Source organism: Chlorocebus sabaeus, chromosome 11, assembly GCF_047675955.1.
Source record: "Chlorocebus sabaeus isolate Y175 chromosome 11, mChlSab1.0.hap1, whole genome shotgun sequence".
NCBI lineage: Eukaryota > Metazoa > Chordata > Mammalia > Primates > Cercopithecidae > Chlorocebus > Chlorocebus sabaeus.
The window spans coordinates 114,360,209-115,310,039 of record NC_132914.1 but is presented as its reverse complement, the minus strand read 5'-3'; the positions used below and the strand labels follow the sequence as shown (position 1 = coordinate 115,310,039).

General features: G+C 45.7%; 7 protein-coding genes and 1 pseudogene across 9 annotated transcripts; 5 read left to right on the top strand and 3 right to left on the bottom strand.

Moving 5' to 3' along the window:
- Positions 1-4,596: 4,596 nt before the first annotated feature.
- Positions 4,597-15,433, bottom strand: PEBP1 (phosphatidylethanolamine binding protein 1). Its single transcript, XM_008004884.3, has 4 exons — positions 15,132-15,433; positions 13,304-13,413; positions 12,233-12,333; positions 4,597-5,587 (listed from the first exon to the last, which is right to left on the bottom strand). Exons 1-4 carry the CDS (start codon positions 15,264-15,266, stop codon positions 5,370-5,372), a joined length of 564 nt encoding a protein of 187 aa, XP_008003075.3. The 5' UTR covers positions 15,267-15,433; the 3' UTR covers positions 4,597-5,369.
- A 27,729-nt stretch (positions 15,434-43,162) lies between these two features.
- Positions 43,163-91,933, top strand: VSIG10 (V-set and immunoglobulin domain containing 10). 2 transcript variants are annotated; one of them, XM_037996464.2, is made up of 9 exons: positions 43,170-44,279; positions 52,107-52,388; positions 72,629-72,931; positions 75,286-75,546; positions 81,119-81,412; positions 83,787-83,897; positions 84,189-84,204; positions 86,962-87,170; positions 88,890-91,933. In XM_037996464.2, the coding sequence occupies exons 1-9, from the start codon at positions 44,201-44,203 to the stop codon at positions 88,943-88,945; spliced, it is 1,611 nt and encodes a 536-aa protein (XP_037852392.2). In that variant the 5' UTR covers positions 43,170-44,200; the 3' UTR covers positions 88,946-91,933. The 2 variants fall into 2 exon arrangements, 1 of the variants encoding a protein (XP_037852392.2); XR_012094601.1 differs by lacking the exon at positions 84,189-84,204 and having other exon boundaries at positions 43,163-44,279.
- On the bottom strand, positions 82,957-83,832 carry LOC103239219 (large ribosomal subunit protein eL39). Its single transcript, XM_008004876.3, has one exon. It carries the CDS (start codon positions 83,306-83,308, stop codon positions 83,153-83,155), a length of 156 nt encoding a protein of 51 aa, XP_008003067.2. The 5' UTR covers positions 83,309-83,832; the 3' UTR covers positions 82,957-83,152.
- A 2,483-nt stretch (positions 91,934-94,416) lies between the features above and the next one.
- Positions 94,417-123,151, top strand: WSB2 (WD repeat and SOCS box containing 2). 2 transcript variants are annotated; one of them, XM_037996468.2, is made up of 9 exons: positions 94,417-94,526; positions 103,502-103,670; positions 112,715-112,959; positions 113,123-113,254; positions 117,710-117,810; positions 119,572-119,744; positions 120,772-120,882; positions 121,003-121,110; positions 121,730-123,151. In XM_037996468.2, the coding sequence occupies exons 1-9, from the start codon at positions 94,514-94,516 to the stop codon at positions 121,890-121,892; spliced, it is 1,215 nt and encodes a 404-aa protein (XP_037852396.1). In that variant the 5' UTR covers positions 94,417-94,513; the 3' UTR covers positions 121,893-123,151. The 2 variants fall into 2 exon arrangements, with proteins under 2 accessions (XP_037852396.1, XP_037852395.1); XM_037996467.2 differs by lacking the exon at positions 94,417-94,526 and having other exon boundaries at positions 103,468-103,670.
- A 703-nt stretch (positions 123,152-123,854) lies between these two features.
- Positions 123,855-139,709, bottom strand: RFC5 (replication factor C subunit 5). Its single transcript, XM_008004872.3, has 11 exons — positions 139,509-139,709; positions 136,961-137,025; positions 136,332-136,468; positions 135,109-135,188; positions 133,735-133,808; positions 131,072-131,231; positions 130,261-130,342; positions 129,041-129,170; positions 128,039-128,116; positions 126,256-126,310; positions 123,855-124,903 (listed from the first exon to the last, which is right to left on the bottom strand). The coding sequence occupies exons 1-11, from the start codon at positions 139,571-139,573 to the stop codon at positions 124,807-124,809; spliced, it is 1,023 nt and encodes a 340-aa protein (XP_008003063.2). The 5' UTR covers positions 139,574-139,709; the 3' UTR covers positions 123,855-124,806.
- Positions 139,710-184,636: 44,927 nt separating this feature from the next.
- On the top strand, positions 184,637-700,526 carry KSR2 (kinase suppressor of ras 2). Its single transcript, XM_008004868.3, has 20 exons — positions 184,637-185,935; positions 294,638-294,778; positions 299,524-299,674; positions 394,773-395,286; positions 485,548-485,732; positions 571,069-571,138; positions 574,248-574,331; positions 594,542-594,609; positions 598,145-598,263; positions 613,443-613,611; positions 621,537-621,578; positions 622,245-622,317; positions 626,065-626,113; positions 627,966-628,333; positions 668,148-668,244; positions 669,281-669,414; positions 677,257-677,388; positions 682,523-682,652; positions 683,797-683,930; positions 686,416-700,526. Exons 1-20 carry the CDS (start codon positions 185,756-185,758, stop codon positions 686,420-686,422), a joined length of 2,847 nt encoding a protein of 948 aa, XP_008003059.1. The 5' UTR covers positions 184,637-185,755; the 3' UTR covers positions 686,423-700,526.
- A 122,338-nt stretch (positions 700,527-822,864) lies between these two features.
- NOS1 (nitric oxide synthase 1) lies at positions 822,865-943,971 on the top strand. Its single transcript, XM_073021143.1, is given in 30 exon segments — positions 822,865-824,250; positions 842,876-843,002; positions 863,044-863,172; positions 865,232-865,377; positions 867,183-867,345; positions 868,123-868,214; positions 872,883-873,024; positions 875,939-876,078; positions 881,414-881,588; positions 885,494-885,595; positions 889,194-889,388; positions 890,694-890,779; positions 894,014-894,158; positions 895,151-895,255; positions 895,821-895,879; positions 900,718-900,834; positions 905,510-905,684; positions 909,740-909,878; positions 910,467-910,545; positions 918,456-918,649; positions 921,096-921,265; positions 925,556-925,766; positions 926,417-926,504; positions 928,080-928,201; positions 929,996-930,144; positions 932,613-932,807; positions 934,725-934,843; position 934,933; positions 937,369-937,441; positions 937,444-943,971. Coding segments are annotated over 30 exon segments (4,662 nt in total). The 5' UTR covers positions 822,865-823,525; the 3' UTR covers positions 937,743-943,971.
- Positions 906,862-907,523, top strand: LOC119623821 (elongin-C-like; annotated as a pseudogene).
- Positions 943,972-949,831: the final 5,860 nt, after the last annotated feature.

The window sequence follows — 949,831 nt, the reverse complement described above, 5'->3', positions numbered from 1 at the left end:
AGCAAAGGTCTCGGTGGCTCACAGCTGGAATCCCAGCACTTTGGGAGACCGAGGTGGGTGGATCACCTGGGGTCAGGAGTTTGAGACCAGCCTGGCCAACATGGTGAAACCCTGTCTCTACTAAAAATATAAAAATCAGCCGGGCGTGGTGGTGGGTGCCTATAATCCCAGCTACTCGGGAGGCTGAGATAGGAGAATTGCTTGAACCCGGGAGGCGGAGATTGCAGTGAGCCAAGATTGTAGCACTGCACTCCAGCCTGGGCAACAGAGCGAGACTCGGTTTCAAAAAAAAAAAAAAAAGGTCCCACTGCACAGTTGTCAGGGATGTGTCCCAGGGCAGTTACCAGGAAACAGGGATGTGGGTCCCTGCTCCTAACACCTGCTATGGACAGAGTTGTCCAACTCCTCCTAGTACCTGCCTGAGGAGGCAGTAAGGAAGGCAGGGGGACTAGGAAGGCTGAGGCAGGAGAATCGCTTGAACCCAGGAGGTGGAGGCTGCAGTAAGGAAACAGGCCTGAGGAAACTGGGCTTTTGTACTTTATTCTTATATGACAATCAGGCCAAGTTTAGTCATTTACATACATTAACTATTAATCCCAACAAAAGATGATTTTGTCCTCCAACAACCCTGTGAGATAAATAAGGCAGGCTGACAACCCCCTGCAACCCTGATTTTCTTTTCAAATGAGGAAGCTGGACTTGGTGACCCAGTGGGCCCGGTGGTTATGAGCTGGACAGAGCTGAGTTCAGAATGGCGGCCACCCACTTCCTAGCCACCCTTGGGCAAGTTCGCATCACACACCAGTTGAAGAAGGGAAAACATGGCATCACCCTTCTTCCTAAGATGACTATTGCCTTCTCATATATATGTATTTTTTTCTCTTTAGTACCATGTTAGTATTAATGTTTTTTTCTTTTTTTTTTTTTAGATGGAGTCTCACTCTGTCACCCAGGTTGGAGTGCAGTGACGCGATCTTGGCTCACTGCAACCTCCACCCCCCAGGTTTAAGCAATTCTGCCTCTGCCTCCCACGTAGCTGGAATTACAGGCGCCCACCACCATGCCAGGCTAAGTTTTGTATTTTTAGTAGAGATGGGGTTTCACCATGTCGGCCAGACTGGTCTTGAACTCCTGGCCTCAAGTGATCCACTTGCCTCAGCTTCCCAAAGTGCTGGGATTACAGGTGTGAGTCACCACGCCGGGCCAGTATTGGTAGATTTTTTCTTTTTATGTTAATTTCTTTTGCATTTATTTTACCTTCTTTGGTTGGTTTGTTCACCTTATTCTGAATCATTTGAGTCTGTACCTGTTTTAGACAAGGAAACTAACAGATCATTATAGTTCCTCATTAATCTGCAGACTTTGAAAAAGGACTTGTGGTTATCAAAATGTCTCATTAAAACAGAAGTTTAGAGAAAACCTATATGATTTTAAATATGCGTAAATATCAAATTGTCAAAATGAGAAGACTGATAAGAGTATGAAAATGTAGGTACTTATTTTTTTTTGAGATGGAGTCTCGCTCTGTCACCCAGGCTGGGGTACAGTGGCGCCATCTCGGCTCACTGCCAAGCTCCACCTCCCGAGTTCATGCCATTCTCCTGCTTCAGCCTCTCGAGTAGCTGGGACTACAGGCGCCCGCCACCACGCCCGGCTAATTTTTTGTATTTTTAGTAGAGATGGGGTTTCTCGGTGTTAGCCAGGATGGTCTCGATCTCCTGACCTTGTGATCCACTCGCCTCAGGCTCCCAAATTGCGCCCAAATTACAGGTGCCCGCCACCACGCCTGGCCAATTTCTGTATTTTTAGTAGAGACAGGTTTTATCATATTGGTCAAGCTGGTCTCGAGCTCCTGACCTCAGGTGATCTACCTGCCTCAGCCTCCCAAAGTGCTGGGATTACAGGCGTGAGCCACCGCGCCCGGCCAAAAGTAGGTACTTTCATACGCCACTGACATGAATATAATCAGTGTGATCTCTGCGAAGAATGGTTTCTCAGTATCAGAATTGAAAATGAGCCTGGGCAACACAGGGAGAGCCCATATCTACTAAAAAAAAAAAAAAAAAAAATGAACTGTATATGGTGGCACAGACCTGTAGTCCCAGCTATTTGGGTGGCTGAGGTGGGAGGATCCCCTGAGCCCAGGAAGCAGAGGCTGCAGTGAGCTGTGAGCCACTGCACTCCAGCCTGAGCAACAGAAAGAGACCCCATCTCAAACAAACAAAAAAAAAACTGAAAATGTATATATCCTTTGACCTAATTATTTCAATACTTGGAATTCACCCTACAAAATTACTTGAAAAAGCATTGTATACATATAAATGGTCACTGAAGCACTGTTTATAATAGCAAACAACCAGAAATAACCTATCACCCAAGGGGGCTGGTTAAATACATCATAGAACATATATAAGATCAAATATTTGCTTCAAATAACATTTGTGGTGAATGCCAGGTGCAGTGACTCACACCTGTAATCCCAGCACTTTGGGAGGCCCAGGCGGGCAGATCACTTTAGGTCAGGAGTTCTAAGCCAGCCTGGCCAACATGGCAAAACCCTATTAAAAATACAAAACAAATTAGCTAGGCATGGTGGTGCAAGCCTGTAGGAGAATTGTTTGAACCCAGGAGGTGGAGGTTGCAGTGAGCCGAGATCGTGCCATTGCACTCCAGCCTCAGTGACAGAGCGAGACTCCGTTTCAAAACAAACAAAACAAAACATTTGTGGTGACTTGTTAACTGAAGATTCATTAGTTTGGGGAAAAAAAAAAAAAAAGGCAGAACAATGTATGCCAGTATGTAGAGTAAGACTTATTTTTTAGAATAAATATGTAGATATATGCTGACACATATATTTTTATTTATCAATAACTAAATGGAAGGTAGGAGACATTTTCTTCCTATAGCGCACAACTTGTCTACTACACGTTACTTTTTTTTTTTTTTTTTTAGATAGGCTCTTGCTCTGTTGCCCAGGATGGAGTGCAGTGGTGCAATCACGGCTCACTGCAGCCTTGACCTCCTCACCTCAAGTGATCCTCCCACCTCAGTCTCCCTAGTAGCTGGGACTACAGGGGCAAGTCCACACATCGGGCTAACTTTTGCATTTTTTAGAGAGACAGGGGTTTCACCACATTGCCCAGGCTGGTGATCTGCCCCACCTTGGCCTCACAAAGTGCTGGGATTACAGGTGTGAGCCTCCATGCCCAGCCTTTACATTTATTTTCAAGGTCAAGGTCAACAGGACAGTTTTTTTGTTTTTTTTTTTTTTTTTAGATGGAGTTTCACTCTGTCACCCAGGCTGGAGTGCAATGGCATGATCACGGCTCACTGCAACCTTGTCTCCCAGGTTCAAGTGATTCTCCTGCCTCAGCCTCCTCAGTAGCTGGGATTACAAGCATCCACCACCAAGTCCAGCTAATGTTTGTATTTTTAGTAGAGACAGTTTTTTACCATGTTGGCCAGGCTGGTCTTGAACTCCTGACCTCAGTTGATCCACCCACCTCGGCCTCTCGAAGTGCTCGGATAACACGCGTGAGCCACGGCGCCCGGCCGACAGTTGTTTTCTTTATAACTTGTGTTCAGCAAAATCTTATTATGTAAAAAATGAATTTTAAAACTCTAAAGTCAAAAAAAAAAAAGAAAAAACTTCCAGGCTTGCAATGGTGGCTCACACCTGTAATCCCAGCACTTTCGAAGGCCAAAGCAGGTCAGGAGGTCAGGAGTTCGAGAGTTGCCTGGCCAACATGGCAAAACCCCTTTTCTACTAAAAATACAAAATTAGCTGGGCATGGTGGCACATGCCTGTAATCCCAGCTACTCAGGAGGCTGAGGCAGGAGAATCACTTGAACCCACCCAGGAGGTGGAGGTTGCGGTGAGCCGAGATCGGCCTGGGTGACAGGGCAAGACTCCATCTCAAAAAAATAAAAAAACAAGAAAACTTATATCTACCTTATGTGCTTCCAGCGAGGCAACATTTCCAAGTTTTTTCAGAAAAAAAAAGTACTGCCGTGAAAGATGGGGAAGGGCCAGTCATTAGCGCCTGTCAGGCCTGATTCAGGATCCCCCCTTTCCATTGCAGAGACCAAATCAGTGATTTGCACCTTCAAACACCTCCTTTCCTTTCTTTTGGTACATCAGATGGCATGAGACCGTGACCTTCTCACCCCCCTACCCTGCGCACCTCTTTGGTGCTGATCCTCTGTGGATAACACACAAGAACGGAAAGTGCAGGCTACTTCTTAGGCATTGTTACAGTGTCCGCACCAGACTTCACCGAGCGGGAAGGTTTCCAGCCGGCTTCTTCAGAACATCCTACTCAGGTCAAAAGGACCACTTGAAGCAAAGGTGCTTTTTGGGCAAGACGACTCGGCCTCACGTTTTACGATTTTTTTTTTTAGAAACCTCAAGTCTAACGGTTTGCTCCTACTGTGGGTTAATGGCACATGTAGAGGCACGGACCCTCTGTACGGCCCCTGAAACAAGTCCCAGCCATTACTTGCTGGTCACGGAGACGACTCACCCTGAGAGACTTTGACTTCCCAGGCTTATGAAACCCACACCCAATAGGACAAAACATCCGGGGACTCGGTTCCTCCATTCAGGTTTCTATTTTTATTCAACTATAAGCAAACAGCACAATTAATGCAACATTCAGCAATTCCAGACCAGCTTTTCTGACCCCCATGAAGAACGATCAATTTAACAGACAAAGATGTAAGGATTCCTCCTAAGCTGTCAGCGAGCGCTGCTGCTGGTCTCGATGGCCACGTCCCAACAGCAGCAAAGCCACTCCTCCTCCTGCCTCTCCCAGGACTGCTCTTTAAAGGGGGCACAGCGACATGCTGATGCCTGTCGAGGCATCTGAGATGTACCGTGTTGGGGGCCAGCCTCAATGCCAGCCTCTGCTTGTCTAGGTGAGCGACATCACCATAAAAACACATCGTGTACCATTCTGGACTCAGGTTCACAAAGGCAGAGGCAACCAATCTTTTTTTTTTTTTTTTTTAACTTCCCTTAAAGATTATTTGACGCTTTGCTCTGTCACTGTAGAACTGGTCTTCCCCCACTCCCCGATTTTTTCTTTTTTACATTCTGGGTTGCTATTTTCAGATGAACAATTTGATGACCCCATCATAGTACCAACATATCCCCCAAAATGAAGTTCAAATTTGATCAAAACATAAATCAGAGTGAGTAAAATTAGAAAGGTCAGGCAGCAGGAAAAGTCACCCTCAAACACCATCCGACTGGTCAGGTGTCTGTGCCAAGGGGGGCAGGAAGAGGAGAAATCTATTATACATGCAACACTGAACTAGGGAACAGGGATTGGGGCCTCCAGGACACTTCAGATCCCCAAGCTAACCCCCTACTTCCCAGACAGCTGCTCGTACAGTTTGGGCACATAGTCGTCCCACTCGGCCTGGTAACACGCGCCGGCCACCGGGGCCCCGAGCTCGTACTTTTTACGGAAGGACGCCACTTTGAATTTGCCACGGTGGTCTCCAGATCGGTTGCTGAGGATGGGCTCGTCACACTTTAGCGGCCTGGCCTGCTCGTAAACCAGCCAGACATAGCGGTGGAGGCCTGTGGGGAGAGGCAGAGGGAAGATATACACATAGCCCAGCACTTGAGATGGGGACATCACTGGTTTTTATCGAATGTTTCAACATGGAGGCACCCAGACCACACCATTTACAAGGAGGATACGGAGGGTCCAGACAGGTATTTGGTACAAATTAACATTTAATGGCAATTAACATATTAATGGCAAAAACCGCAATTACTTTTGCCATCAACCTAATAGAATGTGTTAGGCCCCTGCTGTAACTTGTCAAGCCCAAGCCCTTAGTTCCAGCCTCTCCTGGCCTGTGGGATCTGGCCTCTGCACCCCCTTATCCTCGCCTCCCACGAGGCCTTGTGCTCTTCATTCACCCCACTTCAGGCTCCCAGCCAATCTCAAGTCACCACCCACCACCTCCGATCAGAACACCTGTTTCACTTCTGTCAGGTATGAGAACCCAATTAAGGACAAAGCAAATCAATGACTAGGGCCCACCATAACACAATCGAGCCTCCAGAATAAAGGAGAACATTTTCTTTCTATCTCCAAAACTTACTTCCTTAGAAAACTGGAGACCTACTTTGACGTGACCCAAACTCACTTTAACTAAGCAGCTTTCTACAAGCTTCAGTGATATACTGGATGCAAATAGGTACCATGAGCTTTTTTTGTAAAAGTAGGTTTTGTTTTTTTTTAAAGTGGGTTTTGTTTTTGTTTTTTTTTGAGATGGAGTCTCACTCTGTTGCCTAGGTGTGGAGTGCAGTGGCATGATCTTGGCTCACTGCAACCTCAGCCTCCCAGGTTCAAGCGATTCTCCTGCCTCAGTCTCCTGAGTAGCTGGGATTACAGGTATGCACCACCACGCCCAGCTTTTTTTTTTTTTTTTTTTAATATTTTTAGTAGAGACCAGGTTTCACCATGTTGGCGAAACTCCTGACCTCAAGTGATCTGCCTACCTAAGCCTACCAAAGTGCTGGGATTACAGCTGTGAGCCACTGCCCCAGCCAGAAAAAAATTTTTTTATTATTATTATTAATTTTTTTTTTTTTTTTTTGAGACGGAGTCTCGCTCTGTCGCCCAGGCTGGAGTGCAGTGGCCGGATCTCAGCTCACTGCAAGCTCCGCTTCCCAGGTTCCCGTCATTCTCCTGCCTCAGCCTCCCGAGTAGCTGGGACCACAGGCGCCTGCCACCTCACCCGGCTAGTTTTCTGTATTTTTTAGTAGAGACGGGGTTTCACCGTGTTAGCCAGGATGGTCTCGATCTCCTGACCTCGTGATCCGCCCGCCTCGGCCTCCCAAAGTGCTGGGATTACAGGCTTGAGCCACCGCGCCCGGCCGGTTATTATTATTTTTTTTTGAGACAGGGTCTTGCCCAGGCTGGAGTGCAGTGGCGTGATCTTGGCTCACTGCAAGCTCCGCCTCCCGGGTTCGCACCATTCTCCTGCCTCAGCCTCCCAAGTAGCTGGGACTACAGGCGCCCGCCACCTCACCTGGCTAATTTTTTGTATTTTAGTAGAGACGGGGTTTCACCGTGTTGGCCAGGATGGTCTCAATCTCCTGACCTCATGATCCGCCCACTTCGGCCTCCCAAAGTGCTGGGATTACAGGCTTGAGCCACCACACCTGGCCAAAAAAGTTATTTTTAAAAAAGTTCTTTAAATATTTGCACACCGATGTTCAATGCAGCAGTATTCACAATAGCCAAGAAGCAGAAGCAACTCGACTGTCCACTGATGGGTGAACGGATGATCAGAATGTGGTTTATACACACAACAGAATATTATCCAGCCTTTTATTTTTTCTTTACTCCTCTGTGTTACTCTAGGACTATTCAGCTTTAAAAAGAAATTCAGACACATGCTACACCAGAGAAGAACCCTGAGAACATTACATTAGTGAAATTAGCCAGTCACAAGACAAATACTGTACAATTCCACGAGGTATCTAAAATAGACAAACACTGCAACAGAAAGCGGAATGATGGCTGCCAGGGCTAGGGGAAGGGAAGTGGGGAGCTGTTGTTCAATGGGGACAGGGCTTCTGTTGGGGAAGATGAAAAATCTAGAGATCTGTTCCACAACAATGTGAATGCAGTGGCCGGGCACGGTAGCTCAGGCCTATAATCCCAGCACTTTGGGAGGCCAGGATGGGAGGGTCGCCTGAGCCCAGCAGGAGGAATTTGAAACCAGCTTGGGCAATATGGTGAAACCCCATCTCTACCAAAAATAGAAAAATTCACTAGATGTGGCAGCCTGTGCCTGTGGTCCCAGCTTCTCGGGAGCCTGAGGTGGGAGGGTTGCCTGAGCCCAGGAGGTGAGCTGAGCCCTGCAGTGAGCTGAAAACTTGCCACTGCGCTCCAGCCTAGGGGACAGAGTAAGACCCTATCTCCAAAAAAAAAAAAAAAAAAAACCCAGTGTGAATGTAGTTAACACTACTGCAGTGTACACTTAAAAATGGTTAGGATGGAGGGGGTGCGGTGGCTCACGCCATAATCCCAGCACTTTGAGAGGCTAAGGCAGGTGGATCACTTGTCAGGAATTTGAGACCAGCTTGGCCAAGATGGTGAAACCCCGTCTCTACCAAAAATACAAAAATTAGCCAGGCATGGTGGCGCGTGCCTCTAATCCTAGCTACTCAAGAGGCAGAGGTGGGAAGATCACTTGAACCTGGGAGGTGGAGGCTGAAGTGAGCTGGGATCACACCACTGCACTCCAGCCTCAAAAAAAGGGTTAAGATGGTAAATTTTGCCAGGCATGGTGGCTCTTGCCTGTAATCCCAGCATTTTGGGAGGCGAAGGCGGGCGGATCACCTGAGGTCAGGAGTTTGAGACCAGCCTGACCAACATGGAGAAACCCCGTCTCTACTAAAAATACAAAATTAGCCGGGCATGGTGACACGTGCCTGTAATCCCGGCTACTCGGGAGGCTGAGGCAGGAGAATTGCTTGAACCTGGGAGGCGGAGGTTGTGGTGAGCCGAGACAGCGCCACTGCACTCCAGCCTGGGCAGTAAGACTGAAACTGTCTCAAAAACCAACCAAACAAACAAAAAGATGGTAAATTTTATATGTTTTTATGAGAGTTAAAAAAAATAGCTTTCAAAAAGCAAGTAAAGCAAGTTACAAAACAAGAATGGCCATAAGGACATTAAAACCTCATTAGTCATCAGGGTGATGAACAGTAAAACCACAAAATGGCTTTTTTTTTTTTTGAGAAGGACTCTCATTCTGTCGCCCAGGCTGGAGTGCAGTGGCGCGATCTTAGCTCACTTCAAGTTCCGCCTCCCTGGTCACACCATTCTATGCCTCAGCCTCCTGAGTAGCTGGGATTACAGGCACCCGCCACCATGGCCGGCTAATTTTTTGTATTTTTAGTAGAGACAGGGTTTCACCGTGTTAGCCAGGATGGTCTCGATCTCCTGACCTCATTATTCACCCACTTCGGCCTCCTGAAGTGCTGGGATTACAGGTGTGAGCCACCGCGCTTGGCCTAAATGGCACCATTTTACACTCACTTAAGTGTTTAAAGTCAAAAAGACCAGGCTGGGCATGGTGGCTCACACCTGTAATCCCAGCACTTTGGGAGGCCAAGGCGGGCAGATCACGAGGTCAGGAGATCAAGACCATCCTGGCTAACACAGTGAAATCTTGTCTCTACTAAAAATATAAAAAATTAGCCGGGCACGGTGCTGGGTACCTATAGCCCCAGCTACTCGGGAGGCTGAGGCAGGAAAATGGCATAAACCCGGGAGGCGGAACTTGAAGTGAGCTGAGATGACGCCACTGCACTCCAGCCTGGGCGACAGAGCGAGACTCTTGTCTCAAAAAGAAAAAAAAAAAGACTGACAACACCTAATGCTGGCATGGAGCTACAAGGATGTTATATGCTCTCCTGAAACTTTCAGATATTGCTGATCAGAGTATAAAGTTTTCTTTTTCTTTTTTCTTTAAGACAGGATCTCTATCACCAAGCCCCGAATGCAGTGGTGTGATCACAGCTCACTGCAGCTAGAGTATAACATTTCCTTTTTTTTTTTTTTTTTTTTGAGACGGAGTCTTGCTCTGTCACCCAGGCTGGAGTGCAGTGGCCAGATCTCAGCTCACTGCAAGCTCCGCTTCCCGGGTCTACGCCATTCTCCTGCCTCAGCCTCCCGAGTAGCTGGGACTACAGGCGCCCACCACCTCGCCCGGCTAGTTTTTTGTATTTTTTTTAGTAGAGACAGGGTTTCACCGTGTTAGTCAGGCTGGTCTCGATCTCCTGACCTTGTGATCCGCCCATCTCGGCCTCCCAAAGTGCTGGGATTACAGGCTTGAGCCACCGCGCCCGGCCGAGTATAACATTTTCAACCATTTGGAGAACCTTGGGGAAATTTCCATGACTAACAATTCTACTCTTCAGTATTCACCCAAGAAAAATGGAAACACCTGCCTACAAAATGACAAGAATGTATACATACAAGAATATACGGCGGGCCAGGCACGGTGGCTCACACCTGTAATCCCAGCACTTTGGGAGGCCGAGCCGGGCAGATCATCTGAGGTCAGGAGTTCAAGACCAGCCTGGAACATGGAGAAACCCCGTCTATACTAAAAATACAAAAATTAGCTGGGCGTGGTGGCATGTGCCTGTCATCCCAGCTACTTAGGAGGCTAAGGCAGGAGAATCATTTGCACCCAGGAGGTGGAGGTTGCAGTGAGCTGAGATCAAGCCATTGCAATACAGCCTGGGAGACAGAGCGAGACTCCATCTCAGAAAAAAAGAAAAAGAAAAAGAATAGTGAAAGTGATTTATGGAGACAGGAGTCAGAATATGGTTAGCTCTGGGGGAATTTAAGTAAAAAGGTCACGTGAGAACTTGTTGGGTAATGGAAATGTCATCTATCTTTCCAATGGCTGGTACCTTCCATGGGTGTAGGCATTGATCACATTTGCTGACTGAACCCTTCCGATCTGTGCATTTTGTTACATGTAAATTATACCATATTACAAGAATATGGAAAAAGCAACAACAAGAAAATGAGTTACTGAGGCTTTTTTTAAAAATGAGAACACAGCTCTTACTTGAGAGAACTGCTTTATTCTCATGGGTAAGCTTCCCATAATTAAGCTGCCTAATTTTATAACTGCCCTAGACAATTTAATAGGTCCCTGGGAAATCTGTCCCTTTACCGTCTACTATGCATATGTGAGAGAGTTTAAAGGCATCTGAAGCTTCCCGGTCTCCAGAGAAAACAAGATCCCACGACCAACTGTCCATGTCAGGGATGTTCTTATACCTCTTCATGTTAACTCCTGGCTGGATAAGCTGTACGAAAGCTAGGATTGTGACAGTTCCACCAAATGGAAAATCCTGAACTGAACACCAGGCAGTAAGAATGCCTCTCTCACCATCAGCTTAGGCAGCACTTACCCAACCTCAAAGTTTCAATATGGTGGTCTTTCTCTTTCTATCTCTAGATGTCTACATGTATTTTATATGTAATAGCTATAACACGATACAACACAATACAATGAGTGTGTGTGTGTCTTCAATATAGTTCTGCTGAAGTCTTCCAAATCTTTTTTCAATATACCAAGCTAGGCCGGGCACGGTGGCTCAAGCCTGTAATCTCAGCACTTTGGGAGGCCGAGACGGGTGGACCACGAGGTCAGGAGATCCAGACCATCCTAGCTAACACGGTGAAACCCCGTCTCTACTAAAAAAATACAAAAAACTAGCTGGGCGTGGTGGCGGGCGCCTGTAGTCCCAGCTACTCGGGAGGCTGAGGCAGGAGAATGGCGTGAACCCGGGAGGCGGAGCTTGCAGTGAGCTGAGATCCGGCCACTGCACTCCAGCCTGGGTGACAGAGCAAGACTCCGTCTCAAAAAAAAAAAAAAAAAAAAAAATACCAAGCTAGACTTTTTCAGAAAGAGGGAGCAAAAATGAATGCAGAAGGCAACCTTATATAGTTAATTTGGAAACTGATCATTTCTGAAATTTTTTATAGAATTAGCAACTCAAAGATCACCCCGGGCAAAGGCTTGAGATAGTTTAACTGTGTATTCCACCCAGCGCAGCCCCAAAAGGCCATGCTAAGCTTTCCGCAACAGTGATTCCCTCTCACCGACTTCCCTGCTTGCTAAAGGGCTAGGGATGCAGAGGCCACTCCACACAGAGGGTCCATCTGTCCAGAACCCAAGGCTCTAGCCACCTGACACTCCTGCAGGTGTGAATGTGTGCCCTGAAGGCAGCTGCCCTACAGGTGAGCTGAGATGCTATTTCCAGCAGGGTTAAGGGCTCTCAAAAGAAAAAAGGCCAGGCGCGGCGGCTCACGCCTGTAATCCCTGCACTTTGGGAAGCTAAGGCAGGCGGACGATGAGGTCAGGAGATCAAGACCATCCTGGCTAACATGGTGAAACCCCATGTCAACTAAAAATACAAAAATTAGCCGGGCGTGGTGGCTGGCACCTGTAGTCCCAGCTACTCAGGAGGCTGAGGCTTCAGAATGGCATGAACCCGGGAGGTGGAGCTTGCAGTGAGCCGAGATGGCGCCACTGCACTCCAGCCTGGGTGACAGAGTGAGACTCCGTCTCAAAAAAAAAAAAAAGAAAAGAAAAGAAAAAAGCACTGAGCCAATCCTAATGTGCACCCAAGCTCCCTCCCAACCTCCCACCAAAAACAACCTTTACTAACCTGTGCCCTTGGGAGGCCCTGAGCCCACATAATCGGAGAGGACTGTGCCACTGCTGATGTCATTGCCCTTCATGTTGACCACCAGGAAATGATGCCATTCCCTGCACGAAGAAACACAGGAGGTCAGCACCACAGAAGATCAGGAACACTCACTGCACAGCCAGCAACTGGGCATCGAGAACATGCTGGGTGCCAGAACACAGCCACAAACAATAGTCCTCACTTTCTCAGAGGCTGGCACGAACCTCAGGGGTTTGCAGAAGAGCAGACCCAGCCCCTCCCACCCTCTTTTTCTAGAGCAAAGGTCAGCAACTTTCCATTAAAAGCCCAGAGAATAAATGTGTTAAGCTGTGGGAGCCACAGTCTCTGCTGCAACTATTCAACTTGGCCTTGGCAGCACGAAAGCAGCCACAGATGACACATAGCTGTGCTCCAATAAAACATAACTGATGGACACTGACACGCAAATTTTGTATAATTTCCACATCAGAAAGTACTATTCTTCTTTCATTTAAAAATGGTAAAACCAGGCCGGGCGCGGTGGCTCACACCTGTAATCCCAGCACTTTGGGAGACTGAGGCGGGCAGATCACCTGAGGTCAGGAGTTCGAGAGCAGCCCGGCCAACATGGTGAAACCCTGTCTGTACTAAAAATACAAAAATGAGCCAGGCAGGGTGGTGGGTCCCTGTAATTCCAGCTACTCAGGAGGCTGAGGCATGAGAATCACTTGAACCCGGGAGGTGGAGGTTGCAGTGAGCCAAGATCATGCCACTGCACTGCAGCCTGGGTGACTGACTGAGACTCTGTCTCAAAAAAATAAAAAATAAAAATGTAAAAACCATTCTTAGCTCATGGGGCTGTACAAAAACAAGCCACAGGTAGATATGGCTCTCGGCTGTGAGTTACAGATACCCGCTGTAGGGGGCAAAAGGGCAGGAAAGGCATTCTCTGGCTTAAGCATGGGTCAGGGGATCCCAAACCAGGTCTACTTCTCCATGTCCAGCAAGGGACTTACACCCGATAAGCCATGCCTGCATGACCTGCTCTTCCTCCTCTTTCCCAACTCTCACCTGTATTTGGGATCCTTCCTGCTGGGAGCATCCGGGTCTGTCAGGACCAAGGTGTAGAGCTTCCCTGAATCAAGACCATCCCACGAAATGCTGGTGGGTCTATTCTTAACCTGTATGAAGGAATCAGTTTGGAGTAAAAAAGTCAGAAATGCTGAAGAAACTGGCTGGGTGTGGTGGCTCACGCCTGTAATCCCAGCACTTTGGGAGGCCCAGAAGAGAGGATCACTTGAGGTCAGGGGTTCGAGACCAGCCTGGCCAACACGGTGAAACCCGTCTCTACTAAAAATTCAAAAATTAGCTGGGTGTGGTGGCGGGCACCTGTAATCCCAGCTACTCAGGAGGCCGAGGTGGTGGGAGGATCGCTTGAGCTGGGGAGGCAGAGGCTGCAGTGAGCCAAGATCACCCCACTGCACTGGGCGACAAAGTGAGACTCTGTCTCGAAAAAAAAGAGAAATCCTGAAGAAACCGATACTCTTTCTTTGATCTCAGACTCTTCAAAGACAAAACAGAATAGATTTTTAATAAAATCAACGACCCTGTATTGACTCTAAGAGCCAGGAGCTGGAGTTTTATGTACATCATTTATCTTATTTATTTATTTTGAGACCAGGTCTCCTTCTGTCCTCCAGGCCACAGTGTAGTGACGCTATCAAGGCTCACTGTAGCCTCAACCTCCAGGGAGGACTCAATCGATCCTCCCACCTCAGCCTCCTGAGTAGCTGGGAACTACAGGCTCACACCATCACGCCTGGTCAATTTTTTTTTTTAGAGTTGGGGTCTTGCTATGTTGCCCAGGCTGTGTATTATTTCAGTCCCAACAACACCACGGGGCTAGTGTCCCAGCACACTATTAACAGAAACAGATGAGGCTGGGATTCCAACCCTGGCACTGAGTCCCCCTCCCAAGGACACCCTTACATTGTCTGTCCGGAATCACAGGGTTTCTGGATTTGGTGATCACGAGGCTACCTGGGGCCTGCTAAAGTGAAATCTGCATTAACGTTTCAAAATGCAACGTTTCAAACTGCATTAACATTTCAACGTGCAAAGAAAAGGAGAAAGCCAAGGTGGTAAGAGGGGGGCAGGGAAAGGGAGGCTGTGTTAGATGGCCACTTCATATGTAAATATCCAAAAAATTTAAATTCTGTGAACATCAAAAACAATGTAAGGTCGGGACAGTTTATTTAACACTGTTGCCTGGAGCTTCATAACCAACTAGCAGTGGCGTCTGCAAATCTAGTTTCTTCACTTTCAGCAGCCCCAGCCGTGGGCGTGGGAGGTCAAACAGCAAAACTAAACCGTCGCCCTCCAGCGTTCCGGCTGCACGCTGTCGACCGATTTAACAAAAGAGAAATCGGCCGGCGCGCTCATCGCCAGTTACATAATGCGTCACAGGCTCTCGGCCCTCCAAAACGAGGCCTAAAATGCTGACGCCCTAGGGGAAGCTCTTGGGGCGGGGGCGTCCGAACGGCCACAGTCTACTCCGTCTCGAGGACGTCCCTCTCCAGCGCCCTGCCCCGTTGAGGGAGAGGGGGATCCGGCCTGTTTCCGGACCTAGGCCCCTCTTGGGCCCGAAGCCCGGGAAAAGTGAATGAATTTCTGCTGCAGGCCGAACCTGCCTGGCCACGCCACAGGCCAGGTTCCCGGTGCTCGAGGTGGCCCCCAGGCACGGGACACGGACCCCGGTACCTCTGCCCTGGGGGGCCTACGACACACGCAGGCTGAACCTCCCCACCGCCCCTGGCCCTGTCTCCGCTGGGTCCCACCCAGGCGGCCGGCACAGGCCTCCGCGCCGGGCCGCTAGCTGCACGCCCGCCGCCCGGTGTACCTGAGTGGGCGTTAGCACTTTGCCCAGCTCGTCCAACGCAGCCCCGGCGTAGGTGACATGCAGCGGGTGCTGCGGTTGCTCGTCCACTTCTTGCAGGCTCAAGGGCCCGGACCACTTGCTGAGGTCCACCGGCATGGCGAGGCCAAGCAAAGCTTGCAGCCGGGAGTGCCGCGGCAGGCTAGGCGCGGGCGGCAGCAGCGACACGGAGGCCTCAGCACACTGGCCCGGGAAGGCGCAGACCCAGCGACCAAGCGAGAGCACGCGCCCCAGCCGCCGCCCACCCCGCGCACCGCCCCACGCCACGCCCACCGCTGCCTGGCCTCTGATTGGCCGAAGCTGGCAGAGCAGGGCCGCTCGGGCTCCTGGGTCCATGCAACCTGCTCCGGGTGGCAGCCGAGTTCTCGGGAACCGCGGCTTGGCCTGCGAGGCTGTTGTTTCAAGAAATGAAAATGAAGGGCGCCCTGGAATAGGTCCGCCTAAGAGAGAGGTTCCTGCCTTACAAAGTGTCGCGCTGAAAAAAAAAAAAATGCAATTGAGTTCGCCTTGGTTTCGTTTTGGTTTTCTTAATTTTTTGTATGATTCTTTGCTCCACTTTCCAAGTTCAGCAATGTGGCCTGGCTCATACCTATATCGCCAGCACGTTGGGAGGCCAAAGCAGGAGGATCGCTTGAGCCCAGGAGTTTGAGACCATCCTGGACAACATAGCAAGACCCCATCTTTACAGAAAACTAAAAAAAAAAAAAAAGCTAGACATAGTGGTGCATGCCTGTAGTCCTAGCTACTCCGGAGTCTGGGGCGGGAGAATCACTTTTTTTTTTTTTTCTGAGATGGAGTCTTGCTGTGTTGCCCAGACTGGAGCGCAGTGGCATGATCTCGGCTCATTGCAAGCTCCGCCTCCCGGGTTCACACCATTCTCCTGCCTCAGCCTCCCAAGTAGCTGGGACTACAGGCGCCGGCCACCACGCTCGGCTAATTTTTTGTATTTGCAGTAGAGACGTGATTTCACCATGTTAGCCAGGATGGTCTGGATCTCCTGACCTCGTGATCCGCCCACCTCGGCCTCCCAAAGTGCTGGGATTACAGGCGTGAGCCACAGCGCCCGACCGATCACTTCTTGAATCCAGGAGTTTGAGGCCATGGTGAGCTACGATCTTGCCACTGCACTCCTGTCTGCGCTTCAGAGTGAGACCACATCTTCACACACACACACACACACACACACACACACACATACACACACACACCAAATTCAGAAACTGTAAGGCCTTGCTTTTCTCTTGCACTTCTTAAAACGAGCCAGATTCTCTGTATTTTTACACAAGATCACTTGTCATGGTAATTGCCTGGTGAGAGCACCTGAGTGCACTTTTGAGCATTTACATATATGGGGAAATGTATTTGTCCGTTTTCTCCACACAAAATTCGTCCTCACAAAAGTCCTGAGAAATGTTTGGGTTTTGTTTTTTTTTTTTTTGAAAAACATTTTTAAACCGTATTTATTCATACCAAAACTGCTCTTACTGTGACCACCAACTGCTTGCTTTTTGCTTTTTGCTGAATATGATGAGCACTATTTTTTTCTTTCTTTTTTTTTGTTTTTTGAGACGGAGGCTCGCTCTGTCACCCAGGCTGGAGTGCAGTGGCCGGATCTCGGCTCACTGCAAGCTCTGCCTCCCGGGTTCAAGCAATTCTCCTGTCTCGGCCTCCCCAGTGGATGGGACTACAGGCATGCGCCACGGTGCCCAGCTAATTTTTGTGTTTTTGGTAGAGACAGAGTTTCACCATGTTGGCCAGGCTGGTCTCAAACTCCTGACCTCGTGATCCAGGACAACATGGTGAAACCCCATCTCTACAAACAAATACAAAAATTAGCCCGGTATGGAGGGATGTGCCAGTAATCACAGCTACTACCAAGGTTGACGCAGGAGGATCACCTGAGCCTGGGAGTTTGAGGCTGCAGTGAGGCGTGATTGTGCCATTGCACTCTAACCTGGGGGACAGAGCGAGACCCTATCTCTACAAAAACAAAACAAAACAAAAAAGTCTTCAACATTTTAATGACTTATTCTTCTATAGATGCACCATCATTCATTCAACAAGCCTCTTGATGTACTCTGTTTTGTTCATTGTTTTCCTTTTACAATATCACTGAAGTGAACCTCCTTATACATATATCTTTAAAAACTCGAAAGACTGTTTTTGGAAAATTTTTTTACATGGGAGCTTTTCTTAATTAGGTCAAAAAATACACACTTTATTTTTTGTTTGTTTGTTTTGAGACAGAGTCTTGCTCTGTCGCCCAGGCTGGGATGCAGTGGCACAACATTGTGAAACCCCATCTCTACTAAAAGTATAAAAATTAGCCAGGCGTGATGGCACACACCTATAATCCCAGCTACTCAGAAGGCTGAAGCAGGAGAATCACTTGAACCTGGGAGGTGGAGGTTGCAGTGAGCCAAGATCACACCACTGCACTCCAGCCTGGGTGACAGAGGGAGACTCTGTCTAAAAAAAAAAAAAGAAAGAAAAAGAAGAAAGAAATGTTTACAATATATTCTCTGAAGCCTGCTATTTGGAGAATTTTTTTGGGGGGGGGTTCTCCACAACCCCTTATCATAACCCAGATGTTCCTTTCTATTGATAATAACTCTTTTAACCAATTGTGAATCAGAAAATTTAAAAATCTACCTATAACCTGAAAGCCCTCCCACTTCAAGTTATCCTACCTTTCTGAACCAATTTTTTTTTTTTTTTTTTTTTTTTTGAGACAGGGTCTTGCTCTGTCACCCAGGCTGGAATGCAGTGGTGCAATCATGGCTCACTGCAGCCTCAGCTTCCCAGCTCCAGTGATCCTCCCACTTCCCACAGGTGTGTGCCACCACACCTGGCTACGTTTTGTATTTTTAGTAGAGACAGGGCTTTGCCACGTTGCCCAGGCTGGTCTCGAACTCCTGAGCTCAAGTGATCCACTGGCCTCTGCTTCCCAAAGTGCTGGGATTACAGATGTGAGCCACCACAGCTGGCCCCAATATATATCTTAAATGTATTTAATTGCTGTCTCATGTCTCCCTGAAATGTATAAATCCCAGCTGTGTCCAACCACCTTGGGCACATGTTCTCTGGGTCTCTTGAGGGCTGGGCCACAGGCCATGGTCACTCATATTTGACTCGGAATGGATCTCTTCAAATGTTTTACAAAGTTTGACTCTTTTCATTGATGCTATTTATTCTGTTGTCCGCTTGTATTTCTACCACGTGTGCCTCTTCTAGGCCAGGAGCTTGGGCAGGTGCTGGTTGAGGGTAGACTCAAATGAACCAGCCTGGAAAACCACGACTTGTTTTTGTTTGTTGAAAGAGGACCAGGAAATTCACTGATGTGGTTATTCAGTGGAATGGCTTCATGCCAGTTTCACTCATTGTGCTTCTGCGAGAGAAATTGTTTAATAAGGAAATTTGGGGCCGGGGGCGGTGGCTCATGCCTGTAGTCCCAGCACTCTGGGAGGCTGAAGCAGGTGGTTCACCTGAGGTCAGCAGTTGGAGACCAGCCTGGCCAACGTGGTGAAACCCCTGTCTGTGAAAAATAGAAAAATTACCCGGGCGTGGTGGTGAGCGCCTCTAATCCCAGCTAGTCAGGAGGCTGAAGCAGAAGCATTGCTTGAACCTAGGAGGCGCAGGTTGCAGTGAGCCAAGATCGTGCCACTGTACTCCAGGCTGGGCGACACAGCAAGACTCCATCTCAAAACACAACAAACAAAACAAAAATAATTATGAGGGAATTTTGGACAAAAATAAAGTTCTGTCCTTAGCTTGAGTTCAGAAACTGTTGTGGCCATGCCAGTGACTTGCAACTGCCACTCCAGGGGACTGAGGTGCTGGCTGCTGGCCAAGGATATGCACAGAGACACTGTTCTGAGAATTAACCATTAACAGGTTACCAGGACTCCACTTGTCAGATTTTTCCTATCGAGACTTTTTTTTTTTTTTTTTTTTTTTGCCTTTTCTCTTTGAGAATTTTTTTGCCTTTTCTCTTTGAGAAAGTATTTGAAAATACCCTCTATGGCTGGGCATGGTGGCTCACGCCTGTAATCCCAGCACTTTGGGAGGCCGAGGTAGGTGTATCACGAGGTCAGGAGATCAAGACCATCCTGGCTAACATGGTGAAACCCCATCTCTACTAAAAATACAAACAAATTAGCTGGCCGTGGTGGTGGGCTCCTGTAGTCCCAGCTAATCAGGAGGCTGAGGCAGGAGAATGGCTTGAACCCGGGAGGTGGAGCTTGCAGTGAGCCGAGATCGTGCCACTGCACTCCAGCCTGGGTGTCAGAGGGAGACTCTGTCTCAAAAAATGAAAAAAAGAGAAAATACCCTCTATGTTCTCACTTAATCTCCTGCAGTCCTGAGTTGATGCAGACGACCACACATCCAAAAGGAAACTAGGTATGTCAAATCATGCGTAAACTCGGGGAAGCCTCATCATGCAGACTTTAGCAATATTACAGTAGTTATCATTCAGGCCAGGCGCAGTGGCTCATGCCTGTAATCCCAGCACTTTGGGAGGCCAAGGCGGGCAGATCGCTTGAGGCCAGAAGTTCAAGACCGGCCTGACCAACATGGTGAAATCCCGTCCCTACTAAAAATAGAAAAATTAGCCAGGACTGGTGGAGGGCACCTGTAATCCCAGCTACTCAGGAGGCTGAGGCAGGAGAATGGTGTGAACCCAGGAGGTGGAGGCTGCAGTGAGCCGAGATCGCGCCACTGCACTCCAGCCTGGGCAACAAGAGTGAGAACTTCTCTCAAGAAAAGTAAAATAATCAGTGATCATTCAAACCAGAATCCTGACCCTCTTTGGGAAGAATGACTTGCTTTGTGTCTTAAACAGAATACCTGCCACGCCCACAGTTCCCAGGACATCCTCAGGGGCCCATCCACTGACACTCCTCCCACCGGCAGCCAATTCAAAGGCTTCTCAAACCACCTATGAAATGGCCTGACTCAACAGCCTGACCTGGACCAATCAGATTCGAGCTTCTGCGGCTGTACAAACTGGTATTTTAAAAGAAGAAGGCCGGGCGCGGTGGCTCAAGCCTGTAATCCCAGCACTTTGGGAGGCCGAGACGGGCGGATCACGAGGTCAGGAGATCGAGACCATCCTGGCTAACACGGTGAAACCCCGTCTCTACTAAAATATACAAAAAACTAGCCGCGCGAGGTGGCGGGCGCCTGTAGTCCCGGCTACTCGGGAGGCTGAGGCAGGAGAATGGCGTGAACCCGGAAGGCGGAGCTTGCAGTGAGCTGAGATCCGGCCACTGCACTCCAGCCCGGGCGACAGAGCGAGACTCCGTCTCAAAAAAAATAAAAATAAAAATAAAAGAAGAAGGCCAGGTGTGGTGGCTCACACCTGTAACCTCAGCACTTTGGGAGGCCAAGGTAGGAGATCACTTGAGCTCAGGAATTTAAGACCATTAAGAGCCTAGTGGCCCATGCCACTAGGCCCAGCTAATTTTTTTTTTTTTTTTTTTTTTTTTTGAATTTTGTGTAGAGACAGGGTCTCACTATGTTGCTCAGGCTGGTCTCAAACTCCAGGCAGATCACCCGAGGTCAGGAGTTTGAGACCAGCCTGGCCACATGGTGAAACTCCGTCCCTACTAAAAATACAAAAATTAGCCGGGTGTGGTGGTGGGTGCCTGTAATTCCAGCACTTTGGAGGCTGAGTCAGAACTGCTTGAACCTGGGAGGTGGAGGTTGCAGTGAGCTGGCGGAGGTTGCAGTGAACTGCACTCCAGCCTGGGCAACAAAAGCGAGACTCAGTCTCAAAAAAAAAAAAGAAAAAAGAAAAAGAAAACTAATTTGTTCATGTACTGAGATGCTGGTGGGTGATTGACTTCAGGAGTGTCTGGATCCAGGGACTTGACTAATACCTTAGGTATCTGTCTTCCATGTTTCCACCTGTGGGGTGGCTTCAATTTCAAGTAGACTCCCCCTTCACGTTTCCAGATAACCATTCTGGTAGGCAGTTTCTAAGATGGACCCAGTGAACCCCACGTCCTGGTATTCATGGCCCCACGTGCTTCCCTCCCCTTGAGTAACTTGCTTCTAATCAATAACATGACATGTAAATGGGATGTCCCTTCTGATTAAGTTATGTAAGGCCGGGTGAGGTGCACTGGTTCACGTCTATAATCCTAGCACTTTGGGAGGCCGAGGCAGGAGGATTGCTTAAGCCCAGTAGCTCAAGACCAACCTGGGCAACATGGTAAGACCCCCATCTCTCCAAAAAATTTAAAAATTAGCCAGGTATGGTGGCACACCTGTAGTCCCAACTACTCAGGAGGCTGAGGCTGGAGGATGGCTTGAGCCTAAGAGTTCAGGGCTGCAGTAAACCGTCATCATGCCACTGCACCCCAGCCTGGGTGACAGAGCAAGACCGTATCTCAAACAACCTACGACGTGCAGACAGGATGTCACTTCCGATTGAGTTATATAAGGCTGTGGCTTCCGTCTTGCTAGCTCGCGCTGTCCATTGCTTTCTCAGCTCGCAGGCCTCTGGGAAGCAAGCCATCGTGTGGCAGCAGGCCCATGTGGCAAGGAACCAAGGGCAGCTTCCGGCCAAGAGCCAGCCAGGACTTGAGGCCCTAGCCCAACAACCCCTCCAGGAACTGAATTTTGCCAATAACCACTGAATGACCTTGGAAGCGGATCCTTCCCCCAAAAGCCCAGCTTTCGGGTGAGTGTAGAGTGCAGGTCCTGGCTGAAAACCTAGGTGAGATTCTTCAGGCCTGCCTGACTGTGGGCAATGATGAAGGCTTTCCCTGGCCGGCTTTGGGGAAAGCTGCCCTCCCCACACCACATTGGGTGCCCAGCCTATGCACTGCAGTGTCTGAAGGGAGCTGGAGTCAGGAGCTCCAGCGGTCCTGGCCGGCCATGCTTTTGAACACGTTTGCATTCCTAACCAGGCAGCACGTTTGATCCTAGGTCTCTTTATCTGGGGCCTCGGGCAGAGGTCTTTGGGGCTTCTGCCAAGACCTCCTTCTGGGGATGGGAGGGGGAAACCTTGAACCCACTATTTCCCACTCTGATTTCATATCCAGTACTTTTCCACTCCTGACCCTTATACCATCACAATCAAGTGATAAAGCCTTACCTCTTTCATTTTTGGCTTACTGCTTTTTTTTTTTTTTTTTTCTTTTGAGACAGGGCCTTGCTTTGTCACCCAGGCTGGAATGCAGTGGTGCAATCATGGCTCACTGCAGCCTCAGCCACATGGGCTCAAGTGATCCTCCCACCTTGACCTCCTGAGTAGCTGGGACTACAGGTGTGCACCACCATGCCCTGCTAATTTTTCTTTTTCTTTCTTTCTCTTTTTTTTTTTTTTAGAGACAGGGTCTCACTATGTTGTTGAGGCTGGTCTCAAACTCCTGGGCTCAAGTGATCCTCCTGCCTTGGCCTCTCAAAGCGCTTGGATTACAGGTGTGAGCCCAGTGCACCTGGCCGATGGCTTATTGCTTAATTGTCTACTTGGACACCTGACACCTCAGCTCGCTCTCCCAGCTTGAGTAAGGTTTTGACAATGAGACGCGAGACCTGGCTGACACTTCTTGAAGCCTCGTGAGACCCTGGGTCAGCAGGAGACCCAGCTGTGGTTTCCCCAAACCCCTGATCTATAGAAATTATAAGATAATAAAGTCCAGGTGCGGTGACTCACGCCTGTAATCCCAACACTTTGAGAGGCTGAGGCAGGCAGATTACCTGAGGTCAGGAGTTTCAGACCAGCCTGACCAACATGGAGAAATCCCATCTCTACTAAAAATACAAAATTACAGCTGGGTGTGGTGGCTCATGCCTGTAATCCCAGCATTTTGGGAGGCCGAGGCGGGCGGATCACGAGATCAGGAGCTCAAGACCATCCTGGCCAACATGGTGAAACCCCGTCTCTACTGAAAATACAAAACAATTAGCTGGGCGTGGTGGCAGGTGCCTGTAATCCCAACTACTCGGGAGGCTGAGGCAGAATTGCTTAAACCTGGGAGGCAGAGGTTGCAGTGAGCCGAGATCATGCCTCTGTACTCCAGCCGGCGAGACAGAGCTAGACTCCCTGGGTGGCAGAGCGAGATTTTGTCTCAAAAAAAAAAAAAAGAAAGAAAGAAAGAAAGAAAAGAAAAAGAAATACAGGTAGGAAACGTAAAAGCAAAAGATGTCTTCTGCAAGTAGCAAATGAGTGATGCACACACCAATGCAGAGATCTTGTTAATCAGCTTGAGAGAGCAGCATCTAAGCAGCAGGTGAGTAAGCGCCTTGCATGTGTACACAGCCGATATTAATTATGTATGATATTGGCCACTTAATTAAAACAGATTCCATCTCTACTTATCAAAATGTTATGAGTTTCTGCAAGCTCCAGAATTTTCTGCAAGCTCCAGAAATTGAGAAACTGTATTCATTAAAACACATCAACCTGGAATTTATTTCTACTTCCCCAACTGTTTTGACTTAGTCATGTTTATCTGTAGTGAACATTTGACCAAAAGTTCAAGGTAAGTAAAGAAAGAGATTAGATTAAAAAGTGTTGCCAAGCCAATTCCCTAGAGTTGGATCAAAGTTCTAGAAGGGCAAATGTCACATATACAGAAATGTGACTGGGCACCATGGCTCATACCTGTAATCCTAGCACTTTGGGAGGCCGAGGCAGGTGGATCATTTGAGGGTAGGAGTTTGAGACCAGCCTGGCCAACGTGGTGAAACCCTGTCTCTACTAAAAATACAAAAAAGCCAGGCATGGTTACACACACCTGGAACCCCAGCTACTTGGGAGGCTGAGGCAGGAGAATCGCTTGAACCTGGGAGGCGGAGGTTGCAGTGAGCGGAGATCGCGCCACTGCACTCCAGCCTGGGTGACAGAGTGAGACTCTGTGACAAAAAAAAAAAAAAATCAAAAATTAGCTGGTGGGGTGGCGGGTGCCTGTTGTTCCAACTGCTTAAGAGGCTGAGGTGGGCTGGTCGTGGTGGCTCATGCCTGTAATCTCAGTACTTTGGGAGGCCCAGGAGGGTGGATCACCTGAGGTTGGGAGTTCGAGACCAGCCTGACCAACATGGAGAAACCCCGTGCCTACTAATAATACAAAATTAGCCGGGCGTGGTGGTGCATGCCTGTAATCCCAGCTACTCGGGAGGCTGAGGCAGGAGAATCGCTTGAACCCGGGAGGTGGAGGTTGCGGTGAGCCCAGATCGTGCCATTGCACTCCAGCCTGGGCAACAGGAGTGAAACGCCATCTCAAACAAGACACAACAAAACAAACAAAATATATATATATACACACACACACATACATACACACACATACATGCCTGGTGCAGTGGCTCACACCTGTAATCCCAGCATTTTTGGGAGGCCAAGGAGGCCAGATTGCTTGAACCCAGGAGTCTGAGACCAGCTGAGCAACATGGCAAAACCCATCTCTACAAAAAATGCAAAACTTAGCCAGGTGTGGTGGCCCTCACCTGTGGTCCCAGCTACTCCAGGCTGAGGCAGGAGGGTCACTTGAGCCTAGGAGGTGGAGGTTTCACTAAGCCAAGATCACGCCACTGCACTCCAGCCTGGGCAACAGACAGAGGCTCAAAAAACAACAATAACATATAGTGTGTGACTTTATTTATGTCTTTAAAAATATATATCTGGGCTGGGCACAGTGGCTCATGCCTGTAACCCCAGCACTTTGAGAGGCTGAGGTGGGCAGAACACCTGAGGTTGGGAGTTCGAGACCAGCTTCAACATGGAGAAACCCTATCTCTACTAAAAATACAAAATTAGCTGGGTGTAGTGGTGCATGCCTGTAATCCCAGCTACTCGGGAGGCTGAGGCAGGAGAATTGCTTGAACCCAGGAGGTGGAGGTTGTGGTGAGCCAAGATCGTGCCATTGCACTCCAGCCTGGGCAACAAGAGCGAAACTCTGTCTCAAAAAAAAATATATGTATATATGTTAATATGTCATATATAATGCATATAAATGCATATCTGAAAGAATAAACAACAAATAGTTAACTGTGATATTTCTTTAGAGTGAGATAAAAAAAATGTAGAAAGTCTTTTTTTTTTTTTTGAGACAGAGTTTCGCTCTTGTTGCCCAGGCTGGAGTGCAGTGGCACGATCTTGGCTCACCGCAACTGCCACCTCCCAGGTTCAAGGGATTCTTCTGCCTCAGCCTCCCGAGTAGCTGGGATGACAGGCATGCACCACCATGCCTGACTAATTTTGTATTTTTAGTAGAGACAGGGTTTCTCCATGTTGATCAGGCTGGTCTCAAACTCCCAACCTCAGGTGATCTGCCCACCTTGGCCTCCCAAAGTGTGGAGATTACAGGCGTGAGCCACAGCTCCTGGCCTGCTGGGAGTTTTTTTGAGTAAGGTATGCAGAAGGAGAGAGCCCTGGTGATCAAAGCTGCTTGAGTTCCTGGGCCGATCAAACTTCTGGGTGCCATCAAGAAACTAAGAATCGGCTGGGCACGGGGGCTCACGCTTGGGAGGCATAGACAGGTGAATCGCTTGAGCCCAGGAGTTTGAGACCCACCTGGGCAACACAGTGAGACCACATCTCTACAAAAAATACAAAACATTAGCCGGGCATAAGGGCACGCACCTGTGGTCCCAGGTACTCGTGAGGCTGAGGTGGGAGGGTGGCTTGAGCCAGGGAGGTCCAGGCTGCAGTGAGCCGTGATCACACTAATGAATTCCAGCTGGGTGACAGAGTAAGACCCTGTCTCAAACAAACAAAAACTTTAACAACTGCCAGGCTCGGTGGCTCATGTCTGTAATCCTAGCACTTTGGGAGGCGGAGGTGGGCAGATCACCTGAGGCTGGGAGTTCGAGACCAGCCTGACCAACATGGAGAAACCCCGTCTCCACTAAAAATACAAAATTGGCCGGGCGTGGTGGCACATGCCTATAATCCCAGCTACTAGGGAGGCTGAGGCAGGAGAATCACTTGAACCTAGGAGGTGGAGGTTGCGGTGAGCCGTGATCGTGCCATTGCACTCCAGCCTGGGCAAACAAGAGTGAAACTCCGTCTTAAAAAAAAAAAAACTTTAACAACTGTTCATCCTGAAGTAATTTAATGTGTGCTGCCTCCTCCAGAGACTTCCTCTTTAAAAAAATAAAAATACGCCAGGCATGGTGGCTCATGCCTGTAATCCCAGCACTTTGGTAGACCAATGCAGGTGGACTGCTTGGGGTCAGGAGTTTGGGACCAGCCTGAGCAATATGGCAAAAATTCATCTCTACCAAAAATATAAAAATTAGCTGGGCATGATGGAGGGCGCCTGTAATGCCAGCTACTCGGGAGGCTGAGGCAGGAGGATCACTTGAAACTGGGAGGCAGAGGTTACAGTGAGCTGAGATCATACCACTGGACTCCAGCCTGGGTGACAGAGTGAGACCCTGTCTCAAAAAAAAAAAAAAAAAATACTAAAGAATTAATTAAAAAGAAAAATAAAATAAAAATAAATCCAGGAAGCACAATGTTTAGCCAAAACAATAAATCTACAGCTGCAGAATTTTGAACGAAATAGGCCAGCAACAAAAGTTATTTGCGGTGGGGAGCAGTGACTCATGCCTGTAATCCCAACACTTTGGAAGGCCGAGGCAGGTGGATCACAAGGTCAGGAGTTCAAGGCCAGCCTGGCCAATATGGTGAAACCACATCTCTACGGAAAATACAAAAATTAGCCGGGCATGGTGGCGGGTACCTGTAATCCCAGCTACTCGGGATGCTGAGGCAGGAGAATCCCTTGAACCCAGGAGGTAGAGGTTGCGGTGAGCTGAGATTGCGCCACTGCACTCCAGCCTGGTGACAGAGCTTTTGTCAAAATGGGGGTCTCACTATGTTGCCCAGGCTGTTCTCAAACTCCTGGCCTCAAACCATCCTCCCACCCCAGCCTCCCAAAGTGCCAGGATTACATGTGTGAGCCAGCCAGCCTTATTGCAGTTTTGATTTACATTTCTCTGATGATTAATGATTTTTTCATGTTTGTTGGCTGCTAACATATCAAGAAGTGTATTTGTATTAATAATTACCAATTATTGATTATCTCCTTCCTGCTGGCAACTTTTATTGACTGCCATAAACTGAAGTTCAGAGAAGGGAAAAATATCTCTTCCTAAAGACACAGAGATACATAAACAAACCTGACAAATAGGAGGACCAAAACCTATGCACAGTGCCTCACCCCTCGAAGGAATTAACAAAAATGTAGGTAGCTGTTGGAACAAAGAAACAGTAGTCCAGGGTCATTTTGTGTGTGGGATAAAGGTCCTCTAATCTATCTAGTTCCCACAGATAGCACAGCACAGACACCAGTGTTCATACACAAAAGTCCATTCTTTGAATTATCACAAGAAAATATTGCATTGTGCATACTGTGCTCTGTTGAAAGTGTCGGGGAGCTATATGTGATACATTTTAGAAATATCAGGATTAGACAAGCGGGTGAGCCCTGCCTTTGTCCATGAGCTGTGACCTTAAGCAATCTGTTTAACAACTCTGGGACACTTTTCCTCCCTTGGAAGGTGAAGGCTATTGGTTGAACCAATAATCTCTGAAATTTTTGGAGTTCCATGAAGCTTGAACCAACTATGATCTTTGAGATGACCTTGGCTGTGGAACCCAGGTTCTGTTGAGGTTCGAGAGCGCCACCTGGTGATTCCAGTTTGTAAGTGAGTTATTATTACTATTTTTTTTCCCACTTCCTGGGCCAGACCGACCCAGTTTAGAATTCCAGTTTAGACCAGCAGGATTGGCTTTTTTGTTTTGTTCGGGCTCAGAAACGGAGGCTTTGATACACTGAACTGAAGAAGGATCTCTCTGATATTCCCTCCCCTCCAAAAGCACAGGAAGTTCCTTTATCTACCTAAAATCCAGACCCCCCAATTAGAAACAATTGCTCTTTCTTTCCCTCCCTGTTATCTCTTTATCTATTGCAGAAAGGAAGACCCAGAAGGTAACCACACCTGAACAGATCCTTTCACAAGATAATGTCAAGCTCATTCACATTTCAAAGACATCTATTTACAAGCTAATTTCTCTTCTGGTTCCCGACCCATTCATTTCCCTAGTAATCCTTTATTTCCCCCTAAATTTCTTTTTTCCCTCCAATAACCCATTTTGCCAGGATGGAAACCCGTCTTTCTATAATCTCAAAATGATATTTAGTGTTCCAAATTCCCTTGAGTTGTGGGTAATTCCTCTGTAGTTTCCCCGCTTGTTCACATTAATACATCTACATGCCTTTTCTCCAATTAATCTGCCTTTTGTTGAGTTGATCGTTCTTTCGTTCTTTCTTTCTTCCTTTCTTTCTTCTTATTTTCTTTTTATTTATTTTTTAATCTAAAGCTGGCATCTGGTTCCAGCCTTCTTTCCTCAAAAAATTTGTAATGGCCGGGCGCGGTGGCTCAAGCCTGTAATCCCAGCACTTTGGGAGGCTGAGTCAGGCGGATTACAAGGTCAGGAGATCGAGACCATCCTGGCTAACATGGTGCACGGTGAAACCCCGTCTCTACTAAAAAATACAAAAAACTAGCCAGGCGAAGTGGCGGGCGCCTCTAGTCCCAGCTACTCGGGAGGCTGAGGCAGGAGAATGGTATAAACCCGGGAGGCGGAGCTTGCAGTGAGCTGAGATCTGGCCCCTGCACTCCAGCCTGGGCGACAGAGCGAGACTCCATCTCAAAAAAAAAAAAAAAATTGTAACTAGAATTTCATTTCTTTCTTTTTTTTTTCCTGAGTGAGAGCCTCTCTCTCTGTCACCCAGGCTAAAGTGACAATCCAGTGAACTCCTGACCTCAGTTCAGGACCTGATCTCAGGTCACGATCTTGACTCACTGCAACCTCCATCTCCTGGGTTCAAGCAATTCTCCTGCCTCAACCTCCCAGGTAGCTGGGAATACAGGCGTGCACCACCATGCCCAGCTAATTTTTATATTCTTAGTAGAGACGGGGTTTCACCATGTTGGCCAGGCTGGTCTGCTGACCTCAAGTGATCTGCCCACCTCGGCCTCCCAAAGTGCTGTGATCACAGGCATGAGCCACTGTGCCTGGCCTGTAACTAGAATTTCTATACATCTCTGAAATGCATGCATATCAAAACTCATTGTGCAGACCCTGGCTGACATTAAGGGATCAAAATGTCTACAAATGTAATCATGTATCGTGACCTGCACAGCTAATGTGGTCCAAATTACCCTTAAGCTCCCGCTTTTAGGTCCATAAATACCTGGAAGGAAAATTCACCGCAGGGCACTCAGTCCTCTTGTGCTGAGGAGCCCCGCTGCACTTTCATGCAGTGTTCTTTCTAATAAATTTTTTTTTCAGACCTATACTGACATCGGTAAATTCTTTTTACTAACCTACGACCTGTGAGCCCACCACTGGCCAGTGCCGGGCTCTGACATCTTGTCCAGCAGAGATGGTCTCGCTCTGTTGCCCAGCTAGAGGGCAGTGGTGCAATCATAGCTCACTGTAGCCTCGAATTCCTGGGCTCAAGTGATCCTCTCATCTCAGCCTCCTGAACTGCTGGAACCACAGGAAAACATCACCACACCCAGCTCATTTTTTAATTTGTTGTAAAGATGGGTCTAACCATGTTGCCCAGGCTTATCACAAAGTTCTCAATGTCCCCACCCCCCAACCCAAGTTTAAGAACAACTACTGGCCAGGCATGGTGGCTTATGCCTGTAATCCCAGCACTTTGGGAGACTGAGGCAGGTGGATCACCTGAGGTCAGGAGTTCAAGACCAGCCTGGCCAACATGGTGTAACCCTGTCTCTACTAAAAATACAAAAATTAGCCAGGCATGGTGGCGGGTGCCTGTAATCCCAGCTACTTGGGAGGCTGAGGCAGGGGAGAATCGCTTGAACCTGGGAGGCGGAGGTTGCAGTGAGCCAAGATCGCGCCACTGCACTCCAGCTTGGGGGATAAGAGTGAGACTTCATCTCAAAAAAAAAAAGAAAAAAGGAAAAAAAAAAACAAACGGGAATTGCAGTGGAGAAAGAGTAATTCATGCAGAGCTGGCTGTGCAGGAGACCGGAGTTTTACTGTGACTGAAATTAGTCTCTCGGAGCATTCAGGGATCAGGGTTTGTTTTGTTTTGTTTTGTTTTGTTTGAGACGGAGTCTCGCTCTGTCTCCCAGGCTGGAGTGCAGTGGCACGATCTCGGCTCACTGCAAGCTCCGCCTCCCGGGTTTACGCCATTCTCCTGCCTCAGCCTCCCGAGTAGCTGGGACTACAGGTGCCTACCACCTTGCCCGGCTAGTTTTTCGTATTTTTTAGTAAAGACGGGGTTTCACCGTGTTAGCCAGGATGGTCTCGATCTCCTGACCTCGTGATCTGCCCATCTCGGCCTCCAAAGTGCTGGGATTACAGGCTTGAGCCACGGCGCCCGGCCAATCAGGGTTTTTAAAGATGAGTTGGCGGGTAGGGCTTGGGAAGTGGGGTGTGATGATTGGTCAGGTTGGAGATGGAATCAGGGGATCGAAGTGAGTTTTTCTGCTGTCTTCTGCTCTTAGGTGGGATGGCAGAGCTGGCTGAGCCAGATTACCCGTCTGGGTGGTGTCAGCTGATCCATCCATCAAGTGCAGGGTCTGAAAAATTTCCCAAGCCCTGATCTTAGGTTTTACAATAGTGATGTTACTTCCAGGAGTAATTTGGGGCTGTTCAGACTCCTGGAGACAGAGGCTGCATGGCCCCTAAACTGTAATTTTTTTTTTTTTTTTTTTTTTTTTTAGACGGAGACTGGTGGGACCTCAACCCCAGTCGGTATCCAGGCTCTTGACACCATCTGGAGAAGGAATTCAAGAGTGAGTCAGAAAATGATAAAAATACAAAGATTTATTGTAAAGTGAAAAATATACAAGAAAGGGGAGTGCGGGCTGACTCAAGACAGAGTCTAATGGGACTTGGGACTTGGGGTTTCTACCTTTTGGGTTTTGTTTTGTTTTGTTTTGTTTTTGTTTTTTTGAGACGGAATCTCGCACTGTCACCCAGGCTGGAGTGCAGTGGCGTGATTTTGGCTCACTGTAACCTCCGCCTCCTGGGTTAAAACGATTCTCCTAGCTCAGCCTCCCAAGTAGCTGGGATTACAGGCATGCACCACCACGCCTGGATAATTTTTGTATTTTTAGTAGAGACGAGATTTCACCATTTTGGCCAGGCTGGTCTCGAACTCCTGACTTCAGGTGATCTGCCCGCCTCAGCCTCCCAAAGTGCTGGGATTACAGGTGTGAGCCACCGTGCCCAGCTCTTTTAGGTTTCTTTAACCAAGGAGTGGAATATTCATGAAGATTCTTGGGAAAAGGTGGAGGTTTCTCAGAACTGTGGTGCTACCCATTTTTACACCAAATATGGGTTTTTCCAGAACTATCATGGCACTGGTGTGTGTGGGATTTATTTATTACTTATTTATTATTATTAATTTTTGAGACAGTCTCACTCTATCACCCAGGCTGGTGCAGTGGTGCAATCTTGGCTCATTTCAGCCTCTACCTCCCAGGTGCAGGGGATTCTCCTGCCTCAGCCTCACAAGTAGCTGGGATTACAGGCTCCCACCATCATGCCCGGCTAATTTTTGTATTTTTAGTAGAGACGAGGTTTCACCATGTTGGCCAGGCTGTTCTCGAACTCCTGACCTCAGGTCATCTGCCTGCCTCAGCCTCCCAAAGTGCTGGGATTACAGGCATGAGCCACCATGCCCAATGGGTCTGGGATTTAGTATGTTAATGAGCGTATAATGAGGTCCTTGGTGAAACCTACATCAAATCCAGCACCATGTTGGGTCCAGTTGGTCTTAGCCAGCTTGGTCCACACCCTGGTTTTTCAGGGTCTTATCGGTCCCTTACTTCTGCAACAGAAGTTTCCTTTTGCAAGTCATGTGAAACTGCTACTGGAATTTTCTATTCTCTTGTGACCAACCTGTATTATTCCTGTCTCACTGAGACCGTAAGAAATTGGGAATTCCAACTACACATCCAAAACAGTTTGACTAAAACTGTTGAAAAAATAAAAAAATAATGGCATAAAGTATTGCTTGACTAAATTCCAGTCAGGTGCACTGGCATACAGAAAGGCCACTCTAGGTTGGGTTTGGTGGCTCATGCCTGTAATCCCAGCATTTTGGGAGGTTGAAGTGGGAAGATCACTTGAGGTCAGGAGTTCGAGACCAGCCTGGCCAAAATGGTGAAACTCTGTCTCTACTAAAAATGCAAAAATTAGCCGGACCTGGTGACGGAAGCCTGTAATCCCAACTACTCTGGAAGCTGAAGCACAAAAATTGCTTGAACCCAGGAGGTGGAGGTTGTACTTAGCCAAGATCATGCCACTGCAGTCTAACCTGGGTGACAGAGCAAGACTCTGTCTCAAAAAAACAAAAACAAAAAACAAACAAACAAAAACAAAGAAAGCCCATTCTATATTTTTTATTTTTTATTTTTTTGAGACAGGGTCTCGCTCTGTCACTCAGGCTGGAGTGCCATCGCGTGATCTCTGCTCACTACGACCTTCATCCCCCAGGCTCAAGCAGTCCTCCCACCTCAGCCTCCTGAGTAGCTGGGACCACAGGCGCACACCACCATGCCCGGCTAGGTTTTTTGTATTTTTGGTAGATACGGAGATTCATCATGTTGCCCAGGCTGCTGTCGAACTCCTGAGCTCAAGTGATCTGCCTGCCTCAGCCTCCCAAAGTGCTGGGGTTACAGGCCTGAGCCACCACGTCCGGCCAGAAAACCCACTGTAAATAAAGAGAGGTAGGCTTTTAAAAGTGTCAATCTGGGCCGGGCGCGGTGGCTCACGTCTGTAATCCCAGCACTTTGGGAGGCCGAGGCGGGTGGATCACGAGATCAGGAGTTCGAGACCATCCTGGCTAACATGGTGAAACCCCGTCTCTACTAAAATCACAAAAAATTAGCCGGGCGTGGTGGCATGCGCCTGTAGTCCCAGCTACTTGGGAAACTGAGGCAGGAGAATGGCGTGAACCCAAGAGGCGGAGCGGAGCTTGCAGTGAGCCGAGATTGTGCCACTGCACTCCAGCCTGGGTGACAGAGCGAGACTCCGCCTCAAAAAAAAAAAAAAAAAAAAGTGTCAATCTGTTCACAGTAAAGTAAGGCAAGCAAGGGAAGCAAAATCAATGTCTTTCTAGAGGTGGAATGATAGGTAGGGAAGGGAGGACTTTAGGAAAGAGGTACCCCAGGTTCTGAGTCACTTCATGGCTTAAATATTAATTGAATATCAATCAACAGATGAATGGATGTAAAAAAGGTGGTATCTCTGTTGCAGTAGGTAGTTAGTCAGACCTAAGCAGGGAAGGAGAGGCCCGTCCGCCCCATCAGGAGATGGTCAGGCAGTTGTTAAACTGTCTCTCTAAAATAATCATTGGTTGCAGCCGATGCCAGGGAAAAACAGTCTCCCAATAGTTAGAAACGCCAGAAACTGGTGGTCAGCAGCTTCCCAGTAAGATCTCAGGAGCTGGGTGAGTGGGCTTAAGCATGTACATGAAAAGGGAAAATGGTGGAGTTTAACTGGTACATGACCTTCCTCTAGGAACACTCAACTGATAAAGGAAGAACGCCTCAAGACCCATGTGGGTCTGCAGCAACCTGAATCCTTGCCTCCTCAAGAGAATTCAACCAAGGGGCATAAGGCAGAGTGAGAAACTAAGGCAAGTTTCACAGCAGGAGTGAAAGTTTATTAAAAAGTTTTACAGCAGGAATGCAAGGAAATAAAGTACACTTGGAAGAGGGCCAGTAGGGAACTTGAGAGATTCAAGTGCGTGGTTTGACCTTTGACTTGGGGTTTTATATGTTGGCGGTCTGCATGTACAATGGCCTGTCAGCACTCGGGAGGGGCTGCATGTGAATGTTTACCGAAGCTATATGCGTTCTTGAATCTCTCAAGTTCCCTACTGGCCCTCTTCCAAGTGTACTTTACTTCCTTGCATTCCTGCACTAAAACTTTTTAATAAACTTTCACTCCTGCTGTGAAACTTGCCTTAGTTTCTCGCTCTGCCTTATGCCCCTTGGTTGAATTCTCTCTTCTGAGGAGGCAAGGATTCAGGTTGCCGCAGACCCGTATGGATTCACTGCTACCATCATCTCCATACAATGGAATCTAATTTGGCCATAAAATGAAATGAAGTATTGATACAAGCTACAATGTAGATGAACCTTGAGAACATTGTGCTAAGTGAAAGAAGCCAGTTACAACATATATTGCTTGCTTCTGTTAATATGAAATGTCTGGAATAGGCAAAACCATAGAGACAGAAAGTAGATTGATGATTGCTGGGGGTTGGAGGGGATAAGGAAATTGGGAATGTGTCTTAGTCCGTTTTCTGTTGCATATATACCACAGACTGGGTAGGGTAATTTATAAAGAAAAAAAAGTATATTTAGCTCATGGTTCTGGAGACTGAGAAGTCCAAGAGCATGGAACAAGCATCTGGTGAGGACCTTCTTGACGTATCATAACATAGTAGAGGACAACACATGGCAAGAGGACAAAAGCAAGAGAGCCAGAGGCTGCTTGCTTTTATAACAAAACCACTCCCACAATGGCAACATTAATCCATTCTTGAGGGTAGAGGGACTGAGTTTCCAACACATGAATTTTGGAGGACACATTCAAACCATAGCAAGGTGATAGCTAAAGGGTGTGTGGTGTCTTTTTGGAGTGATGAAAATCTAAAATTGATGGTAGTAATGGTTGTACAACCTTGTGACTATACTAAAAGCCATTGAATTGTACACTTTAAGATAATTCTATGGTATGAATTATATCTCAATAAAGCTGTTATCAGCGGGGGTGTGATGGCTCATGCCTGTAATCCCACCACTTTGGGAGGTCAAGGCAGGTTGATCACCTGAGGTCAGGAGTTCAAGGTCAGACTGGCCAATATGGTGAAACCCTGTCTCTAATTTAAAAATTACAAAAATTAGCCGGGTGTGGTGTTGGGCATCTGTAATCCCAGCTACTCGAGAGGCTGAGGCAGGATAATCACTTGAACCTGGGAAGCGGAGGTTGCAGTAAGCCAAGATCGAGCCACTGCACTCCAGCCTGGGCTACAAAGCAAGACTCTGTCTCAAAATAAAAATAAAGCTGCTATCAAAAAAACTTTTACAGAATGTTACAAATCTGAATAATCACAATAGAGGGATTTTTATTCTTATATAAACTTTAAAAATACAAGTTGCCAGGCGCAGTGTCTCATCCCTGTAATCCCAACAGTTTGGGAGGCTGAGGTAGGATTATTGCTTGACCCAGGAGTTTGAGACCAGCCTGGGCAACATACTGAGACTCCATCTCTACAAATTAAAAAAAATGGCCAGGCATTGTGGTGACGGTCTGTAGTCTCAGCTACTCAGGAGGCTGACGTGGGAAGATCATTTGAGCCCAGGAGTTTGATAAGTGTGCCGTGGCACTCCAGCCTAGGCAACAGAGTGAGACCCTATCTCTCTAAAAAAAAAAAAAAAAAAAGGAAAACCCAGTGTTAATGGCTGTATAATATTCTGACGGGGGCATATTAGGCAACCAGTAAAGACTGTAGTCTACAGAAGTTGGTGAGACAGCTCGTCCCTGGGGAAGAAGACTAGGGGTCTGGGGAAGAAGACTAGGGGTCTGGGGTGGGCAAAAGGGTTTCTTTCTCTCTTTTTTTTTTTTTTCTTTTTCTTTTTGAGACAGAGTTTCACTCTTGTCACCCAGGCTCAAGTGTAATGGCACATTCTTGGCTCACTGCAACCTCTGCCTCTCAGGTTCAAGCGACTCTCCTGCCTCACCCTCCCGAGTAGCTGGGATTACAGGCACCCGCCACCATGCCCAGCTAATTTTTTTGTATTTTTAGTAGAGATGGCATTTCACCATGTTGGCCAGGCTGGTTTCAAACTCCTGTACCTCAGGTGATCCTCCCGCCTCGGTCTCCCAAAGTGCTGGGATTACAGGTGTGAGCCACTGCGCCCAGCCAAAAGGCTTTCTTTCAAGGAGAATTTCACTATACATTGCTTGGATTTTTTTTGTTTGTTTGTTTGCTTCACTTACTGTTTTTTGTCTTTCGAGAGAGTCTCACTCTATTGCCTAGGCTGGAGTGTGGTAGTATGATCATGGCTCACTGAAGCCTTGAACTCGTGGGCTCAAGTGAGCCTCCTGATTCAGCTTCCAGAGTAGTCAGGGCTACAGGCATGCACCACCATGCCTGGCTAATTTTTAAATTTTTTAATAATCTATTTATTTATTGGCTTATGAACAACATAAATGTATTTCTTACAGTTCCGGAGGCTGGGAAGTCCAAGATCAAGGCACTGGCAAACTTGGTGTCTGGTGGGGGTCCACTCTCTGGTTCACAGATGGCTGTCTTTTCGCTGTGTCTTCACATGGTGGAAGAAGTGAACAAGCTCCTTTGGGCATCTTTTATAAAGGCACTAATCCCATTCATGAGGGTTCCACACTCATAACCTTATCCCCTTCCAAAGGCCCCTCTAGCTAATACCATTAACTTGGGGATTTGAATTTCAACATATGAGTTTTGAGAGGACACAAATATTCAGACCATAACACCATACACAAAAAATAATTTGGCCGGGTGCGGTTGGCTCATGACTGTAATCCCAGCACTTTGGGAGACCGAGGCAGGTGGATCACCTGAGTTGAAGAGTTTGAGACTAACCTGACCAACATGGTGAAACCCCACCTCTATTAAAAATACAAAATTAGGCCGGGCATGGTGGCTAACGCCTGTAATCCCAGCACTTTGGGAGGCCGAGGCGGGTGGATCGCCTGGGGTCAGGAGTTCGAGACCAGCCTGGCCAACATGGTGAAACCCCATCTCTACTAAAAATACAAAAATTAGCTGTGCATGGTGGCGGGGGCCTTTAATCCCAGCTACTTAGGAGGCTGAGGCAAGAAAATCACTTGAACCTAGGAGGCAGAGGTTGCAGTGAGCCGAGATCGCGCCATTGCACTCCAGCCTGGGTGACAGAGCAAGACTCCTTCTCAAAAAAAAAAAAAAAATAGCTAGGGGTGGTGGCACATGCCTGTAATCCCAGCTACTCAGCAGGTTGAGGCAGGAGAATCACTTGAACCCAGGAAGTGGAGGTTGCACTGAGCTGAGATTGTGCTACCATACTCCAGCCTGGGCAACAAGAATGAAACTCTATCTCAAAAAAAATTTTTTTTTTGTATAGGATTACATACCTAATGATAAAACTTAAGCCATATGGTCGGGCGCAGTGGCTCGCGCCTGTAATCCCAGCACTTTGGGAGGCCAAGGTAGGTGGATCACAAGGTCAAGACCATCCTGGCCAACATGGTGAAACCCTGTCTCTACTAAAAATACAAAAATTAGCTGGGCGTGGTGGCATGTGCCTGTAGTCCCAGCTACTCGGGAAGCTGAGGCAGGAGAATTGCTTGAAACCGGAAGGTGGAGGTTGTAGTGAGCCAAAATCGTGCACTGCACTCCAGCCTGGCGACAGACTAATCTGTCTCAAGAAGAAAACAAAAAACAAAAAACAACTTAAGTCATACAAATTTTAGAAAAACACAGGAGCATATCTCTATGACCTGCAGGTAGGCAAAAGTTTCTTAGACAGGACACAGAAGTAATCATCTAATAAAAAAAATATTTATTTATTTATTTATTTTTTGAGCTGGCGTCTTGCTCTTGTTGCCAGGCTGGAGTGCAATGGCGCAATCTCGGCTCACTGCAACCTCCACTTCCTGGGTTCAAGCTATTCTCCTGCCTCAGCCTCCTAAGTAACTGGGATTACAGGTGCCCGCTACCATGCCTGGCTACTTTGTGTACTCTTAGTAGAGATGGGGTTTCACCATGTTGGCCAGGCTGGTGTCGAACTCCTGACCCAGGTGATCCGCCCACCTTGGCCTCCCAAAGGGCTGGGATTACAGGCGTGAGCCACTGCACCTGGCCTATTGATTTTTTTGAGATGGAGTCTCGCTCTGTCACCCAGGCTGGAGTGCAGTGGCATGATCTCGGCTCACTGCAACCTCTGCCTCCTGGGTTCAAGTAATTCTCCTGCCTCAGGCACATGCCACTGTGCCCCACTAATTTTTGTATTTTTAGTAGAGACAGGGTTTTACTATGTTGGTCAGGCTGGTCTTGAACTCCTGACCTCATGATCCACCCGCCTTGGCCTCCCAAAGTGCTGGGATTACAGGCGTGAGCCACCGCGTCTGGTCCCCCCCTTTTTTTTTAAGTAGAGACAGGGTTTAGTCATGTTGCCCAGGCTGGTTTTGAACTCCTGATGACTGCCTCAGTTTCCTGAAGTGCTGAGATTACAGGCATTAGCCAATGTGCCCAGCCTACATTAATTCTTTTACAGACATACATTTTCCCACCAATTCTTTTTTTTCCTCCTCTTTAAGAAGTGGGCTTGGCTGGACGCGGTGGCTCCCACCGGTAATCCCAGCACTTTGGGAGGCTGAGGTGGGTGGGTCACCTGAGGTCAGGAGTTCGAGACCAGTCTGGCTAACATGGCAAAACCCCATCTCTACTAAAAATACAAAAATTAACCAGCTGTGGTGTGGCGGGGTACGCCTGTCATCCCAGCTACTTGGGAGGCTGAGACAGGGAGAATCGTTGAACCTGGGAGGCGGAGGTTGCCGTGAGCCAAGATCATGCCATTGCACTGCAGCCTGCGTGACAGAGCGAGATTCAGTCTCTCAAAAAAAAAAAAAAAAAAAAAATCATTTAGATGATAGATTTTATGTTATGTTAATGTTACCACAATTAAAAATTGTTTTAGGGCCAGGCGTGGTGGCTCACACCTGTAATCCCAGCACTTTGGGAGGCTGAGGCAGGTGGATCACGAGGTCAGGGGTTCAAGACCAGCCTGGCCAACATAGTGAAACCCTGTCTCTACTAAAAATATAAAAATTAGCCGGGCATGGTGGTAGGCGCCTGCAGTCCCAGCTCCTTGGGAGGCTGAGGCAGGAGAATTGCTTGAACCCGGGAGGCAGAGGTTGCAGTAAGCTGAGATTTCACCACTGCACCCCAGCCTCGGCAACAGAGTGAGACTCCGTTTAAAAAAAAAAAAAAAAAAGTTTTAATGCAGAAGAAAACTGTAAAGAGAAAGAATAATGAGAGACACATTTAGAAAACAGAGAATGGAGATACTTCATTGGCTGGGTGCAGTGGCTCAGCTCTATAATCCCAGCACTTTAGGAAACCAAGGCAAGAGGGTTGCTTGAGCCCAGGAATTTGAGACCAGCCTGGGCAACATAGTGAGACCCCCCCTACCACATCACTACAAAAAATAATTAACTGAGGTAGTAATGTGTGCCTGTAGTCCCATCTCTACTAAACAAACAAACAAACAAAAAATACAAAAATTAGCTGTGTGTGGTGGCACGTGCCTGTAGTCCCAGCTACTCCAGAGGCTGAGGCAGGAGAATTGCTTGAACCCAGGAGGTGGAGGTTGCAGTGAACCGAGATTGCGCCACTGCACTCCAGGCTGGGAGACAGAGTGAGACTCTGTCTCCAAAAAAATAAAAATAAAATAAAATAAATAAAAAATACAAATATAAAAAAGTTATCCATGTGTGGTGGCTGTGCCTGTAGTCCCAGCTTCTCTGGGGCTGAAGTGGGAAGAACATTTGGGCCCAGGAGGCAGGTGCAGTGAGCTCTGTTCATACCACTGCACTCCAGCTTGGGTGACAGGGGAAAACCCATCTAAAAGAAAAAAAAAAAAAAAAAAGCTACATGTAGCACCCTGGACAGAGAAGTGTTTGAGCCCCATGGTCCAGATAGGACTGTGGGGTCAGTGGCATATCAAATGACAGGCTCCAAAATCATGCCTTAGGTCTATAAAGATTTTTGTTGACTCTCTTCATACAAGTCAATCCAGTTTATCCTAATTATTTTTATTATTTTCTCAGAGACAGGTCTTGCTCTGTTGCTCAGGCTGGAGTACAGTGGCATGATCATAGTTCACTACAGCCTCCACCTCCTGGGTTCAAGCAATCCTCCCACCTCAGCCTCCTGAGTAGCTAGGACTATAGGCGTGCCACTATGCCTGGCTAATTTTAAAAAATCTGTAGAGACAAGGTTTCACTATGTTGCTCAGGGTGATCTTGAACTCCTGGGCTCAAGTGATCCTCCAGACTCAGCCTCCCAAAGTGCAGAGATTATGGGTGTGAGCTACAGCATCTGGCTAATTAAAAACAAATTATTTTTTGTAGACATGGGGGTCTTGCTGTGTTGCCCCATGGTGGTCTCAAGCTCTTGGCCTCAAGAAGTCTTCCAGCCTAGGCCTCAAAACGCAACCTAGTTTATCTTTACAACATCCCATGCGATAAATATTAGGTCTATTTTGCTGATAGGGAAACTTAGGCTTTAAAAGGACCCTACATTGCTGGGAACCCCCTGCAAAACTCCCAACTCACTGAACATTGTTCTAGGCAGGGTACTTTCTACTGTCCAGAGTGGCCTGAAATGCAAGCGGACATCAGGGCAGCTCCTTACACAGCTTCTGACTCAGGCCTGGCCTGAGCCCCGGCAGTCAAAACAAAGAGGGTGGTGCTTCCCAGGCCAGCTCTGCTCAGGTGAAGGCTGGTGTCTGATCATCCAGTGACACACAGAACATTTAGATGCATGTCCCCTTAGCCCTGGCAGCCTTTGCACATGTGACAAGGTTGCAACTTTGTGGGGCTGGAGTTGCAGTCAGACAGTCAGTCGTGGCTTTACCACGAGCCAGCTGTGTGACTCAGAGGTAACCTCCCAGAGCTGTAGGTTTCTCACTTATAAAACCGGATGTCTGGCCAGGTGCAGTGGCTCACGCCTGTAATCCCAGCACTTTGGGAGGCTGAGGCAGGCGGATCACTTGAGGTCAGGAGTTCAAGACCAATGTGGCCAACATGGTGAAACCCCATCTCTACTAAAAATACAAAAATTAGGCAGGTGTGGTGGCGTAAGCCTGTAATCCCAGCTACTTGGGAGGCAGAGGCAGGAGAATAGCTTAAACCCGGGAGGCAGAAGTTGCAGTGAGCTGGAATCATGCCACTGCACTCCAGCCTGGGGGACAGAGCAAGACTCCATCTCAAAAATAAATAAATAAAACCGGATGGTATGTGGCATTGCACCTTAGATCCAAGGGTTGCAGGGAGGGTCCAGTGAGATTAGAACTATGAGTTGACTTGGCCGATATGTCAGGAAGGCTGGCTTGTGCAATCCACCATGAAGCCATGGAGAATTCCAGGCCCTCTGCTGAAAACTGGCCAGTTATTGGTTTTTTTTTTTTAATTAAAGATATTTATTTATTTATTTATTTAGAGCAGGGTCTCTCTGTGTTGTCCAGGCTGGAGTGCAGTGGCACAATCTCAGCTCACTACAACCTCTGCCTCCCGGGTTCCAGCAACCCTCCTGCCTCAGCCTTTCAAGAAGCTGGGATTATGAGCTGGGATTATGTGTGCCACCACGCCCAACTAATTTTTCATTTTTAGTAGAGATGGAGGTTCACTGTGTTGGCTAGGCTGCTCTCGAACTCCTGACCTCAAGGGATCCGCCCACTTTGGCCTTCCAGAGTGCTGGGATTACAGGAATGAGCCACCTTGCCTGGCCCAGTTACTGATTTTGTTTATAGCTTGTTTATTGCAGGTGAGGATGTAAGGTGTTTGCCAGAAAAGCTGAAGAACTTCAATATCAAAACCAATTAACTCCTTTGTTTACTCAACAAATGTATATTAGAATGGCAACTAGCTGGCAGGTACTGAAGATATAGGAAACAGGTCTGGTAAGTATAGGATCTGCCGCAAGGTCAAACATGAAAAGCAAGAACCAAGCTGGGTGCAGTGGCTCATGCCTGTAATTCCAGCACTCTGGGAGGATCGACTTAACCCTAGGAGGTCGAGGCTGCAATGAGGTATGACTGCACCACTGCACTTCAGCCTGGGTGATATAGGAAGACACTGTCTCAAAAAAAAAAAAAAAAAAAAAAAAAAAAAAAAAATCCTGTCAAGAATCTGATGAACAGGTATTTTATTTTTATTTATTTATTTTTGAGAGTAAGTCTCGCTCTTCTCCCCGAGGCTGGAGTGCAGTGGCGCGATCTCGGCTCACTGCAACCGCCGCCTCCTGGGTTCAAGCCATTCTCCTGCCTCAGCCTCCTGAGTAGCTGGGATTACAGGCGGTTGCCACCACACTCGGCTAATTTTTGTATTTTTAGTAGAGACGGGTTTCACCATGTCGGCCAGGCTAGTCTTGAACTCCTTACCTCAGGTGATCCGCCTGTCTTGGCCTCCCAAAGTGCTGGGATTACAGGCATGAGCCACCGTGCCCAGCCAACGAACAGTTATTTTAAAATATTTGAGCAAAGAATAAAAAAGGGCTGGGTGCAGTGGCTCACACCTGTAATCCCAACACTTTGGCAGGCCAAGGCGGGTGGATCACTTGAGGGCAGGAGCTCGAGACCAGCCTGGGTAACATAGCGAAACGCTGTCTTTACTAAAAATATAAAAATCAGCTGGGCGTGGTGGTGCACACCTGTAGTCCCAGCTACTCAGGAGGCTCAGGTGGGAGGATCACTTGAGCCTGGTAGTTTGAGGCTGCAGCGAGGTATGGTTGTGCCACTGCACTCCAACCTGGGCAACTGGAGTGAGACCCTGTCTCAAAAAAAAAAAAAAAAAAAAAAAAAAGGCCGGGCGCGGTGGCTCAAGCCTGTAATCCCAGCACTTTGGGAGGCCGAGACGGGTGGATCACGAGGTCAGGAGATCGAATTATTTTATTTTATTATTTTAATTTTAATATTTATTTTGAGACGAGTCTCGCTCAGTCGCCCAGGCTGGAGTGCAATGGCGGGATCTCGGCTCACTGCAACCTCTGCCTGTCGGGTTCAAGAGATTCTCATGCCTCAGCCTACCCAGTAGCTGGGATTGCAGGCGCCAGCCATCATGCCCAGCTAATTTTTGTATTTTTAGTAAAGACCGGGTTTCACCGTCTTGGCTAGGCTGGTCTCGAACTCCTGACCTCGTGATTCGCCCACCTGGGCCTCCCAAAGTGCTGGGATTACAGGCGTGAGCCACCATGCTCGGCCATGTTATTATTATTTTAAACAGTAAGTTTCTCCTAGGGCTGTTTTATGGATGGCTCTTCCTGAGGATATCAAAGCCGCATTTTCCCCAGGACAGAATGGGATGAGGGCATGGCAGGGAAGAGAAGAGCTTAGCCTGGGAATCTGACTGGGTAGGGGATGGGAGAACGAAAAGGGGAAAAGCAAAAACAAAACTCTAGAGAAACAGGTCCTGGGGACTCCTTGGCGCTCGCTCTCACTGTGTGGTCCCAGCCAGTTCACTGGGGAACCGGAGTCTCGTGGCTGCTTTGGCTGAAGGTCAGGGGATCATCTTTCTCCGGCTCCCTTTTGCAAAGGGTAGGGAAAGGAAGCGATGGCGGCCTTGGCGCCCGCCCCGCGCCCAGGGACACAGACGGGAATCCCTCGAGACCCTCAGCGGGGACTGCCGGGGGGGTCCTGCGTTCTGCAGCTTGGCAACCGCCTCCTCCGTGTTCTGCAGCTCGGGGCAGCGGCGGGGGGTGCGTCCTGCGGCAGCTGCAGGGCTCCGTCCCGCCCGCTGTCCCCGCGACTCCGTACTGCTGTCGCGGGCGGAGTGGACTCGGGGAGGGCCCAGCCTCCGTGCTCCGCCCCTGGCCCGGCAGGACCCGGCTCGGCGCGCCCTCGGCAGAAAGCCCTCCTCCCCGGCCAAGGTAGAGGAAGTTGGGCTCCCGCCTGGCTGGGAGGCGGGAGGGAGCCCGCTCCTGTTGTTTTCCGCCGGCGGGAGTGGGCAGGCAGGCGCAGGGGGCGGGGTGCGCCCTCCCTCCGCGGCCAGGGCGCTCGGGAGCCGGGACCCGAGCCTGCAGCCGAGCGCCGCTCCCGGCCCCGGACACCCGGCTCAGCCAAGCATCCTTCCTGGGGGCCGAGAAAGTGGGGCTACTCTGCCGTTCCGAGGACCTGAGAGGAGCCCTTGGTCCCCCGGGCCCCGGTGCCCTGGGGCGCACACGTCCAGCCCAGCCTGAGCCTGCATTTCCTGAGCCGGGATCTGGGGCGAGATGGCCGCAGGCGGCGGTGCGCCCGAGCCCCGCGTCCTCGTCTGCCTCGGGGCGCTCCTGGCCGGCTGGGTCGCCGTAGGTAAGGGGCTGCGATCTGGAGGGAAAAGTTGAGTTTTCCCAGTCAGCGGTGGGGAGGGGACAGCGAGGGACCAAATTCCCTCCGACTCCGCTTGGATCCGTGGTGGCCGCAGCCTAGAAGCCGCCTTGGTTTCCGCTTGCAGCTCGGCGGTCTTTGCAGGAAGGAATTTTCCCGGGCGCCCGGTGCGGGGCGAGATACCCCTGGCCTCCTGGGGTGGGCAGCCGGTGAGGCTGCAGAGGACCCGAGCCGAGGTGCAGGAGAAAATAAAGAGGCACGTGTGCCGGGAAAGTGATTTTTTTTTTTTTTTAAGCGTCGGATGTAAATTCGCTTTCTGGTTTTATTAATACCTGATACGCTGGTGCTCAAACTCGAGACTCCCACTTTATTTTTCTCCTCCCTCTGCCCAAGGTTGAACTCGCCTTACACCTGTAACCGGTGGACTTCCCTACACACCTTTGCAAGTCTTCCTGTGCTGACCAGCGCCTTCAAAGCGGGGTCTTCCGCCTTTACTTTTGGAAAAGCTTTTTATTTTGAAATACTTACAAAAGACTTCCCCTCACACTTGACATGATTGACAAAAGGTCTGAAATGCTTCATCTATGGTCTGCTTTGCTACGAAAAAAGAATTGGGGGGTGCTTACAAAAATATGTAGAATGTAAAAAGATTGAAATACACATATATATATGAATTTAATTCACCAGCATGCCTACTGTGCGTGCCTACTGTGCGCTGGGAGTGTGACAAGCTGGGAGGTAGCTGGGGTGCAGGGAGAGGAGGTGGAGCCAGGAGGTGGTGAAGTTTGCCAGGATGCAGGCAGAGCCCTACTTTTTGTGTTCCCGGGTCTGCTCTACCCAACTGGTCTCCTCTTGCACGTTTCTGGAGATGGGTTGTAAATTATGATGGAGCTTCCTAGCAGCAAGTACCAAAAGTTCCTAATTGTTAGGCTCCTACAATTTTATTTTGCTTTTTTTTTTTTTTTTAAACCAACCGTTTAAAAACAATAACATCTCTAGGTTTCCAGTTTATCTGGAAAAATCTGAAGGTCTGGCAACACGGGGCCTGCTTTCCCAGTTGGAACTGGGCAGTGGTCATCCTTTTATCTAGGGCACGTGAGCCCAAATTTGTTCCACCTCTCCCTGTTGTAATATTTGCCCCCCTACCTTCAGTCATGGGTGTTACCTGCTGGCCCTCCAGGCATTTGGCTGAGTAATCACTGTGCTGGGGTGTGTGTGGCAGGGGAGAAGGACAGTTCCCAGTTGGTCGTCTCTGAAAGGTGGTCGTCAAGTATTCCCATCTCCCCAGCTGTTGGCACTGTTTCCTGCAAGATGAACACCAGGAACCTGGGAAGACAGAAGAACCCTGGGATGAAGTCATCCTGCTGGAATGACCTGGCATTCAGGCTGACTGCCGCCCGCCCCATAGGGAACCTATCTCCACTGCTATGGCCAGCTATTTTTTTCGAGCCAGGCTCTCGCTCTGTTGCCCAGGCTGGAGTGCAGTGGCGCAATCACTGCACTGATCCTCCCACCTCAGCCTACAAGTAGCTGGGACTACAGGCATGCGCCACCACGCCTAGCTAATTTCTAAAATTTTTTTGTAGAGATAGGGTCTCTACAATCGCTTGAGCCCAGGCTGGTCTTAAGCTCCTGGACTCAGGCGATTCTCCTGTCTCGGCCTCCCAAAGTGTTAGGATTACGGATGTGAGCCACTGTGTTGGGCCTTTGCCCAGCTATTTTGATGCCCAGACCTGCTTCACCTTTGTGTATGGTGCCAGAGCACTTCCTGAGCTTGGTGTATTTTTGTTGTGTGTTTGTTTTTTAAGTTGGGAGTTGTTTGGGGGGGGGGCGGATATTGTCTTTCTCCTGACATTCAATGCCAGACAACTTATATGCATCCACTAGCTACCTTGGATTGTAAATCCTAGGTTATTCTTGGGAAAAGTTGCTTAAAAAAATAAATAAATGTTTGGGTATAACTCTTACTCTGTGAATAATAATACATGGGCAGCATCAGGGAGTTTATATTACTCCCTCTTCTGTTCCCTATTATGCATTTAAGGTTAGGGGCAAGAAGGACCCTCTGGATACCATATGAATGATCTCTAAAATTGTTACTATATTTTATCATTGCATCCTGTCTGGAGACCAGAGTAAAGTGACCTGAGTGACAATCCCACATCTCCCAGTGATTTGCTTGGGACTTTAAGTGAATAATTTTATCTTCCTAAATCTCAATTTTCCCAGTAGTAAAGTGAGGAGGTATAGGATTGCCAGGCAAGAACTACCCCTTCCATATCTATGTCAGACATCACTAATCGATGACTGTGTTCTTTTCCACTGAGCCAGGACTCAAACTCATCTTCAACCCAGCCCATAGGGCAGTCACAGATCTGGACTAGATGATCTCCAAAGGCACCTTCAGATACAGTGGTTTAAAAAAGAATGGAGTAAGCCAAGCCAGGAGAAGTGAAATGCCTTCAAATGGTTTCTTTTGTGATCATGTGATTCTATGCGTTGGAGGAGAAGATAATGTTAGCTGAAGTTCCAATACTAAAGTTTCACCAGGGCTTTTTTCCAAGCCACTGTTCCTGTAGTTCCTTGCCAAGGAGTTAGGCAAGGGGCAGGTCTGCAGGTCGCATGTTGCATCTGTAACTCTAAAGTTCATCTTCCTTTCTATCGTGGGGGTTGCCACTGGAGAATTTGGATTCTCAGTCCTAATAATTTAAAAAGAATTCTTGGCCGGGCGCGGTGACTCCTGCCTATAATCCCAGCACTTTGGGAGGCCGAAGCAGGCAGATTACCTGAGGTCAGGAGTTCAAGACCGGCCTGGCCAACATGGTGAAACCCATCTCTACTAATTCAAAAAATTAGTGGGGCATGATGGCGGGTGCCTGTAATCCCAGCTACTCAGGAGACTGAGGCGGGTGAATTGCTTGAACCCAAAAGACAGAGGTTGCAGTAAGCCAAGATTGAGCCATTGCACTCCAGCCTGGGCAACAGAGTGAGACTTCATCTCAAAAAATAAATGAAGACATAAGAAGAATTCTTACCTGCTCTTTTTTTTTTTTTTTTTTTTTGAGACAGAGTCTTGTTCTGTTACCCAGGCTGGAGTGCAGTGGGGTGATCTTGGCTCACTACAACCTCTGCCTCCCCGGTACAAGTGATTCTCCTGCCTCAGCCTCCCGAGTAGGTGGGATTACAGGCATGTGCCACCACGCCTGGCTAATTTTTTGTATTTTTAGTAGAAACTGGGTTTCACCATGTTAGCCAGGCTGGTCTCGAGCTCCTGACCTCAGGTGATCTGCCACCTCAGCCTCCCAAAGTGCTGGGATTATAGGCGGGAGCCACCGCACTCGGCCATTCAGCTAATATTTGTGTTTTTAGTAGCGACGAGGTTTCACCATGTTGGCCAGGCCGGTCTCGAACTCCTGACCTCAAATGATCCACCTGCCTCGGCCTCCCAAAGCGCTGGGATTACAGGTGTGAGCCATTGCCCCCGGCCCTCACCTGCTTTTTAAAGTGATTGTTCAGAAGCATTTCTTGCTGTTTCGGAATCTCTATCATTAGATGACATTCTCCACCTTTCAGCAAGTGGCTTAGTTTTTAAAATTTGGTTTTTTTCCTCCATCCTGACTTGGCTCAAAAGTCTTTTGGGAATGGTGTGGCCAAAATGGTGAGAGAATCAGAACTTCTTGGGGTCCAGGCTGGCTTCAGATCTCTCAAAGGGAGCCCTTCTAACCAGACAAGAGGCCAAATACAGATAATGATTACTCTTTCACTTAAACGGGAAGGATTGCCAGGGGCAGTGACAGTTTATTTTTTCTATAACAGCTGTATTCAGATACAATTTACATGCCACAAAATTCACCCTTTTAAAGTGTACGACTCAGGAGATTTTAGTGTATTCCAAGGTTACATGGCCATCACCACTAATTCATCATTTTTATCACCCCAACAGGTTCTGCCCATCTTCCTATTCCTGCAGCCTCTTTGTATTTGGGTCTTGATTGTGGAGGGGGCTGGACAACTGTGAAACTTCTCAGCAAAATGGGTTGTATTTGCTTCTTGTTACCTAGTGACAGTCTAATGCCCGTTAGCACTTGTCAGTCTTTTTTATGAGACAGGGTCGGCTGGATGCGGTGGCTCACGCCTGTAATCCCAGCACTTTGGGAGCCCGAAGTTGGTCCGAGTGGAATGCTTGAGTTCAGGAGTTCAAGACCAGCCTGGGCAACATAGTGAGACCCCCCCCCCCCCGCCCCCCGCCCCATCTCTAAAAAAGAAAAAAAAAATTATTTACATTAAACAAACAAAAAAAGAGATAGGGTATCTCTCTGTCACAATCGTGGCTCACTGCAGCTTCAGTCTCCTGGATTCAAGTGATCCTCCCACCTCAGCCTCCCAAAGCCCTGAGCTTATAGGCCTGAGCCACCACACCCGGACACCTGTCACTCTTGAGTGGTCATCAGAATCACCTGGAGGGCTTGTTAAACCACAGATGCTGGACTAGGTGTAGTGGATCACTCCTGTAATCCCAGCGCTTTGGGAGGCTGAGGTGGGAGGATTGCTTGAAGTCAGGAGTTCAAGACTGTCCAGGACAACAGAGTGAGACCCACCCCACCCCCCATCTCTTTAAAAAAAAAAAAAAATTGCTGATTTGTTCAAAATAAACAAGTAAATAGAACAAAAAGGGCTGCTGCTCTCCCACAGTTTCTGATTTGGGTGTTTTGGGGTGAGGTTTGATAATTTGTGTTTCTAACACTCTGCGGCCGCTGATCTGGGCTTTTGAACATGTTCCGTTTGCCTGGGAACCCATCCTCACCTTTCCTTGGCTGATTCTACTTGTCCATCAGATCTCAGTTTGGCTTCCTGGGGAAAGTGGTTCCTGACATTTGCCCTAGTTGGACTTAGGAGCCCTTTCTCTGAGGCCTTATCTTGGTATTTATCACACTGCATTGTAATTGCCAGTTTATTGTCTCTTTTTTTCACTAGACTGTGAACTCTTGGAGGTTTCTGTGTGTTGTGTCCACCATGGGGTTCCCAGTGCCTTGCCCAGTGTGGGCACACAGTCCCTACTGCCAGCCCATTTTTGCGTGGAGCTTCTGAGAGAACTTGAACTCTAGGGCCGTTTGAGATGGGGGGAGAGGGAGAGGCAGAGAGAGCAGCAGGACAGTGGAAGCAAAGCCAAAGCCCTCTTCTTTCTACCCCTTCTGGGTTTCTAGGCAAATAAAGCCACTTGGGTTCTCTATGAATTATTTATCACCACAGGCCGGGCGCGGTGGCTCAAGCCTGTAATCCCAGCACTTTGGGAGGCCGAGACGGGCGGATCACGAGGTCAGGAGATCGAGACCATCCTGGCTAACACGGTGAAACCCCGTCTCTACTAAAAAAATACAAAAGACTAGCCGGGTGAGGTGGCGGCGACTGTAGTCCCAGCTGCTTGGGAGGCTGAGGCAGGAGAATGGCGTGAACCCGGGAGGCGGAGCTTGCAGTGAGCTGAGATCCGGCCACTGCATTCCAGCCTGAGTGGCAGAGCGAGACTCCGTCTCAAAAAAAAAAAAAAAAAGAAACAATCCCTAAAATGACACTAGTGCTTATTACCCACAGGCCTGGGTGGTTGGTTTGGTGGCTCTGCTGATCCGCCTGGGGATCGATGATTAGCTGAAGGCTGATCTAGAATGGGCCAAGCTGGAGCCAGTGAGACAACTTGGGTCTGTACCATGTAGTTTATTTATTTATTTATTTATTTGAGACAGAGTTTCGCTCTTGTCACCCAGGCTGGAGTGCAGTGGCACAATACCGGCTCACTGCAACCTCTGCCTCCTGGGTTCAAGTGATTCCCCTGCCTCAGCCTTCTGAGTAGCTGGGATTACAGGTACCTGCCACCACACCCAGCTAAGTTTTTGTTATTTTTAGTAGAGACAAGGTTTCACCATGTTGGCCAGGCTGGTCTCAAACTCCTGAGCTCAGGTGATCCGCCTGCCTCAGCCTCCCAAAGTGCTGGGATTACAGGCATGGAGCCCAGCCTTTTGTTGTTGTTTTTTTCTTGTTTTTGAGACAGTCTTGCCCTGTCAACCAGACTGCAGTGCAGTGGACAATCTTGGCTCACTGTAGTCTCTGCCTCCTGGGTTCAAGTGATTCTCGTGCCTCAGCCTCCTGAGTAGCTGGGACTACAGGTGTGCGCCACCATGCCTGGCTAAATTTTGCATTTTTAGCAGAGACGAGGTTTCACCATGTTGACCAGGCTAGTCTCAAACTCTTAGCCATCTCCCTCGGCTTCCCAGAGTGCTGGAATTACAGGCATGAGCCACTGCTCCCGGCCTCATTGTAGTTTTGATTTGCATTTCTCTAGTGATTATAGACAAGCACTTTAAAGCCTCTGTTTGTGTCACATTCCCCAACATCCCATTGGCCAAAACAGGTCTCATGGCTGAGTCCTCACTAAGAATGGGATGGCCCCCCGGTGATGTGGGGCATGGATGGTAAGGGGCATGGATGATGGGCAGGCTGGCTGGGCAACTGGGGCTATGTTTGTTACCTACTACAAGTTCATTATTGTCAGTGACTGGCCAAGAGTCTCAACATACCAGAGGTTCTGTATGTGTTTTTTGTTTGTTTGTTTTTGTTTTGAAACAGAGTCTCGCTTTGTCACCCAGCCTGGAGTGCAGTGGCACAATCTCGGCTCACTGCAACCTCCGCCTCCCAGGTTGAAACAATTCTCCCACCATAGCTTCCTGAGTAGCTGGGATTACAATCATGCACCACCACACCTGGCTGATTTTTGTATTTTTAGTAGAAACGGGGTTTTGCCATGTTGGCCAGGCTGGTCTGGAACTCCTGACCTCAGGAGATCTGCCTGTCTTGGACTCCCAAAGTACTGGGATTACAGGTGTGAGGTGCTATGCCCAGCTGCTCTGTATGTGTTACTGCATCTTAAGAACACATATGGTCAGGTGCGGTGGCTCATGCCTGTAATCCCAGCACTTTGGGAGGCCGAGGCGGGCGGATCAAGCAATTCTCCTGCCTCAGACTCCCAAATAGCTGGGACTACAGGTGCACGCCACCACACCCAGCTAATTTTTTGTTTTTGAGACAGAGTTTCCCTCTTGTTGCCCAGGCTAGAGTGCAATGGCGCGATCTCAGCTCACCACAACCTCCACCTCACAGTTTCAAGTGATTTTCCTGCCTCAGCCTCCCTAGTAGCTGGGATTACAGGCATGTGCCACCATGCCCAGCTAATTTTGTATTTTGAGTAGAGGCAGGGTTTCTCCATGTTGGTCAGGCTGGTCTCGAACTCCCGACCTCAGGTGAAACACCCGCCTCAGCCTCCCAAAGTGCTGGGATTACAGGCGTGAGGCACCGCGTCCAGCCACAATTTTTTGTATTTTTAATAGAGATGGGGTTTCACCATGTTGGCCAGGATGGTCTCAATGTCTTGACCTTGTGATCTGCCTGCCTTGGTCTCCCCAAGTGCTGGGGGCATGAGCCTGACCTTTCCTGAGGTCAAGAGTTCCAGACCAGCCTGGCCAACATGGTGGTGAAACCCTGTCTCTACTAAAAATACAAAAATTAGCCGGGCGTGGTGGTGCGTGCCTATAATCCTAGCTACTTGGGAGGCTACCCGAGAGGCGGAGGTTTCAGTCAGCTGAGATCGTGCTATTGCACTCCAGCCTGGGCGACAAAGTGGGATTCCATCTCAAAAAAAAAAAAAAAAAAGAACATATACCTGATTAAAAAAAAAAAAAAATCCTAATACAGGAGGACTGTCCAAAAAGGGACATTGTTTAGAATTTAAGAAGGGTAGTAACAGCTTGATCTTGCCTTGTACAGGATTGGAGCCTGTTGTCATTGGAGAAGTTCATGAGAATGTTACTCTGCACTGTGGCAACATCTCGGGACCGAGGGGCCTGGTGACCTGGTACCGGAACGACTCGGAGCCTGTCTTCCTTCTCTCGTCCAACTCTAGCCTCCCGCCAGCTGAGCCTCGCTTCTCTCTAGTGGATGCCAGTTCCCTGCACATCAAATCGCTGGGCCTGGGAGATGAGGGGAATTACACCTGCCAGGAGATCCTGAATGTGACTCAGTGGTTCCAAGTGTGGCTGCAGGTGGCCAGTAAGTGGGGCTGGCAGGGACCGGGGCTGGAGAGGTGCTCAGAGCCTTGGAAAGGAGGAGACCATGGTCACGAATGTGGGTTTTGGGTTCCGATGGCCTGGAATTCTTTCTGGGCCCTGCCACTTGCAAGCTGAGGGACCTCTCACACCTCTATTTCCTCACCTGTAAAATGGGGATAAAAATAATGCCTGTGGCTGGGCGCAGTGGCTCATGCCTATAATCCCAGCACTTTGGGAGGCCAAGGCGGGCAGTCATCACTTGAGGTCAGGAGTTCGAGACCAGCCTGGCCAACATGGTGAAACCCCATCTCTGTTAAAAATACAAAAAATGCCTGCCGGGTGCAGTGGCTCATGCCTGTAATCCCAGCACTTTGGGAGGCCGAGGCAGGTGGATCACAAGGTCAAGACATGGAAACCATCCTGGCCAAGATGGTGAAACCCCGTCCCTATTAAAAATACGAAAAATGGCCGGGCGCGGTGGCTCAAGCCTGTAATCCCAGCACTTTGGGAGGCCGAGACGGGCGGATCACGAGGTCAGGAGATCGAGACCATCCTGGCTGACACGGTGAAACCCCGTCTCTACTAAAAAATACAAAAAACTAGCCGGGCGAGGTGGCCGGCGCCTGTAGTCCCAGCTACTCGGGAGGCTGAGGCAGGAGAATGGCGTGAACCCGGGAGGCGGAGCTTGCAGTGAGCTGAGATCTGGCCACTGCACTCCAGCCTGGGCCACAGAGCAAGACTCCGTCTCAAAAAAAAAAAAAAAAAAAAAAAAAAAAAATACGAAAAATTAGCTGGGCGTGATGGCATGCACCTGTAGTCCCAGCTACTTGGGAGTCTGAGGCAGGAGAATCACTAGAACCCGGGAGGCGGAGGTTGCAGTGAGCCGAGGTTACAGTGAGCTGAGATTGCACCACTGTACTCCAGCCTGGCAACAAAACGAGACTCGTCTCAAAACAAAAGAAAACCGCGGGCACGGTGGCTCACGCATGTAATCCCAGCACTTTGGGAGGCTGAGGTGGGCGGATCATGAGGTCAGGAGATCGAGACCATCTTGGCTAACACGGTGAAACCCCATCTCTACTAACAATACAAAAAATTAGCCAGGCGTGGTGTCCGGCGCCTATAATCCCAGCTACTTGGGAGGCTGAGGCAGGAGAATGGAGTGAACCTGGGAGGTGAAACTTGCAGTGAGCCAAGATTGCACCACTGTACTCCAGCCTGGGCGAAAGAGCGAGACTCCGTCTCCAAAAAAAAAAAAAAAAAGATCAGCCGGGCATGGTGGCACATGCCTGTAATCCCTGCTACTTGGGAGGCTGAGGCAGGAGAATCGCTTGAACCTGGGAGGCAGAAGTTGCAGTGAGCCAAGATCATGCCACCACACTCCAGCTTGGGCAACAGAGCGAGACTCTGTCTCAAAAAAATAAAAATAAAAAAATATAAAAAATTCTTACTTCTTAGAATTGCTGTGAATAATAGATACCAGTTTATAAAGTGCTTTAGGCCAGGCATGGTGGCTCATGCCTGTAATCCCAGCATTTTGGGAGGCTGAGCGGGCAGATCACCTGAGGCCAGGAGTTTGAGACCAGCCTGGCCAACATGGTGAAACCCCATCTCTACTAAAAATACAAAAATTAGCCAGGCATGGTGGTGGGTGCCTCTAATACCAGCTACTCGGGAGGCTGAGGCAAGAGAATCACTTAAACCCGGGTGGTGGAGGTTGCGGAGATCTGAGATCATGCCACTGCACTCCAGCCTGGGCAACAAAACTAGACTCTCAGAAAAAAAGAAAAACAAATAAAGTGCTTTAAAAGGCTCCTGGCATATTAATAAGCTTTTATTTTTAGCTTGTTGTTAATATCATCTTTGCTATTAATATCATTTTATTATGTAACAAAGTTACAGTATATCATAATCAAAGCCAGGTGCAGTGGTGTGGGACTGTAGTCCTGGCTACTCAGGATTGCTTGAGTCCCAGAGCTCCAGGCTGCAATGTACCATAATTGCACCTATGAATAGCTACTGCACTTCAGCCTGGGCAACACAGGGAGACCCTGCCTCTAAAAAAAACATACAGAGTCAAGTCAGACTGCCTGAATCCCAATGCAAAGGCTGTCACTGAGTTCTGTGTCACCTTGAGTGAGTAGCTTCATATCTCTGACCTCCAGTTTTCCTCATTTCTTAATGGGGAGTAATACATTGCCTGCTTTGTCAGGTGTAGTGAGCACTCTTATTTATTTTTATTTTATTTTATTATTATTATTTTTTGAGACGTAGTCTCACTCTGTTGCCCAGGCTGGAGTGCAGCTGGATGCAATCTCGGCTCACCACAACCTCTGCCTCCCGGGTTCAAGCAATTCGCCTGCCTCAGCCTCCCAAGTAGCTGGGATTACAGGCGCCCGCCACCTTGCTCAGCTAATTTTTGTGTTTTTGATAGAGATGGGGTTTCACCATGTCGGTCAGGCTGATCTCGAACTCCTGACCTCGTGATGTGCACACTTCGGCCTCCCGAATACTGAAATTACAAGCGTGAGCCACCAAGTCCGGCTATAGCGAGCACTCTTATACTGCGGTGCTAAGTACAGGGCTTGGCACGAGCCACCCTATTGCACTTTCCTAAAACAGTCTATCATATCTGCTGATATACATGTATGAATTTACAGCAGGCCGGGTGTTGTGGCTCATGCCTGTAATCCCAGCACTTTGGGAGGCTGAGGCGGGAGAATCACTTGAGCCAAGAGTTTGGGACCAGCTTGGTTAACATAGTGAGACTCCACATTACAAAAAATTATTAAAAAAAGAATTTAGAGTGGGAGGTTGTAAACTACAGCCTGCTGTTGTATGGCCTGCAGATTATGAATTTTTTTTTTTTTTTTGAGATGGAGTCTCACTCTGTCACCCAGGCTGGAGTACAGTGGCACGATCTTGGCTCACTATAAGCTCCGCCTCCCAGGTTCACGCCATTCTCCTGCCTCAGCCTCCCGAGTAGCTGGGACTGCAGGTGCCTGCCACCACGCCCAGCTGATTTTTTTTTTTTTTTTTGTATTTTTAGTAGAGATGGGGTTTCATTGTGTCAGCCAGGATGGTCTCAATCTCCTGACCTTGTGATCTGCCTGCCTCGGGCTCCCAAAGTGCTGAGATTACAGGCGTGAGCCACCATGCCCAGCCAATTGTGAATATTTTTTATATTTTTAAATGATTGAAAAAAAAAAGGATATTTGTGACATGAAAATCATATGAAGCCAGGTGCAGTGGGTCACGTCTGTAATCCCAGCACTTTGGGAGGCTGAGGCGGATGGATGACTTGAGCCCAGGAGTTTGAGACCAGCCCTGGCAACATAGCGAGACCCCGTTTCTACAAAAAGTGAAAAAATTAGCTGGGTATGATGGTGTGTGCCTGTAGATCCCGCTACTCAGGAGGCTGAGGTGGGAGGATTGCTTGAGCCCATGGAGGTCGAGGCTGCAGTGAGCTGTGATCATGCCACTGCATTCCAGCCTGGGTGACAGAGCAAGACCCTGTCTCAAAAAAAAAAGAAAAGAAAAGAAAAAAAAATATGAAATTCAAATGTTGGTGTTCGTAAATCAAGTTTTATTGGAATATAGCCACATTCATTCATTTACATATTATCTCTATCTTTGTTACTAACTATGGCAGAGGTGAGTGGCTGTGACATAGATCCTAGGGGCTTCAAAGCCAAATTTATTTGCTCTCTGGCCCTTAACAGAGAGAGTTTGCTGGTCACTGGATTAGAAGGACATCCATGCTCTAGATTCGGGGCATGTAGTTTAGTAGACATATCCATGGGAGGCCAGGAATGGTGGCTCATGCCCATAATCCTAGCATTTTGGGTGGCTGAGGTGGGATGATTGCTTGAGCCCAGGAGTCTGAGACCAGCCTGGGCAATGTAGTGAGACCCCAGCTCTACAAAAAGTATAGAAAATAGTAATTAGCTGGGCATGGTTTCATGCACCTGTAGTCCCAGCTATTCAGGAGGCTGAGTGGAGAGGATTGCTTGAGCATGGGAGACAGAGGTTGCAGTGTGCCAAGATGGTGCCACTGTACTCCATCCTGGGCTCCAGAGTGAGATCCTGCCTCAAAATAAAAATAATAGGCCAGGTGTGGTGGCTCACGCCTGTAATCCCAGCACTTTGGGAGGCTGAGGCAGGCGGATTACCTGAGGTCAGGAGCTCACGACCAGCCTGGCTAACATGGTGAAACCCCATTTCTACTGAAAATACCAAAAATTAGCCAGGCATGGTGGTGCACACCTGTATTCCCAGCTACTCGGGAGGCTGAGGCAAGAGAATCGCTTGAACCTGGGAAGTGGAGGTTGCAGTGAGCCGAGATTGCACCACTGCACTCCAGCCCGGGCAACAAGAATGAAACTCTGTCTCAAATAATAATAATAATAAAAAAATAGAGAAATACCCATGTAATCACTTCACTGTTCTGGATCCAAGATTCCTCATCTGTAAAACAAAGAACCTACTAATTCCTTTATTCAGCATAGATTCATTGAGAGCTTGATGCCAGACACTGGTCTGGGCACTGGGCCACAGGTGTGAGCAGCCCAGTGGGGCGGACAGATGAGAAACAAGTTAACGTGATTTTTCTGAAACATTTTAAATTGGGAAGCCATGGGCAGATTTGGGAAGTAGTGACTTTTTTTTTTTTTTTGGGACAGAGTCTCCCTCTGTCACCCAGGCTGAGGTACGGTGGTGCCACCTTGGCTTACTGCAACCTCTGCCTCCCGGGTTCAAGCGATTCTCACACCTCAGCTACCTGAGTAGCTAGGATTACAGATGTGCACCACCACACCTGGCTATTGTATTTTCTTTCTTTCTTTTTTTTTTTTTGAGACGGAGTCTTGCTCTGTCGCCCAGGCTAGAGTGCAGTGGCCGGTTCTCACCTCACTGCAAGCTCCGCCTCCCGGGTTCACGCCATTCTCCTGCCTCAGCCTCCCGAGTAGCCGGGACTACAGGCGCCCGCCACCTCGCCCGGCTAGTTTTTTGTATATTTTAGTAGAGACGGGGTTTCACCATGTTAGCCAGGATGGTCTCGATCTCCTGACCTCGTGATCCGCCCATCTCGGCCTCCCAAAGTGCTGGGATTACAGGCTTGAGCCACCGCGCCTGGCCGGCTATTGTATTTTCAGTAGAGATGGGGTTCCTCCATATTGGCCAGGCGTGTCTTGAACTCCTGACCTCAAGTGATCCACCTGCTTTGATCCCCCAAAAAGCTGGGATTACAGACATGAACCACTGCACCTGGCCTGGAAATAGTAACATTTAAACTGATTGGTAATTAGGGCTGGGCACAGTGGCTCATGCCTGTAATCCCAGCACTTTGAGGGGCTGAGGTGGGGTGATTGCTTGAGCCCAGGAGATCAAAGCTGCAGTAAACCATGATCATGCCACTGCGCTCCATCCTGGGTGACAGACAGAGACCCTGTCTCTGAAAAAATAAAAGGAGAAGAATTCTGCCAGCTCTCTTTTCAGGCAGAACAAGACAGGTTGAGCTGAGCGTGATGCATTCACAGATAGGGAGAAGGCTGGTGTGGCAGGGCCCTTGTGTATAAGAGGGCAGGCTGTGTGAAATACGGGAGGCCAGGCCAGACTGGGGCCAAGTAGGACCTGTGCTATGGGTTGAATTACGTCCCCCAAAAAGATATGTTGAAGTCCTAACCTTTGGTATCTACGAATGTGAGCTTATTTGGAAATAGGGCCTTTGCAGATACAATCAAGTTAAGAGGAGATCATTACGGTGAGCACTAGCCCAGGTTGACCGACATCCTTATTTTTTTATTTTTTATATTTCTGAGACAGAGTCTTACACTGTCGCCCAGGCTGGAGTACAGTGGTGTAATCTTGGTTCACTGCCACCTCCATCCCCTGTGTTCAAGCGATTCTCCTGCCTCAGCCTCCCATGTAGCTGGGATTACAGGCTCACACCACCATGGGCGGCCAATTTTTGTATTTTTAGTAGAGAAGGGGTTTCACCATGTTGGCCAGTCTGGTCTTGAACTCCTGACCTCAGGTGATCTGCCTGCCTCAGGCTCCCAAAGTGCTAGGATTACAGGCGTGAGCCACTGTGCCTGGCCAGGAGTTGTGGTTTTATTCTGTGTGCAGGAGAAACTCCTGGAGCTTCCCGCAGGGGTGTGGCACCATTTCATTAGCACATGGAAAATGTATGTGTTTGGTATCAAGTAGAGCTGATGAAATAAAATAGGGAAGACAATCGGAGGTATACAAAGTCGGTGACCAGAACCAGGGTGGCGACAGTGGCCTTGGTGAAAATGCACAGGTTTGGAAAATATTTTGGAAGGAGACCAGCAGGACTCGCTGATGGATCGGAAGTGGAGGATAAAGGAAAGAGAGACCTCCAGGACACCTCTCGGGTTTTGGATGATGTCTAAGGTTTCTGCCAGTTCTCAAAGATTAGGGCGTCATCCATCAGGGCAGTGTTTCTGTGTCTGGAGATGCCGTAGATAAATTCCTGGGTGATGCCAGGAATGAAGGGGGTGCATAAAAAATGTCACCCATCTTGGCCCCACTGTTTGTTTCCTACTGTGAGCCCATGGCAACTGCTGGCTGGTCTCCCTCAGTCCTCCTGCCCAAAGTAATTAGTCATCCCTTCCTGTCCATCTCATCAATGAATAACTTTATCTTTTTATTTTTTTTCTTTTTGAGACGGAGTCTCGCTCTGTCGCCCAGGCTGGAATGCAGTGGCCGGATCTCAGCTCACTGCAAGCTCCGCCTCCCGGGTTTACTCCATTCTCCTGCCTCAGCCTCCCGAGTAGCTGGGACTACAGGCGCCCTCCACCTCGCCCGGCTAGTTTTTTGTATTTTTTAGTATAGACGGGGTTTCACCATGTTAGCCAGGATGGTCTTGATCTCCTGACTTCGTGATCCGCCTGTCTCGGCCTCCCAAAGTGCTGGGATTACAGGCTTGAGCCACCGCGCCCAGCCCAATAACTTTATCTTTTATCCACAGTGGAGTAAGGTGACATTGCAACTTTTTGTTTCTTTATCATCACTCTCTTTAGTTTTTTATTTTTTATTTTTTAATTTTTTTGAGACAGGATCTTGCTCCGTCGCCCAGGCTGGAGTGCGGTGGCACCATCTCGGCTCACTGCAAGCTCCACCTCCCAAGTTCATGCCATTCTCCTGCCTCAGCCTCTCGAGTAGCTGGGACTACAGGCGCCCACCACCACGTCTGGCTAATTTTTTGTATTTTTAGTAGAGACGGAGTTTCACCATGTTAGCCCGTATGGTCTTGATCTCCTGACCTCGTGATCGGCCCGCCTCAGCCTCCCAAAGTGCTGGGATTACAGGCGTGAGCCACCACGCCTGGCCACTCTCTTTAGTTTGTGATGACTTGAACGGACACTGATTTGTTAATAATTGGCTAAGTTTATTGGAGGATGGATTAGTTTCGTTATTGCCCTGTATGGAGATAAAGGCAAGGTCTTGTTACAATGAATGTGAACTTACATCTTTAAAAATGTCACTGAACTCTTGGCTGGGCGCAGCAGCTCATGCCTGTAATCCCAGCACTTTGGGAGGCTGAGGCGGATGGATCACTTGAGGTCAGGAATTTGAGACCAGCCTGGCCAACATGGTGAAACTCCATCTCTACTAAAAATACAAAACTTAGTCAGGGGTGGTGATGCGCACCTGTGATCCTAGATATTTGGGAGGCTGAGGCACAAGAATCGCTTCAACCGGGGAGGTGGAGGTTGCAGGGAGCTGAGATTGCACCACTGCACTCCAGCCTGGGTGACAGAGCAAGACTCTGTCTTAACAAAAAAAAAAAAAAAAGAAAGAAAAGAAATAAAAACGTCACTGAATTCCCGTGGCACTTTGCGCTCCCTCCAGGCAAGTCCTGTGCGTGTCTTCGTTACTGTGCTGTGATTCATAGCATGGAAATCTCTTCACTTGGAAATACATGGAGTCCTTGACTAATGTACGGCTTGTTTGTGAAAACCAGACACAGATACCTTTCGGTTCAAACACACCAGAGGCCTCTGGGCTCGGTCTCCTGGTTCGCATCTTAGGAGGTCCCTGGTCAAAACACCAGACCCTTCTCTGCCTCAGGGAACCCTGTGTTGCTCCCCCAACAGTGGCCAGCCAGAAGGGCATGACATCTCTGATTGGAGTTGGCCCTCATTTTTGCGTAGATTTGGGAAAATAGATTAGGTTTGATTCAGCCTGTCTTTCTGGGATGGCAGTGGTATTGTGGAGTGGTCCAGATACCTAGGTTCAAATCCACGTTCTACTAGTTGTTGTCTCTGTGACCTTGGGAAAGTCCCTTGAACTCCAATGTTAGTTTTATTGTCTGTGAAATCGAGGGTAACGGTGGAACGAGTTACAGATTTGTGGTATGCACTAATGAGACAAACTCATGTAGCCCTCAGCACACTTGAACTGGATCCAGTGGGTAAGGCAGTGATGGGACTCCCATGGGGCAGTCCATCTCAAGTTCTCAACAATCAACCAGTTTCTATCTGGGTCCTTTTTCTTTTTGTTTTTGAGACAGAGTTTCACCCTGTCGCCCAGGCTGGAGTGCAATGGTGTGATTTCAGCTCACTGCAGCCTCCGCCTCCCAGGTTCAAGTGATTCTCCTGCCTCAGCCTCCCGAGTAGCTGAGATTACAGGCATGTGCCACCACGCCTGGCTAATTTTTTGTATCTTTAGTAGAGATGAGGTTTCACCATGTTGGCCAGGCTGGTCTCGAACTCCTGACCTCGTGATCTGCCCACCTTGGCCTCCCAAATTGCTGGGATTATAGACATGAGCCACCGCACCTGGCCTCATCTGGGTCTTTCGAACAGGTCTTGCTGTGGGTTGGGGACTCTGTGTGCCCAGATCTTTTCACTGATGTGGTTGCTAGCTGGGTCACATTACCTTCTTCTCTCTCTCTCTTTTTTTTTTTTTGAGACAGGATCTCACTCTGTCACCCAGGCTAGAGTGCAGTGGTGTGATTTCGGTTCACAGCAGCCTTGAAATCCTAGGCTCAAGTGATTCTCTTATCTCACCTTCCCGAGTAGCTGGGACTAACGGTGTGTGCCACCACACTCAGCTAACTTTTTAGTTTTTTGTAGAGACAAAGTCTCACTATATTGCCCAGGCTGTTTTTGAACTCCTGGGCTCAAGCAGTCCTCCCTCCTTGGCCTCCCAAAGTGCTGGGCTTATAGATGTGAACGACCTCGCCCAGCCCCCTCCTTCTCTTAAGGAGAACGATTTGGAAACATTCTAATATGGCCTTGGAATCTAGGGGGAACAAGGTATGACAGTTTGTTATCTGCAAGTGGCCGGGGATGTGTGACTGGACAGAGATGCTGTGGAAACATGGAAATGGCAGTAGGGGGTTGCCAGATTTCTCCCTCCTTACCCCCTGGTCCTCTGCTTGTCCATCGGTGAGCATTTGGTGTCTCTGTCTTGTAGGAGGTCAGGTTTTCTGTAGGCCCAGGGCAATTCAACCTGCTTGGAATGGGTACCTGTGGTGTCCATTCATCACTTATCCCACAACAAGAGTGTGCACTGCTCCCTGTTAATTGAAAGGTGAGGTTGAAGGGTCTTGCCATCGGGATTGGAACTCTGCTTCTAAATGTATAGAAATCCCTTGGTCCGGAGCAGTTAAGGGCTGCCAAGGCCGTTTTTCTTTCTTTTCTATTCTTTTCTTTTCTTTTTTTTTTTTTTCAATTTTTCAATTTAGGCTGGGAGTGGTGGCTCATGCCTGTAATCCCAGTGCTTTGGGAGACCAAGGTGGGCAGATCGCCTGAGGTCAGAAGTTTGAGACTGCCTTGGCCAACATAGTGAAACCCCATCTCTGTTAAAAATACAAAAAAATTATCTGGGTGTGGTGACACACACCTGTAATCCTAGCTACTCTGGAGGCTGAGGTGGGAGAATCACTTGAACCCAGGAAGCGGAGTTTGCAGTGAGCTGAGTTTTTGCCACTGCACTCCAGCCTGGGCGACAGAGTGAGACTCCATCTCAAAAAAATACATAAGTAAATAAATTAATTAATTAAACAAATATTTTTGCAGAGACAGTGCCTCATTATGTTGCTCAGGCTGATCCTGAACCACAGGGTTCAAGCGATCCTCCCGTGTCAGCCTCCCACAGTACTGAGCTTACAGGCATGAGCCACCTCACCCGGCTACACAGCTGCCTATTTCATCAATTGACCCATCCCTGCTACCTCCAGATTGGAGTGGGTATGATATTGGAACAGCCATGTGTTTACCTGCAGACAGGCTGGTCAGATAGGGAAGGTGTCACAGCCCTTCCCATATCCTGGTACACTTTTTTTTGAGACATGGTTTCACTTGGTTACCCACACTGGCATGATCTCAGCTCATGGCAACCGCCGCCTCCTGGGTTCAAGCTATTCTCCTGCCTCAGCCTCCCAGGTAGCTGAGATTACAGGAACCCACTACCATGCCTGAATAATTTTTGTGTTTTTAGTAGAAACAGGGTTTTGTTTTGCCGTATTGCCCAGGGTGGTCTTGAACTCCTGACCTCAAGTGATCTGCCTGCCTCGACCTTCCAAAGTGCTGGGATTACAGGGGTGAGACACCATGCCCAGCTGACTTTGTGCTTTTTTTTTTTTGAGATGACGTTTCGCTCTTGTTGCCCAGGCTGGAGTGCAATGGCGCAATCTCAGCTCACTGCAACCTCCGCCTCCCGGGTTCAAGCGATTCTCCTGCCTCGCCTCCCAAGTAGCTGGTATTATACGCATGTGCCATCACGCCTGGCTAATTATTTGTATTTTTAGTAAAGACAGGGTTTCACCATGTTGGCCAGCCTGGTCTCGAACTCCTGACCTCAGGTGATCCACACGCCTCGGCCTCCCAAAGTGCTGGGATTACAGGCGTGAGCCACTGTGCCCAGGCTCGGCTTTTATTATTATTATTTTTTAAGACAAAGTCTCGCTCTGTTGCCCAGGAGTGGCATGATCTCGGCTCACTGCAACCTCTGCCTCCTGGGTTCAAACAATTCTCCTGCCTCAGCCTCCCAAGTAGCTGGGATTACAGGCGTGTGCCACCACACCTGGCTAATTTTTGTGTTTTTAGTAGAGACAGGGTTTCACCATGTTGGCAAGGCTGGTCTCGAACTCCTGACCTCAGGTGATCTGCCCACCTTGGCCTCCCAAAGTATTGGGATTATAGGCTTGAGCCATCATGCCCAGCCAACTTTGTGTTTTTCTTTTTTTTAAAAAAGATATTATCTCTTATGTATGCATTTGAGGAGCTGAGATATCAAGAGATAGATCAGCCCATGAAAGACCCCAGTTAGATTTCATGGTACACAGTGCCAGGCTCTCCCTGTGTCTGTTTTTCTCAGGCCAAGCAAGTGTTTAGGGAACAATGGGACCAGCTAGCATGTGAGCAATGAGGAAGCTGGTCTGTGTCGACCTCCAAGAGGCTTAGGATTCAGTTGGGTGTGGGGGATGGGGAGCTCCTCTCTAGCCAGTGATATGGCCTTCACTCCAAACTTCCAAGAAAGGGAATCTCAGGAAAGATGCATGTTTCCTGGCTGATGGGCCTGTCTGACATGGACCCACCAGCAGTGCTTTTGTGTGTTGGTGGTGGTGTCACTATGTCTTCTCACAGTGTAGACGCCTAGGGAAGGGGAATGTTGGGTACACCGAAGAAAACTTGTGTGTGCCTGCTCAGAAGGTGGGGTGATTCTTGCCCAAGGATTGATTAATTTGGGTCTTGCCAAGCTTATCTGTTTTTTTTTTGGTTTGTTCAAGAGGGAGTCTCACTCTGTTGCCCAGGCTGGAGTGCAGTGGCGCGATCTCAGCTCCCTGGATTCAAGTGATTCTCTTGCTTCAGCCTCCCGAGTAGCTGGGACTACAGGCGCCCGCCACCTCGCCTGGCTAGTTTTTTGTATTTTTTAGTAGAGACGGGGTTTCACCGTGTTAGCCAGGATGGTCTCAATCTCCTGACCTCGTGATCCGCCCATCTCGCCCTCCCAAAGTGCTGGGATTACAGGCTTGAGCCACCGCGCCCGGCCTGAAGTCATTTTCAAATAAGATTGCTGGTCTGAAGAGTAAATGGCTGAAGATAAGGTAACTTTTCCTGTTAGCAAGGAACTCAAGATACTGAGATGTAAATGAACCTTTTGCAGCTCTTGACTGGCCAACCTATATTTGTGGTGGGAAAGAAAAGAAGTGAATTCTGATGTCAAAGAGGACAGCAGAGAACAGGAAGGCAGCAGCCGTAGATTGTTCTAGAACAGGATTCGGCAAAGCTTTTCCTTTCCTTTTTTTTCTTGAGATAGGGAGGGTCTCATTGTGTCACCCAGGCTGGAGTGTACTGGCGCAATCACAGCTTACTGCAACCTCCACCTCCGGGGCTGAAGCGATCCTCCCACTTCAGCCTCCCAAATAGCTGGGACTACCTGCCTGCATCACCACACCCGGCTAATTCTTTGGTGTTTTTTGAGATGGGGTTTTGCCATGTTGCCCAGGCTGGTCTCGAACTCCTGGACTCATGTGATCTTCTGCCTCAGCTTCCCAAAATGCTAGGATTACAGGCGTGAGCCACCATGCCTGGCCAGAAAAACTTTAAAAAAATTTTTTGGCTGGGTGTGATGGCTCATACTTGTAATCCCAGCACTTTGGGAGGCCAAGGTGAGTGGATCGTTTGAACCCAGGAGTTCAAGACCAGCCTGGGCAACGTGGCAAAATCCCATCTTTACTAAAAATACAAAAATTAGCTGAGTGTGGTGGAATACACCTGCAGTCCCAGCTGCTGGTGGGGCCTGAGGCAGGAGGATCACCTGAGCCTTGGGAGGCTGAGGCTGCAGTGAGCCGTGATCAGGTCACTGCTCTCCAGCCTGGGTGACAGAATGAGACCTTGTCTCAAAAAATAAAAAATTAAAAAATTAAAAATAAATTTTCTTTTAAATTAATTATTTTATTTTTTATTTTTGTTTATTTAGTTTTTGAGATGGAGTCTACTGCTGTCGCCCAGACTAGAGTATAGTGGCATGATCTTGGCTCACTGCAACCTCTGCCTCCCAGGTTCAAGTGATTCTCCTCCCTCAGCCTCTGGAGTAACTAGGACTACGGGCATGTGCCACCACACCCAGCAAATTTTTGAATTTTTAGTAGAGGTGGGGTTTCACCATGTTGGCCAGGCTGGTCTTGAACTCCTGACTTCAATAAAATATATATTATTTATTTTGGGTCTTGCCCCAAATTGGGTCTTGCCAAGCTTATCTGTTTTTGTTTGTTTGTTCGAGATGGAGTCTCACTCTCTTGCCCAGGCTGGAGTGCAGTGGCATGATCTCAGCTCAATGGATTCAAGTGATTCTCTTGTTTCAGCCTCCTGAGTAGCTGGGATTACAGGCATGTGCCACCACGCCCAGCTAATTTTTGTATTTTTAGTAAAGACTAAATATATAGTCTTTATATATTATAAATTATATACTAAATATATAGTCTTTATATATTATAAAAATATAATATATATTATATATAAATAATATAATATTTAAATATATTTTATATAAATAAAATATAATATGTAATATATAAATATATATTTACATATTGTAACTAATATATTTTATATAAAATATATAATTTATATATTTGTATACATAAAATAGTAATTGATAACTTTTTTGCAGTACAGATCTGTTAATGAGAAGAATGGAATTCCTTTTTCGGGGAGGATAGTATTTCACTTAATTGGGATTCACAGGTAGTGTTCTCTCGTCAGATTCATCAAAAGTGCTCATCATTAAAATCCATCCTTAGCTCTTGGGTTATACAAAACAGATGGTGGGCTAGCATTTGCCGACCCCCGTGCTAGAATCAATCTACAAGTATATGCTGATAACAATATCAGATAACACTTGCTGAATATTAACCAGGCTAAGTGCCCTGCTTGTATTACCTTATTGGATCCTTCAATAACCCAGTGATATAAGTCATTAGCACTCTTTTCATTTTGTAGGAAGGACAGTGGAGGCTGAGGTGTGAGAATCACTTGAACCTGGGATGGGGAGATTGCAAAGAGCCAAGATTGCACCATCGCACTCCAGCCTGGGCGACAAAGCGAGACTCCGTTTCAAGAAAACTCAAAAGCCTCAAACCCCAGGGGTTTAGAGATGAGCTATTAATGTTGAACACTGAATAATTCGGGAGGCCGCTTTAGGCTTTCTCATTTGCTGGTTTTTCTTTTTAAATTTTGAATTCTTCTACCTGTTTCCTTCTCATTCACTCCCTGTACACCAGCTCCATTTCTTGCTGAGAACTGTGCTTGGCAAAAATCTCTTCCAGCTGGTGTCTGGGGGTCCACACTGTCCATGCCAGGTGACTGGGACCCCTCTGGGGCCACAGTGTGAAAAACACAGACTTGTCCAAGCTGATACAGTACCTGGCGTTGGCTGCCAGTACCCTGGACGTGCCCAATGCTTGATTGGCGTGCCAACTGTTGGTGTGCCCGGAGATCTGCTGATCCGCATACCTAACCAACCAGCCAGCAACGGCGAATGGGACATTTGAGCACCTCCCGAACCATGATCTAAGTTTTCCCCTGGAGGCAACGTGATTCCAACAGATCCCTGAAACTGTTAGGAGCCAGCTGCAACTTCATGAGAACATTGTCCTTTGAAACCCATGATTTCTATAGTTATACAATGGGTTTGGACATAGGCAGAGAAGGTCTATCTGCGAAAGCTGTTTCCTCCCACAAATTTTTTTTTTTTTTTGAGACAGACTCTCACTCTGTTGCCCAGGATGGAGTGCAGTGGCGTGATCTTGGCTCGCCACAACCTCTGCCTCCTGGGTTGAAGCAGTTCTTCTCAGTCTCCCGAGTAACTGGGACTACAGGTGCATGCCACCGTGCCTGGCTAATTTTTGTGTCTTTAGTAGAGATGGGGTTTCACTGTGTTGGCCAGGCTGGTCTTGAACTCCTGACCTCGTGGTCTGCCCACCTTGGCCTCCCAAAGTGATGGGATTACATGTGTGAGCCACCACGCCCAGCCAATAATTTTGGTTTTTTTTTTGAGACCGAGTTTCGCTTTTGTTGCTCAGGCTAGAGTGCAATGGCACAATCTAGGCTCACCACAACCTCTGCCTCCTGGTTTCAAGCAATTCTTCTGCCTCAGCCTCCCGAGTAGCTGGGATTTCAGGCATGCACCACCATGCCTGGCTAATTTTGTATTTTTAGTAGAGACGGGGTCTCACCATGTCTTGAGAACTCCCAACCTCAGGTGATTTGTGCACCTCAGCCTCCCAAAGTGCTGGGATTACACGTGTGAGCCACTGCACCCAGCCGCAAATAATTTTTGTTGCTGGCCTATTTCTGTTCAAAAATCTGCAGCTATAGATTTATTTTTTTGGTTAAACATTGTGCTTCCTGGATTTATTTTAATTTTTATTTTATTTTATTTTAGTTTTTGAGATGGGGTCTTGCTCCGTGGCCCAGGCTGGAGTCCAGTGGCGCAATATCAGCTCATTACAACATCGGCCTCTCAGGTTCAAGCAAACCTCCTGCCTCAGCCTGCCAAGTAGCTGGGATTACAAGCGCCTGCCACCATGCCCAGCTAATTTTTGTATTTTTGGTAGAGATGGGTTTTTGCCGTGTTGCTCAGGCTGGTCTCGTACTCCTGACCCCAAGTGATCCACCTGCCTCGGCCTCCCAAGTTGCCGGGATTACAGGCGTGAGCCAGCATGCCTGGCCTACTTTTATTTTTTTTAAAGAGGAAGTCTTTGGGAGAGGTAGGACACTGAATTACTTAAGGATGAACAGCTGTTAGGTACAGTCTTTTAAAAAATGTTTAATTGGTCCAGGTGCAGTGGCTCACATCTGTAATCCCACTGCTTTGGGAGACTGAGGTGGGAGAATTGCTTGATCCCAGGGATTTGAGACCAGCCAGGGCAACACAGCGAGATCCTGTCTCTATAAAAAATTTAAAAATTAGCTGGTGTGCTGTTGCGTGCTTGTAGTCCCAGCTACTCAAGAGGCTAAGATGGGAGGATTGCTTGAGCCTGAGAGTTCGAGGCCACAGTGAGCTGTGATTGTGTCACTGCACTCCGGCCTGGGTGATAGAGGGAGACCCTATCTCAAATACATAAATACGTAATTTTAAAAAGTAACAAAAACTAAAATAGAAACGTTTGAATTGACAAGTAATAATTATATATATTTTGGGAGGAGATATATTCTTCAAGGGGATGTGGAATCTTAGAGGTCCTGGGTACCAACAGTGGAAGGCATTTCAGGGGACAAAAAGGAAGTTCAGAAATGTGAAGAGAAGACTGGGCACGGTGGCTTATGCCCATAATCCCATCACTTTGGAAGGCTGAGATGGGCAGATCATTTGAGGTCAAGAGTTCGAGACCAGCCTGGCCAACATGGTAAAACTCCGTCTCCACTGAAAATACAAAAATTAGCCAGGTGTGGTGGCGGGCGCCTGGAGTCCCAGCTACTCTACTTGGGAGGCTGAGGTAGGAGAATGGCTTGAACCCGGGAGGCGGAGGTTGCGGTGATCTGAGATAGCCCCACCGCACTCCAGCCTGGACAGCAAGAGCGAAACTCTGTCTCATTAAAAAAAAAAAAAAAGGAAACGTGAAAAGAACTGAGATGAGGCCTAACAATTCATCAGGTGTTTCCAACATGCCCGCACTGTTCCCAGTGCCTCACTGCACCCACTCGTGTAGTTGTCACCGCAACCCCAGGAAGTGGGAACTGTCATCACCCCATTTTATAGATGAGGACATGGAGGCTGAGGAGGGTAATTTGGCCAAAGTCAGACTAGTTCATTGCTTGCTTTTTTTTTTTTTTGAGACAGTCTCACTCTGTCGCCCAGGCTGGAGTGCAGTGGCGTGATCTCAGGTCACTGCAGTCTCCCCCTCCTGGGTTCAAGCAATTCTCCTGCCTCAGTCTCCCGAATAGCTGGGATTACAGGCACGTGCCACCACACCCGGCTAGTTTTTGTATTTGTAGTAGAGATGAGGTTTCACTGTGTTTGACAGGCTGGTCTCAAACTCATGACCTAAGGTGACCCACCCACCTCGAACTCCCACAGTGCTGGGATTACAGGCGTGAGACACTGCATCCGGCCCCGTTTCTTTTTTTTTTTTTTTTTTTTGAGACGGAGTCTCGCTCTGTTGCCCAGGCTGGAGTGCAGTGGCCGGATTTTGGCTCACTGCAAGCTCCGCCTCCCGGGTTCATGCCATTCTCCTTCCTCAGCCTCCTGAGTAGCTGGGACTACAGGCGCCCACCACCACGCTCAGCTAATTTTTTTGTATTTTTAGTAGAGATGGGGTTTCACCGTGTTAGCCAGGATGGTCTCGATCTCCTGACCTTGTGATCTGTCCATCTCAGCCTCCCAAAGTGCTGGGATTACAGGCGTGAGACACCGCGCCCAGCCTCCGGCCCCGTTTCTTGCTTTTCAGTGTGATATTGTGCTGGGGGTCCCCAAGGTTTGACGATCTGCTAAGAGGACTCACAGGACTCAGCACGTAGGATGATTTATTCCAGCAAAAGGATACACAACAAAACCTGCAAAGGGAAGAGGCGCATGGGAATAAACCCAGGGTAATCAGGCGCAAGCTTCCAAGTTTTCTCCTAGTGGAGTCACACGGGATACACTGAAATCTTCCAGAAATGAGTTGTGGCTACGCACATCGAATGTCTACTAGGGAAACTCATTGGAGACTCAGTACTCAAGGTTTTTTGTTGGGGATTCATCATGTGGGCACCTTCTGCCTTGCACTTACTGAATTCCTGTCTCCTAGAAGGAAAACAGGTGTTCAGTTTAAACCACTTTTTTTTTTTTTTTGAGACAGTTTTGTTTTTGTTGCCCAGGCTGGAGTGCAATGGTGCGATCTCGGCTCATTGCACCCTCCACCTCCTGGGTTCAAGCGAATCTCCTGCCTCAGCCTCCTGAGTAGCTGGGATTACAGGTGTTCGCTACCATGCCTGGCTAATTTTTTGCATTTTTAGTAGAAACGGGGTTTCACCATGTTGGCCAGGGTGGTCTCGAACTCCTGACCTCAGGTGATCTACCCACCTGGCCTCCCAAAGTGCTGGGATTCCAGGCATGAGCCACCATACTAGGCCCAATTTAAACCAGATTGTTTGCATAGTTTAGGCACAGCAAGCCACTCTTCTCAGTTCTAGGAATGATGGGAATTCTCCTGAAATCCAAGTTCCCGGACAGCAGCCAATGGCCAGCCTTGCAAGCAGGCCTTTCTAGGAAAGCCAGAGTCCCAGGACTGCTGTGTTAATTCTTCGCTGCACAGATACACTTTCCATTCTGCAGTGTTTTGTTTTGTTTTGAGACAAGGTCTTACTCTGTCACCCAGGCTGGAGTGCAGGGGCAAGATCATGGCTCACTGCAACCTCAACCTTTCAGGCCAAAGCCAGATTCCCACCTCGGCCTCCTGAGTAGCTGGGACTATAGGCACGTGATACCACACCTGGTTATTTATTTATTTATTTATTATTTTGAAACGAAGTCTCACTCTCTTGCCCAGGCTGGAGTGTAGTTATGCGATCTTGGCTCACTGCAACCTCTGTCTCCCAAGTTCAAGCAATTCTGCCTCAGCCTCCCAAGCAGCTGGGATTACAGGTGTGTGCCACCACGCCCAACTAATTTTGGTATTTTTTGTAGAGACATGGTTTAGTCATGTTGACCAGGCTGGTCTTGAACTCCTGACCTCAAGTGATTTGCCTGCCTCGGCCTCCGAAAGTGCTGGGAATTCAGGAATGAGCCACTGTGCCGGCATTAATTTTTAAATTTTTTGTGGAGATTGGGTCTAGCTATGTTTCCTAGGTTGGTCTGGAACTCCTGGCCTCAAGTGATCCTCCTACCTCAGCCTCCCAAAATGCTAGGATTACAGGCATGAGTTACTGTACGTAGCCCTTGCAGTGTTGGGTTTCTTTTTTTTTTTGAGACAGAGTCTTTCTCTGTTGCTTAGGCTAGAGTGCAGTGGCGCAATCTCGGCTCACTGCAACATCCACCTTCCAGGTTCAAGTGATTCTCCTGCCTCAGCCTCCCTAGTAGCTGGGATTACAGGCATGCGTGACCACGCCCAGATTATTTTTGTATTTTTAGTAGAGACAGGGTTTTGTCATGTTCACCAGGCTGGTGTTGAACTCCTGACCTCAAGTGGTCCACCTCCCTCGGCCTCCTAAAGTGCTGGGAATTCAGGCATGAGCCACCATGCCAGCCCTAATTTTTCTTTTTATTTTTTTATAGAAATGGGGTCTTACTATGTTTCCCAGGTTGGTCTGGAACTCCTGGCCTCAAGTGATCCTCCTACCTCAGCCTCCCAAAGTGCTAGGATTATAGGCATAAGCTACTGTGTCTAGCCCTTACAGTTTTGTTTTTTTTTTTTTAAGGAGCAATATATACTTTTGCTGTTCTGTAAAGATTTATGCCCCTAATAAAATCTCACATAGTCACCCAGGATTAAATGAAATAATGTATCAGGGCACTTGGCATAGCATTTATCACATAGTATTAGATACCGTACTCTTCATTGACTGTTTCCTGTTCGTTTATGTATTAGAGTTGGTAAGGCAATCAAATGAACTCTTTTTTTGAGACGGAATCTCCCTCTGTCGCCCGCCCAGGCTGGAGTGCAATGGCGCGATCTCGGCTCACTGCAACCTCTGCCTCTTGGTTTCAAGCGATTCTGCTGCCTCTGCCTCCTGAGTAGCTGGGATTACAGGTGTGCGCCACCATGCCCAGCTAATTTTGTTTTAATGTTTTAGTAGAGACGGGGTTTCACCATGTTGGTCGGCCTTGTCTCGAACTCCAGACCTCGTGATCCGCCCGCCTCGGCCTCCCAGAGTGCTGGGATTACAGGCGTGAGCCACCGCGCCCAGTGACAATCAAATGAACTCTTACATAATTTTTTTTTTTTTTTTTTTTTTTTTGAGACGGAGTCTCGCTCTGTCTCCCAGGCTGGAGTGCAGTGGCCGGATCTCAGCTCACTGCAAGCTCCGCCTCCCGGGTTTACGCCATTCTCCTGCCTCAGCCTCCCGAGTAGCTGGGACTACAGGCGCCCGCCACCTCGCCCGGCTAATTTTTTGTATTTTTAGTAGAGACGAGGTTTCACCGTGTTCGCCAGGATGGTCTCAATCTCCTGACCTCGTGATCCGCCCGTCTCGGCCTCCCAAAGTGCTGGGATTACAGGCTTGAGCCACTGCGCCCGGCACTCTTACATAATTAATGCCATCCTATTCCCTCTGTCATTCCCAGGCGGCCCCTATCAGATTGAGGCCCACATCGCAGCCACCGGCACACTCCCCAACGGCACCCTCTACGCAGCCAGGGGCTCCCGGGTGGACTTCAGTTGCAACAGCAGCTCCAGGCCACCACCCATGGTTGAATGGTGGTTCCAGGCTCTGAATTCCAGCAGTGAGTCCTTCGGCCACAATCTGACAGTCAACTCTTTCTCGCTGTTACTGATGTCACCAAACCTCCAAGGGAACTACACCTGTTTGGCCTTGAATCTGCTCAGCAAGAGACATCGAAAGGTGACCACCGAGCTCCTGGTCTACTGTGCGTAAGCAGCACTGCTCTGCCCTACTTCTTCCCCTTAACCCTTTATGAACTTACGAACTGCACGTTTGTGCCTCTCTCATTTGTCTTTTTTTTTTTTTTTTTTTTTGAGATGGAGTTTCGCTCTTGTTGCCTAGGCTGGAGTGCAAAGGTGCGATCTCACCTCACCACGATCTCCACCTCATGCGTTTAAGCGATTCTCCTGGCTCAGCCTCCCGAGGTAGCCGGGATTACAGGCATGCCCCACCACACCCGGCTAATTTTGTGTTTTTAGTAGAGACGGGGTTTCTTCATGTTGATCAGGCTGGTCTCGAACTCCCAACCTCAGGTGATCTGCCTGCCTTGGCCTCCCAAAGTGCTGGGATTACAGGCGTGAGCCACTGTGCCCGGCCTCCTGTTTGTCCTTAAAGGCATGCCTGCTACATGGTTCTTCTGAACATATATCTGTGGCTCCCGCAGTACACACACCCGGGGCTGCTACACTCAGGGAGGGAATCATCCCTTCTAGAAGCTTGCTGCTATGCAGGGGTGCAGGAGAGTGCTTGGGAGCCATGGAAGGACACTAATGCATTCTATTTTTTCTTTCCGCTAAATTGAGGTGAAAGTACATAGGATTAACCATTTAACAACATACAATTGAATGGGTGCAATGGCTCACGCCTGTAATCCCAGCTACTTAGGAGGCTGAGGCAGGTGAATCACTTGAACTTGGGACACAGAGGTTGCAGTGAGCTGAGATTGTGCCACTGCACTTCAGCCTGGGCAACAGGGTGAGACTCTGTCTCAAAAAAAAGTAAAAAGAAAAATGTATAATTCAGTGGCATTCAGTGCTTTTATGCAACCATCACCTGTGTCAGGTTCCAAAACATTTTCTTCTTTTTTTTTTTTGAGACCGAGTCTCGTTCTGTCGCCCAGGCTGGAGTGCAGTGGCGCGATCTCTGCTCACTGCAGCCTGCACCTTCCGGATTCAAGCCATTCAGTTCTCCCACCTCAGCCTCCAGAGCAGCTGGGACCACAGGCATGTGCCACCATACCCGACTAATTTTTGTATTTTTGGTAGAGACAGGGTCTCCCCATGTTGCCCAGGCTAATCTCAAACTCCTGAGCTCAAGTGATCTGCTCACCTCAGCCTCCTAAAGTATTGGGATTACTGGCGTGAGCCACCACAGCTGGCCCTCCAAAGCATTTTTGTCATCCCAAATGGAAATCCTGTACCCAATAAGCAGTCACCCTCATTCCCTCTTTTCCCCAGACCTGGACAACCCCCAATCTGCATTCTGTCCCTGTGGGTTGGCCTGTTCTGGACACTTCATATGAATGGATCATACAATGCGGGGCTTTTTGTGTCTGACTTCTTTCACCTGTCATCATGTTTTTGAGGTTCATCTATGTTGAGGCATGTATCAGTAATGCATTCCTTTTAATGGCTGAATAATAGTCCATTCCTTGCATGGATGGACCACAATTTATGTGTTCATCTATCCATCTATATACATTCTTTTTGTGGACCCAGTGTGACTGTCACAGGCACCAGGCCCTCTAGCACTGTTGTGAACAAGTGGTCCATGAACCTTTATCTCAGGGGTGGAAACACCAACCAAACACTCCCATACACAAATATCTTGGACAAAAACCACTGTAGAAATGCAGAGTGGGGCTGGGCATGGTAGTCACGTCTGTAATCTCAGCACTTTGGGAGGCCGAGGCAGGTGGATCATTTGAGCCCAGCCAGGAGTTCAGACCATTCTGGCCAACATGGCAAAACCCTGTCTCTATTAAAAAAAAAAACATAGATTAAAAAATAAATAAGAAATGCAAAGGCGAGGCTGGGCGCGGTGGCTCACGCCTGTAATCCCAACACTTTGGAAGGCTGAGGCAGGTGGATCACCTGAAGTCAGGAGTTCAAGAACAGCCTGACCAACATGGCAAAACCCTGTCTCTACTAAAAATACAAAAATTAGCGGGGCACAGTGGCGCATGCCTGTAATCCCAGCTACTTGGGAGGCTGAGGCAGGAGAATTGCTTGAACCTGGGAGGCAGAGGTTGCAGTGAGCCAAGATCGTGCCACTGCACTCCAGCCTGGGCGACAAGAGTGAAACTCTGTCTCAAAAAAAAAAAAAAAAAGAAAGAAAGAAATACAAAGGCGAATGAGACCCAGGTCCCCAGAGATTTAACACCCAACAGAGGAAACCTAACTGTTGTCAGGCATGAATTTGTGCTAGGAGCTATTAGACACTGACACTAACTGGGGTTGATGTCTCTCTGAGACCCTGGTTCTGCCATCCTTAGAGTCAGCCAAGTGGCTGATCCTAGAGTCTGTGATTCAGCCCATGCTCTCCTCTGGTGTTTTGCAGACCCCCCTCCATCAGCTCCCCAGTGCTGGGCACAGATGGCATCAGGATCGTTCATGCTGCAGCTCACCTGTCGCTGGGATGGGGGATACCCTGACCCTGACTTCCTGTGGATAGAAGAGCCAGGAGGTGTAATCGTGGGGAAGTCAAAGCTGGGGGTGGAAATGCTGAGCGAGTCCCAGCTGTCGGATGGCAAGAAGTTCAAGTGTGTTACAAGCCACATAGTCGGGCCAGAGTCGGGCGCCAGCTGCGTGGTGCAGATCAGTGAGTCTGTTTTGCTTTGTCTTGGGGTTGAGAGTTCACCTGCCTTCCTTTCTCCTGGGAGAGGCATTTGAGAGTTCTTCTGAGGAAGAAATCCCAGGATGTCAGAGTGGACTGAATTCCTTCCCTTTCTTCCTTTTTCTTTGTGTTTCATTCCTTTCAAACTTTAGAGATGCTTCGCTCAAGCTTCTTCGTTCTAGTCCAAGCTATTTTCCACTTGACAAATACTAATTGGGCACGTGCTATGTGCCAGGTACAGTTTCTAGGTGCTGAGGGTGAAGCAGTGAACAAGATAGATGAGGTTCATCATCTTTTGTATCTGTCCATTTACTGTTGCTGTAAAGGAATACCTGAGGCTGGGTAGTTTATAAAGAAAATTTTTGTTTGTTTGTTTGTTTGTTTTTGTTTTTTTGAGACAGAGTCTCGCTCTGTTGCCCAGACCAGAGTGTGGTGGCACAATCTTGACTCACTGCAACCTCCATCTTGCGGGTTCAAGTGATTCTCCTGCCTCAGCCACCTGAGTAGCTGAGACTAAAGGCATGCACCACTATGCCTGGCTAATTTTTGTATTTTTAGTAGAAATGGGGTTTCATCATGTTGGCCAGGCTAGTCTCAAACTCCTGACCTCAAGTGATCCACCTGCCTCAGCCTCCTAAAGTGCTGGGATTGCAGGTGTGAGCCACCGGGCCTCGCCGAAAATTAGTTCATTTGCTCATAGTTTCATAGGCTGTGCAAGAAACATGGCACCAGCATCTGCTTGGCTTCTGGTGAGAGCATCAGGCCGCTACTGCTCATAACAGAAGGAAAAGGGGAGCCAGCTTGTGCAGAGATCCATAGTGAGAGAGGAACCAAGAGAGAAGGGAGGTGCCGGACTCTTTTAACAACCAGCGCTTGCTGGGCGCAGTAGCTCACACCTGTAATCTCAGCACTTTGGGAGGCCAAGGCTGGTAGATCACTTGAGGTCAGGAGTCTGAGACCAGCCTGGCCACATGATGAAACCCCATCTCTACTAAAAATACAAAAATTAATCACGCGTGGTGGTGCGTGCCTGTAGTCCCAGCTACTCGGGAGGCTAAGGCAGGAGAATCGCTTGAAACCGGGAAGCAGAGGTTGCAGTGAGCAATATTGTGCCACTGCACTCCAACCTGGGTGACAGAGCTAGATGCCATCTCAAAAAAACAAAAACAAAAACAAAAACAACCAGCACTAATATTAGATTGGTGCAAAAGTAACTGGTTTTGCCATTGAAAGTAATGACAGGCCGGGCATTGTGGCTCATGCCTGTAATCCCAGCACCTTGGGAGGCCAAAGCGGGTGGATCATGAGGTCAGGAGATCGAGACCATCCTGTCCAACACAGTGAAACCCTGTCTCTACTAAAATTACAAAAAAAAAAAAAAAAAAAAAATTAGCCAGATGTGGTGGCAGGTGCCTGTAGTCCCAGCTACTTGAGAGGCTGAGGCAGGAGAATGGCATGAACCCAGGAGGCAGAGCTTTCAGTGAGCCAAGATCATGCCACTGCATCCCAGCCTGGGCGACAGAGCAAGACTCCATCTCAAAAAAATAAAAGAAAAATAAAAGGAAATAATGACAAAAATTGTAATTACTTTTGCACCAAGCTAATAGAATGAGAATTCACTTATCCAAATACCTTCCATTAGGCCTTACCTCCAACATTGAGGATCAAATTTAAACATGAGATTTGGAGGGGACAAACATTCAAACTACAGCATCTAGTTATGTAACAAATTACTCTCAAACATAGTGGCTTAAAATGAGAATGACCATTTATTATCTGACGATTTCTGTGGGTCAGGAATTCAGACAGGGCACAGTGGGCATTGGGGATGGTTTGTCTTGGCTCTATACGTCTGGGGTGTCAGCTGGAAGATTTGAAGGTTGGGGGGCTGAAATCACTTTTGAAGTCCTCACTCCCATCCCTGGCAACTATTTCTTCTCCATGTGGGATTCTCCATAAGGCTGCTTGAGTGTCCTGCCAACATGGCGGCTGGCTTCCCCCAGAGCAAATGATCCAAGACGGAGTGAGTCAAGCCGATGCTATCCTTTCTGTGACCTAGCCTCAGGAGTTACATGGGATCCCTTCTGCCACACTCTGTGTATTAGAAATGAGTCCAGCCCACATTCAAGAGAACTGGGGAGAATTAGTCACCACTTTTTGAAGGGAGGAGTGTCAGAGAATGTCTGTACATATTTTTAAAACCATAACCATTCCTCTTTCACAAAGCTTATATCCTGGGTGGCATGGAGGTAGAAGGAAGACAGAAAGTACAAAAACAAGTAAGATAGGTCCAGATATGATAATAATTATGAGGATAATAAAATGGTATGTATAAAAGAGAGGTCTTTATAAGGAGAGGGACACTTTTCCTAGCGTGGCAGGGAGGTGTCCTTGAGGTGGTAATCTATCCTTAGAATGAGAAGGAGCTGGCTAGGTGAAGACCGTGGTCTGAATGTTCCTGGCAGAGGCAATAGCAAACGCAGAGGCCCTGAGGTGGAAACAAATTTGGCATTTGAGGACCCGAGAGAAGACCCGTGTGGCCGGGGCGTTGTGTGTAAAATACTGATAAAGCTGGATGCAGGTTGGGGGTTCAGTTGTGTCCCCCAAATAGGTATGTTCAAGTCCAAACCCTAACACCTGTGGATATGACTTTATTCGGAAAGAGTCTTTGCAGATGGAATCAAGTTAAGATAAGGTCATACTGGATTAGAGTGGGCTGTAATTCAATGACTGGTGTATTTCTTTGTAAGAGAGAAGGCCCAACGTGGTGGCTCACGCCTGTAATCCCAGCACTTTGGGAGTCAGAGGTGGGAGGACAGCTTGAGGCTACAGATTCGAGACCAGCCTGGGTAACACAGACCTTGTTTCTACAAGAAATAAAAAATAAATAAGGTAGCTGGGCATGGTGGTATGCACCTATAATCCCAGCTACTGGGGCGGCTGATCTAGGAGGTTGAGGCTACAGTGAGCCGATATTGTGCCACTGCACTCCAGGCCTGGGTGACAGAGTCAAATTCTGTCTCAAAAAAAAGTGGGGGAGGGGGGAAGTTAAGGGAGACGAGAAGCGCCAGGATCAGTCAGGCGTGGTGACTCATGCCTATAATCCCAGCACTTTGGGAGGCCGAGGAAGGGCAGATTGCTTGGGCCTAGGAATTTGAGACCAGCCTGGGCAACACAGCGAAACCTCATGATACGGTTTGGCTTTGTGTCCCCACCCAAATCTCATGTTGAATTGTAACTCCCAATATTGGTGGAGGGACCTGGTGGGAGGTAATTGGATGATGGGAGTGGATTTCACATAAACACTAATACTAACGACAGGTGATGAGCGGGAAAAAAAAAAAAGGGTCCGTGCATAATTTTCATGATATCTACCACCACAGAGAAGCAAACATGTCCTCACATTCAAAGCCATCCTGGGCTGAATTTGGCCCACAGGCTGCGGGTTGCACAAGCTTGCTCTAGAGCGTCCAGAAGGAACCAGCTCTGCCAACACCTTGATGTTAACCTTGATGTAAGATCATTCCGGACTCCTGACCTCCAGAACTGTAAGAGAATAAATGTGCTTCAAGCTACTAAGTTTGTCACAATCTGTTACATCAGCAATTGGAAACCAATACAGCTGCCCTCTTGTCCCCTTGAAATCCTTGTTAGATATGTGTCCATTTTTTATGTGATCAGTACAGTTTTTGTATGTAGTAGTATATAGCATAGAAGGAAAGCTTGTGGATACAGGAACTAGTTTATCCTGGTTTGCCCAGAACTCTCCTGGTTTTAGGACTGAAAACTCCACATCCTGGGAAAACTCCACATCCTGGGCAGACTGGGACAGTTGATCACTCTGTATCATAGCTGCATTTCCTATTTAGTTCTGTAGCATTGAGCAAATTACTTAACTTTCTCTGTGCCTCAGTTTCCTTATCTGCAAAATGGGCATAATAACAGGGTTGCTGTGAGAGTGAATTGGGTTAATATGTGTAACAGTGCCTTGCCCACAGTAAATGCTTAGTTAATGTTAGGCTTATTATTATGTAAGACCAGGTGTGGTACAGAAATTTCTGGAGTTGGCCAGGTGCGGTGGCTTATGCTTGTAATCCCAGCACTTTGGGAGGCCAAGGTGGACAGATCATTTGAGGTCAGGAGTTCGAGACCAGCCTGACCAACATGGTGAAACCCTGTTTCTACTAAAAGTACAAAAATTAGCTGGGCGTGGTGGCGGGCACCTGTAATCCCAGCTACTTGGGAGGCTGAGGCATGAGAATTGCTTGAATCTGGGAGGCGGAGGTTGCAGTGAGCCAAGATCATGCCACTGCACTCCAGCCTGGGCAACAAAGCAAGACCTTGTCTCAGAAAAAAAAAGAAAAAAGAAAAAATTTCTGGAGTTGCTTTATTAGGAAGGAAAGGTAGTGTTCCCCCCTTATCCATGAGGGATATGTTCCAAGATCCCCAGTGGATGCCTGAAACCGTGGGTAGCACTGAACCCTATATGTACTATGCGTTTTCCTATACATAAATACTTATGATAAGGTTATTTTATACATTAGGCACAATAAGAGATTAACAATGGTAACTAATAAAAAATAGACAAGTATAACAATATACGGTAATAAAAATTATGCGAATGTGATCGTTCTCTCAAAATATCTCCTCAGCCTTCTTGTGATGAAGGAAGGCTCGTTCAGGATGGTGCGAGATTTCATCACGCGACTCAGAACAGTGTGCAGTTTAACACTCAGGAAATTGTGAATATTACAAGTACTGCAAGAAAAGAAAAGATAAAAAGTTTATCAATTGGCCGGGCATGATGGCTCACACCTGTAATCCCAACACTGTGGGAGGCTGAGGCAGGTGTTCGAAATTAGCCTGGCCAATATGGTGAAACCCCGTCTCTACTAAAAATACAAAAATTAGCCGGGCGTGGTAGCTCACGCCTGTAATCCCAGCTACTCGGGAGGCTGAGGCAGGAGAATCTCTTGAACTCAGGAGGCAGAGATTGCAGTGAGCCGAGATTGCGCCACTGCACTCCAGCCTGGGTGACAAAGTGAGACTCCATCTCAAAAAAAAAAAAAAAAAAGGTTTATTTCTGGAATTTTCCATTTAATATTTTTGCACTGTAGTTGACCATGGTAACTGAAACCTCAGAAAGTAAAATCACGGATAAAGGGGACTGGGGCCAGATGCCGTGGCTCACGCCTGTAATCCCAGCACTTTGGGAGAGGCTGAGATGGGCAGATCACCTGAGCTTCAGAGTTTGAGACCAGCCTGGGCAACATGGTGAAACCCTGTTTCTACTAAAAATACAAAAATTAGCCACGTGTGGTGGCACACGCCTGTAATCCCAGCTCGGGAGGCTGAGGCAGGAGAATTGCTTGAACCCGAGAGGGAGGCAGAGGTTTCAGTGAGCTAAGATCGCGCCACTGCCCTCCAGCCTGGACAACAGAGAAAAAACTCCATCTTAAAAAAAAAAAAAAAAAGAAGACTACTGTATTTTTCTTGCAGATTTCAGTTCATGACTTGAATCTCTAACAGTTGTCTGTCTTTACCTTCTGATCACCAGGGGGTCCCTCCCTTCTCTCTGAGCCCATGAAGACTTGCTTCGTTGGGGGCAATGTGACACTTACCTGCCAGGTGTCTGGGGCCTACCCCCCTGCCAAGATCCTGTGGCTGAGGAACCTTACCCAGCCTGAGGTGGTGATCCAGCCCAGCAGCCGCCATCTCATTACCCAGGACGGCCAGAACTCCACCCTCACCATCCACAACTGCTCCCAGGACCTGGATGAGGGCTACTACGTCTGCCGGGCTGACAGCCTTGTAGGGGTGAGGGAGGTGGAAATCTGGCTGAGTGTGAAAGGTGAGTGTTGGAACTGAGCCTGCAGGAGGAGGGTTCAGAGCTTCAGAGCACCCAGCACCAGCATGGGGACAGCCTGGTGCCTCCCTGCACGTGGGTCACTGCCAACTGGGAGAAGGCATATCTGCTTGCTTATGACTTGACAAGGTGGCTGGAATACATTATTATCCAACCCCAAACTCACTAATATTTACATAGGTAGCAAAAATGACATACTATCTATACACACCAAAGAATAGATATCTAGTGTGTATCAGTTGTGAAGCATAACAGCAAAAGGAACACCTAAGAAACTGTCATCCCATTTAGGATACAGAATAGTACCAACATGCATTAGGTTACTTGTATGTCTCAGGGCCAGATTTGGAAACAACAATAGGACTGGGCGTGGTGGCTCACACCTGTAATCCCAGCACTTTGGGAGGCTGAGGCGGGTGGATCAGTTGAGGCCAGGAGTTCAAGACCAGCCTGGCCAATATGGTGAAACCCCATCACTAGTAAAAAAACAAAATTACTTGGGAGGCTGAGATGGGCAGATCACCTGAGGTTGGCAGTTGGAGACCATTAACTGGGCATGGTGGCAGGTGCCTATAATCCCAGTTACTCGGAAGGCTGAGGCAGAATCACTGGAATCTGGGAGGTGAAGGCTGCAGTAAGCCAAGATCGCGCCACTGCACTCCAGCTTGGGCGATAGAGCAAGACTCCATCTCAAAAAGAAGAAAATAACAATAGAACTTTAAAAACAGGATGCCTGCTTAAATTTGAGTTTAGAAAAATAATTTTTTTTTTTTTTTTTTAGTATAAGTGTGTTTCAGATATTTCATGGGACATAATTACACTGAAAAACTATTCATTGTTTATATGAAATCCAATTCACTGGGCATACTGAATTTTACCTGGGAGCCCTCCCTGTAGGCCTAGTCTCATCCTGGGCCCCTCTTGAAAGGTAACCATGGTCCTGAATTTTAATTTTTACTATAGATGTCTATACTTCTTTCTTTTTATTTTTTATAGAGATGGGGTCTCTCCTTGTTGACCAGGTTGGCCTTGAACTCCTGGGCTCAAGTGATCCTCCCATCTCAGCCTCCCAAAGTGTTGAGATTACAGGCATGAGCCACCACACCTGGCCTCCTTCTTTCTTCCCTTCCCTTCTCCCTTTCCCCTTTTCATCTCCCTTTTCCCTTTCCTGCCTTCCTTCTTTTCTTTCCTTGCCCTTCCCTTCCCACACCTCCCCTCCCCTTTCTTTCTTTTTCTGAGACAGAATTTCACTCTTGTTGCCCAGGCTGGAGTGCAATGGCGTGATCTTGGCTCACCGCAACCCCCACCTACAGGGTTTATGCGATTCTCATGCCTCAGCCTCCCGAGGAGCTGGGATTACAGGCATGTACCACCACACTTGGCTAATTTTGTATTTTTAGTAGAGATGGGGTTTTACCATGTTGGTCAGGCTGGTGTCAAAATCCTGACTTCAGGTGATCCGCCCTCCTCAGCCTCCCAAAGTGCTGGGAATGCAGGCGTGAACCACCATGCCCAGGCTCTAGTACCAATTCTTTTTTTTTTTTTTTTAAATGAAAGGCCTCACATATTTATTACTGAACCCAGCCAACCAACGCATTCATAATAGATTCAGAGAGGAAAATACGTTGAACTCTCCAGAGAGTGGTGACATTTTCAGTTTGATATGGTAATGTGATTGTGACCTTCAGACAGCACAAATATATGTGCCATCTCATGTGCAATTCCTTATAGACCCAGCTTGGTTCTTCTCCAATGTCTCCTTTTGGAGTTGTACCTTATTTTATTTCCAGTTTTCATCCGAATCCACTGGGGAATGGGACGATTTTGCTTTTGTTTCTTGGCCAGGAATCGCTTAATCCTGAAAGTCTTGTGAGAAGACATGGCGAGAAGTGGAGGCAAGAACACACCACGATGGCAGAGAAAGGAAAAGAGAGGGGTCTAGTACCAATTCTTAAATAGTGCTTCCTTTGCTCAATACCCTGTCATATATCAAGTATATCTACATGTGGACCTGTTCCTGGATTCTCTGTTCTGTTCCATTGATCACTCTGTTTATCATGGCATTGATAACTCTCACACTCTTACTTACCATGGCCTTATAAATAGTCTCAATGTTTGGTAGACAGAGAGATTTTAACTTTCCATTGTTTTTTCACATTCCCTCCTCCATCTCATCCCCACAAACTCTCTGAGGTTGGGTGATAAAATATTTATCTGGCATTACAGACAGGTCATAAGCCGTACCCAAGGTCAGCAATCAAGATAAGACAAGAACTGGATCCACGCAGAGAAAGGAAGGTGGTGTTCTAATTGCACACATATCTGATGGAAGAATCAACGGTGTGATTTGTCTTTACAGAACCTGTAAATATCGGGGGGATTGTGGGAACCATTGTGAGTCTCCTTCTGCTGGGACTGGCCGTTATCTCAGGGCTTCTGTTGTATTACAGCCCTGTGTTCTGCTGGAAAGGTAAGGGCTCCCTGGGTCCCTTAGCTTCTCTTCCAGGCTTTTGAAAAGGTGCGGGTTGGGGAAGGATGGCCCCTGTCATGCGTCCACCTGAAGTTCTGTTCTCTGGGCTTCTTCATTGGGTCGAGATGTATAGTAATAAGTCATCTAGGTACCATCCCGGGACACCCTATCACCTGTCACATTGAGTCAGTTTTCTTATTCGTGCCTCTAGTAAATGTTAGCCTGAATAAGAACCTGTGAGGTTGAAGTGGATGTTACTGGATATTAATGGTTTTTCCTTTCTCTCTTCAGTAGGAAACACTTTCAGGTGAGTGTTCCCTAGACTCAAACCCATTCCCACCATCTGTCTTCACTTCTGTTTTGTTCCCTTCCTTTCATAAGAACAATAATAGCAACTACCACTGAGGACCTACAATGTACTAGACACTGGTGTAGGGGTTTTATCAGGTATTCTTATAAACCCTTTCATCATCTCCTCACGGTGGTGGTGATGTCTCCATTTTCCAGATAAGGGGATGGAGGCTCAATGAAGTAATTTCTGCAAGCTCATTCTGGAAGAAAGCAGCAGTGCCTTCCTTCAGGTCCAAGTCTAATCAATTCCAAAGTCTGTGTTCTTTTACAATGCCAAACCTCAGGGCTGGACACATTGCAGGTCTGTCATTGAGACAGAAAGACAATGTGTACATTTTGAGCCAGTCATTCATGCATTTGTTTTATTTAATTTTCTAAAAAGAGCTAAAAGAAAGAATCAATCATGGTCTTAGAGTTTTTTGTTTTGTTTTGTTTGTTTTTTGTTTTTTGAGACAGAATCTCACTCTCTTGCTCAGGCTGGAGTGCGATGGCGCGATGTCGGCTCACCACAGTCCCTGCCTCCTGGGTTGAGGCCATTCTCCTGCCTCAGCCTTCCGAGTAGCTGGAATTACAGGTGCGCACCACCACGCCTGGCTAATTTTTGTATTTTTAGTAGAGACAGGGTTTCACCATGTTGGCCAGGCTAGTCTTGAACTCCTGGCCTCAAGTGATCTGCCCACCTCGGCCTCCCAAAGTGCTGGGATTGCAGGCATGAGCCACTGCACCCAGCCAGTTTTACGGTGTTTTGGAAGACTACTATGAGTATGCCTAGAACCCCCTCCCAAAAGGAAACCCCAGTAGGGGCAAAGGAACCGAATGGAACTTGTATATTACATTTCCTAAGCAGATTCTGGGTGGGGGCAAAGTACTCTTCCCTATGATCCTATGGAAAAACAGTTCTTTACCTATTCACAACAACAGGATGTTACTGTTCTGGGACCATCTTTCGTAGCAAAACATTACCTTTACTGCCCTGTGTTGGAGGGCCATTCTCTCAGTAAGTCTGTCATTCCCTGGGCTTGTTTCTCACCGGAGGCATCAGCGTGGTATAGGAGGAAAAGGCATTGAGACCATTGGACCTGGGTTCAAATGACAGCTGTGCCATTCCCAAGCCCTGTACCCACAGAAAATCCCTGACCCTCTCTGAGCCTTCGTCTCCTGATCTGTTTCACCAAGGGGTTTGTGAAGATTAAATGAGAACGTTAACACAGCTCCTCGGGCAGGTGACTGACTCGTGACTTTCATTCTTTCTTCCTTAAGAAATGCATAGTCCAGGCTGGGTACAGTGGCTCATGCCTGTAATCCCAGTACTTTGGGAAGCCAAGGCGGGCAGATCACCTGAGGTCGGGAATTTGAGACTAGCCTGACCAATGTGGAGAAATCCCGTTTCTACTAAAAATACAAAATTAGCCGGGCATGGTGGCACATGCCTGTAATCCCAGCTACTCAGGAGGCTGAGGCAGGAAAATCGCTTGAACCCAGGGGGCGGAGGTTGTGGTGAGTTGACATCGCGCCACTGCACTCTAGCCTGGGCAGCAAGGGTGAAACTCCATCTGAAAAAGAAAAAGTTTGTTTTGCCAGGTGCGGTGGCTCATGCCTGTAATCCCAGCACTTTGGGAGGCTGAGGTGGGTGGATCACCTGAGGTTGGGAGTTCGAGACCAGCCTGACCAACATTGAGAAACCCCATCTCTATTAAAAATACAAAAAGTCAGCCAGGTGTGGTGGCGCATGCCTGTAATCCCAGCTACTCGGGAGGTTGAAGCAGGAGAATTACTTGAACCTGGGAGGCGGAGGTTGCAGTGAGCTAAGATTGTGCCATCGCACTTCAGCCTGGGCAACAAGAACGAAATTCTGTCTCAAAAAAAGAAAAAAGAAGAAATGCACAGTCCAGGCCGGGCACAGTGGCTCATGCCCTATAATCCCAGCACTCTGGGAGGCCAAGGTGGGTGGATCACTTGAGGCCAGGCATTAGAGACCAGCCTAGCCAACATGCTGAAACCACGTCTCTACTAAAAATACAAAAATTAGCCAGATGTGGTGTGCACGCCTTTAGTCTCAGCTACTTGGGTGGCAGAGGCAGGAGAATTGCTTGCACCCAGGAGGTGGAGGTTGCAGTGGGCCAATATTGTGCCACTGCACTCCAGCCTGGGCAACAGAGCAAGACTCCATCTTAAAAAAGAAAAAAAAAAAGAAAAGAAAAAGAAATGTATAGTCTGAAATGCAAAGTCTGACTGGGTAGGCAGAGCTAGTGAGCTGACAGTAAATAAGCTACAGTGTGGACTCTAAATGCAATCATTAATTTAGGTCTTTAGCGGGAGAGAGAGGACTTTACCTGTGTCTTCCAAAATGAGGAGGGGGACAGATTTCGGTAAGTAGAGCAGAATGAGGGCATTTCAAAAAAGGAAAAACATTTGTCTACCTGCTGTAAGGGGACATGAAATGGTAGATGCCTGGGACATGGTCACCTGCCCGAGGAGCAAGGGAGTAATAAAACAAACCCAGCATGAGATACCATCATCTGAAGCAATTTGTGGCAGCGTCTCTCTCTTTGGTTACCACACCATCATCTCATTACTTCACCAAGCTGAGTGCATGAGGAATTTTCCATATTACTCATGGGGTCGCAAAAAGTCTAGTGTTTCCTATTCAGTGAGAGCTGAAGTTGGGAAAAATAGGAAATCTTCTTGATTATTTTTTCCCTTTGGAAATTAGGGGACAAAACATGGATGATGTCATGGTTTTGGTGGATTCAGAAGAGGAGGAGAAGGAGGAGGAAGATGCTGCAGTAGAGGAAGAGGAGGAAGCACATGAGAGAGAGGAGTTGCCAAAAGAAATACCTAAGCAGGACCACATTCACAGAGTGACCGCCTTGGTGAATGGGAACATAGAACAGATGGGAAATGGATTCCAGGATCTACAAGGTAAGCTCTTTTTCCTTAAACAAATAAACAGAAAACAAACAAAGGCATGTTGGCTCATGCCTATAATCCCAGCATTTTGGGAGGCCAAGGTGGGAAGATCACTTGAGCCCAGAAGTTCGAGACTAGCCTGGGCAACATAGTGACACTCTGTCTCTACAAAAAAAAAAAAAAAAAAAAAGAAAGAAAGAAAGAAAGAAAGAAAAATTAGCCAGGCATGGTGGTGTGCACTTGTGATCCCAGCTACTTGGGAGGCTGAGGCTGGAGGATCGCTTGAGTGTAGGAGGTCCAGGCTGCAGTGAGCTATGATCACGCCACTGCACTCTAGTCTGGGCAGCAGTGGGACACCTGTCTCAAAAAACAAACAACAAAACAAAACAAAACAAAAAAGCCCACAAACCTCTGAACTGCAGTGAGCTTCTCAGCAGGAAATCTCTAAGGGGTGAGTTTGGTTTTTTAAAGGCTGGGGAAGATAGCTAAACTTTAGTCTAGAACCTGAGACTACTGTCAACTACCAACATGAAAATCAAATTGACACACTCTTATCAAGGTCCTGGTCTAGGGTAGGCACCATATTGGCATTGTGGGAGAATAGAAAAGAGAAACTGTTAGCGTCTTCATGCAGGGGCTTTACAAGACCAGTTCAGGCCGGGTGCAGTGGCTCACGCCTATAATCCCAGCATTTTGGGAGGCTGAGGTAGGTGTTTCATTTGAGGTCAGGAGTTTGAGACCAGCCTGGCCAACATGGTGAGACCCCTTCATCTCTACTAAAAATGCAAAAATTAGCTGGGCATGGTAGGTGCATGTAATCCCAGCTACTTCGGAGGCTGAGGCAGGAGAATCACTTGAACCCAGGAAACGGAGGCTGCAGTGAGCCGAGATTGAGCCACTGCACTTCAGCCTGGGTGATAGAGTGAGACTCTGTCTCAAAACAAAACAAAACAAAAAAAACCAGTTTAGATGAACAAACTAAAACCCACAGGGGAAATGGAAACAGGAGCAAGACTGAACCAACACTTTGAGAGAGCAGTAGAAGAGCTGCTACAGAAAGATATTTGATTAATTGCCTGATGGACAATATTTAAAAATTATAGGCGCGGTGGCTCATGCCTGTAATCCCAGCACTTTGGGAGGCCAAAGTGGGCGGATCACTGGAGCCCAGGAGTTTGAGACCAGCCTCAGCAACATGGCAAAACCCATCTCTACTAAGAGTACAAAAAATTAGCTGGGTATGGTGGCATGTACCTGTAGCCCCAGCTACTTGGGAGGCTGAGGTGGGAGAATCCCCTGAGCCTAGGAAGTCGAGGCTGCAGTGAGCTGAGATCGTGCCACTGAACCAAAACTTATAGGACCTCAGAGAAAGATAAGAGCCTGGAGGGGTGCACTGGTCAGGGGAAGCTTTATGGAAGAGGTGGACATGAAGCAAGGCTTTAGGACGGCTGAGTTGGAATAAGCAGAAAGGAGAGAGGGTGTTTCAGGTGAGGGCAGGGGCGTGAGCAGAGGACATGAAGGATGGCTGGTATCAAGCATGCCTAGAGGTTTTGAATGTAGAAAACAGGTGAAAAGGGGAAAACACACCCTACCCCACCTTCCTCTCCATGAGATCCCATTCTGCGACTCACCAGGAAAGGACTAGAAATCACTGAGATGATTGATGACTGATGGTTGAAATAGAATCACACTCTGATTACAAAGCATTGGGTTTATTTCCCCCCTGTGCAGATGACAGCAGTGAGGAGCAAAGTGACATTGTTCAAGAAGAAGACAGGCCAGTCTGAAGAAGAGGATGGTCCATGGTTGTTTTGCTCTGAAAGCTTGGAAAGCTTCACTGAAGATGAGCTCTTCATTCAGCTTTGACTCGACCTGCACCCCTGGCCGGGGCTTGCACTAGCAACATTTGGGTCTCAGCAAAAAACAAAACCAAGCACACACATCTTTCCTTCCATTTATTGAAAAACGTTGGTTTGATTTGCTCTAAGTTTTCCCAATGATGTTTAAAAGCTTTGAGAAGGAAGGCTGCTTTGGTGTCTGAGGTGCCACTTCTGCTGTGAATCCTGGCTTTATCCAGGTTGATTTACTGTGATAGATGCTTATTTGGAGGGAGCAGAGGTCAGGGAAGCGCTGGGTCTTGGTGCCTTTTGCCACTTTTTTTTTTTTTTTTTTTTTTTGAGACCGAGTCTCCCTCTACTGCCCAGGCTGGAGTGCAATGGCACGATCTCGGCTCACCACAACCTCCACCTTCCGGATTCAACCGATTCTCCTGCCTCAGCCGTGCCACCATGCAAATATCAATTCCTTGGAACAGGTGAAGTTCCAGGTACCAATGCCAATCAGAGGAAGGCAGTTTGGTTCAGGCTTTGGAGTTAGAAACACCTGAAGTCAAATCTGGGCTCTGTTGCTTCCTTCTTTCATGGGCTAGGGCACGATTCTTTACCTGTCTCTTGGCCTCAATTTCCTCACCTATAAAATAGATGAGGAAATTGCTCACTTATTGTCTCGTTCGGAAAGCTTGGAAAGCTACATTGAAGATGAGCTCTTCATTCAGCTTTGACTCGACCTGTACCCCTGGCGGGTGCTTGCACTAGCAACATTTAGGTCTCAGCAAAAAAACCAAGCACACACATCTTTCCTTCCATTTATTGAAAAACATCTTTGTAAGATCACCTGCTAAATATGAAAATCTGACTTGAATTTGTACTATTTAATAATGCGTTTCTGCTCTAGTGGGCAGGACCTAGGGCTTAAAGGGGAACTTCCTTTCTCCAATTCTAGGAACTGGGACTCTAAAATGAGAAGCTGGTTGTCCGAAGTAACCCTGCAGGTGTGGTTGGGGAAGGTCTGTCTTCTTGGATGAAGGAACTAAACTAAGCATATCGGCACTGTCTTAACCATTTTTATTTCCCTGGAGATAGAATTCTTTTAAAAAGAGTTAGGGAGCTGGTAATAGCAAGTGCCTTTCATTATAACCACATTTTGCAGAGCTTCATATTTATATACAAGCCTCCTAGGTGATTCACTATTAGCTTGCAGATTTTCCTATGCTTCATTTCTCCTGTTGCTTTCAAAGAAGGCAGGAGACATGTTTAATAAGGGAGTATCTGGTGATAAGAACTGCTTGGGCAAACCAGCTCATTTGGACTATTTCTCAGTCTGGGAAATGGGAAGAGGAAAACTTGTTTCCTTCCTGCTTCTTAAGGATATTCTGAGGGTACACTGATCAATAACACTAAATTTGGAATGAAAATACCATGTGATGAGTTTAGCTTGCTGATGCTTCCAGTAGATCCTTGTATAGTTTCAATATTTAAGTTTTCTGATTTCATATAAATTTCTTAAAGTCAAGGATCTTATAAGGGTGCAGCGGATGTTTGCTAAATATGAAAAACTTACTTGAATTTGCACTCTTTAATGTTGCGTATCTGCTCTAGTGGGCCGGACCTAGGACTTAAAGGGGAACTTCCTTTCTCTAATTCTAGGAACTGGGACTCTTAAAATGAGAAGCTGGTTGTCTGAAGTAACCCTGCAGGTGTGGTTGGGGAAGGTCTGTTTTCTTGGATGAAGGGACTAAACTAAGCAAATCACTAGAAGTATGCCCCGTCCCCTGCTCAGAACACTGGGGAGCTCAAGAATGGGCTGCAATGTGCACCCCTCAGGAATAGCTGTGAATTGCAGTTCTACTGGCTTTTGGCTTTTTGTCTTTTGCTGCAAGGCACCCACGTACTTAACCATTCTCAACAGTGTAAATCAGTGTCATTTTAGAATGAGATACTCAGCTTGCTTCTAAAGTCACTGAATACTGAGTGAGTCTCTCCTTTCGAGTCTTCAGCAACCAAATTCCAGAATTGAAGAGTCTACTACTCAGAGGCAACAAGATTAAAAAAAGAAAACACAAAAACTGTTGAGGTGAAAAAAAAAAAAACAACCCTAACTGGGAACACAGAGAATGTTTTGTAAGATCACTGGGATATTTTCCACAACTTCCTCTTCTCTTGCACACACATCTGTTGATAGGAAATATTTGAGGGTTTTTCCACTATCAAATGGGAGCTTCACGGTCCTGGTGCCAAACACTATAAACCTTTGACCAGCTGAGCTGTGACTGCCGTCACATATCTGAGTCCTGTGTGCACATTAACATCCTGGGTCAGGTAAAATCCAGGTCTTCAAGTTTTAAGGATTTTTGAAAAATTCGGGCTTCTTTAAGACGATCCATGCCCAAATCCACAAGCTTGTTGACAGCGGATTACAGTTTGTGTGGCAAAGTCCAAGTTATTACACTGTGCTTTAAAAAAAATCTTATCTGCATGTATTGTTAACTTAGAGACTGTGAGATCTATTTATCAGGACCAGGAAGATAAACACTTCAGGTCCATTGCAACTGACTTTTTTCTTGTTTTTCTCAAAACCTGGTGGACCCCAGGAAGGGAGCCTCCACAATTCTGTGGCTTTGATATTGGCTCCAATTCTCACAAGCACATATAAGCCCCATAATTGCCACAGGAAAACACAAGATGGAAAACTGCAATAACCCATGCACTGAGACTTAGAAAATCATCCTTACTAGGTAAAATGTATTATGATGCAATAAGAGCCAACTGATATTTCTCACGTTGGGACTGGCCAGGAACTGCTGCAAAGAAAAAAACCCAGCTCCTTCTCCATTATTTACATTTTAAGATGTGGTGGGGGGAGATTGGGAGAAATTAATTCTGAGGTTATCATATGCATTTTTTAAAAGATAATGGAATAAAGCTATTTTTAAGTAAGTGCTTTTGTGATCTTGATTGAGACCTGCTTAGTAAATTGAAAGACTTGGAAAAACGAACTTGACAAAAAAAATTTTTTTTTACTAGCTTTTTAAAAATTGGTAACAATATTCTCCTCAACTCAGCCCAGATTTTTTTTTTTTTTTTTTCCTCGAGACAGAGTCTTGCTCTTTCACCCAGGCTGGAGTGCAATGGCAAGATCTCAGCTCACTGCAACCTCCGCCTCCTGGGTTCAAGTGATTCTCCCGCCTCAGTCTCCCAAATAGCTGGGTTTACAAGCGCCAGCCACCATGCCCAGCTAATTTTCGTATTTTTAGTAGAGATTAGGTTTGGCCATATCGGCCAGGCTGGTCTCAAACTCCTGACCTCAGGTGTTCTGCCCGCCTAGGCCTCCCGAAGTGCTGGGATTACAGGCATGAGCCATCGTGCCCTGCGCCCTTACCCTTTTATTCTTTTCCATGATGTGTACATAAAAATGAGGCCTGTAAGACTCCAGGAATCGAAGGAATTTGGAAGACAAAAAATGGAGACTCAGAAAATTAGAGAAAAGTGGGAGGGGGAGGCTGGACAATAAAACGGGGGTCCTCAGGAGGCAGGAAATTAGCGATTAAATGGGAGCAGAGGTGGAGGAGGCCGACACTGGTGCCAGAGATAGAAAGTGGAGACCCAGAGGAAGGGGTGTGCTGGTCCGTTTTTAAAATTGGGAAACTTAAAAAATACCCAGTGTATTAAAAAATACCCAGTGGAAAATGAAGGGTGAGAACGGGGCATGCTAAAGTTAAAACGGGTGGCGAGGAAGGAACAGGTAGCCAGCGGAAAACGGGGAGACTGAGAAACCGGCAGGTTCAAAACAAAAAAACAAAAACCAGCCAAGCGGGGTGAACAGGAGTGTAACCCAGGAGGCCAAACGGGACACAAGAAGGACGGGACACAAGAGGGAAGTACCCAGGGCTCATAAAACGGGCCTGGGTAAAAAAAACCAAAACATTAAAACGGAGAGACCATGGCGAAAAAGAACCCGGGAATCTCAGTTACCGCAGAAAACATGGGTTGCGTTAGAAAGCAAAGAAGTTTAAAATGGAACCACTGCGATCCGGAGCTCTGGGACCAGTGACCGGGCAATGGAGAGGGCACTTGGAGGGAAGTGAAGAAAGGCGGGGAGAAAGGAATGAGAAGCGCGAGAGTGACTTGAATGAAGCTGACACCAAGAACCGCGGGAAGAGCTTGGACTCAAAGCAGGAAAGGGAAGCGCTCGAGTCGGGGGTAAAGGGAGGCATTTTGAGGACAATGAGCTGAGCTCAGTAAGAAATCCCCAAGCCACTGACACTACTGGGGACTGCACAACTAAGAAATGGGGTCTTTCAGGCAGGAAAAGCCTCCATGATGACTCCTGCCCTGGCCCTGGAATGTTAGAAAGGGGGCGTCTGGCCCAAGAGAGCCATTTCTTGAGGCCATGCAGGTACACAGGGAGCAGCTTTCTCAGGGGGACGGGGACAGGAGAGGCTGTCGCAGTAGGTAGTTAAGGGGACAGTCTTCTTCCCAATCGCCCCTGCCCCGTTTTTTATCTCGTTCCCACCCCACCCCGGTTTTCACCCTGCGCTCCTCTCCCCACTGCCCCGTTTTCTCACTTCCCTCTCCCATTACCGGAGCCATTGAGCGGCCCCCCTTGTTTTACCCTAGCCTTGACCTTCGCCGCACCCCCCCATTCTTATTCATGTCCTCCCCCAAGCCCCAGCACCCGGTTGTTACACCTTCCTTCCACCCCCTCTCCCTCCGCATTTTCGCCTAAGCCCAGCTCTCCCCCAGGTTTCTTCTCGGCCAGTGTTCCCTCCACCCTATTTCTCCCGCCCCCATTTTTACCCGTTCCCCCCTCATCGGGCTTCGCATGGCTCCATTTTCACCTGCCCCTCCCCTCGACTTCGCTTCAGCCCCTTTGGTTCCCCTTCCCCCCACCGCCCTCAGTCCCCCTCTCTCCGTTTTCCCCGGATCGCCGCTTCCCCCGCTTGGTTTTTCCCTCAGCCTGGCTCTACCCACTCTCCAACACCCCCTTTTCCCCTGAGCCCGGCTTCCCCTACTCCGGTTTCTGTCGCTCCCCTTTCCCCGGTTTCCCTCAGCCCAGTTCACCTCCCTCCCTTCCCCGTTTTTATCCGGCGCTGGTTCCCCTCAGGACCCCGCACAACCCCTGGGTTTTATCCCGTTCGCGCCCCACCCCGTTTCCGCTCACCTCCCCCCACCCCTGCCCCATTTTTATCTGGTTCGCGCGTCTTCCCCGCCCCCGTTTCCCCTCAGCAACCCCTGGGCTTTTATCCCGTCAGCGTACCGCCCCCCCGATTTTCCATCTTTTCCCTCAGCTGCCTCCCCACCGTTTTTATCCCGTCCGCTCCCCCCTCCGTTTCCCCAGCGCCCCGCCCCCGCGCGTCTCCGCCCGCGCCCACCGCCATGTGACGGGAAGCAGCTGATGGCCTCTCCAGGCGGCGGCGGCGGCCGGGCCAGGGCGGGCGGCGCGGGGGCGGCATGAGGGCCCGCGGCCCTGGGGGCTGAGGCGCCCGCCGCCTGCCGCGGGGGCCGCGCGCGTCCTCCATGGAGGCCGGAGGTAAGTGGGGCCCGGCTGCCAGTTCCCGCCCGGCGGGGCCATGGCCCGTTCTCCCCGGGGAGGGGGAGGCGACCCCGGGGCTGGCTCGGCGGGGCTGGGCGGGGGCTGGACGCGGCGGGGGCGTCCGGCCTGGGAGGTCCGCGCGGGGCCGGCGGGGGTGCGCGCCCGGCGACCAGCTTTGTTTCACTTTCGTTGTCAGTGGCCGCCACCCCGACTCCCGCTGGCGACAGGATCGGGAAGATCGGGCTTCTGCGGGAGGAGATCCCCCGACCGGGACAGAGGGGGCTCTTGGGTGGGGAGCACCAAGCCCTAAAACGGAGATCCCGAAGGGGGTGGGTGCCTCTGGGTACCCAGGTGCCAGGGGACGCACTCGCATGTCTAGATGGGAGTCACCTCTGCCCCTCACAAGCTGTGTGATGGTGACAGTGGACGAACCACAGAACCACCGCCAGCCACCCATGTCTCAGTTTTGTATCTGCAAAATGGGATAATTCTAGTACCTGCCTCGGAGGGTGGTTGCAACCCGGTAAAAATGGTGTCTGGGTTCCCTGTTGAAACAATCTATTCCCAGCCTCTCCCACTGGAGATTAATTCAGTGGAGGTGGGGCGGGACTGGAGATGCTGATCCCTGGCGATATGTATGATCAGGCAAGTTTAGGATACACTAATGGGTGAGGACCTTGCCTCTATTCTTGTTAACTGTCATCCCCATCAGAAGACAGCGTGGAAGTCAGGATATTGGATATACCTCAAACCAGCTCAGATGAACATTTAAATCTCAGTGGGAAAGGTGTGTCTCTTATGCAAGGGGAAAAAACCTCGAGACGCGTGCACGCCTCGGCCCTCTCCCCTCCAACGACCTTCCCTCGGAACCCCGCCTGTACAGAAACTTGGGATAGATTTAGAATTGATTCCTGGAGTCCCAGCTCTTGAAGGACCCGAGTTTAAATGCAATTTCCTTAGGAGAAATTTTCAGAACGGGGTCAAGGCCCAGGGCTCAGAATTTGTTCCAGAACTTCGTTGTAATCTTGCAGCCAAGTTCAAGCTTCATCCTGGTCTGGAGAATTCTGATTGCTGATGGCTTGTTATTGTGGGTGGGAAGGTTGAAATCTGGATATTCCCTGGGGTGGTGTTACTTTTTAATTTAGGAAATGACATTTCTTTGTTTGCTGAAGTCAGGCATTGAGTTAAAGGCAGCTCTCTCCCCTTCCCATCTAGATAAGAGCTTTCTTTTCAGTGAGTGTGTTACCCGTAGAATTCTTTTTTAAAGGGCCCCTACGGTTTGTGTAGATCCTATGTGAATCTTTTTATAGCTTCCGTTTCATTTCCATTGCCTCCTTACAGTTCAGTGTGAAAGCAATCTGTAGCTAGCCTCCCTTTTTAACAGAAATCTGTTTCCAGTTCTGGGATTTTCCTAAAGATTGACAACTTCGTTTTGAGGGTGTGGGCAGGGTTGTTGAGAGCTGCCAAGTTACTGTACAAAAAAGGCCAGAGTTTTAACTTCTTTTCAAATGGAATAAAGCCCATTGTAAAGGAAGTACAATGGGCAACAGTTGAAATCTTCAGAGCAATGATTAGAATTCATTTATTCATTCAACAAATATTTGTTGAGTGTCTACTATGTGCCAGGCACCCTCTAGGCCAGCCCTGACCAACAGAAGTTTAATGTGAGCCACGTATGTAATTTAAAATGTTCAAGTAGTCACATTAAAAAAGAACAAAGAACTAGGTGACAATTTAAAAACTCTTTCAATCCAACATGTCTAAAATATTAGTGCTACATGTAATCAAATAAATTGTAATGTTTTAGATTTTTTGTGTGTGCTAACTGTTCAAAATGTGTTGTATATTTTATAATTTCAGCCCATCTGAATTCTGACTTGCCACATTTCAAGTGGCTGGTAACTACATGTGATTTCCCTATTAGACGGTGTAGCCCAATAGCAGTGAACTGGCAAGTTTGGGTGCGTTGAGAAAGAGATAGACAATAAATATGTAAAAATGACAGGCAGTCAAGAAAATATCAACCAAACGTACTGGGGTGGCTCACGCCTGTGATTCCAGCACTTTGGGAGGCTGAGGCGGGCAGATCACTTGAGGTCAGGAGTTCAAGACTAGCCTCAGTAACATAATGAAACCCGGTCTCTACTGAAAATACAAAATTAACTGGGCGTGGTGGTGCATGCCTATAATCCCAGCTACTCAGGAGGCTGAGGCAGGAGAATCGCTTGAACCAGAGAGTGGGAGGTTGCAGTGAGCCGAGATCGCGCCATTGTGCTCCAGCCTGGGCAACAAGAGTGAAATTCCATCTCAAAAAAAAAAAAAAAGAAAAAAAGAAAAAATATCTAAGTGATGGTTATAAAGAAAATCAAATGGTTAAAGGAAAGTGAATGGTGCCAGGCACAGTGGCCCAGCAGTTTGGGAGGCCAACTTGGGTAGATCACTTGAGCCCAGGAGTTTGAGACCAGTCTAGGCAGCATGGTGAAATCCCATCTCTACAAAAAATATAGAACTATAGGCGTGTAGAATGTGGCTGTAGTCCCAGCTGCTGGGGAGGCTGAGATGGGAGGATCATCTGAGCCTGGGGAGGTCGAGGTTGCAGTGAGTCATGATCACGCTACAGCATTCCAGCCTGGGCGACAGAGCAAGACCCTGTCTCAAAAAAAAAAAAAAAAAAAAGGAAAATGAATGGTCACTTTAGATGGTGAGGCCAGGATGGTCTCTTGAGAAGGTGACATGAGGATCCCTAAATGATAAGATGGAGCAACCGAGGAAAGCTTTTGAGGCCGATGGAATATCTAATGTACATGTCCTGAGACAGGAGAAATCACCTAGCTTCCTGCTGGCTGGGGTCATAGCTTTCATCTCTGTGTTAAGGCTAACTGCTTTGCCTAGAAGAGGCTTGCTTATAACATATACCTTTCCACTCAGCCTGATTGTCCAAACACACCCCATTGTTTAATTAGCAAACCCTGATCCAGGGCCAGGTGTGATGGCTCATGCCTGCAGGAGGGTCGCTTGAGCTCAGGAGATCAAAACCAGCTTGGTGAACATAGCCAGACACCCATCTCTACTAAAAATTTAAGTTAAAAATAAAAAATTAGCTGAGTGTGGTGGTATGCCCCCGTAGCCCCAGATACACAGGAGGCTGAGGCCGGAGGATCACTTGAACCTGGGTGGGAGGTTGAGGCTGCAGTGAGCTGTGATTGAGCCACTGCACCCCAGCCTGGGTTTCAGCATAAGACCCTGTCTCAAAAAAAAAAAAAAAAAAAAAAAAAACAAATATATATGTATGATATACTTGAAATTTGCTAAGAGTGGATTTTAAGTGTTCTCACCACACAAAAATAAGTATGTGAGGTAATGCATATATGGTAATGAGCTTGACTGAGCCATTCCACAATGTATACATATATCAAAACATGTTATATGCCATAATAAGTATGATTTTTATTTATCAATTTAAAAAAGAAGAGGCCGGACGCAGTGATTCACTCCTGTAATCCCAGCACTTTGGGAGGCCGAGGTGGGCAGATCACCTGAGGTCATGAGTTTGAGACCAGCCTGGCCAACATGGTGAAACCCCATCTCTACTAAAAATACAAAACTTAGCCAGGCGTGGTGGCGCATGCCTGTAATCCCAGCTACTCAGGAGGCTGAGGCAGAAGAATCACTTGAACCCAGGAGGCGGAGGTTGCAGTGAGCTGAGATCGCACCACTGCACTCCAGCCTGGGCGGCAGAGTGAGACTCTGTCTCAAAAAAAAAAAAAAAAAAAAAAGGAGAAAACAAAGAAACCCTGATTCATAGGCCTTTTCAACAAGAAGGGTCTGTAAGTACCCTACCAGATGAAGTTAGATCCCCCACCCCCAGCTCTGTTTTTGTTTGTTTTGTTTTTAAGTTCTGCACTAATTAGGGCTTTCTCTCCCTGTAGCCAAGTTTAGTTTGGGCCCAGACTCCAAGAGACAGGAGTCACTGAGTTTGTTCTTCTTTTAGCTCCTGGATTCCTGAACCTGAAATAGCAAGAGATTAAATCCCTAAATCACAGAAATAGAGTGTGAATTCTGAGTAGGGCTTGTGTTTAAGAAGCATTTCATGTGAAGTGTTTGGCATAAGCATCATCAGAGTTTAAGGGGCTTTATTTATTTTTTATTTTTGGGGGACAGTCTTGCTCTGTCGCCCAGGCTGGAGTGCAGTGGTGCGATCTCTGCTCACTGCAACCTGTACCTCCTGGGTTCACGTGATTCTCCTGCCTCAGCCTCCCAAGTAGCTGGGACTACAGGCGCCCGCCACCATGCCCGGCTAATTTTTGTATTTTTAGTAGAGACGGGGTTTCACCATGTTGGCCAGGCTAGTCTCGAACTCTTGACCTCAAGTGATCCGCCTGCCTCGGCCTCCCAAAGTGTTGGGATTACAAGCATGAGCCACCGTGCCCGGCCAGCTTTATATTACTTTTTTGTTTAAAGAGTTATACCGTATGTATTTTTTAGACAAATATTTACTTACTGCCTGCCCTCCACCAGGAACTCTGCCAGCTCTGGGGATAAATATACAAGGTTCCTGCTCCCTGGAATTGATGTCCTAGTAGAGGGGAGACAGATGGCAATCAAATGGTGATAGGACTGTAAAGAAAATAAAGTGAGGGGTTGTGAAGGAGGTTGACAGGGGTCAGAAGACTCTCTAAGCAGTTGTCATTTGAGCCAGACCTGAATAAGAGTAGATGCCAGCCGAGGAGAGGCATTCCAGATGAAGGGAATGGTTGGTGCAAAGGCCTAGGGTCAGAACTAATTGAGCATTGGCAGAGGGTAGAGAGAAGGGCAATGTGTTGGAGCCAGGGGCCGGGAGAGAAGTACAAGCCCAGGGAGGTTCAGATTATGCTGGATTTTGAGGGCAGGGTGAGTCGCTAGAGCTTTATTCTAACAGTGAAACTGATCACTCTGGAGGCAAGGAGAACTGATGGTGGGGGGCTAGAGGGGAAGCAGGGAGAGCAACTGGAAGGTTGCCTACTGGGCCAGGCGGGAGATGGTGCTGCATGGATGAGAGTAGAGATGGAGAGGGGTTAGATTTGGCAAGTCTTTTGGAAACAGACTTCATAGAACTTGCTAATTGATTTGGTTTGGGAGATTAAAAAAAAAAAAAGATCAGGCATGGTGGTTTATGCCTGTAATCCTAGCACTTTGGGAGGCCGAGGTAGGCAGATTGCTTGAGTCCAGGAGTTTGAGACCAGCCTGGCCAAGATAGCAAAAACCTGTCTCTACTAAAAATACAACAATTAGCTGGGTGTGGTGGTGCGTGCCTGTAATCCCAGCTTCTTGGGAGAGGCTGAGGCATAAGAATTGCTTGAACCCAGGAGGCGGAGGTTGCAGTGAGCTGAGATCGTGCCATTGTGCCATTGCAGTCCAGCCTGGGTGACAGAGCGAGACTCCATCTCAAAAAAAAAAAAAGAGGATAATGTAGAGGAAGTGAACCAACTGTGAATGTTATCAGGATGGAAAAAAAAAAAAAAAGAAGAAAGAAATTTTCTTTCTGGTCATTTGACCGAGAACTCCTGGTCTCAAGCAATTCTTCACCTCTGCCTCCCGGAGCGCTGGGATTACAGGTGTAAGCTACATCCTAGGCCATCTGGGTCATTTGAAAATGTTTCTCTAGATCAGTCAATGTCATTTAATACTTGACTGCATCTGGGTTTCTTAGCCTCAGCATTGTTGATGTTTTGGGCCAAATGATTCTTTGCTGGGGGCTGTCCTGTGCACTGCAGGGTGTTGAGCAGCATCCCTGGCCTCCACCCACTAGACGGCAGTAGTAGCATCTCCAGTTGTGACAACCAAAAATGTTACTGCCAAATGTCCTCAAGGGGCAAAATAGCCCCCAGTTGAGAACCCTGGGTCTATACAAATAGCTATACACATGTGATTGTATAAATAAAACTATCACACATACAAATGTACAGATTTCTAGGACGATTTACCTGGGTCTATACAACGAGCTATTTACACAGACCATATATATATATATATAAATTTCTTTCATTATTCTTTCTTTCTTTCTTTCTTTCTTTCTCTCTCTCTCTTTTCTTTTCTTTTCTTTCTTTTCTTTCCTTTCTTTCCTTTACTTTCTTTCTTTTCTTTCTTTTCTTTCTTTCTTTCTCTTTCTAGAGATGGAGTCTTACTATGTTGACCAGGCTGGTCTTGAACTCCTGGCCTCAAGCGATCATTCCATCTCAGCCTACCGACGTGCTAGGATTATAAGCGTGAGCCACTGTGCCTGGCCGGACCTAATACATTAAAACCCAGATCTACACGTAGAACCTCTGAGAATGAATATTCTCTTTACAAAGGCTTGATATGATTTATTAACATTCTATTTAAAGACAGAAGTTTCAGCAACGCATACCTATTTTATATAACAAGATATACCTATGTTATTATTTTCCTATAAATGCATATACCAGAATTTATTTATTTATTTATTTTTTTGAGACGGAGTTTCACTCTTGTTGCCTAGCTGGAGTGCAGTGACGCCATCTTGGCTCACTGCAGCCTCTGCCTTCCACCTCCCGGGTTTAAGCAATTCTCCTGCCTCAGCCCCCTGAGTAGGTGGGATACAGGCATGTGCTGCTACGCCTGGCTTATTTTTTATTTTTAGTGGAGACGGGGGTTTCTCCATGTTGGTCAGGCTGGTCTCGAACTCCTGACCTCAGGTGATCTGCCCGCCTTGGCCTCCCAAAGTGCTGGGATTACAGGCATGAGCCTATTTTTTTTTGAGACAGAGTCTTGGTCTGTCACCCAGGCTGGAGTGCAGTGGCACAATCTCGGCTCATTGCAACCTCCGCCTCCTGGGTTTAAGTGCTTCTTCCTCAGCTTCCTGAGTAGCTGGGACTACAGGTGCCCGCTACCATGCGTGGCTAATTTTTTTTTTTTTAATGTATTTTTAGGAGAGACATGGTTTCACCGTGTTTGCTAGGCCGGTCTTAAACTCCTGTCCTGAAGTGATCCACCTGCCTTGGCCTCCCAAAGTGCTGGGATTACAGATGTGAGCCACTGCACCCGGCAAAAATATTTTATAAGTATACACATATGCATCTCTACCATCTGCTTTACTGAATCCAAGATACCATGGATTGTATTATCATCATGTATAACTGAGAAAAAAATACTACCTATTTAACTATGAAAAGTCATTGATTGTAAGATACATCCTGATTTCAGCAAGGTCAAAATGTAGATGTATAAAGATGTGTCTTAACCTATATGAAATACGAGTTTTAAAAATGAGTATCTATCTGGTAACAGCCAGGGTCAAAGTCTTCCACATTCCACATTCCTTGTGTGGAATGCACACATCAGGAACTGACCTCATTCAGGATGGAAGCCAGTTTTTATGTTAGTAAGTATCACAGTCATAATGGTCAAAAAATTCATTCTGAAGGCCTTTAATTTATGAGCTTCCTCAGCCATTGAGAATCTTCCACCGGAGTAAAGAACTGAACTAGGAACTGTGGGTCAGTCAATGAAGAAGCTCCAATCTGGTGCCTAGTCTTTCACAAAATGGTGTGCTAGGTTCTGGGAGAAACAAAGATGAAATGATTTGGGTGTTGGAACAAGGTATTTAGACACTGATAAGGAGGGCCGGGGGCAGAGGGAAATTGGTTACATAAGAGAGAACGAAATAAACAAGGTGCGACTTATTTCCGTTTTGATAGTGTGAGATCAGGGTACGCTTCTTAGTTGTGAATCTAGGTGGGATTATTACTTTTTCTTTCTTTTTTGTTACTTTGAGAAGCTAGGGATTCTCATAAGCAAAAGTGGGTCCAGGTGTGAACGTAAATAAGCCCCTTGCATGTTAAGGAGATTTTGTGGCCAGAGTGTGGCCTGCAGGGAAGGGATAAGGGAAGGAGTCTGGACCGATGGGCTGGGGCAGATGGCATGTGGTGGAAGGCCCGGGCTCAGTTGCCTTTATGATGTAGGCAGGTGGGAGCTTTCAAATGTATTTGAAAGAAATGATGTGATGGTATGTGTATTTCAGCTTTAGCAGTGTCTCTAGGGGCAGGAAGACCGATCAGGAGACTGTAGCAAAAGATCTGGGCAAGATGAGATGAAGGTTTAACCCCAGACAGAGGATGTGGAAGCAGGAGAGATGGGGAGATGGAATCCATACTTCTGAGTGTGAGGAAGCAGGGCAAGGGCTGAGCGTTTTTAGCCTTGATGATGGGGAGGATGCAGGCGAGTGAGAGGGAGCCTTTGAGTTTCATATATTCCTTCTTTGACAGCAGCAGGTTCTTTTTTTTTTTTTTTTTTTTAGACGGAGTCTTGCTCTGTTGCCCAGACTGGAGTGCAGTGGCGCGATCTCGACTCACTGCAAACTCAGCCTCCCGGGTTCACACCATTCTCCTGCCTCAGCCTCCCAAGTAGCTGGGACTACAGGCGTCCGCCACCACGCCTGCCTGATTTTTGATATTTTTAGTAGAGATGGGGTTTCACCATGTTAGTCAGGATGGTCTCGATCTCCTGACCTCGTGATTCGCCCACCTCAGCCTCCCAAAGTGCTGGGATTACAGGCATGAGCCACCACGCCCGGTCCTAGCAGCAGGTTCTTTTGAAGAAAACTGAAATGCGTTGGAAGGCCTTGCTATTTTGGCCCCATAATCAGCACTATCTAGCATATTCCTGGTCTGGCTATCTCTCCACTTTCCTCCCCTTCAAGTATTCATAGGAAAATGAGGCCTCCATTCACTGAGTTCACGGGCACAAAGGTTACTGTGAGTCATGGTTAACCAGCAGTGAGGAGTGCCAGGATTGAGTAACCATGGTGGAATGTGGCCTGTGGCTGCTGTTATTGCCCTGGGTCATTTAAGTGACAACTCCCTCTGGGAATGGATAGTGTCGCTCTTTGCCACAGGGAGACGGTGGCTTTCCTGTGTCTGGGTGGTCAGGGAGCAAGGGGGTGTGTATTCGAAGCATGTTGTCTTCTGCCCCAGAGGAACCGCTGCTGCTGGCTGAACTCAAGCCCGGGCGCCCCCACCAGTTTGATTGGAAGTCCAGCTGTGAAACCTGGAGCGTCGCCTTCTCCCCAGATGGCTCCTGGTTTGCTTGGTCTCAAGGACACTGCATCGTCAAACTGATCCCCTGGCCACTGGAGGAGCAGTTGTAAGTGTTCTCTCACTGGGGCCCCATCCAGCGCGTTTCCAAACACCCCTTGTTCTTTTGCCATCTCCCTGCCCGAGAACCAGAGAGAGGGAAGGTGGCTCATGGTTCAGGAATTGATCATGGGGGTTTCCAGAGCCCCAAGTTCTGTATATGTGAAAGTCAATTCGGTCAAGATTATGTTAGCCCCAAGTTGGCTTTTTTTCCCATAGCTTTTTTGAGATGTAATTTATGTACCACACAATTTGTCCATTTAGAGTATACAATACAATGGCTTTTAGTCTACCACAGAGTTGTGCATCCATCACCATCATCAATTTTACTTCATTTATTTGTTTTTTGAGACAGTCTCTGTCTCCTAAGCTGGAGTGCAGTGGCACAATCTTGGCTCATTACAACCTCTGCCTCCTGGGTTCAAGCGATTCTCCTGCCTGCCTCAGTCTCCCGAGTAGCTGGGATTACAGGCGTACACCACCATGCCTGGCTAATTTTTGTATTATTAGTAGAGATGAGGTTTTGCCATGTTGGCCAGGCTGGGCTCGAACTCCTGACCTCAAGTGATTCACCTGCCTCGGCCTCCCAAAGTGCTGGGATTACACATTTCTCCCATGAGCCACTGCACCCAGCACATAATCAATTTTAGAATATCTTTATTTCCTCAAAAAGAAATCCTGTACCCCTTAGCTTAGATCCCCTAACCCCCCTGCACTCTCCAGGCAACCACTAATCTACTTTGTCTCTCTAGATTGACCTATTCTAGATGTTTCCTATTCATGGTTCATACAACACGTAGCCTTTTTTGACTAGCTTCTTTCATTTTACATAATGTTTTCACAATTCGTCTGTTCTAGCATATACTAGTATTTCATTTCCTTTTATTGCATCATATGGAGATGACAAATTTTGTTCATACACTTATCAGTTGATGGACATTGGGTTGTCTTCATGTTTTGGTTGTTACAAATAGTGCTGCTGTGAACATTTATATAGAAAACTTGTGTTTTCTATGTTTAACTATTTGAGGAAGTGTCAGACTGTTTTCCAGAGTGGCTACACCATTTTACTTTCCCACCAGCAATGGATTCAGGTTCCAGATTCTCTACATCCAACCCTTGTTATTGTGTGTCTTTTTTATTATCCTAGCGGGTAGCCATCCTAGCGGTGTGAAGTGGCATTTCATAGTGGTTTTGATTTGCATTTCCCTGATGGCTACAGATGTCAAGCATCTTTTCTTTTCTTTTCTTTTTTTTTTTTTTTTTTTTGAGGCAGAGTCTCTGTTGTTCAGGCTGGAGTGCAGTGGCATGATCTCGGCTCACTGCAGCCTCCACCTCCTGGGTTCAAGCAATTCTCCTGCCTCAGCCTCCCAAGTAGCTGGGACTACAGGTGCACACCACCGTGCCCAGATAATGTTTGTATTTTTAGTAGAGACGAGGTTTCACTGTGTTGGCCAGGCTGGTCTCAAACTCCTGACCTCAGGTGATCCACCCGCCTTGGCCTCCCAGAGTGTTGGGATTACAGGTGTGGAGCCACTGCTGGCGGAGTATCTTTTCAGGTGCTTACTGGTCCTTTGTATACGTTGTTTGGATAAATGTCTACGCAGAGCCTTTGCTCGTTTTTGTCTCTTTATTATCAACCAAGTTTATTTTATTTTATTTTATTTTTTGAGAGAGAGAGAGAGTCTTGCTCTGTTGTCCAGGCTTGAGTGCAGTGGCTCAGTCACGGCTCACTGCAGCCTTAATCTGCTGGGCTCAAGCTGTCCTCCTGCCCTAGCCTCCCAAGTAGCTGGTACTACAGGCGCACCACCATGCCTGCTCAACTTTTAAATATTTTGTAGAGACAGGGTCTCGCCTAGGCCCGGTCTTGAACTCCTGGCCTCAAGCAGTCCTCCTGCCTCAGCCTCCCAAGTAGCTGGGATTACAGGCGTGAGCCATGGCGCTTGGCCAAGTTTAGTTTCTGATACTAGTTTTTCTTTCTTTGGGATGGACAAGCCCCGGTGTCAGAATGCTGTGAGCTCCCATTCAGATAGTCCAGCATCTGTATGTTTTCATTGGTCCCAGGGCAACTCTATGTCTGTATTCATTCATTCAGCCAGCCTTGGTTGCGTAGGTTCTTTCTTTTTGTTTTTTTTTTTTTTTTTGAGACGTAGTCTCGCTCTGTCGCCCAGGCTGGAGTGCAAGGGCGCAATCTTGGCTTACTGCGATCTCTGCCTCCTGGGTTCAAGCAATTCTCCTGCCTCAGCCTCCTGAGTAGCTGGGATTACAGGCGTGCACTACCACCTCTGGCTAATTTTTTTGTATTTTAGTAGAGACGGTGTTTTATTATGTTGGCCAGCCTTGGTTGCATAGTTTCTTTGCGTAACACGGAGTTAGGGACTGAGAGTCCTGAGATAAATCAAACATGGCCCTTGCCCTTGAAGCTCTCATTTATTTTGCTTTAAGCATTTTTTATAAATAACATTAGATTTAAGGTTTTTATAAGTTGGATATGAAATTTGCCTTGATAAGAGGAAATGTTGACAGGAGTTTGTTGAGATGGGTACTCTGCATGCTGCTAGGGTTGAGGGGGATAAATTTGTGCAGTTTCTGGAAGGAAGGCTGGCAAAATGCATCAAAGACCTGAAAAATGTTCTTTTGGGCCAGGCGTGGTAGCTGATGCCTGTAATCCCAGCGCTTTGGGAGGCCAAGGCAGGTGGATCCCTTGAGGTCAGGAGTTTGAGACCAGTTTGGCCAACATGGTGAAATCCTGTTTCTACTAAAAATACAAAAAGTTAGACAGGTGTGGTGGTGTGCACCTGTAATCCCAGCTACTCAGGAGGCTGAGATAGGAGAATCGCGTGAACCTGGGAGGCGGAGATTGCAGTGAGCTGAGATCGCGCCACTGCACACCAGCCTGGGTAACAGAGCAAGACTCCATCTCAAAAAAAAAAAAACAAAAAAAAGAAATCTCAGAAATGGTGTCATCTATTTATATACACTGATCTTCATTATGAAATTAGTTGTATATTAAGAAAATTGGAAACAGTTTGAAATCCAGAAATGAGAGGATGGTTAAGAAAATTTTACCATTTCCATATGATATTTTTGCAGCCATCAAATTTTGTCATGTGTTTTTAATCAGAGTTTTCAGTTCCTTCTGTGGTCAGTTTAATGATAATGCCAGGGTCATACATTGTTTACTGATTCCCTACTTGAAATACAAGGGATGCTCCTTCAAGACTTGACATATAAGTACGTTTACTATATGAATTTATAGTCTGCTTTTTTTTTGTTTTTTTTTTTGAGACGGAGTCTCGCTCTGTTGCCCAGGCTGGAGTGCAGTGGCACAATCTCAGCTCACTGCAAGCTCTGCCTCCCAGGTTCTTGCCATTCTCCTGCCTCAGCCTCCTGAGTAGCTGGGACTACAGGCACCCGCCACCACGCCCGGCTAATTTTTTTTGTTTTTGGTATTTTTAGTAGAGATGGGTTTCACCGTGTTAGCCAGGATGGTCTTGAGCTCCTCACCTTGTGATCCGCCCACCTCAGCCTCCCAAAGTGCTGGGATTACAAGGCGTGAGCCACCGCGCCTGGCTTAGTCTGCTTTTTTTTAAAAAGCACAACCTGGAAGATCCTGAAAATCACTCGTTTTCAAATACATGTATTTCTATAGGTAAATATATCCTTTCACTATTAACTAAGGAATATGGAAAAAGGTATTTGAGTATTAACCATTTTTTCATATTTATTATTTAACATAATGAACTAAGTGTTATTTTTTCCTGTGTTGAATGAGAAGTTACTGGTTTTGGAGAAAAATCACACTTTTTTTTTTTTTTTGAGAGAGTCTTGCTCTGTCATCCAGGCCAGAGTGTACTGGCGCATCTCGGCTCACTGCAACCTCCGCCTCCTGGATTCAAGCGGTTCTCCTGCCTCAACTTCCTGAGTAACTGGGATTACAGGCGTGTGCCACCACACTCAGCTAATTTTTTTGTATTTTTAGTAGAGACAAGGTTTCACTATGTTGCCCAGGCTGGTCTTGAACTCCTGGCCTCAAGGGATCCACCCACCTTGGTCTCCCAAGGTGCTGGGATTACAGACGTGAGCCATTGCACCTGGCAAAATCACATATTTTGAAGAACAGTATTCTGAGGAAATGTTTGCAGTATGAAGCTTATTGAAAAAAAAAAAAAAGAGACTACATGGCCGGGTGTGGTGGCTCACGCCTGTAATCCCAGCACTTTGGGAGGCAGAAGTGGAAGGATCACTTGAGGCTAGGAGTTCTAGATCAGCCTGGGCAACATAGCAAGACCCTGTTTCTACAAAAAAAATTTAAAAATTAGCCTGGTGTGGTGGCACATGCATGTGGTCCTAGCTACTCAGGAGGCTGAGATGGGAGGATCGCCTGAACCCAGGAATTAGAGGCTGCAGTGAGCTCTGATCATACCAGGCCACTCCAGCCTGGGCAACAGTGAGATGCTGTCTCTTAAAAAAAAATAAAAAGCAGTTTGTAAAACCATGTATGCAGTATGATATCAGATTTTTTTTTTTTTTTCTTTTTTTTTGAGACGGAGTCTTGCTCTGTCGCCCAGGCTGGAGTGCAGTGGCCAGATCTCAGCTCACTGCAAGCTCCGCCTCCCGGGTTCATGCCATTCTCCTGCCTCAGCCTCCCGAGTAGCTGGGACTACAGGCGCCCGCCACCTCGCCCGGCTAGTTTTTTGTATTTTTTAGTAGAGATGGAGTTTCACCATGTTAGCCAGGATGGTCTCCATCTCCTGACCTCGTGATCCACCCGTCTCGGCCTCCCAGAGTGCTGGGATTACAGGCTTGACCCACCGCGCCCGGCCAGATTTGTTTTTAAAAGACGTGTGTATACACAAAAATTTATAGTGAGATGTTTAGAATGGTGGTGTTAGGATTATAGGTAATTTTTACTTTATTTGTCTCATTTTCACATTTCTCCCATGTTTCTCTTCTATTTTTATTTATTATTTTTATAATTTAAAATAATTGGGTTTTTTGGGGGGCAGAGACAAGGTCTTACTCCGTCACCCAGGCTGGAGTACAGTGGCATGATCATAGCTCAATGCAGCCTTGAACTCCTTGCCTCAGGTGATCCTCCCTCAGCTTCCTAAAGGCGTAGCCACCACACCCTGCCAACAATTGCTATTTTAAAAGTCTTTTAAAAGAGAATTTGAGGCATTTATATTCTAGTTAGGGTAGTTTTACATTTTTTAAAAATCATATTATGTAGTGCTTTTGATATTGAGCAAATAATTGATATTAACCAAATAATTGTACTGCTTTTTGAAATAAAGTTTTTAGAAACTTTAACTTCAGTGAAGCTAAATTCTGCCAATGAATCTGTCTTGCCTCATCAGCCCTTTCCCATGGTACGATCCCCCTGCTTTTCATGTAACTCATCCCTTGATTCATTAGCAAACTCAAAGTATTTGTTAAGCATTAGGCCAGGATACCCAAGACCTTAGTTCCAGTTCTGCCCCTGATTTTGTGACCCCGGGAAAGTTAATAACCCATAAAATGGAGATTTTAGTATTTCTTTCTAGAAAAATTAAATTTAGGATATTAAAATGAAATGATAAATATGCCTTAATTCTTTTGGAATAAAGTAGCTACAGGTGTAGTCCTTAATTCAAATACAGAAATTAGGGCCAGGTGTGGTGCCACACACCTATAATCTCAGCACTTTGGGAGGCTGAGGTGGGATGGATTGCTTGAGGCCAGGAATTAGTGACTAACCTGGGCAACACAGCAAGACCCTGTCTCTGCAAAAGATTAAAAAATTAGCTGGGTATGGTGGCATGCACCTGTAGTCCCAGCTACTCAGGAGGCTGAGGTGGAAGGACTGCTTGAGCCCTGGAGTTCAAGGCTGCTGTAAGCTATGGTCACACCACTGCACTGCAGCCTGGGTGCCAGAGAGTGACCCTGTCTCTAAAAAAAACCAAAATAAATAAAACAAATACAGAAATCAGGATTTTATAAGAAATAAAATAAATTTAACTGGTGGCTCCAACCTGTCTTAAACCTCTTCCCATAGCCTGCCTCTTAAGTGGTTCTTCTCGTGACAGCAAACTCAGCGGCCAGTGCCAGGGCCAGAGCCAGGTAGGTCTGGACCGATCGAAGTGACATTCGTGGTCACATTCAGATTGGCCAGAATAACAAGTTTCAGCCTATATTTGGCCATTTAGACCCAGGGGTTGGCAAACTTTTTCTTTTTCTTTTCTTTTTTCTTTTTTTTGAGATGGAGTCTTGCTCTGTCATCCAGGCTGGAGTGCAGTGGCGCGATCTCAGTTCACTGCAACCTCTGCCTCCCGGGCTCAAGCAATTCTCCTGCTTCAGCCTCCTGAGTAGCTGGGACTATAGGCACCCCCCACCATGCCCGGCTAATTTTTTGTATTTTTAGTAGATACGGGGTATTACCATGTTGGCCAGGCTGGTCTCAAACCCCTGACCTCAAGTGATCCGCCCACCTTGGCCTCCCAAAATGCTGGGATTACAGGCGTGAGCTATAGCGCCTGGCCAACTTTTTCTATAAAGTAAATAGTTTAGGCTTTGTAGGCCATAAGGTCTCTGTCTTGACTGTCGAACTCTACTGTCACAGTGTGAAAGCAGCCTCAGACAATACCTAAACAAATGCGTGTGACTGCGTTCCAATACAACTTTATTGACAAGAACAAAATCTGTCATTTGCTACAACATGGACGAACCTGAGGGACTTTATCCTAAGTGAAATGAATTAGGCACAGAGAGACAAATACTGCGTGATCTCATGTACATGTAGAATCTAAAAAAGTCTAACTCATAGAAACAGAGAGTAGAATGGTGGTTACCGGGGGTGGGAGAAGGAGTGGGGAAATATTGATCAAAGGTATAAAGTTTCAGCTAAGCAGGGTAAGTTCGGAAGATCTATTGTACAGCATGATGACTGTGGTTATTAATAATGTACACTTGACAATTGCTAAGAGTGTAGACCTTTTTTTTTTTTTGAGACAGGGTCTGACTCTGTCACCCAGACTGGAGTACAGTGATGTGATCTTGGCTCAGTGCAACCTCCGCCTCCTGGCTCAAGCAATCCTCCCATATCAGCCTCCCGAGTACCTGGGATTACAGATGTGCGCCACCAGGCCCCTGCCACCACACCCAGCTAATTTTTGTATTTTTAGTAGAGATGGGGTTTCACCGTATTGGTCTCGAACTCCTGACCTCAGGTGATCCACCCACCTCGGCCTCCCAAATTGCTGGAATTACAGGTGTGAGTCACCGTGCCCGGCCCCTCCCTTCTAATTTTGTAAATGAGCTTGGTTAAAATTCTTTCATGTCTTTCACCACACAATTGACAGAAATGTGATTTAGTTAGAATTTTTTGGGAACATCTGTAATATTGGGTTGGTGCAAAGGTAATGGTGGTTTTTACCATCTGTAATATTGGGTTGGTGCAAAAGTAATGGTGGTAATTGCAAATACTGCAATTATTTCTGCACCAATTAATACATAAAGTTGTCAACTACATATGCATCGAGTTTAGGATTTCTCATGGAACCAAATTTGACGTTCAGCTTTCTCGTCTCCATTTCCCTCAGTTTAACCAACCAGAGTATGGTCAGGTCACATGGAGACCTTTGTGCTGTGTACCGCAAACAGTAAGCTTCATGTTTTCAGGCTCAACCCCTGGGCTGGCCAAGTGCTTGTGCATTTGAGACATTGTTTCCTGGGCACAGTGGCAGCCAGGGCCCCATGTTTTAGCTTATCTGGGCCTGTTTCACTGTAAGTTGAATTGTAGGAGAGGGTCGGGTTAAGAGATCTTCCAGGACAGGCTACCTCTATGCAGCCCTGTGAATTCCTTTTCTCTCTTGACTACCTTGCTGTTTGATTCTCGTGCGGGTTACCATCAGGGAAGTAAATGAAGGAGCCTCATTAATCAGTTGGAACATAGTGAGTAAAGGTGGAAATTAACATGTACCAAACAAACGGTGTTGGCAAGACAGGGGTTTATTTTCCAGCTCCTTGGGGATTTCTAAGCTAGAGATAAGGGAACTCATCAGGCAGGAGAGTGGTGGCTAATCAGGCTCTAAGTTCTGCCCTAGTTCCAAACCTGCATTGCGCTTTCTTACTCATGGGAAAAACTGAGTGTCTTTTTCCTTCCACTCACCAAAACCCGAGAGAACTTTCTGAGCAAGCATGTGACTCCCTGGAGCATCTGTGATTTAGTTATCCCACAAGGCAGGTCACCCCATTGCAGGGCTGTTGCAAATAGATTGAGCCATGGCCAGTATAGCCTGTGTTACATCAACTCTTTTTTTTTTTTTTGAGACAGAGTTTTGCCTTTGTTCCCCAGGCTGGAGTGCAATGGTGCGATCTTGGTTCACTGCAACCTCCGCCCCCCGAGTTCAAGCGATTCTCCTGCCTCAGCCTCCCAAGTAGCTGGGGTTACAGGCACCCGCCACTATGCCCAGCTAATCTTTTTTTTTTAATTTTTAGTAGAGATGGGGCTTCACCATGTTGGCCAGGCTGGTCTCGAACTCTAGAACTCAGGTGATCTACCTGCCTTGGCCTCCCAAAGTGCTGGGATTACAGGCATGAGCCACCATGCCCAGCCTACATCAACTCTTAAAAAGAAACAAAAAGAAAAGTCACAGCAAATTGCACCAAAGGCCAGCTTGTTTCTCGGATTTAAAATCTTATGTGGCCCGGTGGGGTGGCTCATGCCAGTAATCCCAGCACTTTGGGAGGCCAAGGTGGGCAGATCACTTGAGCTCAGGAGTTCGAGACCAGCCTGGGCAACATGACAAATGTCCGTCCTACAAAAAATACAAACAGAGTTAACAGAGCCTAATGGCACATGCCTGTAGTCCCAGCTACTTGGTGGAGGCTGAGGCGGGAGGATCAGTTGAGCAGGGAGGTCAAGGCTGAGTGAGCCATGATTGTGTCACTGCATGCCAGCTTGGGTGACAGACCCTTCCCTCCACTCCCCAAAAGTCTTACATGTCCCAGGATGAAAAGTTGATAGACTTGGTAACAATTGCAGATTCATTAAGAAATCTCTGCTTCTCCCAGCATCCCTAAAGGGTTTGAAGCCAAAAGCCGCAGTAGCAAAAATGAGACGAAAGGGCGGGGCAGCCCAAAAGAGAAGACGCTGGACTGTGGTCAGATTGTCTGGGGGCTGGCCTTTAGCCCGTGGCCTTCCCCACCCAGCAGGAAGCTCTGGGCACGCCACCACCCCCAGGTGCCTGATGTCTCTTGCCTGGTTCTTGCTACGGGACTCAACGATGGGCAGATCAAGATCTGGGAGGTGCAGACAGGTAGGTCATTCCTGGCTGGCGCAGGGTTCTGGGAGGCTCGGGTGCATGTTCTGACTGCTGTGTCGCCTCCCTGCTCCACTCGTGTTGGCCAAGGGGTGTGGCCGTGGCAGGCACACCTTGTGCCCCCTCTCTGGCTGACTGAGTGCCCCTGCTCTCATGCCAGGACTCCTGCTTTTGAATCTTTCCGGCCACCAAGATGTCGTGAGAGATCTGAGCTTCACACCCAGTGGCAGTTTGATTTTGGTCTCCGCGTCACGGGATAAGACTCTTCGCATCTGGGACCTGAATAAACACGGTATGGGAAGAGAAGGAACTACTTGGCAACTCCAAAAATACCGTATTTGCTTTCTCCTCTTTACCAGTTTCATTTTGATCTAAAACAGTGTTTCTTGATGTTTTTTTCTGTGATTGCCCCTTAAGGAACCTTTTTAGACAGTTTTTTCCTAATTGCCCCTGCCCGCCCCAAAGATAATACCATACCAAAGAGAGTTTAATACCAGACATATACTGTGTGTCTATTTAGGCTATTGTAATATTGAAGATCTATTGTATATTTGCTTACGTGCTGAATGCATGTCTATTCTTTGTATGTAAAAAAATGTTAAGATTTTTTTGGCTACCAAGAACTAGTTTGTACCCTCTTGGGGTGAATTGCCCCTGTTAAAAATATTTGATCTAGAACAGGTTTTCTCATCGGCACTATGGATATTTTGGGCTGGATAACCCTTTGTCGTGGGCTCTCCTGTGCATTCTGAGACACTGGGCAGCATGCCTGGCCTCTTCTCTTTTGATGTCAGTAGCATCCTCTCCAGTTGTGACAAGCAAAAAAGTCCCCATGTCCTGTGAAGGGCAAGGTCTCCCCAGGTTGAGAACCACTGATGTAGAAGTCCCTGTTGGGTGCTTCCTGTTAGACTTTCTTTTTGAAGCAGACTCTAAGCCTAGAATAATTCTCTCAGGCTACAGGGCATCAGGTTTTGTGAAATTCTGCCTTGAGCAAACTATATACGGGGGTGGCCCAGTAAGGAATTCCATACATCTCTGGTTTGATCCTTAACTAGAAAGGTGATATAACAGGCCAGGCACAGTGGCTCACGCCTGTAATCCCAGTACTTTGGGAGGCTAAGGCAGGTGGATCACCTGAGGTCAGGAGTTCAAGACCAGCCTGGCCAACATGGCAAAACCCCATCTCTGCTAAAAAATACAAAAATTAGCTGGGCGTGGTGCTGGGCGCCTGTAGTCCCAGCTACTCGGGAGGCTGAGGCAGGAGAATCACTTGAACCTAGGAGGCAGAGCTTGCAGTGAGCCGAGATTGCATCACTGTACTCCAGCCTGGGTGACAGAGAGAGACTCTGTCTCAAAAAAAAAAAAAAAAAAAAAAAGTGACATAAGAAAGGGGAATTTATTGCAATGCCATTTTTCCAATCCCTCCAGCCCTGGATGGGGCTCAGGGGCTGGAGGGATTGGAAGGAGGCAGTGGTAAAGGGTCATGAAGAGGATCAGGGGCGGGAGGGATTGGAAGGAGGGTTATGAAGAGGCCACTCATCCCCATGGTGTGAAGGCACTGGCACTCTCTCCCAAGTTATGACTGTCCAGCTCCACACAGCCATGGGAGGGACCTTTCTCCTGCTCTTTTAGCAGTGAGCCCAAAAACTTGTATCTTAGTCAGTGCCAGAGACTAGGTGGCTTAAACAACAGACATTTATTTCTCCCAGTTCTGAAGGTTGGGAAGTCCATGAGCGAGGTGCTAGTAGTTTTGGTGTCTGTGAGCACCAGCTGCCTGGCTTGTAAATAGCCACCTTCTGTCTATATCCTCATCTGGCAGAGATCTCTCTCTTTCATGTCTCTCCTTCTAAGGGCACTAATCCCATTCCCGAGGCTTCACCCTCATGCCCTATTGACTTATCAAAAGCCCTACCTCCTAATACCATCACATTGGGGATTAGGGCTTTATGTGCTGGGGACACATTTAGTCCATAGCAACTTGTCAAACAAACTAAGGCGGTGCATGTGCATCCTCATCTGAAGGCATCTGATCACAAAGATAACTCTAGGTGGTTTTTTTTGTTTTGTTTTGTTTTGTTCTTGAGACGGAGTCTCACTGTGTCACCCAGGCTGGAGTGCAGTGGCACGATCTCAGCTCACTGCAACCTCCGCCTCCCGGGTTCAAGTGATTCTTGTGTCTCAGCCTCCCAAGTAGCTGGGATTACAGGCATAAGCCACCACACCTGGCTAATTTTTTGTATTTTTAGTAGAGCCGGGGTTTCACCATGTTGGCCAGGCTGGTCTCGAACTCCTGACCTCAAGTGATCCGCCCACCTGGGCTTCCCAAAGTGCTGGGATAACAGGCGTGAGTGACCCACTGCGCCTGACCTACTCTAGTGGAACCTGTAATCACACAGTCTAAGATACGCTGCTGATCAGGGCACCTTCTCCAAGGCAGTGCCTTTTTTTTTTTTTTTTTTTTTTTAAAGACAGAGCCTCCTACAGGTGTGTGCCACCATGCCTGGCTAATTTTCATATTTTTGGTAGAGATGGGGTTTTGCCATGAAGGTAAGGTCAGGCTGGTCTTGCACTCCTGACCTGAAGGGATCTGCCCACCTCAGCCTCCCGAGGTGCTGGGATTACAGGTGTGAGGTACCACGCTCGGCTGGCAGTGCCTTTTTAAATGCTGGCTTAATGCGTGTACTGAGGCAGCTTGCCACCATCTCAGGAAGGTCCATGCCGTGGCTCTGGAAATCACTTGATGACTTGGAAGGAAAGACCAAGTGAGAGTGACTGAGAGTGGGTGGGATGGAGCAGGCCAATTATGAGAGCTTTTCAAGGAGAGGAGGGGAATAAAGTTGCGTTCCCAGCTGCCGGGTGCTGCCCCACTGACCTAACAGGCCTTAATTTATTCAGTACTCACAGCACCCTAAGATTTGATGGCTGAAGAAACCATGATTGACTTTTATGATTTTTTGAGACAGAGTCTCACTGTGTTGCACAGGCTGGAGTGCAATGCTGCGATCTCAGCTTATTGCAACCTCTGCCTCGTAGGCTCAAGTGATCTGTCTTAGTCTCCCGAGTAGCTGGGACTACAGGCACCATGACTTTTTAAAAATATTAATTAAAGCACTTTGGGAGGCCAAGGGAGGCAGATCACTCGAGATCAGGAGTTCGAAACCAGCCTAGCCAACATGGTGAAACCCTAGCTCTACTAAAAATATATAAAAATTAGCAGGGCGTGGTGGCAGGTGCCTGTAATTCCAGCTACTCAGGAGGCTGAGGCAGGAGAATCACTTGAACCCAGGAGGCAGAGGTTGCAGTGAGCCGAGATCATGCCATTGCACTCCCACCTGGGCAACAGAACAAGAGCCTGTCTCAAAATAAATAAATAAATAAAAATTAAAAATAAAAAGTACTAATTTTTGTAGATCCATACATCCACATAAACTTCAATAAATTCATATATATGACCATGTACAGGCATATAACAATTCTTTTTTCTTCTTTCTTGCTTGGCTCTTTCCTTCCCATTCTCTCTCTTGCCCTCCCTGCTGTCGTCATCCCCCCCTCTTCCCCTGCATCCTGGTACCCCGTGTTAGGAGCCTAGTATATATCCTTCCATATTTTTCTCTCTACTTGTATAATCCTGTGCACACACATTTGCATTCATGGCTTTTGGGTCATTGTTTCACAAAAATGGAATCATTTTTTCACGATTTTCCCCTGCATCTCGCATTTTTCATTAAACGGTAGGTACCCCATGGAAAATCTGTCTCTAATTCCAACTGCATTAATGGGGTAGATATACCACCATTTATTCACCCATCCCCTATATGGACGGGCGTTTTTTAAAGCAAGAGCTGGAGAGATTGTGTGAGTTGCCCTGGGTTATGTGCTGAATTAGCAGGGGAGTCAGGATTCAAACCCAAGCTGTCTGACTCTAGAATGTGTGCCCCTAATGACTCCACAACACTGCTCATCTGGACATCCTGGCAAGGCTGGCCGGGTGACAGTCTGCAGCAGGATCCTTGTGATTACAGAGAAACCTTTACAGTTTAAATGAGGGAGAATTGAAGATAAACTCTCTCTCAAAATTGGGAATGATGCTTCAGGGTACTTGAGGTGGTTGGGGAGCCAAAAAAGAACATTCTCTGCTATCAAAGGTTCCCTTTGATATGGTTTCCTATGAGGAAACCTTTAAGGCAATTCAAGATTATATTTAAAAAGTGATCAACACCTGAGGTCAGGTGTCCGAGACCAGCCTGGCCAATATGGTGAAACCCTGTCTCTACTAAAACTACAAAAGTTAGCTGGGCACAGTGATACGTGCCTGTAATCCCAACTACTCAGGAGGCTGAGGCAGGAGAATCACTTCAACCTGGGAGGCGGAGGTTGCAGTGAGCTGAGATTGCGCCACTGCATTCCAGCCTGGGAGACAGAGTGAGACTCCATCTCAGGAAAAAAAAAAAAAAAGTGATCACCATACCCTTTCGCCTTTAGTGATCTTATAGATTGTGTTGAAGCCATAGGTAATGGTTTCCGTGGGGAATTAGAATATCATATTCACAGATTATAGGTGTTTAAATGACAAATTTGGTCATATTTCTTACTCTGAATTGAAAATTGGACCCTTGGGCCCAGCTGATAGGAGTTGAGGGGTATACTGGGCGGGGGGCTGTTACCACCCCAGTTCTCCCAGTTCTCCAGTCTTCCTCCTTTGTTGTTTTGAGGATTGGCTCATTATTTGCTTCTTTTTTTCTGCCAGGTAAACAGATTCAAGTGTTATCGGGCCACCTGCAGTGGGTTTACTGCTGTTCCATCTCCCCAGACTGCAGCATGCTGTGCTCTGCAGCTGGAGAGAAGTCGGTGAGTCTCCAGCATTATTGCTTTAATTCACTGAGACATGGAGGTCTGAAGTGGTGGCCTGGTGTGTGTGAGTGTTCTCAAAATCGTCCGCAAATCCACCCCAATAGAAGGCATGCTGGTGGGCCGTGGCTGCCACCTGCGAAACTCCCTTGTGACTTGCACTTTAACATGAACCCAAAGACAGGAGGGATCTGGAAACAGGTTGCTCCTGTCATCAGAGGTCTGTTTCCTTTTACAAAATGGGAAAATGATTGCTTTTTAAATTTCTTTTCTTCTTGGAGTCTGAGATTTTAAAAGTTGCAGCCCACATGTGAGTCCAAATTTCCTTTGAACCATCAAATTTGAATCTCTCTAATTTGGATTTCCAATTCAAATCATGTCAGTGCAGTTACTTGTTGAACTTTGTCCTGAAATCCTGTTAATTGAAAAAAACAAACAGGTATTAGAAATCCAAGAACAATTTGAGAACAGTTTCTGTTTGAATTTTATGTTGCGTTGAGCCACTTGCTGTGACTGAAGGGAAGGTTGAGAGTTCACCATTTGGTACAGTCCCGGTGGCTCATCATTTATTTGTGGTTTGGAATATGAGGGTTTTCTTTTTTACTTTTTTTATTTTTAGACAATTTCGCTCTTGTTGCCCAAGCTAGAGTGCAGTGACACAATCTTGGCTCACTGCAACCTCCGCTTCCTGGGTTCAAGCTATTCTCCTGCCTCAGCCTCCCGAGTAGCTGGGATTACAGGTGCACACCACCATGCCTGGCTAATTTTTTGTATTTTTAGTAGAAATGGGGTTTCCCCATGTTAGCCATGCTGGTCTCGAACTCCTGACCTCAGGTGATCCACTCACCTCGGCCTCCCAAAGTACTGGGATTGCAGGCATGAGCCACCATGCCTGGCCTGAGGGTTTTCTTAAAGGAATGAAAATAAAATCCTCTTAATGCTTCTCACAAAGGTTTAAAGTGATGAGCTAGGTCAGAGACACAGTCTTGGGACAGATTTTCATGGTTCCATACACAAGGTGGGGGGTGTAAAATGCCTTGACAGGCTGCCACTACTTTGTGGGGTGGCCGCAGATTTCACTTCTGACCCTTAAAAAAAAAAACTGGAGACAGTCTTACTCTTTCGCCCAAACTGGAGTGCAGTGACGTGATCTCAGGTCACTGCAGCTTCCACCTGTCAGGCTCAAGTGATTCTTCTGCCTCAACCCCCCAAATAGCTGGCCTTACAGGCATACACCACCATGCCTGGCTAATTTTTGTATTTGGGGTTTTGCCATATTGGCCAGGCTGGTCTCAAACTCCTGGCCTCATGTGATCCACCCACCTTGTCCTCCCAAAGTGCTGAGATTACAGGCATGAGCTATCATGCCTGGCCACCAACTTTTAAGTGGAATAAGATAGCACTTGGCTCAGGTCTTCATCAGCACGTACTACCCTATTGGCAAACAGGACTCAGAAGCAGGCTCAGAAGTCTCTGCACATGCGTTTCAGCGGGGGTCTTCCTAAGGCTGGTCTGGTTTATTCTCCCTTATAGTGAGCTCCTTGAGCATGTCTGTTGGTTTAAATCCTCAAAAATCCAGACCAGTTACCTTATTTAAACCTATAGGACAGGTTCTGGAAGAGCTGTAGGAAAGGGATAGAGAATCAACTTGACCTGGCCGCAAGGCCTGCAGAAGATTTGGTGGTGGTACCTTTCCCTCCCTCCGTTTGAGTCCTAAGCACTTCGCTTCTGCCCTAACCAGGCACTTCTTACTTTCCACAGGTCTTTCTATGGAGTATGAGGTCCTACACATTAATTCGGAAGCTAGAGGGCCATCAAAGCAGTGTTGTCTCTTGTGACTTCTCCCCCGACTCTGCCCTGCTTGTCACGGCTTCTTACGATACCAATGTGATTATGTGGGACCCCTACACCGGCGAAAGGTTGAGGTCACTCCAGTAAGGACTGAATCCTGCTATGACTTTTTTGTAGGGGGACTGATGAGGAACCTGCCTGGGATTAGACATGTCTCTTTTAGAGTCTGGGACATGGGAGGGGGAAAAGCTGGATAAAAAGGCACAGTGGGTCTCTTTTTCTTTTGAGATGGAGTCTTGCTCTGTCACCCAGGTTGGAGGGCAGTGGCGCAATCTTGGATCACTGCAGCCTCCACATCCCAGGTTCAAGCGATTCTCCTGCCTCAGCCTCCTGAGTAGCTGGGACTACAGGCGTGTGCCACCAAGCCTGGCTAATTTTTGTATTTTTAGTAGAGATGGGGTTTCACCATGTTGGCCAGGCTGGTCTCAAACTCCTGACCTCAGGTGATCCACCGCCTCAGTCTCCCAAACTGCTGGAATTACAGGCATGAGCCACTGCGCCTGGACTGGTCCATTGCTTCTTAGTGATGCCTTGTCAGTTAAGCCCTCTCAAGTAGCTTTGAGTGTCTTCCCGTCTCCCGATTCAGGCGGCTGCATGTACTTCTTTGGAATCAGCATTATGAAGCCTCAATATGACTCTTTATTTCCATTTACTAATAACTGTAGTAACAAGTTCAGAAAGAGCCTCTTATCGAAACTGTGCTTTCCAAAATGAGTTTCATGTTCTCATAAACTTGGTCTCCTTTTTCCTTTTGTGTCTGTTGTTTTATGAAGCAAATAATAGGCAGTCCTATAATTATCATGTATCTTAGCCTAAAAAAGACTTGCAGTTTCTACTGTGGCATTAAAGTGAGGGCTGACCTACTTTGCATAAGCAAATTAGCACAAGGAAGTGTTAGTAACCCTTCAGTCCCTCCACAGGACACCTGGAGTCTTCTGAGATATCCTTTTTTTCCCAGTGTGCAAATCCCAAGCTTTTCCACGAGGGGCACACAAATGCATCTTGAGTCCTTTTATAGCCACGGCAGTTTGGCTTCCTGCCTGGGGTGACGATGGAGGGTGGAGAGCAGCCATCATTCCAGGCCTACCGTCCTGTTTCTTTCCTTCTCAGCCACACCCAGGTTGACCCCGCCATGGATGACAGTGATGTCCACATTAGCTCACTGAGATCTGTGTGCTTCTCTCCAGAAGGCTTGTACCTTGCCACGGTGGCAGATGACAGGTAACAAATAGAACTCTCTTTACGTGACCTCAGAACAAGTGCTTGCAAGTAATGGCAGCAAGGCCCTCCTGGTCTTGCCCTGGGTTAGCTAATGTGTGGATGTTCTCTCTCCCCATCCAGACTCCTCAGGATCTGGGCCCTGGAACTGAAAACTCCCATAGCATTTGCTCCTATGACCAATGGTCTTTGCTGCACATTTTTTCCACATGGTGGAGTCATTGCCACAGGGTATGTATTTGTTAGCTGAACAGATGGGTGGTGGTTTCTGCTGAGTATACCATGGAGCTTTTTAAGGAAAGAAACCATCTAGAATTTTCTTGCCTATGAGGAAACCTTTAAGGCAATTCAAGATTATATAAAACTCACATGATCGATTTTGCTAATACAGTGTACCATTTTCTCTGAATATTTAACCTAAATGTAATTAAAGACCTGTAAGTCATGCCACCTAATGGGCCAAGTTCACAAGGGAGAATAAAATTGAGATGATGCATAATATATGGGAAACCATTTAGGGCTAAAAGACCACTTTACAGGTAACATCTATAATTCAGTAGGTGGCACTCTTCCCCCTATTACTTTTGAACTGACTGTGGTCAGATTTAGAAAGGGCTGTGCGGAGAGAGAGTACTTTGGTATCAAAGGTGTCTTGAGTTTTTCTAATCCTATCAGCAGCCTTAATTATTCAGCACCACAACTTTTACATCCATTTCCACGGTCAGGGTTACATTTCACTCTCTGAAGACTCTGCTCTTTCCAGTCAAAACAGAAACTTGAGTATCCATCCTCATGAAAACATGAACATCCAAGCTCTGTCTTAACACAGCATCGGTTTGTTTCATTTCAGGACAAGAGATGGCCACGTCCAGTTCTGGACAGCTCCTCGGGTGCTGTCCTCACTGAAGCACTTATGCCGGAAAGCCCTTCGAAGTTTCCTAACAACTTACCAAGTCCTAGCACTGCCAATCCCCAAGAAGATGAAAGAGTTCCTCACATACAGGACTTTTTAAGCAACGCCACATCTTGTGTTTCTTTGTAGCAGGGTAGATCGTCCTGTTAAAGGGAGGTGCTGGAATAATGGGCCAAACATCTGGTCTTGGATTCAAATAGCATTTCTTCGGGATTGTGAATAGAATGTAGCAAAACCAGATTCCAGTGTACTAGTCATGGATCTTTCTCTCCCTGGCATGTGAAAGTCAGTCTTAGAGGAAGAGATTCCACTTGCATGGCAACAGAGCTTTACCTTAAATCTTCAGTCCAGTTACGAACAGCAAGTGTTGAACTCTGTAGTCGTTTTGATTCAAAGTGCAGTTACTGATGTTGTTTTGATTATACAAGTAAGTAGGCCTCCAGAGCCTCTCTAGTGGCAGAGCAGCTCACACTCCCTCCACTGGGAAGGATGGCTTCTGGCTAGTACCTATCCTTGTGTTACTGATGCAGTGGTAGCATTGGTTCAAGTTCTCTCCTGCTGTGGTCAGAGTTGCTTCGACGTTGGCCAAGTGCTTTTCTTCTTGGGCTCCCTTCTGACCTGCAGGACAGTTTTCCTGGAGCCATTTGGTATGAGGTATTAATTTAGCTTAACTAAATTACAGGGGAATCAGAGGCCGTGCTCCTGACTGATCCAGACACTATTATTGGCTTTTTTTTTTTTTTTTAAACAATGGTGTGCATGTGCAGGAGATGACAAATTTGTATGTCAGATTATACAAGGATGTATTCTTAAACTGCATGACTATTCAGATGGCTACTGAGTTATTAGTGGCCATTTATCATCATCATATTTATTTGTATTTTCTCAATAGTTTTGGCCAGACCTCAACAGATGTTAAGGTACAACTATGTTTTTCTCGATTATCTAATAACCGTAGTACTTAAATTGAACAGTTGCAAAGATGTCTTAATTGTGTAAAGACTTGGTGTAGTCATGACTTTAGCTGATACTTTTATGTACGAGATCTGTCTCTGCTGTTTAACTTCATTGGATTAATCAGCTGGTTTCAACTCTACTGCGAAACAAAAATAGCTCCTTAAAAGTACTGTTCTCCTTCAGTGGCATGTAGTTATCTAATCAAGACACCTCATTCAAACAAAACCTGCCTTAGGAAAATTTAATATATTTTAAATTATTTTAAAAGAAATACAACATCTTATTCTTTAGCTTTCTTAATCGGTGCTTTATGGAGGCCAGTGTAACATTACATGACTTGTTGAGAAAGTTGAGGAATTTCCTCTACCACCTTTGTTGCTTGAAGAAAAACATGTCTTTTCAAAATGAGAGGCTTTCATTGAAGGAAAGAAAAAAAAAAAGCTTTTGGCTCTGTTTCATTTTTTTCCATTAAGAAAAAAAAAGTCCCCTTTTAAAACAAGCAGGGCTGGGTGTGATGGCACATGCCTGTAATCCCAGCACTTTGAGAGGATGAGGTGGGAGGAGTGCTTGAGCCCAGGAGTTCAAGATCAGCCTGGGCAACAGAGTGAGATGGGACCCCATCTTTATTTAAAAAAAAAAAAATAGCCAAAAAACTTAGTGTGGTGGTGATGTGCACGGTAGCCCCAGCTACTCAGGGGGCTGAGGATGTGGTGGCATGTACCTGTGGTTCTGTGGTTCCAGCTACTCAGGAGGCTGAGGTGGGAGAACTGCTCCAGCCTGGGACATGGAGGCTGTAGTGAGCCATGATCGTGTCACAGTATTCCAGCCTGCGTGACACAGCATGATCTTGCCTCAAAAAATAAACAGATAAAACAAGTAGTAGAGTGGAAGAGCTGGGAACCAACTGGCCAACGTTTGCATTTCATGGTTATCTTGAAGTTCCAGGTACAGCAGAGGCTGAGCCTCTGGGTGGTTTAAGGCCTAGTTGGCCATCAGATTTAGCTTCAAACTTTGCCACTGTCCTTAAGGAGGTGAGTCCTCCATGAATAAAGGGAATAGTGACTTTTTCCGTTAGACAGTTTAAGAATTTGACACTTATATAAAGAACAGCATCCAAAGAAAGTTTATTCTGTGATATTAGAGATGGAAGGTTTTCATATAAATGCAAGTCTGACAAAGTCAGCATCTTTCTAGCTGTCTAAGGAAGAGCCACTTGTAACACAGCCAGCCAGCAGGCTGCTTTGTCTTTTATTATAAAGAACACTAACACAAATGCAGCATGATCGCTATAAAATAAATGTGAAATTTGTACAAAAGTCCCAGTCCTCCCGCAGTTCTAGGTTTACAGTCAGGCTCAATCTTACTTGCCCCTCTCCTGCATGAAAACAAGTGTGTTTTATACAGCCTCTGCCCCCCAATGGCATAGTTTAAGGCTCTATATTATATTTAAAATTAAAATTTTTTTCCTATCATCCACATCAATTTGGAAGCTGCTGGTTAACTCTTCTACCACAAAGGGTAAATAAAAAGACCAGTTTTTAAAGTCAGAGAATTCAGCTCATCTTATAAAAGTATAATAGTTTTGGCCAGACGTTCGTTAACATCTGTTTAAATTAGATAAAGACACAATGCCAAATATTAGAATCGTAAATGTAATTTTGGAGATGATGTTTACCTTGAGTAGGAAGACACTTGGACCATATTAGATTTGAAAGTCTTCTGTTCCAGACCAAAATGGGGTAGGCTAATTCCCTGTCATCCAAGCAACTAAAAGGTAAAAGCCTTATAACTTTAAAATAAAAAAGGTTATTTTTTTCCCCTATAAAAGATGGGCAGTATGAGTTATACATTAAAATTATTTTGTACATCTCTGCTCCAAACCACCACAAAAATGGTACTTTTAAAAATGCCTGCCCATCCTGTCCTGGAAAGGAGTTTTTCCAACATTTAGAGTGACTGGTTCATCCCACGACCCCAGGCTGCAGTTCATCCCGGAACTGTCCTCTGTTCTTCCGTCACTGCAGAGCCCTGAGAATTGTGAACAGCCCTCGGAGCATCTAGGCCTCTGCAACAATCAGGTCTCTGGTGACTTGAAATGCAGCAATGAGGGAGCTCAGCTGGATCTTCTCATTGGTGCCAACAGAAAGCCTGTACCTAACAGAAACCAAACACACAGGGTAAGAAAAAAGACACCACACACAGCTGCCTTTTCTTAAGGGAAAAAGAGATCTAGGACTGAAAATCTGTTGAAGGAGTGGGGATGGGAAGTGATAAAACAAATTTACCCTGGATGGCAATCTTGTATGTGTCCCCCTAACATTTTCTTCTTTGCCCTACACATTGATTTATAAATGTGATGTTTCAAACTCGTAAGGACAGATTCAATTTTAAAAATTATTAGGTATCAGACCGGGCGCGGTGGTTCACACCTGTAATCCCAGCACTTTGGGAGGCGGGCCAATCACTTGAGGCCAGCCTGGCCAACATGGTGAAACCCCCATCTACAAAACAAACAAACAAACAAAAAACAAAAATTAGCCGGGCGTGGTAGTGCATGCCTGTAATCCTCAGGAGGCTGAGGCAGGACAATGGCTTGAACCTGGGAGGCAGAGGTTGCATCACTGTACTCCAGCCTGGGCAACAGAGCGAGACTCTGTCTCAAAAAAAGAAAAAAAGAAAGTATTAGGTATCAACAGTGGTGTTCTGAACTTAACTTTGTCCTAAGTATACAGATATACAAAATTTATGTAATGAAGGATTATTTTGTCGGCAAAATACATTAAGAGGGAAACAAAACGGAGATTTCCTTCCTCTTAATTAAGCCATTTCACTGGGAAGTTTGACTGATATATTGGTGGGTCTGTGGTCTAGTCAGTAAAGCAGGACACTGGAGTTCCTCTTGCCACCTTTTAAATGCCCAGCCACTGAGAGCAAAATCGTCATATTCACAATGCAATGAAGAGAGGTGACCTAATTTGTGCCTGTGAAAGCCAATGCCACAAATTAGAGTTGGCCTATGCTGACGTCTCTGTTGAACCCAATGCTATCTACTTAAATGATAGCTGCCAGCTTCGCTGGGGGCTAATAACAGTGTTTACGGAACCAGGCAAAGCAGAAAATTGAGTTTGTGTTTACTTTTCCCCCCAATATGCTTTAGTATGCCAAAATGCCTTCATAACAGCTGGGTGGTTGAAGCGAAGCAGGCCTCCCAAATAACAAGGGCATTTTCAGAATCAATGTGGGCCGAGCCTGTGAGGTCCAAGGAAAGGCCTTCATCTCAGATATGTAACTGATCTGTACTTGACCTGTGAGTTTATCCCCATGTTCTTTAAGCAGCTCACACCCTTCCCCACATTCCATTCAATATTACCAGACTGGATTCTATTGTATGTGAACGATTTAGGGAAAAAAAAAAAAAAACCTGAAACCAAGAAAGTTGAAACAACTCACAACAGGGAGAAAAAGGAGGAAAAGAATGAAAACTGAAAACTGGGAGAAGTACTCACTCAATGTCTGCCATTTTGGTCAATAAATGTATTCGAACTGAAGATGGAAAGTCAACTGAGGGAAAAACAAAATCAAACAAGTTAGGTCTGTCACTCTCTACTGTCAAAAAACCCACAGAGGACAAATGAGTTTCAACATCAAATCCTTAATACTGAACTAGTCCCGAGGCCTCAGCCTGCTCACTAGATACCACACCTCTAAGAGTAAAAACGGTGCTTGTTTCATACTTTTTACCCACTCGATTTTGTGCTTCTTTATAGGGTAGTCAAAAAGGAAAATGAGCAGATACCAAAGTGATCCTGAGAACACCAAAGATCACACCGTTCTTAGCAGCTGGGTAGCTCTACAAGTTAACCTGAATGCTGAGTTCCCACTTGCTGTTTTTATTCTGTATTTTACTTTATTTTGAGAGGGGGGTCTTGCTCTGTTGCCCAGGCTGGAGTGCTGTGGCATGGTGTGTTCATGACTCACTGCAGCCTTGACCTCCTGGGCTTGAGGGATCCTCCACCTCAGACTCTTAACTGAGGCTACAGATGTGCACCACCATGCCTGGCTAGTTTGTATTTTTTGTAGAGATGGAGTTTCACCATATTGCCCAGACTGGTCTCGAACTCCTGGGCTCAAATGATCTGCCCATTTCGACCTCCCAAAGTGTTGGGATTACAGGCGTCAGCCATCATACCCAGCCTGTCCCCATTTAAAAACCAAGCACAAACAACAGATTTTTTTAAAAGTTGGTTTATGCTGAGCTTCCACAATCAAGGTGCAGAGCAGGGCCTGAGCCAACCATACTTTGGGCAGAAGGCATGGCATGGGCCAGCCAGGAAGAGGTCTGTGAAGGCCTGGGCAGAACCAACATTCATTGACCCAGTTAAGTCTCCATCCGCAGTTGGCCACTGTGGAGGGAAGAGCTTCTCTGAAAGCCTACACAAGTCACCAGGGGGGGTTAGAGAACACGGATGCCTGGTTCTCCTCCGAGAAGCTGACTTAATTTGTCTGGAGTGCCCCTATCTGCTGCCAAGGTTGAGAACCAATTCTCTGTGTAGAAGGTACAGGCAAGTGTGGAACTTATGTTTTCCTTAAGCCTGCTTTGGTTTACATGTTTACATATTTTCTCTTTCTTTTCTGGGAATATATATCTAGGTAGATACATAGATAGAGACTTTTTTTTTTTTTTTTTTTTTTTAGAAATGTGAATTAATATATACTACTTACTGCTATAAAATACAAACTCCTAGAGGAAATAAAGTTGGCCTCCAGGAGTTTTCACTCTCCCCAGCAGTTCTAGATATTAAAAGAGGGTTTATGGAACAATTTTTTTTTTTTTTGAGACAAACTCTAGCTCTGTCACCCAGGCTGGAGTGCAGTGGCAAATCTTGGCTCACTGCAACCTCCCCCTCTCAGGTTCAAATGATTCTCCCACCTCAACCTCCCAAGTAGCTGGGATTACAGGTGTGTGCCACCACACCCGGCTAATTTTTCATATTTTTAGTAGAGATGGGGTTTCACCATGTTGCCCAGGCTGGTCTTGAACTCCTGACCTCAGGTGATCTGCCTGCTTCGGCCTCCCAAAGTACTAGGGTTACAGGCTTGAGCCACCCTACCCAGCTCTGGAATAAAATTTTAAACAGTGGCAAGACAGAACTGCTAACAAGAAGGGGTCTGATTTACACTTCATTAGTGTCTTTGCTTCAAGAATGAAGCCTCCTGTCCTAACCATCCTTAACCCCAAAGCAGGCTACCTTCTCCACAGCTTCTCAGCTGGGGGCTAATGTCAGTTACCTCTATGCACAAACAAGTGTATCTCTGTCAGGATATCATGCAGTGCCAACCCCTTCAGAGTTTTCAACTCTGTAATATCTAGAGGAGCAGTTAAGGCAAAGGGAACAAGTTCCAGAACAAACATACTGCAGAGAATTTTGAATCCAAACCCTGGCAAGTGACTTTTTAAAGTAGGACTTTTAATCCCAACAACGGTTTCTCTTTCAACTTGAAGCTGCACATGTTGGACTCCAATTCTTTATTTTTCTTTGTTTCATCTTCAGTAAGGGCTTTCTGAAAGATAGAGTTGTACCTCCTTCTAGTAGAGAATAAAGCCAACTACATTTTCCTTTTCTTTTTTTCTTTTTTTTGAGATGGAGTCTTCCTCTGTCGCCCAGGCTGGAGTACAGTGGCGCAACCTCGGCTCACTGCAACCTCTGCCTCCCGGGTTCAAGGAATTCTCCTGCCTCAGCCTCCCGAGTAGCTGGAACTACAGGCACCCACCACGACGCCCGGCTAATTTCTGTATTTTTAGTAGAGACGGTGTTTCGCCGTATTGGCCAGGCTGGTCTCGAACTCCTGACCTCAAGTGATCTACCTGCCTCAGCCTCCAAAAGTGCTGGGATTACAGGCATGAGCCACCGCACCCAGCCCCAAATGCATTTTCAAAAAGGCTTCATATCACCATTCCCAGCCTTTAATTTCACAGCACAAGAGCTATCACTATCACTGACCACTTGAAAATTACTGCATCTTTGATGCCAAGGCCTAAGCTTTTCTCCCATCTGGGAGTGAAGCTGCGTCAAGCCTTACCCTGACTTGAAGGTCAGAGCCCCCCAAGAACTCTGGAGTGCTAAAGACAAGTACGCACTCCACCTACAGACGTCTCACTCCCACAACAAGCTGACCAGAGTCGCCTGCAGCCAGTTGTGCTTTGCCAGCAAGGTGTGGGTGCTGGCTGCAGCCTGAACTCCTGGGGCCATCTTCAGGTCTCGTTAGCCAGGAGGTTATGAGAAAGGATACTTCTGTAGGCTGTGGTGAAATCTTGATTCAACATCCAGTCCAGGATGTTGGCGATATCTGACTTGAGCGGATGCCCGGTGCAGGTGTAGACAGTCTCCTCTGTCACCTTCCCAAAGGCCATATTGGTGCTCTGTGCAGACAGGGGGAAGGGGGAGATCACAGTGGCTGTCACAGCAGCCACCAAGCTGCAGGGAGCCAAGAAGCAATTGCCAAGGCAGCAATACAGGTGGGCAGCAAAGTTCCATGGGCATAGGCAGTTAGAACCCCACACGTTCTACAACGGGAGGAGTCCCCTCATCAGAGGATGCCAAGGCCTGTTGGCTATTCCAGTGCCAAATCCTTTTCTCTCTTTGCCTTCTTTGCCAACAAATGACTCCTTTTGTTTTTAAAACATTTTCTTTTGCTCTTTGTTTTTTGAGACAGGGTCTTGCTCTGTTGCCCAGGCTGGAGTACAGTGGCATGATCACGGCTCACTGCAGCCTCGACCTCTCAGGCTCAAGTCACCCTCCTGCCTCAGCCTCCTGAGTAGATGGGACTACAGGCATGCACCACCACACCTGGCTCATGTTTTTTTAGTGGAGACAGAGTCTCACCATGTTGCCCAGGCTGGTCTCCAGCTCCTGGGCTCAGGTGATCCACCTGCTTTGGCCTCCCTAAGTGCTGGGGTTACAGGCGTGAGCCACCATACCCGGCCCTGCAACAAGTGATTTTTTCAATTAATCAAAATACAAAGTGAGGAGGGGGAATCCAGCAGGTTATCAGATCAAGGTCTTACCACTTGTAGATTTCTAAATTTACAGATTGATCATGCCTTTGCTTAGGTCTTTCTTAAAAAACTATCGCAAAACAATGACTCAGGATTTGCTGGGACCAGGCCAGGCACGGTGGCTCACGCCTGTAATCCCAGCACTTTAGGAAGCCGAGGCAGACGGATCACTTGAGGTCAGGAGTTCGAGACCAGCCTAGCCAGCATGGCAAAACACTATCTCTACTAAAAATACAAAAATTAGCAGGGCGTGAAACACTATCTCTACTAAAAATACAAAAATTAGCAGGGCGTGGTAGTGGGCGCCTGTAATCCCAGCTGCTCAGGAGGCAGGAGATTCGCTTGAACCCAGGAGGCGGAGGTTGCACTGAGCTGAGATTGTGCTGCTACACTCCAGCCTGGGCGGCAGAGCAAGACTCTGTCTCAAAAACAAAAGGATTTGCTGAGACCATACCTGCAAAATGTTCAGAGCCCTGCGCATGTCTCCACTGGAAAGAGTGACTAGTGCTTTCATTCCATCTTCACTTATATCAACTCTGAAAGAAATAAGCAGAAGGGATTTATGAGGTCCCCTGAGAGCACCAGCATTCACTAAAGGAACAAGATGGCCTGGAATGATTAAGGCTTTAAAGGAATGAAGGAAAGAGAGGAACAGAGTTAATAATCTCCTGATCTATATGATCTAGAATTCACTCTGGTTTTTAGGGACCTGGGCTTCACATTAGTACTCACAGCCAACCAAAACGAGAACAGCCTGCATTTAGGAACAAGCATTCTCCCATGGAGCCAGTCGCCTTGAATTCTGCTCTCTGGGGAGCAGAGGCCTGGCACAAGCCATGATCACACAGTCAAACTCCTCCTTTACAACAAGCAGCTGCTCAGGTCGGCTACTTGCTTGGCATCTGATTACACAGAATGTGATGTCTCAGAACCTTCCCTTCTAGTCTAAAAAGGCTGGAAGCATCTTTGCAGAAGGGACTCAGCAGCCTGCAGTTTCCAATGACAAAGAAGAGTAGGAGGAAATTGGGCAGCTTCCAGGGGAGGAGGATGGAATCAAGAAAAATGAAGTACCAAAAGACTTTTATGAGGAATGGCCTTGAGATAGCAGAGAAAATGATAGCAGTAGATGCTCCCCAGTGCCTCCCCTGTGCTAGGCACTCTGCAAAGTCGTTTTCCAACATCCTCTCCTCTACATACGAACCATCAGTCATCCCACAAGCCTGTTTCTACTACACTGCATCCCCAAAGACCCGCAAAATACTCACTTCTCTTCTTCCACGACATGTTCCAGGCGGGGAACCATGAGTTCAGGAGTCAGGGGACCGAACCGAAACCTCGTGCAGCGGGACTGCAAGGCAGGGATGATCTTTGACAGATAGTTACAGATGAGGCAGAATCTGGTATTCTCTGTGAATTTCTCGATTACTGGTAAGAAAATAAAACCACCTCATGTCAAAGTCCATTCTGATTTTTCAGAGTCCAGAAAACTTGAATTTTTCTGTTGTCACAAGGGTATAGGAAAAGATTCAAGACTGCAGACAAGTGAGGATGTTGGCCGGCTGTGGTGGCTCACGTCTGTAATCCCAGCACTTTGGGAGGCTGAGGCGGGAGGATCACTTGAGGTCAGGAGTTCGAGACCAGCCTGGCCAACATGGCAAAACCTCTACTGAAAATACAAAATGTAGCCAGGTGTGGTGGCACGTGCCTGTAATCCCAGCTACTTGGGAAGCTGAGGCAGGAGAATTGCTAGAATCCAGGAGGTACAGGTTGCAGTGACCCAAAATCATTGCACTGCTCTCCAGCATGGGCAACAGAATGAGACTCTGTCTCAAAAAAGAAAGAATGTAAACAAATGAAGATACAGCCGGCAACAAGACAGGGCAGCTCTGTCCTCTTCAGATCAGAGATTAGTCACTCCTCTTTTTTTTTTTTTTTTGAAACAGAGTCTCGCTCTGTCACCCAGGCTGGAGTGCAATGGCACGATCTTGGCTCACTGCAACCGCTGCCTCCCGGGTTCAAGCGATTCTCCTGCCTCAGCCTCCCGAGTAGCTGGGACCACAGGCGCGTGCCACCACGCCAGCTAATTTTTTATATTTTTAGTAGAGACGGGGTTTCACCGTGTTAGCCAGGATGGTCTCGATCTTCTGACCTTATGATTCGCCCGCCTCAGCCTCCCAAAGTGCTGGGATTACAGGCGTGAGTCACTGCGCCAGGCCAATTTTTGTATTTTTAGTAGAGACAGAGTTTCATCATGTTAGCCAGGCTGGTCTCAAACTCCTGACCTCAAGTGATCTGCCTGCCTCAGCCTCCCAAAGTGCTGAGATTACAGGCATGAGCCACCACACCCGGCCTAGCCACTCCTCTTTCACAAACTGGTAAACATGCCTCTGTGGAATATTACAAAATGCTTCCTTTTTACCATTTACCATGATTCTGGCACTTTTGCCATGTAATCCTATTAAGATTATGAGACCTCTTCTTGTCCTGTTACATAAAATTATATTTGGCAGGTTGATGATTCTTCACCTTCTATGGGCAGGGAGGAGGACGGCTTTTTGCAGACTTTTCCATGGAGACTGTCTGGAGGCCTCAGAGCACTCAAGGGAGCAATAACCTGAACAAAGAGTTGCTTATAACACCAGTTCCATTCTGTAGGTACCCAATGTTCTTACATGGGGATCTGCCCAGAATGACAGTCACTCGGCAGAACAAGATGCCGAAGAAAGGCTGCCAAGCTTCTAGGACCAGAGAGATTCTCACTGTCCTCCTCAACCTCCTCCTCCTCTGCCTCCTCCTCCTCCTCCCCCTCCTCTCCTCCTCCACCCCCTTCTCTCCTCCTCCACCTGCCCCTACCCTTCTCCTCCACATCCCCCTACCCTCCTCCTCCCTTTCTCCTCCCCCTTCTCCTCCTCACCCGCTCCTCTTCCCCCCACCTTCCCCCGTCCTTTCCTTAAACATGTGCTGCCATCTACTCCCTCCCCACAAACTCCTAAAGATCGTTCTTCTCTCAAAGCTGATTCACTTGGAATCTTAATGAGAGATGACAAGTGTCCTTTAAGGGAAAAGAACTGCACTGGGCCCCCAAAGACAGACAAATCGCAGGGTGCTCTCCCTCCCCCCCCCCAAATCATTCACTTGGCAAGCAGTGAAGTAATGTCAGCTCTCCGAGCACCTCAACTTCAGATATTCTTCTCCTAGCTATTGTGGTTCAAAGGGTACCATTAGCAGAAAGGAAAGGGTACTACTAGCAGAAAGGACTATCCGATAGTTTAGGGATGAAAGATTTTCCACACCCCATCCCATGGAAAGATATGAATTCTCAACCCTGAAATTGAACCCAGTGTCAAAGGAGGTTGAACACCAGTGACTGGCCAGACTTAAAAGTCCCCGCAGGGCTTAGTCCTTAGGCTACTGAAGGGGAAGGTCCCACTGCAGAGGTATCTTGCCTGTATCATCAGATGGGAGACACAGAGAACGGCATAGAGATTTCTCTGGGCCAGAAGATGAAAACTGAAAACAAGTCATGCCATATCTCACGTCCAAAGTTCCTAATTCTCCTGTAATCCCAGCACTTTGGGAGGCCGAGGTAGGCGGATCACCCAAGGTCAGGAGTTCGAGACCAGCCTGGCCAACATGGTGAAATCCCATCTTTCCTAAAAATATAAAAATCAGCCGGCTGTGGTGGTGCATGCCTGTAATCCCAGCTACTTGAGAGGCTGAGGTCGGAGAGTCGCTTGAACCCAGGAGGCAGAGGCTGCAGTGAGCCGAGATCACACCACTGCACTCCAGCCTTGGCGACAGAGCAAGACTCTGACTCAAAACCATCCCCTCCCCCCCAAAAACAATAACAACAGCAACAAACACAAAGTTCCTAATTCTCCTTCCAGTGCGCGCGCCAGCCTACACACTCCACAGTGCCTCTGCTTACCTCTTCTCAAGGCATTCTGGGCGTCCTGAGTCATGGCGTCTGCTTCATCCAAGATCACTAGCTTAAAGCCTTTCCTAGAAAAACAAATGGTGCTGTCTAAAGATTTCTTCAATCTCACCTCAACATCTGGGCTCAAACCTACATCTTCTCATTTGTGCCATCGGGTCCTGTCTCGGAAACGCTATTTCTTCTAGAACTTTGGCCAAGACAGACATCTTTGGTCACTCAGAGAGGAAATGCCCCATCACTCCTTCAACACTTGGTGGGAATGGAGGACTGACTTCTCTACTTCTATGTGCTGTGTCCTCTGGCATCTTCACTTTCCTCCACAGTCCACCCTCCCATGCTACTGCTTTCCCCATCTCCCTCACTCACACCGGAGTCTCTCACCCTTTTGCTTTTTTTGAGACGAAGTTTTTGCTCTGTCGCCCAGGCTGGAGTGCAGTGCCGCAATCTCGGCTCACTGCAACCTCTGCCTCCCAGGTTCAAGCGATTCTCCTGCCTCAGCCTCCCGAGTGGCTGGGATTACGGGCACCCACCACCATGCCCAGATAATTTTTGTATTTTTAGTAGAGACGAGGTTTCACTATGTTGGCCACACTAGTCTTGAACTCTTGACCTCAGGTGATCCACCTGCCTAGACCTCCCAAAGTGCTAGGATTACAGGTGTGAGCCACTGTGCCTGGCCCTCACCCTTTTTCTTTCTTTCTTTTTTTTTTAGCCACCATCCTAGTTGTCTTTCCTGATCTCAATTTATTTTAAAATTCAAACTAGCTCATCCCAGCTTAGGGTAATCTAACCAGTTCTCAGGAACTAAAAATGAAGAATGCTTCCCTAAAGAACTTGGTAATACAGGCTGGGCTCACGTCTGTAATCCCAGCACTCAGGGAGGCTGCAGCAGGCAAATTGCTTGAGCTCAGGAGTTCGAGACCAGCCAATGCAACATGGCAAAACCCCATGTCTACTAAAAAATACAAAAATTAGTTGGGCGTGATGGCTCACGACTGTAGTCCCAGCTACTCAGGAGGTTGAGGCTAGAGGATCGCTTGAACCCAGGAGGTGGAGGGTGCAGTGAGCCGAGATCATGCTACTGCACTCCAGCCTGTACGATAGAGGGCGATCCTGCCTCCAAAAAAAAAGAAAAAAAAAAAAAGAACTTGCTAATACAAGTGTAGACAACATTTTATTTTAGCAGTCGCATTATAATACTTCTTACTACCGTCCTCTCCTTTATCTCTTTTCCATGGTTGCTTTGGACAAAGTCAGTATTTTTTTTCAACCCATATAAACTGGCTAAGGAGAGGATTAAAAAATTTAGCCATGTCATCTTACTAATCAAAATCAAGGGAGCGAAATTACACAAATAATTCTTACTTAAATATTGTCCTTGTGCTAGCAAAGCTCAGGATTGGTCCTCGAACGATGTCTATTCCTCGGTCATCTGAAGCGTTCAGCTAAATGTGCAAGACAGAAGCCAAAACAAAAAGCATGTTGCTATGCTATCTGTGAGTTCTTGGTTTTAATGTATCTCCTCATCAGTCCAGCTCAGCAGGTTAGCTCTCTATGTCTAATGATGGCTAAGAGATCAGCACAAAATAAAAAATCAGTTTTACACCAAACTCATTAAATCAATAAAGATGGCTATATTACCCCCACTGTTTGAGGACAATGACTGACATAAGCTGGAGAAATAATTAACTGGTATGGTTACACTGAATAGCACCTCTGGTATGAGCAGAATGATACAAATTTCAGCTACCACAATCCCAAGGTTACCAAGTTCTTAATAAACTGAAATAAGGACATTAGTAGCAGCAAAGTTCTGAGACCCGCGTCTAAAAAGTAAATTAAACTTTTCTTGCAATAGACAATATTCAGATTTTTGAATCTAAGTATGTTAGTCAAGGTCGCAGCAATATACAGATGGCATACTCAAACGCAGCAATTTGAAGAGAATTAAACAAGGAGATCTTTTTAAAGGTGCCATATAGGAAAACCATGGGGCTATGCAATACCCGTGACCCTTAAGCCTGAAAGGGTTAGTGAAGGGAGTGGCTGTAGGCACCTGGAGAGGGCTGCAGGAAAGGTGCCACCTGTGAGATGTACCCTACAGATGGGCCATGCTGCCAGCCTATCAGCCCCCAGGGAAGGTCCCAGCGTCACTCACTTCCTTCCCCTACCCCTGCCGAGGCCTCTATTGGCCAAACCCAACAAGGAGCCAGAGGGTAAGTAAGCTTATAGTCAGTAGAGCTCAGCCTTCCAGGCAGGAATAGGGTGGAGAGACGTGGAGAATTGATCTGAAGGGGCCGTGGCAGACAGGCAGCAACCAAGTAACCATAAAGGAGGGTTTGGGTAGAAGTTGGCAACAGCAAAGAAAAAGATGCCTAGCCCTACAACTGCCCTCTAGCTGACCAACACTAATCCAGACTAAAATGACCATTATAGGAAAAAGGGAATTAAAATATCTTATTTCGAATTTACTTCTTTCCTAACTGTCCGTGGGGCAACTTACTTTTAAAGTAAAATAAAACCAGCAGAACTGAAATTCAGAGACCGGAGTCCTAAGTTATTTGTAGAGTAAGAACAATCGTATTTACCTCCAAGACCATGGAGCCAAATTCTTTGTCTTTATACAGCTGTTTCGCACAGGCTAGGATGGTAGATGTCTTGCCTGTCCCTGGGGGACCATAGAGAAGCAAGTGTGGCAGTCGGTCTTCACTGATAAACTTCTGAACTGAGGATCAGGAAGGAAGAAGGGCACCATCAGTCTTTGGGAGCCGCCTCATTCACCCTGGGCCCCTGAGTTGGGCTGAAAGCTCTTCAACCCACTGCAATGTCCAAATCAGAGGCAGATGCAACTTGATGTAGGGGCCTTGTCTCTGCGTTCCTGGGGCAACTGGAATTCACTCAATAGTGCAGCCTGCCAGCAAGTATTTACTGAGTGCCTACTGTGTTACAGCCACCTTTCTGGGTGCTGACAACATCTGTGAACTTAAATGATTCGCTGTAATGCTATTTTTACTCCACTGAGTTGCAATTTTATGCTCATGTTTGTGACTTACCCACTAGACTGCAGCTCTCTGAAGAAAATGAATGAATGATCTTAAAGCCACATTCTACAAAGCTCAATCCGATTCTTTGAAGTTATTACTTAGGAGAGACATCACCAAGAAATTTACACAGGTCCCTCAACCAGGACAAGAGCAACTGACACATGGATACTTACTGGTACTCAGAATGTCCTGATGAGAAATGAGATCATTCAGGGTCTGTGGCCGGTATTTTTCAACCCTGAAATACAATTTAGTATGTATTATGACATATATACATGCAAGAATATTTTATGTGTAAAAGAATCCTTGCAGGTCAGGCACAGCGGCTCACACCTGTAATCCCACCACTTTGGGAGGCCGAGGCGGGTGGATCATTTGGGGTCAGGAGTTCAAGACCAACCAGACCGACCAACATGGGAAAACCCTGTCTCTATGGCCACCTCCTAGGGTCTTTGTAAGGATCGAACATCTAACAGGGCGTCTGCTAACCCAATAATATGCCATTCAATAAAAAATACCCAAAAATACAAAAATTAGCTGGGTATGGTGGCATACCAATGCAGCCGCACCTACTCAGAAGGCTGAGATGGGAGAATTGCTTGAACCCGGGAGGTGGAGGTTGCAGTGAACCGAGACTGCACCACTGCACTCCAGCACTCCAGCCTGGGCGACAGAGTGAGACCCTGTATCAAAAAAAAAAAAAAAAAAAAAAAAAGAATCCTTTCATATCCTAATTTAAAAAGCAAGAAAAACAAAGCACTTTAAGTTTGAACACAGACCAGTGGTTCTCAACCAGGGGTGATTTTGTCCTCCCAGGAACATCTCGTGATATCTGGAAACATATTTAGTTGTCACAGGTGAGTGGAGGGTCCTATGGCACTTAGTGTGTAATCTCTAGGAATGCTGTTACACATGCTACAGTGCACAGGACAGCTCCCCCAAACCCACCCAGAGTATCTTGCCCAAAATGTCAATAGTGCCGAGGTTGAACTCTGTTCTAATTTCATCTTTTCAGCTGTTTGTCTATAATCTCAACCTGATGGGCACCTACTATTTCAAAGTGCATTTGAAACTGAACTCCTACCCAAATAGCCTTCAACAGAAGAATGGATAGGTAAAACCTCTTCTGTCCATACAATGGAATATGATTCAGCCATAACAAGAAATGAACTACTGATACAAGCAGCAACATGCATGAACCTTGAAAACATGATGCTGAGTGAAAGAAACCAGACACAAAAGGCCACATAGTGTAGGATTCCACTTACATGAAATGTCCAGAATAGGCAAATCCATAGAGACAGAAAGTAGATTAGTGGTTGCTAGGGGCTAGAGGAAGGGGAGAATGGGGAGTAACTGTCAATGGGCACAGGATTTCCATTTGGGGTGATGAAATTTTGGAACTAGATAGTGGGAAGACTCCACAACAGTCCACTGCATTCTGAACGTACTTAATGCCGCTGAATTGTACATTTTAAAATGGTTACAGGATGGGCTTGGTAGCTCGCCTCCAAAAGTCCCAGTTCTTTGGAGGCTGAGGCAGGAGAATGGCTTGAACCCCAATGTTTGAGGTTACACTGAGCTGTGATCATGCCACTGCACTCCAGCCTGGGCGACAGAGCAAGACCCTGTCTCTAAAAAAATAAATATGTAAATACATGTAATAGTTACAACTGTCAATCTTCCGGGTTTTTTTAACCACAATAAAAACAGATTGGCCGGCCACAGTGGCTCAAGCCTGTAATCCCAGCACTTTGGGAGGCCGAGGCGGGTGGATCACGAGGTCTGGAGTTCAAGACCAGCCTGGACAATATGGTGAAACCCCGTCTCTACTAAAAATACAAAAATTAGCCGGGCGTGGTGGCGGGCTTCTGTAATCCCAGCTACTCAGGAGGCTAAGGTAGGGAACCGCTTGAATCCAGGAGGCGGAGGTTGCAGTGAGCTGAGATTGCGCCACTGCACTCCAGCAACAGAGGGAGACTCCGTCTCAAAAAAAAATTTTTTTTTGAACTAGTTACTAGACAATGACAACTTGAGCTTTTCGTAGCCAAGCCAAATTGCTTCAAAGTCTTGAAAGCATTGCTAGAACATAGTTGTTGAAGTAGGATGGTTAAGAGTACAAGCTCTGAATTCAGACTTCCTAGATTCACCTCCAAGCCAATTTTCTAGCCTAAGACCATAAGGAAGTCATTTAACCTTTCTAAAATGCAGTTTCCTCCTGTGTAAAATTTGAAGCGGTGCCTACCTCTTACGGTCTTTGTAAGGATCAAACATCTAACAGGGCGTCTGCTAATCTAATAATATGCCATCCAATAAAAGTTGGCCAGGGAGCCTTATCACTAGTTTAAAATGTGACCAATAGTCGCATCGCAGGTTTTGAAGAGTGGGAAGAGGGCACTTTGGCATGGAGGCCATTGCAGGTGTCAGGAGACGCGGGATCGAACCCCTGTGCTGTCACCAGGTGCGAAAGCCGACTTCTTCTTCGGCAAATGGAGCTGGGCGTCAAAGGGTGACAGCTGGCAAAAGTCCTAAACAGAACGGACGAGTCTGGGGAGCTGGGGGGTGTCGGGGGAAACCTTTGCGGCTCGATCCCGGCTGCAGGCCCGGGGGAGACGGGAAGAGGTCGGGTTGGGGTCCGATCACCTGCCCACTCCAGCCACCTCCTCCCCGCGCGGCCGCCCGGCCCCCTCTGCCCACAGCCGCCGCTCGGCCTCTTCCTACCAGGGCAGGTTCCTGATCTTGGCCGCCGCGGGCTGCTCCTGCTGCTTGAGCGCTGAGGTCTCCATGGCGGGGAGACGAAGGTGACCAGATCAGCTGAGATCGTCGCGTCACCCAAGCGCCTGCCCAGTGACCAGCCGCGACCCGGCCCTGAGACCCTGGCACTTAGAGTTCGCGCGCAAAAGCAACTCTCGCGAGTCGTGGCCACCAGTTTCCGACTTCCTCCCTCGGTCCCGCCCCCTCGCGTTGCTAGGGCGCCGGTTGCTAGGTTACCGGGAGGCGCGGGCCGCCAGCCTCCCTCCAAGCTCCGCCCCTCCAGCCTGCTCTGAGTTCTCAGATACCCAGGCGCTTTCAGAGCAGGGAAGCGGGAGAGGCAGGGCCCCCTGCAGCCCCAGTCATCATTACATATTAAGATCTCACAGCCAAAGCCAATTCCTCCATCGCCAAGCTTCAAACACTTACGTTCAAAGGAACAAAAGCTGCCGGGGCTAAAAAAAAAAAAAAAAAATCTAAGAAAAAAACAGCCCGGAGTAACACGGTTGGGTCTTGAATATAGACGCCCTTGTGAAAAAAGACTCGCGATACCTCTCGGCCCCAAAGCTGGGAGGTGAATATTTGGAAACGAAAACAACCCCAAACACACACAACTGTAACCTACCTATCTCCGGAATCCATGTCCCTCACCCAACAAAATTTGGAGAACCAACCTCCAGAAAACATCTCCAGAGAAAAACAAACAGAAACTTCCAGTTGCGTTAATCTGTGTCGCTGGAAGGATCTAGTTCATGAACACAGAGGACAGGGTCCCTGTGATCTGAGATACTGAGGAGAATCGATATCAACATTTTAGTTTTTTTTTCCTGAAGCGAGGAGAATTCTAGATCGCTTTTATTTTCTTCTTTTCTATCGGTCTGTATTTTCTTTTCTTTTTTTGGAGTCTCGCTTTGTCACGCAAGCTGGAGTGCAGTGGCACGATCTTGACTCACTGCAACCTCTGCCTCCCAGGTTCAAGCGATTCTCTGCCTCAGCCTCCGGAGTAGCTGGGATTACAGGTGCGTGCCACCACGCCTGGCTAATTTTTGTATTCTTAGTAGAGACAGGATTTCGCCATGTTGGACAGGCTGGTTTCGAACTCCTGACCTCAAGTGATCCACCCGTCTCAGCCTCCCAAAGTGCTGGGATTACAGGCGTGAGCCACCATGCCTGGCCTAGTCTGTATTTTCCAGCAATGAGCATGCAAAGCATCCATACTAAAGTCTTTTTTTTTTTTTGAGATGGAGTCTTGCTCTGTTGCCCAGGCTGGAGTACAGCGGTGCGATCTCGGCTCACTGCAACCTCCACCTCCCGGGTTCACACCATTCTCCTGCCTCAGCCTCCCGAGTAGCTGGGACTACAGGTGCCCGCCACCACGCATAGCTAATTTTTTTGTATTTTTAGTAGAGACGGGGTTTCACCATGTTAGCCAGGGTGGTCTTGATCTCCTGACCTCATGATCTGCCCGCCTTGGCCTCGCAAAGTGCTGGGATTACAGGTGTGAGCCACTGCGCCCGGCTTTTTTTTTTTTTTCTTTTAACATGATGAGGAAGACAAAAATCCTGGGAGGAATTTTGAGGCTGGCCTGGGGTCAGCAGTGTTCTGATTAGGAGATAGCAGTACTCCTTGCATTGGATTACATCACTGTCACCTGCTTCAGGAACACAGCAGAGGGACAGTGGCAAGTACATGATGGCAGTTACGGCTTCACCCTAGCCCCTGCCTGGGGACCTCGAAGAAGGGGATCAGCTAGGGCTTGTAATGTGACAGTGCCCCTACTCTGCTTTCTCCCAGGAAACTTTAACACTGGGGGCTTAGATCATTAGCATGTAATTTTACAAATTTTGTTTCTTTCTTTTATGATAAAACTGGTTTTATTCATTTTTATCTCCAGGGAAGGAATCATAAGTGATTAACAAGTTTTTTTTTTTTTTTAATACTAAAGCTAAAAATCAGCACATATTTACAATTAACTTGCTGACACATGCTGAGGTGAGATATAGATGCTTCTGAATTAAAGTCACAGAAACGCATTAAATATTTGTCATGTATTGCCAGATTCTGGGGTCTCTGAACACTCCTACGGTTTTGTTTTGTTTTTGAGAGAAGGTCTCACTCTGTCACCCAGGCTGGAGTACAGTGGCACGATCATGGCTCACTACAGTCTCTAACTCCCGGGCTCAGGTGATCTGCCTGCCTTGGACCTCCTAAAGTGCTGGGATTATTGGCATGAGCCACCACACCCAGCCCACTCCTGTTTGTTAAAAGGCATAAAATACAAGTGATGGGTGTATAAAGGAAAACAGCTGATACAATTTTAGAAAACAACTGGTAAGACAACTAAGCAAAATTATGAGCGATTACTAAAGAAATAAATGGTGCTGTACCCTCCTCACCAATGATCTAATTACTGAGAGGCAGGCTTTACACTGGAGTTTTAAATTCCTAAAGGGTGGCTGATATGGTTTGGCTCTGTTTCTCTACCCAAATCTCATCTTGAATTGTAATCCCCAGGCGTCGAGGGAGGGAGGTGAGTGGATCATGGGGGCGGTTTCCCCCATGCTGTTCTTGTGATAGTGAGTTCTCACGAGATCTGATGGTCTGATAAAGAGCTTTTCCTGCCGGGCGCGGTGGCTCAAGCCTGTAATCCCAGCACTTTGGGAGGCCGAGATGGGCGGATCACGAGGTCAGGAGATCGAGACCATCCTGGCTAACACGGTGAAACCCCGTCTCTACTAAAAACACAAAAAACTAGCCGGGCGAAGTGGCGGGCGCCTGTAGTCCCCGCTACTCGGGAGGCTGAGGCAGGAGAATGGCGTAAACCCGGGAGGCGGAGCTTGCAGTGAGCTGAGATCCGGCCACTGCACTCCAGCCCGGGCGACAGAGCAAGACTCCATCTCAAAAAAAAAAAAAAAAAAAAGAGCTTTTCCTGCTTCGCTCTTTCTTCTCTCTCCTGCCTCCTTGTGAAGAAGGTGCCTGCTTCCCCTTCGCCTTCCAGCATGATTGTAAGTTTCCTGAGGCCTCCCCAGCCATGTGGAACTGTGAGTCAATTAAATCTTTTTCCTTTATAAATTACCCAGTCTCGGGTATTTCTTTATAGCAGTGTGAAAATGGACTAATACAGTGGCTTTTGAAACTAAAGGAGAAGTCATCAAGAAAGCATTGCTTTGGGTGTCAGAAGACCTGCCTCGAATCAGTTCACCTCTAAAAATCTTTACACAGCCTATGGAGAGAAAACTAAGCAAGTCCCTGAATCCTCAAGTGTTCCAGGAGAATGAAAAGAATTAAAAAGGCTAAAGAACCGTTAGAATCAGTGCAGTGAACATGTAGACCAAAGCATTCCTACATGCCAGGAAAATGGTGCGTTGAAATGTTTTTGCTTCTCACGAGAAAGGCAATTTAAGTTGCAAGGCAAGGGCAAACTTTTGAGGATGGCCATGTGGACTCTGGATCCTTCTCTCTTTGTTCATGATTTGTTCTCCCTTCAGTGGTTCTGCTCCTCGCCAAACATTAGGTACTCTTGGGGTGAGATGCCACTTTTTCCACTTAGACTTGGGCAGGTTGCTTCTCTCCTTATCCAGTAATATTTACTCAAGGATGGTTGTAAGGATTAAATGAAAGAACAAATGTGCAGCATGCAACACATTGCCACCCTACTCTTCCCTTCCCTCCTAACACTCTTCACCCAAACCGTTCTGGTTTCAAATTTGTCCTCTCAAACAAAACCCAAAGGATTGGCTAGGGGAACTATGCCACAACCTGCCCTTACTGATGGTTACAGCCATCCTTACCATCATGGTACGAGCCATTCATGGTAAGAGCCATCCTTCTAAGGATCTTTGCATTAGAAGCATGATGCTGCCACCTCTTTGAGCTGGAAGATTCAAACAAGACCAGAACAACTTATCATAAAACTCTGTGTGCATCTGCTGTTGTGTTAACTTGGAATGTTGAGTTCTCCTGTGTTGACATTAGATTATATGTTGCAAAGTCATCTATTGTATGCCTTCCCAGTGGAATGTAAGCTTATTGAGAGGAGAACCTTTGACTTACTTACCACTGTACTTCTGGTGCCTGAAACATTACCTGGCTCAAAGGAAGTACTCAATTCCTAACTGTTTGATGAATGAATGAATGAATGAATGAATGAATGAATGAAAATGACTCATATCCATTAGGCAGTTACTATGGCTGAGACACTGTTCTGAGCACTTTACATTTAGTATGATCACTCAGTTGTTGCAAGAAGCCCAAGTTACTATCATTGGCCCCATTCTGTAGATATGTTAGGTACCTTGCTTAGGTTCTCATTTGTAAGGGGCAGAACTGGATCTTGCTAATACAGTCTGATTCTATACAGCCCATGCTGGAACAACAGCATCAGTAGCAGCTCCTGGGAACTTGTTAGACATCCTAATTATTTTTCCCTCCACCTCAAACCCAGGAAATCTTAAACTTTGCAGGTGGGCCCCAGCCATCTGTGTTGTGACAAGCCCTTGAGGGGATTCTGCAGCGCTCAGGTTTGAGAATCATATCACTACGCTACCCTCCTTCTCAGTCCTCAAGCACTCCAGGAATTTGATTTCCCTTATTTATTTATTTATTTAAGAGAGGGATCTCACTTTGTCACCCAGGCTGACCCAGGCTGGAGTGCAGTGACACTATCGTGGCTCACTGCAACCTCCACCTCTAGGGCTCAAGTGGTCCTCTCGCCTCAGCCTCCCTAGTAGCTGGAACTGCAGGTGCATGCCATGATGCCCAGCTAGTTTTTGTATATTTTGTAGAGACAGGGTTTTGCCATGTTTCCCGGCTGGTCTTGAACACCTGGGCTCGAAGAATCCACCCACCTTTGCCTCCCAAAGTGGCTCATGCTTGGATTACAAGCAATAACCAGTGCGCCCAGCCCCAGCACTTCACTTTCTAAGAAACACAATGGATGCTGTCTAAAAACAAAATTTTATCAAACTGAATTTAATGATCTCATTGTCTGTTATTTAATTTTTTTGTGTTTTTGTTTTTGTTTTGTTTTGTTTTTTTGAGACGGAGTTTCACTCTTGTTGCCCAGGCTGGAGTGCAGTTGGGCAATCTTGGCTCACTGCAACTTCTGCCTCCCAGGTTCAAGTGATTCTCCTGCCTCAGCCTCCTAAATAGCTGGGATTACAGGTGCCTGCCACCACGCCCGGCTAATTTTTTGTATTTTTAGTAGAGACAGGGTTCTGCCATGTTAGGCAGGCTGGTCTCCGACTCCTGACCTCAGGTGGTCTGCCCACCTCAGCCTCCAAAAACTCTGGGATTACAGGTGTGAGCCACCGTGCTGGGCCGTCTTTTATTTTCAATTCATGAATCGGGCAGTATCCCATTTGTAAAACGGAAAGGTGCTCCAGCGAGCTGAGCAAGGGATGGGTTTTATATGCAGAAGAACTAAAGACGGCAGAAACACAGGCTAGAAAGTGAACTGATCATTTCAAAGCTACTTTCCTTATAAGATTAAAGCAGAGGAGACATTCTTATACTTGTTCAGCTTGACGGGGCCCTTTTGGATTGGTTGCTGTAAATCTAGTTTTTTCACTACTGGCATTTTTCTTTTCTTTTCTTTTCTTTTTTTTTTTTTTTTTTCTGAGATGGAGTCTCGCTTTGTCATCCAGGCTGGAGGGCAGTGGTGCGATCTCAGCTCACTGTAGCCTCTGCCTCCTGGGTTCAAGTGATTCTCCTGCCTCAGCCTTCCTAGTAGCTGGGATTACAGGCACCTGCCACCTCATCCAGCTAATTTTTGTATTTTAGTAGAGTCGGTGGTTCACCATGTTGGCCACACTGGTCTCGAACTCCTGTGGTTCACCTGCCTCGACCTCAAGTGGTCCACCTGCCTCGGCCTTCCAAAGTGCTGGGATTACAGGCATAAGCCACTGCCCCTGGTCAAAAACTGGCCCATTTTAAAGTTCCATTTGATTGCAGGGCAGTTAGCACAGGTGACTTCATTTTGGTTTGGTCTGTTCTATCAAGGCCTAGTGTAGGAACTTAGTCCAAACAATACCTCTCATAAGTTTTCTTTAATTTTTAATTTTTATTTTCTGAAAACATGTCAGGTTCATACCATAAATTTGATTTAACAGTACTCACATGTATATTCTGGAAACACAAAGTTGTTCTATTATTATTATTTTATTTTTATTTTTATTTTTATTTTTATTTTTGAGACAGAGTCTCGCTCTGTCGCCCAGGCTGGAGTGCAGTGGCGCAATCTCCACTCACTGCAAGCTCTGCCTCCTGGGTTCACGCCATTCTCCTGCCTCAGCCTTCCGAGTAGCCGGGACTACAGGCACCCACCACCATGCCTGGCTAATTTTTTGTATTTTTTAGTAGAGACAGGGTTTCACCATATTAGCCAGGATGGTCTCAATCTCCTGACCTCGTGATCCGCCCGCCTCAGCCTCCCAAAGTGCTGGGATTACAGGCATGAGCCACCACACCTGGCCTAGTTCTTCTAGTATTATTATGATTAAAAAAAATTTTTTTTTTCGTACAGACGGAGTCTCATTGTATTGGCAGGGCTGCTCTCAAACGCCTGCCCTCGAGGGATCCTCCTACTTTGGCCTCCCAAAGTGCTGAGATTAAAAGTATGAGCCACAGCACCTAGCCAAGTTTTCCTACTAAATGTAATTTGTGTGTGTGGTTTTACTTTTTTCTGTTTTTGCTATTAATTAAAGGTATAGGCCTTTGGGCAAGTTACTTAACGTGTCTTTGGACCTCAGTATTCACATCTGTAAAATGGGCAGGGGTGGGGACTGGACTAGATCAGTGACTTTTAGCCCTGGCTGACACTAAAAGCACCTGCAGAACTTAAAAAAAAAAAAATCCATTATCAGAAGTTCAGCAAGACCAATTAAACTTGGCCTCTGGGAGTGGGACCCTTCATTGACATTTTAATTTATTTAACTAATTAATTTATTTATGAGACGGAGTCTCTGTTACCCAGGCTGGAGTGCAGTGGCGACATCTCGGCTCACTGCAAGCTCCACCTCCCAGGTTCACGTCATTCTCCTGCCTCAGCCTCCTGAGTAGGTGGGACTACAGGCGCCCGCCACCACGCCCGGCTAATTTTGTTTTTGTATTTTTAGTAGAGATGGGGTTTCACCGTGTTAGCCAAGATGGTCTCGATCTCCTGACCTCGTGATCTGCCTGCCTCGGCCTCCCAAAGTGCTGGGATTACAGGCGTGAGCCACTGCGCCCAGCCTATTTATTTATTTTTTCATTTATTTTTTGGAGATAGTCTTGCTCTGTCGCCCAGGCTGGAGTGCAGTGGAGTGATCTTGGCTCACTGCAACCTCTGCCTCCCAGGTTCAAGCGATTCTCCTGCCTCCGTCTCCCAAGTAGCTGGGATTACAGGTGCTGGCCACCACGCATGGCTAATTTTTTTGTATTTTTAGTAGAGATGGAGCTTCACCATGTTGACCAGGCTGGTCTTGAACTCCCGACCTCAGGTGATCTGCCCGCCTCGGCCTCCCAAAGTGCTGGAATTACAGGACTGAGCCACCATGTCCAGCCTCCATTGGCATGTTAAAGAGGCTTCTCAGGTGATTATAATATTCAGCCACAGTTGAACTACTGTGCTAAATAAAGCCAATCACAGCCATCCTGGACCTCTTGCTCGTGATTGGCTTAAGAGATGTGCACGTGACCCAGTTCTGCCCAATTTTGATGTAAGAGGAAATGATGGGAGGGGCTTTTGGGAAGCTTTTTCTCATTACTTTGCTGATTCTCGCACTAGTGGTCTTTGCTTTCTCTCTAAGTACCGAAATGCTTTCACTGTAAAGAGAAAGACAGAGAAAGGCTGAAGTTGCAAACTCACAGGTCTCTAAGTAGCCTGGAAGTTAATCTATAAAGGAAGAGGGTTGGGTGGAAGCTATGCCGTGCCTCAAGGGGGCTGAAGTTTTAGATATAAGATTTAAGCAGAAGGGGAATGTGATAATGAAATATTGGATAGCTCGTATAAGCCCTTTTTTTTCTTTTTCTGAGATAGAGTCTCACTCTGTCACCCAGGCTGGAGTGCAGTGGCACCATCTCGGCTCACTGCAACCTCTGCCTCCCAGGTTCAAGCAATTCTCCTGCCTCAGCCTCCTGAGTAGCTGGGACTACAGGTGTCCGCCACCACACCTAGCTAATTATTAATATTTTTATTTATTTATTTCTTTTTTGTATTTTTAGTAGTGACGGGGTTTCGTCACGTTGGCCAGGCCAGTCTTGAACTCCTGACCTCAGACAATCTGTCCACCTTGGCCTCCTAAAGTGCTGGAATTACATGCATGAGCCACCACACCCAGCAATATAATCACTATTATAAGAGACTGGAGTACTGAGCTTGGAAAATGGGCAGATAGGCTGCGCAACTGAAACCGTGATCAAAATTACTCCCCAAATCAAGCCAGTTAAGAAACTGTTGCTGCTGCCAACCATGGAATACCACTGCCCCTACCGCCCTTGCTGTTCCTAGAAGCTGAATTTTGCTTTCACCATCGACTGCCAGAAATAATTCACCAATTCTTTCTTGTCCTGGATTCTTCCTAAAATTAGCACCCCATTTATAAGCCTGGGAGACACGCTTAATTGGCCAAGCCTGGAGCATGCTGGTAAGTATCGGGTATATTGCTCGAACAGTGGGAAATGGCACCTGCCTCCCACCAAGACTTGTGAATTGGGGACATCCTTGAATAAAGGAGAGGGGTTCAAAGGCTGGTGACTGAAGGTATCACAAGTGTTTATCACACCACTATTCCGCCATGAGGGACGATAGTCAAATATTGCCAGTGCTTCGGATTTTTCAAGCAAAATCAGAAATTTGGATTTTATCTTATTTTATTTTTGGGACAGGGTTGTGCTCTACTGCCCAGGCTGGTCTCGAACTCCTGGGCTCAAGCAGTTCTCCTGCCTCGGACTCCCAAAGTGCTGGGATTACAGGCATGAGCCACCTCACCAAGCCTATTTATTATTTTAGAGACAGGGTCTCACTCTGTGGCCCAAGCTGGAGTGGAGTGATGGAATCCTAGCTCACTGACGCCTTGAACTCCTGGGCTCAAGCAATTCTCCTCGTCAGCCTCCTGAGTGGCTGGGACTGTAAGGCATGCACCATCACACCCTGCTAATTAAAAAAATTTTTGGTAGAGATGGGGTCTTGCTATGTTGCCCAGGCTGGTGTTGAACTCCTGAGCCCAAGTAATCTGCCCGCTTTGGCCTCTCAAAGCATTGTGATTACAGGTGTGAGCTACGGTGCCTGGGTGAAATTTGGATTTTATATGAAATCCTTGTATATTAAATGTTGGTAACTAATTAAAAACAAACTGCTGGCCAGGCAAAAACACTATACAGATCACTTTGTGACTTCTAATTTGTCAAAGACAGATGATCAGGCAAAGATGTCATTTCTTCTTACTTTCCCCTTCTGCCTGTGGTTTAGCCCTTCTGGGACATTACTGGCAAGTAAAGGTGATATCTCTGTGTGAATTGTACCATTAATTAGCATAGGTGCAAACTTTTCTTATATAATCACCATCAGATTTGGAAACAATTTAATAAAACATCAAGTCGTGGAGATGGCAGGATCATACATTACAAGCAAAATTACCAACACAAGGCATTTGCTCTTAAAATTGGATTAGAGAAAGGGAGCCTGGGATTTTGCTACTCTCAGCTGTGGAACAAGCTTGGGTTTGGACACAGCACTTACTGCCTTTGTTTATCTTAATTTATTTATTTTTCCAGACGGGGTCTTGCTCTGTCACCCAGGCTAGAGTACATGGCGCAATCTTGGCTCACTGCAACCTCTGCCTCCCAGGTTCAAGCAATTCTCCTGCCTCAACCTCCTGAGTAGCTGGGATTACAGGCACCCACCACCACACCTGGCTAATTTTTGTATTTTTAGTAGAGACAGGGTTTCACCATGTTGGCCAGGCTGGTCTCGAACTCCTGATCTTGTGGTCCACCCGCCTTGGCCTCCCAAAGGGTGGGGATTACAGGTGTGAGCCACCACGCCGGGCCGCCTTTGTTTATTTTTAAGACTTCTTCTTATGAGAGAATGGGATTGAAGGCTATCTTTGGAAGATGCTGGCAGAAGAAAATCAAACAGTTTTTCTCCTGAGCATGTTTATGCTGGTGAAATCATGTTTAAATAGAGGGAGGACTTGAAGGAGAAAAACAACTCAAAGGGCAATTTGAAAAGTGTCTTCGATGGCCACGGCAAAATCCTAGACGACTGATCAGGACTCAAAGTCCTGAGGTCTTCTTTCCCCCAATTACTTTCTCTTATCAGAAACCCCAAATCCCTCATATTAGAGTTTAGGGACTTCATTCATCATCCTCTCACATGTGTTGATTAAATAATGAATAGATGGTTATTTATCACATCCTGAATCTGATTCTAATTTTCAGGTTGGAAGGGTTAACTCCTATGAATTTGCTCCATATACAGGGCTCAAAAAAATTCACATTTCATTATTTTTCTAAGTTAAATATATCCGGCTTAATGTCCTTCACTGTTGCTCTCTCAAGCTAAGGTAGTTTGGAAATTCATTCTGTTGGGAATGGAGGGTTGGGTTTCTTCCCTTTTCTGGGGCTGTTCAAGATTCCTAGGTGGTTGTTGAAATGGGCCAGAAAATTTGGAGAAAGGGCTTTTGGTCTTCAATTCTTTTATTATTATTATTATTATTTTTTAATTTTAGTGACAACATCTTATTCTGTTGCCCAGGATAGAATGCAATGGTGCCATCACAGCTCACTGCATCCTCAACCTCCTGGGCTTAAGTGATCCTCCTGCCTCAGCCTCTGGCATTGCTGAGACCGTAGGCATGTGCCACCATGCCTGACTAATTTTTAAATTTTTTGTAGAGATGGGGTCTTACCATGTTGACCAGGCTGGTTGTTTTGAAATCTGGGCTCAAGTGATCCTCCCGCCTTGGCCTCTCAAAGTGCTGGGATCACAGGCATGAGCCACTGGGCCTGGCTGGTCTTCAATTCTTTTTTTTTTTTTTTTTTTGAGATGAAGTTTCGCTCTTGTTGCCCAGGCTGGAGTGCAATGGTGCGATCTCGACTCACTGCAAACTCCACCTCTCGGGTTCAAGCGATTCTCCTGCCTCAGCCTCCTGAGTAGCTGGGATTACAGGTGTCTGCCACTATGCCCAGCTATTTTTTTGTATTTTTAGTAGAGACAGGGTTTCACCATATTGGCCAGGCTGGTCTCAAACTCCTGACCGCAGGTGATCCACCTGCCCCGGCCTCCCAAAGTGCTGGCATTACAGGTCTTCAATTCTTTATATCATCTGTTGTAATAGATGCTCTTTGTGCAGTTGGAACAATCCCTTTGAAGATCAGCAGCTCTGTGGGTAATAGTGTTGGTTTTCTCAGTGTACAACTTGGCCACCCAGAACGTTTGTCATCGCACCCAGTGCCACAAGAGTTTGGGGTTTAGACTTCCCTGTGCTCGTTCTTCAAAGTCCTTCTTATCACCTCTCCCCTCCCTTGCCTCCAGGAGAAGTATTGATCTATGAAGACAGGACGTGATCTGCACTCTTGTTACTCAAAGCAAGGTCCAGGGACCGGCAGCCTTCACACAACCTGGGAGCTTGTTAGAAGTGCAGTCTCTGGCTCCACCCCAGACCTTCTGAATCCAAACCTCCATTGTAACAAGGTCTCCAGGCAATTGGTAAGCACACTTCAGTTGCCAAACCCTGGATACCACTGCATTGTATTATGTTGGTGCAAAAGCAATGACTTTTGCACCAACCTGATATCTCTATCCTACTGTCCTGCCTCTCCAGCCTGTTCTACACCCTCACTGTGAATTCTTCAGGGACTTGGGCCACTCTGCTCTCATACAACACTCCCACCTCCCTCCCCTCGAAGGGTCTGGCGTTTTGACAATTCAACTTTAAGTCCCAAAGTTTCTAGGCATTCAAGTTCCCCTGGACTAGGCAAGCCCAATATTCTAGAACTCTAAGGCTTAATTGCTTGGGGGGAAAAATCCTCCTTAGTCTTTTGTATTGAATCTTCAGCAGTAAATATTAATGTCTAGTTAATTTCTCAACCATATTATTCTGTCATGCTAATAATAGGCCCTCTAAGCTGGTAACATTTAAAAAAGATTTATTTTGAAATTTTCCCTTATTTTCCCTACATGGAATCCCATGTAATTGCCCTAGGCTAGAAACCCCAAAGTCATGGGGACTGAGAAAGATAAAAAGGTGTTAATAAAGATGTGGTCAAAGTGTACTTACATTATCCTGGCTGTGTTTGGCAGTGGTCCAGCCTGGGACCACACAGCTTTTGGGCTTGTGACACTAAAAATGCAGAGATGTGCTGGGCATGGTGGCTCACGTCTGTAATCCCAACACTTTGGGAGGCCGAGGCGGGTGGATCACCTGAGGTCAGGAGTTCAAGACCAGCCTGTCCATCATGGTGAAACCCTGTCGCTACAAAAATACAAAAATTAGCCGGGCATGATCATGGGTGCCTGTGATCCCAGCTACTCAGGAGGCTGGGGTGGAAGAATCACTTGAAACTGGGTAGCAGAGGTTGCAGTGAGCTGAGATCATGCCATTGCACTCTAGCCTGGGCGACAGAGTGAGACTCTGTCTCAAAAAATAAAATAAAATAAAATAAAATAAAGTAAGTAAATTAAAAAAGGAAATGCAGAGATGACAAAGCAGTTGTGTGCATACCTATTGTAAGCTCTGTGTGCACAACAAGGGAACAATTTATTGCCCCTCTGCCTCATACTAGGGACCCTGGGGGATGTAAGGAAGTGAGAAATAGACCTCAACATTGGCAAAAAACTATAGAATTTATTCCAGAATGCCAAGTAATAAGAAAATGCAAATCACTAGCATTATTTATGTTGCATGGCAGAGTTACACAACAGTTTATTATATAGTAGATGCTACACAAAGCATGGCTGTTTATAGACATTTTGTCCCATTCCTCCAGTTCCCCTAAACTCACTCTTTCAAAGCATTTAGCCCAAGTTTAATGGCAATATGATTTTGTTTTTTTGAGACAGGGTCTCACTCTTGCCCAGGCTGGAGTGCAGTCGTTCTATTTCAGCTCACTGCAACCTCTGCCTCCTGGCCTCAAGCAATCCTTTCACCTCAGCCTCTCGAGTAGCTGGGACCACAGGTACATGCCACCATGCCCGGTTAATATTTTGGTATTTTTTGTAGAGACAGGGTTTCACCATACTGCCCAGGCTGGTCTTGAACTCTTGGGCTCAAGAGATCCCAAAGTGCTGGCATTACAGATGTGAGCCACTGTACCCAGCCAGGCAATGTGATTTTTAAAATACATACTTTAATTTTTTTTTTTTTTGAGATGGAGTCTCTGTCATCCAGGCGGGAGTGCAGTGGTGCAATCTCGGCTCACTGCAACCTGTACCTCCCAGGTTCAAGCGATTCTCCTGCCTCAGCCTCCCAAGTACCTGGGACTACAGGCACGTATCACCACACTCAGCTAGTTTTTGTTTATTAGGTCTTGAAATGTAAAGATCATTTAAAGTACAAGTTTGAACAAAAGCAAATTTCTTTCTTAAAAGAGTAAGTTTCCTGAGTTGCATGAGAGTAAATCATTTCATATCCTCTGCTTTAGTTTTTTTTTCTTAATTTAAGAGATATTGGACAAAAATAACATATTCAATATGTCATATTTTGGGAAATGTCAACCAGAACTGGCTTGTTGAATATGGGTTATCGTCAGTTTGAGTCAATTAATTAATTAAAAATCTTTCCTTAATGCTAAACTCGAATAAGTTCTTGGTTTTGATACAACTTCTAATTTTCTTCTGTTGCTCAGGTGATTTGAAATTATAATTGGAATAAATTTTGCAAAATTAACACATAAAAGGGCATCACTGAAAACATTTTCTATTGCATAATTCCAAATGCCATAGAAGAAGTTGGCATATTTGGATAGTCACAGAACTTAATTCCATACGTACATATTTCAAAATTATCCATCTGCTTAACACCAGGAAGGGTTTCAATGGTAAGATCTTGGTGTACTCAACTGTGGGGAACTTGGTGTGATAAAATTTGCGAAATCAAAATCGTGTTATTTCTTTAAAAACAATTAGTGGGATTAGAAAGTTATTCCAAGTCTGCAATATGGTATTATGAGAATGAGAAAACAGGCTGGGCACAGTGGCTCACGCCTGTAATCCTAGCACTCTGGGAGGCCAAGGCGGGAGGAGGGCTTGAGCCCAGGAGTTCCAGATCAGCCTGAGCAACAAGGTGAGACCTCATCTCTACAAAAAATTAAAAATTAGCCAGGCGTGGTGGTACTTGTATGTGGTCTTAGCTATCTGGGAGGCAGAGGCAGGAGGAATGCTTGAGCTCAGGAGGTCAATGCTACAGTAAGCTGTGATTGAACTCCAGCCTGGGCAACAGAGCAAGACCCTGTCTCAAAAAACAAACAAACAAACAAACAAAAAAACAAGATAACTTATTCATGTCTTCCACATTCCTAAGTGACAACCAGGCAGAAGACACACACAGAGGTAATAAACTAAAGGTAACACCTCAGATCCTAAAGACTAGGAGAATTTAGCTTAAGCTTTAACATTAATTGAGATTGCTCCTTCTCACTTAAAATTGTAAGCGTTAAAAAATAACAGTGACATTCAAATACCGCTCTAAATATATTTTTTATCGGGAAAGTACCTTGACATCTCTTTAGTCAAAGTAATATAAACTGGCCGGGCGCGGTGGCTCAGGCCTGTAATCCTAGCACTCTGGGAGGCTGAGGTGGGTGGATCACCTGAGGTCAGGAGTTCCAGACCAGCCTGGCCAACATGGTGAAACCCTGTCTCTACTAAAAATACAAAAAGAAAAAAAAATTAGCCCAGCATGGTGATGGGCACCTATAATCCCAGCTACTTGGGAGGCTGAGGCAGGAGAATCGCTTGAACCTGGGGAGTAGAGGTTGCAGTGAGCTGAGATCGTGCCACTGCACTATAGCCTAGGCAAAAGAGCGAAACTCTGTCTCAAAAAAAAAAAAAAAAAGTACTAGTACTAAACTATAGTTAGTAAACATCCCCTTTGATTGGTAGCAACTTTTTAATAGAATGGCTGCTGTCTTACTGGGGGAAAGTAACTGTGGTAGATAGGTCTACAAAGAGGGCTGCCAACAATTCCTTTATCCCAGTGGGTGTGTGCAGTTTTTTCTCTCAAGAGGTGAAATCTGTTTCTTCACTCCTTGAAGCTGGGCCGGCCTTTGACTTGCTCTGGCTGGTGGATTGCAGTGAAAACGCTGTTGCTATTCTAGGACTTCCAAGCTGAGGTCTGGAAGTTTCTACTTTAACTTTAGGGAATGCTGTCTGCCCTGTGAGAATGTCCATGCCATCCTACTGGGGAAACAGGTGAAGTAAAGGGGACCCGAGGAACCCAGATAACAACCAGAACCCAGGCTCCAAACTCATGAGGAAGTCCAACCAACTCCACAAGAAAAGAAGCCTAGCTATCTTCACCAGTGCCCAGTCGTTGGAGCCAATTCAGCTGAAGTGACAGCCGTGCAAGGCCATCTTGGATCTGCCAACCCCACAGGAAGCCACTAGAGCTGACACCACGTGGAACACATGTATTAGTCTGTTCTCATACTGCTGATAAAGACATACCAGAGACTGGGTAACTCATAAAGGAAAGAGGTTTAAGGGACTCACAGTTCCACATGACTGGGGAGGCCTCACAATCATGGTGGAAGGCAAGGAGGAGCAAAGGCACGACTTACATGGCTGCAGGCAAGAGAGAATGAGAACCGAGCAAAAGGGGTTTCGCTGCACAAAACCATCAGATCTTGTGAGACTTATTCACTACCACAAGAACAGTATGGGGGAAACTGCCCCATGATTCAATTATCTCCCACTGGGTCCCTCCTACCACCTGTGGGAATTATGAGAGCTACAATTCAAGATGAGATTTAGGTGCGGACACAGCCAAATCATATCAGCATAGAACTGCCCCTCTGAGCTCAGCCAGAGTCCCAGACCCACAGACTTATGAGCAAGTAAAACAGTTGTTCCAGCCTGGGTGACATAGTGAGAAGCTGTCCCTACAAAAAGTAACAAAAATTAGCCAGGCATAATGGCATCCCTGTAGTCCCAGCTACTTGAAAGGCTGAGGTGGGACGATCACTTGAGGCAAGGAGTTAGAGTCTGGAGTGAGCTATGATTGAACCACTGCACTCCAGCCTGAGTAACAGAGCAAGACCCTGTCCCTTAATAAATATAAAATAGCATAAATTAATTTTTATTTTTAAACTATTATTTTTAGATGTGGTCTGTTATGTAGCAATAAATGACTGATTTAAATGGCAATTTTCTAAATTCTTAAAATTGGGATTTACAAACTCTTAAAAGTTTTTGGAGGTTGAGAAAAGAAGGCAGGTAGGTGGCCAGGTGAGGTGGCTCACTCCCGTAGTCCCTGCACTTTGGGAGGCTGAGGCGGGCAGATCACTGGAGGTCAGGAGTTTGAGACAAGCCTGGGCAACATGGTGAAGCCCTGTCTCTACTAAAAATACAAAAATTAGCCAGGTATAGTGGCACATGCCTATAAACCCAGCTACTTGGAAGGCTGAGGTTTGAGAATTGCTTGAACCCCAGAGATGAAGGTTGCAGTGAGCTGAGATTGTGCCACTGCACTCTAGCCTGGGCGGCAAAGCGAGACTCTCTCTCTGTAAATATAAAGCAGGTAGATTGTAGAATGTTAACTGACCCAAACTGATGTAACATAAGGAAGTTTTTTTTTAAGGTCCTTTTGAAAAAGCTTTATAGATGCACTTACAAACTGTTTCAGCTGCAAGTGTTTCTGTCATGAAGAGGAATTTCTTTGTAAGTTAGTTAATGTGTAACTTTGATGACAGCAGTAACAAAAGCAGTCACTGCAGTACTTAACTAATTTTCACTTGGTGTCATGTAAATGAGAAATTCCAAGTAAGCTATGTGTAAGAATGTGCAGTGTTAATAACTGGGTGCTCTACTGTTGCACTCTGAGACTGCAAATACGATCTGTATGAAGTACGCTTGATATACTTATATAACAATAGAAATATTTATATGCATACATTCTTAGATCTAAGAGCAAAAGAAACTTATCTAGGCCCAAAAGAAAGTTTTAAGCAAGTCAAAATTTTCATTAGAATTATAAATATGACTTGTGGTCTGGCGCGGTGGCTCATGCCTATAATCCCAGCACTTTGGGAGGCCGGGGTGGGTGGATCTCTTGAGGCCAGGAGTTCCAGACCAGCCTGGGAAACATGTCGAAACCCAATTGCTACTAAAAATACAAAAACGGGCCGGGCATGGTGGTGCGTGCCTGTAATACCAGCTACTCAGGAGGCTGAGGCAGGGGAATCACTTGAACTCTGGACTGGGAGGCTGCAGTGAACCAAGATCGCACCTGGGTGACATATGAAATTCTATCTCAAAAAATAAAATTAAAAAGAATTGTAAATATGATTTGCAATACTGGTATTGAATTTTTAAAAACTTAGCTACCTAGTGCTACCAAGTTTGCCAGCATTTTGACAACGGTATTATGGAAACACTGCTAGCAGTTTTGTTGATGTCAGTGTGTGTGTGTGTGTGTGTGTGTGTGTGTGTATATATATGTATTTTTTTTTTTTTTTTGAGATGGTGTCTCTCTCTGTTGCCCAGGTTGGAGTGCAATGGCACAATCTTGGTTCACTACAACCTCCGCCTCCCAGGTTCAAGCGATTCTCCTGCCTCAGCCTCCTAAGTAGTTGGGATTACAGGCGTACACCACCATGCCTGGCTAATTTTTTGTATTTGGTAGAGACAGGGTTTCACCATGTTGGTCAGGCTGGTCTCGAACTCCTGACCTCAGGTGATCCACCTACCTTGGCCTCCCAAAGTGCTGGGATTACAGGCGTGACCCATTGTGCTCAGCCAATATATGTATTTTTTTAACGTGCAAGATTGGGATAGTATTTTCTTAGAAAAAAGGCAATTTAGCAGATCAAATACAAGCTATATTAGGTGCCTGTTTACTAGAAATTACATAAAAGTACTGTTAGGAAAAGATGAAATAAACCAGTAATGATAACCAAGTACAAAGGGGGAAGAAAGAATAGTTTATACAAGGAATATGATTAGCATGGGCATTTCATTCTATAATGTAACTTGTAAATATAAGAGGAGAAAAGTGGTAGATATATAGAAAATAAGAGGAGAACGAAGTGACATTTTGTAAAAATAGACTCATGAACACAGAATGAAGAGAAGCCTAAAAATTAGTCTAGTGGGTTTCTATTTTTGGCAATATTTTGAGGCAGATAATCTGAAAACTTTCACACCAATAGTCATCTAGAAATGCTGGATAAAATAGAGCAAACACACTTTGGTTTTATTTTTATTTTTGACATGGAGTCTTGCTCTGTCACCCAGGCTGGAGTGCCGTGGTGTGATCTCGGCTCGCTGCAGCTTCCACCTCCAGGGTTCAAGCAGTTCTCCTGCGTCAGCCTCCCTAATAGCTGGGATTACAGGTGCGCACAACCACACCTAGCGAATTTTTATATTTTTAGTAGAGATGGGGTTTCATCATGTTGGCCAGGCTGGTCTCGAACTCCTGACCTCAAATGATCCACCCACCTCGGCCTCCCAAAGTGCTGGGATGACAGGTGTGAGCCGCCATGCCTGACCAGATATGGCAAATACACTCTTAAATGCCAGAAAATGGGGACAATCCTCAGGAATCAGAAAAAGAGGATATGAAAACCAGAGCTGGGTTGTGTGCGGTGGTTCACGCCTATAATGCCGGCACTTTGGGAAGCAGGGCTGGGAGGATCTCTTGGCCCAGAAGTTCAAGACCAGCTTGGGCAACATAGCCAGACCCTATCTCTACAAAAACATTTTGAAAAAAATTAGTCTCAACTTTCAGGAGGCTGAGGCAGGAGGATCACTTAAGCCTAAGAAGGTTGAGGCTGCAGTGAGGTATGATTGCAACACTGCACACCAGCCTAGGTGACAGGAGACTGTCTCTACAAGCAAACAAGCAAACAAAAACAGAATTGTGAGGATGAACTGGGTCCTTATGGAGGTGAAAGGGGTTTGAGTCTTTTGTTTTGTTTTGTTTTTTGAGACAGAGTCTCACTCTGTCGCCCAGGCTGGAGTGCAGTGGCGCAATCTCTGGCTTGCTGCAAGCTCCGCCTCCTGGGTTCACCCTATTCTCCTGCCTCAGCCTCCCGAGTAGCTGGGACTACAGGCACTCGCCACCACACCCAGCTAACTTCTTTGTATTTTTAGTAGAGACGTGGTTTCACCGTGTTAGCTAGGATGGTCTCGATCTCCTGACCTCATGATCCGCCTGCCTTGGCCTCCCAAAGTGCTGGGATTACAGGCGTTAGCCACTGCGCCCGGCCGGGGTTTGAGTTTTAAAGATTCCTAAAGGGAGGGGACAAGGCTTTGGTGGAACTGGAACTACAACCTCCACACAAGTAAGAACCCTCAAAGAGTTACACCCTTAAGGAAAATGGCCATAAAAATCTGTCCACCCAGTGCAGGGAGATGACAAGGAAGCTTATCTGTCTTATTCTGGGTCCTACGTGGAGAAAACTCCCCCTCTACGTTTGTCACAATATGATTGTACTCTCAGCTATAAATCGAGCAAGTTCTGGGCATCTAATGTGCACCATGGCTGGTGAGGGATGTGTTAATTAATTTGATTGTGACAATCATTTTATATCATATACATACATCAAATCATCATGTTGTATGCCTTGAATATGTATGTACAATCTTTATTTGTTGTTTTTTGTGGTTTTTTTTTGTGTGTGTGTGTTTTTTTTGAGACAGGGTCTCTCTCTGTCACCCAGATTGTAGTGCCATGGTGAGATCTCAGCTCATTGCAACCTCTGCCTCCTGGGTTCAGGTGATCCTCCCACCTCAGCCTCCCGAGTAGCTGAGACCACAGGTGTCTGCCACTATGCCTAGCTAATTTATTTATTTTTTCTTTTTGCCTGGGCGCAGTAGCTCACACCTGTAATCCCAGCACTTTGGGAGGCCAAGGACGGTGGATCATTTGAGGTCAGGAGTTCAAGACCAGCCTGTCCAACATGGCAAAACTCCGTCTCTACTAAAAATACAAAAATTAGCCAGACATAGTGGCACATTCCTGTAATCCCAGCTACTTGGGAGGCTGAGGCATGAGAATTGCTTGAATCCATGAGGCAGAGGTTGCAGTGAGCCAATATTGTGTCATTGCACTCCGGCCTGGGTGACAAAGTGAGGTCTCACTATATTGCCCAGGCTGCTCTGAAACTGCTGGGCTCAAGCGATCCCCCTGCCTCAGCCTCCCAAAGTACTGGGATTACAAGCGTGAGGTACCACACCCAGCCAATCTTTATTTGTTAATTAAATATTTTAGAATGAGAAAACAAGACTATACTCGCATAGATTTGGAGTTCAAATTTATGCTATGGAAAACCCAAGCCAAGAAATTAACTAAACACAAACTTGGGAATGACAAAGCTTCAGCCTAGGTGTGTGGGATTCCCACAGGTAGAGATCTACACGTTTGAAATAAGCACACAAGGAAACACTCCACCATGAACAAAAGGCAGTAGAAATAAACATCAGATCTCAATTACTTCAGATAACTGGATTATAAAAGACTCATTTAAATGGGTTGACAATGATAGAGCCACAAATAAATTAATAAACATCAGAAAAAAAATTGCAACTCTTAAAATGTATAAGGCACTTTTGAGAAAGAAACTAGAAGACTTTGATTTTGGTGATTTGTGTCTTTCTTATCATTGTTACTGGAACCAAATATTCAACATGAGACTTCACCTACGTGCTTGGGTATTATCTAGAAGCAGTAAAATTTCCCAGTGAGTCACTCGGCATCACTGGTTCAGCAAAAAAAAATTCTTGACATCTGCAATGTGCCACCCACTATGACACATTGCCCTAGGGATATAGCGGGTAAAGAAGAGAGACCCTCCTTTTGTCTGCATGGAGAACTGCAGACAAAACACACGTTGAGTAAGTTAATTACAAGTGTGAAGATGCATGAATGAGGGTGAAGGAAAGTCAAGGAAGACCCTGGGGAAGTGATATTTCAATGGAGACTTGAAGAATGAGTGGAATTTAGCCTGGTGATGAGGGAGTAGAGAAAGTTGTCCAGACAAAGAGGAGAGTGTGTTGGAAGATCCAGATTCAAGACAGGCTGGTGCATGTGAAAGTCTAAAGTCTAATAGGGTTGAGTGAAGAGACCCTGTGGGTTGTTGGATGTATGTGTAGATTATCACAATGCAAGGCTTTTTGGGCCAGATTCTGAACAACCTTCTATGCTAGGCTGAGCAGTTTGATTTGAATCTGTCTTGTAGGCAATAGATAAGAGAAAAATTTGGGATAGAAGAGATGGTTGCATTTATGATTTTGTTGTTGTTGTTGTTGTTGTTATTTGACACAGGGTCTCATTCTGTCACCCATACTGTCACAATGGGTGCAGTGGCACAATCATAGCTCACTGCAGCCTCAAACTCTAGGGCTCATGTGATCCTTTCACCGCAGCCTCTTGAGTAGCTGGGACTACAGGCATACACCACCACACCTAGCTGTTTTTAAAAAAGTTCTTGTAGAGACAGGGTCTCCCTATGTTGCCCAGGCTGGTCTGGAACTCCTGGCCTCAAGTGAGCCTCCTACCTTGGCTTCCCAGAATGCTGGGATTATAGGTGTGAGCCACTGCACCTGGCCCAGGTGATTTAATAAGGGGTAGACCTGTCACTCTTCAAGGTTGTTGTAACCAGGACTTAAACTGCAAAAGGAAGTTAGTACTCTGCAAATTTTTGGGGGGAAAACTTGAAACAATTTTGATGGACATCAATAGGGGAATTAAACAGTTAAAAGGAAGCAAACTTGAAACTAGATCCACTGTGCATTCCTAAATGGAAAAACAAGAGCATACTCCCATTTCTAAAAAGTGAAAATAGACCAGGCATGGTGCACAACTGGTAATCCTAGCTACCCGGGAGGCTGAGGCAGGAGAATTCCTTGAGTTCGAGAGGCAGAGGTTGCAGTGAGCTGAGATTGCACCACTGCTCCAGCCAGGGTGACAGAGCAAGACTGTCTCAAAAAAAAAAAAAAAAAAAAAAAAAAAATTGATGTCAAGAAATTGCAGTATAACTGTCTTATTTAGAAGCATGGCGGTAAGTACCAGGTGAAAAGGTATAAGGTTTGAGGGTGGCTGCCTCTAGAGAGCAGGACATGAAAGATAGGCTGGGGAAGGATAGGATTGCAGGGTCTTTTAAATAATGCACTTTGCAACCATGTTATTACTATTATTTTTTTGAGACAGAGTTTCTCTCTTGTTGCCCAGGCTGGAGTGCAATGGCACCATCTCAGCTCACCGCAACCTCCACCTCCTGGGTTCAAGCGATTCTCCTGCCTCAGCCTCCCCCGAGTAGCTGGGATTACAGGCGCCCACCACCATGCCGGGCTAATTTTTGTATTTTGTATTTTTAACTGACCTCAGGTGATCCCCCTGCCTCAGCCTCCCAAAGTTTTGGGATTACAGGCCTGAGCCACCACACCCAGCCAGGAACCATGCTATTTTGAATACATCGTTTAATACTTTGAAGATAGTAATATATACTATATGTGACTACAGTAATGAGCTAGTAAATAACATATACTTATATATATATATGGAGAGAGAGAGAGAGAAAGTCTCCGTCACCTGGGTTGGAGTGCAGTAGCGTGAACACAGCTCATGGCAGCCTCCACCTCCCAGACTTAAGTGATCCTCCCACCTCAGCCTCCTAAGTAGCTGGGACTATAGGCATGTGCCACCACGCCTGGCTGTTTTTTAAAAAATTTTTTTTATTTTACATTTTTTGTAGAGATGGAGTTTTGCCATGTTGTCCAGGCTGGTCTGAAACTCCTGAGCTCAGGCAATCCACCCTCCTTAGCCTCCCAAAGTGTTAGGATTACAGGCATGAGCCACTGCCTAATATTTTCACATTTAAAAAATTAATTAAAACTTGCTTTGGTGCACGTTTATCAATGGTTAGGATATTCTCAGGAAATCAAAGATTTGACAAAATGTTTTCAGCATAGTGGCCAAGCATGTAGACATTGGACTCTGACAGCTTGCCTTTTAGCCTCAACTCTGCCATATGCTGTGTGAACATGGAAAAATCACTTAACTTCTCTGAGCCTGCTTTTTTTTTTTTGCCTGCAGAATGGGGATAACAATAGTCATATTGTTATAACAATGTCATAGGAATGTTTTGATAATTAAGTGAGATAAAAATAACAATACCTAATTGTGCAAAGCACTTTATACATGTTGTTATTATTATTATTATTATTTTGGAGACAGTGTTTTGCTTTGTCTCCCAGGCTGGAGTGCAGCAGCGTGATCTTAGCTCACTGCAACATCTGCCCCCTGGGTTCAAGCGATTCTCCTGCCTCAGCCTCCTGAGTAGCTGGGATTACAGGCACCCACCACGATGCCTGGCTAATTTTTATATTTTTAGTAGAGACGGAGTTTCACCATATTGGCAGGCTGGTCTCAAACTACTGATCTCAGGTGACCCACCCGCTTGGCTTCCTGAAGTGCTGGGATTACAGGCATGAGCCACCACGCCTGTCCTCGCCCAGCTAATTTTTGTATTTTTAGTAGAGACGGGATTTTGCTATGTTGGCCAGGCTGGTCTCCAACTCCTGGCCTCAGGCAATCCGCCCACCTTGGCCTCCCAAAGTGCTGGATTATAGGTGTGAGCCACTGTGCCTAGCCTTATATGTATTATCTTATTGAATCCTCATAATCTGTCAGCTTTGTGAAGAGCATAGTTATCACAGTGTCTAGTTTATAAATTATTAACTGTTTAATAAACATTAGTAGAGTTCTGTTTGTATTTTTATGGAAATGAAGATGAATAGGAGAAACGCTGAAAAAAGACAGACAAACCCGGTAACATTCTGCTTATTTCGAGACCTGATTTCCAATATTGTTCATTTTCTTTTTGTACATAGTGTTGAACCTGCAATTAGAAGAAAAATATTCCCAGATCATCAAAGTTCTGTTTAAAAGTAACATTCTTTGGTGTAGTATCAATTTTTAAAAAATTATGGTAAAATATACTCGACATGAAATTTATCATTTTAGGCTGGGTACGGCAGTTCACGCCTGTAATTCCAGTACTTTGGGAGGCCAAGGTGGGGAGATCGCCTGAGGACAAGAGTTCAAGACCAGCCTGGCCAACATGGTGAAGCCCCATCTGTACTAAAACTACAAAAATAGCCGGGCATGGTGGTGGGCGCCTGTGATCTCAGCTACTCCGGAGGCTGAGACAGGAGAATCACTTGAACCTGGGAGGCAGAATTTGCAGTGAGCCGAGATTGTGCCACTGCATTCCAGCCTGGGCGACAGAGCAAGACTCCGTCTCAAAAAAGAAAAAAAAGAAAAAAAAGAAAAAAAAGAAATTTACCATTTTAACCATGTTATTATTTATTTATTTATAATTTCAACTTTTATTTTAGATTCAGAGGTACATGTGCAAGTTGGTTACGTGAGTATGTTGTATGATGCTGAGGTTTGAGGCACAAAGGATCCCATCACCCACGCGTGAGCATAATGGCCAACAGGTAGTTTTTCAGCCCTCACCCTCCTTGTTCTCTCCTTCCTCTAGTAGTCTCCAGTGTTTATTTTTCCCATCTTCATGTCTATGTGTGCTTGTTTAGCTCCTGCTTATATGTGAGAAACTGCCGTATTTGGTTTTCTGTTCCTGCATGAATTCACTTAGCATAACGGCCTCCAGCTGCATCCATATCACTGCAAAGGATATAATTTTGTTCTCTTTTATGACTGTGTAGTATTCCCTGGTGTATATATACCACATTTTCTTTATCCAGTCCTCCATTGATGGGCAACTAAGTTGTGTCCATGTCTTTGCTATAGTGAATAGTGCTGTGATGAACATATAAGTACATGTGTCTTTTTTTCCCATGTTGACCAGGCTGGTCTTGAACTCCTGCCCTCAGGTGATCCGCCTGCCTCGGCCTCTCAAAGTGCTGGGATTACAGGTGTGAGCGACCGTGCCCGGCCCTGTACTTTTTCATAGTAGCCATTCTGACTGGAGTGGGATAGTATCTCCTTGTGGCTTTGATTTGCATTTCTCTGACGATTAGTGATGTTGAGCATTTTCTCCTATGTTTGTTGGCTGCTTGTATATCTTCGTTTGAGAGTGTATGTTCATGTCCTTTGCCTACTTTTTAATGAGGTTGTTTTTTGCTTGTTGAATTCTTTAAATTCCTTACAGATTCTGGATAGTAAACTTTCATTGGATGCATTTTAACCATTTTAAAGTACATTCATGGCCAGGCATGTTGGCTCACACCTGTAATCCCAGCACTTTGGGAGGCCAAGATGGGTGAATCAGCTGAGCTCAGGAGTTTGAGACCAGCCTGGCCAACATGGTCAAACCCAGTCTCTACTAAAAATACAAAAATTAGCCAGGCGTGGTGGCACGTGCCTGTGGTCCCAGCTACTTGGGAGGCTGAGGCAGGAGAATCACTTGAACCGGGAGGTGGAGGCTGCAGTGAGCTGAGATCCTGCCACTGCACTCCAGCCTGGGCAACAAGAATGAAACTGTCTCAAAAAGAAAAAGAAAAGAAAAAAGGCCAGGCGTAGTGGCTCATACCTGTAATCCCAGCACTTTGGGAGGCCGAGGCAAACGGATCACAAGGTCTGGAGTTCAAGACCAGCCTGACCAACATGGTGAAACCTGTCTCTACTAAAATACAAAACTTAGCCGGGCCTGGTGGCGTGCACTTTTAATCCCAGTTACTCAGGAGGCTGAGGCAGGCGAATCGCTTGAACCTGGGAGGCGGAGTTTGCAGTGAGCTGAGATCACACCACTGCACTCCAGCCTGGGCGACAGAGCGAGACTCCGTCTAAAAAGAAAAAAAGAAACAACATAGTGCTGGGTGCGGTGGCTCACGTTTGTAATCCCAGCACTTTGGGAGGCTGAGGCAAGTGGATCACCTGAGGTCAGGAGTTTAAGACCACCTGATCAATATGGTGAAACCTCGTCTCTACTAAAAATGCAAAGATTAGCCGGGTGTGGTAGTGTGCGCCTGTAGTCCCAGCTACTCAGGAGGCTGAGACAGGAGAGTTTCTTAAACATGGGAGGTGGAGGTTGCAGTGAGCCAAGATTGTGCTACTGCACTCCAGCGTGGGTGACAGAGTGAGACTCCATCTCAATAAATAAATAAATAAATAAATAAATAGGCCGGGCACAGTGGCTTACACCTGTAATCCTAGCACTTTGGAAGGCGGGGGCAGGTGGATTGCCTGAGTTTAGGAGTTCAAAACCAGCCTGGACAACACAGTGAAACCTCGTCTCTACTAAAAAAAAAAAAAAAAAAAAAATTAGCTGGGCATGGTGTCATGTGCCTGTAATCCAAGCTACTCGGGAGGCTGAGACAGGCAAATCTTTTGAACCTGGGAGGTGTAGGTTGCAGTTAGCTGAGATTGTGCCATTGCATTCCAGGCTGGGCAACAGAGAGAGAGACTGTCTCAAAATAATAATAATACAAATAAAATAAATAAAAATAAAATAAAATAAAGTATATTTATGATGTTGTGCAAGCATCACTACCATCCACCCCAGAACATTTTCATCTTCCCAAATTGGACTCTCTTAAACACTGACTTTCCTTCATTTTCCTGCCCGTTCCTGGCTACCACCATTCTACTTTCTGTCTTTATGATTTTGACTACTCTAGTACCTCATATAAAAAAAATCATACAGTGTTGGTGGGTTTTTTGTGTGTGTGTGTCTGTGTGTGTAACTGGCTTATTCCACCAAGCATGATGTCCTTGTATTAGGCCATTCTTTCATTGCTATAAAGAAATACCTGCGACTGGGTAAGCCATAAGAAAAGAGATTTATCTGGCTCATGGTTCTGTAGGCTATACAGGAAGCATGGCAGCCACTGCTTCTGAGAAGGCCTCAGGAAGCTTCCAATCATCTGGAAGGCAAAGGGGGAGCAGGCACATCACAGGGAGAAAGCAGGAGTCAAAGAGAGAGTGAGAGAGGGAGGGGAGGTGCCACACACTTTTAAACAACCAGATCTCAGGAGAATTCACTCTCTGTCATACAGATAGCACCAAGGGGATGGTGCTAAAGCATTCATGATAAACGTTTTCATAATCTAATCACCCCCACCTGGCCCCACCTCCAACATTAGGGATCTCATTTCTTTTTTGGTGGGAGGATTACATTTCAACATGAGATTTGAGTGGGACAAGTAACTATATCAGTCCTAAAGGTTTATCCATGTTATAGCATACTGTAGAATTTCCTACCTTTTTAAAGGCTGAATAATTCCATTGTATGTGTTTTATATATTTGATCCATTGGTGAACATTTGAGTTGTTTCCAACTTTTTGTTTTGTTTTGTTTTTTTGAGGTGGAGTCTTGCTCTGTCACCCAGGCTGGAGTGCAGTGGCACGATTGTAGCTCACTGCAACCTCCACCTCCTGGGTTCAAGTGATAACCTGGACTACAGGCATACACTACCATGCCTGGCTAATTTTTTTGTATTTTTAGTAGAGACGGGGTTTCACCATGTTGGCCAGGCTGGTCTCGAACTCCCGACCTCAGGTGATCCACCCGCCTTGGCGTCCCAAAGTGCTGGGATTACAGGGGTGAGCCACCGCACCTGACCGTTTCCAACTTTTGGTTCTTGCGAATAATGCTGTATGGACCTTGGTGGCTGGTGCACAAATATCTGTCCAAATCTTTGTTTTCAGTTCTTTTGGGTGTGTACCCAAAAGTGGAATCATATGGTCATAGATCATATGATAATTCTATGTTTCGTGTTTTGAGGAACTGCTACACTGTTTTTTATAGTGGTTGTACCATTTTACATTCCCACTGGCAATGCACGAAGGCTCTAATTTCTCTGCTTCATCAACTAACACTTGTGTTTTTGTACATATATTCTCGTGTCCACGTGGAACAGACCCTGTTGCACAGATTTTTAGAAGTGGAATTGATGGGTCAAATGTTATATACATCTTACATTTTGATGCATCTAACAAATTGCCCTCCAAAATGTTTGTATCAATTGATACCCCCACCATTAGTGTAGGGGAGTGCTTATTTGCCGTATCCTCAACAACCTTAAATAACATTACACTTTTTAGTATTTGTTATGCTGATGGACAAAAATATCTTGTTGCTTTAATTAATATTTTTCCGATGACTGTTGAAGTATATTTTGCATTTTTATTTGCTACCTATGTCATGTTGCCATACTTGACTTAATTCGTTCTCTATTGGTGAACACTTAGCTTGGTTCTCAGCCCACTGTGTATTCAAGATGGCCAAGAAGGAGGGCGAGTATGGGAAGCTGTTTGAAATATGTCCAAATGACAAGAAAGTGACTATGGAAGCACTCAAAATGATAACCGTGAGTCATCCAGTAGTTACACTGCATTTAGGAAGTAGAACAGTGCTTTACAAAGAGTACTAGTAAAAGTGGTTAAAAATATAAAGCCTTGGTAATTTTTAAAAGCTGCCATTTGTTGAACATTAACTATCTATCCTCCACTGTGGTAGGGCTTTTCATACATCATTTTATTTCATCTTGGCTTGAACAAGCATCAGCTTATTTTATAGCTGTGAAAAACTAAGGTTTCTGGAGACTTGCTTAAGTTCACAGTGAGTAAGTGGGTGGTCAGATCCTAACCCAAATCCTTTTGATGCTGTCACCCTTTGAGAATGACATCTGAGGGAAGTTCTAAATTTTCATGGCAACAGAATTATGGACTACAGGAACCATGTCTACCAGTGGTGTCTCCCATCGCCTGGGGTCATTTTTAGTTTTGTTCTTGTTTTTTTTTTTTTTTTTTTTTTTTGCAAATGCAGAGTCAGTAAACTTTCAAAGACTTTATTGAAGATCTCCACAACGCGTCAGCTGTGACTCACTAGGAAATGATTTTAGGTGGTGCTTAGACCCAACATTAAATGACATTGAATCACCCAAGGGGGAGGTAATTCCCCTTTTAATACCCTTCCAGTCATTTCATCAAGGAGAAAGCCTCCATGTGGTGTTAGTGAGCCTGTAACATCTCTCTAGCACTTGCTGAATTTCTTTTTCTTTTTTTTTCTTTTTTGAGACAGAGCCTCACTCGGTCGCCCAGGCTGGAGTGCAGTGGCATGGTCCTAGCTCACTGCAACCTCCACCTCCAGGTTCAAGTGATTCTCATGCCTCAGCCTCCTGAGTAGCTGGAGTTACAGGCATGCATCATCATGCCTGGCTAATTTTTGTATTTTTAGTAGAGATGGGGTTTCATCATGTTGGTCAGGCTGGTCTCAAACTCCTGGCCTCAAGTGATCTGCCCGCCTCAGCCTCCCAAAGTGCTGGGATTACAGGCATCAGCCACCATGCCCGGCCAGCCATCTTCTTACTGTACCCTCACATGGTGGAAGGGACAAGGGATCTCTCTGGGGCCTCTTTTATAACAGCACCAATCTCCAAGCTCCACCCTCCTGACCTAACACCTCCCAAATTCCCCACCTCTAATATACCATCACCTGCGGGGGTTAGGATTTTAATAGATGAATTTTGTGGGAACATAAACACTCGGGCCATAGCTGCTGGATTCAGTAGGTCTGGAGTGTGTCACCTGCGATTCTGCAATTTTCATATGCAACCCAGGTGCTTCTGGTACAACTGGCATGACGTTTTAAGAAATTCTGAGGCCAGGCGCGGTGGCTCACACCTGTAATCCCAGCACTTTGGGAGGCTGAGGTGGGTGGATCACCGGAGGTCAGGAGTTCGAGACCAGCCTGGGCAGCATGGTGAAACCTCGTCTCTACTAAAAACATAAAAAATTAGCCAGGCGTGGTGGCAGGCGCCTGTAATCCCAGCTATTCCTGAGGTGGAGGCAGAAGAATTGCTTGAAGCTGGGAGGCAGAGGTTGTAGTAAGCTGAGATTGTGCCATTGTACCCCAGCCTGGGCAATAACAGTGAAACTCTGTCTCAATTTAAAAAAAGAGAGAAATTCTGAACCAGACCTTCCCATTTTAACCCAATTTAGATTTTTTTTTTTCTTTTTTGAGACAAGGTCTTGCTCTGTCACCCAGGCTAGAGTGCAGTGGCACGGTCTCAACTCACTGCAACCTCCATCTCCCAAGGCTCAAGCCATCCACCCACCTCAGTCCCTGGAGTAGCTGGGACCACAAATGTGCACTACCACTCCAACTAATTTTTGGGTTTTTTTGTAGAGATGAGCTTTCACCATGTTGCCCAGGCTGGTCTTGAACTCCTGGGTTCAAGCAATCTGCCTGCCTTGGCCTTCCAAAATGCTGGCATTACAGGTATGAGCCACAGCACCCGGCCAAATTTTTTAATAGATTGGCAAGAATGCTAGCTGGATATAAATCTGTCATGCCACAGATAACGCTTCTGCTTATATAGTGGGTTTTGTTGCCGGGGGCAGTAGTTACATGTAATTTTCAGGCAGTGTTCTAAGCACTTTACACATGTTTAATCCTTGGTACAACCCATTGAGCAGGTACCATTATTACCCTCATTTTACAGGTGAGGAGACTCAGATGCAGGAGGGGAGACCACTAGCCTGAGGTCACAAAATCAGGAAGTGCAGAGCTGGGATTTGAACTCAAGTCCTCTGGCTTAGAGCCAATATTCCTACCTGCAATGCTCAACTTCCTCTCCTGGATCCCCACCTCTATTTGTGATGATGAAGGTTCATCACCCCCTCCAATTCTATAGCTTCTTGTCATTCTAGCCTGTCAGTCTGGGTATGACAATACTATCATTGACAATCAGACTATTTGCAATCAGAAATTTATCAATATTTGAATTGGACAAATTAATGAATCAGTGATATCCCAGGATTGAGGACTATAAACTTTCTAGTTCAATGGAAATCATGGACTAGGTCTGTCTTGAAAAAAGAAAAGCCAACATGTGTATTTCCCATGCTGAAAATAAAAAGGGTTCTCCATTTACCAAGAAAACTAACCCGGTAACTGATTTCTGATTCTGTGCAGAAAAGCACAAAACAGGAAAATCTGTGACCTGCTCAGCTCAGCATTTCTCAGTTTTCCCCACCTCATTTTTTTTTCCAAAGAAAAGGAAAGTTGAAAACTTGCAGAAGATCCTTGTAAAGGACCTTCAGTTCATTTTGTCAGACTGGAGTACCAGGAGAGTTCTTAATAAATCCTAGGTCTGTACCTTTCAGAAGGCAATCACATTTGGGATGATTTGAGCTCATCTGGGACTCCACGGGCTCTTTTGTCCTCACACTACATGCATTCCTTTTTTCTTTTTCTTTTTGCCAAGCACAGATGGGTGCTGGAAGCCGAGTCAACGCTGTGCCACAAGGTGAGATGCAGACAGCTGTGAGGTGGGGTGCAAAGAGGAGGCACTTTCTGCTTTCACCGACCAGACAGATAACCCACATGGGAGCTGCAGGGCAGATGCGGGCTTCCTCTCCGATCAGGGCACAGCTGGCTGCAGGAAAGGTCTGTATTAGAGTAGAAAGCATACCTTGAATATGTCCAGACCATAGCACAGATTTTGCTTTTTCTTCCAGCAGTTGCTATCATGTACCACGGAAGTGCTACATGGTGTGCTGGGAGAGAGCCCACAGGCAGGAGCACGTGGAAGATGCATATCCAGGGTATCAGCCATTGTGTCATGGTTGCACTTTAAGAAGGGGTGACCACTTGGAAGAGCGCACGTGTATTTACGTGATAAACCATGGAAATGACATGGATCACACTTGGAAGAGCGCACGTGTATTTACGTGATAAACCATGGAAATGACATGGATCATGCCTGTAATCCCAGCATTTTGCGAGACTGAGGCGGGTGGATCATTTGAGGTCAGGAGTTCGAGACCAGCCTGGCCAACATGGTGAAACCCTGTGTCTACTAAAAATACAAAAATTAATACCAGCTCTGTGAGAAGCTTTGGCAGGAGAATCGCTTGATCCTGGGAGGCGAAGGCTGCAGTGAGCCAAGATTGTGCCACTGCACTTCAGCCTGGGTGACAGAGTGAGACTGTCTAAAAAAAAAAAAAAGAATATAGCACACTGTGGACTAGAGTCGTTCACACCAGTTAAACCAGTGTGGGGTAACATTCAGATTTTATGAGATGCTTTAGGTGCTATTTTTCCTAAATAATTGAATAAATAAATAATATATACTTTTTAGAGACTGGGTCTTGCTCTTTTGCTCAGGCTGGAGTGTGGTGGCGTGATCATAGCTTATTCTAGCCTCAAAATCCCGGGCTCAAGTGATATTCCCGTCTCAGCCCCCTGAGTATCTGGGATTACAGGTACACACCACCATGCCTGGCTAATTTTTAATTTTTAAAAAGAGAGAGGAGTGGGGAGATCTCACTATGTTGCTCAGTCTGGTCTCAAACTCTTGAGCTCGAATGATCCTCCTGCCTCTGCCTCACAAAGCATTGGGATTACAGGCACGAGCTAGAGCCAAATGCTGTATTTGATAATGAATCAACAGATTCTCCTCCAAAAAAAAAATCTGAAAATAGATTATTCATATGTTTCTTGTATCTGCCAAGATGCCTGGTGGACAGCTGAAGATAGAATGTATCTGTAAAGGTATATACCAAGAACAACAAAACACACTTGAGTTGAAACTAGAAAGATTCTGTTTGTTTTTTTTTTGAGACGGAGTTTTGCTCTTGTTGCCCAGGCTGGAGTGCAATGGCGCAATCTTGGCTCACTGCAACCTCTGCCTCCAGAGTTCAAGCAATTCTCCACCCTCTTCGGCCTCCCAAAGTGCTAAGATTACAGGCATGAGCCACCACAGCAGCGAAACTACAAAGATTTTTGTGTGTAGTTGGGTCCTTGGCATCTGAGGCCCACAGAAGATAATTTTTTAAACAGAAGTTGGGGCAGGGTGCGTGGCTCACGCCTGTAATCCCAGCACTTTGGGAGGCCGAGGCGGGCGGATGACTGGAAGTCAGGAGTTCAAGACTAGCCTGGCAAACGTGGTGAAACCCCATCTCTACTAAAAATACAAAAAATTAGCCACGTGTGGTGGCGGGCACCTGTAATCCCAGCTGCTCAGGAGGCTGAGGCAGGAGAACTGCTTGAACCTGGGAAGCAGAGGTTGCAGTGAGCTGAGATCACGTCACTGCACTCCAGCCTGGGGGACAAAGTGAAACCCTGTAAGTAAGTAAGTAAGTAAGTAAATAAATAAATAAGTAAATAAAAGGAAATTTGCAGAGTGCCACTGCTGGCCAACATGGAGAAACACCATCTCTACTATAAATGCAAAAATTAGCTGGGCATGGTGGTGGCTGCCTGTAATCCCACCTTCTTGGGAGGGTGAGGCAGGAGAATCACTTGAACCTGGGAGACAAAGGTTGCAGTGAGCAGAGATGGCGCCACTGCACTCCAGCCTGGGTGACAGAGCAAGACTTTGTCTTAAATAAATAAATGGAAGCTGTAAAGTGGTAGTTTTCAAGTTTGGCTGCACATTAGAATCACCTGGGAAGTTGTGAAAAATTTTGATGCCTGGATTGTACCTCAGACCAGATAAATCAGAATCTTTAGCGGGTAGGATCCAGGCATTGATAGTTTTTAACGTTTCGCCGGCTGGGCACGGTGGCTCATGCCTGTAATCCCAGCACTTTGGAAGGCCAAGACAGAAGGCTGCTTTGAGTCTTGAAATAGGAGATCACTCTGAGCAACACAGGGGAGACCTTGGTTCTATAAAAAATAAAATAATAAAAATAAATAAATAAATAAATAGCTAGGCGTGGTGCCACACACCTGTATTCTCAGTTACTTGGGAGGCTGAAGTGGGAAGATCACTTGAGCCCAGGAGGTCGAGGTTGCAGTGAGCTGTGATCACGCCACTGCACTCCAGCCTCGGCGACAGAGCAAGACCCTGTCTCCAGAAAAAAATAAAAAATAAAAATCAAGTTTCCGAGGTGATTCCCGTGTGTAGCTAAAGTGATGAGCCGCTGCTTTAAGGGGAACTGTTCTTACCCCTTACAGGCTAAGGACTTCAACAGTCATATAACATTTTGGGCGAAATGGTAACCCACTGACATCTCATTTAGAAAGGAATAAAAATGGAAGTCACCATGTGTTTTGTTTCATTTCCTTACTTGATTATCTATCTGTCTTCTAATTGATTTGTGCAAGTACTGGAAATTCTACACGTTAGTGCCTAAGGGAACCAGGCAGTCACAGCAGAGGTGGGAGGGAGCCAAAGTGAGGGTTAGGGGAAGGGGATTAAAAGAACTGGAAAGTGTCTGTCCCCAAGCAGAGAAGCCACTCCACCCCCATCCTGATGTTGCCAGCGGGAAAAGGAGCTCAAGTAGGGCTGGGTTTTGGGAGTTTTTCAAAATAAACTGGTGGTCAGAAGTTTTAGGTGAAACATGCCATTTTCTAAATGTTAGCAGCAAACTCAGACTTTTTAAAAACTCTGTGTAGCCAAATGAAACTCATATGTAGGCTAAATTTGACCCTGAGGGCTGCCTGTTAGTGTATCTAGTTAATAAACCCTTTGGGAGGTAGGGTTCACTCTTTTAAAAATTATTCTTACATTTTTATTGTGGTAAAACACACTTACGAAATTTAGCATTTAACCAAAGTATACCATCAGTGGCATTAAGCACATTCATATTGTGTAATCATCACCACTATATAGTTCCAGAAGTTTTTCATTACCCAATACTCATTTAGCAGTCACTCCCCACCCTCCTTCCCCTGCCCCCTGGCAACCACTAATCTGCTTTCCGTCTGGATGGATTTGCCTGTTCTGAATATTTCATATAAAGAACTATACAATGAGGTCTTCTGTGACTGGCTTCTTTCACTTAGCATAGTGTTTCAGGGTTCATCCATATGGTAGCATGTATTCATCGATGGACATTTCTTTTTCTTTTTTCTTCTTCTTTTTTTTTGAGACAGTCTTGCTCTGTCGCCCAGGCTGGAGTGCAGTGGCATGATCTTGGCTCACTGAAACCTCTGCCTCCCAGGTTCAAGCGATTCTCCTACCTCAGCCTCCCAAGTAGCTGGGATTAGAGGTGCACACCACCACACCCAGCTAATTTTTGTATTTTTAGTAGAGACGGGTTTTGCCATGGTGGCCAGGCTGGTCTCAAACTCCTGACGTCAGGTGATCTACCACCCTCCGCCTCCTAAAGTGCTGGGATTACAGGTATGAGCCACTGTGCCTGGCCCATCGATGGGCATTTGGATTGTTTCCACCTTTTGGCTATTGTGAATAGTACTGCCATGAACATTCATGTACAAGTTTCGTTTGCATGCTGAGATCATTCATACATAACAGTGTGTGCTCCTGTAGCACTGATCCCAACTCCACGCACACTCTAGGTGCTCGTGAACTGGGGACTTAACTCTAGGATGATGAAGTTGTCCCAGTTTGCCTTCATCTGTTCCAGCTTTAGCACTGGAGGTCCCACATCTTAGAAACCCCCTTAGTCCCAGGTAAACCACGATGATTGGCCACCCTGTAGTGTCTTGGCTTAAGCTAATCAGCGAAATATCCCAGTTCAGAGTCAAGGTATGAGACTGCCACATGTGATTCACCAACATAATCCTTCTTAAGATAGAACCTGACAGATTAGTATTTCAGTTGCAACTTTAAAAATAATTGTGACAAGGCTGGGCGCAGTGGCTCATGCCTGTAATTTCAGCACTTTGGGAGGCCGAAGAGGGTGGATCACTTGAGGTTAGAGTTCGAGTTTGAGACCAATCTGGCCAAGATGGCAACCAGAAACTCTGTCTCTACTAAAAATACAAAAAATTAGCCAGGCATGAGGGGCATGCCTGTAATCCAGCTTCTCGAGAGGCTGAGGCAGGAGAATTACTTGAATCCGGGAGGCGAAGGTTGCAGTGAGCTGAGACCGCGCGGCTGCACTCTAGCCTGGTGACAGAGCGAAACTCCATCTAAGGAAAAAAAAAAAAGTGGCAAGTGTATGTTTCTTGTGACTCACAAGCCAGGTCCTCTATGTGTACCTGAACGATTCCCATTCCTTTTTAAATCTTAGCTTCTGGATCATCTCACCAGAGCCTTCTCAGAATCTTCCCACTTTTCCTTTCAGGGTTAAAGGACTCCTCTCCTTTATTCTCAGAATTTGCTATAATTACAGGCTCTGTTTACACGGGTCCCCGAACTAGACTATGACTTCCCCAAGAATGGTGGAATATTGCTGATGTTTTTGCCTTTCCGACATCCATCCATGCTTCTTTTTTTTTTTTTGAGACAGAGTCTCTGTCACCCAGGCTGGAGCACAGTGGTGTGATCTCGGTTCACTGTAACCTCTGCCTCCTGGGTTCAAGCAATTCTCCTGCCTCAGCCTCCTGAGTAGCTGGGATTACAGGCGTGCTCCACCACGTGTGGCTAATTGTTTGTATTTATAGTAGAGACAGGGTTTCGCCATGTTGGCCAGGTTGGTCTTGAACTCCTGAGCTCAGACAATCTGCCTGCCTCGTCCTCCCAAAGTACTAGAATTATAGGCATGAGCCACCGCGCCCAGGCATCCATGATCCTTCCGGTAACAGCAGCCCCGCCTTTTTGGAGGGAAAGACCAGCCCTTTCCTGATCTCATACCACACGGTTTGAGTAGCATCAGTACCACTCCCTAGGTTCCAGGGCGGCCCTACAACCCAGGCCAGGCCCATCCACACACACATTCCATCCCCTTGGTGAATGTGACTGACTCAGGAGTATATGTGTCTGGACCAGGTCAGTGCAAGTTAATTGTACAATTTATGCTAGAACTAATGGGAGAGATACTGTATCCCTGATAGGGTTGCTCAGCATTCTGCAGTTGTCCTTCTTACATCTGGGAAAAAGCCACCTAAAAATGATGCCAACAACAAAGTAGTGCTGAGAGATGCAGACAGAAAAGAAATATCCTAGACCAGAGTAAGAGTCACCTTTAAACTTCTCGATTATATGAGTTACTTTCTTTTGCCTAAACTGGGTGTGTGGGGGTTTTGTTCCTTGCAACTAAAAGAATACTAATGCATACACTTGATTAATATTTTAATCTTACACATACAGCATCATATCTGGCACATTGTAGCCACTCAAGAAATGTGTAAGTCAATGTATGCATGCTTTTTTTTTTTTTTTTTTTTGAGACAGAGTCCTGCTCTGTTGCCCAGGCTGGAGTGTGCAGTGGCACAATCTCAGTCACTACAGCCTCCTTCTCTTGGGTTCAAGCAATTCTCCTGCCTCAGCTTCCCAAATAGCTGGGATTACAGGCGCACACCACCACAACCAGCTAATTTTTGTATTTTTAGTAGAGATGGGTTTCACCATATTGGTCAGGCTGGTCTCAAACGACCTCATGATCTGCCCGCCTCCGCCTTCCAATGTGCTGGGATTACCGGCATGAGCCACCACACCGGGCCAGGATTTTCTTTCAGGGTAATAAAAACATTCTGGAACTAGATAGTGGCAATAGTTGCACAGCATTGTGAATGCACTAAAAGTCACTAGTGGTAAATTTTATCTTATATATGTTTTACCACAATAAAAACAAAAGAATCGGGAATTTCATCAGGGCTATCTCTGATGGATGCCACACAGCTTGTTGCCTGCACAGGGCGCCCAGATTGGGGTGCAAATCTGAAATCTAGATTGTGCTCTGCCCCCTGGGTTGAGACCTCTGGTACTTTTGCAAAGTGGATGCCCTTTTCTGATTCATACAAAGACGCTGTTCAGGCTAATGCTGATCTTGAACTTCATAGACGAGATGGCGTAAGAAGTGAGTGAATTGTGTTGATGGCATTACTTTACTGCAATTTTCAATGGCATTTCTTGGCTATACATCTTTAAGTACTTGGAGAGTACCACAGTACACATCCTGTCCCATCCTGAGGGTGCTATATCTGAAAATTCACAGTGCATCGTTGAGTGCTTAATTTGTAAAGCTAGCATAAATCACTGGACTAAATTGTCCATTACCGTGAGCTCAAATTATCTCACCATCAAGAGAGTGATCTGGTTGCCTTGCTCACAATGGAAATTAAGAGACAACAAGGCAAAAAGCCAAAAGGAGAAGAACTCTAGAAAAATATATTTTCTGATATTGTAAAGAAAACCTTACAAAATTCAAGATAGGAACATTTTGCCTATCCTCATCAATAGTAATTTCTTTTCTGGAGATGGGATCTCACTGTGTTGCCCAGGCTGGAGTGAAAAATCTGTTTTCTGATGTTAGAAAAACCTTACAAGGTTAAAGATAGGCACTTTCTGCCTGCCCTCATCAAAGGTAATTTTTTTTTCTAGATATAGGGCTTCACTGTGTTGCCCAGGCTGGAGTGCAGTGGCTATTCATAGGCATAGTTATAACACATTACAGCCTCAAATCCCAGGGCTCAAGTGATCCTCCCACCTCAGCCTCTCAAGTAGAAAGGTGTGTTTTTCTTTTTCTTTTCTTTTCTTTTTTTTTGAGATGGAGTCTTGCTCTGTCTCCCAGGCTGAAGTGCAGTGGCACAATCTTGGTTTACCGCAACCTCTGCCTCCCAGGTTCAAGCGATTCTTCTGCCTCAGCCTCCTGAGTAGCTGGGATTACAGGCACTTGCCACTACGCCTGGCTAATTTTTGTATTTTTAGTAGAGATGGGGCTTCACTATGTTGGCCAGGGTGGTCTCAGGTGATCTGCCTGCCTTGGCTTCCCAAAGTGCTGGGATTACAGGCGTAAACCACTGCGCCCGGCCAGCAAGTAGAAGGTATTTTTAAAAAATCATTTATGTTTCAAGGATCAGTGAGTTAGAATGAAACAATAATAATCCTCTAACAGCTATGGAAGATTTGGTTGTATTTTAGGGGATAGCATTGCGAGATTTTTTTTCTCCCCACAAGAATCAGTAGAAAAAGACAAAAGGAGTCCAGGCGTGGTGGCTCACACCTGTCATCCCAGCATTTTGGGAAGCCAAGACGGATGGATCACTTGAGCCCAGGAGTTTGAGACCAGTCTGGGCAACACTGGCGAGACCCTGCCTCTGCAAAATTTATTAAAAGAAAAAAAAGAAAAAAAATTCCCTGGGAAAGCAATGTGGTGAACTCTTCAAGGACAAGTCAGTATTCGTTCTGTTTAGTTCCAGGGGCATTGGTATCCCCCCCTCCTCCTAATCTGCCATTTCCCCATTTGCGTCCTCAGAATGCAACTTTGAAAATATTGGGTCCAGCTCATAGCTAACATAACTGGATGTGGAATGAGACTTTTCTTGTTGACCCAGAACTTCAGCTAAAGCTTCCAAGGTGAGGGCAGTGGGTGACAACACTTCCTCCTTCTATTAAGAGGTAGCTAGACTGGTCCTTTGACTATCAGTAACCATCAGCCTCCAGCCTATGTAAGACAAGATCAAGATTTTGTCCAGAAGAGGTTTCCATGACAGGTCTTTGTAGGGGATTTTCTTTTTCTTTCCCAACCACAAGCCAAGAGAAGGGGGTTCAACAAAAGGTCACTCGTGAGACTTGGGTGCACCAAACGGAGATGCTGGCACCTCACTGCTGGCTGAAGGCTGCCTGGGGCTGCCCAAGATGGCAGAGTGCGGAGAGAGGGCAGCAGGAGGAGTAGCCTGCGATTGCCATTCTGCAGGGCAAAGGTGTGTCCTGTTTCCTGTGAGTCAGGTGACTACCTCTGAGCACACTTGGGCTTGAGCCATCCTGAAAAGACTTACCCAAGAGGGCATCCTTTCAGCAAAGGGACCTCAGAAAGAAGATGTGGGGTACTTGCTGCAGTATGAATGGAAAACTGGTCTGCAAAAGACCACCCAGTGTGTGCATTGAGTCCCGATAAGGTCCCCATGAGGGTCTCTAAAGATCCCCCAGTGTGCCCCATGTTCAAAAGTCAGCCTGCAAGTGCCTGGCAGGACATGGTAGGACATCTGACTCCCTTCACCTGCTCTCAGTTGAAGGTACTTTTTCCACTTAGCCCTCAGTTCCTGCTCTCCTGCAAGGTGAGATGGAGATCAGGAGGACACACACACCCTAGTCTCCCCTGCAGATTCCTGAGCCATCCATGGGTCAGGCTGGAAGGGGCAGGGAACAAGGTATTAAACTGGATGTGAGAATGAAGTTTTGATTGGACTGGACTTTTTTTTTTTTTGGCTGAGTCTCGTTGTGTCTCCTAGGCTGTAGTGCAGTGGCACAATCTCGGCTCACTGCAACCTCCACCCTCCGGGTTCAAGTGATTTTCCTGCCCCAGCCTCCCAAGTAGCTGAGACTACAGGTGCCTGCCACCACACCTAGCTAATTTTTGTTTTTTAGTAGAGATGGGGTTTCACCATGTTGGCCAGGCTGTTCTCGAACTCCTGACGTCAGGATCAGGTGATCCACCCAAATCGGCCTCCCAAAGTGCTGGGATTACAGGTGTGAGCCACTGTGCCCAGCCTGGACTGGACTTTTAATGTCTGATGAGATTCTTAGTTGAAACTAACTGAAAAGCTAAGAGATTTACTAAGATATTGCCCAGGGCAGAGCAGGGAGCCCTGGCAGTGGATCTTAAGGTTGATAAGCAGTGGAAGAAGGAAAAGAAAGCCAGTTCTTGATTCCCACCTGTCTCTCCTCCTGCCAAATCCAGCTCATTCAGTCGCCCAGTAACAATAATTTATTCCCACTATTAATAAAGCCACTCTGAGACATATGGCCTTCAGAGTTAGTATGCAGTTTCTAGAGTGAAATACATCAACAATAACAACAACAGCATCATCAACAACAAAATTATCATCCATCAGCTTCCATTCTTTGAAATTGATGACATTCTTACTAGTTTGAGGTGCAAAACCCTTCACCAGAGGCATCAAACTCAAATGCCTACAGGAGCCAGGGAGGAGATATCAATAATGAATGTAGAGGCCTGGGTGGGACTGTAGTGGAGAGTCTGTGCCCCATCTGAAAGGATAGTTACCTCTCTTCCAACTAATTGTTGCCCAATGCAGCCAGCTCTTCCCCTTTTTCCAGAAAGGCCAGAGATCTGCATTTTTGGGGTAGTATCTCTTAATTTTGGAAATACTGGCGAGCATTAGTCAGGGTTCTTTGTTACCAATGACACAATCTATTCTAGGTAGTTTAAGCAGAAGTATTTTAATAGGGCGGTGAATTGTGGTCCCTCTTCCCTGCACCAAATCATATGTTGAAGCCCTAACCCTCAATGTAACTGTATCTGGAGGTAGGATCTTTAGGAGGTAATTAAAGGTTAGATGATGTCTTATGGGTGAGGGCTTAATCCAATAGGACTACGGCCTTATAAGAAGAGGATGAGAGAGAAGGAGAGAAAGCGATAGATCTTTCTCTCTCTCTTTACCAACAAGAAGGTGGCCGTCTGCAAGACTTTAGAAAGAGAGCCCTCAACAGAACCCAGAACTTGACCATGCTGGCATCCCAATTTCAGAATTCCAGTTTCCAGAATAGTGAGAAAATAATTTTTTTTTTTTGAGATGGAGTCTCGCACTGTCCCCCAGGCCGGAGTGCAGTGGCATGATCTCAGCTCACTGCAACCTCCATGTTCCAGGTTCAAGTGATTCTCCTGCCTTAGCCTCCTGAGTAGCTAGGATTTCGGGTGCCTGCCACCACGCCCAGCTTTTTTTTTTTTTTTTGTATTTTTAGTAGAAATGGGGTTTCACCATGTTGGCCAGGCTGGTCTTGAACTCCTGACCTTGTAATCTGCCTGCCTCAGCCTCCCAAAGTGTTGGGATTACAGGTGTGAGCCACTGCGCCCAGCGAGAAAATAAATTTCTCTTGTTTAAGCCATCCAGTATTTTGTTATGGCAGCCTCTAAGACAGGTGGTTGAAAACTCTGTAGAATCTCCAGGAGGACAAGAGAGCCAGGTTCTGTCTGTGCAGCCAGAAATGACTCCCAAACCAGCTGTGGGGCTGCCCCTGTGAACACGTGACATGCCTTTCACCATGGATACCAAGCTTACACAGGGGTGGAGCACCTGGAAACAGATGCCTTGGCTGCCAGGCTCACTACCAGATAGATTCCTCTCTTTTGTTGCTCACTTCCTGGCAGAAATCTCATGTGATCTTCTAATGGCACAGCCTAGATCGCATGTGACCTGTTTGCAAGGAAGGTTCTGGAAAAGTGCTTTCGCTTCTGTGAGGGAAAGGTGGAACTCATAATGTGAGGCAATTTCCAAACATAAGAAGAAGATGCGTTTGTGTGCTGCTTACAGCCCTGCCAATGGATGACATTTGACCTGTGGGCTACTTTCATTGTTTAAACTTCCACTTCTGAGAACAACTAGAAAAGCCAGATTAAATCATCATCATCATCACCATCTGTTAAGACATTCAGAGAACTGCTGAAATAACCAGGACTAAAGAGGCCAAGATTCTGGAGACAAGGACACTCTGGTGTGGTGAGCTGACATTCTGCAGCTGATTTTTCCCTGGGGATATTTGCACATTTGGGCACAGGGAAAGAGGCCGAGTTTCTAGACTCTTCCCAGGCATGAAGGCTGCTTTGGGGGAACAGAGAAACTGACAAAACTTTTAGCAACCTCATAGAGCTAGAAAGACAAAACTGGAGACTCGAGAGGCTATTATCCCAGGGAGAAGAGAGGGGCAGAAAAGTGAGCCTGATAGATGGTGGTTTTCCCCTCAAGATATTTGGCAAAGTCTGAAATAGTGCAGGGCAAGAAGCAAAGACGCCATGCAGAAGGTCCCTGAAAAACAGAGCCATTTCCACAGTCTTGTTGTGCTGTGAAGATAAGGGTTAGAGCCCAGGACCAGAGAGAGGGGACTTAGTGAACACCCAAGGTTCCTAGCTGGAACCCTGGAAAGGCAAAGCATTAGAGGTAGGGGACAGAGTGAAGTGGTGTCTTTTCAAAACTATAACCCAGTCTCCACCCAGCTCAGCCCCTGATTGGATTAAGATAATTGATCTGTATGCAATTTATCTTGCAGAGAAAGAGTGTGTCCTCTCCAGACTTAGATATTATCATCTCGAGTCTGTACATTTTTTCATACACAATGTCTGACATTCAATAAAAATTACAAGGCCTGCCAAGAGACAGGACCATATCACTGAAAATAAAGGGAAAAATAGTCAATAGAAAGACACCCACAGGTCATCAAGTTTTTGGAGTTAGACAAATGCTTTAAAATAATCATAATTAACATGTTTAAGAAAAACTAAACGATGGAGAAAATAGATGAAAAGAGATAATTTTACCAGACAACTGGAATTCATAAACTTCATGGTCCAAAAGATGGAGAACATAGAGAACTTACTTCATCTGCTCATTGACAGATGTTGAAAATACTGACTCAGTTCTGTATAGCTATAAAATCCCATGGCTTACAGTATTTTTTTTCTTTTTCTTTTCTTTTCTTTTTTTTTTTTTTTGAGACAGAGTTTTGCTCTTGTTGCTCAGGCTGGAGTGCAATGGCACAATCTCAGCTCACTGCAACCTCTGCCTCCTGGGTTCAAGCAACTTTCCTGCCTGGGAGTAGCTGGGATTATAGGCGCCTGCCACCACGCCTGGCTAATTGTTTGTATTTTTAGTAGACATGGAGTTTCACCATGTTGGCCAGGCAGTCTCAAACTCCTGAGCTCAGGCTATTCACCTGCTTTGGTCTCCTAAAGTGCTGGGATTACAGGTGTGAGCCACCATGCTGGGTCAGCGTACAGTCTTAAAAAAAAAAAAAAGTGTGTCGAGGGAGAGCATCAGGAAAAATAGCTAATGCATGCTGGGCTTAATACCTAGGTGATGGGTTGATACGTGCAGCAAACCACCATGGCACACGTTTACCTACGTAACAAACCTGCACATCCTGCACATTCACCCCAGAACTTAAAAATAAAGTTTGTCATTCAACTTGGCCACCAGTGGCTCCTGTTCTTTCTGCTTTTCAAGTGGCTTCATTTAAGGTTGATATATTATACCATGTGTTCTGAGTATCACTCCTTACTCAGTCCTCAGCACAGGGCTCTGTTCACCTGGAGAAAGGTGCCTTTTGCTAATTATTCTAAATACATCTGTTGGGCAACGTGTGTTGGGAATACTATTAGATAAGGTGATTAGGGAGATGAGGCCTCTCCGAGATGACATTTGAGTTAGCAGTGACAAGAAGAAACCCACCAGGAGAGGATTAGGGTGAAGCATGTTCTGGGCACGGTGGACATAGAGTGCAAAGATTTAATCAAGAGTCAGCAAACCTTTCTGTAAAGTGCCAGGCAGTAAATCTTTCAGGTGTTGTGCACCACCGGTCTCAGCTGCAGCTACTCAACTCTGCTTTACAAGGCAAAAGTAACCACAGACAATAAACAGATGGATGGTAGTATTCCAACAAAACTTTACTTGTGAACACTGAGATGTGAATTTCACATAATTTTCACGTGTCACAAAATATTCTTTTGATTTTTTTCCACCCATTTTATTTACACTTTTAATTTTTGAATTTTTAGTAGCGACAGGGTCTTGCTATGTTGTTGCCTAGGTTGGTCCGAAACTCCTGGTCTCAAGTGATCCTCCTGACTCCGCCTCCCAAAGTGCCGGGGATTACAGGCGTGAGCCACCGCGCCAGGCTTCCAACCATTTCAAAAGGTAAAAACCATGTTATAACATGGTTATAACTTCAGTTATAACTGCTGTTATAACTTCAGTTAGGTGTGCTGGGGTCAGGTCACACAGACCCTTGTAGGACATGGGAATACTCAGAATAAGGCAAAGGCCCTTTCCCCCTCCAAATGGAAAGCCATCAGGGCGGGCCAGGGTACCAAGTCTAGGAGGCAGCTTCCTGAAATTCACGGAAGATCATCAGGTTCGTTTTATTTTTTCCCCAGTAACAAGAAAGGACAAACGAACAAAAAGGCACGCACACACACACCGAGCCAAAGACAGAGAAGACGTGCCCAGGTTCACGCCGACGCCTCTCCGGCGCGCACCGAAGGTTTCAAAGTTGGGCGCACACCTGCTCCCAGCCGGAGCGCACCTGCTGAGCAGCACTCCAGCTCGGTCTCGCGAGAGCGGTGCAGGAGTAGTGGCCCCCACCCCCTCCCCGCCACCGACTCCCTCTCCCCGCCCCCTCGCCCAGCCTCCAGGCTCGGGCACACTCCCTGCTCCTCTGCCGCCCCCAGGAGCAGGCTGGGCCCGATGCGCGCTCTGTCTCCGCGCCCCCGCCCGCCCATCGCTCGCTTGCTCGCTCGCACGCACTCCCGGTAGTAATTTCACTTTGCCACGCGAGCTCCGCAGCCCCTAGAAATCCCGCCCCCCGGCCCTGTCCCCGGCCAGGTGCGCGAGCCTGCGCGCTCCTCCTCCGCCTCCTTCGGCGGGTCCCTGGCGCGCCGAGGCCGGGGCCCGGCTGGGGCGGCTGCGCGCACGGCGCCTCTCCACCAACCCGCTCCCCTGCAGGTCCCTAGCTCGCTCTCCATCCCTCTCCGGCGCTCCCTCGCTCCCCCCCGCCCTTTGATTGACAGGCAAGATGTCGGTGTGGAGCGAGGCAGGAGCTATTGCAGCAACCGTCACCCCCGGAGCCTGGCGGCGGCAGCAGCAGCAGCAGCAGCGCGGGGAGGAGACAGCAGCCAGCCGCAGTAGCCGCCGCAGCCGCGGGAGCAATGCAGACAGCACCTTGAGAACGCGCTAAAGCACTTCCAAACCGTGGACCATGCCGTGTCCCTGCAACTGGGAGGGGGGCAAACCAGATTTTTTTTTGACATAAAAGCAAGCCAGCCAAAAATATATAATTTTGTCCTTCAAGGAGCCGGTGTGTAAAGAGTGAGCGCTATTTTCCTTCTCCTCCTCCTCTCCCTCCTCCTCTTCTCCCTCCTCCTCTCTCTCCTCCTTCTCCTCCTTCTCCTCCTCTTTTTCCTCCTCCTCCTCCTCCCTAAGTATACAGACAGCATCACATCACCTGGTTTGCTTCTGAGAAACAGCATCTCTCCTTTTCAGGGACCAGAGACTCAGAGAGGAGACATTCTAATGGAGTCCGCTTGATCCCCAAAATAAAATAATAAATTTTGGCTCTTGTCCCCTCCTCCCACTCCCACCCCCTCAACCCTGTGTGAGATGTTGGATTTCTTCTTCATGAGACATTGTTGAGAAGTCGCAGTGGTTGGAGAGGCGGAGGGGTAGACTACCTCTACTCCCCCCCCCTTTTTTCTCTCTGGGAGGAGGAGGAGGGGAAGGGGGTTGCAGAGCAAGCGATGGATGAGGAAAACATGACGAAAAGCGAGGAGCAGCAGCCTCTGAGTTTGCAAAAAGCCTTACAGCAGTGCGAACTGGTCCAAAACATGATAGACTTGAGCATCTCCAACCTGGAAGGTCTTAGGACCAAATGTGCTACCTCCAACGACCTCACACAAAAAGAAATCCGGACCCTGGAGGTAGGTGTTGCCTACGAAAAAAAAAAAAAAAAAAAGCAATCCTTCTTTCCCCCTCCTTTCTCCCCACGGTCCCCTTTCCCTCTGACTCTGTTTATTGGGGGCTGGAGGTGATGGTGCGGGCAAGCAAGGTGGGCACGGTTTGCTTTTCTGTGATTTCTCTCCTTGCAAAGCCTGCATTGGATATCCTTTTACTGTGCTGCTGTCGTCTGCGCTTGGCTGGGTGGTGGTAGTAGTAGTAGTAATTGTTATTCTTTATTTATTATTATTGTTGCGGCTGTTACCGTTATCATTCGCTTCCCGGCTGAGGAGGGAGTTCTCTCTTTTTTCCGCTTGTGGATTTGTTTATATGCCATGGGGGCTTGTGTGCCGGGTAATACATTAAGGAGCTGCAGAGAACCCACGTGACCTTGCGCATTCTGCAGGTGGTCAAAAGGTGGTTTTTGCTCGCAGAATGGGGCCGCCTGTCATTGTAGACCTCTTCTTCTCTTGGCCTTCTTCCCCGCCCTCCTTTTGCTCCTTAGATTTTTTTTTTTTTTTTTTTTAAATCAGTGATACACATGTCAGGAGGCAAGATGCATGAAAAAAAATCCCTATGGAGCTACCCATTTCCAATCCAATCGTTTTGATGCAGTGAGCTGTTGCAGGCCTAAAACGTATAAAAGGAAAAAAAAAATATGCCTCAATCAGCACACATAGGTGGTGTAGGAGAATACTCCTGAATCTCAGTGGGGCTGCGAGGAAAGAGGAAAGGGGTCGGGGAGGAGGAGTTATCTTTGGCTTCTTGTAACATTCTCTCCCGCAGAACTTGAGGGGGAGTTTGTAACAGTTTTTTGGGGGAGTGGGATGGGATGAGGGATGGATGCAAAGTTACTCAGAAAGAAGATGGCAGAAATTAGTTTTTTCTGAAGGCCATTTGGTCAAAGGAGGAAGGTTTAAAGAGCCACAGGAACTGCCAAATGCCTGGTGTTCATGAGATCATTGGACATCTGCGTTGTTCAAAATGTTTGAAGGGTTCAACTCACTTCCTTCTCTCAAACCAACCCAGCTATACACATGGGTTGATTAAATTTCAGAACTTCCATTAGCTGGCATCCACCAAGGGTGGGGGCAGTGGGGCTGGGAGAAAAGGGGTTCCCCCTGTGGTGGAGTGGGCATGAGCAGTACTGAGACGTTCATCTTGCTTCTGGCACATGAGTTCCCAAGGCCTGAACTCGTCAGTCCCTAGTGAATCTTGTAGCTCTCCTGCCCCTGTTCTAGCCTGGATAGGTGCTTTTCTTGGATTCACTTTGGGTCTTTCTTTTTCTTCCGTGATTTTAAATTTGGCTGGATGTCAACATGCAGGAGGTCATCCCTTCAAAAGGAGAGAGAGAGAGAATGAGAGAGAGAGAGAGAGAATGAGAGAGAATGAGAGAGAATGCTGTTTGCTACCCTAGGATGCATGTCTGTGTGCACCTGTCATCTGGAAATGTGATCCTCAGAGACGAAATAAGATCAATGTCAAGGTGTATCGGGAGAGTGGGAATTGTGTTGGGAGGCACAGGTATTGCCTTTCCTGGAGCTTGGGAGAGCAGGTGAGGCCAGAGCTCTGCTGTTGGAAGAAAAAGTGTGGGATGTTCTGATCCAGCCTTCTGTCTCTGCCTGAACATTGCCCAAGAGCAGATTCTTCAGAACTGCATGCGGTCAATACATAACCCCAAAAAAGCCATCTGAGCTCTCTTCTGTTCCTCTGAGTCAGGAGTCCCAAATGCTAGTTTGTGTATTCCTGTGTAAATTTCTTCGAAGTTTTCTTTTTCTTTTTTTTTTTTTTTTTCTGTTTCAAACATGCTCCATCCTCTGATAGCTTCCTGGATGGGGATGTGCCGCAGTGGGCATTGCCTTCTTTCTGCATAGTGGTTTTCCTTTTAAACTGGGGGGATGGAGGCACTGGTAGGATGGCTATGGGGGAGTTGCAGTTGTAGGAAATGCATCTGTTTTCAGTTCCCTCATCCCAGTATGCTACAGAGCATGCCAACCACTTTCATCCATCTTGCCCAGGGAATGGTCTTGAGCAATGATTCCAATTTCTATTTCCCAGATTTGTAGGGTTAGGGAGGGCCCCTGCAGAGGGGCTAGTAACTCAGGGTCCAGACGAGTCCAGCCAATCCTAACATTTGGGTGCACGGAATTTTCTAATTTTGGATATCAGAACCATATGAGGGTGCTTGTTAAAATGCAGAGTCTCAGCTTCTCTAACCCTAGAGATTCTAATTTAGCTGGGTTTAGCGAGAGGGCCAAGAAATCTGCGTGTAATAAACAGTTCAGGTATTTCTGACACGTTTTCAAATGGACACTTTGAGATGCTAATCCATTAGGAGAAAGATGTGATATTTCAGCTATTTAATGGTGAAAACTCACTGCTTGCTGACACTAATGCAAGGAATAAGTTGAATAGATGATCCCTGAAAAGGGTGATAATGAACAGCATTGAATAGCATGTATACACTTCTGTAGCAACAAAAATAGGCAAGGTGGACTTGGCCTTCAGGACGCATACTTCATGACAGAATAATGTGTATGTGAAATAATGATAAAGACCAAGTGGTAAATAATATGGGGGACAACGTGTGGGCCCATTAGGCCTGTTTTTGTTCAGCTGCATGAAATGGAAAACCCAATCACAGCAGTAAGGCAAATAATGGTTTCTCTTCATGTAACAAGAATTCTGGAGACATATAGCTGCTTCGGTTGGCTCAGTAGGTCAGTAATACCAGGGCTGATGTCTTTGGGAATTCTCATGGCTTTTCTCTTGTGGTTGCAAGATGGTTCCTGCAGCTTCAGCAATTACATCTGGGTTCAAGGTAGCAAAGAGCAGGACCTAGTGAGTGTAAAGGAATAAAGGGTGCCCCAGGACATCTCTTCCTCCTCACCTTGCAGATGATTTGATTATATCTTCTTGGCCAGAACTGAGTCCTAGCTGCAAGGGAGCCCGGGAGGTGGGGAAGTGGGAACACCACCACGATCGGCTTAGATGGATCATGATCCATTGCCTGAAATGACATGTTGCCACTCCATGCAAAATCAGGGCTCTGCTAGTGTGGAAGGAGGCACAGGTAGATATTAAGTAAGTGGACAGCCAGTGATGGCAGCCATGGCACATTATCAGAAGATATTTTGGTGGAAAAGAAAGTTCATGAACTTTGAGTCAGACTGATATAGTTGTAAATTCTATCTTTTCTTTTTATTTTATCTTGGGCTGGTGATTTAAGTTTTCTGATTTATAGTTTTAAGTTTTTGGCAAAACAGCAATAATTAAATAATATTTCCCTGCTTCAGAGGGTGGTTATAAGGATTGAAAGAGATAATGTTTTCAAGGGTCTAGCGCTATCTGGAACAGAGTGGCTGCAGGTGTTAATGAATGACAGCTGTGATGATGATAACGATTGGCATTACATGGTGTTGACTAGATGGCATGGAAGGGAGCAGTTCAGATTAGAGAGAGAGGAGGAGGAGCTTGAATAACATTTCCAAAGTATGTTCTGTAGAACCCTAATTCTGGGATGTTAGCATTTTTCATTCTTTCAACAAATGCTGACATCCAGGCACTGTACTTAATGCTGGTAGTTAATAAGTGTTCTGTGGACAAAACAAATTCTATGGTTAATAAGTTTGGGAAGAGTTGAGCTAAGCAAAGGGAAACAGGCATCTTTACTGCAGGACTTCTCAGAGCCTTTAATATGCTACCTATGTGTATTAGGCCTCCAAGAGAAAATAGAATGGAGTCTTGCTCTGTTACCCAGGCTGGAGTGCAGTGGTGCGATCTCGGCTCACTACAGCCTCCGCCTCCTGGGTTCCAGTGATTCTCCTGCCTCAGCCTCCCAAATAGCTGGGATTACAGATGCCCACCACCACGCCCAGGTAATTTTTGTATTTTTAGTAGAGACGGGCTTTTGTCTTGTTGGCCAGTTTGGTCTTGAACTCCTGACCTCAGGTGATCTGCCCGCCTAGGCCTCCCAAAGTTCAGGTGTGAGCCACCACACCCAGCCCAAGGATTTCTCTTGGGATTTTTGTTCCATAGAATATACCTGGGAAAACATTTGGCAAAGCAGGGAAACCTTCTTGGTTGGGGAGATGGGGATTTGGAGTGAAGGATGAGGAGGGTTTAGACTGCAGCAAAAGGGGAGAGCTTGCTGGACAAGAACAACGAACCAGATGAAGGTATTTGAATGCCATCATGGGGGCAGCCTAGAGACCATTTTGCCCAGAATGGAGGGTACCTGGTAGCCTGTCATAGGAAATGAATTTAGGCCACTAACTTCTGGGATCCAGCTAAAGATTAGAGAGTCAGACCAACAAAGTTTCATCCCTTTGCGGAAGGAGATAGAAGTCTTCAAAGCTTTTGGAATGAATATAATAGAAAAGTATAAGCTTTTTTGTTTTGTTTTTCTGAGGCAGGGTCTTATTCTGTAACTCAGGCTGGAGTGCAGTGGCGCAATCATGGCTTACTGCAGCCTTGACCTCCAGGGCTCAAGTGATCCTCCTGCCTCAGCCACTTGAGTAGCTGGGATTACAGGTATGCACCACCATGCTTGGCTAATTTTTTGCATTTTTAAAAATAGAGACAAGGTTTTGCTACGTTGCCCCAGCTGGTCTTGAACTCCTGGGCTCAAGCGATTCACCTGCCTTGGATGGCAGCCTACAGCAGGGGCTGGCAAACTTTTTCTGGAAAGGGACAGATGGTAAAGAGTTCAGGCTTTGTGAACCCTGCAATTTTCATCAAAGCTACTTGACTCTGTGCTGCAGCATGCGGCAGCCATGGGCAGTACATACATGAATGGGTGGGGCAGTTTTCTTTTTCTTTTGAGACAGGGTCTCACTCTGTTGCTCACGCTGGAGTGCAGAGGTGTGATCTTGGCTCATTGCAACCTCTGCGTCCCAGGTTCAAGCGATTCTCTTGTCTTGGCCTCCTGAGTAGCTGGGATTACAGGCCTGCGCCATCACACCTGGCTAATTTTTGTATTTTTAGTAGAGATGGGGTTTCAGACCAGCCTATTGGCCAGGCTGGTCTCAAACTCCTGACCTCCAGTGATCCGCCCACCTCAGCCTCTGAAAGTGCTGGGATTATAGGTGTGAGCCATCAAGCCCAACCTGGCGGGAGGCAGTTTTCTAATAAAACTTTATTTATGGACCCTGAAACTTGAAATTGATATACTTTTTGCATGTCATGAATATTTTTCTTTTGTTTTTTTTTTATATTCATAGTTGTACAAACTGTAGTTTCTGGGCCTTACAAAAACAGGTGATGGTGGCCAGGCACAGTGGCTCACGCCTGTAATCCCAGCACTTTGGGAGGCTGAGGTGAGTGGATCACTTGAAGTCAGGAGTTCGAGACCAGCCTGGCCAACATGGCGAAACCCCGTCTCTACTAAATATACAAAAATTAGTGGGGCACGGCAGCGGGTGCCTGTAATCCCAACTACTCGGGAGGCTGAGGCAGGAGAATCACTTGAACCCCGGAGATGGAGGTTGCAGTGAACCAAGACTGCGCCACTGCACTCCAACCTGGGTGACAGAGGAAGACTCCATCTCAAAAACAAAAAGCAAAACAAAACACTAAAAAACAAAACCAAACCAAACCCAGGTGATGAGTCATATTGGGCCCATGGGCTGTAGCTTGCTAATCCCTAGACTCTAGGACGGATGTGAGGGGAGAAACTCTGAAAGACAGAGACCACCCTAACGTGAGCAAGTGACACTAGAATGGGAGAGTACTAGCCAAGTAGAAGTAGTTCTGAGCTGGATTCTGTTTTAGTTAAATTGCAAGGGGAAAAAAATATTAGGAGTTGGGGTTGGACAAGTATAGAATCTCCTTGTATAGCAAGGGTATCGTAGCTTTTTTTTTTTTTTTAGAGACAGGGTCTTGCTCTGTCACCCAGGTTGGAGTACAGTGGTGCGATCATAGCTCACTGCAGCCTTGAACTTCTGGGCTCAAGCCATCCTCCTGTCTCGGCCTCCTGGGTAGCTGAGACTACAGGCACATGTCACTGCACCCAACTAATTTAAATTTTGTTTTATAGAGACGGTGTTCTGCTTTGTTGCCCAGGCTGGTCTTAAACTCCTAGCTTCAAGCTACCCTCTTGTCTTGGCCTCCCAAAGTGCTGAGATTACAGGTGTAATCACCACGCCCGGCCTCCTGTCGTTTTTTTGCTCTTCATATATTCCATCTCAATTTTCTATTGCTGTGTCATGAACTATCTTTAAACTTAATTTTGTTTGGAAAACTTTGGGCTTAAGACAACAATTTGTTATTTTCATGATTCTGGGGGTTGGGCTTGGCAGGAGGGTTCTGCTGGTCTTGCCTGAGCTCCACTCATGTGGCCACGTTCAGCTGGAGGAGGACAGGAAAGCTGAGACTTTCTCTCCCTGTGACCTGGTGGTGTGATAGCTTGGGTTTCTTACAGGTCTCCAGTATTCCTAGAGAGCAAGAGGGAAAGTGGCAAGGGGTCTTAGTATTTGGAAATCACAGAATATTACTTCCATTGGAGTTGTGAGATAATGTAAGTCCCATGGCCAGTCTGGGCATAGAGGATGGGGAAATAGACTCCCATCTTGGTCGGAGAAGCTTCGAAGTTAGTGTATTAATTAGGACAGACTATAAGACATAGACCCCTAAATGCCCTTTTCTTGTTCACTAAACAGTCCAAGGAGGGTGTTCTTGGTTGGCAGGTGGTGGGCCATTCTCTCATGCTCCAGACCCCTTCCCCTCTGCAGCATTATCATTGGTGCATCTAGAAGGGGGAGAAAGTGCAGAGAAGACAAGCCTTATTTCCCAAAGTTGCCCTCATCAGTGCATTCCCTTATGCTTGCATTTCCTTAGCGAGCATTCAGTCACAGCACTGCAAAGAAGATGGAGAATGAAGTTTAGCTGTGGGCTCAGGAAGAAGAGAGAATAGGCTGGTGTGGTGGGTCACGCCTATAATCCTGGCACTTTGGGATGCCAAGGTAGGAGGGTTGCTTGAACCCAGGAGTTCGAGACCAGCCTAGACAATGTGGTGAAGCCCCATATCTACCAAAATACAAAAATTAGTCAGGTGTGGTGGCACGTGCCTATAGTCCCAGCTACTCGGAAGGCTGAGGTGGGAAGATGGTTGGAGCCTAGAAGGCGGAGGTTGCAGTGAGCCGAGACTGTACCACTGCACTCCAGCCTCGGTGACAGAGTCAGAACCTGTCTTTAAAAAAAAAAAAAAAAGAAAAAGAAAAAAGAAAGAAAAAGAAAATAGTGTTTGCTGAATAGCTAATAGTCTCTGCCACAGCTAATGATAAGCTGTCATATCAGTTATGTATTGCTAGAGAACAAGCCACCTCAAAACTTAGTAGCTTAAAACAATCATCATTTGCTCAGGTGCCTGCAGTCAGGTATGGACTTAGCTGGCCAGTTCTGCAGGTCTTGCCTGAGTCACTTGTGGTTGTGTTCATCTGATGGCCTGACTGTGGCTGGAGAGTCCAAGATGGCCCTGCTCACATGGCTGGTGGTTGGCTGCAGTGCCTCACTTCTCTGCTCCCCCCATGGCTTTTCTGGCAGGATAGCCCAGGTTTCTTACATGGTGGCAGCAATGGCGTTCCCAGAGGACAGGCCTCAGTGCACAAGCCCTTCCTAAGCCTTGGTTCTGCAACCTTTGCTAATGCCCTCTTCGCCAGAGCATGTTACATAGATAAGCCCAGAGTCACCGTGGCTATGGATTCCAGGAGGTGTGGTTTATTGGGGGTCTAGTGAACAATCCAGTGTCACAATATACCACAGCCATGAAAATTAACCAAAACAAAAGGAGCATAGGAGAGCAAGGGAAAGATATGGGATGATCAGCAAAGGCTCCTTCATGGAGGTTTTACTAACTCCAGGAAGCAAGCCATGAAATATATGGGGGAAGAGTGTGCCAGGCAGAGGGAACAGCGATGCAAACTTCTTCGGTGGAACATGCTTGGCATGTTGTTGGAATCCCAAGGAGTCCACTGTGGTTGGAATGCAGGGAGTGGGCAGGGAAAGGATGAGGAGGGACAGAGTGGGAGATGGAAGCTGGTCATCGGGGGCTTTGCTAAGACACTAAGGTACTTGAAGTTTTTTTTTTTTCTTTTGAGATAGTGTCTCACTCTGTAACCCAGTTTGCAGTGCAGTGGCACCATCATGGCTCACTGAAGCCTCGACCTCCCAGGCTCAGTCCTTCCTCCCACTTCAGCCTCCTGAGTAGCTGGGACTGCAGATGTGCATCACCACGGCTGGCTACATTTTAAAATTTTTTGTAGAGATGGGGTCTCCCTATGTTGCTCAGGCTGGTCTCCAAGTCCTGGGCTCAAGTGATGCTCATGCCTCAGCCTCCCAGAGTGCTGGGATTACAGGTGTGAGCCATCATGCCCAGCCTTGGATTTTTGTTCTAACTGTGATAGAAGCCCTTTGAACCAGGGGTTATGTTTTTAAATGATCTTCTGATTGCTGCCGGGTAAACAGACTGTAGGAGGTAGGCATGAGAGCAGGGAGACAGGTTGGTAGTGACTGTGGAAGTCCAAGCCCTCAATGACTGTGCTTTTGACTGGTATGATTGTTTTGGGGTGGACGGGGCAGGTGGCTGGATTCAGAAGGTGAAGTATGTGGACGGTGCTGATGGATCTGTTGTGGCGGTGAGGGAGAATCAAGAATCAAAGATTATTCCTAGGTGTTTGACTCAAGTGCTGGGAGAATGGGGGTCCCCTTGTTTGAAATGTGAAGACTGGAAGTGGGATAGATTGGGTTTGACAGTCAAGTCTTGTTTGACATGCTACATTCGTCAGGTAGACAGCTGGATGTGTGAGCGTGGAGCTCTGAGAAAGCCCAGAGATACGAAGTTCACTTAATGGGCCGTGAACCAATTTTTCAAATTATTAAATTATTATTGTTTAATTAGTACATAATGTACATATTTTCAGGGTACATGTGATATTTAAATACATTCATATAATGTATAATAATCAAATCTGGGTAACTGGGCTATCTATCACCTTAAATGTTTATCTTTTCTTTATACTGAGAACATTCAGACTATTCTCTTCTAGCTATTTTGAAACATACAATAGTTTATTGTTTACTATAATCACTCTACTGGTTTATTCAACACTAGTTCTTATTTTTTCTGTATATCTGTATAAAGTATTATTTGTAATGGCTGTATAGTATGACACGGATGCCCCATCATTTCTCACTTTATTTTATTTTGAGACAGAGTCTCACTCTGTTGCCCAGGCTGGAGTGCAGTGGTGTGATCTCTGCTCACTGCAACCTCTGTCTCCCGGGCTCAAGCAATTCTTGTGCCTCAGCCTCCCGAGTAGCTGGGATTACAGGCACGTGCCACCACACCCAGCTAATTTTTGTATTTTTAGTAGAGACGGAGTTTCACCATGTTGGTCAGGCTGGTCTTGAACTCCTCACCTCAAGTGATCTGCCTGCTTAGGCCTCCAAATTGCTGGGATTACAGGTGTGAGCCACCGTGCCCAGCCACCATCATTTCTTTAACCAAAATTCTATTGTCATGTGCTTATGTTCATACTTTTATGTTTTTATAACAATGCCACAGTGGATTCCTTGTGGCTAATTCTTATTTTCAGCTCCTAGAAATGGAACTGCTGGATCAAAGGATATGCAAAAGTTTAGGACTTTCCACAGGTTTTGCCAAGTTGCCCTTCACCAGCAGTGTTGGAAAGGTTCATTTCCCATACCCTCAGCACAGGTGTATATTTTATTTTATTTTTTGAGTGTGAGTGTTTTGATGTCTAAGAGCTGAGGGTTAAGGAGGCTTTTGTCTCAGGTCAGAATGTGATCTTTACTGTTTTTAACTGGGTAGGGCCTGGGTACCTGGGGTAATGGGGAATGCTTGGTTTTCTGCACAAAATGGTCAACCTCGGCTGGATGCAGTGGCTGACGCCTGTAATCCCAGGACTTTGGGAGGTCAAGGCAGGCAGATCACTTGAGGTCAGGAGTTAACGAACAGCTTGGCCAACATGGTGAAACCCCATCTCTACTAAAAATACAAAAAAATTAGCTGGCATGGTGGCACACGCCTGTAATCCCAGCTACTGGGAGGCTAAGGCAGGAGAATCACTTGAACCCAGGAGGTGCAGGTTTCAGCGAGCCGAAATTGCGTCACTGTACTCCTCCAGTCTGGGCAACAGAGTGAGACTTGGTCTTAAAAAAAAAAAAAAAAAAAAAAAAAAAAATAATCAGCCTGTGAGGACCTGGCCTTTTCCTTTTGCCTTGTGTTCATAAAAGGGTGTGTGTGTGTGTGTGTGTAACTCACAATTCTAACGCATGATAAATGTTACGTCTGAAGGGTTCACTCCTCCCTCTGGGTTTCGGAAGTGGATTCTAGCAGGGAGTTTGTAATCCATCACCTTTCAATAGGTAGAAAACTAGGAAGTCTTCCCACCCCCAGAGAATGGATCATTTCCTGGGCTTCTACCCATGGGGTCCTAGCTGTTGGGAAGAGGGATAGGGCCTGGCCTTCCTTCTTGCCCACCGTGTGCTGCTCTGGGTGTGGGGACAGGGGAGGTGTTGAGAGGCTGAGGAGGACAGGAGACACATGGCGGCTAGGAAGGAGGATGGAGAAGCTGAAGGATGGGAAGGGAAAAGGGACAAAAATAGGAGAAGAAAGTGAAAAAGTAGAATGATTTTCTTCAGCAGGGCTTCTGTGATGCTTGGAATGTCTTTCCAGTGGGTCGTGACCACAACCGTGGTGGTTGCTCCTTTACAGGCAGGTTTATTGAGGTTTAGAGTCACCAATTTGACCCAAACTGACTGAGTAAGGCAGCCGCGGACACAGGAAGAGACGGAGGTTTACTGCTCTCCTGTGGACTCCCCAAAGGTGAAATGACCCGGAAGAGAAGAAAGATGAGGATAAATGGAGGGCAATGGGGAAGTGTAGACGTTAATGGTAATGATGTGATTAGAGGTGGCAGCCATAGGATTAATGACAGTCACGATGATGGAATACTTACTCTGTCGCTAAAATGCTTTCTTTGGTGACTATTGTGGATGACAATTATTTGAGAGAAACAGAGAACTGATAGAAACAAAGTAGGGCATTCATAGAGACGGGAGGATGAGATAAAGAGAGGGAGATATTTTAGACCTGAGCTGTCCAGTGTAGTAGCCACTTGCTACATGTGGCCATTGACCAATGGAAAGACGGTGAGTCCTAGTTGAAATGTGCTGTTAGTGTCAAATACACACCAGATTCCAAATGCTTTTTTTTAAAAAAATTAAATGTATGTTTTAAAAGAGATGGGGTCTCACTGTACTGCCCAGGCTGGCCTTGAACTCCCAAGCTCATGTGATCCTCCTGCCTTCGCCTCCCAAAGTGCTGGAATTACAGGCATGAGCCACCACCGCCAACCCAAACTCTTAGTATGAAGGAAAAAAAAGTAAAATATTGCATTGATAATTTCTCTTTTCTCTTTTTAAAAAAAGAAATTTTTTAGCAAGACAAAGTCTTGCTCTGTCACCCAGGCTGGAGTGCAGTGGTGCAATCACGGCTCACTGCACCCTTGGCCTCCTGAGCTCAAGCAATCCTCCCACCTCAGCCTCCCAAGCGACTGGGACTACAGGTACATGCCACCACACCTGGCTAATTTTTAATTTTTTGTAGAGATGAGGGTCTTGCTATGTTGCCCAGGCTGGTCTCGAACTCCTGGGCTCAAGCAGCCCTTCTGCCTTGGCCTCCCAGAGTTCTGCGATTACAGGCATCACCCACCATGCCCAGCCTTGATAATTTTTATACTAACATATTAAAATGATAATATTTTAGATATACTGGGTTAAATAAAATATATTAAAATTAATTTCACCTGTATGCGCTTTCCTTTTCTTTTCCCCTGAGGCTACTGGAAAATGTTAAATTACAAGAGTGGCTCACTGTATATTGCTGTGGAACAGAGCTGTTTTTGAGCACTGAAGCGATTTCTCTGTTTTGCCATAATAGAAATCTTGGTCTTGATGAAGACTGAAAATCTGATCCCCCGAGAGTTACCAGGCAGCCATTGATTAAAGCAGTGGATGTATTCCAAAGATGGATGTGTTTGATTTTCCTGAACCAGAAAAGTGAGATCAAGACTCAGAAATAATAACCTGACTCCCTGCAAATTCAAATGGGTGCTTTAAGCAATATAGACTAGCAGTTAGGAGGGCTTGAGCTCTGAGGTGAGATTGTTTGGGTTCCAGTTTGGTTCAGGACTTAACTAGCTAAGTAACCCTGTGCCAAATGATCTCTCCTTTCCAAGCCTCAGTTTCCTTGTTTATAAAATCAGGATTGTGGCTCACACCTGTAATCCCAGCACTTTAGGAGGCCAAAGCAGGAAGATTGCTTGAACTCAGGAGTTTGAGATCAGACTGAGAAACATAGGGAGATAGCGTCTCTACAAAAAATAAAAAATTAGCCGAGTGTGGTGGTGCATGCCTGTGGTCCCAGCTACCTGGGAGGCTGAGGTGGGAGGATCGCTTGAGCCCAGGGAGATTGAGGCTGCAGTGAGCCAAGATCATGCCATTGCATTCCATCCTGGGCAACAGAATGAGATCCTGTCTCAAATGAAACAAAATGATCATTTTACATGAGGTTGTTATGTGATTAAATGGAATCACACATTCAGGAGCTGGGTAGAGCCGAGTGCCTGTCACATGGCAATTTTTTTTTTCTTGAGACAGGGTCTCGCTCTCTTGCCCAGGCTGGAGTGCAGTAGTGCAATCTCAGCTCACTGCAACCTCCATGTACTGGGTTCAAGCGATTCTCCTGTAGCAGCCTTCCCAGTAGCTGGGATTGCAAGCGCATGCCACCACACCCAGCTAATTCTTTGTATTTTTAGTAGAGATGGGGTTTCACCATGTTAGCCAGGCTGGTCTCGAACTCCTGACCTCAAGTGATCAACATGCCTTGGCCTCCCAAAGTGCTAGGATTATAGGCGTGAGCCACTGTGCCCAGCCACAAATTCTTAATAAGTCTTGATTTTGGAATTTTTGATGATCATCCCCGCTGTAGATTTGCAGGAGGGAGCTGAGGGTGCTTCAGCCCTGCGTGGTGCTGAGCTCTGCATTGCCATTTGGGGAGATACCGTCCTTGCAGTATCATTCATTTATTCAGTAAATGTTAGCTAAGCCCCCAGTGTGTGAGAAGAAGAAACCCATAGAAGGCCTTTATAGCATAGTGGCACACCCACTAGGCTGCAGGTGACAGAAGGAACAAGATTCCTGACACTCCATCTGGATCTTTGAATTTGCCCACAGATGACGCACCTCCCATCAGTGGCTAGCAGGCCTTAGTCTTTAAACCACATGCTCATCCTAACTCTAAGTTGGATAACGAAGTATGGAGTTGGGCCTTGCAACTTCTGTACTTGTCTTAAGCTTGCATGGTGAAGAGTTAAAAACTCTGATGTCTGAGCATCTGAAAAGCACATCCTGTAAAGGTAGGGGGAACCTTCAGAAGTTGTCCAGCCCCATCTTTGCCCAGTGTCCAGATTTAGGGTGAATGCTACCTCATCAGGCTCACCCTAAATGATTTTTTAAAATCAATTTTTTGTTATGGAAAATATACATAAAATTTACCATTTTAAGTTTTTTTTTTTTTTTTTTTTTTTTTTTTTGAGACAAGGTCTTGCTCTGTTGCTCAGGCTGGAGTGCAGTGGCGTGATCACAGCTTGCTGGAGCCTTAAACTTCGGCATTCAGGTGATTGTCCTGCCTCAGCCTCCTGAGTAGCTGGGACTACAGGTGTATGCCGCCATGCCTAGTTAATTTTTAAATATTTTTGTAGAGACTGGGTCTTACCATCTAGCCCATGCCAGTCTCAAACTCCTAGGCTCAGGTGATTTTCCCACCTCATCCCCAAAGCAGCATTGAGAATTACATGCATGAGTCACTGTGCCCCACCCATTTCAACTGTTTTTAAGTGTACAATTCAGTGGCCTTAAGTACACTTACAATGTTGTATAACCACCACCACTATCAACTTCTGAAAGGTTTTTTATTATTTTAAGCAGAAATTCTGTATCCATTAAGCAATAACTCCCCTGTACTGGCATTCTCTGGTCTAGTACCTGGTAACTGTCATCTTACTTTCTCTATGAACTTAATACTCTAGGTACCTTATGTAAGTAGAATCATATGATATTTGTTATTTTGTGTCTCACTTAGCATACAATTTCAAGGTTCATCATGTATCAGCACTTCATTCATTTTTAATGGCTAAATAATAGTCCATTGTATGCATAGTTGGCATTTTGTATATTCATCTGTGAAGTTGAACATTTTTTAGGTTATGTTCACCTTTTGGTTGTTGTAAGTAATGCTGCTATAATACTGATATACGAGTATCTGTTTGAGTTCATGTTTTCAATTCTGTTTGGTGTATACCCAGGGGCGGAATCATGGGGTTATACGGTAATGCTATTTTTAATTTTTTGAGGAACCACCGCGATGTTTGCCACAGTGGCTGCAACCCTTTTACATTCCCACCAACAATCCAGCAATTTCTCTACATCCTTGATGACTTTTATTATTTTTCATTTTTAAAATTATAGCCCTCCTGGTGGGTATGAAGTAGTATCTCATTGTGCATTTGATTTGCGTTTCCCTAATGACTAATGATGTTGAACATCTTTTCGTGTGACTGTTGGCCATTTGTGTACCTTCTTTGGAGAAATGTTTGCTCAACTCCTTTCGCAAGACAGCTTTTAAAAGTTTTTTTTTTTTTTTTTTTGAGATGGAGTCTCACTCCATTGCCCAGGCTGGAGTGCAGTGGTGCAATCTCGGCTCACGGCAACCTCTGCCTCCCAGGTTCAAGCGATTCTCCTGCCTCAGCCTCCTAAGTAGCTGGAATCACAGGCGTGCACCACCATGCCTGGCTAATTTTTGTATTTTTAGTAGAGGTGGGGTTTCACCATGTTGGCCAGGCTGGTCTCGAACTCTTGACCTCAGGTGATCCTCCTGCCTCCAGCTCCCAAAATACTGGGATTACAGGTGTGAGCCGTTGTGCATGGCCAAAAGTTGTTTTTTTTTTTTTTTTTTGAGACGGAATCTTGTTATTGCCCAGGGTGGAATGTGTGGTGGGGCAATCTTGGCTCTTTGTAGCCTCCGCCTCCTGGGTTCAAGTGATTCTCCTGCCTCACCTTCCCAAGTAGCTGGGATTACAGGCGCCCGCCACCACACCAGGCTAATTTTTGTATTTTTAGTAGAGACGGGGTTTCATCATGTTGGCCAGGCTGGTCTTGAACCCTTGGCCTCAGGTGATCCGCCCACCTCGGCCTCCCAAAGTGCTGGGATTACAGGCATGAGCCACCATTCCCGGCCCTAAACGTTTTTTAAATTTTTTCAGCTTTTCTGAAGCATACGTAACAAATAAAGTGCATGCATTTAAGGTGTACAATATGGTGATTTGATAATCTATCGTGGAATGATCACACAGTTAAGTTAGTTAACACATTCATCACCTCACAGTTGCAGTGTGCGTGTGTGTGTGTGTGTGTGTATGTATGTGTGTGATGAGAACATTTAAGATCTACCCTCAGCAAATTTTAAGTATGCGGTATAGTATTATTAACTCTAGTCACCACGTTGTATGTTAGATCCCCAGAATTTATTCATCTCATAACAGAAAGGTTGTATCCTTTGACCAATATTTCCCCATTTTCTCCTCCAGCTCCTGGCAGCCACCATTGTTCTCTATTTCTATGGGTTTGACTTTTTTAGATTCCACATACAAAATCATACTGTATTTGTCTTTCTCTGCCTTATTTCACTTAGCAGAATGACAGGGCAGCCTTTTGATCTCCTTGTGATGGTTAGAATTGTCCTCCTTCTGTTGAGTTGGATTCACTCCCTGGGAACCTCCTTCCTTTGATTTTGCTCTCTGGAGAACAGGGAATGAGGCCAGTCCCTCCTTTAGTTGAGGAAATAGTCTTAAGAAGACTAGATCTGGAACCTACCAGGTAGAGACAAGAGATGGCCACTCCCAAAGACCTCTGATGAGTCTCTGATCCAAACTTCGCAGCCAGCATCCCCCTGCTCTCCCCTGCTCTCCCCTGCTCTGTGTGAGTTCCATTCTTATCCATCTGGGGAGGTCTGGAGTTGTTGAAATGGTGAATTTCCCTTTGTCTGTCCACCTCCCCTACCCAGAGTATCACACTAATCAGAAATAGTCATGAGTGTTTCTCTGTGTGCCCACCCACAAAGGCACTGGGGTGATCCTTGTTCAGGAGTGGTGGCTTGGACTTGAGCACTGAAGCCAATAGGTATAAAAGAACTTGTTAAGTGGGTATTTAGGGACGTTGTTTTTATCAGGAGGCAGAGCAAGTTTAGATGCCACCGTTTTTATTTTATCTTTATCTGACTTGGAGAAGCCGTGTTTTGTGATAAACTCAAAAAGAAATATGCTTAAAACCTAAGCTGCAAGAATGAGTTTCTACCACCAGCTCTAAAGAAAGCCCTCTTAGAAGAAGCGCTGGTTGTGGCCGGGCGCGGTGGCTCACGCCTGTAATCCCAGCACTTTGGGAGGTCGAGGCAGGTGGATCACGAGGTCAGGAGATCAAGACCATCCTGGCTAACACGGTGAAACTTCATCTCTACTAAAAAGACAAAAAATTAGCCGGGTGTGGTGGCGGGCGCCTGTAGTCCCAGCTACTGGGGAGGCTGAGGCAGGAGACTGGTGTGAACTGGAAGGTGGAGCTTGCAGTGAGCCGAGATCACGCCACTGCACTCCAGCCTGAGCAATAGAGTGAGACTCCGTCTCAATAAATAAATAAATAAGAAGAACCGCTGGTGGGCAGGACCTTCCTTAATTACTCTCACACTTACCTAATAGCTTGTACTGGGAGAATAGAAGTGAATGCTAAATAATTTTGTTTTTCCCCAATATATATTTACTTTTTTTCTTTATTATTATTATTATTATTATTTTTACAGAGTCTTGCTCTATCACCCAGGCTAGGATGCAGTGGTGTGACTTTGGCTCACTGCAACCTCTGCCTCCCGGGCTCGAGTGATCCTCCCACCTCAGCTTTCCAAGGTTGCTGGGACTATAGGTGCACACCGCCACCCCCGGCTAATTTTTTTTGTCTGTATGTTTTGTGGAGACGAGTTTTGCCATGTTGACCAGGCTGGTCTCCAGCTTCTGGGTTCAAGCGATCCACTTGCCTCAGCCTCCCAAAGTCTAGGATTACAGGCGTGAGCCACTGTGCTTGGCCTCAACATTTATGTAAAATTTCAAATGTACAGCAGTTGAAGGTACTTTACAGTGAGCATCTGCCCCCTGGTACCATTAACATTTTGCTCTCTTTGCTTTATTACATATCTATTCATCTATCCATCCCTCTGTCCATGAATCTATCTTATTGTTTGATGTATTAAAAGTAAACCACAGTCCGGGCGCAGTGGCTCATGCCTGTAATCCCAGAATTCTGGAAGGCCAAGGCGGGCGGATTGCCTGAGCTCAGGAGTTCGAGACCACCTGGGGCAACATGGTGAAACCCTGCCTCTCCTAAAATACAAAAAATTTGCTGGGCATGGTGGTGTGTACCTGTAATCCCAGCTACTCATGAGGCTGAGGCAGGAGAATCTCTTGAGCCCAGGAGGCGGAGGTTGCAGTGAGCCGAGATCTCCCCACTGCACTCTAGCCTGGGCAACAGAACGAGACTCCATCTCAGTAAATAAATAAATAAATAAATAAATAAATAAATAAATAGCTAGCAAACATCAGTGCATTTCTGTCTGTATATGTCGGTATATTTATCATTAATTAGAGTTCAATATTCATTCTTTTGATGTAAAATGGACAAACAATGAAACATACAGATCTTAAGCATATACTCACTGAGTTTTGGCAAAAGGATACACCACTGTAACCTAAACCTGCATCAAGATATAGAACATTTACCATTATGTAGCTAATTCTCCCTCTACCTTCAAATCAACCAATTTTCTGATTCTTTTTCCACCATAGATTAATTTTGCCTGTTCTTAGGCAAAGAACTGTATATAAATGAAATCATACATCATGTACTTTTTTATTTTTGACTTATTTTTGGGTGTACAGTCCTGTGAGCTTTAATTACTGGATATATTTGTGTAACTACTGCCACAATTTAGGATACAGAGTAGTTCTTTTACCCACAAAATTTCTTTCATGCTTCCCCAATATATTTCTGCTCTTAACCCCTGGCAACCACTGATCGATTCTGCATTACCATAAGCTTTGTCTTTCTGAGAATTCCCTTGCCCATGAAACAAAATTGTATTATTTATTTTCTTACCATTGAATGTTGAGAATTATTTATGTATCCTGGATACAATCCTTTGTGAGATATGTGAGTTGCAAATATTTTCTCCCATTCTGAAGGTTGTTTTTTCTCCCCTCTTAACAGTGCTGTTTGCAGAGCAAAACGTAAAATATGATAAAGTCTAATTTATCACTTTTAAATTTATTTGCTCATAAAATTTTAATTTTTTTACAATTTACATTCAATCTATGATTGATTTTGTGTATTAGGTTGGTGTAAAAGTACTTTTATATATAAAAAGTACTTATATATAAAAAGTACTTTTTATATATAAAAGTAATTGTATATTTATGTATTATATATATTTTATATTTAAACTTATATATATAATATATATAAGTTATATATATTATATATATGTTTATATATATTATATATATTTATTTATATATATTATATATATATGTTTTGGGCTGGAGTCTCGCTCTGTCACCCAAGTGGGAGTGCAGTGGCGCGATCTCAGCTTACCGCAACCTCCTCCTCCTGGGTTCTAGCAATTCTCGTGCCTCAGCCTCCTGAGTAGCTGGGATTACAGGCGCTCGCCACCATGCCTGGCTAATGTTTTGTATTTTTAGTAGAAAAGAGGTTTCACCATGCTGGCCAGGCTAGTCTGAAACTCCTGACCTCGTGATCTGCCTGCCTCGGCCTCCCAAGTGCTGGGATTACAGGTGTTAGCCACCGCGCCCACTCTTTGTCATTACTTTTAAAATGGCAAAAACTCCAATTACTTTTGCACCAACCTAATACATTTTGGTATATAGTGTGAGGTTTCAACCGAGGTTCATTTTTTGTGTGTGTGTGCTTTTGTATGTACAATTTTTTTCAACACCATTCATTGTAAAGCTGATTTCTATCTCCACTAAATTGCCTTTACACCTTTGTAAGAAAATAATTGTCTATATTTGTATCTATTTCTGGACTCTGTCCTGTCCCACTGATCTTTGTGTCTATTCCTTTGTTAATATCACATTTTTGTGATAACTGTAGCTTTATTGTAATTTTTTTTTTTTTTTTTTTTTGTATTTTTAGTACAGATGGGGTTTCACCATGTTGGCCAGGCTGGTCTTAAACTCCTCACCTCAGGTGATCCACCTGCATCGGCCTCCCAAAGTGCTGGGATTGCAGGCATGAGCCACTGTGCCTGGCCTATTGTAATTATTAAAATTGATCAGTCAAATCTAGGTAAGGGATGAAAAAAATTGAATAGTGTGAGTTCCACCTTTATTTTTCTTTTTCAAAAATTGTTTTAGCTATTTAGTTCTTCCGTATTTTTATATAAATTTTAGGCCAGCTTGTCTATCTATATCTACAATAAAAATCTGATTTTTATTGCAATTGCATTAAAAATACCTGTACCTCAATTCAGGGAGAATTGACATCTTAACTATATAAAATCTTCCAATCTGTGAACATGGTATGTCTCTCCATTTATTTAAGTCTTCTTTTCTTTCTTTTATCAGCATTGTATAGTTTTCAGCATATAGATCCTTAACATGTTTGGTTAGACTTACACCCAAGTGTTTGATATATGTAAATGTATTTACTTTAAAAATTTTGATTTCCAATTATTTTTAGTATTAAAAATATAATTGATTTTTGTCTTGACCTTGTATCCTGTGACCTTGATAAACACACTTATAAGTACTAGGAACTATTCTCCCCTGGATTTAATGGATTTTTCTACATAGATAATCATGTTGTCTGATAATAAGGATAATCGATTTTTTAAAAATTTTATTTTATTTATTTTTTTATTTTACTAGTCAGGATTTTCATTATAATGTTGGATGGGAATAGTGGGAGTAGATATCCTTGCCTTGTTCTCAGTCTTAAGGGGAAAGTGTTCAAATTTTCCACCATTAAGAATGATGTTAGTTTTTTTTTTTTGTTTTTTGTTTGTTTATTTGGGTAGATGCTCTTTTCTCTATAAGGTTAAGAAGCTTCTTTCTATTCTTGGGTCCTTGAGAGTTTTCCATAATGAATAGATACTGAATTTTGTCAAATGCTTTGTCCATATCAATTGGTATGGTCATGTGGTCCTCCCTCTTCTCCTCTCCTCTCCTCTCCTCTTTTCTTTCTTTTCTTTTTCTTTTTCTTTTTTTCTTTCTTCAGAGTCTAGCTCTGTCACCCAGGCTGGTATACAGTGGTGTGATCTGGGCTTACTGCAACCTCCACCTCCTGGGTTCAAGCGATTCTCTTGCCTCAGCCTCCTGAGTAGCTGGGATTACAGGCATGCACCGCCACACCCAGCTATTTTTTTTTGTATTTTTAGTGGAGATAGACAGGGTTTCACTATGTTGGCCAGGCTGGTCTTGAACTCCTAGCCTCAAGTAATCCATCTGCCTTGGACTCCCAAATTGCTGGGATTGTAGGTGTGAGCCGCTGCACCTGGCCCATTCTTTAAACTATTAATATGATTTATCTTCTGTAGACTTTTAATATGTTTGATTTAAAATTTTTGAACTAGCCTTGCATTCCTGGGATAAACTCCACTTGGTTATGGTATATTATTTTAATATACTGTTAAGATTTGATTTGTTAGTATTTTGCGGAACATGTTTTTTTGTCTGTATTCATGAGGGATATTCATCTGTGGTTTTCCTTTTTTATACTGCCTTTGTTTAGTTTAAGAATCAGGATAATACTGGGCCTAAGTAACTTTTTTGTGTTGGTGGAAAACTTTTAACTACAAATTCAATTTCTTTAATGTTTTTAGGATTATTCATGTAGTGTATTTATTCTTGGTGAATTTTAGTAGTTTGTGGCTTTTAAGGAATCGGTACATGTTATTGAAATTGTTGAATTTACATGCATAGAATTGTTCCCAGTATTCTCTTATTATCCTTTTAACGTCATGGGCTCTATGGTGATACTCCTCTTTTCATTCTTGATATTGGTAATGTGTGTTTTTTTCTCTTTTTTCCTTTGTTAATCTGGCTGGAAGTTTGTGATTTTAATTCAACTTTTCAAAGGACCAGTTTTTGACATCATTTATTTTCTCTAATGTTTTCCTGTCTTCAATTTCATTGATTTTCATTCTTATTATTTTTTCTTTCTTCTGCTTACTATAGGTTTATTTTACCCTTTTCTTCCTATTTTGTTGAGGCAGATACTTATTAATAGGTAAGACTTGAGAACTAGTTGACTTGAGAACTCTTCTGATGTAACTATTTATTGCCATGAATTTTCCTCTAAGAACTACTTTAACTGTATCCCACCAATTCTGATATATTTTCATTGTTTTCCAGTTCATAATATTTTCTAATTTCTTCTGAGGCTTCCTCTTTGATGCGTGTTTTCTTTTGAACCCTGTTGTTTAATTTCTAAGTGTTTGGATATATTTTATTATATTTTTGTTATTGATTTCTAGTTTCTTGGTTTCTCTGCTGGATAGGACCAAACTCACAGCTGATCCTGGGCCCAGGCTGTACACTGTTGGGGTTGTTGTGTTCGACCACTCATGTGGGCTTGGTGGAATGAGGATGGAGTGCCAGTGCTGGAGAGGTGCAGTGGCTTGTGTCCTCCAGAGCAGGGGGCATTCCAGAGGTGGCTCTGATCTCAAGATGGTGCCGTACTGTAGCAGCCTGGCTCATGGGGTCAGTAGGGGAGTGGAATGTCCACCTTGTGCTCCTAATCTGGGACAAGGAAGCTGCTTGAATTCCCAGCACCTCTCCCAACTGGTCTCACCTGGCTTGCAAGTACTGTGGGATTCTTCTGTAATAAGAACTATAGGTGTTTTCAGTGGCAAGAGGGGCTGGTTGGGTTCTTCTGCTTACCTTTCCCCACAACAGGAAGCCTCTCTGGTCTCCGGGCTGATCTGGGTGAGGAAGGTGGAGCTGCAGAGGCCAGTGACCTCCTCCCTGCCCTGCTGGACTTCCAATTACCAAAAGTATATCTCCTCTCCTTTTTTTTTTTTTCCGCACACCAGCACTCTCCCTTTGATATGCCAATCAAATCTTAGCTATTATTTCATTGCCTTGGTCCTTTCTTATGGGAGGATGAGTGCCAAGTGTCTTTAGTCAGCCATCTTGCTGACATCGCTCCTCTAGTTTTATTCAATTATTATTATTGTTATTATTATTTTTTTGGAGACGGAGTCTCACTCTGTCACCCAGGCTGGAGTGCAATGGCATGATCTTGGCTCATTGCAACCTATACCTCCTGGGTTCAAGTAGTTCTCCTGCCTCAGCCTCCTGAGTAGCTGGGTGGGAGTACAGGCACCCGCCACCACGTCTGGCTCATTTTTGTATCTAGAGATGGGGTTTTACCACACTGGCCAGGCTGGTCTTGAACTCCTGATCTCAGGTGATCCACCTGCCTCGGCCTCCCAAAGTGCTGGGATTACAGGTGTGAGTCACTGTGCTCAGCCAGTTTAGTTCAATTATGATCAATGAACACATTTCGTATGGTTTCAGTTCTCTTAAGATGTTTAAGGTTTCTTTTTTAACTCAGGATATGTTCCTTCTTGGTGAATGTTCCATGTGTGCTTGAAAAGAACACATGTTCTGCTGTTGATGGGAGGGAGTGTTCTATAAATGTCAATTATATCCAGTTGGTTGATGGTGTTTAGATCCTTGATATCCTTGCTGATTTTCTCTCTAGTTGTCTTATTGATTACAGAGAGAGAAGTGTTGATGTCTCCTACTGTAATTGTGGATTTGTCCATTTTTCTTTTTCAGTTCCATCTGTTTTGCTTCATGTATTCTGAGATATTTTGTTACGTGTGTACACATTTAGGATGGTTATGTCTTCTTGGTCAGTTCATCCTTTGTTGTTACTTAAAGTTCTCTTTAATCCCTGGTAATTTTCCTTGCTCTGGAAACTATTTTCTCTGATATAATATAGTCACTCCAGATTTTATTTTTTAGGTTTTAATTATTTATTTATTTTTTGAAACAGGGTCTCACTCTGTTGCCCAGGCTGGAGTGCAATGGCGAGATCACGCCTCACTGCATCCTTGGCCTCCCAGGCTCAAGCGATCCTCTCACCTCAGCCTTCTGAGTAGCTGGGACTACAGGCGTGTGCTACCACACTCAGCTAATTTTTAATTTTTTCTGTACAGGTGAAGGTCTTGCTTTGTTGCCCAGGCTGGTCTCGATCTCCTGGGCTCAAAAGATCTGCCTGTCTCGGCCTCCCAAAGTGCTGGGATTGCAGGTGTAAACCACTGCACCTGACCATTTTTTTTCAGGATTTTACAAACTGAGATAACATTTCACATAAAATTCAACCTTTTAACCATTTAAACTGTACAATTAAATGATTTTTAGTATATACTCAATGTTTTGCAATCACTACTATCTAATTGCAGAATATTTCTATCGCCACAACAAATATTTTTTACCTATTAGCAGTCAATCTCAATCCCTTTGCCCTCTATTCTCTGGCAACTACTAGTCTGTTTTCTGACATTATTGTTTTGCCTATTCTGAACATCGCATATAAATGAAATCATGCGATATGTGGCTGTGTTAGTCTGTTCTCATGTTGCTGATAAAGACATACCCGAGACTGGATAATTTATTTATTTATTTATTTTTGAGCCGGAGTTTCGCTCTTGTTGCCCAGGCTGGAGTGCAATGGCGCGATCTCGGCTCACTGCGATCTCTGTCTTCCGGGTTCAAATAATTCTTCTGCCTCAGCCTCCTGAGTAGCTGGGATTACAGGCATGCACCAACATGCCTGGCTAATTTTATATTTTTAATAGATATGGGGTTTCTCCATATTGGTCAGGCTGGTCTCAAACTCCTGACCTCTGGTGATCCGCCCGCCTCAGCTTCCCAGAGTGCTGGGATTACAGGCATGAGCCAATGCGCCAGGCCAAGAGTGGGTAATTTATAAAGAAAAAGAGATTTAATGGACTCTTTAAACCTTGTGGCTGGGGAAGTGTCGCTATCATGGCAGAAGGTGAAAGGCACAATCATGACGAGAGATGAAAGGCATGTCTTACATGGCAGCAGGCAAGAGTGAATGAGAGCCAAAAGAAAGGGGAAATCCCTTATAAAATTATCAGATGTTGTGAGACTTATTCACTACCACAAGAACAGTATGGGGGAAACTTCCCCCCGATTGAATTATCTCCCACTGGGTCCCTCCCATAACATATGGGATTATGGGAGCTACAATTCAAGATGAGATTTGGGTGGGGACACAGCCAAACTATGTCAATGGCCTTTTGTTTACAACTTTCACTTAACATAATGTCTTGAAGTTTCACCCATGTATCGGTACTTCATTTTTTTAATGACTGAATAATATTTTGTTGTATGTATATGTCCGTTTTGTTGATTCGTTCATCAGTTGATGGACATTTGGGTTGTTTCCACCTTGTGGCTCTTGAGAATAGTTTCGCTATAAGTTTTTTTTTTTGGCTAGTGGATAAGGACACATAAGGAGGAATGTCCTCTACAGCAAACTAATGTCCCCAGGTTCAGGCTGGTGCACAGTTAGGATCTCTAGAGTCAGAAGTTTCTTCTGTAGCTTTTGTAGTTGTACATGATGGTTCAATGTGACAATTCCAGGGAGCTCTTAAAGGCATTTGAGTGGCTATTCAGGTTATATAGGCCAGGTTATGAGTTGTTCATACTGACTTCAGAAATGGAGAAATTAGTCATTTTAATAAATTAATAGTCATTAAGGCAAAGTACTTTACTGTAGAAAAAACAGAATATATACTTAGTCAAAAAGAAAAATGAATACTGTTATGATCCTACTGCCCACATAGCAACATTGTTGACACCTTGTTACAGGGTCTTACAGGGTTTTCCTCATGCAAACATGTATTTTTATGGGTCTTAAGAGTAACTGTGTGATATGTATTTTGTAGTCTCCGCATTTCCCCTGAAAAGTTGACTTAAGACATGAACGTCTTTCAGTGTCAGAACTATATTTTATAGCATTTCTAATGGCTATATAACATTCCAGCATACGATACAGTGTAACTGAGTTGAAAGACACCCTTTAGTGACTTAGATTGTTTCTCGTTTTTCACTCTCATAAACACAGCCTTAATAAATATTTTTGAAATGGAGTCTTTGTAAAGCACTCTTATTTGTTTCTTTAAGAAATATAGGCTAGGCAGGGTGGCTCATGCCTGTAATCCCAGCACCTTGGAAGGCCAAGGCAGAAGGATTGCTTGAGCCCAGGGGTTCCATTGAGACCAACATGGACAACATGGCAAAACTCTGTCTCTACCAAAAAAATACAAAAAAATTTAGCCAGGTGTGGTGGCATGCACCTGTAATCCCAGTTACTTGGGAGGCTGAAGTGGGAGGATTGCTTGAACTTGGGAGGTTGACGCAGCAGTGAGCCATGATCCCACTACTGCACTTCAGCCTGGGTGACAGAGCAAGACCCCACTACTGCACTCCAGCCTGGGTGACGGAGCAAGACCCTGTCTCAAAAAAATAAAAGAAAAAAAAAAAAAAAAAAAAAGAAAAAGGGAAAGAAAAAGAAATATACCTAGAGGGAACTTGAAAAATTGATCTTATGGAGATAGTGAATAGAGTGGTGGTTACCAGAGGCTGGGAAGAGTTTTGGGGGAAGGAGAGATGAAGTGGGTTGGTTAATGGGTCAAAAATACAGCTAGACAGAAGGAATAAGATCGAGTGTTTGACAGTGCAGTAGGCTGACTACAGTTGGCAATAATTTATTGTATATTTCAAAAAAGCTAGAAGAGAAGATTTGGAATGTTCCCAACACAAAGAGATGATAAATAAATGATAAATGTTTGAGGTGATGAATATTCTAGTTACCCAGATTAGATCATTACACATTGTATGCTTGTATTAAAATAGCACATGAACGCCATACAGTGTACAACTATTATGTATCCATAAAAATTAAAAGTAAGCAAAAAGAGAAAGAAATATACCTAGAAGTGGCATGAATACATGCACATAAGATTTTTGTTCATCTATGGCCTAATGATCCCTTGGAAAGAGCATTCTACTTCATAACCTTCTCAGAGTTTAAAAGAGCGGGCTGAGCACAGTGGCTCATGCCTGTAATCCCAGCACTCTGGGAGGTCAAGGCAGGTGGATCACTTGAGGTTAGGAGTTTAAGAACAGCCTGGCCAGCATGGTGAAACTCCGTCTTTACTAAAAATGCAAAAAAAAAAAAAAAAAAAAAAAAAAAAAAAATTAGCCAGGCGTGGTGGCACATGCCTGAGTCCCAGCTACTTGGGAGGCTGAGGCACGAGAATCATTTGAACCAGGGAGGCGGAGGCTGCAGTAAGCCAAGATCGTGCTGCTGCACTCCAGCCTGGGTGACAGAGCAAGACTCCATCTCAAAAAAAAAAAAAAAAAAAAAAAGTAAAGCCTGTGATTTTATAGCTTCAGGAATGACAACTGTAGAGGCAAATGTTTCAGATAAATCTGAAAGTTAATAAAAATATGTAAAGTCATTTTACTACATCTGTGCATCAACTGATCATGATGAGCTAAGAGGCTGGAAGCAGTCTTGGTTTTTAAAAAAATGTACACTTTGAGTTGAAATAAATAGATTTTGAATCATGTCAATGACAAGAAAGCCTAATTTAAGATGATTTTTTTTTCCCCAAATGGCATCAGAAAGAGGTGTGAGTTTTATGGATGAGGCTGCTTGATTTCTAGGGGGTCACACAGTGATTCTGGGGGCTGGGCGGGAAACCCACAGGAGGAAAATGGGGCTGGAATGGAATGTTTGGGGGTGACATGGAGGGGAGGTCATGGTGAACTGGGCAACATTCATTTAGAAATGTCAGGTGTTGGCAATGAATAGGATTTGGACCTAGTATTGTCAAGTATTTCCATTTTTCAATATAACCCCAGAAATAAAAATCTTTATTTTTTTCTTTTCTTTTTTGAGACACGATCTTGCTCTGTCACCCAGGCTGGCGTGCAGTGGCGCGATCTCGGCTCACTGCAACCTCTGCCTCCCGGGTTCAAGCGATTCTCCTGCCTCAGTCCACTGAGTAGCTGAATTACAGGCAACCACCACCATGCCCGGCTAATCTTTGTATTTTTAGTAGAGATGGGATTTTGCCATGTTGGTCAGGCTGGTCTCAAACTCTTGGCCTGAAGTGATCCGCCCGCCTCAGTCTCTCAAAGTGCTGGGATTACAGGTGTGAGCCACCACGCCTGGTCCACAAATCAAAACTTTAAGTGTGAAAATTTTCATTCCAAACACAAAATGCTATCAGAGTTTAAAAAAGCATACCCGTAGGTTGGATTCAGCCCATGAACACTTTGTGCTCTTTGCCATATTCCTTAAAAAACAACAAACAAAAATTTATTTTAATTTCAGTCTTGACTACTTGACTGTTTTAAATTGGTATTGAATGTGGTTGGTGAAAAGTGGCAAAAGGTTTACACATTATGTTTGTGAACACTGCAGTACACAACTGAATTCAATACCTGGGAAAAATAAGAATTGTTCTCATTCTTTCAAATACAGATGAAAATAAGGCTGATTGCGCCCCACGTTCGTGTACCTCACAATCAAAATACATGGGTTTCTATAATATATGTTACACATATGGATAGTAGAGATAGATATAAGTTGAATAAATAAATGGCTTGCAATTGCTCTGAGATACCTACAAAACAAAGAGTTGGCTGGGGTGTGAATAAAAGTTACCTAGAAATTCAACCTTGTCTTGTCACTGAAGATACAGCATTAGAGAGACCTCCCGTTAGGTTGATTTTCCAAGTAGTGGTATCTGTGTTATCCTTGGTGAAGTTACCTTGAGGCTAGAGCAACAATTTACAATCAGTGGTTCCTCAAGGACATCCAGTATCGATGTTTATAAGGGAATGTGACCGAGCCTTTGTTTCTGGCATAAACTGGTAATTATATTTGTGGTATTTCATAAAAAGCAGACAGTACCTCGTTGCCATCTGATCAAGAACCTCACCATCATGCCTGTTAATTAAAATGTGTGTGTGTGTTTTTTTGAGATGGAGTCTCACTCTGTCACCCAGACTGGAGAGCAGTGGCACGATCTTGGCTCACTGCAACCTCCGTCTCCTGGGTTCAAGCAATTCTCCTACCTCAGCCTTCTGAGTAGCTGGGATTATAGGCGCCCACAATCATGCCCAGGTAATTTTTCCATTTTTAGTAGAGACGAGAGTTTCACCACGTTGGCTGCGTTTCAAATCTTTTTTTTTTTGAAATGGAGTCTTGCGCTGTCACCCAGGCAATGGCGTGATTTCGGCTCACTGCAACCTCCACCTCCCGGGTTCAAGTGATTCTCCTGCCTCAGCCTCCCAAGTAGCTGAGATTACAGCCACCCGCCACCACGCCCAGCTAATTTTTTGTATTTTTAGTAGAGATGGGGTTTCACTATGTTGGTCAAGCTGGTCTTGAACTCCTACCCTTGTGATCCACCCGCCTTAGCCTTCCAAAGTGCTGGGATTACAGGTGTGAACCACTGCGTCTGGCCCAGCCATGTTTCAAATCTATACAAAAGTAGAGAGAATTGCAAAATGGACTCTTATGTCCCCATCAGACAAATTCACCAGTGATCAAATCATGGTCAATCAATGCCTCCCCATGTCAAAAATCTCCCTGGATTATCGTGAAACAATTCCCAAACCATTATTGCATTTCATCTTCAATACATTTCAATTATATATTTCTCATAAACAGTAAGTACTATGTTTTAAGCATAACCGGTGCTATTGTCACACCACCAATTCCTCAGTCAGGTATTTCCTGAAACAACAAAGTGAAATATTCATACACAAAAGAGGACTGTATTTATTGAAGTCATCACTGTGATTATATCTGCCTTGCCCTAGCTCTGCTGGCATTACTTAAAATATTCTTACACGCTGTCTTCAGTCACTTTACAGGAAAACAAGTCTATTTACTTTCTTTTTTATTTTTTTTGACCCCAGATGGTAGCATTTATTGTGTTTGCTTGACTGATTCCCAGTGATTTTTGTTGATTTAAAATGCATAAATGGTCCAGTCCGCTCTTAACAAAATGTGCTGCCGTTGATGATGATCATGACGATGTTCTGGACACAGTATCTGAAAGGGAATTCAACAAGCGGGGTCATAGCTTTGGTGTTGGGATAAGTATTCAGCCATGTATAATATCTACTTGGTGGTTATTTTTGTTTGTTTAGAGACAGCTTTGCTCTGTTGCCTAGGCTGGGGTTCTGTGGCATGATTATGGGTTCACTGCAGCCTTGAACTCCTGGGCTCAAGTGATCTTCCTGCCTCAGCCTCCTGAGTAGTTAAGACTATCGGGGTGCACCACTGTGCCCGGTTAATTTTTAAATGTTTTAGAAATGAGGTCTCTCTATGTTGCCTAGGCTGATCTCGAACCCCTGGACTCAAGTGATCCTCCCACCTCTGTCTGTCAAAGTGCTGGGATTACAGGCATGAGCCACCACACCTGGCCTATGATGTCTGCTTTGAAAGGCAACCTGGTTGATGAGCTCAGCATTCGTTCATTCCTTCATTTATTCCACTTTATGTTGAATGCATTAGATACACAAATGCAAGTCTGGCATGTATGGAAATTATGATGTACAAATATGTATTGCACATCAGGCACTGTGCTGGGTACTGGGACACAGAATACATGCCTTCATGTCATAGATCTGGTGATGTGATGCTAAAGCTAAGACCTGAAGGATGACGGAGTTAGCTAGAGATGAGGAAAGGATGTTCCAGGCAGCAGGAACAGTATGCACAAAAGCCTAGAGTTAGGAAATAGCATGGGGCATTTGAGGAACCAAATGAAGTCCAACATGGGAGGAGACTAGTATGTTTCAGGTTTTTTATTTTTCTTGAGACAGAGTGTGTCTTTGTCGCTTAGGCTGGAGTGCAGTGGCGTGATCTCGTCTCACTGCAACCTCTGCTTCCTGGTTCAAGAGATTCTCCTGCCTCAGCCTCCTGAATAGCTGAGATTACAGGCGTGCCTGGCTAATTTTTTTTTTTATTTTTTATTTTTTTTGCATTTTTAGTAGAGATGTAGTTTCTCCATGTTGCCCAGGCTGGTCTCGAACTCCTGACCTCAAGTGATCCACCCACCTCAGCCTCCCAAAGTGCTGGGATGCTGGGATTACAGGGGTGAGCCGCTGTGCCCAGCTCAGGCTCATCTGGAGACAAAGGGATGGGACCACACATTTTCCTGTCTTTAAACTGGGTTCCTTTGCGTCTCCTTCCTGCCTCATCTCCTTATTATAGGAAAATAAGGCAGTCTCATTTGCCAAATTGAATCAAACTCTCTAATATATGATCTCTACTTCTCAAATATGATTTGAAAGTATAACATTAATTTATTGGTCCCCTAAGGTAGAGGCAGGTTCTTTAACACCAGAACAAACACAAGCCACTTCATAATGATGATGATAATGATGATGATGATAATAATAATAATAATAATAATAATAATAATAATAATAGATGGGCAAGATCTTGAGAAGGGTAGGGTGGAGGGAGGGGAAATAAAATCAGGATAAAAGAGGTGGTGAAATGGAAATGCATCTGAAATCTCCTGCTTTGTGGTTTATGATTAACAGCAGGGCAGAAAATGTCTGTGCAGAGTTATGAAAAATTCATTAGCAGCATGCTACAGGTCTGAGAAGCTGGTCATTGTTTGATCAGATTAACGATAATAAGAGCAGTCTTAAATTAACTCAGATTAAGAGGAGAACTTTCCCCGCTACTATTTAGTCATATGTGTATAATCACATTTCCTCGCAGCCAGTTGCCCTTAGTTGTCTGCTAAGATGGTAGCTCGGGTCTTTACTAAGATGGAACCAAGAGGGGAGAGGGTGGGCTGAGCCCAAACGTCACCTTGAGGCTGGAGGCAGATGGAGGAGGCGTCCTTGGGCACCCTCTGGGCTCTGGCTCATGTTTGTCTAGTCTCCCAGACATCGCCCTTCTGTTTTTCAGACCTGTTTCCTTTTTCCTGGGTCGGCCTCATCCCAACTCATGGTTTCCCAGTATGGGGCACCTGCCATGTGGCGTGCAGTGTTCTAGGTGCTAGGGAGATACATCCGAGAGCAAAACAGGCCAAGAGCCCTGTGCTCTTATAGCTTATATTCTAGGTGGGGGAGACCGACAATAAACAAATAAAAGCTGTTTTCACAGTCACTGAATGGGGAAGCTGGCCAGGCATGGTGGCTTACGCCTCTAATTCCAGCACTTCGGGAGGCCAAGATGGCAGCATCTCTCAGGAGTTCAAGACCAGCCTAGGCAACAAAGCGAAGCCCTGTCTCTCAAAAAAATAAAATAAAATATTACTAATAAACTAGCCAGGCATGGTGGTGTGCACCTGTAGTCCCAGCTACTCTGGAGGCCGAGGTGGGAGGATCATGTGAGCACAGGAATTCACGGCTGCAGTGAGCCATGCTTGCGCCACTGCATTCCAGCCTGGGCAACAGATTGAGACCACGTCTCAAAAATAAAATAATTTAGGCCCAGAGTGGTGGCTCATGCCTGTAATCCTAGCACTTTGGGAGGCTGAGGCAGGTGGATCGCTTGAACTCAGGAGTTCAAGATTAGCCTGGACAACATGGCAAAACACCGTCTTTATGAAAAATTAACTGGATATGGTGGCTCTTGCCTGTGGTCCCAACTACTCAGGAGGCTGAAGTGGGAGGATCACTTGAGCCTGGGAGGCAGAGGTTGCAGTGAGCCAAGATCACACCACTGTACTCCAGCCTGGGTGACAGAGTAAGACCCTGTCTCAAAAAAAAAAAAAAAAAAAAAAAAGTTTAATAAATGGAATAAGGAAGCCATCAAGGATGATAGAAGGTTACAAGTACTATGGAAAAAAGAAAAAATGTAGAGCAAGCTTCATGAAAAAGGTGACATTTAAGCAAAGACTTAAAGGAACCGAGGGAGTGATCCCTGGGACCTCTGGGGGAAGCGCACTCAGAGAGAGGCTACCGCACATGCCAAGCCCCTGAGGTCTCCGAGGAACAGCCAGGAAGCATGTGTGACCAGAGTAGAGTGTTGAAGATGAGCTCAGAGAAGTGGGGTTGGACCAGATCATGGGAGCCTTTATTTATTTATTTGTTTGCTTGTTTGTTTGAGACTGAGTCTCATGCTATTGCCCAGGCTGGAGTGCAGTAGCACAATCTCGGCTCACTGCAATCTCCACCTCCTGGTTCAAGCAATTCTCATACCTCAGCCTCCTGAGTAGCTAGGTTCACAGGTGCCCACCACCACAACTGGCTAATTTTTATATTTTTAGTAGAGGTGGGGTTTCACCATGTTGGCCAGGCTGGTCTTGAACTCCTAACCTCAAATGATCCACCCACCTCGACCTCCCAAAGTGCTGGGATTACAGGCATGAACCACCATGCCCGGCCCATGAGAGCCTTTTAGACCAGCGTAAACATTTTGCCCCATGAAATGAGCACATCGGAGGGTTTTGAGCAGAGGAGGAGTGGGATCTGACTTGAGTTCTAGCAACATCTTTCTAGCCACTGGTTGAGTACAGACTCTAGGGGCCTGAGTAGAAGCAGGTGGATGAGTTAGAAGACTGCAAGCAGGGTGTGGTGGTGCATGCCTATGATTCCAGCTACTTGGGAGGCTGAGGAGGGAGGATTGCTTGAGCCAGGAGGTCAAGGCTGCAGTGAACTGTGATCAGGCCATTACACTCCAGCCTGGGCAACTGAGCAAGACAAGATCCCGTGTATAAAAAGAAGAAGGCAGGGCAAGGTGGCTCAGACCTGTAATCCCAGCACTTTGGGAGGTTGAAGTAGGAGGATCACTTGAGCCTAGGAGTTTGAGACCAGCCTGGGCAATGGAGCAAGAGCCTGTCTCTACAAAAAAATTAAAAAATTTTGCTGGGTGTGGTGGTGCACGCCTGTGATTCCAGCTACTCAGGAGGCTGAAGTGGGAGGATCCCTTGAACCCAGGAGTTCGAGGCTGCAGTGAGCCATGTTCATACCACTGCACTCCAGCCTGGGTGACAGAGCGAGCCCTGTCTCAAAAAGAAAAAACATTAAAAAATAAATAGAAGAAGAAGACTGTGGCTTGCACCAGGCCGGCGAGCCATGGTTGGATTTTGGGTATATTTAGAACTTACAGTGAACAGGATTTCCAGATGTTTTTGACCTTGCCTGTTGACTGATAGAAAATGTGATGATATTCACTGATTGTATTAACCTGAGCTCCTTTGTTTGCGAGTGTGAGAAACTTATCTCAAACTGGTTCGACAAAAATGGGGAGTTCTTTGGCTTGTGGGACTGAGATGTTCATGGGCAGCTGGCTTCAGCGTGGCTGGATCCAGGTATTTAACAAAGCAAAGTCTTGTCTCCACTTCTCAGTTGGGCTTTCGTTCTGGACTGCTTTCATCCAAACAGTCCTTACGGCGGCAGAATGGCCACTGGAAGTGCCACACTTGCATTGTATCACCTTGCTTGTAGGAAGAGCGTGATTATTTCTCAGTGGCTCCAACAAATTTCTGGGGTATCCTATTTACCAGTCAGGAGTGGTTCATTTCTCTACTCCTGGAGTCAAAAGGGAGCGGTGTTCTCGTGGGTCAGTTCTGGAGCCAGGGAGCGAGATCAGTCGCTTCCAAGCCCTGTGGACCAAGCAGGGATGTTCTCCAAACAAAAGCTGGGATGCTGTTACTCAAAGATAATAAGCTTGGCTAGAGGATACGGTAGATTCTGTTGTTCCAATGTAGCTACAATTCTTAATCCAGAATTCCAGCAAATGCAGAAAATTCTAAGTAGGACATAAGATCAAAAGGGTAGAGAACATATTACTAGGAATGTCTGGATATTCAGAGTGGGATGTTTCAGAGTTTGCAATGTCGGCTGGATTTAAATAATAGCTCTCGCTCCACTCATCCACTCTGAAGCCAAGTGTGGTCATACATCTGCCCTCCCCTTTAAGAGGCGCCATGTATCTTTTTTGGGATGGTGAGTGGATGGAGAACTGGAGCACGGTGCTGGGTCCCAGTTCTGCCACCCTCTTGCTGTGTGTCACTTGGGCAAGTTACATAACTTGACTGAGCCACAGGATACTGGGAGGATCAAGGGTAAGAAGCTTTTTGAAGTACTTGGGAAACTGGCCCCGCAAGTTAGGGCTTGGCTGTAGTGTGCCATGACCAGGAGTACTTTATGACTTTGCTGCTTATCGGGTTGCCTGATAAAATGTAGGATGCTCTTTTAAACTTGAATTTCAGATAAACAATGCATACTTTCTTAGTATAAGTATGCTTGAATACTGCACAAAACATACTTATACTAAAAATTATTTGTTGTTTATCTGACATTCTAATTTAACCAAATGTCTTTTTATTTGCTAAATCTGGCAAATCTAGGTGATCATAACAAGTGGAAGGTATTATCACCAACCACTCACTGCTCACCCCTGATAGTCACTTCATGCCAACATTGGGAAGAACCCCCAAATAGTAGACATCACTAATATTTTCAGATTGGGTGTGCATGATCTTTTTGTTCTTATTTATTTATTTATTCTGAGATGGAGTCTCGCTCTGTCACCCAGGCTGGAGTGTGATGGCACAATCTGGGTTCACTGCAACCTCCGCCTCCCAGGTTCAAGCGATTCTCCTGCCTCAGCCTCCTGTGTAGTTGGGTTTATAGGCACCCACCACCATGCCTGGCTAATTTTTGTATTTTTAGTAGAGATGGGGTTTCGCCATGTTGGTCAGGCTGGTCTCAAACTGCTGACCTCAGGTGATCTGCCCGCCTCAACCTCCCAAAGTGTTGGGATTTACAGGCGTGAGCCACCACACCCAGCCTATTTATTTGAGACAGTATCTCACTTTGTCACCCAGGCTGGAGTGCAGTGACGTGATCATGGCTCACTGCCGCCTCGACCTCCTGGGCTCAGGTGATCCTCTTACCTCAGCCTCCTGAGTAGCTGGGACTGCAGGTGTGTGCCACCACACCTGGCTACATTTTTTGTATTTTTTGTAGAGATGAGGTTTTGCCATATTGCCCGGGCTGGCTTTGAACTTGTGGGCTCAGGTGATCCTCCCACCTCAGCCTCCCAAAGTGCTAAAATTACAGGCATAAGCTTGTGTGCCTGGCCTGTTCTTATTTTTGACTGTAGTGTTATGATCAAGTATGAATTCTGGAATTTGGCTTTGTAAACATATGTCAACTTTATAACACCATGATTATCATTTTGAGATAGGTTTAATTAATTAATTAATTTTTTTGAGACAGAGTCTTGCTTTCGTCACCCAGGCTGGAGTGCAGCGGTGCTCTCTCAGCTCACTGCAACCTCTGCCTCCTGGGTTCAAGTGATTCTCTTACTTCAACATCCTGAGTAGCTGGGATTACAGGCGCCCACCATCATGCCCAGCTAATTTTAGTATTTTTAGTAGAGACAGGGTTTCGCCATGTTTGCCAGGCTGGTCTCAAACTCCTGACCTCAGGTGATCCACCCGCCTTAGCCTCCCAAAGTTCTGGTATTACAGGCATGAGCCACTACACCTGGCTAGGTTTAAGTTTTAGATAGCAGTGTTGTCTCCCTAAGTTACAGAGGCATAACCTTGGGCATAATGTCCTCCATGTCTTTCAATCCCCATCTGTAAAAATTGGATGTTTGCTCCTAATGTTGGCATGAGGATTAGACAATAGGTGCAAAGTGCTCAGCTCAGTGTCCTGTATGTGACAAGCACTCAATGTTAGCCACTGCAGTTATAGTAAATCTATAGAAATTAATCTGGCTGGTCTCGAATAACCTGGGTTCGGTTTTCCAAATGAACTTCTCAGCTCTATTTGGAAATGTTCTGGTTGTATTGTTCCTATGGGTTGGGCTCCGTGCCTAGCAGATTGAATTCCTAAAGCAGAATAACAAGATGCAGTCCTGAATCTTGACACGTACGAGCAGCTTTCAGCTCTAAATTGTTGGAAAGGGTGAGGGATGGGAAGAGAGAACGTCTGGCAGTGATTTGGACCGGGTTGTTCCTAGAATTGGTGGGCATGATTGTGGCAGTCTTGACTCAAGATTGTGCCCTACATCCAGGTGGGCATGACCTCATTAGCAAGGCAGATTGGATACAGGAGTGTGACCTGAATCCAAGCCATGGTGATGTCCTTCTTTTTGAGTCGTTCTCTGAAGCCCTCGTCCCTAACTATTCTTATCTATTCTTCACCTGCAGGCCCTGAACAATGGCTGGGATAGTTAAAAAAATGAACTCCCAGGTCATAAGAAGTGTTTGAGGGCTGCTCAGGAACAGGGCATGGACTGGGCTAGGCCAAGGTGCTATCTGTGTCTTATGCATGCTTCTTTTTGGTTGAGATTCTTTAAAATGAAAATATTTTTCAAGCTTGGTGTTTTTATCCATATGACACTTTGAGAGAAATGTTTTTAGATGTCTGTGGGAGACACAGCCGCTGAAGTCTCTGCTCCGCACGACTCTCTTGGAGTTTCTGTAAAAAGAGTGTGCTTGGGGGTTTTGAGATTTCAGAGCAGATCAAAATGTGCTGCTTTCTTCTTGAAATGAGCATTTACCAGTGAAAGACAAAATGTTTGGAAGATCCACATCAACCTTATTATTTATTTATTTATTTGTTTGTTTGTTTGTTTTCTTGAAACAGGGTCTTCCTCTGTTGCCTAGGCTGGAGTGCGGTGGTGCAATTTTGGCTCACTGCAACCTCCACTTCCTGGGTTCAAGCGATTCTCCTCCCTCAGCCTCCTAAGTAACTGGGACTACAGGGGCGCACCACCATGTCTGGCTAATTTTTGTCTTTTTAGTACAGATGGGGTTTCACTGTTGGCCAGGCTGGTCTTGAACTCCTGACCTCAGGTGATCCGTCTGCCTTGGCCTCCCAAAGTGCTGGGAATATAGGCATGAGCCACTGCGCCTGGCCTACATCAACTTTAGTATTAATCTCATAACTACAGTGAGAATGTATCTAGTGTTTACTATATGCTGGGCACTCAGTGAAGTTTTATGTATGTGGTTATCCAAAGTGTGGTCCATGGGTAGGTAGCATCTGTGCCACCTGGGAACTAATTAGAAGTGCCACATCTCAGGACCTGGCCCAGCCTCATGGAATTACATTTTAATACAACTGGGTGATTTCTGTGCATATTAAAGTTTGAGAACACCAGTTTAGTCCTCAGAACAACTCCAGTATAATGAAGAACAACTTCTTTAAAAATAATTTTTTTGGCTGGGTGCAGTGGCTCATGCCTGTAATCCCAGCACTTTGGGTGGCCGAGGCGGGCAGATTATTGGAGCTCTGGAATTTGTTACTAGCCTGGGCAACATGCCCAAAACCCTTCTCTACTAAAAATACAAAACATTATCTGGACGTGGTGGTGTGTGCCTGTAATCTCAGCTACTTGGGAGACTGAGGCACAAGAATCGCTTGAACCCAGGAGGCGGAGGTTGCAGTGAGCTGAGATTATACCACTGCCCTCCAGCCTGGGTGACAGAGTGAGACTCTGTCTCAAAAAAAAAAAATTTTTTTTTTACATTGAGGTATGCATACATAATATTTATTACTTTATCATTATTATTTAATTGTAAGTGTCCAATTCAGTGACATTAAATACATTCACAATGCTGTGTAATAACTTGCCACATCATCACCAGAAGTTTTTCATCATCCCTAGAAACTCTATCCTCATTAAACAAGAACTCTCCATTTCCCCTACCTCCTGCTCCTGGTAACATCTATTCTACGTTTTGTCTTTATGAATTTGCCTGTTGTAGGTACCTCATATGAATGGAATTAAACAGTATTTGTCCTTTTGTGTCTGGCTTCTTTCACTTAACCTAATGTTTTTGAGATTCATCCATATTGCAGCACATATCAATACTTCATTCTTTTTATGGCTGGATAATAGTCCATTGTGTAGATACACTGTGTTTCATTTATCCATTCGTCTATTGATGGACACTTGTGTTGGTTTCACCTTTTGGCTATTGTGAATAATGCTTGTATTAGTCTGTTTTCATGCTGCTCATAAAGACATACCTGAGACTGGACAATTTACAGAAGAAAGAGGTTTAATGGACTCACAGTTCCATGTGGCCGGGCAGGCCTCACAATCATGGCAGAAGGTGAAAGGCACGTCTCACATGGCTGCAGACAAGAGAAGAATGAGAGCGGAAAGAAAGGGGTTTCCCCTTATAAAACCTTCAGATCTTGTGAGACTTATCTGCTGCCATGAGAACAGTATGGGGGAAACCAACCCCATGATTCAGTTATCTCCCAGTTGGGACCCTCCCACGACATGAGGGAATTCAAGATGAAATTTGGGTGGGGACACAGTCAAACCACACCAATGCTGCCATGAACATTGGTGTACAAGTGTGTGTTTTCAAATCCTAGAGTATATTCCTACAAGTATTAACACTGTTTCTAACCTGAAGTAATTGAGATGCAGAGATGTGAAGGGACGTGTCTGAAGTCATACAACTATTTGGTGATGGTCCTGGGTTTCTGGGTTTATTTGTCCCCTTCCATTGATCCCAAAGGACACATGCGAGACTGCCTTAAGGCAAAGGATCAGTGTTTTCCTTCCTTTTTTGAGATGACAGTGTCAGCTTGTGGGAAAGGTTGGCATTGAAGTCTGCCAGATCTGAGTTCAAATCCAGGCACTTGCCTTTGCGAAGCATGATGTCGTAGGCAAATTACCTACCCAATCTCTGGCTCCATTTGCGATGCCTACCTCATGGGGATTGTTGAGATGATTAAAGGTGAAAAAATTAATTCAAGTGCCTGGCTTGTAAATATTCAACAAATATTGGTTTCCATTAAATATAAGGAGGTGCTTCAAAAAAATTAAATGTAGAATTGCCATATGGTCTAGCAGTTTTGCTTCTGGGTATATACCCCAAAGATTTGAAATTTTCAATTCAAAGAATTGAAAGCAAGAACTTAAACTGGTATTTGTTCACCTGTGTTCATGACAGCATTATTTGCAATAGCTAAAAGGTGGAAGCATCCAAAGTGTCCACGAACAGATACATGGGTAAATAAAATATGATCTACCCATACAATACCAAAGATATACCCATATTATGTGGCCTTACAAAGGAATGAAGGCCAGGTGTGATGGCTCATGCCTGTAATCCCAGCACTTTGGGAGGTCGAGGTGGGCAGATTGCTTGAGCTCAGGAGTTCAAGACCAACCTGGGCAACATGGTAAAACCCCATCTCTACTAAAATTACAAAAAATTAGCCAAGTAAGGTGGTGCACGCCTGTAGTTACAGCTACTCAGGAGGCTGAGGTGGGAAGATTGCTTGACCCCAGGAGGCAGCAGAGGTTGCAGTGAGCTGATACTGCACCACTGCACTCCAGCCTGGGTGACAGAGGAAAACCCTGTCTCAAAAAAAAAAAAAAAAAAAAAAAAAAGAAAGAAAGAAAGAAAAAAGAATGAAGTGCTGACACATTCTACATCATGGATGAACCTTGAAGACATGATGTTGCGTGAAAGAAGCCAGATCCAAAAGGACAAACACTGTATGATTTCAATTAAGTGAGACATCTAACGTAGTCGAAATCAGAGACAGAAAGTAGAACGGTGGTTGCCAGGGGCTGAGAGGAGAGGGCAGTGGTGAGTTATGGCTTCATGGGTACAGAGTTTCAGTTTGGGAGGATGAAAAGGTTCTATGCATGGACGGTAGCGATGGTTACACAACGCTGTGTATGTGCTTAATGCCACTCAGCTGTGCACTTCAAATGGTGTATTTTATGTTATATATATTTTATCAGAATAAAAAATAAGGGGGCAAGGAGGGCAGAATGACTTTCTAGATGCTAATTTTATACTAGTATGACTTTGCTTTCAAATACCAGCATTTAGTGGGTGCCTAGGAAAGGCCTGATTCCTTTTTTATTTTTTATTTTTTGACAGAGTTTTGCTCTGTTGCCCACGTTGGAATGCAGTAGCGTGATCTTGGCTCACTGCAACCTCTGTCTCCCAGGTTCAAGTGATTCTCCTGACTCAACCTCCCAAGTAGCTGGGATTACAGGCTCATGCCACCACACCTGGCTAATTTTTGTATTTTTAGTAGAGACAGGGTTTCACCATATTGGCCAGGCTGGTCTCGAACTCCTGACCTCAAATGATCCACCTGCCTCGGCCTCCCGAAGTGCTGGGATTACACACGTAACCACCGTGCCCAGCCAAGGCCTGGTCCTTTTGTTTTGTTTTGTTTTTTTGGGACAGAGTCTCGCTCTGTCGCCCAGGCTGGAGTGCAGTGGCATGACCTCAGCACACTTCAACCTTCATCTCCCGGGTTCAAGTGATTCTCTGGTCAGCCTCCCGAGTAGCTGGGTTTACAGGCATATGCCACCATACCCAGCTAACTTTTGTATTTTTAGTAGAGATGGGGTTTCACCATGTTGGCTAGGATGGTTGCGAACTCCTGACCTCAAGTGATTCGCCCACCTCGGCATCCCAAAGTGCTGGGATTGATTATAGGCCTGAGCCACTGTGCCCGGCCATGGTCCCTTTTATATATATATATATAGACAATCAAATCATTACCCAAAAATGATCTGTGTTGTGACTGGGTGCCAACGGTGTGCCAGAGACTGAACTAAGCACCTTCCATATATAGTTTCTTACCTACAACAGTCCTGGGAGGCAGAACATTACATTTGACAAATGACAAAACCCAGGCACAGAGAGATCAAGTAATTCCCCTAAGGACACAAAACTAGGAATTGTTGGAAGCAAGATTTCAGAACCTCAGTCTCTGCTGTCCTGTAGGCCATGCTGTGCCATCTCCCAGGATACCCGCTAATAGGCCGTCTAGCAAGGCCACCCTTAGAGTTTTAATTGTGCCTCCACATTGCAGGGACAGAGGTGGGTGGTGAAGGTCATTGGGCCGTCTCTGCCAAGAGCAAGGCCATCTGGGGCTGTCACCACTGGTGGCTCCTGGGCGATTTTTCTCCGCTGGATAAATGTAAACATATCACAAGGAGAATGGATCTTTAGAGAAACGTCCAAAGTGCTGAAAAGAGCTCTTAGAAGGGCCACCCACGGAGTCCCTCCAGAGAGAGAGGCCAACCGTTTTCCTCATCTGAAGCAGCCCTGATACCTGCAAGTCAGACTTGCAGTTCACCTCCAGAGCAGCAGCTTCCAGCTTCCTAATTGAGAGATGCTAATTAGGAATTATGGAGCGTCCATCATCCTTGGGGGTGCTTTGCACGTAATGTTTGGTGCTTACAGCATCTCTGTGAACACGTTATCAGGACTTCTGTTTTTGGAGCAGAAAACAAGATGGGCTAGTGAAGATTCACGTGGTTCACTAAGTAGAAAACCAAAGCTGGGATGGGGAGAGAGCTGGGTTTTCTCCTCCTCTTTTCTCTGTTGTTATTTTTTTCTGAGACGGAATCTCACTCTGTCACCTATACTGGAAGTACAGGGGCGTGATCTCGGCTCACTGCAACCTCTGCTTCCTGGGTTCAAGTGATTCTCCTGCCTCAGCCTCCTGAGTAGCTGGGATAACAGGAGCATGCCACCACGCCGGGCTAATTTTTGTTTTTAGTAGAGATGGGGTTTCACCATGTTGGCCAGGCTGGTCTTGAACTCCTGGGATTACAGGCTTTTCTCTGTTGTTTGACTCCAGATCTACATGAAGAAGAGCCATAGGCACCCATTACTTTGTTTCTGAAAAGGCTACATTGGGCCATGTCCCGTACTAACTAAACCCCTGCCCCAGCACACGCTTTGGAATCAGTCCTGGGTTCAAATCTGATTTGCTGCTTACTAGCCATGCGTCTTTGAGCAACTGTACCTCAGTTTTTTCCATCTGTAAAATATAGATCATACTAGACCTACCTATCAGGGTTAGGATTTAATAAGATAATGCATGTAAAATGCTTAGCCTTATATCAGACATGCAATAAGTAATAATATTAATAGCCATTGCTGCTGTCATTACTATAATTATTATTATGTAAAATACCACCATATATTAAAATAATAGTGAACAACTCTGTAATTGATTAAAAAGTGTCAGCATTGATGACCTTCTTCTTTAAAGAGTAAGGTCAGTAAAAGACTATTTAAAAAGTTTTCTTTTTTTTTTTGAGATGGAGTCTTACTCTGTCGCCCAGGCTGGAGTGCAGTGGCGGGATCTCGGCTCACTGCAAGCTCCACCTCCCGGGTTCACGCCATTCTCCTGCCTCAGCCTCCCAAGTAGCTGGGACTACAGGCGCCTGCCACCTCGCCCGGCTAGTTTTTTTGTATTTTTTTAGTAGAGACGGGGTTTCACCGTGTTAGCCAGGATAGTCTCGATCTCCTGACCTCGTGATCCGCCCGTCTCGGCCTCCCAAAGTGCTGGGATTACGGGCTTGAGCCACCGCACCCGGCCTAAAAAGTTTTCTTAAATGGAAAATTTAAATATTAAAGAAAATATTAGCTGGACATGGTGACTTATGCCTGTAATCTCAGCACTTTGGGAGGCTGAGGTGGGTGAACTGCTTGAGGCCAGGAGTTCGAGACCAGCCTGTGCAACATGGTAAAACCCCATCTCCACTAAAAATACAAAACTCAGCTGGGCATGGTGGCGTGAGCCTGTAGTTCCAGCTACTTAGGAGGCTGAGGTGGGAGGACTGCTTGAACCTGGGAGGTGGAGGATGCAGTGAGCCAAGATCAAGCCACTGCTCTCCAGCCTGGGCAACAGAGTGAGACCCTGTCTCAAAAAAAAAAAAAAGAAAAAAGAAAAAAAGAAAATATAGTATAACAAACTTCCTTGTACTTACCACCCAGATTCAACAATAATCAGCATCTTGCCAATCTTGTTTCATTTGTTTCTGTCCTACTTGTGTGTGTGTTGGAGTGTTTTGACGCAAATCCCAAAGGTCATAGATTTTTATCTGTAAATACTTCAGTAAGTATTTCAAACAGGTAAGGCCTTTTAAAGTAATGTTACAGAAAGCTATTACCACAGCTTATAAAACAAAACATTAATTTGTCAATATCATTTATATTCAGTCCATGTTCAAATATCTCCAGGTCTTTAAAATGTCTTGTTGCATTTGACTTGTTTGAATTGGGATTCATACAGGGGTCTTATGTTCCATTTGGTTCATATGTCTCTTAAGTTTTTAATTTCCATAGTTCCACCTCCCACTTCCCCACATTACTTATTTGTTGAAGAAACTAAATCATTTGTCCTATAGATTTTTTATGCCTCCTTAGGGGCATGGTTTAAATTTTTTTTTTTTTTGAGATGAAACTTTGCTCTTGTCAGCCGGGCTGGAGTACAATGGCATGACCTCAGCTTACTGCAACCTCTGCCTCCCAGTTCAAGCAATTCTCCTGTCTCAGCCTCCCGAGTAGCTGGGATTACAGGCTCCTGTCACCATACCTCGCTAATTTTTTGTATTTTTTTAGTAGAGACGGGGTTTCACCATTTTGGCCAGGCTGGTCTCAAACTCCCCATCTCATGATCTGCCTGCCTTGGCCTCCCAAAGTGCTGGGATTACAGGCATGAGCTACTGCGCCTGGCCTAAATTTTTTTTCTGTATAGTTATGTCACTGGATATCTACAATAGATTGATTTATTTTAGTTTTTCGGTTTTAAGTTTTAACCTATATTTAAAAAGCAAATATAGGCCAGGCACGGTGGCTCTCGCCTGTAATTCCAGCACTTGGGGAGGCCGAGGTGGGTGGATCACCTGAGGTCAGGAGTTTGAGACCAGCCTGACCAACATGGAGAAACCCTGTCTCTACTAAAAATACAAAATTAGCCAGGCGTGGTGGCGCACGCCTGTAATCCCAGCTACTAGGGAGGCTGAGGCAGGAGATTTGCTTGAACCCAGGAAGTGGAGGTTGTGGTGAGCTGAGATCACGTCATTGCACTCCAGCCTGGGCAACAAGTGTGAAACTCCGTCTCAAAAAAAAAAAAAAAAGCAAATATATATAATGTCAACCTCTTTGTTACACAAAACATAGAATACTACATATACTGAATACTCTAAAGTAGCACACCCCTGTTTACTTCTTTACTTAGTTGTCTGTTTCATTGTGTTTATAGATTTGGATTACAGTCAATTCTCATTATTCATGGCAGTTTTATATATATGTGTATATATACATACATATATACATATATATACACATATATTTTTAAGATGGTATCTCAAAAGTCTGTGGAGTGCAGTAGTGTGATCATAGCTCACTGTATCCTTGACCTCCTGGGCTCAAGCGATCCTCCCACCTCAGGCTCCTGAGTAGTTGGGACTACTGGCATGTGCCACCATGTCTGGCTAATTTTTTAAATTTTTGGTAGAGATGGGGTCTTGAACTCCTGGCCTCAAGCGATCCTCCCACTTTGTTCTCTGAAAGTACTGGGATTACAGGCATGAGCCCCTACACCCGCCATCATGGCAGTTATATTCTATGAAGTTTCCATGAACCCTGAGTTAACGAATATCGAATCTGCAAGGGAGATAAGAGGGTTAGGTTTCTGCAAGCCTTTGGCTATAAATTTACAAACCGATTAATACATACCATCATTTTATATGTGTTTCTGTTTAAAGACACCTTATTTTATAGATAGATGGATGTAGATAGATAGATGATAGATAGATAGATGATAGACAGTTGATCCGTTAACATTGAGCTCATAGCCAACAGCACTATAACTCATGCCTGAATGAAGCTTATCTAACACATACGTTTTCTCTGTAAGGCAGATTCCAGCCTTTTTGTACTTAGAAACACACTAGATAGCACTTTATCCCTAACTGGGGGTATTCTAAATAGTGAAATCACCAGAAAAAGTACAAAAACATGAAGTAAGGCAGAGCGTCACCTTTCTGGACCTCAGCTGGCATCATGTACATCGGGCAGCTCATGTTTTTCACTGTATGTGCATATGTCCCCAAATGACGCATGAAAAGACCATGCATATTGATATTGGGGTTACAAATAAATTTCAGTGAGTAGACAAATCTGCAAATGGAATAATCCACAAATAATGAGGACTGACTCTTTATTTTCTTTCTTCTCCGTTCTCCACTCAATTGTGAGCTCCGTGAGGGGCAAGACCGTGCTGTTGTGCACCTCGTTATGTGGTAGGTGGATGAGTGCATCTCTAAGGAAGAGTGGATATTTTTTGCTTTGGGTCTTAAAGCTCTAAATACTTGTGTTTGGCTTAGGTATGTTTCCCTTCTTTTGAATTGTAGTTGTTTCTCAGCAGAGCACTGGTCAGGCACAGATCCGTCAAATCTACTGGGTCATCAGATCTATCAAATCTACTGGTTCTGGGTCTTTAGAAATATTTAACATGAACTCAACCTGATATAAAATGTCCCCAAGTGCTTTATTTATGACTGTTATTCACCCTACCATGCGATCGACCCAGATTTTCTTTAAATAGGGAATTCTGTTAATATATGTGAACGGTGTTTGCCTTTACCCCAAAGTTGATTGACATGCACTTTTCCAGCCATGCAGGCTTTGACCAAGGGACTCATTATGTTGTCCTGATAGCTGATCTTGAGCCATGAACTTTAGCCTATTAGGGAGAATTTCTCCCAGAATTTCTCTGGGAAGAAGTTAAAGCATTTGCATTAGATTGGCTGATGAAAATTTTGTAGGATGTTGCTAATCTGAGACTTGCTGGGTTTGCCCTGTCTTCAGATAGGTGGGAACGCTTCTGGGTATGATTAACAGACTAAATATACCGCATCAACACGCCTGCAGAGAAGCCAACCTTCCAGAGAGCTTGGGAAGGAGCCCTGGCTTCTGTCTGGGGACTGCTTCTATTAGAGTCTTCATCATGCTTTGTTTACATTTAGTGCATCAAATTCTAGGCAAATAAAAGTATACAGCCTCCATAAATAGCTGTCACACAAACATACATTTGCTAAACTCTTCAGGGATTTGCATTTATATATGTAAGAAGAGCATCTACTATTTACCAATTACTTCTTTTTATTTTTGTCAAACCATTTTACTAGCTATGCATCTTCTTGTGGGTGCATTATAATATTATCTGGGGGGGGAAAAGGGGTAGCGAGCCCAATGCAAGGGGACTGAGTTACTGGTAATGATAGCTGTCATTTCATGAGCATGTATTATGTGCTGAGCATGGCACTAAGAGCTTTACATTGATTGCATTGATTGCATTTAGTTCTTAACAGCAGCTCTGAGGGGATAGTATCAGCATCTCTCTTTTATAAATCAGGAAGCTGACTTTTAGAGAGGTGAAGTAACCTTCCTGGAGTTACACAATCCATTAGTGGCAGAGTCTAGGTCTGCTTGACTCCAAAGTTTGTGTGTTAACTGCCTTGGTTAGAAGTGTCCCGGGAAGCTGAGGCAAGAGGATCCCGTGAGGCCAGGAGTTTGAGACCGGCCTGGACAATGTAGTGAGACCCCATCTCCGGGGGAGGGGTTGGGGAAAGAAGTGTCTTGAAAAGCTTCTTTATAATAAGATCTCACTGTATGTGGCTTCAAAGACAGCTTTATTCAATTTGCTTAATAGTTACTGAACATTTATCATATAAGTATATATGCCACCATGGTTGACATTTGTGGAGTTAGGAATAACAATAGCATCTGACAGTCATTTAATATTTAATGTGCCTGACATGGAGGCACATGTAAAGTTCTGAGGACTTTAGGTATATTGGCTCATGCAGTTATTTTAATAACCTTTGAGGTAGGTCTGATTATTACCCTTATTTTACAGATGAGGAAACTGAGGCCCAGAGAGATTAAATAAGAAGTTAAAGTCACATAAGTGAGCAAATTGCAAAGCCTGGGTTCAAATAAATATGCAGGTGCTGGGGTCTCTGAACCAGACCCTTACACTGTTATTGCCTCTCAAAGATAAAATACTAGTATCGAGACTGAGAATGGTATGCAGATAGCTGTAATTTAGAATGAGGAGGGTTGTGTTTCTACCTACAGCGAGTCCACATTTTCTCAAGTTTGCCACCCAGGAGTTAGCCATCTGTTGGTCACAGACCCACTTTGAAGCCAGGTGTGTTCCAAATTCAGAAACTCTTGCATCTTTATGACTGAATCCTTCCTCCCCTCCACCCTGTTGTGTAGCGTGGGCAGCCACACTGGGAAGCTACTGGCTCTACCCTAGGCACTGAGTTTACTTAGAGAGGTTAAGAGACTGGGTTATAGAATATACTCTTGGGAAAAAGATTTCACCTCTCTGAGCCACAATTTCTGTATCCAAAAACCGAAATTGTAACTGTATCTCCCCCATGGGCCTATTGTGAGGTTTCAGGTTAATTCATGTGAAGTAGCTGGTTTAATGCCTGACATATAGTAAATGCTCACCAAATGACATCAATGTATTAGCATTATTTATCTGTTTTAACTTAGGAGATGGTCTTGTTCTTTTCTTATTCCAGGTCAAAGCCACCATCATAAGACCTATATTCTTTTTCTTTCTTTAAAATTGTTTAAAAAAAAAAAAAAAAAAAGACCAGGCACAGAGGTTCAGGCTTATAATCTCAGCACTTTGGGAGGTTGAAACAGGGAGACTATTTGAGCCCAGGAGTTCGAGACCGGCTTGGGCAACATAGTGAGACACTCATCTCTACAAAAAATAGAAAAAATTAGCTGGCATAGTGGCTCCTACCTTTAGTTCCAGCTACTTGGGAAGCTGAGGTCAGAGGATTATTTGAGCTTGGGAGGTCAAGACTGCAGTGAGCCTTGATTGTGCCACTGCACTCTAGCCTGGGTGACAGAGCGAGACCTTATCTCAAAATAAATTGTTAAAAATTATTACAGGCATGAGCCACCATGCCCAGCCTATTCCTTTAATTTTGTGGATTTTAATTTCGTGTATTTTGGTGCTCTGTTGTTAGGTACATATATGTTTACAATTGTTAGTCCCATCTTTTAAAGTGCTGTATTGTAATCTATAGAATGTGTACGGATCAGCATAGGCTAGGATATGCTGCAGAAATAAACAACCCTCAAATTTCAGTGACTTAACAAAAGTTTATTTTCTTCTTATGCCATGTGTTCATTCCAGGTCTATGCTAATCAGAGTTACCCATGGGCTTAAGCTAATAGAGGCTTCAACTCCACAATTGCCAAGGCAGAGAAAGGTGATGGGAAGACTCCCATGCTGGTTCTTAAAGGCTTCCACTTGGCTGTGATATGTGCCATTTCTGTTCATGATTTATTGCCCAGAATAAGTCACGTGACCATGCCTTACACTAAAGGATATGGGGAAGTATAATCTCTTGTGAGAAACAAGACAGGAATTAGTGAGTAGCATTAGTGACCATGGATGTTCCATAGTTTAGCCGTTTTCTTATGAAAGATCATTTTAGATACTTCTAATCATTTTGTTATTACAAACAGTACTGAAACAGCCAGCCTAGCATCTGCTTCCTTGAAGATTCACATTCTGCTGGGTTGTGTTCAGAGCTGATGGTCCCTCCACTTATTCCTTGGAATGCTCCTCTTACCTATGATCCTATATTCAAAGCAGTTGACAGCTACAAAAAGATGCAGAAGTCCTGCAAAGCAACCTTATGCTTAGGGCCAGAGTAGAAATCTGGACTATCTCTTCATTGCTAAGGGTCTACACAGACTAGGGGCTCTCGGACTTGTTCACTAACAAGCTACAGTTGAAGCACAGGAGTTGTTCCAAGCAGGGCCAAGAACATGCCTGGTTTGAAGGACTAGAGAAGGTTTGTTTGTTTGTTTGTTTATTTTGAAATGAGGTTTTGCTCTGTGGCTGAGACTGCGGGGCCGTGGCATGATCATGGCTCACTGCAGCCTTAAACTCCTGGGTTCAAGCGATCCTCTCACCTCAGCCTCCTGAGTTAGCTGGGACTACTACAGCGTGCACCACCACACCCAGCTAATTTTTTAAATTTTTATTCTTTGGGGGGTGGGGGGCTATGTGTTTCCATGTTGTCCAGGCTGGTCTTAAAGTTCTGGCCTCAAACTATCCTCCCACCTTGGTCTCCTAAAGCGCTGGGATTACAGGTGTGAGCTACCCCACCTGCAGAAAAAGTTTAAAAGAACCTTTTTTTTTTTTTTTTTTTTTTTTTTTTTTTGAGACGGAGTTTCGCTCTTGTTGCCCAGGCTGGAGTGCAGTGGCGCAATCTCGGCTCACCACAATCTGCCTCCCGGATTCAAGCGATTCTCCTGCCTCAGCCTCCTGAGTAACTGGGATTACAGGCATACGCCACCGCGCCCGGCTAATTTTATATTTTTAGTAGATACAGAGTTTCTCCATGTTGGTCAGGCTGGTCTCAAACTCCCGACCTCAGGTGATCCACCTACCTCAGCCTCCCAAAGTGCTGGGATTACAGGCGTGAGCCACTGCGCCCGGCCAAGAGACAATATGTGAAATAGGTATTAAAAGATAGGAGATAGTAGAGGAGAAGGAATAGGGCAGGCAAGCAGGTGATGGGGAAAGGAAGTTCAGAGCTTGTTGCTGTAGTTTAGGGAAGTTGGCTATCAAGACTGGGGCCATATGACAAGCTTTGAATACTTTGATGGAAGTGGGAGCTAGTGTTCTTGAGCAGGAGAGTGGCAGATTAGAGACATGTTTTAGGATTTTGCACAAACACCATGTTGGGTTTAGGTTTGCAAATGAAATGCACAGAGGTGCCAGGGAAGCCATAATGAATGAAGCAGTGTCCCCCCAAATAAACATAGTCTGAAAGGCAACTGCCTGTTGGCTAGGTCAAGGAGGTCAGGTCAGTTCTCAACCTCCTCTTTCAATTAGAAATACATTTCTATTGCAGTTGCCATGGTCTGAGTCCGAGGAAATAAGCAGTGGGAGGTGGGGAGTTAGAGATGGGATGAACTGAGAAGTGGAGACAGCCACTACTGAGTTCCAGCCGAGGTTTTCATCCAGAAATGTGGGCTCAGCACGGTTGGATCTTCTGCTTGTTTTTCAAGAGAAGCCAGTCATTCAGGTTTTGTTCTCTCTCCTAATTTTCAAAGTCTAGTAACTAAAGCAAAATCCGAAGGGCTCTTTTATGGGCTGGATCTGGCCTGTGAGTTGCTTATTTTCATCCTCGGGTGCTGGGGGAGAATGGAGCATGGCTCAGTCATGTACAGTAGGGCTTCAGAGTATTGACCATATTATAATATATCCACAAGTGAATATATTCATCCGTGGGTGCACGCATTATATTGACAATTTGAGGCCAGGACTTTAAGAACAGCCTGGGCAACATGGCAACCCATAGCCCCCTACCTCCCATGCCATGCCTTGGTGTTTCTTCAACTTGAGACATGTTCCTTTTATAAAGAGAAAAGACTTTTTAAATATTCATTTATTAAACATTTTTTTAGAGACAGGGTCTTACTGTCATCCAGGCTAGAATACAGTGACATGATCACTGTAGCCTCAAACTCCAGGACTCAAGTGATCTTCTCACTTCATCTTCCTGAGTAGCTAGTACTACAGGCGTGCACCACCACACCCCAACTAATTAAAAAAATTTTTTTTAGAGATGAGGTCTTTCCCTGTTGCCCAGGCTGGTCTCAAACTCTTGGCCTCACTGGATCCTCTTGCCTCAGCATTCCAAAGCACTGGGATTACAGGTACGAGCCACTGTGCTCAGCCTGGAAAAGACTTTTATATATATTATATGGTCTTAATTTTATTATAATATTACTTAAATATCTATCAGCACAAGACTGGTTCTTAACTGGGGGCAATTTTGCCCCCTCCCAGGGGACATTTGGCAATGTCTGGAGACATTTTTCATTGTCACGACTTTGGGGAGGATGGTTGCTACTAGCATCTCATGGGTAAAGGTCAGGGATGCACTGAATGAACTACAATGCACTGAATGACCCACCACCGCAAAGAATTATTCAGCCCTAAACATCATTAGGGCCCAGATTGAAAAGCCATGGACAAACCTAGCTGTAAATATTTTATATTTATAGATATCAAACAATTATGCAGACAAAACAAATCTGCAAACATTAAATACGATCTATTTTGCAAAACCAGTACATTCTAGTAGATGACATCAGTGTGGAAATGATACTCTGATGAAAGTAAATGGTGCATTGAAACTTGAATGGGGCTGCTTCTATTCTTGTGAGCATTATTTTGTCATTGGTGAGCCTCAGGTATGTCTCTTTGAGGAAGAAAGAGTGGTAGGAGTGACTTCATTGACCTTCACTATGGGGGACCTGTTATAGAACAAAGTATTAAATGTGCCTTGGTTCTACTCTGATTAGGCAGTGATTATTAAATCAGTGCAACTTAGCACCAAAAGAATCAAAAATTATAACCACTGAAATTACCAGGCAGTGTTTCTTTATAAAGTGGGCATCCAGATGATCCAGCAAGTGCATATACTGTGTTCTGTTTAAAAAAACTACCTTTGAAATAAACACTCACAGTTTGGCTGGGTGGAGTGGCTGATGTCTGTAATCCCAGCACTTTGGGAGGCTGAGGCGGGTGGATCACCTGAGGTTGCGAGTTTGAGACCAGCCTGCCCAACATAGCAAAACCCCGTTTCTACTAAAAATACAAAAATTAGCCAGGTGTGGTGGTGCCTGTCTGTGGTCCCAGCTACTCAGGAGGCTGAGGCAGGAGAATCGCTTGAACTGGGGAGGCAGAGGTTGCAGTGAGCTGAGATTGTGCCACTGTACTCCAGCTTGGGTGACAGAGTGAGACTCTGTTTCAAACAAACAAAAAAAGGAATAAAGAAAAACTCAAAATTTAAAAAGTCTTGTAGAGAACTCTTTTTTTTTTTTCTTTTTTTGAGACGGAGTCTCGCTCTGTCACCCAGGCTGGAGTGCAGTGGCTGGATCTCAGCTCACCGCAAGCTCCGCCTCCCGGGTTTATGCCATTCTCCTGCCTCAGCCTCTTGAGTAGCTGGGACTACAGGCGCCGCCACCTCGCCCAGCTAGTTTTTTGTATTTTTTAGTAGAGACGGGGTTTCACCAGATTAGCCAGAATGGTCTGGATCTCCTGACTTCGTGATCTGCCCGTCTCGGCCTCCCAAAGTGCTGGGATTACAGGCTTGAGCCACCGTGCCTGGCCTGTAGAGAACTTTTAGACCCCCAAGAATTCATCTGTAGCCCCGCAAAGTTTCATGTGTCCTAGTTTGAGAAGCATGAATAAGGATATCAGAATGCAATGGGCTAGGAGAAAAGCAAGAAATGGAAGTAGAATGATTTGCTAGGTTTTTAGTTGGAAAAATGAAAAATTTCCTCAAAGTCTGCTTGAGGGTAGAGTAGGTTTTGTTAATTCTGGGTGTGGGGAGTTGGTGGTAGGGTGTGTTGGGTATAGCTGGGACTACAGGCATGTACCACCATGCCCAACTAAGTTTAAAATTTTTTTAAAAAATTAGTGAGAGGACTTTAATCTTCAGGTCTTAGAGAAGGCTTCAAGGCAGAGGTGATATCTGAATCAGCTTTTGAAAAAGGTGATATTTTTAGAATATATCTCGAGCCAAAGTTTTAAAACTTGTCGGGATCCATGGAGGATATGGAGATATGACTGTTTTCCTGGGATTTCCTGGGATTTTGTCTGTGATCGGCCTGATGGCTGGGGCCCCGTCTGTGTTGTCACTATTTCCCTGCTGCATGGCCCGAATGAGTATTCAGTTAACTATCAGTTAAAGGAACGAATGGACGGTCACCCCAGCTGAAAACTGCCCCACTGTCTTCTTAAGTGCAATGGACTGAATGTTTGTGTCTTCCCCAAATGTACATATGGAAATTCTAACCCTTAATGTAATGGCAGTAGGAGCTGGACCTTTGAGAGGTGATTAGATCATGAAGGTGGAGCCCTCATTTAGAGAGATTAGTGCCTTTTACTGAAAGGACCCCCAGAGAGCTCACTTTCCCTCTTCAGCCATGTGAGGGGGACCCTCACCAGATCCTGACCCTGCTGGCCCCTGATCTCAGACTTGGGGCCTGCAGAACTGTGAGAAATACATTTCTGTTGTTTATAAGCCATCCAGCCTATGGTAGTTTATTATAAAAGCCTGAACTAAGATAGTAAGTATCTTGGGGCCTATCAGATCTTGAATCTTCATTTTGGGGTAAAAAAAAAAAAGTTAATACAGACACAGACTGCTGCTGGTACAGCTTTAGGCGACCTCGTTACCCCCACTAGCATTTGGTGTTGCTGACCCTCATTGCATAGCTGAGATCTTCAGTACCTGAGTGTGTCCTTTCTTGGCCTCTTTTCTCTGAGATGCTCTGCTGCCTACAGCCTTTCATAGATTCAGGTCCCTCAGCTCACACTGTACGCAGCCTCAGTTCACACTGTGTTCACTTATGCAGACAAAAATTTATTGGCCGGGTGCAGTGGCTCATGCCTGTAATCCCAACACTTTGGGAGGCCAAGGTGGGCAGATTACTTGAGGCCAGGAGTCCAAGAACAGCCTGGGCAACATAGTAAGACCCCCATTTCTACAAAAAAATGTAAAAATTAGCCACGTGTGGTGGCACACGCCTGTAGTCCCAGCTACTTAGAAGGCTGAGGTGGGAAGATGGCTTGAGCCCGGGGGTTTGAGGCTGTAGTGAGTTATGATTATAGCACTGCACTGTAGCCTAGGTGACAGTGAGATCCTGTCTCATAAAAAACAATTACTGATTATGACAGATAAAACCAGTTGAGTATTTTCTAAACACTAAGTGGTATGCTGAAGAGCTTCGCATAGATGACTTCTTTTTGTTGTTGTTTTTTGGCATTTTTTTTTTTTTTTTTGAGACAGAGTCTCACTCTGTCACCAAAGCTGGAGTGCAGTGGCATGATCTCGACTCGCTGCAACCTCCGCCTCCCAGGTTCAAGTGATTCTCGTGCCTCAGCCTCCCAAGTAGCTGAGATTACAGGTGTGTGCCACCACGGCCGGCTAATTTTTGTATTTTTAGTAGACACGGGGTTTCACCATGTTGACCAGGCTGGTCTCAAACTCCTGGGCTCAAGCAATCTGGCCACCTTGGCCCCACACAGTACTGGGATTACAGGCGTGAGTCACTGCACCTAGCCATAGATGACTTCTTTGTCCTCCTAATAACACTGTACACCTAGAATATTATTCTTCCCAGTTTTCAGACGGAATATTGGATACACAGAGGGGTAGGTGTACTGTTTCCATATTACATGACCAGTAAGTGGTGGGACCCCTGGGAGCCCTTCTGGAGCCAGTTGCCCCATTGAGAGTGAAGGGAGGGACAGAGGAGAAAAGTCATGGGAGAGGTTGGTGTGTAGGATGCTGGATTCAATGTAGGCAACAGTAAAACATGCCGCAGAGTTATCTGGCGGGTCCGGAGACGCCAGGGTGGAGAACTTGGGAGAGAGGTATGTGTGCTAATTTCCTAGAGCTGCTGTACTAAACTGGGTGGCTTAATACGACTGAAATTTATTCTCTTACAGTTCCAGAGGCCACAAGTCCCAAATCAAGATGTCAGCAGGGCCATGCTTCCTCTGAAAGCTGTAGCGGACACCCTTCCTTGCCCCTTCCAGCTTCTGGGGGCTCCCCACATTTCTTGGCTTGTGGCTGCTTCACTTCAATCTCTGCCTCTGTCCTCAGATGGCTTTCTTCTCTCTGTCTCCTATTTCTGTCTCTTACAAGGATGCCTTCATTGGATTTAGGGCCCACCCTTTTGAGTATGATCTCCTCTTCACTCTTACCTTATGACATCTACAAAATACCCTATTTTTCAAATAAAGTTACTTTGTGAGTTTCCAGGTCAACATAAATTTGGGGGAGATGGCATTCAAGCCACTATGGTGGGATGGACAGGGGGAGAGGTGAGATATGTGGAAAAGTAGAGGACAGATAAGTCCAGGGGCCATTACGGTTCCATGGCGCTTGGCAGTGATGTCTGCTTCCTTGGAGTGAGGACCTCTTATGCCTCCCTTAACACACTGACACGTGAACGGCTCGCAACAGCCTAAAGAAACTAGGTCCCCGAGTCCTGGTCTAGAAACTCATTGTGCAAATCCCAGGAGATTTCTCCTCTGGGGCCACCTGGGGGTGGAGCACCCTTCTTCTGAAGCCAGCTCGGGAATGGACAGGATACGCCATTGATTTTCTAGTCGGAGATGTCACGGTTTCCCTGTCCCCACCTTCCTGCTTCCTGCCCCGGGTAGGGCCTCTCACCTCTGGGTCTGCTGGAGACTAATATCAAAAGGTTAATTTGGAACAAACTGTTTTCAGAACTGGCTGGAAACAGTGTCTGCCCTGAGGGGACTGGCTGCCAATGATTTGTTTCTTTTTTAACTAGGTAAGCTTCCCTAGTTGGCGTTTCACTATCTTTACGGGGCCCTACTTGCCGTCTTCCTAAAATACAGCATCGGAGGAGCTGTGATCAGAGAACACTGTCTTCTCTGAAGTGTTAAGATCAAATCACTCTTTTTAATTTATGTTTTCCTTTTTTATATTTTTAAATCCAGCTCCTTGTTGAGCATTTGGACAGGATATAAAAGTGTTACAAAGTACAAAACAGAGTCCCATAATCCCACCACACCAAGGCATTTGCTGAAACATTTTTGGTATGTTTCCCCCTTATGTATTGAGGACATCTGGGTGGAATACTTTGCATCTTCCTTTTCATGCTTAATCTTATATGATTATTTGTAAATGTAATTTTTCTTCATTTTCAAAACTCTCAGACAACTTTAGACTTCTTGTGGACAAACAGAATTACAGTTTTCCATAAAGGTGTACGAATCATAACATGGTTCTTTACTGGCAAAGGTTTGCTGTACATTTCTGTAGTTTCAAATGGTCTTAAGGTCACAGGTACATTTTTTGTGTCTCCCAGAGGAATATAACATACCATCATTTGAATCATATAATTCTGTTTTAGCAAGGAAGCCAAGATAGAGCATTAAGCAAGGTCAGAGATCCGAGTAGCTAAATACCAGTAAGTAGCTTTTCCCATTGACCTTGGCTATTACCAATCATGGCTTAATTTGGTCTTGGGAGAACTTGATTTTCATATTTAGTACATAATGGTTCTGAAAATCCAGGACTTTTGTTTATCACATCACCTCTTAGAGGTTGAGAGAGCCCAACGCCACTTTCATTCTTTGAGTTCCCTGATATATTGGAAATAAAAGAAAAAATTTTTAAATGCCAAACCAGAATTATGCAAGTCGGTGATATGTTTTCAATGTTTTCACTTAGGAGATCAACATGTTTAACACACACGTTAGTGACTGATGATTCACGTCCTTTGGAGAGAGCATCAGATGTCTAAATTTGAGGTCCCTTCTGGATTTGAGGCCCAGGGCAAGTGGTTCTCCTGGCCCAGAGAAGCATAAGCCTTGGCTTCTTGCCAAGCAATATGTTGGAGTGTTTAAAATGCTCTTTATATATGTTACTTATGCCTGTAGCGATTGAGAGTTTTTGATCCTCATGAATTGTGGTATTTGGTCAACACTGTCATTTATTCAGCAAGTATACTGAATGCCTGCCATAAAAGAGATGGGAAGAGATACGGTTCTTGCCCTCAAGGAGTTAAGTGTCTGGTGAGGACACGGGCTTCTAGGGAAAAAAAAATAAAGTAGGACAAGAAGTCCTTGATAGAGGTATGTCTAAGTGCTGTTAGAGCAGAGGAGGGAGGTTTTGTTTGCAGAAGGTATTAGTCAGCTATTGCTGCAGTAACAATCCCCAACTTCAGTGATTTATGGCAACAAATCCTTTATTTCTTGCTCATTAGTCTGTGGGTCACTGAATCAGCTCTGTAGTAGGTTGCAGGTTGGGTTCAAGTCTTCATAGGATGATCTTTCTGGACCCAGGAGGAAGGAATAGCAGCTCCCTGAGCATTCTCTTCTCATGACAGATGACAGGAATGCAAGAAGCCAAACCAAACTAAGTATTTGGCTCAGATGTGGCAAACATCAAGTCATCTGGTATTCCATTGGCCAAAGCAAGTCACATGACCAAGCCCACCATCGGTAGAGTAGGCAGGATTATTTTCCTTTCATGCACGTGAGTGTGTGTGTGTGTGTGAGAGAGAGAGAGAGAGAGAGAGAATGTGTGCAAGTGAGAGAGGGAGAGAGAATATTTGCAGAACAGTAAAACAATCTGCCATAGATAAGGTTTAACAGAAGAGATGACCTTTGAATTGGGTTTTGAAGGATGCATAGAAGTTCACCAGGCGTGACTTACGTGTGGAAATCTAGAAACATATGGTATCTTAAAGGCAGAGTAGTGAGTACTGTGACCTACGACCCTGCTCTAGTTGGTCTAGTAGTGAATTTCACACAGGATCAAGTTGGGAGGCACCAAACTGTGGTCTTTGTGAGCCATAGCTTTTCCCTTTGCTCGTGACAAAAGAACAGAGTTGAGCACACATATGCCTTCTTCTTAGGACTGTGCTATGGTGTGCCACATGCTAGATTCACGCCTGCCTTCTAAACTGACATTCAAACAAAGTTTCCAAAGTAACATACTCCAGCACTCTCTGAGGATCCCATGACGCTATATATTACTGCACTCTAACAAGAGGGTACAGGTGAGTACCTGGCCCTGCTGTGCTACTCCAGGCATTTCTCTAGTTGTCTCCAGAACAACTTGTGAAATCTTGAAACTTTTCTAAAGCAAAGTAAGTTTAATTGTGGTAACATAGAAAATAGTGCCACGACTTGGGGCTCTTTGAGGGTAGGGACACTTTTATTCAACTCTGATTTCCTGATCCTTACATGGGAGCAGGTAAAAAGCAAGACTCTCGCTTGCCAATGTTGACTATTTTCTGTGCCAGGTACTGTGCTGAGCACTTTTCATACCTGATTGGAACCTCAGAACCAGTCTGTGAGGCAGGTGTTTGTATTACAAGTGAGGAAATGGGCACTGTCTCTTGGTTAATAGGGAGAAGGTTAGCAAGCATTGGAAAGTCGTTAAGGATCTAATGGCACTAAACTGAGACGTTCTTGGCATACTCTTTTTTGTTTTCTTCTTCTTTGAGACAGGGTCTCACTCTGTCGCCCAGACTAGAGTGCAGTGGTGTGATCATGGCTCACTACAGCCTCAAACTCCCAGGCTAAAGTGATCCTCCTGCCTCAACCTCCAGAGTAGCTGGGACTGTAGGCATGCACCACCAAGCCTGGCTAATTTATTTCTATTTTTATTTTGCAGAGACAAGGTCTCCCTATGTTGCCCAGGTTGATTTCAAACTCCTGGCCTCAAATGATCCTCCTGCTTCAGCCTCCCAAAAGTACTGGGATTATAGGCGTGAGCCACCATGGCTTTGCCTTGGGATAATCTTTTTTTTTTTGAGATGAAGTCTTCCTCTTGCTCTGTCACCCAGGCTGCAGTGCAGTGGTGTGATCTCGACTCACTGCAGCCTCCACTTCCTAGGTTCAAGCGATCCTCCTGCCTCAGCCACCTGAGTAGCTGGGACTACAGGCATGCGTCACCATGCCCAGCTACCTTTTTTTTGTATTTTTAGTAGAGATGGGGTTTCACCATGTTGGCCAGTCTGGTCTCGAACTCCTGACCTCAAGTGATCTGCTTGCCTTGGCCTCCCAAAGTGCTGGGATTACAGGTGTGAGCCACCACACCCTCCCTTGGTATAATCTTGATGTAACTGAAAAAGAATTGGAAAAGACTTATGTGCTATGGACTTATGTGCTATGGGATTCAGGGTTATTTAATACCGTATCCGTGCACCAGCTAAGATATTCCGTGAGATTAACGGGCATACACGTACTTTGGTACGTGTATACTTTGGTAAACAATATATTGGATAATTGTGCTGGAGGATGAAGCCAGTTTAAAGTCATAATAGTTGGGGGGCAGTGGAAGGAAAACTGAAGCGCCAGTGTGAGCATTGTTTCCGACCTTACCACCATGCTTTTGGCAAACAATGTCAGGTAACTTAGATCTGGTAGGGGGAAGATAGCTTCAGAGTGAATTTGTTTTAAAGGACACAACAGTGGGGTAGTGAAGTGATGTTCAAATTTTAGTCAGGTTTAAGAGCCCCCTTTCCAAGAGAAATCTTACTGAAGACCCTTATATGTAAAGTAGGTGAAAATAAAGTAATTGGGTTGAAGCAGTTGGGAGTGTTGGAATGCTGCCTGCTGGATTCTAGCATAGGACCCTAAAGTTGAAAAACCACTGGTATAAGGACATGATATTGGTCTTGGGAATCAAAACTAAGTTTGAGTCTTGGCGCTGAAACTAACTCACTTCTTAGCTGTGCCTATTGAAGCCACCCCTCTATGTCTTAATTTATTCACCTGCAAAATTGGATTGATCTAGAGATCTTCAAAGGCTCACTTTCAGTTTCAATACTCAATGTAGTGATACAGAGTAAATTAAATACTGAAATTGAGTAGGACATTTCATTGCCCAACTACCTCATTGCCTTAATAACTCAAGAGAACATCCTGCGACTCACTGTGGAAACTTGAGTGTGACATATTTGAAGTATTAGGTTGGTGCAAAGGTAATTGCAGTTTTTGCCTTGGATGCCTTTGATGCGTTTTGCCTTTGATGGCAAAAACCACAATTACTTTTTGCATCAACTGAATACTTCTCTTTGTATTGCGTTAGAATGTTGGCGTGTTTCTTGCAGTTGTGTGACTTCACATGCAATGGACTCTCATTCTTGTAAGAGTGACAGCACATTGAACTATCTTTGGCCTTAGAGTCACTGTGGATTCTCCGTTCAGATCCCAGAGATTAACTTTGCATGTTTGTGTCACAGAGATATGTAAAGATCTAAGCTGTGGACATTCTCCAGATAGTAGAAAGGGCAGCTTTCACAAATTGTGCTTTGGTTTCTTCTATTCCTGTGGCTGGTTGTTTAGGAATATTTTATTTTGATGAGGTTCCTTAAAGGTGAAGGTGGGGGTGCGTTTATACATTTGTTTAGATTTCTCACAAAGCAGCCTTGCTCAGTACACATCCCAGTGGATTCTACAGTGTAATCCAGAAGAAAGCCAAACCTGGTAAATAATTAGCCTTAAAAAAAGGCACAAATAAAGCCAAAGTTAATGAGGTTTTAAATTATTTTTTCCTGAGTTTTTCAGAAATATGCGTAAATAGATATATGAGGTATGTGATAAGTTCATTTAAATATGTTCTGTGTTTAGCTTTTCCATATGTAAATAATTTTCAACACAAAAGATGAATTAAAGATATTGATGCTATATTGTATATTGATCGCTGTCAATCACCTTCTTGCAAGTAACCACCCCAAATATTTCGTTTTCTTATTTACATATTTATGTTCTTCCTTCTTGGAAACTAATCATCCCTTTAGTTTTACCCAACCTGAATCTTCCAATATCTTCCAGCTCTCAGTAGAAACTTCTAGTTGATTTTTTTTCTCTGTAGAAGACAAGCAGTGTGATTATTTTGAATACCTTTTCAGTAAATTGGCAGCTCTCAAAGAAGGGCAGTGAAAAGATGATTACGAAGCTCGTATTAGCTTTATAGAAAGAAAAAAAAAAAAACTAAAAAAATTGATGTGGTTACAATTCCCCTTTCAGATACTTCTGGAAAGCCAGCACATTAATTTCTCTTCATTTGCATTTCATGACTAAATAGTGTAAGGTTAACTCACTTTAGCCTTGTACTCTTACAGGTGGTTGGTTTCCTTACAGATTTTTCCATTCACATTTTCTGATATTCTCTCTCTCTGTGTTCTGTGCTCTCTTAATCTCTAAACAGGTCAGGGCAGGAGAGCAGTTTCCACTGTGGCTGACGTCAATCCAGCCCCGTAGATTAGTTAGCGGATGGTGTTGGGAGAGGGGTGCAGCTGTTGTGCCTTCACCTAGAGACCAGATCTCACCTGAGATACCTGCTGAGTGTCGTCTTGAGCACGCAGACCCAGCACACCTGGATTCACAGGATGGAGGACTCATTTCCTTGAGCTTTATAAATCTTGGCTCAAAGAAAGTGCACCCGTTTTGTCTCTGCAAAGTCGGCATGTCAGGACGCCCCCATCCAGAACGAAGGCAGTTTGGTGTAATGGCTCATCTAGACATTGGGTCAGAAAGAACCAGGTGTGAATCTTGGTGCTGTCACTTACTTATGGTGCTCATGTGAGCAAGTAATTTACCCTTCACGAGCTTCAGCTTCCTCATCTATCCAAAGAGGGGATAATAAAAGTATCTCCCTCATAGAATTGTTGAAGGGCAGTAGTTCCCACAGTGGGGTTCCCGACCAGCAGTAGCAGAAGCAACACACAAGCACTTGTTAGAGATACAGATTTTTGGATCTTTTTGGGCACGGTCTCACCCTGTCACCCAGGCTGGAGTGCAGCCGTGCAATCACGGCTCACTGCAGCCTCCACCTCCCTGGGTTCAAGCGATCCTCCTGCCTCAGCCACCTGAGTAGCTAGGACTACAGGCGTGTGCCACCACGCCTGGCTAATTTTGTTTATTTTTTTGTACAGATGGGGGCCTCGTTATGTTGCCCTGGCCTCAAGTGATCCTCTCACCTTTGCCTCCCAAAGCGCTAGGATTACAGGCATGAGCCACCATGCCTGACCAGTGATGTGTATTTTAACAAGCCCTCCAGGGGATCTGATGCTCACTGAACATTGAGAACTGCTGCTGTAAGGAATCAACGAGAGAATCCTGAGCACATCAAAAGCTTGTACCTCCCTAGAGTAGAAACTGTGTGAAGGCAAGCCGTTTTTGTTTTGTTTTGTTTTGTTTTGTTTTTTCGAGAAAGAGTTTCACTCTTGTAGCCCAGGTTGGAGTGCAATGGTATGATTTTGGCTCACTGCAACCTCTGCCTCCCAGGTTCAAGTGATTCTCCTGCTTCAGCCTCCCAAGTAGCTGGAACTACAGGCATGCACCACCATGCCCAGCTAATTTTTGTATTTTTAGAGATGGGGTTTCACCATATTGGCCAGGCTCGTCTTGAACTCCTGATCTCAGGTGATCAAGGTAAGTGTTTTTGTTTGTTTGTTTGTTTGTTTTTGAGATGGAGTTTTGGTCTTGTCAGCCAGGCTGGAGTGCAATGGCCTGATCTCGGCTCACTGCAACGTCTGCCTCCAGGGTTCAAGCGATTCTCCTGCCTCAGCCTCCCCAGTAGCTGGGATTACAGGCGCCCACCACCATGCCCGGCTAATTTTTTTGTATTTTTGTAGAGATGGGGTTTTGCCATGTCAACCAGGCTGGTCTCAAACTCCTGACCTCTGGTGATCCACCTGTCTCGACCTCCCAACGTGCTGGGATTACAGGCATGAGCCACTGCACCCGGCTGGCAAGCGGTTTTTTTGAATGTTTCTCATCCATGTATCTCTTGTACCTGGAACAGTGCCTGGCTTATAGTTGGCACCCAACAAATATTTGTGGAATGAGTGAATCAATGAATATTAAGTAGTATCATGATCACCATTATAATCTTTTTTTTTTTTTTTTAATTAATTATTATGTACTATCTTCCTACTTTTTTTTTCCGGATCATGAAATCAAAGCAGAAAAAAGGGAACTTGGTGTAATTTAGTTCAAATCTTTTCAGAAAGACAAGGGTATACAATTACTTCTTTGTGGTTATTTTATTATTTTCCTTGTGTCACGGACCAGTGTCTTGTCCCCAGGTATAAGGCAGAGCAGTGATTTGAACCCTCGTCACTTACTTCTCAGGCAAAGTGTTTTCTCCTGCCGCACCACACCGTCCTTCAGGGAGGCAGGTACAATCACAGCCGTTCTTAGTTCTGCATCTTTTTTCGTAGCCTATATATCGTAGCTGTGGAATGTAACCTGCACACTTTATTAGCTTTTCTTGTTTCTTCCTCTGAACACCTGCCTCCTTTCATTGTCTTTGCTGGTTCTAGAGGTGAACGTGTCCCAGAATGTGGTGCATTGATCACTGATGGTGCGCGAAGTGATTTGGGGCTAGAGTGGAGTCCGTGGGCAAAACATTTTGCATTTTAAGAGTTACGTGCTTATTTTATTTGTATTATAACAAACATAACTATCAAACATATGGGTTCCCAGATATTATTATTTAGGACAAAGCTAAAATAAATAGTGATAGTAGGTCCGTGTTAGCTTGAATACACGTTTTTATTTATTTTTTATCCTAAGCTGTCTCCTACAGGAAGAATACACGTTATATTTTGTTTTGTTATGTTATTTTTGAGATGGAGTCTTGCTCTGTCCACTCAGGCTGGGGTGCAGTGGTGTGATCTTGGCTCACTGCAACCTCTGCCTCCCAGGTTCAAGCAATTCTCCTGCCTTAGCCTCCTGAGTAGCTGGTACTACAGGTGCACACCACCATGCCTGGCTAATTTTTGTACTTTTGGTAGAGACAGGGTTTCACCATGTTGGCCAGGCTGGTCTCAAACTCCTGACCTCAGGTGATCCACCTGCCTTGGCCTCCCAAAGTGCTGGGATTACAGGCATGAGCCACTGTGCCTGGCCAGAATACACATTTTAAATAAGTAACAATTGCTGATTTTAAATTAACAGCAGTGGTTTTGGCAAAGGTCAGAAGGAAGGTGTGCAGGTGGCAAGTTTTGGAAACACCAAGATCATCTTCTTGGAGGCTAAATACAGCGGGGTTTGGGTTTGGAATCTGCCACTAATCAGCTCTGTGACCTTGGCTAAGTGATTCAGCATTTTCAACCATAAAATGGGAATAACAATATTTCTTCTCTCCCAAGGTGATGGGGAGAATTGGGCAAGTAAGAGTATATAAAACACTTAGTAGGGTACTGGCCCATAGTGGGTGTCCAATATTCGGAAGGGACTATGATTTTTATTTAGTGTGGAACGGGGGTTATAAGGCCACTGAAATCCATCTTCTAGTTTCTTAAAGACAGTCTGCATTTAAACCAAGTGTTGATGTGGAAAATGTAAATACGAATGGTGCAGGCTACACTTTTGAAATCTCCTGTAATGTCAGTCTGCACCTGGTTGGCTAAGAACTGGTGGAAGTCTATACCAGACACTTCCAGTGACACCATTCTTAGAATTTCAATCTCATTCAGTGGGTTTAGATACTGACTATATCAGAAGCACCTCCAGGTATGGAGGAGATTCCTGTGAGGCTGGTGTCCTGGATATGAACCCCTGAGGGTCTGATTAAGGGGCCGGATGATCACCGCTCTTGCTTCTTTGTATAGCATCAGGGCTGCAGACATATTTCTTGTTCATCCACCCAACAGGTGATGTTTTCTCTTTCAGGGACTATTGTGTGAACCATTTTTTAAAATTTTGTTTGCTTTATTTTTTTTTTAGAAACAAGATATCACAGAATCTTTTTTGACCAAGCCATTCAAAGATTGATTGATTGATTGGTTTTTGAGATGGAGTCTTGCGCTGTCACCCAGGCTGGAGTACCGTGGCATGATCATAGCTCACGGCAGCCTTGAACTCCTGGCCTTGAGCCGTCTTCCCACCCCAGCCTCCCAGGTAGCTGGGACTACAGGCATGCTCCATCATGCCCAACTAATGTTTTTGCAGAAATGGAGTTTCCCTGGCTGACCTCAAACTCCTGGCCTCAAGCAATCTTCCTGCTTTAGTCTCCCAAAGTTCTGGGATTACAGGCATGAGCCACAGTGTCTGGCCTCAAAGTCTTATTTTTTAAATGTACATATTTCAAAAAATATGTTGCTTCTTTAAATAGATAAGACTATGTAAAACATTGTTCTGGTCACCATCAGTGATACAGATTGCAAGCATTCTCCCGCAGTGATATGGTAGGGGTTTGACTGGGATATTTGAGCTATTTGCCCCTAGGCAGGACTGCCAGATAAAATATAGGAAGTCCAATAAAATTTGAATTTCAGATAAACAATGAATACTTAAATAAAACATAAGTATATCCCATGTAATATTTGGGATATACTTTACACTAAAAAGTATTTGTTTATTCAAAAATCAAATTTAAGTGGACATCCTCTATTTTTATTTGCTAACTTGGGCGACTCTATGGCCATACCCTATTTGTTACTATACTGTTATATGCAAATCCACACTTTCCTATTGCTTCGCTGTGTAACCCACAGCCAGCTGTGGGCCAGCCCTGATTTATGACTCCAGATGGTCATAAAGTATGAGAGAAGCTCTTATTTTCACATGTACTCTGTTTATGATTTATAGTTATTCTTACCATAATTCTATCAAACCTGATGACAAAATGTAACTGAAAGAAAATCAAATGGCAATAACTTTATAACTACGCATTCAGTATGGAAATCAAACTCTCACCGACTCACATTTGTGGGGGGTCTTGCTATGTTCAAAGCTGTATTCTAAGTGCTTAAAATGTATCAATTCATTAAGCCCTATGAAGAAAAGACAACAGTTATCTTCTATGTTTCAGAGACTCAGAGAGGTTAAGGAACTTGCCCAAGGTCACACAGCTCATAGGCAGTAAAGACAGGATTCGCATACAGGTGATCTGACTCCAGAGACTGTGCTGTTATCCTCTCTGCATTGTTCAGTGTATGTTTCTGGTGAATTCATAAATAAAATGTTTGCACTTTTGGAGAAATGTTTTCACTGGAGCTGGCTTAGCAGATACTTTTATTTATTTATTTTTTAAAATACTTTAAGTTCTGGGATACATGTGCAGAACGTGCAGGTTTGTTACATAGGTATACACATGCCATGGTGGTTTGCTGCACGCATCAACCTATCACCTACATTAGGTGTTTCTCATAATTCTCTCTCTCCCCTGTCCCTGAACCCACAGAGACATCTTAAAATATGAGTCTAATGACATTTGTACTGAAGGTGGTTCCCTTTTCCTTACCTGGTAATTCTCCTTTTTTTTTTTGAGACGTAGTCTCACTCTGTTGCCCAGGCTGGAGTACAGTGGCATGGTCTCAGCTCACTGCAGCCTCCGCCTCCCAAGTTCAGGTGATTCTCCTGCCTCAGCCTCCCAAGTAGCTGGGATTATTGACACACGCCACCACGCCCAGCTAATTTTTGTAATTTTAGTAGAGACGGGGTTTCACCATGTTGGCCAGGCTGGTCTTGAACTCCTCACCTCAAGTGATCCACCTGCCTCGGCCTCCCAAAGTGCTGGGATTACAGGCATGAACCACCACGCCTGGCCACCTTATAATTCTCATTTAGCAAGCATAAGCATATTTTACTGCACCAAGAATTTTCAAATTTTCAAACTGAGTTCAAAATCACATTCATTTACTTAGAAATTGGCCATTCAGGATTTATGAAGATGGAAGTCCTTGACTGGTGACTACATTCTGGCTGAGAGAAAGGTAGTTTTGACAGTTTCTCTTAGAGCCAAGAAGTCATATTGGATCACAAGGCCAAATAAAAAATATTTGCCCCTCTGTACACCTATTAAAATATCCTCCCATATTTTGAACTGAGTGGAAAAGGTAATAAAGCTCTACAATTAAAAAAGTGACTATATATAAAGCCCTGTTTCGTCTAACCTGTTTGTACACCACGGTGAACCCTTGTAAACCCACCCAGAGGCATATGTGATGGCCTCACAGGTCTAGGAATAATGGGCTGAATGGAAATGATGGTTCTTATTGCATGGTAACGCAAGATCTTAAAACAGCCAACCAACCACACCCTACCTTTAAAAAAAAAATAGAATATTTTGTTTGTTATAATATATATTTTTTTTTTTTGCATTTTAACTTTTAAAAGTATTCCATTAAGGCTAGGCACGGTGGCTCATGCCTGTAATCGCAGCACTTTGGGAGGCCTAGGCAAGCCAATTGCTTGAAGTTAGGAGTTCGAGACCAGCCTGGGCAATATGGTGAAACCTCATCTCTACTAAAATATAAAAAATTAGCTGGGCGTGGTGGCGGGCGTCTGTAGTCCCAGCTACTCGGGAGACTGAGGCACAAGAATTGCTTGAACCAAGCAGGTGGAGGTTGCAGTGAGCTGAGACAGAGCCACTGCCCTCCAGCCTGAGTGACAGAGTGAGATTTTGTCTCAAAAAAAAAGAAAAAAAAGAAAGAAAAAAAAGTATTGCATTAAAATATCGCATAGTTTATTTGTATTTTGATGTATGTTTGTTATTGTATCATATGTTTATTGTCTACTTTATTATTTATTTATCATATTCCTGAGGTTTTTTTTGGCACCCCTCACATTTTGCACCCAAACCAAGTGCCTCACTCGTGTCGCCCGGCCCTGGTTCCTCTCCTTCCATGACGCACTGTGCACTGTTTCATTCATAAGCATTTGTCGCAACGCTAATCTCCTCTTCCCAATGTCAGGCTGACTTTTTTTGGAAGAGCCCTTGATGCTGAAATTATTATGCCACCAGGTTCTCTGCTGGGAAAGATGAAACCGTGTTTTGGTCTTAATGGTTTGATGTCTGGCCATGCTGTTCTAAGGATTTTGAAGAGAAAAGGTGTCTTTACCAAAACCACTGCTTGGTTTGGAGGCATGTGAATTGATTGTATCCAATCAAATATCCATGCAATCCAGAACTTATCCGCCTTACACGTCATGCTTGCTTTTCACAGTTAATAATATAGAGGCACTAGCCGCTGTAGTGAGTGTATGACTCACACATTGTCATGTTGGGTGCATTCTTAAATATGAGATTGGGTCATGATGCAGATGTCTTAAGAAAGACAAGTTGTAAGTTGAGTTTGCCTGTTTCTAATATCTTGGAAACCCAATTAATAATAATTAACTTGTTATGTCTACTGTGATGATGAAATATATATATATAAAGTCTCTAGCATTGTGCCTGGCACACAGTACATTTTCAATACATGGTAGTCAACACTATTGTTAATTTTATGTCTGTTTTCTTGTTTTGTTCTCCCTTCCCTTGAGGCATCTATCTAATGTTCTTTGAGGACCCACTGTGTGCTAAAGACTGACCACAGCACCTTTCCTTTAACTGCTGTCAAGGCTTCTTTCTTATAGGGTCTGTTCCTGATGGATATGTCTTGCTAGTATTATGATTCTTATTAGCTGAGTTCTAGAAAAATATACACCTGAATTTATGTATTCAGTAAGAGTCAATAGCCTCTTTGTTGGGTGTTGAGTAACAGTCAATGAGTCTCTGAATAAGTAGTCAAGGGCCTCTGTATTAGTTTTCTATTGCTGCATACAAAGGATCACAAACATGGTGGCTTAAAACAACACACATTTATTATCTCACAGTTTCTACAGATCAGACATCCAGGCATGGCAGAGTTGAGTCCTTTGCGCAGTGTCTCACAAGGATACAGTCAAAGTGTTGGCTCCATTCTCATCTGAAGGCTGGACTGGGGGAGATCTGCTTCTAAGGTCATTTGAGTTGTTGGCATATTTCATGTCCTTGCAGCTTTCTGACTGAGGGCCCCAACTTCTTACTACTGTTCGGTGGAGATATACTTCATGTCCTAGAAGTCTTCTCAAGTTGCTTGTTGCTGTGTGGCTGTGACTTTCTTTGTGTTCACAGTGTGGCTGTTTGCTTCTTCAAGGCCAGCAAGAAAATCTTTCTCTCCAATGTGTTAAAACAGAGTTTTAGATAATGAGTTGTGATTATGGGAGTGATATCCCATCTCCTTTGCCATATTCTATTGGCTAGAAGGAAGTCACATGTTCTGTCACACTCAAGGGGAGGAGTCGTACAAGACAATACCAAGGGCAGCATTAGAGATCGTGGGGCCATCTTAGGCTTCTGCCTAGCACAGCCTCCTTGAAGAAAACACTTACATGTTGGTGCATGGGCTTCGGGAAAACTATTTAACTTCTTCTTTTTTAAAAATGCTTTATTCATTTTTTATTTTTCTAATTTTTTTTTGAGACAGGGTCTCTGTTGCCCAGGTTGGAGTACAGTGGCATGATCATAGCTCACTGTAGCCTTGAACTCCTGGGCTCAAGTGATCCTCCGACCTCAGCCTCCTGAGTAGCTGGGGCTACAGGTGTGCACCACCATGCCTGGATAATTTTTTTTATTTTTGTAGAGACAAGGTCTTGTTATATTGCCCAGGCCAGTCTCAAACTCCTGGCCTTAAGTGATACTCCAGTCTCAGCCCCACAAAGAGTAGGATTACAAGCATGAGCCACCGTGCCCAACCCTGTTTAACTTCTCATAGGCCTTTATCTACAGTTTATTTCACAGTTGTATCCCAAAGTGGGGTGGGAGTTGCTGGAAGCTTGACTTTGGGATAAGCGGAGATTTTTAGGTATTTTTCACATGCTAAGTATCAGTGATATATCCATGATGTACATACTGAAAATGTAATGAGATCATCTGCACCAAGATTCTATGAAGGGAGATACTTTAAATAAATAGTCTAAAGAGAAAGAAGAAACTTCTAAGGTTGTCGGGCCCTGCTCCCTGCCTCCAAGTAGGAATTTATGTTAACTAGACCCTTACCCCACCCAAACAAAAACAAAGAGTTCAATTATTTTGATTTTTAGATCCCACAAATAACTGAGAACATGTGATGTTTGTCTTTCTGTGCCTGGCTTATTCCACTTAAGATAATCTCCAGTTCCATCCATGTTGTTGCAAATAACTGGGTCTCAATTTTTTTTTTTTTTTTTTGACTGAAGAGTACTCTGTTGTGTATCCCTACCTATTTCCTTTATTCATTCATCTGTTGATGGACACTGCACCCCATAAATATATACATCTATGTACCCACATAATTTTTTTTTTTTTAGTTAAAAAAGGGCAGGCACGGTGGCTCACACCTGTAATCCCAGCTTGTTGGGAGGCCGAGGTAGGTGGATCACTTGAGGCCAGGAGTTTGAGACCAGCCTGGCCAACATGGTGAAACCCCATCTCTACTAAAAATAAAAAAATTAGCTGGACGTGGTGACAGGTGCCTGTAATCCCAACTACTTGGGAGGCTGAGGCAGGAAAATCGCTTGAACCTGGGAGGTGGAGGTTGTAGTGAACTGAGATTGTATGACTGCACTCCAGCCTGGGCAACAAAGTGAGACCCTGTCTCAAAAACAAACAAACAAAAAAGTTAAAAAAAGAAAAAAAAAAAAAAAAGGAGACAAACAGCCACATAAAAACCTCCTACTGTTTTCCTAAAGAAAGTGGAAGACAAAATGCTTCACTGACCTCTTCTCAAACCAGAGGGCTTTTGAAATGTGATTGCATTTAACTCTGTACCAAGACAGTTATTTTAAGGGGAAGTTTGACCATTCACTGTAAGTGTTCATGATCCCGTTACTCTTTTGAAGTGCCTTTGAGTCGCCTAACTCTCAAGATGGGTAACCGGTTGGCAGGCGGTTGATGGGCAGGAGGCTGGAGGCATTCACAGGAAGCTGTTTGGTGTGTTTCTTACTGTTGAAGTTGGCCGGGAAGTCACCTGGGAGTGGTGTTAGGTTGCCGATAGAGTATACCATACGACTGTGCGTGTGTACGCGTATGAGTGCACACAGACACACACACAGACGGTGTGTACAATAGACTGCCAACCCTTTCATGTGGGTGGTTGTATTCTCAAGCCAACTAAAACTTCTGTGGGGGTGTTTTCATAGGAAAATAAAACAATATTCCCAACAATTTGGGGAATGAAGCCCATTATATTTGTACGGCATCTGCTTGGTGGTTTCTGCTGCATTCTCGATCTCGCATCAGCAGGTTTCTTAGCACTGCAAAGAGCTAGCACCCAAGTCACCTAGCTCACATTTAAAAAAATAGGAAAATTACCAACCTCATACTTATTTTTGTACCAAAGGGGATTTCCACAAGGGGAGAATTTTCCTTCCCCGCTCCAGAAGGCCATTGTTACCTCAAAGACGTGTCTGTTCAGCCAGGTAACGGGGACAGCATGAAGACAGAGTGCGGCCCCTCGCCTGGGAATCACAGGAGACACCAGTAAGCTTTGATTATATTTTTGGATGCTGCGAAGCTGATGTGGTTTCCTAGTCAACCTTTCATGCCTCTTGATAATGGAGGGTGCTGGGTAGGCTGGAGTGCTTTCTTTTTTTCTTAAAAGAAACCGAGATCTCAGACTTGCTGGGTCAGGGAAAGAAACCTTCTCACCTTTCAGCACGGCGTGCTGACTGCCAAAGGTATTCTTAGTTGGCAGGTATTTCCTTGGCACCCCTGCCCTGGTATGTTTCCCCCCTCCAGATCATTTCTGCTGTGCATAATGTGGCCTGAAACTGGCATCTGTCACAGCTTGGGAGTTGGATGTTAATGAAACAATAATTCCTGATGACGAACATGTGACCGCTCCGCTACTCCCTCAAGCTGAGCATCAGTCCCTGGAGACTTGGGTGAAGAGGAACAGGGCAGAGAGGAAGAAACCTCTTCACTCTAACACCTCCTGGTTAGGCGGATGAAGTGTCACTGCCCTGCTTGGCACAGCGCCTGTCTTGTCAGGCTTTTCCAGTGTGAACACTGGATCGTTAACCTCAGAGAAGCCCTCACCTAACAGGAGGGTGACAACTGCCTACCCATTTTATAAAGATGGAGCCTGCATTCCTCGACTCCATATTAGAATCATCTGGGGAGAATTTTTTAAAAGTGAGATATAGCTCACCATTAAATTTATCCTCTTCAAGTTTTCAGTGGTTTTTGAATATATTTATAAGGTTGTGCAGGCTAGGTGTGGTGGCTCATGCCTGTAACCCCAGCACTTTGGAAGGCTGAGGCAGAGGGATCACCTAAGGTCAAGAGTTCAAGACCAGCCTGGCCAATGTGATGAAACCCCATCTCTACTAAAAATACAAAAATTAGCTGGGCATGGTGGTGCACACCTGGAATCCCAGCTACTTGGGAGACTGAGGCAGGAGAATCACTTGAACCCAGGAGGTGGAGGTTGCAGTGAGCCGAGATGGCGCCTTTGCATTCCAGCCTGGGCAACAAGAGCAAAACTCTATCCGCCTCCCCCACCCCCCAAAAAATGTTGTGCAAAACCACCACTAATTCCAGAACATTTTCATCGTCCTGAGAGGAACCTCATGTTAGCAGTCATTCCCTAGTCCACCTCCCACCAGCCCTTGGCAACCACTAATCTACTTCTTGTCTCCATATATTTATCTTTTCTAGACGTTTTATTTCAGTGGAATCATGCTATATGTGGCCTTTTGTGTATGGCTTCTTTCACTCAGCATAGTGTTTTTGAAGTTCATCTATATTGTAGCATGCATCAGTACTTCATTCCTTTTTCATGGCTGAATAATATTTCATTGTGTGGCTCTGCCACATTTTATATATCCATTTGTTGATGGACATTTGGGTTGTTGTTTCTGCTTTTTGGCTGTTATAAATAGTGCTACTATGAACATTTATGTACCAGTTTTGTTTTTTTTTTTTTTTCCACGGAGTTTCACTCTTAGCCCAGGCTAGAGTGTAATGGCATGGTCCTGGCTCACTGCAACCTCCGCCTCCCCGGGTTCAAGTGATTCTCCTGCCTCAGCCTCTGGAGTAGCTGGGATTACAGGCATCCACCACCATACCTGGCTAATTTTTGTATTTTTAGTAGAGGCGGGGTTTCACCATGTTGGCCAGGCTGGTCTCGAACTCCTGACCTCAGATGATCCACCTACCTCAGCCACCCAAAGTGCTGGGATTACAGGCGTGAGCCACCATGCCCAGCCTCATGTATAAGTTTTTATATGATGTTTTTGGTTTACTTGGGTATATACCTAGGAGTGGGATTTCTAGGTCATATGATAACTCTATGTTTAACATTTTGGGGAACTGCCAAACGTTTCCACAGCAGCTGCACGATATTATATTCCCCCAGCAATGCAGGAGGGTTCTGCCTTCACCACATCCTCACGGATACTTGTTACAGTCTGTGTTTTTGATTATAGCCATAATAGGAGGTGTGAGATCCTAATAGGTGTGAAGTCTAGAGGTCTTTAAAAAAAATGCCAAATTCCAACATTGCCCCTGCATCTCTCCATTCTGAGTAATTGGTTTGATTGTGATTATATTTTTAATTCCCCTGGTTGAAGTCCATGTGTAGCCAAGTTCGAGAACCACTGGGCTAGGGGAACTTACTTGTGCCAGTGAGATATTTGGTAGCCTCTACCCAGAGCCTGGAGTAGGGTAAGGCCAGTGAGGCACTCCCCTTGGGCACAATGTTTGTGTGGAGGCATCAGAATGTCAGTAATATATATTTTATATAGATGTTTAGAGACAGGATCTTGCTGTCACCCAACCTGGAGTGCAGTGGTATGATCATGGGGCCACTGCAGCCTCAAAGTCCTGGGCTCAAGTGATCCTCCCAGCTCAGCCTCCTGGGTAGCTGGAACTACAGGCACAGGTGTGTGCTACCACACCTGGCTAATTTTAAAATTTTTTTGTAGAGACAGAGTCTGACTGTATTACCCAGTCTGGTCTTGAACTCCTGGCCTCAAGTGATCCTCCTGCCTCAGTCTCCTGAGTAGCTGGGATTTCAGGCATAGTGCCACTATGCCTGGGATATTAGTCCATTGTCACACTGCTATAATGACATACCTGAGACTGGGTTATTTATGAAGAAAAGAGGTTTAATTGACTCACAGTTCCATAGGCTGTATAGGAAGCATTGGCAAGGAGGCCTTAGGAAGCTTACAGTCATGGCGGAAGGCAGAGGGGAAGCAGGCATGGTCTTCACATGGCCAGAGCAGGAGAGGAAGATGGGGAGGGGGAGGGGGAGAGGGAGATGGGGAGGGGGAGATGAGATGGGGAGGGGGAGGGGGAGAGGGAGATGGAGAGAGGGAAGGGGAAGGGGAGGGGGAGGGAGAGAGGGAGATGGGGAGAGGGAAGGGGAGGGGGAGGGGGAGAGGGAGATGGAGAGGGGGAGAGGGAGAGGGAGATGGGGAGGAGGAGGAGGGGGACAGGGAGAGGGAAATGGGGAGGGGGAGGGGGAGAGGGAGATGGGGAGAGGGAGAGGGAGATGGGGAGGAGGAGGAGGGGGACAGGGAGAGGGAAATGGGGAGGGGGAGGGGGAGAGGGAGATGGGGAGAGGGAGAGGGAGATGGGGAGGGGGAGGAGGAGGAGGGGGACAGGGAGAGGAAGATGGGGAGGGGGAGGGGGAGAGGGAGATGGGGAGAGGGAAGGGGAGGGGGAGGGGGAGAGGGAGATGGAGAGGGGGAGAGGGAGAGGGAGATGGGGAGGAGGAGGAGGGGGACAGGGAGAGGGAAATGGGGAGGGGGAGGGGGAGAGGGAGATGGGGAGGGGGAGGGGAAGGGGGAGATTGTCAGGGGAGGGGGAAGTGCTACGCACTTTCAAACAACCAGGTCTTGTGAGAACAGGTGGGGGTTAGTCTACTCCCATGATTCAGTCACCTGCCACCAGGCCCCTCCTCCAACATGTGGGGATTACAGTTTGACATGAGATTTGTGTGGGGACACAGAGCCAAACCATATCACCCAGCTAATTTTTTATTAATTTGTTTTTTTTAGTGATGAGGTCTCTCTGTGTTGCCCAGGCTGGCCAGGAACTCCTGGCCTCAAGTAATCCTCCCGCCATGGCCTCCCAAAGTGTTGGGATGACAGGGATGAACCACTGTGCCCAGCCATATAATATTTTAATGCACTATTTAAAGATAAAAATTATTACAAAAGTTCATGATAAACAAAATATCAACATTTTACAAAGAGACAGCCTGTGACCTGGCAGCTGTACAATTCATCTCACAATCCTCATCCTATGCTGGCACTATTAGATTCTGTCTTTATTTAAGAATTTTGAATTTTATTCTTTGTGGATTTTCCTGGCTATGAATTTTGACATTTTAAAATGCTGCATTAAAATATGCTTATCTTGGTTACGGAGTTTTTGGAGCCTCCTTAAATTTTGTACCCAGAGCAAATGCCTCACTCTCCTTACCGGTAACTATTCTTGGCCTTGATTTTACCTCTCTCCCAGATATTGTGAAAAGCAAGCGCCTACTATGTTCTGGGTACTCCTAGGTGCCCTCTTGGTCTTGTTTTATCCCACCTGAGTCTCACAACAGTTCATCTGGAGTGGGTGACAGAATTCTCAATTTATAGATGAGGATACAAGGTTCAGAGAGATGTGGGACTTGACCCAAATCACACAGATTTGTGTGAGCCGGATTTGGACCCAGATCTTCATGCAGAGAGCTTACGTGCTTTGCACATACTAGGGTGTATGACACTTTCGGGTTCATGGGCCACAGCCTATGCTGCAAAGTACAAAGTGTAGAAAATGTTGGTTTTCACCTATAGATGAGAAAACTGAGCCTCACTGATTCTTTGGAGACTTGGTCACTTTTTTTGAAAAGACATTTTTAGTCTATATATGGTCTCGCTGAGCACAGTGGCTCATGCCTGTAATCCCAGCACCATCAAGGCCAGGGTGGGAGGATTGCTTGAGCCCAGGAGTTTGAGACCAGCCTGGGCAACATGGCGAAACCCTATCTCTACCAAAAATACAACACTTAGCCAGACATGGTGGTATGCGCCTGTACTCCCAGCTCCTTGGGAGGCTGAGGTGGGAAGATGACTTGAGCCTGGGAGGTTAAGGCTGCAGTGAGTCATGATCACACCACTGCACTCCAGCCTGGGTGACAGAGTAAGACCCTGTCTCAAAAAAAAAAAAAAAAAAAAATTACATAGAATCTCATCCCAGTTTCCCCCTTCGTTTCAGTGGTAATTCGTTCATTTGGCTCAGCAAATAATTATTGAGTCCAGCTGGGTGCCTTGTCTTGTGCTGATTATGGGACATGGGACAAGGGAGCCACAGCCCTGCATTTGGAGTAGAGATGCAATACTATTTACAAAAATTCACTTTAAAAGCAACTTCTCATGAAATTGATTTTTTTTTTTCACATAGCACAGATGTCAGCAAACTTTTCTTTAAAGAGCCATATAGTAAATATAGTAAATATTTTAAGCTTTTTGGGTCATGCAGTCTCTGTGGCAACTACTCAGCTCTGCAGTTGGAGCACAACAGCAGCCACAGATGATATATATACATTAATGGTTGTGGTTGTGTTCCAATAAAACTTTATTTGCAAAAACAGGCTAAGGGCCAGATTGGGCCTCTGGGCAGTAGTTTGCTGACTCTTGGTATATAGGAATTTCTACCTTTTCCCAGAAGCCAGTATGGGAAAAAAATGCTTTGAAAAGTCTGAAATTGGTCTATGAAGATGGAATCTTGAAGGGCTGGAGACAAAAAGAGTTCTAAAAGAAATGGAGATAATGTGTTGTGAGAGCTCTTTGTTTGAGAGGCATACGGACAAATGAGAAAGACAAAGATATTCCAACTGGTTTTTGGTGTGTATTGTTTTTCTGTTTGTTTGTTTTTGAGGCAGAGTCTTGCTCTTGTTGCCCAGATTGGAGTGCAGTGGTGCGATCTCAGTTCACTGCAACCTCTGCCTCCTGGGTTCAAGCGATTCTCCTACCTCAGCCTCCTGAGTAGCTGGGATTACAGGTGCCCTCCACCACGCCCAGCTAATTTCTTTTTGTATTTTTAGTAGAGATGGGGTTTCATCATGTTAGCCAGGCTGGTTTCGAACTCCTGCCTTCAGGTGATCCACTTGCCTTGGCCTCCCAAAGTGCTAAGATTACAGTCATGAGCCACTGCACTGGGCCATGTGCGGTTTTTTTTTGAGACAGGGTCTCACTCTGTTACCCATACTGGAATGCAGTGGCACGATCATGGCTCACTGCAGCCTCAACCTCCTGGGCTCAAGTGATCCTCCCACCACAGCCTCCCAAGTAGCTAGGACCACAGGTGTGTACTACCATGCCTAGCTAATATTTTGTTTTGTTTTTGTAGAGACAGGGTCTCCCTATGTTGCCCAGACTGGTCTTGAACTCCTGGGCTTAATTGATCCTCTCTCCTTGGCCTCCCAAAGTGCTGGGATTGCAGGCATGAGCCACCACACCCAGCCTAATTGTTTTTATTTTTTGGTTTGTTTGTTTGGTTTTCATCCCATGCTTCCTTCCAAGCAATTTATTTTTTTTAAAAAGTCATATTCGGTATAATAAAACATTTTTTTTTAAAAAAATTCGATATTTATTATAGAGATGGAGTCTCTGTTGCCCAGGCTGGTCTTGAATTCCTGAGCTCAAACAATCCTCCCACCTTTGCCTCCCAAAGTCCTGGGATTTACAGGCATGAGCCGCCACACCTGTCTAATAAAACATTTCTTTCCTTTTCTTTTTTCCTTTTTTTTTGAGATGAAGTCTCGCTCTTGTCATCCAGGCTGGAGTGCAGTGACACGATCTCAGGTCACTGTAACCTCCACCTCCTGGGTTCAAGCAATTCTCCTGCCTCAGCCTCCCAAGTCGCTGTGATTGCAGGCATGCGCCACCACGCCCAGTTAATTTTTTGTATTTTTAGTAGAGACGGTGTTCACCATATTGGCCAGGCTGGTCTTGAACTCCTGACCTCAGATGATTCACCCAGCTCAGCCTCCTAAAGTGTTGGGATTACAGGCGTAAGCCATCACACCCAGCCTTGAGAAGACATTTCTAATAAAGGGATTATTGTCTAGTAATTTGAACTAGAGGACTAAAAATTTGGGAATTTAACTTATCTTTTTTTGTCCCCTGCTACCTTCATTGTGCCATTGACATCTTATGTGACCTTTGGATGATTTAATTTTTCTGAAGGGAGGGATGGCAGTGATGAACCATGTAGCAAGGTGACCCCATGGTAATTCCTCATCAGCAAGGGAATCCAGCAGCCCTTCTCGGGAGAGTATGGGATGTTGCAATATTCCACTCAGAGACTTCTTTTTCCCTTCTGCTGGAACCCAAGTCTCCTGACTCCCAGTCTAATGTTATTTCCATTACACCATCCAAGTGTGATGCAAGATATGGGAGAGAGATGTCCCATGGTGCATCTAAGTGGGAAGAAAAAAATTCTAGCTTATGGGTACATAAACAATGCAATAAAGGGATCAAATGCAATCAAATGGATCTGCCAAATGCATAGGTCTTCCCATTAAGTAAATTGGGCATGGAAGCCTGGATAAATATGGTTCTTCCATGAAAAGTTCTTAGAACCTGCAAAAGGCTTTAACGCAGAGAGGATCTTTAAATAGTGAGCTTATTTAAAAAGACTAGACTTCTAAGCAGTGTTTCCGGGAGAGGGCTACTGTAGAATTCTAAGGTGGTTTCCTTTCGTTTGGAGCTCATCATTTGTTGAGGATGGTAAATGTCAGAGAAGATTCACACCAAAGGTACTCGCTGGTGCTCCCTGGACATGTGGCTGAGCATTAAAGCCTGAGGACACCCCTAGAGGCTGGAGATTAGACTGATCTTGGTATAAAGATCAAACTACTTACTAGCTTCTGGGACCCAGTGTGACTTGGGTAACTTTAGGTAACACGTCTCCTCCTTCAGAGCCTTAGATCTCAAAGACATAAGATAAGAAGAACAATACCATTGTCTCAAGACCTTTTCGAGGATGATCCAATACAGTGCTGTTCAAAATGCGGTCCCTGGACCAGCAGCATCAGCGTCACCTGGCAACTTGTTAGAAACGCAAAGTTGGATGGTTCCCCAGACCTGCTGAGTCAGCAAATCTGGCAGGGAGTAGGGGTTGGAGGGAATCTAGCAATCTGTGTTTTCACAAGCCCTCCAGGGCTTTCTAATGCATGTTCAAGTTTGAGGACTCAGAGTAGGAGAGGGTGTTTCAACCTCGGTACTACTGATATTCGGGGGTGAATACCTCCCTGTCGTGGGATCTGTCCTGTCTATTGAAAGATGTTGAAGAGCAACTCTGGTCTCTCCCCACTAGATTTTAGTAACAGTTCCCCATCTCCCAAGTTGTGACAACCAAAATGTTTCTAGACATTGCCAAAGTCCCCTGGAGGACAAAATCACTTCTAGTTGAGAATTGCTGGTCTAAAGCAAGTCTAAAGCAAGTTCCTTATATTTGGCAAGCTCTGAATTAAGTGTTAACTTCCCTTATTTTCTTCTGCAGTCTATCCATCTGAATTGAAGGGGAAGGTGGAAGAAAGCAAGATACAAATGTTTTTTACCTTTTCGAGTGTGCTGACACTATGGCCCCATGTCTCGTTATTTAAAAATAGTCACATGCTTTCAACTTTCTAACAAAATTTTCCTTTGGGTTGAAACTAAACATGGAAAATCTCAGCCCTGCAACCTGTGTTAATTTTCCCCCAAGAGCTAAGAGGCTGCAAGTGAGGATTATTGGTGGAAAGTTTGAGGTCTCTGTAACTGCAGAGCTTGCTGCTGTGATGTGGGGGCATGAGTTCCCTCCACTTCACCTTGGCTTCCCCTCCCGTGAGAGTTTCACAGCTGGTCCGCTTCACACCTGGCTGTTCGCCCTGCTAATAATAACCACAAGAGATCTGTTTTCCGTTGCTGGTGAACTGTCTCTCATGCTTGGATTTTCCTTCTACATGTGGCCTGAGTTGGGAGAAGCATCTGAGCTGCGGAAGGGGCACAGCATCCTTGGAGTTAGATGACCTGGGTTTCAATTCTACCTCCACCCATAACTTGCATGGAAGATCCTGGGCACATCTTTCAAGTGCCTGATTGCACTTTGGTTTCCATACCTGTAAGACAGACACTATAAGACCTGTGGGAACATTCATTTTTAAATATTGTGGTAAATTATATGTAACATAAAATTTACCATTTTAATCATATTTGAGTGTACAGTTCAGTGGCATTAAGTGCATTCACATTGTTGTGCAGCCATCACCGCTATCCATCTCTAAAACTTTTTCATCACTCCAAAATGAAATTCACTAATTCCCTGACTTAGTCAAATTGGACTGCCATAACAAAACACCATAGACTGGATGGCTTAAGCAATAGAAATAAAATATAAATTTATTTTCCCATATATAGAAAAAATAGAAATTTACTTCTTACTGTTCTGGAGGCTGGGAAGTCCAAGACCAGGTTGCCAGTATGGTCAGGTTCCTGGTTCTGGTGAGGGCTCTATTCTTGGCTTGCAGACGGCCACCTTCTTTCTGTGTCCTCACATGGTGGAGAGAGAGTAAGTTCTGGTTTCTTCCCTTTCCTAGAAGGACACTGATCCCATCATGGAGGCTTCAACCTCAGGTCTTCATCTAAAGCTAATCATCCCCAAGGCCCCCATCTCCAAATACCATCACACTGGGAGTTAGGGACTCAATATATGGCTTTTGGGGAGACACACTCATAATACTCCCCATCACTCCCACTCCTAATCTCTTGTCTACTTTCTGTTGTGAATTTGGCAATTCTAGGCACCTCATGTAGGTGGAGTCATAGAGTATTCGTCCTTTTGGAGAGCATACTTTTGATATGGTGGAACACTTACTTGTATATTTGAATATAAATATACACATTTGTGTTTGTGTCTTTGAATATCCCCAGAAGCATTGTCCAGGGTTTTATCTGGCCTCCGATAGAATGGTTGAAAGTGCCCTGGGTAAAAACTGAAGATCAAATATCTAAATGAAAACTGAAAAATGCTGGCAGTTTGATGGTTATTCTCAGTAGGGTTTTGGGGCTGGAGAAAAGGCTACACTTGGAAATATTGTTCCCAAGCATTAAGCCCTTCTTCAGGAAAGCACTGGGAAGACACTGGAAGACAGTGGAAGAAGCACTGGAAGACACTGTTTTCCTATCCAAAGTCATCCTTGCTTCCTGAACCCAGTTTTGTTCTTGCTCGTCTGAGCAGCCTGCTCTTGAGACAAGGTCGCTCATGACTGGTCTAGGCCAATGACGTTCCCTTTGCAATCAATGGTTGATCATAGCCATGTGGCTACCCACTTCTGGCCAATGGGATACGAGGGGTGGCCAGTGGAGGAGAGATTTTTTTTTTTTTTTTTTTTTTTTTTAATGCATGGAAGGAAACACTGGTGAAAATGGTCATCTCTTTTGCTGATGCCCACATGGAAATGCTGCAGCCATCTCAACCCCACCAGTGGAGAAACCACCTATGGTCCCTTGATACCGCTGATGAGTCACTGAGTGAAGCAACCCTGGCAGCCGCCATGCTGCTGGATTCTTGCTATGTAACTAAGCGATTCCTTTGTTGAAGCCACTTTTAGGAGGGTTTTCAGTTCCCTAAAGCAGAACATCCTGTTGAAACACTGGATTCTCAGGACTGGTCAAGGGCCTGTTCTGCTCCATGTGGTTCCAGCAGGCCTGGGTACGCTGGATTTGACCTAGTTGGGTTTGCATGTAAACTTCACCTGAACCTCTCCCTCCTGGCCTGATTCTTAGTCTCTTGATGGAAAAGAAGTCAAGGGGCCAGGTGTGGTGACTCATGCCTGTAATCCCAGCACTTGGGAGGCCAAGGCAGGAGGGTTGCTTGAGCCCAGGCGTTAAGACCAGCCTGGGCAACATAGAAAGACCTCATCTCTACCAAAAAAAAAAGAAAAGAAAAGAAAAGAAAAAAAATCCGGTGGGGCATGATGACTCAGGCCTGTAATCTCAGTACTTTGGGAAGCTGAGGTGGAAGGATCACTTGAGCCCAGGAGTTCGAGACCAGCCTAGGCAACATAGCAAGACTCCATCTCTATAAAAAATAAAAAATTTAGCCAGGTGTGGCAATGAGCACCTGTAGTTCCAGCTACTGGGGAAGCTGAAGTGGGAGAATCACTTGAGCCCAGGAGGTCTAGGCTGCAGCAAGCCATAATCATTCCAGCCTAGGTGATAGAGTAAGACTGTCTCCCAAAAAAATGTAAAAATGAAAAAAGAAGAAAAGGTATTCTCTCTCTTTCATAGGGGATGACTATTTTTTTTTAATAAGCCAGGTAGTACATGCACATGAGATAAAATATACATAGCAAAAAAGAAACAAAAAGAAGGATGTTACAATTACATATCAACATCTATGTGTGTGTATGGATATTGTTATGTATAGATGCTATGTAATAGACGTGTATATTATGCACATTTACATATGTGATTATGTTATATATAATTATATGTATATTGTCATATGTCACTAAATGACGGGGATACATTCTGAGAAATGTGTTGTTAGGTGATTTCATTGTGTAAACATCAGGGAGTGCACTTACACAAGCATAGATAGCATAGCCTACTCCACATCTAGACTATACGATAGAGCCTATTGCTCCCAGCCACAGACCTGCACAACATGTTACTGTACTGAAAACTGTAAGCAATGGTAACACAATGGTATCTGTGTATCTAAACATAGCAAAGGCACAGGAAAAGTACAGTATTATAATTTTTGGGGACCACTATCATATATATGATTTGTCACTGATAGAAACGTCGTTGTGGGGTGCATGACTGTATATCTATATAAATTATGTATATGAAATATATACTACATATATTTGTAGGTATATACCTATATAATTACATATATTTATAGGTATATAAACATACATATATAATATGCTTATAATACCTATACATATACATAAATATTTTTATTTATTATATATACCTATACATATTATTTATACCTATACAAATATTATAGATACACATATATACATACATATAATATATATATACATGTATTTTTATTTTAGGTTCCAGGTACATGTGCAGAATGTGCAGGTTTTTTGTTTTGTTTTGTTTTTTTGAGATGGAGTCTCGCTCTGTCACCCAGGCTGGAGTGCAGTGGCGCGATCTCAGCTCACTGCCACCTCCACCTCCCGGGTTCACGCCATTCTCCTGCCTCAACCTCCCAAGTAGCTGGGACTACAGGTGCCTGCCACCCCGCCCGGCTAATTTTTTGGGTATTTTTAGTAGAGATGGGGTTTCACCATGTTAGCCAGGATGGTCTCGATCTCCTGACCTTGTGATCCATCTGCTTCGGCCTCCCAAAGCGCTGAGATTACAGGCGTGAGCTACTGCGCCCGGCCAGGTTTGTTACATAGGTATATGTGTGTCACGGTGGTCTGCTGCACCTGTCAACCTGTCATCTAGGTTTTAAGCCCCGCGTGCATTAGGTGTTTGTCCTAATGCTCTTCCTCCCCTTACCCCCTGCCCCCTGTGGTGTTCCCCACCCTGTGTTCAATACATATGTGTATATTATATACATATAATTACATAAAATACACATATACAATTATGGGTATATAAGCATACACATATATGTATATATTACATATGTGTTTATACACACCTATAAATATATAATTATATGCATATTATAAAATATACATATTACAAACAGACCCACACTTTTCCCCAGAGATGACCCCAGCAGGGTGGTACAGTGGCTAGGAGCCTGTGTTCTCAGCTAGACCTGATTCATTTTCTGGCTCCACCTTTCCTGGCTGTGTGATCTGGGGTAAACTGCCTAGCCTCTCTGTGTCAGTTTCCTTATCTGAAAATGTGCTAAGTGAGCATGAACCCTACTTTATAGGGTTAGTGTGTGGATTAAATGAGATCTGCAGGGAAAGTGCTTGGCATCATGCCCTCTATGTAGAAAGCACTCAATAAATAGGGGCAGTAGTAACTCCTAGGATCTCTGTTGGAAAGACCTGGATTTCAGGTCCAGCTGTGTCACTCTCAGCTGTGGAACCCCAGACGGGTCACTTAGCCTCTCAGAGCCTGGGCTTCATCATCCACATGCAACAGGGCTGTTGTGAGTGTCCCCCGGGCAGTGGAAACTGAGGCCCGGGTGGGTGAAGTAACGTATCCAAGGATATTCGGCTTGGATCTGTGCTCCCTCCTCTGGGCAGGAGCATCCTCTGGTGTTACCTGCTGCATGTTGGTGGGGAAGACAGAAAGGTGTTAGTTCTGCACAGTTTTCCTACACAGCAGGTGCTATGGCTGTTTCTAATCCATTTGTTTCTGGTGAGGTTTAAAGTAAAGAGGAATGGAGCAGATGGTAGAGAAGAAAGAAACAGAGATGGCTGGTGAATTCTAGTGCCTCCTTCCCCAAAGTGGATTTTATGGAGGTCTCGGCAGTGCAGCACTTAGATAGACTCTACATCGCTCCTTTCCACTCATTCTACCACAGCCACAGAGGTCAAAGGACATCTACTTTGAGTTTGTAATGCTCTTGCTAGATTGCTTTTCATAACGGTATAGCAACTTGCACATCCACCACAATTAGAAGATTGTGTGTTTCTTTGGTCTCAAGGCGGTGTTTTTGGCATCTCTTCTGAGTATCAACTTTTGGTGGAAACTTAATATATGGAGCTTGCTGATCATCAGGATTCCAAGATGCTTCTTCTCCCCCTTGCTGCTACAAGTAAGAGAACTTTAGAAATTTCCCTTTCAGAAAGCTGTGTTCAGTTCTAGTGAGAGCTGGCATGGTGGAGGATTTTGTCTCTCTGATGCAGAGCTGAAAAGGTTCGTGCCAACTTGAGTATATGTCACAGAGAACATTGTGCCTGGCAAGGAGGCGGGATTTTTTCTCATCCTCATTCTCATGTCCTTTTTTTTTCTCTCTTCCTTTTGCTTGTGTTGTTTTGCTCTGGGACTGGGAATTGTGCTGAGGGTAATCTGCAGGAGGGGCGCTACCATTTAGAGGCGGGAGCTGGGAGCAGACTTCCAGCCTGGGTGAGTTCAGAGTTTGAGGTCCTGAAGATATATTTGTAAGATGGGCACAGTGACATTGGCCAGACCCATCTCTCACTAGGTTGCTTTGCAGGACAAATGGCATGATTTTCCTGTTTTATCAGATAATGTCACTCTCTGTTTAAAAAACTTCTTCAGCTCCCCGTGGCACAGGAATGAAATTCACCTGCTTTCTGTGACTGTAGCAGTTTCTACTTGACCCAGCCCCTGTCTCTGCTTCTTTGACTTCATTTCCCCCCCTTTTTTTTTTCCTTAAGATAGTCTTGCTCTGTCACCCAGGCTGGTGTGCAGTGGTGCCATCTTGGCTCGCCGCAACCTTCGCCTCTTGAGTTCAAGCAATTCTCTTGCCTCAGCCTCCCAAGTAGCTGGGATTACAGATGCCTGCCACCACACCTGGCTAATTTTTGTATTTTTAGTAGAGACGGAGTTTTACTCCTTTTATCTCTCTTTTGCCCGTAATATTCCAGCTCTCAATTCCTGAAACATGCCAAGTGCTTTCCCACCTCAGGGCTTTTGCATACCTTTCTGTGCTTGTCTGCCTGCTCCCTTCTGTAGTGAGACTTTCTTTGGCTGTTCCAGGTAATAAACCGTCCTTCCCTGTTATATGTTCTGAGCTCTTTGCTGCAACCATAGCACTTATCAAATAGAAGTTCCATGAGGGCAGGGACCAAGCCTGCCTTGTTCATAGTTTTATCTCAGGACTTAGCACAAAGGTTGACACAGGAAATCAACTCTTCATCATCTACTGTGTGCCAGGCACTGTGAGAGGCAGTTTAGAAACATTATCTCGTCTGATTCTACTATGTGTTTGGTTACAAACTATTTTTATTATTAATAGCAGTAATTATAATTTGTATCACTTGGATGTAATAGTTCTGCATGGCCTGATATGCCTGATGTGATGTAATTGGCTTTTAAGATGATAGTCAATCTCAGTTTCCTTATGTTTTTAATATATGGTGCTAGGTGGGTACCAGGAGTGAAAGACTTTTATTTGATGGATGCATAGATAGGTGAATGGATGGATGGTTGAAGGGATGAATGGATGGATACATGAATGGAGCGGGGGAGGGAGGGATGGATGGGTGGTTGGATGAATGGATGGATAGTTGGATGTATGGTTGGATTGAATGGATGGTTGCTTGGATGTATGGTTGGATTGAATGGATGGTTGCATGAATAATTGGATGGATGGATTTTTGGATGGATGAATGGATAGGTGGATAGGTGGATGGATGGATGGATGGATGGATGGATGGATGAATGCCTGCATGGACGATTGGATGGATGGATTGTTGGATAGTTGGATGAATAAATGCCTAGATGGATGGATGGATTGTTGAATGAATGGATTGTTGGATGGATGGATGGATGGATATATGGATAGATGGATAGATGGTTGGATGCTTGCATGGATGATTGGATGGATGGATTGTTGGATGGTTGGATGAATAAATGGATAGATGGATGGATGGATGGATGGATTGTTGGAGGGATGGTTGTATGAGTGGTTAGATGGAAGAATGGCTAGATGGCTAGATGTGTGGATGTATGGTTGCATGGATGAGTGGATGGATGGATGGATGGATGGATGGATGGATGGATGGATGGATGAATGGTTAGTTCTCAGATCCCTGTAACCATAACATTCCAGGGTTAAAAGGAACCTCAAGGTTCATGCAATTTAACATTCCTATCCAAATGTGACTCATCTCTGCTCAGGTGGAAGCCAGTGTGGGTGTGTTTGTGTGTGTAGATGGTAGTTGAATGGCAATTTGGAAATGGGAAGTTATGAGTGCTTGTCAAGGCCTGGCTTATATGCCACCTCCTCCAGAGAGCTTTCTCAGATTGTCTCTCCCAGAAGTCATCTCCCTGTCCTTTGAACACTTGGCCTGTGCTACTACTGTGGTGCCTATTGCCCCCTGCAATCTGTTGAGGGAGCTGTGCACATCCCTATCTGCTCCACTGGACTCTGAACCCCTTGAGAGCCTTGTTGGAAAGCGCAAGGTGCTTTCCTCTTAGAATGGTCTGTCCTGTAGCTGCCATAGCATTTCCATCCTGAAACTTATAGTTGCTTTTGAGATTTCAGGGAAATGTATATCTTTCTGTAAATATGCACAGGACACTCCAACATCCCTTTGGAGGAGCCCTGAATAGGAGGACTTTGGTATTGTGTGTGGGGCCCTAAGCCATTCAGTCTTCTGTTCTCTCTTCTCACAACTTCGAGAAATATTAATATTAATTGGGCAAAGATGCATCGAGTCACTAACAGACCCTGCTGGACTTCAATTCTCAACCTTGGCCTATGGCTCTGTCTCTTCCCGACTCAGATGGTCGCCATGGCTTGTGGAAAGACAGCAGCTTTGGAGCCAGACAGCCTGGGGTCAGCTCTGCTGTTGTCCAGCCGGCATTGTGCAAGGCGAGTCAGCTGACCTTCTGTTTCGTCATTTGTAAAATGAGGATAATGTGGCCAACATTATAAGTTCATAAGAATTTCACAAGAAGAATTCAAGATTTTATACATAAAGAGCCTGAGCAGAATGGGGAATGTTGTTGTCACTTAGTAGCTGTTGAGATTCTTGGGAGAAATGACTCAGCGGGGGTTATAGCACAGAGTTAGTGGGACGATCACCATATTAACAAGGGTTACATGGTGAAAAGGATCTTTCTCTCTTTTTGGAAAGAATTGCTTTTCACTTGTCTGCTGACAACACCTCATCTCTAGGTAGGAGCAGCTGGTTGGAGTGGCTGGTCTGTCGCGTTTCTCTCTCTTCCTCACCAAGCCCCCTCTATACCCCCAAACAAACCAAAACAAATGCTAACAAAAAGTAACCCAGAGTTGAGACCATGAATCTGAACCCTGGACCAATTAGGCATGTGTGGTTGTTGCTTATGGAAAAGGCCTTTCCTTTGTTCATTCTTGCACATCATTCATTCATTCATTTATTCATGAATCCATTCCATAGTTTTAATTATTCCGGGGAAACTCACCATGTTCATTGTTGGGAAGATGCAGAGATGACAGAAACAAGGCCTCTGCCCTCGAGATACTTGAAATCTGGTGTAGGTTGAGTATCCTGATCAGAATGCTCCAAAATCTGCTCTGGGTGATAGAGCGAGAGTCTGTCTTAAAAAAAAAAAAAAAAACGCCAGACATGGTGGCTCACACCTGTAATCCCAGCACTCTGTGGGGCCAAGGCGGGTGGATCACCTGAGGTCAGGAGTTCAAGACCAGCCTGGCCAACATGGCGAACCCCCATCTCTACTGAAAATACAAAAAAGTTAGCTGGGCGTGGTGGCGGGCACCTGTAATCCCAGCTACTTGGGAGGCTGAGGCAGGAGAATCTGAAACTGGGAGGTGGAGGTGTCACGTCTCAGAAAAAAAAAAAAAAAAAAGAAAGAATCTGGCAAAATTCTGTCATAAGATAATGTGAGGAGGGGTTAGTGGGTATTTACGGCTTACTGCAGGTTTTCTGGGTCGTCCTTGGTCTAGGGTAAATTTCATGGTCAGCATTTTCTGCCTTGTTTTCCATCCCTCCCAGCCCAGGTCGCCTCATAACTCGTCTCATTTTCTTCAGGAGCATGTATTATCCATTAGGACAATTCTGAATATAATAGAAAGAGTTAAATTGTCTCTTTGGCGGGGTCTTGGGGTACTTTTTCCTAAGAGATCTGCTAAAAAATTGTCTCCTGATTTGGAAGAAACTCTCCATGGGATGATGGCTATATTCTGTGTCTACACTGTCTAGTACAAGAGCCACTGGCTACAAGCAGCTATTGAGCGTTTGAAAGATAGTTGGTGTGATCAAGTTACTGAATTTTTACTTTTATGTAATTATATTTTGGTTTTAGAAGTTAATATTTAATTTATTAAAGCAAAAAATTCATTCTATTTATTCCTATGCTTTCACACAGTATTGTTCTATTCATATAAATCTTGTTTGTTTGTTTGCTTTTGAGATGGAGTTTTGCTCTTGTTGCTCAGGCCGGAGTGCAATGGCACGGTCTCAGCTCACCGCAACCTCTGTCTCCCAGGTTTAAGCGATTCTCCTGCCTCAGCCTCCCAAGTAGCTGGGATTACAGGCACACACCATCATGCCTAGCTAATTTTGTATTTTTAGTAGAGATGGGGATTTGCCATGTTGGTCAGACTGGTCTCGAACTCCTGACTTCAGGTGATCTGCCTGCCTCGGCCTCCCAAAGTGCTGGGATTATAGGCATGAGCCACCGTGCCCAGACCTATTCATATAAATCTAACAAAATCTGGCAATCAGGTATAAGGAGATTTTGTATACCGTGTGCTCCCTATTACAATGTAGGTTAATTAAACATCTTCAAAAAATTTAAAGTGCATTTATAAATTTGATATACAGTTTTTTCTTTCTTTTTTTGTTTTTGAGACAAGGTCTCGCTCTGGCGCCCAGGTTGGAGTGCAGTGGCACAATCAAGGCTCACTGCAGCCTCCACCTCCTGGGCTCAAGCAATCCTCCCACCTCAGCCTCCTGAATAGCTGGGACTACAGGTGTGTGCCACCACACCTGGCTAATTATTTTTTATTTTTTGTAGAGAGTAGGTTTTGCCACGTTGCCCAGGCCGATATACGGGATTTAAAAAACTACTCTTTAATTGTTGACAGACAAACCTTCTTAACTACTTATATAACCCACAAGCCTGAAAAATTAAACTTATAAATACGCCAAGCTGTTTTCTATTAATAATATTGTACATAAATTGAATAGAATTTCAATTTAAAATACATGTCTAAATTAGGTATTCAGTTACACATTTCAAATTAGGCTTAGAAAGATAAACTCTTACTCTAACTGGCTAAATTATATAACATTAAAAGAATATAAAATAAAGTACCCAAAATGTATGATCTTCTTAATTCAAATATTAATATCAGGGGTTATTTATCTGAAGTATGCCTATATTCATTCTGGATCTTCCTAGAACTTAAAGATGCTACCCCATTAAGAATACTGGGTTATGTCACACAATTCCAGGGTTAAATTCTAACGAATTTTTTTTTCCAGGCAGTGGGAGGGGAGTTGAATTCCCTGATTGCCTGGGGTCACATAACCACCAGTGATTTTGGCGGGCGTGTTGTCCGGATTTTTTATCCACGACCCTGATAGGATGCATGTTGATTCACTACACATCTACGACCCCCGTTTATTCACTATGTTGATTGTTTATGTAACTTTAGTTAATTCCAGCGTGACCGTAAATAGCCGTATGTGGTAAGTTGCCTCTCTATTGGGAGGAGTTCTTCTCTGCAGCTCTAAATGGAACAGCCTCTGTGGCCAAAGTGGGAAGCTGCTTAGCAATTGCTGCAGTGAGACCTGCTTTCAGGGCATGTGTATTTTATCCCAGATTCATCTGCTCTTACCTCGAGTCTGGAATCTTAACTCTGCTTGCTTCTTAGTTCAGCCATAGCTACTAAGGCAACGTATAGCTTACAGTAGACCCAGCAGCATGTTCCTCTGGCTGCTACTCGGGGTCCAGCTCTCAGTACCCCCAGCAGTGGAGGGGCCACAGGCATAGGCTCTCAGAACTTCTGCCTACCTCCTCCTAGCCTTGCCTCCCCTAGTACACTACCTGCCACCAATTTTTATTTTATTATTAACAACATCATCCATCTTTGTCACTTGTCAGGAGGTCCCATGGTTCAAAATGTGGGTGCCAAGGGTGGGTACCCACCCTGCAAGCTGATATTTCTCTGTCCAGCTTGGCCCCTGATGAATGATTAAGAGGAGGCAGGTAGTGTGTGTGTTATGTGGGGTGGTGACCAGTGGGAGGGAATTTAGGTGGATTGGCCTTGTCCCGCAAAAGCCAGCCCCGGATGAAAGCGTGCGCTGTTACTGATTTACTTTTCACGAAGGGCTCTTTGGTTCCAAAAAGGCTGGGAGTGATTAGTGCAGGTTAAGTTTGCCTGAATTCTTATTTTGCCTCTTGCTTCTCTTCCTTCTTTTTGGGATTCTTGGTCTTGCATATCCAACTCAAAGCTGCCCTCTCCACATCTCATCCCCTCAAGACTCATTCATGTAATCAGATCACCCAATGGGAACTGTGATATTTACAACAAATAAAGAACCCATCTCTCATAGGGCTGGGCGGCAAAGCCTCATGCAGTGGTTCTGAACTCTGCCTCTGTCTGAGCTATCTGGGGACCTTGTTGAAAAGAAAAGAGAAGCCCCTGTCCCCAGGAGTGCCTGATTCTGTAGGCTTGGGTTGGGGCTGAAGCTGGGGCTCAGCATGTGTATTTTTAACAAGCTCCCCAGGTGATCTTGCTACAAGCTCAAGTTTAACACCTTTGAACTGTGCTATGGAAATAAGGAAGGGGACAGGCTTGGGGGCAGCCTCCCTCCTTGTGTTTTATCTATGTGACCTTAGGCAAGTGCCGTTGTTACTCTGTGCTTCTTTTTCTCATCTCTGAAATGGGAATAATATGGTTGGTTCTTAGCCCTTAGGGTGCGTATGACAGTTAGATAATATTCATAAAGCACTTAGCACATAGTAAGTGCTCAATAAGACTTAGCTATGTTTGTGATTATGAATATATTGTATAATAATTTATCAGTAACAGCATTATTAATGCAAAGCAGTAGGCACAGGGCTAGCATATAAAAACAATCAACAAATGTCAGTTTTGGCCGGGCGCGGTGGCTCAAGCCTGTAATCCCAGCACTTTGGGAGGCCGAGACGGGCGGATCACGAGGTCAAGAGATCGAGACCATCCTGGTTAACACGGTGAAACCCCGTCTCTACTAAAAAATACAAAAAACTAGCCGGGCGAGGAGGCGGGCGCCTGTAGTCCCAGCTACTCGGGAGGCTGAGGCCGGAGAATGGCGTGAACCCGGGAGGTGGAGCTTGCAGTGAGCTGAGATCCGGCCACTGCACTCCAGCCTGGGCGACAGAGCTACACTCCGCCTCAAAAAAAAAAAAAAAAAAAAAAAAAATGTCAGTTTTATTATTATAAATATATAATACAGGTCGAGCATCCCTAATCCAAAATTTAAAATCTAAAATGTTCCATAATTGGAAACTTTTTTTTGAGATGGAGTCTTGCTCTGTCACCCAGGCTGGAGTACAGTGGTATGATCTTGGCTCACTCCAACCTCCCCTTCCCGAGCTCAAGCCATTCTCCTGCCTCAGTGTCCCAAGTAGCTGGGATTACAGGTACCCACCACCATGCTTGGCTAATTTTTGTATTTTTAGTAGAGACGGGGTTTCACCATGTTGACCAGGCTGGTCTTGAACTCCTGACCTCAAGTGATCCACCTGTCTTGGCCTCCCAATAATCGGAAACTTTTGAGCACTGACATGACATCACAAGTGGAAAATTCCACACCTAAAAACTTAACACTAACTGTTTAATGCAACACATTAAAAATATTGTACAAAATTACTTCCAGGCTATGTATATAAGGTATGTATGAAACATAATTGAATTTTGTGTTTAAATTTGGGTCCCATCCCCAAGATATCTCATGATGTATAATGCAAAGATTTCAAAACCTGAAAAAAATCTGAAATCTGAAACAGGTCTGATCCCAAGTATTTCAGATAAGGGCTACTCAACCTGTATATGTTGCATAATATAAATATTGTTATATTTCAAATTATATTATGTATTACATATGAATTATCACGTATGGGAGATGTATGCCTACACCTATGATGACATTAGACAATATACATGTAGAGTATAAATATTGACATAATGTATTATTGTGTAAATGTTAAAATTATAAGGATCGTGTAAGGAAGTTATTACTACTGGACCTGCTGTCTAGTATGTGCTCATTAAATATATAAACCCTTTTTTTCTATTGTTTGTAATATTCATTAGCAGTAATAACATAGAGAAAAGGAAAAACCATCAGCAATAGTGAGGCAGTGGACAGGGGGCTCTTCCTTCCTGCAGAGGCAGCTGCCTGTGTTCCAGCATGCATGGGGGACTGCCCCAGACTGTTGGGTTCCTCTGCCTGGCCTAGGGATCTGGTTCTCACTGGGATCCAGAGCTGGGGAGAGAAGGAAGGGCGCCTCTCCCAGGCCTCCAGCCCTCCCTCAGCAGGGGATTTTCCTGTGGATGCAAATTGGCTGGTTACTTGAGACGTTCTCCAGTCAAATAATTCTCTCCCTCGTCAGCTGGGCCGCTAAGCGCCAGGGATGTTATGACAATGGTCGCCCTGGCAACGGCGGGAAGGCGTCGGGGCTGCTGGCTGTGGCTGCCGCGATTTCATTACCCGCATGGGGTCTGATCACCCAAGAACCTTAATAACACAACCAGGGACCCGGTCCTGCAGGTGCACTGTGCCCGCTTGAAAAGGACTTGGGATTCATTTTTAGTGGCCTGGTGTTTAACCACCAAGGATGTTGGTTTATTGAAAGACCAAGGAAAATGTATTGAGCACCGACTGTATGCCAGGCACAGATCTGAACGCTGGGGAAAAGACAGGCAAAGCCGGTGCTCTCTTGAGCTGACATGATGGGTGTGTGGTGGTTGGGGGGGGGTGGGGGAGGGGCGTAACCATGGAAACCAATAAACAGGATGATTTGTGAGATAGCAAAGTGCCACCAAGGAAAAAAAGCAGGGCGGCGTGACGGTGGCATTGAGGGGGGCTCGGGCAGAGGTGACACCTGAAGAAACGGAAAGGGCCGTTTATGCCTAAAGTTGATAGAAGAGCTCCGGCCGGTGGGACAAGCAAGTTCAAAGGCTGGAACTCTTTGCTGCTCATCTGTACCTTTAGGGAGAAGGTAGCGATTATGGGGTGCTGATGGGCAGTCCTGAGAGACACAGAGGGCTCTGGAGCCTGCCTCTTTATGTGTGTAACCATAAGGCCAGCCCTGTCCCATTCTTGAGCCTCAGTTTTCTCGTGTGTAAAATGGGCTGAGAGCCAAGCCCCTTCCCTTGGCGCTGCTGCGAGGTCTACACCAGGGATGGTTCTTGCAAGGGCCCGGTCTGTAGAAGGCCCCCACGGTGTCCTGCATTCCCTCCCAGCTTTCATGGACTCCGCTTTCGTTTTATATATATGTAAAAAAAATAGCACCTAAAGGGTGAGGATTTGGGGCTCTGTCAAACCCAACGGCCAGTACGTTCCCAGAGGTCTCCAGGTTTGATCTGGGTTTAGATTTGGAGTGAAAAGTTCCCCGTTTCACATTAGGGATTTCAGACACGATTATTTTTAGCTCTGTCACATGGCTTGACTTTTTGATTTTGTGTGTGTGTGTGTGTGTTTATGCTGCTAAATTTACCGCCATGCTAATACAGAGTACAGTAATGAGGCGCTGCGGACGCTCCGATGGGCCAAGGCCTGAAAAATTTTCCATCTGTCGTGGAAGGTGCCAGGCTGCCCCCTGGTGTGGAGATGGAAAATTACACCTTCGGGCTCCAGCTCTGTCGGATTTCCGCAACCTGTGATCCCCCTAACCCCAGGCCCAGGGAACCTTAGCCTACACCTGGGCAGTGCAGAGTCAGACGGTGGGCTCGGCTTGGGTGTGCTATTTCCAAGAGTCCTGTGTTTCTTTATTTGAAGATGGAACCTTTGTTTTTTTTCCTTCAGTTCGGCTCTGCATGGACTTGAATTGAGGTCGACCTAAAAATCAATTAGGCCGCCTGGCAGGGTGAAGCCATACAAAGGCCCTTTTCTAATTGTGCTTCTCAACCGTTGATGCTCTGTTTCAGCAGAGAATTGTGAAGAGGGCACGGCACTGAGAACTAGAGGTCCTGAGTTCAAATCACGATCCCGATGCTGCTTTATCTCTGTGATCACGGGCATGATTCTAGCAATTCCAAGGCCTGGTTTCCCCATCTATAGAATGATATTCACAATCGGGCCAGGTACAGTGGCTCATGCCTATAATTCTAGCACTTCAAGAGACCAAGGCAGGAGGATTGCTTGAGGTCAGGAGTTTGAGGCCAGCCTGGGCAACATAGCAAGACCCCACCTCTACAAAAAATGAAAAAATTAGCTGGGCATGGTGACACACGCTTGTAGTCCTAGGTGCTTGGGAAGCTGAGGTGGGAGGATTGCCTGAGTTCAGGAGGTTGATGCTGCAGTGAGCTATGACTGTGCCACTGCACTCCAGCCTGGATAACAGAGAGAGACTCCGTCTCAAGACAAGTTGAAAAAAAAAATCTACTCACTCAGCATTGTCATGATACATGAACCATTCTAGAAAATAATTTATTTAGAGATGTTGGTAGATTAAGATGAATACATGGAAATTCACCAAGTAGAAGAGTCAGTGCCTTTCCCACCTTCTGTGGTGAAGAATCAGCTTTATCTTTTCTGACATTTTGCAGCCAATACTTTTCTGAAATACGATAAAGAGGATTTATGAGGGAAATGAAATGGGGAAAACCCCAAACAACATCCAGTGCTCACTTTGAAAAAATTAGATTGAACAGACATAAGATGACTCCATCAGATAGCTGTAAAAGTATCTAAATGCTCTCTCTTGATTTCTGTACTTATCCAAAGGTACAGAAAAGGCACCTGTCTTCAAGTCCTACCTGAAATAGCCCACCTTAAAGGCAGGGGTAGTGTGTAGGTGATTTTTGTATTCCTTGCTGTCTGTGTTTTGAAAGCACCTCGGCCGGGCGCCGTGGCTCATGCCTGTAATCCCAGCACCTTGGGAGGCCAAGGCAGGTGGATCATTTGAGGTCAGGAGTATCAGACCAGTCTGGCCAACATGGTGAAACCCCATCTCTACTAAAAATACAAAAATTAGCTGGGCGTAGTGGCATGCATCTGTAATCCTAGCTGCTGGGGAAGCTGAGGCACGAAAATTGCTTGAACCCGGGAGGCGGAGGTTGCAGTGAGCCGAGGTCATGCCACTGCGCTCTAGCCTGGGCAACAGTGAGACTCTGTCTCAAAAAAAAAAAAAAAAAAAAGCACCACGAACATCTTTAAATGAATGAATGAGGCCTCGCTTCTCTTAGAATAAATGTGGAGCTCCCATTATTATTATCCTATGATATGGAACGTGGCTTTTTTTTTTTTTCCTTCTTTTTTTCTTTTAAGACAGAATCTCGCTCTGGTGCCCAAGCTGGAGTGCAGTGGCGCATCTCGGCTCACTGCAACCTCTGCCTCCCAGGTTCAAGCGATTCTCCTGTCTCAGCCTCTGGAGTAGCTGGGGTACAGGCATGCGCCACCACGCCCTGCTAATTTTTGTATTTTTAGTAGAGATGGGGTTTCACCACATGGGCCAGGCTGGTCTCAAACTCCAGACCTCAGGTGATCTGCTTGCCTTGGCCTCCCAAATTGATGGGATTACAGGCGTAAGCCACTGCACCCAGCGGGAACATGGCTTTTTAAAAGGCATCTCTCTTGACTTGGCATCCTCCATGCCCGCTCTGAACCCTGGCTGCCCTTCTGTTCTGGTTCTTGCCATGTGACCTTGTGATTTGCATTTGCACATCTGTCTTTCCTGCCCACTGGGAGCCCCTTCAGCCCTGGACAGGTGCTGACTGGTCTGGAAGCTGTTTGGAAAAGGAGCCTGTTGTACAAATGAGCCCACAGCCCTTGTAGAGGGGACTGATTGTGGAGAGTGCTGAACCCTGGCTTCTTGAATGGGGTTTCTGCCCTGTGTTTATTGCCCAAGGACCCAGATCCTTCAGCTTGACTGAGAAACTACTTTCATTATGCAGTTGTTCAGACAGTAGAGGGATGTTTCTCATACTTGCCTGATCCTTGGAACCATTGGAGTCCTCGGTGTTTTCACAGATTCCTGGGCTGCCGCCAGATTCACTGAATGAGAATTTCTAAGAGATGGGCCTAGAAATTTGATTTTTTTTTTTTTTTGGAGATAGGGTCTTGCTCTGTTGTCCCTGCTGGACTGCAGTGGTGCGATTCATGGCTCACTGCAGCCTGGAACTCCTGGGCTCAAGGGATCCTGTCATCTCAACCTCCCCAGTAGCTGGGACTACAGGTGCACAGCACTATGCCTAATTTTTAATTTTTGGTGGAGATGGGGGTCTTGCTATGTTGCCCAGGCTGGTCTTGAACTCCTGGCCTTAAGCGATCCTTCAGCCTCAGTCTCCTGAGTAGTAATGTTTGATTTTTAACAGACATCTTCAGATGAAGCTTATGCTTGGAAGTTGAGGAAAGAGGGAAATAATATGAAATTATCTAGTACCTTGGGAGAGCTACTTAAACCCTGTGGCTCTCTGTTTTCGCATTTGTGAATAAGATGGGGTTCCTATTGAGGCTGTTGTGATGATTCAGTGAAATAATGTATCAAGTACTTAGCAGAATGCCTGGCATATTTATGTAATGCCTGTCATACTTAATGAGATGGCTGACACTAAGGATGGCCTGTGTGTCTTTATGATTGGCAAATGTCTGATTTTCATGTGATTTGTAACTTACAATCATATAGGTAATTCAGGCTTACGGAAAAATGAATGGGGAATAGTGACTTGTGCCTGTAATCGCAGCTATTCAGAAGGTTGAGGCAAAAGGATTGCTTGAAGCCAGGAGTTTGACACCAGCCTGGGCACCATAGCAAGACCCCCTCTCTTGGAAAAAATATCTGTATCTTTTAGAAAAATTATACGATACAGAAGGACAGAAATAAGAAAATAAACTTCACCTATCATAACCCAGAGATGCAGTTGCCAACCTTTTTTCTCTGTCTCTCTGTGTGTGTGTGTGTATATGTGTATATATATGTGTGTGTGTGTATATAATTATATATATGAATGCGTTTTGCATTCAGAAACTAGGGTTATACTATACCTTTTGTTTTGGCTGTTGTGTGGTTTCATCTGCCATGACATTATTATTATTATTATTATTATTATTTTGAGACAGGGTCTCACTCTGTCACCCAGGCTGGAGTGCAGTGGCACGATCTCAGTTTCCTGGTTTACTGCAACCTCCGCCTCCTGAGTTCAAACAATTCTCGTGCCTCTCAGCCTCCCGAGTAAATGGGATTACAGGTGTATGCCACCACGCCTGGCTATTTTTTGTATTTTTAGTAGTGGTGGGATTTCACCGTGTTGTCCAGGCTGCTCTTGAACTCCTGACCTCAAGTGATCCTCCTGCCTCAGCCTCCCAAAGTGCTGAGACTACAGGTGTGAGCCACCGTGCCTGGCCTGGCATGACATTCCTTGTGTGTTAATTAATGAGAGTTTGATAGACTTGGGCTCAAATCCCAGTTTATCCACTTAGTAGCTTGATGACCTTGGGCAAGTTATTTGACATTTCTGGGTCTTGATTTCTTCCTTTGTACAATGGGGACAGTGATTGGACCCATATCACAATCCTCCAGCGTTGTGGAAAATTAAAGAAGGTAATTCATAAAATGTGCTCATTTCAGCATTTGGCTCAAAGCAAATCTCAGTTAACTGACAGCCACAGTTATTCTGTAGCATCAGTCCTGGAAAACCAGGAGAAAGAGCTGCTCTTTCCAGGGTCCCTATTCGGGAAGCCCTGCTCGATCTCTGCCCAGCATAGCTTCACACTCTGTGCAGTTTTCTGGGTTTTTCCCTGCTCAGCCGAGTACACTCTTGTCCCGCAAGATGATTGTCATTCCCTTTTGCCTCAAGGGCAAGGCTGGAACTTGAGGCCACTGTCCCCACCTGTCTCCTTCACTCCATCTGCTTCCTAAACTCACTCCTCCCATTTCTAATGTGTCATAGTTGGGACACCCCTTGGTTCTAACTCCTTGGCAAGTGCAGGATCTTGGTCTCTGGGTGACCTGGGAAACACCTCCCCAGAGTGCACATCCCCATTCAACAAGTAGGACGTGGGTGTATGGGGTATCTACTGCACAAATAATTTCTTTCCTTTTTTTTTTTTTTTGAGACAGTACCTCGCTCTGTCTTGCCCAGGCTGGAGAGCAGTGGTGTGATCTCGGCTCACTGCAGCCTCTACCTCCAAGTTTAAGCGATTCTCCTGTCTCAGCCTCCCGAGTAGCTGGGACTACAGGTGTGTTCCACCACACCCGGCTAATTTTGTATTTTTAGTAGAGACAGGGTTTCACCGTGTTGGCTAGGCTGGTCTCAAACTCCTGACCTCAGGTGATCCACCTGCCTTGACCTCCCAAAGTGCTAGGATTAAGGGTGTGAGCCACCACGTCTGGCTGAGAATGCCTCAGCAGGCCTGCGAGGAAAGGTGAAAGGCACCTGTTTTACAAATGAGAAAGTGGAGGCTCAGAGAGCTGAACTGACTGTCCCCAACCTCAGAGCTAGAATTCGGGAATTCACTTAGAGGACTTTTCCTAAGATGAATAAGGCCCTCTCTCTGCCCCTGAGGGGTCGATGCCCAACTTTTGCACTTCCAGGTCAGTGGGAAGGAGCCGTGACAGCTCCTAGCATAGTGTCCTGGTGAAGAGACAGAGCTTTCGGATCATACCATGGCGCTCCCACTTCAATAGCTCTGTGGATCTCGGCAAATGATTCAGCATGTTGAAGTTTCGGTCTTCCCGTTCGTAGCATGGGCTGAAAGTACCAGCCTCACAGCTAGCATTGTCGCATGGATTAAAAGGAACAAACACGACTGGGTGCGGTGGCTCAAGCCTGTAATCCCAGCACTTTGGGAGGCCGAGATGGGCGGATCACGAGGTCAGGAGATCGAGACCATCCTGGCTAACACGGTGAAACCCTGTCTCTACTAAAAAATACAAAAAAAAAAAAAAAAAAAAAAAAAAAAAAAAAAAAAAAAAAACTAGCTGGGCGAGGTGGCGGGCGTCTGTAGTCCCAGCTACTCGGGAGGCTGAGACTGGAGAATGGCGTGAACCCAGGAGGCGGAGCTTGCAGTGAGCTGAGATCCGGCCACTGCACTCCAGCCTGGGCGACAGAGCGAGACTCCGCCTCAAAAAATAAAAAAAGGAACAAACACATTCACAGCACTTGGCTCACGATGCCAGGCATACTGTAAATGTTTAGTACATGGCAGCTGTGATGGTGGCTGTTATTCCTGAAAACGCTTTATTGTCATTGACAAAGATGTCCCAGCAGACATCACAGAACTGCTCACATCATGGGCTTTTCACCCAGGTATCAAAGGAATCCTTCATGCAGAAGATTAAAAAGAACGCCGCAGATCTGTATGGATTAACGTGGAAAGACTCTCAGGGCTTACTACTGAGTGAAAAAAAGCAAGTGCACAAAAGTGCATGCTGTATGATACCATTTATGTGAGAGGAAAAAAGAAATCGTACACGTAAAGCCACATTGCAGAGTTTCAACAGATCTGTATGTATTTGTGGAAATTCACAGATGAACCTCTGGAAAGAGGGGCACCTAAGTAGTCTCAGCGATGACCTGCTCTACCTCCAGGGATGGGATCTGTATTCGTGGGAGTGGTCAAAGGGAGCTCTGGCCTTATCTGAAATGTTCAAACTTTCTTTTAATTATTTTTATTTTTTTGAGATGGAGTCTTGCTCTGTCGCCCAGGCTGGAGTGCTGTGGTGTGATCTCGGCTCACTGCAACCTCTGTCTCCTGGGTTCGAGCAATTGTCCTACCTCAGGCTCCCGAGTAGCTGGGATTATAGGCACCTGCCACCACACCCATCTAATGTTTGCATTTTTAGTGGAGACAGTGTTTCACCTTGTTGGCCAGGCTGGTCTCAAACTCCTGACCTCAGGTGATCCGCCTGCCTTGGCCTCCCAAAGTGCTGGGATTACAGGCATGAGCCATTGCGCCTGGCCTGAAATGTCCTAACTTTCTTATAAGGAAAATATATGCGGCCTGGTACAGTGGCTCACTCTTGTAACCCCGGCACTTTGGGAGACAGAGGCGGGAGCATCATCTGAGGTCAGGAGTTCGAGACCAACTGGGCCAACGTGGCACAAAACCCCATCTCTACTGAAAATACGAAAATTAGTTGAGTGTGGTGGCACACACCTGTAGTCCCATCTACTCGGGGGGCTGAGGCAGAAGAATTGCTTGAACCTTGGAAGAGAGATTACAGTGAGCTGAGATCACACCACTACACTCCAGCCTGGGTGACAGAGTGAGACTCTGTCTCAAACAAACAAACAAACAAACAAACAAAAAAAAGCATGCATTTATTAAATAATTAAAGTAAATTAAATTGAGGTTATCCTTTCTGTAACTTTGGAGTGTTTGAATTAGACTGGGTTTGAATCTTGGCTCTGCACTTACTAGCTGTGTGATTGTGAGCAAATGGCCTAACTTCTCTGTGCCTAGTTTCCTCTTTAGTACAATGTAGATGTTAATAGCGCCTAGTTCCTGGGAATGTAAGGATATATTGAAATAATGCATGTGTGACATTCAGCATGGGCCTGGCCCATGGGGGAAGTGCTCAGAAATGGTACTTTTATATTTATTTATTTATTTATTTATTTATTTATTTATTTATTATATATTTATTTATTTTTTTGAGACAGAGTCTTGCTCTGTTGCCCTGGCTGGAGTGCGGTGGCATGATCTCAGCTCACTGCAACCTCCACCTCTTGGGTTCAAAAGATTCCTGCCTCAGCCTCCCGAGTAGCTGGGACTACAGGCGTGCACCACCATGCCTGACTAATTTTTGTATTTTTAGTAGAGATAGGGTTTCACTATGTTGACGAGGCTAGTCTCGAACTCCTGACCTCAGGTGATCCACCCACCTCAGCCTCCCAAACTGCTGGGATTACAGGCGTGAGCCACAGTGCCCGGCCGTACTTTTATTGTTATATTTATTTCATTTACTCTTCTAAATCTAGCAAGGACAGCTTAGCCCTTTAAGGGATCTAATGTCTTCTTGGTCAGTTATAATGCAAGAAAAATTGTGAATAATTCTATAATACAGTGTGTACAAATAAAGTCCCAAGAAAGAATTTATAAGTTCCTGTTGGAGCAGGTGGCATTTGAGGTGGGCTTTGGAGAAAAATTCAGATTTTCATGCATTGATGTGGTGGTGTATCAGTTAGCTACGGGTCCCCATAATGCTGCATAACAAACACAAAACCCCCATGGCACATGACATAAGCATTTATTGGCCATGCCTCTGGGATCAGCAGTAGATTGGTGGCTCCTCTGATCTGGGATGGCTTCACTTATAGCCAATAGCCAGGCAAGAGTTGGCTGTTAACTGAGCTGGGGTGGTTTTTGGCTGGGACGTCGGGGAAGACTTGACTGTGCACCATGTAGTCGCTTATCCTTCAGCTGACTAGCCTGGGCACATTCGCATGAAGATGACGGGGGTCCAAGCCGGCAAGGAGAAGCACACAGGCCTCCTTCTATTGGCTGAGGCAAGTCACATAGCCAGCATCACTGAAAAGGCGTGGACACAGACTGCACCCCTTTGGTGAATCAACTGCAAAGTGACATTGCAAAGGGTATGGACACAGGAGGGGTGTAAAGGATTGAGGTCTTTTTTTTTTTTTTTTTTTTTTTGAGACAGAGTTTTGCTCTGTCTCTTTGCTCCTTTGGTGAATCAACTGCAAAGTGACATTGCAAAGGGTATGGACACAGGAGGGGTGTAAAGGATTGAGGTCTTTTTTTTTTTTTTTTTTTTTTTGAGACAGAGTTTTGCTCTGTCTCTAGGCTGGAGTGCAGTGACGCGATCTCAGCTCACTGCAAGCTCCGCCTCCCAGGTTCATGCCATTCTCCTGCTTCAGCCTCCCGAGTAGCTGGGACTACAGGTGCCTGCCACCATGCCCGGCTAATTTTTTTGTATTTTTAGTAGAGACGGGATTTCAACGTGTTAGCCAGGATGGTCTCAATCTCCTAACCTCGTGATCCGCCCGCCTCGGCCTCCCAAAGTGCTGGGATTACAGGTGTGAGCCACTGCGCCCGGCCTCAGGTCATTTTTATGCCCTTCCTCAGGTGGGTATGGAAAGGACTTCCGGGTAGGAGGAATCAGGGAGGTGACATTTGAGGTCCTGCATGTGTTTAGGTAGTTTTCCTTTTTTTTTTTTTTTTTTTTCCAAATACAAGCTCTCGCTTTGTTGCCCAGGCTGTAGTGCAGTGGCATGAACACAGCTCACTGCAGCCTCGACCTCCTGGGCTCAAGCCATCCTCCCACCTCAGTCTCCTGAGTATCTGGGACCACAGGCACACAACACCATGCCTGGCTCATTTTTGTATTTTTAGTAGAGATAGGGTCTTACTATGGTGGCCAGGCTGGTCTCTAACTCCTGAGCTCAAGCGATCCTCCCACCTCGGCCTCCCAAAGTGCTGGGATTGCAGGTTTGAGCCACTGTGCCTGGCCCTGTTTAGGGAATTACATGGAAATGAATGAGGCAAGGAAGGAGAAATGGAGTAGGGTTAAACCCCAAGTAATAGTTTAAGGAGTCAGAACTATATTTTGTAGGACAGTGTTTCTCCAAATGCATCAGTTTGATACCACCATCATACTTTTTGCCATATCTGTGTTTTCTTTAAACCAACTCCATTTTTTAACATACATGTATTTAAAAATTAAATCATGTGCAGCTATTGTAATGGAAAACTAGTGTCACTTGCCATAAATGGAAGACAATGAAGAAAATAAATACAATGTAAACACAAGTGTTATGCAATTGTGTTTCATATTGTTATCTGCCGAAGGCTCTGAGACTGTCCTGTGCTCTGTTATAAAGAGAGCAGTGGCTCATGCGTATAATCCCAGCACTTTGGGAGGCTGAGGCAGGAGGGTTGCTTGAGTCCAGGAGTTAGAGACCAGCCTGGGCAACCAGATTCAGCCCATCTCTACAAAAAATAAAAAAAGGCATGGTGTGTTGGCCCATGCCAGGCATGGTGGTATATACCTGTTGTCCCACACATGAGAAGCTGAGGTGGGAGGATGGCTTGAGCCCAGGAGGTCAAGACTGCAGTGAGCCATGATCACACCACTGCACTCCATCCTGGGTGACAGAGTGAGACCTTGTTTCAAAAAAAATAATAATAAAATAAAATAAAAATTAAAAAAAGAGAGAGACTGCAGAGGTTAGAGAGTTGTTAAAGACATAGTGTCATTCAACAGAGACTGTCTCCTTGATATAGTCAGATGGCTGGAGAAAAATTTGGACGGAGAAGAAAGTGCTCGCTATATGATACGATGTTATTTAACACTACGCCTGGGTACCACCTCTCAAGTTATCAGTGATACCTGCAGCTGGGAAACAGTACTATTCTCCAGCAGATGTTTGCATAAGGCAGTACCATGTTTCCAATGGTCCTGCCATTTAACTTCTGGTCTTAGCCTAGTTTTTCAATTTTCTGTGACTTTTTTAAAGGTATGACGCATGACATCACTGGCTTCCCAGTTGACATTATCTCTTTTGTTTAACAAATTGAGGCTGGGCACGGTGGCTCACACCTGTAGTTCCAGCATCTTGGGAGGCCGAAGTGAATGGATTGCTTGGGTCCAGGAGTTCGAGACCAGCCTGGGTAACATGGTGAGACCCTGTCTCAGTAAAGAAGAGAAGAGAAGAGAGGAGGGGAGGGGAGGGAAGGGAAGGCAGGGAAGGGAAGGGAAGAAATTGATAAATCATGCTCATTTATTATTATTTTTTAAAGGGGCCAGATCCTTATTTCTTTTGCAATATTTGAAATACAACATAGGCATACATAGATATAGAATAATGAACAGTGAAACCTCATTTATTCAGAAGAAAAGGCTGAGGAAAACCACTTGGTACAAAGCCCGATTTGCAGATATTGCCAATGATGTAAGTTTGTGTATGTTTCACATAATTTCTATAAATAGGATGGATTAAATTAAACTCTACTAATTTCAAAATCAGAACTTAAATTACAAATTAGGAAGACACAGCTTTCTGTCCGATTAAAAGTGCATTCTCTTGCAGTATAACGGTAACCTGTACTGAAAAAAACACTAGATAAATGATATATTGGGCTTTTAAAGAATGTTTAGTAATTGAAACCTGATTAGTTTTTTATTTTATTTTTTAAATTAATTATTATTGTTATGTTTTTGAGATGGAGTCTCGCTGTGTTACCCAGGTCCCTGATCTAGGATGAATGCAGTGTCTTTGCAGACAGATGGTCAGACTGGGGTGGTCAGGGGGTCACTCTTGCTTTTGTGTTTCAAAGGTCCGTGTTCTGGTTCCAGTTGTGATACCCCAAGATTCATACGTTGAAATCCTAATCCTCAATGTCTCAGAATACGACCTTATATGGAAATAGGGTTGTTGCAGATGTAATTAGTTTAGGTGAGTTCATACTAGTCCAATATGACTGGTGTCCTTGTAAAAAGGGAAAATTTGGACACAGTCACACATACAGGGAGAATGCTATGTGAAGACTGAAGTTTGGCTGCCACAAGCCACGGGATTCTCAGAAGCGAGGAGAGAGGCCTGTCACAGGGCCTTTCCCAGTGCCTTCAGGGGGAGCATGGCCCCACCGACACCTTGATTTCAAACTTCTAGCCTCCAGAACTGTGACACTGGAAATATTTTCTGTTTGAACCATCCAACTTGTGGTACTTTGTTACAGCAGTCCTTGTAAACTAATGTAGCCCAGAACTCACCTTTTGGAGTAAATCTGAGTCCCTTCCGTGGACAATCTAGGCTATATATATATGTGTGTGTGTGTGTGCAGTGCATATATGTATACATATACACACACATTTACATCAACATTTATATCTATATGTATGGAGTAACTCTTCCCAAACCAATACCACAGGATTTAGTCTAGCTTTTCCCATCCCACATCTGTGTCACTCTTCTCAGACAGGAAGAACAATAATGCTCAATAGATTTGTTTATTTGCTCAATTTTCTGTATTTACCTAATCTCCCAACTTCACTGGGCCATTGCTATTTCTGATGCTCTTCTTGGATGGTCGTCTCATGGGCCCTGACCTCTGCTGGGGCTGCCTTTCCTCAGCCCCTCCCCTCTCCTCCAGGTAGAGTTGAACCACTTGCCCGGGTAAGTGCACAGGTGTGGTGGGCTAAATAACAGTCCCCCAATAATTTCTACCTCCTAATCCCCAGAAGTTGTGATTGTGTGACCATACATGGGAAAAAGGACTTTGCAGATGTAAGATAAGGATCTTTAAATGGAGAGATTGCCCTGGGTTGTCTGGGTGGGTCCCAGATCATTGCAAGGGTCTGTATAAGAGGGAAGCAGGAGGATAAGAGGCAGTAGCAGCAGATGTGGTGATGGAGGAAGTGGTTGGAGTGATGTGGGGAAGGGACCAGAAGCCAAGCATGCAGGCGGCCTCTATCACTGAAAAGGGAAGGAAACTGATTCTTGCCTGGAGCCTCCAGAAGTAACCAGCCCTGTTGATACCTTGACTTTAGCTCCATGAGACTCATTTAGGACTTTTGATCTCCAGAACTGCGAGATCAGTGTGTTTATGCTGTTTTTAGCCACTTAGTATGTGGTTATTCATGACAGCAGCCACAGGAAACCAGTATACCAGGGATGCCAAGACTCCCTCAAGGAGGTGGACTCCATGTTCTTTAATTTCCCTATGAGTCAGGAGGCTTTAGCGACAGAAATCCAGCTCACTGCAGCTTAAGCAAAAGAAGAGAATTTATTGGCGCGCATCACTGCAGAGTCCAGGGAGATCTGGTTTCTCTGCTCACTGCTGGGGCTCAGATGATGGCTATGGCCGGGAATGTGACTCCATCTCTTGGCTCTGCTGTCTTCCAAATGGGCTTCAGTGTCAGGAGGCTCCCAGATGGCAGCAGGGACGACGGCCCAGGCAGCTCCTGTCTTCCATGACACCACCTGGCAGCCCTGGAGGGTGTGCTATGGCTATGTCCTGAGTGCTTAAAAGAGGTCCTGGTGGGGTCTCAGTGGCCCAGCTGGATCCGTGATTGCCCTTGACCCAAGTATGGCTGTTTGATGGGGCCTGGGTTACGTGCCCACCCTGCAGCTGTGATGAGGTGATGCAATGGGAACAGCCTCACATCAGCTGGATAGACTGCGGGCCAAAGAAGGGAGGTTCCTTGAAAGAAAGTTGATGTGTTCTTTTCAGTAAAAGGGGAAATGGAGACCAGGTAGCAAAAGCAACAGAAGCCCATGACAGCCATCCCAGGCTCCAAGTTTGGCTTTGTTTTGTTTTGAGTGATGGTCTCACTCTGTCAGCTAGCCTTGAGTGTAGTGGTATGATCATGGCTCACTGCAGCCTCCACCTCCTGGGCTCAGGTGATCCTCCCACCTCAGCCTCCTGAGTGAGGATTTTTTTTTTTTTTTTTTTTTTTTTTTTTTGTAGAAACAGGGTTTCACCACATTGCCCAGGTTGGTCTCAAACTCCTGGGCTCAAGCAGTCCTCCCGCGTTGGCCTCCCAAAGTGCTGGGGTTACAGGTGTGAGCCATGGCATCTGGCCCTCTGAATTTTTTGATCCTAGAATTCAGACTTTGTTCTTGATAAATGTTGGCTGACTGTTTTGAAATGCCACAGACACCTCCATACCGAATTCTAATTTTGTTCTATTTAATTATCTTTATTAAATACATTTTAAATTACAAAGATGATAATATAGGCTGGGTTTGGTGGCACTCACCTGTAGTCCTAGCTACTTGGGAGGCTGAGGCAGGAGGATCTCTTGAGCCAGGGAGTTCGAGGCTGCAGTGAGCTATGATTGCATCACTGCACTCCAGCCTGGGCAATGGAAAAAGACCTTGTCTCTTTAAAAAAAAAAAAAAAAAAAAAAGATGATAATGTATTATACCTTGGGTAACTACTGAATGCATACAAAAAATGTATATAAAGAAATACTTGACCCAAGTCAGAGGCCTGGAGTTTATTCTTCCAAATTGTTTTCTCTGCTCAGACACACAAGTATTGTCTTTCTTTGGTTAATATTGTGAGATTTTACAAACCCAGCAATAAAAAACTTTCTTTTCTCATGTCATGGGATCTCTTCAGAAGCCTGGGTTCAAGTCTGTCTCATTTTAAAAGAATTAATTTTTGGATGTTTCTGTAGGACTTACAATTCAAACAACACAAAAGAGTTTAAATAAAATGTTTTCCTGACTCTTTTTCCCCACCTTCCTCTTCCGTCCCCTAAAGAATTGGGAGTCCTTGGCCAGGTGCGGTGGCTCACCCCTGTAATCCCAGCACTTTGGGAGGCCGAGGCGAGCAAATCCCGAGGTCAGGAGATTGAGACCATCCTGGCTAACACGGTGAAACCCCGTCTCTACTAAACATACAAAAAATTAGCTGGACATGGTGGCAGGCGCCTGCAGTCCCAGTTACTTGGGAGGCTGAGGCAGGAGAATGGCGTGAACCTGGGAGGCAGAGCTTGCAGTAAGCTGAGGTCGCGCCACTGCACTCCAGCCTGGACGACAGAATGAGACTCCGTCTCAAAAAAAAAAAAAAAAAAAGTGAAGAATTGGGAGTCCTTGTGGACAGAGTTTCTACATTTACAAAGATATATACAGGGAAACGTTTTCCTTATGAATGGGAGAGTATTTATTTTTATTTATCAGTGTACCCTGGAGATTGTTCTCTGTCAGTACAGAGCCTGCTTCGTGGTTTGATTTTAGAGCTGCATAAGTTTCTTTGTTGGCTATAGCGTCATTTATGTAATGAGTCTCCTACTGATGGACTCTCAGAATGTTTGCAGTCCTTTACTGTTGCAAACAGAACTATAAGGAAGTAACCTTGTACAGTCATTCTGCACAGTATGGGTGTCTGTTGGAGGAGTTCCTGCAGGGGGAATTGTTGGATCAAAGGATGTGTGCAGGCCAGGTGCGGTGGCTCACCCCTGTAATCCCAGCACTTTGGGAGGCCGAGGTGGGCGGATCACCTGAGGCCACGAGTTTGAGACCAGCCTGGCCAACGTGGTAAAACCCCGTCTGTACTAAAAATACAAAAATTAGCCAGGCATGGTGGTGCACACCTGTAATCCCAGTTACTCAGGAGGCTGAGGCTGGAGAATGCTTGAACTTGGGAGGCGGAGGTTACAGTGAGCAGAGATCACGCCATTGCACTCCAACCTGGGTGAAAGAGTGAAATTCCATCTCAAAACAAAAGAAAACAAAAACAGAAAAAGATGTGTGCAATTGAGGTGTCAATGGATGCGATCAAAAGGCCCTCCACTGAAGTGGTACCAATGTGCGCCACCTCCCCCAACCCCAAGCCAGATGCTAGAGCCGCCTGTTTCTTCACCAACGAGGTAGAAAGATGGGTGCCAACCTGGATCTCACTGTAGCGGAACCAGTCTTTAAAGTACAGAGTTGGCTGGGTTTAGGGTGGGGGTTCGTAGGGGATTCTTGTTTCTCTTCCTTGTGTCAGTGCCTCTGAGATGTGTCCTCTGTCCTTGTCTGTGTCTCCACAGAGCAAGCTGGTGAAGTACTTCAGCCGGCAGCTGTCCTGCAAAAAGAAGGTGGCCTTGCAGGAGCGCAACGCGGAGCTGGATGGCTTCCCCCAGCTACGGCACTGGTTCCGGATCGTCGATGTGCGCAAGGAAGTCCTGGAGGTGACCTGGGGGGCCCCTGTGTCCCCTGCCCCTTACTGGCCAGCAGCTACCCCCTGGGTTGCTCTTGGGCTGCAGGTTTCTGGCTGTGCACAGCACAGTCCCTGGCACATAGCAGGCTTTTAATAAATATGTGCTGGACGAAAACATTCAGGATGACTGGTGCTGTCTGAATGGGGTCATTGAGAGTGTGCTTCCCGAGTCAGTCAGAACCCTTCAGCTCTGCCACACATTCACAGAGTCACCTTAGCTAAATCACTTCACCTCTTAGTCCAGCGCTGTCCAGTGGAACTTTCTGCTACGATGGGAATATTTTCTATCTGTGCTGCCGGATGTGGTAGCCGCTTGTGGTTAGGACATGTGATTAAGGAACTGAATTTTAAATTGTGTTTGACATTAATTAATGGGGCCCGTGGAAGCCATATTGAACAATACTGTCTTAGAGCATTAATATTCTCATCTGTGAAATGTGCATAATGATTGTCATCTCTTCTTAAATAGCCAACATCATAGAATGAGATGATTTTTATACAGTGTTCAACTCAGCTGGGCACAGTGGCTCATGCCTGTAATCTCAGCACTTTGGGAGGCCAAGGCAGATGGATTGCTTGAGCACAGAAGTTTGGGACCAACCTGGGCAACATGGTGAAACCTCTACAAAAATACAAAAATTAGCCAGATGTGGTGGTGCGTGCCTGTGGTCCCAGCTACTTGGGAGGCTGAGGCAGGAGGATCACCTGAGCCCAGGAGGTTGAGGCTACAGTGAGCTGTGATCATGCACTCCAGCCTGGGTGACAGAGTAAGACCCTGTCTCAAAAAAAAAAAAAAAAAAAAAAAAGAAGAAGAAAAGAAAAGAAAGGCCAGGTGCGGTGGTGGTGGTTCATGCCTGTAATCCCAGCACTTTGGGAGGCTGAAGTGGGCGAATCGCTTGAGGTCAGGAGTTCGAGACCAGGCCAACATGGTGAAACCACGTCTCTACTAAAAATACAAAATTCAGCCAGGTGTGGTGGTGCACACCTGTAGTCCCAGCTACTCGGGAGGCTGAGGCAGGAGAATTGCTTGAACCCAGGAGGCAGACATTGCAGTGAGCTGAGATTGCACCACTGCATTCCAGCCTGGGTGACGGTACAAGATTCTGCCTCAAAAAAAAAAAAAAGAAAAAAAGGCTTTAGCTCATATTCTGGCACCAAATAGCATTCAGTAGATGCCAGGCTATTACTGCTGTGAGCATCTGCCATCTTATGTCCACCCTCAAAGATTGGACTACGTTCTTAACATCTTGAGGATAGTGAGATTTTCTTACCCCCCGGGATCTCAGAGACTGATCCATTTGCAGTGACAGGGCCAAGCCAAACCTAATAAAACCAGCGGACATCACTGCATCTTTCATGCTAGGCATTGTGCTAAGGGCTTTGCACTTAGGATCTCAACTGCTGAGACTGTTCAGCCTCCTTGCAATGACCTTTTGAGTAGGTGTGACTGTTATCCCCCTTGTACAGAGCGGGAAACTGAGGCTCAGAGCTAAGTGACTAGTCTAGCTGGTAAGTGGATGGGGCTAGCAGGATGTCCAGCTCAGATGGACAGCAAAGCTTTAGGTTGGAAGGACTGTGCCTTAGCCTTGTTTTCCTGTTGCCTGGGGCTCCCTAAACTGGGCAGAAGAGGAGCTTGGCCCTCTGCCAGTGAAACCAAGAGTCCTCTCTCAAGGCGCTCCCTGCCTCCTGCTTGAAGAGGCTTCCTGTCTTTTTTAGACCTTGTCCGCAGGGACAAGAATCTCACCCAGCCCCACCAGATCTAAGAATCCCGAGTCAGATGCGGCATCACCCCGCTCCATTCCTCCAGGCCCCTACCCCACCCCATCTTGCATATACACATCAGACCATGCGCAATTCCATATTTCCTTATTTCATTCTCAGCATGGCCAGAGAACCCAGATGAGTTTCTTGCAAATATCCTTAGAATGAATGGTCCTGTATAAGGACAGATGGCGTTGTGTTTGCACGGCTCAGGGAATTTTTTTGGGAGGCTTCAGGATCATTTATCTATCAAGTGCTACTTGTGGGGGCAAATAAGGCAGAAACGATTCTAGACCAGGGGCTGAAAACTGGTGGCCCTCAAGCTGGATCAGCTATGCAGACATTTTTGTAGTTGTTGTTTGGCTAACATGATGCCAGGACATTTATTTTGAGCCAATACTTAAAAACCAAAAGAGTCTGCCTAAAAATCCCAGATCTCTGGCTTCACTCACAAAATCAGAAATGTTGACCATGGAACTGAGCTCCTGTCGGGCAGCGACTTGCTCATTTACATTTACCTGGCCTGCAGGTACCTGAGTTTTGGCTGTTGCCTTAGTCAGTGAGCATCTTGAGTCCAAGGTCACCACCCAGGGAGTGGGCGGGAGAAGACGAGGGGTTTCTGCTCTTTGTCTGCAGTTCAGGTATATGTCCACCAGAGGTCCCCTTTCTGTGAAGTGACTGAAGTATGGAGAAAGCTCCAAAGTAAAACCGCTGGGTTCGAATCCTGGCTCCACCAATTACTTGCTGTGTGACCTTAGGCAAGTGGTCTAACCTCTCTGAATTTTACTGTCCTAGTCTCTAGGTGGTGGTGATTAAAGTGCCTACTTTCAGTAATCTTTGTGATAATAAAGGAAATCTATCAGAAACCTTAAAACAGTGTTCCATCCATTTCAGCTATTGTTACTACTATTATTTTATCAAACAGAGGTGTGTCTGCCCTTTTGGCCCAGATTGTTAAGAGTTTCTCCATTTTTGATGTTATAAAAATGTTACTTTTATGATTTTTTTGTGATCTTAAACTTCAGAGTAAATTGAAATTATATATATGTAAATCATAAGGTTAAAATGCACAAGTGAATCCTGAATCAAAGAGGAGAATCCTTTTATGTTATGAATCACCCCCTTCAAATGTGAGTCATTCTGTACCTTCAGATCCTAGACCGGGTGCAATGGCTCATGTCCGTAATCTCAACACTTTTGGAAACCGAGGTGGGAGGATCGCTTGAGGCCAGGAATTCGAAACCAGCCTGGGCAACGTAGTGAGATCCTACCTCTACAAAAAATTTAAAAATTAGCCAGGCATGGTGGTGCAGGCCTGTAGTCCCAGCTACTCAGGAGACTGAGGTGGGGGAGGGGTCGCTTGAACCCGGGAGTTTGAGGCTGCAGTGAGATACGATGGCACCAGTGCACCCCAGCCTGGGTGACAGAGTGAGCCCCTGTCTCTGTTTAAGAAAAACAACAACCAGAAACAAACAGGTCCTTGATCATCACCTTTCTTAAAGGGGCTCATCTGCAATGTGTCCCTATTTGAGAAAGCCTCTAAGTGGCTCCACTATTGTTCTCTCTCTGCCCCCTGCCTGCCCTGGTGAGTTGAAAAGGCACTGATTGGGCTTCGACTTTTGCACCATAGCTCATATTTTTGAAGATAATTTTTTGTGCTGAGACAGTTTTCTTCTTTCTGGCTCTCAGTTTAATGTGGGAGCTGTATCTTGTTGTAATACACAAACATGTAATACACAAACATGACCACAAGAGGGTAGATGTATTCTGCAATACTGCCCTAGAATCACCATCCGTATGCTATTTCACCCTTATTTACTTTGGGAGGCTGAGGTGGGCGGATCACCTGAGGTCGGGAGTTTGAGACCAGCCTGGCCAACATGGTGAAACCCCGTCTCTACTTAAAATACAAAAATTAGCCAGGTGTGGTGGTTGGTGGCTGTAATCCCAGCTACTTAGGAGGCTGAGGCAGGAGAATCGCTTGAACCCAGGAGGCGGAGGTTGCAGTGAGCTAAGATCGTGCCGTTGCACTCTAGCCTGGCAGACAAGAGTGAGATTCTGTCTCAAAAACAAAAAACAAAAAACCTTTACTTAAGTAATAATATATGTTAAGATGTTGAGTAGTAAGTGCTATAAAAGAAGACTCATATATACATACAGATATATATGCATAAATGTAGAAGCTTGACAAATTTTGAGGTGTCTCCTTATGATGGTGTCTAGGGAGACACTGTTTTGGGAAGATGGGGGTGGCGGTGAAAGTTCACTTGCCCAGCACATTAAGTTGAGAATCCTACCTTTTCCAGGTCCCTTTCCCCAACTCCACGCTACACTCCAACGTTTCTGCTTTGCCTTAGGATGCAAAGCCATGCCCCATGGGGCTCAAAAACAAACCTAGTTTCATTTCCAGCATGGAGCACGAACCTGCAATCCCTTTCCCATTAGGTTTTCTGAAGACCAGTGTGAGGCCTGGACTCTGCAGCCAGAGAAGAAAGGAAGCAGAGTGGGGCCCAGCCATCAGCGCACCTGCCTTTTCCTGTGCTTGCTCTGAGTGTGTGCTGGGATTTCAGATGAGTCCCCGCAGAGCAGGAGGCACTGGGAGCCATGCGAATATGAAAAAATGGGGCCTGCCTTATAAACATTCAAGAGACAGGCACAGTGTTGACGCCAGACAGGGCAGTAATTATAATAGCACAAAGCACCTGCGCCACCTTGCCAAGTGTGAACACTTAGGAGTCCCACTTTATAGATGAGTAAAGTGAGGCCCAGAGAGGTTGAGTGACTGGTCAGAGATTATCTAGCTAATGAGTGGCAAACCGGAGATTCGGAGACCCCACTGTTGTGCAAAGCGTTTGCACGGCGGAGTGTTCTCCTCTAGGCACCACTAGAGGGCGGGCTGGAGGCAGAGATGCTGTTCCTGCCCCGCCGTTGACAATCCTCTCTCCCCTCCCCTAGGAAATCTCCCCGGGCCAGCTGAGCCTGGAGGACCTCTTGGAGATGACGGATGAACAGGTGTGCGAGACTGTGGAGAAATACGGAGCCAACCGGGAGGAGTGTGCCCGCCTCAATGCCTCCCTCTCCTGCCTCAGGAATGTCCACATGTCAGGTGAGCAGGCCCTGGGGCCGGGGATGTGGAGACTTGTCCCCAGAACAGCTGCCATGGTCCCTCGGCATCCTGTGCCTGCCACTGCAGGCCAGGACGAGACAGTCAACCCTGGGGGGCAAATGTGGCACGCAGGAAGAGGCAGCATGGACCTGGGATTTGGAGGCCGGAAGACGCCGACAAGGGCAGTTTTTGGGTTTGAACTCTTGCCCCAGGACGGCCTGCTGAGGTTTAGGGTATCTGGTGCTGGATAATTAGGGTCCGGACATGAAAATGTTGAGTGTGTGTAGGAGACCAGGTTCTTTTTACTTTAGACATGTTGAAGTGCCTTTGCATTTTGGGTCAATGTCTAGCTTCTATTTTTTTTTTTTTTACAGAAGTGATTTGCATTCATTGTAACATAAACCAGAAAATAGATTTTTAAAAAAATCGCCCTAAGCCCTACCCTCTAGGTAACTGCTGTTATCATTTTTGGTATAATTTTTCCTGACAAATGGATATACGTTTACTTTAAAAAATAGAATTAGAATTATCCATACATATTGCTTAAAATTTTTTTCTTCACCTAATAAAATAACCTCTGTGACTTGTATCAGTTTGGGGGCCAATATATTGTCATCCCTCCTGGATGTTTTCCATTAATTGCTCAGATACCCATTTGTCTTTATTAGCAGAACATCAAATATCATCTTCCTGAGGCTCCCTGCTTCTCTCTAGCCTCATGATTTATCTGCAAATTCTGGGGCCTTTCTGTCCCAAGGGATGCGCTCTGCAAACGCCAGCCACGGAGAAGTGTTAGTGACCATCAGCACGGTTGTTTCAGTTCCCACCACAAGGTGTCACTGTTGAGCATCAGTCGGGCAGAGGCAGGTGGAGGCTCACGGATGCCCTTGCTTGATTCAACCTGCTCTATTCAACAAGCATTTGTTGAATATTGTTCTAGACCTGGAGAAGTCTTCTAATCTGAGTGGCTATGGGGTGCCAGCAGGGCTGAGGAGGCAGCAGTGAATAAAACAGAACATACTTGAAACAGGTCATTGGCCTAGTCCTCCATGCGTGCCCTTCTGTATTTTTTTCTTGCTGGCAGATCCTGATTCAGGTCCAGTCAGCATCAAAAGGGATCATGCAGCTGGGTACACTGGCTCATGCCTATAATCCCAGCACTTTGGGAGGCCAAGGCAGGAGGATCTCTTGAGTTCAGGAATGCCAGACCAGGCTGGGCAAATGGTGAAACCCCATCTCTACAAAAAATACAAAAAAAAAGTGCCGTGTGTGGTGGCACACACCTGTAGTCCCAGCTACTCGGGAGACTGAGGCTGGTGGATCACTTGAGCCCAGGACATTGATTGAGGCTGCGGTGAGCCGTGATCACACTGCTGCACTCCAGCCTGGGTGACAGAGCAAGATCCTGTCTCAAAAATAAAGTGGGGGGCGGACCATGCACTGGGGGCTGTCTTTATGCCTTGAAGGATGTTTGGTTAGAAGCATCCTTGACCTCTGCCCATGAGATACCAGTAACATCCCCCAACTCAAAGTCATGACATACGGAAATATCCCTAGATATTTCAAAACGTCCCCAGGGAGGCACAATCACTCCTGGCTGATGAGCTGTAAAGGTGATGCTACTCTTTACCTCTAGCACAATGGTGCTGACTCACCGAACATGAGTGTGGCTGACAGGGAGGGGCCTCTCAGTCACTCAGTACATACAAAATCTACTCCAAAGGTGACTTTCTCTCTTTACCCACAGTGAGAAGCAGATGGCAGTTTTCTCTCTTTAAAAAAAAATTCCAGGCCAGGCATGGTGGCTCACACCTGTAATCCCAACACTTTGGGAGGCCAAGGTGGAAGAATTGCTTGAACCCAGGAGTTTGAGACCAGCCTGGGCAACATAACAAGACTCTACCTCTACCAAAAAAAAAGAAAAGAAAATAGCTGGGTGTGGTGGCATGCACCTGTAGTCCTAGCTACTTGGGAGGCTGGAGTGGAAGGATTGCTTGAGTCCTGGAGGTGGCAAGGCTGCAGTGAGCTGAGATGGTACCACTGAACGCCAGCCTGGGCCACAGAGTGAGATCCTCTCTTAAAAATAAATTGCACCAAATTACAATGTTATATCATAAACATCTTCCTTTGTCAATAAATGCATTCACTTCTTATTTTTAATGCCTGAATACTAACACAATTTATCCAACCAATCTCCTATTTTTGGAAATTTGAGTTATATCCATACTTTTCCTATCATAAGCAATGCTGCCTGAGTACCCCTGAGTGTTGTCTTTGGGGACCCCTGTGGCTATTCTTTTAGAGTGAATTCATAGGAGAGGAGTCTTGCAGGAAAACATTTGCATATTTTGGCCAGACGCGGTGGCTCACACCTGTAATCCCAGCACTTTAGGAGGCTGACGCCGGTGGATCACCTGAGGTCAGGAGTTTGAGACCAGCCTGACCAATATAGTGAAACCCTGTCTCTACTAAAAACACAAAACTTTAGCTGGGCGTTGTGGCACACACCTGTAATCCCAGCTACTTGAGAGGCTGAGGCAGGAGAATCTCTTGAACCTGGGAGGTGGAGGTTGCAGTGAGCCAAGATCATGACGCTGCACTCTAGCCTGGGTGACAGTGAGACTGTCTCAAAAACAAAAGACAAAAACAAAAACAAAAACAAAACACATATTTTAAGAATTGTGGTGAACATTGTCATATTGCTTTCCAGAAAGTTTGTACCCATTTATGCCCCCACAATACCTGACAGTGAGTGTTTGCGGTTAGGGTTTTAATTACTTTTCAGAATTCACATTGTCTCATCAGAGAGGCTCTACTGAGGTTCCAGTTTCTGTGAGAGAGGCATTTCTGTCAGCCTTATGGGGGCAGAATAGTCATTTTTTTGTAACATTCTGGGCTGCACGAGACCATGAAAGGTCTTGTACTCTGATTTTTTTTTTTTTTTGGAGACAAGAGTCTCACTGTGTCGCCCAGGCTGCACTGCAGTGGCGTGATCTTGGCTCATTGCAACCTCCGCCTCCTGGGTTCAAGCAATTCTCCTGCCTCAGCTTCCCGAGTAGCTGGGACTACAGGTGCATGCCACCACACCCGGCTAGTTTTTTTGTATTTTAGTAGAGACGGAGTTTCACCGTGTTGCCCAGGCTGGTCTTGAACTCCTGAGCTCAGGTAATCCACCTGTTTGGCCTCCCAGAGTGCTAGGATTACAGGCATGAGCCATCACACCTGGCCCTGTCCTCTGATCTTTTTCAAAATTTGTGTGATCCAGATGGACAGTACAAGTACAATTTATATTGTGACCCCCTCCGCACACATAGGTATACATACATGCACACCATGTAGCTAAACATACATATACACAATTATAGCATGTTTCATGAAAGAATACTCCTCCTTCCTATTCATGATGAAAGACGATGTTGTAAGTCCATTCCTGTTCCATGCTCTATCATTTAGCAGATGCGGGTAATGTCCACTTTCTTTTCTTTTTTCTTTTGAGATGGAGTCTCACTCTGTTACCCAGGCTGGAGTGCAGTGGCGTGATCTTGGCTCACCGTAACCTCTGCTTCCTGGGTTCAGGTGATTCCCCTGCCTCAGCCTCCTGAGTAGTTGGGACTACAGGCATGCGCCACCACGCCCAGCTAATTTTTGTGTTTTTAGTAGAAGTGGGGTTTTGCTATATTGACCAGGCTGGTCTCAAACTACTGACCTCAGGTGATTCATCTGGCTCGAACTCCCAAAGTGCTGGGATTACAGGTATGAGCCACCGTGCCTGGCCTGCCACTAATTTTTGTTTTTGAGACAGGGTCTTACTTTGTCACCCAGGTTGGAGTACAGTGGTGTGATCATAATTCACTGCAGCCTCGACCTTCTGGGCTCAAGCAATTGTCCTACCTCAGCCTCCGCAGTAGCTGGGACTACAGGTGCACACCACACCACCACACCTCTCTGATTTTTGTAGAGACTGGATTTCGCTTTGTTGTTGCCTGGGCTAGACTCAAAATCCTAGGTTCAAGCAGTCCTCCTGCCTTGGCCTCCTAAAGTGCTGGGATTATAGGCATGCGTCCCCCATGCTTGGTCAAGCAGCACTTTCATTATACACCTCACTATGGTTTGAACCTACACTGATCTCATTGATCCTTCTGCCTCCACATAGGCCTCCCTCTGGACTCTGCTCAGGCTGCTAAGACTCAGTCTTCTATGTCCTGCCTCAGATACTAGCCTTAGGGCCCCTGGCACCTTGAAAGCAATGGCCAAGTGCTCCTTGTTTACCCATGTTCCTACAGCACTCAGCACCGGAGTCAGCTGAACTCAGACTTCTTAGTAAAGAATTGTGCACCCATTTCTGATCCTTAACACTGTACTTCACCTATGCTGTTCCTGCAGGTAATGGTGCCACTTAAAACATTTACGCCGGGCGTGGTGGCTCATGCCTGTAATCCCAGCACTTTGGGAGGCGGAGGTGGGTGGATCATGAGGTCAGGAGATCGAGACCATCCTGGCTAACACGATGAAACCCCGTCTCTACTAAAAAAAGGAAATACAAAAAATTAGCCAGGCGTGGTGGCGGGTGCCTGTAGTCCCAGCTACGTGGGAGGCTGAGGCAGGAGAATGGCGTGAACCCGGGAGGCGGAGCTTGCAGTGAGCCGAGATCGCACCACTGCACTCCAGCCTGGGTGACAGAGCGAGACTCCGTCTCAAACAAAACAAAACAAAAGAAAAACCCCAAAACAAAACAAAAAAATAAAACGATGAAGCACAATGTTATATAGCATTGCAAATTTAAGGAATAATAGACCTCAGATATGTCTTATAAGTTGAAAAGATAGAAATAATGCGTATCATAGCCTAGATCGTGCCACTGCACTCCAGCCTGGACGACAGAGTGAGACTCCAACTCAAAAAAAATTTTTTTTAATGCTTACATTTTTTGGGGAGCAATTTGTTTTTAAATGGATGCCTCTCTTTTCCACCAGACTGTAAGCTGAAAAAGGGCAGGGATCATACTTGTTTCTGCTCACTGTTTGATTCCCAGGATGAAGATCAATATCTAGCACATAGTAGCATATGTATTAATACATATGTATTTTTTTTTTGAGATGGGGTCTTGCTTTGTTGCCCAGGCTGTAGTGTGGTGGCACAATCTTGGCTCACTGCAGCCTCTACCTCCTGGGGTCCAGCAATCCCCCCATTCAGCCTCCTGGGTAGCTAGGACTACAGGCATGTGCCACCGTGCCTGGCAGTCTTTTTTTGTACTTTTTGTAGATACAGAGTTTTGTCATGTTGCTCCAGCTGGTCTCAAACTTCTGAGCTCAAGCAATCCGTGAAAACTTACCAGTGGCTTAAAGAACACAGTCTTCCTCATGGATTGCAAAACATCTCATGGTTTGGCTCCACTTGAAGTCCTACCATTCACATTTTCCCTTCAAGCCCTAAATATCTGATAAATCTGTGAATTACTTAGAGTTTTCTAGATGAGGCTTGGATTTCACATCTTGGTACTCACATCCCTCTGCCTAGAATTTTCTTTCCCTTTGTTCTTCTGGTGAATCCCTGCTCTTCCCCAGGCCCAATGCAAAGCCTGCTTCTCTATGAGGACTTTCCTGGGCTCTGCAAACTGAGCTGACCGCTTGCCCTTGGCTACCGGAATACCAGATACTTCAGTGACCGCAAGATCTACACCGCCGAGCCCCTCCCTGCCTCTGAAAAGCTGTGTGATGTGCTTGCTACTAATGTCCACCAGGGGGAACCAGTGAGCCATCCTCAAAGTATCTTTCATGTTTAAAATCCTTTCTTCCCTCAAAAATAGTAATTGGTTCCTTGAAGCTTCTAACCATCTTGGGAGTTGGATGGCTTCCCTTTACTCTAACTAAAAATGTTATCCCAGACTGAGGAATAAACTAGTATCTTTCCCATCATACTCTTACTTCTTGAGGGTGATATTGTATTCATCTTAAAAGCCCAGCTCAACCCAGAGCTGGCGTTTCCTACAGTGATGAAATCAGGTTTTTAAAATTCTGGCCCAAAGTGCGGACTGGATGCGTGTTTGTTAAATGACAGAAGACAAGTTGTATTGAGGGACTCATATGGAGACCAAGGATATGGCAGCAAGGCTGCTTTGTGCCTGGCCAAGAATATGTCGTCTCTCTTTCTCTGTCCCTCTCTCTCTCTCTCTGTCCCTCTCTGTCTCTGTCTGTCTCTCTCTTTCTCTCTCTCTCTCTCTCTCTCAGAGGATAGAAGTAGCTTTATTTTAGAGACGTTAATGCTAATCTTAGTTTTCTCCTTGGGCTTTAGGGATATCTTTATTTTCCAGTGCCCAAGGAGCCCGGAAGATAGGAAATCTTAACTCATTTTTCTCTTCTCATAGCTTGTTAGATCAGCTTTAGCCTGAAACCAAAGAATACTCATCCATTCATTTAGCAAGATCAAAGCATCCCAGAGCCAGGATAGCTTAACCTTTCCTTATCATGGCAGCTATGGCCTGAAACCAAAAAACCATTATTCACTCATTCAATGAAATTGGTTGCATGGTTATTCTATGCCAGGTGCTCTTCTGATCTCTAGAAATGCATGCTGAAGTGTGTGTCCCCGTAAAGTTTACTTTCTAGTGTGGGGGGCTGGGGCGCAGACAATGAATTATTGTCCTAATGAGCACGTACCTTATCCAGTGTGTGAGAATAAGTGCCGAGGATTAAAGAAGACGTGCAGCAGGCTAAGCGGGATTGGTAGTGGCCTCTGGAATGGAGGAACTGGTCATCATATTAAATAAGGCGGCTAGAGCAGGCTCCATTCTCGTTCTCCTTTCTCCTTCTTAGTCCTCAATCATTTTCTAAGAGTATGGAATCTGGAGTCCAACAAACTTGGGTTTCAGTTCTGGCTCTGCCACCCATTAGCTGTGATTATGGATAGGACATGATTCTATGCTTAGTTTCCTAAGCAGTAGGATGGGGATGATGATCATTTGAGCCACATTGGTTGTTGGGAGCATTACATGAGATGATACAGGCAAATCACCACCACTACCATCACTATTATTAGCACTACCACCACCATCATCACCATCACCACCACCACCATCACCATTATTACCACCATCACCACCCACCACCATCACCAATACCACCATCACCACCCACCACCATCACCCACCACCATCACCACCCACCACCACCATCACCACCACCACCATCATCATTACCACCATCATCACCATCACCATCACCACCACCACCATCACCACCACCACCACCATCACCACCACCACCATCATCATTACCACCATCATCACCATCACCACCACCACCAATACCACCATCACCACCCACCACCATCACCACCACCACCACCACCACCACCACCACCATTGTTACCACCATCACCACCACCACCACCCACCACCATCACCATTGTTACCACCATCACCACCCACCACCACCACCATCACCACCACCCACCACCACCATCACCACCATCACCACCCACCACCACCACCAATACCACCATCACCACCCACCACCACCACCAATACCACCATCACCGCCCACCACCACCACCAATACCACCATCACCACCCACCACCACCACCAATACCACCATCACCACCCACCACCATCACCACCCACCACCATCACCATTGTTACCACCATTACCACCCACCACCATCACCATCACCCACCATCACCACCCACCACCATCACCATTGTTGCCACCATCACCACCCACCACTATCACCATCACCATTGTTACTACCATCACCACCCACCAACATCACCATTGTTACCACCATTACCACCTACCACCATCACCACCCATCACCATCATCATTACCACCGTCATCACCATCACCAGGCTCCTCCAGCCTTTTTCTTCCCCCAGCTCACTTTCTCCACTTCTCCTCCTCATCCTCCTCTCTTTTTTCCTCCAGGGGGCCCTTCCAAGGGGCTTCACCTTTCTAATTCAGCTCTCTCATTCTTTGTTTCTCTTCCCTCTGAGCTGCGGTCTCCCTCAGCACTGCTGCTGCTTTTGAGACTACTTCCCTTCTGTCTGGCTAGATTATTCTCTGGAGGTAACCATTCCCTGGCCACAAAAATAAAGGCCACAAACCATTTCTCTCTGGACCCAGCCCCAGTTTTCCCCTGTGGTTACTACAGAGCTGAGGTCCTGGGGTGAAATTGATTTGGCTGCAGGAAGAGCACATTCTCACCATTTGCCTCCACCTCCCTTTCCATTCCAAGACTGGGGACTTCAGCATCTGAGGACAGCAGGGTCCCTTCCTAGACCTTCCTCTCCTGGGCCACAGCTGTCTTATCAGAAGAGAGCCTGGCGGAGACATGGCCCAGCTCTCAGAGTGCTGGTGCTGTGGCCTTCTCCCTCTTCTCTGCTGTTCTTGCTCTCTCTCCTCTTCTTTTTGGCATTTTGATGGTTTTCAGCCTCATAATTTGTGGTCATCTGTATCTTTCCTTTCCCAAGGAAAAACCTTTGGTCAAGATAATGGAAGATCTTTGCTGTGGCTATTGTTTTCCTTTTTTAAAATGAATATGCTTATGTAAGGATAATGGGAGATCTTGCTTTCCTTCCTCCTCCCCTTCCTTCTTTTCTACCCTTCTCTCCTTTTCCCCCTCCCACCCGTGTTTATCCAGCACTTTCTCTGCATCTGGCACACACAGTGTTGGGTTCCAGGGCTCAGGGACTTTCTCAGGACTTTAGGATTGAACTGAGACCTGAAGGGGAGGGGAAGTCTTAATGACTGGGAGTGATGGGAACACTCAGAAGTGCCTTGGGACGGGAGGGAGGGGAGCATCCCAGGTGCAGAGAGAACAGCATGGCTATCCAGTGGGGATGCTGGGGAGAGCGGTGGGAGCTGGAGCCAGACAGGTGGGCAGTACCAGCCCCCACACTGGGCCACGGTGAGGAGCTTACACTGCAGAGTAAGCAGGTTAGGCTGAACAGAAGGTGCCTGCATCTCTTGTCTGGTTTTCAAATAACACTCCGACTGCAGAGTCGGTGGGTGGCTTAGAGTAGGTGACAGATGCTGGGAATCCTTCAGGGGCTCAGGGAGCCACTGAGGGGAGAGAGTGGCGGCCAGGGTGCTGCAGGCAGGCAGGTGCCCGTGCACCCCTGCAGCCTCCCGGGAGCTTGCCTGCCTGGGCCCTCCTCTGGCTTCTTCTCTTGAGTATCAAGGGGGAGAACTGGCAGTTAGGAGAAAAACGGGATGCAAAGTGGCCCCCGAAATAGGACAGCCTCAGATGCCCTCTGGCTTCTTCCCAGTTTGGGCTTTGAATGAAGCCCCCCAGAATGCCGCCTGCCACCATACCGTCTTCCTTTGACTGGAACAAAGAGTAAGAGTGGGTCTTGATTGCCCTATTGTTCTACTCGCTTCTAACTTGGGAAAGGCTGGGCTGGCAGAGGAGGAGCTGCTCCTCCCGAAGCCCACAGGGTCTCGTATGTTCTAGCATTGACGCTGATGTCTTTCGTTTCCCCTGTAACTGCTCCAGCCCTCCTGTTATGTAGGCGCTCAGGAATCCCTTACATGTCGATAGCATCAAATTAGGTCTCCTGCTTACAGGCGGCAGAAACCTGATGCGAACACGCTTAGGCGCAAATGGCTCATTCATTTATTCTGTAAACACAGATGGAACTTCCCCTGCGTAAGTTGCTAGGAGGGGTTGGGATACAGTGGTGGGGAAGGCTAGCTGGCTGTGGGCTCTCGTGGGTCTGTGTCCCAGACCTACACTATTCAGTACTGCGGTCACCAGACTTGTGTGACCAGGTAAACTTATATTCATTAAATAAAGGTTAAAATTCCCTTCTTCATTCTCAGGAGCCATGTTTCAAGTGTTCATTGCCGCACATGGCTAGCAGCCTCCCTGTTGCAACAGCACAGTTCTAGAACATCCCCACCATCGCAGAATATTCTAGTCGACAGTGCTGCTCTAGAATATGTTGGAAGGACCAATAAATAAGAAAAATACCAAGTTGGGTGCAGTGGCTTATGCCTATGATCCTAGCACTTTGGGGGGCTTGAGGCAGGAGGATTGCTTGAGCCCAGGAGTCCAAGACCAGCCTGGGCAACATAGCAAGACACCATCTCTACAAAAAATAAACAAAAAATCGAACTGGGTGTGGTGGCAGACACCTATAGTCCCGGCTACTTGAGGGGTTGAGGCAGGAGCCTGAGCCTGGGAAGTCAAGGCTGCAGTGAGCCAAGATCATGCCACTGCACTCCAGTCTGGGCAACAGAGCAAGATTCTGTTTAAAAAAAAAAAAAAAAATCAAATGATAATAGGTTTTATGCAGATAATTAAAACTGAAGTGAAACAATGGTGGCTTTGTGGCTGGCTTTGATAGGGTGATCACAGCAGGTCAGTCGGGGTTCAGCCAGAGAAGCAGAACCAATAAGATGCATTGTATTAAGAGATTTATTGCAAGGAATTGGCCTATGCAATGGTAGGGGCTGGCTGGGAACATCTGAAATCTGTAGGGCAGGCTGTTAGGAAGGGCAGGCCTGAACTGAAGTTGCTGTCTATGGGTGGAATTTCTTTTTCTTTGGAGAGCTCTCAGTTCTGGGTGGGTGCAGTGGCTCACGCCTGTAATCCTAACACTCTTGAGAGGCCAAGGAGGGTGGACTTCTCAAGTGCAGGAGTTCGAGACCAGCCTGGGCAACATAGCAAAACTCCATCTCTACTAAAAAAAAAAAAAAAAAATTCAAAAAATTAACTGGGTGGGGTGTGTGCCTGTAATCCCAGCTACTGGGGAGGCTGAGGTGGGCAAATCACCTGAGCCTGGGAGGTCAAAGCTGTAGTGAGCTGAGATTGCACGGCTGGACTTTGGCCTGAGTGACAGAGTGAGATCCTGTGTCAGGAAGAAAAAAAAAAAAAGAAAAAAGAAGTCGTCTCAGTTCCGCTCTTAAGGTATTTCAATTTCAGTGGGTAGAATCAGCTCACCCAGATTTAGGGGATAATTTTTACTTAGAGTCAGCTGATTATAGACTTTAATCACAGCAACAGAATACCTTCACCTGATGCCTAGATGGTGGTTTGATTGAATAACTGGGGCCTATTGCTTAACCAAGTTCACACGTAAAACTGACAGCGATCCTCTCTGGGGAGACGACATTTAAGCTGAGACTTGAATGACAAGAAAGTATCAGACAAGAGAAGATCTGGGGGAAGAGCATTTTGAGAGCTAACAGGTCTCAGATGCATGTCTTGGAAGCACTTTTAAGAAGCAGAAGGCAGGCCTACATGGCCAGTGGTTCTGGGGACCCATGGCTGTGTGGGTCTGTGTCCCAGACCTGCATTTCAAAACCTAGTGGCTCAACAACTGCCTTGTTATCTCTCATTGTTACCGAGCAAAAGGGGTTCACTGTCTGATGCACTAGAAGCCAATACTATCACAACAGGTTTTTGAGAAAAGAAAAGCTTCATATTGAAAGTTGACTCCCAAGGAGACAGGAGTCAAGCTCAAATCTGTCACCCTGGGCTGGATTCAAGGCAGTATTTTTATTAGGAAAGGTTTAGGGAGTAGATACTTGGGTAAGCAGGTGGTTGGTGGAGGGAAAGGGGAAGTCTGGAAAGTCCTTGGATGTGTGTAGTTATTTCTTTATGCTACCTCATAGGTTACATGTGCAAATTTGGGAGGAGTTAGCATTACATATGTGGTGGAAATTTGGGCTGTGGTGTCAGTATACTTGTGCACAAACTCCAGTTGGTCATCTTGGTTCCAACTGATTTTAGCCCACTGCCAAATCTTTTTTAAAAACTTGTGAGTTTTTTAAGAAAAAAAAAACACACACAAAAACCGAAAACTCACAAGAGGAAGGAGTTTCAGCATCTCAGCAAGTTATTATTTTTTTTTCTTGTCTGTTATCCTGCAAACTCAGTAATTTCTGTCATTGGTTCCATTAACTCTTTAGGGCATAGTTTCATCATGATTCCCTGGACTCAAGGATTGGCTGGGCTCAGCTTGGTGGTTCTTCTGTTCTGTGTGTTGTTGGCTGGATCTGCCATCATCTGGGGCTTGACTGGGCTGGAACATTCAAGATGGTGCATGCTCATGGATGGCAGTTGGCACTAGTTGTTGAGTGTGTGTTCAGTTGGGGGTTATCTGCTGGGGTGCCCACATGTTGCCTTTCATGTGACATGGGCTTCTCACAACACACATCCCAAGGAGGAGGAAATGGAGGCTGCTAATTCTGGAACAGTATCCCTTCTGCTGGTGATGGTCTCAGTGATGGGTCAATCAGGGAAGCCAAACTACTGTGAGCATAATGGAAAAAATGGAATTTATTAGATGTTAGACTTGTACGACCATAGGAAGAGCTGGGGAAGTACAAGCTCAAAAAGGGAAGCTTAAGATTCAGCGAAAGGTCTCGAACCTACCCTGACATAGGTAAGGCAGCCTATGGATTCAGGGACATCTGGCAGCCAATACATCTGGCTGTTGGAAGGGACCTTGCAGATGGGCTTGGATAGATGCCCAGGGAAAGTTATTAGCCCTTTGTGGCTATTGCCTCTGTGAGTTTGTCATGAAGCATCTGGTGGTGAAGTTGAGGTCGCTGTTGGTCATCGAGGGACTACTGTCAGGAAGAAGAGCTGGCTGTGAGGTGGGGAAGATGGAGGATAAACAGGACCAGCACCCCAACCTCTGTTCTCCATTGCCTTCAACCCATGTTACTCTTCAGGGCATGATGGCTGCTTCTCTTTTGCCACCTAAGTCTTGTACAACTTCACTTTTGGCTAACTCTAATCGGGAACCACAAAGAGAAGGGGATTCTCGAAACGTGGATGCCAGGGAAACGTGGGTGCCAGCATAACTGAGTTGTCAGTGGGCTAATCTATGGCTGGGAGAGGAGGCAGAAGATAGGAGATGAGGTGAGAAACATGGGCAGGGCTCAGTTGCTCAGTTCCTGAGGGCTCTTGTAGCCATTGCTGGAAGCTTCTTAGTAGAATGGGAAACCATTGGAGGGGATTAAAGAAGGGAAGGGACTTGATTGGATTTTACTTAACTCGTTCTAGGCTAAATTAATCCATCAGTCAATTTCCCTTCCTCTCTCCCTCCTTCATCCCTCAGCGTTCCCTCTCTAACTACCTTGCTTTCCTCATCTGTAAAATGGGGATGCTAGTTGTATCATTCTCATGGAGTCGTTGTAAGGAAATAAATGAAGTCATATAAACACCGTGTTAATGTAAACACTTGTCTGGCAAATTTGGCACTCAATATGTACTGGGCTATGATTTTTATTATTTTAAAAGTCAGCTTCCCTCCCTCGTTCCTCCTCCCTCCTTCCCAAGCTGAATCTGAACCAAGGCAGTCTTCCTACAGAGCCACTGGCTGGTCCCCACTAAGGCAGGGGTGGAGGGAGAGGCAGGATGTTTTCCTCTCCAGCCTTTGTCTTGCAGCAGCACCCCTGTTGAGCAGCCTGGTCCAAGGCTTCATCCACCTGTCCTGTCCCCCTCCAGCCCACTTTTTCTTTCTTGCAAGCCATCCCTGGCCCCTCTGTCTTGCCCACCTGCTGCTTCATGTGGCCAGCATCTGGCTTTTGTGGAACCCCCACAATGAGAACAAAGAGAACCTGACTCTGGCTGTCATCTCTGATCAGCGCTGTAGTCACTTTCTCTTTTTATTCCTGGCACCCACAAGGTGCTGAGCAGAAGAATTGGGTGCAGAATTGACATTGAACTTGTGCTTGGCAGGGACTGAACTCTGAGGTTTGTGGGTGCCATGAAACTACATGAACTGAGTCAGATCCAAACAGACTGTTACATCTTAGAATGAGACCCCCAGTCCTGTCCTTGGGCTCCTGATCTGGTCCCTATCTGCTGATGTTTTCACTGGCTCATTGCACCCAGCTACCCTCTCTTCTTCACACTGTCTGCCCCAGGGTCTTTGCATGGCTCTTCTTTCTGCCTGGAATACCCTGCCTCAATCTTCCCCTGGCTGATTCCTTGTCATTTTGGACTCAGCCCAACTGCCAGCTTCTCAGAGTCCCACTTCCATCCTGTCCACTCTCTGTCCTATCATAGTCTCTAGCACATCTAAAATGATTTTATTTGTTTGTTTTCATACCCCTTTCCACAAGAACAGTGGAGCTCAAAACCTCAACATGCATCAGAATCCCCTAGACGGTTCCACCCCCAGAGTTCCTGCTTCAGCCAGCCCGGGGCAGTGCCCAGAAATCTGCATTAACAAGTTCCCAGGCAATGCTAGTGCTGCTGGTTTGGGGAACACGCTCTGAGAACCCCTCTATTGGAATTCTCCCAGCATCTGGTTCAGAGTTGGAATGCAAGAAGTAGTCACGAAGTGACTGAGTGAATGCTAGTAGTTGATGATAACAGCAGCGACGAATATTGATTGAATTCTTCCTGGGCCAAGTCACGCAGCACCTGCTTATTTAATTCTTCAACAACCTCATGAGGTCCATAGGATTATTATTTCTATTTTCTGGTAAGAAAACTGAGGCTCAGAGAGGTAGAGTCCTTGCCTCGGGATCGCACAGCAACTAAATGTCAGAGGCAGGGTTTGAACTCATTTCTGTCTGACGCCTGTTAAACGGAGGCTTCCCACGTAAAAGACTGGTGGAAATGAATGGCTTTCTTCTTAACTCTGAGTGCTTCCTGTGTTTCCATTTGCTCAGCTTGAGGGAGCAACCCTTTGGGGCTTTTGTAGCAGCTTACACTGGAACTGAGATAAAAAATTATTTAAAGGCTGCATGTAAATATCAAATAATACCGCACATTTGCAGAGCACCTTCAGTTTTAGGACGCACCTGCATGCAGGTGATTTTGTTTTAGCCTCACAACCATATGAGTGGTGGGCAGATTAGGCTGCGTGCCCAGTGTTCACAGATGGGAACATTCCCAGCAGATTTGATTCTCCATCAGTATCTCTGTCCTTCCCAGCCATGGTCCTGAGCGAGGATGGGAGGCTTCCTTGGGCGCATGAATATGTTTGAAACTTGCAGGGAACATGTAGGGCGAAGGCAGGAAGGGCAAGGAGGATGAAAATATTTTTTATTATTTGGAGCGAAATTATTCTTGCCTTCCTCTAAAATATTCCGAAAGGAAATGGTTCCAGTTCATTATAGTCATGATTTTTACTCAGGTGGCCTTCTGCTTTCTCTATATCCTTGATTACCAACTTATACTCTTGTATGAGAAGTACCCAAGCTATTGTTTGAGAGAGGAAAAGAAAGCACTGTATTGACCATAATTTGCATCCACATTGGCATGTTACTTAGTAATTTTTTTTTTTTTTGGAGACAGAGTCACTCTGTTGCCTGGGCTAGATTGCAGTGACACAATCCCGGCTCACTGCAACCTCCACCTCCCAGGTTCAAGCAATTCTCCTGCCTCAGCCTCCCAAGTAGCTGGGATTACAGGCACCCACCACTATGCCCAGCTAATTTTTTGTATTTTTAGTAGAGACGGGGTTTCACCATGTTGGCCAGGCTGGTCTCGAACTCCTGACCTCGTGATTCGCCCACCTTGGCCTCTCAAAGTGCTGGGATTATAGGTGTGAGCCACCTCGCCCAGCCTAGTATTTTCTAAATGGTTGCATGGGGCCAGGCGCGGTGGCTCATGCCTGTAATCCTAGCACTTTGGGAGGCCAAGGCGGATGGATCGCTTGAGGTCAGGAGTTCGAGTCCAACCTGGCTAAAATGTTGAAACCCTGTCTCCACTAAAGATATAAAAATTAGCTGGGCATGGTGATGCATGCCAATAGTCTCAGTTACTCAAAAGGCTGAGGCAGGATAATTGTTTGAACCCAGGAGGCGGAGGCTGCAGTGAACTGAGATCATGCCACTGCACTCCAGCCTGGGCAACAGAGCAAGACTCCATCTCAATAAATAAATAAATAGGCCAGGTGTGGTGGCTCACACCTGTAATCCCAGCACTTTGGGAGGCCAAAGGAGTGGATCACCTGGGGTCAGGAGTTCAAGAACAGCCTGGCCAACATGGTGAAACCCCATCTGTACTAAAAATACAAAAATTAGCCAGGCGTGATGGTGAGCGCCTATAGTTCCAGCTACTCAGAGCACCGAGGCAGGAGAATAGCTTGCACCTGGGAGGCAGAGGCTGCAGACAGCTGAGACTGTGCCATTGCACTCCGGCCTGGGTGACAGAGGGAGACTCCATCTCAATAAAATAAAATAAAATAAAATGGGAAAAAATATCTGGAAGGAAATCCACTTGGATATTTAGCATAGCTGTTCTTTGGTTAAGGGTGATGATTTTTTTTCTTTTGCCCTTTGGCATTTTCTGTCTTTCTGGGCAACAAATAAGTAGTTGTGTAACTTTAATGAGGAAGTTTGAAGGAAAAGAATCTCCCTTGAACCCCGTTTGCTTACTTTCATCTGTACTGTGATACCTTCCTCTCTGCTGCTGGTGCCTGGTGGGGCAGGATGCTCTGACCTCCCAGATGTCAATGGTTTTCTCACGGATTCACTGTCCCTTTGCATCTGTTCAAAAGGAAAAACTTTGTGGGTTGCATCTTCCTAAAGTCAAACCTTCCCATGGCTTAGGCAAGTCCTGACCACTGCGGGAAGGATTTCCTTGATTGCACCTGCGTCAATCTTGTGCCATAGTCATTGGGCAGTTATCCTGTAGTTGCTTTGACATCTAAATCTCCTATATTAGATTGGAAATTTCTAGGTAGCAAGAGTCATCTTTTAATAACCAAAATAATAACAAAATACTGAAAACATACTGAGTGTCAGGCGCTGTTCTGAGCTGATTTTGAGGGTTATTTCACTTAATCGTCAGCTATCCCCATGAGATAGGGACTTTTGTATTCCCCAGTTTTCAGAGAAGAGAATGAAGGCACAGTGGGGTGAACCATGGTACCCAACCAAGGTCCGTGGCCGGTAAATTGCAGGGCACCAGTGCTTGAGCTTGGGCTGATTCCAGACCATGCACTCTAAACGCAGCACTTTGTTCATTTCCTACAAACGACTTAACACAGTTGCGAAAGTATCATTGAATGAATTAACGAACAAATGAACTGTCATAATCTAATCACAGAAATTATGCCCTTGGAGGGGAAGGTTGAAGCATTTATAGGTTTGCCCTAGGGGAGAGAAGTAAAGCCAAAGCACTTTCTGTCTGTGTATCAGGGATGAGATCGTGTGGGAGGGATAATGGTCAGATAATGAGAGATTTTCTCTCTCAAAGAGGGGTTGACCAAGGATAGCCCACGGGCCAAAGTCAGCCCGCCACCTGCTTTTGTAAATAAAGTTTTATTGGAACACTGCCATAGCTATTTGTTTTCACTTTGTCTATGGCTGTTTTCACGCTGCAACATCAGAATTGTGTAGCGTGACAGAGATTGTATGGCCCACAAAGCCTGTAATATTTACTGTCAAGATTTTTGGAGAAAATGTTTGCTAACCCTGTTTGTAAAAGACCAAGCTAGAAATAGTGAGTGTCAATTAAAACAAATACATACAAGTCTAAATCAGGGGAGCTTTTGGTCTGATGTAAAGGAGAGCTTCCTTTTGGAGGAGGGCAGTAAATACATGAAGAGGCTGGGGAGGCATTGACTGTGGAGACCTCTGTAGTGGGAGTGAATGAATATTTGTACAAGTAGTACAACATGTATAGGGGGCTGTAATTGATCAAGAACCTCCCACAGGAAGTGCTCTGGGAAAGGCAGGACGAAGGCATATGTCCAGAGAGGGTAAGATGCCTAGGGTCACACAGCTCGCACCTGGTAGAGCTGGTGCTCAAACCCACATCAGTTTCACCCAAAACACATGCTTTCATTATGCATAGCCCTGGCGGAGCGTGGTGGCTCACGCCTGTAATCCCAGCACTTTGGGAGTCTGAGGCAGGTGGATCACAAGGTCAGGAGTTCAAGACCAGTCTGGCTCACACAGTGAAACCCCATCTCTATTAAAAATACAAAAAATTAGCCGGGTGTAGTGGTGTGCACCTGTAATCCCAGCTACTCAGGAGGCTGAGGCAGAAGAATTGTGTGAATCCAGGAGGCGGGGGTTGCAGTGAGCTCAGATCTCACCATTGCACTCCACCCCAGGCGATAGTGTGAGACTCTGTCTCAGACAGACCCAAAACATTATGCATGGTCCTTTGTGCTGACTTTTTGGGTCTGTTCTGCATCAGACTGAGTTCTTTGGGGAGTGGGGACCACATCTTGTTGTCTTTGGAGTGTGTACACAGATGCTGTCTGGATAGTACTTGCTGAAGGTCACACCTATATAGGAGTCTGTGGCTTTCTTTGGGTGAGTGTGACCACCATCCCGATGGGATTCAGAAATGTGGGGTTGTTCTACACTCTAAATTTTCCCCACTGACTTCACTTTTCAAACAGGAAACCCTAAATGGTCCTCCTTTCGCCACACAGAACCTGTTGCTTTGAGTTGGGAGGGTGGGAGACGGTACTTCCCTACCCCCCACGTCAGCCCTGTCCTTGGGAACAGAGCTCAGTTTAGGTTCATCATCTGATCATTTTCTTTCCTTAGCGCCTTTGTTTTTTTCCTTCTGTATCTGGTACTTTGCAGAGGAGAAATGAGGCAGACAAGCTTTGTAATCGGATACCAGGATGCTCTCAGTGGCTGGGGCTGACAGATTTTTCAAGCTCAACTTGTAAAGACCTTGTGCCTTAATGATCACGGAGGTGGAGGAACTGAGTGCCAGGGCTGTATTGTTGCTTTCAATCCTAGGTTCCTTGCTTGAAAAAGTTAGGGGCATGTAGCTGCTTGGGTATAGACACTTGGATGCCTTTTCCTCCCAGTGTTTCTTTTCTTGGACACCATCGGACCAGGGCCCCCTCTTGATGGCTCAGTGTCACGTTTGGCCACCAGGAGGCGCTGCCCGATAAGCTTCCTTTAGCGGAGACGTCAAAATTGACATGAAATCGGTGCAAAAGATGCACAGTAATGTAGAAACTGGCAGGAATCTCGGTCTGATCATCTCAACTTTCAAGCAAGGAAAAACTGAGTCTCAGAGAGGAGAAGGGCTTGACTCAGCTACAGCAGGGACGAATGCTGGCTTAATTCTGTTTCACAGACCGAGCATTCTCGGCAGGCAGGCTGCAAGCCAGGGGAGACCCTGGGTTTCTTTCCCGGCTGGCCCGGAGTGAACGGCAGAGGCATCTCTCAGAGCAGCCTACTCCGACGGGGCCTTGCTGCCACTCACCTTCCTTCCGCATGCATGTCATGATGCTCTTGCGTTGGTCTCCCTGCCACACTGCAAGACCAATTAAGAGCAGAAAATGAACTGAAAGAAGGAACATTGAAATGTAGCTTCCAAATAATCACTAGTGGAGATGCAAAGGGAGCTCCGAAGAGACAGAAAAAGCTCTAGGCAGTGGCTTCATTCCCTTGGGAGACATCTGGAAAGAGCTTGGGGCCCAGTCTGGGGCACCCCCAGCTGCATAGGAGCCCACTGAGAGGCTGTCTAAAGAATGGGTACGATGAGAAGTGGCTGGACTTGCTTCAGTTGAAATCAGTGTCTTAGTGCTTGCCACCTTCCCTGCACTGGGTGCATCGATCAAAAAGACATGGGCCACAGTTGGCGAGGGGCTGGGCCTCCTGGCTGTGTCATTCAGCTGCCCTGGTCGGTTTGTGGCACAGTCAGGAAGGCATGCGAGTCCTGAGCCTGGGATGTGAGTCCTGCCTGGGCCACGGGTCCAGCCTCTTCCCTATCGGAACCTCTGTCTTTGAAACGGGCATCACGATACTGAGGGTTTTAGTGTTGTGAGGATTAAGGGAGGTGATGTGTGCCTTTGACTCTGTCTGGGACCACCTCTCCATCTGAAGGAGACTTTGCTGTGCTCCTTGTGGCTGGGGTGAATTGGAAATCATACAACCCAAAGAGAATGGTGAAGTGAAAGGTTTCTCTCTGTTTCCTGATAAGTATGGTGTTGGCGTTGCCTGTTCTGCCTCCAGCATCTTTCTGGAAGGTAGATTCCACAGGAGCTGAATGGTCACGGGGCCCCAGAGCTGTTGAAGTCCACTTCGTGGTGGGTACCGACGGTTGAGGGTGTTGCCTGTGACTTCCATCAGGGTGTGAACTTGGTGCTACTGCCCTGTGGATGGAGGACAGTGTCCTGACCCCTTTTAGTATTTTGGAGCAGAAAAAAGGTAGCGCCCAATCACAATCTTCTTTTAACATATTCGGGAGGTTGGGAAAAGTTTCCCAATAGTGTTTTTTGGAAATATATGACTATATTTATTCCCCAAGAGTGGGCAAGTTTCTAGACTAAAGGGCTTTTCTGCAGGCGGCTGTTGGTTTACAGAGGGTACTCCCTAACTACAGAATGTCTGGAGGCTATAGGGTAGGGGCCTTGCATAAAAGCAATGATCATTGTTAATCCTCTCTGATGTCAGTCGTTAGACCTCAGGTCCCAAGTAGGAGGTTTTCTTGGTGGTCTCCAATTACAGGACGAAAAGGGCTAGCCCCTCGGGTTTCTCAGCCCTGGCACTATGGACATTTGGGGCTGGAAAATGGTGGTGGGGGGCTGTCCCGTGCCTTGGAAGATGTTTAGCAGCATCTCTGGCCTCTACTCACTAGATGCCAGTAGTATCCAATCCCCCAGCCCCTGGATGTGACAATTAAAAATGCCTACAGACACTGTCAAATGTCCTCTGCAGCAAAATCACTCTGGGCTGAGAGCCACTGGCTTGACTTACCCTCAGCACTCCAGGAACGTGGCTGCTGTGGTTCTAAGGAGGAGGAGGAGGAGGAGGATTATGGCGACACTGATGACAACTTCAGTATTCTAAGGCCAGATGAAAGCCAGGAGTTCCTGTGAACACTGAGGTTCTGTAAAGCACAGAAAGCCATAATTGAGTTGGACTTTGGCTTATCAGGCCCAGAGCATGGTTTTCCCAGGGGTCTTTAGTCCAATTAACAGGAACCAGATGAAAGCGAGGAGCCGTGATATACCATCCTCCCTCCGACTCGCCATGCACACACATACTCTCCCTGTCTCCCCCGGGACCTTGTTAAAACTTCCGTCAGTTTTGCCAATAAACAGTTCCTGATCACCCATGAAAGGAGGCAACAGCGGACAGAGCTCAGGGACGGAGGCAGGATGCTTGGGTTCTGGCTCTGCCCCTGACTTCTCTGGTTATGGGAGCCCGGATCAGCCACATGGCCTCACCGAGCCTGGTGTCCTGGTCTGCCAAATGCCTGAGGACAGGATGGATGCCCCATAAGCCCCTTTTTCCCTGGATTCTGTGTCCCAGGTTCGATTTTCATGCCCAGCCAGTGAGCCGCCAGTAGTAACCGCATCCCTGCCCTCAAAGACAGCTCTCCGGTTTACCCCCACAGCCTCTCACTCTCACTACTATTACTGCATCAATCCCTATATCCACTCAGTGACACCTTTTTTAGATTCTTTGAACATAAAATTAATTCCCACTTTTGCATTTGTTTCTTCTGCCTGCAATACTCTTTCTGGTGAGTCAGCTCCTTTTCGTTATTTGGCTCTCAGCTCAAGTGCTGTAGGAAGTAATCAATGTATGGTATTACTGTGGATATCGTATATTACTATTAGTATCATGATCATTGCTCTTCTTAGGCTGGGGAAACACAGGGGCTAGGAAACCCAGAGGAGGAGGCTTAACGCAGCCTGAGCAAGCTCAGGGGAAGTTTTCTAGGAGAATATACCCCTCCATTGAGTTCAGAGGCTATGTTTGGGCTTCTCCCGTTGCCTCCTGGGTTGATTATTTTATTTTATTGCCCATCAAATGCCAAATCTCCAATGTACTCAGGAGAGTTTCTTTTTTCACTCAAATCATCGTAGCTCAAAAAAAAAAAATCCGCCCCCACCCCACCCCAGTATCTTTTTGGACATTTTGTGATGTCAAAGCTGCCTGCACACTTTCAGTATTGAGGTCAGTAACGTACGGTGCTCTGGGAAAGGTGTACTTGTTCTGTTTGGATTTTGGAAAGAAGGACAGAGTCATACTCAACGACATCCACTTTCCTTTGATCTTTGTACCCAATAGCCAGAGGGTGGAAGCAGAATCTACATGAAACTCCTTTTAACTTTGGATAACGGTCTTTGTTCAGCCGGGTCCTTCGGGTTCTTGGGTGATGCCAGTTGTTTTTTGTTTTTTTTTTTAATTTTTTTGAGACAGGGTCTCACTCTCGCCCAGGCTTGAGTATAGTAGCGTGATCTTGGCTCACTGCAACCTTTGCCTCCCAGGCTCAAGCGATCCTCCTCTCTCAGCCTCCAGAGTAGCTGGGACTATGGGGCATGCCACCATACCTGGCTAATTTTTTAAAATGAAAACTTTTTTTTTTGTAGAGACAGGGTTTCACCATGTTCCCCAGGTTGGTCTTGAACTCCTGGGCTCAAGCGATCCACCCGCCTCGGCCTCCCAAAGTGCTGAGATTACAGGCGAGCCACCATTCCCCGCGGGGTGATGCCAGTTTAAGACAAGATACTGTGATTTTTTGGGAAATCACCGTAGGGGAATTATGACATCAAGGTGGGTTCAAAAAGAGGTTGAGATGAAAGAGCTTGTAGATTTCTTCATGAAGGAAGGACTTAGTGTCCGGTGGTCTTTTCTGAATATTCATGATGCCCATAAATGTGGAAAAAGGATTTAAAATGCACCCCTGGCCAGGCACTGTGGCTCATACTTGTAATCCCAGTGACTTGGGAGACTGAAGCAGGAAGATTGCTTGAGGCTGAAGGTCAAGGCTAGCCTGGGCAATGTAGCAAAACACCTTCTCTCCAAAAAATAATAATAATAAAAAATCAGCTGCGCTTGGTCGTGTGTGCCTGTAGTCCCAGCTATTCCGGAGGCCAAGACTGGAGAATCTCTTGTGCCTAGGTGTTTGAGGCTGCAGTGAGCTATGATCATGCCACTGCACTCCAGCCTGGGTGGTAGAGCAGGACCCAGTCTCTAAGAAAACTCCAACCCTCACCCCCAGATGCACTCCTGTCCCAAGGGTTTCTACACAGATGTTTAACATTCCTCTACTATGTATAAGGCATTGGTCCATGTTTACAGTGTGCTAGACACATCGTGTGAGGAATTTCCATGGATGACTTCCTATTATTTTTATTACAACTTTCTAAGCTATGAGTTGCGCTGTCCCTTGTAAAAAGGGAGGAGATAGAATTCAGAGAGGTGCCTGGGCCTAGCAAAGGCCGCACAGGTGGGGTAGGTCACAAAGCCAGCATTGCGCTCAGGAACTTAGCGTGAAACCACCGCTACGTACCGCCCCACCTTCCCGCCTCCCACTGCCCTCCCGAAGGCTCTGAAAGAGCAAAAGGAAGGCAGCGTATTTGCTGGGAGCCCACGTGCTGTGCAGAAGCCGCTTGGCCAGGGGCATCCCACTGGTCTCTGCTGGGTCTGTCTGAAAGCCTGTGGACTTCAAGAGTTCAGACTGATTTTCAAGGGACGTAAACCCATCACATGGAGTGAACTGTTGTCCCAGGCAGCAGTACCTTGGCCTGTGCCCGGGTAAGGCTGGTGAATGGCTTCATAGCCTAGGAGTAGGTTGGATCCAAGGCAGAGGGTGAGAAAAGTGAGATGACCTAGGAAGGGCTGGAGACAAGGCCTGGGGTCTGAAGGAGCACCCCGCTCTCTAGGGCTCTGGAAAGGGCTGATTGGCATGCCGATGCCACCTCCAGCTTGCTCTGTGACATCAGGCAGCTACCGGCCTGACCTCCATGGGTCTCTGTAACAGGAACGCTGTGACAGTACCTGCATCTTCCTTAGATGTTGGCGTTGAGGACGCAGTGAGGTGATGCAGATAAAAGCTTGCAGCTCAGCCCTGCTGTATTCTCTGTGCTCAACAAATGTCAATTGCTACTTTTGTTGATGACGCTGGGTCTGTAGCTTTATCTGCAGCCATTAGCAAAGAAGAGGGGGGCATTTCTTTGTTGAAATAAATTGCCTTGTAGCTCTGGTTTCCTCCCCTAAAACATGTGGATGTGGACACGGTACAGGTTTTTATTATTGTTTAGTTTTAGTTTTTGTTTTTTGAGATGGAGTTTTTGCTCTTGTCTCCCAGGCTGGAGTGCAATGGCACGATCTCGGCTCACTGCAAACTCTCTCTAATGGATTCAAGCCATTCTCCTGCCTCAGCCTCCCCAGTAGCTAGGATTACAGCGCATGTCACCACGCCAGGCTAATTTTTGTATTTTCAGTAGAGACGGGGTTTCACCATGTTGGCAAGACTGGTCTCGAACTCCTGACCTCAGATAATTCACCCGCCTCGGCCTCCCAAAGTGCTGGGATTACAGGTGTGAGCCACTGCACCTGGCCACAGTACAAGTTTTATAGTGAGGGGAAAACCACCCTCAAGTATCTTAAATCGTGCTCTTTTGAAAATAGAATGAGGTTAGCTGTCTCTAGAGGTTATGGCAGTCAAGAGATAATGACATCTTAGTGTGCAGTTGACCTATGCATTCAGCTTTAACCAGCATTTATTAAGTACCTCCTGTGTTCCTGGACTGTGTGGGGTACTTGGCTGTGTGGCCTTTGGCAAGTGAATTCACCACTCTGAGCTATCACTTCCATGTGTGGAAATTCAGATAATAACTGTCCCTACCTCTTGAGTTGTTTGGAGGATTAAGCGAAATCAAATATACAAAGTCTGGTGTCTTGCATGGAGTTGTTGTGGGTGCCTGATAACCAATACCTTGCCGTTATTATTATTGGGTAATAATTATTGTTACTAGTAGGTGTCCTCACCTATATGATTTCATTTAATCCTTCCAGCAGTCCTGCAAGGATTTTTCTCCCCCTTGCTTTCAACTTGACTTCATTTTCCCAAGCTGTCTCCTGTATGAATTAAGTGCCTGGCGTTCCTGCCCACAATTTATAGATGAAGAAAGAAGGGCAGCCACCAAGCAACCTGGTTCAGGTCTCAAAGAGGCAGAGAAGAGGGGCCCGGGGCTGTCCTGCCCCTGCTTCTAGCAAGGTGGGCCGGGTTGGAGGTTTCCGCCCACGTGGAACAAGCAGGAAACTTCTCCTCGAGGGAAAGAAATTGCTCAAAGCTGTTGGAGAGATAGCATCAGTTAAGAACCAGGATGGAAAAAGAAAGAGCTAAAAAATAATCCAAACTTCCTTTCCAAGTACATTTATTGAGAAAGAGAAAGAGCGAAATGAAGCAAGTTCTGCCCGAACAGACATGATTTAAAGTGGCAAGGGCATATTGATAATAATATCAGCGTTTCTTGCTCTGGGGGAGGTATTTGGATTTTTCATGCTCTGCCGGTTCCCCCAGGAGACAGGAACATGGAGGAAGTTGGATTTGGGGACATGTCACATCTCTTTTCTCTCACAGCCAAGAAATCTATTTATTTAATTAAATTTCCTTGGAGTTTGGTTTTTCCTTTGAGCTAATTTTCTCGTCTGTTTCCCTTCTTTCTCAAGGAAAATGAGGCAGAATTTTATCAGTAGGCAGACTTTATTAATAGAAATGATAGTATTAGTAATAATAATAGTAAAAATCATCATAAAACCCAAACAGTATCATGTCTTCCGTGATCTCTGGTTTGTGGCCGGAGTTGCAACTGTCTTCTTAGAGGAATCAGTTACTCACTCATAGCTTAAATTTGCTTCTCTCCACATCTGCCTCAAGGGCTTGAGGCTTGAGGTCTGATAAGAGTTCTGAGAAAATCTTTTTAATCATCTGGAAACGATGCAGGCTTTCTTAGGAGATGGTATATTCTTTCTCTCTCTCCTTTTCAATGTTCCTATTCTATTCTAGCCTGGCTGGCTATTCTTTTAATTTAATTTAATTTTTAATAATTTCAACTTTTATTTTTTGACTCGAGGGTACATGTACGGGTATATTGTATGACACTGAAGTTTGGGATATGGATGAGCCCACCACCCAGCTAGTGAGCATACTGCTTAATAGTTAGTTTTTCAGAACTTGTCCCCCTCCCTCCCCCTTCTTTGAGGAGTCCCTAGTGCCTTTTGTTCCCATCTTTATGACCATGTGTACCCAATGTTTAGTTCCTACTTTTTTTTTTTTTTTTGAGATGGAGTCTCGCTCTGTTGCCCAGGCTGGAGTGCAGTGGCTTGATTTCAGCTCACTGCAACCTCTGCCTCCCGGGTGCAAGTGATTCTCCTGCCCCAGCCTCCTGAGTAGCTAGGATTACAGGCATGTGCCACCATGCCTGGCTAATTTTTGTATTTTTAGTAGAGGCGGAATTTCACCACATTGGCCAAGCTTGTCTCGAACTCCTGACCTCAAATTATCCGCCCATCTTGGCCTCCCAGAGTGCTGGGATTACAGGCGTGAGCCACTGCACCCGGCCCAGCTCCTACTTATAAGTGAGAACACGTGATATTTGATTTTCTGTTCCTGCGTTAATTTGCTTAGGATAATGCTGGCCAGCTATCTTTAGAGGAAAATAGAGGATGACTTGCTAAGCAGGAGCCTCTCTGCTTTATGCCGCTTTAACATGTGTTGAATAGTCTAATCCAGGAACCAGTGAACTACAGTGGGCTGCCTAGTTAAAGTTTTACTGGGACACAGTCACACCTAATCATGTATACATTGTCTGTGGCTGCCTTTCTACTAAAATGGTTGAATTGATTAGTTGCAACAGAGACCGTGTGGTCCATGAAGTCAAGATCTTTACTGTCTAGTCCTTTACAGAAAATGTTTGTGGACCTCTGTCCTAGGCCTTGACTGTGGCCCTCTGTTGTTTTTCATCAGTTTCTGATCTGAGTGCTTGTAAACAAGTAGGCCCATGTACTTATTCATTCATCAAGCGTTTTGGGAACCCTTTCTTTGTGCCAAGCCCCATATTAGGTACAAGAGGTTTAGAGATGAGCGCATGTTCTTCTTGTCTTTAAGGTATTATCATGATGCAATAAGATACAGAGAACTGTGTCAGCTGCAGTGGTGGCACAGAGGGTGAAACAAGCACTGTTTTGGAGGCTGAGCATAGGAAAAGGTTAGGGAAGCCTTTAGAGCGAAGGAGATATTTGAGTTGGGTATAAAACCAGAACGTTACCAGTTGGTTGGGGGAACATGTCTGCTTAGGCATAAGGAAAAGCCTAAAGTGAGGCACGTAGTTGTGATAAAGCGTGAGTTGGAAGTCAACCTGGATGATGATTAGGGAGATGAGAAGAGGAGATGAGGTTGGGGAGGTAAGTGAGAGGTTATATGGGAAGGATTCTAAGGACAGGAATGGTGACTCTTATGCCTTCATCTTCCATGCTGATTAGCTTCAAGGAGCAACTTAAGGGGTGGTGTGTGGTTGACTGAGTTCATCATACTGGAGTTACCCCAGGGTCACCCCATCTGCAGGTAGCTTTGAAGCTGGCTGACCTGAACCCAGTTGGCTGTCCCAGACTCTTCAGAACCACTTCATCCTTTTGGAATTGACTCCCCACCTTCTGAGGCCAATGGGAATGTGAGCACTAGACTTCTTCAAGGCACGGTTCTTATTTTCACAGTAAGACACAGATGGCAGTTGGGAGGCTAGCTAAGGGACAAGGACGTAGAGTCTGGTGCATCCCACAGAGGGTCTTGGAAAGTTTCAGAGGGACGTCCAGGTGGTATGGATACTGGATACCTTTCGGGGGCCTGAGGCCAGGGCTGAGAGGCCCCTGAATTAACAAGATAGAGACCAGTCGGCCTTGGGTGCTGTCTGCTGTTGTAACTCAGGACAGCCTGGCCGCAAGGGCAGGTCCAGGGTTTGTAGATTTGCTTTCATAAAAGGACTTAGTGATCTGTGCTTCCTTATCTGGGAGTGGGGATCATTATAACACACACTTCTTAGGATTATGTTAAGTATGTAATGAGTTATAATATATAAAGCAAATACTTGATATACAGCAAGCACTCAATAAAAATGGTTTAGTAGTCATTTGTATGGCTACTAATGGTTTACTATTCAGGATAGCACGTTCCAAAGGATGTTGAGGGATTTTACTTGCTGCCATGTTCTGGATATTACATAACACCAGGATTCTACCTAAACTTGGCTGTGGCTTTCTGTTTTTGCTGATCATATGTTGAGACAAGTGATTATGAAGCAGGCTGTGGGATGTATTGTTTCAGGGAAGAGTTGGTGTTGAGCTGACACCTCCCGAGTGTTACCGCATGCCAGACACTGAGTAAGCCCTGGGGACACAGCGGTGGACAAGTAGTGCATTGTCCCATCCTCATGGGGTTTGGTGATGGCCCTGGAGTTAATACAAGAAGTAGCCAGAGCCCTGGGCTGCTCTGTTCCTTGGTGTTCAAGTCTGTGAAATAGAAATGGTGTGAGTACCTGCTACATTTTTTCTCCCCAGGAGATAGGGAAGATAATATGAGATAATGGTTTGGGTGGGGATTTAAAAAGCTGAATTGTGGAAGGGTCATACATAAGAATAATGCCAGAGTGATGAGTACAGACTCTGGAATTAGTTGGCTGAGGTTTGAGAACCAGCTTTGCTGCCTACTAGCTGTGTGACCTTGTACAAGTTACTTGACCTCTCTGTGCTTTCATCACCTTCTATGACATGAGGATGCTACTACTACCTCACAGGGTTTAATGAGTTTATACCTCATAGAATTTAATGAGTTGTAGGACACTGACATATCGAAGTGTCCAATATTTAACACTTACATATTGTGTTAAATATTGTAAGTGCTAAATAAAGAAATTATCCACAATATCATTAGTAGCAACCAACATCATTTATCAACTATTTGATCTGTGATCAACTATTTGAAACCAAGTTGACATTGATCAACTATTTGATCTGTGCCGGGCATTTTGCATGGGTTGTCTAATTTATTCCTCACGATGACTTTATGTGGTAATTATGATTATCCTGATTGAATGGATGAGAAAACTGAGGCTCAGAGTTAAGTCACAGCCAAAGGCACACAGCGAGTAAGTATTGGAGCCAGGTCGTTTGACGACAGCGCTTGAGATCTTAACTCCCATCCCAGCCCTGTGTAGATGAGGTGATTTTAGAGGCAGGACATGTTTACCAGGTGGAGGTTCAGCTTACAGATGGGAAGTCCTGCGGCTGCAAAGGGGATCTGGCTCCATTTGGTTTAGTTTCTCCGAAGATCACCCAAGTCCAGTCTTTCTTCCTCAGACTTCTGGGAGCAGGTACGCCTTCTTTTTTCATTTCAAAAAGGCAGACTTCATTCTCTTTTCCTCCTCCTCCTATCCAGTTTTTACAATGGCTTTTGGAAGTCAGGGGCAGAGCTCAGAAATCCCAAGAACACATCTATAAAAGAGAGAGCTACTGCTTTTCTTTTTTTTTTTTTTTTTTTTTTTTGAGACAGGGCCTCACTTTTTTGGCTAGGCTGGAGTGTGGTGGTGTGATCTCAGCTCACTAGCTGAGACTACAGGCACATGTATTCACCATGCTGGGCTGATTTTTTTGTATTTTTTTGTAGGGATGGGGTTTGCCATGTTACCCAGGCTGGTCTTGAACCCCTGAGTTCAAAGCAATCTGCCCACCTTGGCCTCCCAAATTGCTGGGATTACAGGCATGAGCCACTGCGCCCAGCTGTCCATGATGTTTAAACAAAAAGTGCAGGAAAACTGGAGCCCTCATCCTTGAGTCAGTTCTCTCTCTCTGGGGTGTGTGTGTGTGTGTGTGTGTGCACACACACGCGCATGTGTGTATATTTTTTAAAAGATCTTGCTAAATGCTAATACCTGTGTCTGCTAATGTCAGGCAGTGCTTCACAGAGGTCACCCTTCACACTTCATGTGTCTCTTGCTTGTCATTCTCTGAATATTTTGAGAGTGGAAGGCTTGACCCTCTCTCTAAGCAGCAGTGTATTTTAAATGGTTTTTTTTGTTGTTGTTTGTTCTCCTATCAGAGTGTTTTTTCCCCTTAGTCTTCAAAAAGATCTTTTTTTCCCTCCTTCCCATTGCCCAGTAGCCTGACCCTGCCTTGCTTATCACAGACAGTATAACAGGAACAGCTAATGTCAACCCCCAGGAACGGGATGTTGCCACAGCTCTGGCTGAGGCTGCAGAGCAGAACTGCTGTGGGCTTTGCAAAAAGAGAATTGAAGTCCTTTAGCACCTGGGAGGGTATACGTCTTCTTTGCAAGGCTTTGTGGGCTTTCACTGATGGTGGCTGAGCAGAGGTGGATCCAGAGAGGTCAAGGTGGTAATTTTCCTGAGCATGGATCAGAAGGAAGTGGGGTGAATTCATTCATTCATTCATTCATTCATTCATTCATTCATTCCTCCCTCCCTCTCATTCTCTTCTGTTTCTATCCATCTCCCCTTTGCTCTTTCCTTCCTTCCATCCATACACCCACCCATTCATGCATTTATCCATCCATCCATCCACCAACCCACCCACCCACCTCCTCACCCATCTACCCACCCACCCATCCACCCACCCACCCACCCATCCACCCACCTGCTCACCCATCTACCCACCCACCCACCCACCCACCTGCTCACCCATCTACCCACCCACCCACCCACCCACCTGCTCACCCACCCACCCATCCACCTCCTCACCCATCTACCCACCCACCCATCCACCCACCCATCTACCCACCCACCCATCCACCCACCCATCCACCCACCCGCTCACCCATCTACCCACCCACCCATCCACCCACCTGCTCACCCATCTACCCACCCACCCACCCACCTGCTCACCCATCTACCCACCCACCCACCCACCTGCTCACCCATCTACCCACCCACCCACCTGCTCACCCATCTACCCACCCACCCACCCATCCACCCATCCATGCATCTATGCATGCATGCATCCATCCATCCATCCATCCATCCATCCATCCATCCATCCACCCACCCACCCATTTATCCACCTACCCATCCATCCATCTATCCATTCTTTCATCTGTCCATCCATCCAACTAATATATAGACACTGAGCCCCTTCTATATCCCAGGCACTCTGCTGAGTGCTGGAGATTTAGAAATGATGAGCAAAGCTCCTGCCTTTGTGGACTGAACCATCTAACAAGGGAGACAGACAATAAACCATTCAGCAGAAAGATGAGATGATTTGAGAATCTGACAAACACTGAAGAAAATAGTGAGGGAGCCATGTTAGCTAGCTAGGGTAGTTAGGGAAGGTCTTTCTGACAAAGTAACACTGAACTGAGATCTGAAGAATGCAAAGGAGAGAAGGGATGGCAGAAAGAGTGCTCAAGACAGAGGGAATTGGTTACATGAAGAAGGAAAGTATTTTTTGCTTGGAAAACTAACCAGAGTTCTCCATGGCTGGAACCACTACATTTATGCCCTGACCCATGCACCTATCCATCCCCACACACATTTACCCACCCGTGCCCCCAACCATGCACCCCCATCCATCCATCTGCGTACGTACCAATCTTCCATGCGCACGCCCATCCACGCACCCATATATACAATCCACGCACCCATCTTATGTCCATCTGCGTACCCATCAGTCATCCACTGACAACCTCATATGTGTCAGGCACTTTGTTTTGTTTTGAGATGGAGTCTTGCTGTCACCCAGGCTGGAGTGCAGTGGCGCATTGTTGGCTCACTACAGCCTCCGCCTCCTGGGTTCAAGCAATTCTCCTGCCTCAGTCTCCTGAGTAGCTGGGACTACAGGTATGCGCCACCACGCCTGGCTAATTTTTTTTTTTTTTGTATTTTTAGTAGAGACAGGATTTCACTATATTGGCCAGGCTGGTCTCAAACTCCTGACCTCAAGTGATCCACCCACCTCAACCTCCCAAAGTGCTAGGATTACAGCTATGAGCCACCGCTTCCGGCTTTGTCAGGCACTTTATTTAAAATTCTTTTAAAATAATTTTTTATTGATGCACAATACGTGTACATAATTTCAGGGTACATGTGATAATTTAATACATTCATATAATTTGTAAAGATCAAATTAGTGTAGGAGTATCCATCACCTTAAATATTTGCCTTTTCTTTATGCTAGAAACATTTCAATTATTCTCTTCTTGCTATTTTGAAATGTACAATAGATTCTTGTAGCCTGTAGTCACACTACTGATTTATTGAATACTAGGTCTTATTTTTTCTATCAAACTGAATATTAGTACCCATTAATCAACTTGTCTTCATACCCCCTCCCCCTGCCCCTTCCTAGCCTCTGGCAACCACCAGTCTACTCTCTATCTGCATGAGACCCACTTTTTTAGCTGCTTCATAGGAGTAAGAATATGTGATGTTTGTCTTTCTGTGCTTGGTCTATTTCACTGAACAAAATGACCTCCAGTTCCATCCATATGGCTGCAGATGACAGGATTTCTTTCCTTTTTATGGCTGAATAATATTCCATTGTGTATATATACCACATTTTCTTTACCTATTCATCCATTGATGGGTACTTAGGTTGTGTCCATATTTTGGCTACTGTGAATCATGTTGCAATGAACCTGGGGGTGCAGGCATCCCTTTGATATACTGATTTCCTTTCTTTTGGATGTATACCCAGCAGTGGAATTGCTAGATCAGATGGTGGTTTTATTTTTAATTTCTTGGGGAAACTCTACACTGTTCTCCAGAATGGCTGTCCTAATTATATGTCAGGCACTTTGGATATCAAGGTGAATCAGAGAGATGTCTCTCTTCTCTTACTTGATTTCCTATCAGTATGTGCAAGGAGACCACTGACCACTTCTTCCTTTTGGAAATGATATATTCTCTTGGTTTCCAAGAAAGCACACTCTCCTGGTCTTCCTCCTACCTCTTTGTCCTCTCATTAGATGTATCACCTGCATCTTAAACTTAGCATCATGCCTAAAACTGAAATGCTCCTCTTTTCCCTACAGTTGCCCTTCCACCTGATGTTTTTTTCTTCTTAGTAAATGGTAGCACCATCTCTCTAGATGTTTAAGTTGGAAGCCTGGGAGCCTCCTAATTCCAGCCCAACCCTCACTCCTCAAATGCTATATGTACTCAGCTCACGTTCATTTTGTCTTCAAATTGTATCTCAAACCTGCCTATTTCTCATGACTACAACCCCAAGCTTTTGCCTGGATGACTGCAGCAGCCTCCTGTCTGGCCTCCTTGCATCCATTCTTGCTCCCCTTTAATGTCTTCTGGACTTGGAACCAGATTCATCTCTTAAAATCCCAAAGCAAATCATATGACTCTTGCTGGAGACCCTCCATCTACAAGACCCAGTCCACTCCTCCCTACCTCGGCAGCCACATTTCCTGCTATTTTCTGTCTTACTCCACACCCTCCAGCCACACTTTTTTTTTTTTTTTTTTTGAGTTCCTTGAATGCCATTCTCACTTCAGGACTTTGCATATATTGTAGCCTCTGTCTGGAACATTCTTTTCTTTTTCCTTAGCTGATTCTGATTGGACTTTCATATTCTGGCTTAAATGTATTTTTCTTTGGAAAGCCTTCCTGTCCCCGGTCCAAAATAGCACTTCTCTGTTTTCTCTTGGGATAACCCTTTTCCTTTTCTTGGTAGTACATGTCCCAGTTTTTAGTCACACACAGACGGTCCCTGACTGTCAACTTAGGATTTTTCTACTTTATGATGGTGTGAAGGCAATACACATTTAGGAGACAATGTCCTTGAAATTGTGAATTTTGATCTTTTCCCAGGCTAGCAATATGTAGTATGGTACTACTGTCTCATGATCCTAAGCCAAATCATTTAACACAAACTCCACTTTATAGTCAAGTGTTGAATATCTCATGTAGTTTAGGGATTACTGTACTGAAAGTGTTCTGAGCACATTTAAGGTAGGCTAGGCTGCGCTATGATGTTTGGTAGGTCGGCTGTATTAAATGCACTTTTAACATAAGGGTATTTTCAACTTATGATTTGTTTATCTGGACATATCCCTTGGTAAGTTGAGGAGCGTCTATGTATTTGTGTGTTTATTTAACATCTGTGTCATAATGTTACAGGAAAGGGGTCTGGGTCCAGACTCCAAGAGAGGGTTCATGCATCTTGTGAAAGAAAGAATTCAGGGCGAGTCCATAGAGTGAAGTGAAAGCAAGTTTATTAAGAAAGTAGAGAAATAAAAGAATGGCTACTCCATAAACAGAGCAACCCCAAGGGCTGCTGGTTGCCCATTTTTCTGGTTATTTCTTGATGATATGCTAAACAAGGGGTGGTTTATTCATGCCTCCCTTTTTTAGATCATGTAGGGTAACTTTCTGACGTTGCCGTGGCATTTGTAAACTGTCATGCGCTGGTGGGAGTGTAGCAGTGAGGATGACCAGAGGTCACTCCCGTCGCCATCTTGGTTTCGGTGAGTTTTAGCCGGCATCTTTACTGCAAACTGTTTTATCAGGAAGGTCTTATGACCCGTATTTTGTGCCGACCTCCCATCCCATCTTGTGACTTAAAATGCCTAACTGTCTGGGAATGCAGCCCAGTAGGTTTCAGCCTCATTTTACCCAGCTTCTGTTCAAGATGGAGTTGCTCTAGTTCAAATGCCTCTGACAATAATACTTCAGACTCCTTGAGACCAAAGACCATGTTCTTTTGTTCACCACTGTGTCCCTATTGTCTCTCCCAGAGCCTGGCTTCCAATTAATATTTGTTAAAATAAAATGAAATGTTATCAGGCAGCTTAGATCTTATAAAAATATTGTATGTCCACATAAAAAGTACAGTTGACCTTTGAACAACAGACGGGTTAGGAACACCAACTCCTCACACATTGAAAATCCACATATAACTTTTGATTTCCCCCAAAACTTTACTAATATCCTACCATTGACTGGAAGCCTTACTGATAATATGAAGTCAGTTAACACATAATATATACATTATGAATATATGTATTCCTATAATGAGGTAGAGAAAAGAAACTATTATTAAGAAAATCATAAGGAAAAGAAAATATATTTACTGTTCATTGAGTGGAAGAGGATAATCATAAAGGTCTTCATCCTCATGCTCAGTAGGTTGAAGAGGAGGAGGAAGAGGAGGGGTTGGTTTAGCCATCTCAGTGGTGGCAGTGTCAGAAGAAAATCCACATATAAGTAGACCCATGCAGTTAAAGTCTGCATTGTTCTAGGATCAAATGTGTACTAGGTGGGAAGTTCTATTAAAAATAATTCAGACAATAATAGCATCTAACATGGATTAATCATTCTATGCCAGGCATTTTGCTAAGTGTCTTATAGGCATTATCTCATTTAATCTTCCCAACAGCATTATGAACTAGGTGCTATGACTATGTCTATTTTACAGATGCAGAAAGTGAGGCACAGAGAGGCTGTCATTTGCCCAGAGTCTCACAGAGAAGGAGTGACAGAGGATCTGAACCTAGACCTGTCTGGTTCTCAAGTTTTTGCCCCTTAACCTTGAGTCTTCAGGGCTTTAATATAAGAAAACCTCAGGAACAGAGACTCAGTAACATGGCTCTTCCAGAGGACTTGCCTGAGAACTTGAAAGTTCTCTTGCTTTGAGACAGGAAGTAGAGCAGATGGACCACATGTAGGCTTCTAATACTGGTGTGTTTTGAAAGGTCCTGAATTGCTGGTAGCACCTGGATTTTTTTTTTTTTTTTTTTTTTTTTCACACTGCCTCTGACTGCTGCCAGGCTTTGTTGCATATTTGAGGTCGTTGTAAGTCGGTGAACCTCTGGGTTGTCAGGGAAGGAGGGAGGTTCTTTGGTGTTGGGTGATGTTGGGTGATGTTGGGTCCGAAGATGACCTCGACATCTGCCCGAAGTCTTCCTATTTCTTCCTTTTCCTCCTTCCCCAGGGTCTGGATCCAGAGCCTGGTTTTCAAATTGCAAGATAACGATCTGATTTAGTGATTTATCTGATTAGGCTTAAATGTATTTATTACATGCTTAAACATATTCCAGTGAGCTCTGAAAACGAACCGCAGGTCTGTCCTGGGCTGAATTTCCGGGACCCACTGGAGCAAGTTCAAGAAAAGCATAATCTACTTAGAGGAAAACAGAACCAGACCCTAATCCGATCAGCATCTGCGTTAGGCAGAACATCCCCCTCCTCCTGTCGATAACCTCGGTGCCCCCAAACCTTTATCTGGAGTTTAGAAGAGATCGCAAGGGGCAGTCTTCAGGGGGTCCAAAGTCACCTCAACTTCAGTGCTGCTTTGGTTTCTCCCGCTCATAGAACTGGGTAGAGGGGAACCCTTAGCTGTCTTCTAGTTATTTTTTTAAAGTAACATTTCTTTCTCTTTTTGATATTAAAATCATTTTTGTTTGGGAAAATTTTGAAAAATGAAGAAATACATAAAAAAAAGAAAACCGAATCACCCATAATGTTGCTCATATTCGCATTTTCCGGTGAGTCTTTTCAATATTTAAAAATGCTTTCAAAATTACCCAAGCAAAGGGATTACATTTTAATTATAATACCTTTCAGGCTTTTTTCCTATGCATTTTTAACAAAACAGAAATGGTATAAAATTATATTGATTATCTTATGCCCTTTTTCCTTCTCTTCTCTTTTTTTGGAGGGCCATGTCATTAATTTTTGAAAATATCACGCTTAATAGCTACACCCTGTTTTCTTCCTGTGAACAGGGGAATTTGCATAAGTATTGGGTTTTGGTTATATTATGCTTTTGGTTTTTCTTTTTGCTATTGTTTTTTGAGTGAGTGATTATTTTTGCTATTATTGACACTACTGCTCTGAATACTTTTGTATTACGTATTCTCATTCCACTTCTTTTGAACATGAGATATTTTTTGACAGCTTAACTGAGATATAATCAACATTTAATAAACTGCCCAGATTTATAGTATGCAATCTGATGAGCTTTGACATATGTAGATACCCAGGAAACCATCACCATAAATCAAAAGAGTGAACATGGCTTTTACCCCCACCATGCCCTCCAGCATCCTTGTTCTGTGTGTTGAGATAAGCTCACCAGGTCTAGGAGGCTCTCAGTAACTCTGCATCCCCATGAGGTGCCTAGGACACCCTCTAGGGCATGCCCCTCACTTAGAAGATGCCGTAGTAGATGTTTGCTGGATGAAAGAATGCAACTTAAACTCTGCTGGGTATGTAGATACCTACCTGGTGTACACCTGCAGTGACGGGAACTTACTCCCAAATAACTCAGTCCCCTTCCCCACCCACAGTTCTGGGTGGTCAGTCCTTCATTGAGCTCAAACTGGCTTTATTTCCTTAAGCCTGATGCTACGTATTTTGGCCACAGTGAGGGAGTAGTGCAGACCTAGCCCCTGATCTCATGGAGCTCATGGTTTCTTGGTGGGGATGGACATTGAACAACTAATGATGTAAATCATGATTGAACACCAGGGTGAGCAATGCTCTGGAAAAAAGGGGTGTAAGAGCTATAAGAACTTGTGATGGGGAGTTGGTGTTTTGGGGGCTGCCCTGGTCAGCAAAGCCTCCGTATCATGCTTCATGATAGCCTTTTATGCATCTTTGTGATTTTCTCTTCCCTGGTGTAAACATTTTCAGTTGCTTTGGCCATGTCTCCATTGGGCAGAATTTTCAGATTCTTCATCTCACGCCTGCTCTTTTGTCATCCTTGCACCTGCAACTGGGGAACACTAAGATCCCCATCTCCAAGGACATTTGCCTAATCATGCAGCCAATGACAGCAGGCGTTCCTCCTCCTGCAGCCACAGAATGTTTTCAGCAGGATCAAAGGCTGGTTTAGAAATGACAGTAACCACAATGAAAACCCCGCCACCCATGAACATTTACGACATGCTTCTCAGGTGGCACGCCCTGCACTAAGCACTTGCCATGGGCTCATTCACTGCAGTCTCCCTGCCACAATATGAGCTCAAACCTCTGAGCCAACCTTTTACCCATAGGCTGTGCTGTGAGTTGTTTGTGTCTCTTAGCTCCCTTCTTTCTCATAGCAGCCTTGCCAGGGAGCCATTTTTATTCTTCTCACTTTACAGATGAGGACGTTGAGGCAGAGAGAGGTTAAGCAATGCGCGCTAGGCCACACAACGTGCCCTAGGCCACACAAACCCTCAGAGTCCCTGGTTGCAGCCTCCGAGCACATACTCTCTCTGCTGTGGTTCCCATTTCCCAGGTGAGGGGATTAAGGATCACTGATCAGTGGGGCAGGAAATCTTCCCAGGGCCAAATGGTGACATTAGGATTTGGCCCTAGCAGTGTGACCCCAGAGATTGCCCTTTGATCCCTATTCTACTCTCTACCTCTGATTTGGGGGATGTATTGGACACACCATTGGAACTTTTCTTTTTCTTTTTTTTTTTTTTTTTTTGAGACAGAGTCTCGCTCTGTTACCCAGACTGGAGTGGAGTGGTGTGACCTTGGCTCACTGCAACCTCTGCTTCCTGGGTTCAAGTAATTCTCCTGCCTCAGTCTCCCAAGTAACTGGGATGACAGGCACACCCCACCATGCCTGGCTAATTTTTGTATTTTTAGTGGAGACGGGCTTTCACTGTGTTGGCCCAGCTTGTCTTGAACTCCTGGCCTCAAGTGATCCACCTGCCTCAGCCTTCCAAAGAGCTGGGATTACAGATGTGAGCCACCGCGCCCAGCCTGGAACATCTTGAAGAAAGGGATTTGGATGGGGGAGATCCCAGCCGCTGTGGGGAAAAGGAATCTCTCTTTATCCATTGTCATAGCCTCCTGAGGTCTAATTCAGGTCTTGTGTATAGCATGTTTTTAATCAATGTTGGCACACAAATATGGGGCCACGGGTTAGGGGCCATTAATAGCAAGAGTTAATAATATTACATTATTAGTATATATAAAAATAATATAAGGTAATATTATCATAAGGTCAGATCCTGGAGCGGGGTCCTTTCTTTAAGGAGGGGTGAGCTGGCTGTGGGAAGGTAGCTTGTTATCAGCCAAAATGTGTGATCTGGAGTAAGTGTCCTGCCAACCTTTTCCTTTTCTCTCTATTTATTGAGTCATTAATTAGAGCCATCTAATTTCCCGTGCTGTTTTTACTTGGGAACATCGGTGTTGGGGGGTGATTGAGAGAGAGAGAGAGAGAGAGAGAGAGAGAGAGAGAGAGAGAGAGAACAAATCATTAACTCTTATGACACACTCAAAATCTAATGAAGTTTTGCTAGAATGGTTTTGAAATTCAGATGCAAATAGACAGTAGGTCTTAAGGGACTGCTCTTTGTCAGCAAACTTTATTTTCCGGAGGAAGAGAGATTTTCACGGAAAGGCTGTAACAGTCCTTAAATGGCTTATTGAAACTTTTTCATGAATAAGAGTTGGAGTTGGTTGAAAACTGAGTTCTGGGATTTCTGGAAAGATTTGGCAAAAGGACATTCCCGTCCCCTGGCCTGGTCATTGCAAACAGAAATGCAGCCATCCAGCTGTTCATCTTTCCATCGACTTCTTTGGAAAGCCAAATGGAAAGAAGAAGCCAATGGAAAGATGAACAGCCAGAAGGATGTGCTGCCTTGTGTAATGGAATCACATGGGAATCCATCCAAACAGCCCTGGGTTGGAATTTCAACTCTGCCACTTATGAGCTAATCAACTATGGGCAGACCCACTTTACTTCTGGAAGCCTTGTTGCCTTACCTGAAAAATGGGGGTGATGATTGTTCTTTGCCACAGGATGGTGGTGTGAATTAACCAAAATAATGCCCTGCCTTCTAGTAAACACTTAGTGGTGGCAGCTGTTACCCTGGGTCTGTGCTGTGCCCTGAGGATCCAAGGATGACCATGCCTTTAAGGATGACACAGGTTTCTAGAGGAAAGTGATGTGGAAATTAATTAGTATGATGAAGAGTTGTATCTGCTATGGTCCAGGGTCTGTGCCCTCAGCCATCATGGCCTTCCCAGGGTTCTATGATGACTAAGAAAAGACAAAGCCAGGTCACAGACACTTGTAAAATATTATTGCAACAAACCACTCTAAACTTTGTGGTGTTAAACAGTAACCTTTTTCTTAAGCTATGGAATCTGTGGATCAGCAGTTGGGACAGGACACAGAGTGGATAGTTTGTCTCTGCGCCATGATAGCTGGGTGCTGCAGTCATCTAAAAGCTCACCCATTCACATGGCTGGAGGTTGATGCTGGCTACTGGCTAAAACCTCAGCTGGGGCCGTCCGCAGAACTCCAGGTGGCTGCTTGGGCTTCCTCACAGCATGGTGGTTGGGCTCCAACAGTGTGTGATCCAACAGAACCTGGAGGAGGTGCATGGCATTTTTATAATTTAGCCTGGTAAGTCATATAATGTCATTCCCACCATTCTTTATTGGTTGAAGGAGTCACAAACTCCTGCCCAAGATCAAGGGGTGGCCTTCCCTGACTTCTTGGTTTACAATTGCAACCTTGCCCTCTTCTCACCTCCCCAACACACACACACACACACACACACACACACACACACACACTTTGTTCTTTTTTTTTTTTTTTTTTTTTTGAGATGGAGTTTTGCTCTGTTGGTCAGGCTGGAATGAAGTGGCACCATCTTGGCTCACTGCAACCTCTGCCTCCTGGGTTCAAGCAATTCTCCTGCCTTAGCCTCCCAAGTAGCTGGGATTACAGGCCCATGCCACCATGCCTGCCTAATTTTTGTATTTTTAGTAGAGATGGGGTTTCACCATGTTGGCCAGGCTGGTCTCGAACTCCTGACCTTGTGATCTGCTGCCTCAGCCTCCCAAAGTGCTGGGATTGTAGGCATGAGCCACCGTGTCTGGCCACCCCCCACACTTCCTATACGCCTTCCCACCATACTCTTTCATAGTACTTACTTTTTTTTCATACACTCTAGCATATATACTATTTACTTAATACTCACATTCTTGGTATAGAAACTCTGTGAAGATAATAATTTTGTCTATTTGATTTATTACTGTATCCTGAGCATCTTGCAAAATGCCTAGTACATAGTAGTACTTGGTAACATTAATAATAAATGAATATTTATAAATGTTTTATTATGTACACAGTAGAGTGCTATACATACTATTCTGCATGTTACTTTTTTTCTCATACATGTATCATGGAGACTGTTCCATATCAAGACATATAGAGTGATCTTGATCTTTTTCATGGCTTCCTAGTATTTAATTGTGTAATGATCCATAGTTTAACTGGTCTCCCATTGCAATCTTTTGCTGTTACAAACACAGCTTCAGCAATATCTTTTAATGCATGATTTCACCTGTGTGAAATATAGAATTGTAATTGCTGGGTCAAAGGGCTTATGTGTTTTGCATTTGGATGGTCTTGCCAGACTGACCTTTGTGGCTAGGTCTAAGAGTGCTCTTTCCCAAGCTTTCAATGAACCTTTCTGTTATTATGAGTGAGGTTAAGAATGTTCATATATTTAAGAGCCATCTGTATTTCCCTTTCTGTGAGCCCTTTGGCCATACCCTTTGATCATTTTAGCACTGGATTGTTTGTCTTTTTATTGATTTGTAAGAACTCTTTACTTATTAGGATATTGGCCTTTTACTGTGACATGAGTAGCAAATATTTTTCCTCCTATAGATACTTATTCAGCTGGTCTGAGCTAGAGCTAGAGCCTGGAAATCTGTATCTTTTTTTTTTTTTTTTTTTTTTTGAGAAGGAGTCTCCCTCTGTCGCCCAGGCTGGAGTGCAGTGGGCCGGATCTCAGCTCACTGCAAGCTCCGTCTCCCGGGTTTACGCCGTTCTCCTGCCTCAGCCTCCCGAGCAGCTGGGACTACAGGCGCCCGCCACCTCGCCCGGCTAGATTTTTGTTTTTGTTTTTTTTTTTAGTAGGGACGGGGTTTCACCGTGTTAGCCAGGATGGTCTCGATCTCCTGACCTCGTGATCCGCCCGTCTTGGCCTCCCAAAGTGCTGGGATTACAGGCTTGAGCCACCGCGCCCGGCCGGAAATCTGTATCTTAAACATGTACTTGAGTGATTCAAGTACAGATGGTTCAGGACCCACATTTTGAGGGATCCTGCTCAAACTAGGGATCCTGCTGTGGTTAGCACAAGGCACCGAGGTAGAGTTCACTCTTCATGCCCCCAGATGCCTCCCGAATGCTCTCTGAATGGAGCCTCTGTGGAGGAATGCGGTTTTGCTGGAACACTGTGGGGAGATGAGATCTCCAAAGGGAACTTCTTTTTACCTGGTTGGAAATATTTTGAGGTACCTGTTGTGCAGTTTATTTCATCTCTGCCCTTTGTCAGGGGTCTTGGTGTTTGGGAGGGGTTGTCACAGTGAAAGTGGCAAAGCCCCCCATCCCTTTTATCCTGATGGCAAGATGATTGACCACCACATCTCCCAACCGCATCCTCCCATGCTCCAGGCTCTTATTGATTTATTTTTAACTGACATATAAGAATTGTAGATATTTATGGGATTTTGACATATACAATGTATAGTGATCAGGTTAGGGTAATTAGCGTATTCATCATCTCAAACATTTCTCATTTCTTTGTCTTGGGAACATTCAATATCTCTTCTAGCTATTTATTATTAACGGTATATACTATTGTTAACTGTAGTCATCCCACAATGGTATGGAACTTATTCCTCCCATCTGGCTATAATTTTGTATCTTTTATAAATCTCTCCCTTTACCACTCTTTCCCCTACCCTTCCCAGCCTGATATCCTCTCTTCTACTTTTTAGTTCTATGAGATCATCTATTTTGCTTCCACCTATAAGTGAGAACACGTAGTGTTTGTTCTTGGCTTATTTCACTTAATATGATGTCCTTCAGTTCTATCATGTTGCCACAGATGGCAGGATTTCATTGTTTTTGTGGCTAGATAGTACCACATTTTCTTTATCCATTCATCTCTTGTTGGACACTTGGGTCAATCCATACATTAGCTATTGTGAATAGTGCTGCGATAAACATGAGAGTGTAGATATCTCTTTGATAAGCTGATTTCTTTTCCTTTGGATAAATGCTCAGTAGTGGGATTGCTGGATCATATGGTAGTTCTATGTGTTGTTTTTAAAGGAACTTCCATACTGTTCTCCATAGTAACTGTACTAGTTTATATTCCCACCAACAATGTATGAGTTCCTTTTCCTCTGCATTTGTTATTTTTTGTCTTTCTGATGGTAGCCATTCTAAATGGTGTGAGATGATATCTTATTGTGGTTTTAATTTGTGTTTCCCTGATGATTAGTGGTGCTGAGCATTTCTTCATATACCTGTTGGCCATATGTATGTCCTCTTTTGAGCAATGTCTGTTTAGGTCTTTTGCCCATTTTAAATCAGATTATTATTATTTTTTGCTAATAAGTTGTTTGAGTTTCTTAAATATTCTCGTTATTAGTCCCGTGTAAGATAATTGGCAAATATTTTCTGCCATTCCTTAGGTTGTCTCTTTAATTTGTTGATTGATTCTTTTGCTGTGTAGAAACTTTTTAGTTTGATATAATCCCATTTGTCTATTTTTTTTTGCTTTTGTTGCCCATGCTTTTGAGGACTTATTCACAAAATCCCCTCCCAAACCAATGTTCTGAAGCATTTTGCCTATGTTTTCTTCTAGTAGTTTTAAGTTTGAAGTCTTACATTTAGATCCTTAATCCATTTTGAGTTGATTTTCATATTCAATGAGAGATGGGGATCTGGTTTCATTCTTTTGCATGTGGCTATCCAGTTTTCCCAGTACCATTTATTGAAGAGACTGCCCTTTCCCCATTGAATGTTTCTGAAACCTTTGTCAAAATCTGTTGTCCATAGATATGTGGATTAATTTCTGGGTTCTCTATTGTGTCCCACTGGCTTATGTGTCTGATGTCTGTTTTTATGCCAGTACCATGCAGTTTTGGTTATTGTAGCTTTGGAGTATATTTTGAAATCTGGTCCTGGTGTGTGTGATGCCTCCAGCTTTGTTCTTTTTGCTCAGGATTTTTTTTTTTTTTTTTTGCTATCTGGGGTCTTTTGTGGTTCCACATAGATTTTAGAATTTTTTTTTTTTAATTTATGTGAGAAGAATGTTATTGGTATTTTAATAGAGAATGCATTGAATCTTTCGATCACTTTGGGTACTATGGACATTTTAACAATATTAATTTTTCCATTCTATGAACATGGGATATCTTTCCATTTTTCTCATGTCTTCTTCAGTTTCTTTCACCAGGGTTTTATAGCTTTCCTTGTAGAGAGGACTCTTCTTAGCTAGTAAATGATGATGCTGGGAAACAGAGAGTACAGGACTATTTACTATCTGAAATTCATTATAATAAATTCAAGAGGAGCTGAAGGCGTCACTTGAAATGAATTGGATTTGGCTCTCCTGTGTGCTCAACTGTCTAGATCAACTCTCTAATAGAAATATAAAGCAAGCCACAAATACTTTAACATTTTTCTAGTAGCTACATTAAAAAAGTAAAAAAGAAACCGGTGACATTCATTTTAACAGTATGGTTTTTTTAGCCCAGTATATCCGAAATAGAATCATTGCAAGATGACATCATTATAAAATATTTTTACGGAGATATTTTATGTTCTTTTATTTTGTGTTAAGTCTTAGAAATCTGTGCGTATTTTATACTTACAGCCCATCTCCATTAGGTTAGCCACATTTCAAGTGCCCAGTAGCCCTATCTGTCTAGTGACTACCCTATTGGACAGGGCAGCTGTAGAGCTCTCAAAGGCAGATAGTTGGTGAAAATGAATGCCAGCAAGAATCTTCTCACATTGGGACCTTATTTTTTCCCAGAAAAATCCTGCCTGCTCCTTGAGCCCAAGCTCAGTGGTCTGACCCCAGCTGCTGAAGGAGGCAAGAATAACCACACTTTTTTCTAAGCCCAGGCAGCAGGTGGGTTGTGAACTTCTAAGTGCTGCCTGGGAGTTGCCTCGGGTCCCTGCAGAACCTCCAAAACATCTCCTTTTCTAAGCAGGTGAATCTAAGTAGAACTTGACCAAATTTAGAGCAGTCCTCTCTATAGCTATCAATCCTTAGCTAATTGTAGTGACAACATTAGTAACTAGTATTATCTTTTACTGACCTCCTCAGTAAGCTCCAGGCTTACCAGAGTCCTGGTAAACTCTGTCACATACCTTATCTCACTAATTTCTTACAATTACTCTGTGATGTGGGTACTTCTAATTGCCCCATTTTATGCAGGGGAAGTGGAGGCAGAGAGAGGTTAATCTGCTAAGTTCTGTCTTAATGGGAAGCAGTTCTTCTCAAACTTGAGCATGCATCAGAATCTCCTAGAGGGCTGGTGAAAACACAGATCACTCAGCTTCATGCCCGGAATTTCTGACTCCATAGGTCTGGGGCGGGGCCTGGGAATCTGCATTCATAGCAAATCCCCAGGTGTTGCTGATGCTGCTGGACAGGGGGCCACACTTTGAGAAGCACTGAACTAAAGTTATTCCTTCCCCCAAATTGTATCCCTTCTAGTATGGTTGGAGGAACTAGTTTCCTGAAGCAGAAGCGGGGAGGGGTATAGTCACATCCCATTGTCACCTGTGAGAAGGGCTCTGTGGGGCACAGGAGGCTGTGTTGTGTGAGCGTAGAGGACAGAGCAGGGCCAGGAGGGCAGTAGTCACCCTGACCATAGTTTGGGCTTCATTAAAGCAAGAACTTTCTATTTGCCAGGCCTGCCCTCCAGGTACAGGACTTCTGAAGCACCTGTCACCAAAGGGTGTCATCTGAGACCCAGGCATTGGTTGCAAAGCAACCAGTTGGTGGGTCTTTTGATGCAATTGATGAAGACTCATCAATTTATCAAGTTTGAGCCTCTGTGAAAGATATCACAGCACATTTTAATTTCAATGTAACTTAATTTTATTTCATTCCACAGTCATCATTCTCATGTCTTCATTTATTTTTAGCTTTGTTTTTATAAGCTCATTAACTTTACTCATCTCTCTTCATTTCTATTTGCCCTTTTCTAAAAGCAACCAAAAATAATACCACCACCCCCAAAACAAAACAAAACAAAACAAAACAAAGACAAGCTGGAGGTCTGGAATGGTTAAACGGTTTAACCGTCTTCATGTTGCAGCAGCTGTCTTTCATTTCTTCTGCACATTAGCTTGGAATGTTAGGATGAGGGCTAAGAAATGATAATTTAATTGCCAGTCGGATATCACCTTTAAAATTGAGAAAGGGCTGGATGGGGTGGCTCATGCCTGTAATCCCAGCTCTTTGGGAAGCCAAGGCGGGAGGATCCCTTGAGCCCAGGAGTGTGAGACCAGCCTGGGCAACATAGTGAGACCCCATCTCTACAAGAAATTAAAATAATTAATTGGGCATGATGATGCCTGCCTGTAAGTCCCAGTTACTCTGGAGGCTTAGGTGGGAAGATTGCTTGACCTTGAGAAGTCAAGGCTACCATGAGCTATGTTGGTGCCACCGCACTCTAGCCTGGGTGACAGAGCGAGACCCTGTCTCAAAAATAAATACATAAAATGAAATTGAGAGAGGATTTATTTTCGTATTAAAGTGTCAGTTGATGGAGATACTGTAGAGTGCAGATTAACAGAGTGATAGTTCCTGAATTTTGTGGGTTCTTTGTTATATGACTCCAGTGAGGCAAAACAACAAAACAAACAAACAGACCCCCCAAAACCAAACCCAGATCCGTTTGTTAGGTTCCATTGGTTAGCGGCTCACTGGTGGCCAGTCTTTGAGGGGTGCCTCAGCAAAGGCTCATTTGGGCTCTACTTCCTCCCAGCTGAGAGCTGCTGTTGACAGAGCTACAGAGACTGAACCTCACAAATGCCAACGGCCTCCAAAATTCATCTTTACCGTCTCTTCAGTCACTGGAATCACCTTCTGCTTTCTGAATCACTAAGTAAATTTGGGTCAAATTATACTGTCCATCCCCTGAGTTCTAATCCTCCCATCCCCATCCATTTCTCACTGCTGGCATCTGATTTGCCTCTCATTCATTAAGTATTTATTAGATTATTTATTTTTTAGCTCCTGCTAGGAGCTGGGTGCTGGGCTGGGCATGAGGGATACAGCAGAGAACAAAATGGACAAGGCCCCTGCTCATGTGGGACTTATATGGAAGCTGGGGAGAGAGCTAGCAAACCAGTAAACTGCTTCATAATGTAATTTCAGTGAGTGGCACATTCTGTGGACAACCACAAACAAGTGGGGCAAAGCAACAGAGAGTGATGTTGATGAGGCAAGCGGGTTATTTTAGTTTAAGTGGCCAGGAAAGTACTTTCTAACAAGCTGACATTTATGTAGATTGGTGAATCTCAACTGGGGGTGATTTTGTACCCCTCTTTTCTGCGTCCGTGGACATTTGGCAATCTCAGGAGATATGTTTGGTTGTCACAGACGGGGAAGGGGGTGCTACTTCTCCTTTCTAGTGGGTAGGAGCCAGGGATGCTGCCCAACCTCCTTCAATACATAGGACAGCGCAACCCCCATCAACAAAGAATTAGCCAGATCCAAAAGTTAACAGTGTCGAAGTTGAGAAACCTTGGCATAGAGGTATGAATAGGGAAGAAATTTCCAGGAAGAGGGAACAGCACATCTAAGCCCCTCCGGTGATGTACTAGTTAAAGTAGTGCTGATTATTGTAAAAGATAAACCTTAAAGTCTCAGCAGCTGAATATGGTAGAAGTTTAATTCTAACTTAGGTAAAGTCTAAAAATGGATGCTCTGGATTACAGGTGAGGGGTGGGGACTCTGCTCCACATGGTCATTCAGGAAGCCCAGGACCCATGCTGTGCCATCTTCAATGTACAGCATCCATCAGGATTGCCCTGGATATTGACACCCAGAAGGTAGACTGAGGAGAAGGAGAGGGGAAAAGGAGAGGATGTGTAAGATTGCACAGGAGTTTTTACTGACCATGTCTAGAAGTGCTCTAATTTGCTGCATCCATATTCCATTGGCCAGAACTCTAACTGCGAAGGAGGCTGGAAACATCATTTAGATGTGGCCTAGGAGGAAGGAGCTTGTTGTGGTCAGCTAACCAGAGTGGGAATGAGCGGGTTTCATTGGAAAGATGGCAAAGAATTCACCAGGGCTGGAATGGATGGGAGAGGAGAGGAGTGTAGGAGTTGAGGGTGGACAGATGGGCAGAGACCTCAGATTGAAATGTAATTAAACATGCTACGTTTTCTTAGTGATCATCGAAGTAATCATGCTAGTGAGATCTAGCAGGGATTGGGTTCCAACTGTGGACCAGGCCCGGGACTAAACCTCTTCCAGAGGAAAATGTCATTTAATCCTCATACCAACTCTTTGAGGTAGTCACTATTACTATTCCCATTTTAGAGATGAGGAAATTGGGGTTTAAAGGGGTTAAATAACTTCCTCATTTGATTTTCCACACTTGATTTCCTACTTATCAAAGTTGGAGCTGGCATTTAATCCCAGGATCTAGGAGGCGGGAGTAGATACTGTAGGCTAAGAGGTTCTCAAGCTTGCCTGTGCATCAGAGTCACATGGAATGCTTGCAAAAACACTGATTTCTGGGCTCTGCATTTGTGGTTCTGCTTTGGTAGGTCCAAGAGGCCCTTGGACAGGGCCGTATATGACATCTAGACTCATTATAATCCACCCAGAGTGGCCTAAGGAAATGCCATACTTTGGGCTTTATACAATTGGAGTCCAGAGGGGAGAGAAACAGAGAGAACTCCTTTCCTTCCTCCAAGGAACATGCAATGTGGCTGAGAAAACAAGACATAAAGCCTGGAACTTCATCAATCCAAGAGATTATGAAAGTTCAACGTAATTATTTGGGAGCTGTCACAGGCAGAGCACAATGTATTACCTCCTGAATGGTGCAGGCCACAAATTTGTAGGAGCTCAAAGAAGGAGACATGACTCTTGATTGGAGGGGGCTGGAAAGGTTTGAATGAAGGGAACTTTGAAGCAGACACTGAAAGAGCGGATTTCAGGTGTTGTTATTCTTGCTTACTTATTAGTTTGTTAATTACCCATCTCCACTTACTAAAAATGTAGATTTTTTGGGATGCAGGAATCACAACTATCTTTTCCACCACCACATTCTCAGTCCCTGAAACTGTGCCTGGCACATAGTAGGTTCTCAATAGATATTTGTTGAACAAGGAATTCAAGATGTGTAGGGATGTTTATGATGCATTTATAGGTCAGTGAGTTTCCTCCCCTAGAAATATTTCCTTGATCAGATGTATTAAATAAATGAGTATAGTTTTCTTTCCTGCAGGACTTCTCAGAGCCTTTAATTTGCAAACTTGCTTGGAGAATCTCCAAAAATGGGAGCTGATATTTGGTGATAACCCAAACTTGTTAGAGCATTGGGTCTCTCTTTCCCATAGAACCTGTTAACACTTTGTGGAATAGTATTATTTGGTAGAACTCAGTTTATGGAAATGTCCGAAAGTGACAGTAGGTTTCTTACGTCTCTTCTCTCCATCTCTCTCTATTTTATACACTGCATCCAAGCCCTCACTCTGGTTTTCTAGATGGAGGGGGATACCCTGGTGGTCGGTGGAATTTGGAGGTGGGTTTCTAAAATACACTCGGTTTCCAAGAGGCCTGGGAATCGCCTGCTTCATTTTCTCCTGGCTTTGTTTCTTGAGCAGGTCATCAGGTTAGAGTGAAGCTGTCTCACTGCTCGGCTTCCCTCCTGTCAGGTTTGATCAGGGACTCGCAGCTTCCCAGTGGCACTGCAGACTCCCCACCATGAAAAGGAAGTGTCACGGCTGCTCCAGCTGACGCTGAGCGGAACAGGCGCCTGTGTCTCCATCCTTGTCCCTCCGTAATGGATCCTGACAGGGGACGGGCGTGGGGACAGGCACTCTGGGAAGTGAGAGGCTTGTTCTTGAGGCCCCAGCCTGTACAGCAGATGAATTGGAGTTTCGATTCGATTCACTGAACACTAGTGTCTCAATGTAACTTAAAAGAAATGAGAGATGCATGCATGCTGCAATGTGGATGAACCTCAAGAAGATTAGACAAAGCGAAAAAAGCCAGACACAAAAGGGCTTGTACTGCAGGATTCCATTTCTATGAAATGTCCGGAATGGGTAAACCCATAGAGACAGAGCAGATTGGTGTTGCCAGGGGCTGAGAAGAGGGGACATGGGAGAGACTGTTATTAGTGGGTCTGGGGTTTCCTCTGGGGGTGATATAAATGTTTGGTAAGTAGACAGAGGTGGTGGTTGCACCACATTGTGAGTGTAAATGCCGTTGAAGTGTCTGCGTGAAAGTGGTCAATTTTGTTATGTAAATTTCCTTAAGGGAATTCTATACTGAAGTCCTTAGTCCACTTCTGCCGACTTAGAGAGAGGGAAATGGAACCGGATCTGGTCTAGGCTGGAGCCCTGAGTCTCGCTCCTGGTTGCAGTTAGTCGCCTGGGGAACTTTGAAACTCTGGCTGCCTGGTCTTCACTCCTAGAGCTAATTTAATTGGGCTGGGTTGGCATCTGGGTACCAGGGTTTACAAAAGCATCCTGGGTATCTAACTTGCAACTGGGATGGAAGCAGGGAATTTGAATATGCCACATGTGAGCAGCAAAGCCCCAGGCCAGAGCAGGTGCCTCCGGAATCCCATACTCCCATCCTGTGATCTGTCCTTATACTCATCTCCCTCCTGAGTCTTAACTTTTAGGAAATGCCAGATGTTGTTTAAAACAGCACTCCGCACACTTAATGTTCACATGCCTCAGCTGGGGATCATATTACATTAATTCGGCTGCAACAGGTCTGGGATTGGGCGTGGAAACCTGCATTTCTTTTCTTTCTTTTTTTCTTTTTTTGAGGCAAAGTCTTCCTCTGTCACCTAGGCTGGAGTGCAGTGGCACAATCTTGACTCACTGCAACCTCTGCCTCTTGCGTTCAAGCAATTCTCGTTCCTCAGCCTCCTGAGTAGCTGGGATTACAGGCACGCACCACCACACCCAGCTAATTTATGTATTTTTAGTAGAGATGAGGTTTCGCCATGTTGGCCAGGCTGGTCTCAACTCCTGACCTCAAGTGATCTGCCCGCCTTGGTCTCCCAAAGTGAGATTACAGGCGTGAGCCACTATGCCTAGCCTGGAAACCTGCATTTCTAACCAGCTTCTGGGGGATGCTGCTGCTGCTGGTTAGGGACCACACTTAGCCAGGGTCTAAAATAAGCATATCTGCATGGCGCAAATTCAGGTTCAGAGATTTTGAAGCATAGCCAGCACAAAAGAGTTATTGGGTACCAGGCTCTGTTGAACGGGCTTTAGTTGTTTTAACTTATTTCATCATGACCTGAACACTTTGAAGCAAGTATTTCTATTGTCCCCATCTTACAGATGAAGAAACTGAGGCTCAGAGGCAGGAAGTAACTTGCCCACATTTATATGACTAGCAAGTGTAAAATCTGTGTTCTCAATTTCTACCCTTCTTGGTCTCTAGAGAAGTTACCAGGGAAAGCCACACCTCTGTCTTGGTCCAAGGTGGTTCAAAGATGGCTTGAGTAATATTCAGAGTCTAAATTCAGCACAGCCAAGCTAGTCTGTAAAAACGTGTGTGTGGGAGGTTGGGTTTGACAAGAAGTTCTCCCAAATTAAAAGATCTGTGGTTGACTTCAGCTGGGTTTCCCATCTGTTTCTGGTGACGTGAATGCCAAATGTCTTGGAGAGAGGGTGATCAACTCATCCCAGTTTATCCAGGGTGTTCCTGGTCTTAGCACTGAAAGTCCCACATCCCTGGAAATCCCTCAGTCCATCCACGATGGTTGGCACCCTACTTAGAGCCCAGGAATTCTTTCATGGCTTCCAGGGATGCTGAGTGGGCTCTGGGCAGCCCGGAAAGATGGGCTAAGATACGCCAAGAGGTCTGACTATTCCCATCCATATCTTGGTAAATAACTTGGACCTTTTCCAACCATGTGCTTTTGGACATCTCTAGAATTGTTCTGTAATGAGAGGGAGAGCAGCTTACATTTTCAGAAGAGCTTGTTGAAGGATGCGGTTGCAATTTAAATTCTCATTAAGAAGCTGGAAATATTGAAAGACCTAAGGTATTATTCAATGTGTTTAAGGATCTTATGATTTACTGCAGGAAACACAACACTTATTATCTTGAAGGCTGGTTCCTTAATGGGGTGGTTGGAAAGATTTCTTTGTCTTTCTCAAGGAGATAAATATGATAAAAGCAGTATAATAATAGCATGATACTAAAACAACAACAGCAACAATAGTAATATGGTTTGGCTGACATTTACTGGGTATTCAGTCTAGGGTCTCCAGGTGGACTCCAAACTTGCTGGCAAATGGTATAGGAGCAGGGGTCAGCTAACTTTTTCTTAAAGGACCAGGTAGTAATGATTTTAGGCTTTGAAGGTCATATGGTCTTTGTTGAAACTACTCAGTTCTGCCACTGTAGTGTGAAATCAGGTATAAACAATCAATGGCCGGGCGTGGTGGCTCACGCCTGTAATCCCAGCACTTTGGGAGGCCAAGGCAGGTGGATCACCTGAGGTCAGGAGTTCGAGACCAGCCTGGCCAACATGGTGAAGCCCTGTCTCTACTAAAAATACAAAATTAGCCAGGTGTGGTGGCACATGCCTAAAATTCCAGCTACTCCAGAGGCCGAGGCAGGAGAATCACTTAGAACCTGGGAGGCAGAGGTTGCAGTGAGCTGAGATTGCATCGCTGCACCCCAGCCTGGGTGACAGAGCAAGATCCTGTCTCACAAAAACCTCCAAAAACAATAAATGAATGAATATGGCTATGTTTCAATGAAACTCAGTTTACAAAAATAGCCCATGGACTATAGTTTGCCATCCCCTTATAAGTGGAAGAGAACTGTCTTTGGGAGTCAGAGTGAGGTTCCAGATGCAGCTCTGCCAGTTTCAAGCAGTATCGCCTTGGATGAGTATGATCTTAACCTCTCTGAGCCCCAGTGTACTCATCTGTAAAATGGGGACAATGATGGGCCCAGCCTCTCAAGTTTGTAGTGAGGATGAAATGCATGGTCAGAAAGACAGAATTGTAGCTAGTGCTCCATAAATTTCAACTCTTTTCTTTTTTTAATTTAATGTAATTTAATTTTTTTTGAAATGGGGTCTCGCTCAAGGAGTCGCCCAGGCTGGAGTGCAGTGGCGCGATCTCAGCTCATTGCAAGCTGCACCTCCCGAGTTCATGCCATTCTCCTGCCTCAGCCTCCCGAGTAGCTGGAACTACAGGCTCCCACCACCATGCCTGGCTAATTTTTTTTGTATTTTTAGTAGACACGGGGTTTCACCATGTTGGCCAGGATGGTCTCGATCTCCTGACCTCGTGATCCGTCCGCCTCGGCCTCCCGAAGTGCTGGGATTACAGGCGTGAGCCACCGCGCCCGGCCAATTTCAACTCTTTTCTATAAGCTCCCCAGCATGGGGTCAGGGATACATAGGAAACATCTTGGCACTCCTTGGAAGATACCTTGGCAAAAGGTGAATATATCGTATAAACTCTTTTCTCTATGGCCTTCAAATGCCACTCTCTGTGGTCCGCTCCCAGCTCTGTAATGGAACGCTGTGTTCCTTCCCCTAGGTGTTGCTTAATAAAGGAGAGGCTGAAGTCCTCCTCTCTCTTTGTTTTCATGCCCAATAAATCACTCTGACAAGGGCTTGTTATTACTTAACTCTGTACATTGTTTCGGCAGTCCCTGGTAGGAGAAAGAAAGGCATCATTTTGCCCAGAATTGCTTCAGGAATGGAAATATTTTTTTGTGAATTAATATTCATCAAATAGATCAGGTAAACATCCAGTAATGACAATGCATGGGCAATTTATCAATTCCAGCTTCAGAATGCAATTATCAGTCAAATGGCACCGAGGCACAGTAATGAAGCCTGCCTGAAAAATCCCATTACTCCCAGATCGGGGGGTGTGAAGATTCATTTTTCACTTTTATATGAAGAATGATACCCTCTTGTCAGAGCCGGGGCTGGGAGTCCGTATGTCACTCTCTCCTGAGACTCACACTTGGACAAGGAGTTGGCAAACCCTGATTCCAAAGATGCGATAGGCCTCCTGGGGTATCTGTGGGGAAAAGGGAGTGGGTGGGGAAAGAAAGGGTTGGACCCTGACCAACACCCCCCACCGCTTGGTTTTTCCCAGGGGCCCTGCTAAGAGATCATTCTATTCCTGGTGTCATCCTCAGACAAACCCCAAATGTCAGTGCTATTATTATTGGCCCCATTTTACAGATGAGAAAGTTGAGGTTCAGAGAGGAGGAGGGAATTCTTTGCTGTAGTAGTCAGAATAATGACCCCCTTTCCCCAAAGATGCCCATACCCTCATCCCCAGGGACATCTCTGAATGTGTGATCTGTGAGTATGTGACCTGTGAATATGTGACATTACATGGTAAAGGGACTTTGAAAATGTCATTAAATGAAGGATCTTGAGATGGGGAGATTATCATGGATGATCTGGGTGTGCTCAAAGTCATCCCAAGGGTCCTTATAAGGGGAAGACGAAGGCAGGAGGGTCAGAGGTGAGAGTCAGAGAGGTCTGAAGATGCTACACCAATGGCTTGGGAAAGAGAGGAAGGAGCCAGGAGCAAAGTATACTGATGGTCTCTAGAAGCTGGAAAAGACAAGGAAACAGACTCTCCCCTAGAGGTCCTAGAAGGAATACAGTTTTCTTGACACCTTGATTTTTGCCTTGTAAGACCTATTTTGAAATTCTGATCTCCAGAATTTTGAGATAATGTATGTTGTATTAAGCTCCCAAGCTTGTTGTCATAGGAAACTTACACCCTTGCTTGAGGTTACATAGCTAGTGAGTGGCACTGCTCATCATACCTTTTGACAAATGTATCCCACGCCCCTTCCATTGCCTTTTCAGTCACCCTTTTCTTAGGGACAAGTTTTTATGGTGAACAACCCCTGGTCATATAAAATTCTTCAGCCCCAAGGCCTCTTGGGAATCCCAGGCCACCTGCTGTTCTTCTTCCCCCAGCCCATGGTACTTCCTGCTTCCCTGGACCTCCCTGGCCCCTTCTCCATCTGATATGGTTTGGATCTGTGTCCCTGCCCAAATCTCATGTCAATTTATAATCCCCAGTGTTGGAGGTGGGGCCTGGTGAGAGGTGATTGGATCATGGGGGTAGATTTCCCTGTTGGTGCTGTTCTTGGGATAGTGAGTGAGTTCTCGTGAGATCTGGTCATTTGAAAGTGCATGGGACCTCCTCCCCACCCAACCCCACTCTGGCCATGTGAAGTGCTGGCTCTCCTTTTGCCTTCTTCTAGGATTATAAATTTCCTGAGGCTTCCCCAGAAGCTGAGCAGATGCCAGCCAGCATCATCCTTCCTGGACAGCCTGAGGAACTGTGAATCCATGAAACCTTCTTTCTTTGTAAATTACCAAGTCACGGCCAGGTGTGGTGGCTCATGCCAGTAATCCTGGCACTCTGGGAGGCCAAGGTGGGTGGATAACTTGAGGCCAACAGTTTGAGATCAGCCTGGCTAATATCACAAAACCTTGTCTCTACTAAAAATACAAAAAAAAAAAAAAAAAAAAAAATTAGCTGGGCATGGTGGCAGATGCCCATAATCCCAGATACTCAGGAGGCTGAGGCACAAGAATCACCCGAACCCAGGAGGCGGAGGTTGCAGTGAGCTGAGATTGTGCCACTGCACTGCACTCCAGCCTGGGTGATATGAGACTCAGTCTTAAAAATAAATAAAATAAAATAAAATAAAATAAAATATTTATACCCAAATGATTATAAATCATCCTAGTATAAAGACACACACACACGAATGCTTATTGCAGCACTATTTACAATAGCAAAGACTCGGAACCAACCCAAATGCCCATCAATGATAGACGGGATAAAGAAAATGTGGCACGTATACACCATGGAATACTATGCAGCCACAAAAAATAACGAGTTCATGTCCTTTGCAGGGACATGGGTAAAGCTGGAAACCATCATGCTCAGGAAACTAACACAGGAACAGAAAACCAAACACCACATGTTCTCATTTATAAGTGGGAGTGGAACAATGAGAACACACAAACACAGGGAGGGGAGCATCACGCACTGGGGCCTGTTGCGGGATGGGGGAAAAGGGGAGGGAGAGCATTAGGACAAATACCTAATGCATGCGGGCTTAAAACCTAGATGACGGGTTGAGAGCTGCAGCAGACCAGCATGACACACATATACCTATGTAACAAACCTGCACGTTCAGCACATGTATCCCAGAAATTAAAGTAAGATAAAATTAAAAAAAATAAATACATCACCCAGTCTCAGGTATTTCTTAATAGCAATGTGAGAATGGACTAATACACTATCCTATTGGAATCTGCTTTTCTCCAACTGAATAGCCACAGAGATTGGCCTCTCCAGCTCCCCACGGCTTCTTTTCCCCAGAGGATAAGCACCCAGGCCTCTGTGACTCTTGGAGTTTTTAAGCTTTTTGGGGGCAGAATAATTAAAAATAGCACATGAGGAACCACCAACAGGAAACTGGTCCTGGAAACTGGCCCAGGAAACTGGCCGCAGAGACCCCCCAGGACCCGCCCAACGTCTATGGTGGGCTCAATAAACCTGCTCAAAACAGCAACCTTGGCCCCTCGCTCCTGTGGCTATCTGAGATGGTGTCCAGCAAGCCCCTTTGGCTTCTGCCCTTCTTCCTCCTGGCCCTGCCCAGAGGTGAGCCGTAGGTCCCCAAAGCAGCCTTGTCACAGGTGGTGTTTGGGCAATGCACATACAGAAGGCCTTCAGAAAGGTTGATGTTCTCATACACCCAACCTTGGAAGATGTCCTTTGGATGTTTCTTTGAAGCCTCTACGAAGAGCCATTGTCACTGAATTATCGCCTCTCCTGTCATCTTGCAGGTGCACAGCCTCCTTTCATAGGGCTAAGAGCCTGAGTCTTTTTTACACTCAACCTAGCACAGCTCTTGGAGGTGGAAAATAATTTTGGTGCCTTTTAGGTGCCCCAGAGTCTTAACAATCATCGCTATTTAGTCAACGCTAAGAGCCAGGGACTGTGGTTTGCATCCATTATGTTCACAACCACCCTTAGTTGTGGGTACTATTATAGATGAGAAAATAGGCTCAGAGATGTTAAGAGAGTTGTCCAAGATCACTCAGCTTGAAGTGACAGTGCTGAGCTTCAACACCAGTCTGCTTGATCCCTGATCCCAACCCTCTTAATTTTGCTTTTAGAAAGAATAAGGACAATGTCCATGCATCATTTATGATTAAAGAAAAACATTTTTTATTATGGTAAAATAGATACAATATAAAATTATGCCATTCTGACTTTTTTTTTTTTTTTTTTTTTTTTTAAATGGAGGCTCACTCTGTTGCCCGGTCTGGAGTGCAGTGATGCGATTTAGGCTCACTGCAACCTCCGCCTCCCGGTTCAAGCTATTCTCCAGCCTCAGCCGCTCGAGTAGCTGGGATTACAGGTGCCCGCCGCCACGCCTGGCTAATTTTTGTACTTTTAGTAGAGACGGGATTTCACCATGTTGGCCAGGCTGATCTTGAACTCCTGACCTCAGCTGATCTGCCCACCTTGGCCTCCTAAAATACTGGGGTTACAGGCATGAGCCACCGTGCCCAGCCCATTCTGACCATTTTTTAAGTCTACAATTCAGTGGCATGAAGTATATTTACAATGTTATGCAATCATCACCACTATCTATTTCCAACACGTATTCATCACACCAAATAGAACCTGTACCCATTAAGGAATCACTTAATACCTATTCTTCTCTTTTTCCCAGCCCCTGGCAATCCACTACGGATTTGCCTCTCTAGATATTTCAGATAAGGGGACTCCTACACTGTGTGGCCTTTTGTGTCTGGCTTCTCTCACTCAGCATCATGTTTTTAAGGTTCACCCGTGTGGCGACATGTGTTAGAACGTCCTTCCTTTTTAAGGCTGAATAATATTCCATTGTATGCATACAGTACCTTTTGTTTATCCATGTATCCATTGATGCACCCTTGGGTTGTTTCTTCCTTTGGGCTGTTGTAAATAATTGTTCTATGAACATGGATGTACTAAGATCTGTTTGAGTCTCTGTTTTCAGTTATTTTGGGTAGAGATATATATATATATATATATATATATATATATATATATATATATATAGAGAACTTTTTGCCTATCTCCCCCTTTTCCTCCTCCTCTATTTCTTTAGTAACTTTTGTTTTGTTTTGTTTTTGAGACAGAGTCTCGCTCTGTTGCCCAGGCTGGAGTGCAATGGTGCGATCTCAGCCCACTGCAACCTCCACCTCCCAGGTTCAAGTGATTCTCCTGCCTCAGCCTCCCGAGTAGCTGGGATTACAGGCGTGTGCCACCACACCCAGTAATTTTTGTATTTTTAATAGAGACAGGGTTTCACCATGTTGCCCAGGCTGGTCTTGAACTCCTGGTCTCAAGTGATCCTCGTGCCTTGGACTCCCAAAGTGCTGGGATTACAAGCGTGAGCCACCACACCCAGCTTCCTCTGTTTCTTTAGGAACTTCTTAGAGCCTTCTCTCAAGACTTGATTAGCCGGCAGCTGGAACAGGAATCAGTCCAGACAGAAGCGCAGATATGAGAGATTGAGTAGCTGGCACCAGGCAGGGCAGCTTCTTCTCCACTTTTCCCTTCTCAGGACAGGTAGCCCCACCCCTGGTGCCTTTGCTTTCTTAGGAATGCAGTCTTCAGACATGGGCTGTAGGACGATCCCATTTGATTACTTCAAAGGTGAGAAGAAAAAATATTAGCTTTTGAGATAACTAGTCAGTCTGGTCAGTGACACTGGATTAGGGCCCCCATGCTGCTCACAGCACTTCACACTTTCCTGTCAAAGCATTTACTCCTCTTCTACATCATCCAGTCTTTTAAAAAAATCGAAGTGACAGGCTGGGTGTGGTGGTTCACGTCTGTAATACTCGCACTTTGGGAGACTGAGGCAGGAGGATTGCTTGAGCCCTGGAGTTCAATTCCAGACCATGAAATGTAGGGAGACCCTGTCTATAAGAAAAACAATTAGCCAGGCATGATGGTGCGCAACTGTGGTCCCAGCTACTTGGGAGGCTAAGGTGGAAGGATGGTTTGAGCCCAGGAGTTCAAGGCTACAATGACCCATGATTGCACCACTGCACTCTAGCCTGGGTAACAGAGCGGGACCCTATGTCAAAAAAAAAATTAAGATGAAATTTATATAATATAAAATTAATCACTTTAAAGTGAACAATTCAGTAGCATTTAGTACATTCACAGTGTTGTGCCATTATGCCTCTGTCTAGTTCCAAAGTATTGTCATCACACCAAATAGAAACCCCATAGCCATTAAACAGTCGCTTCTCATTCCCTCCCTCCCACAGTCTCTGGCAACCACCCCTCTACTTTCTGTCTCGATGGATTTACCTGTTCTGGACATTTCCTGTAAGTGGAATCCTGTAAGATGTGACACTTTGCATCTGGCTTCTTTCACTTAGCAAAATATTTTCAAGATTCACCTAGCTATGGCATGTATCAGTACTTTATTCCTTTTTATGGCTGAATAATATTCCATTGTATGGATAGGTCACATTTTATTATCCATTCCTCTGTTGATGGACATGGTGGTGGTTTCCACCTTTTGGCCATTGTGAATAGGGCTGCTGTGGACATTTGCATACCAGGATTTGTTTGAGCACCTGTTTTTAATGTGGGGGTATATGCCTAGAAGTGGAATTGCTGAGTCCTGTGGTCATTCTAGGTTTCACTTTTTTGAGGAACCCCAACCCAGTCTTTGTGTGGTGATCTCTTCACCATCTGCATGGTGAGCTCTGGGGAGCAGGGGCTGGGTTGGCTTTGTTCTTTGTTATGTTCCCAGGCTCCAATTCAAAGCTTGACACTCAACAGGCACTTGGTGAATGCTTGTTAAATGAGTGAGCAGGGGAATTAAGAGACTTTGGGCTGGCCTCCTTGGCTGTGGAGTTGCTGGGCATTTTGGAGGCTGGGCTGCAGGTGTGGGACTGAATGCCATGGGGGTTCTATCAACATATGGGTTGAGCTGGAGATCTACAGGGGTAATTGAACCATAGTATTGTGAGCCCTTCGTGGCATGGTTATCATCCCCTCTACTCTGGGAACTCCACATCTATTTCACAGCTGCAGAAACTGAGCCTTGGGGAAATCCAGGGTACATGCCTGGTAATGGGCAGAGCTGGGATTTCAACCCAGACCTGTTTGACTGTGAAGGCCACAGTCTTTTCCCAACATGATGAGATTCCTTTGGGTGTGAAATATCACTGGGAGCTTCCAGGAATGCAGCATGGGTTTGGAAATCTACAGGGCAGCTTATATCCCTTCCACATTTGTCTAACGTCATGCTGACGATAATGACAACTTGTTTTTTTACCTTATACCTGGGATGTAATTTCCTGAGATCATTTCGTTTAGTCCTCACAATCACCTTATTAGGTAGGTATTTTCCCCAATTTACACACTAGAAAACTGAGGCTCACACATGCACTTGCTTACAAAGGCCTAACTAGTAAGAGGCGATGCTTGCATTTAAATGCAGGCCAGCTGGGCTTGGTGGCTTCCGCCTTTAATCCCAGCACCTTGGAAGCCGTGGCAGGAAGATTCCTTGAGTCCAGGAGCTCAAGACCAGCATGGGAAAGATAGTGAGACCCCCGTCTCTGCAAAAAAAATTTAAAAATTAGCTAGGCATGGTGGCACACACCTGTGGTCCCAGCTACACAGGTGTCTGAGGTAGGAGGAGCACTTGAACCCAGATGGTTAAGGCTGCGATGAGCTGTGTTCATACCACTGCACTTCAGCCTGGGTGACAGAGTGAGAGACCCTGTCTCAAAATAACAACAACAACAAAAATTCAGGCTTTGGCCAGATGTGGCGGCTCATGTCTGTAGTCCCAGTACTTTGGGAGACTGAGGCCAGAGGATCACTTGAGCCCAGGAGTTTGAGACCAGTCTGGGTAACATAGTGAGACCCTGTCTCTACAAAAAATTGATGGCACACACCTGTAGCCTCACCTACTCAGGAGGCTGAGGCGCGAGGATTGCTTGAGCCCAAGAGTTCAAGGCTGCAGTAAGCTATGATTGTACCACTGCATTCCAGTCTAGGCAACAGAGCAAGACCCTGTCTCAATAAATAAAAACCACAGGCTTCTGTCTCCAACCTTCACTCAGTCTGAATTCCTGCCAGCAAGCTGTCACAACCTCTTTCCTGCATCTTGGAGGCAAATGTCATTCTCTGGAAGCTGGGGACATCTGTGAAGATTCTGGGTCCCTTCCAGAGGGTCTTGGTGTCCCGACAATCCTGAGCCACTTCTCGAATCTTGTGGTCTTCTGGCATTCCAGTCTGTTCCACTTGGCATGCTGAGCTCTGTGTGAAAAGGTGGCATCATCTTCCAGAAGGCTGAGGTGGTATCTGCCAGGAGGAGTCAAAGATGATGTCGCCAGGAAGGTGACACCATTGGCAAGTTGGGCTTCATCTATTTCTAAAAAGTCTAGAGGTTTTTCGAACCTTGTGCCCATCATTCCTGAAGTGTACAGGGAAGAAGAAAATGGTCCCAGCGATAAAGAACGAATTTCTTCCGAGGCACTGTCAACAGCATGGGACCCGTTTCCAGAGGCTGGAAGAATGATGAGTCGCTGTCCTTTGCCGTGCAAGTCAGAATGATATGTCTTGGGGGCATTTCTCTGCTAAAGGAAAGCAGCATGACACCAACTTAGAATGAGGGGCGCTCTCGTGGCAAATGAAGTCCTGGAAGTTACTGGGGCTGGAAGTCAATCACTTTGCTGCAGCTTGGGGAAAACCATTAGCAGTGTTCTCTGATACTGTAGTTAGGCTGTCTCATTCTGTCCCTTGCTGGGCCGCCTCTGGACAAGAGCCCTCTAATCAGCTGTCACCATCATCAGCTGGCTGAGAGAGTGATGGGGTGGTCGTAGCGAGGCTTTTCTCACCGTTGATTAAAGTTGGAGTATTTCCCCATCCTATTTAAAGTGACTATTCTGTGTGTGTGTGTGCACGTTGGTGTGTGTGTGCATGTTGGTATGAGTGTGTGCATATTGGTGTGTATGTGTGTATGTTGGCATAAGGGCGTGTGCGTGTTGGTGTGTGTGTGCATGTGTGTGTGTGTGCATGTTGGTGTGAGTGTGCATGTTGGTGTGTGCATGCTGGTGTGTGTGTTGGTGTGTGCCTGTTGGTATGTGCCTGTTGGTGTAAGTGTGCCTGTTGGTGTGTGCATGTTGGTGTGAGTGTGCCTGTTGGTGTGTGCATGTTGGTGTGTGTGTCTGTTGGTGTGTTTGCATGTTGGTGTAAGGGTGTGTGCATGTTGGTGTGAGTGTGTGCATGTTGGTGTAAGGGTGTGTGCATGTTGGTGTGAGAGTGTGCATGTTGGTATAAGGGTGTATGCATGTTGGTGTGTGTGCATATTGTGAGTGTGTGCATGTTGGTGTATATGTGTGCATGTTGGTGTATATGTGTGCATGGTGTGTGTGCCTGTTGGTGTGTGTGCCTGTTGGTGTAGTGTGTGCCTGTTGGTGTGTGTGTGCGCATATTGGTGTGTGTGTGCATGTTGGTGTGAGAGTGTGCATGTTGGTGTGTGTGTGCATGTTGGTGTGAGTGTGTGCATGTTGGTATGTGTGCATGTTGGTGTGAGTGTGTGCATGTTGGTGTGTGTGCACGTTCGTGTGTGTGTGCATGTTGGTGTGAGGGTGTGTGCACGTTGGTGTGAGGGTCTGCATGTTCTGTGTGTGTGCATGTTGGTGTGAGTGTGTGCACACACGATGCAAACCAACATTTGCCTTGGTGCCTTCACTTCCACAGTGCTCAGTTATTTTTAGGGATGACGCACCCCACATCAAAATAACTAGTTATTTTTATGATTGGGTGCATCAATCACATTATGACATATCCCAGGTCTGGAGAAATAGCAGCCAACCAGCAGTCAAGACAGGGAAAGGGAGTAGGATGATTCAGACACAGGGACAGAGGCAGAGGGCAGGGGCCGCGGGGCTGGGAGAGGCTGCTGATTTGATTTAAGTGACTGAGATTCCTAATAATAGCTCCTGTGGACTTACTCTGTGCCTGGCACAGCGCTGAACACTTCATGTAGGATCCCTTGTAATTTTGCAAGAATCCTCTGAGATGGAGGCTCCCAGTATCCCTATTTTACAGATGAAGATGCTGAGGCCCAAAAGCTAAGCAATGTGCATGCAGTGTAACCAGCTCTGTCTGACTCCAGAACTGCAATTCTTTTTTAAAAGGGTCTCTGTCAACCAGGCTGGAATGCAATGGCACGATCTCAGCCCACTGCAGCCTCTACCTCTTGGGCTCAAGCAATCCTCCTGCTTCAGCCCCGTCGTGTAGCTGGGACTACAGGACAAGCACACACCACCATGCCCAGATAATTTTTATTTTTTTTGTAGAGACTGTGTCTCACCATGTTGTCCAGGCTGGTCTCAAAACTCCTGAGCTCAAGCGATCCACCTGTCTCGGCGTCTCAAAGTGCTGGGATTACAGGCATGAGCCACTGTGCTTGGCCAGAACAGCAATGCTTTATCATTGCTCCCCTTGCATCTTATGGAGGGAATGTCAAATCTTTCACCTTCTAGAAGCTCCATGTATTTATACAGTGGGCACTCATGGTGGGCATAGTGCTGTGCAATCTATCTTTTGGGAGTAGAGAGAAATATGGAAAGAGAGAAGCAGAAAAGAAGTTTCTGATAAGAAATACACAGAGTACATTTAGTTAGTGAATTAAAATGTTGATATCTGTTGCGGCACAGTCCATGGGTCTGGGCAGTGTAGGATGAACTGCAGTGGAGTTTTTGATCGCTGATACCTCCGTTCCTCAGCCTCCTGTGTGTCTCACTCATCACCACGTCCCATTCAAATGTCCTTCAAGTTGGTATGTGTCTCTGCTCCCCTCCCACTCCTCCAGCAGCCAGAGTGACCTTTCTAGAAAGCACCTCTGATCATGTCACTCCTTGGCTGAAAACCCCTCAGTGTCATTTCCACAGCCTGGATGTTCAATGACACTGAGCTTTTTTTTTTTTTTTTTGGCCATTCATTCATTCACCCACTCAGTAAATATTCGAGGATCCATTAGAATGTAACGAGCTTCATTCTAGGAAGTAAACAAGATAGACAAAGTTTCTGCCTTTAAGGAGCTTATATTCCAGTTGGGGGAGACAGATAGTAGATGAATAAACTGGAAAATATCAGAGAATGACTCAGGGCTGTGAAAAAGAATACATCTTTGATATAATCGGGAGTGACAGGGAGGTCAAGGGAGGCTTCCTTGAGAAGGTGACATGTAGGCTAAGGATCTTTGTGACAGGAAGCAAGCTCCTGAAGGGTCTGGAGGAAGAGCTTTGCAGATAGGGAGCAGCAAGTGACAAGGCCCTGGGGTGAGTTGGTGGGCTTAGAGGAAAGAAGGAAGGTCAGTGTGGCAGGAGATGATAGTTGGGGAAGGGTAGAGGTGGGTGAGGTGGGAGAGAGGTGGGCTAGGCTCTGATTAGGGAGAGACTTGTAGGCAGTTAGAAAGAATTTGGATTCTAGGAGTAATAGGGAGCCATTTAGGTGGACAGGAGGGGAGTGAAGGTCTGATACATGATTACAAAAGATCCATTGTTCTAGTCAAACGGGTTATAGAGGAGCTAGAGGGGAATCAGAGAGACCAGTGGGGACGCTGCTGCAGTTGTCCAGGTGTGAGGTGAGGGTATCTGGGACTGGGTCACAGCAGTGCTGATGGACAGAATAGATGGATTCCTGGAATGTGCACAGAGGTAGTGTGGATGGGGTGGGAGGAAGGAGATTTATCAAGGATGACTCTGTGAAAGGAAAATAAACCGTGGGCTACCAGAATCACTAAGCTAAGGGAAAAGTCAAGCTGGCAAACCTGCCTCCCATTTTATTCCAAAATAAGATAGCAACAAAGATCAAAAAGTGACATACCTCTCTCACAGTTTGCCCATAAGGAATTTCCTTGTGGGCCTCAAGATCTTTGCCCTAAAACAGTTCTGTTGAATTTCACCCTGGCAATGTAAATGGATAGCTGATGTTCACAGGCGCAGGACAGAACGTCATCCCTCTGCTCACCTGAGACAAATGCATATCTGATTGCTTCCTCTGCCCTATTGTTTATGTAAAAATGCAGATTCACAGAGCCAGACTGAATTGTGTGTTTAGTGGAAGGCTGATCAAGAACTCAAAAGAATGTAACCTTTTGTCTGTCATCTACCTACCCCTTACCTCGAGTTGTCCCACCTTTCTGGACTGAACCAGTGTACCTCTTACACATGCTGATTGGTGTCTCCCGTCTCCCTGAAATGCATAAAAGCAATCTGTATCCTGACCACCTTGGGTACCTGTCGTCAGGACCTCCTGAGGCTGTATCACGGGCACGTCCTTAACCTTGGCAAAATACACTTTCTAAATCGGTTGAGACCTGTCTCAGATATTTGGGCTCACAACTCTTATGTTTTGGTTCCATGCAGTGGAGCGGAAGGCAGTGCTGTGTATGGAGTGGAGGAAGCTTGGGAGGTTGGCAGGGGTCCAGGTGTGATGGTGGAAGCGTCAGCCCAGGGCGTTGGTCTAGGGTCCAGTGTGTCTTCCTCCAGATACCTCTAAGATTTAGCAAAAGCATCATCTCCCAGAAACCCTTCTGACCAGCAAGACATGCTATGTGTCTGTGTTTGGAGAATACTTTGCAGGCTGTATGAGTTGTCTGTTTAGCTAATTTTGCTGTGTACCTTGTCTGTTTTGTTCCCGGCTGGGTCTCCAGGTACCTGACACTCAGTAGTGCTTTGTGCAACTAAATGGAATTGCTTCTAGGAGGAATTGGTGGAGGGGAGGGGCTTCCCTCAAGCAGTACGTTTTGACCAATGTGAGAGATAGGGAGGGACTGAAGGATCGGAAGGAGGCCGGCATGCAAGTTGGCAGGAAGAGTCATATTACAGAAAAAGATCCAAACATGGGTTTAAATGATCTGGGTTCAAACCCTAGCTCTGTTTCTTTCTACCGTGTGACCTTGGCCAACCTACTTTGCCTCTCTGAGCCTCAGTTTTGCCACCAGTTAAAAGGGAATCGTGGTAGCTGCCTAGTGAGGTTTCCCTGGTGGATACATGAGGCAACAGAGGTGGAAGCATCTCAGAGGATGCCTGGGGGAAAACTAAGTATGTGCCTGAATTTGAATCTGAAAGGTCTGAGCAAGGCTGGCTCCATGCAGCCACCCCTAATAATGCCACCTGGGTCTTCTCTGGTCACAATTACTGACAGGAGAGGGCTTTGCAGACTGTATCTACTTCATTAAGGATCAGATTTCTCTTTTGCCTTACAGAAGGCATCCACCTACCATTTTATGGGGTGAGAAGGAAAGATCAGAATTACAGGTGCTTGGAGACTAATTCGCAGTGAGGTATATGAAGTTTAGCTAGTTCAAGTTTTTAAAACCCTGAACATTCTTAATCTCGAAGGCTAGATAAATTGCAAAATGAGATCACTGGACCAGCAGCAACAGCACCATCTGATAACTTGTTGCAAATGCAAAATTTCAGACTTCACCCCAGATCCCAGCTATGGGAAATTTAGGGGTGGAGCCTAAAATTGTTTTAATAAGCTCTCCAGGGAATTCAGATACATACTGAAGTTTGAGACCCACTGGCCTAGAGCTTCCTTTTTAATGGAGAGAGAATCATAGAATGTTCAAGTTGAGAAGGTCAGCGTTGTCTTCTAGTTCAGGTTATTTGAAATGTGTTCTGGAGGCTGGGCAAGGTGGCTCACACCTATAATCCCAGCACTTTGGGAGGCCAAGGCAGGTGGATCATTTGAAGTCAGGATTTTGAGACCAGCCTGGACAACATGGTGAAACACCATCTCAACTAAAAATATGAAACAAACAAACAAACAAAAAAGTCAGGTGTGGTCGTACGCAACTGTAATCCTAGCTACTCGGTAGGCTGAGGCAGGAGGATTGCTTAAACCTGGGAGGCGGAGGTTGCAGTGAGCTGAGATCATGCCACTGCACTCCAGTCTGGGCAATGAAGTGAGACTCCGTCTCAAAAAAAAAAAAAGTGTTCTGTACAACAGTGGAGCTCAAGTCCTATCTGCAGGATTTTTCAAAGCTTATAATATGCTAATGTGCTTTGTTAATCTCCAGTGGGGGGTTATAGCATGCAGTCTTTTTCAGATTTCCTTTCAGGACTCATATCCCATGGTACAGTGTGGAAAACGCAGATCTAGTCCAATCTCCTGCCAAGTGGACAGTTTGAAGTTACCTTCTGTAAATTTCTGGTTATTCAGCCTTTTCTCCAAGCCTTCTAGATACAAGGAGTTGCTGACCTTATGAGGTCATCCATTTCTTTTGTTTCAGAGGAGATCTTGATAACTATTAGCATTTGCCTTACAGTGAGCTAAATCTGTTTTCCTTTAATTTCCTCTTGGTTTTACCTCTGAGTCCTGGAACCTCCTAGAACACGTCTAATTCACCTTCTGCCTGGCAGCAGCAGGAAGACAACTGTTCATTCTCCATCTCTTCCCAAGACTTCTCTTTCCTGGTTCCTATCCCATAGACATGGTCTGACTTTTTTAGCTAGTGAAGTATTTAGAAATTGCTTCTTTAAAGTGGCTTCTTTCCCATGTACAGTTTCAAAGAGTGATTACAAAGAGCAAATATTTATTATTGAGTCAAAAGGTATCTCAAGAGTCTTCTGGCGTGGTGTGGTTTATCTCTACTTCATCTCTCTGAGACAGATGGTAGTTCATCCTATTAATAAAGATTGGGGGGGATCACACAGCCCTTCTGGTTGGTCTGTTTTGGTGAGTCCAGTGATTTTGCTCATCTGAAAGCTCCTTCTTTTGCCTCGCCACATGGTTTACTTACCCTTCCACTCCTAAACTATATTTGCACTTTGCTTTGACCAACCAATTGACTGGCTTTCTTTTGGTTTGAGATGGAGGCTCGCTCTGTTGTCAAGACTGGAGTGCAGTGGCGCAATCTTGGCTCACTGCAACTTCTGCCTCCTGGGTTCAAGCAATTCTCCTGCCTCAGCCTCCCGAATAGCTGGGATTACAGGCATGTGCCACCATGCCTGGCTAATTTTTGTATTTTTAGTAGAGATGGAGTTTCACCATCTTGGCCAGGCCCGTCTCAAACTCCTGACCTCAGATGATCTGCCTGTCTTGGCCTCCCAAAATGCTGGGATTACAGATGTGAGCCCCTGCACCCGGTCTGCTGACTTTCTTCTTATTTTTTATTTACCCATTTGCTCATTCATTCCATGCACCTTTGAGTACCCATTCTGTGCCTGGTATCTACAAGATGCTACAGAGCCAAGACTGAACAAGACCAAACTAATCTGCACAGACCTTACAGTCTCTAAGGGAGAAGAGCAATGATCATATAAACACATAAATACACACTTTAAACTTGTGCTGATTGGAGAGGCAGTGGTAGAGAGTAGTGGGGTAGGGACAGACTCGGAAGAGATGGTCCGGGAAGGATGCTTGATGTTTGAGCTGAAAGCTGATATACATAATTTTTTTTTTTTTTTTTTTGAGATGGAGTTTCTCTCTTGTTACCCAGGATGGAGTGCAGTGGCATGATCTCGGCTCACGGCAACCTCCACCTCCTGGGTTCAAGCAATTCTCCTGCCTCAGCCTCCCGAGTAGCTGAGATTACAGGCATGCACCACCACGCCTGGCCAGTTTTGTATTTTTAGTAGAGGCAGGGTTTCTCCATGTTGATCAGGCTGGTCTTGAGCTCCCGACCTCAGTGAGTTTCACTCTTGTTGCCCAGGCTGGAGTGCAATGGTGTGATCTCGGCTCACTGCAACCTCCGCTTCCTGGGTTCAAGTGATTCTCCTGCCTCAGCCTCCTGAGTAGCTGGGATTACAGGCGCCCACCACCATGCCCAGTTAAGTTTTGTATTTGTAGTAGAGACGGTTTCACCATGTTGGCCTGTCTTGTCTCAAACTCCTGAGCTCAGGAGATCTGCCTGCCTCAGCCTCCCAAAGTGCTGGGATTACAGCCATGAGCCATCATGCCCAGCCAAAAGATGTTCTAAATAGATACTGGGGTCTGCTTAAGGGTGGAGGGTGGGACGAGGGAGAAGATGAGAAAAAAGAACTATCGAGTACTAGGCTTAGTACCTGGGTGATGAAATAATCTGTACAATAAACTCCCGTGACACAGGTTTACCTCTACATCCAATCTGCATGTGTACCACTGAACCTAAAATAAAAGTTTAAAAAATAAAAAAATCAAAAATATGTTAGTATCATGGGTAATACATGAGTGAGTGTGACAGCTTGAATGTCTGCTTAGTAAAAAGTGGAAAATATGATTGAAAAAATATACTTTTTTCTTAAATGTTGTTAAAATGGAATAAATGTCAAACTTTATCTGCAAAAAAAAAAAAAGAAGATGTTCTAGTAAGTTTTGGCTTTCATAGTTTTGATAAGAAATCTCCTGTCATTCAAACTGTTGTCCCTTTATCTATAATGCATCATTATTATTTTTTAAATGGCTGCTTTCAAGATTTTCTTTGACTTTCAAAGTTTGATTTTGATGTGCCTAGGCATGGTTTTCTTTGAGTTTTTCCTATGTGGGGTTTACTCAGCTTTTAGAATTTGTGAATTTATGTTTTTCACAAAATTTGGGAATTTTCAACCATTATGTCTTTAAGAGTTTTGTTTTTTGTTGTGTTTATTCTGCACCAATCCTTCTCAATTCTCCAGCGACATGAATGTTAGATCTTTTGATATTGTCTAATTGCTCCTTGGGGCTTTTTACAAGAAATTAATCTTTTATTCCTCTCTGTTCTTTGGATTTGATAATTTCTATTCACCTAACTTCACATTCACTGACTCTTTCCTTTGTCATCTCCATTTTGATATTGAGCTCATCCAGTAAATGAGAACATTTTCCACTGAATTTTGGATAGTGTATTTTTCGATTCCAAAATTTTTCATTTGGTTACTTTTTAATAGCTTCTGTTTCTCTATGAGAATTGCTATCTCTTCATTTCAAGAGTGGTTACCTTTATCTAATGGAGCATGGTCATAATGCCTGCTTTAAAGTTTTTGTCTGGTAATTCTAATATCTGGCTCATCTCAGTGTTGCCACCTGTTGATTGCTTTTTTTTTTGTTTTGTTTTTTGAGATGGAGTCTCACTCTGTCACCCAGGTTGTAGTGCAGTGGCAGGATCTTGGCTCACTGCAACCTCTGCCTCCTGGGTTCAAGCAATTCTCCTGTCTCAGCCTCCCAAGTAGCTGGGACTACAGGTGCCTGCCACCATGACCAGCTAATTTTTGTATTTTTACAAATACAAAAATAGAGATAGGGTTTCACCATATTGGTCAGGCTAGTCTCAAACTCCTGACCTCAGGTGATCCACCTGCCTTGGCCTCCCAAAGTGGTGGGATTACAGGTGTGAGCCACCATGCCTGGCCTGTTGATTGCTTTTGACTTTGAAAATTGGTCAGGATTTTCCCAGTCTTTGGCATATCACACAATTTTGGAGTATCTCCTGGAGATTTTGAATATTTTTGTGAGACTCTGGGTTTCCTTCTGGAGAATATGATGTTTGGTTTGCTTGTTTTGTTTTTCTTAAACAATCAGTCATTCTGGTTAGATTCGGACTGTTGGTTCTGTCTTGCCTTCTATAGGTGGTGATCCGATGCCAGTTAAGTTCCTAAAGCCTTTGCTATGCTGCTTTGGGTTTATTCTGAGTGTGGGCAGCATTTCACATACAGATTACGGCTTTGCTTCTCCAGCTCTTTTCTTTTGGAGATAACTTCCACGTTCTCTGGCTTTCAGGGGCCTCTTTCTCCAGTTCTTTTGACCAAAAAGATAGGGTTCTGTCAGAGTTTTAGCCTCTTGCCCTGTTGCACAGATCTGAATGACTGGCCCTCTCATTGGGGGTGAAGTGGTGAGAGAAAAGAGAGAGAAAAAAACCCATGGGTGTAATGGACTTAAAGATGATGCAAACAGCAGATACTGGGGACCACTAGATGGGAGAGAGCAGGAGAGAGCAAGTGCTGAACAACGCCCTGTTTGGTACTGTGCTAATTACCTGAGTGTATTAGCCTGTTCTCATGCTGCTAGTAAAGACATCTATGAGACTGGGTAGTTTATAAAGGAAAGAGGTTTAATGGACTCACTGTTCCACATGGCTGGGGAGGCCTTACAATCATGGCAGAAGATGAAGGAAGAGCAAAGGGACGTCTTACATGACAGCAGGCAAGAAAGCTTGTGCAGGGGAACTCCCATTTATAAAACCATCAGATCTTTTGAGACTCACTACCATGAGACATAGTATGGGGGAAACTGCCCTCATGATTCAATCATCTCCACCTGGCCCTACCCTTGACACGTGGGGATTATGACAATTCAAGGTGAGATTTGGGTGGGGACACAGCCAAACCATATCACTGACTGATGGGATCATTCATACCCCAAACCTCAGTGTCACACAACATACCCCTGTAACAAACCTGCACACGTATCCATGAATCCAAAATAAAAGTTGAAATTATTAAATTTTTTTTTAATCTCATGTACTCTCCCTTACCTTATTCATTCTGAGCTTCTTGGTCCAAAGGAATGGGATGTCTTTTGGGATCTTTGGTGCCTGTGCTGTTTCTATGTCATATGAGTGCAGTTTTGTGTCTGGACTGATGTTGGGGCATGACTGGGAGAGAAAAAAGACACACACACACACACACACACACACACACACACACACACACAAACCCAAAGATTCTGCCCATACTCTCCTACTCACAGAGCTTCCTTTCCTGGTCCTCTGGCCAGAAATATGGGATGCTCTGAAGTATTTACTCCTCATTTCCAAAGCACAGTTCCTAGATCCTGCCTACCTTTTGGCCAAAACTGAGAGATGAAGGAAACTCACCACTGCCATATTAGCCTTGCTTCGAAAGTGGACTCCCCTGCCCTACCCACCTGTTGTCAATGACTTGTAGGAATCCTCAGGTTGTTGCCTTTTGCATTTTTTTCCCCAGAATTTTTGGGAAAGATGGGCTTTGGTGAGCTTGCTCTTTCATGGCCAGAATCAAAATTGGGCTGGGTGTTTTTTAAGTATAAACTCACTAGACCCTCAAAACAATCCTGTGAGGTGGGTGACAGTATCCCCATTTTACAGATGAGGAAACAGAGGCTCTGAGAAGTGAATCAGGATCTAAGCCCTCACCTGATTGCTGTTGTCTTGCTACTTGGCACCTTGCTCAATGCGTTGACATGATGCAGAGGCTGTTTCCTTGCTTGCCTTATCTCCCCTACTCCACCATGGGACCCCTGGGGTCAGGGACTACATCCAACTTGTCCTTCATCCATGAAATCAAGAAAATATTAATAACTACCTTGTAGTGCCATTGTAAGGGTTGCATTAGCTAATATATGTATAGTATTTAGAATAGTGTTGCGCACACAGTACGCTTTCCAAAAAAGGGTGACCATGATCGTTGTCATTGTTATTTTTTCCTTGGATATTGAATGCTGACAGCACAGCAATTGGCATAGGGTGGGGCTCAGTAAATATTTATTAAGTTCAGTCCTTGGTGAAACCATTTTTGTCCTTAAACACCATGGATCTTACTTTGTTGTTTCTTTAGAAACACATGAGCATTTTTTTGCCATTATTATGTGTAGTCTTCCATTTTACCCACAGGATGTTGCTATGAGGGGCGGAGGGGTCTAGATGTCCTGATCCCATTCTTACCCTTCAGCCTTTCCCATTTTCTTCTTTTATTTGCTTAAGTTGAACTTTTCTCACATCTCCCTTATTGAGAAATAAGAGGAGCTCTGGGTTCAAATTTTGGCTTTTTCACTTAGGTGGTTTATAGCTTAGAACGGGTAAAACACAGAAGCCTAGAATCTCATATGTCCTTTGTGAAGAACAGAGTCTACCCCACAGTGTTGCTGTGAGGATTACAATGAGGTGGTATGGGCAAAATGTCTAGCATAATTTGTGGCACATAGTAAATACTTTAAAAATGTTTGTTTCTGGCTGGGTTCAGTGGCTCACGCTTGTAATCCCAACACTTTGGGAGGCCAAGGCAGATGGATCGCTTGAGTCTAGGCGTTCAAGACCAGTGTGGGCAACATGGCAAAATCCTGTGTCTACAAAAAATACGAAAGATTAAGTGTAGTGGCACACACCTATAATCCCAGCTACTTGGGAGGCTGAGGTGGGAGGATCGGTTGAGCCTACAAGGTTGAGGCTGCAGTGAGCCATGATTTTGCCACTGCACTCTAGCCTGGGCAACAGAGTGAGACCCTGTCTCAGAAAAACCTGTTAGCTTCCTCATTAGCATTTGATAATAAGATATTCAGCTGCAGTATGAGAGGAGTTACTGTAGATACAGGAGGGGAGTTCTGGTCCAGATATGATTGGCCAGAAGCTGACCAAGGCTTCTAGCATCTCAAAAGTACCTGCTTCATAGTACGCACTCAACAAAGATATGCGGAAAGAATAATCAATGGAACAATTCAAGTTTGATGCCCTATCTCCCAGCACCAGACTGCCCTACAGGGTTGGTAACTAGGGATGGAATGATGTTAAGCGTGAACATCTCTGTTGCTAATATCTAAACATGCTTAGTTCCACCTTACCCAATGATTTTTTATCAGTTTCAAAGGTTTAATTATTGTTTAGACCTGCAGGGATATTTTCAGTTTTGCATTTGTTCTTTATCTCTGGGTTCGGCAGCATCTCCTTTTAGAAATATCCTTTGGAAGCATTGTCAACCTGACGTTTGGGCTCCAGAGGCAGGCTGTGTGCCAGGTAGGGTTAGCTGCTAGGGGGACCCACTTGTGTTGGCTTCCTTCAGGTGAAGCCAGTAAAATATTTATTGGTGCAAATTTTGTGCCAGGGGCTGAGATGGTTTGAGGATATGGAAGAGACCAAGACGTGGTCCCTGTGCATCAGGAGTTCATCGTCCAGTTGAAGACACAGACAAGTTTACAACTCAAATGCAGTGGGTTTGGTTTGTGAGGGGTGATCATTGGTGCCATGACATTGCACATGGCACTGTCCTCTGGATAAATCCTCAGCTCTCCACTTTGACCTGTCCACCTCTTCTCTGCCTCACTTTCCCCCTTCTCTCTCTCTCCATCATCTACACTCTACCTCCTCTGCCCCTCAGCCTCCTCCAATGGATCACATCTTTGGATAGACTGGTTCTGACTGGGACACTTGTCCTTCTTTCTTTGCTTAATTAACTGCCACTCATCCTCTAGACCTGTATTAGTCTGTTCTCACGCTGCTAATAAAGACATACCTGAGACTGGGTAATTTATAAAGAAATGAGGTTTAGTTGACTCACAGTTCCACATGACTGGGGAGGCCTCATGATCATGGCAGAAGACGAAGGAAGAGCAAAGGGAGGTTTTTTTTTTTTTTTTCCACGAGATGGAGTCTGGCTCCGTCGCCCAGGCTGGAGTGCAGTGGCACCATCTTGGCTCACTACAAGCTCCGCCACCCGGGTTCACGCCATTCTCCTGCCTCAGCCCCCAAGTAACTGGGATTACAGGCGTCCGCCACCACGCGCGGCTATTTTTTTCTATTTTTAGTAGAGATGGGGTTTCACTGTGTTAGCCAGGATGATCTTGATCTCCTGACCTTGTGATCCGCTCGCCTCGGCCTCCCAGAGTGCTGGGATTACAGGCGTGAGTCACCATGCCCGGCGCAAAGGGACTTTTTACGTGGCAGCGGGCAAGAGAGAGCTTGTGCAAGGGAACTCCCATTTGTAAAACCATCAGATCTTGTAAGACTTATTCACTGCCACAAGAATAGCATGGGTAAGACTTGCCCCCATGATTCAATTACCTCCCACTGGGTCTCTCCCATGATACGTGGGAATTATGGAAGCTACAATTCAGTGAGATTTGGGTGGGGTCACAGCCAAAGCATGTCAAGACCCCAGTGCAAATGTTCTTCCTTAAGGAAGCCTCTCCCTAGCCCTCAGCTCTGGATTACATTGCAACAACCCTCTCTGACATTGTGAGATGTGATTCCTTGTTTAGCACCCATCTCTTCTTCCAGAGCTGTGCTAGACATTGTATGTCCAAAAGAAAGATCATCGGAACCATGTATGTAATTTTAAATTTTCTAGTGGTTACATTTAAACACATTAAAAAATCAGCCAACATCAATTTTTTATTGTAGCAAAACACATCAAAGTTTACCATTTTACCATTTTTTAAGTGTATAGTTTAGTGGCATTAAACGTGTTCACAAGGTTGTGTAATCATCACCACCATCCATCTTCAGAGCTTTGTCATCATCCCAAACAGAAACTCCATAGCCATTAAGTAATCTCAGCCCCTGGTAACCCCTATTCTTCCTTCTGTCTTTATAAATTTGCGTCATCTAGATACCTTATGTAAGTGGAAATATACACTGTTTGTCCTTTTGTGTCTGGCGTATTTCATTTAGCATATGGTTTTCAAGGTTAATCCATGTTGTAACATGTATCGGAACTTCCTTCCTTTTTAAGGTTGAATAATAATCTGCTATATGGATATATCACATTTTGTTTATTTATTCATCCATCAATGGAAACTGAGCTGTTTCCAGCTTTTGGCTATCATGAATAGTGCTACTCTGAACATTGGTGTATAAATATCTGTTTAAATCCCTGCTTTCAATTCTTTTGGGTATAGACCTAGGAGTAGAATTGCCAATTGGTCATTTCTGTGTTTAACTTTTTGAGGAATGACATTAATTTTTACAATATATTTAACCCAATATTTCCAAAATATGATCATTTCAACATGTAATCCATGTAAAAATTATCAATGAGCTGTATTACTTTTTTCATGCTATGTATTCATAACCTACTGGGTAGGGTGTGAATTCTGTGTGGATGGAGAAACTGTCCATCTTCAGATCAAAGTACCTGGTGTATAAGTCAGAATGTGTGCATACATCAAAAGATGCACACATTCTGCCTGGGGAAGGGAAAAGAGTTACTACTAATGATAGCAACAATAGTATACTGGTCTATTTTCACACCACTCTGAAGAAATACTCGAGACTAGGTAATTTATAAAGGAAAGAGGTTTAATTGACTTATAGTTCCGCATGGCTGGGGAGGCCTCAGGAAACTTACAATCATGGCAGAAGGCAAAGGAGAAGCAAGTACCTTCTTCACAAGACGGTAGGAAAGAGAGAAGACAGGAGAAACTGCTAAACACTTTTAAAGCATCAGATCTCATAAGAACTCACTATCATGAGAACAGCACGGGCGAAACCGACTCCATGATCCAATCACCTCCCATCAGGTCCCTCCCTTGACACGTGGGGATTGCAATTTGAGATGAGATTTGGGTGGGGACACAGAGCCACGCCATATCAAATAGTAACAAAGAGAGCAGGCCCACTGCTTGTTTGGTGTTTCATGTTCACTAACCCTTTAAGCAACCCTAAGAAGAGGGTACTTTTATTATTCCATTTTCAGATGCGTGAACTGAAGTTCAGAGAGGTTAAGAAGTTTACCCCAGGTCACACAGCTAGTAAGTAGTGGAGCTGGGATTCAAACCCAGCTCACTGGCCCTGCTGAGTTCTGCATCCTTGGCAAGAAGTTTTGTTGGCAGGTATTAAATCTAGATGTCTTGGAAAAGCCCCCTGGTGCCCATGCAGTTGTCTGCCTTAGTTAAGAGGAGTTAAAAAGGTTGATAGACATTTACACAACACCTTTCTCTTAGAAGTATACACATTTCTCTCTGCCTCTAGGTCAAGGCTATGTGGATAACCTGAGCAAACTGACCTCCTAGCACACCTGGCTCTGAAGGCTTCACAAGCACTGTCTTTGCAGAGGGAAATTGGGAGAGAAACCGGGGCAGGTGCTGGCCCCGCTGAATCTGCACAGGGAGGGGAAAGCCAAGGGGATTTGGAAAACCTGTGCCCCAAGTCAGTTGTTGGGAGATAAAAATAGGGCACCTTGCAGCACATAAGGTCACTGAATGCTACTTTTAGCTTTCTTGAATTTGCCAACACAAGAGGTTATAAAACTAATATAACGCCTGTCACTCAAGGAAGGCAGAGCAATAGAGCAACAAAGGGTTCTGGAATTAGGAGCGTCTCAGAGGTCATCCCTCTCTAATGTGGCTTTCCTGGTGTGGACTTTCTTGTGCAAGCATGCGTGGGAGTCAGCCTGAGCTGGATGAGTCTCCTCAGCTTCTCACCTCCTTCTCCCTCCCTCAGAGGCCCATGGGACAGCCCATTCTTCCCAGCGGGTAGAGGCACAGCTGTTTCTCAGAGGATGCAGAGCCAGAAGAGGCAGGGTCAAGATAAGGATGACCTTCCACCCTTTCTTCTGGTCACCGGGCCTTCATTTCTCAAGACTATCCATCTAGGGTAGCCCTATGCATGAATAGAATTTTGACTATGGCGAGTTGTCTCCCACTTAATTTCTTGCCTGAATTCAAGGTACATGATACAAATACTGTTATCCGTCATGGCAGCTTTAATTTATGACTGTTCAAGAATTGTTTCGGCCGGCTGCAGTAGCTCACTGCTGTAATCCCAGCACTTTGAGAGGCTGAGGCAGGCAGATCACCTGAGGTCAGGAGTTTGAGACCAGCCTGACCAATGTGGTGAAACCCCATCTCTACTAAAAATACAAAAATTAGCTGGGCATGGTGGTTCACACCTGTAATCTCAGCTACTTGGGAGGCTAAGGCATGAGCCAGGAGGTGGAGGTTGTAGTCAGCTGAGATGGTGCTTAGATGACAGAGATTTCATCTCAAAAAAAGTAAAAAAGAATTGTTTCATTCCATAAATATTTATTAAAGCAACATATAATTTGTGCATTGAGACAAAAAATTGTATTTATTTTATTTATTTATTTATTTTTGAGACAGAGTCTCACTCTGCCACCCAGGTTGAAGTACAGTAGCGCAATTGTGGCTCACTGCAGCCTTGATCTCCCAGGCTCAAGCAATCCTCCCACTTCAGCCACCCAAGTAGCTGGGACTACAGGTTCATGCCACCACGCCCAATTAATTTTTCATATTTTTAGTAGAGATGGGGTTTTGCTGTGTTGCCCAGGCTGGTCTCAAACTCCTGGGCTCAAGTGATCCACTGGCCTCAACCTCCCAAAATGCTGGGATTACAGGTGTGAGCCACCGTACCCGGCCAAAAGCTACTATTTATTTATTGCAAGGCAGTGGGTGATACAGTGGTGAGAAGGTGAGTCCAGGGCTCTGCCTTCTTAGAGAGTATATTCCAGTGGGAAAGATGGATGATAAACAGATAACAACAGTTGATCCTCATTCTTTGTGGATTCTGTATTTGTGAATTTGCCTATGGGCTGAAACGTATTTGTAACCCTTAAATCAATACTTGCGTTTGCAGAGTGGTAAAAGAACTTTGAGTCACCTGATGTGCACAACCCTTGAGGTTGAACAAGGCAGCATTCTGCCGTCTCGTTTCAGCTCTCATGATGTAAGCAGTGTCCTTTCTGTGGTCTTAAACAAAACTGAATGCTGTGCTTTTCACATTTTGTGTGTACTTTGTGTTGGTGATTTTGCTGTTTACAATGGCCCTGAAGCATAGTGCTGAAGTGCTCTCTAGTGTTCCTAAGAATAAGGAGGCTGTGTGTGCTGTGCCTTATGGAGAAAATACCTGTGTTAGATATGCTTGGTTTAGGTTTGAGTGATGGTACTGTGGGCTGTGAGTTCAATGTTAATGAATCAACCATATATATATATATTTAAATACAGTGTCTTGAAACAGAAACACACCTAAAACAGGGTTATGTGTGGATGAGTGGATGATAATATGACCAGAGGCTCACAGGAACCTAATCTCATCTCTCTCCTAGTCACAATGATTCAGCATTTGCCAATTCAGTATTTGCAGTGACTTTATGGAAGAGAACACAATTGCCACAAATAACAAGAACTGATTGTATAAGAAAACAGTTCCACTGGGTGGTAAGGGCCATGAGGAAATGAAACAGGAGGAGGAATGAGAGAGTGGCTGGGGTGGATGTGGGTGGGGAAGCCTCCCAAAGGTGGAGAATTGAGATGAGGTTCTCAGAGCTGTGTGTGCCCAAGCCACCGTGGAACCCGGGAATCCTGATGTCCAGGGTGTTGTGCCTTTGACCCTGCCCTAACATCCATATTAGGTTGTTTAGGACTGTAGTGAGATGACAACCACCATCAGGGTTTATATCCATGACTCCCAGGGGCCTGTGGTCTCCAATGTCAGATCCAGTTACCCCCAGCAATGTGGATATGCTTGAAAAGCGTTATTGAGAATGGTGTCCTGAGTATTTCTTTTATCCTTGATCCCCCAAGTCTGGCCCCATGTGAGTGTGGGCCGCAGTTTATAATTTTATGACTTGTAGTAAATACCCCAACTCTAAGATAGGGTTTATTTTATTGCAATATTGGAATACTGGGCAGTGTTTTATTGCAGTATTCCTGAATTAGATTTTAACTGATTTTAACCAGGAAGGACTTTGTGTTTTAGTTTAAAATGTCCAATGAATGATGATAATCATTCTCTTCATTCCAGAGATTGGAAGCAGCTGAGTCCCAGGTTTAATTGCACTTGACAATTAAAATGCTAAATATTGTAAAACAATTGTACACAATGGAGGGGAAGGAATATGGGGTTGGGGGTTGGATGGATGGATGGACCTGGAACTTTCTAGATGGGTGGATCTTTTTTAAAAATTTAATTTATTTATTTTGATTTCCATAGGTTTTTGGGGAACAAGTGGTACTTGGTTACATAAGTTCTTTAGTGGTGATTTGTGAGATTTTGGTGCATTCTTCACCCGAGCAGTATACACTGAACCCAATTTGTAGTCTTTTGTCCCTCCCCCACTTCCCACTTTTCCCCGCTGGGTCCCCAAAGTCCATTGTATTATTTTTATGCCTTTGCATCCTCATAGCTTAGCTCCCACTTATGAGAGAGTACATACGATGTTCAGTTTTCTATTCCTGAGTTACTTCACCTAGAATAATAGTCTCCAGTCGCATCCAGGTCACTGTGAATGTCATTCATTCATTCATTCCTTTTTATGGCTGAGTAATATTCTAGATAGGTGGGTCTTGAGAAAGTTTCTACTCCTCTCTCTGGCTCCATTTCTCCATCGGAAACATGGGGCTGATGGTTCCTATCCCCTGGGTACTTGTCTCCTATTCAGATGTGCAGTATGTTTATAGCAGCCAAGAGAGTGCGCTCTGTGGTCAGACTGCCAGGTTTTGCATTTCACTTTGAATCTTGGCCTTGGGCAAGTGACTCCACTTTTCCAGAGCTGTCATTTCCTCTCCATCTCACAAGATTGTTATGAGAATTAAATGAAATAAGGTGTGAGAATGAGAGGAGATGCTGCAAAAACCCAGCCCACAGTAAGTGCTCAATAAATGTTACCTATGGCTATTACTAAGAATGTTTTATTAAACACCCATTAGAATGGCTATGATGACGCTGATGATAAACAACGGAAAATAACAAGTGTCGGTGAGGATGTGGGGAAGTCAGAACCTTTATATGTTGCTGGGTGGGAATGTAAAATGATGCAGCCACTGTGGCAAACAGCAGGGTGGTTTCTCAGAAGGCTAACCACAGAGTCACCATCTGACCCAGCAATTCCACCCCTGGATATATGCCCCAAAGAACTGAAAACAGACGTTCAAACAAATACTCATACACAAATGTTCAGAGCAGCACTATGCACACTTCCCAAAAGGTAGAAGCAACTTAAATGTCCATCAGCTGAGGAATGGTTAAACAAAATGTGGTTTATACATATTATTCAGCCGTAACAAGAAACGAAAGACCAATACATGATACCCTTGGATGAACCTTGACAACGTTATGTAAAGGGAAAGAAGCCAGACAAGAAAGACCACATAGTGTAGGGTTCCATTCATAGAAAATAGCCGGAATAGGTAAATCTATAGAGACAGAAAATAGCTTAGGGCTTGCCAGGGGCTGGGAGAAGAAGGGAATTGGGAAGGATTGCGAATGGGGATGGGGTTTTCTTTTGGGTGTGATGAAAGTGTTTTGGAACTAGATAGAGGTGGCGGTTACACAGCATTGTGAACGTACTAAGTGGTGCCGAATTCTATACTTTGAAATGGTTACTGTGAATTTCACCTCAATAAATTTTTTTTTTTTTAAAGAGCTTTGTTAAAACAGAAGAGCTACCCTAAAGTTAGTGACTGAAGGTTAATCTTCCCAGTCTCTTGGTGGGTAATAAAATCACGAATCTCATAGAGCAGGACCTGGAGGCATTACTGGGTCAGAGCCTGTGCTCCCTGCCCTGTCCGTCTCCCAGATGACCTGCCCGAACTAGGGTCAGTGCATTTGTTTGGTTCTACTTGGGGACGTCCTAGGGCGGGGCTAGTGCCCAACGGGACCCAGGGTTCTGCTGAATGCCAAGCTCATTAATGAGGTCTTAGATTAAGATTCTTGCCAATGTTGAATTACTTTGGCAACTGCGTGTTTTTCATTTGTCCTTATTCGCTGCTTTTTGCAAGGATGACAAACTCGAAACTCAAAATATTTTCCTGGATTTTCGGTTTCAGGCTTTCTGGGATTGTGGCTAAAATGAATGTCCTGTTTGACTTTCAGGAGGTCAGAAGGAGCTGCCGCAGGGGCTGACCCATAAGCCTGTGTATAATGGCTCAGCTTTCCAAGGGCTTTCTGGATGGGTCTCTCATTTCCTGAGGGGTTGGGGGCTGCAGAGGACCCTCCGATGGTACAGATCTGGATCAGAAACCCTGAGCTACCACTTACCAGCTGTGTAACCCAGGGCAACTCAGTCTTTCAAATAATTCTCTGTTCCTAGCACTGTAAAGTGGAGACAATAGTGGAATTTTCTTCTTGGGGTCTTGTGAGGATACTTTGAGGTGATGCACTTGAATACTTAGAATAGTATCTGGCACATGGTCAGCACTCAGTAAACAGTAATTGTTATTTGTACTACTACTAGTTATTGTTATACTTTGCTTTTCCTGTGATTCCAGTCAAATGTTTTCAACCAATGCCTAAAAGTTCTGTCTCTTGCCGGAAAGTTATGAGGATTTAAACCAAAAAAACAGTTTTTTTCTTCTACCAGTGACTTCAGTCTAATATTTTCAGCCGGCATCTAAAAGTTTTGCTTCTTGCTAGAAAGTTCTGAGGATTAAACTAACAAGTGCATTGAAGTATTCACAAAAGTTACAAGCAGTGTTGATCCTGGAATAGCAGACTCTCTGTCACTTCTGTCTCTGAAGAGCTAAAGAATCTACTGCGTAGATTCCAATGCTGGCTCCGAAATTCAGACAAATTTAAACCACACGATTGCCTGTTTATAAAATTTTAATGGGAAGGGACAAAGAAGTTAGACACTTGCTTAGACTTTCTGAAATCACTTTTTCCCTTGAGAATGGCTTTTATTTCTCTTAGCCCCTTATCAGAGAATGTCAAGCGAAAAACCCCTGCACCTTGAAATGTCTTTAATCAATCTTCAGACCTTTCAATTCTTAAACACCTATTCCCTTCTCCCCACCCATTTCAAGACTTGAAATAAAATGATTTTCCAGAAACGGATGACAAGATAGCAAGGGTGACAATTAATAACCCCCAGAGCCCCCTGCTACCACACCTTTCCTATTTAAAATGATAAATTACCTATTTCCCTCAGACTTTATTAAAAAGAGGATCAAAAAAGAGAGGGAAGAGTTGATATAATACAGCTCATCAGTGAAACGCTGTTGAAGCTTTGGCAGAGAGAAGCTGAATCCCTGTCAATTTAGAAGCCGGTAATTTGGATAATGAAATGAAGCTTTTTGCATTTTTAGCCCCAAACTTCTGGTTTTGAAGTGTAGGGTGGAGAGGAAGATAGTTTCCTGCAAAAGATAATTTGGCAGAGGGTAAGGCTTTTCTTCCTTTCTGCTTCTGTCTCAGACTTTGAACAAACTTTAAGGAAGGAAAGTTAACTTGAGGGTGAGTCGATGTTCCCGTGGCCTCGGTGGAATGGTGTGTATGTGTGAATGTGTGTTTGTGCGTCTTTGGGGGAATGGTGTGTATGTGTGAGTGTGTGTTTGTGCATCTTTGGGGGAATGGTGTGTATGTGTGAGTGTGCATCTTTGGGGGAATGGTGTGTATGTGTGTGTGTTTATGTGTCTTTGGGGGAATAGCATGTATGTGTGTGTGTTTGTGTGTCTTTGGGGGAATGGTGTGTATGTGTGAACGTGTGTTTGTGTGACTTTGGGGAAACTGTAGGCTATGGGGAGTGGTGGATCCCAGCTCAGCTGCAGGATGCCATGTGATTAAGGGGAAAGTGAGGGTGTAGGTTACTACCAACTATAAGACTTTAGCCATGACCTGTCACTCATCCAGTACTTGTTGATAACATTACAATTTCTTCATCTGTAGGATGGGGATAACAGCAGAGTTTTACCCCAGAATTATTCTGAAGATTAAATGAAATGACGCAATTAGAGCATTTAGCCCCATCTCAAGCACAGTAAGCACACAGCCAATGTTGTAAACCCTGAAAATCGGAGACAGGTCTCAGTTAATTTAGAAAGTTTATTTTGCCAAGGCTGAAGATGCATGCCCGTGACACAGCCTTAGGAGGTCCTGATGACATGTGCCCAAGGTGGTCAGGGCACAGTTTGCTTTTATACATTTTAGGGAGACATGAAACATCAATCAGTATATGTAAGGTGTACATTGGTTCCATCCAGAAAGGCGGGACAACTCAAGCAGGGCGGGGGCTTCCAGGTCACAATTCTTTTGAGTTTCTGATTAGCCTTTCCAAGGGAAGCAGTCAGATATGCGTTTATCTCAGTGAGCAGAGAGATGACTTTGAGTAGAATGGGAGGTAGGTTTGTTCTAAGCAGTTTCCACCTTGACTTTTCCTTTTAGCTTAGTGACTTTGGGGCTTCCAAGATTTATTTTCCTTTCACAATGTTGTATAAATATTCATGTATAAAGGGGGTAAAAGCATCTATTTCACAGGATCCATGGAGGATTGAATACATGCATAAAGTGCTTTATAACATTAGTTGTTGATAACTTTTTTTTTTTTTTTCTTGGAGATGGAATCTTGCTCTGTCGCCCAGGCTGGAGTGCAGTGGCATGATCTTGGCTCACTGCAAGCTCCGCCTCCCGGGTTCATGCCATTCTCCTGCCTCAGACTCCTGAGTAGCTGGGACTACAGGCGCCCGCCACCACACTCAGCTAATTTTTTTTTTTCTATTTTTTGTAGAGACAGGGTTTCACCATGTTAGCCAGGATGGTCTCGATCTCCTGACCTGGTGATCCGCCCGCCTCGGCTTCCCAAAGTGCTGGGATTACAGGCATGAGTCACCATGCCTGGCCGATAATTGTCAATAACATCTACTTTACAGGGCAAGTGAGATCAGCACCAGATCCTCTAATGCAGAGTCTGGCGGCTGCACTCTACCTGCAGGCTTTTATATGGCGATTCCCCAGTCAGTGTCCAGCAAATACAAGAGTTATCCAGGGCTTTTGTAAAAAAAAAAAAAAAAAAAGCCACCACAAACTAGATGGCTTAAACCAGCAGAAACATACTTTCCTACAGTTGTAGTGACTTGAAAGTCTGAAATTGGGTGTTGGCAGGGCCACACTGCCTCCAAAGGCTCTGGGGGAGAATCGGTTCCTTGCCTGTCCTATAGCTTCAGCAGATGACCGGCCATCCTTGGTGCTCCTTGGTTTGTAGCTGCATCACTCCAGCCCCTGCCTCTGTCTTCACATGACGTTCTCCTCTGTGTCTTCTCCTCGTCTTATAAGGACACAATTGGACTTAGGTCCTGATCTGGTATTAACTCATCTTAACTTGATTGTAGCTGCAAAGATCCTATATGCAAATAAGGTACAGGAAGCCACAGTTCAACCCAAAATAAAGGCTCAGTGGCTTCTAATACCCTGGACATTCTTTCTGTCAGAGTTAGCACCTGCCAAGACCAGGGATAATGACTGGATGATTCTTTTTTTTTTTTTTTTGAGATGGAGTTTTACTCTCAGGCTGGAGTGCAATGATGCAATCTCAGCTCACTGCAACCTCCTCTTCCCAGGTTCAAGCGATTCTTCTGCCTTGGCCTCCTGAGCAGCTGGGATTACAGGCATGTGCCAGGACACCCGGCTAATTTTTGTATTTTTAGTAGAGATGGGGTTTCACCACGTTGGCCAGGCTGGTCTCGAACTCCTGATCTCAGGTGATCCACCTGCCTCGGCCTTCCAAAGTGCTGGGATTACAGGCATGAGCCACTGTGCCTGGCGGGACTGGATGATTCTTGAGTGTGAGCTCTGTCAGGCTCAATGAAAAGCACTGTATGCATTTATTTAATCCTCAGTGGCATTCTGTGAAACAGATGGTGTTACACTCTTTGTACACGAACATTTATACAACATTGACTGTGTGCTAGGGAATGAAGCTAAATGCTCTGCTTGCATGGTTTTGTTTAATCTTCAGAGCAATCCTGGGGAAAAGCTCTGTTGTTATCCCCATTCTACAGATGAAGAAATGGAGTCACAGTGAGGGATGGTAGGGACAAATTCATGTCTAAGTGTTGGCGTTGACTTAGGAGAATTAACTCTTGTTCTTTCAGTTCAGAAAGCAAGTCCTCCATATGCAGAGGTATCTTCTCTTCTGGGGGAATTAGTCAGTGAGTGACAGGCTCATGACCCCCCCTCTTCCAGACCTGTATTACTGGCATGTAATTCAGGGTCATGGGATGTTTACTCTGCAGATTCGGAGATCAGATGGGAGAGGAACAGTAGGTGAACGTGATGAAATCATCATGTCTTTGTAGAAAAAAAAAACTACTAAGATGAGATTTGAGAATTTCATGATCCATCTTTTCAGGCTAGAAAAATAACTTCTTCCTGGGAAGTGATCCCGGGATTTCTGGGAGAAGGAGAAGTTGAGGTTCAGCTGCATCCCAGAATCTCCTCTTAGGTGTCCTAGAGGAACCTCAGACTCAGCCTGTCTGACCGTGAGCTTGCCACCTCGTCTGTGTCCAGTTTCCTTCTCCTGCATTTCCTATTGCTGTGATCAATGCCATCGGCCACTGTGTGACCCAGGCTAGCAACTGGGACATCAGCCTGGACTTAGTGTCCTGGTTACGGGTCAGGTGAATTTCCAAACCTCACATGTCCTTCTTGGACAAGGCTGTGTGGCCTCGAGCAAGCCACTTGACCTCTCTGTGCCTCAGTTTCTTCATCTGTAAGAGAGTAAATTCTACCCACTTTGTTGGATGATTCCATGGGTCTGTAACTTATGTGTAAATTCAATAAATGTTGCCTATTTTTCCTTTTTTCTCCTCTAATATACAGTCACTCCACCTCTCTTTATCTCCACTGCTACAGCTATCCCAGGTCCTCGTCACCTCCCATCCAGATGTCTCCAGGAGCCTCAGTCTGGGCTCCTGCTGCCACCCAGGCTCTGTCCAATCCTATCTCCACTCCATGGTCAGAGGCACGTTTCCATGATGCTCAGCTTCCCTACACAAAGGGGCCCTGTTGAGCCGCAAGGACGGATGCCCACACAGCCCGTGCACCAGGGTTTCTGGGACAGCTTTAATCACACACGGACAGGAGTGGCAGGTATAGTCCCCACTCACCATTGTCCTTTACACCCTGGCCCAGCACAGTGGGCTCCAGGAGGACTCCATGGATCCCATCCATTGGGCTGTGTGGCTTTCAAGCCATATGATCAATGCAGCAGCAGCCCCTCCCCTGGTATGATCAGGAGCTGGCACTCAGCAGCACTGTTGTGGGCAGATGCTTGGCCTCCAGCTCCAACCCACTTGTCTGCATTTGCCCACTGGGAGAGTCAGCCCTTCTCCGGCATGAGCAGGAGTTTGGGGCCCAAGCCTCAAGGATATAGCAATATATGCCCCTACAGAAAGTTAGCTTCCATCCCATTATCATTTATGGTTAGGGGAGTTTCAGCCTCTCCCCTGGCATGACCACGGGACTAGGGTCTAAGTCTTGAAGCAGCTGAGTGTGACCAGATCTTCTACTACACCCATTACCAAGTTTGATTGCCACAAGCCCTCAACTGCAGCAGGTCTCCAGCAGCTCTGGAGGAGACCGCCTCCCTCTCTGGGAGGCCAGTGGCAAGGGGATCAGTCACACTGGGCCTTAGTTCTCAGCGTCTCCTTCTGCCTGGAATAGCAGATCCCTGGGAAGTCCTCCCTTCACTTCTCCAGCCTGGCTCGATTTTTTTTTTTTTTTCGAGACAGAGTCTCGCTCTGTTGCCCAGGCTGGAGTGCAGTGGCGCGATCTTGGCTCACTGCAGGCTCCGCCTCCCGAGTTCACGCCATTCTCCTGCCTCAGTCTCCAGAGTAGCTGAGACTACACGCGTGGGTCACCACACCTGGCTAATTTTAGTATTTTTAGTAGAGAGGGGGATTCGCCACGTTCAACTTCCGGCCTGAAGTGATCCACCCACCCTTGGCCTTCCGAAGTGCTGGGATTACATTGTGAACCACTGCGCCCAGCCTCTTTAACTAGACTTCACAATCATCTTCCCCAGAGCCTCATTTCCTTTTTGTGTTCCTGTTTGTCTCTTTTTTTTTTTTTTTTTTTTTTTTTTTAAGACTGGAGTCTCCCTCTCTCTCCCAGGCTGGAGTGCGGTGGCGCAATCTCGGCTCACTGCAAGCTCCACCTCCCGAGTTCAAGCCTTTCTCCTGCCTCAGCCTCCCGAGTAGCTAGGACTACAGGCACCTGCCACCACACCCGGCTACTTTTTTTCTTTCTTTTTTTTCTTTTTTTTTCTTTTTGTATTTTCAGTAGAGACGGAGTTTCACAGTGTTACAGGATGGTCTCGATCTCCTGACCTCATGATCCGTCCGTCTCGGCCTCCCAAAGTGCTGGATTACAGGTGTGAGCCAACGCTCCTGGCTGAATTTTTTCCTCTTTCAAAATAATTCCAGCTTGGCTGGGCGCAGTGGCTTATACCTGTAATTCCAACACTTTGGGAGGTCAAGGCTGGTGGATCATGTGAGGCCACTGTAGTCCCAGCTGCTCAGGAGGCTGAGGCAGGAGAATCGCTTGAACCCCAGGAGGTTGAGGTTCAAGTTTCAGTGAGCCGAGATCATGCCACAGCACTCTAACTTGAGCGACAGAGCCAGACTCTGTCTCCCCACCTCCTCACCCCGGAAAAATAACTCTAGTCATACTGAACGACTGGCAGTTCTCCAAACTCCCACGTCCCTCTTCTTCTGGCCTTTGACTCTGCTGTTTTCTGTGTTACCATCCTTCCACTATCACCCACCTCGCTGCCACCTTTCCTAGGAACTCTTGTTCACCCTCAAGTTCTGGGCTTAGGTGCCACCTCCTCCAGGCTGCCTTCTCCTACCCACTCCCACCTCCTGGCCAGTGGGCTTCCTCTCTTCTGTGCCCCATATGCTCCTGCACTTTTTCTGACTTAGGATTCTGTGTTTGGTATTGTGAGTACTTATTGATTCATTTTGTGTAGTGGAAATTCACATCACATACAATTAATCATTTCAAAGCGAACCAGGCTGTGACATTTAGTTCATTCACAAGATTGTGCAACTACCACCTCTATTTAGTTCCAAACCTCTTTCATCACCTCCCCCAAAAACCCATGCCTATTAACCGTTCCTCCCCATTCCCCACCAGCCCCAGCTCCTGGCAACCACGAATCTGCTCTCTTTCTCTATAGATTTGCCTCTTTGGGATTTTTTCATGTAAATGGAATCATATGACATATGACCGTTTGTGTCTGACTTCTTTTACTTAGCATAGTGTTTTTCAAGGTTGATCCACATGAATCAGTACTTCTTTCCTTTTTATGGGTGAATAATATTCCATTATATGGACGTACCACATTTTGTTTTTCCATTCCTTAGTTGATGGACACTTGGGTTTCTACCTATTGGCGATTGTGCATAGTGCTGCTATGAGCATTTGTCTACAAGTATTTGAGTCCCTGTTTTCAATTATTTGGGATCTGTACCTAGGATGGAACTGCAGTGAGAGTTTTTTTATTATTGATCATTTTCACTAGACTGGGAGCATCTTGAGGACAGGGGCTGGCATAGTGAATGCCTGGGGACAAAGGGGATGAGTCACAAGGCAACCAGAATAGATGTTTTCACCCATCTTCAATCATCTGCCATTTGTTGGCATGGATATGATGGCTCAGGCTCTGTCTGATGGTTTGATCACTTTATCTGATTAATTCAGTCTTCATTTCACTCTGAAATTTGCTCAAATGTCCACCATCACCTCCTCATCCTTTTCCGATTAAAATAGCCCTCAGTACTTTTTTTTTTTTTTGTCTCTGTGTTCTGCTTTCTTTCCCTCTAGAGGACTCACTATCACTGTATATATGATACATTTGTTCATCTCCTTGTTTCATCTGTTTCCCTACTAAGAATGTGAGCTCTGCAAAAACAGGATTTTTTTTTGTGTGTGTGTGTTTTATTTATTGTTCTATTCCGGTGTCCAGAACGGTGCCTGGTACATAAAGGGTGTTCAAATATTTGTGAAATAAATACATTTAATTCTCACTGCACCCTCCAACAAAACCATAATTATTCCCATTTTATGAGCCCCCAAACTGAAGCTCAGGGAGGTTAAGTAATTTGCCCAAGGTCACAGAGCTGGTCGGTAGTGTAATCAGAATTCTACTGAGTTCTTCTGGTTCCCAATCCTGTATTCTTTCCATTTCATTCAGGATAGACAACAGCTTGTAATGATAACGCCAAAAGCACTACTTTGTGGTTTCATGGTGCAGTATTTGATTAAGACAGCTTAGAAAATAGATTGACTTTCTTAAACAGGCTTTACTTAGGCTAACTGGACAATGAGTTTGTATTCCCTGATCTGATACATCAATCCAGAGCTTACTGCGTGATGGAGAAACTTGTCTTAACTTGATTCTCTGTTCTGTTCCTGACTCTTAGAGCTATTTAGCTTCAGCTAAATGTCAGCTTCCTCACTGTACAAGGGGTGAGAATAGTAAAGTTGTCAGAACCACTACACACTCTTTAAATAGCAGATACTGTATTACCACAGTGTTGAGAATTACAATGCCAGTAGCTAGCATTTATGGTGTACCTATTGTGTGCCGGGAGCTGTGCTAAGCACATTACTTGTATTTGTGCATTTGATCCTCATAGTAGTCCCTGAGGTAGGTTTTATTATTGTCCCATTGCATAGGTGACAAAGCTAAGACTCAGAGAGGTTAGATGAGTGCGTAAGGTCACACAGCCGTAAGTGGTGGGGAGTCAGATTTGGAGCCCAAGTCATCTGACTCCAGCGTTGACTCTCTTACTCACTGGGCTAATGTGTATGTGTCAATATTTGAGAGTAGATACTGTAATGATGGTGACTTTGGTAGAGTGTTCTTCTGGCAAGCCTGGGAGGAGGGAAAAGGAGACCCTTTTGAGAAATGGGCCTTTGTTTCAGTATCTTTTCCCGTTTGAATGATCTCTGATGGCAAATGGAGGCCCCAGTTCTCTTCCACAGACAGTCTCATGCCCTGCTTGTTGAGGTGGCCAAAGTTTTGGGTTTGAGTCTGGCTGCCAGTTGCCATCTCTCTTGTGACCTTAGGCACATCTTCATCTCTTTGCATCAGTTTCCTTACCTACAAAATGGAAATCAGAATGACCCTTTGCACACAGAGTTACAAAAATTAAGTTAGATGTAAAACAGTCCCAATATAACAAGTGAAGAAAACAGACAATGAACCATTAAATATGGTCTTATGGAATATTTTTTTTCCTAAAAAAAAAAAAAAAACCCACCCCAAACCATCTGGAAGGTTCTACCGTCAGATATTGATAGGGATGATGGCTAGGCTGTAGAACAGCATTGCCTTTTTCTCTTATCTCAATTTTCTAATTTTTCTGTACTGAATATATAATAACAAAATGAGTTGTTTTAATTAAAAATGGAACAGTGAGTCAGTGTTCATGAAAGCACTTTGGAAGCCATCAAATGCGCTATAAATTAGCTCTTGTTATGGTCGTTATAGTAATTATTATTGTTATTGCTAGTCAGCTAGGAATTTCTTTCCACCCCAAATCTCCTTCCTCGGCCCATCGTGGAAGTGCCCACGTGGTTACCTTCCCCTGGGTTCTGGTGGTTCTTCCTTCATTGACACCTGGCCAACTTCTCTCCATCTTTGTTGCCACCACCCAAGCCAGAGCTGGCATCATCTCTTGCAACTCCCTGAGATACCCCTTAATTAGGCTCTACTTTTCCCTGCAGCAGCCTGAGTGATCTTTGAGAAATGAACATTCAATCCGTGCCTCCCCTGCCTCAAAACTCCCAATGGCTTCCTGTTGGACTTGGTATAGAAGCCAGTCTGCACCTTAGCCCGCAGACCTGGCAGTCTGTTCTCACCTGTCCCTTCAACCTCTCCTTGAGGGTCACCCCATTGTCATCACACGGTTGTGAACACCACCTTCATGCAGGCACCCAGGAAAGAGACCTAGGAAAGTGACTGCCCTAACTTAGCTGGTTTTGAAGCCTGTACATTTGGTATTATTGGATGTTCACGCATTTAGAGCTCTTAGTATGGAGGATGCAGTAAGGCTTTACATGGTTGCATGAGAATCTGTGTCTTTAGACCAAATTTATATTTGCACTGGTCAGTATGGCAAACGAATGAAAAACGTTAATACACCATTAGATTTGTTTTTTTTTTGAGACAGAGTTTCACTCTTGTTGCCCAGGTTGGAGTGCAATGGTGCAATCTCGGCTCACTGCAACCTCTGCCTCCTGAGTTCAAGGGATTCTTATTACCTCAGCCTCCCGAGTAGCTGGGATTACAGGTGCACACCACCACGCCCAGCTCATTTTTTTGTATTTTTAGTAGAGATGGAGTTTCGTCATGTTGGCCAGGCTGGTCTCAAACTCCTGACCTCAGGTGATCCACCTGCCTTGACCTCCCAAAGTGCTGGGATTACAGGTGTGAGCCACCACACCCGGCCTACTATTGGATTTTTAAATTTCTCTCTCCCTTTTTAATTCAGTTTGTACTAGGGATGAAAACCTCAATTCGAATTCATAACAGTGGGGATTTAAAAAACTGTCTTTTCTTTCTAACAAGCTATTGGAAGACTTTAAAAAAAAAAAAAAAAAGCCCTTCCTACTTCTGGGCATTAGCCCTTATTGTTTCCCAGTCTGGTGTGCTCTGTCCTTGGTGCTTGGTGTGACCATCTGCTTCCTGTCCTTCACATGCCAGGAGGAATGTCACTTCCTTAGGAGGCCTTCCCTGATCACCCTACTAAAGTAGGCCCCCCATATTCTTATATTTTATTTTTAATTTCTTAACAGAAATTTTTGATTGAGATAATTGTAGATTCACATGCAGGTGTAAGAAATAATACAGACATTCCTTGTATACTCTTCTTTCCAATGTTACATTTTGCAAAACTATAGTACTACTGTACTATACAATACAATATCACAGAATATTGATATGGATACAATCCACCATCTTGTTCAGATTTCCCCAGCTTTATTTTCACTCGTGTGTTTGTGTGCGCCTGTGCCTGTGTGTTTATTTAGTTTTATGTATTTTTCTTTTTAAGGCAGGGTCTCACTCTGTCATCCAGGCTGGAGTGCAATGGCATGAACATGGCTAACTGCAGCCTCAACCCCCTGAGGCTCAAGCAATCCGAGACCTCAGCCTCCTAAGTAGCTGAGACCACAGAGTGCACCACCATGCCTGTCTATTTTTTTTTTTTTTTTTTTACTTTCTGTACAGACTAGGTTTTACTATGTCACCCAGGCTGGTCTTGAACTCCTGGGCTCAAGTGATCCTCCTCCCTTTTGGAGGCTCTGGCCTCCCAAAGTGCTGGGATTACAGGCAAGAGCCACCACCATGGGCCTAGTTTTTTTTTTTTTTTTTTTAAATTATACTTTTAAGTTCTAGGGTACATGTGCATAACGTGCAGGTTTGATACATAGGTAAACTTGTGCCATGTTGGTTTGCTGCACCCATCAACCCATCATTTACATTAGGTATTTCTCCTAATGCTATCCCTCCCGTAGTCCCCCACTCCCCCTGCAGGACCCTGTGTGTGATGTCCCCTACCCTGTGTCCAAATGATCTCATTGTTCAATTCCCACCTATGAGTGAGAGAACATGTGGTGTTTGGTTTTCTGTCCTTGTGATAGTTTGCTGAGAATGATAGTTTCCAGCTTCATCCATGTCCCTACAAATGACTTGAATTCATCCTTTTTTATGGCTGCATAGTATTCCATGGTGTCTATGTGCACCACGGGCCTACTTTTATGTACTCTGATCACCTGTGTAGGTTTTTATATCTACCACAGTCAAGATGCTGGAGAGTTCCAGCACTCCAAGGTTCCCTTGTATTGCTCTTCTATCCCCGCATCCATTTTTCTCCTACCCGCTTTTCTGCCATCCCTAACCCCTGGCAACCATCAATCTATCCTCTGTTTCAAAAATGTTGTCATTTCAAAAATACTATATAAATGGAGTCACATAGTATGTAACCTTTGGGGATTGGCATTTTTTACTCAGCCTAATTCTCTGGACATTCGCCCAGGCTTTTGTGTGCATTGGCACTAGGTGCCTTCTCCTAGCTGAGCTGTGTAGCATGTGGTTTGTATGTAGCACTCTATGGTTAACCATTCTGTTACCCATATTCTTTTTTTTTTTTTTAGAGCGAGCCTGTAGCCTGGGCTGGAGTGCAGTGATGCAATCTTGGCTCACTGTAATCTCTGCCTCCTGGGTTGAAGCAATTCTCCTGTCTCAGCCTCCCCAGTAACTGGGATTACAGGTGTGTGCCACTATGCCTGGCTAATTTTTTGCATTTTTAGTAGAGATGGGGTTTCACCATGTTGGCCAGGCTGGTCTTGAACTCCTGACCTCAAGTGATCTACCCACCTCGGCCTCCCAAATTGCTGGAACTACAGCAATTTGGAGGCTCAACTACGTGTGAGCCTCCGTGCCCAGCCACCCATATTGTTTTTATCACATCATTCTGTTTATTTCCCTCCCAGCACCAATAACACAAGTCTGGAACACAAGTCTGTTCCCGGCTTCCCTGACCTGGGCAGCTCCTGAGACCACGGGGCAGCCCCTCGCAGTCCGGGACTCGACAGCCCCAGGGCACCCACCGACCGCACTCACTTGGGCGTGTGGGCCTCGTCCACGCGGTGCCCCAGCTGGAACTCGTGGGATTTGCTCCGATGCAGCGCGGTGAACCCCGGGATCAAGTGTATCAGCTTTCGGGAGGAGGGTGAAATCCTTCAATGAGCATGTTTTCTTGTCTATCATGACTCTGCTTTGGCAGAATGTAAGTCCAGGGACCAGGGTCTCGTCTGTGTTACTTTTGTGTCTTTTCCAAGCAAAGGGCATAGTTGGCACTCACAGGATGTTTACTGGACAAATGCATGAATGAGAACATGGTGACATAGATCTGGAAGAAGTATGTGGTGGCCGAGGAAGTGGTCAGGGAGAAGGATGAACTTGACTTACTTGGAATCTGTGTATCTCATGTGAGGGTTAGGTATTAAAATGTCCATGTAAGGGAAAAGTTATCCTTTAAAATCCTTTAAATCACTTTGAAACTGCCAGAACTGGAACCTTGGGAAGCTCAAAAGGCGAGAATTAACTTCTTTGCTTTTCTGAGCATTTGGGCTGTGGGGTCTTTCCAACTATGGGGCAGTGGAAGACAAGGCTGTTGAATGGGGAATAGGGTAACAGGGTCAACAAAGGGATTTCATTCTCTTTTTGGAGGGGCCAAGTAGGGGTGGTTGGATTTATGTAAATGTGCTTATGATCTAATGTGAGTATGATGTAACGTGCATTTGATAGAATGTCTATAAGAGGTAATGGGCATATGAAACAGCATGCATGTGATGTAATGTACATATAATGTGACATGCATATGTTGTAATATGCATATGATATAATGTACATATAACATGCATACAATGTAACAGATATATAGTGTAACATGCATGTGATTTAATGTGCATATGATATAATGAGCATATGTTATACATACGATGTAACAGGTATATAGCGTAACATGCATATGATGTAATGGGCACATGGTGTAATTTGCACATGAAATAACATGCATAGGATGTAACAGGTATATAGTGTAACATGCATATGATGTAATGCGCACGTGGTGTAATGTGCACATGAAATAACATGCATAGGATGTAACAGGTATATAGTGTAACATGCATATGATGTAATGGGCACGTGGTGTAATGTGCACATGAAATAACATGCATAGGATGTAACAGGTATATAGTGTAACATGCATATGATGTAATGGGCACGTGGTGTAATGTGTGTATGATGTAATGGTGTATGTGGTGTAACTCATCTGGCTTTCTCATGGCTTACCCATTGTCTCTGCTCTTCTGTTCCAACTTAGGAGGCAACCTTTCCAAACAAGACTGGACCATCCAGTGGCCCACAACAGAGACGGGGAAGGAGAACAATCCCGTGTGCACCCCGGAGCCCACCCCGTGGATCCGCACCCATCTCTCCCAGAGCCCCAGGGTCCAGTCCAAGTGCGTCCAGCACTATTGTCACACCAGCCCCACTCCCGGGGCCCCTGTGTACACTCACGTGGACAGGCTTACCGTGGACCCCTACCCGGGCTTGTGTCCGCCCCTGCCCCTGGAGTCGGGCCACCGTTCCCTGCCCCCATCGCCCCGGCAGCGGCACGCGGTCCGCACCCCGCCGCGCACCCCCAACATCGTCACCACCGTGACCCCGCCGGGCACGCCGCCCATGAGGAAGAAGAACAAGCTGAAGCCCCCGGGGACCCCACCACCCTCCTCCCGAAAGCTGATACACTTGATCCCGGGGTTCACCGCGCTGCATCGGAGCAAATCCCACGAGTTCCAGCTGGGGCACCGCGTGGACGAGGCCCACACACCCAAGTGAGTGCGGTCGGTGGGTGCCCTGGGGCTGTTGAGTCCCGGACTGCGAAGGGCTGTCCCGTGGTCTCAGGAGCTGCCCCGTGGTCTGAGGAGCTGTCCAGGTCAGGCAAGCCGGGAACAGACTTGTGTTCCAGACTCTGGCTGAATGAAAAATGGCTTTTCACAGAGGGTTCTGAGAAAATGAATAGAACAGACTTTCTCAGAATTGGCCATTTAAAAAATACGATTAATATCCTATAGCCTAGGGGCTAAATCTGATACCTGGCCTGATTTTGTAAATAAAAGGTATTGGAACATACCCATGATCATTCCTTTATGTATTGCCTATGGCTGCTTTTGTGTGACAATGGCAGAGTGAGAATGACCCACAACGCTGAAAATATTTACCATCTGGCTTTTTACTGAAAACGTTTGCCAACCCCTGCAGAGTCTAGCCTAGTGCCGCTCCTAGAAATAGGATATGAGGCATATATTAACCTTCAACTTTCTAGTAGTCACATTAAAAAGAATGAAAAGGAACAAGTGATATTAATTATCATAATATGTCATTCAACCCAATATATCAAAATGATAATATTTTAACATAGAATGAATGTAAAATATCATTACTGAGATATTTTGCATGTTTTAAAATACAGTCTTTGATATTGAATGTTTATTTTATATCCACGGCTCATTTCAGTTGAAGGTGGTAGGAAGCAGGACACATTGGGGAAATTGACAGAGGACCCCTTTGAGGGAGAGAGCAGGTGTGTGATGTAGGGTGACACTTGAGGATTGGGCAGGTTGCTGTGCTATTCACAGTAGCCAAAAAGTAGAAACAACCTGTGTCCATCAGTAGACAAATGAGTAAACACAATGTGGTCTATCCATACAATGCAATATTATTTAGCCTTAAAAAGGAAGAAACTTATTTTTTTTTGAGACAGAGTCTCACTCTGTTGCCCAGGCTGGAGTGCAGTGGTGCGATGTCAGCTCACTGCAACCTCTGCCTCCCAGGTTCAAGTGATTCTCCTGCCTCAGCCTCCCAAGTAGCTGGGACTATAAGCCTGCGCCACCATGCCTGGCTAATTTTTTATATTTTTAGTAGAGACAGGGTTTCACCATGTTGGCCAGGCTGGTTTCGAACTCCTGACCTCAAATGATCTGCCCGACTTGGCCTCCCAAAGTGCTGGGATTACAGACGTGAGCAACCACGCCCGAGCTGGGAGGAACTTCTGATATATGCTACAACATGGTTGAACCTTGAAGACAGCATGCTAAGTACAATGTGCCAGACACATAAGGACAAATACTGCATAATTCCACCAATATGAGATACCTAGAGTAGACAGATTCAAAGAGGCAGAAAGTAGAACAGTGGATGCCAGGGCTGAGGGGAGGGAGAATGGGGAGTTATTATTTATTGGGCATAGACTTTGTGTTTGGGATGATGCAAACATTCTGGAGATGGATGCTGGTGATGGTTGTACAACAATGCAAATGTAATTAATACCACTGATCTCTACACTTCAAAGAAGTTAAGATGGTAAATTTTATGTTATGTGTATTTTATCACCATTAAAAAAAAGGCAGGATTCTGTAAGTGAAGAGTTGGCACACTTTTTCTGTACAGGGGCAGATAGTAAATACTTTAGACTTTGCAGGCCATTTGGTCTCTACTCAACTCTATCATGTAGCACAAAACCAGCACAGACAATAGGTAAACAAATGGGCATGGCAGTGTTCCAATAAAACTTTATTTATAAAAACAGGTACCTGGCCCAATTTGGCCCATGAACTGTGGTTTACCAAGCCCTGTCTGAAGCTGTGGTGTAGAGAGTGATTCTCTTTTTTGAAGCATTGGGAATGCCCCAAAGTGATTGACGTGGAACATATGATTTTACAATAGTCATATTCAAGCTGCTGTGTGGAAACCTAGCTTGAAGACGTAGAATGCATGTCTGAGACCTCTGAGGGTGAAGCAGAGGATAGATGCTTTTCTGATTGGAGTTGGGTTTGATTTGCATGGTTTTGTGACAGCCACAGAGATTGGGGCCTGCTGAAACCTCAAGGTGAAGACATGGGGTAGAGTTCTAGGAAGGCTGGGAGTGCAGGTTGCTAAGGTGGAAGGTGGAAGAGGCATTTGGGGTCTGCTTGCTACATTGTCCCCACACTTTGTGCTTCTTCCTGTCCCTTTCCCAGGGTGTACCACCTAGTAAGGCGAAACTTGATCATAAAGCCGACTCTCCGGACACATCATCTTTTAATCTGAAATATGGAGGCCAAGTGAGAGAGGCTGCCCTTTGGTTTTTAAATGCGGTCCTTTCCCTAGACCCCTGAAGGATTTATTCTGCCTGGATAGGGCTGAATGGCCTCCTTCTTCAAGGTCTTCCAAATTTTGGAATGTGTATATCAGGACCCAGGTGGTGTTAAGCTTTGCCCTTCAGGTTTCTTCTGGCTGAGTTAGCAAGCTCATCACTTTCTCAAGACTGGTAGTTCCCTGGCCCACCTTGGGGGATGCTGTGGTTCATGGCAAGGAAGCAGTAGAGGAGAGGAACAGAGTGGTCAGTTTGGTGATGTGGAAAATGCTGTGGGACCACTTAGCCTGAGACCATGCCTCCAGGTTCACAGGGATATCAGGGCAGCAGGCCTCGGGGTGTTAAAAAAACCTAAGACATAAACAACAGCAACCTGAATAATGTTGGTAGCAGGGGTCATGGGTAGAGGTGAATTCTGATGAGGATTTATAGAGGAGGTGTTAGTTGAAGTGAGTCCCAATTATTAGACTGGTAACAACAGTCATCATTTACCTGGGTCTGAGGTAGTCCTGATTCTGTCAGGAAGTAGCCTTTTGACCGCGGATTTAACCTCTCTGAATCTTAGCTTTCTCAGCTGTGGACCTAAGAGATTAGAATACATTTGTGTTTTTAAATTTGTGGTCATGACCCATTCATGGTTGGTAGCATCATTTTAATGGCTTGTGACCAGCATTAAAAAAATGAAATAGACTAGCCTAGACTAGAGTATATTGGAACACATTGCATATGGTAAGCGTTTTAGTGTTGTTTTGTAAAACTTGTTTTCAGTAAGTACGGGCATACTTCAGAGATATTGTGAGTTTGGTTCCAGACCACCACGATAAAGATCCTAAAGTGAATGACACAAATTTTGGATTTCCCAGTACATAGAATAGTTATGTTTTATACCATACTGTAGTCTGTTAAGTGTATGATGGCATTATGTCTTAAAAAAACAATGCACATACATTAATTTAGAAATACTTTAATGCTAAAAAACACTAATGATCATCTGAGCCTTCAGTGAGCCATAGTCTTTGCTGGTGGAAAGTCTTGCTTCGATGTTGATGGCTGCTGACTGATCAGGGTGATGGTTGCTGAAAGTTGGGCTGACTGTGACAATTTCTTAAAATACGACAACAATGCAGTTTTCTACATAGATAGACTCTTCCTTTCACAAAAGAGTTCTCTGTAGCATGTGATACCGTTTGATAGCCTAGAAGAACTTCTTTCAAAATTAGAGTCAATCCTTTCAAACCCTGCCACTGCTTTGTCAACTAAGTTTATGTAATATTCTAAAATGTTTGTTGTCAATTCAACAATGTTCAAGGCACCTTTACCTGGAGTAGATTCCCTCTCAAGAAACCACTTTCCTTGCTCATCCATAAGAAGCAACTCCTTGTCTATTTAAGTTTTATCATGAGATTGGAGCAATTCAGTTATATCTTCAGGCTCCACTTTTAATTCTAGTTCTCTTGCTATTTCCACCATGTCTGCAGTTACTTCCTCCATTGAAATCTTGAAGCCCTCAAAGTCATCCATGAGGGTTGGAATCAACTTCTTCCAAACTCCTGTTAATGTTGATATTTTGACCTCCTTCCATGAATCACGAATGTTCTTAATGGCATCCAAAATGGTGAATCGTTTCCAGAAGATTTTTTCTTTTTCTTTTTTTAGATGGAGTCTCACTCTGTCACCCAGGCTGGAGTAAAATGGAGCAATCTTGGCTCACTGCAACATCCACCTCCTGGGTTCTAGCAATTCTCCTGCCTCAGCCTCCTGAGTAGCTGGGATTACAGGTGCCCACCACCATGCCTGGCTAATTTTTGCATTTTTAGGAGAGATGGAGTTTCACCATGTTGGCCAGACTGGTCTTAAATTCCTGACCTCAGGTGATCCACCCACCTCGGCCTCCCAAAGTGTTGGGATTATAGGCGTGAGCCACTGCACCCAGCCTCCAGAAGGTTTTTATTTTACTTTTCCCAGATCCATCAGAGGAATCACTATCTATGGCAGCTATAGCCTTATAAAATGTATTTCTTAAATAATAAGACTTGAAAGATGAGATTACTCCTTAATCCATGGGCTGCAGAATGGATGTATTAGCAGGGATGAAAATCACATAATCTGTTTGTACATCTTCATCAGAGGTTTTGGGTGAGCAGATGCATTGTCGATGAGCAATAATATTTTGAAAGGGATCTTGTTTTTTCTATACAGTAGATCTCAACAGTGGGCTTAAAATATTCAGCAAACCATGCTGTGAACAAATGTGCTGTCATCCAGGCTTTGTTGTTCCATTTATAGAGTATAGGCAGAGTAGATTTAGCATAATTCTTAAGAGCCCTAGAATTTTTGGCATGATAAATGAGCATTGGCTTCAGCTTAAAAGTCACCAGCTGTGGTAGTCCCTGACAAGAGAGTCAGCCTGTTCTTTGAAGCTTTGAAGCCAGGCATTGACTTCATCTCTCTAGTTCTGAAAGTCCTAGATGGCATCTTTGAATATAAGACTGTTTCATTTACATGGAAAATCTGTTGTTTAGTGTAACCACTTTCATCAATGATTGTAGCTAGATCTTCTAGATGACTTGCTGCAGCTTCTCCATCAGCACTTGCTGCTTCACTGTACTTTTATGTTATGGAGACAACTTCTTTCCACAAACCTTATGAGCCAACCTCTACTGGTGTCCACATTTTCTTCTGCAGCTTCCTCACCTCTCTCAGCCTTCACAGAATTGAATAGAGTTAGGGCCCTGCTTTGGATTAGGGTTTGACTTAAGGGAATGTTGTGTCTGGCTTGATCTTCTGTCCAGACCACTAAAACTTTCTCCATATCAGCAATAAGGCTGTTTTATTTTCCTATCATTCATGTGTTCACGGGAATAGCACTTTTAGTTTCCTTAAGAAAAAGAACTTTTTCTTTGCCTTCACAACTTGACCGTTTGGCGTAAGAAGCCTGGCTTTCAGTTCATTTCAGCTTTTGACGTATCTTTCTCACTAAGCATAATCATTTTTAGCATATGATTTAGAGTGAGAGATGTACAACTCTTCCTTTCACTGGAATGCTTAGAGGTAATTGTTGGGTTATTAATTGGGCTAATTTCAATATTGTTGTGTCTCAGAAAATAGGGAGGCCCTGGAAAAGGAGAGAGAGATGGGGAATAGCCTGTTAGTGAGCAGTCAGAACACATACGACATTGATAGATTTATTTCACTGTCATATGGGCACGGTTTGTGGCACCCCAAAACAATTACTGTAGTGACATGAAAGATCACTGATCACAGATAACCAAAACAGATATAATAATAATGAAAAAGTTGGAAATATTGCTAGAATGACCAAAATGTGACACAGAGACGTGAAGTGAGCTTGTGCTGTTGGAAATGTGGCAGCGAGAGGCTTGCTCAATGCAAGGTTGCCACAGACCTTCAATTTGTAAAAAAATATGATGTCTGCAAAGTGCAGTAGAGTGAAGTGCAATACAACAAGATATGCCTGTATGTCCTTTCCTTTTTCCCCCGCTGGAGGCTTTTCCTACTCTGAACAGCTTTGATTCTAGAATAAACCCCATCAGGGAGTAGGTGAGAAGGTTTGAGAAGCCTTTGCCCTCTATTCTGTGAAATGTAGCCAGAGAGAGTTCCAGAGCTATTCTGTGCATTTGGGTTCCAGTTATCTCTCTTTCATGTCTGGTTTCTTCTCTCCTTCACCCCTGTAGTCCTGCTGGGACCCATCTCTGTGGCTAACTTGGTGGTATTCAGTCTGCTTTTATTTCCTCTGAATGGAATGAATCTGAGTTTCAGCAGTCACAGATCTTTGTGAACAGGTTCCAAAGCTTTCAAAACTGTTCCTTCCTGTGATTTTTCAAGCACACAATACCAAAGGAGGTCTTGGGTTGGAGGAAGGCTAGGAAGGCTATTTTTTTTTTCTTTTTTTTGAGATGGAGTCTTGCTCTGTTGTTTAGGCTGGAGTGCAATGGTGCGATCTCAGCTCACTGCCTCCGCCTCCCGAGTCAAGTGATTCTCCTGCCTCAGTCTCCCAAGTAGCTGGGATTACAGGTACCTGCCACCATGCCAAGCTAATTTTTTTTTTTTTTTTTTTTTTTTTTTTTTTTGAGATGGAGTCTCATTCTGTTGCCCAGGCTGGAGTGCAGTGGGACAATCTCAGCTCACTGCAACCTCTGTCTCCCGGGTACAAGCAATTCTCCTGCCTCAGCCTCCTGAGTAGCTGGGATTACAGGCACATGCCATGACACCCCACTAATTGTTGTATTTTTAGTAAAGATGGGATTTCACCATGTTGATCAGGCTGGTCTCAAACTCCCGACCTCAGGTGATCTGCTTGCCTTGGCCTCCCAGAGTGCTGGGATTATAGGCATGAGCCACCATGCCTGGCTGAGGAAGGCTGTTTTTCAGGCCCTTTATCCTTGGTGCTCTCAGGCACACCCATGTTGGTGTTTATCAGATGATCTGTTTGGGTTTTCCTCCTGTCCCCAGTAGTATCTCCACATCTTTTCAGAATGAGCATGACAAGAATACAAGAATATATTAGCCATAGCATGTCTGTCATCTCCACTGGGAGATTTGCCATCTAGGTGTGTTGGAATATGTTAGAATTGCTATGATTAGTCTAATCAAAGCCATTTCCCCTGTTTTATGTTCATTCTCAAAGAACTGTTTATTTTCTTCTTTTCCTTTCTTTTTATTTTTGCATTTAAGTATGTGGTTTTATTCCTCTGGCGTTCCTAAAACACACACACACACACACACACACACACACACACACACACACACACACACACACACACTCTCTCTCTCTCTCTCTCTCTCTCTCTCTCTATACTTTACCCGGTAAAAGTAACGATTGATTATTGTGGAAGTTGAAACAACTTTGGAAATGTGATGAAGAGAATGGGAAGTGTGTGCCGATGTTCTTGTTTTCTTTCTTCTTCTTCTTTTTTTTTTTAACTTTCATTTTAGGTCATGGGTACAAGTGCAGGTTTGTTACATAGGTAAACTTGTGTCATGGGGGGTTGTTGTACAGATTATTTCATCATCCAGGTGCCTAGTACCCATTGGTTATTTTTCTTGATCCTCTCCCTCCTCCCACCCTCTACCCTCTGGAAGGCCCCAGTGTGTGTTGTTCCCCTCTCTGTGTCCATGGGTTCTCATCGTTTAGCTCCCACTTAAAAGTGAGAACATGGGGTATTTGGTTTTGTGTTCCTGTGTTAGTTTGCCAAGGATAATGGCTTCCAGCTCCATCCCCGTTCCTGCAAAGGACACAATCTTGCTCTATTTTATGGCCGTATAGTATTCCATAGTGTGTGTATACCACATATACTTATATACATAGATACACGTAGAGCATGAATTCTCAGTGGGGCTGAAATCACCTCTGAGGGGACAAAGATTGGTTATTGGGGGAAGGCAGGAAAAATCTTGGATTTTTACAATAGTTTGTGCCTCTCCTTCACAAGGAGCCACCATATGTAAACAGAGATACACCATATCTGTGTTTATGAAAATTTCATTGGAGGTTGCGGATAGAGATTAGGAACCACAAAATCTAAAAAGGTTCCCAAAGGAGCCATAATAGAAAACAGGTTGAGAAACACTGACATAGATTATGGATTTAATCCTATAAATGTTAGCCATAGGCATGGGGAGTTACCAAAAATCTCTCTGATATTCTTATCAGCCTTCGTTTTCCCTCTGGCTTTGTGGCCATACTCAGAAGGGCAAACAGGCACTGATTCCTCATAGTGAACTGTTTGGAAAATTAAGAGGAAATGATCTCAGGGATTCTGGTTATCTTGATCTTCATTCCAAGGATCCCACACCCATGACCACGTTGTTGGGGGAAGAAAGATCCTAACAATTCTTATGTGTGCAATGATTTGTATGTCTTCAGATTTTATCATTTGTCTGCCCATGATACAAATGGCTTGTTCTTTCTTTTCAGAAGATCTGAAACTGCGTTGCTGTAAACTGAATTACCTTTTAAATGTGCAGGAGAAACTCAGTATTAAAAAGGAATCCTATCACATATGTATTTTTTCAAATCCTTCTTAAAGGTGATTTTTCAATTATAATTTTAATTACAGAAGTAATTTGCAGATATATCTTTATTTTGAAAATACAAGCAAAATAAAATGTAAGCAATAGATGGTAAAATTCCCTGTTTCCCTTGTCATGGAGAACTACTATAACTGCTATTCATACTTTGATATAAATCCTTGTGTGCATTTATTCATGTTTGTAGGTATGTATGAAATATATCTAGTTCCCTTTCTTCATTATTGGAACCACACTATATGCTTTTATTAATGTGACTTGCCTTTATTAGTCCTGCACAAATACAAATATTCCATTTATGACCTTTTCACAATTTATTTCCTTTGGAAATTCTTCTGTTTTCCCCAAAGCACATCTAGAACATTCCTTGGTACATGTCTGTGTGTTCAGACCTGTGTAGTTTATGAGTGAACACATTTCACCTCCACACTTACGGAGCAGTATGTCAACAGCTTCAGCTGGCCTGTGAGCAGAGAGAACCAGGCTGGATAAGAGCCACAGAGTATGTGTTTGTTACACCTTCACTCAAACCCCATTCTCTCTGTTCCAACTAATTCAGATTTTGTGCATGGCCTAGGCTATATCATTTGCTGTTTGCATGGAAACAGGCTTTGCCTAACAGATTCATTATGTAAATAAGATTTCAGAAGGTATATTTTTGTCTGTTTTAGAAAACGAATTAGGTATAAGTGCTTAAACTCACTAGCACACACCTACAAATCACTGTGCTAATTATTACAATGATCTCTAATGTATTTATAAGGGCAAGAGAGGGAAGACTTGTCTGTGGATAATAGCATATTAATTAAAATAGGAAGACTTCTGCCGTACTCATTTTGTAATTCCTTTTATGCTAACTAAGACACACTCAGCACTGTACTGACTTAAGAGGGTGCAGGCAGCATTGGGCATCTCTTCTGTGGGTCCTCAGGGGCCATTCTTTTTGTCCTCTACCTCCAAGTGGCAGTTGAGGTACAAAGACTCACATTAAGCACATGTGGGAACTATCCTGTCTTATGGGACAATAGCTGTTGTAACAACTCTGTCTTCATGGCTGCCAGGGTGTCTGCAGGGGATGTGCCCTGTTACAACAGTCGTGCTGCTTAAGGACTCCCAAAGCTGTGGATTCCTCATCAGATATTTCAGATTCCTTCCATGAGCTCCCAGTCCAGATGCAGTCTACCAACAAGAGGCAATTTGATGAGCACTGTGGCCCACTAACACAGTGATGTTTCCTGTTTATCAGGTTCAGCAGATCAGAGCTAGAAAGTTAACCCAGGGTTAAAGTCTCATGCGGAAGAGGAAAAGATTGTGTTTATCCTTTACATACAGTGTGTTAGTCCGTTCTCACGTTGCTAATGAAGACATACATGAGACTGGGTAATCTATAAAGGAAAAATATTTAATGGACTCACAGTTTAGCATGGCTGGGGAAGCCTCAGGAAACTTACAATCATGGCAGAGGGGGAAGCAAACACATCCTTCTTCACATGGCAGCAGCAAGGAGAAGTGCAGAGCGAAGGTGGGGAAAAGCTCCTTATAAAACCATCTGCTCTCATGAGAACTCTCTCACTGTAATGAAAACAGGATGGGGGAGACTGCCCCCATGATTCAATTATCTCCACCTGGTCTGTCCCATGACACATGAGGATTATGAGAACTATAATTCCAGATGAGATTTGGGTGGGGACACAGCCAAACCATATCACACAGCTTCACATGTACTCCTATGTTCATTGCAGCACTATTCACAATACCAAAGACATGAAATCAATCTAGGTCCCCATCCATGGTGGATCGGATAAAGAAAATGTGGTACATATATGCCATGGAATACTATACAGCCATAACAAGAACAAAATTTTGCCCCTTGCAGCAACATGGATGCAGCTGGCGGCCATTATCCTAAGCAAATTAACACAGGAACATAAAACCAAATACCACATGTTCTCACTTATCAGTGGGAGCTACACATTATGTACACATGCACATAAAGATAGAAACAGTGGAAACTGGGGATAACTAGACAGGGGTGAGAAGGGAGAGGGACAAAGGCTGAAAACCAGACTATTGGGTACTATGCTCATTAACTGAATGACGGGTCAATCATACCCTGCACGTTAGCATCACTCAATACACCCATGTAACAAACCTGCACATGTACCTCCTGAACCTAAAATGAAAGTTGAAATTATAAAAAATTGAAATTAAAATTAAAAAATAAAAATCTTACAATGTAGACTTGTCACCAATTCATGTTGAATGTCTTATTTTGAATTGATGAGATCTTTCACAAGGTATTTTATAATTTATATTAATAGTATTATATGTATACATATTCTATAACATAATTATTTCTAGTGAAATTTATGCTCCTGAGAAATTTTTGTTAAGTATTATTATTACTCTGCATAAGAAAGTTCTTTTTTTTTTTTTTTTTTTTTTTGAGACAGAGTCTCACTGTGTCACCCAGGCTGGAGTGCAGTGGCGCCATCTTGGCTCACTGCAACCTCTGCCTTCCAGGTTCAAGTGATTCTCCTGCCTCAGTCTCCTGAATAGCTGGGATTACAGGTGCGTGCCACCATGTACAGCTAATTTTTTTGTACTTTTAGTAGAGACAGGGTTTCACCTTGTTGGCCAGGCTGGTCTCAAACTCCTGACCTCAGGTGATCCACCTGCCTTGGCCTCCCAGAGTGCTAGGATTCAGGCATCAGCCATCGCACCCGGCCAGAAAGTTCTATTTGAGCCCCCAGATTCCCATTCAGCATTGACCTAGTACCCCCTATCCTGGATTCCATGCCCTCTTCCTTAGCTCTGGAGCAAGAATCGGTCCTTATCCTCTTAAAGACCCTGCCCTAGCCTCCCTTAAGACCGTGCCACAACCCCCTAGCTGCTGGATCTTTCAGGCCAGTGATGAGAGATTTAGTCCAGTACGGCTCATTTAAAATATGTTTGGCTTTCTAAATATCGAATGTACTATCTTTTGGTGTTTGCCCCAGAGGCTTATACAGACAGCACTAATGAATCATCTATTGTCACATTCCTATTGAAACAGCAGCTCTGAAGTTCCACAATGGAAAATCAGCTCAAGAATGTGCTTCTTGATGAATTTTTGTGGTGAAGTGTTCTGTGGGTTGGGTAACAGAGTATTTAGTTTGCAGTCCCTTATTATTTACAAGGAACAAACTGATGATATTATGCTGGTGAGGTTTTTTCCCTATGTTATGTCGAGTCCTTTGACTTTCCCAGTGCCTGTCTTCCTCTCTTGTTATTTCTTTTCAGGGTGTTGAGAGTTTCCTAGGAGGTGTTTTAGAAGGAGCCCAGGGTGAACCCCGCCTTGGCTACTAATTAGCCTTGTGACTGCAAATAAGTCACTTAGGAATTGATGCTCCAGTAGCGTGGAGGCTGTGTCTGCCCACTTCTCAGAGCTGGTGAGGTCCCCTCATACTCCCGAGCCCTACTCAGGATCTCACCTGCAGCTGTGGTGGGTGGTTTCTGTACACACCGAGGGCTTCCCATGCCAAGCACCTGTGTCTCGGCCTGGGCGGTTTTGTTTGTTTGTTTGTTGCCAGTGGAGCATGTTCAATCTGAGTACAGGGCAGGCTGGAAATGTCAGGGGCTTGGTGTTGTCCTTGGGAACAACCTTCAGTTGGTGAAGGACAAGAGCTAGTGCATAAATATGCCCTCAGAGGGCCCATTCTGCTGTGCGTTCTATACCTGTCCTGAAGGCTTCCCAGAGGGACAGCCCCAATTGTCCCCAAAGGCATTCCCCATAACACCCTTTATGGGCTATATTTTCTCCCCGCCTCACCTCTCCGTCTCCTCATCCTGCTGCTAAGATCACCTCTCAAATATATTACATGGACCCCAAACCTTGCTTTAGGGTCTGCTTTTGAGGGAACCCAAATTAAGACAGGGATAAAGGTCATCCTAAATATAATTGCATTAAGCTCTTACACAGCTATATGGACACATTTTCACTAACACAAAAGTTTTCTTGATTGATTGGTTATTAGCATATAAATGATAGCTGTCACTTATGGAAAGCTTATTGTATGCTGATACTTTGCATGGTTTCATTTATTTGTATTTTTACTATTTTTATTTTAATTGACAAATAATAATTATACATATTTATGGAGTACAGTGTAATGTTTTTATATATGTATACATTGTGGAATTATTTAAGTCAAGCTAATTAACACATCTATGCTCTTACATGCTTATCTTTTCTTTGTGATGAGAGTATTTCAAATTTACTCTCAGCGGTTTTGAAACATGTGGTATATTATTTTAACTAAAGTCACCATGCTGTGCAATAGATCTGAAAAACTTATTCCTCCTATCTAACTGAAACTTTGTACCCTTTAACCAGTATCTCCCCATTCCACACTCTCCTTCCTGCCGGCTCCTGGTTACTACCATTCTACTCTCTATTTTTGTGAGTTTGACTTTTCAAAGTGAGATTATGCAGTATTTGTCTTTCTGAGCCTGGTTTGTTTCACTTTGCGTAGTATCCTCCAGGTTCACGCACGGTGTCACAGATAACAGGGTTTCCTCTTTCTTTAAGGCTAAATAGTACTCCATTGTGCATACATATACCTCATTTTCTTTATCCCTTCATCCACTGATGAACTCTTAGGTTGATTCAATGTCTTGGCTATTGTGAATAATGCTGCAATAAATATGGTAGTGCAGATATCTCTTTGACATGCTGATTTCAATTGCTTTTGATACATACGCAGTAGTGGGATTTCTGAATTTTATGGTAGTTCTATTTTTAGTTTTTTGAGGAACCTCCACACTGTTTTCCACAATGGCTGTACTAATTTACATTCCCACCAACAGTGTGCAAGGGTTCCTTTTCCCCACATCCTCTCTATGACTTGGTAATTTTGTCTTTTTGATAAAGGCCATTCTGACAGATATGAAGTGAGATCTCATTGTGGTTTTAGTTTGCAGTTCCTCAATGATTAGTGATGTTGAATATTTTTTCATAAATCTGTTGGTCATTTGCATGTTTTCTTTTGAGAAATGTCTATTCAGGTTCTTTGCCAATTTTAATTAATTAATTAATTTTTTTTTTTTACTTTAAATTCCAGGATACATGTACAGAATGTGTAGGTTTGTTACACAGGTATACATGTGCCATGGTGGTTTGCTGCACCTATCAACCCACCATCTAGGTTTTAAGCCCCACATGCATTACGTATTTATCCTAATGCTCTCCCTCCCCCATCCTCCACCCGCCGACAGGCCCCAGTGTGTGTTGTTCCCCACCCTGTGTCCGTGTGTTCTCATTGTTCAACTCCCACTTATGAGTGAGAACATGTGATGTTTGGTTTTCTGTTCCTGTATTAGTTTTCTGAGAATGATGGTTTCCAGCTTCATCCATGTCCCTGCAAAGGACATGAACTCATCCTTTTTTATGGCTGCATAGTATTCCATGGTGTATATGTGCCATACTTTCTATATCCAGTCTATCATTGAGGGGCATTTGGGTTGGTTCCAGGTCTTTGCTATTGTGAATAGTGCTGCAATAAACAGGCGTGTGCATGTGTCTTTATAGTAGAATGATGTATAATCCTTTGGGTATATACCCAGTAATGAGATTGCTGGGTCAAATGGTATTTCTGGTTCTAGATCCTTGAGGAATTGCCATACTGTCTTCCACAATGATTGAACTAATTTACACTCCCACCAACAGTATAAAAGTATTCCTATTTCTCCACAGCCTTACCAGCATCTATTGTTTCCTGACTTTTTAATAATCACCATTCTGACTGGCGTGAGATGGTATCTCATTGTGGTTTTGATTTGCATTTCTCTGATGATCAGTGATGATGAGCTTTTTTTCATATGGTTTTTGGCTGCATAAATGTCTTCTTTTGAGAAGTGTCTGTTTATATCCTTTGCCTACTTTTTGATTTTTTTTTTCTTGTAAATTTGTTTAAGTTGCTTATAAATTCTGGATGTTAGACCTTTGTCAGATGGGTAGATTGGGTAGATTGCAAAAATTTTCTCCCTTTCTGTAGCTTGCCTGTTCACTCTGATGCTAGTTTCTTTTGCTGTGCAGAGGCTCTTTAGTTTAATTAGATCCCATTTGTCAAATTTGACTTTTATTGCAATTGCATTTGGTGTTTTAGTCATGAAGTCTTTGCCCATGCCTATGTCCTGAATGGTATTGCCGAGGTTTTCTTCTAGGGTTTTTATGGTTTTGGGTTTTGCATTTAAGTCTTTAATCCATCTTGAGTTAGTTTTAGTATACGGTGTAAGGAAGGGTCCGGTTTCTGTTTTCTGCATATGGCTAGCCAGTTTTCCTAGTACCATTTATTAAATAGTGAATCTTTTCCCCATTGCTTGTTTTTGTTAGGTTTGTCGAAGATCAGATGGTTGTAGATGTGTGGTGTTATTTCTGAGGTTTCTGTTGTGTTTCATTGGTCTATATATCTGTTTTGGTACCAGTACCATGCTGTTTGGTTACTGTAGCCTTGTAGTATAGTTTGAAGTCAAGCAGCATGATGCCTCCAGCTTAGTTCTTTTTGCTTAGGATTGTCTAGGCTATAAGGGCTCTTTTTTGGTTCCATATGAAATTTAAAGTAGTTTTTTCTAATTCTGAGAAGAAAGTCAATGGTAGCTTGATGGGAATAGCCTTGAATCTACACATTACTTTGGGCAGTAAAGTAATGTTCATGATATTGATTCTTCCTATCCGTGAACATGGAATGTTTTTACATTTGCTTGTGTCCTCTCTTATTTCCTTGAGCAGTGGTTTGTACTCCTTGAAGAGATCCTTCACATCCCTTGTAAGTTGTATTCCTAGGTATTTTATTCTCTTTGTAGCAGTTGTGAATAGGAGTTCATTCATTATTTGGCTGTCTACTTGTCTATTGTTGGTGTATAGGAATGCTTGTGATTTTTGCACGTTGATTTTGTATCCTGAGACCTTACTGAAGTTGCTTATCAGCTTAAGGAGTTTTGGGGCTGAGATGATGGGGTTTTCAAAATATAAAATCATGTCATCTGCAAACAGACAATTCAACATCCTGTCTTCCTATTTGAATACCCTTTCTTTCTTTCTCTTGCCTGATTGCCCTGGCCTATTCCAATACTACGTTGAATAGGAGTGGTGAGAGCCGTCTTTGCCCATTTTTAAAATGAGCTATTTGGTTTCTTGCTATTGAGTTGTTTGAATTCCTTATATATTTTGGATATTAACCCCTTATCAGATGTATGATTTGCAAATATTTTCTCCCACTCCATAAGTCATTTCTTCACTCTGTTGATTGTTTGCTGTGCAGAAGCTTTTTAGCTTGATGTAATCCCATTTGTCTATTTTTGCTTTTGTTGCCTGTGCTTTTAGAGTCATATTATGGTTTATTTTATTTAGTCCTGAAAGTCCCATTTTATAGGTGAGAAAATAGGCTGTAAGAGAGTATACCTTGTCTAAGTTCATTTACACTAAGGATTAGAGGGGATTCTGTTTTACCCAAAGTCCATGGCAGCGTTGTGGTAGGGGTAGGGTAGGGGCTTTGGACCCAGGTGGCCTGGGTTTGCCTCCTCTTTTCACCCTTCCTGATTGTGTGACCCTGGGCATGTCACTTACCCTCTCTGAGCCTTGGTTTCCTCATCTATATAATGAGGCTCATAACAGTACTTAGTTCATAGTTTTGTTGTGGAGAGTTACGTGACACAGAGTAAATGCTAAATTAGTGCTGCCAATTGTCATTATTTAAAAAATATTATTCCTAGTTGTTATTCAGAATCTGTGACTATAACCTTGGCTTTTAGTAGGTTTCCTGCAGGGGAATGATTAATCAATAACACTGTGGAGGATAGGAGAAAGAATCTGATAGAACCTTGAAGCTTTTAAGGAGCTTCAAGTCTAGTTTGAGAAAACAAGAGATATTTATTGTTAAGATGTGAAGTTAATAATGGATCAAGCATGAAAACAGATTTGGAAGTAGAGAAAAACTTACAGATTTGTTGCCTCCACCCCCAGGCTCTAAGTGCTTCCATGCAGGGCAACTGTCAGTGGCCGCAGAGTGATGAATTGCTTTCCTTTGTTCCTTCCCTTCCTGCTGGCCAACTTAGAAAACCTCTCAGCTAGACCTTGGACCCTCTATAAACAAAGTTCTAGGTTGGAACCATGGAGAATCTCTTATCAGGCTTTAATTCAGGGATTCCTTTCATTTCCTTTCTTGGGGAAGGAAAGGCTCATAAAGGCTTATGTTTACCAGTCAACAGTTTTTAACCCAGTTACAGTTGTGATGGGTCCTGGTATCCAGAACACATGGATACGTGGGAAGATTATCATTCTATGTTCAAGGAGGCAGGGAACTAACAGTTTTTTAATACATAGGATGGGCCTATTACTCCACGTCTTTTAGGGTAATTGATTCTCACAGTAAACAGGAGAGGTAGTTATTATTAGCCCCATTTTATGGATGAGGAAACTGAGGCTCAGGAAGGTTGACCAGTGTCATGCAGCTTTTCAAGGAGCAGAGGCAGGCACGATGGAAACCCAGCCTACCACCAGAGGTCTTTCCACCGTGCCATGGTAGATGGGGCTTATGCCAACTAGACAGCACAGAAATCAAATGCTATAGGAATCAGATGGAAGAGAGAGCATGCAGGGCTTGTGTGCTGGCTTGGGACCAGTGACAGAACCACCAGGAGTGGTGAGAATGAAGTGAAGGGAGCTGAGAATTCATGGGGTGCTCTTGGCAACTCCCTGGTCATCATCTTGGCTTGGATCTGGAGGCCAGGGATTGAAAGCAGCCAGGCATTGAAGAATCTTCTGCTTCTCTCTCTCTCCTCTAGAGCAGAAAGGACTTCACCTTGCATTGTTTAAGATGCCTGGTGATTGGCTAAGTGCATCTGAGGTCCTTGCCATTTAGAGTGCATTTGTCTACCAATGACAGAAAAGCAGGGTAGTGTCAAGGTTCAGGGCATAGGCAATAAAGCTGAACAGATCCCAGCCATAGAAACTACGTAAATATTCTGTTACTCCTCAAAATTTCACTATGAGTTTTAGCATCCACTGAAGATTCTTTCCTGAATCAATTATAAGTATGATAGTTTCCAAATGGTGATTTTCAAATTCTATCATTTCTTCCACATTTACTAGTTAGTTCTACTGAAAGGATGACCTTTCCCTCTAGGAGTTTAAGATCAGCCTGGGCCACACAGGATAGAGTGCAGTGGAACAATGATAGCTCACTGTCATCCCCACTTCTGGACTCAAGAGGTTGTTTGAGGTTTTTTGTAGTGATGTGGTTTGTATTGTGTGTTTGTGTGTTTGTTTTTAAAAGATAGGGTCTTGTTCTGTCGCCTAGGCTGGAGTGCAGTGGTGCAATCCTAGCTCACTGCAGCCTCGACATCCTGGGCCCAAGTGATCTTCCTGCCTCAGCCTCCTGAGTAGCTGGAACTTGACAGGTGTGCACCACTGTGCATTAATTTTTTTTTTTTTTTTGTACAGACTGGGTCTTGCTCTGTTGCCCTGGCTGGTCTTGAACTCCTAGGGTCAAGCAATCCTCCCACCTTAGTCTCCCAAGTAGCTGGGATTATAGGTGTGAGCCACCACATCCAGCTCTCTATTTGTATCAGTGTAGACTTATGGATTGTTATTTCATTCAATAGGTTATACTCCTTTACTATTGTTATTTATTTTGATGCTCAAATTGTCCCAGATTTGGCCAGCAGAAGCCCCTTCTAGCTGCCCCTGCATCCTTTAAACATGTTCCTACCTTTCTTAGGATGTACCCTTTAACCTTGACCATCAAGTAAGTTTTCAGAGATAGAAGTGTAAATAAGTGGTATGGCAGCTATATCTTTCCCTCCTCACCACTTCCTTTTAATCTCAGATGATGATGCGATGGGGGATTCAATGAGTGGATAAAGAAATTGTGGTGTGTGTGTGTGTGTGTGTGTGTGTGTGTATGATGGAATACTACTCAGCCATAAAAAGGAATGAATTAATGGCATTTGCAACAACCTGGAGGGAACTGGAGACTATTATTCTAAGTGAAGTAACTCAAGAATGGAAACCAAACATTGTGTGTCTCACTCATAAGTGGGAACTAAGGTATGAGGATGCAAAGGCATAAGAATGATACAGAGAACTTTGGGGACTCGGGGAGGAAGGGTGGGAGGGGAGTGAGGGGTAAAAGATTACGAATTGGGTTCAGTGTATACCATTGGGTGATGGGTACACCAAAATCTCACAAATCACCACTAAAGAACTTACTCATGTAACCAAACACCACCGATTCCCCGAAAACCTATGGAAATAAGAAATTAAAAAAATAAATAAATAAAAGCTTCTCTAAGAGTGAAAAACAAAAACAAAAACAAACAGTGACACCCAAAATACGTCAGTCCAACCACATGCCTGAGCTACCTCCTGCTACTCTTCTCTGAGTTTGTGCCTTGGCTGAGATTGGGAGGTCTATTTCAACTCCCAGCACTCCTATCTTACCTCATCCTGTCTCTAGCAACCCGTCCAGTTGTTTCTAGTCTTTCTTCTTCCCTAGACTGTCCTTGTCACCAGACCCAGGCTCCCCAAGGATCCTGCCTGTCTTGCTCACCACTGAGCTCTCAGTGAAAACACAGCAGATGCTCTATATATGTTGGTTGAATGAATGGATGTTGCTAGTGATAATGCATTTATGATGCTGTTAATAACATCATTATTGAGTGCCAGTGATGTGCCCAGCACTAATTATACTCATGCACTGCTTAATGACATTTTGGGCAAGGATGAACTGCTTATCTCAACGGTGGTCTGTACGATTATAGTAGAGCTGGAAAATGCCTGTCACCTAGTGATGTTGTAGCTGTCATGACGTTGTAGAGCAATTACTTTATATTTTTATTTTATTTTATTTTATTTTATTTTATTTTTTGAGACGGAGTCGTGCTCTGTCACCCAGGCTGGAGTGCAGTGGCGCCATCTCAGCTCACTGCAATCTCTGCCTCCCAGGTTCACGCCATTCTCCTGCCTCAGCCTCCCGAGTAGCTGGGACTACAGGCGCCCGCCACCATGCCCGGCTAATTTTTTGTATTTTTAGTAGAGATGGGGTTTCACCATGTTGGCCAGGATGGTCTCGATCTCCTGACCTCGTGATCTGCCCGCCTCTGCCTCCCAAAGTGCTGGGATTACAGGTGTGAGCCACTGTGCCCGGCCAATTACTTTATTTTAAAAATAAATTTAGTGTAGCCTAAGTGTACAGTGTTTATAAAGTCTACAGTAGTGTATAGTAACATCATGGGCCTTCATATTCATTCACCACTCACTCACTCACTCACTCACCCAGAGCAGCTGCCAGTCCTGCAAGCTCAGATCATGGTAAGTGCCCTGCGCAGGTGCAGTGTTTTTTATCCTTCGCTTTTTGAGACAGAGTCTCTGTCGCCCAGGCCGGAGTGCAGTGGCGCGATCTTGGCTCCCTGCAAACTCTGCCTCCCGGGTTCAAGCGATTCTCCTGCCTCAGTCTCCTGAATAGCTGGGATTACAGGTGCATGCTACAATGTCCGGCTAATTTTTTTGTATTTTTAGTAGAGATAGGATTTCACCTTGTTGGCCAGGCTGGTCTCAAACTCCTGACCTCAAGTAGTCCACTGGCCTTGGCCTCCCAAAGTGCTGGGATTACAGGCATGAGCCACCATGCCCAGCCACATTTTTTGTCTTTTATATCATTTTTCTTTTTACTGTTCCTTTTTAATATTTAGATAAGTTTAGATCCACCACTACTTCCCATTGTGTTATAATTGACTACAGCATTCAGTAGAGTAACATGCTAAACAGGTTTTTAGCCTGGGAGCAGTAGGCTACACCACACAGCCTAGGGGTATGGTAGGCTATGCTATCTAGGTTTGTCAGTACACTCTATGATGTTTTGCACAGCAATGAAATCCTCTAATGATGCGTTTCTTGGAATGCATCCCTGTCGTTAAGTGATGCGTGATGGTACATAGAATGCATTTTCTTATTTATCCCCACATTATCCCATACGAAGTGGATGCTGTTAGTGTCCCCATTTTACAGATAAGGAAACTGAGGCTCAGAGTTGGTAGAAACATTGCTTCCCGTTGCAGCTAGTATGTAGGAGCCAGAGTCTAAATACAGCTCTGACTCCAAATCCCTTACTCTCAATTGCTGAGTGCTTCTACTTCTGGGATAGTGTTGTCTTCTGCCTAGTAACAACGTGGGTTTTAATTGCTGTGATTGGAGCCCTGTGGAGGGGACAGGGTGTGCCTGTGGAACAATTCTTGAGGGCAGTGACTTGCACACTTTGGGACTCAAACTGTTGCAGCTGAGGTGACTTTAAGAGGTATACCAGCCAACTTTAAACATTTAAAATTATGTTAACATTTTAGTGTTATTAGAAAAAAAGTGTGGCTGACACATTGGATTCAGTATTCATCAGATGTGTTTGTTGCTTAAGATGAGGCTTTAACGAAAAATTTTTTTTTTTTTTTGAGGCAGCATGTCGCTCTGTCACCCATGCTGGAGTACAGTGGCGTGATCTCAGCTCACTGCAACTTCTGCCTCCTGGGTTCAAGCCATTCTCGTGCCTCTGCATTCTGAGTAGCTGGGACTACTAGCATGCACCACCATGCCCGGTTCATTTTTGTATTTTCAGTAGAGACAGGGTTTCACCATGTCGCCCAAGCTGGTTTCAAACTCCTGACCTCAAGTGATCTGGCTGCCTCGGCCTCCCCAAGTGCTGGGATTAAAGGCATGAGCCACTGCACTCGGCCTCAAAAAGTCAATTGAAAGAAATGACCAGTAAATACGATGGTTCTTAGATATGACAGAGCATGAGAAGGTGGTTTACAGAATGACTGAAGTTTGGAAGGTACCCTCTTAACCTATTTCCTGTTTAGAAAATAAAAAAATGTTGTGTGCTGCCAGCACTCATTTAATCTGACATAAACACACTCTTTGAGGCTGAAGCAAATCTGACTGATTTTCAGTGTGAAAATAAAATATAAAAACTGTTCTTGGAGTTATTTCTAAACAGAACTTGTCTCTAATCCTAATGTGATGGAAATGTATATGATGTTACATTAGGATTAGAGACGAGCATTCTCAGGGCAAATGCGAAATAGTTGGAAGTCATATTCTAACCACAAAGGATTGGATTGAATTTTCCAGTGTGGATGAAACACTCATGAGGCCACACAGGTAGAAAATTGTGTTTGAAGTTGAATATATTATGGAAGATTTCAGTGTCGTTGGATAAGAGGCTGGGAGCCACGCTGTTTTCCCTGTGCTTCTTCAAGGGTTCATTCTCCCCTTTGAGCCGTGGAGCCAGGTTCTTGGTAGGGAGAAGAAAACTCTCTTACTCTGGAATAAGCTCATTGCCATTGCAATTTCCCCTCTGGAAACTGATCTTTACTCTTTTTTTTTTCTCTTTTTTTCTTTTTTCTTTTTTTTTTTGGAGACAGGGTCTCTCTCTGTTGCCTAGGCTGGAGTGCAGTGGCACAATCTTGGCTCACTGCAGCCTCCGCCTCACATGATCCTCCCACCTCAGCCTCCTGAGTAGCTGGAGCTACAGGCATGCACCACTACACCCAACTAATTTTTGTAATTTTTTTGGTAGAGACGGGGTTTCGCCATGTTGCCCAGGCTGGACTCAAACTCCTGGACTCAAGCCATCCTCTTGCCTTGGTCTCCCAAAGTGCTGGGATTACAGGTGTGAGCCACTGAGCCCAGCTGGTTCTGACTCTTTATTAGTTTTAAAAGTTTTTGGATGAGACGAGGATGGGATGAGAGTTACTCAGATGAAACATAAATTCAATGAATAGTTGCTGAGTCCTTATTATGGGCCAGGCACTGGGAGTTCAGAGATGGATGGGGCAAGCTCCTGCCAGAGGAGGAGACAGACAGAGAGGCAAATTCCTCCAGTCAGTTTATGAAGCACTAAAGGGGAGAAAGCTGTGGAATTTGCAGACTTGATCACTTTACATTTTTGAACAGGCAAGGGAGTGTTTCATTTCCCTGAGCAGAATGGAACAGTACCAAGGAAAACAAAGTGAATACATGACCTGGGGGACATTTTAACAGGGCCCTGTGGGATGTATTTGAGTTGACTGGGCCTAGAGAAATGGATAAACATTTTAGTACTTATTTTGACTTGATTCAGCTATGGTCAAATGACCAAAAGTCAGGTTGGCGTAGCTGGTGTGTATAAGGCTGACCATTTCTCTACCATTCCTGGAGGCAGACATTCTTCATGGATCCCGGTATGACTCCAGAATCCTTCTCAACACAACACTCTGGGAAAATTACTCTAAGTCATCCAAAAGAGGCACGTTCAATTAATCTTATTTCTATCCCTTCCGAAAGCCCTAAATTCTGTCATTTTGAGCAAATAGTTTTTCTCTTAATGGGGATGTGTCTTAGAAGATGAAATGCAGGGAGGTAAGAAAATGCTTGGGAAGAGTGTCATTTGTAAGCTGTTAAGCGTATTTCTTAACTACTATTACAGGACACCCTGTGGTTTTATGGTGCTGTGACTATCTTAGAGATGCACTTTCTCCAAGTCACCCAGAAGTGTCATCCTACAGGCCTGTTGTTGATGCAAACCAAGAACTGTTTCACTATGAGTGGAATGATACATTTTGCATGACACTGGTATCTTAAATGTCTGATTACAGTTATGATTATTAACATGATAAAAGAAGGAGCATTAGAATTAGTCTCAGGGATGAGGTCCCTAGGAACAAAATAGCCAGTCTTGTGTACAGGAAAATGCAGGGTTTCCTGAGGGACATCATTAGTCCTGTAGAATTTACGGTTTCTTTTTATCTTTGTGATAATCGTGTTGAGTTCTTGCTTCTGCTCCCGTCTCTCTCCGCTTGGCCACTGGCAGGCGCCAGGCTTCTGGGAGGGAATGTCACTTGGTTGCCAAATTAAATGCCCCAGATCTATTCACCCTAGAGGGTGGTGTCATTTCTGGAAAACAGAAAGAGAAGGCTCTGCTCTCTATCTTGATATTTGACCTGTTTAATATAATTTGAAATGAACCTTTAGTGTGATAAATGGGGAGTCAGAAAAATTCCTTGCAGGGCCAACATCTCCACTGTGCTTTGGCCCCGGGGGTGGCAACTTGAAGTAGAGAGGGAAGGTGCCCAGCACTTTGATTTAGGGTAGTGGGGGCCAGGCTGGGGTGAAACGGTCACACTGAGGTAGGCAGGAACAAGTCTAGAGACAGCTGAGGCCCCAGAAACACACCCAGAAAGTGGAGGCCATGAGGGCAAAGCTGTTCAACACCAAGTCTGTGACTTCGGCATGATAGACACAAAATAGCCACAAAAGAGTCAAGACCATCCTTAAATGAAGCTCCTCTGTGTTCTCTGCTGGGTTGGAGACCAATCCTGGGTTCACCCCAGCGTGAAATCAGGCCCCACCTGGCACTCTGTACCACTGTATGCCAGATGGAAGGACTTGATGGTTAGATTCCATCCATCCATCCATCCATCCATCCATCCATCCATCCATCCTTCCATCCATGGATCCATCACACATTTCAGAAGGGCCTACAGGAAGCCAGGTCTCAGCAGGGATTCTCTGGTGAGCAAATGACCCTGCCTTCCAGGAGCTTACAGTTCAGCAGAAAAGAATGATAAGTCCGCAGACTGAAACAGCAATGTACAATGAGAAGGATCAAGAGGGAGGGATGGAGCTGACTTAGAAGCATCCAGAGAATTTGGAGTATGGATTGTAACTTGGAATAATCTTGGAGGACCCCGGGCCCCAGCTGTTAGTGAGATTTTCATCTCTTCTCCCTTGCGTTTGGTCTAGGAGAAGCTTCCCGGGAGATATTTGTGGGGCCTCTTTAATCAGTGGATGGGCTAATCTTTAAGCCTTTCCTTTTCTCTCTGTACATTCCAGAGAAATAATGCCTCTGTGTAGTCTCTCTCTCTCTCTCTTTTTTTTTTTTGAGGCAGAGTCTCCCTCTATTGCCCAGGTTGGAGTGCAGTGGTGCAATCCCAGCTCACTGCAACCTCTACCTCGCAGGTTCAAGTGATTCTCCTGCCTCAGCCTCCCGAGTAGCAGGGACTGCAGGTACACGCCACCATGCCCAGCTAAGTTTTATATTTTTGGTAGAGACGGGGTTTCACCATGTTGGCCAGGCTGGTCTTAAACTCTTAACCTCAAGTGATCCACCCGCCTCAGACTCCCAGATTGCTGGGCATCGGTGTGAGCCACCACACCCAGCGTGTGTAGTCTCTTGCCATTCATCAATAACCTGGGTTAGTTGAACTCTATTTAGTGACAGAATTGGGCTTTCCAGCACTGCATTCAAAGACTCCTTCATTCGTTCGTTCTTCCATTCAGCAAACTTATTTTTCGGTGCCTACGAGGGGTTCAGGGTCTGTGTAAGAGGCTTGGGGCACAGAGCTGCAAAAAACCAGCCTTCCTCGTAAGGAGCTCAGGGTCTAGAAGAGAAAGACTGAAAACATCAATTATAACTCAGAGGGGAAAGGGCTGGGGTAGGGGAAGTAAGATTCAGGCACCTAAAACATTCTAGTGAGCCAGGAACAGTGTTCTGGAGGAATTAGCATCTGGGACAGGGGCTGGCAAGTTTTCCCTGTAAGGGTCCAGGGAGTAAATACAGCCGGCTGTTGGCAGCCATATGGTCCCTGTTGTATCCACTCAGCTCTGTTGTTATGAGCAAAAAGCAGCCATAGACAGTATGCAAATAAATGGGCATGGCTGTGTTCCAATAAAACTTTATTTACAAAAACAGGTGGTGGGCCAGATTTGGCCTATGGGCTGCAATGTCCTGACTCCTGATCTGAGATAAGACCTAAAGAGTGAGTGAGAAATGAATGGCCAGGTAAAGAGTGGGACATGTTCAGGCAGGAGAACAGCAGGTATCATGGCCTGGGAGCTAGAGCTGGTTCGGAAGAAAAATATTAACAAAGAATGGTCGCACGGCTGGACCATAGCATGCGTGTGTGGTGCGTTGTGAGGTGACAGGAGGATTAGGAGGGGCTGTTTTGGAGTTCTGAGTTTATCCTGAGGACAGTCAGTAGGAAACCCTCTACAATGGCTCTCAGAGTGGAGGGACAGGACCTGTCATGCGTCATTTACACCATGGTGTGTTGTGGCCTCAAGGCCTCAGTCTAGTTGCTCTGAGCCCCTTTCTTTCTATTTTCCATTAATTAATTCTTGCAGGTATGCAAGTGTGCCTCCCAGGACACAGCAGAGCGTGGCTCTGATGACACAGCTGAGCAGAAGTCAATGGGAGGCATTGCCATCTGCTCCTGGCGGCTGATGGCAGAGGAGGGAGCCCTGGACCCTCTTGCAGGGCTGGGCACTGCTCTGCATACATCACCTCTGATGGCCTCCTGGCCTACATCCCTTCTGATGGACCCCATTAGGACTCAGTAATTTGAAATGCATGTGGCCAGGGGCTGTCTGGTCACTGGTAATGAGACCTTCACCTCCTCCTCCTGTTCCCCTTAGGCTAGAGGCATTTATTAACTCAAATTAATAGAGGAAGAAGAAAAATATTAACAACGCTCTAGGCCTCCAGCTGAGGCATCCTTCCAGCATGATCAACTTCCCAGAAGCTTCAAGAAGAGCAGGTGAGGGTCACTTTCTAAGTGCTGCTCAGTAATTTTCAGGGCTGGGCGCTGTAGCTCACGCTTGTAATCCCAGCAATATGGAAGGCCGAGGTGGATGGATCACTTGAGGTCAGGAGTTCGAGACCAACCTGGCCAACATGGTGAAACCCCATCTCTACTAAAAATACAAAAAAATAGTCAGGCATGGTGGCAGGTGCCTGTAGTCCCAGCTACTCGGGAGGCTGAGGCAGGAGAACTGCTTGAGCCCAGGAGGCAGAGGTTTCAGTGAGCTGAGATGGCACCATGACACTCCAGCCTGGGTGACAGAGCGAGATGCTGACTCAAAAAAAAAAAAAAAAAAAATTCAGGAAGCAGACACCAAGTCATCCCTCCCATTCTAGTCATGTTTTGGGATCATCGCTCACACATTAAAGGGGTGGACTTTCTGTGTCCATCAGCTGAATGAGGCGCAATTTTAGCAGTTACCACTTCACAACAAGGGTTTTACCTACTAACTCAGGGCGAGATGCACCTGGGGGTGGAGATAGAACTGTGGCGCCTCAGGGGATCTGAGCTTGACACCAGCTTTGATTTCACTTTTACTATAGTAGTAATAATAGGGACAGGATATACTGCATTTTTTTCCATGTTATGGGCGTTGTGCTAAGTGCCTTATATATAGTATCAGCTTACACCATCCCACGAGGTAGGTTTTATCATCATCTGTTGTAGTGAATGAAACTGAGGTATGGAGGATTATATAACTTGCCCAAGATCACATCTCCTTGCTCAAGGGTACAGGGATTGGCAGGCTACCACCCTACCACCTGAGGCCCAAATCTTGCCCACCACCTGTTTTTGTAAATAAAGTTTTATTAGAACAAAGCCACACCTATTCATTGACATATTTTCTTTGACTGCATTCATGCTACTATGGCAGACTTGAGTAGTTGCAACAGACACAATATGGCCCCCAGAGCCTACAATATTTACCATTTGGCCCTTTCAGAAATGATTGCAGACTCCTATCCTAGCTAGTAAGTAGCAAATGTGATACAAACCTAGGTTCCTCAGACCCAGAGGCTGAAGTCATGATCATCAGTGCTATGCTGCCTCTATATTACCATTTCTATGCTTATCACTTGTTTATACAGCAGGTTTAGGTATTAGTTTAGGTATTTTCCAGAATCCTAGACCATGAGTTCTTTGAGAGTAGGGACCCTGTCTTATTCATCTCTTTCATTTCTCAGTTTAACACAGCACTGGGTACATTGTTAAAGGCTCAAAGAATGTTTGTCGAATAAATGAATGGATGGATGGATGGGTGGGTGGATGGGTGGATGGTTAAATGGTTTTTGCAGCCTTCCCAGCATTGGAAGCTGACTCTCAGTCTGGTGCTCTCCCCATTATGTAGTGAAATGAGAGAAACTGCATAATGAGGGACCTTAGGTAGGGACGGAGGCAAATGACACTGTGCTGACTGAAGACACCAGCTGCATCTTTCCAGCCCTCATCCTGCCAGGCAGAGTAATGTGGAGGTCCCTGGAAGCCAGAGGAAACATTCTTTATCATTCCTTTCAACAGATCTCTTAGAGTTGTCCTTGCCTGTAATTTAGACTCTGAACATTACTAATACCCTGTTGTCGTACACAACTAGTATTTGTCACCCTCATGGCAAGCAGGGTCCTGAATGTAAATTCATGGGGTCCCTTCTCTAGAGTTAAGGCAGTCAATGCATGAGAGGGGTGCTCTTCCCTAGGTCAGCTGGGAATTCCACGCAGAAGCACCGACAGCATCACCCTCCATGTTAGGTTGTAGACTCCCCGAGGGGCACTGATTCTATTTCTTACTGATTAAAAAAAAAAAGTTTCCTGCTGATGACTTCATTTTCTGTAGCCATGGCATTTGAAAAACACCTTCATGCACAGCGCTGAGTTTGGCCTCCCAGCAGCGTTTTGAATTGAGTACCGCTAACCGCGTTTTGCAAAAGGAAACTTGCATTTATGAGGTACCAGTTCCTTACATGCGTGTATCTCTTACAACAAATTAGCATTTGTCGGATGAAGAGATGGCATCAAGAGCCCAGGTAAGACGCAAGTCTCCAGCACTTGAACTCTGGACTACCAGATGCCAAAGTTCATGATATTCAACTCTTCATCACATTTGCAGTGACCCCCTGGCATGGCTTGGCCCTGGGTAAGGACAGCATAGAGGACTTTTGTCTAAGGCCACTTCTTTTCTACTGAGAGCCTGTGAGTCTGCAGCTCAGCTCAAGTCCCCGCATCGCCTGAGATGAGAGCTTAGTGCAGCTGAGTGGTGAGGCGGCACGGCCATTATCCATGCTTGGTGTGTTTTGCAGCGCTGAGGGAACACACAGGTTGCTCACCAGACACAAGGTTCTGAGTTTTTCTCAGTTGTCCATTTAGGTTTTCAAGATTATTCCTGAAGTGTGGGGCAGCTGGGGCTTTCTGGGAGCCAGAGGGGCCTCTCAGAAGGTAATGTTCCATTCCAAGTTATAATGGACAGCAGCTGGGATGTCCACCTGGGCCAATTTGCTTTGAGCATCTCTGCAAACTTGGCCTCCAGTGACGAATTTGTGAGCTTACTTAACCATAGCGAGCACAGGTGTAACAAAAAAACAGAAGTCATCAGTGTGTTGGTCTTTTTCTCATATGACCGTTGGTCTTCTTCTCATATGACCCTTATTTGCCTCATATGACCGTTGGTCTTCTTCTCATATGACCCTTATTTGCCTGTTATCTTTATGGAAGAGGACATGCTTTCTGATTTACCTTTCTCTTCAGCTTCTTTACCATTTAAAAAACTGAGGTATAAATTATATACAATAAAAACCACAGATTGTAACTGCAATGAGTTAGGATGGAGGTATATCCCTAGATACCCACCGCCCCAGTCAAGACAGAATATTTCTCCCCCACCCCAGAAAGTTCTCTCTTGTTCCTCTCCAATCATCTTGCCCCACCCTGAAGGCAACCCTTGTTCTGCTTTTTAGCACATAGCTTAGATCTCTTGCAGAACTTCATGTAAATGCCATCATACAGTGTGTACCCTTTTGTATCCAGTTTCTTTCACTGGACGTGATGTTTTTGAGATACATCCATGTGTTGTATCAGTGCATTCTTTTGTATTATTTTATAGCTACATATTACTAATGTTTTCTTGTGTGAATATACCACCACTGATTGGTCCATTCTCATTTTATTTGTTTCCTTGAGTTGCTATAACAAAGTATCACAAACGTGGTGACTTAAAACAACAGAATTCTGTTGTCTGGCAGTTTCAGAGGCCAGAAGTCCGGAGTAAAGGTGTGGGCAGGGACGTGCTCCCTCTGAAGACTCTAGGGGAGGATCCTTCATTGCCTCTCCCAGCTTCTGATGGCTCCTGGTGCTCTTTCCTTGTCTTGAGCCTACATTATTTTAAACTCTGCTGCACATGGCATCTTCCCTCACTGTGTTCCTCCTCCTCCTTCTCCTCTTGTTCTTCTTCTTCCTCTTCCTCCTCCTCCTTCTTCTTTCTCCTCCTCCTCCTCCTCTTTCTCTTCCTCCTCTTCCTCCTCTTGTTCTTCCTCCTCCTCTAACTCCTCCTTCTTCTTCTTTCTCCTCCTCTTTCTCCTCCTCTTCCTCCTCCTTCTTCTTCTTTCTCCTCCTCCTCCTTCTTTCTCCTCCTCCTCTTCTTCCTTCTCCTTCTCCTTCTTTCTCCTCCTCCTCTTCCTCCTCCTCCTCCTTCTTCTTTCTCCTCCTCCTCCTCCTCCTCCTCCTCCTTTTTCTTTCTCTTCCTCCTCCTCTTGTTCTTCCTCTTCCTCCTTCTTCTTTTTCCTCCTCCTCCTCCTCTTCCTCCTCCTCCTCCTCCTTCCCCTTCTTCTCCTTCTTCTTCCTTCTTTTTGTGCTCCTTCTTCCTTCTTTTTCTTCTTTTTTTTTTTTCCTTACAGGGTCTGGCGCTGTCAGCCTGGCTGGAGTGCAGTGGTGCAATCACGTATCACTGCAGCTTCTACTTCCCAGGCTCAAGTGATCGTCCCAACTCAGCCTCCCGGGTGTCTGGGACTACAGGTGCTCACCACCATGCCTGGCTAATTTTCTTTTGTATTTTTTTTTTTGTAGGGATGGGGTATTGCCATCTTGCCCAGGCTGGTCTCAAACTAATAGGCTCAAGCAGTCCTCCCACGTTGCTGGGATTACAGGTGTGAGCAAGCACACAAGCCCTCTTTTCTTATAAGAACACTAGTCATTAGATTTAGAGCTTATCCTAATCAAATATGGCCTCAACTTGATTACATCTGCAAAAACCCTCCTTCCAAATGAGGTCACATTTGCAGTTACTGGGGGTTAAGACTTCAACATACCTTTTTTGGGGCTGCATTTCAACCCACTATACATCTGGAATGCTTCCAGGTTGAGGTTATTGAAAGTAAATCTAAATCTTCTTAGAACATTCTTGTACAAGTTTTTTGTTGTTGTTGTGGACATATATTCTCATTTCTCTTTAGTAAATAGCCACGAGTAGAATCCCTAGGTCCTAGTGTTGTGTGTTTTTATGTAGCTTTGTAAGAAACTGCCAACCTGTTTTCCAAAGTGCTTGCATATTTTACAATCCCACCAGCAGGTGTGACAAGTCAATTTTTCTCTATCATCAGTAGTTCTCAATATGGGGCAATTTTGAATTTTATCCCCTAGACAACATTTGGCAATGTCTAAAGACAGTTTTGCTGGCCATAATTTGCAGTGGAGGGGACAGCGCTGCTAGCATCTGGCACCTGGGGAGAGACCAAGGATGCTGCTAAACATTTCACAATGCACAGGGCAGTCCCCATTCCCAGTCCCCAGTAATGGGTTATCCAGCTGGAAAGATCAGCAGTGCTGAGGTTGAGAAATCCGCCCTATCTCCTTGCTACCATTTAAAACTGTCAAGCATCTAACTTTGTTCATCCTAACAGGTATGAAATGTTACCGTGTTTTGCTTTGTGCTTCTTTAATGACTAAAGATGGTGAACATCATTTTTTGGACTTATTGGCCATTTCTCTCCCATTTTATGTGAATATGTGAATTATCCAAATCTCTTGCTTATTTTTAAATTGGGTTATTTTATTTTATTTTATTTTTTTGATATGGAGTCTCACTCTGTCACCCAGGCTGAAGTGCACTGGTGCTCTCTGGGCTCACTGCAACCTCTATCTCCCAAGTTCAACTGATTCTCCTGCCTCAGCCTCCCTAGTAGCTGGGATTATAGGCGTGTACTACCACGCCCAGCTAATTTTCTGTGTATTTAGTAGAGAGAGGGTTTCACCATGTTGAGCAGGCTAGTTTCGAACTCCTGACCTCAAGTGATCTGCCTGCTTCGGCCTCCTAAAGTGCTGGGATTATAGGCGTGAGCCACCGCACCCCACAACCTCTGTTTCCTGGGTTTAAGTGATTCTTGTGCCTCGGCCTCCCGAGTAGGGGGTGGTTACGTGTGTGCGCCACCATGCCTGGCTAATTTTTGTATTTTTAGTAGAGATAGGGTTTCACCATGTTGGCCAGGCTGGTCTCGAACTGCTGACCTCAGGTGATCTGCCTAGGCTTCCAGAAGTGCTGGAATTATAGGTGTGAGCCACCACCTCCGGCCTAATAATTTTTTAATGTTTAGTGCTTTTTGTGTCCTAAGAAATCTTTGCCAATCCCAAAGTTGTCAAGATTCTGTTCTTTTAGAAGCTTTATAGTTTTTAGCTTTTCTGATAGGTTTATTATCTATCTCACATAAATTTTTGCATATGATGTAAAGTAAGGATGGAAGCTCCTTATTTTCCACATGAATATCCAGTTGTTCCAGCACCATTTATTGAAAAGACCACCCACTCCCCATTGAATGACTTGATATCTTCGTCAAATGTAAGTTGGCCGCATATATGTGGGTCTACTTCAAGACTCTCCGCTCCATTCCATTGATCCACGTGCCTGCTTTTAAGGCAATATCACACTGCCTTGAAGACACGTCTTATCTCTCTGGCCTCTTGTCTTTTCATCTGTCTCCTCTGCTGTTTCCGCTTTCAACCTCCCCTCTTTCACTGGGCTGGGGGTGGGTGCAGTTGGGAGACAAAAACTAAGCTATATTTTGCTTCTTGTTATTTTTCATGCCTTTTTGCAGTCTACCTCTGTTACCATCTTCTGTTTTTTGGGGGGGGTGTGTGTGTGTGTGAGAGAGAGAATTAAGCCAGGGATAAAAAGTACCAGATGCCTGCCCCGAGCATCACTGTTCTTGTTAACCAGTTTTCTTTCCTGTTTCCTGTTTTGCACTCAGCACCTAAGTTCTCACTTGCCCCAAGAGCCTCCAGTCTAAACAGATTGGCCAAGTCTGTTCCTCCCCTTGTCTTTGACTCTCTTGACTTCTTGAAATCCCTCCCTCCTACCCGAAGTCTTCCTGGAATCGATAGAAAAAAAGTCATACTTCTTTCCTAATGAGTGATTCATCAAGCCAGGACTAAACACTCACAAACAACCTTTGCTACAAGGGATCAAAAATGTGCCTTGTCTCTGTTAATTCCTCCCATTTATTCTTGCTGTGTTATTGTGCATCTGGGCTGATGCTGCTGGTTATGTCCTGGGATTGCACAGACCCCCTCTGCCTGTTTGATGTGGATCATGGAGAATCCAGCAGTCCAGAACTGCATGGGGTGAGGGGTAAGCGGGCGGCGGGGGGCGGAGGGGGCAGCTTATGTTTTGCTGATGATCCAGAGAGATGATGCTTGTCATGTGGCTACTAGCAGCAAAGCCACCTAAAGTCTCATGACTTTTCAGAACAAAATGGAAAGATTGTATTGCCCATTGCATCATTATTTAGAAAAAGTATAGTTTTTATATTTGTAAATGGTGAATCAGAACCTGGGCTAACACCTCAGTATCTGAGGAACATTGCTACTTATTTTTAGGTATAGTTTGATAGATGTATGTTATTTTTCTTTTCTTTCTTTCTTTCTTTTTTTTTTTTTTGAGACAGGGTGTCACTCTGTCATGTTGTCCAGGCTGGATCTCAGCTCACTGCAACTTCCACCTCCCAAATTCAAGCAATTCTCCCACCTCAGCCTCCCAACTAGCTGGCACTACAGGCACACACCACCATGCCCTGCTAATTTTTGTACTGTTGGGTAGCAACGGGGTTTCACCATGTTGGCCCGGCTGGTCTCGAACTCCTGACCTCAAGTGATTCGCCCACCTCAGTCTCCCAAAGTTCTGGGATTACAAGTGTGAGCCACTACGCCTGGCCTGAAGGATACATATTTAATCCTACCTTTAAAACATATTATGTTTTAAAGACTAAATTGAAATAAATAGAACAGGATTTAAAGACAGCTTGAGTTTAAAATACTTATCAAAATGTGAGATTTTCTTGGTATCTATACTAGTACTTTATGTGAGAAATACACAATAAATGTTATTTGCATAACTTCAAAAATCCCATATTAGATTGTTTTTTAAAAAAATGATATTATGAAATGGTTGAAGACTCACAAGAAATAGTGCAGATGCTCCTTGTATCCTCCCCGCAACTTTCCCCCAGTGACGGTATCTTACATAACCACAGTATGAAACTGACATTGGTACAATACTGTTGACTTAGGTACAGATCTTATTTGGATTTCACCAATTTTTACTTTTTTACTTGCATTTTTTGAGCTTTTTTTTTTTTTTTAAATGTTGATCTTATTGTTCGAAAGATGGCCTGGCAATATCCAAGACGATTTTGGAGTGAGAAAGATATGAGTTCCCATTCCAGCCTTGTCACTTCTCTGTAAGATCATGGATGATTTCATTCAAGTTTTCTGAGCCTCAGTTTCTTCCTCTGTAAAATGGAGTTGATAATATCTGCCTCTTATGGTTGTTGTGAGGCTTAAATTCAATAACTTACGCAGGTATATCATGCTTGGGAATTGGTGTGATGGGTTGATTGAAAAATCTAAACTCATGGAAGTATAAAATGAAGAAAGCAGTTAACTTTTAGTTTAGTTGAGATATGTGGAATGTCTTCTTTTCCATTTTTAGTGACAACTTGAGCAGATTTATTCACTTTTGGCTGGAAGAGCTTAAAACAGAGAAGGTCTCCCTGGTGTTGGTGTGGTTTGATTTGTTCTTCTATTGTGAGTGATCTCTCTGTGAATGGGGAGGATGGATTCCTCTGACCTGTCTTCAGGGTCATCCTGATAACCTCCCCTGCCACTGAAGGGCAGCCTGGTCTCACTGACTCACTGGATGGCACCCCTTTGGTCCCTTTTCTGGTGGTCACCTAGACATAGAGAACTCGTGCCATCCACTAGCCCTCAGACTTTCCCTTCCAGCCATGGGAATACGGGATACTTTTCGTACTCTCTTTGTACGTAGAGATCTGGGATGGAGTGGGAAGTAGCCCCATTGCCTTCTCAGACTCACTACTTCCATGTCCCCTTGTTATAGGAAAGGGGTTCTGATCCAGACCCCAAGAGAGGATTCTTAGATCTCGTGCAAGAAAGAATTCAGGGTGAATCCATACAGTAAAGTGAAAGCAAGTTTATTAGAAAAGTAAAGGAATAAAATAATGGCTACTCCATAGATGGAGCAGCCCTGAGGGCTGCTGGTTGCCCATTTTTATGGTTATTTCTTGATGATATGTTAAACAATGGGTGGATTATTCATGCGTCTTCTTTTTAGACCATATAGGGTAACTTCCTGATGTTGTCATGGCATTTGTAAACTGTCACAATGCTGGTGGGAGTGTAGCAGTAAGGACGACCAGAGGTCACTCTTGTGGCCATCTTGGTTTTGATGGGTTTTGGCCAGCTTCTTTACTGCATCCTGTTTTATCAGCAAGGTCTTGATGACCTGTATCTTGTGCTGACTTTCTATCTCATCCTGTAACTTAGAATGCCTTAACTGTCTGGGAATGCAGCCCAGTAGGTTTCAGCCTCATTTTACCCAGCTCCTATTCAAGATACAGTTGCTCTGATTCACACGCCTCTGATGCCCTCAAGCTGTTTGGATGTAGGTCATCTAGTGTTCCCCCACCTGCAGAAATGTCTAGGCCTGCATTGTCTGCTATGGTAGCCACTAACCATAGGTGTTAATTGTTTAAATTTAAAAGAATTAAAATTAGTGTGTAGTGGCGTGCAACTGTAGTCCCAGCTACTTAGGAGGCCGAGGTGGGAGGATCCCTTGAACCCAGTTCGAGACCAACTTGGGCAACATAGGGAGACCCTTAAAAATATTTTTTAAAAATTAAATTTAAATGGAATTAAACATTTAATTCCTCAGTTGCACTAGCTGCATTTCATGTGCTCAATAACCATATATGGCTGGTGGCTGCCATATTGGACAGCACAGATATAAAACATTTCCACTATCACAAAGAGTTCTTTTGGACATTGCTGGCTGAAATAATAGATCCCACATCTTATGGCTACCCATGTTAGTCTTTTCTAAGAACTGCCCCACCTCTGTCTGCTTAGAGGGTGGTACCAGTGGGTGACCATGGGATCCATAATTTCAGCAGACATCTACTTAGGAAATAAGATGCCAGTTTCTTTTCTGGTAGACACCCCTGGGGAGTAGGAACACAATCTGTTTGTGAATCCTATGCCCTCAGAAGGTCAAAGACCAAAACTCAACCCATTTGCCTCCTCTTCTTCTGAGGAGGTGGTGGCAGTGGTCGTTGGGATGTAGGGCTCAAGCTGCCCCTTGTTTGGATCCTTGTGGGAAGGAGTTTGAACTCAGCTCTGGCTCACAGGTAGCTCTTTTTAGAAAGTAGAATTATTTTAATGTCTTATTTTTAGCTTTGGGTATAAACTATAATTCTGGGACAACAGTAGAAATCCCACTTGATAGCCAATTACACTGTTATCATTAATAGTATTATTCTGACCATATAGCCGTCTATACTTTTCTACAACTATGGAAGTATATGACCTTCCGTTTCTCATCTACATTCATAGATAGCTGTTCGTTGTGTTGTAAGCATTTACCCACATTTCTGTTTCAACTGGGAATTTCCATTTTTAGATGGGCACATAATGTTGCATTGCATTGGTATCTATGGTTCTCTATTTCTCTTTCAGATAAAGATTTCTGTTATTTCTAGAGGTTTGGTGCTATCAGTAGCACCACTGAGGGCATCTTGGTGCATAAAACTTCTTGCTTTTTACGACTTCTTTTCTTTGGAGAAATTTTCCTAGAAGTAGGAAAGGTATTGAGCTTATGAACTCCTTAACTCTTTGTCAAAGTTTAAACTCCCCCACCCCTTACAAATTACAGGTCTGATGGCTGAATGGGACTTAAGAGGATCTGTAGTCAATACCTGTCCCTGTCATCTGTGTTCTATACACAACTCTCTGCTTTCCAGCTTCGTCTCATTCCCTCCTGCCTCAGGGACTTTGTTTATGCTTTCCTCTGTGCCTCTTCTTTGTGTTTCTTTCCTCCTTGTAATTAATTCCTAGTTTTTCCCTGAGATCTCAGGTCTGGGCTCAAGGTAACTTCTACTGAGAAATATTTTCCCACTCTACCACCTTCAAATAAGCCAGACCCCCCTGTCAAGAATAGGAGCCTGTTCTTTCTTTCATAGCATTTATCATGATGTATGATTAGACATTCATCTGTGTCATAGGCAGTCTGATGTGTGAGCCCTTGGTTAAGACCAACGGGTGGAGCCTATCATTGTCTGCCACACAAGCACTTAGACTTTGTTGAATGAATAAACACATCTGATGCAAAGTGACAGGGATGCCAATCAGGATGCTGGGTCTTGTATCGATCTTGCCTCTGCCTCGTGTTACTTTAAACAATTCCTTTTTAGGCCTGGGGCCAAATTAGGGGTTAAAAATATCTGGAGCCTATTAATGGGCTTCAAGGGTCGGTAAACACCATAATATATACAAGTATATACAAGTGTTGTGCAGACAGCTGCACCCGGGGAGGAAGGAGCTAGAGGGTCCATGGCTTCCGTCATGAGATTTTTAAAAGAGGGTAGCAAACCTTCTGAATGATAACAGCCATCAGCCTAGATCGTTGGTGTGGTCTTTACAACACCTAAGAAACAGCCCTGCTTCCCTATAATTGAAGAGAGTTACTCATCCAGTCCCTGGCTGTGCCCAATCAGGGCATGCCTGGTTCAGCAGGAATGAACCATCTATAGAACTTTGACTCTGCACTTCCTCCAGGCACTTTGCCCCCTGTCTGAAGAAGAATAAGACATGAGAAATGCCCCCCTATACCCAGCTTCTCTCCCAAGCTTCCAAACTTCAAGTTATTCAGTCACACTCTCTCTGCATGGAAGGAGTGATGAAGGAGTGGAGAAGGGCCAGGAGTGGGATGCTGGCAGAATTTCTTTCACATGGAAAAGGACTTTGAGGGTAAGGAGAAGCATTCCCCTTCTCCCCCAACACACTAACCTCAGAAGACTCATAGTTCTAATATTCTCAGACTCTGTTCATATAGGCACACAAGACCAGTGTTTGAAGGAGGCTTAGAAGGGTCGTCTTCTTTGTAATTGCTTGTTGGAATTTTGCCTAAACAATTTATTATGCGATTAATGCATGTTCATTTTGCGGAACATGCAAACTCTAATACCTAATAGGGCCTGGCAGGAAACTCAAATGGTTGAAGAGGGCCTAGCATAAGATGAAAAATGGCAACTGACATTTGGCTTCAGGGTCAATGACTTACCATAGGGAATGGTGGGGAGTGGGGCAAACTGGAGCACCCATGCCTCATCTAAAGGAGGAAGCCACTCCTTGTTTCTGACTGTTGCCACATTGAATGCAAGACCTGAATTGTTAGCCAGGTGCTGTGGCTTACACCTATAATCCCAGCACTTAGGGAGGCCAAGGTGGGCAGATCACCTGAGGTCAGGAGTTCGGGACTAGCCTGGCCAACATGGTGAAACCCCATCTCTACTAAAAGTTCAAAAACTTAGCCAGGTGTGGTGGCACATGCTTGTAATCTCAGCTACTTAGGATGCTGAGACAGGATAATTGCTTGAACCTGGGAGGTGGAGATTGCAGTGATCCAAGATCGTGTCACTGCACTCCAGTCTGGACTGGAAAAGAAAAAAAAAAAAAAAAAAAGACCTGAATTGTTTCAATTTATCAAGAAAAATTGGAAGCATGAATTTTTAATGTGGAATTTTGCTGTTTTTATAAATGTTGCCAACGAATATACGTTTAAGGTTTGTATGAGCCAAATAAAGTTTGTCTGCATTCCAGATGTTTCTCCACAGGCCATCACTTTGCATAGTAAATTTTAAACCTTACAAATCCATGGAATTGTGTTTTCTTGGAAGTCCCCCTAAACAGAAAACCTTCTGGATCCATTGATGAGTGGTTGTTTGGGAGGTTGGAAATCCTCTCCTTTCAGGGAGATGGTGACTCTAAATCATCACTTTAGACCTTGTCAGAGTCTCCACATTCATGATTGTATGGCAGAGGGGACATAGCGGGGTTCAGCACGCAGCAGAAAGGCCTTGCCTCGCCAGAGCTGGTGTTGGCATGTGTATTCAAGCCCCATGCCGAAGAGGCTAAAAATAGTCCCAAGTGTTTGGGTGGCTGCTTTGTCTTAACTATCTCCAGACCCTGGACAACTGTCACCTCATTAATCTTCATGGCAGGGTGCCCGGCTTAGAGGACAAAACTGGGCTTCCAATGCATATGATTTAATTCCAGCTGGGCACGTGCCTCAGTTTCCCCATCTGCCTCTGAGCCGCTCATTCACTAACCTCATGGTCTGCCTGAGGAGGTGACGAGGAACAGGACCTCAGGGTACAGGTGGAGGTCTTCTGGGTAGCATTCCCACAGGAGGTTTCTGCCAAGCAGCAAGAATAAAACCCTGAAAGCCACATTTATTTAAAGACCATTAATCCAGTTCTGGATCATTCCAACTGGAGTGACTTGTCTAAAATTTAGTTTTGCTGAGCAGTCCTTTTGCTTCCAGGGACAGTGAACAACAGGGTTTCAGTAAAGTGGTTCCAGAGGAAATGCCTTTGTTATGATCCTTTTTGCATTCCCAAACTTTAGAAGAGCTTGTTTGTATTTAATTCATAATCTAGTTATAAAAGATTTTCAGCAGCATCTCTAGACAATACTCTGTTAATCCAGATGAAGTTACTATATGAATTGAAAGTCATAAAAGTAATTTTCAAATGCATTATTTTTTCATCTCTTTCTAAGTGATTAAATCTCAACTTAAACTGGCTTCTCCCACAAAATGTATTTGTTGGCTTGTGTAGCTGCAAAGGGCTTAGGACTGGTGGGTTTTAGGTACAGTTGGATCTAGGTGCTTAAACAAATGTTGAAGAAACTCTGTCTGTCTCAGCCCCGTGCTCCTTGGTAGCTTTGCTTTCTCATTATGGCCAGCTGCCTTCCCCTCCCTCTGCGTCTCAAGTAGTTCCAGAAAGAGACTCAATTGCCTCAGTGGAAAAAGAAACTTCTTTCTCTAAGGTTTCTGCAAAAGTCCTGAGATTGGCCCATTGTAAGTCAGCTTGGGCCTCTCGCCTATCCTGAAACCATCTTTGTGTCCAGAGGGATGCAGTAAACCGATTGGGACAGGCGTGCACACGTACACACACACATACTAAAGTCTGCCCCACACTTACCACATGGATGGATGGTAGACAGACTAAAGTAACAGATGTCATTTACATTTTGAAATAATGAAAACTTCAACTCCCAGTCAGCCTAAATCATATAGGGCCCTCTTATTTTTATTTTTATCTTTTATTTTTGAGATAGGGTCTTGCTTTGTCACCAGTGCAGTGGTGCAGTCTTGGCTCACTGCAGCCTTGACTTCCTGGGCTCAAGCGATCTTCCCACCTCAGCCTCCTGAGTAGCTGGGATCATAGGCATGTGCCACCATGCTTAGCTAATTTCGCTTTTTTTGTGGAGATGAGGTCTCACTATGTGGCCCAGGCTGGTTTCAAACTTCTGGGCTCAAGCAATCCTCCTGTCTCAGCCTTCCAGAGTGCTGGGATTACTGGCATGAGCCACTGTACCTGGCCTTGGACTCTCTGAAAAGTGCAGTTGGCAATGTGCCATTGTAAGACAAGAGGAGCTTGTCTAAATCATCAAGTTTCCTTGACATCGTTGTTACTGGAAAGATTATCCCCTAGGTGGGCGGGGAGAGTGGACCACACACCAACTTTGGTGAACTTGAGGAGTCTGACAAAGGGCTTGTCTTGCCAAACTCTTCAGCTTCTGCAATTCTGAAACTTACCTGGAAGAAGAATCGATATTGACTTCAAAAGTCAAACTATGAGCATCAGAAGTTGGGAAAGGTGGAGGAAGTTGGGTCATATCCAGGAACCAGCGTGGGAGGAAATAAAACACTTGGAGATTTAGAAACAAAGCCAGAAAATCTCATTACAGAAGAGCTTTCATTTGTATAGATTTTTTTTCCCAGGCACTTTCATATCCATTATCTCATTTGAGCTACATCACAACCCTGTGTGGTTGGCAGGTCAGAAATTCTTATATTTATTTGTTGCATAAAGAGACTGAGACTTACTGAGGTTAATTGACTGGACCAAGGTCAGAGAGCTAATTAGTAAGAAGTCTGGGAACAGAATATAGGCAGTTCTAGACCAGCATTACCAGACAGACACGTAATACAAACACTGGATGTAATTTAAAAATTTCTAATAGCCATATTAGAAAAGTAAAAAGAAACAGTTGGAGTTGGTTTTAATAATTTATTTTATTTTACCCAATAGAGCCAAAATATTATTTCAATAAGTAATCAACTGAAAAACTTGAGATGTTTTACATTATTTTTTTTCATATGGAGTCTTCAAAATCTGGTATGCATTATATACTTAGAGTACATCTCAATTCAGACTAGCCACGTTTTAGGTACCCTCTAGTCACATGTGGCCAGTGGATGCTATATTGAGTGGCACAGTCTAGGCTGTGCTTGGTGTAATGGGTGGAAGCCATACTTCAGAGTAAATTTTTCTGGGTTTCAATTCATTCATTTAGTTCAACAACTATTTATTGAGCATATACTATGTGCCAGATGCCGAGGATAAAATGGCAAATGAGAAAGATTTGATTTCTATCTTCATGGAAGGCATGTGCTAATGGAAGAGGGTGACACAAAACAAATTTACAATGAAGTAAATACAATAATTTCAAAGTGTTCCAAGTGCTATGAAAGAAGCAGACAAGATGCTGAGATTGAGACTGATAGAGTGATCATGAAGACCTCTCTGTTTCATTGAAGCTGAGGTAAGAGAAGAGGCCGTACAAAAAGTGGGGGTGTCAGGGGGATAGAGGAGCATGTTCCAGGGAGCGAGAAGACATGTGCAAAGGCCCTGAGGCAGGAAAGCATTTGCACGTTCTGGGAACTTAATGAAAAACAGTATAATGGGGCTATATGGAGGGTGCCTTGAAAGAGACTTAACTGCCTTGATATCCAATGTGCCAGATATATGGCAGGTTGTTGATGAATATTTGCTGCATAGATGGATGGGTGGATGGATAGACAGAGTTATGGTCAGGCAGAAGGATGCATTCGTTTTGTGTTGTCTGTGGCTATTTTTGTATGACAGTAGCAGAAATGAGTAATTGCAACAGACATTCTACACCCTGTAAAGCCTAAAATATTTATTATCTGAACCTTAACAGAAAACATTTGCTGACCTAAGATCTATAAAACGGGGAAAATAATAACTTCTTTAAACAGCCGTATGGGGATTCAATCAGAGGAGGATATCTCTTGCCTGTCCCAGTGGCTGGCCCTTGGTACAACATACAACAAAGGTGAATTTTCTCCCTTGCGCTCTGCTCCGAATCTTTCTCTGGGCTTCAGCTCCGGTGCTTGCGCACCTTTCTTGTTCATAGGCAGCTGAAATGGGGATTGAGTTTCTTCTGTGGGTCCCTCAATTATTCCTGAATGTTGCATTTTATTTTCACGGGGGCTGTGAGGTAGAATGGAGTTGTCCATAGCACATAGACCCTGCCGCAGGGATCCCCGGGTGGGTCGACTTAGGGGGTTTCATAAATGTTAATTACAGCAGTGCTTCATTTTGAGGGAGCACAGATTCTTATTGCCTCAGTGGAGAGAAACTTAGACTATGCCCTTTAATGAGAAAAGTGTGTCTGTCTTGCCACTGTGGAATTGTGAATGTGAGCATGAATTTAGATGAGAATTTATGTATCCAGGGGCAACACAGAGAGGCAAGAATCCCCAAAATACCTGCTCACTACCAGGTGAGTTTTTTCTGGGGCTCTGAAAAAAATACCAGAGCATTGGGTGGAATTTCTAGATTCCTATAGTGACAGCCAGAAGCGCGGATACACGATGGGGTGACTGCAGATGCCCTCCACAGAGCATAGAATTTCTCAGCCTTGGCACTGCTGAGATTTGGGGCTGCCTAATTTTTCATGGTGGTGGCTGTCCTGTGCATTGTAGATGTTTAGCATCTTCTCCAGCCTCTACCCACTAGACGCCAGTTGCACTCCCGCCCCCAAGTTGTGACACCCAAAAATGTCTTCTGACATTGTCCAATGTCCCCTAGAGGGCAAATTTGTCCCCATTGAGAACCACTGGTAGACAGGGACTTTGTGAGTCATGAGGCAGCTGTTACAGAGGACTGGGCTGAGAGGTCAGAGAGACCGGATTCAAATCCCCAGAGTGTGTGCTGCTAGCTGTGTGACCTTGGGCAAGTCACTTCCCCTCTCAGAAGAGAATTGTTGCTTCAAAGGTTGTTGTAAAAATGAAATGCTGTCCAAGTGGTAGGCACAAAATAGGTTCTCTGCCAGTGCCATTTCTTTCTCTCCCTATGGCCCCTCTCCTCTCCTCCTTTTCCTTTTCACTCTTATTTCCGGGCTCTGAGAATCTTTTCCCCTCTTTGCTGGTCCCTAGGGGGCAAACAGGTGCAGTCTTCCCCAAGGTTTTTTTTTTTTTTTTTTTTTTTTTTTTTTAATCTCTGCTCTTTTTTCTTGCCTTTCTTCAGGAGAATCAGCGTAAGAGGCATACATGTTGGGGTGAAGAAAAAGTTGCATTCGATTACTTAAAGTTCCTTTCAGAGGATGGTGCAGTTTTATCATTTGCAGCCTGATGAAAGAGTTCCACCTGCCGCTCCAAAAAGAATAATAGATCAGTAAGATTTGAACCTTAAATCGGCGCATCCTCCTGGAACAGTGACAGGCATTTGAATGAATATTTAACGAGCCAGACTTTATAATGAAGAGCTGCTGCTCCCCACTCCCTCCATCCTGCCCCCAAATCAGGAAAGAAAATTTCTCTTCTTCACTCTGACCTCTTAGATGAATGAGAAAAGGATGAAATATAATTTGGGGGAATAATTTGCACTCCTCAGCCCGCAAACATCACAGGTGATGCTGTGCTGAAGTCATTTAACTCTGACTTAGAAGCAGTGGGTTGCTGGCATCAGGGAGCTGGAGCCAGAGCCATTGAAATTGACTCAGCCTCAGGGAGTAATTTGTGTTTTGCCTTATCCCCTGGGGAGCGAGTCCACCTTACCTCTCACTTCGAAGCCCTTCTCCAGCTCTCATTAGGGCTGACAGAAAATAGGAGAGAGGAGAGGGTGAGAGGACAGAATTTTGGAGGCTCGAATGACTTTTTCTTTCCTGTCCTATTCTGTCCTCCCTCTTACTGTCCCTTCTCATCCCTCCCTTTTCCTATTTTAAATTATAAAAGTAATCTGTGCTGGTGTGACAAATACAAACTACACAAATGTAGATAGAGTAGAACAGTGAAAGCCCCCCATTCCCTCCTGCCCCAATTTTAGTCCTGAAGTAATTGCTCTTAACGTTAGTTATGCGTTCTCTTAATATTTGTTGTGCATTCTTTTGAAGAATAATAACTAAGGTGCCAAAATCTGTATCTGTATCTGTATCAGTCAGAGTTCTCCAAAGAGACAGAAGCAATAGGAGACATCTCTGTATCTATCTATCTATCTATCTATCTATCTATCTATCTATCTATCTACCTATCTATCTATCCATCCATCCACTGTCTACTTAGCTGTATCTATATATCTGTAGCTATTACCTATAGATATGGATAATGATAATAGATACAGCTATATCTGCTTGTCATGTATCTATCAATCATCTGTCTACTTAGATATATCTGTATCTATTATCTATATAGACATATCTATAACTCTCCATCCAGATATATCTGTATCTTCTATCTTTTATCTATCTAGATATACATATATCTATAAATATCCAAATATCTACCTATATATATCATCTATCTATATAAGTATATATAGATATATTTATGTATTTGTCTAGATATCTATATATATTTCTCTCTCTGTAGATACATCTATATCTATTATCTATCTATATTTACTTAGATAATATAGATGAATGAGAAAAGGATGAGATATATCTGTATCTATTATCTATATAGACATATCTGTAACCCTCCATCCAGATATATCTATATCTTCTATCTTTTATCTAGATATGCATATATCTATAAATATCTATCCAAATATATATCTATCATCTATCTATATAAATATATAGATATATTTATGTATTTGTCTAGATATCTATATATATTTCTCTCTCTGTAGAGACATCTCTATATTATCTATCTATATCTACTTAGATAATATAGATGAATGAGAAAAGGATGATGTATATCTGTATCTTGCTTCTATCTAAAGATATATCTCTAGATAGATATGTCTATAGCTATCTATAATCTATCTATCTAGATATATCTATATCTAGATCTAGATAGATAGCTAACTAGATAAATAGATGTAGATATGTCTGCATCTATCTATCTCTGAATGAATGAGAGAGATTGATTTTCGAGAATTGGCTCCTGTAACTGACCCAAACCTGTTAAGACCTGATGGTCTGCCAGTGGCCTGGCAGAAGTTGATGTTGAAATCTTGAGTCTGAAGGCATTCTAGAAGTAGAATTTCTTACCATGTGCCAGAGGCTGTGTTAAGCCTTTTAAATGCATTTTATCATTTACTCCTCATAAGCACTCTAGGAGGTAGGGCCCAAGCTCATTGCCCCATTTTACAGGTGGAGGGAGTGAGGTCCAGGAAGGAGCGGGTGAGAATGTCTTGTTGCTTGGCGGGAATCTGGGCAGGGAGGAGCGTCCCTTCTGACTCCAGCTAGTGGTGTTTCTGCCACGGCCGAGGGTCTCAGCAGCTGACCCTCTGTCTTGTTCCTAGGTGTGGTCTTCGTGGCTTCCCCCCCATTTCCCCATCTGCTTCCTTCACCTGAGACCCTGTCCCCAGACTTCATCCCTTCTTGGGAAGATTTTCCACTACTTCCTAAATCCAAGGCTTCAGAGAAGTCTACCCCCTTGAGAGGAGTGTGCAGGCATCTTGTTATTAGTAGAGATGAGGCTATTGCTGATGGAAAATAAGGAATGAGGCCACACCTTGGGTTTCTACGTCACCTGCCACCTCTTGCCTATGAGGACAAGGACTAAGAGGCCTTGTCACTGCTGACATGGGAGTGAGACATGCATGAGCCCACTTGAAGCCCCTTTTCTGGAGCTGGGAGGGTCGGCTTGGGTGATTCAAAACTAGATATTGGGTGCCTCGCATGCAGGCAGTCCCCATGGGATGGAGCCTTGCCGTGAGGCCAGCTCTGCCTCCATGCAGGACAGCCATGGGAGAACATGAGAAAAGGGCGTGGCTCAGCGGTGTCTCCCTGATCCCCACACTTCTGGGCCAATTCCTCATGGCACAACCCAACCACAGAGGAGTCCCTGGGGCTTCTTTCTAACCACAGCATTGCCCTCTGCTTTGTATATTATAGCAGAGAGCTAAGGGCATCTCTGCAAGAGCTTAAGATGATGATGACTACATAAAATGATGGAGAATTTCAGAAAGATCCTTCCATGAGAAATCAAGGCAAGAGGTGTAGCCAAAGTCCTCAGAGTTTCTGGCCTGTATAATCCATAGATCTTTCTGCATCCCAGACTCCTGTCTTCCCAGGAAGGATAGCAATACACATAATGGTAATTAGCAAAGTCTGCCAATTTCACCTCCAAAATCTATTTCAACTCCATCCACCTTTGGTGTGTCCATTCCCATTGTTCTGTCCAGGCCACCAGCATTTTCCCGTCTCCATGTGCTTCCCTCCAACCATGATTGCCTTGATCCAAGCCATAATCCAGAGAGCTTCGGCCACACTGGTCTTCCATGAGTTCCTGCAGCCTGCAAGTGCTTCCTGCCTCAGGCCCTTTGCACATGTCTTCTCTCTCCCCATCTCCATTCTTTGCATGGCTGACTCCTTCTGATCCTTCTGATCTCAGTTTCAGCCACTCAGAGAGCCCATCCTGACCACCCCGTCATCCTCAATCTCAGCTCCCAGTGTGTTTCCTTAATGGCAGGCGAGGCACTTTAAAATTGTTTTATTTATCTCATGTCTTTGCCCTCTTGGAATGTGGGGTCTGGAGGCTGCGATAGTCTTTAAATAGATAATTAAACAAAGAGATGTATAAGTTATAAAATTGTGATAAGGGATAGGAAAGAAAATGAAGAGTGCAATGAGAAATGAAGACAGGAAGAGGATCTAACTTAGACTAATGGCTGGAGATGGTGCCTCTGATTAGGTGACATTTGAGACAAGCTCTAAAGAATTGTAGATATGAGCCAAGTGGAGAATGGAGTGAAGACTGTTCCAGGCAGAGGGAACAGCATGTGCAAAGGTCTTGAGGCAGGAGTGATTTTAGCATGTTCGTTGAAAGAAGGTCGGCATGTATGAAACATGGTGCGGCAGGAATATGAAACATTGCACCAGGGAATTATGAAGGGAGCAGAGTATGCGTTAAAAAAAATGACCATCATGATAGTACTGAACATTTATTTAGCTCTACTGTGTATTAGACCCTGAGCTAAAAGCTTTGTATAGCTTCTTTAATTCTTACAACCATCGATATGATTATTCTCAAGGAACCAATGAAGAAACTGAGTCCCCAAAGGTTAACTTGCATGCCCCAAACCCCACCCATACAGCTGGCAGAGGTGAAGCTCAGATTTGAACCCATGACTCCAAAGCTTTTAGATACCACAAAACAGTTGCTTTGTCTGCACTCTGCTCCAATATCATGCTCCTCTGCCAAAGCATCCAAGGCATCCTGGAGTATAGGGAGGCGTGAGTACCCCAGACTCTGTGATAATCCACCTCAGGACAAAGCTTTCTGCCCAGCCCTAATACACACTTTGCTTTGTAATGCACTTGAATGTTTCATTATTTCCATGCCCCCAAATGCACTGAAACTTTCCCATTTCCTTGTTAAATAAAAGATGAGAGGCGGATAATGAAATCCAGATGCCCTCAAGGCCTTCGATGTCACCTGCCAATTTTCGTGTTGGTCATTTTTCTTTCTTTAAACAAAACAGCAGTGATGGTCTGATGGTTCGGAGCAAGAGGTCATATTCAAATGGCATCATTACCTGTCGGGGCTCACTGTTTTTTTCACTCATTTCTCTCCTTATATTCAGGGCTCAGATTCAGTTTTCCAACATTCTTGCAGCTGATCTTTCAAATACCAGTGGGATGCCAAAGGTCCTGTCCAGATCCACCCCCTCGAGAGCTGGGAGCAGATTCATTCCATGACCCTCTTTCTCAGGATGAGAACCAGTGTAGATCAAGACTCTTTACAATCAAGTGCATTTAGTCTCTTCTCTCCCATAGTCCGGTGGTTCTCAATCTTGGTGATTTTGCCCCCTCCCAGGGGACAGTGGGCAATGTCTGGAGTCCATTTTGGTTGTCACTTGGGGTGGGAGTGCTACTGGCATTGTGTGGGCGGACAGCAGGGATGCTGCCCAGTATCCTACAATGCACGGCACAGCCCCTCACAACTAGGAATTACCTGGCCCCAAATGTCAACAGTGCTGAGGCTGAGAAAACCTGAATTTAGACCATGTTTCTTGTGAGCAGCTGTTTTTCTAAGCCCTGTGTCCCCAGCCTGGCGCACTGAAGTAGATAAAACAGAGAGCTGCCAGGCACAGTGGCTCACGTCTGTTATCCTAGCACTTTGGGAAGCAGAAGCAGAAGGATCCCTTGAGGCCTTCTGAGCAGCCTGAGCAAGATAGTAAGACCCTGTCTCTGCAAAAAGTAAAAAAATAAGCCAGGCATGGTCGTGCATGCCCATAGACCCAGCTACTCTGGAGGCTGAGATGGGAGGACCGCTTGAGCCCAGAAGTAGTGAGCTATGATTGTACCACTGCGCTCCAGCTTGGGCGATGGGGTGAGACCCTGTCTCAGAAAACAAAAATATAACATATAACCCCATGATTGTTGGGTGCAAGTCAGGTTCCCTGAGAAGCTTCTGAAATGAAGACTAGGATGCAGGAAGTTAATTAGGGGGAGCTTTGGGGATTAACAGTGGAAGAGAAATATGGAAGCAAAATGGGTGTGACAGGAACAATAACAGCTCCCCCAAAGATGTCTGCACCCCGGAACCTGTGAATTTATTGTGTTACTTTACATGGTAAAGGGGATGTCACAGGTGGGTTTAAGTTAAGGATCTTGTGATGGGGAGATTATAAGGACAAGAGTCCTTATAAGGGGGAGGTGGGGGAATCAGAATTAGAAAAAGGAGATCTGATGATAGAAGCCGACATGGCAATGATGGACTTTGAAGTTGGAGGAAGGGGCCATGATTCAGGGAATGCGAGCAGCCTATAGAATCTGGAAAAGGCAATCAAATATATTTTCCCTAGAATCCTTGGGAGGAATGCAGCTCTGCCGACACCTTGATTTTAGCCCCGTAAAACCTCTTTTAGGCTTTTGACTTCTAGAACTATAAAGTCATAAATGTGTGTGGTTTTAAGCCGTTTCCCATTGTGGTGATTTGTTACAGCAGGAACAGGAGATGAATACGATTGGGAAGTGGGAAAACACGAGCTGTGATGCAGTCTCAACAGAGGCCTTGGCCGACCTTACAGCCAGGTCTCCTGCTGGAATGACCCTTTATTCCAGTGTTGCTGCACATTGAAACAATCAGTATTAGATGTGGGCAGCCCCTGGAAGGAAATTGGCCTTGGGAGAAGCAGTTTTTTCAGCCTCAGTCAATTGTTGGAGAGGCTGACAGCAGAGAGATATTCCCTGGCCATACTCTCGTCAGCTGGGGGTGTGAATCCTTCATTCTTCCAGGGGGACCTGGGTGGCACATTACAGTATCCACTACACTAGGTATTAGCCACTATGCAATTAGTAAGTAATGAGGCATGGTGATTAGAATCATTGGCTTTGGGTCTAGTCTGGCCTAGATTCAGGTTCCGGTACTACTACTAATTAGCTGAGGCAGGTCCCTTAATCTCTAGTGGGGTAAATCTCAGCCACTACCTCCTGCTTCTCAAAAGGTTCCCATGAGACAAGGCACAGAGAACCTGACACTGGAACCACTGGACTCCACTGGACCCTGGAGTCCTCAAGTTTTGGATCTGACTTAACAGTTTCAGTTATCACTATCTGACTTAACACCCAAAAGCAGAATCACAATGGTTTAATTAAAGCCGTGGATCCGCTGTCTCCTAAAGTTTATTTTGCCAAACTGTCATGCCACATGAAACTCTCAAGAATGGTTTGTCACTAAGTTAATTTTGAAAATTCTGGGTACTATGTCTTTGCAGAGATATCCAGTGCACAAATAGGTAAATTAAAGGCTCTGACAAGGCTGGCAGCAAAGATGTCCATTTCACTTCATTTACACTTTGAATTTCCCAAGATAATTTGCCTCGGGGACTCCTTTTTCATGCAACGTCTATCAGCATCTCTTGGAGCCAGTATGGTGAGGAGCAGCACCCTAGGGGAAATACTACCATAGATCGTTGATCCAGGAAGCCTTAGAGAGCAAGCTTAGGCATATTTGCAACCCCTATCTCCTCCCAGACAGCCACTGGTTTTGGAGTCGGAATACCAGTTGAAATAGATGGGTTACTGTGAGGCTAGTCTAGATGACTCTCTGTGTCCTCATTTTCTCTTGTTTGTCTTCAAGACTTTCCTCTGTTTCTCAAGGCCGGAGTGTGCACCTGGCTCACAATGCTTAGTACTCTGTGTTCAGTAACTTCATTTGTTTTCTGCACAACCCACATGCCAAAGTACTCCTATTACTCATACCCTACCACTTTCTATATATTAGGAAACCAAGGCTCAGAGAAGCCAAGGCACTAGCTCAGGGTCACACAGCTAGAAAGTGATGCAGCTCAGCTTTGAACCCTGGCTGTCCAAGACTGCAACTAACCCTTCCATTTTATTCCATTCTTTTTAAAACAAGTTTATCAAGATATAATTTGCACACCATACAATTCATCCATTTAAAGTATAGAATTCAGTGATATTTTTGTGTATTAACAAAGTTGTACAACCATCACCACAATCCATTTTAAAATATTTTATCACCCCGAAAAGAAACCTCAAATATCTGAACTGTCACTTCCTATTTTACCCCCATCCCTACACCCCCCTGCTCCCAACTAGCCCCAGGCAATCTCTAGTCTACTTTCTCTATGGATTTGCCCATTCTGAATATCACATATGAATGGAATCATACACTATGTGGTATTTTCTGTTTGACTTCTTTCATTCAGCATAATGTTGCCAAAGTTTATTCATGTAGCACACATTCCTTTCTATGGTTGAATAATATTCCATTTTGCGCGCACACACACACACACACACACACATACACATACATGCATAGCACATTTTGTTTATCCAGTCCTCAGTTGATGGGCATTTGGGATGTTTCTATTTTTTAGCAATTATTGCTGCAATGAATATTCATGTACAAGATTTTGTGTGGACGTATTTTTTCCTATCTCTTGTAACCCTCCTGTTTATTACAATGTGTATTTTATTGTTATAGACAATATGTTGACCAGGCCACTTTTTTTGAAGTATAATTGTATTTATTTATTTGCTTAACAACTTTATTAAGGTATAATTTATATGGCATAAAAATCACCACTTTAAGAAGTATAATTCAATGCATTTTAGTAAATTTACAGGGTTGTGCAACCTTTGTCTTAATCCAGTTTTAGAACATGTCTGTCACCCTGAAAAGATCTCTCATGTCTGTTTGCAGTTAGTCCCCACTTCCATCAGAGCTCCAGGCAACGGCTGATCAGCTTTCTGTCTGTCTACATTTGTGACTGACATACTTTTATATCTGTTACCCAAACAGAATGGCTAATGTGGAGAGAGAAGAGGTTACCATTTCTGAATGTCCACTAGGGGAATGTGGACAGAAGACAGGCGGCTTGGCCAAGTGATTTCACCTCTTTGAGGCTCCATTTCTCCATCTGTGAAATGGGGTTGGTAATTGTAGGTGATTAACAGGATTGGAAATTATAAAGAGTAGATGCATTCAAAACACTGAGCCTAACATTTTGGGAAGCCAAGGCAGGCGGATCACCTGAGGTCAGAAGTTTGAGACCAGCCTAGCCAACAGGGTGAAACCCTATTTCTACTAAAAATACGAAAAGTATCTGGGTGTGGTGGCGGGCACCTGTAATCCCAGCTACTCGGAAGGCTGAGGCAGGAGAATTGTTTAAACCCGGGAGGCAGAGGTTACAGTGAGCTGAGATTGCACCACTGCACTCCAGCCTGGGCGACAGAGCGAGACTCAGTCTCAACAACAACAACAACAACAACAACAACAAACCAATAACACTCAGCCAACCACTCTGCACAGGGCAGGCACTCAGTTAACCACAGACACCATGGTCAGCACCTCCCTTTGTCTGAACAGCTTGTGGGGCAGGTGTCACCAGCCCCATTTTATAGAAGAATACACTGAGGCTCACAGCGGTGAGTGAGGATACCAGGAATGCATTCCAGATTGGTGGATTTGGGAGCCTGAATCCTCTCCACCTCTCCAGCTGCCAGATTTCCCAGTAAGAATTCCCAAAGAGGGGAGCATTTCCAGTCCATGCAGGGGCACCCCCTCTTCATCCTCAACTTGTCTGGCAGGTTCTAAGTGCTTCGTTATGGCCCAGTCTATCAGGAACCAATTAGGGCCGAGAGCACTTAGCTACAAGCATGGTTTCTGGGAACTGGCAGTGATGAAGCAGATGGAACCTGTCACCAGGCAGCACAAGGCACATTCAGCAGTTCGATGTCAAGCCAAGGCCACATTGAGGCTGGGGCTGCAGGACCTGAAGTTATTGCCATAAGGACGGGATTAGAGACCTCTGCTTGGTGTCCCCTGGGGGCCCAATCGGTGCATCTGCTACTGTGCCTAGCGGGGTGAGGAAAGGGTGACCCTGAACCCATTGTCCGGTGTCTTGTGTCTCTGATTCCAGGCTCCTAATAGGCCCTCAGTAAATAAGTGGGCCCGCTGCATAACCAGAAGAATGTGGGAGCAAATGAATGGAACTGGCATTTTTCAGTGCAGGTTGAGAGATCTTCTCCTCTGGGAGTGTCTGTTGCCTGACCAGTTCCTGTTCTCTAGTGTGGTCTTAGCTTCCTGGGGGAACTTCCCAGGATCCCTTCGCTAGGCTGTGGGCATCTTATCAGCTCTCAGAGTACCCAGAACTGCCTTTCTGTAGCATTCGCATTCACCGTAATGAACTCATCCTTTATAGGATGGACTCTAAGTCCCTTGGAGGCAGCCCCTGGCCTGCCTAGCTCATAGTCATATCCCAGCATGTCCTAGCCCAGGGCCTGGCACAAAGGAGTCCCTTAATAAATATTTGTGGGATGGGTGACTGAATAAAGGGTCAGTCAAATGAGTCGTTCTGACCTTGTCCCACTCTTTAAGCTTAGAGTTAGTAGCTCCAAATTAAAATAATCTCATCCCCAGATCCTTCTTCATTATGCATTTTTTTTTTTTTTTTTTTGAGATGAAGTCTCACTCTGTTGCCCAGGGTGGAGTTCAATGGTACAATCTTGGCTCACTACAACCTCCACCTCCTGGGTTCAAGTGATCCTCCTGCCTCAGCCTCCCAAGTAGCTAGGATTACAAGTGTGTGCCACCACGCCTGGCAAATTTTTTGTATTTTTAGTAGAGATGGGGTTTCACCATGTTGGCTAGGTTGGCCTCAAACTCCTGACCTCAAGTGATCTGCCTGCCTCGGCCTCCCACAGTGCTGGGATTACAGGTGTTAGCCACTGCACCTGGCCCTTCATTATGTCTTGAGCTTGGTATAGAGAAGAGGTCAGCACGCTTGTCCTGTAAAGGGCCACATAGTCAATATTTTAGGCTTTGTGGGTCACATAGGCTCTATTTCACCAGGGCTTTGGGGGATCCCTTCTCTCCCCAGTGGTCTGGGTTGCAGGTGAGGTTGTGTTGATCAATTATTAAAGAGACTGCAGAAGTAAGCTCTGAGATCAGTAGCAATTGGATTTTCTTGGCTTTACCCCTTACCAGCTTCTCCTTCCACACTGAAAACGTGCTTTTCCATTTGCCTACTTGGCCAGAGATAGCGGTGGGTGGGATACAATCTTAGTGGCTGCAGCTATTTGGAAAGTTGAGTTTCCATAACTAAAGACTGTTGATACGAAAGACTTTTCAGGGGCACCTGCAGCTCAGGAACCATTCACCAAGACATGAATATGCATTTCTTCCATCCATGAATATGAATATGAAATGTCCTCCCCAAATTCAGATAATCTTGACGATTATAGGTCTTCTATTGGAACCCCATAGGAAACAGTGCACAGATCAAATAACGCCCTGAAAATAAGGCTAAGCTCTTATCCAGAAATTGCCCAAATGCTTTCTGTTTATGTTAATACATCCCGGTATGTGCTTTTGCCCTTTTTCTCCCCAGTTTCTTTGCAAAGTAAAGAGACTCGCTGATTTCATCCTGTTTTATTTACACTGCATAGACAGGAGGTAATTTCAGGGCTCACAGTCCATACCTCATGCAGTTGGAGTTCTCAGCGTCCTGACTGGGAGGACGTATGCCCCGGCAGAGCAGGTCTGGAAGAGATTGGTATTTATGGCGTCTGTTTGCCTTAATTTTCTTTGGCCTGTAATCCGGCTCTCTGGGAGGATTGCTGGGCAGCTGTATGTGTTTGATAAATTCAGCCTCACTTAAGTCACACAAGTGGTTTTTCAGTGGGAGGTGGAATTGGCCTTTTAAGAACTCCAGTGTTCAATTTCTTTGCTGTTTTTATTGTGACCAGGAGATCAGTGTCATGAAGTTTAGGAAAGTTTTCTCCTTTTAGCCTGTAGACTTCATAGCAGGGAAATGGCCTTGATGTTTTTATTAGTGGATCCCAACATCCAGCACCAGGGCCAGGGGGAGGCAACTGAGGGACATCAGGGGTAGCATTTAGGGAGGTGCCCACTCTGAAGATTGGGTATGTCTCTGAGAGTATCAACTTAAATTTAGTATCCTAGGCACCTTATGCACCTTGCCCTATTCACAGTCTTGCCTAGCACACTTGTTGCTCCTTTAGTATTTGTTGAGTGGACAAATGAATTCCTCTTCTATGTAAGGAAGTGAGACTAAAAGAGGTGAAATAATTTGCCTAAGATCTGGCAAATGACAACTTCTGAATGTGTGATTTGAACCCAGGCCTGACTCCAGAGCCATCTGCCTTTCTCTTTGTCAGTCTCTGTCTCTCTCTGAACCTGGTTTGATCCTGGCTTTCTTATCTTCCCCCTCATTTCTTGGGTGGGCTTTTCCAAAGAGTTGGTAAGTCTGAGTCTGGAGAGAATGAGAAGGAAACAAGTTTATTGCTAGAAAACTGTCCTTCCTCACTATTTTCCCCCTTGGGCTCCCTGGGAAGCTGACTGGCTTCTACTCCAGTCAGTTGTCCAGCTGTGAAAACAGAAAAATGGCCCAACCATGTAATAACTTAGCTCTGGAGGATTTCATTCTGAGCTAAGTATCCCATTAGCCAGAGAGGAGCTTTCGAAAGGGCCATGGTGCACGGGCCAGCAGCTCTAGCCGTTTCACTGAATTTCTGTCCATTTGAAAGTGGTTGGAGACTTTGGCTCGGTGTCTGGGAATATTCCAGCTCGGTGGGGGAACAGGGGATCCATGGATAAAAGTGATCCTTAATAGGGAAGGTGGTTCTGTCAACACTGAGGAGTGTGTAAGTCAATGTCCCGGTTTGACACCATCCGTAGGCACTGAAGTTGCTTCTGAAAACTTTGATATGGTTTATGGGAAAATGAATCAGGCTAAATCACCTACTCACCCCAGGGACTTTTCTGTTTCCTTCCTTTTTCAGTTTGATGGATCTGATATTTGGTTAGAGACTCAATTTTTGAGGTTCACCAAATTGCACTTCCTTTCTTTCCAACGGTCATTCCAATATTTAGGTGTCTATTACACATCAGGCACTGTGTAGGTAGCTTGGTGATGGAGGTGAAGAAGACAGACATGGTCCCCACCCTTGTGGAACAGATCTGATAAGAAGACAATTGAATCTCACACCTTTGCAATGGAACTGACAAAGGCTACCAAGGCAAGGTGCTTGGTGTTGGGAGGGCCTGTAATGGGGAATCACGTTGGCCCAGTGACATTGGGAAAGGCTTATTGAGGGGAAGAAGGATAGAACTGCTGTCTGAAGTGTGGAAGAAACTACTGGGGAGCAGACAAGGGCAACAGCATGTGCAAAGGCCCTGCAGTGGGCCAGGGAGCATGTTGCAGTTGCACTCGAGTGACAAAGAAGGGCGGTATGGCTGAGGGGAAAGAGCGAGTGGGAAGGGCCAGTTCACATGGCAGCCTTGGACCAGTATGGGAAGGGCCAGATCACATAGCAACCTTGGACCAGTATTAGTTTCCTGTGGCTACTGCAACAAATTACCCCAAATTTGATGACTGAAAGCAATAGAAATTTTTCCTCTTTTAGTTCTGGAGATCAGAAGTCTGAGCAAGGTGTTAGCAGGTCTGTGCTCCTTCCGAAGGCTCTAGGGGAGGATCTTCCCTTGCCTCATGCAGCCTCTGTGGCTCCAGAAATCCTTGACGTTCCCTGGCTTATGGCTGAATCCTTCCAGTCTCTGCTTCTGTCTTCACACGGCCTTCTTCTCTGTTCTGTGTCTTCTCTTATGTCTATGCCAAATCTTCCCTGCCTTTCTCTTATAAAGACACCTGTCATTGGATGTAGCACCCGGCTGGACAATGCAGTTTGATTTCACCTCAAGATACCTTAATTACATCTACAAGGACTTCCTTTTCCCCCCCAAATAAGGCAGCATTCACAAGTCCCAGTAGCCTTTTTTTCTTTTTTGGAGAAGCACCATTCACCCCACTACAGAGATGATGCTAAAGAATTTGATCTTTATTTTATATGCTTTGAGAAGATGCTAAAGGATTTTCAGCAAACGTGTTGGCATGACCAGATTTATGCTTATATAAAGTTTTCCAGTCAGGCACAGTGGCTCACACCTGTAATCCCAGCACTTTGCGAGTCCGAGGTGGGCAGATCACCTGAGATCAGGAGTTCGAGACCAGCCTGGCCAACATGGTGAAACCCTGTCTCTATTAAAAATACAAAAATTAGCCAGTTGTGGTGGTGAGTGCCTGTAGTCCCAGCTAGGTGAGAGGCTGAGGCAGGAGAATCCATCCCCGGGAGGTGGAGGTGGAGGTTGTAGTGAGCCTAGATCGTACCATCGCACTCCAGCCTGGGTGACAGAGCAAGACTCTGTCTCAAAAAATAAATAAATAAACAAACAAAGTTTTTCCTTCTATTGTGCAGATGGAGGATGGATGAACAGTCAGGTGGAGCTAAAAGGTTAGTTGGTTTGTGTTTTTCCCCAGTCATCTAGCAAGAGATGATAGTAGCTTATCTCCTGGGGTGATTGAGAGGGGGTAATGTTAAGAAATGGATACAATCAAGAAATACTTAGGAAATATAATGGGTGTTCCTTTTTACCATCTGGAATCATTTATTCGGTGTTGCCCTGCATGGTAGCACCGACACTGGGAGTTGTACAAAAACCTGCTAAGAGGATGTTTCGGTCATCTGAATGAACCTTTGTCTCTTATCTGAGAGATACCGACATTCGCTCCCAAGGTTGAGGATTCTCCTCATTACATGGTTTCCTTGTGAATAAATGTTTTCTTTACTGCAGTTAATAGCGTCTTTACCAAGTTAAGTACATACAGGGGCAGGAAGGCAATTATAGCACAGACAGACTTTATATATCTCTATAGCATCCATGAAGCGTCATTCTTTTTCAGTGACTTTTTTTTTTTTTTTTTTTTTTAATAATAACCAAACTTGTCCTGTGCAGGAAAAATACATGAGAAAGGCAATTCGGTGTTCACTCTTGGTTGCACTTCATGTGCATTTCATTAAGGACCTCGTTCTACTACAATGCTGAGGTCAGATCATGGCTGGATAGGCAAAGTGGTAGATGGACAGGGACCTCGCTGTCACATGGAATGAGTAGGTGAGGCTGGACAAGGGAGCTAGGCAGGTGGTTGAGTCTGTGGGCTCCAGGATCTGAGGTCCTGTTGTCAAATCCTGCCTCCACCACCCTGTAGCTGTATAGCCTTGGGTAAGTCCCAGCCATTCTGTATCCCATCTGTAAAATGAGGATAACAATACAGTCATGGGCCACATAACAACATTTTGGTTAATGACAGACTGCATATACCCTGGTGGTCCTGTAAGATTATAATGGAGTGCTTTGGGAGGCTGAGGCAGGCAGATCACTTAAGGTCAGCAGTTCAAGACCAGCCTGGCCAACATGGTGAAACTGGTCTCTACTTAAAAAAAAAAATAGTCGGGTGTGGTGGTGTGCACCTGCAGTCCCAGCTCCTCAGGAGGCTGAGGCAGGAGAATTGCTTGAACCTGGGGGGCATAGGTTGCAGTGAGCCAAGGTCATGCCACTGCACTCCAGCCACGGTGACAGAGTGAGACTCCATCTCAAGAAAAAAATCAAAAAAGATTATAATGAAGCTGAAAAATTCCTATCACCTAGTGACATCATAGCTATTGTAACCTTGCAGTGCAGTTGCTTTATTTTTTTATTTTTATTTTTATTTTATTATACTTTAAGTTCTAGGGTACATGTGCATAACATGCAGGTTTGTTACATATATATACTTGTGCCATGTTGGTGTGCTGCACCCATAGTTGCTTTATTTTTTAATTTAGTGTCACCTAAGTGTATGGTGTTTATGAATCCTGCAGTAGTGTACGGTCATGTCCTAGGCCTTCACCACTTACTCACTGACTCACCCAGAGCAACTTCCAGTCCTACAAGCTCCATTCATGGTAAATGCCTTATACAGGTGTACCGTTTTAATCTTTTATAGTGTTTTTTTTTTTCCTCTACCTTTTCTATGTTTAGATATTTGGATACACAAATAATTAACATTGTATTACAGTTGTCCACCGCATTCAGTACAGTAACATGCTGTACTGATGTGTAGCCTGGAAACCATAGGCTACATAGCCCAGGTGTAGTAGGCTCTCCCACCTAGATTTGTATAAGTACATTCTATGATGTTTGCACGATGACAAAAATCACCTAATGCATTTCTTAGGATGTATTGCTCTTATTAAGTGACACATGACTACTTGATTGGGCTGCTGGGAGGATTAAATGAGGATAATGCATGGATAATACTCAGTATTTACCTACTTGACTGGGCTTCTGGGAGAATTAAATTAGATAATGCATGGATAATACTCAGTAAAAGGGTAACCATAATTCTCTCTGCCATTTTACATAAATGCCATACCATTGATTCATTTACAGGTATTTACTGAACACTAAGCACATGCTATGCACTACCTTAGGAGCTAGGCTTAAAGCAGAACAGATCATCCAAAGGCCCTGTCTTCATAGAGCTTGGTAAGGGGAGATAGACAAAAGGCACATAAACCAATGAATAGACACAATGTCAGGTGATGGTTGTTGCCGAACACTAAATGAGAGCAAGGTCAAGAGGTAGAAAGTGTTAAGTAGAGAGCTGTTCTTTTAGATGAAGGAGATGGGATGGCCTCTCTGATGAGGGCTTATTTAGGCAGAGAATGAAGTCGTGGAGCAAGCCATGGGGGTTTCTACAGGAAGAAGATTTCAGGCCATGGAAACTGTGTGTGCGAAGGCCCCGGGGCAGCCAGTAAGACTCTGATGGGCCCCGTCAGGAGACAATCAGAAGATGAATAAACAAGAAGAAATAAAATGTCAAGTGGTGCTAGGAGAAAACAAGTAGGAAAATAAAGCTGATGAGTGGATGGAGCATGATACAGGGGACTGCTGGAGGCTTTCAGGGTTTGGAAGTGGGTTTGGAGCTCTGGATCCGAGTGTCTGTGATGTGGATGAAGCTAGGAAGGGATGACAGATGTAATGATTAAGAGAAAAAATCTGGCCGGGCACAGTGGCTCACGCCTGTCATCCTAGTCCTTTGGGAAGCTGAGTTGAGCAGATGGCTTGGGCCCAGGAGTTTGAGACCAGCCTCAGCAAAACTTTGTCTCTACAAAAAATACCAAAGGAAAAAAAGGATTAGCTGGGAGCAATGGTGCGCACTCGTAGTCCCAGCTACTCGGGAGGATGAGGTGGGAGGATCACTGGAGCCGGGAGGTAGAGGCTGCAGTGAGCTGTGATTGCACCACTGCACTCTAGCCTATACTGAGATCTTATCTCAAAAAACAAAAACAAAAACAAAAAAAACTGAGAGACACCCAAGAAACCGTTAACAGTGGGATCTCTCAGGAGTTCTACTAAGAGAGGAGGAGACCAAGGGGATATATTAATTTCCTAGAGTTACTGTAACAAAGTACCATAAACTGGATGTCTTAAACAACAGAAATTTACTGTCTCACAGTTTTGGGGGCCAGAAGTCCAAAATCAAGGTGTGAGCAGGGCTGATTCCTTCTGAGGGCTGGGAGAAGAATCTGTCCTACGCTTCTGGCCTAGCTTCTGCTTCTAGTGATGTGCCGGTCATCTTTGGTGTTCCTCGGCCTCTGGAAGCATCACTCTGATCTCTGCCTTCATCTTCACGTGGTGTTCTCTCTGTGTGTGTCTCCGTGCCCACGTTTCCCCTCTTTATAGGCACATCAGTCATATCGGAGGGGTCCACCCTACTCCAATTATGAACTCCTCTAAATTTAACGAATTACAGCTGCAATGACCCTATTTCCACATCATATTACATTCTTTGATACTGGAGGTTGAGGACCTTCACTATATTTTGAGAAAGCACAATTGAACCAACCCAAATAACAGGGGCCCCTGAAACTTTTTTTTGTTTGTTTTTTTGAGATGGAGTCTCACTCTGTCACCCAGGCTGGAGTGCAGTGGCATGATCTCGGCTCACTGCAACCTCTGCCTCCCGGGTTCAAGTGATTCTCCTGCTTCAGCCTCCTGAGTAGCTGGGACTACAGGCACGTGCCACCATGTCTGGCTAATTCTTGTATTTTTAGTAGAGACGGGGTTTCACCATGTTGGTCAGGCTGGTCTCGAACTCCTGATCTTCTGATCTGCCCACCTCGGCCTCCCACAGTGCTAGGGTTACAGGCATGAGCCACAACGCCCGGCCGAAACCTTTTTATTGAAGTCTAACATATATGCAGAAGAATGCATACTCCTAAGCAGAGAGCATCCTGAACTTTCATTAAATAAATGCACCTCTGTAACCAGCTCCCTGATCAAGAACCAACATTTTCTGCCCTCCAAAAGCCCTCTGGGGAGGAGTGGGAGCTTCTGTTTTTCAATATGTAACTTCCTATACTGTTTTAACATTTTAAAAATGGTGTGGATTTACTTTTACAATAAAACTTGCAAATTAAACTTGGAAATAAAGAGCTCATATTATTAAGTTTAGGGATGCTGTCCTTCCTGAGCTGATAGGGAACCTTCCATCTCGAGGGGGAGGAAAGCAGCTTCGTTTGTTCTCTGTGCTGGATGCTTTTCAAAGAAGCTTCCCAAACCAGTGTCCGGCAAAATGGTTAAAGGTGCATTGAAATGCCAATGCGCTCAGAACTCTGGATGCCTGGGGCAGCTGGTGTCCCCTCATCTGTTCACCCCAGCGCACAAATTGTGTCACTTTCTATGTGTGTCATGATGTGAAAAAGATTGAAGAGCCCAGCTTAACACGTCCAATCTCAGGAAACCCTCCCAGCGACCCAGGGAGGCAGGTGCTTCTAGTTCCATTTTATAGGTGCAGAGGCTGAGGCTCTCCAGGGTGACTTCCTAGGAACAGTTTTTTAGGTGTTTTGTGGATGTCATCTGGGCCTGGCAAGGGGAAGTCACAGAAATCCTTGGATGCCTGGTAATCACTCATTAATGAACATAATAGGTAGTCTTAGGGTAGATTTGAGCTGAAAGGGCCCTTTGGGAGAATGGCACTATCTAACCCAATGCAATGCCTTTACAAGAAAGATTACCTTCACTAAAATATCACAGCTGGTCAGCCACAGAGCTGGGTCTGAATCCCCTTCCAACTCCCAAGCCCCTACTCTGCACAAGACCATGATACTCCCTTCACCAGTGCTAGGATGTAGGTCATCTCTTCTTGCAGAAGAGAAATCTAAGGTGCAGAGAAATAAATCCCAAGTTTGTCTGTCTCTAAACCTGTTTTTGTGTTGGCATACACAGTAAAGTTTATCCGTAAGGACAGCTCAGGGTACCTTAGGACACTTACTGCCATGATTACTTTTGAAAATGTGTACACTTTGTGCTTCTGGGACATAGGCCTCATTCTCTTTTGGGGTTCACCGTCCACTGCTTTTCTTATGACCCAGGTAATATGTGGATCATGGGCGGAGTGGGACCTCAGAGAAACCCAAGCTGGGGCCCAGCAGCCTCCCTGGAGTGGCAGGTGACAGGTGGCTTCGAGCTGTACTTCAGTGGCCCTGAGTTTTATGGCTCCTTTGCTAATGGTCGTAAACTTGGCATTTACTTTTGGTACGTGGGGAGTCCTGAACCTCTAATTAAATCGGCTCTGAGCAGGTGGAGAGCACACAGCTAGAAGCGATATTTAACAGCTGCAGAGAAGGTAGAAGGGAACCAGCCTCAGCTCAGCCCGCTAATGGCTTCTGTCATTGTGCTGGCTGTCAGCTTTCACTTGCACAAGTTCAGCTTCCATTTCCCAATGGATGGTAGTCCTGTCCCTGCTGTGGGTCTTGGTGACTCCCTCTTTAGCCTTCCTGAAGAAGGAAGAGCGGTGACCTCTCCGGTGTCTCTCTTTCTGTCTCTTCCCCACAGGACCCTTTTTCCCCATTTCAGGCCTTCATTATCGGAGGGTGGGTTATTCCCTTGCCAACAGATCTCTTTTTCTTTTTTCCTTTTTTTTTTTGAGACAGGATCTCACTTTGTCGCCCAGTCTGGAGTGCAGTGGTGTGATCACAGTTCACTGCAGCCTCAATTTCCTGGGCTCAAGTGATCCTCCCACCTCAGCCCCCCAAGTAGCTGGAACTACAGGTGTGTGCCACCCCATCCAGCTAATTCTTGTATTTTTTTTTTTTTTTTTTTTTTTTTGTAGAGATGGGGTTTCATCATGTTTCCCAGGCTGGTCTCAAATTCCTGAGCTCAAGGGATCCACCCACCTCAGCCTCCCAAAGTGCTGGGATTACAGGTGTGAGCCATGGTGCCCAGCCCCAACACATTTCTTTTATTGCAGCAAAATATACATAACATAAAATTTGTTATTTAAACCACTTTTAAGTGTACAGTTCAGTGACATTAAGTACATTCACATTGGTGTGCAACCATCAGCATTATCCATCCCCAGAACGCTCTTCATCTTTCCAAACTAAAGTTCTGTACCCATTAAATTTCTCACTCTCCTTCCCCAGCATGGGCCAACCATCACTCTATTTTCCATCTCGACAATTTTGACTGCTCTAGGTACTTCATAGAAGTAGAATCATATGGCCAGGCATGGTGGCTCACGCCTGTAATACTAGCACTTTGGGAGGCCGAGGCGGGCAGATCACGAGGCCAGAAGATTGAGATCATCCTGGTCACCATGGTGAAATCCCATCTCTACTAAAAATACAAAAATTAGTTGGGCGTGGTGGCGTGCATCTGTCCTCCCAGCTACTCGGGAGGCTGAGGTAGGAGAATTGCTTGAACCTGGGAGGCGGAGGTTGCAGTGAGCCAAGATAGTGCCATTGCACTCCAGCCCAGGGTGACAGAGTGAGGCTCCATCTCAAAAGAAAAAAAGAAAAAAAAAGTAGAATCACACAACATTTGTCCTTTTGTCACTGGCTGATTTCACTTAGTAGAATGTCTTCAAGGTTTATTCGTGTTGGAGCATGTATCAGAATTTCCTTTTTGTCTAAGGCTGAATAATATTTCATTGTGTGGCTAGACCACATTTTGTTCATCCATTCGTCTGTCAGTGAACACTTGGGTTGCTTCCATTTGTTGGCTCTTGTGAATAATGCTGCTGTGAACATGCGTGTACCAGTATCTGTTCCAGTTCTTGCTTTCAGTTCTTTGGGGTATTTACCCAGAAGTGGGATGGCTGGATCATATGGGGTATTAATCTGCTTTCATGCTGCTAGTAAAGACATACCCAAGACTGGTTAATTTATAAAGAAAAAGAGGTTTAATGGACTCACAGTTCCATGTGGTTGGGGAGGCCTCACAAGCATGGTGGAAGGCAAAGGAGGAGCAGTCACATCTTACATGGCGGCAGGCAAGAGAGAGCTTGTGCAGGGGAACTACCATTTATAAAATCATCAGATCTCATGAGACTTATTCACTACCACAAGAACAGTATGGAGGAAACGGCCCCTGTGATTCAGTTATCTCCACCTGGCCCTGTCCTTGACCTGTGAGGATTCTTACAGTTCAAGGTGAGATTTGGGTGTGGATGCAGCCAAACCATATCGTATGGTAATTCTGTTTTCAATTTTTGGAGGAACTTCCATGGTGTTTGCCACAGCAGCTGTGTCACTTTACATTCCCACCAGCCATGCAGTGGGGTTCCTGTTTCTCCACCTCCTCCATACCTTTTTGCAGCGTCCTTTAGTTAACCCTTTCACTTATCACCTAAAACAAAGTTCAGGGGCTGAGTGATGACCCTTCAGTCAATGTTGTAGACCAAAGAATATGGAATTGGAAGAAAGTAAGTTATTCAAGAGGCAAGAGCAGAGTGGTTTAGCTTAAGGGCATAGGTGTCAGAGCATGTCTTATAGAACCCTGATTTTACTGCTCAGTGGGCAGACAGTTTCACAAATGAGTCTCCCCTGTGAACTGCAGGTGTACCATCTGTCAGTGGGGATGACGGTAGAACTTGCTTCCTGGGGTTGGGAGAGCTCCATGAGATTGTGCATATAAAGCATCTAGCATAGGGCCTGGAAGGACATGAGCACTCCCAGAGCATCACTATTATGGAAAGGAGGTATTTATCCACCCAGAACTTATCAAGCACAACTTCCTGTGAGCTGAGGACCATGCTAACATGCTAGACTTGGGCATTCACAGACATGACTGTTGTCTATCACGATTGTTGCTTTTTCAGACCCAGACCTTGAGATGCAGGGTCCTTTGAAGCAGTCACCCATCTTCAGTGACCTGAGCAGAGATGTGGGGGAGGAGGATGTATAGTTTTTGGAAAATGAACTTCCCTTTCTAGTTTAGGAATGTTCTACCAAGTCAGCACAATCCTCTGGGCTTCCATGGAGGGTGACTGGCAAGTTGTTTGTGGCCCACAGGTGGTTCATTGTAGATTGGTTCTTACTCTACAGCATTGTCTATTAATATTCTATCCTTATTCAATTAAACAAGGCCAACAGGCACTTAGTATTTATCTCACACTGTGTTTTCATTTGTCTTTATTTATTTGTTCTGTTTCACTTCGGGAGTCAGTCTTGGCTGCTTGAGGATGGGGTGGCAGGTTGGTGGTAAAGACCCCCAGGCTTCCCAGGCTTCCTCTTAGGTAACCATCCTGCCTCCTTGTTTCTTTGGATTCCACATTCTTTTTAAAAATTATTGAAGTGGAATTCACATAACGTGAGATTGACCACTTTAAACTGAACAATTCAGTGGCATTTGGTACATTCACACTGTTGCACAACCACCACCTCTAAATAGTTCCAGAATATTTTCATCACCCCAAAAGGAAACCCTATATCCATTAAACAGTTACTCCCAATTCCCCAGCTTCCCCCTATCCTCTGGCAACTGCCAGCCTGCATTCTGTCTCTGTGGATTTGCCTGTTCTAGACATTTCATATAAATGGAAATCGGACAATATGTGACCGTTTGTGACTGCTACCTCCTTCACTTGGCATAATGTTTTCAAGATTCATCGTGTCTCAAATTGTATTCTTTTTTATGGGTGGCCAATATTCCATTGTGTGGATATGCCACAATTTGTTTATTCATCTGTTGATGGACATTTAGGTTGTTTCCATATTTTAGCTACTGTGAAAATGCTGCCATGAACATAGATGTACATGTATTTAAGTACCGATTTTCAACTCATATATATGTGTGTGTGTATATGTGTATATATATGTGTGTATATACGTGTGTACATATATATACACACACATATGAGTTGAAAATGTATATATATGTGTGTGTGTATATATGTGTGTGTGTGTATATATATGTGAGTGAAGTTGACAGGTCATGTGGTAATTCTATCTTTAATTTTTTGAGGAACCACCAAACTATTTCACACCAGCTGCAACATTTTATATCCTTACCTGTGATATGTGAGAGCTCCTATTTCTCCACATCTTTGCCAATGCTTATTATTTTCTATCTTTAAAATTATAGCCACCCTAGTGGTTGTGAAGTGGTATCTCCTTGTGGTTTTAATTTTCATTTCCTCGATGACTAATAATGTTGAGCATCTTTTTATACACTTGTTGGCCACTACTTATATATCTCCTTCGGAGAACCGTCTCTTCGTGCCATTTGTCCGTATGTTAACTGGATTGTCTTTCTGTTCCCTTTCCTCTTTTTGATCCATATTTGTAACCTCCCCTTCCCTTAAGGCTCTACCAGCCCGATAGCACAGGAGTGACACCCTGCACAGGCAAACGAATGCAGACTCGTTGCCAGCCAGGTCTGGATGGAATGCCACCTCTATGTGCCCTTGTGCAAGCAGCTTCCATTATCTGTGCCTCAATTTTCTCATCTGTAAAATGGGGAGTCCTCTATCACCTGTATGGTCTCTGAAGATTAGAGGCAATGTAGGGGAAATGTGTATCCTAGTACCCCGTGTGGGGAGGGCCCCCAGGAGACACGAACACTTCTTCCTAGCTTGATTTTATTTCCTGCTCTAGGCTTAATTTGCAGCTACGGCATGGCCTATGAGATATACTACCTTGCTGGATGCCTTAGCATCCATCAGAGATCTGGGATAGATGCTGTAGATAGTGCGGGAGCCAGCCACACAGCGTAGAGATTCTGCACCATGGAGAACGGGAGGCAGGAGGGAGTCTTTTGGAACATCTTGATGTGATGGCTCTGGCCTGCACCCGGCATGGCCTTCGGTGGGCAGCCGTCTGTCTATGTCAACCTGCCAAACCTCACTGATGCATAATTCATTCATCTTAGTGCTGAACATGGCTTGGAACTCACACCGAAGGCAGCAGAAGACAGGAGAGTTTGCGTAAGTGGGAGGGAGAAGGGAGGCTCTTATCCAGTTTCCCAGGTGCCTGTGGCTCAAGGCGAGGGTCAGGGACTCAGTATCCCCTGGCACCATCTTTCTTTGCAGCAGTAAAGCTCTGGGTTGTGTCATTTCCCAAGGACCTAAAGGTCGTGTTTGACATTTTCCCTGAGTTCGCCAGTTGAGATACCCGTTACCCTGGATTCCAGGGCACTGTGGAACAAAGCGTCCAAAAATGCAGCAGTTTTGTTTCTCCTCTGAAATCCGCTTGCACAGCTTCCCATTTCTCCACTTATCCCCTCGAAAATGCAGCCCAGATTCTTTTGAAAGTCACTTTTGCAACATTGTCAACCCATGCTGGGTCCCACTTGAAGCCCTGTCCCTGTGTTTGAGAGTAGGTTTGCCGATTCTCTTCTACGTTAGAATCTGTTTTCCTGTGATCAGAAAACACTGCCTTGCATTTAGAGATGTGGTTTCCTTAGAGATGGGAATATTTGCCTTCAGATCTGAGAACCTGCGGGACCACCGACCAGCTTTTGTGCATGGTAAGAACAGGGAAATAGGTCTCTGGATACGGAGCAAAATGTTTTCTGAGCCACCGAAGTACCACAGAGTGAGCCACCTTTGATGTGATAATGTGAGGATGACAACTAGTTTTTGTTGTTGTTGTTGTTGTTGTTGTTTTTAAGATCACTGCCATTTAATTAACCTGTGTGCTAGCAGCAATTAGTTCAAGACGTTTAAATGAGTAACACACAGCATGTTCCTTTACACATGCTCATGACAAGAGTTTAGAATAATAGTTGAGTTATTTGTTTTCCAGGGTGATAGGGAAAGGCTGTGTGGTTTTATTATTTCGCCATTCTTTTATCTTTTTTTTTGAGACACAGTCTTCCTCTGTTGCCTAGGCTGGAGTGCAATGGTGTGATCTCGGCTCACTGCAACCTCCGCCTCCCAGGTTTAAGCGATTCTCCTGCCTTAGCCTCCTAAGTAGCTGGGATTACAGGCACACACCACTATGCCCGGCAAATTTTTTGTATTTTTAATAGAGATAGGGTTTTGCCATGTTGGCCTGGCTGGTCTCGAACTCCTGACCTCAGGTGATCCACCCATCTCAGCCTCCCAAAGTGCTGGGATTACAGGTGTAAGCCACCATGCCCGGCCTTTTCCCCCATTCTTTCAACAACTATTTCTTGAGCTCCTGCTGTGTGTCGGGGTCTGTTCTAGAGACTGGGGATATAATGGTGAATAAGATTTCCAGGACTTTGCCCTCGTGGACTTGGGTTTCTAAACCAGAGGTCAGAAGACTGTGGCCATGGATCAAACTTGGCCCACAGCCTGTTTTTGTAAATAAAGTTTTATTGGAACACAGCTTTCTGTCTTCTTCCCTCCTTCCCTCCCTCCCTCCATTCATTCTTCCCTCCTTCTGTTTCTCTTTTCCATCTTCCTTCCTTTTTTTCTTCCTTCTCTTCTGCCTTCCTGTTTCCTTCTTTCCAAATTATACATGTATTACACACGTGCTAGACATTTTCACTGTAAAAGATTCACACACATAGTCAAATTTGGGAGTTTCCCCAACCCCCTTACTCTCACTGTCTTTCTCAGTATAAACCCATCTAGCTCTTTTTCTGTGATCGTAACTACCTCATATCAACAAATAATGAACGTGTCCAAGCATTACATAAATGCAGGTATACATATTTATATTTATATTTATTTTGTATAAATATGATCATACTATGTGTGTTGTTAGGCAGTTGGTTTTCTTCATAAATCAGTGTATCTTGGAGTTTTAAACATCTGTTTGTGTAGACCAGGGGTCATCCACCCATGCCTCCCCAGGGCCAAATCTGGCCCGCTGACTGTTTTGTAAATAAAGTTTTATTAATATACAGACACACCCATTTGTTTATATAATACCTAGGACTGCTTTTGTAAAGGCAGAATTGAGTAGTTGCAATGGAGACTGCCTGTCCTGCAAAGCCTGTAATATTTACTGTCTGGCCCGTTAGAGAGAAAGTTTTGACCCCTGCTATAGAACCACCTCATTCTTTTTAATGACTGAATAGTGTTCTATAATCTGGAATCATCATATTTTTGTTAAATCACTCTCTTATTAAGACATCTCCTGCTTTGCTGCAATTGACACGGCCTTTGGTGGACGACCCCTGGTCTACACAAACAGATGTCTAAAACTCCAAGATACATAGATTTGTGAAGACAACAAACTGCCAAACAGCACGTATAGTATGACCTTATTTCTACAAAGAGAAATAAATATAAACATAAATGTGTATATATACATTTATATAATGTTTGGATGTATTCATTATATGTTGGTATAAGGTAGTTATGGTCACAGAAGAGCTAGAAGAGTTTACACTGAGACAGGCAGTGAGAGTAAGGGGGTTGGAAGAACTTCCAAATTGGACTATGTGTGTGAATCTCTTACAACGAAAATACCTACGATGTGTGTAATGCATGTGTCGTTTGCAAGGAAGGAAAAAGGAGGCAGGAGAGAAGGAAAGAAAGAAGGGGATCTACTGCATGAGTTGTGACCGGGGTGCCTAGAGTTTGACGCAAACACTATGGACTTTTCCAGTGGGGAAGACGGAGGAATGTGAGTTGTCCTCAAAACTTACAGCAGCAAAGACTACATGGCGTGTGCACTTGTCTCCCTATGGCCATCCTGGAGAGTGTCCTGTGGCAGTACATTTTCTCCTTGCTTCTGGCGTACTCGAACCCTGATCGAGCCTCTACGGACTAAACCTGATTCAGGCCTTGGAGTCTGGTTCTCAGAGGGCCTGAGCAGTCATTAGCATGTGAAAAGTATTTTGCTACAGAACAGCAGCCGGTGTCAGACCTGCCAGTTGGACCCTGGCTGATGTTATTGGTGTAGAACTGTAATGCAGAGAGAGGTGCTGGGGAGCTTGAAATTATCTTTGGAAAGCGTGATAAAATGCAGATTTCTGGGCCCCACCCCAAAGGACTTGAGAAACTTTGGAGCTGAGGGTACTTAGTCTGACTTAGTGAAAAAATTGAGCTATAGACTTTTTTTTCTTTCTTTTTTTTTTTCTGAGACAAGGTCTTGCTCTGTCACCCAGGCTGGCGTGATGGCTCACTGCAGCCTCCCCCTCCTGGGTTCAAGTGATTCTCCCACCTCAGCCTCCCAAGTAGCTGGGATTACAGGCACCAACCACCACGCCTGGCTAATTTTGTATTTTTAGCAGAGACGGGGTTTCGCCATGTTGGTCAGGCTGGTCTCGAACTCCTGACCTCAAGTGATCCACCCACCTCGGCCTCCCAAAGTGCTGGGATTACAGGCGTGAGCCACTGCACCTGGCCAAAAGACTTTTTTTTTTAATGAGAAATTCAGCTTTAAAGGTCTCAGAATACATTAGAGATAAGATCTTTGGTTGCAAACAACAGAAGCCAACTCTAGCTAACTTAGGCAGAAAATGAACTTGTTTGGGATATTATGGGATAACTCTGAGGACTGACAGGAAAGCTGGAGACCCAGGCTCAGAAAGGGGCAGGATCCAGGTGTCTTTGGGCTCTAAGTAGCAGGAATGACTTGACAGCTGATTTTGGGAGGAACCACCACTAGATTAAACTGAGCTTCAAATATTTTTTTCCATCGTGTGTCATGCTGTTCAAGATTCATATTCCCAAGAGAGATTCAGATTGGTCCGATTGGCACCTGGTGAGTTAGGGGAAGGCAGTGTCCCCTAGTTGACACCCCCAATAAGGTTATGCACAGAGTGGGAGAGAGAATTCCCTGAGGTGGAGTGGGGTGAAGGCTAGATGCTCACAAAACCAGTGTCCTCTGCAAGACAGCAGTACAGGCTCTTGGCTCGGATATTGAAATACCTGAGTCTGGCTGAGCAGGAATAATTACATAGATGAACATGTTAAGTGACAATTTGCAGCGAGCCCACCCTCTATACTGTTTGATCCCAAATAAGCAAATTTTCTACCCTAACAAGTTCATGCTGGATGCAAAAGTTGAAAGCACATCAAAAGCCTGGCTTTGAAGAAACCCTCTAATTTCAGGCAACAGTTCTTCAAACTCTTGTGGAAAAAGAGATTCAGACTTTGTTTCTTGGAGTCACAGTAGGAGAGCCACAACTGAATTATTAGAAATTCCACACTGGTGGGATCAAACTTGCTGATGTTTAATTGCGCTCTCTGCTGAGCTCACACTGACTCATTTGCCCCCACAGAAGCAAGGGGCAGACAAAGAGGCAGGAGAAGTTATCCCGTTGTATAAATAAGAAGACCTGAAACCACACAGATTCTGACCTGCCCAAGGTCGTGCTGGAATTTGGAGGAAAGGGAGCAGCATCACAGAATCACTGCCTTAAGGGTGGATAAGCTTTTAAGGATGAGTTGCTCTAAGGCCCTCATTTTACAAGCGAGGAAGCTAAGAGCTCACTGAGGTTAAGCAACTAGCCCTGGGCACCCAGCCAGGCAGCCAGCCAGCCAGCCAGCCCCAGCATCTTTCAAGTCCTCTCCAAGCCCTCAGGAACTGGTAGATACTGTTCGCTGTCTGTCTCTCGGGCTCTGATGGATGGATTTCAGTGTGGATCTCATAGAATCATGGATTGAAATATATTCCAATAGGCATGCTTGTAAGGATTCATTCTCCGTTTATTTTTTCCCAGGATAAAGGAAGCATCTGTGAAATAATCCATAGGTGGCAAAACTATCAGTTTCCTTGAGTAAAATATTTCCGGCTGACCTCCTGCTGGCACAGAGGAGTCTTTTTCCTGGCTTACCACCTGAGTAGACAATGATGAATGCTGCATTTGCTTAGGACACTGACTCCGGGTGCTTTCCTATGGAAATGCCGGAGTGTTGAGAATCCAGATGACAATGAGCTTTTTTTCCCAGGTGTTACAAGCAAAGCCAGGTCTTAGGGAGTCTGTGACATATTTTAGGATTAAGACCTTTGGGGTCAGACAGAATCAGGTTCAAATCCTGGCTCTGCCCCTTATATACTGTGTGACCTTAGACAAGTCACCTAGACTCTCTGACCCTCTGTTTCTTCATCTGCAGATGACAGATCCCATCATAAAGAATAAAATGAGGCCAGGCATGGTGGCTCATGCCTGTAATCCCAGCCCTGTGGAAGACCAAGGCAGGAGGATCACTTGAGCCAAGGAGTTCAAGACCAGCCTAGGCAACATAGCAAGACCTCATCTCTGATAAAAATAAATAGAAAAAAAATTAGCTGGGTGTGGTGGTGTGTGCCTGTGGTCCCAGCTACTGAGGAGACTGAGACGGGGGGATGGCTTGAACCCAAGAGATTGGAGGCTGCATTGAGCTGTGGTCGCACCACTGCACTCCAGCCTGGGTGACAGAACAAGACCCTGTCTCAAAAAAAGAAAAAAAAGAATAAAATGAGCCGATGCCTCTAAAATGCTTAGCACAAAGCCAGGCATTTAGTAAGGGTGAAATTAATGGCAGCTGTCATAATTAGGACCAAGGTACCTGAAGCAAAAATGAATAGAAAGGGACCTTCCACAAATCTCTGCTTTTTACAGGAGGGGAATCAGCATTAAAGTCCAAGATAACTGAGGTAATGACAGAGCTAGGTCAGGAATTCATCCTCCTGCTTCTCTATCCAGTGATCTTATCCACTCAACATGTGGCCTCTCGTGGTGGGTTGGGGGTGGGGCACCTGGACAGACCAAACCACTCCCTGCCCCATGGGTCATGTGGGCTGGAGGTGGTGATGCAGCTATTTCCTCTTCTGGGCTCCTCCCCTCTGCTGTCTTCTTTACAGCCTCTGATTTCAGGGAATGATTGTGAATCAAATGACTCTCTGTTCCACTCTTTGGCCCCAGAGGGAGGCCAGGAGATGCAGGCAGAAGCTAGCACTGGCCATTTCTCCGGGGGGCCATCACTTATTGGGCTGACAGAAGCCTGCCCACGTTCCATCGGCCCCGGGGAGACAGTGAGAGCAGACCTCTGCGCCAATTTATCTTGGAAATTGTCTGTTCTTCAGGCAAGGGGAGGAGGAAGGAAACCTAAAAGAAACCATCCAGCCACATGGCCGTGAAATCTCTGCCCAAAATCAGTCATTCTTTTTAATAATGAGGGCTGTCACGAGCTCTGGTTCAGTCGGAAATGATGGCCTGTGTAAATATTTGGTCTGTAACTGATTTATGGGTTTGGGAACAAAAAAATAAGATTAGTCACTAATCACAGGGATGCAGGAAAATCAACGGGCCTGGACGCCAACACAGATCAGGCCTAAGAGGCAAAGTCCGGGTCGCTGTCTGGATGAGCTCAGGGGATGGTGGAACAGGCTGGCTTGTGCTGTGCAGTGGTTCTCCACTGGAAGAGGGAGCCATGGGCTTCTGGATTATTCCATGGTGTGGAGGCAGCGTTGTCAGTGTCCAGTTAAAGAACTGGCTGAGACCAGCCCCTCCCCCTCTCCTCCAAGATTGCAAGTCTAAGATTGAGTCTGCTTGGCTAACCCTGAAATTGACAACCTGTTTGTTTGCACAGGTGCCTCTGTAAAATGGGAATATATGTGATCAACTCTTACAGTAGAAGTAATAGAGTGATTAGGAACTGGCTTTGAAATCAGCCAGAACTGCCATCACACTCCAGCCTGTGTTGAATTGTGATCTGCATACCTTAATTATTGGGAACGCTGGTTACCTTAATTGCAAAATAGAAGTCATAATTGCTCCGACTCCAAATGAAGTAATGTGTCCTGAGCACAGCGCCTGGCCCCTGGCATGTGATAACAGAGAGATCTTGGTGCTGACATAGGCATTTGTGTGAGAATTGGAATTCCCTCCCCGAGGTGGGCTGGTACAGGCACTTACCTCTCCTGCCAGCTAAACCCCACATGGCCACTCTACGCAGTAAATGCCTCCTGTTGGAAATATGTATAGAGGGTGGGTGCCAGCCTTGCCTCTCTCATGGCATCCAGGAAAATTGGATCCACTGGTGTGCCGCCCCCTCCCCGCTCATTTCCATGGAAAGCCCGTGAGCGTTCATGTAATAATACAGTGGAAATACTTGGACTTCCATGTATTTGTTTAGTTAAACTGTTTTTATGGAGCTGTTACTATATGCCAGGCTTTAAGCTGGGTGCTGGGAGCCAGAAAGAAGTTAAACACAACCCCTGCCTTCCCAGCACTCCCAAACCAGTGGGAGAGGCCCATACTCATCAAGTCATCAGAAAAATCGATGTGTACCTCAGAACTGTGGTCAGAGCTGTGGAGGAGACCTAAGCATCCCAGGAGGGGTGGGTCAAAATGAGGAAAGGAGAGACACTAGATAAAGTCCCAGTGGCAGAGATGAGGGCTCTCGGGGAACCAGTTGATGGGAAGTGGGGTTCAGGGGCTACTCTTAGTGTTTTGTTTTCACTTCCCTACTTTAAGGTAAGTCTAGATCCTATTAAAACAGTGGTTGGGAAACTACCCAACCTACTATCTAGCCCAGGGGCCGAGTTCAGCCGTTGCCTATGTTTGTAAATAGCTTTATCGGAACGTGGTCATACCTGTTCACTTACACATTGTCTGCAACTGAGTTTCTGCTACAAAGTCAGAGATGGAGAGTTGTAATAGAGAACAAGTGACTTGCAAAGCCGAAGGTATTTCCTCTCTGGCCCTTTGCAGAAAAGATTTGGCAACCTCTGCCTCAGGGCATCCTTCCTTTCCTCTCCCTTTCTTTATCCCTCTCTTGCCCTACATCAGAAGCAGCATCTTAGTGGACAAGAGGGGAATATGTATTTAAGGAACATTTCGTTCATTCTTCAAATCTAGCCTTGGTAGGAGGTCTGTTAGGTATCAAGAGATGATTTGTCACTGAGCGAAGTTTAATCTCTAAATAAGCACTATCTAGCTGTTCTTAAAACATCTTGCATATTTTTCAGGTGTAAATGTTCCAATATACATAAAACATATACATTTATGTAGGTATAGGATATGTGTTTAATTTCTAGGAATTTATACACAACTACATTTTCATATTTGCCAACTAAATCCAAGATGCCAGTTACCAGCTAACTTATAGCAGCTACTTAGGAAACAAAAATCCAACTCAAATTTGATCTTTATGTATAACTTCTTGAAAAAATAATGAAATATCATCAAAATATTAAAAGTTGACCCTGTTATTTAATGTCTGTTTTTCTGTTTTCTAGAACTTTTTTCCTTTGACAAAAATAAAAAGAAAACATTCTAGGCCAAAAAAAAATAGTATATGTCATATACTATTTATATATGACTACTATATAACTAAAAATTATGTCTTATTTTTATAAAAGAATGCTTCTGTTACTAAATTCAAATGGTAGAGACAAGTCTAAAAGTAACAAAGTGTCTGCTCCCCAAATCCACAGCCCCCTCACCTGCCAACTGCCTCTTGCCTGTCTTTCCAGAAAATGTTGATACGTATGTGCGTGCATCTAAGACTCAGTGCATCTATTGGAAGCTTCAACTTAGGAGGCATCTGACTCCTTTGCCTCTCACCCCCAACACACTGAAACTGCTGGCAAGTCCTGGGAGAGCTGTGTCCCAGTCGAGTCCCCTCCCTCCACCCTCATGACCTCCACCCTGCTCCAAGCCACCATCCTCTCTTGCCTGGGTGACTCCGACACCCTCCTTTCCAGATCCCCCAATTCCATTCTTGTTGCCGTTCTTGTTCCATTCTTGTTGGTCAACTCTCTACACATCTGGCAAAGTGATCTCTTTAATTTGAATGTTAAGTTCTGAGGTACAGCCAGGCGCGATGGCTCATGCCTGTGGTCCCAGCACTTTGGGAGGCCAAGGCAGTGGGTCAGCTGAGGTTGGGAGTCCGAGACCAGCCTGACCAACATGGAGAAACCCCATCTCTACTAAAAATATGAAAAATTAGCCCTGGTGTGGTGGTGCACACCTGTAATCCCAGTTACTCGGGAGGCTAAGGCAGAAGAATAGCTTGAACCCGGGAGGTGGAGGTTTCAGTAAGCCAAGATTTCGCCATTGCACTCCAGCCTGGGCAGTGAGAACAAAACTCCGTCTCAAAAACAAAACAAAACAAAACAAGTTCTGAAGTGCATGTGCAGGACACTCAGGTTTGTTACATAGGTAAACGTGTGCCATGGTGGCTTGCTGCACCTATCAGCCCATCACCTAGGTATTAAGCCCTGCATGCGTTAGCTATTTTTTCTAACGTTCTCTCTCCCCTGGCCCCTGCAATAGGCCTCAGTGTGTGTTGTTCCCTTCCCTGTGTCTACATGTTCTCATTGTTCAGCTCCCACTTGTAAGTGACAACATGTGGTGCTTAGTCCTCTGTTCCTGCATTAGTTTGCAGAGGATGGTGGCTTCCAACTCAGTCCATGACCCAGCAAAGGACATGATCTCATTCCTTTTTATGGCTGCATAGTATTCCATGGTGTATATGTACCACATTTTCTTTATCCAGTCTATCATTGATGGGCATTTGGGTTGATTCCATGTCTTTGCTATTGTGAATAGTGCTGTAGTGAACATACGTGTGCATATATCTTTATAATAGAATGATTTCTATTCCTTTGGGTATATACCCAGTCATGGGATTGCTAGGTCAAATGGTACTTCTAGTTCTAGATCGTTGAGGAATTGCCACACCATCTTCCACAATGGTTTAATTAATTTACATTCCTGCCAATAGTGTAAAAGTGTTTCTATTTCTCCCATATTTATCAAATAGTGCTGGGAGAAGTGGCTGGCCATATGCAGAAAACTGAAACTGGACCCCTTCATTACACCTTATACAAATATCAACTCAAGGTGGATTAAAGACTTTAAAGTGATCTTTTAAAAGCAGAATCCAATTCCATTATCTTCCTTCTGAAAGTCCTCCAACAGCTTCCCAAGGTTCTCAGAATAAAACCCTACCTCCTAACAAGCACCTGCAGTGATCTGGCCCTGCTGCCTCCCGACCTCACCTCTGGCCCCCTCCTTGGCACTCACTCTGAATTTCCCTGTCCTGGCCTCGCGCCGGTTCTGTGGGCTCTGCGACATTCCCCCTGCCTCAGGCTGCCTGATCCTTCTTCCTTCAAATCTTTCAAATCTGGCTTCTCCTTGACATTCAGGTCTCAGCCAAAATGCCAGGTCTGCCTTCTCACCCAGTTACTCACTACCATATCACTGGATTTTAATTATCTACGTAGAAGCTCTTATTGTTGTTATTTATTTATTTATTTATTTTTGAGACAGGGTCTGGCCTTGTCACCTAGGCTGGAGTGCAGTGCACGATCTTGGCTCACTGCAATCTCCACCTCCTGGGCTCAGGCGATCCTCCCACTTCAGCCTCCCTAGTAGCTGGGACTACATGTGTGCACCACCATGCCTGGATAATTTTTGTATTTTTTGTAGAGTTAGGGTTTCATCATCTTGCCCAGGCTGGTCTCAAACTCCTGAGCTCGAGGGATCCACTTGCATTGGCCTCCCGAAGTGCTGGGATTACAGGCATGAGCCACCACACCTGATGGTAGCTCTTATTCTTAAGTAGCATTTCTTCATTGCTATCTGTTTGTCTGTATTCCCCCATCAGGATATAAGCCCAGGGAAAGTATAGCTCTTGTCTGCCTCCTTCATTGCTGGAATCCAATTACTTTACTGTCCTAGTAATATTTATCAGGTCATTTTTTTTTGCATTAATATGTATATTTCAAAGACACAATGAGGCTATATCATATCCATTGTTTTTTTCTCCTCTCACTTTCACTTTATAATAAATGTTGGTGCTCTCTCTCTCCTGATTCTTTTTTAACACCTACATAGTTTCCATCAAATGGAATTACCATAATTTAATCGACCAGTCCACTATAATGCATATTTCAGCTGCCTCCAGTCTTTTGCTAAGCACAGTTAATTTCACTATTGTTGGGAGGGGTGTGAAAACCAGGCTTGGAGAGGAGAGAGACATGAGATGGAGCAAATGATCTAATCACAGAACAATGCATCATCTCATCCTTCAATGCTGGGGGCAGGGATTGTTTAGAGCAGCCATGTCCAAAAGAAATGTTAGAAATGATGGAAATGTTTTCTGCCTGCTTTGTCCAGTGCAGTAGCCACTGGCCACATGTAGCTTTTGAGCATTTAAATCATGGATATAATGGCTGATAAGAAGAATTTTAAATTTTGTCTTGTTTTAATTAAAATGTTAATATCTGTAAAGAACAGCATAGATTTAGACAAAGGAATTTATACTGATCATTAAAGAATGTTCCTGTTCACTTCCCTCCCCATAACCCAGTCACAGTGGCACACAATTCAGTGATATGGGGAGAGGAGTGAACAGGAATAGAGAATGTTCATTATTTAGACACAGAAGGTCAAGAGAGAAGCTGTATCTTGAGGGAAAATAAATCCTAGGCAGACCCTTAAAGCAGGCTCTCTTACAAGTTTGCTCTTGACATCTGTGGACAGGTAGTCTAGAACAGGGATCAGCAAATTTGTTCCATAAAGAGTCAGATAATAAATATTTCAGCTTGGGGTTATGCCAACTCTGTCACAACTAACCCTGCTATTGTCAGGCAAAAGAAGCCACAGACAATATGTATGTAAATGAACAGGCATGACTGTGTTCCAAGGAAACTTGATTTACCGAAACAAGGTGAGGGCCGGGTTTGGCCATTGGTTGGCCCATAGTTCTTCTAGAACCCTGTTCTGGAAGAACCTGGCTACAGCTGCCCAGTTCAGACCACCAGGCAATCTTCCTGAGAACAAAGGGAGAACCATGCCCTACCCATAACCCAGGAATTGTTTAGTTTTACACACCGAGATGGCCTAAAAGACAGCATGGATGACCTACTCTCAGTGAACCAGTTACTGGATCACCACATCTGATTTGAGATTTCTGCTGTGTCTTGAGATATCCATACCCTTATTGCAGGTGTCGAAGACTCCTGCCTCATGTCCAGGTCTGTGCTGGTGCAGATGTGATACACAAGTCAGGGTTGCTGACAATGGAAGCTGTGTCTTCTATTTCCCTTTACACGCTGAAGTGTAAGAACACAGTGCATCATACTTAGAGAGTGTGTTTGGTTGGTGTGTGCTGAATTTTTCACCAAGTGCCGCATAACCTCTCTGAACTTCAGTTTCCCCATCTATGGAATGGGTGTCACTCGAGTACCTTCCTTGTTGGGTTGTTGTGAGGACTGCATGAGTTAATGCACATGGAGAGCTGGTACCTGGGCCATAGGAAATGCTCAGGCATGGTGCTGACGCACATGGAGTGCTGGCGATAGCAACCTGAATTGGATGGTTCTGGAAGATTCAAAGGAGCTCAGACTTGAGTTCAGTCTTTAAGGATATGTGGAGAGAAGACAGTATTGGGTCCCAGGAGAGTGAAGGCACAGAGAAGCTGAGCCAGAGCAGGTTCAAGGTGAAAGCAGACAGGGGAAACAGAGTTTGGGCCATGTGCCTTCAGGAAGTAGGAAATTTACTAGAAACAAAAGGGATTCATGCCAAGAGGGTGATGCCAATCTCTCTCACTGAGGCCATGTCCCATCCCTTGCAGACCCCTCAGCAGACCTTGTCTCATGTACCATCACCACCCTTGGGTGATATCCCTCTTTAAGAAGTGAGGAGACAGGCTCAGAAAGGAGAAGTGACTTGTCCAGGACCACACAGCTGGTACAAGGGGAGCAGGACCATCATCCAGGGCCATTTGGCATTCAGTCCCTGCTGCCCACATCATGTTGTCCATTGTCCTCACCCACGGAAAACCGGCCTTTGCACTACAGAGGTCCCTTCAGGGTTACATGGATCATTCTCTGAGGGCTGCATTACCCCCAAACAGATCCCATGACCATAGGGGAACCACATTCCTCCCAGGCCAGATCCTATGTCACGGGAGCTTGGTTTGAGAGGACAGATGCAGGTAACACCTCTTAGGTAACCCAGCAGTTCTGTTTTGTACCTGGAGGAGAACTCCTTTGCTTCTTGCAAGAAATCTGTTCTTCAGTCCAAATCTTGTGGTCAAGGTCTTGGGTCATAGTGAGGAGGAAGTCATGTAGGTCTCACGCAGAGAGCCTGGGAATCCTAACTCCTAGTACGTGAAGATGTCTGCAGTCTGAAGCTTGGCAGGGGTTGATGGGGGCAGGGGGTAGTATCCTCTTTCTGGCACCAGAGTGGGATGGAGCCTCATGTAGCTGTGAGAGCCTGGGCTCTGGATCTGGACAAATTGGGTTAGAAGCCTGGCACTCGCTGGGTGCGGTGGCTCACTCCTGTAATCCCAGCACTTTGGGAAGGTGAGTTGGGTGGATCACTTGAGGACAGGAGTTCAAGACCAGCCTGGCCGATATGGTGAAACACCACCTCTACTAAAAATACAAAAAAAAAATTAGCTGGGCTTTGGTGACATATGCCTGTAATCCCAGCTATTTGGGAGGCTGAGGCAGAAGAATGGCTTGAACCCAGGAAGCAGAGGTTGCAGTGAGCCAAGATCACACCACTGCACTCCAGCCTGGTCAACAGAGTGAGACTCTGTCTCAAAAAAAAAAAAAAAAAAAAAAAGCAGCTCAGAACTTTCTGGACTCAGTTTCTTCATCTGTAAGATGGAACTGCCTGCAAGGCTTGATGTTAATATTCACTTGTACATTCATCCAAAGTATAGTTTTGGAAGACACACTGTGTGTCAGACATTTTTCTAGGCCTTGGAGACAACATTGGTAAGCAAGATTGAGATAGAGCTCATATTTTAGTTGGCAGAGACAGCAAACAAAGAAATTCAGACACTGCTAGAATAAGAATTTCATAGAGTGGCCAGTCCTATGTGTGGTCCCTAGTAACTATCCCACAAAAAGCCGTAGGTATTTTTCTTGTTCTAGTTATGATGCCAAAGAATCCCTTGAGATGAGGGTACTGTCTGCTAGGGTTGCTATAACAAAATACCACAGATCGAGGGGCTTAAACAATGGAAATGTATTTTCTCACAGTTCTGAAGGCTGGAAGTCCAAGATCGAGGTGTTGGCAGGGTTGGTTTCTCCTGAGGCCTCTCTCTCTGTCTTGCAGATGGCCATCCTCTTGCTGTGTCCTTACATGGCGGCTCCCATACATCTCTGGTGTCTTGTCCTCTTCTTATAAAGACACCAATGATATTGGATTAGGGCTCTCCTTTATGATATCATTTACACTTAGTCACCTCTTTAAAGTCTCCATCTCTAAATACAGCCACATTCTGAAGCCCTAGGGGTTAGGACTTCAACATAGGAACTTGAGGGGGCAACAAAATCCAGCCCATAACATGCACTGATAGTGAGAACCGAGAGAATGTCTTAAGACCAAAAACTCAGTGTGGGGAGAAGAGGCACTTCGGCCAAGTATTCCTTGCACATCTTTTCTCTGGATGCCTTTGATGATGCTATTGTATGCTCCCTTCTTCAAGGAGAGCTTCTTGCTTCCCAGGCCTGGCATCATCACCTTATCCCAATGATGGACACCCTCCTCCACTTGTTCACTGTCATTCTCAGACTGTGTGTGTTTGAGAATTCAAGTCATAGCGTTTGTACACTATGACTTATTTAGCCCTTCTACTATTGATGGTCATTGAGATGTTCCCAGTGTTTGTGTGGCCCTTATGAATAATGCTGCCATGAACATTCTTACAAAGGTCTTTTTTTTTTTCAGACATGGGCACTCATTTTGGTTAGGTACATGCCTGGGAGTAAAATCGTTGGGTCAGAGCTTTTTTAGTAGATACTGCCAAGTCATTTTTCAAAAACGGTTGTACCAATTTACACTCCCACCAGGATTTTAGAAGAATTCTGGTTGCCTTATATCTTTGCCAACATTTGTAACTGTCAATCTATTTTTAGCCATTTGGGTGGGATCTATACTATAGTTTACTTAACATTTTTTTAGCCAACATCTTCTTTTCCTCCTTTGTCTTCTTGTTCTTCTTTTTCTCTTCCTTTTTCTCCTTTGTCTTCCTTTTTCTCATCCTTCTTTCTCTTCCCCCTCCCCTTCTTCTTTTTCTCCTTCTTAGTATCCTTTGCATATAGAAAATAATTACTATGAAATTATAGATTTGACGTGCAAAGTCTATTTCTTGAATTTTATTAAAATGCAAAAAGATGCATACATGTCTCCTTTAAAAGGACTGCGTGTTCCTCCACACTTGGGGAAATGCAGCTTGTGCTATTTCACTGGCTCATCCCCCCACCCTTTTCTTTTTGCCAGGGCCCTGGTTGATTAATGCCATGCTTGGGGAGTGCTCCAGCCAGAAATGAGGGCTATCGCCTGTGGCCAAGAACAGAGCAGATTCTCAATAAACATCCCTGTGGTGTTACACGTAATAGGGCTTTGCTTTTCCAAACTGCTCCCTTTCCTGGGCTCTGAGCAGCTGAGCCGAGGGCTCGTAAGCCCTGTTGCCCCAGAACATTGTGCATTCTTTGATTTTGAAAAGAGTCTTTCCTGGAGGCCTCCTCTTGGGTCATTGGATCAGCCCAAGAGCAAAGGGTTTAAAAGGGCCACTTGATAGGGACAGCTCATAGCCCTGTGTCAGACCAGTAGGGATTTTTCCTGTTTGGGGAAATGGTTACTGGATTAGCATTTTGCTGCACAGGGTGAGAGTGTGTGCTCTTGCCTGTCCTCAAAGCAGGCTTGTGAGGAGCTTGCCTGTTCCCAGCCCTGCCATTTCCTCCCAATTGGCTGGGCCAGATGCTGCAGACACAGTTAATGAGATGCTGAGGGATTTGGCCGGGTGAAGGCTTTTGAGTTCAAGGGGACACAACCGCATGCTCAAGGAAGCTGAGGCCATGTGAGCCGGCAGCTCTGTTTCAGACCCCAGCACACTTTGGGAAGAGGAAATGGTGCAAAGACTAAACATCACTTTGGGGCTTCCCTTGACAATCTCTGTGACGAAGGCTGGGAGAGGTGGGCCGGCAAAAGCGTATCGATTCAGTTTTCTGAATGTGCAACCACCTGCCAGGCCTAGGCCAAGGGTGGCCAGGGGCTGACAGAAGAAATTGTCAGAAAAAGAAATTGTGTTTCTGTCCCTGAAGAGCCCTTACTTGGGAATTAACCGGGAAGATGCTGCTAAACCAGCCCTTCTGACTTGCAAATGGAGACTGGGTCACATTCCTTTAGAATTCCCCCCAAATAGAAGGTGTCACATCGTCCTTGCTTGAGGTGGGATACATGGGCTAGGGTGAGCATCTGTAGACCCAGCTTCTGGATCCGTGCCTTATGCTGGATGGTGAGGATACAGGCCCTTTTTGTGTCATGGGCACGGGCCCTAGGGGAGACAGATAGTCCTCTGGTAACCACATAAGTAAATGCAGAATTCCAGCTGGGATGCATTCTAAGAAGGAAAGCAGGTGGTGCTGGGAGCAGGTATAACCAGGAGATCTGGCCGGTTTGGGAGTTAAGGATGGCATCTCTAAGGAAGTGGTACCTTAACGATGAGTAGGATACCACTAACAAGCAGAATGGGAAATAATGTCCCAGGCAGCAGGAACAGCATGTGCAGAGGCCCTGAGGTAGAGCATTTAGTGTGGTCAAGGACCAGAAAGATGACCAGAACAACTGTAGTCCAAGATGACACAAGAAGTTGGAGGGTAGGTGTGGAGGGTCCTAGGAAGCTTTTATAGACCATAAGAGGAGAGAACAACAGGAAACCTTTGTGGGGTTTTAAGCAAAAGAGTGACATGATACAATGTATACTTTTTAAAGCCTGCCTTTGACTGCTGAGTAGAGAATACCTTGTAAAGCATCCACAGTGGGATCCAATTACTCAACCATGAAAAGGCATGTAGTGCTGATCCATGCTAGAACATGGATAAGCCTCAAAAACATTGTACTGAGTGAGAAACCAGACACAAAAGGCCACATCTTGTAAGATTCCATTTATATGCAATATCCAGAATAGGCAAATCCATAGAGACAGAAAGGTGGTTGCAGAGGCTGTAGGAAAGGGGAAATGGGAGTGACTAATGTGTAAGGGATTTTCTTTTGAAGTTGTGAGCATTTGAAACTAGATAGAGGTTGTGATCTTCCAATATGATGAATGAACTTAATGCTACTGAGTTATTCCGTTTAAAATGGTGAATTTTACATTATGTGAATTTCACCTTAATATAACAAAAAAGCAAAAATGGAACCAAATAAAAGTGAGTCTGGGATTCCAGTGAGGAGGCAGCGGCAGCCCAGGTGAGAGGAAGTTGGTGGCTTGGACCAGAACAATGGGGCTAGAGATGGAGAATAATGAACTCGTTCAAAGACAATGTAAGATTTCTTGGGATCTTTTCAGTTTTGATACTCTATGTAACTGGGCATCAGAAAAGTGAGAGGAGGTTTCCCAGATTCCAACACTGGAAGAGTCCCTTGCTGGACTTGGGAAACACATGCATTTTCCTAAGCACAGGTGATGGCCTGGAGCTGAGTGCCTTTCCCTAACATAGATGTGCAGCCTTGGCTTAGCCCAGCCCCTCTGCACAGCTTACCTTGTCAGGGAGCCCTGACTTGCTGGCCCGTCCAGAAAGTACCATGGTACACCCAGGGCTGATATGGCCGCAGAGGATGGGGCTTCCCTTTCCAATGTTTTGTGCCACCTCCTTTTGTTGATTTTCTCTGAATTGGCCTTATTTCCAGATGAGACATCTGTGTGACAGATATCTAATATCCTACAAAGATCATGGGAAAGAATGTCCTTTTTAATTGCATCTGTGGGATACACTGCAAACGTGGGATTCACTAAATCTTAAGTACACAGTCACAGTCATTAGGAACAGTCATTTGTGTCTGTTTTTTCCCCTCTGACCATGCCTTGGTAATGAGGGTGGATGGAAAAGGTGAATCCCACGTCTTGTCCATGAAGGCTTCCTTGATGGGTAGGAAGCAATATGGGGTTTCTTTCCACCCTACTCTAATCAAATAGCCATGTATTCTCTCATTTTCTTTTACTCCCATTCCCTCTTCTGCCCTTCTTTCTTTCTATCTTTTCATCCCACCATTCTTCCCTTTTCCATCCTTCCTTCCTCTTTCCATTTGTCTATCCTGCCATCCTCCTTCCATCTGTCCATCCTTCCATTCTCCCATTCTTCTCCATTCCTTTGTCTGTTCTTCTGTCTTCTCATTCTCACTTTTATTTCATCCATTTATCCTTCCATTCTTTCATCTTCCTCCCCCATCCTCCCTCCCTTTTATCTGTGTGCCCATCCTCCCATCCTCTCTGTCCTTCATCAATTCCATCCTTCCACTTTTTCACCCTTCCTTCCTTCTTTCCATTCTTCCATTCATGCATCTTTTCGTCCATCCTTCTGTCCAACTAACCCTTATTTAGATATACCCCTTCTCCCTTCCATCTGTGGCCATGGTTGGTAAAACAGATTGACTCTGAGGTCATTGAGCTCCTGCTAAACTTGTGCTGGGTCAGACTTGGTTCTTCTTGCCAGAGAATCTGGTCTTGTCACTTGGCTCAGTGCCTCAAGGCTCCTGTCAGGATTTCGGAGATGATAGTGGTTATCCATCACCAGAGGGTTTTGCTGTGTCCTCTTCACTCACTAAGGGCCATGATAGATTGAAAGTGTGTTGGATATTGCTGGGTGCAGTGGCTCACGCCTGTAATCCCAGCACTTTGGGAGGCTGAGGCTGAGGCGGGCAGATCACAAGGTCAGGAGTTCGAGACGAGCCTGGCCAACACAGTGAAACACCATCTCTATTAAAAACACAAAAATTAGCCAGGTGTGGTAGCACATGCCTGTAGTCCCAGCTACTTGGGAGACTGAGGCAGGAGAATCCCTTGAACCCTGTAAGCAGAGGTTGTGGTGAGCCGAGATCGTACCACTGCACTCCAGCCTGGGTGACAAGAGTGAGACTCTGTCTCGGAAAAAAAAAAAAAAAAAAAAAAAAAGTTTATTGGATATTTCGGGTGAAAATTGCAACTTGGCTTCAATTTTGGCTTCTTCCAGTCTATTTCCATAGCTATACAGACATCTAATTTGATCTGGTCATCGTGACTTTAATAGCAGGTGACATCACCTGAACCCTCACTCTGTGCTGGGTCCCGTGCCAAGCTTGTTATCTCATAGAATTCTCACAATAGCCTTCTGAGATTGTGTTAGTATTGTCCCCATTGCCCAGATGAGGAAACGGAGATCACTTTCTCAAGGTCACAATCAGGACTGAAGTCCCAGTGTCTCTGACCCCAAGGCCTATGAGTTTAACCACTAAATTACACTGCATCTGTGGGACATGCTGCAAAATATTCACTAAATCTTAAGTACGCAGTCACAGTCATTAGGAACAGTCATTTGTGTCCGTGTATGGATGTTTCTTTGAATCTTCAACATTGAGCATTTGCGTGGGATGAAATGATGAAATGGAACCGCCCCCGCCCCCCCCCCCCCAGCCCCGCCTTGCTTTCCTTTCTTCTCTGACCATGGGCAAGAAAGAGTCCGCCAGTATGTGCTGCTGTAACTGGAAGCTCCTTTCTGGTCCTCGCCGTGAGCCCTGGGGGAGATAAGCAGAGTTGGCGTTCCAGGCACTAAGGAGACTTTGCAGGCATGCTTAGACTCCCTCAAGCCAGCGAGCAGCAGGCCTCCTGCACAGTGGGACTTTTCAGCTGCTTGTGTGGGATGCCCCCAGGCTTAAACCAACAGACTTTTCTAAACTCTCCATCCAGGGATTCTGAAAATCTGCAAGGAGGCTGTGCTCTGGCCACAAGAGGGCGCTCCACTCCCGGGCAGGCAGGACGGGAGTTTGGGGGAGGTGGGTAGGAGGAGCTGAAAGATTCCTTTTGGATGCAGCTTTGAACCAAGCGCTCTTAAGCACACTCCTTGGGAAGGGAAGAAATGTTTTCAAGCCCACTGAAAAGTTTCATTTCATTCAACTAGTACCAAGCTAAGGGATGAAGGATCCAACAGGGAAAACCACATGGTTCCTGACCTCAAGGAGCCTACAGTCACGTGTGGAAGGCAAAGAATTAGAAGGGAATGTGATGTGTGCCAGAGTCTTAATCCAGAACAGTCATTTAGTAAGCATTTAATGAGCGCCTACTGTGTGCCAGGCTCTGTGCTGGTTGCCAAGAATAGGAAAATGAACCATACAGAGTCATTGCCCTCAAAGACCACAGTCTACTTGGAAGACAGCAAATGTGAAAAAATGGGAAACTGTAGCCATCAATCTGTTTGTCTATCTGTCTATCATTTATCTATCTATCTATCTATCTATCTATCTATCTATCTATCTAATGATCAGTCAATCAATCAAGAGAGAGAGAACTGCAAAGGAACACCCAGCCAAGTCTAGGAGGGAAGAGGGAGTATTAGGGAACACTTCCTGGAAGAAGAACACCTGACTCATGCTGAAATGAATTAGGATATCAAGGAAGACTTCCTGGAGGAGAGGACATCAGAGCCAAGTCATAAAAGACAAATAGGGTTTAACCAGGCAAAGCAACGGAGGGTACTCCAGGTGGTGGAGACAGCATATACAAAGACTGAGAAGGCCCCAGAGCCAGACCAAGGTGTGTGTGTGGGTAGATATTGGGTACCATGTTAAGGAAATCGGGTCTTTTCCAGCATGTGATGGGAAAGCAGGTACTAAGAGAGTGAGGGGAGGTAATGATAAGTTACCTGACTCTGTGGGTTGGAGAGGGCATTATACACGTTAATATTTGAACTGGACCCTGGAGTATGTGTAGGGGTTCACCAGGTGGAGGAGGGAGAGAAATGGTAGAAACACTTTGTAAGGGGCAGCTTTGCCGTCCCATGGGGGCCACTAAACAGGGACTCTCCGGGGTCCCGCCCCGTCTCCTTCACCTATTATAGCATTTTTCTCTTTAATTACTCCAGAGCAAAAGGGCTCAGTGCTGGAGACAGGGGGGCAAAGGGAAATATCTGTATGGGGTTTCTGGGTGGTTCTGGTGAAAGGGTTCCAAGAAAAGAGGTGGATGAAGCAAAAGTGAAGATTTGGGGCTCAGTTCTTGGCCACCCCTGTGCCTCTGACCTGAGCATGTCCCAAATCAAACTTCTCAGTATAGCTGGCCTTGGGGTGGGTGATGATGTGGGGTTGGGACTGACACGCAGGGTCTGGTGTGGGTGCAGTTGAGAGCTGCACCCTGGTGCCATATACTGCCTGGTTTCAGGGCTGGGACCACCTTCACTGCATCCCTGATCTTCTCTTTGCTTTGGAGTCCTCATCGTTGGGGAGAGGATAATAACAGCATCTCCCACCTAGGGTTACTATGGCACTTAAGTGAGGTCATACATGAAAAGCAAAGCACTTGATACAGTCCCTAGAACACAGTCAGCACTCAAATCAAAGCAGCATTAACACTGGCTGTTGTTGCTGTTGTTATTATTATGATGAAACCTCCTGTTTGATAAAGTTGAAAAATTTTAAATGTCCATGTTTTATGCCTATAATTTCAGAGCTGTATTCTCTCCATTTCAGATGAAAGCTTAATCAGCACCTGGCTGGAATCCTTGTTTTTAGTGTCTCCTTTCCATCTCTCTCTCAGTATGAGAGGTCCTGTTGGAAATGGAGTAATTTCACCTCCTAATAATCTGTTGGCAAGGAAGATGCCTAGAAAAAAAGAAACAATTCTAAAAGAATCTTAAATACCCTGCTTTTTTTTTTTTTATTTCAGCAACAGACTGTGAATAATTGCTAAGCCCCTCACTTTCTTTATCATTTTTAAATTTTATTGTTATCATTATTATTATTTTAGAGACAGGGTCTCACTGTGTCACCCAGGCTGGAGCACAGTGGTACAATCATAGCTCACTACAGCCTCAAACTGCTGGCCTCAAGTGATCCTCCCACCTCAGCCTCCTGAGTAGCTGGGACTGCAGGCACATGCCTCCATATCCGGCAAATTTTTAAATTTTTTATAGAGACAGGGTCTTGCTATGTTGCCCAGGCTGGTCTCAAACTCCTGGCCTCAAGTTATTCTCCCACCTTGGCCTCCCAAAGTGCTGGGATTACTGAGATGAGACACTGCACCCAGCCGTCTTTTTTTTTTTTTAAATTTTAGCAATGTATTTTATTTACCCCAACATTTGATGCTTACAAAAGTATTGTTAGATATTGTCCATTATTATTATTATTTTTCATTCTAAGCCTATTTCAGTCAAGCCTTGCCACAAATTCAAGTGCTAACGTGGACGAGTAGCTCTGTTATTGGACAGGGTAGCTCTATACTAAGAAATGGCCAGCATGTGACAGATCCATTCTTGAGGGCATAGTTATTCTCAGCCTTCGGTATACGTTGCACTTATTTTTGATAGTATCAGATTGTGTCATAAGCTTAACTGTGGTGGATACTAGCACTCATAACACATTTCTATTAATTGCTTAAATATCACGCCATTACCTGTTTCAGTGAGTTACCTATGCATTACCTTTATGATTCTGTGTAAGGGAGAGCCCCTGGCTTTATTGCACAATTGTTGCCATGAATGCACCACGTTGTAGGCAGAAGGCAGATGCTCACCCACTGGTGGGGTGAGACCAATGCCCATGTGTAGGATTGAGATCAGACATCACCTCTCTCTCTTCTCTTGAATGAATCTATAACCGGCCATAGATCAAAGGCTGTGAGCTGAGGGGTCCCTGGAAGAGCTCCTCTTTACCTTCCTTCCTTTTACCATTTAGAGATCATTCAACAAATATTTAAGTTCCTTCTCTATGTGACTCGCTTTGCTGGGCACAGAGTGTACAAAGAATACCGTTCAATCTCTTGGGTCTTAAAGAGTCCCCAAGAGAAGAACCACACTTTCCAGAAGCTTCTGCTTGGTTTTAGCTGCAGATTCTTTCTTCTGAAGGAACTATCAGACAGATGTCCATAATATAATAATAATAATTCACATTTCTACTTTGTATTGAGTCACTTATGGGCATTTTTAAATTCACTCCACAATTCTCCAAAGGAGGACTCTTTTGTAGGCAAGAGAACTGAGGCTTGAGAAGTTTAATGGACTCACCCGGGGTTGATGAGACTAGTTATTTGAATCTGGGGAGTGTGACCCCAGAATAGTGTAATTTCTACAGGCTGCACCTGCTCTCCTCCAGCAATGCTGCTATGGTGGGCACAACGATGAAGGGTGGGGGCACCCAGGGTTCCTTGTCTATATCACTCTTCTGATCTCTGGCAGCTGCCTGTGAGGCACCCCATCAGATCCAGCCTATGATCTGGGGGAGCACCCTCCTCCTGAACTCCTAAGGTGGGCACCGTCTGAGACTCTTGGCAGGCACTGGACCAAGAGCCAGACAGAGCCGTGGGTGGGCTGAGAAGAAGGAGCCCAGCACTAGAAGTTCTGAGCAAGAGGAAGCATTTCCAGAAGAGGCACTGGGATCCTACTGAAGGCTTAGTCTACTTAGATCTCTTGAAAGTCGTCAGGCTTAACATCTACAGAAATGCACTGATTATTATTCCCTGGAGGAAGGGCAGTGGATTTGGGGATGAAACATGTAGATGGTGAATGCCACCTTGACACAGATCTGGACTCACTTGAGGACAGCCTGGGATTTGCTGTTTTTGTCAAATGGCCAAAGGGCAGCTTGGCCACAGGTTGGGGGCTTGGAGCTCTGGGGACTTGAGATGTTTAGGCAAAAGTTGTGGGATTGGAGTTGGAAGCTGAACTTGACCCTGGCTCTGTAGAGCTTCTCTAGGGAGCTGGGCGAAAAAGAATGGCTGAAGTGTTTGCTTATGCTCCATGGCAGAATGAGCTTCTCAGAGGGACCTAGGGGTGAGAGGGCAAACCCTTGTTGCCCAGCCCTGTGTCTCTACCTAAAAGCCTGTGGCTCTTCTAATTTCTCCCTGTGGGTTTTGGATCCCTCATGGGAAACACAAGTCTGGGCCTCCCTGCTGTAACTTTGTGCACCTATGGATATATTTCCTTTTCCTCTTTTTCTGTCTCCCTTTCAGAGCCAAGAAGAAGAGCAAACCCTTGAACCTCAAGATCCACAGCAGCGTAGGCAGCTGCGAGAACATCCCCTCTCAGCAGCGCTCCCCGCTGCTGTCCGAGCGCTCCCTCCGCTCCTTCTTTGTGGGACACGCACCTTTCCTGCCTTCCACCCCTCCTGTGCACACCGAGGCCAACTTCTCTGCAAGTAAGTCACCCGCCGGGCTGCACTGGGGACGCCGGCCGCACCACCTCCTTCTCCCTGGCACCTGCTGTCCTCTGCGCCAGGTGCAAACTCTCTTTTCTTTATCTCGAGGGCTTGTAAAATGCTCATGATAGAGCTTCACCCATGCTCTGCCCATGGCTCCCCCCTCCAACATCTGCCTATGCCACTCACATCCATTTGGATGGTTTTGGAGGGGGGCATCATTGACGCTGGGGAGGTTGACTGGGTGTTGTCATTGGTCCCTGGTTCCCGTTCTTTCCCCTGCAGGTGTGAAGGAAAGATAGAGGAAAGCAAGCGAGCATTCAGGGAAGCACCCGCCCCCTCTCTCCCTCCTCCCCGCTGTCTCTCATCTGCCTGATTACAGGACTTTTCTTGGCCGCTGTGGCTAAGGCATCTATGATTCAGTTTTGTATTTTTTTCCCCACTCAGGTCAACATATATAACCTTTCCATTTCAAAGATGTATTTGGGTTCAAATGGGGTTGAGCATGGCCTGGGGTGGTTTACTCTCTGCTCTTATGAATTTCTGCTGGAGACAGGGTGGTTATTACTTGGAGCAGAAATGGAACTTTTTGGTGATGGAGGGCTGAGGTTTCAGAAGGTGTTTAATCTTCTCTACCCAGAGGCCCGATTTGCCGAACAGGCACAGACATGGTCAGAGGGGCACCCCCCTGAATAAAGCCCAGCCAGTCCTCCAGCCAAGACAACAACTTTTATTGATTGATTGCTCAAGAAAAGGAAGGGCTCTGAGAATGTAGAAGACATAACCCTTGGCCCTTAATTCAGCCACAGGCTGTGCACGTTGTGCTGCTGCTCTGAGAAATGATGAGACATGTTCATTGAGCACTGATACATGCTAATCACTCACAGGCAGGGCCCCATTTAGTTCTTGCAACAATCCCTCGTGCAGATGGATTATTCCCATTGTACAGAAGGGGAAACTGAGGCCCAGGGACGTCAAAGAACTTGCTCAACGTCACACAGGTGTTGAGTATTTGAGCTGGGATTTGAATTCGGTTATTTCTAACACATCACGCATCATTTGATAACCATGACGGCTCAAATAGGCAGCAGAATGCCTTTCTCTACATGTGGGATTTTCTTCATTACTTTCACATAAGGGTTCCTACATGTTGAGAATTTGACAAGATCTATTAATTCTTGCCTGGAAAAAAAGGCACATGTAATATCCAACATCCAGCTAGATGGTTAGGCTCGGGCCTGGGTGGTGAGCTTGGTTTATAGCCCACGGGTGTATATGGCGCATCCATGGTAGGAGTCAGCTGAGGGTGTAGACTGATAAACCATGTGGACATCATATAGGGGTCAATCCAGAGACTGCCTTGTCTCAGTGCCCAGGTTAGGCAGGCTCCAAATCGAGCAAACTAAAATAGCACCCATGACTCACAGGTCCACACCAGAAAGCCAATTTATTAATTTGTCCAGAGAAATCACTGCCAGAGAGAGCACCCTTCATGAAGGTGGGCCTGCGTGGTAGTCAAAGAGAGTGGCTGCATGAGCGTGGATGAAGAAAAGCATGATAGTGACATGTCCAGTGTGTAGCAACAGCCAGATGAGGCAGATGTCACGACCAGGAACAGATGCCTGGGTTTGAACCCCAGTTATTCTACTTTTAAGCAATTGTGCGTGACCTCAAGTGAGTTCAAAGCCTCTGAACCTGTTTCCTCATCTGTAAAATGGGGACAATAAGAGGTTCACCTTGTAGATAGTTGTGAGGATTAGATAAGCTCATGCATGCCAAGCCTTCTGCATAGTTCCTGGCACACAGTAGGTTCATAATAAATGGTGGCTTTTATGATGATGTTTTATTCTTGAAGCACTTACAGCCTGTGGTCTGATGGTTAATTTGGGGCTTCTGTGGCTAAATGCCTTGCAGTTTACTCCCCCTCCCCACTTACCCAAGGCCCAGTTTCCCCAGGGGTATGCACTCCCTGAGGGCCCATTTCAGTGACTCTGAGGTCTACCCACTGAGTTTTCCTAGGCAAATCTTTTGATGCACTTAGAATGCTGGTTCTGGGGACTCTGGGTGGGGCTTGGGGTTGGGAGAACACAGCTACCGGGTGCCAATGGGTAAGTGCTTGGCATTTGCCTTGGCATGACTCTGGGTGGCTGCCTCTAGCAGCCATCTGTCCTTGGTCATCGCCATCCTATGAGTAAATGTCAGCAGGGCCCCCTCCAGGGGTTTGACCACTGCTCTGCATTTTAGTTTTGGCCAGAGTAAAAACATCTCCCTCCTGCTTTGAAAAAACAAAAACAAACAAACAAAAACAAACCCCAAAAAAACCACCATGGATTTGAACATTTGAGCCCCGGTCCCTACCAAAGAGTTTTTGAGGATTCATTGTGGCTTCTAACTTTTTGTTCCTGCCCTGGTCTCCACCTAAGAGAAAAAGCTTTTCTGCTTGCCTGTGGACAGGAGCAAAGTCCTTAATTAAAAGGCAGCTCCTAGCAGTAAGAGGCACCAGGAGCACAACTGCACCTTGGACAGTCTTGGTTCTTGCGTGCAAAGAAGTTTCTCTCTGATCTCCCAGAAAGAAGGAAGATAGCATTTGAGTCTCAGTGGAAGAATGAGTGTGTAACCCAACTATTAGCTGAAACCCCAGGGACCAGTTCCCTATCTGTTGATTCTAACAAGTAACAGAAACAGAGGCAGCCTGGTGTGGTGCGGCAGGTTCCAGTCTGGGAAATGAGATGCTCTCTGTTGGAATTTCAGTGTTGCTGCCCGTTGCATGTGTGGCCTCTGTCTCTGCCTGGTGTGTCAGCTGCACTATTTCAGTTAAGACTCGCCCCAGTCTGTGAGGCAGGTGGTAGAATTCCCATGTTACAGATCAAGAAACTGAGGCTCAGAATGGTGCATGAACTTGTCCGTGGGGTCCCTTCTGAATCCACATGCAATCTAGCCTGCATTGTATCACTTCAATGCAGCAAGTTCCTTTCTCTGTCTGGGTCTCAGTTTCCCCAGGGGTATGCACTCCCTGAGGGTCCATTTCAGTGACTCTGAGGTCTACCCACTGAGTTTTCCTAGGCAAATCTTTTGATGCACTTAGAATGCTGGTTCTGGGGACTCTGGGTGGGGCTTGGGGTTGGGAGAACACAGCTACTGGCTCCTCCTTGTTTGTAAGCGTTCCCATTTCCCCGCCACTGTGAATTTCAGAAGAGAACTCCCTGCTTTTGGGCCCTGGTGGCAGCCTTCCTCCTGCTGACCCAGCCAAGGGGGCCCCTGGGGCTGCATCCATGCCCGGCTCAGTCTGTCTGCCTGTTTGTCACTGTCGGCTCTGGCTCTGGTCTGCACTGTGAAGGGCGGTGACACGCCATCTTGTTCCCCCATGATGGTAATGCCTGGGGACAGCATTAGGCAGATCTGGCTGTAGTGTGGCCGAGCCTCACAACCTCAGGGTGCCCAGCCACCTTGAGTGGGGCATGAGAAGGACTTCACCTTCTTGGGGCTTACCCTAGTCCCCTGGCCTGGGAGTGGCAAGTGGGCAAAGGGAGGGAGGGGAATGGCAGGAGCCTTCACTGATGGAGGAATCTGTCTCCAAGGTTCACCAGCCCTTGGGGTTCACAGCCTCACTCAGGTAGGGCTAGTATAAAAGACATCAGATGCTTCTGTTCACCATGGGAGATGTTGACTCAAATGAACCTGCTTCCCAGAGAAATAGAGATCAGTGGACTTTTCTCTCCACCCTTGCTGTATTTACACTGTGTTGCGTTTGGGTGGGCCACCATGCTCTGGTGGTTTGGTTAGGTGCTCTTCACCAATGGATCATCTTTACTCCACCAGTCTGCAAGCTTGTGAGCTCCTTATTTTCTATCTCTGATCCCAGCTGGTGAAGGTCAGGCTGTCTTAAATCCCCTAAAGAAAGCCGACTTCAGAATGAAAGAGTGCCACCTAGATGGAAGAAATAATTGTCATCATTCATTACTGGCCGATAGAAGTGACTTCGGGTTTAAAGCAATTAACTGGATGCTGTTAAGTCACTGGACAAATCAACCTCTTGAGTCTATTTTCTACCCAGCAACGATGCAGTGAGGATACACTGAGAAATGCATGTAAATTCCCTAGCATGGAGATTGGTACTTACAGCACTGAGTCTCAATAAAGGGTGGCTTTGGGAGCTATTGCCATATGTTACATGATGAAGTGGCTTGCAACAATGATGAAAACCATGGTCACAATAGCAATCGGCATGTATTGTGTTGACAATGTTCCAGGCATTGCACAAAGCAGTTTACTTTTATTATTTCATTTAAGCTCCACCGTCCTCTATAAGGTAGGTACTACTATTATCCCCATTTTACAGATGAAGAAACTGGGGCTGAGAGAGTTTAAGCAGTTGGCCCAAGGTCACAAGGTCAGGAAAGAGGTGAAGTTTGCCATCGTTTTGAATCTTCCACTCTGCAATGCTAGGTTGTGAAACTGCAATGTCATCTTCATTAAAACTTGCTTGCTCATCAGGTAGGGAACTGAGCATGCTCAAGTTTTCTCTCCGATGCCCTTGCATCACTGGGGGAGCGTGTTGTGGGTGACAGCCTTGCTCAAAGGATGCCTCTTTGTCAGTGTGCTGTGCTCACTTAGGAAGCAGCACCTGCATTGACTGGCCTTTTGCTGCTCCACCTGACTCTGTTGTGATTATTCTAGGGATCTGTTGTCCCAGGTTGTAGCCATCCCCGTAGGGGCCAGGCAGTTGCAGAGCCAAAATTACAAGCTGCAGGAAGCTCCTGCGACTCATCCATCCTGGACATCTCTGGTAGATGATGAAGAATGACATAGTAATTTTGCCACCTGCAGTTTTCTGGGTGTTTCTTTATTGGCTGCCCATGACTCACTAAGAATGCTGGTTTTGGAAACTCTGGGTGGGGCTTGGGGTTGGGAGAACACAGCTACCAGGTGCAGCAGCTTCAGGGCAGCAGCTACCAAGGAGAACAAGTGACTGATGGGTTCCAGAACTTCCCCATCTTGGTCTTAATGACACCAGCTGGAGTACCCACTAGCCCTGGGTCTTATGAAATATTGTCCTTCATGAGGTGTCTTGAAAGATGGCAGCCCCTCAGCTCATCCCTACTCTAAGCAACTCCTGCTCTTTGTCCTGGGGACAAGCTAAGAGAGAGCTGACCCTCATTTGATAGCCTGGCCTTGTGTGTACCTTGAGGCTGAGTCAGAAGCCTGGTTTGTCGAGGAAGGCAGCAGGTAGCAATAAAGACTGATGGAGCAGAACTGCCTGCTCCCAGGAAAGCCACTGGAAGGGTTATAAAGAGACTCAGGATGGGGGTGATTATATAATGGGGTTTAATGAGGCTTAAGGCCAAGGTTCATTACCCCCAGAAGAGAGGGAAGAGAGGCTCATGTCTTGACAGAAGTTTGCTGACTGAACCACAATCTTGTCTCAGAATTGGAAGATATTTTGAGCAGTTTGGGTTTGACCGGACTCAGTGGTGCCAATTCCAAGGGGAAAGTAGATATCCTATTGGAGTTACCCAAAGGGCTTTGCTCCCCAAAAATGAGCTGGGGTAGGTGCTGGCATCTCCTCTTCCCCTGAGGACTCAGCAGACACAGGAGGTACCACGTTGCCTGGCATCTTTTAGAAACTCAGGTCCCAGCAGTTTTTTAATGGGTACTGACCACCTGCTACATGCCAGGTGGATGTAGATGATTTGCAGGCATTAAAATATATAAACCTGGAAATAAACAAAACGCTACAGAACAGTTCCTAATGAAAAGCACTGATCTCTTGCACTATCCCTCCCCAATCCTGCTTCCCAGAAGCAGCCAGCTTAACTCTTTCTGCCTAGTGATTTTGGTGGTCACGACCACAATTTAAACCAGGTTCTACCAGGGGTTCTCAAAATGTGTTTCAGACCACCATCACTAACAGCAGCAGCATCCCGAAGCTTATTAGAAATGCAAATTCTTGCTCTTCCCCTCCAGCCCTATTGAATCAGAAGTTCTGGGGAGAGGTCCAGTAATCTGAGCTTTCACTCCAGGGAGTTCTATAGGCTGGCATTTCAGAATCCCTGGGTTATGTGACAGGTTTTTTTTTAAAGCTTTCATTTTGAAGTAATTTCAAATTTACAGAAAAGTTGCAAGAACAACACAGGGAAGTTCGAGGCCCCTCTTTACTTAGATTCACTGGTTTTTAGCATTTTCCTACATTTGCTTTTTTCTCTCCTTCTGTCTTTCTCTTTCTCTAATTTTTGTGAACCATTTAGGACTAGGCTGCATACTCTCTTACATAACCCCGTAGGTTACCACTTTCAGGAAACTTGACATTGAATCAGTACTTTCATCTCGCCAGATTCCAATTTCATCTATCGCCCCAATAGTATCCTTTAGAGCAATTTTTTTTTTTCTGGTACAGGATCGAATCTGGGGTCACATATTGTGTTTAGCAGTTATGCAAGCTAGAACAGTTTCTCAGCCTTCTTTGTTGTTGTGTATGACTTTGGCCTCTTTGAAGAGGAGGGGTCAGTTACTTTATAGAACATCTCTCAATTCGGGTCTGCCCGATATTTCCTTCTGGCTGGACTCAGGCTAGATGTCCTTGGCAGGATGCCTACATAAGTGGCATTGAACCTTTCTTAGTATATCATGTCTTTATAGAGAACTCCACTCTGTAGGATCAGGAGACTTAAGGTCCTTCTGTGCCCTGCACACTTGCCCCATGGATTTCCAGGAAGCCAGGAGCCCAGCCCTCAGCCTTCCTCGTGCTTCTCTGTGATGGGATGGGAGTTATTCCAGATGTAAATTTCTCTCAATGTGCCAGAAACTGACACAGAAGATAAAGCCTGGATGGAAGCAATGGGCCTTAAGGGACTGCACGTGTGTCAAATTGTCATGATTCCGTTGCAGATGTATCTATTAAATGTCTTTATGTTTCAAAGGAGTTTTCAACCTCTTGTGTGTTCATTTCTACCCGTTTAATGAGGTAGATTTGGCCTTGTCATGGGTTGAATTGTGGCCTCAAAAAGATGTGCCCAAATCCTACCCCATATATCTGTGAATGTGCCCTTATTTGGAAATAGGGTGTTGGCAGGTTGATCAAGTTAAAATGAAGTCATTAGGATGGGCTCTAGTCCAGTATGACTGGTGTCCTCATAAGAAGAGGGAAATTTGGACAGAGATACCAGGATGGCACCAGGTAAAGATAGGGACAGATATTGGAGCGATGTGTCTACAAGCCAAGGAACGCCAAGGATTGCCGGAGCCCCCAGAAGCTGGGAGAGAGGCATGAGGACATGCTGTCCTCAGAGCCTCCAGAAAGAACCAACCCTGCTTTGAAAATCAAGAGCCCCCTTGATCTTGGACTTCTGGCATCTAGAACAGTGAGAGAATAAACCCGTCTTGTTTTAAGCCATCAGTTTTTGGTATTTTATTATAGCAGCCCTAGGAAACCAACGCAGACCTCCTCCTCATTTTCCAAACAAGAATAAGGAAAGGCGGCACCAGGGCCAATCTGTATAATCATGGCAAGTCAATACCTGTTCCAAGTCTCAGTTTCACCTTAAATGCCAGCTGGAACAGGGCTTTTTCTCTGAGATACCTACTGGGTTCCAAGAAGTACCTGAAACGAGTGTAGCAGCCTGAGGTGGGGGAGAGAAGAAAGAGGTGAGGCAGGAACAGTTGCTCTCCAGCCCCAGCAGGTGTGGCCCCGTGGAGATGTGGGCCCAGCGCTGTGCTGCCAGATTGTTTGATTTGTTCAGAAGTTGGAGATCCTGACTTTTACAAGAACTCTCCCATTTGAAAAATGTTAGCACCCAATTGTACATCCTTTGACACTGTATAAGCCCATATTGGATAACTCCACGGGTTTGTGGATTATATTTTGTTTGGGGGCTCCCAATTTTTAATCTCTGTTCTAGGATAGATGTCAGAGCTGGAAAGGGCCTCAGAAATCACCAAGTCCAGCCCCTTGTTTTACAGATGGGGAAACTGAGGCTAGAGAGTAGAAAGGACTTGCCCAGGGCTATAGAGCTGGGACTTGAACCTGAGTCTCCTGATGCCCAACCAATGGCTCTCTCCATTATATCAAGAGGGTTGACAGCAGTCTCTGCTGCCACTCCAAGTGCTCAGCAACAAGGTGGTAGAAGTTCAAAGGAAGTTAGCGTGTCTTTGTTTAAATGGTGTCACTTTTTGTGTGTATGGAGGGCTGCTGAAGCATGTGGGCATGAGCTGTATGTATGTGTGCATGTGTGGGTGTGAGCTGTATGTATGTGTGCATGAGAGGTGACTTCTGGGTTCTTATCATCAGTCTTCTCTTGTCCCTGCCTACACATTTTGTAGTTCTTGCTCTAGCAAAAACAGTTTGGGTTCACCATGCAATAGACAACCTCAGACCTTTTGTTATGATTGCTCTCACCAGGAGTTGTGGCAAACAAAATTTGTAGCTAAGTGGTTGGCGTTAGAAACCAAGGGAGCCATTTGTGTCTGTTGGAGTTAAGTCCTGATCCTCGGTCAGGTATGTGCTGTCAGAGTGGGCAATGCCATTTCCCCGCATCGGGACCTGTGTCTGAGTGTTACTGCCTTTGTCTCAGTAACCCCTCTCTTGAGCGTCAGCTGATTTCAAAACATCAGCTGATTTCTCTATGCGATAGAACCGTACAGTGTACACAAGGCATTCGTATTCCTTATCCATGCCCCTGCATCCCCATTCTGTGGATGAGAAAACTGATGTTCCAAGAGAGGAAAATTCCTGGCCAGCAGTTACATAGTGCATCAGAGGCAAGACTAAAAACCACAACACCGTCAGACACCAGGTTGCACGCTCTTTCTGCACATAACTTGGCCTGACCTCATTTCTATGAAGTGGTAGGGTTGCAGCGGGGGTTGGATTTGTTTCAATCAGATTTACCCTCCTCCCCAGCAAGCCTGATCCTCTTCTGGCAGCCCCATCTTGCCCATCTATCCAGCTGGGTAAGCCTATATTTAGGCGTGAACTTTGACCCTTCTCTTCCATGATGCCCCATCTTCCATGTCGTGTTGAGTGAGGCTTCTAAATCAGGGGTCAGCAACATTTTTCTGTAAAAGGCCAGATAGTAAATATTTCCAGTCTTGCAGGCTGTATGATTTCTGTGACAACTACTCAACCCTGCCATTGTAACACCCAAAGCATCCAGAGGCAATACCAAAATAAATGGATGTGGCTGTGTTTCAATAGAACTTGACTTACAATAACAGGTGGAGGGTCAGATTTGGTTCGTGGGATGTAGACTGTGACCTCTGTCCTTCCACTTTTTTTCATCTCTTGCTCCATCATCACCACCCTGGTCCAAACTATGCAATAGTTTCCAAATGGATCGTCCTCTATGCACTTTGACCCAAATCCAATCCATTGATGTAATCTTCCGAAAGTGAAAATCTGGCTGTCCACCCTAATTAAGATAAGATTCTACCACGATCTCCCACTGTTCATAGTCTACAGCCCAGATCCTTAATGTGTCACACCAGACCCCGGCTGGCTCCTATACTCTCTCTAGCTTCATTTTTCTCTCTCTGCCCTGTCACATGAATTCCTTCAATGAACTATGCTCTCTCTTGACATGAACTCTTAGGCTAATGGACGCCCACTCATTATTATCACTTCCGTCTGAATTATGGTTTCCTTGGGAAAGCGTTGCCTGATATTCTAAGTTAGATCAGTTACACCTTTTCTCATCTCTATACTTTTCTTTAGAAGCATTTAGCACAATGTGCAGGTATATGTGTACTTATATGAGAATTTGTTTCATGCCTCATTCCTCTAATATCAGTTCCATGAAGGCAGTGAGTACATCAGTCTTGCTCATCCCTGTGCCTGGCGTGGAGCTAGTACACACACAATAATTTTGAATAGATAGCAATGAACATTTTTGAGCACTCACTTTGTGTCCAGCACTGTGAACCTTCAGCTACTCAGGATCTAGATGGCAAAGGACAAAGAATTCTACTTGTTGCCCTCCAGAGCTGCAGGACTGGCTGGGCTTGGCATCACCCAGGCAGGAACTGAAGTGTCTGGATTTGGACGCAGTCTTTGGATTTATGGATGGTTCTCCTGCTTAACTGACTAGGGAGGCAAGTGTCCAAGAAAAACTGCCCCCGAAATCATTTCATTGATTGAAAAATAAGCAGCTCTTCATCCCTGCATGGTGGTGACGGTGACTGGGATTCATGGTTGGTTACAAGTGACAGGTAACCCAACCTAAGTGTTTTTTTTTTTTAATATAAAGATAATTTATTGATACATATAACTAAAAGGTCCATAGGCTGTGTAGGCTTCAGGTGCTTCAGGTATGGCTGGATCTAGGGGCTCTGTTCATATTATGATTTACTCTCTTATCTCTCAGCCCTGCTCTTCTTTAAGATGGCTTCACTTTTATGTTCTATGTGGAGACAATATGGCCCCAGCAGTCTCCCCTATTCTAGTCTATAGTGGCAGAGTAAGATTGTTTAGATCTGAGATTCACTCTGAATCCACAGGCTTGACTGTATTCTCATCTCTGAACAAATCAGCAGAGCCAGAGAAATGGGGTGGACACTTACTGGCTTTATTTGGGCCATGATCTAACCTATGGGCTTAGAAATGGAGAATTTTGCTGTATTAGTCAGGATTCTCTTAGAGGGATAGAACTAAATAGGAAATATATATACATATCTCCTATTATATATATACACACACAAAGGGGAGTTTATTAAGTATTAACTTGCTTGATCGCAAGGTCCTACAATAGGCTGTCTGCAAGCTGAGGAGCAAGGAAAAGTTAAATTTTTTTTTTTTTTTGAGATAGAGTTTCACTCTTGTTGCCCAGGCTGGAGTGCAATGGCGCAATCTCAGCTCACCACAACCTCCACCTCCTGGGTTCAAGCGACTCTCCTGCCTCAGCCTCCTGAGTAGCTGGGATTACAGGCCTGTGCCACCACGCCCAGCTAATTTTGTATTTTTAGTAGAGGTGGGTTTTCTCCATGTTGGTCAGGCTGGTCTCAAACTCCCAACCTCAGGTGGCCCACCCACCTTGACCTCCCAAAGTGCTGAGATTACAGGCGTGAGCCACCATGCCCGGCCACAACTATCCTCCATATAACCAGAAACATACTGATCTCTAACCCAAATACTATTACATAAAGTTAACAATACTTAAATGCTGATATGTAGACAATAAATCTTATGTCACATGATAAAGGAAAAGGAAATAAAATGAAGATACTTTCTTAGTACAAGTGTATACATGCACAAACATGTTTTTAACAAAAGAAGGAGGAAATACTTATGACACTTACAGTCCTCATTGCTGCAGCTGGTCATGTGGTCATAGCCGGTATTGATGACTACCTTCTACTACCCATTCTATATTCCCTTTACCTTCAGCAGGCACCTCAGCAAGTCGTGTTTTTTTTGCTGGTGGAGTGACACAAACCTTCATTCCTGAAGTGTCCGGGTCATTTGTAGTCCTTCCTGAATTGGGCTGTTATAGTTTCCCATTGATCTTAATCACAGGGCATGGTAATACTCAGAGATGCCCTAATGGATCTCCTGTATTCCATGCGTACTCTTCCTTACCTCCATTGTGGAGTAGCAGACTGGTTTCATCTTGATAGTCTGGGTCATTCACTCCAGCCAACACTGTTGGCTTAGCCTGTTGACTTAAAGGTAGGAGAAGCTCAAAGTGTCCCGGTGGCAATTTTAACTTCCAGTTTAGTGGAATCGTCGTGTCTCCTGGTGGCAGCATTCCTCTCTCTGGAACTAAGATCTCTGGGCCAGCAGAACGTAATGTCCTGGGATCAAGAAGCAAAAATTTTGCTAGTGGATCACTAGGGGTGATGGTGGGTAGTGCCACTTCCACCCACTTGATTCCTGGACCTGTGAATCCTGGCTATGGGAGAAACAGTACCATATATTGGATGCTGATTCAGAGCATACATGGCCTTCCAGAGAACTTTGCCCCAGCCCTGCAAAGTATTGTCACCTAGTGCATGTTGTAATTGTGACTTCAAAAGCCATTCCACTGTTCTTTTCACCAGCTGCTTCAGGATGATGGGGTATTGCCACCTAGTTGGTGGTGTAATTGTGACTTCAAAAAGCCATTCCACTTTTTTTTTCATCCAGCTGCTTCAGGATGATGGGATATTGCCACCTAGTTAGTGATGTAATTGTGACTTCAAAAGGCCATTCCACCATTCTGTCAATCCAGCTGCTTCAGGATGATGGGAAACATGGTAAGACCAGTGAATTCCATGAGCATGAGCCCATGCCACACTTCTTTAGCTGTAAAGTGAGTGCCTTGATCAGGGGCAATGCTATGTGGAATACCATGATGGTGGATAAGGCATTCCGTGAGTCCACAGTAGTTTTGGCAGAAGCGTTGTATGCAGGAGAGGCAAACCCATATCTGGAGTAAGTGTCTATTCCAGTGAGGACAAACCTCTGCCTTTTCCATGATGGAAGAGGTCCAATATCATTAACCTGCCACCAGGTAGCTGGCTGATCACCCTGAGGAATGGTGACATATTGAGGGCTCAGTGTTGGTCTCTGCTGCTGGCAAATTGGGCACTCAGCAGTGGCTGTAGCCAGGTCAGCCTTGGTGAGTGGAAGTCCATGTTGCTGAGCCAATGCATAACCTCCATTCCTGCCACATGGCCACTTTGTTCATGGGCCCATTGGGCGATGACAGAGGTGGCGGGGGAAAGAGGCTGAGTGGTGTTGACAAAATGGGTCATTCTATCCACTTGATTATTAAACTCCTCTTCCACTGAGGTCACCCGTTGGTGAGCACTCACATGGGATACAAGTATCTTCACGGTTTTTGACCACTCAGAGGGTTCCGTTCACATACCTCTTCCCCAAATTTCTTTGTCACCAATTTTCCAATAATGCTTCTTCGAAGCCCCTGACCATCCAGCCAAACCACTGGCTACAGCCCACGAATCAATATATAATCACACATCTGGCCATTTCTGACTTCCATGCAAAGTGCACAGCCAGGTGCACTGCTCAAAGTTCTGCCCACTGGGAAGATTTCCTTTCACCGCTGTCCTTCAGAGACGTCCTAGAAAGGGGCTGTCCACTTTGGGGTGGTGCCTGCATGTTGTGCAGAACCATCTGTGAACCAGGCCCTACTCTTCTCTTCCTCTGTCAACTGATCATAGGAGACTCCCCATGAGGTCATCAGTGCAGCCTGGGGAAGAGAAGGCAGGGTGGCAGGAGTGGAGACCATGGGTATTTGAGCCACTTCCTCGTGTAACTTACTTGTGCCTTCAGGACCTGCTCGAGCCCAATCACGTATATGCTGCCTCCATTTGATGATGAAATGCTGCTGTGCACGACCCACTTTATGGCTAGCTGGGTCAGAAGGCACCCAGTTCATGACAGGCAGTTCAGGTCACATTGATGACGCATAGCCAAATGTTCAGTTTCCACCAAAGCTTAGTAACAGGCCAAGAGCTGTCTCTCAAAAGGAGAGTAGTTATCTGCAGAAGATCGCAGGGCTTTGCTCCAAAATCCTGGAAGCCTCTGCTGTGATCCACCTATGGGAGCTTGCCAAAGGCTCCAAACGGCATCCCTGTCTGCCACTGACACCTTAAGCATCATTGGATCTGCTGGGTCATATGGCCAAGTGGCAGAGCACTTTGCACAGCAGCCTGGACGTGTTGTAGAGCCTTCTCCTGTTCTGGACCCCACTCAAAACTGGCAGCCTTTCGGGTCACTTGATACATGCCCTGGAGTAACACACCCAAATGAGGAATGTGTTGCCTCCAAAATCCAAATAGGCCCACTAGGCGTTGTGCCTCTTTTTGGCTATAGGAGGGGCCAAATGCAGCAACTTATCCTTTACCTTAAAAGGAATATCTCGACAGGTTCCACAGCGCTGGACCCCTATAAATTCTACTGAGGTAGAAGATCCCTGATTTTGGTTGGATTTATTTCCCATTCTCTGGCATGCAAATGTCTCACCAGTAAGTCCAGTGTGTTTGCTACTTCTTGCTCACTGGATCCAGTCAACATAATGTTATCAATGCAATGGACCAGTGTGATATCTTGCAGAAGCGAAAAGCAATCAAGGTCTTTCTGAATAAGATTATGACACAAAGCCAGAGAGTTTCTATACCCCTGAGGTAGGACAGTGAAGGTATATTGCTGGCCTTGCCAGCTGAAGGTAAATTGCTTCTGGTGGGCCTTATGGACAGGAATGGAGAAAAAGGCATTTGCCAAGTCAATGGCTGCATACCAGGTACCAGGAGATGTGTTAATTTACTCAAGCAATGAAACCACATGTGATACAGGTACAACAGCTGCAGTTGGGGTTACCACTTGGTTAAGCTTACGATAATCCACTGTCATTCTCCAAGATCCATCTGTCTTCTGCACAGGCCAAATGGGAGAGTTGAATAGGGATGTGGTAGGAATCACCTCCCCTGTGTCTTTCATGTTCCTGATGGTGGCACTAATCTCCACAATCCCTCCAGGGATGCAATGTTGTTTTTGATTTACTATTTTTCTAGGTAGGGGCATCTCTAATGGCTTCCATTTGGCCTTTCCTACTATAATAGTCCTCATCCTACCAGTCAGGGAGCTAATGTGGGGGTTCTGCCAGCTGCTAAGTATGTCTATGCCAATAATACATTCTGGCACTGGGGAAATGACCACAGATGAGTCTGGAGACCCACCGGACCCACTGTACATCAGACCTGAGCTAAAACTCCATTAATTACCTGACCTCCATAAGCTCCTACCGTAACTGGAGGACCACAGTGACGTTTTTGGGTTCCCTGGAATGCATCAGCTCAGAGCCAGTGTCCAGTAGTCCCTGAAATGTCTGATCATCTCCCTTTCCCCAGTGCACAGTTAGCCTGTTAAAAGGCTGGAGGTCTCCTTAGGGAAGGATGGGAGAAAGATTCACTGCATAAATTGTCTGTAATATAATGGGGTCCTTCCTCAAGGGACCCAGCCTCCCCTTCATTCAAAGGGTTCTGGGTCTGTAAACTGGCTCAAGTCTGGAAATTGACTGAGGGACTGTGATTCTCTTTTTTAATAATTCAAATTAGTCTTTTGTCCATTCTACCCAGAAATTTTCTGTTTGTATAATTTAAGTAGGAATGCAGTAGGCTTCCTATCAATTTCACTTCTAGGAACACCGTGATTAATTAGCCAATGCCAGAGATCTACATGAGTCAGAGTATTTTTTTTTAATTATTATTTTTTATCTTTTCCATAAGTTATTGGGGTACAGGTGGTATTTGGTTACATGAGTAAGTTCTTTAGTGGTGATTTGTGAGATTTTGATGCGCATATCACCCAAGCAGTATACACTGCACCATATCTGTAGTCTTTTAATCCCTCGCCCCCCCTCACACTGCCCCTGAGTCTCCAAACTCCACTGTATCATTCTTATGCCTCTGTGTCCTCATAGCTTAACTCCCACATATCAGTGAGAACATACGATGTTTGGTTTTCCATTCCTGAGTTACTTCACTTAGAGTCAGAGTATTCTGATTGCCACTTTGCCTCTGCTGTCCATTACAGTAGCTACGCTCACCTTGCCTTTGACAGCTGAGTGCCACCACTTGGCCCCTGCCACCTTGGGATCCAGTTATTCCCCTTGTATTTAAATTTTGTAGTTGAGTGACCGTGATTCCCACCATTAGATCTGACATACAGAGAAGAGCAATTACAGGGCTCTTCAAAGATGTAGGTGCTGCCCTCACAAATCTGTTTTGCAAGACATTGGTCAAGGATATATCTTCTGGACCCTCCCAGCTGGGATGAGTAGATCTAAAGTGACTAATCTACTCCACCATCCCAATCTCCCTAAGCCTTTGGATCTCTTCCTCTACATTAAACCAAGGGAGACCAGGCATTTCCAGCTCACTCACAGTGGGCCATCTTTTAATCCATATTTCAGCTAACCAAGCAAATAAACTATTAGAACCTTTTTTTTTTTTTTTTAACTCTCCAGGCTGCAACATTAAATGCAGAGTCCCTGTTTAGTGGGCTCAAATCAATAAATTCAGCCTGATCCAACTGTGTTCCTTCCCCCATTATCCCACACCCTTAGTATCCATTCCCATGCCTGTTCTCCAGATTGCTGTCTATATAAATTAGAGAACTCAAACAGTTCTTTTAGAGCATAGTTCACCTCCTCATGGGTCACACTCTCAACCTCACCTCCAGGGACCTACTGGGACTTTAATGTAGTTATAGGTCTAGAAGCAAACAGAGGTATTGGGGGTGGCTCCTGAGGAGAATCAACATTATTTTGCTTGGCAACTGCCTTAGGGGAGGCCATGACTGTTGCCTTAGGCAGGGCAGGGTTTATCTCCTCAGACAAAGGTGGAAAGGCTGATGGCAGCATTGGTTGGGGAGGGGATGTTGCCATTACTGGGGATAGGGAAGTTGTTCCTTCTGGCAAAAAGGGTCCATCAGAGTTTACAAATTCAGTGTCCCCAGCTTCATCAGGGTCCTCCCACAAATCCCCATTCCAAGTTTCAGGGTCTTATTTTTTTCCAGTCTATGACCTCACTTTAACAGTAAACACCTGGTGAGGCTGTGCATGCACCTTTCGTTGCAGGTCAGCCACTCACATGGTAAGAGCTTGTGTCTGTTTTTCTACCATTTCAGCTCTTTCTCTACAGGAGATAAGACTCACTCAGGGCAATCTTACTAGATTTGAGGCTCAGTATCTGTTTTTGAAGCTGGGAGACAGAATCCCTGAGTTCATAATTTCTTTCATAATTTTATTTCATCGCTTTGTCTACTGAACTTAGGAGCAGCCAACCAGCTTCATTGTGTTCCTTGGTTCTCCATATTTGGTCAAAGGTATTATGTATATAGTCACTAAACTCCTGGCCTTTCATAAGCAGTGAATCAGGAGTCTCAAATGCATTTATTTTGCATAACTCTTTAAACAGTTCATGCCAAGGACTATCAGTCCTTGCGTCCTATGCCTCCGCGTCCTCATAGCTTAGCTCCCACCTATCAGTGAGAACATACGATGTTTGGTTTTCCATTCCTGAGTTACTTCACTTAGAGTCAGAGTATTCTGATTGCCACTGTGCCTCTGTTGTCCATTGTGGTAGCTACACTCACCTTACCTTTGACAGTTGAGTGCTGCCATTGGCCCTTGCCACCTTGGGATCCAATTATTCCCCTCGTATTTAAATTTTGTAGTTGAATGACTGTGATTCCCACCATTAGATCTGACATACAGAGAAGAGCAATTACGGCTCTTCTACAGTGTTCTCTATACTATTAAAAGTAGAGTCCTTAGCATTTTTGGGTCTAATCATATACATATATATACACACACACACACACATATATATATATAAATGAGTTTATTAAATATTAACTTATGCGATCGCAAGGTCCCACAATAGGCTGTCTGCAAGCTGAGGAGCAAGGAGAGCCAGTCTTATTCCCAGAACTGAAGAACTTGGAGTCATATGTTTGAGGGCAGGAAGCGTCCAGCACAGGAGAAAGATGTAAGCTGGGAGGCTAGGCCCATCTCTCCTTTTCACATTTTTCTGCCTGCTTTATATTCGCTGGAAGCTGCTTAGATTGTGCCCACCAGTTTAAGGGTGGATCTGCCTTCCCCAACCCACTGACTCAAATGCTAATCTCTTTTGGCAACACCCACACAGACACATCCAGGATTAATAATTTGTATCCCTCAATCCAATCAAGTTGACACTCAGTATTAACCATGACATTTGCTTAAAAGAGAGAATGAATGCTGGGGAGGCTGACAACCAGTGTTCACTAGAGCAAGCATGAATAATGTGGGGTCCCTGTCTTCAAAGACTTTGAGGAGCACTCCTCCAACCCCAGGCCAGATCAGTTCATGACCTGAATTAGCGGGCTGTGTCTCCATCATTGTACAGAAAACCATTTCAGTTCTCTGTTTCTGTTGGGCTGTATTCCCCAGTGATCCCTGGAAAGGAGTTTCTTTTTTCTCCCATCCCCTGACACTCCTCTAGGAAGCACACAGCCTTCTAGGGAAAGTTAATCATGGTACCAAGTAGAGACTCAGCCCCACTCCCAGGGCAAAGCCATGGCATCCTGGCTTTGGCCAGGCAGGCAGTTGAGAGTTGGACACCCTGGGTTCAGATCTTATCTCTGCCACGTATTACTTACCAGCTCCAAGCCTCAGGTTCTCCATCTTTAAAATGGACATCATATCCCTTTCTCATGGATTGGTTATTGGGATGAAATGAAAGGATCCTAAGCAGTATGCCTGCTGTATAGGAAGCAGTACCTAAGTGTTGTGGTTGTTGATACTGTGGTATGGTGTTTGGATTTAGGTCAGCTTTAATCCTCATTGGTTTCTGCTGGATATTGCCCCACCCTACAGCGTATCTGAATGCAGCGATCAGTACTGATTGAACATCTGAAATGTAAAATAAGATACTGAGTATCAGGGAGGAGTCAAATAAATGTACGTTACAGTCCCTGGCCTCAGTGAACTTGCAGTCGAGTTGGTTAGAAGCCCTCTAGGATGCAGGCAAAACTCTGGGCCAGGAGTTGGGAAATCTTGGTTTTCCTCCCAGGGCTGTTACCCCTGGCTGTATGGCTCTTGTTAAATCGCTCAACATTTCAGAGCCTTGGTTTCTTCATCTGGCAAATGTGCATATTGATGTCATCTGCCTACCTCACAAAACTGTTGATTGTTGGGAGGTGTGTGATCACCATTTGGAAACTAGAAATTGTTCAGATGGACAAAGTATCATTATCTCTGCCTAGTAAGACAGCAAACAGACAGGCAGGGCAGACATTCGGATGTTGCACGCCTGTAGCACTGTACAATCTGATTGGTTGGGCATGTTTTTGGTGTGTTTTCTGATTGGTTGAGTGTATGTTTTGATTGACTAGGTGTATTTTCTGATTGGCTGGGCATATTTTCTGTTTGGCTGAGCATATTTCCTCATTGGCTTGGCGTGATTGGTTGGATATGTTTCTGTTTGGCCCATGCCACCCCATAAGGGTGGTTAAATATTTTCAGTAACACCGCTAGCCACAACTACCTACCTCACTAGGCATAAGAAAATATTCAAGCCTCGGTTTCCTGATGTATAAAGTGATAGCAATACCTTCCTGGCAAGGTTATGGTGAAGATTGTAGGAAATGAAATGCTAAGGATTACAGTCTGTCCCATCCACAAGACTGTGCTCTGTAAAGGCAGTATCTTATCTTTTCTGTTGACTGCCATATCCTCATATCTATAGCCTGCTACATCATAGGCCCTGAGCAAGTATGTTTTGAATGTAGAAATGAAGCCCCAATGCCTTATGCTAGGGGCACAATAGTTACTCAGTAAATCCAGATTGAGGATATTAGGGGTCATCAGAGATGAAGGATGCAGTTGGTGTCAGACAATAGGGAGGGGTGGAGATTGTGGTAAACTGGAGATCACCTCCTCCTCCACTTCTAAAGAAGGCACTCAATGCTCAGTCCCCATCAATCATTGCTGTATGGGAAAGGGAAAAATTGTCATCACATTATCCAAATTTTCTCAGAGAAGCCAGACATCTAGATTTTCGTAGATAATCTCATAATTTTAAAAATATTGGCAATGGATTAAATTTTTTTTTTATAAAAACCATCACAGGTTAAGCATCATATATATGGGGGCCACCAGTTTGTGACCATTGGACCTGCCATAAATGGCATGTCCCTTGCTGATTCTTGTAACTGGAACTTTTCTCTTTAAAAAGACAGAGTTAGGCTGGGTGTGGTGGTTTACACCTGTAATCTCAGCTCTTTCAGAGGCCAAAGCAGGAGGATTGCTTATGCTCAGGAGTTTGAGAACAGCCTGGGCAATGTACTGAGACCCCCATATCTACAAAAAAAAAAAAGTAAAAAAAATTAGCCAGACGTGGTGGTGTGTACCTGTGGTCCCAGCTACTCAGGAGGCTGAGCCAGCAGGATTAAGGTTGCAGTGAGCTATGATCACACCACTGCACTCCAGCCTGGGTGACAGAGTGACTCTGTCACTAAAAATTAGAACAAAAACGGATGGGTCAGCCTTCCTTCTCATCCTTAGGACTGTGCTCCTGGCCCCTTTCCTGATCTCCAGCATCATTAACATGCTGCAAAAGCCTGTCCTCCCAGCTGTGATTATGCCCCTAGGATGTAGCTTTGATAACTCGGATTTTCACCCTGGGGATTTTACCTCTTTGTTACTCATTCTGAATGGAGGAACTCTTCCTTCTCCAAATAACAGGCTCCTTCCTAGGCCTCAGGTGGATGTGCCACAGCCCCCGACCCACGGCACCCTGGGCCCGTGCTGGCTCCTGGCACACACCCGCACTCTGAGGCTTGGCCCCATCAGTCTCTGGGCAGGATCCGAGACCCTGTTTTTCATCTCAGGCCAACTTCTTCTTGGCCGGGGATAAAAGTGGCAAGTGTTCTACCGTGCCCCATGCTGCTCTGTCGAAGGCCTCTGTTAAAGCTGTTCTTCCCTCTGATAAAGTCAGGGCATGACCAGGCAGGCGTAGGTGGGCACTTAGCTCCTGCGCCCCTCTCTCCCTCCTGCCTGCCCTCCTCTGTTTACTCTCTTTGCTCTCTTCCTCCATCACATCTGTCTTCAGGTCTGTGTGTCTGGATCATCCAGTCTCTTTTTCTGTTACTTTCTTCCTTGAGCCCTGTCTTCCTCTCTCTTTTGTGTGTGTGGCTTTCACCCTGTCATTCTTTCTTTCTCCTGGTCACCACATCTCTCATCTCTGTCTCTGCCTCTGCCTCTCCCTGGCTCTTTCTCCCTCTCCTCTCCCTCCTGGCTGTGACCATCCACCCTTCACAGCCTCTTGAACGCTGGCAGCCCTTCTGCGCTGCATTCCTTAAAACCCTTGCTGCTGACAGAGAAGACTTGGAGGTGGTGGCTGGGGGCCTGCAGGAGGGAGGGAGGGAGGACTAACCCCCCTCAGAAGTCAGAGCATCTGTCTCCTTGGGAGCAATGCCGGGGCTTTGATGCTAAATACTGAGGAGTGAGAAGGAGGGGACAGATGGCAGAGGAGGAGCTCTGTAGGGTGGGTGCTGGCGCGCCCCTTCAGGAGAAACTCGATGCTGACTCCATCATGACAAGCCTGGGGTCCTGGATCCCTGGGGTTAATTGGCACACCCTGGCCTGCTTCCAGCTGGAGTATTTACTTCCTGTTCCCCAAACCCTCCAGGCTTTGGCTGCAGCGTTCTCTGGAAACCCCAGGAACCATTGCCTTGTCCTGCAGCAGCTCTTTCTGGAAGGCTACCAGCCCTGGCAGGCACCCTAACGGGGCATATCAGGACCCTCTGAGGTTGGGAGTCAGCAGGATGCGGTGGAAAGCACAGGGGCTCTGCCTCAGCCCAGTCCTGAGCAGTAGGGTCACCTTAGGCTGCCACCTCACCTGACTGTTTGTCCATCTATAAAATGGGACTAATGATGTAAGTGTTCCCAGCCTCGTAGAGCTGCCACAGGACCCAGTGAGCCAGTACTACAAGTTATGGGCTGGAAATGGCTGGATGGGGTCAGCTGCTGCTTCTGCAGAGGGCCAAATAACAAGTATTTTCAGCTTTGCAGGACAATAGCCCTGGCCCTCTGTATTCATGGATTTTACATCCATGGATTTAACCAACTTCAGAACTAAAATATTTGAAAAAACATGGATGATTATGTCTGTAATGAACATGTACTGACTTTTTTCTTGTCATTATTTCCTGAACAATACAGTATAATAACTATGTGTGTAACATTTACATTGTATTAGGTATCATAAATAATCTAGAGGTGATTTAAAGTATACAGGAGGCTTTGTGTAAGTTATTAATATATGAAGACTATGCCATTTTATATCAGGGACTTGAACATATTGGAGTTTGGTATATGTGGGGTGTCCTGGAACCAACCCCCTATGGATATCGAAGGACAGCTGTACACATACACACACACACGCACGCACGCACACACGCACATTCCAGAAGACATAATTGTTTTCAGTGCTATATTTGGAATTGTAAGAAGAGTTCAAGCACAGTGGTTTTTGATGAGGCTTCTCCACCCACTGTATTTGATGAGAACATTTCACGCTTAGCCCTCAGGAGAAGCCAAGGCGTTGATCTAAGATTGGCCACACTGTTCCATCACAACCCCTTCCAAACAGTCAGAGATTTTGCTTCCAGGAAAATTGGGTGAGGAGGCAGATTGTGAAATTGAGGTTTGCCCAAAGAACAATATGACCTCTACATGGGTGTAAAGTTAATTCTGAGAGCAGGTAGGTGGTTGAGGATGGGATTCAAGGGTCTATAGAGAGGAGAAGATTTCTTACTTAGCCAACTTCTTTCCCTTTGGGAAATCCCATAGAACTTGGGCAGAGGAGCGGGGATTGTTATCAGCAGAGGGACACCTGGCATGGAGGCCTCCAAGATTGCATTTGTCAGAACTTTTTCTGATATAAGTAACAGAGAACCACCACATACTCGTTTCAGCAAATACAAGTGAACATGATGGTTCATGCACTGGAAAAACAAAATCCATTTCTAGAATAAAGGCATCAGGAATGGCTGGATCCAGGAGCTCAGTGTCATCAGCACATGTTCTTTCTCTTTCTTGGTCTCACAGCCTTGTTTTCCTCCTTGTGAGTTTTATTCCCAGTTAAGCTCCCTCTTCATAGTAGCCCTTGACTGCTCCAAACTTCCATCTTCACAGTTCTAAGTCTATCAGTAAAAGAGTCCCAGTATTAGCTCTGATTAGATGCATGGGAACACATACATGTTTATCCTGAACTGATCACTCTAACCAACGGTGGCCCAAGTTATTGGTCCACTCTTGAAGCCATGGAGTGAATCAACTCCACTGAACCAACTGGGTTGCAATTAAGGGGAGTGGATTTCCAAAGACCAGGGTGATGTAACTACCAGAATAGGGATGGTGAGCACGCGAGAACAACTGCTGCCTGTAAATACCAACTGGTTCATGGGTTGGGCACCTGTGATTCATGCTGTCATTTGTTTCTTCCCCCATGGAGTGGCCAGGGGGGAATATGAATGATTGTTAATTCAAAAGAGGAGCATGAACCTGTTTGATGAGTGTTTCTCTTTCTGATTACTCAAGATTGTACTTTCAGGGAGTGTCAGGAATCCCTCTTTTCCCCACTTTCACCATGGGCTTTCAGCTGACCATGAAATAAGAAGAAAGTGCTTCTTGCCTAGTGGTTTCCAAACTTGTTTTCACATTCAGATCACCTGGGATGCATTTTAAAATTCTGATCCACAGGCTGCACTCCGGTCCAATGACATCAGGGACCCTGGAGGATAGGGTCTGGGGGGTCAGTACTTTTTAAAGCTCCCTGGGTGATTGCAACATGCAGCCAAGATCAAGAACCACTGATCCTGCTGGAGTAAGCTGCATATTCAGCAGCTGTCCTAGATAGGTAGAGCTAAACTCTAGTAGGATTTTCTGAATACCTATGACTTCAGTGTAGATGCTGCAAACTTTTTCTTCTCATCTCAAACCATATCCAAGCCCTAGAAATCAACAGAAGACAGGTTTGGGGCTGTGATATGATCTGTGTAATTTACAGGTACAGAGCCCTCGCTGGGGCCATAATTCACCAGTGCTGTTCCTGCTTACTAACACACTGATTACTGTCAGATTATCTGGGCTGCTTGCTGTATCTTCAGCTGAACTGGCACCAAGGCAGCTGCTTAGCCCCTTGCATCCACATGTGCAGAGGTGGAGACAGTGAGTGGCCAGGCAGGCATGAACTACAGACAAAACTGTGCTTCCTGGGGTGGACAACAGACAGATCAGCCAGTAGGGACAAGGCCAAAGAGGAGGCTTCAACAGCTGTCCAGAGGGCCTAAAACATCTGCCACACGCCATCCAAGGATCATTCATTCATTCATTCATTCAACAGATGTTTATGGGAGATATGCAAAGTCAGGCATCGTGCGGTAGCGTTAAGAGTGAAATTGTTGAGCCCATAGCTAACATTTAGAGTAAGAGGAAGCTCTGGCTGTTCCTAAATGCTGGTTCTGTGGATCCGCTGCCTTTGAATCTCTTTCCCATCTTATAACTGCTGATCCCGGTCTCTGAGGCTGGGCCCAGAATCGGGGGGCTATTTAACGAGCACTCGTGGAATTAGGATACAGAGACCAGTCTGCAGACCAGGGTTAGGACCTGGTGATGATTTTCGCCAACTGCCCCCTGAGAAAATAATGACAATGTAGTGAGTATTTCCATAAAGTATGTTCGTGCGCTTAATAAACAGTTTTTTAGTTTAAGATGATATCCTGTATCCTTTTTTGGTGTTAAATGCCCTTTAAAAATGAAATGATGATAATGATAAATGGCTATTTTGTTGTTGTTGTTGTTGTTTTATTTTGTTTTTGAGATGGAGTCTTGCCCTGTTTCCCAGGTTAGAGTGCAGTGGCATGATCTCAGCTCACTGCAACCTCTGTCTCCTGGGTTCATGTGATTCTCCTGTGTCACCCTCCCGAGTAGCCGGAACTGCAGGCACCCACCACCATGCCCAGTTAATTTCTGTATTACTATTTCTAGGAGAGATGGGGTTTCACCATGTTGGCCAGGCTGGTCTCACGCTTCTGGCCTCAAGTGATCCACCTACCTTGGCCTCCCAAAATGCTGGGACCACAGGTGTGAGTCACCGTGCCCGGCTGATTGTTTCGATTTAGTGTCCTTATTGGGAAAGAAAAGTTGCTAACTCTAGGTAGTCCCCTATTTATTAATTTCACCGATGCATAAAATCCAAGTCAGAAGCCATTTCTCTAGATTGGCATATTAAAACTTTCTTTTTATTTAGCAATAAATCCTCTCTTCTAAAAAAATCCTGTCTAAAACCTCAGCATATGAATGAGCAGATAAAAGTGGAATCATTCTGGGTTACATGGAGCCTAGGGGCTTGGTGTCCCATCCCGTGGGTCTTCCCTTCCTTCCATTCCCTAACAACAGTGGCCCCTAAGACACCTCCTTAAAACTCAACTTGGAAACTACTCTCCTATTTCTCCTAGAAATTTCTTTGAATGTTATAAATGGGAAACTCAAGGCTCTAGGAAGGAAAGTATTTTCCCTAAACTTCTAATTCCTATTTGAGTTCAGTCATCACAAGATCAGCAAATCATTGATAAATGAAAAAGGTCCACCCAAACTCCAGTATGGCTTAGAGCCTGGTAAGGTATCAAGGGGCATGGTCTTCTTTGTAACAACCTTGGGGGAAGGTGGAGTCTGATTTTCTCCTTTTGTAAGTGAGGACAACATGGTGCAGCTAAGTTAAGCGGCTTTCTCAGGGTCAACAATGAGGGAGGAAAGATTCAGGGACAGGTACGTTTACCTTGAGGTCCAGAGCTCTTTTCTGCTTTTTCTGATGCTACAAAGTTGGCTCTGGAACCTTGAAGGAAGCCTTGAAAATATACAAGAACTATGACTTTTCCCCTAGGACAACTTCCAAGCCTGTCTCTTCAAGAGTCATTCCTCCTTCTGTTCCTCCAATCACAAATATTTTTTGAGTGCTCACCCCCTGTGATGGACACCAAGGAAACGGATGCATTGATGTCCAAGATCTCTGTTCTCATAGAACACCCAGGCTTCTGGGAACACAGATACAAAAGGGCTGATTATGACAGTGTTAAGAGCTGCAAAGTGGAAGTTCAGAATGCTACAGAAATCTACAACAGGGGAGCAGCAGTGGTGAGGGGACAGGGGTGCCTGATGTAGCTGGGGATCAGGGGAGGCTTCCAAGAGTGAGTGCCATTAAACTGCAAGGCTTCGAGGCTGAGCAGGGCCAGCCAGATGATGAATGGGAATGGGTTGGAAGTGCATTTAAGGCAGAAGGAATAGCCTGTGCTGAAAGAACTTGGCAGGTTTCGGGAATGCAGAAGGTTCTGTGGATGAAGCAAGGGAGAGAGAATGTTAGAGGTGGGACTGGAGAAGTGGGTGGGAGCCAGACCCAGATTTTAGTTTCGTATCCAGGCTTTCATCTAAGACCTGAGGGAAGCTCGCAAGCCTTAGCCTCAGGTGCTCACTAAACCGTGCTGTTTCTGTTCTTCTCTTCAAGGGCAACTTTTGCTACCTGACAGGTGTGTCTGCTATGGGTTAAATTGTGCCCCCATTAAAAAAGATATGTTGAAGTCCTAACCCCCAATACCTTGGAATATGACCTTATTTGGAAACAGGGTCCTTGCAGGTATAATTAGGCAAGTTAAGATGAGGTCATACTGGAGTAGGGCGGGCCCTTAATTCAATATGACTGGTGTCCTTATAAGAAGAAGGAAATTCAGACGCAGAGGTGCACAGGGAGAAGTCATGTGACAACAAAGGCAGAGATTGGGATGACACAGCTGCCAGTCAAGGAATGTCGAGGACAGCCACCAGAAACTAGGAAGATGCAGGGAAAGATTCTACTAATGGTCTTACAGGGAGTGTGGCCCTGATGACACCTTGAAAAATAAAAACTTCTAGCCTTGGGAGGCAGAGGCAGGTGAGGTCATGTCACTTGAGGTCAGGAATTCGATACCAGCCTGACCAATATGGTGAAACCTCGTCTCTACTAAAAATACAAAAATTAGCTGTGCGTGGTGGCACGTGCCTGTTTTCCCAGCTACCTGGGGGGCTGAGGCAGGAGAATCGCTTGAGCCTGGAAGGCAGAGGTTGCAGTGAGCCGAGATTGTGCCACTGCACTCCAGCCTGGGTGACAGAGTGAGACTCCATCTCAAAACAAACAAACCAAAAAAACCCAACAACAAAAAAAACTCCTTACAGCCTTCAAAACCATGAGAGAATGCATTTCCATTGTTTGAAACCATCCAGTTTGTGGTAGTTTGCTACAGCAGCCTGGGAGACTAACACAGTGTCTATCAGGGGCATGTCTTCAGCCTTGACTTAGCGAGTGGTGTGCTAATGAGTCCGTTTCCCAGTGACTGTATAATCAGTCTGGGAGTAAACTGGGTGCTTTTGGGGGGAAGTGACATGAGCTCTTCTCAGCTGTGAAATTGCTCATCAGTCAATGTGTTCGAGTGATCACCTCGCAGATGGCCCCCCAGTGACCGTAAAGAGTTCCATGCTCTTTCCCAAAATGGCCCATTGCTCTGGGCGGCTGTTTGCCATGGAGGGGAATCTAGATGTGCTGTCCACGGGAGTCCAGGGAGGAGGAAGGGTTGGGAGCCAATTAGACAAGACTGTTGCAGCTGCTGCTGCCCAACCTCAAGTGCACGAATCTATACTACCTGCCACGCTGTGGGAACACGCTCTTCGGATGAAACTATTTTCCCAGTTAAAAGAGCTTCATCAAGGCTGGGCAGGGTGGCTTACACCTGTAATCCCAGCACTTTTGGGAGGCCGAGGCAAGTGGATCACCTGAGGTCAGGAGTTTGAGACCAGCCTGGCCTACATGGTGAAACCCCATCTCTACTGAAAATACAAAATTTAGCCAGGTGTGGCGGCATGTGCCTGTAATCCCTGAGTGTGGCGGCGTGTGCCTGTAATCCCAGCTACTGGGGAGGCTGAGGTAGGAGAGTCACTTGAACCTGGGAGGTGAAGGTTGCAGTGAGCCCAGATGGTGCCACTGCACTCCAACCTGGGTGACAGAGCGAGCCTTCAAGGCTGAGTAGGGCTCCATGTCAAAAAAAAACAAAAAAAGAGCTTCATCAGAACCCCCTTTGCTTCCTCTTGTCACCCCAGTTTCTGATGTAATAGTAAACTAGGTGAAGTGTGTCTTGATTCAGAAAGGCCACCCGTCAATTGGCCATGATGGAATGCATATGGAATAGATTCCATACCACCAAGGAGCCGGGCTCTGCCCCCCTTTGCTGTGCAATGTGGGCTGGGTTTGTCAACCTCCCTGAGACTCAGTTTCCCCGTCAGGAAAATGAGGAGTTTTCCACTTCCCCTGCAGCATTGTGACAAAGCTTAAGCTCTGGGATGCATGAGAGTGGCTTCTAAGTTGAAGCTATTCTACTGTGCGGGAGGGGATGGAGAAGGTTCCTGCCCCAGGCTGGCAGAAGCTGCAGTGAAGCTCCTGACCCATCTGTGTGGAGTTTGTGGTGGGAAATGCCCCTTGATATTACTGGTATTGACGGGATACATCTGAGGAGGACATTTCTCCCACCATGAGGGAGGGCGCCATAGGAGAGATCTCCCACCTCAAGTATTGTTTTGAGTTTTCTCACTGGCTTTCCCTTTCTGTAAAATATTAAAATAATAATAATAATAACAACAACAACAACAACATGACTGGGTGCGGTGGCTCACGCCTGTAATCCCAGCACTTTGGGAGGCTGAGGTAGGTGGAGTCCTTGCAGTCAGGAGTTTGAGACCGACCTCGCCAACATAGTGAAACCTTGTCTATACTAAAAATACAAAAATTAGCCAGGCATGGTGTTGTGCACCTGTAATCCCAGCTACTCGAGAGGCTGAGGCACGAGAATTGCTTGAACCTGGGAGATGGAGGTTGCAGTGAGCTGAGATCACACCACTGCACTCCAGCCTGGGCAACACAGCCAGACTTTGTCTCAAATAATAATAATAATAAATAATAAATTAGTGTGTCTACATACATGCATATGTGTGTCTGTGCTTATATGTATATGCTTATAATCTATTAATATGTATACTTTAAAGATAAAATGCAGGGCCAGGACTAGGGCGGGGCTGGGAACAAAGGCTTGCCTTGGATGCAAAATTTAAGAGGTGCCCCAAAGCTCATATATCAAGATGAAAATATTTTAATACAACATTTTCAAAAACTAAGTGGGCAATGTACGTGAACCAGCTGCCTGTTTTTGTAAAATAAAGTTTTATTGGAATGAGGGCCGGGATTAGAGAGTGCCCTGTGAAGCAGTGTCAGGTAGGTGCAGGGCTAAATCCCGTCTTTATGTAAAAGTCTTCATCGATCATACTTTGTTGATCATGGAGTTTTTGGGGGCATTCATTTTGATTTTTAAAAAATTATTGCATTAAAATATTTGTATCCTGATACCTGAATTTTTTGGATTTCCCCTTAAATTTCGTGCTGGAGGTTTTACCTCACTTGCCTCATGGTAGTCCCAGCCCTGATAAAATGAACACTTGACTGCTCAGTCCTGAATTTGGACTTGAGAAATCGAATATCACAAGCTCCTGGAAGCCCAGATGTGCATTTCCTGATTGCCTTCCCCTTCCTTTCCTCACAGAGATAGCATCATCCTGAGTTTGTTTGACCAGGTCTCACTTTCCCCTGTGGGAAACCTCATGTATGTGTCCCTAAATAGTATACCTTTTAATTTTGCATGGTTTTGAACTTCGTAGAAATGAGTTTCTGCGTATTTCACATATTCTGCAGCTTTTTTGTTTTTCCTGAATATTGTTTCTGAGATTCGTTCAGGGCTCTGTGAACAGTTCAGCATCTCTGAAACAGGGCTGTGAATTGCACTGTGTGGCACCCCACAGTGGCTGTCTGCCCAGCATGGGGGGGCTGTAGCTGTCACTGCCTGCCTATCTAGGGCCCACGGACATGGCTCTTCATGTTATCACTTCAGTCCTGTTATTCGTTGTTGATCTTACATGAGTTTAACTAGAATTTAAAAGGACTTCAAAACTATTACACTGTAACTTGGCATTAAAACAAAAAATCACCTATAATATTGTCTATGCAGGAAGACATGGGAACAGAGCAGCATAATATATGATAAAATGTATCTAAATAAATGAACAAGATTTTAAGATGACAACTTAGGCAAAAATGTTAAGTATGAGAAAGCAGTGTGTCCTAGCTTAATTGGCAGCCTTTTTTTTATCTTAGTGGTTCGTAAATTAGTGATGTACTTCAATCAATGTCCTATTAGAGTACAGGAAATATAGTGACACTTCATTCTATGAATAGACCACCATTCATGTAAGCATTCCTCTGTTGAAAGACATTTGGATTCTCTCCTGTTTTTTCTGTTTATGTATGTGTGTATGTATTTTTTACCTTGAGGCATTCTTGGACATTCTTCTTGCACACTTGAACATTTAGGACAGTTTTGCAGGCTTCTCTGGTGTTACCAGTTACTTAGGCATTTATGTAAAAATACGCTGAGGCAGGAGAATTACTTGAACCTGGGAGGCAGAGGTTGCAGTGAGCCAAGATCCTGTCATTGCACTCCAGCCTGGGCAACAGAGTGACTCCGTCTCAAAAAAAAAAACAACAACAACAACAACAACAACAACTGATTGCTGGGTCCCATTTCTAGCCTCTTGAATCAGCCTTCCCAGGGACATGACTGAGATTTAGTCATTGATACAAGTGCCCTTCTTAATTTTTATCAGGAAAAGTGTTGGAAATATCAAGCTAGGAAATGCTCCTGGAAATCGATCTGCTTGGTCTGAGAGTCTGCACATCTGCAACTGGATGTGATCAGTTTCTCAACTTCAGAGCTATTGACAACTGAAATGGATTATTCTTTGTGGTAGGGGCTACCCTGAGCCTTGCAAGATGTATAGCAGCATTCTTGGCACCTACCATTACAGGCTGGTAGCACTCTTCCCCTACCACCTACACACATACTTATGAAACCAAAATCTCTCCAGACATTGTCAAATGTGCCCCGGGGTGGGGGTGGGTGTCAAAATCACCCCCAGTTGAGAACTACTGGAACAAATGATGTATAATTGGCTGACAAAACTGTTGCATCAATTTATATGCTCACCAACTTTCTTTAGGTTGCTCCACATCGTTGCTGACTTTCATTTGGCCAGGCTGTTTAACTTTTGTGGCAAGGAGGCGAGAAGGAGATGGTGCCTCAGTTTAATTTCAGTTTGCATTTCCCTAATTGCTGATGAAGTTGAAGGTCTTTTCACAAGTTTATTGGCTTCTTAGATTTCATTACCTGTGAAATATCTCTGTGAGTTGCCATTTTTTCCTATTAAATTGCCTCTCTTTTTCCTATTGACTTTTAGAAACTAAAAAAGTATTCTGAATTCTAATGCTTTGGTATATATGTGGCAAATGTCTGCTGGTTTGTGGTGTGCCTTCTTATTTCCTTTATTGTCTCTTTTGATGTATAGGGGTTCTTAACATTAATGCAGTCAAATGTATCATTTCTTTCCTTTATGGTGTCTACTTTTAAAAAATGTTATTTAACGAATTATTTCTTCCCTGAGGTCATAAACATATTGTTCTATATATTCTTCTAAAAAGTTGTGAAGTTTTGCCTTTCACATTTAAGTTCTTAATCAACCTGGAATTGATTTCAGAATATGGTATAAGTTAGGGCCTTATTTTTTTTCCAGATGAATAACCAGTTGCCTAGTGGCATTTATTGAATAACCTTTCCTCCTCTACTCATCTGTCATGTCAACCTGTCATTGATCAGGTGTCTACCTTCACTCAGGACTGTTCCTGTACTCCCTATTCTATTCTCTTGGATGTGACTAGTTTCTCTATTTCAGTTTTCCTCTTTCATATCTACCTGGATGATCTTAAATGTTTTCTTATAAAATTCATATATATATATTTATCCATATATATATATATATATATATATATATATATAGCTCCATGTATATATATTTGGAGTACATAAGATTTATTTTAATTTTTTTATGTTTTAACTATTTTTCCAACAAACATGGGAGTGCAGATATTTCATTGATATACTGATATTTCTTTTTTTTTGTTGTTTTGGTTATATACCCAGCAGTGAAATATTCCTCTCTTCAATGAAATGTAGTATCCTAGAATGGATCTTACAATAGACAAAGACATTAGTGGAAAATGAGTAAAATCCAAATAAAGTCTAGCATTTAAAAGTAGTAACATACTGGCCAGGCGCCGTAGCTCACACTTGTCATCCCAGCACTTTGGGAGGCCAAGGCGGGTGGATTACCTGAGGTCAGGAGTTCAAGACCAGCCTGGCCAACATGGAGAAACCCTGTCTTTATTAAAAATACAAAAATTAGCCAGGCATGGTGGTGTGCGCCTGTAATCCCAGCTACTCAGGAGGCCGAGGTGGGAGAATCGCTTGAACCTGGGAGGTGGAGGTTGCAGTGAGCTGAGATCACACCACTGCACTCCAGGCTGGGCGACAGAGCGAGACTCCGTCTCAACAACAACAACAACAACAACAACAACAACAACAACAACAATGTAACATACCAATGTTGGTTTCTTTGTTTTGACAGATGTATTGTGGTTAAGTAAGAGGTTATATTACAGAAAACTGGGTGAGGGTATATGAGAACTCTCTTGTACTATCTCTGCAACTTTTCTGTAAATCTGAAAGTATTCCAAAATGTAAACCTTGATTAAAAATATTTATCTCGTTGAAAAAAATTATATTTTCTATTCTTTTTTTCTTAATCCTTAAACCCATCACTTACTTTGGCATTTTATACCGATCATCTCTTGGATTTAAACCATTTTTCTTAACCTTTTATCTCTTTTGCCTTTGGTCTTTTAAATTTTGGCTTCATTGACTGGCAATCTTTGTTATTTTAAATTCCTTTTCTTTTATCTCACTAGTTAGAGGAAAAACAGTTAATGCCTTCTATTTATTGGAATTCTAACTCATTTTTTAACTTCTAGGTTATTCATCTCTTTTAGTTTGCTCTTAGTTTTAATCACTTCATAATCACCTACCCTTCCTTTGTTATTTAAAATATATGGTGTTTCTTTCCTCTGCCCCTTTATGTATGTAGTCTATTATTTTTAGTGGTGTTTATAATAGCAGAAAAAGTCTGGCTGGGGGGAAGACAGGAAAGAGCAAGCCCTTATCATGAATGAGGGGACAGGAGGCTTGCTTCCTTCTGCCCCTGAATTTTAGCAGCAAACTCTGACTTTTCCAGAGAACCTCCATGCTGGGAGACTGGCCGTGGGTTAACCTGCAATTTGCTGTGTACGGATGTTTGATTGGCTAGAACAGCAGCCTCCACAATACCTTGGGCAGGTCTTATATGTGGCATTGCCTCCTTGACAATCCAGGGCTCAGGTGTCTGGAGCCATTGCATTTGGGCCTCCCTAACCTCTGCTGGGTGGGCTTAGGCTGGATAACTTCTCTCACATCTCCATCTTCGGGGTAGCCAGAGGGTCTGCCTTCTGGACCCTACTCTGTTTCCCAGGAAGATGAATATGATTTTTCTCAACATTTACATTCTCCCTGCCAAGAAAAATATCATCTACTCAGAAGTAATCCTGGTTGATTTCAGATTTCTCAGGGCAGGCCAGTTGTCTCTAGAGTTCTGAATGCTGAACAGGGCTTGTCTGATGGCATCCGGCCCTGATTCCTGCCTAATGACATTGCTTCCCTGTGGCCGGTTCTCTTAGCTATGGGAGTGCCGCCCAAGAGGGCAATTCTTCCTTGCTTGTGTGTATGAACCTGGGAAAAGGATGACTCCCATCAGGCTTTATCCTGGGGGCACCTCACTCTAGTCCGTTTTTGCTTGGAGTGAATTTTCTTCTTGTTTTAATGTTGGTCTGGCAACTGACTGAATTCATGGGTGTTGTGAAAGTTTGGTACTTGAGGAGTGCCAGATAGACTCAGGGCCTTTCAGATTCTACAGAGGATCTGATGCATGCAATGGTTTTTTGAAGCTCTGTCTTGCACATTTTGTCTTTCTCCTCCATTAGATGAATAACAACTTCAAACCAGTTCAGTGCGTGTAGTTTTCCTTTAAATGAGGCTCCCTCCCTCTTCCTACCTGATCAGAGCTACCTTTCTTTTTGGCTTTTGTGGACAAGGGTTTGTTATGGGATAAGCTAAGAGGTCAAGGCTGGACCTTGGTTGCTGACTCTTGGATAGAACCTGAACTGTCATTCATTCGATGTATAGTCATGGATCACCCACTACACACCAGGGGCTGGGCTAGGCTCTGGGTATGTAAGACACACACAGCATCTGCCTTCATGGAGTGATTGCCAGATAGGAAATGGGAAAACAAATCATCCAGATAGTTCCAAAATTATGTGAAGCAGAGTCAGGCAGGGCTGCCTGGTCCATATAGCATCAGTTAGAAAAACATACTTCCCTGGACAGCATCACCCCACACTGGGGCATGTCTGGGGGAGCACAGTGCAGATGAAATCCCACCCCCAATTTGTCTGCCTGTACTGGGTTGAGTAGCATCCTCCCAAAACTTATGTCCATGAGGAACCCCAGAGTGTGATTTTATTAACAGAAACAGGGTCTTTGCAGATGTGATGAGTTAGGGGGAGGTCACAATGGATTAAATGAGCCCTAAACCCAATGACTGATGTCCTTGCAAAAAGACACAGAGAGACACACAGGAAGGAGACCAGGTGAGGACAGAGGCAGAGACTGGAGTTCTGCAGCCACCAGCCAAGGATTTCCAGCAACTATCAGGGGATAGAAGAGAAGCATGGGATTTATCCTTCCTAGGGCCTCTACAAAGAACCAGCCCTGTCAACATCTTGATTTCAGACTTCTCTAGAACCGCGAGAGAATAAATGTCTGTTGTTTTAAGGCACACAGTTTGTGGCTCTCTGTTATAGTAGTTCTGGGGCACTGATATTCCCCTGACCCAGGAGGCCTTGGGCAAGGCACAACCTGCACACCTGTTCCTGGTGGCTCCGCTGAGAAGGAGACATTCAAGCTGAGACATGAAGATTAAAGAGGAGTCAGATGTGAGAAGAACCAGAAGAAGAGTGTTCTCAGCAGAGAGAAGTGGAACTTCCAGGGACTTGAAGAAGGAAAGAGGTTGGCAATATTTAGAGAATTGAAAGGAAATCCACATCACTGGAGGACAGTGAACATCGTAACTTAAGTAACATTATGAAGGCAGGAGTTGATGAAAAAATGTCTTTTGATAGGGCCGGGCGCGGTGGCTCGAGACTGTAATCCCAGCACTTTGGGAGGCCGAGACGGGTGGATCACGAGGTCAGGAGATCGAGACCATCCTGGCTAACACGGTGAAACCCCGTCTCTACTAAAAAAATACAAAAAACTAGCCGGGCGAGGTGGCAGGCACCTATAGTCCCAGCTACTCGGGAGGCTGAGGCAGGAGAATGGCGTGAACCTGGGAGGCAGAGCTTGCAGTGAGCTGAGATCCGGCCACTGCACTCCAGCCCGGGCGACAAAGCAAGACTCCGTCTCAAAAAAAAAAAAAAAAAAAGAAAGAAAAATGTCTTTTGATAAACCGAATCACTATTTCCAGTAGCCATGAAAAAGGGGTATGTTCCAGCCTTTTAACAGTTGTACCTGAATGACTTTATTCCCCCTTGGAATAATTGGATGAAAGCTCTCCTACAACTAAAAATAGAGCAGTTCATTACAGCACTGTTCACAATTGCAAAGACATGGAATCCACCTCAATGCCCATCAATGGTGGACTGCATACAGAAAATGTGGTATATGTACACCATGGAATACTACACAGCTATAAAAATGAATGGGATCATGTCCTTGCAGCAACATGGATGGAGCTGGAGGCTATTATCCTAAGTGAACTAATACAGAAACAGAAAACCAAATACTGCATGTTTTTACTTATACTTGGGAGCTAAACATAGAGCACCCATGGACACAAAGAAGGGAACAACAGACACCAGGGCCTACTTGAGGGTGGAGGGTGGGAGAGAGAGGATCGAAAAACACCTTGTCAGGTACTATGCTTATTACCTGAGTGACGAAATAATCTGTACACCAAACCCCCATGACCCGCAATTTACCTATATAACAAACCTGCACATGTACCCCTGAACCTGAAATAAAAGCTAGAAAAAGGAGTAGATGGCAGGGCATGGTGGCTCATGCCTATAATCCCAGCACTTTGGGAGGCCGAGGTGGGTGGATCATGAGGTCAAGAGTTTGAGACCAGCCTAGCCAACATAGTGAAACCCTGTCTCTACTAAAAACGCACAAAAAAATTAGCCAGGCATGGTGGTGGGCACCTGTAATCCCAGCTACTTGGAGGCTGAGGCAGGAGAGTCACTTGAACCTGGGAGGCAGAGGTTGAAGTGAGCCAAGATTGCGCCACTGCACTCCAACCCAGGTGACAGTGCGAGACTCTGTCTCCAAAAAAAAAAAAAAAAAAAAAAAAAAAAACCGGCGTAGGACTAGACCCATAAGAAGCACTCTCTTACAGCCTGGCATATAACAAGACTCAATACTGGTTTAATGAAGTTGTTGAATAATGTGGTTTACTGCTGTATAGGGAGAATGGTCTTATTAGACAACTAGGCTCTCCTATTAATAATTCTAGCCAAAATTCCTGGACAGCTATGAAAAAATTGTCAGAATTTTGGCAACTGACTTCCTATATTTCTGACTTTTAGTTAATGATCTTTTGTACTGTATTATTCTGTCCTGGTACCAGGAATTTATTTGCAACTAGTTTATTTTTGTGGGTATACCAGGAACTTGTTGCTGCTCAAAATAAATGTTTTATGGGGACTTTATACTTTGCAATTTTGTTTAACAAATGATAATAACAGCTCGCATATTGCATACTGCTTTTGGTTTAAAAGTACTTTTTGTGTATTATTTCATATGATAAATAATGATAATTATCCCTGCTCTACCCTGAAGTCACTTGATTCTTCCTATTGATCAGTACATAACAAACACTGGGGTTTCATTTGGATTCTGGTTGTTAATGAACTCTTGGTATGCTTGAAAAGGAACCGACTAAAGATTATCTAGCTATGTTATCATAATATTTAGCATAGTGGAATATGGATGAAGAAAAATAATTAGGCATGAAAAATGTAGATAAAAGTCAAGATTGTTTCTCTGATGGAGAAATAAAAGACCTAGATTTATGATAATCACAAAGAAGAATCATGAAATTATAAAATAAAAGTCTAAAATAGTTTTCAAGCATAGAAGTAGTTACAGGAGGCCAGGCCATCATATAGGCTTGCTGTTTGAAAACTGCATCTCTCTGGCAGCAACTGACTCAGCCATTCATTTAGTCACTCAACACATTTTTATTTATTTATTTATTTATTTAGAGGCAGAGTCTTACTCTGTTGCCCAGGCTGGAGTACGGTGGAGTGATTATAGCTCACTGCAGCCTCAAACACTGGGCTCAAGTGATCCTCCCCTTTCAACCTCTCAGGAGGTACAAGCCACTATGCCTGGCTAATTTAAAATTTTTTTCTTGCAGAGACAGAGTTTCACGATGTGTCCCAGGCTAGTCTTGAACTCCTGGCCTCAGCCTCCCAAAGTGTTGGGACTATGGGTGTGAGCCAGCACGCCTGGCTTGTTCAACAAATATTTACTGAGAATCTTACTCTACAGCCAGCCTCTTGTCAGCTTGGGGAGCATTTTTATTTCTCACAGAGCTCATTGGCTTGGATTGTGAATCCTCAGGTCTTCAGAGAATCTATACCCAGAGGAAACAGTACCATTGTCCTTTATCAGCAGGGTTCCTGCTTTTTGCAGAGGATGTAACCCCAGTCCCCAGTTTCTCTACCCATCAATACCACCCATTTGTACCACTCGTTGGTCCCAATCTCTTTCATCTATTCAATGACTGCAACTCCCAGAGAACCTTGCGTCCCTAATCTCTGCCAGTTTGCACTTCCTAATTAGCTCTCAAGTCACTTGTCTCCGTCCAACTTTCCACTGCTGGGTCAGAGCCATCACCACGGCCCAGTCTCCTAACTCCTCCTTTCCCTTTGCCTTCTTCCAATTCATTCCCCACTATGCAGATGATAAGATCTTCGAAAAGGCAAATCCGATCAGGTAGCCTCTGTTTATAATCCTTCCATGGCTGTACAAAACTCAGTCCTTGGCACACTAGGCTCTGTATGCACTAGTGCCTGTGTTCATTTTGCACCATATCTCTGCCAACCTTCCAACTCCTCTTCCTTTACACATGCACACACGTGTGCACACACATACACATGCACACATACATTTTCTTCCTTTCCTCCCCTACTACCATTCCTCATACCACCATATTGTCTTCAACCCCAGGGCTTTTGCACGTGCTGTTCTCTCTGCCTAGAATGCCACTGAGCATTGAGCATCTACAGTATGTGTCATCTGTTGGCCTGCAGTTTGTTAGATAAGTGTTCCCACAAATGAGAATCACTGGGCGGCTGAGAGATGTCACTAGTGGGAGGACATTAGGCATGTGCAGCACCTGTTCCTTAGACCCTAGGGATTTTTCTTGCTTCTTCTTCTGTGGGGGGAGGCATCCAAAGCCACTTGAGAATGGTCCTGTTGGCCTGTCCATGAGCACTCCCATGACCCACTTCTGCATGAGTCCAGCAGGCTGAACAATAAAGCAGATGGTAGCATTCTCGGCAAAGCTCCTGGCAGGCCACTGGGAGGGGACTTGCTGATGCTTGTTTTGCTAAAGGTTGACTGATGGAAGTAGACTTTATGGAGGATATGTACAACTCTTCTTGTTATGCCAGAATTAGTCTTTGGGTGATGCCAGAGCTGGAATGTTTTAAATTCTCATTGAACTATTTCCACAGACTTACACCTTGGTTCTTATATTCCTCACTATTAATTAAAGGACACTTTAAGACAATTCCAAGAGTTGTTGAGTATGTTGATTGCTATAGTAACTAGCGTCCTGTTGAGGACATATAGGAGTAATTTATTTCTGATGTCAGGAACAGAAAGAGTTCTGATTCTCATGCACTCTTGTTTTGCACATTATGGAACTAGTGACTGAGTCAGATAACTGATGTGTTTTCCTTTTTGCTGTGATCACGGGGGAGCTCAAAATCAAAGCTGTGGCCAACTTATTGCAGTTGTCAGCATAGATTTTGTGTTCTTTTCTCCCTTTTGATTTCACATTTTTTTCTTACTCTTGTTTCCTTCTTGTCCAGTTTTCTCATTAGATCATACAAAACCCCTTTTTTTCCTCTGTAATGTATGAATTTAAGCAGTTTTAAGTATATTCTGACATAAACCAAAGGCATAGAAGGCGTTCCAAGATGGCTGAATAGGAACAGCTCTGGGCTGCAGCTCCCAGCATGATTGATGCAGAAGACGGTGATTTCTACATTTCCAAATGAGGTACCTGGTTCATCTCATTGGGACTGGTTGGACAGTGGGTGCAGCCCACGGAGGGCAAGCCAAAGCAGAGCAGGGCATTGCCTCACCCAGGAAGTGCAAGGGGTTGGGGAATTTCCCTTTCCTAGCCAAGGGAAGCCGTGACAGACTACCTGGAAAAATGGGACACTCCTACCCAAATGCTGTGCTTTTCCCAAGGTCTTAGCAACCAGCAGACGAGGTGATTCTCTCCCGTGCCTGGCTCGGCGGCTCCCACGCCCACGGGGCCTTGCTCACTGCTAGTGCAGCAGTCTGAGATCCATCTGCTAGACGGCAGCCTGGCTGGGGGAGGGGCGTCCACCATTGCTGTGGCTTGAGCAGGTGAACAAAGCGGGCCAGGAAGCTTGAACTGGGCGGAGCTCACCGCAGCTCAACAAGACCTACTGCCTCTAGACTCCACCTCTGTGGGCAGGGCATAGCTGAACAAAAGGCAGCAGACAACTTCTGCAAACTTAAGCATCCCTGTCTGACAGCTCTGAAGAGAGCAGTGGTTCTCCCAGCATGGCGTTTGAGCTCTGAGAACAGACAGACTGCTGACCCCCGTGTAGCCTAACTGGGAGACACCTCCCAGTAGGGCCGACAGACACCTCATATAGGCAGCTGCCCCTCTGGGACAAAGCTTCCAGAGGAAGGATCAGGTAGCAATATTTACTGTTCTGCAATATTTGCTGTTCTACAGCCTCCACTGGTGATACCCAGGCAAACAGGGTCTGGAGTGGAACTCCAGCAAACTCCAACAGACCTGCAGTTGAAGGACCTGATTGTTAGAAGGAAAACTAAAAAAACAGAAAGGAATAGCATAAACATCAACAAAAAGGTCATCTACACCAAAACCCCATCTGTAGGTCACCAACACCAAAGACCAAAGGTAGATAAAACCACAAAGATAGGGAGAAACCAGAGCAGAAAAGCTGAAAATTCTAAAAATCAGAGTGCCTCTTCTCCTCCAAAGGACTGCGGCTCCTCACCAGCAATGGAATAAAGCTGGACAAAAAATGACTTTGATGAGTTGACAGAAGTAGGCTTCAGAAGATCAGTAATAACAAACTTCTCCAAGCTAAAGGAGGATGTTTGAACCCATTGCAAGGAAGCTAAAAACCTTGAAAAAAGATTAGATGAATGGCTAACTAGAATAAACCATGTAGAGAAGACCTTAAATGACCTGATGGAGCTGAAAACTATGGCACAAGAACTTCGTGATGTGTGCACAAGCTTCAGTAGCCGATTTGATCAAGTGGAAGAAAGGGTATCAGTGATTGAAGATCAAATTAATGAAATAAAGCAAGAAAACAAGATTAGAGTAAAAAGACTAAAAAGAAATGAACAAAGCCTCCAAGAAATGTGGGACTATGTGAAAAGACCAAATATATGTTTGATTGGTGTACCTGAAAGTGATGGGGAGGATGGAACCAAGTTGAAAAACGCTCTTTGGGATATTATCCAGAAGAACTTCCCCAACACAACAAGACAGGCCAACATTCAAATTCAGGAAACACAAAGAACACCACAAAGATACTCCTCGAGAAGAGCCCCAAGACACATAACTGTCAAATTCACCAAGGTTAAAATGAAGGAAAAAGTGTTAAGGGAAACCAGAGAGAAAGGTTGAGTTACCCACAAAGGAAAGCCCATCAGACTAACAGTGGATCTCTCAGCAGAAACCCTACAAGCCAGAAGAGAGTGGGGGCCAATATTCAACATTCTTAAAGAAAAGAATTTTCAACCCAGAATTTCATATCCAGCCAAACTAAGCTTCATAAGTGAAGGAGAAATAAAATCCTTTGCAGACAAGCAAATGCTAAGAGATGTTGTCACCACCAGACCTGCCTTACAAGAGCTCCTGAAGGAAGCACTAAACATGGAAAGAAACAACTGGTACTAGCCACTGCAAAACCAGGCCAAATTGTAAAGACCATCGATGCTAGGAAGAAACTGCATCAACTAAAAAGCAAAATAGCCAGCTAACATCATAATGACAGGATCAAATTCACACATAACAATATTAACCTTAAATGTAAATGGACTAAATGCCCCAATTAAAAGACACAGACTGGAAAATTGGATAAAGAGTCAAGACCCATCAGTGTGCTGTATTCAGGAGACAAAGATGCACACAGGCTCAAAATGAAGGGATGGAGGAAGATCCACCACACAAATGGAAAGCAAAAAAAAGCAGGGGTTGCAATCCTAGTCTCTGATAAAACAGATTTTAAACCAACAAAGATCAAAAGAAGGCCATTACATAATGGTAAAAGGATCAATTCAAGAGGAAGAGCTAACTATCCTAAATATATATGCACCCAATACAGTAGGAGCATCCAGATTCATAAAGCAAGCCCTTAGAGACCTACAAAGAGACTTAGGTTCCCATGCAATAATAATGGGAGACTTTAACACCCGACTGCCAATATTAGACAGATCAATGAGACAGGAGATTACCAAGGATATCCAGGACCTGAGCTCAGCTCTGCAACAAGCAGACCTAATAGACATCTTCAGAACTCTCCACCCCAAATCAACAAAATATACATTCTTCTCAGTACCACGTCGCACTTATTCTAAAATTGACCACATAATTGGAAGTAAAGCACTCCTCAGCAAATGTAAAAGAACAGAAATCACAACAAACTGTCTCTCAGACCACAGTGCAATCAAATTAGAACTCAGGATTAAGAAACTCACTCAAAACCACACAACTACACAGAAACTGAACAACTTGCTCCTGAGTAACTACTGGGTAAATAACAAAATTAAGGCAGAAATAAAGATGTTCTTTGAAACCAATGAGAAAAAAGACACAATGTACCAGAATCTCTGGGACACATTTAAAGCAGTGTGTAGAGGGAAATTTATAGCACTAAATGCCCACAAGAGAAAGCAGGAAAGATCTAAAATTGACACCCCAACATCACAATTAAAAGAACTAGAGAAGCAAGAGTAAACAAAATCAAAAGCTAGTGGAAGGCAAGAAATAACTAAGATCAGAGCAGAACTGAAAGAGATAGAGACACAAAAAACCCTTCAAAAAATCAATGAATCTAGTAGCTGGTTTTTTTGAAAAGATCAACAAAATTGATAGACTGCTAGCAAAACTAATAAAGAAGAGAAGAGAGAGGAATCAAATAGACACCATAAAAAATGATAAAGGGGATATCACCACCGATCCCACAGAAATACAAACTACCATCAGAGAATACTATAAACACTCTACGCAAATAAACTAGGAAATATAGAAGAAATGGATAAATTCCTGGACACATACACCCTCCCAAGTCTAAACCAGGAAGATGAATCTCTGAATAGACTAATAACAGACTCTGAAATTTAGGCAATAATTAATAGCGTACCAACCAAAAAAGTCCAGGACCAGATGGATTCACAGCCAAATTCTACCAGAGGTATAAAGAGGAGCTGGTACCATTCCTTCTGAAACTATTCCAATCAATAGAAAAAGAGGGAAACCTCCCTAACTCATTTTATGAGGCCAACATCATCCTGATACCAAAGCCTGGCAGAGACACACCAACAAAAGAGAATTTTAGACCAATATCCCTGATGAACATCGATGTGAAAATCCTCAATAAAATATTGGCAAACCAAATCCAGCAGCACATCGAAAAGCTTATCCACAACCATCAAGTCGGCTTCATCCCTGGGATGCAAGGCTGGTTCAACATATGCAAATCAATAAACATAATAACCCATCACATAAACAGAACCAATGGCAAAAACCACATGATTATAGCCTTTGACAAAATTCAACAGCCCTTCATCCTAAAAACTCTCAATAAACTAGGTATTGGTGGAACGTATCTCAAAATAATAAGAGCTATTTATGACAAACCCACAGCCACTATCATACTGAATGGGCAAAAACTGGAAGCATTCCCTTTGAAAACTGGCACAAGACAGGAATGCGCTATCTTACCACTCCTATTCAACATAGTGTTGGAAGTTCTGGCCAGGGCAATCAGGCAAGAGAAAGAAATAAAGGGTATTCAATTAGGAAATGAGGAAGTCAAATTGTCCCTGTTTGCAGATGACATGATTGTGTATTTAGAAAACCCCATCATCTCAGCCCAAAATCTCCTTAAGCTGATAAGCAACCTCAGCAAAGTCTCAGGATACAAAGTTGATTTGCAAAAATCACAAGCATTCCTATACACCATTAACAGACAGAGAGCCAAATCATGAGTGAACTCCCATTCACAATTGCTGCAAAGAGAATAAAATTCCTAGGAATATGACTTTCAAGGGATGTGAAGGACCTCTTCAAGGATAACTACAAACCACTGCCTCAATGAAATAAAAGACACAAACAAATGGAAGAAAATTCCATGGTCATGGATAGGAAGAATCAATACCATGAAAATGGCCATACTGCCCAAAGTAATTTATAGATTCAGTGCCATCCACATCAAGCTACCAGTGACTGTCTTCACAGAATTGGAAAAAACTACTTTAAAGTTCATATGGAACCAAAAAAGAGCCCACATTGCCAAGACAATTCTAAGCAAAAGGAGCAAAGCTGGAGGCATCACGCTACCTGACTTCAAGCTATACTACAAGGCTACAGTAACCAAAACAGCATGGTACTGGTACCAAAACAGAGAGACCAGTGGAACAGAACAGAGGCCTCTGAAATAACACTGCACATCTATAACCATCTGATCTTTGACAAACCTGACAAAAACAATAAATGGGGAAAGGATTCCCTATTTAATAAATGGTGCTGGGAAAACTGGCTAGTCATATGTAGAAAGCTGAAACTGAATCCCTTACACCTTATGCAAAAATTAATTCAAGATGGATTAAAGACTCAAATGTTAGACCTAAAACCATAAAAACCTTAGAAGAAAACCTAGGCAATACCGTTCAGGACATAGGCATGGGCAAGGACTTCATGACTAAAACACCAAAAGCAATGGCAACAAAAGCCAAAATAGACAAATGGGATCTAATTAAACTAAAGAGCTTCTGCATGACAAAAGAAACTACCAGCAGAGTGAACAGGCAACCTACAGAATGGGAGAAAATTTTTGCAATCTACCCATCTGACAAAGGGCTAACATCCAGAATCTATAAAGAACTCAAACAAATTTACAAGAAAAAAACAACCCCATAAAAAAAGTGGGCAAAGGATATGAACAGACACTTCTCAAAATAAGACATCTATGCAGCCAACAGACACATGAAAAAAATGCTCATCATTACTGGTCATCAGAGAAATGCAAATCAAAACCACAATGAGATACCATCTCACACCAGTTAGAATGGCAATTCTTAAAAAGTCAGGAAGCAACAGACGCTGGAGAGGATGTGGAGAAATAGGAACGCTTTTAAACTGTTGGTAGGAGTGTAAATTAGTTCAACCATTGTGGAAGACACTGTGGCAATTCCTCAAGGATCTAGAACTAGAATTACCATTTGAGCCAGCAATCCCATTACTGGGTATATACCCAAAGGATTATGAATCATGCTACTATAAAGACATATGCACACGTATGTTTATTGCAACACTACTCACAATAGCAAAGACTTGGAAGCAACCCAAATGTCCATCAATGATAGACTGGATTAAGAAAATGTGGCACATGTATACCATGGAATACTATGCAGCCATAAAAAAGGATGAGTTCATGTCCTTTGCAGGGACATGGATGAAGCTGGAAACCATCATTCTGAGCAAACTATCACAAGGACAGAAAACCAAACACCGCATCTTCTCACTCATAGGTGGGAATTGAACAATGAGATCACTTGGACACAGGGTGGGGAACATCACACATTGGGGCCTGTCAGGGGTTGGAGGCTGGGGGAGGGATAGCATTAGGAGAAATACCTAATGTAAATGATAAGTTGATGGGTACAGCAAACCAACATTGCACATGTATACCTATGTATCAAACCAGCATTTTGTGCGCATGTACCCTAGAACTTAAAGTATAATAATTATATAAAACCAAAGGCATAAGTAAGTAAATGTGTAAATGTGAGATATTGTTATGGAATTTAACTGGTATTCACCTCTGAGTGTCCATTGGTATCTACTGTGTGCCAAGCACATTATCAGATTTGCATTATGAAATTTAAGCAGAGGAAAATGAGGTTCAAAGAAGTGGGGTAGCTTCCCCTGAGCCTCATACCAGCAGCCAGCAGAGTCTGGTTTTCATGTCAGCTCTGACTCTTAATACCTGTGCTTTGAGTCACTACCTTAAACTTCCTCCATTGGCGTGCACGCCTACCTCAATATGCTATAATTTTAGGGCTATTTGTCTTTCTCCCAGACCCAACAGTGCATTCCAAGGGGTCAGTATTCATGCTTTGCTGCTTATATTTCTGGCATTCAGCACCATATATGGAATATAAAAGGGGCTCAGGAAATACCTATTGAGTGTGTAACGGCTTGGATGGGTTTGGGAAATTATCTCCTCTTATTCCTAAAAGTGGAGTAAATGACATTTCTAAACAATTCAAGATTCTAGAAATCATATTGAATTGAAGCTTTATGGCATAGAGTGGACCTGGAAGTTTTGTGCAGAAAAATCTCTCCACAATATTTTGTGTGGAGAATCTCTCCAATCAGTGTAGGTTAGACCTGGTGTTACCTTTGTTTAAGGCAGTGGAAGGTGTTAACATGCACATCCTGCTTGACCTTGTCTGCCAGGGACAGGAAAAAAGAACCTTGATAACTGAATTGCACAACACTGAAATTGCACAAATAGGCTCATTGAGAATAAGATGCCAGTTGAATAAAGTAACTTTTATTGTCTTATCAAAGAGGTTCTCTGAGATAGACTCTTTCTTTTGCTTTGCAGATGTTTTGAGTACAGAGTCTGTGAAGGCTGATTGTAAATTTCAACAGTGTTGACTCTCTGAGTTCTTGAATTATGTAAAATAAGATGCAGGAAATGATGATTTAATCCTGAGTGAATCACATCCCAAATCCTGGATTCCCAAAAGGATTAGGCACTTTTCCACCATACTTAAACAAAAAACAAAATACAGAAGTACAGAGAGATGTGGAGATATGCCTAAGGTCACATTGGGAGTCACTGATGAAAATGGTCTCAAATTCTCCCATCAACTGCTCCATCAAGCATTTGCCAACTGGTGCCATCTTGCTTGTGAGGTCAAAGCAGATACATAACTTTCATGTGCTCAGTGAGATTATTCCTTAGCTCCCTAAATTAATGTAATAGGATGTGCAAATGCATCCATAAGGTGCCCATGGAATGTGGCTGGTCCCTTTATCTTTCATCATTTGCAAATTTGTGTTGTGCAGCTAAAGCATGGAGCTATAAGTGACAGTGGTAGAGGTTGGCTCATGGGGAGAAGGTCTGCATTATGATTATTATTTTTATATTTGGTTTTGAAATTTTAAAAAATATGTTTTAGTTTGAAATAATTTTGGGCTCACAAGAAGTTGCAAAAATAGTATAGAGTTTCTATGTACTCTTCACCCAGTTTCTCCCAATGATATTGTCTTACATCATCACAGTATATTACCTGAACAGGAAAATGGCATTGGTATAATACCATTAACTAAATTACAGGAGAAGGTCTGTGTTGCTGACGTGCACTTATGTATGGATTCAATAACTAAATTCTGTACCAGCCCCTTTTCTGCCTATATCATTGAAATCCTTGTAACAACCCTATAAAGCACATACTGTAATTATCCTCATGCTACTGATGAGGAGATTGAGGCACAGAGAGGTTAAATAACCTGCCTATGTGAATACAGCTAGTAAGTGGTAGAGTCAGCCAAAATCTGATTCCAGATCCTGTGCTTTTAATCTTTCTTCTTTACTGCTGTATTATTCCATTTTCATACAGCTATAAAATGCTGCTAGAGGCTGGATAATTTATAAAGAAAAGAGGTTTAATTGACTCACAGCTCTGCATGGCTGGGGAGGCCTCAGGAAACTTAGTTATGGTGGAGGGGAAGCAGGCGTGTCTTACGTGGTGGTAGACAAGAGAGAGCATGTGAGAGCACAGGAAAAACTACCATTTATAAAACCATCAGATCTCATGAGAATTCATTTGCTATCATGAACAGTATGGAGGAAACCACCCCCGTAATCCAGTAACTTTCCTCTCTTGACACGTGGGGATTACAATTCGAGATGAAATTTGGGTGGGGACACAGAGCCAAACCATACCAACTGCCTCCAAATTCAATAATAAAATTCCTTAGAAGTAGAAACTCAGATTATATATCCTCTAATCTTCCCACAGTAATTTATAGATGGAAGGGGCTTACTACATATTTAGGTTTTGTTTTGTATGTATGTAGTGAATATATAAGTAGGATCAATGGAATATGACTGGAGTGGTCTCTCCCTGCTTTCCCAGAACTTATTGTTAAGTCTGCGTCATGAGAACTAGTAATGGCATAATCAGAAAAAAATGAGAATGATAAATACCCACACATTGGTTATTGGTCACAGCTCACAGAGAAGTGTCTTGACCTACATTCTGAGCCATGTAAGCAGAGAATGAGTTCACTCTTCCAGCCTTTGCTGCTGATATTGGAGCTAGGGAGAAACCTAATTCATCTCTATCAGGGCACAGATATCTGCTCAGTGGGAGCTCTAGAGTGCATAAGCTTCAATCGTGGTAAACTCACAAACTATTTGTGCCACGTGTACTTCCATAATGTCTTTATTTTTTGTTTCCTTTGTGATTTTCTTCTGTCAGCCATAACACAAATGTGTGGTCCCTAAGCAAACATCAACTAATGGCAGGCAACAGGAGGTCACTCAAAATGATGTTTGGGGATGGTGAATTGGGGTAGAAGCGGGAACTAATGCAGAATAAATTTGTTTCAGTTTAACAAATAACTCCTGTGTATTCATGATGGGGTAGACCCTGTGCTCACCATCCAGGGTCTAGGAGCCCGTAGGATATGACTGTGACTCCCAGGAAGCTCACATATGATGAAGGTGGTTTTGTAGGGAGAAAAAGCTTTTAGACATGGGTCCAGATCTTGGTGTCCTTATCATTAACCAGCTGATTAACCTCAGGCAATTCTTTTTTTTTTTTTTTTTTTTTTTGAGACGGAGTCTCACTCTGTTGCCCAGGCTGGAGTGCAGTGGCGCAATCGGCTCACTGCAAGCTCCGCGTCCCGGGTTCATGGCATTCTCCTGCCTCAGCCTCCCGAGTAGCTGGGACTACAGGCGCCCGCCACCATGCCCGGCTATTTTTTTTGTATTTTTAGTAGATACGGGGTTTCACCGTGGTCTCGATCTCCTGACCTCGTGATCCACCCGCCTCGGCCTCCCAAAGTGCTGGGATTACAGGCGTGAGCCACCGCGGCCAGGCAATTCTTTTAATCTCTCCAGTTCTCCATTTTCTCATCTCTAAAGTGAGGCTAATAATACCTACATTAAAGAGCAACTATGATAAATTAAAGAAGGCAGATGTAAAAGACCACACACTGTAGGGTTTCGTTTGTTTGAAATGTCCAGCAAAGGCAAATATATGGAGACAGATAGTAGATTAATGGTTGCCTGGGGCTAGGGTTGGGAATAGTGAGTAACTTTTGCACAAGGTGTCTTCTTGGGGAGATGGACATGTTCTAGAATTGGATTTTGATGTTGGTCACATTTCAGCAAGTTGACTAAAAATGATTGAATTGTGCACTTAAAAGGAGTGAGTTTTATATGCACATCATACCTCAATAAAGCTGTCTTTATAAAAAGTATCAATTTTGAGGCTCACGTGAGATGATTAATTGGACTCATATAAGACATTCTGACATACTGTATATGTGTGCATTGTTATTACTATTTTTAACATCGAAAATTGACTGTTTCTTGTGGCTGACTGCACACAAGAAATGTTGCCAGGGAAGAGCAATTGCGCCAGGTTGGTAGCTTGCCCATCTAGCAGATAGCATTGTAGTAATTCTTAAGGTCTCCTAGAAGGTTTCTTGAAGGTAGGAGTTATCTTTGGATCTGTGTCCCCCTAGGGTCCTGCAGAAATTTCTGCTTCCAGAAATGGTGAGTTGTTTTGCTGTAGACCAATCCTCCTACCGAGAATAACTGGAAAAGCTGGACAAAATATTTTTTAAAAAATGTTTGAAGGTATTATCAAGCTACCAAGAAAGTGAGGGCTTGAATGTGGCCATGTACTAGTCCATTTTCATGCTGCTGATAAAGATATGTCTGAGACTGAGTAATTTCTAAAGAAAAAGAGGTTTAATGGACTCACCTGGGGAGGCCTCACAATCGTGGTGGAAGGTGAAAGGCACGTCTTGCATTCTTACATGGTGGCAGACGAGAGAGAATGAGAGAACCAAATGAGAGGGGTTTTCCCTTATAAAACCATCAGATCTTGTGAGACTTACTCAATACCACGAAAAGAGTATAAGGGAAACTAACCCCATGATTCAGTTATCTCCTACTGAGTCCCTCCCACAAAATGAGGGAATTATGGGAGCTACAATTCAAGATGAGATTTGGGGGGGTGGGGCACAGCCAAATCATTTCAGGCCATGACTCCAGAAAGAAAGGAGGCACACAGGAAAGAGCTCAAAGTTCAATGCTGCATTTCCCCTCAAGATACTTGCTGATTCCAAAATGGCGGCTGAGAGACTAAGAAGCCAACAGACCTTCCTGCACCTCATGTTGCTGAGGGACAAATGTTGGCACTCAAGTTCCATCAAGCAGAAGGGGACCTTGGTAAATATCAATGTGTGGAGTAGGGACTCTGAGGGGCTACACTCTGTAACAGTAAACTAGAAATAGACCAGTGCTTGTAAAATTGAAGTCCAGTATCAAATCTGCTCAATCCTTGATTGAATTAGTGTTATTTTTCTCTTTTCTAACTGCTTGCCAGAAGCAAAATTTAAATCCTCTCTGGAGAAAGATAACATCATCCAGAAACTCAAATTATCTCCTCAAATTTTTATGCACAATTTTAAGAATTCAATAAAAGGTTACCAGAAATATTAGGACATAAAATGACATGACTGAAAACCAGGAGCAAAAATCAGACCCTGAAGAGATCCAGATATTTGAGTTATCAAACACGGACTTGATCTTTTTTGATCATAATTTAATTTATTCTTAATTCTTGTGTTCTGGGATTTTCCAGAATTGGGAGCTATCTCCTCAACTCATCTAGGTTTAATCTAGGGTTTTTAAAGCAACACTATTGTGGTATTGTACCCATATATAGTTGGATAAGTTTTGGCAAGTGCGTACACATTTATGCACTTATTGTACCCATATATAGTTGGATAAGTTTTGGCAAGTGCATACACCTTTATAAATGCTACCACAATGAAGAAACAGAACCTTCTAATCACCTCAAAATGTTCTCTCATTCCTTGTGCAATCACTTCATCCTCCTAGACCCATCAACTAATTATCTACCTTCTATCACTATAGATTACATTTTCTGGAATTTCATATAAATTGCTTAGTACAGTATATACTCTTTTGTATCTGGCTTATTTCATTCAGCATTATGCTGTTGAAATACATCCATGTTGTTGTATTTATCAGTAGTTTGTTATTTTTAATTGCTGTATTTTATTATGACATGAGCTTTAATTAATATGATTAAGATATATAAGACATTAAATGACAAGATAATTACAGCAGAGATCTAGAAATTATCAAAAAGTCAAATGAATATTTTAGAACTGCAAAATTCAAAAACTGAAATGAAGAATTCAATACACGGGCTTAATAGAAGAGTAGACACACTTGAAGAGAGAATTAGTGAACTAGAGGAAGGATTAAAAGAAAATACCCAGATTGAAACAGAAAGTGGAGGGAAAGATGGAAAATACTGAAAAAAAATGTGTGTGACTCATATATGACCCATTGAAAAGGTCTTTTCGATTGAGATTCCAGAGGGAGAGGAGAGGAAGAAGGGAGAGAAGCAAAATTTGAAGAGATAGTGATCAAGAATTTTCCAAAAAAGACAAAAGACATCAAGCTTCGGCTTCAAGGAGTACCTTGAACCCCAAACAAGATGAATACAAAGGAAACCACATCCACAAACATCTTTGTAAAACTGCTAAACCCAGTGCCCTGAAATGAATTTCTCGTTAATGCAGGGCTCCTAGCTTTTGTTCATTACATTAATGCACATATAAATGAATGAATGAACAAAAGAATGAAAGAAAGAAAGAAAGGAGAGAAGGAAGAATAAGAAGGTGAATCATGGAGCCGGGCTTTCTATCCAAGAATTGCCAAATATTTCAAGTTGTTTCCTAGGAAGCAGAATCTGAGAAAGAAATGAGCATATCAGAAGATCGTTAGGGAACACTGTTGGAATCAACAGCAAGGGGAGTAAAGGAAGCAAGGTTGGGCAGAAGGAGAAGTTGGGCTGTGATACAGTCTCAGTAAAGACCTCATCCAACCTCACAGGGTGCTCAGGTACACAGGGTGGCAATGCAGAGTTGTTCTGAATTGGGAAAGAAAGCACAGGTCTTTATATGACCTCACTGACCAGTATTTAGTAGTGGACTGACCCCAAGGAGAGTGTTTTGGGCAAGGCTGTTTTCTTTGGTCAAGGACAGGTACTTGGAAGGGATACCTGGGTGGGGCCTCATATCTCCAGAGAAAACAGCAGGCATAGGAACCCAGCATCCCAAGTTCTATAGCCTTCTGAAGTTATTTAGTTATTGAACAACCATGCAAAATAACTTAAGCTCTCAAATATGTGAATGGAGAAAATGCAATTCCTCATGGGCCTTGGGGACTGTTCAGCTATTTAACTTATAGTGACTTTTGCTGATCTTTTTCATCTCTTTTTTCCAAATTGATTGATTGAGTCATCATTTAAATATTTATAAAAATATTTTCAATTTACTGGGCACTAAAAGTTCGTATGTATGTGTGTATGTATGTATTTATGTATTTATGTATTTATTTATTTAGTTTTGGAGACAGGGTCTCACTCTGTCACCCAGACTGAAGTGCAGTGGTGTGGTATGATTATGGCTCACTGCAGCCTCAACCTCTCAGGATCAAGCAATCCTTCTCCCACCTCAGCCCTCCAAGTATCTGGGACTATGGGTGTGTGCCACCACACCCGGCTAAGTTTTGTGTTTTTTTGTAGAGGTGGGGTTTCACCATGTTGCCCAGGCTGGTCTTGAACTTCTGGGCTCAAGTGACCCACCTGTCTCAGTCTCCCAAAGTGCTGGGATCTGTTTAAAATCTGTATGTATTATCTGCTGCATAACAACTTATCTTAAAACTTAGTGGCTTAACATGCGATACACATTTATTATCCCACAGCATCTATGGGTCAGGGATTTTGGAGCAGCTTAACTGGACAGTTTTGGATAAGGGTCTCTCATATCCAGTCAGTGTGTTGCTTGGGGCTACAGTCTCATCTGAAGGCTTGACTGAGGCTGAAAGGATCCACTTCCAGGATGACACACTCATATGGATGGCAAGTTGGTGCTGGCTTTTGGCAGAAGACCTCAGTTCCTCTCTACATGAATCTTCCTGTTGGTCTCCTTGAGTGTCCTTATGACATGAGAGCCCTAGTTTCACAGGAGCTAGTCACCATCTTTCCACATTGCATTGGCTCTCATCTTCTTTGTCCCCAGGTGGACATACTAATAAGCCGATTGTGTCATTGTCATGAGCTTACTGAAGACTGAAGACTCGGAGATGGGTAGGTAATGGGGGCTGGTAGCAAAGAAAACAAAGCATTTAACATTGGTTGGCAGATGTCATCCTTACTCAAGGCTTGAGCTAATGGGCAGGATTTAATTCCTGTGCCTGAGCTTCCCCAACATCTTTAAAGCACTACACATTTTTCTGGACAAAAGAGGAATCTGATTTTGTGTGTGTGTGTATGTGTGTGTATGTGTGTGTAAGTGAAGAGAGAAGGAAACATGCTTCCTCTGGACTCTGAGTGTGTCTTACCAGGAGAAGAGAGTGGGTGCTCACCTCTACTGTCTTACAAAGATTCTTGCTCCCAAAGTGGGTAGACTAGAGAGGAGAACACCGTAGGGGCCAAGGGTACCCTGGATATCTCGAGTGTGGCTGTGGTGGGAGGAGAAGGGACGGCATCCTAGGTCTCTGAAAGATAGAGCATGGAATAGATTTTCTTTTAAGATAATTTTTTTCCCTCAACCGCCACCATTATTATCAAATTCAGTCCAAGTCTTAGCACATCAAAAAAGATGTCAGGACAAAACACAGGGAGCAGTTATTTCCAGGCTCACATATTAATAGAGAGATAACACTCAGAGAATATCAAAGTAAATTCTAGAGGCAATGGTGACATTTCCAGAATAACCATTAGTTAAACACTTATGAACAATTGTCAAAATTATTTCACAGGCGTAAATTAAAAGGCAGTCCTGTAATGTTGATTCATTTTCATCTCCCCGAGTTTCCACAGTTGAATGCACAAAAGTATGACAGAAAACTATTAAGGCACCTTTCTCCACATGGAGATGTCAATGGCCTCCCCTTTTATCTTCTGTTAGGTTCCTTTTTCGACCAGATTCATCATTTACTCCTAATAGTGATATTAAATTCACATTTTATCAGCTAATGAACTGGAGTTCTGAACAGCCCACCCAGGGAGATATGGTCCAGAGAGTTTCAAAGCACTTTCCATTTAGCCCAAACAAATCCAATCAGTTCTTAACTATTCATTTGTATCCTTCTATGTATCTTAGAATAAGCTTTCTCTAGATTTTAGGACTCAGTCCTTTTTTAAATTATAAAAAGTAAGTTATGCTTATTCCAACAAATTGAAACAATATACAATTATGTAAAGTAAAAAGGTCACATTCTGTCACCAGAATATGTCCACTTAGAAACCAGTCTGGGTACATCCTTTTTAAGTTTTTTTTTCTATACATATAGTAGTGTTCTTTTAATTTAAATAATATGAAAATATGTCTTATTCTTTACTTTGCTTATTTTATTATCACCTACCACTATATCAAATGTATTTTTTCATATCAGTACATATATGTATATGGCATTAATAACATATAATATTTCATACTGTGGATGTACCATCATTTATTTATTTGCTACTCTATTTTGCTGAACTTTTCATGGTCTCAGCACCACAATGGCTTGCATACAGATCTCTGAACATCATGCTAATTGCTTGAGCTTGCCTCAGAATACAGAGCCTGAGGCAAGGATTAAGTGCTAATACGTTACTTGGGAGGTACAATTCAGAGGCATGGAGAGTGAAGGATGGAGAAGCAGGGAGAACCGTGTAAGACGATGCATTACCACACTGGCCACCACTTCATTGTGAGCCACAAAGAGACACAGCCAGTCAATTAGCAGTTGCATCTGTTCATCCACATGTGATGTCCTTAGGCTAGGCTGTGCAGAGAAACTATGCTTCAAGAATAGTCCATTGAAGAGAGGAAGGGAGAGAAAATGGATCTGCCCAACTGCTTTTTACATCCTGTCTTCCAGTGACCAAGGTTCACCCCACAGAGCATTAACTCTCCCTCACTTATAGGTTGTGTCTGCTAGCCCATGTGGCAGTAGTTCACAGAGGCCAAATCCCATGCCCTGTGGTTTCATGTTTCATCTGAGTCCAGTGCAGGAGGGGCCAGAGACTCTAGAGGTGCCACTGATCAGCCTCAGGTGGCAAAACCACATGGGCCACATGGAGTTGGGCTGCAGGGTGACAACTTAGACAGGGTCGGTAGCTGAAAGTCTGGGACTCAGTGAGGCTGAATAATTCTGGGGAGGCCAATGGGGGAGCTGAGTCTGATACACTACTATTTCTATGTGATATAACAGAAGTAGAATTGTTAGGTCAAAATGTATGTGCATATAGAGCTTTAATAGATGGCAACAAATTGCTTTCCAGTAAGGTGAAATGGAATTACAGCCCCACGAGGGAAGTATGAGAGAGTCATTTCCTGTACTGTTACCAACTCTGGATACTATAATCTATGTCAGGATTTGCTAGCCGAAGAGCTGAAAAATGGTCTTGCTTTGATCTGTCTATGTTAGTCTGTTCCCACACTGCTATAAAGATACTACCAGAGACTGAGTAATTTATAAAGAGGTTTAATTGACTTGCAGTTCCACATGACTGGGGAAGCCTCAGGAAACTTAACAATCATGGCAGAAGGAAAAGGGGAAGCAAGACACATCTTTCCACGGTGGCAAAAGAGAGAGAGAGCAGGGGGAACTGCCACTTATAAAACCATTAGGTCTGGTGAGAAATCACTCACTGTCACCAGAACAGCATGGGGGAAACTGACCTCATGATCCAATTCCCTCCCTACAGGTTTCTTCCTAGAAACCTGGATTACAACTCGAGGTGAAATTTGGGTGGGGACACAGAGCCAAACCATACCACTGCCATTATTGTAGTGAGGTTTAGAATTCTTTTCATAGGTGTATTGGCCATTGGCTTTTCTTCTGCAAATTTGTTATTTGTATATCTCAGAACAAGTTAAATTTTATATTTCCTAGCAACCTTCTGGGTTGCTTTTTTTTTTTTTTTTTCAGGGAGTACTAAGGCATTTAAGTATTGTTCTGGCTGACCTTTGAAAAAGGAAACTTTCTGGCAAGAAGAATTGCATCATGCCTTCCAAAGGCAAACACAAATGTGATTTAAATTTTTTTTTTTTATCATGATGAAATAACATAAGATTTGCCTTTGTTTTTGTTTTTTTTTTGAGACGGAGTCTTGCTCTGTCTCCAGGCTGGAGTGGAGTGGTGCGATCTCGGCTCACTGAAATCTCTGCCTCCCAGGTTCAAGCGATTCCCCTGCCTCAGCCTCCCGAGTAGCTGAGACGACAGGGGCCCACCACCACGCCCAGCTAATTTTTTGTATTTCAGTAGAAACAAGGTTTCACCATGTTGGCTAGTATGGTCTCGATCTCCTGACCTCATGATCCGCCCACCTTGGCCTCCCAAAAGTGTTGGGATTACAGGTGTGAGCCACTGGGCCTGGATGAGATTTACCATTTTAACCATTTTTTTAGTTCTATGGCATCAAGTACATTCACAGTGTTGTGCAACCATCGCTACCATCCACCTCCATAACTTTTTCATCTTTCCCAACTGAAACTCTGTACCATTAAACACTAGCTCCTCATTCCGCCTCCCCATCATCTCTGGCAGCCACCATTTGACTTTCTGTCTCTATGAATTTGACTAGACTAGGTACCTCATTTGAGTGGAATCATACAATATTTGTCCTTTTGTGACTGACTTATTTCATTTAGCATAATGAACTCTAGGTTCATCCATGTTGTAGCATGTGTCAGACTTTCCTTTCTTTTTAGGACTGAAATCACAAAGGTGATTTTAAGTTATCACTGGTTAGGATTATCTGTACTTCTCCTGTAGAATATGGGTTCCAGAAGCGATTGTTACAAGACGTTCCCAGCTGCTACTTGAGTGCTGGGCTCAGCTGTCATTTCTACTCGGGACCTGTTCTTGGCCAATCGTGAATCTTGGCTCTTGAGTACCCCAGATGTCCACTCGCTTTCCCCATCATATTCCCCATGAACATAAGCTTTCTATAACGTAAACATAACCATGCTGTGTCCCATCCACTCGTCACCCTGCTTGCTGATAGCAGGTAATCTGCAGTGGATACAGTGTGTGTGTGTGTGTGTGTGTGTGTGTGCATGTGCGCGCGTGCATATGCCTTTTCAAGTATTGGCAAAATTCCATGAAACTCAGATGCACACCTTGATTTGACTGCTTTGGAAACTGTCTTACATCCCATATCCATCCCTGGTCTTGCCACACCCAGTGTGACTTTCTAAGTTTTCTTGAGTAAATTAGAACCAATGAAACTTCATCCAGGAGCTCCCACTTCTCCCAGAGTTTGTCTCATAATTCCCAAGTCCACAGAGGTGCTGAGGTTAGGAGGAAGAGAAGAGAGATGATTGCCATATTCTTTTAAAACATTCTTTTAGAACATTTTAAAGTCATTGTCATTACTATTTTAGGTTTATAGACAACAAATTTTTTCAGCAAGAGATTATTATAACTTTTATAAGGACTAAGGTGATATAATCTTAGTAGTGTAAACTGTACAGCCTATACAAATCATTGTTATTAAAACCAGACATATTTTAAAAATTAGAATCGGCAACATTGATGTATTTTTTACACAATACTAATGATTTATTGCAGAAGTAGTTTCACTGGCGTTCTTAATAATATATTGAGATATATATGTCTCCAGTGTTTTTCTCTCTATCTATATGTCTGTCTGTCTGTCTGTCTCTCTCTGTCTGTCTGTCTCTCTCTGTCTCTCTCTCTCTCTTTCTGTCTCTCTATCTACCTATCTACTTATACATGCATTTGGAATACTGTGTGTGTGTTTTATTCTAACTGGGATCTTTTTATTTTTTCTTTTATTTATTTATTTATTTTTTGAGACAGGGTCTCACTTTGTCACCCAGGCTGGAGTGCAGTGGTGCAATCATGGCTCACTGCAGCCTTGACCTCCTCGGCTCAATTGATCCTCCCACCTCAGCCTTCCAAGTAGCTGGGACACAGGCACATGCCACCATGCCAGGCTAATTTTTGTATTTTTTTGTAGAGACAAGATATCACCATGTTGCCTAGGCTGGTCTTGAACCCTTGACCTCAAGAGATCTGCCTATCTGCCTGCCTTGGCCTCCAAAAGTGCTGGGTTTACAGACGTGAGCCACCGTGCCTTGTCATAACTGGGATCGTTTTTAATGGCTGCATAGTATCTCATAATACACCCTGTGTGTTATTACTCCTTCCTTTATTGTTTGAAATTTGGGTTGTTTTCTGATTTGGGGGCATTTTAAATAATTTTGTAATACTAAAACAATCTGCACAGCTACAGAGCTTTGCGAGCATCCGTGATTATTTCCTTAGGTGGCATTTTTAGAAGACTAATTTCTGTGTCATAGAGAATGCATATTTACAAGGCTATTCAATTATATTGCCAAATTATCCTATAAAAACTTCATTGATTTATACTTCCTAAAAGCCAAAAATCTTCTCACCCGGGAGGCTGAGTAATATCTAGAAAGAACACTCAGAAAAAAATATAAAAATAAGAAAATGATATAAGCAGACGCCAAGCTGCTTCCATCCAGGGTATATCTGGGTGAGTCTTGTGTGCCGCCCGGTGCCTCAGTTTCTCTATTTGTGCAAAAAGGAAGTTGGGTCAGCTCAGGAGTTAGCAAGCTTTTTCCATAAAGATACAGGTAGCAGATATTTTAGGTTTTGTGGGCCATGTGGCCATATGGCAACAGTTCAACTGGGGGTGATTTTCCACTCCTAGTGTCTGGAAACGTTTTTGGCTGTCACAGCTGGGGAGAGAATGCAGGGGAATGCCAGGGGGATGGGACCAAGGATACAGCTCAATATCTTACAATGCCCAGCACCGTCCTCCAACATGAAGAATCATCCAGCTCCAAATATTGCTGGTGCCACCCTTGGAGAACCCTTGAGAGCCCTGTCGCATGGCCTCTGTCACGACTACTCACTTCTGCCATTGTACGAAAGCAGCCACAGGCAACACAAAAGTGAACAGGTGCAACTGTGTTCCAATTAAACTTTGTTGATGGACACTGAGATTAGAATTTCATATAAATTTTCCATGTCACAAAATATGATTCTTTTAAAAATTTTTAGGCAAGCTGTTAAAAATGTAAAACCATTGTAGGACTGCGGCCATACAAAAAATAAAAACCACAGGTGGCAGGCTGGATTTGGCCTTGGTGCTGTCAGTTAGCTGACCTCTGGGTTAGATTCTAATGCTTGGAGATTCTGTGAGCTGGGGCAACTGATATTCTTCATCTTCATGGAGCATTTATTATAGGCCAGGCGCTGTACACGGATTCTGATTTTGTTTCATCTCACATCAACCCTGTGGAACATTGTTATCCCCATTTTAAAGATGAGAAACTTGAGGCCCAGAGAGGTGAAATCATTTGCTCAGCATCTCTCAGTGGCAAAGTGGCTAAGCTGGGATTTGAGCCAGGTGTGGCCCATTCTGGAGCCAATGTGTAGCATCTGTAAGCCACTTGGTTCCAAAATTGTGTGACTCTTCCCCAAGCCTGGATGTGTCTGTTTCAGGTTGGGGCCAAGGTGAGAGGTGGAGATGTGGTGCGGGATAGACCAAGGGGAATATGAGTAAGGGAAGGGGCTGCTACCTGCAGACAGAATATAGTGGGGAGACTCCCTAGCTGTGGACAACCGCCCAGAATTCGCTGTGTACCGTAAGTCTGAGCTATTACCCCCCAACTGTGCACATGTCAGTTCCCACAGTGCTTAACCCTACTCGTGAGCGCACCCAGAGCTCCATGCCATTTCCCATGGATGTTTCCCCACAGAGGCCTCATACTGTTCAGTGTGGGCCCAAGGTACTTTGGCTTTCATTAGTCCCTCTCCATTAAAAAAGGAAAAAGGAAAAAATTAAAAATTATATTTTAGTCTATGTTGGTATAAAGATCATATAATCCATCCTGGATTCATTTTGCCATACTCATTGTTATTTTATTTATTTTTTTCTTCTGTTTGTAAAAGAAATGAAAATGAAAGGATTTGCAAGGGCACCTACATATAGGGTGGGCCCAGGCACTGTGCCTCCGGTGCCGATGAGAGAGGCCGCTCTGATTCTATTCCCCACAGTTCTGGAAGCATGTAACAGCTGCAAAGCCCTGCATTCTGAAGCAAGTTTCTTTATTCTCTGAGCTGATATCTCCTTGTTGTAAAAATTGTAACAGTGATGCTTTATTAACCCAAAGTCTGGAGGTGACGATAAAATCATCTGTGGTTTTGTACATTTGTTTGCACATTTCTTTGTTCAGCGGATATTGTTTCTTAATTGAACAGCTACTATATGGCTGATACCTCTCTGGGAACTGTGTAAGACACAGCCATGTCTTCAAGGAGCCTGTGGGCTAGGCAAGCTCATATTAAAACTCTGGCAAGCATTAGACACCGTTAGACACTTGAGATACTATTTTTGGCTCCACTGTACAGATGAAGGCACTGAGGGTCAGAGAGGTTGAGTACTGTTCCTGTTTGTAAGCAGCAGAGCTGGGATTCAAGCCCTAATCATTTGCTCCAATGCCTTGCTGCCTTCTCTCCACAGTTGGGTAAAAGCAACCAGTTTCCTAGCCTCAAGGAGTGGTTCTCTTACAGAGCTGAGTTGACCCCATGTGGGGCCCCGTTCCTGTTGGCCGGGCTGCAGTGCTGATTACCAGCAGGTGCCTGAGCAGCAAGGAGCTGCTGCTCACGCTTCAGTGACACTGGGGACAACCAAGCCTCTTCTGTACCCCGACTCTGCCCTGCTCTCTCCAAAAGGGCACCAGTGGTGTCAGAAACCCTGTGCCCTCCTGTCACACCTGTCTGTCGGCCTCAGATCCGCAGAACCCCCGGTTAATCTCCTGTCAGCAAAATGCCTGGCACTGTCACCCCTGCTCATCAAGGCTGCTCCCTGCTCCTCTGTGCTTCCCGCTCCTCTCCTCTCCTCTCCTCTCTTCTCCTCTCCTCTCCTCTCCTCTCCTCTCCTCTCCTCTCCTCTCCTCTCCTCTCCTCTCCAGGAGGTCTGTGGATGCAGGTGGGGTGGTGGAGCGTGAGCTCAGACAGTGCTGAGCTTTTCCTGATTCACTCTTGGAGATTCTCCCGCTGGTGGGGAAAGGGGGCCTGTGGAGGCATGCAGAGTCCAGGGTTCCCAGCGGCAGCGCTGGTTGATGAGATGGAGGGCAGTGCAGACTCAGCAGTTCGGAGGCTGCCCGGTTTGGGTTCAGTTCTGGCTTTGCCTCCTACCAACTGGGCATCTTTCTGGGCTCATTCTTTATTTGCAAAATGGGGAATAGGTATGTCTCTTTCCCCATAGTCACGGAGAAGACTAGAGGAGGCCTCACAGCCCTTAGCACAGTGAAGGCATCTAAGTTATTATCCTTAGTTCATATTAGGGGAATTACCTCTATATGCAAAGTAGCCTTACTCTACCTTAGTTTAATGCAACTAGGTCTTTGTAAGTGACTGCTCTGAGCCAGACAGGCCCTGGGCCCGGCCCAGGGGAGGCTGAGATGAAACAGACACGTCCCTTGCCCTTGAAGAGCTCATCGTCATTGAGCTCAATGAGCCAGTGGACAAATCACACTGCAGGTGCCCCACAGGGACAGGATGGGCTACACGTGGTCCCATCACCTACAGAACTCCCCAGGGACTCCAGGGAGGTCAGAAGTCTACAATGGCAAGCAGGAGTCTGCATGGGCAGAGAGAATCTTTCAGTGGTCTCTTCTCTCCTATGCCAGGGACTCTTTCTTCCCCTCTTCCCAGTCCTGTGTTTATTTGTGATTGTATCTTCACAGCCATCATCATTTTCTTCATTGAGGAAAACAGGGAGAGAGAGAGAGAGAGAGAGAGGAGGAAGGAAGGGAGGAAGAGAAGGAGGAAAGAAGGGAGGAAGGGAGGGAAGGAGAGAGTAAGGAAAGAAGGAAGGAAGAAGGGAAGGGAGGAAGAAGGGAAGGGAGGAAGAAGGGGAGGAAGAAAGTAAGGGAGGCAGGTAGGGAAGGAGGAAGGAAGGGAGGCAGGGAGGGAGGAAGGAAGGGAGGGAGGAGAGGAGGAAGGGAGAAAGGGAGGGAGGATGGAAAAGAGGGAGGAGGGAAGGAAAAGAGGGAGGAAGGAAGGAGGGGAGGGAGGAAGGAAGGAGTGGAAGGAGGAAGGAAGGAGGGGAGGAAGGAAGGAGGGGAGGGAGGGAGGAAGGAGGGTAGGGAGAAAGGAAGGAAGGGAAGGAGGAAGGAAGAAAGTAGGGAAGGAAGGAATAAGAAAGGGAAAGGAAGGAGGAGGGGAGAGGAGGGAAGGGAGGGAGGAAAGATAAGCAATTTGAAAGTCATTAGGAGTCAATCACTAAGAAAACTGTGTCTGCTTGAATACCAGGTCCTTAATGCTGTATTTGAACTTTTTAACTGTTTAACTTTCACCTGTCTATTCCTGCATGCCAGGTAGGCCCTGCCCTAAACACTCTGCATGCATTATCTAATCACAGCATCTCCCATCAGCCATGGTCACCACCCTGGGATATAACACTTAAGAAGAGCCCTTCTTCCTTTTATGGGTGAATCTTCCTCTCTTTGGGACCGTTGTTTCTTTCTTTGGTTTCTTTTTCTCATTTCTGGACTCTAACTGAGGCATAAAATAAGCCCTTTGTTCAGCTCCCACTTATAAGTGAGAATACGCAGTGTCTGGTTTTCTCTTCCTGAGTTAGTTTGCTGAGGATAATGATTTCCAGCTTTATCCATGTCCTTGCAAAGGTCATGATCTCATTCCTTTTTATGGCTGCATAGTATTCCATGGTGTATGTATACCACATTTCTTTATCCAGTCTATCATTGATGGGCATTTGGGTTGGTTCCATGTCTTTGCTATTGTGAATAGTGCTTCAATAAACATACGTGTGCATGTGTCTTTATAATAGAATGATTTCTGTTCCTTTGGGTATATACCTAGTTATGGGATTGCTGGGTCATGGACACAGGAAGGGGAACAACACACACTGGGACCTGTCAGGGGAGGGTGGGGAAGCAGAGAGAACATTAGGAAAAATAGCTAATGCATGCTGGGCTTAAATACCTAGGTCATGGGTTGATAGGTGCAGCAAACCACCATGGCACACATTTACCTATGTAACAAGCCTGCACATCCTGCACATGTACCCTGAAACTTTTAAAAATTATGTAATGAAAACTATTACCTCAATGTTGAGGTCAGAGATCTGTAGTCTTTGCAGCAACATTGGAGGAGACTTAATGAACATAAGAGCCTTCCTGGGTTGGAGAGAGTGTCCTTAAAACCCACACCAATGAGCTGGTCACAGCCACTCACTTAAACTCAGGATGCCCATATCTGTCCATCCACAGACACTTGGGAGAACCTTAGAACACCCCATTCCTCACAGAGGCCCAAATCCCCTGAGACCCCAGTGAATTCATTCCCTCTCTTCTTTAGAAAAAGCCACAAACACAATCACAAGAAAGCACAAGAGATTTGAATCCTTGGATATAGATAGTAAATATTTTTTGCTTGACTCAGATATTCATTTTTTCCCCTGAATTAGTTGTTAATATTTAAAAATAGAGAAATTTTATATATAAAAATCTGAATTTCTGGCTTCTCTTGGAAAAACAATGAGAAAATGCAGTGGAACTGGACCCCCATTCCTGCTTGGCCACAATGGACTAGAGCTGAGCAGTGAGCCATCCCCTTCAGATAGGTGCATGGTCTCCAACTTGCCGCAGTCCCACTCTTCCTGTAGCATCTCCAGTAATGAGGCAGAATGCCAGATACCAACCTAGCATGACATGCACACTGCAATTTTAAAATATATATTATATAAAAGATTATATATAGTTGAATTAACATATTCAGTAACAATTACTTGCATCTCTGCTTCTATAAAAATTATGAAAACTGTGGGTAGATGGAGAGGATCCCCCTTTATCATGAAAAAACTTGCCTTTTTATTGTGTAACTTGTCTGTTTCATTTTTCTAGCTCATAGGCATTGAGATTTCTTACCCTTGCTCTAGGGCAAGGAGTAGCAAACTGTGTGGAAAACAGTTTGGTGATTCCTCAAAAAGTTGAACTTTGAATTACCATACAACACAGCAATTTCACTCCTAATTCAATTCTTATGTACCCCAAAGAATTGAAAACAGGTTGTCTTTTTCTTTTTGATTTGGAAAGGAGAGTTTTATTTTTCACAAAGCTTTGCAGCTGGCAGGGTGGCCATTCTGACATGCTGGGAAGTGTAGCCTCCAGTCAGAAGCTGGAAAGAGACACTTCAAGGGAGAAGCAAAGGGAATAGGGATTTATGCTGAATGGGGTGGCTGAATATACATATTCAATAAACTTAGGAGGAGTCATGAATATTTATGAAAGGAGAACTGCACACCTGTGCAGTTGAGCCGCATGCCCCTTCAAGGATCTCATGTCAAAAAAATGGCGGTGTTTTATCTGAAGGTAGAGTTTTTGACCCTCTGATGTCAATAAATGAAGCAGAAGACTTGGAAACCCCAATGTGCATTCTCCATAGACCAGGCAGAACCACTCCATGGTTGGTGATCTCTTATCAGGAAGAAATGTTGGTTGGTTGTTTTGTTGAAATTGCAAAAGGAGGGGGTAGCAGCCAGACAGTTGGTTGATATCAGCAGTGGAGTCTGTTGAAAAGGCTGGTTTCTGTTTAGCCCTTCAGGAAGAAAGCCTAAAACAGTTAGCAAAGCAGGAGTTTTAATGAGGTGTGTCTGACCTCCCATCCTGTCCTGGCTGAGAACTCAGTTTTCAAGTTTTTTTGGGGGTCCCCTTGGTCAAGAGGGAGTCTTTTCAGTTGGTTTTGGAGAGGGTTAGAATTTTGTTTTTATTTCTCATGTTGCCCCTTTTGGTCAAGTTTTTCCAGAGGCAGCATTGATGGCTAAACTTCTATTTTACCCCATATTATTGCCGGGGTGGTGTGGCTGCCTGCCCTGGGTCCTTCCTGGCCCTTGGTGGGTCCTCTGTGACCAACGAATTTAGAGCCAAAAGACTGACGGCCAATTTAAACATTCCAGGCCAGACAGGAAGGGTGGTGGGCAGACACTCATCAACCCTGAAAACCTTTTCATCAATTTAAGTGACAAAAATCAAAGCCAAAAACAAGGTTACAAAGTTGACTTATCTGTAAGTTCTGTGCATAGAGCTGCTGTAATCTTGGTTTCAGTTAGACTTGTAGCAATTAGCTATATAAAACATTTGCTAAAATCACTTAAGCTAAGGAGGTTGGAGACTTTTGTTGTGTAAGGAAGTGAGAGATTTTTGTTGTGCTGCAATGCTTTTTGAAGTCACTTTAATAATTTGTGCTAAGGTGGCTGAAAAATTTCTTATCATATTTCTATTTGCATAAATCCCATAACTTGGAACAACTATACCCAGAAGGCTTTGTCACCAGGTATCTTGATAACCTCTTGGCAATTCTTTTTTAATTCTTTGGAAAGTAGGAATTTTTCCATGACTGAGATGGGTGGAAAAGAGGTCACATAATGGCCAAGGAAGCAAAGTTCCTCAATCTGCCACCTGTTTAGGCATCTATGTGTCCATCCTTGATTTGCAGACTGAACTAATTCTATCCCTTGAAACCAGCCCTTACAATCTCAACGCGCACCTCTTCCAAGATAGTTTCTGGGCCTAGAGGGAGGGTGCTTCTATATAGTTTTAGCAACAGGGCTTTGGCAATGAAAAAGAACTCAGGCCCGGTGGGATTCCAGATAAGGGAGGTTTGCAAGCTTCATCAAGTCATTCCTAGTCTTCAGAATGCCATAATTCTGGGGAGACAGGTTTTCAAACAAATACCTATATGCGAATATTCATAGGAGCATATTTATAATAGCAAAAAGGTAGAAACAATACAAATGTTCATCAACAGTTGAATAAACAAATTGTGCTGTGTGTGTGTGTATCACACAATGAAATATTATTCAGCCATAAAAAGGAATCAAGTACTGATACGTGTTACAACATCGATAAAGCTCAAAAATACTACATTTAGTAAAAGAAGTCAGATGCACAATGCCTCATATTATATGATTCCACTTAAATGAAATATCCTGAATAATAAAATCCATGTAGACAGAAAGCAGATTGGTAATTCCAGGGACTGGGAGAAGCTGGGGTGGGAGGAATGAGGAGTGATTGCTTAGTGGGTACAGGGTCTCCTTAAGGGGTGATGAAATAGTTTGGAACTATATAGAGGTGATGTTTGTGCACCACTGTGAATGTACTAAAGGCCACTGAATCATACACTTTTAAATGGTTAATTTTATTTTATGTGAATTTTGCTTCAATCGAAAAAAAAAAAAAAAACCTGGCCCATTGCCTGTTTTCATATAGACCACAAGCTAAGAGTAGGTTTTTACATTTTTAAGCAAGTGGAAAAAAAATCAAAAGAAGAATATCTAGTGACACGTGAACATTGCATGAAATTAAATTTTAGTGGCCATAAATGCAGTTTTATTGGAAAACAGCCATGCTCATTCATTTACATATCGCCTATGGCTGCTTTCATGTGATCACAGGAGAGATGAATAGTTGGGATGGAGACTGTATAGGCCGCAAAGTCTAAAATAGTTACTATCTGGCACTTTACTGAAAATGTTTGCTGGGCCTAGCTCTAGATCCTTCCCAGCCAGATGACGGAAGTCAGGTGGGAATTCTTGAGAGATTGGAAGGTTGGCAGGCTCTTGTCTGGAGGCAGAGAGTTGGACAAACTGGCTGCCTTTGATATTAGGTGTATTGGTCTCCTAGGGCTGATGCCAAAAATACTGCAAACTGGGTGGCTTAGGACAACATTTATTCTTTCACAGTCCTGGAGGCTAGAAGTCCAAAATCAAGATGTAGGCAGGGCCGTGCTGTCTCTGAAGGCTCTAGGGGAGGGTCCTTCCTTGCCTCTTCCAGCTTCTGCTGGTGGTCAGCATCCTTGGCATTTGCTGCCTCCAGTCTCTGCCTCCTTGGTCTCGTAGTGTTCTCCCTGTCTGTGTTCCTGCATCCTCTTCCCTCTGTGTGGGTGTCTGTGTCCATTTTCCCCTGTGCTGAGAAGACTTGGATTAGGGCCCACACAAACCCGGGATGGCATCATCTTAACTTGATTACATCTGCAAAGACCCTATCTCCAAATAAAGTCACATTTGGAGGTTCCAGGTGAATGTAAATTTTGGGGAAGGATACTATTTAATCTAGTAATTAGGTACCCCCCAAGATGTTTGATTCTAAACAAGTAAGCACAGACAATTTATGTCTTGTTAGATGCACTTGGAAGCTGAGTAGAAGTGAGCAAAGAGAGACAAATATTAGCTAAGCACCTACTAAGTGCTAGGCACTGTTCTAAGCACTTGTTTGATCCTATGAGGAACTTAAGAACTTGCCCAAAGTTTTATAGCTGACAAGTAGCAGAATTAGGATGCCAACGCCAGCAACTAGACTCCAGATGCTCATGTAATCCTACAGCCTCCACGCAGAGCTGCTGCTTACATGCTCATACTGCAGGTAAGTAAGTAAACAGTCTTAGAGGGGGCAAAAGACTCATCCAGGGGCCAAGCTGAGATGTGACTTCAGGACAGTAACCTCGCTCTGTCCAGAACATAGGAGTCCCCAGCCCCCGCTCGACCCCCCTGCCTTTAACATTTCTTCCTTGAAGTACAGAGAACATCTTTTGCCTGCCCTCTCCCTAGGGTGATATCTAGGGATGAAAGAAGCTAACAGATGCAAAAAGAGTCATCCGGAAGCTTTGAGTGGGGTTTGGAAAACCCTGAGCTGGCTCTAAGCATTCACCCATGAAAACACCTTTCAGCCTTTAGAGAATCAAGGTCCTATTGACAAAGTGCAAAGATGTTGACATTCCCTTGGAGGCTGTTCTTGCTGCCTGCTCCAAGGTGAGAGGCATAGATCAGGCCTGTGAATATGCTTCTTTAGGAGTTCATCAATCCTGCCTTTGTTTTGTACATAAGTGAGAATGATCACATTGAACAAATCCATCATTAGGCTGTGTTCTTTTCTACAAGAATAGGAACGCCAGGTAAAGGAGACGGAGGGCGTGGTCCGGGGACACATTCAGAGCCAAACTCCTTGGAGAATGGGGGCAGGTGTCAGAGCACACTGGTTCTGAAAACACGTCTGATTGCATCTGCACCCATCCATCAGGCCCAGATTCGACACCTCTTCCTTTCCCCACTGACTATCAATCCCATGGCTTTTGAAAAACCTGGGGAAGATTGCACGTTAGGATTTGGTTTGCTGACTTTGAGAAGTGGCAACTTGGGACTGCTTCGTGAATTTGTTTTCCTCTTGGATAGTTGCAATCAGACTGTCTTTGAGCATTGGCCCTGAGTTCCTTTTTGGGCTCAGACCCATTTCTCAATGATTAGCCAGGATTGGCCATTTTGTCCTTAGGTACAGGGCTGAGTCACTACAGCTGGGAGTGGTGGCTGCTCTGAGAACTTGCAGGTCACTCAAAGAAGACAGTGAACCATTTGTCTGGTAGAACCTGTGGCAGCTTGACTGACCTGGGAGGGCTACAGGAGTGACAGGCTTAGGCATTGTAGTACCCAGGCTCACTCCAAGTCTGAACAACATTAGGTGGGATCTTTTGTGATATTTCCTTGTTCCCCATCTCTTTCCATTGTCTCCCCCACCATGGTCACCGTTCAAGCCACCTGCTTAATAAATAGTTGGCAGTACAGTCAAGAGCTTTAAGATGTTGGAGTCTTCTTCAGTGATCTCCCTCCTTCTTGTGCATTCTGGAAATATTTGATCTAGGGCAGTGGTTTTCAGTCTGGGGAAACGTTGCCTCTCCACCCCCAGGGACATTTGGAAATGTTTAGATACATTTTTCTTGGTCACAGCTTGGGGAGGACAGGGCTCCTGGCATCTAGTAGGTAAGAGGCCAGGGATGCTGGTGACTGTCTTATAATACACAGGACAGCCCCCACCAGAGAGAATGGAGTAGCCCCAAATGTCAACAGTGTTGAGGTTGGGAAATTCTTGATTTAGGTCAGTGGATCTCCAAATTCAGTCCCAAGAGGAGTGCCATTAGTATCAGTCATCTTCTAGAACTTGTTAGAAATGCAGATTCTTTGTCTCACTGAATCAGCAACTCTGGGGAAGAAATCCAGCAATTGATGTTTTAACAACCCACCCTTCCCCCAGGACTCTGATGCATGAAGTTTGGAAACCAGTGACCTGGAGTCATTAGTGCTATAAAAGGCCAAGAGAGGCACTTGCAGGTGGGGGTCTCATTAAATGGCTGACATGCAACTGACTTTGGAGTCCAGCTTCTCAATCCCGATTGGGTTTCCATCCCATTTGAAGTCGTGTCCAATTATTAAGTTGGGGCACAAGTTATTGCAGTTTTTGCCATTATACAAATAGCTAACACTCAACATCCGTGCCTCTTATCAGACTGAGAGGCCAAATCACTTTCTAGGTAAATTAAAATGCCGGTAAATGACTGTTACAGGTGAGAGCATGCCTTTGGTTTTTGTCTGATGGCGCCTTCCCTTGTGGACTTAGTAGATTAAATTGTTTATTTCCAGGAAAGGTCGGGGGAGGCCTTCATTTGTTTTGATTTTCATGGAATATTGGATCTTATTCACAGATATTACCAGGGCAGACCCATCACTTCAGGCTGCTAGGTCACATATAGAATAAACGGACTTTTTTTTTTTTTCCCGTGTGGGAAATTCCTGATAAAGAAAGCAGCAAGAAATTCCCTACTCCTCTGCAAAGGACGTGAGTACAGTGTTCTCAAAATAAGATATACAGATGGCCAGCAAACGTATGAAAAAATGCTCAACATCACTAATTATCAGGGAAATGCAAATCAAAACCACAATGCAATACCACCTCACTCCTGCAAGAATGGCCATAATAAAAAAATTTAAAAAATAATAGATGTTGGCATGGATGTGGTGAAAATGGAACACTTTTATACTGCTGGTGGGAATGTAAACTGGTACAACCACTATGGAAAACAGTATGGAGATTCCTTAAAGAACTGTAAGTAGAGCTACCATTCAATCCAGCAATCCCACTAGAGAAGTCATTATATGAAAAAGATACTTGCACATGCATGTTTATAGCAGCACAATTCACAATTGCAAAAATATAGAACCAATCCAAATGCCCATCAATCAATTAGTGGATAAAGAAAATGTGGTATATATATATACACCATGGAATACTACTCAGCCATAAAAAGAAACGAAATCATGGTATTTGCAGAAGCCTGGATGGAGTCGGAGATCATTATTCTGAGTGAAGTAACTCAGGAATGGAAAACCAAATATTGTATCTTCTCACTTATGAGTGGGATCTAAGCTATGGGGATGCAAAGGCATAAGAATGATATAATGGACTTTGGGGACCCAGAGGGAAGGGTGAGAGGGGGCTGAGGGATAAAAGACTACACATTGGGTGCAGTGTCCACTGCTCGGGTGATAGGTGCACCAAAATCTAGAAATCACCAATAAAGAACTTATCCATGAAACCAAAAACCACCTGTCCCCCAAAATCTATTGAAATAAAAAAGAGAAATTTCCCACTCCTCCTTGTGTTGAGAAAGTTACTGAACTTCTCTGATCTGCAGTTTTCTCTCCTGTGTAATGGGAGATAGTCCTGAACTCTCAGGTTGCTGTGAGGATCCTGGACATAGAACGCCAGGCGTGGAATAGGAGCTTGATAAATAAATGTCCAGTTATGCCTGTTATTTGAAAGAGTTGGGAAGTATTAGGTTGGTGCAAAAGTAATATTAGGTTGATGCAAAGGTAACTGGTGAATATTTAATACATGGCTACATTGGTTTCCCATTGCTGCTGCAACAAATTATCATAAAATCAGTGGCTGAAAACAACACAAACATATTTTTTAATGATTCTGGAGGTCATAATTCCAAAACAAGTCTTATGGGGCTGAAATCAGGGCATTGGCAGGGCCGCTTCCTTGTAGAGGCTCTCGGGAAGAATGAGCCTCTACATCTTTCCCGTCTTTCAGAGGCAGCGCTCCTTCCTTGGCTCATGGTTTTGCCTCACATTTTCTCCCTTCCTCCCTGTTGTAGTCACATCGCCGTCTTCTTCCTTTGATCCTCTTGCCTCTTTTTCATAAGGATCCTTATAATTACATCTTCGGCTCACGTGGATAATCCAGAAAGATTCCCCATAACAAGATCTTTTATTTAATCACATCTTCAAAGTCCCTTTTGCCATATAAAGTATTATGTTGCTGCAAAAGTAATTGCGATTTTTTTGCCATTACTTTCGCACGAACCTAATAACAGTCACTGATTCCAGCGATTAGCACCTGCAATCTTTGGCGGGGCTGGGCATTATTCAGTCTACCACAGTGACTAAAGTCATTAGCCACTCTATAAATAAACTTCTCAGGTCACCAAGGAAGAAGGATTGGCTCTGGCCCAAGAATTCAGCTGTCTCTTGTTTGAGACATCTGCTGCATACCACTATTACAGTGATGATGTTTTCCATGCCCTTGTACAGGAGATATGTAGGAAAGAAAAAGGAGGCAGTACTGGCCGTGGAGAAAAATATCTAAGTGCAAAAACGGTGTATGGAAGAGGCTAAAATCACCATTCCAGAAAAAGAAAGATTCAGTAACTTGAAAGGAAGATGTGAAGTGTTTAACTGCGAACCACGGTGCTTTATCAAAGCAATAGTGAGCCTGGTGCTTGCTCTTCCTCCTGTTATGACCCTTATTTTAGCAGTAACTGATTAGCGGGACATGCCTACTAGGAGATTTTAATGATGTGGTCTTTAAAGTATTGTTTCTTAGTTAATTATGATTCATAAACCCAGTGGAGCATTGTCTACTTTTAAATTGCCACATTAGAATTTGATCTACCAAGCTTTTGGGTTCTGTTGTGCTGATGTTAATTAATTAATGTAAATTTGTTTATACCCAGGAGAATATGTAAAATAAATAAATACGTAAATAAATAAATAAATGACTCGTTTGTAGGAGACCCAATAGTGAAAAGGCGCTGACACTGTTTCGCTACAAGGTGATGTCTGGGTAGGTGTTCGTTGGTGCATTATGGCAGGTGGGAAGTGGCAGACACTACCCATTGGTTGTCAGAGTGAGATGCTTGGTGATATGGTTTGACTGTGTCCCCACCCAAATCTCATCTTGAATTGTAGCTTCCATAATTCCCATGTGTCATGGGAGGGACCTGGGGAGAGGTGATTAAATCATGGGGGCAAGTCATTCCCTTGCTGTTCTCCTGATAGTGAATAAGAATCATGAGATCTGATGGTTTTATAAAGAGGAGTTCCCCTACACACGTTCTGTCTTGCCTGCTGCCATGTAAGACATGCCTTTCGCCTTCTGCTGTGATTGTGAGGCCTCCCCAGCCATATGGAACTGTGAGTCCATCAAACCTCTTTTTCTGTGTAAATTACCCAGTCTCAGGTATGTCTTTATTAGCAGCATGAGAACAGAGCGAAGGGGAGGGGAGGGGAGGTGAGGGCAGGGAAAAGGAAGGAAAGAAGGAAGGAAGGAAGGAAGGAAGGAAGGAAGGAAGGAAGGAAGGAAGAGGGGGAGGGAGGGAGGAAGGAAGGAAGGGGGGAATGAATGAAGGAAGGAAGGGAGGGAGGGAGGGAGGGAGGGAGAGAGGGAGGAAGGGTAACTGGAAAGCTCCAGGGACTCAAATGATGTGTCAGCCCTTCCTTCCCGTGTCTTTGCCTGAACCAACCACCGTGGTCAGAATGCTGTGGCCTTACCAAGCCTTGGTCAAACACTCTCTTCTGAGACTGGAAGGGACTCAGCCTGCTGCGGGACATTGGAATGGTAGTTTCCCAGTGGAAAATCAGGCTGCTGCTACTTTCTTCAGAAGTAACTGATAGGAGGGACAGGCCTACTAGGAGATTTTAATGAGGTGGTCTTCAAAGTATTGTCTCTTAGTTAATTATGATGTATTAACCCAGCGGAGCACTGTCTGCACATTAGAATTTGATCTAGCAATGTTTAGGGCTCTGTGGCACTGGTGTGAATTAATTAGTATAAATTTGTTTATACCCAGAAGAGTATGTAAAGTAAATAAGTAAATAAACAAATAAACAAACTCCTTTGTAGGAGACTCAGTAGCGAAAAGGCCCTGTCACTGTGTTGGGCTATAAGGTGACATCTAGGTAGGTGTTTTGAAGAAAGAGAAATGGGCTCTGAGCTTGTACATGTGTCCAGAGCCAAAGAGCTCTGCCTCTGGATGGGCTGGGAGGGTCAGGCTCTGCCTCTCCTTTCATGGTGACTGAGCCTGTTTTTAGATCTGTCCATGCATTTAATGGATTGTATCAGGCTATGGAGATCTAGGTCCCTTCCTGTCTTTCTAGGCAGGGATTTCCAGTTAGGCACTATTGACATTTGGAGCTGGACAATGTTTTGTTGGAGGAAGCTGTTCTGTTTGTCTGTAGCATCCTTGGTCTCTACCCAGTAGATACCAGTAAGACTCCTCCCTGTCAAGTTGTGACAACCAAAAATGTCAGCACATATTGCCAAATGTCCCCTAGGGGTCAATAGGGCTTATAATTGAGAGCTGTTTCTCTAGATTAACTTTGTTTATTTGTTAGGAGTTGGGCTGGTTTAACTCTTGTTGGGGGGGAATCCCTTCCTTATCGCCAAGTTCTTGGGGGTATGGGGACTCTTTGTATCCTCCCTCTACTGATAACACCTCTCACTGATAAACCATAGCCCTGTTGCCAGAAGTATCCTGCCTCAGAGGTCTCACTTTCAGGGATGCAATCAGCACCTGTCACAACCCTGTAGCCTCAGCAGGCTTCCTGCCCTCACATGGGGATGCTTCAGAAAGATTCGCTTTGGAATATGGACACCCAGTCTTGAACTGGTATATTATTTATCATGAGCTGTCCCCACCATGTCTGCAAACTACAGGCAGTGTGACATCTCTTCAGATGGCACTTTGAGTCTCAGAAAACCGAGAGAGAGAGACAGTCTATTGCCTGAAGTTCAGAGCCCCACAATGCCTGGTGTCTTGGGTTTCTGAAAGCCTGGCTGGGGTCTGTGGCAGCAAGCTTATCTGGTCTGTCCCCAGCAGTCCATCCAGGCAGTAAATTCCACAGAATGGTTCTGTAGGGGGAACTTCTCAGCAGCCCTTTGTTCTGTGGACAATTAACTTCCACTGAACATTAACTAGAGAGTGGCTACATAATGAGAAACATCATATTTCCATCAGGGGAGAATTTCAGCTCAGAAAACTCCGAATGGCTCTGATTTAAGATCCATAAACTCAGTTCAAGGCGATAAATATGTAAGTAATTGATGATGTAGTGTGTGAGGAACTTAAGACCCATCCATCACACCCGGGCAGGCAAGGGCTGTGGACACGCTCTGAGAACAGGATGATAGAAGGGGAATAAATGGTAAGAAGGACCTAGACAGTTCTGTCCCCTGCATAACTCACCACAGCTTCTATCTACGGTCATGGCTTCCTTTCCAAAAGAGCCTCTTCCCATATTTTGTCTTCTGCAGCCAGGAAGAGAGACAGCTAAGAAAAGCTAAAAGCAAGCAGCTGAATTTCTCTAGGGGCCATCCGCCTCTTAATGCATACCTACTATTGCCAGGTACCTGCTTCATTTCCCAGTGTCTGATCCTCAGGTAAACCCTGCAGGATGGATTTCATTGCCCCCATTTTACAGAGGAGGAGATGCACAGAGGGAAAGAGTCAGATGACAGGACACACAAGCACAGAGCTAGAATTCTGACTCAGGCCTGCATCTGTAAATTAATTCCATTTTGCCCCATTCCAACTCAGGCAAAAGAAGGGGTTTGCATCCCCTCATTTGCCTGGATTTGGGAACATGCAATCCACAAATAAGTCTTCACCAGTTTCTGGGTCTAAATGTCAAGCCCAACTTGCAGATTCCAGGCTGTGGTCTGCGTGTCTCCCATCTTCCCCTGCCCCACACCTGTCAAGCTACTGCTGTTTCTGTTGGTTTATTTCAATGTGAGGCCATTTACAATGGAAATTGATGGAGCACAGGGCTGGCTGTTATTCTCCCTTCACAGGGACATTTGCGGTGATGGCAGTGTGGGGCCTCTGTCAACTCTTGTTTTGTCCTCATTCAAGCCTGAGTCAGGCAGGAGAAGCCAACTTCTTTCAATTAGCATTTTCCTTTAGGTCAAGGAGACAGTCCTGTATACATGTGGGTTGAGATGGCTCTGCACCGCTAGCCAGGCCCCATGCTTCTCCAGGTCTCCAAGCTGCCTCTGCACATGCTCAGGGCTGCTCTCCTCTTTCCAGACCATAGCGGTAAAATTATATCAAGGGGAAATTTGAAGGGAAAGTTTGGGGGTGGGGCCAGGAGAGGGACGAAAGATAAGTTTTCGAACATGTCTCATCTTTAGATTCAAATGAAGATTGATAATTTATGACACTCCCCTCTCTGATCCATGGGATGGTGTCTTGTGCCTCACCCCCCGATTGGCTACCAGTGTCCCCACGCCCCTTGCATGCCTACCTGACCTACTGTTACCATCTTGGATTCTTCATCCATCATCAACACAAGGAAGATCATTACTCCTGTGGCATCCAGGTCTCCCATTGTTCGGTTACAAGGTTAAAAATCCCTGATGCACTTTAATAAATTCAGCAGTGAGCACATTATGAAACTGTAATTAAATGCCTCAGCCATCTTTTCCTTCTTTTACTGGCAATGAAACTTAATTGAGGCCATCTGAGAAAGGCTGAAATAAATCACAGGTGATGACTCTAGGATCCACATTTCTCATTGGGAGAGGGAGGGATGTTATCACTGTCCACACATTTGATTTAGGGCAAATTAAGGGGATCCCAGCTTGACGGTTACCTGCCAGGACTCAGACGTGAGGTGGTGGTGGTCTTTTCAAAAAGGGGAAAGTGGACCCGGCACAGTGGCTCATGCCTGTGATCCCAGCACTTTGGGAGGATCACCTGAGGTCAGGAGTTAAAGACCAGCCTGGCCAATGTAGTGAAACCCCATCTCTACTAAAAATACAAAAATTAGCCAGGCATGGTGGTGGGCACCTGTAATCCCAGCTACTTGGGAGGCTGAGGCAGGAGAATCACTTGAACCTGGGAGGCAGAGGTTGCAGTGAGTGGAGATTGCTCTATTGCACTCCAGCCTGGGTGAAAGAGTGAGACTCCATCTAAAAAAAAAAAAAAAAAAAAGTTGGGGGGAAAGTGATTCTGAGGGTTAATATGTGAATATTAGAATAAATACATTCATATATCCTCACTAGATCCTGAAGGTGTTTCTAGTTTAGTATAACCATTTTTTTTTTTTTTGAGACAGAATCTCACTCTATTGCCCAGGCTGGAGTCCATTGGCACAATCACAGCTCACTCCAACCTCCACCTCCTGAGTTCCAGCAATTCTCATGCCTCAGCCTCCCAAGTAGCTGGGATTACAGGCGTGAGCCACCATGCCCAGCTAACTTTTGAATTCTTTTTTTAGTAGAGATGGAGTTTTGCCATGTTGATGAGACTGGTCTTGAACTCCTGACCTCAAGAGATCTGCCCACCTCTGCCTCCCAAAGTGCTGGGATTATAGACGTCAGCCACTACACCGTTTTGTTTTTTTTTTTTTTAACCAGGGGTGGGACCATGTGGAATGGGTGATGGAAGAGAGTGGTGATGATAACTTTCCTGTGATGTCGTCCCTCACATCCTCTCCAGTGTCCTACCTCTAGCCGCCACATACCAGCCCTCCATTTGCTTTGCTGCCATTGGTGCAGTGCCCTCACCACTCACCGGTCCTACCAATATCAGCTGCTACCTGGAGACACTCCTAGCAGGGCATCTCCTATCTCTATCTCATCTGTGACCAACACCACTGCCTCCAGTTGTAACTTAGAGAGAAGACTCCCCCAGGTCTCAAGTGTGTCATGGTGCTTTAGCAGATGCATGGGGCATTTCTTCCTTTTCTGCCTGGGATCAACATATTTCTTCCCCTGGAGGAAGACTCCTCCAGGTCTTCTCTCTGTTTTGATAGAGTGACAACTAGAAAACCAAATTCTTTAATCCAGACAGAAGCAGTGAGAGGAGAGAGTTAATTTTTCTTTTCCTCTGCCACCATGAGTTGACCCAGATTTCAGAAGTTGCATATAGAGACATTGCCCCCTCATGGATTATTCTACCAAGAGACAGTGAGGGGTTGAAAGAACACAGCGTTGGGCTATCATCTTGACTGGGCTGCTTGCAAGTCCTCCTTGTCTGGCTCTTCTCTTCTGCAAAATGGGGATCAAAACAATGCACCTCACAGGGTGCTAGGATTAAGTGGGCAGTGGGGTGACACCAAGTGGTTTTATGTATTTTGGCTTGGAGACTACAGACTGTTTGTCTAAGGATTCCTACCATGTAAGTGGCAGAAGGGGATCCTGAACCCTGGTTTTCTGGCTCCATGGAAAAAAATCTTTCTGCTGATTAGCCAAGAAAATGAGTTTCACATATCTAAATCAGGACTTGGCACTCATTTTCTTTAAAGGGCCAGGTAATAAATTTTTTTTGTTTGGTGGACCATACTGTCTCTGTTACAACTACTACTGCTGTCTTAGACAATATGTCAATGAGTGGGTGTGGCTGTGTGCCAATCGAACTTTATAAAATTAGACAGTGAGTTGAATTTGGCCTGAAGGTCAAGTTTGCCAACTCTGGCCCTAAGTCATAGTCTGTACAGAGATTTGTCATTTTCTAACTGATGTGTTAAATTCAAGAGGCAGAGTGATGATGACAATGACAAAAACAATCATAACAATACTACATCAGACACTCAGTGGATCACTGTTCCAATTATATCACCCCACTTTATCCTCCTACCAATCTTATGAAGGAGATACAATGACCTCTTTTTTATAGGAGAAACCGAGTCTCAGAAAAGTAAGAGTACCAAGATCCCATAGCTCATAAGCGGCAGAGCTGGTGTTTGTCACAGGTGTGCTCATGTCAAAGTCCCATGCTCTCTCTCCCACACTCCACTGGGCAAGTTGATTGCCCTTGAGGCCCTTCCTGTTCAGAAATATGCTACTCTGTCTCCAGAGGAAGTCCACACTCAAGGTCTTCTCTCTAACTTAAACTCCACACATGCATGGATTGCTTTGATCCTAATATTTGCATTCCTGCAATGGACAGGAACTGAGGCCATAGTCTCAATAGCTTAGCCATTGCCCATTGTTTTGTCTCAATGTCATGGGAGCCCCAGGAAACTTCTGTGAAATCCCAGTATATGATCCCTTCCATCGAGAATCCTTGCTCACCCCTAGCATCTCTTATCGCTGTCAGTCTCCTCTGCCTTATTTCTTCCCCGATGACATGAAACCAAAGCCCACCCTGGTCTGTGCACTCACCAGTACCAAGGGGTTCCATGGAAGCCTCCATAGCCATCAAGGGTCCCAGATGATGATGTTTGGATCTTGGGAGATGAGTGTCATTGTTTCAGGGAGAAAATTATGTCCAACTCCATGAAGAAATGCAATTTGGCCCTGAAGCATCATGGAGCTGCAACCTTTAGAAACTGCACATAATTAAAATACTTTCAGATCTGACATATTTGAGCTGCATATTAAAGCAAATAGAGTTATCCTCTGCTATGTGAATGATATCATGAACAGCTTTAATCTAGGATTGGTTGGCACCTTGGATAAATCAGTGGGATTTTAGCTGGTGACTGGCCTGTGACTCCAAAGAAAAGTTTAATGGTCTAAGTTTTATTAGTTTCAGTTACCTTTAGGCTTAATGAATTTGCTAGTTGATTTGAATGCAGCACCTCTGCTGAGTTCTCACTCAGTCTGTCATGTCCCTGGGCTGGAAGTTTAAGGGCAGTTTGGAACTTCCAGTTCCTTTGTGTTACTTCTGAGGATGAGCTCTTGGGTTCAGACCTGAGCTTTAGCACCTAAAAGGGAATTATGGAGACTAAGTGAAATAATACATCTAAATCACATAATCTAGGTCCCGCTGTGTAGTAGGTGCTTAATAAAAGTTAGCTATTATGTTTAATAATATTATGTGCTCAGAGGTCTTATCTCCATGGAAACATTTAGGGTAGAGTAGCTCCTTATTTATCCAACAGGGTTTAGAGATTCAAAGACTGCAATAAACTATTTCTTGCAGTCCTTTTCAACTCTAGACTGGCATGGCTTTTAAGATAATTTTTACATTTATCTCAGAAGGGGGCATGGTATGGAGCTGGATAGAAGGCTTTAATTTTATAGGAAACTGGATTCAACTCTGGAGTTCACAATATTTGGTGAACTTTAGCTATATGACTTTGAACAATTTAGTTATCCTTACTTTCCTTATCTGTAAACTGGGGATACAAACTCATAAGACTGTGTGGATTAAATGAAGACATAGCTGCAAGATACACATAATAAATATGTCTGAGCATTGCTCTCATGCTCAGAATACAGAATACTCTTTGTGCATTATCCTACTTAGTCTTCAAACAACACAATGAGGTACAGTGGGCACTGTTATTTACTCACAGTTTTCGCCTGATGACATTGAAGCTCATGGGGCTGTCAGTTGCCCAAAGACACACAGCAGGTCACATCCCACATCTACCTCCATTTGCCGTCTGTGAAATAGTTATAATGTGTACTTTCTTCCCTACCACACAGAATATTTTGAGGATAAATCAGTTCAGATTTGCTCTGAGTCTGATAAAGTTATCTCTAAGATCTCCCAGGGCCACGTAAGTTTCTCATTAACCAGAAAAACACCGGTTTCAGCCAGGACTTGACTATCAGTCCATTCATTTGTTCGTCATTCATTTGTCCATTAAATACACATTTAATATTCTTTGAGCAGATCGCGAGCTAGACACTTGGGGATACAGTGACAGATGAGACCCAGGCCCAAACCCCAAAATCTCCCAGCCTAGTATCATTTGTCCCCATAGCAGATAAATTGCAAAGAATAATTTTTTAAAATTGGCTTTGCTTTCTTCCTGTGGCTACCTCTTTATCCTCCCCTGCTTGGGTTTGAGAATGCAAATCCCATGAAAATTTCTTCAGAAACTCTCCTCTAAGATCAGTCTATGCCACAGCATAGTAAATACACTCTGTTGGCTTCTGAAAAATAGTACAGGCTGTGGGGCCAATGAGTACACCCCCTTTGCTTTTCCCGGGGACATTGAGGAGTGATGGGATGTGGATTTTTTATGAGGGGCTGTGGGTGGGATCATGACAGCTCCGGTGGGAAAGGCCTGGGTTGGGAGAATGACCTTGGGAAGGAATGATCTTGTCAGGGTTAGGGCTGTAGCGCTGGACCTGGGTAGGGGTTGGGGTGATGGAGCATTGATGCAGGGATAGGGAGGTGGGGAGGCCCTCCCTGTTTTTTCCAGTTACAGCCTGGCAGGCTATTTCCCCTCGACCGCCAGAGGGAGCTCTTAAATCCATACTGCCCAGCACAGCGTCCTCCTTCCATTCTAACGCACATCAGGGTTTCCATTGCCGTAAAACAACCCCAACGTCGGTACTGTTTCATTTTCCTCATGGACTCTTATTTCTTGGCTCATTTACTTTCTGTCCTTTCCCCCTGTAGACTCTAAGCTCAAAAAACATGGTTATCCTGTTCACCATATCCCCTTGAAACCATGCCTGGAACAAGGTAGGTGCTGTGTCAGTTTCCCAGGGCTGCTGTGACAAACGGCCACCAACTCAGGGGCTGAAAACAACACAGATTTATTATCTTACAGTTCTGGAGGTCAGAAGTCCGAAATGGATGCCAATGGGATTAAGATCAGGGTGTCGGCAGAGCTGGTTCCTTCTGGAAGCTCTAGGGGAAGAATCCATTCTCGCCTTTTCTAGCTACGTGCCTTGGCTGGTGTCCCACCTCCTCCTTCAAAACCAGCAGTTGCATCACTCTGACCTCGGCTTTCATTGTCACGTCCCCTTCTCTGACCTCTGACTCTCACCCTTCTCCCTCCGTCTTATACGGGCCTATGGTGACATTGGGTCCACCCGTGTAATCCAGGGTAACCTCTCCATCTCAAGATAATTAACTTGATCACATCTTCAGCATCTCTTTTTGCTGGATAAGATAACATAGTCCCAAGTTCCAGGGATTAGGACGTGGTCATCTTTTGGGTGGGACAGGAGCATTATGCTATTACATCACCTCCCAGGCCTCCTTGGTCCTTCCCAGACAGAGGTAGATAGGGGGCCTTGGCAGTATAGGATGGGTTGAACAGGGTGTTGGAGGGAAGTCTGGACTAAAAGCATCCAGTTTGTTTCTGTCTGCAGTTTAAATCCCAACTCAGTCACTTATCAGCTCTAGACAATTGCACATTGCTTCTAAGCCTCAATATTCCCATCTGTGAAAGGGAGATGAAATTCACGGCCACAGCTCAATTAAAAATCCCCATTCTGGCATTTACTTGCATTTACTTTGGGCAGTCAGGGTAACTTTTTAATTTCCTTGTTGAAATAGCACATAATGATCATGGCTGATATGCTACGTGTGTATATACTCCGTAGTGTTTGTATTAATGGGATAATACATGTCAAGGGTCTGTCTGACAGTAGTGCTTGGCACATGGTAACACAACAGAGCAGATCTACTATTATTTTTCTTCTTTCTTTTCTTTTTTATTATTATTATACTTTAAGTTCTAGGGTACATGTGCACAACGTGCAGGTTTGTTACATATGTATACATGTGCCATGTTGGTGTGCTGCACCCATCAACTCGTCATTTACATTAGGTATATCTCCTAATGCTATCCCTCCCCCCTTCTTTTCTTTTTTCTTTTCTTTCTTTCTTCTTCTTCTTTTTTTTCTTTCAGAGTTTCGTTCTTGTTGCCCAGGCTGGAGTGCAATGGCACAACCTTGGCTCACTGCAACCTCAGCCTCTCAGGTTCAAGTGATTCTCCTGCCTCAGCCTTCTGGGTAGCTGGGATTACAGGTGCCTGCCATAAACGAAAATAATTTTTTTTGTATTTTTAGTAGATACAGGGTTTTACCGTGTTGGCCAGGCTGGTCTCGAACTCCTGACCTCAGGTGATCCTCCCACCTTGGCCTCCCAAAGTATTGTGATTACAGGTGTGAGTCACCACACCCAGCCATATTTTTCTTATATCTTATTTTCTTCTTTCTTCTCCTCCTCTTCCTTTGCTTCGTTGTCACCCATTTTTCCCTGTATCTCTGTGTATATCCTCACGTATTTTTCCCGTGCCTAGCTCATCCGTCAGGGAGCTTTCAAATTCACCAGGTCAGAGCCTGATTTTTTATCAAGCAGTTCTGTGCGGTGTGGTTGCTTTGTTAATGTTGGTTCCTTCTGTTGGGCCTTCTGTTTGTCCCTCTGACTGCTAAGGTGATTCCAAAGACCAGGGCTCCTGGCTTTTCCCTCTTTTGTGCAAAGCCCCTTCTGGGCAGATGCATTTCTCAGAAGACATCGATAGCTAGACCTGTGCAAGGGGAGAAGAAAGCTCCCTCCTTCCGCCTCTTTCTCTTTCTGTGTACTAGAAATGAAAATATCTACGGAGAAATGTCTATTATTCTACTCCTGAGACCGTAGGCACCAGGGATGCACAAAATTCTGCCTGTGTGTCTGCATGACTTGTTATCAGAAAATTAGAGTAGAAAAGAAGCTTTTGTTCAGCTATGGAGACATCTTAATAGGTGCTTTGATTGTTAAACAGAAGTTTCTGTTTTGGTTTAATTGCTGTAAATGTTGTTTGTCTTCTCTGTTATGATAAGGCCTAGATTTTCGTATTTTTTTTCCCTTTCCCTTTCAGCAGTTTTCCGTTGCTTTAAGGCTTGCATTGGCAGATTTAATAAAATCCAAATGAAGAAAGCAAAGAAAGGATCTCAAAGTTCAAATCTTCACGCCCACGTAGGAAGCCGTGCAGAGGTTATTATTGCTTGAGACTAATGATGCTGCAGCCGCTTAATGTAATTGACAGAATTCACCCCTTCAACCAGATATTGGGAAATGAGACCAAACTACTAAACTTAATTACATCTAGTTTTTGAAAAGGAGCTGTAATTGAGAATAACTGAATATTAGGCTGTGAACCTAATAGTGAGATGTGCTTATAATAAAAGAGGATTTGTTCTCTGCTGAGTTGAGCCTCAGAAGCACCATCTGGGGGATTTTTGGTGGAGGGGTGGTGGTAGTAAGGGAAGAAGTTGGCTAGAGAAACAGAGAAACCTCTAGATCAGGAATTCTCTACCTTGGTGCTATTGACATTTTGGGCTGTTTAATTCTTTATAATGGGAGTCTGCCCTGTGCATTATAAGATGTTAAACAGTATCCCTGCTGTCTCTCCACCAAATGCTGATCACACACACACACACACACACATACACACACACAGAGTGTGAAAACCAAAAATGTCCCCAGACGTTGCCAGATATCCCCTAGGGGGAAAAAGCACTCCTCTGGTTGAGAACGGGGGTGCAGGGGCTCCTGGAAGACTTTCAAACAATTGCAGAGTTCCTCATTGAGCATCTGCAGGTACCTGACTGTGTGGCCTTTAGCAAGTGACTGCATTTCTCTGAGATCATTTTGTCTTCCTTTGCACAATGGGAATAATGATAGCCTGACCGCACAGAGGAAGAGCTTCCAGGTATAACATGCATAGCATAATGCCTAGCACCTATTGAGTAATCAGTAAACTCTGAGTTTTTATTATAATAATCTTGGATTCAGCAAACATGTATTAAGTACTTTGCTTCAGGCACTATGCTTTGAGATGATAATGGAAAGATGAGATGTGGTTCCTGCTCTTGCAGAGGTGGAAAATGTAGGCGGACCTGTTGGTACAATCTTATTCTTCACCCGTGGCAGACATTGCTAATCAATTTCAGTGCCCTTTCCTGTTGAGCCTCAGAATCCATTTTAACACACTTCTTTGGACAGCCACTACTAGTGGCCCCTGAAATGAAACCTATTTAGCACTCCTAGTTTTGTAGATTTCCTGGTGAGGACGCTGACCCTTCCTCTCCAGAGCAGTCCTCCCATTCCCACCCACCCCTGGCACTGAAGAAAGCACCTTAGGGAGTTAATGGTGGAATCCCTCCTCCCACATCTGACTTCAGTCCCCAAAAGGGATAGGAATAGGAAAATGCTCTCTTAAAATTTTTTTTCCTCTTATCTTTTCTATTTCCCTCAGAAATGGAAACAAGTAGTAAAATGGGCTTGAGGTTGATGACATTTAGTTTTTACTTAAACTAAAGGAATCCCACAGGCTATAATTCTGATTGATACATCATGCTCTCTCCCTCCTAGGTTTTCTCTGCCCTTTGAAGCTTGGGAAATCATTAGCTCTCTCATAAAGGATCCCAGCTTTACAAGGGCAGAACTGGGATTTCTGGAAACAGCTTTCAGATGGCTGCCGACGGTGTCATTAGACAGAATAGAGGAGCAAGTAGGTTGGGGGTTAAATGCTCTGTGATAGGTTCTGACATGCCCGGCTCCCCGAAGAGGGTGCCACTCCATAACAATTGCTGTGAAAAATGAGGCATGCATTTGCAGCTCCAGACACACGGAGCTGGCTCCATCCATCTGGTCTGAGAAATGAGAACTGGCGTGTAGGGTCAGGCTTGCTGCTTCTCTCCCTGTCTGGTGGAGATTCCACAGGCAACACTGGTTACTTGTTGCCATTGTTTTACAGCTCTCTGGGGCCCGCAGGCTCTGCCAGAAGGACGGTGTGGGCAATGGGGAGGAGGGCGGAGGTGGGACCTGGTGCACAGGGTCTGTGGGAGAACCAGAACTCAGTCTGTAATGGAGTGATAGTACAGTTCGTTGAGATTTAGCCTAAGGGATGAAAGAAAAGACCAGATGGGGACAGGCATCTCATCTGAAGTTTGATTCTGTTTTGTTTCTTCCTCATTCCCATTCATCATGCATCCACCTACCCACCCACCTGTCTATCCACTCACCTATCCATCTTTCCATTCACCCGTCTGTCCATCCATCCATCCATCCATCCACCCACCCACCCACCCATCTATCCATCTATTCATCCATCCACCCACTTACCCACCCACCTATCCATCCATTCATCCACTCACCCACCCACCTATCCATCCATCCATCCACTCACCCACCTGCCTATCCATCCATCCTATCCATCCCACCCATCTATTCACTCATCCATCCGCCTACTTACTCTTGCATAACTTTAGGTGGCGCATGGTTGGACATTATTAAAATAATTATCTATAATGTACAGAAATTGATATGGCTTTCCACATAAGGTTTGCTTTTAAAATAAGTGTATTTAGCCAAAAATATTGGAGTCAGCCTAAAATGTTAAATAAATAACTTGGCAGTTGTACAGAGGCATAGCAGAAATGAGAAAAGCATCACGTGCCTGGCTGTCACTGGGAATCCACTGCACTCTAACTTTCATACAAGGGCATGTGTTCATTTCAGTTTCCTTGAACCCAAAATCACAGCTGCTGTGCAGCCTCTAAGGTATATGACCTAGAGCAAGCGACTTCCCCTCTCCAAGCCTTAGTTTTTTCCCCTGTAAGGTGAAGATGCTAGCAACCCCTATTCTTGGGGTCGTTTGGAGACTGTAGCAAGCTAAGTCATGTGAATCACTTAGTACACGCTTGGCACACACCAAGCACTCCGTAAATGGAAGTGATGCTCGCTTTTATTCATTCCACAGCTGGCTTCATTTAAGGCATCCCCTGGCAGCCCTGCCCAGGGGACCTTGCGTGAGTTGAGGTGACAAGCTAAACCAGTGTTCCACTTGGCTTTGGTTTAGCAAGTGATGGCAACTGGTGTCCTTCCTGAGGGTGACGAGCGCCCCCTTTTCCTTCCAGGACTTGCCAGAGCCCACCCCAGTCTCTGACTCATTGTGTAACAGGCTGTTCTCTTTTCTCTGTAGACACACTGTCTGTGCCACGTTGGTCCCCGCAGATCCCTCGCAGAGATCTCGGCAACTCCATCAAGCACAGGTAGGCTGGATTCCTGTGTGCACTGGTGCCTACTTCACAGCCCTGTGAGGGGTGGGGGCTCTGGCCCCTGCCCTGGGTGGGAGAAAGCTGGGCTGTTGAGCTCCAGCACCTACATCACCATGTCCCTTTCTCCTCTGCTAGGCTAAACTTTAAAGTGGCAACCAGGGGACTGAGACATCTGCTTCTTACTAATCTGACCCTTACAAAATTAGCACATAGCAGTTAAAAGCCAGGGCTTTGGAGTCAGACTGACCCGTGTTCCAATCCCAGCTCGTATAGCTTTGCAACCTTGGAAGTTACTTAACCTTTCTGAGGCTCAATTTTTTCCTGAGATAATTCTGCCTACCTATAGGGTGACTGTGCAGATTAAATGAGATAATATATGTAAAGTGCTTAGCACAGGGCCTGGCACATAACAAACACTTAATAAACAGTATCATTCTTAAGATTAATGCTTTATGTCCTAATTTTTGGTCTCCTCACCCAGAATACACAAGATTGCAGGTGTCCGTTCTCTGGTGTGGCGGAGGTCAGTCCAGAGCTCTAGCCCTGCTGGGTGCATGGAACAGGTGGTCCTCTCCAGGGCTATGCCTGCCTTTTTGGGGAGGGGGGTTTGCATATACCAGGCATCCCTTATAAGAAGTCCTTTAACTCCCTGAATTTAGCGTTCCCCACTTCATCTTGGTAGTTCCAGTCTCCTCACAAACTTAGCAGGGTGAGTGGGGCAAGTGTGCTCATGGCCATTGGACAGATAGGCAAACTGAGGCCCTGGGAGATTAAGCGATAGGTCGAAAAGCTAATTAGCCTCAGTACTTTGTGTTCTTTTGACACCCTGCTGAGTTTTCCTAGCACCAGGGCCTCTGTGAACTCGCTGGGGGACCTGTTCACTCATTCATGGATTCTTTCCACTTGTATTTACAGTTTCTGTGCCACAGTTACAGCCCTGACCAAGACGTAAGGCCTGTTCCCTTGGGGAGCTTGTGCTCTAGGGGAGGGTCAGATAGTTAACAGACCACGACAGTATGGAGAGATCAGGGTGACAATGTGGGGTGATAGCAGGGCCAGATGCATCACCATGGCTGGGGCCATGGCAGAGATGAGCATTCTCATGATGGGGACTCACGGAATGGCATCTCATCAACAGTTTTTGAAAGAAGTGTGTTGACAGGATAGTTGTTAAGGCTTAAATGAGAAAACTTTGGAGGAAGCAGTGAGAAGTGTGTGATAGACACGTCAATGGTCAGGCCTTGAGCTGCAGAGAGAAGGGCATCAAAGACGAGGGCTTTTCTTTGTATTTTCCTCCTCACTGCTCTCTGGCTCTGCTCCACCCCTGGATTGGCCACGCCCCTTGATCGATCATGCTCCCGGGACTGGCCCTGCCCCTGGCTCATCCCCATTTTTGAATTGGCTACGCCCCTGGCTCAGCCACGCCCTTGGCTCGGCCGCACCCCTGGGTCAGCCACTCCTCTGGCTCAGCTCGGCTCCTGGATTGGCCATGCCCCTGGCTCAGCCCCACCCCTTAGATCGCCCAGCCCCCAGGCTCTCTAGTAGTCCCTAAGATTCAAAAGCTGATGCCCGGAGGAGGGAGACAACCTGTTAATTGTAGGAGTGTCTTCCCAGAGGAACTGAGACTTGGGATGACCTACTACTCTTCAGTCTCTCCCTGTGTTTCTCCCTGGGCTTAATGCCAGGAGGTAGAGAGAACTGGACTCACCCCAGCCTTGGTGAAGAAATGAAATTAAAATCCCATCTGCTGCCATCCAAGTCACTTCAACCAGAGCTGGGGAAGAGGCAGAGCCGATCCCAAGCACAAGAGAGGGCTGGAAAGGAGAAAAAACTGTCACCCACTGCTTCTGACGCCTGCCTGCCATTCCTGTGTGGCTGGCTGATGAGTGAAATACACGCTCCTTCGCTGCCATTCCCCAGAGCTGCCAAATTCTGCAAAACAGAGTCTGCTAAACTCACTGGCTCTGCTGAAGGGAAAGAAAGGGGCTTGACCAACTCACAAATCCAAAACCAGAGAAGGAGAGTTTTCTTGGCATTAAGCGTCTTTGCTCAGAATATTGCTATTTGCTTAGATTTGGAGGCTTTGGGCTGTGGCTTATTTTGTTTGGAGAGTGACTGACCCAAATCAGGCAAAACGGTCCAACAGAGGGATGCAACCTTTCCCTCGAAATTCTCCGACTCCAAGTTATGTAATCACTTCCGATTTCCCTTTTGACACTCTGAGGCAGTAGAGATTAGATACAACTCCTGCTGACGGTGACACACATTGAAAATTAAAATTAACTGTGACCTGGCAACCTTCAGTACTTTTCTTGGGCCCAGTCCTGCCACTGCCTCATATCTCTTGGGGAAGAAAGCACCCTGGCAATATCGAGGGGAGATGTGCCCAGGGAGTTAATCGAATGCACCTCTGCTCCAGTTGGTTTATAGTTGTACGCGGGAGACCTCCAAACTACCCATGTTTGCAGCAAGTAGATGGGGTTGGAGAGCAAGGTGAGCTGATGGTCTGAAATGGCTTTCACTTTCAAAGACTCTTCTCTGCCACTGAAGTTTGGGTTCTCAGGTCTTTCGGGAGGGGAGGGCTCCCTTTGATACTCCCCAGGTGGTGTGACCAGCAACTGATGGGAGATGGTTCAGTGGGTCCCCCAGGAGGCTCCACCTTGCTTTGTAGCTTTCTGCAGGCAGTTCCAGCCCTATCCATTGCTCTGTCCCAGAACTGACCTTGGCATATCGTAGGCCACCAGGCAATATTTGTTGAACAAATGAATGACCCTTATGAATGTTCAAGGTAATAGTATAGTCACAACCCAATTTACTGAGTGCTTACTATGTACCAGGCACTGTACGGAGCCCTTGACGTGCCTGACTGACCTCATTTAATCTCCCCAGTAACCTACGAGGTCAATACTATTATTATCTGGACTTTACAGATGGGGAAACAGAGGTTCCAGTGGTTTAAGCAACTTGATTAAGTCACACAGCTCGGAAGAAACAGGACTGGAATCCAGGGTTCGTGTGCTTGCTATTCAAGTGCTTCATCCCTCTAGAGATAGGTCAGCTGCCGTTTCCTTAACCTTGAACATTTTCTGTCTCTTTTCCACAGGTTTTCCACCAAGTACTGGATGTCTCAGACATGCACAGTCTGTGGGAAAGGGATGCTTTTTGGCCTCAAGTGTAAAAACTGCAAGTAAGTGGCTGTGCCCTGCGGTGACTTTTTCCAGCACCCAATGTCAGCTAGGACTATGCAGGTCACTGAAACAGCTTTCGGGAGTTTGATTCCTTCACTCTTGGGAGAGCTGTTTGCTTTGTTTTTCAGAAATAGATTTGAAATGCACCTCTACATTTCAGTAGGGGGGTCAAGGGAGGGCAATTCTGAATAAGAACCAGAGCTGATGGAAGATGCTGGAAATGCCTAATGCTGTGTGCTGAGGCACAGTGGTACTTCTCGTTTTCATAGCATCTAAGGCCAGGGGTTGGCACACTTTCTCAAGTTGACCAGATAGCAAATATTTTAGGCTTTGCAGACCATAAGCAGCTGTAAACAATACAGAAACAGAAACAGTCTTGACAACTTAATTTATTCCAATAAAACTTTATTTGCAAAAACAGACTGCAGGCTGGCTGTGGCCCTCAGCTGTAATTTGCTAATCCTGAGTTAGAATTTGCCAAATCCTTTTCTCTCTGTCTTTTTTTTTCTTTTTTTTTTGAGATGGAGTCTTGCTCTGTCACCCAGAGTGGAGGGCGGTGGTGTGATCTTGGCTCACTGCAACCTCCGCCTCCTGGGTTCAACCAATTCTCCTGCCTCAGTCTCCTGAGTAGCTGGGACTACAGGCCCGTGCCACCATGTTGGCTTTTTTTTTTTTTTTTTTGTAATTTTAGTAGAGACAGGGTTTTACCATGTTGGCCAGGCTGCTCTTAAACTCCTGACCTCAAGTGATCCTCCCCCGTCAGGCTCCCAAAGTGTTGGAATTGCAGGCGGGAGCCACCGCGCCTGGCTCCCAAGTCTGTCTCTGCTTTTTCTTTCTCCTCATGGTACGTTTTTGAACCAGCATTGTAATTCTCCCCATTTTACAGATGTGAAGACTGAGTCTAGCAATGAAAAGTCACTGTGAAGAAGTGACAGTCAGGACCTGAACCCAGATCCCTAACTCCTTTTCTGCTCACTTTCTGTGGTATCATATTGGTCTGGAATTTTGATGAGAAAGCCAGACCACCCAAGCTCTGCCTCCCCCAGCTTCCTTTCTCCTCCTCACCCCCATTCAAGGTCATGGCTGGCAAAAGGTAGGGAGGAAGAAGAAAACTGAGACACCAGATATGGGCTCTGGTTTCAAATCCTGGCGCTGCCACTTGGCAGCTGCCTGACCTTGGGCAAGTCACTTCACATTTCTGTCCCTAGTATTTTCATCTGTGTGAAAGGAATAATAATTGATATGGTTTGGCTGTGTCACCACCAAAATCTCATCTTGAATGGTAGCTCCCACAATTCCCGCATGTTATGGGAGGGACTTGGTGGGAGATAATTGAATCATGGGGGCGGTTTCCCCCATACTATCCTTGTGGCATGAATAAGTCTCACGGGATCTGATGGTTTTACAAGGGGAAACCCCTTTTGCTTGTTTTTTCTCATTCTCTCTTGCCACTGCCATGTAAGAAGTGCCTTTTGCCTTCCACCATGATTGTGAGGCCTCCCTGGCCACGTGGAACTGTGAGTCCATTCAACCTCTTTTTCTTTATAAATTACCCAGTCATGGGTATGTCTTTATCAGCAGCATAAAAACAGACTAATATAATTATCATGCCTGCCTTGGGTGCCAATGAGCTTTTGATAACTCAGCACACTTGAGGACATAACACAGTGCCTGGCTTAGTCCAGTCCTTTGTAAGAAATTGCAATGCTTTGCTGTTGAGCCTCAATCTCTCCCTCTCTCTCCTTCTGTAAACACGTATTACATACCCCTTCAGGTCCAACACTATAAAATAGTCAGTAACAGTCAACTTTATGTAATAATTACAAATGAACGTGCATCTGTTTACTTTATAGAAGTCATTTAGTTTAAAAGATTCTGAGAATTCCTCTTTCTGCTCTAGGCTTGCTCTTCCTTGTCTAGTCCAGGCAGAGGCCTCTCATTTAGGCCCTTTCAGGCCTCCCCACATCCCTGCCCCAAGACAGAAGTGAGATAGTGGCAAGGGCAAGCTCTGACTCTCCCCACTCTGCCCCACCCCTGTCCATACCCTCCACCTGGCAGTCTCACCTGAGTAATGAAGGTAAGGTTGAGCATCCTTTCCTCCTGGAGTCGTGGGGAGCCTTAAGCCCCATGGTATAAAGGGAAGCACAGGCCAGATGCAGAGTCTTATGCCTGTAACTCCAGCACTTTGGGAGGCTGAGGCAGGAGGATCAGTTGAGCCCAAGAGTTTGAGACCAGCTTTGGCAACATAGTGAGACCCCCATCCACACACACAAAAAAATAAAAAAAAAAATTAGTCAGGCATGATGGTACATGCCTGTTGTCCTAGCCACTCTGGAGACTGAGGCAGGAAGATTACTTGAGGACAGGAGTTCAAGACCAGCCTGGGCAACAGAACTAGACCCTGTCTCTACAAAATAAATTAAGGTAAAAAATTAGCCAGGAGTGATGGCACATATTTGTGGTCCTAGCTACTTGGGAGGCTGGGGCAGGGGGATCACTTGAGCCTAGGAGCTTGAGGTTGCAATGAGCTGTGATTGCACCACTGCACTCTAGACTAGGCAACAGAGAAAGGCCCTGTCTCAAAAAAAACAAAAACAAAACAACAACAACAAAAAAATTTAAGGGAAAGCAGGGGCAATAATGACCAAGTATTAGTACTTCAAGGCCACCTTCCTTGCCTTGGTCCTCTGTGAACCTAGGCTCTCAGTGGTCTTTCTGACAACAAAAGGCATAAGGCTAGGCATTTAGGTCTGGCCCCTGGGCTGGCTGATTTTCTCCGTACACCAGCAGCTCCAAAGACCCGTCTCATCTGTATCTAGTCCTACCACGTTCCGCGGAGGTGATGGCAACTCTTAAATCCTCATACCTGCTGTGTGGAGGCTTCGAAGTCGGGTAATTAGGTGACAGGGATGCAGCTGGGGTAGCGAGACTGAACACTTCCTAAGCCGTTTTCATTTTCAGCACTAGACGCAGAACTCAGAAGTAGCCTTTGCTAGTGCTCTCTGTTCTAAAAATCCTGAGCAAAGCCTTAGACCTTGCCAAGGGTTGGGAGAGGAGGTTGTGGGAAGGATAGGGATGGGATCGGGGGGCAGGCTGCAAGAACACAGACTTGGAAAGCAGTCAGAACTGAGTTTGGGTCCCAGCTCCATTACTAAACTCTTGCATGAGCTTAAGCAGAGGTGTACCATCATGGGGCTCAGCGTCTCTCTCTACATCGCAAGTGTGACATTAACGCCCACCACAGGGCTGTTGGAAGGAGTCAATGAAATGTCCATGCTCCAGATTGCAATGTTTTATCACATTCTTCTCTATTCCATCTTGTGCAAAAATGACTCCTGGCATATAAGAGGCAAAATTCAAAACCAAAAATTCAAAACATGAAGATCTGACATGCTTCAGGAGTTTTGACATAGTGCTTGCAGAAACTACAACAGAATTGAGAGCAATCTCCAGTACATAATTATGAGCATGCATTGCTAATATCACCAGTTGAAGTTGAGACGTGTTCTACAATAAATTCCTGCAGTTTTTGCATTAGTTATAGTGAGGATAGAGGGTTACTTGTATGTGTTTTCAAAGATTGGCAGAATTTTGGATGCACTTATGAGCTGATAGAAGGGTTGGATGAGGGATAGAAATGGGAGATGTACAGACCCCACTGTCAAGGAGTTTAGAGGAGACACACCTATGGAAATTGAATGTCAATAAAATGAGAGTGTACACATAAAGGGCGGTGACAGGTGACATTTCAGAGAGGTGACACCAAGGATGAGGAGGCAGCTTCTTGTAGAAAATGAGCAGAACCATTTGTTCACTTATTCAACTAATACTTTTTGGGCACCTGCTGTAGACTGCACTATTGTAGGCACTGGGGAAACGACAGTGAATAAAAGAGACAAAATCCTTCCCTAGTTTCTATGCTGGGGCATGGGCAGGAGTTGGGCAGACCGTAAACAAAGTAAATTAGTAAATTAGGTCATATGATAAGATGATGCAAAATGCTAAGAAGATGGACAAAGCAGAGAAGGGTCAGGATGGGGGCTGCAACTTCAATTAAAGTGTTCAAGGATGGTCTCATACCTGAGTGAGAACTTTGCAAAAATAGTAGTGTGTGATCTGGGTCATTTCCTGTCCTCTGAAAGCCCCTCCAGAAGCCTGGATTTGAACCTTCCCTGAAGGGAATGATTTTTTTTTTTTTTTTTTTTTTCACCCAGAGCAAATCCAGTTCTGTTACTGCCAGAAACTCCCTGGGTGACAGGGATTGGATTGGCCTCATGCTATTCTGCACATGGTCCCTGGACCAGCACCATGAGCATCACCTGGCGCCTGGCTGGAAATGCATATTCTCGGGGCCCACTCCAGACCTGCCAAATCAGAATTTGCATTTAAGATGGTCCTTGATATGGTTTGGCTGTGTCCCCACCCAAATCTCATCTTGAATTGTAGCTCCCATAATTCCCACGTGTTGTGGGAGGTACCCGGTGGGAGATAATTGCATCATGGGGGCCGTTTCCCGCGTACTGTTCTTGTGGTAGTGAATAAGTCTCAAGAGATCTGATGCTTTTATAAGGGGAAACACCTTTCGCTTGACTTTCATTCTCTCTTGTCACCACCTTTGGGCTTCCACCATGATTGTGAGGCCTCCCCAGCCGCATGGAACTATGACTCCATTAAACCTCTTTTTCTTTATAAATTACCCAGTCTCAGGTACGTCTTTATCAGCAGCACAAAAGCAGGCTAATACAGTCCTGGTGATTCTTTTGCACATTAACGTTTGAGAAACACTACTCTAGGTGATCTCCAAATTTCTTTCCTGAGCTACTTTTCATTTTCTAGATGATGGTTCTCAAACTTGAGTGTGCACAAGAATCCCCTGGAGGGTTTATTTAAAAAACAGCTTTCTGGGCTCCACTTCTAGACTCTCAGGTTCAATACCTCTGGGGTGGACTCCCAGAATGTCTATTTCTCTCAAGTTCCCAGGCCACGCTGAGGCTGCTGGCCCTTGGACCCCAGTTTGCAAACCACTGCTCTACCTTAGAAGTACTAGCTTAAAAAACAAATTCAAACTGTATTGTCCAGCTAGACATTTTATAATGCGAGATGTTTGTGTAAGTCTTTGCTGATGGTGTTTCAGGCTCTTCTGTTCTTACACACCTTAGCTGCACTCTATAGATAGGAATCTTTTTCATCATCATCTGCCCAGCAAATTCATCCATTGGTGTGACGAGCCTAAAAGATAACGTGTGATTAGGAGGCAGGCATGGTGGCTCACGCGTGTAATCCCAGAACTTTGGGAGGCTAAGGCAGGCAGATCATTTGAGGTCAGGAGTTCGAGACCAGCCTGGCCAACATGGTGAAACCCCGTCTCCACTAAAACTACAAAAAATTAGCCGAGTTTGGTGGTGGGTGCCTGTACTCCCAGCTACTCGGGAGGCTGAGGCAGGAGAATCACTTGAATGTAGGAGGTGGAGGTTGCAGTGAGCCGAGATTGCACTACTGCACTCCAGCCTGGGTGACAGAGTGAGACCCTATCTCCAAAAAAAAAAAAAAAAAAAAGATAACGTGTGATTAGGAACACAGGCTGTAGGTCAGACATGCCTGTATTTGAACCCTGACTCTGCTGCCAGCTGGTTGTGTGGCCCCTTGGAGCCTCAGTTTTTTTTTTTTTTTTTTTGTAGAATGGGGATAATAATATCCACCTTACTAGACTGCTTAACAACAACAACAACGACAACAAAACAAGGTAATTGTTCAATGACATGTTCATCCTAGTGCCCAGTCCAGTAGAAGTATTTAATTAATGTAAGCTAATGCTATATTACTAACTCTATGAATTAACTTTGGGGTACCCCTCCACCCAGGAAGCCAGAAACATCTCCTTCATGTCTAACCCCCTTCCCTCCTGCTCCGATTTCATGCCCACTTCCTCCGGAATTATCATTAGCTGTCTTGTTGGCATTCTGAATAGAGAGATTAATGAACTAATAGGAAATTAAGACTCAGAAAGCAATTTGCAGTTATCTAAATTGAGGCGTTTTCATCTAATAGGTTCATGAGAACGGAATGGAGTTTAGCTCTGAGAGTAGAATGTCAGCACAATTCACATATTGTCTGATAACTGCATTCAGCTGGCAGAAGTTTGCTTTTGCAGTAAGATGCTGATGGGTTTCCCAACCTTCAATCATGTGTTATCTGCATTCTTCCCCCTTCTCGGGGTCCTTCCACAAGTTTCTGCAGAGCTGAGATCTGGTTCCTTGGAAGCCTCTCTACCGCTATCTGCATTTCTTGCAGGAAAATGCACAACGTGATTTGGGTGACACCTGCTCTAGAAAACGAGAGTTTGAACGGAGATGCTTTCTTTTTTTTTTTTTTTTTTTTTTCCATGGGCTGGAGTGTGGAAGAGAGGGGAGCACCTTCCAGAACCACAAGTGGATAAGTAGCATTTTAGCTGTCTCTGATGCCTGTTTTAGCTGCCCGTTTTCTCTTCTCAGATTATGTTTTGGTTCTGGTTAGTTCAGCCATCTCTGAGCGTGTGGGGATTCTTTGCTGCCACTCGGAGTATGAGGGTGAAGAAGACACACTTGTCCTGGGGATGCTCACAGTCACTATCAGTTCTCAAGCTGTGCCCTGACCCCACCTATCTCGGGATCAAGGTGCAAGCTTAACATTGCAGCTTCCAGAGCTCCTCTGCAGATTTCCTGGACCAGGCTGTGAGCATAAGGCCTAGAAACGTGCATTTTACTAAGCCTCCCAGATAATTCGTATTTGTATTTAAGTGTGGAAGTGCTGCAGTGCTGCGTCAAGGTCAGGCGGATGCAGTAACGCACATCAAGGTGCTCTGCTGGAAGACCTTGAAGCTACGTCTTGAAGGAAGAGGAGTTAGCCAGGTGAAACAGAGTCAGGGCGCTCTGGGCCGAGGAAACAGCCTGAGCAAAAGCTTGGACCGGGACATTAAAGGCCTTGAGCATATTTTGCAATTGTTTGTACCAGGCAGGGACTGGGGGAGAGTGGAGATAGATTCTGCTTTGCAGCCACAGGACTGAGCCTGGCTTGGGTGGGCTAGTTATTGCCATGATTCAGGCTGCTGCTACCTGACGCTCCAGGCAGGGGACAGGATGGGGGTGGGAGGCATTGCTCAGTGCCCATACAGACCCACTCCTGGAAAAGCAATCTTGGACTCAGGCTCTCATTATCGCAAGAGTGGGCTGTTTGCCAAGTACAGGGCCATGGGGAGGAGCATGCTGGTGTCAAGATCACCCTTCCTGTGGGTGGCAGAGTGAGGAACGCACACTGGGAGTTGCGATATTCTCTGAGTCATCTGCTCTCAGGGCCTTAGATTCGAAGGGTCTGATCAACTAAGGGATTTCAGAGTACTTCATAGATGCTGGAGGCTTATTCTTCCCTAGGACCAAGGAGCACTCACGCCTCTGCTTTGAAGACAGGATGATATTATAAACTCAGCGGCCAATGGTCATAGTCTGACCTCACCCACTTCCGTCTTGTGTTCAGATCAGATTTCCAGTGATCTCTTTGGCCAGCCGCTGCTACAGAGGCTGCGGCAAATGGCTAGTACCTTGCAGCTGCCTCACCCAGGTACCTGGGACTAAGCCCCTCCCCCTTCCCCAGGTAGTTCAGAGCCAGTGACTACCTTTTTCAGGGCTGCAAAATCCCAGCCTCCTTACCTTGAGACAAATAGATTTTTTTTTTTTTTTTTTTTTTTTTTTTGAGACAGAGTCTCGCTCTGTTGCCCAGGCTGGAGTGCAGTGGCCGGTCCGGCTCACTGCAAGCTCCGCCTCCCGGGTTTACGCCATTCTCCTGCCTCAGCCTTCCGAGTAGCTGGGACTACAGGCACCGGCCACCTCGCCCGGCTAGTGTTTTTTATTTTATTTTTTTGTAGTTTTCAGTAGAGACGGGGTTTCACCATATTAACCAGGATGGTCTCGAACTCCTGACCTCGTGATCCGCCCGTCTCGGCATCCCAAAGTGCTGGGATTACAGGCTTGAGCCACCGCGCTCAGCCAACAAATAGATTTTATGGTACAGTTTTTCCTGCAGGGTCCCCATGGTATCAGGCTGAGACTGCATTCACCTGAAACCACATCCATGCCTGGCTTCTCTCTACTCCTGACCTTGCTTCCTCCACAATGAAATAGGTTTCTTTTTTTCTTTTTTGAGACAGAGTCTCACCCTGTTGCCCAGGATGGAGTGCAAAGGCATGATCTTGGCCCACTGCAGCCTGGAACACCCGGGTTCAAGCAATTTTCCCCCTCTGCCTCCTGAGTAGCTGGGATTACAGGTGCCCACCACCAAGTCCGACCAATTTTTGCATTTTTACTAGAGACAGGGTTTCACTAAGTTGGCCAGGCTGGTCTCAAACTCCTGGCCTCAAGTGATCTGCCTGCCTCGGCTTCCCAAAGTGCTGGGATTACAGGCATGAACCACTGTGCCCGGCTAGAATAGGTTTCTTCTGAGCATACTCCCTCAGTAAATCATTTGCAAGAATATTCATTTCAGGATCTGCTTCTACAAAACTCAACTTATGACAGTGAAACAACAGCAAGGATACAGACTGCGGGCAGAGAGAGCTGAGTTCAGGTCCTGGCCCTGCCACTCCCTCACTGTGTGACTCTGGGAAGGTTTCTAAACCTCTCTGATGTACAGTGACGCTAACACATTCATTCCATGTGATGAAATATGTTCATGCCCCAATAATAATGACTTGAGAATTCTTTCAAATTAGAATCTTTAAATATGTTGTTCAGCATTTATTTCATTGCAAAACTCGACTTTATATGAATGCGAAGTATAAAAAGAAACAGACCCACTAAATCGCTTCCATGGGTTGAAGCAACATCGAAGTTCTGGAAAATTTTAGCACATTTTCGCCTTTTCTGTAGTTCTGGTTCTCTGCTCTTCTTTCAGAATTTTCTGAATCAGCCAACTTCTTGGAAGACTTGTTAAACGGTTTATTTCAGTTTTTCTCAACCTTGGCACTATTGGCATTTGGGGCCAGATAATTCTATGTTGTGGGGGCTGTCCTGTCGTTGGAGGATGTTTAACACCATCTACAGTTTCTACCTGCTAGATGCCAGTAGCACCCCCTCCTCACTCCCAGTTGTGACCATGAAAAATGTCTGCAGACATTGCCAAATGTCTCCTGGGGGTCAAAACTGCCCACAGTAGAGAGCTACTCATCCCTAAGCCATGGGACTGTGCTGTGCATTGTTCAGTTTTAGAATGGCAGCCTGCAGTTGCTTGACCTGTGCTTGGACTCATTACTCAAATAGTCAACTTGTAGGGTGAATCCTTATATATATTTCAGGTTATAGGGTGAACTACAGGGTTATCTACTCTATAATTATAGGATGATATAGGCATTATAATCCCTATTATACTAGGGGGTGATCAACCATCCCAGTTTGTCTGGGACTTTCTGAGGTTTACCACTGAAAGTCCCAAGTGCCTAGAAACCCTTCAGTCAGGCCTAGGTTGGTCACCTTATAATAGAGGTAGGTCTTTACTAGCTAAAAACATTTTATACGTTCCGGTTGAGGTCACTGCCCGCTTCTGTAGGAGTGAGGCCCGTGATCGTTCCCCTGGTAAGGTAAGACATGCTGTTTGAAAGCCTGAGTTAACCAGCACAAGATGTCCAGTGTATTCCAGTGGTGTTGTCATGGCCTTTATACGAGTCCTCTTTCCTCCTGCCTGCAGTAGCTGGCCAGACATGCTTGTACCTACTTCTTTTTATATAAGCAGTCACTTTACTAATTTTCACTTACATAAGCCACGCACTCCTCAATTGAGTTTTGCCGTGTTAGTGGATCTTTTCACTGGGATTCGTACACATCAAAATCCAAGTGAAAATGTCCAATAACACAGCAAAACCAAGCACATCTTGGGTTTCCCTCTTGCCCTGTGCATTCTGCTCTCCTATGTTCTTGCATAAAAACGTGCTTTACCTAAAAATGTCCTATTTTTTTGGAAAATGGCTGCAGCCACAAGTGATGAGGAGATAACAGTGTGAAGTAAGCCATGGCTGCTTTGAGCCACCATTGCACTGATTTACCCAGACCTTTAAAAAGTGGGGAAATGATGAGTGCTGCTGTCGCAGCTGCTGCGAAGTTCCTGGAAGCTTCGGGAGTTTGTACAACAGGCAGGATATTGGCAGGATATAATTATGAGCAAGTATTTCAGAGATCACCAGCTTGAATCTTGAACTTACTTTTCTATTAATAGAAACACTTCAGTTTTTGCAATAATTATAATGGCAGTTAATCATCCCATATATGCGTTTTTACCTATGATAAGCAAAAATTTAGGTCTAATTATAGTTGTATCTGAGGGATGCTTATAATTCTACTGGGGGCTGAGGTGGGATTAGATGTGATAATGATGATGATAATTATGATGATGCTATCATGTATTGGGGGCTCACCCAGGTGCCAGACATTTTGCTAAACACTTTACATGCATGATCTCATTTAATCCTTGCCACAACTATGGAAAGTAGGTAGGGTCTGTTATTACCCCCATTTTACAGACAAGGAAACAGAGGCCGTCAGAAGTAAACAGCTGGCTCTAAGTGTCATGGTGAGTGGATCTGTTACTCAAACCCACTGATCGCTCTGATTCAAGATCCCAGACTTTTAACCACTTTACATAGGCTGGCTACACAGAAGGCTGGCAATAAATGCTACGTGTCACTCTGCTTGCCCTTTAACTAAACAAGCAGAACAGAGTATAAGAATCTGGTCTCAATCCCAGCCTGGACCAAAGCTTTTCGTCATTTGACCCCCAGCCTGCCCCACGCTCCCCTCATCCTTTGTTAAATTGAAAGACGACAACTGGATCTCTGTGTTCTGATGAACATCTCTGGGTTCAGAGAGCCAAGAAGACTCTCCAGTCACTTTCTCCTTTTTCAGGGAAGGTAGGGGAGAGGAGAGGAGGGAGGGTACAGCAAGTAATCAATGTACAGCTTCCCTTGCAGTGTTCTCTTATGGAGAGAAAAGTGCTGGGGGGTTCCTGGTGATTTTTCATGATGTCCCTGGAGCCCGAGGTCTGATTTATATGTCAATACTCCCTACCACCCGCCCTTTGCTCATTTATATTGTGGTTGGCTATAGGCTAAAGAGCTAGACCCCACCGAGTTGTTAGCAGTGAGGGAAAGGGTGTTTTGCTATCCTGCACTTGGAGCATATGGAGGCATTTCTAGAAGCATTGGTTCAAACAAGAGACCACAGGGGAACTCACATGAGACCAGAATGCTCAATTGGGGTATGCAGTGAACCAAGCCCTGCTGCAAAGGGGGCAAGGATTTGGTTTCGTTGTTTTTTTTTTTTTTTTTTTTTTTTTGCAAGAAGCCTTCAGGAACACTTAATGCGGTGACCTGGAAAAGGAAAGCAGGTACAGAGAGTAGGGAAGATAATGAGAGGGGAACTTTGCTGCCCTTTAATTGCAAGTTTCTGCTGCCAGAGGGGGGTCTTTTCAAAATGCTTAGCCAGCATTCCCCTCCGGGTTTAAAATCCTTCATTAGTTCCCCCTGGCTCTCGGCAAAATCCAGCTGCATGATGAGACCCTGCGCCATGTTTGCTTCCTCCTCTATCCCCTCGTATCTCTCCCCTCTTCGTGCCTAGAGCTCCAGCTTCCCTGAGCCATCAATCCCTGCAGCAGGCCATGTGCCCACTTATTGACATGTCTTTGCACCCCATTGCTACTGCCTGCATCTTTCTTGCACACCTCTCCTGGCTCTTATTTATCTTTTAAGCTCAGCTCAGTCACCACTTTCCTCCAGGAAGCCCTCCTTGACTCCCCTCAAATCTGAAGTGCCACTGTCTGCCCTTTTCTGTCACACCATATTACATACTACTATGTTGTATTTGTCTATTTACCTGTCTGTCTTCCTGACCAGACTTTAAACTCTTTGAAGGCAGGGCCATCTCGTTTCTGGACTGTTCACTGTTTAAACCTCTAGGGCCAGCGCGGTGCTTGGCACATGGTAAATGCTCAGTAAATATTTGTTGCTTGAGTAGATCTCAGTAGGGACCTCTGGAGAGAAAGTGGTTCTTGCCAATATGAGGCCCCCAAAATCTGGTTCAAATCCAGATGGGCTCATTTCTAAGAGGCAATTTGGGGGCAGTAGGATGAGTAGAAAGATGTTCATGCTTGAAGCCACAAGAGACGGGTTTACATTCTTGGACAGTACATTTCTTGCTAGACTGTAAGATCTTTAAAGAAAGAATTCTTGTCTTATTTAATTATTATACCCCAGTGCCGAGCACAGCCCTTGGCACAGAGGAGGAACACAGTGTTTTCTTGTGGGCATGCATGGGTAAATTGTCCTAATTCTGCCCATTACTATCTGTATGACTGAGCTTGTTACTGGACCCCAGTCTTCTTGACTTAAAAATGGGTGTACATGGAATACTATGCAGTCATAAAAAAGAACAAGATCATGTCTTTTGCAGGAACATGGATGGAACTGGAGGCCATCATCCTTAGCAAACTAACACGGGAACAGAAAACAAAGTACCACATGTTCTCACTTATAAGTGGGAGCTAAATGATGAGAACACATGGACAGAAAGAGGGGGCCAGGCCAGGCGCGGTGGCTCATGCCTGTAATCCCAGCACTTTGGGAGGCCAAGGCAGGCAGATCACGTGAGGTCAGCAGTTTGAGACCAGCCTGGCAAACATGGTGAAACCCTGTCTCTACAAAAAATACCAAAATTAGCCAAGATTGTGCCATTGCACTCCAGCCTGGGCAACAGAGCAAGACTCCATCTCAAAAAAAAAAAAAAAAAAAAAAGTTAAAAAGCAAAAGAAAATACTGGGGGAAAAAGATAACAGTTAAAAAGAGTCTTGGACTTAGTCTTAAACTTGATTGCAGTCTAAAACTTAAATTGAGGTTTTAAAAACATGCGCATAGAAGACAGAGTTATGCATCACATGATTACACAATGGGGGCACATCTATGAGGATTTATCACTTCTGTTTTCTGAAGAATGAGTGAGCAAAATGAATGTATTAGATCTGCAGTGAGAGTAAACAGACAAACAGAAGCTAATAAGGGTTAAAATATAGGTAAAACATTTCACACAGTTTATCTCACATGGTAAAGGGAAATCATTATTATTCCTAGTCTCATGGTCAATATTGTGATTCCATAACCATACGTAAATTGATATCCACTATTTTATTAACAAAAGTAAGCCAACAAAGCTAGGTGTTCAGTACTTTTCACATATTACATGGGTGTAACAATATCCACCTCTTATGAGATTGCTGTTCAGGGGACATGGGTTGTAGAATTTAGCGCCTGGCTCAAAGTTTGTGCTTGCTGAATGTTTCCTCAATTGGATATTAGGAGCCAGGTTTTTAAAATGTTCCATTTGCACTCCGGAGGGAAAGCCCAGGCCCTACTCACACAGATTATTGTGAAGTTAGCTGGTATGGAACAAGAAAAAGTAGGAGAAATGAGAGATTGAAGCTGATTGGAGCAAATTTTCATCCATTGGTTAGAATTGCCCAATGAATGGTGAGAAATTGACGTGACAGTCTTCCCCAGGAGGGGTCTTGCCCGTCCCTCCTGTGAACGCCAGCATTCCAATCCCAGCTCCGCGCCAGGCTCTAGGCTTGTGACTGCTTCCCAGGGGCCATGACAAATCTTTCAAGAAAACAGCAGAGCTGCTTGTGAAAGAGACCATGTGTCCCCCGCGGTTTCCATGGAGATCCAGTTTGCTTCTGGTCAAATCCTTGCCCCCGAGCCCCATACTGGGAAGAAGGGAGGGAAGAAAGAAGGGGGCATCATTGCATTTCACAAACAAAGAGGGATATGATTTATAACAAATAGAAATGACCTTTCAATAACGGTTTTCATAGGGATTAGAATGTTTCTAAATCTCAGTGCCTGACAGATTTCCCCTTCCACGCGTTCTTTTTCTTTCCTCCTCTTTCTCTCTCTGATACTTACCCACCAGATAATAAGCACCAGGCACCTTTCAATGAAGGAGGAAAGGAAAGGGAGGTAGAACATGAGGGAGACCTAGATTCTGCCCTCAAGATGAATTCACATATTTAATTTTCAGACAGAGACGATGTCTCATTTAGCCAGCAGCTCCCTTGGGGGAATGAGATGTTCCTCGTAAGCAACTTTTCCCGATAACTGAAGCTTATCCTATTAAACCTTGGAAGTTAAAAGAAAAAAAGTTAACTATTTGCAATGAAAGTTTTAAATAAATCCTTTCCAAGTTTGCAGGCTCTATGAGGGTGGCAGGGCGTTTCCTGCGTGTGTTCAGAGTGGGTCGTATCCCTGCCTGCTAAAGCATTGACCTATTTCGTGCCTATGTGGCACTACTCATTCTCTCATTAAATGCTCTCTTGCCCTGCTAGGAAGGGCAGACCTGTGATTTAGGCTCAGGTCAGCTTGATTCCAAAGTGCAAACTTTTGACCACTTCTGGAACCTTATAGGACCTTCCCTGGTGCCTGGGAATCCTTCAGACTCACCATCTTGAAACATGGAGCTCCTCCTGGCCCACGTCTGGTGTGGAGGTTTGCCTTCTTTCATGTTGTTAGAGGCGGTCTGCTGTGTCCACCCACCTCTTCCCTTCCTCCTTGGGGAATGGAGCACCTGGAGAACCAAATTCATAAAGGACTGGCAGCTAGAGACGCACGAGGAGTCAAGGGGCAGAAGGCTTGGTTTTGGTGTGAGAGCCGTGTGGAAGGCCACGTTTATGCCCTGAATTTCTGTTAATAATCCTGATATTTTAACTGGGCTCCCCTGTTTCCACAAACCCAGAGACAAGGATGTGAGGGCAAGTGGTTTATTTGAGAGATGATCCCAGGCCATGCCAATAGAGGAGTGGGGAAGTGAGACAGAGAGTTAAGGCAGCTGGTAATGGGTGCATCAAAGAGCAGGTGCTTGTGGGGATTGGGGTGCAGGCCTAAAATGAGCATGCCTCTGGGTCATGCAAACCATGAGAGAGGGGTCTGGAATATCCATCAACCAATGCCCACCTATAGTTGGTTGAGGTCTCCAAGTGTTCTAGCCAGCCCATATTTCCAGCCAGAGAAAGTCCTCCAGCAGAGGATCTTAGGGGCTTGCTGTAGAAAGCTGTTGCACAAACTAGCAATAATTATGGTAGCTACCATAATAAAAAAGATAGTACTTGCCACTTCTTGAGATTCTACTGTGTGCCAAGTATTTGTTCTGGGCACCTTACTTGCATTGTATCATTAGTCCTCACTGCAACCCAGAGAGGCAAGATGCTACAATTGTCCCCACTTTACAGATGGGGAAACTGAGGCTCTGAGTGTATCGGGAGCTTGCCCAAGTTATCACAGCCAGGGAGTGGTGGTATCAGGATTTGAACCTAGGTTTTTTCTATGTGCTTTCCCCCTATTTTCCTTTCAGAGGAGAACATTGTATTCTGAAAGATTCAGGCTCCCATACATCTCTCATCTGGGAAGTAGAATGTATTCCTCTCATATGGTAGTTCTCAAGTTTCACGTGTGCTTGCTTAAAATTTGCATTCCCAACAGACACTTACCCAATCAGGACCTTGGAGAGTGAGGCCTGGGAATCTAATTTTGAAGCAGGTGGTCTCCTGGTAAATTATATGCTAGTAGCTCTTTCTTCCACGGGTAGGGAAAAAGAAAAGTCATATTTTGGGAAAATGCTGCACACTTCCAGCTGGAAAAACAGTTTTTGTTAAGTGGGACATAGTGTGCTTGCAAAGTCTTGCTGTGGTCCCTCTTCCCTCGCTCTCCAGAGTCTGTGTAATTTCAGGGCTTGTCTAATCCTGCCGACTCTATTAGCAGATCCTGGATGTGCAGGCTCTCATTCTTGACATCTGAACCTCCATGCAAGGTTTAAGTGCCTGGGCATTGGAGATATTTCTCTTGGGGTTTTCTGCATGAGCAAGGCTGTGTTTCCACTGCCAGTGCTGCCCTCTGAAGCCCCTGGCTGGAAGGAAGAGTGTTCGGTCTCCCACTCCTGGGACAGAGGTCAAGGAGGGCTTTCCCATTACTGCCAGAGATAAGCAACAAGGGACTCTGGAGAGGAAAAATGCCAAGGAGGAGAGCAGGAAACAGGCCAAGGTCATGGGCAGCCTCACCTGTCCTGTCTTGGATTAGCAGTGGTCTACAGGTTAAATTAAATTGCATGCCCCTGATTCAAAGTGCTGCCCACGAGATAGCCACAGGGCTTCTTTGTATCTGCAAGGCACTCTCCCAGCTAGGTTTATTAGAGATGACTCATAGGTGGGGGTGTTGGAAAGGAAAACAATTCTTTCTTGAAATTTCTGGAGTGGAGTCCAGCTATTCCAAGTGCAGAAACTTCTTGGTCCGACTCCCTTTGACATCAGATTCCCTGAAGCTCAGGGCCTCCCAAACATCTGTCTGACCATGTCATGGTCCTCAGAAACCTTCAGCGGCTTCACAGCACCTGCAGATTCAAATGCAGACCCTTTGTCTTAGCTTTTGGGGTCTCCGCCACCTCCCCTTCCTCATGTTCCCACCGTTCGTGTTGTTCTCTTCACTTTAAAAGTTCTCATCACTTTAAAATCCTCATCGACCTTTAACTTTTAACCCTTGAACTCACCACACATGTCCTGCCCTCCAAACCTTTGTGCCAGAACTTGGCTTCACCTACCCTTGACACCTACCCGAGGACCTCCCTCATTCCCCATCATTCCCCCCATCCCACTTCCCTGAAATATTTTTTCATGATCTTATGACATCTGCAGTTATTTGATTTATCTGCTTATACATTTATCATCCTTCCCCATACACAGAGAGGCCGCATTAGTCTTGTTCATTGTGTATCTCCAGTACCTGGGGCACTCCAGACCAAGCTCAATGTTGAATGAATAAAAGGCCAGTTTCACGTTTAGCAGAGCTCTGCATAAGGGTTTTGAGACATCATGAGCTTTCCCATGAGGGCTGGGATATTTCCCATAAGTCTGAGTGTCTGAGGATCTTAGAAAAGGAAAAGACAAAGAAAACCAGGTCACAGTAACTTGGGATTTTGATTAGCCTTGTGAAGTCAAGCGTCTGTATTGGGAAGAATTAGGTGTTGTTTTAGGCTTGTCTCAAAGAAGGGCATTTTGACTCAGGTAGTCATAGCTCCCGGGAACTTTCTGCTTTACCCACACCTACACCCAAAATGATAAAGCAAAAAGTGTGCAAGTTGTGAGGGCATCTAGCATCGTGGTTAAAAGTTGGGCTTGGGACCTCTGTCTCTTACTGGCTATTTGACCTTAGGTAAGTTATCCAAATTTGATGAGCCTGAGTTTCTCACTCTGTAAAATGGGACTAACAATGGTTGCTACTTCTTAGGGCTGTTACGAGGATTAAATGAATGATGTAAAGCACTTAGGATATTACCTGACACATCATACATGTTAGTTCTTGTTATTTTCAGTGCCCTACCGTTTTTATGTCCTTCATGACCAACAGCAGTTCCAAATGTTTTTCAACCATCTTAGACTTTCTGGTGCCAAGAGCTGTGTCCTCTTTTTGTAGATTCCAAAATGTCTAAGTCAGCTTTTCCCAGTCTAACTCAGACATTTGTCTAACACTCTGTCATGATTTTATCATAATTACATATCCGCTCTACTATTTTTACTTATTTTCTATTTATGGCCTTTTTAAACTTAAATTTATTGAAAGATGAAAATATATCTCATTATCATAAATGAAAAATCAACATCACTTGCCATTAATATAAGGTGTGTTAGTCTGTTATGCATTGCTATAAAGGAATACCTGAGGCTGGGTAATTTATAAAGAAAAGTTTATTTGGCTCATGGTTCTGCAGGCTGTAAAAATATGGCACCGGCATCTTCTTGGCTTCTGGTAAGGTCTCGTAGCAGAAGGAGAAGGGGGAGCAGGGGTGTCACATGGCGAGAGAGGTAGCAAGAGAGATAGAAGGAAGTGCCAGGCTCCTCTAAACAATCAGATCTCAGGGTCTTTAACAGAGTGAGAACTCACTCATTACCATAGGGAAGGCACGAAGCCATTTGTGAAGGATCCACCCTCATGACCCAAACACCTTCCACTAGGTCCACTTCCAACTTGGAGGTCATGTTTCAACATGAGACTTGGAAGGGACAAATACTCAAACCATCTCATAAGGCAACCTGGAAAAAATAAATTTTCAAATGGAAAAATCCATTGATAAAACTCCCTGTGGATACTGCTACCTGTCGAAATCCGGGACTGGACATAACACGTGTTGGAGACACCTTCTCTCTGGTGCCATCAGATTGAAAGAGAATTGGAGAGGGACTTATGTCTCACCCTGTGATTCAGCATTGTCTCATATTGCCCATGTCCCTCTTTGCTCCCCTGCTGCACTCTTGGTAGTCCCAGATCTAACTTTTTCAGAGAGGAATTCAGAGCCCCATCAGGACCATGAAAGACCAAACAAGAGAAAACCTGGGGAATTGTGCACAAATATTCCAAAACAATCAGCTAGGCTGGTGGTTCTCACCTGAGCATGCATCCGATTCAACTAGAGGGCTCGTTCAGACCCAGAGTGCTGCCTGCTACAGCCTAGCCTCCGAGTGCTGGTTCAGCAGGTCTGCCGTGGGGCCCCAGAAAAGTTCCCAGGTGGTGCTTATGCTGCTGTTCTGAGGACGCTACTTTCAGAACCACTGAACTAGACTAATTGGAGGAATCAATGTTGAGTCTGTGCCTGCATATTCAAACCATTATTTTAAAGAGAACTGTCAAATCAGGAAGAGAGTAGGGGGCAACTGTAAAGTTCCTACTTCTGAGTTTAGTATTTGTGTCTATTTTCATACTAAATCTCCAAGCAGCCTGAGGGCCACCATCTGGCAAACATGTTGGCTGCTGGAAGTTAGGCTGGTATGTGCAAAATGGTAAGAGAATTCAAGGGGATATGAATGGGGCACTTATGGCATCTTCCACTGGGTGTATCTATCCTATTGACATAAAACTCTAAAAGAAAAGGACAAAGCCAGGCTGCAGTAATTTGTGATTTTTATTATCCTTGTGAAGTCAGGCAACTTGAGGGGAAAGAACAAGGTGTCCTCTTTGGCTCCTCTCAAAGGAAGACATTTTCATTCTAAATTCTTCAACTTTATGCCTCTAAAACTTAATACCTGGCACTGATTTCATTATAATTGGAAGCCCTGGTTGAATGTGTCCTACAGCTTGAGGCTTTAAGAAAAATGAGCGGCCACCTTTGGGACCACTGACCCGGGTTTTCTGTCAGGGCAAGTCAGTTAATCTCAGTTTTTCCATCTGTGAAATGGGAATGATAATAATGCCCATTTTGTGAGATTGTTATAAAGATTAAATGACATAGTATAAAATGAGTCTTCAAGTAAATGGAAGATGATGAGAAGAATTGTGATGATGATCATGGATACAGGCTAATGGGAAAAGCATGATATTTGATATTTTTTTAAAACATGAAGTCCATGTGGGCAATGCTAATAAAACAGCTGCCATCCACTGTTGGACCACCCAAGACTGACCTGAGAGAGTAGGATACTAGAAGCCTGTCTCCAGAGTTAATTTCCTGGTTTGCTAAGGATATGCCTTTGCAGGAGCTGCCCCATCTCATCTCACATCTTAGTATCCACAGCACCCAGAGCTTTCCAGACCACTGGGGGCATCCTATCTATCCACCTATCCATCTACCTACCCATCCACCATCCATCCATCCATCCACCCACCCACCCACCCATCTATCCATTTATTTATCTATTCACTTCCCCATCTATCCATCTATCCACACATCAGCCATCAATCTATCTGTTCATTCATCTCCCATCCATTCATCTATTCATCTATCTACCCATCTATCCACCCACTCATCCACCCACCCGTCCATCCACGTACCCATTTATCCATCTATTCATCCACTCATCCATCTACCATCCATCCATCTGTTCAGCCACCTGTTAATCTATCCACCCATTCATCCACCCAGCCATGCATCCATCCATCTACCAATTTATGCATCCAACTACCCATCCATCCATCCGTGAATCCATTCACCCATTCATCTACTCACCCATCTATCCCCCATCCATCTACCCATCCATTCATCCACTCATCCACCCATCCACCCATCCATCCATCCGTCCATCCATCCATCCATCCATCCATCCACCCACCCACCTGTCCACTCACTCAGCCATTCACCTATCCATCTTTCTCTCTCTTTATCTTTCTCAGGTTAAAGTGCCACAACAAATGCACCAAAGAAGCCCCACCCTGTCATCTTCTGATCATCCACCGAGGAGGTAAGTATTTAACACTTACTGCCCTAGGGGTAGGGGTGAGGTGGGGCTCCTGCAGGTCCCGCACATAGCTGTCCCACTCGGGTTGGTTCTGAATACCTCCTGATCCCCACCTAGTTCCCCACATGGTTTCTTCCTCTCTAACACCATTCTTCCTGGCATCTGTCTCCTTTATCCTCCCCTATGCCTCTTCTCTCTATTTCTTGCCCCTCTACTGGTCCCTCAGACACTTTAGCCCCTTTTGTCTCCCCACTTAACCCCTGCTCTCTCATCCTGCCTCCTGTCCTAACTTCTAGCCTCTTCTGTTTACCAATCCCATTGCTTTTCTTCCCACCAAAAAGAGCACTGGCTGGGTGTTTTTCCATTGTGTGTTCGCTAGATTTAATCAATTGGCCTTGCAAAAGTAGGCATGAGGAGGGGTACGTCTTGGGCCTGTTGGATTGGGCCATCTGTGTCCTGTCTCCTGGGGCCCTAGGAGTGTTCGAGCCAACCTATCCAGGCAAGGAAGTAGCAGCCCTGGGAGAGCCACTACCAGGATTCCACTGCAAAAGCAAGACAAATCTGGCTGAAAGGAAAGGCTTTTCCCTGACTGCCAAGGACTTACTTATAAGGGACACTGTCTTGGGAACTCTTATAATACAACTTTCAAAATAGTTCCCCTGATCCTTGCCCAATGGGATGATCACCCCCAAACTCCATTATCCATATTGAAATTTATCCCTGAGGGACTTTCTGGACCTGTGCTGCCCAATACAGTAGCTACTAGCTACAGTTGACTATTTAAATTTAGATTAATTAAAATCAAATAAAAACACAAATTTAATTACTCAGTCACACCAGCCACATTTCAAGGGCTTATACTGGTACAAATATAGAACATTTTATTAATTGCAGAAAGTTCTACTGCACACCATAGGCCAGATCCTTGCTATTCAAAGCGTTGTCCATGGACCAGCAGCATTAGGATCGCCTGGGAGCTTGTTAGAAATGCACGACTTGTGAGGCCGGGCGCGGTGGCTCACACCTATAATCCCAGCACTTTGGGAGGCCGAGGCAGGCGGATCATGAGGTCAGGAGATCAAGACCATCCTGGCCAACATGGTGAAACCCCATCTCTGCTAAAAAAAAAAAAAAAAAAAAAAAATACAAAAAATTAGCCGGGTGTAGTGGCAGACACCTGTAGTCCCAGCTACTCAGGAGGCTGAGGCAGGAAAATGGCATGAACCTGGGAGGTGGAGCTTGCAGTGAGCTGAGATCATGCTACTGCACTCCAGCCTGGGCAACAGAGTGACACTCCATCTCAAAAAAAAAAAAAAAAAAAAAGAAAAGAAAAGAAATGCATGATTTATGGCTCCATCCCAGACCTACTGAATGAGAATCTGCATTTTAAACAGGATCTGCAGGGAATTCCCATGCACCTTAAAGTGGAGAAGCACTCTCTGGAGCAGGAGTCAGACATAAACTGAGATGCCTACGAGGGCCAAGTAGATGTCCTAAATGAGAGAAGTTGGCCAGATGGGGCTGTAGGACACTGGAAAACCCAAGTGCCATCTAGAGAGGGTAGCCAGCCACTCCAGCCATGTGGACCTACATTGCCAGCATTTCTGACATTTCCAACAAAAGCCCAAATAGAGAATTTTGTGTGCCATATGCTTATTTTTTATTTACTCAGTGTTTTTTGAGACGGAGTCTCGCTCTGTCACCCAGGATGGAGTGCAGTGGTGCAATCTCGGCTCGCTGCAACCTCTGCCTCCCGGGTTCAAGCGATTCTCCTGCCTCAGCCTCCTGAGTAGCTGGGATTACAGGCACACGCCACCTCGCCCGGCTAATTTTTGTATTTTTAGTAGAGGCGGGGTTTCACCATGTTGGCCAGAATGATCTCAGTCTCCTGAGCTCCAGTGATCCACCCGCCTCGGCCTCCCAAAGTGCTGGGATTACAGGTGTGAGCCACTGTGCCTGGCCCATATGCTTATTTTTAAATGTAAGCAGTTTATTAAAATCTTTTAAACTCATGCTGGTCACCTCCCTTCAAACCCCTCATCTATAGGATGGATAGAGCCTTCAAATCACCAGGGAGCAACTTTAGAGTACAGCAACTTGCTAATCGGACATGGAGTCCTCCTTCCCTGTCCTCCCACTTTCCCACTCCCATGTCCCCTGGCCTTGGTCAGTACATATTCCTGGGAATCTGCCCTAATTCAGAATGAACCCAAGGGAAACTTAAAGAAGGAGGCAAATTGCTGCTGAAAGCACTGTGATGTGTCCCAAAGCCAACTTTCAATGATCTTTGCATTGTTTATCTCCAAAAACACAGAAAATTGCAAGTGAAGGCAAAGTCTTCAGCTCCTTTCTCTTACCCTTCCCACCCCACATCCTTAATTGAGAGCCATCTGTTCCTTGAATAACTGTATACACTCAATAAGGCTATTTTAAAGTTTGAATTCTCACCTCTCTTGAGACCCTGCCTTGGGTCAGCCTCATTGGAAAAATTGCCTCCCACCAAATTCTCCTCTGTAAAAGGTTCTGCTAGCAGCTGATTCCCATATGGACAGAACCAGCCTGTTGGAAGGTGATGGCTCTCAAAGGCTGACGTTTGAAGAAGGGCTCCCTCCCACCCACCCTCAAGGCCATGCCTCCTTTTGTTCAAGGGTGGCAGGTGTCTGTACATGCAGAGCAAACTGAACTTTGCAGAAATCCACCAGCTTCTTGCTTTTTCTCTCTGTTGGTTGGAAGTTGAAAATATAGTCAGTTTCCATGGTGATGGCAGCTCAGGCTAAGCAGAGAAATGAAATCCCTGGGTCAATCCAGAGCTTAAACTTCTCAACCAACACCCTCCCCTCACCACTGCAATAAAAACAAAAAACAAAAAACAGCTAACAAGTAACAATACCAGGCATCAGATTTGATTTTGACCTTCTCATTTTTGTCCCTTACTGTGTTCTCCTGTGAGTAATAGAAATAACAGAAGGGAGAGGGGTTTGGGCGACATGATTTGGATCAGGAAGCATTTATTTAGCATCTACTATGTGCCTAGCTTCCTGGAACAGCTGTCTTTCCTTCAGGGATCCAGGGTTGTTTAGAACAAAGTGTTTCAATGTGCGGCAGGCTGCTTAGGCCTGAGAAATCCCAAAAGTAATGAAAGATGATCCTAACACAGAGGTTAGAAAGTTAGGGACAGGGCACCGTGATGAGCTTTTCCACTCATCACAGGCCCTGAGAAATCAGGAATCTCGTGTATTTAAAATGAATTTTGAGTCTGCCAATATGAAACAATTATGGTATTTTTAAAACCCTGATAGCTTTAGTTTTATTATTATCATCTTAATTGTCAAAAGTCATATATGGACAACAGAAATATGTTGCAAACCACAGAGAATACCCTGATCCCACCACAGAACGATGATCACTTTTAGTGAATTGTCCTCCAGTCTGGAAGCTGGGCCTAAGAGGTGGGATCTGAGCTATGCTCTCCTGGCATAACCAAAGACAAAGTGATACTTAAATTCCCAAATCAATGTTTTTACCCCTACGGATCCAGCAAGGTTAGTCCGGACAGAGTCCGTTCCATGTGACATCAACAACCCTCTACGGAAGCCACCTCGGTATTCAGACCTGCACATCAGTCAGACGCTCCCCAAAACCAACAAAATCAACAAGGTAAGGCTGGGCTTCCGCTGGGTCTGGGCATGTGGAGCTGGCACTGCTGGGTGAGGGGGTAGGAGGGTGGAAGGGTTGATCTGGAAGTATGGCACTCCCTCCCAACCCGTCTCAGCTTCCCTAATTCTGTGATGTTTGTGTTGAGTAAAGCTTGAGGGACATCCAGCAATCAGTGGAGAGGTTTGTGTGCCAGAAATCTAATTTAGAGAGAGGCCATGTCGGAATGAGAATGGATGAGGGTGTCCAGGAAGGCACAATGGATGGGAGGAGAGACTTAAAAGGAGTTTCGTTAGTGGTCCAGACCTCACTTGCTTTGCTCTGTGACAGGTTTTGCCATCTGTATTAGTCTGTGTCATGCTGCTGATAAAGACATACCTGAGACTGGGTAATTGATGAAGAAAAAGAGGTTTAATGGTCTCACAGTTCTGTGTGACTAGGGAGGCCTCACAATCATGGCGGAAGGTGAAAGGCACATCTTATATGATGGCAGACAAGAGACGGCTTATGCAGGGAAACTCCCCTCTATAAAGCCATCAGATCTTGTGAGGCTTATTCCCTATCACGAGAATTGCACAGGAAAGACCAGGCCCCGTGATTCAATTACCTCCCACTGGGTCCCTCGCATGACATGTGGGAATGGTGGGAGCTACAATTCAAGATGAGATTTGGGTGGCGACCCTGCCACACTATAACACCATCTTCCAGGACCAACTTTGCAGATGGTTCTGGGCTTTCTGACACATCTGTCGGATCAGACCTCCAAGGAATAGGGGTCTATTTCTGAGCTTCTGGTAGAAGCTGGATGGGTGGGTTTTCTTTGGGGCCCTGAGCTCTGAGCAACAGGCAATTTGGTTGGCTTCTACCCTCAGACAGAGGTCAGCACTGGGCCCCTCTGTGCATCTTTCTTTCAGTTGTGGCCCAGAAATTTCTGGCATGATTTCCATATCCTTTATTTGATCTGCTGATGGGACTGTACTAAATCTATCCCAGGGGTATGCCCAGCCTCACAGTAGGAAGCAAAGGTTGCACACACCAGCAGGTGATTTCCCAAGCATCTCAAAGCTTTCATGCATTATGTCGAAGATAGATGTCTTAGTCCATTTGCACTGCTATAAAGGAATATCTGAGGCTGGGTAATTTATAAAGAAAAATGTTTATTTGGCTGACAGTTCTGCAGTCTGTACAAGAAGCCTGACACCAGCATCTGCTTCTGGGGAAGCCACAGGCTGCTTCTACTCATGTTGGACAGTGAAGGGAAGCAGGCATCACAAGGCGAAAGGAAGGAAGGAAACGTGTGTGTGAGAGAGAGAAGGAGGGAGAGGGAGAGGGAGAGAGAGAGAGGGAGAGAGAAGAGGGGAGGTGCGGGGAGAAGAGGGGAGGGAGGGGAGGGAAGGCAAGGGGAGAGAGGTGCCAGGCTCTTTTAAACAGCCAGCTCTAGCAGGAATTAATAGGGTGAGAACTCACTCATTACTGCAAAAAAAAAAAAAAAAAAAAAAAAAAGAGAGACCGAACTCTTCATGAGGGATCCACCCCTGTGACCCAAGCACCTCCCACTAGGCCCTACCTCCAACATTGGGTTCAAATTTCAACATGAGATTTGGAGGAGACAAATATCCAAACTGTATCAGTGGAAAAAGCGCATTAGCCCAAGGATCAGGAGGGCACTGACCTGTGTTCAGGTCCTAGAGGAACATCGTGATAGCCGAGTCACTATTCATTGGCAACGCACAGAGAGAGGATTGCCCCCTTCCCAATGCATTTCCCACACATCAGCCAGAGTGATACTTAATGAATGCAATTTGAATGATGCCATGCCCTGCTTAAAAACCATCCAATAGCTTTCGATTGCATCTAGAAAACAAATCAGACTCTACTGCAGCCTGAAAGGCCGTGCATCATTTGGTCCCTCCTCTATCTCCGACCTCTCCTTCCATGTCTCCCCACAAAGCTCATGTGTCCCTTTACTCTTGAGCTATCTCCCCCGCCATTTTTATGTAGAAGTCGTTTACCATCTGGCTCCTTGTGGCATCATTTCAGCAGTTGAGTGAAGCTGGCTTCTGGAATCAGGCAAACCTGGCAGCCAGCCAGGGCTTCCTCTGCTTATTAGCTGTGAGACTGAGCAAGTAACTTAATCTCTCCAAGTCTCAGTTTTCCTGTATGTAAAATGGGGGTGTTCCAGTTATCTACTGCAGCACAACAAACTACCCAAACTTAGTGGCATATGACAATCATCCTTTTATTATACTCACAGAATCTGTAGGTCAGGAATTAGGACAGAGAGCAGAGGGAGTGGTTTGTCTCTGCTCCATGATGGGAATCAACTGGGAAGACTCACACAGATAAAGGCTGGAGTCATCTAAAACAGGGATTGACAAACTGTGGCCTACAGGCCAAATCCAGCCCACCACCTACTTTCGTAAATAAAATTTTATTGAAACACAGTCATACCCATATTTCTGTGGCTGCTTTTGTGCTATAATGTCAGAGTTGGGTAGTCATGACAGAAACTGCATGGCCTGCAAAGCCTAAATTATTTACTGTCAGAATCCTTACAGAAAAGGTTTTTTGACCCCTGATTCAGAGGCTCTTTCACTCCATGTCTGGTGTCTGGGCTGGGTTGAGTCGAAGCATGGGTTCAGCAGAGTTGTCAACTAGAGCACCTGTATATGGACTTGCTGTAATGCTTGGGTGTCCTCACAATATGGCTGCCTCAGGGTAGTTGGGCTTCTTACATGGCAGCTCATGGCTCAAAGAGCAACTGAATTAGCAAACAGGTGGAACTTTGACAGTGTCACTTCTGCTGCACTTTACTGATGGAAGCAGTCACAAGCCTGCTCAGATTCAAAGGGAAGAAACACAGACCTCAACTCATAGTGGGAAGAGTCCACAGATTTGTAGTCATATTTTAAACTGCCCATGGCAGGCAATAAGAACACCAACCTCAGACAGTTGTTATGAGGATGGAATTCAATAATCAACATTTAAATGCACTCAGTGTACTTACTGGCCCACAGTTAATATCCAGGAGATTCTAGCTATTATTATCAGCTTAAATTTAGGGGCCTTTGATCAAAACGTCAGGCTGGGTCCACTTTTCCTTTGTTATTCACAAGAGACACAGGTCTTTAGGAGAGGGGATCCCCACTGCTGGGAGGGCTGAGTAAGTTCAAATAGCAAGGCTTCTGGGAACTATAGTAACTGTGCATCCCTTAGAACCCATTCTTTCCTTTGTGACATTTTGAGGGGTGAGGAGCTCAGAACCACCTTGAGACCTTTCTCTCTGGCTTTATAGGCACCATGAGCCTCTTGGTGTCAGATGAAACTGAAACACAGGTCAGATAGATCAGTGACTGTGACATTGTTCTACTTGTCTGCCAGCAGGAGAATTTGATAAGGGAAATAAATTAGCCTCTATTAAGAAAGCAGCTTTGACATGAAGGTGGACAGGATCTATCATAGGGCTGGGTTATTTTTTCCCCTCTTTCCCTTCTTGCTGGCTTCACACAGATTCTTCTTGTCAGGCAATGACGTGGTTAGTGCAATAAGTTTCTGAGCCAATTTGGTCTGAAGATTTTTTTTCACTGCTCTTTGTCTTGTCTCCTGTCTAGTTCAGTCAATCCAGTTCACAAAGGCCCTACTTTTTCACCTAGCACAGTGGTTAGAGTGTAGATTTTGGAGTCAGGAAGTCTGGGCTTGCAACTCAGCTCTTTAACTTGCTGTGTGATTGTGGGCCAGTTATCTCAAGATCTGTCTGCCTTAGTTTTCCTTTATGTAAAATAGACATAATAGGAGGTATTATTGGGGTTGCAGACAGGATTCGATGTATGATATGTATAAAGGATTTTGGTCCAATGCTGAGTACTCAGGGCATGGAAGTAGCTTGATGATGACGAAGACAGAGAAACAGGAGAAGGAAGAGGCAGGAGGAACAGGAAGGGGGAAGGAGGAGGAAAGGAAGCAGGAAGAGGAAGAGAAGGAGAAAGAAGGAGGAAGAAGAGGAAGACAGAGTGGGGTGGACGAGGAGCATGGAGGAGGGGGAAGGAGGAGAAGCAGCAGCAGTAGCATCTGCCAATTCCTTATGGGACCAGTCTACAACCCTTGTACTTCCACATCAAGGCATCAAAACTACCATCTGCAGTAGTGGCAGAGGCTGAATCTCTGCGTGCTGTATTCAAGCTGTTTGAAGTGCCTGCATGCTGGCTTACTTTTGTTGGTTGGTTGCAAGGTACAGAGACCTGCCTAGGCTGGCTCTGCAAAATGAGTTGTCTTTTGTAAAGGGTGGACATGGGGCAATTCAGAGAAAGGGAAATCATCATTTAGGATCTGGACCTTATGAAACTAGACATGGAGGACAGTCTTGAGCTCAATCCAGCTCCTTGGACCCAAAGTAAGCCCATGGGCCATTATTTTGGTCTTCCATCATGTCCCTGACTCAGCTACTCTTTGTGGGTCTGCTCTGATGTGTTGTTACTGTTGGCTGGTTTCTTCATCTTCTACTTTTGTCTTTCTTTCCTTTATCATTGCTTCTGCCTCCATATAGTTCCTACTCCTTATGACCTTTGGCTTCTTTGTTTTCTGGCCTGTTGTGGCTCCCCTGTTCTCTTTGAACCTCATCTTATCTCAGCCTTTGCTCCTAATGCTCTTATTCCTAATGGCGTATCTCATCATTCTATCCCATATTATAGGTCACTGGTCAGCTGCCATTATGCTCTGGCCTATGGTCCTGTGTTGGGAGTGGGCTATGGAGGTCACAAGACAGGTGTGTCTGTTTAGGACAGTCCATTGAACAAAGGCTGTTGGGTTGGAGGGTGAGGACAGTTTCCTTAGAAAGTTTCCATGGGAGAACAGTGACCATCACCACCATGTCCAAATCAGTGCTTAGCTGAGTGAAGTGGAAACCTGGGTGATGAACATGCTTCTATTTGAGTTCCAGAGTCAGATGTGAATTTCTTATTACTTGGCACAATCTTGTGTTTCTGCTTCTGGGCCAGGACTTGGGACCTGGGCCACTAATGGTCTGTATGGACTCCAGGAGGCCATTCCTCCCACCTTAGAGTCTCAGCATCCCCTCCTACAGAATGAAGTGGTTGGACTGGATGGTCTCTGATGGATGTTTCCAGCTCTCATCTGTGTTCAGAAAGAGGAATTATGCCATTAGCCTTTCCGTGCATGATCTGGTAGAGTTTAATACGTTTCCTTCTGATGGAACACAACCGCCAGCTGCTGGTCCTATTCAGACACAGATCTGAGTTTGACCTGCAGAAGATATTTTCCCTCCTGTTGTAACAATTCTGCCAGGAGAAGTAAGTACCATATGTATTAATGAGTCTGTCCTCAAAGAGGTAGAGATACATCCTTCCACCATAAAGACAATTTTCTCTCCCTCTCTCCCTCTTTCCCTCTATCCTTTCTTCCTTTCAATTGCTTAATTCATTCATTCATTCATTCATATAACATTGATTAGTTACCTCCTCTGTTTTTGTTTCTTGCTTAGTTTTGCAGATTCCAAGATGAATAAGTAACAGTCTAGTGGGAGGAAATAGATCCTCCTCTATCCGTCTCTCCTTTTCATCCATACAACCCTTCCTCTTTTCATTTCTTCCTTTCTTTTTTCCTTCATCCAGCACACATTTATTGAGTAGTGGCCACCATGTGACTGTGTGACTGGCACATTGCTAAGTGCTGATGCATATAACATATTCCCTGTTCTCAAGGAGTGCCTAGTCTAGAGGATGAGACAGATAAGCTGACAAATGTCCATGCAGAAGCACAAACCTATATGTTTTTATTTTTTAAGTTAGACAGTGACCATCTTTTTGCAGAGCATCTATGGAAACTTCTTGAAATTTGCCAGCAAGTTCAAAGAGCAAGGCTTGGGAGGGTGGGTAGATGCCTTTCTTTTCCTCGTATAATATAATTGGCCCCCAACTTCCTTGAAAAACCTCACCTGCCCCCTGGGCTGAGTGGGAGCTTCTCTCTATATCATAGTCATAAATGATAAATCTTTGCTCCACATGTCACTGACGTATTATTCCTTACACCAATATGTCCATTGTTATGGAAATGCAATTACCGTTAGATAAGATAGAGTGAGAAGGCTTCCTGATGCCTTTCTACTAATGCTGGATCAGAGTTACTTTCAAGGTAGTCTTGCCTGGCAGGTGGTTAGAATGAACTAGAGCACAGTCTTGCCTAGAATAGTAAGACTATGTCCAAGTGGTCAGATATCCCCTGCCTTCTACTGGGACTCACATTTATTTCTCCCACACGGGATCAGAGATCAAACTGGGGAGATCTGTTATTCCAAGGAAAATTCTATAGCTTGGGAATGTTAATTGTCCATGGGACCAATATTCATTTCTCTGTCTACACAATCATAGTTGAGTCTCACTCCTCTTGGAGACTCTGGAATGAGTTTAGTTTCTCCCTCCAGAGATAACACCTAACTTGCAGGTTTGCTGCTAGGATTAAATGAACTAACAATATTAGTTACTCTGCTTCCAGGAAGATGGAGTAATTTTACTTTTCCGTATTCCTCCCACTAAGTACAGTGGACCCTTGAACAATATGGGGGTGAGGGATGCCAACCCCACCCCCACAGTTGTAAATCCACGTATAACTGTTGATGCCCCAAAAACGTAACTACTAATAGCCCACTGTTGATCAGAAGCCTTACCAATAACACAGAGTTTATTAACATGTATTTTGTATGTTCTATGTCTTATATGTTATATTCTTACAATAAAGTAAGCTAAATAAAAGAAAATGTTACTAAGAAAATTATAAGGAAGAAAATATATGTTTACTATTCATTAAGTGGAAACAGATCACCATAAAGGTCTTCTTCATCCTTGTCATCTTCATGTTGAGTAGGCTGAGGAAAAGGAGGAAGGGGAAGGGTTGGTCTTGCTACCTCAGAAGTGGCAGAGGTGGAAGAAAATTCACTTATAAGTGGACCAGTGCAATGCAAACCTGTGTTGTTCAAGGGTCAACTGTACAGCTAAAAATAATGGACATTGTATATAAAATAAACATAAGACCACTCTGAAAGAGGGCAAGAAGGAGGCAGACCAGCTAGGGACCCAAGCAATGACACCGTGGCGAGTTCCCTGAGACCTCTTTTTTTTTTTTTTTTTTAGATGTAGTCTCACTCTGTCACCCAGGCTGGAGTGCAGTGGCGCGATCTTGGCGTACTGCAACCTCTGCCTCCCAGGTTTGAGCGATTGTCCTGCCTCAGCCTCCCAAGTAGCTGGGACTACAGGCACCTGCCACCACACCTGACTAACTTTTTTTTGTATTTTTAGTAGAGACAGGGTTTCACTATGTTGGCCAGGCTGGTCTTGAACTCCTGACCTTGTGATCCACCTGCCTTGGCCTCCCAAAGTGCTGGGATTACAGGCATGAGCCACCGTGCCTGGCCGTCTGAGACTTCTTTTAGCTTCATGTATCCCAGACTTAGAACTGAAGAAGCTGGCAACCTGGATGTGTCAATGGGTTAAAAACAATAAAAGCCCCAACAAAAGCCTGCCCCATCTAGTTGAAGGCCCAGGAAAGGGACAGCTTAGCAAGAAAGCTTTTACCCAATAACCAACCAAACGCCACAGCCAAACACCACAGAAAAATCTGTTGCCGTACCCACCCATAACAGCAAAGATCAAGTAGGAAATCTAGACTCCCATCCTTGTCACACTGAACCCTAGCATCCCAATTCTTCTGCCAGGCTGATGTTAGAGAAGGCTGAATAGGGACTGTCATCCCTGCTGGTGGGAGTGAACACCCCCCTTATCCAGCAATCATGCAGCACTCCTTCCCACACCTGCTGAGGGAGGATTCGAGAAGACCTAGTGAAGAGTCAGAGCTTTTACCACCACCATCATTAACAAGTCTGCTCCCTGCTTTTTAGCATTCTTACCCCTCCCAGCAAGAGTGGTATCAGCGAAGGTCTATGGGGGAGCTGGATTTCTACCTCTGCCCAGCAATAATGAGAAACTCCTCCCCTCTTCAGGGGCTAACAGAAGCTGAATGGAGAACTTAGACTTCTACCCATCCCTGGCAATAGCAAGGCAGTACCTCACCTTTCTCTGCAGAGCAATATCACAGGAATCCAGCAAAAACAAGAGGTTTAAATAAGATCCAGAGTCTCACAACATAATACTCATGTGTTCACGCTTCAATTGAAAATTACTTGTCGTAGCAAGCAGCAGAAAGATCTCAAGCTGAATAGAAAAAGAAAGACAATCAATAGAAGCCAATGCTGAGATGACTGGGATTTTAGAATTATCTGATGACACTTTTAAAGCATTCATTATAAAAATACTTCAATAAGCAATTATGAACATTCTTGAGACTAATGAAAACATAAGAAGTCCCTGAAAAGAAACAGAAAGTGTCAGCAAAGAATCGGAAGATAAAAAGAAGCATTTAGAAAATTTAGAACATACAATTAGAAAATATAATAACCAGATAAAAAATTCAGTAGATGGACTCAATAACAAGATGGATGGGGCAGAGGAAAGAATTTGTGAACTTTAAGATAGAGTGATAGACATTACACAGTCTGAGTAACAGAGAGAAAATGGCCTGAGCAGAGTAGCAAGGACCCTTGGGGATTATAATAAAAAATCTAACATTGGTGTCATTGGTGTCCTGGAAAGAGAGAAGAGGAGAAAGAGGACAGAGCTGAAAATGTTCTTAAAGACATGATGGTTGAAAACTTCCCAAACTGGGCAAAAGACATAAACTTACAGATTAAAGAATCTCAGAAAACACCAAAGAAGATCAACTCAAAGAAATCCATGCTAAGATATGTCATGTCAAACTTCTGAAAACTGAAGACAGACAAAAGCATCTTGAAAGCAACAACAGAGGAACAATACTTTACCTATGGGAGAAACCATTCAAATGACAACAAATTTCTCATCAGAATCCATGGAGGCCAGAAGAAAGTGGCACAGCATTTTTTTACGTGCTGAAAGAAAAGTTTTCAATTCAGAATTCCATGCGTAGTGAAAATGTTCTTCAAAAATGAAAGAGAAATCAAGACATTATCAGATGAAGGAAAACTATTTGTGATAAGTATATCTACCCTGAAAGAATAACTGAAAAGTATTTTCTAAACAGAAAAGAAGTAATAAAGAACCTTGGAAAATCAGGAAACAATAAGAAGTGTACAAATACTAGTAGATACAATAGTACATATACCTTCTCTTCTTAAATTTTCTAAATTATGCTTGAGAGTTGAAGCAAAAATTATAACACTTTCTGATGTGGTTCTATATATATGTACAGGAAATATTTAAGACAATTATTAAAGGGGGAGGGTAAGGACATAAACATTTCACTCAAACTAGTAAAATGTCAACACCAGTAGACTGCAATAAGTTATGCATATATAATATAGTACCTACAGCAGCCATTTAAAAAGCTATACGAAGAGATACACTCAAAAATACTCTAGCTATGTCAAGATGAAACTCTAAAAAATGTTTAACTCACAGGAAGGCAGGAAAAATAAAACAGAAATTAAAAATGAAATTGACAAACCTGTAGCATGACCAACAAAGAGAAAACTCTGATTACAATTATCAGGAATGAGAGAGGACATCTCTACAGACTCTGCAATCATCAAATGGACAAAAAGAGAATATACAAACAATGCTACACATATACATTTTTTAGCTTCAATGAAATAAGCCAATTTCTTGAAAATCACAAACTTCCACAACTCACCCAATATGAAATGTATAATTTGCATAGCCCTGTAAACATTAAGGAAACTGAATTTGTAATTTTAAAACTATCTTACTCCGAAAAAAGAAATCTCCAGATGGTGTCACCGGAGAATACTACCAAATGTCTAAAGAAGAATTAACACCAACTGTACACAATCTCTTCCAAAAAATAGAAGAATATACTTTCCAATTCATGATATATGCCAATATTACCCTGATTCGAAAGCCAAAGTACAGAAAAGGAAAACTACAGACTAATATTCTTCATTAATATAGATGCGTAAATTCTTAACAAAATATTTAGAAAATAGAGGTCAGCAATATATACAAGTGGAGTTTATTCCAGGGATAACAGACTGGTTCAATATCTGAAAAATCAATTAACATAATTCACCATATTAACAAGCTAAGAATAAAAACTAACATGGTTATATCAATTGATACAAAAAATTGTTTGACAAAATTCAACAACCATTCATGGTAAAAGAAACCAGAAAAGTAAAAATGAGGAAATTCCTCAACTTGATAAAAGCGCCTAAAATAATACTACAGCTAACATTATACTTAGTGATGAAAAACTGAATGTTTTCCTCTACAACTGGGAACAAGCTAGGACATCCACTCTCACCATTCTTATTCAACACAGTGCTGGAAGTTCTGGCCAATGCATTAAGGCAAGAAAAGGAAACAAGACGTGCAGATAGGAAAGGGGGAAATAAAAATGTCCTTATTTGCAAATGACATCATCATCTATGTAGAGAATCCCAAAGAAAATACAAAAATCCCAAAGAACATATTTTTTAAAAAGTTCTTAGAACTAATTAGTGAATTCAGCAAGGTCACAGAATACACGATCAATACATATTGGTTATATTTCTTTTTTTTTTTTTTTTTTTGAGATGGAGTCTCGCTCTGTCACCCAGATTGGAGTGCAGTGGTATGATCTCAGCTCACTGCAACCTCTGCCTCCCAGGTTCAAGCGATTCTTCTGCCTCAGCCTCCCAAGTAGCTGGGACTACAGGTGTGTGCCACCGCACCTGGCTAATTTTTGTATTTTTTGTAGAGATGGGGTTTGACTATATTGGCCAGGCTGGTCTTGAACTCCTGACCTTGTGATCTGCCCATCTCAGCCTCCCAAAGTGCTGGGATTACAGGCGCGAGCCACCGTGCCTGGCCCAAATCAGTTATATTTACTATATACTAGCAATTAACATATGGAAACTAAATTAGAAACATGCCATCTACAATTGCTGAACAAAATGGAAACACTTTGGTGTATATCTGATAAAACATGTATAGGGCTTGTACGCTGAAAACTACAAAATGCTGGTGAAAGGAAACACAGATCAAAAGAAACGGAGACAGATACCACTGTGGGTCTGACTGTATTCCCCACAAGGATGTGCTAAAGTCGTAACCTCCAGGACCTGTGAATGTGATCTTTGGAAATAGGAACTTTGCAGATATAATCAAGTTTAGATGAGGGTGTACTGGAAGGATGGTTCCTTAATCCAATATGACTTTCGGCCTTATAAGAAGAGGAGAAGAGAGACAGAGACACACAAGGAGAGCACCATGTGACAACAAAGGCAGAGATTAGAGTGATGCAGCTGCAATCCAAGTAATGACAAGGATTGCTGGCCACCACCAGAAGGTAGGAAGAGGCAAACAAGGATTCTACCTAAAGTCTCAGAGGGATCCTGAGACACGGCCTTGCCAATACTTTGACTTGGGACTTTTGGCCTCCAAAATTGTAAGAGAATAAATTTCTGTTGTTTTAACCCACTCGGTTTATAGTACTTTGTTACAACAGCTCTAGGAAACTGATACCCACACCATGTTCATGGATTGGAAGATTCAACATAGTTAAGAAGTCAGTTCTCCTCAAAATTCATACATAGGTTTAGCACAACTTATATCAAGATCCCAGAAACATTATTTTTTATAAGTAAAGACATGATTATTCTAAAAGTTATGTGAAAAGACAAAGGAACTAGAATATCTGCAATAGCTTTATTCTTTTGAAAAATAATGAAGTGAGAGGAATCAGTCTACCTGATCTCAAGACTTCTTATATAGATACAGTCATCAAGACCAAAGTGGGTATACAGATGGCAAGTAAGCACATGAAAAGATGTTCAATATCTTAGCTATTAGGAAATGCAAATTAAAGCACAATGAGATATCACTACACTCCAATTAGAAAGGCTAAAATAACAAATAGTGACAACACCAAACACTGGCTAAGATGCAGAGAAAATCAGTCATTCCTACATTGCTGGTATAAAATGGAGCAGCCACTCTAGAGAACAGTTTTTGCATTTCCTTTTAACACTAAACATGTTATTACTATATTATCCAGAAACTACACTTCTGAGCATTTATTCCAGAGAAATAAAAACATATGTTCACATAAATCCTGTAAATAAATGTTTATAGCAGCTTTATCCACAATAGTGAAAAATAGAAAACAACTTACATGTCCTTCAGTGGGTAAATGGTTACACAAACTCTGATATATCCATATCATAGAGTACTACTCAACAATCAAAAGGAAGAAACTCAGCAATCAAAAGGAAGAAACTATTAATACATGCAACAACTTGGATGAATTTATAATTATTCTGAGTGAAAAAATGCAGTCTGAAAAGGTTACATACTGTATGATTCAATTTATAAAACAGTGAAATGATAAAATTATAGAAACTGAGAATAGAGCTGGGCACCAGGGTGTACAACTCTAATCCCAGCTACTTGGGATTGAGGTTGAGGCAGTGGGATTGCTTGAGCCCAGGAGTTTGAGACCAGCCTGGGTAATGTAGCAAGACTCTATCTCAAAAAAAAAAAAAAAAAAAAAAAAAAAAATCCCACATACAACTAGTGTTTATTATACTGGACAGATGTGGAGAATAGATTAGAGGTGCCAGGGGTTAAATATGGGGGGAGGAAGGTGAGGAGAGAGCAGGAAATGGGTATGGCTGTTAATGGGCAACATGAGGGATCTTGGTTTTGATGGATCTGTTCTGTATCTTGACTGTATCAGTTCAGTATCTGGGCTGTGATGTTGTACTATAGTTTCATAAGATGTTATCAGTGGAGAAAACTGAGCAAAGGAAACATAAGATCTCTCTCTTCTTACAACTACATGTGAATCCACAATGATCTCAAAATAAAAAGTTTAATTATAGAAACATATTATCATTAACATAATGGCTACCATTTATTGATGATAAAGCACCTCTACTGAATACAAAGGAGGTAGGTACATACATAACTCGTTAAAATTCACAACAGACCTACAAGGTGGATGTTCTTAGCCCATGTTAAAGATAAGGAGTTCGAGCGCATTGACCCACACCTGTAATCCCAGCACTTTGGGAGGCCGAGGTGGGAGGGTCAGATCATATGAGCCCAAGAGTTTGAAACCAGCCTAGGCACCATAGTGGGACCCTGTGTCTACAAAAAAAACAGTGTTTTAAAGCTGGGCGTGGTGGTTCATGTTTATGGTCCCAGCTACTCAGGAAGCTGAGATGAGAGAATTGCTTGAACCCAGGAGGCTGAGGCTACAGTGAGCCGTGATCATGCCATTACCCTCCAGCCCAGGCCACAGAATGAGACCACATCTAAAAAAAACAAACAAACAAACAAAATGGGATAAAGAGAGACTCACTGACCCAGAAGCAGTGTGGATCTAGTGGCAGTAGAGTACGCTTTGGGAGGGTGAAATGTACAACCTGGCTGGACACCCAGTAAGCCTGAGTAGACAGAGAATGTCCATTTCCCCTTCTGCCCTTGACCTCCTTTGCTATTGGGTGTTCACACACCTATTCTTGGAGTTGGCAGATAAGCCTACCTGTTGACCACACTAAAGCATCTTTGGGTACCTGGTCCACATGAGTAGTGGACCTCTGAGTAATGGAGGGATCAAGTGACCACGGTCCTGTGGGTGAACAGATGAAGCCTCCCCTGGGAATACTTAGCTCTACTGGCTTTGAGAGGCAGGAATCCCTTTTATGTCATGTGGAGGTTTGCTGCTTTTGCTCATCTCTTGCCATCTGGTGAAAGCAAAAAGTCCCGAAGAGGTGAAATGCTTTTCAAGCTTCAGGCAGCACCAATCTATCACTTTCCAGGAGAACATGCCTGCAAATACATACAGCTACTGTTCCTCCCTGCCTGCCTCCCTGCCTCCCATGCCTCTATATCAGCTACTGTTCCTCCCTGCCTGCCTCCCTCCCTCCCATTCTTCCACATCATTTAATCTTCATGCAGCCCTGTGCACTTAATGTTTTCATTATTCCCATTTTACAGAGGACAAAACTGAGGAATGGAAAGATTAGGCATTTTGCCCAGGATGCATAGAAAAGAGGTGGCTGTGGACTTTGAGTCCAGGTTTTCCTGACTCCGGATCCTGCTGATACTAATAATTTTCTGGTGCTGCTGTAACAAAAGAATATAAACTGGGTGGCTGAAACAACAGAAATTTATTCTCAGACAGTTCTAGAGGCCAGAAATTCAATGTCAAGATGCCAGCAGGGTTGCCTTCTGGAGGCTCTGAAGGACAATCTGTTCCATGCCTCTCTCCCAGTCTCTGGTGGCTCCAGCAACCCTTGGCTTGTGTCTGCATCACTCCAATCTCTCCCTCCATCTTCATGTGACTTCCCTCTCCATGTGTCTCATTGGATTTAGGACTCACCTGAATCCAGGATGATTCGGATATTTGTCATTGGATTTAGGATATTTGTCATTGGATCTGGGACTCACCCGAATCCGGGATGATCTCATCTCGGGATCCTTACCTTAAATTATGTCTGCAAAGACCCTTAGTTTAAATAAGATCAGATTCAGAGGTCCTGGGTGGACGTCTTTTGTGGGACGCCGTTCAACCCACTACTGTGCTCCTAAGTCCACCCCAGCAGGCCATTCCGAAAATGCACACATGGATTCTTTCTCTCTCCTTGTTTTTGAGCTGGTCTGGCATGAAGAGAGGCAGTGCTGGTTCCAGCTGTGACCCGAGCTAAGATGCTGAGGGCTCCCTCTCACATTCTCTCTGGAGCTGTCAGACTGTTGATTCTTTAATAAACACTTGGGAGGAGAGGTGTTGGTTTGGGAGGGGTGCTCTGGACACCTCTGCATGGGGTTTATCAGAATCAAAGAGGCACAGGGTGAGTGGCTGTCACCTGTGTCGTTTTCATTACACGGTCACCTTTCACTCTGGGGTCCAAGCAGTGGACAGGAATTCGACTGCAGAGGCTGTTCCTTCCACAGCTGGATGCAGCCCAGCGGGGCTGATGAAGCAGGAGGGACTTTGCTTCAGGATCTGGTGGCTGAGAAAAGGGCAAGAGTTGTTGCAGGGGCTGGGGTGGGGGCCTCTCCTGCTCAGCCCACTCTTTCTGCTGTGTCTCTGCTTCCCTGCCTGTCCCTGACTCCTACCCTGTTTTCTCTCTGCAGGACCACATCCCTGTCCCTTACCAGCCAGACTCCAGCAGCAACCCCTCCTCCACGACGTCCTCTACGCCCTCCTCGCCAGCACCCCCTCTCCCTCCTAGTGCCACGCCGCCTTCTCCCCTACACCCTTCCCCGCAGTGCACACGGCAGCAGAAGAACTTCAACCTGCCAGGTACCTCCATGCTTGGGGAGACATGGGGTGTGCAGCATTGGAGGGGCAAAGATTAGGGAGGGGGTGGGTTCACGCCAGAGTCCTGATACAGCAAGTCTCTGCTGGAAGGCGATGGATTGATGACCAGAGAGGGGCAAGGAAGTATGTGGACTGACCCTTATTGTATCCTAAGCAATTACCCTATATTACTTATTTAATCTTTGGAACAGCCACAGGTAAGCATTATCAGCTCATTTTACAGATGAAGAAACAGAGGCTCAAAGACATGCAGGAACTCTTAGAGACTGTGTGTTTCGGCAAGCTACAACCCAGGGTCTTCGCCTAAGTCTAAGTCACAGAAGGGAGCCATTGACTCTGGAGCTGACAGTTGTCTTATGAGCTAAATTGGTTAAAATTGGCAGCGAGATCCTGTGCTGGAGATCTTAGGGGCACACGTCTGAGCAGGGCTGCATACTGAGTCTTAACCCGGGTGTGAGGACAGGGCTGTCAATGAGCAGTCTGGACTTCTGGAGTCAAGATCCAAGTCTATCGCATTCTTGCTGTATCTCACCTCTGAAAAGATGTAGTTGGACAAGATGATCTGGAAGGTTCCTCTAGCTCAGGAATTACAAGGCACCTAGGCTGTTGACCAGGGAGTATGCACTGGGCTATGAGATGATAGTAGAGAAACTCATGGGACACTGTGGCTTTTTGACCTTCTTTGTCATTAGACCTAAGAATGGGATATTTTTCTTCCTTCAGGTAGACCAGACCTAAGAATCTCCCCATCTATTCCAGGGCCCAGCCTAGCCCAGTTCCTGTGTTAGGGCCCTAAGAATGCTTCCAACTCAGCCATATTTCTGGCACTGCAGCTGGCCTCAAGAAGAAGGCTGGTAGGACTGGCATGGTCAGTTGGAACCAGAGTCTACATCTGTGTTGTTCAATATGGTATCCGCTAGCCGTGTGTGGCTATTTACATTTAAATGAATTAAAATTAAATATAATTTAAAAATTAGCTTCTTGGTTACACTAGCCACATTTCAAGGGCTCAGTAGCCACATGTGGCTGTTGGCTGCCATACTGAATGGATCAGGGGTAGAGCATTTCCATCATCACTGAAAGTTCCCTTGGATACTCTGGTCTAGCTCCTGATTTCCTCCTGAGTCAACAGGCTTCACACTATGAAAAAAATCCCAGGTCCTTGGCCACAGCTCACACCTCGAAGCTTAACCAGGCGTGAGTGAATGGCCAGGAGGCAAATGGAGGCCCCGCCCCACACCTGAGCAGCACCCCCATGCAACCATCCGAGGACAAGCCAATCACAGCACCTGTCGACACTGTTTTGATTTAGGCTACGTCCACAGAGATGGCACATATTTTGAATTCTTGGAACTTTGGGTTTTTTGTTAAGTTCAAGTCTGAATTTAACAGCCTCATATCCAGCTTGTGTGGGGGCCACTCACCTGGTACCCACCAAGGACTGCCATGTGAGTCACCAGCTGAATCCTCTTAGTAAGTACCGCTGGTTCATTGCCCGGCATTTCCACAGACAGAAGGCCCCCACCGCCATCTCCAGGGTTGTTCATTTTTACTTCTTCAGAAAGGGATGAAGGGGAGAAGAAAAGACCCTTAGACTTCCCATGACTACCCACACTTGGGGGAAGTGGGCCCAATGCTTTCCAGTAGCCACTTCACTCCCTGGAGACCCTGACTTCAGGAGTATTTTCTCTCAAATTGTTTGGCACTTGTTTATGGACCAAAGGAAGGGGAAGGGCCGTTTTATGGGAGAACTGTGCACAAAAGCACCACAACTCTTCTCATCCCTTAAAGAATCTGCTGGCGTCTCCAGACAAGAGACCTGCCTAACCCGGAGTAATCAGGGTGTCCCTTAGCTCCTTCCTTCCCTCAGCCAGAGTCTTCAAGGAGGGATGCCTGAAAATTCGTTGTTATAGCATACCACCTTATCTCCCCCGACCCCGCTCCATGACAGGTCATGACAAGGTCCTGGCCCTCTTTGGGGGCTGAGCTAAGGGGTCCTTTGGGTAAAAGCACTTCAGCATGGCAGTTAGAGTGTGGGCTCTGCAGCCAAGCTACTTAAGTTCAAATCTCAGCTTTACCACTTAATGTCTGCGTGGTGTTGGACAAATAACTCGCCTCTCTGGGCCTCAGTGTTCTCATCTGTAAGATGGAGATTGTAATAGTACCCACCTTAGATAATTGTTTTAGAAAGAAATGTCGTAATACATGGACAAAGCTTAGCAGAGTGACAGTTTCATTGAAGACCTCAACAAATCTGGGCTCCTTGGATTATTGTTAAACACAATAATAATAAAGTACAATGGCTACCTTTATTTGCATTTCTCATTATCACTGTTAATTAATATGGGGGCCTAGACAGAATTGTAGAATAAAAGATGAAATCCCAATATATCTTGACATAGGAGTATGAACTGAACTAAACATTTGGGGAAGGTAATTTGACATTTTCTGTTAAAGTTTTTTTTGTTGTTGTTGTTGTTTTGAGATGGAATCTCGCTCTGTCACCCAGGCTGGAGTGCAGTGGTGCGATCTCAGTTCACTGCAACCTCCACCTCCCGGGTTCAAGCAATTCTCCTCTCTCAGCCTCCTGAGTAGCTGGAACTAAAGGTGCACACCACCACACCCGGCTAATATTTGTGTTTTTAGTAGAGGCGGGGTTTCACCATATTGGTAAGGCTCGCCTCGAACTCCTGACCTCAGGTGATCCACCCGCCTTGGCCTCCCAAAGTGCTGGGATTACAGGTGTGAGCCACCATGCCCAGCCCTGTTAAAGTTTTAAATGGGCATTTCTTTGACCAGTATATCACTTCTAGGAATGTATGTACAGAAACACTTGCACTATGGTGCAGAGATCTGTGTGTAAGGACTTCATTGTAACAGTGAAAACTGAAATTAACCCAAATGCCCATCAAGAGTGGGCAGTGAATGGTCGAATACACACATATATCCATATAACCAAATATTCTGCAAACTTTCAAAGGAATGTAGTACTCTGTATAGATTTCCTGACATGGAAAGATATCTGTAATGTTTCTCAAGTAGAAAGTAAGGGATTTGCAAAGTCATCAGTATAATATTCTATTTATTGTAAAATATTTACATACATGTATGTCTGTGTACCAGTGTGCGTATATGTGTTCGCATGTGCACAGTAAAGTCTGGAAGAACTTCATGGCAGCCATTAAGGAGAGGGACTTTATCTCATGCACTTACTTCTATGATGTGTATGAGTGTGCATCCATTTTAGAATCGAATAATAAAATTCAGTGCTGAAATGGAAAACAAAATAGAACCTTTGGAAGTACAGTTGGACATGCCCTGTGCCTTAGGCAGTTTTAGCAAAACAGCCACAGGGTCAGGAGTACCTGTCCTGTTTGTACAAAGATCTGGCTGGCTGTCCCACTCTTGACTGGGAGCTTCTGTTAATGAAAAATGGAACTTAGCCGGTGGGTCCCTGCCAGATGTTGAGTTTTCTGAAGGCTATTTAAGCTAAAGCTTAGGCATAACAATGTCCCAAGCACTGATTCATCTAGAACATTCTTGTCCAAAAGGGGGTGGGGGGTTGACCAGCCATTTAACTCATCTGTTAACCTCAGGACATGTTGTGAAAAGGCTGTTAGAACCCAAGCGTGGCGTGTGCAGCCTCGGTGGTATTTGTTACTGTGCACTGCCAGCTGGGTGGACCTCCTGTTAACCGCCTTTCCCTGAGTCCTGGGACCATGCTGGACATGGCCCAGTATAAGGTGATGTCAAGAGTGCTACATGGACAGACAGACCTGGGGTTGGATCCCAGCTTTGCTCTTTCCTAGCTGTGTGGCTTTGAGCATGGCACTGCCTCTGTTTAGGTCTGTTTCTCATCAGTAACGTGGGGCTAACAGTTCAGAGCTGTGGTGGCAACCACCATGGCAAGATAGATGAAGAGGCTTTGGAAATGATTGTCGTATGGGTTTCTGAGGCTGGAGTGCTCAAATACTTTTTTTCTTTGGAGCCACCTAGAGCCATCTTGAAACACACACACAGACACACATACCCCCAACTCCAGGAAATGGCAAATTCTAATGGCTCAAAGGGAGAAGAAAGGAGGTGGAATCTGCCTTTGGTGGAGTTTGCAGGATTTCTGAGACCTCACTTGGGCCACTTGGACTCGTGGGAGTGTTTCCTCCCTTCCCCTTTCCATCAATCTCTCCCGAGCCTCTCTTTTACGCTCATCGCTCTGTGCCATGATCTGGTTTACGTACTCATTTGTTAAGTGTCTATCTCCTCCATCAGAATGCCAGCTGCATGAGACTAGGCAATGTGTCTTCATTCACCACTGCACACTCAAAGCCCAACACGTTGCCTGTGACTGAAGGCACTCATTAAGTGTTTGTTGAATGAATGAATGACCTGAATTTCATGCACTGCCCAGGGCTGCAGTTTTTTCTCTTCAAATTTTCTTCTTGACCCTCAGACTGTGTTCATCCATTCATTTTGTTAACAGTATTTATGAAGCATCTACTCTGTACCAGCTACTGTACTAGGCACTAGGTTTGGAGCAGTGAACAAACCATACGTAGCCCCTGTATTCACTTCCTATTGTTGCTGTAACAAATGACCACATACTTAGTGGCTTAAAAGCACACAGATTTATTATCTTACAGTTCTAGAGGCCAGATGTCCAAAACGGGCTTCACTGGGTTAAAAACCAAGATGTCAACAGGGTTGGTTTATTCTGGAAGGTCTCAGGGAGAATCCATCTCCTTGCCTTTTCCCAGCATCTAGGGGCTGCCGACATTACTTTGCTTGTGGCCCCTCCTCATTCTGGCCTCTGCTTCTGTGATCACATCTCCTTCTCTGACCCTGCCTCCCTCTTCTGAGGGCCCTTGTGATGACGTCGAGCCCACCCGGATGATCTAGGATTATCTCCCCACCTCAAGATCCTTAAGTAATCTCATCCAAAGAGTCCCTTGTGCCATGTAATGAAATGGATTCACAATTTCCAGGGATTAGGACCTGAACATGCTGTGGGGGTAGGGGCAGGCATTATTCTGCCTACAACAGCTCCAGTTCTCATGAAAAGTATAGCTTAGTGAGAAAGAAAGGTGTTAACCAAATAAACATGCATGAAAACAGGATTATAGATTGTGATGAAGGCTGTGATGGCCAAGAGTCTTTGCAAGAGTCCTTGAGCAAATGCGAGAGAACAGATTTAGGTTGGAGGGTCACTGGATGGCTGAGTTCTGCAGGTGGGGGAAGGCAAAGGCCCAGTCACAAGAAGGGGCCCAAGTGCCATAAACAAGGGACAGTGGCCTCCAGAGAGACTCAGGGCTGCAGGGTCTGGGCCTAGCAGTATTTTAGATTTTATGTGAGACTCCATGGGATGCAGTTGAAAGATTTAGGCAGAGAACAACTTGACCTTTCTTCCTTCCTTCTAGAAGACCACTCTGGCTGCTGTCTTGGGAGGCTTCAGGATAGGCATGGGGGCTCTGGAGGGGAGGCTCCTTCAAAGTGGCCTGCTTGTCTCTTTGACTTCATCTGCAACCTCCCAGGTCCTGAGTCATCTTGGATGCCAGAAAGCCAGGAGCCACTGGGCTCTCCTGAGCAGCCCACTCAAGGTCACCAGCTGTTCTTTAGAGCCACTTCTTGATGGTGTCTGTCATCAGCAGGAAGAACAGGTCTCCCAACAATGTCTTTCCTCCTCTTCTGGCCACGTGTTTCCCTTTCAGTCACCAGGAACGAGTTGTTCCATGGCACATGGGGAGGAGTCAAGGAGGGCGTTGGCTTCGGGTGTGGAGGCATTTGCTGGTGTCCCGTTGCCTGTCACCTGTCCCTTCTCAGACTCTCTGAAGCTGCTCCTGCTCTCCATTGCCCAACAAGAACATAGCTGTCAGCGAACGTTTTCTCCAGACACTGAATCCCCCATCACTGTCAGAGCTGGGGAGGGGAAAGATCAGCCAAGCCTCTTAAGAGCCTCGGGTAGTTTTTCCTGTTTTAATTTTAGCCCCTTGTTGACTAATAAAATAGTTGCATGCAATGAAAAACTCATGTTATCTAACAGTAAAACGGTCCCTGAAATCATGGAGGGCGCTTTTCTTTTAAAGCTTTGCTCTGTGACCTCGAATAAGTTGCTTCTTGCCCTGGACATCTCATTTTCCAAAATCAAAAATGCATCCATCTGGACTTCAACTATTTGATACAATCTGGAATTGGACTAAGCCCAAGGTTTTTGCTGTTTCATCTATGATAAAGAGAGTTGATTAATTCAACAAATGTATGTTGCACGCCGAATGGTGCAAGGCACAGAACCAGGAGTTTGAGGTCCTGAGATAGTAGGACTTAATCCCCGTCCTGAAGGAATCTATCAGTAAATTTCAACCTCAGGGAGAGTGTTCCGTCTGCTTCCCCAAGGCAAAACATTTAGTTAGCACTTGGAACTATGTGATTGTCTCTTAGTTATAAATCATTCTTGTCTATTAGTTAAGAGAGCTTAGAAATGTGTTTATTTATCTCAAAGCTAATACTAATTCGGCACCTTGAATACACTTTTATCTTGTAGTGATGGTCCTTGCCTTTTGAGGAAGGGACTGTTATTATCCTCATTTTACACATATGGGCAGTGAGACTTGGAGTCTCTACAAATAGCCAAAGGCAGAACAAATATTTGACCATTCAGGATCAGCTTCTAGACTCTAGGCTCTGAGCTACTGTGCTAATATTTGATAAAACAGTTCCAGTGGTGGCTTGTCCCTGAATGTCATCGAATTGTTTCTGGAAGTGGATTCACCAATACAGACTCATCTGACTATATCCCTGCCCTCTTCATTTTCTTGAGGACACAAAGCTCTGTGTCCCCTGCCCCCAACACCCCTTGACCCCCTATTCCAGGCACTGTTCCCCAATGGAGTATTAGCATGTTAGAAACCTTTAAGTGTCCAAGACTCCTGGCCTCTGGCGAGTAGATTAGAAGTAAAAGGAATTGTCAGGGAACCAGCAGTGAAGTCCAGAAAATTTATTTTATGTAACTTTTTCCTAAATACAGAAGTTAATGCATGCTTGTGGTAGGTAGAATAATTCCCAAAAGATGTCCATGTCTTGATCTCAGAATCTGGGAAGATGCTGCTTTAAAGGACAGTAGGAACTTTGCAGATGTAATTAAGTTATGGATCTTGAGATGAGACGATTATCTTAGCTTATCTGGGAAGTCCTTAAATATAATCACAAAAGTCCTTATCAGAGGGAAGCAAGAAGGTCAAAGGCAGAAGGAGATGGCACAACAGAAGCAGAAGTTGGAGTGATGGAGCCATGAGCCAACAAATGCAGGCAGCCTCAAACAACTGGAAAAGACAAGGAATAGATTTTCCTGGAGCCCTCAGAAGGAACTAAGCTTGATTTCAGTCCTGTAAGACTTATTTCAGACTTTTGTCCTCCGGAACTGTAGGAGAATACATTTGTGTTGTTTTACTAAGTTTGTAGTAATTTGTTACATCCACAAAAAAAGAGAAAACTGATACGATGCTCATTGCAGAAAATTAGGAAAGTACAGAAAAAGCATGAAGGATTTTTTAAGCCACTGTAATCATTCTGCCAAAAGGGGGAAAAATTAATATTCTGGATTATGGCTTTGCAGACTTCTTCTGTGTGTGTGTGTGTAATTATGCATTTCACAAAAATGGTATTGTAGTCAGAATGTCTGTTTGAGTTGGAGTAGTCTGATTTTAGGGAGTGTGAGATATCAGATGGGAGGGTTGGCATGGATGTTTAGAGTTCTGGTTTCTTTACACATGTTTGCAGTCCTTTGTCTGCAGAAGTGTGGAAACTCTTGAAGGTGGGCAGAGAATGACCGTGTGGTGGCCGTAAGAGCTCAATTTGGTCCGTGAAGGGACGTCTCCTTGGGGACACTCACTCTGATGTTTTCTTTCTTTTGCAAGCGTCCCACTACTACAAATACAAGCAGCAGTTCATCTTCCCAGGTGAGTTTCCTGTGAGCTGGAAGCAGCCCCTTCTGAACAAGCCCTGCTGTGCTGCAGGAGTTGCTGGGATGAATGGAGGCAGATGTTGTGGGTTTGCCTAAGATCAAAGGGGGTGGTAGTGGAGCCATCACACTCCAGGATAATGGCTGAACATGGAAGTGGAGAAGAAAGAGTGGGAAGTCCTAAGGGCACAGTGGGACCCAAGGAGGTCCCAAGGCACCATGGAAAGGCCTGAGAGGGTGGAGTGCCGTGAACAATGGGCAAGGGTGAGGAGGGGTCTAGAGCCATGTGGCAGGGAAGAGATGGTCATAGGGTCCTGAGCTGGGTACTGAGAAGATGTGAAACCAAGGGGCCTTATCATACCAGAGGGAACCCAGGAGAAAGGAAGATTCAGAGATGATCAGTCAATGCTTCAGGCTGGATGCTTGAGGGTTCTGGCAGCCCCCTACTCAACAATGAGGAATTTTGTGGAGGATGTCATCCAGAACCCTGGTCCAGCTGAGCAGGTAGAGTCCAGGTGGTCCAGGAAAGGAGAAAGGAGATTGGCCAAGGGCAGAGATCCAAGATCGGGTGAAAAATTAGCTACCATGTCACCCAGGAATCAGGCCTCTGTGGGGGTTGTGGACTTCACATTTGTTTTCTGAATGTCCCATCTCTGGTTTTCAGATGTGGTGCCGGTGCCGGAGACGCCGACCCGGGCGCCCCAGGTCATCCTGCATCCGGTGACCTCGAATCCAATGTAAGTGGGACAGAGACATCTTCCCCGTTCTCCGAGATTCCCAGCCCTGACCCTACAATCCACTCCGGTTCCCTGTCTTCTTTCCTCCTCTTCCTGGAACTGATGGAGTTGGGGGCAGAGGGAGATGTACAAGGGGTACAGGGAGACACAGGGAATAACAGGCAAAGAGAAAGAACGTAAGAGCTCAGGCAGAGAGAGACAATGCTGTTCCTCACGAGCAACTATGCCTTGTGTCTCTGCCCCTGCCTGTCAAATGCATTTTCCAGGGGCTGGACCGTTTCCTAAGGACCCATAACACCCCTATGATTAGGAAGACAACTTTCCCCAGGCGATAGTTAGGGCTTAATGAAAGGGCAATTATTCCATGTCACTGAACATGGAATAACTTTTGAAAGTCTCATTTAGGTTTATACCAGGAATCAGCAAACTATAGCCCATGGGACAGATCCAACCTCCTGCTTGTTTTTATATAAAGTTTTATTGGAACACAGCATGCCTATTTGTTTACAATGTTTTGTGCAGCGTTGCGTTCTCAGTGTAACAGCAGAGTTAAGTAGTCGTAATAGAAACTGTAGGGCTTGCAAAGCCAAAAATATTTACTCTATGACCCTTTGCAGAAAGAAATTTGCTAACCTCTGGTTCATATTATTGTAAAACTAACATAAGCTAATTTTGGAAAATTTGGACTATTCATTAAAAAGGGAAAGGCAAAATAATCGCTCATGATCTCACCACTGTTAGAACTTCTATGTGTGTTTTTTCCATTTATATTTTACATAGTTATGACCCACAAGATATGCAAGCAGTTACCATCCTGCTTTGTTATCTTTTTGCTGAACGTCACATTTTATGAATATTATTTTAGCCTCTCCATAGACATTGTTGGTTCTTGGTTTTTGTTTGTTTATTTTTTGAGACAGAGTCTCACTCTGTCACCCAGGGCTGCAATGCAGTGGCACGATCACAGCTCACTGCAGCCTCAGCCTTCTGGGCTCAAGTGATCCTCCCAGCTCAGCCTCCCAAGTAGCTGGGATTACAGGTGTGTGCCACCACACCCAACAAATTTTTTATTTTTTTATTTTTGTAGAGACAGGGATTTTCCATGTTGCCTAGGCGGGTCTCAAACTCCTAGATTCTAGCAAGCCTTCCACCTCAACCTCCCAAAGTGCTGGGATTACAGGCATGAGCCACCACACCTGTCTGACATTGTTTTTAATGGCTGTAAAATGACATATGATGTAGAATAATTTTCTTAACCATTTTCCTATTGCTGGATTTTACATTGCTTCCCATATTTCACTGTTGTAAATAATGCTGCAATGAACATCTTTGTGCGTAGCATCCTTTGGAAACGGACCCTCTTTCCAGTTGGTTTATTGCTTGTGCAACAGAAGTGAAGTCACCTTGGCCAGGCGCAGTGGCTCACGCCTGTAATCCCAGCACTTTGGGAGGCTGAGGTGGGAGGATCACCTGAAGTCAGGAGTTGGAGACCATCCTGGCCAACCTGGTGAAACCCTGTCTCTACTAAAAATACAAACATTAGCCAGGAGTGGTGGCACACAACTGTAATCCCAGCTACTCGGCTACTCGGGAGACTGAGGCAGGAGAATCGCTTGAACCCAGGAGGTGGAGGTTCAGTGAGGTGGGATCGTACCACTGCACTCCAGCTGGGCAACAGAGGGAGACTCTGTCTAAAGAAAAAAAAAGTAATAACCACAAAGTCACCTCCTTAACTTCTTTGGTTGTGATGGAAGCCTGGGGCTTGCTAGGATTTGATCAGTTTCCCAACTCACCTTTTGCCTACTTAGTTTTTCTTCTGGGTCCCCTAACTGCTTCATCTTTTCTGACTGGTCTTAAGGACTTTATTAAAGACTTACATGGTACATCTCTGAAATCAAAGGAGTAGCAACTTGCCGGGGGATATGGTGCTGACATCTAGCTCCGGATCATTTCTCTGCTTGACATAAACCAATTCTACAATTTGTGCAAGATGAACTCCAGGTTATTAACTGACAGTCCAGAAGTACCAGCGAAAAACAGTCAGTAGATGCTTGCGATCTGCTTAAATGTGCGTGGAGTGATGGCAACTCTTTGCAGAGGGAAATAATTGAATAGCCCTGGCTGCTGGAATCACGCCTTGATGCAGAGAAGAGGGTGGCCTGTTTTGGTTTGGGGCATGAGGAGGGACTCCAGCTGCATTGTCCCAGCCAAGTCCCCCCCAGGGCATCAAGTTCCCAGCATGTCAGCTGTCATCGTGCAGGTTCATTCCACTTTCCCAGGCTGTGCTATGAATAATTGGTTAATACCATGGCAAATGCCACTTTGGGATTGACCTTTCTTTCTCCTTCTTTTAGTTCTTGTGGTCTTTCAGACTCTGTCTCACCAGGACCCCCTCCAGCAAGTGGATTGACTCTGTGGAGTCAGCCACTTCCTGCGATCTGAGGGTCAGGATATGGGAGGCTCCCCAAATGAGTAGGGGGAAGGGAGGATCCACTGGGGAAATAGGAAAGGAGGGGTGGGGTATTCATTGTGACTCTTTTTTCTCACCTGTCTCAGCTCTTCCATGCCTTCAACAGCCCCATTCTGTCTCCCTGCTGCACTTCAAAAACACGTGCACATCCTCAAGTCTAAACCCCGCAACATACCTGTAATGCACACTGTGCCCCATATCCATGACGTGTCAAATGTCACGTGCATTTGACAGTCCACTCACACCTCTACTGCACACCCAATTATACCATCAGCATGCAGCGTCCCCCTCAACATCCTGTGTGTACACCCAACTCACATGCACACAAGACAACCTTGCACAAAGCACATCCCATAATACCTATGCAGTGCTCACACAAACACATTGTGACGCCCTGCCAGCATCTATACCCAAAATGTTTGCTTCCTAAGAACAGAACTGCAGCTCATGAGCTTGTGAATGCATCTCTCACACACACACACACACACACACACACGTGTCTTCCAGTTCAATATGGTCTTTTTATTTTCATTCCACACATCCTCATTCCATGTGATTGGCAAGGCCTACCTCAAACATTGGGAACTTTCAAATACACCCAGTAATTCTCTCGTCTAGGAATTCCCACCACACTCCATTTATCCAATTCATACCTAACTTTTGGCCTTGTTACTTTTAGCCTCTCTGCATAGTATCTACATACTGGCTTTAGTTCCTTCAGTAGGAACACAATATTCCTTAAGGTCAGAAGCCATGCCAGTTTCAATTCTATATCCCTCCAAGGGCCTAACACTGTTCCTGGCACACACATCTATTCAATAGTCGCATGAATGCATGAATGAACAGACAAACAAGAACACTGAGATCCTTCCAACAAATTCCAAATTTGTGTGAACTTCGGAGATCTGATTAATTCTTTCCTGGCAAACACATAGAGCTCTGAGGACTTGTCTACCCAGGGCGTGTAGGCCAGTTTATAAGAAAGCTGCTAGATTAGTTGAAACCAAAGCAATAAATAAAAATGAGCCCTGAGCAGCCCGGAAAATCAACTTAAAACAAGGTCCTGGCACACTGTGTTTCGTGTGTGTGTGTGTGTGTGTGTGTGTGTGTGTGTGTGGCGAGGTTATGGATTATTTCAGACACGTGTTGAAATGAAATGTGAGATAAAGGCTTGGTGGTGAAGACTTCCCATCTGGGGATTCTTCATACAAAGCTAAACTCAATATACAGACCTACCTTTTCACCTAGGGATCACATTTCTTTTTCTTTCTTTACAGCTTGGAAGGAAATCCATTACTTCAAATTGAAGTGGAGCCAACGTCGGAGGTGAGAATCAGAGAGCAGTGTAGCGACCTTTTCCAGGGGCTGCCCAGAACTTGGCAAAGCCGACTGACGTTTTGGATGACGCAGAGGGCTTGGGGTCAGATTGGGGCTGTGGTGGCCCTGACCGATGGATGTTCTAACTCTGGGACGTTTAGCAAGCGGTGGCCCCTCCTAGCACTGAGCCTAATGGGCCATTATATGGCATGCATCATGGAAAAGCCAGTTGTGCGGAAATTGTCAAGAGATTTGCATTCTTAGTTGAAAGATCAGCTCAGGGCCGGGTGACTACCAAGGAGGATGTGCCCTGCTGCCTTCAAAAGAATATGTGGGAGGAGGCGGGGGCCTCAGGGATGCCGGGCTTGGAAGTGTCGAGAATGCGCTGGGGCTTCTTCCCACCTGCCTAAGCGGCTGCAGAAATACATAAAATGCCCTGGCTGGAAACCGTGGAGTCCTGGCCCCTCTGCTCTGCCACTGCACTGTGTCTTGTACTGAAGGGAATCGAGTCGGGGCTTCCAAGGAAAATCATATTCTTTTCTGGGACTATTTTGGTTGTTGAAATATGATCCTGGGAGAAACTCATGTCTCCTGTATTGTTTCTCCTGAGTGTGCCAAGGGGGGCAGCTTGCTCAGGTGTTCTGGGTCAGGAAGACCTGTACCCACTCAAGAGGCCACCTTCTCAGGCTGTTTCATCAGGTCCCAGGGTCTCTGGGAATCCCTGCTGGCCCTGGCCCCTACTGCTCCTACAATTCTGCAGGAGAATCCAAGAGGCAATTCACCCCAAAGCACCCCTAGATATCATGCTGATAAGGTAGGTCCCTACGCCTTGAGCATTTAACTCTAGTGGTAGTCACGCCGAAGTATGCCTGAGTCGTGTGGGTGTGCATGGCAAAAATGCAGATTCCTGGTCCTGGCCTGCTGCTATTTTGATCTAATAGTGCTGGGTGGGGCCCAGGAATCTGCATTTTCTCGGGCCTCCCACCGGGTGTTTAATACAGGTGGTCAGTTCTGTACTAAGAACTTAACAGGCCTTCATCTAAAACCTCACACTGCTCCTGGGGCAGATTTTCTTACCCCCACTTTACAATGAGGAAAGGCAGCCTCAGGGAAGTAAAGCGACTGGCTCAAGGTCACACAGAGGTGAGATTTCAGCTCGCTTTGTCTGATTGTTAAGCCCATTCTGTCAACCCCTCACTCTCATGTCTCCTACCTTCCCAGCTGCTGTAGGAGCCTCAAACATCTAGCTTGTAGCTCTGAGCTCTCCCAATTTTTGAATCATCAATTCCAGATTCCCTGGGGGAAGCAAAAGCTACTCCGTGTTGGCAGTTGTCACGTGTTACCTGCAGATGCACGGTGTACCCGTTGTTTTAGCCTGTCTAGCCTGTCAACTTTATCACATGCACATAAACAGCCAAACCAAAAGACTATGGAAGAATAGGAAGGGCATCCGATACTCAAGTCCAAAGACCTGGATCTTAGTCCCTCCTCTGCCTGGCTGCATGACCTGGAGTGAGTCACTTCCCAGGGCAACACATGGGACTTTCGGTGCTAAAACCAGGAAGATTCCAGCAAACTGGAATGGGTGATCCCCATAACACTTCCCTCTGAGCCTCAGTATCCCCCCATTTAGCACAAGAGAGGTGGATGATCATGATCTCCCTTTCAGCACCTTCACTGTAGTATGATTCTAGACCAGATTCTAGACCTGGGGAAACAGAGGGACGTGTGTCTGCACCAGCTCCAGATGCATGTAGAGATGTGTCCAGACCTACGCATGCACACGGGACCCAGCAGGACCATGAGGGAGGCTGGGGCAGTGGCAAACCCAATTCTGACCTCTCTCCCACTCCGGCCACAGAATGAAGAGGTCCACGATGAGGCCGAGGAGTCAGAGGATGACTTCGAGGAGATGAATCTGTCCCTCCTCTCGGCCCGGAGCTTCCCACGCAAAGCCAGCCAGACCAGCATCTTCCTTCAGGAGTGGGACATCCCCTTTGAGCAGCTGGAGATCGGTGAACTCATTGGAAAGGGTCGCTTTGGGCAAGTGTACCACGGCCGCTGGCACGGCGAGGTGGCCATCCGGCTGATTGACATTGAGAGGGACAACGAGGACCAGCTCAAGGCCTTCAAGCGGGAGGTGATGGCCTACAGGCAAACGCGGCACGAGAACGTGGTGCTTTTCATGGGCGCCTGCATGAGCCCGCCTCACCTGGCCATCATCACCAGGTCAGTTCCACCTGGGCTCCCACCCAGAGATTGTCAAAACTCTGCTTCTGGCATGGTTGAGAATTGGTTTTCTACTTGACCGCTCTGGTTAATAGACCATCTCCAGTTCTACCATGTACAGTTTACTTACATGGTTTAAGACTTAAGATTCCAGAAAATACTTAATTTATTTATTTGTTTTTTTAGAGACAGGGTCTCCCTCTGTTGCCCAGGCTTAAATGCAGTGGTATGATCATAGCTCACTGCAGCCTTGAACTCCTGGACTCCAGAGATCCTTTCACTTCAGCCTCCCAAGTAGCTGGCACTACACATGTGTGCCATCACACCTGGCTCATTTTTTAATTTTTTGGTAGAGATGAGGTCTCGCTATGTTGCCCAGGATGGTCTCAAATTTCTGGCCTCAAGCAGTCCTCCTGCCTTGGCCTCCCAAGTGCCGGAATTACAGGCCTGTAAGCTACCATGCCTAAACCCAGAAAATACTTTTAATGCTAAAACTCTTTAGCAAAACCAAAGATACTAAATGGAGAATCAGAAACATCGGGTCTTGCTCCCCCTGTATTCCAAGTATTTGTGTAACAGCTTCTCAAAGAGTCACTTTCTCCATATGTGAAATGAGTATATTCGACTAAATCAGGAGTCAGCCAGCTTTTCCTGTAAGGGGCCCAGTAGTAAATATTTTCAGCTTTGTGGGTTGTACAGTTTCTGTAGCAGCTACTCTGCTCAGCCACTGTAGTCTGAAAGCGGCTATAGACAATCTGCAAATGAAATTGCAGAGCTGTGTTCCAATAAAAGTTCATTTACAAACCCAGGGAGTGGGCTGTATTTGGCCCATGGACCATAGTCTGCAGACCCCCGATTAAGATTATTTTTCTTTTTGAGACGGAGTTTCACTCTTCTTGCCCAGGCTGGTGTGCAATGGCGCGATCTCGGCTCACTGCAACCTCCACCTCCCGTGTTCAAGCGATTCTCCTGCCTCAGCCTCCTGAGTAGCTGAGATGACAGGCATGCACCATCATGCCCGGCTAATTTAGAATTTTAGTAGAGACAGGGTTTTGCCATGTTGGTCAGGCTGGTCTTGAACTCCTGACCTCAGGTGATCTGCCCGCCTTTGCCTCTCAAAGTGGTGGGATGACAAGCATGAGCCAAGATTCTGGTAACTATTATTCTGGTTTTCATGAAAGTTGCAGAGCACATTTGCAGTCTTTACCATTGTGGTTTGGAATATCCAGGATCTGTGGTCTTTGGGTACAGAAAAGGGACAGTTCATAGAGAACTAACATTGTGAAAATGTTTCTTGAACTTTCTCAGATTTGCTCTCTGGCCTCTCCCAGAGGCGTGAGGCACTGGGGGAAAAAATAGCTTTGGTTTTGATGAAACAGTTGTGAAACCATCCTTTGGTTTGTTTTCAAACTCTGGCACTGGCTCCCCTGTAACATTAGGACTGGACTCTGCAGTGGCATTCTTAGTATGACCTGTGATGCCAAGGGCCCGTTAGGAGCTCTCTCCTTCCTCTACTCAACTCAAGCAGTGAGACCCCAAATGCACAAGTCTTGCATGTTAGCAGGCCCAGAGCAGATGCTGTGGGCTCAGAGAACAGCTGGTGTGTCTTTGATCTCCTCCCTTGTGAGACAAAACCTCCTTGAGTCCACTTATAAGAACTTGGTGATTGTTAGAAGGTGCATTATATTCTGTATCCGTAGATGATGCGGATGGTGGGTTGACCGGAGTGACTCGTGCTTTGAATGATAAGCGCTGGTGAAAGATTGGGGATCTAGGGATGGGCCTCCAAGCCTCCTTAAATCAGGATAAAACTGGTGGTTCTCAACGCTGCACAAGGCAGAGAAGTGGCTCTGAAGAAATCAGCCCAGGAATCTTCAGGGGCTGAGCTGTTCTGAGTGTAAGCTTTTGCTGAGTAACTACTCCACAACTTGGTGGTTTCTCTGTATCCTATGGACAGTTCTGGGCTTAGCCAGACTGAGTAGCTGGGCTCTTGTAGTTGGCTGTGGTCAGCTCTGGGTCAACAAGGGGATAGTCAGTCTTAGATGCCCTCCTTTGTGTGTCTGCTGGTTGGCAGACTGTCAGGGGATATCCCCAACAGCCTAGCTCAGGCTCATTCTCATGGCAGTCCTAGGTTTCCAAGTGCAGCGAGAGGTCAAGACCTACATCTGTTGGCCAAAGAAACTCCTATTCTCCCTTAGATTCAAGGCATGGAGACACAGCCTCTACTTCTGAATGGGAAGATCTGCAATGTCCTGCTGCAAGGATGTGGCTGCAGGTTGGGGACAATCTGTGGCTATTTTTGCAAACTACTACAGAGAGACCCTTACCTCCCTTTCCTTCCCTTTCTTACCCAGTATATATCCTCATCTTTTAGCAGCAGTCAGTAGCCTATTACTTGGGATACACAAGTCTGGTTGAAGGGTGGTCTTTTCCCCACGCCTGGCCTTCTCTCCATTGCTCCCATCTTAAGCTCTTACCCCGTCTTTCTCTCTGGTCAGCTCCTCACCACCCTCCTGCCTCCCGGTTCAGCATTATCTGTGGAGCCTAATCCCCATGCCTCCCTCACCCCCTTCTCAAAGGCTAGCAAGTTGGAAATAGACAAACTCAGCAGCCATCCTTGAAAAACGAGTGGTCATTATGAAAATGTGTTGCTCATCCTGCAAGCCAGCTGCATTTGCGGCCCTCTTCTATTATGTACAAAATTCTGAGCCCCCCTCCCCAAGCGCCATAACTGCCTACAGATTTCACAAATAGCCCAGCCTTTTCCTGGCACCACGATAAAGACTCTGCAGCTTTGGGACGTGTAATTGGTCTCTGAAGTGTTTTGGTATTTTGTGTGAGGATGCCAGATGAGCCCCAGAGAAGTGGCATTGATTCCATATTATTGTGTTGTTATATATTTATTTTCGGGAGGGCCTCTGTGCATCCCTCTCTCTGTTCAGCACTGTCCACTTGTTGGCTCTCCAGGTTTCTTATCTGCACGTTCAGTTTGAAACCAAATATTTGAGTAATTTGATTAATCACTTGCATTCGCACGATTGGCTGGCAGAGGTTGATGGCTGGACGATAGCCAACCAACTGGAACCATTTTTGGACCCTAGATTTATTTTACAGGGAACATAAGACCAGATAATTACCTGGCATATTCTGGATCAATTCACCATGGCACATTCTAGCCAATTACTTAGTAATTATCATCGAAGTTAACAAGTATTTCTAAGATTAGCTTCCTTGCAATGCAATATGTGTGGCTCTTGGGGAATGAGTAATAACCAACTAGTTACCCAATTGCTAGAGCCACAAATGCTATTAGCAGTAGGATTGCTAAATTGTTTCACAATTGGGTCATTATGGGATTATTGCAAAGCTATTGACAGTCTGTACAATCACTCATGTGAAAAACTCCAAGTGAAATCTGAGAGCCAATAGAGTTGAGTGAAAGTGTCTCTCACCCTTCTACCTTGCGATCTAGGGTTTCACAGGCCTCAGTTTCTCCTTCTGTAAAATGAGCAGGTGGAAGCAGATGTTTGTTGCAGTGTCCTGCCGACTCTGACAGTATTCTTTGCTTGTCTGATAATGAGCTGTGTTTGAGAAGCAGCTGGGAACAGGTCTGGAACAGAGCATCTCAAAGATGGTATACCTGGACCTTCCTGCACCAGAGTCATAGGAGAGGAAAGTTGTAAAACTGCAGATTCCAGAAAAAAGACTGTGATGGTGGCAGGTGAGGGCAAAGGGGAGAAGGTGAGGGTAGAGAAGCTGTCAGGAGCACGACTGGAGAGAGCAGGGGTTCTCAAGCCTGGTGGAGGAAGGGGAGCTTTTAATACAGTAACGATGCCTGGCCCTGCCCCAGAGCAGAGTCTGCCATCTTCAGCACTGCTGATATTTGGGGTGAGAAAAGCCTTTGTGGTGGGGGCTGTCCCATGCACTGTAGGGTGTTTGGCAGCATCCCTGGCCTCTACTCACTAGATGCCAGTAGCACCAAGCCCCAAGGTGTGACAACCAAAAATGCCCCCAAGACATTGTCCAAAGTGCAGGGGACTCTGCACTGGCAAACCCTGTGTTATGAAGGTCACCATATTAGGGTTGCCATTTTGACACTGGGTGAGGCTCTGAACCAGCAGAAGCCAAGCCATGCTAGGTGACATGGCTGAGCCTTTTTGCTGAAATCGGTTCCCTGGTTGTGGGGTAGAACCAAGACAGAGCCCTCAAAAATAAACCAAAAAAGCCGCAGATTCCAGCAGCTTTCAGCAAGTGCTTTTCTTCAGGCCAGGCGTGATGAGGTTCTCCTGTTTATCCTTGTGCCTATTTTACAGGTGAGAAAACTGAGGTCAGAAAGGCAGGGGGAACCCTTGCCCAAATCATGGAACAAATAACTGGCAGAACTGGGAATAAGCAAATGTCTATCTGAATACTAGTCTAGTAGTAGTTTCCTTCTTTGCCAGTGGCTGCCTTAGCTAGGTCAAGGGGAATGGGCTTCATCTGCGAGCACTTTTGTGGCACAGAGATTCTGCATTTTTGGTCGTATCACAATCACCTGGAGAAATTGATAACCATTCAGGGCGGAGGCCCCATCCTACTTCAATTAGCTGGGACCTCTATCCTTTTTAGTAAGTGCCAGGGGATTTTGTTCACACCACAGTTTAAGAACCACTGGCTTATTAGAACTGAGTTTCATTTTTGTAGCTTTGATTTTCTGGTGTTTATGTGCTTCTCCAATACCCTGTAACTTCCTGTGGCACCAGCACAACCATGCGCACACACACGTGCACACACACACGTGCACACACACGTGCACACACACATGTACACGCACACACATACACACACGTGCAACACATGTACACGCACACGTGCACACACATGTACACACACGTACACACACGTGCACACACACATGTACACACACACGTACACGCACACGTGCACACACACATGTACACACACGTGCACACACGTACACACACACAGGTACACGCACACGTGCACACACACACTCGCTCCTCTTCCATGTAAACTCTAAATTACACACCGATTCTCTTCTTTCTCTCCTGTTCTCTTTCTCACGTCCCCTCAAAGAAATGCACATACTCTTTCCCTGCAAAACTCATTCCACAAATATTAGCAACTCTCAGACTGCTGTGCAGAACTCACAGAACACACAGTCCCTCACAGAAGCCTCCACCTCACCCCCTTACCCACTCCCCACATAATTTTGTTGAACTCTAAAATTATTTAAATCTGTGCTTCTTATCATGTGGTTCCCTAACCAGCCTTACCTGCGAACTTGTTAGAAATGCTAATTCTCTCTCCCACCCTCCCCCACTGAATCAGAACCTCTGCGGGTGTGTCCAGCAAGCTGGGTTTTAAGACGCCCTATATGGAATTCTGGTTCATGCTCAATTGTGAGACCTGCTGCTTTAAAGAAAGCGGGTCCTTCTTCCCACCTGGAGCAAACTGCCTTTACGACTGCCAAGAGCTTCGGGCACACCTTGGAAACCTCTTCTCTCAGGCACTACTGAGAGGTGTGCAGCTGAGTCCACCATGGGTGAGGGCCTAGCGTGACCCAGTATCAGCACCTCCGGGGGCCTGAGAGCCATCTGTTAGCTTCGGTGCTAGCACATTCCACTAACGTGCCTTCCACAGACATTCATCGGGCCCCGGCACAGTGCCAGACCACATGATAGACACTCAGAACACAGTGTCTACAGTTTGTACTGTGGCCTTTGCATTCCAGAAGAGACAGACAATAACAAGTTAAACAAACACATAAGATCATTAAAACACTGTAATAAGTGCTGTGAAGGCCATAGACAGGGCGGTCGATGGGTCAGAGTGATGGGAGGGCTACTTTGAAGAGGGGCTCAGAGCCGGCTTCGTAGGAGAAGTGACATTTGAGCTAGGATCTAACGATGAGGAGGCAGAGAAAGAGCAGTTCAGGTGGAAGAACTGCAGGTGCAAAGGCCCTGGGGTAGGCATGAGATTGGTACATTTGAGGAGCTATGGAAAGGGGCTGCAGAGGCCAGATAATTGCAAGGCTTTGAATGCCATAGAAAGGAATGTAGCATTTATCCTAAGACAATGGGAAGCCTGCGTAAGGTTTTAAATGGAAGCTGCCCACACTACTCTGGGGGTTTCCTGATGGCCAAGATCCTACCTCCTCTTGCACTCAGCTGGTTGGTTCAATGTGTCAAAATGCATATAGGTTAGAATAGTGATGGCATCAAGGAAACCAGCACCGAAGAGCACAAGCTGAGAGAAAAGGCTCTGGGGTATCCTGACTGTCAGTTTGCCATTTCCACCTGTGTGGGGCTCTCAGGAACGATACCAGTGAATTTCATCAGGATCCTTCCCCAGTGACTGGGGTAGGATGGGGCGAGGTATTAGGGGCATTACCTAAACATCTCATAATTAAGGGGTTCAGACTGTGTGCCCCTGGAAAAAAGAGGAAGGAAGAACTGGATTTCCCCATGGCCCCCAGGATGATTTTAAAAATTTCTCGTTTGGCGCTTGTCACCAATCCCCTTGCTAGGTTCCCAGAGTCTGAGAGGTATCTTCTCAGTTATGTGAGGTTAACTGTTGCCCACATGCATGAAATATCCAGCACTTACTCATCTCCTAGGGACAAGGTAGTAATGAAATCCCTTAGGGCCTCATTTGCACAGCATTTTAAATCCAGTAAATATCAGGAACTACTTACTAGATTATTTATTTCCAACTCTAAATCAGTTCCTGTTTTCCATGCTTTCAAATATAATAGCACTAAGCTGCTATATTTGACAGACAGACGCATGGAGAACCCTGCCTTCTGTTAAGATGGTAACTCAATACCTGGGTGAGATTTCAACTTGCTTTTTCTGTAACTCCTGTAGTTGTGGTCTTTCTGATTTTTGTTTCCCTTCAGGCCAGTTTGATTGTCCTAAATATAACATATAGGAGTTGGGGGGCCTGAGCACATGAAGATTCCGTCCCCATCATCGAGTGGAATCGGCTTCCTTTTATGTTCAAAAAGCTGAATCGCTTTCCCTTTATAAAGCACAGCTGAAAAGGTTTTTTGTCTGTGGCTGCCTTTAATTGTGCTGAAATGTAAAGCACCCTGGGACTTTTGTGAAGGAAGCGCTATAAATGTACAGCATCATTACCATTATTATTATCAGCATCATCTCATGTACATTGCATATGCCTGTGTAATCCATCCAGTGAGCAGCAGAGGATTTGCATGGCTGAAGACCTCACCACTGGCCACTACTTTCCTCGAATCTCAAAGATCCTGAATTAGCACGTGTGACATCTGTCATCACTTTAAAAAATTGTGTATCTTATTACACGAGTGAATGACTTGTTTGCAATTGCAAATGCAGATCAGCAGAAAGAAGAAAATGAAATTCACCCATACTGCCTCCAGCCAGAGAGAATGACATTAACATCTTAGTGTATATCCATCCAGGCATTTGTCCCAGAATGTGTGTAAATTCACACTTTGTATTGGTCAGGGTAATGGTAGCTGCTGTAACAAATAAGCCTTAAAACATGAAGTGGTTTCACACAATATGAGTTTATTTCTTGTTCATGTAATAGTCTAAGATGCAAGTGTTTGGATGGTAGGTGGCTTTTCTCCGTGTATGGGGGGATCCAAACCCTGTCCATCTTTTGGATTTGCCTTCTTCTAAGCTGTACAGTCCTCTGCCTCTAGCTGGGGAAAAAGGAAGGGGCATGGAACATCCTTTGGGGGGGGTGGTCTGTGAGCCTCGTACAAGTGGTACACATCACTTCACTTATGTGCCATTGGCTGGTGCTGAGTCCATTGGCTATACATAACTGCAAAGAAGGCTGGAAAATAGCTAACTGTATTCCCAGTAGGAAAATAGTGGGCTTATGAACAGCCAGGAACTCTGAGGCATACATTCATCTTTATGGATAGATCTTCTTCTACCATGAGCAATAGACTCACACCAGCAGCCCTGTTTCATGACTTGCTATATTCACTAAACAATATATGTATGGAACACTCCCCTTTGGCATTTGGGTCTATTGCATATTTCTTCACTCCTGCTTGTCTTAGTTTCTCCACATGTAGAATGGGGATAACATTTATCTCTTTTGCAAGATGGTGATAAGAATTAGAGATGTATATGAAAAGACTATAGCATAGTGCCTCCTGTGACTGGAATGCTCAATAACTTTTATCTCCTATAAAACGATGCTATAATAATATCATCCTATAAAATGATGCTATAATAATAATGATATAATAACAACAACAATAATGATAATGGTAGCAGCAAATCGTACAAGTCATGTATTTTCTCTCAGGTGCCAAAACATCTTTGACACGACAAACAGCAAGTGTTTTGTGTTTATTATAATATCAAATGATAGGAGTTAGTGGCTGCAGTTTGATTACTTGGATTTGTGTCCCAGCTGTGCTCCTGGCTTGCACGCTGGCCAAGTTACTGAACCTCTAAGCTTTGAGCCATCAAGAGGGAGATCTTGAGTAGGGAGCTAGATATCCTGGTCTCAAGCTTGGACGAAAGGTTGGGACTAGAAATAACCATGTATGAGTCATCTGCATAGACGTGATGATGGAAGTCATGGACTTCTGCTGAAGCTGAGGTCATCTGGGGAAAAGAGGAGGGTTGCCCGAGGACGAAGCCCAGAGCACCTGAAGCCCGGAATACCTGCAGCATTGTGGCCCAGTTGAGATGGCACATTCTGCAAGGGGACCGAGAAGAAGTGGCTGGATGGTGGAGGCAACCAGAGGAGCATGAAGTCAGGAAGCCAACCCAAAATTGTTCCCACTGTGCAGCTTCCCCCATCTCTGTCTCCTCTTATTTCATTGCTGTGTTTTATTTTATTTTTGAGACAGTCTCAGTCTGCCACCCAGGCTGGAGTGCAGTGGCACAATCTCAGCTCACTGCATCCTGTGCCTCCTGGGTTCAAGCAATTCTCTTGCCTCAGCCTCCCCAGTAGCTGGGATTACAGGCACGTGCCACCTCGCCCAACTAATTTTTGTGTTTTTAGTAGAGAGGGGGTTTCACCATGTTGGCCAGCCTTGTCTCGAACTCCTGACCTCAAGTGATCTGCCCGCCTCAGCCTCGCGAAGTGCTGGGATTACAGGCATGAACCACCGTGCCTGGCCCGCATTTTATTCTCATCAAGGTGCTTCTCAACATAAGGTAGTAATTATTTTACTCTTCTATGTTTGCTCACTTACTTTTTCCCCTGCATCCCCTCCCCCACCTTAGAACATAAGCCCCAGGAAAGTAAGGATCTCAGCTATTTGACTCACCTCTGTATCCCCAGCCCCCAAAATACTAGGTCCTCCATACATACTTGTTGAATGGATGAATAAATTTACAAAAATACATTCACATGCATTAGCACAGTCTACTCCTCTAGGCAAGTGTAGCAGCAGACAATGAATGGTGCTATTTACTTAGAATCACTGAGAAATGAGTAGACTTAAGGAAAATATAGTACGCACTGGAGGGATGACTATAGGATGTGGGAGAAGTAACAGTGATGAAAAGAAAAGAGATGCCAAGTATGTGATGTAAGTTATAACAATGCAATAAAGGAGTATTTGCTCCACTCACTTACTGTGTATAGGGTGCCGTGCCTGATGATGGGAATAGAGAGAGGAAGGCATGATGTCTGCCCCTCATGGATCTCACAGACAAGGAAATTAACTGGATGATTCTCCAACGGTGTTGTGATCTCTGCAATAAGATCCCAGGGGTACATGGGGATCTGGAACCCGCCCCTTATCCAACCAAGTAATTAGGCAGATGGACAAGAAGGGAGTGATATTCCTAATGGAGGGGACAGCATATGCAAAGGCTTAGAGGTAGGAGGTAGCAAGGCCAGGGAAAGGGCAAGAGCTGGAGTAGAGGATATATATGGGGAGTAGCAAGAAATATGAAACTAGAGAGATCTGACGAGGCGCAGTGGCTCACACCTGTAATTGCAGCACTTTGGGAAGCCAAGGTGGGAAGATCTCTTGAGCCCAGGAGTTCAAGACCAGCCTGGGCAACATAGGGACACCCCATGTCTACAAAAATTACAAAAACTAGCCAGATGTGATGGTGTGCTCCTCTAGTCCCAGCTACTTGGGAGGCTGAGATAGAAGGGTCGCTTGATCCCGGGAGGCTGAGGCTGCAGTGAGAGAGCCATGATCATACCACTGTACTCCAGCTTGGGCAACAGAGTGAAACCCTGTCTCAAAAAAACAGAGAGAGAGAGAGAGAGAGAGAGAGAGAGAAAGAAACCAGAGAGATCTTAAAGGACCTTTCAAGGCAGGCTAAGGAACTTGAACCTTTCTCCTAAAGGCAGTAGGGGAGCCACCCAGGGGTTAAACTAGAGGAGGGACACAGTCTGGTTTGCATTTTATAAAGACTGCTTTGGGGCATTCCCTCTTCTTAAGAGAGCTTGCAGTAGGGTTGTTGATGTATTCCCCTCCTCCAAAAAATGGTGTGGACAGTTAGTGTTGCTCCTAATAAGATATTAGCAGGAACAAATGCAGGCTTTAATGCCTTAGGTTCTAAGAGATTTTTGGCATGCCTCCCTTAGGGGAAAGCAACAGGGAGTTGGCAGGGCTTTGGAAACGAAGGCATTTTCAACAGCTTTCACTATTTACCAACGTTAAAAATAGCCAGCTGCATTTGCATGTTTTGAAGGCAAGTGTGGGCAACATCGGGCCCTTAACATGTGTTCCAGAAAGCAAAGGGACGGTTTCCTCCGTACTGCCAGCAGGCAGTGGTTAAACAAAGATTTGGGAGCATGGGGACAGCTTTACATCGGGAGACAACGTTGTAATTAACCACTCTCTGAAATAGGTACCATGCAATCCATTTCCTTGTCTGTAAATGGGGAATTGAATGGAGCCTACTTCAAGGGATCATGAAAGGGATTCAAAAGACAGAAAAACCAGTAATGCATGCCAGTTGGTCAGATTGCAGGTAATCAGCTTTTAATTACGATTTTGCCCAAGGTCATAAGCTAGGAAGAGACTGTCTGATTCATACGGAAGCTTGTATCCAACCACCCTCTTTCCCTTTTCCTTCCTAGCTTTCCCTTTCTAGCTGTGCCTGAGTCCATCCCACTTTCTTATGCCCCATGGACACCTTAGGAACTCGCCACTGCTGGGTCCCATTCCCTGCGGAGGACAACAACTGACCTACCTCCAAATCAGGTTCATTGTCCAAACCACCAAACCTGCCTGGCTTGTGACTTGTTAAGTTGGCAGCAGGCACAAATTGAAACCCTGCCTCTTGTTCCTTTCCCTCCCTTTCCTCAGCGGCAGATGCTGGGGTGGTGAGGGTGGGCAGAGCAAAATCAGTGTGTCTGCACTGTTCAGAAACTTGCTGGGCCCCAGGCTTTGGTTTGATGTATTCCCAACCTGGCTCCAGTTGCTTGGTCACTGCTCAACTTTGGCCTTGTCCCCTGCCTGATCATGTTTAAGATAATTAAGTCCATAAATCAAATAATAAATAGATATTGACTCCTTGTCATGGAGTATATCAGGATTGATTGACCACTGGGAATACTGCTTTCCTCAATCAATGGGGAGCTGTGAGGATAAATAAATCTTGATAATGACTGGCAAGAGGAAAATCAATAGATGTATTAATATATGCATTGAGAGCATATATCTTTGTGAAATGAGAATTTGTTTGGCAGAAGAGGGAAACGAGATGGAGGGAGGACAGAGAGACAGAATGGCTCAGTATCCCCAGACTCAGACACAGCACCTGCACAAAGTAGGTGCTCACTGATTTTTTTTGGGGGGCGGGGGGTAGGCAGTGAACTACGGAAATCCTAGGAGAGGTTTTCCTCCACGAGAAACTGTATTTAGTGTTTCCTTTTTTGTGTTGTCTAGATGTCCAGTGCCCAGAAATCCCTTCTGCCTATGGGCAGCAAGGTTCTGTTAATGTTTGGCCTTCTGGTGTCACTGGAAAAAAATAGAAGAGGGAAAGGTGGGACGTGATGGCAGGTTGGAACCAGGCTACTGAAGTTAGGCTCAGGGAGCAAAATCAAGACACTTTGGTTGGGGATGTTGAATGTGAGGTGCCTCCAAGTCTAAGTCTATTAAGAGGTGATGTTAGGTAGACATTTAGATACCTCACTGTTCAGAGGTGAGTTCTAGACTGGAGATACTGGCCTGGGAGCCATCCATGCTGGGTGGAATTAGAAAGCATGGGTATTAGAAGGTATTAGAAGACATGGATTTCACACTGAAATGTGCATCAGAAGCTCATGGAGGGCTTTTGAAAACACAGATTACTGGGTCCTACCCCCAGAGTTTTTCATTCAGTAGGTCTGGGAGGGGCCTGGGAATGTGCATTTTAACAATGTTTAACAGTCATCCCAGTGACACGGGTGCTGCAGGTCAGGGGACCCCACTTTGAGAACCAGAAGCTTGGTGGGGGGAAAGAAGAAGCTGAGAAGAGAAGAGGACAGAGCATTCCTGCAAGGAAGACTGATAGGAACCAGAGAATTGAGGAAAACCAAGAGAGGGTATTATCATGGAAGCTTGGGACTCTCAGTGTCCAGCAAGGGGAGTGGTCAGCAGCTTAGAGGCTGGTGTCACAAGGACAAATGGGATACAACTAGAAAAGTGTCCCTCAGAATTCTTGCAGCCTTAACATCTTGTTAGGCTGTGGTTTTACCACTGCATGCAGACTTCCTTTATCCACCTGCCCAGTGACATCTGACAACTCAACTTGTAATTTGACAATTCAACCTATAATTGCATACCGTGTACATTTCCAGCGTAGGGCTAGGGTTCAGTTGGGAGTAAAACTCTTCACCCTCTGAACCAGGTTAGTGGGACTATTTCAATCATCGGAGTCATTGGAGGGATCAAGGACAGAACTAGAAGATCTTTTCCCAGCAACAGTTCGCAGCAGGAAAGAGCTAAAATTCACCAGAATGGCAGTGTGGGGTGGGGTCGCTGAGACAGGAAATGCATTGACTTCCAGGAGACATGTCCTCTCTGGGGACTGAGCAGTATTGTTTTCCAAACTAATCACTGATGTTTGCCACCACTGTCCTTTAAAAATAAGGAAGGGAAGTTGGTCACTTGGGTGAATCATTTTTAATATGAAAGAGGGCTTCCTTGTGAAATGGCACTTGGATATTTATAAAAGGGAACAGACTCATTGAGCAACAGATTCATTGTGCACACTAGGCACTGTGCTAAGGACTTTGTAGATACTGCTTTTTAAAATCGTTATCCCTGTTTTACAGATGAGAAAGCTGGGGATTAGAGAGGTAAGGTGGCTTGTCCAAAGACATGTAGCTGGTATCAGGCTAAGCCAGGGCATAACCTTGACCTCTGATTTCAGAGCTTGAGTCCTAACCCTGCCAGGCTGTACTGTGTCATCTTAAAGAATGCAAAAAATCTTTGTTTGGTTATTCTTTTTGGCTATTCTCCATGCCTTCCCAAGATGAATTTCATAGGTCACTGCCGTAGTCTGGCCACTTCTCTTACTCTTGGGTATAAAGTAAAGTTTGTAAGAATTTTCTGCCTTACAGAAATTTCGAACTGCAAAGAAATGTTCTTCCACATCAGAGTTGAGCACCTGTGTGTCCGCCAGTGCTTGACCTTGTGGATCATCAGGAAACAGAAGCCCAAGTGGTCACCAAAAGAGTCTGTAGGAGAATGCTTGGTTTGCTAGTTGTTTTGGGTCTTGAGTAATTGAACTTTCATGCAGATTTGCTAACACAAGTTTTTCTTTTGTCTTGGTAATCACTTAGACTGTCTGAGCCTCAGTTTCTGCATCTGTTCAATGGAGGTAGTAATAGTCTAATAGTCGCTACCTGGTGGGATAAATGTGAAGATTAAATGAATTAATAGACATAAGGCTCTGAAAATGGTGCCTGGCACACATCAAGTGCTAGATTAGCGTTGACATCTGCTGCTGTTGTTGCAGATTTTTTTTTTATTTTTATTTTTTGAGACAGGGTCTCAGTCTGTTGCCCAGGCTGGAATGCAGTGATGTGATCTCAGTTCACTGCAACCTCCACCTCCTGGGTTCCAACAATTCTCCAGTCTCAGCCTCCTGAGTAGTTGGGACCACAGGCATGTGCCACCATGCCTGGCTAATTTTTGTATTTTTAGTAGAGATGGGGTTTCTCCTTGTTGCCCAGGCTGTTCTCAAACATCTGAACTCAAAGCAACCTGTCCGCCTTGGCCTCCCAAAGTGCTGGGATTACAGGCATGAGCCACTGCTCCCGGCCTGTTGCAGATACTGTTACTGCTAGCACTGCACCACAGGTACTCAATGGAGGTGAAGTAAATACAACACTCCTGTCCCTTGCTGCGGTAGAAAGAATATTGGGTATGGACTTGGATGTCCTGGATGAATGTTCTAGCCTTGTCATTTGCTGGCTGTGTGACCTCGGGCAAAACCACTTCACCTTTCTGAGCCTTAGTGTTCTCATTTATAACACAGAGATGACAGTGTGCATTTCTCTAGGTGGTTAGGCAAAACCGAAAATTCTTCATAATGTGACCAAGGCTACAGAAATGTGGAATAATCTTTTAAATCATGTAGTAATAGTAATAGTTTATGAAGCACTGACCTTGTGTCCAGAACTGTTCTAAGCACTTTGATTTTTTCCATATATCAGGTGGGCTTGATGCTTTTGGTAATGGTAGAGCTAGGATTTGGACTCAGGCCTGCTGTTGTCAAAGCAAGTATACATAGCACCTTATCGCTGAAGAGAACTTTCTTCTTGAGTTGGCAGGTGTAGGTGACCAACATTTAAAGTTAGAACTGCAACTGAGGGGACCCACAGTCGGCGCCCCCATTCTTGGTACTCAAGTCCTTCAGTGGTCTCCAGGGAAGTGTCTGTCTTTGCTCTGAGACTGAGTGATGAGAAGCAGAGGTCCCTTTCCCCAGCCCTCTTGCATCTTCTCCCTTTGATGGCAGTAGAAAGTGTACAGCTGAGAAGTAACTCTTGCTTTAAATCAAAAGATTTGACTTCGAGTCCTCTTCAAAAGAAGATTTTTTCTTCTAGGTGTTTAACAGACTGAGAGGAACCTCGAGAAGGGAACAGATCAGGTATCTTCAAAGGCAAAGAAGGGGGTCACAAGCATCCTCAGCATTTCCCCAGCTGAGGCCAGTCCCTCCACGGCTGTTATTAGCACAGCCCTTCGGGACTGGGAGGCACAGATCAAGGATTCTCGGTGGACTTGTTTGGAAGTGTTTGTAGACCACTGAGGACTGTCAGAGCGTCTCAGTTCCCTGGGTCTGATCTCTCTCTGAGCAACAAGGGCTGCCTTTGACCAGCTCTCATAGCTAGAGACACAGCACTGAAGCTCAGTGGATTATTATTCTACCTTGTCAATAAGCTGCAGTTGCTAGGCTCAGCTGGCCTTGCAGCCCTTCCTTCTGCAGTGTTTGTGTGCTCTCCCACCTCCCTGCTCTCTTTCTTTCTGTCCCTTTTCCAGCCTTGGTGCTGGCCTATCCCTGGCCTTATCTTACCACCTGGCTCCTGAATTGCAGGTGAAAACATGGTACTGTTTGCCTGGTATTTGGAGGGTTGGGCCTTCCGTCAGATGCTGAATACAAAGAGGGAAGGGGATGGAAGGAGGAGGGAGCCAAGAGTTCAGGTTCTTCTTCTACCACTTTGTGAGTCTAGATAAGCCTTTCAACATTCTAGCTCTGTTTTCTTGTTTGTGAAATGATTATAACATTATCTGCTTCATCTTTAGCTGGGCCATGTATCTCCTTGTCTGGACCTGTTTGAATTAAGCTGAACCCTCAGAAGTGAATGACCACTCATCCATCCATCCTCTTATCAATGCAACCATCTTATATCCCCCAGACCCCTTACCTGTCCCCCTGCCCATCCCATCACCCTCTGAACCATCCATCTAGTCAATATAAACCCACCTGCCATCCATCCACTCATCCATCCCACCCACCCTCTCATCCATTCATTCATTCAACATCCATCCACCCATCTATCCATCTACCCACCTTCACATCCACCCATCTGTTTAACATCCAGCTATCCATCTACCCGTTCATCCTGTCAGTTTACCTAAACACTAACCATCTATCCAGCCACCCAGCCACCTACCCACCATTAACCTGCCCATACACTCATTTATCCACCCATGCACCCACCCTCTCGTCCATCCATCTGTTTAACATCCACCTATCCATTTACCCATTCATCCTGTCAGTCCATCTATCCACTTCCTACCTATACATCTACTCATCATTAATCTAGCCATCCACCCATCCATTCACCTACCCTCTCCTCCATCTATCTAACATCCAGCTATCCACCTACCCAGCCACCCATCTGTCTAATCACCATTAATCAATCCATCTATCCATCCATCCATTCATCTTCCCACTCTCCAACCCTCCTACCTATCCATTCGTGCACCCATCCATTCACCCATCATTACTCTAGCCACCTAGCTATTCAGCAAATAATTGTCGAAATCTTACTCTCTGACATGCAATCCCAGGTGCTAGAAGTTCATGAGTGGGGCTTTTCTTCTGGGATATGATGGAAGCAGGCAGTGTGTCACAATTAAAGCCAACTCCTTGAGGCAAGGCATGATGGCCGGTAGCTTGGAAAGGCTGTGGTCAGCATCATTCTGGTATCATGTGTTTAGCGCCAACAACAAATAAGTCTAGGGGAGCATCAGTAGATGGGAATTTTAGCAAACTGCACATCTATGGATCACATTCCCAGATATAAACATAAAACAGACTACCCCTCAAAGGAAAATACGGGCAGCATGACTAAAATAATCAGAATTGTCTTTTCCTGCAGGTTTCCTTCCCTTTGGATCTAACTTTTGTGGAACTCAAGGCTGCTGATGAGTGTAGAGGTCTAAGACCCTGGGAAGATGACAAGGGAGGGTGGCTTTTTATCTCAGTCTGGGAGGTGATATAAATGGAGGGGCAAAGGATAGGCTTGGGCCATGGGGACAGGGAGAGAAAGTGCCAATTTAGCAGGCCCTGAAGTAGTTCAGCCTGATTTCCAATAGGAGTGGGGGTGGGGGCTGCTCACTGCCTACTTTATACCCCATTAACTCCCAACTCATAATAATTTATCAGCAATCGGCAGCAGGCTGGAGTTTACTTACTCATTATTTATAGAGAAAGTGTTTGCTAAGCAAATCAGTAGTTCAAACAAGATCGCAGGGGGATCGGTTTAACCCACTCAGGAAAACCAACCAGAATAAAAGCCTCAGGACATTCACTGTCTGAAGGCAGATGGGGCTGCTGGTGACAGAAGGACACCATCCAGCCTTCACAGCCCCTGCTTTGCAACTCCAGAAGCCTTCACTTTATCTCAGAATGGTCTCTAAGGAGTACATCTTGGCCTCTTTCTGCCCCATCCAGTCTGAATTTGACATTTGGCTCTATGTTGCTGTTTCAGTAGCCTAGTAAAAGCCTTTGGTCAACCCTAGAAAGAATAAATGTCCTTTGGGGTCAAGTCTCAAAACCAGGACCCTTAAACTCATTCCTTTATGGGAGATGAATGGCCATGGCTTCCTTTAAGTGACTTAAAGACCTCTGGTCCTTTCATTTCAGGAAAGCTTCTTGGATTTTAGGTTAGAAGACCTAGTTTGCCATCCTGGTGCTGAATGGCCTTGGGCAAGTCACTTGGGTTCTGTGATCCTCAGCTTCCTGTTGTGTAGAACGGACGTGCTGCTGCCCATCCCACAGAGTTCAGGCAGTAGATTAAACCATGTGGGTGAAAGTGTTTTGTAAACAGAAAAATGCAAAGCGGATGTGAGGGGCAAATAGTTTTTCAGGTGAATTTTAATGTTGAGAGTTTTTTTCCTTTATTGAATCAAAATGAGTGTCTTCAGCTTTTCAAGTGGTTCGCAACCTTGGCCGAACATTAGAATTACCTGGGAGCTCTTGAAGTCTAAGTGATGCCTGGGCTCCACCCTCCACCCCAAAAGATCCTGAATCAGTCCATCTGGGGTGGATTTTATATATATATATGTATGTATATAAAATCATGTATTATATGTATATGTATAATCATGTATTAGTATGTATGTATGTATGATGTATGTATGTATGTATCTGTCTATCTACCTACCTACCTACCTACCTCCCTCCAGGCAATCCTATTATGGAACCAGGACTGGGAACCACTGAACTATTCCCAGAAAGAGCCATGCCAAACCAAATTTCTTTTCCTCCCATCTTAGAGTCAGAACTGCATAGCACTCTGGAATCCTATAGACTTTGGTGCAGCCCCATCTCTGTCACTTCCTGGCTATTACATTTATTCTCTAAAAAGGTGTGTGGTCTTGGCAGCTATGCTGGGAGGAAACAGACTTATGGGTGACCCAAAACTCTTCTGACACCCAGAGGATTTTATTTCTCAGTCTCTGAAGCAAACAGATTGCCACATGCATGCACCAAACAGGGATGGAAATTGCAACCTGAAATTAACAACTCAGGAAAAAAATATATCAATGTTTGCTAAGTAGAGAAAAAGGTGATATTGGCTGGAAAGAGAAATGTCATTTTCAGGCTGCCAAAAAAGAGTATTAACATATAATGTGGAGAACCAATAAAATCCATAGTCTAATTCTTCCAAGCTGCCTAGTTGAAATAATTTATGAAATTGCATCTGAGAGCCTTGACATTTAGCTCCTAATTTTGATAGAGAAGATGTTTTGTTGGGCCCAATACTGGTGACATGTGTATCAACTTTGAAGATTCTTTCTTAGTCATAGAGGATCAAGATCTGTGTCCCTGATCAAAATGTTCAGAAATGACTTTGTTAATAATTGGTGTATCCATTCGTTCACTTGTCCAGTCATTCATCCAGCATAGCCAGGAGGTAGTAGGTACTGGAGCTGCAGTGCTTTATAAGACATGCCTGCCCTCAGTAGCCTCCCAACCATGGGGAAGATAGTCCAAAAATTGAGGAGTCATTATATAAGGAAGGAAGTGTTGAAACAGAGGTGTGCAAAGGCCATGAAGAGAACTCAGAGAAGGGAGACTGCCTGACTGGTGAAATGGGCTGTTTCTTATAGAATAAGACATTTTGGAAGAAATGGGGATTAAAGGAAGAGTGTTCTTTGGTGTATGGAACAGCACAGACAGAAGCAAGAAGGTGACAGAAGTCACATTTGGAAAACTTCAAATAGCTCAGTTGAGTTGGAACAAATGGTGCCAACTGGGGGATGTGCAGTGAGGGACACCAAAGCCTAATGTATCTTGACCCTCCTGGATGAGTAATCTTAAAAATAAGAGTGGATAGTTGAACCTTTTCAGGTGCTATGCAGTGTGCTGAGCACATTATACATACTTTACACTATTAGATGCTTGCAACCTGAGAGGAGAATATAATTGTCACTGTTTTACAGATCAGACTCCAGGAAATGTTACTATTTGCCCAGGGTTCCATGGGTGTAAGCAACAGAAGCACAATTCTGTTTGAGCAAGAGGCTGGGGTGATCTGGTTAAAAATACAAGGGCATGAAAGCAAAACGTTTGGGTTTTGGTCTTGGAGGGAGGGCAACATCCACCATGTTCTGCCTCTTGGGTTTGAGTTAAAATTATTTCCTTGAGGGACAATGGGGCCAGCTATTCCCCCCCACCTTCAGTGTGGTCAACATGATGTGATAGCTTCTGCATTGGTGAGAGGACTGCATAAGGACTAACACAAAGTCAGGATTCTGGTGCAAGCCAATTCACAATTGCAAAGACACGGAACCAACCTAAGTGTCTATTGACCAATGAGTGAATAAAGAAAATGTAGTATATATACACCATGGAATACTACTCATCCATAAAAATGAACTAAATGATGTCTTTTGTAGCAACTTGGATGAAGCTGGAGGCCATTATTAAGTAACTCAGGAATGGAAAACCAAATACCATATGTTCTCACTTATAAGTGGGAGCTAAGCTATGAATATGCAAAGGCATACAGTGATATAATGGACTTTGGAGACTCAGAAGGGGGAAAATGGGAGGGGGGGAGTGTGGGATAAAAAACTACATATTGGGTACAATATATACTATTCAGATGACAGGTTCACTAAAATCTCAATTTGTCACTGTATAATACATCCATGCAACCAAAAACCACTTGTACCTCAAAAGCTATTGAAATTTTAACAAAGATTTTTTAAAAAGATTCGGTGCTGGGCTGTTTGAACAGTCTGGCTGATCCTGACTCTTTTTGTATACACTGTGGCAGCAGTCCCAGTCACCCCTTCCTACTAACTTTCCCAGAGCATCCAAAAGCACAGGAACCTTGGATATCCAGGTAGCTGGGCATTTGCTTATTAAGATCCCCATATCTTCACCCTCAAAACTTCACAGAGAGAAGCTAGAGTTCCTATGGAATTTAAGGAGGCCTGAGAGGACAAGATTACCTAGGTGAACATTGGGAAAGAATTCTTTTAGTGCCCTAGAGTTAAGAGATTAAGGGAAAAAAGAATCCCAAATGAACTCAAGTGATGATTTTTGCCCATCTTTGAGAAATTGGCACAAACTTATATTTTGTCCCTGCACCTTCTAAATTGGGTTTTAGGGAATGACAGGACTTTCAATTGAAACAGATTACCAAGGTGAGGCTTGGTGGCTAATGGAAATATTCATAATAGGATTACATGGAGTTTTCATCTTTCCCATGAAGATGCAACATTGTCACATGACAACATTTTGGGGCACAGAACCCATGTTTCTGATCTCTCTGGATATTTATTTTCTGTTTTTAAATGATTGAGAGGTGAGGTCACATCCCTAGAGTGGCTTGCTTTCTATCTGTGAGAAGTAGGAGAAAGCTGTTAACAAAAACATGAAATTGAATCTCACCAAGCACAGATTCCCATTTGCCTGTTGGTTTTTAAAATCATTGTGCTGGCCATTTATGTACAAATAGAGGTAAGTGTTTGTGGGCGTTTGGAAAAGAACTATGTTTTTTCAACACAAAGGAAAATACAACTCCCATCCCAGAGTTTGGTTTCCCAAAATAGTGATGTTTATTGTGGAAGTTTGATCCTAGCTACAGTATCTTATTTTTGTTGATTTTGCTATTGTCCCTGTCTCTCTTCTCTTCTCATGGCCTCAATCACTTTGTATTTTGTGGCCCACCAATCAGCCATAATTGTCAATATTTATTGAGTGCTTTTAATGATCCAACCTCTTTGCATGTCCTTTTAGGTAGGATGGGATAGGCTTATACTGCAATGACAAACAACCCTAAAATCTCTGTAAACATTTATTTCCCACTACTCAGAACGTTTATTTCTCACTCCTGTAAAATTGGCTATAGATTGGGCAATCCTCCAGGGCAACTCTCTTCCATGCAGTCACTCAGGGATTCAGGCTGTTCTGATCTAGTGGGTCTGCATATCATCCTGGAGCCTCCTTGGTCATGGGTGGCACAAGAAAAGAAAGTGGGGATTGAGCAATGCACTTTAAAATACCCCAACCAGGCCAATAAAAACATCCTACTTTTCATTGGCCAGGGTCAGTCACATATGCAACATAACTGCAAAGAGATTGAAAAGCGTAGTCTCCCGAGTGCCTAGGAGCAACATGGAGCAAGAGCTGATGAACACTGGTGTTGTCTCTGCCACATGGATCTTCCAATTTAACCCTTCCAGACCTATGACATAGATTCTGGTCTGTCTACCTGCATTGATTTTAAGCAACTTTCCCAAAAGCTCATAGGTAAAGAGTATCAAGACTGGGTCTGAAACCTGGCTCTGACTTCAAATTCCAAGCTCCTAACCTCTAGGTGCTACTGTCTCCCCTAATAAGTTCTCTCCCCTCTCCACTCTCATTTCTGTTCCTCCTTCTAAAAGAAATGATTCCTGCCAGCACACTCCCCTGGCTTCGATTTTTCTCCATTCCTCTTGGGATAGTGAAATGGTAGTTTGTTTTCCTCTCAATGTCCACCCCAGTATCTTGCCCCCCCGCCCCCGCCCCACCCCGAGGCCTCCTCAAATCTCGTAGGTCCTTCAAGTTCTATTTACAAAGCTTCAAGGGCAAAGCACAGAAATGTTCTTTACTGTCAGGCCAGCAGAGGCATGGGTTGTTGAAACTGGAGGAAATTCCTTCCCTGGTTGACAAAGCTGTGAAATCAGGGTGTTTTATTTTTACCCATTGCCCAGCTCAGGGCTTCTCAGCAAAAGCAACAGGAAGAAGTGAGTTGGGATTTTTGTAAACTTCCATTTGTTTTTTTCTTTTTTAAAACAACTTTATTGATATATAATATATATACCCTAAAGTTTACTCAAAGTGTACACACAGTTTTTAGTATGTTAACAAAATTGTGCCACTATCACCAAAATCTAATTTTAGAACATTTTCTCTCCTCAAAAAACAGAATCGATTTGATACCCATTACCAGTCATTCCCCACTACCCTCCTCCCAACTTCCCCCACCCCTAGGCAACCTGAAGTTCCAGTTTTAGACAAAGAATTGATTTTCTTGTTGGAGCATTTCAAAGTCCAGGGAAAATGCAGACCCAGAGTGCTTTCTGAGGGATGAGAAAGGTCAGTTCTGCAGTTGGCATGATGGTACCCATATTGCTGTCCCCAAGTCAGGTCACAAAAAAACATATAGATACATAGACATAGATGTACACATAAATGCAAAGACCCCTACACATGTGAATGCACATACATATGTGCACACACTGGCGCCTACAGTCATGCACATGCATACATTGACATGTCTTTGCATGTGTTCATGTGTGCATATAGTCACAGAGGCAGACATACACTTGCACTCAGAAACAAGAATGCCCGTGTACATACCTGTGTGCACAGACGTAGGTCACACTTGTGGCTTTTGATTCAGTTACAATCAAAATCGCCTGTGTGGTGACAGTGGGTCAGGTCATTTTCTCCCGATGGCCGTTTTGAAGTCAGTGGTCTGTAAGAACGGCATTCTAAAGCAATTTTGGATTTGTCTCACTTGGGTGAACATTTGTCCAGCGAATTTAATGTCCAGGAGCTGCCTGGGAAGGCTCTGTGAGGGTGTGATATAGGAGTATGGGCAGGGAATTAGGGAAAGGAAGAGGCAGAAAACATGGACTTGATATATGCTTCCACATTTGAGTGATTGTGTGGCTGGGGCTATGCCTCTCCCTGATGGGTGGCAGCGGGTAGTTCAGTCTGTCTCCACCTTGCGTAGCACAGGCTTGCAGATAAACTCCCTTGTTTGGCTGCATCTGCCCTGGCCTGAGTTCAAGTTCCTTCTCCCTCTTTAGCCCAACTCAATCCTAAGCAGAACCTTGTCCCTGGACCTATGACACTTGCTGGCACTTTCTCAAGTAATGTGTGCCCACCAGACTCAGTATCCCTACACCTGGCACAGTGCCTGGCAGGGCTCTGGAAGTGTTAGCTCAACACATACATAGAGACATAAATGGTTGACTGAGTGAGCAAGTGAATGAATGGAAAATCCATGTGACCTTAACCACGCCCCAATGCAGAGGAGAATGGCTGAAAGTGAAGAAAGCCCTTCTAGTTTAAGTAGCCCAACTTCTATTGGCTCCACCCTGATTTCTTAGAGCAGGGGTCAGCAAACCTTTTCTGTAAAGGGCTAGATAGTAAATATTTTCAGCTTTGCCATATGGTCTTTGTTACAACTCCTTAACTCGGCTATTTTAACATGAAAGCATCTATAGACAATTTGCAAACAAAGGTATGGCTGTCTTCCAATCAAACTTTACTATGAACACTGACATTTGAATTTCATATAATTTTCACATGGCACAAGATATTACTCTTCTTTTGAAAATTTTCAACCATTTAAAGGAGTATCAAATCATTCTTAACTAACGGGTCATGCAAAAAACAGGCTTTGGGCTACATCTGGCCCATGGGCCATAGTTTGCAACACCCGTCTCAGAATCCTGGTTCTAGCAAGCCTCAGTATCCTCACTTTTGCAAATTCTACACTCTGCAAACCCTTGACCTACAGCAGTCTGAACAGTGGGCTAGTTGGCCATGTGCTGGGGTGGCCCAGTGCTGGAAGCCTTCTCAGAAAAGGGGGAGGCAGCGGAAGGCCCAGTGGCTTTGGGCAAACTGGACCCAGTTCCTGCTGCATGTCCTGGCAGAGAAGATTACTGGGCAAGTCGTTAATCCTCTTGAGCCACTACTTCCTCATTGGAGGGATGGGAGGATGAAAAGTTCCCCCTTGGGGCTCTTGTGTGGGTAGAATGAGTACAAGGCTTGTCTCAGGAGCTTGGAAAACTCCGATTCCCTTGTTCCTCAGCCTTTGTTCCTTCTACTTCCAAAGAGGCCGTGTATCTTAGTGGTTAAGAATAAGACTCTAGTATCAAATAGACTGAGGGTAGAATGCCAGTTCTGCCTCATATATCTTAGCTATATGACCTTGGCAAATGACCTGAACTCTTTGAGTCTCAGTTTCCTCATCTGTTGGATGGGAATAACACCTGCCTCATGGGGTTAGGTTAGGACCACAACCTATGGAGATAATTTATGTAAAACCTTCAGCAGAGTCCTCACGGGGAGGTTCACAAATGCCATTATTATTCTGAGAAGGCAGCATAGCTCTATGTCTACAAGCATTGGGTTTAGCTTCAGACAAAGCTGGGTTGCAGCCAGGCTGTGTCACTCAAAACACAACCTTGGGAAATTCCAACCCCCTTCTGCATTCCGGTTTCTCCATCTCCCCCATGAAAGTAGCAGATCCAGTAATTCCTAACGTTAGACTACAACCTGAGTTCAAAACATTTCTATGCCTGTTCTCTCCTCTACATGTGTTGTCTTACACCATGGCCAGGTAGTTTCCATGCTCAGATACCTTCCCAGCCTCCTCTTCCTCTTACCTGCATCTCCATCTCCTTCTCCTTATCTTTCCATCTCCCTTCACCAAGGATCAGACCTGACCCACAGGTCCAGGGTTGACTCAGCCTCAATGGCAGAAGGGAGCAATGTCCCTCACACGTCACCCTGGCTGACTGCCTTACACAGGCCCTCCTCCCAGTGTCCTCAGCCTCCCTTCCTGTGCCCTCTTGGGCTGTGGGGCCCATGGGTGGAAAGAACAGAGCCATTTGAGGTGGAGGTTATGCCTACCACGCATCTACCTGCCCTTTTGTCTCTTACCAGCTACACAGTTATTAGAAAGAAAAAAAAAATTGAACAGTAAACTCTGTCTTCCTCATTAGGGACCGAACTTTCCTGGGCCAACAGTGTTATTAGGTTTTCAGTAATCACCAAGCATTTGTTGTGTGCCCGCTTCCAAAGAGGACCAGAGTAGGCTAAACCCTGTTGAAAAGACAGAAGGTGCAAAAATGCTTCCAGTCCTCAAAGAGTAACCACCATGAATTCTCTAGAGCAAGGCTGAGCTACTTGGAGTATGAATTTGGTTCAGACTCTACTTTCTCACTTCAGTTCTCCACCAGCTCAGTATTTTCCAAACTGTCTACAGAATAAACATGTATGTCTGGTTTTACTCTAGTCAGAAGTCAGAGGTGTTTTCATTTCTTCCTTTTTTTCTCAGTTTACAAAAGGAACATGCATTTGTTGGAGGAAAAATTAGGAAAGAAAGATAAGCAGCAAGGGAAAAAAAAAACCTTATAAAACCTCCTAATCCCAGTAGCCAGAGATAGCTCTGCTAACACCCTGGGGGCTATCCTCTCCCTGGATTTTTAATGCATATGAATTAGGTGATATATGTGTACAGTTTTTAAAACAGTAATTCAGGCTACTGTTGAGTTGAAACATAAGTGTGGTTCTGGTGAGTCCACAAAAAGAACTCAGTATTTTGATATCCTTTGATGTCTAGCCCTAGAGCGAAGGACCAGGGGTCTATTTGGTCTTTTTGCCCTGTGGTACCTTGCTCATGGAAGAGGCTCAAAGTTCATTACTAATTTGATCTGGGCTTGGCTCATGGTCTATTTCATGTGTTAAGACAGCAGGTAAAAGCATATCTTGGTGTATTAGTCCGTTTTCACACTGCTGATGAAGGCATGCATACCTGAGACTAGGCAATTACAAAAGAAAGAAGTTTAATGGACTCACAGTTCCACATGGCTGGGGAGGCCTCACAATCATGGCAGAAGGTGCAAGATGCATCTCACATGGCGGCAGACAGGAGAAGATAACTTGCGGAGGGAAATTCCCCTTTATAAGCCGTCGGATCTTGTGAGACTTATTCACTAACACGAGAATGGCACAGGAAAGACCTGCCCCCACGATTCAATTATCTCCCACTGGGTCCCTCCCACAATACGTGGGGATTATGGGAGCTACAATTCAAGATGAGGTTTGGATGGGGACACAGCCAAATTGTATCAGTTGGCATGAAACACAGCCCTCCCCAGCTACAGGGGACGCCGGACGCATATCCCCAAGAAAACAGAGGATAGGAGTCATTCATTCCTCTGTTTATCCATGCACTCATTCCAAGAGCAGTTCCTCGGCCCCCTCCCCTGGGCCAGTGTGGACAAGGATGCATCCAGCAGCTTGGAGACCTTCTAGCTCTAGCCACCTGCAGCCTGCTTTGCTTGTCTCTGGGTAGCAGCTGGGAATTCCCAAACAGAAGCAGCAAATGCATGATAAGGACTAACATGGCCCTGCCCTGAATTTGGAGGGTGGAAGGAAAGGCCTACAGTTGGAGTAGGGTAGTCTCAGCTGAGCTCAATGAGCAAATGAGGGTTCAGAGGTCAGGCTCTCTGAATCTCCGGAGTCACCTGTTCTGCTAAGTCATCTTTTCCCAGGGATCTTATGAAATCCTGAAAAGAGGTGAAAGTTTGAGTCCTGAACTCAAATCCTGACCCTGTTGCCTACTCACTGGGGGACCCTGGCGCAGGTAATTTTTACCTTCCTGCGCATGGATTTCTTCATTTATAAATCGTGTCTCTCCTAGTAGGGGAGATGGTATGAGAAGTTCTCAGGGCAGTCCCTTGCAGGAGAAAACTCCGTCAACGGAGACCATCATCTTATCTCATTTAACCTGCAAGTACTGCTGAGTAGTGGGTATTAAAATTGGACATAAAGATCACACGCACCTGTGCAAAAGACAGAAGTGGCAAGATGCTTATTTCCCGTCCTTAAAAAATAACAGCTAGGGAATCTCCAAAGCAAGGCTGAGCCCCTTGGAATATGAATTCAGCTCAGACTGTACGTCCCCACCTCAGAGGTTACAAAGCACTGTGAGTTCCAAAGGTTTTAGGTAACTTGCCCAAAATCACGTAGCCAGAAAGTGGCAGATTATCTCAGGTGGTTCTGATTCTGAAGTATATGCTCCTAACTAGGCTGACTTACTTAGAGTTATAAGGAGCATATAACGAGGTGGTGCCCGGAAAGCTTTCGCCTCTGTGCCTGGCATCCTGGTAGGCCCTCTAAAGATGGTCATCATCCTAAACAGGATGGCGCTGCCCTGCGTGGAGGGATTTGATAAGGAGTATCAGGCTAGAAGTTGTCACAAGTTAGTGCAGAGTCTTTGCCTTGAAACAACACAGGGTGGTGGGAAGGGGAGCCCTGCTGCCTCTCCTGAGATACCTACCCCGGTGATCCTATTAATGGAAGCACCTAGCACCTAGTTTGTTTCTCTATTGCCCTAATTATAATTTGCATTTATTATTATTATTTTATTTGCATATTGTCTCATGAGAATGTCAGCTCATTCAAGCAGTCAGTCCTTCTTGTCACCTGCACACACCATCATTGTGACAATAAGGCAAATGTCGTTGGCCTGGCACAGTGGTTCATGCCTATAATCCCAGCACTTCCGGAGGCCAAGGCAGGTGGATCACCTGAGGTCAGGAGTTCAAGACCAGCCTGGCCAACATGGTGAAACCCTGTCTCCACTAAAAACACATACATTAGCCAGGCATGGTGATACATGCCTGTAATCCCAGGTAGTTGGGAAGCTGAGGCAGGAGAGTCGCTTGAACCCAGGAGGTGGAGGTTTCAGTGAGCTGAGATTGTGCCGCTGCACTGCAGCCTGGGAGACAGAGCAAGACTCCATCTCAAAAATAAAAGAAAAAAAGAAAAGAAAACATCTCTGTTCAGCGCTAGTACTTGATACCTTTCTAACTCTAACTTGCTAAACTAGTTTTGTTGTTTTGTTTTTTTACAAAAAGAGGAGCCCCCAACCTTAGGGCCGTTGGCAGACCACAGTGCCAAACGAGGATTTCACTTTGTTTTTTAATGTATGTTTGTTTTCATTGTATTTATTTTTACTGTGTACCTGGGGTTAGGGATTCTAGCTTTCCATCTGGCAATGATAGAAGGTAATGACAGAAAGTATCTCTTTAAAATACACTGATTTTTTTCCCCCAAGGGCAGTACATTTAATAAAAGCTATTAAGTGATAAATAGGAGTTGGCTGATCTGGCAAATTCATATAAATACAAGTGGGCAGATCTTGAATGATTGCAAGGTGAAGAATACTGAATCAGATGTGCAGCCCTACCCTTAGGAGATGCTGAGAAAATATGATGCAGCATTGGGGAAGAGCATGTCTCAGGGTATCTTTGGACAGTGTCGACAACAGCGGGTCCCAGGCTGGACCCCACAATGTGACAGGAGGTAGAGGAATGCCAGGTTACCATTTCCCTGCAGTTCTTCCTGGAGTGACTTGGAGGCTCACACTTCCCACTTGGCGTCCTGTGGGGTGGGACTACTCCCTCCCTACGAAGCCTAGACCAGAGAGGGCAGAAGGTCACCCAGATGCCCAGCAGCTTGGTGTCATACGGTCTGGGGCAGAAGGGATGGCCCCTAACGGGCAGAACCCCACATCTCAGTCTTTGAAGAGCCCAGAGCAGCCAGACTCTGACCTTTTGTTTGTTTGTTTGTTTTTTGTTTGTTTGTTTGTTTGTTTGTTTTGAGACACAGTCTCCCTCTGTCGCCCAGGTTGGAGTGCAGTGATGCGATCTCGGCTCACTGCAACCTCTGCCTTCCAGGTTCAAGCAATTCTCCTGCCTCGGCCTTCTGAGTAGCTAGGACTACAGGTACACACAACCACACCTGGCTAATTTTTGTATTTTTAGTAGAGACAGGGTTTCACCATGTTGGCCAGGATGTTCTCCATCTCTTGACCTTGTGATCCCGCCCACCTCGGCCTCCCAAAGTGCTGGGATTACAGGCGTGAGCCACCGCGACCGGCCGCCTCTGACCTCTTGACTTAGCAAAATCAGATTCAGTTATGGGGGGAAGAATTTAGCAAGACAGAAAGAGAGTCTACGCTTCTAGGCCGAGGCAGGAGAATTGCTTGAACCTGGAAGGCAGAGGTTGCAGTGAGCCAAGATCGCATCACTGCACTCCAACCTGGGCGACAGAGGGAGACTGTGTCTCAAAAAAAAACAAACAAAAAACAAAAAACAAACAAACAAAAGGTCAGAGTCTGGCTGCTCTGGGCTCTTCTGAGATGTGGGGTTCTGCCTGTTAGGGGCCATCCCTTCTGTCCCAGACCGTATGACACCAAGCTGCTGGGCATCTGGGTGACCTTCTGCCCTCTCTGGTCTAGGCTTCATAGGGAGGGAGTATTCCCACCCCACAGGACGCCAACTGGGAAGTGTGAGCCTCCAAGTCACTCCAGGAAGAACTGCAGGGAAATGGTAACCTGGCATTCCTCTACCTCCTGTCACATTGTGGGGTCCAGCCTGGGACCCGCTGTTGTCGACACTGTCCAAAGATACCCTGAGACATGCCCTTCCCCAATGCTGCATCATATTTTCTCAGCATCTCCTAAGGGTAGGGCTGCGCATCTGATTCTGTATTCTTCACCTTGCAATCATTCAAGATCTGCCCACTTGTATTTATATGAATTTCCCTCCCCACTTCTCTGAGCCTTGCAGCAATATCAGAGGCTGGAGGAGGGGAGGGAGGGCCTGCATTAACAAAAGCTCAGTGCCCTCATGGGCAACTAGGCTCTGTCTTTGCATATTCTGATGCCTGGCAGGCCACTGTCATCTTTCTTGTCTGGCTAGGATGTGAGCCTTCCCCAGCCAGCCCCTTACTTAATGGAACTCTATAACTCTTCATTTCCTGGACACACGTTGAGTTAAGCAGGTGGCAGACAGCTGGCATTTCTCACTTGCTTTCTGGCATGTCCCATTTTTATAGGAAGCTAACCTGGCTTTTTTTATTATAAAGCCCCAGAGTCCCAAGGTTTAATATCTTGAGCGTCAGATTCATGAGCAACTTGGAAGTTAGAGATTGCCGGAGGCTGGAATTTGATGGAGTGCGCGACCTGTCACTTGGAATGTGATTTATTTGCTCAAGGGAGGGCGGGGGAAGAGCATGGGACAATTAAGTGGGATTTGAGTTGTGAGAAGTGGGGAATGCTTGAAAGGGAGGGGGCCGCAGAGGGGTTGTAAATCCCTCTGACAGCTCGAGTGTTTTTTAAAATAACAGCTGACTTTGAAACCAACTGCCTTGTGAGCTCAAGTCAGGCAGCACCACGGACTATTTGCACCCAGCTCTCTGTGTATTTTATTTGGAAGGTAAACACCTGTAGAGAGCTACCACTGGGAGACACTCTTTGGATTCCAGCCAGATGGCCTTTGCCGTGTTACTCAAGCATGCCACACGTTGTCCTACCTCAGGGCCTTTGCACTGGCTGGTTTCCCCAGCTTGGGGTTCTCTCCCCAGATTTCCACATGCCTGGCTTTTTTCTTCATTCAGCTCTCAGAATAAAGATGACCTCCCCAGAGTGGCTTTCCGTGGGCACTCTGGCTAAAGATGCCCCCAGCTCCATCTACTCTCTGTCCAATAAGTCTCTGCATTCTCTTTACAGCACTGGTACCTCTCTGAAGTCTTATTTATTTGCTCGTTTACCACCTTCCTTCTCCACTGGACCTTCAGCTTGTGGGATTAAGGACTAGGTCAGTGGTGCGTACATATCTTCTGCACCTAGAACACGGTGCCAGGACCGTTCTGGCACCCATGTAGTGGATTTTGAACTTAACAGATGACCTCTGGGCCTCCATAAAAGGAGAGTGGGCTTGAGCAGTGGTTCTCAAAGTGGGGTTCCCTGGACCCCCAGCATCCGCATTATCTGGAAACTTGCTAGAAATGCACATCAGAAACTCCATCGCAGGTTAAAGGTGGCTGGGGTAGGGCCACCTTTGTTTTAACAAAGCTCCCCAGGAGATTCTAGTGCCTGCTCAAGTTTGTTAACCATTGGCCTAGTGCTTAAACACCTACGGGATCTAGGTAGGTGCTGTAAATGTAGGAAGTAGACCAGGTGTGGTACATTACAGAGTGGTGAGGACTGTGGCAAAGGAGACCACAGGTGCGGGCCCCCAAAGAAGCTGTTATGTTTTGTTGGTTGTCACACCATGGTGGGGATCTCACTCCCTGGAATACTGGAAGGAAAGGTCTGGCCGTGGGAAGCAGCCTAGGGCACTGCATCCATTCATTCATTCATTCATTCATGTGTTCAGCATTAACATTATAACATGTGTAACATTAACCAGATAAACCCAGTCCCTGCCCGTATTAGTCCATTTTCGCACTGCTGACAAAGACCTACCCAAGACTGGGAAGAAAAAGAGGTTTAATTGGACTTACTGTTCCCCATGACTGGGGAGGCCTCAGAATCATGGCAGGAGGCGAAAGACACGTCTCACATGGCAGCAGCAAGAGAAAATGAGGAAGAAGCAAAAGCAGAAACCCCTCATAAACCCATCGGATCTCATGAGACTTATTCACTAGCACAAGAATAGCACAGGAAAGACTCACCCCCATGATTCAATTACCTCCCCCTGGGTCCCTCCCACAACACATGGGAATTCTGGGAGATACAATTCAAGTTGAGATTTGGGTAGGAACACAGTCAAACCATATAACTGCCCTCTTAGGGCTTACAGTCTGCAGTGGGAAGACAGTTCATCATCATAGGCTCCAGGCAACACCTGTTCAATTACAACTACAACAGGTGTTGCAAAGGTAGAGTCCACAGTGCTTCAGGGACCTACTGGAGGGAGTGACCTAGTTGGAGAGGCCATGGGAGGCTTTTGAGGCAAGTGGGAAAAGCATTGCAGGCCAAGGAAATGGCAGAGGCAAAGGTTCGGAGGTGGGCTGGTGTGATTGGAACTCCGTGAATGACAGGGAGAGTCATATGAGAAGAGGGAAAATGGTGTGTAGGAGACAGACTACATGGGACCTCCAGGCACTGGGAGACTCCGGTGTCTATCCAGAGAGCGCTGTGGAGTCGTTGTAGCAGTGGAGTGACCGGATCAGTTTTGCGTTTTGAAGCAGTTGCTCATAGTACCGGATGGAGAATGAATTGGGGAAGCCAGAGAGACAGTGAGGAACCATTGTCATCATTCAGGAAGAAAAATCTTATTAGCAATAATATTCATGGTAATATTATTAGTGATAATACGAGCAGCTGGTGAAGGAGTAGACGCTGTAGCTGGACACTGGACGAAGCACTTGTGTGCTTTCATCTCAACCTCACACCTGCTCATGACGCAGCACTTACTGCCCCACTGTCTTAGTGGCTTCAAACAACAAACAACGAGAACATGGTTCTGAAAGTCAGAAGTCCAAAGTGGGTCTCATGGAGCTAAAATCGGGATGCTGACAGGGCTATGCTCCTTCTAGAGGTTCTAGGGGAGAATCCGTTTTCTTGCCTTTTCCAGCTTTTTAGAGGCTGCCTGCATTCCTCGGCTTGTTGCCCCCTCCTCTATCTTCAAAGTCAGTGATGGTGGGTTGAGTCCTTCTCCCCCATCACATCCATCCAGCCCCCTCTTCTATCAGATCTCCTTTTGCCTCTCTCTTTTGTCTCCCCCTTTGCATTTGAAGACCTTTGTGACATCCATCTGGCCCACCTGGCTAATCTGTCTATCTCAAGAGTATGACTCAATAACATCTGCAAAGTCCCCTTTGCCATGTAGGGTAAATTTTCACCAGCTCCAGGGATTAGGATGTGGACATCTTTGGAACCATTATTCAGTTCACCACACTCCTGGTTATAGAGGCAGAGCCTGTGCCCCCATGAGATGCGTGTGCCCCAAGGCCATGGGGGCTTGGGGTGACAGAGCTGGGCTGGGAGCCAGGGTGTCAGTCCTCAGAGGTGGCTGCTCCCAGAAAAGTCCCTGCTCCCCACTATTCACGCCTGGCCCGGGTGCCTGGGCTTGGTGGTGAGGCGTTTGCAGGAGGGAAAGGACATGGCTGCCACAGGCATCCAGACTTCTGTCCCAGCCACTGTTTTGGCAGAATGAGCCAGTCTGGACAGAGGCCCTCAGAGACAAACCTTCTAGATGGTTTTATCTCATTGTTTCTGACAAGCCCCTTTTAGGTTGGTTTATAATAAACATCTCGTACCCACAGTGCCATCTTAGCCAAAGGCTCTCTGTGTCACCTGAGATAGGGGCTCAAAGGGCAGCCTTGTGGGTACTGCCTGAGGCCAGGCTGGGAGAGGTGGGGTACCTGCAGATAAGATGGGGAATTCCCAGGCCTTGCCCCTCTTCTTGGAGAAAGATGATTTTTGGTGTAGAGAGATACCGAGAGGTGCATGTGCGTGTGTGTACTAGAAGCTAGAGAGGTACTAAATACACTATTGAGCCACTAAAACACTTTCTCTGACCTCCAGATGGACTGTACTACCAGCAGTCCTCATTAATCTTCATTGCCATAGGCGATGGGGATAGTGACATTACAGCTACCACTTTCTGAGGGCTTATGACATGCCAGAGACTCAGAGAAAGTTGCTAAGAAGCAAAAGATGGGTTTTAAGAACATAGCCTCCAGATCCAGGTGGCCTACATTAAAACCCCAGTTCCTGCAATTCCACGATTGGGTATTTATCCAAAGGAATGGAAATCAGCATGTTGAAGAGAGATCTGTGCTCCCTGGTTCATTGTAACCCTCTTCACAATAGCCAAGATATGGAATCAACCCGAATCCATCAACAGATGAATGGATCAAGAAAATGTGGCATATAAATGCAATGGAATGTTATTCAGCCTTAAAAAAAGAAGGAAATCCTATCATGTGTGACAACATGAATGAATCTGGAGGACATTATGCTAAGTGAAATAAGGCAGGCATAAAAAGACAAATAACGGCCGGGTGTGGTGGCTCAGGCCTGTAATCCCAGCACTTTGGGAGGCCGAGATGGGGGGGATCACCTGAGGTCAGGAGTTCAAGACCAGCCTGGTCAACATGGTGAAATCCCATCTCCACTAAAAATACAAAAATTAGCTGGGTGTGATGGTAGGCACCTATAATCCCAGCTACTCAGGAGGCTGAGACAAGAGAATTACTTGGACCCAGGAGGCAGAGGTTGCAGTGAGCTAAGATGGCGCCACTGCACTTCAGCCTGGGTGACAGAGTAAGACTCCGTCTCAAAATAAATACATAAATTAAAAGACAAATATCATATGATCTCACTTATATGTGGAGTCTAAAACAGTCAGTCATAGAAATTGAGTAGAATGGTGGTTACCAGAGGCTGGGGAGTGTGGGGAGTAGAGAGACTTTGATCAAAGGACACAGAACTTCATTTAGACAGGAGGAACAAGCCAAGAGATCTATCGAACATCGTGGTGATTATAATCAATAACAATATGTTATATGCTTGAAAATTGCTGAGGGAGTAGATTTTAAGTGTTCTCACCACACACAAAAAAATGTGAGATAATGCATAAATGAAATAGCTTCATTTAGCCATTCCACATATATACATATATCAAAACACCATGTAGTACACAATAAATATATACAACTTTTACACATTAAATTAAAATCATCCCAGCTCTACTTAACCCCTGAGCCTCAAGTTTGTCATCTATAAAATGAGATTGATACCATGCTTCATTGAACCATTGAAGATACCTTCAATTAGAATATTCACCATTTAGGCTGGGTGCAGTGGCTCATGCCTATAATCCCAGCACTTTGGGAGACCGAGGCAGGAGGATCACTTCAGCCCAGGAGTTTGAGACCAGCCTGGACAACATAGTGAGACCCCATTTCAAAGAAAAGAATATTCACCATTTATTTTATGTGCTACAAAGAAAGAAATACAGTGCCAATGAAACTATGCTCTGTGCATGATTGCAGGACACATTCTGATTTTAGAAATGTGCATATTTGGAATCAATGAGATACAGCAAGAATACCCACTTTGTAAGGGCTCTTATCCTTAGGCTGCCTGGCACATAGAATGTGCCCAGGACATGTCAGCCTGTATTGCTTCTGCTGGACCCATTTTACAGACATGGAAACTGAGGTTGAAGTCACATCTGAAGGTCACCCAGCAAGTAGTAAATGCTGGAGTCAGGATTTGGACTCAGTTTGTGCTCCTCTGTTCCCTTAGCTGTGATACCTGATTAGTGGTTCAAGAATCATGTCTGATAACTGGGCACCCACACAGTGGAGGAGAAGACAGGAAGAAGATTGGGAGTGGGTTCCCATCAAGGCTATGCATCCACAAGCTGGGCCTCTGGGTGTCCATATCCTCACCCATAAAATAGATATAATAGGGTTTGCTATTATATATAGGGGTTGCAGCATTGCTAGAAGGAATCATGGAGGTGATCTAGGTTCCAAGCACATGCTCAGTAAACTTTCATCCTCTTCTCCCTTCCTTTCCCCACATCCCACACTGCGAGTGGCTTTTAGGCCACCATTATTAGTCATGAGGAATTCGAAGCTCAGAGCAGTTGCTGTGGACACTTGAACTGACTTGCCGGGACCATCCTAGCCTCAGTCATCCTGGACATCTGCCTGACGCCTGCTCATCTTTAAAGCTCAGCTTTCATCTTCAACTTTTCTCCAGCTTAGCTCTTGATAAACACTCAGGTGGGCACAGCCAGGCCTGGAGCCCCAAATTCCTCTGTAGACATTGCCCATCTGCAAATAGTCTTCACTGTGTAAAGGCTTTAGAAAAGGATACCTTGGGTATCAGTGCTGCTTTACATTTTTTACAGATTTCAACACCATATATTAATTATATTAATTGTTAATTCTTTCCCTGCTTACTCTTTTTTTTTTTTTTTTTGAGACAGGGTCTCACTCTGTCACCCAAGCTGGATTGTGGTGGTGCAATCACCATGCACTGCAACCTCTGCCTCCTGGACTCAGGAGATCCTCCCTCCTCAGCCTTCCAAATAGCTGGGACTACAGGCATGTGCCACTTCACATGGCTAGTTTTTTTGTGTATCCTTCGTAGAATCAGGGTCTTGCCGTGTTGGCCAGGCTATGACTTTTTAAAACATGTTTTGGAAGGATAACATACCTGCAAAAGTATCCAGATCATAAAAGAACAGCCCAGTGAGTTTCCACTAAGTGTATCCATGTAACCAGCACCCAAATCAAAACACAGAACACTGCCTTCCCCCAGCCCCCTAATAATGCTCCTTCCAGCACCACTGCCTGCCACACACACACACAAGGGCCATCACTGTGCTGACTTCCAGCACCTAGGTCAGTTTCATTTACTTATGCACTTTATATAAATGGAGTAGTCTTGGGTGTCAGGCTTCCTTCACTCAACATTATGTTGGTGAGCTTTATCCATACTTTTTGCAGTTAGCAGTAGTTTGGTTATTTTTATATAGTGCAGCATGAACATATTTTGTTATATGTATATATCATATTTTATGCACTTTTCTGTTGACGAACATTTGGGTTGCGTCTTAGTTTGGACTACCATGACAAAGTACTGCAGACTGGATGGCTTAGAAGCAACAGAAATTGTGCCTGTAGTCCCAGCTACTCAGGAGGCTGAGTCAGGAGAATCACTTGAACCCAGGAGGCAGAGGTTGCAGTGAGCCAAGATTGTGCCACTGCACTCCAGCCTGGATGACAGAGGGAGACTCTATCTCAAAAAAAAAAAGAAAAAAAAAAGGAAAGAAAGAAACAACAGAAATTTATTTCTCACAGTTCCAAAGGCTGAAAAGTCAACAATCCAGTGCTAGCATGGGCAGATTCTGGGGAGGGCTGTCTTCCAGACTGTTGACTTCTCCTTGTATCCTCATATGGCAGGAAAAGAGTGAGAGAACTGGCTGGAGTCCCTTTTAAAAGAGCACTAATCCCATTCATGAGGCTCCACCCTCATGACTTAATTATCTTCCAAAGCCCCACCTCCTAATACCATCACACTGGGATGAGGATTTCAACATACAGATTTGGGGACACAAACATTCAATCCATTGCTGGTTGGTTCTAGTTTGGGATTCCAACAGACAGGTTGCTGTTAACATTCTAGTGCATGTGTAGGGGTGAATATGAGAATTCATATCTGTTGGGTACTTACTTAGAGGAAGAATTGCTCGTTGTAGATTTGTATTAGTCCGTTTTCATGCTGCTAATAAAGACCTACCGGAGACTGGGTAATTTATAAAGGAAAGAGGTTTTATGGACTCACAGTTCCACATGGCTGGGGAGGCCTTACAATTATGGTGGAAGGCAAAGGAGAAACAAAGGCACGTCTTACATGGCAGCAGACAAGAGTGCTTGTGCAGGGGAACTCCCCTGTATAAAACCATCAGATCTCATAAGACTTATTCAATACCAGGAGAACAGTAGGGGGAAAACTGCCCCCATAATTCAATTATCTCCACCTGGCCCTGATCTTGACACGTGGGAATTATTACAATTCAAGGTGAGATTTGGGTGGGGACACAGCCAAACCATATCAAGTTATTATTTGTATGTATATTTCACCTGAGTAGCTGTGCCAAACTGGTGCAGTAGTTTCTCCAGAAGCTCCTGAGGTCATATGGGAGTGAGAGAAGCAAAGACCAGTAGCTGCTGAAGGGAAAGATGACGTAAGGAGGGAAAGAAGACAAGGGGTGGAAATCTGAAGCTTGAGACTTTCCTGCAGTTACCCTGAGCAGGAGACTCCGGGGAGTCTTGGAGCCTTGTTGGCGGTGATTTGCTCTGCGGTCTGCAGTGGGGAGGGTGATTTCTGGGCTTTGGCCTGTGATGAGTGTAGGTGGCTGTTCAGGAACAAAGTATCCAGGGGAGGGAATCCGCCCACGGTCTCAAATATTGAAATGTCAACATGGAGTAATTGGCTGCTCTGCCCACCCTTCCTCCACCTCTGCTCCAGCAGCCACAGCAAACGCCCTGCCTGGGACAGCAACCTAGGGGATGCGGGGTCAGCCCTGACTCATTCTGGGCTGCCTCCTGCCGGCTGGCTGGGTGACCTCCTTGGACACGTGAATCAGACTTTCTGTGAGTCAGCTACCTGGGGACTTCACCTTAAGCAGATGAAGAAAAAAATGTTAAAGATCATGGGTGGCTATCAGTAGCATTTTAGAAGAGTATACGGATGGGTGGACAGATAAACAGTGTGATATGTATATAGATATATCACTTATATATTTGCACAAGTGTATGTGTGTCTGTTTACTATTTTGTTAATCACTTACAACTTCTTACAATAGCCAGTGATCTCATGGAAAGTTACCATGAAATGTACTAGGCATAGAGAGGTGCCTATACCTTTACATGCCTGGTTTCATGTGATTCTCCTGACAACTCAGAAAGGCAGGAGCTGTTGGCCCCATTTTGTAGATAATAAAACTGAAGCTCAGAGAGGTTAATGCACCCGCCCAAGGTCACACAGCCACTAAATGACAGATCAGGGTTCTAACCCCTTAGTCCTACTCTAAGTCCCCATGCTCCTAACCACTGTGCTATATTTCCCACTGGATGCCAAGGCCTGTTTCCAACTCTGTATTTCATTCAATCCTCATACTCAACTACAGGGTTAAGTATTATTAGTTTCCTTTGGTCAATGAGGAAACTGAGGCCCAGAGAGGTGAGGTAACCCATCTCAAGACAGCAGGTAAGGAGCACAGCTGGGATTCTAGCTGAGATCCCTCTGATACCAGCGTTCTTGCTTCAATCACAGGACATACAATCTCAGCAAAGCCCAGTACACGACAAGGGCTCAGTAAATACCAAATGGATGAACACAATGCCAGGAGTATTTTAGCAATAACGTCATAGGTTAAAAGAGGAAGATTCGAACAGTGATTTTGATGGAGATGGAAAATTAATTTTCACAGTGACATTCTTTCTTCTTTTGGCTCACATTGCATACTCTGAGCCAGTCACAGTGCTAGGGGCTGAGAGTGCTATGATGAATCTAGAATCCATTCATTCAGTGACGGCTTGTGGGTGCCTGTTCTGTGCGTGCTGGGGATTGGACTCACTGCAGAGGAACGGGACGGATGAGCATACAGGCGACTAAATGAGAAGGTGTTACTTTCACTGCATAATGTCCTTTTTCATCCTGTCATTCATCTTAAACTACTGGTCCTGGAAATGAACTCAATGAGGCTGAAAATAGTTTGAAAAACTATCTAGACAGGCGTCTGGTTTGGGGGTGGTATTACTGGTGTTTACACATCCCCGTCCAAACAATTGACTGCATCGTTTGCTGATGATACTTAATACACATCAGCCACCACTTTACAGGTCTTTCATCACTGTCCTCACACACTGACTCCTGGCAAGTGCATGCAGCTGGCGTGAATGGCCAACAGAATGCTGTCTGAGTGGCGTCTGAGGACCCAGAAGTTGTTGATTTATGTGCTGCTTTCCACCTGTGAGCCTCTGGGATGGACTGGACGTGGCAAACCCATTTCTGGACTAGGCTAGATTCTGTGGGTGTCCTTGTCGGTCAGCCACGTTGGCCAAGTTTCTAAAGAATCTACAAGAACTTCCTCCCAGATCTCCATCCCAGAACCAGATCTGAAGTCCAGTCCCAGACTTATTATCTCATAAGCACAATAGTGGTGTGTCCACGTGTCTCTTCCATCATTTGTCACTTGAAGTAACTGTCATGGGTCACCCTCTTCTGAACGACTGCCATTAATTTATCTTGTCCTTTTGCTTTTCAGCCTCTGTAAGGGACGGACGCTCTATTCTGTCGTGAGGGACGCCAAAATCGTCTTGGATGTCAACAAAACCAGGCAGATTGCTCAAGAAATTGTGAAGGTACTGTCGGCTCTAGGGCCTCCTACCTAAATCTCAGAAAGACCCAGTTTCCCCCAGAGAAGCCCCCCAACCCCAGGACTCCTAACATTCATGGTTGGATTTCAGACTACCAATCTGGACTTAAAAGAAATTAGACTTGACCTGAAAAATGCCAGGCCATGTGTAAGTAAGAATTCTGCCTCGATACGATCTGTAGGAACTATCCACCAATGGTTGGTTTCCATCTGGTGTCTCATTGCTATGGTACTTGGACCTATGCAAGGACCAGGGGTCACATACAAGCTATTCAGCCCTCTTGGTTAGGATCCACCATCCCTTGAGGCCTTGAACTCCCATGAGTGGAAACCATCTCTCTCTCCACTGCTGCTAGGGAAACATCAAATTGTTGGGTGTTGTTTTGGATTAAAACAAACAAGAACATCCTGTGTTTTCTGGCAGGTGCCTTATTAGTTGTACTCAAGCTTTCATTTCTCATTTGGAGGTGTTAGGACCAAGCTGTAAGAGGAACGATGTGACTGCTCACAAAGGCAAAAAGAAAGAAACCACTGCCACTCTAGATGTTTGCCCTTGAACGAGGCTTCCAATAGACTCTTCTCTGTTCTTAATGAGCAGTTATGAGCATCTCTGTAGGAACTCAGTGCCTTCTGCAGCAGCATAGGTTAAGTAGGTCTGACTATGTAGTCTTGCAGAAGAGTTAGTCTTTAAAGGGGAAGTGGATGAAAATGGTTGGTTGAATTCCTTTCCCTAGGGATCTCTTTTGCTTCTTCTTCAGGAATCACATGAGCAAGTGGGGATGGCCTTTCTGTGGTCTGAGAGTGGCAATGGATTTGTGTCTTGGGGGCCCTGCCTGTTCCTGCCTGCCATGCCTTCCCCGACCTCTCCCCCAGGACCCATGGTCAGACCCAGGCCCTGCCACTGTTGAGTGTGGTCCCATTAGGGAGCCAAGTCTTCAGGACAAGGGATGTGAACTCAAGCCAGGGTGGCAGCGAGCTCTTAGGTTGTTCTCTGGCAACTCCCTGTTCCTTGCTTCTTGCAGGGCATGGGCTACCTCCACGCCAAGGGAATCCTACACAAGGACCTCAAGTCAAAGAATGTCTTCTACGACAACGGCAAAGTGGTCATCACGGACTTTGGACTCTTCAGCATTTCTGGGGTGCTGCAGGCTGGCAGGTGAGAGGCGGTGGGAGCACCCGGAGAGTTTCCTAACAGATGATGGTCAGGAAATGGGAAGTTAGTCCAAATGGCTTTAGTGACCTAGACTCAGGGTTGGGCCTGAGGTTGCTGAGCTGAGTGGGTCGGCTGCTCTACTGATGCAGGATGCCAAGGCCATGCCGTGTTTCCCCGTGGGGAGGCCAGCACCTTGCTCACCTTTGAGTGTGTGTGATTGGACACAGAGCATCCCCAGATCTTTCAAAGCCCCTACCCTTGGATTTAACTGGAGGGCTCTCCTCTAACCCTAAGTACTCACCTGGAAGTTGAGATCACCCAAGAGGCCTTGCTCAAAGTTTTCTTAGGAATTAATTGATTTTAGTACAGGAAGAGTACAGTTAACAGCAAAGGGTTTAAAGTCAGAGGCAACCATGGCCTGACACAGCCCTTCCACTTATTAAATGCGACTTTAATCAAGTCGAACAACGTCTCTGAACTTTAGTGTCCTTGTCTGCAAGAAAAGTGGTAGGTTTGATGATGTCTTCCTCAATCAGTTCCTGTGAGGATAAAATGAGAACAAGCATCGAGCATCCACCCAATGCCCGATGCACCTCAAAAGCTCCACAAAGGGTAGCTGCTGCTGAGTTGTTGTAATTAGTATTAATTTGCATATACCTCCCAGTATCACCCAGGAGAATCATTAACGTTGTTAAGTAATTAACTCTCAGCCACTACTCACCCTAGAGCAAGCCGCATTGAATTGGCCACGTGAAAACCAGCTTGATCTCAGATAACCCATAATTCAGAAAGTCTACCCTTGTGACTTTTAATTTGAACTGTGCTCTCTCTCTCTGTCTCGCTCTCTCGCTGTCTCTCTCACTCTTGCTCTCATTTTAAACCTAAACCTCTGCATGCTTTTTGTAATCCTGCATTTTGTAACGAATGGTGCATCTCTTCAGAAAGCCCACAGTTTCTCTCATTTTACTTCCGTTTCAGCTGCTTTTGAGAACCACTGATTTTTTTTTTTTTTTTGAGGAATGCCACAGGGACCCCAACAAAGTGAATCTTGTTTGTGCAGTACGATACCTTGAATCTGTTATAAGTCGGACCATTTGGAATTTGACAAAACTTAACCTAGCTGTTTCTGTGTGATGAGGACCAAACAGATGCTTAAGTTTCTTTTTCAGATTTTACTCCACCCAGGAAAGATTAACCATAGTCTACAAAACTATCTGTAGTCCCTAAAGCAGTAAGTAGGCAGTAAATATATAAATATATCAAGAGGTACTGGAGAGAGTCCCTCCAGTTTGGAACCCAAGAAGCCCAGGAGGGCAAGACCGTGTAGAATCCCTGCTTCCCTCTGACTCCCCTGCAGCAATTAAGTTCCTGGTTCGCTGGCAGGGAACTCATACCCTTCCCAGTTTCCCAGTGTCCCAGGGGAACTGCAAGGATGCAATGGTGGGTGACTTCACTGTAAACCCAAGTATTTGCATCAAGACAAAAGGAGGCCCAGTAAGAGTTTTCTCTAACTTGCTTCTGGGCTTTTATAAAAAGCAGACATTCTTCCCTCCTGGTGGCATGTCCACACTTCTCCCTTTCTCCTCACCAGTGGCTTCTCCCTGCGGTGGAGAAAAGGGGTGCAGGACCTCTGATTTTCTGCCTTTAGACTCAGTTTTCTGAAGCCACAAGGAGAAGAGGAAGAAAAAGAAATGGAATGGAATGGAATGGAATGCCTTGGGCATCCCTTCCTTTAGCTCATTCATAGAGACCCAATGTCAACCAGGAAGTTAGTTCAACCAAGTCAAGGGCAATGTGGCTTCCAGTCTGCTTGTCCAGACAGCAGCCCCTCCCACCCCTGCCCCAGCCAGGTTGTCAACACAAACCCAGGGAGTGCCCTCAGCAACATCTCCCAACAAGAAATTCACATTTCCCGGCCACCCACACGTAGCCATCAATGACTTCTTATGCTTTTATCCTTGTTCCAGTTACATATTATGCTGCAATGAACCATCTCAAAACTTAGTGGCTTAAAACAAGATATTGTCATCCCTCATGGTTCTGTGAGTTGACTGGGCTCAGCTGAGCTCTTGTGCTCAGTTTGTCCTGTAGGTACAATTGGATGGGGGGTAAAATTGGAGACAACTGAAGGCTTCCTCATTCACACAGCTGGGCTGGGCTGGCTGAAACATCTGGGGGACCGATGGGGTCTCTCTCATCTCCCTGCTTTTCCCTCTTCATGCAGCCTCTCTGCATGACTACATTGGGCTTCCTCACACCATGGCAGTCTCAGGGTAATCAAACTTATGTAGCAAGTGGGTTCTATCAAAGCAAGCACGTTGCAAACCATGACATGGAGGTAGAACTCTTGGGTGTCCCATGAATCCCAGGACGTTTCGCAGGTAGTGGATTTGCCTCAATATTTATGAATACATCCAGTATAGCTCTAGGGATCCACAGAGTCCCCTCAGGGGTTCAGGTCCATTTATTCCCTCTTGTTTATGCAAAGGCATCTTTGGTAACTGCCCCCATTGCAGCCTGGAGCCCCCAGTGCAGCAGCCAGAGGCCAGGAGACACCCCTTGAATAAGGGGCATCTATGGCCCTAATCAACAACCTGGGGGCTGGATTATAGGAGTGGAGAGAGAAGGGAGCTGGCTAGACTTTGGGCATTGCAGGAAGCAGGGCCAGTATCTCTCAGGAGATAGGCCTGGAAGTTCTCTCATTCATTATTCACTCAGCCAGTCAGCAAATACTTAGAGAGTGCATGTATTAGTCAGCTTGGGCTGCTGTAACACAATACCAGACTCAGGGGTTTAAATAACAGACATTTATTTTCTTACAGTTTTTGGAGGCTGAAAGTCCAAGATCAAGGTGCTGGCAAATTTAGTGTCTAGTGAGGGCTCTCTTCCCAGCTTGCAGACGGCCACCTTCTTACTGTGTCCTCATATGGCCTCTTCTCTGTGCACTGAAAGAGAGAGAGAGGGGTCTTTGATGTCTTTCCTCTTCTTATAAGGACACCAATCTTATTGGATTAGGGCCCCAGACTTATGACCTCACTTAACCTTAATCACCTCCCTATAGGCTTTATCTCTAAATACAATCAAATTGAGGGTTAGGGGTTCAACATAATAAATTCGGGGGAGACAAAATTCAGTCTATAATACCTTGAGATAGATTCCAGAAACTTGTTTAACACACACCTAGGGGTTCCCCATCCTCAGTTTCCTCACCTGTAAAATAGGAGTAGGGGCAGGCACTAATTAATAGCACCTACCTCATAAGGCTGTTTTGGTGATTAAATGGGATACAGATGAGGAAGGCTTAGTTTAGCATTTTTCTTTTTTTTTTTTTTTTCTTTTTCTTTTCTTTTTTCTTTTTTTTTTTTTTTGAGACAGGATCTCTTGCTTTGTCACCCAGGCTGGAATGCAGTAATGCAATCACGGCTCACTGCAGCCTCAACCTCTGAGCCATCCTCCTACCTCACCCTCTCAAGATCTTGGGCTTACAGGTGTGCACCACCATACCCAGCCAGGCTTTTTAATGGTTCTCTCCAGAAATTCTTGTAGAATTGGGGTGAGGTGCCTAGTCCCTGGGGTTTTAAAGACTTGTGCTCAAACAGATCTCAGCTCTCTCCCTTTGGACAGGTCACTTAAATGTTTGAGCCTCCGTTTCCTTATCCACAGAACAGGACGATAGCCCTCAGATTGTGGGCTTGTGAGGCTTAAGTGGGATGGGCACTCTGACAAACAGTAAGCATTCAGCAGGAGTCACTTGCCCTCCTGCCCTCCCCTCAGTTATTAGAGCTTGGGGTATGGATAGCCCTTGGTGCCCAGCAGGGAGAGACCACCCCTCAGCCCGGGGCAGGGATGGAGCGGCCCAGTGATGTGAGTGTGTTCTGCACATCCAGACAGACTCCAGCATACAGCTGTTCTGCCGTCGTCAAAAAAGGTATCCTTTTAGATGCCAGTGCTGTCATGCCAGCCTCCCAAAGCCTGTTATTAATCATAATAACCATAATGAAGATGATTTGGGTTTGCCACCAGTGGGCCTATCGCCATGGGAATGGGGCACCACAGGGTGTTAGTGCCAGGCCTGGCTCCCAGCCCCCTACCACACCGGCCCCAGGCTGATGGCTCTTGCGTGGCCACCATTCCACCTCCTGCCCTGGCCCCAAAATGCCAGTTCTCTGCTGACCCCGTGAGTCAGGAAGAGGTGGCAGGGGTGTTTGCAAAAAGATGGGAGCAGAGAAGCTTCCCTCGGGCAGGAGCACCCCAACCCACTCCACCCCCAGTGGCCCAGTCATTGCAGGGGAATGTTGGCTGGCCTATGCCAAAGACTTTCATGGAGGACATTCCTACTGTGGGCTCTAGTCTCAAATCCACTTCTGAGTCCTCAAGATACACACACACACACACACACACGTAAACAGATATATACATGTGTAATGATTATGTCCAGTAATTGTGTGGCTCTGGCAGCTGACACAGTCCTGTGCCATGCACTGTCTCATTTTAGTCCTTGCAACAGCTCTGTGAAGTACAAATTAATGTGCCCATTTTACAGATGGGAAAATAGAAATTTGGGTCTGCTCAAGGTTCCATAGCTAGTAAGCACAGATGGAGCCTTCAACCTCTGTGGGTGTTCCTGATTGTAGAAGCAAGAGCTGATTTAACTCTGCTGACTCAAGAGTTTGCTAGTGAGTTTGAGTAGTAGTTTCTAGCACAGGATATGTTGTATCATGTCTTTTGTGTAGAATGCAGGAGCAAGTCATGTGTTATTAATCCTGAAACACTGAGATTTGGACCATTTCCTTATTTTGTGTAAATTAGGACAGTGATTCTCAACCAGGGCAATTTTTCTCCTCCAGGGGACATTTGATGATGTCTGAAGACATTTTTAGTTGTCATGATTGGGGGAAGGGGGGTGCTAATGGCCTCTAATAAGTAGAGGTCAGAGATGCTGCTGAACATCCTACAATGCCCAGGACAGCCCCTGTGCCCCCCAACAACAAAGAATTGCCCAGACCCAAATGTCAATAGTGCCAAGGTTGAGAAATCCTAAGTTAGAACAAATTTAATGGTGTCTTCCTGGCCACAGTTTTTTCTGTTGCATGCATGCCAGTCTGCTCCTAGCCTGGGAATGCAGGAGGTGGATGGGTGGCCCAGGGTGGGATACCTGTGGTAAGCCACCATCCAAATGCAACTGAGAGTTGCGATTGCAGCAGTTACCCAGATATGCTTCCTTTCCTACAGTCCCTGTTTTGGGTTCTACAAAAAGTTGAGTATATGCAAATGAATGCCACCTTCATGTGTAAGATGGAGGGGGAATGAAAGAGATCTTAAAGAACTACATGTATGGGACACACCCAGCCCTACCCAGCTAGTGAATGTCACTGCAGTACTGGAACCCTGAGCCCCAAACTCTTGGAGTCTCTTTCAGGGATCTTTCCTCCACCCAGTGTTTCTACAGGTGTTGATCTGCAAGTTGATTTGGAGGAGGACATGAACAAACATTTTCTATCTTAATTTTAACGTGTATTAGAAAATCACTAGTCTCCATTTATGGCCACACTAAAGAGTGACCTATTAAAATATATTTAAGTTAAAAATGCATTTCTTAGTACATGATAGTCTAGAAGAGTGGTATCCAGTTTGGTAGCCACTAGCCAGATGTGGCTACGTAAATTTAACTTTAATTAAAATGAAAAGTTCAGGGCTGGGAGCAGTGGCGCATGCCTATAATCTTAATGCTTTGCGAGGCTGAGGCTGGAGGGTCCCTTGAGACCAGGAGTTTGAGACCAGCCTAGGCAAGATAGCAAGATCACATAGCAAGACCACATCTCCTCGAAAAATAAAATAAAATTAGCAGGGTGCGGTTGCTCGTGCCTGTAATCCCAGCTACTTCATAGGCTGAAGATGGGAGGGTCACTTGAGGCCAGGACTTCAAGGCTTCCATGAGCTATGATCTCACCTCTGTACTTTAGCCTGGGTGATTGACAGGCTATCTCAGCAGACCCTATCTCTAAAATTAAAAAAAAAAAAAAAAATTTAAAGTTTAGTTCTTCAGTTGTAAGCCACATTTCAAGTGCTTGATAGTTATGGTGGTTAGTGGCTGCCACATTGGGCCATATAGAGGACATTTCTGTCATAATGGAAAGTTCTATTGTACAATGCTGCTCTTGAAGGTATTTAGATATGGCAAAAATCATGATTATGGGATATGAATGAGTGCATTTGAGAGAGCAACATGTCACAACTTCTGCATCTCAGAAACTCTCCCTGGAAGAATCTAGCCAGCCCCAGGTCCCCACAGAGACCTTCATGCTAGAGGGTGTCATCCTACGTGACCTCACTGTTAATGATGATTCAAGATATGCACCCCCTCTCCCCCCGACTGCTCACTTCCCCTGTGTTAATGAGCCAGTTCCTAGGAGTCTCGAGTCAATGAAGATCTCAGACGGGGTCTGCTTAGATTTCGGACCCGCCTGGAAAGCTCTGCCTTGCTAAGGACTTCCAGTGAAAGAAGGGAGCCAGCCTCCTTCCACATCTAAGAATTTACCTAAGGAATAAATTAATGTGGGTGAAGGGAGATATTCCCAGTACCTACCCAAAGATGTTCATGGCAGCATTGTTCATAATGGTGGAAGAGGGAACCGCCCGCCCAAGGCCCATCAGCAAGGAGGTGGTTGTATACACTTTGATACATAGGATGGGATGATGTGTTCCAATTACACTGGGGTTCTTTAGGGTTCTGGAACACCCTGAATGGGGCCCTTGTTGGAACTTTGTCCTAGCTTCTCCTTCTGCCTAGATATTCTCCTTGTTCACATAGCTGGATCCTTTATGTCACATAGATCCTAGCTCACAGTTTACCTGCAGTAAGATCTGTCTTGTCTTTGATGCATCCTCTATTTTATTTATTTGTACAATGCTTATCACGATCTTTAGTTTTTCTTATTTATTGAACTCATTTATTGTCTCCCTTCCCTACCAAAGTGCAAGCTCCAGGAGGGAAGGGACCTTGTCAGTCTTGTTCCGTGCCAAGCGCAGAACCTAGGCATCATAGGTGATGGAAAAACAGTAGATTATCATTATTTGTGGATTACTGAAATGTATTTGTAATCCCCCAATGAATACTCACAGCACTTTCACAGTTATTCACGGACCTGCAGAGTAGGGAAAACTCTGAGTTGCCCGATGCACATGTTCCCAGCTTAGGTCAAACAAAGGATGCTCTGCCTCTGTTTTGGTCTCATACAGAGAAGCCTTGAGGACAGAGATTGAGCCAGAGTGGGCAGCACAGGGTAGCATAAGACGCTGCAGCTCTGGGGCCAGTTGGATGAGATTTGAATCCCAACTCTGGCACCTGTTAGTAGGGTTGCCTCAGACAAGTCACTTAACACTTCTGAGCCTCATAGTCTATTATGTAAAATAAAACAGAATCTATTAGGATAAGTTGTTTTCAGGGGTTAAAATTATAAACTATGTGAGGGATGTGTGCATGTGTACATATTTCCCCAGGAGCAATGATTCAGTATTCTACTAATTCCATGTTCCAGTGACTTTATAGAACATAACTGCCATGAATAGCAAGAATCCACAGTGTCATTGAATGAAGATGGGCAAGAAGGTGGGTGCCTCAGAGGCAACGGAATTCAATGATGGTTTGGATCCTGAGTGTTTCTTTAGAGCAGCCTTCCTTGTACCTCCTACTAGGTTTCTGCCTCCAGTAGGTGGTCAGGCAGTGCTCAATGGGGGAAGCAAGAAGAGCAGCAGAGATGGCTCCAGAGACATGGGGTCAGTGCCAGGGGGGCTGGTCCTCCCTGGGCTATGAAACAGAGCTCATCCTGTGCTTTGCTTCTCCAGACGGGAGGACAAACTGCGCATCCAGAATGGCTGGCTGTGCCACCTGGCACCAGAGATCATCCGCCAGCTGTCCCCCGACACAGAGGAGGATAAGCTCCCCTTCTCCAAGCACTCTGACGTCTTTGCCCTTGGGTAAGTGGGCCCTTCCCTGGCCATTGAGAGCCACAGCCTGGGCAGAGGGGCACTTCTCAAGTCTTTCAATGGTTTTGGAAGGGCCAGGGTGTACCTGTCTACAGGGCCAAGGTGGCTGGATTTTGGGGTGAGAATGGAGGAATCTGAGTAGGGTATACTAGAAAGAATGACCCTAACAAACTTGTGTGCCTGGTTTCCAATGGATTATGTGGCCATAACAAGTTACCCAACTCATTTACTTATTCAGTAGCTATTTGTTGACTGCCTGCTATGTGCTAGGATTGTAGCAGATGCAGGGGACACAAGACTCAGTGTTGTATTAGTTATGACTGCATAACAAATTATGCCAAAACTTAGCCACTGAAAACATTTCTTATCTTAAGTTTCTGTGGTCAAGAATTTGGGAATGGCTTAGCTGAGTGGTTCTGAGTGGGCTTTTATGAGGTTGCAGTCAAGATATTGGCTAGGGCTGTGGTCTCATCTGAAGGCTCACCAGGCTGGGGATCCAGTTCCATGGTGGCCCACTCGCACGGCTGTTGGAAGGAGGCCTCAGTTCCTCAACCCTTAGGCCTGTGTATAGGCTGCTTGAATGACTTCACAGCGTGGTGGCTACAAGCCTCATTGTCATTTATGATCTAGTCTCATAAATTTGCATATCATTGTTTCTACCATATTCTGTTTGTTAAAAGCAAGTTGCCAAATCCAGTCCACACCTAAGGGGAGGAGAATTAAGCTCTATCTTGTACATGATGGAGTATCAAAGAATATACTGGACATATTAAAACCACCAGAGGCCCCTACTCTCTCTTTCTAGTGGAAAGCAGATAAGGAAACATTCAACTTTAGCAAAGTATAACTGCTATTCTGAGAATAAACACAGGACTGTGGGAATAAAAGAGGAACCAAATCCAATCTGGGAGGTCAGGGAGGGCTTCCAGGAGATGATAATCCTGAGCCTAAGTTAAAGGTTGAGTACAAGGGCAGGGTGAGGTGTTCCAGATCAAAAGAATGTGCAAAAAGGTGCAAAAATAAAAGAACACATTGCCCACATGGAAGAATATGTAGAAGGGTTGGGGGAGGAAAGGGAGCTGATGGATGAAGAGTCAGGAAAAAATTAGGCTGGGGGTGGTGAGATAAGATACTAGAGAGGGAAGCACAGTCAATCCTGCGAGGACTTAAAGGTTGAGTTAAGGAGGTTTCATTTCATCTTCAGTGCACTAAGGAGCCATTGATGGTTATTAAGCTCTGGGGGAACGGGGAGTGACATAATCCTAATTGAGTTTTAGATCAATTAGATCACTCTGGCTGCTGTGTAGAGAATGGAATGAAGAAGGAGAGGATGGGAGCCGGGTGTCCAATACCCAGGGAAATGCTGGCAGCCTTCACTGAATCAGAGCCTGTGGGTATGAAAGCTGAGAATGGACATCAGAAGCACACATAGGAGGTGGAAGCAATAGAGCTTGATCATGGATTGAATTTGGGTGGTGCCTAGATAGCTGCTTTAAGCAACCAGATGGAGAGTGGCATCATTCACTAAGGTGGAGACCGTGGAGGTGCAGCAGGGTTGGGGCATGCCAGGGAGGCAAAGAGGTCAGATTTAGACACAGTGAGTTTGAGTTATCTTGGAGACGACAAATGCAACCACCAAAACACAGCTGTCTCTACATGACTAGTATAGAAAAGAGGAGTTTAGGACTTGTCAGCAAATAGGTAACTGCAGCCACAGACAGAATGAGATGTCTTTGGAAGTACAGAAGGAGAAGAAGGGCCCAGGACACAGTCCCAGGATACAGGGCAGAGTGTCCTGAGAAAGTATAGCCAGAAAGGCTTCTAGGCTCCCATGACCATGCAAATCCTTGCCTAATCTTGTCCACAGGTGGTTGCAATAGCTGGGGGAGATAACACTGGGGAAGCTGTTTGAGAAAGTTGCAGGCCTGCAGATGAGTGCAATTAGACTTAACACCACCGAGAGATGTTACAGAGAGTCTTCCTTGGAAAAGGGCCCCCACTGCATCCTCACTGAAAAACCCTGAGGAGATATTTCTGGAAGATCAGAATTCTCAACATCTGTTGCTTGGGCCACTTTAGAGGAAGTCAGTCGGCCTGATTATTTTATGCCCAAATCTTTATCTAGTTAATATTGTTATCTGAAACCAAATTGCAATAATTATGTTGGTATAGTTTAGTGTAAATTTAGCAAAAGAAAAAAAATGTGATTAACAAAATGTACCAGAATAATTGGTTTTCTGCTGGAGTTTTCATCTTCAGCAATTCTTTTTTCCTTAAAGTGAGTTTCTCTTGAAAGTTGGGTTTAAAAGGAAGTTTTAATGAGGCTTTTATTTCTGACACTGCTGAATTCTGAAGGACCCGGCACTCTGGGTTTCCTGCCAATTAGGTGCATCCTGTTGCTTGGGAACCTCGTGCTCAGAAATGACTTAGAACAAAAACGAATTTTTTAAAGAGGGTTGAGCACTGTGTTAAGTCTTTTATGTGCACTGTCTCACAGAATTTTTACAAGCACCCTTTGAAGCAGATACCATGTTGCTCCCAATTGGCAGGTGAGAAAACTGAGGCTTCAGATGGCTCAGTGACATGCCTTACAGTGATGAATGATGGTGTTGAGATTCACCTGGAATATCCTGTACTCTAGAGTTGGAGCTTTTAACCATAGAGCCCCGATGGGTTTAGGATTTATTTTGCCACTCAAAGGCCTATTTCTCTCAACTGTAAATCAAGGATAATAAATCCATCGAGGTGTTCTAAGAATTGAGTGAGAAAACATTTGTAAGGTACCCAGCACAGGGAATAACTCAAGACATCCTTCCCCCTTTCACATGAGTGGTGGATGAGTCTGTTGATGCCTCCTTCACCAGACTCCAGTCACCAAGCACAAGCTTGTGCCTCCCAAATTTTGCATTTTCCTGATTACAAAGGACTCTTAAATAGGATGGAGTCTAAGCTTCCTAGTATAGCACGTTGGCTACTGGCACCATCTTGGAGTCAGACAGACTAAGTTCAACTTCTGGCTGCCCTTCCTGTTTGCTGTGTTATCTTGGGAAAGACACACAACCTTTCTGGGCATCAGTTTCCTCATCTATGAAAGGGGGATAATATTAATAATAATGCCTTCTGTTTTAAAATTTAGGTTTTGTTATTATTCAGGCAGCATGAGGCCAACAGTCGTCATTGAAAAGATGGTTTATTGCTCACAGTTCCCAGAGGGGGCGTGTCACACCATGCAGTGTCCACAGAGGGCAGCACCAGGGTTGGTCTGGCGGCAGAGGAAATGTGAGGAAAATGTTGGGAAGAGCCTTTATTGTGGTTTTCTTGGGAAGGAGCAGGGGAGGCAGGGTAAGAAGGCTTAGGATTGACTCGTTTGAATGATTTCAGCAGGCTCATAGCATATAGGGGCTGGGGAATATTGGCCCAGAGCTTGCAAGCCCAATTAAGGAGGTAGTTGGCAGTATGAGTGTGAGCTCTGGATTATCGGATTAGCCTGTGAAAGGTGTGTTCACAGGTGAGCCCTTTACTATCTCCAGGAATTGGCTATTCCTGGAAGGGGCAGAATCTCCAGGGTCAGCAAAGCCCCAAGTAGTCAAAGCATCAGAATAAAAAGACATGCTTAATAGACCTCCCTCCGCAAAAAACTTAGAGTAGTGTCTAGTGCAGAGTAAAAACTCAATAAGTATGATCATTTATTAGGACAACTATAATCTTTTAGTACCTTCTCTTGAGAGCTTTCTGATCACCTAAACTGACATTCCAACACCTGAGCATCACCACTCCTTACCCACCCCAGAGGTATAAGGTTGTCAGGTAGAAGGAAGATGTAACTCTGAAGTGAAACCCTAACAATAGTTTATTTGACACAGTACTCTGATCAGTAAAGAGGATAGCAGAGTGCTTTGTGTTCTTTAAAGCAAACTTACATGAAATCTTACAGTGGAGGAACGATCACTATCTAGAATTGTTTCCGATGTTTCCTAAGTTGGGGAATCTTGTGCTCAAAGCACTGAGATCTGTCAACATGGTACAGCTCAGTGACACCCCAGCATCCCGTTTCATCCACTGTGGTCCTCACTGCTATTCACACTTCATAGCATCATTTATGCACCACCTGGCCCATCACCCCATTCATGACACATGCTACTCACTGGAGCAATCCTTTCTCCGTTAATTACAATGTCACGATTTGTGAGACAGAAGATAATGTGGTAAATCCCTCTAGAATAATCCTAGAATGGAGTTGTTTTGGTATTCAGAGTCCCAGATAAACATCCTTCCACTGCGATGTTATCATTATTCTCATTTCTCAGGTAAGAAAACCTGCACTCACAGAAGTGAAGTGACATACCCAGGAAACCTACCCTATTATACTACTAGTATAAATAGAATCAGGACTTGAACCCAAGTCACTCTCAAACCTCTTTTTTTCTTTCCACCATTCCACAGGGTGGTTTATACTTAGGGAAAAAAAAAAAAAGTATAAAAGAAAAAAATCCTAATCTGTCACCCAGAGTTAGTTATTGTTAACGTTTTGCTATGCTTTACTTTATTCTCTTGTTCATACACATATGATTTTTTAAAAAGCAATATCAAACCTTACATACAGTCTCATATCCTGCTTTTTTTTAACCTAAGGTTATGTACTGAGCATTTTTTATGTCAGCAAAATTTCACTGAAAGTTTTTATAGTAATACAGCATTTCATCTTATTTTATGGATTTAACATAATACATATAACCAATTCCTCTTATTGGACAATTGTGTTTTTACTTTTTTCCAATATTATATATAATTCTCTGGGAATATCCTTATAAATAAACTTTTGTACCCCTAATTATTTATTTGCAATGATTTTCTAGAATCATTGCAAGTAGAATTAGGGACAAAGATCCTAATCACATTGTATTTAACTATTCATTAGAAGATATCCTGGGATAAACATGACTTCTAAGACATTAAGAAAGCTTTAGGTGTGTCCCACGTGGCAAAATACCTACCCCATGAGGAAGAAACTGGGGAGAAGAATGGGTGCCAGGAGGCTGGCTGGGTGGGTGTGTGTTAATAATGGAGGTACAAGATTGCAAGTGACACACCACACCAACACCCCTTTAACAACGTCTGCCAACAGCACAATTTGGTATGAACTCCACGCCAGGGAATGGCCTTTCAAGACCCAACCGGCAGAGGCAATAATATGGCAAATGGGCACAGGCATGAAACCCAACCTCAGCCAGATTGGCATGGGAAAAGAAATCTCGGTAAGTCCCAAGATAGGGCCAGACCTGGGGGATGAGGGGAGACACAGACACAGTCATAGGCCTTCTTTTTACTATGTGTTAAGGTTACAAATGCTTTCCCATAGGGTGACCGAAAAAATATGCATCGCAACCTTGTCAAACAGCAGTTTGAAGCTTAAAAGGCAAGGCTGCTGCACTGTGCCTGCAATTTCAGGTACCTGCCACCAGGGGCACAGTAACACGTGGTCAGGTTTTTCCTGACTATGGGTTGCTGAGTTAGGTAGAACCCATATATCCCTCTTTTTCTGCTATTTTTAAAAGATATGAATTAAAACATCACAAATATTAATGGTTCTAATTTTATTTGCATCTACATAATAATTTAAGGCATTATCTAACTCAGAACAAGACATACAGAAACAGAGAAGCCTGGGTATATATTAACAATCTTCCTCTAAAACACAGCAGGAAGAATCCTCTCTTTTGATCAGAAGACACACAAGTCAGAGAAGGAGTAATTATATGTTATGTTTTTAAGGATTACTTGCACCTAGGTGATGAAGAGATTACTAAAAGTAACTTTTCTTCTCTGACTTTGAAGGGCTCTTATAGTATTGAGATATGGATGGAGACCCCAGGATTCCCTTTTATCCCTTCTGTTAAGAAAAATGTCAAGAAACTGTTTGGGAAGTATTGTTGATCTCAGTGTATCCTAGACCTTCTAGAATAGAGCTTACCTGGTTGTTATTTGGGCTCAGAAAATACATGGGAAGAAGGATGGATGGATGGTGATGGATGGATGGATGGATGGATGGATGGATGGATGGATGGATGAATGGATGGATAGATAATGAATGATGAAGAATGAAGGAGTGAATTGATATAGATGGGTGGATGTATAGATGCATGCATGATGGGTGGATGAGTGGATGAATGGATGGATGGATGATATATGGGTGGATGGATGGATGAAAGATGGAAGGGTGAATTGATATGGATGGGTAGATGTGTAGATACATGCTGGATGGATGGATGGATGGATGGATGATGGAGGAATATGGAAATGGGACAGATGAATGGACAAATTGGCGGACCAAATGTGATGCCAAAGAGTAATCAAAAAGTCACCATTTATGTGTAATCGCCACACATTGGTTTCATTTAGGACATTCTTCTCTTCTGCTGGGCCTTTGAACAAGAAGAGAGACCTACCTTCACCAAGCTCATGGACATGCTGGAGAAACTGCCAAAGCGAAACCGCCGCCTATCTCACCCTGGACATTTCTGGAAGTCTGCAGAGTAGGTTTTCTCCCTTAGCATCTCTCCCCACTGCCTTGTCCTCTGCCCTTTGTCACCTTTTTGATCCTCTCTGCCCCTTTTTTACTTCTCCCCCAAAAAGCTCCTGTCCATGTGCCCACCCGTTGGCAACCACCCTTCCCTACTAGGTTTCCATTCAGTGGAGTCTGTTTGGGGGTTTGGGTCCTGGAGTCTGTCCTGTGGGGTCTTGGTTCCTGCAGCTACCCTGGGTTTCTCATTGCTTATCTCTTCCTGATGAAGACTGATGCCCTGATGAGTCTGAGCATCATGCAGTGAGGTGATGCCTGAACCCGCCAAGCCCTCCACATGTCAGGTATTCAGAGTACCCCTCCACGAGGCCCAGCTTTCTAGAACTCTTCCTTCTGGGCCAGCAGCCTGCCCCTGTCACAGCAGATCACAGCTTCCAGCATTCTCCATTGCATGAATGCCAGAGCAGGAAAGGCTCTGAGCTTCTTACCAGAAGTATCTCTAGCTTCCTCATAAGAGGCTCCAGACCCTGCTCCTCCCTCTTGTTTCTGGCTGGAGATCAGTAGTTCTATCTGAGATAATGAGTGTGGCATCTCTTTCTGGAACCTCCCTCGCCAACCCCAACTTCTGTGACTGAACTCTCTAGAAGGTAAGAGGGAGACAGGCCCAGATGAGGCTACTGAGGGCTCCCCATGGCTCTGCCAGTTGCTCCCATGTATTCATGGTTGTGCACACTCACATGGACACTCTCGGGTACTCACACTCATGCAGACCCGGGAACAGTACTTAAAAACATACCTCTATACAAATTCATTCACACACGGCTGCACTCAGATCTATACACACACACATCCGTATACAAAAACATTCCATGAACGCACACCCCCACGTGGAAGCCTGCACACATAGGCAGACTCAGGCACATACACATAGGTACACAATCACAATCACATTACATGGCACATGAAGACATGTGTATATACACACTTGTACTACCATGGCTTACCCACTAAAGACAAGCAGTACCCACAGATATAGATACCCCCACCTGTGGGCGTGGTGTACCATAGCCATTGTCAGAGTCTTCCCATGAAGTTCCCGAAGGCAGGGTCCTGAAGAACAGATGTTCCCGGGGGGCTGTGGACATTAGGAGGCTCTTTTTTCCTCCCTTCCCCGGCCGTTTGAGCTTGCTGAACCTGCAGGATGGAATCTCTTCCTTCCCCAGGGGCTTATCCTTTCCCCAGACCATTGGAAGGAGCATAAACTTTACAGACAGACGTAGATTGGAATTCCCACTCCACTGTGTAATAGCTGTGTGGCCTTGGGCATGTCACTCGGCCTCTTTGAGCTATAGTTTCATGCTCTGAAAGGTGAGGGCGGTGAAACTGCTCTGGCAGAAGTGCTGTGCAGGTTCTATGTGGCCACGTGCAGAGCACCTGGTGAGCAGGTGCCTCCCACATAGCAGGCACTCACTGTAGCTCAGCTGCCGTCACCTGCCAGGAGGGAGGATGAGCCCTATGCTGGCAGCCTGGCAGGATTTACAATGGATTGGATACGAAAACAGACAGAAGGAAGCTTTAACAAGCAAAAACTCTGCCCAGCTAAAGGAGTGCTGGCAAGTTAGAGAATTAGTGTTGGAGCTCCAGGCAGGACCCAGCAGTTCAACTGAAGAGAGGGACTTAAAGTTTACTGGTTGGAGGGAAAAGCAGGAGGCTTCTCTTTCTATATTTTATTGTGGAGTTGGGCTGAAACAAACAAACAAACAAACAAACACAGGACCAGAAACTTTGTGGTCTAGCAGAATGGGATGTTGGGTTCAGTGGAATTTTCCATTCATTTCCTCTTCCATTCATTCTTTTTTTATTCAGCCTATGTGTACTGAACATCTTTTATGTGCTAGACACTGTTCTAAGAGTGAGAATACAGCGGTGAACGAAATAAATGAGTTCCTTTTGCTGCAGTGGACATCAAAGTCTGCTCGTAGCAGGAGGCTGTGGTGTGGATCCCAGTCCCACCCCCTCTTCCTGCATCTCTAGCTGTTATGGAGCTTTATTCCAGCCCCACGCACTGGATGACCATTCCTAGTCCATGCCCAAGGGGGAAAAGTTCTGAGTTCAAATCCTGACGCTGCTGCTTCCTGGCAGTGTGTCCTTGGGCAAAACACTTAACCTCTCTGAGCCTCAGTGTTTTCCTCTGTGAAATTGTATGATTCTGTCATAGAAGTTCATCACTGATTATTTTCATCTTTGAAAATATTCGTAGCCTGTATTGCAGGCTCATCTCAGGCTTCAATGGGATCAGGTATGTGTGGCACTCGGCACAGAGCCCAGCGTATAGTACGACCTCAGTTAGCAGAAATCTCTTCCACGTCTTCTTGCAGAAGACAGGAAGTGTTCCTGTCAAGCCACCTGACCCTCTGAGAGGCTGCTCATTCACAGCGGATGACATCGTCATGTGCTTGTGACCGCTCACCACTCTCTCCCTTCTCTCCCCACTCCAGGCTGTGACCTTTGGACACCGGGACGGCGTCCAGCTGCCTGGGCTCCCGTCACCTCTCCCTCCCTGCTCTGTCCTCTGCCAGCTCAGGAGGCCAGAGACTCAGCATCAGAGGGTACCAACCCTGACCGACCTGGGAGCACTGGACAACAGCTTGGCGGCCTCCCTGCACCTCAGACTTGAGCCCTTTTCCTCGGGCAGGGTTGGGGACCCCCGAGCTAGGACTGAACCGGACCAGCCAGGGTGATGCATTATTGATCAGTGCGGCCCAGGGAACAGCACAAATGAGAGCACTGCAGGCTGCACGTGGTGCCTTTGGGCTATGGGACTAGGACAGGAGGCCCCACATGGGCGGGCTCACAGCTGGGGCTAAGTGTGTGTGTGTCTGTGTGTTCGACGCTGTTCACTCTTGTTTCACCTTGACAAGCAAGAGCCAGACTGCCCCGGTGATGGGGCACCCCTCAGTTCTGTCTTTGTGTAGTGGTTTCCAGCTGTGCCATCTGGGAAGCTAAGAGGAGGGGTACAGAGCCGAGCGGCGGCTTAGTCAAGGCTACTGAGCCAAGATCGAGTAGGGAAGGTCGGGAGCGGCTAAGCTTGTTCCTTTGGAAATATCTGTTTTCAGACACCCCAACCCAAGCCTGTCATGGCATGTGGCACCTTTGCGTAGAGCTCTGAAGTACAGTAGGAAAGTTAGAACGTCTTTTGAGTGCTGGGTCTCTCTGGGGAACCTATGCCCCCATTACTGCTGTTTTTTCCTATTCTCTGAGAGTAGCATCCCTTTTCACCTCACTGCCCCCACCTCCTTGCCATTTGGAAAGCCAAGATGACTTCTGAGGAGCTCCTTAGAGCTCACCGTCATTCAGGGCACCCCCTGAAGTCTGGTCTGTGAGAATCAGGGCTCTGGGCAGGGAGTTCTAGGACATTCCTTTTCTTCCCTCTTCTCTGCTACTCACACCAGTGAAGCTTATTCCCCAACCGTGGTGGATGAGGGTCCTTGGGATACATCCATGTTGGGTTATGTGGTTGTACCTATGATAACATATTTGCAAAAGATTTCCCTGCCTTTCACCCTTAAGCAGTCCTGTTGGGGGAGCACAAAGCGGGGTGTCATTTGTTACAGTTCTGCGTTTTCCACTCTAGCCTGGTGCGGGCTCCTGGAGTGGCTTCCCCATCGGAAGCCTGTGTCCCTCACCTGTGTGTATTCCCTCAATGCCCCACCTTTCCTCCCTCCTCTTGCTCCCAGCCTGGGCCAGCGACTCTTCCTGACCATGTTGGAGAAACCCCTGGTGTTCTGCAGGAAGGATGCCAGGAGCAGGCTGGGCATGCAGATGGGAGAGGAGAGCCTCTGGGTCATTTGCCCATGCTTTCAAAGCCCTGACCCCCTGAATGTGACCGGGTACAAAAAGGAAATCTGTCCCCAAGCAGAGCAATAGCAGGAGTATCTGGGCAGTGAACAGGAAGCCCAGGGCGGCCCACAGTCCCTCTGTATTTCCTGGATACTGCCTGGGCCTTAGTCTTCTTGTAGCTGCTATCTATCCAGGCATCTCCCTCCTAGAGAGCCAGAGAGAGGAACTGGAACTTCAAAAACCCTTACCTGATCTTACTCTCAAAATCCAAACAGACCTATAGGGATCTCTTCCCCACCTTGGCTGGCTCTCAGAATGGTTCATGCTCTGGGGGCCAAACCTGCTTCCACACTGGGAAGAATGATGAGACTAGTCATGCTTCGCAGAAGCCTGGCTACAGGAAACCCCTGTGTTTCCCAAAGGGCCCTCCCGAATTGCCTTTCCAACACTCCCAGCTATCTGGGACTACAGGACTAAAGACCCGGCTTGGGCTGCTCCTAAGTGGACATTGCTCTTCTGGGGACATCTGTGGCTCTTGGCTTGACATGTGTGTGTCTTGGAGGCATTTTATACATGTTTGCCTGAGCCCCAGCCACTCTGGGGTTCTTGGGGATGGCTCTTGTCAATGGACACCTCCCCATCCCAACACAACACTCTGTGTCCCAGCCCTTGGCCTGGACTTGCACCTGCCTTGGCTCTGCCCAGCAGCCTACTGAGTGCCTGAAACCCAACCACTCGCTTCTCTTCCATCACACCAGGACTTCTTGGGTCCACGGACTCCAGTCCTTGTCATGTTCCCTTGTGCCAAGAGAAAGGATACGAGGAAGGAAAAGGCAGCCAGGGTCTACTACCCTGCAGCTGAAATGTCCACAAGAACTGGCACCTTCTCACTCTTGCCTCTTCTGTTTCCAGAATTAACTAAAATATCCAACCACAGCCTTTGGCAAGGCCTAGCATGGTCTCCAACAATTGATTTTTCTATTCATTCATGAGCCCCAGTTTGGGATTAAGGACAGGGCCTGAGTGATCCAGGGGGAAAACCCAGCCCTTTGTGGAACAGGGTGCCTTGGGTCCATCCCTGAATCTGTGTCACTTGCTCTTGACTTCTCGATCTTTCCCCACTTCACTGCTCTGTCCCCACATGCATTGGTCTCTGCTGCAGCCAGGCCAGGCTCCTGGCCTTCAGTCCCTTCCTGACACCCCTACCCTGTCCCCCCTACACTTCCCTGACTTGTTGAGAAGCCAGCTCTAATTTGCACACATTTAAATCCAGGAAGAACCAGACCACTGCTTTCCCTGCTGGCCTCCATCTTCATTCACTGATGAAGTTTTGGGAGGAGGTTATATTCATCTTATGCAGGGAGAAAAAAAGAGGAAAGAGGCTGTATATTTTTACATCATAATTACCAGCCTCACCTTCAACTCATTCTATACAATCCACATGACCAAGATTTGTGTATTTGCCCTTGTCCCGTCACAGCTGCACACAGGTGCCCAGTACACACAAGTCACTGACTCAACAGCGAGTTGTTCCAGTCTGTCTTGCTTTTAGCAAGCCCTCATATACACGGGCTTCCCAAGGGGACCAGTCCACAGGGTGGAGATTCACCAGGAAGCCTTGGCTTTGCAAAGAGAAACATCTCAGCTTTCTTTAAAGGGCATGTGGATTTGCACATAAATTTCACTCAACTCTTCCAGAGTACAGGTTGTTCATAAAACCAAGGAGTTTCTTTCTTGGCCTCCAGTGGGAGGACATGCTCCTTGTGTCCCCATCCCCAGAGCCAAGCTGGAAACCCAAAGTCATTGCTTAGATCCATTTCGTCCTAGTATTCCTTTTACTGATCCAAGAGAAAATTTTCATCTTGCCCTGGACCCCCCATCCTCACCCCATCCATTTGTCTCCACAGCTACCTTGGATTGTCAGTCAACAGAAGTCCTTGACTGATATTGATCACTAGACTTTTGTATCCAGAAAACCTAGTTCTTCCCTTTTTCTCACTCCCATGCCATATACACACATCACGTCCCTCCCCACAAACACACAAAACCAGCCTTCTCTCACCTTCCACCATTCCTATCCCCACCTACAGCTGATCGTCAAAGGCACACGGAGGAAGTAGTAGACACAGAGCTCAGGCCAATCATTATCTTGAGAAATCTAAACCCAGGGCTGGCAGCCTATGCCCCATAGGCCATATCCAGCCTGCCAAATGGTTTTTACATGTTTTAATTGAGGAAAAATCAAAAGAATAATAGTTCATGACATGAAAATTCTATAACATTCAAATTTCATGTCAATAAACAAAATGTTATTGGAGCACAGCCACCTCTCCATGTACACAACCACGGCCGCTCCGTGCTACAGTGAGGGAGCCGGCTATTTGCAACAGAGACAATGTGGCCCCCACAGTCAGAAACATTTACAATCTGGCCCTTTCCTAACTTTGCTAGCCTTTGATAGAGAGGGTTGGATATGGCTCTCAGGGGAAGAACAGGAAGCTGGAGGGGGAGAGAACTTGTTTCAGTGGAAGAAGGCCAGCTTGCCCCAGGATTCAGCAGGCCACCTCGGGCAGTAGAGAACTCCCTGTCCTTGGATGGGGTGGAGCAGAGGTTGACTTCTTGGCCTGTGTGATTCGGAGGCAATTCAGGCCCTGAAGGCTGGATCGACTCCCTGGACTTTAATACTCTTAGTTTGCTAAGGGTGGCCATAAGAACAAAATATCACACACTGAGTGGCTTAAACAACACGAATTTACTCCTCACACTTCTTGAGGCTGGAAATCCCAAGATCAAGGTGTCAGCAGGGTTAGTTTCTAGTGAGGGCTCTCTCTTTGGCTTACAGACAGCTGCCTTCTGATCATGACCTCATGTGGCCTTTCCTCTGTGACTGCACATCCCCATTATCTCTTCATCTTCTGATAAGGACAATAATCTTATTAGATTAGGGTTCCAATGCTTTGTGATTTTATTCCCATCCCTGGCTTTCTTTCCCCACACTGGTTCTCAATCTTGAGTTCTCAAATATGCCCTCCCTGTCCTCATCCTCTGCGCACCTTCACTTCACACATCCATCGCCTGCAGGCTGGTCTTGTTCCACTGTGCCATCAGTATGCCCAAGCCCTCTTCAGCTCTGTGAGGCTCCTAGGACTGCTGCAGCAAACCACCACCCACTGGGGCCTAAAACAATGGATATATCATCCCTCCCCCATCTGGACACCAGAAGTCCAAAATCCAGGTGTTAGCAGGGCCATGTTCCCCCTGAAATCTGTAAGGGAATCCTTCCTGGTGGCTTCTGAACTCCTGGTGCTTTCCTGGTCATCACTGGCATTCCTTGGCTTGCAGCCATGTCAGGCCAATCCCTGCCCTCATCATCTCTCTGTGTGTCCCTATCTTCATATGGCCATCTTCTTTTAAGGACACGAGGACATGGGTCATATTGGATTAGGGGCCCACCCTCCTGAAGTATGACTTCATCTTAACTAATTATATCTGCGAAGACCCTCTCTCCAAATGAAGTCACTTTCTGAGATACTAGGAATGAGGACTTCAACATGTCTTTTTTTTTTTTTTTTTTTTTTGGTGGGGAAAAGATGTGGGGAGACCGCAACTCATAACACCCTCTAAGACATTTTCTCTTGTGCCTTGACTGGTCCTCCACTGTAGAATCCAGGTCCCCTGGAAGATAGATTCCCCAGAATTCCTGGTCTACAAGGTCAGGCTGTTGCTGTCATGCTTACCAAGCTTGCCCTAATCAACAGGTCCCATCACTGAATTCCCACAGCTCTGGATCTCAGTTCTGTGGCTGTGTGGGAGCAGCCTGTGTGTAAGTGGCTTGTCTGTAGCAGGACTGTCACTTGACCCCTGAATGTGCTTCATGGCCCCATCCAAAGCGGTTGGTGACATAGCATCTGCTTTTCTCTATACTCTTGTTCATTGACAAAGGAGTGGGTTTTATGAGCTACATTTTGCTGTTTCCTTTTTTGGCTTTGCCCGTGATGTGGGGAAGTTCCCAGGCAGACTCACGCGGCCACTCTCCCTGGCTCCCAGCCTCGCCCCCTCCCGTACCACCTCACCCTTACCTGCACACACCTGCAAGGGAATCACTTTGAACTCCAAGGGGAGTGACAGGCAGCAAATGTCAGTCTGGGTCCTGGAATGTGGAGCCACAGTGAACCTCTGTCCTCTCTGCTCAGTGCCTGACTATGATATTAACCCAAATCCCAGACTCCCTTCTTGAGGCCCTGTAATCCATACCCATTCTGGTACCAGTTTAATTTTGAAACCAGTAGTGGGGCAAGTGGAAAATCTGCAGTCCCATTGACCTACTGGACTTGTCTTAGTAGTGCCTGGCACATAGTAAGTGCTAAGAAATGTTTACAGAATGCAGACAGAGAGGGTTGCTGGGTAAGAGTAAGACCCGGGCACAGGGAGTTAGAAGGGCACCATTGGCGGGTATCGGGATTCCCCTTTGCCAGACTGTGTTGTGGGGGCCATATCAACCCCAATGAGTTTGTTAGGTTTGTTGTTGTTGTTTAGACTTAGAGTCTTGCTCTGTCACCCAGGCTGGAGTACAGCATGATCATAGCTCACTGCAGCCTCAAACTGCTGGCCACAAGCAATCCTCCCACCTTAGCCTCTCAAGTAGTTGGTGCTATAGGTGCACACCATCATGCCTCGCTAATTTTTTACTTGTTGTAGAGACAGGGTCTTGCTATGTTGCTCACGCTGGTCTTGAACTCCTGGTCTCAAGCAATCCCCTTGCTTCAGCCTCCCAAAGCACCGGGATTACAGGGGGAAGCCACTGTGCCCAGCCAGTTTGCCGGGTTTAATATCTGTGACTTATGAAGTGACCCATTGGATCAGGTGGCCCAGGATGTCTAGGAGAAAGAGTAACAATCCACCCTGAACAGCCTCTGTTCACAGAGCACTTACTACATGCCAGGCTGGAATTCCTATGATGGTTTGGGGAGATAGGTAGACTTATTCTCAGTTCAATGAGGTAACTGCGGTACAGGGACAGAAGCCAGCCTCTTAATTGCAGACCCAGCATTTTAAAAACAAGTCGTTGGGCTCGTCCATTCCCGGGAACCCACCCCCAGGTCCAGGGGTTCTTGCCCAGCTGCTCATGGGGATGTCACAGTCCCAGCCTCTGACACTTATTGGCAACTTGGAACCAGGAGAGAGAGAGGAAAAGCAGGAAGTTGTAGAAGGGAGGGTGCAGGGGCCAGCAGGGACCCTCCTGGGAGTTTGCACGGAAACTTGCACTTATGTTCTCAAACTGACAGGCTGCCAGCAGCAGCCCGGATTTCCAGGAAATGTGTGTCTCGGTTGGCAGAGCCCCTTCTGGGTCCCTCCAGCATCCCTGCTCCAGGCTTCCCATCCCCTCCTTCTCTCACGCTGGACATTGAACTGTGGTCCTGTGTTCCCGAGAGGCGTACATCAGTAAGTGCTCTTCCCTCTCAGGGGTGGGAAAAGGCCCTTCCTTCCCACTCATTGGGATCATGCAGCTCCCATTTCCTAACACCAAGAATATGAAGGATTCACCTCATGGGGTTGAGAATGGCTGCCCTCCTTCCACTGAGGACTGAGCTGGAGGAGATGGACTCTGTCTAGAATGTGCCTGATCTAAATAAGACCTTGTTTCCCAAGTGTGTTCCATAGACCTTTCGTTCCATGGAAAACTAGCTGGACACTGCATTATTGAAAGGGTCCTGGGACAAGTATGCATTGGAAATGCTTAGGTAAAATGAAACTAAATTTCTTGATTGCAGGACTTATCAGAACTTTTCAGACACTATTGTGTGGTTGAATCTGTAAATGACTGATAGGATACTGTTCTTCCCAAGCTTTCCCAGGCCTGTTTCTGAATCTCCAACAAGGTCAACCTCTGTGAATGAGACTTGATACCTTACATTGTACTGAAGGAGGCAATGTCAGTATACTGGCCTACAGAAAAATGCTGACCACTAGCATTCATAGACCCTGCTAGGAGATGAGAAAGGTAGCTTAGACCCTGATTCCATGCATGTGGACAGTGTTTCCATGAACAAGAACACCACATCTGGCTGATGGTGTCTCCCAATCGAGGGATCAAATTTGCTGTGTGTTGGTGGCTTCTCCAACATACTATGGCTTGGAGGCCAATGTGAAAATTATTTTAAGATGTAACACCCTCAGAAGGGTTAGTTAAGTTTTCACCTGGGTTTTAATCTTCAACCAAGTCATTGGGATGACAATCTAGAAGGACCTCTACCTATAAGATCTAGAAGGATAAAGGTCTGGTCCTAGGAGTACAAATATGTAATGGATCTACCACCAGCATCCCCTCCTGTACTCTTGGCAGACGTCATTAATCCATCACAGCATGCCTTCCCACTGATCACAGATGTAGCTTCAGGGCATTCGAGTTACCACTTAAGATGGATATGAGTGACCCTCCCTTATCTCACACTTCTCCTTTTGCAGAAGCAGAATCTGAGGCCCAGAGGGGGAAGCTATAATAAACTCCCCTAAGTCAGGTCCCTAATAAGAGGCAGAGGTAGATTTAGAACTCAGGCCTCAGAAGCTTCCAGAAGCCAAGTCATTTGGGCTGTAGTTGGTGGACAGTCTATCAGGGCCCTGCAGATGTTTCTTCTTAGGGAACTTGGAAAATGCAGAAAGAAAGATTCTGTCTTTAAGACTTTGTGTATGATCCTACTCGGTAATCTGCCTGCTTGGAGAAAAATCATTTCTTTTCTGGAATGGCTTCACCACAAGGCCTGAATGCTACCCCCAGTCTAGTAACATCTGGGCTGGAAGTCATGGCATATAGGGGCCTTAAGGAATAACAGTGTGCATGGTGGTGTGCAGGAGATTTGCAAGGGCTTTTCTTTCTTGAGGAGGTTTGTAAAATTTCTGCAGTTCAGTCTGGGCTTCTGGGAAGTCAGGGGGTGTTGCATATAAAGGGCAGGAAAAGAAGCCTGACTCCAGTTACTCTTTGGTTTCTTCCCTGAATGGAAGGCTCAAAATCAAGTTTCCACCCAGATAAGATCTTGAGGTCCTAGTGGACCACCAACTCTACTCTTTGAGCTCTTGAAATACCTCTAATCACCAGCTCAGTGGCTGAGAGTACCTTCTTGTCCACTGCCTCTGCTTTTCCTTCCCCTCTTCACTTATCCCCCATCCACCTTCTGCCCGATAATATCTCCTGTGTATTGTAAACGGAGGAGAAAGTTGCACAATTGTAGAGATGAAAAATAGCTGCCATGTATTTAGCTTAAATTAGCTCAGAAGAACGGCTCCCTCCCTCCATTGAGCGGGCAGCAATTGTTTATGCCAACATGCTCTTTGCATCGCGCCTTCTTAGATTTGAAAGTCAAATGATTAAAAACAAATCTTAGTTTTTCTTTTCCACCACTTAAAAAAAATACCAGCTTGGCTAGTTCTTCTAGTTTAAAAATACCTTGACCTCCAGCACTACCGTGAGAATTTCGGAAAGGCTGGTATCAGGATATCAGGAGGAAATAGATACAGGCCAACAATAACCAGAGAGGCCTTTTCTGAGTGGTGGGCGATGGGGTGATCAAGGTAGAAGAGAGGTCTTGTGTCCTCACACAGATGCTGGCATTCTGGGTTTGTTTGGAATTCAGTGAACCTCTGTCCTCTCTGACAGCGATTTCTTCACAACTATTCATTCAATGGGTGATTTGTTGAGCATTTACTATGTGTTAGACTCTGGGCATTCAGTGATGAGTGATACAAAGTCTCCCCTTTTCTGAAGCCTAAAGCCCAATGGGGAAGAGAGACAAGAACCAAGCCAACAACAAATATATAAATTTGCAACTCATGTAGATCTACGGAAAGAAAACTCTTGGGGGACCAGAAACATGGGAGAGGGTGCTACTGTGGGAGAGCTGCTGGCAAAAGTCTTTCTGAGGAGGTGACATTTAAGTCAAGATCTAAAGGAAGAGAAGGAGGAAGAGATGATCATTCTAAGCCAGGGTTTCTCAACCTCAGTACTGTTGAGCTATTTGGAGCCAGATAATTCCTTGAGGTGGCGACTGTCCTGGGCATTGGAGGATGTTAAGCAGCTTCCTCAACTCTCCCCACAAGATACCAGTAGCGCCTGGTACTGGTGACATCCAAAGACATCCCCAGACACACCCTGACTTTGCTGTCTGGGATCAATCCTCATAAAGCCCCAAGGCTTGGAGCACAGAGGCCGGAAGCCCATATGGTGGCATGTCAGGCATGGTGTCACCTGAGCTCTGACCCCCAACTTCTGAGATGGCATGCAATTTGGAGTCTCTTTTCTCTATGAGCTCCCATAACTGTCCCATGTTCCACAAGGCGTTGCTTCTGGGCCACGGTCCTCTCGTTCCAGCATGGCCCTTTTTTTTGGGTACATTAGTGGATTTCAAAAGCCTCCAGTTGACATCCAAAGTGTGAAATCAAAAACCATCTCCAGACATTGCCAGATGTCCCCTGAGTTGGCTCCAGGCCACACGACTAGGAATCAAATCCAGCATCCTGCCATCCGCAACCTTCCATGGGAGAAAGGAAATCAGAGGGGAACAGGAAAACACAGGGAGGAGACTCCTCGAATAACTTGGCAGGGAAATAGGTTTTCAAAGCACTGGTTAGCATCACCAGTGGTTTGAAGGCTGTCTAGGTAAGGAGAATGTGGACTTGGCTTTCGCCATCTGCGTGGATAGGGGCTGAAATCTCCAGTCATTCTCTCCATCCTTCCACAGCCCTTCTAGGAAGCAGGCCCTCTTGCCGAGCTGAAATCTTGAGACGTGCATCCGGCAATCCTGGTATTGCTTTCTGAGGCTACTCAAGGAAAGCCCCTCTCAATTCCCCAGGAAGGAAAGTCCCCCAGATAGTGAAGGGCCTTTTCCACCTTGCTTGCAATTCCCTGTTCACTGCGATGAAGAGAGTCAGGCCAAGTTAGAATGGCTGTCTCTGCTAGCAATGAAGCAACAACATAGACAGTCTGGACAAGATGTGGCAGTTCTGTTCAGTCCCGTCTGACTGATTTGGGCATGGAGACAGGCAGTGGGTGAGGATGGCCTCTGCAGGTCCTGCTGTTTTACCCCTAGAATCGAATCCCTGGGGCTTCCAGCAGTCCCAGGATTGGGAAGGGTAACAGAGAGGAAGAGTCGGGCATTGCAAAAGACCAGATCTTGGAAAACTGCTTTGGGAATTGGGACACCTTCCAAGAAGACAATTGAGTTGGCTGGGGTTCTGCCTGGGATGGGGTCAACCTCTCCCCAACACAGCCCTTCCCAGGTTGGGGCGTTGGAAGCTTAAATGCGTCCTGGACAATTAATGTAATGTATTGGTCCTGTGAGATTCTAGCCATTTTCCTCTGCTTATTTTTCTATATGCGTTACAAGTGATAATTTTTAAATGGGTACATATGAACTTGTGTAAGTTCAAGTAAATGCTATGTAGCTACAGCATGGACATCAAGGTACTCTAAGGTACCTTCCCTGCCACACCGAGGTCCCCTGCCCTGGCCCCCTTTCCCTCCTAGCCAGCCTTCTAGGGAGCACTGCATACCCTGCCCCTTCAAAGCTATCTGGACAGTCCTGACTCAACTGGAGCATTAAGGGAGGGGCTGCCCTTGGTCAGGGCTTCTGCACAACTGTGAGATGCATAAATCTTTGCCTGGCCCCTTCTTCCTTCTTTTCAGAAGTCTATCTCCTCCTGAGGACCCCGTGGTCCCTACCTATCAAGGAATATCATAAATTGTACTCCCCACCCCATCAAAACACACCCTGACTTTGCTGTCTGGAATCAATCCTCATAAAGCCGCAAGCCTTGCAGCACAGAGGCCGGAAGCCCATATGGTGGCAGGTCAGGCATGGTGTCACCTGAGCTTCTCTGACTCCACTTCCAAGATGGCATCCAATTTGGAATCTGTTCTCCATGAGCTCCCATAGCTGTCCCATATTCCACAAGGCATTGCTTCTGGGCCGTGGTCCTCTAGTTTCCTCATAGCCCTATTTTTGGGTACATTGGTGGATTTCAAATGCCTCCAGTTGAGCAGCCAAAGGATTCTAAGAAAATCTTCCCTGTATCTCAAAGGCTCGTGTCCCCAGCCACATTCACTACACCCTCAGCAGAGCCTTGCATGGAGCAACCCTTATCCCTTCATTCCCCAAATCTTCATTTTATATAGTCATTTAGTAAATATTTATTAAGTGCCTCGTGTGATAAAAAAAAAAAAAATGGAGAAAAGTGGGTGCTGCCTTCAGGGTACTAGGAGTCCAGTGGAAGAGAGGGAGGAGTTCCAGTAGGGTCCCGAGGCCCCAGAGGAGCTCCCAACCCAGAAAAAGACCCTCCAGGAAAGGTTCTCGGAGGAGGAAACTTCTGAACCGTGTCTTGAAATTTGAGTAGAATGGTAGGGAATGGTGTGTCAGACAGAAGGGACAGCCTATGTGTGGACTCAGAGGCAAGATCATGCTTTATTGAGGGTAACTGCAAGTGGCTAAAAGCCTGCCCCCTGGCACTTGCCTGCCTTTCCCTGCTTTCCCCAAAGCCTGATTTTGGGACCCTAGAGGCTCCATCTCCAAACAGAGGGTGCCATGGCTCAGACATGGAGACCTTGACTTCTCTTCCCAGCATGCTCTGGTTCCTACTGTTAGCCTTGGTGTCCTGTGGGGGAAGATGTCTGAGGAGAGTTTTGTGCTTGCTGGAGTCAGACCAGTACTCAGGCCACCTCAGGCCTGCTCTGCATCCCTCTCTGGCTCTACAGACCTCTCTCTGTCTCTCTCTGTCTCTCTCTGTCTCTCTCTCTCTCTGTGTGTGTGTGTGTGTGTGTGTGTCTGCCTCCACACAGTGGAGGATGTGTCTCTATTTCTTAGTGCCCTGCATCGGGTCCTGAAGTCCGTAAGCATCTCGGCTATAGATGGGTTGGCCATGGGCCCTCCTCTCTAAAGCATTTTCATTCCTGTTCCTCTTTTGCTTCACTTTCCCTCTATCAACTCTTGCGACCTGTGTCTCTGATGTCTCTGGGGCCCCCACTTCTGTCTTACCATACCAAAAAACCTCCTTCGGCAGTCTTACCGTGTCCTCTTTCTTGGACAGTTCATATCACTCTATGAATAGGCCCCTGGAGTGTTGAGGTCAAGGACGTGCATGAATGTGGAAATGTATTCATGGAAAGACCCTACACTGAGGGTCTCTGACTAAACATTACAGGTATGATGGGCAAAATGCTGGTTTGTTACAGAAATGACTGAAGAAGACCTAGGGGCCATAGTGGGCCACAGGCCGAGTCTGCAATACAGTCTGAAGTGTGGGAAAGAATGTATCACTCCTGTTGGTGGAATGGTGTGTTTGCCGTCCCTATAAATATATGTCAGGGTTTGAAAGACAGAAAACAAAGCATCTTTGCTGACCACCAGACTCCCAGGGTGTATGTGGCTACTGCAAATTAGCGAGGCTTGTTTATCTGCTTCAACTTGACTCAATTTGCCTTTCTTGAGCCACTGTCTATTGTGGATAATGATTTCATCCACACTTTCTCAGCATCAGCAGCCCCTCCAGAGTATTCCTTGAATTTTCTTAGCTTTGTGCAGCCCACGAGCACTTAATGTATCACTAACCCTTGAGTTTATTGGAGGGAGTGAATAAAATAATGAATGTCAATAATGTTACGCAATACCTGGCACACAGTAGGTGCTTCATCAATGTGGCTTTTCTTCTCAATCACCCAAATGATCTTCCCCCAGAATTCCACCTCTAGGGGGACATTCCTGAAAAAAATAGGAGACCAGAATGGAGAGGTGGTAGGTGTTACCCATTTATTTAGATGCTTGGGTCCTGGTGAACATGGGGAAGGATGCCCAAGTCTCATAAGGACACCCGCTGCCCCCGTCTACAAGGCAGAGGCCTCTTAGGATTCGAGAGAGTCTCTTGCAAGACCAGCCCCCACCCCACCAAGGTCCTTATAGAAACAGAACATTCTTCCTCCAGCTCCCAAAGCAGAAGTTCACTGGGGCAGACAAGGCAAGTCACGTCGTGTCTGTGCCCTTGACCATACCTGGACCAGGCAGAGAAGATCCCAGGCTTAAGTGGTCAACGTTTCCACCCCAAGCCTCTCATTTCTCTCTCTCTCTCTATCTGAGACTTGATCTTGTACCAGGATCCACTCCACAGACTTAACGCATGATTAATTTGGTTGATTACTCTTGAAGTTACTGACCTTAGGAAAACTCCTCAATTGTAAAAAGGCTTTCTCTATATGTAAATTATGCTGTTATCTTTTTCTATACACAAAGTATATAGACCTATAAATATTATACATATATATTATATATATAAAGACTAATTCTTGTACAGACCAACGCGGACCGATGGTCCACATTCTTTTCTCCATGTTTGTTTGTGTTGACTGTTGCAGAATGAGTTGATGTAAGAAGGTGGTTTCATGTTTTCTTTTTTTGGGGCCACTTCTTTCTTTTGCTTTTTGTTTCTATCTCTGTCTGTCTCTGTCTCTCTCTTTCTCACTTGTTGCCAATGTCTTGTTGCTGAGAAATAACACTCTATTCAGATGCCGTCCAGGAAAGAAAGGCCAGATGGATGGAGGGTCCACTGTGTATATTTGTACAAAATCATTTATAAAGTTTTCTACACTTCTAAAAAAAGTATTTCTAACTTGGGCTGTTGGACAGTTTGTGTGCCTCTGAGCCGGCAAGCCTGTTGTTTCTTGTGTTTAGTGCAATGTTTAGTGAGAAACCAATGTCTGAATTATTTATGCCAATAAAGAATTTGAGAATTACTGCATTGCACTGCCGCCAAGACGGTCTGAATTCTATTGTTGTCTGTTGTACAGAAAGAAGCTTGAATTATGACATTGGCCAGTGTATCAGCCAGCTATCACCATGGTAATGCTGTGTAACAAACCTCCCCCAAACTCCATGGCTTATAACAGCTAACATTTATCCTTGTGCTCATGGGTCTGCAATTCTAGGTTGGGTTTACCTAAGAAGCTTCTCTTCAGGCTTCAGGTCAAGTTCAAGTCAGCTCCACATGTCTCCCTGTTTCAGGGACCAGGCTGAAGAAGAAACTCCCTGGGGCATGCTCTTCCCGTGAAAGATCATCAGAACATACAAGCCAAACCAGGCTGGGTGTGATGGCTTAAGCCTATAATCCCAGCACTTTGGGAGGGTGAGGCAGGTGGATTGCTTGAGCTCAGGAGTTTGAGACCAACCTGGGCAACATGGTGAAACCTCATCTCTACAAAAAAAAAAAAAAAATGCCAGGCATGGCAGCACTCACCTGTAGTCCCAGCTACTCAGGTGGCAGAAGTGGGAGGATCACTTGAGCCTGGGAGGTTGAGGCTGCAGTGAGCCATGATTGTGCCACTGCACTTCAGCCTGGGTGACCGAGCAAGACCCTGTCTCAAAAAGAAAAAAAAAAAAAGAGCCAGGCCAACCAGCCTGTGGAGACACATTCACGACACCAACTCAAACCATATGCACTAACATTTCATTGGGTCAAGCAAGTCAAATAACTGAGCCTTTCAATAGGACAGGGCTGTAAACTCCACCCAGAATGGGAGGGGGAAGGAAGTGAGTGTTTCCTGCACTGTAATCCAAATTATCACAGTCTGGCCAAGTATTCTTCCAGCCAGCCAGGCAAAAATGCATCCTCTTCCTAGGGACGAATGCAGAAATTCGTCTGTGAATTCGTCGTGTGAATGCGGAAATATACACGGATGTGCACACAACTACGACTCTCCACATTGAGCATGTGATCTGCACCCATATGAATCCCCACAACCACACCATTCCATTTGATAGATGGGAAGGCTGGGTGCAGAGGGATGAAGTAACTGGCCCACCCCAAGATCAGAACCCAAAGCTCATAGCCCTCTTGGGGCCACACACAGCATGATGGGCTTCTAAGTACCTTGGATTTTTAAAGGCCACTTTATAAAGTGCTTTTATGAAACAAGATCTCACCTGACCTGGAAAACCAGTGAGACTGGGACTATTCAACTCATTCAACAGCAGAATAACTGAAGATGGAGAAACAGGCTCTCCGGCAAATCTGACTGGAACTCCCAGGCCCCTCCCTAGAGGAGCTGCTGCTGAGAGATGGAAGAACTGACCTCATCTGTCCTGGTAAGTCCTTCTCAATATGTGCTAGAAAGGAGCAGATTGACAGGCTGGAGTCTAATTCTATTAAATAGCACTGCCACATGCAAGCTCTGTTGCCCTGGCCAGGTCACTTAGCTGCTCTGAGCCTCCACTGTCTCATCTGTAAATGGGCATAATTATTGTACCTGTAGTACCTACCTCCCAGCGTTATGAGGCTTACATGAATTAACTTCAGTACTTGGAGCAGTGACTGGCGCCTAGTAAGTGTTCTTAAATGTATGAGTTGCTAGTTTGAATATTTATTGCTAGGCTGGGCATGGTGGCTCACACCTGTAATCCCAGCACTTCGGGAGGCCGAGGCAGGCAGATCGCTTGAACTTAGGAGGAGGTCAAGACCAGCCTGAGCAACATGGTGAAACCTCGTTTCTACTAAAAATACAAAACAATTAGCCAGGCATGGTGGTGGGCGCCTGCAGTCCCAGCTACTTGGTAGGCTGAGGCGGGAGGATCTCTTGAGCCTGGGAGGTGGAGGTTGCAGTAAGCCAAGATCGCATCACTGCACTCCAGCCTTGGCAACAGAGCGAGACTCTGTCTCAAAAAAAAAAAAAAAAAAAAAGTATGACTGTGGTTCATTTCTAACATTAGTGCCTAAAGACTAACTCCACCATGAGTGACCATCTGCACCCTCGAATGCCAGTCTCTGGTGGGTTAACCCAGACCTGTCTCATCCTCAATCTCTCTCTCAGAGGATAGCAATTGGCATCTAGCACTGTAACCTTTTCGACCCACCTTCACAAGCATGACTTCTTCCCACTCACCACATTCAGATGGGGGGGATGTAGGAGCTGGCCCATTTTACACAAGGGAAAACTGAGGTTGCAAAAAGTGAAAGTCTCCTACAGCATCTGCATATCCATCCTACAGCATCTGCATATCCGTCCTGGCCTATCTCACTCAGACCAGCTGGGTGACCCAACTGGGCAATGACATCAACTCTCAGAACCTCAGTTGGTTTTTTTTACTGTAGAATTGGGATAATAATGACACACTCATTTCAGAGAGTTGTGGTTAGGATTAAAAGCAGGTAAAACATTTAGCACAATTCCTGGCATAAACAACCAACACACATTAGCTATTTCAAGCCCAGATCTGACATTTAGCTCTGGGAGAGTGTTGACGTGGGGAGGCGGTGTGAGACAATACCAGAACCTTCCATCCTCCTCTCTCCTTTTGCAGGAGGAAGAGAAGGGGAAGAGTCTTTCCTGGGGCCTGGAACTAATTGATTATCCTGGTTCTGGCTTGTGGTCTTCTGTGGCCGTGGGGTCACCATCAATCAGGCACAGTAGTGCTGAGCTGAGTGAGGGAAACCTTGCAAGTAATCGGAACTAAACAGCTCATTAACCTCTGTGCACTGGCTTCAGGGCAAGTGCCTGGTAACCAGAAACACAGGCACAGATGAGGTGCCTTCCCAGCTGCCTGGGTGGCAGGGAGAAGGCCTCTGAAACCCTTCTAGTCCCGGACTCCTCTTCACCTTTGCCCAGAATGCAACTCTCCAGAACCCACCCACATCTCCCATCTCCCATCATTCAGTTCCCAGGAACATTGCTAAGCACATTACATTTGTCATCTCGTTTAACCCTCACCATGGTCCCATGCAACAAATGCTGTATTGTTCTTGTTATGCAGATGAAGCTCCTGAGGCTCAGAGAGGTTAAGTGACTTGCTCAACATCACACAGCGGGAAGTGTGGAGCCAAGATTCATACCCAGACCATTTGAATCTGGGGCCCATGCTCTGAACTGCAATTCATTTTTGTTTGTTTTGTTTTGTCTGAGACAGGGCCTCACCCTGTTGCCCAGGTTGGAGTGCCGTGGTACCATCTCAGCTCACTGCAGCCTCAATCTCCCGAGCTCAGACGATCCTCCCACCTTAGCCTCCCAGGAAGCTGGGACTACAGGTGCGTGCCACCATGCCCAGCTAATTTTTTTATTTTTTGTAGAGACAAGGTCTCTCTGTGTTACACAGGCTGGTCTCAACCTCCAGGGCTCAAGTGATCCTCCTGCCTCAGCCTCCCAAAGTGCTGGAATTACAGGCATGAGCCACCTCTCCTGGCCTGAATTGCAATTCTTGATGACTTCCAGGGAAGACAAGAGGCAATGAAAAGCCATTGCAATGAATCAATGCTTCTCAACCAGGTACAATGTTGCCCCCGGGGAACTTGGCGATGTCCAACTGAGGGATGCTAATGTCATCTAATGGCTAGAGGCCCAGGATGCTGTTCAAATCCCCTAATGCATAGGGCAGTTCCCCACAACAAGAACGATCCAGCCCAAAATGCCAGTGGTGCTGGGGTTGAGAAATCCTGCAAGTACAGGGCATGGTGGGGCATGCTGGCTTGGGTTACAGCGGGGAGCAATTGGACAGTGTTCACGGAATAAGAAAGACCTTGGTTGGAGAGCAAGTCATCTGCTTTCACTCTACAGACGCAGCAAGAGAAGTGATGTGAATTGCTAAGGGACAGAGTGAAATCCAAGCCAGCATGCTTAAACACCTTCTATGCAGCGGGCATAGGGCCAGGGATGCCCCCAGCTCACGCATTTAATGATCATTCATTCAGTCATTGCCCAGCTTAGTCAAGACCCTTGGAGTTGAATGCAGTCATCCCCATTCTGTAGTTACAGAAGCCAAGGCTCAGAGACATGTGCTGTGTGCTGAAAGCCACACAGCTAGAAAGGGCCAGAGCTGGGATTTGAACCTGGGTCTCCTGACACTTGCACAGTCACACTTTCAGAAAAGCAAACCAAAGACACTAACCTCAGGGAGTCTGCCGCCACCTCTGAGCAGGAGCATCTCGTATGCAGAGTCAGGACACCCCCGATATGAGTTTGTGTCGTGGCCAAAACACCACTTAGCCGTTGTGTGACTTTGGGTGAGTCGTTTCATCTCTTGGAGCCTTGGCTTGCTCATCTGTAAAATGGAAATCATGAAAGTGTCTATTTCAAAAACCTGTGAATCCTTATTGACTTGATATAAAAAACTTTCAGTGTTTAGCACAGAGTAAGACTTCAGTGCATGTTTTAGTTCAGGGCATTCTGGGAAACAGGATTGGCACTTGGATGCGGGACTTCTGTTGAGGGCCCCGAATGCCAGGCTAAAATTTGGGGTTTGGGCTCATAGGCAGTGGTGGTCCAGAGATGGCCCATCAGTTGATGTGGTCAGCCATACAAACCCCACATGTGTGGTGCAAGCCGTGCTTCCCCCCATCCTGAAATGAGCTCTGGGGGAATGTCCATGTCCGCCCTTGAGCATTTCATACACCTTCCAAGAGGCTCCAGGGAGTTCAGGTAGGGTCATGTCCAGGGTGAGGCTGGTATGGCCTGTGCAGGTGACTGGAGCTCCAAGTAAGGGTGGGGTTGGCCAAAGCAGGGACTCTCACTCCTGGCTGGGACCCTCTTCTCATAGGCCTATAGGTTCCAGAGGTGGCCCCACCCTCAAGTCCCTGCCTTACCTTCCAGGAGCTCACACATGCACACACACATGTGTGCACAGAGATACACGATCATCCACATGCACACCCACATCCACACTTGCCCAACTTTAGGACATGTAAATTCCTACTGCTCACCCCACACACTCTCACATGCCAATCCCTCCCCACTACCTCTGGCCACCACTGCCCTCTGGTTGGGGCTGGGTCCCTGCAGGCCTCACCTGACATTAACATTAGTTTCCAAAACATGCCCAACAATACCCATTTGTCTAAGCAGTCTGCAATGGTTGCTCCTGAGGGTGAGTTGCAGGTTCCATGGCTGCAGTCAGGTAGCTGGGAGTGCCCATGATCCAGCTCTAAATGTAAGGCCCTGCCCTTCCCAGGGCTCCAAATTACAGTAGTGTTGGACAATTGGGTCATTGTTTTTCCTGCACCATTTATAACTGCAGGAGCTCCCCTGGGGTTTTAGGAACATGGAAAATGTCATCTCAGTGGCTAACAAGCCAAACAAGGAAACACACATCCTTAAGCTCCAAGATTAGTGGCTTCAGCCAGGACTTGGAGTTTTCCTGAAATGTGTTCATGGGAGGTTAGTGATTATGGTCAAAAAGCAAAAGGGGCCAGGCACGGTGGCTTACGCCTATAATCCCAGGACTTTGGGAGGCCAAGGCTGGCAGATCACCTGAGGTCAGGAGTTTGAGACCAGCCTGGCCAACATGGTGAAACCCCCTCTCTACTAAAACATACCAAAAATTAGCCAGGCGTAGTGGTGGGTGCCTGTAATCCCAGCTATTCAGGAGGCTGACACAGGAGAATTGCTTGAACCAGGGAGGCAGAGGTTGTGGTGAGCCGAGATGGCGCCATTGCACTCCAGCCTGGGCAACAAGAGTAAAACTCCATCTCAAAAAAAAAAAAAAAAAAAAAAAAAAAAGAAAAAGAAAAAAGAAGAAAAAGGGCACTAAATGAAACTAAGTTAAGTTGGCTCTTTGCAGCAGGACTTGTCAGACTCTTCTTTTTTTGAGACAGCGTCTTCGTATTAGTTCATTTTCATCTACTGATAAAGACATACCTGAAAGTGCAAACAAAAAGAAGTTTAATTGGACTTACAGTTCCACATGGCTGGGGAGGCCTCAGAATCATGGCGGGAGGCAGAAGGCACTTCTTACATGGCGGCAGCAGAGAAAAATAAGAGAGAAGCAAAAACGGAAAGCCCTAATAAACCCTTCAGATCTTGTGAGACTTATTCACTATCATGAGAACAGCACAGGAAAGGCTGGGCACCATGATTCAGCTACCTCCCCCGGTCCCTCCCACAACACTTGGGAATTCTGGGAGATAACAATTCAAGTTGAGATTTGGGTGGGGACACAGCCAAACCATATCAGTCTTGCTCTGTTGACCAAGCTGGAGTGCAGTGGTGTGATCTCAGCTCACCACAACTTTGCCTCCCGGGTTCAAGAGATCATCCTGCCTCAGCCTCCCAAGAAGCTGGATTACAGACACATGCTACCCACCACACCCTGCTAACGTTTGTGTTTTTAGTAGAGATAGGGTTTCACCATGTTGGCCAGGCTGGTCTCCAACTCCTGGCCTCAAGTAATCCTTCCGCCTCAGCCTCCCAAAATGCTGGGATTACAGGCGTGAGCCACTGTGCCCAGCCTGTCAGTCTTTAAGATGCCCATGAACATTATAACTCGCTCAGGAGAAGCTGGAGTAGGTAGGTTTCTCAACTTACTTGGCTTCAGAACCCTTTTTTCACGATATCTTGGTGGATTCATGCTCTGTGGAGCGCTTCCAGAAACCCTGCTCTCAGACGTGGGAAAAATTCCACGTATATTCTGAGACCTTTTACAAACCAGGCAGCCTAATAGTCCGTGTTTCCTGGACCATTAGATGAAAGGAAAAGAAAGAAAGAAAGAAAGAAAGAAAGAAAGAGAGAGAGAGAGAGAGAGAGAGAGAGAGAGAGAGAAAGGAAGGAAGGAAGGAAGGAAGGAAGGAAGGAAGGAAGGAAGGAAGGAAGGAAGGAAGGAAAGAAACTTTAGAGATACTGATACATTATCTCAGCTTTTTATTTTGCCAAGTAAAGACATTTTAAAAACCAAAGCAAAACAAAAACAAGATATTTCCAACTTAGTATCAACATTGTTTTATAAAAGAAAGGCTATCTATCACCCCAAGATTAGGAGGGCCTTGATTTGAAGAATAAAAATGTAAACGCTCTTATATTTTCTCATTTCTCCAAAAGCCAGTGAGGTGGAAACACCAGTTGATAGACAAGTGTTTGGGGGCCACTGGGATCATTACACATTCTATGCATGTAACAAAATATCACATGTACGCTGTAAATATGTGCAAATACTATGTATCAACTTTAAAATGTTTTTTAGAGTCCCTGGATTCCGGACTTAGATACCAGGGGTTTGAACTGCAGCTCTTAGTCTCACTGACTTGGGACACTTAGTGGTTGCCATATATGTGTGCCCTTCCCCTACCTCTGCAGGCTTTTGCTTCTAGCAGCCGCTCCCCTAATTCTCATAGGATCACTTTTGTTTGTTTGTTTGTTTGTTTTGAGACGAAGTCTCACTTTGCCGCCCACGCTGGCGTGCAGTGGTGCAATCTTGGCTCACTACAACATCCACCTCCTGGATTTAAGCGATTCTTCTGCTTCAGTCTCCTGAGTAGCTGGGATTACAAACACAGCTAATTTTTGTATTTTTAGTAGAGACAGAGTTTCACCATATTGGCCAGGCTGGTCTTGAACTACCGACCTCAAGTGATCCACCCAACCCAACCTCTCAAAGTGCTAGAATTACAGGCACGAGCCATGAGCCCGGCCACCAAGCGCTTTTTAAACATAAATTCCATTGCATTCCATTGCAATCAAACAGCAGTAATTGCTACAATTTATTGAACACTTTGCTGAGGGCTCACTGAGTCCTCCCAAAGACCCCACAAGGTAAGCACTGTTGTTACGCATGCCCATTTGAGAGGTGAAGAAACTGAGGTTTAGAGAGAACCGACTTGCTCTAAGTCACATAGCAGGTAATACAGCAGGCAGAGCTGGGACTTGAACTGGGGTCTGAACACCAGACTGCGCTCCTAAATCATTGCTTTTAAGATGTGTTAGACTCAGAGCTGCATTTCATTTAGGGCCAATTATTTCCCACTACTCAGGCAAGACCCTTCTGAAGAATCTGACCAAGCCTCTGTGAATTATGAGGCTTTCCGGTGTGGCTCGTAGCAACAGGCACTCTTCCCAGGACTGTGTGAGAGTCTGTTGCCTCTAATCCCCTCAGAGGGTGTCCCCAGCCTTGGGTGATCTCCTCCCAGTCACCATCAGCAGTCAGCTGAGCCCTCAAGGGGACCTCCACAAACAATCATTGAGGACCCACCTGCCAGGGGGATGAGGCACCAGGTGCTGAACGCCTTCTCTGTGCCAGGGGCTTTATGCTTAATCCTCCAATAACTCTCTGAAGCTGTGCTGTCCAATGCAATGGCCACGAACCACGGGCAGCTACTTCCACTTAAATTAATTACAGTTAAACAAAATTTGAAAATCAGTTCCTCTGTCACACCAGCCATATTTCAAATGTTTAATAGCCATATGTGGCTAGTGGCTACCACCTTGGTTTCCATGTGTCCATTATGGCAGAAAGTTCTAGGGAATAACAATTCATCCCCAATTCACAGATGAGGAAACTGAGGCTCTGGCTCAGGCACCTGTGTGATAAAGCCAGGATAGGGCCCTGGCCTCTGATTCCAACCGCTCTGATTCCAAACTGCCTCTCCTACAGAGGCCCACCATGGAGTTCAGCTCCAGGGACAGAAAGATAAACACAGAGGAGCCCAGCGGAAAGTGACAGTAGAGGGTGGCAACCCTCAGGATCTGTGGGCTCAGGGACACCTTGCCCATTTTGCTGAGAACATCCTGCCTCCTGTCTTCATTCCCTCAGTCAACACAACTTTCCATATCTGCATTCCCCAAACGGGAGCCACTGACCACACGTGGCTACCGAACCCTTGAGATGTGGCTGCTCTGAGTGGAGCTGCAAGTGCAAAACACACACCAGATTTCAATGAGGTGCCAAAAAAGACTAAACTATCTCATTAATAAATTGTAATTAGTTACACGCCAACATGATAGCTCTCAATGATACTGGATTAAAGTGTATTAATTACTGTAATTAATGCTGCCGCTTTCTTTTTACCTTTTGAATGCAGCTACTAGAAAACTTACAATTATATCTGCAGCTTGCAGTATTTTTCTAGTCGCAGCTTCTCTGAAGGCCCCAGTCCCTGTGCTCTGCAAGAGGCCACAGAGTAGAACCAGAAGAGAAATCTGCAAAAGTCCAGGAAAGAGATACCCTGCTCTAGGCTTGGTCGGTGCAGCTGCGCATGGGCTCAGCATGGGAGGTGCTGGAAGCTGCGCATCAGAGGGCTAGGTGCACCGACGGGGACCCATCAGCAAGTGGCTGATCTTTTCTGTTTCCTCCTCTGTAAAATGGAAATAGTAATTATCCCTGCTTCCTGGAGTTATTTTAGAGATTAAGTAAATTAATGAATGCAAAGTGCCTGTCGCATAGTTGGTGCTTAATAGATGACTAGGATTTCCAACCAGGGACAGTGTTATTACTCCTTCAGGGCCGCGGGCAATGTCTAAAGACATTTTGGGATGTCATAAGTGGAGGCAGATGGGAGGTTATTACTGGTATCTAGTGGGTAGAGACCAGGGATGCTGCTAAAATCCTACAGTGCACAGGACGGCCCCTTGCCACAGTTATCCAGCCAAATGTTAACACGGCCAAGGTACAGAAACCTAAGGTAATGCCTGTCATTGTGGTCAATATGATTGACACCTGTGGAATTACCTCGTTAAAAGCCCAGTGGTCCTAAGGCAATGCCTGTCATTGTGATTAATATGATTGACACCTGTGGAATTACCTCGCTAAAAGCCCAGTCGTGAGTGAGACCCCACCTCTGAAAAAGATGAAAAAAAGTGGCATATGCCTATAGTCCCAGCTACTCAGGAGGCTGAGGTGGGAGGATCACCCAGGAGTGTGAGGCTGCAGTGAGCCATGACCACACTACTGCACTCCGGCCTAGGTGACAAAGCAAGACCCTGTCTGATATGGTTTGGCTGTGTCCCCACCCAAATATCATCTTGAATTGTAGCTTCCATAACTCCCACATGTGGGAGGGACCCGATGGGGGGTCACTGATTCATGGGGACAGGTCTTTCCCATGCTGTTTCCCTGATAGTGAATAAGTCTCATGAGAGCTGATGGTTTTATAAATGGTAATTCCCCTACACAAGCTCTCTCTTGCCTGCCACCATGTCAGACATGACTTTGTTCCTCCTTCACCTTCGACCACGATTGTGAGGCTTCCCCAGCCATGTGGAACTGTAAGTCCATTAAACCTTTTTCCTTTCTAAATCACCCAGTCTCGGGTATGTCCTTATGAGCAGTGTGAGAACAGACTAATACCCCATCTCTAAAAAATAAAATGAAAGTCCAATCATGAGATAGTAGACTTCACGAAGGCAGAAATTTTTATCTGTCTTGATCACTACTATATCCCCAGTGCCTAGAAGAGTGCCTGGCACATAGTAGGTGTTGAGGATATATTTGTTGAGTGAAGAGACAAATGAATAAAATGGCAGGGCTACTTGTTGTCAACGTCTCATGTGGTCAAAGCCAGAAAGAACATTCTGATCTGTACATATATGAATATAAGAAATATTTGCCAACCACTATGTGATGTGCTCTGTGCCACACACTCGAGTTATGATGGTGTAAACAAGACCTAGAAGGTAGAGCTCAGTCTTACGGATACATCTGACAAATGAACAGGCAATTCTGGATTCCCCTTTATAGCATCCTGCTGGAGTTATTTGATTGATGAGGAGCCCATTCACTCACAAGGCAGCATACTCTGTGATTCTTGTAAGAATATTCTTGGCCAGGCGTGGTGGCTCATGCCTACATTCCCAGTACTTTGGGAGGCTGAGGCAGGTGGATCACTTGAGGTCAGGAGTTTGAGACCAGTCTGGCCAACGTGGCAAAACCCCATCTCTGGGAAAAATACAAAAAAATTAGCCAGGCATGGTGGTGCGTGCCTGTAGTCCCAGCTACTCGGGAGGTTGAGACTGGAGAATTGCTTGAACCTGGGAGACAGAGGTTGCAGTGAGCAGAGATCATGCCACTGCACTCCAGCCTGGGCAACAGAGCGAGACTCTGTCTTTAAAAAAATTCTCTTTACTAGAGACAGCCACCGTCACCAGGGGCCAGGGTGCAGTCACCTGAGCTTAGAGCCCGTCCCTTGTCATCCCAAAGCCCCACTCTGTCCCCCAGGCACCTGCCCTATGGTTCAGGAGAGCCCCGTGGCTAACAGCCCAGCCAGCTGCTTGCTCCCTTCTCATCTCTGCTTGACAGGCCAGGCTGGCTGAGTCACAGGCTCAACTTCTCCCAACCCACATGGGTTCTGGGTCTATGCCAGGGGGATGAGCTGCCTGCCAGAGTGCCCGCAAGTCAGACTAAAAAGAGCCCATGAGCTTCACTGAGGATCAGACCTAAGAACATTCTGGAATCCCATGCTCCAGCTTGGAGCTCCCAGAGGGCCAGATGGCAGCAGACAGGTATGTAATTCTACTAGTGAGAAAACCAGGGCATCCAGTGTGTTGGGGAGAACCTGCATTGCCTGAGAATAGTAATACAATAATTATTATTACTATATGTTGTCATGGTTAATTATTGCTATTTATTGTCATAGTTAATTATTAGAGTGGATAGCCTTGTCTGTATTGGTCACTGCTATATCCCCAATGCCTAGAAGAGTACCTGGCACCTAGTAGGCGCTCAGTGAGTTCTTTTGTGGAATAAATGCATGAACAACAACAATAATAGCTACTTCCATTTGTTGAGCACGTAACACAAGGAATTACGTATTTTTTTTGTGGGGTTTTTACATTTGTCTGTCTCCACCACAAGGGCATGAATGACTGACTTTGGTTTTGTTTTTTGTTTTTTGGGTTTTTTTGAGACGGAGTTTTGAGACGGAGTTTCACTCTCACCGCCCAGGCTGGAGTGCAATGGCAAGTTCTTGGCTCACTGCAACCTCCGCCTCTCGGGTTCAAGCGATTCTCCTGCCTCAGCCTCCTGAGTAGCTGGGATTACAGGCGCCCACCACCATGTCCGGCTAATTTTTTTTGTATTTTTAGTAGAGACAGGGTTTCACCACCTTGGCCAGGCTGGTGTCGAGCTCCTGACCTCAGGTGATCTGCCCGCCTCAGCCTCCCAAAGTGCATGAGCCACCGCACCTGGTCAACTGACTTTGTTTTTACGAGACTATTGTTCCTGTAAAAATTATGTCGCCAGCACAGTCACCTGTGTCTAGTAGGTGCTCAGTAAATGTTGTTGAATAAAGAGGCAGGTGCTAAGTATTATCTCATTCATTTTCATGCAGCCCAGGCAGGGCGGGAGTGCCCGGGAGCACATTTTCAGAAAGGAAAAATTGAGACTAGAGAGTGAAATGACTTCTGAAGGTCACGCAGTTTGTGAGACTCAGATCAGAGCCAGGATCTGAACCCTGTGCACTTGTGGAACCTGTGTGCCCCTCCCTGCTGGGTCCCGCTCCTGGCAGTAAAGAGAAAGAACAGGGTTGGGGGCCTTTGGGAAGGGCTCCTGGGGCAGAGTGGGGCTACTTTGGTACTCCCTCATCCTGCCCTGTGAACCCAAGTCACAAAGCCTTTTTCATGTGATGTCCCATTTGGGGTTCACAGCAACTGCAGCAAAGCCCAGAGAGGTGGAGTAACTTGCTCAAGGTCACACAGCAAGTTGGGCACAGGTCTTCTGACTCTAAGTCCAGTGCTCTTTCTCCTAAACCCCAAACTGTGGCTCATAAGCAGGAACACATGTGGGTCAGAGAAGACGGCTTGTATTTCAGCTGTGGACTTTACTTTCCCTGGCAACCTGGCCCAACACACCTAGTGGCAAATCCACGTTCCGTACTTTGCTGTGTGACTTTGACAACTGACTTCCCCTCTCTAAGCCTCAATTTCCTCATCTCAAAAATGGGGATGATATCATCCACTTTGCAGGTGGCCATGAAAATCCCTGACTCAGTATCAGGCACAGCTGGATGTGTGTTCTGGCTCTTCTGCTGTGTGACCTTAGAGAAGAAGCTTAGCTTCTCTGAGCCTCCGTTTCCTCATCTTGCAAAGTGGGTTAATAAATGCCCACCTTTTGGGGGCACATAAGATTTCAGAGGGGACAGTGTGGGCCCCATGCCTGGCCTGGTGCATAGTAAGTGTTCAATAAAAGATAGTTCATGGGATCCTTTGTGACTGCCGTGGGTGGCCTCACTCAGGATCTGGCGGGCACAGCCTAATCCCGGCAGACACAGTGAGCTCAATCCTGGCTGCCCCCAGCCAGCTGGGGGGAAACCTGAGCCACCCTCCTCCTGGGCAGACGCTGCCACTGCCGCTGCCACCTCTAAATGAAAGAAAGGTCAGAGCCTAGGGAAGCCAGGGCTGTGCCATGGAGGCAGCCGGCAGGAGTGGAAGGGAGGGGTGGCCAGCGACTGCCTGACTGCCCTTGTCTCTCCCCGGGAAGCCTGAACTGGCCTGGTCTGGGTGCAACCCCCCTGCCCAAGGCTTGGCCTCCCAACCCGGCAGAGCCGCCTCCCAGCCTGCCCCTGGGGAGGGGCCACCTGGTGTCAATTAAACCCCAGTTGCTTGGCCTGCACCACGCCAGGCGGCTGATTAGTGCCGCTGGCCTCTCCAGATGGGGAGCACCGTCTGAGAGGGGGTGACCGCCACCATGCCAGGGTGAGGCCTTGCCGGAGCTGGTGAGTACCCAGGCGGGGGCTTGGCTCCCCAGGCAGGGGGACCTGGTGTGCCCGAGCTGGGCGTCGTGGGCTGGGGGCTCACTGTAGGGCTCATTTTCCTGAAGCGTTACAGGGCCTCGCAGCATCCCTGACCCCCGTCACCTCAGCCTTACAGGAAGGGTACCCAAGGGGACCACAGGCCAGTCCCACGTCCTTCCCCTCCGGTCACACAGCCACAGGGGCTCCCCCCAGACAGTGTCAGGAGACCTGATGGGTGAAGGAGGGATCAGTCTGCACAGATGAGGCTTTAGGATTTCAACTCTGCTCTCATCACCAACAGAGCTGGTTCTCCCTGCCAGCCTGTCTGGGGCTCTAAGGCTGGGTCCCTCCAACCTGCCAGCCCCAGAGCTCATGCTGTGGGTGGCACCATTGCTCGGCTGGTATGAGACCCCTGTGGGAAGCAGGCGTGGAGAGGCTGCTGTACTGGAGGCCGGAGCTGAGGGGAAGGCCACGCGCTTCAGAGGGCCACATGTCCTGGAGCATGACTGAAGGCCAAGGAGGGCCCTGGCCAGGATCCACAGATGCTTTTAGGGATGGCAGTACAGCCTGCACGCCAGGCCACTCTGCAGGATCTGAGCCACCTCCTGGTTCCTAGTGGAGAGTTGATCCCAGCAGGGACAGAGGAGGAGGTGGCTGCCTGCTCAGGGGACAGACGTAGGTGGGGGGACGCAGACAGGGAAAGCTCGCCAGTGCCTCCCGGAAGTGGGGGGGACACATGACTCGTCCTTGACCCTGCACTGGCTGTAAACGCTGAGCCTCAGCTCCTGGCTGGGAGAGGTTCTGTTATCCATGAGAGGGTCCCCCGTGGTGACAGACAGTGTTATCACTTGGTGGTACCACCTGGTGGTCTGTGGCCACTGCCTGCTTGGGGTGGAGGCAAAGTGTGTTTGAGATAGGACGGCAGGGCCTGGCCTGGGGAGATGGAACATTGCTGAGTGTCCATCCACATGCACGTGCTGTCTGGGGTGCATTTGCCCATGCTTATCCCTGTAGCCCGTTCTGTCCAGCAGGGCATAGTGCCTGCTGTGTGTGTGTGTGTGTGTGTGGGGTATGTGTGTGTGGTTGCATTCAATGCCAAAGCCATGCAGAGGAGGGCTCCTTGTCAGTGTCACAGAATCACTGTAGATGGCTCTTTCCAGCTCAGTCTATGTCGGCAGTGAGTGTTTCCCGAGGGCAGCGCCCCCAGAGCTTCCTGGAGAGCTGGCTAGAGACTCTCCCAGTTGTGCATCTTGGGGAGCTTCACTTGCTTTGTCTCCCAGATTCCTTTCCCAGCTGGCTAACGCCAAGCCAGGCTGGCAGCTGGACCCGAGGACTGTGAGTATGAGACAAGAGGAAAGGGATGGGGGCAGCTACAAGGGAAGCTCAGCTGCTTTCTGGGAAATAGTGGATCTAGTTCATTTCTGCTATAAATATTCATCAGAGGCCTCTGGGCTAGGACCTAGGCCCAACGCTGAGGATGTGATAGCAAACCTAGAATGCGTTCATTCATTCCAAAAAATGCTTATCAAGAAACATCTAATGCTAGATGCTGAAATTACATGGGAGATCTCAAATTCCTGTATTCCTTTGTTCACTGCATGGCATTTATTGAGGATCCACTATGAGTGAGCCCTGTACTAGCTGCGGCAGATACACGGGCAGATCTGGGATATGAGAAACCACGGCCTCTTCCAATTTTCTCAGCTGTCTTTGCACGCTATGCCTGGATCTAGTGGAAATCTAGATGCTTAAGAAACAGTAGGACATGGGATTCTTTAAGGATGAGGCCCCACTTGGCAAAACCATGCAGAATGTCTCCAGTGTCCACCCAGAATTAGTGGCTTTAGCCAGAGGCCGGGGATGATGACCATCACATACCCCCTTAGGCCTCTGGGAAGTAACCACACCACAGCAAAATGAGCTTCACATACATCCATGGTTTAACTTCCTTTGCCAAAGGAAAGTATGATAATTTTGATAATTAATTACTAGGCATGCCCAAGGCACTTGCTTGCGTAATTTAACAAATATTAGAAGGTACCATGTATTATTTGCCATGAGCCAGGTGCTGTGTTTAGCACATGAGATGATTCATTATTTTTGTTTTGTGTTTCATCTTCTGTTTTCTGTTTGGTTTTGTTTTGTTGTTTTTTTGAGACAGGTTCTTGTGCTGTTGCCCAGGCTGGCGTGCAGTGGTGCGATCACGGCTCACTGTAGCCTCAATATGACAGCCTCAAGTGATCCTCCCACCTCAGCCTCCTGAGTAGTTGGGATTACAGGTGCACACTACAATGCCCAGCTAATTTTTGTATTTTTTGCAGAGGTGGGGTTTCACTATGTTGCCCAGGCTGGTCTCTAACTCCTAGGCTCAAGTGATTGTCCCGTCTTGGCCTCCCAAAGTGCTGAGATTACAGGCGTGAGCTACCGAACCTGGCCTGAGATAATTAACCTTGTTGAACTCTTGCCCAGTGCTCATTTACTAGTTCTATTACTTTCCCATTTTACTGCTACAGAAACGGAGGCTAGGAGGGGTGAAATAACTTGCCCAAGGTCTTTGTGACTCCAGAGTGCACACTTTCACCCTCTAGGCTGCAGCCCTCCTTGAGGAGTTCCGGCCTAGATGGGACAGAAGCAATTTTCTACAAAATCTGGATGAGGCAGCATGAGGGAGGGTGTGCTTCCCCTCAAGGGAGTGGGTAGGACAGAAGGAAAACACATCATGTCAAAGGGCTTCTCAGTCTTTACAGGTGCAGAGCATTTTTGTCTAAACAAAATCTTGTGGAAACTGATCAAAGCAGAGTGTTCCAGGTTGAGCTAGGGCGGGAGTCTCACCACCTCCCTCAGCTCAGACTCCCTCTCACCCCCTATATGCAGCTGAATTCCTGAGGTGTACAGACAGCTGACAAAGCACTTTGCTACGGAGTCAAGGCCCACCGGGGTGAACCTGGCAGGGGAGGATACCTGGCAGGTAAGGAGAGGATGCCCTTGAAGATTTAGAGAAGACCTGGATAGGAATTGAGAAATGCAGATGTCTAGGTGAGGGGAAGAAGAGACATTCATTTATTCATTCAACAAACATTCACTATGCTCCTGCTATGTGCCGGGCGTTGGTCTAGGCCCTCATGATGAAGTGGTAGACATAGAAAACAAAAGGGGGCCAGTTTTTTGTATGCCTGTGTCAATCAGTCATTGACTTAGGCTGTCCTCAGTTGGGGAGGTGGGGGAGGTGTCATCATCTCCCAAGCAAGCCAGCTTCCCTACCTAAGGCAATTCCCAGCTGGGGCATTGCCCTAGCCTAGCAAAGACACCACTGTTGTCCACACCACTGCCCCTGAGTAGTTTCTGGATCAGTGGGGGAGACAGGTGAGGGGACAGATGAGGATAGCAAGGAAGGAACATTGCTTGGATGGGGAAGCCCAGAAGGGGGTGCCAGATCCAGTGCGGGAAGTCGAGGAAACTTGGCCAGGAAGAGCTGGGGGCCTGAGTTCAAATCCGAGAATCACCACTTGCCCGTTGTTGACCTTGAGCCAAAGACTTGCTCTTAGAGCCTCTGTTCCCCTAACTCTAGGATGTGGCTGCCACCAGGGCCTTCTTCCTAGATGGTTGGGAGGATTTGTGTGTAAATCACATAGCCCAGTTCCTGCAAGTAGTAACTATTGGGGCAATGAAGATGGTGGTATGGGTGTATTGAGACTGGGCTGGATCACAGAAGGCCTGGGTTCCCAACAAAGCTAGATCCCTTCCCACCAAACTCCAGAGGGACCTGGGAAGCCCTGAGAGGTAAGTCAGAAATGGCTGCTGGAGGCAGGTTCCAAATAGTACCAGAACTTTGGGTCATTCAGGGGGAGGCAAGGATGGGATGTATGTGGGGAGGAGGATCTGGTTCAGGAGGGGCCTAGGGCTTAGCTGAGAGCTGGGGAGAGAGGGAAGCCTTGAAATTGGCTGAGAACGGCACCCTTACATCCTCTCCCTGCACCTCACTCCCAGAGCCCCGAGCCCTGGCCTAGGTAAACCATCTCTTTCTCCATGCCTCACACCCACATTCCCTCTCATTCAGCAAATATTTCTTGATTGTCGGGCTCTGAGGGTACACATGTGAATAAGGCAGAAAAGGCCTCTTTGCTTGGGGAGCTCAAAGTTCATGATTGGGGTCATCAGATACCAAGGATGGGGAAGAAAGGGAGACATCACCCAGGGGTCAGGAGAGTGAGCACATGTGGGTGTCCATTGAAATTTGGTTCCATGCGGTCATTGAAGCCCAGAAGGAGCAGTTTCTGGGCATCCATGGGTCAGAAGCCTGGTGGCAGAGTGAGCAGACACTCTGATCTCCACCATAGCTTGGTTGAACCCCTCAAAATAGCTCATTTGAAGGACATGGTGTGTGTGAGGCTGTGTGGGGGGTGACTGTGTGGATGTGAGGGGTATGAGTGTGTGTGCATATGTGTGAGAGGTGTGTGTGTGAGGTTGTGTGTATATGTGTGAGAGGCATGTGTGTGTGAGGTTGTGTGCATATGTGTGAGAGGTGTGTGTGTGAGGTTGTGTGTATATGAGAGGTGTGTGTGTGAGGTTGTGTGCATATGTGTGAGAGGTGTGTGTGTGAGGTTGTGTGCATATGTGTGAGAGGTGTGTGTGTGAGGTGTGTATATGTGTGAGAGGCGTGTGTGTATGAGGTTGTGTGCATATGTGTGAGAGGTGTGTGTGTGAGGTTGTGTGTATATGTGTGAGAGGCGTGTGTGTGAGGTTGTGTGCATATGTGTGAGAGGTGTGTGTGTGAGGTTGTGTGCATATGTGAGAGTGTGTGTGTGAGGTTGTGTGCATATGTGTGAGGGTATGTGTGAGAGTGAACACGTGAGGATTGTGGGTCGTCTGTGTATGAGAGTTTGTGTGCATGTGATGGATTGTTGGGGAACGTGTATGAGGTTGTGTGTGAAGGTGTGTGTGTGAGGGCTGTGTGCATGCAAAGATGTGTTTAAGGGTGTGTGTGAGAGGCTATGTTGAGCATTTTACGTATGAGGATGTGTGCGTATATAGTGTGTGAGGATGTGTGCATGTGTGAAGGTGTGTGTGGGGGGGTTGTGTATGTGCAAACATGTGTTTAAGGATGTGTGAGCAGCTACGTTGAGAGTGTGCATGTGAGGGATGTATGTACATGGGGTATATGTATGAGGGTGTGCGTGTGTGTGAGGGTTATGCGCATGCAAAGATGTGTGTAAGGGTGTGTGTGAGAATGTGCACATGAGGGGGTGTGTGTATGGAACGTGTGTGAAGGTGTTTGAGAAGTTGGGGGTGTCTGCATGAGGGTGTATTTAATGGTGTCTATGGGTATGGGGTATGGAAGGGTGTGTATAATGTCTGCATGTGTGTGAGAGGGTGTGGCTGTGAGATGTGTGAGAATGCATGTGAGAGTTGTGTGCACGTGTGACTGTGTGTGAGAGTGTAAATCTGTGAGTGTGATACACATCTATGTATTTTCATCACTTAGGATTCTTAGACTGACCTAGGAGAGTCTAGAAGCTCACCCCCACCGCCCACCCTACATGTAGCACCCTACGTGTGTATATGTAGAGTGTGTGGTGTGTGTGTGTGTGTGAGGGTTCTGTGCATGCAGAGATGTGTTTAAGAGTGTATGTGAGAAGCTATGATGAGTGTGCATGTGAAGGTGTGTGTGTGTATATGGAGTGGGTGAGAGGATGTGTGTGCATGTGAGGGTTCTGTGCAAGCAAAGATGTGCTTAAGGGTGTATGTGAGAAGCTATGTTGAGAGTGTGCATGTGAGGGTGTGTGTGTGTATGGAGTGTGTCGGGGTGTGTAAGGGTATGTGTGTATGGAGTGTGTCTGTGAGGGTGTGTGTGAGGGTGTGTGTGAGGGTGTGTGTGTGTGAGGGTTCTGTGCATACAAAGATGTGTTTAAGGGTGTGTGTAAGAAGCTATCTTGAGAGTGTGCATGTGAGGGTGTGTGTGTATGTAGTGTGTCTGAGGGTGTGTGTGAGAAGATATGTTGAGAGTGTGCATGTGAGGGGGTGTGAGTGTTATGTGCGTGCAAACGTGTTTAAAGGTGTGTGTGAGAAGTTATATTGGGATTGTGCATATGAAGGTGTGTATGGAGTGCGTGTGAAGATGTGTGTGTATATAAAGTGTCTGTGAGGGGATTGTGTGTGTGAAGGTGTGTGTGTGAGGGCTGTGTGCATGCAAAGATGTGTTTAAAGGTGTGTGTGAGAGGCTATATTGAGAGTGCATGTGAGCTGTGCGTGGATGGAATGTGTGTAAGGGTGTGTGTGTAAAGGTGTGTGTGTAAAGTGTGTGTGTGAGGATGTGTGTGCATGTGAGGGTTCTGTGCATGCAAAGATGTGATTAAGGGTGTGTGTGAGAAGCTATGCTGACAGTGTGCATGTGAGGGAGTGTGTGTATGGAGTGTGTGTAAGGGGATGTGAAGTGTGTGTGTGAGGGTGTGTGTGTGAGGGTTCTGTGCATGCAAAGATGTGTTTAACGGTGTGTGTGAGAAGCGATGTTGAGAGTGTGCATGTGTGAAGCATGTGTGAAAGTGTGTGTGTGTGAGGAGTTGATATCTGTGTGAGGCTGTGTGTATTTAATGGTGTCTATGGGTGTGGAAGGGTGTGTATGAGTCTGCATGTGTGTGTGAGAGGGTGTGGCTGTGTAAGATGTGTGAGAATCCATGTGAGAGGTGTGTGCATATGTAACTGTGTGTGAGAGAGTATAAATCTGTGAGTGTGATACACAGCCATATATTTTCATTATTTATGGACTCTTAGAGCTAGGAGAGTCTGGAAGCTCACCCTACTTTCTTCACCCCACTCACGCCACCCACCCACCCCACATGTAGCACCATACAGCTTGCATTTTCCCATTCATTATTTCCTGAGACCCTCAGCAGCCCTATGAAGATGGCTTCATCCCATTGACAGATGTAGAAACTGAGGCCCATGGGCTCAGAGGGAGATGGTGGCAGTGCCTCTGAGTCACAGAGAATTGGTCTTTGGCCAGGTAGCAGCTCCGACTTTTCGTTTCTCTATTTCTTCTAACTCGAGTGCTTAGGTACAAAACAAGATGCTTATTCAAAGCCCACTCACATTCATTGTATTCCTTCTTTCCTCCTTTGGTTCTATTAGTTTCTAGTATTCTTTTTTTATCCTGTTCCTCCCCCGGGTTCCATTTCCCTTCCACTTCACTAGGAATAAATGAGAGTGTAACTTTTACACATCCCCTGTCCCCCTCTGCCAAATGCATTTTAAAAATCACTTTTCAATTAAAATAAAAATGATTATAAAAATGTTTAAATCAAAGTAGAGTTCATCATTCAAGAAAAAAAAAAACAGGAAAAAATGGGTTTGCAATGCTCACCATGACTCCTCCAGAACAATGAATCATAAAGAGACATTTAATTTGCAAGGGAAAACAAAAGATCTCAAATAAAGACCAAATATTTTTGCAGAGTCAAACCCCAAACTAGAGAAAACAAATTCAGTCTTTGGGAAGCTAGTAGTGCTGTTGGCCAGTAATACCCACAGATTTGGGAAACCAGATGCATTCTTCTACGCTCTTTGCTCCTGCATTCTGAGCTTATGCCCCATACCAACCTTCCTATTCATCATGGGCACTACTGTACATATAGTTAGTCCTCCAGGTACCCATATGCGTATATAAGCAGTGACCATATTAAATTCTGATCCCGCCAAGCAAAAATCCCCCAGGTGCTGACTCATTCCTGGCAAAGAAGTTAGGTATGAATAGTCTTGAGCCTTTGAGGAACTCTTGTGGCCATTAAAATCTGTGGCCTTTAGAGCATCTGAAAGATTTAGGTAACTCCTTCTAACCCTTCACACACACACACACACACACACACACAGAGACATCATCCAAACACCCATGCATCTATTCATGCATCCATTCATGCATCCATCCATCCACTCATGCATCCATTCTTGCACACATACCAACCATCCACCCACTCATGCATCCACCCATCCATCTATCCATTTATGTATGAAACCATCCATCTATCTATGTATCTATCGATCCATCCAACCAATCATCCATCTATGCATCCATGCATCCATCCATCCATCCGTCCATCCGTCCATCCATCCATCCATCCATCCATCCGTCCGTCCGTCCGTCCGTCCGTCCGTCCATCCGTCCGTCCGTCCGTCCGTCCGTCCGTCCGTCCATCCATCCATCCATCTGTCCGTCCATCCATCCATCCATGCATGCATCCATCTATCCATCCATCCAACCATCTATTCACCCATGGAACCATCTATCCACCCATCCATCCATTCAACCATTTATCCACCCATGCATCCATCAGTCCGTCCATCCATCCATCCATCCATCCATCCATCCATCCATCCATCCATGCATCCAGGAATTTGTCCATGCATCCATCCATCGACCCATGCATGCATGCCAACCATCCATCCATTCATGCATTCATCTATCCATCCATCCAACCATCTATCCATCCAGCCAACCCTCCATCCATCCATATATACATACATCTACCCATCCTATTAGTCATTTGTCTGTCCATCCATCCACCTAGTCATTCATCTGTCTATCCATCCACCTGTTCATCTACTCATCCATACATTTATCAATAGCTTATCAGACATCACTCATCTATCTACCTTTAATTTATTCATTTATTAGTTTATCTGTCCATCCATCTATCTGTCTGTAATTGGGGTCCCCAAGAGCACTCCCAGGTTTGATGATTCTCTCAGAGGACTCAGGACTCAGTATACAGTTGTACTCGTGAATTTATTCCAGTGCAAGATACAAAGTAAAATCTACAAAGGGAAAAGATGCATGGGGTAAAGCCCAGAGAAACCAAGAGCAAGCTTCCAACAATCCTCTCCAAGTGGAGCCACAGAGGACACACTTAATTCCTGGAGCAACAAGTTGTGACAAGACGTGTGAAATGTTTTCTGCCACGGAAGCTCATTAGAGACTCTGTGCCTAAGATTTTTATGGGGGTGGGCCATGTAGGCACACTCTGCCTAAAATATACCAAAATTCCAGACTCTCAGAAGAAAAATGGATGTTTAACATAAACCATAGTGAGCTACTCTTATCAATTCTAGGATCTTTGGAAACCCTCCCAAAATGCGACTTCCCAGTTGTGAGCCAAGGGTCAGTCTTGCAAGGAGGGCTCTCAGGGGAGTTGTCTCAGAGCTACTGTATTAAAGCTTTCCTTCACTCCATCCATCTCTCTGTCCTTTTATCTATCTGTCCACCCTCTCCTGCATTTATCCATCACCCATTCACGCACCCATCCATCTGTTGTTCTGTCCATCCATCTATCCACCTATCCATCTTTCCATCTACTCATTTATTTCACCCAACATACATTGAACATTTACTCTCATCCTGCCTTACTGGGCTCTGAGACTGCAGAAATGGATGAGACATTCCCCACCCACTCCCATCAAGTTGCTCACATTCTGAGTGCCTTTAAAAAGAGCATCTCATTCCATCTCCTCCTCCATAGACGAACTGAGACATGAGAGAAGGGCCCTCCTGGGGCACATGTCTCTGGGATGAACCAAGGGTCAATGCTGAGCTGCAGGCCCTCAGTGAGCCCAGTGTGGTCTGAGCTGAGCACAACTCAGCCATGGGCACTCTTTGCCCTGAGCAGCCATGCCCCTGGCCTGTGTCATCCCTCTTTTTCCTATGGGGCTCCAAGACAACTATTCCAGCTTCTCTACTGGGACCTCAGCTGCCACCAAGGCAGCCTAAGACTCCCTAAGAGCCTGTGTAAGCTGAACCCAGTTGAGAGAAGAGGCTGGGAGGAAAATTTATAGGAACTGTGTGTGCCTAAGTTAGCTCTGGAGAAAGGACAGACAGTAAAGGCAATAGAGTTACTCTTCTCTCTCTCTCTGCCTTTCCCTCCTTTGCCAGCTCCCTGAGCATCTCTCCAACTCTGCCTCATCACTGTCACTCTAGCAATAATAATGGCAGCCCCTCAGGTCACTGTCACTTCCACCTTCCACATCCCTGACCTAATTGATCCTGCCGCCTGCCCCACGAAGTGAGCAGGGCTACAATGATCCTTTGTCCTATTCAACATAGCAGAGCTCGAGGCTCAGAGAGGCTAGGTGTCTTGTCCAAGGGCACACAGAGCTAGGCTCTACCCTTAAGTCTTTGTATTCCCTAATCCAGAATGTTCTTTCCCACAACATGATGGAGCCTCCCAAAACTCATTCCCAGGTATTTCTCTACTTAGGATAACACATTTACCTTAATTTTTCTTCTGTTCTCATAATCAGGCTGTAAGATGCAGAGACAGGAACATCGGGAGAGGGGGGTTTATGCCAGCAGATGTGACATCTCTTTCCACAGTCTCTTGAAGAGGCAACTGTGCTCATATTAATAGTGGTTATCATTTAGCAGGCACTGATCAATGTTGTAGGTGCTAGTTTGAGCGCTCAGCACACCCCATCCTTAAAGTACTGCAGAGACAACTCGAAGGATGTTTTATCTACCCATTTGACTGAAGCAGAGGATCTGTCCACCAACCTGGCAGGATACAGAGGCCACAGGTGAAGCACGTGAAGCATTAACTCCAAATGGGCAATAATTTGAACAGTAAATGTAATCTGCAAAGTGGCAAGCGGGTCAGCATCTTTCAAACATTGGATGCTTTTAAAAAAATTCTTTTAAAACTAAAAACTTTTTTTTGAGACAGAGTCTTGCTCTGTCACCCAGGCTGGAGTGAGTGCAATGGCATGATCATGGTTCACTGCAGCCTCAATCTCCCTGGGCTCAGGCGATCCTCCCACCTCAGCCTCCCCAGTGGCTGAGACTATAGGCATGCTCCACCATGCCTGGCAAATGTTTTAATTTTTTGTACAGACAGAGATTCCCCATGTTGCCCAGGCTGGTCTTAAACTGCTGGGCTCAGTCTACCTACCTCAGCTTCCCAAAGGGCTGGGATTACAGGCATGAGCTACCATGTGGCCTCTGGCCGTTTTGTTTTGTTTTGTTTGATTGTTTTTTAATTGAGACGGGGTCTTGCTCGGTCACCCAGGCTGGAGTGCAGTGGCATGATCACAGCTCACTGAAACCTCAACTTCCTGGCCTCAAGCCATACTCCTGCCTCAGCCTCCCAAGTAGCTGGGACTACAGGCACACATCACCATGCCCCGCTAACATGGGATGCCTTTAGCAGGTACCTATTCTCACAGACACCTCCCCTTTGCCAGTGTCGCCATAAAATCTTTCTATTAACAGGTGTTTTAAATGTACGTTGGCATAAAAGTAGATATAAGTTCTTCACTTATATCTCATCTACTGCTATAAAACCAAAACACATCTGCAAATTAAATATGATCATAATTACAAAACCAATAAAATTCAAATTCAAAACATGTCTGCGGTGCACACGGTGATGTTTTGCTGACACAAAACCGCCACTCACAATCTAAATGGTGGACACACACCCCAGACGGTTCTTTTTTCAAGAGCTTGATCAGCACATGTCATTTTTAAAATGTATTTATTCCAGAGAGTTCTTTTGATTTTCCTCTGCCTCTGTGAGGACCTGATTTTCCACTTTCCCCTTCTCAGACTTCTGTGAACCTTCTGTTCATACAGCGTGGCTTTCCATTCTTGAGCCTTTACCAGGCACGAAGAAGATCATTTCTGTATCATGCCCATGGTATTTTCTTGTCATTGTGCAGTAATTAAAGTGAGACAGTTCAGCACAGTTGTCATCACTAACAAATGCAGAACAGACACCAGCATCATGTGGCAATGCACGATGATAAGATAGTGATCAGTTAATTCGGAAAAGGATGATGGTAATGATGGTAATATCCTACAACTTAAAGCAATTACAACATGATCATAGTGTATTGTAAGCTCCAGGGGACCCCAATTTGAGAAACTCATGTTCAGACACATCTCGCATTCATGGGGAGCATGGATTAGAATTGGGGAGCTGAATTAAGAGGTTATGATGTTATTTAGGCCTGCTAGCAGGAGGGCTTCAATGGCTAAAACGGGAAGGAAGGGCCAGGTGTGGTGGCTTACGCCTATAATCCCAGCACTTTGGGAGGCCGAGGCAGGAGGATCACTTGAATCCAGGAGTTAGAGACCAGGCTGGGCAACATGGTGAAACCCTGGCTTTACAAAAAATAAAAATTAGCCAGGTGTTGTGGCATGCTCCTGTAGTCCCAGCTATTCAGGAGGCTGAGGTGGGAGGATTGCTTGAGCCCCAGGAGGTCAAGGCTGCAGTGAGCCGAGATCATGCCACTGCACTCCAGCCTGGGTGACAGAACGAGAACCCCCATATATATATTAAAAAAAAAAAATGGAAGAATCTGAGCCATGTGTTGTGTTAAAGGAAGACTAGGCAGGATTTGAGCTTTGATGGTGATGCCCAGAGAACTGGCACGAGGTTCCTTGAACCTCCCAGGCCCTGGAGGTGCCATCAGATATGAGGAAGGAAATCAGCAGCAGCTGAGCAAGGGAGAAACCTCAGCTGCTTTTCCTAAGCATATTGAACTCCTGGGCTTGGCTTCACCTTACTCGTTCTGAGCCTTGGTTCTTTCATTGGTTAAATGAGAATAACGCCTTCCCTGTGCTTGGCAGAATGGATGAGTGAGTAAGGGCACAAGCTGGGGAATCAGGCAGCCCATGGCTTGAATTCTAGCTCTACGACTTGCTAGCTAGGAGGCCCGAGAGTAGACCCTGAACATATCCGGGGCTGTGTTTCCTAGGCTGTAAAAGAGAAATAGCATTCACACCTTTGTACAGTAATTGTCAAAAGTGAACGTGATCATGTTTGCAAGGGGCTTAGTCAGCATCGGAAACGTTGTGAGCGCTCAGTAAATAATAACTGCCGTGTTACTGTTACCATCAACCTCATTCATATTATCAATGATGATGTGTCATGATCATCATCGTTCACTCATCAGCTTTCTCTGTCTCTCCATCATTCTGGGTCCCAGCTTCCCTCAACATGTGAATCCCGCTTCTCTGCCTATGAAGACTTTGTCCAGTGCCTTAACCTCACAGCTAGTCTCCTTTTTCTAATGCAGGTTCTCAACCTGTTTTATTCCGTAGGCTTCTTGGTAGTCTGGTGAAACCTACAGACTCTTTCTCAGAATAATGTTTTTCTTTCTTTCTTTTTTTCTTCCAACTTCTTTTTTAGGTTCAGGGGGTACATGTGCAAGTTTGTTATGTAGGAAAATTGTGTGTCACTGGGGTTCGGTGTACACACGACTTTGTCACCAAGTAGTGAACATAAGTACTCAATAGGTAGTTTTTTGAACCTCACCCTCCTCCCACCCTTCACCCTCAAGTAAGTCTTGGTGTCTATTGTTCCCTTCTTTGTGTCCATGTGTACTCAATATTTAGCACCCACTTTTAAGTGAGAACATGTGGTATTTGGTTTTCTGTTTCTGCATTAATTCTCTTAGGATAATGGCCTCCAGCTGCATCCATGTTGAAAAAAGGTGATTTCATTCTTTTTTATGCCTGTGTAATATTCCATGATTTATATGTACCACATTTTTTCTTTTTTTTTGTTTTTTGTTTTTTGTGTTTTTTGTTTGTTTGTTTGTTTGTTTGTGGAGACAAGGTCTCATTCTGTTGTCCAGGATGGAGTACAGTGGAGTGATCTCAGCTCACTACAACTTCTGCCTCCTGGGCTCATGCAATCCTCCTGCTTTAGTATCCTGAGTAGCTGGGACCACAGGTCCTTGAGCCACCATGCCCAGCTAATTTTTGTGTTTTTTGGAGAGATGGGGTTTCACCATGTTGTCCAGTCTGGTCTCAAACTGAGCTCAAGCGATCCTCCTGCCTTGGCCTCCCAAAGTGCTGGGATTACAGGCATGAGCCACTGCTCCCGGCCTAAACCATATTTTCTTTTTTTTTTTTTTTTTTTTTTTTGAGACGGAGTCTTGCTCTGTGCCCCAGGCTGGAGTGCAGTGGCGTGATCTCGGCTCACTGCAAGCTCCACCCCCCCGGGTTCCCGCCATTCTCCTGCCTCAGCCTCCCGAGTAGCTGGGACTGCAGGCGCCCGCCACCACGCCCGGCTAATTTTCTTGTATTTTTAGTAGAGACGGGGTTTCACCGTGTTAGCCAGGATGGTCTCGATCTCCTGACCTCGTGATCCGCCCGTCTCGGCCTCCCAAAGTGCTGGGATTACAGGCTTGAGCCACCGCGCCCGGCCCTAAACCATATTTTCTTTATCCAGCCCACTGCTAGGCATCTAGGTTGATTCCATGTCTTTGCTATTTTGAAAACAAATAATGTTTTTAAATGCATAAAACATAACACATAGGATTGCAAAGGAAGTAATTATACTGAAATATAGTTACCAAGTATTTCTTTTAAAGAAACCAATGTGATATGGTAACATGTGTGGGATTTTTTTGTTTTGTTTTGTTTTTGTTTTTGTTTTTGTTTTTGTTTCTGAGACAGAGTCTCACTCTATCACCCAGGCTGGAGTGCAGTGGCATGATCCCAGCTCACTGAAAGTTCTACCTCCCGCAGTGATTCTTCTGCCTCAGCCTCCTGAGTAGCTGGGACTACAGGCGCCCGCCACCACATCTGGCTAATTTTTGTATTTTTAGTAGAGACAGGGTTTCACCATGTTAACCAAGCTGCTCTCGAACTCCTGACCTCAGATGATCCACCCACCTTGGCTTCCCAAAGTGCTGGGATTACAGGCGTGAGCCACCGCACCCAGCCAACATGTGTGTTTCTTTATTAACACATTAACTAACAAACGAGCTAGCTGTGAGTCTAACAGATTCTATAATTTTGAAGTAGTAATGAACATAAACATTTGTAACAACTGTAAGGTGATATGAAAATACTTATGATTTCTTTTAGTGATAAAGTCACAGGTACTGATAATACTACTGTGGCTATTGGTCTATATTCGTAATGAAAGCAAGTGCTACATTTCAGTTAGAGGTTAATGTAAAATAAAGATGTAATTTTTTTCCCATCCAGGTTCACAGCTTCTCTGAGTTGCATCCATAGACCCCTTGCTACAAATCAAATGGTGCTGTCTGCCTCATGCTACCAATTCCATTTAGTTAAGACTTATTTCTATTTGAACATTCAAAATTCTTTTTATCTACCAACATGCACATGGTGAAAAAAGAATCAAATAGAGAGAACCCCATAAAACAAGAAGCAGTTCTCCCCCCACTTCTTCCTACTTTTATTCTGCTTCCCAGGGGCTACCATTCTTAAGTTTTCTAGATGTTTCCTCTGTGGTTTTCTCCAAACCTCTAAGCATCACGCTAAAACATGGTATTTATTGATTTACAGACCTTAGACCTCATCTATTAATATTTCTTGCCTTGTTCTCCCAAAATAGGTTTATCACTATTTTTAGTTCTACCTTGGTTACCTTGGCAACTCTAACAAATGCCTTTATGATTCCATTTCTTCTTACATCCACTACAGGGGTTATATTTTGACTCCACACTATTTCAGATGAGATGTTGGTGCTTCAGCTTCCTTTGTTCTTCCCCTTTCTCTGCATTTCAAAATATTGACAACTGATTGGGTACAGTGGCTCACAGCTGAAATCCCAGCACTTTGGGAGGCTGAGGCAGGAGGATTGCTTGAGGTCATACATTCGAGACCAGCCTGGGCAACATGGCGAAATCCAATCTCTACAAAAAATATTTTTTAAAAAATGTTTGCCAGGCATGGTGGCATATGCCTGTAGTCCTAGCTATTCAGGAGGCTGAGATGGGAGGATCACTTGAGCCTGGGAGGTGGAGGTTGCAAGTGAGATGAGATTGTGCCGCTGAACTCCAGCCTGGGCAACAGAACCAGACCCTATCTCAAAAAAAAAAAAGTTGACAACTGTCTTTTGATGCATAGATCCTGTACACTTAATATAACTATGAGCTCCTGGAAAGCAGACACCTGGTTTGATTTCTCTTATATCTCAAGTGGATCTAATGGCACATACTAGGTGTGCAGTAAATCTGTGTCCCGTGCTCTGCCCCTTGCCTGTAGTATGTGCCCCCTAACCTGGCTGCTGATCTGGAAAATGAGCCCCCAGCCACCACTATAGCCAGGGGAAGGAGTGGAGCTGATACGATGCATGCAAGCCCATCCCCACTGACTGGCCAAAGCATAGTCATGGGGGCTATTATTGCCCACAGTTACGTACTACAGAAATTCGCCTGGCCTTGGGGGTCTGCCTTTCCCATTCGAGCTTCAAGGAAGCTTCTTCAGGGAGAATATTAATAACCGTCTGAATCATTAGCTTCCCTCCCACCAGCATCACTAGATTTTCAGCCAGGCATAAAATGGTCCTGGAAAAGGAGACAAGACCGATGTCAAAAGGAAGAAGCCTTTTGCTATCATTCCCAAGTTTGATGACTTGTTTCCCGGGTGCTGTTCCTGGTTCATAAAGATAATCTATTTCCTACAAGAGAAATCTCCTGTGTGAGAGATCTTTCTAAAGCCTGCTCTCTTCACTCAAGCCTCTTTGATATCAATCCAAGGTTCCCCAATCCCTTGGGATAAAGTCCAAATTCAAACTCAACCCAAGGCCCTTTGTGACCAGGTCCTAGTCTCTAACCAACCCTATTCCTTCCAGCTTCACCTCCCATAATTCAGCCAAATATAACCACTTGCAATTTCCCCAGATCAGTAGACATCCTCTTGCCCTTGCTGTTCTTCCACATGGAAAGATCTCCTCCCCAGCAGCATCCCCTACATGTCTTTCCTCCCTGGGCATAGACAGCACCTCTGCCAGTCTTCCCTGAGCCTCCAAGTCCTGTGTCCTCCCACAGCCTCTTGAACTCATCCCTATCATAATCTGCATCATTGACTTGAGATGATCTATTTACTCAATGGTCTCCCCTCTGGAGTATAAATTCCTTGAAGGTGAAATTCATATGACGTTCAGCATTAGGTCACAACAATGCCTAACACAGTGCCTGGAAGCTAGAAAGTGTTCAATAAAGATGTTTGTGATGAGTGTATGAGTGGATCAATGTATGAATAGATGGTGGATGGAGATGGTTGTTCGAATGCATGGATAGATGGATGAGTGGATGAGGGGATGGTTGCATAAGTAACTGGAAGGCTGGAATGGATACACAAATGGGTGAAAAGGTTATTGGTTGGAAAGGTGGAAGGCACATGACCTTTGGTCCCTGATAAACTGGACAAGTGCCATCAAAACACACATCATGGAGTAACAGTTGGCCCTATTGCACGTAGCCCTGAGGTCAAGTTCATGCCCTAATTTTCCCCAGCTCTCCCAGTAACCCACGGAGGATCTTTCACTCAAAAGTGTCTCTGGGCTGGGCACAGTGGCTCACACCTAATCCCAGAATTTTGGGAGACCCAGGAGAGTAGATCACTTGAGCCCAGGAGTTCAAGACCAGCCTGGGCAACATGGTCTCAAAATCTCATCTCTACAAAATATATAAAATTTAGCCAGGTATGGTGGCATGTGCCTATAGTCCCAGCTACTCGGGGCTGAGGCTGGAGGATTGTTTGAGCCAAGAGGTTGAGGTTGAGATTGTAGTGAGCTATGATCATGCCACTGCACTCCAGCCTGGGTGACAGAGTAAGACCCTGTCAAAACCAAACCAAAACAAAACAAAACAAAGCAAAAGTCTGTGAACCTTCCTGGAACTTGCACTTTTATGGAGCAGATTTGGAGCTCTGAATGTTACATGTATATTATCAATTGTGTAAGTGGGAATTTTTTGAATTTCTTATTCAGCAACAAACATTTCCTAAGGACATATTATGCTCCAGCAACTATGGCAGGTGCTAGAGATATGGAAATGAAAAATCACTGCCTTCCGGGAGCTTAGGGTCTGGGGGAAGTGGTGGATGTAAATGTGCAGTCAGTTAATAATAACACAGTGACAATAGCTGAGATCACTGCTGCCATTTATTAAGTTCTAACTAATAGGAGAATAGGACATAGATGGAGAATGAAGAGAGGATGCCCCTGATAGAAGAGAGTACAAAAGAAAAATATCATACCCTATCATGTGAGGTAGGTCCTATTAGCTTCATTTCATAAGTGTAGAAAGTGAGGCTCAGAGGGGTTAAGTGAATAATTCAAGGTCGCATAGCTGATAAGTGGCAGAGCCAGAACTCCACCTGCCTCCAAGACCCAGGTTTTTAACCACTTCATGGCCTCTGACATAACACACAGCCAGACCATGAGAGAGGAACCAAGAGGGGTATAAGCCACGTACCAGAGGAACGTGGAGGAGAGAGAAATGGACTCTTCTTGGAGGAGAGGCGGAGACTCTCCCCAGGAAGGGGTATCAGAGTTTGGGTGGAACATTCTGTGTACTTGAGAGTAGTTACTCATAGATTTAGACAGGGATTGTCTCATGGTCTCTGATACTTCAAAGCCTGGTCTCCTGAGGGCTCTGACAGAAGACAGGGCATGCATTTCCTGGCTAGATCACCTCCATTCCCCAGAGGCTGCATGGCACCAAGGACAGGACCCAGCTTGGGATCACATAGACACAAGCTGAAATCCCAGCCCTGTACCAGCTGTAGGGTAAGTGGTAGAGCTCAGTGTCTGTCTCCTAATTTGAGCTCTCCAAGCCTCAGTTTCCTCATCTAGAAAATGGGAATAATGATGCCTACATTGTCTGATTGTTGTTAGTATGGGGATAGTGTATGTCAGCCTGGCACTTAGGAGGGTCAGTAAAGAGTGGGTCCCTTCTCCTGGCTCCTGGACATAAGCAGCCTGCTCAGATCATCCTCACAAGCTGATCCCTTTGTGGACGGAGAATCCCTTTGAGAATGTGGTAACAGTGAAAGCCTCTCTCTGCAGAAAAACACACATGTACCCTGAATTGTTTCTCGCATCTTGCAGAGGATGTTTGCAGACCTCTGTAGGCCCAGGGTCAGACCTCCTGGTCTTAGGGCTAAAATTGGAATCATGCAGTTGTTCACATTAACATTTGAGTGATCTTGGATTTTGGAAACCAAGGGCAACATGGATGCTCTGGTTTGAAAGCCTCTCTATGGAAAAGCAAGAAAATGCTCTAAATTATCTGTGAATTGATTTTTTTAAAAACCACCACCATTGCGTGGACATTTCCTGTGTTTCTGGTACTATGCTAAGCCATCTATATATATTAGCATTTTTTTCAAAAAGTTTATTCTATATATTTGAAATGTACAGCCAGATTCAGTAGCTCAAACCTGTAATCCCAGCACCTTGGGAGGCCGAGGCAAGAGGATTGCTTGAGCCCAAGAGTTCAAGACCAAACTGGGCAACATAGTGAGATCCCATCTCTACAAAAGTAAAAATTTAGCCGGGCATAGTGACGTGCATCTGTATTCCCAGCTACTTGGGAGGCTAAGGTGGGAAGATCTCTTTAGCCCAAGAGATCAAGGCTGCAGTGAGCTGTGATTGCACCATTGCACTCCAACCTAGGCAACAGAGTGAGAACCTGTCTCAATAGTAATAATAATAAAGTGTACAGCATGATGTTTTGATATAGAGACTAAAATAGTTATGATAGTCAAGCAGATAAACACATCCATCATCTCACACAGTTACCCTTTTTATTCCTGTGGTAAGAACACCTAAAATTTATTATTTTAGAAAAATCCCAAATACAATACAGTACAATACAATACTATACACCATAATCAGCATGTTGTTCATTAGATCTCTAGACTTCATCCCACATATCTATCCCTTTGTGTCCTTTGACCGACATCTCCCTACTTCCTACCCATTTCACCCCTGGTAATCACTGTTTTTTTTTTTTTCTCTATCGCTGTGTATTCTACTTCCTTTTAGATTCCACATACAAATGAGATCATGGGGTATCTGTCTTTCTGTGCCTGGCTTATTTCACTTACCACAACGTCCTCTAGGCTCAACTGCATTCGTATCTTTGAAGAGATGAGGCAGTCCCCTCTACAATCCCCATTTTACAGATGAAGACCCTGAGGTTCAGAGAGGTGAAATTACGCTCGGGGTCATTCAGTAAGTGGCACAGCCAGGATTTGAACCTGGGTCCATTTAATTCTAGAAGTCATGGTCTTAATGTGAGGGGATTCTACTTAGGGCCAGTTGTCACTCACACCCAGAGATAAACGTAGTAAGATGGCTCATGGGGCTAGATCAGAAGCCATTGGATTTGGTAGAACTCCCCAGTGAGATCCTAGAGGTGGCTGTGGTGATGCCGGCTGATGCTCTGTGCTCAGCCTTTGTACACATCATAGGGGTGGCTGCTGAGCTTCACCTCTTTGAAGCCATCACTCTCAAAGTCCTTCAAGGTTTCCAGGGTAGGACACTTCATGTCCGTGATAAGTGTCACACTGCTTTTCTCACAGTGGCAGAGAAAGGTGAGACAAACTCATTAATGACAGCACATGGGCATCCCATAATTAGATGGCCAGTCTCATTCCTAGAATTCTGAGACTGTCTAATAATAGGAGGAACCAGTGGGCCATAGAATCATTTTGGTAATTGTTGCCCAATGGCTTTGTCTCCTGAAAGCGATGCTTCAGCGGGTTTTCCCCACTGTGACTTTGATGGGCAAAGAAGTACCAGGCTGACAGCCTAATGGAGATGTCTTCCCATGCACAAGACCCCCAGTAGTGGGTGACTTTGGTTCAGGGCCCCTCCTGGGAGCCTGGCTGCCAGCCACAGGGGAGTTCACCTGAACAATTAGCTTATGCCAATTAGAGCCTTTGCTACTGGATGCTTTGTTCCCACTGCTGTCTACACCCATGGGGACATAGGGGATGCATCCAAGCAGAAAGGCAGAAAAGAGGCATTCCAGGCTGTTCCTGCCCAGACATGCTCCAAGCCTAACCCTTCCTCAAGCCTGGAAGTGCTATGGGACACCAGACGTGTGATTGGCATCTCTGGGTGCCCATGGTCCCACCTCTGAAATGTGTTGGGCAGTCACAATCCACTTTGCAGTTGGGATGTGAGATATTGACCGTCTTAGATAAGAGATGTGTTAATTTCCTAGGGTTCGCCTAACAAACTACCACAAACTAAGTGGCTCCAACAACAGAAATTTCTTCTTTGACACTTCTGGAGGCCAGAAGTTCAAATCCAAGATGTCAGTGGGGCAGATGCCTTCAGAAGGCCATAAGGAAGGATCTTCTCCAAGCCTCCCTCTTTGCCTCTGCAGCCTCAGGTGTTCCCTAATTTGTAGGGTTCCTTCTCACTGTGTGTTCACATCCTCCCCACTCTATGCATGTCTGTCTCTTTACACGGTGTTCTTCTTATAAGGATACTCATCATATGGGATTGGGGTCCACCATACTTTAGTGTGACGTCATCTTAACTAATGACATCTGCACTGACCCTATTCCCAAACAAGGTCATGTTCTGAGGTACTGAGGTGAGGACTTCAACATATGAATTGGGGGTGAGGGGACAGAATTCAACCCATAGCAAGCAGGGACTTCACAGCAATTCAGGAATGTGTAAGAATGGCCTTAGAATCTGCCATCCCTTCCTTAAGTGGTCAGGAGCTAGATAAGGAGATAAGGAGAAAGGAGGATTGGAGAGGGGAGAGAATGTGATTATAAATGAACATACAGGCTGGGCATGGTGGCTCACACTTGTAATCCCAGCACTTTGGGAAACCAAGGTGTATGAGGCCATTCTCACGCTGCTATAAAGAACTGACAGAGACTGTGTAATTTACAAAGGAAAGAGATTTAACTGACTCACAGTTCCGCGTGGCTAGGGAGGCCTCAGGAAACCTACAATAATGGCAGCAGGGCAAGCAAACACGTCCTTCTTCGCAGGGCAGCAGGAAGAAGAAGTGCCAGGCAAAGGGTGAAAAGCTCCTTATAAAACCATCAGACCTCATGAGAACTCACTCACTATCATGAGAACAGCAGCATGGGGATAACCGCCCCCATGATTCAATTTCCTCCCACCTGGTCCCTCCTATGACACATGGGGATTATGGGAATTACAGTTCAAAATGAGATTTGGGTGGGGACACAGCCAAACCATATCACAAGGCAACTGGATTGCTTAAATTCAGGAGTTCAAGACCAGCCTGGGCAACATGGCAAAACCCTGTCTCTACAAAAAAAATATAAAAATTAGCCAGGCAAGGTGACACGTGCTTGTGGTACCAGCTACTCAGGGGGCTGAGGTAGGAGGATCTCTTGAGCCCAGGAGGTGGAGGTTGCAGTGAGCTGAGGTCATGCCACTGCACTATAGCCTGGGCAACACAGTGAGACCCCGTCTCAAAAAATAAGTAAAATTTTTAAATTAAAATTAAAAAAACAAGTGAACATACAGAACCTAAGTAAAGGACACAAGGCTTGTCACTAGAACTCTACTGTGGTTCCTTTCCCCCTCCTCCCCTTTCTCTCCTTCCCTCCCTCCTCTCCCTCTTGCCCTTCCTCCTCCTCCTCTACCTTCCCTCTCTTCAAATAAGTGGAGCATGAAGTACTTGGGCATTTTGAGGCTGATTCCTTTATATGAAAGAGAATATATAATATATATATGATCACTGTCACTGCCACAGACCAGGGAGTTGAGTAACCAGGGATGGGTGGGCAAAAGGAAGCTGCTGGAAGTTTTGAAAAACAAACAAACAAACAAAAAACGGTGTTCAATTTATTTTACCTTTTTCAATGGGAGAATTTAAAACCTCCTTTTTTTTTGCCTACTGTAGGTTCCCCAGAGCAGTAGCTCTTAAATTTTAGCATGCATCAGATTCACCCAGTGGCCTAGTTTAAAAAAAATAAATAGATAAGGAGCTTTCTGATCGCCACTTCCAGAGATTCTAATCAGGACGGGCTACCTAATTTGCAGGGCCCTCTGCAAAATGAAAATGTGAGGCCCGTTGTTCAAAAACTAGTAAGAATTTCAGGACAGCAACAGCAGCTGCACAGGTCGCAGGCTGGTGATTCTGATTCAGAAGATCTGGGTGGGGCCTTGGAATCTGCATTTCACCAGGTCCTTGGGTGATTGTGGTGCAGGTGGCTGCAGACCATCCTTGGCAAATGATCTGGCACAGAAGGTGAGCTGGGAAGTTTCTGGGCTGTAGCTTCCTGACCACTCTCCTTCCCCACAAATCTCTTAAAAGTAGTTCTGAAAACTTTGGCCAGAAAGATGTAAGAGCTACTTTCAGAGTTGGGCATGGCCATGCTGTGGAAGAGGGTCCCTTCTTCTTCATGTCCTGGAGGCAGCTGCGGGGAGGATGATACCTGAAACCCAGCCCCTGCCTCTACCACCTCTGGAGAGGGATGCGGCTGAGTCCAAAGGACAATTGTCTGTGCCCTGAACCCTCAGCCCTTCACCAACCACAAGTCCTAAACCAATTTGTGAGTGGATTTGGCCTAGGTCCACCACAGAGGGTTATCAGGAAGGTCAGCTTGACTTTTCTGTACAATTTTCCCAAGTGGGAAGAGGGACAACAGCTGGTGTCCCCTATGAAATCAAGTCAAGCAGGCATCACAGGTGGCAGGTGGCATTGCAGGCACCATTTTTAGAGAGACCCTGCACCAGGACACTCCAAGGAGGAAAGAGTTCCCTGGAATTTCAAGAGGATCCATGCCTAAGATTGGCTCTGAAAATCACCAGTCCTCTTTCTGGAGCCTATGGTTGCCATCGGATCTCTCCTGGTGCCTGGCACATGGAGGGAGTGGGTAATTAGCATGAAAGAATAAAGCAAAAGGAGGCAGATGGACAAGGGGTGCTTCCTTAGGGTCCTTATCTCCCAGTGCTCGAATTAGCCAGCAGTGGTCCAGCCCAATGCCAGAAAATGAAGAAGGCATTTTCTCAGGTTTGTTATGGGGGGCAGCGGGGAAGGTTGAGCAGTGACCAGTCTCTGCATCCTGACTGCTGATGCTGACGCTGATGCTGGAGGTATGCAAACCTTTGATACCCCCCAGGTAGCAAGGAATGCTGAGTCTCCCAACCACCACCCCAGCCTCAAGCCCTGACTCCAGAACCACCTGCTCAGCATGCAGCTGGACCCTCAGGGGGGTAGTCCAGCTCTTCTCAACCTGGTCTTGGACCACAGAGAAGTTCAAAGTTGGAAACCAAGTCTTTCCAAGGTCCCAGCCTCTACTATCCAGGAGTCTGCAGCCCTGTCAGTGATATTTGATTCTGTAGGAAACTGCCAGGAAATGAGATGATGTAATCGGCACTGAGGGGTGGGGAGTAGAGAGGGAAGGCTGGTGTGAGCTGGACCCACTACTCTTGGGGTCTGCTGGTGAAGCTGGGGGTCACCTGAGACTGTCACAAAGTCAGTAGGCTTCAGAATAGAGTTGGAAATTTTTGTTTTTTGTTTTTGAGACAGAGTTTTGCTCTTGTTGCCCAGGCTGGGGTGCAGTGGCGCGATCTCAGCTCACTGCAACCTCCGCCTCCCGGCTTCAAGTGATTCTCCTGCCTCAGCCTCCCAAGTAGCTGGGATTACAGGTATGTACCACCACGCCCAGCTAATTTTGTATTTTTAGTAGAGATGGGGTTTTTCCATGTTGGTCAGGCTGGTCTTGAACTCCCGACCTCAGGTGATCCGCTACCCTTGGCCTCCCAAAGTGCTGGGATTATAGACGTGAGCCACCACACCTGGCCGAGTTGGAAGTTTTTAATTCTATTTCCTAGCCCCAACTCCTGCTGAGAGAGGCTGTAAATGGGTTGAACAGTGTCCTCAAAATAGATGCATCTAATGCCTGGTGCCTGCGAATGTGACCTTATTTGAAAACAGGGTCTTCGCAGATGTGATTAAGTCAGGGATTTGGGATGAGATTATCTGGACTAAGGGTAGCCCCTAAATCCTATGACTGGTATCCTTATAAGAAAGGAGAAGGAAATTTAGGACACAGAGAAGAACAGAATGTGAAAATGTAATCAGAGATTGAACTGATGCATTTACAAGCCAAGGAACTCCAAGGCTTGCTGGCAACTGCCAGAAGCTAGGAAAGGCGTGGGATGGATTCTCCCATGAGCCTTTGCAGGGAGCCTGGCCCTGCTACCACCTTGGTTGAGGACTTCTGGCCTCCAAACTCTTAGAGAATAAGTATCTGTTGTTTTAAGCCACAACGTTTGTGGTAATGCATTAGGACAGTCCTGGGAAACTAAGTCAGATGTCACGGACATGGGCCTGCCTCTGGTCTGGGACATAGTAAGTTCTCAATAAATGTGTGTTGATTTTAGAGAGTTACTTTTCATTACACAGACTTTTAAAGAAGATTACAAGGAATCTTTTTTTTTTTTTTTTTTCTAGACAGAGTTTTGCTGTGCTGCCCAGGCTGGAGTGTGGGCTCGCTGCAGCCTACCAGGGATTTTAAGATCAGAATAATTGGCATTCCTCAGACACATAGGGCATGACTGCGTTTGAAAAAGGGGGCTTTGTTGCTACATTTGAAAAGCACTTAACTCGTGCCTTGCTCCTGAAGCAGGAGCCATAGACTCACAGCGTTGGCATCACCTGGGAATTGGCTAGAAATGCAGAGCTCAGGCCCTGCCCCAGACTCACTGAGTCAGACCCTGCCTGTGAGCAAGACCGCCATGTGGCCGATGTGTACATCACTGTTGGAGAACACCCCAGTTCCAATCGTGGTCATGGAGGATCCTGCTGTGTGACCTTGGGCAAAACACTTAAGCTCTCTGAGCCCTGGCTTCCCCATCCGTAATCTAGATCTAGAGCTCTCATCTCCCTCAGCTGAGACCAGAGCAATCCCCATGGTGGATAGTCAGGTGATGGTGAACCTCAGATCGAGGTTACACCTTGAGAGCAAGAACCAGACCCTCCTTTTGGTGAGAAACCAAGCAGTAGTCAGGGGCAGGGAGAGGTAGTAAAATGCTGGAGGCTGTGAGCCAGGAAGAGGAGGAGGAAAGAGGGGCCACTTGGGTCCCTGGGGCCTAAGAGAATGGGCTTGCAGTGGCATTTCTAGGAGTTAGGGGGCAGGGATAGGCGAGATGGAAAGGATTGAACTAAGCTACCCAAGCTCACCCAGTTTCACTTTCCTGGGCTCATGCCCAAGAGTTTAATTTTTTACTTAGTCATTCACTAAATATTAGCTGAATGCCTACTATGGGCCATGGCCCATGATCATGAATATCTCTGTATGGCTTTTATTTTATTTTATTTTATTTTATTTTTATTTTTATTTTTGAGAAGGAGTCTCACTCTGTCACCAGGCTGGAGTGCAGCGGTACCTCTGCCTGCAACCTCTGCCTCCTGGGTTCAAGCAATTCTGCTGCCTCAGCCTCCCCAGTAGCTGGGACTACAGGCGTGGGCCACCACGCCCAGCTAATTTTTGTATTTTTAGTGGAGACGGGGTTTCACCATATTGGCCAGGATGGTCTCCATCTCTTGACCTCGTGATCTGCCTGCCTCGGCCTCCCAAAGCGCTGGGATTACAGGCCCTCTGTATGGCTTTTAGCAGCCCCTATCTACAGCGGGGTATTACCATAGAATGTGATCAGTGCCGTGCTTGAGGTACCGGGGCACCACATCAGTCTAGGGGAGATAGGAAAGGGCCTCTTAGAGGGCATGGTCTCTAAGCTGATATCTGAAGGTTGAGTCAGCAAAGGGAAGGAAGGAAGAGTGCTCTAGGCTGAGGGAACAGCATGTGCAAAGTCCCTGAAGTGAGGGAGTGGGAAATATAAGTACAGAATTGAAGGCAGCTGGGTGTGGCTGGACCACGGAGCCTGGAGGGGGCTGGTGAGGGGAAATGAGCCTGGAGACAAAAGCAGGTCTGGGTCAAAGAGGGTCATCGGCTGTCTTTAGGAGGGTGGGCAATAGGGAGCCATGGACGGAATTTGAGCAAGGGGAGAGAGATTCAGACGGACACTACAGAAAGACCATGTTGGCTGCTGTGAGGAACTTCAGTGGGGGTACAAGAGCAGGCAACAGACCAGCTAAGAGGCATTCACCATCATCCTGGCCAGAGTTGGTGGTGGTCTAAGGCTTTCAATGAGGGCTGAGGAATTGGGGTTTAAAATGATGCCCGTCTTACCTCTGAACTCCCGGACTTCACCTAGTCACCAGCGGAGGTTTGGCACACTCTAGTTTAAATCCTGTCCACAGAGGTACTTGCTGTGTGACCTTGAGCAAAATTCATAAGCTCTCTGAGCCTTGGTTTTCCCAACCACAAAATAGGACTATTTTACTACCTCACGAGAACTGTAACAGCATATAAAGCCTTCTACTCATAAGGCCATGTAAGAATTAAATGAGAAAATACACGAAAAGTATCATGCCCAACAGAATAAGGGCTCCACACAGAACAGCTGTGTTTCATTGATCAATTACAATTCTCCAATGACCCAGAACCTCCTCTGTGCCAAGTTCTGGGGACTCGGTGAGCAAGATGCTGTCCCTACCCTCAAGGATATCACAGGCTAGTTGGGGAGATAGACACTTATTTAAAAGGAAGAGGAGAAACAGCCATGCCTGGCATACCTCCCAGGCTGGGGCAATGGCCAAGGGAATGCTTTTGGGAAGAGGAAAAACTACCGGTGTAGACAGACAGTGGGAACAGCCCCTGGTATCCCCAGCTCCAGTTGCCAGCCCAGGGAATACAGAGCAGGGTAATATGATCGGGCCTGGAATTCTCCCATTGGCATGGAGAGAACAAGGGATGCAGAGTGTGTGTGTGTGTGTGTGTGTATGTGTATGTATGTGTGTGTGTGTGTGCATGTGAATTACCTAAATAGCACAGATCCCAGGACTCATGGCACAGGGTTAGTGACAGCCACATGTGAGGGTCATGGGATCTGCCGGAGGTGCCACCAGAGTTGAGAAAGGCATCCTGGGCCTGACCTGGCCCTGGGCCATCGTGGAAAAGGACAGGGGTGAAAATAACCCTGGAGTGAGAGAAGCTGCAGGCTGGGATGGCCTTCAGGAGGGCGCCTGAAGGGATCTATTAAGCTGAGAACTATGTCTGCCTCTGACCTTTCCATGTGTAGAGAAACCCTACCTCAGGGACACATTGTAACAGTGAAGAACCGGAAATAGCCTGAGTGCCCACCCAGGAGCAAATAAGTAAAATGTGGTCTCTATCATGAATATTGCAAGTTAAAAGAAAGAGCTAGATCTGTAAGCATCCACGTGACCCGATCTCAAACACATCCTGTGGAGTGAGAAAAGGAGGCGGGAAAATAAAGTTAAAAGGTCATAATATGTAGATATACTTGAACATTTGTCCATCTACAAAATGATGCTATCTTATACGATGCTGGTACATATATTCATATGTATCAGTAGAAAGCAAGCTTGGAAAGATACACAGGAAACTTACAGCATAGATTACCTCTGGGAAGCAGTGACATTGGAGGACACCTGGAGAGGATCATTTTTTAACACTCCCCTCCCCTCTAAGACAAAATTGTTTTCAGTAATAATCCTCTAATAATAAGTATTCTTTTCACAGTTTCTTGTTCCTTGGTTTTAAACCCAATTATTTAAAAATAATAAATTTCTATGTTAAAGTTATACTCAAATTCAGTAAAATAGATTTTGTGTAAACTATAAATTTGTGCCTAACAAAAAACCCCAAACATTTCTTTGGAGTGTGTTGAAAGTTAAAAAAAAAAAAAAAAAAAAAAAAAAAAAAAAACTCACAGGTTGTACCCCATTTCACCATTTTAAATTTTAATCACAAATAAATGTTAAACAGCATTCCCAGTGGTGGCAAAGAATGACAGAATTAACTCAAGTGCTCCTTCGTTGTGTCTATAATCACTGTTGTTTAAACAAAGGAAGATACATTATTCTAGAGGTTGAAGACACAGATTGGGCCCTCAGTGACTTTGAACGATTCCAAACGGTTCTGAACTTTCCAACTTTTGAAATAATCGCATGTTGAGTCTGCCTGTGTATAACCAGGGGGTTCTCTGAATTCACTTCCATGTAGAATAATGTACTGTGTTCATTAAAGAATAACTAGGCCAGGCACAGTGGCTCACGCCTGTAATCCCAACACTTTGGGAGGCTGAGGTGGGTGGATCACCTGAGGTCAGGAGTTTGAGACCAGCCTGGCCAACATAGTGAAAACCCATCTCTACTAAAAATACAAAAGATTAGCCAGGTGTGGTGGTGCGCACCTGTGATCCCAGCTACTTGGGAGGCTGAGGCAGGAGGATCGCTTGAAGCCGAGAGGTGGAGGTTGCAGTGAGCTGAGATGGCACCATTGCACTCCAGCTTGGGCAACAAGAGTGAAACTGTCTCAAAGAAAAAAAAAAAAGAATAATAAAAATGTGCTAATTAAGTAATACGGATTGAACTAGAGGTCATTATGTTAAGTGAAATAAGCCAGGCACAGAAAGACAAATATCACATGTTGTCCATCACATGTGGGAGCTGAAAAAGTTGACCTCGGGCCGGGCGCGGTGGCTCACCCCTGTAATCCCAGCACTTTGGGAGGCCGAGGCGGGCGGATCACAAGGTCAGGAGATCGAGACCACGGTGAAACCCCATCTCTACTAAAAATACAAAAAATTAGCCAGGCGCGGTGGCGGGCACCTGTAATCCCAGCTACTCAGGAGGCTGAGGCAGGAGAATGGTGTGAACCCGGGAGGTGCAGCTTGCAGTGAGCCGAGATCGCACCACTGTACTCCAGCCTGGGGGTCAAAAAAAAAAAAAAAGGTTGACCTCGTAGAGGTAAAGAGTGGAATGATGGTTGATGGTTACCCGAGACTGGGAAGGATGTGTGAGTCGGAGAGGTAAAGAGAGGTTGGTGAGATACTGACCTACAGTCCAATAGAAGGAATAAGTTCTAATGTTCGCTAGCAGAGTGGGGCAACAATAGTTAACAGCAAATTATTGTGTATTTCAAAATAGCTAGAAGAGAGGACTTGAACTGTTCTCAACACATAGAAATAATAAATACTCCAGGCGATGGGTACCCTAAATACCCTGGCTTGATAAAGACATTCTATGCACTTAACAAAACATATGTACCCCATACATATGCACAAATATTATGTATCAAATTTTTAAATGTACTAATGTGAAGCTTATTAGTAAAACTTAATAGTAAGGCAGCAATGGTTTAGATTTTAGACAAACAGAATACTTTCTCACGGTGGAATATTTGATCCTTGACATTGGTTAGAACAGCCAGTGCATGGTGATAAGAAAAAGCAGACTGACTTTTGTCAGTTTTATGATTGTGGTAAATTTTTCTACCGACAGCCCAGCCCCTTATTACCTGCAACCAGGGTAGGTTACTCCCTCAGCCCCACCCTTGGTGCCCATTTCTGGGGAGGGGATACAGAGGACCAGAGTCAGAGCTGGGAGGTAAAAGATACTTTAACTTTACCTACAATATCCTAATTTTTTTTTTCCAGCACAGTGGTTAAGAGCGTGGGTTCTGAAGGCAGACTGCCTGAGTTCTGATCCTGTCCCCAAGGCAAGTCACTTCATTTCTCCCAACCTCAGTGTCCTGTTCTGTAGAATGGAACTAATAATACCTCTATCACAGAGTGGTTGCAAGGATGACAAGAGATAATTTATATAAAATGCACAAAACACCTCCTGGCGTAGGGTAGGTATTCAATTAATACTAGTCATGTTTTTAGAGGCTAATGTGTTCAAACACTAATGATGTAATTTTAAAAAGCATAGGCCTAGGAAAAAAGCTGGATACAAACATGCACAATATTAACCCAGGTTAGTGCTGAGGTGGGACCACGCGAGGAGTTATTTTATTCTTTGTACATTTTTTTACTTTTGAAAGATTCCAGACCCTCCCCAACTTTGAGGCTGGAAGGCAGGGGTAGGGTGGTTCCTTGGGGCCTCAGTGGCTGAAATGAGCCCTGGCCCCAGCCACTCTTCAGCTTTGAGGTCTGATGCTTCCAGACCTGCTCGGGACACCGGGTCTTGGCCTCCAGAAGTCTCTGGCATGACCCCAGGGGGCAGCTTTTCTCTCTGAGTAGATTTTCTTTGTCTGGAAATGGACAAGGGGAGTGGCAGGCTGCTGGGGAAGTTGGAGGGACTTGGGCCAAGTTGGCAGAGGGAGTAGAGGCAGCCTCAAGGCTCCGAGGGCCCCTCAGGATCCACCCATCCACCCATCCATCCCTCTATCCACTCATCCATCCATCCACCCTTCCACCCCTCCATTCACCTATCCATCCCTCCATCCACCCATCCATCCACCCATCCATCCCTCCATCCACCCATTCATCTCTCTATCCACCCATCCACCCATCCCTCCCTCTATCCACTCATCCATCCATCCACCCCTCCACCATCCATTCACCTATCCATCCCTCCATCCACCCAACCATCCATCCATCTACCCATACATCCCTCCATCCACTCATTCATCTCTCTATTCACTCATCCACCCATCCCTCCCTCTATCCACTCATCCATCCATCCTTCCACCCCTCCATTCACCTATCCATCCCTCCATCCACCCATCCATCCACCCATCCATCCCTCCATCCACCCATTCATCTCTCTATCCACCCATCCACCCATCCCTCCCTCTATCCACTCATCCATCCATCCACCCCTCCACCATCCATTCACCTATCCATCCCTCCATCCACCCATACATCCCTCCATCCACTCATTCATCTCTCTATCCACTCATCCACCCATCCACCGATCCATCCCTCCGTCCACCCATCCATCCCTCTAGCCACCCATCCACCCACCCATCTCCCCTCTATCTACCCCTCTACCCCTCCATCCACCCATCTGTCTCCCCTTCCACTCATTCATTCCTCTATCCACTCATCCATCCATCCACCCCTCCATCCCCCTATCCACTCATCCCTTCATACACCCATCCACCCATCCATCCATCCACCTATCCATTCATCCATCCCTCCATCTACCTTCCACCCCTCCATTCACTCATTCATCCCTCTATCTACCTGCCTGTCTGTCTGTCCATCCTCTCACACATCTATTATTTTATTCATTCACTTATTCCACAAGTATTTATTGAACACCTATTATGTGCCAGGCACTGTACTAGTCCTGGGATATAGCAACAAACAAGTCAGACACAGTTCCAGCCTCCCAGGGCTGGCATTCTAGTAGAGGGCACAGCAATAAAGTAAACAAATCAATAAGTGTATAATTGCAAGTAGGGAAACCAATCAGGCTGTAGCCTGGCTGGCTGATGGTCCACCAGCTAGTCCTCTGATTGTCCACCAGCTGTCCACAGCTACCCTCCTCTCCTGACACTTCTCTGTCTAGCTAGCAGCCTGGGCCAGACCCCAGGATTACAGGGTTCAAGGCTCCTTCCCAGAATTTTCCTTCACCATTGCCCAACTTGTCAAATTGTGAGAACTGCTGGTACACCTGTTAAAAACACAGATTTCTGGAACCTTCCTGGAGACACCCATTCAGACTGGGAATCTGTGATGGGTGGATGAGCCTTGGGGTGAGTAAGCCACGTCTCAGCTCCACTTTCTCCCCAAGCCTCATGTGCAGCCCAGGAGCGTGGGGCAGCTGGGCGCAGGTGACGGGGCCCTGGGATGCACCTGGGCTGATTCTCACGGCCCAGAGCCCTGGAAGGGGAGGGCCCGCTGAGGTCAGGGGTCAGACCTGCTCAGCGCCAGGCTGCCAGGAGCCTGAGAAGGCCAGGCCTCTGGGAGAGCAGGCAGAGGTGACTTCAGGATCTGCCCAGATCCTAAGAAGGAGGAGGAGGAGGGAAAGGAGGAGCCTTGGAGGGACTCAGCGGCCTCAGCCAGGTAGGAAGCCTGGGCAGGGAAGATTCCAGTCATCCTGCCCAGTAGGAAGGGGCTTTCTGCCAAGACTCTGTGCAGTCCCGAACCCTCGGTGAGGCCTGCCCTGGCACCACCACTCTTATGATCCTGGGCAGGGTCTGTATTTGGTTAGGCAAACGCCCATTGTGGGCACTGGAAAGATCAAGAGCAGCTCCTGCAGGAAGAGGGGGAGGTTTGAATGGAGAGGAATTGGAAGCAGGAGCCAAGAACAGGGCCTCTCGGAGTCTGAAAGAGACCCAGACCGCTCCCACTTCCTGAAGTTCCTGGTATACCAAAAAAATGAGGGAGTTTCAAACCAGTGTTTTAAAAGTCGCTGCTATGTTTTTAATCCTTGAAATGCACTCATGAGACTGCACTGCACACCTTTCCACAACAATGCAATAGGAGGACGCTGGTCATAAGAAAGTGACAGGATTCACTTTAAATGTTAATTCCTAGTGCATTACAGCTGGCAAAGTCTGGGGCAGGGCAGAAGTTAAAACTTGTTTGGTAAATGTCATCTGCTTAGAACCCTACTGCTGCATTTTGGTGACTGCACGAATAACCACATTGGGAGATAATTTCAGGTGTCTGGGTTTGAGACCCCCATTCCCTGCAGTTGGCAAGACCTGTGGGCAGGTCATGGAAAGACATGAGGGACTCCTTCTGGTGGGGGGACCCAGGAGGTGTGACTGGATAAGGCAGTACCCTGCGGGAGCATGGAGGAAGCCTCTCACCCACCTGGGAAACCCAGGGGGACTTCTTGGAGGAGGTGGATCTAATCTGGGACGTGAAGGATAAATGAACATAAGCCAAGTGGAGGAGGGCAGATAATGGACAGATAAGTCTGGCGCCTTGGTATGAGGGCAGCGGATGGAGAGGCAGGTAGGCAGATGCAAAGAAGGAAAGACTCTTAGTTGTATTTGGGGATTGGAACCTTCATTCCTGAAGTCAATTCAGTCAGACTTTCTGTACTTACAGTCTATCAAGACTTTGTTTTTAATTGCATACGTGTGTATTCTTTGTAAACGAATTAGGAAATACAGAAAAGCAGAATGATCAGGGATGTTTGTTATCAGTAGTCTGAGATAACCTCAGGGCTCCCTTGAGGTTTTAGCTACCCTGACATAGGGTTCCCAAGCATGTAAGGAAGAAACGGAGCCCTCAGCTCGGCCTCATTAACAATACGATCAGTCCCTGTGCCAGCAGCCACGGGAAGCCACCGAGAGGGCGTTCACAGCTTCGGTGCACACCTGCTCTGTGGCAGGCACTGTATTGTTACTGCCCTCCTAAAGCTAAGGATGGGGAAAACAGAGGGACACAAATCCCTTAAACAGCAGGCTACGATAACAGGAATTATGTTCTGTATTAGAGGTGATGAGGGCTGGGCCCAAGAGCTTAACACCTGAGTTCCTCTTTAGAATGAACAGAGCCAGAGAAGAAGGGGTGACAGAGGGCATTCCAGGCAGGGGGAACAGCATGTGCAAAGGTACAAAGGTATGAAATGACTGCAGTGTATTTGAGGTTAGGTGAAAAGTTCATCAGTTGCAAAATTTCTGGCAAAAGGAGGTGGCAGGGGTGGAGTGGGGCTGGCTGAATAGAGGAGAAGGGAACGGAAGAGAGAAAGAGGTACTGGCTTTCTTAAAGTTAGGGTCCTGTAAAGTAAGCTTTACCATTATGGTCTCACCATTTCCACTGCCATCTAACTGTCCCCATTTCTTCACCCCGATAGGCCAGTTGTCACATGTAAGTAGCTCTCAGGTGGGCATGTGCCATGTAGACTGTCATGTTTTGCCTGATTGGGTTTGCTTTTTGAGGTTAGCCATCGAGATTTATAATTTGGGATTTCACATTTTTAACAAAATAATCTAGATGTCCGGCTTCTTATGAAAAATCAGAGAGCCTGATGACACTGAAGGCTCCATGTTCCCACCTGGGGACAATCAGTCAAAGCGGAAGGGCAGCAATAGGTGGCCACCGTAGACGAGGTCATAGGCTCTCCAGTTCAGTCCAGCCCCTAACCTCACCCACTTTCTCATTTACACCCCGGTGTAAATGACCTCAGACCCCAGTGCCTCCGAGGACCATGCAGCCTGGCTCCCAGAGGCATCGGGGTCTGGGGTCCCTGCCTTGGGAGCCTCCAGGACCCCACAAATCACCCTATTTCCAGCCACCCCAAGTGCTCATCCAGCCTCCCCTAAGTCCTAATCCTGAGGACTGCGGGGTTGGGGGTCAACCATTCCTTACGGCTCCTTCACCTAAAGGAGCTTGTCTCAAGCTGCTCTGCATGGGCCAGGCTGGCTGACACTGGTTCAAGGCAGTTTTTAATTTTTCCAGACAGAAGGAAGCAAGGGCAGGAGAACGGGGACATGGAAGGAAAGGCTGGGATCCCAGCAGCCCCAGCCTCTCTTTTTGCCTCATCTAAGACATACTTCTAGGTTCCACTTCTTCATCTGTATCTCTCTTTCTCTTCCCCATAGCCCAATAGTCAGAATGTAGTGCCAGGGGCCAGGCACGGTGTCTCACGCCTGTAATCCCAGCACTTTGGGAGGCTGAGGTGTGAGAGCATCCCCTGAGGTCAGGAGTTAGAGCTGGCTTCTAAAAACTACAAAAGAATTAGCCAGGCATGGTGGCAGGCACCTGCAATCCCAGCTACTCAGGAGGCTGAGGCAGGAGAATCACTTGAGCCCAGGAGGCGGAGATTGCAGTGAGCCAAGATCATGTCACTGCACTCCAGCCTGGGCGACAGAGCGAGACTCTGTAACAACAACAACAACCACCACCAACAAAAAGAATTTAGTGCCAGGAAGAGCTGAGTTCAAATCCTACTCTGGCACTTTACAGACGTGTGACTTGAGCGTCATTTATCCGGAAGCTCATTTATAAACGGGAACAATAACACCAACTCATTGACTTATCATGGGTATGAGCTGGGGTCATACATTAAGTGACAGGCACAGTATCTGGCACTTAATATGATAAAAGGCAGCTGCATATGTATTCTTGCTCTTCAGTCTACTTCTTTCTCTGGATGTCCACAGCAGACACTGTCATTATCCTGTGCACAGTCACTAAGATTTCTTCACCATGTTTGCATAACATACCAGCTCTTGGTGCATTTTTACTCCCAACAGCTGGCAGCTGCATCTCTCTGCAGCGGGCTGTCCTCAGGCTTTGTCTGGGAGAGACCCTGAGTTCCTGGGAATGTGCATTCTTCTATGGGTGACCCATAAAGGGTGAACCTCAGTGACAGGGGAATGCAGCTCCCTTGCCACTAACAAGAACATCTCTAGGATATCGCCTACGTAGTCTGCAGTACTGCCCTCCAGGACTGAGCCTCCAGGGGACTTTGCTGATATCACAGGCTTGCTTGGCTGTCTTCCCTTTGTGGTTCTGTTTCCCCCTCTTCTCTGTCATTTTTCCTGAGGACATTTCCCAGTAAATCACAGTGGCAGGAATCTTCATCTCAGAGTGTGCCTCTAGGGAAACCAACCCAAGACACTATCTCCTCTCATCTCAGCCTTCTGGATCCCCCTCCCTCCCACCTTGGTTCCACTTATTCCCCACTTTCCCCATCTCTTCCCCGTTCTGCCTTCCCCTCCAGGCCAGCTTACCCGGGCACCTCCACCACCAACTTGGAAACAGATGGCATCATCTGGGTGAGAGCACTCCCTTCACGGTGATGTATAATTCTTGATTGGGCAGCGTTATTTTTAGCTGTCTCTCTCCACCTTCTGCCATCCTCAGCCATGGAGGAAGTTCTGCCCTGTTTCTTGGGCATCAGAGGGTGGCTATGTCAGTGGTTTTCAACCAGAGACAATTGTATCCCCCAAGGAATATTGAGCAATGTCTGGACATATTTTTGGTTGTCACAACTTGGGTGGATGGTGCTACTGGCATCTAGCAGGTAGAGTCCAGGCATGCTGCAAAACATCTGTTCATTGTGCAAGAGGCATTTGTGGTCCTAACTTTGGAAGCAGATTGGGGGATCTCTAAGAAGGCTGACCACAAGACGGCATGTATTGAGGCTCTGACCTCCCAAGAGAGGAAGGTCCTATCTCTATGGATACTCCTAGTCTGACATGTTGGATCAATGATGGTCCTTTGAAACTGTCTCTCCTTGAGATGTATCAGTCAGCATTTGCTGTGTAACAATTCACCCCAAAATGCCAATCCTTGTTATTTGAAGTTATTTAAGTTCACAATTCTGCAAATTGGCAGTTTGGGCTGGGTCAGATGAGTGGTACTTCTGATCTCAGATAGGCTCCCTCATGCGCCTGTGATCAGCTACCAGGTCAACTGCAGCCTGGCTGATCCAAACAGTTCTTAGCTGAAATGAGTCATCACTGCTCCACATGGTCTCTCATCCTCCAGCCATGTCCAAGCTTGTACATGTGATAGTGGCAGCATTTTAGGAGCATGAGAGCAGCTACACAGTCTCTTGAAGCCTACATTGGGAACTGAGAAATATCATTTCTGCTGTATTCTCCTGGTCAGAGCAAGTTCTATGACCAGCCCATATTCAAGGGATGGAGAAACATACTTCCCTCCCTTAGTGGGAGGAGTCACAGACTATTGTCATCATTTTTGCAATGTATCACAGTGACATTTTCCTTGCAGGCTGAGGTCGTGCACTTATTTAGAGTCCTCACAGTTAGTGGCACCAGCATACAATTTGGCGCTAAGAAACTGTCAATTACTTAGCTATGTGGCCTTGGGCAGTTCCTTAGCTTCTCTGGGCTTCAGTTTCATCATTTATAATTCAGGCAAATTATGCCTAACCTGCCTGCCTCACAAGTTGTCAGAAAGCTCAGATAAATAGTAGAGGTAGAAGGGTCTATTATTTTATTATCAGTCCTTGAAACAGAATGAGGCCCGACTGCTCCTGCTAAGTCAAGTTCTCTGTAATTTATCAGTAGCCAAGGTCTGGCAAGCCCCCGGTGGATCCTCCATCAATCCTCCTGTCTATTTCCCCAGGAAAAACCCAAGTGATTTTGCCAGAAACTCTCACGACCCTTTTCTTTCGAGCTTAAATACTAAGCATCAGCCAAATGCCCCTTCAATGATTCTGTTAGCTGGTCTAAAAGCAAACTTTGAAATTTCTTGGCCTAAACCATTCTCAATGAACCCCTTTCCCAGGTGAAGGTTTGCTTTCATTCAATAAACACAGCCTGTGTGCTCTGAGATGTCTCATAGCCACAGATTCGAAGATGCAGGAAAGAGATGTGTCCTCCGTGAATGGGGCCAGGTTGGTGGAGGAGTCTCAGGCCATCTTGGTGCCTGGTGACCTTCCTACAAGAGTGCCAGTGATCAGCCACCTAGCATCTCACAAGCCTGGGGAAAACTGAGGTCAGAGGTGTTCAAAGAAGAGGATAATTAACCCAGCCCTTGGCTATTTGTATTGTTTGGGGCAGATTCAAGAGAACAAACACCATCATTTAATTATTATGATGATTGATGAGGGTTATTGAAAGCTGACCGTGACAGTGTCCCCTGTTCAAGGCCAGGGACCATACCTGTCCTATTCACGGATGTTCCCTGGTACCTTCCATTAGGCTTAGCCCATAGGAGGTGCAGGCAGTGTGGAATGATCTCATTTAATCCTTCACCAACCCAACCAGACAGGCACCGTTATTATCGTCCCCATTTTACAGATGAGAAAACTGAGGACCAGAGGAGTGAGAGGATTTGTCCAAATCACACAACCAGGAGACAGCAGAGTCAAGACTCAAACTGGGTCAGTCTGGCTCTGAAGTCCATGCTGTCTGTGGCTGCACTGTGCCCCCTTCAACTCTGCTGACTGCATAACAGTCTAGGCCGGTGGGCAGGGTGTGGGAAGGTTACAAACAGATATGTGCAAAGCAGACAGGTCACTCCAAGGGGTTCTTTCCACAGCGGGGTCCCAAATGACCACTCTCTCTACCCTCCTCCAGGTCAAATGGCTCTGCCCTTCCTCTTCTTGTGTCAGTGTGGCATGAAACACTGGGGGGAAATTTGTCCTTTTAAAAAAATGTTTTTTTTTTTTTTTTTTTGAGACAGAGTCTTGCTCTATCACCCAGGCTGGAGTGCAGTAGCATGATCTCGGCTCATGGCAACCTCCACCTCCTAGGTTCAAGCAATTCTCCTGCCTCAGTGTCCCAAGCAACTGGGATTACAGGTGCAGGCCACCACGCCCAGCTAATTTTTGTATGTTTCGTGGAAATGGGGTGTCACCATATTGGCCAGGCTGGTCTCGAACTCTTGATTTCAAATGATCTGGCTGCCTTGGCCTCCCAAAGTGTTGGGATTACAGACGTGAGCCACTACGCTCAGCCGGCCTTTTTGTACTGATTTCACGCTTACTACTTTCTTATATTAGGCCCTCTTCCAAATACTTCCCCTGAATTATTTCACTGAAGTCTCCAACACCCCTAAAGAAGAAGGTTCTGGCCGGGCGTGGTGGCTCAAGCCTGTAATCCTAGCACTTTGGGAGGCCGAGGCGGGTGGATCACGAGGTCAGGAGATCGAGACCACCCTGGCTAACATGGTGAAACCCCGTCTCTACTAAAAATACAAAAAACTAGCCGGGCGTGGTGGCGGGCGCCTGTAGTCCCAGCTACTCGGAGGCTGAGGCAGGAGAATGGCGTAAACCTGGGAGGTGGAGCTTGCAGTGAGCCGAGATCGCGCCACTGCACTCCAGCCTGGGTGACACAGCGAGACTCCGTCTCAAAAAAAAAAAAAAAGAAGAAGAAGAAGGTTCTATAACCTTCCAGTCACACAAAAGTAAGTGGCATCACTGGGATTCAAATTCAGGCAGATTTAGCAATAATAATAATAATAACAATGGCAGTTACCATTTTGTCTTATCATCATACGCCAGTTACAAGGCTAAGTATTTTATGTGCACAAATCTGTCAGCTCTATGAGGTAGGTACCACGAGGATCTCCATTTTACAGAGAAGGACACTGAGTCACAGAGAAGTAAAGTGACTTCCCCCAACATTACCCAGGGAGTAAATGGTAGAGCTAAGATTCGAACCCAGGACTGGCTGAGTCTAGAGTCCATGGTCTTCCCCATTGTGCCCCACCACTTCCCCTGTGGGAGTTAAACCTGTTGAGTTTGCACATTAGATGGTATTGACTAAATAAATTAATGAATGAGTGAATGAAGGAAGAGAGTACTTCCAGGTACCCCCCTGCCTCCTATCCCTAGGGACAGCAAGAGAGGAAGCAGGGGTCTCAGTTAAAGAAGTCTCAGCTTTACAGCAACTAGGCTTCGAAGGCTGGAGACAGGGGTTGGACCCCTGGAGAATCCCTAGGGGAACGTTTCATAACACAGCATCCTCTTCTTACCAAGCCCCTGGGGAGGGGTCCCAGCTGACCACTACTCCTGGGGCGTTGACACGTTTCCTGGTGAGGCAGGGAAGAGCAGGGGACTTCAGGAAAGTGTTGTCACCCTTTGCCTGCAGAAAGGTCATCGGAGGCTATGTGGACGAGAACTCGGTAATGACCCTTCCGTCCATTTCTACCAATGGAGTTGCAGAGAGTGTGGCAGAAGCCACACAGAACAAATCATGCCATGTCCCCTGGGCCTTGCAAACAGTCTCAGCATAGCCAGAGCCCTGTCTCTGGAGCAAAACTAGAAAACAATGGACCAAATCAAGATTTTAGTTGCCTCCGTTCCCATCCCCCACAACAGAAAGAACTCTACTTTCTCCTAGGTGCAAGTAGAGTTTCAAATATATTCTTTCAGCTGGGTGTAGCAGCTCACACTTGTAATCCTAACACTTTTGGAGGCCAGGGAGGAAAGATCATTTGAGGCCAGGAGTTTGAGGCCAGGCTGAGCAATATAGCAGGACCCTGTCTCTACAAAAAGTTTTTGAAAAAAATTAGCCAGGCATGGTGGTGAATGCCTGTAGTCCCAGCTACTCAGGAGGCTGAGGTGAGAAAATCACTTGAGCTCAGGGGTTCGAGGCTACAGTGAGCTAGGATCCAGCCACTGCACTCCAGCCTGGGTGATGGAGCAAGACCCAGTCTCAAAAAACAAAAACAAAAACCCTTATTTCATGATGGTTGTGTTCCATATTCTGTCCATCCCTTAAGCCCTGTTGTCCATGAATCCTTGAGTGACCCTACATTTATGATCCCACATAGAAAAATTCTATTAAAATAGGAGTTGGATGACATCATTCCCCTACTCAAAGCCTTCCAAGGGCTCATTTTCTCAGTTTCTCATCTCTGTCAGGTCTCTGATGAAGTGATTCTTCTTCAAAGAGGCATTTGTTGATCACCCCAGCATATCCTGTCCCCCTCTGTTTCTCTACCCTGTCATAATGTTCTCTGCAGCACCATTACCTCCTTACACACTAGAATGTGAGCTACATGAATGCAGAACCCTGGTGTGTTCATTTTGTGTTCTGGGGACCTTCCACAGTGCCTGGCGCTTAGTAGGTGCTCAGTAAATATTTGTTGAATGAATGAATGACCCTATTTTACAAATGAGGAATCTGAGGCTCACTTGAGGTCATCTACCCTATAACTGAAAGAGTCCAGATGAGAAAAAGGACATAATATTATGGACTGTGTAATATGCTGTCATATAGTCCTCCATTATGAAAATTTAGATCATTTCTTCTGTGTCATCAATAACTCCATAACTCTCCTTGAACGTTCATCTTTTTTTCCTATATCTGTTTATTTCTTTAAGATTTATTTCTTCTCTCCCTAGTTTCAGAATTTCTTTCATCATATTCTAGGAGCTTAGATTCAAATTATTAGTATTAATAAAATAGTTTTATTTAATAGATCCCACTTCAGATAATTATTTTTATATTTGCATTGTCAGTAACTATTAACAAAAATATACATAGATTTATATTTTTGTTTTTCTGGTTTTGTTGCTCAATATCAGTTCTTAAAATCCATGATCTCCCCATTCTTGGATTATTTGTTTTAATTTATTGTTTGGTCAACAAGGGCTTGCATTTGAGTTTTTCATTTTGTTTTGTTTGAGGGCACACAAGTGGCAGACTTTCCAGGTTTTTGTCTGAGAATACATTCATGGCACCTGAAAGGTAAATATAAGAGGGGAAAATTCTTAGACCACAATAAGAATATTCCTGATATGGTTTCACTGTGTCCCTACCCAAATCTCATCTTGAATTGTAGCTCCCATAATTCCTACATGTTGTGGGAGGGACCTGGTGGGAGATAATTAAATCAGGGGGGCATTTTCCCCCATATTGTTCTTGTGGTAGTGAATAAGTCTCATGAGATCTGATGGTTGGCTCTCATTCTCTCTCTTGCCTGCCACCATGTAAGACATGCCTTTGTTCCTCCTTTGCCTTTCGCCATGATTGTGAGGCTCCCCAGCCACGTGGAACTGTGAGTCCATTACACGTCTTATTCTTTATAAATTACCCAGTCTCAAGTATGTCGTTATCAGCAGCATGAAAACAGATTAATACAATTCCATGACCCAGGAATGTCCCCTTATTCTCCTTTGCAGGCATTCTTCCACCCCCAGGTGCAACCACCCTTAGAATCATAGCAATTTAGTTTTATCTCTTCTTGTACTTCATATAAATGGAATCATACCGTCTGGACCCTATGTCTGGCTTATTCTACTCCACATTAAGTTTTTCTTAATTGATACATAATAGATGTACATATTTTCACGTATGTGTGATCATTTGTTACATTTCATACCATGTGTGAAGATTAAATCAGGGTAATAGGGATATTCATCACTTTGACTCTTTATTTTATTTTATTTTTGAGACAGGGCACTCTGTCACCCAGGCCAGAGTGCAGTGGCATAGTCATAGCTCACTGCATCCTCAGTCTCCTGAGCCCCAGGGGTCCTCTTGCCTCAACCTCCCGAGTAGCTGGGACTACAGGCACATACTACCATCACACCTGGCTTATTTTATTTTATTTTATTATGTTGAGACAGGGTCCCACTATGTTACCCAGGCTATATCTTTTCTTTATGCTAGGAACATCTGTTTTATTCCCTTCTAGCCATTTTGAAGTGTACAATAGTATTATTGATAACTATAATCACCCTATTGATCTATCGAACACTAGGTCTTATTTCTTTTAGATTCACCTGTGTTGTGTATATCACTAATTTGTTCCTTTTAATTATTTTTTTCTGTCTGAGTATTAGTCCACTGAATGACTGTACCATAGTTTGTCTATCCATTTTCCTCATGATAGATATTTGGGTGTTTTCCAGTTGGGGATTACTGTTATTATACAGGTGTTTTCTGTAGACACTGAATTCATTTCCCCAGGTATGTACGTAGGTGTGGGATTGCTCGATCATATAGGAGGTGAACACTGTAAGAAGCTGTCAAAGTGTTTCCCAACATGTCTGCACCATTTTCCACCATCCATGCATGAGAGTTCTACTTGCTCCATGTCCTTGTCGACACTTGGAATTTGCCAGGGTTTAAATTCTTATTTTGTTTGGTTTGGGCCATTCCAGGTGTGTAGAGAGAGCTCACTGTTTTTAATTTGTATTTCTCTAATGTCATGACTTTGCACATCTTTTCACAGGCTTACTTAGCGGTCGGTTGGAAATATTCTTTCATGAAGTGCCTGTTCAACTCTTTGGCCTATTTGCTTCTTTCGTTTGTGGTATCAAGTTTTAGAAATCTGTGGCAAGCCTGAGTCTGTTCCTTTATAAAGATCACCTGGGTGGTGGTGGTGGTGGTTTGAGGTTTGGTGTTTGGCTTTGCTTCATTTTTTTTCCTTAAATACTTGCAGAAATTTTTTCTTATTCTGAAATTCCTGATATTGATTTTTGTTAGATTTGGCTAAGATACTCACTTGGCTCAGCCAATTATAGACTGAAACCTCAAGAAAGTTTTCTATTTTTTCAAATTATTTTTCTCTTTGTTCTACTCCCTCTTTGGTAATATCTGAATTGATCCTCCATGTTGCTAAGGTTACATGAGCCCTATTAATCCTATCAAGGCCAACAGAAATAAGAAGGGGAAAATTGGACTTATCACAGTTGAACATTTCCAGTTGGGGATTCCAGCCACCCAGGAGAAGAGAGTGAGGGACGGTTATCATGGGCAACCTCAGCAGGTGGCTCAGCCTTGGGCCAAATGGTGTCTTTTCTCTGGTGATTGTGGAATCAGAGAAATAATGAAGGCAATGCCCTTACTGTCTGACGAGCCTGGCTTCCCTCAGTGGCCACCAGTCAAGGATTAACACCCACTTGGGCTTCACCACAACATGGTGGCCCATACTACATCCTTCCCAGAGGCACCAGCTGGATTTAAATGAACCTATTTGTTACTTCCCATTCCTGACAGTTGTATGCTCTGGGGTCTGTTCCACTAACTGGAAGGTGACTTACTCCTTCATGACCTTCTATAAATCTGTTCAGACCTTCTTTCAGTCAAATCTCATCCACACTCTATTTTGCATAAATTATATGAATTTATATGGATGCCAATCTCCCCTAGTTTCCAGCACTGTTAAAGGCTTTCCCTGATTTTTATATTCCTTTGGTAATTTTGACATATACCCTAGAGAGGGACATAGTTAAAGCTTACTGCAAAAGTCATCCCCTAACCCAAAGTCCTTTTCTCATTCCCTGAAGCCACATGAAGCTAGCATCTAATTAAATAAAAATCAGGCCTCACCTGGTAACATGCTCATTGTATTTTATTATACAATCCAGGAGCCCTCTTATTAAATCTAAATTGCACACATAACTAAGCATATCGTAGATATTTAATCATGGCCTAGGGCCTGTTTTTCCTCCAGACCTCAGACATCTTCAGGTTTTGAGAAAAGAGATAGATGTCCCTGTATAGCTTTGGAAGGGCTTTTGTTTATATATGTCAGAAGGGTCTGGGGCTGGCCACCGCCTTAGAAATAGTTTCCTCCTTCCCTAAGTACCATGCAGTTAATGCAGCCAGGGCCAATTGTCTTCTACACAGAGTCCTCCACCAGGTGGTCCTCCCCACCAGCCTTAAGACCTGTAAGTCTTCTGCCCACACTCCTTATACGCTCATCAGGCTGAACATGCAAGTCCTAGAACTTGAGTTGCTCCTTCATCCCTATGCCTTTGCACACACTGTTTGGCCCATCTGGAATGCCACTGCCCTTCCTTACCCTAGTAAACACCAGGTCAGCCTTCACATTTCATCCAAGATATCAACTCCTCTGAAATACACATCCCTTTCCCCAGAGTCTCTAGCTATAAGCACAGGGCTCCATTTCACCCCTGTAGCACTTTCCATGGTGCATCGTAGAGGTGGATTTGGGTTCTGTCTCCTGAACTGAACTGAGAGAGGGCAAGGATGGTGATTTCTTCATTGTCGCATCCTCCTAGTTGAGTTGGTTCAATGCCTGGCATACTGTCGGAGCCATTACTAGTTTCTGAATGAGCAAAAGGATGGATGAAGGAAGAAAGGAAGGATAAATGGATGAATTGGTGAATGAATGAATGAATGAATGATGAATAGAAGGATGGATGGGTGGGTGGGTGGATGAGTGGACCAAAAGACAAATGGGTGGGTGGGTGGAAGGAAGAAAGGGAGGAAGGGAGGAAGGGAGTAAGAAGGAAGGAAGGAAGGAAAGAAGGAAGGAAGGAAGGAAGGAAAGAAGGAAGGAAGGAAGGAAAGAAGGAAGGAAGGAAAGAAGGAAGGAAGGAAGGAAGGAAATATGGATGGAGGGTGAATGATTACATGATGGATAGATTGATGAGTGAATGAATGGATGGTTGGATAATGGAAAGATGGATGGATGGAAGGAAGGATGAATGGGAAGATGAATGAATGGTGAATGGATGGATAGATGGATGAATAGATGGACAGATAGAAGAAAAATAACTGGGTAGAGTGGTTAGATAAGGGGTTTGATACCAAGAGTTATAATGAGAGTTATAGACATAACTTATACCCAGATAAGTGTGCTAATATTAAAGGTACACCCTTGCTGGGTTTTAACAAGGCTCCTGTGTATCTACCACCTGGATCAAGATGCAGGGCATTTCCAACACACCCTACAATATCCCTGTGCCCCTCCCAAACAATAACCCCCCCTTGACCGGGTGCAGTGACTCACACCTATCATCCCAGCACTTTGGGAGGCCATGGCGGAAGAATTGCCTGAGCTCAGGAATTTGAGACTAGCCTAGACAACATAATGAGACCTCATCTCTACTAAAAAATCAAAACAATTAGCAGGGCATGGTGGCACATGCCTGTGGTCCCAGCTACTTGGGAAGCTGAGGCTGGAGGATTGCTTGGGCCCAGGAGATTGAGGCTGCAGTAAGCTATGATTGTGCCACTGCACTCCAGCCTGGGCAACAGAGTGAGACCTTGTCTCAAAAAAATAGTAAAAAAATAACCCACTCTTATGGGTCACCACCATTCTGACATCTACCGCCATCAGTAGTGTTCTTCTTCTTGAACTTCATGAGATGGAATCACACAATATGTTCTCTTTGTGCCGTAGGCCCCTTCTTGAGAGTTGACCAATTTATTTTTTATTTCTCATCCCATCTGAAAACTCAGCTTGAGTGACTATGTCCACTGACACTTGCTGATGTCTATCCCTCTTCCTCTGTGTAAAGTGCATTTCCCTCAAGATCTCATCACCTATGGCTAGACAATGGCTTCAATCGCATCCATTTCAATTCACAAAGCAACCCTGTAAGTAGGGTGTTTGTATTCTGCCAATTTACAGATGAGGAAACTGAGGTTCAGAGTGGTTAAGTCATTTGTCTCAAATTCTACCAGCTGTTAAAAAGCAGCCTCAGGCAGTTTGCATCCAGAACCTACCGTTAGCTCTGTTCTATCTCGCAGCAGAGGCCTGTGACCCAGTAGACATATTTGTTGATTGACTGAATGATAGCACCGGTCTTGCTGGTTTTTGGAGTTGCAACATTAGAAGTGCCTAGGATTACTGCACAGGGAGTGGGTCAAGGCCAGGCCAGCTTCATTTGCAAGGTGAGCAGTAGCTTCATGTCCCCTGATAGTCTAGTCTTGATTTGACTCATGCCTAAGCAGGCCACTATGGGAGGCTGAGACCTGGAGGTTTGGCTCAGTAATCAACACCCCCAAAAACTATCAAAGGCTGGAAGCACAAAGCTGTTCATTTGGGCTGCAGAAGAAACCCTTAGGCAGTTAAGCAGCCAACAGCATTTGCGCTAGCAAAAGAGATAAAGAAAGGATGTCAGAAAAGTGTAATTTTTTAATCCCCCAGTTTTCTTGAAGAGGAAAAAAAGAGAGAGAGAAAGGGTGAAATGGGCCTAATTCTAAATGAAGAGTGGCATGCAGTTAATGATGACTCAATTTTTAAATGGGTGTTTGACAAGAACAAGAAAGAACTAAAATCAGGACAATTAGGAAGTAATGAGGAGCTTAAAAACACAGAAAAAAGCAGGTAAGGAAATCACCCTGGAAGGCTATAATTAGATATGACTCAGTGCTACGCAGGGCCAGGCTGAGGGGGTGGGCGTCCCACAGGGCATCTATGAGAATGATTCCGAAGAGTGGGCGCACATGAGAGGGCCTCTGAAAATTCAGCTGGACCACAGTCCTTGCCTCTGCCCACTTCTTGCCTTGTCCAGCATCACCACGCTCACCCAGTCTTCTCTCGCCAGGAGCCCTTACGTCCTCTTTCACCCTGTGTCCCAATGCGTTTGCCTTAAGCAGGCAGAGGAAGGAATCTGTCTAGACACAAGGTGATTGTCATGCCTTGTTCCAGATCCTTCTGTCACTTTCCAGGGCACATCAGATAAAATCTAAATGCCTCACCTTGATCTCCAAGTTCTAGGCTAAGATATGTGCTAATGTCCAACTCTGTCTCGAGCCAGGTGTTCCCTCACTCTGTACGTGCCAGGATTCCACCATCTTCACACCTACCAAGCTTCCTCCAACCTCGGGGCCTTTGCATATGCTGTTTCTTCTATGTGGAACACCTCCTCTTCATTGGAGGGGCAGGGGCACTTCTCAATCTTCAAGTTTTTTGGGTTTTTGTTACTGGTTTTTTTCTGAGACAAGGTCTCACTCCGTCACCCAGGCTGGAGTGCAATGGCACAATCATAGCTTACTGCAGCCTCAATCTCCTGGGCTCAAGTGATCCTCCCACCTCAGCCTCCCAGAGTGTTGGTATTACAGGCCTGAGCCACTGCACCTAGCCATCATATGATATTTCTTTACAGCCTTTATCATGCCTAATGATTTTGGCTTTTGTTCATTTGTTTGCTTTTATGCTGTCTAGTTCTTCCTCTGGAATATGAAGGCAGGGATCATGGATGTTTATTTGCCAAAGTATTACCCAGCACCTAACATGTGAATTACTCATAGTAGAATAAATGAGAAAGCAGCCATCTAAGCAGTGGTTCTAGTTCTGGCTTCAGACACAGCTGGATCCCAGGTGACCAGCATTATCAGGAATCTTTCTCTGTTCACCTCTCAGGTCTGCTTTCTTCTGTGCAGTCTTCATTCTCAGGCAGGCTCTTCTCAGGGCAGATTTTTGCTCTATCCCTTTAACAACACCAGTGGAAAGAAAGGCTCTCCTTTAGACTCTCTTTTGCCAAAGTCAAGTCACCATTTATTCATCTGACAAGTCTTTATTGAGCACTTACTATATTCTAGGCACCATTGTAAGAATTGAGGCATCATGAGTAATCAAAATGGACTGAGTCCTTGCCATCTTAAAGCTTACATTCTAGTGGGCAGACAACAGTCAGACCCTAATAAGCACTCTGAAACAATTATAATTGAGGTGGAATTGGAAAGTATTGGAAGCTGTGGGGTAGAACTCAGTGTGTGCTGCCTCTGATTGCCCTGCCTGGAGGCACTTGTTTCTCCTCAATCAATCCCATGGCCATGAGCATAAAAGCTGAATTGTTCTCCCAAGGAAAATGGGGTGCTGTTATCAGAAAGAGAGGGGATAGAGCTGGTCAGGAAAACCCAGGAACTGTCTTAAGCAGACTGTGGAGGCAACAGGCTCAGGGACTCAACATTTCACTTCTAGACCAAGTATTCACGGTGCGTAGGACTCAGTACCAGCCATCATGGAAGAGGCTCTGGGCACTAGAGAGGGGAGTGGTCATTTCCAGCCTCCTGGCTTAGGGCAATGGTTCTCACTGCTGGGGTGGGACACTGGTGTGTCAGGACCAATCAAGAGGTACCAGAGCACACAAGTCTTGATACTTGCTTGATATACAAATACTGGATTCTAGAGAAATCAGAGCAGATTCCAGGAGGTCCTTGAAAGAAATGTCACTTTCAGTCACTGACAAACTTTTCTGAGCAGGAAGGAAGGACGTGGGCTCACCATAGGTAGATACACAGGGGTCTGCGCCTACCTTCTGTCCTATTTCAGCCACAACATGCCTGACGCCATGAAGCTATCACTGGTGGGAGCTGGCAGCCCTGGTGGCTACAAGCTACTAAACTGCCTTACTTCTCTGCCAAATGGTTTTCCAACCTTGAAATCTAGGGATGCCCATGAGAATGCTTAGCCTCGTCTGTCTTTGCAGGTCTCTGAAGAGGAAAAGTTGAGAGTTGCAATTTAATAGCACTGAGGTAATATTTAATCCAGAAAGGGCAACTTCCAAAACTGGTTGTGTTTGAGGAGGAGGCTAAACTTTGGGTTGGGTTTGTTTTCAGCAAGATTGAGGGGTTTCTTGGTTCCCCCTTGTGACTAGCAGGCATTTGAGGTTGAGATTGGAGAATAAGGAATCAGAAGTTATTGCCTTTTCCTCAAGATGATCATCACAAGAGTGGCATCTATTTTTTTGTGGTTTTTGTTTGTTTTTTGGTTTTTGTTTTTTGTGTTTTTTTTGGTTGTTGTCGTTGTTGTTGTTTGGGGGTTTTTTTTTTTAGAGACAGGGTGTCTCTCTGTCACCCAGTCTGGAGTGCAATGGCATGATCATAGCTCACTGCAGCCTTGAACTCCTGGGCTTAAGCAACCCTTCCAACTCAGCCTCCTGAGTAGCAGGGATTACAGCCATGCACCACCATGCCTGGCTAATTTTTATTTTTATTTTATTATTTATTTATTTATTTATTTCGAGATGGAGTCTTACTCTGTCGCCCAGGCTGGAGAGCAGTGGCATGATCTCAGCTCACTGCAAGCTCCGCCTCCTGTGTTCACGCCATTCTCCTGCCTCAGCCTCCTGAGTAGCTGGGACTACAGGCGCCCGCCACCACGCCTGGCTAATTTTTTGTATTTTTTAGTAAAGACGGGGTTTCACCGTGTTAGCCAGGATGGTCTTGATCTCCTGACCTCGTGATTCACCCACCTCGGCCTCCCAAAGTGCTGGGATTACAGGCATGAGCCACCACGCCCAGCCTAATGTTTATTTTTTAATGTTGTAGAGATGGGGCCTTGCTTTATTGCCCAGGCTTGACTCCAACTCCTGGACTCAAGAGATCCTCCTGCCCTGGCTTCCCAAAGCACTAGGATTACAGGTGTGAGCCACTGCACCCAGCCTGGTTTTTATGTCAAATGTCATCTCAAAGGGTTTGGTAATGATGCCTAGACCACAGTGTTGAGAGTAGATCCAGGCTCAGCAGGAGAGTGTACTGTGATCCACTAGTAATGTCTGCCAGAGACATGAGAAGGGCAGGTTGTGCACACATGACAGATATTTGCCACACCTGATCAAATGGTTAACACTGTGAAAAATGCCCAGCTAGAAATAGATGCAAAGCATTAACAGACTGCTCATCCTGAGGCCACATGTCACAATGAAAACAGACTGAGGTCAGACCATTCCTGGCTCTACCACTTGTATAGGTAATCTTGGGCAAGTCAAATACCTCTCAGCCTCAGTTTTCTCATTATCTCATTATAAAAAATATATATATTTTTAAGGATTAAATGAGATCATATTTGCAAAATTATTCATAGGTAGTAGGGACTCAATAAGCTTCACTTCCCTCCTTCCCACTCTCTTCTAAACCCACCCAACCTGAGGAGGTGGGAAGTCAGGAAGGAAAGGGAAAAGGCCCTGGAGTAACTGGGATAAGGGAAGTGCAGAGGGGCTGACCTGGAAATGAATGGAAATTGGAACAATTAGAAAGCAGTGGGGGCCAGGCACGGTGGCTTATGCCTGTAATCCCAGCACTTTGGGAGGCCGAGGCAAGCAGATCACCTGAGGTCAAGAGTTTGAGACCAGACTGGTCAACATGGTGAAACCCCGTCTCTACTAAAAATACAAAACTTAGCCGGAAGTGGTGGCGGATGCCTGTAGTCCCAGTTACTCAGAAGGCTAAGGCAGGAGAATCGCTTGAACCTAGGAGGCAGAGGTTGCAGTGAGCCGAGATTGCACCAGTGCACTCCAGCCTGGACACAGAGCGAAAAGAAAACAGTGGGGAGTTTAAAAAGCCACAACCCCAAAGCTTCCAGAACTGGAGATGCAAGCTCGTCTGGCTGGCATAGAGCCCCCTGGAGAGACTCTTGGTGTGGTGGTGAAGAGCGTGTGTATTAGAGTCAGACTACACAGGGTTAAAAACCAGCTCTACTACCTACTGGCTATGTGATGTCACCTTTTTGTGCCTCAGTTTCCTCATTGTAAAATGGCAGTGGAAAGAGTACCTTCCCTATAGCAATGATGCATTAAATAAATGAGCTCTACGGAGAGGTCTGGCATAGCTCCTAGCACGTAGTAGGTGCTATTGTAAGGTAATGATGATGATGTTGATGATCTCGCAAGCATCTGCTTCCTCTGTGGCCTGAAAGTGCATCACTAGGCCCCTTTCTGTCTGTCCCATTATCACCACAGGATAATGGGGGACAGCTCCTTCCAGGAAGTGTGCCCCTCTCATGACCAGGTGTTGGGGGTGTCCCAGCCTGCCGGGTGACTGTGCCACGTGAGGAGGTCTCTCAGTCTCATCCGGGCAGATGGCATCCCTGGGGTCCATCATTCATTATCACAACAGCAGAACCTTGCCACTTTCCACTCTGATGTCCCTGTAATCAGCCAAGAAAACTTGCAATTTGAGATTTGGAAACAATTAGTCCAGTTCACGGCCTCTGCAGCATCCGTTAATGCAGACGTGGCCATAAATTACAGGCAAGCAGGAACTGGCACAAGAGGATGAGGTCACAGGAACCACAAACCTTTGGCTCGGAGGAGGTTCCCTGGGAAGAGGAATGACCACGGGGGGTCCTTGTCTTCTTCAGTCACACAAGCGGGGCCCCTTTCCCCCAGGAGTCACCAGAGACCCATAGCCAGAAGCCTGTGGCCAGAGCCTCTGAGCTCAGGAACAAAAGTGCGTGGCCAAGAAACCTGGAGTGTCCAAAGCTCAGGCAGGCCAACTCAGCCATCCTGCTGCCGCCACGCAGACCTGCCCCCATGCTCTCCTCCAGCTAAGAGGAAGGTGCTGCAAACCCCCAATCTCTGAGTCACTCCAGAACGGTCTCAGCTCTGCATGACCCTCAGTGCAAAACAACACTGGCACCCCCAATAACCCTGCCGCGGGCAGAGGGTGCTCCCTGGCGTGCATAAAAGGCCTCTTGGGACTCCTCTCTCAGAAGCCTCAGCCTACACCTGTCCAGAAGTAGGTGCCAAAACGTCAGGCTAACTTTGCTTTATGCCCCCGCTCAGCCACGTGCTGGCCGTGTGACCACATGCAAGACTCTTAACACTTTCAAGCTGCAGTGTCACCTCTGTAAAAAGGGATTTAAAAAAAAAAAAAGTAGACAAATGGGCCGGGCATGGTGGCTCATGCCTGTAATCCCAGCGCTTTGGGAGGCTGAGAGGCAGGAGGATCACCTGAGGTCAGGAGTTCAAGACCAGCCTGGCCAACATGACAAAACCCCATCTCTACTAAAAATACAAAAATTAGATGGGTGCGGTGGTGGGTGCCTGCAGTCCCAACTACACAGGAGACTGAGGCAGGAGAATTGCTTGAGCCCAGGAGATGGAGGTTGCAGTGAGCCAAGATCACGCCACTGCACTCCAGCCTGGGTGACACAGCGAGACTCTGTCTCAAAAAGAACGTAGACACATGGGCTTAACACAGCGCCTAGCACATAGAAAGCATGTCGTCAGTGGGGCTTGCTGCTGGCAGTTGCTAAAGCAATAGTTAACAGAAAAATAGCAAAAATCACAGAGGGTTTCAGAGCTTACAGAACACCATCTATTCTCCCAACGGTGGGGAAAAGGAAGCAGATAGCTCACTTCATTTCCAAGCTCACCCACAAGGCTCTTGGCAAGCCTCAGGTTTGTGCTCTCTGGCTGCAGGCCTGAGGCATCAGCTCTGCCACGTGGACCTCTCCCTAGGGCAGCTCACAACCTGGCCTCTTGCTTTTCCAGGGCTCTTAGGAGAGCAATGGCAAGAGGAAAGGACAGAAGCCACTGCCTTTTTGTCACCTGATCTCAGCAGTGCCAGCCCCTTGCTTTTGCTGTGTCAATTCATTAGAAGCAGGTCACAAGGTCTCACCCACACTTGAAGGGGAAGGAGTCACAAGGGGTCTGACTGTGAACACCTGGCTGTGTGACCAAATACAAGACTGAGCTGGGGTGTCTTGAAGTCTGCCTTCCCCTGAGGGACAGTGGATGTCCATACCAAGTGCCAGACCCTGGGTAAATGCTTTTCAAAATCGCTGTAAGGGCCGGGCGCGGTGGTTCGCACCTGTAATCCCAACACTTTGGGAGGTCAAGGCGGGCAGATCACCTGAGGTCTGGAGTTTGAGACCAGCCTGGCCAATGTGGTGCAACCGCATCTCTACCCAAGATACAAAAATTAGCTGAACACAGTAGCAGGAACCTGCAGTCCCAGCTACACAGGAGGCTGAGGCAGATGGATCACTTGAACCCAGGAGGTGGATGTTACACTGAACTGAGATCACACCACTGCTGGAGATCACTCCAGCCTGGGTGAGGGCGACAGAGCAACACTCATCTCAAAAAAAAAAAAAAGTTGGAAGAAAGGTTTTCAAATCTTCCCACTGCAGGCATCACCCTGTTTAATCCTCTCTATGACCCCATGGGGTGAATAGTACCTGCCTCTGGATTGGGAAGAGCAGAATCCATGATCATCCAACAGAGAAAAAGGTGAATTCTCTCCTTAAAACTATGGGGAGAGGGAATGCCGGCCGAAAAGCAAAATGGACACTAACAGACAAAAAGAAAAGGAAAGGAAAAGTCTGCCAGACACCATGACTATCCCTATTTTGTAGGTGAGAAAGTTGAGGCTCAGAGAAGTTAGATAATTGCCTACAAATTGAGAGGAGCTGCTGGAATTCAAACTTGATTTCAGCGTTAGCATCTCGCTCCACAAAGGTCAGGCCGTGGTCCTTGGGACAACTACCATGGACTGCGTAGGCCGCCCTGCACTTGGAAAGCTGAATCTCTGATTAATGGGGTCAGGGAGCCAGCATCCTGGCTGGACAGGGGAACCTTGCAAATGAACCATAATTCAGTAATGTGATTTCCTCGCCTGGGGCAGACTGGGTGTTCTGGGCTAGGAGAGCAAACTCCTCGGCCTGTCTGGCTTGGTGTCATTGGAGACTGGAAGGGCCCTTAGTAATTGTAGTCAGAACTTTCCATTTGGGTTAATATCAGAACAGAGCTAATCCCATTGGGAGGAAAACAGCCTTGAACTCCCAAAGGTAGCAAAGCTAAGTAGTGTAACCCAGGAGGCAAATGAAGAAGCCCTGCCCATCCTGAGCCCAGCTCAGACCAGGGCAGTCTTCTAAATGTGGGTGGAGATCATGCCCAGAAGGGATAAGGACTTATGCCCCAGCCAGGCCTAGGTCCCCATCCCACCCCTGCCACCATCTGATTGCAGGACCCTGATCAAGCCACAAAACTCTTCCAAGTCCCAGTCTCCTGACTTGTAAAATAAAAGTGATCATCATCTAAACTCACAGGACCACCAAGAGGATAAGGAAGTGTCGACTTTGCAAAGCCACTCAACTCATAGTAGGTGCTTTAAATAGTCACTCTTCTCGGTGAATGGACACACCAGGCAGAGACCTCCACCACCCCCGTGCCTTCATGTTTGTGTTCCTCATGCCAGGCTCAGACTTGGTCCACAGTCACGTTTAGTTAATCAGGGAGATAATCAAGGAAGAATGCAACTTCTGAACCGGGTGAAGGCTTGGAAGATGCAAATTCAAGAATTTGAGCCATTCTCAGATGCTGAGTCCATATGAAGTGGGTCATGCTCCTATTTTTAAAGAAAGTTTTGACCAAATGAGTCAACAATGTTTACTTCCTCTTCACTTGACAATAAGAGTGTATTTTAACCACTGCAAAAAGCCACGTGCTCCCCAACACCTGACAGGCAGCCTGGTGTGAGACTGGTTATGAACAGCTCTTGTCTGTCACTGAAGAGGGTTCCCTAAGCCCCTACAAGGACATGGATGAATCTGGGGTGCCTGCCATATGCCCTGCCCTGCACTCTTCTGCCTGATCTACAGCAAGTCTCAACTTCCTAGAAAACCCTGAAATAATGTACTTTGCTCTGTGACCTTGGGAGAAAGACTTCACCTCTCTGAGCTTCAGAAAATGGGGTGTATGTCAACATCTCTCAGAGCTATCACAGGAGTTGGAGGAGACATGTGCATCACAGTGCCTGGTGCCTGATTTAAACCCTCAGTGAATGGTAGTTCTCGTTGTTCTAGGGTGATTCTGGAACTCATAAAGACTCTCTCGGGTCCCAAAAACTGAAACTGGTTGTATTTCCTTGGAAGCAGATCAGAGAGGAGAGGAGCACTTGCGGAAGACTCACAGGACTGAGAGGAGAACAGGTATTCTGAAGGCACAGGGTAGACTGAGGACAGGTGAGGGTGACCTGCCCCCTTGCCACCCCGCATGCCCTCCTGAATGCATCGTGCCTCCACTCATAGCAATCTTGATGTTTTCCCTTCTGCTTGGCACAGGGGGCAAAGATATCCTCCACCGTAGATAAATTCTGACCAGTTTCCTAAGGAGAGGCACAGAGACAAGAGCAGGCATGTGACAGAGAGGCGGATGGTCCAACAGTTGTGGTCACCCATGGTCTCAGGGCCCGTTAGAGCCCCTGGCACCTGAAAGGTGGAGGCTGTGTGCAGGCATGTGTCTTGTGTGCACGTGAGTACATGCATGTATCAACTGCATGGAGACGCTCTATTCCCCAAAGTCCAGTCGTCCGAGACCAGCAGTGAATCCAGCACACAGGGTTGCAGGAAGAACCTTCTTATCTGCCAGGAGGGGCTGCCTGCTGCATTTGGGGGCTGCTGGCTGCAGATGGCCAGATATTACATTCTGCTCAGTCTCCCATCTGGTGGTTGCTCTGGCCAGCCAGGAAAATTCCCCACAGGCTGTCTCTGGGCTCTGGACAAGCCACTCTGCCACGCCCTGACCCTCCAGTGACCCTCAGACAGGACTGTGTTCAGCAATCCGGAGGATCCACGCCCTCCAGCAGAGTGGCCCCCCTGCCCCTGCCCAAGGCAGCCTCTCTGCGCTCATCTCCCAGTCAGCTTCCCCAGAGCAGGGGCCAAGAGCACGGGATTTGACACCCGACCGACCAGCGATCACGTCCTGGCTCCACTGGGCATTTGCCTAACCTCTCTGACCCTCAGTTTCCTCTTCTGTGATCCTACATCATGGGGCCATTGAAAGGATAAAATGGGAGATGAAGCATATCATGTAGGGTCTCCCCACCTCTGCACTGCTGACATAATGGTCCAGATAATTCTTTGTGGTGGGGGCAGCCATGCGCACTGTAGGGTATTGCGTAGTATCCCTGGTCTCCACCTCTCCCTCAGTTGTGACTACCAAAAATGTCTCCAGGCATTGCCAAGTGTCTCCTGGGGCACAAAGTCATCCTGTTGAGAATTACGGGGGTAGACTGTTTCCTGGTGTGTAGTGTCATGTCAGCAGTGATGGATGGAGGCTATCCGGGGCTGGCAACCATCTTCTGAGTTAAAAGAAACTGCACTGCCGTAGGGTGCTTAGAACATTCACAGGCACACAGAAATACTCAACAAACATTAGCTATTATTGTTGTTGTCTTGCCAAAAGACCTTTCTAGTCCCCCCTAGACTAGAAAGTCAAATGAGGCTTTGAAACCTGTAGTGTGGTTCAGTGTTCATTCATCAAACATGTATGGAGAGCTACAAGGCAGCCTGGGAAGGATGTAGATACAGACCCAGTTCCTAAGTAGGTAACAGGAAGGGGTGCAGGAAGAGCAAACACCAGAGGCTGGAAACGTCCCTGCTTTCATCCCACAGGGCAGCTGATACTTTGGAGGAGATGTGCAAAAATGGAAACAGCTCAAGCACGGTGGCTCACACCTGTAATCCCAGCACTACGGGAGGTCGAGGAGGAAGGATCACTTGCTTGGGAGTTCAGGACCAACCTGGGAAACATAGGGAGATCCCGTATCTACTAAAATTCAAATAAAATTAGCCGGGCATGGTGGTGTATGCCTGTGGTCCCAGTTATTCAGCAGGCTGAGTTGGAAGGATCGCCTGAGCACATGAGGTCCAGGCTGCAAGGAGCCCCGGTTGTGACACAGCGCTCCAGCCTGGGCAACAGAGCGAGACCCTATCCAAAAAAAAAAAAGAAAGAGTAGCAGCAGCCCTTCCCCCTCCCCCTCTACTTTCTCCTTCGCTTTGCTGAGACCATATCCTACCTCCAGGTACCCCCAACCAGCAGTGCCAGATGCGTTGGGCAGCCCCTCTCCAGCCTTCAGTTCCTGTCCCAACCTCATAATCCCCAGATCATTTTCCCAGAAACATGATGATCCTGCTCAGTGGACATCTATTGATCCCAGAACGGAGAGGGTACCTGGAACATGGAAGTTTCAATGCTAAAACCAGGAAAGTCCTGGGCACATCAACAAAGTTGGTCACTCCACCCATGACCTCTCAGCTTGCAGGCCCTTTACCCACGCCCTCCTGTGCTTCTGAAGGCAAATCATCCTGGGATGATTCAGGTCCACTGCCCACCTTCTCATCCCCCACAAAAGAGCAGGCTCAGGGCCAGGCAGTCCAACTGCCACTTCACACTGCTCAGTAAAGCCCACTCATCTGAAGCTCTGAGGCAGGAGAATTTGAGAACACAGGGAGAAGTGCGGAGAGGGAAAAGGACTTATCCAGGGCCATCCACAGGGTTAGCGGCAGAGCTGGGACCAGATCCCAGGACGTCTGGATAAGCGGAATCATTTAAATTTAAAGGAGAACAATGACAATAACTGAGGTCTACTAAGTTCTTACTTTGCCTCAGCTCTATACTGAACACTTTACTGGCATTGTGTTGCTGAATGCCCTCATCCTGACCCCAAAAGTTAATATTGTTATTATCAAGACCATTTTACAGAGGGAGAAACTGAGGCACTGATGCATTCAATGACTTACCCTAGGGTACCCAGCTGGGAAGCTGTAGAGTCAGGATTCAAACCCAGGAAGTCAACACCAGTTACAGGAGACAACCACTGTGCCACACAGCCTCCTATGAGCAGCCTTTCACCCGGCCCCTGGCAGTACTGATGTTGGAAAGTAGGAGTTTGGGACCCTTGCAAAGTGCTGCAGTGAGGAGCGTGCACACACACACACACACACACACACACCCCTTTCACTTACTGTGGGTCTCTGTCTGAGGATCCCTCAGACACCACCTAATGGTGGTGGTTCAGCTACTGTGGTAAGCTAGAGCTATTGCAGACAGGCGCCCCTCCCAGAGTCGTTCATCCCTACTGTAGTGGAGTCATTAGCTCTCTTTATAATTCACAGGGTCCTGAGGGATGGAGGCAAGTGACAAGAGACAGAAATGAAAGGAGAGATGGTATCCATTTAAAACTCTTTATTGACACTCTGTTAGGTGTTGGAGAACCAGACATCAATATAACACAGAGACAGAAAACAGACAGGCAAGCAGGGAGCTAATCATAGTGTGATCTATGCTGGGCTGGAGGTGAGCCCAGGGGACTCTGGAAATACCAGAGAAGCGATTTCACCCAGTCTTTGGAGGTAGGAGAGGCTTCCTGGAGGAAGTGATGTCTCCACCGACATCTGAAGGATAAGTAGGATTGAGCTAAGTAAGGAGCAGGGGTGGTGGGCGGCATATTCCAGGCATAGAGAAGAGTTTGTGCAGAGGCCTGGCAGGGAAGACAGTGGCCCATCCCAACAATTGTCAGTCACTCTGTTCAGCTGGGTCACACTCGATTCGGTTTGAGGATAGTCATGAGATGGGAGAGGGGAGAGGCAAGGCTGGAGAGGTGGTCAGGGGCCATATCAGGCAGAGGTCTTCAGCTCATTCTATCATGAGGGTCATGGATGACCACTGGTAGGCTTGAAGTAAGGAGGTGACAGGATTATATCTGTGTTAGAAAATTATTCCAATTGTTGGATAGAGAATTGGATAGGTGGAGTGAAGCTAGTGTGGACATGCACACTAGCATAAGCTCTTGATTCTCCAATTTCCTTCAGTGTTTACCTCAGTAGATTGATGGGTGCAAAAAAAGGAATGAACAAAGAAAAAAAGGGAGGGAGGGAAGGAGGAAGATGGATGGATGAATGGATGGATAGATGGATGGATGGATAGATTGATGGATGGATGAAACCCATGGGAAACCAGGTACAGTGGCTCATGCTTGTAATGCCAACGCTTCGGGAGGCCAAGGCAGGCAGGTCACTTGAGGTCAGGAGTTTGAGACCAGACTGGCCAACATGGTGAAACCTCGCTAAATACAAAAAAATTAGCCAGGTGTGGTGGCATCCGTCTGTAGTCCCAGCTACTCGGGAGGATGAGGCAGGAGAATCACTTGAACCCAAAAGGTGGAGGCTGCAGTGAGCCAAGATTGCACCACTGCACTCTAGCCTGGGTGACAGAGGGAGACTCCATCTCAATTTAAAAGAAAAAGAAAAAGAAACCCATGGGGATAAAATAGAATCAATGAACACAAGTCTAAGGAGAAAATATCTCAACTTGGAATATGAAAAACTTTCATAATAATCAAAATAGTCCAAAGGTGGCAAGAACTGCCTTGAGAGACAGTGAGTTCCCTATATGTGGGAGTATGGAGGCACAACTGAGAGGCATAAGCATCGCAGGGATAAATAATAGTATTAGTACATTACTTTTATATAGGGCTTTATATGTCTAAGACAGTTTCGTGTACTTTATCTCCTTTAATTGTCATAACAATCTTGTATCTTGAGTATTATCCTCTTTTCACAGATGAGGACATTCAAATACAGAGACACTGAGTGACTGATTTTCCCAGCTAGGAACAAACAGAACTTCCCCTAGAAGCCTCCCGATTCCAAGTTCCCTGCTCTTTCCAAAGAACCTCAACTGAACTCTGAAGTTCCTTCTAACCCTGAAACAGTAGATTTCTTAGCTGGGGAGACATTCCTGCCCTACAGGAATAATAATGATATTTTTTAGCTGTTGTTAGCTTGCTCTAACCCAGACAACTGGTTTATCAAGACAGGCAGAGCAACACAATGGAAATAGAGCATCCAGAGTCATCAAACCATCCTCTTAGTGGCTGTGTGGCCTTGGGCAAGTCACTTCACCTCTCTGAGCCTTAATTTCCTAATCTATAAAATGAGGGTTATTAATATCAGTGTCACAGGGTTCTTAAGACAGTTCAGTATGACAATGTATATAATGGACTGTATCCGTCAGGATTCTTTTGGTTGTAAATGACAAAAACCCCACTCCAAGGAGACAGATAAAGGAATGCATTGCATCCACAGTTTCCTCTGTTCTCTGCTTGTCTCATCTCTTGATTTGTATAAACCTCAGTCTCTTCTCCTGCAGATGAGCCTTTCCCAAGTGGCAGTAACAATACCACTAATAGCTTTGGCTTAGCAGCCTCAGCAGGAAGACAGCTTCCTTCACCCAGTAACAGTATATTAGTTCCAGGGAAGAGGCCTGATTGGCTCTGCTTGAGTCACCTGCTTACCTTTCAGACCAATCACTTTAGGGGAAGGGTATGAGGTGCTATGACTGGCCAGGCCTTAGTCATGTGTACTCACCACTATGACCGGGTGTCTAAAATGTTATCATTACAAACATCCAGGACAATGTTTAGCAGGTAGTAGTTGTCCATTAAATGGGACTGTTATTGCTGCTATTATTGTCTGGGGGAATCAGTAAAAACTTCATATGTGGCATAGTCTGGAGCTACAATTTAAAGGTTGGAGGGGAATTCTAGTGGGGAGAGAAGGGAAAGGAGAATGCCAGGTCAACCACACAGACCTTGGTAATACTAAGTTCATGTTCCTCAATGGGAGCGATCATACATTCATACATTGCACCAGCATCCTATAGATGTCCTCTTCAGAGAATAATTTAGATGTAACAGAAGTAAAATGTGGGGCTTAGGAAACTACTGGGCCACCCTTCCACGCCCTGAAACATGCAAACTTGGCTCTGTGACTTTGTTACTTTTTTTTTTTTTTTTTGAGACGGAGTCTCGCTCTGTCACCCGGGCTGGAGTGCAGTGGCCAGATCTCAGCTCACTGCAAGCTCCGCCTCCCGGGTTCACGCCATTCTCCTGCCTCAGCCTCCCGAGTAGCTGGGACTACAGGCGCCCACCACCTCGCCCGGCTAGTTTTTGTATTTTTTAGTAGAGACGGGGTTTCACCGTGTTAGCCAGGATGGTCTCGATCTCCTGACCTCATGATCCGCCCGTCTCGGCCTCCCAAAGTGCTGGGATTACAGGCTTGAGCCACCGTGCCCGGCCGACTTTGTTACTTTTATTCACCTTTCCTTCCTGTGATTTTTCTACTTTTATTCACATTTCCTTTCATTCAATACTTTATTCAGCAACATTTTTTGTGCACCCAGCCCTGACTTACAGCAGTGGATAAGACATACATAGTCCCAAAGTTCAAATTCTAGCTCTTTCTTGAATTCTAGTTCTTTCTCAGTCTTTGTCTTTTCTTTTTCTCAGTTGTTGAAAAACTTTAAGTGTTTACCTAAATAAAGGAGGAATGAAAAGAACCGTAGCAATAGCTCACTATTTCTGTGGCTGAGTCAAAGAGCACGTGTCGGTTCAATCACAATTCCCAAATGGTATGTCCCCTTGGACAACTGAGAAGGAGGCACATGTCTGCTCCACAGCTCCCCAACGGTTTCAAGCTGGTTGCAAGCCCAGGCGTCACTGGCACCATGTACAAATTATTTGTTTGGCCCCCAGTGCACTTTTTAAAATGTAACCCTTTACCAGCATCTAAAACTCAGAAAATTTCACATCAAATCTGAATTTGGGGCTTCTTTTGAAAATTCAGAAGACCCACCAATACTGGACTTGTGTTCCACGTGGTAACAAATGGGCTGGAGCCAAATCGTACCAACCCCTTTACCCATGACCTGAGCTCTCTGGTTCTTAAGGTCCCCATGTGACCCATTTCTCTGACTCATTGACTAGTTGCCTCCTGCAAGCATCTGAGTTTACTACCCTGGGATTATAGGCCATTTGGATGACAATGTCAACTTTGCCTGGAGGTCTCTTCCTAGACACACTGCCTCCTGGCCTACCCAGAATCCCACCAAAACCCCTACAGAGTAAAGTATCTGTAGCCTGGGAAGTTGGACAAGAGGCCTCAACAGAGGCAGGTGAAGCCAAGCCTTGCCTTTTTTACACTGTTTCAAATCCTGGCCTACAAGGTGAAGCTGTTTGAAGGAATAAAAGGCAGACATTCAAGTGGTTTTCATTGCATCAAAGATGAGTGTTTTACCCAATGCAGCAGGAAGGCGGTTTTAAACATCATCAGCATTACCTTCATTCAGCTGTTGAATAGCTTGATTCTCAGGCTGCTCTGAGCTCAGAGAGGCTCCTCAATGGGCATACAAGAGCAAAGCAAGGAATGGATGGTTCTTCAGCTTGCTTCAGGGTTTTGGGGGGCTTTTAAATTACTTTTGGATGATTCTTGCCCACCTACTTCCAAAGGCTCAGTACAAGTGAGGAAAAGATGATTTACATCATCTGATTCAAAGAAGGTTTATTGAGTACCTATGAAGTACTTTAAATACTACCTACAAGACAACAAATCTCTAAACTACGTCACCAGCCCAGACCTCTTTTGAATCCTTATATCTAACTTTCTACTTGACATATCCACTCAGATGTCTCCCAGACACTGCAAACATCCGTGTTCTAAACTTGACTCTTGATTCCCACAAAAAAAGAAAAAGTGAATTCTCTAATGTCATCTTCAGCTCAGAAAACATCAACTCCATCTCCACAGTTACTCAAGCTAAAACTTAGAAGTTATTCTTCACCTCCTTGTTCATTCACAATAACCAAGTCCTGCTGGTTCCATCTGTTCAACTAATCTGTCCATAGGTTGGTTACAGTAGGGCTAGCTGCTGTAACAAACAGACCCTGTAATCTCAGTAACTCAATATAATAGGAGTTTATTCTGCAAACAAATGAAATCTAATGAAGGGTTCAGGTGGTGATTCAGGGATGTACGGAGCTCTCATCTATGACTCTGCCATCCCCTATGGCCTTTGCCTCCAACCAACACACAGGAAAAGAGAAGGCAGGGAAGACACACCTGCTCCTAACCACTTCAGCCCAGAGATGAGGCCATCACTTCTGCCCTCATTTCATTGGTGAAAACCAGTCACATGACCGCATCCAGATGCAAAGGACTCTGGGAAATGTAGTCTCTGGCTGCTTCCCATCCACAACTATAAACTACGGAAATAGAGAGTATGAACCCTTACGGGACTGACAACCATCTCTGCTTCAGTTTATTTCCTCTACCTTCATAGCCAATACCCAGGTCTAAGCCACCATCAAGTCTCACTTGGGAGACTGTGGCAGTCCCTGCTGGTCTCCCTGAGTCTGTTCCTGTCCCTTCCCTAGTCTGTCCTTCACATACCCACCAGAGTAGTCCTTCAAGCCACAAATCAGACCTTGCACTCAGAATAAAATACAAATCCCTCACTGAGGTGTACAAGGCCCTGATTGGCCTGGTTCCTGCCACCTGTCCCACCTCATCTTCTACTTCCCCATCACTCATGGTTCCTCCTACAATCACCTCCACCTTGGGATGTTCTGTTGTCTATATGTGGGTCACCTTTCCTACCTGGCTAACCTTCCTCCTCCTCCAAGACTCAGCAAACATCTGTCACTTCCTCAGAGAGGACTTTTCCATCCAATGGAGCCCCTCGCAAGAGGGCTTTTCACAGTGAATAATTGGATATTTATTTGTGGCTCTTTGCTTACTTATATCTCTTTCCCTGAGGGTAAGAGCAGCACCTGTTCTCTTTCCTACTGTGTGCCCAGCACCCAGCACATTCCCAGACACATAGGAGGACACAATACGTATTTGTTGAATTAAGGAATAATTGAATGAATGAATGACCTGATGTCATTGACTCCCCAGTAAAACTCGATACTGTAGGCTCTGTTATCATTTCCATTTTACAGATGAAAAGACAAGAATCGGAGACAGGAGGTGATTTTCTCCAGGGCCTCACAGCAAGGAAGTAGTGGGCCCCTGTCCTCTGACCTACATACAGCTCCAAGCTCTTTCTAGTGGAGCTCTTCTTAGTGCTTCCCATTGCAGGTACTTTCAGAGACTTTTTGTCTGATGCTTGTGCTGATTCTATTGCTTCTATTCTATTGCTACCTCCAGAACTTCTGTTCTATTGCTACATCCCAGAAGACTGGGAGACTCACCACAGCTTCCCATCTCCTCTAGATCCTAAGCAGGCAGGGATCATGGCAGAGACCTTCCCTGTATCAGTCAGGGCCCCGGCAGGAAAGGGATATGCACTCAAACCATGTAACTGAGGACAGATGAATGAAGGGCTGGTTTACAAAGGTGTGGTCAGGGGCAAGGGAAACCAACAAGGAATAGTGCAAGACCCAGGACTATGGGGAGCCTCAAAAAGTGAGAGGAAGAGAGCAGCTAGCAGAACTTGGGAATGAGCTATGTGGCGAGGACAGCCTCTAACAAAGGGACAGAGCCACTGCTCTTTCTAGCCCAGGGCAGCCACTGCTCTTTCTAACCCAAGAGGGAATAAACCCAACCTTACTCTCCTCTCACCCCCCATTATCCTACCAATGTGTTCTATTGACTGAATCCAACTGGAAGAGAGGTCTGTCCATTGGGTCAGCCTCCAAGGACACCTAGCATAGTGCAGAAGTGTAGTGAATTAACCTAGAGGGGGCAAACCAACAATTGCCCATGCCCCTTCCAGTCTGAAAGATGAGAGGTGGACCAATTCATTAGGATTTATTTGGTTTCAAGCACCATAAACTGACTCTGGCAAAATTCCAGCAAAGGGAGGAAGAAGTGTATTGGAGGAATTTGAGGTAGCACCAAGATGTTGAGGAAAAGCCGAAAAATTGAGCCTCAGCTACAGGAACCAGAGTCCCAAGACTGAGTGAAGGAGGGTGGGGGCACCCCAAAGAAAGTTAAGGTGCAGCTGCAGAAGGGATGCAAATGCTGAGCCTGAGAAAATAAGAAATGTTCTCATAGGCTCCTTCCTACCAAGAAGAACATGAAACGAAGTCAGTTGAGAAGCGAATGCGTCATCAAACCTGATAAGGGTCATCTATTGGTGCTCAATCATCTTTTGCGGGTTGGAAGAATAAATGAACCGAAGGATGTTAAAGAATCTGGGCTTTATCCAGAGGTCACTGGGGACTCTGAAGTACTTCCAGATCTGGAGATGGCATGGTCAGATTTGCACCTTGGAGAGATCTTGCTGACTTGGGCTAGGAGATTGGATTGTAGCGATCAGGGAAGCCTGTTGGGGCTGGTGGCATGGCCCAGGTGAGGAAGATGGTGGCTCACACTGCAGAGTGATTATAGAGAAGGAAAGATGGAGTCAGAGCCTTTGGGACTTTATATGTGTGATAGTTAATTAAGCTGCTAACCACAGCTCAGAGCCCTGTTGGTGAGCTTGGGTGGGAGGCTGCAGCCCTGGGTGGAGGTTGAGGTGCTCTAGATGCCAGCATCAGCATCAGCATGTGCTAACAAATGTGTCAGACCCTGCAGCCACCCTTAGCCCACCACAGCTGTTGACTCCAAGGCCCCCAATAACCCAGGGATCCAAACCAATCCCATGAGCTGATATAAAGACCCCTCTAGCTGCCAGAATGATGGTAGCCCAGTCACTGACCCCAGAGATCTTCCACTCTGTTGGCCCAGGGAGATGGGCACAAGGCTAACCTTGCCCAAAGAAGGAACAGAGAATCACCTGGGAGATGCCCACACCCTCCACACAGCATTTCCCCGGGGTATGGGGAAGCCTAGGACTACACCATGGCTCCAGAAACGTGACTTTCATCCAGCCAGGCCCTGAGATATGCAAACTCTTGGACAAGGGGTTAATTTCACCTTCAGCAAAATATAAGCTCCTGGGGGTTACTAAAAGTGCCAACACTTCCAGATCTTTGCATTTCTCTAGAATGAGTTCCTTTCCCTCCTCCCTGCTCACCTGCCCTGGGCCAACCCCAATCCTTCTCCAGCTTTCAGCTCAGAAGTTATGCCCAGGAGGTAGGTGTTGATTTGCCCCAGGCTGGGTAGGCATGCCTCCTCTGTATCTCCCTCACCACCATTCTCCATTGTGGTCCTGAACACACTGCATGGTCACTGTGCGATGTTGAGCAAGTTACTAATCTCCTCATCTCCTGGAAAATGGGGTTACAATAGTAGCTGCCTAACAGGGTTATCAGAGCCTTAATAGTGTGTCCCTCATAAGGTACTTAGTGTGAAGCCTACAGCGGAAGACGCAGACATGAAGTATCAGCTGTTGCTGGCCTGAGCTGCTTCTCAGTCATGAGACTTACTGCAGAATCTGTTGCAGACTCTGTTTTTACCAGCACCTGTGGCTTCCTGACACCTCAGATGGCCCCTTCGTTGATTCTGACAGCTCTCCTACTAGTACCAATCAATTATCAATGCCACCTTCCTCTGGTGGTGGTGGTGGGGAGTGTTAATTGGCACAAAAACTGTGTGCACTGGAGACCCAACGGATTTCTGAATGACTGGAAAATTCTACATGGTCTTTTCGTATTTATTTATTTATTTACAGAGTCTCTCTCTGTCACCCAGGCTGGAGTATAGTGGTACCATCTCAGCTCACTGTAACCTCCACCTCCTGGGTTCGAGTGATTCTTGTGCCTCAGCCTCCCAACTAGCTGGGACTACTGGCGTGCTCCATCAAGCCTGGCTAATATTTTTGTATTTTTAGTAGAGATGGTGTTTCACCACATTGGCCAGGCTGGTCTCGAACTCCTGGCCTTAAGTGACCCGCCCACCTCAGCCTCCCAAAGTGCTGGGATTACAGGCATGAACCACTGCATCTGGCCCCTTTTCCCTTTTATATCAAGGGTGTTATCCTCATCTGTCATATTATTCACTGGCTGGATAGTTAAAGATGATACTTCCTGTATTTAACAACACTTTATGGAGCACCAACTGTATGCACATCCTCCAAGGGGTCTGCTACGTTGTCTAAAATTGGCTCCAGCCCAGTCCCCTTTTGGACCCCTTGTCCTGGTGTTTTTGCTAGAGTCCTCATCATCATTTGACATCATATTATCTGTTTACTGGTGAACTTTCATATTATTGATGTCTTTACTTGTGTATGTTCTGCTTCCCTAGCTAGAATATCAACTCTATGAAGGCTGGGGCCACTTCTGTTAGTTCAGTGTGTCCCCCCCAGGGCCTAGGACATACAGTCGTGCTCAGTAAATATTTATCATATGAAAGAACACAAAGCGATGGGCCAGGCATTTTGCAGGGAAAAAAAAATATGAACAATGAGACATGATTCTGGCTTCAAAATATTTATTCACTGAGTGGTCAAGAAAAGGCATGAAAAGTTATTACAATTCTGGAAAGACTCAGATGCATCCTCAGATGGGGCCTTAACATTCTCTGAGAGGCAGAAAAAGGGAAGAAAGGGGCTTCATACCCTGCAGTTAATTCTTTTTTTTTTTTTCTTGTTTGAGATGGAGTCTCACTCTGTCACCGAGGCTGGAGTGCAGTAGTGTGATCTCGGCTCACTGCAACTTCCACCTCCCAGATTCAAGCGATCCTCTTGCTTCAGCCTCCTGAGTAACTGGGGTTACAGGTGCATGCCACCACACCCAGTTAATTTTTGTATTTTTAGTAGAGATGAGGTTTCGCCATGTTGGCCAGACTAGTCTCGAACAGCTGACCTCAAGTGATCCTCTCGCTTTGGCCTCCCAAAGTGCTGGGATTACAGACGTGAGTCACCGTGCCCAGCCTGCAGTTAATCCTTTATGAGTTTCTTCATTTAGTAATTGATTCTTCTGATGGCCTGAATCTTTGCATCCTGACAGCAGGGACTGTATCTGTCTGGTTAATCCAGGCACAAGATGGAGTTCAGTGGGTGGTATATGATAGGAGTTTAGTACATGTCTTAGCTTCACTTTTGTTTGAGTCCTCCAGAAGCCAATTCCAAGACAAGGGTTGGGATGCAAGGAATTTCTCTGGGAGGTGATCTCAGGAAACACAGATAGGAGAATGGAGAAATGAGACAGAGAAGGCAAGGAGCCAATGAAGGATGAATTATCAGGCATGGGAACCAATGTAGAAAACACATCTCAGAGTTAGTCCACTCAAGGGGTGTATTAGTCTGTCCTTATGCTGCTAATAAAGACATACTCAAGACTGGGTAATCTATAAAGAAAAGAGGTTTAATTGACTCACAGTTACAGATGGCTAGGGAAGCCTCACAATCATGGCAGAAGGCGAATGAGAAGCAAAGTCATGTCTTACATGGCAGCATGCAAGCCAGAGCTTGTGCAGAGGAACTCCCCTTTATAAAACCATCAGATCTCATGAGACTTATTTATTGTCATGAAAACAGCACGGAAAAGACCCACCCCCATGATTCAATTACCTCCCACTGGGTCCCTCCCGTGACATGTGGGGATTATTACAATTCAAGGTGAGATTTGGGTGAGGACACTGAGCCAAACCATATCAAGGGGCAAGGAAGTATTCAGGTATTTGTACCCCAAATCTTGTCAATCATTGGTTAAGTGTTCCTGGGTGAGGCGGGGAGTGGGTGGGTATGAATTCCCTGACATTTTTTTAGCAAAAGAGTTGCAGATGCTGACAGCTGGCAGCTGGATCAGCATGCGTGGGAATGGTAGGTGTCAAGGTGATAGGGGTGGGGCACCACCAGAAGGTGCTTCAGTAAATATTTATTGAATAAATAAAGGAATGGACATTGGTTGGGTGCCTAGTACATACTAGGTACCTTGGAGCTGTTAGTTCATGTGATTTTCAAGGTTTTTGACAGGCAGGTAGATTCTGGGGCTCAGAGACGTTAGGTGACTTGCCCAAGGTCACACAGCTAGCAGGAAGCAGAGGCTGGATTTGGGCTGAGTCTTGCCTGGCTTCAGCGCCCACCCTCTCTCTCTTTTCACAACATTGATCAGTTGGATACAACAGTGATGTGGATACCCTGGCCTGGAAAGTTTAAGAAGGGCACTCATTTTTCTCATTTTCTTCTCTTTGGCTCCAGACCTAGGTCAGCTTAACCTTGCCTCAAAGTCCAGTCAATGGAACCCCTTGCCTTAAGGTCACCCCAACCCTCTAGGGCTTCACCTCAACCAGACTTTTCCCCTTAAGATTACTGGGCTCTGGAGTCCAACCAACCTGAGCTCCAATTCTGCAGCTGCCACTGCTTAGCCAGGTATCCTTGAGCAAGTAATTCTACCTCTCTATGCCTTAGTTTCCCCCCAAAACAGGCCAATAATACCCAACTAATAGGGTGGCTATTAAGAATAAGGAAGATTAGCGTGGCCTATAGTAAGTGCTCAAGAAATAGTTACCATGGTGATCTCGGTGAAGTGATGCTTAGCTTATTTTTTAGTTGCTACCCCATCTTCCTGTGTCCCAAGCTGCCCCTTCTAATCATTCCCTCTTCAACTTTAGCAATCATTGTGTAGCATTTAAGTGCACAGACCCTGCAGTCAGTCTTTCTGGGTTCAAATCCTGGCTCTGCCAGTCATTAAGTGGGTGAGAGCTAACACACTAATATATCATTCACCAATTATGTGACAGTGAATATACCAATATATGAATATAACACTTCCCATGTGGGTGAGAGCTTAGGACTTTGCCTGGCATATAGTGAGTGCTAAATCTGATCATCGTATTTCTTTTATCGTCATCATTAATATTACCTGAAATTCTTCCTGTGAGTCAGCAAACCTTTTCTAAACACCTAGTGTGTGCCAAACACTGGGTAGAGTTCTGGGGCCCAAGAGATGAAGAAAATGGGGTCTCTGCTCCAAAGACTGCTCAGACAGAGAAGCAGAGACAGATGAGAATGAACACATAGCAGTGCAGGGACAGAGGGAGGTACAGAAGAATGCTATTGTCCTGTCCAGAGACCTTCCCTGTGGACTCCTCAGTCCTTCCCTGTGGACTCCAGAGATGTGCCCTCCTCTGGACATTCTGCTGTCTCCCAAGTCCAGACTTCCCATTCTTCCAAAAAACTCCCACTTTCTGCCTGACAGCATGGCTAGAGTGATCAGTGGGTCTCTATCTTTCACCTTGACAAGCCAACTGCAAGCCCTCTAAGGCTAGGACACGATTTTCTTTTGCATGCCATGGAGTAGCCAACACACTATGCTGAAACAACAAAAGAGTGATGTGGGGGAGGCTGACTAGCATCAAGAACAGTGAAGGATTGGAGGCTTTACTCTACATGCAAGACAACAATTTAGCTGCCGAGTTTTATGGATGTTGGCAGAAGACATGAGATTCCTGGGTCAGAGACATAGGATTTTATTACTCACAGCAATAGTAATAACCAGAGTATCAGCATTTGGTGCCAGTTCCTCAATCCCCAACAGAAAGAGGATTAGGTGACATGGATTGGATTACAAGAGAGGAAACCCCATCCTGAATACTAGACAAACCTGCCCCCTTTTCCTGAGATAGTATATTTATCATACTGGATAGTACACATGCCTGCCCTTTGCTCTGAATTGAAACATTATTTCTGTCTTCCAAAGCTGTTCTCTATATAAGCATCCTTAAAAGGATAGTCTGAAGAAAAGGTAATCAGTACCTCTGCTGGTAAGACATAGAGAAATGCAAGAGACACAAAATCTCCCAACAGATATGGATGGATGGATGGATGGATGGATGGATGGATGGATGGATGGATGGGTCAGTGGGTGGCTGAATGGATAGGTGGGTAGATGAGATGAGTAGCAGGATGAAAAATTGTAAGGAAATGCTTTTTAAGCTTTGTTCCTGGAAGTCCTAAATGCTCCACGGGCTCCCTGGAGGAGGACAGGGCAGTCAAGAATCTTGCCCCCTGCTTCATGATTCTGCAATAGTTCCCCTTTCACCTATTCTATATACTGGCTTCTGCATACAATCCCATTAGAATATTTTTTAATGCCCCAGCTAAAACAAGTTTGAAAATTATTGATTTAGATAACTGATTCCCAAATTTGAAAGCGCACCAGAATCACTGGAGTCTTCTCCAAATGCAGATTGCCAGGCCCCACGCCCAGGGTTGCTGATTCACTAGGTCTAGAGTGGATTCATAAAATTTGCATTTCTAGTAAGTTCCCAGGTGATGCTGGTCTGGGAAAAACACTTTGAGAGCCACTGGTCTAGAGAAATTGTCCTAATTCCTCCATGCAATTGAATTCAGTAGCTGAGTGCCTGGGATGTACTGGCAAACTGCTAGGCATACTAGAGAATGTCAGAATAGATTCGGACATGGCTCCTACCCCTCAAAGGGCTCCTAATCTCAAAACAGAGGCAGGACCCTCACGTTAGCAATAATAGGAGGAGAAGGAACTACCGTTTGTTGTGCATGTACTATGTGCCAAATACTGTGCTAAGGGCTTCCAATCCACTATCTCATTTTATCAGCACAATCCTATGAAGTAGGGATTATCATTTTCCCCAGTTTTGCCAGATGAGAAAGCTGAGGCTCAGAAAGGGTAATTAACTTGCCTAAGATTGCACAGCTAGGAAGTAGCAAAGCCCAGGACTGACTCCAAAGCTTTTACATCACACCATATCAGTGTGCCCTCCCCTCTTCCACACAATTAGAGAAGAGTCTAAGACAGTTTGCTCACATGTCTGTTTGAATAAATCAAATGTCAAAGCATATGAAGCTAACAGAGCTCTAGGCTGTCAGGCTGTGGAGAAGAAAGTGGGTTCTCTCATTAAGGCTTTAAGAGTCAGGGTGAGGCCAGCAGGATCCCTTTCCATGGTTCTGGGCAGTGTAGGCTGCAAAGCGTCAGCACGCTAGCAGGCTTGGTTGTTATGGCCTATGGACTATGAACTCATCTGACTTTCTCATTGGCACTGAGCACTTCATGAGCCAGAAGCCTGCCTGGGGTTGCCCCAGCCCCCTGACATAGTGCCAGGCATGTGGACCATCAGAAAGAGGGGGAAGTGAATGATTACATGTATACTAGAAGATGCCAGGCCAGTAGCTCTCAATGAAAGCTGAATGAGGAAGCCAGATACACAGACAGATTAAAAACAGAACAGGTCTGAGTGAGCTCAGAGCTCAGCTCCCCAACCTTCCCCCTTGACCTACATGACAGGGGGACCCCAAGACAGTACTGGAGAGCCCAAGGTGGTCCTAGAACAGAGGAGGAAGTTATGCTCCAGTCTACCACTCTTTAATTTTATACATGGTAAAGTTAAGGCCCAGAGGGGGAATGGTACTTGCCCAAGGTCACATAGCAGATGGAGGATAGAGTCAAATAAAGAAGTCAGGTACTCTGGCCCTGGTTTGGGAGCTTTCCAGAACACTGAGCTGGAATTTAACCTCTTCCTCTTTCAACCACCTCCCCACTATCCTCCCCTAGGGACTGGTCTCAGAATTCGCCTAATTCTTAGAAATAAGTCAACCTATGTCATCTTTTTTGCACATGTCTGTGGTATAGTGGGGGGTGGGGCAGAATTGTAAGAGATCTTTCTTTTTGAGGGGATGCTTTCATTTTGAGGGGTTGTCATTGGTGATGAGAAGCTCTGTCATTGAACTCCAGTTATCTGCTGGGCAAGGGTAAGGACCCAGCCCAACACACTGGGGTGGCCTTACCAGCACAAGGTAGCCAACTTAGAACCAGAAGACAACCTGCCTCAGTTTCCCCTGGAGAGCTTATTAAAAATAGAGCTTATTAAAAATACAACCACCCCACATCTAGACTCCTAATCTTTGGAGGCAGGGTCAAGGAATTGGTGTTCCCCTTCTCGGGGAATTCTTATACATCTGAGAGTTTGGGAGCCACTATTCTACATTCTGATTAAGACCTCCTTTGCCACTCAAACAGCTCCACTAACCAGGCTGAAACCCATTTCCTTGGTCAGAGCTCTTATATTGGCCCCAGTGATTTAGTTGGGTGGAACGCTACTTTGGAAACATCTGAATGTGAATGCCTTTAGGAGGGGCATGTGCTCCAGTTAGCCATAGGCTCCACTACTCCCTGATGTCTCCTACCCAGCCCACTTCATGTTTCCTGGAAGTATGTACATTCACAACCCCCCGTTAGCACTGGGTTCTCCCTAACAGTGCCTTCAAAATGCAAATACTTTGACCAGCCCTTCATACCCCAGTGCAATTTAGACCATCAGAATTCCAGGCTTAGAGAATTTTTGCAATGTGTTGCCTTTAATTGGGGCGAGATGACCAGGGAATTCTGTAATGTGGGTGAAGGGAAGAACTGAAGGACTAAATTGAGGGTATGAAGAGCAAACTTAGGACTCCTCTCAATGTTTTACTTGGTCCTCTGGTATGCTTGCAACCCCCACCCCGTGCCCTGCCTATGCCCTCACATTCTTTTTAGTGCCTTCTCTATGTGGACAGATGCTGGGAACCAGGAGATGCAGACAGTTTCTGGGGTGATCCAGGATTCTCAACCCACCCAGGTCAGCCCAGCTTAGCGGGGACCTAGGTTCTGGTCCTGAAAGCTGAGTATAGGAAGCCATGGACTACCTGACTGGTCTCCGGGAATACAGGAAGGCTACAGCGAAGGTTTAGCGCGCCATCTGTTGGTCATTTTGGAAACTGCATCTCTGCCAAACGGGCTGCATAGAGCTACAGGCATCTGCAAATTTGCCAGCCGGTTCTCCGGCAAGAAATTGCTTTTAACCTTTCCAAGGTCTCACACCCTTTAAAAAGCCGCTGCACACTTGTGAACCTTCTACCCCAGCAAAACGCACTTGCAATTGGTTTTGCATATAATTCCAGGGACTTGGCCATCTTCAGGTTAAGATCTTCTGAGACCCAGAGATGCCAAGGAGTTTCCTTGAGCTCACATAGCACATTGGTGGAAGTGTCAGGTCTGGAAAGCAGGTGTTCCAGCCACAAATCTAGTGTTTTTAATGCTCAGACTGCCTCCTTAAGCCTTAAAGGGCTCTTCCCTCTTTCTTCTCTGCCAGAGTCCTGCAAATATCTGTAGGAGTCTTTGACATGCCCAGAAACTATAACGCTCCTACCTCTCCTGGGGTTTTGGGCTCTCAGACAACCCTGTTCGCTGTTCATTGTTCCTGGGTCATACAGAAGCATGCCCCCAGGGCCACTTTAGTGACACCCACTTTGCTCTTAGGAGTCTCAGACCCCGTATCCTGAACTGGGAGTTAGGACAGGAAACTGATCTGTCACTGATAGGCTGCTGTCCCGGGATGGACTGTCAAACCTTCCTGGATCTTGGCCTTCCTAGTGTAAAATGCTAGGTTGGAGGCAGCCATCTCCAAGGGCCCTTCCTTACTCTAACTGCAAAACTGACCAATGGGTGCCGTCCTTCACAACAAGCAGGTCCAAATCACTTTCCCAGCCAAATACCCAGAGACAGGGTCAAAAGCTAACTTCCTTTCCAGAATCAGAAGCCCTGGGTGGATGGGGCTGCTTAAGGGAGGGAGGGGACCTGCGCACCATGGGAACAGGAAGGACACAGAGGTGGCACCCCATGGGTCTTCCAACACCTCCAACAGGCCAGCAAGGCAAGACAATGAGGCAGACCAAGGGGCGTTTCTTGGGGATGAAGTAGTGTGGGAAATGGTGAGTAACGGGTAAAGGGGTGGCTTGGTGGGTTCAAGGGGATAATGCACAGGGCTGGGTATATAGTTGGCATCTAATAAGGGAGACTTATTGTCATCACATAGCTGAACCCCAGCTTAACAGCAAATTCTTCTACTTATTTAAACAAACATTTGTTCGGTTTTTGGTGGGAACAGAGGTTCTCAAACTTGAGCAGGCATCAGAATTACCTGGCTGGCTTGTTTAAAATGCAGATTGCGGGGCCCATCCTGAGTGTCTAATTCGGGTGGTCTGAGGTGGGGCCCTGGAATCAGCATCACTAACAAGTTCTCAGGTGATGCTGATCTCATCATTCAGGGAACACACTTTGAGAATCCCTGCCTTGGAGCAACAGATGAGACAGATCACCCTGCCCTCGTGAGGGCACTGAATGAGTAAACATCACAGAACTTGTATGTTCTGAAGTGGGACATGCAGAGTGCCTAGGGCTGCTCGCAGGAGGGGGAGTTCGCGCTAAGACTTGAAGGGCCAAGTAGAGCCAGCCCAGGAAGTGGAAGAGGGGTGAAAATTTCATGAAACACTTACTTAGAATGTGCCAGGCTCTCTCTCATATCATTCATCCGCTCTTCCCAGTCAATGTCAGGAAGGTAGGATTCACGTCCATTTTACAGATGAGGAAGGTGAGGCTGAGACAGGGAAGTAACTGGCCCGAGAACTCATGGCAAGAAAGAAGCCCAGGTCTGTTTGTGCATAGGACGCCTACCAGCAGCCACATCCCCTCTGCTGCAGCCCCAGGAACCCCCTTCTTCCCAGGGGAGCTACCACCTGGACACAGCTGCCAGACCCGGCCAGTCGCACTCCGTCCATTTCCCCCACTGGAGCTCTTCAAGTGTTTTCACTGCTGGGTGAATTCAGCAGATGCCTTTCGATCGCAGCCTATTAAATTAGCCCCTCTCTGCAGCCAAAAGAAGATAATTATGTTTTCATTAGCCCTGGATAATGTATTACCCCCTCGGTGACAGCCACATCAGTGAGACCAGCCTCCTCCCTTCCTCCTCCTGCCCAGGGCTCCACCAGAGCACTCCACTCCCCTGGGGTCCACCTCTGCACTAAGGGGTGGGCACCAGTGAGGGTCCAGCGTGGCTGGGAGGTGGGGGGAAGGGACACCCTTTTCTTGACCTGAAAAAAAGGCCAAGAATAATTGTTATCACGGTGACCATTTATGAAGTGCCTGCCTTGTGCTGATGCCAGGACGGGTCTCAGCTGGTTTGATCTTCCAATAGCTCGAGAGAAGGGTGGCACAACCCTCATCTTCCCCTGAACCCCAAAGGGGTCCTGGTAGAATCAGGTTATTGTGACAGCCCAGAGCGGCTTCCAAGGCACTACACCCAAGGGGCATTTGGGGGACTGTCACTGTGCATTATCGCAAGGCCACCTGGTTGGTGGTAAAAGTCTCTTCCCTCCACTTGCTGGGGATCTCTGGAGACAATGCCCAGTACTCATGTGGTAGCGGTCTCCAGACACCAGGAGCCACTCTCCCCAAACCTGAAACACTCCCCGGATGGCTCCGACATCCTCACTCTCCCTCTTTCTCCACAAGACAGAGGCGAGGAGGCAGGAAAAGTCCCACTTTGGGGTCCCGAGTTCTAATATCTGCTTTACCACCGATTACCTGGGTGACCTGGAGCAAGTCACTTGGCCTCCAGAGCCTCTATTTTCTCCCTCTGTAAAATGGGAATAAGAAAGGGAGTCATCTCTTACCATTTTTGTGATGATTCGGTGAGATATACCTATTAAATGCTTGGCTCAAAACCAGTGAAATGAGAAGTGCTCAATAGAAGATGGTCATTGTTCTCTTTACCACCGCAACTAGTGTCCCTAGTTCCCGTTAATCCTGGGGAAACCACCAGAGGGAGGGAAGGGAAGTCTGGCTCTGTCTGTCACTGTCCATCTTTCTCTGTATCTCTGTCTTTCTTTCCTATCTCTGCCAATCTCTCTCTCCCTCTCTCTCTGCCAGTCTCTCTGTCAATCTGCCGATCTCTCTGCCTCTCTCTTACTCTCTCTGTCTCTCTTTTTCTCTCTGCCAATATGTCTCTGTGTATTTTTTCTGTCTCTGCCAATCTGTCTGTCTCTGTGTCTCTCTCTCTCTTTGCAAATCCCTCTGCCTCTCTCTTCTCTTACTCTTTCTGCCAATCTCTGTCTCCCTCTGTTTTCTCTGTCTTTCTCTCTGTCTCTGCCAATACGTCTCTGTCTTCCTGTCAATCTTTCTGTCTCTTTTTCTGTGTGCTTTTTCTATCTCCATCTCTGCCAACCTCTCTCTCTCTCTGCCAGTCTTTCTGTCTGTTCTTATCTGTCTCTCACTGTCTCTGCAGTCTCCGCTGTCTCTGTCTCTCTTGTCTATATATCTCTCTCTGCCACCCTCTCTGCCTCTCTCTCTTCTCTGACTCTGTGTGTGTGTGTGTGTCTGTTTTCCTCTCTCATCTACACACACACACACAGAGGGCACCTCATGGTCCCTGGCTCCACCCATGGGCTCTGAGACTCTGTCTTCCCAGATCTCTGTCTCAAGAGCTACATTCTAAGGCTTTGCTTTTAATTGCACCAAGGCACCTGGAAGTGAGGAGAGAAGTGAGGGGAGTGGGGTTTCTGTCCCGCTCTCCCCAAATCCAGCCAACTCTGCCTTCTGCAGGCACAGCCAGCCTTGGCCCTGACGCCACTATCTCCACCATCTCGTGGCCGTGCATTCCCTCCCAACCACGCTTCTCCCCAGTTTCAAAACAGCTTGTGCTCCCAGAGGGGAAGTGCCCCTACTCTGAGCTTCTTTGGGCCTCGACCCACACACAGGCAGACGTGGACTCTGTTTTGAGCAGGTGAACCGCCAGCCCAGTGGAACAGCAGCTTCCCTTCCCCTGGCTTCCTGATTTCCCCAGTTGCCATGGTAATTGAGGGAGCAGCGTTCTGAGAATGACACCACTGAAACCCAGCACTCAACTTTGAAATGGTTCAGGCAAGGGACGCTGGACCCAAGACAGGAGGGGACCAGACTGTAAGGACTCAGCTCCAGCCTCAATTTTCTGGGACCCGCCCCCCATCCAGTCTGTGTACCACTGTTCTTACTCTCATCATCATCAAAATCATCATTATTGTTGGCAACTGTTTCCTGAGCATTTACTATATGTCTAGCACTATGTCAAGGGCTTCACCAACACCATCTCATTGTGTATATCCTCACGACATCCCCAGGCCCATCCATGGCTCAGGAAACAGGCTCTGAAACTTGCCCTTGTGGCAGTCAGGAAGCGGCAGAGCTCTGGGGCTGGCGGCATTCCTCCAGGCCTCCTTCCATGTCTATGGAAGACAGCATAGACCTCCATGCACCCTCATCAGCTTATTCTTTATTCCTTCCTCCCCTCCTCATCCCCCACACCCCTCTTCCTGCCCCCAAAGTCACACCCCCCTCCCCTGCTGGATGTGCAAGACATCTGAAAAGCATTTATTAGTGACAAAGGGGGTGGTGGTTTTCCTCTTTGCCTCTTCTCTGTGCAACTCGAAGCCTGAGTGGGTTTGCTCCACTTGGCAAGGCTGGGGAGGAAGAAAAGATCAAATCACCCAGAGCCAGGTGCCAAGTGTGTGTGTGTGTGTGTGTGTGTGTGTGTGTGTGTGTGTGTGTGTCCTCTCTTTCCTTGCTTTTCCCCCGTTTTCCCAAGACTGTGTGAGCAGCAGCAACAGCAACGGGGAGATGCAAAATCCTTTGCAATCTGCCCAGGAAAAGACAGCTTTTGAGTCGGGTTTATATGGTTACCCATATGTTAGGGCCCCTAAGAAAGGAAGGGAAGCTACGTTCCCTGTGTCTTCCCCTCCTCCAGCCCAGACCTTGGCCTCTCCACACCTGTGGCGCTCCCAGGCCACAGATGAACATGTGCCCTCCATCCTTCCCCCTCCCCAGATGCCAGGCCTGAGTGTGGCTCCAGAAAAGACCAGAACCAGGCAACATTTCCTGAACAGGCTGCCTTTCTCCGTCTGTCCACCCAAGAGCCAAGGCCAGAACCCAGGCTGCGACTCTGCGGGCTCCCGGGAGGGGCTCCCAGCACTGCCCAACCTGGGGGGCTGTGTATTCCACTGTCCCATTAAGGAATGCTATTCCAACACTGATGTAGAGACAGAAATTGCCATCCCTGCCTCCCATGGGGCCTTCTCTGCCCAAATAGACCTGCCCTCCCCTGCGTGGCTACTACATTCAGCCCTCTCCAGGCTCCCAGAAATTGTCGTTGTGTATGTGTGTGTGTTTCCTGATAGAAAAAAAAAAAAAAAAAATGGAAATTAGGTTATATAAAAGATGTATGCTTTGGAGCCCAGAGCGGCTCTTTTAATGAGGGTTGCGACGTCTCCCTCCCCACACCCATAAACCAGTCGGGTTGGACGTCACTACTAATTCGTTTCAGCGATGATAGGATAAAGGAGGGACATTAAGAAATAAATTCCCCCTCACGACCCTCGCTGAGCTCACGGCTCAGTCCCTACATATTTATGCCGCGTTCCCAGAGGCCGGGTGAGGAGCTACTTAGCGCCGCGGCTCCTCGGAGGGGCGGCCGGGCAGCGAGCAGCGGCCGAGTGGACGGGGTGAGCCAGGGGCGCGTGCGGGGCGCCCAGCACTGCGCCGGGGAAGCTCGCAGCCTCCGTCCCGAACTTGGGTTCGCTGAGGCTGAGGGAGGGGACGCAAGGGGAGGGGAGAAGAGAAGGGAGGAGTGGGGACTAGGGGAGAGGGGGTGGGGAGGGATCTTGGAGGCACAAAGCGGAGGGGAAGGGGAGGGACGCGCGCGGCTCCTACCAGGAGGCGAGTGGGTGCAACCTGCGCCCTCCAGCCGCGCGGGGCGGCGGACTCGGAGGATTCAGAACCCGGAGCGCGGCGGCCGCTGGCGCCCGGGAGGAAGAGGAGGAGTAGGAGGCGGGCGGGCGGGTGCGCAGCGCGAAGAGGCAGCCTCCGCGCTGCCCGGCTCGGCGGCAGGTGAGTTCCTGATCCAGGCGTCCCGCGCCCCTTCTCCGTCCCCAGGGCTCCCCGCTCCCGCCCGAGTCCCTGGTGTGCGCGGAAGGCTCAGGCTTTGCTGCGCGTCCCAACTTGGTTCGGGCGGCCTCATTTTCCTCCTAGCGGGCGGCCCGAGGCCGGGGGCTCCGGTCCGGGGGTCTATGCGCCCAGGCTCCAACTTTGCAGGACCCCAGTCGCTCCCCAGCCGCGCGCTCGGCTCCGAGCTGTGCACTGGCGGTAATGGCGGAGCCCTTGGCACAGCTCGCTACCTTCCCGCGGGCAGCCCTGGCTGGGGGATGCCAGTCCCTGGGGACCGTTGTACCTGCCCAAGCTCAACTTTACGCCTTCCTCTGTGCCAGACTCTGCGGCCGAATTGCAACTGCGAGCCGCAGGTAATGGCGGAGTCTTTGGCACCGCCAGCCGTCCGCTGCTGGGGGCCCGAGGCTGGGAGGGCTCCGCTCCCCGGAACATCGCCTGGGCCTGGCCTCCAACTTTGTGAGGAGCCTCCTTGCGCTCTCCTCCCGCGGTCATGGCGGGGCCGCCCGCACCTCGCACTTCTTCCGTCTGGGCGAGATTGGGGTGTAAGAGCGCCGTCTCCAGAACCTGGGAAAGTTGTGCCTCTCCCACGAAGGAAGCTCTAGGGAGGCCGAGGGGCGCGCTCCGCCGCGGTTTGGGGCTGGGCAGCGGAACCAGAGCTCGGTGAGGTTGTTTCCAGGTGGCTAAGGGTCGGAGCAGGGTCCCCGGGAGATCCAACTTCCAGGGCCACTCAGGGACCTTGCGTCCGCGGTCCTGGAAGGGGCTCTCTCGGGACTGCGCCCCAGAGGAAGCCAGACGCTCGCCCCCACCCGCAGGGCACTGTGACCAGAGAGCTCGTGGCTCTCCAAGCTCCGCATCAAGCTGTCTGGGGTAGACATCCAGAGAGGAAAGGCTCTCACGGAGAAGGCAGCCGAGGAGGGCAGGAACCTTTCCAGTGACTCCCCTGGGTTCTGGTCCTAGATCGACCCTTTACTTGTGTGACCTTCGGTAAGTCTCTTCATCTTTCCCAGCCTCAGTTTCTCATCTGTAAAATGGAGAAACAGTACCTTTTTCGTGGGTCTGTCGTGAGGACCTTAAAAAATCATAAATGTGAATATGAAGTCAGGGTAAGTGTTCATAACGCAGGAAGTGTTGCTGATTTTTCTTTTTTTTAAAACCATTATTGTAACGCTCTGGGACCGTATCTGGGAGACTCGCACGCAGGTCTAGGGTTTCCCGCCAGTGGGAACTGGGGGGGTCTAGCCCACAGGGTACTACAGGCTGCAGAAGGTTGCTCTCGCCTCCATCTCTAACCCGGTAATCCTGGGGAAGACGCATGGGATTCTTCCTTCTACTCCCATAACCCAGCTCAAACCCTGCGCTCAGGCCTAAGAAAAGCGCGCACAGCCGCCACGGAGGGAGGGTCCCTAGGGACGCCGCTAGGCAAGGGTGCGGTGCAGGCGAGAGCTCCTCTAGGCGCCTCATCTCACCTCTGGCGGCCCAGGACCTTGGGAGACAGCAGAAAGGAGCCCCCAGACTGCTCCTCCCGAGAGGAATGAGGGAAAATTGCTCCCTTTCTTCAGTGCTAATTGGGGTCGGGGCAAACGCAAGAAATTCATAAACACACGAGGGAACACTGACGCAGCTCTCTGGAGCATAGAATTTTCCCCCGTTATTTCTTCAGAACTGAAGATAAATCCCCCCAAGTGCGCATGGGTCGCATCCGTTCTCCGCCCTCAAGGCATCTCAGCGGATCGTTTGAGAAGCCTCGGCAGGTCTCTGAAGGAGGGGGTCTCTGTCCCACCAGCACCGCCACAGCGGCCCCGGCCCCTTTCCACTAGCCTGGATTTCAGAGGCGCCCTGAGGGGCACACAGCTCTGTCACTGACAGCTCCAAGGCACTGTCACACATATTATTCACCTGGAGCCTCTTAACCACTCTCAGGTTGCCAGTGCAGCCATCTGAATTCCATTTTGCAGCTGTGGAAATTGAGGTGTGGCAAACCAAGCTACCTACCCATAGTCACCTAGCTGGTAAGTGGCACTACCCAAGACCTCAACCCCAATTTTTGCTTTCTTAATTGGGGGCATTTTGCATACATCTGGGAACCTACGCAGTCTGACATGTACCGGAACCTTGGCACGCATGGCTGTATTTCCTGATACATCTGCTCAGCCAGAGGCCAGCCATCCCTATGGTCAGAGGCATGGCTTTGTCTCCGCAAATTGTGTGATTTTTTTTCCCCAGATCCCAGATCATGTAGAGAAAGAGTGAGCAGTGTGGTAGAGAGACCTGGTGAAGACCTCAGCTTGAGGCCAAGCTTAGCTCACTCTATGGCTGTGTGACCTCAGATTGTTCACTTAACCTTTCTGAGCTTCGGTTCTGTTATCTGTAAAATGAGAACAGTAACTCCCACACGGGGCTGTTTTGAAGACTTTGTGATTATGTGTGCGAAAGGTGTTCTAGAAACAATGCTGTTATGTCAAGATTGGTGATTGTAAGGCAGGAAGGCCTTACAATCCGAAACAAATGGAGCCGTTTGGGGCCAATAGTGTCATCGTGGCTTTCAGAGCAGCCTGCTTTTTGCCCTTTCTGTCTCCTCTTTGTTTTTCCCAAATGGCCAAAGCCAGTCCCCAGGAGCCTGTGTATTCCACGGGGAAGGACCTCGCGGAGAAGAGTGAGAGGGCGGGGGTATTGTGACATGTTAGGCTGCTCCCAGTGGGTCTCTGTGAGTAAGATGCAAAGAGTTGTCCAAGGTACCTTTGCAAATTTCAGTTGTCCAGAAATTTCCCCGCTGGCAGGGTTGCTGATTTCCCAGGAGGCAGGAAGATTGGGAGGTCAATTTGCCTGCATATTGTGAGCACAGACAGGTTTGGCTGTGCCTGTTGCGCTCACAGTCTGCTGATGTTTTGGGGTGTCTTATGACAAGACTTCATGTGTTACCTGTCACTCAGGTTCTGTGGGTCTGTGCAGGGCTTGGAATGTGGTTAAGAGCCACAGGCAACAATCAGTGCTCATGAGAACTGGGGCTTTTTCCCATTAGAAACTGGAATTTGTAGGCTGGGCACGGTGGCTCACGCCTGTAATCCCAGCACTTTGGGAGGCTGAGGCGGGTGGATCACGAGGTCAGGAGATCGAGACCATCCTGGCTAACACAGTGAAACCCCATCTCCACTAAAAATACAAAAACTTCTCCGGGCTTGGTGGTGGGCGCCTGTAGTCCCAGCTACTCAGGAGGCTGAGGCAGGAGAATGGCGTGAGCCCGGGAGGCGGAGCTTGCAGTGAGCCGAGATCACGCCACTGCACTCCAGCCTGGGCGACACAGTGCAGTTCCGTCTCAAAAAAAAAAAAAGAAAGAAACCGGAATTTGTAGAAGTTGATTTTGGCATTTCAGGACCCTTTTTAATCTGGATTGTTTGAACAGGGGGGCATGTTTCCTGCCACGGATCAGTGTGGGTTTTTATGGTTAACACCACATAAGTTATAGACATGACCATTTTCCTTGTTCTAATACATGATAACATTTAAACATCATCTAATCCAGCAAATGCCAAACATCAGCCCAGTGGGCCTTTAGTGTCAGAATACAGCAAGTCACTGGTTAAAAGCAAAGATGCCAGACCCCACCCTAAATCTACCAAATCAGCATCCCTGGGGGAGACTGGAAATATCTATATTTTTAACAAGGCTGCTCCAGGAGATTCTAATACCCTCAGTTTTTGTCTGTCACCCTCCTTGTACAAATTGGGAAACTGAGGCCCAGGAAAGGCATGTGACTCGATGAAAGTCACACAGCACATTACTGCCAAAGCTGGGATAGAACTTCAGTGTCTTGACTCACTGTCCAATCTTCACTGATGATAACTTCATGTTTCCTTTGGTACAAGCCCTGTAAATGCCGGAGTTTAAAGAACTTTAATTTCATCTTTCTGATTGTCATTCTAGATTAGACCAACTGCTCAGAGGAGACTGAAAATAAGTCCTCCCACCTTGACCTTGCTGGGTGTCAGCACTGAGTTCCCATCTAATCTTGGACATTAGCCCCACTATTTGATCTATCCCTTTCAGAGGGAATATTCCTTTTTTTTTTTTTTTGAGACAAGGTCTCTCTCTATGGCCCAGGCTGGAGTGTAGTGGCGTGATCACAGCTCACTGGAGCTTCGACCTCCTGGGCTCAACTGATGATCTCTCCTCAGCCTCTCGAGTAGCTGGGACTATAGGCGTGTGCCACCACACCTGGCTAATTTTTTTGTTTTTGGTAGAGACGGGATTTTGTCACGTTGCCCAGGCTAGTCTTGAACTCCTGGGCTCAAGCCATTTGCCTGCTTCGGCATCCTTAAGTGCTGGGATTACAGGTGTGAGCCACCACGCCAGGTCTAGAAAAACTCCTTTTATAAGTGACCTATCGGGTATAACTTCTGCAAAGGAGTCGTCACAGAGCTGATAAACCCAGTTTAACTACCATTGATTTCACCAAAGCCATTGGTTTGAGCTCATTTCAGCAGCCCTTCGGCCTTCCACCCAGCCTTTGCAAGTGTGTTTGTGCTGCTCACATGCCTGTTCTTAAGGTAAAAGAATGATGAGCAGTACCCGGCAATGCTGGAAAATTGAGCCCATTCGAATCTTTTAAATGAAAATGATGTATCAACAGAAAGTGCCTCTAAGTCTCTAATTCAAGTATGGTTAACAGGGTATAGTGGACGTGGGTCTTGGCACATCATATGATGCTAAGGATGAACAGCAGTTACCGTGGGCCGCTCGGCAGCAGACGTCAGCACATTTATCGTATGTGTCATGATACGTGTTAAATGGCAAGGCCACTGCTGGGCCCCAAGGGCAGGTGCCCAGATAAAGGTGGTGTGAACCCCACTCTAATGAAGCCTGCAGTCTGGCTAAGCGGTGAGCAACAGACAAGCCCTGTACCTGGCATGAAGTTTCTGCAAGAGAGGTGGAGGTGAGGTGCTGTGGCAGCACCCAGGACAGGTGGTTGAGGGAATCAGGAAGGACTTCTCAGAGGAGGTGGCATCGAAGCCCGTAGCCTGATTTGTGGCACCCTCTCAGGGATGGGGTCCCCGGTGCCAAACTGGGCCAGCAGCAGCCAGGTTGAAAGGCAGGGCCTCACACTGAGAATCATTTTAGGAAACGCGAGAGGCCAGCTTGGGCACTTGTGGATTCTGTGACTCAGAGTGAGAGTTAACATCTCTGACTCTCCGGCATGTCATTCATGCAGTAGAGATTATGAGTACTACAGGGGGTTGTTAGGAGGATTTAATGGGATAGTGTGTGTGTAACTCTAGAAGGGAAGCAGCATTGGGCCCATCTCAGTGATCATAACAAAGAAAAGAAATTGTAAAAAGAGTTAGTTAGCCAGCCAGACGCAGTGGCTCACGCCTGTAATCCCAACACTTTGGGAGACTGAGACAGGAGGATTGTTTGAGCTCAGCGTTCGAGCCCAGCCTGGGAAACAGAGTGAGACTCCATCTCTACAAAAGAATTAGCCAGGTGTGGTGGCGTGCACCTGTGGTCCCAGCTACTCAGCAGGCTGAGGTGGGAGGATAGCTTGAGCCTAGGAGGCGGAGGTTGCAGTGAGCTGAGATTGTGCTGTTGCACTCCATCCTGGGTAACAGAGCCAGAACCTGTCTTGAAAATAAATAAATTAATTCATCAGTTAATTTTTTAAGATAGCCAGTCGGTGTAATCTGAGCCCCTTTCTCTTGCTCAGCCTCCGTTTTCGTATCTGTGAAATGGAGTTGGAATTAAAGGGCATCTCCCGTCAGAGACCTGCAGATATGTTCTCTTAGTCTGGCAGAGGGTTTTTTTGTTTTCTGTTTGTTTGGATTGGGGGGCATTGTTTCGTTGGGTTTTGTTTGAAGAGTATTTTTTTTTCCTTTAGGTCACCAGCCTCACCATTCAATATTGTTTAATTCACTTGTCTGGCCCTTCAAGGCATTTTAGTTTATAACCCCAGGACTAACTTCCCTCAAAGACCTTTACAGCTTTAACATCCTCTGCCTTACCTAGAGCAACATGGGCCCAATTGTCATCCATCAGTTGCATTTATGATTTCTGCTGACATTTCCTAAGAGAAAGGTGGCCCTATTCAGGTGGAAAATACAGAAGCCCTTTGCAAGGGGCAAAGTTCCCATTTCCAGCCTGGGCATTTCCCACCTCTGATTTGTATGTTCTGTTTCCTACTAAGACTGGGATTTCCTGGGAATGATGAGCCTTTACTTTTCGACCATCCACGATGCTTCAGGAGCCTACAGGTTTTCAGAGGTGCCCTGAAAAGCATCTCAGCTTCTGCTAGGAACATTTGCCCACTGGCATTAAATAATACTCAAGAATCTCTTCTTTATTCAAAACCTGACAGCTAAATTTTACTACCATGAGGATTAAAAAGGTGGGCCTTTCTGAAACCCATTTCCAGTTGGAAATGAAGAAGGAATCTTGTGAATTCAAAAAGCTTATGCAGCTTTAGATAGTATCCATGTACAGCCGTCGTTTCCCAGCTAAAGTGTTTCTTGTCATAAACGAGAGTGAAGTTAATCACTTCTTCATTTAACAAACGCACCCTGAGCACCCAGCTCTGTGCCAGACCCCACAAGAGAGGCTTCTGCATAAAGAAAGGGAAGACAGTGTCCCTACCCTCAAGGTGGCTCGTGGTATCCAAAACAGGCATCTACTCACCAATAACTAGATGTAGTGGGGTAAACGCTGTGGGCAGTCCATCCTATTTAGTCACTAAGACAGCCACATGGATCACATTGGGCTCTATGTCATTCCAGGAATTTTCAGCATAAAAAAGCGTATCCTCCGGGGATAAGTCAGAATGGTACTCGATCACAACTGACATATTTTGGGCATATTTTTCTCTTTAATTTTTTTGAAGCAGTATATCAGCTCTGGAATATTCGGTAAAAAAAAATGAAAGTCAGTCATGTTCACGTGCCAGAAATCAGGTAATGAACACAGTTGATAGCATCTATGTGCTTGTTTGTTATGTCTTAGCTGGCAATACCTTCAGTTATCATTTTGCCTCTAATATCATGTAGTCACTGAAATGAAACCTCTTTCTTTCTCCCAAAGCATGGTATAAAATAATGGGACTGGATGGGTTTCTTGACTTGATATTTTTATTGATTTTGATGATCTTTTTAACAAACATGCCAAACTCCTATATGTAGATAAATATTGTTTCGCTTCCAGCTGCTGTCAAGGTCTAGGATTTCTTGGGGGTCCCTTACTCAAGACTTGCCTTCAGAAAGCATGGTATTTCTTTCCGAATCTCCCTACTAGTGATATCTTACTGGGCTTTTGAGGATGCAGTTGAATTTCAGAAACAGCAAGAAGTCATTGAGAGCCACATTTTTTTTGGCTAAAATGGGTGATGACATTGGATGAAATGTAGAGATTTGGTGTTTGCTTGTTTGTTTGTTTCATTGTGTTTTTTTTTTTCATTGTTGTTTTGTTTTGCTTTTATGGAGATGGATTCTCACCATGTTGCCCAGGCTGGTCTTGAACTCCTGGGCTCAAATGATCCTCCTGCCTCGGCGTCCCAAAGTGCTGGGATTACAGGCATGAGCCCAGCCCAAAATGTGGAGATTTCGTTTAGAGGAGGGCTATTTTTAAAAAACAATATGGTATGATCAGGATTGCCTATCTGGTTCAAAACTGACATCTAAGTCAGGCATTGTGCGCCATGTACTTCATCTTGTGACTCTGATGGGAACCAGCCTCCATGACGCTAAAACTCTTCCCTCGTGAGAACCCTTGACACCTATTACTGGGAAGCAGCTTGTCTGCTTGTCTCTCCTAACCAACAGGGATGAGATTTATGACTTGAGTTGTCATTGTTTAGGAAACAACCTTAACTGAGTATTTGGTGAAGTCGTGCAAGTACAGTATGTAGTTAATTTTCTTAGGTGTAATAATGGTACTGTGGGTTTTGTGGGAGTCTGTCTCTATGCTGAAGGCATATGTGCTTAAGAATTTAGAGCCGAGACATTATGGTTCTGCAACTTATTTTAAAATGGTTCATTTTAAAGGTAGGTAAGTAGGTAGGTAGATAGATAATAGATGGAGAGCTGGGTAGGTAGGTAGGTAGATAGATAGATAGATAGATAGATAGATAGATAGATAGATAATAGCTAGAGGATAGATAATAAGTAGGTAGATAGATGATTGATAAATACATAGGTAGATAGATGAATAGATAGATAACAGGTGATAGGTAGGTAGATAGATTGGTAGATAGATAGATGCATAGACAGATGATAGGTACGTACGTAGGTAGATAGATAGGTATGTGAATGGATGGATGAATGGATAGGTAGGTAGATAGGTAAGTAGGTAGGTAGGTGTGTGGATGGATGGATAGATAGATAGATAGATGACTGATAGAGAAAGACAAGTAGGTAAATATGAAAATGCTAATAGCTGTTGAATTAAGTTGAAAGTTTTTGGGTGTTTTTACAACATTCTTTTACATTTTCTCTTTAAACACTTTATCATAAAAAAGTTGAAAGCCAAGAATGGCTTTCAACTTTCCTCCTTGTTAAATTTTTCCAAGTTTCTTAGGAGAATAATATTTAGCCATCTCGTTTCTATCCCCTCACCTCCCACACATGAATACATGTGCACACGCATATACACACACATGAACACACACATCTCTCTCTCTCTCCCTCTTTTTTCCTGGAAGCAATAATCCTGCAGTTTAGCAGAATGTCACTGTTTTTCATGGCAGTTTCTCTTTACATTTTTCCCTCAGCATTTTAATTAGGGCTATGAGTCACCATGCTTTATGAAGGCTGGTGACAATGTCATTTACGGCTGTTTAGCATCCCAATCGAGCCCTCTTTGGCGGTGCTCATTACATCAGGGGCATTGAGCAGTGAGCAGGCGGCAGTTCCCTCTGTCAGCAACAGAACAGGCTCAGGGCCTCTTGAGGGACTGAGAAATGAGCTTGAGGTTTGTTCATGGACTGAATGCACTTGAGCTTGAGAGGGTTGTGCAAAACTGAAGCTCTGACCTCCTTCTCAGTGATAGTGAGCTTTCTCCCAGGCCCACGCCTCTCACCTCCAGACATCAGCTCTTGAATACTTTTTATTTATTTATTTATTTATTTATTTATTTATTTATTTATTTATTTCTGTGACAGGGTCTTACTCTGTCGCCCAGGCTGGAGTGCTGTGTCATGATGACAGCCCACTGCAACCTCAACTTTCCTGGCTCAGGTGATCCTCCCACCTCAGCCTCCTGAGTAGCTGGGACTACAGGTGTGCACCACCACACCTGGCTAATTTTTTGTATTTTTTGTAGAGACGGGGTCTCACCACATTGCCCAGGCTGATTTCAAATTCCTGGGCTCAAGCAATCTGCCTGCCTGGGCCTCCCAAAGTACTGGGATTACAGGTGTGAGTTACCATGCCCAGCAGGTTCTTGAACACTTCCGGATGATGGAGAAGAGGCAGAAGCCTCTTTGAAGCCCGTCAAAGCTGGGTTCAAATCCAACCACTGCCATTGATTCACTCTGTAACCTTGGCAAGTTATTTAATCTCTCTGTAAATCTCATTTTCCTCTTCTGTAAACACAGGAATAATTCCACTTCACTGCATTATTGAGACCATTAAATGCTTGGCACATGCAGGCTCCTCCATCAGTTTCTCGGCAAGGATGAGGTTGGTGATTAGGATGACTTGGCTTAGACATGTCATGCCCTTGACTATCCATGTTCCTTCTGATATTCCTCATCCCTCGACCCAAGGGGCAGTGGAGGTGAAGATTTGTCAGTCAGGGTCTAAGCAGGAAACAGAAGGCAGCTGCAGCTGGGACTTCCAAGATAATTTAATTAAGGAGCAGCTTATGGACACAGGTTAAGGCACCAACAAGAGGGTGCTGAAGTACTCAGGGACTAGCAACCAGGGCAGCAGTTGCCACTCCAGGCCTGAAGGAACAGGGGGAAGCAACAGTGTTACTGAAGCCCTTTGGGTCGTGGAATGGAGCGGGGGTGCTGGCGAAGGAAGGGTCCCTGTAAAAGCTATACTTAGAAGGGAATGCAGACCCTGCCAGACTACAGCACTAAGAGAGGGAGAGAGCAGAGAAAGAAATACCTTGGCCTCTCTGCTTCTCCCTCATCTCCTGTCTCCACGTCCCATTGGCCAAACCCAATCAGATGCCAGAGAGCAAGAGACTTTCTTTCTTTCTTTTTTTTTTTTTTTTTTTTGAGACAGAGTCTCGCTTGGTCGTCCAGGCTACAGTGCAGTGGCATGATATCAGCTCACTGCAAGCTCTGCCTCCCGGGTTCATGCCATTCTCCTGCCTCGGCCTCCGGAGTAGCTGGGACTATAGGCGCCCGCCACCACACCTGGCTAATTTTTTTGTATGTTTAGTAGAGATGGAGTTTCACCGTGTTAGCCAGGATGGTCTCGATCTCCTGACCTCATGATCCACCAGCCTCAGTCTCCCAAAGTGCTGGGATTACAGGCTTGAGCCACCGCGCCCGGCCAGGAGACCTTTTGATGTCCATAGAGGTCAGTCTCTTCGGAAGCCCAGATAAGTTTGGAGAATGAATCTGGGGGCAAAGGATGGAGCACAGCTAGCACAGATGGGGGGAAAGAGGAAGAGCTCACCAATAATGGTGAGTAAGACCAATCCCGGTTCATCAGCTCTGAGCAAAAAGAAGTTTCCCTGAGTTGGGACGTTCTGGAATGTCTTCATTTTGCTTCCCAGATCCAGGACATGGTAGTGTGTCTTCAGTTTTCTGTAGGGTCCTTATGAAATCTTCAAAATAAATCAGGCATTTGCTTTCATTTCAAACACCCAAGGTACTTTGAGAAAATTAGAGTGGATACTGTAAAATCAAGTGAACAGTGCCAGGGCATTGCAACTTAGCCTGCAAATTGTACGGTGGAGTCCTAAATAAAGCACCCAGTTAATTGAGGAGGTGTGGCTTATTGAATAATCTGTTGAAATGGTTTTGGTGTGCAGTCAACAGGTAACAAGTAAGTGCCTGTTGAATGCCCACTCTGCATTGTCCCTGAGCACATCACACATCGTCCCGTGACAATGGCGTGCTGTGCCCTGCCAGCCAGGCATGCAAGTCTTATCAAAGTGCAAAAGGTTCTTAGATTTCAAAGCAAGGTTTTCTAATGATAGCATCTCAGGAATCCTGAGATTTTACTGCTGACTTTCAAGGAGAGTTGTAGATTAAACTTGGAGAAACTTTCTTGGTGGAAATGACAAGGATGCTGTAGAAAAAACTCTGAAGTGGGAGCTGAGAGTCTGTGTGTGTCTGGCAATGATAATAACACCAGCTGGCCAGGCACAGTGGCTCACATCTGTAAACCCAGCACTTTGGGAGGTTGAGGAGGGAGGATTGCTTGAGCTCAGGAGTTCGAGGCCAGCCTAGGCAACATAGCAAGACCCCATCTCTACAAAAAAATAAAAAATTCAAGTGTGGTGGCTTATGCCTGTAGTCCTGGCTATTCAGAAGGCTGAGGCAGGAGGATCCTTGAGCCCTGGAGTTCAAGACTGCAACTAGCTATGATCGCACCACTGCACTCTAGCCTGGGCAATACAACAAGACCCAGTCTCAAAATAATAAATAATAACACCAGCCAATGTTCTTCATGTACGTGCTACAGGCTAGGTACCATGCTAAGCCCTGGGCCTGTATAATCACAGGTTTCCAAAATATGGTGGTTACTCCACTGGCGGGACCCATTTTTTATTGTTTTATTTCATTGAGGTAAAATTCACGTAACATAAAATTAACCATTTTAAAGTAGCATTTAGTACATTCCCAGTGTTGTGTGATCATTGCCTCTATCTAGTTCCAAAACATCTCCATTACCCCACAAGGGAACCTTGTACTTCTTAAGAATTGAAAACAAGTATTCAAACAAAAACTTTTCCATGTGTGTTCGTAGCACTATTCACAATAGCCAAAGGGTGGAAACAACCCAAATGTCTGTCAATGGACGAGTGGATAAACTAAAAGCGGCTTATCCATCTATGTGATGGAATATTACTCATCCACTGAAAGGAATGAAGTGCTGATCTGTGCTGTAACATGGATGAACCTCAAAAGCGTGATGCTGAGTGAAAGAAACCAGACACAAAAAGCCTCATCTTGTAGGATTTCATTTATATGCAGTATCCAGAATAGACAAATCCATGGAGGCAGAAAGCAGATTAGTGGTTGCCAGGGGGCAAGGAGAGGGGAAAGGGGGAACAACCACTTTACTGATACTCATTTTTTAAAAAAACTTTTATTTTGAAGTAATTTTAGATTCACCGAAAAGTTGCAATATGGTACGAGCTTCTTTATACCCTGACCTAGTTTCCCCAATGTTAATATCATACATAAACATAGTCTAATTATCAAGAACAGAAGATTGACAATGGCGTGATATTAACTAAACGACAGACCCTGTTCGAATTGCACCACTTTCTCCGCTGCTGTGCTGTGTCTGTTCCAGGATCCCACATTGCTTTCGGCGCTGATTTCTGTCTGCCTCCTCTGATCTGTGACAGTTTGTCAGTCTTTCCTTGTCTCCTGTGGACTTGACACTTTTGAAGATGACTGGTCAGTTACAGTGCCACTTCGTGTGAATTTGTTCCACGTGTTTTCATGATTAGATCAAGGCACCATTTTTTAAAAAAATTACTCATTAAATATTTGTTTTGATGGATCATAGAAAAAAAGCAGCTAGCAAATTTATACCATGATTTCGTGGATTTTAGCTTTTAGGATGAGGCTATAGTAAGTAAGATAGGAAGTGAGTTCATTGTAAGGGAAAATATTAAATAAATAATTGCATAGTTGAGACATGGGTATGATGCAAAGATATGATGTTGGTAAGAGCAGCATGGGAAACATGACGTTACCTCATGGAATCCTCAAAAGAGCCCTGCAAAGTAGATTCAGGACTATTGTTTTTCTCCATTTTATAGATGAAGAAACAGAGGCACCAAGATGCTGAAGCCCTTGACCGAGTCACGTGTCAGTAAATGGCAGAATCGGGATTTGAATCCCGTGCCTGTGATCTTAAACCATGACATTCCCCTATAATCCTTCCTTCCAACCTCTGTGACATCAGCTTATAGACTGTTGAAGGTGACGTCGTTCTCGTCTGTGATTTGATTTCGGGGGATATTTGCAGAGCTCTGTTCAGTGAAGCTAACTCAGCTGGGGATGTGTCCCATGGTGTGGAGGTAGGGTGTCCTCCAGGGGCTTCCCAGGTGTGCGGGTGCAGCACGAGATAAAGACCAAGCCAGTTCAGGTAACCCCCAGGTAGAGTCACTAAAAAAAACTGTAGAGGATCTAGGACTGAATCTTCCCTCGGAATGGAGGAAGGAAGTTGCGTTCCACTCAGCTCCTGTTAGAATGAGTACGCAAGGACTGGTTTGACATCAAAAGAAAAACTCCAATTTAGATAGAAAGGTGTCACTCCAGGAAGGGCTTTGGTGCATGCCCAAGATGAAAGAAGAAACAGATACAGACATAAAGATGATGATCGTGCAAAGTGCTGCGTCACTCTCAGTAGATTTAACCCAGGGAGAACAAGGTCAGGGTTGAGCATCAGTGCCAGGGCACAATCTGGGGTGGATGCTGTGATCTCCTGCGGAGGTGGGGATCCCATCAAACACCTGGATCGACTGGGGCCACCTAGGACAAGACCCAAATCACTGAGCCTGCCTTGTCCCTTCATTGAGTAGCTTCTGAAGGTGACCTTCCTTGTTGCCCTTTAAAACTCACTCTCTAGCAGGGGTCCCACAGTCAAAGGCGGATAGTCAAATACTTACTGGCAAGAAACGAATGATGGGGGCCACAGGGTGGTGCAGGGGAACCAGAGAGCTCGTGCCCCACCTAAAGGGGGTACCGCCACCTACTCCAGCTGTTTGGAGTGTACTCAGGAACACAAGGGCAGTATAAACATATCTTCCACAGTTCCAAGAAAGCTAGAGATTTTTATCTTTGATGAAACCTCCAGTTTTTTTGTTTGTTTGTTTTTCTCTTTTTTCCCCCTTTTTATGAGACAGGGTCACACTCTCTTTCACCCAGTCTGGAGTGCAGTGGCGCGATCTTGGCTCACTGCAACCTCCGCCTCCCAGGTTCAGGCAATTCTCCTGCCTCAGACCCCCAACCAGCTGGGTCTACAGGTGTGCACCACCACACCCAGCTAATTTTTGTATTTTTAGTAGAGACAGGGTTTTGCCATCTTGGCCAGGCTGGTCTTCATCTTCTGACCTCAAGTGATCCACCTTCCTCGGCCTCCCAAAGTGCTGAGATTACAGGTGTGAGCCACCATGCCCAGCCTGAAACCTCTAGTTTTTAAATGGTGGTCACAAATTTGGGGGGAAAAAAATTAACTGTATGAACCAAATGCAATTCATTTGTATACCTATGGGCTATCTTTGATAGAATCTGACCAGAGCCTGATTGAAGCGTATGATATCCTGGATCTGAGGCATTTTTTGTGCAGAACGGTGATAGTTTGAGTCGAATTCGAAATTTCCTTTGAAATGGCCATTTGTGTAGGTCACAAAAAGTCACACAGGACTTCAGAAGCAAACTGTACCGGTGTTTCTCAAACTCCAGTGTGCACGTAAATCCGCTGGGGATCTTCCTAAAATGCAGAGCCTGAGTCGTAGGTCTGGGCTGGGCCTTGGGATTCTGCATTGCTGACATGTTCCCAGGTGGTGGTGATGGTGCTGGCGCATGGACCACACTTTGGGTAGCAAGGGACTAGACCATGTTCATCGCTGGTGATTTTGCAAACTCCATTAAGACCCACCCCATCTTGTCTTTCCTTTTTCTGAATCCAAGTTTTGTTTCTGTTTTTGTTTTTTGAGACAGTCTCACTCTGTGGTCCAGGCTGGAGTGCAGTGGTGTGACCTTGGCTCACTACAACCTCTGCCTCCCGGGTTCAAGCCATTCTCCTGCCTCAGCCTCCTGAGTAACTGGAATTACAGGCATGCGCCACCACGCCTGGCTAATTTTTGTATTTTTAGTAGAGGCGGGGTTTCACCATGTTGTCCAGACTGATCTCACACTCCTGGTCTCAGGTGATCCGCCCGCCTCAGCCTCCCAAAGTGCTGGGATTATAGGCGTGAGCCATGGCACCTGGCCTGAATCCAGGTTTTGTTAACCAAGTGTCTAAAATTTTGTTCATTTGTAATGGGCCGTGCCATCACCTCCCTGCAGCTGCTTTCAGGAAGTGAAGTGAGACCAGTTTGACTTTCTGCATGGCAACCACTGGCTAGAACTGCCCTCCAGATGTGGCATGGGGCCCTCCAGTTCTCTACACTCCCCTCTGCTCCCTCTCACTTCTCACAGGGCTGCTTCATTCAGTAGCTGCAGACTTAGAGATTGAGACCCTGATTCACTGAGCACCTATTATGTGCCAAGTCCTGTGCTATGCACAGGTGGTTCTTTTGTTTTTGTTTTTGTTTTTTTGAAACAGGGTCTTGCTTTGTCACCCAGGCTGCAGTCCAGTGGTACTATCATGGCTTACTGTAACCTCAACCTCCTGGGCTCGATAATCCTCCTGCCTTAACCTCCCAAAGTGTTGGGATTACAGGCATGAGCCACTGGGCCCAGCCCTAAGTTGTTACTTGATAAAAGCTGAGTAAATGAAGGAATCATAGCAGACGTCTCTGATACCATAATCATTATTTTTATTTGATTTTTTATTTGGAAAAGTGCATTATCATCTGTGGTTCCCTTTCAGCACTAAATATTTATTTTAAGCTTCTTATCGTGATTATGAAATTGATTGTTTAAACATTTACTTTGACAAGTGACTAGAATCTGTTAGCCTTGCCCCCTCATCTCACTTTTAGTGGTATCTTCAGATACCCTGTTATCGATCCTCAGGAGGCAGATAATTTTTGGAGGTATTTCACCAGGAAGAAAGGTAAGCCAATATTTGACTGCTTGGGCAATAATTTAAATTGTTAAGCTCCAGCATAACAAGACAGAAAGAGCATCTTGCAGCTGGGCGCAGTGGCTCACACCTATAATCCCAGCACTTTGGGAGGCCGAGGCAAACGGATCACATGAGGTCAGGGGTTCAAGACCAGCCTGGCCAACATGGCAAAATCCCATCTCCACTAAAAATATAAAAATTAGCTGGCAGGCGTCTGTAGTCCCAGCTACTCAGGAGGCTGAGGCAGGAGAATTGCTTGAACCCAGGAGGCAGAGGTTGCAGTGAGCCAAGATTGTGCCACTGCACTCCAGCCTGGGCAACAGAGTGAGTCACTATCAAAAAAAAAAAGCAAGCAAACAAGAATGAATCATATAGCCTGAGTTTGATCCTCGTTCTGACTCTGTTTCTAAGAATCTTAGGCAAGTTCTTTCCTAACTATTAGCCTCTAGCTCCTCATCTGCAAAATGCAATGTTAAACCAGTGACTTTTACCCTTATTATTTATTGTGTAATGGAATACTTGGGGAATCATATTAATGCCATGGCCTGTTTTCCGCATATAAATGCACGTATCACAAAAGTTGCACCCACAATTTCAGGATTTTCAGGGTTCCCTGAGCCCTGTAGGAGGTTTATAAAATCAATGTTGTGAACTGGAGTAGAAAATCCTTAGCATCTCTTTCAACTTTCAATTACTAAAATTGTAGAATTGAGCTAAAAATACATAGCAGTACTTAGAACGTTAGAAAAGCAAAGACGTTGAGTTCAGACAAACTTGACTCAAGTCCCCACCACTGACGCTAGCTGCATAATCTATGACTTAATGTCTTAGAGCCTCGATTTTAACATCTATAAAATGGGAATTATAATGTCATGTCATGTTCATATCGTGTTGCAAGAATGAAAATGAGATCTTCCAATAAAGTGTTTACATATAAAAATGTTCAAAATATGAAGTTGAACCATACGAAATTGAAAAATTTGATCACTTGCAAAACTGTTAATTTCGTATATTTCAACCTAATAAGTACTTATTCATCAAATACTTATTTCATGCTTACTAGGTGCTAACATATTCTAAGAAGAAAGTCAGTTATATTGTGCAGATGAAAGCAGACTGTGGTGCTTTAGTTCCAAGTGGCCAGCAAATGTATACTAGGCTCAGGCCTGCCTTACTGAATATTTTCCCTCCTGTCCTTGGTAATAGTCTACACATTCATGCTAAGGTAGGGCAACTGCAAATACATTTTATACAGTTGAAGAATCTTGATCTTTTACTAAAGTTTGACCCAATTGCATTTATTGTTATTACTGGTATATCTGACATATATGGAATTATTTCTGCCATTGTAGTTTGTGTTTTCTATTTAACATGTTTTCCCTTTACTGAAATTCATTTGTAACTGATTCAGGCCTGTATGGATGCTGTGGATCTGTTTAAAGGGAACTTTCGAGTGAAGGGAACAGATATTATTACTGCTGTCTTAAAATAATTATTCTTACTTCTTTTTTCTTCCCTGAGCACTTTTTGTCAGCCTTTTGACTCAGCTCCCCTATACCAGAAAGCACCCAAGGATGCCAGGCATGAGAGAAGAAATTTGGTTGAGCATCAAGTTAACATTGATGTGCAATTTGGAGAAAACAGTTACTGATTTTCCCTGAAAAATAAACAGTCAACATTGTCATTATAGTTGACATTTACAGTTTACAAAGTGCCTTTTGCTGTGTCCATCTTGCTTAATCATTACAAAATCCTTGGCAGCTAGTTGTTATCACCGTTTCAATTTCACAAAAGGAAATCGAGAGTCAAAATGTTAAATGACTTATCCAAGATCGAATAGCTTGTAAATGGCAAAGCTTGGAATTGAGCCAAATTGAGCTTATTTTTTATAGTTGAATTCTCAGAATTATGGAAATGACGTTATTAGGAAATGTTGATTCTTGCAATATACTAGACCACAACTAAATTACTTATTACTACTCATGATAGACAATTCTATGAAATGAGTTTCATTCATTCTTATTCTTTCTTTCACCCCCATTTTCCTCCCTTCCTCCCTTCCTTCCTTCCATCCATCCATCCTTCCTTCCTTCTTTCTTTTTGACAGGGTGTTTCACTGTCACCCAGGCTGGTGTGCAGTGGCACGATTGTAGTTAATTTTTTCTTTTTTTTTTTTTTTTTTTTTTTGTAGAGATGGGGGTCTCACTGTGTTACTCAGGCTGGTCTTGAACTCCTGGCCTCAGACAATCCTCTTGCCTCAGCCTCCCAAAGTGCTGGGATTACAGGCATCCAGCCCTTTCACCCCATTGTTCAGGTTTCCCTCTCTCAGGAAATCCTTCACACTCCTTCTACTAGTGGAAGCCAGGAGCTGGGAGGCCACTGCAGACACCTCCTTCTCTGTTAGCTTCTGTATCCAATTAGTCACCAAATCTTATTGACTCAATCTCGTAAACATCTCTTAAATCGACCCACCTCCTTCCTTCCTCACTTTCACCACCTGATCCTTAACCACCATCATCGCTCATCTCTGGCCTGCAGCAGTCTCCTAACCAGGCTCCCCATACCCAGCCTTGCTTTTCCCAACCATTTCCATCCAGCAGCAGCCAGAGTAATCTTCATAAAATCTAAATCTGACCACTGTGCTTCTTGTCTGAAAACCCTCCAATGTTTGCCGTTGCTCTAAGAATAAAGTCCAAAATTGTTAACTTGCCTTTCAAGAGACCTGATGATCCATTCCCTGATGACTTCTCCAGCTTTATCTCATGGTGTGGCTTTCTTCTCTCACCACAATGCCAGCTCCATCCTACCACAGTGCCTTCTCACATGCTGGTCTCTGTCCTCCACTTCTCACTTCCTCCATCCACCTTCTTATCTGGCCGACTCTGGATCCTGACTCTTCCTCCAGGAAGCCTTCCCTGACCACCACCATCCAGACCATGTTATGTCCCTTATGCAAGCTCTCATTAGCACCCTGTATTTTCCCTTTTGTTCTACTCATTGTTTTTATCACTCATATTTCTCTCCAACTACCTCCACCCTAGGTTGTAAGCTTGAGGGCCGGGATGCTGTCTATCTTACCCATCCCTTTGCAAGGATGTAATCCCAATGCAAAGTCCACACTGACTGCCCTGACCTGGGGAGAGCTGTGTATGAGTTAGCAAATGAATGGTTGGCATGAATGAAAGAAAAGGAAAGATGAGAGGAGGCAAAGGAGAGAAAGAGGGAAGGAGGAAAAAAAAGTAAAAAGTTGAGCATAAGGTTGATGGGGGTAGAAAATATGTGCCATCTTATTTTAATGATTGTTAAGAAAAGTTTCTGAGACCACTGATAGTATGTTTTCTTTTTATAGTAATGAGGCTGTCCTCTTGGCCATGATTATGTTTGCATATCTAGCCTGAAATGGTTCAATTTTCTTGATGTGTAATCTAAAGTGACTCTAAAAATAATAGTCAACAGTAGCACATGCTTTAGATGAATTGTCCCATGCTTTAGATGAATTGTCCCCTCTAATGCATTTCCATTTAAATTATCCCATGTGATTTATTCTTTCCATATTTAAAGCAGAAACCAGAATTGTTCCCACTTTACAGATGAGGAATCTGAGGCTAATAGGCAGCGGAGGTGGGTCACAAACCGTGGTTTTTCTAGCTCCAGATTCATGCCTTTGACCCCCACACAGCATTTACAGCAATGGGGCATGTATGTAGGGGCAAGGATGGGAGGCAGAAGTGCATCTGTGAGCAAGGGTGGGAGGCAGAAGTGCATCTGTGGGGACTTTTTTCCCACTGAAGTGTCCATGGATAGAAGGAACTTAAGAACCTTAGCCCCAAACCCTGAAATTTTCTGTCATACGATTGATGGATATATTGGTCTCCTGTCGGCCGAACTAGCTCGTGTAAATGAGCTCTGCAAAACGAAGCCGAAATGAAGACTCTGTGATTCCCCAGAACCATTCTAACATGGGGATGACAGCCCTGCAGCTCTCTCCTTATGATGAACCAGAACATCCTCCTCATCCCGCCCTAGTGGTGTTGATTCACCACCAAGTTCTGGGGTCTCAGTGCTTCTGGATGCACCTCTCATGTGCCGTATTCCCACAAACTGAATTCTGCTTTTGCAGCATTCCAAAAAGGAGCCAGGGACAGTCATCCACTCCCATGGAGACAGGACCGGTCCACGTGTCCATACCTTTTACCTGGTCCTTCAACACAAAGTGCTTTAAGCAACACATCCACCAGACACTACAGATGCTCAATAGAAAAATGACTGCTTAAGTGATGATAATTAGTAAGAGTGGTGGTAAAAGGATCCATTTCCTGAGCACTTACCTAGTCTATGGTGCATTGTAATAACTTAGAAAACATTAACTATTGACGGGGCACAGTGGCTCATGCCTGTAATCCCAGCACTTTGGGAGGCCGAGGCAGGTGGATCACTTGAGGTTGGGAGTTCAAGACCAGCCTGGCCAACATGATGAAACTCCATCTTCTCTACTAAAAATACAAAAAAAAGAAAGAAAAAAAAAGTCGGGTGTGATCTCAGCTCCTCAGGAGGCTGAGGCAGGAGGATCATTTGAAACTGGGAGGCAGAGTTTGCAGTAAGCCAAGATCATGCCATTGCACTCAGCCTGGGCAACAGAGCAAGATTCCGTCTCAAAAAAGAATAAAAATAATAGAAATTTAAAAATTAAAATGCAAAAATTAGCCAGGCGTGGTGGTGAGTGCCTGTAGTTCCAGCTACTCAGGAGGCTGAGGCAAGAGAATCATTTGAACCTGGGAGGCAGAGGTTGCAGTGAGCCAAGATTGTGCCACTGCACTCCAACCTGGGTGACAGAGTGAGACTCCATGTCAAAAAAAAAAAGAAAGAAAAAGGAAAAAACATTAACTATTATCTCCTATCCTCAGACAGCCTATCTATATAGGCACTATTATCACCCCTATTTAATAGATGCAGAAACTATGACTCAGAGAGAGTAAGTAACTTGCCCACAGTCACAAAGCCAAGTAGAGAATCAGACAGTCTGACTTCAAAAACTTTACTCTTTTCTTAAAATTGATGCAAAAAGCATTGTTAAAAAATAATAATTTAGTCCAGGCACAGTGGTTCGTGCTTATAACTCAGCACTTTGGGAGGTCAAGGTGGGAAGATTGCTTGAGGCCAGGAGTTTGAGACCACCCTGGGCAACATAGTGAGACACCGTTTCTACAAAAAGTTTAAAAATCCAGCTGGGCGCGGTGGTGGCTCATGCCTGTAATCCCAGCACTTTGGGAGGCCAAGGCAGGCGGATCACGAGGTCAGGAGATTGAGACCATCCTGGCTAACATGGTGAAACCCCGTCTCTACTAAAAATACAAAAAATTAGCCGGGCGTAGTGGCAGGCACCTGTAGTCCCAGCTACTCGGGAGGCTGAAGCAGGAGAATGGCATGAACCTGGGAGGCGGAGCTTGCCATAGTTGATTTAATAGTCTTCTATTGATGGGTACTTAAGATATTCTCAATCTCTTGATACTCAGATATTCAGAACCCTGCAAAGAAGAGTTTTGTGTGTGTTTAAGGATGTTCCTTTCAGGTTACCTACAAGAGGAAGCCCTAAAATTTGAATTGTCAGGCCAAGGTTTATGTATTTTAACTTTGGAGGTAGATATTGTCAAACTGCCATTCAAAGAGGTTGTATTTAGCAGCAATGTAAGAGAGTGGGGTTTCCCAAAGCCTTGGCAACAGAGTGTGTGTCACATTTTAAACAATCATTAATGCTCATGCTTGTAACTCTAAGCTGAGCCTGTTACTACCTCTGAGATATGGGCATCAGAGGTGGGAAGATTGACATCATCATAGGCAAACTGTAGCCAGGAAACTCGGGGGGATTCCATGGCTGGGGAGACTCAGGATGCTTGTGTCTTTGGGATCCCCAAGGCACAGAATGCCAACTTACCCCCCAGATTTGTGAGGACTCATGGGTTTCCAGCTATGACTTACTAGCGTAGGAGAAAGCACTTCAGCTTGATTCCTGGGTGGTGATCTCTCTGGGGAAAGACTGCAAATTAGCAGTTCAGGAGATGTAAAGAAGTTGGTGGTTTTGCATTTTTAAAAAGAACACAGTTGGCTTTATGCTTTCAGTCTTTTGTTTGTGTTGGGGGTGGCAGTATTTTGTTTTGTTTTTGGAGACTCGGAGGACTTGGAGTTTGTTTTTAAATGAGATTGCAGGGAGATAGGAAACAGGGCTGAACTCCATCAGTGATTTTGTGGGTGTACAAACTGAAAACAGTCAAGACTTCACAGGCAGGCTGGGTTTTGTTTTCTTTGATATTATTCATGTAAAAGGTAATACACATGTGATTTCAAAAATTTACATGATACTCAAATAGAAAAAAAGGTATTCAATACAAAGTATATCTCCCTCCTACTGACTTCTAACATTTATCTTAAGATGCAACCATTGAGATCCATTTCCTCCAGAATAATCTTTGCATTTACATATACAGAACCAACTTGCTTGCACCTTAATGGTGTACCTTGGAGTTCATTTCTTATTCGCAGATAGAGATCTGCCTCATTGTTTTTAATGACACATTTATTGTACAGATGAGTTAGTTGGGTTTTTTTTTTGAAACAGGGTCTCGTTCTGTCACCCAGGCTAGAGTGCAGTGGTGCTATCTTGGCTCACTGCAGCCTCAACCTCCCAGGCTCAATTGATCCTCCCACCTCAGCCTCCAGAATAGCTGGGACTACTGGCATGTGTCACCATGCCTGACTTTTTATTTTGTTTTGTGTCTTTTTTTTTTTTTTTTTTTTTTTGAGACAGAGTCTCACTCTGTCGCTCAGGCTGGAGGGCAGTGGTGCCTTCTGGTCTCGCTGCAACTTCTGCCTCAGGTTCAAGCCATTCTCCTGCCTCAGCCTCCTGATCAGCTGGAATCACAGGTGCCTGCCACCAAGCCCAGCTAACTTTTTCGTATTTTTAGTAGAGATGGGGTTTCACCATGTTGGCCAGGCTAGTCTTGAACTCCTGACCTCAAGTGATCCACCTGCCTTGGCCTCCCAAAGTGTTGGGATTACAGGTGTGAGCCACTGCACCTGGCCAAATTTTTGTATTTTTTTGTAGAAATGGGATATCACTATGTTCCCCAGGCTGATTTCAAGCTTCTGGCCTCAAGCAATCTGCCTGCCTCAACCTCCTGAAGTGCTGGGATGACAGCCCTGGGTTAGATTTCAATTGACACTTGGAAACAAGATTTTGGATACTGGACTATTAGCCCCGGCGACATTCTACTGAGACCTCTCTCTTCGTATGGTTCTGGGTGGGTTTTCTCTGTCTCCATTCTACCGCCACCATGCCTATTCCCAGACGTCAGTTTCAAAAGGTGACATGATATTTGCAAACCCTCTTTGTCATTTTTCTGGTTTCTTTAGAAGGAAAAACTTTAAGAAATGTCTTCTGCCTGGCTGTTACCAGTAGGTTCTTGAGGAGATCCAGGGATGGTAGGCTATAGAAGGAACAACAGTCACACTCTAGACCCACGCTGCCCAATGGCAATATAATGCAAACCACGTGTGTAATGCTTGGCTTTATAAGTCACATTAAAAAGAGTGAAAAGCAGCTGGGTACAGTGGCTCATGCCTGTAATCCCTATACTTTGGGAGGTTGAGGCAGGAGGGTGGCTCAAGCCCAGGAGTTCAAGACCAGCCCGGTCAGTATGGCAAAACCTCTTCTCTACAAAAATACAAAAATTAGCTGGACATGGTGGCATGTGTCTGGAGTCCCAGCTACTCAGGAGGCTGAAGTGGGAGGATCACTTGAGCCTGGGACGTGGAGGCTGCAGTGAGCCGAGATCGTGCCACTGCCCTCCGGCCTGCGCAACAGAGTGAGACCCTGTCTCACAAAAAAAGAAAAAAGAGTGAAAAGCGATGGGGACAATTAACTTTCATAATAATTTTATTTAACACAATATATCCATAACAGCATCACTTCAAATGTAATCAGTAAACATCGTGGAGATGTTTATGTTCTTTTTCTCATGCTAGTTTTTGTCTTTTGTTTTTTAAATTTTTTTATTTCAATAAGTGTTTTGGGGAACAGGTGGTGTTTGATTACATGGCTAAGTTCTGTAGTGATGACTTCTGAGATTTTGGTGCACCCATCACCTCTCATACTAGTCTTTGAAAGTCAATGTGTACTTTACGCTTACAGCACATTGCAACTGAACCAGCCACAGGCCTTGTGCTCAATGGCCATGTGTGGCAAATGGCTGCCATACTGGATAGCACAGGTCTGCACGCTCCAGCTATGGCTGGTCCATGTTGAATGAGCCCTTTGCTTCTCCAGGCCTCTGTTTCCTCATTTCTGAATGAGGAAGCTAGACTAGACAGGCTTGGTGGCTTCCCTTCATCCTAACATTCTTCATCTTTCAATGCTAAAAGTGGAAAGCATGGGCAAACCAGGACAGGCAGGCTTCCCTGTGGGAGCTTTGTTTCCTCGTCTATAAAATGGGGACAATCGAATACGACCCAGATCCACAGATGAGCATGTGCTTTGTGGAGGAAAAGGAGGGAGGCATAGTGTTGTGGGATTATTTTCAGGACTGTGATTGACCACAGAGAGTGCTCAGAACCCACTCGCTTAGACCCAGATCTACCTCCTTGATTTATGTCTCTGAACCTCATCTGCCTTATCCATCCATAAGGTGCAGATAAAAATGGCGCTTACAAGGCCCAGCATGGAGGCTCATGCCTGTAGACACAGCAACTCAGGAGGCTGAGGCAGGAGGGTCACTTGAGCCCAGGAGTTCGAGAACATAGTGAGACCCTGTCTCTACAAATATAAAAACAACTAGCTGGGTATAGTGGCATGCACCTGTGGTCCTAGCTACTCGGGAGACTAAGGCAGGAGGATCACTTGAGGCACAGAGTTTGAGACCAGCCTGGGCAACATATCAAGACCCTGTCTCTCTCTCTCTATATATATATATATACACACATATATATATTTCCTATGGTGTCTGTAACAATTTAATAAAACCCCTATGCAGAGGGCTCAGGCACCAATGCTTAGCACACAGTAAGCTCTCAACCACAGGAGGCTGCTGCTGTTACCTTTCCTTCAGTTGCAGAAATGAGGTTCAGGGTGGAGAGGGGCTTGGTCAAGGTCGCACAGAGAGGAGGGAGTAGCAGACGCTGCCCTATTTGGGCTTCCTCCCTGTCACTGGCAGGCATCCCCGATAGTCAGCTACTAATTTCCTCACAGCAAGGTAAATGAAATAAATACACCCGAAGCCACTGAACTACTTGAATGAGGCTTGGGTCCAAGTATTGTTTCCATGGTATGTACACTGGCAAGCATGCATATGTGATTTGTTTAAAATCCCTGTTCGCGAGGGTGGAGGCAGGGTTGTCAGGCGATTCCGTCCAGCGGCCGTCTCTCCGTAGACGGTGCCCTCCCACCCAGGCCGGCGTGAGATGGCTCAGTGTGATTTCAAGGGAAGGGCCCCCTTCTACATGGCGCCTGAAATACCTTTGGCTGGACAGTGACAGAGTAGAAAGTGCACTGAATTAAAAGCCAGGAAGTCCGAATCGTTATCTATTACATAACAATAATAGGAAGCCACTTTTCTGAGCTCTCACTACTCTATGACACTGCCAAGTTCCCTGCATTTACTGTTTAATTTAACCCTCCCTGTTACCCAGAGACGAGGTGCTTATAAATGACCGCATTTTACAGATAAGGGAACTGAGGTTCAGAGAAAATAAAGAACTCACCCAGAAACACCCGGATAGAGCCAGGAAGGACCTTAAAACTCTTCCCTGGGCAGGAGGTGGCCAGCTCTCCCTACAGAGCCTCACGGAAACTGGACATTCAAAAACCGGGACAAGCGGGTGTCCTTATAGCAGCTGAATTTATTTATCTGTAAAGCTGGGGGATAGCCGAACCTGATGTTGGTCAGGACAAGGATGAAAAATATGATAGATGAGGATGTTTTGCGGGAGGAAAGGGAGGCAGAGAAAGTGTTGTGGAATTATTATTAAGATAATGATTGACGGCCAGGTGCAATGGCTCACGCCTGTAATCCCAGCACTTTGGGAGGCCAAGGCAGGCGGATCACTTGAGGTCAGTAGTTCGAGACCAGCCTGGCCAACATGGCAAAACCCCGTCTCTACTAAAAATACAAAATTAGCCAGGTGTGGTGGCGGGAGCCTGTAATCCCAGCTACTCAAGAGGCTGAAGCTAGAGAATCTCTTGAATCCGGGAGGCGGAGGTTGCAGTGAGCTGAGATTGCACCACTGCATTCCAGCCTGGGTGACAGAATGAGACTCTGTAAAAAAAAAAAAAAAAAAAAAAAAGAAGAAGAAGATGATTGACAATGAAGAGCGCTCAGAACCCAGAACTCAGACCCAGAGCTTGCTGTCTCCCTCCCTCTCTGTGTCTCTGTCTCTCAGCAGACAAAAAATATATCTACCTCTCCCCAGCCCAGCTTCTTTCCAACCCCTTCCAAAGATCAAGTTTCCTTTCTATGGCCAAGGTGTGAGAGAGAAAGAGCACACCAATTTCCCAAGCAGTAGCCCAGAGCCCTCCCTAATTGTAGGACGCAGCAGAGAAAGAGAGAAGAACGTGCTGAGAGCGGCCAGGGGCCGTTGCCAGTTGCTTCATTTCTGTTTTCTTTTTTCCTTAAGCAAAGTACACCAAAGGCTAATTCCCGCCTCTGTCCTTTAGTAAGGTCCGGCCCAAGCCAGAGTCTGGAGGAAGTGAGCTTGGGGGCCTTGCCTCCCTAAGAGGTCGCCTTTCAGTTGCTTCTTTTAATAAAGAATTAAGCCCTAATGCCAAACAGAATGCTCAAGAGAGCTCTGGACATCCCGGCTGTCTCTGCCACCAACTGAACAGTGAGCATCCTGGGTTTGGTACCTGGAGGACGTGGGGCTCGGGGAGGGTTAAGGAAGCAAGGAGAGAGAGGGGCACAGCACGGTCCTGGATGGGTTTCCCTGCAAACCAGAACCCCAGCAGCAAGATGCCAAAAGACACTCAGCCGGTTGACACCCAGGCCACATACAGCAGAGAAATGACACAGCACGCAGGCGACGCATGAATACACAGAGAGAAACACATACACAGAGCAACGCCAGATGGAAAATGTAGCCCAGGCTGGGCCTGGGGATTCATTATTTCCTCACCCACACAGAGGGGCTGGCGGAGTTACGTAATGCAGGCTGCAAAGGGGAGACTAAACTTGCTAATTACCCCCACACACACACCCCCCATTGAGGGGCTCCAGAAGGTGGCACCTCCTTCCGGAAGGGGTCTCTGCACCCACCTCCTGCTCTCAGAGGCAGCAGGAGCTTGTCAGCTGCCTTAGCCCTGGGGTGACCCTGGGAAGTCCCTAAAAGGGAAACGAGGAAGTGAGTGTCAGTTTGTTAGTCATGGCAGATGGGGGTTCCCTCCTGGTGCTGAATCGTGGTGAGGATGCTGGCAGGAAGGGGCTTTGGGACAGAGATGGAAGTAGCACTTGAGTGGGGGGTAGGGAAAGAGATGGAAGGGTTCTCTGATGTCCACTACCCATCTTGCTGGCATTGATGTTTGTAGTGTGACCAAACCTATCTTTTTGAACTTGGAACAAACTAATAATCACGGGTAGGGATTGGGGGCTACTTCCCACCCTACCCACACCCACAGATCACCTGCCCCACCCCAGACGTGCCACACTGTGCGTGTACACAGCCCCATAGGTACGTGCTACAGGTGCTCGCCCCTCACCTGGGCCACAGCATCTCCAGCTGGGCCCCCTGTTGGCCTTTGGTACCCCAACCAGACCCCATTTCTTTGAGCCTGAGAGAGTCAGTGACTTGGAAGATGCCAGCATTTCAGGGAAAAAGTTAGGAGTTAAGAAAATAACTAGAATATAGATTTGATTTTTTGGGGGACGAGGGAGACAGAGTCTCACTCTGTTGCCCAGGCTGGAGTGCAGTGGTGTAATCTCAGCTCACTGCAACCTCCACCTCCTGGTTTTAAGCAATTCTAGTGCCTCAGCCTCCCAAGTAGCTGGGATTACAGGCACCCACCACTACGCCTGGCTAATTTTTGTATTTTTAGTAGAGGTGGGGGTTTCACCATGTTGGCCAGGCTGGTCTCGAACTCCTGACCTCAGGTAATCTGCCTGCCTTGGCCTCCCAAAGTGCTGGGATTACAGGTGTGAGGCACTGTGCCTGTCCTGATTTTTTTTCTTTAATAAATAGAGACAGGGTCTCACTATGTTGCCCAGGCTGGTCTCGAACTCCTGGGCTCATGCGATCCTCCCTCCTTAGCTTCCCAAAATGCTGGGATTACAGGTGTGAGTCTCCATACCCATCCTAGAGTATAAATTTGGAAGAGCTAGAGTATAAGTTTAAAATCTCAAGATCAAGGTCAAACCCTACCCCTGCCATTATTCTCTGTGCGACCTTGGACAAGTTACTGAACCTTCCCAAGCTTCCCTTTCCTCTTCTTTTGAGGAGTTATCGTTAGGATCAAAGAAGAAATAAAAAATACATGTGTTAAGAGCGAACGTGCTCAAAAAGTGTCTGCCGTGTTTAGTCTTTGGGGTTTTTCTTTCTTCAGTCAACTAATACTCATTGAGTACCTGCAATGTTCCTATGTTTCCCTTAGGGCTATAAAATCTACTCTTCCTAAGGTTTCTCCATCAGGGTTTCAGCTGTGTGTGTAGCAAAAGTGTCTTCCACAATTTTGTGTGGACCCATCTTCTTGGTATTCATGTTTGTAGTGTGACTAAGCCTATCCTTTTGAACATGAAACAAGCTAATAATTATAAAAATGGTTATGAAGGCCAACTGACGTTCGTCATCGTTGGATCCGTGGAAGGCAGTGTCATTCCCGTTCCACTGGGCTTTGGGAGCGGCTGGAAAAGAGAGCCCAAAAATCTATACCAGCTAAGCCCCTGAGCTATGGATGGAAAATGTATACAAGACACAGAGAGCAACTAGAATGCTTGACAAGTTGGACTGATGACTTCTCGTGGTGGGAAAGAGATAAGAGAGGTTTTCTGATTCTTGTCACTTGATTTCTGGGGGTGATTGTCCGTGGTTTGCCCAGGGAGACCCTTTCGTCCCGGAGGGCGTTGATCATGGAAGTGACACTAGGTATTTTGCAGCTAACTCCAGAAAGAAGGATTTTGTTTCTAGGTTGGCTTGAAATTCTGGAGTGTCTTGTGGCTAGACTTTGTCAGTTGGCTCCATTTTCTATCTCAGTTTTCAAGGTGGTGTTGGGCACTCTACTTCAATCTCTTTTTGTAAAATTCTTTTCATCCCCTTCCTGTTCTTCCTCTTCAGCTCATGATGCCTCAGATCTGATCCTCATCTAACAGGCTGGCAATGAAGATACCCAGAGAATAGTTCACATCTATCATGCGTCACTTCTAGACACAGCCACCAGACGCGTCTCCTCCCCTCTCTGCCTGACCTGTGGCTTAGGGACACATCCCACTGCCTCTCTTGACGTCTGCCTGGTCAACCATCACTTCCTTGGAGAATAAGGAGAGAGGCGGACGCAGGAAATCATGCCACCGATGGGCCACCAGCCATGAGTGGGTGACGCTGAGTTGACGTCAAAGACAGAGAGGGCTGAAGCCTTGTCAGCACCTGTCACCCCGGCTCCTGCTCTCAGCGTAGCCTGAAGCCTGGCTCCTCCTGGTGAAATCATCTTGGCCTGATAGCATCGTGAGGTCTTCAGACAGGACCCCTTGGAAGCTGGTTACCATGGAGGATCACATGTTCGGTGTTCAGCAAATCCAGCCCAATGTCATTTCTGTTCGTCTTTTCAAGCGCAAAGTTGGGGGCCTGGGATTCCTGGTGAAGGAGCGGGTCAGTAAGCCACCCGTGATCATCTCCGACCTGATTCGTGGGGGCGCCGCGGAGCAGAGTGGCCTCATCCAGGCCGGAGATATCATTCTTGCGGTCAACGGCCGGCCCTTGGTGGACCTGAGCTATGACAGCGCCCTGGAGGTACTCAGAGGCATTGCCTCCGAGACCCACGTGGTCCTCATTCTGAGGGGCCCTGAAGGCTTCACCACGCACCTGGAGACCACCTTTACAGGTGATGGGACCCCCAAAACCATCCGGGTGACACAGCCCCTGGGTCCCCCCACCAAAGCTGTGGATCTGTCTCACCAGCCATCGGCCGGCAAAGAACAACCCCTGGCAGTGGATGGGGCCTCGGGTCCTGGGAATGGGCCTCAGCATGCCCAAGACGATGGGCAGGAGGCTGGCTCGCTCCCCCATGCCAACGGCCTGGCCCCCAGGCCCCCGGGCCAGGACCCTGCAAAGAAAGCAGCCAGAGTCGGCCTCCAAGGCAGAGGGGAAAACAATGAACTGCTCAAGGAGATAGAGCCTGTGCTGAACCTTCTCACCAGTGGGAGCAGAGGGGTCAAGGGAGGGGCACCTGCCAAGGCAGAGATGAAAGATATGGGAATCCAGGTGGACAGGTAAGCTCCACGGCGGGGGGGTGTGTGTGTGTGTGCACGCGCGCATGCTTGTGTGTGTACATTTGCGTCCATTGAGACTCAGCCTCACAGCCCAGAAGCCAACCTGGGCTGTCTCAGACACCTGTATATGCATTCCCACTTGGCGGCCCCCTTGATCTTCACTTAAAATTACATTCGCAAGAGGCCAGAGGGCATAGCTTCTAGGATGCTTCTCTTGTCACAAAACCCAGAGCAAATTAATCATCATGGTAGCGGACAGTGTGTCTTCTCATCTTTATCCCCTGTAATCCTCCAGGAACCCAGGAACTTGCATTTTTACAATCTGTGTTTCACAAGTGAGAAGACAGAGGCTCGGAGTGGAGGCTGCGCTTCCTGAGGTTGCCTAGCAAGTGGGAGGCATGGGTGCATGGCACCCTGGGGTGTGTGGCTCTGCAAAACCCCTTGGAAGACAGGAGGGAAGAGCTGAGCCCGGGGCAACCATTAGCCTAAATCAGCTTTCTCCTCATTGCAGCCAGTCCAGGATGTGTAAAATTCTAAAGGAGGAGAAGGGAATCAAAGTCTAGAATTGGCCCCTGTTCCCAAAAACCGCAGTCTTCCTGGGATTATGTGAGAGCTGGGACGAGGATGTAAAGAACTGGGTACCAAACCTCTATGTTTACCAGATGAATGTTTTCAATTCTCTGCAGGAGGAGAGCTGGCAGCAGAGTGGGTGATGCTAGCTCCTTCTCTGGGGAGAAATCAGCAGCTGGGCCAGGTGGTCAGCGAATAATGGGTCAGGAGTTTAAACACAGAGAGAAGTTTCTCTGTCCCCCTTCCATTTGCATCTTAGGTCTGGCACTGATGCTACAGTCCCCAGTGCTGCCAGGGTGGGTCTAGGCATACTCAGAAGGAGGCTTAGTCTGGGGCCACCAAAAAATCCAGGCCAAGATTTCCCAACCCTTTCCCCAAGAACGCCAAAGTGTCCTCAGAGCACTTAGAGATCTTCAGGAACATTCCGCACTCCCCCCCCACCGACAACCTGGGGGCCTGGATTAAGGTAGCTCCCCAGGCCCCTGCATTCACTCATTTAACAAATGTTCATTGAGGACCTACTGTGTGTCAGGCACTGTCCTACGCTCTAGGGTGGAGCAATGAATGAAATCAACAAATCCCCTGCCCTTGGGGAGCTTACAGTCTAGTGGGGAGTACTGGTGATAAATAAGATAAATACATAAAATATGTAATGAGGTCATGTGCTATAGATGCATAATGATGTCTCAGTCATCAAAGGGCTGCTTTTGTATCAGGGATCCTATTAGATTATAAAACTGTATTGTTACTGTACCTTTTCCATGTTTAGATATGTTTAGATCCACAAATTCTTACAATTGTGTTACAGTTGCCTTCAGCATTCCCTACAGTCACATGCTGTACAGGTTCATCACCTGGAGGCAATAGGCTACACCATGTAGGCTAGGTGTGGTGTGGTGTAGGCTCTCCCATCCAGGTTTGTGTGAGTGCACTCTGTGACGTTCCCACAATGGCTGAACTGCCTAATGATGCATTTCACAGAATGTGTCCCTGTGGTTAAGCGATACGTGACCGTCTGTTAGGGATATATGTAAAGGAGATAAAGAAAGCGGGGAAGGGATTAGCTGGGCGTGATGGCACATGCCTGTAGTCACAGCTACTCAGGCGGCTGAGGCAGGAGAACCCCTTGGACCCGGGAGGCGGAGGTTGCAGTGAGCTGAGATTGCACTGCTACCCTTCAGCCTGGGCAACAGAGCGAGAGGAGAGCGAGACTCAGTCTCAAAAAAAAAAAAAAAAAGGCAGGAAAGGATGGGATCAGAAATATTGAGAACTTTTAACTAGGGAAGCTAGAGCAGGTCTCACTAGGAAGACAACATTTAAATACAGCCGGGCAAGGTGGCTCATGCCTATAATCCCAGCACTTTGGGAGGCCGAGGTAAGCAGATCACCTGAGGTCAAGAGTTTGAGACCAACCTGCCAGCATGGTGAAACCCCATCTCTACTAAAAATATAAAATTAGCCAGGCGTGATGGTGGGTGCCTGTAATCCCAGGTACTTGGGAGGCTGAGCCAGGAGAATCACTTGAACCTGGGAGACAGAGGTTGCAGTGAGCTGAGATCATACCACTGCACTCCAGCCTGGACCACAGAGTGAGACTCCGTCTCATAATTAATTAATTAAGTGCCTGGAGGAAGGGAGAGAGGAAGTCTGGGAGCTTTCCAGGGGGTGGGAGAGGGGATGGGCACTCCAGGTAAAGAGAAGAGCCTGTGCAGAGTCCTCAGGTAGGAGTGTGCTTAACGTGTTTGAGGCGTTGCATGGGATGCAGTCTTCCTCCCAAACTGCCCTTTGGTGGCCCCTCAGTCTGTGGCAGCCCACCTCAGTCTGCCAGTGCATCAGAGTTTTCCTAACTTCTCACACCTGGGCAAAAATGGGGCCAATTCCATCAAGACCCCAGAGCCCCCCAAGGAGTAAGACAGGGGCTCCATCACAAGTCCCTGGGCAGAGGGAAAACCAGGGTCACAGGCCTCCCTTTAAGCCTCTTCCCTCCAACCTACTTCTTTTTTCCTCTGTATATTTCCTGGGGACAGCCTGGAGTCCTCCCTGCACCTTTGGTCCTCGTCCCCATGAGGAGGAAGACCAAGAGTCTCGGTCCAGATACACACAGCATGGTGTGACGTCTCAGTGAGGTAGATGCGTGCATGGGGAACTCTGTGGCATTGGATGTCCATTTCCAGAGTGGGTAGCCAGGATCCGTCTTCGGGATTCAGCTGACTGGGGGAGATTTGAAGCCTGAGTCACTTACAACTAGCACAGGAGGCCTCCCAGGCTGGAACCCGGGCCTCAGGGAGCTGCCACTGCCCCTAGGTCCCTCCAGCAGCACATCCTGTGGAGGTGGCATCCTGAGGCCTTGCTGTGTCTCCCAGCAGTCCAGCTCATGCCATGGAGTTAAATCCTAAGGCAGCTGTAGGATCCAGAACAGAAGGCATTGGCTTTGTTTGCCAGGAGGCTTTGGGAAGTGTCCCTACCGAAAGGCTGCCCCCAAGCACCACCTCTGCCTCCCAATCCTCTACCACCCTTGCTGTCCCTCGGTGCTCCCTCTCCCTTAGTGCTCCCTCTCCTGAGAAGAGCAGCACCAGTGTGGAATGGGAGCTCTGTCTTACCTTATATAAGCAGAGTCCCCTTCCCATGGGCAGCTGAATCCTAGCTGTATCTAGTGTCCCATGCACTTGATTGCAATTCTCAACTGGGCCTGGGGTGGGCATGGAGGGGTGAGTATCAGAATTCCCAGGGGCTCTATTTCAGCCACACCCCCAGAACCCCAGGAGTCTGAATCTCTGTATGCGATGTGGAGATGTCCCCCAGAGGATCCCAGTGCAACCTCCCTTCGAGAACTGGGAGCTGGGTCCTTCCCCTCCAGGGAGTTCATTTGATCCTCTCCCCCAGCTGACAGTCTGGGACACGAGGCTTGGTGCAGAACTCTAGGCTTGGGTGTGATGCGGAGGACTTCATGGGAGCCCTCGTGTCACCAGGCACCAAGGGGTTCCTCTCCAAACGCCATCTCAGGAAGTAGTCTCCTGTCTTTGTTTCCCCAAGCAAGAGGGCGAGACAAGCCAGCCTGACGTGGGTGCCCCTGCAGACCTATTTCCCAACTCAGGAGGCTGCATCCAAGCTCTCAGCTTCCCTCATCCCTTGCAGTCCTCCCACTAGTCACTGATCTCAACTGTGACCATGATGAGGTGGTTTGCCCAAAAGCAGCCAAAAAAACCTGCTTCAGAGGAGAGACAAGGTCTGGAGAAGGTGGCTTAGAGCAAGTACAGAGCTCTGTGAAACCCACTTAGGTGAGCAGTTCTAAGGATGAGTGATACTTAATAATAGTGCATGTCTTCCTAGCTCAATGGCTTGCACTCAAAGCACTCCCATTTCTTTTTTTTTCCTCTTCTTTTTTTTTTTTTTTTTTTTTTTTTTTTTGAGATGGAGTCTCGCTTTGTTGCCCATGCTGGAGTACAGTGGCATGATCTCGGCTCACTGCAACCTCCGCCTCCCAGGTTCCAGCAATTCTCCTGCCTCAGCCCCCCGAGTAGCTGGAATTATAGGCATACGCCACCACGCCTGGCTAATTTTTGTATTTTTAATAGAGACAGGGTTTCGCCATGTTGGCCAGGCTGGTCTTGAACTCCTGACCTCAGGTGATCCGCCCGTCTCAGCCCCCCAAAGTGCTGGGATTACAGGAGTGAGCCACCATGCCCGGCCAACACCTCCATTTCTTAACACATATTTTTAAGTGTCTTTACTAATTCATGGATCATATAACCTACTCGCACTTCTTATTTTTAAAATCTAATAAGATGCCATTAACTATTAAATGAAGGGGACCTCATAAAAGTAACTTATAATTTCAAAAGCCTGTAATTTAACATATCAGCGTTCAGACACGACCGCACTGGAATGGTCAGATGTTTGCACCTAAACATAGAATTGCTGCAAACACAACAGTGTCGGAAACGGAGACTGACACAGGTGTGTTGTTTTAGCAACTCAAATGCCATGAGCAGCGTCGCCTTGGTGATGCGATTTTCCAAAATGGTGAATGACTCCTGATAAAGCAATGGGTAAATCCATCTTTCCTTAATTTACCCAGTGGATTTGCTGCATGGAAAATTCAGTCTGTTTTAAAGCCGTATTTATACAGGAGAGAGTTGGGATCTCAGTCCAGGAATATAAGCTTGTCTTTTATATGTGTGAAGTCCCAGAGATCATGTGGCTTGCAAGACTCTCTTCCCTCATGTTCCTGGTGTTGCAGGATGGCCACCACCCCTAATGCCACCTCCCTCCTACTACAGTGCCAGGAGCACCTCCACCTCCATCCTTGTAACAACCAAAACTGCCTCCACAAATTGCCAAATGGCCTCCTAGGGGCTGAAGTAAGGACCTCTTTAGGTGTCAGTGTCCCAAGTCAGGAACTGGAATCCCAGAGCGAGAAAGTTCTTCGGGGTCACTCCTGTAACAGGCAGTCCTGGCTTGATTCAAGCCGCTTAGAGCACACGGCTGCTTGGAAAATGCTCATCCTCCCAGTGACCTCTCCATCCAGGCTGCATGTAGGGGTGGACATCAGCACTGGCATCCTGGATGCTGGGTGAAGTCACTGGCCCAAGAAAACCCACTGGCTTGGGTGACGGTGAAGCCCACCAGGCCCAGAGCCCCAGATCCAGGGCGCACCTGCCAGTCGGGGGGCCAAGCCGAGGAGGGATCTGTCACTGCTTCTCAGCAGTGCCCTGTCTCTCCTGCTCTGTTGTCCCCATTTTCTTTCTTTCTTTCCTCTTGGAAACAGGCTTAATCTCCTGCCACATCTCTTCCATTCCCCCATGGGGCGTCCCTGTAGTTTCGGGATGGTGGCACTTATTTGGGATGAGAAGTGATGTTTACTCTAAAGACAGTCTCATCCCTTCATCCCAAGAGGAAGGTGGCTCCAGCAGGCAGTGGCAGCAATACGAGGGGGTTTGAGGAAGGGAGGTAGTGAATCCCAAAGTTTCAGCACCTTCTGTACTTGGGAGCAGTCACTTTATTTATTTGTTTGTTTGTTTGTTTGTTTGTTTGTTTAGAGACAGATCTTGCTCTGTAGCCCAGGCTGGAGTGCAGTGGCTCCATGATGGCTCACTGCAATCTCCACCTCCTGGGCTCAAGTGATCCTCCCACCTCAGCTCCCCAAGTACCTGGGACCATGCCCAGCTAATTCTTTATGTTTTTTTGTAGAAACAGGGTTTCATCAGGTTGCCCAGGCTGGTCTCAAAGTCCTAGCCTCAAAGTATCCGCCTGCCTCAGCCTCCCAAAGTGCTGGGATTACAGGCGTGAGCCACCACACCTGGCTGGAACGGTCACTTTAAAATGCTGCATGTAAGAGAATATCCAGGTTACTCAGCTTGCTGCCCTGAAGGAGGGTTCCAAAGAGGCCAAGGTTCCCGATCCAGCGTCCATCTGGACCAGCAGGTCAGCCTCGCCCTGTGCTCTGATAACCCCTCCCACTTGTAGGGCACTTGGTTACTTACAAAGTCCCTTCACAATAGTTGTCAGCCTCTTCCGAGTGTCTGAATTCCGCCCCATAAGGAGAGTGTGTGGTTTCAGCCTACTTTCATAGATGAGGGCGAGGCTCAGAGAGGTAAACAACTTTCCCAGGGCCACACAGCACCAGCCACAGGGTGCTCTCCTGGTTCTACCTAGAAGCCTCATAGTGTCTAGAACTTAATGGACAAGCCAGGTGGGTGGCTCATGCCTTACTCCCACGTCTTGGAAGGCTGAGGCAAGTGGATTACTTGAGGTCAGGAGTTCAAGACCAGCCTGGCCAACATGACGAAACCCCATCTCTACTAAAAATTTAAAAAAAAAAAAAAATTAGCCAGATGTGGTGGTGCGTGCCTGTAGTCCCAGCTACTTGGGAGGCTGAGGCAGGAGAATTGCTTGAACCTGGGAGGCAGAGGTTGCAGTGAGTTGAGATCGCCCCACTACACTCCAACCTGAGTGACAGAGCCAGACTCTGTCTCAAAATAAAATAAAATAAAATAAAAATTAAAGGGACACTAGGCAAGAGAATGTGATGGGGGGAACAGAAGTCAATTTCAACTCCAGAGAATCAACTCAGTTGTTGGAGGCAGAGAAGAAAGCTCCTTCTGTGGGAAGCCTAAGTTTTATAATTATTAGGCTGGTTAATGTCTATGGAGCACTGGAAGTGAGTCTGGCTCCATGCTACAGTCTCTACGTCAGTTAAGTTGTTTTCTATGCACAGCACTTTGTTTTCCTGATGGGGAAACCAAGGCTCAGAGAGGTATGGCCACTTGTCCCAGATCACACAGCTAGCAAGTAGCAAAGCCAGGACTTGACCCCAAACTCATACTCTTGGCCTCTACTGACTTTCTAGATTGCACTGTTGGCTACAGTGTGCTTGACTTCTAGCCGTCACATTTTTTAGGACACTGGAATATTTTCTCGGCATCTGAAAGGGAAACTGAGGCCTTGGGTGCCATCTACTAAAGAAAGTGCCCCTGGCCTGTTGTAGCAAATGCAGGTCACCCTGAGGGATGCCCACGACCCCGCTTCATTCAAGCAATAGGAGGGACTCCCCCATTTATGGAAGGGCCTCTTCATTTGCTCTGAGGTCCTCATGCCCTTTCTTCTTCACTGCAACCTTGGTGGGAAGGCAGGCTTATCCCATGGCTCTTCCTCAGAATAAAAGGCCGGATAGCCACCTGACAACACAGCAGGAACACAGGTGGAGAGAAGGTGAAGGATGGGATGAAAAAGCCCATCCTTCATCCAAGGCTGGTTCCCACCCATGGTCTCACCATTTAAGCGCCACATTCTATTCCTCTCTGAATCCCCATCATTTAGTTCCAAGCTTGACCCCAGAATAGACCTTAAAGGAGGGAGGGAGGGAGGGAGGGAAGGAAGAACGCATGAAGAAAGGAGGGAGGGAGGGAGTAAGGAGGGAAGCAAGGAAGGAGGTAAGGAGGGAAGGAAGGAAGAAAGGAATGAGATAGGGAAGGGAGGAGGGAAGGAAAGAGGGAAGGAAGTGAGAAGGGAAGGAAGGAGGGAGGGAAGGAGAGATGAAAGAAGGAGGGAAGGAAGAAAAGGAAGCAGGGAAGGAAGGAGGGAGGAAAGGAGTGAGAGAGGGAAGGAAGGAAGGAGGGAGGCAAAGAAGAAGAGAGGGAAGGAGGGAGGGAGGGGAGGAGGGACAGGGAAGGAAGGAAGGAAACGAGGAGAGAGGGAAGGAAGGAGGGAGGGAAGAAGAAGAGAGGGAAGGAAGGAGGGAGGGAAGGAGAGAGGAAAGGAAGGAAGGAGGGAAGGGAGAAAGAAAAGGGAAAGAAGGAGGGAGGGAAAGCAGAAGTGAGGAAAGGGAGGAGGGAAGGAAGGAGGAAGGGAAAGAAGAGAGAATGAGGGAGGAAGGAGAGGAGGGACAGAGGGAAGGAAGGAAGGAGGGAGGGAAGGAAGAAAGGAAAGAGGAAGGGAAAGAAGGAGGGAGGGAAGGAAGGAGGGAGGAAGGGAAGGAAGGAGAGAGGGAGAGGAGAGAAGGAGGGAAGGAAGGAGAGAAGGAGGGAAGGAAGGAGAGAGGGAGGGAAGGAAGGAGAGAGGGAGGGAAGGAAGGAGAGAGGGAGGGTAGGAAGGAAAAAGAGGGAAGAAAGGAGAAGGGGAAGGGAGGAGAGAAGGAAGGAGGGAAGGAAGGAGGGAGGGAAGGAGGGAGGGAGGGAAGGAAGGGAGGGAGGGAGGGAAGGAGGGAGGGAGGGAAGGAAGGAGGGAGGGAGGGAAGGAAAGAGGGAGGGAGGGAAGGAAGGAGGGAGGGAGGGAGGGAAGGAAGGAAGGAAGGAGTCTGTTCCCCCATGGCTTTCTCTACAGCAGGGAAGATGACTGACTGGCTCAGTTTTTGCTTAGAGGACTCACGCTAGTTAGAACTCTCCATTAGAACTGACCTCAGCATGACCGATGGCAGTATTGATTCGAGGACTGTCTGAGTCAGAAGCACTCCTCCCAGGGTGCACTTGATGTATCTCAGAGCTTGGAAACCCTCTGCTGGGGTATATTTCAATTAAGGAACTAAGCCCAGTAACTTAGCCTTCAACCTGAATCTCCACCTTTTATTCTGATCTTACCCACTTGAACGTAAGCAGCTCCCCATCCACCCTTCCCGGGGTTACTCTCGCTTTGGACCCTCTCCCCATCTGTGCCCCTGCTGTCTTGCCAGGTGGGTACCTGGCCCTTTATTCTGAGGAAGAACCATGGGATAAGCCTGCGCGCCCACCAAAAATGATGGGTAACCAGGAGGCTTCTCACCGCTTTTCATGGAATGAATGTTTACTGAGCATCCATTCTGCCCTGACACTGTACTCAGCCCTGGGAATTCCATGGTGAACTTCTGCCCTTGAAGAATCATATCAGAGACAAGAAATCAAAAATAAATAGGCCGGGTGCAGTGGCCCATGCCTGTAATCCCAGCACTTTGGGAGGGTGAGGCGGCCAGATCCCTTGAGGTCAGGATTTCGAGACCAGCCTGGCCAACATGGTGAAACCCTGTCTCTATTAAAAATACAAAAATCAGCCAGGTGAGGTAATCCCAGCTACCCAAGAAGCTGAGGCAGGAGAATCGCTTGAACTCAGGAGGCAGACGCTGCAGTGAGCCAAGACCATGCCACTGCACTCCAGTCTGGGCAAAAGAATGAGACTCCGTCTCTAAATAAATAAATAAGTAGACAAATGCAGTCGTCTTAGATAGTGGTACATGCTATGAAGGAAATAAAACAGTGATTTGAAGAAAAGTGGCTTGGGGTGTGGTAGAGCATTAAATCGGGGGGTCAGGAAGGGGCTTTCTGAAAAGGCAACATTTTTACTGAGGCCAAAGATACCAACCATGTGACATCTAGGAAAGGGTGTTCCTAGCAGAAGGCACAGCAGGAGCAAAGGCCCTGAGACAGGAACCGGGTGGGAACGTGCAAGGGACAGAAAGCTCGAGGGGCTTGAGCATAGTGAGTGGAAGGGGAGAGTGGTGGGCAGTGAGGCTGGACACCTGGGTGGGCTCATCAACCACCGTACTGTCATCCCTGTCCCCGCCCCCATTCACTCATTGTGTCAGCTTCCTATGGCTGCATAACAAATCACCCCAAACTTGGTGGCTGAAAGCAATACACCTTTATTCCCTTATCATTCTGACGGTCTTAAGTCTGAATTGGTCTCCCTGGGCTGATATCAAATCAAGGTATCAGCAGAACTGTGTTCTTTCCTGGAGGCTCTTGAAGAGAACTCATTTCCTTGCCTCTTCCAGGGTCTAAAGCTGCGTTCCTTGCATCCTTTGGCTTGTGGCCCCTTCCTCCATTTTCAAAACCAGGAACAGAGCATCTGGCTTCCGTGGTGACATCCCCTCTGTAGTCAGAGCCCTCTTATTAAGACATGTGATTACATTGAGGGCCCACAGAGATAACCCCAGGGAATCTGCCCATCTCGAGATCTTTAACATCACAATATATCTGCAGAGACCCTTTCTCCATCTAAGGAAACATATACGGGTTCAAGGGATTAGGATCTGAGATCCTTGGGCTGTTATTCAGTCTACCACACTCATCTAACCAACACCATGGAGCAATGCTCTGGCCCGGCCCTGGGCTAACCAATGGCTATCCCTGCCGCCATCCCTATGAGGTCTCACTGGACTGAGTCCACTGACCTTGCTTCTAGCCCCTCCTTCCACTTTACCACCCACCAGCTATGTACTTCAGGAAAGCCCTTTGACCTCTTTGGGCACCAGTTTTCCCATCTGTAAAAATGAGATGTGGACCAAATGAGCCTTAAGGTTTCTTCCAGAACTAGCATTCAGGTTCCTCGTGAGGGCCAGTGGCTGGTACGCTCATCACAGGTCACACCACACCTGGATCGTAGGAACTCCACCTCTCTGGAACATTCCTCCAAAGAGAAGAACTCAAAAAATCCTTTTAGGGCAAGGGTTGCAAAAAAGGTTGAGGAGCACACACAGTTCTCCCATGAGTTTATTTCGCCTGCAGTTTTCCGGAATAGTGAATTTGTGGTGAAATCAGTCTCCAGCCTCTTAAAAAAAAAATTCCAAAGAACTGTTAATACAGAGTCTACATCCTTGTGAGGCAACCAGTGGCAGGAGCTGGAAAGGGGCCACTGTGGGGTCTCTCGTCTTCCAGCATCCAAACAGCCCAGTCCACACACTATCCTCACCAGCCTGTCTTCTGCAGACACGTGAGTTTGAGAATCCTGCCCACCTTTGGTGATATTAACAATTAAGTCATGATTGTGACGGAGCCCAAAGGCCCTCTCCTCACTTCCCAGCTGCGGCGTTCATGGTAGAATTCCTCCTCTTGAAAGCATACTTTTGGCCAGGTGTGGTGGCTCACGCCTGTAATCCCAGCACTAGGAGGCCAAGGCAGGAGGATTGCTTAAGCCAAGGAGTTTAAAACCAGCCTGGGCAACATAGCAAGACCCCATCTCTACAAAAAAATTTAAAAATTAGTCAGGGATGGTGGTGCATGCCTGTAATCCCTGCTACTCAGGAAACTGAGACAGGAGGATCACTTGAGCCCAGAAGTTCGAGGCTGCAGTGAGCTATGATCATGCTTCTGTACTCCAGCCTAGGTGACACAATGAGACTTTGTCTCTAAAAATCATAATAATAAAGCATAATTTTCTGTTTAACATGAACTTCCCATTCCTCCCACTCTAAGCATGATGAAATCTAGAAGAAAAGCTTTGCAGAGACCCCAGTCCTGGCCTCCACAGCCTCCAAGTCTTCCTACTTCCTACTTCCTACTCAGTTCCCAGCATTCCAGACCAGGTGGAGGCAGAAACCAAGGCTGTTGGAGCGTGCAGGGCCAGGAGAAGCAGGAGTCAGAGAGAGTGTGGTGTCTGCTGAAAAATGTGGTCAGGGCCTCCTGCCAGCACCAGCTGCTCCTCGGCGGCCTCCTTGTCTGGTTGGCCGGAACAGGCAGCCCCCACCTCCCTGTGCCCAGCACAGGGCCTGGCCCACCTGTTCCCCTCGCAGATCCTCGGGGTCTGTAAGTGCTCAGCATCGGTCCCATCGACCCACGTTCAAACTTCCTGGGAAATCAAGCCCAGGACCCCTTTTCCTTCTGTGCAAGAGGTTGGGGGGCCTGGTTATTAGGAAGCCACAGTTGGAAGGATCTGGCAAAGATTCTCAGAAGGTTTAGAGATGCACAAGCAACTTTTGGCTTGGGTACAACCATCCAGCTAGTGAAGTGGAAGAAAAAAGAACTTAGTTTTGTTCTCGCCAGAAAGCATAGAAAATGCTTACCAGGAGGGAGGCAGAACTCCACATCTGGCCTTATAGGAGGACGAGGGTGAAAAAAGGAAAGGAGATAGGGAGGCTGGCATCTCTAACCCAGAAGGAACCTTGCTGCCTACTGCTAGAGCCTGGGCCAGAGAGCTCCCAGCGAAATGGGTCTCCCATTGTGTCCGTGGACCACCTGGGGTGCTTCTGATGATGCAGATCCTAGGGTTCCCTCCTAGACCCACTACTCAGACTCTCTAGGAGGAGAGCTCAGAAGTCTGAGGGGTGTGTGTGTGTGTGCGACAGGGTCTGTCTGTCGCCCAGGCTGGAGTGCAGTGGCGCAACCTTACCTCACTGCAGTCTCAGCCTCCTGGGCTCAAGTGATTCTCCTGCCTCAGCTTCCCCAGTAGTTGGGACTATAGGCAGGCACCATCACGCTTAGCTAATTTTTTTATTTTGTGTATAGACAGGATCTCACTTGGTTGCCCCGCCTGGTCTGGAACTCCTGGGCTCAAGCGAACCTCCCACCTCGGCCTCCTAAAGTGCTGGAATTACAGGCATGTGCCACCATGCCTGGCCAGGAATCTGAATTTTAACAAGCCCCTCAGTTGATTTGGATGCACCCTGGAGTTTGAGAACCACCAAATGTGACCACGTGATAGCCCTGGGGACACTGGCCACCAGAATGCCAGGCTCACTGGGGGATGGCTTTTCCAGACGGAGAAGGACACCTGAGAGGGGTGGGTGAGGGCCATTTAGTGAAGGCGAGCTCGTCAATTCCATCTGGGAACAAGGGACAGCTGGTGAATAAGTCCTTGCAGATCCTTGGGTGAGCATAGAGCAAGGATGGGGAGGAAGTTGGAAGCGTCACGTTGAGATGCTCAGCCACATCTAAACCACTGAGAGTGCCTCTCAATGGGTAGGAGTACAAGTTTGCCTCCCAGGGGGCACTTTGCAATATCTGGAAGCATTTTTTGGTTGTGACGACTTTGAGGATGGGGTGCTACTGGCATCTAGTGTGCAGAGGCCAGGAATGCTGCTCAAACATCCTCCAATGCACAAGACAACCCCGGCAACAAGAAATGATCAGGCCCCAAATACCAGTAGTGTGGAAGTAGAGAAACTCCAATCTAAACTGAGATTATTCCAGGCAGCTGGGCAAGACCAAGACTCATGAGCTCTGTTAAAGGGGAGTTACCATCCAGACATCTCAGAAGTCAAAAGAGGCCCTGTCCATCTCCTTCTGTGAGCTCTCAATATATTTTTAGTGAATAAATAATAAAACAGGCCAGGTGCAGTGGCTCACACCTGTAATCCCAACATTTTGGGAGGTTGAGGCAGATGGATCACTTGAGGTCAGGAGCTGGAGACCAGCCTGGCCAACCTGGTGAAACTCTGTCTCTACTGAAAATACAAAAATTAGCAAGGCGTGGTGGTACACGTCTGTAATCTCAGCTACTCAGGAGTCTGAGGCAAGAGAATCGCTTGAACCCAGGAGTTTGCAGTAAGCTGAGATCATGCCACTGCGCTCCAACCTGGGTGACAGAGTGAGACTCTGTCTCGAAATAATAATACAACAGAGTTACTAAATTTATGTATGAATGAATATATTCAACACATCTACCCCATTTGGAGAGAACATCTAACATCTAAGTTTGAGGTTCTTCTCAGATATGAGGTCCAACCAAATGCTGCCCTCCCAGAGGCCCCCCACATAAGCCCTATACACAGTGACTCTCAGCTGGGCCAACAATGGAGAGACATCTCATCTGCAAGCTCTTGTTGCCTGCTGTGTGACCTTTGACAAATTACCTGATGTCTCTGGGCATCAGTTTTCTTAGTTCTAAATGGAAATATACATCACTCATGTTTAATTAGTGCTGATTGTGTGCTAGGCATTTTACATGCATGATCTCATTAAATTCCCAGGACAGGTGGGACATGAAGTGGGACATCAAGGCTGAGCAGGAGTTGGCTCTCAGCAGAGGGAATATGAAAGAGCAACCTGGGGAGCTTAAGTATAAAGGTAAGGGTGGACATGGTGTGCTCCTCGGGAAGAGGGAGGAGTCAAGAGATCAGGGCCAAGAATGATAGGAGGTAGAGTCTGGAAGGCAAGTAGAGAATTATCGAATTCCTGGGTTCCGTGAACAAGACATGGCAGCTTAGAAAGTGTCTGAGTGTAGACCCCCCAACATGGGCACCAGCCCCCAGCAAAGATGCCGCCTGATTGGAGCCATGTATGCCTTCAATTCCCAGTCTTTGGAGCCTTCAGGTTTCCGGCAGTTGCATTGTCTGACAATATAGCCTTAAGCCACATTTGGCTCTTTAAATTTAAATCAATCCAAGTTAAATAAAACTTAAAATTTAGTTCCTCCATGACGATAACCTCATTTCAAATGCTCAATTGCCACATGTGTCTAGCGGCTATAATATGCGATAGTGCAGATATGAGACATTTCCATCATCGCAGGAAGTTCTACTAGACAGGGATGGCACAGAGGAATAGCCACTGTTCTACACAGAGCTAGAAGTTTCTTTCTCTATTTCTTTCTGATCCTCCATAAGCAGTAAGAGTGATAGCAGGTGCCACACTGCTAAGTATCATAAGCTTGACCTCCTTTAATCATTGCAGATATTACTGACACTATTTAACAGATGAGTAAACTGAGTCTGAGACAGGTGAAGTGTCCAGAGTTGCATAGTTTATAACCAGCAAAGCCAGCACTTGAACCCAGTTCCTCCCAATCCACAGCCACATCCTTAACCAGCATGCTACACTGCTCCTGCAACCCCAGCAAACAGGTGGATCCAGGTTGAACAGATTTGTGGCAATAAGCCAGATATTTCCTTCAGACCTGGTTATCACTGACAGATTGTGGGTTGAGAATTGAACTAAATCTGCTTCTGATTTTGCTTCTGGGTGAAGGGAAGCAAAATAGTTCAACCTGGATGTTTCTCATGATCCCATATTAAAAATATCCTTCCTGGGTGGATCACTCGAGGCCAGGAGTTCAAGACCAGCCTGGCCAACATGATGAAACCCTGTCTCTACTAAAAATAAAAATAAAAAAATTTTAATTAGCTGGGCATGGTGGTGCGCACCTATAATCCCAGCTACTCGGGAGGCTGAAATAGGAGAATCACCTGAATCTGGGAAACAGAGGTTACAGTGAGCTGAGATCACGCCACTGCACTCCAACCTGGGCAACAAGCAAGACTCCATCTAAAAAAATAATAATAATAAAAATGTATATGCCCATCACACAGGACTCCAAAATTAAGTTTTTGTTGGCAAAACACTTCGACTACATTATTTAAACAAAGTTCTTAATGGATTTAAAAAAAAAAAGAATGATGGTAAAAGAAACTCCCTCTGCAAATTCGCATAAGACGACCCATGTGATCATTTCCAAATTGCCTGGGTAATTGTACCTTCTAATTTTTGTAAATTGGCTTCACTCCGCAGGAGATGTTGGGTTACTTGCTCTGTAGCCTCTGGCTTACAGTGAGCATCCTAACCAGTTTTTCCTATCTCTGTTTTAAAAAAGGAAGGATCTCCTGTAATCCCAGCACTTTGGGAGGCCAAGGCAGGCGGATCACCTGAGGTCAGGGGTTCGAGACCAGCCTGGCCAACGTGGTGAAACCCAATCTCTACTAAAAAAACAAAAATTAGCTGGGCGTGGTGGTGTGTGCCTGTAATCCCAGCTATGTAGGAGGCTGAGGCAGGAGAATCACTTGAACCTGGGAGGTAGAGGTTGCAATGAGCTGAGATCACGCCACTGCACTCTAGCCTGGGCAACAGAGTGAGATAAAATAAATAAAATTAAAAAGGCAGGATCTTGGCAGCTCATCAGTCACACCTAGTTTCAAATCCCAGCTGTACTATATGCTGATGATGGGGCCTTGGGAAACTTACATACCCCTCTGGGTTCAGTTTTTTCATGTGTGAAATGGGGACTTTTAATGTCTGTTGAAATTAAATGAAATAACTTCTGTGCAAGTACCCAGAATGTTATAGAGGCTCCAAATACATTAACCTCCTCCCTTCTCTGCTGAATCCTCACTTATGGTCATGTGATATCGGATCAGTAGTTTCAGAGCTGAAAGGGAGCTGAGTGACATTTAGAGCAGCACTCTCAACAGACGATACTTCTGTTTATGATCATGTAGGTAACCGTTAACTTGGGAAATGCCTGTAATCAAGAGCCACTCTGGGTATGTTTTGGTGACATTTTGAAGAGGGTGAAACAGAATGTTCTCTCTGACGAATTGCAAACCTCTCCAGGCAGAAGAGCGGAAGTGGCTTTGACGTGGGCCACAGGGACAACGTGAAACACTGCAGGCAGGGTATCTGGGTGACCCAGAGGGAGCTGCTGGAGGGGTCACTGGGGGTCTCGCTCTCAGAGCTTGGACCGTGGCTTCTGGTTCATCCAAGATGACTGTCATTGTACCAGATTGGGGGATGGAGGAGTCCCCAAAGCTAGGAACATAGAACAGAAGGCAAGACAATGGCCAGTCTTAATGCCTGGGACCCAAACCAAGATGAGCCACAGGGCAAGCTGCATTGCCCAGTTAGAGGCAGACAGAGGCCATGGTCAGAGTCAAATTGGATAGGAGAGCCAAAAGGAGAAAGGCTGTTGGGAAGTAGGAGGGCAGTACTTAGAGAGTAGAAGGACTCAGAGAGTAGGACAGGTCTGATGAGGCCATCTGGATTTTGGTGCCAACTCCTATCTCCATCTCAGAGGGTGGCCAGCCTGTGGAACCTAGCTGAGATCACCTCATCCTGAGCCTGTTAGAGTTCAGGGACAGGAAGCCAGGAAAACTTAGTGAGTCAGAAGTCAGATTCTGGCCAGGCATGGTGGCTCATACCTGTAATCCCAGCACTTTGGGAGGCCAAGGCAAGAGGATCACTTGAGTTTGGGAGTTTGAGACCAGCCTGCACAGCACAGTGAGACCCTGTCTCTACAAAAACATTTACAACATTGCCAGGTAGGGTGATGCGCGCCTGTAGTCCCAGCTACTGGAGAGGCAGAGGTGGGAGGATCGCTCGAGCCTAGGAGGTCAAGGCTGCAGTGAGCTAGGATTGCACCACTGCACTCCAGCCTGGGCAAAAGAGCAAGACTGTCTCCAAAAAAAGTCAGGCTCTAGCATCCAGAACAAGCCTGGGTTTGAATCCACCATCACTAGCTGTGTGACTTAGGCTAGTGACTTAACCACTCTGAACTATAGTTTCCTCATGTGATGATTGTGAGGATGATGCTGGTGGTCTTGAAGATGCTGGTGTGGTCATGATGCTGAGGAGGAGGAAGAGGATGGTGATAATGGTGATGCTGCTAATGAAGGTGATGGATCATGAAGATGAGGATATGATGAGGTTGATAATGATAATGATGAGGGTGATTATGGTGATGAGGATGGTGATGGTGATTATGGTGGAGGCTGATGAGGCAAGTTAGATGATGATGATTACAATAATGATGATGGTAACAATGAGAATGATGGTGGCTATGGTGATGATTGTGGTAGTGGTGGTGATAAAGATGATGGTGACGGTGGTGGTGATGATGATGATGACAGTGACAACCCCTACTTTAGAATGGATGTGATGAGTGGGCTGGAATACTAGCCTTTGTTACTGTGTGACCTTGAGCTACTTAGCTTCTCTCTGTCTCCCTTACCCCATCCATAAAATACTGATTAACAATCATTCCTGACAGGCTTAGTGGCTCACGCCTGTAATCCCAGCACTTTGGGAAGCTGGGGTGGGAGGACCACTTGAACCAAGGAGTTCGAGACCAGCCTGGGCAACATAGTGAGACCCCATCTCTACAAAAAATTTAAAAAGTTAGCCAGATAATGGTGGTACACCCTTGTAGTCCCAGCTACTTAGAAGGCTGAGGCAGGAGGATCACTTGAATCCAGGAGATCAAGGCTACAGTGAGCTGTGATTGTGCCACTGTATTCCAGCTGGGATGACAGGACAAGGCTGGGAAAAAACAAAAACAACAGTCACTCCTGTCTCAAAGGGTTGTCACGAGAGTTAAATGCACTAAAACACATGGCCAGGCATGGTGGCTCACACTTGTAATCCCAGCACTTTGGGAGGCTGAGGCAGGGGCACTGCTTGAGCCCAGGAGTTAGAGATCAACCTGGCCAACACAGGGAGAACCCATGTCTAATATAAATAAAATAATAATTTTTAAAAACCCACATGTAAAGTGCTTGGCACATAGTAAGTGCTTAATAAATGCTATCTCTCCTTATTAATAGTATTATTATTTTTGTCATTATGTTCCCTTTATTTTCCAAATCATTCTGTTTGTCCTGAGCTGCTATTGTTCAAAGCCAGAAGTCTTAGGGTCAGAATAACTTGTTACCCAAAGCCCACAGGACCTCTCTATCCTTCCTGCCTCCTATTTTTTCCACTGGTAGGTGTCATGAGCATTAAGTTGTCCAGGGGTTCATGGTACATGGACTATTACTAGGAAACAGACCTCTTGTGTTCCCAGATCCATGGAATGAGGAAGGGAGAGGGACAGGCAAAATCCTTCTCCTTGCCATCCTGAAATGATGTCCACAAAGATAGGGATATGCCAGCTGTCAAAGTCCCCTTGGATGCGCTCCCTTTGTGATTGACACCCGGAACTGCCTTCCCACGTGTCACTGTCGATCTTTATAAAGCAGCGGGCTGGGTACCCAAAGCTTGCTGGCTCATCACGAGTTATGTGAGTGAGCCACTGAGGTTCTGTACAGACTCAGGACTTCCAGATCAAAGCAACTAGCAGTCCCTCCTGATGTCCCCTTCCTCACCTGCCCCACCTTGCCTTTCAGAGATTTGGACGGCAAATCACACAAACCTCTGCCCCTCGGTGTGGAGAACGACCGAGTCTTCAATGACCTATGGGGGAAGGGCAATGTGCCTGTCGTCCTCAACAACCCATATTCAGAGAAGGAGCAGGTAAGTGCTTGATGCCAAGCTGGTACCACTGCTTCCCATGCCTTCTCGACCCCTCCCAGGTGGGAAGCTGAGGGGAGGAAAGCTAAACCCTAAACTGTGTTGTGATGAAATCAGCCGCCGTGGCTGGACAACTTGGGATGCCAAGGCCAGGAGTGCTTATCCTCGGATGTGGACCTCGACTTTGTTTCTGTGTGGTTTGGTATTGTTTGTGAGCTTGCCATTTTTCACATTTTAATTCTGTTTCTACCGGGAAAGGCATTCACATGGCTCCAAATTTAAAAGATATGAAAGATACATGGTAGCTGGTCACAGTGCCTCATGCCTGTAACCCCAGCATTTTGGGAGGTCAAGGCAGAGGACAGCTTGAGGTTCAGAGTTCAAGACCAGCCTGACCAACATGGTGAAACCCCATCTCTACTAAAAATACAAAAATTAGCCTGGCATGGTGGCGGGCACCTGTAGTCCCAGCTACTCAGGAGGCTGAGGTAGGAGAATGGCATGAACCCGGGAGGGGGAACTTGCAGTGAGCCGAGATCGCGCCACTGCACTCCAGCCTGGGTGACAGCGAGACTCCATCTCAAAAAAAAAGAAAGAAAGAAAAAAGACAACCAGCCTGGGCCACATAGCAAGACCCTATCTCAATTTAAAAAAAAAAAAAATTTTCTTAATTAGCAGAGCATAATGGCATATACCTATAGTTCCTAGCTACTCAGGCAACTGAGGCAGGAGGATCACTTGAGGACAGGAGTTCAAGGCTGCAGTGAGCTGTGATACAGCACCTCTGCACTCTAGCCTGAGTGACAGAGTGAGACCCTGTCTCTTAAAAAAAATTGAAATAAATAAGCAAAAAGATACGTAATGAAAAGCTGTATATGTCCCTAATTCTAGTCACATAGTTTTCCTCCCCAGAGTCAAGCAATGTTAATGGTTTTTGTGTGTTCTTTTAGCCGTGTTTTATGCATTGACAAACACACACATCATTTTTGAATATTTTTACACAAATAAGAGCACATTACACATGTTGTTTTATACCTTGCTTTTTCACTTATTAACATATCTTAGAGATTAGTCCCCATTAGTAGGTAAAGAGGATCTTGTTTCCTTTTTTACAGCCATATAATATTCCGTTGTGTGATCATCCTGTAATTCTGTCAGTCCTTCATAATGAGCCATTGTCAATATTTTGCTATGACAGTGCTATAATGAGTGACCTTGTGGACATACCTTATTTGGCACATGGATAGGCTTAGCAATAGAATACATTCCTAAAGGCCAGGCCTGGTGGCTCATGCCTATAATCCAACACTTTGGAAGGCAGGAGGATCACTTGAGCCCAAGAGTTTGAGATCAGCCTGAGCAACATGACAAAACCCTATCTCTAAAAAAAAAACAAAAATGAGCTGGGCATGATGGCACATGCCTGTTGTCCCAGCTACCCTGGAGACTAAGCTAGGAGAATCACCCGAGCCTGGAAGGCCAAGGCTGCAGTGAGCTGTGATTGTATTACTGCACCACTGCGCTCTAGCCTGGGCAACAGAGGGAGACCCTGTCTCAAAAAAAAAAAAAACAAAATGGAATAAGTTCCTAGAAGTGGAATTGTTGGGTCAAAATTCATGCACATTTGTGATTTTGGTGGTACTTGCCATAGTGGTTGGATCAATCTTACCAGCTAACTAGGAGAGTGACTGTTTCCTCACAGCCTCGCCAACTCCATCTGTTATCCAACTTTTTAGTCTTTGCCAATCTGTTCAGATGTGTTTTGACAGCTAAGTCAGTATCATTTACAAAGAGTGACTAGATTTGGCTGGAGATCAGCAGCGCCTTTGTCTCACCTGTCCAGTAAGCTGATGGGCCAGGTCAGGGTAACCCTAAGGAAGCGTGTGAATTTCACACCCATCCTCTGCATTGCAGTGAAGTCGGGGTGGAGTGACCAGTGGGAGGTCGGAATATGGGGGTGGCCTAGGTGACTCAGCAAGTGATGACCTGCTTCATTTTCCTGATGCTTGGCCTACAGATGGCAGCTTTCACTGCCAGCACATCTAAACAAGGCCTCAGAGCCTCTCTACATAGCTTCAGCGGGGAGGATGAGACATTCTAGAGCCTTGGTGGCAATTGCTTTCCTTAGCCACTGATGGCTGGCCAGGAAGAAAAGGACATCAGGGTTTCTGTAGTGGGTGAGACCCATGATCCCACTAGCTGAATGTCCCTCTAGCAGTGATATCTGGAAACGTTTGGTGGAAAAGCACAACTGTAGACTTTTATTATGTTGTCTTCAAAAGTCAAGACCACACCATAAGCTTTAGGAAGCTATTCTCCATTCGTGATTAAATGAACAAATATGGTTTAAAGCTCTTTTATATTTTCTTTCTTTATTGAAAACAAAGAGGTATGGCTATCATATGAGCCCTCACAAGACAAAGAAAGACAGTAAGAGGCGGCCTCGGGCCAGATCTAGCCTGCAGACCTGATTTGTTAGGTCTACACCATATTGTATTAAGAGATAATTTATAGTCATATTTTAAATGTACTGCCGATGTTTCAGATTTTTACATAAATATATCTACAGCTTCTCTTTAAAATTTACATAGTCTAAGGCCAGGTGCGGTGGCTCACACCTATAATCCCAGCACTTTGGGAGGCCGAGTGGGACAAATCACGAAGTCAGGAGTTCAAGACCAGCCTGACCAACATGGTGAAACCCCATCTCTACTAAAAATACAAAAATTAGCTGGGCATGGTGGCAGGTGCCTGTAATTCCAACTACTCAGGAGGCTGAGGCAGGAGAATCGCTTGAACCCAAGAGGCGGAGGTTACAATCAGCCAAGATCACGCTACTGCACTCTAGCCTGGGTGATGGAGCGAAACTCTGTCTAAAAAAAAAAAAAAAAAATTTACATAATCTGACCACATTGTGCCTATATTCTTTTTTTTTAAAGACAGTGTCTTGCTCTGTCTCCCAGGCTGAGGTGTAGTGGCACCATCTTAGGTTACTCACTACTACCTCAATCTCTTAGACTTAAGAGATCCTCCTACCTCAGCCTCCCAAGTAACTAGGACTACAGGCTGGTGCCACCAGATCTGGCTAATTTTTTAGATTTTTTGTAGAGACAGGATCTCACTATGTTGCCCAGGCTGGTCTCGAACTCCTAGTTCAAGCAGTCCTCCCTTCTCAGCCTCTTAAAGTGCTGGGATTATAGCTGTGAGTCGCTGCAGCCAACCATATTCTTATGGGGCAACAATCTGCATAGACTGAATAGCAGCTGCCCCCTCTAGACAGAGTGCAGCTTTCTATTTGACCACAAACCTCACCACTCCCTATTGTCTCCCTCTTATTAAGGCCAGTGTCCATTGTCATTTATAGTAGCATTAGTGCTTTTGATTTCTTATAATAGAAGGAAAGGTAAATCTTTTCATATCCATGTTGTTATTATTATTATTATTATTATTATTATTATTATTATTTATTGTGAGACAGTCTCTGGTGCTATCTCTGCTCACTGCAACCTCTGCCTCCTGGGTTCAAGCAGTCCTTCCCGCTCAGCCTCCCAAGTAACTGGAATTACAAGCGTGTGCCACCACAGTCGGGTAATTTTTACATTTTTTGGAGATGGGGTTTCACCATCTTGGCCAGGCTGGTCTCAAACTCCTGGCCTCAGGTGATCCACCTGCCCTGGCCTCCCAAAGTGCCGGGATTACAGGTATGAGCCACTGCACCTGGGCCCTTGTCATTTTTATAAGTGGTAGGTAGAGATGGACCAAAATGTTCATGTTTTAAGAAAGATTTTTTTGGCTGGGTACAGTGGCTCACACCTGTAACCCCAGCACTCTTAAGAGGCCAAGGCAGGAGGATCACTTGAGCCTAGGAATTTAAGACCAGCCTGGGCAACATGGCAAAACCCCGTCTCTACAAAAAAGTATAAACTATTAACTGGGCATGGTGGCATGCACCTGTAGTCCCAGCTACTTGGGAGGTTGAGGCGGGAGTATCGCTTGAGCCAGGGAAGTTGAGGCTACAGTGAGCCGTGATAGTGCCACTGTACTCCAGCCTGGGTGACAGAGCAAGAACTTGTCTCCAAAAAAAACAAAAAACAAAAAAAACCCTAAAAACATTCTTCATTTTTACACACACAAGTCTTTCTTTTTTAGTATGCGACTAAGTGTCCTGTTTTGAAGTTACCCAGCCTTCTTTACTGATTTAGCTTACCCACCTACCACCTCTAGGTATCAGTTTGTAATTCCTGGTGTGCAGTAACCCTTGAGATCTCGATTCGAAGGAAGAAACAGGGGAGGCCTCGACCCTGCGAGAAAGACACTAAAAGTCAATGCAGAAATCTGAGCAATGGCAGACTCTGGTCATTTCCTTGCACGCTGCCCACCTTAGACAATGCCAACTTGAAAGCATAACTTTGGTCTTCAAGTCTGAGGAGTTGAGCTCAACATTGAGAACAGGGCCTCAGGGTTTTGAAGATCAGATAAGCGTTTGCCTAAAACAAAATGGAAAAAGGCATTATAGTAAAAGGAATTCAGGGCCCCGCCTGTAATCCCAGCACTTTGGGAGGCCGAGGTGGGAAGATTCCCTGAGGTCAGGAGTTTGAGACCAGCCTGGCCGACAAGGCAAAACTCCGTCTCTACTAAAAATACAAAAATTAGCCGGGCACGATGGTAGGCACCTGTAATCCCAGCTACTTGGGAGGCTGAGGTGGGAGAACTGCTTGAACCTGGGAGGTGGAGGCTACAGTGAGCTGAGATCGCACCACTGCACTCCAGCCTGGGCGACATGGCGAGACTCCATCTGAAAAAAAAAAAAAGAAATGGTTGTAGCGGATAATATTGCTTCTTTTTTTCTTGCTAAGGATCATTATTAGTTCTCTGAGGTTGTCTTTGGTGCCAACAATAACTGAGACACATGCTGAGTTTTGACATCATCCTAAAGCCTCTTATCGTAATAAGCATCTTAAGTGAAAAGCTACCCTAGATAAATAGAGCGAGGACCTACCTGCTGTTGGGCCATTCTCCCTGCACAAACTCAGGACTGGAAGGAGGACCACTAGCCTTTGCAGGATGTGATGATGAAAGGACAGGAAGATGTATGGAGAGCTTAAGGCCTCTGCTAATATAGAAATTCCGTTTGCTTGGAGAAGGGAAGGACTTTGAGGGTGCTGGAGAAAGGGGGTAAGACTGAATCTTCCAAGGTGAAGTAAGTCTGCCGAGCAGTTTTAGCCTAGAGAGTTCCTGGGAGCATGACTGATAGACCAGCAGAGCTTGGGGTTTATGTTCATCTTCACCCACCATCAAATCCTTAATGTAGGATTTCACCCAAAAAGATTTAAAACCACGGGCCAGGCCGGGCAAGGTGTTTTATGACTGTAATCCCAGCACTTTGGGAGGCTGAGGCAGGCAGATCTCCTGAGGTCGGGAGTTCGAAACTAGCGTGGCCAACATGGTGAAACGCCATCTCTACTAAAAATACAAAAATGAGCCCAGGCGTGAGGGCGCACGCACACTTGTAGTCCTAGCTACTCGGGAGGCTGAGGCACAAGAATTCCTTGAGTCTGGGAGGTGGAGGTTTCAGTGAGCCGAGATTGTACCACCACACTCCAGCTTAGGCAACAGAATGAGACTCTGCCTCGAAAAAAAAAGAAAAAAAGAAAAAAAAAAGTCACGGGCCTGCAAAATCATCCTGACTCTGTTGCCTGAGATTCAATTTTCCAAATGCCTCTCAGAAATAGAGCTGTCAGGAGGCAGAGACCCTAGCACTTGGATATATTTGAGTCCCAGCTCCAGCACAAAGGAAACAGCCCTGTTGTGGCCTGCTAGACATCCCCATAGGCACAGGCTTCAGAAATGCTTCCCAGGGTGAGCAAATTAATAGAAAACACAATGTTCTCCTTTCCATCCTGAAAGATGGTCTCCTAACCTTGCCTCTACCTGCTCAAAGCTACTATACCTGGAGCTCCTGGAATCAGCTTCTATCCTTCCAGTTGTAACCCACATTTATGGCTTGTTTAAGCATCCATAGGGGGCCTAGCATTGTTAATGACACAGAGAGAAACCCAGCCACTACCTGCAATCCTGAGTCAGAAAGGGATAGGTGGGGATTGAGAAGCCGCTGGGCAAAGCAGCAAAGCAACTGCCAAGGGCTGGGCAAAAGGCAATAGAATGCAATTGAAGTGGGATGGATGCAGGTTAGACATAAGGAAGAACTTCCTGACACAGGAGACTATAAGCTCCTGGAGGAAATAGTGAGGTCTGACTCCTTGGTAATCCCAGAAGGGATCCCCACCCTCTTCGATGCTCTTATTTGTCTAGATTCAAAGAAAATCAGCCCTAGTGGCATCTTCTTTTAAGTCCTTCTGAGGAGGCTGAGGCATTAATCTTTATCTAGCAGTCATTTCTCTTGCCAACAGTCTGGGTCACTGTGGGTGGGGCCAGTGAGACTCGAGTCCCCCGTCACAGAGTGCATTGTGTGTATGACTTTGTGACCCTCATCTTCACCACCCCCTTGCAAATTGCATCTGGCCTGGGATAGTAGATAGGACAAATCAGTTCCTCTGTCACCATTCACTCGCTAACCTGCTGTGTGCATGGTTCTGGGGTAGGAGCAAAGCTGAGCAAACATAGACGTCCCTGCCCTTGAGATCCTCACGGATGTGTGTGGGGAGAGACTCGTGTAAGATTCAATTAGTGCTGAAATAGAGAGGAATACAAAATGCTTTGGGAACATAATTACCTCAGCAAGTAGGTACCAGGGAAGGTTTACCCCAAGAAGTGACACCTGGGCTGGGTTTTGAAGCTCAGGTAGGAGTTTGCCCAAAAGAAAATGGAAAAAGGCATTATAGTCAAGGGAATCATTGTGGCTGATACGTTGCTTTTTATTTTTCTTGCTAAGGATCATTATCAGTTCTCTGAGGTTGTCTTTGATGCTAATACAACCTGAGATACGTGTTGAGGTTTTTTTGTTGTTGTTTTGTTTTGTGTGGGTTTTTGTTTTGGTTTGGTTTTGGTTTTTGGTTTTTTTGGTTTTGTTTTGTTTTGTTTTCTGAGATGGAGTCTCACTCTGTCACCTAGGCTGGAGTGCAGTGACCTGATCTCGACTCACTGTAAGCTCTGCCTCTTGGATTCACGCCATTCTCCTGCCTCAGCCTCCCCAGCAGCTGGGACTACAGGTGCACGCTGCCACGCCCCGCTAATTTTTTGTATTTTTAGTAGAGACAGGGTTTCACCAAGTTAGCCAGGATGGTCTCGATCTCCTGACCTTGTGATCTGCCCGCCTTGGCCTCCCAAAGTGCTGGGATTACAGTCATGAACACATGTTGAGTTTTGACATCATCCTAAAGGCTCTTATCATAATGATCATCTTAAGTAAAAAGCTTCCCTAGATAAATAACATAAGGACCTGCTGTTGGGCCATCCTCCCTGCACAAACTCAGGATTCAAATCGAGTCCTTCTTCTTTTCCTTTCTTATTAAGCATCTGTTTCCCTTGCCTGTCTGGTTTGCCCTCCTAAGAGAGAAGGGGTAGAATCGTGCTCTGTTTGGGGACAGAACATCTATTTTCAGATACCAATTAAGCGTCAATCAAACCCTTAGTGTGAGGTACGAGCAGGGACAGGGTCGGACCTGGGGAAGCGGTATTTCCATTTGGGGTTCTCTCCTCTTTTCTGTCCTTCCCACTGCCCTTGCCCCTCCCTCCAGCCTCTGACTGGTAAAGGCGATCAGATAGAGAGATGACTGTTAAATCGAAATCCCACTCCCCAAGCTCAGCCGCCTTGGGATCATGGCATTTTCTCACCCCTGGGGACACAGGGCTTGTTAGCTGCTTTCAAAATGTCAAAATCTGTTGAGAAGATTTTCCCTGTTTCCAGGTAAATGACAGCATCCCCCCAGCTTCTCTAGAGGCTCTAAACTATGAGAAAGGTGGGGAACAAGCTTGCGGGCCATTTTTTTCCCAATCTTTAGGGGATCCAAGGTCGCCAGGATGACACCAACTGGCCAGCTACTGCTGGCCTTGCTGAAAACCAAAAGGATGTAGCCAGCCCCAGCCAGCCTGGGTCTGAACGAAGGCAAACCAGTAAAATGCTCTGCCTCTTGGCGACAGCCCAGCACGCTCACCGGGAAGCCTTCTAAGTCAGCCCTGACTCATTATGTCAGGATAAAAATAACAGGAATAATGGCCCGGCACGGTGGCTGACACCTGTAATCCCGACACTTTGGGAGGCCAACGAGAGTGGATCACTTGATATCAGGAGTTCGCGACTAGCCTGGCCAACATGGTGAAACCCTGTCTCTACTAAAAATACAAAAATTAGCTGGGCGTGGTGGTGTGTGCCAGTAGTCCCAGCTACTCAGGAGGCTGAGGCAGGAGAGTTGCTTGAACCCAGGAGACAGAGGTTGCAGTGAGCTGAGATCATGTCACTGCATTCCAGCCTGGGCATCAGAGTGAGACCCTATCTCAAAAAAATAAAATAGTAACAGTGATAACAATATCATGGGGGCAAGTGTGTAGTCATTTTAACCCTTGGACTCATGAGCCCACAGCATTGAGGCCAGGGGAACAGCGCCTAGCTGGTGACCTTGGTCAGATGACTAATTATGAATAGCATCTGTGCTGAGCCTCCCTTTCCTAATAGGGACTAATAGGCTTATCACATTGTGGGGAGGATGAAATGAGATAACGTATGAGATAATGATGTCAATCATAACAACGGGACCTAATGTATTTATTGAGCAATATCAGGTACTGTGCTAAGCACTTTAGGTCCGTGGTCTCACTGAACCCCCAGCTCAACCCAATGAAATACTGTGATTGTCTCCATTTTACAGATGAGGAAACTGAAAATCACAGAGGGTTTTGTGGTTCAACGTAACCAGTAAGTGATGGAGATGGGATTTCAACCCAGGCCGTGGAGCCCTGAGCCCACGCTACAGGGCCTGGCACAGAGTAAATGCTCAACAAATGTTGGGGTCATTACTATTGTTCTTATCTGACTAAATAATATATTGCTAATTTGAGGCAGTTAGGACAAGAAGCACTGTGCCCATTTTACAGATGAGACCCTTGTGGCCCACAGGTGACCCAAAGCCCAAAGTGACCACCCACTGAGTCATGACAAGGCTGCATCTCTTCCCCTTTATGACCACATTGTCATCTTTGTCAGTCATTGAAATTAATGGGACAGATATGATTTATGCCTCCTGGGTGCTGAGCTCTGGAAACACAGAGAAAAGAGCAGGAGGACCTTGAAGGGAAAGAGCGGAACTTTGAGAGCCTGGATTCCAAGCCCAGCTCTATTGCTTGTTTTTCATTAGTTTGGGGATAACCACGTCATCTCTCACAGCCTCTATTTTCTCATCTGAAGAATGGGTTACCATGAGGATTCAATGAGCCTGTGGATGTGCAGTGGCCTACCCCTGGTCAGGCACCAAACAGACATTTACTGAATGTTACTCAAAATGAAATGAAGGCCAGGTGTGGTGACTCATGCCTGTAATCCCAGCACTTTGGGAGGCTGAGGCAGGTGGATCACTTGCGGTCGGGAGTTTGAGACCAGCCTGGCCAACATGGTGAAACCCTGTTTCTACTAAAAATACAAAAAATATTAGCCAGGTATGGTGGCACACACTTGTAATCCCAGCTACTTGGGAGGCTGAGGCAGGAGGATCGCTTGAACCTGGGAGACAGAGGTTGCAGTGAGCTGAGATGGTGCCACTACACTCCAGCCTGGGTGACAGAGCGAGACTCCATCTCAAAAAAAAAAAAAAAAAAGAAATGAAATTGAGTATGATCACTGCCCTGGAGCAGTTCACAGCCGAGCCATCCCCTCTTCTCATTTAATATGTACCTCAACTTCTGAAAACTTCTACTTTCAAGACAAACTACAGATGGGGATACACACAGCAGTCATCATATTGTGATATTTGGGGTTTTGTAGACTCATGCACAGATGTTACCCACAGAGCTCCCTTGGCTGGCTTTGGCAGAGTCCCTTGGCTCCCTTGAGGCTGACATCTCAAGGTGCTTCTTGGTTACTCCCTTCCCTAAGTCTGTCTCGAAGCATTTGAGAAACCTCTTGCATTTTTAGATTAATTACCCTCTGTAGGAGGATGCCCCAAATCCCGAGTTCTAAGCTGCAGTCCAACTCATTTTTGCCCCGACTTCAATCAGGTCTGGTATCCCTTGCCTTGGTCTAGACACCCAAGTTGGATTTTCCCAAAAGCATCTTCAGTGCCCCACTTCCTGGGGTGATCCAACGTTCCCAGGGTACCCTCAAACCAGCAGACCCCCCACCAAGATGCTTTCTAGGGATATATACTGAACAGAGTCTCTCTCCATCCCAGAAGCGTCTTCCTTCCTTCCACCCCAGCCATCGCCTGCTCAGTGACTCCTAGGTCTTAATAGGTCACTGAGCCAAGAGGCCAGCAACCAAGCTTGCTGTCCTGGGTGGTCAGAGCCAAGGTGGAGCCAGGAAGTGGTACGTGAATTGACTGGTGTTTGGGTTCAGCCCTGCTGGAATTTCCACATATTTTGCTAACTGTTTGTTTTAAGAGTGAGTATATTCAATGCAGGCCGTCCAGACTGTTGTCCGGGTCTGACAACGACACTGTGGTTCTGAATCAGTGACACCACTCTGCATGCTCCTTCACTGCACCACCCCATATTGAAATGCTTTTCCCAAAAAGGGCAAGTTGGGTCAAAGTCATTTTTCTTTCTCTCTGTAAATTGCTATCAGTTGCCAAAACCAACCCCCACCAAACAGAGGCTCTTACAGGTCAACAGCCCCAGCCTACTTCCATTTCCTGAGGTTCCCAGGATTTTCTAAGATACAAGGGTCAAAACATAAACACAAAACTTGTTGTGCATTTTCAATATTTGCATTTGGCAAGTTAAGGCTTTCAACAAACAAACACAGTACAATGCAGTATCATAGGGCAGGCCATGAGATAATTACAGGATTGATGTTAAGATTAATTCCTGGTGTATATGTACATTCTGGTCTGGTAATGGAACCAAGCTGAAAGTTGTCAGTAGCATCTGGCTATACTGTGATATCACTGCAATTTGGAGAAAGCTTAAAAAATTCAGCCTTGATGCCCCTTGGTCCTCCAGAGGTCTCCACTATCACCCCGAATCCTTAACTGGGATGGATCTGACTCCCAAGCACCCCCTTTCTTAATCACCCTCTACAGACTGTTGAATTACAGAAGAGAGAGAAGCAGAGTAAGCAGTGTCGAGTTTCTATGGAGTTATCTTAAGGAATGAATCGCTTTAGACATAGTGCTTTGACTACACTAAAGGAAATTATATTCCAAAGTACTAAATACACTTGGTTAAGTTCTATACGTAGCAATGTTTTAATGGCACAGATAAGTGGGTACGTTCTGGATTTGTGAGTCTGTGGGCCTGGACCCTGATCTGCCCCAGCTCATAACCGGGTTACGCTTGCTGCCCGGGAGAGGTGGTACCTACAGGTGGGTGCGGTGCCACCCAGGGCTGCAGCAAAGGGCACAGTGTGTGGTGTCTGGCCCCTGGTGTGAATGGCCCTCTGCCCAGCTCAGCCCCGGTGTGCTGCCCTCGTTTCAGGAGAAGCCAAACAGGGCAGGTTGCTGCAGGCCTCTAATAGAAGAGCTGTCACTGGTGCCGATAGCATTAGAATAAGAAGCGACTTGCTTTGTACAAGTTTAGGCCTTAGCTCTTAGATGAGTTTACTAGGGCTGCTGTAATAAAACACCACCAACTGGGTGGTTTACACAGTAGAATGGATTGTCTCACAGTTCCGGAGGCCAGAAATACAAAATCAAGGTGTTGGCAGTGCTGGTTCCTTCCGAGGGCTGGGAGGGAGAAGCTGACCCAGTCCTCCCTCCTTGGCTTGTAGGTGGCCGTCTTTGTGTTCACATGGCGCTCTCCCTGTGAGCCTGTCTGCCTTCAAATTTCTCTTTTCTGTAAGGACACCAGCCCTACTGGATCAGGACCCACCCTGATGACCTCATCTTTAACTTGATTTCCTCTGTAAAGGCCCTAACTCCAAAGAAGGTCACATTCTGAGGCAGTTTAGGACATCAACATATGAATTTGATGGGGGTGGGGTGGGGAGAGGACACGGTTCATCCCATAATGCAGGGGTCCCCAAAACCCAGGCCACAGACCAGTACTGGCCTGTTAGGAGCTGGACCGCCCAGCAGGAGTGAGCGGCGGGCAAGCAAGTGAAGCTTCATCTGCATTTACGGCTGCCCCGCATTGCTCACATTACCGCCTGAGCTCTGCCTCCTGTCAGATCAGTGGCGGCATTAGATTCTCATAGGAGCTCGAACCTGTTGTGAACTGCGCATATGAAGGATCTAGGCTGCATGCGCCTTATGAGAATCTAATGCCTGATGATCTGTCACTGTCTCCCATCACCCCCGCGTGGGACCATCTAATTGCAGAAAGCAAGCTCAGTGCTCCCACTGAGTCTACATTATGGTGAGTTGTATAATGATTTCATTGTGTATTATAATAATAATAGAAGTAGTGCACACAATCAAGGTAATGCACTTGAATCATCCTGAAACCATGTCCCCGACCACTGGCCCATGGAATATTTGTCTTCCACAAAACCAGTCCCTGGTGCCAAAAAGATTGAAGACTGCTGCCATAATAGCTCCTAAGATGCTGTATGTCTTGGAGGTACCTGTCTGCCTCTCTTGGTGTAGCTATCAGTCCTGGCTTCACTGTGAGACTTGTGACAGTGACAGCCACTACTGGGGAAGGGCAGGTGCTTGACTTCTGTTTCTAGGTGTTCTGAGTTCTGGTGCTGAGTTTCTGTCTTGCCTAAAAAATCTCCCTCCATCCAGCGCCCAGCACACCTGCTTCTTACTTCCTAACGTCTGCTAAAAAGCCCACCATCCAGCCAGGCGCAGTGGCTCGTGCCTATAATCCCAGCACTTTGGGAGGCCAAGGCAGGTGGATCACCTGAGTTCAGGAGTTCGAGATCAGCCCAACCAACATTAAGAAACCGCGTGTCTACTAAAAATACAAAAATTAGCCAGGTGTGGTGGCACATGCCTGTAGTCCCAGCTACTCAGGAGGCTGAGGCAGGAGAATCGCTTGAACCCGGGAGGCGGAGGTTTCAGTGAGCTGAGATCATGCCATCGCACTCCAGCCTGGGCAACAAGAGCAAAACTCCATCTCAAAAAAAAAAAAAAAACCCACCATCCTTCCACTTACCCAATCCATGTTGACTTTATCCTTTGCCCCGATCCTCTCCTACCCAGAGACTCTCAGTTCCACTTCCGGAGCCCCCAACCTTCAGTTCCCCACTTCTAGTCCTGCTGCCTCTGTAGCTGCATTCCCACCCTGTGGCCACTCACGGCCTCATTGCACCATCCTCCTCATGGGTCTCTCTGCCTTGACCCTCTCCCTCCTACAATCCTTGCAATCATGTCTTCCCTAAAACCCAGCTGAGATAAGATCACTCACTCAGGCAGGCAGCTTCAGGGCTCGTGATTCTCTATGAAATCAAGGCCAACATCCTTGGCTTAGCTTTTAAGGGACTCTACAGTGTTGAAGCTTTTTAGACCTTGTGTTAGTTTGCTTAGGTTATAATCACAAAGGACCATTGCCTGGGTGGCTTAGACGACAGAAATTTACAGCTCACAGTTCTGGGGACTGGAAGTCCAAGATCACGGTGCCAGCATGGTCAGGTTCTGGTGAGGGCTGTCTTGTCAGCTTGTAGACATCTGCCTTCTCTGTGTCCTCATATGGCAGACAGAGAGAAAGAGCTCTCTCTTCCTTTTCATATAAGGCCACCAATCCTATCAGATTAGGGCCCCACCCTTATGACCTTATCTAACCTTCATTATCTCCTAAAAGTTCTATCTCCCAACAAAATCACATGGGGGTGGGGGATGGGGTTAGGGCTTTGTATTAGTCACGGTTCTCTAGAGGGACAGAATGAATAGGATAGATGTGTACATAAAGGGGAGTTTATTAAGGAGTATTGACTCACACAATCACAAGGTGAGGTCCCACAATAGGCCATCTACAAGCTGAGGAGCCAGGAAGCCAGCCTGAGTCCCAAAGCTAAAAGAACTTGGAGTCCGATGTTCAAGGGCAGGAAACATCCAGCACAGGAGAAAGATGTAGGCTCAGAGGCTAAGCCAGTCTGGTCTTTTTACATTCTTCTGGTGCTTTTATTCTTCTGGCTACACTGGCAGCTACTTAGATTGTGCCTACCCAGATTGAGGGTGGGTCTGCCTTTCCCAGTCCACTGATTCAAATGTTAGTGTCCTTTGACAACACCCTCACGGACACACCCAGGGACAATACTTTGCATTCTTCAATCAAGTTGACAATATTAACTATCACAGGCTTCAAATAAATTTAGAGGAAGGACAGAATGCAGTCTCATGCAGATCTCATATGTTTATTGAACATGTACTGTGTGCCGGGCACTATTCCAGGGATAGAACAAACTGAACAGTGGGTAGGCAGAAAACAAGTATTATATAAATGCCTAAATAGGCATATGTAAATCTATATCTACAAGATATATAAATGTAGATATGCACATACATGTCCAGGTACATATATGCTCATGATGACCACAGGTAGTGTTAAGTGCTAGGGGGAAAACAAAGCCTGGTAAAGGGTGATTGGGGGCAGAGAATGTCAAGGAGGTGACACTGCTTTAAAGAATGATCACAGCCGGCACAGTGGCTCACACATGCAATCCAGCACTTTGGGAGGCTGAGGTGGGCAGATCACCTGAGGTCAGGAGTTCAAGACCAGCCTGGCCAACATGGTGAAACCTCATCTCTACTTAAAAAAAAAAAAAAAAAAATTAACCAGGCCTGGTGGCACATGCCTGTAATCCCAGTTACTCAGGAGGCTGAGGCAGGAGAATCACTTAACCTAGAAGATGGAGGTTGCAGTGAGCCGAGATCACACCAATGCACTTCAGCCTGGGTGACAGAGTGAGACTCCATCTCAAAAAAAAAAAAAAAAAAAAAAAGCTCAGGAAAGTTTTCTAACATGCCGGCATTTGAGCAAACTCAGTGGTCGGGGTCAGCCACTGGAATTCAACCCTTTAGATCAGGAGTCTACAAACCTCTTCTCTAAAGGACAAGATAAATATTTTTGGCTTTGTGGGCCACATGGCATTGGACTCCATCAAAACTACTAGCCAGCTCTGACATTGTTGTGTCAAAGCTGCCACACGCTATATGGACACAAATGAGCCCCAATGAAACTTTATTTATGGACACTAACATTTGAACATCATATAACTTTCGTGTGTCACAAAATATTCTCCTTTTGATTTTTGCATTCAATAATCCAAAAATGGAAAAAAATCCTTCTTAGCTCAGGAGCTGTACAAAAACAGACAGTGGGCCACGCCGTCTGCGCATCTCTGCTTTAGAAGAAGCAGCTGTAAGATGCTTTTCCCAGTTGTGGAATGAGAGTCATTCAACGGCTGCTGAGTCCTAGAATACTTGTCCCCAAAATACAGTAGGTGCTCAATATGCACTTGTTGAAAGGGAGAAAAAAGGGAGGAATAGAGAGAGGGGGAAAAGGAATCAGAGCTTCAGCAGACCTTGGAAGTGGCGTTCTCAGCTCCAGAGCCCAGGCTGACATGACTGCACCTCCCTGCCTCCTTTTGAGCCTGGCTGCAGGACCATTTCCTTTCATTCCTTCAGGACCTCTGCAAGCTTCCTAGGCAAAGAGGTGTTGACAAGGCTATGAAAATGCCCACGAGCTCATGGCCTCCTTTGCACACTTAGGGGCAGGTGTCCCGGGGTCCACAAAGAGCGAGCCAATGTCTCCTCCCACCTAAAAGCTTCCATTGTCCCCACCGCAGACATAAAGCCAGAAAAGGATGTATGTAGCCACAGTCCAAAGCCCACATGTGCCCTGTGCCCACCGTAATAATTCGCAAGTGCTGCTCATCTGCATTTTGACCAGGAGAACTTTGGTGCCCACTCAGAAAAGTCATTTGCATCCTGCATGCAGGGCCCCTGACTGCTATATTAATCTCCCCGTTTCTCCCTTCCTGAGTCATCTAATATTGCTGCTGGCTAATTAAAACATCAAAGCGCCAAGTACAACAGCCCTGCCAGAAGCCTCCTAATGCCTGGTTTCAAGTGTGCAATCCAGTGAAACCCAGGGTGGAGGGGGACACGGCTCACACTCAGGCAGCCAATTGCTTGACTCTTAACGACCACCCCTCACACATCTGGGACCTCCACAGATGGCCCCTTTTATTAGTCCTGTTATCTCGTTCCTCCCACTCCCTGGCGATGAAGACTGTCAGCTGCTGCCCACAGGCCGCACCCTGCTCCTCCTCCTCATGCCTGGCCCCCCACCCTCTGAGTCCTGGGCCCAGACCCGATGTCATCACCACATCTGAAACCCGGTGTGTAGGGAGAATGGCTGGGGTGCCTTCCTCTGCGCGAGGTAGGATTTTTTTTGTCTCGATACGGGTTGTCGGCATGATCAGAGGAATGTGTTTACTACAAAGCCCTGCCCAGATGTGACTTTCATCGCCTCCAAAACTCCTCCTGGAAGAGACAGGAGGGGAGACAGGATCCTAAAGAAGTGTTTAGGGTGCCTGGTCAGGCCTTTGAACAAAGTGGGGTTGTTTGTATGCAAATTCCTAAGGAAACATGGGCACAATAACTGAGACAGAAACTATCAATGAGAAACAAAGGGAAGAACTCATCCAAACCTTTATCATGCTCCGAGTGTGGTAGTGTAGTAATAATACTTGCAGAAATAATAATAATAATAATACAAGTAATAATAATTAGGTAATAATATAAGTAATAATAGTAATACAAGTAATAATATAAGTAGTAATAATACAAGTAATAATGCTTGCAGAAGCATTGCAGTACTACTAGTAATACTAATACTTCTAATACTATAAGTTGAGCTAGTGGTCACATAATAATAACATTTATAATAATAAATAATGGCTAACATTTAGGGGGTGACTGATCATCCAAGTAAGAGATGACTTGGTCAGGGCACTGGCCAGTGGAAGGGGAGAGGAGTGAATGGATTCTAGAGCTAGTTAAAAAGCTAAGATGGGTGATCACCAGTGATGAGTTGGGTGTGGGAGATAGAGAAGAGGCTGATGACTAAGATAGCTCTGACCTGTGGCGTGTCCAGCACAGATGGTTGGTAGCACCCAGCACTGAGGAGGACCAGATCTGGCCAGGGCGGGGAGATGAGGAAGATTATGAATCCTATCACCTTCCGTGGGTTCCCTGTGCTGCCACAGCCTGCACTCTTGCGGAGCGATCTTTAACAGTGGTCCACCCTTCCCCCACCTCCTGTTCCCCAGGCTCCAACATGGCGCCATGAACACTTCAACACAGAACTCTTATTCCACTGGCTGCGAAGGTGGCCATGATAGTTCTCTTAACTTAGGACCTTTGCATGATCTGTTCTCTCTGCTTGTAAGACCTTGCTTCCTCTTCTTTGCCTGTCTAGAACGTACTCATCTTTTGGTCTTAATCGAGAGGTTAGATGTCTCTTCTATGCGCTCCCACCTCCCCTGTGCTGCCAAGGTCCCATGTAATGGCATCCATTGTGCTAAATCGATTGCCATGGCTCATTCAGTTTTCATCACCTCCTACAGGACTGTGACTCCGTGGGAGCTCACATCCATCTAGTTTGTCCTATGGTCTTGGTCTCTGCTGCCTCACCTGGCACATAGGAACTACTCAATAAACATGTGTTAAATGAATGAATTATTCCTAATGGCCAAGAGGCAGGATAGTCAAGCTGTTAAGGACATGATTTGATAGCCAGACTGCCTGGATTGGACTCCTTTCTTCAGCTTATTAGCTCTGCGATCTTGGGCAACTTAACCTCTCTGTGCCTCAGTTTCCTAATCTGTAAAATGGAGATAATAAGGTTGTTGCTTGGCACATAATAAGTGCTCATTTAATGTTAGTTATCAGTATTAGTCCTTCGCAGTTCTCTGTGACTTCTATCCTGGACTTAATGCATTTAATCATAATTCACAGCTACCCTCACCAGCCTGAGCTCCTCCAAGTCAGTGAGATGGGTGCCCTGCCTCCTTTCTGATTTTATCTCCTTACACTTGCCCTCATGCATACACTGCAGCCACAGTCAACCTCCTTGCTGGTCCTTTGAACTTAACAAGCTCATTCCCACATCAGTGCCTTTGCACTTGCCCTTCTCCCCTCCACTCAGTCACTGTCACCTCCCCATTTTCTATTCTTATCATCACCTGGAATTATACTGATCCTATGTTAGTTTACTTACTGTTTATCTCCACCTCCACCACATAACGCTTCAGAGAGCAAGGTCCCTGTCTGTCTTCTTCACTGCTGAATCCCCAGTGCCTATTTATTGAGCATGTATTATAATAGGTGCTCAATAAATACTAGTTGAATGTATGAATACCCTGCCTCAAAGTCACTGTGCACTGATGTACTCTTTGCATGAGTGTCACTTAACATTGGCTCATCTTCTCCCTAACCTTGCTTGGCTTTCGCATCAGGGTGCGCCTGCTGCCCCTCCCTTAGAGTTACTAAGTGACCAGTGCTTGCCTGATGCATGTGTGTGCCTGTGCCCAGGCAGGTAGACAATAACCTAGGAGCATCCAAGACAGATGTGATCCTAGGCCAGGTGCGATGGCTCACACCTGTAATCCCAACACTTTGGGAGGCTGAGGCAGGAGGATTACTTGAGTCTAGGAGTTCAAGACCAGCCTGGGCAACATAGTGAGACCCCTATATCTACAAAAAATACAAAAAAATAGCTGGGCATGGTGGCATGCACCTGTAGTCCCAGCTACTTGGGAGGGTGAGGTGGGAGGATCGCTTGAGCCTAGGAAGTCAAGTCTACAGTGAGCTATGATTGCACCACTGTACTCCAGCCTGTGTGACAGAGCGAGACCCTGTCTCAAAAAAAAAAAAAAGACAGATGTAATCCTTATCAGTGAGGTCTAAAATGAATGGGCCAACACTGGTCAGCCTGAGACTTATCCCCACTCACCTACTGGTCAAATTGTTTGCAGAGTGAAGACAAATGGGGGACTAAAGTTCCCCATAAACAGGCTCTTCCATGGTTTCTTTCCATGTAGGTGTTCAAGACAGAGGGGACGGTAAGTGCAAAGGCCCGGAGGCAGGAACGAGCCTGGAAGTTTTAAAAGTCAGAAACCAGAAATTTAGGGGCAATATTCTTTGCTTCAAATTTTTTCAATTTATTTTATTGTATTTTATTTCATTATTATTTTTCTGAGATGGAGTCTTGTTCTGTCTCCCAGGCTGGAGTGCAGTGGTGTGATCTTGGCTCACTGCAACCTCTGCCTCCCGGATTCAAGCGATTCTCCTGTCTTGCCTCAGCCTCCCAAGTAGCTGAGATTACAGGCATGCGCTACCATGCCCGGCTAATTTTTGTATTTTTAATAGAGACGAGGTTTCACCAAGTTGGCCAGGCTGATCTCGAATTTCTGATCTCAAGTGATCCGCCCGCCTCAGGCTCCCAAAGTGCCAGGATTACAGGTGTGAGCCACTGTGCCTGGCCCAAAATTTTTCAGTTTAAATCTTTGTTTTCTCAGTCCTTGCCAGAAATGGTGAGTTTGGACTGTCACAGAAAGGCCTAGAAATCCAAGTAAATCAACCCAGCTTTAGGTTTGATTCCTTGGTGCTAGGGGCTATTATCATTCAAAGAGGCTGATGGTGTCCTTTCAGTCATGTGTTCATTCAACACATGTTCACCGAGTCCTTACTCAGTGTGCCAGACCCTATTGAACGAGAGAGACCACCTTTGAGTTCCTGATCCCTCTCCCCAGAGCAGAACCCAAGAGGCTCTTCCATGGTGTTTCTTTCCATGTAAGTGGGGAAATCAGGTTCCCAAGAACCTTGTACATGTCAACCAGGGAGGGCTGGATCTTACTCTGGATATAGACAGTTGGTGACTCAAGGCAGATCCCAGGAAGAACAATGGCTCTCCCGGCCTCCGTGGAGACAATGTTACAGTCCACTCAAGGCCCTGCCTCATCTTCCACCTTCATTCTCTCCTCCAGCCCCCTGCCTCAGGAAAACAGTCCCCCACAAAGAATGGCAGCCCCTCCAAGTGTCCACGCTTCCTCAAAGTCAAGAACTGGGAGACTGACGTGGTTCTCACTGACACCCTCCACCTTAACAGCACATTGGTGAGTACCCCAGCAGGGTATAGACAAGGGGGTGCAGCTGCATCACTGTCCACATTTGGAGTCGGATAAGTCTTTGTTGTGAGGGCTGTCCTCTGTTGTAGGGTGTTGAGCACCACCCCTGACCCTCACCCCCTAGATGTCAGTACACCCCCTTCCAGGTTGTGACAACCAAAAATGTCTCTGACAGCAGAAGCACCGCCCTCTTGGACAAACACTGCCATTTTAAGTTCCAGCTCCCTTTCTAACCTCATGCATTTCAAGGAAATCACCTCCCTTCTAACAACAAGCAGCCAGAAAAGGCAGACAGTAAAACACAGATAAGACAGCTCAGACACAGAGGGAGGAGGAAAAGTCTCTTGGGTAACCACCAAACTTCACACTCATATAATAGGCTCCAGTAAAACAGTGGGCCTTAATAGCATATTCCTTCCCCTTTAGATGCACTAAGATAGGGAAGCTAAAAGCAGACTTGGGGGATATGCCTGCAGCTGCAGGAAAATGTATGGGAACAGACACAAAAATTCTCCCTCCCAGATAAGCAAGACAAAGAGACACAGAAACATTTCAAGCTTGTGATAAACTCTATCACCCTAAACCCTTAAATACTCTTAGTCTGTAGAGAAGAGTGCTCCTTATTAAGACAAACACCTAATGTATGCAGGGCTTAAAACCTAGATGATGGGTTGTTAAGTGCCCACCATGGCACATGTATATCTATGTAACAAACCTGCACATGTATCCTGGAACTTAAAGAAAAAAAAAAGAGTGCTCCTAACCTAACTCAGCCAGAAGCCCCTCTCAGGTTTATTCTTTAAAATAAACCTGTCTCTGATTGTTAAGCCACTTTTCATGTTTCTTTCTTCCTTCTTCAACTCTTGCAGTCTCCAAGACATTACCTAACATCCCCTGGGCAAGAAATTCACCCCTGTTTGGGAACCACTGGTGAATTCTCACTCTCTTATGTAAATGCTTTTTATTCGTGAACCCAGTATGCAAAAGAATCTAAGGAGAGTTGCTGTTTGTGAATACCCTCTCTGTCTCTCATAGTCTGACCACTGGTGGAGTATTGAACAAACCCTTCCTTGATTTCACAGTGTGTCCTCAATATTTTTATTTCATATTTTTAATAGTCAACAAACCGCTATATTGTTTTAAATTTTTGCTGAACCTGGGCCTCTTGGAGAAATGGTATCTGCAAGCTATTACAATGTAACAAATTGCCCTGAAACTTATTGGGTGAAAACAACTATTAAAACTATGTATAATTTTTCAAAAGTCTACGGATTGGCTGGGTGGTTTAGTGATCTGGTCCAGACTCTGTTGATTTTGGTGAGGCTTTCTCGTGCATCTGTAGGTATGTCTGAGGGGTCAACTAAGGTCAGGGTGGTCTAGGATGGTCCTGGCTGAGATAACTCAGCCCTGTTCCATGTGGTCTCTCCTCTTCCAGCAAGCTGGCTTGGGCTTGTTCACATGTAGTTGCAGGATTCTAAGAGAATGAGCAGAAACATGCAAGAACTCTTGAGGCCTAGACTCAGAATTGTCACAGGGTCATTTCTGCCACATCCTAAGGGTCAAAACCAGCCCAGAGTCAAGAGGTTAAGGGATAGGCTCCACTTCTTCATGGAGAATTGCTGTAAAGCCACATCACAAAGGAGTGAATACAGGGAGGGGAAAAATTAGGGCCCTATTTTGCAATCAGTCTATCATAGATGCATTCAAATGAGTTACTGTAGCCACTGTATTAGTTCCTCTTTGATCATCATGCAAAATCTAAAAATATTTCAGATTTTAGTACCAGTGATTCTGATTCCTAGTCAAAAAGCTTCTTTTCCCAAGATGAGTAGAGCAAATACTTTAGGAACCTGAAAATGCTACTTAGTGTTCCTTAACATGGCTATGACCATATCCAGCAAGGATTTGAAGCTGGCACTTGAGAAATTGCCTCTTGGAATTAAGGGTCAGGGAAATTCAACCATGAATATGAGATCCAAGCCCACAGCCTAACACCTGCCACTCTTGGGTAAAACCAAGCAATAGCCCAAATCTCTTGATCTTCCAGGAAACGGGATGCACTGAGTACATCTGCATGGGCTCCATCATGCTTCCTTCTCAGCATATACGGAGGCCTGAAGATGTCCGCACAAAAGAACAGCTCTTCCCTCTCGCCAAAGAGTTTATTGATCAATACTATTCATCAATTAAAAGGCAAGTGTATGTCAATTCTGGGGAGCCCAAGGTAAGTTATCGAATGCTGGAGACAAAGATGTCAGCCCCAACTTTGCAAACCAAGGCCAAAGCACAAGGCCTCTGCCATACACAGAGGCTTAAAACTGGCTACCCATAGGTCACATCTATTCCCCAGAAGTGCTTTTGTTTCACCTTTAAAGGGTTGCTTATAATTTGAAAAATTTCAAGCAATTCCATGCCTAGATACATACCCTAGAGAAATTCTCACACCTGTTCACAAGAAACCATCAGTAAGAATGTTCACTGAAACATTGTTTGTAGCAGGAAAAAATTAAAATTAAAGATCCAACAAGAGACCAGGCACAGTGGCTCACACCTGTAATCCCAGCGCTTTGGGAGACCAAGGCGGCAGATCGCTTGAGCCCAAGAATTCAAGACCAGCCTGGCCAACATGGTGAAACCTTACCTCTACTAAAAATCCAAAAGTTAGCAGGGCATGGTGATACACGCTTATAATCCTAGCTACTTGGGAGGCTGAGGCATGAGAATCGCTTGAACCTAGGAGATGGAGGTTGCAGTGAGCCAAGATCACACCACTGCACTCCAGCCTGGGTGAATAGAGTGAAACTCCATCTCAAAAAAAAAAAAAAGAAAAGAAAAAGAAACCACATAAATGCCATCAACAGGAGAATGGGTAAGTTGTGGTATATTCCAGTGATGGAATACTATACAACCATAAAAATCAAAGGGATTAGTGCTCTGCATGTTAATGGAACTGCAGTTCATAGCTAACTTTGAGCAAAAGAAAGGATAAATTGTAAAAGGATACATCCAGTATAGCACCATTTATACGAATTGTTTTATTGATTTATTTTTTTGAGACAGAGTCTTGCTCTGTCACCAGGCTGGAGTGCAATGGCATGATCTTGGCTCACTGCAACCTCTGCCTCCCAGACTCAAGCAATTCTCTGCCTCAGCATCCTGAGAAGCTGGGATTACAGGCATGCGCCACCACACCCAGCTAATTTTTGTATTTTTTGTAGAGACAGTTTTGCCACGTTGGCCAGGCTGGTCTCGAATTCCTAGCCTCAAGTGATCCACCCTCCTCGGCCTCCAAAAGTGTTGGGATTATGTGAGCCACCATATCCAGCCTATATGAATGCTTTAAACATGCAGAATGACATTGTACATGGTTGAAGGATAGATACACATGTGGCAAAGATATAAACAAGTGTGTGAGAATGGTAAACGCCAGGTTCAACATAGCAGCCACTTCTGGGGAGAGAATTGTCTACCATGGGGAAGCCTTCCCCAAGAAACTATTACATTATTTTTTAGGCTTGGGACATGGGGGTTTATTATATTATCCTATATACCTTTCTGTAAACCAAAAATTTTTCGTAGAAATTTTTTTAACTTTCTAAAATTGAATTCATTGCCAATATTTAAAAATTAGAAGAGTTCCCTTTAAAAGTCAGATTTCCAGTTTCTCTGGAAAGATTTGGCAGTCATGGGTCCCCTCTCCTGTCAGGTGACAAGTGGCAGGAGTGGAGTCATGGCTGTCCCCTTTGGACAAGGCCTGGGTCACCCGTTTGCCACAGTCCCCACCCAGCTGGTTGAGTTGTATGTACAATGTTCAGCCTTTGTGGGTATTTGAGTTTGCAGTGTCTGCTTTATCTTGCATCCAGAAATCAAACCGTTGCATCCAGAAGTCAACTTGGAATTTTTTGTAGCTTCCAGCCTCTTGGAATAGCTCTCCCCTTCTACCAACTTCTAATTCAGAAGACAGGGTGATGTTCCCATGTCCCTTCCTCTTCATTCAGATTTGGCTCCAAAGCCCACATGGAAAGGCTGGAAGAGGTGAACAAAGAGATCGAAACCACTAGCACCTACCAGCTCAAGGACACAGAGCTCATCTACGGGGCCAAGCATGCCTGGCGGAATGCCTCGCGCTGTGTGGGCAGGATCCAGTGGTCCAAGCTGCAGGTAGGTGGTGAAGTCAGATACCTTGAAGAGCCCATAAATGAGGGAAGAGGGGAAGGAGAGTGGATGGAGCTTTAGAAAGGATAAGCTTCTATCAAGGGTACCTGGTGGCCATGGTGACCTATCAGATGGTGGTCATGCGGTCCCACATTCTAAGATCACAGCCAGCTCTAGATGATAATCATGTCTTATTTAGCCAACGCAGTGCTTTTGCAAAAATGAACTTGCATATCTCTTGGAAGGGAGGGCTTATACTTTTCAGTTGACCGCAGACCTCACCACTCCCTTTTGTCTTGCACCTACTCAGCTTATTTATCTGCCTACTCCCTGAAGGCATTCGTTTCTGTGTCCCTTGGTTATGATTTTATTTTAGGAAATAGTTTAAAGTTGGAAGTAGATTTGTTATCAAGATCAGGGGGATTTTGTTTGATTTTTGTTCTGTTTTGTTTTTTTTTTTTAATCCCTAATCCCTAGTAACCTAACAGGAAATGTAACCAACACATTTAAACTCCCCTTCATTTACCATTCCTTTCCCATGTTCACTTACATGCCATGCCTACTTTTAGGGGATTTTTTTTTTTCCTGCTCAAATTGGCCTTGGTTATTAGGATAGAAAAGAGAAAATATAAAATGCAGCCTGGGACTCAGTAATGTGGTGCCCACTTCACCAATGGAGCAGCAGCTGGAGTGGGATCTGGGTTCTCCTAAAATGGGAAGATTGCGCTGGGGAACTAGGGAGGGAAAGAAGAGGCAATCAGTTCCACCCTGCTCCTCTTCCAGGTATTCGATGCTCGTGACTGCACCACAGCCCACGGGATGTTCAACTACATCTGCAACCACGTCAAGTATGCCACCAACAAAGGGAACCTCAGGTGAGCTGACCAGCTGGGCATTGGGGAGCAGGGGGTCAAAAGTCCCCACAGCATTATACTTTGACTCTGGAGTTAGCTCACCTGCCAGGGAAATACTCGTCATCTCAGGGAGACAGGCCAAGCAGGGAGAGGTGTCCTGGCACCTTTTTTTTTTTTTTTTTTTTGAGACAGTCTTGCTCTGTCGCCCAGGCTGGAGTACAGTGGTGTGATCTCGGGTCACTGCAACTTCTGCCTCCCAGATTCAAGCGATTCTCCTGCCTCAGCCTACTGCGTAGCTGGGACTACAAGCACCCACTACCACACCTGGCTAATTTTTTTATTTTTAGTAGAGACAGGCTTTCATGATGTTGATCATGCTGGTCTCAAACTCCTGACCTCAAGTGATCCACCCGCCTCGGCCTCCCAAAATGCCAGGATTACAGGCATGAGCCACTGTGCCTGGCCCCAGCATCTTTATTCCATACCCCATCCCATGTTCTTTCTTTTCTGGGACAAGTGGACTCCTGTGTGGTTGGCAAAACTACAGCAGCAAATATCATGTTCAACCCACAGTTCAGTATCCTTCGTGGAGAGGACAGGAACAAATAGTTGAGATTCCCAGGAATCGGAAAATCCTATTGCTGGTGGTGACCTGCTTTTACTGTGTCTTGCTCTGTCGCCTGGAGACAAACCAAACCAAATCTTCCTTGGTTTAAAAGGCAATTTCTCTTGCCAATGTGATGGGAACTGCCCCTTCAGGTTCCACCCAGCCAAGCCACGCCTTGGACTCCTCTTCAACAATACAAAGAACAAAGCCACAGGGAGCAGGCCGAGGCAGGCAGACATCCATGTGGCTGGTGGCGGCCACGCTGGCAAGTCTCAGCTGGGAGAGGGACAGGTGGAAAGGAACAGCTGGGGCCCCACAGACAGCCGGCTACACTTGTTGACTCTGCTGGCTCACTGCTGCCATAGCATCTGTTCCCAGCCACTGAGCACCAGTCCCATCTTGGAGCCACACAGGATCACTGCAGGGATATTCCCACAAGCCCCCGGGCTTCACTGAGTTCATCCAAAAGTGGCTTCTCTGCATGAAGCATGAGTTTTCTTGGATGTGTCTCTTCTCTTCCTTAAGAAGGAAATGGGGTTTGCCAATTTTCTGAGTTCACCAGTAAGAAAAGGGCCTGTAATCTAAGCCTGGACCCACATGAGGAATTGGTATTTAGGTCTCTTTCCCAAGACAACTCTTTTCCTGGAGACCTCACCCCTTAAAGAATATTAAAGAACCCTCCCGTGTGTCTGGACCTGGTTAGGCCAGGTCCTCAAGGAGTTTATGGGTTCTTGGGCTTTCTGGTGTATTTCCTTTTTTTTTTTTTTTTTTTTTTTGAGACAGAGTCTTGCTCTGTCACCCAGGTTGGTGGAGTACAGTGGCACGATCTTGGCTCGCTGCAACCTCCACCTCCTAGGTTCAAACAATTTTCCTGCCTCAACCTCCCAAGTATCTGGGATTACAGGTACGCACCACCATGCCCAGCTAAATTTTGTATTTTTAGTAGAGACAGGGTTTCACCATGTTGGCCAGGCTGGTTTCAAACTCCTGACCTCAGCTGATCTACCTGCCTCAGCCTCCCAAAGAGCTGGGATCACAGGTGTGAGCCACCACGCCTAGTCTCTTCTGGTAGTTTTCAAATGGGGCTGTGAGCAGGCTCTGAGCATCGTCACCCCAGGCCCAGCAGTGCACCTCCACTTTTTTCACTGCTGTATTAGGGGGTCTTTGTGAGATCTGTTAAAGAAAACATTCAACAGATTCTTTTTCTTTTTATAATTTTTAACCCTCATGTCTGAAAACGATGAGAACGATGTAAGAATGTATACCATGCAGCCGGGCGCTGTGGGTCACGTCTGAAATCCCAGCAAGATGGGAGGCCAAGTGAATGGATCACTTGAGCTCAAGAGTTCGAGACCAGCCTGGGCAATGTGGTAAAACCCCATCTCTACAGAAAATGCAAAAAATTAGTAGGACGTGCTGGAGTGTGCCTGTAGTCTCAGCTACTTGTGAGACTGAGGTGGGAGGATTGCTTGAACCCAGGAGGTGGAGGTTGCAGTGAGCAGAGGTTGCACCACTGCACTGCAGCCTGGGTGACAGAGTGAGACTGTCTCCAAAAAAAAAAAAAACATGTGTATCATGTTATAGGAATAATCTATGCATAAGAGGGGAAGGATAGCAGAGAGAAGAAGAGAGGGAGAGATGCAGGTTTACACTGTGCTCAGGGATGCAGGAGAGTAGAGGCATAGATATGTGTTCTGGTTCCTCCGTTGGTCTCAGTTTCTGCACATAGAGTAGGCATCACACTCCACTCACTGTGTGTGATTCTGGTGTTTCTAAACACACTTTAAAAATATCCGCATTACACAAACACCCTTTATCGGATGTTCAACCAGAGAAACAGCAATGTGTTTTAGTGCTGGAGGGAAAACTGTTTGACTCACTCTGTGTTCATCTCCAAGATGGCGCCTCTGTTAAGAGATCTTTAAGAGCATCTTTGACTCCATGTGATTTTGGCCTTCAGCCTGGATTCTACACTCACCTTCAGCTGTGATGCATCACCCCTGCAGAATTACATGCTACATTGTCTTGTGTAGAAAGTAAGACCTAAAAACCATGCTCAGAAAGAAGGCCCTGTGAAACTAGATGAGACAGGGGTTGCTGTATGGAGGAAGCGGATTTGAATCAGGTCTTGAACTTTGACATAAAATGGAAGAGGGGGGTTCCAGCCAAGGGGATCAGCAGGGACACAGTTCTGGACAGAAATGTTTATGTGAGAAGATCTAGAAGCAATGAGTTGGACCCGAGATGCCATCTTTGGGTTGACACAAGAAGCCAGGACCATAGCCTGGGATGGGGGACCACTGAGTTCAGCTGGCAAGAGCTCCTGCCGTAATATGACATTGAACTACATTGTGAGAAAGTTATTTTCCTTTTTTTTTCTTTTTTTTTTTTTCCAATCCTGATGATGATGTCGAGGAGAAAGGCTGTTTGGTGCTAAGATATTGTTAACACCTAATACTTGTTGATCTCCCTTTTAACAGAGAGACCAGGGCTCCAGATAGGACCTTCAGCAAACAGCTTTCCACGATTAATAAAAGAATACAGCCTTCACTGTTGCCTGTTTAGGCAGGCAAAGCCAATGGCTGGTGACCTGCAGTTTTCTTTTAAATAAATAAATGGGAATGCAAATGCAAGCTGATTGCTTTTTAATCAGAAGTCTATAAACTTTGGTTTGGTAAGGGGGGTGGGTAAAGTGGATGAGAATTAATGATGACTGGGAGAAGACTGGAATCCGGATTCTGCAGCGCATTACTATTATTTTTTTTTCTTTTCTTTTTTTTTTTTTTTTTGAGATGGAGTCTCGCTCTGTTGCCAGGCTGGAGTGCAGTGGTGCGATCCCGGCTCATTGCAACCTCCACCTTCCGGGTTCAAGCGATTCTCCTGCCTCAGCCTCCCGAGTAGCTGGGACTACAGACATGCACCACCACGCCCAGCTAATTTTTGTATTTTTAGTAGAGACAGAGTTTCACCATGTATGCCAAGATGGTCTCCATCTCTTGTCCTCGTGATCCGCCTGCCTTGGCCTCCCAAAGTGCTGGGATTATAGGCATGAGCCACCATGCCTGGCCTGTAGTGCATTCTTTTTTTATTTTTATTTTATTTTTATTTTTATTTTATTTTTTTTTTTTTTGAGACGGAGTCTGGCTCTGTCACCCAGGCTGGAGTGCAGTGGCCGGATCTCTGCTCACCGCAAGCTCCTCCTCCTGGGTTTACGCCATTCTCCTGCCTCAGCCTCCGGAGTAGCTGGGACTACAGGCGCCCGCCACCTCGCCCGGCTAGTTTTTTGTACTTTTTAGTAGAGACGGGGTTTCACCGTGTTAGCCAGGATGGTCTCGATCTCCTGACCTCGTGATCCGCCCGTCTCGGCCTCCCAAAGTGCTGGGATTACAGGCTTGAGCCACCGCGCCCGGCCTTTATTTTTATTTTTTGAGATGGAGTCTCACTCTGTCACCCAGGCTGGAGTGCAGTGGTGTGATTTCGGCTTACTGAAACCTCTGCCTCCAAGGTTCAAGCGATTCTCCTACCTCAGCCTCCCAAGTAGCTAGGATTACAGGCGTGCACCAACACACCCAGATGATTTTTTGTATTTTTAGTAGAGACAGGGTTTCACTATGTTGGCCAGGCTAGTCTGGAACACCTGACCTCATGATCCACCCGCGTCGGCCTCCCCAAGTGTTGGGATTATAGGGGTGAGCCACTGCCCCCAGCACATAGTGCATTCTTAAGGGGAAACAAGGTCTGATGTTGCCATGGAAATAACTGGCTGCAAAATAACTCTTTGGAAGACTGGCTCAAGTTAATATTATTTAAAAGTCTCCAGCTAGAAAGAGATTCGTTCCTTCAGCATGGTGGCATGAGGCCTCCCACCCCCTCCACCGTTTTCCTCACACCATAGTTCCGGTGGAGGAACAGAGCATGGCCCCTCCCTTCCGACCGCCGCTCCTTTGGCGCTGAGGACCTTGGCACGGAGGTAATCCACCCTGAGCGTCAAGCGGCTGTGGCCCTGGGTGGCACCATGTTTAGTATATTCTCACAGCGCAAGTCCCGCCCTGATGCCGGGTGTTCCCCTCTCTCCACCACAGGTCTGCCATCACCATATTCCCCCAGAGGACAGACGGCAAGCACGACTTCCGAGTCTGGAACTCCCAGCTCATCCGCTACGCAGGCTACAAGCAGCCCGACGGCTCCACCCTGGGGGACCCGGCCAATGTGCAGTTCACAGAGGTGCGAGCGTTTCTGCCCCCTACCCTGCCCCAACATGGGCTCTTACGTCCCCAGACTTGTACCCACAGACTTTTTCAGGCTTAATACTGTCATCACAGGGACAGCCGCCAATGGGGTCGTTTACTCTTCTCCAAACCTACTTCTCCATCAGGCTGTTCCCCATTCTAATTATTTTACAGCTGGACATTTGGTCACTTTCATGCCATTACCTCACTCAGCCCTCCTGATGGGAACTGTTCTCCCATTTCACAGATAGGTAGACCGAGTCTCACTAAGGCCAAGTGAGTTATTCAAGACTGCTAAATGGGCCGGGCACGGTGGCTCACGCCAGCACTTTGGGAGGCTGAGGCGGGCGGATCGCCTGAGGTCGGAAGTTCGAGACCAGCTTGGCCAGCATGGTGAAACCCCGTCTCTACTAAAATACAAAAATTAGCCGGGCGTGGTGGCACATGCCTCTGTAATCCCAGCTACTCGGAAAGCTGAGACAGGAGAATCGCTTGAACCTGGGAGGCAGAGGTTGTGGTGAGCAGACATCATGCCATTGCACTCCAACCTGGGCAACAGAGTGAGACACCATCTCAAAAAAAAAGAAAAAAAAAAAAAAAAAGACTGCTAAATGAGTAGAGAAGAAAAGCTAGAACTACAGTCCAAACCTCCTGCCTCTCACCAGGAAAGGAAGAGCCGAGAAATGGAAGCCATATCTGGCATCCACCTTTTCTGAGTTATGAGATATGTCAGTTTCATATCATTCATTCATTCATTTGTTGATATGACAATTTGAGCCACCCGAGCCTTTGAGTAGGCTTGACTTTGCCTGTCACCAGTATCACTACAGTTACTGGTAGCCCAAGTCAATTCATAAAAGCCACCAGGAAAGTGACTGCCACCATCTCCCTGCCCAGGGTTCCTTCCAGGTGGTAGTGTGGGCAGGTAGCACAGGTAAGACATGGTAGCTTATACGGACCATGCCCACACGACAGCACAATCACATCCCGGGTCTAGAATGATCTCAGGCACACAGGCCTGCTACCACCTTTCCTTTATCACCCAACTCATACCCTGCTGAATTTCACTGTTGTCCTTTGCTCAAGCCCCTCCCCGGTGGTATCTCCTTGAAAATGTAGCTGGCAAAGCTAAGGGCTGCTCCACTCCTTCCTGGCTGCCAACTTCGTTTGCCTGTGGCTTTTCTTATGAAAATGTTATTCTCATGAGGAGGGGACTGTAACCAGGGCAACCAGGAGCTGCACCTGTGCCATTTTAGAGGCAGCCAGGCTCAGACTCACTGCTCCACTTGGCTGAGCACTAACTGTGTACTTGGCTGACCTTGTCTTCGTGGTCACCAGAACATAAACGCCCCAAACTCTTCCTCTTGCTCCATCTCTGGAAACCTTGCTGAGCAGGATGTGTTCTCCTGTACCATGATTTGGTGCTTCCTCTTTTTACTAAGCACAAAGAATCATTCCAAACCTAACCATGTAATTTTACATTTTGAAACCCTCTAACCCTGCCCTAATAGGGACACCTGTGGCTGTTGGTCACTTGAAATGTGGCCAGTCCCAGTTGAGATGTGTCATAAGAGAAAATATACACTGGATCGCAAAGTCTGGGTCCAAAAAAGAGAGGGAAATAACTCATTGATCTTTTTTTTCTTTTTTTTTTTTTTGAGACGGAGTCTCGCCCTGTTGCCAGGCTGGAGTGCAGTGGTGCAATCTCAGCTCACTGCAACTCTGGGTTCAAGCAATTCTCCACCTCCTGAGTAGCTGGGAGTACAGATGTGCACCACCATGCCCAACTAATTTTTTGTATTTTAGTAGAGACAGGGTTTCACCATGTTGGCCAGGATGGTCTCAATCTCCTGACCTCATGATCTGCCCACCTCAGCCTCCCAAAGTGCTGGGATTACAGGCATGAGCCACCACGCTCGGCCCATTCATCATTTTTTATGTTGAAATAGTAATAATATGGATACATTAGGGTAATATATTTATTAACAAATTAATAGATTCACTGGATTAATAAGTATATTTTTAATTTTAATGTTAAATATATTTAAATACACTCATAATAATTTATTATTTATAAATTAATGTTGATATTTAATGTATTATTTGATATATTTATTGGATGAATAAGTGTGTTACATATTTAATTTTAATGTCAAATATATAATTAGAATATATGATAGTAATATTTTAATATACTACTAATAATATTAATATCAAGGACATTGTTGAACTTTAAGATGAGTATATTATTAAAATTATTTTCTCCCATGATTTGAAGAAGCCTAGCAAAAAAAGATAAAATCAAAATTATTTTCACCTGTTGTTTTTTTTTTCTAATGTGGCCACTAGAAAGTTTTCATTACTTAGGTGGCTTGCATTATATTTTTATTGGACAGCTGCTGTAACATGTGCATTTTATACTGTAATTCTAATACATCTGCCTTCATCAAATTCAGCAGATTTTCTTTGTATCTTACAACACCTAATACAAACACAGAGCTGGCAACCTGCAGATGCACTTGTTAGTCAGATTCAGCCCTTGCCCTCTAGGAATTCCAGTGGGCAGGGAAGACCCGGAAAACAATGCTCAGTGCCAGAGGAAGGGTTTGCCCTCTGTCCTGTGGGCCCATGAGAAATCATGCTAGTTACTAGGTTAGTGCAAAAGTAATTGTGGTTTTTGCTATTGAAAGTAATGGCAAAACCCACAAGTACTTTTGCACCAGCCTAATACATGATGATGTCAGGGAGAACTTTATAAAGCAGGTGACGTGATCCAAGAGCCTCCAGAGGAAATGTCTCCTGGGGGCTTGCATTTGGATCTCTATCCACCCCACCCCCGCTTCCCACATAAGGCTCATGTTTGTAGGGTATGGGGTACAGTGGCATTACCTGGCCGGGTCTGCTTGCAGATTTGCATACAGCAGGGCTGGAAACCCCCGAGAGGCCGCTTTGATGTCCTGCCGCTCCTGCTTCAGGCCAACGGCAATGACCCTGAGCTCTTCCAGATTCCTCCAGAGCTGGTGTTGGAAGTTCCCATCAGGCACCCCAAGTAAGAGGGACCGGCAAGGGGTGGGAGAGGGTGAGTGGGTTTGCCCAGTGCCCCTCTTTGCCCAGCCCCATCCCCTCTGGCTTTCTTTCTAGTCCAGACAGAAGCTGAAAGGGGAAAGGAGGGCTTGGTTCCTGTCCTCACTGCGGGCTTGGGCAGAGTGAGTTCCCTCAAGGAGCAAAAAGACCTCTTTGACCAGCCTGGAGACCACCACCTTTTCTGAACCATCTCACTCCTAAGCCATTAACAAGGACCTGCCCTTCCTCCAGCCCTAAGCATTGAAAGAGCAGAAGCACCATACTGTCTTGTTGTGAGCATGCTTTTTCTTTTCCTGTTCCTTTTTCTTTCTTTTTTTTTTTTTTTTTTTTTTTGAGATAGGGTCTGCCGCTGTTGCCCAGGCTGGAGTGCAGTGGCTCCAACGTGACTCATTGCAGCCTCGAGTGATCCGCCTGCCTCAGCCCCTGCAAGTAGCTAGAATTACAGCCACACACCACCATGCTTGGCTAATTTTTGTATTTTTTGTAGAGACGGGGTTTTGCCATGTTGTCCAGGCCGGTCTTGGACTCCTGGGTTCAAGTGATCCTCCCGTCTCAGCCTCCCAAAGTGCTGGCATTACAGGCGTGAGCCATGTACCTGACTCACATTTTCAATTGAGAGAACTGTTTAAAACTCTATAGGATCTGATGATCCAGTCCTGTAGAGTTTTAAACAGTTCTCTCAATTGAAATGCAAATCAAAACTACAATGAGATAGCATCTCACCTCAGTTACAATGGCTTATCCAAAAGACAGGCAATAACAAATGCTGGCAAAGATGTGAAGAAAAGGGAACCCTTGTACACTGTTGGTGGCAATGTAAATTAGTACAACCACTATGGAGAACAGTTTGGAGTTCCTCACAAAACTAAAAATTGAGCTACCATATGATCCGGCAATCCCACTGCTGGGTATATACCCAAAAGAAAGGAAATCAGTATATCGAAGAGATATCTGCACACCTGTGTTTCTTGCAGCACTGTTTACGATAGCTGCAACACTAAGGAAGCAACTTAAGTGTCCATTAACAGGTGAATAGATAAAGAAAATGTGGCACAGATACACAATGAAGTACTATTCAGCCATAAAAAAGAATGAGATCCAGTCATTTGCAATGACATGGATGGAACTGGAGATCATTACGTTAAGTGAAATAGGGCAGGCAGAGAAAGACAAACATCACATGTTCTTACTTATTTATAAGATTTAAAAATCAAAACAATTGAACTCATGGATATAAAGAGTAGAAGGATGGTTACCAGAAGCTGGGAAGGGGGTAAGGGGAAGATTGGGACCGTTAAGAGATATATAAAAAAAAAAATAGAGGCCTGGCACGGTGGCTCACGCCTGTAATTCCAGCACTTTGGGAGACCAAAGCAGGAGGATCACCTGAGGTCAGGAGTTCGAGGCCAACCTGGCCAATATGGCAAAACTCTGTATCTACTAAAAATACAAAAATTCCCTGGGCATGGTAGCATGTGCCTATAATCCCAGCTACTTGGGATGCTGAGGCAGGAGAGTTGCTTGAACCTGGGAAGCAGAGGTTGCAGTTCAGCCCAGATCGTGTCACTGCACTCCAGCCTGGGCAACAGAGCAAGACCCCATCTCAAAAAAAAACAGTTAGAAAGAATGAATACAACCTATTATTTGATAGCACAACAGGGTAACTCTAGTCAATAATAACATAATTGTACATTTTAAAATAAAGAGTGTAATTGGATAATTTGTAACTCAAAGGATAACTGCTTGAGGGGATGGATACCCCATTCTCCATGATGTGCTTATTTCACATTGCAGGCCTGCGTCAAAACATCTCATATGCCCCATAAATACATGCACCTGCTATGTACCCACAAAAATGAAAAATAATAATTAAAAAAAACTCTACAGAACTTGGTGTGGATCAAGTTCAAAAGGAATTTGGAGTCATAAAGTTGCTTCAAGGTCTCAGGCCAGCAACAAAAACAGCATTTGCCCTTTGAGAGTGAAGGACACCCACTGTGAGGCACTAGACTCAAACCTGGGATTGAATAAAATCGAGGGGGTTGCTAACACACTCAGTAATAATCAAGATAAATGTAAGAATGCAATATTTTTAAATCAAAATTAATGTTTCATTTTATTTTCCTAATTGATGTATAATTGCATATATTCATGAGATATATAATGATGTTTTAATATATATAATGTGTAGTGATCAGATCAGGGTAATTAACACACCCATTGTCTCAAGCACTTATCCTTTGTGTTGGAAACATTCAATACCCTTTCTTCTAGCTATTGGAAAATGTATGTTAATGTTAATGATAGTCATCCTACAGTGGTATAGAACAGTAGAACTTACTCCTTTCTAGCTGTAATTTTGTATCCTTTAGCAAATCACTCCCCATTCCCCCTTCTCCCTCCACCTCCCAGCCTCCAGCATCCTCTGTTCTACTTTTTACTTCTATGAGATCAATTTTTTTTTTAGCTTCTACCTATGAGTGAGAATATTCAGTGTTTAACTGTTGGTTCCTGGTTCATTTCACTTAACATAATGTCTTCCAGTTCTATCCATGTTGCTGTGAGTGACATGGTTTCATTCTTTTTTATGGCTGAATGGTATTCCAGTGTGGGGGGAGAGAGAGAGAGAGAGAGAGAGAGAGAGAGAGAGAGAGAGAGAGATCATTAATTTGGAGTTCATGACTCCAAATTTCTTTTGAACTTGATCCATACCAGACCTGGTAGAGTTTTTTTTTTTTAATTATTACCTTTAATTTTTGTGGGTAGATAGTAGGTGTATATATTTTTATATATGTATTTATGTATATATTTATGTGGTACATAAAACGTTTCAATATGGGCATGCAATGTGAAATAAGCACATCGTGGAGAATGGGGTATTTATCCCCTCAAACATTTATCCTTTGAGTTACAAACAATCAAATTATACTCTTTAAGTTATTTTGAAACATACAATTATGTTATTATTGACTATAGTCAATATATATTTTATATACATATATATGTATATCTCACACATTTTCTTTACCTCACACATTTTCTTTATCCATTCATCCGTTGTCAGACATGTAGGTTGATTCCATATCTTGACTACTGTGAATAGTGCTGCAATAAACATGGAGATGTAGATATCACTTTGACATATTGATGCTCTTTCCCTGTTTTTTTTTCCAAGACAGAGTCTCACTCCAGCCCAGGCAGTGATGCGATCTTGGCTCACTGCAACCTCCACCTCCCAGGTTCAAGCCATTCTCCTGCCTCAGCCTCCCAAGTAGCTGGGACTACAGGCGCACACAACCACACCCAGCTAATTTTTGTATTTTTAGTAGAGACGGGGTTTCACCATGTTGGTCAGGCTGGTCTCAAACCCCTGACCTCAAATGATCCACCTGCCTCAGCCTCCCAAAGTGCTGGGATTACAGGTGTGAGCCACTGCGCCTAACCTGATTTCCTTTCCTTTGGATAAGTGCCCACTGGTGGGGTTGCTGGATCTCGTGGTAGTTCTATTTGCAGTTTTTTGAGGATCTGCCGTACAGTTCTGCATACTCCTGTATTCCCACCAGCAGTGTCTAAGAGTTCCCTTTTCTCTGCAACCTCACCAGCATTTGTTATTTTTTGTCTTTTTATAATTGCCATCCTAACTGCGATAAGATATTATCTCATTGTGGGTTTCATTTGCATGTCCCTGATGATGAGTGATGTTGAGCATTTTTTCGTGTATTTGTTGGTTATCTGTCTTCTTTGGAGAAATGTCTGTTCAGAGCAAGTGCCCATTTTTTAATCCAATTGTTTGGGTTTTTTGCTTTTGAAATGTTTGAGTTCCTTGTATATTCTGGATATTAATCCCTTGGTGGATGAATATTTTTCAAATATTTTCTCCCATTCTTTAGGTTGTCTTTTCACTCTGTTGCTTGTTTCTTTGCTCTGCAGACGTTTTTTTAGTTTAATATAATCCTGTGTGTTTATTTTTGCTTTTTTGCCTGTGCTTTTGAGGTCTTATTCATAAAATCCTTTCCCAGATCAATATCCTGAAGCATTTCCCTGATGTTTTCTTCTAGTAGTTTTATAGTTTCTGGTCTCAAAGTTAATTTTTTTTAAAAAAAAAAAAGCACATGATGAACAATATATCAACATTTTCAATAAAGATAGGATCCAGCTCAGGACTGAGATTAGGGTGAGATGAACGAGGTATCATACAAGTGTAGGGTGGAATCCTACGTTATTGTTCATCATATATCTACATACATTTTGATTTTTTAAATGTTGCATTAATCTAAAATATTGTATAGATAAATAATAGCACTGATATTAATTATTGAGTTTTTATTAGGTTGATGCAAAAGTAATTGTGGTTTTTGCCATTACTTTTAATGGCAAAAGTAAACTTAAGAGGGAGAAACTATTAGATTAGTTCATAAGTAATTCGAAAACCATGACAACTTTTGCACCAACCTATTAGCTCCCCCCACTTAAATTTTACAGCCAAGGATAGTGCCACACCTGCCTCACCCTAGCCCCAGCCTTGGAGAGGGAGCAGGTGTGCTGAGGCTCCTGACACTGCCTGATATCTGAGAACTCACCCAGTTCCTTGGTGAAATGTAGCCTCTACATTTATTCATTCACTTATTGGCTCATCCAACACAGTTCATTGTTCCCCATGCAGGCCAGGCATTGTGCTAGCTTTGGGGGCTGACTCAATCCCTGCCCCCATGGTGCTTATGATCTCAAGGATGAGAAGTGCTTATACACATAATTACTCAAGTAACCACTTAATTTTAATAAAGTGCTGCAAAGGAAATGTATGGTACCTAGGATGAAATCCCCTGACCAGCTGGGCCTCAGGGAAGGCTTTCCAGAATAATCATGATTTTAGCTGAAAATTAAAGTACGAGTAAGAACTGAAAGCACAGAAGGAAGGGAGAAGATCCCAGGAGGAAGGGGCTGCCTGTGCAAAGGCCCTGAGGGTAGGAGGGTGCTCAGTCAGGGAAGCAGGAGAGAGGTCCCCACACTTTCTCCTGGACTCACTTTCAGGGTGGGTTTGGGAGAGAAACGGCAGTCTAAGGCAGTAGTTTCCAGGCCTGGATATCCATCCGAAACACCTGAGAAATATGTTAAAAATGTACATTCTCAGGCCCCAGCTGCAGAACCTGTGATTGCACACATCTGAAGCAGGGCCCAGGAACCGTATTCTGACCTTGTCAGTCCCACTCAATCCTTGGCATTTCAGCATCTCTAGATTCAAGGTGTCCTGCCCATGAGACAACTGCTCCAGGTGAGCTGGGCCCTGTTACTCCCCGCAGGTTTGAGTGGTTCAAGGACCTGGGTCTGAAGTGGTACGGCCTCCCTGCTGTGTCCAACATGCTCCTGGAGATTGGCGGCCTGGAGTTCAGCGCCTGTCCCTTCAGTGGCTGGTACATGGGCACAGAGATTGGTGTCCGCGACTACTGTGACAACTCCCGCTACAATATCCTGGAGGTAAGGACCCTCCCTGGTCACCGTAAGGAAAAGCGCATAGGAGAGGGTGCCAGCTCAGCAATCCCTTTCTCCACGATGAGTTTGGTCGCTTGGAAACTTGAAGGGGTTAGAATAGAACTACCATCCCAGAGAAGCCCCTGGAAATGCCAGGGGCATCCATGTCTTTAACAAAGATGAAAATGACAGCAAACACACACATAGCACATAGCACATGCTAACACCATTCGAAGCACTGCTTCTGTGTTCCATTCTCATTTAATCCTCACCTGAACCTTGAGATATGAGAATCCTCCTTCGACAGGTGACAAGCTCAAGGTCACACAGCTAGCGGGCAGCAGGGCTGGGTCGCGTGTCTGGTTTGACTTTGTGGTCCAAGTTCATTACCACCCCACTCCACTGCCTCTCGGTCTTAAATCTTGTTAGAAGAGCTTGAGGATGACTGACAAACTCGGGACATATTTAGTGTCTTTTCTAAAAAACAAGGGAGGAGGGTTGGCAGTGGTTCCCCACTCTAAGCATTTCTCGGCGGAGGGTCTGATTCCCTCCCGGGCTGAGTCATCCGTATCTACTAAAAAGTGCTGGAGCGGTGCTTCCTGAAGCCCAACTTTGGTGAAAGCATCATGATTGCTGCGTTTTTGTCAGCAAATGTCTCCAACAACACTCTGCTGCTGTTGGATTTGTTTCAAAAGAGGGCCCCGAAAAACAGAGAAGTTAAGCACAGGGCCTGTGTCACACAGGAACTAAGGCACAGAACCAAGATTAGAACCCAGAACCGAGCATCAGGTTTGTGTTGTTAAAAATCCACTGGTTGGCTGGGTGCGGTGGCTCACACCTGTAATCCCGGCACTATGGGAGGCCAAGGCAGGCGGATCACAGCCTGGAGTTTGAGACCAGCCTGACCAATATGGTGAAACCCCATCTCTACTAAAAATAGAAAAATTAGCCAGGCGTGGTGGCGTGCACCTATAATCCCAGTTACTCAGGAGGTCGAGCCAGGAGAATCACTTGAACTGGGGAGGCGGAGGTTGCAGTGAACTGAGGTTATGCCACTGCACTCCAGCCTGGGCGACAGAGCGAGGCTCCATCTCAAAGAAAAAAAAAAAGCCACTGGTATCACTATGGAAAACAGATGCCAGGGATCCTCAGCTTTGCCACACATCGGAGGGTACCTGGGGGGCTTCACAATGCCTGGGTCCCACTCATTAGGGTTCTGATGTCATAGGTCTGGGGTGGTCCCTGGGTATCTGCATTTTTGCAAAGTTCCCTAGGAGATTCTTCTGGACAACCACTGATGCATGCAAACTTCTTTTTTCTTTCTTTCTTTTTTTTGTGGGGGTAGGGGATTGGAGTCTCGCTCTGTCACCCAGGCTTGAATGCAGTGGTGCGATCTTGGCTCACTGCAACCTCCACTTCCCGGGTTAAACAATTCTCCTGCCTCAGCCTCCCAAGTAACGGGGACTACAGGTACACACCACTACACCCAGCTAATTTTTTTAATTATTATTTTCAGTAGAGATGGGGTTTCACCATGTTGGCCAGGCTTGTCTCGAACTCCTGACCTCAGGTGATCCACCCACCTTGGCCTCCCAAAGTGCCGGGATTACAGGGGTGAGCCACCATGCCCAGCCTAAACAACCACTAATGCGTGCAAACTTCTGGCAGGAAGGAAAAAATGTTTCAGGCAGTTTTCGTAGATGTGGCTTAACTTGCATTTGGGGATTATTTTTTAAGGAATTTTTTCCCGCCTGCAATTAATTTCTATTCTTTTAACCAAAATAATGCATAGAATAACAATAGCATTGTTCTTCTATACATACTTTCCTCTGTGTATGTACTTTCCTCTGTCATACACTCCAGCTTTATATGTATTTATGGAAAGCAACATCAAATTTCTTACTTCCCGCAAATGTGTCGCTGATAGAGACCCCAAGCAGAAACTAATGCCTCAGCCTCAAAGAGTGAGTTAATAAGTCTGCTCTCTGATTTCTGTTTACATTTCAGTTGCAAAGAGTAGTCTCCGGGTAATTGAAATGAGCCTCTCTCCCACCCGACCCTCCAATTCCATCTGCCATGATGTATAAACGTTGACAGCTGGGTCTGGGAGCAGTTTACCCAAACCCAAGAAATTGCTGCATTCTAGTCCCATAATGAGACCTGGGTTCCCACCAGTGACTAGTATTGACAGAGGAAGTGAAAAGCAGAGCTTTAATGAATGCACTTGCTATTGGGTCTTCCCTGCTCCTGACACCAGCTCCTGCTTCTGCCTTAGCTGTAACACGCATGTCATGAGTTCCTTTTTTTGCAAGTAATTTTACCAAAGGCATCAGCTGCTTGGAGAGCAGCTCCAAGGTCTTAGATATTAGGCATCTCCCTGGGCTCCAACTCTGAGGCCAGCTGGTTCTGTGGACACTGGACAAGTCCAGGCACCTCTCTGATTCTCAGTTTCCTCATCTGTCAGATGGAGTCTGGCAGGGGTCTCATGAGCTCAAAGCACCCATGGCCTAGATGCTAGGTCGTGACCACTCTAGGGGTAGAGTAGGATGGATGAAGAGCGTTTCCTACTAGAAAGCAGACGATGCACTCACAGACCCACATCTCTGTTAAAATGCTCCCGGGGCTGGATGCAGCGGCTCACGCCTGTAATCCCAGCACTTTGGGAAGCTGAGGTGGGTGGATCACAGGGTCAAGAGATCGAGACCATCCTAGCCAACATGGTGAAATCCCATCTCTACTAAAATTATAAAAATTAGCTGGGCATGGTGGTACGCACCTGTAGTCCCAGCTACTTGGGAGGCTGAGGCAGGAGAATCACTTGAACCCAGGAGGCAGAGGTGGCAGGGAGCCGAGATCACACCACTGCACTCCAGCCTGGTGACAGAGCAAGACTCCATGTAAAAAAAAAATGCTCCAGAGATCCTGCCCCCTGTGCCTATCACATCTGGAATAACATCCTGACTCCTTGGCCTGTCTTTCAAGATCTTACACCAGCTAGTCCTGTCTCACTCCCACCAATTACCCCTTACGTACCACCCTCCAAGCACCCTCTGGCCTTTCTGTATCTAAGATAGCCCAAGCCTCATCCCACCCCCGGGCCTTTGCTGTTGCTGCCCCCTCTGCCTAGAGCACTCCCTCCCCAGATCTGCGGATATCTGACTGCTTCTCATCACTTAGGCCTCACCTTGCATGCTGTCTCCACAGTGGGCCTTCCCTGACTACCCCGATTGAATTAGCCCAGCCCCTATATCCCTCTTCATCCCATTTCTTTATTTTCTTCCTAGGAATTAGCACCTACCACTATATTAAGTGTCTCTCTCCCCCATTAGAATACAAACTTAATAATTAAAGGGCCAGCCAAGTCTCTAGTTTCCTGCTGCTGGTAGGTTCTCAATAAAAACTGTAACTTTTTAAATATTTTTACATTTTTATTTCATACCTAGTCCAACAGATCAATAAAAATTTTTTGAATGATTGAGTTCATTAGTCTATGAATTCGTTGATTAATTAATTAAGAAATTCTTGGCCAGGCAAGGTGGCTCATGCCTGTAATCCCAGCACTTTGGGAGGCCAAGGCGGGTGGATTACTTGAGGCCAGGAGTTTGAGACCAACCTGGCCAACATGGTGAAACTCTATCTCTACTAAAAATACAAAAACTTAGCCAGGCATAGTGGCAGATGCCTGTAATCCCAGCTGCTCAGGAGGCTGAGGCAGGAGAATCGCTTGAACCCGGGAGGTGGAGGTTGCAGTGAGCCAAGATCGCACCACTGCACTCCAGCCTGGGCGATAAAGTGAGACTCCATTTATAAGAAAAGAAAAGAAATTCTTTCATGCCACTAGCCCTGTCCCTCTTCAATCTGAAATCCAGAGATACTCCAGCCTGTAAATCTGTGTTTCCTTCCTCTTTCAGGAAGTGGCCAAGAAGATGAACTTAGACATGAGGAAGACGTCCTCCCTGTGGAAGGACCAGGCGCTGGTGGAGATCAATATTGCAGTTCTCTATAGCTTCCAGGTAACACCAGGGCCCGCACCACCAGGGTCAAGCCTCGAATGGGAGCTCAAACCTTTCAGAGCCTTGGTGCAGAGGGTCAAGAGACCTCACTGCCAGACACTACCTTTGGGGGGATTGTGTCCATGAACATGGTCTAACTTCCATCCTGCATGCCCTCCTCTCCAGTGTGGATCTTGGGTGGGGACCATTTGATGAAGAGATGAACAGACAGTGGCAGAGGTAGGGGAGTGTTCTGTCTTGTTGCTTAGAGTTCTTTAGAATTCAAACAAGAGGCATCCTTTCTGTCTTGTCATCTCTTAGGGCCTCAGACTATCACATAACAGAGACAAATACTCTTCAACATGATCAGAAACATATAGGCTCCTAAATGCATAAGGCTGTGCTAAATGGCATTATAGCAGGATGGCTGGAAAAATGTATCAACTAAGCCACAACCCTCTTTTTTTTTTTTTTTTTTTTTTTTTTTAAGATGCAGTTTCACTCGTCGCCCAGACTAGAGTGCAGTGGCACAATCTTGACTCACTGCAACCTCCACCTCCCGGGTCCAAGCGATTCTCCTGCCTCAGCCTCCTGAGTTGTTGGGATTACAGGTGCCTGCCACCACGCCCAGCTAATTTTTGTACTTTTAGTAGAGATGGGGTTTCACCATGTTGGCCAAGCTGGTCTTGAACTCTGACTTCAGGTGATTCACCTGCGTCGGCCTCCCAAAGTGCTGGGATTACAGGCGTGAATCACGCCTGGCCACCACAACACTTTTGAGAGCCAGAGGGGGACACTAGTGATAACTATGCCAGGACAATGGACATCAACTAGGATTCTCCTGGGCCAACCAGGAGATCTAGAGACTAGAAGTTGCTCTCTATAATAGGGGCCATCACTGTCCTCTGGGGGCTTCCAGTCTAGGCAGCTAGACCCCCATAGATGCACATGAGAGGCACACACAGCCAGCAGAATGAATGTGTTAAATCAAGCCATGGAGGGATAGGAATAGAAGCCATAGGTCCCCATGTCAGATCTGGATGGAGTGGGTGCACTGAGGAATGTCAAAGGGAAGGGACAAGTTGAAACAGGGCAAGAGGGAAGGAGGCCACCTCCCTTCTCTCTTAACCATGGAGAATAAGGTTTCAGGAGTGTGGCATGTGGCCTGATGGACTGGTATGAAGTCTGTCAAGCCAGAGACAATAGGGATGTGATTGAGATGAGCAATGAAAACTAGCCAGGCGCTATGGCTCACTCCTGTAATCCCAGCACTTTGGGAGGCCAAGGCAGGCAAATCACCTGAGGTCAGGAGTTCAAGACCAGCCTGGCCAACATGGCGAAATCCTATCTCTACTAAAAATACGAAAAATTAGCCTGGTGTGGTGGCAGGTGCCTGTAATCCCAGCTACTCAGGAGGCTGAGGCAGGAGAATCGCTTTAACCCGGGAGGTGGAGGTTGCAGTAAGCCGAGATCGCGCCACTGCACTCCAGCCTGGGTTACAAGAGCGAGACTCCATCTCAAAAAAAAAAAGATGAATAATGAAAACAGAAAAGTGTAGGAAGGGAACAAGGTTTGTGGGCACAGGGAGAAAACATTGCTTGGACAAGATGTGAATTCAAACCCATCAACCACAGCAGGCTCTGGGGCCAGCTTTCCCTGACAGCCAGTCCACCCCACCTCAGCTGGGATGTGCTTGTTTTATTTCTTAATCGACTCATCTTTATTACTGAAAAATGTATATTTTAAGATTTTATATCACCACCCTAAATGGAGAGCCAGCACTGGTTGCCATAAATATGTTAATTGTAATAGTAAATAAACAAATAAGCAAACAGAAGGAAAACAAATCAAAGTTGAGCAATTCTAGCTAGATACTGCCTGAGGTTCCTCACTCTTATTAGAAAAAAAAAAAAAAAAGAAGGGGGCAGTGGATACAGCGGCTCATGCCTGTAATCCCAGCACTTTGGGAGGCCGAGGCAGGTGGATCACTGGAGCCCAAGAGTTTAAGGCCAACCTGGGCAACATAGTGAGACCCTGTCTCTATAATAAATAACAAATAAAAAAAGAAGATATACAAACGACCAACAAACATATGAAAAAATTGCTCAACATCACATCACTAATGATCAGGGAAATGCAAATCAAAACCACAATGTGATACCACCTTACTCCTGCAAGAATGGCCATGAACAAAAAATAACAGGTGTTGGTGTGGATGCAGTGAAAAGGGAATCCTTCTACAGTGCTCGTGGGAATGTAAACTAGCACAGCCACTATGGAAAACGATGTGGAGATTTCTTAAAGAACTAAAAGTAGGCGGGGCACAGTGGCTCACACCTGTAATCCCGACACTTTGGGAGGCCGAGGCGGGTAGATCATCTGAGGTCAGGGGTTCAAGAGCAGCCTGGCCAACGTGGTGAAGCCCATCTCTACTAAAAATACAAAAATTAGTCGGGCAGTAGTGGCATGCACCTGTAATCCCAGCTACTCAGGAGGCTGAGGCAGGAGAATCACTTGAACCTGGAAGGTGGAGGTTGCGGTGAGCTGAGATTGCGCCACTGTACTCCAGTCTGGAGGACAGAGTGAGACCCTGTATCAAAAAAAAAAAAAAACCTAAAAGAAGTCATTATACAAAAAAGATACTTGCACACACATGTTTATAGCAGCACAATTCGCAATTGCTAAAATGTGGAACCAACCGAATTCATGGCAGTCGCAGCAACCTGGATGGGAGTGGAGACTGTTATTCTAAGTGAAGTAACTCAGGAATGGAAAACCAAACATCGTTTGTTCTCACTCATAAGTGGGAGCTAAGCTATGAGGATGCAAAGGCATAAGAATGACACAGTGGACTTTGGGGACTAAGTGGGGAAAGGTGGGAAGGGGTGAGGCGTAAAAGACTACAAATTGGGTGCAGTGTCTACTGCTCAGGTAATGGGTGCACCAAAATCTCACAAATCACCACTCATATAACCAAATACCATCTGTTCCCCAAAAACCTATAAAAATTAAAAAATATAAAAAGAAAGAAAAAGGCCAGGCGTGGTGGCTCACGCCTGTAATCCCAGCACTTTGGGAGGCCGGGGCGGGTGGATCATGAGGTCAGGAGATAGAGACCATCCTGGCTAACATGGTGAAACCCCGTCTCTACTAAAAATACAAAAAAAAAAAAAATTAGCCAGGCGAGGTGGCGGGCGCCTGTAGTCCCAGCTACTTGGGAGGCTGAGTCAGGAGAATGGCGTGAACCCAGGAGGCAGAGCTTGCAGTGAGCTGAGATCGCTCCACTGCACTCCAGCCTGGGCAACTTAGCAAGACTCCATCTTAAAAAAAAAAGAAAGAAAGAAAGAAAAAAAAAGGTATGGGGTGGGATGGGAGAGAGGAAGATTGGCAAGATCGACAAGAAAGGTGTTAAAGATACAATAGCACCCAACGAAGACTTTCTTCTGGGTCTAAGTAGAAGGACTGGACAAGAAATGCAAAGAGAATCACCATTTCACTTCACACTGTTCTAAACCATCTCAGGGACCCCCCTTTGGGAAATGCTGCTCTTTGAGGAAGGAAGTCCCAAAATACTCCAGCTTCTCGTACCTCCTGACCCATGTCGCCTCTCCTCCCACAGAGTGACAAAGTGACCATTGTTGACCATCATTCCGCCACCGAGTCCTTCATTAAGCACATGGAGAATGAGTACCGCTGCCGGGGAGGCTGCCCTGCCGACTGGGTGTGGATTGTGCCCCCCATGTCCGGAAGCATCACCCCTGTGTTCCACCAGGAGATGCTCAACTACCGGCTCACCCCCTCCTTCGAATACCAGGTCCTTCCCTGTCCCTGCCTCTTTTCGTATTAAGTGTCCTGTATCTGGTGTGTGTGTCACATTTAGGCTCATTTCAACCCAGGCTAGCACTCTGGACACTCAATAGCCACATGTGACTGATGGCTACCATAGCACGGGTCTAGCTGAAAGAACAAGAGAGACAATATGAGGCCAACAGGATGGCTCATGCCTATAATCCCAGTGATTTGGGAGGTTGAGGCGGGAGGGTGGCTTGAGGCCAGGAGTTTGAGACCACCCTGGGCAATATAGTGAGACCCCATCTCTTAAAAAAAAATTTTTTTTAATTAGCAGCCTGGGCATGGTGGGTCACACCTGTGATCCCAGCACTTTGGGAGGCCAAGGCAGGTGGATTACCTGAGTCAGGAGTTCGAGACCAGCCTGGCCAACATGGCGAAACCCCATCTCTACTGAAAATACAAAAAAATTAGCCTGGCATATGCCAGCTACTCAAGAGATCGAGGCAAGAGAATCGCTTGAACCCAGGAGGCATAGGTTGCAGTGAGCTGAGATCAAGCCACTCAACTCCAGCCTGTGCAACAGAGTGGGACAGAAAGAAAGAGAGAAAGAGAGGGAGAGGGAGAGGGAGAGGAGGAGAGGGGGAGGACAAAGAACGGGAGAGGGAAAGAGGGTACAGGGAGAGAGGGAGAGCAGGGAGGGGGAAGAGGTACAGAGGGAGAGAAGGGGAGGGAGGGAGGGAAGGGAGGAAAAGAAGGAAGGAAAGGAAGGAAGGAGAAAGAAAGAAGAAAGAAAGAAAAGAAGGAAGGATGGGAGGGAGGGAGGGAGGAAGGAAGGAAGGAAAAGAAAAGAAAAGAAAGAGAGAAAGAGAGAAAATTAGCTGAGTGTGGTGGCACACCCTGTATAGTCCCAGCTATTTGGAAGGCTGAGATAGAAGGATCCCTTGAGCTAGGGAGGTCAATGCTGCAGTAAGCTATGATCACACCACTGCACTCCCGCCTGGGCAACAAAGTGAGACCCCTGTCTCTTAGAGAGAGAGGGATGAAATGAGAGTGAGTAGTCAGGGGTCACAAGAAGAGAGTTTGAGAGGGACTAGGGGCTGAGGGGAAAGAGCTAGCAGGACACTGCCAAGGCCAGACCACCCACTGGGCAAGGACACCCCCCCCCACCTGCATCCCTACCCCCATGGTGGTCACCAGTGGGCAGAATTCTTCCCTTCAGAGGCCGAGGGTCAGGCAGTCACAAGCCCCAGGGGGTCCTGAGCATCCCCAACAGGAGCCAGATGCCCTCACTGCAGTGAGTGACCATAGCCCTCTCCTCTCTTCCCAGCCTGATCCCTGGAACACCCACGTCTGGAAAGGCACCAACGGGACCCCCACAAAGCGGCGAGCCATCGGCTTCAAGAAGCTGGCAGAGTAAGTTTCCTGCAGTGGGCGGGTGGGGTGGATGTGCGCAGAAACTCAGAGCCCAGAGAAGGAGGCTGGGCAGACTCCTGTGCCCTCTGACCTCTCCGTAGGATATGATTTCTTGGTCTTCTCCAGCCGCCTGTGCCTTCTTTGCCTCTGAGTTGGAGCTGTGAATGTTGTTCCAACTCTTCTCCTTCTCAGCCTCACTTTCCTCATCCCAGTTTCCTAAATTCTTGTCCTGGGGGCAATGGTGTGTTGGAACCAGCCCTCCTAATAATAATAATAATAGAAATAGTAATAGTAATACCTTGATTTTCATGTTTGCCAGTTTCCATGATGGAAATATTCCCACTATAACCAATTTCTTTTTTTTCTTTCTTTCTTTCTTTTTTGAGATAGGGTCTCACTCTGTTCCCCAGGATGGAGGGGTCTCACTTTGTTGCCCAGGCTAGTCTCAAACACCTGGCCTCAAGCAATCCTCCTGCCTCAGCCTCCCAAAGTGCTAGGATTACAGGCGTGAGCCACTGCGCCTGGCCTAGGAAGTCACTGAACCCAGAGTAGGGAGGAGCTGGAGTTAGTCGGCCCTGGCACACTACTGCCTGGAGAGCACCCTCGTTCAGAGCTGACCCCTAATTTTACTCATTTGTTCGTTGACTCATTCATTCATTCATTCATTCATTCATTCATTAGCTGGGTGTTGCAGCACATGCCTGTAGTCCTAGCTACCCAGATTCTGTGCCAGGCACCATGTGAGGCTTCAGGGAGATCATGGCAAGCTAGACAAACACTGTCCCTGCTGTCATGAAGCTCACAGCCATTCCTTTGTCAAAGAATCAACAAATACAGTAAACATGGCAGCTGTGGAAGGTGCCATCGAGGAATGGTTCCTGGAAATAATAATGGTTCACAGAGTTTGGGAGGTCAGGGAGGGCTTCCTAGAGAAGGTGACAATTGAGCTAAAGAATGAGATGAACAAAGTTTAAGCAAAGAGGGGCAGGAAGGGGGTTATGGCCTGAGACTATTGAGGAGTGATTTTCCTGAAGAATGCCTGACCAGCCAGGGAACCAGCTGACAAGTAGGGTAGGGTTAACTAAGTTGATTTAATGGGGATGCCAGCCTTCTGCCCAAAAAAAGAGAACCCCACTGATCCACTTACCAAAGACCACTGTTTGGAGCTAACTTTTTGTCAGAAGACACTACTCTGTTTCCTCAGCTCCCTCAGGTCCAGAATTCTCTATGTATGATAACTAGTTGTACAACAGGTATCATCTAAGCCTTGGACCCAAGAGGCAAGACACACGTTGGTCTTGCACGGACCCAAACCTAGGTCCTGGCTCCATTAATAGAGCCCATAGAATCAATCAATCTCTCTCTCTCTCTCCCTCCCTCTCTCTCTCTCTCTCCCTCTCCTCTCTCCCTCTCTTTTCTCTCTCTCCCTCTCTCTCCCCCTCCCTCCATCCATCTTTCTCCTTCCACCCTAATCCCATCCCCCAGCCAAGCAAGAACACATCAGCAGCCACCATTTCCCTAAAAAGAACGTCTCAGATATTCTCAGGGAGGGCAATTGTTGGCTTCAGTTCAGCTCCACTGTCTCTGGGGAGAAAGGGGAGGGAGAAATCTAAAACATTAATTGCACTATTGCGTTTTGGGTAGTAACAATGGGAATTAATTATAGATGCATCTTTATGCTCAAATTATTCCAAGGGAACCCTCCAGGTACCTTTTCTTCCTTTCTGTTTCTTCCCCTTAGCTAAGTCTTCCTGTAGCGTGGGCGGTTTCCCTGATTCTAAAAACTAGTGAACTTAACGCCGATAATCCCAGGTGGGGGAAAGTTAGCAACTTGTCTGCAATGAGATTTCTAGTTACAACAGGGAGGCTTGTTCAGGAGTCGAGCCCGGGTATTTCTGAGCCTCTGGCCTGTCTGCTACGTGCCCCCGGAACTCGCCCTGCCCCGTAGAGCAAAAGGAAGAGACACTGGTTTGAGCTTCTCTGTTTAGCTAGAAAGAGGCTGGATTTGACGTTCAGACTCCCCAGGGTCTCAGTGGCAGCATCTTTTAAAATTCGTAACTTCTTTTATTTTTTTTTTATAGAGACAAAGTCTAGCTATGTTGACCAAGCTGGTTTCAAACTCTTGGCCTCAAGTGATCCTCCTGCCTCAGCCTCCCAAAGTGCCAGGATCACAGGCATGAGCCACTGTGCCCGTCCCATAACTTCTTTTGATAGATATTTATTTAGTGCCTATTGGGTATCAGGCTCTGTGCAAGACCCTTGGCATGCATTGCTGAATAAATCAGACCTGGTCCTTCCCTTGTGGACCAATAAACCTCTAAAATCCCGTCAAACTCAATGCCTGGTGACTTATTCGTGATTCATTTCTCTCTTTCTCTCATTCACACATGTGCATGCACACACACATTAGAATATGAGCCCCATGACAGCTGCATGCCATAGCTATGTTCTCTATGGTCTCCAGTTCCTGTAACAATACTGACACATAGTTAGGCACTTAATAAATATTTGATGAATGAAAGGGAGAGGAAATGGATGAACGATTATCTTTTGAGGCAATGCTTGGCACACCAAGGTTCTTAAGCCTGGGGTCAATCAAGTAACAAGCTAGCAAAACTTAACTACTCCTTTTAACTCATGACTAATTGCTCTGGTGGGAATTTTTTTTTTTTTTGATACAGAGTCTCACTCTGTCACCCAGGCTAGAGTGCAGTGGTGCCCAGTAGTGCGATTGCTGCTCACTGCAACCTCCACCTCCTGGGTTCAAGCAGTTCTCTTGCCTTGCCTCCCAAGTAGCTAGGACTACAGGCACACAGCTGCCACACCCGGCTAATTCTTTTGTGTTTTAGTAGAGACGAGGTTTCACCTTGTTGCCCAGGCTGGTGGCAAATTCCTGAGCTCAGGCAATCCACCCACCTCAGTCTCCCAAAGTGCTGGGATTACAGGCATGAGCTACTGCGCCCGGTCTCTGGTGGGATTTAATAAAGGATTTAATATCCAGCATTATCTCTAGAGAAGTTTAAAAAAATAAAATAAAGTAAAGGATTTAATGATATGGCGCTTAAACACAAGGGCTTCGAGTGCCTCTGAGGAAACCCCTGAAGTCATCAAAGATCAAGAGGGTTCTCTTCTGTTATATTTCATGGATCCTGGTTCTTGCACAAAAGTCCCAATCCAGCATCTTCTCTCCCCTTTTCTATTTCCCATTTCTCATCTCCATCCTCTTCCCTCCAGAGCTGTCAAGTTCTCGGCCAAGCTGATGGGGCAGGCTATGGCCAAGAGGGTCAAAGCAACCATCCTGTATGCCACGGAGACAGGCAAATCACAAGCTTATGCCAAGACCTTGTGTGAGATCTTCAAACACGCCTTTGATGCCAAGGTAGGTGGGGGGTAGCCCTAGCTCCGCCAACTTCTCATGGTAAATTAAGGCGGGAAGGGGAGACAGGGAAGTCAACAGAGAAGAAGCCTTTGGCAAAGGATGAAAGCACAACTGACGATGCCTATCAGTTCACACGCACATTGGTATAAATTTCAGGGGACTGTGATATCCCCCTCCCCATGAGTCCAGGAGTCACAAAATGAAATTCCCTTCTTTATTGCAAAATGTTAGAGGGTTTATAAGAAACCATTCTGAGGTCAGTTTGGGAAGCTTTGCCTGAAGTACAGCTCAATGGTTTTCATTGCTGTGGCAGGACTTCCCAGAGCCTGTAATCTATAAGCATGTGTTCTAATCTCCAAAAGAGGCGAGGATAGAATATAGACGTTTCCCAAACATGTTTGATCGTGGATCACTTGTTTTCATGGAGCATCTCAGGAGACTGGGATTTTCTAGAACCTATTTTGAGAAATGTTGCTCAGACGGTGATGAGACACAGGGCAATCATCTTTCCAGAAGGCAGATATCTCAGGCTTGTTTGGTCAGGTGCTCCACACTGCTTGCGGGAGGATTGGAGAGGAGGTTGAGAAGACTTAGTCAGCTCTAGCCAGATCATTCCCAACCTAACTGGGGTCAGGAAGAATCCAAGACCACTTGACTCTAAGAATCCCAAGGGATTCCATCAAGATCTGTTTCTGTGTCTGTCAATCTCTTGAACCATTGCTCCAGACTCTCCACAATCCTTCAGGCCACAGTGACCATAGCAAGGTCCCACACTACCAAAAAGCGTTTAGTTCTACCCACTTGAGCCCACTGAAATACTAACACCCCAGATCTTTCAGTTCTCCTTCCAAAGGAGATGACTCAAAATGACTCACATTTTTTCCTTTCTCTCCTCTTCCCCTTCCCCCATCGCTTCCTGTCTCTCCCACCTCTTTTCTCTCCTCATCCCCTTCTTCCTCTCCCCATTCCATACCTGTGCCCCGCCCACCTAGGTGATGTCCATGGAAGAATATGACATCGTGCACCTGGAACATGAAACTCTGGTCCTCGTGGTTACCAGCACCTTTGGCAACGGAGATCCCCCTGAGAATGGGGAGGTGAGATGTGCTTTTACCTGTTTAAGAGTGTGGTTCCATCATCAGGAAGAAGTGGAGGCCACAGTTGAGACTCTTCCTGCACCTGCTATTCAGTAGCAAACCCTCCCAGAGCCCAAAGCCAGTAATTGCCATTTGGATCCAAGTTATACAAAGGTTGGACAATTCCAAGTACTAACTCTACGGGTGTCCACTAGTTAGCAAGTTCGTGGTGAAAACATTGTCACCTAAATAAGCTATTTGTTTGCAGTGGCTGCTCGTATCATGAGCTTGATATCCCCTGATGTAGATGAGGGACGTGGGGACAATATTTTTAAGGAAGTCTCCAAAGGGAAGTTGTGTGCTGGAGGTAGGGAGTCCTCATCTGTAGTCATTTAAACAGCAGGTGTATCCGCTGAGTCTGTAACCCAGGCATTACTGTCCAGCCTGAGCCCCTGACCATTCCTGACATCCTGACCTCCAGGCATCAGTCTCTTCTGTGACAGCCAGGACCCCAGACCCTCAGTGCCTGACCTGATTTCCCATTTACTAAGATGTGCTAATTTCACCCATATGTTTTCACCTCCAGAAATTTGGCTGTGCTTTGATGGAAATGAGGCACCCCAACTCTGTGCAGGAAGAAAGGAAGTAAGTGAATGACCCCTCCGACGTCACCCGCCACCCCCTGAGGGTAACTGGACGTTGACTTTCAGCACGTGGGGTTCACATTGGAGTTCTGGATGGTGGCTGTACTCTGAAGTCCATTTGTGATGGGTCTTCGTTGTGAGGTGTCTGCAGTCTACTAGGGCCAATATTTTGGTTTCTGAGTCACTTACAGCCTTGTGCCTCAGTTTCCTTTTCTATCAAATAGAGATTATAGCACCTGGCTTGACTTTCTAATTAGTAAGAATCAAATCACAAACTAGATGTAAAAGCACTGTGTGCTGGGGGCAGTGGCTCATGCCTGTAATCCCAACACTTTGGGAGGCCGAGGCAGGTGGATCACGAGGTCAGGAGTTCGAGACCAGCCTGGCCAACATGGTGAAACCTCGTCTCTACTAATAATACAAAAATTAGCCAGGCGTAGTGGCACATGCCTGTAATCCCAGCTACTCGGGAGGCTGAGGCAGGAGAATCTCTTGAACTTGGGAGGCGGAGGTTGCAGTCAGCCGAGATCACGCCTTTGCACTCCAGCCTGGGCAACAAGAACAAACTCCTTCTCAAAAAAAAAAAAAAAAAAAAAAAAAACACTGTGTAAATATTGTTCTTATTATTATTTTTCTCTCTTTGGGAACCTACATTCAAAATCAGTGCAAGGCAGTCAGGCATGGTGGCACATATCTGTGGTCTCAGCTACTCTGGAAGCTGAGCCAGAAGGATCACTTGACCCCAGGAATTTGAGGCCAGCCTGAACAGCCAGACCTTTCAAAAAAAAAAAAAAAAAAAAAAGTTGCTAAAATCAAAGAATGGAACTTCTTTCCTTAGAAGGTTCCTGTCTGAGGCTCACAGTGAAGTCGCAGCTAATCTAGACGTTGAGTTCAAAAGATAAGATACCTCATAAGACAAAACATACCTGTAGTCAAAAATACATTTGTAATGGAGCTGCATCTAATGTGGGACTGAGTTCTAAAGGTATTTGATAAAGTAAAAAAGCATCTAATCAAACTTACCATTGACGGCTGGGAGCGGTGGCTCATGCCTATAATCCTAGTGCTTTGGGAAGCTAAGGCAGAAGGATTGCTTGAGGCCAAGAGTTCAAACCAGCCTGGGCAATATAGCAAGATCCCATCTCTACAAAAGAAATTAAAAATCAGCTGGGTGTGGTAGTGTGCACCTGAAGTCCCAACTACTCCAGAGGCTGAGGCAGAAGGATCACTTGAGCTCAGGAGGTCGAGGTTACAGTGAGCCATAATTGTACATAGCACCCCAGCCTAGACAATAGAGCAAGACCTTGTCTCTAAAAAATAAAAATAAAAAAAATGTTTGAAATGAAGTTTTGCTCTTATCACCAAGGCTGGAGTACAATGGCATGATCTCGGCTCACTGCAACCTCCACCTCCTGGGTTCAAGCGATTCTGCAGCCTCAGCCTCCCAAGTAGGTGGGATTACAGGCACATGCCACCATGCCCGGCTAATTTTTTTTTTTTTTTTTTTTTTTTTTTTACCACAGAGTCTTGCTCTGTCGCCCATGCTGGAGTGCAGTGGCGCGATCTCGGCTCACTGCAAGCTCCACCTCCCAGGTTCACGCCATTCTCCTGCCTCAGCCTCCTGAGTAGCTGGGACTACAGGCGCCCACCACCGTGCCCAGCTAATTAATTTTTTTTTTTTTTTTTTTTTTTAAGTAGAGACGGGGTTTCATGTTGTTAGCCAGGATGGTCTCGATCTCCTGACCTCGTGATCCACCTGCCTCAGCCTCCCAAAGTGCTGGGATTACAGGCGTGAGCCACCACGCCCGGCCAATTTTTGTGTTTTTAGTAGAGACAGGCTTTCACCATGTTGGCCAGGCTGGTCTCAAACTCCTGACCTCAGGTGATCCACCTATCTCAGCCTCCCAAAGTGCTGGGATTACAGGTGTGAACCACCACACCCAGCCAAAAAAAAAGTTTTATTTAATTACCCTTGAAAAGCCCTTGCATCCCCCATGAGGCATAGAACACATGGTGTGTGCACACTGAGCTGCCTTTCCATTAGGCCAACTCAGTATTTGCTCAAGCATGGAGCAGATCCCTGTGTCTTAAGGTGAATATCAAATGCTATAGCTGGCTGGTGTTTATTGGCTATGTTAAGCAGAAAATCCTTTCTGAGGCCAGGCACGGTGGCTCATGCCTGTAATCCCAGCATTTTGGGCGGCCGAGGTGGGAGGATCACCTGAGGTCAGGAGTTTGAGACCAGCCTGGCCAACATGGTGAAACTCTGTACTAAAAACATAAAAATTAGCTGCGCATGGTGGTGTGCGCCTGTAATCCCAGCTACTGGGAGGCTGAAGCAGCAGAATCACTTGAAACCGGGAGGCGGAGGTTGCAGTGAGCAGAGATTGCGCTACTGCACTCCAGGTTGGGTGACAGAGAGAGAATCCGTCTCAAAAAAGAATGAAAAGAAAAAAAGAAAATCCCTTCTGATTTTCTTTGGGCAGAGAACGTACTGCCATATTCATATAAGTTTGATACCCAGGAGACTGACCGTTGCTGAGTCCTTTGTGATCAGCATCTTAGTCCTCACTCTCGCTACCTCTGTCCTTCCCACCCCATCCTGGATAGCCTCCCAGCAGGTTCCCTCTCACCCCTCCTTCAGGGAAAGATAGGGCACCATCGATTCTCCCCTCTAGGTGCCCGGAACCCTTGCGTTTCTTTCCCCGTAAAGGGCCTCCCCTCCCCCATGGTGACACAGAAGTCCACGGTCTGGCTGCAGCCCGTGACAGCCAGCACAGGTAGAGTGTGCATGTGTGTACATGTCCACATGTGTGTACACGCATGTGTGTGCGAGTGTGTGCATGCAGGCCCAATGCCTGAGCATCCCAGGCCACACATCTAGGTCTCAAGGAGACCTGAGTTCTAGCCTGAGCTGTGTCACTAACTCACTAAGTGACCTTGAGCAAGTCACTTAACCCCTGTGGGCCTTGGTCTTTCTCCTCTGCCAAATGGGGAGAAATTAGCTCTGCCCTACGCACTTCTGTGGCCTATTGGCAGGGCCAAAGGGTAATAACAAAAAGGAAAGCATTTGGAAAAACCTCCAGCCTCATACAAATGCACGTGCTGTTATTTTTACCACAACCATCAACCATTCCTCCAACACTAACAACACAGCCACCCCCTGATATATTGCATGACTCAATGTGAGACTATTTTAGGGCAGAAAATACACTTACATATATTTAGAACTTTCCTGATGCTGGAGCAAAAACTTTAAAGAACATCCAGCTTAGAAAACCCTGCTGCCAGAATGCACAATTTATTTTCTTTTCTTCTTCTTCTCTCTTGTTTTTTATTTTCTTATTTCTTTTTAATTTTTTGTAATTAGATTTGTGTGGTGGGTTTGCTTCTTGAGGTTTGGGTTTTGTTTTGGAGTTTTGGTTGCTTGTTTGTTTGGTCTCAGATTTTTTGTTTGCTTCTGTTTGCTTTGTTTTGTTTTGCCTTACCTGAGAGCACAACTTACCACTTTTCGGGGAAAACTGAGAAATTGGATTTTTTTTAGTCTGAAGGTTCCTGAGCCTCTCATCTTGAGGTTTGAGTCGCAATGACATCGTCCTTCGCCTTCAAAATAATTTAATTTAAAAATGCAGTCTCTTTCCATGCCAGGTGTCAGTGCTGAACATTGTTCATATTTACTTGAAATGTGAAATGTGACAGAACCCTGAAAAGTCTAAGGACCGTAACTTTATGGAAGGACAGTATTGAATGGGATACTCCAGCACTGTCCAGAAGAACTTTCTAGAGAGATGTCAATGTTCTATATCTGTGCTGTCCACTATAGCAGCCACTAACCACATGTGACTCTGGAGCCCCTGAAATGTGGCTGGTGCAAGTGACACCCTGCTGTGACCCAGTGGTTTTCAAAGCTGAATGCACATCAGAATCACCTAGGGAGGTTTGCAGTGTACCAACCCACACTGGCTTGCATTTAATTCAAATTAATTTAACTTTAGATAGCCACACTTAGCCAATGGCTGCCATCTTGGACAGCATGGTCTAGTTTCCAGCTACTTAAAGTGAAGTCCGGAGACACTGGCATCTCCTGGGAGCTTGTTAGAAACACAGAACTCCAAGCCAGGTCCCAGACCTACTTAATCAGAATCTGCATTTTAATGAAATCCCAGGATGATTCTTGTGTACATTAAAATTTGAGAAAGGGCCAGGCACAGTGGCTCACGCCTGTAATCCCAGCATGTTGGGAGGCCGAGGAGGGTGGATCACCTGAGGTCAAGAGTTCGAGACCAGCCTGGCCAATGTGGTGAAACCCTGTCTCTACTAAAAATGCAAAATTAGCCAGGCATGGTGGTACATGCCCGTAATCCCAGCTACTTGGGAGGCTGAGGCAGGAGAATTGCTTGAACCCGGGAGGCAGAGGTTGCAGTGAGACAAGGCCGTGCCATTGCACTCCAGCCCAGGCAACGAGAGTGAAACTCTGTCCCAAAAAAATTTTTTTTTGAGAAACAAGAAAGCATGGTCTCATGGTTTAGGGGAGTAGTTAGTTCTGCTCCTGACTTCTTACTGATTCAATCATGTTAACTTTATGGGTCTCAGGTTTCCTGAGTTAAGCATGGCCAGAAACCTTTTCAGTACCAGTAAGACCAAGTGCAGATGGACGGTTACCACTGGGGTGGACATGGGTACGTTGGTAGATTATAGACCATGGGAGTGTTATGGTTTGACTCAACATACAAGAGAAGACCCTAGAATCAGGACTTGTCACTTGAAGATCCATCAAGGGTGTTGACCTCAGGAGGGAGCTCCAGGCCAGAGCTCACAGGTTCTCTTTGGTTTTGGCAGGAGCTACAAGGTCCGATTCAATAGCGTCTCCTCCTACTCTGACTCCCAAAAATCATCAGGCGATGGGCCCGACCTCAGAGACAACTTTGAGAGTGCTGGACCCCTGGCCAATGTGAGGTGAGCAAGGGGATAAGGGGGTCGGGGGTCAGGGAAGACTAAGGCTCCTGGGGAGCTGGACCTAGTTACAAAGTGAGCTCTTTGTCGTGAGGAGGGAGTCTCCCTTCTATGTCCATTCATTTCTCATAAAACCAGCTGCATCCTGGCTGTCTGGGACCCCTCCCACCCATTAAGTCACATTGCCTGGTCTCCCCATGCACCGTTTTTGATCCTTTCTGTGACTTCTTTTTCTATACACACTCCCTCAAAGCCCCCTTACCCAAGGTTCACCCCATTATTTGTGCTGAAGGCTATCAATCCCTGGATATTGCTCAATGAGCTGCCCTTCCCAGTAGCTATGGTGTATACTTAATAGAAGCTTCTGTAGACACCCTGCTATGACCCAATGGTTCTCAATCCTGGAGGCTCCTCAGAATCACCTGGAGAGGTTTGCAGCATACTAATACGATAACCAAGCCCTGTCTCCAGAGATTCTGATGGAATTGATCTGGAATTGGGCCCATGTGCTGCTTTTTTCTTTAAGTCTCTCCAATTGACTCTGACGTGCAGTCAGATTTGACAAATACTGCCCTAACCTCACATTATCTCATGGCCTAGTCACATACTATGAGATAATTTTAGGAAGTACGTGGACAAATATTTTATATTACAACAGTTGTGTATTCAGTCTAATGGGTTCTTGGAAGGAAAGAAAACTGGGATGTCAAACCCTTGGTTTCGTGGATATTGATCAAGACAAGACTAATGTGAGTTGCCCTGTAGGAAGAACCTTCAGGCCTGGCCACAAATCTCTCAGACCTTCGCTAACTGAGCCTTCTCCATAATTACTCAGAGCAATGCTTAGTAGATGATATAGATCACTGGTTTGCTAGATATTGAAATATCTGTTATGTCCTCCAGGACATTTTCAAATAGGCTTTATGTTTTAAAGCAATTTTAGGTTAACAGCAAAATGAGCAGAAAGTACAGAGAGTTCCCACATCTTCCTGTCACTACACACGCACAGTCTCCCCTCCTATCAGCATCCCACACCAGAGTGGTGCGTTTGTTAGAACTGACGCACCTACAGGGACACATCATTATCAGCCACAGTCCATAGTTTACTTTAGGGTTCACTCTTGGTGTTGAACCTTCTATAGGTTTTGACATCAGTACTTTTTTCAGCTCAACATTGAAACGTCAGTTCTGGAGTTTGACAGTCAGACCCATTTTTCCCTTATTAAATCTATCATGGCAGGGATTGGCAGACTAACGCCTGTGAGCCGAATCCAGCCTGGTCACTGCATATTTTTAACAACCCATGAACTAATAATGCTTTTCTTACCGATGAACATTTGTAATCAGTTTGATGGTAGAAAACATTACCTTTGAACCCCAATGAAGAAAATGTTATTATTCTCTCCCAAAAAATGAATTCCAGTCTTCTCATAGTAGACCTGTGTTAAAGTATGCTTAATTGTTATTATTATGTTTTTAATTTTAGCAATTGAGAATGTTCAGGAATTTGTTTTCTTTCTTGTTTTGTAAGTGCCTATGTAATAGCTTCAATTTTGCTTCTCAGCCTGTAAGCCTAAAAATATTTGCTGTCTTACCCCCACATATAAAAAGTTTGCCAACGCTGGGCACAGTGGCTCATGCCTATAATCCCAGCACTTTGGGAGGCCAAGGCAGGCAGATCTCTTGGGCTCAGGAGTTTGAGACCAGCCTGGGCAACATGGCAAAACCCCATTTCTACCAAAATATAAAAACTTAGCTGGGCATGGTGGCATGCACCTGTGGTCCCAGCTACTCTGGAGACTGAGGTGGGAAGATCACTCGCGCCTGGGAGGCAGAGGTTGCAGTCAGCCAAGATGGCGCCACTGCACTTGAGCCTGGATGATAGAGCAAAACTCTGTCTCAAAAAAAAAAAAAAAAAAAAGTTTGCCAACTCCTGGTTTGAAGGCTTAAAATAGGCATTTTGAAATCATAAGCTGAAGATTGTGATGGAAATGTGACTAGTAGTGACTGCAGTCTAGGTCCTCAGGCCCACCAAGAAGAATATTAATGAATCAACCACCTGAATCATCATCTGTTGGTGAACACAAGAGTTGGGAGCCTTGGTCCATTGGGGCTACTATATCAAATACCATAAACTGGTAGTTTGTGAACAACAGTAATTTATTTCTCACAGTTCTAGAGGCTGGGAAGTCCAAGATCAAGGTGCCGGCAGATTCAGTGTCTGGTGAGGGCCCACTCTCTGGCTCATAGATGGTGCCTTCCAGCTGCGTCCTTACATGACGAAGGGTCTCTTCAGCCCCTTATGAGGCACTAACCCCATTCATGAGGCTTCACCTTCATGACCTAATCACCTCCCAAAGGCTACTAATACCATGACATTGGGGGTTAGGTTTCAACCTGTGAATTTGGGAGAGACACAAACATTCAGATCGTAGGAGTGATGAGCTAGTGAGGAAAAAGTAAAAGCAAGTTCAAAAGCACAAATGAGTGGTTGGCAGTGTCAGTGGTAATCGAATATGGCAGACATCACAAACATAAATCACAGAGATTCGGGAAACAGCACCTTAACCAGAAGGCATGACTAGTGCTGGGAGCTCCCGATCTGCACTGGGCTAAGGCTGAGGCAGGTGGCTTTGGGCAGGGATGCCCTTTCGTGTCACCCCTCCAATCAGTCCATATCCAGTCACCATCTCTGTCTACCTGTCAGGCCACCACCTTGCAAGAAAAGGGTAATGTTTTTGGATTCAGGAAGATCATTAGTTAAAAGTAAATGGCAGGCTGGGCTCAGCAGCTCATGCCTGTAATCCCAGCACTTTGGGAGGCCAAGGTGTGCGGATCACCAAGGTCAGGAGTTTGACACCAGCCTGACCAACATGGTGAAACCCCGTCTCTACTAAAAATACAAAATTAGCCAGGCATGCCTGTATCCAAGCTACTCGTGAGGCTAAGGCAGAAGAATCACTTGAACCTGGGAGACAGAGGTTGCAGTAAGCCGAGATCACACCACTGCACTTCAGCCTGGGTGATAAAAGCAAAACTCTGTCTCAAAAAAATAATAATAAATCAATAAGTAAATGGCAAAATGCTGTCTAATCCCACATACTTTATTTGGAAAGGCTCTGGAATTCTAGGGAAAGGAGGGCAAGAAAGAAGAGGAAGATTAAATGATACAATATGAGTGTGGATTTGAGGGGAGTGGATATTAACCTACATTAACTTTCACCTGTGAGGCACCTGGACCCACCCCAAGTTCATGCTCCAATGATGGAGGGTACCTTCCCAACTTCTCCTACCTTCTTCCTTCCTCCCCATCTCAATCTGTTACCATTTTGTCCCCATCAACCTAAAAAAGAGATTCAGGGGCAGTGCCTGATCCTTTATGGAGTAGGTTAAGTAGTCCCACTCCATGGTTTATCTGAGATGACAGTCTACAGCAGAACACTCTGACCTTAAAAAGTGGGGCAAGGTGGGGTGTTTTTGTCCCATTCATGAACCTGTTGTTCCTGTCACTGTGAGGTCTAGACCTACAGCCAAGACCAAGTTCTAGAAATGTGGCAGAAAGTGTCCGAAGGGCTGTGGACCACCCGTACAGGAGCCACCTAGGACATAGCCCTCCATTTCCTTCCTTCAGTCCAAGTGTCCCCACCTCAAAACAGAGAAACATCTCATGAACTTGACCCCACTGGTTCAAGCACCAACATTTTCTTGGTGGTATCTATACACAGAGGGTCTGTGAAGCAATTTAATTTCATAGACCCTACAAGGAATGTAACCAGAATATTTATAACTCTTTCATCCCCTTTTAGAAGAACCTGTCTGATGTGTTGATGACAATTTCTTCTGGTCTCTTCATTAATACAAGTCCCTGAGGACCATTATGTGATAGTTTCATTATCTTCATACTTAAAACTAATCTAGTTATGTCACTCATAGAATTCAAGCCTTCCACTAAAATAGACTAATTTCCCCAGTTGGTCCAGCTTAGAAGTGGACATGCACAAAACAGCCAGTAGTTCCAGGTCATTGCTATCCCTAATTTGTCCGCCTTAGAACAAATTAGAATATTCTCCTGATGATGGCAGTAATTAAAAGAGACCAAAAGAAAGGGAGAGAAACTCTTGCGAGCCCTTAGGTTTAAAGTACCCTTCCACAGATGAGCTTGGGGTTGCCTGACCACTATCAGCTAAACATTGTTCTTTTTGAGATAATAGATATATTAGTTCAGGCTACCATAACAAAATACCACAGACTAAGTGGTATTGGCTGTAATTCTAGAACTCACAGACAGCTTAAAGAATAGAAATTTATTTTCTCATGGTACTGGAAGCCAGAGTTCAAGATCAAAGTGCTAGCAGGGTTGCTTTCTGGTGAGGTCTCCCTTTCTGGCTTGCAGACGGCCACCTTCTTACTATGTCCAGAGAGAGAGAGAGAGAGAGAGAGGTCTGGTGTCTCTTCCTCTTCTTATAAGGACACTAATCTTATCAGAACAGGGCTCTACCCTTATAACCTAATTTAACCCTAATTACCTCCTTAAAGGCCCTATCTCAAAATACAATTGTAAGGAGATTAGAGTTTTAATATACGAAATTTGGGGGGATACAGTTTAGCCCATTACACCAGACACTCCCCACATTCCCCACAGTCCCTTAGCATGAACATTCTGTTGTCCCCTTGACAGGTTCTCAGTGTTTGGTCTTGGCTCACGAGCGTACCCTCACTTTTGCGCCTTCGGACATGCTGTGGACACCCTCCTGGAAGAACTGGGAGGGGAGAGGATCCTGAAGATGAGGGAAGGGGATGAGCTCTGTGGGCAGGAAGAGGCTTTCAGGACCTGGGCCAAGAAGGTCTTCAAGGTAATCTAGATCTCATGGACCTACAGGGAGAAGTAATGCTCCCCACACCCCCAAAGACAGCATCTAAACCATCAAGAAGAGAATAAACTTGAGAGAACCCTCAGTACCTCTCCTATGTATCCAGCCAAAATACAGCTTTAAACAGCTCAGATAAATTTGGGTGTCCTGAAAACACATATTTTCTACCCAGAATCCAACATTCTACATTATGGGCAAGGAGTTGGTCCATAAAAAAAATTATAGAGTTTTGGAATGTCAGGGCTGGGAGGAAGCCATCCCTCACTCACATTTGGTATACAGCTACACAGAAAAACATAGAGTTGGTCAACCAAACCAAACTTAAGATCTTGGCAGTCTACCAACTTTGACAGGCGTACCCCTCTTGTGCTAGATCTTCACTGACCAATATAATATGGTAGCCACTAGCCACACATAGCCATTTACATTTAAACTTCAGCTAATTAAAATTAAATATGATGAATGGGTCAATAAAATGTGATACATCAATGCAATGGAATATTCTTTGTCTGTAAAAAATAATGTTGTGGTGATACATGCTACAACATGGATGGACCTTGAAAACTTTGTGCTAAGTGGAAGAAGACAGTCACAAAATATGTATTGCAGGATTCCATTTATATGAAATGTCCAGAATCAGAAAATCCATAGAGAGAGAAGGCAGGTTATTGGTTGCTAGGGGTTATGGGGATGGGAAATGGAAGTGACTACTAATAGATAAAAAAGTTTTTCAGGTCAGGGGGGTGATGAGAATGTTCTGGAAGCAGATAGTGGGAAGGGTTGCATAACCATGTGGACGTTCTACATGCCACAGAATTGTACATGTTTAAACAGTGAATTGTATGTTACGTGAATTACATCTATACCTATCTACACAGTTCAAAATTAAATAAGGCTGGGCATGGTGGTTCATGCTTGTCATCCCAGCACTTTGGGAGGCTAGGCAGGAGGATTGCTTGAGCCCAGGAGCTCAAGACCAGCCTGGGCAACATAGTGCGACCTCATGTCTTTAAAAAACTAATTAATTAATTTAATTAAATAGGTTTAAAATCCCATTCCTGACTTCCTCCAGACAAAAGGGAGCGACAGACTCTGCATCCCCACCTCACCAGGAAACTACTGAAGTTCCTGGGGAAGCAAAGTAGAATTTCATGAGAACATGATGGATGTAGAGGAGAAAGCCTATGGTGGCTGTGAAGTCCCTGGTACCATGCATGTCTAACTGATACCTTCTGAGGGTCAGGAATGTGTTGTAAAAATAGAACATGTGCTAACATCAGGTATGATAAAAGCCATGTTGAGTGGCCCAGGTCAGTTTGCTGAGAATAAAACAAATGAAGTTAATTTGAGAGAGAGATTCCTATCCCTGTATTAACAAAAGTATCCATGTTTTGTTTTGTTTTGTTTTGTTTTGTTTTGTTTTGTTTTGTTTTGTTTTTGAGACAGAATCTTGCTCTGTTGCTCAGGCTGGAGTGCGGTGACACGATCTTGGCTCACTGCAACCTCCACCTCCTGGGTTCAATCTATTCTCCTGCCTCAGCCTCCCAAGAGGCTGGGACACTACAGGCACCTGCCGCCATGCCCAGCTAATTTTTTGTATTTTAGTAGAGATGGGGTGTCACCGTGTCGCCCAGGGTGGTCGTGAACTCCTGAGCTCAGTCTGCCCCCATGGGCCTCCCAAAGTGCTGGGATTATAGGCATGGCACACAGTTTACATACAACGTTCACTACATTCACAGCTCCACTGAGATTCCAGAATCCCCAATTGTACTTGAAATTGCGCTGGAACTGCTGATGGCTGCGAACTTCCTAGATTGTTAAATAAAATAAATTATAATAAACTGTTATCTTTCTTCAGTATTTAAAAAAAAAATCCCATTGCTCAGTTGCAGTAAGCAACTGAGAATACACATTTTGCATTCTCAGTAGCCACAGGGGTAGGGGTTACCATATTAGACAGTGTAGAACCTTTCCATCATGATAAGACATCCTATTGGCCAGAGCTGTTTTAAATTTAAGGCCACAGGAGAATAAATGAACCATGCACGGCCTTCTATCTGCATATGAGGATGACTAAACTGACCATTCTAGGCTGGGAGGTGGTAATGAATGTAGACCCTGCCACTTTTACCCACGCCATCCTAGCCTTGGAATGCATACTCATCAGCAACCCCAGGAGAAGAGTACTATGCAACCTTCTGTCATTTAGATGACACTTTTCATCCTGAAAGCAAACGCAGGTAGAGAGCAAATGGGGAAGCTGAGGCCCCTGGGCTGTGAGGATTTCCATGTGGGGAGGCAGTGTTTATCAACCTGTTCCTGCATTTCCTCCCAGACAAGGAGAGTTGAAGTAATGGCTTTTTATACCCATTGGGATAATTCTGTTGCTTGATTTCCATCAGTCAACCCTGACTGAGCAACCAGGAAGGAAGGCCTGTTAAAAGCCACTGTACCCTTTAGCTGTCAACCTCCTGCTCCCATCCCACTCCCAGTTCTGGCAAACACAAACCTACTTTCTGTCTCTGTAGATTTCCCTGTGCTGGACATTTCATATGAATGGAATCATAATGTGGTCGTTTGTGACTGACTTCTTTCACTTAGTATAATGTTTTCAAGGTTCATTCATGCCATAGCGTGTATCAGAACTTCATCCTTTTCTATAGCCAAATAATATTCCATTGTATGGATGTGTCAAGTCTTGTTAATCCATTCATCCACTGATGAACATTTGGATTGTTTTAAAGTCAACATGAGGTCAAACAATGGTAAGAACTATCATTAAAAATTATCATTATTTTGAATTATCTGTGGTTTTATCTTAAAAATAACTCAGGACATTGGCCGGGCATGGTGGCTCATGCCTGTAATCCCAGCACTTTAGGAGGCTGAGGCAGGCAAATCCCTTGAGGCCAGGAGCTCGAAACCAGCCTGGCCAACATGACAAAACCCTGTCTCTACTAAAAATACAAAAATTAGCTGGGTGTGGTGGCACATGCCTGTAATCCCAGCTACCTGGGAGGCTGAGGCATGAGAATAACTTGAACCTGGGGAGGAGGTTGAGGCTGCAGTGAGCCAAGATTGCACCACTGCACTCCAGCCTGGGTGACAGAGTGAGATTCTGTCTTAAATAAATAAATAAATAAATAAATAAGGACAGCAATTCTTAGAACTGTTAAAATCAAAGAACAAGTGAGCTTGACCAAAAAAAAAAAAAAAAGGAAAATATATTTGCAGTCATCCAGACATTCATTCAATATGCTCTTTCTTTACATAATTCTTAAATATTTAGAGGAAGATGGATTGGGAAATTCTGAGATGTTTACTTTCTTCTTTAATGTTAAACCTCTACACACATTAATTTTAGGAATAAATGACATAATAGAATTATATCTTAAGTGCAGGTTAGGTCCTAAAGTCAATGGCAAATCTGACATGTCCAGCACATCGCAGACACTCAAAATATATAGGATGGATGGATGGATAGATGAATGGATGGATGCATGTACGCATGGAAAGATATATGGATGGGTGGGTGAATGGATGGAAGAATGGATGCATGGAAAGACAGATGGATGGGTGGGTGGGTCAATGGGTAGATGGATGGAAGGATGGATGCATGGAAAGATGGATGACTGCATGGGTAGATGGAAGGAAGGATGAGTGCATGGAAAGATGGATGGGTGGGTGGGTGGATGGGTGGGTGAGTGGACAGATGGATGGATGGATGGAAAGATGGATACATGGATGGGAGGGCGGAAGGGTAGATGAATGGCAGAGTGGATGAGTGGATAGGTGAATGGATGAAGGAAGACAATGAAAGGGTAGAGTGAAGAAAGGAAGGGAAGGAAGAAGGGAAGGAGGGAAGGGTTACTGGATGGATAGATGAATGGATGGATGGATGAATGAATGGATGGATGGATGGATAGTTGGATAGATGGATGGATGGGTGGATGTAGATACATGCCATGACTTGGAGCTGTTGGCAAGGAGATCCGCTTGGCTGAAAGAGGTCACTGAAAGCCTTGTGTACACCACAGGCAGCCTGTGATGTCTTCTGTGTGGGAGATGATGTCAACATTGAAAAGGCGAACAATTCCCTCATCAGCAATGACCGCAGCTGGAAGAGAAACAAGTTCCGCCTCACCTATGTGGCCGAAGCTCCAGAACTCACGCAAGGTACCTCCCACCACCCTTCTAGGGAGGCATTCATGACAATGGGGGAAAGGCAGGCGATCTCACCTCCAGAAGGTGCTTAGGGAAGATGGGCTTCATTGCTTTGATCTCCCTTTAGTGCAGTCTTACCAAAATGAATACTTTGCTGCCCTCCCACACTCTGTAAAACAAGTACTGGGAAATATATCTCTCTCTCTGTCTCTCTAGTAATATACTGTGTTCTTCCAAACCATCCTCTTCTCAACTTAATTCAACCAGATTTTCTTTTTGTTCTGCACTACCCACAACCACCTCACCTGTCCCAACCAATGCCTGCCTCATCTCTTCTCTTCTGTCTCTCATTCTACTTCAGAGAACAGTAGAAGTGTCAGTAGAGGGTGAAGAAAATGCTGCAGAGTGGTTGTATTAATATTCTGAGAAAAGGTCTCATTATGTTTCCCAGGCTGGTCTTGAACTCCTGGCCTCAAGTGATCCTCCCACCTCAGCCTCCTAAGTAGTTGGGATTATGGGCATGAGCCACCTTGCCCCGCCTGGGGAGTTTTTAATGGAACATTCAACCCCTTCTCAGGAAGACTGTTTTTCTCCCCACAGGTCTATCCAATGTCCACAAAAAGCGAGTCTCAGCTGCCCGACTCCTTAGCCGTCAAAACCTCCAGAGCCCTAAATCCAGGTAGGAACATCTTGGTTCACTGGGTTACCCACCTATTCTCTCAAATGTCACCCACGATGAAGGACAAGCCCTGTGGACTCCAAGGACTGGCTGTTTTCCAATGACTGCAAAGTGCCATAGAGACTCCCTTGCTGCTTTTTAGTGTCTGGAGTTCCTGCTTTCCTTTTGCCAAGCTCCAACCTGAAGGGGTGGGAAAAGGAGATGGTGTTGATCTCATGAAAAGAGGAAAGAAAAAGGTTTTCTGAGTAAGGTTTTTTTAACAGTGGACAACACCCCTGTAGATTTGCTACATGTTTGTTGTACCACAGCATCTTAGCTGGAAATCACTTAGTCCAAGTATTTCCTATTGTGAATAATTTTTTTAATGTAGCTAAAAAGTGGATACCCACACTCTGCTTAAATTTCTTTGGGTTGATGGGAGATGAAGTCCTAATTGTTAGAAATTAGCTTAGTATCCAATATAACCAATATCATTTTATCTAATATAACCAAAGCATGTCTTCCTAGCACTTTATTTTAAACCCAGTTTTACTCTCTGGTGACATCTAAGACAAGTTTATTTCTTTCCAAATGAGAGACCTGGAAATAGCCAACGACATTGACCAGTCTCCTCTGGGGCCTGATTCCTTCAAGTCATTCTTTCTAAGACATGGTTTCCCAAGCCTCTGGCTTTAGTAAAAGGACACACTCTGTCCTGCTGGAAATGTCACTCTCACCTGGTCACAGTGCAGTGGAGAGTATGTGATCACTGCCAAATGTGCTGAGGTTATTATTACCATCACCAATTTGAACAGGACGCGCTAATGCTGCCTGAGATCTCAGGCATGGTTCTAATGGCCGTTTTGCTTTTCCATTAAAAGCAGTCACTGCTGTTCTTAGACATCACGTCTTCTCAAAACCATCACACCAGGTCTGCTCATCTCTCTACTTGTATAAATAATTTTTCTAGCACTAATGAAAGTCTTTGCATAGATCCCTGTTGAATAGAATCTTTTTCTCTTTGTAGTTACAGCAGAAGAATCAAGAATCTTTTCAAGTCTTGATTCTTTGCCCAACATAGTTCACTGTGCTGTGCTTGGTTCACTGGGTTACCCACCTCTGCTCCCAGGTGCCACCCACAATAAAGGACAAGCTCTTGTTGATTCCAAGGACTGGCTGTTTTCCAATTATTGCAAAGTACCACAGAGACCCCCTTGCTGCTCTGGGAACAGAGGTGGGTAACCCGGTGAACTAAGCATAGCGCAGTGAACTACGCCGTGCAAAGAATCGAGACTTGAAAAGATGTTCTGCTGTAACTACAAAGTGAAAAACATTCCATTCAACGGGAACCAGTGCAAAGACCTTCATTAGTGCTAGAAAAATGACTCGGCCCAGCATGGTGGCTCACACCTGTAATCCCAGCACTTTGGGAGCCGAGGCAGATGGATCATGAGGTCAGGCGTTCAAGACCAGCCTGACCACCATGGTGAAACCCTGTCTCTACTAAAAATACAAAAATTAGCCAGGTGTGGTTGTGGGGGCCTATAATCCCAGCTACCCAGGAGGCTGAGGCAGGCAAATCGCTGGAACCCAGGAGGCGGAGGCTGCGGTGAGCTGAGATTGCACCATTGCACTCCAACCTGGGCGACAGAGTAAGACTCCATCTCAAAAAAAAAAAAAAAAAAAAAAAAAAAGGAGAAGAAAAAAGAAAAAGAAAAATTACTTATACAAGTAGAGAGATGGATGGACAGACCCAGTTTGATCAATTTGAGATGTGATGTCTAAGAGTAGGCTCTTGATTAAGCAGTTCTGGGTTCTAACCCCAGCTCTGCCACGCACTAGCTGTGCAGCCTTGGCTAAGCCATTTAGGTGATCTGAGCCCCTGTCTCCTTACCTACGTAATAGGAATGATAGCTATGAAGATTACTAACGTTTTTCTAGAGCTCTCTGTGTCCCAAGCACTGTGCTGAGTGCTCTGTCCAGGATCTTTTATAATTCTAACCAGCCTGGGAAGTAGGCGCTCTTATCATACACATTTTAAATAGGAACAATGACAACTAGAAAATACAAGTGACTTTCTCAAGGTCACACCGACCTGGTTATCTGACTCCAAAGTCAGTGTGCCAAATGGCTACACAGATGGCCTCACCAGCATTGCAAGGCTGCTAAGTATTAAAAATAAGCTACATAAAGCAACTAGCATATCATAGAGTCCCGTCAGTATTCCTTATCCATCCGTGCTTCATGTCACCTGCAAATTTAGTGTGCGTGCTTTCTATGTAATCTTCCAAACCTTTGATAAAAGTGATCAACAGAGCAGAGCCCCAGGGCTCTCATATTCTCTCTTAGATTCTCAAACATTAAAGAAATGGAGTGGGAAATTAATCTCTGAATAATTAGTTAAGTGCAATTCAGAGCATAATGGCCCCTGATATGGAGAGGGACTCCGTATTTGAAATATATCTCTTACTACTTATTTTGGTCCTATGGGAAGGGATGATATAAGTAGCATTGCATGAGAAGGCCTAATAATCTACTGGAAATTTCCTTCAGCAACAAAATATGAAAGACCAGCTTACAGAATTTACTCCCAAAGCCATAGTACATAAGTAGCAAGGAAACTTGCAAATGTTTTGATGCTAAGTGAAACCAAAAGTCCCAAAATCAGCCCCCACCCCCGCCCATCCAGAGGAGGCACCTGACTCTAAGCGACGGGTCTAAAAGTGACTAGCAAGAGAATATTCCAAACAAGGTTAGAACTGGAGTGTAGAATTCAAATCAGTTATGAATTAGCACAAAAAGGACCCAGTCTTACCTCCGTGTTTCTCTCTTTAAAAGCATGTTCTCTATTTTCAAGCTGAAAGTGCTTTAAAAGCACTACCTATTTTCAAGCTTAATACCATTTCCAGCTTCATAAGGCTTATTTTAAAAAAGAAGAAAAAGGATAATTGAATGAAAAAGCATGACTCTCCCGTTTTCTCCTGCCCGAGGCTGAAGTTGGGCTGTCTGGCCCAAAAGGCCACGACCAAGATATCACTAATCCCCCTACGAGAGACCATTAATTGCAGGCAAAGTGCTTATGAGGAAGTAGGCAGCCTTTTGAGGAGGATCCTTGAAAATCTAAAGAGAAAAGTGACCGCAGTCACCATCACAGCCTGGAAATAAATTTTCTAATGCACATACAACAATTAGCAAATGACACAGAAGAGAGAGCATAATGGATGGCTGATGTGTGGGGTGTAGACAAGTCCTAGAAATCAGGAGCAAGAGGAGAATGCAGGACCTGAGATGAACCTCTTATGGGAGGGTGGCCTTTAGAAAGGCGGGAAAGAGGAGGGGGGTCCAGGAAGGAAGAACAGCAGAAGTTAAGGTCAGCACCGGGATGTCCGGGAGAACGGCAGACATTAGAATGCAGAGTTCTTGATCGGTAGAATGCTTCAGTCTCATCTCCCCTCGAGTAAAATAGCTTCTCTCCAGCCTTCCCCATCTCAACAGAGGACATCAACGTTTGGCGTCAGTCAAAACCTCCAGTGTCATCCTCACTCCTCTCTCCCTCTCGCCTGGGTCATGCAGTCTGTCAGCAGACGCCCTTGGCCTTGTCTTTCAACTACATCTCAGACCCACCACCTTGAGCAAAGCCATGGGCATGTCCGGTCTGACTGACTGGAATAGCCACCCAACTTGTCTCTTGGTTTCTGAGCTTTTCTCTAAAAACATCAGTTTCCAAAGAGCAGACAGAGGAATCTTTCCTTCCTTTCTTTTTTCTTTTTTTTTTTTAATTATTTTATTTTATTTTATTTTTGAGGTTAAGAGTAGAAGTTTAATTGATGAAAGAAAGGGCCGGGTGCAGTGGCTAGCGCCTGTAATCCCAGCACTTTGGGAGGCCAAGGCAGGTGGATCACGAGGTCAGGAGTTTGAGACCAGCCTGGCCGACATGGGGAAACCCCGTCTCTACTAAAAATACAAAAATTAGCTGGGCATGTTGGCAGGTGCCTGTAATCCCAGCTACTCGGGAGGCTAACGCAGGGGAATCACTTGAACCTGGGAGGCGGAGGTTGCTGTGAGCCAAGATCGCACCACTGCTCTCCAGCCTGGGCAACGGAGTGAGACTCCATCTAAAAAAAAAAAAAAAAAAAAAAAAAAAAAAAAAAAAAAAAAAGCTCTCTGCTGAAGAGAGGGGTCCTGGAGAAATGGGTTGCCAGATCCACGGTGAAATGCAGGGGGGATTGGGGGTTTACAGATGTCTAGTGAGGAAGCAGTGTTTGATTTACATAGGATGCAAAATATTGGTTGGACCAGGCGTGCCATTTGCATAGGGTGCGAAAAACTGGTTTGGACTAGGTGTCCTACTTGTATAAGGTGTGAATTTCTGGCCACCCCCACCCTAATCTTTTACTATGGAAGCGGGTCCTGAGACAGAGGAATCTTTTAAAACCGTGAATTGAAGCCTGTCACTCCCCGGCTTCACAGCCCCTGATGGTCTGCTGGACCTCAGGAAACCTCCAAACTCCTTGCCATGACAGGTCATCATGAGGCTCTTGTGATCTGGCCGCTATTATTGTCCAAACAAACACTCCAGCCTTCTTTCACTTCCTTGAACATGCCACCTTTTCTCTGCCTCTGGGCCTTTGCACGTGCTCTTCCCCATCCCTGGAATGCTGTGCCTGCAGGTCTTTGCATGTCTCTGCTTAAATGTCAAATCGCCAGAGAGGTCTCCCTGACTGTCCTATCGACATAGCCTACTCCCCTCAACCCATCACCACCCACTCATCCGCATCACCAACCCCACCTGAGATCTTTTAAGTGACTTCTCAATGAGAATAGGGCAGTTTGCTGTCCTTCCCCATCACTCTCTCACCAGTGCCTAGAACAGTGCTTGGCACGCAATGTACGGGTGTTGAATGAATGAACTTTGTTAACTTGAGCAGTTCACAGCTGACAATATTTATCCTTTTCACTGAAGAATGCACATTTTCTGGGGTTTTTTTCCATTTAATGCTGGACATTAGCAAATTATTCTTTTATCTGCAAACCTATCATTGAGCCACCGCCAAGCATGTGTGTGTATGTGATGCTTCTGGATGTGACTAGAAATAAGTCACACAGAGGGGACACTTGGGGGAGAAGGAAATAGGACCCAAATGGTGGCTGCTGTTCCATTGCCTCTTCCCCTTCTCCCTATACTTCTCATATGGCCCATATGTGTCCCAAGCTTTAAGAAAAAATAAAAAATAGGCCAGGCGTGGTGGCTCACACTTGTAATCCCAGCACTTTGGGAGGTTGAGGCGGGTGGATCACCTGAGATCAGGAGTTTGAGACCAGCTGGCCATCATGGTTAAAACCTGTCTCTGCTAAAAGTACAAAAACTAGCCGGGCATGGTGGTGGGCGCTTGTAATCCCAGCTACTCGGGAGGCTGAGGCAGGAGAATCGCTTGAACCTGAAAGGTGGAGGTTGCAGTGAGCCAAGATAGCACCGCTGCACTCCAGCCTGGGCAACAGAGAGACTCCATCTCAAAAAAAATAAAAATAATAATTTTTAAAAATGTTTAAAAATTCTCCACTTACAAAGCTCAGCAGAACTGAGATTTAAGACAGTTGGTTTCTGAGCCAGTGCTATTCCCCAGAGGGTCGGCTTCCCAGCACAGCATCAAAGACCAGCCCACCAAGGTGCCCTGGGGCCCTGCGGCCATTCAACGCTGGGGGTTCTCAGCAAGCACCCACCAAACAGCATGTAGAGTCCCCTTAAACTCCCAGCAGGGCCAGAGCCTGGACCCACCTTCTAGCCCACAGGCCAGCCACTTTCCCATGCCTGCTCCTTGTCTGCACGGCCACCCTCTGCCTCGTTCAAGAGGACTTGGGGGGAGGTGGCTGTGCTCGTGAGCTAGCTCAGCAAGTTTGGGTCCTCTGCATTTCTATTTTGTACAAATCGTGATGATCTGGGAAGAAAGCGGGAATTGATTTGCGGGCCTTTCAAAGGCTTCCTTTGGGTAAACTTAGGAGGCTCCCAAATTAGAAACCCCACAGCGCCCCCTGCTGGCCCTGGCTTCTGCGATTTACTTTTTGCAGCTCTCTGGAGGTAATGTCTGCTCCCCAGGAACCAAAGATTGGTGTGAGCTCTGAGAAGGCTCAGTCGTGCAGGTTCCCAGACAGGGCAAGATCTGCCCAGGGAGGGACAGTGGGACTCCTAGACCTTAATACTACCATTCACAATTATGGTCGCTAAGTTCCCCACTATGCTAAGGGCGGGGATGCCTTGCTTCAAGAAAATACTTGACACTGTTTCCTCCCCCAAAATAATATGGCCGCTCAACTCTTTTTAATAATGGTGGCTATTTGTAGCACAAAGGGGTTCTTGGTTGAGCCAAAAACTCCTTTAAATAGCGAGTCCCACTGGGCTATTCAAGTGTTGATTTACATACCATAGAGAATATAGAAACTTCATGTTGAATATCAAGCGTCTCTATCCGCTGAAAACTCATTGGCAATGAAGAAAAAGCAGGTCTGAAAAAGCAATCATAGCTCAAAGGGTGCAAAAGATTTGATTTATCCACGTGTAGTTGATCCTAGAGTTTGCAGGTATTGTGTAAAATGCAGTATACTGTACTGAAAGGTTTTTGTGGGGTTCGTTTGTTTGTTTTTTGGGTGGCGGTGGGGGGTGGGGATATAGTCTCTCCCTGATGCCCAGGCTGGAGTGCAGTGGTGTAGTTTCGGCTCACTGCAACCTCCACTTCCTGGGTTCAAGTGATTCTCCCGCCTCAGCCTCCGGAGTAGCTGGGATTGCAGGCGTGTGCCACAATGCCCAGCTAATTTTTGTGTTTTTAGTAGAGATGGGGTTTTGTCATGTTGGCCAGGCTGGTCTCAAACTCCTGACCTCAGGCAATCCGCGCACCTCCACCTCCCAAAGTGCTGGGATTACAGGTGTGAGCCACTGCGCCTGGCCTGTACCAAAACTTTTTAAAGGACCAGAATAATCACATTCTGAGAGTTTATTATTGAAAGCTGTTGGATTAGCACAGGCCTCCTGAACCTGAAACACAAAAATCAATGCAGAAAGGTTATAACCCGGTAGGCATCAGTGAGTTTCCTTCTGTGTTGTCTTTTTAGATCTCTCAATGTTGTAATATTGATGAGTTTATGCATAGGAGGAACCCAAGCTTAAAGCCAAGTCTTTTTTCCTTTACCATTACAACACGAGGAACCCTGGTTGCCAAACACAGTGGGGCTTGCAATTCCCAGGAGATGCAGAATTTCACAGATTGGGAATACCACAGTTTGTGGTTCCAGTGAAGCGCTAGACACTGAGAGAACCCCTATTAGTACTGAGAATGGGGTGCTAGAATTCAAAAGAAGGGAGTTGAGAAGGAGAGAGTGAGTAGTTATGCCCAATACTGCTTCCAGATCCAGATGAAACCTGGGAAGCAGCCACTGGATTTGCAGTGAGGAGTTCACTGGTGACCTTGATAAAAAGCCTCAGTGTAGAATGATGGCTAAGCACTGTGGCCCTTACCTGTAATCCTAGCACTTTGGAAGGCCGAGGTGGGAAGATTGCTTCAGCTCACAAGTTTGAGACCAGCCTGGGCCACATAGGGAAATTCCATCTGTACAAAAAATTCCAAAATTAGCCAGGCGTGACAGTGCCTGCCTATAGTCCCAGCTACTTGGGAGGGCTGAGGTGGGAGGATCATTGAGCTTGGGAGATAGAGGCTGCAGTGAGCTGTGATCGCACCACTGCACTCCAGCCAGGGCGACAGAGCAAGACCCTATCTCACCATAATAATAATAGAATGATGGGGGAATAGGCTTGGTTAGCACAGGCCCCAACAAGAATGGAAGGAGAACTGCAGCCAACAGGGACAGACAGAAGAGCCAAAAAAAAAAGGAGGAAGTAGCTGCTGGCCCTTGTCCTATGATTCCTCTGCAATTTCCTGCAGTCGGTCAACTATCTTCGTGCGTCTCCACACCAACGGGAATCAGGAGCTGCAGTACCAGCCTGGGGACCACCTGGGTGTCTTCCCTGGCAACCACGAGGACCTCGTGAATGCCCTGATCGAGCGGCTGGAGGACGCACCCCCTGTCAACCAGATGGTGAAAGTGGAACTGCTGGAGGAGCGGAACACGGCTTTAGGTAACATTCCCAGGGGCCGTTCCCTGCTCTAGGGAGCTGCAGAGGCAGTGGGTGTCTAGGGAAGAAGAGACCCGTTCTTCCCAATCACCATTCCAGGCAAGAGAGTGGGTCTCTGTTGCTAGCAGCCGATGAGACTGAAGATTCTCTTCTTTCTCATGGCTGATCAACCTTGGGCCAACCAGCTGAGCAAATAAATGCGCATGGTGCCAGGCCATCGATGGCTCACCATTGGGAGAAGGGGGCCGCTACCTTCCTTCATTGACTAGACATGGATGTTAGCAGTAGCCACTCTTCACTTTCCATCCTCACCACTACCCCTTAGGAAAATCTCTAGTACCCCATTGCCCACCAAGTAAATAACAGCAGAAATCTGATCCTGCCTCCTCTTAGAATCAAAAGGTACTATAGGAAGCTCGATGGCCAACTAGGGATCGAGCCCACATGTTTTACCTCATTAGATCAGGTTCTCGCCTGCTTAAGTGTCCACCCTTGACTTTCATATTGAAGAACTTTCAAAGGCGAATGGGTCTCAGTGCTTCATCCAGGAGCACAGGTGGGCTCAAGGGTCAGGTACGAGGAACTGCAGTGACCTTACCTGGCAGACCAATACAGGACTGTCACTTTTACAAAAGAGCTAGGATGTGAAGTCAGGATAGAATGTGAAAGTAGCATATCGTCAAAGCCCTGCTGAAAACCTCTCAGGAAGACACTACTTTAGAGACACACCCTCTTTTTTATTTTTATTTTATTTTATTTTTTTTTTTGAGACAGAGTTTTGCTCTTGTTACCCAGGCTGGAGTGCAGTGGCGCAATCTCGGCTCACTGCAACCTCCACCTCCCAAGTTCAAGTGATTCTCCTGCCTCAGCCTCCTGGGTAGCTGGAATTACAGGCGCATGCCACCACACCAGCTAATTTTTTGTATTTTTAGCAGAGATGGGGATTTCATCATGTTGGCCAGGCTGGTCTCAAACTTCTGACCTCAGGTGATCCACCCGTCTTGGCCTCCCAAAGTGCTGGGATTACAGGCATGAGCTACCACACCCGGCTGAGACATACCCTCTCTTAATAAATCCTGGCTGAGTGAGGTGGCTGACGCCTGTAATCCCAACACTTTGGGAGGCTGAGGCAGGCAGATCATTTGAGCCCAGGAGTTTGAGACCAGCCTGGGAACATGGTGAAACTGCATCTCTACAAAAAAATGCAAAAATTAGCCAGGCATCAGGCTGAGTGCGGCAGCTCATGCCTGTAATCATAATCCCAGCACTTTGGGAGGCCGAGGTGGGTGGATCACCTGAAGTCAGGAGTTCGAGACCAGCCTGGCCAACATGGCAAAACCCCGTGTCTACTAAAAATACAAAAAATTAGCTGGGCATGGTGGCACATGTCTGTAATCCCAGCGACTCAGGAGGCTGAGGCAGGAGAATCGCTTGAACCCGGGAGGCAGAGGTTGCAGTGAACCAAGATCGCACCATTGCACTCCAGCCTGGATGACAGAGCGAGACTCCATCTAAAAAAAAAAAAAAAAAAAAATTAGTGGGGCATGGTGGCTCACGTCTGTAGTCCCAGCTACTCAGGAGCGTGAGGTGGGAGGATCACTTGAGCCCAGGAGTTCAAGGCTACAGTGAGCTGTGATCGCATCACTGCACTGTAACCTGGGCAACAGAGTGAGACCCAGTCTAAAAAAATAAATAAATAAAATAAAATAAAATAAAATAAATCCAACCCAGACAATACTTCCTCTATGTTGAAATAGAGCTTTTCATTTGGGATCGAACCCCTGATGGAGGAGAGGCTTATATTTAGGGACATGTTGGAGGAAGAGTATATAGAGGGAGTACAATATAGTAGTCAGAACAAGGTCTGAAGCCACACTGCCTGACTTCACGCTTATGAGCTGTGTGACCTTGGGCAAATTTCTTAACCTCTCTGTGCTTCTATTTTTCTCAGCGGGGAGAAGAATAACACTGTCTTGGATTGTTGTGATGATTAAATGAATTAATATAAAATGCTAATAATAGTACTCGGCATATAGAATGTGCTAGATAAGTGTTAGTGTTTATAATGACAAACACTAACATCCCATTCAGGGGGTGAGAGGCTGATACCATGCCATGATACATGGGGCCGAAATAGGCTTATCTCTGTCACGCACAGCTGGGGGCTCATTGTATAGAACGCCAGTGGACTATGTCATGCTATTTTAATATTTTTCTCCTCTCTTCATATATTTTTCTTAATTTTTGGATTCATTTGCCTAATTAATTTTGGATTTGCTTCGTGCACACATGGATTCTGGGCATGGAAGGGGGAGAGCTAGAAGGTTGCTTGGCTCTGGAGCCACCCTCCTCACCTGGCCCCATCCTCTGCTCCAGGAGCAGACCTGAACCCCCGACTTAGACTCAAGCCCTCCCACACCCACCCCTCACCCGCCTTGTACCTCCACAGGCGTCATCAGTAACTGGACAGATGAGCACCGCCTCCCACCCTGCACCATCTTCCAGGCCTTCAAGTACTACCTGGACATCACCACGCCACCAACGCCCCTGCAGCTGCAGCAGTTTGCCTCCCTAGCCACCAACGAGAAGGAGAAGCAGCGTCTGCTGGTCCTCAGCAAGGTGGGTCCTCAGGCTTCCCACAACCCTGGGCAGTGCCTTTCACCTCCTCGTCATTAAAGAATTGAAAACTGTTATTACCAGGCTTCCAGCAGATGGCAGTCTTGAGCCAAGGGGGCCATTATTTGCTGTAGGTCGCCATATTGGCTGGTCCAATGTGGCTGGTCTGCCCCCAGTTCTAAGGCCTGGCAGAGCAAGAGTGACTCCCTTGAATCAAACAGTCCCCTGGCTACAACTGAAATTACTATTCTTTCTGTCCTCCTTTGGAGCCTTGGGCTTCCATTAGTGCCATCTTAGCCCATCCTTAGGAGAAAAAGAAACAGGATCTCACCATGCCTTGGTTTAAAGATGAGGTTTTTTCTTGTTTGTTGTTTTTTTAATTTTTATGGGTACTTGGTAGGTGTATGTATTTATGGGGTACATGTGATATTTTGATACAGGTATACAATGTGTAATAATCACATCGGGGCAAAGGGAGTATTCATCCCCTCAATCATTCATCATTTCTTTGTGTTGGAAACATTCCAATTCCACTCTTTTAGTTATTTTTAAATATATAATGAATTATTGTTGACGATAGTCACCTTGTCTAGATCTAGGAAATAGTAGATTTTTTTTTTTTTTTTTTTTTTTTTTTTGTCCCTAAGACAGAGTCTCACTCTCTAGCCCAGGCTGGAGTGCCGTGTGGCACAATCTCGGTTCACTGCAACCTCCATTTTCCAGGCTCAAAAGATTCTCGTGCCTTAGCCTCCCGAGCAGCTGGAATTACAGGCACCTGCCACCATGGCCAGCTAATTTTTGTATTTTTTTCTTTAGTAAGGATGGAGTTTCACCATCAAATTCCTGACCTCAGGTGATCCACCCACCTCAACCTCCCAAAAGTGCTAGGATTAAAGGCATGAGCCACCATGCCTAGCCTAGATCTTATTCCTTCTATCTAACTGTGTTTTTGTACCCATGAACCATCTCCACTTTCCCCCACCCCTCCCCACTACCCTTCCCTTCATCTGGTAACCCTCCTTCTACTCTCCGTCTTCATGACTTTATTTGCTTCTAGTTTTTAGCTCCCACAAATGAGTGAGAACATGCAAAATTTGTCTTATTGTGCCTGGCTTCTTGCACTTAACATGGTGTCCTCCAGTTCCATCCATGTGGCTGCTATGATGAGATTTTGCCAATGGAGAGGAGCTGCAGGTGGGACTACTAGAGATCAGAGGTCTCTGATTGTAAAATGAACCAAACGTAGCCTCTACCACCTTGCTTAGAAATCCTGGGATCACCTGCCGCAGCCCACTGCAAAGCCTTGCTCAGTGAGAATTCTACCGAGGAGAACGGCCCACGCTGCTCCCAATGGGGGCTCCTTCCCAGCAAGCAAGCCCCCAGCACAGGATGGCTTAGCTTTCTTCTACCGTCCAGGAGAGGGGATTGAACGGTGAGCAGCAAGGAAGAGGCTAATTAGCGAGTGCGTAGTATTTAGAAATATGAAAATAAATACCAGAAGGAACACTTAAAGAGCTGTAAGTAGTTACCTCCGGGGAGCTGGAAGCAGATGGCAGAGGTAGAACAGGAGACCATTATTTTTAATCATAAGCTTTACAAAGTTATTTAACTTTTTAGACTATCTGCAAGTATAATTTTGATTTAAAACTTTTAATGAATGGGGGAGGGTGGCTAATAGGAAGAAGGACCGTAGATTGCCCTGTTGGTACCTTATTAGATTGCACTGTTTTTACCTTATTTAAAGTAGAATTTGGGCACAGTGGCTCATGCCTATAATCCCAGCACTCTGGGAGGCAGAGATGGGAAGATTGCTTGAGGCCAGGAGTTTGGAACCAACCCGGGCAACATAGACCCCATCTCTACAAAAAAAATTAAATTAGCTGGGCATCATGGCACATGCCTGTAGTACCAGCTACTCAGGAGGCTAAGGTGGGAGGATCACTTGAGCCCAGGAGTTCGAGGCTATGGTGAATCACGATCTTCCAACTGTACTCCAGCCTGGGTGAAAGAGCAAGACCCCATCTCTATAAATAAATAAATAAATAATAGGCCGGGCGCAGTGGCTCATGCCTGTAATCCCAGCACTTTGGGAGGCCGAGGCAGGCGGATCACCTGAGGTCAGGAGTTCGGGACCAGCGTGGCCAACGTGACGAAACCCTGTCTCTGTTAAAAATGCAAAAATTAGCTGGGCGTGGTGATGGGCACCAGTAATTCCAGCTACTCAGGAGACTGAGGTAGGAGAATTGCTTGTACCCAGGAGATGGAGGTTGCAGTGAGCCGAGATCACACCACTGCACTCCAACCTGGGTGACAGAGCAAGAATCTGTCTCTAGATAGATGATTGATTGATTGATAGATAGATAGATAGATAGATAGATAGATAGAATTTGATATAACCCATGTGTATTAGTTCATTTCTTCCAAAAAGTGCAGACTTCAAGACAGGATTAAATGAGCAAGGATTTTTATTAGGGGAAACACTTGTGTGACAGAAAGTGGAAAGGGATCAGATAAGGCTGGGAGAACCATCAGACCTCAAAACAAATCTAACCCCAGCCAAAGGAAAAGGAAGAAAGGTGGGACGAGAAAGTTCTAGACCGCAGTGCAGTTTCAGGAAGGCCCAGCAGGGTTCTTGAGGAGTCCTGGAGACTCCTGTGCTTGGTCATTGGCAGGGAGCGGCCTGCGGGAAGCCAGGCCTGGCACCAACAGGGTGATGGATGTCAGTTTCAGGTAATGTCAGTTTCAAAGAGTTGAGAGGCCAGGGCTCTTTGTCCATTTTGCTCCTGCAACTGCAGGCCAGTCAGGCTGGAGGTCTGAGAAGCACGATGTCAAGGATGCCATCGCCTATTAATAAAGCCAGAACAGGCCGGGCACTGTGGCTCACGCCTATAATCCCAGCACTTTGGGAGGCCGAGGTGGGCAGATCACAAGGTCAGGAGATTGAGACCATCCTGGCTAACATGGTGAAACCTCGTCTCTACTAAAAATACAAAAAATTAGCTGGAGGTGGTGGCGGGCGCCTATAGTCCCAGCTACTTGGGAGGCTGAGGCAGGAGAATGGCGTGAACCCTGGGAGGCGGAGCTTGCAATGAGCCAAGATCATGCCACTGCACTCCAGCCTGGGCAGCAGAGAGAGACTCCATCTCAAAAAATAAAAAATGAAAAATAAATAAAAAATAGATAAATAAATAAGGCCAGGACAGTCTTTAGAAACATGGGGAAAATCTTTGTTACACAGTGCACTGGCACGCTGGTCTCAGAAACTGAGCCTTCTGTTCCAGCAACCAGAGACTGCCTAGGGCATCTTCTGAGATTAAGGAAAAATAACTCCAGAGCTCCAGAGAGTTCTTCTGTTGCCTGGTTACAGCTGGGCTTTGCTGTCAACACGTCCCCAAACATGGTCCTCCACACACCCCAACCTGATTTTTCCGGGGCTGTCACTCACCGCCATGAACATGACCCAAGCTCTCCAAAGATGCATCTCCAGATTCTGCAACCAACAAATCACAGGTCTCCACTGAATGCTGCCACTCCCCGCGTGAGTCATGACTCCCTTCCATAGTGCGTCTCTCTTGACTTCAGGAGTGTGTAGTGACTAGAAACACAAATTCTGAAGACACACTGTCTAGAGCAAGGCTCAGTTTCACCCAGCATCACCACCTAGTAGCCATAGGACCTCTATCACCCTCAGTTTCCTCATATATAAAATGGGGAAACAGTAATACCTATTTCATAAGGTCCTCATGAGAATCAAAACAGCACAGAATAATTGCTATTCAAGTGTTAACTGTTATTGCTCTTTCTTTTTCTTTTTCTTCTCTTTGTCTTTTTCTTTCCTTCTCCTTCCTTCCTTCCTTCCTTCCTTGCTTTCTTCCTTTCTCTCTCTCTCTCTTTCTTTCTTTCTGTCAACAGGGTCTCACTCTGTCACCCAGGCTGGAGCACAGTGGTGTGATCCTAGCTCACTGCAGCCTCAAGCACCTGAACTCAAGCAGTCCTCCCACCTCAGCCTCCCAAGTAACTGGGGTACTGCAGACATCCACCACCACATCCAGCTAATTTTTCTTAAATTTCGTAGAGACAGGGTCTTACTATGTTTCCCAGGCTGGCCTTGAACTCCTAGTCTCAGGTGATTCTCTCTCCTCAGCCTCCCAAAGCACTGCGATTACCAGCATGAGCCAGCATACCTGCCAACTGTTACTTTCACTTTGCCTTCTTCTTGGACCCCCTCAGGTCCTCATGGGAACTATGTAGCAGCTGGGTTCAAGCTTGTCTCTGTCCGTCTCCTTGGCACAGGGTTTGCAGGAGTACGAGGAATGGAAATGGGGCAAGAACCCCACCATCGTGGAGGTGCTGGAGGAGTTCCCATCCATCCAGATGCCAGCCACCCTGCTCCTGACCCAGCTGTCCCTGCTGCAGCCCCGCTACTATTCCATCAGCTCCTCCCCAGACATGTACCCTGATGAAGTGCACCTCACTGTGGCCATCGTTTCCTACCGCACTCGAGGTGGGCGGAGGCACTGGGAGAGCCTCTTCGGCTGCATTTTCCCCCAAGGGGCCTCTGGAGGGCTCCCTAAACCACTGCCTGCAGGCTAAATCCCAAATCCCTGGGAAGAGACACACCCCCAAGACCAGAAAACTGGGGGAAGAAGCAGCAGGTGAACTGTCCCCTGATGCAGAGCCAAGCCTGAGCAGAATTAGGAAAGAGGCAAGACGTGTATTTGCAATGGTGCCCCCTCATATCCCCAAAGCACCAGCTAGAACAAGCCACCACCACTCATTCCCTGGGAGAGCACTCTGCTGTATCATGCCCAGCTGGTTGTAAGTCAGATAACCCAAGCTCTGCCCTGTCTTTTTCCTCCTAGATAAAGCAATTAAAATGCACAGTGCCCGTCCCAGGAGTCCAGCAAGCCACCAAAAGCACCCTTCTATAGGGAAGGATTTGAATCCTACCCTATAGAACCCTGGGTGGTTGCACAGGCATGAAGTCACCCCAGCTATACCGTTTCCTCTTGCCCTTCAGAGGAAGGGATCCTGGGGAGGAATTCCAAAGGATAAACTTGGCACTGGGCCTGTGAGCATTTTGCATTGGAGGGAGGAGGGGAGGCCGTGCTTCAGAGCAGTGGGTGGCCCTGACTTTCTTGGTTATTCTGCTAGATGGAGAAGGACCAATTCACCATGGCGTGTGCTCCTCCTGGCTCAACCGGATACAGGCTGACGAAGTGGTCCCCTGTTTCGTGAGAGGGTGAGTAATAAGTGGAGAAAAATGAGCAATCATCTCAAATCTGCATATTGATGTTGCAAGTGGAGTAGGTGGACCGGTCTGAAAGGTTCTAGAGAGGTGACTGGGTGGCACACAATGGAGACCAATGTCCTGCGTCTGTCTTAGTTGTTAAGGAAACAAGATCAGAGCAGCACAGCAAGCTAGGCAAGTCCTCTGGTCAATGTCAAGTCAATGCAACGCACATTTCACTTGGGCGTGTACTGGGCCAGATGCCGGAGCTATCGGGGAAAACCCCGCAAACACAGTCTCCGCCTTCATGGACTGTATGGGCTAGTGGAAATTCTAGCCAAATTCTGCTGGTCACTCCCAATCAGTCCCAGTTTCCTAGCGATGGAAAAAATCCAATCACCCCCATTCATTGGCGCCTTTCCTCCCAAACTCAGCTTTAAAGGCGATCGCTGACCTTAGACCAGTTATAGTTAACCTGTTTTGTCAATCAATAGCTTCTCTACCTGAACAGTGGCTTTAGCCAATCCTTTTTCTCAACCACTGAGGTTAGAATGTTCACAATATGGTCCACGTGCCATTGAAAACGATCCAAATATCAGTGACATCAGAGTCCTCTGTGGTGTTTCAAACATAGAGTCCTGAGCCCAGATGTACTGCATGGCCCAGGAATCTGCATCTTGAACATCCCCAGGTGATTCTTTTACACACTGAAGTCTGTGACTCCTTGATTTAAAGATTTCATTGTTGGTTAAACCGGTGGCTCTGGGCTGGGTGCAGTGGCTCACGCCCATAATCCCAGCGCTTTTGGAGGCCAAGGCAGGCAGATCACTTGAGGTCAGGAGTTTGAGACCAGCCTGGCCAACATGGCGAAACCCCATCTCTACTAAAATACAAAAAAAAAAGTAGCCGAGGGTGGTGGCAGGCGCCTATAATCCCAGCTGCTTGGGAGGCCAAGGCAGGAGAGTTGCTTGAACCCGGGAGTTGGAGGTTGCAGTGAGCCAAGATCACACCACTGCACTCCAGCCTGGGTGACAGAGTGAGACTCCGCCTCAGAAGAAAAAAAAAAAGAAAGAAAAGAAAAAAGAAAAAATAAATTAAAAAATGGTGGCTCTCAAACCAGGGTGATTTTTGCAGCGCCCCACCCCATCCCTGCCACCCAGGGACATTTGACAAAGTCTGAAGACATGTTGGGTTGTCACAACTCACGTGTACTCCTGGCACCTCGTGGCTGGAAGCCGGGGATGTTGCTCAATACCCTACAATGCACAGGACAGTGCCACGACCAAGGAGGTCCACCCCCAAGTCTCAATGGTGCCAGTGTAGAGATACTCTGGGTCGAACTGGCTGAGCCCAGCAGTGAGAAGAATTGGGGAATGGAGGAATAGCCAGACCCTGAGGACCCCCCATTTTTGGAATTCCCTTCATCGGTGAGACTCCCACCCTGAAAAGGGGCACCTGGCCCCGGCTGAAGAGCCGTAAGTCTCATTGTATGTCTACCAAAGACGGCCGCCTGGTCTACCTAGGATTCAGTTGTTCTTGATTGGATTTGACCTCTTCAAGACTTCTGACCCCCTCTTCCTTGCCCAGAGCACCCAGTTTCCACCTGCCCCGGAACCCCCAAGTCCCGTGCATCCTCGTTGGACCGGGCACCGGCATCGCACCTTTCCGAAGCTTCTGGCAACAGCGGCAATTTGATATCCAACACAAAGGTGGGTTACAGTCCAGCGGCTGCCTGGTTCCCACCCCCAGACCTGGGGAGGTCCAGCTGTGTCTCAGCAGCCCTAGAGAACAGTGAAGGTGTCTCTGCATGGCGTCACTGCCTCAGAAAAGCCGGGGCGTGTAGCACCAGCCTGACCCACAGGTGAAGTTCACGGTGTAATCCAAACAGCCTGTCCCAGGGGCCTGAAATTCCAGGCCCAGAGGACATTTGTTAAGATGTGATCCCTTCAAAAAAATAATCCAATAGCCTGGAAAAGGTGGGCGTTAGTCCTTATCAAATGGCTATGCTTTTGTAATTATCGCAAAGACTGTTATTCAAGAGCAAGTGCTGTGTGAAAGACACAGCAGATCAGCTTCGGCAGGAGAGAGAAAGAAACCCAAATTGTAGCATGCATTAAACAAGGATTTATTGAGCACCTAATAAGTGCCAAACACTCTTGGAGGTGTTGGAGCATAGCAGTGAACAAGACAGAAAAACAACTAAAATAGAAATGAAAACCTTTCCATGGATTCAAGGGATGATTACAAAAACAAATCAATCAATCAATCAGTCAGTAAAAACTTGCCCCCATGGAACTGTCATTGTAGTGGAATAGCTAACATTTATAAAGTACTTGCCAGGTATCAGGCAGAGTTGTAATGTTTCACATTCATTTCTCAACAACAGTCCTGTTATTTCCATTTTGCAAATAGGGAAGCAGAGGCTTAGAAAGTTGAGTACATTGTGGCTGGATGTGGTGGTTCACACCTGTAATCCCAGCACTTTGGAAGGCCAAGGCAGGTGGATCACTTGAGGTCACTAGTTTGAGACCAGACTGGCCAACATGGTGAAACCCTGTCTCTACTAAAAATACAAAATTAGCCAGGCATGGTGGCCCACATCTGTAATCCAAGTTACTCAGGAAGCTGAGACAGGAGAATCACTTGAACCTGGGAGGCAGAGGTTGCAGTGAGCCAAGATAGTGCCATTGCACTCCAACTTGGACAACAAGAGTGAAACTCTGCAGGTTTCACTCTGCAGGTTGCAGTGAGCCAAGATCACACCACTGCACTCCAGCCTGAGCGACATAGTGAGACTCTATCTTAATAATAATAGTAATAATAAAAAGAAAAAGGCCAGGCGCAGTGGCTCACATTTATAATCCCAACACTTTGGGAGGCCAAGGCGGGCAGATCACAAGGTCAGGAGTTTGAGGCCAGCCTGGTCAACACAGTGAAACCCCATCTCTACTAAAAATACAAAACTTAGCCGGGCATGGTTGCAGGCGCCTGTAATCCCAGCTACCCGGGAGGCTGAGGCAGGAGAATCGGTTGAACCCAGAAGGCGGAGGTTACGGTGAGCCGAGATCGCGCCACTGCACTCCAGCCTGGGTGACAGAGCAAGACTCCATCTCAAAAAAACAAAAAACAAAAAACAAAAAAAGTTGACTAAGTTGTTCATCACAGAGCTGAGATTTCAATCCAGGCCATCCAGCTCCAGAGTCTGGGCATCAGGTGGGGGCTCCTGAGTAGTCAAGGAGCAGAAGGAAGGATTGAGACCTGGGAGGGAGGTCCACTAAAGTTGAACACACTTCACCTCCTTCCTCAGTGTGTGTGCATGTGTGAGCATGTGAGCACCCACCTGTGTACATGTGTGTGCACGCATTCATCTGCCTGCCCCAGTGTTCGTGAGCCTCTATCCGCATGGCGCACGCTAAGGTCTCAGTACCCCATCCCTGGCACCTCAGCCACCCCACACATCAGGCAGAGAGCCATCGGTGACATAAGGTCCTTCCGGTCCCCAGGAATGAACCCCTGCCCCATGGTCCTGGTCTTCGGGTGCCGGCAATCCAAGATAGATCATATCTACAGGGAAGAGACCCTGCAGGCCAAGAACAAGGGGGTCTTCAGAGAGCTGTACACGGCTTACTCCCGGGAGCCAGACAAACCAAAGGTAACCCCCAGCAGCGCATCCCCCAGCCCAGCCCAACACATGTGCATGCTGGTGCACACTCATGTGTGTACACACTTGTACATCCCACTCTCAGAAACCCCTCACCCTCACTCTTAAGCTTCCTGATTTCCCCTCTGTGAAGTTGCTCTGTACTTCAGAAAGCATGGGTAGGGAAAATATCTACGTAAAATATTTAACAGGCCGAGCACAGTGGCTCACGCCTGTAATCCCAACACTTTGGGAGGCCAAAGCGGGTGAATCACTTGAGGTCAGCAGTTCAAGACCAGCCTGGTCAACATGGTGAAACCCTATCTCTACTAAAAATGAAAAAATTAGCCAGGCATGGTGGTGCATACCTGTAGTCCCAGCTACTTGGCGGGCTGAGGCAGGAGAATCACTTGAACCCAGGAGGCAGAGGTTGCAGTGAGCTGAGATCGTGCCACTGCACTCCAGTCTGGGCAACAAAGCAAGACTCCATCTCAAAAATATATATGTGATAAAGTATTTAACAAGCCTATATTATAAGATTCAACTTATATGTAATATCCAGAATAGGCAAATCCATAGAGACAGAGTAGATTAGTGGTTGCCAGGGGCTGAGGGAGGGGAGAGTGGGGAGTAACTGCAAATGGGTATAGGGTTTCCATCTGGGGTAAAGAAAAAAGTTCTGGAACCAGATAGTGATGATCCCATAACACTGAGAAGGGTACTTAATGCCACTGAGTCGTACACTTTAAAGTGGTTACAATGGTAAATGTTACATGATGTGTATTTTACTGTAATGAAAAATGTTGGGCCAGGCACCATGACTCACGCCTGTAATCCCAGCACTTTGGGAGGCTGAGGTGGGAGGATCACTTGAGTCTGGGAGTTCAAGACCAGCCTGCGCAAGATGCTTAGACCCTGTCCCTACAAAAAAAAAAAAAAAAAAAATTAAGTTAGCTGGGCATGGTGGCGTATGACTGTGGTCCCAGCTCTTTGGGAGGCTGAGGTACGAGGGCAGCTTGAGCCTGGGAGGTCAAGGCTTCAGTGAGCCGTGATCATGCCACTGCAACCCACCCTGGGCAACAGACCAAGACTCTGTCTCTAAACAATAAATGATTAGAAATAAAAATTTAAAATATTTAAAAACAGAAATTAAAAAAAATAAATTTAGGTTGGGTGCGGTGGTTCACACCTTTAATCCCAGCACTTTGGGAGGCCAAGGCAGACAGATCATTTGAGGTCAGGAGTTCGAGACCAGCCTGACCAACATGGTAACACCCCATCTCTAATAAAAATATAAAAATTAGCTGGGTGCAGTGGCGCATGCTTGTAGTCCCAGCACTTTGGGAGGCTGAGGTGGGTGGATCACTTGAGGCCAGGAGTTTGAGACCAGCCTGGCCAACATGGTAAAACCCCATCTCTACAAAAAAAAAAAAAAGAAAAAACAAAAAAACACAAAATTAGCCGGGTGTGGTGACGCTTGCCTGTAGTCCCAGCTTCTCAAGAGGCTGAGACAGGAGGAAGGCTTGAACCCGGGAGGCGGAGGTTGTAGTGAGCCGAGATCATCCCACTGCACTCCAGCCTGGGCAACGAGCGAGACTCTGTCTCATAAATACATACATACATACATACATACATACATACATACATACATAAATAGAAATTTAACAGTCCACGAGAGGCAATACTAGTCAGAATGGACATGGACCACAGGACTAAAGCTCCATTGGCTCTTGGGGAGGTCTGAGGGTCCCAGGAAAGGAGTCAGGACATTGCAGTGGGTTGGGGGGCACCCAGAGAGTCCAAGCAGTGTGGGTGGAAGTATGTCAGTCTTAAGAGTCACTACAGCCATGCCAGCATGTTCCAGCTGAATATCAGCTTCAGAGCGGGAGTTTCCTGGACAAATTAAAGATATCCTGAACCAATGAGCTCCCTGGAGCTGTACTAGACACCCCTTGTGCCCACCTCACACCCTCTCAGCCCACCTTTTCCTTCTGCTATTGCTACAGCAGCCGGCCCCTCACCTCACTCCCATCTCTTGCTATTGGCCCCGGGCTTCCCTGGCACTCTAACGTAGGATGCCTGCAGTAACCAGCCGCACACCTGGACGTGTGCAGGTGTTAACGCCCAGGGACCATTGGCCACCAGGAGAGAGGAGTGGATAGTGAATGTTCCCCGTCTTTCCCCTCTGCAGTGGATGACTCTGGGAAGCAGTCTGTCCAGCTCCCTGGAGGGTCCTTAGCAGAGCTGAGCTCCAGTTGTCCAAAGAGGGTAGCAATGCATTCCTGCACCCTCCAATTGACTTTCCCGTCTTCCCTATCTCACTCTTCCCAGTCCCCTACTCTTGTTCCTTGGGATCAGCTCACAAAAGATCCTACCTGCCCACAAGCCCCTGAGTCAGGCTCTGCTTCCCGGGAGGACACGGGCTATGGCAGGCATGTTGTACAGCCCAGCCCCTTCTCACTGCCCTCTGCTCCTTGCAGAAGTACGTACAGGACATCCTGCAGGAGCAGCTGGCGGAGTCTGTGTACCGAGCCCTGAAGGAGCAAGGGGGCCACATTTACGTCTGTGGGGACGTCACCATGGCCGCTGATGTCCTCAAAGCCATCCAGCGCATCATGACCCAGCAGGGGAAGCTCTCGGCAGAGGACGCCGGCGTGTTCATCAGTCGGATGAGGGTGAGTGACAGGCTGGCTTCCCAGGTCCCTTTTCCTATATCCACTCTCCTATCCCCCCTTTTTCATCCAACCTGTCTTGATGATTAGGGAGCCACGATGATATCCCTGCTCCCATTCACTGCACTTACCACTGAGGGTAGAGGATATAGGTGGCCCCAAACAATGACAGAGAAAGTAGAAGGATGGCTGGGCATGCAGGCAGGTGTAGTAAATATGACTGGAGGCCGTGTGTGAAAATAACAAGTGAATGGACCTCTGGTAACTAGACAGAAACCATTCTAACCTAACTTCTCCTGCCTCAGAAGCTGCAGCACTGCCCCGTGTAGTTGTACAGGTTGAGCACTGCACAAACAGATCCGAGGAGAGCTGTGGAGCCCTCTATATACTCAGTCTCTTTCGTGTGACCCTCGAGAGACACTTATAGATTCCCCAGGATTTTGCGGGAGTTAAAAACTCACTCCAGCTGCGCTCAGTAGCTCAAGCCTATAATCCCAGCACTTTGAGAGGCCAAGGCAGGAGAATCACCTGAGGTCAGGAGTTCAAGACCAGCCTGACTAACACAGTGAAACCCTGTCTGTTCTAAAAATACAAAAATTAGCCAGGCATGGTGGTGGGTACCTGTAGTCCCAGCTCGGGAGGCTGAGGAAGGAGAATCACTTGAACCCAGGAGGTGGAAGTTGCAGTGAGCCAAGATCGTGCCATTGCACTCCAGCCTGGGTGACGAGAGTGAAACTCCATCCCAAAAAAAAAAAAAAGGGGGCCAGGCGCAGTGGCTCACGCCTGTAATCTCAGCACTTTGGGAGGCCAAGGCAGGTGAATCACAAGGTCAAGAGAGCAAGACTATCCTGGCCAACTAACATGGTGAAACCCCGTCTCTACTAAAAATACAAAAATTAGCTGGGCGTAGTGGCGCATGCCTGTAGTCCCAGCTGCTCAGGAGGCTGATGCAGGAGAATCGCTTGAACCCGGGAGGCGGAGGTTGCAGTGAGCCAAGATCGCGCCACTGCACTCCAGCCCAGGCAACAGAGCGAGACTCTGTCTCAAAAAAAAATAAAATAAAATAAAAACCCCAACTGAAAATGAAAATGAACCCACTCTACAGATGGGTGACTTTCTTCAAAACTTTCAGGACCAAGGGAGGCTGGAACCTAGTGCACAACAGATTCTTCCTGGCTTGCCAGATGCACGCTGCCAGCCACTGCCCTTCCCCAGCACTGAGGTGCCTTTTCCCCTTGTTTAATCCCCTTGCCCTTTGAGAATATTGATTGCCCGCCACAGGAGCTCCCATGACTTGGTAAATTTGCAGATGTCACAAGTCAGTCATCACTTGGGCTGTTTCCTGGGACTCAATGGTAGGTTCTTCTCTTTGCCTGCTTCTCTCTGGGCAATGCTGAGCAAAGATGTTCATCTTCAGAGAAACTCATGCATGCCCAAGGAGTCTCCACTGTGGGCAGCTATGGGGAGTTCCCTGAGTGCTAAGCGGCCACTTGTTCCTTCCTCCCCTTTCTTCTGGTCTCATGGGCTATTTCACACTAAACCCAGCCTTGCCCAGATCTGAACTTGCAGGAACACGTTGGAGGGAGGAAAGCGGGGAATGGTGAGGTTTCCATTTGACCTCATCACTCCTTTTCACCTGAGAATCCACCAACCAGCTGCAGTGTTTCCAGATGGCAACCTAAATGTTCTTTGCCAACTGGGCTACATCCCAGAGAACAGTTGCCGCACATCCCAGAGAACAGTTTTGCTGAGCAGAGTCTTCGAGATCAAAGGTACCTCGGGGACACTGGCTTCAGCCTCATCTCTTTGGGAACCATCTTCCTAAGGGATATTCCGTTCCAGGTGTCAGGCGAGTCTGTCCCTGCTCCAAGCCTTTATCTGGCATTTGAGAGCTGTTTTCTGGCTCTTTCTATCTTCTAGGATGACAACCGGTACCATGAGGATATTTTCGGAGTCACCCTGCGAACGTATGAAGTGACCAACCGCCTTAGATCTGAGTCCATTGCCTTCATTGAAGAGAGCAAAAAAGACACTGATGAGTAAGCTGGCTCCATCCCTGGGTGAGGGGCGGGAAGAGCCCGCTCTTCTAGGTCCTACTGGGTAGGGATGTCTGGCTTTCCCACAGTAGAGTCCCCAAAACAGCAACATCAGCACCATCTGGGAATATGTTAAAAAATGCAGATTCTCAGGCCACCCCAGACCTGCTGGATCGGAAACTTAGGAGTTAGGATGCAGCAGTTTGCATTTTAACGAATCCTCCAGGGGAACCCTGAGGCCCCGTCCAGTGTGGGAGGAAACCCCTGCTTTGGGTGCAGGCTTCTGTCTGGGGCACCCCCTAGTGTAATGATGGCTCCTAGCTCTGGGAAGTTGCTTTTTTTTTTTTTTTTTTTTTTTTGACGGAGTCTTGCTCTGTAGTCCAGGCTGGAGTGCAGTGACACAGTCTCAGCTCACTGCATCCTCAACTTCCTAGGCTCAAGCGATTCTCGTGCCTCAGCCTCCCAAGTAGCTAGGACTACAGGCGTGCGCCACCACGCCCAGCTAAGTTTTGTATTTTTAGTAGAGACGGGGTGACACCATGTTGGCCAGGCTGGTCTCAAACTCCTGACCTCAAGTGATCTGCCCGCCCCAGCTTCCCAAAGCGCTGGAATTACAGGTGTGAGCCACCACGCCTGGCCGGATCTGTGACATTTCCACCAGAAGTATCTTTCTTGTTTGTTTTTCACCTACTGGGGTTTAGCATCAGATTTAGGGCAAGGGTTTCTTCTACAAAAGTATTTGAACGCTCCTCATTTAGGAAAGTTGGGAGAAGAATGGGATCACCCCTGGCGCTGGGTAGAGGTCGGGAGCTCAGTTTTTGTGGAGAGTGGGGAGAAGAATGGGATCGCCTTGGACCTGGGTGGGGGTCTGGAGTTCAGTTTTTGTGTCCTTTCCCGCGGCTCCCTCACCCCCTAAATGGCTGGGGGCTTTCTCATCAACACAAATTACACTTCATATGATTTTGACAATTTCACTGAACCTCTAGAAACTGCTGGAAACAGGCTGAGGCACCAGGAGACTGGGACTGGGTCTCATGATTTAAACCTTACCTGAATTCCGTGGCACAGCAACCTTGATCGTCATTTCATTTCCCAAAGCTCCCTGCCCCAGTCCCTGCCATAAAAGCCCTGGAAACCACCCCTGTATGCCCTTTACTTTAAATTGGGTGGGGACTCAGCTGTCTCTTTTTTCAGCAGCACAAGGCATACACTCATTTCTTGAATTTGGCGTCTTCCTTGTTTTCCGCTTACAATGACACAGCAGTCTCGAAAACATACTGTTGTGACCAGTAGACTCATATCATTGCCTTGAAGGTCACAAGTCCCTGGGTTGTCAAAAGCGTTTAAGGCCAGGTGTGGTGGCTCACACCTATAATCCCAGCACTTTGGGAAGCTGAGGTGGGTGAATTGCTTGAGCCCAGGAGTTCAAGATCAGCCTGGGCGACGTAGGGAGACCCTGTCTCTACAAATAATTTAAAAATTAGCAGGGCATGGTGGCACACGCCTGTGGTCCCAGCTACTTGGGAGGCTGAAGCAGGAGGATGGCCTGATCGCAGGGAGGTTGAGGCTGCAGTGAGCCATGATGGCACCACTGCACCCCAGCCTAGGCAACAGAGCAGGACCCTGTCTCAATAGAAAAAAAAACAAACAAACCCTTTTGCCAGACCCAGTGTCTCACACCTGTAATCCCAGCACTTTGGAAAGCCAAGATGGGTGGCTCACTTGCGCCTAGGAGTTCAAGACCAGCCTGGGCAACATGGCAAAACCCTGTCTCTACTAAAAACACAAAAATTAGCCAGGCGTGGTAGCATGTGCCTATAATCCCAGCTACTCAGGAGGCTGAGGCACAAGAATCGCTTGAACCCAGGAGGCGGAGGTTGTAACCAGCCGAGATCGCATCACTGCACTTCAGCCTGGGCGACAGAGTGAGACTCAGTCTCAAAAAAAAAAAAGTCCTTTGAAATGCTTCTCTTCCTGGCCAGTTGTATTTGTGAGCATTCATTCATTCACTTATTCATTCTTTCTTTCTTTCAAAACAAGCCCCTGCTAGGTGCCAGGTCCTGTCCAAGACACTAGGGCTACAGAATAAATGAAAGAGATGGGCCAGGTGCAGTGGCTCATGCCTGTAATCCCAGCACTTTGGGAGCCTGAGGCAGGCAGATCTCCTGAGGTCAGGAGTTCGAGACCAGCCTGGCCAACATGGTGAAACTCCATCTCTACTAAAAATACAAAAATTAGCCTGGCATGGTGATGGGCGCCTATAATCCCAGCTACTTGGGAGGCTAAAGCAGGAGAATCACTTGAACCGTGCTGGGATTTCAGTGAGAGGTGGAGGTTGCAGTGAGCCGGGATCGCGCCACTGCACTCCAGCCTGGGTGACAGAGCGAAACTCCGTCTCAAAAGAAAAAAGAAAGAAAGAGACGAAGCCCCTGAGCCCAGAGCGTGGGCGATTTTCTCTGGGACACTCAGAGGAAACACAGCACCTTCGCCCCTGCAGCACTAACTGCCCCCGACTTCTCCTTCCACAGGGTTTTCAGCTCCTAACTGGACCCTCTTGCCCAGCCGGCTGCCAGTTTTATAAGTGCGGACAGACACTGCTGAACCTTCCTCTGGGACCCTGCGTGGCCCTCGCTCTGCCTCCTGTCCTTGTCGCTGTGCCCTGGTTTCCCTCCTCGGGGTTCTCGCCCCTCAGTGGTTTCCTCGACCCTCCTGGGTTTCCTCCTTGAGTTTTCCTGCTGCGATGCAATGCTTTTCTAATCTGCAGTGGCTCTTACAAAACTCTGTTCCCGCCCCCTCTCTTGCTGACAAGGGCAGCTCACGGGTGCATGAAACCACTGGAACATGGCCGTCGCTGTGGGGGTTTTTTTCTCTGGGGTTCCCCTGGAAAGGCTGCAGGAACTAGGCACAAGCTCTCTGAGCCAGTCCCTCAGCCGCTGAAGTCCCTTCTCCTTTTTTATGATGACATTTTGGTCGTGCGTGTGTATATGCGTGTGTGATGGGCTGGGTCTCTGTCCATCCCCTTCCCTGCACAAATGTATCGATCTTAGATTGCCACTGCTTTCATTGAAGACCCTCGATGCCAAGAAACATGTCCCTGGCCCATATTAATCCCACGCGTGTCCATAATTAAGGGTCCACGCCCATGTACCTGAAACATTTGGAAGCCCCGTAATTGTTCTAGTTAGAAAGGGTTCAGGGCATGGGGAGAGCAGTGGGAAATTGATGAAGGGGGCTATCTCCCAATGAGAGAGGCATTCCCAGAATCTGATGCATTTAGATTCTGATACCACTGAGCAGAGCCCTCATGTGACATGAACCCATCCAATGGATTGGGCAAATCCCCTCTCCAAACCCAGCCATCCCAACCAGAATCACTCGACTTGTGCACGTCCATTGAGTCCCCCCTTCCAGCAATACCAAGGGGTCCGGAAGTTATGTTGCCCAAAGAAGCCCAGTGGCAATAAGGATCTTCCGCTTTGCCACCGGGTGACTTTGGATGGGTCCTTTGTCCTCAGTTTTTCCTAGTCATAATGTCATATGAACCTAAAGAATATGAATGGATTAAATGTTAAAGCTTTGGTGCCTGGAAACAATATCAAGTAACAATATGATTGTTATTTTTTTATTCCCCCAAAGGGGGCTTGCTGCTTCACCCTTGGGGATGAAATGATGGGAGCTTGTTAAAGTGGATGAGGTTGGAGAGAGTTGCCACAATGAGGTCCCACGTGGCTTCTTCAATAGGAACCACAACTCGGGGTGGGAAGAACTTGGCCCTCAGGCTTGTTGCCCTCTACAGTTGATCTCCAAAGTTTTAAACCTATTAAAGTAATTTTAACAAATAAATTATCCTCAACTCAGATCAAAAATGGGCAGCCAAGTCTTCGGCAGGAATTGGGGCCCGTGCAATTTCTCCCTAAGAGGCAACCTGTTGAATTTACTCTCTCAAAGTAAATGGTGGGAAGGGATCCCTTTTTATACTTTTTTAAGTACTATGAATTAATGTCAAGCAGTTCCCAGAAAGAAACAAGAAATCCTAGTGGCCCCCCAGACTGCAGGGTCCCCAAGGATGGAAAGGGAATGTTCTGCTGGTTCTACCCTGTTTGTTGTGTCTTGCCATACAGAAAAACCACATTTCTTTTATATGCTGTGCGTGGGCATATCTTGGTGTTCAGTTTGGGTGCCCGCTAAAGAGGAAATGCACTGGCCCTCTTTGAAAGGGCTTTACAATGAGGGCACCAAGACCCCAAAGGACCCAGGCCAGGAGACTGTTAAAGTGAAAAGGCAATCTATGTCTCACCTTGCTCTACCATCCCTGGCAGCCCCCGCCAGTATCCCGTTACTGCCATGTGGAGCTTGACTTCATGCCAGCTTTAATCTCCCCTGCCTTCCTTTAATCACAATTACCCCTGCTCAGTCTTCCACAGATGTAAAGAACAAAGACTTAGCATCCCACACTCTCTCTCCATCCCCTTCCCTGCACAAGTGTGTCGATGTTAGATTGCCACTGCTTTCATTGAAGACCCTCGATGCCAAGAAACATGTCCCTGGCCCATATTAATCCCACGCGTGTCCATAATTAAGGGTCCACGCCCATGTACCTGAAACATTTGGAAGCCCCGTAATTGTTCTAGTTAGAAAGGGTTCAGGGCATGGGGAGAGGATGGGAAATTGATTAAGGGGGCTATCTCCCAATGAAAGGGGCATTCCCAGAATTTGATGCATTTAGATTCCCCTTCTATCCTGAAGGGAAGCCCATTCTAAACTCCTTTCCTGCAAACCCAGTTCCAGCTCCTAGTAGCTTTTCTCCAGAAGGCTTTCTTTCCAATCCTTTATACCTTTGGAGACGCCTCCCCAGTTCCCCAGGGAAGGAAACTGCTGTGTCCAATCCCCATCAAAGAGAAATTGATCAGTGCTTCCCACTCCAAGTCAAGCTTTATGCAGGAATGCTTTTCCATCAGGGAATAAATACTTAGAAGAGCTTATGATGTGCCAGGCACCTCCTTTCTGCATGTCCCTGCCCTTTTAGTAGCAGACAGATGGAAACATTGTCTCATTTTGTCAAGGAGTCCAAAGAAATGATTATATAACCAGGATTCATCCTTCTTCTCCAGAAAGATTTTTTTTTGTAAGTAAACACCTTTCAATCCCCAACACAAGCTGCTTCACAACTCCAGGCTAGAAGGCAGGAGGGCGATCTGATGTGTTTCTTTCATTTGCCAGAATTCCTGATACCAAAAGCCTCTCTCTGTTGAGTAACCTATCAAGGACCAGAGTGGAGTCCAGATTTAGAGTTTAGCTCAGATCCAGGATGGGGAAATACTGCCCTCTTGTGGTGGCTTTTCATCCAGGCCTTGTAGCCAACCGTAAGTGCAAAATAGAATTAACCAATGGATGGGCAAAATAGGGTTGACAGGGTATTTGGGGGTTGTTCGGGTTATGGCCCGTTTATTTCCCTCTTCCCCCTGAATTGGCCTGTAGCAGCTCCAACCCCATTTCACAAAAGTGAGTTTGGTCGAGAGGAATGAGACGTCTCCTGAAATAGGAACGCTGGATCATGCTCACCTGCCATCACTATGAATCCAGTTCCCGCACCTTGTGTCGTGAAAAAGCAGAGAGATGACAGTTAAACTCCTTGGGAGGAGAGAGGGCTTCCTTTGGTTTCCCTGGAGTGAGACAGCCAGGTGGCTTTCTTTTGCCGGGGGATGCTTCAGACCCATCAAAATGGAATTTTGGGAGCCAACCTGAGTGCAAATCCTAATTCTGCCCCTGTTGGTGCAGATGGCTGTGGGCGGCTCACTTGACCTTTTAGAGTCTATCTACCCACCTGTATAACAAGGTGGATTGAGTGAGACAATGCCCACAAAATGCCCAGTTACAGTACCTGGTTCAAAACTTACTGCATTTTAATATTTCACTTAACTTATAACATGTCTTGCTTCTCCAGTGTGTGGAAGGCACCGGAGAGTATGCAGAGATAAGGAAAACACAGTTCCTCTCATGCAGAACGTTAGAATCTTTTTTTTTTTCTTTTTTCTAGACAAGAAAAGCTCTGTCACCCAGGCTGGACTACAGTGGTACGATCTCAGCTCCCTGCATCCTCTGCCTCCCCCAGTTCAAGCGATTCTCCTGCCTTGGCCTCCTGAGTAGCTGGGACTACAGGTGCCTGCCACCATGCCCAGCTAATTTTTGTATTTTTAGGAGAGTCAGGGTTTCACCATGTTGGTCATGCTGGTCTTGAATTCCTGACCTCAAATGATCCACGCACCTCAGCCTCCCAAAGTGCTGGGATTACAGGAATGAGCCACCACGCCCGGCCAAAGGTTATAATCTGATGGAGAGAACACCGGTCTTGAAACTGACATAAATTTCTGAGGTTTGAGAAATGGGTGGGATTTTACTGGTAGCTTCTGGAAGGTAAGAGTTGGTCAGGAATTGGGAAGAGAGGAAAGGCACAGACAGGGAGCATGTAAGATAAATTGGGGCTGGCTTTGGAAGGCTGAGGAGGGTGAGAAAAGGTGGGCTGGGATCAGACCGTGGGGAGAGGTGAGTGGCATGACAAGAAATTTAGACTTTATTCAGATGGCAACAGGGAGTCCCTAACAGTGTTTTTTTTAAAAGGGGACATTATGGCGATTTGAGTTATGCTTGGAAAAGAAAGTTCTGGCCACAGTATAGAGCATGGCCCGTTGACCTGTTGGGGGTTATTGCTGCAACCAAGGCTTGAGTGAGGGAAGAGGCAGATGTAGTGATAAAGAGACTCCAGGAACTGAATCAGCGTACCTGGCGCCCCATCTGCTGTAGAGGGTGAGAACAAAGGAGAAATTAAAACATCTTGCAGGCTGGGCACGGTAGCTCGTGTCTGTAATCCCAGCACTTTGGGAGGCCAAGGTGGGTGTATCAGTTGAGGTCAGGAGTTGGAGACCAGTCAGTCAGTTAGTAGAAATCCTGACTCTACTAAGAAAATACAAAAATTAGCCGGGCATGGTGGCACGCGCCTGAAGTCTCAGCTACCTGGAAGGCTGAGGCAGGTGGATCAGTTGAGCCGGGGAAGTGGAGGCTGCAGTAAGCCAAGATTGTACCACTGCACTCCAGCCTGGGTGATAGAGCAAGACTCCATCTCAAAATAAAATAAAACATCTTACCCCTAGCTGAGAGAGAGGTCTCCAAAGAGCAGGCTCAGGCAAAAGAGTTTTCAGAGCTTATGTGATAGCTTCTCTGGAGTCGACAGGGTGAATCCTTCCCAAGTCCAGCCATGCCCAGATGCCCGGAGGGAAAACTGACCCCCAGCCAGTAGACATCGGTTAAGAACACGGAATCTTCTGACCAAACATGCTTTCAGCAGCTGCCTGCTCTGGACTTTGAAAGAGGTCAGGTTTTACCCTAAGCTCAAAACAAGTGAGAGTTGTCTTGACCTAGCTCATGGGACAAATGGTTCTGACAGGATGGGCAGTCCAGATGCCTGAGCCCCAGTGCCTCATGCAGCCTTTTCATTCATGCCATTAGGAAATCCATGGACTTCTAGTCTGTGTTTTAAGCCAGCCATGTTTCCTTGTGTATTTCCCTACCCGCTGCCCCAGATACCCAGCATACCGCTATGGCCACCGTGTCCTCAGAGCCTTCTGTCTGTATCAGGAAGGTAGTCTGAGACTGCCAGGAAGCAACAAGGAGAGAGAAACACTAACTAGTCTTCCTTTATAACCCATTCATACTCTCTGGCTGTCCCCAAACTTCATAAAGTCTCCTGCATCCAAATGTCCTCTTTGGCTCAAAAAGTAGGCCAGGCATGGTGGTTCATGCCTGTAATAGCATTTTGGGAGACTGAGGTGGGAGGATTACTTGAGGCCAGGAGTTTGAGACCAGCTTGGGCAACGTAGTAAAATCTCGTCTCTACAAAAAAATAAAATAAAATTAGCTGGGCATGGTGGCATGCTTCTGTGGTCCCAGCTACTTGGGAGGCTGAGGCAGGAGGATCACTGGATCCCAGGAGTTCGAGGCGACAGTGAGCTAGGATGGCATCACTGCACTCCAGCCTGGGTGACAGAGCGAGACCATGTCTCTAAAAAAAAATCAAAATGAAAGACCAGGTGCTGAGATTGAGGAAACACAGATCTGAGGGTCTGAGGGTCTGAGGGTCTGAAGGAAGGGCCTGCCTCCCAGGGAGTCAACACAGATGTTCCCCATGAACAGGGATTTCACCTTTGGAAGTCAACCTGGCCTGGCCTCTGCCCTTTATCTCACACCCCCTATCCTTGGCCCACTACCAGTCCCTGTCTTGTGGCAAAAGAACCCCAAAAGAAAAGCTGCCTTCTCCAAATGTGAGGACCCAGGTACACTTTCACCCATGGAAAGCAGTGTCTGTTGCGAGTCTGTTTCCTATTAATACTTATCAAAGCCACGTGCAAGGGAGGTGGTCAGGTGTCAGTATGCCTTAGTATGTTTCTATGAGTTTGTTTTGTTCTGGAATATCCGAACAGTTCTGGTCAAGCGGGGTTATGCCTGTCTGGTCCAAAACACAGTCCGTTATTAACGAGATGGCCCTGGCAGGCAGGAACAAATCTGCCTCCATGCACTGCTTCCTATAGTCTTTTAGAAAATGACTCCAGGACATCCAAGTGCCCAGATTTGACTCTAAGTTCTAGGAGGCTCTTGCGCGGGGTCTGTCAACCTCGGCACTATTGGCATTTGGGGCTGGATAATTCTTTATTGTGGGGGCCGTCTTGGGCACCGTAGGAAGCAGAGCAACATTCCTGGCCTCCATCCACTAGACACCTGTAGCAGTGTCCTGCCAATGGTAACAATCAAATATGTCATCAGACATTGCCCAACGTCCCCGGGGACAACACCCCTCTCTGGGACTTCAGGGTCAAGAGAATCTCTGCTGGCTACCCCAGGACTTCTCAGTATAGATTTCCTGGAGCAAGCAGCAGAAGCTTTGCCTGGCCCAGTGGTTGTTGCCATTATCTCCTGCCAAAGTGGGATTTGAGGAGATCTGGGGGAGGGGGCATGGGGAGGGCAGTATGCTTTCAAAAACCCCTCCCAGGCCGGGTGTGGCGGCTCATGCCTGTCATCCCAGCACTTTGGGAGGCCGAGGCTGGCAGATCACTTGAGGCCGGGAGTTAGAGTCCAACCTGGCTCACATGGCAAAACCCCACCTCTACTAAAAATACAAAAATCAGCCCGGCGTGGTGGCGGGCATCTGTAATCCCAGCTACTCGGGAGGCTGAGGCAGGAGAATTACTTGAACACGGGAGGCGGAGGCTGCAGTGAGCCGAGATGGCGCCACCGCACTCCAGCTTGCTGACAGAATGAGACCCTATGGGAAAAAAAAAAAAAAAAAAAAAGCCCTCTTATGCCAGAACAGAGGATGACAGCCCATTTCAATAAGACACTATGTCCTTGGTGTTGGTTCTGATTAAGACCCACTGAGATCCAGCGCTCTCGAACTCGGTCTCCGTTCCCTCCCACGTCCTGTGCTCTGCCGCCACTGTTTTCATTGTTGTGTTCTCGTTGTGATTGTTAAGACTCACACTCCTGGCTCAGCAGTGGTTTTCCAGAAGGCCCAAAGAGCGGTGCCGGGCACCCCACATCACAGTGTCCGTTCCGGGCTTGGGAAACTGGGGAGATGGGCAGACCTGGTCACATCTCAACACACACAAACACATACACACACACACACACACACACACACGCTGTCAGAAACTCGGCCTTCCCCCCTACCTCTGAGCTCTCGATGCTGCTAATCTCTGCCAAGTGTCCCTGTGCTCCAGCACCTTCCTTGAAGGCCTGACGCCCACCCCACGCTCTTTGCGAGGTTGTCCAGGCTGTGTTCGTCGCATGCTTTTCTTCTGTATAGTTCTCATCTTCCAATTTTATGGGATTCAACAAAAGCCTATTATGCTTGTTTGCATTATGGTTACAATATTAAAAAGTGGATTCAACTTGGCTGGCTGCTGTCTTCTGTTGGATTTGCTTGGAGTTTCTCACACCTTGGCCTGGGGTCCTGGGTTGGGTACCCCAGAAGCCTGCTCTGAGATGGAGTTGTCAGGAGGCTGACAAGGGAGTGCTCTTGGGGAGGAGAGGGGAGAGAGGGGAAGGGGAGAAGGGAGGAGAAGGGACTGGAGAGGAGGAGAGAGGAAGAGAAGGGAGAGGAGGGAGTGGGAGGGGAGGGGAAGGGAGGAGAGGGGACGGGAGGGGAAGAGAAGGAAGGAGAGGAGAGGGGAGAGAGGAAGGGATAGGGGAGAGGGAGAAGACAGACCAGGGAAGGAGCAGGAGGGGGAGGGGAGGGAGGGAAAAGAAGGGAAGAGGAGGGAGGGTAGAGGAGGGGAGGAGAGGGAGAAAAAGGAGGAGGAGAGGGAGCAGAGAGGAGGGAAAGAAAAAAGAGAGGAAAAGGGGGAGGGGAGAAGAAAGCTAAGGGAAGAAGAGAGAAGGGAGGGAAAGGAGGAGGCAGAAGGGAAGGGCGGGGGAGAGGAGGAGAGGGGAGGAGGCCTCTCTGGTCAGAGGCAAAACTGAGCTGCCATAAATCTCAACAGAAGCTTCAGCCAGCCCTGCAGGGCATTCTGAAGGTGACCTTTCAGAGGTGTCCCAATTTGGGACTGGAAGGCGGGATTTTAGACTCCTACATCAGTCCGTCTTGAGTCAGGCAACTCACCAGCAGAAGCCACACCCAAGGGGCTGAAGGCTGAGGGTGCTACCAGCAGCCAGCGGACTGTTCCTGATTCCGGATGCAGATCTGGGTGGCGCAGCGGAGCATCCTGTCTGCCCTCCTTCCCAACACCCCCTTTCCTCCAGCACAGCTGCTCCGTAGCCAGGACCCCAGAGAAACAGGTGGACCTGGACCCTCAGCCGTCTTCCATTTAGGGCCGTCCTCCCTGAGGACCCTAAACCCTAATTCCTGGCTGGTTTCAGGCCCAGTTCCAAAAGAGACCTCAAAAGCAGTAAAAGAGTAGATGAAGAGGCCGGACGCAGTGGCTCAAGCCTGTAATCTCAGCACTTTGGGAGGCTGAGGCGGGCAGATCACCTGAGGTCAGGAGTTTGAGACCAGCCTGGCCAACATGGCGAAACCCTGCCTCTACTAAAAATACAAAAATTAGCCGGACGTGGTGGTGCATGCCTGTAGTCCCAGCAACTCAGGACACCAAGAGGTAGGAGAATCATTTGAACCTGGAAGGCAGAGGATGCGGTGAGCCGAGACTACAGCATTGCACTCCAGCCTGGGCAACAAGAGAGAAACTCCGTCTCAGGAAAAAAAAAAAAAAAAGAACAGATGAAGAAGCGCTGATGTCAAATGCCTGACAGATTTGTGACCATAAAGGAATAAACTGGTGGTTGGGTTTGATGCAGGGGGATGAGGCTTCATCATGCCCTTCCAGACATGGCCATTTGGATGCCGTGACTAGACATTTCAGCTTTTTTTTTTTTTTTTTTTTTTTTTTGCCAGACTCTCACTCCATCGCCGTCGCTCAGGCTGGAGTGCATGGCACAATTTCAACTCACTACAACATCCATCCCAGTTTCAAACGATTCTCCTGACTCAGCCTCACAAGTATCTGGGATTACAGGCATCTGCCACGACACCTGGCTAATGTTTTTGTATTTTTAGTAGAGACGAGGTTTCACCATGTTGGCCAGGCTGGTCTCAAATTCCTAACCTCAGGCGCTCTGCCCGCCTCGCCCTCCCAAAGTACTGGGATTATAGGTGTGAGCCACTGCGCCCAGCCGACATTCAGCTTTTTTTAAATTACCAAGTAGCTTACTCAACTCATTGCCCACCCTACCCGCACACATACATCACTCCTGACTCCTCCATCCCATCCCTGAGCCTCATGCCTAAGTTCAAGTATGGGATGAAGATCAGAGACAGAGCAGGAGTCAGGGAACTCCATGCCCTACTTACTGTCCTACGACAATGTGTTAGCCAATTTTAAAAAGGGCAAACAGTTATTGAAAGCCAGTCCTGGTGGGCACAGTGGCTCATGCCTGTAATCCCAACACTCTGGGAGGCTGAAGTGGGAGGATTGCTTGAGTCTGGGAGTTCAAGCCAGCCTAGGCAAGATAGTGAGACCCTGTCTCTACAAAAAATACAAAAATACAGCCGGGCACAGCAGCTCATGCCTGTAATCCCAACACTTTGGGAGGCTGAAGTGGGAGGATTGCTTGAGTCTGGGAGTTCAAGCCAGCCTGGGCAAGAGAGTGAGACCCTGTCTCTACAAAAAATACAAAAATACAGCCGGGCACAGTGGCTCATGCCTGTAATCCCAGCACTTTGGGAGGCCAACGTGGGTGGATCACCTGAGGTCAGGAGTTCAAGACCAGTCTGGCCAACATGGTGAAACCCCATCTCTACTAAAAATACAAAAATCAGCTGGGTGTGGTGGCATGCACCTGTAACCCCGACTACTCAGGAGGCCAAGGCAGGAGCTGAACCCAGGAAGCGGAGGTTACAGTGAGCCGAGATCACACCACTGCACTCCAGCCTATGTGACAGAGTGAGAATCTGTCTCAAAAAAAAAAAAAACAAAAAAAAAAACCTGGGTGTAGTGGTGTGCACCTGCAGTGCAAGGGGTAGCTGTAGTCCCAGCTACTTGGAAGGCTGAGATGGGAGAATTGCTTGAGCCTGCGAGGTCAAGCCTGCTATGAGTCATGATTGTGCCACTGCACTCCAGCCTGGGCGACAGAGTGAGCCTCAAGCAAAAAAAAAAAAGAAAAGAAGAAAGAAAAGCTAGTCTTGACAAGAATGCTTTGAAATGTTACCGTTTACTCTCCTCCAATTTAAAGCTTGGGTAACTGACGTGCAAGGGGATCAGTTTATGCAAGACCAACACAGCATGTTAATGTTAGAGGTGAGATTTGAACCCAAACTGTGCAACCCAAGAATCTGCATTCCTATCCACCACCCCATGCTGTCACTAAGACACCCAGACTATCTTGGTTCAAATTCCAGCTCCTCCACTTTATAACTGTGCAATTTTGGGTAAGTTACTCATCCTTTCTATACTTCCATTTCTTCACTGTGAAATAGGTTATGATTATTTCTACGCCATTGGTTTATGATAGGGTTAAATAGGTTAATATCTGCAATATGCAAGGGTAAGACAGGATGGAATGGAATGGAGTAGAATAGGTAGATAAAATAAGGCCCCAGCTCTGGTGCCTCCCAGTCTTCTCAGCTTTTGTGTCTTCTAGAAGTTCCGACAGCCCATCTTGAAGTTATTTGATACTTAGACACTGAATTTCTCAGGCATTCTCAGACCACCTGCAGTTACAGGGATCTTTCTTTTTTAAAGCCAGTGCTGCCAGGCGCAGTGGCTCACGCCTGTAATCCCAACACTTTGGGAGGCTGAGGCGGGCAGATCACGAGGTCAGGAGTTCGAGATCAGCCTGGCCAACACAGTGAAACCCTGTCTGTATTAAAAATACAAAAATTAGCTGGGCATGGTGGTGTGTGCCTGAAGTTCCAGCTACTCGGGAGGCTGAGGAAGGAGAATTGCTTGAACCTGGGAGGTGGAGGTTGTGATGAACCAAGATCATGCCACTGCACTCTAGCCTGGGTGACAGAGTGAGACTCTGTCTCAAAAAAAAAAAAAAAAAAAAAAGCCAGTGCCTGGGCATCTCCCTGACCTGTCCAGGGAAAGGCTCAGACATCTTCATGTCTAACCAGATCTCCGCGTGACTTATATACACACTGGAGTTTCAACAGGCTCCGCCCCAGAGGCAGCTGGGGACAATTTAACATTATATGCATCCCAACCAAAAGGCTTCTGTTTCCTGGCAACCACGTAAAAAACCCGAGTCTACACCAAAACAGAACCTTCCCAAGTACAAATCAGAAAGAGAAGCAGGTGGGAGACAAGTGGTGGGGGAGGGAAAATACAAATATTTTGGAGTCACTACAAACGAATATAGAATATGGGCTTCACAGTCCGTTACAGAGTCAAAATGTGTTTGTTTGTTTGTTCTACCCTCCACAGGATTGCCAGGAAATCAAACACAGGCAAAATCTTTACAACCAGGTGAATCAACATAGAGTTTGATACACATCACTAAAAGGAACTCACTTCAGTGATGGCCTCTAGAGGAAAATGAGGTTACGTTAATCAAACAGCAGAAGAGTTGAGACCCGAGTAATTAGTCAAGTGATCATTTACTTATGTTTTATTTATTTATTTTATTTTATTTATTTTTATTTTTATTTTTATTTGAGATGGAGTCTCGCTCTGTCACCCAGGTAGGAGTGCAGTGGCATAATCTTGGATCACTGCAATCTCCATCTCCTGGGTTTCAAGCGATTCTCCTGCCTCAGCCTCCTGAGTAGCTGGGATTACAGATGCACACCACCACACCTGGCTAATTTTTGTATTTTTAGTAGAGACAGGTTTTTGCCATGTTGGCCAGGCTGGTCTCAAACTCCTGACCTCAAGTGATCTACCCGCTTCGGCCTCCCAAAGTACTGGGATTATAGATGTGAGCTACCTCGCCCAGCCATGTAAAGTGATTTAAAAAAACAAAAACAAACAAACAAAAAAACCCTCAAATTTCTTTGTATTACTAGACTCAGGGATGGGGGTACAGAGGTGAGTGATCTCCTGGCCTTCATGCATCTAGGTTTTCTCTGCTGAAACCCGGAGTTAACATGGGAAGACTCACTCTCTTGGTCCCTTGCTAATTTACTGTGACCAAGAATTTTAAGATATTCAGGGGTGATGTTTTCCACTCTCCTCCTCTCTCCTTCAGTTCCTTTTCTCATCAAGAAAGGAACTACCAAACAAAGCAACGATTAAGTTCGAGAAAGCCAGCTGGGCTCAGTGGCTCACACTTGTAATCCCAGCACTTTGGGAGGCTAAGGCAGGTGGATTACTCGAGGTCAGGAGTTTGAGACCAGCCTGGCCAACATGGTGAAAACTTGTCTCTACTAAAAATACAAAAATTAGCTGGGCATGGTGGTGTGCACCTGCAGTCCCAGCTATTTAGGTGGCTGAGGCAAGAGAATCGCTT

What these genes read in the sequence shown, in the direction of transcription:
- PEBP1 (XM_008004884.3), bottom strand. Translation starts at nt 15,266, where the DNA reads ATGCCGGTGGACCTCAGCAAGTGGTCCGGGCCCTTGAGCCTGCAAGAA. An exon ending in AGGAAGGATCCCAAATACAG is followed by an intron (nt 12,334 to 13,303) that starts GTGAGAGTTGGG and finishes TTCTTCGTGCAG; the next exon opens with GGAATGGCATCATTTCCTGG. An exon ending in AGGGCCTCCCAAGGGCACAG is followed by an intron (nt 5,588 to 12,232) that starts GTTAGTAAAGGT and finishes CTCTCCCCACAG; the next exon opens with GCCTCCACCGCTATGTCTGG.
- VSIG10 (XM_037996464.2), top strand. Translation starts at nt 44,201, where the DNA reads ATGGCCGCAGGCGGCGGTGCGCCCGAGCCCCGCGTCCTCGTCTGCCTC. An exon ending in CAGCTGCGTGGTGCAGATCA is followed by an intron (nt 75,547 to 81,118) that starts GTGAGTCTGTTT and finishes TCTGATCACCAG; the next exon opens with GGGGTCCCTCCCTTCTCTCT. An exon ending in AATCTGGCTGAGTGTGAAAG is followed by an intron (nt 81,413 to 83,786) that starts GTGAGTGTTGGA and finishes TTGTCTTTACAG; the next exon opens with AACCTGTAAATATCGGGGGG.
- LOC103239219 (XM_008004876.3), bottom strand. Translation starts at nt 83,308, where the DNA reads ATGTCTTCTCACAAGACTTTCAGGATTAAGCGATTCCTGGCCAAGAAA.
- WSB2 (XM_037996467.2), top strand. Translation starts at nt 103,483, where the DNA reads ATGTTGTCTTCTGCCCCAGAGGAACCGCTGCTGCTGGCTGAACTCAAG. An exon ending in CTGGGACCTGAATAAACACG is followed by an intron (nt 113,255 to 117,709) that starts GTATGGGAAGAG and finishes TTTTTCTGCCAG; the next exon opens with GTAAACAGATTCAAGTGTTA. An exon ending in CTGCAGCTGGAGAGAAGTCG is followed by an intron (nt 117,811 to 119,571) that starts GTGAGTCTCCAG and finishes TACTTTCCACAG; the next exon opens with GTCTTTCTATGGAGTATGAG.
- RFC5 (XM_008004872.3), bottom strand. Translation starts at nt 139,573, where the DNA reads ATGGAGACCTCAGCGCTCAAGCAGCAGGAGCAGCCCGCGGCGGCCAAG. An exon ending in GGGCTCTGAACATTTTGCAG is followed by an intron (nt 129,171 to 130,260) that starts GTATGGTCTCAG and finishes CTGTCTGCACAG; the next exon opens with AGCACCAATATGGCCTTTGG. An exon ending in ACCAAAATGGCAGACATTGA is followed by an intron (nt 124,904 to 126,255) that starts GTGAGTACTTCT and finishes GGTTTCTGTTAG; the next exon opens with GTACAGGCTTTCTGTTGGCA.
- KSR2 (XM_008004868.3), top strand. Translation starts at nt 185,756, where the DNA reads ATGGATGAGGAAAACATGACGAAAAGCGAGGAGCAGCAGCCTCTGAGT. An exon ending in CAGGAATGTCCACATGTCAG is followed by an intron (nt 299,675 to 394,772) that starts GTGAGCAGGCCC and finishes GTTCCAACTTAG; the next exon opens with GAGGCAACCTTTCCAAACAA. An exon ending in TCTGACGTCTTTGCCCTTGG is followed by an intron (nt 677,389 to 682,522) that starts GTAAGTGGGCCC and finishes GTCTGCCAACAG; the next exon opens with CACAATTTGGTATGAACTCC.